The sequence below is a fragment of the Diabrotica undecimpunctata genome, chromosome 5 (assembly GCF_040954645.1).
Source record: "Diabrotica undecimpunctata isolate CICGRU chromosome 5, icDiaUnde3, whole genome shotgun sequence".
NCBI lineage: Eukaryota > Metazoa > Arthropoda > Insecta > Coleoptera > Chrysomelidae > Diabrotica > Diabrotica undecimpunctata.
In genome coordinates, this window is record NC_092807.1 from 11,666,573 (window position 1) to 12,763,151 (window position 1,096,579).

A 1,096,579-nucleotide genomic window follows, 5' to 3' on the forward strand; every position below is an offset into this window, starting at 1 on the left:
GATCCATTTTTTTCATAGGTACTTAGTTTTTCTGTTTTATTTTGGTTTCACATTCTGTACTGAACAATTTTTTTATTCCCGTCTGTTTTAAAACGTCTTCAGCTGAATTAAAAACGAATTCTTTTATATTTTTCCATATTTCCTCTGAGCTATTTGCTTCTGTTAGATTTTTCTTTAGGGTTGTCTCATATTGCTCACTAAGTTCCTGTACCTTAACATCTTTAGATTCCATCTTCTTTTATTTTGTCCTGTTCTCTCTATTTTAGTTACCTTCATTTTGATTTCTCCTATTACTATAAAATGGTCCGTGTCCGCGTTTGCTCTTTTATATGATCTGACATCAAATGGTATAATTTTTTATCATTATCATTTGTCATATTGGCTGTTTGATTTATATTTTTATATATGACATTCGTCCATTTGTAGCTTTGAATTCTACATCTTTGTTCCTTACAAAAATATAGATATTGTTAACAAAAATAACTAGAAATTTCCAAGTTCGTGTATTTGGGCAGCTGAATCAATGAGCATGTTAATGTCGACTTAGAAATCAGAGCTCGTATTGAAATACCCATAAAAATGCGTCCCAATCGATATAACACTCGATATACAAATAAGAAACAATTTTGTAAAGTGCTACATATATTCCACACTTTTGTATGGAGTTGAAGCATATCACTTACTTTAATTTAGATAACTTAGATATAATGGAGGACAAGATTAAAAGTAGACGTGGACTAGGACGTAAACAAGTGTTTCTGGATTAAGAATATGCTAAATTGGACCATATAATAAACAAGAAGCGAAATCGCCTAGAGTTTGGATTAAAGGTTGGATAGAAAAACGGCTAGAATTTTCACACACCCATTTAATTCAAGAATTCTAAGTAGGCCTACTTGATTCCAGAAATTATCTGTGAATATCTTAAAAATCATACAATAAATTGTTGTCTTTAGTAACATCTTTAACGTTTGACTTTTGACAACTATCTATGAGGTTTTCTTTGTCTTTCGGCAAGTTTGGAATTAACGATCCCTGTTTATTTTGTCGTGTTAATCAGCGATTTCCTTCTTGGCCAAGAAAGTTAATTCGGCTCATGCCAGAAAATAAGTTTCTCTTCCAGCATAAAGAAGAACAAACCGAGGACCCCTTTGGGTAAGAGCTTTCAGTCCAGTAGAGAGGCCTTTTATGAAGGCATTCTAATGGATTCTTGATGGTTGTGTCTCTCCATTTCTTTTTGAGTGAAGCACCGACGTTAATCCAAGACTCATTGGTATAAACAAGGTTTACATTATCCTTCTTCCTCAATGTTTTTATTTGTCTGAGGTACTTCTGTCTCCAGGATATGATATTTTCTTTCCATCATTATCGAATCTGTAGCATTTTAAAATTTCTTGGTTTAATATATATCTAATATATATTGAAATCCCCTCGTATATGTTGAAACACCGAAATATTCTTTCAATTCCTCTTTGCGTCGCCGAGTTGATATAAACACATTTTTAGAGTTTGTTTATATACCACGGACGCGTATTTCTTTGGTATTTTCTTTTGATCGAAGCTGCTTAATATTCTGCGTTTCAAATAAATATTCCCATTTATATGTTTTGTTTATACCAAGTTGGGCTAATGAATTTCAAAGATAATTACCTCACTCTCGGTAAGGCGGCCGCTGTTAGTAAGGCGTGTTTGGTTTTATTGGAGTCGAAATTTTCATCAAATTCGTAGTTTTTCTGTTTTTTCGTCTTTTTTTATGGAAAATATGTAGTGTATAGTAGCAGTTCAATATAATAGTTACAATTTAAGTGAAGTTTGCATGGTTGGTCATTAAGAACAGACGTCGGTGTATAGTTTGAAGAAGCCGGCAAAATGTGTTAGAAAAAGTGATTTATACTCAAAGTAATGTGTCAGTTCCAATAAGAGTAATCACTGTTTTTTATTTGTAAGCCGTCTCTCATCTGATATATTTGTAAAACGGCGTTTCCAACAAATTTTAAAAATACCAACATTGTTCCAGTTTTTTAAGAAGCCGAGTCTAAGGTTTGTGTCCAGTGTGCCAATTTCAACCTCCATTTTGTTTTGTTCTATCGCAGTTTGGAGATGAATTTGTTCGTGTGGCGGTGAATCTAACTCCAGTTCTAACCCCAGAAATTCTAAAGTCCAGTGAGTCCAGAAATTTAAAGCAAAGAAATTTTAGTGAAATCCAGGTAACTTTTTTGTGTTGATTTTTGAAGATAAACATTTTCTAATAATAACTGCTTTCATAATTGTAATAATTAAAATTATAAATGTAGGGTGTGGCCATAGCTGTCATATTAATTATTCTCAGTTTTAAAATTCAATATTGACATCTGACAGCTAGTTTTATTCTTTGACATTAGCTTGTATCCGCTCGGGACAAATCGGCAACGTGGTCGGCCGTTCTCCTGTAAGAAATACATTTCCTATCTTACCTGTACTGCATTCTAACTGTCGCTTCTACTGTAGAATCAGATACCTGGTGGAAGGTGAAATCCACAGAAGTTTGCACTAATCTACTTTAATATCTACGCAAACTTTGGGAAAAATTATTTCAGACACATCTAGAGCTATTAAAAGTGCAATAAAACGTTAAAAAACGCCGGTTTTAGATGACGAGCCAAGTTAAAAATATGACAAACATGACGAGCTACGAGCCAGTCTCGCCAGTAGATAAAACCGCAGTATTGGAATGATACACTGGCGAGTTTTACCTACGAGCCATAATACCGGGGTTTTGCTCGCATGTCGATCAGGGTCTTAACATATTTTTGTTTTTGAAACTCATTTAGAATGTAGTTTTTCTTTTAAATCAGACTTTTTTGAGATGTTTATGAAGTGTCTCATAAAGCAATTTAAATATCTTGCTTCGCAATGAGACGGATACTTTTTGTCTCATTCTGACTGCCAATTCCAGATTTTTTTTGGATTTGTGAAAAAACTGATACCACCTAATCTGGTAGAAGCCCTTAAATAAACAGACGCATTTGAATCATACCTGCCAATTGCATTATTACAAAAATATATTAAATTTATAGACCAGATTATGCTTTTATTAATTTTATATTTATTATTTCCGGTTAGGAAACCGTCAAATAACTATAGTGCATTAATTTCAACTAGACATTCACTATAGTGTGTTGTTTCTAGTGCTTAAGCTAACCGATATATACTCTAAACATTGTCGTTTATCTAATTTAACATCATGTTTCTCTAATATTCTTTCTAAATAGATTCTTTTTTGTCTTATTTAATTTTGATTTGTTTCCAGTAAGGATATTCCTACTAGTGGTTGAGCTTACTTAATACAAAAAGAAATAAATAGAAACCAAGCTTTATAATGTTTTAGTTAGTGCGTGCAAAAAACAGTACGGAAGTTTACTCTTTCTTAGTATTTGTCAAATATAACACAACGTGGACGATTTGATTTGGGAACACTCCCCTTATGGAAGATGGTTCTAGATAAATGATTTTCATTCAAGACACACAACTCACTTATGGCTCCTGCACCTTGATTGGTCTGCATGCTAAATTAAGTGAGTGATTGCCGGTATAAGCCATTTCCCACTTCCTGGCAAGAGCTGGTGACACTCTTTTATCTTGGGGTCGAGAAATCGACTCCTACGGCGAAGCAATTAACAGATGGTCAACAGCACAAGGATGTAGACACTAACAAAATGAAGTATATGAAAATAAGTACGCAACCACAAATCCTACGACCACTTGTTATAGAAAACGACGTCATCGAAGCAGTGAACGAATTTGTATACATGGGAGCGCTCCTTAACACTGAAAATAATATTATCGAAGAGATAGACCTCAGAATTTGCACGGCCAACAGATGCTATTTTGGGCTCAATCTCCTCCTTAAATCCACAATTATATCGAGAAATACAAAAATAAAACTCTACAAAACAATAATACGCCCTATGGTTCAGAGACCTGGACTCTAACAAAAAATAATGCAAACACGTTAATATTTTTCGAAAGAAAAGTACCAAGGCGAATTTATGGAGCAGTGAATGACAATGGAGTGTGGAGAATACGATACAACTTCGAACTTTATAGAATATACCATGAACCTGATATCGTAAAACATATTAAGATAGGACGTCTGAAATGAATAGGGCATGTAATGCGGATGGAACAAAATGATCTAGTAAGAAAAACGCTGCTTGATAGACCCATTGGTCAGAGAATAAGAGGAAGACCCAGAACAAGGTTCCTTGATAACATCGATGAAGACATGAGAAATATGGGAATACGTGCTTTCCGAAGAAAGGCGATGGATAGGGACGACTGGAGAGAAATTCTTGAGGAGGCTAGGACCCTAGCTAGACTTCTAGGCTAGGCTAGAAAAAGTTTAAAAAGAGCTGCAATAGCATCTAGTGTAAACTAATGAAGTATATAGAAGACTACAAAGAAAATTAAAGCTATTGAAAATAGAGAATCTCCTTTATATTCGACACCGAATGAGAAAAGGTAAAAGTGACACCTAAAATGAAAAGTTAACGTAACAAATTTATTTTTTATCGAACTTTATCAATGTGTAATTGATTATCGAACTTTTTCAACTTTCAGTAAGACTTTTCGTTACATATTTTTCAAATTTATAAATTTTTTGTCTCGTAATGTACACTTCAACTGAACAGGTGAACAGGGAGGGATTAGGTCGTGAATATATTGCATCTTTCTCTTTTTCTTTTACGCAGGTAAACAAAATAACAAACTTGTTGCTACATTTGATAAGGTGTAGCTTTCAGAGTAAGTGAATGGCATATTCAGTTTTGTGAAGACTTGGACTCGACCAGTGACTAAGACTTTTTGATTGATATATTTATTCCCAATGTTTTCTTGTTCATTAGTGTTGAGGAGATAACAAGAAAACTACAGGGCAATATTTCCTGGTGCTTAGTGTATGTCGAGTAAGTTAGTTGGATTTCTATCAGCCAAGAGAGCAAGCAGGTTTTAGAGCAGGATATGGCACGAATGATCATTTACAAGTAATTAAGAACTTAATAGAAAAGAGTGTTAAATATAACAAGCCATTAGTCATGATATTTGTTGACTACGAAAGAGCTTTCGACACAATAAGTCATCAAAAGATGTTAAAAGCCTTAACAGAGTGCCGTATAGAGCATCGCTATATAAACATGATAAAATACATCTATCAAAATGGGACAGCAAGTGTGAAACTGGCAGATAAAAAGACCAACGTATTTAAAATAAAACGGGGAGTGCGACAGGGAGACACAATTTCGCCAAAATTGTTTACAACATTATTAGAGCATATGTTTAAGAACACAAATCTGAGTGAAAAAGGAATTAATGTCAATGGAGAAATGCTTAGTCATTTGAGGTTTGCTGACGATATTGTCCTTTTTGCTGACAGAATCGATGATGCAGTATCGCAACTGGAGAAAATATACCTAGCCTCCCTACAAGTAGGATTAAAAATCAACCCCACAAAAACACAAATCATGACAAATCTTGTACTACTACTACTACTACTACTACTACTACTAAGGATTTCCACAGTTTTCACTGTCTTCCTTCACTCAACCGTTTTCTCCAATTTTCCCCGTCATTCCAGTCTCCATCTCGCAGGGTTCTTTTCTCCATAGCCTCGTCGATTTCATCTCTGAATGACCTTCGGGGTCTTCCTCTCTTTCTTCTTCCAATCGGGCTCCATTCTGTGATTTTGTTTATCCAGCGTCCTCTGTCCGCTCTTCTGACGTGGCCGTACCAGGATAGTCTCTTCTCCTCTATATAGTCGATTATGTCTGATTGCACTCCCATTCTCCGCTTGATCTCTGCGTTTTCAATTCTTTCTCTTTTTGTAAGTCTACAGCTTCTCCTCAGGAACTCCATTTCTACTGCTCTTATTCTACCTCTATTTCTCTTGTTTATTGTCCAGTTTTCGGACCCATATGTCAGGATACTTCTTGTCAGGGTATTATATATTCTCAGACAATTCTTGTGCTAGGCGAAAAGATTTCAGTAAATGGCATGCATATTGAAGAAACCACCTCATATAAGTACTTAGGACATGAGATACGCATAGGAAGAGATAATCAAACGTGCGAACTAAGCCGCCGCATAGGACTCACTTGGGTGGCATTCAGCAAGCTAAGCTATGTTCTTAAATCAGAACTGCCTATGTGTCTTAAAAGAAATCAGTGCGTGTTGCCAGTACTTACATATGGTACAGAGACATTAACACTAACCAAGAAAGTAAGAAATAAAATTTGTGTTACCCAAAGAGCCATGGAACGATCGATGTTAGGCATTTCTCGTAGGGATCGAATCACGAACAAGGAAATAAGACGGAGAACAGGAGTGACAGATGCCACAGAAAGAATTATGACCCTTAAGTGGAACTGGGCGGGGCACATAGCTAGAATATCGGATAACAGATGGACACAGCGAATAATACAGTGGAGACCGAGACATGAAGCACATCGAAGTAGAGGTCGTCCACCAACAAGATGGTCTAATGACATAAAACGGATCGACAAAAATTGGATACAAACAGCACAAAACAGAAATAGATGGAAAAGACTGAGGGAGACCTATATCCAGCAGTGGATAGATCCGGGTTAAATGATGAGTGTATGTCCATGATGTAGTATTAGTAGAAATTTGTTAGCAAATAGTTCATTTAAAGATGAAATTTACTACTACAAATTACTACAAATAATATTGAATGCTGAAACCATTCTGGAAAATAAAAGTAAGTATCTAGAACCGTTATTACAGAAGTTGGAAAATAGATGGAGATACATATAGTAGATTTAGACTTGAATGGGGGATATAGAAAAAAGCATTAGAAGATGAAGTAGCAGGCATAAAAATAAATGGACTACCCATACGTGAAATTAGATATACTGATGATACAATACTAATAGTAGAAAATATTACAGATCTACAAAGAATTTTAGATAAGGTTGTTGCAGCGAGTGAAGAATTTGGTCTGTCACTAAACATAAAGGAAACAAAATTCATGGTTATATCAAAGAAAAATATTAAATACATCAATCTACACGTAAATAATAAGACGATAGATTGAGTTCAGAATTATAACTATTTAGGGGCAAACATTAATGAAACAAGCGATTATAACAAAGAAATTAGGGTTAGAATAGAAAAGGCTAGAAGTGAATTCAATAATATGAAACAGATATTATGTTGTAGAGAACTCTTAGAGATAGAGAACGCCTAAATCTTAGAAAACGAGTACTAAGGTGTTATGTATTTTCTGTTCCTTTGTATGGTGTGGAGACATGGACTTTAAATAAATTGAAAGCATCTGAAATGTGAACATATCGAAGAATGCTGAGAATCTGCTGGACAGACAGAATAACCAATGAAAAAGTACTAAGAAGAATACAGAACAGCAGGGAGATACTGGATTCCATCAAAATAAGAAAACTAGACTAACTAATTAAGATTCAAGGAAAGTGCAGCCTAGGTAGAAGAAGAATGTTCTGGCTGAGAAACCTCAGAGAATGGTTTGGATGCAGCTCAATTGAACTCTTTCGGGCTGTAGTGTCAAAAGTTAGAAATGATTGCCAACCTTCGTCGCGGAGGTGGCACGTAAAAAAGAAAGAAGAAGGGGTTTATAGAAGGAGAGAGTGGTGTATTCTATGACAGAAAAATTTCAATGAATATATATATAATAACGGATTTATTACGGCTGTCGCCGCTTCTCCGCCCCCAATTTCCATCTTTTTCTGTCATATGCAGTTGCCTCTTCTAAGTCTCTTGCCGCCATTGCTTCATCAATATCGTTGCGCCAACTTCTCCGTGGTCGTCCTCTCTTTCTTCTTTCAGGAGGGATCCATTCCAGTACTCTCCTAGGCCATCTGTACTCTGGCATTCTTTTAACATGTCCGAACCAGATTAATTGTTTTCTTTCTATGTCATCATTGATATTTCTCTCCATTTTCATTTCGTTTCTTATTTGTTCGTTTCTAACTCTCTCCAGTTTCGATCTACCGCAGCTTCGTCTCAGATAATCCATTTCTGTCGTCAAAAGTTTGTTTCTATTAGCTTTAAAATTTCAATGAAACTGACAGGAAATTTCTATTAAACTGCCTTAAAAACGGCTATGATGTACGCATATACACGTGGCGAAATAGATGGATGAGTAGAGTGACAAAAAAGTTGAAAAGGCGATACAGACAGATAGAATGGTAATTATAATATTAAACCAATTACAATTAAAATCAAATAGATCGAGTAAAATCATATTTTTTGTACGCACTGTGAAAACTCTAAATAAAACGCAATATAACACCAATAATATTTAGCTAACAACCAACACTTAAACACCTAGAACGTGTTCTAGTATATAAAATATACTTATCTTAATTTTCCCATTTTTTCTCAATTTTTCTTTCCCCACTACTATGTTTAAATAAAATCTGTCGTACAAAAATAAAAATCCACCCAGTCACACCAAAATCACATATTTCGGATTAATTTTCTAAAAACTACTTTATCGGCGCATCCTCCGAGACATTGTCTCTTTAGATTCTTAACTAACCCAGTAACAATAGTTTACTGTATATATAATTTCAAATCGGTCAATTTTTTGTAAAATTCTTTGCTACTCTCATTAACTTTAATCAATTTTCTTCATTATCTGCATTAAATAGGATTGCATTTTGATTGTTGGAGGTAAATTTTGTCTATTTTCAGAATGAGGACAAAAAAATAATGGACTAAAAGTTAATCCATGATATAACGGTACTTTTAACGCATTAACAACAAAATAAGAAAAGGCGTACACATAGCTGTAATGACAAACGGGCGATCGACAACGGGATTATTGAAATGGAAACCAACTTTTGGAAAACATTTCTGACCTTGTTAACCACAAGCTCCTCTGTTGAGTAGTGTCTGTGTCCTGTTCTTTATTTCCAGTGTTCTTAAATATCTTTTAATCGGTCCTTCCTTTTAACCGGGTCATTCCGTTAATATTCTGTGCGTTTTTTCCTTTTCTGAATATATGTCTGTACATCGAAATATTAGAGATTTGTCTTGAGGGGACAGTAAGGAAGTTCTGTCTTGATGTTGTAATTGTTGATTTGACAATGAATGCAAGAATGCAACAAAAGAAAAAATAAAGCCTACAGAAAAATGCTTACCCGACAAACTAGAACAACTGTAGAGAATTATCATACAAAGAGAAAAGAAGAAAAGAGGATATACAAAAGAAAAAATTTTAACCACTTAAATAAGGAACTTAAGTATATATAATACCTCAAAGAGAGAAAGTATTCAGAACGTTCTATAAGAAAGTTCAACTTTCATCATCAACAGAAAAGAAGTCAAGTCAACCACAAGTCAATCCAGAAGTCAGAATGACGAACTATTAATAACAAGGAAAGATGTATTGAGTAGATAGGTGGAATACTTTAAATAGACACTTAATATAGAAGAAGAAGAACAAAACCTGGAAGGCGAAAGAGATGAGGTAAGGGGACAGGTGAGAAGGAAGAGGAACCACCAGCGATTCTTGAAGTTAAAGATGTAGTTAAAAAACTAGCTAGAAACAAATCACCCAGAATAGAAAATCTCCCAGCTGAACTATATAAAGAAGGTGACCACGATACCATAATGGCATTACAGCAGCTTATAAAAAAAATATGAACACAGAAATTCCTCCATAATGATTGGAATAGTGGAATACTTTGCACAATACACAAAAAGAAGATATCTTTAAATGCTCTAACTACAGAGAAATAACGCTTATAATGCAGCGTATAAAATATTTTCCAGAGGACTATGTCACCGTATGGCAGCATATGCAGAATGGATAGTAAGAAAATACCAGACTGGTTTCAGAGGTGGTAAATCGACAATTCATCAGATTGCAACCCTGAGACAAATTTTAGAAAAAACGCTGGAATATGGCATACATTTTTTTTAATAATGGATTGATTACGGCTGTTGCCGCTTCTCTGCCCCCAATTTCCATCTTTTTCTGTCATATGCAGTTGCCTCTTCTAAGTCTCTTGCCGCATTGCTTCATCAATATCGTTGCGCCAACTTCTCCGTGGTCGTCCTCTCTTTTTTCTTTCAGGAGGGATCCATTCCAGTACTCTTCTAGGCCATCTGTACTCTGGCATTCTTTTAACATATCCGAACTAGATTAATTGTTTTCTTTCTATGTCATCATTAATATTTCGCTCCATTTTTATTTAGTTTCTTATTGATTCGTTTCTAACTCTCTCCAGTTTCGATCTACCGCAGCTTCGTCTCAGATATATATATATATATATATATATATATATATATATATATATATATATATATATATATATATATATATATATATGGCATAAATACTCATCGCATATTTATACTCTATGAGTAGGAGGGAAATGTTCAAAGCAATGAAAGAGCTAGGAATACGAAATCAGTTGGTAAATTTAACAAAACTAACTCTTGAAAAAGTTTAATGTAGAGTACGAATTCGGGGGGAACTGTCAACCTTTTAAAATAAATAACGGGCTGCGCCAGGGAGACCCTCTCTCCGATATACTGTTTAATCTGGCTCTGGAAAAAGTAAGGCTTATGTCACAAATCACAACCATGAGTTCAATGTATAATAAATCAGTGCAAATCCTTGCCTATGCTAATGACATCAATATTGTTGGGAAAATAGAAAATTCTGTACGAGAGGCGTATGTAGCATTCAAAGAATCAGCTACAAAAATAGGTTTAATAATAAATACCAACAAAACGAAGTATATAAAAATAAGCACGCAACCCCAAATCATACGACTACTTGTTATAGAAAACGACGTCATTGAACAAGTGAACGATCCTAAATACCTGTGAGCTCTCCTTAACACTGAAAATAATACTACCGTAACAGATGCTATTTTGGGCTCAATCTTGTCCTTAAATCCACAATTATATAAACAAATACAAAAATAAAACTGTACAAAACAATAATATGCCCTGTTTAACATATGAATCAGATTTCTGGACTCCAACAAAAAATAATGAAAACATGTTAGTATGTTTCGAAAGAAACGTACTAAGGGGAACCTATGAAGCAGTGAATGACAATGGAGTGTGGAGAAGACGATACAGCTTCAAGCTTTATATAATATTCTAAGATGGATAGAGCATGTAATGCTGATGGAACAAAATGACCCAGCTAGAAAAACGCTCCTTGATAGACTCATTGCTCAGAGAAGAAGAGGAAGACCCAGGACAAGGTTCCTTGATAACATCGATGAAGACATAAGAAATATGGGAATACGTGCTTGGTGGAGGAAGGCGATAGATAGGGACGACTTTAGAGAAATTCTTAAGGAGGCTGAGACCCACGCAGGGTTGTAAAGCCAGAATGATATAATTGTTTCAGCATTTTATTTAACTTGTCCGGATGACCTGAAGATAACTAGAAAATTTTAGTATTCGAAACAGGTAGTCCTAAGTTAATTAAATAGATTGTGAGTAAGCCTCTTATTTATTTTTACTAACCTATTTAAAATTGACTAATATATGCAAATAATTCATTATCTTTATTTTCTATTTGAGTCATTTTTAGTCTTTTGTTTAGTTTATCACTGTATGTTTTTCTTGCGCTTTCTTCTTCCAATTTTTTTATTTCCCATGGTCAGTTTTCGCTTTACTGTCTTTCTTATTGTATTATTTTTATTTCTTTAAGACTAAGAAGGGATGACATTGACCCTCTACATGACCTATTTTTTTTATTGGAGTCTCTAGGAGGAGAAATTTTACAAAAATCGATGAAATGAAAATTTCCCAGATTGCTTACACTGTCAACTAAAATTACTGGACTATACCGATGTACTAAAAACCTAATTATATTTATTTAGAAGTCTAATGGTGTCCACTAATGCTACTTGTGTGTAGTAGATTGCCCACCTTTTTTTTGTTGATTTGACTTATTTCTAATCTTAAACTTTGTAGTAGTATATCTAGAGGTTTGACGGGTTCATTTGTTTTCGATGAGGATTTGAAGTTGGAGTACTAAATCTCTGGCTAGTTTTAATACTGCTTGTACATTGTGCCTTTCAGCCATTTCTGCAAAACGTAAATATTAGATTATGTTGTAAGTAATATGATTTTAAAAAATTAAGTAAAAATCCAGTAAAATAAGGCAAAAAAGGGGGCAAACCTCGGAATGAAAGATAATAAGCTGAAAATTTGCATACGTCTTTATTTTGATGGTATAAAACTTACCTCAAAAGTCTCATATAATCACGTGTCCGCGACTTAAGATATTTAAGGTCAAAGGTCACGAAAATGAGTTTTCTGCAAATATCTCGTTTCCCTTACACTTTATGACATTTAAGGTGGTAAGGAAAATTGTAGAATGGAAAATTCTCTTCAATTTTTGTTTTAAGTACTTTTATGTACCTTCAACCCTTCTTAAGATAGAGCGCAAAGAGTGGGGGACCGCTTACCTGTGTATACGGTAACGCGAAGTCAGCCAGTAGGATTCAATAAATAATAAGTTATATAGTTAATTATTCACTTAAAATACTATTATTATCATTAAATTTTTATTATTTATTATTTAATAAACTATATTTATAGATATTAATTATAAAATATATATTTTTTATATAATATTTATTTTATTTTTAACAAACATACAACATTAAATAAAATACTTTTCGTCCATATTACTACGAATATTATATCTCGAAATACAAATCTCTTGTACGGCGGTTGCTGTTTCTGCGAAGCTGTAGCAGATGCTCCTTTGTTATATATGACCTAACCGGTTTTTTTTTAATATGACTTTCTACACACCGTGGCGAATGAGTTTGGGACTTCTATGTATATACGCACAATAACGGTGGAGGGATATTTTACTTGACGATGGGAATGGTAGGGTAGAGCTATTTCTCTGCGTTAGTATTTCTTTACCGAAAAAAATTTATTTTATCGTTCAGTTGAAAAGGACATCTTAGCATCGACAGACGTATAATTTTGAGTGAATATTTTTAATTGCAATGGCTGATTTGTGTTTTATTTGTAACAAGTTAATATCAGAAGGTGTCTCTGTGAGTGCTGTGCGTGGCTTACAAACATTAAAAACTGCAAGTATTGAAAGAAATGACGGTCATATAAATTATTTAAATACTTTGACTTCTGTGATGGTGCATGTTGAGTGTTGAAAAGTGTATATAAGTAAACATTCAATTGCTGCATCGAAGCGACGACATCAGAAGATGATATAGACTCTTTTCGATACACCCAGTTCATCAAATCAACAAGACTCAACAAACCAGTGCAGTTATCAAGTCTTCCACCTTCAAGTGCAGCAGCTCGTCAGCATATCATTCGTGTCTATTATCAGACCCAAATTTGGTTGGGAAATGATTTAGAACCCCAAGAATTCGGCTGGGTAATGCAAAATGAATTTCTGGAACCAATAACAACATTATTACCGCCAGCACCAGAAGAACTGCCGAATACAATATTTTGCAATTGCAAGAAAGGTTGTGGTTCTAATTGCGGATGCAGGAAATCAGGATTGCAATGTACTTTAATTTGTGGGCAGTGTAATGGACAATCATGTCTTAACGCTTCATCAACTTCAGATGATTTCAATGAAGAAAGTGAATATGCACCTGATATTCTTGAATATTTTTATTCTGATACTTTAATAAACGAGAATGATGATGATGAATCCGATATTGAGCAGTCAGAGGAAGAAGAAGAAGAAGAAGAAGAAGAACAAGACGATGAAGAAGAAAATTAATACAAAAGTATTAACCATACGTTAATAAAAGGGATAAAAGAATATATATTATATTTGTAACTTTAATAAATCGATTATTGGATTAATAAATAAATATATAATTTAAAAAAATAATAAATATGATTTTTTCAGTATTTAATTAAATATAAAAATGATTATTGTTGAATTCTGCACTTGATCTTAATTTATCGTATATACAGCTGTTAAAAATATCATTAAAGTTCATTTGAAATATTTCATTTAATATTGTATGTTTGTTAAAAATAAAATAAATATTATATAAAAAATATATATTTTATAATTAATATCTATAAATATAGTTTATTAAATAATAAATAATAAAAATTTAATCACAATAATAGTATTTTAAGTGAATAATTAACTATATAACTTATTATTTATTGAATCCTACTGGCTGACTTCGCGTTACCGTATACACAGGTAAGCGGTCCCCCACTCTTTGCGCTCTATCTTAAGAAGGGTTGAAGGTACATAAAAGTACTTCAGACAAAAATTAAAGAGAATTTTCCATTCTACAATTTTCCTTACCACCTTAAATGTCATAAAGTGTAAGGGAAACGAGATATTTACAGAAAACTCATTTTCGTGACCTTTGACCTTAAATATCTTAAGTCGCGGACACGTGATTATATGAGACTTTTGAGGTAAGTTTTATACCATCAAAATAAAGACGTATGCAAATTTTCAGCTTATTATCTTTCATTCCGAGGTTGCATCCTTATTTTGCCGGACTATAAACGGTACCAGTATAGTTTCAAAATTGTAGGCACTAAATTCTGAGAAATATTATGATAGATGAATTATTAACTTCTATTAAATAAACGAATGCAGATATTTTATGTAATAAATATTTCTTTACACTTATATATCCCAAAACTTAGGTAGCATCCTCACAGTTTATGAAAACTTACCATTAAAAAACTTAATAATATCGGTAAAATCCATTCCATTGGATAGAATAATATCTCTGTAGGTTTCCAAAAGGGCAAGAGCAAGAAACAGAACGAAATGGGTTGAGGCTACTTGCTGCGCTGCCCAGATTATCTCCCACGTTGCGTTTACGTCAGGATACATCAGCTCTCTTTTGAAGTCCAACAAAAACCACCTAATTATAAAAACAATACAACAAATTAATGTTCATGTTTAATAACGCACAAAAAAAAAATGTTCATAAAAATAATTATATTTGAAAATATTTCAAGTTTTTCTATGACATTTTTTGGAGTTTCTAAATTAGATTAACTTTTTTTTTAGTGTCGCCATCTATGTAGCAAGCTCAGAATTTAATTAAGTGAGATGGCATATACAAAAAAATTATTATTTAGGTATATCTATCGATTTTACCTGTAGCAAAAATAAAAATGTGTGTAGTCTCCATGAGCATGCATCAGTTCGTACATCTCGGAGTCCAGAATTTGGATTAAAGATCGCATATTGGCAAAATGGCAGTCCATGGCATTTCCATTGGGAAAGTTTTCCACCATTCTTTCCATTAAATGACAGAAGCAAGCGTATGTAAGTGATTCGTCGTTGAAAATTACTAGTAGTGGTGCCACTAAATCACACATGCCTTGCATGTAGCCGATGTCGAGGTGTTCCCAAACATATCTAAAATAAAATAGTTTATATCAATATATACGTTTTTTAATGTTTTTTAATACTCTATTCACTGAACTCAGTACCAAGTGTCAAAACTTTATTTTACGTTAAGAACAGAACATCTGGCTTATGCAGATCTGTGTTGCCAAAACTCTCATGTACGTGTTGCTACTAGACTGCCGGTATACGAATCATTTTAGAGAGAGACGTATTCACCGCTGTGTAGATGTACTAATAACCGGATACGTATAGTTTAATACTTGAATTTTACTACTAAACTACTAAATTTTACTATTGTTTAACATTACATGTTTATTAACGCTTTATATAAGATTTAACTAAAAAATAAAAAACATGTGTAACTTTTATTTCATTTGCATGTAGATAATAACAACAATTACTTACAGAAAATTTTTTTCTTGTATATAACTTGCAGTTCCCTTAAAAAGGATGTTAAATTATTTGAAATTTTTCGCACTATTACCTAATTTTCTCCTTTTGCCAGACTATTACTTACATCCTTTTCGGATTTGGCACTTTGTGTTCGCACAAAGCGGGTGATTTTCTCGCTATAACATAATTTACTCATTGTATATTAACATCATCCTCATCTTCTCTATTATCGCTATTTACTGTTATCGCTGTTATTGTCATCGGTATCACTGTCAACGCTTTCACTGTCACATTTATTACCACAGGATCAATATCGTCCACCAACCCGTCAATAACCCAAAATTTTGCTCTTTCCCAATAGCAAGTTTACAATACTTTTTCCAGTTGTCCACTGTTGCTACAAAAAATGCATCTCTGATTAATTGTTCCATTTCGGCGGTCTTAAACACTGTGCTGTATGAGGCAATATATCTTTTGACTTGACTCCATACCATTTTCAGTTGGATTCAACTAACAAAGGTATAGAGGTAATCTCAGAAAGGCAACATTTTTCTCTTTGCACATCTCGTCGATTTTATATTTTATGTATTCTTCTTTGAATGTATTTACGACTTCTATAAGGTCTGATTTTATATTCTTTTTCAAAAAAGATATCTGTCTCCAGCAACCATGTCTTAATTTGATATTTATTAAACGCTTGTGTCGGAATCATTTCTTCACTGGAAATCACATATCACTACAAAAGATTTCTCTGGAATATTAGGAAGCAGCTTTTCCTTAAGCCATTGTTTAAATATAGGACCGTCCATCTCTTCCTGATAGTTCGCTGAGTTTTTGTAGCTAAAATCCAAAATCAGCACCTTCTACAAAGCCCAATTCGCTACCTGCATGCACTATAAAAATCGGGGGCCTCGTTGTGTCGGCTGTTTTAGGCCTGTTGATAAACCCTTAACAAACGCATCCCTGACTGAAATCACTGAGAGGTCTTCCCATTCTTTGGATACACTATGTCCGACATTCACCCAAGTTTCATCCAAATAAAAGAAGGTGTATCTTTGGGAACGATTTTTTTTATCTCACGCAAATACTGAGGCCTCCATTTCAGAATATCGGCCCATTCGTCATGGTCGACTTTACTCCTCGTTTCCAAAAAAACAAAGTTCATTTCATGGAGTATACTCCACATTGTTGTGCGTGGCATGTTTGCTAAATCTTTTTCTTTTTTAATCAGTGCAAAAAACTTTGTTCGATATCGGCGGTAAATTTTTAAAGAAAAAACTATGCACGATGGCGCAGAATGGAGTATGAACTATTGCGTCGTAAGTGAACATTCTGCTGTTCACTATTATCATCATCAGTGGTGCTACAGCTCTAGTTGAGCCTTGACCTTCCCCAGTCTATTTCGCCAGTCGTTTCTGTTCATCGCCAACCGTTGCCAATTTGCCGCGCCGATTTTCCTTGCGTCCTCGTCCACACCGTCCCTCCATCTCAGTCGTGGTCTGCCTCTACTCCTATTTCCCACTGGGACCGATAATAGAGTTCGTCTGGGTGGGTAATTTTCATTTGCTCTTGACACATGTCCAGCCCATCTAAGCCTACCTATTTTTGCTGTTCACTATACTTTTGGTAAGTTTTCACGTTTTTTTTTTTACGGGCCGTAGTCCTCCTTCAGCAGCTTCTTTGCGTATTTTAGAAATAGTACTAGAGCCTACTCCCAAATAGCACTTACTTTATCGATTAAACTTCTAACACTTTCACCACTCTGATGATAATTAAATACATTTAAAATAATTTGTTTTGCACGGGTATCCGATATTCCATCGACTTGATTTTTGAATTTCCATTTTCAAAGAACAAGAATAACTACTAAACATCCACAAAGCCTTGTTATCATTTTAGGGACTAGGTACGAAGATAATTAGTTTTTGTTGTCAGTTACGATAGAAATCATTCATTTTAATACATTTCTGTGGAAAAGAACATACAAATACAACACTGAATCGTTCTTGTGCTTGTGTATATTTTTGTGCTATGTTGGTCAAATTGTCACTTTTAAATTTAAACTGAATCAATTAACACACTAAAACAAAAGTTTAAATGTTTATTTTCGAATATTTATAGCCGTTTATAGATTATTATTTACAAATAGAAAGTCTTTAATTAAAATTAATCAATTGTACTCTTCTATTATTCATGAGAGAGAAATACACCTTGCTCCAACTGATTATGAAGGGAAAGATCCAAGGAAAGAGAAGCATAGGGAGGCGTAGAATGTCATGGCTGCGCAACCTGAGAGAGTGGTACGGATGTACATCAAATGAATTTTTCAGAGCAGCTGTCTCAAAAGTCCGAACACCTATGATGATTGCCGACCTCCTTCGCGGGGATAGCACTTGAATAAGAAGAAGATTATTCATAATTCTTCTGCTTTATTCAGTAAAACAAGTATGCATAATTATTAACTCACAGGTTTCTGTCCTTTACAGTTTCTCTTAGCTGGTTGTAGATGCTCCTGGAAATCTAGCGTCCAATCCCAACAGCTCCGTTAATTTGGTCACCACCCGTCGGATTTGTCATTCCAACTGCCTGCGCCAGTGTACAGCAACTATAAGGCGAATATGAAAGCTAGGGCAAATGCTACTACCACCAGTATCTCTGGAATTGATATGTTGTTACCTTACTCGTTATTAGCTGTGGTGCCTCCGCTATTTCCCGCCTGGTTTATGAATATTTGTTCCTCCTTCTCCTTGTTCTGGTTATTTCCCATTCTTATTCTTGTCTTCGTAGATTCTAAAGGGAACAAAGGGCTGGCAGGGTCGCCATGTCACATTGGTCCTTAAGGTGTAAAAAGAGTGAACTCTTGAACTCAAGAAAATCGCTAACTTTCCACTATATTTTATTTAGATTTATACACGTGCATTGTTACATGTCTACGAGAAGTTTTTTACGTTATGTACACATATCGAACAGTAAATATACAATAATACAGAATGACGGTATTAGATTTTTGTTTCGATACAGTGAAGCGACAACCGCTGATATGTATTTCGACCTCCTTAGGTCTCGTCAGAACGGTATAGTCACTGCTCTGAACCAAAACAAAAATCTCTCCTGTCCTAGACAATAGTTATTAAAATAACTATATACGGACGTAACTACGCCATCTAAAAACAAAAAGAGAAATCAAACGATTTCTGCCTAGCGAAACCGAATCCAAATCTTAACCACTGTGTTTCCTAAAATTTGCGAAACAAACAGCTGGATAAATTACTCGGCAAGGGAATCTAAAATTGCATTCCACAAGCCGTTCATCCTGGTCAAAATTCGTAGTGAATTCAGTTTCTGGTACTTCAAACGAAGTAAATAATAGAACAGAATGACGGTATTAGATTTTTGTTTCGATACAGTGCAGCGACAACCGCTGATACGTATTTCGACCTCCTTAGGTCTCGTCAGTCACGGTATAGTCACTGCTCTGAACCAAAACAAAAATCTCTCCCGTCCTAGATAATAGTTATTAAAATAACTATATACGGACGTAACTACGCCATCTAAAAACAAAAAGAGAAATCAAACGATTTCTGCCTAGCGAAACCGAATTCAAATCTTAATATATACCTATACCGTTCTGACGAGACCTAAGGAGGTCGAAATACGTATCAGCGGTTGTCGCTGTACTGTATCGAAACAAAAATCTAATACCGTCATTCTGTTTTATTATTTACTTCGTTTGAAGTACCAGAAACTGAATTCACTACGAATCTTGACCAGGATGAACGGCTTGTGGAATGCAATTTTAGATTCCGTTGCCGAGTAATTTATCCAGCTGTTTGTTTCGCAAATTTTTGGAAACACAGTGGTTAAGATTTGAATTCGGTTTCGCTAGGCAGAAATCGTTTGATTTCTCTTTTTGTTTATACAATAATAGTTCAATAATAAATCTCTTTAACGTTTTATATATTCTCTCAGGGTTACCCTATCGGACTTTGAATCTACGTGATATAAGGCAAGGCTGTGTATAAAAAAATAAGTGTATGTAATCCAAACTTAACTGCTCGCGTCATGACCCACTTTTGACAACATATATGATTTAAGATATTCTATATAACATTACAATGTTAGGGTTTATACCCTTACTGTACAGAGGAAAATAAATCTTTAATTTGAACGAACACAAATAGTACTCACGTGCACATGACATTTCTTAGTTTATCTAAGTTTTCTTTCTCCATAAAGTACCAATAGTTGCGATCACACCTTTGTACGTCCTTTTCTATTCGATGTAGATTTAGGCCAAAAGTTTCAAGAAGTTCTTGCTAAAATAGAAAAAGTTATCATAAACTTACATACTTCTATATACCCGTAGTTTTAAGACACTTTAATTTCAGTAAAATTACATATCGAAATTTACCCATGCCTTTACCCTAATTTTTATCAGTGTTAACCGCTTATTCTTATTTCCTAAAAAATTTAAATTAAAAATATACGTAACTAAAAAGTGTGCTGTGGATTCTTGGTTTGATTCTTGTACGTCTTGGTTAATGGTGTAACTTTCAATGTATTTATTGTTTCTTTATTTTGATAATAATTATCTCAGCTTTATTGCCCGTAAACCGTTATTTTAGGCTAGGTAGGTTTTGTGTTTATTTAAGTATCCACAGCTTGGTTAAATCGCTCTTCTAATACTGATATTTAAAAAAGCAAACGAATATAAAAAAAAATAAATAAATATTAATTAAAAAACTATAGACCCATTTGGCATTTGACAGAGTAAAACATGACAAATTAATGACTCTAATGCAAGAAATTGGAATTGACAACAAAGATCTTAGAATTATCAGAAACATTTTTACTACAATCAAACGGCCAAAATCAAAAAAGACCAGTTAACTGATAAAATTGCAATAGAACGTGGAGTACGACAGGGCTGTCTCCGACAGGGCTGTCTTTTGTCTCCATTGTTGTTCAATATTTATTCTGAATGGGTATTTAAGGAAGCTTTAGACGGTTGTGCGAAAGGAATACTAATAAACGGTGAATGTTTGAATAACATTAGATATGCAGATGACACTATAGTTTTTGCCGATAATCTGAATGACTTACAGATATTAACAAATCGCATAACAGAAGTCAGCAACAGATACGGACTAGCTCTTAACATAAAGAAAACCAAATTTATGACAATAAGTAAAAAACCAATACTAAACGCTCAACTTACAATCAACCAACAGAATATCGAAAGAGTCGAGCAATATACATATCTAGGCACCAATTTAAATAGCAAATGGACCACTCAACAAAAATTAAACAGCGAATAATAAAAGCAAAAGCAGCATTCGTTAGAATGAGAACCATTTTCAACAGTCGAGACATATCATTAAAAATAAAATGCCGTCTATTGAACTGCTACATATTCACAGTTCTGCTCTACGGAATGGAAGCGTGGACACTGATTGTTGCATCTATGAATCGGCTCGAAGCTTTCGAAATGTGGTGTTATAGGCGCATCTAACGTATATCCTGGGTTGACAGAGTTACTAATGTGGAGGCCCTGCGTAGAATGGGGAAAGAATGTGAAATTCTCATGACCGTCAAAACTAAAAAGTTAGAATATCTAGGACATGTAATGAGAAATCAAAAACGTTACGGCCTTCTCCAGCTGATTCTCCAAGAGAAGGTAAATGGTAAGAGAGTACCGGGAAGAAGACGCATTTCCTGGCTTCAAAATTTACGAAAGTGGTATAACACGACTACCACTGAACTGTTCCGCGCTGCAATAAACAAAGTAAAGATAGCCGTGATGATCGCCAACATCTGGAACGGATAGGCACTTTAAGAAGAAGAAGATAGATCCATTAGCCTGTTACCAGTCATGTATAAGCTGTTTGTAAAGATTGTCTTTGCGACTAACAAAAATCTGGATAGTTATCAGCCTCGGGAACACTAATGGAAAAATCAAACGAATACAATATAACACTCTGGATAGCTATGGTAAGTTACGAGAAGGCATTTGACTCCATAGAAACTTGGACAATCCTTAATGCCTTAAAGAACAATCCAGTTGATGACCGATATACAAAAATAATTACGTATATATATATATATATATATATATATATATATATATATATATATATATATATATATATATATATATATATATATATATATATATATATATATATATATATATATATATATATATATATATATATATATATATATATATATCGAGAAAAGGAGTACGACCGTCAATCCAAAATAAACTAAGGTACACTCGAAGAGTGGTGGGTTTTTCAGTCAAAGTGGAGAAATAAAAGACAAAGAAGGTGGCTACTTCATCTATTTATTGAAGACGTTTCGCTTTCTGCTCAGAAAGCATCATCAGTTCATCTAAAAAGAACAATATGAAACCAAACATCCATAGAGAAGTTACAACAAAAGTGTGTTACCTTACAAAGACATGTAGCAGTCAATGATGTTAAAAATATGAAAAAACTTACGAAACTGGACATTCAGAGTTAACGTTGTATAAAATAATTAATTGAAACTAGGTATAGTTTGCAATTTAACAAAATTAGCACAGCAAAAGAACATGTGATAAACATACATGTATAAAAAAGTTATTATAAAAACTTAAGTAAAAAACATTAAGGTTTATTTTAAAGTGTAAAGAACTAAAAAGATCATACGAATGCACTTCCAACAAATTTATTTAATAAATTAGATTTTAATTTTAACTTTAGGTAACATTATAAGTTATTTAAGATTAATAGTAATAAGATAAAATGAAGTTACCAGTCTTTAGCTTACTGAGTCTCGCCGATAAATCAAGTTAATGTAATATATCATATACCTTGTGCTGAGTGTGACTCATGTTACATCGGTCAGACAGGGAGATCACTGAGAGGGCGTCTTACGACACACCGCAGTGATATTAATTTATCTAAGCATACTTGTGCTCTTGCCCAACATGCTATCAACACTAAGCACAAAGTAAACTTTAATGAAGTTAAAATTCTTGGCACTGAACGCAATCTCGTTAAAAGACAGTTTTTAGAAATGTGTTCAATATTAAAACATCCTAATACCCTTAATAAGAGAACCGACATTAGTAATTTGAGTCAAATTTATCATGCATTAATTTTACAGAATTAGGCTTGATATGTTGTTTACTTAAATTTGGTCCCACATTGGGGTTTTGTTATTATATTTTCATATAATAAATTTAAATAAAAATAAAATAAAATAAATTATTCCTTCCTTAACTAAGATTTATCAACTTACATTTTATTAATATTTGTCAATATCACTTTTACATAATTAAGTAATTGTTCTTTTTGATGAACTTGTTTGATAAAATTTAAACTGAAATTGATTCATAGAATCTTTTTCATTACGGTCCTAAATGTTTGAACCTTTGGACTGTGGAAGTTGTATTAATCTTCACCTGTTAGCTGGCTAACTAGTGACGTCATAATATTATAATATATGATATTTTGGATTGACTTCGCATGCTTTGTTCTTTGTTGACAGATCAATCACTGTTGGGGTAAATGGTGATCTTAACCACCTTTTCCTTTCATTGTTTGGTTTTTTAACGACAAGCTGTCAACCAAATTTATCACATTTTTTGAATATACCGCCTTATTATATAGAGGTTGGTAGGTTGCCTTGCTGTTTATGTCATTTTGACCTCAAGGCCATTTCTCTTCACGTTGTTTGCGTGGGTGTTAAACCTGTAAATTCATTTATCGGCGAGACTCAGTAAGCTAAAGACTGGTAACTTCATTTTATCTTATTACTATTAATCTTAAATAACTTATAATGTTACCTAAAGTTAAAATTAAAATCTAATTTATTAAATAAATTTGTTGGAAGTGCATTCGTATGATCTTTTTAGTTCTTTACACTTTAAAATAAACCTTAATGTTTTTTACTTAAGTTTTTATAATAACTTTTTTATACATGTATGTTTATCACATGTTCTTTTGCTGTGCTAATTTTGTTAAATTGCAAACTATACCTAGTTTCAATTAATTATTTTATACAACGTTAACTCTGAATGTCCAGTTTCGTAAGTTTTTTCATATTTTTAACATCATTGACTGCTACATGTCTTTGTAAGGTAACACACTTTTGTTGTAACTTCTCTATGGATGTTTGGTTTCATATTGTTCTTTTTAGATGAACTGATGATGCTTTCTGAGCAGAAAGCGAAACGTCTTCAATAAATAGATGAAGTAGCCACCTTCTTTGTCTTTTATTTCTCCACTTTGACCGAAAAACCCACCACTCTTCGAGTGTACCTTAGTTTATATATATATATATATATATATATATATATATATATATATATATATATATATATATATATATATATATATATATATATATATATATATATATATATATGAAAATGCAACATCGCAAATAAAAACAAAAGAAAAAAAAGAAAAGATAAAATTACAGATATGGGTTAGACAAGGAAATTCTATCTTACCTAAGCTATTTACTTTAGCTCTAAAGCTCTAAAAGATATATTTCGTACTTAAGAATGGGCAAATAAAGGAGTGACGAAACACGGCTAAAACCTTAACGATCTGAGATTTGACGATAATGTTGCGTTAATATCAAAAGACAGAGAAGAACTGCAGGAAATGCTATTAGACCTAAATATAAAATCAAAATAAATAAGATAAAAATTAATCTAGCAAAAACTAACTAAAGAACAAACGAATCTCTAGTTATACCGAGAATATAAATCTGGATAATTATAATATAGAAAAGGTTGAGTCGTATATATACCTAGGACAAAAAATCGAACTAACTAAAGGCTGATTTAAATAGAAGATGTTTCTTAGCATGGGCAGTATTTGGAAGATTGCAAACAGTATTTAAATCAAACCTACCAAATATTTTACATGCAAAAGCTATCGATCGGTACGTATTGCCAGTTTTGATACCTGGAACTGAGACATGGACTTTTAACAACAATATAGTCCACAAACCCCAAGTGCCTCAGAAAGCTATGGAACAAAAAATGCTCAACCAGCGATCGCAAATCCAAGGAAGACATAGGAAGACGATCAAAAGCGACAGATGCAATACAAAGGATTGCCATGTTAAAATGGAACTGAGCAGGACACATAGGAAGAATGAAAGACAACTGTTGGTAGAAGCGAATTGTTGAATGGCGATCAAAAGCAAATCAGAGAAGTAGAGGCAGACCTCAAAACAGATCGAGTAATGACATCAAGCGAATGGCTGGTCATGAATGGATGCAAAAAACAACGAGCAGAAATTAAAGCACACACCTAAGGAAGGCATACATCCGGCGTTTGATGAGATAGCTATTAATGATGATAGTAATGAGTTCTTTTGCCAATATAAATATACCTACATTTTCAAATATACTCATTTCCCGTCTGTAGCTCAAGAATGTAACACATGTTACATCTGTTCTGTTCGTCCGAAGACCCTTTTTTTAATTAGGTGAGATACATTCTCATTATCTTAAAAATCTCTTGTTTTATTTTTGTATTTCTCGTTTTTTCATGGTCCTAATTTCGACCGGTGCTCTGCTAATCTTCCTATACTATAATTCCACTATTTGGAAGAGTGATTTCATTGTTTGAAGGCAAAGAAGTGCGGAGAGACGTATGGAAATCCAGTGGCGTACACTCACTTTTATTTCAACGTTAATTATATTACATTTATTAAATATTATTTGTTCGAAATAGGGCACAATATATTTATTTACAAGTTTTCACTGACGTGTCGATCTCTATATCTAAAGACCGTTGTCAAAGATATACATGATAGTTATATTTATTTTAGTTGTCTATTATTATTAGCTATATATTTACATAATCTTTTATTATTTATTTTTTTTTTAACTTTAAAAATGGTCTTTGGAATAGAGATCGAAACGTCAGTAAATTAAACATGTAAATAGATATATTGTGGCTTATTCCCAAGATTATTTCTAAAAATACGGAACGCCACAAGCAAAAAGGTATAGAAAAATAAATGTAACTATCATTTGTATATTTGAAAACGGTCTCTGGATATAGAGATCGAAACATAAGTAAATTAAATATATGAATAAATATTTTGTGGCTTATTCCCAACATTCCCCTAAAAATACAGAATGCCATAAGCAAAAAACTATACAAAACAAATAAATTTACAGAATGCTCATTAATGCTACCCGATGTGGCAGAAGTTACGGTAAAACGTTTATTGACGTGACCTGACCAGGTTCTAATTTTCTTAAGATTCTCTTAAACCAGCGCTGAAATGCTTTGTCATTTCTTCATTATAATCTCATATTTCTCTTGACTCAAATTGAAGCAAGCCATCATTAGGAACCCTGTATCACTTGGTATATGGGTAATGCTTTGCGTTTACTTTTGACATTTAAATCTTGCCAAACTTTTCCAACTGTATGACCTTCGTTAATCCAGCTTTCATCCAAATATTATATTTTCCGGCCAATGCTGCGAATTTTGCGTATTTCTTTTAAATATGTTCTTCTCCACACAATAATTTCGTTTTTTTTTCTAATAACATACTTTTTCTGTTGCGTTTTACATATCGAAAGATAATTTCGCGCATAGTCCTGATTGATACTCTACGAGATATCTTGAGTAAGAAGTAATCATTTTCGAGCTCTTGAGAACTTTAGTGTTGGAATTTCACTTCGAAAATAAAATGAATAAATTCTTCGCCGAATAAAACTACTTGTCTCATCATCCAGTACAATATTTTTTCTACCTCTAGTTTTACCTTTTTCTTGCTTTTTATTTTCTGATGTATTTTTGAGCACACGATAAATACAGCGACCGGATACTTTTAATAAACTGCTACAAATGTCGACCGCTTAGCTAACATTTGATGCCATTTTTCTGCTGACAATTCCTTCATATCGTATCACTACCTTCTCTTTTGACGTTAACATTTTGTGTCTCTTTTGCGGATTTTCATTTTTTAATCAACATCAGAATTTTTCTGTTTTCACTTGGACCAACTTGGTTGTTCGTTCATTGTATTTCAATAATCACAGCATATAACTAAAAATTCGCTATAAAACGACAAACTCCAATAACACCCGGTTTATCACCACAAAATTCAACCGCACAAAATGTAATAACAAAATACAATAAAAGCACTCCCGCCAGCACCGCCTATATAAATGAACGTTTCTTGCTTCGGCAAGGGCGGCGGTGTTACCGTTGCGATGCTTTACAAATCCCCAAGTTGCCAAGTCTTTGAAACAGAATCGGAATGAAATGTAAAATATCGATTTTTATTTTATAAAGTTAAATATGTAACGAAACGGAACATGTAAATAAAATTTATTACATTACAATTTTGTGGTCAATTTTTTACGATTGAAAAAACTCATTTGTTGGTATTTTTATGACGGTAATAATCGCTGCGTCGAAGAATTCAGGTTTGTATGACCATAACTGCTACTTGTGAACAAGAATCGGCTATACTATACGACAACTCGTAGTCAATTATGCTATAGAGAAGCACAAATAAATAATGTACTATTTATACATCATGTGATTTCTTATGAGAAAACGCAAATTAAACGGGTAGTTTTCGACGGCCACTGTGTACATTTAAATTTGAGGATATTCGGCATTTAAACGATGAATCACTCTTCCAAATAATGGATTTATACTTTAACAAGATTCCTAATTTCGTCCGGTGCTATGCAAATCTTTTATATTTTAATATAATGAATAATATTTAGAAAGCAAAGAGGTACTTTCCACCTTCTTTATTTCAATTTAAAGAGGTTTTAATGCCAACTACGAAACTATACACAATTACTTATATAATATTTAATAGATTTAAGTCACATTTAATTTAGGCACGTTAAATTAATATATTTGATATTTCCTTTGTACGGTCTCTTAAAGTTTAATCACGAATAAACTAAGGTAAATATAATTAACTAAACATTACTTATTAATTTTTTTTGTTTATATTTTTCGCGTGTTTCTTACCTAAAACGACTGAGCAAGGTCGTTCAACATACAAACTATATTAATGTCCTGAGCCTATTTCGGAGTGGTTTGTGTCACTTTATATATTACAATGGGTATTGCTTTCAAATTTAACAGAACAAATTATATTTTTACGATGCAAAAAGCTGCCAAATATTTTATGTGAGTCCTTACCTATACACATATACCAGATAAATAAAAATGCACTTACACTATATACACCCCCGTTAGAACTAGCGGGAGAAACACAGCAGGATCGAGCCGGAGACGCTAAACCATGTGTTTCTATACATGTATCCAAAGAGGAATTGTTTTCTTCAGTTACGGCATCCAAATTGCTCATCCGTGGGCTCTCGTTACCTGAAAGTAAATATTAATATTTTATTCCGGTATGAAACAAAGAGGAAAAGAATATATGGAATAAGAGGACTATATTTGAAAAACCATTAAGTAACGACGATTAAAAATAAAGTTAGGTTATGATCTGATAAGGAAATTTAGTTTAGAATATAATAAATAAGGTATGTAGGTAAGGAAAACTTTAAAAAGTCGATGTCGCATTGCAAAATTCGGTGTGGAAGGGATAGAAACATCAACGAAATCAATTTCAAAAGAATTAAAAGAGAGAAGTAAAAGATTTTTAGTTTAAACTAAATATATGTGGTTAGTAAGCAAAAGAGCTTGAAACGTTTGGTTTATAGGTACTATAAAAGTACTAAAAGCTACTAAATATAGATACAGAGATAAAAAACGAGAAAGAAAAGTATTGTGGACCATATTTGGCCGAGTTAACGAACAGGGTCTGTGGAGAAGACGATATAATTTCGAAAAGAAGAAGAAGAAGAGGGGGACCTAAACTCAGGTATCTGGAGCAGGACGATTTAAGGGAGATTGGAGTAAGGAAATGGAGAAGACAGACACTCGACATGGGGAGGATGGAAGAATGTTTTGAGGTAGTCCAGGGCTCACGAAGGGCTGTAGCGCTTACTAATGATGATGATGATTAAAAACGATTATATGTCTTAAGAATCATTTTACAGATTGCTAAAATTGTGATTAATGAGCTAGGAATTACGAGAAAAGTATAAGAATCTCGAAAAGGCAAATCAGTACAAAAGGGTTTCAAAAGATTAGAATAGAGTGCAGAGTGTAGAGATGGAAAAGAATAGAAATGAAGTTGGATGCAAAAGCAAAATAGATCTAAGTATCTAGTTTAAACTAAATAATAGCGAAACTAAAATAACAAACGAGAATTTGGAGTAAACAATAATGGAAATAACAAGTCTTTTGTAACGTTATAAACGTCACATCTTTATTAATTTATATTTAAATAATGATTTTATTTAAATTTTTTTATTAATTTATTAATTCCTTAACCTTCGGTGTTTTTTTATTATTTTTTCTTCACAAAATAGTTGGCGTCCTCTCTATTCCTGTCCGATAGACTAAATTAATATTCTGTTCTATTTTGACAGAAGAGCTAATTCCATCATAGAACTATGTTCTATGGCATCTGTGCTATATTTTATTGTAGTCACTCCACACTATTTCAGTCAATCAGCTTTTCTAACGTGGTGGGATATTTTTTTTGTGTGCATACTTCATCTAATTTACTTACCATTGCACGTCATTTGCATCATAGCCCGTGAGGTCACATGATACCAACACGAAATATTTAGGCAGTAGGTGTGTTCTTTTTTAGAATCACTTTGCCGAGTACACTGGCATTACAGCCACTAGACATATTTTATTATATACGTGTAGAAATAATATTTAACGATTTCTATTAATGTTAACTTAAAGAAATACACAATAATATGTTTCATTTAATTTGTATAAATGCATTATAAAGCGTTTTTATGAACAACATTTGTTCGGAACACACCGTAACTGTAATCGAACGAAGGTGATATTTTGGCATAAATTGGTAACACTTATTTGACAGTTGCGGTGTTGACACTTTTTGTACTTTATTATTTTGAATTTTAAAGTGAATACCTCTTGTTTTATATTTTTACCTATTTAATAAAATCTCTTCTTTTTAGAACAAAATTAGTGTGTTTTATTTTAAAAATGTCACGTAAAAATTTAAATAGTCGTTGCAAAGAGATAGTAGCTTCTTTGATTCATTATTTTGAACAGGAACGTGATAAGAACGGCCCCATTCTACCATTGACTGCTGTTAGAGAAGTATGTAAATGTATGTTTTGTATATTATTGTAGATGCTTAAAATATACATTCTTGTTTTAGCATGTAGCTGCAGCTTTAAATTTACATATTTCAACTGTGAGTTCTATTTCAAGCCGTAAAAACTAATACACTTCTCTCACCGCCCAAAAAACACGGTTCAAATTGTTAACAAGATTTTTTTTAACTCTTGTTTTGTTTCTCTTTATTTACATTAAATATTAATTTGTTTTGTTGTAGAATCCACTTTTGCAATCATTATGTGACCTATTTAATTTAAAATGGATTCAGGTTTTTTTTATACTTTAGCAACTGTGTCAACTTCGATCTGTCAATGATAATGACGTGCAACGGTAAGTAAATTAGATGAACTGTAGTTGAAATTTATATAAAAAAAGGAAATATGAAATAAGGTTTATTTTATGGTCTGCAGAAATCTCTTTGGGTTTATCGGATAGTTTATTAAATAAACCGATGGGTTAACCACATATAAAACCAACCAACTAAGACTGCATCTGTGTTCAAGACCACTCAAATCATCAGCAACCCATCGATGCCATAAGTATCATTTCATTTTATTGTAAAGCTATAAGGCTTGTGCAAACTAAGTATCATTATTTTGTTTTATGATAAATAAATATGATTAGTTAATTCATTGTTTTATTTGTTAACAACTGAATTTTCATTGTTTAATTCATAGTTTAAGATAAGACGTAATCACACTTGAGAGACTGAACTAGGCGAAGCATAGATGATCAGCTCTCATAGTTGATTGAGGTATTATTTTTTAATAGTACTTCAATTCTCTTTGGTGGTAGTCTTATCGTTACACATTGCCACCCAACGCCTGTTTGCAGGTTGAAGGATGCCATATCGTTACACTTTACTAAAATTCAAGTCTAATAGGATCTTGGAATGTGGGAAGTACTTTTGCATCTTGAAATGTGGGAGTTTGAGTACCCAAGAGTTGCACAAACTAATAAAAGAGAAAAAAAGTCAACAAATTCGAAGAAGGAAAACGATTGAAGCCCAACATAAGTTATTGAAAGCAAAAAATACGTCTATAAGGCGGCAAAAATAATCCCATTTACAGCCCTTTATGGCATCAAAACTTAAAGATGAACAAAGAATAAGAAAATTCGTTGAATATCTGAAAGCGGAGTGAGGTAAGGAAAATCTTCAAAGAAGTTTGAATGAGACATAACGATTGGACGAGGCGAACAGATATAGAAATTGGGCAGCTGTATGGAAAACCAGAAAATTCCCAGATCGTTAGACTTAGAAAACTGAGTAAGTTGGATTACTTGATAAAATTGGAAGAATGGAAATACTGGGAGGCAAAGTGTAGAAAAAAGAGGACGGAAATGACAGAAGTGAATGTAAATTTTACGAAAAATGAAGACAAGAAATTTGGCAACGGCAACCATAAATAAAAAAAAATTGAAAAATGTGCAGTTAAATTTCAATTCATGGGACTCTAAGGCAGTGGTGATTTAAATGATTGTATAAAAATGTGATTAGTTACCTAAATTACATATATCAACACTCGCATTTATCACAATCACATTATGTATAAAGTCTTTTAATTCTTCGTTAACATTTACAATAGATTGTTGTTCACTTTCTTTAGAATCTTCAGTATCTGCTTCAACTTCATCTTGTACTATTACGATATCTTCTTTATCTAAAAAAATTAAATATTTTTATTAGTCACTGATATAGAAAAACGTTTCTTTTATAACTATTTACAAAATTGTATTTACATTAACATTATAAAAAATAGATAAACACAAATATTTCTTAACTATTTATTCACGAATTTATCAGCAAACCGGCAATACAGAAAAAAATACGAATATTTTATAATTGATGATGGAAATGGAAGTCTAACAGCCACAATGTTAACAGCTGACAACCGACATGTTGACAGTTGACAGTTGACAGCCGCCATGTTAGATTGATCATGTGACGTCAGTGGGCGTGACTTAAGGGCCCATTAGCTAATGGGCCAATAGGTGTGCGGCGGACATCTTGTCATAAGGCGTAACTTACAACTTACCTGCACACAAAAGATCAATAATATGGGGATTTTTCTAAGATCAGCAAAATTTTTCAGTGAGCAACCTCCCCAAACTCCGCCGAATATACATTAGTGATAAATGTCGGAGGAATGGCATTACTTGGAAGCAGTTGCATGTTTTTTTAATGTTAGGTACATCTTTATTTAACGAAGTTTACGAATATTCTGATTAAAATTTTCTGAATGTAAAAGTGGGTTATTCTAATCACCGCATTGGTCGCTCAGTAGAAGCATGATTTTAAAAATCGTTACATTTTATATTTAGAAATACAAAACATTAAGTAGATATTTGAATAATGCACAGTTTTGATCGAAGTGGATGAAAAAGTAGAAGTAGAAAATGATATAGCTATGTTACTATATATTAATGTTGGGCGTATCAAGTGAAATAACGGGATTCACGATAGGTCACGACAGCTATGATACGGTGAATTTGATATATTATTTTGTATTTTGATGTGTAATAAAATATCTGTCCATCAGGTACGATCTGAGTATAGGGAAGTAGTTACCCATTTTCTCGAAGATCTATCTGACGTCCAGGAATATCACAAAAGAACACATTTTTATTTATTTAAAGACTCACCTACATTGCTGCCATATGTACTAATTTTATTTTCGCTACTTAAGGCTTCATCATTTTGTACGTTTGTGTTATCTGCAGGGGCAGGATTAACTTCTTTAGCGTCTACTTCCTTGTTTTCCTCCTTAACTTCCTTACCTCCTCCAGAATCTTCCTCGTCACTCATATATTTAATGGTATTCTGTTTCGTATGTTTATGTTTCTTCTTGCCACCTTCTTTGTCTTCTTCTAGAGATTCGTCCTCGTCATCGGTAATGACATCATCTTCAAAAACCTATAAAAAAACATAAATTTTGGTGAAAATGTGAAACTTGAATAGAAACACCTTACCAATAAGCAATAGAATAAAAAATAGGAAACAGAAAACGAACATCACCATCAATGGTGCCACAGTTATTATGTGCCAACTAAACTAAACTTTCTGACTACGACTTTCCTGGAATCCTTATCCACACCATTCCCCATGTTAACCTTGGTATATCTCATCGTCTAATTCACTTGGATTTTTACAATTTAATACGTCTTGTAGGATAGTTTTCTGACTAGATGCTCCACACACTGCGGTATCAGGTTGTTTTGCAGTAATTATATCTTTTGTTTCAGCAATTTAGGATATTTCGGAGGTGGTAAATCTGCAATTCATCAGATTGCAACCCTGAGTCAAATTTTACAACATAACGTTATTACCTTGCTTAGGCGGTGTTCTCTTCAAGAAGGGGAGACGGTGTGCCTCTTCAAGGAGGGTCTCCCTTCTTTTTTTGCGGAAGTTTTGGATGGTAGAGCAACGTAAGTAAAAGGGGTGAGTGACAGTATGCTGTTAGCGGAGCAGAGCAAGCTGAAAGTGGGCCTGTGTGTGTTTTTTTTAGGAAGAAGTTGAAAGCCTAGCACGCCTCGAGGAGAAAGCATCGCTGTCACCAGATACATTATGGGAACGGCTATTGGATAGCTTTATTTTATCTGCGATATTTAATGGGGGTTGTTTCTAGGACGTCGTGATACTCATCAGGAATTTCGTTACCAGTCAAGTGTAGACGATTGGCTGGAGGGAATGGAACTTTTTTTATGGAATTCTTGGTGAGTATATGCCTTAGGAGGGATGGCAATGAGTTTTGAGGGTCAGTTTAGCTATTGTGGCTGTCACTATTATATATTGTGTATAATGTAGGAGCTAAAATTAAGCCTTGTAGGATTACAGCTAGCGAAGTAAATGGAGTTTGTTGGCTACCTTTACGCAGCTTGTCCGATTGTAGAGATAGAAATAGATGATTTTGATAAATGATATAGGCAGTCCAATGCGATGGAGTTTTTCGATCAGTTCGACATGCCAGACTTTATATAAAGCATTTTCGACGTCTAGAAAGATGCCTATGGCGAACCTATTTTGTTTGTTTATGGATTGTAAGATAAAAGTGACTACTTCAATCAGTGCATTTTGAGAGGAGTGACCAACTTTGAATCCAAATTGAAAATTGGGAACTAGAAAGTGAGCGTCTAGGAATTCTACGAGTCTTTCCTTGAGGGTCCTCTCGTAGACTTTACCTAGAGTATTTAAGAGTAATATTGACCTGTAGGAGTTTGTGCTCGTTTGGGGTTTCTCTGGTTTGGGAATCATGATTGTGTTATACTTTCCAGAGGATGAGCAAGCAAACATACTCTCTGAAAGTTTTTTGAGGCATCTTCTATGGATGCAATCTGGGCCAGGAGAAAACTTTTTCCAACGTCACACATCTGCCTGACGGTGTCCTCCTACATAGGAGCTACCGTCGGATTAAGATGGAGCTCTATGTGCAGTAGAGGGTTGAAGAGTATATATTCCACTCTCCACTAGGTAGCTATCAGTGTATGTACACTGAAATTTGAATTTTTTGGCGAGATAAGTGCAACCTGTAGTGAATTTTTAAAAGCGTTTGCCTTGTTTTGTGGATTGTTGAGTTATTTACTTTTAGCTGAGAATGTAACTGAGATTTTTGATTGGTTAGGACTTTGAGTTTCAAGCAAAATTATTTTGAACCTTCCTTCTAATCAAGGCCAGAAGTGACTTGCATCAACTTGCCTTGTTTCAGCTTGTTCACCTCTAGTCTTATTGGCACCAAGAGTCGGTTGTACTGTGTTTTGATGATGGGATCTCGGAATCTTTTATACTCTCTAAAAAGTCTACGCTTAGACTTTCAATATTGGAAATTCCTATATCAACAAGATTTCTTGTTGACATATTTTCCTTGTCAAATTTTGAAAAAAATCACTGGAATATGGCATAGATACTCATCACATATTTATAGATTACAAGGTAGACTATGACTGTCAATAAAGGAGAAATGATCAAAGCAATAAAAAACGAAGCAGTACTAAGTCAGATGGTAAATTTAACAAAACGCTGTACAAAAGACATATGTAGCACTAAAAGAAGCGGCTGCAAAAATGGGTTTATTAATACACACCAACAAAACGAAGTACATGAAAATAAGCACTCGGCCTCAAATCCTATTTTTGGGCTCAACCTCATTATTAAAGCCTCAAGTATGTTAAGAAATACAAAGTTAAAACTATACAAAACAATAATACGCTCAGTCCTAACATATGGTTCAGAGACCAGGTCTCTAACAAAAAATGATGAAAACATGTTACAATGTTTTGAAATTCAGTATTAAGGTGAATCTATGGAGCGGTGAATGACAATGGAGTGTGGAGAAGCCGATACAACTTTGAACTTACCAGGTACCAGATACCACATATCGTACAATACATTTAGATAGGACGTCTGAGGTGGGTAGGGTATGAAATTCGGATAGAAGAAAATGACCTAACTAAACCCTCCTTGGTAGACCCATTGGTCAAAGTCCCAAAAATCCAATTGACTCATATGGACCTACTGAGCAACAATGCTCATCAAAATTCAGGCTGTTCACATAAAAAACTATAAAACATCAATAACAATAACAAAACTGGACGAATTAAAAAACGTAAAAATAAAACAAGAATGGCAGATCGAATCAATATTGAAGTTTATCTTAAAATTCAAATAAACGTATAGACACAGTTACAGAGAATGAAAAATACAAAATCAATGCAAGAAATACCACAAATAAAAAAATATGATGTAGAAGAAAAGACAACAACAAATATGGGACAAAATAGTTGCCATTATATAAAGGGAAGTAAAAATATTAAAGAGCGCTAGAAAACGTAAGAAGCGGTAGATATATTTTGTTTGCTACTTTTAAATATCCAACACAAACTAAATTTTATATTTATCTGCTTATAAAGTCACTTACTTCATTACAAAGTTCTTCTTGCGTTTGAGCTGGTACTTGCTCTCCTGACATACTTTCGCTGCTCAGTTTTGCAATAGCATGGGCCTGGTTTTCCTTGTCTCTTTGCTTTACTATTGCCTCCACTGCCAACCATTCTGACATTGTGTTTTCGTATCTGAAAAAAACGTACATTTAACAAACATGTAGATGTCTATGATATTGATTTAAGGCAAATATTAAAGTTTTTGTTTAATTTTTTCAATCCTTGTGGGATACCTTCAAGAAAATATATTGGATGAATATTAAAAGCACTGCCTAGAGACCAGTGTTATACAGAGACAGAGATAAGGCATGATGTATACATAGATTACAAATTTAATTTTTTACTTACGCTTGTCTAGTTTCTTCGCTAAGTTCTTTCCTTTGCTCCGAAGTACTTCCAAATTTATAGTGTCCTAGTAAATACGGCCATATTTCGTGCCTAAGATCTTGCGCAATGCCACCAAAATACGTCAGTCGATACACTTCGGCATAATCGGAAACTACACCGTCTAGACATAGTTCAGCCCATTTCTCTATTGTTATTCCTTCGCTTGCTCCATCTCCGTTGATTATTTTGGTATGGACTAATCCACTTAAATGAGTTCTAACTGTAGAGAGGTGTCGGCAGTATGCCAACCAACCATAGAATGCCCTAAAAAATATAATTTTAAATTATCGCGAACATTGTTTGATTTATCGATAGGGACTTCATGCATAAATGGAGTTTGTAGTCATTTAATGTCCAGAGCTAGGGTTGTTCCGGGGTCGATCAAAGTCCACGGAGTTTCAGAGTGTATTCTTATGTATTTTGACCCGTTAAGTTCAAATTTCAAACTTGCTTTTGCGTCAAAAGTGACGGGAATTTGTTATAAATAATTTAATTGTTTAAATGATTATAATTCGTAAATTAACAAATGTAAATCATTTTTACCAAATGACATTTATTCCTTTAAAAAAACCTACAAAATGATATTTAATAAACCTTAATCGAATAATTAAAACATTTTGAATAAAATAACTTTATATTAGCTCAAATTAAAAGAAAAACTAGCAGCTTTAAAACTAAACCTTAATTATAATGGAAATATTATTTGTAAGAAAACTATAACAATTTTAAACGGACATTTTTTAATAAAAATGGCCTATAATTTGTTTATAAGGTTTTTTAGCCAAGTTTAGGTTCAAACAAGAAAAAAACGTTATCGCTAATAAGGCATAAAATACAATTCAAACAAATTAAATAAGTTTTGATCCAAGGAACAACAAAAAAAAATCGGAGTGTCCGGTTAATCTTACACCCCAGTGTAATTGTATTTATATGAAATTATTTTAAAACAAAAACTGTTTTAAAAATTTAAACAGATGATTCAATACTGTCATTAATCGGATAACATTTATGTCTTTTAAATTTTGACAATCCTTGCGAATCATATCTTTTATTAACAAATATTCTTTTAATTTTTTACTTCCCATTTAATATCTGTATTTTGTTATTTTTCACGCAGTTTGTAATTTAAACCCGCATAACATAAAAGAACGGCTATTTTATGACGCTATCCGTGACGTCGCCATCTTGTGGCGCTAGCTCTATAGTGACGCCATCTTGTAGCGCTAGTTCCGTGATGACGCCATCTTGTAGCGCTCGTTCCGTGACGCTTGCCTCAGCATTTTACTATAGAGAAAAAAGTAACTTTAAAAGCTCCGCTTCAAAAATGCTCACCTGGATATAATTTGTCTTTTCATAGAATCACAGACAGCTTGTATACAGACACTGGGAGGACTATCGGGTATATTTTGGTCTATGCTGAAGCTTTTGGAGGAACTTTCTGAACTAGTACTAGTGCTACCTAATTGAACCCTAACTTTAGTTGGTAATGAGGCGTGTGTATCCATGAGCTGATTTCTTTTCACTAAAAAAGATCAAATTATATATAAAAATGTTACAAGTCTATTAGACTGAATTAATGATTTTAATTTTAAATTCTTGTAGGTCCAAAAGATCTAAAGAATAATATTGTGACTATTGAGGTGGTGGTTCTACTTTGTTTATGTTATTGCTTTCTAAAAAACTCTCCAGGTAATTTGTAAAATCTCCAGCAAACTTTCGAGATAATTTTGCCTCCCATCAGATAGTAGATGGGTGCACAAAATATTTGCGACAAAGTAACTGTTTAATTATGTTTCCCGACGTAATAGTTATATACAACCATCGAAAAATATCGTAATTTAGAAAGACCACAAAATGAATGGCATTATTTAGCTATATTTAACTATCTTGCTTTAGATTTGGCTAACATGCTCCCTTGGTGGCAAAATTTTGATATGGACACAACAATCATAAATTCAGTGGCGCAAACAGGGGGGGGGGGGTTTGGGGGTTAAACCCCCCCTCTCAGGGCCCTATTCCAACACTGTTACTCACACATTTTAAGGACTCAAAATGGAGGTAGCATCATAAGAAAAGTTCGGTGACCAACCAAAACCCCCTCAGAGGTAAACTCTAGGTGCGCTACTGCATAAATTTATGACTCTTAAATGGTAGTGCTTTTGAAAATATTTTAAATAGATCACATATAATCAAATACGATTTGACTGTAAATGACTTTAATAACTATTTTAATGGGAATAAGCCATAATTGAAAGTTAAAATAAGTTTAATTACATTAATGTTTGTATTTTCAGAACGATTTCCGAAGTATAAATTAAAACGTCAATAAACTTATTTTAACCTTCAATTGTGGCTGATTTCCATTAAAATAGTAATTACATTAAAATGCCATAAGAAAATAGCGTAATGTTATAGCTTAATAAAAATGTTATTACATTACTATCAAATAATTCTCCTGTATATATTACAAAGGTAACAAAGTTTTAGATGATCTTATTTTTTTAAATCTTTAAATCTTTACACCTTTCTTTTAAAGAAAACAAAGAATTGTAAACAAGTTATATGCAATATTATGTTTAGGATCTTTTTTATGACTAGCCGTCCAAAGAAGGAAGGCACATTTTAAAGCCTGCTCTAATTACGATTATTTTCGATGGCCCTGTATTTTTTTTGTCACCTGACTTATTCAATATTTATGGTGAACATGTCATGAGGATGGTTTTAGATGGATGGGCCGGTGGAGTAACAGTGGTTGGTAGGAAAATCTCCAATTTAAGATTTGCTAATGACACTACACTTATAGCAGCAAATGAGCAAGTAATGTTTAATCTCCTGCGAAGAGTTGAGTACGAAAGCAATAAAGTTGCTGTGAAAATCAATAAAGTTAAGATAAAAATATTGGTGGTCGACAGATTCCAGACTAAACTCCTAACTAAAGTTTGGAAAGACAGATGTATCGCTCAAAATATCAAGATGAGACTGGTGAATGCCCTTGTATTCTCAATATTTCTATACGGGGCAGAGACTTGGACTCTTTGCGGACGCGAGAGCTAAAAAATTGATGCCTTTAAGACGTGGTGCTGGAGAAGAATACTGCGCATACCTTGGATAGCTCATAGGACAAACGTTTCCATTTTAAATTAACTCGAAATTAAAAAAAAGTCTCTCCAATCGTTCCGGGGAGAAGATTAAGAGGATGATCACCAACTAGATGGTTGGACTTAATTAAGAATTCAGCTGGAAACTCATTCTGCGAAACTACCAGCTAAAGATAGAAACTAATGGAGAAAAATTGTTAGAAAATAGGGAAACCACAAGAGAGAGAGTATTTTTTTTACTTAAATTAATAAAATAATTTTCGTTTAAAGATCGTACTACTTACGTATGTCTTTATGATTGCATGTATTATCGACGATCCTGAACACGTAGTCTTTACTAGTATCTTCATTTTCCGTTAAGGCTGGCAATGGTCTTCTTCTTTTTGTGTAATTTTTTCCTGATCTTTGAGACCACAACGGCGGATCCAGCCTTCCATGAGGTAGCAGTCCTGTCTCTATACAACTCAGAAACGCCAACATATGTCCACCTGAAAACAAACCTTTGATGGCAAAACAATGTAAAAAAAGTAATAACTCAATAGAAAATAAATGTAAAAAAAATAAAAGGAAATTAATTATATAATTAGAATATAATTATATGATAAGAAGATGATATAATATGAAAGTGTCTACGTAAGTTGAAAGCACATGGAAAACTTTTTTACTGTTAATTTTAATTCGCTCAAACATCGCTAAAATGTTACAGCAGACATTAACCCTTCAATGTCCATTAGATTTTTAATTAATTTTGTTTTGTGGAAGTTTGCTTATTATTTTTTATCATAACAAAAATGATGTTCGATTTCGGTAATTTGAGAAAAATTTGCAATTTTTTTTTTTCAATTAAAATGATGAAATGATTGCATGCTATAAAAGTTTTTAATTCCAAACAACTTTCCAAAATATAAGTTTTCGATGTGAAATATAAAGGTACTTTACTCTTGAGCAGAAATTCATATTTTTTGTCATACCTCGTATAATATTGATAAAATTTGATATCTATTGGTTGCATCTTAGGTTTTAGACCATGGTCTTTTTATGAACAATAACTTTTTTCGTAAAATAATAATAACAGAGTTTCCCATATGGTTCCAACTTACGTAAATACACTGTATAAACAGAACTACAGGCCTTGAAGATCTCTGGATTGTCATAGGTTAGTTTTATCCATGTTTTTCCTTCCTAATATTTCAACTATTTATGCAACTATAACCTCTGATCTACTTAAATTAAAAACCTAGTTCGACTCTAATTTATTATCTTTTAACGTGGATTAAAACAACATGAACAGCAACATTATCATATAAAGGAGCTCTTCAACCCTTGCTTCTTAATAACAGCCAGATCAGTATCGTCGATTCTGTAAAATTTCTTGGTACTTTTATAGACAGCAACCTTAAATGGTCCAACTAGCCTCAGCCTGCTATGCAATAAGATCGGTTTGGAAAGAAATTAATTTAGCATCTTCCAAAACAACATATTTTTCTTTGTTCGAGTCTCATCTTCGATATGGTCTTCCTTTTTGGGGTGCTAGTACAGCTGCCCAATCAGATGTTATTTTAAAATTACAAAAAAGCAATAATTGTATCTTAAAAACTGTTTGCTTAATTCGTAAACACCTACATGTTTTTCCAGCAAGACCTAATCATGACTACTTCACCAGAAATTCAACCTTTAATGTATATTTAGCGATCCCGTCTACTGAGTAGACGGGATCGCTAATATAATATAGAAATCTATATTATATTCGGCAAAAAAATTATACAGCCATCTCCCTTTGCCACTTAAATCTGCAACTTCTTTCCTTAAATTCCGTAAAATGAAAAAAGCCTATCTATCTGAAAGACCATATTATTCAATGGAAGAGTTTCTTAACGAATAGAAAGTTATCAAGTAAAATTTTATCCTTCCTTTATTTTGACACTTAAACGCTATTTTTTTACGGTATAGGTTTTAACGGATATGTAATTTTAGAGTTATCAAATGGTCGAATTGGTGCTTCACGTTAAAGTTGGCAGCTGTCAGTCAAAGGTCGTATGTGACAGCAAAATAATAAATTTTTTTTTGTTTTCTTTCACCCAAGGTATCAAGGAAGTTATTTGAGCAAGCCAAACAGTATTTTTGGTTTGAAAAACAGGACATTCCAGAGGGTTGACTCATCGCACTTCTTTTACTAAAAGGTCATCAGTGCTTGTAAAACGCAGCCTTTTTGTCTTTTTCACTATTTCCTTGTTCATAATTGATAAATATAATGTAATAAAATAAAATGTTGTATTTGTCTCGCAGATGCTTAACCAAGAAAGCAGAAAACACGTCAACACCTGTTAACTAATGCACAGAAATAAAATTACAGAACAGGAACTTCAATCTCCGAGTCCCGAGTCTTGACGAATTGGTGCGATTCGGTGCTAACGTTACCGAATATCAAACCCGCGTACGGTAACGGAGCCCGTAAAAGTTAAAATCATTTACGTTATTCAATTTTCAGACTGCGCATGCTCCATTGCTAAAATATCGTTACAGTATTCTCACTCTTTCACTTGATAACTCTCAGAACTCTCTAATAACTAAGAAATTACAGTACGTTGATGTTCAAGTAACCAAAGTATATATATATATATATATATATATATATATATATATATATATATATATATATATATATATATATATATATATATATATATATAATATATAATATATATATATGGGTGTCACATGCGGCTGCATGGTTAAACTGCATAAACTTATTGGTTCGTAAGGGTTTATTATGCAATTTGCAAATTATTTAAATTTTGCAATGGATTGTATATTTGATTATCTTTTATTTTGTGATATTGACGATTTATGTAATTTTAGTAAATTTTAAATTGTTATTATTTTTCTGACTGTTTGTAAGCTTTGTGCATAAAATTGTACAATTTTCAGTGACAATAAAGCATATTTTTCTATTCTATTCTATTCTATTCCTTGACGGCCCCATTCTTTCATCCCTTTCGTGGGCAAATGTTAACTCAGGAAGAAATAATTCCTAACAACGACGTACAATCCAAGCAAAAATGTGTTATTGATGTAGTCTGTTAACAGCAACAACACAACGAACATCAAAGCAGAATCGAAAAAAGTACAAGTCAATATTCAAAAATTTTGCAAGTGAGCTTACATGTCTTACCTTTGGGAAAGTGAATTGGTGGTCTTTGGACACCATCTTGTCCAACCAGGATCACAGTACCGCCGGTCTCACTATCTTGGTGACAGTGAACATATACAATGTCGTCAAGTCTGACGTTCAAAGCATAATCCCAATATATACTGCAAATAAAAACAGTTTAGTAACTTTATTAAAAGAGAAACCATTTTTTAAATTGAATAAGTGTTTCATTCAGTGAACTTTATAGTGTAAATCATTTTTTATTACAATTAAAATTAGATTTCTTCCTTAATTAAGTTTAACGTAAGTATAGCCAGCACAACAGCAGGTAAAGGTGGTTGTCAAGATCATAAACCATTATTGATTTGTATCTGATTAAGATATGTATTAATTTATTTAGTTAAATATACTTTTAAAAAGACCTATTAAATTAAAAACTATACTTTTCTTTATACTAACCTTTTATCTTGCGCTTCGTCGACGAAACCGTTCATAAGCTGATTTGGAGTCCATTTTATAGCTAGGCCAGACGCCATTTGGTGCAAACTTAGATACCTGTAAAAATATTTAGTGCAAACAGAATTTAAAGTGGTGAAAATCTTTATCGGTGCGAATATCATTTTTCTGTGCGAATTTTTATTTTGCAAGCAAAGTTAAGCAAATCGATCGCTTATTGCAAAGTAAGGATTTCATATTCAAATCAATCAGAAGAACTCCGTAAGTAGCGAAATTAATGCACGTATTTCCAGCGGGAATCGTACATACTATGCTAATAAAAGATTGATGACATCGAAATTATTAGACAAAAGAACCAAAATGACTATCTACAGAACACTGATTAGACCCGTAGTAACATATGGATGTGAAACTTGGGTAATGACGAAAAATACTGAGGAAAGTATATGGCCCGGTACAAGAGGAAGATGGCACATGGAGAATCAGGAGAAACGACGAGGTTAATGAGTTAAATGAAGGTTATGACATTGTAAGATTTGTGAAAAGTCAAAGACTGTCATGGCTGGGACATGTGCAGAGACAGAATGATGCAAAAACAACAAAGAAAATGTTACAATGGAAGCCCATAGGAAGGCGAAAAAAAGAAAGGCCCAGAAAGAGATGGTTGGATGACGTGGAAGACGACCTGAAAACAATGAACATAAGACAATGGAGAAGAAGGGCACAAGAGAGATCTGAATGGAAGGACATAGCCAGACAGGCAAAGACCCATCCAGGGTTATGATGCCAAAAGAAGAAGAAAAAGAAGGATTTCATATTAAAGAAAAGGGTAAGTCTTAAGCTGGTAAAGACAAGCCGGGGAGTTGGTCCACCCTGTCACAAATTTGGATTCCTCAAAAAAGCTCGAGTTCTCACTTCAAAAAGAGGTATTAATCTTAAAATATAGGGTTTTGTAGTGTTTTTTGAATAAAATCTAAGGAAAAAGTATTTAAAACAGCCAAGAGTAGACAAAGAATGGATTCTCTTATCTTGCCTTTTGTCCACAATATACAAAAAATAAAATTACAGTGTACATTTTCGGGACTGAAATTTTCTACTGAAATTTTATTCTTTTGAGCGATGTCAAATGTCACCATTTCATGAATTAAACTATAAAATAATTGTCTTCTTCGGCATCATAATGCTTAAGAAAAGACGCTGCCTTGGCTTTTAAATTGTTAATAAAGAATTGTATTTGTGCACCTCCATCAACATTTTTGGTCCACATCGTGAGCACAATTTTCGATAATAAAAATATTCGATAACGATGTTGTATTGTAGATAACTATTTCTCCACCACAGTGTACCACTCTGTTCCTCGAATAAAAATTATTTTAGCGATCCTTGAGCTTCACTGTTCATTTTGGATAAGGATAAGTATATTTTATTACGACTAGGATTGAACATGATCAAGGGTCATTGTGAAAATTACAGACGAATTGCGGTAAACAGCACAATAAGTAGGATGTATGGGAAACTTATTAAGAACTAAATAGAAAATGACTATAGAGATTACGAAGCAGAGAAGCAAGCTGGTTTTAGAGCCGGGCAATCCACAGTAAACCACTTGTACTCTATTACGCAAGTTATTGAGAAAAAAAAACAGCCGTCAATAAAGAAGTTTACCTGGTGTACGTAGACTTACAAAAAGCATATGACAGTGTACCCCTCAGTAAACTATGGTCAACCCTACAGCAAACCAACATTAAGCATGGTCTTATCAAAGCAGTCCAAAGTCTGTGTAATGGAACGACTGCAAAAATTAAAACTGGATCAAGGATATCTGAGGGATTTAAGGTCACGAAAGGACTAAGCAGGGTTGCTGTATTTCGCTCTTTTCAAAATTTATCTGGAACAAGCACCTGTGGAAAAGAATATGTAATGACATGGGAATCCCTCTTGTGGCGTACAAAACCGAATCTATATAAAAAAATTACAAATTGTACCAAATATAAATCAGACGTACACCCGGAAAGAAAAGTACTATACGGTGACAGTCTGGGAATGGCTCGCGGCTAGACAAAACAGTGGAGATGGTCGTGCGGTCCACAAAACAAAAAAATCCGAAGTTATATCAGGGGCGCCAGGTAAATTGGCCCACAGCCTTCCCTACGTTGCTATTCAATAAACCACCAACTTACCAATAGGTTTACTACTAAAATACTAAGTAACAGTATACAACCTGAATAAATAAAAAAATAAATGAAATTGTCAGATTAGAATTTAGTCAATTTTAATAAATAGATTCCCAAGATAGTTGAAAATAAATACATACATATTACATATTACAATATTATTTAACTTTACCATAGGCTTAATAAAAAAATAATATAAAAATGCGGCTTCTGCTTGCCTAACAAAAATTCATAAGTTATTTCTATTTAACAGAACAAAATGAAAGGTAGGACGTATCAAAAGTACCGGACGCTAAGGGGTGTGCGGTTCAATACCAACCAAAAAAAAAATAATTAACGCAAATAGGACACCACGTGAGCTCAAGTGCGTGCGCAGAAAATAATATAAAAAAAATAAATCTCAAATATATAACCCCCCCTTAGACGCAGTTTACAAAATTAAAATAGGTATGTGTAAATATTGAATTAATAAAATAAACCGCAAATTATCTTTAAAAAAAATCTGTAAAGTATTTGTAAATATGAAAATAAAAACTAACAGCAAATAATCTTTTAAAAAAACTATTGTATTTCGCAAACCAAATTAGACGGCGCTTAAATCTTCCGTTGAAAATTAATTATCGATCCATACCTCGAATTTTCATATACTTCACCGCGTGGAATTCCAGTTATAGTTCAGCGTGTCTTCAATCCAAAATCCCATACGATTGCCGATGTACATAGACTTGTGTGACAATGTTGAAAAGTTGAAAATTACAGCCAGACGGAAAAATACGAAGAAGAAGAAGCAGAAAAAAACAAACAAACCAACCAACCAACCCTGAAGCAAGAAAACATTAATTACCATCTGTGTCTAAAATAATTATTTGGAAATAAATATATTGATTTTAACACTTTGTTTATCTGCCTTTTGGCGATAATGGAGCAATACAAAAAAAAACTTGTCTCCGAACTTGAATGTATGAAAACTGATAAAAATGTGAATAGCTTTTTAGAGATGGGATAAAAAAATAACTACAACTTTTTAATTAATTAAAAACGAAATGTTCTAACACTCACCCTTCTTAGCCAGATTAGGGGTTTGAAATATCCCAAATTGGACCGAAGCGTAGCCGGCTATTTGGACTCGTGATTAAGGCTAATTTCTTGATCTAAATACGACTCCCGGTATTCACGTGTACTGTAGATCCGCTTTTTTTAGCGAAATTGTGGATATTCCAAAAAAAACCCTTCCACGAAGGCAGCAAATCCCCTTGAATATCCACACGGTTCGGACTAGTCCAGATCCCACATGGAACAGCAGCAAAAGCAAAAAAACAAAAATGCCGTTTTTAATCTAGCCCAACCTTTCAGTAACACTCTCAAACCTGGAATCACTTTCTTTCCGTCGTCTTTCCGAACACTTGACAACTTGACACACGGAGGTCACCGAATAGTACCGAGATTCAAAAATTTCAATTTTATGATCCCAATTCTTCCAAGATAACTCTAGAAAGAACGATCTAAATTAGTTTCTTCACAAAAAAGAGGACGTGTTCCCTTAACTTCAGCACAATTTGCCAGACATTACCCCTATTTGAAAATTACTAATTTTATTTTCGCCACCTTGCTTATAATATATTATAGGCAACCGCTCTTACACGTCCTGAATTATTTAAATTTTGATAAAATAGAGGTGGGACTTTCTACTTTAAATTTGGAACGTAACAACACCTCCCTTTCCCAGAGGAAAATTTACGAGGAAAAACTAGACGAAGAAAATTTTCCCTCGCGCTAGCGACACACTACCTAAACTCTGAGCGAAGTCCACACAATCCACACAATCATCATCCACACCGTCTTCACCATGCGCAAGTACTTGGACAACGAAAGACATACCAACCTCAAACCACACGCACAAAGCAACAACTTACTTACAACACTTACTCCACTTCCACACAACAGTCATCTCTCATCGTATGAGATCAAGTAGAATAGTTTCAAATTCCAACGTCAATCTGACAACACTGATTTGGTCGGTTACTGGATGTTGCCCTTATTCGCGACCTCCCAGCTCTGGGGCATCGCTAGTACTTCACTATACCTCGCATAACATGAGTCCATAAGAAACTCTCCACCACTCGACTCTTACTGATACTGCGAGAAACATCTACCGAAACAGTAGTGTAATTCCAATTGTTCATTAAAATAAAAATGAGATAGGTCTTTCAGAATTTAAATCCGTATACAACGAAATTTAGTGAATCATCCAAAACTAAGCTATTATCCAACAAGATTCACCAAAACATAATTATGTGGCTTCGAAAAAATCCCAATTAAATAGAATGGCTTACTAACATCAAAACAAATCCCAACGCCATATCATCGAAGACAACATATTTCTGACCAAACCTAAGTGACATTCAATTCCATAAATCAAAAGAAATTAAGGCTACCGCAACCCTACGACTTCGTATTGGCTACCTAACACAAAAAAAAACGAATCGGTTGACCATCCAAATACATCCTAAGAACCGATCATAGCCAACACTCAGTCATCCTTCACGGACACAACAAAAAAAAATAAATACAACCAATTTCAGAAGAATTTACTTAGACTAGACAAAACTTTGCTAGTCCGTTCTACTCCGACCTAAATCCTATCGGGATCACCAGTCGGGTTACTAATCCTTAAATCCTTAATATTCCAAATACCTTGATCCTTGCCATTTTCATCCTCTAAACTATATGTCCAGGGGGAAACTTTCTTCTTCACGAAGTAGGGTCCTATCCATCTAGGAGCTAACTTTTTCGTGAAATATTTAGCGGCATCTGACAACACAAAATTTCTCCGCCATACTGACTGATGGGGCTGAAATTCCTCTGGACGTCTCCGTAGATTATAGGTCTTCTCACACTTAGCCGAAGCTTTATCTAAACGTTTTCTAACATCAACAAACAATTCCTGGAGTCCACGCGATCGATTATATCCCATTTTAGCTACTTCGTCCTCCGGGTCTCCGAGTTTGTCCTTTCGGGAAAAATCTCGTCCATCCACTACCATCTTCCGACCGAAATTTATGAAGTAGGGATCTTGACCAGTCGACTCGTGGTATGCAGTGCGCGTAGCACATGCTAGTTTGGCCAAATTTTCATCCCACTTCTTATGGTTGTCAGCTATATAAGTTGCCATCATTGTTTTAAGGGTTCGGTTATAGCGTTCAGATGGATTGCACTGTGGATGATACAACGCATTATAACGAACTGAGACACCATAGGTTTCCATCATTTTCTTGAAAATACCCGAAGTATACTGGACACCATTATCACATAGTAACAGACGTGGAACTCCAAATACGAGGAAAACTTCTTCTTCTATTTTCTTAACGACATGCACGGCTTTTGAGGATCGCAACGGAAATACCAAAGAAAATTTACTAAACACATCCATTACCACTAAGATAAACTTATAGCCTTGAGTTGATCTTGGGAAAGGTCCCATAAGATCGGTTGCTACTATCTCCCATGGTTGAGTAGCTTTAGGTTGAGGAGTCATAAAGCCTTTGGGCTTACCTTGTTCCACCTTATGCATGGCACACAGTGAGCAACGTCCAACGTAACGAGACACATCACTCCGCAGTTTCGGCCAAAAATACTTCTCGTTAATACGCTTATAAGTTTTCAGGATCCCCATATGACCTGCTAAAGGACTATCATGACACAACTTCAGCACTTCCAATCGTTGACCCTTAGGAACGACTTCCTTCCAATTGTCCACTTCCTCGACCAAAAATCCATGACTGGGACGGATGTATTTATAAAGTTTGCCACCAGACATTCTCCACTGAGGATACTTCAAGGGATTAGACTCGATTTTTCTACAAAGTTTATCATACCAACTATCACCACTAGGAAGCGGTACAACCTCTTCAACCATATCAAGCACGGGAACTGACCGAGATAACAAATCGGGGACAACATGTTCTTTTCCTTTCCGATGCACAATCTTAAAGTCATATTGTTGCAATCTTACCGCCCATCGAGCTAATCTTCCAGTAGGATCCTTCAAATTTTGAAGCCATACGAGGGATGCGTGATCAGTCACGACCGTAAAAGGAACACCCTCCAAATAAGGACGCAGTTTTTCGACTGCCCATAACACAGCTAAACATTCCCGTTCCGTCGTGGAAAAATTCCTTTCTTGACGCGTTAGTGATCTGCTCAGGAAACTAATTACTTCGTCACCATCCGGGCCTGGCTGCAATAACACGGCGCCCACTCCATATCCTGAGGCATCACATTGGACAACAAAAGGCAAATTGTAGTCAGGACAATTAAGTATCGGAGCAGAAACTAGACATTCTTTTATTTTCTGAAAAGATTCTTCACAACTCGGGGTCCAATTGAATTTTCTTCCTTTCTTCAATATCGCTGTAATTGGAGCTAGTAGTGTCGCAAAGGAAGGAATAAATCTTCGATACCAGGAAAATGTGCCTATGATGCTACGAACTTCCTTGACGGATGTGGGTGTTGGGATACGTAGCATAGCCTTGACCTTATCACCATCAACATGTAGTCCATTCCTATCAACCACATGACCCAAATACTTTAGTTCCGGTCTACAAAATTGACATTTATCCCAGCTAACGGTTAACTTAGCTTCTCTCAAGCGTCTAAAGACTTCCTCTAAGATCCTTACATGTTCTTCAATAGACTTTGTCACGATGACCACGTCATCCAAGTAAGTAAAAACATAGGGTTCCAACTCCGGACCGAGGACACGATCTATCAACCTCTGCCATGTAGCCGGGGCATTATGTAATCCAAAAGGCATTCTGCAAAACTGAAAAAGACCTCGACCAGGAACCGTAAAAGCAGTATAAGGCCTGGAAGCCTTAGCAACAGGTACCTGCCAATACGCCGACTTAATGTCTATGGTGGAAAGATAATGCGCGTTCTTTAATTTATTTAAAATATTAGAGATGTACGGTAATGGGTAGCCATCCCTCTCTGTTACGGCATTAAGCTTTCGATAGTCTACGCAGAACCTCCATTTTGGTTCTTCACCTTCTGGAACCTTTTTCTTCACCAAGAGAATCGGGGACGACCAAGCACTATTCGATCGCTCCACTACTCCTTTCGCCAACATATCTTCTAGCTCTTTATCAATATGGCTTTGGATTACTGGGGATACAGGATAGTAACGTTGTTTTATGGGTGCAGATTTACAAACAATCACATGCTCAGTGACATCAGTACAACCAAGAGAAGTGCCCATTAGTTCACGACTTCTATTAATAACTTCCTCCAATTGCGACTTCTCTGCATCGGTCAAAATAGTTTGACCTCGGAGATGATCCACTGAACCTACCATTGCTGGAGCGTCCGAAAAATACCATTCGTTATGCCTCAAATCTGGAACGATACCCATAACACGCCAAAAATCAGATCCTAAAATCAGAATGTGCGGTACGTCCAAAATAACTAATACTGGCAAGACACGCAAGCGATCCCTAACCATGAAAGGTACTAAACATTCCCCCAACGATTCACACATCTGACCATTCGCCACTCTACAAACGGTCTTCTTCGAAGTATCCAACTCTAAACCCAAGTTTTGTAAAAATTTCCAACCAGTTCTTCCTACAATGGTCTTTGAAGCACCAGAATCCAATAATCCCAAAATTTCCTTTCCTAAGACTTTAACTTTCAAATATGGACGTTCATCTCCTTCGGAATGATGTAAAATAAAGTCTAAAATAGGACGTAGGTTGGTCGAGTCAACGTCGGCAACACCTCTTCGACCAGTTAGGTGCGCTTCCTTCCGTTTCCCGAATTACACGAAGGACAAGTTCTGACTGTAAACCCTTCTTTCTTACACTTAAAACAGTGAACAGCCTCCTTCTTCATTAGACACCCTACTGCCTTATGGCCTGACTGATTACAACGATAACAGATTAAAGTCCTAAACTTTCCTCTAGCCGACTCCGATTCGGATGAAGCAACAGGACCCTCACTAACACTACTACAACTTTCAGCATCCACACTGATATAAGCTAGGTCCTTTTCCAAAGTATTCATTTTCCTACTATTCGGTTCAACATAGTTCCTAATACAATCACGTCTTTCCTCCATACTGCGACATAGAACACGAAGTTCCTCCAAGGTAGCTGGCAAAGGATCACGTAATCTATCTTGATAGAACGGATGCAAATTCCTAATAACTATAGACAATTTAACTTCCTCTGGAACATGACAACGCAAGCGATTAAAGTAACTATTCATTATTGCCAAGTAAACTCCAATAGTCTCAGACGAATGCTGAGTTCTCCTCCGAAGCTCTTCAAAAAGCGCTTCCCCATGGTGAGCTGACAGGTACTCCCTACGAAACTCTTCAACTAATTCAGCCCAACTCCCTACACGTAGACGAACATCTTTATAAAACTGATAGGCTTTATCCGAAAATAAATCTATACCTGATTCCAAAAGTATACTATCTGGTACATGACGAGCGAGACTCAATTCATTCACCATCTCAAAAAATGCAGAAATAGACATACCCCTAGCAGAACCTGAAAACTTTTCTATTCCCCATTTATGAGGAAGTATCATCCCAGAAGAAAAACTAGAGACAGACCCTGAAAAAACATTATTACCAGCTTGTGACATCGCTCCAGGAGAAGAAGCATGAACTTGTCCTACCCCTGCCTGAAAAGACTGATTTAAAACCGAAATCACATCGAGCGCTACTGGTACCGAACCAGATCCGATTGGATGCTGCTTATCATGTAAATCCTGTGACAACTTCAAAATCTCAGCAAGAAAGTCTGACTTAACAACCTGGGCTGCGTCTGCATCATCACCTGTTGGCAATACCATAAGATCAATTCTCCCCAAGACATGGTTAATCTGTGTCCGCAATCTCAAGGACTCAGCACAAGTAGGAGTTCCGGCAAACTTTCCAACAGCCGTATTCAGCTCCGCAAGTTTAGTCTCGATTGCAGTTTTATCCTGTGAAAAGGTGAATGGGTGCTCAGGATATCTAAAGCTTTCATTTGCTGCCTCACGACTAAGTGCATCAGACAGACTAGACCTCATAGACTCAACAGTGCCAGTAGACACTCCACGAATTTTGAGTTCATATTCCAGTTCCTCTTTCCTTAAGTAGTTGGGTACAAGTTTTCGCACCATCTTGCCAAAGTTCAAAATTTAAAAAAAATGTATCAACCGAAAGGAGCAAATATTCAAACAAAATCAAGATATAAGTAAAAATATTAACACACAGGTACAGTTTACTTTATTAATGGGAGCAAACCAAAAGCAAAATAAAAGTAATAGTCGCTTTATTCAATCTATAAAATTTCACAAAAGATTTTCAAAATTTCATTGTTTCAGAACAAATTACAAGTCACAACATAATCTCAAAAAAAAAGATTTTACATTCCCTAACATAAGTAAGTTAAACCACAATGTAGAATTTCGAAGTCCAACTTCTCAAAAAAATAAATTTGAACTCCAACTGAAATAGAAATATTTCAAAGTCCTAATATATCCATAATTCTTCTAAGTTCCACAACACCACTTCAAAGTATCTTCTTTTAAGTTCCATTTTTGGCTTCTTCCAACTTCACGTCACACAAAAAAAAACTAGTAAGCACTTCTTGGCATACACTTCCACTAAACACGAAGTTCTAAGACTACTACTAAGTGCAAAACCAGTGGTAAAGTAAATAAATCAAAGTTAGTCAATTAAAGCCCAAACACGTTAGGTTAACTAATTAAAAGGAATCTACACAAGGGGTTGACGAAAAAAGGTTAATTAATTAAGGGCCCCACGTTGGGCGCCAAAATATGTGGCGTACAAAACCGAATCTATATAAAAAAATTACAAATTGTACCAAATATAAATCAGACGTACACCCGGAAAGAAAAGTACTATACGGTGACAGTCTGGGAATGGCTCGCGGCTAGACAAAACAGTGGAGATGGTCGTGCGGTCCACAAAACAAAAAAATCCGAAGTTATATCAGGGGCGCCAGGTAAATTGGCCCACAGCCTTCCCTACGTTGCTATTCAATAAACCACCAACTTACCAATAGGTTTACTACTAAAATACTAAGTAACAGTATACAACCTGAATAAATAAAAAAATAAATGAAATTGTCAGATTAGAATTTAGTCAATTTTAATAAATAGATTCCCAAGATAGTTGAAAATAAATACATACATATTACATATTACAATATTATTTAACTTTACCATAGGCTTAATAAAAAAATAATATAAAAATGCGGCTTCTGCTTGCCTAACAAAAATTCATAAGTTATTTCTATTTAACAGAACAAAATGAAAGGTAGGACGTATCAAAAGTACCGGACGCTAAGGGGTGTGCGGTTCAATACCAACCAAAAAAAAAATAATTAACGCAAATAGGACACCACGTGAGCTCAAGTGCGTGCGCAGAAAATAATATAAAAAAAATAAATCTCAAATATATAACCCCCCCTTAGACGCAGTTTACAAAATTAAAATAGGTATGTGTAAATATTGAATTAATAAAATAAACCGCAAATTATCTTTAAAAAAAATCTGTAAAGTATTTGTAAATATGAAAATAAAAACTAACAGCAAATAATCTTTTAAAAAAACTATTGTATTTCGCAAACCAAATTAGACGGCGCTTAAATCTTCCGTTGAAAATTAATTATCGATCCATACCTCGAATTTTCATATACTTCACCGCGTGGAATTCCAGTTATAGTTCAGCGTGTCTTCAATCCAAAATCCCATACGATTGCCGATGTACATAGACTTGTGTGACAATGTTGAAAAGTTGAAAATTACAGCCAGACGGAAAAATACGAAGAAGAAGAAGCAGAAAAAAACAAACAAACCAACCAACCAACCCTGAAGCAAGAAAACATTAATTACCATCTGTGTCTAAAATAATTATTTGGAAATAAATATATTGATTTTAACACTTTGTTTATCTGCCTTTTGGCGATAATGGAGCAATACAAAAAAAAACTTGTCTCCGAACTTGAATGTATGAAAACTGATAAAAATGTGAATAGCTTTTTAGAGATGGGATAAAAAAATAACTACAACTTTTTAATTAATTAAAAACGAAATGTTCTAACACTCACCCTTCTTAGCCAGATTAGGGGTTTGAAATATCCCAAATTGGACCGAAGCGTAGCCGGCTATTTGGACTCGTGATTAAGGCTAATTTCTTGATCTAAATACGACTCCCGGTATTCACGTGTACTGTAGATCCGCTTTTTTTAGCGAAATTGTGGATATTCCAAAAAAAACCCTTCCACGAAGGCAGCAAATCCCCTTGAATATCCACACGGTTCGGACTAGTCCAGATCCCACATGGAACAGCAGCAAAAGCAAAAAAACAAAAATGCCGTTTTTAATCTAGCCCAACCTTTCAGTAACACTCTCAAACCTGGAATCACTTTCTTTCCGTCGTCTTTCCGAACACTTGACAACTTGACACACGGAGGTCACCGAATAGTACCGAGATTCAAAAATTTCAATTTTATGATCCCAATTCTTCCAAGATAACTCTAGAAAGAACGATCTAAATTAGTTTCTTCACAAAAAAGAGGACGTGTTCCCTTAACTTCAGCACAATTTGCCAGACATTACCCCTATTTGAAAATTACTAATTTTATTTTCGCCACCTTGCTTATAATATATTATAGGCAACCGCTCTTACACGTCCTGAATTATTTAAATTTTGATAAAATAGAGGTGGGACTTTCTACTTTAAATTTGGAACGTAACACTCTCAATGACGAGACTACACTGTACACCTTATGTTTCGCTGATGACCAAATACTGATTGCTCAGGATCATGACGACTTGAGTTACATGACTCAGAAGCTAATAGAAGAATATAACAAATGGGGTCTCGAAGTCAACATTAAGAATACTGATACCATGTGTATTGGAGGGACAAAGCAGTCCATTATATTAGACGATGGGGTATAAATTAGACACTGTGATGAATACAAGTACCTGGGTATGAAGATACCTCAAGATGGAACACTCGATGCTGCTATAAAAGACAGAAACATACAGGGTAGAAAAGCCATATCCATGATGAACGGCATTCTGTGGGACCAAACAATATCTAAAGCGATTAAACAACTCATATATAACACCATACTTAAAAGTGTAATCACACATGACAGTGAAGTTTGGCCAATGAAACAAAGAACAGAGAAACTGTTACTAACAACAGAAATGGACTTCTGGAGAAGAGCAGCAGGCAAATCAAGAAGAGATCGGATACCAAATGAGAGAATATGAGAATGATGGGAGTCAAGCATACAATAGTTGATGACATAAAAACAAAACAGTTAATATGGTACGGCCATGTACAGAGAATGCCAGATGACAGGATTCCGAAACAGATTTTGACGTGGACACCACAAGGAAGAAAAAAAAGAGAAAGGCCGAGAAGAAGCTCGAGAGAGGGAATTGAAAAAGAACTCGAGGAAAGAGAAATCCCTCCAGGTCTATGGTTAAATAGAGAAGAATGGCGGTTAGGAGTCGGAAGGCGTCGGAGAACGCTGTAAACCGATAGTAGTAGTAGTAGTAGTAGTAGTAGTAGTAGTAGTAGTATTGAACATGAGGTCCCCGTTTAGAATGTGTAATCCCCTTCAGTATCGCTTTGAATGTTTGTTGGTTAGCACAGTATAAGGTAAAACAGCACCGAAAAAGGCACTAAGGCAAGTTGTTGTGGGTGTGTGTTGTGGAGCATCTTGGAGACTGTTGAGATGAAGGCGCCGAATCGAATCAGATGTGAGAGGTTCTGACTGGATGAAACGTTCTTTCTAGAGTGTAGTGTTTGTGATTTTGAGCTAAGTGTGAGAAAGAACGAGTCTCTAGTTACTATTGTTCCTGTGAGCCGTTTTTACGTCTACATCCACCTTCAAAACTGTTATATTGCACTGAAATTATATTATTGGACATTTGCGTTAACACGACAGTGATGGACGCTACCATTTCGGTGTTACTTAAGTTCCGTCAGCCGTTTGAACGTCCTCAGCCGACTCTAGAATTTGTAACATGCACAAGTATTCAGTTGTCGGCTGAAGGTGTCAACGGCGAGGTTACTTCAATAGCAGAAAGAGGACTCCTTTCACCGTCATGCCAGTGCGAGATTGTGTGTGAGGGTGTTTTTGTGTGTGAGGGTGTTTTTGTGTGTGAATGTGTGTGTGCTGACCTGGCAAAAACGAAAACTGTGTTCTCTAGTAACCATTGTTCCTAGCGATTCTTGAAATCGCTTATCTATAAATCTATAAATAAATTTTTGGCATTTATTTAGTTACAAAATACAGTGACAATTCTACCTATTAAAATGACATACATTGCATCTTATTTCAAAAACACGCCTTGTACTATTTTTACTATGAATAAGCATAAATTCAAAACGTAACTTACCCTGGTATAGGTTTTGACAGATCAGAATTGACAGGTAAAACTAGTACATTATTTTTCCCAAAAAGTAAAGTAGCTTTTGAGTTTTGGTGTAAAGTTTCTACATAATCTTTAGCTATTTGTTGAGTGGAAGACCTATTAGTTATGACGTCATCGGAACTGGTATTCAAGGACCTTCTAAAGTTGAGAATTGGTCGACGAACAGATGGAGGAGTCGAATGACCACTGGAGATTCTGTGCCTTTGGACCTAAAACATTATTGGCATTCAGGAAATAAAATAATGACAAAAAATACGCTCGGATACTGTTGCATTTGTCACACGACATACATGTAATATTTTGGATGCAACTGTAACACTATGTGTTGGAATCTTCTATCCATTTGTATGTTGGTTCCTTGAGGAACAATTTCTCTAACCATTGTCTTACTCTATCTTCAAACCTAACCTCAAAAAATTTGGTGTCATTCTGTTGGTTTTTTTTAAGACATCGTTGAGTTTATATTTTAAAATACTTCTTATTTTCGAATCAAGAGTAAATATAAAATAAATTGGTACTACTGGTCTAAAAAATAGATGAAATGGTATTGTGCTAGCAGATACAGCAAAATATGAGCTAATACGTGCAAAATTTACAAAACATCTTAGTTGTATTAAGGAAAAAGACTTACCAATTCATCCGCAGGTGGATCCGTCCAAAAATGGTCGTGGTTCTTCATTCTAGAGTAGTCTAAAGCACAAGGTCCCATCAGCAGCGAACTTAAAATAGTTCCATATTCAGGATCAGCTACCAAGGCGTCTTTGTCGTAATACTTATGAGCATTTGACACTAAGAAGTCTATTATTTTGGCTAGATGTTTTTCAAACAGAGCTAATCTGTAAAAAGAAAAAAATTTATAATTATAGATGAACAAGCAATATATCAAAGCTTTCCTTTAACTTCTACTTTGTTGCACATCCAAACTTTGATAAAATTTTCGTATGCTAGACTCTAATATAAAGCCCTGAGAAGGGAAGGATAAAGCCCTTGTAATCCTATGATCTGGTAAATTATTATCACAGTTTAACCGGTAGAATGTTTTCTTTTGACCTCTTCCATTGACTCAGTATTATTCGTTTCCATTTCGAAACAGTAAAAAAATGGTTTGATACAGATCACTACATTGTTTTATTGACCATACAACACAATGGCAAACGCTGTAACATGTTACACGTTTCCACCTCTATATTCATTTGACAGTAGGTACGAATTGTCGTAATTGTCACATTGACATTAAAAATTTCAAACCAAGTTCTGAAAGAATAAACAAATAATTAATAAAATGCCTATTACGTTGATTACCGTCCAAGAAAAAGTGTAACTTGTAACATGGTACTTTCAGGGTCATTCGAAAATAGACCCCCACCAAGTGTTACAACAGTTAAAAATACCATTAAACATTTTCAAACTTCGGGATGTGTAAACATTTGTAAAAAGTGTCATGAAGGTAATGAACCACGTATTAGACGTGTCGATGAGGAACGTCAAAACAGGGATATTGATATTTGTGCTTTTGTGGAAGCTAGTGAACCCTGCAATAGTGTACAAATTGCTAGAGAAGTTAACGTGAATGCTCGAACTGTCCAGCTAGTTCTCAAAAGGAATGGGTATCACTGTTTTAAGATACAACCAACAAAAGAACTGTTTCCGGAAGATAACTTTAGGCGGATGAAGTTTTGTGAATTTATGTTGGATAAACAGAATCTAAATGTACACTTTTTAAAAAATATTTTATGTTCTGACGAATCTTCATTTTCATTACATAAAAAACACAATCAATCCCATGCAAGATATTATTCTCGGAAAAATAAACACCTTAGTGTTGCAGTACGGACGCAACATCCGCAAAAGTTAAATGTTTGCACTGGGATGTCGGGCGACCATATTGTCAGTCCATTTTTTATCGGTGGAAACCTAAACGGGCCCAAATATTTACAACTTTTACAGAATGAGATCATTCCGGCAGTTCGACGCCTTCCCGTTAATTTGCAGGAGGTTTATTTCCAACAGGATGGGTGTTCGGCTCACAGCTCTAGAGCAACTATTGACTTTCTCAATGATACGTTTCCTGATCGACTAATAAGTACACGTGGTACAATTAAATGGCCCGCTAGATACTGTGACTTAGCGCCTAACGATTTCTTTTTTTTTGGGATTTTCTCAAAGAAAACATTTATAGGCATCAGTTTGAAAGGGCCACAAACCTAGACGAATTAAGGGCAAAAATACTTCATTTCTCTGCAAGCATTACACTAGCCCTACTCCAAAATATGAGGAGAAATCTGTATGACAGATGTGGTTACTGTTTAGCACAAGGAGGTGGAATATTTGACCCTTAATTCATTAATTCATTAATCTGCTTTCCTAATTTTTATTTTTTGTTAGGTACATTTTACGAAGTTTGTAGGTTCTTAATTAGGTAGTATTTTTTATGTTTAAGTTTGGAAGAATTTTATTTTTTTCTATTTAAAAGTACAAACGATTGTTATTCTGATTTTTTTTCTTCTTTCTTGTCTTATTGTTATAAGCTTTGTACAATTTGTACAATTAAAATTTGTACCATTTTCAGTGGATTGTTTCAGACAGTTTCAGAATATTGGAATAATTTGCACCATGCACAAAAAAGGAGATATATGTAAACACTCTAACCACAGAGGAATTACGCTGCTAAATGCAGCGAATAAAATATTTTCCACAGTACTATGTCACCATATGGTACCATATGCAGAACGGATAGTAGGAAAATACCAGGCTGGTTTCAGAGGTGGTAAATCAACAATTCATCAGATTGCAACCCTATGACAAATTTTAGAATAACACTGGAATATGGCATTGATACTCATCACATATTTATAGACTACAAATCAGCCTACGACTTTGTAAATAGAAGAAAAATGTTCAAAACAATGAAAGATCTAGGAATACCAAATCAGTTGGTAGATTTAACAAACTAACTCTTGAAAAAATTGAATGTAGAGTACGAGTTCAAGGGGAACTGTAATCCGGGAAAAAAAGTAATTTGTATGTCACAAATCACATGTTACGATGTTTCGAAAGAAAAGTACTCAGGCGAATCTACACCAGATATAGGGCATGTAAACCGGATGGAACAAAATGAACCAGCTATAACTACGTTCCTTAATAGACCCATTAGTCAGAGAAGAAGAGGGAGACCCCGAACAAGGTTCCTTGATAACATCGATGAAGACATGAGCAATATGTGGATACGTACGTTTGGGAACACCCAATTTCAAAATCGTTTTAAAGTTGAATTTAACACATTCACGCCGCTACCAAATACATGGGTCTGGTATAAACTTTACGTTCAACCGGCACTGAAATTTGGAGATCTTGCGCTAGCGCCGACAACGATAAAATGGCTAATTATGAACTAAATATTATGATATAGGTACCTACGGAATCGTCATGATGTGCTTTATATTTTAGTTCTGTTTTAAGTTACCAGATGCCAGCACCTGGTAACGTCCCACAAAGAAAATTTTTACGCTATGGGATTTACCAGAACTCCGTATCTGGTTATTAGAGTTATAGTAAACATTGTACAAGTCTGTTGTTTTTTATTAAAATCCATAAAAATGTCGTCTAGAGGCGAAAAAATGGTTAAAATGGTGCTAAACAAGCACCAAAATGCTTGGATACAAACTGAAAGTGAATCTGATAGTGATCCATTTGAAAACTTGTCTGATGAAGATCCTGAATACATTCCTAGTGAAGATAGCGACAATTCTGATGGGGACGAATCCATATATTTGAACGAAGAAGTATCCAGTGATATAGAAACTGATAATTATGAATCCGAAAAAGAAATTGGTAAGAAGAAAAATGAATCTTATAATTTGATTCTCATTATCTTTATTTTTAGGTGATGCTGTGAAAGATGTATGGACTGACATTCAGGAAACAGATAAATTAGATTTTGATGAATATCCTACAGCTTCTAAAATAAATATTCAATGTGAAAATATGATCCCGTTGGATATTTTTTGTCTATTTGTCACAGATGAAATTTTGGAATTAATTGTTCAAGAAACCAATAGATATGCAGAACAAGAAATTGGTGTACATAGTATCAAACAAAAATCTAACAGTAAGTGGGTTCCGACTAATAAAGAAGAAATTAAAAAATTCTTTAGTATCGTGATCTGCATGGGATTCGTGAAGGTCCCTAATATTCGATTATATTGGTCCAAAAATTACCTTTATAACAATAAGTTTATCTCCTCAGTTATGACTAGGGACAGATTTTTGTTAATTCTACGGTATCTACATTTTCAAAATAACGACGGTATACTAGAAAGCAACGATAAATTATACAAAATCAGACATGTTTTAGACTTACTTAATGACAGATTTATGAAAATCATGACTCCAGGACGGAATGTAGTCATAGACGAAAGTATGGTACCATGGCGTGGTCGTTTGAGTATGCGGCAATATATAAAAAACAAACGCCATAAATATGGCGTTAAATTATATAAAATATGTACCGTCAGTGGATATACATATAAAGTGATGGTTTACTGTGGAAAAGAAAACAATATGATAAACAAAAGCCATTCTCAGAAAGTTGTGCTGACCTTAATGAATAGCTTGTTAGATGCCCGACGAACTTTATATGCTGATAACTTTTATTCGGGCATTCCTCTTGCAAAAGATCTATTAGATCGCCAAACTTTTTATTGTGGGACTCTTAGAAGCAATCGGAAAGGTATTCCTAAGGGAATAGTTCAAAAGAAACTAAAGAAAAATGAAATAATTGGCATCAAAAATAAGGACAATATAAAGGTAATCCGTTGGCAAGACAAGAGATCGGTATTAATGTTATCCAGTAAACCTGAGCATACCCTAAATTTCTGCACTACGGGCAAGAAAAAGAGATCAAAACCAAGGGAGGAACCAGTGGAATATATTTTTAAACCGCAAGTTATCGAAGACTACAACAAAACTAAAAAAGGTGTAGATTTCAGTGACCAAATGTCAGCTTATTATTCTTCCTTACGAAAAGGTCTTAAGTGGTATCGTAAGGTAGTCTTCGAACTAATCTTTGGTGCTACAATAATCAACAGCTGGATTATCTATAATAAAACAAACATCGAAAAAAACATACCAATGCTAACATTTCGTGAACAGTTAGCATTACAACGTTCAAATCAAAATGAGTGTATTTCTGAAACCAACTTATCAAAACGAAAACATTGTCTGCAACGAGAAGAAGGTCCTGGTAGAAAACGTAGACGAAATTGCGTTGATTGTTACAAGAAGTTGAGACAGACTATGAAAAGTAAGGAAGCTGACAAGAAGGTGACCAAAGTAAACACTTTTTGTGAAAATTGCGAAAAGAAACCGGCTTTGTGCTTAACTTGTTTTAATGATAGACATATCTAATTATTAATTACTATTTTAATTATTATATATTTTTGTACACTTTAATATTACTTCAAATAAAAATTGATCATTTTATTTATTTTTTAAAAGTAAAATATTTCAAATTGCCACATAAGTATCAGTATATTTTTTATATACCGTAAATACTTTACCGGATATCGGAATCTGGTGCTATGTCTGCCAGAAATGGATTAGAGTGTTTACTATGAGATGGCAGTGTTAGATTCAAGGTAATTTCAAATACAAAGTCACAGAAACCATTTATTTATAGATATGTTTACCAGACCCATAGGTCTGGTATCGTACGAACAGTAGACAGTGTTACCAGATACAGGGATCTGGTAACGTCAATAAATGTTACTGACAAATTTAATGCCGTCGTGAACGTGTCAACGTTTAAATCATCTATATACAATGCAGTAACTTTAATATATTTAACAAAGCCAACTTTAAAATTATTATGAAATCGCATGTTAAACACAAATCAAAATCAAATATGACAACTGCCAAAACCACACGACAAAAACGCTCGCAGATTTTTAGTTCATACCCATTATTACGTTAGGAATGTCCTACGATTAATTTTCGCAAGAGACTCCTGGTTTGAAAAAATACAAAATTAAATTTCTATTACAAAAAATTACTTTTGTATTAAAATACACAAATGTGAGTTAAAGTTTTATTTAATTCAGTTTCTTTCGGTGGTACAAATTCGACTCAACTAACCCTAACTATGCAATTGTATATATTCTTATAATATAATATTCGATACTCCTACATTCTCAGACGAAAAAGTCATTAAATTTTAATTGCCTTCACCAGCCCTCAGTCCGAGAGACGATACGCTGATCGTGGGATTTTTAAAATAAACGTAAAGTATTTACTCGACACCCATTACGCTTACGCTAGCATCATTTTAATCGTTTTAAATGTTATCTTATTTCCATTATATAGCATTTAGGAGAACAACTATAGAGTATAGTGGAAACAATTAGCATAACCGACATACTGACGTTACTGATATTTCCTTAATAATCTATATTCTTTATCATAAGACATACCTGATCCATAAATATTTCGGCAGAGGATTACTAGGTAGCGAAGCGTTCTTTTTCAGCGTAGGCTTGGTGACGCTATCACTGCTGCTTGAAGACCTCCTAGTCGGATCCGTGTTTTCGAGATCTTCTACTTTCTTGGATATACTGGATGCTTCTGGACAGTGTTTCGCTATTTTGTGAAGCAAAGCTGTTGTGGAAGACGTTTTGAATAGACCAAGAGCTCTTCGCCGTAAACCTAAAAAATAAGGGTAGCAACTGGTTGAGTTTATAGTTTTATTTAGCGATGTATCTTTATTTCAGGTCACAGTAAATAGTTAATACCTAGTTTTGAATATTTTCACGGTTCTTTTTAATATCGTAAATTACACCGTATTCCTTGCGTTTAACAAGTTCCAGAATCTTACTTTTTAATTGATAATGTTTTGTGTTTCCTCTTTTTAGTGAAGCTATGGTATGGGAAGCATGTCAAGTATCATATAATTTTGGTATTACATCCGCAATAAAAACTAAAACAATATGCTCCTAGCGCAATTCTCGACACCGCAAATAACTTACAAGCTGTAAAATCATGAATTTTACAAAGATTTAAGTCTCGACCTTTTCTCGAAATTGTTTATTCAAATTCACTGAGTTTTAAAGCCTCTATTTCTTTGAATGATTTTGGGCGTACCTGCTATTGTAATGAAAGACTTTAAGTAAACTGGTATCCAATTAAGAACCCAAATATACAAACAGAATTAAACATACATAAATACTTTTATTGGGACGAGTTTTTCGGAAATCCAAAAGGGACGGAAGTGTCGGTGAAGCTTTTAGGAATAAGTAGCATGAATAATAACCATGAATCTCAGAAATTTACATTAGTTTCATTAAAGGTCTCTAATTATATACAGTGATGAGTGTCTTACCACCCGGCAAAATAGCGGAAAAGATAGAAGACAGATTAAGTTGTGAGATAGTATGAGATAAAGCTAGTTCTTGACGTGGCTATTTTACTTCAGTCATAATTATACGGATGACCTCGAAAATATTTTATTTTAATAATTTCTGATGTTAGAATAAATGATTGAACAAATTAAGATATAATATAGTAAAAAACATTAATTATTAGCGATTTTAAATTATAAATTTTTAAGTTTGTTTAGTAATAAAAATAACTTAACTGAAATATTTGATTAAACTAAAGGTAGGTATGTTCTATCCTAAAACAATTGTGTGTAGAATTTGCGTAATAGTTAGGGACGTGGTCTAGTGACAAGAAGATTGGAGGTTCAATTCACACCAAGGATAAAATTTTTGTTTTAGTCAATCAAAAAATAATAGAAAATATGATACATATTAGGTAAAAAGTTTTCGAAAAACTCATTATTTGCAATTTATTCTTATTCCAATGTTAAAAAATAGAAATACAAAATAATTCAATTTCAGTTTTACAGTCTTCAGTTGTGATTGCAAAATAATCCGGTTAAGACTGTTTAATGCCAAATCCATCACTAAATTCTCAGTGTTAATATCAATTCCTCTGTACAGGTAATGATTTTCAAAACAATTAACAACATTGTAATGGATGCGCGCGAACAGCTGCCTGCTTTACAGCTAACCAAATCATCAAAAATAATAACATACCGAGAAGTGTTTTTGCACGGTAAACAGAAACTTTTTATTGAAAAAACAATTCGTGAAAATCGTTTTAACGGTCGAGGAAAAAGTGCAAATTGTTGTCTGGCATGTGAATGGATTATCAGACAACATGATTAGACAACAATTTGTAAATATGTTTCCAAATAGGCCGGCTCCAGCACGATCAACAATTCAGTCTATTATACGTAATTTTTTTACTTATGGATCCGTGTTCACTCCAAGAGGAGTTCGTAGACGAAGGGAGGTAAATCCAGATTTGGAACTAAGGGACACTTTGATTTGTACAAGTATTGAGCAAAATCCTACCCAATCAACATCTCGTCTCGGAGAACAATATGGAATTTCAAGATTTAGAGTAGGTAAAATTTTGAAAAGACATGGATACCGTCCCTATAAACTTCATAAATCCAACGAACAATTCCCTGGGGATCAATATAGACGTTTAGAATTTTGTCAAACTGCAATGGAAATGTCACATCAAGATGAACATTTTTTAGAGAACGTTTTGTTCACCGATGAATGTACGTTTTCATTGCAGGGCCGTCACAATTCAATGAATGCTCGGTATTGGTCTCGAGGAAATCCTCGTCAGATTTATGTCGCTCGTACCCATCGTCCTCGAAAAGTAAATGTTTGGGGAGGCATAATAGGGAATCATGTCATTGGTCCATTTTTTATAGACGGTATGTTGACTGGGCGGAAATACTTGGAACTTCTGCAAAATCAAATTGTCCCAGCCCTTCGTAATTTACCAATACCTTTCGATTCCATATGGTTTCAACACGATGGTTGTCCCGCACATAATTCTCGCATCGTCAGTGAATATCTCAGTGCGACTTTTCCTAATCGATTGATTAGTGGCCACGGAGATATTTTTTGGCCTGCAAGATCACCTGATCTTGCACCTTGTGATTTTTTTATGTGGGGATATATCAAGTCCAAGCTATATGGAATTGAAGACGATAGGCCTAATTATCTCCAAGAATTAAGAGAAAAGATCTCTGATTCAATGAGAGGTATTAGTCCAGAAACATTAACTAATGTTAGACGAAACTTTTATAATAGATTGGGTTATTGCTCTGCTGCTAATGGAGGCTTATTCGAACATTTATTGTAAATACATTTCATTAGAATAATTGATTTTTATAGAATTTCTACCTATTTAAATATTTTTGGAAGTACATTTATTTAGAACGTTTTTTTATGTTTTATGTATGAAACTTTTATAATAGATTGGGTTATTGTTCTGCTGCTAATGGAGGCTTATTAGAACATTTATTGTAAATACATTTCATTAGAATAATTTTTTTTTATTTTTATAGAATTGCTACCTATTTAAATATTTTTGGAAGTACATTTATTTAGAACGTTCTTTTATGTTTGAAGAATTATTACTTTATTTTCGAAAGTCTTCTTCTTCTTCTTCTAATGGCGCTACAACCCTTTGTGAGTCTTGGCCTGCTTAACAATGTTCTTCCATTCTGACCTGTCGGATACTTTCCTTCGCCACTGCCTGATGTTCATGGTTTTAAGATCCCTCTCTACGTCGTCTATCCATCTTTTACGGGGCCTTCCTCTTGTTCTGTTTCCTTGGGGCTTCCATCTCTGGACTACTTTTACAGCTCGATTATCTGGCATTCTTTCTAGGTGACCAAGCCAGTTTAGTCTTTGTGACTTTACAAATCTGACAATATCTGCGCTCTGCATTAGTTCATCCAGCTCGTGATTCATTTTAATTCTCCACGAACCATCGCTGCATTGGGTTGGTCCAAATATCTTCCTTAGTATTTTGCGCTCAAATATTCTCAGTTGATTTTCATCAGTGGTTGAGAGGGTCCACGTTTCACATCCATATGTGACCACTGGTCTAATTACTGTTTTGTAGATTCTCAGCTTAGACTCACGATTCAGTAACTTACTTTTCATTAAGTCTTTGTATGCATAAAAGCACTTATTACCGCTAAGAATCCGTGCTTGTATTTCTTGACTGATGTTGTTGTTGTCATTTATTATTGAGCCTAGGTAGGGAAAAGTGGAGGCATATTTGTAGGTATGGTTGTCTACCTTCAGATTCTCATGTTCATTCGATTTTGTGCACTCCATATATTTTGTTTTGCTTTCATTTATATATAGACCAAACGTAGCAGCTTCTCGTTTCAGTTCTATAACTTTTTCGCTTAATACACTTTTGTTGCGGCTTATTATGGCAACATCATCCGCATATGCGCATATTTGCATAGATCTTGTATTAATACAGCCGTTTATATCCAGTTTTCTAACAACAGCTTCTAAAGTTAGATTAAAAAGTGTTGTTGATAAGGCATCCCCTTGTCTAACTCCATTTTCAATATCAAAGGCCTGCGTCATATCTCCATCTATTTTCACCATAGCTTTGGAACCCTCCAGAGTCATTCGTATAAGTTTAACCAACTTATTGGGTATCCCTAACATAGATAGTTGCTTTAACATCTTTTGTCGATCTACTCCATCAAACGCCTGTTTGAAATCGATATACAAGTTGTAAATAGGTATATTTTCGAAAGTACGACATTGTTTTTTCAATAAGTTTTTCATGTTTTACTATAAACACTTCTAATAAAAACTGAAATAAATGTCTAGTGATTTAAAGCAAAACGATATAATATCTGCATAATTTCAAATTTTTAAAAAAGTAAAACCTTCATGTGGGATTTGAACCCTGAGCGCCTGCATGAGAACATCGTGACTTGAACTCTGATCCATCAAACTTTTATATTTCTTCAGTGACAGTTTGGGATATTGTTCTGCTGCTAATGAAGGCTTATTTGAACATATTGTAAATACGTTTATTTACAATATTTTTTTTATTTTTGTAGAATTTTTACTTATTTAAACATTCTTTAAACGTTCTTTTAATTTTGAAGAATTTTTACTTTATTTTCGAAAGTACGGCGATACTTTTTTTTTCGATAAGATATTTATGTTTAACTTTAAACACTTCTAATACTAGTAAAGACTGACATAAATGTTTAACAATTCAAAGAAAAACGATCTCTGCATAATTTCAAATTATTAAAAAAAAAGAAAACCACATGTGGGTTTTGAACTCTAATCGTCTGCGACGTCTGTGTCGAATTCTTACCACTAATCCACGAAGGATAGTGATTATTCCGTGACAAGAGTGTATGAAACTCCTCACATCATAATAGAAATTATTCTTGGTTAGTAATTTAAAACTTTAGATTAAATAATTACTATTAATTAAATTATTTTATTCACATTTTTGCTTTATTGTGGTCAATCAGTTTTTACTTTATGTGAAATTAAAAAATGGAAATACGTCACACATACGTTACACATAATAATTATGACCGAGGTGATTTAGCTCGAAGCTAAAGTCTAAAGGTGTGAGACTATCGATTTATAATGTTAATTATAGGTTTCTACCGATTATTTCCCACCTCTACGAGTTTCATCTCTTTTTATTTCACAAGGTAACTGTGTTTTCTATCTCTTACGTTAAAAAGCCGGGTGGTAAGACACTCATCACTGTATATTACATATATTCCGGTCTTTAATTATATTTATAACTAGAGGTTTGTCGGATTACAGCTGCTGCTAGACAAGATGGGTCCCTGATTACCGGGGTCCACTACAAACAAATTTTTCTTTCATATTACCAAAGTACAAGTTTTTGTAAAACCTACCAACAAAATTAACTTGAAACTGATTTAAAACAACTGTATTCTAGCATATTGGAAGAATAATCTTTCAAAACTATAACTTTATGGCAGTTCAGCAAAAATATACAATGTCTTATAGTTTTTATTTCATATAACCTCGATATTGAGCATATTTTCTCACCTTGAGACAGACAAGCCTCTACAGCTCCACATAAGGAAGTCACACATCCGCTTTCTTCATGCACAAACTTTTTCGTCACCGATTCCTCCATTACTTGTTTGACTTCCTTCTTTACAGTGGCTATAAGCCGCTCTTTGTAGTCTTTATCTGGAAACAGAAATAAGTAGTTCAATAATATACTTAAATTAAATACATCAAATAAATATTTTTTTACTCGTTTTTTTTTAATATAAATTTCCTTCATTACTGTTTTACAAATACTGTTTATTCAATATACATATTTCTAGTATCTTTACATCTAAATTAAATGTCTTACACTGTTGGTTCCTTTAAAAAAATCATTCCGTGTTTAAAAATACGTTTCTTTTTACGTTTCGACTTTTGCTTAGGAAATCGTTCTCAAAATACAAAAATATGGATTTTTAGAATAAAAATTATATATTTTTTTTTGTATTTTGAGAACGATTTTTAAAGCAAAAAATCAAAATATCACAATAAACGTCTTTTCAACTTAAATTGTGGTTAACTCCCATTATAGTCGAGGCGTCAGACACGAAAATGCCACTGAGTCTCTAAAAATCATACTAATAAGCTGAATTTTTCTGAGAATGTCATTTCTGGGACCCCAAAAGCAAAGAAATTGCCACTCCTACCCACGGTCTTGTCCCTAAAACACCCCTTGTATACTTTGTCTCAAAGTGACTAGTCTGTACAGGGTAAGATATGCAATGCTAACCTTATGGGAATTTCGCCAAGACGTTGCCGGTTTTATGCAGTGAGCGATGGCGTTCTCTATTGTCTATCTTTAAAAATAAACGGAATAAACCAGCAGTTCTCAACAAGTCCTCACGTACAATTTTATGTAATTTACAAATATCGTTTGCTAATAATTTTACATAATACTATACATTATTTGTTTCTAATAGTATCGTATCAACTTTTATCTTTTATTAGTAGAAGTAGTATAATAAAATGTACATTAAATAAACATTTGTTTTAAAGTTTAAAATAATTCCGGTAATTTCTACTAACTGCCAAATTTAAATATGTTATTTATGTCCCTTCGTTGCTAATTACTGCCATAATGTGTAAGGAATTTGTAATTTTGGTTGATATCAACTGCAAATACTTTCTTTTAAGTTATTCAATAATTAAGAAGCAATTAGAGTAATTCTTGTACAGAATATGTTTAAAAGCTTGATACATCCAGTGCCTTAATTAGTCTTTATTTGTTCTTCGGAGTGCGTAAACATATTCGATTTACGATTATTTGTACCATCTTGGATGTACTGTTACTGTTTTGTTATTGTTATTATTTGTTGGCGGCTGTTGTTGTGATTTGCCGTTGGCAATTATTGTTATTTTCTGTTGTTGGCTATTGTTATATTTGACGCCGAATTTTTACCGCAAAATGGAGGAAATTGTTCATTGGAAACGTGGAAAAGCTCTGAAACTTTCAGAGAAGTAGATACTAATGAACATTATTAATTATTATCTTAATCAGGATAACAACGATTCTGTATCAAATGTAATTAGGAAAGTGTCAGAAATTAATGGTGTTTGCGAAAAGACTCTGTTTCGCATACGACAGGAATATTCATCACCTGCTGGATTACAATCTCCAAAGAACAGGCCCAAGAAGCGAAAGGTTGATAATTCTCGTACAGTAAGTACGATGAAGGTGTCAGGGGCCAAATTCGTAGAATAGTTCATCAATTTTTTCGTGACAACATACCACTAACAATAAACACCATATTAGCTGTTGTAAATGTCGAAGAAACTTTGCCCAACTTTTCACGGGCCACGCTACATCGCTTGCTGAGTGATATGGATTTTGTGTTTATAAAACGTGGCAGAAATTCAATTTTGATTACAAAATCAGAAATCATCTCGTGGCGTCATCGTTATTTACGCGCAATTCGTAAATACCATGCAGAAGAATATAACATAGTGTATTTGGATGAATCATGGGTAAATATCGGGCACAGTGTGAAAAAAAAAATGGGTTGATAAAACAATTACATCTCATCGCGATGCTTTTGTTCGTGGTCTGACAACAGGATTAAAAACTCCAACAGCTCGTGGTGCACGGTTCGTTTTATTGCACGCAGGATCTACCAGTGGATTTGTTGATCGAGCAGAGCTCACGTTTTTGGCAAAGAAAAATACTCAAGACTACCACGACGAAATGGATGGACTGACCTTCGAAGATTGGTTCGAAAATAACTTAATGCTAAATTTGCCAGAAAAAACTGTTGTGGTAATGGACAATGCCTCCTATCACAGCAGAAAGTCAGAACATATTCCCAACAGTTCAACACTAAAAAATATATTCAAGAATGGTTTCTGTCAAAGGACCTATTTTTTGAAGAAGACTGCCTAAAATGCGAGTCACTTGATGTAGTCAATGCCTTCAAAGCAAAATATGACAGGTACATAATAGAAGATATTGCCAAAAAGCACAATGTGAAGATTGTGAGGCTTCCACCCTATCACTGTGAACTCAATCCCATCGAAATGGTTTGGAGTGAAGTGAAACGCTATATAGCTGGACGCAACGTGAATTTTAAAGAAACTGAAATGCGAAATTTAATTACAGCAGCGTACCAGGTCATTATGCCAGAGAAATGGAAAAACTACGTAAACCACGTAATAGCAACAGAAAAAAAAAATTTGGGAAATTGACAATTTGTTGGAGGATATCGAACCAATTATTATAAATATAAATAACGGAGATAGTGATGACAGTGACGATAATAATGATGATGATGATAGTGAAGCCGAAACTAAATGTGACAGCGATTGACAGAAAAAGGAGCTAAATATAATGGTGTACAATTACGATTACTTACACACGAAATTGAATACAATGACTTCTTTTATTCTCAACTTATTTATTAGTTTTATTTTCGGATATTTCTACGTTTTGTTACTGCCAACATATACAGTGCGGTTTTTAAAAGTCCTTCCCCCCTTAACTTTTGAACGGAACAATACATAAATAAAATGGGTCTTTATATTTTAGTTTCTAAATAAAAGGCATTTCTTAATTTCTATTTTATTTTAATTTAACCCAAGTATGTTGTAACAAATATTATTTATGTTTGAGAACCACTGACAGAAGGAAGCCAGGCAGTGTGGTTAGTGGGCATTAGTACTTAAGCTACCCTCAACACAAAAGATGGATTGGGCTAAGTAGTAAGAAGTGACGTTTATTTTAATACAAGTTTGCAAAGAAGTATGGCATCGATGTTGTGCATTTACTTTGTACAGACTTGTCACTTTGAGACAATCTATAGGTAGAAAAACGGAAAATATCGATTTACCAAGAATCTGTACGCCGTATAAAAAAAACGTTTCAAACCAGATATGTAGCTGAGGTAATTTTGAACAAAAATGTTTCTTACCAATTTTTGTGTAGAATAAACCGTTCTCTCAGAAACAACGATTGAAGCGACCGGCGATTTTGAATGTCACTTACGCACGAGAAATTAATTTTTTTAAATAAAATTTGTATCAACTCGACAGTAAAAATTCGATATTTTTTTATCAGAGTGTTCAAATACTTGGGCCTGAATATAAAGAGCGGCAGAAATCTAAAACAACGAAGTAAAGGCCCAACAACAAAGACATCACTAACATCAGGATATCGTAGAGACCTATTTTGGAGAAATAAATGAGTAGTACCATGGGCAAGAAATAGAAGAAGAGAAGGGAAGGACCATGTTAGCAGAAAAACGCTCAAACACACCTCGAAAGTCTGAATGACCGCCTACGAGGCACTGCGGAAGCATCTATGTAACCATTATTACCATTGGTAACGGTTAAAAATCTTGCAAATAAATATTTTATAACTACTGTGAAATAATTCCATTTATATTTTTTACCAATAGAAATATGTGTTAATAGTAATTCAGTAAATACTAAATAGCCAACTAGACGCACGAAAATATTGGCGAGTAAGCGGAGAACACATCTAAGCCACCACGATCGTGATCGCGTCCACGATGGCGATCTCAGTTTCTGTAGAAAGCGAACAAATCGGACAGATAGCGACCTGCGATTTCAATAGTATAGTTGGAAATATAGTTGATAAAATGTGCGATTTACAAGAAGAGGCATTGCAAAAGATATGCATATGCGTTCTATTTTGTCCATTTACAAATACAGATATTTAGGCAGCTTATTTTGCAGAAGAAGAAGAGATGTTTGGGTACATGACATTAACTTGAGGTCAAGCAACAAGGAGAATTTAATAAATTGTACCCAGAACTTCGCAGAGATGAGAACCGTTTCTATACATATTTTAGAATGAATTTTGAAATATTGGATGAAATTTTAGATCGGACAAAAAAATCACCAAACAACACATTTTAGGGAACCAGTTGTGTTTTCCGTTTTATGCGACTCAGTTGCACGTTGCACGTTACATTTTTACCACTTTTGTTTGTTTGTGGATACGCGTGATGATCCATCGGCTATCACTCGGGACCGGCTCGTGTTTGAAAATTATGAAAGCGCGAGGGCGTGGGCGCGCTGTGAGTTTGTGGATATTATAATAGTAGTAGCACAGTATAGACAACAACTAGAATATTAGGCGTTTGTTTTGGTTATTGGTTGCTTACTCGTTAGTATAGTAGTTATTATTCTTGTATAAACTTGAATAAAAAAGGAGATTATTAAAAATGGAAGACCATAACACATATTTTAAACAATTTTAAAAAGGAACCAAAAAAAGCAGTTCGATATTTTAAATTTAGTTGGTACAGTGAGAATTGCAGTGTACAGTCTACATACAGTGATTATGTGGTTACAAGAAAAATGGACTGTATTGTTGGCAATGTTTTCTGTTTTCTACAGAAAATAATAGGTGGAGCAGCCACGGAGTCCACGATTTAAATAGTTTTAGAGTTTTAAAAAGGACACATGAAGTTTTTCCGTCACATGTAATATGTGTAGCCAATTTGATTCAATTTAGCAAAACAAGAATCTAAAATTCGCTTCACGAAACTTTTAAAACAAATATTACCAAACATAATGAAATTGTTAAAAAAATAAATATACCATTAGCATACTTATAGATGCCGTATTTTTATTAACCAAACAAGAATTAGCATTTCGGTCTTTCTTATTTTGAGGGCGATGACTCTGACAATCAAGGCAATTACAGAGAAATGTTAACATTAATTTCCATCAGAAACATCTAGAAACATCAACTGTTTTTGAGAGATTTTTGAAATTCGTTAATTTTACTGAAGAACGTTCAGTAGGACCGTTATCGCAAATTTTGTTCAGTGTGTTAAATGAGTTTCAGTGTGGAAATAAACTAATTGGACAGGTTAAAGATAGTATCAAGATGCAATTTTTTTTTCATTGTTATAAGTTCAATTAGTGGAACATATTAGAGAGTGTAATTTTTTTTTTCAGTGCTTGCTGCATTTTTTTTAAATCTTCCAAAAGTGCTGCTCTTTGGATAAATTAGTACAAAAACGTTTACCCAAAGTAGCAGTAACAAGATGGATTTATGCAGATAGACCCGTTGAGGCTGTTTCTTCTATTCGATTAGAGCTTCCCGAAATATTTAAAGCAATGCGTACTGACACAGCAACGTGGGATAGAGAGACACGAATTTATTCGAAAGGTTTTACATTACAGTAAAACCCACTATGATTATTCAACTTAAAAATAGGTTTTCTGATTTAAAGCATCTAGAGTGTTTGGCACTGTATGATTTGGACAATTTTAAAAATTATCAACAAAATTCCCAGATAGTGACTTTCATCAACTTATAGCTAAATGGGCAAAAATTTGATATAGTAAAGTTAAAAACAGAATAGACAGTTCTTTATAATGATACAGGCTATATTAAAAAATGTACAAGAATTGCATCAATATTTAAAGTCTTCAGAGCTTGATAATGTATTTGCGGAAGCTTTTAAATTGGCAAACATGTTTTTAACAATTTTGGCTACAAGTGCATCCATTGAAAGAAGTTATTCAGCAATGAAGCGGATTAAAACCTGACAAAGAAATACCCAATTGCAAGATTGAATATCGTCACTTTCTTTAATTTCCATTAAGAAACGCTTTTTAAATGTATTAATAACAAAAAACTCTTTCTACGATCCTGTTATTTTTGCGAATATTTTTGCAAATTGTCTTAAAATATAAACAGTATGTAGTTTTTAAAATATGATTTATTTTTCCTACTTGTTGGTTTTTAATTTGTGCTAATTTTATAGTAGAATAATCTGTTTAGTTTGTTTATTGTTTTTTGTTGTATATATATATATATATATATATATATATATATATATATATATATATATATACAACATATATATATATATATATATATATATATATTATAGAGAGAGAGAGACAGAGAGAGGGGTATATATTATTACATATTTTTTGGCAATAGTGATTCGTTTAATTTTATCCCACAGGCTTGGATTAGTCATACGATGCTCCGGTCGCCCAGTCCAGTGGTGGGTTCAAAATAATTTTTTTAATAAGAATTTTTACATCAGGTTTTGGTAACACTTTAGAAAAAGTCACGCGTCGTCACTGCTGCGAGGTAGTACTGCTGAACCATTGAAGAATCTACAGGACGTAGTCCTAACGTAAGAAAAAGAAGAAGGATCGAAATTACGACGAATCAGGCAATAAAAGGGAAATCATTTTCCCTTTTTAGGGAGATTTAACGGACAAACCAAGTAAAGCTATCTGAAATTCTAGAGGTTTACACAGTTTACAGTCAAAGACTATCTGAACAAGAAACAAATAAATTCTGTATACAGCGATGAGTACGGCAAGGAGACACCGACTCTCCAAAGCTATTCACGAGGCTTTTAGAACATACTTGTAAGAAAGCACATAAAAGGTCAGAAAAAAATCGGACTAAAGATTAATATGAACAAGACGCAAATAATAACTAATCTGGGGCTAAATCGAAATATTGCTGTTGATGAAAGGGACATTATGCAGACTACATCGTATAAGCACTGAGGACATGAAATTAGGTTGGGCAGTATTGTATGTATTTAAATCTGATCTACCCATATGCCTCAAAAGGAAAATCTTTGACCAATGTGTGTTACCTGTACTCACTTATGGAGCGGAAACATAAACACTCAAAAAAAGAGTAGTGAATAAAATTCGTGTGACTCGGAGGGCTATGGAGCGCCAGATGTTGGGTGTCTCTCTGAGAGACCAAATCTTAAACGAAGAAATACGTCGTAGGATAAAAACAACAGACGCCATCGAAAAAATGGCGTCTCTAAAATGGAATTGGACAGGACACGTCGCCAGATTATCAGACAACCGATGGATAAAAAGTATTTTAGAGTGGAGACCAAGACAAGAAGCAATATATAAAAGAGGACGCCTACCAACTAGATGGACTGAGGACCTGAAGAGTGGTAGCTGAGGGAGACCTACGTCTAGCAGTGGACACATACAGGTTAAAAATTATGATGATGACTGTCAAAGCACTATGAACTAAAAAATCGTAAGAAAGTCATAGCCGTCATAACTTTAACAAACCAGAAACTTCGGAAAACTAAAAAGTTGGACGACTACACAATTATTGTGATAGTAAAGTAGATCCAAACGAAAGACAATCGAAGTTATAGCAAAATAATTGTAGCTTATGCTCTAAAGAAGGTAAACGGGAAGAAAAAATAGACCTATACAGGGTGAGTCATGAGGAACTTTACATACTTCTACCATATGTAGAGTCCCTCAGGGAGCATATCATGTGGCCACTAAAAAATGTCAACTCCTCTTCTTTATTAATTAACAGGGTGATTTGTGTAATTGACCATTTATTTCATTTTACTGTAGTGTTTATACGGCTCATTTGATTTTTTTAATTTTTGCATGATACAGTACACTACTATCAAGCATTCGACTGGTATTAGCTAAACTAAAAAATTCCAGGACTGGCTTTGGAAAAATTAATTTAGGGATTCGTATTAAATATTACACCCTGTATATATTTTTTTTTAAATGCAATAAGTGATTTTCAAACTACATAAATAGCCAATGAAAACGACATATGCGACAATGTTGTCGCACTTTTATTAAATTTTTAGTGAACGATCAAATCTTACCAAAAATAGAACAACCATAATAAAGTATCAAATTATAAGGTAATTAATTTAAACAAATGTTATAAATTTCAAACATTTTAATTGAAATGATAAACTGAGTCACTGCACAACAAAAAACAGTAACTACTAACAATAACGAAGAACAATTTAAAAAAAAAACTAAAAATATGTACATAGTTATGATAAACCCATAAATTAGAACTGGAAAAGATACAATAATGGTAACAAAATAAAAATAATTCAAAATAGATTTTTGAAATGGAATCCTGCAGCCTGTACACATTTTTGTTGCCGAATTGTTAATTGACGTATTGAATTACGGATACTCTGGGGATCGTTTCTAATAGTATTACAACAATGTATAATTCTATCAATTAATTGTTGTCGGTTATTAATATTTACTGCGTAAACTAGTTGCTTCAATCGTTCCCAAATATGGTAATCAACGGGATTGAAATCAGGGGATCTTGAAGGCCACGAAATAGGAAAGGCACGTCCTATCCACCTGTTGCCATAAACATTATTGAGATGTTGTCTCACTGCCAGTAAAAAGTGTGGGGGTGCCCCATCATGCTGAAAATACATCCCTCGGATAGCAACGTTCGCGTTGGCAAGCAAATTCGGCAAAATATTTTGTAGAAAGTTCAAATAGACCTGCCCTGTTAAAGGACCATCAAAAAAGTGAGGACCTACTAATTGGTTATTTATGACACCAATCCACACGTTAACCGAAAACCTTAACTGAGAACGACGTTCTCGAATAGCATGGGGATTTTCTTCTGCCCACACATGTGAATTTCGTGAATTATTTATCCCGTCTCTGGTAAATTGGGCTTCATCTGTAAATAGTGTCCTGTATAGCGTTGGTCGATTATTGTTAATCCGTCTACAAAATTCCAACATATCAATCTCATCTCCAGCATGTAGTCGCTGAACCATTTGAATGTGATATGGGTATAGATTATTTTTTTGTAAGACTCTACTTACTTTTGATTGAGTAACATTGAGTTCTCGACTTACTTGTCTAGTGCTTATTGTAGGGTTCATAGTAACGGCGTCCATAATGTCATCTTTCTGCGCTTTATCTACATGTCGCTCTGTTGTTCCACTAGGAAAAGTGCCATTTTCTCGCAAATAATTAAAAACTGACCCAAATGTTGGATGACTGGGATTTCGACGATTAGGAAATCTCCTGCGATATTCTCTACTAGCAGCCCTACCATTCCCATTACAGAATCCATAAACAAATATTATGTCTGCATATTCTGTGGTCGAAAACTGATGTGGCATTTTGAACGAAAGTAACAAAAGCTCTACCAAAACTAACACAATGTACTTAGCGTAGATATGACAGAAGAAATATGTATTCTTGTACAAATAAATAACAATTGATAATGACAATAATGACAATGGGTATAAAATATCAAGAAACGTCAAACGGTCAACGCCAACCTTCATTTTAAACTTTTTTAGATTTATTTTTATTTAGTACAGTTGATGCAATGCATTATTATTTGACATAAAATTTTAATCATTTACAATCAACAAAAACTAACACATACAAGAGGTTTGACTTTTTAATCAATTTAATTTATTATTTATCGAAAATAATGCCCCAATACGATCTATGAGTAAAAATTTAAAATTGAAAAACAATTGATTCTATCGTAGAGATAATACAAAGTGACAGTAAAGATGTTAATTTTCTACGTATTAGATTATGTTGTAGGAACTCATTTTAATTAAAATGTTTGAAATTTATAACATTTGTTTAAATTAATTACCTTATAATTTGATACTTTATTATGGTTGTTCTATTTTTGGTAAGATTTGATCGTTCACTAAAAATTTAATAAAAGTGCGACAACATTGTCGCATATGTCGTTTTCATTGGCTATTTATGTAGTTTGAAAATCACTTATTGCATTTAAAAAAATATATACAGGGTGTAATATTTAATACGAATCCCTAAATTAATTTGTCCAAAGCCAGTCCTGGAATTTTTTAGTTTAGCTAATACCAGTCGAATGCTTGATAGTAGTGTACTGTATCATGCAAAAATTAAAAAAATCAAATGAGCCGTATAAACACTACAGTAAAATGAAATAAATGGTCAATTACACAAATCACCCTGTTAATTAATAAAGAAGAGGAGTTGACATTTTTTAGTGGCCACATGATATGCTCCCTGAGGGTCTCTACATATGGTAGAAGTATGTAAAGTTCCTCGTGACTCACCCTGTATAAATCAATTCAAAAAATACTTATCCGGTAAATCCTAAACTCCGGTAAAGTGACAGCTACTTTTGATCAAAAATTGAAGTTAGACATTTATTTTTGAAGGAAGTTTGTAATATTTAACCACTTCAGCGTTTATGGATTTTATCTCTCATTAATGACAAGATTAAAGGCAACAATCGCGCCGTGATGAGTTCTTTTGTAGATAAAATTTGCCGTAAAATCAGAACGATAAACTCAAACAGAACCATAAAATATATTATATCGCGTTATTGCGTTACACTAGATATAGATAGTAAAACGTTCAGCTAGGGGAGATCGTATTATTTCCTCTTGGGAAATGTTTTGAAAAGTTTCCGATACAAAGTACACACTAAAAGCGATAAAAAGGAGTATACATTTTTGATGTTAAATAAATGGATTTTTTGATATACAAAGTATAACATATGTCGCAGAAAATTTACGGCAATATTACTTCTTTTCTGCGGCGTTTAGCTTCTCTGCAGTGGCGGCTTTTGGGGGTAGGCAGGATAGGCCGGGCCTACCCAATAATTTTAAGAGCTTTAAAATTGAAAAATATATATTCAAAAATTATGTTAATGCATGTAAATAACTTTTAAATGTACTAAATCACTCAATACACTAGCGTCAGTTAAAACAACTATGCTATTATATTACCACAGAAGGCATCGAATCGTATTCATGCATTTTAAATATCATTAATAGGCCCGATCGGAACTGGCCTACCCAGCTCACATAAGATCCCCGTACAAAAAGCGTTTGAAGTTAAGCTGCTTGACGGACAACGTTTTATATTGTCGTGTTTATGCTTGCTGTTTAGGCACCAGACGATCGGGCCTACGCCAACCATCGTTGTCACTTGTAACGTAATTATCGAATTGTAATATAAATTTTCTTTTAAATTATGATAAAAAAATATGTAACATAATCTATAATTGTATCATATTTTTAAACAAACAACACAATTTCAAACAAGTGCACGATTGCCCAAATAAATTTTAAAAAATTCGTAAAATTCGAAAAAAAATCACATTTGCATGATTTCTATATCGCTTGATTGTATGCAACTTATATATGACAACACAATCGCCGAGCATTAGTTCAATTTTTACTGTTATCTGTTATTACTAGTTGCACTAGTTATTTGGCCGATCGAGGTTGATTTTTTTAAATTTTTCTTGGAATATTGAGATCGTTTTATAACTGATACATAAAAATGAGTTTTTCTGACACTTTACCAGGTTGCAGTAATAGTAATGTTGATCGTGAGTGTACCGTTGATAGTTCAGATGTACTCCGAATCCAACACACGCCAGGTACGATTCATCTGGTACGGTCTTTAGAAGATTCCCACTCTCACACAAAAAAAAATATGTATTACACACACTGGCGGCTACAGAAATTTTTTTGGGGAGGTCATGGATCTTGTGGGTGATTACTTTTCTCTGATGCAAGGTCACTTTTAGTCTTACCACCAATAGGATAAGTGAGTTTTCAAATATTTTTAAGGGGGAGGGGAGGTCATGATCCCATGACCCCTCCCTCTGGATCCACCACTGATTACACATAGCTATATGTAATTTGCTGGCTTGGCCTACCCAAAATTTTACCACACCAGCCGCCACTGCTTCTCTGTGATGTATATCTGATGTATTACGTATGTATACCTTTGCTATTTAACCCTTTAAGTATCTCTGGTATTACCCTTATACCACACATTTTTACCAGAGTAAATGAGTAGTACAAATCAGATTTCTACCTATTTACATCTATACCTGTATTTTAATAAGGAATGTATAAAAGGCTCTGATATCGGAACGTTTACTCAACTTGTTAACATTGTAGTGGTACAACATTTGTACCAGTGGATTCTAGTGTGATTCTAGATCTTTTTTGCAATTAGCACATGGCTGAATGTTTTTGTTATTTTTTCTTGACCATTGAGGAGTGCTATAAAAGGTAAGTAATTTTATTACCAATATAAGTATACTATACAATAGTTTCAAAATACTACTATTATCGGTTTACAGCGTTCTCCGACTCCTAACCGCCATTCTTCTCTATTTAACCATAGGCCTGGAGGGATTTCTCTTTTCTCTAGTCCTTTTTTAATTCCCTCTCTCCAACTTCTTCTCGGCCTTCCTCTTTTTCTTCTCCCTTGTGTGTCCACGTCAAAATCTGTTTCGGAATCCTGTTATCTGGCATTCTCTGTACATAGCCGTACCATACTAACTGTTTTGTTTTTATGACATCAACTATTGTATACTTGACTCCCATCATTTCTCGTATTCTCTCATTTGGTATTCGATCTCTTCTTGATTTGCCTGCTGCTCTTCTCCAGAAGTCCATTTCTGTTGCTAGTAACAGTTTCTCAGTTCTTTGTTTTATTGGCCAAACTTCACTGCCATATGTGACTACACTTTTAAGTATGGTGTTGTATATGAGTTGTTTGTTCGCTTTAGATATTGTTTGGTCCCACAGAATGCCGTTCATCATGGATATGCCTTTCCTCCCCTGCATGTTTCTGTCTTTTATAACAGCATCGAGTGTTCCATCTTGAGTTACCTTCATACCCAGGTACTTGTATTCATCACAGTGTCTAATTTCTACCCCATCGTCTAATATAATGGACTACTTTGTCCCTCCAATACACATGGTTTCAGTTTTCTTAATATTGACTTTAAGACCCTATTTGTTATATTCTTCTATTAGCTTCCGAGTCATGTAACTCAAGTCGTCATGATCCTGAGCAATCAGTATTTGGTCATCAGCGAAACATAAGGTGTACAGTGTAGTCTCGTCATTGAGACGGATTCCCATGCCATTACATTTTCTTTTCCACAGCTTAAGTGCTTGTTCCAGATAAATTTTAAAAAGTGTAGGCGAAATACAGCAACCCTGCTTTAATCCTTTCGTGGCCTTAAATCCCTCAGATATCCTTGATCCAGTTTTAATTTTTGCAGTCGTTCCATTATACAGACTTTGGACTGCTTTGATAAGACCATGCTTAATGTTGGTTTGCTGTAGGGTTGACCATAGTTTACTGAGGGGTACACTGTCATATGCTTTTTGTAAGTCTACATACACCAGGTGAACTTCTTTATTGACGGCTGTTTTTTTTTCTCAATAACTTGCGTAATAGAGTACAAGTGGTCTACTGCTTCTCTTCTGCTTCGTTATCTCTATATTCATTTTCTATTTTGTTCTTAATAAGTTTCCCATACATCCTACTTATTGTGCTGTTTACCGCAATTCTTCTGTAATTTTCACACTGATCCTTGCTGCCCTTTTTGTGGATAGTTGACATAATAGATAATTTCCATTCTTTTGGTAATTGGGCCCCATTCAAGCAGTCTTGAAAGAGTTTTCTTAACTGTTCCTGGAGTTTGTCTGTGCGAGCTTTCACTAATTCTGCAGGGATGTCACCAGGACCAGGGGATTTTCCATTTTTCAGGGATTTAGTTATTTCTTCCAACTCTGATTTAGTTATTTGTAATGGTGATGAATTTATACGTATACCTATCGTGTTGTCTTCCATGTTAGTAAATTCTGGTCTTTGTTCAGAATAAAAAATATATATCAAAAGTAAAGAAAATTGAAAATTATTTTGAATATGATATTTTAAAAACATGTAACCTTAAACTTTCCTCTATAATATAAATATTTATAACCATCACAAATATGCTAAATTGGTTTCATGTTGTGTTGGTCATTTTTCCGTAGTCCGAATAGTCCGAAAACTATTCTAATATACAATATTGGAAGAGGGGCCTTACATGAAATAACGAATGATCAAGCTGAACATTCCGAGATTGAAGGGGAATCAGATGCTGAGGATGTAGTAGAACCTGACACAAAATACAAATAATAACTAACTACAAGCCTCTACGTAGAAAACGTAAAAATTCTACAATTTACGATTGTTTAGAACACCAGGATTCAGATGATTCTGGAGCACACAGAGATTACCAGCCCGAAAAACCCTCTCAAAACAAAAATATGAATACTTCATCATTAAGTAAAGATGAAGCAAATTTCGATGTTACCAATGATTTTAAGAGATGGTCTAAAGAACCAAGAATACCTATATTGAATTTAAAAATTGTAATTATGCAGAATTCAAGGGTTCGAAAGTGATACCGTCTTTTAAAGACCCAGTAAGTTTCTTTAATGTTTTTTTTAATGACACCTTACTACAGGGGTGGCCAACCTTTTTAAGTCGAGTGCCAATATGAGAACAAAAAAAATTTGGCGTGCCACTAAAATTTTTCGACATACTAACATTAATAATATACGGTACAATATGTATTTCTTATGTAAATTCCACATTTTGCCGTTTAGTCAAGATAGTGGAGGTTTAAAAAATAACGTAATAAGTAAAACATAACAACAAACTTACTTTATTGTTAATAAAAATAAAATAAAAATATTTTCTTATTATCTAAAATTCAAATTATTAAACAGTTACTTATTTAATGTGGTATTTGAACTTGTATTTTTTTAATTAATTCATCTATATTGGGATTAATTTCGGAACTAGCCAACAGAATTAGATTTTTTAAATGCATGTCAGTTAATCGTGACCGATATTTTGATTTTATTATGTTCATAATAGAGAACATTTGCTCACAAACGTACGTTGAACCAAATCTACAACAATATCTTAGAGCTAACTCGTGTAAATTAGGAAAATTGTTTGCTGGTACAAATTTCCAAAATTCAATATAATTGGGATCAGTAACAGTTGAAATAATTTCCCTATATTTGGTTTTTAGTATAGTGTGGTTCTGTAAATCAATAATTTCGATCTGTATTTCAGCTGAGTAACAATTGATATCTTGCAGAGAAATAGAAAAAGGATTTATGAAAAGGTCAACATTCATTTTGTCTTTTTGAAAATCTTCAAACCGGGTATTGAATGAACCTAGCAAAATAGATATAAGGTTTTTAAATTTGTCATAATTTGGAGTTCTACTGACCTTGTTGGCTAATTCCTGCATTAATGTGAAATGTGTCAATCTCTGTTCTCCAAAATCGTTACAAAAAAGCATAAGTTTATTCACAAAAGAAGATATATGACCAACTAGAGTAGGAAAAATACAATTTTTTCCCTGTAATCTTAAATTTAATAAATTTAAATGTCTCATAATATCAGTGAGAAAAGCTAAATCCCAAAGCCAATCTTTATCATTAAGTAACGAGCACTCACTGGGTAGTTCATTGTTTTCTTGCAAATATTTTAAGACGCACTCCTTCAAGTTCCAAAACCTTTCGAGTGCATTTTCTTTGGAGAGCCAGCGCACACTGCAATGGAGAAGTAACTCTCCATCTTGCTCCGTTTCTTCCGCGAACAGTTCTCGAAATTGTCGTCGATTCAATGCCCGAGCTCGTATTTTGTTAATGCAGCGTGTTACAAGGTCAACAACAGATGACATGTTTAGGTCCTTGGCACAAAGAGCTTCCTGGTGAATAATACAATGGTACTTAAAAACTTTTCTTCCCAAATAGTTTTCCAGTAATGTAACAAACCCCTTTAGTCTACCAACCATGCAAGGAGCTCCATCTGTACAAACACTATCTAATTTTGACCATTCAACTTTGTTGACTTCGATTACGTTTTTAAGCTGTTGAAAAATGTCCTCTCCTGTTGTTGTGTCTAGTTGGCGCAAATCCAGAAGCTCTTCGGCATTTTCAAAATTATCATTGGTATAACGGACAAAAATGCTTAACTGCGCATTTTCTGTGTTGTCACAACTTTCATCCAACGCTAAAGAAAAGAATTTGCAGGATTTTAATCCACTTATAATTTGGGAAACAACATCCTGGCCCATATCATCTATACGGCGCATGACTGTATTTCGCGATAATGCAATATTATCGACCATATTTTTGATCTTTACATCTCCCACATTTTTAGCAAATATTGCCAGACTATTTTTAATTATCTCCTCTCCATCAGAGTAGGCTTTTTTCTTCCGGGCTAACAGCAGAGAAAGTTCATATGATGTTTTAACCATAGTTTCCATTTCGTCACTTCTCTTCTGAAACAGTGACTGTTGGCTGGCTAGGGTTTTCTTTTTTTTTTTTCAATAAAGTCAGCTCGCAAATGTGAACCAATAGGATATTTGTTGCTGAAGTCCTTATGCAGTTGTTTATAATGTCGTTCCAGGTTAAATTTTTTCGGAACTGCTACAGACAATCCACATATCAAACAAACAGGCTTTGAAGTATTACGATTAGTAAATAAAAATTGTTCTTCCCAAGCAGGTTGAAAATCGCGAATTGCAATATCATCTTCGTATTTTCGTTTTGAAGTCGAAGGCTTACTCGTGGACATATCGAACAAATACTTTTAAAATTTTAAAGAAACAATGCGCGATGACAAAATGTGCACATACAACGGGGCAGTTTAAAATAAACTAAGCAAGGGTAACGTCGTCCTATTGCACATTACGACAGCTAGGATCACGTGCACCAATCGCAGCAATATCACTCGCCAGAGGATGCAATGATGCCGCATCTATCGTAACTTCCGTAAACCTACCAAGTTTCTTCTTATTATTTTTTGTTTTTCAAGTTTTAATTTTTTTGAAAGTGTTTTAATCCAAAACGCTACGCGTGCCACTGATAGGACTCAATCGTGCCACAGAGTGGCACGCGTGCCGCGGGTTGGCCATCCCTGCCTTACTACAATACATTGTAGAACAGTCAAATTTATATGCTGTCCAAGCCAATAAAAATTTAGATTTGTCCTTTGAAGAATTGAAAGCTTTCCTAGGAATTTTAATTCTAATGGGATTTAATAGTTTACCTTCTATCAAAAAATACTGGTCTGTAGATCCAAATTTTCATAATGAAAGTATTACTAATATATTCCCTCTAAACAGATTTCTTAAAATATTAAGATTACTCCATTTGAATGATAACCAACAAATGCCAGCCAGAGGAACTCGGGAATTTGACAAGTTGTACAAAGTGAGACCTCTTATTCAAAAATAAAAAAAAATATTTTTGGGATCGTTTTCTCCGAGCAGAAATATTTCAATTGATGAAAGTATGGTTGCCTTTAAATGAAGGACTACTTTGAAACAGTGCATGTCAATGAAACCCGTAAAGAGGGGTATAAAAATTTGGGTAATAGCATGTACTGAAACAGGTTACCTCATCAATTTTGAGATATATCAAGGTAGAGAACCTGAATGGACTAACGAATATACTCTAGGGGAAAGAGTTATCTTCTTCTCAGAGTGCCGTCTCCCTACGGATGTTGGCAATCATAATGGCTATTTTTATTTTTGAGCTTGCTGCTCTAAACAAATAGAGTTATAAAAAGGAAAATACAGTTAAGATTTGATTTCACGTACAGGGCGCCTGTGCATCCGCTTATACGTATTTCGGCCTAATAGGCCTCTTCAGAACGGCTTTCACAGTCGCTCTGAACGTGAAAATAAATCTTTTCTGTCTTAGGAAGCAACTCTAACATGGCTTCGTATAGATGCAAATAGCGACATCTGATATTAAAATCCGTAAACTAATTTTCGAAACAAAATTCAGAACTTTGCTTTAATTCTGTGCCTTTTAAGAATTGCAAGGCAAAACAGACGTTGATAAAGATGTTATTAAATAGAGTTATACTGAATTTAATTAAAGTGTTGGTAAAAAGGGGACACTGCATTTTGGTTGTGGAACAGTAAGACAAACACGAAAATATTTTCCAAAAGCACACTAAGTAAATGACAGAAAAATGAAAATGGGTGAAATTAATGAAGTGGTATGCAATGATATTACTATAAGTAAGTGGAAGGATCGTGGCTCAAAATCTGTGACCGTGTACAGCAATATGCATAATCGTGCAGAAACTGCTTTGTTTTGAGAACATCAAAAACTGGAGAACGAGAAAACATCCACTGTCCTCAAGCCATTGTAGACTACAATATGTATATGGGCGGTGTTGATTGGTTTGACCAACGAATGCAGACATACTCAGTAGCTTGGAAAAGTCATTGATGGTGGGTGAAGTTATTTTATTACCTTTTTGACGTATCCATAGTAAACTCTTACATACTTTATAAAGAATCCCTTAGGCAAAGTAACAGTAGAAAAAAAGCAATATCTCACCTTGAATATAGATGCAAATTGGCTACCAGTCTTATAAAAGATTTTTCTGCGAGAAAAAAAATTGGGAGGCCATTGACCATGGAGTATTTTCAAAATGATGGTCATTTTCCGCAGAAAACCACGCGAAGATGATGCCAGCAGTGCTCAAAAACGGGGTTACAGAAACGCAGTGATATAGAGTGCGTAAACTGTAAAGTGGCTTTGTGCTTGGATTGTTTTAAACCATATCATTCAAGTGCCTGAACTATTATTTTTATTATTATATTTTTGTTTGTTTATTTAATATTGTGCAGTACTTTTGTATTATTTAAAGTTCTATACCTGGTATTGATACACTTTTTATCATTTAGTACACCCTATCTACCAGAGAAACTAGCATGAAAATAATTCCTTGATTGAACTCTGGTACAACGGTTAACCAGCATTTTTTTCATAGAAAAACAAAAATATATTCAAAATTTAGTAACTGGTGTACTAACTATAGTATTCCAAACTATTATCTAAAAAAACTTTGAAAAAAGTTCATCATAATAAACTTGCAGCTTCAAGGGTTAAGTTTTTGTAACAAAACAGTAGAGTTTAATGTGTTCTGCTAATGTTATAATAAAATTAACGTTTTTGATGCGGTAATTTAAAAAAAAATAAATATTTAATTCTATAAAGTCTTTTTTTTTTAGTTAATCGATTTTTATCCATTCTGCCATAACAGCAATGTAAGTAGTATAGAAAAAATAATAATGAGTATTATATGTATAGTCCGACCAAAGGATAGCACTAGTAGTCTCGCCGTAGTGTGCACTGCGATGTCCAGTTCTAGAAATTCGACAGTATATCTACCGAAAAGAACCAATTCTTCAGTACATTTTACCTCAAAATTTGGCTGTTTTATGTTATCTACGAAGTTCTTGAGAATAACGATAGTAGTAGTGAGAATAATAAGTATCATCTGGGTAATTTCCATTCTCTTGTCTGTCTATTTGTGTCTCAATAATAATGAAGCTAATATGGGATGTATAATAAAAGTTTTCACTGTATAATATAAGTATATTATGTCCATCCATCTCATATATAAGCTTTACAATTAATCTTATGGAATAAATATCTAACTCGGTTGGATAATATATTATTGTATATTTCGAGGACTGAAATATATCCTTTAGTCCCTTCAAAAAGGGATTAAAAAGGTATATTTAATCCTTTAAGGCCTAAAATATATGCTGGAACACGTAACCGAAACATAATTGAATTTAAAAAATGTTATTTTCTTATTTTTAATTTTATGAAAAAAAGTTATATTTTATAAAAGGTTTTGAATGATCTAAAGCCTAGAAAACAATCATCAGATATTAATTTTTTGTAGTCATATACGCGGTATGTCAAAAAATATGAATTTTATGTAAGAGTTAATAATATCCACAATTCATATTTTTTACAAACCGCGTATATGACTGAACAAATTTAATATTTAATGATTGTCCAGTCGAGATAGACCAAAAAAATAGGTACCTGACAGCTCTGAAGTACCTCGATACCATTCTTCAACTTATTGGTCGTCCATTTGGAGGTATTGTTGGCGGAAACTTTAACCGTATGTCTAATAATGATCATCCACATGTCACATGTATCATGTCAAACTGATTGACTTACTAAAGTATTGATGAGTTGCCATGGCCAGCATAATGCCCAGACCTCAATCCTATTGAACATATATGGGACATGCTTCATCGACGCATCACTTCGATACATATAGCCAATACACATTTCGCTAGAGTTGTAATAAACCAACGCGGAAATCATACTTAATATTAAAAGTTATTTTTTAATTTGAAAAAAAAAATATATTTTATATTAATTTTAAAATAATTTAAAGTTTTTTGTAGATGTTTTTTTATTTTACTATGTCGTGTCACTATAAAATATAACAGCGTTATCTGCCACTCAGATGGATGAATATATTATTTATGCAGTAAACAGTAAAGTATCTAGCACTACAAGTTGAGGTATTCCACATTTTACAGTTTTTAGATCACTATAATGGTTTAATATTTTAACTTGCTGTTTTTATTTTAATTAATACAATTTAAATAGATTATATGCAGTACCAATAACTCCAATCTGTTCCAACAACGTATGTAGCAATATGAAATAGTCCACGTTGTCAAATTCCTTAGCCTTTTTTATAATACTGCAATAGCAGTTTGGCTGTTATCTATTTTATAGTGTGAATAATGCACTAGAACTTCAATGGCGTTACTTTAATTACATTAACTTTAATTACGTTAATATTAAATATCCTTCTCTAAATCGTTTTCACGGATTTTTGTAAAGTTGGAAATCAATGATATTGGCCTATAAATTGAGCTATTATGACAGTTCAAGCCGTTTCTCGCTCTCTTTGCAACATCTATCAATCCAGTCATTTTGACCTAATTCCCTAGCTGCAATTGCATCTTGGACCTCAGCATTCCAAGACTTTTTGACCGTCCCCGTTTCTTTTTTTCAACGTGAGCCCACTGCCACATTCTTTTCGGCTATCTATTCTCTTCCATTCTCTGGAGATGTCCATACCACATAAGCTGCTTCTTTTCTTTTAAGACTGAAAAATGTGGAGTTAAGTTTGCACCCATCTTTATACTACTTGTCGCTTCAAGTTATAGATTTTGCACAGCTTTTGTAATTGTTTGTTTAATGAATTGTTTTTGCAATTCTGGCCAGAGTCGCGAAAGTAGTAAGTACACTATCATATGCCTTTTGAAATCTACATTACAATTAAGTTGTCCTACCTTGAAAAAAATAATTTTCTGAGTTCAATACGATTTTTAATATTGACGTTGCGAAGTTGGTCTTGGACGGATCAACTTACTCACAGCATTAAAGAAAAAGTTCTGTATTTTTTTGTTTAAAATGCAAGAATAGCATCGGTATTAAAATTTTTAAAAACGTATTACAGACTATGATATTTCATTGTACTTCTAATGAGTGTTACAGCATAAAAAGGACTATTATTATATTTCTACAAGGTTCTCCAAGAGGGACTCTTAATATTTGACAGTTCCATCATTTTACGGTCGCCAAATTCGGCCTACCCAGAGAACTATGCGCACCTTGATAGATAAATGTGAGTCCACTGGTTTAGGAAACCATCAACCAACACCGATACTTTGACTAAACGCAACATCTGTTAAAAACATCGTCGCTCTTCGTGAGAGTGTAGGTATAGGAGAATGCGGGCCAGTTGATTTCACGTCGCTTACACGAAATCAGCCTTTTACAGACTAAAGATCGCGGCATATTATCGTGCACGTATAGTTTCCGGCACGTAGCGTTTCCACTCCAGCAATTGGGCTGCGCGTTCACATTTTCATACATAGAACGTTTCAGTTTGGTTCGGTGAAGATATGATCTCGCTTTTCTCGACAAAAATTATGTGCAATTGCTCTTCTTTTTAACGATGAAGAATAAAAAACTGTGTTAAAAAGAAGGTTTGAAGTACATCCAATGCTAAGAGAAAGGAAGAAGGAATGTGAATACTGGACTTTATACAGAGAATTAATTGATGAGGATGAAAAATATTATGGATATTTTAGAATGAATAGGATTCAGTTTAAATATGTTTTAAATTTAATTTCACCTTCAGTTAAAAAACAAAATACTACATTTAACGATGCCATACATATCAAACCAAAAAGTATTTTTAAAAAGAAGAGGTATCACTTCCGTACAAAAGTCCTAATTGTTTATCAGTTCCGTGATTAATTGTCACAAAGCAATAAAAACACGTGGATAAATGACAAAATAGCCTCGAAAATTATTTTTTTAAATACTCTGTACCAAAATACAAATACCTAAATAAACAACGGGGGGAAAACGACGGACATCTAATTCACATTATCCTTACCAACCGGTTACGACTCGTTACGTAGCCGTCGGCATCAGTAAAATATTGTTTTCAAATATACTGAACGGAAACGTTAAGTGTCTGAAACGCTATGTTCCGGACAATGTGCGTTGTTCATATTTAAAACCATTTAAATTATGTTAGTCTTTGTGTGTGGGTATATTTTATTTTATAAAAACCCTTGAAAGGGCAACATTACAAGCACGAACGTTTTCGGAACAACTGTTCCATCATCAGGTTAAAATACAGGTTACCATGCCTGAGCCACCAAAATATTTGGGTAACCCAAAATTTACCCAAATATTTTGGTGGCTCAGGCATGGTAACCTGTATTTTAACCTGATGATGGAACAGTTGTTCCGAAAACGTTCGTGCTTGTAATGTTGCCCTTTTAAGGGTTTTTATAAAATAAAATATACCCACATACAAAGACTAACCTCTTTTGTTATACGTGGTATACAGCCAGCTACAGGAATTATTTTCCTTGTGGATTTTATTTAAATTATATTTTTCGGAAACTAAACGCTATGTGCTGAAAACGCAACGTGCACGATAATATGCCACGACCTTAACCTTAGCGAATTTTGAGTGATGACTTGGGCATGTGCCCTACAAAAATCAACTAATCCAGGAGCTGAAGGTAAACGACCATAGACAACGACGTGTACTCGCAGAACTAGATTTGGAGAAGTTGTACACTGAACCTAATTCTCGTTATAAAAATCGTCTTCAGCAATGAGTCCCATTTTTGGATGAATGGGTATGTCAACAAACAGAATTGTCGAATTTAGGACATCAACTATCCAGATGAGATCCAGGAGCGTCCAATGCATCTCAAAAAAGTTACTATTTGGTGTGGATTTTGGGAATAGGATGGCCACACGGCTCATGTCACATTGAACATTCTGTGCGAGAGATAAGGAAAATATCCAATACACCTGATTAGAGTAACCAAAAGTATGTACAGAAATACAAATATTGCTATTAAAATGCATTCAAACAAAACGAAACCAATAAAAACAAGCCCAAGACTAAACAAAGATTGTAGTGATGATGAGGAATTTAAGATATAAAGTCTTGTAGTTTTTAATCAAAGTAATATTACACAAAGAAAGTCTTTGTTAAAATAGAACATTTAAATTAAAAAATCTGGTTTTGGAAATCATCAGCATCTCAATTCAGAGCAGTAGCTGCAAAATTGTAAATTGCAATGTTGCTCTTCCTATATGAAGATTCAAAGATTTATTTAAAGGTCACCTTGCCAGACATCACTGTAAACTTTATTATTATGTATATATTAAACGTTTACTAAACCAGTTTACAGACAGAACAGTTAAATATAGGGTCTACCAAACCGTTTACAAATTGTAGAACAAAATAAACAAATAAGTACATGAACTATAATAATCATTATTTAGTAGTTACTGAAAATTAACCAGAATATTCCTTTAGTTTGCTAAAATAATTCCATTGTTTACATCTAGTGCAGTCGTCTGTGGTTTATTATTAAATTAACCAAACTATTCTTATCTTTCTTTGATAAGAAAATTCGATATAGATCGGAATAAAAGAAATATTTAGATCTATCAGCGACTTTTTGCCCGAAAACTAGTATTTAATATATTGATCATTAATTTAAAATGAAAAATAAAGCAATGTGAGTTTCATAAATCGTTATTTTACTGTTTATTTAGTTTTAAAAACTGGCAAAATCTTTTACTGGTATCTATTTAAAATAATTCCCAATTGTCGTGGAAAAGTTATAATATTCCAGCATATTTCTGTGATTATACTTAAACTAATGTATAATCGTTTATCAGTTTCTATATATTAGTGTTAATAATCAAAGTATTACATTTAAATGCAATGTCTTTTTGCCAATAATTAATCAAAATTATACGCTTCCCAAAGAAAAACCATAAGCTGTTCCCATCTGCGTCTTACAACGAAGTTTATAAACAAACTCTGAAAATTAAACAATGCCCTTTAACGAACTTACCACTTTGCAACATTTTTAACATTTATTCTCACTAAACCAATCTAAGCCCAAAAAATTTCACTACCGAACATCAACTACCGGATGCGGTCGATAAGATATATATTCAAAAATAAGACGATGTTATCTGTCCCGGCGATTGTAGTAATATGTTGGCAATAAATTAATCTTTTAACTCTTGAACCACGACCATAATGTTTCTATACGTTCGTCTACCTTGAAAAACAATCGATTGCGCCACTCAAGCGCACCGCAAGAGTGCCCTAAGCTCGCGCCAAATTTCAAAATTGCGTCTCGACGCTGGCCCTTTATATGCAAACCACACCCACATAATAATTCAACACCTAGTAAGTAAAAGGCCAAAAAACCATGATTGTATTTATGTCAATCCTGCTTGTCAACTAGTTTCAATGTTGCCAAATGTAAAGATTGATTTGAGATTTTTCTGTTTCCTAGCTTTATTTAATTTTTAATATAATTTAACTTACCCAATACGTATTTTAAATACTTTACTTTAACACAGTTTAAAAAATATTTTAGTTAAATGCAATTTGTATAAATAGGTTGTGGATTTATTTATCAATGTGGCAACTGTGTCGAGACATTTTCGTTTTTGATTAATGTTTTTGTGTACATCAATAATAAAATTGTTGGTTTCCATATTTTCCAATATTTCTACGATACAAACTTTACAGTGATTTGGAACATGGGAAAAGATGACAACAGTAGCTAAAAATTCTGAAGACATTTTAAAAGGTTTTCAAATGTATCCTTTTTAAACCAAATATATATGTTTTAATCTAATTTTCTCCTTTGATAGTGTGTAGATTAATTTATTTTTTGAGGTCAAAGCGTTTCCTTAACTCTCGTTCTAGAAATTGGATCTGTCTGCGAGACGCCGACGGTGGTAAAATATTCTGGCAAGGCTCTGAGGACTTAAGCTACCCAGAAGTAGAACATGAAGCTCGAGTACCTAAGACAATCCTCAAATGTCGTGCAGTATCTCGAGAGTTTAACTTTAGCTCCAAAGAGCAAATGGAGAAATTCCGGTTGGAACAAAAAGTTCTATTTAAAGGGAGATGTCTTGAAGAATGGTACTTTGAATTTGGTTTTGTTATGTCAGAGTCGACAAATACATGGCAATCCATTATGGAGGCCGCACCAGAATCACAGATGATGCCCGCCTCGGTGCTTAAGTGAGTATGCCTCTTTTTGAAAATCAATAATTAAAATTAAAACGTTTATCTTTTCGTCCATAGATAAAAATGAATTTACTACAATTTATTCTTTTTTTTTAATCTTGTTATGAATGGTTACTTCTTTCAATTCTGAACTCAGCCTCTGTTGTTATGTGCATGTTTATATTTTGTACATTATATTTTATTATATATTAATGAATATCTATTTTTCAGTGGCAACATAGTGATTGAGACCAAATTTTTTGACGATGATCTTTTGATAACCACATCGAGAGTTCGTGTATTTTATGTGTAGATACAGTTTACAATAATATAGTTGATAACATGGCTTAAATATGAGCCAAACAATGTTATTTTTAGTTATTTAAGTGTTCAGACTGTTTTCATACCAGCATTTACAATTTTAATAAAAAAATACATTTATACAAATTAGACTTTTGCTTTATATATATATATATATATATATATATATATATATATATATATATATATATATATATATATATATATATATATATATATATCCCAATACAGTAATAGAAGCTTTGACCAACCAAGGCATTGAGAAACCATACATAGAGACTAATTTATGAGAACACTCCAGAATTTCCCACTACCAGAGGCTTCTGACAAGGAGAGGCAATATCACCAAAGGTCTTCACTGCAACTCTAGAAAATATATTCAGAAAAATGAACTGACAACCAAGGCCTATCCACTAACGAGCTAGTGAATGTCCAAGATGTATGTATCTGGCTCCTTATTCCCAGAAATCAACAGAAGAATGAAACTGGATTGGGTATCTTTTGGTAGAAATGCATTTAGGTGTATTCAAATTAAAGATACTACTCCACATGAAGAAAAAAGCATTTGATCAGTGTATATTACCAATCATAACATACAGCTGCCAAACTTAGACACTAAGGAAAGAGATAATAGCGAAACTCAAAGGTCAATGAAGCGATGCATGCTAGGTATGATAAAGAAAGTTTGAAAAAGAATAGATGGGATCAGACAGAAAACCAAGGTCAGGGATGTAATCCACAGAATTAAATCTTTAAAATGGCAGTGGACGGAACATTTAGCGAGAAGAACTGACAATAGAGAATTACACTGTGGTAACCTCTTGAAAATAGAAGAGTCTTAAAAGGTTAGAAATTTTAATAATGTAGGATATAGATAAATGAATTGACCGAGGAAATAAGCGCTCAAATAACTAAAAAATATGTTTATCTTCTTCTAAATGTGTCTATCTTCTAGAGATGTCCCATCTTGATTGACCCATCTTATTCTATTCACAGCAGCTCAAAATAAATCAGTTGACGTTAGACCAGTTTATTTCCTAAGATTGGCCAGCCAGGATATACATGTACGTCCAGGGCCTCTCTTACCCTCAATCTCCCTGTAGAAGTCTGTATTTATCATTACGTATGATGTGGCCGAAGTAAGCCAATTTTCTGTTTTTTATGGTGTTAATAATTTCTGTCTTTTCTTAGACTCTGGAGAATAATTATGTTACTTGTGTGGTGTATATATGAGACCCTCAACATACGTCGATGGATGGATCACATTTCAAATGCCTCCAATCATTTTATGACATCTTCTGTAAGTCTCCAGCCTTCTACTCCATAGAGGAGGACACCAAAGACGTACTATCTAAGAATTCTTATGCATATATTGATACTTAAAGATAAGTTGCAGAGAATCTTCCTAAGGCTGTTGAAAGGGCTTCTGGCTTTTTCAATACGAGTTTTTATTTCGTAGCTGTGATCCCAAGTATCCTTAATATTGCAGCCCAAATAGCATATTTTTTCCACTCTTTCTAACGGTGTATCGTTAATTGTAATTTGGGCGTTTATGTTGGTGTTCTTACTAATGATCATAATTTTTGTCTTCTTGCAATTTAGTTTTAGGCCGTATTTGTTACACGTTTCTACAACGTTATCCATCATCCTTTGGAGCCCCTGCGTACTATCTGCCAGCAACACTGTATCGTCTGCATATATAATGTTGTTTATAAGTTGGCCATTTACAGCAATCCCATCTTCTGATTTGTCCAAGGCCTCTCTAAAGATGTTATTAGAGTATATGTTAAATAATGCCGGTGACAATATTCAACCCTGTCTAACTCCTTTTTCGACTGTGAAGATCTCGGACAGTTAATTTTCTAATCGTACTGTTGCTGTTTGTTGGAGATATAAGTTTGAGATCAGTCTTATATCCTTACGATCGAGTCCTGATGTTATTAGGTTATCGATTAGTTTCCCATGTGGGACTTTATCAAATGCCTTCTCGAAATCAATGAAACATGCATACACATCGCAGTTGACATCCCTGGCTCTCTGTATTAGAACTTGCAAACTAAAAAGTGCTTCCCTCGTTCCGAGTCCTGCTCTGAATCCAAATTGAACTTCACTAAGGTGTTCTTCTACTTTGGCGTATATGCGCGAGTGAATGAAAGTAAGGAGTACTTTAAGTACATGGCTCATCAAACTAATTAATCTATGCCCTTCAGATTTTCTAGCGTTGTAGGATCTACATTTATGTTGTAGGATATGACCAGCAAATTTCTAATCAAGGCTTGCAATTTGTATAACACCCCTTTATTTTTTTATTTTATTTCAAATGCAGTTATTTCCTTACTGGTCAATGACGTTACAGTTCTCTAATGACGTTTCAGTCCAAATTGGCTTTGGTCTCTAGTAATTTTTGCCTCCAACACAAGGGGTCTCACATTGCTCGCCTCCAAGTTCTGATGCCCATCAGGTTTCACGCCTTTGCTGCCACTTCTGTCTCCCATTTTTTTCGTTTTTGTTGGTCTTATGTTGGTTGTTTCTGTTGGTAACTACAGTAAAACAAAAATACTGAGCCTAGACCAGACAAATATAACAATACAAAATCATACCATAGAAAATGTTAAACATTATGTATATCTAGGTCATGTCATCAAACTAGGAAAACCAAATCAAGATGCTGAAATTAAGAGAAGAACACAACTGGCATGGGGCGCTTTCGGCAAACTAGCATATATCTTTAAAAACACCTCCATTCCTGCAAACTTAAATAAAAAGGTGTATACTTAACACATGCATACTACCAGTTTATACCTACGGCTTGGAGACAGTAGCCCTTACCAAAAATCTGCTAAAAAATTAGAAATAACGCAAAGAGCAATGGAATGAATCATGTTTGGAATATCACTGAGAGACAAGATTAGAAACACCGAGATAAGACGTAGAACGAAGATTAGGGATATTGTGGAAGAAATTACAAAAATGAAATGGCGCTGGGCAGGTCACGTAGCCCGATATAATGACAACAGGTGGACACGGAGAATTCTAGAATGGAGACAAAGGACGACAACAAGAAGCATGGGAAGACCTCAAAAAGATGGGTAGATGACATAAGAGCAGTGGCAGGCAAACAGTGGATTAGATTGGCGCAAGATAGAGAAAGATGGAAGCAATTGGGAGAGACCTACATTCAGGAGTGAATGGAAAACGGTTGACAAAGAGAAAGAGAGAGTTGGTGTTATGTTCGGGGATTTATTCTTTAGGATTTTTCGCATTATGTTTTCTATCATCTTCACTACATAATTAGACTATCTCAGTGTACGGAACATAACGAATTGAGATATGTAGGTGGTTCTTTGAACACTTGGTAGACTAAAATTTCGCTTTGAACGCCCAAATGGTCGTTACTTAATTTAATTATCCATTTTTTAGAGTTTTTTAAGCACAAATAATTGAGTTAGGTCTCGGACAATAGAAATATGACCAGAGTGCCAACCATAGAAAAATTCAATTTTGAATAATTATTTGATTTATGCATATAAGATGGATTGTGTAATAATACATACAAATTTAGGTAAAAACGAAAGAAAAAATTTATTTGTTGTATTTTACACTTTTATAAAAGCTGTGAATAAAGTTAGACTCGCCATAATGATTTCCAACCACCAATAGAAGAAGGAAATTCAAGAAGAATGGAAAGGAACTGCATGTTCATCGTAGATAGGTATATTCCATTCCGACCAGGCCTTTAGTGTTTTCCTTTTCTTCCTGATTTTTCGTGTCGACGCCAGCTGGTTATTTTTAGCATAGTCGTTCACAAACATGTCTGAATGCATAGTTGATAGATGATAGTATATTAACCCCTTCGCTGCGGAAAGCGCGTAATCGCGTCTTCTGAATGTTTCATAAACTGAGGAGAGCGCCTTATCGCGTCTTGCAAAGATACATGTTTAAATGCACTGCACATCTTCAGACTCATAAAAGTTATTTCGTTATTCGGTAAGATTCATTTTCTTAATTCATGGAAAGGCTAAATCAGGTAAAAATGAATAAAACGCTGAATTCAGGTATAGAAAAATATATTTCATAACATCAATTAAATAAAATCATTTTTATGGCATCGAAGGTACACAATTTCCAATCGCAGAGGTCAAATAAAATTTCAATGGTAAAACATTTAAAATTGGTTAACATTTAATTAAATATGTCAATGCCACAAGAATTGTATCACAAGCTGTTCGTAGAGGGCGTGTTTGTACATACAAGGTGATCAACTCGTCTGTTTGATACGTCAGTTGTCTTAAAAAATCAAGTCAAATATTCAAATTGTTGATATTTATTAAAAAAAATGCACTTGTTTTGTAATAAATTGAAAGTAAGTATAGTAAGTAATAAATATAAGAAATAGTAAAATTACTAATCTATAGTCATTTCTATTTTATTTTATTCTTTCTCTAGTCTGTTTAAGTAACAATGTAAGTGTAGTTTTTTTATCTAATAAAAACGGGAAGTATCTATTATTGTGGTTGTTTGTTGACAAATGTCAGCGTGGCCCTCTATAGGTACAGTCTTAACACAAAAATCGTCATACGTGCTCAAAAATATTAGAAAATATTTAAAACGAAAGACATTTCTGTTTTTTTAGTTAAAGTGTCTTTGAAAACAAAAAGGATGGGATTTTAGTATTACATGTAGAATGACCACATTATATACACTAAAAAAATACAGATCTTCCAATGTTTAACTAGAATAGCGAGATTTTAATTTTGGTAACAAATTAATAAAGGCATATTTTCAGATATATACTATAAATAGATAGATCACGTGGTGATTAAGGAACTTGCAGGTAACATAACAGGTTTAAAAATATAATCGGCTCAAATTACGAAGACAGTTTTTTCACAGTAGGTCGTGAAATATATATTTAAATGTTACTGATTAGTAATTTGTACCTATTCATTCGAAAACTCAAAATTATTCAAAAAGAAAAAACTTAAATATCAGCTTTAATTTGGATGAAAGCGAGTGTTCATGTAAAATTTATTACTTAAATAAACAAAGTCCGATTATTCAAATAAAATAATTATATTCCGAGTTGCGCCAAATATAGGCAACTTACAATTCTTTGCTGCAGTGTTACGCGCATAAATAGTTTGTATTGAAACAATCCATTTCTGACGTTGTTCTAGCAGATAACTAAGCCAGGAAATCTATGAAACGTATAATCATTATGCAGAGACTAGAAAAGTTCTGAAAATTTGTAGAAGTATAAAAACGATTAAAATGCCTTCCAGATGACACCTCCGCATTGGTTTTGCGTTACAACAATTTGACTGCCACTGAGTTCGTTGACTCGAGGCAGCTTATACATCATACCAAAGTTATTTGCACTGTGAAACAAAAAAATGGAATTTTTAGTTAAAAAAAGTACTCCGAGGATATCATATAACGTTCTTGATAAATTATCTCGTAGAAAAATGTCAATACAGTTTCAATTCTAGAAAATCAAAGGCTAACAATCGAATTACACTTAATCTCTAGGAATCCTGGCCTGTGGCTACTCTTCAGGAAGGAAACCTGAGGTATTGTTTCAGGAATTTGTCCATAAGCCACCAAGATGGCTTTTTGGACTGCCTTAAGCTTTTCCACGTCCACCTTGGCTTCTGGGAATCCTGTTAGTACTGCCGCAACCTAAACTTTTCCCTTTGCGCTGACTTTCGGGGGTGTGATTCCGTCTGCCCTTTGGCATTTTGGACCTTCGATCATCTGAGTTTGTCTTTGTTTTGTCATGGCCTCTTATGGCTTTGACGACAACTCTTTTGCTCTTACAGAAGCCTTGATTACAGCCCTTTTGGTTTATATGTAATATTGGCCTTGTTCACCAGCATACTGATAGCTTTGCAGCATTAATCTTTTCGTCTGTCATGAGACCAACGTCTTCCAACGCTTGTTACTCTGACAGAATTTGTGGTTCTCTGCCTTTCAGCATGAGAGAGTCAATAGATGTAAGTTTTTACTCCAGGGAAATCAATATTTACATCCTACTAAAAATTTGACCTTCTGGAAATTTGTGTAAGTCTAAAAACGATTAAAATTCCTTGCAGATGATATGCTGTGCAATAATACACAAGCATTTTCCCTTAAATTGTACTACCAGGAATCTATTAACCCATTTATGCAAAAATCAGCTGCTGAATCATCTCCGCATTGGTTTTGCGTTATAACATTTTGATAGCCACTGACTGCGTTGATTCGAGACAGCTAATAAGTCAAAGTAAAGTGTATTTGCACTTAAGTGAGACAAAAAATGGAATATTTAGTTACAAAAAGTATTTCGAGAATATCACACCATTTTCGATAAATTATCTCGTATAATAAATATATATATATATATATATATATATATATATATATATATATATATATATATATATATATATATATATATATATATATATATATATATATATATATATATATATATATATATATATATATATATATATATATATATATATATATATATATATATATAAATGTCAATACACTACGAATTCTAGAAAAGTAAAGGCTAACAGTCGAACTAAACTCTTAATATTCTCAAAAATTAGATCAAAATACAAAATTCCAAAGTGTATTAAACATATTAACCGGAAATAGGCTCAACAATAGGTTACAGTTGGTTTTAAACAGTTTGAGGACCACCGATTTCTTGTATTTTACTTAAATCATCTTCATAACTTGTTACCGGCTAACTGTGACTCCCGTATAAGTAGTATTTCATCCAAGCAACGACAACACTAATGGTACATTGTTTTCAGAACTTATAGGTCATACTATGAATTTATTTCGGCCAGGCGACTGCAAACATAAACAATTACTGCAACAGACATCATCACAGGTGATCGGACAATAGGTTCCACAATACTTATTGTATACATCTGATATATATGTCTTAATTAGCTAAGAAATATAGAACTTTTATTTTTAGCCGATAGTTATTTAAAATTGTTTTGAAATTGGCATATTTTCGATATAATTAAAGCGGAAACGAGAGTATTGTAAAATAAATCATGATAAAAACAGCATAAATGGCGGCCAACCATGATAATTGTTGAACTAGGCACATATATTTAAGAACAGCAACACATGTATTTGGTATTTCGCATTTTAACTGACAGGGGCCGCATGTGTGGCTATATAATGACATCCTATGCCTAATCCAACAGTTAATGCTGGTTGTACCATTAAACATGCCAAAAAACTTTTACTTCAGAAAATTCTGTGCGTCAAAAACGTAAAATTATTTTAAAATTATAAATTGTCCAAGAGATATTTCAATAAATCAGTAATATACTTATTCTTTAAATAGAACTCAAATTTCCACACATAAATTTAAATGTAAAGATAAAACTTTCGTTTATACTTAGTTAAAGTTAAATGAACGTCCTGAAATAAAGGGTAAATGGTAAAAAAGTTCAACATTTAACAAATATTTATTGTGACATTTGAACTACTGGTCATTTTTTAATTATAAATATTGAATTACTGTGTGAATGTACCACGATAATGGTTATACTAATGGAAATATTCTTTTCTGTAAGAAAATCATTGATTAGGCGGCAAACAAGTTGTACTAAAGTGGAGAAACGATGTAGAATATATTCTCTTCTTCTGTTCATTTATTTTCCATTACATGTAAGCAAATTGCATAAGCGAGTTTCCTAGGACTAATAATTCCAGAAAGTTTACAAACACAAAGGAGTTTGTATTACAAATGCAGAATAGATTAATTTAAAAAAATACTAGATGGAATTTATCATGATAAAGAACAAAATAGAGCTATTGAGAATAACTCTACACAATCTAGAGATAGGTGAAGGAAACTTCCAAGAGCGGTTTTCTCAGGATTATAATATCAAAAACCTGAGAAACAACGGAAAACAAAAAATTAGAAATATATTTTAAAAGTACAAGAGAGACTTCTGTCAAAATACAGAAATAATGAAGAATTAGAAATTTTCTCAAGGCACTAGAGATACTTCTATACGAAACAATACGAAAGAGAACATAGGATTAGAAAAATATAGAGTATGATATTTTAAAAAGTACTAGATGAAATTTTTCATAATAAAGAACAAATTAAAGATATTATTAGGAATAACTATACAGTCTAGATATAGGTCAAAAAAACTTTCATGAGCGACTTTCTCATGACTACAATCTCAAAAAGCTTAGAAATACAAAGGGGAACATAGGATTAGAAACGTAATATAAAAACAAAAGAGACTTCGTCATAAAGAAATAATGAAGTTATTACAAATCTTTTAAACACATTAGAGATACATTTGGACTTTCCATACACGATTTCGTCAGGAATACAAGTCTATACAAATTCCACGAGCGATTTCCTCAGGACTAGAATGCCAGCAAGTTTGGAAACACAACGCAGGGCATAAGATTGGAAAAGTAAAGATACAGAGTTAAAATCTGCCGTGATAGAAGTTGAAACTGACTATAATACTACTTTTAAAATGAATATCCTAGTAGATATAGTCGATTAGATACCTAATTCTGAATTCTAAGAATTATAAATTCTAAGATTCTGAAATAAAGCAGGTCTATACAAAAAGGATTTTTAGAAAATTAGTCTGGAATCGATCTTTTAGTTTTCGATATGTTAGTGCTGCCTTTCATGCTGGAATTCTAAACAAGATACCCTGTGGAAGGATTTTGAAATATCCGTCCAAAGGAACAGATATTTTCATTCACAGTCACAAATTAAGATTGTACGATTTGTACATAACATTGATACCCTCCTTTTTCTTTCTTATAATTCTTCTTTTCTGTATAATCAAGCTGCACGGTTTAATATATTAATGTAACTCACTCACTTCATGCTCACAGAAAGAAAAAACCTAACCTAACCTAACCTAAAAGGTACCTAACGACACAAACTTCGAACAGCTATAACATTCTAAAGAAATATTCCAGTCTTGTGCCACAAATTAGAGACTTCCATTTGTACTGATTTAGTGAACATCTCTGATTACACGACAAATTTTAACAGTAAGTGAACTGCAACACATATAAGTGAACTGCAACACATAGGAAACTTACAAATTTTCACAATTTGGCACGAAAAGTAGTCCAACTGAACATTTTCAATATATTTTAGACGTTTAAAACAGCTTCTAAAACATAATAAAACATTATTTAAAATATATTGGATGACAAACTTTTTAAAATCTTTTTTAATGACTGTTTACGACTAAAACTAATTCTAGCTGAACCGATTTATGAAAAAATTATGTTATACAAATATTTAGTTGCTTATTAAAAATATTTCTTTGGTTTAGTGTATATATAAAACAAATACACAAATACAGTAGTTGTGCGATTTGACCTTGAAAATCAAGATGGTATTTGGTTAAAAAAAGAATTCATAAGTAACCGGATATTACTTAGGTATAATTAGGGAACCTTAACCTCGAAATGATAACACAGAGCGACGATGAAAACACTCAATTGTACTAAAAATACCGTATTCTATGTTCTGCAGAATGCTGAATCCAAATATGACACTTCTAAGCTGTATCACCTACCATTTCCTCGTATTTTATAATTAAATTTATTTAACCGATGCTTTCGTACATAACTGAACAGCTTTTATATAGTTAAAATATACCTGAAAAAACAGGTGTATTCATAGATTTAGTAACAATAAACTAGATATAGAAATGAGCAAAAATAAGTGAAGACAATTTCTTAAAGTTTACTGCACGTGTTGTCCGCTGGGTGAGAAAAAAAGGGGGCCAAAAATGTAAACAATGTTTGAAATTTCCGTGATATTTACACGGAATTTTGTGAGAGTGGTTTTTTAAAGATTAAAATAAGAATTTCCTGGCCGAAAATAATCATTTTTATTTACACGCGTGTATTTTTAAATCATAATTAGATAAGACAGAGTTTTTGTAATATATATATTGTCTAATATTGGGTTTATGGTTTAGAATAATTGTATAAAAATGGTTGAAACATGCAGTGCATTTGGTTGTTCTACAAGAAATTATAAGTCAGAACATAGATTTTGGTGAGTATCAAAAAAAGATTTGGTCATTACTGTGTTTTGAACTCAGATCTCAATTGTGTGTGTAAAAATGAAAGAATAGATGGATGGATGGATATACTAGATCCTTGTTAATATAATTATGCACATAGGTACTTATATATGCAGTAATTATTTGAATAAAAACTTTCAGCCGGGAGAAAATATAGAAGAAAAGTTCCTAAAAGGCACTCAAGCCATCTAGACTTAGTGTCTACAAATATTAAACCTTAATATTGTTCTGAAGCTATTTTTTGTGGAAATTTAAAGTAATTACTATTTAAATGGGAATAAGCCACAATTAAAGGTTAAAGTAAGTTTATTGACGTTTCAATTTCTACTTCGAACGATTTCCGAAGTGGAAATTGAAACCTCAATAAACTTACTTTAACCTTTAATTGTGGCTTATTCCCATTTAAATAGTAATTAAATATTAAACCCGCGGGATAGGTTCCTTTTTGTTATTATTTTTTGCATAAAACAATGGTTTTGCTTGCTTGCAAGTTCAACTTGATAAAGCAAGTCCCAAACTTCATTATTCCATGATAAAAATCATAAATAAAGCTAACATGAGCGATATCTTTTAAAATTTTCTTATATTCAGTCAAGTTTAATTATCAAATTATTGCCCCCTTATTTTTTTCGCCTACAAACAGCCCTCCCTAGCGGGCTTCAATTCTGTATTAATACGATCATAGTGAGTTCGACCTTTAGATTATTTAATAGAACTCTGTGAGTGTAATGGATGTAGGATGAGGTTGGTAGCACTTCTAAACACATTTATGTTACCAGCTAATGTTTTGTTTACTGTCAACTTAACCTCACTTTCACTTTTTCGGTATATGCACATGCACTTAGTACAATGTCTAATCATGGTTTTAAAACTCTAGTAATAGTTTTTGTTATATTTGTGGTTCAATAAACATTACAACCTTTGTGAAAAGAGATTTTCCATTATACTTTCGAACTAAACTTGGTGATCAGCATAAATCTTCGGCATTGCATACGGTTGCTATTCCTAAGATATGGAGGCAGCCACGAAATCCTTCTGACGATTATTAATTTTGCAGTGTTGATATTAGTGGTCATAATTCAACAAACATGAAGGTAATAAGCTAGCTTGATTTGCCGGTCCCTGATTCTCGAGATGATTTGAATTCTGAAAAACTGAACTATTTTCTAATCTACAATCTGGTGAAAAACGGTGGGACAAAACATGACTGTGAAAGGGTTATATTACTTAAAATTGGAAAAAATACAAAGATGATTGATAAAAAGGGACATTTTAGTTCAGACTCTTAACATGGCTGGTAACTCAGAACAATTGAAAATGGTACCAGGCAAATACTGAGAACTTCGAGGATAAGGTGGATTAAAAGTAAAGAAGTTTGAACGCAAATGAACAAAGAGAAATGTAGTTAGCTGCACAAATAACCGTTAAAGCAATCTTACTAAATGCCAATAACCGAAATCTATAAGAACTGCTAGAGGAAGCAACGAGTAATATAACGTAAAGTCATTATTTTTAACTGATCACATTTAAGAACTGCTTTGGAATTATTGAAAAAAAAAATTACGGATGAATTACGTCCTAAACACAAATTTTACAGTAGGTACTACAATGTTATCGCGCTGTTTCCTGTATTAGTTTTGCCTAAATAAACCCGATCAGATCAGAGAGAACTGCATTTTAAACAAATTCTGTAATAACTATTCATCATATTGGTCTGAAGCTATTTTCTTGTGGCATTTTAAAGTAATTACTATTTAAATGGGAATAAGCCACAATTAAAGGTTAAAGTACGTTTATTGACGTTTCAATTTCCACTTCGGAAATCGTTCTCAAAATACAATTTTATTCAAAAATTCAAATTTACTAATGTTTGTATTTTGAGAACGATTTCCGAAGTGGAAATGAAACGTCAATAAACGTACTTTAACCTTTAATTGTGGCTTATTCCCATTTAAATAGTAATAACTATTCATCAATTAAACTTTATTTTAAAACCGTCAACAAACAGTAAAATTATCTGTACTATTAATAAAGAGTCATTAAAAAAGAATTCAATTTCACACCTGATAGTCGTAACTCATTTGAAACAGTGAATTATGACCATCACTAAAAGCTCGTTGAATAATAAACAATCATAAATTCGGTAAATGTGTAGTTACATGCACCGTTTACGGACCGTTTTTAAATCATACAATGTGCCGCGGTGTTGCCAATTTCACCTTTTCGCCGTAACTTACACGACAAAATATTTATCTGTAAATTATTATTTTTTTTAAACATAAGGTGTCCAAAAAGTATAGGGGGGTTTATGAAAAATGTCGTGTACTATTCGTGGAGATTCAATAGCAATGGGACCTATTACTGAAACTGTGTATGTAAAATGCATTCCTTAAAACCATCAATTCTACGTTACCTTGCAATTGTATTGGCACCTCTAAAATCACTTACCGAGCAAGTCTGGGACGAGACGCTTTATCCTTTCAGATGATACGATATTGACTGTTCTTGGAAAATGTTTCGGAGAAATAGAAAACGAATTGTCGGCTGCACTGAAGAATTAACTGAGTAATATAACAATCACTTTCTAAAACCCAAATAGGTGCTTACGACCTAAGCAACCAGCATACTGGGAAAAAGTTTGAATCCAACACGAAGAGGTGAGATAGATCATTGTAAAGAACGAAAAATCTCAGGTTAACGGCTGAATCGAGCTCTTATACATTTAAAAACCACTGTCAAGATACAAAAACCAAAATGTCTTCCAGAAAAATAAACATAATTCAAAAGATAACTGGAACACGTTGCTATTAACTATATTAAGGACAGCCGGGCTTTGTGCTTGTCTACAGAGGAATAAGTAGCTCCAGTTTGGTCCCGCTCTGCCCATACTTGCCACGTTGATCACACTATTAATGAGATTAGCTGAATATTTGGTTGTTTAAAACCTACTCCAGTCTCTAAGATATACTCTATAATAGAAATTGCTTCTTCAAACATCACAAGAGCAGTGGTTTCTGAAATTGCAAAGATGAAAGTGGACAATGACATCCTACGTTTGTCATTAATGAACAAAATATTCAACGAGACTAAATCTCGCAGAAGTTTCATGAGTTCACGACTTCAATTAAAACAACAACGTCAAAGAGAAACAGTCTGTTGGTGCCCTAGATTCTAAAGAATGGGTTACCACTTACCTTACACCGCATGGGCATCCTTTAATAAGGTCAAAACCAACACGTCACAATACAAGTTATGGGGAAATTTAAAGGGTAACAGATGTGCTGTGGAAATACAGAAACCTGAGCATCTATTGGTTTGTACGTACACGAGATAAGAATGCTCTCTCCTTGACTTAATGGCAGCCAATAAAAAAACCCCCAAAGTGATTGGGTATTGGCAGTGATTCAATAGTTTGCGAGATTTTCCCAATGTTCTAAGTGGCAATAATTATCTATTCGCAATAGAAGTCAAGCACTAATTTTGAAGACAGGCTTACATCTACAACACTATTGAGTTCAATTGGTTTAAGACCTGAAGGACACTCTAATCAATTAAGATTTGCAGTAATACTACAGATGTCCATTTACTTTTAAAGTATCTTAGCGACGACTAGCGACGTTAACATTAGCGACAAAGACATCTTTAATTAAATTCAATCAAGCAGAATTGTCGCTACTGGGTAGAGAAAAGTACAAATCAAAAACATCAGCGACCACTCCATAGCCCAAAGATGATTTGTTGCAACGTCCGGTAAAGGCTTTACTAGTTCGTATTTTCACGAATACCTAACCGGACGAGTACTGACTGTGGATAATAAAGGTAACAACGAAATGCTGAGACTTTTTGGCCCAATAGTTTCCAGAATATAACTCAAAACATGGTTCTAACAAGACAGGGCCATACTTCTGACATGAATCGCTACAATAAACGAATTATTCCCAATTCTCATAAGGGCACCCTAAAATTGACCTCTTGAAAGTCCTGATATCAGTTCTTTTTAGTATTTTCTATGGAAATACCTGAAAGTTCAGATGTAACAGAACAAATCGACGAATTTGAAGCCAAATATCATATCGAAAATGGCAACAATCTAGCAAGCCATGTGTCAACGCATTATTATCAATCAGGAGTGCCAGCAGTGTGATGGTCAGCATGTAGAACATGTTATTTTGTCTAATAATTAATCCAATATTTGTAAATATACACTTGTTGAACACCCTGTATTTAGTAAAGGAGGATATCAGTTCAATATTTTTTAAAAATTATAGTCAAAAATTGTATTTTTACAGGAGACACAATAACGTAATAAACAAAATCAAAAAGCAAAGTAAATTTTGAATCATTTTTTTAACACGTCATTAATGGTAAAATATTGCGATATTAGCAAATCCGCACTTTCATTTATAAAAATTCGGATCGGTTCACGATTTGAAGACGTCAACTACACATTTACTCAAAAGTTCACGTTCTTTATCACAATATGGATTTAACATACTCAATTGTACAGATTCCACAGACTTATAACTCCATCTCCACCGCATGCGGCCATAATATTGGACTTCCAGTAGTTTACAGGATGAGGAGAATATTGTATATCCGTTATAGTGGTTTTGTGCTCCGCCAAGACTGCCAATATCCTCAACGTCCTCCAAGAAAATACTCTTAGACGACCGTCCCATCCGCCGGATACTAAAACTTTGCCGTCAGGTCGTAGTTTAACGATATTACATCCCTACAAATATTTTAATCATAAAATCGTCTACAACAACATTTATAGCATGAACTTATGAGTTTGTTCATATTGTTTATTGTTGACTACCTAAGGAAACAAAAACACATACCTCATTTGTGATGGAAACTTCTGCTTTTAATGCCATTTGGTAGGAAGAGTCTATGGTGAACACTTGCAGCATGTTAGACGCCGCTCCACACACGGCACGCTTGGTATAAGGATCAAAAGTTAGTGAGGTAAGATGTTCTTGAAGTTTGATGTGCCCACAAGGCTGGAATGTGTTCAGATCCCATAATACAACATCACCTAGAAAAATTTCATTTATTTAAGTTCACGTCAGGTGAAGATTGACGTCATGGTGTTTCTTCAATCTCTTCTTTTATTGCTCCTATCATGTTACTTACAGGATTCTCGCGGGTAGCGGGTAGGAATTCCTCTAGATAGTCCTATCAGGGAAAATGAATTAATCCCTGCCCTCCGCAGATTCCAGGTGTTTCCTGACCCGGGAAACTAGTACCTACTTAGGGTCCCTTATCCAGGGCCACGGATAAAGTCCACAACGGCGACCACGGCGGGGAAGAATTCCTTTGGTACGGTGTGGATGGAGGAAGTGGCAATTCCTTGACTTTGGGGATTATATAGAATCACCATATGTGATGAAGGGCAGCAGCGATCATCAGTACCAGCACAAGGCGCAGAGGAAATAATCCTCGGATTCGGCTTGAAACTGGACCTCGGATTCGGTAGGATCGGCTTGAAACTGGACTATCACAAGCATGACTGGAGCAGTTTAAATGGTTGTGTAACTGCGATGGGGAAGGTAATGGGAAACCACCCCATTATTATTCCCTAGTTCAATCATAATGGTACTATCATATAAGAAAAGGTATACTGATCATGGTCCTCGGACACCAAGATCCGGCAGGAGAAGACAAGCACACAGGGCTTCACAGGCCGTTATCCAGCGAAATCCCTGCGATAATGGAAAAGAAATAAGAATAAAATCAGGTATCAGAATGGGCATATAGAATGTGAGAAGTCTCTAAGAGCCCGGTACGATACAAAACACCATACGTGAGGAGATAAGGCTCAATATACCAGTTCTTGGGATAAGCGAAATGCGGTGGCCGGGGACTGGTAAATGTAGCATAGATGACCACGATGTATTATATTCCGGAGAAGAAGGCACTAACCACCGGAATGGCGTCGCATACATTGTACATAAAGAAGTCTCTTGCTGTATTAATTCTGTAAGTTACATTTCGGACAGAGTTATCATGATGCAATTAAACTCAAAACCAGTAGCTATAAATCTGGTCCAAGTTTATGCGCCCACAGCCAGCAGTAGTGAAGATGGCATAGAGAATTTTTATGGTGATATAAAGAAGGTAATGAGTCAGCTAAAAATTAAATTATAGTCAATGAACAAGATAGATTAGAGAGATGGAAAGAATATATTGAGGAGCTGTTTGATGACGATGGAACAGAAATTCAAATCGAAAATATATCGACTGGTCCAAACATAACACTCGATGAAATGGAAAGAGCTATAAAGCTATCAAAGAATTGGAAAGCAACTGGTCCAGATGAAATTCCAAGCGAAATAATCAAACTACTCGACGATAAGGGTAAACATTCTCTTCTAAGCCTCTTTAATAAAATATATGAAACAGGACATATACCAACAGACTGGCTACTGTCAACATTTGTAATGATACCGAAAAAAATAAATGACAAACAGTGTAGCGATCATCGCACTATCAGTCTGATGAGTCATGTACTGAAAATTTTCCTAAGAATACTGCACTCGAGAACTTACAACAAAATAGAAGTACAGTGGAACCTCGATTATCCGTCAGGGCACCGGACCAAGTGTATGACGGATTATCGAAAAGACGGTTAAAAGAACAAAAAAAAAATCATAGTATGACTCTCAAATTTTATTTGTATGTTTTATTTGACAATAATTTGACACAGCATTGTCGACTGCGTGTTTTAAATTGTATGCTTTCCAGTATTCTGGCAAAGGATATTCCTCTTCCATAACTGGGGTTTGAATAAATTTTTTTCTATATCTTCTTTTGAATGTTTTAATGACCGATTGATCCATTGGCTGTATCAATGATGTATTCGCAGGCAGAAAAGAGCACGTGATATTTTCATCGTCACTTTGCAGCATACCGGCTTCAGGATGGGCAGGTGCATTGTTCAAAATGAGAATCGCCTTTGGTGGCAAATTTTTTGCTTGCAAGTATTATCGAACGTCCGGTATAAAAACTTAAAAAACAAGATGTTAGAAAAAGAGATAAACAAATTTTGGTTTGCAGTACATACCTTTTTGAACCAGTCAGCGAATATTTCCTGGGACATCCATGCATTATGTTGTGCGTAGTAGTTAACGGAAAGCGCGTTCATATTTATGCCCTTGAAACAACGTCCTTTTTTGCTGTACCAATCAATATAGGAAGGCGATGGACACCACTTTCATTTGAATATATCATTTCTGTGATTCGTTGCTTTTGCGTTTTAAATCCTGGTTTATATTTTTCAAACAGTGCAGCGAGTGTTTTCGTTGGGAATGCTTTGTAGTTTAAACCAGTTTCATCCGCCTTGAACACTTGATCGCGTGTCTCATCGATCATATCTTGAAGCTTTCTTTTATATTCGTCAACTACTTCAATATTTGCGGCGCTCAATTTTTCACCTTCGATTTTTAGTTTCCGTACACCGTGGCGATTTTTGAACTTTTCCAACTAACCGCTGCTTCCTTTGAACGAAGGATCGCCATTCAATTTCATGTTGAAAAACAACGCTTTTTCGGCAACAATTGGTCCAGACAAAGGAACACCTTCGCTTCTTTTTTGATCGAACCACAAATACAGAGTGTCGTGTCGTGCCGTGCCGAGTGATTCATTTGTGGCTTTTTTTCATTGTCTAACTATGTTTCATCCGGCCATCCAACGATTCCATTTGCGAAACATACTTTTCAATTCCATCAGCATTTTTCTTTAAATCAGTGATTGTCGTTCTCGGAACATCATATTTTTTGCTCAATGCGACTAAGTGACACAATCAATGTTCGAATTTGAATCAAACTGAATTATATTGACACACAGATATCGACTGTAATAATTATTGTGCTCTGGGTTTTTATTTTCGGCTTGCGATTCTAAAAATGAAACTCTAAAAGAACGGTATCACTTATCATTACCTATTTACCTATTAAAGTTTAATCCAGAGCCCTAAATAAGAACAATAATTATTTACATAAAAAAATGCAGTGGTGGCATAACTTCACGTACACATTTCAACGAATTTCGTTTGGCTTATCCGCACTGCTCAAACAAAATGAATTGATGACTAAATTGTTACTTAAGTTGGTAATATAACTTATGTATGGACCCTGACGGTTAATAGAGGTGACGGTTAATAGAGAGACGGATAATCGAGGTCCCACTGTACAACTAAGTGAAACACAATTTATTTTCAGAAACAACCTTGGAACCAGAGAAGCACTCTTCAGTTTGCAGGTCATGGTTCAAAGATGTAGGGATATTGAACAATCGGTATATATGTGTTTTATCGACTTCGAACAGACCTTTGACCGAGTAAACCATGACAAACTTATAGGTTTGTTGCAACAGGTGTGAATTGATGACCGAGACCTCCGTATTATCAAAAATTTGTATTGGTATCAATGTGCAAACATACGAATTGGACACAACACGACGGAAGCAGTGGAAATACGACGTGGAGTGAGGCAAGGATGTATTCTATCGCCTCTACTTTTTAATAGAATTTATTTTCAAAGAAGCCTTAATGAATTAATATCAACAATCTCAGATATGCAGATGACACGGTACTTATTGCCTCCAATGAAGAAGACTTGCAACGACTTATAAACAGGGCAACCGAAGCATGTGATGAATATGGGCTAAAACTTAATACTTCTAAAACAAAACATATGGTTGTCAGCAAAACGGAGTTACAATACGCATTGAAAAAGCCAGAGCCGCCTTCTATAAACTAAAGAAAATTCTAATTAATAGAGATACTACATTAAACCTTAATATCAGATTAATACGCTGCTACATATTATCCACATTGATGTATGGAATGGACAGCTAGATCCTTACATAGACATTAATGAAAAAATTGGAGGCCTTTGAGATTTGGATTTATCGACGAGTATTGCGGATAAGTTGGGTTGATCGAATAAGAAATGAAATAGTTTTACATCGAATGAAAAAGAGCACAAAAATAACAAAAACGATAAAAACTAGAAAGTTACAATATTTCGGTCATGTAATGAGACACCCAGAGAGGTATAACCTTCTACACCTCATAATACAGAGTAAGATCGCCGGAAGGAGAGGCACAGGCCGACAAAGAACATCCTGGCTCCGAAATCTCCGAGAATGGTATCAAGAGACCACCGCTAATTTATTTAGAGCCGCCGTAAACAAAGTTATTATTGCCAATATGATCGCCAATGTTCGATAATATAATCGGACAGGGTACTGAAAGAAGAAGATGATAGGATCCTCTATTTAGAAGAATATTACTGATAAGTACGATTGCTAAAAAGCTAACCACAGGAACACCTGTAGGAAGAAGAAGCAAAGGCCGACCGCGAATTAGGTGGTTAGATGGAGTTGAAACCGACTTACGGATATTAAAAATCAGAAGATGGCAACATGTTGCCAGAAACCGAACAGAATGGCGACGAATCTTATAGCAGGCCAAGATCCACAGAGGATTGTCGAGCCAAAGATGATGATGATGATGGTATAATAAGGAAGCAATATAATGAATAAGCAAGCAGTTGACTACCCTGCTATTCTTTTAATCAAATATTTAATGTTTCACTACAAATAGTTAATGTCCTCTGTAATATGCAGCTGCTTAAAATGGGTATGGCAAATTAAGAAGAAACAGTTAAAGTACTAATATTGAATAAAAAAAATACCTGTTTCATAGGCAGCCATAACACAACAACTATTTCCAATGGTAACTTCTTGCAAAGCCATAACTTGTCCTAGATTCTCTCTCCCTGGATTGAGCTGTTTTATTTTGGTCAAATCAGTTACTTGTAAAACATCTACACAGCTATTTTCCTGAGGTACAATCAGTGCTTCATTTATTAAAATACTTTTACAAAAACCTATACCACACGTCGTCTCTTTCTCGACTTCATAGGAACTTTTTCTTACAGACCAGAGCTTTACAGAGCCTTCTTTCTCTTGAGTCAAAACTTTGTAGTCAAATGTGTGTATTGCTTGGATGGATTTTCCCATAGCCTGTTTATGGTGTAAACGATTGGTCTAAAAAAAATAAACTATATTGCATCTACTGTTTGGGAAAGTATGTAGTATTTATTTTCATATTTTTACATTTAATATTTTTCTTTTACTGTACTACAATGTGATCTAATTCAATGGCATATTCTAACAACTTTGCTTTAAAATATATTGTTTCTGGTTATCTCAAATCAGAGAATTTGACTTTTTCTTTTGTATTTTGTGTCGCCAATATACACAAAACGTGTAAAGTATCATATTACTGTTACATTGAATTGGATTGTCGCTATTCAAAAGCGCCCTACAATAGGGTCGATTTATGAAATACACTTGTCCATTAACCACCTAACGGTCGGAGGAAAGCCACTTCATCACGAGGCAGCATACAGTAAGCATATCGAACGTATCGAACATATATATATTCTATATATTTAAGCCTCGGCGCCGGGCGTCCCTTAACGTCGTGACGCACCGCGACCAATCCTTCTGCCTGCTACGAATACATCAATATTTCAAAAGGCGAGTCTATATTCTTTGTACAGACAATAGTATGAGCTAAAGCGAGTTAGTTTCCTAATTTATTTACAGTCAAAATATTGCATTTTTCTTTGATTATTAATCTAATTATCATTTAACCAGCGACCTCTTAAGTTTTACACAAAACATCTACAGGATCTGTGTTGTTTGATGGAATTTCAACAATGAAACAATTATGCAAAAGCATTACCCAACAACATAATAAAAGTCCTGTTAGGTATGCTAGAAAGATATCAAAAACACTCTGTAACACACAAAGCAATAGTTTGATATGGAATAAGAACTGTTTTATAAGAAACTGGCTGGAAACATTTTCAAGACTATATTAACGAAAATATCTGTGGTCTGGTGCCTGTTGATTTCAAATCTCTTGCTACTTTTCCTGGCAATTGACCTCAAGGCTCTCATTTCTGACATTCTAAATTTTCTTTTTGTTTTTGCTGTAGCTTGTTTGGCTTATACATGATTTATATATACATACTTTTCAAGCTAACTATTAAGTATTATTAAAACAAGGAAATCATTTATATTAAAATAAATAATAAAATAATTTGTAATTATAAAATAGGACGAATCCCCAAGCATTTAAGTGTAAATGGCTAAGAGTGATAACTAATTTCCCCTGGTATATTTATAACCTAACCCTATATAAGGTATAAAGTTACCATATTAGAAGTTATAACAGTTCATGCAAATAAACAAAAAATCAATCCACTGAACACAATAAACAGTGAAATATAAGAACTCTTCAACCAACCCGCAATTGAAAGAATATACTGAGTATAGTCCATACAGAAAACAACTAGAAGGGGTACATTTAGTTATTACAGCAAAGAAAATGATATTATCTGTCTCTAAAAATGAATTGCAGTAATTCTTACAAAGTTTGTAAACATTTTTATGACAGTTTAAGGATAAAACAGGTTTTAATATAACGATTTCTCTGATACTATCTTAGAAAGTACCTTTTTGTCAAATAATATAACATCTGAATGATAAAAATCTGGTAATTTTATATTTTAGAACTGCATACAAAGTTTGGTCTGACAAATAAGATATTTATTTGTTTCCTGATATTTATTGTAAGTGTGAAACATTCACTATCCCATAACATACAGATTTACTGAACTCTAATATAAAACTATATTAGAATTTGTAGTCATAGCATATGAAATGCTATTACAAATATGAACAGGAACATTGCAGAAACAAAACTGATTGAACAACAACAAAAATATTATCAACTATATAGATACATGTGGTAGAACGGTAATACAAAGAAAGATACATGTATCTTTCTCTAAAAATGAAATACCAATAATATCCACAGTAAACAAAGTTCTGAACGCTGTTAATCAATATTCACATTTGCAGAATTTCCACAAAACCATACGATTTAAACCTTATAGTCAGTACAATGTAAAAATGGGTTGAAAGGCTCTTCTGAACATAAAACAAAACAGTGATTTATAAAGCACACATTTTCCACAAAGCAAAGATTTGAAATTTGCAATTTTCCTGGCAGAACTGGATTGTAAAATTATACTGAAGTAAAAAGTGGTATCGCATTTTAAAGAGTTTCCCGATTTTCAATAAGGAAATTCCCAAAAAGTCATTTTTACAAATTTTTGTGCCAATTTTAATTTTTACGGACTGGAAATTTTTTCCAGTAGGTACACAAGCATACTTTGATAATAAATTTCACTGCGATTATATGCATTTTTCTCATAGATTGTGACACTTTTTGAGATATGTATGAAAAATAAGTTTGTAACATTGATTTTCTATTCCAAACATTTCCAATTGGACTAATTTTTCGAAATACTAGTATGGAAATTTTAGTTAGTTAAAGCTGGGAGACGTTTCTCTAACAATCTTAGTTCTGGTTCACTATAATAAATAGAATAAAAATCCCATCTGGGGATAAAATCATAAAATCTTCTAGGATTCTTACTTTTCAAACAGTAAAATCCTTTTGTTATTAATATCATTGTAAATCATGATAAAAATAGGAAAAAAAAAAGGATACTATCTCAGAAAAGTAAATATTTTACTTAGTTTACTTCCAATATTGAAATTTATTTTACTTCATATTATATGTTCGGAAAAGCTATTTGTTTTAATGATGCTTTAGTTGTAAAAGAGATTGGACCAATTAAAAAAAAAACAAATTGCAAAGAGCTTCATTATTTAGAAAACCATTATTTACTATTGAAAAAATATATGGATACTATAATTGAATTGAAATATTAGTTCCTATACTAATAACCTTTTCCCCACAATATTCATGTGGTTGTTATTTAAAAAACTTTTTGTATTTTAATAAAAACAATGTAAGTACTTATTTTGGGTAAAATTTAACAAAAAAAATTTGAAACTACTGATTTAATGAAATGATAGACCATTTTTAACCAAATTTATTTTGGAATGCTGCGTAGATAAGAGATGTTTATTAAAAAAAATTGCGCAGTCAAAATTTTTTCCAGTATATTCAAGATTTTAGATCTCCTATCACATCTGATAACACAACCCCTTTATGTGTAAATTGATACTGATTTCTTACCTCTAAATCCCAGAAATAAACGCCGCCTTTTTCGGTTCCAGCTAAGACATGTGATACAAAATTTTCCCCCCGAACGCAAAAATTCAAACTGTGGATTTGCCCCATATCTTCCTTGAAGCAGAATACTGGGTCAGGTGGTAAAACTGCCATTTTTTTAAATTGTCTCACTTGCTATTTGGGAGCCTCGTTCATAAATGAAACAATTTCAAACGCAAATTACAAAATTTAATAAAAATGGAATGAAAAAACTGGGGCCTAAACAAAAAGTTAACCTAACCCACATTTGTTTTGGTTTTTCATTAATTCTCTTTCTTTGTCTGATTTCGGTTATCACAGCCGCATTTTGTTAATTTGAATGTTAGAGGTGCGACGTGCGAAAAATATCGTTATGGTTAAATATGGGTATTTTGGAACGGAATCTACAAAGGTTAATTATTCACCTTCAAATGTTTTACTTTGGCTTAATAAATCTAAGAGAATACATAACTATTCCATAGTATGTATTTTTTTTTTCTTAACCTTTAACCTTTTATTACCATTTTAATTTTTATTAAAGCGAAGCTTCTATACTTTTTTTTCTCTACAGTAAAATCAAAGAATATAGACGCATATTCATATTCTTTGGTAAAATTTTGAAGCGAGCGTCACATAACTAGCGCCACAAGATGGCGTATCTCGTCGGAAAGGGTAGCGTTATAGCAAAGAATATAAACGCATATAGGACATGTCAAATGGGCGATTTGATCACGGTTATTATACTTCAAAACACTCCTGAAGAGGGCGACTGCATAAACTCAAACTGTGGCTATCAGCTTAAAACTTAAAAATGGAGCTATTTAATTTATGCATCCACGCTTAATAAAATTTTGATGCCATTGATTTGCAAACTTTTTTTTTGTTTTTTTCATATATATTAAATTGTTAAATTTTTAATTTTAAAACTTATAAAAGAATAAAATTTTCAATATTAAAAGCATTTATTCTTTTTTTAATACATGTAAATAAAATTTTATAACTTTGAATTAAAAAATGTTTGTTCCAACACAACGAAAAACCGTCACGTAACTTTTTATTATACTGTTTTCCTGTCCAAAAATGTACGAAACATTTTAAAACAATTTCAAAATATATTCAACCAAAAATTTCATTTTCTCAAGACTTTTCATTAAACTTTTTAGACTATTTTCGAAATTATGTCATTGAACAATTGTCCTGTTCAAAAAAGTATTCAATGAAACTTTTTACTTAACACGTTCGCACCTAACCTATTGATACTAGAGGTTCCTCAGAAACGGATATGGGTTTTTAGCTAAAAAACAAGAATATTGGATTAAAAGTCGGACACATCGATTAGAATATTTAAAGATTTGTTTTTGTTTACTTAGCCTGTCAGTATACGGGCAATCTAGACAAAATAAACAATAATCGCTGTATAATCGGGAAAAACATTGGTCTTATCAATTTTATCATTTTTTTTATTAAAGAAGAAACATAATTATTATTCTAAACTTAAAACTATAAGAAATACATTTATTGTTTGACTTGTGTATAATACAATTTGTAGCAAGGAAATATGCATAGTCCTGCTGAGTCGGGACAGCTGAGGCAATATTAACGCGACCTTTTTTGTTCATTTTGTTTATTTCAATATCGGCACCGTAACATACCACTTTTATTTTTTCCATGTCCAAAACTTGTTCTGGGTAATGCATATTGTTTGCAGTTGTTTGTATCTGAATAGCCTTGTTATTGTCAATAATTTCTATTACTATGCTCTCACGAAATTGCAAAAAACAAGTTTTCATAGTCGATGCTCTCTTGTAGATGTAAATCTGTTCCAAATGCATATGTCTAATAGATGGAAAAACAATTTTCTATACCACGGAAGTGTTTTACTTGGTACCCAGTAATATGACAACATCTGATCTGCACGATCTATCCCAGACATGTGCTTATTGTAGTCAAGCACACAATCGGGTTTAATTTTCGTAGCACCTCGTTTACAAACAACCTCAGTCATAACGTGCTTATGCTTTGTGCTGATCATTCTGAAATCACGCTTATCTTTCCATTTAGTAACCAATACGGGCCCTTTACGTTTCCATACAGTATCTCCTTTCTTTAGCTACTTTGTTAACATGACCTTTTCCAGTTATGTCTTCTCGTAAAGTTCCAACAACGTGTGTTTTTTTCCTTGAATAGGGTTTCCGCCAATTCTACGCTATTGTAGAAATTATCCATGTACAAAACATAACCTTTTCCGAAATAATCCTTCTTTAACTCTTTGACAATATCCGCCGTTTTCAAGGTACCTCTTCCGGTATATACAATAATATTTAATAGACATCCATCGTATGTAGTGAGTTTGTATAGTTTAATCCCATACTTGTGACGGTTACTGGCTATGTATTGTAGAAATATGAGATGACCACGCCACAAGATCATAGCCTCATCAATGGAGAACTCTCTATTAGGTTGTAGACAGTTTTGTATATTTTTTAGAACTGCGTCCAAAATAGTCCAAATCTTGTAAAGATGTTCCTCAATATTAACATCAGTATGGTCTACGAATCGTAGCATTTTTAAAATTCCTTAAAATTACTAGAAATCTATCACGGGCCACAGTTTTCCCAAAACAAGGTGGTAGTCAATACTTTCCCTCCTCCAGTGTTTGGCAAGGGAGGGAAATTTTACGATGCCTCTAAAACACACAAACCTAGGAATTTTTTCCTCATTAGAAATTTCTTTTCATACATTTCTTTTTCGTTGAAGTGTTGTAGATGTGAATACAGTGGATCGTCTATTAGTTTCACATACAATTGTGTTGATTATATCGTTGTCGAAAAGCACATTAAAATAATCTATGGGTATTGCATTGGCCGGAAGATTTACATTGATAGATTCCAGTAAAATCAAATTCTGTTACATCTTCTTCTACTTCACCCCAACCATAATGTTCATCTGAAATGTATTTTGTAGATTTTTTCTGTATCACAGTGGGATTTGTTGTCTTATTATGGCAAATATTCGGTTCATCTGTTAGATCAGACTGTTTTTCATCTCCAGATTCACTTTAATCGGACTCTGTATCTTCAGAACTATTTATACTAACTTCGCTAAGATAAGTTTTATCAACTATAGAATAATCGTCAGAAAAATCGTCATTGGACTCAATAGGATTTTCTTGGACACCATTGAAACATTCTGCCTCTATTTTATTTGTTTCAATCTGTAATTCTTGTTCTGTTAACGGGCGATTGCTAACATACTTTGAAAGTCCAGGTTTTTTAATGCACAAACTATTGAACTTTTTTTATTTATTTATCAGCCATTTTGTACATCTTAATTAAAATTAAAGCTTTTCTGATAAGCTAAGAACTCGTATTATTCAATTTAACAAAATGGATGTCCTTATTTTCTTATATCTTCACAACTATTAACGTGATTTTATCTGATAGACCAAGCTTCTCTATTATTTTCTATCTATTATTACTTTCCTCAAGTTTTCTACCACTAGAATTCATCGCTGGGTAATTACTTTTTGTGCGTTGAATAAAATCGAAAAAATCTGTTTCCGTAGTATGTGTACTTATCATTACTTGTGTAAGAAGCAAAAATATTCTATATTTTGATCATGTAATGCTTTAAATCTACTTTAGTTAATGCAGTTTGTTCTGCTTGAATAAAAAAATATAGTATATATCTATATTATATAAATAATTTACTACAGAAGTAGAAGATTATATAAAATTCCACACAGAACCAATCTAGCCATAATAAGAGAGAAGGTTCAATGCCACAGATATAATTTATTTTAATGGAACAGGAATTGTAAGTATTGAAGACTCTATCAAATTCTGATTTCAACAGAATAATACACAGCATCCACATAGTATATACTAATACATATAAACCTTGGACAAAAACCACACACATTAACAAATTCAACAATTTTTAGAACACAACAGTAACGCCACGTTCAATAACTTAATACGACATAATGTAAATAATACAACAGTTGCTAATTTATCAAAAAGACATTGAACGACACAAAGAACTTGATGCTCTCAAAAGGTCTAAATTTTACTATAACCGGCTATTATTATAACAGGATTATTAAAATATTTATCGTACAAAGTTTTCAATTATGTGCAATATTCTTATAATCGTGTGTACCTTGTAAACTTTCAAAGATATTTCAAATGTCTGTACTATTACAAAAAAATGTTTGATGCTAAGTTCTTTTCTTGATATCATTTATATGCTCCACATATAGTTTTTTAAAGTAGTTATTTTGACATTACTTTTAGTTTACTGCCAGAAATAAACGTATAGCTTTTATTTTTAAATCTTTTTTTTGAATCCCAATTTTCCACCCCTATTTTGTAAAACAGTTCTTTAATATTTTTTAGTCCAACTCTATTATTAACACAGCCCTTGGCAAAACTGTCAAAATTGGGAACCGCTGCGCTGATATGAAAATTAATCTTAACTGTCACAATAGAAGACAATATTTTTGGATTTTAAAAATTTTAATTTCATGATTTGGAAAATACAACAGCAAAGGAAAAATGAGTATTTATCATCAATAAAATTATTTCAGTTAAGTTACAATAATCCCCCTACATGCAAAGAAAATCGAATATCTTTTGATAAATAGATATTTCTGTTAAAAAAACCTATTCCGTAAAATCGTAAAATAACGATAACATCTAACAAAAAAATAAATAGTATGTTCAAAATAAACTGTTTTCAACTATTTTAAAAATAAAAACAATAAAAAAGAAATCTGATTGACAACTGAAGTTTCATCTGTTTGGCGTTTTGTGTTCTGCTGCAGGTGGTTCCGTGCTTTTTTATAATTTTTAGTTGAAAATGGCGATGTTGAACAACAATATTTGTTGATAGCGATATAAACACAGAAGTCTCGCATTTCGGTTGTCAGTCCATTTATTTTAATGGCCCGCACAAAAAAGTAGTGATGATCATCTCCACTACAAAGTTTAATTCAGCTTTGTTGTTGATAAGGTAAGCGAGAAAAAATAGATTTGTTCCAGTTTTTTGTTTAAAATTAGGCTACTCATCCGTCGTTACTGTTATATAAGAAGAATTTAATTACTGTATTCTTATTTTAATTGCCCATTCTTTACTCTTTTGTTTGATGTGTGCTGTAGAAAAAAGTGGAACAGTGGAGCTTCATAATCACCAGTGCAAATATGAAATAGACAGCTAAATTGAATTTGCTATTAGTGATACTTTCTTCGCCTACTATTTGTGCGAGTTTGTTTATTATTTTTATATGAACAATCAGAAACTGTTATTGTGTGTAGTTGCAATGGATATGGGGTTCATTTAACCATTATAATGATTCATTAGGCTTTATTTTATGGTAGAAGTGTGTTTTGGAAAGCTAGGGATATTGTGAGTTGATGTACAATTACCATGGATGTACAATTATTTATAATACACTAGGCAAGTATTTTGTACTTCACTCAGCATTGTACCAATGCATTGCTAATATTATAGTGGTCAATAATATATTCCAATATTTTGAAAAAACATGATTTTTTGAGATTTGAAATATTCATAAAATATAGATTAAAATTCAACAATTTTAAATGTGTCCAGTACATTTGCTTCCATACAATCATGCAATCAACAATAAACATTTGACTAATAATTAGGAAAAACCATTTTATTACCACATCAAGAGTACAGTACATAATTGTGGTTTATGTTAATCTATATATTTGTTTACTTATTTAACCAGGTATATTATACAAAATACATACATAAAATACTTTTAGTATGTATTCAAATTCGTATAGAGGTAATTTAATATCTCTGTATATGACCTTATTAAAATTTTAAGTTTATTCTTAATATATTTATCATTAACAATAAAGGCTTTAAGGTAGTAGGTATATTAAAAAGTTTATTAGCCATTGTGTAGCTGTTTTTGACTTATTATTTTTGTTCTATGTGTTATAGACTCCAAAGTGAGCTATTTTTAGTATACAGAATTTGTAAATACATGATAGAACAGGACTGTTCAAAGCACAAAAACTGACAAGTTTTGATACCTTCTTGTCTTGTTTTGTACATATCTTCATAAATATCTTTGTAATCAACATTATTACTCGACAGTGTAAACAAAACATCAAGCCTAGATTTACAATGGTTTATATGATCATTTTTAAAATACTTTTGTGATTTTGAGTGGAAAACATTGTATAAAAATTTTCTGAACTATATTCATAAAAGGATCCCACTGATTATCTACCTCTAATTTCTCAAAAACAGATACCCAGTATACATTGCCTAACATGAATTTAAAAAAATCTTTATTCTCCTTGCTAAATATTCATCTTTTTTATTATATTTGACTCAAATTTATTTAATTCAAATTTTCCTTTTTGAGCAGTATGATTAGATGTATCAGGATTGAATACAACAGAATCAAATATGTCAAGATTTGTAAAAATATTATCTATACAGGATAGAAGGTTTAATATCATGGAGTGACTGAACCCCTCAGAAAGAAATAACTGTCTACTGTCTTAGAAGGACAGAATCTTTTCAGATTAATGCAAAACATAGTAATTCGTACTCCGGTTTCTCGGAAGATCACTTCAAGCATGCTTCTGACAATCTTTCAATCTAGATTTTCTAGTGCATGGCCTATCTTGGGTAAGGCCAAATTTTTGATGTCATCATTGCACACGATTTTCTTCAAATTAGTTAGAACACTCCATATATCCTCATAGCTTGCCCTGTCTGTATATGACTTCCTGGTCACCATATACAGCAAAGATTGAAGACCATGCGGAACACTAAAAAGATCCTGCTGAACTTCTGTGGTCACTCTTTATCTCTGTGTAATTTGACATAAATTCATTAAAGCTTGGTCGCCGGTCATCTTTGATCTCATGTTGAAGGGTTCGTGTTTCTTCTGTTTCATTTGAGCCAGCATATGGTGCAAGACGATTTATGTGAACTACTTTTGGTTTACCTTTCGACAACTTCTTAATTCGGTATATTATGTCATTTATTCTCTTTTTAATTTCATACGGACCTTCCCATTGTCTTTGCAGTTTAGGAGACAAGCCTCGACGACGTTGTGTAGGCCGTAGGTAGGCTGTTAGGAATAAATGAATGTGCTGGTCCCAGTCTCCTTGATGTTCTGATACAACTTTGGACAGGTGTTTACCCATCATTCGCTTCATCCTCTCGACCATTCCATCTGATTGAGGATGCAGGGTTGTCGTTCTGGCCTTATTGACACCAATTGATTAAACGTTTTTGAAAAGGGTTGACTCGAAGTTTCGCCCTTGGTCGGAGTGTATCTCCAAGGGAACACCAAATCGGCTAAAGAATTCTTTAAAAAGTACCTCTGCAACAGTAGCAGCTTCTTGATTTGGTATCGCATAGGCCTCAGTCCATTTCGTAAAATAATCCATGGCTGCCAGGATATATTTATTTCCATCATTCATCTCTGGAAGTGGACCTGCAATGTCGATTGCTACTCTTTCATAGGACTACCAATATTGTACTGTTTCTCATGGGTACCCTCTTTTTACCAACTGGACCATTACTGGTTGCACACAGTTCACATTTCCGGCACCATCTTCTTTCATCATCTTTACAGTTCATCCAATAGAACCGTTCTCGAACCTTTTGCAGAGTCTTTGTAATACCAAAGTATCCACCTGATGCACCGTCATGCAACTGACGCAATACTTGTGACACTTTACTTTTAGGTACATTCAACTGAAGCTTAGTTTCTGTATCATCATCATTCTCAAAGGTTCTATACAGAAGATCATCTTTTAGCACTAGGCAATTCCATTAGCTCCAGTAACACTTAACTTCGGGACTACATGCACTAATGTCTTGCCAAGAAGGTCTTTCACTTCGCGCATCCAATTAAATACTCTTTTTATAGATGGATCATCTGCTTGAGCGTTTTGTAGCTGTTGTGGCTGCCATTGTTCATTAATGACGGTGGTTCGTCCCACGGGGCAAAGTCGTTCTTCTAATTTTAAGACAGTGATTACAATTTGCACTGCACGGCCGTCTCGAAAGGGCATCAGCATTTAAATGAACTCTTCCAGTCCTGTGTTCGATCTCGTAATCATATTCTTGTAATCGTTCTGACCATCTTGCCATCTGGCCCTCTGGATTACGGAATTGTAGGAGACATTTTATTGCACTGTTGCTGGCATCGGTGTCTAACACAAATTTTCCTGCCTGTATAGGGTAGCTTAAAATCGGTGCACTGATCAGAGCCATTTGTAATTGTTCAAAAGCTTTTTGACACTCTTCGCTCCATGTATATTCTTTGCCTTCTTCTGTCAACTTTGTTAATGGCTTGGAGATGTTGGCACATCCTTTGACAAAACGTCGGTAATATGTACATAAACCAAGAAAACTTCTAATATCGTGTTTATCTCTTGGTACTGGCCAATCCTTAATTGCTGCAAGTTTTTCAGGATCAGCTATTACACCATTACTTGCTACAATATGTCCCAAGTACTTCACTTCTCGTCGAAACATGTGACATTTCTTTGGACTTAACTTCAAATTTGCTGCCCGTACGTTGAAAGACTTCTTTCAGATTGTTGGCATGTTCATTGAAGGATCTTCCAACCACAATTATATCATCCAAATAAACCAGGCATGTTTTCCATGTTAGACCTCTTAAAACTGCCTCCATTAATATTTTAAATGTGACAGGGGCATTACATAAACCAAAGGGCATATCTGTGAACTGCCAAAGCCCTGATCCTATCGAGAATGCGGTTTTTTCCCGATCAGCTGGCTCCACGTCTACTTGCCAATATCCACTTTTCAGATCGAGTGTGGAGAACCAACGAGAACCAGAAAGTGTATCCAAAGTATCGTCTATTCTGGTCAAAGGATAAATATCTTTTTTAGTTACCGCATTGAGCTGTCGGTAGTCAATATAAAAACGCGTTGAACCATCTTTCTTCTTTACTAGCACTACTGGTAATGTCCATGGAAGGTTTGATGGTTCAATTACTCCTTGTTTGTTCATATCTTTGATGATGTCTTTGGTTTCATCTCTTTTCGCAAATGGAAGTCGTCTAGGTTATTGTCTGATTGGCTGAGCGTCTCAGGTATTAATTTTATGCTTTACTATGCTTGTTTTGCCCTTATCCTTCTTATCAATGGCAAAAACATCTTGAAATTCTATCAGCATATACTTCACTTTTTTAGTTCGTTCATTATCAAGATCTTGGCACGTTTTAATCACCATCTCAACAAGCTCCTTTGGATACTTAGATTTTGATGGTTTTTCATTAGTATTCATAGAACAAATCGAAGCCACGGGAACACACTGTCCGATCAAAGTTCTTTTACTTAACTTAATAGCAGTTCGCTTTAAATTCATAACTCTTACAGGAACGACATCTCGAATTCTCATCAAAGCTTTTGCCGTTAGGAACTCGGCATTGCTCCCACATTCGACCATCCTTAAACTTCCCTCTCGGCAGTAACCATCAGGTCTGGTCATCAAAATTTTCTCACTATTACCGGGTATTGTTACGTCACAAGTAGTTATTAAGCTGATAACATCTTCTTTGTCATTATGAAACGGCAACTCTTCACCACTGATCTCGAGAACTCCATTTTTGACATTCAATACTACCCCAACTTTCCTTGTTGTCCATCTAAAATCCTAAATCCAGATCTCTGCAATTAATACTCTATGTTTCACTGTGGTCTGGCCAATGACATGTGACATATTAGCCTCGCCATATGTATTAATTATCTTACCAGTTGCTGTTCTAAGCTTTACCGTTGCAAGCGATAATTTAATAATTTACCACTTTATTTGAACCATTTTCCTGTAAACTGTTCAAAGAAACGTGATAGACAAAAAAATATTTTTTTTACTTTTTAAGTATGATTGAAAACAAAACAAAGCAAAATCAGATTTTTATGTGAAATCGATGATTTTTCACTGCTAGTCTGGGGTACTGGATTCATAACAATTCGTCTTCTCCATCGGTTGTCAGATAATTTGGCGACGTGTCCTGTCTAATTTCATTTGGGCGATTCTTTCGATTTCATCTATTGGTTTTGTTCTACGACAGTTCTTCGTTTGTGATTCGGTCTCTCAGAGAGACACCCAACATTTGGCGCCATATAACCTCCTGAGCCTTGCGAATCTTGTTTATTGCATTTTAATGTGTGGGCATTTGGTAGTTAAATAATAATTGAAAAAAAAATCCAATGATGTTAATATGTAAGTGAAATGCTCAAAGATAATGATTACAAGTATGTCACAATAAATATTCTCTCTCTAATCGAAACATTTTAAATCTCGCCAACTGGCTTTCAAATACCGAACGAAATAGCTTGACTATTTATTTAGTTTAATAACTAAAATTGTTTTCTAAAAAAAGAAGCTCTGTATTCATCGTAAACAACTAGACCAAATCTAATAATAACCATCCAAATTCACTGAACTGTTAACTGGTTTGGAAATTATTTACAGATTTAGAAAAAAATATATTTATTGAACTGAAACTATGAAAAAAGGATTTGTGCTAAATATTTAGCTCATTGTTGGACAGTTGAATGTACGAAACAATAGAATTAAATCACATAAATAATTTGTTACTGTAAGATGGAAAGAAAAAAAAATAAAAATTATAGAAAAATATATATTGTGCTTCCTAATAATCATATTCTCGTTGACTTTGTCAGATAGCCAGATATATCATCTGGTCCAAGTGCTTTATTTTTGTTTTTTTTTGTAGTGCGTAAACTTCCTCGTTTATTATATTGGCGATCATTGTTGTCATTGTCGCTTTAATTCAACTGATCTTATGTCAAATTTTTTGTATAATAAACAGTCAAAGAATCCTTTTATCCTGTTAGGTATTAAGTTCATTATATACTGTTCTCATTGTGAACTAGTTTGCTATTATTTTCATCTCGGATAAATCTTCTTCTTCTTGATGTGCCTATCCGTTACGAATGTTGACGATCATCATGGTAATCCTTATCTTATCTGCAACAGCGCGGAAAAGCTGCACAGATGTTGTATTGCACCAGATTCTGAGGTTCTTTAACCAAGATGTTCTTCTTCTTCCTGGACCTCGTTCTCCAAATATTTTTCCTTGCAGAATGGCTTGAAGGAGTGTATATCTGGATTCATTTCGCATATGTCCGAAGAACTGTAACTTTCGAGATTTGATGGTGGTCAGTACTTCTCGATTCTTATTAATTCTTCTGAGGACCTCCTCATTTGTGACTCGGTCAGTCCACGGGATCTTAAGCATTCTCCGATATAGCCAAATCTCAAATGCTTCCAGTTTTCTGCACATATCTTCGTTCAAGAGAGAGGTTGTGACTCTTGAAGAAGGCCCCCATCCGATTGAAGGTGGGTCTAGCTTTTCCGATGCGTGCTCTAATCTCCTGGTTGTTGGTCCATTCTTCATTTATTATGGTGCCGAGGTAGTTGTAGTGCGTCACTCTTTCTACAGGGGATTGGTTGACGTAGAGTTGACCTTCTGTTATTCTTTTCTTGCTAATTATCATAAGCTTTGTCTTCTTAACGTTTATATCGAGTCCATATTGTTGACTGTAATACGTGATTTTGTTCATAAGAACTTGTAGGTCTTCTAAGTTGTCCGCAAATACTATGGTGTCATCTGCATATCTGATGTTGTTTAGCCAGCAACCATTTAGTAGAATACCTTTTTCAGTTTCGTGCAAAGCTTCGATAAATATTCTTTCAGAGTACAGATTGAAGATTAGAGGAGATAAAATACAGCCTTGCCTCACTCCACCCATGATTTTCACATAGGCAATGTGTTCACCTTCAACTGCTGTCTGATTCCAGTAGAGACTTCTAATTATTTTCAGATCTTGGTTGTTAATTCCTGTTTCTTTTAGTATTTGCATCATCTTGGCGTGCTGTACTCGATCAAACGCTTTCTCGTAATCAACCAGACATGCGTGTACGTCGCAGTTGACGTCTCTGCATCTCTGGAATAAGACTTGTACTGAGAACAAAGCCTCTCCAGTACCAACAGCATTGGTGAACCCGAACTGGTTGGGGGAAATTTGACTTTTACACAGCTTGTAGATTCTCTTATGAATTATCTTTAGGAAAAATTTTAGGAGATGACGCATGAGGCTTATAGTAGGGTAATCTTCGCATTTTTTGGCTCCTGGTTTTTTTGGAAGTGCAATAAACTCAGATTTTAGCCATTCTGTTGGTATTTCTCCAGAATTGTTTATGTTGTTAAATATCTTTGCGATTATTGCTATTGATTCGTTGTCCATTAGTTTGAGTAGTTCTGCTTGTATATTATCAGGGCCTGCCGCTTTGCCATCCTTTAACTGTGTTATTGCGGAGTAAACTTCCTGCTGTAATATTCTTGGTCCATCATTTACCTCTTCTTCTAGCTCAAAGGTGTTATCTCTTTGGTCTTCAAATAGTTTTTCTAGATATTCTTTCCATGTTCTTATTTTATTCTGTTTGTCCAAGATTATGTTTCCGTCAGAATCAGTTATATTTCCTTTCTGCCTTCGTCTTAGTCCCCCTGTGAGTTCTTTAACTTTCCTATGTACATTGTGACTATCGTACTTTGACTGCAGAGTCTCAATTTCTTCGCATCTTTCCTTGGCTTCTTTTTCTTTATAATAAATAATAAATCTACTCTTATTAAAATCTTTTGCTTTCTTTGCTCTATGTTAGGCTATTTTATATATTAAAATCTTGAATATGATCGGTTTCTCATACTATAATTTGCTATGCATCTTCAGGTCAACGGTACATGATAAACTAAATGCTGAAAATATAATAACCCGTATTAGGGTGCTGTTTGGTACAATATAGCTGATGAAATTATTTATCTAGAACAGGCAGCACTGTAACAAGGTAGAATAAAATCATCATCATAAGTGGCTCGATAATTCGTTGTGGATCTCGGACTGCTCACAAAAAAGTCGTCACTCCTGTCGATTCCTGGCAATTTCCCTCCATATTCTGACTTTTAGAATCTGTACGTCTTCTTCCACATCATCAATCCATCTCCTTCGTGGTCGTCCTTTATTTCTTGTGCTCTCTGGTTTTAAAAATGTTAATCTCTTTATGTATTCGTGATCTGACATCCTAGCAATGTGTCCAGCCCATCTAAGCCCAACAATATCCTTTGTAAAATGTTTAAGTCTTTCAAAGCCGAAGATTTATACAGAGTAATGCCTCTATAATTCTTACACTCCAGTTGATCACCCTTTTTATACAACGGACATATTATTCCCTTTAGCCACTCTTCTGGTACCAATTCATTCTGCCATATAAGTACTATTAGTTTATGGATTGCTGCAAAAAGTTGACCTTTTTTATACATTTCCGAACAGATTTCATCGATTCCTGAGGTAGAATAAGATAGATGTTCTATTTTTGATGTTAGTAAATAAATGATTTTGTCCACTTTTGTATGTGATGCCATTGACTTTCTCTCGTTTGAAAGTACTGTTAACATTCACCATAAATATTGCTACTGTTCCAACTTATCATCTTCAGCATCACTTTCGAATTCTATCCATGCAAATAAATCATGTGTTTGAATCAATTAGTTTTTGGGGGACGGGTGTAAAGGAAACTATTTGGTGTCAAATCAGTGTTGAATGGTCCACCAATATGATATTTTGACAGCTCCAAATCTATATGAAAAGGTTTTTTAGAAAGGAAAAGAATTCATTTGTTTGAACCGAAATCTAAAAACTCGCACTATCCACACTGCCATGGTGGATAAATGAGTGAGCTGTGTTCCCGGTTGTTTTTCTTCAACTTGTCGACCAGCAAACAACCATTCGATTTCCAGCACCATACTTTTTAATATGTACACTGGGGTGGAGCGTCGGTATCAATAAAATCTTTCGACGCAAAAGTAACCTCAATCTTTTGTAGGCATAAAACGAGAGTTTCATAGCGATACAAGTCGTGTAAATACAGTGAAGTTTTGAAATTGGCAAGTCGGTCGAAAAATGGATCTTAGGTGAGAACATTTTAGTGGGAATCATCACACCAGTCAATTATTTCCCGCTATATTTCAAAAAGTAGACACAGCTCTAGTTATAAAAGTTAACAAAAAAAATTCATTTAGTTATTTAACATTTAAATTTTTACTACATTAAATTGCAAAATGATTTTTTTTAAAATTCCTTGGCAAAGCTTTAAACGTAAATGGTTATTGAGCCAGCCTCTGGTTGGCTGGAAAAATAGTGAGGGAAGTATGAAGCAATGAAAAGTAAAATTAAACTTCAAATTTAAGTAGATTGTGGTGTCTCGAAAACTATTCAACATAAATGGATAACTTTTGAGGAGTCCTGCTCCTTTCAACATTATGTCCATACTGTCTTCAGACTAGCTCGGTTTTAAAGGCGACACCTATTTTGAGACCATATTCTAGTATGCGATATCTAATATTAACAAATTTTGTGGGGTCAAATATTTATACTAAATATGTGCCAATGGAATTGAAACCCAAACAAATACCAATCTTATGATAACTGACAAGAGGAATTTGCAATACTAACTCACGTAAGACATCGTTTTCTGTTACAACGGTCTTTTTTGAACAGTCTTTGCGAATTTGGTCCTGGTGCGAATTCGACCACGGTTTAATTCGAAAAACTAGCGAAACAGTTGTACTGGATGGTCTAACTGCTCCATCGCGTATCGGCGAGAAATAACGTCTTCGTATGTGGCGATCTGTTATAAAGATTGGATCTGTTATAAAGATATAAAAAGGATATAAAAAATGATTCTTTTATAGTTTTAATGCATCATTTTGGAGACAACATTTATTTAATATTGAGATATTTGAGCAGTAACTTTGGCTGTTGTGTGGATGTTCTAGGGTTTTCTTGTTTTTCTCATGTATTTACATAAAAATTAAAATTAAAAGTTCATACTTGTCAAACATCTAATGGAAATAGTTAAACGTGAATGTTATTTTGTTTCAGATAGTGACAAAAGAAAAACTGCCGTAATGGCAGACACTCAAAGCCAAACAGTCGAATACCAGTGGGCCTACTCCATAATGGACTCGAGCCGGGTGTCCACGTTCCTAATATCAATGTTGCTCATCGTGTACGGATCGTTTCGCAGCCTTAACATGGAGCAAGAAGCCAGGGAACGCGCCAACGGTACAACGAATTCCCTGCTGAATCCCCCTCAGAGCGTTCCCGCAGAGAACGGCGTCCAGACGTTGGACACCATGCAGGCGCTATGTTTGCCTTTGGGGGCTAGTGTGTCATTGTTGGTCATGTTTTTCTTTTTCGATTCTATGCAGATGTTGTTCGCAATATGCACAGCTGGTAAGTACAACTGGTTCTTTTCTGAATCTAACTTCCAATTCATTCCAAAACACCACATGGTGTTTTAAACGTCGTATGTGACAGAAATATAATTTTGTTTTTCCTCATATATTGTGTGTTAATCGGGATTTCTTTGGACATTTGATTGATATTAATTGATTTGGGATGATTTTCCTTCTACTTGTCCAAAAAATATCCAAATTGGGCCATAAATAAAAAAGTTAACATTGTAAAAATTTACATTTAACCTTGTAAAGCCTCGTTTTTTATGTGCACAAGCATAACAAATTATAAGGTATATTAAATATATAATAAATTTTGTTTTTGAATGGGTTCGTAGATATACAAATAGTCTCTATTTAAGCTTTAGAATACATAAAGACTTGAATTCTACACACTAAAGTTTCGGTATTATTAATATAACATATTTATTTAGCAATTTTTTTAAATTTTTTATTTTCCTCCTTAAATATAACATCATTCCGCATCCCTACTGCATGCAAACCTTCTACTATACGAAGCAATGTTGCAGATCCTCTTCCGACAGACTGTTGAATAGCTGCGCCGATATTTGGTTTATACCCTCTAATGACTCGGGTGGCGGATTCCTTTAACCATTTAAGTATCTCTGGTATTGCCCTTGTACCGTTTTTGTCAAAGTAAATGAGTAGTACAAATCAGATTTCTACCTATTTACATCTATACCTGTATTTTAAAATGCATAGATGGCTGTGATATCGGAACGTTTACTCAACTTGTAATCATTGTAGTGGTACAACATTTGTACAAGTGGATTCTAGTGTGCTTCTTTTTTGCAATTAGCACGTGGCTTAATGTGTTTTGTCATTTTTTCTTCAAAATTTGATCATTGAGGAGTGCTATAAAAGGTAAGTGTTTTTTATTACCAATATAAGGATACAATAGTTTCAGAACAAAAAATATATATCAAAAGTAAAGAAAATTGAAAATTATTTTGAATATGATATTTTAGAAAAATGAGCCCTCAAATTTTCCTCTAAAATAAATATTTATAACCATCACAAATATGCTAAATTGGTTTCATTTGTTGTGTTGGTCATTTTTGAACATTTTCGTTATACATTATGAACCACTCTATTTGCGTTTAGCAAATATTTTACACAATTCCCCAACATGCATGTTTTTTTCAGATGTCCGAAAACTATTCTGATATACAGTATTGAAAGGGGTCTTACAACTGAACAGTTAGCTGAGGATGTAGTAGAACCTGACACACCATCAGAAAGATCTTCTAGCAGAAGTTCGTGTACAATACTGCCGTCTACTCCGTCTGGAAGTGATACAGCCAAAATAGACATAGTAACTAACTACAAGCCTCTACGTAGAAAACGGTAAAAATTCCACAATTTACGACTGTTTAGAACGCGAGGATTCAGATGATTATGTAGCAGACAGAGATTACCAGCCCGAAAAAGCCACTTAAATCAAAAATATGAATGCTTCATCATCAAATAAAGATAAAGCAACTTTCGATGTTACCAATGATTTTAAGGGGTGGTCTAAAGAACCAAGAATACCTAGTGAATTTAAAAATTGTAATTATGCAGAATTCAAGGGTTCGAAAGTGATACCGTCTTTTAAAGACCCAGTAAGTTTCTTTAATGTTTTTTTCAATGATACCGTACTACAATACATTGTAGAATAGTCAAATTTATATTCTGTCCACGCCAACAAAAATTTTGATTTGTCCTTCGAAGAATTGAAAGTTTTCCTAATGGGATTTAATAGTTTACCTTCTATCAAAAAATACTGGTCTGCAGATCCAAATTTTCATAATGAAAGGATTACTAATATTTTTCCTCTAAAGAGATTTCTTAAAATCTTAAGTTATAACCATTTGAATGATAACCAACAAATGCCAGTCAGAGGAACTCGGGAATTTGACAAGTTTTTTGAAGTGAGACCTCTTATTCAAAAATTAAAAAACAACCTTTATGGAATCTATTTCTCCGAGCAGAAATATTTCAATTGATGAAAGTATGGATGGCTTTTAAGGGAAGGACTACTTTGAAACAGTACATGCCAATGAAACCCATAAAGAGGGGTATACAATAAACAAATTTGGCCAATGGCATGTACTGGAACAGGTTACCTTATCAATTTTGAGGTATATCAAGGTAGAGAACTTGAACGGACTATCGACAATACTCTAGGGGAAACAGTTAGACTGAATTTATTTAAAGTGTTGGAAAAAAGAGGACACTGCTTATACTTTAACAATTTTTTTACCACACTTCCTCTTATAAATAGATTATAGAACTAGGTCATTTTGGACAGAAAAAACTAGGACAGAAAAATGAAAACGGGTGAAATTGATAGAGTTGTCTGCAATGATATTACTACATATAAGTAAGTGGAACGATCGTGGCTCAAAATCTATAGCCGTATGCAGCAATATGCATAATCATGCAGAAACTGGTTTTCTTTTGAGAACATAAACTGGAGAACAAGAAAACATACATTGTCCTCAAGCCATTGTAGACTAAAATATGTATATTGGCGGTGTTGATCGGTTTGACTAACGAATGCAGACATACTCAGTAGCTTGGAAAAGTCGTCGATGGTGAATGAAGTTATTTTATTACCTTTTTGATGCATCCATAGTAAATTCTTTGGAATGGAATCTAGGACTTTGAATGCGACATCATTGAAAAAACTGGAATCATTTGAGCTGTGGGTGTATAGAAAAATTTTGAAAATATCGTAGACAGAACACGTCACAAACAAAGAGGTTCTGAGAAGGATAAATAAAGAAATATAAATTTTAAATACAATTAAAACAAGCAAATTGGAATATTGCAATTACACGTGGACAGAAATAAACTTTGCTCCAACTGATTATGCAGGGAAAGATCCAAGGAAAGAGAAGCATAGGAGGCATAAAATGTCATGGCTGCGCAACCTGAGAGAGTGGTACGGATGTACATCAAATGAACTTTTCAGAGCAGTTGTCTCAAAAGTCCGAATAGCTATGATGATTGCCGACCTCCGCCGCGGAGATGGCACTTGAAGAAAGATAGTAAATTCTTACAAACAATTCCTTAGGCAAAGTAATAGTAGAAAAAACAGCAATATCTCACCTTGAATATAGATCCAAATTGGCTACCAGTCTTATAAAAGATTTTTCTGCGAGAAAAAAAATTGTGAGGCCATTGAACATGGAGTATTTTCAAAATGTTAATTAATTTACCGCAGAAAACCACGCGAAGACGATGCCAGCAGTGCTCAAAAACGGGATTACAGATACACAGCAGGAGACTGTAAAGTGGCTTTGTGCTTGGATTGTTTTAAACCATATCATTCAAGTGCGTGAACTATTATTATTATTATTATTATTATTATATTTTTGTTTGTTTATTACGATATTGTGCAGTATTTTTGTATTATTTAAAGTCCTATACCTACTATTGATACAATTTTTATCATTTGGTACACCCTGTATACCAGAGAAACTAGCATAGAAATTATTCCTTGATTGAACTCTGGTAAAACGGTTGTCCAGCATTTTTTTCATAGAAATAACAAAAATTTATTCAAAATCTAGTAACTGATGTACTGATATAGTATTCCAAACTATTATCGGCTTAAAGGGTTAAAGCGGATTTGATTTCTAGGAACAAGTAGATGTCATAGGATGCTAAATCTGGCGAATAGGGCGGGCGCTTCATGACTGACTTGTTTTTAGCCAAATAGTCCTCACATTTAGTCCTTTTTTTGAAATGAGCATATCTCTGCTTTCACTAGGATATTTTAACTCAAAATAGCCTCGTATTTTTGGGACTTCTAACTCTACTCTTCTCGACTGCTTCACTTTTATTTTTTTGTAGTACTTGAACTAACGTTAAAGTAAATCTGCTACATCTGAAAATTTAAATATTACTAAAAATATCAACAACGAGTTATTTTCATTGTATTAGTGTCATTTATGATTCTCGTAGTACAAATGAGTGAAAGTTACTGAATAAAAAGTCAGGCGTGCTCTCTAAAGACGCAATAGAATTATTATAATGTTCCGTTGAAGATTCTTCGGGCGATGAACACTATTGCGATGACGTAAACTTATTCATGTTTGTTCGAATATATGCATGTAATCTCTTTAAAATAAATATGTATATTCAAGCACATTTACATTGTTAATTTTTTTATTTCAGCAGGAAATATAAAATGACTGATTTTTTATTACTAAATTTACATTTATATTTTTAATAAAATCTTCTTCTTCAAGTGCCATCTCCGCGGCGGAGGTCGGCAATCATCATAGCTATTCGAACTTTTGAGACGGCTGCTCTGAAAAGTTCATTTGATGTACATCCGTACCACTCTCTCAGGTTGCGCAGCCATGACATTCTACGCCTCCCTATGCTTCTCTTTCCTTGGATCTTTCCCTGCATGATCAGTTGGAGCAAGGTGTATTTCTCTCCACGTGTAATATGTCCGAGATATTCCAATTTTTTTGTTTTTATTGAATTTAAAATTTCCATTTCTTTGTTCATCCTTCTCAGAACCTCTTTGTTTGTGACGTGTTCTGTCCATGATATTTTCAGAATTCTTCTGTACACCCACAGCTCAAATGATTCCAGTTTTTTCATTGATGTAGCATTCAAGGTCCAAGATTCCATTCCATAAAATAAGGTCGAAAAAACATAGCACCTCGCCAACCTAACTCTTAGTTCCAGTTTTAAATCCCTGGTACATAGAACTCTTCTCATTTTGTTGAAATTTGCTCTAGCCTTTTCTATTCTTATTTTTATCTCCTGATTGTAATCATTTGTGGAGTTAATCATTGTTCCCAGGTATGCATATTTGTCCACTTGTTCGACTTGTTCCACTTTAATAAAATATATCATTTTAAATACAATTAGAGTATTTTAAATATTATAAAATCTGTAATTTTCAACAACTTGAAAATACACTGCCCTTTCTGTTTAAAACCAACGTGGGGCAATTTGATTTTTAAGGGGGGCAATTCGAAAATGGACTACACACGAGTTTAACTCTTTCGCTAAGGGCTATTTAAATGCAATTCTGGATTTTGGTGCCAAATTTAACGAAAAAAACAAATTTCTCAATAATTTCCGTAAATAATTATTAGGTGTAATTTCGTTATACGAGACCAAAATATCAACTGGGTGTTTGGCGTCGTCAAGTAAACGACGGAAGACGGCAGGCCCCACGGGGAACCCCGCACGTTTTAAAATCTCGCCAGACAACGCAGTTGTTTGCACCTGAATGGCCGATGGCCCATCGCAACTTCTGTAGTAAGTACTGTAGTGTTTCACAGCATTCAGTTGGTGTTAATTTGAAATAAGTGTCCGTCAAAATAGTTGTAAAAGCTCGTTGATTTGATTTTATTTTTATTTATTTTAATTTTAGAAGAATCATTTTCCAGAAAATTTTGTCAAATGAAAAAAAAAAATATTATTTTGCGGTGGCAGTGTAGTAAAAATAGTAAAACTGGCAACATTACAAGCATGCAATTTGAAATCTTCATATTGCAGAATAGGCGTATCCCAGTTTTTCTACAATTGGGACCATCTATTTCAGATATAATTAGGCGTTTCCAGACTATTGGCCCACCCTGCATATTATGCAACCATAGAACCGTAATATTAGATACAGTAGTATTATATACGATAGATACAGGTAGCGATCACAGAATGCTAAGATATCGAATAAGAATTGACACCAAGACAGAAAGAAGAAAACTTATAAAGTCCAGGGAAACAACAATAAATATAGTCGAACTAAAGCAGAGAAAAATCGAATACGAACAAAAACTGACAGAATTTAACGAATACTATATCAAAAACAAAAGAATCGATCCACAATAAAAGAGATTAAGTTCAAAAACTCAGCAAGGAAACACAAGATTTAATAAAAAAGAGGAAAGAGGAAATAGTGAATAAGATTAAAAGTAAACCACAAACAAAACTAAATACGGTACGTTAAGTTTTGGATTATATATTGCACACTACATACAGCGCTAAAATCGGCAACATTGCCTCTCCGATCTGCTTAATTGTAATTCTCGGATGCAGTCCGACACCTAGACAGAAAACGAGAAAACCATTTAGTAACACATAACAATGCTTGGGATATACACCTCCGTCCGTCGATTTTCGTTTTCATTATGTATGCCCAGTTCATTTCTTATAACATAAACTCGATAAAAATACACTGATCTTTATAAAGCGGTGCATTTGTATCGGTTTTTAATACTGTGAACAATTTTTTGTGGTTGAATTAAAAATAAAAGCCCATTTCTTTAAAAAGATAAAACAAAAAATATACTCTTATTTAAAATAAAAAAATAGTTCCCAATAAAATAAGAAATAATTTGTTATGCCCTACAAAAATGATTCAGATATTTGACCTTCTACAGCTGAACAGTATCCCAATCTGTCATAAATACTTCTGTGGACAGATCAAAGAATTTCTGCTGTAACAGAATAGGAGACTTCTCTTTAATTCATTCAAATTTTGAGCTTTAGCCTCAGGATAATCGTAGATAACGCTTTTTAAATGTCCCTAAAAAAGAAGTCCATGAGTGTAAGATCTGAAGATCGCGCGGGCCACTTAATATCGCGTGTTCCACTGATAACTCGATTCGGGAAAGTATTGTTTAAGTACTCCATAATTATTCGAGCGTTGTGAACTGAACAGCCGTCTTGATGAAATCAAAAATTCTCAGATTTACATTAGGAAAATTGAGAATAGCGGGAAGAACATGATTCTGTAACAAATCGAGGAATACTCTACTATTCAAGTTGCCCTCTATAAAAAATGGACCTATTATGTAGTCTCCTAAAATGCCAGTCCAGACGTCAACTTTTTGAGGACGTTGAGTTCGGTAAACAACACTTATGTGCTGGTTTTGCCGCGCCTAATGCCTTGTAATGAAAGAATTTGTCTACCTACTAACAAAACAGAAGATTTATCAGTGAATAAAATATTTTTAATAACATTTGGTTCATCAGTAGCCTTCTAAAGCTGCTGTATTTTCGAATATCTAAAATTCTTACAGTAACATTGCTAACATCTTACTCTCTAGCAACGCTTCTACTTGAACATATTGAATCTACCTCGATTGTTGCACAAATTTGTGTATCCCGGTATTCTCTTTCCTCAAATTTTTGTGGTGAACCTTCTTGATCGTGACATTTTCTTAAATTTTTAGGCAATAACAACTCTCAAAATTTTCAACAATATTATGAATTGACTGTACGTCACGATTTGGTCTCCCCTCAAAAAACACAGAAAATAAATCTACACACTGTTGTCCAGAATTACCACCATAAAACAATTTTATTATTTGAACCTTTTCTATATAAACAGACATGTTGTTTACAAAAATAATTTAAAAATCTACGCTGTTATTGCTTTAAACAACCACGGTATAATGACAAATTATTGGCGACGGGTCAACGGAGGTTCGTGGAAAGTCGACGGCGCGCAGTGTTGCCATTTATGGGGTGTGTAAAACTTAACGTACTGTATATATGATATAAAAATTAAACTAGATGTCAACACTTTGAATGTAAAATTGTTTTCTTTTTTACAGTGATCGCAACAGTTGCTCTTGCCTTTCTCCTATTGCCAATGTGTCAGTACATAATGGGACCTTGTTCCGATGGCAAGAAGATCTCGTTTGGGATGTGTGGACGGTTCACTGCCGCTGAATTGTTTTCCCTTTCTTTGTCCGTTTTTATTGTTTGCATATGGGTCTTGACAGGTAAGTCTTTATTACTTTTATTAAAATTACTAATATCTCTAAATATACTAATTTGTTGTAAGGAGAAAAGTAAATACTAGACAAACTAGAAACATATTCGACGCATGTTAATGTATCATGAACATGAACTGCATCGATATTTGCTGGGGTGTACATAGAAACTGGCCAACCCGATCGGTCTTCATCTTCATTGTAAAATTTATCTCTTTTGAATCTTGCAATCAAATTTTCACGATCGCATATGAAGGACTTGATCGTCAAAGCTATTAAGCATATATTTGTAACTTGCTTACGTCTTAACCACTTCAAATACAGGCCCGATACTAAAATATTTCACAATTTAGGTAGACCTTATTTTTAAAAATTTTATTCCTCAACTTTGATTTGACTTTTTGACGTAAAACTTTACACTAAAGCTTCTAGTAATAAACAAGGCGAAAAGCTCGGGTACGTTCGAAAAAATATTCCCATAAGATTTTTTTGCATAATTACTTTTATGAGATACACCAAAATAAGGTCCAAATGGTCGCCCAGGCGAAAAGTTGTTAATTTTTTTTTAAATTTTTTAGATTATCCTGAACAAAATAGATCCCTTGCAGTTTTTTTGTAAACTTGATCGTTTTCGAGTTTTAAATAATTTAAAACTGAGAAAAACGCAAACCTACGATTTTCAATGCGCTAAAACATAAGTAAAAAACATTATTTTTGAAGTCACCAAAAACCTAAACTCAAGCTGCGGCGTGTATAAGAGAGAGAAACAAGATCTAATCTTTAATAGTTATTTATTCATCAAGGGTGTTATTAAGATGATTACGCCCGGAGAGCAACATAATCCAGTCAGAGGGCCTTTGGCCCGAGGAATGGATGTTGCTGGATGGACGTATTCATCCAGTAACACCGGTGGTACATATAAGATTTTATTTTTCACTTCATATAATATAAAAACTAAAATTGAGACGTTTTAACGTTTGATTTTACTGCACATTATATTTCTCCGAAGATTTTTCTGAGCACCTTTCTTTCCCAGATCTCTACTTTCTTTTCTTCCTGCTGGTTCATAATCCACGTTTCACAGGCATGCATCACGGTGGGTCTGATTACTGTCTCGTAGATTCGCAGTTTAGCTGTTCTTGATACATTTTTTGCTTTCAGTAATGAATTTAGTGATCCTATCGCTCTGCTTCCCTTCATTAATCTTTAATCTATCTTTTTTTTCTTTTCCCGTGTTCGTTATGGTTACTTCTAAGTATTCAAATTCTGACACTTTTTCAAAACTATAAACAGTCTCTGCTCCTTTCATTTTGATATATTTGTTATTATTTGTTATGTCTCCTCTCATTTCCATATATTTCGTTTTTGTTTGGTTTATTATTAATCCGTATCTTTTCGCTTCTTCTTCAAATTTCTTGAAAACTTTTTCTAAATGTTTTTTTGTTCTCGCTAGTATCACAACATCATCCGCGTACGCTATGCACTGTTTCCTGCTATTGAAAATAGTCCTGTTGGTGCTTATATTTGATCTTCTTACGATTTGTTATAATACTAGGTTGAATAAATTCGTTGATAGCGTATCCCCTTGTTTTAAACCTCTATTCACTATGAACTGTCTTGAAAAGCTTCCTTCCATTGTTACCCTATTCATCGTGTTCCTAAGCGTCATTCTCACTAGCCTTGTAAGCTTTTCTGGTATTTCTAATGTACTCAGGCCTCATATAGCATCGTTCGATTTAGGGAGTCATATGCTTGTTTAAAATCGATAAATAGCATATGTAATCCTTTTTTTTTTCGTAGCTATTATTTTGTATTAATTTTAACATACTTATTTGATCAGTAGTTGTTCTTCCTGATTTAAAACCTACATACCTGGTATTCTCCAATCACTTTGTTATCATGTTTTGTTAATCTTTTCCTAATAATTTTTGTAAATATTTTATAGTCTACTTCTAATAGTGCTATACCTCTATAGTTTTCGCACTCCGTTTTGTCCTTTTTTTTATACATTGGACAAATAAGAGCACTATTCCATTGTTTCGGCATTTCTTCCTTTTGCCAAATTATTAGTGTCAAGTAAAATATCCTTTCCTTCAATCTTTCGCCACATTCCTTAAAAATCTCAGCTGAGATACCATTTTCTCCTGCACTTCTGTTATTTTTTAGGTCTCTTATTATTTCTTTGACTTCATTCAGAGTTGGTTCCTCGCACGTTCTTTCTTCACCTTCTTGCCAATTCTCATTTCCCTCAAGTTCATCTTGGTCTGTATTTAATAGATCTTCGAAATATTCCGCCCATCTGTTTAACTTTTCTGTTGTTTCACCTAGAAGTAAGCCTTCTTTGGTTCTGCAATACTGTGGCTTATTCTTTTTAGTTTCTCTGGATTTCTTAACTTCTTGGTAAAAATTATTTACCTCTTTGTTTATGTAGGCTTCTTCTATGTTTTCAATTGCTTTTCTAGATGTTCTCTTTTCTTTTTTCTACAAATTCTTTTCACTTCCCTTCTTCTTGCCACATAGTTTTTGATTGCATTTTGGGTATTTTCTTTATCTCTTTGTAGTTTTACCCTGTTTCTTCTTGCCAAAACATTCCTACATTCTTCATCGAACCAGTCTTGCCGTCTTTTTATATGCTCTCTTCCTATACACTTTTCCGCTGCTTCCGACTTGGCGTATGGTCTGCCACTCTTCATCTATATCCTGTTTTACTGGATTCTCTAGTTTTTTATTTATTTCTTCCTCTAGTCTGTTTACAACCTGCTTCTCTTGAAGGCGCTCTAATTGTAAATTTAATCTATCTCTAACAGGTTTTGGTATTATTGGTAGTTCTTGCTTTAGTTTTGCTATTATTAGTGTATGGTCACTGTTGGTATCTGCCCCTCTGTAACTCCTGCAATCTGTTATTGCCTTATTATGTTTGCTTTCAATTAGGACATGATCTATCTGATTTTTTATTTTTATATCGGGAGAAGTCCATGTTACCTTATGAAATGTCTTTGTGATCAAACCTAATGCTAGCTATCTTCATTTTGTTTTTTGTAGCAAATTTTATTAACTTTTTCCCGTTTTCATTTGATTCCTTATGTAAACTTCGTCCCCCTGTTATTCTCCTATATATTTCTTCTTTTCCGACTGTCGCATTCATGTCACCAGTGATTATCTTTATATCGTATTTCTGTATATTTCCTATTAGGCTTCTTAGCTTTTCGTAGAACTCTGTTTTCGTTTCTAAGTCGTTATCTTCAGTGGGCGCATCTACATTAATGATACTTATCTTCCTATACTTTCCTCTTACTCCGAAGTAACATATTCTGTCTGATATTGGTTGAAAATTTACAACTGCTTTGTATACTTTCTCCGACACCATGAATCCTACTCCAAAATATCTCTTGGTCCCTCCACTCTTGAACACTGCTATTTCCTATTTTTATTATTTCATTTCCCAGTTGTTTCGTTTCTTGCAGAGCAAGGATATCTATTGTATATTTTTTCATAATTTGGTCTAAGTTTCTTAAAGCTCCCTGCTCATAAGTACCTCTCACATTCCAAGTTCCAATTTTTGTTGGTTTTTTTTGTTTTTCTTCTCCCCGGTTGTTTTTCTTCTACTAGTTTTTTGGCAAGTTTTCTTTGGTATTTTGTTTTAGTTGTTGTTTTTCTTCATCCCATATCCATTCTTTCCCATTTACGAACAACTTCTTATAGCCTATTTTTGTCTGTTTTTCTTTACTTTTTTCGTCCTTTGCTATTTTAACTATTTCTTTCTGTATTTCTTTTTCTTTTGCTGTCAGATCATTATTTATATAGATGCGATCTTTATGATACTTCAACTTACTTTCCTATTTAGTATATCTCAATTTTATCCGTGAAAGTTTCTGTTTCTATGGCATAGACTGTTTCTCCTATTTTTGTTGCGTTCCTCATTTTTATTTGCGCCTGCAGTTCTTGTGATATGAATGTTTCCATGCTTTTTTAGTTTCTTATCATCATTTGTATCTATTTTTAAACCCCAGATAATCAAACTATTCTTTTTAATTCTTTTCTCCAGTTCCAATCTGTCTTTTTTAATTTTCTGTTTTCCTCCTTTATCTTTTGTAGTTGTTTATTATTTTCCATTTGTTCTTTTCTTACTTGCTTTATTTCATTCATCATTTCTTCATTTATTTCATTAGTTGTTGCATCATTTTAATCATGACATCCTCTTTCTCTTCCTTTGTCTCCGTGTTACTTTTAGAAGGTGTACGCTTAGTCATTTTACTTCTTCTTAAATATCCATTCTGGTCTCTTCTCTTGCGTTTCGTTTCTTCATCTGTATCTATTTCGCTTCCTGTTCCTTTGTCATTTCTATTCATTTTCCTATATTAATTAAACTTTTTTATATCAATTTAATATCAATTATTATTTATTATTTTAATTTAATTTAATTCTAATCTTAACTTTAAAATCTAATTTATTTTAAGGTCGGGTCTGGATTTTTGTAATAAAATTATGTGGCTTTTATTTTGATATTTAATTTCTTGTCAGCACTAATTACTTTCTTATCTAACAAAAAACGCATAGGAATGCCTAACCGGACGACTCCTCGGACTTAAAACATTCCAAAAACCAATCAACATCGCCAAAACCAGTTTTTTAATCTTTCACACAATTATTTATTTACTCAAAACTTGTTAAAATTATTAGGATAGTTCTATCTTACTTGTCTGATAGTATTTCCTTTATTCATTATATTAAATATTTAATTTTATTACTTTACTTTATTTAAAATAAAATAGGACCAAAATACTTATCGGGAAATGATACAAAGTTTTAACTTGCATTTAGGTCCTTGGTAAATTAAAAAAAAAAATGTTTTTTAATTGTGTTTTTGAGCCTTAAAAATCGTAATTTTGCGTTTTTTTCAGTTTAAAATTATTATTAAAATTATTAACTCTAAAAAGATCAAGTTTATAAAAAAACTACAAGAAACCTATTTTGTTCAGAACGATCCAAAAAATTAAAAACAAAATTGCCCGAGCCAAACAAATTGATTACTACAATTTATTAAAAAAAATTATTTAAACAAATTTGAACAACTTCTCCCCTGGGCGACCTTTGGACCTTATTTTGGGGTATCTCAAGTGATTGAACAAAAAAATCTAATGGGAATATTTTTCCGAACGAACCCGAGCTTTTCGCCTTGTCTATGAGTTATTCTTCGTTGCTATGGTAACGCAATTTTTTTGTTCACGGAACCGGTATAAGTTAATTATATATCAATACATCCTTGTACAAAAAAAAAACTATTAATAAACAACTAGAAATCCACTTTTTAATAATTTATACTGTATACATAAGCTTGTTGATTATTATTGTTTGTTTTTGTTAGTAAAATACAAGAACTCTAATAGATATTCTGTTATATTGTTAATATAATATTCTCAATATTGATTATTATTCTTTGATAATATTGTGAATCATTAAAGAAAATCGTATTTGGAATATAAAGGAATGTTTGCGATTAAGTGCATATCTGGATTGAGCAACAATTCATCCTTGTCGATAATAACATAATAATGATAATGACACCTGGCAGCACAAGTTCTTTATTGGATGACTTTAATTTGAAGTCAATTTTATTTCTTTGGTAATTATATGTGAGTAATTTGTAGCTGGTCTTAATAAATTAATTTCACAATCAGAAAAGTTTTTATAATCGCATGTATACACATTGCCTCGTCTTTAACCAGTTTCCTTTATATTCATCCTAGTACGTTTGAAAATTATTGATAGCACAAATTTTGTAGCAAAGGTCTAAGTACAAGGTTGGTCAATGCAGAAAAAACGAAATAATTGATACGTTCTTATCTGAATTTTCACTCGACTTTAATATTACTATCCCGACAAACCTCACAATACAATACATCATAAAATGCAAATGAGCAAACCATAAGGGATTATTGGAATATATAAGGGAATAACTGAACGCCTCAGTTATTGCTTATTGCTGATTAAATTATACTTCATCTAATTTACTTACCGTTGCACGTCATCCGCGTCATAGCCCGTGAGGTCACATGATATATTTAGGCGGTAGGTGTGTTGTTTTTTAGAATCACTTTGCCGAGTACACTGGCATTAGAGCCACTAGACATATGTTATTATATACGCATAGAAATAATATTTAAAGGTTTCTATTAATGTTAACTTAAAGAAATACACAATAATATGTTTCATTTAATTTGTATAAATGCATTATAAAGCGTTTTTATGAAGAACATTTGTTCGGAATACACTGTAACTGTAATCGAACGAAGGTGATATTTTGGCATAAATTGGTGACACTTATTTGACAGTTGAGGTGTTGACTAATGTTAATATGTAATTAATGTTAATAAGTGTACGTTTTTAACAAGATTATTTTTTAACTCTTGTTTTGTTTCTATTTATTTACATTAAAGATTTTTTTATACTTTGGCAACTATGTCAACTTCGATCTCTGTCAATGATAATGACGTGCAACGGTAAATAAATTAGATGGACTGTACTTTAATATAAAAAACTAAAATTTCAATATTACGTAAGCACATTAATTTTTATAAAAATACTAAATATTGGTTTAGAATATTTCCTTACAATTTAATAATAAATATATTTCCGGTAATAGCGTCATATAAACTTCAATTAGTAATATAAATATACAGTGCTAGTCAAAAGTCCGTTCACTCCCTCGTATCTTTTGAACGGTTATACTTATAATAGTGAAATTTGGAGGGAGGTAATAAACAGACGTAGGCTTCGTAACTAGTCATAACAAGTGACGTAATAGTGACAGATGACGTTACAGCGCCACTGTGACAGATAATTTTAAATAAGACCAGCAAGTGATATCTCGTTTGAAAGGTATTGAAAATATCTATTCAACCATACTAATTTTATTTGAGTTTAAGCTCATTTTGATGAATAAATTAAATAAATACTAAAATTGTAGTTTCGCATTTAATTAATAAATATTAAAATCTTCACCTCTGGTTACGTGTCAAAAAGTTGACGTTTTTCAATTCTCTATTTGTTTTTACGTCAACGTCAACTTTTTTGACAATTAACCGGAGGCGAACGTTAGAGTATTTATTGATTAAATGCGAAACTACAATTATTTCAATATACCTATTCAATCATACTAATTTTGTTTGGATTTAAGATGATTTTGACGAATAAATTAAATAAATACTAAAATTCTAGTTTAGTATTTAATTAATAAAAATTCTAACGCCCGCCTTTGGTTTTTGTCAAAAAGGTTAACGTTTCTCAATTCTCTAGTTGTTTTTAGTTTGCAAAAGTGTTTATACCTGAATATTTAGTTTGTTTCAGTTTAGTTTAGTCAATTCAAGTTTAGTCAAGTTGTTTTTAGTTAGTTGTTCTTAGTTAATATTTATTTTAATTATTGTTTAACGAGACGTTTAAATGTTTACAAAGGCAGAATGGTACGTACTGTAGCCGACAAAGTAGCAGCTGTGTTAATAATTGGTGAATGTGGAAATAATTTCCATGCAGCGGAACGTCTTTTTTATGAAAGGTACCCCGATCGCCCTACATCGAGAGCTTATTTGAGGAAGCTTCTTCAGAAGTTTAAACAAACAGGTAGTGTTCAAGATGTCAAACGATTTGGTTGACCAACAATTAGTGATGACAAAAAAATTAACATAATTTCAGAAATGGTAGTGAACCCTACTTCTGCTACAGCCCAAGTTGCATCTATCTATGGAATCAGTTAAAAGACGTACACCGAGTGTTGGCTGAAAACAAATTTCATCCGTACAAATTAAAAATTGTGCACCAACTTTCCAATAGAATTAACCAACAGCCCGATTACATAAAAACAATTTGTATTAGTGACGAAAGTACTTTTTCTCTCAATGGAAATGTTAACACACACAATGTGAGGTATTGGAGTGACACAAATCCTCACGTCTTTTGTGAAACACATACTCAATTTCCAAAAAAAAATATGTTTGGGCAACTATTTTGGGAAACCACATAATTGGGCCTGTTTTTCTCAATACTAACTTAACCGGTGAAGTGTATCTGGAGATGTTACAAAATGCAATTGAACCGTTAATACTTGAAATTCTGGAGGATAATCCAGGTGAATTCGGTAACTTCGAAATAACATTTCAACAAGATGGTGCTCCTGCACACCATTATGGGGCAGTAAGACGTTACCTAGATGAGGAATATCGTGGTAGATGGATTGGACGACGAGGTACGATAGAATGGCCAGCTCGGTCACCGGACCTCACTAGATTTTTTTCTGTGGGGATACTTGAAATCTAAACTTTACGCTACAGCTCCCGACAATATTAACATTTTGGAAAAAACGAATTGTTGAAGAATGTAGGGCAATTTCCCCCGACACATTCGAACAAGTATGGCAAGAGTTTAGAAATACGATGCATTACTGTCAGGAAGTAGATGGAGCACATTTTGAACACTTAGTATAAGAACTGGTTGTTAAATATTCATTAATTAAATGAGAAGCTACAATGTTAGTGTTTATTTAATTTATTCATCAAAATGAGCTTAAACTCAAACAAAATTATTATGACTGAATACGTATTTTCAATGCCTTTCAAACGAGGTATCACTTGCCATAAGGTCCCATTTAAAATTATATATCACAGTGGCACTGTAACGTCATCTGTCACTATTACGTCACCTGTTATGACTAGTTGAGAAGCCTACGTCTGTTTATATCCTTCCTAAAAATTTCACTATTATAACAATAACCGTTCAAAAGATAAGAGGGGGGAACGGACTTTTGACTAGCACTGTATAATTAGATACTTAAATATATAATTTTTCTTCTTCCGATAAGGAGGCATCATCATCAGTTTCTTCATTTCACACAGAAATAATAATTGGTTCTATCTGTGGTACTTTACTGTAAGTTGCGTACAAACTCAGTCAATATTACATGCGATAATACTGTACTTAAAGGGCAATGAGAGGGAAATAGTTATTGTATTCTAGCTACGCAGAAAATACATTTTGTACTATGTGTTTATGACCATTAAAAACGAGTTATTATTCTCGTTTTATTATCATTCCAATATTGAAAAGTATGAACAATTACCCGTTACTAAATATTAAGTCTTTGTTTATTTGTAGGTCACTGGTTGCTCATGGACGCTATGGGCATGGGACTGTGTGTAGCTTTTATCGCCTTTGTGAGATTACCCAGTTTGAAAGTATCGACGTTGCTTCTCACTGGACTGTTGATATATGATGTGTTTTGGGTGTTTTTCTCGTCGTACATATTTAGCACTAATGTTATGGTTAAGGTAAGTGACTTGCTATCTTATAGAAATATGTAACAACCTAAAATATTTTTCTTATTATAAATTTAATTAGTAATAGTACTAGAAAAAATGTCTCTGGACTAAAATAATCGTTCCAACCTTGAGGTGGAGATGATGTGAGTATATTACTAATTAATTTTAAAATTATGCTGTTATGGCATATTTGAAACTTAAAATTGTCGCATTAAAATGAAGTTAGAAGGCTGTAATATGGTTCTTATTACAAATTTGATAGGACAAAAATATGAACGATCCGAAACGATAAAATTGACACAATGTTTATCTTTATTTATAAAATCAATTACCTCGATCATTAAATTCCTTAAATGACATCACTAACTATACTAATTACGGGTAATAAAACTTTTCGCGTCGATCAAGGTTTTTCTAAGTAAATTACATAATATCCTATTATTATGACTACCGTTTACAATTTTATAGAAATTTCAAAACAAAACAAAAAACACAATTCGTGTATCGCTTCCTCATTTTTTTATGTAAATTTTTTCTTGCCGGTTTCAAGTCCACTCCTGTGTTAGCGAATATTAAAATGATGACATTATTTCTATATAGCGCGTGCGGGCTTAGATAGTTATGTTTTTTTAATCATGTGAACGTGTCATAGGTTAATTATTGTGTTAAATTTATAAATATATATTATTAACGTGTTGTTTTTGACTGTATTGGCGTTTTACTGAATAAAGCAAATTATTCTATAAAGAAAATCCTACATATTCCAATACAAATTTATATTTTATATTATAATTTTTTTGTTAAATTTAAAGAAAAAATTTCCATACATATATGAACTTGTAGGAAATTAAATTATAATTTTTGTTGTATTATGTATATTTCCAATATCCTTTAAAAAAATTGAAAAAAATTACTGTCATCTTTTTTATGTAGATTTAATTAGGATTACGTAGAACTAAATGTTGGATTATACCGATATTTAATCAACAGTGGAATTAACTTCAGACCGACATTAGATTGACATTGGACTATCCGTAAAACCCTAATTAAACGAAAAAGAAAAAAAAAACAAAAGTCAAATAGGTGGAATAACAAAAGATAAAAATATAAAGGAATACTAAAAAAATATCTTTCCCTTGACAGGGTCTTCCAACAGACAATAACGAATTTCACTACATAATTAGCAGCAGAAAATTCTCTATACTGCATGAATTATTGCAAACATGAAATAAAAAATATTTTTATGTATTTTGATTTTTATTAAGGAATATAAAAGGCATTAGTGCATTTAAAATAACTATTTAACTGTTTAGCCCTATATATAGACGTTTTTTTGTAAACCCATATATGGTTTCATATGCAATAACTACATACAAACTGGAAGATTTTTTGAAAATCCATATGTGGTTTCGCCTGCATTGTACGAATATATTTTAATAAAATGTTGACTTACAAAAATATATTAGTTATGAAATTGTGATATGACAATTCCTTTTTTCACAAAAATACTTTACACTTTATACATTTGGTGAAAGTTTTTTTTGTACATGTTTGACACTGTTGGCGATATTTTTGCCGTGTTGGTATGTGTCCAATATTGTGCGTACGCACAGAATTTAACGGTATCTCTTGATGTTTTGCAGGAGTTTTTCTTGTACTTTTTGTTGGTGTTGGGGTTGTTCCATTGGGTAACACAGGCGGAGTTCCTTGACGACTAGACGTTGGAGTTCCTTGATGACTAGACGTTGGAGTCCCATTTTGTCCTACTGGACGACCTCTATTTCTTGGTAGTGACTTCCCAGATTTACATAAATGTTCAAAAACGGCTTGTTTGAAGTCAAATAATGACATATAGCAAGTTTTTCAATTTTTCTACGCCAGAGTATCCATACGTCCACAACACATAGATCCAACATATAAAAAAAAATTCGTTATACCATTTTCTTGATCTTTGGTGGAATCTGTGAAGCTCTAGCATCGAGTCTAATAAGTCCACTCCTCCCATCAGCTGATTATAAACTTCAACTGCTTGAGGGTATGGAATCTCTTTGTAGGTTTTTTCTTCTCGGAAGTACCTTATAGAGGGGGGTCTGGAATCTTCAAAAGACATCTCAGTCCAGCACGCCGCCTGACTGACCTTAGTGCAGGATTCGTTCTTCGTACGAGGTACTTTAAAATGCCCTCTCGTCGTCGAGTCTACGCAGAACACCTACCTGCTAAACCAGACCCTCCTGTCATCCAGCGATCCGGAAGCAAAATGGCCGCTGTAAGGCCGGCATCACTTCCGAAGCACTACCTTTATTCATTCATTCTCCATTCATACACATCCACACTCCATTCATCAGCAAGGAGCCTCCTTGTTTCGTTCCAGGTAGCGCTTAGAAGACCCTTACGGATATAACTGTGTATGTTAGTCCAACCTGATTTATTTTCAATCATTCTCTCAAACATTTCTCTCACTGTAACAAAATTCACACCTGCCTCTCTCCATTCTGTTCCTTTCCACTATCCATCTGCTGCAATCTAACATCGTATGTGTTACAGTGTTCGAGTATCCACAGTATAGGCATTCATCTGTGTCAGCCTTTCCGAAACTAGAGAGGTAGGCCCTAAAACATCCGTGTCCTGTGAACACCTGCGTTAGGAAATAATCCAGTTGCCTGTGGCCACAGTCCACCCAATCTCTTATGTTCGGGATCAGCATTTTCGTCCACTGTGCCATATCCTCCGTGTTGTTTCATTCTTCTTGCCATCTTTCAATTGACCTTTCCCTTTCCTGTCTTCTCTCGGCTACAGTAAGGTTTGGGCTCTTCTCTCATAGAGCTCTTTTCTTTCCACCGCCAAAACATGCAACGGAACACATCCAGTGATGGTCCACAAGGCTGCCGCAGACACTGTTCTGTAGACGCATGCCACTCGCAACAGACTTGTTCTGTCCACTTGTGTCATGAGCCTCCTATAGGCCGTTATCTCTAACGCCTCTCCCCAGACTGGTGCCGCGTAGAGGACAATCGACTGTACAACACCGTCCTCCTTTCGGATTTGGGTCCCCCAATGTTGGGCATCACCCTCCCCAACGTAGCCGCACTATTCGCAGCCTTCCGGACCAGCTCCCGCACGTGCTCCTCCCATTTTCCATTCTGGTGCAATGTCACTCCTAGGTACTTTACTTGTTTCTTGGGTGTTAGACATGCTCCCGCACATTGCAATTCAACACTTTGCCTGTTCCTTGTCCCCTTCAGAATGATGGCTTCGGTTTTCTCTGCCGCAAGTTTCAGTCCGTGCTGCGTCATCCACTTCTTTACGATGCGGCCTGCGTTCCGAACCCGGTATTTGAGATCTGGCTCATCCCGGGCCACTACCAGTACAGCAAGGTCATCCGCGAATGCGAAGGGGCTTGTACCCTCTCCGTATTCACAGTGCATAACCCCGTCATATGCCAGATTCCATAGCGTCGGGCCCAAGACAGATCCCTGGGGTACCCCGGCCACGATCGTGCCCCTTTCCACCATAATCATTCTGTCGGACAGATACTCCACCCCCACATTCATCAGGTAACCAGGACATTCTCTCTCCTCCATTGCCTTTATTACCTCGTTCCACTGCAGCGTATTGAATGCATTCTTAACATCAAACAACAGCATGGCCGCCCAGCGATGTTCATCCCCTCTGTTGCGCAATGCTTCGAGTACGCTCATGATTGCATCAATCGTGCTTTTCCCTTTACAAAAACCAAATTGTCTCCGAGATAAACCATAAAATTCTCGGAAGTACCTACGTTTTATGGTTCTAGGTTCACTATCAACGTAGGTTGATAACATATTTACTGGCTTTCTATCGAACGAAGTTATTAGAATTATGTTTACTTCTTCAACAAGGGCAACTTTTTCTACAATGAAACCACGTTCTTTTTTCTTTAGTTCTTTTTAGTACTTAAAGGCAACAATCCATTTTTTGTAAGATAAATCTGTAATTTTGTACTATTAAACCAGTTATCGAAAAATATTTTATGATTAACGTTCTTCGGCACTGTCTCTGTCAGACATTTCCACTGACTCCTAAATCAGGCGTATAAACGAATGAGGTTATAACGACCTTTCTCTTGACTGGTAGGCAACCAAACATACAGATGCATAGTATAATGATGTAGTCAGAATTTTCGATGGGTGGTGGATATTATGCATACTACAACACTTTGAAATTTTGAAACCATAAAAGGTTTCTTATGCGGTAGAGGGTTATAGAAAAAATATTCAGAAGGGGATACTGTTACTTTGTTGTTCTTCGTTAGAGAGCTCTCTTAAATGGTACCCAGAAGAGAGCAATTGGACTTTTGGAGTCTCTTTTAATAATTTCCCCTGCGGCGTTAACAATCTAGCCCATTTTCTCCAAGATTCTCTTATATTTTATAGCAGAGGATGACAGAGATGTCGAAACGCGTCCTATGAGTTAAAATAAAGATTGTTTTTACAATTTGTGGTTTCACTTAGAGTAGTAATTGTATTATAGTTACAAACCACATTAGAGAGATACTTTTCATTATAAAGACTGATAGCAATTCTCAAAATACAGTAAGAATTTACCGCACATCTTAAGGAGGGGTTTGTCACCGGCGATGGTTCGTTCCGGCAGCCGTACGCGTGAATCCCTTTCACACTCAATAGAACGGTATTTTTACTATCTATTTATGTATTATAATACTACTTACTACTAACTCTTTTGGTCAAAACTATCACTTTGACAATAACTGTCGATTTATCAGCCTGCCATACTTTCTTAATAAGATTTTATAATAAAATAGAAAGTTGTTTATCATTAAGCTGCGTAATCTTATAAGTAGTTTATATTTTTATTTTATTTCAAGGTGGCCACGCGCCCCGCCGAAAACCCCGTAGGTGTGGTAGCTAGAAAATTGCACATAGGTGGTGTGGCCAAAGAAGCACCGAAACTGAGCCTGCCAGGAAAATTAGTATTTCCCAGCATTCACAATTCTGGACATTTCAGTATGTTAGGTAAGATGCACCAATTATTATTTTTCAATAGTATGGCTGCAATAAAATCTATAAAATGTCGTTAGAACCATTTAGGGCAGCCGTAAATATAGGCAACCTGTGGGTGAGAATTATCATCAACGTCCATTTAGGATATTGGAAGAAGAACAATAATAAAGCGCCAGAATTGGTTAGTAGGACTGTTTGTGTAGGAGCCTTAAGATAGTGCTGAACGTCATTCATTTTTTTTAATTAAATGAACGCACTCTTATAAATGTATATTTCTATAATTATGATGGTATCCACCAATACTCGCTCAGAGTTTTGTTAGAGAAATATTTGCGTGAGATATACATGTATCCTGTGAAAATTTGCATCTTGGTTATTATATTTTGGTGAAACCCTATGTTCATAGAAGAAAAATTTAGTAATTTCACAAAAATCATTTATTTCAGAGTTTTGCCAGAAAAAAAAAGTAAAACACAGTACCAGCCTTTTTCAATGTTGATAACGCACTGTCAACGAGGAATAGCTGCAGTCTTATGATACAATCATGCGCAGAAGCGAAGCAAACGCAGTTTGATAATGCTTGGCATATAAATATAACCCGCGCGAATATCGGAGTGTTAGGCAACTTTGTTTTAATGCTTAAAAGTTAGCGTTTAAATTCAAAATATGACATTATACAAAACAAGTGACATTATTAACAATAATATTACTATTTTAAATAAATTTTTATTCATTTTTTGTATAACAAGACGCATCCTTTGTTTTAGGTCTAGGAGATATCGTAATGCCCGGCCTGTTGCTGTGTTTCGTGTTGCGTTATGACGCTTATAGGAAATCTCAAGGTTTAACCGGCTCCAGACTGACTTATTTTCATTGTTCTCTCTTAGGCTATTTCCTAGGCTTACTGACAGCTACTGTCACCTCTGAACTGTTCAAAGCCGCCCAACCTGCTCTTTTATATTTAGTTCCATTTACGTTATTACCTTTACTAACAATGGCGTACCTCAAGGTAAGTATATAAAATAGATATTTTTCTTAGTATTTGATAAGGTCATTTAATAGCACAACAGTGTAATTTCAACCTAGAAACACAGAGAAATCCCCGTGGAATAGATATATGTCTATTATTATTTTATTAAACATCTACAATTATTAAAAGTTGACATCTGTTAGTAACATATGAGATTCTTTTCTAAGTATTCAAATCAATTAAAACTTTTGTCCTGAATAGTACCTAGATACAACAGTATAAAAGAAGGGAAAAGTAGAAGGCAAAAGAAGTAGAGGTAGATCTCCCACACGATACACGGACCATATTGTTGCTACCATTGGCGCTCCATTGTCAGAATGTGCTAGAATGACAGAAGATAGAACAACTTGGAGGAACATTGGGAAATTTAGCTAATAGCTTCATGATATCACGATACCTGCATCAGGTTAACGACTAAGAAGAAGAAGAAGACAACAGTATAAGATTAAAGAGAAACAAAAATGGGATGACATCGAAGCATTGTATATTTTCTTAGCTATTACCTGTTTTATTCAGAATATGTCTGGGAGCAATGAAATCTACACCAGTTGAACCGTTAAGAGCTGAATCAATCGAACCTCCATTAGAACTAAGAAGATCATTTTTAGCTGAAAAAATAAATTAATCGCAATCGGACCTCCATTAGAACTAAGAAGATCATTTTTAGCTGAAAAAATGATTATTAAGTCGCTAAACAAAAACTCACCATTCATTAGCAGCATATATAAGTTAAACGAATACAACCTAACTAAGCCTTTTTGGATTCATAAAAACGCTCCTCCTATTTGTGATGGATTAAGAAACGTGACCTTAAAACAACAAATAAAGGTAGCGACCGACTACTTTGATCACTTTCCTGTGATGTGAATATACCCCTTTATTCGGAGTTAGCATCATTTAATAGTATAGTAATAAATCAAATTTTAGAGGAACATCAAAACTACATCACTATACAGTGATGAGTGTCTTACCACCCGGCTTTTTAACGTAAGAGATAGAAAACACAGTTACCTTGTGAAATAAAAAGAGATGAAACTCGTAGAGGTGAGAAATAATCGGAAAAACCTATAATTTATATTACATTACATTACCACTAACGATAGTCTCACACCTTTAGACGTTAGATTCGAGCTATATTTCCATTTTTTTATTTCGCATAAAGTAAAAACTGATTGACCACAATAAAGCAAAAGTGTGTAGTGATTATTTAATCTAAAGTTGTAAATTATTAACCAAGAATAATTTCTACTATGATTTGAGGAGTTTCATACGCTCTTGTCACGGAATAATTATAAATCCTTCGTGGATTAGTGGTAAGAATTCGACATTGCGATACAGACATCGCAGACGATTAGAGTTCAAAACCCACATGTGGTTTTCTTTTTTTTTTTTTAATAATTTGAAATTATGCAAAGATCGTTTTGCTTTGAATCACTAAACAAAACTAAACAAAAACTAAAGTTAAAACAAAAAATCTTATTGACAAAATAGTATCGTCGTACTTTAAAAAATAAAGTAAAAACTTTTAAAGAATGTTTAAATAAGTAAAAATTCTACAAAAATAAAAAAATATCCGTGGCCACTAATCAATCGATTAGGAAAAGTCGCACTGAGATATTCACTGACGATGCGAGAATTATGTGCAGGACAACCATCGTGTTGAAATCATATGGAATCGAAAGGTATTGGTAAATTACAAAGGGCTGGGACAATTTCATTTTGCAGAAGTTCCAAGTATTTCCGCCCAGTCAACATACCGTCTAAAATGGACCAATGACATGATTCCCTATTATGCCTCCCCAAACATTTACTTTTCGAAGACGCTGGGTACGAGCGACATAAATCTGACGAGTATTTCCTCGAGATCAATACCTAGCATTGATTGAATTGTGACGGCCATGCAATGAAAACGTACATTCATCGGTGAACAAAACGTTCTCTAAAAAATGTTCATCTTGATGTGACATTTCCATTGCAGTTTGACAAAATTCTAAACGTCTATATTGATCCCCAGGGAATTGTTCGTTGGATTTATGAAGTTTATAGGGACGGTATCGATATCTTTACAAAATTTCACCTACTCTAAATCTTGGAATTCCACATTGTTCTCCGAGACGAGGTGTTGATTGGGTAGGATTTTGCTCAATACTTGCACAAATCAAAGTGTCCCTTAGTTCCAAATCTGGATTTACCTCCCTTCGTCTGCGAACATATTTACAAATTGTTGTCTAATCATGTTGTCTGATAATCCATTCACATGCCAGACAACAATTTGCACTTTTTCCTCGACCGTTAAAATCCTTTTCACGAATTGTTTTTTCAATAAAAAGTTTCTATTTACCGTAAAAAACACTTCTCGATGTGTTATTATTTGATAACTTGAAGGCTTGATGATTTGGTTAGCTATAAAGCAGGTAGCTGTTCGCGCGCATCCATTCCAATGTCGTCAATTGTTTTGAAAATTATTACTTGTACAGAGGAATTGATATTAACACTGAGAATTTAGTGATGGATTTGACATTAAACAGTCTTCAATGGATTATTTTCCATTCACAACTGAAGACTGTAAAACTGGAATTGAATTTGAAATATTTTGTATTTCTATTTTATAACATTGAAATAAGAATAAATTGTAAATAATGAGTTTTTCGAAAACTTGTTACCTAATATGTATCATATTTTCTATTATTTTTGATTGAGTAAAACAAAAATTTTACCCTTGGTGTGAATTGAACCCCAGTCTTCTTATCGATAGACAACGTCTCTAACTATTACACCAATTCTAGATACAATAATTGTTTTCGGACTGATCATACCTATTTAGTTTAGTCAAATATTTCAGTTGAGTTATTTTTATTATTAAATAAACTTAAAGATTTATAATTTAAAATCGCTACTAATTAATGTTTTTTACTATAATATATCTTAATATATTTAATCATTTATTCTAACATCAGAAATTATTAAAATAAAATATTTTCGAGGTCATCCGTATAATTATGACTGAAGTCAAATATACACGTATAATAACTAGCCTTATCTCGTACTATCTCACAACTTAATCTGTCTTCTATCCTTTCCGCTATTTTGCCGGGTGGTAAGACACTCATCACTGTATACACTGATGGATCAAAGAACATCGGTACAGGTTGCGCCTTCGTAATACCTAAACGTATACAGAAAAAATATAAGTTAAACAAAAACACATCTATTTTCACAGCTGAGGCAATAGCAATTCTAAAAGCACTAGAATATGTTCATCGGGAAGAGGATCAGAATGCTATAATCTTTTCCGATTCACTTTCTGTTCTTAAAATTTTAAAATCAAACTCAAACACAACCAATGACATTATTTTTAGCATCCAAGCAGTACTTAAACATTTACAAGATCAAAATAAATATATAAAATTCTTCTGGGTTAAAGCACATGCAGGAATAACAAACAATGAAATTACAGTTCAAATTGCCAAAGAAAGGAACAAATAAATTACGAATTAACCACAGATGAACTAATAATCATAGCAAAACAGAGAATGATGAAGAAATGGTCGTATTTATGGCAAGGTTACAGCTTTACGAATCCAACACGTTACACCAGGCTTGAAACCAAATGAAGGAGAAAACCTTGGTACAATGAGTACGATTACAGTCGAAAAAGCATAACTACAATCAGCAGAATGAAGTTTGGTAACGCGTGTTATCCAGCACATTTGTTTAAAATAAAAATACTTGAGAGTGATCTTTGTGAAGTCTGTGATAAAATCCGTGACCTGGACCACATCTTTTTTGATTGTTTAAAATATAGAGCTCAATCTAATGAGCTTTTCAGAAAACTTTTACAATTAAACATTGACAGCCCATATAATATATTGCATCTTCTTGCTTTAGACAGAAAAGAAATTTACGATTGTTTGCTGTCTTTCGTCAGAACAATGAATATACAAATATAACCACCTTTGTTGTTACCTGATGTCTTTCCTTAATGTATGTATACCTATCTGTCCGAGGCCTACCTTTTATCGTTTATAAAAAGGCCCTGATCGGCCTCTGGGCGAGGAGAAGAGTGTAATCCCTGTGTAATCCTTGTATTGTATCTGTTTTTAAAAATTTGTGTCTGACTGTGTGAGTATTTACCCTAAAGCCAACACAAACAAAAAAAACCTGTCTTATTCTTCTTAATAGATATGCCTCTGCATCTTTGTTTTATCAGAAATGGTTTGTCAATTTGCACAGGTTTTCTTCAAATAAATGTTAAATAATGTTTTTTTACCTATACAAGAAGTACTTATTAGTTGTCATTGACGTCATCCGTAATTTTTATACATTTTTGGTTTCTGTAAGTTGCTAACATTTGGCTTAGGTGGATATGGGGGATATAAACTGTAAATTAGCTGTATTAGGTTTTAAAGTCATATATAATGATGTAACATCATAAAAAGAAGAAAATATTTATAACAATTGAATTTAATGTTTGGAAATAAAAAATATATCAAGACATTATATTAATTTGTTTATATCACAGAATACACGACTCAACAAGAAGCGAAAGCTTTTTCGGCACCTTTGATGTTCGTAGGACAGAAATTTCAGTTGCGCTACTTAGTACACTAAGAAAAGTAATAAGGAAGTCGTTCAAAACTGTAGCGTAGTAAAATTATAGTTACACTGAGAAACGAAGTAATCATTAAAACTAATGTTTTTTAAGTGGATCTGTTTTGTATGAATTGTATTTTTACTATTAAATTTAATAGAACCCATATATCAATTATGTACTGGTAAGTAAAAAGGTCTTAAGTCAAAAATATTGATTTTGTTTTTTATTTAACAAATTACTAAGTATTTTAGTACGTTAAAAAACCGATAAAAAGTGATTGAATTTCAAAATAGAGATAAAAATCAGCCGATTTCTATTACTTTTTATCGATTTTCTCAATGTACTAAAAAACTTGTCAAAATCGATATTTTTCACTCAAGACCTTTTTACTTATCAATCCAGAATTATATTTTTGAAATTTCTATTAACTTTGTCTTAGGTTGCTGACTTTTTATGTTTCTTTTTGAGGAATTTCTTTGAATGTGAATATCTATTGACCTCCAACACCACGATATTTTCGCTGTATATGGAAACTCTGCAGCTAGAATGACTGTATACCCCTTCGATTTCTTTCTGTGCATCTGGGGTCTCTGAAACTTCTGGTTGTACAATACTAAATTCAATTCACCTGGATATATCACATTTATGGTAGGGAAGAGAACTGATAGATTCTTTAAAAAATCTGCATACGTGTCTTTATACCACATTTTGATTATTTCTTGTTATTAACTTTTATTGATTTCTCATGTAGGCGGCAAGCTACCTCATTCATCTGAAGAATATTTTAGACCAGTTCCAAAAATTGTTTTTGAATACCAAGTGACGTCACTGACAACTATTTGTAGTTTGAAAAAATGATATTTGTTATTAAACAATTTATGTTTATGTTTTAGGGCGACTTACGGCGGATGTGGTCCGAACCATTCAAATCATTAGCTGTTTCTAAGCATTTACAAGATGTGTGATAGAGATTTTCGACTGTTATATTACTGTTACTTCAATTTTTAAGTATATTGAATTAAATTTAAGATATAAAGTGTGTTAAAAATGTTTTAGCGAGCTAAGAACAAAATCGTGAACAATGTGAAATTTTATTTATTACTATTATTATAATTACTATTGTGTATTATTAAATATAGCATCTATTGTCAATTGAAAAATACATAATTAGATAATTCACTAGGTTTCAAAATAACATACGTACGTTATAAAGACATTTTGTTACTTTTTTTTATACATTAAATATAGTTTTTTGCTTATAACCATTTCGAATTATTTTCTTATTTTCAAACCTTTTAATTTCATTCATATAAGGCGAGTTCAGGAGAATTAAAATTATGGAACTAAAAAAATGTTGTAGTTGTAACGGTACGCCCGGCAGATATGAAATATCTCAATGTTTTTTTGAAAACAGTAGTATTAGAAAGAAATTTACTGTGTACAAGAGCGATGAACGTGTCAAGTAGGTATAACGTGTTCCAATAGACAGGCACACTTACATGGCGTAAGTAGGTATGACGGCACACAAGAAATCATAATCTTTTCTGTAAAGGCATATTAGTCGATCTAATCTCCAGGGCACACCAGTAGATGTTTGAAAAAAATCTTACTTTAGACAGCTAATAGTTTTCTTTTACACAAATACAATTTCTTTTAAGAATGTTCTCTTTGGTCCTTTTTTCCTTATTTTTTTTTTATCCGTTGTAAGACGAAACACAACGAAAGTCTCAAGAATGATACATAAAATAAGGTAATAGGAATAAAAAACCTGCAGGTCTAAGTGTTTTTGGATAAAAATTCCAAAATGTCTTTTAAAACATAAAAAATCTTCTAAAATGGCGTATTCTAAAGTTGTAAAATTACTTTGTTGCTCAGAAAACTGTAAAATCGTTGATTATTAGTCTAAAAAATCAACTTCGATGTGTCGACGATTTGACAGCTGAAAAAGAACACGATTTGACAGTTGGGGTTTTGACAGACGGAGAAAGAAGACCAAGAGCCAAATCAAAGATGTAAAATAGCACTGGCGAATCGCCTCGCAGCGAAACCATAAAAAACAGAAGAAGATGTAAAATAGTATATATCACATCGTTGAGCCAGATGGAGAGGAAAAATCAGCGATCGTTGGGAAAAATACGATTTGCCAGACTAAGAATACTATTGGACAGTTGCCGTTTAGACCAAAGGAGGAATACGATTGGTTAGGCGAAAAAAAGACGATTTGACAGACGAAGAGGAGGACCGATCGGTCACACTTTTCGGTAAACTCTACTGATTGGTTGATTATTTCTTTTGGTTTGTTACGTCTGTTCACCCGTCACACCTAAAGTATATCTACCAACTTAAAAAAAAATCCATTTGTCTTTCATGTAATACAACAGAACTACCCACGCCAGCGTCTTAGATAATTATTAATGTCAAAAAGAACGTAGAGTTTACCCCTTAAATTTTAACGCATGAGCTTACGTTTTGCATTGTTAGTTGGGTCAACTTAACTAACTTAGGTGGGATCCCAAAGTCTATCATTGCATTATATAATGCAGTTCTTTTCACACTGTCATAGGCTGCTTTAAAGCCGACGAAGAGACGGTGTGTATCTTTTCTAGTGACTTTTCTAGAATCTGCCTATGTGCTTGAATTTGATGTGTAGTTGACTTTCCAGCAGTAAATCCGCATTGATATTGACCAACAATATCCTTTGTAAAATGTTTAAGTCTTTCTAACAATACAGAAGCTAACAGAGTAATGCCTCTATAGTTCTTACACTCCAGTTGATCACCCTTTTTTATGCAACGGACATATTCCCTTTAGCCACTCTTCTGGTACCAATTCATTCTGCCATATAAGTACTATTAGTTTATGGATTGCTGCAAAAAGTTGATCACCACCTTTTCTATACATTTCAGAACAGATTTCATGGATTTCTGGGGCTTTATTGTCTTTAGAGTTTTAAGATCGCATTTGACACTTCTTCTCTTGTTGGATCTTCACTGTGTAGTTGACGTAGATTTTGGTGATTGTCTAAGAACTGAGTTTTGATCATGTAGAATTTCACCGTTAGTGTCTTTACAAATTTTTAATCGTGGTTTAAATTATCGACGGCTATTGTTTAAGGATTTGTAGTATTTTCTCGTTTCATTTTTATCGAACAAACTTTGTATCTTATTGAGAGTATTCTGTTCGTATTCCCCCTTCTTACGTCGATTGATACGTTTTTGCTCTATTAGTAGACGTCTATACTCTTCTTTTTTCTCCGTGTACAACCTGCGTCGATGGTTTTTTGATATGCTGCGTTCTTTTTATTTGTGGCCATTTCGCACTCCAATTTCCAGTTTGGTCACATTAATAACATATCAATGTGCGATGTTACTTATTCTATATTATATATAACTATTTTGTTGCACAATTAAACCAAAAGTAATTTTGTCTTCTCAAAGTTGAAGGACAACCTTATGTGGTTGAAAATGAATCAACGAATAAATACAGATCCAGATCTTTCTTATTATTATGTACTTACAAAACTGCTAATCTATGATTTTTGTAAATTTTGTTGTTTATTATTTATAAGAATCAGTATTTTTGAGAATTTCGCGTCCTGAGGCGGTTGCCTCAGTCGCTTACCGCCCGTAGCTGACCCTGCTTTGTTGTATGTATTCCTGAAAGTTTTTGGCGATATTTAATTTGGAGGTGGCAGCATGTTTATAAACTAAAACAACTTTATCTTTCAAATATATATTAAATTTTATGTTTTTACAAATAATAACTAGAGTTAATTTCTGACTATACAAATAAGAAAATCACACACCTGAAAATTGTTAACCAAACATAAATATACAACTTAAAGAACGCGGTGCGAAATAAAAATATACAACAGCAATTGGGGTGCAAAATAAAATGAATAAAAATATACTAGCTAAACTAAGAAACAAGATGCCATAATTATACCACGGTGTCAAAAGTCAACTACAATAACAGACAAAAGCTTTTGACATAGTTGAGAATCATAAAATAATATCAAACAATTGGAAAAATGCAACTAAAAAATGTAATCTGTAAGTTTTGTTAAGTTAAAATTGGTATCATTCTGTTGACGTAAATTTGAAACCCAGAAAATATTTAAATATGTCCCATAAAGACTTAGACAATATATTACATTATCTAACAGAGTTGCTCAATTGGAAACGAAGACTTGCTGCACACTGCACATGCCTTCCTCAAAACTGTTTCTTAATGTGCCATACTAAATTATGAGCATATGCTTAAATGTAATAATATACAATATTTTTCGGTTTGGAATTATTTCTGGTTAACGTTTCCTCTAGTAAAACGTAATATTGCCTAAAGATCCAAACGACCCGTTGTTCACACCAGATATTTACCACATGCTTTGAAGTACTGGTTTAGTATATTATAAAATTCCATGTAACTGAACACAAGAGGTACAATATTACCTTGATCGTACTGAAAAATCGGCCACTGTCGGACACAAACGCGAACCAAGTATACAAATTCCATAAAACTTGCTTGCCTTCAAGAAACCGCAATAATTAACAAAGATCTTTTAGACTGATTCTTTTAATAACTTTTCAAACAGTTGTTCAAAATTCCAAATTACTAAGAAGCTGGTACAATCCGACAAGCGAGAGCTGGCGGGTTGCGCGTAGAACAAATTGAAAAGTGGAAGGGATTGCTCATTTCTATTGCTGTCGGCTAGGAGTTCACATCGTACTGATTAGTGCTAGATTTCTGACAGTGTTGTCAAGCATTTACATTTTTATTTGGAGTGGCCCTATATTATAAACTATTATTTATATTTATTAAAATGGCAAGTGTATTAAAGGGCAAACCTTTAGGATCTCAAGCACGAGAAAAAATTTTTAATGTTCACAACCGAAGAAGCTAATGCAGATTAAGTTTTAGTTGATTTAAAAAAGATACAAGAACGTGTAGCTCATACATATATATCACAGCGACAATTTTTAAGACAACGCATTAGTACGACCAAACTATTATGTCCTTCCTAATTCCTCCATATTTTGACCACTTCGAATGTATGGAACTTTCTCCATTTTTGCTTGGACAAGGAATATCTTTAGTTCGTTATATTTGTTCATAATTTTGAAAAAGTTGAACCAACTCTTGACCATTACTACAGTACGGTATCTACTTATTACTCAAATCGTTATTTTGTGATGTATCTTCTTTTTGTTGTAATTTTTGCTTGCATACTAGGTGCACCTGCCAGTACGACCTTTTTCAATTGACATACGTCACATGTCACTCATATGACATAAAAAGCGCAAAGTACATCACTCTTAATTTTTCTTTATGAAAATAGGTTCAAATAGTGTATATACATTTATATTTTGCAACAATTGTTTGTTTATTCGTATTTCGACCCTGTTTCGAGGAAGTCCTTTCAGAAGTAGGAAACATTATTCTCATTTTCATATTATTTATACGTTTAGTAATTCTACGTCAAAGATTGATTACCAATTTTGACTTACAATCGAAAAACTTGTATTTAGCGAAATATTGCAAATAATAAACCATAAAGTGGGTAATTATTTCAACAACTTTCGGTGTGAGATATACAAATGTCGGCGAATAGTGGGAACAAAAAAGTATTTGATTCTTGAACAAATAAGATTTCCTTCAAAGCTAAAAGTATTTAAAAAAAAGTTGGTTTAGGCTAAAGATATGTGTATTTTACTGGTCTGGTACGCAAAAACAACTGTGAATAGTTGTTATCATATAATATACACAGTAGATGTTTCCACTTTGGTGTTATAGATTTTCTCGAAGGATTTCCACTCGATTAAAATCACAGCCGAGTGAAGATTATCAGGAACACTTATTTAAACTGCAGTTTAATTAAGAATTTTACATTTAGAGCATATTTATGTACAAAACAGATAACTAATTGATATATTCCCTGATCTAGGATCAAAACTAACATGCCCCGATTTCAAACATCAGTATACATAAGCAAATCCTCAAATTTTGGATTCCCCAAATCCATAAACTCAATTTTCCACAACAAAAACAATAATCTAAATAATTTTTTGGTATTCTCTAAACAACGAAGCCCATTTAGCACGACGTTTTGATCCTATTGGTCTAGGTTTGTTCAAGAATCAGCTAAATATATTTTTGGTTCCACAAAAAACGTGAAAAATGTTACAAAACATTGCAGTGATCCCGTAAAAAAACAAAAGCTACCTACTAGGTAAGCATTTGGTATATAAAATATATGTACCTACTAATGTGTACGTTACGATTTCTTCTCAGGTGCTTCATTCGTAAAAAATATAAATATATAAGAAAAATTGCACGTAAGTTGACAAAATAGTACTCAACAAACACTAGTGTTTTCTCTATAGGACCTCCGCTATTTAAGAGTAGCTAATTAATTTTGCAATCTTGTCGAAAAAACGTCAGATTTCTTGCAGACAACAATACAATCAACATTGCGCATGCGTTTCTACTGCGTGCGCTTGACTTTCTCAAGGTCATAGAGAAACACTAGAGTCATTGATAATGTATTCATACAGTAAATGCTATAGGAAGTTTGTTAATAAAGATTAGGTGAAATTGAAGCAAAATTAGATCAAAACCATGTGCGCCAATTTAATTTACAACAATCTATAGCATAAGGAAAAATTGTAGCTCCCACTTTGTACGAATATTAAATCGTGTGTGGATTTTAGCACCGTATATTAGACATAATGCAATAAAAGGTTGAAAATACCAGTTGCTGGCACGCAAATATTTGAAGGGGAATATAATCTTTTTTGTTCTATTACATTCTTTAGAGGTCCTCAAGGTATGAATCAAGTAGATGTTTCATTTCTTGCAGGAGTTTCATCTTTCATTGCTTACTCAGATGTTATTAGTGTAAATAATCCATTAATTAGTATTCCTTTGCAAAGACCGCTGACGTCACGCCCACAAGATGGCGGCGAAATGAAAGGTTTGATATAGCGATATGTCAACTGTCAAAAAGGTTTGTAGTTGCGCCATCTTCTGGAAGTGGTAAAGTAGAAATTGTGGGTGGCCTTCAAACAGTCGCAATACTCGATATTTTGAATAAAAGTATGGGAAATATATAGGTTTTGGAGAGCTCTTGTAGGGTTCTGGTCCAGTCTAAATAGAAAGGAGAAGGAAAATTGTTTAAAAATCATGTGAAACGCCAAAACCCTTATACAATTAGAAAAATACGATGTTTTTATTTGCTTACATCTTCGAGCAGAAGTTTCCTGAATTTTAGTGATGTTTCTGTAGTATGGCACAATGTTGTTTTCGGTACAATAGACGTCAGATTTAGATTACGCTGAAGTATGCCTGTGACCCAATTACCTCAAATACTACGCCAAAATTTTTTAAAGGCTTGTATACTATTTTTGAAGCAAGTCTTTTAAATTTCATGTACATATTTTATAATAGTTTAAAAACTCTTACTTTAGATGACTTTTAATTCCTTATGTTATAATTTGCAATGAACTATGACTATTATTTGCAAAATAATACAAATGAATTCATACAATATTGTGCTATTTTCTGTATGGTAATGTTTATTCAATTTTCATGAAAAAAGCTATATTTCTTAACAAACTTCGTGTAAACCATTGCTCTTGAGACGATAGACCCACACATTTAAACCAGATTCTTTTCAATATTAAGCAATTTCAAAAACTATTTAAAAGAATTATTAAAAAAGTTAAAACACGTTTTTAAAACGGACCTACAAATTAATTTGGATTATAAAATAGATTTCCAATCCCATACAGATAGTTCCAATAAATTTGTGAAGATATTTAAATAGCTATGAAAATACTCTGTCGTCAAAAGCCATACCCAATGACGTCATACGTCAGAAAATCATCAAGATCTTAATTATTTCAACGCTTCTTAATCTTCAGACGTCGCGTCTAGTTTGAAAGACCATTTTGCTCGAATTTTTATTAATAAAAGGGACTAGTAAATACAAATCCCAGTAGTTTCATATCTTGAGGTGTTTTTACTTCCCTGGGGTGTCATATCACCTTACAGCAAAGATATTTGTGCAACGTCGCTCAAATTTAGAAGAATAATCTACAGCAGCAATATTTAAATGTTAATTAGATTCAAAACTATTACGTGCTTTCTATAAACTAAAATAAAATACAAATTGATTAATTTCTTGTATAAAAATAGTTGCACACACTTGGCGCGACGACTGATAAGACGAGCGGCAACCGCAGAGTAACAAAAAAGGCCTTTAGTTCTGTTTTAAGAGCTTGATTGTTGATTCATTCTACCCTGTCCCGCGCTTTTTAACGCATCCTTGACGCGCAGTGACGATGCACCGACGTTCTGTGACATCTGAGGGCGTAGTTTGCAAAGTCAGAGAGGGACTTGTGCAGTATCTACTGGCAGCTCTAATACGTATTGAATTATGCCGAAAAATCAACTGAACTGCTTGAATAAATGTTAAATGGAAATTATTTGTACAAATATTAAAAAATATTTGAACTTCGTCGTGATATTTTAACAGTTTTGTATGTACATATTTATCTTAAGAGCAATGGAATTAACAAAATACCGGATTTGGTTAAAATTCTGCGTTGGTCCCGAAATATAGACTAGAACCAAATGAACTACTACCGCCATGACGTCACACGAGAAGGATACAACTAATATACATTCTTAATTAAATTAGCAAAAACATGCAAAGAAATTTTTATAGGGTATTTTTTATTTGCACATTCTTAAATTTGCTATATATTTTAATATAAAATGGCCTACAGGTCAATATTACTTTTATTGTACATACGGCACAATAATTTGAATTGATATAATCAAAATATGATTTTTGAGCTTCTACAATGGGTTCTTCTTTCCACTTAAAAATATGTAGCCATTTGTAGATTTAGGATTAGGTAGTACTGTTTTAACAAGAAACAATATTTAAAATATTGCCCAATCAATATTACACTCCTATTTCACTTACACCATTATATTGCGCAAGTTTTCACTATTCTATAGATGTTTAATGTTATTGAACAATATCAATAACTGTGCAATATTATAAACATCAACTTTACCGTAACAAATGTGTACTCTACTGATATTGTTAAGCTATAGCTTTCCAGACAAAGAATATACCACAAAGTAAGCTGATTTTATATCTTTTTTAGTGAAATAGTAAATATTTTTGAAGATAATATTGCAGCTTTTATATATTTATGTAGATCACAGCCTAAAAAAAGAAATTTTTAACTATTTAAATGTTTTCTGTTGAAAATAAATAAACTATCTTATGATCACTTGAGTAAAAATGAAAATTGGAATTTGGTTTTGTAAAACAAAAAAATATTCCTCGATAATAACATTACTTACTGTGCAATATTGGGAACTACAACTTTATTGTGCGAGTGGACATTGACATTCTGCAGTACGTTTTTAACTTACGTTAACTTTTAGGTAGCATCTTTATCAAAAAAATAAAACAGATTAAACAATTTTCAGTATTTTAAGAAAATCGAAATATGTGAAGGTAATATTTTAAAGTAATATTTTATAGATGTTAATTTAAACCATAAAAGTCATTTTTGACCCTTTAAATGTTTTATGTCGAAAATGAATTAACGATATTTGATGCCACTTTTAAAGTATGCTTAATCACCAGAGAATGTATTATTTATCCAAAGAATATACCACAAAATCTCTTTTAATACCAAATAGCTACTATATCTTTAGGTAATATTGCAGCTTTTATATGTATATATATATATATATATATATATATATATATATATATATATATATATATATATATATATATATATATATATATATATATATGAAGACCACACGGAAGAAAGGCGAAATGTCAATTTTTGATTATTTTTTGTTCAGAGCAGCAATATGTAGGTTTTTAGTAGTAGTTTTATGTGAGTCGTTCAAACATGGGAAAAAGACGAATCCTCATAGCTTAAAACACGTTATAAAATTCTTCGTACAGGGAAGAAAGGCGAATGGTCCTCGCGTAAATCCGAGAAAGGTGGAATGTCAGTGCTTGTCGGGACGTTGGGGGAGTACACGCCGCATTTTGTTTACTAAAAACGTTTAGTTTTCGATTAGCCTTCATTAAATAAAGTGCGTGTTATTGTGTTCTAAAATGACGGATAGTGAAAGAGATGATACGTGTCGCGAAAAAAACACTAGAAAAAGGAAAATTACAGGTCGAATAAATGAAGTAATGAAGCGGTTAAGACAACAGAGCCATGAAACAGGTGACGATTGTCAATGTAAGAGACTTAAGTGTTTCAAAACAGTAGATCAACAAAATCGATCAAACATTATAAACAATTTTAACCGTATGGGGCGTGATGAACAAAATATTTACTTGGCAGGCCTAATAACGTTAATGCCCGTAAAGCAAAGAAGAGCCCGAGATGAAGCTACATCAAGATTGCATGATGCAACGTATTCTTTTAGAGTTAGAATAACGACTGACGATAAAACTACTGACGTCCCAGTTTGTTTTAAAGCTTTTCTAAGCCTTCATGGCATTGGTCGGAAGAGGCTTGAAAATATTCAAAAAAGTTTAAAAGCTACTGGTAGTGCACCAATTGACAAACGCGGAAAAAATCCAAAAAGCACGCATTAACAAAACAACAGCTAGATGAAGTTATTGAACACATAAAGCGTTTTAAAGGAAGAGAAAGCCATTATAGTAAAAATAAAACTAAGAAAATGTACCTTCCGGATGACTTAAATATTAAGAAAATGTACACTATGTACAAATCCGATTAGCTTCGGCTATCCGCGGAGTGATACGTGTAGTGCTTGCGATCATTTCTTGGCTGAACTTAAGGTCCTTCACAATAAACTGAATGAAACAATTGATGCCTCTGAAAAACAAAAGATAGAAGTTGAGATAAAACGAATAACTTTGTCAAATAGCCTACACAAATCCAAAATAAAGAGAAGGGCAAGGAAAGCAGCAATGCAGAATGTTAACTGTGAAGCAGTATCTATGGATTTCGAAAAAAATTTATCCACTCCAAATATTCCGACCAACGACGTCTACTATAAGAGACAACTGACGCTTCACTCCTTTAATATTCATGTATTGTCAACAGGAAATGCTACATTTTATTGTTTTCCAGAAACCATAGGAGGCAAAGGTTCAAACGAAGTAGTTTCATTTCTGCACCATTTTATCTTTGTTCAGCTTGATCTGTCAGTTCGTCACCTCCACATATTCTGTGATTCATGTGGCGGCCAAAATAAAAACTTCACTGTTTTCCGTTATCTTCACTATGTAGTTAATACTGCAAAAAGGTTGGACTCAATCAAAGTAACCTTCCCAATACGAGGTCATTCTTACATGGAGTGCGATCGAGATATGGGTGTGATAAACCAAAAAATTATGGCTGAACTTCCTGAGGATTGGTACACGGAAATTAGATCATGTCGAGTAAAACCAAATCCGTTCGATGTCGTAAAGGTCGATCAATCACTTATAAGAAACTGGTTACTATTCTTGGACAAAATTTACGTAACTAAACCAACATATAAATCAAGACCAATCAGAGAACTCGAAATATTGAAAGATCATCCACGCCTTTTCAAACACCGAGATTCCTATAATGGACAATGGGAGACGTCAATTATACGCAAACCATTTACAAATTCCGATGAGGTGCAACTACCCGAAAGCCAGTTTATTTTGCCACCAAAATTATATACAGGTGAGTTTGTTCTAAAAATTCCCTTCTTTTTCTCTTTTTTCATAGAGATGTTTTTTAAAGCTAAGGAAAATTTCTAAGGAAAAATTTAACGATCTGGTCCACTTGAGTCAGTTTTGCACATCTGAAAGGGCTAGATCGTTCTATAGAGGCTTACCTTACAACAAAAACAACAAAAACGTAAACAAAATGAGGAGAAAATAATAAAAGCTAGACAAATGAAGATCAGAAAAAAAATTGTTGTCATATATTTCGCTTTTTTCCCGTGTTTGTAGTGACTTGTGTTTACATAAAGCAATGTTTCTAAGTTTTGTGTTTTATTTTAAATTCCGTTGATTAAATAATACGTTACAAAATAAGTATGAAGACTACTTAAATAAAGAAGTACGCAAAATATTTAATTGTATGATGATGTTTAGGGTTTGAAAGTTAAAAATTCAATTTTCTCGAATTAACCTCATTGTGACATTTCGCCTTTCTTCCGTGTGGTCTTCATATATATACATACACAAAACAACTTAATGCGAGGACGAACCAGGAAAACCACATATAGCTCGCGCGGAATCTGTATATACATATACTCCTTTATTAGGCGTACATGACCATTCGGTAGGGATCTATGAAGGAAAAACTCCGAGCTGCAAGCCCTCATCTCTTACCGTACTGCTCATCTGTAGTCCGTAATCTTAGCATATTCTGGTCTAAGTTGCAGATTCATTTCGAATTTTAAACTACCAGACTTGGGCCCGTGCCTGAACCATCGACTACTAAATAATTTCACAGTGAAGTGAAATGCTGTTCGGCCGCCTGATCAAGCTTGAGGGCCTGAAGATGCTGTAAAAGTTTGTAAACAGCGAAACCGGTAGATCAAACTCTACTTTTTCAATTATAATAAAAAGCTATTACGAATTGTGAGTAGAAGACTTATTTCCTTAACATTCATGAATATGTGCTCACACTAGCAACCATTTCATCATTCGCCTTTTATTTAGTTTGGGTTTATATTTTTTATGTCTTTTGGCTGGTGTCTCATTGCTAGTTCCCCCCAAGGCAAATGCCTAGATCTGCCACGAAGGCAGTAGTATTTTTTAATACACTTTTCTGGGTGACTTGAATAAAAGAAAAATCTGCATTTTTTTGCAATAAAAACGAAAATATTTTGATACTCACTCCCTCCGGTACACTTAAACCCTAGTAACCGCTCTAAACCAAATAATACCCCTGAAAGTAAATCGATTTTAGTATTTTAAGGAAATTACATTTTTTATATTGTTGCTTTTATGGATATCTTTTAAATTACAGCTTCATAAATTAAGGTGGAAGGAAGAAAACCTGTAGTTCTTTTTATAAAACAACAACATTATTCAATAATAGTATCAATTACTGTGACAATATTGGGAAGCTCCAGTTTATGTTGGTATTGACCATCTATGGTGTGCTTAAGCTTAAAAGAATTTGCTTAAACTGCACTTTATATATGGTTCTCTGTATTTTATATACTACTAGAATCATTATCGAGAAATATATGTGATGTAGATATGCTTTGAAGTATTTTTGGAACAGTCATTGGTTAAAAATTATACAGAAACCACAACAAACTGAAACAAAAATAACACTAATCAAAGTCTTCAAATGCTGTAACGCTAGCACTTAAAAAAATAAATTTAAAAAGTTAAAATGCATATTACAGTTTTACTTGTTCATCTGCCGGTGAAGATTTCTAAGGTTCATCCCTCGTGTGACGTCTGACTTTAGTGATCCATTACCGAAAGTATTATAATAGAATAAAGTAAACAATAGTTTTCACAACGACAAAATAAAATTTTATTTTCAATTCAAAAAGTTTTTTTTGTAATTTTTCAAAATAGATGCAAAAGAGTATCAAATATTTGTAGCAATTTTTTCTGAGTCTTCCTACGACTAAGCGAAGAATTTATTGTTAAAAATATATTATCACTTGTAAATTACAAATATTCTCTTTTAAATAAATCTGTAAGTAGATATAGGTACGATTCTGTGTTTTGTCGATTTTTCCCCAAACGACAATAAATACTGACGACGACTTGGTTGCCGAAACCAAACTTTGCGAAATATTACCTGAAAATAAGGAAAATGTGCAATTAGAGTTCATAAAAACAGTATTTATAAAGCAACATGACAAATTAATAAGGGGACAATATTAACTTTAACTTCTAATTTCTGGTAGTAAGTAGAGAAATGTATGTACACATGTATTTTCCCCGTATAATATACTTCCTAAGATACTTCGACTAAAGTAATTTTTTTTAGTTTTTCTCTCCACCGGAAGTAAAAACCTACAGTTTAATCAGTTTTCTCCAGACATTTCTAATGCTGAATCCGAATTCGTCATCAGTTTTTCCAAAGATTTTGCAGTTTTGGTTACACTCATCCTCGAAACGACAGACGAACCGCGAAAAATTACAGGATCGTTTTCTTTTAATTTTTATTTCGATCGAAAAAGAAAATTTAATTTAAGAACTACCATTATGAGACTGATCCTCAAAAACATACCTAAGATTTTGAAAAGAAAACTGTTCAAACCTTTATTTCCTACAAAATAAAAAATCATATTAAGGCAGTTTTTTCAAATTCATTAAATGAAAATGGCCCGGAAGGTCACATTCTAAATATATAAATGACTTTTGGAAAAGTTCTTAATACTTTTGTTAAAAAAAAGCAAAACAAAGCAATCGAATTACTATGTTCCAATTCTCGTCATGTTGGTAGATTTTGATTTTTCAAAGATTCTCAAAAAAAAAAAGAAAAATTAAATGAACAAAAATCAATGTATGTTAACTTAAATAATAAAAAAACACATGCGTGACTTGACAATAATCTACCCTTCGATAGATGGTGTTATGTTGTGATGTCCTCTCGTGGGAGTCACTATCCGGGTAGCTTTTAGACAGTCAGAGACAGAGTTCAAAATAAAAATAAAACTTTATTGTCTTCCTTAAATTAAATTGACAAAAATCTTATGTACATATTTACAATTTGGTTTAGTCTTCTCAGTACCTGGCCTATTTATTCAAATTAAGCTTGACCTTGTCATATGGAATTAGTCTTATCGGCAAGCGAGTGTGTATCTGAAATTTTACGGTAACGTTGTAGCGATTTAATAACAGCGGACGATAGGTACAAAGAAAGGAAAGGAACTCAACACGTCCCTTAAGTGGTTCGGGTTAATAGGACACTCCTCGACAGTCTCAACACGACTGCCTCAGAGTACGGGTAGTGAAGAGCTCAACACGCACTTCGGATAGCGGCGGTAAAAGGAAAGGAAACAACTTGTGAACTCAACACGTCCACAAGCCGGGGTAGGGAAGAAGAGAACCTTCAGTCAACACCTGTCGATTCTGTCTCTGTGAGGAAATGTTGCCGTTTATATAGCGGAGCTTTGCCCTTTCTACTGTCGATACACTCCTACTTCATGGGTTGGTTCGCGCGCACGCTGGTTTAACGGTGATGGCTTGGACTCATCGTTACAATGTAAGAAAGGATTGCTGGCGCTTTTGACATCTGTCATTTCATGCATGTCGCCTGTCACAATTTCAAGAAAAAGCAACATTGTATTCATATCATTCAGTTAATAGGTACCTTCACTTGAAGAGTAAAGCAAGGCAGAAATTAAAAGCATTAGATTGTGATTGCCTAGAAATTATAAATAATTTTCATGATATAATCATAGCATATCATAAAATTACAATTCGTGATAATGCATAGGATTTAAAGATTTCAACTGAGCGTGTACACCATACACAAACATTTGGATATATACAAAAGCTCCTCACGTGATGGGTGCTACATTTGCTCACTGGTAAGAAAAAACGGACCTTTCTATCGGATTTTGAGGATCTTTTGGGAATGAAAAAGCGCAATCCGAACAGTTATCTCGCAGATACGTGACTGTTGGTGAAATAATAGGGGTGTATTTCTACACGCCGTATGCGACGGAACAATCAAAACAGTCGTAAAAAACTGCGAAGACCCAGAAAAGGGGCAACACAGCCTGATAGTCACGAAAAGTGATGGCGACTATTTATCTGGGATGCGAAAGATATTATTCGTATGAATAACTTGAAAAGGAGCACATAGACAGCTAGCATGTGATATGCAGCTCTTTTGGACTGTTTCGACGCCGATTTGAGGAAAAAACACTCCGGTTTGACTCAAACAACACAAATAAAACAACAGTTATACTATGATTCTAGTAAAATGAATATAGTCGTTGCTCAAGATAAAGATATGTGCCAATGAAAGCCCATAATTATTGGATCAATTTGGGCATATCCTTAAATTTTGCTAGTTGCTATTTTTGGAGAAAATCGAAAAAAACCACTTGGATCACTATCCTAAACAATTAACCCAACTTTCATTCTTTTCGTGCGTTCCCAGAAAGAGAAGGGGAGAGAGAGAGAGAGAAAGAGAGACAGAGAGAGAGAGAGAGAGAGAGAGAGAGAGAGAGAGAGAGAGAGAGAGAGATAAGGGTTATAGGGCGAGTAATCGAAACACTGTGCATATTATATGTTCAAAATTGACCTACTTTTATAGTATACTCATCTTCTTCTTAGAGTGCCATATCCCTACGGAACGTCGACGAGTACCATGCTTATAATATTTTATACTGATCTCGGTCTTGCGCTACGTGTAGCAATTGGTCCGCTGTCAAACCTGTCCACTGCCGCAAATTCCTCAACCAAGAGAGTTTCTTCCGTCCTATCCATTTCTTTCCTTCGATTTTACCGTTGAGAATTAGCCGAAGGAACTCGTATCTTGGTCCTCTGATTATATGTCCAAGATATTCTAGTTTACGCCTCTTAATAATATTTAATAGAGTTCGTTGATGTCCCATTCTTCGAAAAACTTCTTCGTTTCTAGTTCTGCTAGTCCATGGAATTTTTAGTATCCTTCGATACAACCACATCTCAAGTATACTCATAGTATGATTATTATATAAATTATATATAATATACTGTACACTGATGCTGTATGTCATAAAAAAACAATAACTGAAACCAGAATCTGATCTTTATCGGAGGAACTGATAAGAATTGATAAGAACTGAATTATTTGAATAGTTACAAAATCACCAACGGTTAAAATAGTGCGGAGTGTCTCAACTTAATAAGAATTACGAGTAAAATAAAATTTCTTCTTCACATACTGTTCCAGCAGGCGTATGTGGCATCCTATATGTCACTTACACAGATTACTTGAAAAGCCAATAACGATCGTGAGATATGAATCTGTTTTGTACAGTTTGGACGCCGATTTGAGAAAAAAAAACATTCAGGTTTGACTCACAAAAAAATGTCTCCCATCAAGCGAACGCACTCGCTCACAAGGCGGCCATGTTACAGGCAAAATTGCACCAATTAGGATACGAATACCACCATATTCGCTAGATTTAGCACTGTGTGACTATTTCCTTTTTTTAAATTAAATAAAACGACTTGTAGAATGCCGTTTAGCAACTAACGATAAAATCATAGCTAAAACTTATAATAACTGACAAAAGAGTCGAGAAAAACTTTTGTGTTGTGAAAAATAGTCCAAATTGTGTGTTTTCTTACTTCATGTAGATTCATGTCAAACCAGCTTCGTATATGTAACGGGCGATGGAAAGAAACTTAAATTAGCGATAACTAATAAAAGATTTTCTTCTAATTAGCTGTTAAAACTGATATGGACATAAGACATCCAATTTTGCAGGTGTGCCAGAGCCATACTGCACAAAATACATCCATTTATATACTCTGAATACATCTTTCCTAAATTAATTTAAATGAAACATTAAACGGATTAAAAAATAATATAGCTCACCTTAGTTTGTCTTCAGCAGCCGCTTTGGCATTAGCTTCTTCAATTCTTAATCGCTTTGTTTGTTTTTGGTGCTGCTCTTGGAAGTCTCTTTCAGTTATATCCAGTCTATTAATCTAAAAATAAAAAAAAACTTCATATTCAACGTCTCCGTGTGAATTCAGCCCTAGTGAAATAATAATCCTATACGAAAATGGAAGTTATTACTTTAGTAAACATGATACACCAGCTGCATACTTTAAAATTTAAAAATTCCAACTTTTAATCTCCAAAAAGAATTTAAATGATTTTGAAACTAACAACTGTACAGAAACCTTAAACTAACTGAAAAAGACAACTATGCTATAAAAAGTTGTTTTAAGAAAATCCACAAGGAAAATAATTCCTGTAGCTGGCTGTATACCATGTATAACAAAAGAGGTTAGTCTTTGTATGTGGGTATATATTTTATTTTATAAAAACCCTTAAAAGGGCAACATTACAAGCACGAACGTTTTCGGAACAACTGTTCCATCATCAGGTTAAAATACCTAAAATAAGTATAAACCATTTAATTACAGCAAACGTGGTTTAAAATTTTGACTAAGGTTAAAAACAATAAAATGGCTATACTTACAGGTACCATGCCTGAGCCACCAAAATATTTGGGTAAAAACCCTTTAAAATGAAAAATGTTACCAAAGATTGTACATGATATTGAGAATATTATATGATGTTTAATATTTTAATTAGATTTTACTTCAGGTAACATACACCCATGCTTAAGTGAGTTCCAGTGTCCGGAGAGTAAACCTCTTCAAACGGACTACGGCTGGCAACTGATTGATGAAATACCCATGAACGGTGTCAAAAACAAAATGTCAATGAACCATGAAACAGTGTTAGTTAAACATTATATTACTACAGCCAAAAGATTAAAAAACTTTGATAATGTTAAAATGATAACAGCAATCCAGGTGTTGGGATTTAAAAATTTTTCTATAACTATTTAATATTGGATATAAAAGATGTAAATTACTGGTGTTGTTGAAGGTCATGTTTAAGAGGATGACGTATGCATTAGGCAGCTTATGTTACTCTTTATCGTATGGAGTGTGGTCTAAAAGGTGTAATTTGTGAAGAATTAGCTGAAATATATGGAAATGTCCTTTTATGTTGCTTACATCTAGGACAAGGAAAAATAAATAGTATATATTTGTAGCTAATGTAAGACTTCGTATGTAGATGAAATTGTTTAATACTGCTAGTATCGTAAAAATTTTTAATATAAGTGAGTCCAATAGATTGAGAAAAAGGGATTGAAAATCTTCCGGCTGAAGGAATTAAAGTTATAATATATGTGATTAAATTTAAAAATTTTTTTTGGAAAGACTGAGATCCTCAGAGACCTGGCAGGAATAAAAGTAAATGGAATGACTAAAGAATAAAGGAGAGTGGGTTAAAGGGAAATGAATGAGTTAATCAACAAAATTAGAGATGATAGAGGTCCTTCATGCTTAAAGCATCTAGCACCCTGAACAAAATATATTTTGGTTATATTAAATTCGATACATAAAAGCCTGAAATTTTATTTGTGAGTATGGTGTACTAAGTTGTTGACTAAGAGAGGGGGGAGCAATGGTTGATTAAAGGTTTAGGTAAAGTGGTAGAAAGTGAATTCTGATGAATTGCTGGATTGTGTTTAAATGTTTACTGAGTTTAGAGCTAATGGGTGGATGGTAGATATATGAAAAGACAGAGAACTAGCAAAAGAAAAAAGCATGGACAGGAATATGATGAAAACGTGAAGATTGTAAAATAATGAAATAGTGAGGTATAAAAGATATGATGTTAACAATAGGGGGCTGAAAAATTCTTTTGGAGGGAGTGTTGTGACAGTAGTGTAGAGAGAATGGTTGTTTTAAAAAGCAACAATTGTTGAGAAGGATTAAGGTGTTGACGTTTATAGAGGAAGGACAGATAAAGAAGATGGGGTAAATTTGAGAAGTGTGGGTTATGAGAAGAGTTGTCGGTGTAAGGGTTGAAAGTCACCGTTGAAAGATACATGGCGATTAACGCAGTTGGGGCTTCTTTGCTTTTCCTTGACTATTTCCAAGTCTTCATATAGATCTAATTTTAGAAAAATTTAGTCATTCCATTTACTTTTATTCCTGCCAGGTCTCTGAGGATCTCAGTCTTTCCAAAAAAAATTTTTAAATTTAATCACATATATTATAACTTTAATTCCTTCAGCCGGAAGATTTTCAATCCCTTTTTCTCAATCTATTGGACTCACTTATATTAAAAATTTTTACGATACTAGCAGTATTAAACAATTTCATCTACATACGAAGTCTTACATTAGCTACAAATATATACTATTTATTTTTCCTTGTCCTAGATGTAAGCAACATAAAAGGACATTTCTATATATTTCAGCTAATTCTTCACAAATTACACCTTTTAGACCACACTCCATACGATAAAGAGTAACATAAGCTGCCTAATGCATACGTCATCCTCTTAAACATGACCTTCAACAACACCAGTAATTTACATCTTTTATATCCAATATTAAATAGTTATAGAAAAATTTTTAAATCCCAACACCTGGATTGCTGTTATCATTTTAACATCATCAAAGTTTTTTAATCTTTTGGCTGTAGTAATATAATGTTTAACTAACACTGTTTCATGGTTCATTGACATTTTGTTTTTGACACCGTTCATGGGTATTTCATCAATCAGTTGCCAGCCGTAGTCCGTTTGAAGAGGTTTACTCTCCGGACACTGGAACTCACTTAAGCATGGGTGTATGTTACCTGAAGTAAAATCTAATTAAAATATTAAACATCATATAATATTCTCAATATCATGTACAATCTTTGGTAACATTTTTCATTTTAAAGGGTTTTTACCCAAATATTTTGGTGGCTCAGGCATGGTAACCTGTAAGTATAGCCATTTTATTGTTTTTAACCTTAGTCAAAATTTTAAACCACGTTTGCTGTAATTAAATGGTTTATACTTATTTTAGGTATTTTAACCTGATGATGGAACAGTTGTTCCGAAAACGTTCGTGCTTGTAATGTTGCCCTTTTAAGGGTTTTTATAAAATAAAATATATACCCACATACAAAGACTAACCTCTTTTTTTAAGAAAATAGTAAATGAACAAACTCACATTATAAATTAAATTTTCTTCTGATAAAATACTTTCTGGCGGATTTCGTATCCTAGCTAATGTTTCACATAGTCCAGGACATTGTCTCCTACTTTTCGGCGTACCTAAACACCCTAAAAAACAAAATACAAATAAAATAATAATTCTCGGCGTGACAACAAAAGATAAAATAAGGAATCAAGACTTAAGGAAAAGAACAGGTATCAGTGATGTCGTCGAACGTATAGCCAAGCTGAAATGGAATTGGGCAGGTCACATAGCGAGACTAAAAGACACAAGATGGACCAGAAAACTAATTGGCTGGCGTCCACGAGAAGACAAACGCAGCAGAGGACGACCACCAATACGCTGGATGGACGACATTGGACGAATATCCAAGAAATGGCAACAAGAAGCACAGAACCGTGAAGAGTGGCGAAAAATGGGAGAGACCTATGTCCAGCAGTGGACAGAAGAGGTTGCATGATGATGATAATAAAATGAACATAGTCTTCACTTAAGGTCAAGGTATGTGCCGAATGAAAGACCTCAATCGGGTTATTAATTTAACTATGGTTCTTTTCGGAGTCTTCATTCAATTATATGTCAATTGTGTCCATGAATTATTGCATGCAATTCGAGCAATTAAAAGTGCAGAGAGGAGCGTTTGATCTTCGAACTATTGACCAGAATGGACACATCTACATAGTGGTGCACAGTTTGTTTTCGGGAATTGGGGAAAGACACAATTGTGGTTTCTCTTAATCAATTAATTCCCTGTAATCAAGTCCCTGTTATCTAACGTGCTTCATCTCGAAGAAGCTTTACCTCGCTTTTTCAATTCTGGATTTGATCTTTGTTGCTTATTGCCCTATTGACTGTGAAGGACCATAATCAATGGGACGTGGGAAACAAAAATGTAGACAAAAAGGGAATAGAACTGGAAAAACAGCTAGAATCAAGGTGGTATGTCACCATGTTAAAATTTGGGCATTTCGCATTTTAAGGCACTCTAACCTAGCCAAGCTTTTATATGACAGTTAACATACTCTTAAATGGTGTCAGAGTTGCCAAGTCTCCAGTTTTTTCATACTCTCACATAATATTAAAGAAATGCATATAAAAATTAATAGGAAATGCATTGAAATTATATAAAAATTCATAGATTTTAGTTAAATTAAAGATAATCAAATGCATATACAATAAAATTGATTACAATGATATAAAAAATTAATAGTATTAATTAAATTACCGTATATAATAGAAATGCATTGAAATTATATAAAAATTCATAGATTTTAGTTAAATTAAAGATAATCAAATGCATATACAATAAAATTGATTACAATGATATAAAAAATTAATAGTATTAATTAAATTACCGTATATAATATTTGTTTTATACTTATTCAAAACTTGTAGCTTCTCATAACACAAATTATAATTTCGTAAAAGTAACTTATATTTTAAACCTTCGTATACATTTTACAAAAAAAATATGGCAAGTTTTATACTTATTTAAAATTTGTAGCTTCTCATAACACATAAATTATTATTTCGTAAAAGTAACTTTATATTTGTAACATTCATATACATATTTTACTAAAATAAATACGGCAACACTGTGACGCGGTGCCTTGAGGAAATATATTTGGTTAGGTTAGAGTGCCTTAAAATGCGAAATGCCCTAAAATTTATATAGTTTTTAGGTACAGTTATCGCCACTATTTCAAAACAAATCTTCAACTTATGATTGGGAACGTGAACTGTAAACTTTCTATTTTAATTATATCTAGTTAAAATTTTTAAAGAAAGCAGTATATTTTTCATAACTGTACTTAAATAAATCCATGTCACAACTTACTAGGTAACCTGTCTAAAATTTGGAATTGTGTAATAATTTTTAAAATTAGGTACAAAATAACTACGTGAAATGATTAACTATCCAAAAAGCTTTGTTTTAAGCACAAGTTCATTATCCATACTGCCGTTATTTTTAAATTAACTGTACCTAAAGATTAAATTACAATGGACAGCGGGAATGTGACGTCACAACTGTCAATTACTTTCCAAACAAAAGTTGAAATGCCCAATCTCAAGACTTTTTAATTTCTATAAAGTTAACATTTTGCTTCCTCTGCTGCTTTTTTTTAAGTACAGTGTTTTTTACGATAATACCATCATAATTCAGTGTTCTATTTCTATGAAATATACTTTAAAAGTTTAAATTAAAGATATTCTAACCTTACTTTATTGATACATGCATTTTATTGCTATTTTTATAAAACAACATGCTTTATTATTTACACAACCTTGTAAAATTGTTGTAGTAACTATTAGAATACTTAGATATTGCAAAAAGCGGAAAGATTCTGTAAAAAAATGAAAAAATAACGAAAAATACAAATTATTCACACTACACAAGGTTTGTTTGGAAAGTGAAACTGACAGATGTCAATAAAATCTACGTCATCACTTCCACGGTCCATTAAAATCTGCAAACTAGGGATTTTGTTGATATTACAGTAACAATTTGTAGTTTTGGTAGTGAGAGCTTAGTTCGACTGTCACTTGATAGATGGGAAAATAAGTTCACGTGTCATTTAATAGAAGGTAGCAGTGATGTATTAAATGGCGACAGATGCGCGTTCGCCGAATTTAAGAAAAGTTTTGTGGTTATGCAGTAACCATGGAAATACGAATCACGTGGTTTTGTTTAGCAAAGCGGCCACTCCCAGTAAACATTTTGGCCTCGTTTGACCTTCAACCATGACTTTATAAAGTCACAGTGCCTTAACAATACAATTATACCTTTTATATTCTTGTCACCCTAACGTTATATAATCATGGTTGAAAGTCAAACAAGGCCCAAAATGTCTTGAAATGTTTGCTGTGGGATTATACTGGTTTTTACATAATACATAATATAGTAAAATTCCACTATTTGGAAGAGTGATTTCATCGTTTAAACGCCGAATATCCTTAAATTTGAATGTACTCAGCGGCCCCCGAAAACTACCCGTTTAATTTGCGTTTTCTCATCAGAAATCATAGAATGTATAATTAGTACATTTATTTGTGCTTCTCTATAGCAGACGTAACTACAAGATGCAGTACAGTGTAGCCGATTATTGTTCACAAGTAGCAGTTATGGTCATACAAACTAAATTCTTCGACGCAGCAATTATTACCGATATAAAAATTCCAAAAAAATGAGTTTTTTCAATAGTAAAAATTGAGCACAAAATTGTATTGAAATAAATTTTATTTACATGTTCAGTTTTGTTACATATTTAAGTTTATAGAAAAAATTTGATTGGATTTTCATACGTCTTTCCCCACTTCTCTGCCTTCAAACGATGAAATCACTCTTCCAAATAGTGGAATTATAGTATAGATTACATAAGCTCTAGCATGTCAAGTGGGGCTTATCTAAAAACAATTCCAGTTTTATTCACTTTCTGGCAAATTTACTTTTTATAGACAAGACAATATTATGTAATCATCGATTCATTTTTGTCAGTACATTTAAATATTTTTGTAAGTGAAAAAACATTGAATACTTTGAATTTACTTGAATAATAATTATAGTGTATTTTTATGTATGAGAGAGTAATAAAACAATAAATTATGTATGCAAATCCCTAAACTGTTGATACGGGTGACTCAATGAAAAACAGATATTTGTCAACAAGTTTACAGAAGTATATAGGAAAACAATTTTAAATTGAGTATGACCACCAGGTATAAAGGTTGGAGCAGAATAGAATACAATAGTTGTGAGGATTACTAATCCCTAAATAAGGTTGCCAGTGTCGGAGTGATGGAGGTTAACAGGTACTAATGAATTTGCAAGAAATGTAAGATGTTTATTTTATTGGTTATATATAACCAATAAAAGTTTAAGTACCTACCTATTTGCAAAATAAAGTTTAATTCTTTAGATAAAATAAAACGTTTTATTTTATCTATTTGCAAAATAAAGTTTAATTCTTTGCCTATTTGCAAAATAAAGTTTAATTCTTTAGATTAAATGAAACGTTTTATTTTATCTGAAATGAGTGCATTCCACGAAGTAAGGGTTTCAACAATCAAACATTTAATTCTTTAATTCCAGGAATCTACGACAGTAATTGACTAGATAATTACCTTCTAAACTTATTCCACAGAAAATGTGATAGTGGGTTTTTCCATTTTGTATATAGGAAGGTCCAAGTGGCGTATTCAAAATTCTTAACAGTTCACTAAAAGTAGGTACTTCAGTTGCAAGGTGCAGTTTATTGTGAATACTAGTGTTATGGAAAATTTGGAAGTGCCGTGTAAACGCCGAAAAATTGGTCCTCTAACAGTTAATGAAAAAACATTAATATTTAATTGTTTTAAATCATTTACAGACAAACGTTTATGTGAAAGTGTTGATGAGACCGTTGAGTTAGTTAGCAGTACACTTGGTGTTGGGAAATCTACGATTTACAGAGTTATTAAAGAAGAGAAATGTGGTAGTTTTCAAATGCCACGTAATGCTCCAGGGAAACCAAAATTTCAAATAGAATATCATTTTAAAGAAGGACTTCGACGGAAAGTGCATGAATTCTTCTTTAGACAAGAATTTCCAACATTGGATAAAGTTCTTGTCTCAGTTCGAGATGATAAGGATTACCCAGAAATGAGTCGAAGTACGTTATGGAAACTTTTAAAAGAAATAGGCTTCCGCTGGAAAAAGAATCCCAGAAAGTCTATTTTATTAGAAAGAAGCGATATTGTCATATGGAGAAGACATTTTCTAAGAACCATAAAGGAAATGAGAAACCAAAAAAGAAAAATATTTTATCTTGATGAAACATGGATCAACGAGGGTCATACACCAAATAAATTTTGGCAGGATGAAACTGTTACAAGTCAAAGGCACGCTTTTGTAAATAACTTTTCTACTGGTTTAAACCCACCATCAGGAAAGGGACGCAGGCTGATAATAGTACACATTGGCAGTTCAGACGGTTTTGTTGAAGGTAGTTTATTAACTTTTGAATCAACTCGTACCGGTGACTACCATGAAGACATGAACGCTGATGTCTTTCAAGAATGGTTCGAACAAATGATAGATCTTCTTCCTAAGAACTGTGTAATAGTAATGAATAATGCAAGTTATCACTCCAGACTTATAGAAGGACTGCCCACAACCAAGTGGTTAAAAAAAGACTTGCAGAATTGGCTGAGTTCAAAAAATATTACGTACCATCCCGGATCTATAAGAAAGGAACTTTATTCGTTGTGTGCCCTTCATAAAGAAAAATTTAAAAAATACGAAATTGATGAAATTGCCAAAAATCGTGGAATGACAGTACTTAGATCCCCACCATATCATTGTGAATTAAACCCAATTGAACTGGTATCGGCACAGATAAAGAGTGAAGTTTCAAGAAAAAATACCACTTTTAAAATTCATGATGTTAAACAGTTGTTTTTGGAGGCCGTAAATAATGTAAAACCTGAAAACTGGGAAAAGGCAGTAAATCACACTATTAAAGAAGAGGAAAAAATGTGGAAGCTGGACAATATTACTGATAAAATGATCGAGCCAGTTATTATAAATCTTGGTTCTGAAAGTTCATCTTCTGAATCTGATTTGGATTTGTAACAAGTAGCTGTAAGTTTTATATTAATATTTTTATTCATCTATTTAACATACCTTAGACGGTTTTAAAAACTCTTTTTCTCTTTTGTAATTTTTAAAAATTAAAAAAAATGTGAATTTTTTAAAACCCTTTTTAATGTAGGCCAGTCAGTTCTAATATAGTGTGTGATAAAAGAGGTCACTTTTGTTTACATACACATAACACTTTATAACACTGAAATAATTCATTTATTTTTTACAATTATTCAAAGTAATTTTTCAATTAATCTTGAGCACGCCCATGGAGTGGTCGGAGCTACCAGTTAAAATTATGCTAATTACTCTCTCGTTCATAAAAATAAACTATAGAAGTGAGATGAAAATGTGAAATTTTCTAAGGAAACAATTTTCCCTGTTAACATTCGATATGAAAAAAATTATTATTGTAGTGACGCTGTTTTCAACTGACTTACATATTTTAGATTTCTTAGAAATACTGTTCTTATAAATAAACTAGTGATTTTTCTCGTCACCGTGCAACGGGGATCGAACCAACTGTCATTCACAGTCACCCCACTCAAGTTTGCCTGACTCTCCAATTTTTTCTTACTCTCTCTAATTTTTCTAGTAAACGGGAGTAAATTCCTCATATTCTTCTACAATAATTTCTCAACTCGAAGTAAGAGTAAATCCATACACGGGAGTAAACCCACTCACACGAGCAAGTTCGCTGTACTTTGTATGTAGCATGCGAGAAATGCAGATCATTGTGCAAGAATAAAACAAACATGTAAAAAAAATTACTTCAAATCATTGATAATTTTGCATACAATTACACATTTAAAAGTAATCATCTTCAAAAAACACCCTCAGTTAATGCCCAACCGTCGTCCGATGTGTGCTACAATCGCAGACGAAACCTATACGCCCGGAAAGCAATGTATCATTATATAAGCAAATATAATCATGTCTTACCAATGAGTATGACTAACGAGGTTTTAAATAGCACTTTAACTCCTTCGCACAGAAAAACATCCCAGACCCGTAAAAGTGTATCCCACGGTAACGTCCTAGTAAACGCACATAAAAACCATTCAGTGCAATAAAACATTGGTTCTGCGTTGACCTTTTTAAGATGCCTGTACACTGGTGGACATACTTTCTTCAAAAGACCTAGAAATAAAAATATAAAAATGAGTAAATAGACAATAAGAATGGATCGATAGACGTGGATTTATTTTGTCGTCCATAATAAACTCAATTTCCCAGAGTTGTAGCAGCAAATCTATCTATCTATACAGCCCTTTCTGTCCAATTTTATACATATGCCTCCTCTTCCTTCTTCTTTAATGCAGCAAATAATTTACTGTAAAAACTCAGTGACTGCAATAAGCCAATAAATTAAGTATACTAATGATGAGATCAATGAAATAACGTTCGAATATCAATAAATGAGCAGGTTAATTGATAAGATCAGTTAAACAGGAAATAAACTCTTACCCATTGAATTGCAACGTTGCCGTTATAAGCATACTTTCGGGCCAATCACACAAAAACAACAATAGTGTTTGTCGCTGAAAAATGAAAAAGTGGTTGATTTATCGACAGTGAGTGATGACACGCATTCAGAAGGCCAAAAAAATAAGCAAATATAAAAAACAGTAAGGAGGAAATTTAAGTTTCCAGGAAGAGTCGGAAGTTCTCAAGGACAGCACTAAAAACTCAAGGAAAAAAATAAAAAAACAAAAATCGATGCAGATTGTATTAGGGAAATAAGTAAAGACCAAAAAGAACGCTCGGAAACACAGGAAAAGCCCAGGAAAAGAAAATACAGAGCTAAAAAATATGGAGATCACGGAGGAACGCAGCTGAATAAAAGGAAGCATGTAAATTATTAAACACATAATGCGCAAGCAGTGTTAAAGGACACAATCAGAAATTGCATCAAGGAACATGTTGGTGTAGAAGTTAAAATAAGAAATGCTCATAAGCTAGTTAGCTCTTAAAATAAGAAACGATAATGAACCTTAAATTGGAACTTGCACATCAATAAACTACAACATTCCTGTCAATCTAGGTTAAATATACTCAAAATTCTGTCTAATAAAGTTTGGGGCGCAGATATTAAAATGTTATTAAACATATAAATCACTCATTAGGAGTAAACTAGACTACGGTTGCATTTGTTATAACACTTCAAGCAAAACTACCTTAAAAAACCTTAACAGTATTCAATCTACAGCTTTGAGCGCTATTGGCACTTAATGCATTTAAAACGTCATCGACTGTCTGTTTCATCGACTTCGAGAAGGCATTCGACAGGGTCCGACATGAAAAACTAATAGAACTACTGAGAAACAAAGATATAGACAGACGAGACTTACGAATCATTATCAATCTGTATTGGAATCAAAAGGCCAATATAAAGATAGAAGAACAAAAGTCCGAAAATATAGATATAAAGAGAGGAGTAAGACAGGGCTGTGTTCTGTCATCATTACTGTTTAACGTGTACAGTGAAGCCATATTCCAGGAAGCGATAGCGGATCTGGGTGATGGAATCTCTGTAAACGGAAGAATAGTAAATAACATAAGATTCGCTGATGACACCTTTATAATGGCAGACACCCTGGAATCGCTACAAGAATTGGTAAATAGAATTAACGATTATTGCATTAGATACGGACTAAAAATAAATAAGAGAAAAACTAAATTTATGATTGTCTCAAAAACGCAACATGGAAATGAAAGATTAATGATAGAGCAAACCCAAATAGAAAAAGTAGAGACATATAAATATCTGGGAACCTGGGTTGATGACAAAAATGACCAAAGCAGAGAAATCAAAGTCCGAATTGAAACTGCAAGGCAAGAATTTGTGAAAATGAAGACAATGCTTACCAACAGAGACCTTCAGTTGCATCTCAGATTGAGGGCTCTAAGATGTTACATATTTTCTATCTTACTATACGGAATGGAAGCTTGGACATTGAAGAAACAACACATAAGGAAAATAGAAGCGTTCGAAATGTGGTGTTATAGAAGAATATTAAAAATTCAGTGGGTTCAAAGGATTACCAATGCTGAGGTACTACGACGTCTAAATAAAGAGTTAGAAATTATGAACAGCATAAAAAGAAGAAAACTAGAATATTTGGGTCACATAACCAGAGGAGAAAAATATGAGCTGCTGAGAATTATTATGCAAGGAAGGATCCAAGGAAGAAGAAGCATAGGAAGAAGACGCATCTCCTGACTGAAGAACCTTAGAGAATGGTTTAACTGTAGTTCACTACAACTTTTCAGAGCAGCAGCCAACAAAGTGACCATAGCCGTTATGATATCCAACAATTATCTCTAAACTACATTGCCAAAATTTCAATTCAAAAACAACATCCTCTTTTGTCTCAAATTTTTCACTTTGACATTCTTTCTTTCAAAGAGACAACAAACTGTATACCTCTAATAGGAAGAATAAAAGTCACAAATTTTAACGTGGATCAACTTACTCTATTGCTATATACAAATGCAATCTCTCCTCCATGGACAACCCGCCTACTGATTATTGACACTAAGAAATTACCCCAAATCAAATACAAACTTCTCGATAATTAAACATCTTTTTGCAGAAATCATATCCCATTACTTCATTACATTACAAATCTTTACCGACGCCTCTAAAACCCCAGATGGAAATGCTGCTGCTTACCATTCTGATGAAGAAAACTCCTACAGCATACACTTAACTGTAGTTATATAAGTGCGTCGTCATTACAGATTCATTCATACAGAATCCCATTATATAAGCAATAAAAAATGAATTCGAAATGCTTCATTCCATGGGAAAGGACACAGCTTTCATTTGGGTATCATCGCACACTGGAATCTGGGGAAATGAAAAAGCAGATCAACTAGCAACTACAAGCCGTATCAACTTAGAAGATACTACAAAAATCACAAAATATCCTTATAGTGACATGAAACATTTATTTAAAGTTCATTGCAATAACATTTGGAAAAATTACTGGGAAAATTCAGCAACCAAATTAAAGCCAATATGCCCAAAGGTGAATAACCCCACAAGTAGACGAGATGAAGTAATTATAAACCGTTTAAGAATTGGTCATACTGCTGTCACACACAAATTTTTAATCAGTAAAGATCCACCACCAATTTGCAACAACTGCTCCACTTCATTGACTTCCTGCTTGACTGACCATGTTTCCAAAAGCAAAGAAGAAAGCATGGAATTTCAGACGACCTCAAATTCATTCTGACAGATAAAAATTTAAATGTATTAAATATTTAAGAGATATAAAATTGTATTATGCTATTTAATATACATAATCATATTAAAACTATTGTATTTGTCATTCCACTAATAACCCTGCGTGGTTGATGTGGAATAAGTGTTTTATATAAATAAAAAAAAAAACGATAATTTTAAAACACCATTTACATTACTATATTGTAAATAAACTTCCAAGTAGTTTATTCATCTACATTTTAGTAAAAACTAACTAAAATAAGTGAACTGACCTTCTAGAATGAGTCCGTCCCTTTTCACAACATCCATGGAAGGCGAGTAGTAATCTTCAAGATATTTGTTAGATATCGACACCAGACACCAAAAGGCTTGAACTGAAGGCATGTGCATCAACAGAAAAGCTGCCACGGGCGCCTGCGCTTGGCAGTAGCCTATGTCGGGGAAATGGACTGTGTATGCCTTCAGAACGTTAAACAATTCTTGTTGACTAAAATAATAAAAAAAAAAAAGGATTAAAAACGTATTAAAATACAGCTAAAAGAAGATGCGTGATATGTTTTGGTCCGTTGAGCCGGATGTCCGAATGTTAATCCATCCTTTGGAACCAGTTTGTTATAAACAGTCTTGTACTCACCTCAGTGGTGTCTGTGTAATCAGTTAATACTAGTACTCCAGTCACTGTGGAGGAAAAGAGGTCAATACCTCTAAATTTTTTATAACTGAATAGATTTTGCTAAAAATTTGGAATTAGGCTTATCTTACCTCCCTCTTCAAAAGTTATATACGCGCTAGGTGAGCTTTTTATTTTTAAGGGGTGAAATCACCACTTATTGAAAATAATGAAAAAAATTTATATTAAAGCATTTTATGGATTTAAATCGTGTTAAATTAAGTAATTGAAATATTGTCAATTATAATAATGGATATTGTGTACATTCTCAACCCTTAAATAATCTTAAAAACCACCCCTTTTAATAAAAATAATTGTAAAAAATCGTTTAACAGGTTCAAACGCTTTTGTAGTGCATTTATATAATCTACAATATAATTCTCTGATTATATAAAATAATTTTGGTTGATTGCAACACTTCAACCCTTAAAAACTACCCCCTATGTCAAAATATATAAAAAAATCTTTTTAAACAACTTCAAAAGTTTTGAATGTACATTTATATTCAAAAATTCCTTTCTTATCAATAAAATATTTTTTGATTGGTTGCTTATTTTCAACCTTTAAAAACACCTCTATGCTCACGAAACAAATTCCCCTTTGGTAAATGTCTAAATAAAAAAATTAAGTATACTCATGATGTTTTTATTGTAAAAAATTATGCATGAAAATACTTTACATTAGAAAGCATACAAAATATATTTAAAAAAATAAAAATTATTTACAATATATCAAATTATTCATTGTCTGAAACGTCATTCTCGCCGTGTTCTAACTCCACCTCTTCGTTGCAGGACAGTTTTGACAATTTTCGCCAGAGCATGTTCCACACGCAGCATTGCAAAATAGACCTAGTCTACGACAGCCACACGCTGAGCCGGAACCCTTTTTGCAACTGCAAAAAATCATTTTCAATAGTTCTTCTGGTGCAGGTGAACTTTTCATTTTTATTGGTTGTAAAATATCATCACTCTTGAACCATCCCCAATCCGTTATATCAATCTCTTTGTTTTCAAGGCATATCTGAGTTTGTAAATAAACTCTTTTGATAATGCTCATCCAGGGCACTTACAGTTGGTACAAGAGATGATAATTTAACTGCACCATTTTTAGTTGTGGCTTTAATAAAGGATTCGTATCGCATTTGTTCAAGTAATGATGAATAATCTTCGACCTTATTCATTTTGTTCATGTGGGTGTCTTTGGCAAGGCCATACAGCAAAATTGTACAGTATCTCCCAGCTTCTAAAATGTCTTCGAGATCTGAAGTACTCCTGTCATTGGCACTCATTGACGGCTTGCCCACGCAACTTCAAAGGAGTGTCGCTTCTCTGTATTCGTTAGTTCTCTGAAGCAGATGTTCAGTTTAGAGTTGCTTATAATATATACATAACATATATATATATATATATATATATATATATATATATATATATATATATATATATATATATATATATATATATATATATGTATGTATTATATACATAACATATATATATATATATATATATATATATATATATATATATATATATATATATATATATATATATATATATATATATATATAATATACTTGAATAAAGCATTTATATATACAGAAAATAAGTTGATGCTCCAAAATATAAATAACATGCTCCAATTTTTTTTAGCATAACTCCGTTAATTTTTAAGCTACAGTGTCCATTAAAAAAATATTTTGAAGGTAATTTCAAAAGCTACAAGACTAAGTAGATTAAAATATGTTAAAGTTCTTTCTTTTTAAATAGTAAAGGGCCAAAGTGCTGATTACAGGTGTGTCAGCCGCTGTATCTCAAACTTCAATTGGCTATATCTCTATTATTTTTCGAGCTATAACAAAAATAAAAAAAACAAAATTTTTGTTAAGAAATAAACTACATTTTGGTATAGAACCATTTTTCACGTATTTCTTATAGTTTTAGATTTATTTTGAAAAAATGTAAATTTTTAAATAATTAAAAAAAAAAGATTTTTTAATTTAAACATGATTTTTTCAAAAAATACTCATTTTAAACAGGCCAAACTTTTAAAACTTATAAATAACACTAAAAAAAAATGAATTGTAGAAGATATACGTTTAATTTCTATTCTGATCGAAATAGTGTTACTTATACTGCTCGTTTTTTTTTAAACGCTAGAGTAATTCAAATTCTTTCCTTCGTATTTCGCTTTGTTTTAATCAAAATGGCTTTTAACACAGCTAATTTTAAAGGTATTTTCTAGCTCTTTAAAAAGTGTTGTATGAGTTTTTATCAAAAAAAATGTCCATTTTCCGATATTTGATGTTAAATGCATCGAGTATAGTATCCCAAAAATAAAAAGTCATCTTCAAACAATTATAAATCGCTTAGTATTGTACTTATAAAATTTAGTAAAATAAAAAATCTCTTTGTTTTTTTATAAGCTTTATTTTTGTTCATTATAGATTTTTCAATAAAACGCTTTGTTTTTGAGTTATTCGTACAAAATCATTGGAAAACATGTTTTATTTTTGCGAAAAGTTTACTTTTTCAAGTGCGTATAACTCAAAAAGTATTGATTTAGCAAAAAAAATTTATATGACATTTTTTGTTTAAAATTTAATTCTCTATCAATTCCCGGAGTTATTTTAAGTGTAAAAAGTTCAACCCCCTAGATGGGGTGCCAACCACCCCAGGGGTAGAAGCACACATCGGCACCATATAACTTATGTTTTTTGAGTAATTTACTACCCACTGTAAAAATTTCAGATAAATCGGTGCAGTTATAAAAAATTTAAAGGGAAAATGCCACAGTAACTGGACTATAGCAACAATCAGTACTTATTAATCGAACTCTACTTTTTAGTATGTTCTGGCCACATGTCCAAAAAAATCACTTTTATAACAAATCTCTTTTATAAAGAAATTTAATATTCTTACCCTGGTTTATCTTCAGAAGAAAACATCTCATGCAAGGGGAACTGTCTGTGTATATCCTTCTTTATATCTTCTATACATTTAGGATCCGCTTCCGCCCGTAAACATTCTTCGTATTTATCGGGTTGCTTTTCTAATAATACTTTTCCTCCGCACAAGTAAAGCCATGCTCTGGGCCTCATCGATTGGGGGATTCCTGGAAAAGTAAAAAGTATAACTAAATAAATATTTAAGTGATGGACTCGACCGTTACTTGATGGAAATTCATTTTATGTAACAATAAAACATTGACAACTTTGTTTTCAAAACTTCTACAAAATTTATTATAATATCACTACAGCTGTTTCGGCAGAGTAATGTTTTCGGCATTATACCCGTATATATATATATATATATATATATATATATATATATATATATATATATATATATATATATATATGGGTATGGAAAAAATTCAATTCTGACTATAGGGCATTAAGACAACTCAATGAACTGAGAAAAAATATATAGATTTGTATGTCCGAACTCATTGGCACAGTAGTTGATTGGTATAGGAAACAAATGAAGAACAAAGTGATTCAAATATCAGAGAAGTCATTTCATCAAAAAAAATTAATATTCTTTACAAACTTTTTACTGATAATTCTAATTCACATACACTCATCAAAAAAATCCTCTTTAACACCACATCTACTGATCCATTACCAATTCAAAAAGACAATAACATAAATCAACACACTACATCTCAAGGACAGCAAAAATTTGCTTCATTGCCGTATATTAAAGAAATCACTCCAGCTTTAATCAGAATATTTAAAAATGTTACAGATGTAAACATTTCAATTAAAACAGTTCTAACCATAAATAAAGTGTTCTTAAAGTCGAAGGTTCATCATAAAGAATTAACAATAAATATAATCTACAGTATCCCTTGTACAGATTGTAATAAAGAATATATAGGACAAAGTTCAAGATCCATAAAAGCTCGGATTACCTCCAGTGACTGTAGATTGTACCCAGGAAGATGCACTAATGCCACACATGTACATGATAATAATCACACTATGGATTATAGTTCCTTTAAAATCTTAGGTGTTGAAAGTAACTATAGTAAGAGAATCTTTCTAGAAATGGCTTTCATAGCAGAGTGTGATAATTGTACCAACAAAAAATCATATATTAAACATTTGAGTGAAATATACTCCTATTTACTAGCCTTGGACAAGAATAGAATAATCAGAGTGAAAAGGTTTGCCTAAGATCTGGCGCTTGGTTTATTAATAATGTTGATTGCTGATAAACTACTTAACTGTATATCTTAATATTATAATGACCAATATAATTTTACTAACTACCTATTTATATAAAACAAAATTGTATATAAAATATCAAATAAATGTCTGTTGGCGAATGGATTTAGTGTCCACAGTCATATAAACTCAAACAAACAACAAACAAATGTCTAACCTTACTTTTAATTTATAAATCCGTCAGATATTTAATTAAAATTTAAAATTTTTATTGATTTCAACATTATACACTTTAATTTAGATTCTAGATGTCAAATATGTGTAATTTCTGTGCCTTAGTTTTAGTTTCTATTTATTGTTATGTATAACTGCTTCAATTCTAACACCTTGAAAAACATCCTCACTTAGTAAGTATAAAAATAAATATAAATTGTGAAAGACGACTACAGGAAATTAATTTTTTCTTGTAGATTATAGTGAAAAGTTTACTCAAAGTTTACCAGGGAAACCTGCGTATTTAAAAAAAAAATTATTTTTCATTTGAAACCGATTTATTATTTCGTTTAACTACCGTTGTGTTATTTAATTATTTATTTAAACTAAAAAGTCTTTTGGTCGGACATAAAAATGAACTAGATTTATTTATGTTATAACTAGACTTCGGCAAATATGCATATTGCATATTTTGCATATTGTGCATATTTTATGCAAATATTTCATATTTTGGCATATTTGTATAAAAGTTTGCATAAAGTGCATAAAAGTTCAGATTTTTATACTGTATTTGAAAATTTTTAAACATACCAATTTATTTCAATTCTTGTATAAAATTTTGTAGTCATTTTAATCAAGAAATGATCTAAGTACGTAATCTCTACAGGTACAAAACATTTACAATTTCAAAGAAGATCAATTTAAGTAGCCCTCAACATTCTTAGAAAGTCTCGGTCACTGAGGCATTCAGTTATTGGATAATCGCTAAGGGTTCGCTCATTTGCATTTTATGATGTAATCCCCAAATCTATCTACAATTTATTGTATCTTAACAGCAGGTAAACGGCTAATAGTTTTGTTCCTAATTTAGGGATTTTCCAAAATCTCCCAGTTTATTGAATTAGGTACCTAAACATTTCTAATTTGATGCTCAGATTTATAAATAATTTTTGTTTTGATATTCAAAGCGTAAACACTCGTTGTGCGTAACAAAAAGGAAGATTGTGATTTTATAATGCCTAAAACAACCAGTGCTTCAACTTGGATTAAACCTTATAAAGAGCTGTCTATGGATATGGGAAAAATCTACTGTTCAGTCTGTGGCAAAATTGTAAGTATCTAATATTTTCTATTAAATATCTAATATTTCATACATACAGGGTGTTTCCAAATGACACTTACAACGTTTGACTGTAGATACTTCTCGAAAATTGAACAAAACGATATAGTTAATGAGGGGTCAAACTTATTTACTTTTCGAGATACAGGGTGTTAAAATTAAAAAAAATTAAATTCTTTTAGTTAATAACAACAATAACTTTAAAACCAATAAACGTATTTACTTGAAATTTAGTACTCGTAGGTTGTTTTTAAATGAAAAATAGCTTCCTTTAGTGAGAAAAAATTGTCCGTGGTACGATACAATGGTGTGTATTTAGAAAAATTTTTCACCTTTACTTTTTTTTATGAAGTCAGCTATTCTAAAACACAATTATTTTTATTGTAATTGAATTCACAAAAAAAAAACTTTTGTTGAATTTTAAAATAAGTTATATGATGTACTAATGGTTAGTAACAAAAACTAACTTGTGGATTAATACTGCATTTAAAACACTTAGCGAGTGTTTTTTTTTTTTTCCAAACCAGTTATTTGATTAACCAAAAACACCTTGTATATTTTTATATTTTAAAGGTTGGGTTAAAATAAAGGTTTTTATTTTTATTTATAGATAGCATGTGAGAAGAAATTTCAGATAGACCAACATGTGAGAACTGCTTCACACATTGCAAAAAAAGGATAAATAGGAGGAAAACATCAAACTTCAATGGCTAAATGTTTCCAATCTACTTCAAAAAAATTAGATGAGCAAGAAACTTTTAATGAAGACTTGTGTCGCGCATTAGTGTCTGCAAACATACCGCTTTCAAAATTAGCAAATGTAAATTTTAGTTCGTTTCTAAAAAAATATTGCAAACTTAATGTTCCAAGTGATCGGTCTCTAAGAAGAAATAATGTGAACGGGCTATTATACTCGTCGGTGTTAATTAATATTAAGGAAGAAATTGCAGATAATTATTTTTACATATCTGTAGACGAAACCACTGATTCCTCAGGAAAGTATATTGCTCATTTAATGATTGGTGTTCTTAAAGAAGATACCTTACCAAAATCTCATCTTATTTCATGCCAGCAACTTGAGAAAACAAATGCTTTAACAATTTCGCGTTTTATACAAGAAACATTAGCAACTTTTTTTCTTCCGACAACTATTCCTTCTAATAAATTACTGCTTATTTTATCGGATGCTGCTCCTTATATGGTGAAAGCAGGACAAAATTTAAAAATATTTTTCCCAGATTTAATACATGTTACTTGTGTAGCGCATGGATTAAACAGAGTTGCAGAGGAAATACGAAAAAAGTTTCCTCTTGTAAATACCATGATATCCAGTGTCAAAAAAGTATTTCTTAAATCTCCTATAAGAATTCAACTTTATAAAGAAATGCTACCTAACATTCCTCTTCCACCACAACCTATTTTAACGCGATGGGGAACATGGTTAGAAGCAGCTAATTTTTATGCAGATCATTTTGTTAAAATAAAGAACATAATTGATACGTTAACAGATGAAAGTTCCCAATCTCTTTCGGATTCTAAACAAACTTTTCAGAGTAACTTGCTTCAACAAGAATTTTCATTTATAAAATCAAATTTTAGTTTTGTTCAAAAAACAATTACTCAGTTAGAATCACCAAAACTGTCATTGTTCGAAAGTACAGCATTAATAAAAGAATTTGCGTCATGTTGTCGGAACGTTAGAGGTAATATTGGAAAAGATATTTTAAAAAAATTTGAAGCTACTATGGAAAAAAATAAAGGTTACCATATTCTTTCTGAAGTAGTCAGTGTTCTAGCTGGAAATATTTCGGAAACAATTAATTTAGAACCAAATGTTTTGGTTAGTTTGAAAAATGCTCCCGTTACATCAGTTGATGTTGAACGAAGTTTTTCCATATATAAATATATGTACTCAGACAGAAGCCACAAGTTTTTGTTAGAAAATTTTGAACACCACTTGGTCATTTATTGTTACCATAATTTTAAATAAGTTTATTCATACTTAAAAATGATGTAGTTACTTAAAATAAATGTAAATCTTAATGAATAGTAGGAAATATTTAGTTATGTACACTTTTTTTTTAAATAAAATTGTTACTATTTTACGATTTTTTTATTTATTTGTATGCATATTTTGCAAAATATTTGCATATTTTCGGGTAAACACGTGCATATTTATGCGCATATTTTCTACATTTTTATTTGCATATTTGCCGAAGTCTAGTTATAGCATTTAAAATCTCCTGATGAGAGGTTAATACTCCATAAAAGGTGCAGAGCATTGGTGGAACTTCAATTGAAAAGAAATGCAATCGTCTACTTTAATTTCAACGTATTTTCTCTATGTAAAGAGTGTAAAGGATGGTGTTTTTCAAGGGTAAACTGTACATGTATTGTATTTTCGGAATATAAGGTTATTCATAATATCGTCTAATACCTTCCAGTAAGCTTGGATTTGCAGTTCAGCTCTTTTTGTTATATTTCTGTTTTTGTCCCTATAATAATAATTGATGTCGCCGAATTTCTAGTTTATCTTCTTTATTAACGGAACTTCCTAGATATACAATTATAGACCACTTCATATCCCGCATTTAAAATACATTAAAAAACCGTAATTCATTTTTTGCCGTTTAAAATACTACTCGTGACGTAACGAAGATTTATGGTTGGGCTAATTTTAAAAGTAATACATACCATGATTAATCCATCCTAACTTTGTAATAGCGTTTAGTTATTTCGAATCAGCCTACATTTCGTAGAATCTCAAGAAGGAAATAATAAAATAACAAACCGCAGTCGGTGTCACGCTTCAACGATCGTTTCAATTAAATAATTTAGAAATTTTAGGGGGACGAAATTATTGTCGCGCACACTATTGTGTGAATTAACGTGAGCGCAAATGATAATTTCAAAATAAAGAATATTTATTAGTTATGGACGAAGAAAAACGTGAAAATAATATACTTGATTTAAATCTTGAATACCCCCGCAAAATTATAAATGCGACTTGTGTAACAAAAACTTATAATTATGTGTTAGTGTATTGATGCACTGTTTATAACAACTAACATTTTTCATCTTTATTGATATAGAATAAAATAGAACAAGAATTAATAAATGATTACATTATAACATAATATTATTCTATGAGATGAACAACTTTCTTCGTGCACTACTATCAGCGAATATATATCTACAATTTTATTAATATCTATCTGATGGGCAACCTTATTTTCGATACTTATAAGTAGACTTCGGCAAATATGCAAATAAAAATGTAGAAAATATGCGCATAAATATGCACGTGTTTACCCGAAAATATGCAAATATTTTACAAAATATGCATACAAATAAATAAAAAAATCGTAAAATAGTAACAATTTTATTAAAAAAAAAGTGTACATAACTAAATATTTCCTACTATTCATTAAGATTTATATTTATTTTAAGTAACTACATCATTTTTAAGTATGAATAAACTTATTTAGAATTATGGTAACAATAAATGACCAAGTGGTGTTCAAAATTTTCTAACAAAAACTTGTGGCTTCTGTCTGAGTACATAATATTTATATATGGAAAAACTTCGTTCAACATCAACTGATGTAACGGGAGCATTTTTCAAACTAACCAAAACATTTGGTTCTAAATTAATTGTTTCCGAAATATTTCCAGCTAGAACACTGACTACTTCAGAAAGAATATGGTAACCTTTATTTTTTTCCATAGTAGCTTCAAATTTTTTTAAAATATCTTTTCCAATATTACCTCTAACGTTCCGACAACATGACGCAAATTCTTTTATTAATGCTGTACTTTCGAACAATGACAGTTTTGGTGATTCTAACTGAGTAATTGTTTTTTGAACAAAACTAAAATTTGATTTTATAAATGAAAGTTCTTGTTGAAGCAAGTTACTCTGAAAAGTTTGTTTAGAATCCAAAAGAGATTGGGAACTTTGATCTGTTAACGTATCAATTATGTTCTTTATTTTAACAAAATGATCTGCATAAAAATTAGCTGCTTCTAACCATGTTCCCCATCGCGTTAAAATAGGTTGTGGTGGAAGAGGAATGTTAGGTAGCATTTCTTTATAAAGTTGAATTCTTATAGGAGATTTAAGAAATACTTTTTTGACACTGGATATCATGGTATTTACAAGAGGAAACTTGTTTCGTATTTCCTCTGCAACTCTGTTTAATCCATGCGCTACACAAGTAACATGTATTAAATCTGGGAAAAATATTTTTAAATTTTGTCCTGCTTTCACCATATAAGGAGCAGCATCCGATAAAATAAGCAGTAATTTATTAGAAGGAATAGTTGTCGGAAGAAAAAAAGTTGCTAATGTTTCTTGTATAAAACGCGAAATTGTTAAAGCATTTGTTTTCTCAAGTTGCTGGCATGAAATAAGATGAGATTTTGGTAAGGTATCTTCTTGAAGAACACCAATCAATAAATGAGCAATATACTTTCCTGAGGAATCAGTGGTTTCGTCTAGAGATATGTAAAAATAATTATCTGCAATTTCTTCCTTAATATTAATTAACACCGACGAGTATAGCCCGTTCACATTATTTCTTCTTAGAGACCGATCACTTGGAACATTAAGTTTGCAATATTTTTTTAGAAACGAACTAAAATTTACATTCGCTAATTTTGAAAGCGGTATGTTTGCAGACACTAATGCGCGACACAAGTCTTCATTAAAAGTTTCTTGCTCATCAAATTTTTTTGAAGAAGATTGGAAGTATTTAGCCATTGAAGTTTGATGTTTTCCTCCTATTTTTCCTTTTTTTGCAATGTGTGAAGCAGTTCTCACATGTTGGTCTATCTGAAATTTCTTCTCACATGCTATCTATAAATAAAAATAAAAACCTTTATTTTAACCCAACCTTTAAAATATAAAAATATACAAGGTGTTTTTGGTTAATCAAATAACTGGTTTGGAAAAAAAAACACTCGCTAAGTGTTTTAAATGCAGTATTAATCCACAAATTAGTTTTTGTTACTAACCATTAGTACATCATATAACTTATTTTAAAATTCAACAAAAGTTTTTTTTTGTTAATTCAATTACAATAAAAATAATTGTGTTTTAGAATAGCTGACTTCATAAAAAAAGTAAAGGTGAAAAATTTTTCTAAATACACACCATTGTGTTGTACCATGGACAATTTTTTCTCACTAAAGGAAGCTATTTTTCATTTAAAAACAACCTACGAGTACTAAATTTCAAGTAAATACGTTTATTGGTTTTAAAGTTATTGTTGTTATTAACTAAAAGAATTTAATTTTTTTTAATTTTAACACCCTGTATCTCGAAAAGTAAATAAGTTTGACCCCTCATTAACTATATCGTTTTGTTCAATTTTTCGAGAAGTATCTACAGTCAAACGTTGTAAGTGTCATTTGGAAACACCCTGTATGTATGAAATATTAGATATTTAATAGAAAATATTAGATACTTACAATTTTGCCACAGACTGAACAGTAGATTTGTCCCATATCCATAGACAGCTCTTTATAAGGTTTAATCCAAGTTGAAGCACTGGTTGATTAAGGCATTATAAAATCACAATCTTCCTTTTTGTTACGCACAACGAGTGTTTACGCTTTGAATATCAAAACAAAAATTATTTATAAATCTGAGCATCAAATTAGAAATGTTTAGGTACCTAATTCAATAAACTGGGAGATTTTGGAAAATCCCTAAATTAGGAACAAAACTATTAGCCGTTTACCTGCTGTTAAGATACAATAAATTGTAGATAGATTTGGGGATTACATCATAAAATGCAAATGAGCGAACCCTTAGCGATTATCCAATAACTGAATGCCTCAGTAACCGAGACTTTCTAAGAATGTTGAGGGCTACTTAAATTGATCTTCTTTGAAATTGTAAATGTTTTGTACATGTAGAGATTACGTACTTAGATCATTTCTTGATTAAAATGACTACAAAATTTTATACAAGAATTGAAATAAATTGGTATGTTTAAAAATTTTCAAATACAGTATAAAAATCTGAACTTTTATGCACTTTATGCAAACTTTTATACAAATATGCCAAAATATGAAATATTTGCATAAAATATGCACAATATGCAAAATATGCAATATGCATATTTGCCGAAGTCTACTTATAAGCGCTAGAGAATATAACCGTGCTTCTGACATTGTACTACGAAGATATTTATGATTTTATTAATTTAAGTTTAGAAAAAGATCTCTCTGAACTAGCGGTCGTGACGGGTAAAGTTAAAAATAAGATGCATGACACACTTCTGGTATGCAAGCACTAGTGCAATGAAAATCTATGAGAATAATTTTGGCTGCATCATAAATAGATTTTGCCGATTCCAACTGTGTCCTTATTGATTTTCTAACAAATTGCAGTTGCTCCAAAAACTCATTACTTAAATCTGACGGGTACGCAGCAAGGCAAATTTACTGGTTTCGGCAAAAAATTCTGGATCCGATTTGAAAAGATATCCACTTCTAGGATCTAAGACTTTAAAATTGTCGTTTACTTTGTACATACTTAAAAACCTAGCTTGAATTTGCTGAATGACTACATTCCGAAAATTCCGACTAGATTTCCGAAAAACACGACTATTCTATATCTTTCTTCAGGGTTTGAGATGCGTTGATCTTGTAATAATTCATCGAAATGCTTCTTAACTCTACCAAACCTTTTGATTTTAAAAGTACGGAACATATTTTTTACAGCTTCTAAACTTAGACAATACACCTTGGCAATATCTCTTTACAGTTTTGATGAAGAAATTAATAATCATAGTGCGCATTTTGAGAATATTTTGATTTACGTCCGCAAAAACAAAATAATTAACAAAAAACCAAAAATATTTAAACTAGAGAAATAACTAAAAAGATAAACTTCATGTAAAATTTAAATAATGGAAATTTATGAGCCATTCCAATGGATAAAACAGAATAGGCACATAATAAATATTATAACATAACATGTCACATCATAACATAAATAAATTTTTAAACAATATCTAAAAGAGGCCATTACCTTTCCTGCAGCGTTCCTTCACCTTCCTATAATTCGAATCCATATAAAAACTCCACTGAGACAACATCTTGAGCCATTTTCTCTCTCGTCTTAGCACCGTTTCGGCAGGAGGACCGTTCCTGGGCTCGGGAGAATACTGAGCGCCTCCCAGGAATCCGTGCCGATCGGGTACTGTCGAAATGACGCTGCCATCGATGAGCGTCGAGGCTTCTGAGCAGACAGAAATCGTATCGGCCGACGTCATGTTGGCGGGAAAGGCTATCATCGGTCGAGATACATTTTCAAAACCTGTAAAAAAAGTAGATAGTGTCATAATACTGACTTCTTTTACTTTCAATTGATAAGATATGTTACAGTTACTTTATAGGCGTTGGAAGCTCGCCTGTTGCTAGAAATTATAAAAAACTTTATTAACAAACATTTAAATCAATAGCATAGGCGCAAGATTAAGCCACTTACGATTTATTGAAGTTATGATGCAAATATCAGACGACTTTAAGAAGTTCAGAAGTTGATAAGGACACTACTCTTACTAATTACCTTTACGAAATTCCTGAATACGATAATTAGTTCCCAGCAGCAGCCTATCCGTATACGACGCAAAGAAACAAGTATCATGGATATGATAGAATTTCAAACATACATATATATATATATATATATATATATATATATATATATATATACATATATATATATATATATATATATATATATATATATATATATATATATAATAGTCTCCCGTTTTATACCGCTGTCGCGGCTTTGGGAGTATAGCAGGGTAGTCTGCTATATCTAGGGCCTACGGTATACAAGGAAGGTAACATGGCCAGTGCTACGCTTCAACCGTTTATTATTACCCCTGGTTTTACCCAAGGTACTCATTTTTATTCAGGCTGAGTCGACCTGGGGCCTATAGACATTTTTAAAATGTCTAGATGTTCTTGCCGGCGGTGGGATTCGAACCCCGGACCACCGGCTTGCGAGTCAAGCATCCTACCGCTTGCGCTACGCAGGCCCTACATACATATGTGAAGTGAAATTTAAATGACGCTAGGTGGACTAAATGCATTCTAGAGTGACCTGTCCAAAGTTTCGTAAATATAAAAATAAAAGTAAGTATTTAACACAGGGGCGGATAACATTAACCCATTTATTCCCAGTATAAGTTCGTTTTTGAACCACTTACTTTGCAATTTTTTTAACAGCAGTATTTCGACATATCACGTTTTGACTGCATTTTTGGTTTCTTGCTATTTTTTTTGAACAATAAAGTCATAATTTCATGGTTGCTTTATATAGCAACCATGAAATACAGCGGAATGACAATTATTCTTTACTATTTTGTGGCAATGATAATTTAAAATAATTATGCTTAAAATGAATATTTCCTCTGATTATGATTTAAGTCTAATGGTGCGTTTTTGCACCACTGGGAAAAACCGTGTATTCTACCTATACGCGACATGGATCCCTTTCGTTTTCAGAAATAATAATATTAATCTTGTTTTTGTTCCATTATAGACTCGGTTATAATCCTCTCAAGTGGTTCTGGAATTTTAGATACATATTTTATTGAATTTACCATTGAAACCAGGACGAATCTAAGTATAAACAAATAAATATTTTATCTAAATAAATCCTCTCAAGTTTGTCAGGAAAATTGAATACCCAACTTGTCCCAATTTATTAAATCCCCTTCTCGAGATAATTAGATAAATTTTCTGATACATTACATGATTTTGCGGGAAAACCACCACGTCCATCAATAGAACTTTTCTCTTTATTTTTTGATAATGAGGTAATTTGTGTAGTTCTTAATTTACGACAAAATATGAGGGTTGTTTTTTTAATTTTGCATATAGCCATATAGACAAAAACACTTAAACTACTTTATTGCATTTTAAAATATGTCCCACCAAAATCGATACACTTTTGCATATGTTCAAACCAATTGGTAAGACAGTTATTCCAGTCTTCAGTGGACACCTGCAAAATCGCTGTTGTAAAGGCATCGATGGCTACTTCTGGCAACTGGAATCGCTGTCCACGCATTGAATTCTTGATCTTTGGGAATGTGAAGCATTCGTTGGGACCAAGGTTGGGGGTATAAGGTGGATGGTTTAACAACTCGATGTTTTAAAACTACAAAAACTCTATTGTCTTTTGGGCAGTGTGAGCACTTGCATCGTCCTGATGTAGAATGATTCGCCGTTGTGAGTTGCTGGGTCGGAGTTTCGCGATAACTTCTGGTAAACAAACGGTTATATACCAATCAGAAGTAATCGTTCTTCGATCTTCTAAAGCAATCATTCCGACATGACAAGATTTTGACACAAAAGTTGCGACCATTTTATTTGACACACTTCAAGAACGGATCGCTTTCGTTGGTTTTTCCCCATCGTGAAACACCCACACAGCGGATTGGCTTTTATTTTCCGGTTCGTAGAAGTAAATCTAAGATTCATCGCCACTAGCAATACTATAAACGTTTTTTGAGCTTTCTTTGTTGAACCGTTCCAATGTTTTTTGACAGCAATTGGCGCGAACAGCGTTTTGCTCTTCTGTGAGCAAATAAGGGATCCAATGGGAGACCAATTTCGTAACACCCAATTCTTCATGTAGGATCTTTTGGATCGAGGTCTTTAAAATGCCCAAAGATGGCTCTATCTCCCGGTATGTTACACGGCGGTCATCCTTAATTAGCTGACGAACCTCATCAATATTTTGCTGTGTGACTGTTGTTTTGGGCGGATCTGACCAAGATTCGTCGCTGAGACTGGAACGACCACATTGAAATTCCCAAAATTAAATAATTAAATTCCCTATTAATTAAATAAAACATTTGAAAAAAAATTAATAGTAGTTACCAGTGGTGCTTAAACTCACCAGTCGTTTTTCTTTATAAAGAAATACAAAAATTTTAACTTTTTTTCATTTTTGTTTTAATTACACTAATTTATTGTCAAAAACACATTTTTGACAATATTTTTCTCATTATTAGAGTTACCGGTTAAATATGGGTTAAGATGGTTAGAACGAACTTGACTTATATCTAACAAGAGAGGAATGACTGTAGATATAATGTAACGTGGCACAAAAAATAAACATAAGCTGCAGGAGGTACCTCCAAAGTTCCAAATGAGGCTATGAGAAGACGTCTTAAATAAAAACGTAATAGTTTTTATTTTAAACACTGAAAAGACTAGACCACATAGCCCAGTCTGGTTATGCAAAAATCATCGAATTCACGGCAAAATTTTTCGCAGATATCTGAAGCTTTTAAGACATAGGTGGGGGTTACTAGATGACGCGTAGATGAAAAAGTACTCGTATTTTTACCTCGCGTCTTTTATACAATAATTTATGGTCACAATTTGATTTTTTGTCTATAAGTTTTTTCCCTTATATTTTACCTACCAGCTTTTTTGCACTAATTTATAAATTTTATTAATTTTTTATTAACAAAATAAAATGTTATTAATACATTTGAACATCGAGTAATTACCGTCTTTTAAATTTGTGCGTTATTTCCCCCCGATCGGTGAAATAGTTTAAAAGTTATTTAATTTATTTATCCCTGACGCTAAATATTTAAACTATTGAACTTGCTCTATTAATGATGCTAGACACATTTAGCAAATTTCATAGGATTCTTTAAGACTTAAACCATCTCAGAAGTTAAATGCATATTGCGTTTTCATCGAAATTATTTACAAAATAAACGTTTGAAAAAGGGGTATGTTTTTTACTTATAAGCAATTGTAATAACTTCTATATTTTTCAAGATACAGACTTGTACGTACAACCATTGGATAGATGGTAAAAAACTCAAATTTAAAAAAAAAACCCCCCCCCCCCGGAATTCTAGGACCGATAGTACCTAACTTCGTTCGTATTGGTCATAGAAGGTTTTTTTTCAAATGTGATTTTTTTTACCGGTTATCCAATGGTTGTACGTACAAGTCTGTAGCTTGAAAAATATAGAAGTTATTACAATTGTTTATAAGTAAAAAACATACCACTTTTTCAAACGTTTCTTTTGTAAATAATTTCGAAGAAAACGCAATATGCATTTAACTTCTGAGATAATTTAAGTCTTAAAGAATCCTATGAAATTTGCTAAATGTGTCTAGCATCATTAATAAACGAGAGAGTGGAAGTACTAGAAAGATGGCTGGAACATTTTAGTACGCTACTTAATGGAGAAAGTAGAGCTGAAGGTAGATATGATATAGAAATAGAACAGGAGGATACTGAACTACCAACTTTGGAAGAAATAAACAAAGCAATTCAGTCTCTAGCCAGAAACAAGTCACCCGGAGCAGATAACCTACCCGCAGAAATATTTAAATGTGGTGGTCAAACATTTGTAACCCTCCTTCACAAACTACTAATACAGGTATGGCAAGAACGCGCGTTACCAGAAGATTGGAATACTGGAATTATATGCCCCATACACAAGAAAGGAAACGTTCTTGAATGTTCCAACTTTGATTTCCCTTCTTAATACAGCATATAAAATTGTGTCCCTGATACTTAACGAACGACTGGCGCGGTATACTGACAATATAATAGGATCCTACCAAAGAGGCTTCTTGAAAAATAAATCTACCATTGATCACATATCATCCATCAGACAAGTATTAGAAAAAACGACGGAGTACGACATAGACTGCCATTACATCTTCGTAGACTTTAAGGCAGCGTACGATACTATTGACAGGTTCCAATTATATTCGGCGATGATCGAATTACGAATACCAAAAGAATTGGTAGAATTAATTAAAATGACAATGATGAAAGTCGAATGTAAAGTGCGCGTACAAGGGGATGTTTCAAAACCATTTAAAACCAACAGAGGACTGCGCCAGGGAGATGCGCTATCATGCACGCTGTTCAACCTAGCGTTAGAAAAACTTATGAAAGATTCGGGAATAAACTTAAAAGGTACGATATATACCCGTAGTATACAAATAATGGCATACGCTGATGATATCGTCATAATTGGAAGAACCCAAAATGAAGCAGTGGAGGCTTTCACACGTATCAAAAATGCCGCAGAAAACATCGGACTTCTGATTAACATCCAGAAAACTAAATATATGCCGGCCATATCAAGAATTCAACAAAATAACTTAGAGGTGTAACACGAAACGATAGAAATGGTAGAAGAATTCTGCTACTTAGGATCACTGGTAGACTACAAAAATAACACATCCAACGAGATAAAAAAAAAATATGTGTGGCTAACCGCTGTTATTTTGGCCTGGGCCCTCAACTAAGAGCGAGAAGTATGTCAATAGCAACAAAGTGCAAACTTTATAAAACAATAATACGCCCAGTACTCACATACGGATCGGAAACATGGGCAATGACGACCCGAAATGAAGAGTTACTGCGAGTCTTTGAAGGATGGAAGAATGTTTTGAAGCAGGCCAAGGCCCACGAAGGGCTGTAGCGCCAACTGATGATGTCTAGCATCAGTAATAGGGCAAGTTCAATAGTTTAAATATTTAACCTTAGGGATAAATAAATTAAATAACTTTTAAACTATTTGACCGATCGGGGGTAAATTTCGCACAAATTTAAAAGACGGTAATTACTCGATGTTCAAATGTATTAATAACATTTTATTTTGTTAATAAAAAATTAATAAAATGTATAAATTAGTGCAAAATAGCTGCTTTTTTGCACTAATCTAATCTCCGTAAATTATTTATCAATTTTAATTTAAAAAACGGGAAAATAAAGATATTCTTGATATAAAAAAATGATATATTGTTTAGGTAAAATATAAGGGAAAAAACTTATAGACAAAAAATCAAATTGTGACCATAAATTATTGTTTAAAAAAAAAACGCAAGGTAAAAATACGAGTACTTTTTTATCTATTCATCATCTAGTAACCCCCACTTATGTCTTAAAAGCTTCAGATATCTGCGAAAAATTTTTGGACCTTTTTTTTAACTAATAATAATTACGATAACATAAAAACAAAAACACTTCGAAATAAGATTTATATGATACAGTCTTACTTGGTATATAGTTAAAATGCTTCTATAATAATATAGTTAACACAGTATGATTAAAGTAATTTAAAAAAACGTAAGAATATACCTATTTTATAAGTCATTTTGTTGAGATTCACACACTACAAGCGATGTATTCAATTGTATATGTTCCTAGTAGAGAAATCTCACAACTTTTACGATCGCTTCGATTTTCTTTTCTTTAATTATATAACGTCGAATGGCATTCTTTTAGTAAATGAACGGAATTGGTAAGTGAAACTGAAGCAACGTTACCACTTTATCAGTTTTCGGTAAACATTGCAGAATAACACAAGATAACACTACGCTGCTGTTGATAACAAGAGGTAGCTGCCTGTACATACAGGATAGGAATAATTTGCATTTTGATAATAATATGGTTTGGATAACAAGAACCACATGGTCTATGTTTTGTTAGGTATTTTTTATGCAGTTTTTAATTTAAACCTGATTAAATATATGATGATGCTACCCGTGACGACGTGTTTTGTGGCGCTAGTACCGTGACGCTCGCCTCAGCATTTTACTGTAGAAAAAATAAAACGCTAATATAGAAGCTTCGCTTCAATACGTCATTGACTAAATGGGAAAAATAAAAGAAATAACGGAATTACGTTTGCCACCTTATTATTGTCAACTAAATCCAATAGAGTTAATGTGGGCTCAAGTAAAAAACATAACGAAAGATAACTGGATCAATACCGTAAACGACTTAAAAAAGAGGAAGAAAGATTGTGGACTGTTGATAATATCAACGAAGAAATTTATCAATCTGTACTCATTCAGGAAGCATTCAGGTCAATTGCGAGAGGGGTCAGGCAAGGATGCGTCTTGTCTCCGACGCTTTTCAACGTGTACTCACAGGTCATATTCAAAAAAGCCTTATGGGAAAGAAAAGGGGGAATAAGAATTGGTGAAGAAATCGTAAACACCATGAGATTTGCAGATGACACGGTAATTATCGCTGAGAGTATAGAAGAACTACAAACTTTACTAGATGCAATAAATAGTAAATGCATTCAAATGGGACTTGACATCAACAAAGATAAGACCAAATTTATGATAGTATCAAGGAGTCCAATAAATAATGAACAACTAACCCTTGGTGCAACAAAGAAGAATACTGAGAATCGACGAAAACTAGTAACGACGATATAAATAAAATGAACAAGGAAGTATCAAGAGAAATCAGAAAAGACCTAAGAAAATACAAAGATGAGAAAATTATCAAAACCATTGAGGAAAATAAGAGTGTGAAAATAATGAGACGCAAACTCACAAAAAATGGAAATAAACAAATAGTCAAACTCAAGGATAGAAATGGCAACATCACATCAAACAGAGAACATTTGTTACAAATTGTGGAATCATTCTATGAGACATTATATAGCAACCAATCGAGTCTAGATATAGTTGAATATCAGCAGAGGAAGGTTCAAAATCAGGGTTCCGAAGATATCCCAGAAATCTCCTTGGACGAAATTTACGGGGCTCTAAAAAAGATGAAGAATAACAAAGCTCCGGGGGAGGACGGTGTCGTCACGGAAGCGATAAAGATAGGAGGCTCAGTACTGATAGCCAAAATTCAAAAGCTCTTTAATCTATGCCTATGGAATCAAAATATCCCAACAAAGTGTAATAATTCAATAACTGTACTCTTACACAAGAAGGGAGATATAGCAGACCTGGAAAGATACAGACCAATCAGTCTCCTTAACCATCTTTATAAATTATACACCCGAATAATAACGAACAGATTAGAGACAAAGCTGGATTTTTACCAACCTGGGGAACAAGCCGGTTTCCGCCCTAATTACGGCACAAACGATCACCTGCAGTGCCTAAAAACCCTGATAGAAAAAACTAACGAATATAACCGTCCCTTGGCATTGATATTTGTAGACTTTAAAAAGGCGTTTGATACAGTGGAACTACCGTCCATCTTAAGAGCACTACAAGATTGCAGGGTCGACCACAGATATTGTAATATAGTTAAAAATATATATGAAAATGCCACAACAACTATAAGTCTACATTCAGCAACTAATAAAATAAAGATAAAAAGGGGAGTCAGGCAAGGTGATACCATGTCACCAAAGCTGTTCATTACCGTTCTTGAGTATGCATTTAAAAGACTAACATGGCAACAGAAAGGAATATCCATCGATGGAGAAAGATTAAACCATCTACGTTTTGCGGACGATATCGTGCTTCTGTCAGATAACCTGGGAGAGATCAAAGACATGCTCCAAGAACTGAATGACATACTACAAGAAACTGGGCTGGAGATAAATTTCGAGAAAACCAAAATGATGACCAATATGGTTCCCAGCGAAGAGATACAGATAAGTAACAACAAGGTAGAATTAATCGATAAATACACATACTTGGGTCATGAAATCAGAATAACCAGAGACAACCAAACCTGCGAGCTAAATAGACGAATCAAGTTGGGAGGGGCGGCATATGGAAGGATGAGAGACATTTTTAAAACAAATACCCCAATTCACCTGAAAAGGAAGGCATTTAACCAATGCATCTTACCAGTCTTGACCTACGGAGCAGAGACCCTAACTTTAACGAAAGCTACTGCCGAAAAACTGAGGGTAACACAAAGGCGAATGGAGAGATCGATGCTGGGCCTGACCTTGAAAGATCGCGTGAGAAATGAGGAGATACGCCGACGAACTGGCGTAGACGATATTATACTGCGAATCAATAAACAAAAGTGGAGGTGGGCTGGACATGTTGCTAGAATGGAACACAGAAGATGAACGAAGAGATTATTGAAGTGGAGACCAAGAGCCGACAAGCGGAGTCGAGGCAGACCACCCACCCGATGGACCGACCTAAGGAGAATAGAAACAAACTAGATTGCAGCAGCTAGAGATAGAGAGAACTGGAGACGTTTGGAGGAGGCCTATATCTCCAACAATGGATGTGAAAATGGGACTGGATGATGATGATGAACCCTTGGTGGACAGCAAATGGAGAGAGTGACAAAATATAAATATCTGGGAGCTTACATCAACACAGAATTAGATCCAGACCGAGAGATCAGGGTATGAATTGAAATGGCAAGGGCAGCGTTCTTAAAATTCAAGCAATTGTTCTGTGACAAAAACTTGAATACTTCGATGAGACAGAGGTTTGTTGAATGTTCGTCTAGTCCCAACTATTGTACGGGGTAGACACATGGACGTCAAAAGCGCAAATAGTTAAGAAGCTTGAAGCCTTTGAACTTTGGATATACCGCAGAATGTTGAGAATTCCATGGACTGCCAGGGTCACCAATGAGGAAGTGCTGAGAAGGATGGGTCGAGACAAAAAATTGTTGAGAAACATAAAACTACGCAAGACTGCATACCTTGGACACATACTGAGGAATGATAAATATAGTCTTCTACAGGTCATCATGCAGGGTAGAGTCGATGACAAAAGGGAATAGGTAGAAAGAGGAAGTCATGGCTGCGAAATATTCGAGATTGGACAAACATGACTGTAGACGAATTATTCCACGTTGCAAAAGACAGAGAAACTTTTAGAAATGTGATCGCCACCTTCCGTTAATAAGGACGGCATAGGAAGTAGAAGATAATCATTCCAATCGTTCCGGAAAACGAATCTAACACAGAAGAAGAGGAAGGGAATATTGATTCCGACTTAAAACACCTAAATATAAACGTATTGCAGTCTACACTCAACATCATAAAATATGTTTTTGATTCGTATAACAGTATGCCGTTAAAATATCTAAATTTAGACGAAAAATAATGTTTATTTTTTGGGGTCGTGTTATATAGCAATTATCTATGACGTCTACAACGATAATTATTTTACTACTATTTTATTTACGTTATAACAAAATGAACTAAACATTAACCATTTTTTAAAACAAATAAGGTTATTAAAATTTTTATAACATATTCATTGGCCTTGTTAATGCGCGTATATCAATACTACATTTTCCGGAATTGAAGAAAACACAACTCTTGATAGTTTTAACTTTTACATATATGTAAATTTTCCCCTTTTCCGCCCCTTTTTAACGGTTGACCTCGCTTTAAAAAAGAATAATTTTGATAAATATGTAAATGTTTGTATACAGCGGTGTGGTTAGTCACATCTGATTAAGTACTTACACACCACAACATTCCGAATATCTGGGATATTTTATAAATGAACCTTGAGGTAAACAAAATGCGATTTCTCGGAAAGATGATTACTGATTGTTTAAAAACTCTTAATCATTCCTACATAATATTTTATCTATTTTAATATAAAATGTTATTATCTCAAATAAGTGGAAAGATGAGATGATCTCAAACAATAACATTAATTGATCTTTTATTGACATGCAGAAAACAACATTTTTCAACAAAAAGTTGCCCAATATTTCTCTTGAAAGTTAAAATATAATATACAGGGTGCAGCATTAGTGCGAGAAAGTCAAATTACTCATTTATCGTAAGAGATACGAAAACAAATATTGAGGTTAAAGTTGGAGCACGGTTAAAGTTAAAGTTTAAGGTTATAGTTTTTAATGAAACATCCTGTATATTATTGGAAACTTCTCGATGTTCTCGTTTTTTTTTTAATATAATGTTTGGCAGTGTTACACGAGGTAATTTAAAAGCAAAATTAACACCCTGTAGAATTGTAGAGATTTGATTTCTTTGGAGTATTAATGTTTATATTACTTACTATTTGTGTTGATTGAGAGGGTCCGTTTATTTTTCTGTCGGCACCCTCCTCTTCATAAAAAACCGGGAAACTACTGCACCACTAGGCCCCACTTCTCTATTCCAAACCTTTCTGAAATTATCTTGGTTAACAGTGACCTTCATTGAGGAATAAATGTCTGGTGTTTTGACTCAACAGACTCAAGCAGGTCACTTATGGAAACTTGTCTCTAAGGCTATTTCTTAAGTATTCAGGTTTAGTGTTAGAAGCCAATCTTGTAACATGCAGAGATGCTGATTTAGGAACCGCCTGAATGTTAAAAGATTCAACAATTCACATTCCACATCCAACCACAAATCTCCTACTTTGATTAGCCTTAGGGCCCACAGACATTCACCCATTTATTCACTCTCATTATTTTTCCCTTCCAAATTTTGAATATTATGCATGATATTTTGTTGCTTAGCCTGCAAAACTGCTGCATTGGCTTCATGAACCGAAATCACAGGAAACTACACTGTTGGTGTCTTTTCTGCATTTTTTTGCTCATCTCTGTTTGTTTTCATTGTTAAAATTTGGGGGTTATGGTTTGACTTTGACTGCTGCGGCTTCATCTTCTCTGCATATGTCAAAACATCAGCTGCTTCAATGTTGCCGGTTTTATCAGCATAGCCTTTTCCTTCAAGCCTCTTTAGCCTTTAATTCGGCAATAATCATATCTTTACCTTTTAACATTTCATCTTTTGCTTCAAGCAACATCTGAATTGGAGCACCAGTTATAATCTCACACTCATTGCGGCAACCACATTTCACCAAATTATTTCTTCCTACCATAATTAAACCTGTCACTCAAAGTGCACAAGACAGATGGAATACAACCTCACAATTAACACATTTTACAACAGTATTGACTACTGATTTTTGGCAATAACAGATTTTAGTGGAGCTTTTTTCATCATCGTCTTCACCTGCCATGTTGCCAAGAATAAATAATTTAGACTGCTTCTTAATTTGTTATTATTGGATGAGATATCAAAATAACTAATTAGTTAAGATTACTGATGTGTAAAATATTAATAAAATCATGATATTCTATCTAGTTGGCCATGACTCTGAGACTAAACTTGCTTAAAAGTTTAAAATTAGACTATTTTCATAGTTCCTTTTGCTTTGTTACTATTACTAACATAAATTTTTTGTAACGAGGAACGTATTGATATAGTTTTTGTGCCAGGAGGGTAGAACAAAAATGTGCTACTACTAACAAGTAGAGGTGTGCTTATTAGTTCTTTTAGACGAACTAGTTCAAGCGAACTATTTCACAAAAATGAACTAGTTCAGTGAACTAGTTCGCGAAAGAACTATTTGTAGGACCGAAATCGAAATCCAACCCTAACATAATTGGTTGCCAGATGTCTCGTCTTATCATCACACAAGCTCGGCGCCGGCCGCGCGTTTTTTTTGGTTTTCAGTCAGTCTTTCACTCTTTCACTACCGTACAAGTAGTTCGCGTTCGGAACCATTTCTTTCGATCGTATGTTTAGGTTTAAATGTTTTAAATTTATTTCTCAAATGTTTTGCAAATAACATTTTTTTATTTGCAAAAAATTATTAAGATTTGTTTTTTATTAACCGTTTTAAATATAAATATGGTTCACGTATGATTTATTTTTATATTTACGTATACTCATAGGTATCTATATTAGGTTATTTCTAAAAGAACCTTACAAAAAAAATCAGTGAATTTTTTAGGAACATTAAATAACACATTTTCATTCTCACTTTTACATAAAATTATATTTTATGTAGATGCATCAATCATTTTAACCACAACTTAAAATTGTTATTTCAAAATTACAATACGAGAAACAGTACAGCATGTCAATGTTCAAGCCAGTGCATGGGCATGGCATAAGATCCGAACCATTATGATATTAAGATAAAACTGTTTATGTTATTGTCATGTTCATAAGAATTATGATCTGTTATCTGAGACTAATCGGCACTTCTTTTTTTAAACTAGTCAGTCGGTCAGTCCATCCTATTCACAAAATAATAAATATATGATCTCATTCATTCATTATTTTCTTCTTTAAAAGTTGAGACACAATTTATAATGCAAATCGTTCGCAGTGAACTAGTTCTATGAAAATTAATGAACTAGTTCAATTAGTTCAGTTTAAAGAATCGTTCATTTGAACTATTTCGATGGTGAACTACACATCTCTAGTAACAAGCAATTCCCAGATAGACGACAACCGAGAAGAGAAGCTTTTCAAAGTTTTGACAGACTGGACATGTAAATTACGAAAAATCTGATTGAACAAAAATTATTGTAAATAAAGAAAATGAATTAAATATAATCCGTAATATCAGTGAGAATCCACATGTTAGTACAAAGGAAATTGTACACGATTTTGAGATTAGTGCTCGCAGTATAGGAAGAATTTTAAAAAGAGCAAGATGCAACTATAATAAAAGAGTAGAATTGTGTCAATGGGCACAGGAACAAATTAAGTATGATGCCTATTTCTTGGAATACATTGTATTTGGAGATGAAGCTACTTTCCACAAGAGAGGTGTTATAAACAGACATAATTTCTACTAGTAAACAATCAACTTCTAATTTACAAGAAAATTTTCACTCACAGTCAAACAAGATGATTATTAAATGTTTGGGCTGGAATTCCTGGTAATGTCATAGGACCCTAAATGTAAAAAAAGTAAATGGGACATTGTATCTACATTTTTTGGACAACGAATTACCAAAATTATTTTAAGTAGTACCATAGAACATATGTGAGAGAAGTTGGATATACAAGGAAAAGAGCAAGAAGGTGGCCTCCACAATCTCCAAAGTTAAACAAGCTAGATTTTATTTTCTGGGGTTAAATAAAATATAAGGTGCTTAAATACCACCTAAAACTAAAGATTGGCATTGGCATTGATGAGAGAATTGGCAATGAATGTATGATATTAAACAGAAATTTATTTTAAGCACAATCAAACATATTTAAATGAATGATTTTTCTCACAGCATATTTGCTCACTATGAATATTTAAAAAAAAATGAACTTCATAAACCCCAAATTATACCAAACCTGATTTTGGTTGCCTTTAACAATGGTTGTATGCTTCAACTATAAAGAGAGCAAGGTTTTAAAAAGTACATTTTGATTATACTATTTTATGAATTCTGCAATTTTCAATTTGTATGAAACAATAAGCAGTAAACATTTGTCTCTTTCGAGATTAATTGCAAACTTTCATTTTTGGTTTATTTACTTGTTTTTTATTTTATTTTTTTAATTTATTATGTACAAGTTTGGTATGCAAAACACTTAGAATTCATAGAATAGAATTTTGGCTATAAGTAATTGTAAAAATATTTGCATGAATGTAATGTTTACATTTTTTTAATCTACTGATATCCTATCAATACACACTTCTTATTAAATAAAAAAGATTCATTATCAAACTACACTTAAATCGCTAAAATTGTATACCTACTGAATGGCTTGTAATTATTACTTTATAGTCACGATTATTATAAATCTACAATTATTATTTATGCCTATCATCGTGGAAAATGTTTAATATGATGCAAATATATTAAAAAACTGAAGTCCGCAAGAATAAATGTATTTATGAATGGTTTTTTTTTTTTTCAATAAAAACCCATTATCGCTATTGCTTAATTCAAAAACATAATTAATTTGCCAATTAAACAATAGAAGCCGCTTACATAAGTTAATGATAGAAGCAAGGTACTAAAATTCCTCACACACCTAATTATTCCGCGACGTTTGGTAATCATCGTAATTTAAAATTCATAATGATTCATGTGTGAAATCCCACAAGTCAATGCAATTTTTGAAAAACATCTGTGCAACCGTCCTCCTGTTTTAAAATGTTTTAATTGACCTGGTTCCTAATTAAATGTTTAACTATGCATACCAAACATATCCAACACCTACACTAATATTTACAATAAATAAAAATAGCAAGATGTTTACTTACCAATAGAATTTTCAACTCGAAAAGGCAAACTTTTCAAACGTTAACAGCCTTTTTTACACCAATAAGAGGAAATTTCACTATTTTTAAATAATAATAAAGATAATGTCCCACTTCAACTAACTAAATTGTACAAATATTATTATTTTAACAAATTGCTGCCAGAACTAATAGAGGCGAGGCTTCTGTCATGTTTCTTTTGACAATTCAATGACGTATGTGAGACAATAAATTTCTTCTTCTTTTACTTTCTTCTAAAATTCTCAATAATACACACTTACCAGAAACTAACGCAAACGAGTTTTTTTCCGACTTTGCTATTCTTTTTATAACGCCGCAAATATGGAGCAAACTTACTTAAAATATAGATTTAAAAGCTTGATATTCATTAATAAGTGAAAGTATTTTATTTACTCCTAACCATTAACCAAATGGCTGAAATTCCATACTGTAGAAAAGTGTTATGTTGGTTATCTAATTTCAAGGTGATTTCTTTTACAATGACAACCTGAGGAGGGCCATGTGCATCTGTTAACCTAACCGTTAAATATGCTTTTTAAATAATAATAATAAACCATAACATAGAATACAAACTCTGATTGAGGGAACAAGAAGTATTTATTTAAGAAACACTTAACACAATTTAAGATGTCGATGTTAGCCGAAAGAAAACGCAAACAAAAGTGGTCTCTGAACCCTAGAGGAAAAGAATGGTCCCAAGGTAAGTTTAAAAGCAATTAATTGATATCAACCAGCCTTATAATAATTTTTAGACCGAGAGCAATACTTTTTAAGATTAAAATTTTTGTGTTTATTGTAGATGCAAACAAATTTGGCCAAAAACTGTTAGAAAAAATGGGTTGGCAATCTGGGAAAGGTTTAGGAGCAAAAGAAGATGGCATTAAAGAACATATAAAGATATCGTATAAAAATGACAGTAAAGGTTAGTTAAACAGTAAAATGTATTGTACTTTATAGTTAAATTCATATATTTTTTAGGTATGGGATACAAAGAATCAAATGATCAATGGACAGAGCACGAAACCCATTTTAGTGCCCTTCTAGAGTCATTAACAGGCGAGGAAACAAATTTTGAGAAAAAGGTTATTTCACTGGAACGGAAATCACAAACATCAAGAGCCAGAGTGCATTATAAGAAGTTTACAAGAGGCAAAGATTTGAGCCAATATTCCGAGAAAGATTTAGCAAATATATTTGGAAAAAAGTCACTTAAGGAACCAAAAAAAGAAGTTGAGGTAAAAGAGGAATGTGGTGATTCAAAGGAAAATGAGAACAGTAATGATATGCTGATAAACGCTGGTTCAATGAGAGATTACTTTAAAAAGAAATTACCAAATTTAGGAAAATCTAATGGTTATGTTGTTGGTAACAATGGAGTTCTGCAGAAACAATCAGAAGTTGAATCAGAGACTGACAGTAGACCATCTTTTGGTTTTGGTTTTAATGGCAAAGAAGAAAATACTTCGGAATCTGAAAGTGAGATGAGACCTTCTTTTGGTTTAGGATTTAGTTCTTCTACAAGCTCTAAACCTACAAAAGAAACTTCAAAAATGTCTTTTGTATCATATATTTCTGAAACACCTGTCAAAAGATCAGCTGAGGAAGAGGAAGAGGTGGTACTGTCTCCTAAAAAGAAGTCCAAAAAGGATAAACAGAAAAATGAAGAAAGTGTAGTAGTTGGCATATCAAATCCTAGTTTTAATCCCATGGGCACACCAGTAAAGGTTCAAAGACATTCTTTAAACCCCATTGAAGAAGTTTCAACTGAAATTGATGAAAGTTTTAATACGAAAAAAAATAAAAATAATTTAGAATGTTCTTTAGATAATTTAGAGGGAAGCTCAAGAAAAAAGAAGAAAAATAAAAAGAATAATTCAATAGACACTGTTGAAGGTTCTGGTGAAGTCCTAAAGAAATCTAAGAAGGTTGAACAACATTTGGAAGGTATTGCAAATCCAGCCTTTGCTCCCATGGGCACACCTGTGAAAATACAAAGGCATTCTTTGGATGTAATTGAGGAGAGTATTACCGAAATAGATAGCAGTATGAATGATTCCAATAGCAAGAAGAAGTGCAAAAAGAAAGATAATTTATCTACTAACACCAAACAATTAAATGATGAATCTATAGAAAGTGTTAACAAATCAAAAAGGAAAAAGAATAAGAATGATGTTTGTGAGTTCAATAATCCTACATTTTGTGAAATAGATGAAAGTACTGAGGCAGCAGAAATTGAAAACAATCCCTATGAAGTATCGACAAAGAAATTAAAAAAAGAAAAAAAGAAGAAAAATAGAGGTAATAAAGATGAAACAATTAATACAAGTGTAGAAATTTCAATAGATAATCCAAACTTTGACCCAACTGAAGATAAAGACAATCTAAATTGTGTTGAAATTGACGAAAATCCTTATGAAGTGAAGGTAAAAAAGAAAAATAAAAAGTCAAAAAAGCTGGAAATTGACAATCCAAATTTTGATGATACACAGGAAGATTCAATAAATTTATCTCAAATAGAAGAAAATCCGTATGAAGTAAAACTAAATAAGAAGAAAAAGAAAAAGAAAGATAAACAGTTAGCTATTGATAATCCTAGTTTTGTAGATAATACAGAAACTCCCATCGATAGTGTAAATCCATATGAGGTTAAACCAAAGAAAAAAAAGAAGGTAAAAAATGGAGAATCTGGTGTAATAAATCCTGCTATTGATCTTAATACTCCAAAGGCAGAAGAAAGTCTTGATTTAGGTGAATGTGATCTTATGCTAAATGTTGTGTCTACTCCAGTGAGAAAGGAAGAAACCAAAACCGTTAGTTCAGTAGGTTCGGTTAGTAGGGTGGAAAGTGTAAAGAGCAGTAGAAGTGTAAGGTTTAGCGATGTAACACAAGAGTTTATTATCCCAAATAACGAAGAATTAAAAGAAATGTCCAAAAAGGGAAAAAAGAAAAAGAAAGGTTTAGATAACTTCAATTTTGATAAACAAAAAACAAGTTTGGATGAAAATGTTGATACAATAGCAAGGACCTTGGATGACTTTCAAGCAGAGATAGAAAATGATATAAACGAAGAAAAAACAAAGGTAATTACATCAGATGACTTTATGATAGGTGAGGTGGGTAATCCACATGGGGAAAATGAAAAGTTAGCAGAAGGGACAAAGTTGAAGTTTAAATATGCAAATATGGAAACTAAGTCACCTTTTTATATGCTAAATAAAGTGGGAGCTAAGAAATCATATAAACATTTGATCAAAGGGGACATTTTGGTAAAATTTAAAAATACCAATTTGCATGAGGTTAAAGGATATGCAACAAAGAATACAAATAAAGTTTAGAGATTTGTAATTTTATGTATTATGTATATTTAATAAAGTGATTAATTTTTTTTAAGTTGTTTTATTGATTTTTATTAAAATTTTTATACTGAATGGTGCCTTTATAGAATAAAGATGATTAAGAGAGCAACAAAAGATGCAAGAAGGTGGATAAGTAACATTGAAATTGGTGAGACAAGGCAACTTGTTTTCAACAGAATTCTTCATCACTCTATTAGAGAAAAATATAAATACAGACTGACCACGTACTATTAGTGGCCGTCATAAAGATCGCTCTTTCATGCAAGAACAAGCCTGAAACTCAACAACATATAGCACTGGACAAACTGAAAGACCCAATGATACAAGCAGAAATAAGCAATGAAATAAACGCACAAATTCAAATATTGACGACAAACATTGCCGAAGATCTAACACCAACATGGAATACGATTACAAGTGCTGTAACAGACATCATGAAAAACAACTTAGGGTACAAACGAAATAACAAGAGGCAAAAATGGATGACAGACGAAATACTATTACTAATGGAAGAACGACGAAGACACAAGAATAAACAAGATGGCAGCAATATGTATGAAAACATTAACAGGCAAATAAAAGCAAAAATAAGAATAGCAAAAAATGAATGGCTTAATTAATGACCGTAATTTACATAAAAAGCTTAAGGAGACTGCTGGAATATACAGAAAACGAAGACCAACCACCATAGTTAATCAGGATAACCAGATAGTGCTGGGTGAAAAGGAAAAAATTGATATATGGGAAAATTATATCCAGGAGCTCTTCCATGACGAAAGACCCATGAGTGAAGTTTATACAGACGACCAGCTGACTGGCCCTTCAATCATCAAAGAGGAGATAGAAAAGGCAATATTCAATTCAAAAAACAATAAGGCACCTGGACCAGATGAAATCCCGTCAGAAATACTCAAATCACTGGATGAAAGGGGAATTTCAGCACTACACAAAATATTTAACTTAATTTATGAAACTGGCTGCTATCCTCAACAGTGGTTACGCTCTACCTTTATTCCCCTGCCCAAGAAAGTCAATGCAAAAAGATGTGAGGATCACAGACTCATTAGCCTGATGAGTCACACTTTAAAGATATTCTTAAAAATACTACATCAAAGAGTATACAAAAAATGTGAATGGGACATCAGTGACTCCCAGTTCGGGTTTAGGCAAGGTTTAGGAACACGAGAAGCAATAGTAGCAACACAGGTGCTGGTCCAAAATTGTTACGATCAGAAGAAGGATGTGTTCCTATGCTTTTTAGATTACCAAAAAGCGTTTGATCGTGTCCAACACCACAAGTTAATACAGATCCTCAAGAAAGTTGATATAGACCAAAAAGACATAAGATGCATTGAAAACTTGTACTGGCATCAAACGGCACAGTTAAAAATAGACAATTCTATATCTAAACCCATACATATAAGAAGGGGCGTTCGACAGGGATGTGTGCTTTCCCCTCTTTTATTTAACATTTATTCGGAAGCCATATTTCAAGAGTCTCTGGAGGATGCAAAGATGGGAATCAAAGTGAATGGAGTACTGATCAACAACATACGATATGCTGATGATGGTGTCTTAATTTGTGACAACATAGTCGATCTTCAACAACTTGTCACTATAATCGGAGAATACAGTAAGCGAATGGGATTAGAGATTAATACCAAAAAAACCAAATTTATGATCATCTCCAGAAACTTGGATGCACTTGAAAACTCCACCATAACACTGAATACTAAGTCCATTGAAAGAGTGAGTAAATTTAAATACCTGGGATCGTGGCTTTTTGAAGACTGGGCATCGGACAGGGAAGTAAAATGTCGCATTGAGCAAGCTCGACAAGCTTTCGTAAAATTCAAGAAGGTACTGACTTGTTCAGAGTTCGATCTTCAACTGAGACTAAGGTTTACTAAGTGCTACGTGTGGTCAGTGCTGCTATATGGCGTAGAGGGCTGGACACTCAAAACGAGGGATATAAACAGATTAGAAGCTTTCGAAATGTGGCTCTATCGCCGTATCCTAAAAATACCATGGACAGCGAAAATCACAAATATAGATGTCCTTAAAAGAATAAACCAAGAACGCCAACTTTTCGAAACCATCAAGAAAAGGAAAACGGCGTATCTAGGTCACATCATGCGAAATGAAAAATACCAGTTCCTCCAACTTATAATCGAGGGTAAAATTGAAGGCAAGAGAGGAATGGGATGCAAGAAAATGTCCTGGCTCCGAAACATAAGGCAATGGACAGGGATTAACGACATACAATCTCTGATACATATTGCAAGAAATAGAGAATTAATGGAAAATGTGATCGCTAACATCCATTAGTGGATTTGCATCTAAAGAAGAAGAAGATAAATACAGAGTTAGGAAATAATTATATTTTTGGGCCTCTTATATCCACTTTTGGATGTAGCCTTCTTATAGTGTCTACCATTGATCTCTATCCAAAGCTGCTTCAGCATACCTACTTCTTAATATCATCACTTCAACCCATTTGTGTATTTTCTCTCCATCTTTTTTGTATTATCAGGTAATTCACTCTTTTGTCACATAGTATGATCTGCAAATTTTTATTTGCTTTACTACTTAAATACTTTTTAACATTTCTCACTTTTATTAATTTGATGCATCAGAAGCCAATCACTGTAAGTCAATAAATCTTTAAAATGAGATTATAAGATGTTTGTGAAAGTAGTTGCAGAAAAATAAGAAGTTTTCTTCTTTCTCTTTATAAGCAATACTGCTTGTTCATTCGTGGATTAATACCTCTATGGAAGGTTGTCACTCCGTCTTTTGCGCGGTCGTCCGATACTTCTGCCAATTGGTGACTTATCTCTTGCTATTTTGATGACACGGCTCTCCTCCATTCTGCCTATGTGGTTATTCCAATCTTTTTCTATTTTGTGTCCATTCATTTATACACTACGTAATTCTTCTCAGTACTCTCATCTCTGCCGTTTCTAGTAGCCTTTGCGTTGTGACTGTGTCGGGTCTTGTTTCTGAGGCATATGTCATTATTGGTCTATATAGATCTTTTGTCCTCTACTGTTTTCAAAAGTGTATTTATATTATTCTTGGTGGGGGAAAAATAATAAGTATCTCGTTTATGCTGCAGAGGTCCGTCAGAAGGTCTCCGTTTTCATTTCTGATATTGTCGTTATATCGCTGTTTTATTCCTGGAACTATATCATTGCCAACACGGGCGTTAAAAACACATATATTTATCATTTGGGGTCTCGTTCATTACAGTCTGAAGGTTTTCGTAGAAGTTTTCCCTTGTGGTGGTATCTCTGTTGTTCTCTGGAGCATAGATTGCTATCACATTCGGAGATTTGACATCCAGTTTAACTTTTACACTTACTATTCTTTCAGAGGTATATTTACATTCTTGTACTTGGTGTAAAAATTTTCTGTGTACTAACATGGCGACTCCTTTGGCTCTGGTTTCTTTCGCAACACCACTGTAAATCATCAATTAGTCATCATAGAAACAGGAAATAAGAAGTCATTAGAAATAAATAAATCTTTATTTGTCATAATATAAATATTATATTTATAATTTCAAACAAGGAAATTAAAAAACTTTCATTCTTTCTGAAAGATAACTTTTCACCAAAAATTTTGACTTATATGAAATGTTCACCGAAAATAAAAAACAATTAAAAATTCTCATGACTTAACTTAAACAGCCACACGAAATAGTACAATATAACTGAGTACATATTGTTTAATCGATATATTCTTCCGCATTTGATAATTATGAATCATTTTCTCTGGCTGATCCAGCTCTCGTTTAATTTATTGTTGGCAACTTTCTGTAGAATGAGTGATAGTGAGTTGGAATAAATTTTAAGAAATCAATCATGTGTTTCTTTTTAATTTGCTTTACTGGTCTACGCTCAGAATGCAAAAGATTTTGAACTACATTAAACAAAATTTAAGGCCTTCCCTTTGATGCTGGTTTTGAAATATCAATTTCATCGAATTCAAACGATTCCTGCAATGTTTGTTTATAAAATATAGAGTTTGGTTTTTGTTTTCTGTACTGTAACCATTTTATTTGTAACCTGTTCACTTTTTGACCATTTATATTAACTTTTCTCTTGGTAATAGAATCCTCCAATTTTTTATTATTAAAAACTCTTTTCTTTTCATTTCAGTAACCAGAAACGGACTTTTGTTTTTAGCATTTTTGAAAATATCACCCAGTTATTTGAACCATAAATAAATTCTTTCTTTTTTTTGCTCTTCTTTCAGTGACACCATAATCAGCATCATTTGGAAGATAGCTGTGTCCCTGAAATAAGAAATTTGTGATCAGTATAATCAACTTTCATGTCAGGGTCTTGTACAAGTTTCTGGAGAGCTAAGGATAACTTTATATTTCGATTCTGCCCTGTACTACAATCGGAATATATGATTATGTGTTTATGTTTAGAACCATTTTGCTTAAGGTGCTTTACAAGGCCTGCTGCTAGTTCCTGGGAACCTCTAGAGCCCTCAGTTTTATTCCACATGTACATAAAACCCCTATTATCATTAAAAATATAAAAGCCCAATTTGTAAACATACATGTACAGTTTGTATTAAGCCACTGACACAGTCAATTTTGAAAAAGGAAGTGCTTTTTCTAAATCAAACGTAAAAACGTAATTTTCTTCACTTGCCTTCAATTTATCTCCACTTAAGGAATTTATTGCACTGTCTGCCTTCCACAAATGTAGTTCTTTATCTAATTTTGCTGTTCTTTTTTCTTTCTCAGGCTGCCCAAAAGTTAATTTATTCTGTAGTGAATCACACAGCTGACATGTATCCTTTGATGTAGGTTTAAATTGCAAATTGAGCTGAGTAGAAAAAACGTGGTAGTACATCTGCTCTTTCACAGGAACTACGTCTTCTTGTACACACTTATCTACAAGCCACTGACACAATCAATTTTGGAAAAGGAAGTGCTTTTTCTAAATCAAACGTAAAAACGTAATTTTCTTCACTTGCTTTCAATTTATCTCCACTTAAGGAATTTCTTGCACTGTCTACCTTCCGCAAATGTAGTTCTTTATCTAATTTTGCTGTTCTTTTTTCTTTCTCAGTCTGCCCAAAAGTTAACTTATTCTCTAGCGAATCACACAGTAGAAACTGAGTAGAACAAACGTGGTAGTACATCTTCTCTTTCACAGAAACCATGTCTACTTGTACACATTTTCAACATACATATTATATATATTTTTTTAATTGTTAAGTCAGGGTGTAGGTATCTCCTGTTAGGTGTATTAGATATTGTGTAATGGCTTTGATATGCCGGAAATAACTTTATATTGCTTTTTTACTTTTGACACATCAATTTTATTGCTTTATGCTCTACGCCACCTCTTGTCAATACACCCTGATGCTTCTGAACAGCAAGCTATTTTATTGAATCGATGATTAATAATTTGAAATGTGCCTTTAAAGAATTTTTTGCAGACACATATAGACATTGTTGGTTGTGGATTTTGCTTTTGGAAACCTGGTGCAGTTCCTTGCACGACGCTGCTTAATATTCGTAGTCTGAACAAGTCCTCGAAGGTAAATGTTTTGTTTATGTAATGGCCCAATCCATAAAATGACTTAAAAATAATCTCTTTTTATTCTGGGTTAACATTTTGAAAACAACGCGTTGTACAGTTACAATCCGCAGTTATGAAATTATTAGAAAATTAATTTATTAATTATATTATAATGACTATATTATATAGATTGAAAACATCAGTAAATAATATATGTAAATAAACATATTGTGGTTTATTCCCAACATTCTTTCTAAACATGCAGAGTACCCATCAAAGGAAAAAGATCTTCTAGCGCCTGAAACTATCCAATTAATTATATCCAAATTCCAGTAACAAGTCAAACATGATTAAATCTATAATTACACTTTTTTATAGACTTTTAACTTCAATGAAGCTAATTCTCATCAATAAATCATCAGTAGCTCTCTGCCTCTTCTTCTCAGCTGCTTGTCTTAAGGCTGTTGCCCTCAGCACATCTTCTAGAATCTTCATTTTCAGCCTATGAATCTCTTTTTGGTGTCTGACCTTGTTTTCTTGGCCCGTTGTTTATCTTTTGATAACATTTGAGGTATAATACCCACTGCCCTACTAGTAGTAGGAGTGTTTGCTAAAATTGATACTATTGTTACGTGTAGCTTTAACTACATTTTAAATACTTACCACTTTGAAGCATATTATCATCATTCTCTTCTGTACGACCAGCAGGTGTCATACTACAAATACTACCTGAAACTATTATTATGTGTACAGGAAGACTGCTCAAAATTATTACACCATACTTACATAACAAGTCCCTTTCTTCGAATTTTGTAGTGGGAAAGAAGTGAGGGAGTCAGAGACTACTGCTGGTGGGACTGTTTTTGTCCTACAATTATACTATGAGTCAAGTACAGTTACAAATTTAATACATTTACCTTTTTCAAAAACTGCTGCGCTGTCAAAAGGACAGTCGATGCTTACATCTATATTGGGAACAGTATCTTCAACAAACTCCACCACTCCATCACGCTCTGGCCTTTCGAGGGGGCCACCACCTGTAGCTAACATGTTGTGACGCAGTGCAGTTGTTTTTTGCGTTTCCTAAGATAAATTTTTTTTATTGGTCAATACTTAAGCATTTGCTTAAACTCAAAAGTATTCTACCTTTGTTTTAGATTGTTCCACAATTTTCTAAGCTGGTTGCTGATCCTTATGTTGACCGTTTGCGCGCGCTAAAGCACAAGCTAAATTTGGCGCTAAAAGAAAATTGACAGAATCTTCTTTTTATTTGATGTCATCATCAAATTTTGCTTAAAATCCCTAATTTTGTGTGCTTGAGATCAACCTTGAACGAGAATAACCGAAGTATTGTTTATAGAACACAACAAAATGATAAATACTGATATAAGTACACTCGTACACTGATAAAGTGATAGTGATGTTTGATGTTAACTATATTATTTATCTATGGATGTTACTTTTTTAACGATGATGTTGATGTTCTATTTAGAGAACCGATAAAATCGCCAATGCAAACGTTTGTACCATTTTTAGGGTATTTACATAATTCATTAGACTTTTCACATCAGGTCACGTCAAAGATAGAACGAAAGAAGCAGGAGATGGATCGAAGACACCCCTTGTATGACCACCAAGTTCGGCCAATTAGATTAAGATCTCGGAAAAGCTTTCTGAAAAAATCACGATCCCTTCCCGAAGAGCCAAAGACGCGCCGAAAACCCTTATTGCAAGCGTCAGCTACAACACATTTTGCTCAGTACAACACAGAGCTGGCCGCTGGACACAATTTGCCGTATCCCACATGGAAAGCGCTAAACAGGCTAAGAACTGGCGGTTCACGTTGTGCTATATTCTATTATCATGCACACAGATGAGAAAGACCTGCACAGAAGAAGACCTATTCTTAGCGAATGACAGGGCCATCTATTTGGCCAACCATTGGAAACACAAAATTTAAAGCTGTTGGTGTTCCGGACACGGAAAGTAAGTAAGTATTAGACTTTTGGGATTCACACTTATTTTCACTTTACCTTTTACCTACAGATTAGAGATCCTAGTCTTGTACTTCACACAGTATTCAGTATTTGCTGAAAATTTATTACAGATGAAGATCTGCGAAAACATTTTTTTTTTAGCATTAACTAGTTTTTTTGTCAAGTTTATACTTCATACTGCATGTTTCTATTATATTTGTAGGTTTTACTAAAGACTTTTAACAAAAAACTGAGTAATTCGATTTAATTTTTTGAGGTTATGTACCTATTATTTTTTTTCTTTATGAAAACTACGTCGATGTTTCTAAAACATCAATGTTTGTCATTCGATACATCGGTAGCATCGATGTATAATATATGTCGGATAATATCGCCGATGTTTAACATCGATGTTTTGTTTCGATGTCCCATCACTTACTGACTTCTGAAAATATTAGAAAATTAATTTGACGGCAGAACAAATACCGCCATCTATAAAAAAAATCTAAAGTAGTTACTTTGTGTATGGACAACTGAAATATTTGACCATTTTGTATGTGTTAGGTACATCTTATAAGTCATTTTTAGGGAGCATGTGACTTACACCGTTTGGCTTCTGAAGCATCCAATTATCTGTGTTCATTTCTTCTGTCAATATTTTTTTATGGTCGAGATTTTTTATGAAATATTTCCATTTATCTTTGATTAAGACAAGTAATTTAACCATGCGTGATAACAGGAATGTACAACCTGTTTCAACATTCTCATTTTAAGGTAAAGTTAAGTTTTCTGTAAATTTAAAAGGTAATATAGGTACTCCTTGATAACACTTGGGAAACTTTTTTTAAACTCGGTTCGCTAATCCCAGTCCGAACTGTCTAGTGAATTTAGTAATTATTTTTTTGCGAAGTTTGTTACTTTTTGACAGACTAAAAGTGGCTGGAAATTACTATACAACCAAGCACCCGTACTCATAGCCAATATTAATAGTAAACAAACTAAATAGTAAAAAAAATAGAACTTTGCGAATTACCGACAATCAATATTATTTATCTGCACCATATAATAAATAGTTATGTTAAATTATAACAACTAAATATATATTTTTTAAATATATACTACCCAAAATTTGATGGGTTTAGTATACACTTCGACTATTTAGAATAATTCTTCTTTTTTAAAGAAAGAAGTCTGTAATAGCAGGATACTTGAGCTATTAATACTGAGAAGTAGGAATTGTTGTGTTGTAGGTTTCCGACAATGAATCTGTCAAAATTTGTCCGAGCTAAGCGAATGGAGTTTAACATCCTAATATGTCTATAGTCTATAGTCAAACGAATGAACATTTCCTACATAAAATTGGCCGCTCGTTCTTCTGCCATACTCAGAATTTTCCTACATCTAACTGTTCGTGAGAAAAATTTCCACTTGGATGTATGTATTCGCTGAAAATTTCGAGAAAATTAAAACTGTATATTTTGTTTGAAATTTGAATGATTTCGATTAAGGGTGACTTGCTGATTAAAAAAATCCTAACATGTGGCTAAAAATTATGCACCGTTTTGCCGGAAAATCGAAAAAACTGTAGATTTTTTAATTCGATTTTTCCTCTTTTCCGGCAAACTGGGGTTAAGGAATCAGAAAAAAACACATGTTTGGAATAAGCTGGACCAAGTGCATGTACCAAAACATTAAACAAATTTTTTTTTTTGTAAAATTTGGCAAAAATTTTCAAAGGGGGTACCCTTGGATTTTTATCAAATTTTGTTAATCGGCTATATTGGCGTCAATTTTGGTCCGAGAGTCAAGCGAATGGACATTTTCTACATAAAATTGGCCGCTCGTTCTTCTGCCATACTCAGAATTTTCCTACATCTAACTGTTCGTGAGAAAAATTTCCACTTGGATGTATGTATTCGCTGAAAATTTCGAGAAAATTAAGTGTATATTCTGTTTGAAATTTGAATTATTTCGATTAAGGGTGACTTGCTGTCTAACACCAAAGAGGTGTTAGACAGGGTTGTGTGTTGTCCCAAACTTGTTTAACGTTTACTCAGAAATAATTTTTAACGAAGCCTTGGAAGGGCAATGTGGAGTTCGAATCGGTGGAGAAACTATTAACAACATCAGATATGCAGATGACACCGCGATCATGGCTGAAAGTATCGAATATCTTCAATTCCTTATAGATCGAGTCACTAGAGAATGCTCTAATAACGGACTAAGCATAAATACAACAAAGACAAAGTTACTTGTGGTTAGTAAACAAGACCTCCGCGCTATACAACTAATTGTCAATAATAAACCGATAACAAAAGTTAATCATTTTAAATACCTAGGATGTTGGATAAAGGCGCGTTTTCACGGGTCGATCTAGGTTGAACGATTTGGATCGTTCGAGCATAATTCGATCTGTGTGGAAAGCAAAATGGTTTACACGACAGGCGACGAATGTTAAATTAATTGTGGTACAAAATGGCGTCACGTGAAATGATTAATGTAGGTGTGCAATTAATTTGTTGTGCAATTTGGGAAGAAATCGCTAAATCAAACAAAAAGAAAAAAAACGAACGTGGTGGACCCGACCGTGGATTGTGAGACGAAATACACATGGTGCATTACAAATCCTGCTCCAAGAAATGGTTGTGGAAGATCCAGAGGCTTATAGAAATCATTTAAGAATGGATAATGCTCATTTTAGAGAACTTTTAGAAAAAAACTGCTGAGACAAGTCAAAAAACGATACAAATATGCGTGAAGCATTACCAGCAGGGCTGAAATTGCAAATAGTTCGTCGATTTCTAGCCACTGGAGACAGCTGTGTGTAAATGATTTATTAAGGACTAGTACAACAAAATGAATGTTTTTAAAAATAAAAAGCCAAATTAGAACCGGTACATATAAGTCATCAGGTCCAGAGCCACTCTTTAGTGATTTCAATACTTTGCTCAATTCACGATTGTATGTTGTTCTAATATATTTTATTTTATTTTTCAAGTTATTTTCAGACATATTGAGTTTATTCATATGTTGTAGAATTGCTTGCAATGCCTCTCGCCTCGCTTGTAGATTGCAATAAAGCTCGGTTTGTGGATTCCATAATACATTATAGTTTTGATAAGCATCCAAAAATCTTGCCATGTCTGCATCTGATCATTTTTCAGTCATTTTTTCCGAAAATTACAGCTTTTCGTACTAAAAACAACAACTTTATACACGCTAGAAGTACTCTACTCGGCTTTCGGTACGTTGTGTTTCCGTTCGACCAGGTGTTTACACATTCGATTCCAGTCGTTCGACATCGATTCGGTGGCAATCGCCCGTCAAAAGTAGACAGTCTTTCTACTTCCGTCGAATCGACTCACTCCGCCGAACGGCCAAGTCGATTTAAGGTTTACATATTCAATTTGCTTTCGATTTTATAATCGACCTAAATCGTTCAATCCAGATCGACCCATGAAAACGCGCCTTAAACGAGACACTAAATCCGGATGAAGAAATTAAAACTCGTTTAGAAATTGCAAGAGGAGCATTTATGAAACTTAGATCTATTCTGAGCAATTCTCAGCTGAGAATTAAATGCCTAAAATGTTATGTGTATCCTGTATTACTGTATGGATGTGAAACCTGGATTATGAAGGTTAACATGATGAACAATTTAGAAGATGTGGTTATATCGTAGAATGCTCAGAATATCATGGGTTCAACACATTTCAAACAGAGAAGTCTTGAACAGAGTAGGTCAAGGTAAAGACGACTTAATAAAGTTGATAAAAAGGAGAAAACTTGAATATCTGGTGCATATAATGAGAGAAAGCAGATACAGGATAATGCAGTTGATACTCAATGGAAAGAACGACGGAAAAAGAGGAATTGGTAGGAAGAAATACTCATGGCTCCGAAACTTTCGTCAATGGACTGGCTTATCAGCAGATGAATTATTACATGCCGCGCAAGATCGAGAACGATATCGGCAAATCGTCATGGAAGCTACCCACGCCTAAAACTTGGGCACGGTACTCAAAGAAGAAGAAGAATATAAATATTATTAAAGAAAAAATGTCTTGTAGAAAACTGTCCATTGACAATTTCCTGCCTATGCTTGGCACTGGAATAGTGTCACGTATGCCTTAGGGTTTGGTTGGGCTTCTACGACTAGTTTATAATTAACAGGTCGGCTGTAGGCTTTCGTTTGAGACTTCGTCCGATTGGCTGTGTCGTTAAATCTTGGGCTAGATTATTAGAGTGGTCTGTTAGTTTCTGATCATATTGTTGGCAGAGTTTGGTGACTTCTTCGATATTATAAACACATAGAACGAAAAAGAGTCATCCAGAAAGACCAATTTGGATTCACAAAATGAAGAAATTGTGAACTTTAATAGCAAGTGTGATCAGCAAAGTAAATGTCAACAAAAATAAAAGAACGGGAATGGCAGTGTTCGAAGCAGAAAAAGCCTATAACACAAAATGGAAGTCCAAAATCTTCAAAATGAAAGAACAAGACTATGACCATACCTTCTTACTCAATACATACAACACGTATTTGACAAATAGAATATTCAGGTGTCGTTGGATCAAAAGATATCCAGAAATCAAGAACATCAAGAAGGGATGTTGCATTACTTGAAGGGAATCTTAGAATAGATAGATACATGGAAAATAAAGATAAACGCGGAGAAGATACAATTCATAATTTTTAACTACCAAGGGAAGAAATCAGGACAAAACAGAACAAAATACAAGGAGATGAAGACCTCAAGTACCAAGAAGTCCACCTCGACAGAAGACTTAACGTCACCAGAAGCACTCAGGAGACCAAGAGAAAGACATTGGGGCGAAAATATTGATCTAATTTCAGATCTTCAGCACCAGCCATCTATAACAAATCATGAACATCCACTTGTACCAGGACTACGTTAGGGCGGTGAGGTTGTACCAATATGAAGTTACATGCTAGAAACCAACTGGAAAAAGTTGATAATAACAGAGATGACGTACTAAAGCTCATCGATGAATCTCCCTGGCAAGACAGAGCTTCAAATGCAACCATTCAAGAAAGGCTCCAGTACACACTACAGGACCAGAGATGACCAGAAACTTCTACCACAAGAAAACTCCTTAATATCAGAGATATCCTCGACAAGGCAAGCCAACTGGTAGAGATAGTGCAGAAAATAGTACCTATTGAAGCAGACGTACAGAAGGCTAGTAGCGATAGAACCGGGGACCCGAAGTGCATGCGATTCAGACAGCAATCGGTGTAGAAGCAGGAACAACGGGCCAGAAGAACAGATGAAACATAATAGATTATTATTTTATTGAATTTTGTACGTTTAATTAATATACTTATATAAAGAATAAACGCTTTTATTTTTATTTATTATGATGAATGTAATCACTGCAGTGTCAATGTTTCAGAGACACAAATCGTATTTGCCGTGATTATTTCTCGGCCTAGATAAATAATATTTGACAGATTTTTTGATGTTCCACTTACTTCTCAAACGTCATTTTTACGAAAATTTTAAGGATGTTTACATAATGAATACCTCGTTCGTAAGCTGTTTTTTTCTTATAACTAAAATATGAAAAACTCTGTTAAACTTCTTTTTTTAGCCAGATCCCGGATGGAAACTATGCCCATCTCTGAATTCACAGATCCAGTACGTTTGTTACGCTACAGAACAATGTTGTCTTACTGGATGTTGTACTCAATTTGTTTATAAACAATTTAAATCATGGTCTTTTTGGTAAGTAAAGATAATTTTGATTTTTGTTTGACTCTATGGAGATTAGGCAGATGAACACCATATAACATACATAGCGATTTTGCCGTTAGTCATATGATTTTTTATGCCCATTGTCCTCCTCCTGGTACAAAAACATAATTTAAACCGGAAGAGAATAGAAGAATTAAGCTTTTTTAAATAGGTTTTAAAACGAGACAAATTTTTAGAAACATCCACTGCAGACAAGTTCATAAATAATTAGTTTACTTTCAACATCAATACTAGTAATATTAACAGGTTCCCCTGTTTATCGACACGATGAGTGAAGATAAATAGTCACGAAAAAGAATAGAAATATGGACCAGTTTTGTCCTGGTACAGTGGCGCACCCAGAATTCGTCTGTTGGGGGGGTTTGAAATTTTTATTATATGCTACCTCCATTTTGAGTCCCTACTAAAATTTGGGTTTTAGTTTATTTAAAGTACTAAAGATAGCAGTGCCAAAGATTCAGGTATCTATTATCCTGCCTACCAACTAAAACCACCCTCTGTAAGGTTGACGACATTTTTAGAACACTCCCTTCTCTTATCTAGATCTTATCTATTGTTCTGAAGCTATTTTTTTGTGGCATTTTAAATTAATTACTATTTTAATGGGAATAAGCCACAATTGAAGGTTAAAATAAGTTTATTGACAAATCCAACTTTTAAATACAATACATTTTGGAGACGGCTACCGCCGTATTCATGTTCTCCTCCGCCAATCCTCCCGGTCCAAGGCATACTCCTCCTCCAAACCTCTCGATTTCATCGCTCTTCTAATTCCTTCATTCCATGAGCGTCGAGGTCCTCTTTTTCTTCTTCCAGAGGGCTTCCATTTGTGAAGTTTTTGGGGCCAGCATTCGTCAGTTATTCTCAATAGGTGTCCAAACCATTTTGAACCTCTTCTTTCTATTCTGTCAATGACCGTTTCTCTAGCATTCATGTTATTTCTTATATATTCGTTGGTCTTCCTTTCCTGCCGTGATGTTCTAGCACTTCTTCTCAAATATTTCATTTCAACTGCCAACAATCTTCTCTTCACGTCTGCATTAATTGTCCATAGTTCAGAGCCATAACAAAGAACTGATTCAACAATGGTTTGCCCTATCCTTTTTTTGTTTCTTTTGGAAATGTTGCGATCTTACCATAAGGAGTTCAGACATCCTACAATTTTACGTACCTGATTAATTCGGTGTTTAATTTCGGTTCCTTTCAAGCCGTTCTTAGCAATGAGTGGACGTAAATATTTAAATTTTTCCACTTGTTTGATTTCCACGTCCTCGTCTATCAACACTTCAAACCTTGCATCTGAATTGGTCATTTCCTATGGGGATTTCCATTCCCTGGCAGTGGTTTTTCCAATTTTGGAGGGCTGCCTCAATATATAAATTAAACAGTAAGGGTGACATACTGCATCCTTGTTTTAGTCCTTTAGTTACTTTTATTGGTTCTGATAGTCTATTTTCGATTTTTAGGTAAGTAGTGTTATCCTTGCATACTTCTGTGATTATTCCTAAAAGGTATGGACTAATGTTGAGTTGTTGTAAAGCTTGCCACAATTTAAGTCTTGGAACTGTATCATACGCCTTTTCTAGGTCGATGAAGGCTAGATGTACTTCGGTACCAACCGCTACTCTTTTTTCTATTAATTATTGGAGTATAAATAAGTTATCAGTGCAAGATCAAAGATCAAAGATTAAAACATCAATAAATAAACTTATTTTAACCTTCAATTGCAGCTTATTCCCATTAAAATAGTAATTAGATCTTATCTCTGTGGTTGGCTCGGTTGATGTTTCTCCTCTTCTTTCTTTTTAATAACTGCTCGGATGTAATTGTGAACACCATTTCATCCCTCCGTACTTCCCGTCATCTTCACGATCATCTCTGTTACTGTCACAGGGTTCATACCTATTTCTTTATACATTCTGTGTCTCTCCAATGTACATCTATTACACTCCAGCATTATGAAACAACAGTATGGGCACTTATCTGTGTCTGTCTTTCTGAACCTATGAAGATACGTCCTAAAACAGACAATCTTCCCAGTCCCTTAGGCTCGGGATCAGCATCTTGGTCTACTGGGCAATATTCTCCTGGTTGTTCCACTCTTCTTGCCATCTTTCCATTTCTTCATTTTTTTTATAACTGTTGTCAAATGCTCTCTTCTCTCATAGAGATGTCTCTTTTCTACTGCTAACACATTTTATACAATAATTATTGTGTTCTATATATTTAAAGTGGTAATTTAATTATTCAGTTAGCGTTTTGGATTTTTTGTTTTGTGTATGAAAGACAAGTTACATTTTCCTACTATTCTTTATATATTTTTTATTTTATATGCCCTGGTGGGGGGAGGTTTTAACCCCCAATCCCCCCCCTGGATGCTACCGTCCTGGTGTATGCTATACAGTCCTGGTACACTACCAAAGTATAGTTTACAAGTAAAACAAGATTAAGCAGTTAATGTTAGACAATTAATAGGAAAACATTATGATTTAAACTGGAGTATTGAAGAATTCAGCTATTTTAAACACGTTTTTAAACGAGACAACTTTGAAAAACAACCGGTGGCATTTGTTTTAGCTCTGCCTGAAAATGCAGATCTTAACATAATGCATGCAGACCAAATTTATAGTTGACCATCTACTGTCTGTGTCAAGTTAAGAATTCATAAAGGAGCCTTATGGGAAGCGGTGATGCCAGAACTACCGATAGACTGAGATAGGCGAGAGTAGTGGAGTTGCAGCGAAAAAGCAGGGCCGAACTGCATGTTATATTGCACATTAGACGTTTTTTCACTTAGGTAACTTTAAATTTTTTTTGTTTTTTTGAAAAATAAAAATTAAAGACATGTCTTTTTCTCACAACAGTTATTTATTAAATTTCGGCTTAGGTCATCATCAGACTCTTAAAAATATTCTTAATTGTTTAATGAACAAATTGAGTGAGTATTGTGGTAGATATTATTAGTGTCAGTAAAAAACATAAAAAAACAATAAAAACTTCTGTATATTTTAAAAAAAATACAACAGAACCATAGAAATGTAACAAATTATTTGGTTTTTTAGTTTGACATTTATATATTTACAATATTACAATTATCAAAAACTATGTACATTATTCGTCCATATCCAAATCGGAATTGTCACTACTATCATATAAATCTATAACTATGGGAGTTACGTCTTCCATTAGACCGTCCACTTCCCAAAATTTTTTCTCCAGAGTCAATACATGTTGAATATAGTTTTTCCAGTTATCAGACGTAACATTTGAAAACGCTTTTTTTATGAGGTCCTCCATATCCTTCGCTTTGAAGGTGCTGTTATTTACGGCCACATGCCTTTTTACTTGGCTCCATACCATTTCAATTGGATTTAATTCGCAATGGTATGGAGGCAAACGAAGCACTTTGACATTATTTTGTTGTTTACAAAGTTCTTCAATTTTGTAATTATCAAAATTTTGTTTAAATTGCGCGACTACCTCCAAAAGCTCGCACTTCAGATAATTTTCTTCAAAAAATATGTCTTTTTGTCTTAACCAGTCCATAATGTTATTCTTATTCCACGATTGGTTAGGCAACAACTCGGTTTTTACACTATGATATGGAGCATTGTCCATAACAATAACCGTTTTTCGAACTAAGTTGGGCAACAGTTTGTTTTCAAACCAGTTCTCAAAACACGGACCGTCCATTTCGTCGTGATAATCAGCGCTGTTTTTTTTTTCAAGGAAAAACATTTCAGCACCGTTTACAAAACCATTTTCACTTCCGGCATGGACAAGGATGAAACGTGGTCCACGCTGAGTGGGATGCTTTAGTCCAGTACTTAGCCCTTTTATGAACGCATCTCTTGCCGAGGTGACGGTTTTGTCTTTCCATTCTCTGGAAACCGAGTGCCCCACATTGACCCATGACTCATCCAAATACACAATGTCATAGCCCTCAGCCCGATATTGTTTAATGGCCCTTAAATATCCATGCCTCCATGCAATTATATCAGGACGTTCTATTAGCACGGCACTTTTATCACGTTTTGCATAAACAAAGTTCATGTCTTTTAACAACCTGTACATTGTACTGCGGGTAAAATTTGGCAAGTTTTCGTCTTGGTTCACTTTTGGCAGAAGACGATTCAAAGTAGGAGGAATGTTTTCAAAAAAAAAACTATGCACTGTTCGACGAACGCCGATACGAACACCTTCATCGTAAGTATAGTCTCTGGAGTTGTTTCGGCAACGGGTTCTTTTTCTGTTTGTTTTTACCTCAGAAAGCTCACCTTCTTTGTCTTCCTGTACGATTTTTTGAATCGTACGAACTGACACTCCTGTCATCGCGGATACTTTGTCGAATACAATACGTTGACTTTCATCTCGAAGCAAATTAATGTGGTATCTCACTACGTTTAAGATCACTTTTTTAGCACTCAGATGTAAAATTTGACCACTTTTAAACGGCAAAACTGGATCCATTTTAACAATATAATTTTTTACACTTGAGATTTGAGTGCGCGATGGTTATGCCTTAACCCTTGTCCGGGCAGAAGAATTTAAAAACGTAATCGGGCAGTTTGGGCTTATGTATACAGACAAACATATAATCTCCACTTCACCTAATTACACTATTTTGAAAAACATACCGCTCATTTATCTATAACTCATAAATCTGTCTGCTTTCCAAATGTGCTTTCCAAATGACACTATTGTTTGGAATGACTAAGTACATAAAGAGAATTAGAAAACTATTAATAGTCAATTATAAAGTAATCAATATTGTTTACTGTTAGGGCCTGTTAGCCCGGCTTGCCCGATAATGGAAGTTTAAGCACAATATCTTAATTATTATTGCTTTCTATTTATTAACTATTGTGAAAGTAATATTTTATAAATAATTTTGAGAGTTGACACCTAAGCTGTCAGAATTACCTGTGCCATAATAATTAACCAATTGCGTAAAACCTAATATTTTAACCACTAATAAAGACATTTTTCTAATAATCTTTAAAATCACTTCCCTGAAAATGTAACCATATTTATAAGTAATTGTAGTCGTTAAGCTTATTAAATAGATACGTACCTATCTTTTTAAAATAAATTTGATTAACATTGGAAAATATAAATAAAAATTTGAATATAAATAAAGAATGGGTTATTTCGGCCGGCCCTGCATAGTCCCGTGAACTATTGGCAACATACGCCCGTAAGAAATGCACTGGCCTATCTGTTCAGTTGTGAATTCTTAACTTGAAACAGTCTGTAGATATCTTTCCTTAGAGCCTCGGGCGATGTAGGATTCTGAGAGGGGCAGTTCTTTCTCAGGACCTTTGCCGTTTCTTTTCAGAGTTCTTAAATTCTTAGTACCGAGGATATCCTTACGCGCCTCTAAGAATCTGAAAATCCTGTGGGTCGTTTAAACTATTAGAAAGATAAGTCACAAGAATCTCGATATGGGAAATGTCACTGTCCGCTGCGAGTCTAAGTAAGATACCCTCCTGTGGCTCATCATCATAATTTAGCCTTCATTTATCACGTCTACTGCTGGACATAAGCCTCCCTTAAACTCATCAATTTGTTACGATTTTGTGCTCTTTGTTGACACTTTTCATTTATCACGTCTACTGCTGGACATAGGCCTCCCTTAAACTCATCAATTTGTTACGATTTTGTGCTCTTTGTTGACACTTTTTGGTGATACGCCTGATGTCGTCAGCCCAACGTGTAGGTGGTCTTCCTCTACTACGTTTGTCTACTCTTGGCCTCCAATTTGTAATTTTTCTCGTCCATTGTAGGTCGTGCATTCTCGCTACATGGCCTTCCCAGTTCCATTTCAGTTTCGCTATGCATTCCACAACATCAGCAATACTGGTCCTTCTTCGCAGATCTTCGTTTCTTATTCGGTCCCGCAACTCCCAGCATAGACCGGTCTTGGTTAGAGTCATAGTTTTCGTCCCATAGGTTATGACCGGTAATACGCATTGCTCAAATACTTTTCTTTTGAGGCTAATTGGTATGTTGGCCCTAAGTGTGTCTCGCAGTTTTCCAAAGGTTGCCCACGCTAAAGTAATTATTCTTTGGATTTCGCATATTGGTTATCCCTGTTAATTCTTATTTCATAACCCAAATACGTATATTTCTCCACCAGCTCCACCACTTTTTCTTGACTTGTTAAATGGTTATTGGGAACCATATTTGACATAAATTAGTTTTGGTGAAGTTCATTCTAAGGCTCACCTTCGAACATGCAAAGTCCAATTCATTTAACATATCTGTGGGTTCTCCTAAATTATCTGTGATAAGGACAATGTCATCTGCGAAACGGAGATGGTTAAACTTCTACGTGATATTATTTCATTTTGCTTGATTCTTAATTTATTAATTTCGCATTTCCCATTTGTTAGTTTTCTACGTAGAACTTTTGGGCAGTTATTATCCTCTATAGTGCGTTTATTATTATTGATTTTAAAATTCCTTAAGTCTCTACTGATTGATAAACTGCGTTAGGCTTTCACGGCCATCGTCTAACATGTTAAACTGTTTGTTCGGGCTGTTAGGCCGTTGTCTTCTGAGATTAGTTCTCGATGTTTCGCCAACCTAGGGGTTGGCATCTTCTGGAGATGTTACTGCTTCGCTTTTAACCTGAATCTGACGCCGCGTTGTACTACGGAGGCAATAGTTATATTTCCCACTCGCCACCCCTCCACTGGTTTCGGCTTGAGGGGGCGTGTCGTCGTTTGTAGTAGCTTTTCTTTCTTCGTGTTTGGCGGGAAGGGTGTTTGTGGATTTTAATATTGGCATCCATGTCTTGTTAATTTTCAGTCCTTCTTCTATCCGATTAAAATTATTTGGGTGCTTATATATTTCCAGCGCTTCCCGATACAACCGTGGGTAGTACTGTGAAGTTTTGTCCAGCATCTGCGTTTCTTCAAATAGTATTCGATGTTCTCCGCTTCCCAAAGCGTGTTCGGCAACGGCAGATTTGTCAATATGTCCTAAACGACAATGGCTTTTATGTTAAGAAAGCCAACGTAAAGACCATTTTCAAATCGAATACCATGCACGTGTGGAATGGTATATGTGGGAACCACGAAACGACACACAAACACAAGGATAAATGAAGATGCCAACCCCTAGTGTTGGCAAAATGTTGAGAACTAATCTCAGAAGACAACAGCCTAACAGCCCGAACAAACAGTTTAACAAGACTTTACTGATTGTCTTCGAAACAGATTTATTTATTTCTCTTAGAGTATGGCGGTTTGCATTCTTATCGTTTCTCATTTGTCTTCTTTGATCCAGCAGCATTTCAGTATATGGACTTATTTTACTATCTGATTTTCTTTTAGGATATTGCACTCGGTGACTTTACTGTAAGGCGTTTATGATGCAATTATTCAAGTCGTTAAGATCGTTCTCGGAGGTTTCATGCAGTAGTAGCTTATTATTGATATTGGTTGATATCTAATGTGGGTGTCCAGATACCACGAGATTTATTTTTAATCATTATGTACCTTTCTCTTTTTATGTTGATTTGGACTTTCGCTCGTATCATTCTGTGGTCACTGCTTGTGGTGAACTTGTTGAGTAGTGTTACATCTTTAATTATTTGTTATTTGTCACTTATGATGTAGTCGATTTCGTTTCTTGTTCTACCATTTGGATTTTTCCAGCTCCATCTTTTGTGCATCTTTTTGTGAAAGAAGCTGTTCAATGTTGAATAAATTATTCTGGAGTAGGAATCCTAGTAGCGTTTCTCCTCGGTAATTTCTTCCTGGATAACCGAATTTTCCCAAGGATGTTTCTAGAGCTGCTTCTTTTGTGGCTGCAATCCCTAAATTATGCTTCTTAGTCATTCGAGTGTGGCATTATCATCGACAGCAGTGGCTACCAAGTGTTTCAGTAAAAACGAACTCTCTGGGCAGTTTTGGGGCAGTATTTTTACTCTTATGGCGTTTATGCCTATCCGTAGAATAACTGACTTTTGCCAGTTCTAACATCTTTTCAACTAAGTTGCGCTTCTGGGGTATTTTTCTCAGACCGCACACCCTTCCACCTCTTCTGACGGAGCTTTATTCATCTTATTTATAAGATTTGACTTGTCTTTATAATTTCTAACTTTTATTTTTTATAGGCTAATCGTAATTGTTGTTGGTGCATTCTTGTATTGCTGCTGGTGGTTTTGTAAGATACTGAAAGAAAATCGACAAAAGCGTCAACGGAATAATCTGAGCAGGAATATGTTTTTAAGTACAAATTCGGTAAACGGTTCTCCAAGAACACAAAGTCATATTGTCTCTTTGTTGAATAGTAGGGAAAATGCTTCTTCAACAAGTAAGTCTATATTTAAAATAATCAAGATCAAAATAATTTTGAACCTTTTTTGTTTCTATCTATTTTGTTTTGCAGAAGTTTCAAAAAGTGGGGATGCTCCACCAAAGTACCGAGATGCGTTAAATATGCCAAGAAGACAAGATACTCAAACCGTTGAAATTCACTGCGATAACCAACTGACTTCGGTTGAAAACAACACTGAAGCAATGGCCAGTACGAGTGAAAATCTTCCCACATATGAAGATGCCAAAAAGTACCAGAGTGAGAAGGTTTGAGTAACTGTATATTGATGAAATTACATAAAATTTGTACGTAAAGTTTATACATTATCTTTATAAAATTATATGATTATCGACATATGTTTTAATTCATGAACCTGAATCTTCTGAACACATATAATTTAGAATAACTTCTCCTTCTTCTGCTTTTGGTTCTATATGCTATGCAATATATAGGCGTTAAAACTGGTTGTTGAGTACACAGGGATGCCATTTGTGCTCTTCTGTTTACTATGCTTATATCAGGTATGTCACACCAGTTTCTTATTTCTCCAGACCAGACGGCTAGAAGCCTTTGAAATGTGGCTTTATCGCAGAATGCTCAGAATATCATGGACACAACACATTACGAATCGAACAGTATTAAACAACATTAATAGAGAGTTAGAACTTATAACAACGATTAAGAAACAAAATACCTCGTACCCAGTGGCGGATTCAGAAATTTTTGTCAGGGGGGTCATGGGTCCTGAGGGTGATTTTAATACAGGATTTAGATATTTGCACCTTTTAGTGGCTGATCCCCAGAAATTTTTGTCGGGGGGGAGGGGGGGTCATGGCTCTTGAGGCTGGTTTTGATATAGGATTTAGATTTTTGCACCTTTACGATTGATATAATTTGTGCTTTATGTAAGGGAACCATTTTCTCAATAAATATTTTAAGCGATATATAAAACCAATGAGAAGTTATTAAAACCCATATACCCTACAGGTGCAAAGAAGGGTACAATAAAAAAAAATAATTTAAACCCACATACTCTATGACAGTAAAATCAAGTGTATAAGACTATTAAACCAAAGGAAATTTATTAAAATATAAATACTGAAAAATCAAGGACTGTCCATTTAAACTAGGTATTTTAAAGACAATTAATTTAAACCCACCTATCCTATAGATACAAAGAACAAATCAAGGATAAATAAGTATAAACAAAAAAGTTAAGTAATTTAAATGTAATATCTTAATGTAAGTGTAAACATTAATGAATATATTTTACATTCCTAATAAACTCTATCTTATCGTTAGATATCCGATATCAATTTGTAAAAACATTCATTTATTCCTTATTGCTATACGAAGTGGAAACATGGACTCTCGGAGTTATAAGTATGAGGCGTATAGAAGCCTTCGAAATGTGTGTTTTTCGAAGAATGCTGAAGATTTCGTGGACAGAGCACATGACCAATAACGAGGTGCTGAGAAGAATGATAACTGAGAGAGAACTTCTAAACATTGTAAACAACAGAAAAACGAGTTATCTAGGACATATTTACAGAGAAGAAAAATATAACTTTCTACGACTCATAATGGAAAGGAAAGTAGAAGGAAAAAGAGGTCTAGGAAGAAAAAATGCTCCTGGCTGAAGAATGTAAGAGACTGGACAGGCATGGACACACATTCGATACTAAGAACAGCTCAAGATAGAGAGGAATTTGTTGTAGTTATAGCCACTCTTCTGTAATGAAGAAGAAACCTTAAGAATAAGTGTAAACAGCATTTTATTTTAATTAATTTATTCAACAAAAAACATAATATAATTGAGGAACAGTTATTTCTATAATTAGGCATATTAGACTATAAGTGAGTGAAATATTTTTTTACTCGGAATTGAAATTTTTCTTACGTATTGTCAGCAACAGCCGGCAACGAGTGGTAAATAAAAGTTCAGTGATTAAAAATACTAAGAATAAGATAAGTAAATATTATATAATTTTATAAAAATGTATTCTTTTCGCCTTTCCGATTTAGCAAATCGCTCTATGATTGCATCAACATCTAGAGAAATTTCAGGATGTATATTGATGAGTGCTAAACCAGTTAACCTTTCCGCAGAAGTTCTATTTCTAAGCCTAGTCTTTAGACGCTTAAGCGTAGAACGCTCTGCTGTTGCTGCACTGACTGTCATTCGTGGAAGTCTTAGTCGAGGTATTACTGTATTTAGAATTGTTGATTTTGTTAAAGAGCAATTTAAAAAGGCTTCCGTATAATTCTACACTTACCCCTAGAATAAATGATTTTGAAACATTTCAACTCTTGACTTCCTGCTTATAGGATTGATGGGTTTAAATTTTTTTTTTAGGATTATTTTATTGATATTTAATTTTGTTTTGGTGACCCCCCCCCCTTGGATCCGCCACTGCTCGTACCTAGGCTACATAATGAGAAATGACAAATATAACCTGCTACGATTAATAATTGAAGGGACGATAAAGGGAAGAAGCGGACTAGGCAGAAGAGCCATGTCATGGTCGCAATATCTGAACTTGGAGAGACATGAACGTTCAACAATTACTAAGAGTGGCACAGAATAGAGAACATTTTGATGTAGTGATCGCAAACCTCAAGTAATGGAGAACACCAGAAGAAGAAGTGAAACCTTTTACTGTTTAATGAGATCTAATGGTTCTCTTTGGATATTAGGTCCACTTAAGACCTCATCATTTACCTCAACTGCAGCATTTTAAGGTTTTTTAAAATTCGTAGGAGGTAACTATTAAATTTACCGAAGGTAGTTTTAGCCATTGCTATTCTTATCTTCTCTTCTACGTCGCAGTTCCATTTGTTCTCCAAGGTTGCTCCAAAGTTCTTTTATTTTTCAACTTACTGATTATTTATTTTCTAAGATTTATGCAACGTGTTTCAACGAAAATTTGGGCGACTATCATGGTAATCTGTATTTTGCAAACTGCTTCTCTAAAAAGATTTGTGGTTGTTGTGTTGAACCACGTACGTAGATATGTCAGCCAGGAAATCCTTCGCCAACCTGGTCCTTGTTTTTCTTCTACTTTTCCTTGTAGAATTAATTGCAGCAACCCATATCTTTCGCAGCTCCTCATGATGGGACCCGGGGATTCGTTTTTGACTGTTTTTATTTGTGGTTAACAACTCTTTTCCTTTTTTATTTCTTAATAAAACGTCCTGGCTAGTAACGTTTTCAATATAGGATATCTTCAGAACTCGACCATAAAGCCACATTTCGAAAGCCCTAATTTTCTTATAGGTAGCGTCTGTGAGAGTCCACGACTCAACTCCATACAACAGTATATAGGAAAGATATAACATTGTAGTAATCTGATTTTTATGGGTACTGATAAATCATGGCATTTGAATAGCTTAGCCATTTTTTGATAGGCAGATCTTGCTTTCTCTATCCTAGATTTTATTTCTACGGAATGGTCCCAATTTTCAATGACGTTTGTACCAAGGTAGGTGTATGTTTTTACTCTTTATATTGGTTGACCATTCACACTGATTCTTTCAATTTGCTGTTCCTTCTTAGAGATCATCCATCATATTTTTCTGACTAACTTCTGTCATTCTATTCATTAACTCTTGGAGAGCTTCATAACTGTCAGCGAATATAACCGTATCATCCGCGTATCTGATGTTATTGATACATTCTTCGTTAATTTGAATTCCGTCTTCAACATCTTCTACTGCTTGTTGAAAATTTTTCTCAGAGATATGTTGAACAGCAAGGGTGATAGTATACATCCCCGTCGGACCCCACGTTTGATTTTGATATCATCGGATTCTTCTGCCTCCTGCCAATTACAACCAATTAAATACCTGTACAAAAATGTGCTTTCTGAATATATAAATATATTAGGATCATGCAATATGTTTTGGGAAACATACATACATTTTTTGTCGCTATCTAGTACATGTATTAGAAAAAAATGGAGCACTGAAACCGTGAAATAAACATACCCATTTTCCGAGTAGTCGATAAATAATGTTTTATAGGAGGGGTTACCTTCTTATATGATGCTCATATAAGATTTGGCATTAAAATAACTTATTTATTATAAATATATATTTTATTTTATAATAAAATGTACAAAATGCAATTTGTTGCACCTATTTGATCACATTACATTTCTAAAATTGAGCAATGGATAGTCTTGTTGGTCTTTTTATACATTTTTTATTTCCTTTTACATTCAACAATATCGTTATTTACAAATAACAAAGTTACAATAGGTATACATATCGCCAAAATTTTTTATTAAATACCTATTTTGGCTAATTTTCGGCTGATATAGAATGTCATAATTGGGTTAACGTCACAAAATGGACTAAACTTCACCACAACCCACCGTGTCTGTCCGTATCTATAATATAAATACCTACTACTCCCAGGCACTTAGGTAAGGAAGGCGAGGAGTATATTGGGCAAGTCAGAGATATACTAAACAGAAATAAAATATACAACAAGTTCATTTGTCGATGGCCTACGTCATCGTCAGGCGCCGATGACTTCTTCATCTCCGTCTTCGTTCACTTTGAGCAATGTGTAGGTGTCACGTCGGTTGATGAAACGGTTAGAAGAATTGTAAAGGTATGCGCTGCCTCGTCTTTGCAATTTCTTCATTCCTGAAATAAAAAAAAACGTACATTACACAATTTACAGATTTGATTATTCGATCTATCGAGACTTTTCTATCAAATTTCATCAATAGAATGCTATACTTCTTACGATGTAAACTTATTTACGGACATGAAGAAAGTTATGGAAGAAACTGCAGGCATTGTTAATAGGTATTTAAGAAACAGTTCCTTTGGTCATTATCATCATCATCATCCAGCCTCACAAGTCCACTGCTGAACAAAGGCCTCTTCCTCGTGTTTCCAACCCCGTTTATCCTGCGGCACTCTCATCCAGTTTTTATTTTTTCTTCTCAAATCGTCAGCCCATCGTGTATCATTGCGCAATGATAATCGAGGCGGTTTAACCCGGAAGACTGTTGAGCTTAATATTAATTCTTGTAATAGTATTAATCTTAGCTCTTGGTTTAATTGTACTAAACCCAGACATCTTTCGGAACATATATATATATATATATATATATATATATATATATATATATATATATATATATATATATATATACACTCGCGATCATAAAATCCGGCTCACCTTGAAAATCACCGATATTTCATTTTTAACGAGCTTTATCGTAAATAATAATAACACAAATACAAACTAATGCATGTTTCTGAGAATTGTTGCGGTTTCCTTTGTAACAAAGAATTCCAATAGTGCCGATTTCGCGGTAAAGTGCACACTTCCCAAAATGAACGCTACCTGTAACTCCGCTTGTTTTAAATGTCTCGTTTGTACTTCGACTTTCTGTTCAAATGCAACGGACAAACGTTTATTATTGCCACCATTAGTGTTTATTTTTTGACAAAAATGCCTTTGACTGTTGTTGAAACGGCACAAATTGTTGCACTTGTGGAAGGCGGTCACACTCAACGGCAAGTCGCAAGAACTGTTGACGTAAGCCTTTCTACGGTTCAACGAGTGCTTCAACGCTTTCAGAAGGCAAGTTTGCTAACCAGGCGACCTGGCTCTGAACGAAGAAGAACGCCCAAGGCACTAGATGACCGTTTCCTTGTGTTTCAGGCTTTACGAAACCGGACCTCAACTGCGGTTATGCATCAAAATCGTCTAGAGGAAGTACGAAATCGCAATTTTAGTGTTGCAACAGTCAGAAGAAGACTTCCTTCTTCTTGACTATCTTCTCGGGTAATGGCTAGAGGACCGCCACTTCGCCGGGTGCCTCGAGTTGCACGACTAGCTTTTCCTCGACAATACGCGCATTGGGAAATTAACGATTGTAGCAAAGTGTTATTCTCAGATGAATCCCGTTTCTGCCTAACTGGATCCGATGGACGTGTAAGAGTTTGGAGGAGAACCGGTGAACGATTTTCACAAGCTTGCATTGCTCCAAGAATGCAATTTGGTGGAGGCTCGGTCATGGCTTGGGAAGGTATATCTTCCGACTTCCACACAGAGTTACCCTTCATCGAAAATGGGTCCCTAACTGCACGAAAGTACATTACGGAGATTCCGGAAGAACATGTTATGTCCAACATGGCAGGGCTTGGAGAAAACGCCGTTTTTATCCGACCGCACGTTGCCAGGATCAGTATGTAGGACGATCTTGGACGAAGTTGGAATTACCAGCCAGCTAGGTCTCCGGACCTGAATCCCGATTTGAAAAAACGTATTCAAACCCATACCCAAACATTGATGACAAATAAAAAATACATTAGCCAAAAAAAAGGTTATTACTGCACCAGAGGCAAACATATTTAAGAAACTTGAAATTTTCAAGATGACCCGGATTTTATGATCGCGAGTGTATATATATATATATATATATATATATATATATATATATATATATATATATATAGAGAAAAGGAGTACGACCGTCAATCCAAAATAAACTAAGGTACACTCGAAGAGTGGTGGGTTTTTCGGTCAAAGTGGAGAAATAAAAGACAAAGAAGGTGGCTACTTCATCTATTTATTGAAGACGTTTCGCTTTCTGCTCAGAAAGCATCATCAGTTCATCTAAAAAGAACAATATGAAACCAAACATCCATAGAGAAGTTACAATAAAAGTGTGTTACCTTACAAAGACATGTAGCAGTCAAAGATGTTAAAAATATGAAAAAGCTTACGAAACTGGACATTTAGAGTAAAGTTGTATAAATCAATTAATTGAAACTTGGTATAGTTTGCAATTTAACAAAATTAGCACAGCAAAAGAACATGTGATAAACATACATGTATATAAAAAAGTTATTATAAAAACTTAAGTAAAAAACATTAAGATTTATTTTAAAGTGTAAAGAACTAGAAAGATCATGAGAAAGCACTTCCAACAATTTATTTAATCAATTAGATTTTAAATTTAACTTTAGGTAACATTATAAGTTATTTAAATTAATTTAGTGTAAAGATAAAATGAAGTTACCAGCCTTAAGCTTACTGAGTCTCGCCGATAAATGAATTTACAGGTTTAACACCCACGCAAACAACCTGAATAGAGATGGCCTTGAGGTCAAAATGACAAGAACAGCAAGGCGAAATACCAACCTCTATGTAATAGGGCGGTATATTCAAAAAATGTGATAAATTTGGTTGACAACTTGTCGTTAAGAAATCAAACAATGAAAGGAAAAGGTGGTTAAGATCACCATTTATCCTACAGTGATTGATTTGTCAACAAAGAACAAAGCATGCGAAGTCAAACAAAATATCATATATTATAATAATATGACGTCACTGGTTAGCCAGACAACAGGTGAAGATTAATACAACTTCCACAGTCCAAAGGTTCAAATCATTTCGGACCGTAATGAAAAAGATTCTATGAATCAATTTCAGTTTAAAATTTTAACAACCAAGTTCATCAAAAAGAACAATTACTTAATTATGTAAAAGTGATATTGACAAATAGTTAATAAAATGTAAGTTGATGAATCTAAGTTTAAGAAAGAATAATTTATTTTATTTTATTTTTATTTAAATTTATTATATGAAAATATGATAAGAAAAAACCCATTGTGCGACAAAATTTGAGTAAACAACATATCAGGCCTAATTCTGCAAAATTAATGCATGATAAATTTGGCTCAAATTACTAATGTCGGTTCTCTTATTAAGGGTATTAGGATGTTTTAATATTGAACACATTTCTAAAAACTGCCTTTTAACGAGATTACGTTCAGTGCCAAGAATTTTAACTTCATTAAAGTTTACTTCGTGCTTAGTGCTAATAGCATGTTGGGCAAGAGCACAAGTATGTTTAGATAAATTAATATCACTGCGGTGTGTCGTAAGACGTCCTCTCAGTGATCTCCCTGTCTGACCGATGTAACATGAGTCACACTCAGCACAAGGTATATGATATATTACATTAACTTGTTTCAGAAGGGACAGAGGTGTTTTAGTTTTAGAAAACAAATTCCTGACAGTCTTAGCATTCTTAATTGCAATTTTAACCGGTACGTTGTTATGTTTGTACAGTTTAACGAGTTTCTCAGTAACTTGAGGAAAATAAGGTAACGATGAGTAATGGGTAGTTGGATTCCCAAGTACAGTATTAGGCAGAACAGTGTTGTTAATTGAATTATTTGATATTATTCTAAGTTGGTCACCATTGGGTATGTCATTTAAAGAAGAACCATAGCTTTGAACGAAAAGGTATTTATTAATAAGGGAGGATGGATAGGAATTCTCAATCAGAATATTCTTAAGTAATTGTAGGGATTCCCTTCGATTAATCGGATGTCCCAGTCTATTTAGCCTGCAGCTTAAAGCTTTAATACCAAGTTTCAATTAATTGATTTATACAACTTTACTCTAAATGTCCAGTTTCGTAAGCTTTTTCATATTTTTAACATCTTTGACTGCTACATGTCTTTGTAAGGTAACACACTTTTATTGTAACTTCTCTATGGATGTTTGGTTTCATATTGTTCTTTTTAGATGAACTGATGATGCTTTCTGAGCAGAAAGCGAAACGTCTTCAATAAATAGATGAAGTAGCCACCTTCTTTGTCTTTTATTTCTCCACTTTGACCGAAAAACCCACCACTCTTCGAGTGTACCTTAGTATATATATATATATATATATATATATATAAATATATAGGTTGAAGGTTAGGTTTCTAATTCTGATGTTAAATTCTAACGAGAGATTATTTTAAAGACCAGATAAAAGTTGACTTATTAGCTTACCAATTTCAATGGTTTCTTTAGTAAACACCAAAGATTTGTATGCGTTCACGAAAACTCCCAAAATTATACAAGTGCCGATAAAAATAAATCCGTACGTCATCAACGGACAAGCTACGTCAGCGAATGTCGTGGCTAAGTATACCCATCTTCTGATAGATGGTGTTAAATCCTCTATACCCTAAAAAACAGTACCACATTGTAATTACCACAAACAGAAGAAAATATATAATATATACATATAAAACAAAGCATTTTACCTCTTCTAGCCACATAATTGGAAAAATTATACTTGGAAAATCTTTAACTAACGTGACGTAAGGAGCTTGATCTACTTTGAGATTCAATTGTACTCTGATTTGGCCTTCTAGTGGCACTCCAAGTTTCTGAAAACCAGAATAATTATTAACTCTCGCACGTTCATAATATATTCAAAATACTGTATTTATTATAATAAAGAAAAAAACCTATGCCTAAAATCTAAACATGCATTTTCTTTCTTAAGGAATGCTTTTCGATTGTGGTTTACCCTGAACTTAATTTTGGAAGATGTATTAAACAGGTAAACATAACATTAAAGCCTTATTAAAAAGTAATGTCTTAATATTGTTTCTATGATTTATCTTTTACTGTATTAAATTTGGGCAAGTTTGGGTTTTACTTACCTGTTGAATTTTAAAATATGATTCATGTTTATCTCTATTTGGCGTAAGTCCTTCGAATGGCTCTGATAAGCTAGAATCCGCATCCAAAAAATGAGGGAAAGAAATGTATACTGGCGAATCTAAAACAAATCATAAAAAAATACTATTAATTTAGCTCCCATTATATTTTAGGCTAGTGTGGCAATACTGAGAGGTATTCGATAAACTGGCCGAACATAACAGTGTCACGCGGTATGGATTCCAGATCCCTGAGGAATAGACGGCGGCTGTGGCAGAGCTGATAAACATGCCAGAAGAGCAGCAGGTACAAAATACTAAAGGACCGGCCATGTGAGTGCTAAAAAAAACCTGAATGCGACCGGAACAACGTCTGTATCCGAAGGCAACATACCTCTCAGTAGAAAATCGCAAAATGTATATTGGATATTGATCATGACATGATATTATCATCATCCTTATTTTATCTGATACAGAGCTATTTATTTTCATTGTAGCTTCTTGTTCATAGTAAATATTGATCATTATTCGGATGTCTTTTGTACAGAAACCTGCTAAAAAAAGTCTACTTTTTTATTCTTGAGGACTACTAACTCGTCAAAATTGTGGAATTACTAGTGCAAAATAGACGATTCTGCGTAAGTCTTGAGGAAAAAAAGTCACTGGCAAACCCAAAGCAATCTTTTGGCTCAGGGTAGCGTACTAGCACCTTTACTTTTCAAATTATATACAATAATCAACCAACGGCAACTTTGACTGGAAACTTCTTATACGCAGACAACCTAGGCGTCACAGCCAAGGTTCCAGCGTGAAAAGGTCGAACAAACATTGGAAGCTGCTCTGAATTTGATGTCCAATTATTATAAAGAAAATTCGCTAAACCAATTAACACGCCCATTAACATAAGAAAGTAAATAACAGAAAGTAAATATCAGCCTTAACGAAACTTGCAAGACTCATAACCAGCTGTATGAGACCTCTATCAAAACTTCAGGCCCCTCGGAGAACCTCATGAGTTCACCGAAATATCTAACCAAACCTTCGAAAACTCCAACCCCCTTTTTGGCCACGAACTGTATCAGGGCAGACTGAAATCAAAAAAGCGTTTCCTAATGCCCTGTTAGACAAACCATCACCTAGTATCTACTAACAGAAACTCCACAAAGCGGGATTTCAAACGACTGGTGAATGTGACGCATGCTGAACCGTTTAAGAATCGACGTTTAAGGACCTTCTTCTTCTTAACATGCCATACACCAAAGTGCGTAGGCGACTATCTCATTACTAGAATTCTGTTCTTGGCGGCTTGACACAGCTCGCCTGTATTGTGTATTCCTGTCCATTCTTTAATATTCCTTAACCAGGATAATTGTTTGCAGCTGGCTCCTCTCCTACCTTCGATCTTTCCTTGTAGGATTAACTGTGGTATTTTATATTTTGCTCCTCTCAATATGTGCCCAAGGTAACCAATCTTGCGTTTTTTAATTAATTCAAAGAGTTCTCTTTCCACACCGGCTCTCTTAAGGACGTCATCGTTTCGAACTCTATCCACCCAAGGTTTGCGCATCATTCTTCTCAATGACCACATTTCAAATGCTTCAAGTTTGTTGATATATGTTTTTTGCAAAGTCCACGTTTCCATGCCATAAAGCAAGATGGACCATATGTAGCACTTGACCATTCTGTAGCGTATTTCGAAATTTAGGTTTTGATTACATAGGAGCGGTCTGAATTTCACAAAAAGCTTGTCTTGCCATTTGTATTCGGGTTTTTATTTCTTGTTGTGGATCCGATTGGTCATTGATTGTGGTGCCAAGGTATTTAAAAGTTTTCACGCGTTTTATGCGATCGTCACCTAAGCATATTATCGGGTTTTCTGGAGGGTTTCTGCTAATGACCATATATTTCGTTTTCAAAATGTTGATTTTGAGGCCATATTTTTTACCTATGCTATTCACCCTATCAAGTAATAACTGCTGATTTTCCAAATTATCAGTTATAATCACTGTGTCGTCCGCATAGCGTAGGTTGCTAATTGGTATGCCGTTCACCTTAATGCCTAATTCCGTGTCTTCTAATGCTTCTGCAAATATATTTTCAACATATAAATTAAAAAGCATCGGAGAGAGTATGCAGCCTTGGCGAACACCTTTCCGGATTTCAAATTCATCCGTATATTGGTCTTGATCAATCCTCACCTTTGCCATTTGGTTCCAGTATAGATTCTGAATAATTCTGATCTCCTTCTGGTCAATGTTGGCCCTATGGTTTAAGGCCCCTTGGTTTAAGGACCGATTAAGTCAAATCTTATTAAATGGGGTCTGCTAAACGGGAATGATGACCAGTGTGACTACAGAGCAATGCAGAACATGATATATCTACTAGCCTGCTCAAACTGCCCGTATAGATGCACTCTCGAGGACTTATGGACAGGCAACCAACTAGTAGAGGACACAGTCCACTATTAGGCTTAGAAACTATGGTTTTCTGGACACAAAAACGTAAAATTATTGTATTTATTAGCCATTGTTTCGGTATGATATGTCATTTGTTAATGCTGTTAAATAGCTCCTAAACCTTTGCTAAGTTGTTATCTTTAATGCGTTTATTTATTTCTAACAATATTATTTAAAATGTCATAAATATTTGAAAATGCTTACCGAATTGACAAGGACTGATATTCTGCAATCCCTTAGGAGGACAAAATTCGTTTCCTGGGCAATAACATTTATTGTCGGAGTTCTTATCGACAGATTCAAATATATTTTCCGGTGGAGTATACAAGCCGGCCGTGATACCTAAAAATAAGTTTTAATGTTAGTCTAGTCAAATAATCACGATGTAAGATAAGTTAAAAACAAATTATACGCCTTAATGAATATCACAGGTGAATAACAATGTTTTTGAAAAGATTAAATAACGATAATTTTTATCTATTAATTTTATTGTGTTTATACATGATTCTTTGTCAGAGAATTAGTTGTAATTTCTTCTTCAGTTGAATAAACTATACCTTGATCTCTATGTGGGAGGGAGATTGACAATTTTTTATCCTTTCGTAGAATTTTCACGCTTTCCAAATTACAGTACACTCGCGTAAGTTCGGCCACCTCGGGACCGGACCCTAGGCCGAACTTAAAAGTGGCCGAACTAACCGATGCTTATCTAAAAAATGCCCATTTATTGTTTGTATGGATTTAGCAAAAACAAAAAACTTGTACATTAAGTAGAAGACAACATAGAGGAATAGTCTGACATATATTTAACACATATGAAAAGATAGACCGTTACAAAAATACTATAAAACAATACTTACGGAACTCCAGGCGTAATCAAATTTAAAAATGTTATTGCACATTAGTTGTTTGGCTTCTTAAACACTTAAAAAAGTCAGTAATTTTTTTTTGAATTTTCTTTTCTAATGATTTTTGATGGGCAAAGCCACGCCACTTTTTAATAATCATTACATCGATGGCAGTTGCTTCTTTTTGCTGTTCGACGTAGGTAAGCTGCCAGTTGCAAAGCTGCTTTGCCTTCAGCGTGGCTCATTTTATTTTCTTCATCTTCCTCTTCATTCTCAGAAACATCTGTGTAGTTATCCTTTTCATTTTCTTGGCGAATGACACACTCGGCGATTTCGTCGCCGTTCAAAACCTCGTTGTGTAGCTCCTTTTCAAAGTTGATCCACTCCAAAACATCTTCAACAATAATATTCTTGAATCTCCACCTCTAGTGGTTAGTGTCTTCAGTTGTAGTACTACTTTTTGGTAAAATTCTTTGTCTCTGTTTATTTATGAAATATTTAATATGTTTTCTCTGACTATTCTTTCAAAAGTGCTTCATTTTATCCTGTTTTTGTAGGTCACTTGTGGATTTTCTATTTCTCAGCCACTGTCTTTAATAGTGTTGGGTTTAGTGTAGAGGTGGGAGTTTCAAGTCCTGCCCAGTAGCAACGCGGGATTCAGATCGGGCTATACAGTCATGAAGCTCATAATGTTACATTCTGATTAAGCATCGGACGACAGTTTTAGTAAGCCACAGTACCTTTTTATTATTTTCTAAATGTAAATGAAAAATATAATTTTTTGTTTTTTATGTGGGTACAATATTTTGTAAAATACCAACGTTTTAAGTGCCAAATCAGTAAACATTTGTTTAAATTTACCTTATCTAATTTACTTTTACCACTTACCATGCTTGGAAACAGCTTTTCTGTACTTCAAAGGAAGAGTTCTGCAGATATCTTTATCGTAAAGGTAAACAATATCTTCGTTCGTATAATATCTCGGTGGAAAGAAAGACCCCTCACTGGATCGTAAATCGTTACAAGGGGCGTCTTCCCAGTACGTTAGACTATTTTTCCCGTTAAGTTTGTCGATTATTCCAAATTCGTGCATCCCTGTTGTACCCGTATAAATATTGTGAACTTCTGGCAGAGTACCGTTACGCTAAAAATAAAATACAAATTACTGTAACATACTTAAATACTATAAATGCATGGGTCGGTTATCATGAAATAACTATTCTATGTATTTTTTACTGCTATGGAAATAACTATTCTATGTTAATGTTAAAATCCCTTAATGTTAAAATATTTAAAATATAATATATATTCAGGGATTCTACAGTATTCACTGCCTTCCCTCGCTTAACCGTTTCTATCTCCCTTTGTTGTCCCATTCTCCATCGTTTAGGCCTCTCTTACTCATGGCGTAAGGTCATGGATCTTCGGGGTCGTCCTCTTTTCCTCCTTCCTATGGGGCTCCATTCGCTCCACGGTTATTTTCTTTATTCATCTACCGTCGCTAGTTCTTCTTACATGTCCATACCACTTTAGTCTTTTTTGTTCTATATAAGTTATAGAACTTAAATATGTCTGTTTCTTTTGATGTTCTTTGCTTTATTTCGTCATTACTTCTCCTATCCATTCTTTTTACTCTGCAGCATCTTCGCAGGCATTCCATCTTTTTTGCTACTATCTTACTGCTGTTTTTCTTGTTTATAATCAAATTTTCAGCCCCATACGTCATAATACTTCGCACTAATGTTTTTCGTGTGATTATGTGTTTTTCGTAATTTGTGTTTTTGTCTTCATATTTAGCTGTCCATCCCGTCATATTGAGTTAAGTTGTTGGATTGCTGTTCTTGTTTGTCCTAATGTTTGCTTAATTTCTTCCTCCGTTGTTCCTTGTTTCGTGATTATAAACCCCCAATATTTGAAGCTATCCTTTCCGTTGATTGTTACGTTGTCGTCAATCTGTAGATCTTCTATATCTTCTTCACTTGTAGATAGGTACTCTGTTTTCGCGAGGTTAATATATAGGCTAGCCTTGGTATTCTTCTTGTAGTTTCTTTATCATGTAACTGAGGTCTTCTTGGTCTTGTGCAATCACTACCTGATCGTCTGCAAAGCTTAACGAGTATAGGTATTCGTTTCGTACCGGTACTCCCATGCCTTCCCATTTTCTTTTCCATGTAGTCAAAGCTTTCTCTAAGTTTATTTTGAATAGTTTTGAACCTAGCCTATTCATAATTCAAAATAAAATATAATCTAAAGGTTATTACACATTTTCAAGTGGCTAATTTTAACTATATTTTCACTGATGATGCTCTAATAAGACGAAAAACGTTTTGTTGCAATCATAATACGTTTGGAAAATTCCATTTTTTATTAAAATATTTTTTAATATATACCATTTTACAGTGGAAGTTTTTCACCTCACTGTAAGTTTATTTAAACTATAATATATAGCCGACCACAGGGATTTTTCCTTTTATTAGTTGTTTTAATAATGTTTATAAATTTTTTTTGATTACCAAATAATATAAAATATCCATTATCATCTGAAACATTACATGCCATTTGTCTTTCACGCCCTTCTGCTTTTTGGGCCTTTTTGTGAAGATGAAATGTATCGCGTTTCTGATCATAGTTTCCATAGCACTTTAAAAGAAACTCTTATTTTCCTTCTTTCATTGTTTACTTTTTTGTATTCCCAACCTAGATTATGTTTATACTGTTTTCGTTTCTCCATAAGATATAATAATTTGATTAGTTATGCACTTTTGTTTTTTCTTGGGTCCTCACTGTCTCATTCTGATTGCAAAAGTTCTCAAAATTATTAAGGTTTATTCAATATATTGTTGTGTCACCCCTGAATACGGTCCTGTGCTTAAGGAATGTCGAGAATGATCTTTTCACTGCCAAAAATATTCTACGCGCTGTCACTATCGTTTTCGTCTTCGGTGATGCTATTTCTTTAATCGATGTTCTAATTGTATAAGCCTGCTGAGGCGACCTCTGATGATTAGTATCAGCGAATTGTTTTGTAAGCGATATCTACGTGAATTGTAAGCGATAATTATTATTGTAATTAGAATATATGATATTTGTAGTTTAAGTTAGTTTTTTGTAGTTAAAATAAAGTTAAAATTAAGTCAAGCAAACCACGTGTGCTTGACTTAATTTCTGAATAAAAAAAACGTAACAGTATGATCTTTACCCAGCAAGTATTTTAAGTTATATATTTAAAATGTACATTAGCACTTACATTAATTAACAGTCCCATTTTCTCTGCCGGTCTTTTGTACTTCGGATAAAACTGATGAGCCAAAGAAACCAATTTGTCGTCGTAACCAAAAACAAGTTCATCTGCAGTAATACTGATAAAAGGTTTGTAACTACCAATGCTTAGCATCACTGATATACCTTTCTGGACAAAGTAGCCTAGGTTGTTGGACATTGTCGATAAAGTCTAAAATTAAAAAGAAAACATTGTTGTGAAGCTATTTTCTTGTGGCATCTTAATGAAATTTAGTATTAATATTGAGAATAAATTTTACTTTAAAATAAGTTTATTTTGACATTTAGATTTCCACTTCGGAAATCGTTCCCAAAAAACAAAATATTAATAAATTAAACGAATTTTTTTATAATTTAATTTTATCTGACTCATTCATATTGACAATTCAGACATATAATATACATTTTACAGTAGACGATTTTATAATATTGTCAATATTTTTGAGTGGCGTTCCTGGGATGACTTTATTGATAGTTGATTCGATTACATGAAATCAACTTTACATTAAGTATACAGGTCAGAAAAATCACAGAAATCACACAATCATCAAATGATGACAATAACATTCTCACGTTAGTGATCCCATAGTAAATCATGGGGAAAAATCCGGGAAAATAACCTAATGATACTATTCCGACATGGTAAGTATTTGGTCTTATGTTTAGTTTACTCTCAATATTAACACCCAACTTTGATTTTATATGTACGTTATTTTAAAACATAAATGATGTATACTCGACTTGCTAGTAGTAGTATTTTCTTTCTATTAATTTTCTCTTAATATATTTTTTTGATTTTTCACAAAGCAAATTAACGAAGTTAGATTTAGTTGGAAGTTAGTTCACAAAATTTTAAAACATTTTCTACAGGAAAAAAAAAACAGTCTTAAAAAGGAAAAAAATATGAATATCTTAGTTGTGTGACACCTAAATATGCGTTACTATAAATCGTTGTAAGAGTTAAAACAAAAGCTAGAAAAAGAATGAAGAAACACTTGAGAAACTACAACAAACCAATTATTTACAGCAGCTGTAAATAGGATCAAGCTTGTCTTAATACCCAAACTCCAGTGAGGATATGGAATCTAAAGAAGAAAATAACCAGACCAATCAAAAATTAAAAGTAAAATAGGTCATTTGTAACTAATCCAATAAGTTATTGGTAAGGAGATGTGAAGAACGACTGAATACGACTGTATACCCTATGTACCTAAAAGAAGTGACCATGAACATTTGTTATTCTCATGTTTTTAGCTTGATACAAAAAATATAAGTATTCAAAAATTCATTCAAAGATCGTGTATCGAGCGTGATTTATTCTTGCAACAAAAAAAATTGCGTGACAGCAAATTACAGTTGAAGGTTATTAAAACTGGACTGCTAAACGGAAAAACACATTTTTATTGAATAGTTCTATTAAAAAAAGCTGGATTGATAGTTCAGTGTGTAATTTTTCCACATTAAAATACATTACGTAGTAATAAAAGTGATATACTATCACTAAATGCGAATACATTAGTCAACAAATTTAGAAAAATTGTATGAATTTTGGGCGACTTGGACACCTTGGTTACCTTTTAAAAAACTGCTCAACGTGAATGTGAAACATCGCTCTTGAGAATGTCGCTGAGAATTTAATGGTCATATATGGTAATAAAAAACATTTAAAAATATATAGTGTGTGTAATTTCATATTTTATATTGGAATTATAACATTATTGGAATATGGAAAATTTTTACACCAAGCACAAGAACGTAAATATACCTCTGAAAGAATAGTAAGTGTAAAAGTTAAACTGGATGTCTAACCTCTGAATGTGATAGCAATCTATGTACCAGAGAACAACAGAAATACCACGATAAGGGAAAACTTCTACAAACACCTTCGGACTGTAATAAACGAGACCCCAAATGATGAATATATAATCATTACGGGTGACTTTAACGCCCTCGCTGGCAATAATATAGTTCCAGGAATAAAAGAGCGATATAACGAATATATCAGAAATGAAAACGGAGACCTCCTGATAGACCTCTGCAGCATAAACGAAATACGTCTTAATAATACATATTTCCCTAACAAAGAACAATACAAATACACTTTTAAAAACAGTACAGGACAAAGACTAATGATAGACTATATTCTGTCGAATAAAGAGTTACAAACCTCTCAAATCTTGGATGTAAGAGCACTAATATTAGCAGAAATATTAAGCGATTATAAATTGTATTGTGCAAAATCCGCATGAAAACACATATATGTGATAAAAAAAACACAAGGATATACAAAAAATCGAAAGCTTACAGGATGACTCCACAAGATACCTATTCCAAAAAAGAATAACCTAAAAAGCAGAAACACATAAATCACAGAAAGTGATGGAGTCGAAGAAAGCTGGGCAAAAATTAAGTCTAATATCTTAGCCTCGGCCAAGGAAGTTCTTATTGAAAGAAATATAAATAAAAATAAATCGTTCCCAAATCGAAGAACTGGTTTTGTACAGAAGTGAAGGAAAAATGTAAAGAGAAGAAAAGCTTAATTACCTGAAATACATGTCAACTAAAACACAAAAGGCATACCATAATTAAAAGACAATTAGAAACGAAACACATGCACTTCTAAGAAAAATGATCACTGTGAACGCTCTTAGAAAGAAAGGGAACATGATTTTTACGGTCTGCAAAAGGAAATATGGCGCTTCATAAGAGGTCAAAGAACGAAGATGAACTAATAAAACCAAAACACAGAAAAGTATACGTGGATTGACTACCTAAAAAGGCTCTATGCAGAGGAAGAACAAACAACGCTAGAATCGGAAACACCAGAAATTACCACAAATGAAGAACTTAATATAAATGTACAGGAAGTTCGAAAAAACCTGAAGAACAGAAAAGCAGCAGATAAAGACGGGATACCAAACAAATTACTGAAATATTGTGGAGCAGCAATGGCAGAACAGTTAACGACATTAATTAATAAAATTATAAAACACAATAAAATACCGGAAGAATGGAGAACGATCGAAGTAATTCCATTGTTCAAAAAAGGAGATCAAAAACAGCCAGATAACTACAAAGGTATAAACTTGTTAAATACTACGCTAAAACTTACAACTAAAATTTTACAAGGGCTAATAAATCAGAGAATAAATTTAACAGATGAGCAACAGGGTTTTTGTAGTGGAAGATTGTACAGATGCAATACTCGTTATAAAGCAAATTACTGAGAAATCACTAGAGTATAATAAACCAGCATTTCTGTGTCTGATTTACCTAAAGAATGCGTTTGACAGAGTAAGACTCAAATATGTAATCCATCTTCTGTATAATAGAGAAGTTCCCCTAAATATTATAAAAACTATCGAAAACGTCAAACAAAACAACAAAATGGAAATTGGAATAGATGGACAACTTACAGAACCTATAGAAATAGGCAGCGGAATAAGACAAGGGGATTCATTGAGCCCCATGCTCTTCAATTTGATCATGGATGAAATCATCAAAAGCGTTAACAAAGGAAGAAGATACAGAATCGGAAACAAAGAAATAAAAATACTCTGTTACGCATACGACGCAACATTGATAGAGCAAGATGAAGATAGTCTGCAAAGACTGGTCCACAGATTTAACATAAGAGCAAAAGAATTTAATATGACAATCTTATCTCAGAAAAATAAAACAATAGTATTGATGCATTAGAATCGTAAAGAAGAAGTCAAAAAATGTAAATAAAATACCTGGGAATTACACTGTCTAGCTATGGAGACCTGAACAAAGAAGTGAGAGATCAAGTACAAAAAGCAAATAGACTGGCAAATGTTAAAAAATAATGAACTTCAAAATTTATGCAAAACAGTCATGGAACATTTCGAGTCACAAGCAAGTATCACAATCACAAAGGAGTGATCCTATACCAGATGTGGCACTTCATAAGCACCTTATACATAATACTTTATGAATAAATTAAAAATTTATAATTTTTTATTAAACACCTATTTTTTACCGATACTTACTAATAGTGGAATATTTGGGACTGTAATTTTTTGATTCTTATTTACAGACAGCTCAGGAACGAATTGTAAAATTTTCTTGTGCTGAAATGACACTGTGCCATTATCATGGAATTGGATATTGACTTTCTCCATCTCCTCCCTGTAAAAAAATATAGAATTAAGGATGAATATTTAATATATAAATTAAAAATAAAGGTAAAAGTAATATTTCGGCCGGGTCCTAGGCAACGTTGTAATTCCGGGCCTATTTTTCAGTCATGACACTAGAGACCGACCGAATGTGATTTTTTTGGACGAAGCCGAAGCCGATGCCGAAGTTCGGCCTGTAGGATACCTTCGGCCGAAGCCGAAGCCGAAGATGACTAAAAATATACCTATTATATGTTAATAATTTAAATAATGTGCATTATATTTTTATTAACTGATAAGTGATAAACAAAAATATGAAATTATAAGATAAAAAAGTCAAATATTTATACAATATTTGGTAATAGAAGCGATAATAAAAATAAATAACATTAAAAAACATTAAAGCAAGTGAGTATTTCTGATTACTGGATCTGGTAGTTAATATTCGAAATCAAACATCCTAATATTATACGTAAGAAAAAGAAGCTTGTCAGCGTTTTCTCCCAACAAATTAGTTCTTCTGTCAGCGTATAGTTGCCAAGCAGAGCTGAATAACTGCTCACTAGGTACACTCGTTGGTGGTGCCGATAGAAATTTTTTGGCTGCAGTTTTTAAAGAAATATAGGGACTTGGTTCCCAATAATGAAATATGTCGGCACTTCTTAAAAGCAAAGCCTCTCGTAAATACGAATCTAGGTAATCTGCATTGGGATCGTTGTCGTTATGAATTTCTTTTGTTGTATCTAGAACGGCTGTGACAAAAGTATCATGTGAATTCCAAAGACTATTGTTTTCCAGATCTACTACATGTGTAGTTTTAGATGATGATGTTGAAGCGATAGCCATAGGAACTTTATTTGTATAACTAAACTTAGAGCTATCAGATTCACGTAAAAATTTTAAAATACTTGCTTTACATGTAATTACTTCCTCGTCTGTCAAATATTTTGATTTAAAGCGAGGATCTAGGAGAGTCGCAATTGACAATTCTGGCAAATTTGTAATATTAGCGAATCTTTTAATTAATGATTCACGAAGTCGTAGCTTAAATAAACTTATCTCCTCAGAGTCCTGCTCTTTCGCAGAAACTTTACCATTTAGCATTTTTATTAGTGGGATAACTAATGATACGCAAGCAGAATCGGCTGAAAGATCTAGCGTCGCTTGGTAAAAACAAGTTAAAACTGAAATTAAATTGTTGATCAATTCCCATTCTGTTGAACTGAGAACTTCAATACCACCACGTTCAGCCATATAAAAATTTATTGCAACTTTCTGTTTGAATAGCCGCTCCAACATTAGGTAAGTGCTATTCCATCTTGTTTCCACATCCTGAATTAACATATGCTGTGGCAAATTGCAAGTTTGTTGAAACTGCCTCAGGTACCTGCATGCTTGTTCACTCCTTTTAAAATGTCCCACAATTTTACGACATTTTTTAATTGTGTTTTCGATTAATTCCTGTTTTAATAAAGAATCATGAATTACAAATTGTAATGAGTGAACCACACATCTTAGAGATGTAAATTGTGTAATACGAATAGCCGCGACCATATTTGCTGCGTTATCAGTTACAGCTATATGAATTTTGTTTTCTATTTTAAAATTTTTAATTATTTCATTAAGTTTACTTGCAATAAACATACTAGTGTGGTCATCATTAAGCACACTAGCGCCTAATATAACTTTAAGACGTTTTGAACCATGAACAAAGTGAGCTGTAAAACTCAAAAGAGAACAGGTTTTAGCAGGATTACTCCAAATATCTGACGTAAAGCTTATCCATTTTTGAATTGGGCTGTTTGGTTACAAAAATGAAATAAACATACTTTAAATATAAACATAATTTGTTAACACAATCAATAATACTTAAACAAATATACCCATATTGATTAGTCATATTGTATTTTTTCTCAGCCCAAACATACATGCTTAATTTTATTTAAGAATTTATATTTTGTGATATGCCCATTGACTATTAGTGCTTTGTCTCTAGTGTAGATACTTTAGTTTACTGTTTTCTCAGTTCTCCTGGTTGTGATAATGTCATTCGCGGCTTGACCAAGAAATTTCAAAGGACTGTCTCTTCTCTGTGTTCGTAGTTCTCTGGTTAGACTTTTGTCATTTTGAGTGACTTTTAGTGCACTGTACAGGTTCGATAGGCGCAAGGCTGCAGGGCCGCCGCTAAGGTATTGGCCGCCCGTATGCAACTTAATATTTGCCGCCCCCCTTCCAACACTTTAGACATACATATGTACTATTATTTAAAGAAATGTGCAAAAGATGCATAATATAACAATAATAATTTTTAAATAGATAAATACTTACTTGAACATTTAGACTAATCTCCATGATCCAACGTCCATATATTATTCTAATGTATATCTTAATGTATATCCTAATATCCTAATATCCCATCCTACTATCCTAATTTAAATGTCCTTTATCCTAATTTAATAACCATGATTCAACGTCCAGAATATGTATATCCTAATATCCTTATTTAAACGTCCATTTAATTAAAATAAACCGTGAATAGAAACATAAACACATAAAAAAACTAAAAACGCACTTTTCGGGCTTTCGTCTCGGAAAACTTTTTGACAATATCTTTAATGTCCAATGTCGCACACACTTCATGTTCCATAGATAACATTGCTAAAGCAGAAAGTCTATCTTGCTTCATTAAGGATCGCAAATAGTTTTTAATAATCTTAAATTTTTATTGTCATCAAATCCTCCGTCTCTATCCGCAGGAATATTCAATTGTTTAGTACTTTTTTCTATGGTTTGGACTTCGCTTGAAGTTGAAGGTCCTAAATTTATATCCGAGTAAAAGAAACGGGTACACTACTATATTTTACAAACAAAATTGTTTATCAAAAGCGTGTCTAAATTTATCGAATTCTCAACTAAGACTGAACATAAGACATAATAACCCATCTATAAACATAACCATAGGAACAATATTATAACAGAAACTTTACAACCACTTGCCTAAATTCTTGTAAAGTATCTAAGTGTAAAATCCCAAATAACTGAAGTCCGAAAGCCGCCATCCGCTTTCAATTAAAAAGTATTCCCAAAACTGCTTTATGACTGTATCTGCAAAAGGGCGGCAGTTCATACAATAAATAATATTTTCTGACATTTTTTTTAGATTAGGATAAAAAAAGAAATATACATGATAAATGAAACGCATTTGAGTATTATCACGTACTGAATAATTATTATTGTTTGGAATATTAGAGTTCACAGAATTATCTGAATCATAACTAATTATTTATATTTATTTTCGTTTTAAAAAAGTATTATCATCAGTGGACTGCTTTTGGCCGCCCCTATTGTTGGCCGCCCGTTGTTCGATGCACACTTAGCACACATGGTAGCGGCGGCCCTGGCTGGATACATACATCGGGAAGGGAACGTTTGTCTACACTTATCGACTTTATCAATCAACGATTAGACTTAATTTGGATGCATTTCAGCAATAATTATGAATATCACGGGTGCCTCGAGTCCTTGTACTTTATAGTATACATCTAACTTGATTAAAAGCTTTTTATTTCCTTGCTAAGTATCTGTAATATTATAGCACTTGAAATATTCTGTCGTTGATACATTAGTTTAGTGGTTTTTGGATATGTTGGTTTTATATTAAAAGTAGGTATGAGTATTTTTTTGTTGTATCGGATCAGTTTCCCTAGTTATATTTTTAGTTAAAAGACACTTCCCGATCTTTAATCCAACTTTGTCTGAGAAAGATCAAACATCATAAACTGTACGGCTCCAAGTTGTATGTAACTAATGTAACTTTATCATCGAACCTTATCTATATTCATGGATATTTCCTACAACGACTTTCTTAAAATATTGGCTCTAGAGTTATTATGAATAATTTTGTCTTCTTGTGTTAGTTTACAATCTAGGCAATTTTTTTGTGTTATGTAATCGTTATTATAAATGTTTTTGTCACTTAATGTCACGTTATTATAAATGTTATAAATTAATAATATATATATACGCAACATACTCCACTTTTTATACATAGTTTAAACGTCAAAAATATCAAAAAGTTGTTAGTAAACACAAAATTAACATTTCATAACCTTGTACACTTGAGTTTTTTTTTATTTGAAACTTGGAACCTAAAAACGTAATTGATAAATTTTTTTTATACTATAAAAGATAAATGGACACGTATTTCAAGAGGACTTGGTACTTTGCATATTTTTGCTGTCATAAAATGAATTAAAATATTTGAAAAATCACCGAAATAAGCAATATTTTATGGAAATGTCACAAACTATTTATAGACCGGAAATTTTTTTTTGATTGTTAACTTTGTTTTAGGCAGGTACTTTAAAGTACTTAATGATGTTTAGAAATAATAAGATAATTAATCACTGTTCATCAGTTTTTGATAAATGAACAGTTTAAATATACTTTATAAATAATTTAGAGACGTAATTTTTAACGATTTGTCTAAAGAAATAGTTGAAGAAGAAAAAGACGTGCTGGTGTTCGACAATCCGTTTAACTACTTTACTTTATCGTGTCCGGATCTGTCATTTATAAAATTTCAGCCCAGTATTGGGCTACGTCGGTTCCATCTTTGTTAGCGAGCCACAAATCTTTGAGGGTACACAGTTTCTGCATGTAAGAAGATGTTCCACATTCTGTGTTTCTCCACAGTCACAGTTCACATCATCTTAGTCTATTTTTCCCCATTTTGCCATGTTTCATTTTACCGGAGCGACCCCCGTTCTTACCTTATTCATAGTTTTTCACGTTTTAAAGTCTAGCGACTGGCCGGTCCATTGAACCTGGGGAAGAGGAAAATACTCAGGCGGTTCATCCTGCACTGTTCCAAGGAAGCTTTTCCTAGATTTTAGTCGCTTTCGTGATGTTCGAGCTTTGTATAGAGCATGCCGCTCGTTCGCGATCTGTTTAATTTTCTGTATGTGCTCTGCAACGCCTCTGCGTGTTGAGGGCTGTGCAAAACCCGCTGCTTTATATAGATTTGAGAGTGGCTTTGGTCTCATGCACGCCGTTACTATCCTGCATGTCTAATTTAGCACAGTATAACCCAAACGATGCACGCATATTCAGTAGTTGACAAACACAGTGCGTGTGCCGTTGTTCTTAAAACGCCAGGACGTGCACCCCATTTACTTTCCGTTAGCTTTCTGAGTACGCTGTTCCTAGTTGTTACTTTCCCTCTCGTTTTTATACAATGTTATCTGTAGGTGAGGGACCGGTCCAGAGTTACTCTAAGATATATAGGTTGGTTTGTGTGTTCTAATGTATTACCATTCCACGCAATTTGGAGTTTTCGCTTGGCTTCCTTTGCGCAAAGGTGGAAAGCGCAGACTTGGGTTTTAGAGGGATTGGGTCTCAGTGAATTCTGCAGGTAGTACGCTGTCATTGTTTTTAAGGCAGTTTTGAGTTTGTCCTCCACTTTTTCAAAACTATTTCCTTGAGCACAAGAGCATTGAAGAGAAAAAGCATTACAACCAATAAAAACTTAACTTTTAGAAAAAACATTAGAGAGAAAAGGCAGAGGCATAAGAAAACTGCAATATGGTGGGACCAGAAATGCACTGAAATAAAAATAAAAGAAAAGAGGCATTAAAGGAATTTAAATCTAATTTTAATCTTAATAATTATATCAATGCATGACACATAATTGCTAAATCAAAACGACTTCTAAAAACAATAAGGAGGCAAAAGTTTATGAAATATTGTGGGAATATTAATAGAAATGTAAACATCTGCTCTATTCGGCAAACTATAAGACAATTTAAAAGTACATTCTCTCAACCATCAAACAATAAACTTCCTAATGAAAAGATAAGTTATGTATATAGCAAATTAGGTAAACTTTATCCTATGTGAATTATTAACATGGTTTGATACACATAATCTTAAACTATCTTCATCAAAATGCGAGACTATGTGGTTTAAAATGAACCGACCTATTAGTAATCCACCAGATATAAAAATTAATGAGTATATAATCCCTAATGTTCTGTCCAAAAAATATTAAGGCATAATATTTAAGCACAATCTAAATTGGTCAGACCAAATAGATAGCATGATTAATAAAGCCCAAAAAGAGCATTAATATAATATGTGCTCTTTGTAGACTACGGTGGGGATCAGATCCAAGAACACTAAAATTAATATATAATGGTTTGATACAATAATAATTAGATTATGGTGCTACTAACTAATAACTTCCCTTAACAAAATTAAACCGAATACAATTCCAAGCTTTGAGAACAACACATGGGATGATGATATCTACTCCCACTAATGTCATTCTAGCAGAAAGTGCAACTTGCCACGAAATACATAGTAAAAATTAGCACAACTTCAAATCACTTATTATTAAAATATGCTTCTAGACTTAAAAAAACATCATGGTTATCAACGAGGATATTGGAGGGGAAAAATCCAACATATTTGATTGACGCCCTAACAGCAGTCAAAAAGATTTTACCATCAATGAACACAAGTGATATACCAGCCTGCTAGTCAAATGAATACAATATATCTACACTTATAATCTGCCAATCATAAAATATTAATAAAAAAAAAATAGTTCCCATAACCTTTGGGAATATTATAATTTTGTAAATTCGTATTACTATAATTACATAAGAATATTTACAGATGCTTCAAAAAAATAAAAAATCAAAACCTTGAGGAAGCCAAAATGGGCATAGGAATACACATACCTAATATAAATTATTCCTTTTCTGAAAAAATTCCTTCACTTATTAATATCTGTATAGCTGAAATAATTGCTACTCAAAAGGGCCTAATGATTTGTGAGGAAAAAAATTTTGATAAAGCTATAATATTTACGGACTCAAAAAGCGCTATAGACAAAATTAATAATAATATGCTAACTGCAACAAAGGACTACAGAGTCTTGGAAGTTAAAAAGAAACTATACTATTTAAATAAATATGTGAAAGATATTAGTTATGTTGGATTCCTGGACATAATGATATTGAGGGAGCTGACAAACTGACAAAGATTGGGGCTGCCATTAAATATTCCTGCTAAAATTAGATTAATTAACTTGGATATCATGCCATTATTAAAAAATAAAATATGTTCTATGCATCAAAAAAATTGGTTAAATTCTTTTCAATATAAAGGTAAGTGGTATAACAACATACAATTTTTTTTTCATAATAAACCATGGTTTGACACAATCTCATACATAGATATAAGCGGCATATTACTACCATTATTAGAATGAGGACTGGTCATTGCCTGACAGGAGTACATTTATATAAAATCAACATTCGCGATATAGACTAGGCGGGATCTGTAGAAATTCAGACCATAATGGACATTTTCCATAGGAAGCTATTTTTTTGCTGGAATCCCTTCAGGATGTGCCCAATATCGATAATCACGATATGCGCCAGTCGCAAACCCTGTGCTAAATTTTTTATTTAACAAAATCTGAAAACAATTAAAAATTTCTCATTTTTTTGCTCCTATTTTCGTTTATAATTCGGAAAATATTAATCCTAGAGAAAAAATTATAAGAAGTTAAAAGTTTCGTTATTCAATTTTACACAATATTTTGTTATCTAGAAATTGAAAATTTAATGTTTATTGTTGAAAAAATAGCAATAATTGGAAAAAAAGTACAAAAAAATGAAGTTAATCCTTTAAATGTTTTCGACTTTCTAAACTTGACTTACAAGCTCCATATTCCACCTAGAAAAACTTTTTATTATGTTTAAAACGTGTGCTAAATTTTGTTAAGATCGGTCGAATAGTTTTTTCATAATAATTTTGCAACCCAGCCTACTGGAAAAAAAATCGCAAATTTTCAAATATATAGGAGGCCCTAAATAAGGCTCTCAGATAGTTGCAAATTTTTTTACATATAAAGGAAGGCTCAAACTTTCAAACGCTTTTTGTAAAATTCAAATCGGTTCACTAGGAGAGCCTAGAAATTTTTTTAAAGTTTTAAACATTTTTTAGGCTTATAAACAAATTGAATAACTTTACGAGTTTTAAACATATCAATTTCAAAATTTATACACTTAAAGAACATTAAAAGACGCTTCTTTAAAAAAACGATACATTCGGCTTACTGGTTGCCGAGATATTGAAGGTCAAGGTCAGACCTGAAGATTATTGTCCTTCCAAGAAAAGAAAAAGACTTAAAAAAATATTATTGAAGATTGAGGCAAAATAAAGTTTATTTATGAAAAAAAAATTTTTTTTGTTCGCCTTTGTTTTAACAATTTAAATTATTTATTAACAATTTATAAATACATATTTGTTTACTAAAAGTAACAATTTACTTCAACGTATAAATTGCAAGCTCAAAAAAAATGCATAAAGAAAAAATGCAAATACTTGTTTAACATACAATTGTTTATTGCAAATTTCCCAAATTTTGCAATTAAAAATGTTATTTGAAAACATGATATTTAAAATCCTTGTCGTCCGAGACATCGATTCAAAAAAAAAGAGCAAAATTGGTTAACAAGAAGCCGAGATAATGTAATTTTTACCGCGCGCTATGATTTTGAACTCGCCGATTCACATTTCGAGTGAATGTCCCCCACCACCAACTCTCATGCAATCCGAGCGACATTTCATGCGAAAACGGTTTTTATTTGTCTTTTTTATGGATGTTGCCATAAAGCGCATTACGTAAAACTTTTCATATAAAAAGTACTTAACAAGACGAGGGTATTTGTTTAAAAACGAGCCGTCTATCACTTATAGTTACACGGCAAATGTATGCCAACTTTGACGTTCAATATCTCGGCAACCAGTAAGCCGAATGTATCTTTTTTTTTTTAAAGAAGCGTCTTTTAATATTCTTTAAGTGTATAAATTTTGAAATTGATATGTTTAAAGCTCGTAAAGTTATTCAATTTGTTTATAAGCGTAATATATATAAAAAATGTTTAAAACTTAAAAAATTTTCTAGGCTCTCCTAGTGAATCGATTTGAATTTTACAAAAAAAATTTGCAACTATCTGAGGGTCTTATTTACGGCCTACTATAAATTTGAAAATTTGCAATTTTTTCCAGTAGGCTGGGTTGCAAAATTATTATGCAAAACCTATCCGACCGATCTTATCAAAATTTAGCACACGTTTTAAACATATTAAAAGGTTTTTCTAGGCGGAATATGGAGCTTGTAAGTCAAGTTTAGAAAGTCGAAAACATTTAAAGGATTAACTTCATTTTTTTGTACTTTTTTTTCCAATTATTGCTATTTTTTCAACAATAAACATTAAATTTTCAATTTCTAGCTAACGAAATATTGTGTAAAATTGAATAACGAAACTTTTAACTTCCTATAATTTTTTCTCTAGGATCAATATTTTCCGAATTATAAACGAAAATAGGAGCAAAAAAATGAGAAATTTTTAATTGTTTTCAGATTTTGTTAAATAAAAAATTTAGTACAGGGTTTGCGACTGGCGCATATCGTGATTATCAATATTGGGCACATCCTGAAGGGATTCCAGCAAAAAAATAGCTTCCTATGGAAAATGTCCAATCCAAAACAGATCCCGACTAGGCTAATAACCCATACTGTGAATGTGGACAATGGAAACATTAGAACACATATTTTAAACAAAATATTAAAAGATTAAATTAAAAGATAAAAGATTATGATGTCTATTAGGAACTGATCAAAATTAATATTAAAACCCCAATTAACACACCAATGCTTCTATGTGATATTAACCCTAAAGTTATCAAAATTCTTCTCAGATTACAACAGATCAACCATATACCATTATAACCTTCATAATAACCTATCCAATATTAACATTTAAACCACTTACAAGAAAACAGAAAACATAAATAAGATGTAGGTATTATGTAAATGAAATGTTTATATTCACGGATAATAGTGCATGAGATATATTCTCAGACTCACGACAGTGGCTAAAAAATTAACAAAACAAATGTACTGGCTGATTATTCACCAGAATAAAAGCCAAAAAAGAAGAAGAAGAACCGTTTCCTAAAGCACTGGAATTTTTTATAATCATGTGCACTTAGCTATATTTGTACGCAGTTAAGTCAGTGGCGCACCCAGAATTTGTCTTAGAGGGGGGGGTTTGAAATTTTTTTATGCTACTTCTATTTTCAGTCCCTAAAATTTGGGTTTTAGTTTAATTTAAAGTACTTAAGATAGCGGTGCCAAAGATTCAGATATCTATTATCCTGCCTACCAACTAAAACCACCCTCTCTTTTTTGGAACACTCCCTTCTCGTATCTAGATCTTATCTATTGTTCTGAAGCTATTTTCTTGTGGTATTTTAAAGTAATCAGTATTTTAATGGGAATAAACCACAATTGAAGGTTAAAATAAGGTTATTGACGTTTGACGTCAGTCTCATCAATTCATTGTCAGTTCTCATATCTCAATAGATGTCCAAACCATTTTGAACCTCTTCTTTCTATTCTGTCAATGACCGTTTCTGTAGCATTCATGTTATTTCTTATAGATTCGTTGGTCTTCCTTTCCTGCCTTGATGTTCTAGCACTTCTCAAATAATCCATTTCAACTGCCAACAATCTTCTCTTCAGGTCTGCATTAATTGTCCATACTTCAGAGCCATAACAAAGAACTGATTCATCCATGGTTTGCCCTATTCTTTTTTTGTTCCTTTTGGAAATGTTGTGATCCCACCATAAGGAGTTGAGACATCCTACAATTTCACGTCCCTGATTAATTTGTGTTTAATTTCGGTTTCTTCCAAGCCGTTTTTAGCAATGAGTGGACTTAAATATTTAAAATTTTCCACTTGTTTGATTTCCACGTCCTCGTCTATCAACACTTTAAACGTTGCATCTAAATTGATAACTAAGTAAATATTCTGTTTTCTTCATGCTGACTTTTAACCCCCATTTTAAATATTCTCGCTATAGACGCTTTATCATAAATTCTAGATCATAAGAATCTTGAGTTAGGATGCCTTGGTCATACGCAAAGTTCAGGGAGAACAGTACGTCATTTTCTATGGGGATTCCCATTCCCTGGCAGGGGTTTTTCCAATTGTGGAGGGCTGCCTCAATATATAAATTAAACAGTAAGGGTGACATACTGTATTCTTGTTTTAGTCCTTTAGTTACTTTTATTGGCTCTGATAGTCTATATCCGATTTTTAGGTAAGTAGTGTTATCCCTGTATACTTCTGTGATTAGTCCTAAAAGGTATGGACTAATGTCGAGTTGTTGTTAAGCTTGCCACAATTTAAGTCTTGGAACTGTATCATACGCCTTTTGTAGGTCAATATTTAACCGCTATTTTTTTTTCTATTAATTACTGAAGTATAAAGAAGTTATCAGTGCAAGATCAAAGATCAAAAATCCAAACGTCAATAAACTTATTTTAACCTTCAATTGCGACTTATTTCCATTAAAATAGTAATTAGATCTTATCTCTGTCGTTAGCTCGGTTGGTGTTTTTCTTCTTCTTCTTTCTTTTTAATGACTGCTCGGATGTAATTGTAAACACTATTCCATCCCTCCGTATTTCCCGTCATCTTCACGATCATCTCTCTTACAGTCACAGGGTTTATAGCTATTTCTTTATACATTCTGTTTCTCTCCACTGTACATCTATTACACTCCAGCATTGTGTGAGTAACAATGTCGGAATATTCGCAGTATAGGCATTTATCTGTATCTGTCTTTCTGATCCTATGAAGATACGCCCTAAAACAGACAATCTACCCAGTCCCTTAGGCTTGGGATCAGCATCTTTGTTCACTGAGCTACGTCTTCCTTGTTGTTCCACTATTCTTGCCATCTTTCCATTGATCTTTCCCTTTCTTCTTTTTTTATAGCTGTTGTCAAATGCTTCATCTCCCATAGAGATGTCTCTTTTCTACTGCTAACACATGTAGAGAAACACAACCCGTGATAGTCCATAAGGCCGCCGCAGATACAGTCCTGTAGGCGCATGCTACTCGCAACAGACTCATTCTGTCTACTTTTTCATAAGCCTAATATTAGGTATCCATATCTAAATATAATGAAAAATATTATTAATTATTGTGTATTTATACAATCATACAATAATTGTTCTACATATTTAAAGTGGTAATTTAATTATTCAATCAGCATTTTGGATTTTTTGTATTATGTGTGAAAGACAAGTTACATTTTCCTACTATTCTTTATATATTGTTTACTTTATATGCCCTGGGGGGGGGGGGGGTTAATCCCCAAATGTGGGTTGTGCCACAGAGTTAAGTATAAGCCATAAATGTAGTATATTTTCCTATAAATAACTATCTACTTGGTTAAAATAGAAGAACAAAATATTCTTATTCAACATTTATACACCTTGTACACATTTTAAATATATTGGCTAAACTTGTAAATACATGCATCGTAATATTCTATTATTAGCGATGAGCAAAATGCTTATTATTTTCTTCTTCCAATCCAAAATAATTGCCAAATTGTCAAAGGAAAATAACTAAAATTGATAAATAGATACTAGATAAAATTACATGTTGTTCGAACAGGTAAATATAAGATTTGTTTACCAAAATCAAAAATCTACGTCATTAGAAAATAATCCAATGAAAAAACACATAAATTAAATTTATAGGTAGTGTAATTTTAGCACTAGGAAAAATGATTAATGTAAATATGTTTATGTGTAAAGTACTTTGAGCAGGGCTAATTAGACAATATATTTTCTTTCTGTCAGGAATTAATTTACACAAAAAACAACTTAAACAACAGCATTAACATACTTAAAATTATAAAATGTCCATTAAAAAAGATCGTAAATGGTATGATTTAGTTCGGTTAGTCCGAAGGGCAAAAAACAATCAGTTGCAAAAGAAGACTTAAAATCTATATATCTAAGGTACATTCACAAATATAGAGCCTTGACTTGCATAATTTGGGCAAGCGGTATACCAAGCAATAAACACAGGGAGGGCTCTATCTTTGAACTTTTAAAAGGGTCGTGTAAGCTCAAGGACCTTACGAGTTTTATATGAGATATTCCGATTTACATAGCAAATTAAAGTTATAAAATCATTACCAATTTTTATAAAAAAGTTAGGCAAATGAACTAACATACAAAATTGAAGAAATAAAAGCATATTAAATATTTATTAAACATTAATAATTAATTACAAAATTGTAATACAGCTTTACAAAAATATTCATGTATGAGGTTAGTGTCAATACCACTATTTTATCATCTGCTAAATTAATTACAATCTGACGTTACAGCTCTGAAGTAACTTGATTCCAGTAAATCTGCCAGGTGGATAGATTAAGCTTCTTCAATCTAGTTTTTAGATCGTTGTATATTAATAATGGTGTCCATTAATAATGGCTTTCGTTACCACTAATCCCAACGTGGGATGTACCCATATCAGAGATCCTGAAGAGATCCTGAAAAAAGCTCTTGAGGGTGAAACAGCTAGAATAAAGGTAAATGCAGTTCCCATTAACATTAGATATACGGAATACACTGTGATCTTAGCCGAAAATATTGAAGATCTTCAGAGACTCTTGACCAGAATAGCGGAGTATGGAAAAGAGTATGGTTTAACAATGAATGTAAAGAAGACGAAATTTATGAGAATATCGAAAACTCAAAAAAATAACGCGAATCTTCTAATAAACGGAACCAACGTCGAACAAGTGGACAAATATGCATATCTGGGAACAAAGATTAACTCCACAAATGATTACATTCAGGAGATCAAAATCAGAATAGAAAAGGCTAGAGCAAATTTCAACAAAATAAGAAGAGTGCTATGTTCAAGGGATTTAAAATTGGAACTAAGAGTTAGGTTGGCGAGGTGCTATGTTTTTTCGACTTTATTTTATGGAATGGAATCTTAGACAATGAATCCGACATCAATAAAAAATCTGGAATCATTCGAGCTGTGGCTGTATAAAAGAATTCTGAAAATATCGTGGACAGAACACGTCACAAACAAAAAGGTTCTGAGAAGGATGAATAAAGAAATAGAAATTTTAAATATAATTAAAACAAGAAAATTGGAATATCTCGGACATATTACACGTGGAGAGAAATACACCTTGCTTCAACTGATTATACAAGGAAAGATCCAAGGAAGGAGAAGCATAGGGACGCGTAGAATGTCATGGCTGCGCAACCTGAGGGAGTGGTACGGATGTACATCAAATGAACTTTTCAGAGCAGCCGTCTCAAAACTCCGAAGAGCTATGATGATTGCAGACCTCTGCCGCGGAGATGGCACTTGAAGAAGAAGAATTCGACTATTGTTGGGCATATTTGAAAGCATGTGAGATAGCTAGTAATTTAACAGTGTGGATACTACACCAAGAGGAAATTTTATAGAGTTCGATAGGCTGTTGTACAGTGGTTACAGAATATCCAACACCACTTTAAGTCTTTGACGCGTCAGTGTAAAGAACCATGTTATATTTATTTTTGTTTATAAATTCTAGAAAAAAAATTCTTAAGGTATTAACACTGGTATTTTCCTTGTTAAATTTAGTGATGGAAATATCATGACGTGAGAGTATGTTGGTCCAATGGGGATTACTGTAGAATGGTAAAAATCTGATTTCAGACAAAAGTTTTTTACTTATTTCACTACGTGTTTGGCTTTAACTTTAAATTTTTTAATTTTTTGTAATTTATTAGGTTTTCTAGGATTCTGTTTCTTTGGTACTTATTTAAAGTTTTTTTTTGGATAAACTAATTGCCTCATCACAAGAAGAGTTCCACCAAGGAACTGCTTTATGATTTATAGAAAATGTTGTTTTGCCAATGTGAGTCTTAGTAGCCGAGAGAATGGTGTCTGATATTAATGTGAACAGGTGGTCTACACTACATCATTGGTTATTAGATGATCGTAAGCGAGCAAAATAGTGTCAACAGCTTTTGAATACTCTGGCCAGTTAACTATATTTAGGCGCTAATAGCTTTTAGTAGAGACAGCTCCACTGGAATTGTTGGAAATTATTATAGGATAATGACTGCTGTCAAAGAGATCGACAGCTGCTTGCCAGGAAAAAAGTGCAGATTTAAGGTCACTAATACAAAGATCTATAGCAGAGAAAGATCCAGGGAAAATATTAAAATGAGTATTAGATCTTGTGTTAAGAAGATATGAATTGGTAAAGGTAATGATAGTTTCAACTACTTTTACATGTCATGAAATGTTGATTGAGAACTCCACATACTGTTATGTGCATTAAAGTCTTCTGTGAGTATAAACGGCTGTGGAAGTTGGAATATAAAGTCTAGGAGCTCTTCTTTTTTTAGATGATGATGTGGGGAAATAGCAGATGGTAAGTTTATTAGGACAATATATAGTTAAGATTGCCTCAAGATTCATTGTTAAAGATAGCATTCAAAGGAATTAGGATGGGGAATATTAGTTTCATTAAAATTAGCCTCTTGGAGACAAAGAAAATCTGGATGGTAAATTGATGTAAGATATTGTATCTGTCAAAGGCGCGGATAATATTTTTTAGAAAATTTATATTTACATAATAATTTTTGGAAAAGATCGATATCATTACAGTTAGAGTCACATAAGTCTGCGAATAGACATTATTTGATTTCTAACAGAAATAGTAAGTAAATAATTTTTTAGAAGATTTTTTACTACGGATATAGAAGAAAGATGTATGCATATATGCTGGTTAGAAATATGCGAAGCAAAGATTATTTCTTTAGGGGTAACAATTTTCCAATTGTCTTGATGTAATCAAATGACACTACGTCTGGAATAGAGTTTATAATAATGGCCTGCATTCTACTGGGCCACGATGTTGCTGTTATACATTGTGTCGGTGTGATTTTGGTTACTGCAGCGAAGCTAGGTTGAGCTGTGTGTGATGATTATGTCATAATTTGATTTGAATATTTTTGGATGCCAATTAAGTATGGTCAAAAATGACTAGCCTTATTTTAGTTGTCGAAAGTGTAATCGAAATCGACTTACCAATATTTACTTATTAAACAAAACACATTAACTGACAAATTTTTATTAAAAATACTATTAGAAAAAGCCAGGTGTCCACTCGTTAGTTTCTCAAATAGGAATCACAAATATTTTAAAATACATGGAATTGGTCTATTGAAGTAAATCGAGACTTTTGATCGGTCACGTAGAACAAATGCAGGATGACTTAGCCCCCAAAAAAATCATAAGACAGACACCAATGGAAGAAGACCAAAGGAAAGACCCATGCTTACATAAATGAAAAGGGTAGAATAGGTCTCATAATAGATCGGAATGGCGGAAGATCTTAGAAAGGCCAAGACCCACAAAGGCTTGTAGTGCTACTAATGATGCTGAAGATAGTGGACGTTTAACTAAAGTCCAAAAGTCAATATCAATTTCTGGTACTAAATTAATCATTTTGTGTAAATTGCGGAAGAAAATAACACGATAAAGTATTGAATATATCGTATATAAAATAAATCAATCTCAAAAAAATATTTATTCTAATTAATTATAATCTAGATTTTAAATGAATAAACATAATAAACACGAAAAATGATAATCGTTCATTTTATTTTATTAGATAGAATATTATTTATCACCCTAATGAATATATTTATGTTGTTTGCCATTTTTATAAAGCAATTAGGTATAATTTCGTGTCAGCAATTCATTAAACTTGTGTTTTAAATGGATGAGATTGTGTTTTACTATTTAATAAAGATGTATAACAACAGAAACATATTTTTTCACTTTCTACCTAGTTAATACAATAATTATATAGTACAATATCCAGGAAATATCACGTAACGACATATCTGTGTGAAATAAACAAATTAATAACACCTCAGATGAAGTGTAACATTAACTAAAATGTTTCTTAATATTAAATATTGTGTAGCGTATACAATAAAGTACTTTAGTGACCTAATCTATAAGTAGTAAATATTATTCAACTGCTACTATTACTCTTAATTTTTTTATGTAAGAAGTGGGATATTTTATTCAGTTCTTTCATCATCATTATCAACAGCTCTTTCGTCCTTCGACATATCTACTCCTTCCTTACGTGTACCCATTTGTTTATATTGGTTGCTTTTTTAACTTCGTCTTATTTATGTACTAGGTAAGTGATGTAGCTTGATATTAAACATTATATGTTCTGTGACACACACTGTGTCAATATAGAATTCTAATACCAACACCCTTCTGCAATTTTATATAAGCGTAAATATAAAACTATTACAACTCAACAGTAATATTTAAAAGTTCCCTAAAATAGGTGAATTTAGTTTTTGACAATGACTTTGTAAAAATGTTGGCTTGTTGCTGATTACACTGAACATACTCTAAAGTAATAAGTTCCTTTTCCAAACAATCTCTAATAAAATGATGTCTAACATCAATATGTTTGGTTCTTTTTGATTCCAATGTAGAAGCCATCTTAATACATGATTGGTACTCTTTATACACATGTATACTATACATAATTTTAAAAATCTCTTCCAACATCTGACTAAACAACAAACTTTCTGTGACACATGATGGAAACGCCATATATTCGACTTTTGCACTAGATAGTGACACTACATTTTGCTTCTTAGTTTACCAAAAAAATAACATTATTGTTAAGCTTAATAGGGTAACCGCTAATACTTTTTCTGTCGATTTGATTGTTTGAAAAATCTGCATTAACAGAGGATACTATCTATATTTCTTTGTTTCTACCTTTAACAAAACTTAAGACATAATTTTCTGTAGATTTCAAGTATCTCAAAACATTTTTTAAATTTATCCAATGTTCTTCAGTGCAATTATTTTATTTTTATTTTTATTTTATGTCATAAATAAACTTAATTCTGGCCTAGAGACTAACATCACATACAGCAGACAACCAATCAATTCCCCATAAGGTAACTTAAAATTTCCTACCAAATTTTTATCCTTCCAAATTGACAGATTAAGTTTAGGTTGCACTGGAATAACTGACATTTTACAATCACTTATATTAAATCTGTGCAAAATTTTCTTAATTAATTCCTTTTGTGAAATTTTTTCTTTAACTCAGCTTTTATAAAAATAATATCGATGGGTTTTTGACAGAACATCGTAAGCGACAATTAAAGTGTAAAATGCTTTTTTGGTCTCATACGATTGTTGGGTTGTTCTACATCAGTCCTCATAAAACGTCGTAAGCTAAACGTACTTGATATAGCACAATAATGTTTTATTTTGTATCGTAAGCCCCTATTCGGTAAGCCGTCCTAAGAAATTGCAACCGAAAATTATCGTAAGCACCAGTTGATCATGTCCCTTATGCGACATGAATTCGTGTCGGATACGATGGAGTGGAAGGCGTTTACGATACCCGACTCTGGATTGCTGATAATAGTTCTCGCCGAAATAAAACGGTAAGTAGTAAGTAATAACCACGTGTATAAAGTGTATCAACATAAAACTTTACTACAAATTAATCGTTATTATTGTTATGGTGGTTATTTACAAGATTATTTGTGTGCCATTTTTATTATTCTCGTGAGTTAAATGCTAAATAATTATTATTTTATTGATTGTTATTGTAGAACACTTTTGTAGGTTAAGTATGGCTTATTCTTCAAGAGGTTATAAAATGCTAATGGCATTGGAGAATGCTGAAAAGAACAGTGTTGCAAAAGCTTTAGAAAACAATGATAATTCTGCCATTGTTGAAAATATCGAAACTGATTGCTCTGTTTTAAATATTTCTAATCATCTTGATAACACATATACTCCTAGTAATCCATTGGTTTTAGAAGAGTTGGTTGACATTGCTAACATGCCGATTATTCTTGTAGAGGATAGTATTAACGCCATCGTTTCTGAAATAGAATCCGATAAAGATGAGTACGATAATTCTCTAGCTGAAAATCTGATATTTACCAGTTGAATCAAATTGATCTAAATCAAGATCAAGAAACCTATAAAAACACCAAACAAAGACGTTTGGTAAATTATTCGAGTTCTGATTCGGAAACATCTCTGTCTTTTGCCAATAATTCCCAGAAATAAAAAAAAATTAAAGTTTGACTCCGATTATTCTTTCCAAGAAAACAAGGATTCTGAATTTTTCTTTTTAAGCTCTGATTCTGATTAAACGACATTTCTGCTAAATTTTTAAATAAGGTAGGCGAAAAAGTAGGCGGTAAAAAAGCAAAAAAATAACAATAAAAAACATGTCAAGTCTGCTGAAAAGGTGTTTGGTGCCACAAAATCTATTCAGGAAAACCCATACAAAATCAAAGCTTGTCAAAACTCATGTGCCAAAAATTTCACTGAACCACAACGTCATGAGATCTTTGAATTGTACTGGGGGTTGGGTACCCCCAACGGGGTCTTCAACGGGAATAACCAGCTGAAGAAATTATTCCCATCAAAGGGTTTGATGTTTGCAACATTTGTTTTTGCCGTTTTTGTCGTTTAGTTCCGTACCACGTTTTCCGTAAACACTTTTGTTTTCTGATTACCACTATGCAAGCTTCTTGAATTTCCACAAATCTGGGACCATAACCTTTAGGGATGCGTGATGGAAAAAGTCTTCTTATAGATGGAATACTAAAACGATACATTGGCAAAAATAAACGTTTTATTCTAACACAAATTCCTGTTCACAATATGTTTAAGTTCTACCTGTTGACGTTGACACTAGTATCACTGACAGATGGTGCCAACACTAAACTTATAAAAATATACAATATAGAATTGTAACACCAACACTTAGTTCTATATGTTACCACCAGTAGTATGTACCCGTGGTTAAAAGTTTTAGCCTTGGAGTGTTAGTCATTTCTGACTCAAAAACCAACAACCAACTTATCTAGCTAACATTTAGCCATCCACTGAATTGGGAGGTTAAAATGTATAAAGGAAATGCTGCTAATGATATTGCAGTAAAATATACTAGGTGAACTTAGTTCAGTCTATTGCAAAAATATTTTAAACAACGACAAGCAAACAGGTTATCGCAATCTTGTTGCAAACACAGATGTTCTCACTGGACGCTCCGCTGTTTATTCATATACTATCTTTATAAAAAAATATCAAAAAAGTTCGAAAAATTTTACTTGGGCGAAATTTTATTACCATTACACGTATTACTTCACAAGAGACTGTAGGAACTATAGAGGTATATCACTACTATGTGTAGCAGCAAAAGTATACGAAACCATAATAGAAAGGAAAATTAGAAAAGAAATAGAACATAAACTAGAGGACGTACAAAGTGGATTCAGGAAAGGACACAACACACAAGACCATATATTCACCATGCAACAAGTAATAGAAAAAGAAAGAAAGAAAAATAAAGAAATATATCTGAGCTTTATAGACATGGAAAAAGCATTCGACTCAGTCAAAAGGAAAGATATATGGGAAAGCCTAAAGAAGAAACAAGTAAGTGAAGAACTGATAGAAGCAACAAAGAGTATATACATGAAAACAACAAATACAGTAAGAATGTTAAATATACAGTCAGAATCATTTGAAACAACTCAAGGAGTTAGACAAGGGGGAAGTCTCAGCCCAGTGCAATTCATAAATGTAATAGATGAGATAGTGAAAGAATGTAAGAAAACATTCAAGAAATACTGCATCGGTTGGAATAGAATGCAAATGATAAATGCTGAGATGTGTATATTTGCAGACGACATAGTATTAATTGCGGAGACTGCAGAAAAACTGAAAGACAACTTAGAGAAACGGAACCTAGAAGCAAGCAAATACAACTTAAACGTAAACAAAGAGAAGACTCAGATAATGAAAATATCAAGGAAACAAGGGACGGAAGATCAAATAGAAGTAATGATAGACCAACAAAAAATAATACACACAAATTCATACAAATACTTAGGAACAGTAATCAACAACAAAAGAGACATCAAGGACGATCTTAACAACAGAAAGGAAAACACAGGAAAACGATTCCAAGCACTAAATAGAGGATTCCTTAATAACAAAGAAATATCAACAAAGACCAAGATGACAATATACAAAACAATATATAGACCTACAGTGACATATGGAACAGAAAATTGGATATTAAACAAAAGACATCAGATCAGAATTCAGGCAGCAGAAATGAAATACCTCAGAAGAACGATAGGAGTAAAAAGAACTAATAGAATCATAAATGAAGAAATAAGAGAAAGACTCAAAATCAAACCAATACTCGAGTCAATCAAGGAGAAAAAATTGGCATGGTTCGGACATCTAACCCAGATGGACAATAATAGACAAGTAAAAAGAGTGTGGGACGCCAAACCAATAGGGAAGAACAGAAGAGGAAAACCCATTAAAGAATGGAACAGTGACATCTCGCAGATACTGCAGAGTAAGGGTAAGACTTGGCAGGAAGCAACACAGATGGAATCCAATAGGAAGGAATGGAGAAAGTTCGTTAAGAGCTAGGACACCTCAGAAGACTGTCAAATATTGTAATTTAATGAATTGTATTTTAAACGGCCCAACACCGAAAGGTACAAATGGGTCTACTGATTAAGTAAGTAAGTAAGTACACGTAAGAATTCATAACCAATTAATCTTATATTTATTCTGTATATATTTTCCTGTTGTATTTTAATTAGTTAGTGGTGTTATTGTATATGTGTAATTACAAAGAGCCATAGTTGTAAAATATAAATTAACTGTATTTGAACTTTCGGTCCACAGGTTAAAAACCGTTTTCATAATAAGTTTTATTTTAACAAAACGAACTATTGACACCTCACATACATATTAAAAATTGAAACAGGTCAGTTGAGACTTCATAATTATATAAGAAACTGTCGCAACTTTGTGTATATTTTTTTCCAGCAAATCGATAAAATTATGCACCTTGTATAATTGCCACCTATTTAGTTGATACTATACCGAAAAAAGCATTGAAGCAGATCCGGCATATTTTCACCACATATAAAATATTTATTATAATAATATTCTAACCCAACCCATCGACAGATACATAGGTGGCTCGAGAAAATTATAAAAAAGGCGATTTTGAATTTTATTAAGCTTAAATTCAGTTAAGTAGGTTTTTGTAAAAAGAAAGATACTTAAAAATAAATTGTTGCCTTTGCGAAACATTGCGTGTTTCACTAAAGTGAAGGAAAAGCTGAAGAAAAAAGTTACGAAAAACAATATGAAATTAGATACGTGCCCTTGTAATGTAGCATTTTAAAATTCTTTGGTATATATTGAAATCCCCTCGTATTTGCTTATATACCGAAGAATATTTTAAGTGTATTTCATTTCCTATCGAACGTATTAAAACACCAAAGTGTTTCAATTCCTCGTTGCGTCGCCGAGTCGATAATAAACCATTTTAAAATTTGTTTATATCTCACAGATGTGTATTTTCTCATTATTTTTTGATCGTTAAGCCGCTCGATATATGCGTTTCAAATAAACATCCATTTGGATCGCTGAGAAGGTTCTACCGGAAAGATAATTGCGAGACTCTAGCTCTCTTCGTCTTGTCTATATTAATCTGCAAGCTCAGTAGTTCTCCTTCAGTGTTTATTCTATCTATTAGTCATTGTAGCGCTTCTTGGCTATCAGCTATTATGACTGTATCATCAGCATAGCGAAGGTTACTAATAGTCTGTCCATTTATTTTGATTCCATCTTCAGTGTCACTTAAGGCTCTATCGAGAATCGTTTCAAAGTAAAGATTAAAAAGGGGTGACAGAACACAATCCTGTTGTACACATTTTTCGATTGAGAAATATGATGTAGATTCCAGTCCTACACTCACAGATGCCACTTGATTCATATAAAGGTTCTTTATGATTTTAAGGTTATTCATATCTATCGAACGTTCCTGGAGCAATCTTACTAACTCTAAATGGTTAACACAATCGAACGCTTTCTGATAATCTATAAAGCATAGGAATACATCTTTTTTCTGATCTCTGCATTTTTGAAGTAGGACAGTTAAGCTATAAAATGCTTCTCTTGTGCCAAATCCTTGTCTGAAACCGAACTGTGTGGGGCTAATGTCTCTTTCACGTCTGTTGTATATTCTTGTGTGAATTATCTTTAAGAAGAGTTTTAGGAGCTGGCTCAATAAGCTGATCATTCGGAATTGGTCGCAACAATTGTCGTTTGGCTTTTTTGGGATTGGTATAAAGGTTAATTGAAGCCAATCCTGTGGTATTTGACCGGACCCTTAAATGTCATTAAAAAGATCAACCAAGGTGGCTATATTGTCTTCACTCAACATTGTTAGAACCTCTATGTATATGTCGTCTGAGCCTAGTGCTTTTCCGCATTTGCTCTGTTTGATTGCCCTTACAACTTCTGACTTCAATATTTTGGGGGAGGGTTCACTTTTATATACACTTTCAGAGTTTCTTCTAGTGTTGTCTGAGTATAGTTGCTGTGTGTAGTTTCTCCAATGTTGAAGTAGATCCTTGGGATCAGTAATTAATTTATTGTCCTTCACAATACTGTTAAAACTGCAAGGTTTTGTATGACCTGTCACTTCTTTAACGAGTTTATGTATGTTAAAGTGATCATGTTTTTCTTCCAATTCCTCCATTTCTGCACACCTGTCTAGCAGCCACTGTTCTTTAGCTTGGCGACACTCTTTTCGTATTTGTCAATTAATCTGCTGATGTTTGGTTCGGTCTTTATTTTTAAATGATCTGCGGTCGTCCATCATTGATAATATTTCGTCAGTCATCCAATTCTTCGTTTTGTACTTTTGGGAAGCGGTCAGAGACTTGGTGGTGGTTACGATAGCTTTTTTAATACAATTTCATTTGTCTTCTATACTGGCCGGTTGTTTAGATCTTGCCGTGATATCCGCTATTGTTTGTGTCGCAATGAGGTTTAAATATATATCAGAAGCAGACTTAGAAAGACTTTTGTTAGAGATTGATGATAGGTTTGATAGGGTTACGTTATCGCAACTGAAGGTGAAGACGATCTATATAAATCATATAATTTTTTTTTTCATACACATTTCATTATTTTTTCATTTCATACATTATTTTCGAAATTTTGATTTTTTTATTTCTATAGACTAAAAATTGAACGAAACATTTGTTAGATTGTTTGAAGATTGTATTCGCATGCGTTTAGCAATGTCCTTTCAGCGACACCCTTTTTAAAACGAAGGGCCTGAAACAAATTTAATATAAACCACTTTGTAGTTTATTTTAAAAGCTACAAACTGATGCATAGTACATTTTTTTCAAGCACTTCTTTTAGAAGAAACATAAGAAGGAACTGTATAGAATAATATACATATTATCACTTTTCAAACGTCAGAGTTTTTAACAGCTGGCAACCCTAATTTGGAACCATTTTTTCTCAGGCAATCTTATTATCATATTGAGAAACAATTAGCTTTAATTTGATATAAAAAACATGCATATACGTCATGAACAGCGTATTTTATTTAAAAAATAAATGAACGAAATAAAATTTTTGTTCAAAAATTAATTATCAATTGAAATAAAAATATTTGCGGCCACTTTTTGACTAGGAACCTATTATCAATGTATTCTTCTAATTTTAAATTTATATACAAATGCGAGTTTGAATAACTACAGTATGAACGTAATGATCCTGAAGTGGGATCTTAGGCTATTAATTAAAACATCTTATTTGATTTATAGCCGTAAGTTGCCTAAGCATACCTTATTTAATACACCAATATTACTACTAATTACAAATCAATAATAAAGGCGGTACTAATAGTGTCATCCCACCAGGAGTACTGTACTATTATTTTAATTCGTTAGTGTAAAGACGGTATGACTGGTTTGTTACTAATTGATTTTTAAGTACTTCCTTTTTATTCTTAGATTTGATTTGACACACTTTGTAAAAAAGGTACAACCTTATGATTCACCAAGAATTATTTATTGGACGGCAACATTTTGAAGGTTTGGCCTGTACATTTTTTGTTTTTTGTTTTATGTAGTTGAAATTATAAAATAATTATCACTTCTTAGACATGAGTAATATATATATATATATATATATATATATATATATATATATATATATATATATATATACAAATACATTATTATAGACAACCAATATCACTCTTTTAGAAAACACTTTCTAAGTTTGCTTCTGGTAATTTTTTAAACACCATTGCGACACATGTTACACCTCTTCACAGAACAAGAAATAACCACTCGACTACAGCAACAAGTTCAATATTTTATTATTAATCATATTATTGACAGCAGAATAGAGCCTATAGTAGTTTCTTTTGCGTGGACGACAATTTATCTGAGTCAGAATATGAGTATAACTAAAAGCTGTAGCTCAAAATTTTATTTTCCTGCAGGAAACAAACTTACCAGACGATAAGTTGCCAGGTAGCCACGAGTTATATGTAATAATACCAAAAGGAAATACATTTCATTAATCCTACACAAAAATATTATATCAAAAATATGTCAAGGTGATTTAAAAGCTCCTACATGAAACTAAACTAATTACAAGAAGAAAAAAAACCAACAAAAAAGTTCTTGGAGGTATTAAAAAATGAGATATATATGAAAGAATAACAATGACAAAAATAAACAGTTTATTTAACTAGCCTACCGTATCCGAGGTAGTCACAGCAGCAAGATTAAAACCATTGGGACATTTAGAAATATTGCATGAAGTAAGGAAACATAAACATACTGATAAAAATTACTGGTGATAAAAAAAGGGTAGCCGACAAAATAAAATGGTCAGATGAAAAGAAATAAGACTGTAAAGAGTTAGGTGTAAAAAATTGGAGAGCAAAAATGCAAAGTGATGTAAAAAATGAGGAGTAATTGTCAAACTGGGGGCATAAAAGACCTGCAAAAGCGTTGTTTCTAATTTGAGGAAAGTAGAACGTTTAGAATATTGTGTGTCTTCTTCTTCTCGTGCACTCCATTACTGGAGGTTTGCGACCACTAAATCAAAATGTTCACTATTCTGCGTCACTCTTAGTAATTGTTGAACGTTCATATCGTCCAAGTTCTGATATTGCGAAGTCATGATATGGCTCTTCTGTCTAGTCCTATTCGGCTCTCTATCTTCCCTTAAATTATTATTCTTAGCAAGTTATACAGGGTGACAATTGGCAATAGGACGATAACATCAAAATGAAGCTTATATTATACTATTTACAATCTAACTAAGTATGGAAAATAATGCCATGTCAGGATTTCCTGGCGAATTGCATTCTTCAACTCGATTAAATTACGACGCTTGCTAGCATATACACGACTCTTTAAATAACCCCATAGAAAAAATCAAAAATTGACAGATCTGGAAACCTTGGAGGCCACGGCAAATCTCCGAAACGTGAAAACGAGTTGTCCTGGGAACAGGTTGCGGAGAATATTCATTGAAGCATGGGCAGTATGTGCCGTTGAAATCACACATTATGCCATTCGAACCAATGGCACACCATACTGTGACTTTTTGAGAATGTAAAGGAAGCTCATGGAGATTTCGTGGGTTTTCAGTTCAGGAGCCCATTAGAAGATGTTGACCTAAGTTATCTTCCAAAAGAACTTACATTCTCGTAGCGAAATCCTCACGTTGTTCAACATCTCTTTCCTTTAATTTCTGTACAATCTGCAATTTGTTGGGGGGAAATTTTAGGTCCTTATACAACATTTTTCTAAATGATTCCCGATTAATGTTTAGCTCAATTGCATGTTTTCGGGCGGACCGTGCAGGGCTTCTGACGACGTTATCTCTCGCTCGCTGTATGTTTACAGGAGTTCTTACTGTTCTATTCGGACCTTGTTGCTTTTTTTTCATGGCACTGCCTGTTGTTCTAAAATTCTTTATCCATCTTAAAATCGTGTTGCGAGATGGAACCGCTCCACGCCTACCAATATTAAAGTGTTAATATTAAATGTTTACTGAAATGGCACACTACTACAGAGGTAAAGGCTGTATATCGCATGTTTTACCTCTACGTCTAGGATTTGGGGTCTTACCATTTCCCACGTCGACGTCTGTTGCAATTTAGGTCTGTCATCCACAAGGATTTTTCGATACATTCCTCCCATACTTGAATTTGTTCGCTTCTTTTTATAATGATTATTTATTTGTTGTCAGCTAGAGTTGGTATATTATATTTCTTGTTATTACTGGAGGTTTCCTTTAATTTTTTGTAGATGTTGAATGTATCATGTTTGTTTTCTAGGTTTTGTATTTCGTCACATATTTCATTTATCCACTTTTCTTTCACTTCTTTTGATTTTTGAATTTATGGTTCTTTGGATTTTGTTATATAGATGTGGGTTGTTTTTTTTGTTTTCTTCTCATTTCTAGTTAAAAAATATCTCTCGTCATCCATTTTTTCTGTTTCTTACTTTTCGTATTCTTAAGTTCTTCTCTTTGTACTCCAAGTGTGGTATTTTTTATGGTTTGCCATATATTTTCTATTTCTTTGTCTTGTGTTATGATTGGTTTGATGCAGAGACGTCAACTGCGACGTATACGCATGTCTGGTTGATTACGAGAAAGCGTTTGATCGAGTACAGCACGCCAAGATGATGCAAATACTAAAAGAAACAGGAATTACCAACCAAGATCTGAAAATAATTAGAAGTCTTTACTGGAATCAGACAGAAAATCTCAGAGTTGAAGATGAACACACTGACTACGTGAAAATCATGCGTGGAGTGGGGCAAGGCTGTATTTTATCTCCTCTAATCTTCAATTTGTACTCTGAAAGAATATTTATCGAAGCTTTGCACGAAACTGAAAAAGGTATTCTACTAAATGGTTGCCGGCTAAACAACATCAGATATGCAGATGACACCATAGTATTTGCGGAGAACTTAGAAGACCTTCAAGTTCTTATGAACAAAATCACGTATTACAGTCAACAATATGGACTCAATATAAACGTTAAGAAGACAAAGCTTATGATAATTCATAATTAGCAAGAAAAGAATAACAGAAGGTCAACTCTACGTCAACCAATCCCCTGTAGAAAGAGTAACGCACTACAACTACCTCGGCACCATAATAAATAAAGAATGGACCAACAACTAGAAGATTAGAGCACTCATCGGAAAAGCTAGATCCACCTTCAATCGGATGAGGGCCTTCTTCAAGAGTCACAACCTCTCTCTTGATACAAAAGTAAGAATGCTGCGATGCTACGTCTTCTCTGTCCTTTTTTATGGTGTTGAATCGTGGACCTTGAACGAAGATATGTGCAGAAAACTGGAAGCATTTGAGATGTGGCTATATCGGAGAATGCTGAAGATCCCGTGGACTGACCGAGTCACAAATGAGGAGGTCCTCAGAAGAATGAATAAGAATCGAGAAGTACTGACCACCATCAAATCTCGAAAGTTACAGTTCTTCGGACATATTATGCGAAATGAATCCAGATATACTCTCCTTCAAGCCATCCTGCAAGGAAAAATATTTGGAAAACGAGGTCTAGGAAGAAGAAGAACATCTTGGTTAAAGAACCTCAGAATCTGGTTCAATACAACATCTGTGCAGCTTTTTCGCGCTGCTGCAGATAAGATAAGGATTGCCATGATGAAGAAGAATGATTGGTTTTTTCAGGTCTTCATTATGTTTGGTTGCTACTTTTTTTTTAATTTGCTTTGTTTCGAAGTATTTCAATATTGCACTTCTTTGGTTTGTTTCGGCGTATTGTTGTTCATTTTTGTGTGAGATTGATAATGACTGGATTGTGGTCTGATCCTACATCTATGCCTGGGTAGGCTAATTATTCTATGATTAATCAAAGCAAAATCTTAAAATCTTCTCTTGGGAGGTAGTTCAAACCAGGTGTTTGATACCACATATTCTTCTTCTTGGCAAAATTGTATCAGACGATCACCCCTGTCATTGCGTGTGCCTAATCTGTATCTTCCAGTAATATCAGCTACTTTTTGTCTGCCGATTTTTGCATTAAAGTTGCCTAGTATATTATTGATGTGGTGTTTCTTGAGGCTTTTTGTGATACCTGGTATTTCTGCGTAAAATTTTTCTACCTCATTCTCCTCTTTGTCTGCTGTGGGTGCATGTACTTGTAATAGATTGATTATATTACATTCTACATATAGAAGTTGTAGTAGCGCTATCCTTTCGAATTAAGGGTTAAAGTTTTTTTAGAGCTTTATCATTGTTTTTGTCTAATGATAAATGCGACGTCATATTGTTAGGGACAGTTATTTTCTCCTTAAGAGGAGTAGATAACATGGTTATCGATTTCTAGTCTTCCTGTATCGAGAGATCTTATTTCACTTAATCCTAGTATTTCAATAGTCTTGATGCCGTTGACCTTATTGGTTCTTCCGCCTTTAGAATTGATTTCTCCACATAAGGCAACAGAGTGTCCCTACTTCAGATCACTCTTCCACCTTCTCAGCGAAGCTATTGGTAGATTTAAATAAGACCATTTGTACTTACTTAGTTTAGTCTGCAGACCAATGCAGTTATCCGGGGTGTGGTAAGTGAGAGTTGGGTGTCTTATGAGGATCAGTTATCAAAAACCATCTCTCGTCTATGACGCTCGATATGTCCTTTCTGATAAATGGTAGGTACTATCTGTATAATACAACTTTATACCCTAGTATCGTATGTATCGTAGGGTATTAAGATAATAATTATTCATTGAGGCTGATCCATATGTAGCATTTTTTCCACTTTTAATATTATAAAAAAATTCTAAGGTTTTATTTAATAAACAGAATAGGCAAACATAATAGGATCATAAACAACAACAGCAATTATTGCTATCTAAAGTCCAATTAGAGACTACGTTTCAGGACCAGTAACTCTGGTTGAGAGTTTATATTGCCATGAAATGAATCTGCTTAAAGTTTTAACATCCTACATAATTATTATTAGCAACAATGTAATCTAATACCAATTAAATAACCAATTTAATAAAGGGTTTTCACCCATGTGTTTAATGGCTTCAATCATGTATACCTAGTAGCAGCACTGAAGATAGACTAGGAAGTCCGAAAACATTCTGTGACATAATAGTTTTTTTGCAAATATTTATATAGTTGCAAAACTATTGCAACTATTTATATTTCTTGTACAATCTGTATTTTGATAACTGTTTGTTAGAGACACAAATAAATGTTTAATTTATTGCTCCAACCATTTTGTTTATTCTATTTTAGAAAATCTCCTAACCTTTGTATGTATTTTTGATTTTAGGGAAGAAGAAATTTTCTTTCTTTTTCCAGCAGGAAGTTTTCTTCGAAGCGGCGTCCAAATTAAAATAGCTAGAGGTAACCTTGTCTGCCATATCTTATTTCATTTTGTCCAGAAGATTTATGTAAGTACCCTTTCATTTTTTTTTGTAGCTGCCCCAATCTCAACCCCTTGTCTTTTACTTACCCACGACCCCAGCTTTCCAGCAACCCCCTGAGTGCCGTTCGCATACGTTTCGAATTATTTTGCTTGCCCTATCTTCGACCCCATAGTTTCTGTCCCCAATTTTCTACCCCCATGATCTTACTCTAAGGTAGGCAAAATAATATATTATCATTACAGACTTAACCAGTAAGGGTATTTTAAAATAAGTATACCTTTTATAAAGAATTTTTTAATAAAAGAATTGTGATACTACAGGACATTACCTTCCTTCTTGTGGATTGAAACTTTAGTTTGTCTTTGTCTTATTTTGTGAATGTTTCTTTGAGATTTATCTTGATCAGTATTTTTAAAGGTTTTCTGCAATGAATTTAATTAATTAATTATACAATACTGCTCGTATATAATAATATAATTATTAAATTAATTTTATTAGGGTATCTACGTCTATGTTTAAGACAGGAGGCAGTGTTACGAAAAGATGAAAGTATATGCATTGTGAATTGCTACTATGCGATTATCGTCTACGGTCTCCTTGGTACGGTCTCGTGCTGGTGGCACCACGTTTGGTACTATATTATACGTTGTAGATGGAAATCAGTTATTAATGTGATATAACGTTAGGAATTATCGGGATCGATCTAGTTTTCTTGCATGCCTCACTTGATATTATCTTTCTTTCATCTCTTTGTATGGGTACATAAATATATAAAAGTAAAATGTGTATTTACTGTAAAATAATTTGAACTTCGCTACTTGAGATTTTATAAAAACCATTGTGATTCCACCGCAATAAAAATGCCTAAATCTTTTTAATTTCTTTTTTTAGTTTCTAACTTTCTTAAGATTTTTAATATTTTGTTTTTTAAACTTTGATCAAATAAAAGACAGATATCGAGCACAATTTTATTAATAAAATCTTGCCCAAGTACTTTCGCTTCCTAGAACATCTTCAGGGGCATTTCGTCAATTTTGGCCTATCTAACAATTAAAGAATGTCATAAACATAAAATTGTACATCGCTACATCGCGAAGCTACATTATGGTCGGCATCAGGACAGAGAAAAAAGAAATTCTCTCTCCTGATGCCGACCATAATGTAGCTTCGCGATGTAGCGATGTACAATTTTATGTTTATGACATTCTTTAATTGTTAGATAGGCCAAAATTGACGAAATGCCCCTGAAGATGCTCTGTTAGGCGAAAGTACTTGGGCAAGATTTAATTAATAAAACTGTGCTCGATATCTGCCATTTATTTGATCAAAGTTCATTTATTCGAGCATTCAACCTCATATTAATTTATTTTATTTTTTATTTGGTAATTAAAATGCCTTCTATATCCGTTCTGAAACAATTTTCTTGTAGCATGTTAATGTTAAATATTATATTTACTTATATGAGATTAAGTCACAATTCATTGTAGAAAATTTACATTTTACATTGGTTTTCGAAATCGTTTTTAAAAAACATTATAAAACAAGGAGCTATTTTATATCTACTGTAGTAGTTCAATGTTGAAATAAAGATTTACCACTGAAAATATTGTGAATCATCATCATTATTATCATACAGCCTTCATTTATCACGTCCACTGCTGGACATAGGCCACACTTAAACTCCTCCATTCTTTACGATTTTGTGCTCTTTGTTGCAAATTTTTGGTGACACGCCTGATATCGCCAGCCCAACGTGTAGGTGGTATTCCTCTACTACGTTTGTCTACTCTTGGTTTCGAATTTGTAATTTTGCTCGTCCATCGTGAGTGGAACATTCTCGTTATATGGCCTGCCCAGTTCCATTTCAGTTCTGCTATGTGTTCCAACATCCAACATCAGCAATACTGGTCCTTCTTCGCAGATCTTCGATTCTTATTCGGTCCCACAACGTCACTCCCAGCATAGACCGTTCCCTTCGTCTCTGTGCCACTCTCAATTTCGAAGCCGTAGTCTTTGTTAAAGTCATAGTTTCCGCCTCATAGGAGCTGATAGGTAATACGCATTGGTCAAATACTTTCCTATTGAGGCTAATTGGTATGTTGGCCCTAAGTGTGTCTCTTCATTTTCCAAAGGCTGCCCACTCTAAAGTAATTCGTCTTTGGATTTCACATGTTTGGTTATCCCTGCTGATTCTTATTTCATTACCCAAATAAGTATATTTTTCCACCACTTCTACCACTTTGTCTTGAATAGTTAAATGGTTATTGGGGACCATATTTGTCATAAACTTAGTTTTGGTCAAGTTAATTCTAAGGCCCACCTTCGAACATGCAAAGTCCAATTCATTTAACATATATGTGGCTTCTCCTAAACTATCTGTGATAAGGAGAATGTCGTCCTGCTATCATTCATTGCTTCTATAAGGCTATAAGCTAGCGGAGACACATGAGCGAAATCCAATTTAACCTACGCCATTTATTTTTTTACCCATTTTTCACTAATTTATTACCACTCGAATAATTTTTTACCTAAAAACCATCCGTAAAGGAAGCGATTCTGCTGACTTAAGGTTTTTTATTTTTGTAACAATAAAACACTGAAAACTTTGTTTTCAAAACTTCCTCAACATTTATTATTCTTCCACTTGAGAAAGGCAATCAGCCGAAACAGCTGTAGTGTTAAGACTTTATAATAAATGTTGTGGAATTTTTGTAAACAAAGTTTTCAGTGTTTTATTGTTACATAAAATGAATTTCCATCAAGTAACGGTCGAATCCATCAATTATTTTTTTATTTTTTACTAATTTATGACCACCCCAATAATTTTTCACCCCTAAACGTACCCTAATGGGAGCGATTATGCTAGCTTAATATTCAAGCTGACAGAATTCAAAAAAAAAAAAATTATTTATGATATATCATATCACAGTATTCTGCTAGGTTTTTACGAATTAATTAATACCTTAGCATTTTTCACCCTTCAACTACCTTTTGTGGGATGTCAATAATTCTGTTAGGTTAAAATGTAAGTTAAAAAAAAACATTTTTTATACAAAAGAGGTTAGTCTTTGTATGTGGGTATATTTTATTTTATAAAAACCCTTAAAAGGGCAACATTACAAGCACGAACGTTTTCGGAACAACTGTTCCATCATCAGGTTAAAATACAGGTTACCATGCCTGAGCCACCAAAATATTTGGGTAAAAACCCTTTAAAATGAAATGTGTTACCAAAGATTGTACATGATGTTAATAATATTATATGATGTTTAATATTTTAATTAGATTTTACTTCAGGTAACATACACCCATGCTTAAGTGAGTTCCAGTGTCCGGAGAGTAAACCTCTTCAAACGGACTTCAGCTGGCAACTAGTTGCCAGCTGAACACACCATGTGTTCAAATTTTTATGACACTTCTCGTTTTAAAATAATTTCATACAAATATAGTTATTATTTTTGAACATCTTATTTAGTTTATATAATAATTAAATTACTATCAAATTATATTTAATTATATATTATTATTAATTTAATATTTCGTTTATATTATTATTAATTTAATATTTCGTTTGACTTTGACAGGTCTGTCATACGTAAACAACGTATGCTTTGTTAATACGTCAACAGGTGGCGTTATGAGCCAACATAATAATTTATTGAAATACTTTATTATAATATAATTTGTTTAAAATATAAATAATTCAGTTGTTTTATTTAATTTTTAAAATTAATATTTAAATTATAAAAATACAGAAAACATAGTATGAAGCTTCGCGCTAGTCTACTGTACGGCCTCTATAGATATCATTAAAAACATTGCAAATATGCGTTTCCATAAATAATTAACATAAAATTAACATAAACATGTCTAAAAATTATTTGCCGCAAAACTTTTAAATTCCCACAAAAAAATACGCTTTGCAGAACAGCATATTTTTGTTTTTTTTGGCTGCCAATTAAATTTAAAAACTCTAATTATTTAAGATTAAATTAAATGAAGAACGATCCAACAATTATTGTGTCCATCAGCAATCGTTTTTCTACTAGAAAATTACCAAAATAATTGTTTTTGTATGATAAAAAATTGATGTATGTGTATTTAACCTTCTCAATATCTGTATGTGTTTGACATGGACTTGAAATTTTTATAAAATATTAATTACACTAATTATACTATAACATTATATTAGCATCTAAATTATATTTGTAGAGTAAAATGATATGTTGTCGGAGCAAATCCCACAAGAGTTTTGATTTTATCCTATACACTTTTGATTTTTTACGAAAACTCAATCGTAGTTTTTATCTAGTTCAGTTTGTTTTAGTCTAAATCTATAAAAAGAGTTTATGTTGAGAAAATCAATCCTTGAATGATATTTGGGAAGACAATTTTTTAAATGAAACCTAGAATACTACATTAAATACACAGATGATTAGAAAATAAGATACAAAACACAAAAACGATCTATTTGAATTACGTTGCCATAAAATAGCAAATTAAGACGAGTAATAATACGAATTAATTTGATGTTTCTTCATATTACCCTGAAGATTAAAATGTAAATACAATTAAGCTAGATGCAAACTTTAATGTTCAAATTTATCGACCGGCAAACTATGTTTTTATGAGTTTTAAATTGGATGTTTTTTTCATCTAATGAATTTTAAGGCATATTGACATTCGTAAAAGCAGTGTAAACAGAGCGTACACATTTTTACTGAATATTAACAAGATCATATGCCCAATAAGAGTATAAATGGTCCAGAGAAATAAGTTATTTCCGGAATTTTGACCCGGCCGCTTAAAGTTTTTTGGCTTTTATTTTCTTCTTCTTGACCGGCCTTACACTTTGGGGCGAGTCTTCGTTGTATCCACTATAGCCCTCCATCTTCAACGATTTTGCGCTTCCATTTCCCATTGTTGTACTTCAATCCTAGACAAATCGGCTTTAACACCTTAGAATATAGAATAGAATAATAGAAATAGAAAAGAAAATAACTTAGAAAATAACTTAGAATAATTTGACTAATATTTTATTTTTTTTTTAGGGACTTAGTATTTTATTTTCCTTATTGACTTTTCAATATTTTTGCTATAAAAATAACATTTTTCTAACATTTTATTTTACTTTTGGATTTTGAAATATTTTGATATAAAAAATAACAGAATATTTTTCTACATTTTAGGTCTCATCGATTTAAAAAATTTTCCATAGTCGATAGTCGAAAATTGTCAATAACTTGCTTGGTGTTGATATTTTTGTTACATGTGTTTGTTGATTCGTCCCGAAGTCACCACGACGAACACTTCTATCATATTTTGGATGAAATCGACCAAGTAAAAATTTCAACTTTTTCCAAATTTTGTGACTTTTGACATTTTTACTTTTTGCATTAATTAGTCTTAGGTGTGATAACTAATAAATTTCTCTTACAGATTCTAAGTTCTAAGACTAATTAACCCTTTATTTAGAGATTCTTAGTTTTAGTAAACATTTATTTGCATTTCTTTAAAAGGGCATTTCCCTTTAGCTTTGTGGTCATATAAGGCCTATATGTTCACGGACCGTGACCCTTATCTGCTCCGGTCCATTTCAACTATGGATAGTGCGACTGGACCACCTTCCCCTTATTCCCGAGGGTTCAGGACAGCGACATGGCGCCCAACTTGGGGGGTAAAATAATAACACGGACCATGTGGATGTTTCATCTTCCAAAAAATCGGAATCCAAGTGGTCCAAAAAGACTGGTCCAAAATCAACGGCACTTACAGTAAATATGTTAACTGCGGTACAGATAAAAAACAGAAGAGGAGCAATCTCATCTTTTGCCAAAAATGTGAAGTAGCATTATGCAATACAATGTAATATTTTTATGCACCAGTGTCATATATTTCTATATATCATCAGAAATGAAGTTAGAAATAAATGTTTTTTAGAGAGAAAAAGGGAAAAACATACTTTTGGTAATAAGTGTGTTTTATTTTATAATCCTTTATCAAATCCTAATACATAGTACTCATAAAGATTTTCTTTCAAAAAAATTTGGCAGCCAACATTAAAACTTGTTAAATTAACATTACACAACAATCGAAAGCTTCATCGATCCTCAATGAAAACGAAATTTCAGGTCCTCCATATATTTATAACCACTACTTTAATATAATATATTAGTAATAAATCTACGAAGTCAAGTTCAAGTTCATTACCAAATCCTTTCAAACTTTCGTCTATTATATCATCGAATTCTAAAATTAATGAAAAAAAACTGCATAATAAATACTAATATTTAGGCGCCGTTATTTAAAACTCTCACACCAACGTAGTATTTTATTTTCAGCTTCATTCATTTTAATTTGGCGTGAGCATGAACACGTAGATTTAACCAGGTGAGTAAAATGGGAAAGAAAATTGTCAATTGGACTGAACATTTAACAAACTTTTTTGAATCCTTTTACCGTAAATTATGACATGCACAATTTATATCAATGAACCAAGAATGGACCCTTCTCATTAAAAAAGTACCCAAAGATTCGTACATGCTCAAACTTTGAGATACTGTGATCTTTTATACTTGTAAATTCGTCTGTACCTTCTGATTCTCTCAACAGCATCTGTGTGTTTAATCCGGTCCAGTCGCGAATGTTTTTCAGTCAGGATATTTGTCGTCTACCAGACTCCTTTTTCTTTCGATTTTGCCTTTCATAATCAGCTGCAATAACTCGTATTTATTATTTCTAAGTATGTGCCCAAATATGCTGTCTTTCTCCTTTTGATGGTGTTCAAAAGATTTGTGTCTCTTCCCATTCTGTGCAACACCATTTCGTTGGTATTATAATGGTCCATGGTATTTTCAAAATTCTCCTAAAAAGCCATATCTCAAAAGTTTCAAGCTTTCTCATTAAGTCAATAATAATAGTCACAGCGAATAATAGAGTAGATATAACATTTTATCATCCGATATCGGATTTGCAGATTGAGTATTCGGTTACTTAGTTTCCTTATCTTCAAAAAGGCTGCTCTTGATTGCTCTATTATTGATCAAATTTCTAATTTCGGATTTAGATCTTAAGTAATCCAGACCCATAAGTTCTTCATTTTGTCCACTTGTTCAATATCTTCATTTTTTATCTGGATTCTTGTTATAACTTTACCGCTCTTACTGATAACATTGCTTTTTGTGTTTTATGTTTATTGTTAAGCCAAACTGTTCCTCAGTATCACAAATTGTGTTTAGTAGCGTCTGCAGCTCTTTCTTACTTTCCGCTGAAATAGTAAATAACTCTTCGGAGTATACAATAAATAGTAATGGTGAAAGTACATAGCCTTCTCTCACTCCTCTACCCATCTGTTGCACACCCGTGGTATTTTCACCTAATGTTCACACAGCCTGTTGGTTCCAATAGTGATCTCTCACTATGTTAATATCAGTTTTGTTAAGTCCTTTTCGCGTAAGACATTCCATGAGAATGTTAGGTTTAACTTTGTCGAAAGCTTTCTTATAGTCCGTACATGCGCTAAAAAGATTTTTTTTGTTAAATTCGACATTTTTGAGCAAGAGTTGTAAAACTGTACAGAGCTTCTACTGTTCCCAAGCTATTACGAAAGCCAAACTGTCTATTACTCATATTCGCCTAATACTTTCTGAAGACTCTTGCATATTTAATCTTTAAAAATGTTTCCAATAATTGTGACATTAAGCGGATTAATCTATAATATTACAGTATTTGGGGTTCTTGGTTTTTGGTAGTGAAACAAAGGTCGATAGAAGCCATTCTGTAGGTATCTCACCAAATTTTTATATGTTGTTAAAGAGGATAGTTATTGTGCTTAAATTGTCTTCATCTATAAGTTTAATCAGCTCGATGTAAACTTTATCTTGTCCAGGGGCTATACCAGATTTTGAGTTGTTTATAGTATGTTGGACGTCTGATTTTAATATTATTGGAGCTTCGTTTCTATCAATTTGTGTCGGCTCCCATCTTTTGTCCATGAAGAGATCTTCAATTTAGTCCATTTTTTATTTAAATTTGGTTATTAATAGGTTTATTTTTTTGTCAATTAATCGGTTAGGTGTGTTTGTTCATGATTTTCCAGATAATTCTCTTACATTTTAATGCAAATTATAATGATCTGCAATTCCTTCATACTAATGCACGATTCCATCATCCACTTTTCCTTAGCGTCTTTTATTTTGAATTTATGTTTTTCTCTGTATTTATCTGTATTTTTGTTTCCATATTTTCTTATGGTAAATAATCCAAGGACTACCTAAATGACACCTAAATTTCCTAAATAATGAAGTAGTTACCCTTTTGATGTTTTTTTGTTGTATTAGTAAGTCCAAATATACGTCACCTCCAGTCTGTTTATCATCAGGAAAGGGAAAGGTCAATTAAAAGATACCAAGAAGAATGGAATAATACGGAGGATGTGACACAGTCGACAAAGATGCTAATGCCGAACATAAAAGATTAAGTGGACTGTGGTCATAGGCGATTGTATTATTTCCTAACGCAGGTGTTCACACAACAGGGAGGGCCTACCTCTCTAGGTTCGGAGAGGCTGACACGGATGAATGCCTATACTGCGGACACTCGGAAACTGTGACAAATACGATGTTAGAGTGAAACAGATGGATAGTAGAAAGAAATATAATAGAAAAAAAGCATGTGTGAATTTTGTTACAGTGAAAAGAAATGATTGAAAATAAAGCAAGTTGGAGTAGGTACACAACTATATCAAGAAAAAAGAAGAGACAGAAAGACAGCTGGACCAACGGCAAAGGTAAGAGGAAACAATGCTGTAAGTTGACGGTAGAAAAGCGAGTTAGACTGTATGGGTTAGGCTGTGTGAGTCAGAGTGTGGGGTAGGAGGAAATTCCCGGCTAGGAGTGATGTACTAGGAGCAATGAGGGTCTTTCACATACAACGTGGAACGGGGTTCCTCAAAAAAACAGTTTTTGGGAGCAAAAAAAGGGGACACAGGGAAAAGGGCTAGGAAGCATTCTTGCTGATAGTCTGTGGATAAATGAAAGTAGTGCTTCGGAAGTGATACCGGCTTTACAGCAGTCATTCCTATTCCAGATCGCTGGTGGGTAGAGGAGGGTCTGGTTTAGCAGATAGGCGTTCGGCGAGACCCGGCGACGAGAGGGCATTTTAAAGTACTTCGGGAACTGTCGCCGAGAGTACGAAGAACAAATCCTGCACTAAGGTCTGTCAGGCGGCGTATTGGACTGAGATGTCTTTTAAAGATTCCAGACCACCCCTCTATAAAGACGAAAAAAAAGTCTGTTGGTCACTGCAATTGGTTTTTGTGTTTGTAATACTTAATCTAAATAAATTGAATCAGCGGATTTTTAATTTCATAGCTTTAATATATTTAAGGTGTTACTCTTCTTTTTTATTATTTTTTGTTTGCATTTTCTATCTTTACATCGTATTCTGTTTCTAGTAAATTTCTTTTTCAATGTAGCATCAAAAACTAGTTCAGCAGTTCGAGGAAGTAACCTATTCAAAGCTTTTTGTTCATACTTTTCAGATTTTTTTAGTAAATATCATTTTCAAACCCTGCATGTGAAAAGAAGTAAAATACTAGAATAAAATACTCGATGTAACTCTTTTTCTTGCAATACTATATCCTGATTAGACGTTGGCAATTATTCTGGAACAGATAAGTTTGTTCTCAGCGGCTGTAAATAATTCTAATGAGCTTTTGCCAGTCCAATGTGGTATATTTTTTAGCCTCGAGATTTATGTTTTTCCTAGCACTCTAATTTCTTTAAATTTACTTTGAGTTACTACATATATAACTTCAAAATTCTCCAATTTTGTTTTTTCCTCGTCTTTATTGCAGTGTCTCCAATTTTCTGTGTATTCTTGTCAATGGAATAGTATCACATATGTCTTAGAGTTTGGTTGGGCTTTTGATTTTAAATTCTCTTGGACTTCTGCGACTAATTTATAAGTCATAGCTCGACTGGGGTCTTTCATTTGAACCTTCATCTGATTGATTGTGACTGTTTGGTGACTTCTTCCTTGACAGTTTTTATGTTAAGGTCTCGTGCGATCGTCTTGTTTGGAACAATAGGAGCAAATGGAGCCATAATTATCATTCGGAAGACTTTCGATTGGAATCTTTCAAAAATGTCGATACTGGACCTAGCTTCTGTTCCCCTAGTTGAATTCTATAACTCCAAAAGGTCTTTAGAATAACTTTATGTGTCAAACTTTTTACTTCCAGCCTATTAACTAGTACCGTTTGCTGAGTTTAAGACCCAACTGTTTTCGTTTGGGAAAGATGTGTTTTCTTTATGTGAGCCTGCGATCCAAATACATTTCTAAGTATTTTAGGTAGTCTTTCTGTGACTTGGGGTTTGTTAATGGTACCTGCACAGATTTTGTCTCGTTGACTCGTGCACTCTACATTTTTTACCAAGTTTGTATTACATTTAGGTTAGCCTGGACTCTGTATAATACCCCGGATGGGTCTTCATGAGAAGAGATTACTGCTGCAACATCTGCATAAGTTGCTGTTGTGACTTCTGGTGATGTAAGAAAGTCCACATCATGTACAGTACTGGACCTAGGATACTGCCTTGAGGGACTCCAGCCATAATTGATAAAGCCTGGTATACTCATCATGATGTTTTACAAGATAATTGAGGTCTTGTTGGGAAGGGATTTTTTGATTTTGTATAACACGTTATTATACTAGACTTTGTCAAATGCTTGGGAAATATCTAAGAAGATTCTAAAGCAATATTTTCTGTTTTCCAGTGATTGGCGTATTTGCTAGTCAACACGATGAATTTTTTCAGGGGTAGCGCATTGTGACATAAAGTTAAACTGGTAATGAGGAATTCTTTGTTTGTCAACTAAAATTGGCTCTATTCTGAACAATATTTTTTTCCAATATTTTATACATAATGGGGTGCAGGCTTATAATATGAGTGCATACTTGTTATAGTCATCAGTCTCATTAAGTAATAGAGCAAATGATTTGCACCCTATTTTAAAGATTAAATAAAAAATGCCATCCTGTCCACATTTCACGGCTCCGCAGGATCTTGTGGCACGCCCTTAAGTAACTATAAGTCTAAGATAGCGTTTATAATAATTATTAATTCAACTTAATACTCCCATACTGTTAATAATATCATGAGCAATTGACTGCCGTCCTAACGAAGATGTTACTGAGTACCGTGAACGGTACGTGCTATACGTTCTCTCGTTCTCACTTTCTTCCATTCAGTGACCTCTCGTTCAGCCAATTCTCATAACTAGGTTAAGAAAGTAAATGTAAACAGATAGCACTAGATCTAGTCGTAGCCGGAAAATATACTGACCTACAAACATCCATTCCTTGACGTTTTTAACTAAGTAAATAGTTTGTGTTTGTATAGGCTGCAGTTGCAGTAGCAGCGTTACTTTGTATGTGGTAATCAGATTTATAGGTGTAATAAAAAGCGCATACTTTCTTTAGAAATATTGTAATTAACGAGATTGAAAAAATTAGTCGTAAGTTTAATAAATATAGTGAAACATGATCTTTTTTATATATTTTAAATGTAGGATTGCAAAGGGAGCTTTGAACAGGCGATATAGCTTTTTCTATATAAATATTGTCATACTACACTCAGATGCCAAAAAAACGCAACGGAGAAAATTTTTTGTCAAATTCAAAGTACTTCATTTCTTTATTTTTTGCCCTAATTTGATGATTTTTTTAGCACACTGTGTAAATATTTATAAATTTTAATTTAGTATAGTGAGTTTTTAATAAAATTTTGTATTTGACTATTTGACTTGTTATCCAATACGAATATTGAAATTATATAATATGGTGTACAAAACTGAATATTGGTCAGTTAAAAAGAAAGAGGACCATCGAATGGATGTGGAGGAAATGAGAATGCTTAGATGGACGAGTGTAAGGACAAAAAAGGATAAAATTAATAATGAGTATATTAGGAGACGCCTGGGGGTGGCACTGATTGATGCCAAGATGAAAGGGCGTAGGTTAAGATGTGAATAGCAATAAAACCGTTATATTCATTGCTATTGCATATCGTTGCTCTGTTTTACTATTTTTTCTAGGAACTATATGTCTTACATTCGTGTAAATATGTTGCTAGAAATTTTGTCTGACAAAAATGACTGAAACATTAATAATCCTTTCATTTCTAATCTCTTTATAATAACAGTAATTTTATTTCATTTGATACAACATTATCGCCATCACCTTAACATTGAGTGACGTTGAGCGATTGGTAGAAAAAATCAATTAAATAATAATTATCGAGGAAGATACTAGAGACTACCATATAATTATTAATTATCGAGAGAAACTCACATCGTTTATAGAGGAAGTGTATTTTAATATATAACCTAGTCTTGTTTTTATAACTATTACGGTTAACTAAATGAGGAAAATTAATGCAAAAATAATTGAAAAGTTGCTATTCATGGAATATCATTAAATCAGAATCAATAATTAACAATAGATGTAAATAAAATAAAGTAAAAATAAATCAAGTAAAAATAAAAGTATTCCAACTCCTTTCATCGATCTCTGTCCTGAGCAACATACTTCCAATTTGTTCTAACTATTTTTTAATGTCACCTATCCATCTCATATGTCGTCTTCCTCTTGGTAGTTTACCTCTATAAGGTCTTCAATGTTGTATTGTGGCATTCCAACGTTGGTCTTTTTGTCTAACAGTGTGACCTGCGAAGCTCGATTTGAGTTTGGCAATTTTTCCACTCGTTCCCCTTTCAATCTGATACTCGGATATCTGACCAGGTTTGACATCCATGTCAGGATAGGGAAAATGCATTGGTTGAACACTTTGCTCCTTAAGTATTGAAACACTTTGAGGTTCTTAAGTATCTAACTCAGTTTTCCAAGTCCTGCATATGGATAGTCTTCTATTGAGATTCGCACTTTGGTTCTCTTTATTAAGTTTCAGAATTTGGGTTAGGTAGATATATTCTTGAACTTGTTCTATCTCATTGCTATTTATAGTTATATCTCTGGGATCGTCTGTGTTGGTCATTGTTTTTGTTTTTGCCATATTCATGTTAAGTCTGACGTATTGGGAGCTGTCTGTGAATTCCTTAACCATATATAAATATGACAGTAGAAATAATGAAGAGATGGAGCGAATATTTTAAAATCTGTTATAGGAAATAGTATTCCAAGGTTATTATTAAGGAGTTCTTCTGTATTGGAGAGATGCTTTCGAGAGATTCTCACTAACAACGACATTTTTATTTCTAAAAATAATACGAGCCGTTTACCGTGCTTAGGAGGGCACGTAAAGCTGTCGGTCCCCTGGGCATCGACACTTGCTACTTAAAACAGGGTTAAATATACAGTTGGAGCCGAAACCTGTTCGAAAGAATCTCAACGGCAAAAATGCCATACAATATTATTATTATTATTATCCCAGATTTAGCCATATGGCTCACACTCCTTAGGGAAAATTCACTGATTCCAGATACCTACGGTATCAAAACGATTGAGCTCTGGTGCGACTCTTTCCATGTTATCGAGCCCTAGTTGACTTGATAAGTCGGTGTATCTCCCAAAAATTTTCCTACGCATCTGGACGTCGAGAGTAGTAGACTGTCATTCGTTAGCTCCAGCAATACAGCACTTGCTGTTTTCAGTTTATGTTGAAAACTAGCCTCTATGTAGGATATTGATGCCAGTACTTGGTCGCAGCAGCTAGGGTCAGATTGCAAGTTCGCCTGTAATATTGGTAAATTTTCAGTAATAATACCACTAATTCTAGATTAGATTAGATTAAGAGAGGTGGCCTATCGGCTTATTCCACTGCGACCTTTTCAGATCTATTGTGGTCCTCTAGTCCTTGATAAAATTCTCTAGCCTGACCCTTTTTATAAAGTCTAGTAGCTTCGAGACTGTACCTTCCATGTAGCTATTTGCCGGTGGATTTTCTTCTCCTAATGCAAAGAACCGCACATTTGCCAGACTGTCACATTGACATAAAATGTGCTCGGCTGTTTCTTCTTTGAGGTGACAGAATCTGCACAGGTCATCATCTGATAATCCCATCAGCTTCAAGTGCCTATTCAGCTTACAATGCCCTGTTAGAAGACCTACTATGACCTTGACTGTTTTCCTGTCTTTGCTTATTAGGTCTGCCATAAATTTTGGCGAATGTTCTGTAATGAACTGTTTCGCCTGTCTTTGTCCTGGTGAATTCCTCCACCATTCCAGAGATTTGTGAGCTACCCACTTCCTTGTAGCTGTTCTTGTTACTGATTTAGCAACTCCGCAGAAGTGTTCCGGTCCAATGAATGGCAATGATGAGCCTTGTTTGGCCATTTCATCTGCTTTTTCATTGCCCTTATGACCCTCGTGCTCCGGTACCCAGGCTACCGTAACCTTGCTACGGTCTCCTAGTTTATTTAGGGCACACACGCAATCCCATACTAGCTTAGAATTGACCTCTACAGAATTGAGTGCCTTAAGCGCTGCCTGACTATCTGTGAAGATGGCAACTGAACAGAACGTTCTTTCCTGCCTTTCTATTTCTTCCACGCAGTGATGGATTGCAGTTATTTCCGCCTGGAAAACTGTCACATCCTTAGATAGACTTACCGGGAAATCTATCACTTGAGTTGTCCCTACTATGCCGGCTCCCACACCCTCCGATGTTTTTGAGCCATCCGTGTACAAGGTAGCAGCAGCTTGTATGGGTACACCTTTATTCCAGTCTTCCCTGCCTGGTATCTTAATTGTGAACTTATTGTTAAAGCTATATCTCGTAACTGTTGCATCGATAGGTTTCCCCATCACAATATCGGCTTTTAGCTCCTCGATTAGCTTTCTGTTGTCAGTACCATGCATCTGGCTTATATGTCGCTGACTATGGATTAATCTGTGCATCACGGATCTGGCTTCGCCCTGTATAAAGATATGAAGTGGTGGTAGATTCAACAGGACTCCCAGCGATGCATTAGGAGTTGTTTTTAAGGCCCCCGTAATACACAAGCATGCTAGCCTTTGTGTATTACCTAGCAGCCTTATTGCTCCTACTTGCTGCGTCTTTGTCCATCACGTCACCGAGCCATAGGTTATCATGGGTCTAATAACCCTTGTATATAACCATAGAGTCATTTTGGGGTTAAGTCCCCAATTCTTACCGCACATTCTTCTACATCTGCCCAAGGACATAGTAGCTTTCTGTGTGGTTTTTAGAATGTGAGTATTCCGTGTAAGCCTATGATCAAAATATACCCCAAGGTATTTTGTTTCTTTGGCAAATGAAATCTCTGTTCTTCCCAGCATTCGGTGGGAAGTGGCCTTGTAGTGCTGTTTTTTTGGTGAAGTTAACAATTTGTGTTTTCTGAGCATTGACTATCAGTCTCTCTTGTTTACACCAGTCGTCAACTATATTTAGGGCTGCTTGCATTCTCTCAGACACTACCTGAGCAAACCTGCCCCTGACAACGATTGCTATATCGTCAGCATATCCTAGACAATAAAAGCCTTCTGTGGACAGATTTCTGAGGAGATCATCTACCAAGGTTGCCCAAAGTAGAGGGGACAGAACTCCTCCTTGTGGACAGCCTCCACCTACTTTTGCTTTGATGGTTGCTTTACCCAGAGTGGACATTACTGTCCTATTCTCCAGGGATGCCCTTATCCATCTGCATATTACCGCAGGTGGGCCTCGTCTACTCATAGCCCCTATCAAAGAGCTGGTGGTAACATTATTAAATGCCCCTTCTATATCTAAAAAAGCGGTCATTGCTATCTCTTTGTCTTCCATTCTGGCTTCACCACTAATTCTATTATAAATAAGTCGTTCAAGAAGTTTGTATGTGTAGCTAAGGAGTGGGATTGGCTGTAGCTTAGCAGTTGGTCTGCTGGTTTCTCTGGCTCTAGTAGGGCTATTATTTTTAATTTTTTTGGACTCTTAGGGAGGTGGTTAGCTATCAAGACCTACGAGAAAAAATTGGACAGCTACCTAATTACATTAATTACTATTTAAATGGGAATAAGCCACAATTAAATTAATAATAATTACCTTTAATTGTGGCTTATTCCCATTTAAATAGTAATTAATTTAAAAATAGCCACAAGAAAATAGCTTCAGAACAATACCTAATTACATGGTGTATGCTGCCAAAACTTAAAGCTTTGGCCGATTTCATGTCCTTTAGAACAGTGGCAACCTTATTTTCAGTAAATGATCTGGATAATTCTGACAAAGCTGAAATGTTCTATCTAAGTAATTTGAGTTTGCGTTTAATCTCTAAGGTATGTGATTTGTCTCACGAATTTTATTAAGTGTTATAGTTGGATTTTTCTGTTCTGTTTGTGTAGCAGGTTCCATGACTTCGTACTTAATTGTATCGAATTCATTCTTTCAGTAGCTTCAGTTCAACGTTGTTTTCTAGCGGCATCTAGGATATGAAGAAAGTTATAGACTATTTTCTTGTTGCCACTACTAATAAAGTATTCGTAAAGCTGTTCACATTGTTCAGTCCATCCTGTAAAATTTTTTTTTTCTAAACCCTCTGGAAATATGCTTTTTAGCTGTAGTAACTATAGGTTTTTTAAAACGGTGGGTAGTGGTTTAGTCTATTGTATATTTTTCTCAGTTAACTCTTAAAAAAATCCTATCTAGGTCGTGGAAAGGATTTTACTAGGGGTATAGTTACAACATATTTTAAAATAACAGGTCTATGCTTGCTGTGTGAGAAGTCTATAGCAACATTTCTATACGTGACAGTGGTTTTTCTCTCCTTATCGGTGGTTACAAAGTAGAGGTCTGAATTTTAATCTTTGCGCCAGGTGACCGAACGAAATCTGCTCCTTTCCTTGGCATCAAAAACATGATGCAGATTGTTCTCTTCGGCTCATTCCGGAAGCGTTTCTCCATGTTCGTTGTTCTGGATATAACACCACATGTCATGATGGCTATTAAAGTCTCCAGCATATATTGCTGGGTATTACAGAATGGTTGGTTGCGCCGATTTGTTGAAAACCATGAACGGTCTCTTTTTTACGTCATCTTCTGAGTCGGCATGCATTTTATGCACGAGTACTACATACACGTTGTTATTTAGAAGAAACTTTGAAAAGTTTTCGGATTTGGATTGACTTATTCCCTCAATATTTAACTGGCAGATTCAGACTGATAACTTTCTAGTCAGTTGGTTCCTACAGGAGCCGTTTAGTGGATCGCTTTATTGCATATGTTAGTTACCAGGAGATCCTAAAGGATAGTCTGGTAGTCAAGTTTGTATACTATTTAGCCGTGATAATAACGTTGCCCAGGGTGCACTACGTAGAAGCTGGTCTACTTTGCAGTTAAATGCTGCCATATATGATGTTGATGTTATATATTTCTAGTTGACACCTAATTAGTTAAAAACTCATTCACACTGTTTTACGACTAGATATTTACTTGTAAACTCATACAGAAATAATATATGTTAATAATTACTGTGTTAAATTGCATTTTTATTTAATTTTTCCAAAAATATTTGTTAAAATAGAGGCCGAACCAAACCTTACATTGACAAGGTCATTCAGCAGGGTGACTAGGCTACTATCGAGCAGTATATTTATGTGAATCCATATACAAGCTTAAATTTATGATATTTTATTCATTCATAGTTTCTTCTTTTTTATTCAAAGTATAAGTATTATTATACCCTTTGTAACTTTCACTTTTTATTCAAATTAAACTCTCCTATATTTAAAAAATCCATTTAAATATGCCAATAATTGTCATGTTTGCAGAAAGTTTCTTCGTGTTATTCACTCCTTGCGATCGGAAATAACGGTACTAGTAGTACAAGAAGAGAACATATCTGACCTTTACTAACCTTGGCAGAGAATTCTTGGCCTAGGTCGGTTTCTATGTTAAACCGTGATATTTAATAATATCAATAATCATTTTATTTACCAATGAAGATTTTATCTTAGGAAGTGGGCGTATGAATTCATGGGAAAATAATGTTCACATAAAATGATCGTATGGTTTTTCGATTTTTTTAAATAAATAAAAGACCACTATGCTTTTAAAAATTAATAGGCATTTTGAAAATAATTTTTATTGGTGAATTTTTTAACCACAGTTAAAAAGTTTTACGTTTTATTTTCCTCAAGTTTTTATTAATTTATGTGTGAACTCTATAAATTTTGTTACTTGTGTTCTAGTTAATATTCTTTAATCAGTGATCAGATCTTTTTGCTTTGTTAGTAATAAAGACACCTGTTCTAAACCAAAAACAGCTACAAACAGGAACCAGTCAGTCGCCTTTAGTTATTCAAGTTGTTATCTCGCTCAAGACACTGCTCTCGCTCTCTCCCCCTCTCTCTCACCCATTCTACACAAGATACAAGAGCAAAGTAGTTTAGCATTGTAAAGTGTATTTGTTGTAAAGTGTATACGTAAAAGGTATATTGTGGAAGTAGAATAAACCGGAAATAAAAGTGTAATTTCATCCCCATAAGAGGCGAGAGAAAAACATTACCGCGGTATCAAGGGGGAAGAGGACTTATGGACATAGGTGAGCAACTGGATAAACAGGTTGCTAATTTAAGAATTGATTTTCAGGTACAGGCTGAGACATCTACTTTACATCGAGCAATTTGCGCAGTAGATGATACAATGTCGCTTAAACTGGGGGAACAAGAAATGCGCATAAACCACCTGACTAAGCAAGAAAAAATGCGTACCTGGATGAGTAAACCTCCGCATGTGCGATATCTCAATGAGATCAGCCAAGAATATGTCGACAATACAGCGTCGAACTATTGGTTGACATCAGGAAAGATCTTTTCCGAGACTGAGGGCTTTCTACTTGCCATTCAGAATCATGTTATTCCAACTAAAAATTACTTGAAATATATTGTTAAAGATCCTCAAGTCCAAAATGACAAATGCCGATATGAATGCCAAGCCGAAGAAACCATCCAACATCTTACCGGGGGCTGCCAGGCGTTTGTCTGAACTGATTACAAAAAACGCCATGACTCACTAGGAAAAATTATTCACCAAGAACTAGCTGACAAACTGGGACTTCTCCAAACCGACCATCTACCTTATTAACAATACGTCCCTGATAAAATGCTTGAAAATGACAACTACAAGCTATACTGGGACCGCACTGTGCTCACAGACCAACCAGTGGCATATAATAGACCAGATCTCATACTAGTTAATAAAATTACTAGGCAAACAACACTTATTGATGTGGCGATACCCAACACCAATAATTTACGTGTTAAATACAACGAAAAGATTGCCAAGTACAGAGATCTAGAAATACAAATCAGGAGACAATGGAGAATGGAAGGTACCCAGACGATACCTATTATTCTTTCTACCACTGGAGTCATCCCGAAGAGCCTCCTAGAAAACATAAAAAAGCTGGGTCTAAATGAACATCTATATAAGATTATGCAGAAAGCTGTGTTACTTTCGACGTCCAGATGCGTACGAAAATTTTTGGGAGATACACCGACATCCTTTTGATACCGTAGGTATCTGGGATGAGTGAATTTTCCCCTTAGAGGGAGTGTGAGCCGTATGGCTAAATCTCGTATGGCATTTTAGGAGTAATTTACAAGCTCCTAACAGTGATTCCCTGCCAGACAATGGTACGGTTAATGCAAACTATGCTGAGTAACATAAATCTTCAACTCTCAATGGAGAGATAATCAAACCAAAACTCATCAATAATGGGCTTCCACCAGGCTTAGTACTGGCTCCTCTGCTATTCAACCTTTATATATCCGATCTATCAGACTCACAGTCACAAAAATTTTCCTGTGAAGAAGATATAGCGCCAGCCACCAGAAAAATTATCTCTCCAATACAGAAGTCCTTAATAACGACCTTGCAATACTATTTCCTATAACAGATTTTGAAAATATTCGCTTCATCTCTTCATTATTTACTTTTTATCTGATAATATTTTACCTTCTTTACCCTTTATGTTATTTGTTTGTTATGTTTCGTCTTTCGTCGTTCGTCTTTTCTTAGTGATTTTAAGCCCTGAAAATAACTTCCTGTTCTCTTTACTGTTTTTCTCCAAACTACCTCGATTTAGTTTTCTTCTTTACGGCTAAGACCAACTAATTTACCAATTTTCTTTTTTTTTTAAGTTTTTTTGGTTTTTGCCTGTCACGCACATTTTCTTAGCTGTATTTATGATAATTTCCTGCAAAAAGTTTCATTATAGCTCTTGAGTACCAAGAATATATGGGCATTGTCAAAGGACAATTTTCTTTAAGTCATTTGCCAAATATTTTAAAGTCAAGGTATTGTAACTATATAATAGATTGTAAATACAACTGAAATTATTACAAACAAGACCGGCTTGTGATTACAAGCAAAAAATATATTTAAATCGCTAATTGTTTAAAAATTTGTCGAAATTATATAAAATGTCCACTTACCGATAAACAAAAGGTCCGACTTCTTGCAGCCTTGGTTTTTCCCCTTGGGTAAGGAATGTTTCAGGATTAGTAACGTTAAATATGTACACTTTGGTTAGTCGAATCACGCCAGGTTTCTGCCAATATTGATAACTTAGTGATCCGTCTGTTAATCGTAAATTCTAAAATGAAAACAATAATTGGGTAAGATACAGTTATACGCCAAAGTATCAATTAAAGTTTAACCAGGGGCAGATATAGCTAGTAACCACAATTCTGTTTTAGCAGATATGAAACTCAAACTAAAGAAAATCAAAATCAAAATTCAGACGTTAGAATTAATCTGAGAAGACTAAAAGAAGTTGATATTTGCCAATAGATTAAAGAAAAAATAGACAAGGAAGTTGTGGCTATCAGAAAAATGTGCAGAAATAGAAAGATTAGAAAAAATTTAAAGTGCAGAGAAAATAAATGGATAGGAAAAATATATTAAAGAGCTTTTTGAAGACGATGAAAAAATATCGATAATAGAATCCAGAAGAAGAAATCAATCTGCGATTACCAAAAGTACAATTGAAAAAGCACTAAAACGTATAAAAAATGATAAAGCCATGGGACTGGATGATACACCTACATACACCTTAAGACTACTACTAGAGAACCACATTGATACTAGTAGAATTATTCAATTAAATCTACTATACTGGGAAATATCCGAAAGCATGGTAAATACCTTTGTTCATTCCAATATCTAAAAACCCAACATAATGAGACGTGAAGAATATCGAACGATCAGCTTGATGAACCATGTTTTACAAGTTTTCTTGTGAGTAACACTTAAACGTGCCTACAAAAAACTAGAAGATAGGATAACAGAAAACCAACTGAGATTTAGAGAAGGCTTTTACACTGGAGAGGCATTAATTACTGTACAAAGAAAAGTGTCGAAATGTCAACAGCAGAGAAGAGCTGCAGATTTTGGTTGATCACCACACGATGACACTATATAGTACTGCGAGGGGTATTAAATGAAGTGAGCTCTGAACACAAAAAAAACTAAATTCATGATTGCCAGAAAGAAAAATATTGAACTAAATGGACTAGCTTAGAATAAAACGACATTGAAATGGCCGAAAGCCCTTTCAATAAGATAAAAAAAGAGTTATGCAAACTGGCAACATAGTATTAAGGTATAGAAACGTAGAACTACAGTATTAAGATGTTGTTTTTCCTCTATCCTGTTGTATGTAGTTGAAGCCTGTACAATTACGGATGCAACTGAAAAAATACTTGCTAGCTTTTAGATGTGGTGTGATCGAAGAATATGGTAAATGGACACAACACGTTATCAACACTCACTCAACGCTCATAGTCAACACTACGAAGGAAAAAAAAAATGAGCTACTTTGGTCACATACTAAGAAAGGAAAAATATGAGTTAATACAACTGGATATACAAGAGGGTTGAAAGGAAAAAGAGGACAGGGGAGGCTATGACCGTTCTGGTTGAAAATTTGAAGGCAATGGAGTGAAAAAACAACAGTAGAATTCGTTAGAACGTCTACAGACAAAGTAAAACGGACCGTGAAGATCGCCATTGTGCTTTAAGGATGAGACACACTAAGAAGAAGAAGAATAAACGACAAAAAGGGAGAAGACGATTGACTAAATGAGTGCATATAGGAAAACTGAAAAAGATCAATAAACAATAAACAATAAAATAATACACTGGATATACTGGTTCACGTGGAAAAAAAGAACATATAAAAAGATAATTTACTACAGTTTCCGTCTGGCTCATTTTTATATTAAAAAGGAAATGTGTACAAAATGACAGATAGTTTTGCTTTTGTGTCATAAATTTTTACTGTTAGCTTACACAGTACATCCATAACTTACATTAACCATCTTTGGTCCTTGAATTATCGAAACTAATAAACATTTATAACAAAAAACCTGTAGAAAAAAAAAACCAAAAATATTTAAATGATATCAATCATAATCCATTTTGTCCATATGTTTCGGATAAAATGACATATTGCTAACGGACAAAATGTAATACATATAATAGCTAAAAAATTATTGGTATAATTCGCGAATGAAACGCTTAGTTCTTCTTTGAAATATCAGTGCAAGAAGCGTGAGCCCAAACCAAACATTATAAGCCCCGTAATCAGTCTTCTGGACTTAGATCTTGAATAAAGGTCGCTACAATAAATTTAAGCACAGTCCTCTTCATCTTTCATTAATAGGAAAATCTTCGTCCTAATCATTTTTTTCAAATAATGTTTTGGTGGCGTTGCTTTTTTTCGTTTTTGGGAAAGCTTTGGGCTCATTTTTAGCTTTTATTTCCTACATATTGAGTACAATTCAACACCAACGAGCTCTGTTCTAATTTATGCCTTAAGTTTTCCTTGGCTAATAACAAAACATCTTTTTGGCACCGGAGAAAGGCGGTTGACGTCCAAGAATGTCGGTGAAGACCGAACGATGGACTAGCACGTTCATTGATAGCAGTAACAGTTAAAACAACTTCTAGACCGGAGTTTGTTTTTGGAACCTAAGATGAATTTTCAGCTTATGAGAGGTGAACGAGAGGTAACGCAGCAGCCACGGAGATCTGAAATGTATTTGTCACAGGAACTGAATCATCTGCTTCTTATGAATGTTGAGGTAAAACCTGTTCAGACTCGATATAACTCATTAAGTTGCAGACTGAAGAGACTGTTCATGGGAGTTGTCTTCCAGCGGTATGTCCATGACATGCATTTGGCATTGTAACTGCCTTGCCATTTGATTTGTAGAACAAGTCGGCGATCTGATGATGCTTTACAACTAGGTAACTAGGTAAGCTCTAGGTAGCTTTACAACTACCAAGGCCTTTTAAATGACTCCAAAGTTTTATTATTGCCTAAAACAAGCTTGCTAAGAGTTGCTTGAGGAACACCAAATGTTTTTTAGGTCAATAACCAGTCCATTTTCTTATCTTGAACTGCGTCGATGACTTTTTTAATTGACTCCACACTCCAAGATTGCCGATCAGTCGTTCGTTTATAATAGCGTGGCATTTTAATATCTGAAGAAAATACATACCTACATAGAACAAAAAAGCCATGGACAAAATGTCATACCTATGCTATTTTTTCGTTACATATGTACGTCGTTTGTCCGTACAGAGTTCTAAAACGATAAATTTTTCTTCTTTGGCTTTTCCCATTATGAGTTCGCCGTTTTCGTCCTCCACAGCACTCTATTTTCCCAGTCACCTTCTCTGAGGTCTCTATCTATCATAGCATTTCCGACGTATGTTTTCCATCTTGTAGCAGGTCTTCCTCTCCGTCTTCTTCCCGGCAGGTCCCAGTTTAATATTCTTTTCGGCCACCTATGCTCTGGCATTCTTTGTACATGCCCGTACCACTGCAGGGCTCCGTTTTCCAACTTTTTTGTAATTGAGCATTTTACTTCCATTCTGTTCCATATTTCCTCCGTTCTTATTCTATCCGCTCTTGGGATTTGTAGACATCTTCTCATAAAGTCCAGTTCAACTGTTCTTATTTTAAAATGAAAAAGACAGTCAAGATTTGATTTCACGTACAAAGCGTCTATGTATCTGTTTATACGTATTTCGCTTTAATAAAGCTCATCAGAACAGCTATTCATATGCGTTCTCAACGTGAAAAATAAATCTTTCCTGTCTTTAAGAAGCAACAATAAAATGGCTTGGAAACGGACGCAATAGCGACATCTGATATTAAATACGTAAAATAGTTTCGAAACACAATTCTTATTTTATTTCGTATTGTTGTTATCATTGGCCATACTTCCGTTCCATATAGGATAATATTCATCACTATGCTTTAAAAGATCCTCTGTTTGTTTTCTTTGGTTAGAGTGTTGTTCCATATCACCCCATGAAGTGCTCTTGTGGCTTGTTTTCCCCGTGCTATTTTCATTTCTATATCTTTTATACAAGTACCATCTCGGCTAATCATTGACTCTAAATACTTAAAAGCCTTACAACTCTTAACAGTCTCTTCTTCTAAACTTAAGTTCAAACCTCGGGTCCAATACATAAGTATTCGGTCTTGCACATATTTATCTTGAGTCCCCAAAGTTCATATTCTTCCTTTAATTTCCTTATCATAGGTATATTCCATATCCTCCCTTCCATATAAATTTTTTAATATACAAATATAAAATAAATATTTAAATTTATTCTTCTAAAACTAAGTTATTTAATTTGAGTGTTAAGTATGAAAGTTTGTAAGCATGAAACAAACTCGTAACGTGTGAATATGTACCTGCAATTGGCCATGATACCAAGACGAATGAAATGGATGCGTTCAAAATTTGACAAATTATATAGTGATGTTATAGCCGCGTGGTGTAACTGTCAGTTTCATGTTAAAGTCTTCCAAATTCCCATATGTCATTTTGTACGTATTTCCCCTACTTTCATTAAACTAAACTTTAAATTCACAATTATTAGAAAAAAGTAGCTTACCTTTAAAATTATATAGTCTAACCATGGAATTGAAGATAAAATTATACCTATCGCTAATGTAAATAATCCTACTAATATAACAGCCAGTCGACCTGTAAGTAGAACAAACAAAAAATTAATAAAAAATGTCCTAGCAACATTGTATAGTTAATTTAGCAGAAATAACTAGAGCAATGCCCCGAGTATTTATTTTTTACCAAAGATGTACAGGTATGTTCAGTGACTCTCAGTAGAAATTTAAAAAATGATTGATCTCATTAAACTTTCTTTAAAACAGTTGATCTTTTAGAAATGATGACTTGCATTAGTTCTCTATATATTAGAAATTAATAGAACTTCAGCAAATTATGCTCGTAAAATAGATCAAACGACTGTTATATTACAGCTTCTTAATTATATTCAGATATGGGTTTTTAGTCCATTGAAATGTTATATTTTTTAGGTCTTAGCGTGCATTTTGAAACTATCAAAGAAAATAAAAAAACAGTACATGGAAAACAACTTTTTAAATATATAAATATGCTCAATATTTTCTCGCCTGGAAATTGCCCGCTGATTAGGCCTAATGGGAATACCACTTAAAAAACGAGCCTGGTTGAAAAAAGGTCAATAATAAATTAGTAATAACATAGGAATGTTAACAAAATGATAAATTATAAAAATAAAAAAGTATATATTAGAAAACTAAGTCTAATGGTTCGTTTTTATCGTATTAACGAAAATTATTATTTAAAAAACCCTCTATGATATTACTTTAATATCATTTTATTGTAAAATGATTGGAAAAAAAGTTGTAAAGTCCAATAAAAAATTTGTTCAAAAATTTTTAGTTATTTTTATGAATAACTTTTTTATTTTCAATTTTACGATAAAAAGTTTTAAAAATATAGTTGTATATAATTTAATTTTCTACAAATAAGGTAAAATAAAATTTTTTGTAGGCTAGCTCACGAGATACAGCACGAAAACCCATTCCAAGACGATGAGTATTCAAGAACCCGATAAACTTTGAAGGGCTGTGAAATCCAGAAAAATTATTAAAATTAAACAAATTTGTAGTGAAAAATACTCTTTGAAAAACTCTCTATGATTTTGTTTTTAATCATTTTATTGCAAAATTAGCAGAAAAAAAGATATATGGCCCAAAAGAAAATTTGTTCAAACATTTTTAGTTATTTTTGTTTATAAATTTTTTATTTTCCATTTTAAGATTAAAAGTAATGGGAATAAAGTTGTAGACAATTTAATTAATAATTTATTTAATAAAATTTAAATCTTTGGTTTTGGAACTCTTGAGAAAGCCTCTTGATACCCTCGATCCTCTCGTCCGTCAGCCTAATGTGCCTGCTTTTCATCCACGTCTTTACTTTGTTGAGGGCTCGGTTCCCTTTACTCATAATTAAACAGTATTTATTGCGTTCTACTAGCACCACTATTGTCTGTACACCAATGTCCAGGACAATCTCCGAGACCTCATTGTATAGAACATTCTAGAGCAGTGACCCCAGAACGGAGCCTTGCGGCACTCCCGGCGAGTTCTTCATGGAGTTACATCTCGCAATGGTAATACATCTGCCTGTGAAGTAGTCCTTCACTAAGTTCTGCAGATAGTAAAATATATCCACTACCAAGTAGTGGGTCGATACGATTTCGTCAAACATTGGGTTGACTCTAATGGAAGTGGACACTTGTTGCTTGGCTTTAGAAGTATTTAAGTTTCATTATTCAGTTTTTTGTTTGTTAAAATAAAATATATTCCAAAAATAACATCATTTTATATAATAATTACTAATAGTAATAATAGTAATACTAAAATGGCCAGAACATCGAGGCCATGGGTGAAAATGATAGGTATAAATACCTCAGAATAAAGCAAGCGCGGAAGATTGACAATAAGCAAATGAAAACTGAGAAACTATTGAGTTAATACGAAGGGTAAAACAGCTGCTTTGTTCACACCTTAACAGTAAAAATTTGTTTGATGTACTAAACACCTAAGCATGTTCCGTCCTAAGCTACTCATTTGGTATTGTTAAGTCTAAGACATCTACTCTACATCGCGCGATTTGTGCAGTAGATGATACAACACCGATCAAACTGAGGGAACCAGAAATGCGCATAAACCATCTTACTAAGGACGAAAAAATGTGCACCTGTATGGGTAAACATCTGCACGGGCGACATCCCAATGAGGTCAGTCAAGACCATATCGACAATCTAGCGTCGAACTATTGGCTGACATTAGGAAAGATTCACAACAAAAGGTTCATTACTAGCCGTTCAAAATCAGTCAAGCTCAAGAAACCATCCAACATCTCACCGGAGGTTGCCAGGCATTTGCTGCAACTGAATATAAGGAACGGCACGACTCAGTAGCAAAGATCCTTCATCAAGAGATAGCCATCTAACTGGGACTTCTCCTAACAACCAATCTTCCATATTATCAATACGTTCCTGAGAGTATACTTGAGAATAACAACTACAAGCTATATTGGGACCGCACTGTGCTCACAGACCAAACAGTGGCACATAATAGACCAGATCTCATACTCGTTAATAAACTAAAGAGACAAACAACACTAATTGATGTGGCGATACCCAACAACAATAATCTTCGTGTTAAACAAAACGAAAAGATCGCCACGTACAGGAATCTAGAAATTCAAACACGAAGACAGTGGAGAATGGAAAGTACCCAGACAATACCTATTATGATCTCTATTACTGGAGTCATTCCGAAGAACCTCCTAGAAAACATAAAAAAGCTAGGTCTAAATGAACATCTCTACAAGACCATACAGAAATCTGTACTACTCTCAACGTCCAGATGTATACGAAAATTTTTGGGAGATACTCCAGCATACCAAGTCACCTAGGGCTCAATAACACCAAAAGAGTCACACCAGAGCTCAATCCTTTTGATACCGTAGGTATCTGTGATGAGTGAATTTTCCCCTTAGAGGGAGTGTGAGCCGTATGGCTAAATCTGGAGTAATACTAATTAATTAAACGTGATTACATTTTTATATTTTATAAACTTATACCTATTAATAGTAGAAGCAGATTTAATAAATTATTTACGAGAAGTACTTGTTTATATTATAACTAAATAAAAAATTATATTTATTTACATATAAAATTAAGGAATGTCAGATGTCTTCTTGTGTAAAAATTAATTATCCGTACCTCTATCAACCAGGTTACAAAACTTCCGACACCGATGAATCGGGGGACAATTTTTTTTGTTAAATTATAGCATTCTATGAGCTTGGTATATTAACATTTTATGTTTACTTTCCGACAAACTATAGCTATGACTTTTACAAACTCACAGTCGCTATTCCGACAAAATAGTTATCGATGAAATCTCAATACAGATCTGACAAAACAAATTACCATATTTCAAGAAGTTTTATGAGTATTGTTTGGAGTATATATACAATTTCCAGTTCATTAGATTCGTTAGAAATATTCGCAATTGCCAACAACGTACCCAAAATTCATTGTATTGCAACCTCAAGCATATCGATAGCATTAAAAACAAGTAATTGCGACACTTTAAGTATTTATCTCCCGAGTTGATGTTATGGGCATACACAGCGACATAAACTTATAGGAAAAAATGCACAAGTAGAACCAAGGACGTTCGTTGGCCGATATACAGAGACAACGACTTTCAGAGACAGGACGGTTTTTAACTTGGGGAGAAAAATCAAATTAAATGCACAGCTGCATTATTTGCTATATATTCGGCTATATTTATAAATATGACATTTAGAACATACCTTGTCTTAAAAACCGATAGTAAAAAATGTCAGTGGTGATTTTAATAAATTACATACAAATACTATGACTAATACTGATAGGAAAAATATAATTATGCATAAAATAATACTGCATTTCTTTTCTTCTTCTTGTTCAGCCTCAAGTAATCCAAATTTGGACATATGCCTCCCCCAAATTAATCCAGTATTTTCTATTTTGCGCCACTTGCTTCCAGTTGTGTCGTCCGATCTTCTTAATGTCATCAGAGCATCTCATTTGTGGTCTTCCTCTGCTTCTCTTTCCTAACCATGATCTCCATTGTTGTATTTCGTGGTTCCATCTTTATCTGGTTTATTCAGTCGTCTTCAACAATGTGATGGACGGTCTGTCGTTGCGCACTACAGTTACACTCAGGAGTAAGGGCTTTTCCCCAACTATATAAGCTGTCAGCACATCTACCGCTGCTTCAGCACATCTACCGCAGCATCTATCCATCGGCAATGTATTCAGAAGAAAACCCAAACCCAAAATCCCTTTCCTACCCGCTATTCTAATGGCACTTGCCAGCAACGAACTCCCTGATGAATACATTGACATACAGGAGGCAACTCCCCTCTACTATCGTCGTCGCCATTAACTTTAAATGCTCACTTCGAGCTTGTTCTTGACAGGGGGATCGGTTTTCTGTGGTTTTCTGATCCCATTGCACAATGATACCTGTCTATTGCAGAGGTCTCAGCTACAGCTGTCCTCTCGCGTCCCGTTTCACACAGTTATTAATTTACCAATTTTTAAACTCAGATGATTCACATATATACTAATTATTTTTTTAGATCAAAAAAATTCTGAAAAGCGCCGTTTCACCATTGCTTTTCACCTCTGATTATCCAGGGGCTCCCCCGACGACCAGACCACCACAACACAAACACCAGAGATCCGCCACAAAAACACGCCAGTGCCAAATACCAAACATAGCCACGTCCTGAAGAGGCAAAGCCAAAAACAGGAGAACAAAACATCCAGAACGAAGACATCCAACAAACAACAAAACGAACAATGGGTTACCGCTGCTTGTTCTTATTCTGTTTAGCGTTTTCCATGTATTGCGGGCCAGTTAAAAGCCTGGCGGTTTCTGATCGATACAGACCATTTGATGTGCTTCCTGTAGCGAGTCGCTCTCCCATTGTCTTCTCCAAGAGTTGGTAAGGTTGAAATGTTCCTGATGTAAGGAGTTGGCTCCTAACAATGGAGGATATCTGGAGTCTGTTTATTTCGATATCAAGCTTATCATGGTGGATGGGTAGTTGATGGTTAGCCTCGATTTTTCGATATTCTCTGAGAAGAGAAACACTTCTTCGTAGTTTCGGCGGTGCAATGTGACTCAGAATGGGAAGCCAATAGTTCGGTGTGGGTCTAATTGTACCTGAGATCATTCGCATTGTCTGGTTTAATTGGGTGTCAATAATCTTCATGTGTTTGCTATTGAGCCATACCGGGGAAGCATATTCAGCCGCCGAGTATACAAGTCCGAGGGTGGATGATCTGAGTACGGAGGCTGATTTGGTACCACAAAGCTTTTGGACTATATTATTTCGCGTTTTCAGTTATAGGTGTTCTTTATAAAACGTAAAGTTCTGTCCATAGTCACTCCAAGATATTTTAGTGTTGAGTTATGAGTGAGCTGTTTTCAAAGAAAACGGAGAGTTTTTTGTTTGCTTGGGCATTATTCAGATGGAAACAGCAAAATTTGGTTTTCGTTGCATTGTCGTTGCAGTCTGTTCCCAAAAATGACTATAAAAATAGAAATTTGGCACTATATAGGGTGGACAGACAATTACATATACATTACATCCAAATATATAGGTACAATTTGCATGGACAGTGTTCCTTTAATTTAACATCCCATTTCGAACCCATCTTTTAAGAAGTTTTTCGGCGCTATCTATGACTTCATTAATTATTGCAATATTTTAATTCGTAACTGATAGTGAACATGCGTGATTCACATTGTTACTAATTGTTATAAGTTTCCGTTTACTATATCATATCTTTCTTGCTGCAACCGCAATTGGTAATCTCTTCTTAAACGACACTTTATTTAAAGAAATCCCATTTCTATAGTCAATGTGCATTGACGATTTATATTATTTTGTCTATGATTCTGTTCTATCAGTCAAAATAGTTTTTTGATATTTTCCTGATTATTCGTATTGATATTCTGATAAACATATGTAGATACATCTAAAATACGTTGAATTTTAATCCCCTTAACCATCAACGTTCTACAGCTTTGCGGACGTGTCGTGGTGAAAGTTCTTCGTTGATGCTTAAGTGCAATTCACAAAACTGACTGTAATTGCATGCTTTGAAGTTTTTCGGTACGTGAACTTATCGACGAAGGATACTGAGAAGCGAATTTCTCGTAACTAGCTATAAAAAAGTATATTGATGGATTGAGAAACAGAAAAGATCTTAATTATTTCAAAAGGCCGAACATTAAATGCTTTTATTTTGTAACTGAAGATCAGAAGAAAGTGACGAAAATGAGGAAACTGCTGGACCTTGAAAAGGGAGCTCATTTACCTGGAAATATCCTCAAAACATAGTTTTTTTGCATTGTGTATTCTTGTCCACAACATTTTTAATGTGTCTGGTCACCTCGCACCCTCAAGCAGAATATCTAAGTTAAAATCACCAGCCAGAAAAATGATTGAGTCCTTGTCAACTAAATCACAAAGTATTTGGTCTAATTTGTTTATTAAAACTTGTGGGTCTTCTGTTCGGTAGATGGATAGGATTACAATCTTCTTCTTATTAATTCGCACCTCTGCAGCGGAACACGCAAACACCGTTCTTTCTGATAAACTAGAAATATCTTCCCGGGCTTTTGCAATAAACGTGTCTTTGATGTATACCGCACTGCCACCATGCTCCTGTGAACTGCTTCTACAATATGAAGAGATCAGTTTAAAATTTCGCACATTGTAGTCCCGCAGTTGTTCTTCTGTTTTCCAGTGATCAGTTAAACAAAAAGCAAAGCATTCATCATGATTTTCTAGGATAAAATTAATGGCATCAATACTTGTTTTAATTGATTGCGTATTTAAGTGGATTACTGATAATTTCTTTTGGTGTGTGCCGTAGACTGTCATTTACTGGGGTGCATCTGTACATTCTGAAAATGGTTAAAAATTACACCATTCGGCCATAATTCTTGCTGCATTAAATGAGGTATTTTTAGTTCTGGAACAGTAATTTTAAATGAACTTTTGTACTTATCTGTTCTGGTTTTCATTTTTTCGCAGATAACGTTGTCATCCAGTTTTCTTTCTTTTAGATATTTAAGTATTTCCTGAGCTTCCGTTTTTGGATCGGAACCTGACAGGAAAATCGCCATAGGTTTTGTGGCCACACGCAGGATACTTCCAGCATTTTCATTGGTTCCCTGGAGTGGATCTGGTCGTTCAATAAGTGTTGGACGAGTGGTTTTGTAAAAACCTCTTTTTTTTGGTTTCCCATTTCTCATTTTCAATCAGCGGATGGTTGATATCCTTAACAGGCGTCACGATTGCAATTGAACTGCTTGATATTCTTGGTTTAGGTGGCAGCTCAGACAAATCAACAGAACAAAGTGGCTGTTCTGTGACTGCGTCAACTGACCTTGTAGTCTCTTTCAAATCATTTTGTTCTTTTAAAATTAATGGATTGCTATTGTTATTCTTAGTTTTTGCAGAATTTTTTACCTCCATGGAATTTTTTGTTAACTTTTCTATATGCTTTCTATTTTTTCCCACAGCAGCTTATTTTTTCCTCTAGGATTTGATTTTTACTTCTTAACTCACAAATCAGTTCATTTAGCAGATGAATGATCGTATTTTCCATGCTATCCCCAGTATTTAAGGTTATGTTAGAATCACAACAAATCACACGCGTTTGATCTAAAATTTGAAGTTTTCCGGCCCAATCCCGTGCCGTGCATGATTTATCTAAGGCTTTTCCACACTTTACACAAATATTATTGTGCTTATTTTCTTAGTTTTGCAACAAGTAAACTTGGTTTTTCGCTCTCACTGTCGTGATCATTCTTATCGGACGCCATCTTTTATTCTTCCCTTAATTAACATGAAACATGCTTACCGTACCTTGTCGAATTGGTTTATTTTGATAAAAGTTTGTAGAAGCGAAAACAGTGAAAAGGACAAGACAAGCCTATGTCCAAAAATGACTCGATATATAAATATTTAGTTATCAATCATCCATTTAGTTCTACGACAGTAAATTGTTTAGTATTTTATGTAATCTATTCATTATATAGACTGATATATGGAACGGTCCTAGAAAATATTACCTATTAATTGTTATCTAATAGTTTTTTCGTAAGCCTTGTTATGTGTTTCTTTTACTAGCCGCGTTTAAGTTACACATGGGCCATGTGTTTTCCACTATTTAATTATGTTTATGTAATTTATATTTAGCTTAGCCTAACAGAGAGAAAATTTTGATAATCGGTCAGTGGTTTCAAGGTGAATATCTTCCGTTAATGGACTTACATAATGCATATTTATGAGTATGTGCGAAATATAAATATTGCTACAGGAGATTTGACACGTCGTCGGTCTCCAGAGAAGTACTTAAACTATTCATTGTGAAATAAGTCATTTATATAATTAAAATGATTTGTTAATGACCGTAAACTTTAAGAAGAATGCACAAATGTTTCTATATGTTCTGTGCAGTGACAGTGGCTTTTAACAATAAATATTTATGTACAGTATATCCTTTTGTAACAACTTTTATTTTTCAATACATTATCTAAGAAGGTTATGGAGATTTATTAACAGAAGATTATGTGAATATAAAATGTGTTGCTCATTGAAACGGAAAAGAAGTTATATGATTGGATAACAAACATAATATTGTTCTGATGCTATTTTCCTGAGACATCTTTATTCAAATGTGTCTTCGTTCGTGGCAAAATGTTCTCAAAATACAAAACAATAATAAATGAAACAAATTTTGTTTTTGTTTATTGATAAAAAATTGTTCCTGGTAAAATAATTTAATTTTTTCGGACTCTGACTATCATCTGACTGATGATACCATCCCGATAGGGCAACTGTTTGGTCTTACCTTTGTTTTACTCTCAATATTAACACCAAACTCTGACTTTATATTTATGTTATTTTAAAACATAAATGATGCGTCCTTCATACTAATAGTGGTATTTTCTTTCTATTAATTTCCTTTTTAAATATTCGTAAGCAGATACTACTGCATTCTGCCGAGGATTTTTTGACGCAATTGAATTCATTTAATATATTTATAGCCGCTTATTTGATGTTTCTCTTTTTAACATCTGTTTCTTTCACTTTTATACTTCTACGTTTATTTTCCCATGCGCGTTTAAATATTTTGTCAATACATTTTTAATATAAGATTGATGTTTACTTATTCTAACATTTAATGATCTAGATGTTTGACCTAAATGTTCACAAGGTATTTTATAAAGATAATTCTTTGTTCTTTCTTGTTCACTGTTAGGTTTAGTTTTAGATAAAATAGATCTCAATGTGTTTGTTATTTTGAAAATTCCTTATTTATAAACGACAAAAGAATAACAATTTTTTAATAAAACAGGTGTTAACAAATTTTTTTCTTCTAACAACGGATTTTCGTTAGAACAAGTAATTTTGGCTCTATCGTATAAGGATTTATTGAGTCCCTTTTTAAACCCCATAACTTATTTCTATTAATAAGTTGTTCCAAATTAACTCTGTAAGAAGCGCGTGTTTTCAAGAAAAGATGGTCAGAAATAAAGAAGGCAAACTTTATATTCAAAATAAGACTATTAACACGTTGACTGCCACAGTCTTATGATGCTTGCACTGACAGATTTATCAGCAAAAGTGTAACTTAAGATTAACGTGGTCTCTCCTCATAGTATAGAAATACTGTTTTCTTGTAAATAAGATATAAACTGACTAGGTACTTACTGTGACTAAAGTTTTGTGATACGAGCATTTGAAGTGGAACGCCATCTTGTCCACTTTTTTGATGCGAACTGATTCCAATGAAGTGGTTTTTGGCATAGCGTGTTAGTCTAAAGTACTGTTTGTAAAGTCCCATCGTTCGTTACCCGCTAAGGGTATGGCCTGTAACAAAATTAAAGATGATTTAGTCACTCTTTAGAATTTCTTTTATTTTTTTAAAGTTTAATAGTGTTTTTTTAGTAACTAGCAAATGTGAAGTAAAAAGTTATCATGCAATATGTATTTTTTAACATTATTTTTTAAATTCATCGGGAATTCTCTTAGTCCGTAACTGGTAGATGTTTTATTGACGAGTCTAGACAAAAATGTTCACAACATTAAATTTATGGACCGAGAGCTAGTGCACCCTCCGAGTAGCCGTATGTCTGTCTAGGCTAAAATTTTCATACTAATGAGTCATAGCATGCTAAGTATGGTAACTATCACATGGCACGACTCAGCCCCTATATTTTTGAAAGTCTAGATCAAATTTGAAAAAAAAAACTTGTTGCTGTAAGCTTGAAATTTTTATACGATTTTTTTTTTTTTTTTTTATTAGAAAAAGATGTCGCATCCACCAAAAGGTTATTAGCGACGGAACAAAATATAAATAACATAGTTAAACACCTACAGATTATACAAAATGTTTATGGATCTGAGATAATTCACTATATTGTCACAGGAACAGTTTTGACCTAGAGCCTGTGGTAGAGCGTTTGGGATCTTGTAGCGCTGTCTTTCTTGGTCATATTTACTACAAATTGTTAAAAAGTGTTCGACTGTTAATCGGACGTTACACTGATCACATATAGGTGGATTTTTCTTTGTGAAAAGGTAGGAGTGCGTTAATCTGGTATGTCCTAGACGTAAACGCGAAACCGCAATTTGTTCTCGTCTATTGCGCGACGATGGAAACCACTGAGACACATTATTTTTAATTTTATTTAAATTGGAATTAGTTTGAGACCACTCATTTCGCCACAAACACAACACTTTATTTTTAAAATAAGCTTTTAAGTCAGTGGAAACACACTTGTCTATCGGCTCCGACAAATCACTTAAAATTGCCTCTCGTGCTATCCTGTCAGCTTCTTCATTTCCTGTTATTCCGACGTGTGAGGGAACCCATAAAAATTGGACGCTTCTTCCATGCTCATGAGCTTGGGAAAGCTGGTATTTTAGCAACTTTTCAAAAGGATGTTTGGGAAAAATGTGTTTTAATGAATTTAAAGAGCTAAGGGAATCTGTTATAATCAGGGCTTTTGTGAGTGTAAGCTCGTTAAGAAGTTTCACAGCACGGTATATGGCATAGAGTTCAGCTGAATATGTGCTGCATGCTGGGGGTAAACGGAAAAGAAGATTGTTTTCTGAAGAAACGATTGATGCCCCCACTCCGTCTTCGGATTTAGATGCATCTGTGTAGATTTTATGGTAGTCGGGGTACTTATTTATGAGGGCCTCAAACTTGGACCGAATTAGAGAATGATGTGTATTAGATTTATCTAAATACTCTAGAGATGCATCGCAAGTTGGTATATCGATCAGCCAAGGCTCGGGGTATTTAATATCCGAGGAGAAAACCTCCGGAAAATTGATGTTTAGGTTTTGAAGAATGGATTTAATTCTTTCGTAATATGGTTTTTTAGTATAGCGAATACCTTGAAATAAGTTTAAATATTTATTTGTAAAAGTATTTTGATGTATTGGCTTTGAAGTATTGCTCGCGACTGAGGCTGCATGTGATAGAGCGAGGTACATGCGGCGGTGATGTAGCGATGGTTCTCCTAAAAGAGCATAAATGCTGGATACAGGTGTAGTTGGGAAAGCCCCTAAGATTAATCTGAGACTTTTGTTATGAATAATATCTAATGATTTCAGTAGAGATTTATTAGCAGTGGAATAGGCAATTGCTCCATAATCTAGCTTAGAACGTATTAAAGATTTATACAGGAGGAGTAGAGTGGATTGGTCTGAGCCCCAGTTTTTATTACAGAGAGATCTTAAAACATTTAATCTTTTATTGCAGGAAAGGATTAGTTCTGAGATGTGATTTTTCCATGTTAACTTTGAATCAAAGATTAAACCCAAGAATTTGTGGTGATCTCTAAACTCCAGCTGTTTCTCATACATTCTTAGGTTAGGAGGTTGTGGCAAGGAACTTGAAGAGAATACGACTCCTATTGATTTTTCTACTGAAAATTGAAAACCTGTAAAGTTGGACCAATTTTCGAGAGTATCTAAAAAGTTTTGAAGGATTGATGACATTGAGGAAATATTTTTACCTTTAATAGATACCACTAGGTCATCAGCGTATAAACGAGCCTGTAAGGGTGCTTGAATGTTTTTGATGATGTCGTTTATTGCTACCAGAAATAGTGTTGGACTGAGTATGGATCCTTGGGGTGTACCATTTTCCAAACTATAAATATTTGAAAAGATATTATTTATTTTTACTTGAAAAGATCTGTTATTTAAAAAGTTTTGGATGAAAGCAAGGCAGTGACCTTGAATATTCCATTTATGAAGTTGTCTTAAAATGTTGTATTTCCAAGCTTTATTAAATGCACGTTCTAAGTCAAAAAATATAGCAACACATTTTTGGTTTGTAGCAAGAGCTTCATGTATTTCACTTTCCAAATCTAAAATGTTGTCTGTGGATGACCGATCTTTTCTAAAGCCATTTTGCTCGGAAATTAAGAAATTAGAATTTTCTAAAACCCATGAGAGTCTGGAGTTAACAATATTTTCTAGTAATTTGCAGGTTGTCGATGTCAGAGATATGGGTCGATATGATTCTGGGTCATATTTAGGTTTATTAGTTTTTAGGAAAGGAATGATTATTGCATTTGACCAAATAGCTGGCCATTGGTGGTGAAGCCAAATTCTGTTGAATATGTTTAAGAGATACGTTATGGCTGAAACAGGGAGATGTTTCAGAAATGCTGAAGGAATATCATCAGGCCCCGGACTAGAGTCCTTCAAGTTAAGAATAGATGAGTTTATCTCTTGAAAAGTGATGGGATGGTTTAATGAATTGTTTTGTGCTTCAAACAGATAAATGGGATTTTGTTCGGCGAATTCTTTGGCTTTGAGAAAATTGGCCGTATACTGTTGATTCGATGAGTGGCCTTCATAGATTCTTCCAAAAATGTTTGCAATATCGCTGCTCGATGTTATGAAATTATTATTTTCTTTTAGCCCCGTGAAATTATATGAAGTATGTAAACCAGAAATTTTCCTAACTTTGTTCCAGACATCAGAGAGGGGAGTATTGCTATTAATTTCCGATACGTATTTGTTCCATGAAAATTGTTTAGCCGTTTTGACAGTTAGCTGTGCCCTTGCTTTTAGCATTTTGAATTTTAATTTATTTTCGGATGTTTTATGTTTTTTGTATCGGTTTAGGGCTGATTTACTTTCACGGATTGCTGTAGCACAACGGTCATTCCACCATGGTACAGGACATCGGCCTTTAACAGATTTAGATTTACCAATAAATTTGTGGGCGGCGCTTAAGATAAGTTGATTAAACTGTTCTACATTCGAGTTAACATCGTCTGTTATATCCAAACTGGAAATGTTATTATCGATATATTGGGAGAATTCTTGCCAATTTGAATTTTTTATTCTCCACTTAGATATGAATATGGGTCCTGATGAGGGATAATTATGGTTTCTAATTAGGATTGGAAAATGGTCACTACCATATGTATAGGTTTGAGCGTCCCAACTGAGACAATGAGCTAAATTTGGGTCGCAGAGAGTTAAATCGATGCATGAGGAATGTCCTGTTGAAATATTGAATCTTGTAGGGCTACCATCATTAAGAAAATTTATATTAAGTTGATCTAAGATATCGGCAATACTTGAACCTCTGACAGACGTGTGATCTGAACCCCATATTATGTTGTGAGCATTAAAGTCGCCTAGAATTATACGAGGACGTGGCAGTTGCTCTAATAACCTGCAAAAGCTATCAGAACTGACTTGTTTGTCAGAAGGAAGGTAAACATTACAAATAGATACTAAACTGGTAGATATGATTCTGATAGCAACGGCCTCCAAATCACTGACTATTGGAATTTGTATCGCCTCGATGGATTTGTTTACTAGTATTGCTACACCACCGCTTGCACGACTTGCATCTGTACGGTCTTTGCGGAAACAAGTGAAATTTTTTGAATTGTACAACTGATTGGTCTTTAAGTTTGTCTCCTGTAGACAAATAATATCTGGAGAATATTCAGATAAAAGAAGCTGTAGCATAGGGAGACGATGGAAGAATCCATCAATGTTCCATTGAAGTATCGAGTTGAATGTTGTTAATAGATTCGGAGTTAGATGATACTGAACGATTGTCTACAGAAGAGTCACTATCTAAGTCAGAAATCTCTTTCCCTAAGTGGGTGAGTAGTTTCTTTTGAAGTTTTGTAAACTTACTTTTTGTAGATCTATCATTTGCATATTGATAGCTGCTTTGTAAAAGATGGAGTAAACCAGCCATATCAGTTGTAAATTCTTTAACGACGCTAATAGTGTCGGGGGAGCCTTGAACATTATCAATCAGTAAGGACAATTGGTGGAAATTTAAAACGAATGGTGGGGTATGATTATCAATGAAATTTTCAAGAGTTTCCCGTGTAGATTGAACTTTAGATGAGCGCGGTTTTTTTGGTTTGGAGAGTTTGGGTTTTGCAAACAGATTTTCTGATGAGATTGCTGAATCTGAAGGAGGCGTGTCGATCTCACCAATACTGCGTTTTATGGAAGAACTTGCGTTTTCGCAATTGCTATTAAAGTTTTCACTTAGATGATGTGGCTTTATTACATTTGGAAGTAATGGAGCAAACTCATTGGTAGTGACAGAAGTCGAGCTTGTAGTTTTATTTGTAAGATTGGTTGAATTGGTAGTTTCAAAAAATTGTGGTGATGTATCAGTTTTATTAGAATTTTCTGCAGTTGTATCTAATGGAAGAGGAGCTGGTAGATTGGAAAATATTGCTTCCGAAGTTTGTGAAAACGGTGTTGCCGCTGAATGAGGTCGATTAAAAGTGTTGCTATGAGTCGGAGTATTAGTAGTTTCTTTGTCGTGGAGATTTGTAGGTGTAGGTGATATGCTCGGATATGATAATGGATAACTTGATGACTGCTGGGTGTTTGGTACCTTGTGTAGTATACTTGTTGAAGCTGTTTGATTTGGTACTTCATTGTTTGACTCAATATGAGTTGATTCCGTTACTGAACTGGTTTTGCATTGGGATGATATGTGTCCTGTATTTTTGCAAATAAAGCAGGTGAGTGTACCTTGTGACAAAAATATGCGGTAAGGTGTTTGGTCGAAATTTATTAGAATAGAATCTGGAATTGGTGATGTTATAGGGCTTATATAAACTTGCCTCCGAAAGCTCAATATGTGACTATATTCGGGAAGAGTCGAGCTAATTTTCAGAAATGTTATTGGGGAAATAAGCTTTAAACCGATATTCTGTAATTCTTCAACTAATACTTGATGAGGAATTGACGGGCAGACTCCAGACAAGACTAGTCTTTCTGCTGGAGAGACAAGTCTTCGTGCTGTTACAACTTCGCCGAGTACTTCTATAGAGCCATGTTGTGTCATGAAGTTATCTACTACGGTTTTGTTTGCCAAATACATGCAGATTCTATTATGAGATAATCTAGATGAAAAAATAATATTTTTTGGGTTGATGATTGTACCCAAAGGAATGAGATAATCCTGCAGTTTAGCATTATCGATACAACTAAAAACAATTGCTTGGTTCTTACTCGGAAAAGAATGTGAAGCGGCTGAAGCATAACTGTTTGTGATATTCGAACGTTGATTTACTGGACTGGTTAGATCGGAAGGTGTGTTTACATTGTGTGAAGTCATTTTAAGCTGCGGTGGCGAAGGCCTTACTCCGACTCTGGTAAATGAAAAACCAGTCGCATGCTACCATAAGCTACTTATAGCAGCTAACCTCACAAAATGTTTGTACGGTAGTGTATATTTATTATTTGACGTTTTCTTTTCACAATAATAAAATAATAATTACGTATAGATGACTTACGTAGTAGTATCTAGTAGATAAACACTTTAATTTTAAAAAACTATTTAATAAAACCACTTGTTTTTATTAAAAACTAGGAGTACGCTATCAGTACTACTTAACCGTCTTTATACGATTTTGTTATAAACTTATGTCCACAAATGCTTCATTTCTGAGGTACGGGTTGTTAAAATTTTTTTTTTTTTTTTTTTTTTTTTTTTTTTTTTTTTTTTTTTTTTTTTTTTTTCTTACAAACTGAAATTTGGTGGGTTTTAAGACGTACAATTAATAATTTTATATTTATCATTGGCGCGGATACAGGTAATGGTCTGAATTTTATTAAAGAAAAAAATAGTTCGCCACTGTTTATTTTTTTTTTTTTTTTACTTTTTTTATTTTCTTTTATTTTTTTTTTACATTTAATTATTATTTGTGTAAAAAATCTCTGGACTCTTGTAAATTATTTTTTAAGTTGTAAGTTTAAAAAAGGTATTTTACAATGGATCGCAATTGCAGCAATTGTTATAGACATCAGAAGAAAACACAATAACACACGAAGAAGTGTCACAGAGGGATATTAAAGGCAGCGTCCGTTTTCACATTTCTTCGATCTCAATAATGATAACCCCTATATAAGGGCTCACGGTGTAAAAACTATAGCAAATATAGCACACTTGGTCTATGACAGCCCACTTGGTCTATGACAGCCCAGAGAACGTCGTTTGTTCTTCCTCTGCATAGAACTTTTTTAGGTAGTCAATCCATGTTTCCTTTTCTATGTGTTTTGGTTCTATTAGTTCCTTTACCTTCGTTCTTTGACCTCTTATGAAGCGCCATATTTCCTTTTGCAGACTGTAAAAATCATGTTTCCATTTCTTTCGAAAAGACTCCCACTGATCATTTTTTATTTTTTTTTTACAAGTGCATGTGTTTCGTTTCTAATTGTCTTGTAATTAGGGTATTCCTCTTGTTTTTTGGTTGACATGTACTTCAGGTAAGCTTTTTTCTTTTCTTTACATTTTTCCTTCACTTCTGTACAAAACCATGGTACAAAAAAAATGTATATACCCAATATATGGGTCAGATTGAAGTAAATAACTTGAATAGAAAGGAGAAAGGGGGGGAGATAAAAACAAAATTTCACAGTTGTATCATGCTTCCTTATCAACTACAAATGGACAAGTAAACTGTTTCTACTACAAATCTAAATTATCCATTTACAATTTTACAGTATGTAATCTTAAACAAAAAGATATATTGTTATATGTGACACGATAATATTGTTATATAGGAGAAGTTTATTGAACTATTAAAAGGACAAAGAAGAAGCAGCAAATTCTTAGGATATTGAAGTTTTGACCATATCATGTCCAATTAAAAGATAAAGTCAATTATCTACAAATACCTTATTACGGATTAAACAAAACGAGGGGGACAATGTTTATTTATTAATAGAGATGAAACGAGCCTTACACTCTAAAATTATTTAATTCCATTTCAATATGTAACATTGGTACAAACAGCTAAAGAAATGGCAACCCCTTCAATATAATCATGATAATATTCGTGATAACATTTTCGATTTAAAACAGCCTTAATTTTAGCAAAAATACTTGTTGGTCTATGTTCAAGTCTTTTAAGAAGTAATCTCGCTGATACCTTACATACACAGTTAATTAACCTTTTATATCAGTGAACCAGCATGTATAGAACTTAAGAATATTTAATACTTGCACACAGGTGGGGATTTAATGGGGTAGTCACGTATCTCAAATAGCCTTTCCTACTCAAAAGTTAACCTCACCTTCACATTGGCGAACCCTGTTATCACAAACGAGACTCTGTCGACCGAGTATCAGTTGCATAACTGTAACACCTAGAATTAAGGGAATGCGATTCTATTAAGACTCCCTTGTTGGTTACGGGTCACCAAAGAAGAATATCCCCACAGTTTCCCCTGTTTGTTGTAAAAGACGACTGAATGGAGCAACATTTCGGCTGTCCTAAACCCTAATTCCTATACCGAACCTTTGACCAAACATGGGAGGTTATAACCCTAACCTATGGAAAAAACTTCAAGTTTAACAATGCTTCCATATTTAGGGTGGAGAAGAAACACTTGTACTGTTTTTTCTATAAAACCTCTTTTAAAGAAGTCAAAACGAATTTTTGCTAGAGTAATTTTGACTCTATCGTGTAAGGATTTAGATTCTCTTTTTAACATTGATTTTGTGATTTGATTTTAATTTAGATATATGTGTTGGTTTTCTATACATCTGCGTCTCATATCCAGTGTCCGTTTTTGAAATTAAAACATCCAGGGAAAATAATGTGTTATTATATTCTTTTCAATGGTCAATGTTATTGCCTTCTTTATCGTTTATATTGTTCAGGAATGTGTTTAATAATCCTGATCCATGAGGCCATACTAAGAACCCAACGAAAGTGACACCAAAAAACCCAAAATGGAAAGAGAGCCAAATCAATTATCCTTCGAGAAGAAGGTTACACATATCAAGAAATAGCAAACAAATTGACAGAGAAAAAACAGAGGCAAAAACGCATTGATTCGGCTTTGGCACACAGAGGGTGGACAGAAGAACAGTGGAGTAAGGTAATTTGAAGTAATGAAACCAGAATCTCGATCTTTGGGAGTGACGGAGTGAAGTTTGTTCGCCGGCGACCGGGGGAAGACCTTTTGCCCCAGTGTACTACGATCACCATGAAGCATCCTGAGAGTGTCATGGTATGGGCTTATATGACCACTAATTGAGTTGGAGTAATAGAGGACAATATTAATGTAAAAAAATATCAGGAAGAGATACTAAAAGCCAAACTACTGCCGACTATCAGAGATTTGTTTGAAGGCGTCAAACAAGGGCCCAACAATGCATCTTCCAGCAGGATGGAGCGCCTTGTCATACGACTAAGACTTCCATGGAATGGTTGAGAAACCATGACGTTACTGTCCTCCCTTGGGCTGGAAATAGTCCCGATCTAAATCCAATAGAAAATATATGATCATTTTTTAAAGTTCTTACAGCTTTTAGTTCCTCTTTGCTTATGTTCTGTTTAATTTTATTAGACTTTCCTAATTCAATTTAACATAATACTCTATATTTTTCTTTTCCGTGAGTTGGTAAAAATTGAGATATTTTCTCTACTGAGCTAATTATATGTGCTATTAACATGCCACAAGAAAATAGCTTCAGAACGATACATATGTCTCATAGTTGTTACCTCCTCCTCCAAATTATCTAATATATCTCGTAGTTGTTCTCCACTTTTTCTTAGGTCTAAAGGACCTAACATGGCACGTGCCATGCCTTGATATCAGATTTTATAGATCAAATGGATATCAAAAAGTGAACGTCCAGAGAAAGCCATATTTTGATAATTTGATTGATTTCTCATTCTAATTACCAGGGGATCTGCGTTTTATGAATCGTTATTGCACCAAAAATTTACCATATTGTGGACTTTTACTATAATCTTTCTAGACTTTTACTATAATTATTTGTCTACAAAACAGATGATAACTAATAATATCGTAATATGTCTGATAGTCCACTACAAGGTCAATCAATGGTATTAAAAATAAATTTAAATGGACTATTTTTTTGTATATGTTGGGCAATTAAAAAAAATATGAAGCTTTCGAATCTTATACTTAGCATTGCATTTTTTGTCAAATATATTTTGCTCTTGACTTTTTAAATGTCACCTTGTTCATATTACCAAACCAAAAGCTATATTCCATATACGAAATATAATTATATATATGGTACCGTTGGTCGGTACTTTGCAGTTTACTGACTACGTTCTGTTTTGTTGATCATATCAACTACTTAATCTGAAAAATTTCTAAGAGCTCGCATTATGAAAAGAGAAATTTTTCAAATGGAAATATTGGGCGTACTAATGATAGGATGTGAGCACTTAGTGTGTCCTCTATTAAATCAGTACGCTTTATTATCGAATTAGTAGGTTAATTCAGTTAGACAGTTATGCTTCTGCAGGCATTAAATGAGGTAGGTACTTTTTAATTTGAAAGAAAAATGCTATATTCCGTTGAATATTTATTATTATCAATAGGAAATGAGTTAAATCGGGGATGATACAATTAGGAAGGTTTGTTTAATTGACAAAAAAAAGAGAAAATCGCAAATATTAGAAAATAAGTGAAATCTCTATGAAAAACTCTATGAAAAAAATAACTAATACAATTAACTTAAAAATAAATGGAGATGATGATATAATAGAAATATAAAAAATTGGAAAACAGTAAAACTCGAGGAATAGACCTGTAAAGGTGAAGTTCAAAAACGAAACAATAAAAATAGAAATTATTAAACAAGCAGAAAACTTAAAGGGTACGACCATACTTATAAATGTAGACTTCTCGAAAGAAATATTAGATCAAATATAATAAAAGATATCTATCCTAATACTTGAAGTAAGCGAGAGAGAAAGAGCGAATCGCCTGCATAAGTAATATTGGATTAAAAATAGAGGAGGAATAGTATCTATACCCCGGAAATATTAGGATATGAAAAAGAACCAAATAAACTAACGGCAGAGACTAAGGCCCGGAAGTAGGGCGGGCGGCAGATTTCAGGGGGCGACAAAATTTGAGTTATTCATTTTTTTTTCCAAATAATAATACCTACCACAGTTTTTATATATTATTATTATATATTAAGCCTCTGTGCGCTAACCACTGTAATGGTGGAGTTTTAGGAGACATTCGTTGAACTTTCCGAGTTTGAATTTGTATCAGTCCAAGGGTCTGATGAGGCTGGGATAGGCCGAAATGATTCATAACACTTTATTGATACCGATTCGAGCACAGGAAGTTTAACGAATTTGTCCTCCTAGGTCATATATTTGGTCATTTAAGCAAGCTGGTAGCAGCTTTTACTAGAAGATTTAATATTTTACATATATAGTCATTCTACCTTACATAGTCTTTCTTCAGTTCTGCTCATGATTGTCTAAAATTCGCTTTTTTGTGGCATGTTGTACCGGCTTGTTTTCTTATGTCATAGTTCCACCTTAAATTTGGACGTCTTCTTGGTCACTTGATGCCTCTTGGATACCACAGTGTAATTCTAGTGGACCACCTATTGACAGTTCTTCTCGCTAAATGTCCACCCACTGCCATTTTAAAGATTTAATTCTATGTATTACATCAGACCCTTGGTTTTCTGTCTGATCCATTCTATTCTTTTTCGATCTTTCTTTCGCTCCATTGACCTTTGAGTGATTTTGAGTTTCGATATTATCTCTTTCTTTAGTCTCTAAGTTTCGCACCCGTATGCCATGATTGGTAGTATACACTGATCGAATGCTTTTTTCTTCAGGTGGATTGGCATCTTCGATTTGAATATAACTGCATTTCTACCAAAAGATGCTAAAGCCTCATGATAAAAAGGATTCTAACAGCGCAACCTGTGGGAATGAGAAGACGGGGTAGACCAAAGCTGAGGTGGATGGACGGGGTAACACAAGATGCCGAGAAGATCGGAGTCGGCAACTGGAAAATGCAAGCCAGGGACAGAATAGAATGGCGTAGAAAGCTTGAGAAGGTCGAGGCCCTCTAAGGGCTGTAGCACCAAGATGATGATGATGATGATGATGATGCTAAAGCCAGTTTCACTATTCTGTTGATTTTTGCTATGCTATTGAAATCTTCTTTTGCTATTCTGATTTCTATTTTGATTTCTTTCTGTATTTGTTTATACCTTTGTTCGTTTTTTCCTTTCATTATTCTCCGATTGTCCATGAGAAGAAGGATCTTATCAGTCATCCACCTCTGCTTTATTTTTGGTTTTTCTTTAGTCAGAATTTTCTTCGCAGGACCTGTTATCACCATTTTTACATTTTGCCATTTTTTATCTATGTTCTTCGTTGGCTGAGATGTTTCTTTTTCATTAAGTATTTTCAAATCGTTCTTTAGAAGTGGTTAAAACACCTAACCAAAAAAAAGTTCATTTGTACATTACACAGACATACCTACATTCAAAATACGAGATGGTTACAAATCCAATTCCTATTAAAAATGACATTTATCTAATTTTGACTAATTGCTGTCAGTAACAGTAAATCTCTTTCATATTTCGATAAGCATACGATGATGCTAATCACATTTTCAATGCCACTGCAGCAAATTTCGTAAGATGTTCAATTAGGTGATTCGCTGTCCGACTTTTACTATTTCAAGTTGCAAAAACGAAACATTATACACCGCAAACGCGACCTTCAACCTCCAAACAAGTGTCCTTGAAAACAATGCGAATTTCGGTGGAAGAAAGATTGTGATCTATTACATTTTACTTTAATAACAATATTATGCAAAAAGTGTTTGGTACATAATTAAGTAATTAGACAAAATCTTTTTTAAAACATATATGTTTTGTTTAGACAATTCTGCGTGGTTTTTTAATTATTAACAATTTAGTACGAAAAATGGGACGCATTTTGTTTGCATTTACCTTTCAACATTTTGAATGTATTTTTTAAGTAGTTGGAATCCATTAGAATGTCTTTGTACTATAATCCTAATGGTTTCGTGTGTTATTGTCAACATAATTAACAACTTGTTTTTAAGATGTTTTTAACGGAAAATATAAAATTAATTTTTATGGTTAAAGAACATTTTTGACATTTTTTACAGCTTTTAAAATATCCCTACGATTTTATTTTGATCAAAAACAAACATGATTACAATATAAACGATAGTGTTTTTTTAACGTTAACATTATATGACGTTCAAAGTAACCAATATTCTCGTTAAGAACGTTTATTCGATTTGGATTACATTTTTTACCGAATGGTTTACCTTTCCCAGCAAATTAAGATGCTTGCTAAGTTCGCATGGAACCATATTTTAATTTTATTCATCAAAATAATCTCCTTTAACGGCGATGGGATCATTCCAACGCTTTTCAATTTTTTCGATGCCGTCATTATAAAACGATTGATTTATCTTTACCTTCAAAATAGGCTTCGGTTTCGGTGATTACTTCCTCATCGGAGCGATATCTCTTGCCACGGAGCATTTTGTTAGATTGGAAATTGCTGATTTCCAGATCTGGACTATACGCTAAGCGCGGATGCAATCCAAAGCCCAATTCGTTGATTTTTGCCATCGTTCACCTCGATTTATGACACGAGACATTATCTTGGTCTTCTCTTTCTTCTTCCTTTTTGTATGTAGGATTCAAACCCTCTTTCTTTTTCAATATTAGCTCCTAAATTGTTTAAATTATCGCACCATCTTTTTCTTGGTCTGCCAATACTTCTTCGTTCATTTGGTGACTTACCTCGTGCTATTCGTACTATCCTATCCCCTACCATTCTACTAATGTGTTCGTTCCACTCCTGTTTCCGTTTTGTAGCCCATCCATTTATGCCTTCTATATTGCATGCTATTCTTATGTTTCGCTTCTCTCTCTGTCCAACAGACTTTTCCCTGATATTCGTCGAAGTATTTTCATCTCAGTTATTTCTAGGAGTCGTCTCGTTTTAGATGTGTCAGGTCTTGTCTCCGCCGTGTATGTTAATATAGTTCTAATTTTTATTTAACAGATGAGGCGATTTCTTTGCGTTTTCGGTCTTCAAACGCTCTGATACACCAATATAGTATTTGCTGTTGATACTTTAAATAATTATTGAAAATAATTTCTTGCGGGCCTCAACATACAGAGGCTCAAAACCTTTTTGACGGTTTGTTGTGTCTTTGGTCGTTTGGACGGGTTTCTGTGGCTGGTGTCCACTCAAATGAGTGCCGATTTGATACTGGAGTAAAGTGATGGATCTACGTTTTATCCATACTGATGCAAACTCTCCGACTTATTTTGATTACACATATCCAAAGAGTGCTGAGACTCACCAATTCGTTATTGTCTGCTCTGGTGTGAAAAAAGCGGCAAAAATGTGGAAAACAACTTTCTCTTATCCAAATGCGGATCCATTGCGGATGGACTTTGACCTGGTTGACTCAATCTTGTAGACGAACAATCATTAAACACTACTAAATTTTTCTCTTCAATAATTTTTATAATAATTTTACCATTTATATCAGAATAATTACCTCCCCACAATGGATGATGAGAACTCAAATCCCATGATCATGAATGGATGGTAAAGAGAATGTATTATATCTTTAAGACCATTTTCTTGTATCCTAGTGCCAGATGGGTATCTGCATCATAATACCAGCGTTGGAGAGAAAATTAAATCACCTTTAAAATGATGATCGTGATAAAAACAAATTTGGTCTTTCTGATTTTTGAAATTAGTTACGATAATGAAGATATTAATGGCACAAAGTTATCAGATTGATATCCTGTCATACATATACAAGTAGGTATATTGATATAGTTTTTCATAGTTTCAATAGTTTCAATTCTCAAACGCACTTTTAAATTACATTTTAATTTTAGAGGAGTAAAATTAGACGATTGTGGCATTTCCATTCCCATTGTACCAATTTATTTAATGTTGTCTTTTGTCGCTATTAGTACAAAACAGCCAAAATTCATCCCACTACCAAAAAAGCCAAACCCACAACACTGCAATGAGTTCCGTCTGATAAGCCTTATGAGTCATGCAGTAAAAGTCCTACTAAAAATCGTACATAATCGTATCTATAGAAAGTGCGAAACAATCATCGGAGACGATCAGTTTGGATTTAAAGCCGGCATGGGAACGGCAAAGCCCTGTTCAGTTTACTAGTTCTCGCCCAAAAATGCTACGACCAACAGAAAGATATATTTATATGCTTTATAGACTTCGAAAAAGAATTTGATAGATTAAGACACGACCTACTATTAGAACGTTTGCAAGAAGTCGGTTTAGATGGAAAAGACATCAAATTCTTAAAAAGCTTGTACTGGAATCAAAACGCCAGAGTTAGGATCGAAAGTTCCACATCCGCAGAAGTAGAAGTTAGGAAGGGAGTTAGACAGGGATGTGTTCTGTCGCCTCTGCTGTTTAATCTTTACTCCGAGTTTCTATTTAAAGAAGCATTGGAGGATTCCAAGGATGGAGTCAATGTGAATGGCGTAAATATCAACAGTATCAGATACGCCGATGATACAGTGGTAATTGCGGATTCCGACTTAGGTCTACAACGACTCATCGACAAGACCAACTCGATCTGTGAGCAATTTGGTATGAAAATAAACATTAAAAAAACCAAAGTGATGTCAATCCGAAAAAACCAAAACGTACCTCAACCTTGCACAATAAATGGGCACATTTTAGAACAGGTCAATAGATTTAAGTACCTGGGATGTTGGATCGATAGCAGCCTAAATCCTGATCTAGAAATAAGATCGAGAATAGAACAGGCCAGAAAATCTTTCGAAAAAATAAAAAAACTGCTTTGTGATTCTCGAATAAAACTCGAAATTCGACTACGTTTATCAAAATGCTACGTCTGGTCGACTCTTCTATATGCTGTTGAAACGTGGACCCTTAAAACATCAACCGTAAATAAATTGGAGGCCTTTGAAATGTGGATCTACCGGAGAATACTCAAAATTTCATGGACATCGCATACCTCAAACGAAGAAGTGCTGCATAGAATAGGTAAGGAAAGAGAACTTTTTAACACAGTAAAAGTTAGAAAGACATCATACCTAGGCCACATACTGAGAAATAATAAGTACCAATATGCCCAACTTATAGTGAAAGGAAAAATCGAGGGAAAGAGAGGCCTAGGAAGGAAAAGACTATCGTGGCTCAGAAACATCCGACAATGGACAGGGCTAAATTTTGAACAGCTGAAGATAGAGAAGAGTTTAAAATTGTAGTAGCCAACCTCCATTAAGGAGAGGGCACTTTAAAAAGAAGAAGTACAAAACAAACCTAACATATCGTGCAGAATTTTTAGAAGCTCTAAATAAACAGAAATGTAGATAGTAACTGAAATAATTGACAATGAGGCATTTTATGTCGATTAAAAATGTTAATCCTTTCTTTACGCGATTCTTAATGATAATTTTATACCTATAGATTGTGGCAATGCACTCATATAATTGGTTTATTAAAATTATTATTTCGAATAATTTTGAAACTATTAGTCACTGGTTTATGAAATTACGTTGGGATTACCAGCCGTATCATAAAATCTGTGCTCTCAATATTTTTCAAACGGAGTATAATTCGCATTACATAACTTTTTCTAAGAGGTAAATAATGCTTGGACAACGACACAGTCTATTAACAATGGAAATTAAACAATCCTAACATATCCTTATGCTAATAATGGGGTATTCTTTATATTTGGCGTATTTATAGAATAATTTCTCCTTGCTTTTCTCAGTCCTTTGTTCGAAAATACGTTTTCCCTAACTGTATATTATTATTAGAACAAACCTAACAACATTGTAGGTTTTCTTGAAGTAAGTTAAACATGATAATAATAAAACAATTACATGAAATGTACCAAATAACCTTAAGTCGAAGGATATTTGTCACAAACAAAAACCAGGGTTATAAATATAATTGTCAAATTCTGAAGAAATTCTAATAGCACTATTTTTTATTAAATAACATTTTTTCTTAGAAACGCTCAACATATTACTCTTGTGTAAAGATATAATTTAAACCGTTAATATATATTTATTAAAAATCAGATGAGTATCAAGGTGTTATTAAAGAGCCTCTCATTAAATATTTTTTTAATTTTTATAATTTTATAATTCTCTTATGTGAGTGGTAATGTCTGTTTAATTGGCGCTGATAAAAAAGTTTAAGGTGCTGTATCGAACTACAGTGTTAATACACTGATCAAAACGAAAAAGGAACTACTAACTCATAGAATACAAGCCTATGGAACATTCTTAAGGTGTCATTTGACCCAGTATGCCCCTACAATATGTAATAACAACTTTAGAAACTGTACCGTCAATTCATATCGGTACAAGTGACTACACAGATAAGGTAAACTTACCACTAAGCAGGGGTACCTTCTGATTTGTTTGTTTAAAAAAGACATTTTTGAACAGGAATCCATAAAGAAACCGAATCAGAAACATTTTTCCTATGGAAGCGGCCTCACAACCTAGACTATAGTACTTTTAAAGTCATTTACAAGTATTTTTTTGGTACGTCATTTTGATTTGATTGATTGATGTCCATATTAACAAAATATATCAATGTCGTACAGAAATTGTTGATGGTAATATCCCAATTATCAGACGGAAATTATTTTTCTCTCGTATACACATGTAACCTGAAAAATGTAGGGCAGGTGCAAAAATAATATTATTTAATGCAACTTTTTTAAATCAGTCAGTTTCATATAGGCTCAAACCACCTCATTTGTACTCCTTAAAAATAGAGGGTTGCGCCCTAGATTGCTTACCCCTGTACTAGCCTATACGTACGGCACTGCAAAAAAAGTAGTCTTTGAAACTCTGTGTATGATTGCCGTACTGTATCAAATTGCCAAAATTTTCCGAAAATCAAAGATTCTCCCCGCTACTGGTAGTAATATTTTTGTACGGCATTAGGTGGCAGGATACGTTTGGCCAAAATCCCCCATTTGGCTACTGATTTATGTGATTCACGTCTATTAATTTAATGTAAAGTGTTTATTGCATTAGGTCGTAACTTAAATATGTACGTCCACTCACGAAACAATGTAGTCTTTATAAATTAAAGAAAAAAACGAGTTTCTTATCTTAGATTATTTTTTAAATTGAATAAAAAAGCAAAACTTGATATCATTTTGGAATCACATTTATTCCGATATTTAATTTATGTCGATATTTACGTTAAAATTTTTAAGAATTAACGATAAATTTTGATGTGCTTAGAAATTCCCGAAGGCGCAGAAGGTATCTCATAGAGATTCAAATTGTTCGGGCAATAACTTGAATTTAAGAAGGTTACTTAACAAGCCGTACATCAAAAATGTTAAATGTTAATTTTATAGTATGTTAAATGTATGGAGTTAGAAGACAACCTCATACTCATTGTACAAGGGCTATGACGGCAGCTAGAAAGGATTGACTTTTACAACTATGAACCAACAGAGATCGTCGAAGTACTGCTAGAACGCTGCAAAATAAGTTGGTAAAAGCTACGAGTATAAGAGTAAATACTTAAACTATACGTAATAGACTTCACGAACACGGATTAAATGCAAGAATGCCAGCTAGAGTACCCCGTTTGTCCCTACACACCGTAGAGCTAGAGACTTCATTGCAGAAGAGCACATGAATTGGACCATGGTACAATCGAATAACGTGATGTTTACTGACGAGTCCACATTTCTTTTAAATTATGTTAATGGACGTGTTAAACTCTGGAGAAGACCAGGCGAGCACTTTTTGTATTCCACAAATCAAGGAACCCAGGCTTGTAGTGGAGGTTCAATTATGGTTTGGGGTGGGATAACTTTAAATGGCAGTTCTGACCTAGTAGTTATTCGGCCAGGCGCGATGGCGGCGGAGCGGTACATTAACGAAGTTCGTGAACCACATGTTGTCCCATTTACTGAAAATATAAGTCCAAAAATTATCCTTCAGGAAGATACTACGAGACCACACGTGGCCAGGATAGTGCAAAATTATTTGAGTACCCACAATATTCAGGTTATGGAGTGGCCAGTGAGGAGCCCAGATTTAAATCCCATTAAACACATTTGGAATACACTCGGGAAGCGCTGGAAGTATCGTCAGCCACAAAGAAACCTACAACATGTTGAAGAAGTTCTCGTAGAACAACATCTAGATCAAGAAACTATTTGAAAAGATGTGACTGAAAGCCAGCCTGCTATTAGTTTTGTTTTAAAATAATTTTTAGCAAGGCTGTTATTAAAAAAATAAATCGAATTTTTCACATTTATTACTTTTTTTTTCTACAAGAAAATTTACAGTTCTTCAGTAACAAACACTTTGCTATATCTATAGCGAAAAGCCTTAGATGTAATTAAATAAAAATAATACTATTATAAAAAGAATTAGTTCAAAACTATAAAAGGCCGCTTTTTCATTTTGATCAGTACACAAATACATACAAATTGTATTTTCAGCTCTAATTATTAAAAAAAAATACAAGACGAAAATACGCCACTTTATGACGTATACTGCAGAAATAAGGCAACATGGAAATACAATGGAAACAACAGAAATACAAATACTAATAAGAATAACTCGATTAACTTTATATGATAGCGAGAAAAGAAAGAAAGAGAAAAAGTCATTAAAAGTTTCTTTGCATGTATTTTTTTATAGTATAATATAGGAGTACTATCAGGAACACTGAACACTGAACACTAAACACTGTCAGGAATTTACCAAAAATACATAAGAAAATATTTGTGCACGGACCCAGTCCGAATGCGGCCGCTGAAAGGTTAAATTTTCTTCACTTCAGGAAGTCTATAGCGCCTAAGATACATTTTTGTGAATCCCACCGTCATAAAATCGAACAAACACAGCAACATATTTACTATAAAACCATTTAACGATATCCTTTAAAAGTAATAAAATAAAGTTTTGTTACCGCGAAAAAAGTTATAAATTTCTTTAATGAAAGTATTGGACAGTTCCCAGATAATTTATTGCATGTATGTTATACGGTTTTTTACCTTGAAATTGTTTGTTTAATTACATAAACTATTAGACAATAAATCTATATGTGTCATCAGATTTTTGCGGTGTTTTTGGGTATTTTTTATTAGTTAAGCGTTTTTACTGTTAAAAATTATTTAAAAGTTTAAGGTGTTAAATTGAATGTGTTATATTATATGTTACCAGGTAAAATGGTTTAATAATAGAGTTTTGTACCAGGAAAGACAGTCATTGTGGCCACACTCATTAAGGTGCGATCAGACGTGAAGCGGCGTTTTTTATCTAAGAAGAAAAATAGAAAATACATAATAGAAAATAACAAAAAATATAAACACGAGAAACAACTCGACTTGGAATATCGTTTTTCCCGTGAATATTTTTGGTTTACGAGCACTGGGATAGGGCAAAACTGTATATGTATCACCAACGCGTCCAATCCCGTGGTGTGTCGGTAAACTAACACGGTTTAAAGGAAATACGAAGCTGATGTATAGCACGTACTTACCCCTCCATCCCTTCCGACGTCACTAGGGACAGGTACGGCCAGTGTCGTGGTAATTTTACTATGTCATTGTATAAATATCATATCATTGTATACATTGTCCGCCGGACAGGGGGAGATTGATTTTTTTGCGGTTTCCCAATCCCACTACTCAATGATACCTGTCCGTCCCTGAGAAAATAGCCGTAACTATTTTCTCACCTGAGCCGGCGAATGCTGAAACTGTCTATCGAACGTCGACGAGACCTGGTAGTTAACGCAAGCGATCAATAACAAGAATTTTAGTCCAATACACTAATTCAACAATGGTCACTAGAGAACACGGTTTTCGCCTTTGCCGACTCAGACCCGCACACATTCATACTCAAAACATATTCACACAAATCACACTCACACTAGCCTGACATTAAAAGGGGTCCTCTTTCTTAACAGACTTAACACAGGGTTTGGGATCGGACGGGGATCATCTAGGTGACTGACGGAGCCAAGTAACATCGAAATAGTTGAGTCCATCACTGTCAGCCTAACACACACACATTCAAACTGGGCCAACTGCGACAAGTCGCCTCTCGAAAGCTCATTGGCCCACCCAATAACAAAATTTTTGTGCAATACACTAGTTTTGAAGTTGGGTGTAGACGTAAAAACGACCAGAGGAGCAATAGCAACTAGAGACACGACTCTGTCGCATTTAGCTCAAAAACATACATATTCTTTCTGGAAAGAACACCACATCCAGACAAGCCTTTCGCCTCTGATTGGAATAGTGACTCCATCTCAATAGCCTCCAAAATGCTCCACCAGAAGAACACCACTGCCCTAGTTGGTTTTTCGGTCTGTTTTTGCTCCAGAGGATCCAACGATCCTAAACGGGTACTCTTATGTTCATTCCTTTCGAAATAAAGCTTTACCTAACCCTATCCCTCAAAATGAACATTGAAGTCAGTCATACATTATCCAACTTGCTAAAATTTTTACCGGCAACACTAGTGCACAAAATTGAAAATATTGGGGTAATTATCAAAAAGTAAATATTTATAAATTTCACACTAACATGGGGTATCAACCGTGTTTTTTTTTTCACTGTATATACTTTCTGTTTCTCTTTGCCGACGAGAACCAGAAGAGCATCTTTCCTCGAGCTGTGAAATGCCGGCTTTAAATGTCGGCATTAAGGTTTCAAAATTAATCTTATTCTCGAACATAACATATAGACCAGGGCGGATCTGTAAAAAAACAACTAAATTTGAATGTGAGAGGTGGCATTTGGATTTTTGCAAAAATAGTTAGGCCATAACTTCAGTAATAATAATTGACTTATTCTCTCTCTTGAATGAGTCTATCTCAGTACTCTAGGTAATATCTACGAGAGGATCCTAAAGGAGAGAATACTCGTAGAATTCCTAGACGCACATCTCATCCCCAACTTCCAATATGGATTCAGAGCTGAACACAAAATGCATTGATTGAAGCAGCAACTTTCGTATCAGAAGCCCTTAATGAAACAAATAGGTACGCCATAGGCATCTTCATTCATATCCAGAAGGCCTTCGATCAGGTTTGGCATACAGGCCTGATCGAAAAGCTCCATCGTACTGGACTACCTTCCCCCTTCGTAAAAATAATTCACGCCTATTTCTCCAGTCGGACAATCCGTGTCAAAGCCGCTAACATGCTATTAACACCTTCACTCCACAAGCTGGAGTCTTCCAGGGCTTAAATAGCACCAATATTATACACTGTCTACTACCCCCACCCATTGAATAGATTAGAGTCAATATTATTATTTGCTGGCGATACTACACTCCTCTCTGCAGGAACATATAGAGGGACGCTGAGGCAGCCGTCTGTGTTCGATAGAGTCACATTCAATACCTCCAAAACGCAATTAATTTTATTCAAATCCCCTCAGAGCCGTGATGTTGGGGGGAACCAGATAGTCCTCCAATGTAAGGCTCTTGATTACAGAAACTCGGTGTCCTACTTGGAAGTTCATTTGAGAAGGACCTCAACTGGGACATTGACACAAAGACACCCTAGACAGGGTAAGAAAAAGAGCTAGACTCCTGGGAGTGCTCTCTGGAAAACTCGGAAATATATCTAATAAAACTCTCTTCCACATCTAAAAGACTTTCATCAGGCCTATTGTCGAATACAAATCGTGTGTATTTTTGTCAAACCAACGCTACTATGGCAACTGAGAAAATTCTCAGGAAATGCATGAGGAAACGTGCAAATTATCCGTCAGCACTAATTTGCGAATAAAACATTAACAAAGGAGGGAGTCCAATCTCTCAGCAAAAGATACGTCCTCCACACAATAGCTGATTCCAACAACAAACTAAGCAAACTTTAAGGACTCACTGTCAATGTCGAGTTCACATACTTACCAGCCTTCCCCTAATAAAAGTTCCATTCTCTCCAGCCAAGCTTCTACACTTTGCTGACAACGAACTTCCTGATAAGTATAATGATATTCTCGAAGCAACTACCCTCAAATATCGCAGATAAATTAACTGCACGTCAAAAACACTAATTCAAAGACGTTCCTAATATGGCTGGTAACATCGGAGGTACCTTCTGCTTAAGGCTTGTTGGCTAGTCTAAATTTTACCTTATAGCGCTCCTTTTCTACATCACCACCATCTAAGTCCCCGCTTCTTAGCCGCACACCAGTCCAAAAACACTCCCTGCAACTAACGTTGCTGGACCCCTCAAAAACTCTCGCACAAAAAGGGAGTATCACCTCCTTGAGGAAGCGTAAGTTTAAACAAGGTTCTAAAGTTCAGATTCGATTCGAACAATTGCTTGTTTTTAGATGGTAAATTAAAATTGCTTACGCCATTGGAGTATGTTGAATTGTTGAATGACTAATGTGCTATCCATTTTTAATTTTTGTTTCCTTTATTTGCAAAGTTTTCAAGTAAGAGACGCTACTGATTTTTGACAAGTAGTTTGACTTATCGGCCTTTTTAAAAAATAAAAATAGATGCTTTGTTTATGTCAATGCGAGATATTTCAAATGATTTTATATGGATTGAATAAAAACTGTACTTACAATTTTTCTTCTCTCTAGTTAGAAAAACACTTTAATTGCACTCTTAGTAACAAACCTGTTTTTAATAGTTGGCATAATCCAACAAAAAACACTTTTTATTGGGAGCTGAAATTATTGACAGTTCTCTCAATAAAATATTTTGACAGTTCTCTTTTACATCTTTGTGCCTACATTTAACTTATTATTTCGTTTATTTCTATATAAACACTAGATGTCCCTATTATCCCATTTGTTTACATAAGATCACCTATTTTTTTTTATTACCGTAAAACATTAAAATTCCGTTGGATTTAAGTACCAACCCACACTCTCTGCAGTATCATAACATCATATAACATAACAAGTAACCATGAGCTATTTTAAATCCTTTTTTCCGTTGTGTAACGTTAAGACACGCCAATTAACAATATTTTTGACTTTTCTGATAGTCGTAACTTCACGATGTAGAAATTTTCAAATAAAATTTTACAATATTTGAATTATTCTGAAAATAAATTATTGTCATCGTAATCTTTTATATTAACTAACACCTTAACAGTAGTTATTATAATGGTTGCAAAGACTATATATCGTATTTTATGTTGTGTTACTCAAATTACGTATTTATTAAGAAATCTATTAATCTTTCTACTAAAGACTTGAGTATTAAACGACCATTTCGGAAAAATTATGTATTTCTTTTAAAGAAGGTCATAAATAAAATAAACATTTGTACTAATTTTCTTTTAATCCTTGAGAATTTGTTGTTTGGCTATATTTATTATGTTTTGGTCGTACTTTTAGACACAAAACAACATTTTATAAGCAACAAAATGACAAGGTTGCACATTTATAATAATATAATTATAATAGCAAATGAATTTACACCGTCAACAAATCAGACCGTAAATTGCAATATCAAGAAAGATCACAAGAGTGCTAACTTGTGACTTGTGAGAGGGTTATCGCTCATGGTAGTTGGATGCTCTGGTAAAACTTTGACGAAATTTTATCAAATGGGGTGGCATACCCAACGAATGGATAACTTCAACGTTCATCTGTCTCTCTAAATAGAAAAACTCCAGAGAATTAAGCAATCATAGCATCAATTAATAGTCTGATATCTCACCCACTGAAAATGTCCCTAAAGATCATTCACAATCTTCTTCTTCTCGTAGCACTACAGCCCGGGGTGAGTTCTTAGATCTGACCATATATTGTCTCTCCATCACATTCGTGAACGTCCTAAGGGTCTTCTTCCTGTGGGGGCTTCCTCCCATATTAATTTGGCAAGGTGGTTATTAGGGAGTCTATGGACATGGCCAGCCCATCTAAGACGTTGGGATTTAATCTCTCGCTATAATATCGCTCGCTCTATATATCTGCTTGATGTATAGAGCGTATTCACAATCGCCTATATTAAAAAATTTTGAGCATAGTACATAAAAATTTACTACATTGCTAGATAAATGCATCTATTAAATTTCTTTATGTTTGTTTAGAAATTTAGAAATTAACATGGATTAAGTCTGCAGCACTTACTGGTTTAATTTTATAAATTTTACTTTTCAAGTATCCCCAATAAAAATAATCTTTAGGATTCAAATCGGGTGAACTAGGAGGCCATTTAATACTACCTAATCTATCAATCCATCTTCCGCGAAATGTCCGTTCTAAATAACGCCGAATATTTACACCAAAATGAGCTGGAGCTTCATCTTGCTGAAACCATATCTCATTTAAATTTACTCCAAACTTCTTTTTCAGGGCAGGTACAATTTTATTTCTAACTTGAATTTCAAGATCATCGCTGGTTGAAATTCCTTCTATAAAAAACTGCCTAATTAACTGAATACCCACCATACTCGACCAAATATTTAGTTTTGTGGTGTTTTACAACGTTCACATTTGTCGATTTTGTTTTATCGAATTTTTTGTATTTCATGATGTTTCACTATAGTTTTCTAGTTCTATACGTAAGGTTACAGCATCTGTAAAGGTATGTGCAAAGCATTTTGATTCATAAATACAAGAAAAGCATATATTTAGGTGTGTAAAATTGATTTGTTTCCCTTTGCCGGACAATTTTTAGGTAAGAAATCGTAGTTTATTTACATACAGTGCAGGTTTCCCATATTGTACCACGCCGAGCTGCCTATATGAACCGGTACAATTGTAGACACCATTAGGTATTTAAGACCTACTTATTTTCATAAATAAATAAATAAATAACACACACTGTTCTTGTGTGTTTTAGATGCCCAAAGGAAAATATGAGACTTGGAATGTGGACAACATAAGCCAAAATCTTCAAACATTTCGTAATGGAGACATGGGATTATATGAATGCTGCAGACAGTATGGAGTCCCTAAGCCTACCTTGCTCCGTCACCTTCAGGGAACCACTGTCAGGGCAAATGAAGAAACGAAGGCTTTTGGCCGAGGCAGTGTGCTACCAACAGCAGTAGAGAAGGAGCTAGTTGATCACATTTTAAAACTAGAGACTTTGATATTTGGCCTCACGACCAATGATGTTCAACGGCTTGCATTTCAAATCATTGAGAGAAATCAAATACCACATAATTTTAATAAAGAATCCCAAATGGCAGAGAAAAAGTGGTTTTATGCTTTCAAAGCTCGTCATAAGGACATAATCTCACCGAGAGAACCTCAAATAATGTCCATGATGCGCACAAAAGAATTCAATAAAACGAATTTTTACGTCTTTTTCGACCTTCTGGAAAAAAATATTGATGAGAATAATATTGATTCAACTCGCATATTTAACGTTGATGAAACGGGTGTCAGCACTGTGTAGAACAAATGCCAAAAGTTTCTCGCACAAAAAGGTAAAAGGCAAGTTGGATTAATGTCCAGTGAAGAACGTGAAGTCAACACGACAGTTGTTTGATGTGCGAGTGCTTCAGGAATTTACGTTTCACCTGTGCTTATATTCAGGCGTATGTGAATAAACAATGATTTGAGGGTTGGTGCTCCACCAGGAAGTATGGTTGAGATATCAGAATCGAGCTACATGACTAGTGACCTCTTTAGAAAATGGCTCCAGAATTTTATTGATTTTGTAAATTCGACAGTAGAAAAAAAGTTCTTTTGGTACTGAATGGGCATACAATGTACTCCAAGAATCTTGAAGCGATTTTACGTGCTAGAGCACGGTGTAATAATGCTACAATTGCCTGGATATACGACCCATCGTGTGCATCTTTTGGATATATTTAAGCCTTTCAAAGGCCACTACACTCAATCAGTTGAAAAGTGACTTCGTTCTAACCTCGAATTATGTGTTACACAACTTCACGTAGCTGGCTTGATTTCTGAAGCTTATAGGAGAGCAGCAAGCATGAAAATTGCAGTCAATGATTTCCGAACTAGTTGAGTATGGTCTGTTGATCTTTAAAGGTCTTCTATCTTCATAAACCTTTGTGAGGCTTAAAATTTAAATGACCATGAAGGCAGTGAAACTCGGGAAGGTGGTGAAAATAAAGAGTCTAATGAGAAAAACTTAACACTTCAATTGATTCAATTTCACCGATACCGAAGCCTCATCCACAATTCAAGAAGGGAACGGCACAAAAGGTAATGGTTTTGACTGGAAGTCCCTATAAAAATACATTAGAATTAAATTAAAGGGGACCAACCCAATGCAGCGATGGTTCGAGGAGAATTAAAATGAACCACGGGATGGATGAACTTATGCAGAGCGCAGATATTGTTAGATTTGTAAAGTCACAAAGACTAAACTGGCTTGGTCACCTAGAAAGAATGCCAGATAATCGAGCTGTAAAAGTAGTCCAGAGATGGAAGCCCCAAGGAAACAGAACAAGAGGAAAGCCCCGTAAAAGATGGCTATACGACGTAGAGAGGGATCTTAAAACCATAAACATCAGGAAGTGGCGAAGGAAAGTATCCGAAGAACATTGTTAAGCAGGCCAAGACTCACAAGGGGTTGTAGATCCATTAGAAGAAAAAGAAGAAGCTAAACAGCTGCAGTTAGCGCAGGAACAGATAGAACAAATAAAAATGAAATTGGGTAAGGTTAAACTGAAATCGTCCGGATACAAAATGAATTCACGGAAACAATAGATGTGAAAAAGGGACTACGCCAGGGAGACGCTCTATCATGCATCTTGTTCAATATCGTACTCGAGAAAATACTGAGGGACACAACAGTCAATACACGAGGAACAATCATTAATAAAAGCGTGCAAATACTAGCATTTGCAGATGATGTTGACATAATCGCAAGATCAAGAAGAGAAATGATAGAGGCATACAACCAAATAGAACGAGCTGCACAAAATAGTGGTCTTAAAATCAATCAGACCAAAATAAAATATATGCAGGTAAGTAAAAACGCAGAAATAAGGCAGCGACAAAATATAACAATAGGAAAATACAACATAGAGGGGGTAAAAAACTTTATATACTTGGGATCCTTAGTCACGTCTGATAATAACGTTACGGAGGAAGTGAAGAGGCAAATATTTATTGCAAATAAATGTTACCATGGCTTAATTAGACACATAAGATCAGATAACGTCGCAAGAAAGACAAAATGCCAAATATATAAAACCCTAATAAGACCCTCAGAAACCTGGACACTCACTAAAAGAGAGAAAACGTTGTTAGCCACCTTCGAAAGAAAAATCTTGCGACACATATATAAGGGCACAAAAGAAAACGGAATATGGCGAAGACGACACAACTCTGAACTATACAAAATATACCAGGATCCGGATATTATAACATTCGTTAAAATAGGACGGCTGCGTTAGATAAGACATGTAGAAAGAATGGAAGAAGGCGAAATACCAAACAAAATATTCAAACAGATACCAGTAGGAAAAAGAACAAGAGGAAGACCGAAACTGAGATACTTAGAACAAATAGAAAATGATATAACAACCTTAAAAATGAAAAACTGGAGAAAAAAAAAGCACGAAACAGATCAGAATGGAGAAGAATCCTGGAACAGGCCAAGACCCAAAAAGGGTTGTCGAGCCAGTGATGATGATGAAACTGAAATCGTCCAAGAAACTTGTAAGTAAAACTAGTCTTAAAAGGAACAAAAAAGCTGTCAAGAAAAACTTAGCAAAAGGGAAATGTGAAAATCCGACAGAGTCGGTTCTTCTTAACGCCGCGTTAAGCTTAAATCAACCTGACGTTGTTATAGAGATGTATGTTGATGGGTGGTTCTGTTCAATTTACGAGGAAAAAAAGAATTGAAGACATGATCCAATGCACCAAATGCCGTTCATAAGACCACGAACTTTGTGCAGATTTCCGACCTGGAACCCACACTTTTTCTTACTTTAAATGTAAATGAAAATTTGATGTACGTTCAAACTGAATAATTTCTGATATTGGAAAATAAATTGTATTACAAAACATAATTAATGGTATTCATACTAAAATTTATTTTACTATACACTGATCCCTCTATATAGATTAGTACTGGTCATCGAGCAAAAAGAAAAAAGAGGGAATGTAAAGGTAGTGGGGGCAAAAATATTGTTAGACAGGAAATGCCAACTTGAGAGGCCACATTAAACAAGAAAAGAGAGACTCTATCCTTGTTTAAGAAATCAAATTTAGTTGGGTTATGTTATTGCTGATGTTATTGTTTGTCCCAACTGTCACATGAAAGATTATTTGTATTTTCTATTGAAGTTTTTTAACAATTGTTTCACATTTTAGACTATTATTGTTATTATTTAATTAAAACTTTATTATGTTCTAGTGTTAAAAAAAATGTATTATGTATTAATATTATGTAATATTAATATTATGTAATATAACAAATAAATAGATAAATTAGAACCCCTACACCACTGTATGATTATTGTAAAGTGTCATGAAATTTAAATTTGGCGCATTCGCATTTCCGGATATGTCCTCCATCAGAGGCCACTTTTTTGGTCTCCTTTTCATAACGATTAGATTCCCTCTTTTGTCTTTTTGCTCGATGGTACTGGTACAATTAAGTAATAATTCAGTAAATTTGTACTGTAAAGTGATACTAGTAGGAAAGTTTTGGGAAAGTTCTGATTTTTTCATTCCATATGTGTTTTGGGATGCTAAATCTGAATCTGAGGTTTGCGGACAAAATTTCGTGACGCCACATTTAAAAAACCAGAAGAAATCGGTTTTTTTTTACTTTTTTCCGTTTTTTTGCTTAAAACTCGAAAACTGTTAACTTTTAGTAAATGGTCTGTTTACAGAAATGAAAGTACTTAAAGTTCTGTACAAATGTCACTATTTTGGTTATTGTACAGACGAACCGTTCGGTCTCAAGTGCAAGTTGAAAATTGGCAATTTGTACCGGTGTGACTGCAAAACCCACTTTTTAGATTTGTATCGAAAGGTTTTCAGTTAATTTCCCCTAGTATTTAAGTTAATTAAAATAAAGTGTGAGTGGTTGTGATACTACTTCTGCATTGTTTAATCAAGGGAAACTGAAATTTCTTAAAGTCCTGCAGAAGAACAAAGATTTGCAATCGGTAATTGAAGCTTTCAAAGACCCTAATTCAAGTCAAGATGAGATTGCGACAGCAGGAAACATGTTTCTCACGGCTCTATATGGAAAAAAAGAGACAAAACTAAACGATTTAAGATATAAACAATACGTATCTTCACCATTCAAAAATAAGACCAACATTTCCTCATTGCCCCCAACTGAAGCTGCTGCACGAGAACATTCACTGAGAGTTTACTATCAGGTGCAGCAGTAGTTATCCGGTCAAGCCACACCTAACGAGCAACAAAAAGACCCAAGTGAGTGGGGATGGCAAAAAACTAGTAGTGGTCTTGTGCCAGTACCAACTACTTTTGGATATATGATCATAAGTAACGAGATTTTAAGTTTTATTTTGTTAAGAGTTCTACCTACCTACTGAATTTGCATAATTTTTGCCTTTTTTCTTTTTAATTACTTGTGTGGAAAACCAGGTGACATTTATCAAATGACAGCATCCATAAAAATTAAATATTGAAATGTAAAAAGTGGGTTTTGCATAAACTGCTAAAAATTTACAATTTTCAACTCGCACTAGAAACCAAACGATTCGTCTGAAAAAAAAACTAAATACTGGTATTTGTAGAAAATTTCAAGTACTTTAATTTCTGTAAACAGACCATTTACCAAAAGTTAATAGTTTTCGAGTTTTAAGCAAAAAACCCGAAAGAAGAAAAAAAAACGGTTTATTCTGTTTTTTTTTTAATGTTGCGTCACGAAATTTTGTCCGCAAACCCCAGATTCGGATTAAGCACCCCAAAAAACATATGGAATGAAAAAATCAGAACTACCCCAAAACTCTCCTAGCAAAAATACAATTTAACTGAACTATAAACCCATCGTACAATAAACGCAAATAATAGTTTTCTAAATTGTACCACTTGCAACCTAACAGGAAAATATTAATCATTTATCCTAATATATCGTTTAGTTAAACATGACGTATAATATTAAAATTCAAAATCAAAATTTGAAATATGTTAAGTGGTACAATATTGGCAACTCTTCCCTAAGAGAAATGTGGCTCATATTACTCTATGACACTGCAAGTTATCACTAATATATAAGTAATTGGACATGAAACATAATTATGGACGACACGTACAGTAAAAAATTAAATCAACTAAAAAGAAAGGCATTTCACCTCTCATAAAGCTAAAAAACTTAAAAATACTTAAAAACTTCCTAATATTTGTCTAACGGAATCTATTGCTGACAATCTAAATTGATTTTATAAAATCCGCGTCTATAAGCCGATAAAAAACAATGAAATTTTTAATTATTTATAGAAGTAGGTGATCAAAAGTCTTTGACAAAAAAATGTGATCGACAAACCCACCGAGCGTAAAGTGGAATTTTATCTAAATCGAGTTTTGTTGTTACTCTAAAAGTTTCGTGTCGTTAAGTTGAAGAAACTTGTGTTTACTATTTTCATTAACATCAAAGGAATCTTTGTTTAATACTGACATTTTTTACACGTGTGAATTGTTTGTGGAACATAAAAAAGAGCAATAATTGTTTTAAAATGATTCCAGCAAATAATTATGCTTTTCAGCTATTATACTATACTAATAGCCAGTGGCGCACCCAGGGGGTGCTGAATGGGGGAGGGGGTTTGAAATTTTTTTTATGCTACTTCCATTTTGAGTCCCTAAAATTTGAGTTTTAGTTAAGTTTAAAGTACTAAAGATAGCAGTACCAAAGATTCGGGTATCTATTATCCTGCCTACCAACTAAAACCACCCTCTGTAAGGTTGACCACATTTTTAGAACACTCCCTTTTATTAGCTAGATCTTATCTATTGTTCTGAAGCTATTTTTTTTTGTGGCACTTTAAAGTAATTACTATTTTATTGGTAATAAGCCACAATTGAAGGTTAAAATAAGTTTATTGACGTTTGACACTAATCCAACTTGTAAATACAATACCTATTGGAGACTGCTATCGCCGTATTCCCGTTCTCCTCCGCCAATCCTTCCGGTCCAAAGCATGCTCCTCCTCCAAACCTCTCGATTCCATTGCTCTTCTAATTCCTTCATTCCATGAGCGTCGAGGTCTACCTCTTTTTCTTCTTCCAGAGGGATTCCATTTGTGAAATTTTTGGGGCCAGCGTTCGTTAGGCATTCTCAATAGGTGTCCAAACCATTTTAAACCTCTTCTTTCTATTCTGTCAATGACCGTTTCTGTAACATTCATGTTATTCCTTATAGATTCGTTGGTCTTCCTTTCCTGCCGTGATGTTCTAGTACTTCTTCTTAAATAATCCAATACAACAATTTTCTCTCCAGGTCTGCATTAATTGTCCATACTTCAGAGCCATAACAAAGAACTGATTCAACCATGGTTTGCCCTATTCTTTTTTTCTTCCTTTTGAAAATGTTGCGATCCCACCATAAGGAGTTCAAACATCCTACAATTTTACGTCTCTGATTAATTCGGGGTTTAATTTCGGTTTTTACCGAAATCGGTAAAGTGTTTACCGATTTTTGTTTAAAATATCAATAAAAACACGAAATCAACTTGTGCAATTATTTTGATATCCACATTGCTTCCAATGAATATCTTAGTAAAAGTATGATTTGAATTAACTTGAAGCTGGGCAATTTTTTCTTGATTTGCCAAAATTTTAATTTTTGGACATGTTGTTTTTTAAATTAACACTTTAATTACAAACCATATGGTCAGCTGTGAATATTTAATTGTCAAAATGCAACATTATAGCCGTTAATGTGAATAGCAGCCATTATGACTAAAATTTCAAAACAGATGATGTTCTATGTCGATTTATTTTAAGTGTGAATGCACGGATAAAGATTCATTGCCCCTGTAATTACATGTTCATTACTGACACGAACGGTTTTTAATAAAGTAGTTAAAATTATTCATGTGAAATTTAATTATTCATTTTTTAATTGGTTCAACGTTAAGATGATTCTACAAATTTCATCCACGTGCTGTAACCAGGACGTTGTACCAGACGTCAGTAAACAGAAATGACCGATTTTAAACTACACTAACCATTAAATCAATAATTAACCATAACCAACGTTTACAAGCAATTATACATAATATATTCAAGGGAAAATTATTGTTGATAATATTACAGGAAGAACACTGTGCTTTATTAATTAGAATACTTTTTATGCTGTAAGTGCTGGCATTTTCCCGAATCTACACTGCTAGACACAAAAAAACTCGTAACAAATTAAAAACTTTAAATAGTCTTTAAATTAAACTATAAAATTATTAATTTCTGAATATTTTTAAATGGTCGATTTTTTTGTAGAAGTTTTGTACGTAGTTTGCAAATGTTTGCACAACATTGAGAACTTGTAGAATTGATACTTCCATTATCAATCTTAAGTACAATAATGATCGCCGTACAAAAACAAAAATCTACTAGCGATAAGGGATGACAGAGATTAAATCTGACATAACAGGTAACTATAGCACAAACTGACCACAGGGCCAATCGTATTAAACCAGAAACATTATCAAAAAAAGCCCTTTTCGTGACACTCTTTGATACAGGTATTTAATAACTGCTTTTGATTAATCTAGTTATAGAAATATGTAATAAACCAAACATAAACGTCATTTTTTACTTATAAACAATGTAAGATCGCTAAAAATCCTTTAAAATTGGAGTTTGTTAAGTTAATTTTGTTAATTTGTTCCTTCTTCTTCTTGATGTGCCTATGTTCCGTTACGAATGTTGGCGATCATCATGGCAATCTTCATCTTATCTGCAGCAGCGCAGCAAAGCTGGACATATGTTGTATTGAACCAGATTCTGAGGTTCTTTAACCAAGATGTTCTTCTTCTTCCTCGTCCTCGTTTTCCAAATATTTTTCCTTGCAGGATGACTTGAAGGAGAGCATATCTGGATTCATTTGGCATAATGTCCGAAGAATAGTAACTTTCGAGATTTGATGGTGGTCAGTATCTGTCTGTTCTTATTCATTCTCCTGAGGACCTCCTCATTTGTGACTCGGTCAGTCCACGGGATCTTAAGTATTCTCCGATATAGCCACATGTCAAATGCTTCCAATTTTCTGCACATATCTTCGTTCAAGATGCACGATTCAACACCATAAAAAAGATCAGAGAAGACGTAGCATCGCAGCATTCTTACTTTTATATCAAGAGAGAGGTTGTGACTCTTGAAGAAGGCCTCCATCCGATTAAAGGTGGATCTAGCTTTTCAGATGCGTGCTCTAATCTCCTGGTTGTTGGTCCATTCTTCATTTATTATGATGCCGAGGTAGTTGTAGTGCGTCACTCTTTCTACAGAGGCTGGTTGACGTAGAGTTGACCTTCTGTTATCCTTTTCTTGCTTATTATCATAAGCTTTGTCTTCTTATCGTTTATATTGAGTCCATATTGTTGACTGTAATACGTGATTTTGTCCATAAGAACTTGTAGGTCTTCTAAGTTGTCCGCAAATACTATGGTGTCATCTGCATATCTGATGTTGTTTAGCTGGTAACCATTTAGTAGAATACCTTTTTCAGTTTCGTGCAAAGCTTCGATAAATATTCTTTCAGAGTACAGGAGACAAAATACAGCCTTGCCTCACTCCACGCATGATTTTCACATAGTCAGTGTGTTCACCTTCAACCCTGAGATTTGCTGTCTGATTTCAGTAAAGATTTTTCATTATTTTCAGATCTTGGTTGTTAATTCCTGCTTCTTTTAGTATTTGCATCATCTTGGCGTGCTGTACTGGATCAAACGCTTTCTCGTAATCAACCAGACATGCGTATACCTCGCAGTTGACGTCTCTGCATCTCTGGAATAAGACTTGTACTGAGAACAAAGCTTCTCTAGTACCAACAGCATTAGTGAACCCGAACTGGTTTTTGGATTTGTTCCTTAATAATTGTAAAATAGCTTCAATAGTCAATTTTTTGAGAATTATCAGTACCTTCTCTAAAATACACAACATGTAAAAATTCTCAGCAAAACATTAATTTCTCATAAAAATGAGGACAATATCATAAATATTCAGCTATACTACTACTAAGGATTTCCACAGTTTTCACTGTCTTCCTTCACTCAACCGTTTTCTCCAATTTTCCCTGTCATTCCAGTCTCCATCTCGCAGGGTTCTTTTCTCCATATCCTCGTCGATTTCATCTCTGAATGACCTTCGGGGTCTTCCTCTCTTTCTTCTTCCAATCGGGCTCCATTCTGTGATTTTGTTTATCCAGCGTCCTCTGTCCGCTCTTCTGACGTGGCCGTACCAGGATAGTCTCTTCTCCTCTATATAGTCGATTATGTCTGATTGCACTCCCATTCTCCGCTTAATCTCTGCGTTGTCAATTCTGTCTCTTTTTGTAAGTCTACAGCTTCTCTTCAGGAACTCCATTTCTACTGCTCTTATTCTACCTCTATTTCTCTTGTTTATTGTCCAGTTTTTGGAGCCATATGTCAGGATACTTCTTGTCAGGGTATTATATATTCTCTTTTTTTGTCTTTATCGTAATGTTCTTATCCCACAACACTGAGTTTAGTTGTCTTATACAGTTTCTTGTTTGTCTCAGTCTGTTGCTTATATCTTCTTCTGTTGTTCCCTGGTTCGATATTATGGTTCCTAAATACTTGAATTTATCTTATCCATTTATTTGTCTTCCCTCGTCTATCTCTAGGTTTCTCATATCCTTGTTTTCTGTTGTTAGGTATTCGGTTTTCTCTAAGTTTATTTCCATTCCGTTGTTTTTATATTCTTCTTCTAGTTTTCTGAGCATAAAGCTGAGATCTTCTTCATCTTGTGCGATGACTACTTGATCGTCGGCAAAACTTAAGGTGTATAGGTATTCGTCTCTTACTGGTATGCCCATTCCTTCGCACTTTCTCCTCCATGGTTTGAGTGTCTTCCAAGAATATTTTAAACAGAGTAGGGGACGTAGCACAGCCTTGTAGAAGTCCTTTTGTCGTCTTAAATGGATTGTAGGCTTTATTTCCACATTTAATAGCTACTTTGTTTTCTTTGTATAGTGCTTTAACTGCTTTTATTAGTGTTTGTCGGATTCCGAGATCATTCATTGCTTCCCATAATTTGACTATTCAGCTATAAAAATTCGAATTGGAATGTGATAAGGTATTACTATTTAAATGGGAATAAGCCACAATTAAAGGTTAAAGTACGTTTATTGACGTTTCAAATTCCACTTCGGAAATCGTTAATTAATAATCGCAAATACAAACATTAGTTTGTATTTTAAGAACGATTTCCGAAGTGGAAATTGAAACGTCAATAAACGTACTTTAACCTTTAATTGTGGCTTATTCCCATTTAAATAGTAACTACTTTAACATGCCACAAGAAAATAGCTTCAGAACAATGATAAGGTATTATTAAATAATATTAATATTAGACATAAGAGCATCTAATCCAGATTTAAATATCATAAAGAATATTTTGAACATGAAAAATACAGTAAGAGGAATCAAAACGTTCTTGAAACAGGTAAGGAACTATAAAAAACCCTTGAGGAAAAACAAGTTTTACAAATTCAAACAAATGTATACAAATTCGATAGACTAAATTTTTAACAGTGTATTTGGTTAAACAATTACATGAAAGTAATAATATTCAGTAATAAAAATAAAAAAACGATGATGTTTATTTATTCCACAAATCGATATTTTTTAATTACACTATAATATGAATTTTTCTCTCTATTTACTAATAATAACAATAATAACAAAGTTAATAAGTTAATTAGTCAAAATACGGTAGGTATATAGGAAAACATTTTTAATTCTTTCTCAGAATAACTCCATCAAGTTTCTTGTAAATCTTTTTTTTGTTTTGAAAATTTATTTACACAATCTGTCTACATTGACATTAAGTGTTTCTAATGACAATCAGTTAAGTTAATTTATAAATTAGATAAACCTTTTAAAATTACTTCTAGGGAGTATTCCAGTGAGTTTTCAAAAGTCAAAAATAAGATTTGCCTTAACCTAAAAAATATTTTAGCAGCCTAATTAAAACTTAAACCTAGTAGATAAGTCAGATGGTTTTAAAGAATCTTCTGAGTCATTTACGATATTCTGGAAAGTTTATTATATTACTTGCTACTTGCTAGTTTTTTTGGCTGTGATTTCACTCGTTCCCGATAGGATACACTAAAACTTTTTGATTACTTCTTTGACACTCGGAACATAACGAGCCCCATGAATTATGCTGTTGGCCCAGGAAAAATTTCGGAGAGGGTCGCGTTTATTTTAACTTGGAAGCTTCGTATACCCAGATAGGATTTGATTATTTTATAGAAGTATGGTAAGTTTTGTTTTACTTTGTAAAATAAGGCTTCATGTCAGTGTCAGTGATAGGCGTACAGAGCTGCCATCTATTTTGGTGGCCATGAATGCAAACGATTTAATAATATCGTTTTCTATTCTCTGGTCTATTAAAGTTGCTATACCGTTGGACTTTTCGAGTTTGAATTTGAATCAGCCCGACTGTCTGATGAAGCAGAGATGCTTAAAATGGGTGATAACACTCTATTGATATCGATTCGAGCATGAAAAGTTTAACGAATTTGTCCTCCTACGCCCTATATTTGGCCATTTAATTCAACAAAGCGATAGCAGCTTTTCCTAATGAAAAAAATGAAATTGCTAATGGCTAAAAATGAAAAAAAATCTGGTGTCGAATCATCATCATCATTGGTGCTACAGCCCTATTAAAGAGCCTCGACCTTCCCAAGTCTATTACGCCAGTCAGTTCTATCCATTGCCAACTGTTGCCAGTTTGCTGCGCCTATTTGTCTACCATCCTCATCTACACCATCCCTCCATCTGAGTTTTGGTCTACCCCTACTTCTACTTCCCACAGGTTGTGACATAAGGATTCTTCTAGGAGGGTTGTTCTGCTGTGATCTTGGCAGATGTCCTGCCCATCTTAGTCTTCCTATTTTTATAAACGATACTACGTCTTTACCACCAAATATATGTTTATATCTGTGATATATCTCGTAGTTGTACCTCCTTCTCCAAACACCATTTTCACAGATGCCATCAAATATTCTTCTCAGGATCCTTCGTTCAAATATAAGCAGGAGATTTTCATCTGCCTTGGAAATGGTCCATGTCTCCGACCCATATGTCAACACTGGTTGTATAAGGGTTTTGTATATGGTTATTTTTGTTTTTTGGCTTAAGTTTCTGCTTCTCATATGTCTACTCAGTCCAAAATAGCATTTGTTTGCTAGGATTATTCTTTGCTTGATTTCTTCCGTCATGACGTTCTCCTTGGTGATCAGGGAGCCTAAGTATGTGAATTTGTCCACCACTTCAAAGGTAGAATTATCAACCGTGAATTGGTGGCCGATGTTTCTGGCTCTATTGTTGGGTGTTGATGCCATTATCTTAGTTTTATTTTCATTTACTTGCAGGCCCATGTTTTTTAGGAGTTTGACAAGGTGGTATACATTTCTTCTAGCTTGCGTGTTGTGCGGGCAACTAGATCAACATCATCTGCATATGCCAAAATTTGGGATGATTTATTAAAAATGTTTCCTTTGCTGTCTATTTGGGCATCCCTGACCGCCTTTTCCAAAGCTATGTTGAAAAGGAGACACGCCAGCGCATCTCCCTGTCGCAGCCCAACATGCGTTTCAAATGCCTGTGATTGTTCGCCCTGTATTTCGACTTTGCAAACAACTTTACGCATTGTAGCCTTAACCAATCTTATCAGTTTATCGGGGATATGGAATTCATCCATGGCTTCATACAATTTATGTTTTAGGACACTATCATAGGCCGATTTAAAATCTAAGAAAAGATGGTATGTCGATATTGAATTCATTGGTTTTTTCCAGTATTTGCCTTAGCACAAAGATCTGGTGTGTTGTTGATCGACCAGGCCTAAAACCACTTTGATATTCGCCAAGAAGCTCCTCTGAATATTCACTCAGGCGACCATATAAAATACTCGAAAATATTTTGTATGCTGTATTAAGGAGGGTTATTCCCCTATAGTTTCTACATTCTAATTCATCGCCCTTTTTGTGTAGGGGGCAAACGATCCCAATACACCACTCTTCTCGGATTTGTTCCTCATTCCAGGCTCTCAGTATGATTTTATATATATGATTAGTCAGAGTAGCACTCCACATTTAATAAGTTCCGCGGGTATACCATCACTTCCTGGAGATTTATTATTTTTTGGGTGTTTTATTGCATCCCGTACTTCCTGAATTGATGGAGGCTCCAATGGTGTATTGTTGTTTGCTTCTGGGGGTGGTTGATTTGGATCTTCTACTTCGATAGTAAGCAGTTCTTTATAGTGTTCCACCCACCTTTTCAATATTTCTTCTTTTGTATTGAGTATATGCCCCTTCTTATCCTTACATAGTCCGATCCTTGGTTTAAATTCTTTTCTTGCTTTATTTAGATTTCTATAGAATTTTCTTGTTTGATTTTCCTTTTTTAATGTCTCAAGTTCTCCCAATATTCTATTTTCATAAGTTCGCTTTTTTCTCCGATGGATGTACTTCTCTTCTCTTCTGAGATCTTTATATTTTTGTTCTTTTTCTCGGGTTCTTCTTTGCTGCATCAGTTTATATGCATTGTTCTTTCTTCTTGTAATGTCCTCGTACTCAGCATCGAACCACTCATTGCGTGGTGGTGGTCTTTGCGGCTTTAGAATGTTATTTGCTGCGTCTTTAATGTATTTTTTACACATTTCCCATTGTTCACTAATTGTTAGATTCTCTTTAGTTATGTATTTAGTTTCGATATAGTTTTGAAACCTTTCTACCGTTTGCGGGTTTTTGAGGAGTTCAATATTAAGGCGCCTTGTTTTGGTACTTCTCTCCTTCTTCGCATTTGAGATTCTAGCCCGAATTCTTGTGCCAACTAGAAAATGATCTAAATCAATATTGGCGCCTCGATAGGTGCGGACATCCATAAGGTTGGAGAAGTGTCTAGCATCTATGATCACATGATCAATTTGGTTGTTCGTTAATCCATCAGGCGAGGTCCAAGTCTCCATATGTATTTTTTTGTGTAGAAAACATGTGCTTCCTACGATCATGTTCTTTAAGGCTGCGAAGGTGACTGCTCGGTGTCCATTCGAATTAGTATTATTATGGAGACTATATTTACCAATGTGCGGTAGATATATTTCTTCCCTTCCGATTTTTGCGTTCAAATCACTGGTGTCGAATACTGCAGTAAAAAGTCTTATTTTGCCTATTAAACTTTTTAATATAATAATTAATTTACTTACCATATATTTTTTAACTTATAACATACAAAAATGAAGTATAACTTTTTTAAAATTCGAATTTCCGCATAATTATACCAACGAACTGTCTAGAAGTCTGGTAAATAAGTAAAAATAAGAATTTTTATACAATCCGAAGAATTCTGAAGCATTTATTGGTCAAGGAAAGATTGGCAATATTGCCAAATCGAACTAATAATATGGTATGATCGGCAAACTGGTCGAAGTCGCATTATTGGCTAATAAATATTTTTTCGCGGTCTAATAACAAAATCCTATCGAATTATAGATCAATTGAAGTTGAAGCGACCGAAATATTTTAGTTGGTCATTTTTGTTAGTACTAAAGAGGAAGATAAGATATAAGTACCGGGAATATGAATAGCGATAGTAATTGTAATACATCTTTTCATCCAATCTTGTAAATGATGCCATGAATATAGCCTCCATAGATGAGTGTTCGCGTTCTTCACTGATTATATATTTTTCATTAATCTTGTTGGTAAATATCCTTGCTAACAGTTTAAAAGTTGTATTAGGTAAAGAGATAATTTACGATAATTGATAGGAGTTTTATGATTTCTCTTTTGTGTATTGGTATTGTAATGCTGGCCCTCCACTAGTCTTGTACATGCCTGCTATTTGAAGTCTCTTGAAAACGTACCCCTGGTTTCAAAAATCCTAATTTTTTAAGTTCATTTGGTATGCCATCGAGTCATGTAGCTGTTTGTTTTTTTTTTTCTTAATTTACGTAGGCTGTTTCTGATTTCTTCTTTTGTGATTTCCATACTGTCATCATCTTAACTTTCTCCATCCATCCATCCATTCTTCTGCTTCTGTACTTACTTTCCATCCATTCTTCTGTGGAAGGTTATGGTGAAAATGGGAGTCCCTAAAAAGCTGGTACGATAAAAAAAATCTTGTTGCCTCTTCGCCTTGTAATGTGCAGGAAGAAATGCTCAGCCAGAGGATTAAAAGAATTAAAAATACTACTGACCACCAGAGTGGAAGCCAGTCTTCGCCCTATTTGAAAACGAGGCCAAGGAAATTGGTCTTAAGGTCAACGAAAGTAAGACCAAGTACATTAAGACCAACAATTAAACAAAATGTAACCATAAATGAATACAACTTCAAAGACGAAAGAGTTTAAATATCTGGGGGCGATCATAACAGCCGAAAACAGCAATGAAAAGGATGTGGAAGCTAATGTAGCATATGATTCCCTTGACACGATATTTAAATCAGGAATACTCTCAAGAGCAGCAAAAATAAGTATATAAAATTATAATTTTATACAATAATAGTGTACAAAAATTGTAAACGTGGTCAAGGCTCACCTAGAGTTGTAGAGCTGATGCTAATCATAATGCTAAGGTATCCATTGTTCTGTTTATTTGTTCCAATTTTTTTTGCATTTCAGATAGTTTATGTTCCATATTAGAATGGAAATATGCTTTATTGTCACTGAAAATTGTACAATTTTATGGACAAAGCTTATAAAAAGTAAAAAAAAGGCTCACCTAGAGTTGTAGAGCTGATGCTAATGATAATGCTAAGATATCCATTGTTCTGTTTATTTGTTCCAATTTTTTTTTGCATTTCATATAGTTCATATTCCATGTTAGGATGAAAATATGCTATATTTTCACTGAAAATTGTTCAATTTTATGGACAAAGCTTTTTTTTTGAACCTATTCTCTATCCTTCCATTGTTGGATGTAGGTCTCCCCCAGTTCTCTCCATCTTTCCCTATCTTGAGCTGTTCTCTGCCATGTGGGACCTCCTTGTTTCCTGATGTCATCTTTCCACCTCATCTGTGGTCTCATCTGTGGTCTGCCTCTTGATCTCTTTGCATTGTATGGACGCCACTTTCCGATGGCATTGTTGCATCGTCCGTCTTGGAGACGTTTATTGTGTCCAGCCCATTTCCATTTCAGTTTTGCTGCTTGTTCTATCGAGTCTACTGTCTTTGTTCTGGTTCTGATCCACTGGTTACGTTTTCTATCTTTAAGTGATATACCCAACATTTGTCTCTCCATCGCTCTTTGTGCCTTCGTTATCCTATCCAAATTGGCCTGTGTAAATGTCCATGTCTGTGCTCCGTAGGTGAGCACCGGTATTATACAGGAGTTATATACTTTTCTTCGTAAGTATAGAGGGATTGTTTGATTTTTTAGAACGTAAGAATCAAACAATCCCTCTATACTTACGAAGCAAGGTATATAACTCCTGTATAATACCGGACAAAGCTTACAAAAAGTAAAAAAAATAACAATAATAATTAAAATTTACTAAAATTAGGCACATGAATCGTCAATATCACTGTGTGATATTCTTCCTTGTATTATTAATTGTAATTGAGCACCGGTATTATACAGGAGTTATATACTTTTCTTCGTAAGTATAGAGGGATTGTTTGATTTTTTAGAACGTAAGAATCAAACAATCCCTCTATACTTACGAAGCAAGGTATATAACTCCTGTATAATACCGGACAAAGCTTACAAAAAGTAAAAAAAATAACAATAATAATTAAAATTTACTAAAATTAGGCACATGAATCGTCAATATCACTGTGTGATATTCTTCCTTGTATTATTAATTGCAGCAAGTTATAACGCTCGCCCCTCATGACATGTCCCAGATATTGCAATTTTTTGACTTTAATTGTATTTAAAACCTCTTTATCTTTTCCCGTTCTTCTCAACACCTCGACATTCGTGACTCTATCCACCCAACTTATTCTTAATATCCTTCTGTAGGCCCATAACTAGAAGGTTTCTAATCTGTCCGAAACACCTTTCTTTAATGTCCAAGCCTCCAACCCATAAAATAATACGGAGAACACGCAGCATCTCAAAGGTCTTATCTTTAAAGAAATTGAAATGTCCCTGCTGCAGAGTACTTTTTTCAGTTGAATGAAAGAATTTCTTGCCTGTCCTATTCTTGCCTTAATCTCTTCTGTGTACTCATTATTTTCGTTAATTATTGTACCCAGATATTTATACCCAGATATTTATTGTACCCAGATATTTATATAATGGGTGTCTTTAGGCACTCTGTAAATATACCTTTTTCAAAGGAATCGTTAATTAGTGAGACCAAGACTTCCAACACATTTTTTGAGAGCTTTAAGAAAATTTTTACGGATAGTCCATCAGTACTACAGATACTACTGATTGTTTGGATCAGTTCAGATTTATCAACTGGTCTTATAAAGCATGAATTCGAGATCTTTTTTGAATTGGGGAGATAGGAAATAGGATCTTGTTGTGGCAAAATAGTTGATGTTATATTTTTATTTACATTAACGAAGCATTAATTTACATTTTCAGGGTTTGGAAGAGAAAATGTTTGAGCTGTGTTAGTTTATTTCGAATATCGTTTATTATGGACCAAGTTTCTCTTGCAACATTTTTAAAACTTTCTAGACGATCCTGATAGTACATTTTTTAGCTGTTTGATAAGTTTTAGATAGGTTTCTCTGTACTTGGAGATATATTCAGTGACAAAGACGATGGTAGTAAATTTCTTGATGTACAATACAATAGTAGTGAATGCATATTCTTGGCTGATATGCGGAAACTTTTGGTAGTCCAGTTTTTGGTGAATCGTGTTCAATACGGCTTCGCGTGTTAAAGTTTTTATCTTTTAACTAAGTTTAACTTTTATTATTCACTCGCATTATCCTTATTATATATATATATATATATATATATATATATATATATATATATATATATATATATATATATATATATATATATATCACAAAAATCTAAAAACAATTTTTTTAAATTTATTGAGAATATAAAAGAGTACTATAATTGGTAACACCTAAAATGCATGACAGTAATATGTTAGCGATCAATGGTATTTTATACTCTTATGTAACCAACCAACAATATGATTAGGACATAAGCACCTTATAAAATAGACGAATACAGCTGAATAAAGAAAAATCGAAATGCAGCATTTTTTCAGGTCAATGACAGCAAAGTCTAGGTGCTCGGTAAATAATCTCCAACCATATGGACAGATATTTTTGTCGTAATTTTTTTACTTGCTATTTTAGCATCTGCTTATGCGTAACCAGTGTTATTGTATCAGTTGCTTAACGTTAAGCTTACTTCAGCAATTTCGGTACTTTAAATTCTTTCGAAATCCGATTTTGAGGTTTTCGAGTGTATTAATCCAATTATATTGTGAATTGTGCTAAGTGCTTTAATAAGAATATCATTTTTGGTTATATTGGCTAGTCTTTATAGTATAATTGATTTGGCAAGATTATTGTTACAAGTCAGATCTTAAACTATTATGAAACAATAAGTATGGTACAATTTTTTCTTGTTTAATTGTAAGAAACCAAGAAAAAACTCATATAAATGTATTTAAATGAAAATATCTACATTTGACGATGAAGGAGAAATAAAAAACACTTAAAATCGGAATTAAAAATTTAGCGAACTTGAAAATACATAAAATATGGTGTACAATATAAACGTTTGGACCCACCTGTCATGTAGCCTTTCGATCATACTCTGGTTCAATATTGCACCAAAAATCTGCTCGGTGCGGGATCAGAAAGGAATGAGCACATATGTCATACTTGCTTACTACTCCTGTTCAATTTGAGATTGAGGCGAATTTATAAAAATCCGAAAATTGTGCCAGTAAAGTTAGAATTTTCCAATTCTTCATGCGCCAGTGACTATTTTATCCTAGTTTTAAATCGAATTTTTCACGTATAAACCGTAGTGGTTATTTTAAATTATAATATTTCTTATAATTATTAATGTATATATATATATATATATATATATATATATATATATATATATATATATATTGTATTTTTAAATTTGTTGTTAAGCAATTTTAACCAAAATATCACTTGAAATGATCAATCCACGAGGTAAAGAAGTGAGTTCCCAGGGCATTGTAAAATTTCTTGAAGTGTACCAAAAACATATATGTTTGTGGGATGTTCATTCTGCTCTGTACAAAGACAGGAATTCACGAGTAGATATCTATTAAAATATTGCAAAAACAATGGCAATTTTAAACGGTTTCTCTGATATCCGTCCGTAAACAATTTTTGTAATTTTCTGGTTGAAAGTTCTGTTAGAAGTTTTTCTGAAGCACCAAAATTCTGTCTATATATTTGCAACCCAGTTTCTAATCAAAATTCGTCCTCTCCACTTATCATTTATTTTCTTTTTTACACGGCTAATCGTCTCTTTAACAATACTTTTTAGAATTAAACGATACCCATTACAGACAGCAAATTTTATTTCCTCGGTCGACAAATTACTATTGTGTAAGAACGCCGACCAAGAAAATATTTCACTGCGCAAACTTAAAAATGAAACTGGCTTGCCAAAATATTCTGTTCTGTAAATCTAGTAGGTAAAATTCACTGACGTGCAAATAGAACTGGCGTGGCTACTAGCTCCAGCAAATCCATGCGTGTAATTACTCGCCTTTAAGTTTGTCTTGCCAGTTGATCGTGGAAGGTATTCTGCGCGTAATGTTGAACTATTTTAATAACTCTAGTTCATGTGGGTGGGAATAGGATTGGTCAAGCGACGGACAGGTGTGGTCTGCGGCATTAACAAGACAAAGACAATTCCTCTGTCATACAGTCGTCCTGCTGTATGATCGGAAGGATACATGACAGGTGTTCCCAAGCCTCTAAGGGTAGTCTTAATAGACGTAGTGTAATCAGGGTTAGCAACCCTGGAGAGTGGGATTATTGTGCCAGGGCGGTAAAAATTGTAGTAGGCGAGACTACATTTTTTAATTTGTCAATTACATAGGTAATATAAATACAGAATATCAAGTATACAGGGTGGCGCACCGAAAACGAAACAGATGCATTTACTGGCAGATGATTCCTTTAAAAAAAAAACGCTTGGACCCGTCGATTTTGTTATCGAGGGGGAAACAAAATTGGCATAAAATCACATTAACATTTGCAGCCCCCTAAGCGGGGGTGGCACCATCCCTAAAATCTTAAAAAGAAAGGGGGGTCGAATGATCCATCATTTAAAAGGTCTTTCAACTCCCTTTACAATGATGTAAAATTCATGTACTTCAATTCAGTAGTTTTGGAGATTTATTGATTTAAAGTTTAAATACATCATCGTAAGAGGAGATCAATACATAGCAGCAAAGTTGTTAAAAAATAAAGAATGAACTGACCTGTCAGCCGAGTTAATGTTGAAAATGACCACCATTACTTTCCATGCAATAATAAAGATTTTGCTGAAAACGTTGCCGGACATTTTGCAATATTTGAGGAGTAATTTGATGGCACTAATTCACAATTCTTTGTCGTAAATCTTCTAAGGATGTTGGCTGAGTAGCATAGATTTTGCTTTTTAAGTAACCCCACAAAAAGAAATCCAAAGGTGATAAATCTGGCGATCTTGGGGGCCATTCAACGGCACCTCTCCTACCAATCCATTGACCTGGAAAGGTCTGATCTAAATAATGCCGAACTCTTAATGCGTAATGTGGTGGGGCACCATCCTGTTGGAACATCAACATATTCTCAACGTATCGACCATCATTCTGATTTTCAATTATATCTGTTAGCGCAGGATCTATGGCATTTTGCAGTAATTCCAAATACATTTCACCAGTCAAATTTCCAGGTAGGAAAAAAGGACCAACCAAATGATCGCCAAAAATGCCAGCCCAAACATTTAATTTTTGTGGCTGCTGTGTGTGTACCTCATGGTAAATTCTGGGATTAGAGTCCGACCAATATCGACAATTATGACGATTTACTTCGCCATTTAAAAAAAAGGAACATTCGTCGGAAAAGCAAATGTTAAATAAAAATTGTTCATCGTTTGTAATTCGTTCACTCATAACTTCAGAAAATTCTAATCGCTTATCAAAATCGTCTTCATTAAGTTCTTGTACAAGGTCAATTTTATACGGATGAAAATTATGGGCCTTTAGAATCCGTTGGATAGTACGTCGACTAACACCACACGAAGTTTGCAATTTGCGGGTACTTAATGTAGGATCTATAATAACTTGCCCTAAAACCCCCACTTATGTTGCTTCGTTCCTTATAGGATTTTCAATATTACGTTTTTTATTGGCGACTGATCCAGTTTCCCGAAATTTAGCTATAAGTTCTAGAACATATTTTCGGTGCACATTATTGTTCTCATGTCGCTCATTAAAAATTTGTGCTGTTCTATTAGCGCACTGATTATTTCCGAAAAATATTTCAATAATTTCAACCCTTTCTGCCATGGAATATACCATGGTTAATTTATGTATAAAGCGATAAATGATATTTTAACAACAAAGATTGGTCAAATCAATCGCAAACTAATGTACTATTTCCTATTTAAAATAAGTACGTGGCATTCTCTACTTATCTTTTTTCAAGAAACAACATTTTTTTATCACAAAGGACACTTCAATTGCTATTTTTATTATTAATAAACCATGGGCGTAGTAAATAAAAGCATTTACTTATCAAGAAAATGCTTTTACTCAAATTTCTTCTGAAAGAAGTACAAACTAATTTGATGTACCTATTAAAGTCTACTTTAAACTTTAAATCAATAAATCTCCAAAACTACTGAATTGAATACATGAATTTTACATCATTATAAAGGGAGTTGAAAGACCTTTCAAATAATGGATCATTCGACCCCCCTTTTACGCTTAAGGGGCTGCAAATGTTAAAGTGATTTTATGCCAATTTTGTGTCCCCCTCGAAAACAAAATCGATGGGTCCGAGCGTTTTTTCAAAAAAGAAATCTTCTGCCAGTAAATGCCTCTGTTTCGTTTTCGGTGCGCCACACTGTATAGGTTACAGTTAAGGCTATATATATATTATATTTTAATTTTATTGAGTACATTGAAACATTAGCAGATGTTTGCTAGTTATAGAAGTTATAGGTGTATATAATATAAGTTGTAGGTATAAAATGATAGAGTATCCGTTTATATATGTACAGGTATAGAGAGGTCTAAGGGATGACGGCGTTTTAGTCTTCCTCTCCTCGGTCGCTTAAGTAGGTCTTGGGCAAGAGTATTTGGATGGTTCAATAGTCTATTTTTGTAAGGGCCACTGAGTGAGACAACGGTATCTTTAATGTTTTGGATCTGAAGGTCTCAATGTATAACATAATTGGGCACATACCACGGTGCATTGGTATGGTATTTAAATTGGAAACGCTGAAGTTTTAGTAAGTGAGAATTAGATGATATACCCCATATCTGTATACCGTAAGTCCAAACTGGCTTTAGAATACATTTATACAGTAATAATTTATTATGTAAACTTAATTTGGATTTTTGGTTCATGAAGCAATACATTTTCCTGTGTATTAATCCTAGTTACAGTGGCTTTGTCCAGATGTGCTTTCCCCAATTTAGTCGGCTGTCAAAATGTACTCCGGAGTATTCAACATCACTTTTTTTGGATATTATGGTATTGTTTATACGCACAGATGGTACACTCTCTTTGCGTGAAGTAAATGTTATATTGCTGATTTGCTGCCATTTACCTTAACTCACCACAGTTTTAACCATTTCTGTAGATCAATTAAATGAATTTGTAAATTTTCACAGGCTGTAACATCAACCGAGTTAGAAGCCATTATCACAGTATCATCTGCATCGGTAGCAATTGTGCTGTTTACTCTTGTGGAAATATTTGCCGTATCGAGTAAGTATACAGTTGGCCCCAATATACTACCCTGAGGTACTCCCGATAGAATTGGAGATATGTTTGAAACTACTTCATTGTATCTGACCTGGAAGGATCGATTGGTAAGGTAGGATTTCAGAAGTGCATACAGAGAATGAGGAAAGGGAGTTTTTATTTTCGATAGCAGCTCCTCATGCCATGCTTTATCAAATGCTTGTTAGACATCCAAAAATGCTGCAGTGCAGTATTCTTTCTTTTCAATTGCATCTCTTGCTACTTTTACAACCCCATGTACCTGCTCATTTGTTCCATATTGTTGCCTGAATCCAAACTGATAATCCGGTATTAACTTTTGTCTGTCGATTATAGAATTCAATCTTTGAATGAGTATCGTTTCAAATATGTTAGAGATAATGGGAAGCCAACTGATTGGACGATAGGATGACAGTTAGTGTGGATCTTTATTTGGTTTCGGTATTAAAATAATTTGTGCCATTTTCTATTGAAACGGAAAATAGCCTACCTTTAGTATATCGTTAAATATGTACATAACCAACCGAAATCCTTCTTCGGGTAGTTTTTTGCAGATTTTTCCCGATATTAAATCCCTTAAGGAAATATGAGGGCTAATCCACGACTTTAAATGGATTAAAAGAGCTTACGGAATATTGAGCGAGCTATACTCTTTTTATATATACTTTTAATGCTGAGAATTATAATCAAATTGTGTTAGAATTAAAATGTTATTTGTCGCCTGGTTGTAAGAGTTACTTCAAGATTCTTCAAAGTTTCATTCTTCTCTATACAATATTTTTATGTCCTTCAAACTTATTGTCAGGCTTTAAATATTCTGTTCCTAAGTTAACGATGCGGATTCAGTGTATCTTTAGCAAACAACAATCTTGTGGTGGCCGCATTCGCAAGCAATGTAAAAATATTTTTAACACTGATACCACCTGCATAGATATCTTTAAATTATGGATTAAAAACAAAAGGTTGTTTTTGTGGGAAACAATTCTGTAAATATACATTCCACAAAGTGTAACTAATGAGGAGTAATTATAAATTTAAGTGTTTTGACACTTCATATTCGGTAAAAAAAACTGGTTGAAACTGGAACCATTAATTATTATCTAAAGGGATTTTGGGATTCCCAATAAACTATTTGATTTTGAAATGACATCACTATAATTAATATTATTGTTCTGTTATTAAGATCATTATTTTTACCTGTTTTTCAATTTTTAATTTTTTTACATGATGAATAATTAAACAGCCCAACATAATAAAAAAAATTATATTTTTGATGCTGGAGAAGTAAGAAAGAATTCTTCATTTATTGACACGCTGATTCAGTGGCGCACCCAGAATTTGTCTTAGGGGGGGGGTTTGAAATTTTTTTATGCTATCTCTATTTTGAGTCCCTAAAATTTGGGTTTTAGTTTTAAAGTATTAAAGACAGCGGTACCAAAGATTCAGGTATCTATTATCCTACCTACCAACTAAAACCACCCTCTCTTACTTGTGCGCAGCTGACTGTCGCACGTACCGTACTCTGAAAGTGGGGTGGCTACTGTAAGGCTGACGACATTTCCATTCTCGTATCTAGATCTTATCTATTGTCCTGAAGCTATTTTCTTGCGGCATTTTAATCAGTATTTTAATGGAAATAAGCCACAATTGAAGGATAAAATAAGGTTATTGACGTTTGACATTAATCCAACTTGTGAATACAATACAATACAATCCTCCCGGTCCAAGGCATGCTTCTCCTTCAAACCTCCCAATTCCATCGCTCTTCTAATTATTTCATTCTATGAGCGTCGAGGTCTACCTCTTTTTCTTCTTCCAGTGGGCTTCCATTTGTGAAGTTTGTGGGGCCAACGTTCGTCAGTCTCATCAATTCATCGTCAGTTCTCACATCTCAATAGATGCATAAACCATTTTGAATCTCTTCTTTCTATTCTGTCAATGACCGTTTCTGTAGCATTCATGTTATTTCTTATAGATTCGTTGGTCTTCCTTTCCTGCCTTGATGTTCTAGCAGTTCTTCTCAAATAATCCATTTCAACTGCCAACAATCTTCTCTTCAGGTCTGCATTAATTGTCCATACTTCAGAGCCATAACAAAGAACTGATTCAACCATGGTTTGCCCTATTCTTTTTTTGTTCCTTTTGGAAATGTTGTGATCCCACCATAAGGAGTTCAGACATCCTACAATTTTACGTCCCTGATTAATTCGTGTTTAATTTCGGTTTCTTCCAAGCCGTTCTTAGCAACGAGTGGACCTAAACATTTAAAATTTTCCACTTGTTTGATTTCCACGTCCTCGTCTATCAACACTTCAAACCTTGCATCTGAATTGGTAACTAAGTAAATGTTCTGTTTTCTTCATGCTGACTTGTAACCCCCATTTTAAATATTCTCTCTATAGACGCTTTATCATAAATTCTAGATCATAAGAATCTTGAGCTAGGATGACTTGGTCATACACAAAGTTCAGGGAGAACAGTACGTCATTTTCTATGGGGATTCCCATTCCCTGGCAGGGGTTTTTCCAATTTTAGAGGGCTGCCTCAATACATAAATTAAACAGTAAGGGTGACATACTGCATCCTTGTTTTAGTCCTTTAGTTACTTTTATTGGCTCTGATATTCTATATCCGATTTTTAGGTAAGTAGTGTTATCCCTGTATACTTCAGTGATTATTCCTAAAAGGTATTGACTAATGTCGAGTTGTTGTTAAGCTTGCGACAATTTAAGTCTTGAAACTCTATCATACGCCTTTTCTAGGTCGATAAAGGCTAGATGTACTTTGGTACCAACCGCTATTCTTTTTTCTATTAATTGTTGAAGTATAAACAAATTATCAGTGCAAGATCAAAGATCAAACATTCAAACGACAATAAACTTATTTTAACCTTCAATTGCGACTTATTCCCATTAAAATAGTAATTAGATCTTATCTCTGTCGTTACCTCGGTTGGTGTTTCTCTTCTTCTTCTTTCTTTTTAATGACTGCTCGAATGTAATTGTGAACACTATTCCATCCCTCCGTATTTCCCGTCATCTTCACGATCATCTCTCTTACAGTCACAGGGTTCATACCTATTTCTTTATACATTCTGTTTCTCTCCACTGTATATCTATTACACTCTGAAATCAACACCATGTATATAAAGAAGTAATGTATAAACAATTATTTATATTATATAATAAGGTCAACAATATATTGTAGTTTTTAAATTAAGTTTAATTAAAATCATTGACAAAAATTTGTGTACAGGGTGAACTACAAAACAAAATTACGATTTTCTCAATTTTTTTTAAATACATTACCCTATATGGTATTTTTATAATATTATAATATAACAGATAACATAACAAAATTATTTTTATTTAATAAGTAACTAACAAAATATATATATTATTTTATTAAAAAATTGTATCGCGCTAAAAATGCATGCAAATATAACGGCTGCCAAGCTTTCTTCTCGTTCAAATATCTTATCTTTTCGTGGGAAGCTCGATAGTTTCCTGGCACTTTCACGCATAATATCACGTAGTCGAAATTGAGATTGACTTTGTCAAAAGATAAAGTCAATTTCTTCCTATTTTTGCAACTCTTAATTGCAAATTTTGCTAGAGAAATCCGCATATAGATGTTATTAATATTATATCATATCTGAAATAAATCAAAGAAAGTATGTTGAATCAACGTCACACCTTTCGTTACTGCATTTTTACTGCGTTTTGTTTATTTCTTTCCACAATGTATAAAGGAACTTTCTTGGGTTTATTTATAATTGAGATTTTTATTCATTGTTTATCTTATTAGTTTATCTTTTATGTTTGCTTATGAAGTAGCTTTCACCAGTTTGCATTATTTGTTTAATAAAAGTCATATCAGAAATTGTTTTTTGACCTACGAAACAGGCTGTTTAGTGACCGATCAAAGTCCACGGAATTTCAGAGTGCATTCTTATGTATTTTGACCCTCTGAATTCGAATTTCAAACATGCTTTTGTGTCGGAAGTGACGGAAATTTGTTATAAACAATTAATATTTTAAATGATTATAGTACTTAAACAAACAAATATAAATCATTCTTACAAAATTCAATTTGTTCCTTTAAAAAAACCTAGAAAGTGATGTTCGGTAAACCTGTCCAATAATTAGAACCAGAAATATCGCAAAATGAATGCAAAAACATTGCAAAATTATGGCATTTAGGCGATTTTTCACTCATAACTCAGCTGCATTTTAGTACAATAACTTTATAATAGCTCAAATTAAACGGAACACTACCAGCTTTAAAACTAAACCTTAATTGTAATTTAAATATTATTATAGTAAGGGTTTTTATTAAAAAACCTTAATTAAACTTTGTTTAGCTACTAAAACTTTAGATTATAGCAAGTTACACACTCGTATTGTACGATCCAAGACGAAGAATTTTAAGTGGTTTTAAAGTACGCGCGCCGTTACCCGCCGAACGCCTATAATCGAACGCCGAATTGATTTGGGTAGATTAAAAAATATAAATAAATTTTATTTGCAGAAGGCATAGTCAGAACGTTTATTTATAACTATAATACAGGAGAATTATTACATGATACAAACAATAAAACAAAACATTTTTCTTTACAGTGTTCTCACACTGATCCTTTTTTGACTCAATCGACGGGGAGGACCGGCAAATTCGATATCTTGGTTATTGTACGAAATCAGGGATTTGAGGAAAATTTGAGTACTAGGGTTGGTTAAAAACTGACTAAGGTGTAAAAGATCTTTTAATTTGGCAGCTTTTGTAGGCAACTTGCCCCTGTACAATTTACTTAGTGTCGTGAAGTTCGGTCTCAAAGATTTATTTTATTTTTTCTTGCTGCAACTTTTTTTCATAGGAATTTGCATAGGAATTTTGTCGCGTATGAATGTGATAAAAACTCATCTGGTGTTTCGGTGCAAGATTTTGTGTTAACAAGGCTCATCTTTCTATCGCACTCCAAATAAGAATGCCCACTTATAGGGAATATAACTTTCACACTCTCAAAACGGTTTAATGTATGGAACAAAATCTAACCAAATATCAGATCTTGGGGTCTAATATTACTATACTGAGAAAAATTGTGGGAATGGGAATGAACTCCGACATAATAGACTACATCGAACAGAAGAGGTTAACCTGGTACGGACATGTCAGAAGAGCAGACCAAAATCTGTGGATAAATAGAATAACAGAGTGGAGCCCGATAGGAAGAAGAAAGAGAGGCAGACCCCGAAGATCTTTCAGAGATGAAGTGGACGAAGCAATGAGTAGAAGAAACCTACAGGAAGGGAACTGGCTGAACAGGAAAAATTGGAGAAAACGGTTGAGTGAAGGAATACAGGAAACAGGGAACACTGTGGAAATCCTTGTATAGATAGAAAAATTGTTCCATCAGAACATCATCAGCACCCTTTCGAGCCACACTTTCAGCGTATGAGTATAAAACTGATGTAGAGTCTGAGAAAACATGGATATTGAACAAAATAAAATTGAGCTGATGTCGTAAAACTGTAGATTTTTTTGGAAGTTGCTATTTCTTTCACTTCCTCTCTTTTTTCTAATAATTTTCGATTTAATTTTGGCCTTTAATACATGACAACTACTGCACATACCTTTTCGTGGAAATGCAAAACAGATATTGAAATTTCCTTGAAGGATGTCATGAAACATTGTATAGCTTACTTTGTTAACATTATTGGAATTGTTATACATTCGATGGAGTTTGGCAATATCGAGTTCATCAGACAAATAAATTTTGTATGCGTCTATCAATCTATGCATATTTCTAAGGTCGGCCCTCAATTTGTCCTCAAGCAGGTACTCCTACCAATAATATAATCCTACCAGGATAAATAATCCTGCCATTAATTTCTACCGATGCTAATTACGGTACTTTATTAACACCACTTAACTGGTACTCCAGCAGGGGATTATAATTCCTGGGAAAACCAACTTAACTTTAAGAAAGATAAAATTTATTTTCACTTTCAGTTTGTAATAACTACTTGAAACTAAAACATTATGGAATACTATAAAAGTTTTATTCAACGTGAAAAACCTGATGTGCAATTCGCTCCTGTAAAGCTAAAATTTATGTTGGTTAATAGCTGCTGGAGATATAGTTCATAGCTTCTTCCTCCTCCACCGCTCTCACTAGTTTCAAGGCCGACCGATTTCGAGGACCACATTTTTGAAGTTTTGTGAACGATTCCATTAAAAATGCAATCTTTCTCGAATTTTTTACATTAAAATTTTAAAGCATGTTCTTTCTGATGACCCTAATAAGATCTATGAATTGTTATAAACAAAGCTGCTATCAATTAAAAAAAACGCACTAACTTCGTCCCATCGCGTCCTAAGTCAACTTTTTTTGAAGTTATACTTCTATACGCGCGGTCGACGTTGGAAAGTTGTGTGTGTTCGTATATATTGAGTGAATCGGCAAAATCATTACATATGTAAGATATAGGTAAGAGAGAGACAGAAGATATATTTTCTCTCTCTTTCTCTCTCGAGAATACAAATGTTCCTTTTGTAAATATATTTATTATTTAATAATATTATTATTATTTTTCCATTCTGTTCAGATTTGCCTTGAGCCTCTTGAGCTCTTGTTAGTCATGTTAAATTATAAATTAAAACTTGTAAATATCTCAAGAAAGTTCAAATGTGTACTTATAAGTATACACAACAAACAACAATTAAATTTTGTATCTGTCAATGCAATATTGCAATTTTAATTTGTATTGTATTATTATATTGAATTATGTTGCAGTGTATTGTATTGTATTTTTATATTAATATCAAAATAAACAATGAATTTTTCATACATACATATACATACATACTTTCATACATATATGAAAACAAAAATATATATTTTCATCAAAATATTGATTCAATCCTTCATTTACTATACTCCTATTACAGGTCAAATGTTGTTTATATACAGCAAACGATGCACCATATACCTATATACCTAATTCTACTTTTCTCTGGACCGCCACACCCGTTTTTTTTAATTTATAAAAACAATCAGGCTTTCTAAATATAAAAAAAAAATCGGTTTCTTGGATGCAATGGTTAAAAAGTTAATCTTATTGTTTATAAGCAAAAAATCGATATGTTTTGTCAAATTATTTTGCAATATTCAAAAGTATTTTTCCTCATTTTCTTTAAATAATATTAATAAAATAAATCTTCTTCTTTTAGAAGCTACTCGTATAATTGCTATAACTACATAATTTTTTGACTTATATTATTGCAAAAAAATTAAATTTGGGATAAACAAATTACTTAAATAACTTTAAAACTATTTGACCGATCGACTTAAAATTTTCATCATATTTGAAGCATCACAAGACCCACCATTGTATGTAATATACGAGTTTTTTTATTATTATTTTTAAACAAGTTAATAATATTTATAAAAAACAAAATTTTTGACTTATTCTGCAATTTTCTAAGCAACAAATAAGGATATCAACATTTAAAAAAACGCCATTTTAAAGATTTGTATATGACTTATAAGTTTCTTACTCTCTAATTTTTTCAAATACTTAATTTTTTGCTGATAGACGAAAAAAGCAAAAAATTGCCGTTTTTTTACCTTAATTTGTTACTAATTAATTAAGTCCAAAAAATCGATTGCATGAAACATATAGGGTTTTGTTATAGAGTGGAGTCCATACTACTCAAAACAACTGTCGTTTACTTGGCCGGATGAGTGTCACGAAAAAAAGCTTATTTCCTTGGGCTATACTGTCCTAGCAGGTTGAGAACAATAAAAGTACGCAAGACTGCATACCTTGGACACATACTGAGAAATGATAAATATAGTCTTCTGCAGGTCATCATGAAGGGTAGAGTCGATGGCAAAAAGGGAATAGGTAGAAAGAGGAAGTCATGGCTGCGAAATATTCGAGACTGGACAAACATGACTGTAGACGAATTATTCCACGTTGCAAGAGACAGAGAAGCTTTTAAAAATGTGGTCGTCAACCTCCGTTAATGGGGACAGCATAAGAAGAAGAAGAATACTGTCCAGATCATTCCTTGCAGTTGTTCACACTGTATAATATATTGGAAAATTGATATTATATTCCACTAGCGTTTTGTTTATTACTAAAGCTTGTTTTTTGCTAAATAAGAAGGAATGTTCCTTCAAAAATATTTTTAAAAGTTTGGGATTAAATCTGAACCCAGAAATTATTGTGGCATGCTGGCCATTCACAATGCCAAACACTTGGGAACAGTGTTCCCAAATTCCAAAATAGGCTTCAGGTTTCATTTGGCACAAGCATGGTTTCGCAAAATTCAAAATTTGGACATTGTTCTTGACCTTGTTCCTTTTTCCTCTAATTGGCGCATTATTTAGTAAAATCTCATTCACGTAAGTATATTCACGTATAGACTAGGCGGGATCTGTAGAAATTCAGACCATAATGGACATTTTCCATAGGAAGCTATTTTTTTGCTGGAATCCCTTTAGGATATGCTAAATATCGATAATCACGATATGCGCCAGTCGCAAACCCTGTGCTAAATTTTTTATTTAACAAAATCTGAAAACAATTGAAAATTTCTCATTTTTTTGCTCCTATTTTCGTTTATAATTCGGAAAATATTGATCCTAGAGAAAAAATTATACGAAGTTAAAAGTTTCGTTATTCAATTTTACACAATATTTCGTTAGCTAGAAATTGAAAATATAATGTTTATTGTTAAAAAAATAGCAATAATTGAAAAAAAGTACAAAAAATGAAGTTAATCCTTTAAATGTTTTCGACTTTCTAAACTTGACTTACAAGCTCCATATTCCGCCTAGAAAAACTTTTTAATATGTTTAAAACGTGTGCTAAATTTTGTTAAGATCTGTCGAATAGGCTTTGCATAATAATTTTGCAATCCAGCCTACTGGAAAAAAATCGCAAATTTTCAAATTTATAGTAGGCCCTCTAAGTAAGGCTCTCAGATAGTTGCAAATTTTTTTACATATAAATGCCTGAAGATTCTTGTCCTTCCAAAAAAACAAAAAGACTTTAAAAAAAAATTATTGATGATTGAGTCAAAATAAAGTTTATTTATGAAAAAAAATTTTTTTTTTCGTTCGCCTTTGTTTTAACAATTTAAATTATTTATTAACACTTTATAAATACATATTTGTTTACTAAAAGTAACAATTTACTTTAATGTATAAATTGCAAGATCAAAAAAAATGCATGAAGAAAAAAATTGAATAACCCAATTGTTTATTGCAAATTTCCCAATTTGCAATTAAAAATGGTATTTGAAAATATGATATTTGAAATCCTTGTCGTCCGAGACATCGATTCAAAAAAAAAGAGCAAAATTGGTTAACAAGAAGCCGAGATAATGCAATTTTTAGCGCGCGCTATGATTTTGAACTCACCGATTCACATTTCGAGTGTATGTCCCCCACCACCACCTCTCATGCATTCCGAGCGACATTTTACGCGAAAACGGTTTTTTATTTGTCTTTTTTATGGATGTTGCGATAAAGCGCATTACGTAAAACTTTTCATATAAAAAGTACTTGACAAGACGAGGGTATTTGTTTAAAAACGAGCCCTCTATCACTTATGGTTACACGGCAAATGTATGCCAACTTTGACCTTTAATATCTCGGCAACCAGTAAGCCGAATGTATTATTTTTTTAAAGAAGCGTCTTTTAATGTTTTTTAAGTGTATAAATTTTGAAATTGATATGCTTAAAGCTCGTAAAGTTATTCAATTTGTTTATAAGCTTAATATATATAAAAAATGGTTAAAACTTTAAAAAAAATTCTAGGCTCTTCTATTGAACCGATTTGAATTTTACAAAAAGCGTTTGAAAGTTTGAGCCTTCCTTTATGTGTAAAAAAATTTGCAACTATCTGAGGGCCTTACTTAGGGCCTACTATAAATTTGAAAATTTGCGATTTTTTTCCAGTAGGCTGGGTTGCAAAATTATTATGCAAAACCTATCCGACCGATCGTAACAAAATTTAGCACACGTTTTAAACATATTAAAAGGTTTTTCTAGGCGGAATATGGAGCTTGTAAGTCAAGTTTAGAAAGTCGAAAATATTTAAAGGATTGACTTCATTTTTTTGTACTTTTTTTTTCAATTATTGCTATTTTTTCAACAATAAACATTATATTTTCAATTTCTAGCTAACGAAATATTGTGTAAAATTGAATAACGAAACTTTTAACTTCTTATAATTTTTTCTCTAGGATCAATATTTTCCGAATTATAAACGAAAATAGAAGCAAAAAAATGAGAAATTTTCAATTTTTTTCAGATTTTGTTAAATAAAAAATTTAGCACAGGGTTTGCGACTGGCGCATATCGTGATTATCGATATTGGGCACATCCTGAAGGGATTCCACCAAAAAAATAGCTTCCTATGGAAGATGTCCAATCCAAAACAGATCCCGCCTAGAGTAGTAGTAATATTCGTCGATTTTTGTGTGGCTAGGATATCACTAAGTTGAATAACCGTCTAACTAAATTTTTGCTAAAATATTTGTTAAAATTTAGGCCTAACAAAATTTTACAGTGACAGTATCAAGCCATAATAATTGTCATGTCATGTTATGTGATCTCCAATTTTTTTCAGTGACTCTATAGCTACTAAACAATTGCGCAAATCTTAATTCGAATTAATCTTTCCTTTTTATGTTCATTGATGACATATACCGTTGCCATGAAGTTAATATACTCTTCTAAGAATAAACAGACATCAAATAGAGAGAGAAAAATCTTGTGGACTGTACATCCATCACTATCTTCATAAATACTTTTTACTATATGGATAATGTTCGTAGCGAATTCGATGACATGCAACATTTTTTCGTACCTAATTACCTGCAATCACTTGCCGCTTTCAAGAACGCCATATAAAATTGCATAATCATAAAAAAATAAGCTACATCCGATTTCTCGAAGGATCTAAATTAATGTAGCGATGGCCTGACCGTCACCTACTTACTTTTTATTAAAAATGTGTTTAAATCAGAACGGGAAAAGGTACATACAGTATTTCGTGGCGTGATATTTGGAAGTCATTAGATGACAGCTAATGAAGATAAATGGAGTGGAATTCGTATTTCGCCGCGGGCTACATTTTTTGTTTTTAGATTAACATGGTCTAGGTTAAGTGAATACAAAAATGTTACATGTTACTTTTTTGTCATTAATAATTGTAAACTAATATTTCAATTTGTTCAGAGTATGTAGTAATAGTAGAAAAAGTTAATTTATTTAACATTAATTTAAAAGAAAGTGACATCTTAGTTTTTTGCAATTTCTTTTCACAGTTTGTAACATTCTCTCTCTCGCTTGTCGTTTTCTCATTACTGAGGATCGTTATTTCTTCCAATATTTGGTTTAGAATGGAAACGTTTGTCCTATGAGCTGTTCAAGGTATGCGCAGCATTATTCTCCAGCGCCACATATCAAAGGCATTAATTTTTTGGCGCTCTTGTCCGGGAAGAGTCCAAGTCTCTGCCCAGTATAGAAATATTGAGAATACAGTTCCATTCACCAGTCTCATCTTGATATTTCTTTCCAAACTTTAGTTAGGCGATTCATAGCATTTTTTGCCATACCAATACGTGTCCAAAATTGTGCTTGACAGTTACCATCGTTAGTTATTCTAGACCCGAGATAGACAAAACTGTCCACTATCTGGTATTCCTGTAACATTTTAGTCAGTTGAATAGTGTGGAATCTGTCGACCACCATTATTGTTATCTTAACTTTATTGATTTTCACACCAACTTCATCAGTATAGTATCATCAGCATATCTTAAATTGGAGATTTTCCTACCAGCCACTGTTACTCCACCGGCCCATCCATCTAAAGCCATTCTCATGACATGATTTTCACACCAACTTCATCAGTATAGTATCATCAGCATATCTTAAATTGGAGATTTTCCTACCAGCCACTGTTACTCCACCGGCCCATCCATCTAAAGCCATTCCCATGACATGATTTTCACACCAACTTCATCAGTATAGTATCATCAGCATATCTTAAATTGGAGATTTTCCTACCAGCCACTGTTACTCCACCGGCCCATCCATCTAAAGCCATTCTCATGACATGTTCACCATAAATGTTGAATAAGTCAGGTGACAACACGCATCCTTGTCTAACACCTCTCTCGGTCTTGAATTGGTTTGAGAACTTCTGATCTAGTTGTACTGTTGCTATATTAGACTGGTACAGATTTTTAATAAGTGTCACCAGGTCCATTGGTGTGCTCATTTCTATAAAAATGGACCACATATTTATCCAGCTTACACAATCAAATGCCTTTTGGTAGTCAACAAAGCATATAATCATAGGTACTTGAAATTCTCTAGATTTTTCAATGAGTTATCTCAGGTTCAGGATTTGTTTTCGTGTACTTTTACCTTTTACAAACTCCGCTTGTTCCTGAGGTATTTGGTAATGTAGATAGGTTTTTAATCTGTTTTTGATGATATGCAACAAGACTTTACTAGCATGTGCTATTATTGACAGTGTGCGGTAGTTTTTACATCTGAAAATATATTATATTGAGGTACACCAATGGCCATTTTCCTGAATTCCAAAAAGCGACACAGAGAGAATGGATGATTGTCGTACGGCCGTAGCGTCCTCCAGGTTCTCTGAGGTCTCTTGACGCTCTACGGTTGCCGCTCTTGAGGAGGATCTTAAATTCTTTGGTTCCATCCTCGTGTTCTTGGAGTTTCAACGGGGTTCCGGCTTCTACGTATGAGAAGTTTTGCAGGGCCTCTGTCGTCGACGAGAGGCCCCTGGCAATCAGAATACTTTAACCGTTCGAGCTTTCTTACAATGACTTTCTTGCAATGACTTTAAATGTATGTGTTAGTATTCTGAGCACGGTGTAAGTCTCGAATTCCACAGAGATGCCGGCCTTCTCGTCTCGTTGTGTAGCCGCGTTCCCTCTCGTCGAGAGAGGCACAAGACAGTGTCGACTTTTCTTGCTGCCTTTCGCTTCGTGTCACTAACTTTCGTAAACAGTATTTTCGATCCTGTAAGGACAGTTACTATTTGCATAAGGTTTCTGGCGACAAAACGTTATCGCAGCTTGACCACTGATCGGAAAAGCAATTACAAGTCCACTTGGGGCTTTTATTCGCTCTTTACCGTCACTGGCAGAGAGCGTTCGGAGTCAACACGCCAGTTCTTGCGCTTCACTTGTTTTTCTTCAAAGTGGATGAAGTCTCCTTTTGTTCGACGTCTTCGACGATATTAGGTTACTGGATTGATAAAAAAACTCAAAGTGGTGTGGTAGCAACACCAGGCCAACAAGGTCCAGCGGGGCTAGTACTATATGACGATTCGATCCCGATCGGAAGATGTGCTGCACTTTTACACACTTAGTGTTTGATAATTCGCAGCAATCTTCCGCCGGGAGGCCAATGACAAAGCAGTTAGTAACGATCTTTGTGATTGGCCGGTCAAAGTGACAATCTGTCTCGTGATAGGTGACTTTGGCGACATGATATGTAATCCTTTGTTACCTAGTAACTGTAGTATTTTACCTGATATTGCATCAATGCCTGGGGATTTATTTCCCTTTAGCGATTAAATTGCATCTTTGACTTCAGCGAATAAGACAGTAGGTTCTCTAGGGTAGTCAGAAGGCCAATAATATGCTGCTTGTGTTTGCCAAACAAATAAATAATAAAAATTAACTCATTAAAAGATCAATATATTCGGTAAGCAATAAAATACTAGTGAGTAGCTACAGTTATTGGTTAGTACCTTCAAAAATGAATTATTTTAGTACGATGTTTGTTTAACTAGTGACAAATATAATTAACACAACTTATAATTTTGATTTATAAATTAATTAGTATTCGTTGGCATATCATTGAAGCAACCTATCTTAAACTGGCATGTTAAAAACCATCTTCAGCGATTAGACCCATTTTTGGATGAATGAGTACGCCATCAAACAGATTTGTCGAATTTGTTCGAGTTCCATACAGTTCATGCCACTTTAGCATGACTGTAAAAGCTGTACAAGCTATTTGAGAAAATGGTTATCTCGTAGATAGATGATGTAAACTAGCCACCAAGATCTTGCGATTTGATCCCGCTAGACTTTTTTTGTATGTTTTTTTTTTAATGAGCCAATGGGCCAATTATGATTCAAGTAATTATTCAGTATAGCCGTGAAGACACAATTAATTCATGTTTGGTCTCAACAAAAGTGCAGAAATTATCTAGAAGTTTGATGCATTGTGTAGGTATTGTGATGCAGTTTTATTTTACCGTTTGCAATACTTAGAAAATGTTTGGAAAATATTTATAATATAAAGAGAGGAATAGCCGGTAATGTCTGTCGGGAGTCACCAGACAGTAGTAATACAACATCACCGAATAGTTTCTCGTTGCCGTTTAAATGTTACATACTTCTATGCTTCGAGTAAATCTTTATGAGCCATAATACACACAACGCAAAAGTCTAGGGATATTTTTATAGATAGACGTATTTAATTTATCTGTAATCAAATTAAAAAAAGTAATAAAAAATTTGTAGTTTAAATTGTTGTTTAAATATGTCAAAAACCAGAAATTGCAAAAAAAAACAGAAAATTGGAGCAAAAAAAAATATATTGCAAATCACCCATGTTTTACAATCCACCATAAAATGTCAAAAATACGAAATATAAACTTAAAATAAAGTATTGTCACCACGTTGGTTTATCACAGCTCTACATCTACTGTTCATGTTCCGAATCACATTGTTAATGTCTGCTTGAGGTAGTTGTGTCCATTGTTCTCTCAGAAGCTCTTTTAATTGAAACTCATTGTAAATATTGGCCATATGTGGAGTAATTCTTCGTTGAAGCATGTCCCATACATGCTCAATGGGATTCAAGTCAGGTGATTGTGCTGGCCACGGCAATACATCAATACCCTCGTTATCCAACCAGTTTGTTACAATATGCGCAACATGTGGTCGAGGGTTATCATGCAAAAAGTAAAAATTTTCTCCAACAGCAGCAGCAAACATGCGCACAACAGGTTCAAGAATAGTGTCCAAATATTGCTGACTTGTGAGAAAGCCACGTGGGAAAATGAGGTCAGTTTTTCCGTTAATCATGATTTCGCCCCATACCATTAATGTACCATCTCTGTATGCATACACTTCTTGAAGATGTCGTATTCGTTCTCAATTTCCGGGTAGTCTCCAAACTCTTGTCCGACGAGAATCTGGATGAAATCCATATCTAGACTCATCACTAAACAAAACTGGGCCCAGTCATTGTCAGTTCAATTCTGAAACTCTTGTCACCAGGTTAATCTTGCAGCGCGATTGCCTCTAGATAGAGGTGGACATCTCAGTGGTCGCCAACTACAAAGATTGGCTTCTTCTTCTTCTTCTTCTGGTTCCTATCCGTTTCGGATGTTGGAAATCATATTGGCAATCATGACCTTGCTCGCTGCGGCTCGAAACATCTCCAGGAGATTGTCAGATCTCCTGGAGCGTATGTAGAATTCTACATACGCACTTCACCTTCTAGATCATAATCATTCTTTTAATGACGAATTTAAAATTCTCCACATTCAAAATAAGGGCCTTAAGCTATCTTTGTTAGAATCTATGGAAATCAACAAATTAAAAAACACAGATATAATTCTGAATGACCAGCTTGAGACAAACAGTTCTCCCCTCCTCAACCTATTCCATTAGAGACTATAAAGTGTAAACCCATGCCAAAAACAGATCACTTGAGAAAGGCAATCAGCCGAAACAGCTGTAGTGATAAGAATTTAAAATAAATTTTGTGGAAGTTTTGAAAACAAAGTTTTCAGTGTTTTATTGTTACATAAAATGAATTTCCATCAAGTAACGGTCGAATCCATCAATTATTTAAATATCAGTCTTGAGCGACGGTTTTAGAGCTACCACGTCCTGGATGTTGCTCGGCTGGACTCCCAGTGTCTCTAAACCGACGCCACAAACGACTTACGACGCTTTGGGAGACACCCAGCTGGTCAGCAACTTGAGTTTGTCGCATACCAGCTTGAAGGAGGCCCACGGCTCTATTCATCTCGTCCTATTCATCTAAAACACGTATTGCTATCAGTTTTACAATTTTTTTTTTTTTCATAAGAAGTGAGTGTCTGTATCAACAATTATAGTACAAGCAAATTTATATGGTCATAAAATTTCTGTCATTGGTATTGTCAAATTATTAAAATATCCTTAGACTTTTGCGTTGTGTGTTCATTTATCCCAGATAATAACTGAACTCGTTTGCATCACTGCAACCATTACACTTCTTTTTTAATGTTATATATTGCATTTGGTTTTCTATGAACGTCTAATGACAGCTTGAGTACTGAATGTGCTGTTCGCCCACCATCTAACAATTTTCTGAATCAACAAGATAGATAGATACTATTCAGATGGGTTATCTAGGTTTCCCACAAATTTTACGACCTACAATTTTATTACGAAGAAAGTAATCGGAGGAAAGCTAAACTGTGGAGTACACACACTCTGCTGTTAATATATAAGTCATCATTAATGTTTGTGTAAAAATCAATAAATAAGACGGCCTGCTCACTATCCTTTGTCTTGGTAAAGTTATTAAAAATTAAAACTAAAAATATATATTTTATAATATAGAGACAATAATAAGATCATGCCACAAATCCTCGTTATCAGCGCTACTGAGAAATTGATGCGTGCTCTGTGCAACGCAAAAACTGCGCGGTACCAACGCGATCAGCCTCGCTGGCAACGCTTGCCGCCAGGATAACGCGGACTCGCCGATAGTCCAGTTACTGAGGCTTAAATATGGTAATACAGTCTGTCCCAAACCCTTCTTTCAGTGCGTCACTAATTTTGACGTCATATAGGATTTTAAGAATGTCGAGAATTATTGCATGACATTTTAGTTAAATCTGACAGTTGAAGGATCGTAATCGGCTAAATGTGAAAAGGTTATTTTTTGAAAATGTGGAGTAAAAACTTTAAGAATTCATATTTTTAAAATTTACATATTAGAGGTCCCGTCCTGTATAAAAAATTTTTATTTTGCATTATATTGGAACGGCAGTTCCAATATAATGCACAATTATTGTCATAATTCCAATTCTATACACTCCAAGGAAAGTGCTTAATTAGCTAAGATTTATTTATGTATTTATTATTATTTATTACAAACACTATGGCTAAAATGTATAGTATTTAAACTTCTAATATGAATATTTTTTAGAATAATTTAAAACTTACTTCACGAACGGCAGAAACTGGTAATAAAGTTGTCCCAGCCTCTTTTTCTAATTGAAAATAATTTAATAATTTTAATATTAGCCTTTGTTTATTCTCAGTATACCTCGGCATATTTAAAATATTTTTATGACAATAAATACAAAATTAAATTTTCACTGTAAAATGCCTAAAAATACTATCCTGGAATCACAATTATCATTTTATCAGTTGACATTGTCAAAGTACTGTCAATATCGAGACCATCTGCGTCAAATTATATTTATGCGCATCATTGATTGGATATCTATTTAGCGTATTCTAAACTCCGACCAATTATATATCCGTAAGTAGACTTCGCTTTAATATGCAACCGTGAACGAAATATAATTTTCTAAGTTCTATGTATAATAATCACAGACTCACGTTTTTTTCTGTCACTTATAGCTTAATGCGTTAGAGAGAATTCGATAAACTGTGACGCACTGAAAGAAGGGTTTGGGATGAACTATACCTCCGAATTTTTTATAACTGCATCGATTTCTTTGGAAATTTCAAATTAAGCTTATCTTACCCTCCACTTCAAAAGTTATATATGCTCTACGTGCGCTTTTTGTTTTTAAGGGGTGAAAACTACCCCTTATTGAAGAAACTGGGAAAAACACGGATTTAATTATTTTATGCACTTAAATCTTATTTATTCGCATAAGGTAAATATTGTAATGTGTTCTCTAATATGAAAATTAATTATTCACAATTTTCAACCTTTAAAACCCTTTAAAAACCCTTAAAAGCTAATACTTTTTATGAAAATAATATGAAAAAAAGTCGTAGCAGCTTGAGACATTTCAATTATGTATTTAAATACAAATAAAAATTAATACCCTAGCTATACAATAATATTTTATTTATTGGAAATTTTCAACCACTACAACCACCCTTATGACAAAATGAATTAAAAATGAATTAAAAATTATTTTTATCGGTTTGAAACATTTCTTGAGTGCATTTTATTTAAAGAAATATAATTTTTTGCGTATAAAATAACTTTTTATTCTAATTTTAACATTTCAACCCTCACAACCACCCCCTTTGTCAAAAATGAATTAAAAAATATGTTTAACGATTTGAAACAGTTTAAGAGTGCATTGTTTGTATACAAAAAATAAATTTTTTACTTATAAAATGAGCCTACTTTTTCAACCTTTACAAGCACTCCTTTTGACGAAAATAAAATCCTTATATCCTTAACTTAGACATGGACATAAATAGAAAAAATTTAGTCTATAATATATTACAATTTTTTTTATTTTCCAAAAAGCTAAAAATAAATCCAATCCTCCAAATTATAAAATTTTTCCCTTGCTCCAAAATTTATTCTAAAATGTACTATTGGTTTTTTTACAATAACTCGGTTAATTTTGATGCTACAACATGCATAGAAAAACGATTTTACAGGTAATTTAATGGGCTATAAGTATAGGAATGTTAAAACATTCTGAAGTCCTTCATGTTTAAAGGGTGAAGGGTCAAAGGATCGGAGACCAGCGGTTCAAGCGCTATATTTTAAGCTACAAAAAAACTGAAAAAAAAACCTATTTTTTTGTATTGTGTCACCTTTTACGTATATTTTATAGTTTTGAAGTTATCATAAAATTTTTTTTTTTAAATATTTACAAAAAAATAAAAAATGTAATCATACTTTTTTCAAAAACTGGGTATTCTAAAGTGGCTAAACTTTTGGCTCATACAAAAAACACTAAAATAAATTGAATTCTATAAGGAAAACAATTTATTTTAATCCTAGTGAACATGACGTTAGTTTTATTGCGTTTTTTTTACAAAAATTTGAAAAACCCATCGTTTTTTTGATCGTCTCTCACGTACAGTTAGTGCAAAGAACTTTTACCACCACTCATTTTAAAGGTCTTTTCAAGCTCTTTTAAAAATATTATATGAGTTTTTGTCGAAAAATGTACCCGTTTTCCGTTATTTAACGTTAAATACTCATATTGAAAGAGAAAAACAAAAACAAACCTTTGAACAGCCATAACTCAGTTAATATTGAACTGAAAATATTCATTAAAAAGCCAATCTTTTTATTTTTTATGGGCTTTAATTTTAGTTGTTATGCATGTACATGCATAGAAAAACGATTTTACAGGTAATTTAATGGGCTATAAGTATAGGAATTTTAAAACATTCTAAAGTCCTTCATATTTAAAGGGTGAAGGGTCAAAGGGTCGGAGACCAGTGGTTCAAGCGCTATAAAGCAAACTTCAACCAACTATATCTCCGTTATTTTTTAAGCTACAAAAAAACTTAAAAAATGAAAATTTTTGTTGAAAAAAAACCTATTTTTTTGTATTGTGTCATCTTTTACGTATCTTTTATAGTTTTGAAGTTATCATAAAAAATTTTTTTTTTTAAATATTTACAAAAAAAATAAAAAATGTAATCATACTTTTTTCAAAAACTGGGTATTCTAAAGTGGCTAAACTTTTGGATCATACAAAAAACACTAAAATAAAGTGAATTCTATAAGGAAAACAATTTATTTTAATCCTAGTGAACATGACGTTAGTTTTATTGCGTTTTTTTTACAAAAATTTGAAAAACCCATCGTTTTTTTGATCGTATCTCACGTACAGTTGGTGCAAAGGACTTTTATCACCACTAATTTTAAAGGTCTTTTCAAGCTCTTTTAAAAATATTATATGAGTTTTTGTCGAAAAATGTACCTACCCGTTTTCCGTTATTTAACGTTAAATACTCGTATTGAAAGACAAAAACAAAAACAAACCTTCTTTGAACAGCCATAACTCAGTTAATATTGAACTGAAAATATTCATTAAAAAGCCAATCTTTTTGTTTTTTTATGGGCTTTAATTTTAGTCCTTACATTTTTTTTGATAAAACTCTTAGTTTCAGAGCTATTCTTAAAAAACCTTTGAAAAACATGTTTTTTTTTTAACGAAAAATGACACTTTTCAACAGCGAATAACTCAAAAAGTATTGATCTAGCAAAAAAAATGTTTACTACATTTTTTGTTTGAAATTTGTCCTTCTATCAAATAGCGTGGTTATTTCGAGTGAAAAAATTTCCACCCTCGAAAAAGGGTGGCAAACACCCACAGGGTGGAAGCGCACATCGGCACTATATAACTTTTGTTCCTTGAGTAATTATTTACCAACACACAAAATTTCAAATGAATCGATTCAGTTATAAAGAATTCGGAGGTAAAAACCCTCAGTAAGTGATCTACGACGGCAATGTTGTTGGTTAATTTACTCATTGGTAGTGCCATTAGACACTAAAGCAGTTGTTTCGTCACGTGAGACAATAAAAAATAATTTGTTGCTATCTACATATTTCTATTTTATGATCCTATTAAGCTTATTGCATAATCCTGCCTGTTCAAAATATATTAAAAATCGTAAAATGTATGAAGTTATTGTCTATGAAACAACAAATAAGGTTAGCATTCTAGGGTTAAAAAAAGCATAGAAAGTAGAAAACGTCCACTTTCCTACATCTAGACATATATAATTGTCTATATTAATAATTATAGTAAATCGAAGTGATTTATTCTCGTGGGTCATGAGTATAAGCAAATAGTGTAGCTTTAATGGCTTGTTCATCGTTAACACTCTCGTGCGACTAAAAAATCCAACATCCTACTAAATCTAGTACGTAAATATTCAATTTCTCATAGCAACATTAAACTTTGTGCATATAATTTCGCAGGTTCGACCTTCACCTAACCTTTCGTTTATTCATAATTTCAATTGACGTCGAAGAGAAAAGTCTTCGAGGTATATTCTCAACAAAATTGTGTCAGTAACAGGTCCTATTCAAAGCAATTTACTTTCGTAGAAGAAAATTTTTAAACGGATCATTCGCCAGACGATTACCGTACTCAGATAAGTATGATCGATTGGATTGGTATTTATATAGAGGTAAATAAAAAAGGTACTTTCACAGATTTCCAATCTTAAAGTGTATTTATAGTGAACCTGATCAAACGCAACGTAATTTGATTAAATTGATAATCTAGCAAATTTATTTTTACCAAATAAAATATAAAAATCTCGTGTCACGCTGTTTGTCCAAGCTAATATTAATAAATCACTGAACCGATTGCAATTTATTGCAATATTTATATTTAACACAAGCAATAAAAATTTCCATCTTACAATATCAATAAAACATTTCAAGTTTCTATTGCGGTGTTTTAGATTCGATAATGAGACCACTCAAAAAGAATTATCGAATAAATTATCAGCAATTCGTCAATTTTTTAACATCTTTGTAAAAAAATGGAAGGGTGGGTATAGTTAATGGGAATTTGGAATACGTCGTTAAAAAGACTGAAAAACTAACTTGATGAAAACGTATTTCCGGGCTCTGAAGATACAAAGACGGGCGGATACACAGACGTGCTGTACGTGAAATCAAATCTTAGCTGTCTTTTTCTTTTTATTCCGATATACTCTGTACGAGTACTAGAAACCAATTCGCTAAGGATTTTTGCTTAGTTGAGGAGAAATGTCGTGGAATGCAATTTTTAGATTCCCCATGTCTCTAATAACATCTTTATCAACGTCTGTTTTGCTTGCAATTCTTAAAAGGCACAAATTAAAGCAAAAATCTGAGTTTAGTTTCGAAAATTAGTTTACGGATTTTAACATCAGATGTCGCTATTTGCGTCTATACGAAGCCATGTTAGAGTTGCTTCCTAAGACAGAAAAGATTTATTTTCACGTTCAGAGCGACTGTGAGTAGCCGTCTCTGAAGAGCCGGCTATTAGGGCGAAATACGTATAAGAGGATACACAGACGCACTGTACGTGAATTCAAATCTTAAATGTCTTTTCCTTTTTATTCCGATATACTCTGTACGAGTACTAGAAACCAATTCGCTAAGGATTTTTGCTTAGTTGAAGAGATATGTTGTGGAATGCAATTTTTAGATTCCCCATGTATCTAATAACATATTTATCAACGTCTATTTTGCCTTGCAATTCTTAGAAGGCACAGATTAAAGCAAAAATCTGAATTTTGTTTCGAAAATTAGTTTACGGATTTTGAAATTAACCTTTTGCCAAGGGGTTAAGCTGTTTTTAGTAGAATCTATGAAAACCAATAAATTAAAAAATACCGATATAATTCTGAATGGCCAACTTAAGACAAACAGCTTTCCCCATCTCAACTTGTTCAGTTAAATACACTACCGAGCATAAAATTAGGGTCACCCCGTAATTTGAATTTATTTTAGAAATTATTATTCTGTTTTAACTATTTTCGGTTGTAACATAGTTTACTAACGGATTGCTTAAAGAAAACAACGTTTTTTTCGTTTAAAGTTTATTAAAAATAATGGAAATAAAGAATTTTCCTTTGATATACTAAATATTGAAAAGGGACAACTTTAATTTGATGTGCTTTTTGTTGAAAAAAAGAAATTTTAAGAACTTCAGTAGCGAGTATTCCCTCCTCTGGCAGTGATAACAGCTTGCAAACGACGAGGCATGCTTTGGATCAGATTTTGGATCACATTCTGCGGAAGATTATTCCATTCTTGCACCAATATGTCGCGAAGCTCTCTCGAATTTCTGGGGGCCGGCACATGACTCCGTAAACGTCTCTTCATCTCATCCCAAACATGTTCTATGGGAATGATATCTATACTGCGAGCAGGCCAAACAAATCGTGTGATTTGAACCTCGTCAAGATACTCAGTAACTATCCTAGCAGTGTGGGGCCGTGCATTATCATGCATAAATGTTGCGTCGTCTCCAAGAATAACCATAAACGGTAAAACATGGTCTTCCAGAATCTGTGTCAGGTACCTATGCGCTGTCAATGTCCCATTCTCGATAAAGACTAACTCCGTGCAAGCATCAAACGATATGCCTCCCCATGCCATAACTGACCCTCCACCAAATGGAAGACGCTCGGCAACATATGCTTGAGCATATCTCTCTCCTGGACGTCGCCACACTCTTACACGACTCCAATCCTGCATTGTCCAAGCCAAGTGTTCTGGTGCAAAATTCAATCTGGCAATTCGGTGTTCACGGGAAAGCGGCGGTACAGTTACTCTAGTTCGAGAAGATAAACCAGCAGCATGAAGTTGTCTCCTAACTGTCCATTCACTTATGTTTACATTTCTCACTTCTTGCAGATGATTTCGAAGAGAAACTGCCGTGACAGTTCGGTTTCTCAAAGCACTAGAAATGACAAAGCGATCATCTCTAGCTGTTGTAATCCTGCCTAGACCTGAACCAGGTCTTCGAGTAAGCAGACCGGTCTCTTCGTACCGTTTCCATACTCGTTGCACACTCGAGAGACTTACACCAACGTTTCTCGCAGTTTCGCGCTGACCGAGGCCATCTTCTAACGCCGCCACAACAGAATTTATGCTCATTGCAATATACTGACAGTGATAACAATACACAAACAATTTACAATTGACGTTAAAACCATAGAAACAAAAACTGTGCTGATAACGGTTTTTAAGAATTAGGCTAAGGGGCCTTTTTTATCTCAAACGCTTGTCGAAACAACAACGACAACAATTTTTTTTCAAGAAATCCATTAGTAAACTATGTTACAACCGAAAATAGTTAAAACAGAATAATAATTTCTAAAATAAATTCAAATTACGGGGTGACTCTAATTTTATGCTCGGTAGTGTCACAGTATATTGCTTATAAAGAATCAGTAGGTTCACTCTCGCATTTTCACGGTTCCAATTTCGAATCCACTCCTGGAAGATATGCGCAATAGATTTGGCGAAAAATGCCGCTGTTGCAAGATTTAAAATATTCTATCAGTTTCAAAGAATATTTCAAATTTATAATAAAATAATTATTATAGAAGTTCTTCAAAAAGAGGAAAATAAATTTCATAAATGGTAAAATTCTTTACATAGCCACTATACACACTTCTAAAGTTTGAAAAATCATATTGCCTAATTGACTTAATCTATTCTCAAATAATTAATCATAAGTATCTATCCATTGATTGATTACATTTGGCAACATTGATTTTACCCAAACACGTGTTTGTGTTTATGCTGTGAAACTAGAAATTACAGTTATTTCAGTAATTTATATATAAATTTCATTTATTTGTTGTTATTTAGTTGGTTTTATAAGTTTATTTTGTTTTTAATACATATTACTGATATTTCTCCAGTTTTCTAAGTGGTTTTATTATTTGCAATACAAATTGTCTTGATGAATTTGATAAAATTTTGGCCAATATAACACCAGAAGTAATTGAAAGATGTCAAATACTCATACCTGAGCCAAATATTTTCAAATCTTTGAAAATAGAATCTAGAGACTACACCAATTTAAACATAAGCGAAAAGAATGGTTTTGTATATGTAGGAGGCTATTTCATGAAAAAAATTTTAGAGAAACACAAATGTCCTTCATGTTTACAATATGGTAAAGAACAAACTGATTTGAGTGAATCAACAATATATAGTTTTTTTAAGGCATACCCAAATGCAGAAAATGATACATTTGGTAATTTACAAATGCCCAATATGAATTTTATAACATACATCCATGCCCTAGAGAATGTGTTTTGTGAATATTTTCCAGAAATGGCTACAAGTCAAGACATTGGAAAAAATTTAAAAAATATGCTTTCCAATATAGAATTTCCAAAACCTTGTCAGGAATTTCCGGTAGATTATCTAATAGCACTGTTTGTGAGAGTAAGAATTTATTATACTATTAAATTTTTAAACCAAGACATCAGATCTTCAACTAAGACCAATAAAAGTAATTTAAAACTGAAAATTTTAACTCATTCTTGAACACCAAAACATTAAGCAGGTACAAGAGAACTGAAATTGAACATAAAAATGAACGCTGAAGAAATGAATCTAATCAAAGAAAAAATGAAATTATTTCAGAATGAGTGGACAATAGAAAAGGAAGAAATATTCAACCATAAGAAAGAGAGGAGAGAGACAAAAAGTGCGCAACAGTGCTAGTTAGAAAAAAGAAAGAACAAACACATTCTGAAATGAACCTCCAAATTAAAACGAGTCACAAAACACAAAGTTGGGGCAATGATTAGTTTAGGGCACCCATCATAACCAAACTTGTATTTGGCATTTAATGTAAGCTTAAATGGTGTCACAGTTTTCATATCTTCATTTTTTTTAATACTCTCACATAAAATTATAGAAATGCATTGAAATTATATAAAAATTCATAGATTTTAATTAAATTAAAGATAATAATTAAAAGCATATACAATAAAAACTTCTTCGGAAATTTACAATTTATGATTCACAAGTTCACATTTTACTTACTATGGCAAGTTTATACTTTTATTCAAAATTTGTAGCTTCTCATAAAACAAATTATTATTTCGTAAAAGTAACTTTAAACATTCATATACATATTTTACAAAAAAAAAATTGTAACACCGTGCGCGATGCCTTGAGGAAAATATACAGTAGACTCCCTCTATAACGAGAACTGAAATGACAGACTAATTACCTCGTTATAAGTCGATCTCGTTATATCAGACAACAATAATACTGCGCATACATATGAATATGTAATTTTCTAAACCATTAACTTCCTACAGTGAAGCCATTCGGAGCAATATAAGATGCTAATAAATATTGTTTGAATGGCGTTTTTGAAAAAAAGTTATTTAGTTTTATTGTCAATGAAATATATTAAAACATAAAAGAGTTGTTTACTTTTATTATCAATGATATACGTTAAAACAAAAAATATGTACTTATATTTTTTCCAACTACATAATGTATTTTCAAGGATAACATAAACTATTGCTTCTGCAATTTTAAGAACTCTGTCATTTTTAACTGCTTTAAATGGTCCAGTATCATTCTATCATATTTTTTAAAGATGTGAAACAGTTGTATTTATTCATTGTAAAGAAGTTTATTTCGGGCTGGAGTTAAGTTTATTGAGGGGCTGTTTGAAAAGGTATTTATTTATAGCCACGACCCGACCAAAAACGTAAAAAACACGTTTTTGGATCTTATTTTCTGTCGTTATAACCAAATTTGCCTCGCTATAGACGGTTATAGTTCAATAGAATTTCACGGGACATGCCTGCGTAGCGCAAGTGGTAGGATGCTTGACTCGCAAGCCGGTGGTCCGGGGTTCGAATCCCACCGCCGGCAAGAACATCTAGACATTTTAAAAATGTCTATAGGCCCCAGGTCGACTCAGCCTCAATAAAAATGAGTACCTTGGGTAAAACCAGGGGTAATAATAGACGGTTGAAGCGTAGCACTGGCCATGTTAACTTCCTTGTATACCGTAGGCCCTAGATATAGCAGACTACCCTGCTATACTCCCAAAGCCGCGACAGCGGTATAAAAACGGGAGACTATTATTATATATATTCGTTATATCCTCCCCTTTCATTTGCCATGTCGCATGTTAGGATTCAATCAGTTGTTTATTTTGTACCTAACCTGAGGCCTTCTTTAAGTCAAAAAATCAAAATTTGTCATATGGTAAATCTATTTTTATTCATAGTACCCTATCATATCTCGTATGTCGTTATACGTTCATTAATATTGAAGATACTGCGTAGTGCCCTTTTAATAGTCGCCTTGTTTATTTTTTCTATCTGAATATATTCGTTATATCCTCCCCTTTCATTTGCCATGTCGCATGTTAAGGATTCAATCAGTTGTTTATTTTGTACTGAACCTGAGGCCTTCTTTAAGTCAAAAAATCAAAATTTGTCTTATGGTAAATCTATTTTTATTTATAGTACCCTATCATATCTCGTATGTCGCTATACGTTCATTAATATTGAAGATACTGTGTAGTGCCCTTTCATTTAACGTATCACACGCTCCAATGTCGAAAGTGTATTTTTTCTGCCTCAACAGCGTTTTTACAGCTTTTAATTAATTACATTTAATTTTGGTAGATGTTGGTAGTTCAGATTTCTTTTCTAGGTGGCGTAGTTACCTTACTGAATAAACAGTGTGACTTTTCATCCTAGCCTTTTATATAGATAGATTCTTTCAATTTTAAATGTACGTAAAAATATGAGTTTGACTAACTACGTTATGAACGTAGTGATCCTACAGAGGGATCTTTAGGCTATATGACTTTTTTCATTTCATTATTTTGTTATTAATAAGTTGTGATTGTGAAAATATATATATTCTATTCTAACTTGTATTCATAGTTCGCTACTTGTGTTTTTATAATCCTATTTTTATTATAACTGGTATTGTAAAATTCAAATTTTCAAAATATAATTTATAATTCGAATGTATTATTATTTTTTCATCTATAGAAATTAGTTTCCTCATTAGCTCTTCGTTTTATGAGATTTCTCACCAGTAACAGTGAATACAGTGTGATTTTCTAATGAATACAAAAAATTAATATTCGATTAATCAAAACTGATGGATTCAACATAATACATTTTGAAGGACAAACAGTAATAATTTTTTTTGGGAAACTATTGATAATTGTCGAAAACGCTAAATTTAGGAAAGTATTCATTATTCCGAAAATCTAATTAAATTTTATTTCGCCACAAGCCACTTTTTTCCTATTTATTTTCGAGCAGTGTATTAAAAATTATATTGAGCAGTGTATCAAAAACTGGAATTTATCTGCGCGTGGAAGTAATGCGCGTGAAAAAAATGGAACATGAAGAACAAAGGACTGGCGGCAGAGTGAACCTACTGATTCTTTATAAGCAATATACTGTGGTAGTGTACTATAAAGTGTAGACGGTTAACAAAAATAGCTCACTTGAGAAAGGAACTCTGCCGATACAGCTGTAGTGATAATAAATTATAATAAATGTTGTGGAAGTGTTGAAAACACAAGTTTTCAGTGTTTTATTATTAGAAAAGATGATCTTCCATCAAGTAACGGTCGAATCCATCACTTAGTTTCTTTTCAATTCAACATTTAATTATTTTACGGTAGTTTATTTAATATTTAGTTCTTCAATGTATTATTTTCTGATCCCAGGTTAACTGTTATATTATATTATGACATTTCTCCTCGTTTATCCGAGCCCTCTTGCCTTGCAATTCACATGGTAAATAACAAAAAAACTGCGTAATCGCTTACAATCAATTAATGTATAATGTATCGAGTTAATTGTATTCGAACAACCTCTGAATATTACATAAGATTACCGATACGAAGATAACTGGTACTGCAGCAGACTCGACAACCAGGTCCCAATTCCAATACAGACAAACAAAATCGCCAACTTCATATAACGTCTCGTATCTCGTGAAAGTGTTACGTAATCCGTTTAGCACGAGAAACCTACTTACTTAAAAAATAAATATTTCTTTATCGAGTTTATTATAGCACATTTTCGATTGCCGCGACCAGTAGCAGCAGACACGCACTTTCAAGCACGGGAAAACGTTAATAATATCTTTTGGAGGAAATGATTAAATGAATCTAACTAGTAATTATAGTGCGTTTGTTTAGTATTTGAAATTATTTATGCTTTGATATAGAAACTTTGATATTATTATTTAAAACAGCAGAAAATATCGGTCAAACTACAAATTTCATGTTTGAGAATAAATTGGAATAAAAATTAAAAAAGAAAAACTTATGAAGTTTTTTTACTTCTTACTTTCGGTTCCAGGAAAAGATTTTTACTTATAAACTAGTAAATACCGTAAATTATTCGGCAAATTATTGCTCTAACAGAATACATCGAAAACGAATTTAAAAAAAAAAAATAACAGGCCTAGCCATCGTTCTACCACTCCAAGGTGTATTGGTCACAAGGTATAATTGTGTCATTATCTTCTAACGTGATGTTCGTTGTCTCGGTTCCTATTGGCAAATATTTAGTTTTTGTTGTTTTAATTTCCAACACCCACTTTCTATATTCCTGTTTATTGCCAAGTATTTCAGATCATCTTTCTCCTTCGTTATGATGACGTTATGATGCCTCTATTTTTCATTTTTATGTATGGTGGGGGCTGGAGTCTTCAAAAGATATCTCAGTTCCCGAGGTACTTTAAAATGCCCTCTCGTCGCCGAGTCTACGCCGAACGCCTTTCTGCTAAACCAGACCCTCCTCTGTCATATAGCGATCCGGAAGCGGAGTGGCCGCTGTAAGGCCAGCATCACTTCTAAAGCACTATCTTCATTCATCCACAGACTGTCAACAAGGAGGCTCTCGTTCCAGGTAGCGCGTGGAGATCCTCATCGCTCCTAGTACAGCATTACTCCCAGACGGGTATTTCCTCCTTCCTTACAGTCTGACTCACACAGTCTAACTCATAGAGTCTGACTCACTTTTCTACCTTCAACTTCCTATATTTTTCCTGCGTTAGGAAATAATCCAGTCGCCTGTGGCCACAGTCCACCCAATCTCTTATGTTCGAAATCAGCATCTTTTTCCACTGTGCCACATCCTCCGTGTTGTCCCATTCTTCTTGCTATCTGTCAATTGACTTTTCCCTTTCCTGTCTTCTCTCGGTCATAGTAAGGTTTGGGTCTCTTCTCTCATAGAGCTCTTTTCTTTCCATCGCCAAAACATGCAACGGAATACATCCAGTGATGGTCCACAAGGCTGCTGCAAATACAGTCCTGTAGGTGCATGCTATTCGCAACAGACTTGTTCTGTCCACTGGGGACCCCTGCCGTCAGGTCCATAATCATGCCCTTCTCCACTATAATCCTTCTCTCGGACAGATACTCCGCCACCATATTTATCAGGTAACGAGGACATTTTCTCTCCTCCGTTGCCTTCATTACCTCTTGCCACTGCAGCGTATTCAATGCATTCCTAACATCGAACAACAGCAGGGCCGCCCATCAATGTTTATCCCCTCTGTTATGCAGTGCTTCGAGTACACTCACGATTGCATCGATTGTGCTTTTCCCTTTAAAAAAACCCAATTGCATCCGAGATACACCACCTGACCTCTCAATCATGTCGTCTATGCGTACTTGCAGGTGTCTTTCATACAGCTCACCAATGCATATGGAAGGAGACAGATGGGGCTATACTTTTCCCCAGCCTTGGGGAGCAGTACTAACCTCGATGTCCTCCAAGTCTCAGGAAAGGTCTGTACTTCCAGCAGTGCATTCATGTGTTCCAGAAGCCAAGTTCCATGTGGTGTCTGATCCAGTCCGGGAGACCTGTGCGTCTTGTGTAAACCTAATGCCTCGACAAGTTCATCCATGGTAAAGGGTACGGCCCGCTCAGCTCCCTCGTCCCTCCATACTCCATGCCATCTGCCGTCCGGAAAGAGCTCTCGTGTTACCTTAAGCTTCTTGTTCATAGGGATTTCGTAAGGAGGAGACACATGGAAATTCTTTATGGCGATCCTGTATTCCTGACCCCAGATATCCAGATGATCCAGATTTTCATACAGTTCTTTTCAGTACCTCCTTTTTGCTGTACGGATTTTTCTGTAAAGTTCCCTCTTCCTTGTGCGATACTCTTTGTCGATGACCTCAGGGTTGATCCCTGCTCTGCCCCTTGCTCTCGTTAACCTTCTTCTCATTGCTATACAGTCATTTCTCAGTACCCTGATGTCCGCATTCCACAAGTATGGCATCCTGTTGACACATAGGCAACCTATCTTGCTTCCTTTCATTGCTTCTTTAATGACTTCATTAAAGATGTTTTCCGCTATGATGACCTGGTCATTAGAAAAATGCAAGGTATATAAACACATCTCTCCAAGGTCTACACTCATACCTCTTCATTAGCGTTTCCATTGTTTCAATGCCTCCGCAACATATATCTTGAATAAGGTTGGCGAAATGCAATCTCCTTGTCGTAGACCTTTCTTGACAAGGAATCCCTGTAATAACTCGCCATGCAAGGTTAGGCCTTTTCTCGTCTAAATCGACTGGACTACATTTGTATTTGTTTTACTTTATTATGCCGTAATTTATAACTGATTTTAAATTAAAGTTTCTAGTAACTTTTGTCCAGCTAAATTTATGTATGTCTTTATGTTTAAAACAACATTTTTGTTTTAAGTTGGTGGTTTTTTTGACATATTTTAATTAACATGTCACCATTATCATTCTTGGTAATTTCTCCTTAGGGACCTATCACTTCCTTATTTATTTCCCGCCCTACTCTGCTATTTAATTTTCCCATAATTACCAATTCCCTTGTATTTATATTTACATTTATATTAACTTTCCCGAAAAATTCATCTTTCTTGTATGGTTCACCATCACTGATATCGAAGTATCGTACATTTCTTTTATTTATTTTTATGTTTACTAATATTATATTCTCATCTATTGCCTCAAAGGCAATAGATAAGAATATAAAAGATAGTTTAAATTAAAGTAATTTTATGTTGATGTTTATTGTGAACTAAGACTGATACTCCTCTTTTAGTTCTTTCGCATTTTGAAATGCCACTAAATATATTTACATAATTATTTATTTTCTCTGTATTTCTTTTTCGATTCAGTCAGACTGTATCCATATCTAATTTGGTAATTTTTGAATGGTTTCCTTCATTTTTCCGCTGATACTCTGTACATTCCAGTTGGCAACTTTCATGATCCTCTTTTGTAGCCGTGGATTTGTATTTGGTCCGTCCAAGATTCCGAGGCAATCTGTAGTCAAAATTATAAATTAGACACCTAAAATAATCGAACGAACACATTGTCATTTAATATTCTCTTAATAAGCTAATTTAAAAACTTTTTACATAACCAAATTAACATTAATCTTGATATGTAAATCAAAATGGCACAAATAACGCCTTAACTTTAACAATACTCTTTGCAGAACAGATAACCTACTGTTCCACAAATTTTTCGTTATTTTCTATTTATTTATAAACACATTTTTATTTGTTGCGCAATTATTGCTGGTTTCTCGGTTATATGAATGTATGCGTTGATGTAAGTACTTGTAGGTAGGTATATGTAATAATTACATCAATTGAAGTGGACAAATTACGTAGCCCGCCAAATTGTTTGTCGGTGTAATGGTCAAAAGATGCTAAATATGTTAAATATGCGTGTCCCACTTGTTATCGACTTGTTTTATCATAAGTAGATGTGATGATAATGAGATGTATGGTAAAAAGTATTATTTTATATTTTTTATAATAGATATTGCAAAAATTACAATGTTTTGAGGGAAATGTTACATATAAAATAGTTTAGTTTCGTCTTTATGTAGCAAATCAGAATTATATGGCATTGTGGATCAGCGTTACAAAACAGCGTGGTCTTCAGCTAGTCACAGAATTGTTCCTGTACTTATAATAGAAGTCCAATCTTAAATGATTATCTGACAAATGTCTATCATAAACTTGGTTTTCTACCTAATTCGGCTTATTCTCAATGCATAAATAAGATATTTTCGTTCTTTGAGTTTCCATTTTTAACACTACCAAAATAAGTTTACAGACATCTGATATTTACGGTAATTTACTGTTTTAGAAAATGTTCTCTGGAGTACTGTTCAAAAAAGTAGAAGGAGAACACAGACGAAATCAAAATAAAAATTTCTACAGAGAAGTAAGACAACATAAGAGAGGCTCGTACATAAGCACATCCAACTTCGTAAGAGATAAAAATGGAGAAATGCTGGCTGCCGAAAACAAAATAATAGAAAGATGGGCTGAATATTTTGAAGATCTCCTGAATATCCAAAATTTCACTGATGAAAACAATGACAATGGTGGAAACAACGGAGAACATGAGTATCAAATGGTCGAATTAGAAATACCCCCACCAAGCATGGAAGAAATTACGCATGCCATAAAAACGCTTAAAAACAATAAATCCCCTGGTCTGGACAATATTGATGCCGAGCTAATTAAAACAGGCGGTCATGGACTCATAAGTAACATCCAACAATTAATAGAAATGGCCTGGCAACAAGAAATATTCCCGAAAGACTGGTGTGGTAGTATTATTGTACCAATACACAAGAAAGGAAAAAAGTAATGAATGCATGAATTACAGAGGAATCTCACTAATCAACACTACATATAAAATATTGGCTTCGATATTATTAAAAAGATTAGTACCATACGCCGAAGAATAGTTGGTGACTACCAGTGTGGTTTCAGGCCTGGCAGATCGACTATTGATCAAATATTTACAATAAGACAAATGGTTGAAAAGTATCGGGAATATAATCACGACGTGCATCAGATTTTTATAGACTTCAAACAGGCTTATGATTCAATTAATCGTGCAACATTATGGAAGGCAATGATCGAGCTCGGCGTACCCAAAAAACTAGCTGCGGTAACACAAATGTGTGTAAGTAACTCTTTTGCACAAGTTAGAATAGGGGGAAAAATATCAAATGCTTTCTGCGTAAATTCTGGACTCAGACAAGGAGATCCGTTGTCCCCATTGTTGTTTAACCTGGCCTTAGAATTAAGTAATTACAAATTAGAAAACTTGATACTTGGCACTTGGTAACGCATCATGCAAAGATCTGTCTGCCCCTTCATTACCTTGAATGCCGATATGAGATGTTATGGGCAATTTCAGCTCAAATTTCAATAACTTCTTGATTATCTGATTAAAATACAAGCGCTATGTTGCGAGAAAATACCTTATGGAATCTTTTCTTTAAAAGATAGTTTAAATTTAAATGCGTTGAATGCGTTTAAATGTTGAAGATTTTTGTGCCGTTTGTTGTTCAAGAATCGCGTTCAGCATGATGTAGACCTATTAATATTTTCTTTAAAATGTTAGTAGGTCTACCTATTAACATTTATTTGGAATGTCTATCAGCTTGGATTTAAGAAGTTCGATGTTTAATCTTCATCAAAAAATCGTCAATGTTAATAAAAATCATCAGTCGGATGTTATTTATAAAATAAATTGCAAAGTGCAATTCAACATATATTGGGCAAGCATACCAATATCTACATAGAAGAGTTGTTGCACACAAACATAGTGGACAAACCAACAAATTAAACACTACAACCTTAGTCACGCATTCTCTAGAAAATAGCCATTCTTTTGATTTTGAAAATGTACAGATTATGGAAAAAACAATACTACAACAAAAGATGCATATTGGAGATGATTCACATAAAACAGATTAAAATTCTAATAATAATAAGAGTGATATTAAAAATCTTTCCAATATGTATCATAATTTAATATACTAAGTTGTTTTTAAATGCACCATTGGCTGATATTTAAGATACGACACTGTAGCACTCAGATAGAGTCAGATATCATTTTTGCATTCCATGTAAAACCACCAAATAGTGCAGACATAAAATACAATTGGGTATTATGTAGTATTAAATAATTAAAGTACTTGTTGAAAATGGCAAATATCCGAAACGTTTAAGCAATAATTAAGTGTTTTATTTATAACAGACCAAGCGTAGTTAAAATAAAGAGTTGAAAGAGAAGCATAGTCAAGAAGAGAAAGAGGAGAAGGAAAGGCGTAGAAATGTAGAGGTAGAAATCATAAATAGTTTATCTCAATTGCACGAAAATTTTCAGTTAGAGGTTAGTCAAATTCCTAGTGAACAAGACAAATTATTAGAAGAATATCAAAACGATTTAAAACAACAACAAAACGATTTAAAATTGTAATTTTAAATAATCACAAATTAATTTAGAAAGACAAATAGTTAAGTTAGAAATAAAAATTGCTACCCAAGCTTCTTTATCTAATATCTGAACAAATATCTATTATAGTTGAACCCAGTACAATTTGAACTAGCAAAATTTTAAAACCACCCACATTCGATGGAAAAGAGTTACAAACTTTGAAGTAATGCGAAGGATAGGAAAAGACCCAGAAATTTTGTCAACGATCAAACGAAGAAAACTCGAATATTTGGGTCACCTGATGAGAAGACATAAATACGCAAGGAAAAGACAGTTAAGATTTTATTTCACGTATCACGTATCACGTTAGGGAGCTTGCGCATCCGTTTATACGTATTTCAGCCCAATAGGCATCATCAGAACGGCTTTCGCAAGCGCTCTGAACGTGAAATAATTCCTCTCTGTCTTAGGAAGCAACTATAACATGGCTTCGTATAGACGCAATGTAGCGACATCTGATAATAAAATCGTAGACTAATTTTCGAAACCAAATTCAAGAATTCCGCTTTAATCTGTGCCTTCTAAGAATTGCAAGGCAAAAACAGACGTTGATAAAGGTGTTAAGAGAGACATGGGGAATCTAAAACTTGCATTCCACAACATATCTTTTCAACTAAGCAAAATTCTTAGCGAATTGGTTTCTAGTACTCGTACAGAGTATATCGAAATAACAAGGAAAATACAGTTAAGATTTTATTTCACGTATAGGGAGCTTGCGCATCCGTTTATACGTATTTCAGCCCAATAGGCATCATCAGAACGGCTTTCGCAAGCGCTCTGAACGTGAAATAATTCCTCTCTGTCTTAGAGAGCATTACTTTAAAATATAACTCAAGGAAAAATAGAAGGAAAACGGAATCCAGGCCGTAGAAGAATATCATGGTTGCGTAATTTGAGAGAGTGGTTTTGCTGTACCACTAATGAACTCTTTAGGTCAGCTGTAAACAAGGTCAGGATAGCCTTGATGATTTACAATCTCTGATAGGATTGGCACCAGAAGAAGAAGACACTCAATGTCCAAACAGCATGGAAACTTATCGTTTTCAATTCGAAGCTGCAGCTAGGGTAATTGGTTGGACTAAGAAAGAAATGTCAGCTTCCTTGGTACTGTCGTTTCGAGGACTGGCAGCGACCATCTTGCAATTCTTCCCCAGGATACATCCCGTTACAACTCTGTCATTCAAGCTTTAGAGACAAAATATGGCCAGCGTCATCTAAATAAGATTTTGCAAAATTAGGTGAAATTTCAATATAAAAAGCATAACGAAAGCCTGTAAGAATATGAAGCCGATATTAAAAGATTTTTGCATTTGGCGTACGCTCAGGCACTAAAGATTTTCTGAAACAAATTGGTATATAGACATTTATAGATGAGCTTCAGGATGTTGAAATGCAACAAGCTCTCTGATTACAACACCAGAAAAGCTGGATGAAGCACTAATTTCAGCACAGGTGTATGAAGCGGCGAAAAGCATTTCCAAATCTAGCCCAAACTTAAAAGAAATACAATTTCGATTTCGAAATACAATGTTAAGCACACTGGAAAATTTTTACAATAATCTCAAAATTAAAACATAAGTTGTTTTAATTGCGGAAGAATATGGCATATGCAAAATAATTGCAGAAGCCGATCCCACGCAAGGACCGAAGAACCAAATAATCAGGTGAGTAGGTCACCCAGATCGACATTTAGAAGCCTGTCACCTAGACCTATTAGAAATAGTAGTAAATATAGATCTCTAAGAAATAAATTTCTTACAGTTGACTACAGAAGCGAAACTCTGAAATATGAAGTTGCACATTTGAAGGAGCAACTAGCGATTAGTAAAAATGAAATAGAAAAGTTGAGAGCGCATGTGTCAATTTTGCAGAATGAACAATTAAAAGACTTCCAGGATGCTTTGAATGAATTACAGGTTCAAAGTCAGTGTCACTTTTATAGAAAGTGAAAATGTAACCGAATATGTAAGTCTCTGGAGGACTGCAGTTAAACAGAAAAGAGCTCACGACCAGACTGACCTCAAAAAAAAAAGGGTCAAAAGAATGATAATGACTAAAAGTCATACAAAAATGGCTTAAAAATGAAGTAAGACCTATTTGACAGAAAATAACCCAATACAGTGGAACTGTAAAGGTGTACTGGGCTTAATAGGAATCTTTGTATCTTTCCAATTGTCTATTACATCGGAAGTGGGAATGTCCCGATGGAGTACGTACAGTTCAACAAATGGTACTACCAAAATCACACATTAAAAGTGTGATGCAAGAACTTTACAACAGGCTGTCTGGAGGACATTTTGGAGCCAAAAGAACACTGGATCAATTGTCACCGAAATGTAGAAGATTGTTGTAAGAAATGCAATTTATGTAACGATAGAAAAGGCTACAAAACAAGAAGCTATGGTAAAATGGAATATTATCATTCCGGAGAGCCTTTTGAACGACTTGCGGTGGATATTCTCGGTCCACTTCCGATGACTTGATTACCTAATGCTCGCAATGGAATATTTATCAGAATGGCCTGAAATTGTACCCCTTCCTAATGAAGAAGCGACTAAAGTAGCAGAAGTAATCATAAACACATCGTATCAAGACATGGAGTTCCTTTAGAGTTACATTCTGATTAAGTACGAAATTTTGAATCAGAATTATGGCAAGAATTAATGAAAATCTTGGATATTAAGAAAACTTGCAATACACCTCTGCATCCTCAATCAGACGGAATGGTCGAAAGACATAATAGAACTGGTTGTGATTACACTGGGTGTGGTACATTTTAATATCTGTCGTTGATAATTAAAAAGATTGGAATACTGCAATTCCTCTATTCCTGTTAGCCTATAGAAGTTCCGAACATCAATCAACTGGTTATTCTACATCAATAAGTCTACAAATTTGTTCCTCAAAGTTTAAAGCTTCAAAGTGATAAAGCCAAGACCAGGCTTAATGCGCATGCTAGTGGTACAACTTTAAAAAGAGGTGATCCAGTATGGTTTTGCAACCCACACGTAAGAAAGGACTTTGTCCGAAACTTCAACTCAAGTGGGAAGGCCCGTAAATCCTCCTACAGAAAATAAACAATATAATCTAGCGCCTCCAGTTTTCAGCTAGAAGTAAATTCAAGGTAGTTCATATCGAGAAACTAGGTTTATACCATGAAAATGATCAACCCTATTGGCTTCAATCGATTCTTGATAGTCCAGCTATTCGAGGCAAATAACTATAAAGGCGGGAGCAGTGTTACGACAGTTCCGTGAAATTAATTTCATATAGCAAAAGTCACTTGACAAAAAAGAAGAAGTAATAAAGAAGTCTAGAATTTCCGAGATGTCATCGAAAATTCCTGAAGTATCTGGGGAAGTGTGGAACGTCAGAAAATATATGTAAACAGATGTTGTTGGCAGTTTTTAACAGTAGTATCACAACTGGAGTAACTTTTGAAGTTTATAGTTGTCATTGAGTTATTGTAAACAGCTATTGTAATATTGGTTATTACATTATTGCATTTATTGATGTTTTTTTATGATTATGTTTACTTACAATCTATATCATTACAGAGTATGCATTAAATGTGTTACAGGTTTTGAGCGTGAAGGAGAGATATCCAATGATGTCTCACCTTTTTCTATTTTGGTTTAGGTTTTAAGTAGGTCTTGGGGCCAGGTTCTATCTAGTCTTCTTGTGGCTGCACCATTGTTGAATAATTCTCTTACTAGCTCATTTTCATGATGAATAGTACGTTAATTTTGCGACTCCGTGGGTTGATAGATTTCTTCTCTGATGAAAGAAATCTTTAAGTCGTAGTGAAGTGTTTGATTACTTACGTACCATGGTGCATCCCCTATCGATCTTAGCACTTTAGACTGGAATCTTTGGATGACATTCAGCGACGTTGGCTTTGCACAGCCCCATGTATGTAGTCCGTAGAATCAGATAGGTTTGAGTATGGCTTTGTATAGAAGAATTATGTTTTGGATGTTTTGATTGACGTCCAAAAAGCCGATACATTTGCCGGAATTTTAAGTCCATCTGTCTTCTTTTGGTCTGGATATGTTTCTTCCAAGTAAGACGTTGGTATCTAGCGTCTGTTACTGTTAGTATTCTTACATTTTCCATTCTTACAGGTGGACATTTATTGTGACGGTTGGTAAATGTTATTTGAGTTGATTTTGTTTTATTTATTTTTGTTCTCCATTTCGTATACCAATCACTGAGTACGTTCAGATCATGTTGCAGGTTTTGTGAGGCTTGTATGGGATCTTCATTTACAGCTAGTATTGCTACGTCGTCAGCAAAGGAAGCGATTGTAGTATTATTAGTCTCTGACTATTAGAACTACTATTAGAACACTACCCTGCAGGACTCCGGAGTTGATGGGACAGAGGTTGGATTGTTAGTCTTTAAATTTTACTGAGAAATATCTATTTGATGTGTAGGATTTAAGTAGAAGGAAATAGTTACTGGATAGTGCTATTTTTACTTTGTAAAGCAGACCTCTGTGCCAGACTTTGTCAAACGTTTGTGAGAGATTGTGTTGATGTTAAATAAAATTGATGTTCAAGAAGTGTAACAATATGTTTATAGAGCGGTCCCGGTCAGTAGAAGAACATCATAGCGTCGTAACCTATGTGAGTGGTTTAATCGGTCTTCGACGTCCCTTTTCAGAGCTGCGGCGGTGAACAAAATTATGATATTCAATAATGATAGCCAACGTTCAGTAACTGACGTAATACGGAGAAAAGAAGAGTTAAATTAATTTGTATCTCAAGAACGATTTCCGAAGTGGATCAAAACATCAAAATAAACGCATTTTAAACTAATTGTGGAGAATTCCCATTAAAGATAGTAAATAATATTAAAATACAACAAGAAAAAAGTTACGCAACGAAAACAGAAAAATGTTTGTAATTATATGTACTAATTTCTGATTTTAATATCTGTTTCAATAATTTTACTATTGAGAAAGACATTCTGTTACATAGTTGTTGTAAGCCAATACTAATTACCAAACTCTAATAAACTGCTTAATTTTAATGTAGCACATCTCGTAAACACAAAATTATATCCAAGACTTCAGTTCTGTAACCTAGAGTTAGCATTTCAAATAGCTGTAATTTACTAACTTTATAAATGCATAAAAAAGCGTTTTAATCTTCAAAGTTGCATATATTTTAAACTTTCACTAAGTATAATAAGTGATTCATCGGAAGCCAAAGCGTTATTTAGCATAAATTTGCAGGATTATAATTATTTTTGTGTGCCTAATTTGATAGTATTTTACACGTTATCTATGTTATTAAAAATAAAGATCTTTATTTGCTTCTCTCTTTTTGTATATATAAAGTTCTGAATAAGAAAGGCTATTTTAATCACACAACAAAATATCAAATCCATATATCTGATACGTCGATACAATTCTAATTCTATTAAAAAGTTTTGAAGTTACACATGAAATAATGAGATAAACGATAGATTTTTGAATGATGTAGCTAAAATTTTTTATATGGATATTTCGGTAAAATTATACTTTGAAAATTATTGATAGCACATTATGACACTTATTATCATAAATTCGTGTACAAACTCATCCAAGAAGTTTTAAAACTGATTTCTTGTGACATATTTAAGTTAAATACTGTATTTACTCATATATGGGATTACGCACCTATGGGAACCACAGCTGATTGTAATGAAATTTACGTTTTACATTAATTTGTTTTTACCGCTTAGATTTCCAATCCGGAATTCGTTTTCAAAAATATTATAAATTTTGAATTAAGATATTATGTTAACCTATAAATGGTTATTCTTGGCGCCTTGTCACCATAGACATATAATACAAAATAGACTGATCAGTACAATACCAGCCCGTTTCCTCAGTGCGACAGAGAAAACTGACGCAAAGCAGTCCCTCTTTATAATTTTCTAGGTTTATCGACCACATGACCTAAATGACCAATTAGAAGGTCACTTGGTCAATAAACCTGGCCTATTCAACAGAGATACAGGGTCTGCTTTGTGTCAGTTTTCTCTGTCGCACTGGGAGATTATATGACTATGCTTGTGGCAGCCAATGTGACAGTTTACTTACTTAACCTTGATCTTGTAGGCAAATAGCCATGTTTAAACTATAGACATATAATACATATATATTAATGGCTGCAATACATTACCTTTCCCCCAATGCGACAGAGAAAACTGACGCAAAGCATATTTTTTTTTGATGAACCGGGTTTATTGACCACATGACCTTCCCATTGGTCATTTAGATCACGTGGTCAAAAAATCAGGCCCATTAGAAAAAGATGCAAGGACTGCTTTGCCGCAAAATTCGAAAATTGCGTACGAAAGCTGCACTCTTTATGTTTAAAAAGCCATTTTAATTTTTTTCCATAGCACATAGCTATAGAATTTTTGCTGTCGGATTGATACAAATTGTATTTAAAATATTGATTTTACAGTACAGACACAAACATCAATGTTTGTGAAAAAAATAGGGAAAATGGCCAAAAAATGATCGATTTTAAAAATCGTATAATAATGGCCAGAACTTAGACTATCGAAAGAATGAAACTTAAAAATAAATCAGTTACGGATATGATAACAGGCAGAAATGCTTAAGGCTAGAAAAGAAATCGGAATAAAATTGCTTCATCTCCTCTTCGATCAAATATGGCGTGCCGGATAATGATTACTAATTAAGCACAATCTACATTTACACAATCTACATTTTACACAAAACAACATATTTGTTTATACGCCCGCAAAAAAAGTTCAAATGAGAGTGTTTTTTTGAGAGGAGACCAATTTCTTGCGTACAGTCAATTGTGTGAAAATATCACGCTCAAGAAGTGTCACCAGAAAAAGTTGGGAAAAGAGAATACCGGGATACACAAATTTGTACAACAATCGAAGTAGATTCAAAACTTTCAAGTAGAAGCAATGCTAGAGAGTTAGATATTAGCAATGTTACTGTAACGAAACTATGGAAAAAGTCGGGTTACCAAAATTTTAAATGTTCAAAAATGCAGAAGCTTTATCCAGACGATTACTTTCATCAAAATAAAGATGTATACCCTAATTAGGATATCTTCATCAGCTCCCTAATGATGGTTTGCTAGAGATTTTAATAGATTTAATCTATTTAAGTAGTTAGTTTTGACTTTTATAATCTGTGGTTTCCATGTTAGTCAAAAATTAAACCTAGTATCTTTTGTTCATTAGCTACTGTTAGCGGAGTACCATTTAATGTAATTTAAAGTAGTAATATGCTACGTGTTTTTCGACTGAATTTGAGTACTTTTGATTTTTCAGCAGAGAAATTAATACCAAAGATTATAGATCAAGAAGTTAGTTCATTTACTTCTTTTTGGATTAAGTTTGTAGTTGTGAACGTATCTTTACCGCGGCAATATAAAATCAGGTCGTCAGCATGTAAGTTATATTTCACTGGGCTATGAATATTCTTGCAAATATCAATAATAGTTATTACAAATAAAGTGGAAAGCAAAGAAGGAAGTCACTAAAAGAAAAAACGAAATGCGAAGAGATGGACCGATGCCTAGGAGGAACCAAAGTGACACAAGCTTGGAAATTCATAAAAAGTATTAGAAAAGAAAGAAAAGATGAGGGAAATATAAACCGGATTCAAAATAAAAAGTGGGAAAAATATTACGAAACGCTATTAACAGAAAGTAGGCACGAATTTATGGAAAGACCTGACCATATCTCAATGACAGAAAACTTAGAGGTGCATAAGATAAACAAAGAAGAACTGAAAAAAGAATTGAAACAAATGAAAAATGGAAAAACACCCGGGCCTGGTGACATTCCCATCGAGTTGGTGAAACATGGACCGGATGCTCTTTTGGAAAGCTTAGTGAATATTTTTAATAAATGCTTAATTGAAGGCCAAACGATTCCAGACGATTGGAATTTGGCCCACATTAGCTCCATTTATAAAAAGGGAGACAGAAAAGAATGCGGAAATTATAGAGTCATTAGCGTAACTAGCTCGCGTAAATGGTCGTAATGGTCGTATATTGAAAAGAAGAATAGAAAAGGAGTATAAAGAAATTAAAGAACAAAGCGGCTTCAGAGCAGGAATATCGTGCGTGGACAACACATTTACCCTTCAACAAGTAATTAAAAAACGAACAGCTCGAAACCTCCCTACGCATCTGGTATTTATAGATCTGGAGAAGGCTTATGATACAGTTCCTTTAAAACGCTTACTTAGTGTCTTGACGAAAACGGACCTTAGTAAAAGATATCTAAAAGCAATACTGAACATCTATAAATGTCCTCAAAGCACTGTAAAAACAGGAAATACTTTCTCAATGGTATTTACAGTAACGAAAGGCTTGAGACAAGGATGTTGTCTTTCCCCCACCCTATTCAAAATATATATCCAAGAAGCACTGCACCAGTGGAGACAAAAATGTGCGGGAATGGGGTTGAAGCTTAACAACCATTATCTGACAACGCTGTTCTTTGTAGATGATCAAGTACTAATTGCAAGCTGTGAAGAAGATGCAGATTATATGCTTAGAAAGCTCAAAGATGAATACGAAAAATGGGGGATGAGTATGAATATGTCTAAAACAGAATATATGTGAATAGGCAGTGAAGACGAAGACCCGGATTTTGAAATTAGACAAATGAAAAGGTGCTACGACTACAAATATTTGGGAAGTATTATTTGCAGTAAAGGAACAACGGAACGAGATATAGACTATAGAGTGCAACAAGGCAGGAAGAGTGTTCAAATTCTGAATTCGATACTTTGGTCCAACAAAGCTACTATGAGAACTAAAATGACTATCTACAAAGTAATTGTAGAGCCCATTCTTACATATGAAGCAGAATGTTGGCAAATGACAGTAAAAGGAAAGAAAAAAGTTGACACGGTTGAAATGGACTACCTGAGAAGAGCTCGCCGTATATCAAGAGTAGAACGTATACCTAACTCTGAAATTAGAAGAAAAACAGATAAAGTACATACAACTTCTGAAAGAATAGAAACTAGACAGTTAATATGGTATGGACACGTACAGAAGATGGACGACAATAGATGGCCAAAAAGAGCTATGGAATACAATACAAGTAATAGAAGGAAACGAGGAAGACCAGCCAAGTCTTGGATACAAGGTGGTATGGAAACCATGAAAGACAGAGCCATTGATAAAGACACCTGGAGAGATAGAAAAAGATGGCGATCGAAATGCCGGAAGCAGCAGAAGCTGTAGGATCCCCGCTTCTATGTATATATATACATATATATATATATATATATATATATATATATATATATATATATATATATATATATATATATACATATTTTTCAAATTATTTTTTCGACCGTACTGTTTTAAATATTGATTTATACTATATTTATAGTATAAATCAATATATATACATATATATATATATATATATATATATATATATATATATATAGATATAAATAAAGTGGAACTCAGAACTGATCCTTGGGGTACCCCATTTTCTTGAACGTAGGTTGAGAAAGCATTTCCGTTAACTAGTACTTTGAAGCGGCGATTAGAAAGAAACTGTTCCATAGAAGATAATGTATTTCCCGTAATATTGTATTCTTTTAATTTGGTCAATACAGTAGAACGTAATACAGTCTCAAAGGCGCTCTCGATGTCAAACGATGTTGGTATTAAATCTTGCTTATTTTGAAATGCCGTTGTGATCGCTGTAACATTACTAAGTTGCCTGCCGTGTACCTCACAATTGTTTGATATTATGACTGATTTTTTCCTTAATGCAGCCTTAATGCATTGGGATATTACACAAATAAAATAAACTACAATATTCCAAATATTTCTAAATATGAATTTGTCTACAAACTTTTCTGCTCTGATTTGTCCAACTTGACCTTCTACGTCAACCTAATTGCTCTTCAAATATACAAATTAACTAACAAAAATGAGCGTTTCAGACCATGACATATCAAATATATTACAAATGTTTACGATTTTTTGCTAAATTTAAATAAAAAAATACTTTCATAATAGGTATATTAAAAGTTTAAGTGGATGGTTTATGTCCCTGAAAATTTATAACAATTTTTTTGCCAATAACTAGAGAATAAATAAAAGAGAATTAAAGAAATTAATATTAATTATTAATTATGATAGCAAAACTACTGAGATTATAAAAAGCATCAAGAAGAGAAAGATGGGTATTTCGGATCTGTAATAAGAGGTCCCAAATAAGTATAGGTAGTTATAAAATATAAAGCAAGGGAAAATAGCCGGCAAACGGAGTCCAGGACGAAAAAAGACTTCATGGTTGAAGGACTTGCGAGATTGGAATGGTATTGATACAAGCATGCTATTTACAGTGACAGTAAATAAAATAAAGATATCTATGATGGTAAAAAACGTTCTGAAAGGGCACAGTACATAAAGAAGAAGCTTCACTCAGAAAGTCTAGAAAATGGATTTAGCATATAATTGTAAAATAGAATGGCGCTGTTTATGAGTTGGCAACAACATTCTGTTTATTATTTCTTATCGATATAAATATCAAAGCACACAATATAAATAACTCGTTAAAAGAATTACTATACCTGTAGACTTGGAAAGTGCCATAACCAGTTCATTCATAATTTTTACTTCCACTACTATAATAAATAATAGGTTTGATAACCATCGAATACGCCTATTAAAAAAATAACGTCCGGCAACAATACCTGCTAAGTAGGTCGTAGTTTAATACTTAATATGCTAGGAAATATATTTAGGAAACGTTTAGGCAACGTTTAAGCAACTGTTAAGTTTCGGCAATGGACGTGGTTGGCTATTTCGTCGACAGTTTAAAAGGATATTTCGATAGTTTTATTCAAAATATCTTATTAAGTCGAATGAGTTTTATAGTTACGATTCTGCAATTATTTTGGCAGGTGCTTATTATTTTGTCGAATTATTGCCGAAAGTTTAACAAAATATTTACTAATAAACGTGCAGAAAGATCATTAAAATTTATATTATTTGAATAGAATGTAGTAAACAAACACAACATATCGTCGGTATACTGCGAAAACCAGGTAAATGTCGAAATACCGAAATCGAGAAAAAACGTTTTTAAAGTTTAGTTTTTTATTGTGAATTAAGCAGTCAGCTTGTTTTTGATATTAGGTATTCTAGTGAAAGATGCATATATCTGAAATGATATCCTATCATTAGTTTGAGAAAGTTGAGACACCTATCTGACTAATCCTAAATTTAAGTTGGAAATGCTATCACTTACCTGGTTTTACCTGTAAATCTAAATAAATCAATTACTCTTCAAATAACATATTTAACACAAATATAATAAACCAAGTAAAATATTTTCCAGTTTTGTGATCGAGATGTGAGGCTTTTACTAGGTAATAGCAATGTTTTAAGCTATTAGTCGATATTTATGACATTTAACTGGTTTTCCCTGAAAATTTGAAACAGCTGTTTGTAGTTATAGCTATTATTTATATGAATGATAGGCAGTTTTATAGAAAAAAATTAATTTATTCTGAATATAATAATAACAATATTATTATTATGAGCCTTCTTCGTCCGATTCGTCACTGAAATGAAAGCAGGCTCTGGCAAGATGTCTGTTACTTTATTTCCCGTTTTCAAATTACGATACCACCCGTGATATTTCTCAGGTATCACTCCCTTATCACATAGCTGTACCAAATCTCTCTTTTTTGCTATGCTAATTGGCAAATGTGCATCATAAAGTCGCTTAAGTTCTTCAAAATTGCTTGTATTAGTACTTGGCGTGCTTTTTTCTTTTTGACTGCCGTGCAGTATCAGTAAGGATATAATTGAAGCTAGTTGACATGTCATAATTAAAATAGATTCTGTTTATCTCTTCTTTCACGAATCTCACTCTTTTTATCTTCAACCATATTATTTTTTCCCCGTTGTGGTCTTTTGTCCGGTTTTTAATTAAAGTGTGTGACAATTTTTTTAAATCATAAAAGTCGTAGTATTTAAATTCTTTACATTTGTATGGTTCTATACATACTTTTTTATCATCAATCTTGATACTTTTAGTTCCTCTTGCATTTTGAAAAACAGACAAGTAATCTGGCATCCCATAGATAGATTTGTGTTTTTTAGCATTTTCGTTACTACTATGCATATAGTCAACTTCCATATAAGAATGTCCAGACTCTAAAAATTTGTGTTCAATGATATTTAAATGGTCTATATTTCGAACAGCCCATAACCAGTAAGGCTGCAATATGCTGATTACGATTCTGTTCTCTGCAGGTATCAGAAAATAAACTTATTTCACTTACATATTCTGGAACACATTGTGATAAGTAGTGGAGTATAATGCTTCCTGTTTTAGAGCTTCCTCGTCTACCGTTAATTTCTGACCAGGCAAAACAGTAATGCGGCTTCATATATACATAAATTGTAGACGCATAATTTTCGAGAATAATATAGTTGTCCAGTCAATCCACTTGGAATCTGTAATACATCCTGTAGATCGAAAGTAATTGAAACAAAATCCCGTTGTTCATTAGATATTTTCTTATCATTTTGTTTTTCAAGATTAAATACTTCATTTATTTTCTGATGTTCTCTGTAACTATCTTCTAAATCCGATTTGTCAGTTGGATTAGCCCTATAACATTTATTACAAACTAAACATTGATCTTTTTTAGGAACAAAAAAGCTTAAATTATAGTCGTTAGAAAATATTCTTTGATATGTAATTTCGCTAACACCTTCCAAATTCTTCTGCTCACAATCATTTATAAAAAGTTGGTACATTTTTCAAATACTTAAATTTTTGTCCAAATATCTACGCTTTGAACTTTGGCGAATATAATGTGGGCCCATGGTTGGAAAAGACTCAATATGAGCCTTCACGATTTTTCGGGTTTTACTGCTTGTTTTATTTGGCGGTGTATGCTTGCCTCTTTTATCCGTATCTGCATAACAGCCTAGAATATCAGTCTTTCTTACAACATCCAGTATTACCGACGCTGATATACAAAGTGTCTTATAAAAAAATTTCTCACATACCTGTATGTCTTGACCATTCAAAGAAAAGTAACACTTTTTGGAAAATGCACGTGGTTTTTTAAACTTCAACGAACTGCAACGACTCTCTTTGGTGGCTCCGTTTTAATACGTGCAATAAGAAAATGTTTCAGGCCTACATATTCTAACTTTCAATAATCACGACATAGTCTTTGTCTGTAATCTTCGCTGAAATAACTGGCACATTTGTAAAAGCACTCTGAACAATTAACTGGTTTTGGCAATTTTGCTGGTCTATGGTATATTTTTTATCTCATAAGGCAAACCCTCAGCACGCCTCCTTTTTGCGACCTTTATTACCCAATCTTTGGGGTTAACTTTTCTCCAACGTTTTAGTGGACGTACGTCTTTCCATACTTTGTCAAGAAGTAGATTTAATATCCAACTAGCTATTTCAGTTGACACTAAATTGTTCGTGGGTGCACCTATTTCAGTATCTTTTTTCTCATCATTTAGGCTATCAAAGACAGCTGTGTGTAAATCATATAGACTTCCTAGAGAGAGCGATCCCTCTTCACTTGGCTGATATGTGGGGTCTACATCTGAAAAGTCACTATCAAAAATGGATTCCATCATTGAAACTATATTGTTCTCAGAATCATCAAGAATTGAACTGCTGTCTTCAGTTATTCTATCTGTGTATGTGTTATAAAGATCATTTATGGGTTTAGCTTAGTAACAATTTCTAAATTTTAACTCAACCCGTTTTCAGGTAGAATAAAGTAAGTGTACTTAACGGTGTTTACTAGTCGATATGAAAGAGAAATTTTAATAAATCATACACGTAAAATGTATTAATGACACTTATCATCTTTTTACTGAATATCGTTTGCAGTAGTAGAAATATATTGTTGTCCGGCATAATAATATATGTGGGCTTACTTTGTTTTACATGCAACAGAACTTTAATTTTATGGAAGTAAGTAGCGATATATTGTTTTATTTGAAAATGAAAAGTTGATTAGGTGTAACTTATTTGTTTATTACATAAATTATCTGCTGAATGGTAAGTCGTATCATTTATTGGGTTTTACCTGTATGTAGAGCGGAAAAAGCTGAGAATTTTGATATACTTAACTCAATATTTTAAAATTTGTCATTTATCTGGTTTTCGCAGTGTACCGACGATATGACGTCTCCGTCAGTGGAGGTTGGCAACAATTTCGGCGAATTATTTACAGTTGTGTGCAGTTTTAAACAGAATTTTAAATTGAGTCCTGGCCAATCATGGATGTTCATTAGCCAGATATATAATTGTCGCTTGCTATCAAATCAATCAAGACTTGTAGACCAAAAAAAATAGAAACCATAAAATGGGACGTCATAGGAATCAGCGGAGTAAGACGGAAAAATGAAGAGCTATTAAAATTAGCATCAGGAAACACATTCTACTACCGAGGCACATCAACAGGCAGAACAGGCGGTATTGGATTCTTAATCAACAAAAAATGGAATCGAAGAATAATAGAAATAACTCAGATAGAGTAGCTGGCTTAACCTTACAACTATCAAAGAGATACAATATACAAATCTACGTCCCAACGATTACTTACACTGAAGAAGAAATGGAGGAATTCTACAGTAACATAAATGAAGCATTAAATAAATATTAATTAATATATCAATCTGGCTCCTTACTTCCAGAAATCAACAGAAGAATGAAACTGGGCACCTTTTGATAGAAATTCAGTTATATTCAAATCAAAAATGCCAATCCATCTGAAGAAAAGAGCATTCGATCAGTGTATACTACCAATCATGACATACGACTGCGAAACTTGGACACTAAAGAAAGAGATAATATCGAAACTTAAAGTCACTCAAAGGTCAATGGAGCGATGCATGCTAGGTATAACAAAAAAAGATCAAAAAAGAATAGAAGAGTAAGATGGTTTATGCGCATTTCTGGTTCCCTCAGTTTGATCGGTGTTATATCATCTACTGCACAAATCACGCGATGAAGAGTAGATATCTCAGCCTGCACCTAAAATTAAGCTCTTAAATTAGTAATTTGTTTTTCTAGTTGCACACTTATATCCATAAGTCCTCGTCCTTCTAAATACCGCGGTAATGTCGTTCTTTCTACTGAACTTCGAGGATGGTGTTTTTGTGCCTTTGTGAGGTGTGTTCGTACTTTTCGCTGAAGATTTTCTATATCCGTTTTTGTCCACTTAACAATACCAAATGAGTAGCTAAGCGCGGAACATGCATAGGTGTTTAGTGCCTTAAACAAATTTTTACTATTAAGGTGTGAACGAAGCAGTTATTTTACCCTTCATATAAACTCAGTAGTTATCTCAGTTTCCATTTGCTTATGGCCAATCTTCCGCGCTTGCTTTATTCCAAGGTATTTATACATATCATTTTCACCCATGGCCTCGATGTTCTGGCAGTTTTGCATATCGAATCCACCGGACTGAGCCTTTCCTTTGATTATATTTAAGACACCGCACTTGTCAAGGCCGAAGTGCATACTAATGTCAATAGAGACATTTTCCACTGTTTTCAGCACCTGATCCAGGTGGCATCGAGTAGAAGCCAATAGTTTTAAATCATCCATATACAATAGATAATTAAGCTTTGCCACAACAGTAGTGTTATTTTTGATGCTAAAACCTGTGTTAGTTGAGTTCAGTAGCTGGGATAGGGGGTTCATCGCTAGACAAAACCACAGTGGGCTCAACGAGTCTCCTTAAAATATGCCCCAGTTGATTGCAATATTTTCAGTTTCGATATTACTTTCACCAGGTATTTGAAGGTGAATTTTTGTCTTCCAATCTGACATTATATGTTTTAAAAAGGTCTATATGTATTATCATCGACTTTATATATTTTTAATATATCTACAAGCCATTCATGCGGCACTGAATCAAACGCTTTCTTGTAGTCGATGAAAGCAGTAAAGAGATTCCTTTTTTTGCTATATGCTTGGTTAGAAATGACAGAGTCGATAATAAGTTGTTCTTTGCAGCCCATGGAACCCTTAGCGCACCCTTTTTGTTAAGGCTCTATGATATTGTTTAGAGCACAGTGTTGGTAGATACGCCGGGCTACACAGGATGTGAGCAATTTATACAGAGTTGGAAGACAACTAATTGGCCAATACTTGGCTGGATCTTGTGTGTTATTTTGATCTTTTGGTATTAAATAAGTTGTTTCCTGGGTTAGAAAAGATGGTATTTCCTGCGAATTAGAAATACTGTAATTAATTAATGCTCATAAGCACTCATGAATACCCCAGAACTTCTTGAGACAAAAGTTCTGAATACCTTCTGGTCCAGGAGATTTCCATATTATGAAGCTGTTTGATAATATTTGAAACTTTTTCAGTAGTAAAGGATTCGTAGGGAACAGTAACGTAGTGTTGGCAGTTGTGCGCCGTATCTTTGACCCATTCAGCATTGGTGTTAAAAGCAGCTGGTGTGGAAAGTTGATTTCCCCAAAACTCATGGATTTCTTCTTAGCTTGGGTGCGATTGATTGGCACTTTCTGCAGTAGAATTGATTTTCCGATAGAACGCCTTCTCGGCATTCTCAAAAAGCATATTGTCGGATTTTCGTTTGTTACTAATTTTGTATCTCCTTAGCCGGCCTGAGTAAATGGAAAGTTTTTGTTTTAATGTATCCAGACACTGTTGTTCTGTGTTGTTTGCTGGATTATATTGTGAGTGTCTTGCGGTGGTTATCATTATTTCTTCAGCTCTTCTGATTACTTGTCTACTTGTTGTCCCTCGAACATATTCCGTGATTTGACCAATGTCCTTACGTAATGCTTCAATTTTAATTAGCAGCCGTTTTTCCCAAGGTGCAACTCTGTTATCTGTCCTTTCGATATTAGTACCCCGTCGTGTTCTGATCTTATTGCCCATAACATTAGCAATTACTGTTGCTGCACAATAAATCAGCATATGCAAATATTCTAATGTATGAGCTTCCACGATATAATTGGGTAGACTCATAAATTGTAATAGCGCACCTAGTTTCTTACAAGAGTTTATTTTTGGTAGCGGTGGTCTGCTAAGTGGGTTTGTTCCATTAAACTCTTATACGGCACGTGCCATTTCTCTTACTAGGCTATCGTGCAACTCGTTGTTGTCCTGCTGCGTATTTACAGGTTGGGTTTTTTGCATGAGAGGCTCAGGAATCTGCTCATTAGGGATTTCATTATGGACTTGATCCAGAACTAGCTCTTGGTTATGAATCTCCCATTCGACTTCTCTTCTGATGGTATGGCGTCTAGTCTCTGGGATAAGATTATTTCTTATAATTACCCGGTATTGATCTGCTATTCGCTGTTCAGAGACTTGAATCTCTGGGTACTCCCTGCAAAATACGGCATACAGATGTTGTCGATAGCCGATCGTTTTTCGACCGAGGTTCGTCACCTTGTAATAGAGAAGCAAAATGTTTTCATTTATAGACACAGTCCATTTCATGCGCTGCCTCGGTCGTCCCGCTTGAGTGACGCCGGCTGATGTTCCAGCTCAGCACCTTCAGCGAGTAGAGCTCTTGTTGTTTGGCTTCCTTGTGGTTATTGTTGTTGGGCTGTAGCTGATTGTATGACAGGGGCCCGCCTTCTCAACACCCTGCCACCGGCGTTTCGCATGTTGTCATGTCCAGCGCCGGCTCCAGACGTGCCCTGGCGATCCCCAGGCAGCGACCCTAAACGTAAATCATTAATCTCCATTTTCATGGGTGTGCATTTTATAAAATGCATTTTACCTACTGCCAGGTGTCAGCTTTTGTTCCACGGCAGGTAACCCTGCTACCCTCTGGGTATCCATGGTAAAAATACCCAGAAAGTATCAGGCGCCCTCATTCGCAGGGGGCCGCGCCTGATATTGGAACTGATAAAAACTAGCACAGGATATTTAATATTATTATTTAATATTATTATTTACTATCTTTTTACTTCTGAGGAATATTAATATTTTTCTTTTTTTTTTGAATACTTACAATTATATAATATTCATTATATTATTTAAATTATTAATAAAACAGCATACAGAAGGAGCCTATTTACTATATCTTTAACTGTTTGTTTGTTAACAATAATTTAAAGACAAAACATCCGAATCAATGTGATTTAATAACTGCACAATCTGGGACTGGAATATTATCGCCCACTTAACCATTTTGCGGTTTTGTTTACAACTTTACACTTATTTAGTGAAAGTGTTACACAGTTATAACGCCTTAACGTTTATTAAATAACACAATTTATAGGCAATAAACTAGTAATTTTACGAACTATTCGGATTCTCTATACATATATTCCAAGAAAATTGAAATTTAAGGCTTGCTATTATATATATGAACCATTGTATTGACGAAGTTTCAAAGAAAAACAGAAATAAAGTGATTTAGCCATGTATAAAGAATACCTGCCATAAGACACAAATTACACAAGTTACATAATGGATATCAGGTGGATAAAGAAAGTACAGAAGCCCCGGCGACGTTGAAGAAGTTGAGTAGGCACATATTTGAGACATGGAGGTATAGAACAAGATGGCCGGAGATCGAAAATCGTAGAAATAAAACATTTTAGACCAATTTCAAACCAAGTAACAAAACCAATTAAAATTTATAACACTTTTGAAGTTTTATATCTTTTATTTCAAAATTACTGCATTCTCTACTCTTGTTCTAGATTTGAATAAATGTATACTGCAGTCTTGTACACATTTCAAGTCGTATATAATTTTGCAAAAGTAATAAACTTATTGAGGCAGAAAAAAATTCTTGTGTTGTAAGTGATACAGTTTCATTAAAGGAAATATAATGATTTTACGAATTCACTGTTGATTAAGAATGTAATAAAGTTTCTTCATTATTAATAATTTCATTTGCTTTTAGTATACATTGAGATATCACTATTGGTATTCTATAGGCATTTAAAACTGATTGCCTAGTACAAGGTAAGTTTTTCTAAATAAAATCTAGAACATAGAAAAAAAAACATGTAGATTTATTTTGTTATAAATAAATTTATGTATTTATAACAAAACTAAAGCATCTTTTGGATTTGTTAATACGGTATTTAGGTGCCTCCATTCGAGTTCCATAAATTCCCAATTTATGGAATAAATTCATTATTTCAGAAACAAACGACTTTTAAAAAAAAATCTTAAAACAATCAATTTTATTTTTTGAATGGCCATCGACTGCTATATATGTGTTGGACATTACGTCATCAGTGTCGGCGTAATGACGTAATCGACGATTTTTTTAATACAAACCGAGGTCACGCGACAGCTCATTTGAAAGATCTCCTTATCGCCTTTGCAACGATATAATCATTTGAATATTTATTTCCACAGGGTTCACCAAAATTATGAACTTTGTTAAGTAACATAGAGTTACAATAAATATTCATTCACTGAACTAAAATACACTCAGAAACGCCACTGGGAATAAAACAAAATAGTGTTTTTTTCTGGTTCCGAAAAAAAATATATTGATAACAAACAATGCTACAATATAATCTGAAATTAATTATTGTAGTAACTATTCCAAGTTATTTTTCAAAAATATTTAAATCAATATTGTCATTGACTCGTCTTAATTTGTCAATGATCTGTGAATCAGTCTAATAATAGACGTCAAATTTTTACTCTTCGAGTTTTTTGCCGACATTAATAACATCATTTACAAAAATGAAACTAACAGAAACAGAACGAATCGAGATTTTAATCATGATTGGTTATAGAGATAGAGTGAGGACTCAAGCAGAAGTTTAGCAGACTCAATGCTAAATACCAAAATCGCGAACCAATCACTCAATCAACAGTAAGTAAAATTGAAAAAAAAAATAGAGAAACGGGCCATGTTAAAGATCTTCCTAAAAATGGTAGAAAATCAATATCCGAAGCCAAGAAACTGGACGTTGTACTGGCGTTTCAAGAAAATCCCCGTACCAGTTCTAGGCAGGACACATTAGATAATAATGTCCACCAATCAACTCTTGTAAGAGTGCTAAAAAAGAAGAAGTGACCTCCATACAAAGTACGTCTGATCCAGGAGCTATTAGAAGATGACTTTGATAGAAGAATCGAATTCTGCAAAACCGTTATGAAAAAATGTAACAGAGATCAAGGTTTCATACAAAAGGTACTTTTTTCTAATGAAGCGTTTCTTATGCTGAACGATCACGTAAATCGCCAGACATATCGATACTGGGCAAGTGAAAATCCACATTGGATGGAAGCTACGTGTTTTAAGAGTTTTTTTAAAATCGTTTGTTTCTGAAATAATGAATTTATTCCATACATTTGCATCATTTTGTATGGTATACATATCTTAAAGAAATAAAAAATTTTATTGAGACAGAACTTCGAAAGAAAATGGTAATGGTTCAAAGATTACCATCTTTGTATTTATAACAAAACCAAAGCATCTTTGAGATTTGTTAATACGGTATTTAGGTGTTCCATAGGTTAAAAAAAATTGCTTCATTCGAAGCCGAGTAAATTCATTACTTTACGTATACCGATTTTGCACGTTGAAATTCAATTTTTTTCAACCTAGTTTTTTTGGTATTTTCACGCGCAATACCGATCGTTTTTATTATTATAGTATATGTTATGCATATCTTGAAGAAATAAAAATTTTTATTTAGAAAGAACTTTGAAAGAACAAGGTAATGATTCAAAGACTACCATCTTATTGTTTATAACTTTGTCGCAAATGCTGGTTAACTTTGACCGGTTGTTTCAAAGGAACCACTGCTCGTAATTCAACTTTTTTTTTAATTCTTAATTCCAAAAGCGTCTTGCAGAGTCCTTTTAAATAACTTTTTTAAATTTAATTAAAACTAATAGTTACCGCGATATTCTCTTTGTTTATTTAGCCAAAAAATTGTTTTAAATTTAAAACATTCTTGATACAGCCCAAATAATCTTATTTCATTTCTATAAAGTGCATTAGATAGGTGGAGTGCTTTCTTATATGTAAAAAAATTGACAACCTTGTATATTAACTTGTTTTTCTTGTGCAAGATTTTGCACAATTTCACTTAAAAAAAAAATTATATTTCAAAATTAGTATGCGAAATCTATTAAATCGAAATTATTAAAATTGGGTTGTCTGTTCTAATATATTATAAAGATTTTCTAGGTTAATTATGAAAGTCCTAAGTGCAATTAAAGCAGCTGAAAAATATTTAATATGAAAAGGCTTGTTTCCCCCCTTTTTTTGTAGTTATTGCTATTTTGCAGCAAGGGTAATGAATTTAAACATTTTTAAGCAGTCGTATACACATTAAGCACATCCTATAAAAAATTCAATTATCACTATTTTATTTCATTACGAGTTTTCTCCAAATTGAATCTTTTAATCATTTTAATTTTTTATTAATATTTCCGAGGAAGGATAAGTGAATTATTATTAATAAAGTTATTACACATATTTTTCTTGCAAAAATCAGAATGCCACCTCTCACATGCACCTCAAAACAAATCCAAACTGGTCTATACTGAACATCGAAAGTTATACTGGAACTAGTTTTTAATGGGCGATCTGAATAGCAGACACTCTCAATTTGGTGATACCTTCACAAACGTTCCCGGCAGAATACTCTCACACGTTCTTCTAGAGCTGCTCATTTTTAGAGTCACCAATAAAAAAGTCACGTTCTTCAATCACTGAGGAATGTTCATACTCGACCATATATTTTCCACGAACAGATTGTTACATAGGTTCGACAATGTATGTTTCATTGGAGATTCAATAACTACTGACCACCTTCCCCTTCTAGTCAAAACTGACTTCAATTCTCCTCCAGCCATAAGAACTGCTATCTACAAGCAAGATTATTGTAAAGCAAATTGGGAACTTTCCCAAGAACACATTAACCAAAACCTCCCAGAGTTAGGCAATATGTCAGTACATAACCAAGTTGACTCAGGGATTTCCAAAATTGATAAGCATCTTCAAGAAGCCTCATCTATTGCTATTCCAATAACACGATATAGTCTATATATTCCACCTCTCCCACCCAATATTATCGCACAAATCAAAACAAAACGTAAATTGATCAGAGAGTATAAAAGATTCCGAGACCCCCTCATCAAAGCAGAGTATAACAGGCTCTCGGCGTCGATAAGGTTAGGAGTTAACAGGCTAAAACAATTACAGTGGATGCGTGTAACGGCCAACCTGGACTACCGAGAGGGTGCTAGATTCTGGAACCAATTCAAAGTCCTAATTAAGCAAAAAAGTTAGCTACGTTCATATCTCACAGTCAATAACATCATTTTTTAGAAATCCACAAGATAAGGCTGAAGCCTTCAAAAATACACTCCTGGCCTCACTCGTTTCCCCCAATAATCACAATTTCAATGAAAAATCCAATAGGGAAGCCGAACGGAGAGTGAAAGATATATTCTATTACCCTCAGGGCCCCATCCTCACCCGATGATGGCCCCTGTGACTGAGATCACCGTCAGGCAGATATGTAACATTGGTAAAAACACATCTCCTGGCCCAGATGGCACTTATAGAAGAAGCCTTAAAAATCTTCCAGAATCCCGTTGCTGACCAATATAATCAATGCATGTTTTACGCTAAGCTATTTTTATATTCCATGGAAAGTGGCCAGCGCAGTTATGATTCCCAAACAAGGGAAACTCCTAATTAACCCGGAATCGTACAGGCCCATTTCTCTACTGAGCACCCTAGGTAAAGTCTACGAGAGGATCCTTAAGGAAAGACTCATAGAATTCCTAGACGTTCACCTCGCCATTCCAAGCTTCCAATTCGGATTCAGGGCTGGACATTCCACGCAAAATGGATTGGTTGAAGCAACATCTTTCATTTCACAATTAATTAATGAAAGGAAACACGTCGTAAGCATATTCCTAGACGTCCAGAAGGCACTCGATCAGGTCAGATCGATCAGATTGAAAAACCTTGCTACATTGCTTACACCTTTCGTTAAGCTAATAAATTCCTATCTCTTCAATCGGACGATCAGGATCAAAGTTGGCGACATTTTATCCACATCCTTTACTCCACAAGCTGGAGTATCACAGTCTACAATGGTGACATCCCCCGCCCGCAGTATAGATCGGAAACCCTTCTGTAATAAAATCTGTATGCGGATGACACTGTACTCCTCACGTCAGGGTCACATGACGAGCGTGGACAATTGTCTGTATTCGAAAGAGCGTAAAACTATTTAGATCGAGTCATTAGGTGGTGCAATAAATGGAGAATGGCCATAAACGCCTCCAAAGCACAACTTATTTTATTCAAATCATCCAATTTTCGCGATGTTCATGGCCGGATAACTTTGTTAGGAGAGCACCTTATTCTCAGAAACTCGGTTTACTATTTGGGAGTTCATTTTAGCAGGACTCTTAACTGGAAAACCTACATTTAAGATACCCTAGACAGGGTGTAGACAACATTATTGCACACCTACAAAACCATTATAAGACCGCTAATCGAATACAAGGAATGCGTCTAGGCATCACTGAACAGCCGCCAAATTAACACCATCATGGCCACCGAAAGAAAAATCCTTAGATTCTGTATGAAGAAGTGCAGATACTACTCATTAGAGCATATACATCAGCTAGCCAATCTAACACCGATTAAGGACAGAATCATATCCCTCAGCAGGAGGTATGTCCAACAACAGAGCCAAACAAATTGTAAAGACGCCTTGTAATTGCCGAGGACAAATACTCACCAGGGTTCCTAAAAGAAAGGTTTTGTTCCCTCCAGCTAAATTTCTACACAACACTGGACACAAACTTTCTGATGAGTATTTTGATATTCTAGAATCATTCCCCATCCAATATCGCAGCTAATAACTGCATGCCAAAAACGCTGATAAGGAGCCGTTGGTAGTATGGCTGGTAACCCCAGAAGTACCACCAACAATTCTTCTTGTGCGCTTCACCATATCGTCCACACCACACACGCCACCTTCTGAACCCCAGCTTTTTAGCAATCCACCTACATCTCCACAAGCATTCGACATGACGTTTACCACACCCCCCTTACTCCTGAAAAAAAGGAGTAACTCTTCCTTGAAAAGGCACGGAGCCTAAACAAGGTTAAAACATTGGAGCGATCGAACCAAACTACTCAAATTTGTATATGATCTGAAGGAAGTCAAATTTTTACAATAGAAACCAAATTTTTGCATCCAAATTTATTTTATCTTATACGCATAAAACCAGTGCAATTTTATTTTTTGACAATGAAGACAACAAGGCAAAAAACATTTCTGGCGAACATGTAGAGATATAGTATACTTCGTATAAAATACAACAACTCTTTGGTGGATAATTTATAATAAGGAGAATAAAAATAATTTAGAAGAAGAACTATAAAAAAAAGAAATGATGTTAGTTCACATTATTATATAAAATTTCTGTATACAAATTATAAAGATGTACGGTCTTTATAATAGAAATAAAATATGAAAAAAAAACATAAAGCGAAGTATTTACTTACTGAAAATAGGTGTAGTATAATAATATCGTACGTACCTGTAAAGAAAAAATATTATTAATATGACAGCTGAAAAAGTATTAATTTATGTTAAATTAATTAATTAATGTAAAAGTAATATGCATTTGTAATTGTCAAGTAATAATAGTAGTATCGCAAAATAAAATAGTAATCTACTATTAGATGGTAACACTTTGCCGCCAATGGTATGCAATACGCATCTTACCATTCCGTATGTGTTTAGCACCTAGGACTTTTCTATTGGTCCTTTGCGGCACGCGGCCATGTTTCAACCAATACGCGGTGAGGTGGCAAACACGTATATGGAATTTTAAATTATCGTAGACCAAAAAAAGACGACTTATTAAAATTAGTTAAAAGGAGACTGATTTTAAAATATTTGTAATGTATGTATGATTAAAGAAAACGAAAACAATGTAAAAGGAAATAAAATAAAATATTTAAATAAATTATAAAAAAATTTAAATCTTTAAAATGTAATATTTATGCGAACTTCAATGTCCTTGGCCATGTTTAGTTGCATTTGTTCGATTTAGTGCGATGTTGGATGAAAGATTGTAACGCCCTTTTAACCTTTTTGTAGAAGGTTCATCTTTAAGTGGTCGTCCAAGTGGTAATCTTTTTGACCCTCTAGTAACTCTCAACTTTCTTCGGATGATTAAAGTTGTTTGCACTCTTATCAAAGAATATAGACGCTTAGCGTTAAGCTTAGCTATAAGCTTAGCTATAAGCGTCTATATTCTTTGCTCTTATATTGGTCCTGTCTCCAAATTGCCTTGCCAAGGAACTTCCTGCCGTATTTAAAAAAAATTTCCGCAGCCGTTTTTGTTTTAATATGGGAGAATCCTTTGTGCAATAATTTTAACGTTGATGAATCAGTTCGAAATGTAACATGTTTATCTTGTAGTGTATTCATAAAAATCTGCAAAAGAAAATCTGTAAAAGATTAGCGGGAATACAGTGTAGGTGTACAATTCTAATAGTTTAAATTTTATAATATAATCCTATACATTTTAAATATTTTTCCAAATCAGCATAATTTAAGTCTGTACCTAAGAGTTTATTGATATTGTTTGGAATATTGAACCTGATGCGTTCATTTACAAAAAGTGGACAGTCAATTAAAAAATGTTTAACACTGTTTGTTTCATCACAAATGTCACATTTAGGGGGATTATCTCTGGTAAAAAGGTACGAATGCATATATCTTGTATGGCCTAAACGTAGACGAGTAGTGATGGTTTGCAGTTATCGGTTTCGAGTTCTAGGTAGCCATGGATAAACATTGTCTTTAATTTTCCGTAGTGTTGTCTGTGAATAATTCCATTCTTGATTCCACTTACACGTAATTAAATTTTTTTATAGACATTTTTATATCACCCGCAGGATATCACTTTACTCACGCACTGGTCTGCAGCTTCGTTTCCATCAATACCAATATGAGGTGGATCCATATGAAGGTAATGCGTCTGGAATTTTCTTCAGCTTGCTTTAGTTCAGCTTTTACCATTTTTTCTAGGGGGCTTTTAGGATACATATGATTTAAGGTTTGTAAAACACCAAGGAAATCACTTAGAATCAAGCATTTTGGTATTTTATTATTGTTGATATGTTCAAGAGCTTTGAGTATTGCATAAAGTTCAGCGGAAAACATGCTGAAATATTTGGGCAGTCTGAATTAAAATTGATTGTTAGACGTTATACACGCAGCACCAACTCCTGTGTTGCATTTGGATGCATCTTGTTAGTAGTTATTACAGTAAAAATTAATAATAATTTAAGTAATGGAAATTAAAAATGAGTCTTCAACGCGTAAAAAAAGCGTGGAATGCGTAATATCAGTGAATATAAAAGAGAAGTTATTGAAAACTCTAGAGTTAAAGGGTCTCCCTATAAACGCTGGAGTGGTGCCTTGGCGCCTGAAGTGAACCAAGAACCAGACTGCAAGTAAGCCTTAAAGCTTTAAAATATTACTGACTAGCTAAACAGTATCTAATATTTTATTATCGTAATTTTAATGATACTTATTTTTAGATGTCGCTAAAAATGCTTTTTACGAATTTCTGAAGAAACACGCATTCAGTTATTCCGAAACTTCAGGAGCCTTAACACCAAGAACGATATTGTTTGCTACAATCGCTTATTTCAGTCCATGAAGATATTTCTTGCAAGCCTGATAGACTAGCTTCTTTTGAATATACAATTCAGGGACCAACAGGTACAAATAGAATCTATAGAAAAGCATTTATTGCCATTTTTGGCATTACCAATGATCGGTGGCTCCGCTTAACCACGTTAAGACGAGAGGGGCAAGTTCCTATAGATAAACGAGGTAAAAATCAATCTGGCAATGCGAAGTCAGGACATGTTATAGATTCAATCATACAACATATTGCTTCGTTTCCGGTGAAAACTGCCCATTATTCTAGTAGAGAATATAGGTATCTAAATGAAAAATTAAATATTTTTATAATGTATAAGTTGTTTAAAGAGGTTCACCCAGAACAAAACGTTAAATATTCATATTATAAAAAGATTTTTAAAGAAAAATTTTCATTATCTTTCGATCGCCCACAAGTAAAAATAAACTAAAATAAAAAGTAAATTCTTAAATGCAACAGCAAAAGGAGTGGCCCTGGCAGAAAAAACTGTTCATAAGAAACGGGCAAACAAATTTTATAGCAAACTTAAAACCATTTCAGAACTTTGTAAAGGAGATGATAATGTAGGTGGTGGTATTTGCATTGATTATATGCAAAACCTGCAACTACCGGTTATTTCTGTCCAGGAAACATTCTATTTAACACAACTTACTCTATTCATAATCTGAAAGATGATATTATGAGGAACAGGAACTAAAGGGCCTAATGAAGGTGTATCATTTTTATTACATTTTCTTGACAACAATCCAGAATTTAAAAATATTAACCATTTTCACTTCTTTTCTGATGCATGTGCCGCCCAGAACAAGAACCATACAATATGTAGACTTTTTTCTGCATTAGTTTCAACCAATAGATTCAAAAAGATTGAACAATATTATGCCACACGGATACATTCATTTCTACCGTGTGATCGGGATTTTTCCGTTCTTAAAAGGAAATTTAAAAAATCAGACAAGATTTACACGTTAAAAGAGTATGTAGAGCTTATAATAACATCTAACAAAAGAGTTTAAACCGACTTACTGTAGTTTTGCCGAATTCTGATAACATATTGAACTTTAAAGGATGGTGGCCCACATATTTTAAAAAGACGATGCTCTCCAATGAATCTTTGGGCAGAAATATTCCAAGAGATCATATAAGGACATATTCCTATTAATATAAAGAAGATGCAAGACTTGAGAAAACTGGAAAAGTATCTACCAGATAATGAAGAAGTCAAGGACTTTTACGGAGAAATTTTTAATTTGCCAACATGCGAGGGAGATTCATTTGAATTAATACAACCAGATGAGTGATTACTACTGATATATTATTATGTATGCCCATATTTTTGAATGAATGTTTATATAAAACATGTTTTCTTATTTTTACATCCTTGAAAAATGTGTATATTTCAAAAACCCCAAAAATCTACAAAAGTAAAAAGGAAAAAAAAACATATAAAAAGGTAAAATTCACCACTTTTTTATGCAAACTGATTAAAACACATTAATCTCGTGATTTTCTTACAACAGCAAAACAGGTTTTTTAAAATATTTCATGAAACAAGGTTTTTTCTAATTTCTCAACATTTTATAAAAATGGAATTATGGGGTTTCTGAAATATGTAATTCAAATATACGTAATATCGACCTATAATCTTTACTAGCTTGAGTTTAATATAATTATTAAGTAACTAAATTAGTAACTATAATTAGAACATCCGTCAAATAATTAGAGGATCAAGTTGGACTTCCACTAAGCAATTTTGTTTATCGCCTTCGAAATCTAATATACCAGTTTTAGAGCAACAACCTAAATGTACCATGTTTTTTTCCAGAAGTATATAAACTAAATAAAAACTATAAATTACGATGTTTAGCTTTTCGCCGAATAAATTTTTTATGTCATTTTTTAACGAGACGAGTATAGAGATTTGTTATATAAGCATAATTTAAAAAATGCAAATGTTTAGGTAAAATACGAAGTTCTTTGATACATATTTTGATAGTACACACGGTGTCCCAACGAAAATTTGTGCTCCCCTAAAACTCAACCAAATAATTTTTTTGCAAAGATAATTCTTGCAAGTTTAACCCTGTACTGAGGGTTGCGACCCCTAAGAATTTTTAAATGTGACAAGGAGACAAATGACATCTTTTAAACGGAGCTTTAAGTACGTAAATAACTAAGAGTTTTGGGGTTTCACTTAAGTGGTGAAAAGTATCATCACCAAAATAGCGTAATGGTATAGCTAGTTTTCTAGTTTTTTTGCAGGACGAGTATAAGAATAGCTGCTAAATCCTACAAAATTGTTACGATAAATATGACTCATATTTAACCTGTAAACATGTTATTATTCTAATAAGAATTTTCTAGTGGTTTCCCTAGATGGATACGATAAAACCGGTCTTCTTCTATGCCGTTCGAGACAGTTCAGGGGTCAGCACAGGTCAACATCCGCCCGCTTCGAAAGGAATCCAGAACAACTGTTAATAAATATATATAGAGGAATCTTCATTGTGTTAGACAGTCTGAATAATAATATCGAGTCGAGCTTTGAAATGTAACGCCCGTATTTTCGGAAATATAAATTGTAATAAATGTTGTAAATAAATTATATAATTATAGTATAAGATAAATTATTGTAATATTGTATAAATAAAGACTTTAATAAATTAAGTGTTAGAACATTTTTATAATAAATAAAGTTAATAAATTAGATTAATAGACTCATAAATTCTTCTATCCGCCAATATTGCTCGAATGTCGAATAAGAATACAATCAGCGAATGTGGTATTTGCGCTTAAAAGGAGAATTCGTTAATTACAATTTGATCAATGCAGATGCCTCTGCACATTGGCATCCTCTTCACAAAAAAATTTGATACTACTGCTCCCTTTTATTTACTTAGGTTCTCTTGATTAATAGTAACCTTTATGAAACTATACGCTTGTGGCATTTTTTATTTGTGCCCCATACATTGAGCTTTAAGAAATTATACAGCTACAGAGACACAAATTCTGAGTCAACCAATAATCTCCCTTAATTTCATGATGATAAACTAATGGATTAAAATAAAAATAACATATAAATATAAGTTATAATAATATAGTCTCCCGTTTTATACAAGTTTTATATAAGTTATAATATGTTGTAATAATAAACAAATAATTTGTTATAGCTCTTTTAATACAACGAATTTCTCAATTACGATATACACAGCAATAATGAAAAAGGCACAAATTTTAGTTGAGACACCATGTATTTTTTTGTTTAAAACGAATTCTAGTTAATTTACATAAAAAACCCGAAACATTTTTTTCTTAATTCAATTCATAATTTCTGACCAAAAATCTTGTTTTTTAATTGGATAATTTAAAACATAAAAACCTTATTAATATTGTAAATATTGATATTAAGATTAAAGAATAAAATTAAATATTAAAAAAACCAATAAAACAAATATCGGTGGCTGTTATAGATCTTAAATAACTCCAACATTATGCCGAAAAAATTTAACATCTCAACTTTTTTTAAATTTATTTTTGTCAAGCCGTTATTTTCTGCCACGTCAACCAGTGAATACAGTAAAAAAAATAGATCCACTAGCAATTCCAGACACTGCTCAGAAATGCAAGATATTAGAAATAATGATGTCAGAAATCTCCTTCTTAGGGAGCCTGTGCATTCCGAACGTTAGCGATCATTCTGGCTATGATGACTTTGTTGGGTGCTATACGGAATAGCTGTATTGAGGTCTTTCTATACCATGCTCTAAGGTTAGCAAGCCAGGATATTCTTCTTCATCCTGCGGCCCTTTTTCCTTCAATTTTACCTTGCAAAATGCATTGGAGTAGCTCATATCTTAGCCTTAATTTCTCATAATATGTCCAAAGTACTGCAGCTTACGGCCCTTCACGATGCTGACCAAATCCGCGGTTGTGTTCAGTCTCCATAGTACTTCTTCATTGGTGATTTTCTCTGTCCAAGGTATCTTTAGGATTCTTTTGTATAACCATTGCTCAAAAGCCTGAAGTTTTGATAGAGTTTCTGCCTTCAATGTCCACGTTTCTACTCCATACAGAAGCACTGAGTACACGTAACCTTTAAGAAGCCTTATTTTTGTTTCTAGGAAATGTCAGAAATCGTCGGAGCTAAAACATAAACTATGTACTTCCACTCAACTACCTAGTAGAAATCAAACTAAGAGTAAAAATAATACACGATAAAAAGAAAAGAGGTAGTAAATTAGAGAGATATGACGTGGAAAACCTTACAAATACACAACAAGCGGAGTATAGAGAAAACTTAAAACATGACTAGAGAAAAAAACAAAAACACACAATAATATAGACCTAATGACATACAACCGTATTTGAGTAAATGGAATAAAATCATAAAAGGAACAGCTAATGAGGTGATTGGAACGGTTCAGGTAAAACTAAAAGAACATTTGTTTGACGAAGGGTATTCTAAAATATCAAAGAGGAAAAACTAAGCATACCTAAGATTCCAACAAAGGATAGTAACAAAACAGTAACAATAGTCCAGGTTATGGTGGTAAAAATAGTAGAAAATTCAATTTTTTTTATATGCATCGATCTGCTTGAAATTTTGACAGTAGTTAAAAAATAGCTTAAAGGTCAAAATCTATTCTATGCCAATATGTGCTTTTCCTCTGGAGGGATTACCACCCCAACTCGGGGGTGTAAAAAGTTGATCGAAGATATATTAACCCTTTCATTACTGTGAAGACATATATGTCCGAGCGTATTTCAGAAAATCTGATGTCATCTGTTTGTCCCCAAAGCCCATGTTATTTAAACGCATACGTATTTTTAGACATTCCTTACTCATTATCTATAGAGCGTTTCACGTTAAGAAAATAACATTAGGCTTATTGAGATCAGTGTTGCCAAAACTTTCAGGAATGCGGTTTACTAGATTGTCGATATATTTTTCGAATTTCCATTTTCAATTAACATTTAACTGAAAAGTCAGAATAACAACTGCAGAACCACAAAGCCTTATTATCATTATGTAGTCTCAGAGAACGACATAAAATCGCTGACATACGCACACCGTATTATTTTAAGTTGCAATTAGTAATTAGATATATGCATTCCAAGCGGTCCGTTTATTTGCTTTTAAAGCTTTAATAGCCGGCAAAGTGCATGATTTAACTAAGCAATATTTTCTACTCATTTCTATAATTCATGGTATATGATATACTTACCGAAAAACAAATAAACTGTCGTTACTATAATTAAAATAAAATAAAAATATAGAATAGAAATAAAATAAAATTATCTTTTGTAAATACTATTTATTTAATTAAAATCATTTTCCCTACTTTTCATCTCTTGTTTCGAATGGGCACTTTTGGTCAATTACGTTAAAAAACGTTAATTTAATTCATGTCTGTGAAAACGAAAATACAAATTATACAACCCTGAATCGTGCTTGCGTTCAGCGTGGCATCGCTGCGCTTCTACGTCCATAAGAAATGCATGGCCCTATCTCCGCAATGTTATTTTCTTAACGTGGAACGCTGTATAGCAGTATGTATATAGTATGCATATCACGTCTGTAACCTATAAACTGATGTTAACTAAACACTTGCATCAACAACTCGTATATAATACAATTTTAGTAAAGAAAAAGTGGCTGCTCTGTGTTTTTAAAAGTTTATATATAATTTAGTTGCTGATTAACACATTTTAGAGATATATATTGTTTAATTTTGATATTGTTTTCATCGATTTTACCATAATTTCTAAACGGAACTCTGGTCTCCCAGTAGTAGTTTAAACCTGGTCGTATGTATCCCATTCGTATTGTTTGGTTGCAGCCTTACTATGGCACGTAGACGTTTTCTAAGACAAAAAGAGCTTCAAAAAGAAATTGAAAACCTCTCAAATATTTCTGAGTCCGATTAGAGACTGAGTCTGATTATGTACCGTTGACGATTCTGCCTCAGACTCTGATGAAGTACCTGACAATATTTCTGACCGTGCGGATGTAAACATCACTACTTCCGACTAAGAAATTTTTGATAACGCGGAAATATCTGAAGATAAGTGTGAAAGGAACGAATTGACTGCACAATGAGATATACCAAATATAACCTTTTGTCCGAAAAAACAAACTCCTACCCAGAGAAATGAGATAACAATACTAAATAAAGGTTTTCGTCCTGTTGATATTTTTCTAAAATTATTTCCGTGTAGTTTATTTATGCATATTGCTTTATTAATACAAATCATTTTTCATTAAAAAACTTTGCAGTTCAGCTTTCTTTGAAGATGTATTTGGTATCTTAGTGAGCTATCCCAAAATCTATAGTTCCATCGCTTCTTGCGATGATAGGGTTCATTTTTAACTATTTCTTATATAGTTGAAAGTAGCATTTATGTTAAATTAAAAGTGGAAATCATCGAATTTCTTATGCAGATTTTTTAGATTTTGTATATTTTTACATACACTCACACGCACATACACACACACACACACAAACACACACACAAACACACACACACACACACACACACACACACACACACACACACACACACACACACACACACACACATAAGTAAAATAATTTATAAATCTACTTATAAATTATCTTATATACTAAAACGCTAAGCCCTTTTCTTGTCCACCACTTTACTCAAAAACCATATTAGATAATTAATATATTTTCTCGGAATATTATTAGTATTACGTATGAGATTGTCAAGATATACTTTTTGTACAAAAATTCACTTCCGGTTTTGAGATGACCGGAAGTTAAAATTTACTTTAAGTTTTAGACCCCACAATGTTATATGGATCGAAAGGTCTCGTCGAGACGAATCTAAATATGTACTTCCGGTTGCGATCCGACACCGGAAGTGACCCGAAACGCGCATAAAACGTCAAGATAGAGCAAATCTGACACCGGATTCGTGATCAGCATGCAACATTAACTGCTAAATGATATCCATGTCGACATTTGATGAACTAAAAATTGCATTCCGGTTTTAAGGTCGACTTCCGGTTTCGTTTTTATTAGTCAAATCAATAGTGAATTCAACGTAGAGTTCAAAAATGTAAGTTCACGAAATTTTCATTTATAGTTTTTGAGTTATTGATAAAAATATTTTTAGTAAAGTAGAAAAATTTACGTTATCAAAAAACATGAGAGTCAACGAAGGTGAAGATAATTTTGCAAACTATCTTCTATTAATTGGAAACGGCACCGCTGGGGAAAATATCACCCTTCCTAATAATATCAAAGGTGAAGGAGACGTTGTTAAATTCGTATATGGCAATATTCAAAACTCTATCGCTGAAGGATTGCTTACAGAACTTACTATTCTTGCTCCAACTAACGATGATTGTTCACAGCTCAATCAAAAAGTTCTGTCTCTGTTAGATAGCGAAGAACGTGTGTATCTAAGTATAGATAAAGTACTTAGTGATGATATCAACAAACATTTAAGACTGCGTACAGAGTTTTTGAACAAAATTGAAGGATCAGGCTTACCAAGACATCGTCTTCCTCTAAAGGTTAATGCAGTTATTCTTCTAATGAGAAACATGAACACTGCTAAAGGTCTTATAAATGGAACACGTCTCAAAATAAAATAATTGCATACCAGTCGTTTGGAATGCGAGGTCTTAACGGGACAATCAACAGGACAAATCATTCTTCTACCTCGGATCAAACTTTCGCCAACTGAAGGAACCTTCAGTTTTTCCATGCAACGACTTCAGTTTCCAGTCCAATTAGCTTTTGCGATGACCATCAACAGAGCACAAGGACAAAGTATGAAGAAGGTTGGGATTTATCTTCCAAATCCTGTTTTTTCCCATGGACAGCTATATGTAGCAATGTCTCGATCCCGCTCATTTGATGGCGTAAAAGTTTACATAACTCCCGGTGCCAAGCAAAAGTTTTCAGAAAATGGAGACATTGTAACAAAAAACATTGTTTTCGACGAAATATTTCGTGATATTTAATACACTTTTTACTTGCATTATTATTGATGAATGTTATGTATATTCTTGCTTATATTGTTTGTATTAATCTCTTAATTTTTTTCGCAAAATAAAAATTTCATTTAAAAAACTCGATGTCGAGTTGGCCCGCTAGTAATTTTGTTATTTCGCAACTTATTTGTATTAAAGGTATTAGCAAATATATCATAATTTATTTATCAAATGTTATGGATTTCGCTATGTTTACATCATATTAAAAAATATGTTCTGTTCTGAATTCAAAATACTACTCTACACTCTCTACTAAGGAACTGCTTTCCAACTAACTTCCTTTCCAAACGCTTATCTTACTAAAGCGGTCAGAATCGCCGCATTTAAAGTGTTCTACTATATGTTACCGCGTCTTAAATAAATTAGTAAACCCTAAAATGAGAGAATACTCAAAAGCAGTTCTATCTCGATACGTAATAATATACAGTATGTTATATTTAAAATAAGGAAGTTTATAAGAAAATAAACTCAAAATATTTGAGATTAATTGGGCATATATAAAAATCTCTCATCTTAAACTATCAGATAATAATTATATCAGGTTCTTCTAAAACATCTTTTTGTAACTCTCAAAGAATCACGCCGTATATAAGGCCATATATGAAACCTTTATTTGCAAAAGTCTCTAATCGACAAAAAAATCAAAATTCCCTTTTTTTCGCCAAGTTAAACAAGTTTTCAATAAGAAACCTATAACTATCGTTAAAATCTTTTATAAATGCCTCTTTAGCATATAAAAGCAAATACACAGTTGCTGGTTATTTGCAAAACTCTTTCTTTGTATTCACAGTTTATTTGCAAAACTGCTTGTTTGCCGTCAACCAATAAGCACGCTATACGTGCTATACATTAATAGAAAAGGAAAAAAATAGCCGTTGTCGTAGAAACGAGTAATGCCATAATAAGTAAACAACCTACAGTTAGAAAATAGGTGTTGGTTGGATCATACAAGACTGGAAAAGTGAAGCAAAAAATTCGTAAAACTGCCTGGAGCCTGGCATTTCAAATTAAAAGTGAGATTAATTACTAAAGTGACACAGGAATGCCTAAACGTGTTTGTAAAAAAATATTCGTTTTCATCCATTCCGCCAGGTGAAGCACCACTAAGCAATAAACTTAAAGGTGATAAAGCTTCAATTATTAATTTTTTTGGATAAGCATTATGGTGAAAACTGGAGGAAACTACCAGAAGTACTTAAGGGCCGGTTGTACGAACGCTAATCAAAACTTGATTGTAATCACATATTTAATTGTAAGCAAATACGTCACAGCAGCAGCCAAAATTATTAAAAATTGCTTATTATTATTATTGATTTGTAAATAAAAATATGAAATTACCATCAGAAAGAGTTTAATTATGGTTTATTTTAAATTAAAACGCAAAATAATAAAATTGAATGAAATAAATCAGTCAACATAACCTCAAAATGTGACGTATTTGATTTTAATTAAATATTTGATTACAATCAAGTTTTGATTAGCGTTCGAACAATCGGCACCTAGACTTCTACAATAACCTTTTAAAGAAAACTGCTGTAAGTACAGTAAGAATTGAAAGTGACCAAGGTTTATGTAAAAACGAAAACGACACTAAACTCATTTAATTTTTTACCTGTTAATTCGGAGTTCTTTGAATAAAAGATACTTAAAACTAAATTTTGTTATTTGAAAACCTTTTTCTAATGTTTGTAACATATTATTGGGGTTTAATTAACATACTATTCAATAAAAAAAACTTTAATGCATTTCAGTCAATAATTTATTTGCAAAATTTTCTCTTTGCGAAAAACAAATTTTATCAAACAAATTCATCATTACGTGTTATTAATGGATATACAGTGTGGCACACCGAAAACGAAACAGAGGCATTTACTGGCAGATGATTCCTTTTTTGAAAAAACGCTCGGACCCGTCGATTTTGTTTTCGAGGGGGACACAAAATTGGCATAAAATCACTTTAACATTTGCAGCCCCTTAAGCGGGGGTGGCATCATCCCTAAAATCTTAAATAAAAAGGGGGGTCGAATGATCCATTATTTGAAAGGTCTTTCAAATCCCTTTATAATGATGTAAAATTCATGTATTCAATTCAGTAGTTTTGAAGATTTATTGATTTAAAGTTTAAAGTAGACTTTAATAGGTACATCAAATTAGTTTGTACTTCTTTCAGAAGAAATTTGAGTAAAAGCATTTTCTTGATAAGTAAATGCTTTTATTTACTACGCCCATGGTTTATTAATAATAAAAATAGCAATTGAAGTGTCCTTTGTGACAAAAAAAGTTGTGTCTTGAAGAAACATAAGTAGAGAATGCCACGTACTTATTTTAAATAGGAAATAGTACATTAGTTTGCGATTGATTTGACCAATCTTTGTTGTTAAAATATCATTTATTGCTTTATACATAAATTAACCATGGTATATTCCACGGCAGAAAGGGTTGAAATTATTGAAATATTTTTCAAAAATAATCAGTGCGCTAATAGAACAGCACAAATTTTTAATGAGCGACATGAGAACAATAATGTGCACCGAAAATATGTTCTAGAACTTGTAGCTAAATTTCAGGAAACTGGATCAGTCGCCAATAAAAAACGTAATATTGAAAATCCTATAAGGAACGAAGCAACAGAAGTGGGGGTTTTAGGGCAAGTTATTGTAGATCCTACATTAAGTACCCGCAAATTGCAAACTTCGTGTGGTGTTAGTCGACGTACTATCCAACGGATTCTAAAGGCCCATAATTTTCATCCGTATAAAATTCACCTTGTACAAGAACTTAATGAAGATGATTTTGATAAGCGATTAGAATTTTGTGAAGTTATGAGTGAACGAATTACAAACGATGAACAATTTTTATTTAACATTTGCTTTTCCGACGAATGTCCTTTTTTTTTAAATGGCGAAGTAAATCGTCATAATTGTCGATATTGGTCGGACTCTAATCCCAGAATTTACCATGAGGTACACACACAGCAGCCATAAAAATTAAATGTTTGGGCTGGCATTTTTGGCGATCATTTGGTTGGTCCTTTTTTCTTACCTGGAAATTTGACTGGTGAAATGTATTTGGAATTACTACAAAATGCCATAGATCCTGCGCTAACAGATATAATTGAAAATCAGAATGATGGTCGATACGTTGAGAATATGTTGATGTTCCAACAGGATGGTGCGCCACCACATTACGCATTAAGAGTTCGGCATTATTTAGATCAGACCTTTCCAGGTCAATGGATTGGTAGAAGAGGTGCCGTTGAATGGCCCCCAAGATCGCCAGATTTATCACCTTTGGATTTCTTTTTGTGGGGTTACTTAAAAAGCAAAATCTATGCTACTCAGCCAACATCCTTAGAAGATTTACGACAAAGAATTGTGAATGAGTCATCAAATTACTCCTCAAATATTGCAAAATGTCCGGCAACGTTTTCAGCAAAATCTTTATTATTGCATGGAAAGTAATGGTGGTCATTTTCAACATTTACTCGGCTGGCAGGTCAGTTCATTCTTTATTTTTTAACAACTTTGCTGCTATTTATTGATCTCCTCTTACGATGATGTATTTAAACTATAAATCAATAAATCTCCAAAACTACTGAATTGAAGTACATGAATTTTACATTATTGTAAAGGGAGTTGAAAGAGTTAAATGATGGATCATTCGACCCCCCTTTCTATTTAATATTTTAGGGATGGTGCCACCCCCGCTTAGGGGGCTGCAAATGTTAATATGATTTTATGCCAATTTTGTTTCCCCCTCGATAACAAAATCGACGGGTCCAAGCGTTTTTTTTTAAAAAGGAATCATCTGCCAGTAAATGCATCTGTTTCGTTTTCGGTGCGCCACCCTGTATTGTATTGGCTAAAAAATGTAATAATTCGAAAATATAATTTACATTAAAGCTACAATGTTTTTTTGTTGCTCCTGAAAAGTAAATCAAATAGTAAAGAGGAAGTTTTGCAAAGAACGGCCTCATATGTAATTTCTAACAATTTCATCTTTTTATGTGAATAATACTCCGCAAAAAATATTATCCTGCAATGAATTATCCTTCCGGAAATTATAAAATGAATGTTTATCTTTCATTTATTTATACAGCACACTAAAAGATTAAATACATTGCTAAACAAGCATAATCAGTGTACCGTGAGATATTAAATGTTTATATGGACATTATTGCCGAAGGCAGAAAAAATGCATAAAGTAAAAGAAATTATACACCGCTCCAGAGCTTTTAACAGGTAGATAGTTTATGGTTAATTAATAAATTGTTTGGCAATACCTATTATTATTACATGCTAAAATACACTGCTTCAAAAAAAAAAACGTGGAAAAAACAAGGAACAAGAAAAGTGCAAGCGATCAATAGAACTATAGGTAGTTAAGCAATAATAATTCAGCTAGGTACATTTGGGCAGATTCAATAAGTTAAATAAAGAGACTCAAATATTATTTGAGGACAAAAAAACCAAAGTGATAACATATAAACTGAATGAAATTATATCATTAGCATGACAACAACAAGGTTTTAGGTCGGGAAGATCATGCACCGACGCTATATTTATAAAGAGGCAAGTTCAAGAGAAATAATTAGCATACAACAAACCGGCATACCTATATTTCGTGAACTTTAAGAAGGCATTTGACAGGGTGAAATTAAAGGACGTCATTATCTTATTGTACGCAAGAGGGTTACCTCTAGGAATAATTAAAATGATCGAAAATATCTACCAAAACAACACAGTAAACCTGTGTTGTTCAACCTGATCATAGATAAAATAATAAAAAAAGTAAAAACTAAAAAAGAACACCAAATGGGAGAGAAACAACTTGAAATAATCTGCTATGCAGACGACGCAATACTACTCTCTCAAAGTGAAGATGATTTAGAACGCTGCACCAATTTACTCTCACGTATTCGAAGACATATATGTCGCGTAACCACCGGGTATATGTGGTACAATGGATGTGCGTTATATAACAGGTGAGAGAGGGTGAAAGGCGAGTTTCTGGTGCCTTAAAACTGAAACATGTCCACTAAGGGAAGAAACCTCAACAGAAAATCCTGGTCCTCCAAACTTGGGGATTGGAGCGATGGGCCAGTTCCTCATCATCTGGAAAAAACCCTTCGACTAAAAATTATAACGCCGAACCTTGAAATATGGATGGAAATTTTAACTAAAATGACGAAGCAAAAAATGGACATCACAGTGCTCTCTGAAACCAAAAAAAAAAGGCCAAAAATATAAACAGATTAAAGACTACATTCATATATGGTCAGGAGTAGAGAAACACGTACATGATAAATCAGGGGTCTCAATTCATATAAAAAGAAATCGTTAAAAAAATTATTATAAAGGACTATGCGTATATCTCTGAAATAATTCTGACAGTAACTGTCAGATTGTACGGCACTGAAACAATAGTTGTTGGAGTCTATGCGCCAACAGACGATTCAAATGAACAAGTTAAATATTCGTTTTATGACGAGTTATCAAACATTTGTGATAAAATAAAAAGTCATCAAGAAATAATAATGTTAGGAGACAGATAATGTTAAATAGAAAATAATGGAAAAAGTTTAACTAAAGTAAGACATTGTTCTGAAGCTATTTTCTTGTGGCATTTTAAATTAATTACTATTTAAATGGGAATTTAAAATAGAACGATTTTGAAGTGGAAATTAAAACGTCAATAAACGTATTTTAACCTTTAATTGTGGCTTATTCCCATTTAAGTAGTAATTCAAGAGAGACAGCCTTTGAAAAAAGTAGAATACAGAATTGCTCATGGTAATAAGCAAATCAGAAGAATTTTAAAAAGAAAATAGCTATGCTTTTACCAAGAAAGGAAAGCTTCAATAATAATGATTCTGAATTAGATATATTTCTAAATATATGTTACTAAAGTAATAACTTACCTGAAAATCTTTCAGGTAAACAAATACATCTTCTTTTGCTAAACAACTACTTTCTTATAATTTAATCATATTTGGGAAACGGTTTATTATAGCAATAAGTGATATTACAAAAATAAAACCCGTTTAAAAAGTACCAGAATTTGCAAAACAATTTCGCTATCCTTGAATACAAGACTTTCAAGAATATAAGTTTGCTTATTCAACTTTTACCCAATTACATTATTTTTATATACATTATTATATCACATTTTTGTCGATTTCTACATAATGCACATGTATGCACAAATGTACTACTTTCATGTAAAATGTCATAGCACAAAAAGGAATGTACTGATTCTTTGAACAGTGGCGTCGCAAGAAATTTTAAAGATTGATGATCTAAACAAATCGAATGCAAGTTTTAGAAAAAGTTTCAATTAATTGTTTGTGGAAGTTTGGCACCTCAACCCACAATGGAATTATTACACGAGGCTGATGAGCAGCAAATAAGAGAACTAACTGATCAGGAAATAGAAGCAGTAATACAAAAGGTAAAAAACAGCAAAAGTATAAGAGGAAGTTGCGTCACGACAGGACATTAAAGGGTGAGAAACAAATCACAGTTAAGTTTTGTGTATAAACAAAGAGGATATTTCATTTTTATAAACAAACATTGAGTTACCATGTGTATTTAATTAACTCTTTGGTCGCAACTAAGCATTGCGACGGTTTGCCACTGAAGGATATGACGGGTCATTCCTCCACCAGATTTTTAACCGTTTGACTTGCAGTTCCACAATCGCAATTTGCGAAAGGTATTTTTCCCCATCTGAAAAGTGAATCAGTGCAACTGCTACAATTTGTTCTCGTTCTTTAGTAGAAAATCTTTTATAAAAGGTATATTTACAGCCCTTTTGGGCTGTAGAAAGGTTTTAACCCTTAAACATTAAATGCAAAGAGGCTTACAGTATAATAATATGTCAATATACGAATAATTTATACTTGAAGTTATATGTACACACACCTGTTTGTATAATTAAAAGTATATATATGCGGACGGTATTAGAATAGAATTCAATCGAGAATAATAAGTCATGGTAGATATATCTTCTTCTTGTAAGGCACTATACTGATCTTCTCCATACACGGACAGGTTAAACAAAGTTGGGGCCTCCTTGCTTTAGTCACTGCGAAATTAAAAAAAAAATCTGTCTGGTGGTTTTGTATTCATAGACATGCCTGAGTTTCATCCATTGTGGCTTTAATGAATCTAATTAGCTTGTGTGGTATTGCCAATTCAGCCAATATATTGTAGAGTTTGTTCCTTTTGACTGAGTCGTATGCCTGTTGGAAGTCTACAAACACGTTGTGAACATCAATGTCATATTCCCATGATTTACTCAAGATCTGTTTGGCTGTAAATATTTGATCCAGTGTCGATCTTCCCCGTCGGAAGCCTGTCTGATACTCTCCAATAATATTTTCTGCTAGTCGTTGGAGCCGCTGGTTTATAATATACGTGAGGACTTTATATGCTATACATAGTAGAGAAATTCCACGGTAGTTTTTGCACTAGAGTTTGTCTTCTTTTTTGTAGATCAAATCATATTGTAGATATACAGTATTTAGCAAGTTGGAATAGGTAGTTATATTGTTATTGTTATTATTACCGACTGGTAATATAAACACAGTCAGTACCCTGTTTGTACAGAAATAAATATAGTGTTAAGATATAAGCGGTGGCAACTAATTAACAAAACCGTAACAACATTTCTTTCATACTGCAGGGCTAAATCACAAAACGTTTTCATATTAATTATTCCATCATCAGTTCTGCTACTAGGTATACATGTTTAAAGCCACTAAATGCATGGGTGAAAACCCTTTAAATTTTATTAAATTTGTATTAGGTTACATGATTACTAATAATTTTATAGGGTATTAAAATTTTAAGTACATTTACTTCATCGCAACATAAACTCCCACCGAGTAAAGAGTTACTGGTCCGGAGTCGTAGTCTCTAAAAGGACCTTAGATAGCAACTCTTAGTAACAATATATCTTAGGTAGTAAAATGGCGACGATAAAATCCCGTCTAAAGTATGACTAAGAAGAACTTTATAAGCCATTGCTTAGTCAATTAGCCTCTGTGCTTTAGAAACTCAGCACAAATGCCAAAGCCAGGGGCTTTTCCCATTTTCATTTCCTTAGGAGATTCCGCGATTTTTTCACAAGTGAAAAGGTTGATACTTTGTTTCAAGTAGACAAGCGGATTTTAAATTCTTAAGGTTTTTTTAACTTTAGTTGTGTGCAAGCGGTTTTGAGAGGCTCTTGAGATATACATTATGTCGGACTCCACTTGGTTTGGTGTTGTTACATTTGTTAAGTAATTGGGCTCAGTTAATAAGACATATAAAGGGTGATTCATTTAGAGGTACTTTTTTTGGTGGGGATTTGATTGGAGATCGTGCATGAATACTGTCAAACTGACATTTCGCTTTTGTTGACAGCGTCTATAAATTATTAAGTTGTATTTTGAAAATGGAAGTTCTGCGAGGAATGTGTTTCGTGCGTTTAGAGCAATTTATGGTCCATATAATCGGCTTACCTCTTCGTGGACTTTAAGTCAGCGTATGATAGCGTCCTAAGAGGTAAATTATACGAAGCCATGAATGAACTTAACATTCCCCATAAATTAATAAGGCTCGTAAAAACAACTATGAGTAAAGTGATCTGCAGAGTGCAAATACAAGGCGATATGTCACAAGCGTTTGAAACATATGCAGGGTTAAGGCAGGGAGACGCGCTGGCGTGCCTTCTCTTTAATATAGCGTTAGAAAAGACTATAAGAGATGCCGAGTTACACAATAGGGGAACAATCTTTAATAAATCAACGCAGATTATGGCATACGCTGACGATCTGGATTTGATCGCACGTACTACACGAGGACTTAAAGAGATGACTTCCACCTTCTTGACAGCCGCACAAAATATGGGCCTTAAAATAAACGAGGTAAAACCAAAATGTTAGCATCTATTCCAAATAACAGAGATAGAGCTAGAAACCGAAGAAAACTTCAGTATAGACCAATATAATTTTGAGGTAGTAAATAAGTTTACATATTTGGGTTCTCTCATAACAAACGATAATGACACATCTGAAGAAGTAAAACGGAGGATACTGCTAGCAAACAAATGTTATTTTGGACTAAGCAAGCAGCTAAAAAACAGAAATTTAAGCCAGAAAACCAAACTAATAATATATAGAACACTCATCCTACCAGTGCTGACATATGGGTCAGAAACATGGACCATCTCCAAAACAGACGCAAATCTTCTGCTCGTCTTCGAAAGGAAGATACTAAGAAGAATAATGGGCGCATTCTGTGAGAATGGTATTTGGAGAAGGCGATATAATTTTGAATTGTACGAGAAGTATAAAAAAATAGTAAATGGTAGAGATGTAATATCCTTCATAAAAATAGGTAGGCTTAGATGGGCTGGACATGTGTCAAGAGCAAATGAAAATTACCCACCCAGACGAACTCTATTATCGGTCCCAGTGGGAAATAGGAGTAGAGGCAGACCACGACTGAGATGGAGGGACGGTGTGGACGAGGACGCAAGGAAAATCGGCGCGGCAAATTGGCAACGGTTAGCGATGAACAGAAACGACTGGCGAAATAGACTGGGAAAGGTCAAGGCTCAACTAGAGCTGCAGCACCACTGATGATGATGATGATAATCGGCTTACCGGACGTACAATTCGCTTTACAATTAGTAAGTTTGAAACCCAGCTTTCATTATTGGATAACACGCGACCAAATAGACCACATTCAGCGCGTACTGAAGAAAATATAGCGACGGTAACGGATAGTGTACTCGAAAATAATGAAGAATTATGAGGCTCATTTTTGGCTTAATGGGCACCTTAATAAACAAAATGCCCGTATTTGGGGTAATGAACAACCCAAAGGGGTTCAAGAGTTGCCATTACACCCTGAAAAAACAACTGATTGGTGTGGTTTATGGGCAGGTGGAATCGTTGATCCATATTTCATTAAAACAGAGGCCGGCCAGAATGTTACTGTGAATGGAGACCATTATCGCGCCATGATAACGGACTATTTGGTACCTGAAATTGAAGCTCGTGGTCTCGGCGACATTTGGTTTTAACAAGATGGCACCACTTGCCATACAGCCTGTGAAAGCATGGCTTTACTGCGAGAACGATTCAGTGAACAAATTATTTCACACTTTGGACCAGTGAATTGGCCGCCTAGATCCCGTGACATCTCACCTATAGACTCTTTCTTTTGGGGCTACCTAAAGTCCAAAGTCTACATAAATAAACCAGATACGATTGAGGCATTGGAGGCCAATATTACTTGAGTCATTGGTGAAATACCAATCGAAATGCTGGAATGAATCATCGAGACTTGGAACTTCAGAATGAACCAACTTAATCGTAGTCATGGCCAACATTTAAAAGAAATTATCTTTAAGAAGTAATTGTAAAGAATAGTTATTTTGTATAATAATAAATATTTTCAAATAAAATTTATTTTTTTCATTGTTTTTTCTTGTTGATAAAAGTACCTATAAATGAATCACCCTTTAGAACCAAGTCAATCAATTTCCAAATTAATGAAAAATTGTTGTATAAGTCCAATTCCCAATATTGAAGTGTAACTAAAATCCTAACCTCTGAGGTTAAGGTGCTTTTTATATTTTTGGCCTAACAATGACACGTATTTATTGTCGGAAATAGTTTATTGCTTTTGTAAATATTCTCCAAGAACATCAATACACTTTTGCATACGTTTGAATCAATTTTCGACGCATTTTTCAATCAGATTGAGGTAACTCCAAAACATGAGTTTTTAACTCTTCAACTACTTCTTCGGGAGTCAAAGATCGTTGACCACGCAGTTTATTTTTGATGTGCGGCAATAGAAAGAAGTCACTGGGTGCCAAATCAGTCTTTTGGCCGGTCAAAAACTCCATTGTGTGTGCTGATGTGTGCGAGTTTTTATTGTCGTGGTGACGAATGATTCGTCTCTTCTAATTCTTTTTTCGAATTTCACTGAAAACTTCTGGCAAACAAATGATTGTATTCCATTTAGAATTGACCGTCGTACGTTCTCGTAAGAGCACTGTAGGTACATGAACATTTATACCAAAGAAACAAGCGACCATTTGTTTCGATGTGCTCCTTTCACGAACAACTTTTGTGGGATTTGATTAATCTTGGAACACCCATACGGTCGATTGCTGTTTTGTTTCTGGCTTATATGCATAGATCCATGTTTCGTCACCTGTTTTAATGTTATACACAGTGGATGGTGATTTTTTCAACATTTCCTTCCACCAATCATTGATTGATACGAGCCCCTTTGTGACATTTTGTCAGATTATGTGGGATCCAACGTGAACAAATCATTTTTACAGCCAAATGATCATGTAATATTTTATTGATTCTTGTTATACTAATGCCCAAAGATGCCTTAATCTAACGTATGTCATATGACGATCTTGCTCTATCAGTTCACGCACAGCATCGATGGTTTCTGGTATATAACAGCCGATTTTTGACGACCTTCACGGACTACTATTGTAGTAATTTTTACGATGCTAAAATATCATGCTTGATCTCCGTATAACGATTTAAGTTCATCGATGCACTCTTGTCTTGATAATTCACGTCGAAAGTGATGATAAATTATCGCAAAAAAATGTTCAATTTTATTTTTTGGCCGAGAAAAATTTTTCAAGCCACTGTAAACAACACAAATAATGCTCATACGACAAAATTTTCTGAATTCGAATATGCTTACAAATGTCAAACTTTCCAAGTGTCAGATGTCAGTTGTCAGTACTAGTGTTGCCTAGGCCAGAAATATAAACAGCAACCATCCAATTTGTCGTTACTTCCTGTCCGTGACCTAGTCTAGTTTGTCTTAAAAATCAATGTCTTGATGGGTCCCTATATGAGAAACAAGTGTGCATGTTTAACCCCTATCTGATCCTTAAGAATTATTTAAATGCTTAAGTTTGTAATTTATGTTATAGTTTTATATTATACTGGACCTTTTTTTCTGTTAATAGAAAATGTTAGCATGTTCTGACTGACTGTACGGCCCTTGCCTATGCTCAATTCCCAAAAATCAACTGATTAAAATGCATGCCAGAACTATATGTAGAAGAATACAGAATATTGGCTTTCGTGTTAAAGAATCTGTTTAAGAACATATAAAAGTAATATGTGAAATAATGGGTGATTATCAAGGACGTTTCACGAAATGTAGATCAACGATTAATCAAATTTTTACGATGACATACTATACGACACGCAAAAATTGTCGACTGCATATATTTTTTAATAAATTATAAGCGAGCGTATGATATTAAGAGAGACAGATTATACGAGTACACGATTTCATAAAATACCGACAAAACTAATAAGATCATGAACTAATATGTCAGGTAATTACGATGACCCTAAGTCAAATGTAACAAAAGTCCACCGACGATAATTATTGCATACGTAAAGTCGGTCGTTTTGTTTCATTTAAGAATATTTAGAAACATCATTTTAAGGAAATCGAGTAAAATATTGTATATTAGATATTTTTTAAAGACATTTTAAGTGGAATCCCAAACAGCAAATTCCACTAAAAAGCCAACAGTTAATAGAACCTCCAAAAAGCCACATATATGTTTCGAGACTGACAAACTGATCTCTTCTTCTCAGAAAGGCATATATTTTTGAGTTCAAAAGAAAATCTACTCTATAGATATGCTGTTTCAGTACTATTCAAGGCTCCTGTAATATTTAGAAGCATTTATCTTTTGTAGGATCTTCAGAGAAGTCGCACAAGATTCTAAAGCCGTGTTTTTCTGCCAAATTACTGAACCATATGTACGGGCAGTATATATACACTGATTTGTATACCTAATAGACTATTTTTGGTTACAGTCTTCCCCCACTCATCCTGTTGGAGCAGGTGGTTTGGACTCTATTTAATTCGATTTGATTTAACGTTTTGATATTTATGATCTAGTTTGATTGATAATTTAACCCTCCAGTGGACGGGTGAGGCCTGACAGCTAAAGTACAACATAAAGTTTTAATTTTAAATTTTTTATTGATAAAAGTGAAACCCTATATTAATACTCGGTGACAGTAGAAGTGTTACACCCAGAAGGAATAATCTCTTGAACTTAATTTTTTGGCAACTAATGACTATATTTAAAACATGCTATGATAACAATACCAATGTTTTATTTTTTCTACTTTTTGTAAAAATAAAGTTTGATCTTTAAATTTTTTGTGAAGATTTTTTGTGAAGAGACCGATTTGTGAAAACCAGTTCATATAGAAATTTTAAGTTATTACTCCTCAGTTTAATCTTATTCAGTGTAAGAAAATGCCTCGAGTTCGAAAACACCAAAATTACCACCATGTTAGCGATTTTGACAGGGGTATAATTATTGCGTATAGAGATATCTAATAATCCATAATCTAATATGGTATTAGATTAAGAACTGAAACATTTAAGTGTATACACACTTAAAGAAAAAATTCACAGAGAAGGTAAGATAACACAGAGACGGTAGTATCGCCCTGCCAGAAGTGAAGTCCTTCCTCACAAACTTCCCAAAAGAAGGTGGGACAGCCCCCACTCAAAATGACAGGCTAGCTTGTATCTATTTCTAGGAAGATAAAAGGTTCGAAAGGTTCGAGGTAAAGAACGGTACTAGCAATTGCAAACGTGAGAAACATAAAACTTCCTGAATTACGTTCTCTCAGAAAATTACTATAACGTGCCTTCGACGATGTTTATCAAATCTATCAAAAAAGAACCCACTTGGCACCGGAAAGGATTAGCTAAGCCCTTTAATAAAGTATACTACTTCGCGTCTTTAATAAGTCGGGCCTTCCGTCTTTTGAGATAGTCGGTAGATTCCATTGGAATTTCCTAATGGTAAACACGACCACCTATATATTATTTGCAAATACGGCCATCGGCGTCGCAGCAACAGGAGTCAACCGTCTTTTTAATAGATTGGCAACTGTTATGTTGTTTTCATTGTACCTTTTTTGGTTATTAAATGATATTACTTTGTGTTCCTAAGACGTTGTTAAAGGTAAGGACGTTATCTTTACGTAAGATCCCCATGCCTGTTGGACGTAAAGCCCCAATTTTACTTAAATTAAGTACGTCAATGATGTCGGATTTTTATAGTTAACACATACATAATTATTTTATTTCTAGGACATTATTTACTTACTTTTAAAATGTAATAAAATTCTACATATTTTTCTTTTTAAAACAATTATCCACAAAACGCTCCTGATTTTATACCAAACTTATTAATTGCTAACAAAGTAGGCTAGTGCTCAACAAACCGTTGATTTTGTTTTTTTTTCCTTTTGATGGTCTGTCCAACTTTTTTCTTGTGCATATTTTTTCATCTAAAATAATTTCACTTTTGTTTCAACAATTGTAGAAAAAAAGTGGTTTACAATAACCTTCTTTTTATTACCAAAAATTGCTTGTATTTTTACAATGAATTGGTTTTGTAATTGTTTAGTAAAACAAATATGATAACTGTGTTATTATTAATTTTATGAAAAAAAGATTTTCTTTATAAAAAGCTCTGCATGGGCCAAAACCTAAAATGCAATTCTGAGATAATCCGTTTTTTTAATCTTATAAGAGGTACATAAAAAAACATGAATTTTGGAAACGAAAAAAATTTCAAGTAAAAGGATGCATATTGCATATTAAAACATAGTTTTTAATTCCAAACAACTTTCGATAATAGGCACTATACTATACTGCTAATAGGAGATATAAAGATACTTTACTCCTGGGCGAAATTCATATTTTTTTATATATCTCGTATAGGATTGTCAAAAATCTGTTGGTTGCATCTTAGATTTTAGATCATGCAGAACTTTTTGTTGAAGAATAACTTTATCTCGTAAAAGTAATAATACAAGAGTTATCATATTTTTGTGATAAATAAAAATGATGTTGAGTATCGGTAATTTGACAAAAATTTGCAATTTTTTTTAATTAGAAGGATGTAATTACATATTAAAACATATATTTTTATATAGACACGCTGTATGTGTCTACCAGATGCACGTACATAATATTTAAGTTCCTACCTAATGCAATAAACAGTTAATAGTTATTTAACCAACAAGTGTATTAATAAGGGCGATTAACAATTGAGATATTTTAACGCGTGAGCGAAGCGAGCGCGTTAATGTTCGAGATTGTTAATCGCCATTTTAATTCACGAGTTCGTTACAAAACTTTTCCGTCGACCGTACTTTTTAGAAATAAAGATATCTTAGTTTAAATATTTATTTACTTAACGATAAACAACAATTTTTTCAGCTTTCATTGACTGTATTCAAAGTTTCCTTAGTGGTAGTTTTATTATAGTAAACATTAATATTAGAAATGGTGCAATTACTGAAATTAAAGGAAGATATTGATACATGATTATCTGCTGTATAGCATTTTGACAAATTTATATTTAAGTCTTTTTGGACCTCTGTAAATTCTGTGATAGAAGAAGTTAAATTCTGGTGGAGTTAAATTAAACTCTTCGTCAATATCCATCCTTTGATTTTTCAAATACACAGAATTTTAAACAATAAAGTAAATAATGACATACAATGACAGATAGTACTAACAGCGGCTACTTCATTATAAATTAATTTTTTAGTTAGAATATAAATAGGTATATGTTTGGTTGCCTACACCACAGGTCACTGCCAATCACAGAGCGTTTAATTAATTTATGCAAGCAATGTATGTTGTGTTGCCTATAATAAAATCGTTCATTAATAGAAAATCATTCATTAATTGGGGTCATTAATCAATGATTTTGAGGGTGTTAAAATTGATCATAAATGGACGGTCGACGGAAAAATTAAGTTAATTGCTCCTTTTTCGTTTTGATCAGTGTATTTATTAATTGCAATGTAGATTTTAATATACACAAAAATAGCGTCCGATCTGAAAACAAAAACGTGAAATAAAGAATCGGTATTTTTATATTTGTAATGGTGGGTTATTTCCAATTATATATTTAGTAAAAAGCTGAAATAGAAGGTTACAGTATACATCAATATAAAAACGTCCAGTTATTTAATAAAATGTTAATTTACTAAACAATAGCCTCATATAAAGTTAAGTTAATATGTGTCATTAAATTTCGAAGAAATTGTTTTGGAAATGTTTTACAATAATATCTTTTCTCCTAGGTCACGAATATGTATAACACGCACGTCTTTTTCTCAAGAAAATTGAATTTTTAGTTAATTCAATTCAGTACAATAAATTTTAATTTCTCTGTTACGTTATAAATGGAAAAAAATATTATATGGACATTGTTTTTTAATACTTTTTACTTGTGATATAACATTATGGGAACGCAATTAGCTACGAATCTCTAGAAGGGTAAATGTAAAAAAAAAATAACTTTTTTCATAACAAACAACATTTAAACTGTACAATACATTTAGATACATTTTATAAAAATATAAAATCATTTATACTTAAAAGGCCAACATCTGACATTAAAAAAATAGCCTGAAAAAATTGAAAGTATATTGGTGTCAGGATAGAGATCGATAGAACGAGTTGGGAGAGGGCTATATCCAAAAATGGACGACAGAAGGCTAAACAGAACCGAAGAATCTTAAAATAAGGGTTACAAAAGTGAAGAAGGAGTTATTGAGTATAATCTCATAAATAGAGAAAATTGGGTATTTCAGCACAACTCTGAACCAAGAACCAACAAAATGGAAAAAATGAAATAAATGATAAAATTGCAGGGAAGGAAGAAGTAGAAGAATGCACAAAGTCCTTCATATAATTTTTATTAACTTTACAGGCGTTTTATGCTCAAATGCAATTCTAAAAGAAAATAAGTCTAAATAAAATACTCTTTTTTTAATTTACAAAATCTGCGATTTCTGCTGCTCCTAATAATAATTATTTAATTTAAGATTTAAAAATTTTGACACAGTTAAATAATTCAAAAAAACACACACACACACATATATGTATATGTATATATATATATATATATATATATATATATATATATATATACATGTACAGGTTGTCCAAAAACTCTCCTGACAAATGGAGACCGGAGATTGCTCAGACAATTTAACCCAATTCACTTAAGGCCGTATGACACTATGCATTTTCTTGTATCATTTCTTATATCGTTTCTGATATAACAAAAAAATGGATAGTGTCATACAAGCGTATAAGTTCTTATATCAGAAACGATACAAGAATTTGTGTCCGCTGCAGTTTCTTGTACAAGAAATGCGCCAATTTGTGCGCAAAGTCGCAAAAGTAAAAACGTAAAACTTCTGTCATAATGGCGGCTGGAGGAGAACTTTGATATACAATTAGACCAAGCAGACATCAGAGAGAAGTGCCCACCAACAATAACCAAGATTAGAACAGCAGTAGCCAAATTGAAAAACAATAAATCACAGGGATTGGATCAAATAGCATCGGAACTACTGAAAGTAGGAGGAGATATATTACTAAAAACAATACATAACCGCTTTAAAAATTCGTGATTAGTTTAAAGATTATTTTATATTTCCAAATAAGAGAGTAGAATTTCAAGAGCATGCCATTCAAACACATAATTTGTAAAAAAAAAAACAAATAAATTATTACAACCAAATTATTTATTATTTCTGTCTTCCATTACAGCCTGTTGAATATGTTCAAAAATTGTGGTTTCCAATTTACTTTAAATATTGGGACATTTTATTTCTTTCATTTTTGAACCACAGCATTTTAAAAAATAATCAGTAGCATCTGGCTTGGGGTCCTCAGGTACTGCAGTTCTATTTTTATATGTGTCGAAATTTCGACCAATCATATGTCGAATCACATACAATTTCCGATAAAAGAACTTGCATAGTGTCATACAGAGCACAAATGTACGTGCAAGAAACGATACACGAAAACATAAATGACTTTCTATATCAGAAACGATATAAGAAATGATACAAGAAAATGCATAGTGTCAGACGGCCTTTAGTCCGAAAATGCTTTTCAAGAGCTCTTGTTAACAAACGTAATGGGCTGATGCTAAACGGGTACCCGTGTCGACGATTGATTAATAAATTTCAAGAGATATCCGTCCGTTGTCAGTATGGAATCTCCGAAATTATATCAGTTCCAAAGTAACAAGTGCACACAATACATGTTATGTCATGTTGTCGTCAAAGCAAAAAATTATACTAGCATATTATTTATTTAAAAAAATGCAGAAGAAAAGGGAGAAGCGTAAAAAATATGGATACATCCTATTTTGTTAGAAAGAGAAAAGTATGTTGATTTCCGTACACTTTACGAAGAATTGATAAAAGACGAAACAAAATTCTTCAATCACTTCCGAATGGGTCAAGAAACTTTCCGCAAATTGTTAAGAATAGTACATAATAAATTAAAACGTGCTGAGACTAATATGAGGATATCTGTTCCACCTGATAAGCGACTAACTCATTAAATTCTTTATCATTTAAAAATATAGACTATATATAAAACAAAAATTATTGGTAAAATGTGGGTGATTCTGCAAAATCGAAATCTACGTCGCTTTGGCTAACGGACGACTGGTCTGATATTGAAGATTGTTCTTCAAATGAAGGAGATGATTTTGGTGCTGGTGTTTGTGGTTCACTCACTTGACTGAAATTTGCAGTTAAAGTTGAGGGTGTACTCCGATATGGCTTAAATGTTGAAAGGTTTCTATTCTGTTGAAAGAGATATGCTTGTGTGATATGACGTACTCCTTTCAAAGTTATGGGGCTGATAATTCTGGGGCTGCGGCTGGTTGCTTTGAGGCTGCGGAATATATATATATATATATATATATATATATATATATATATATATATATATATATATATATACATATAAGAAATACTGGATATTATTGACTGTCGATATAAACAAACAACACAGTTTATTAGGGCTGCAGTCAGTAGGTTTGGCCGGGATGTTATAGAAACACTCTTTTGACTTTTGGTCGAGCTTTCGGAATTCTTTTATTCCTTCTTCAAGACACTGTAATTAGAAGAAAGTGTAAATATTTACAACATATCTCAAATTGTCATTACAACTTACTAGTCGTTGAGATTATTTTTCTAAAGCTACGACACTCAACATTAAAAACACACTTACAACTTCGATACCGTTTTCACATTCTTAGTTGCAATTTTTAAGCCACTAACATTTTTGAAAATGTTCAATAGCTTAGGTGTGAGAACTGGAATATAGGGTAGGCAACCATACGTTATTTTAGATTGTGGTAGCTCTGATGTGTTCTGTGTCAATGTCTGTGTCATTGTCGGACCTCATTCACCTCATTATTATGAAAATTTTGGTTGTCAAAAAATTGCAAAGGAAAAGGAGAACCAAAAATAAGTTTATTCAAAAGCCCTGTAGGATAGGAGAACTCCTATCTACATCCTATCCTCCTATCCTCCTAGATACTACAAGAGAACTCCTATCCTACAGGGCTTTTGAATAAACTCATTTTTGGTTCTCCTTTTCCTTTGCAATTTTTTGACAACCAAAATTTTCATAATAATGAGGTGAATGAGGTCCGACAATGACACAGACATTGACACAGAACACATCAGAGCTACCACAATCTAAAACAACGTATGGTTGCCTACCCTATATTCCAGTTCTCACACCTAAGCTATTAAACATTTTCAAAAATGTTAGTGGCTTAAAAATTGCAACTAAGAATGTGAAAACGGTATCAAAGTTGAACACAAAGACAAAGAATCCTTTCACAATACAGGAGTCATCGAATGTTGTTTATTCTATACCGTGTGCCAACTGTAAAAACGTGTATATCGGAGAATCATCTCGTAATTTTCATAATAGAGTAATATCACATCGCAGCGACATAAAAACCAAAAAGATAAACGCATGTGCGCTCACAGAATATGCATTAACTTTAAAACATGAATTTAATTTCGAGGATTCCTGTATTCTGGCAAAGGAAAAAAACCATTCAAAACGTGTTTTCTTGGAAATGTGTTTCATAAAATCTAATACGTCTTGTATAAATAAAAAGTCAGACATAGATAAATTGAGCAACATTTATTGTTACTTACTGACAAAACATCAAAAATAAAATAAAGATTTACTTTTACATATACACACCGTAATACACCTGCATACAAAACATGTTGCATACTATCAAGATAGGTTTAAGATACTACTTACATTAATATAATAGCAAGAACTCCTAATTACTTTTTAATCACACCATTTTTGTTTTTTTTTTCTGTTCTCTTTGGATCAGTCAAAACACACCATGAAAAGATGCCACTAACAAAATTTTAACTTTCCAACTAAATTTTAAAATGTATATTGTCCATTATTTTAAATGTTATATTTTATATGTGTGTTTTTAATGTTGAGTGTCGTAGCTTTAGAAAAATAATCTCAACGACTAGTAAGTTGTAATGACCATTTGAGATATGTTGTAAATATTTACACTTTCTTCTAATTACAGTGTCTTGTCTATGTGTGTGTGTGTGTGTGTGTGTGTGTGTGTGTTACATATGTTTAATTGTTTAATTTAAACATTTGAATTAGTTAATTGTTTCAAAATTATTAAAGCTTCGTAATAATAATTCATAATCATTAGGAGCAGAAGTCTCGGATTTTGTAATTTATAAACAGAGTGTTTTATCTAGACTTATTTCATATGGTTTTTGTGATGAAGTACCAGTAATAATTGATGGTCTAGCTGTATTATAATACACTAATTTTAGCAACTCATTAAACATTTTTGGTTGCTAACAAAACATTTACCACAGTAATTCAAATGCACATTTTCCTAATTACTAAAAATAATTATAGCAATCTGCAATGGTCCAGTTTCTTTAAGGATTCCGAAAATGACCCACAAAACTTTTTTCTATATACTTGAAGGACATTATCGGATCATTCCTCGTCATTACTGCTAATACTCAATCTTACGTTCTAATTTCTCTCAATGTTGCCAATTAGGCAATTTATATATAAATTAAGTACTTTCTAGCTGATGCCATTGCACGAAAGAAACTAATGGCTTTAATTTCATAATTGGATTATTGCTTGTTTATTCTTTTGACTTGTTAATCACACATCATATTTATGATAGAAGATAGTGCAATCGATTAATTAAATGCAACTTTTGCGCCGTCTGACACAATGCAAACCTGCACAGATTGATGATTATCTATTTGTAATATCTTGATTCGATTAATATAATCAAAAGGAATGATTTTAAACAATTTTTTATACCAGATGTCTGCTGTATTCAAAATTTAAAACCTTAACATACTTCATTATTATAATATATAATAGGCGAGTCTTTTACAGCTAGCCCTGTTTCTCGGATCCTAATTTCCAGCGTTTTGTAATTGTTTATATCGTAATATAACTATGGATAATTGGTTTTCTAGCATTCCACTAGCAATATAATTAAAGAATAAATTAAAGCTAACTGTGCTCAAAACAGTAACGAAAAACAAGCTGGAAATACCTACAAAATTCATAAATACCGCCGAAAAATCAGACTTAAATAGTCAGTTTGCATTTCATAAAGACTGCACGCTTGTATCCTTTGCCCCAAAGATATCATACGAACAGAAAACATAATAATGATTAGACTCGTCATCATCATTATCGCCCAGCCCTTTGCGTCCACTGTTGGACATTGGCATCCCTCATTTTTGTCCATTATGCTCTGGCTTGAGCACTTTTCATTAAATTTCTTGACATTTTCTTGAGATCGTCAGTCCAACGAGTAGGTCTTTATCTACTTCTTTTGTCTAACCTCGGACTCCACTCAGACAAATTCTTCGTCCATCTTTCAACACTCATTCTGGCGATATATCCGGTCCAATTCAATTTCAGTGTGGCAATTCGGGAAACTACATCGGTAACTTCTGTTTTTCCTCTTAAGTCTTCATTTCTAACTCGGTCACAAAGCGATATACTCAGCATTGACCTTTCCATTTTCCTCTGAGCTATTTGCAGCGTTTTAGAAGTTATATTTGTCAATTTCAAAGTTTTGGCACCATAGGTCATCACAGGCAATACACATTGATCAAATGTTTTACGTTTTGATCAAAAGAAACTGGTATATCGCTTTTAAAGATGTCTTTGAGTTTTCCATGGGCTGCACATGCTAGGTTTATTCTTCTTCGTAGTTCGCATGTTTGGTTGTCTCTTGTAATCTTTATTTCGTGTCCAAGGTATATGTTTTTTTCCACCAACTCAACTTCGTTGTCTCGAATATTGATATTTTCGCTAGGTACTAGGATTGTCATGAATTTTGTTTTGGAGATGTTTATTTTAAGACCCATACTGGCACACACTAACTGAAGTTCATGTAGCATTGTACATATCTCCTTGAGGTTGTCCGAGAACAAAACTTCGTCGTCTGCGAATTTATATATATTTAGGGATTCTACAGTATTCACAGCCTTCCCTCGCTCAACCGTTTCCATCTCTCTCTGTTGTTCCATTCTCCATCGTTTAGTCCTCTCTTACTCATGGCGTCGTCTACTTCGTTCCTTCAGGATTTTCGGGGTCGTCCTCTTTTCCTCCTTCCTATGGGGCTTCATTCGGTTATTTTCTTTATCCATCTGCTATCGCTAGTTCTTCTTACATGTCCATACCACTTTAGTCTTTTTTGTTCTATATATGTTAGTATGTCTGTTTCTATTGATGTTCTTTGCTTTATTTCGTCATTACTTCTCCTATCCATTCTTGTTACTCTGCAGCATCTTCGCAGGCATTTCATCTCTGTTGCTACTATCTTACTGCTGTTTTTTTTGTTTATGATCCAATTTTCAGCCCCATATGTCATAATACTTCGCATTAATGTTTTATAAATCTGCGTTTTTGTCTTCATATTTAGGTGGCTATCTCATATACTGAGTTAAGTTGTCGGATTGCTGTTCTTGTTTGTCCTAATCTTTGTGTAATTTCTTCCTCTGTTGTTGCCTTTTTCGTGATTATAAACCCCAAGTATTTAAATTTATTCTTTCCTTTGATTGTTACGTTGTCATCAATTTGTAGATCTTCTATGTCTTCTTCACTTGTAGATAGGTACTGTTTTCGCGAGGTTAATATCTAGGCCAGCCTTGGTATATTCTTCTTGTAGTTTCTTCATCATGTAGCTGAGGTCGTCTTGGTCTTGTGCAATCACTACTTGATCGTCTGCAAAACTTAACGTATATAGGTATTCGTTCCGTACCGGTACTCCCATGCCTTCGCATTTTCTTTTCCATGTAGTCAAGGCTTTCTCTAAGTATATTTTGAATAGGGTTGGAGATGTGGAACAACCCTGCAGGAGCCCTTTTGTTGTGGTGAAGTCTCCTATGATTCTTGTTCCCATTTTAATGGACACTTTATTTTCTTTATACAGAGCTTTTGTAGCTTCTATGAGTTCCGTCTGTATTTCTAATTTGTATATTGCCTCCCATAGTTCTGACCTTGGTACAGAGTCTGCGAATTTCAAATCTGTTAATCTTCTACCGTCAATGTTTAGGCTTTCTTTCTATCGGACCCCTCTGCGGATTGAGATATGATCCACGTTTTTATGTAGTTTCACCGACATAATTACGTTCTTGTATGTATTGTAAATTAACCTTGTATATCAGTAGTCAATGAGGCATACTTGTAGTGCTTCCAGGATTTTGTCAAATTCTACCCTGTCAAAGGCTTTATGGAAATCTACAAAAGCCAGAACCAGTGGTCGATTGTATTTGATAGTCTTTTCTATTACCGTTTTAATGCTCTATAGGTGATTATTTGTTCCAAATCCAGTACGAAATCCCGCTTGCTCTATTGGCTGGTAGAAATCAAGTTTTTTCTTAAGACGATTCGTTACTATTCCTGTGAGGAGTTTGTATAGGTGACTAAGAAGACTTATAGGTCTGTAATTTTCTAAAGGCACATCTGAAAAGGTTTTTTTATTTTCATAAATAGACAAGTGCCTCCGATTTTGATTGCAACAGTAACTACACAATCTCCGCCTGCAGATTTGTTATTCCTAGCTTTCCTTAGGGCTAGTTTTATTAAGTCTATTGTGATTTCCGGTAGTAGTTCCGATCCTTGGTTGACAATGTCCTTTTTCCTTGTTAATATTTCTGGTACTTGATCTTCTCTGCTATTTGACTTGTGGTGGCTTGTGTAAAGCAGTTTGTAGAAGTCTTCAACTATTTTAAGTGTTTCCTCTCTGTTGGTTGTAAGATGACCATTTATATCTTTCTTCTTAAAGTGCCTATCCGTTCCAGATGTTGACGATCATCACGGCTATCTTTACTTTGTTTATTGCAGCGCGGAACAGTTCAGTGGTAGTCGTGTTATACCACTTTCGTAAATTTTGAAGCCAGGAAATGCGTCTTCTTCCCGGTCCTCTCCTACCATTTACTTTCCCTTGGAGAATCAGCTGAAGAAGGCCGTAACGTTCTTGATTTCTCATTACATGTCCTAGATATTCCAACTTTTTAGTTTTGACGGTCATGAGAATTTCACATTCTTTCCCCATTCTACGCAGGACCTCCACATTAGTAACTCTGTCAACCCAGGATATACGTAAGATGCGCCTATAACACCACATTTCGAAAGCTTTGAGCCGATTCATAGATGCAACAGTCAGTGTCCATGCTTCCATTCCGTAGAGCAGAACTGTGAATATGTAGCAGTTCAATAGACGGCATTTTATTTTTAATGATATGTCTCGACTGTTGAAAATGGTTCTCATTCTAACGAATGCTGCTTTTGCTTTTATTATTCGCTGTTTAATTTCTGTTGAGTGGTCCCATTGGCTATTTAAATTGGTGCCTAGATATGTATATTGCTCGACTCTTTCGATATTTTGTTGGTTGATTGTAAGTTGAGCGTTTAGTATTGGTTTTTTACTAATTGTCATAAATTTGGTTTTCTTTATGTTAAGAGCTAGTCCGTATCTGTTGCTGACTTCTGTTATGCGATTTGTTAATATCTGTAAGTATTCAGATTATCGGCAATAACTATAATGTCATCTGCATATCTAATGTTATTCAACCATTCACCGTTTATTAGTATTCCTTTCGCACAACCGTCTAAAGCTTCCTTAAATACCCATTCAGAATAAATATTGAACAACAATGGAGACAAAATACAGCCCTGTCGTACTCCACGTTCTATTGCAATTTTATCAGTTAACTGGTCTTCTATTTTGATTTTGGCCGTTTGATTGTAGTAAATGTTTCTGATAATTCTAAGATCTTTGTTGTCAATTCCAATTTCTTGCATTAGAGTCATTAATTTGTCATGTTTTACTCTGTCAAATGCCTTCTGGTAATCTATAAAGCATACGTATATGTCACAATTCACATCGCTGCATCTCTGAAATAGCACCTGTACAGCAAAAAGGGCCTCCCGTGTTCCCAGAGCATCACGAAATCCGAATTGTGTTCTTGTTAGTTGTTCCTCACATTTTGTATATATTCTTTTGTGGATGACCTTTAGAAATGTTTTAAGTAAATGGCTCATAAGGCTTATAATTCTATAGTCTTCGCACTTTCTCGCATTGGGTTTTTTTGGAAGATTTATAAAAGTTGACACTAACCACTCTTGGGGAACCGCGCCCGTATCATATATACTGTTAAATATATTTGTCAACCATTTTATACCATCATAGTCCATAAGTTTTAAGAATTCTGAGTGAAAATTATCAGGGCCTACTGCTTAACCATCTTTGGTGCTTTTGATGGTATATTTTACTTCTTCGACTGTAAATGGTGGTCCAGATTCGCAATTGGTGTTTGTTGTAATACCAGTGTTACTTCGTATATCTTCAAAAGTTTTTTCCACGCATTTAATCCAAATATCTTTATTTTATATCTTTAATCTTTATTATCTGCCTTATCCCCGTTGTTAGTCTTTTTCTTAATCTTTTACACACAAACTAACATAGCAAGGAATCCATTGTCTAATTAAAAATGTGCACGTTTAACAAAACTTGAGAAGAAACAAGAAAAATACAAAAAAAAAAAAATTAAAAAGCAAAGTAAACGTACTTATCGAAATTTATGTTTTATTCGTAATATATTGCCCTAGGGCCTAGAGGGTATAAAATATCTTCATTAATTTTACGATTATTTAGTATGTTTCTACAAATATCTAAAAAAGTCATATATTCTGCATGGCCTTACAAATAACCTCGCTGTACGGTACTTAAAGCTAACATTTCGATCAGTTTTTCTCTTTTTCTTACTACGGAAACCTAAAGAGTACACGGAAGATGGTAATGACCCAATATTCCAATTTCTGTTAATTTCATTACATCAATATTTAAAATGTTGATAACTGAAAGTGAAAGTACCAATAGTACCAATCTTGTTTTGATTATAGGAAAGCGATCGAATGTAAGTAACCTGAAATATATTTTTTTAATAAAAATTAGAATTTCTTGAGTATAAAAGATTGTGGTAATCAAAACTTCGATGCTAAGTGTAAATTAAGTTAGAAAAATATTGACACACATTTAATAATCTTTGAAAAGCACTTCAAAAAATTGTGAAATTTTCACAATTTGTATGTCAGCATTTTTTGAAAATGGATCCGCATTGGATGTAGAAACGTAAAGAGAAAATAAAAAATATAATTTGTATTACAATTAATTGTGATTTGTTTCCTGTGTAAAGCATTATGTTTCCCTCCAATCCATGGGCGTGGCCAGGATTTTTTAGTGTGGGTTCCATATATATACAAGGATTTCCACAGTTTTCACTGTATTCCTTCACTCAACCGTTTTCTCCAATTTTTCCTGTTTAGCCAGTCCCCTTCCTGTAGGTTTCTTCTACTCATTGCTTCGTCCACCTCATCTCTGAAAGATCTTCGGGGTCTGCCTCTCTTTCTTCTTCCTATCGGGCTCCACTCTGTTATTCTATTTATCCACCGATTTTGGTCTGCTCTTCTGACATGTCCGTACCAGGTTAACCTCTTCTGTTCGATGTAGTCTATTATGTCGGAGTTCATTCCCATTCTCCTCTTAATCTCCATGTTATTTATTCTATCTCTTCTTGTTACTCTGCAGCTTCTCCTTAGGAATTCCATCTCTGTTGTTCTTATTTTGTTTTTGGTTTTCTTATTTATTGTCCAATTTTCACACCCATAAGTGAGGATACTTCTTGTCATGGTATTATATATTTTTTTCTTTGTTTTCATGCTGATGTTCTTATCCCATAGTACCGGGTTCAATTTTCGTATGCAGTCTCTTGTTTGTCCTAGTCTATTTTTTATATCTTCCTCCGTTGTTCCTTTGTTTGATATTATGAAACCTAAATACTTATACTTGTCTGTTCCTTTGATTTGTTTACCTTCGTCTATTTCCAGCTGTTTTATTTATGTATTCTCCGTTGTTAGGTATTCAGTTTTCTTTAGGTTTATTTCCATCCCATTCTTTGTATATTCCTGCTCCAGTTTTCTCATCGTAAAACTGAGGTCATCCTCGTCTTGTGCGATCACTATTTGGTCGTCGCCAAAACTTAGCGTATATAGATATTCGTTCCTTACTGGTATACCCATTCCTTCGCACTTTCTTTTCCATGGTTTCAGGGTTTTTTCCAGGAATATTTTGAACAGGGTGGGGGATGTGGAGCAACCCTGTAGTAGTCCCTTTGTCGTCTTAAATGGACTGCATATTCTATTGCCCATTTTGATAGCTACTTCGTTATTCTTGTAGAGTGCTTTTACCGCGTTTATTAATCTTCGTGGAACTTCGATGTCTTCTATTGCTTCCCATAGCTTGGTTCTAGGTATTGAGGCATATGCCTTCTTAAGATCAACAAAGGCCAGATGGACGGATCTATTTTTGGCCATTCTTTTTTCTATTAGTTGTTCGACCGTGTAAATGTGATCTAAGCATGCTTTCCCCGCTGTGAAACCTGCCTGGTCTTCTCCGATTTTATGTTGTATATATATATTTCTAATTTTTCCTTAATGGTCTTTCCATACAGTCTGCCTATAGACGATATAATGCTGATTCCCCGATAGTTTTCGCAGTTTTTTCTATTTCCTTTCTTGTATATTGATGTCATATATGCTTGGGTCCATTCTGCCGGTAAGTCTTCTCCATTCGGTGCTCTCTCAAACATCTTATGTATCATACGGAATAACTTTTCCGACCCGTTTTTTATGTGGGTTCCAATGATGAAAATCGCCCCCCCCCCTAATTTGTATATTTTTTATTTCCAACAATGATATTTTTATACATGAAAGACAGTTAACAATTTTTTTAATAATTTTTTAAACTTAAAATATATTTGTTAGAATAGTAAATTTTTGAAACGAGTTACTTTTGTTTTTATAATAAATTATTGCGTTATCATCAGAAAAATTAGGGTGAGCACAGTCACATATATATAAAAATACATTAAAAATTCAGGTTGGCATTAAAAATTTATTATAACAACAAATTACAACACCATTCATCGCTGGAATGGTACGATTTTTTTTAATTCGTCCACTACACTATCTTTATCTATATTTAGAGCAACTTATTGCTCAGCAAACGGCACCATTGGATATTCCAAACAGTCTTGTAGCATTGTCGATCGAAATATCGATTTTATTGTGCTTAGTTTAGAAAAATTTCTCTCACCTTTTTACAGAAATTGTGTAATATTTCACCATAAGACATTTAATTGGGCCAGTCGAGAGCTTTTTAAGGTATAAAATTTTTATGTTTTCTTGTTTTTAGAAGCTTTAGTTTAGCTTCTAATTCTGAAGAACTTAACTCAAAATATTCTAAGGTGTATTTTAAGTCGGGATTTTATAGCTCAACTATATTTAACGATATGTACTTCATACATTTTTTTTTATTTTTTGTCAAGTTTATCGTTTAATGACTGAATCATTAGGTCTAAATCAGATAAAATACAAAGAGTTTCATTTCTTTTTTTATCTTTGGCTGTAAATGCATTTCCAGCATTATTACCTAATCTAGTAGACACTTTTCATTGTCTCGAAGTAGGAATTATAATTTAAAGCTTATCACACGTGTCTTTTATTTTGGAATAATTATTATCAAATATAGATGCTTCTATCCTTAATTCTTATAAAGCACTTGGTAAGTTTGAGACTTCTTCTATAGCTTAACAAATATCTATTATTGGTGATTGAAGTAATTTGCTAACTTTAACAACCATTTGCTGAATTGGATGCTTTATTTCCAAATCCATAATAAACTTAAAGGATTTCATTTGATGTAGCTATTTACCGTTAGCTCTAACTTTAGCATCAGTTGCATCATCAACTGTCTCTTCAGCCTCCTATAATTTCTTTGAGTTGATTTTTGATCACAGTAACTGCTTCAACACGACAAGCCCAACGTGTTTCAGATAAAGATTTCAAATTTTTTTAACTTTTTACCTTTTTATGACCTTCACAATGTCTAATAATGTAAAAGGGGATCAGCTATGATGTTATTAAATTGACGTTGAATTCTTTCTTCCAATTCTTGGCGTGAATTTACCTCTCTAGCATAGACTTTTTCCTTAATATACGAATAAACTGCGTAGTCCAAAGGATTAAAATCGCATGACCGAGGAGGCCAATGAATCGGAGCTTCTGCACCTCTACCAATCCATCGATTCGGAAAATGATTACTCAACCAATTACGACACCTTCTATCAAAGTATGGTGGAGCTCCATCGTGCATAAAAAATAAAGATCTTCGCTCGTTTAGCGTTAAATCTTCTAATATCTCGAATAAGGAATTGTTTAAAAAATCAAGATACATATCACCATTTAAATTTCCAGGTAGAATATGATAATCTATTAATTTGTTACCTAAAGTTGCTGCCCAAACGTACCCTTTTGACTCGTGGATTCTCATCACACCAGTAGTGTGCATTATGGGAGTTAAACATACCTTGTCGCGTAAAGGTGGCCTCGTCCGTAAAAAGAATGCATTTTAAAAAATTTGGATTGTGGGCTGTCCTTTGTTGCAATGTTTCACAAAAATCCACTCTAACCGGTAGATCATCTGGCAAGAGCTCTTGGACTTATCTGTAATGATAAGGATGTAATTGCTGTTCTTTCAGTATCCGCCAAGTACTTGAAGAAGAAGTATTTGTTTGTCTTGCTATATTCCTTACGCTAACTGTTGGATCTTGATCAAGTAAATTTAAAATATTATTTTCTTTATTAATTGTTCTTGTTGTTCTTGGTATACCAGAATTTATTTTATTTGGTCTCACATTCCCAGTTTCTCGACAACGTCGTTCAACGGCTCTAAATGTTTTTTTACTTGGTAAGTTTCTTCTAGGAAACTTTTCTGCATAACGTGTCACAGCTGCACTAGAACATCCTAAACATTCGCCTAAGGTTAATAACATGTCAGTATATTCAACATTTGAGTACATTTTGATTTGATTTTACAAATAACAAGGTTTCAAAACTCTAATTATTGTTGATTTATCGTCATAACAATCAATAAATGTCAGATTTCCATGGCACACTTGGAGAAAATAGAGGTATACCTATTAGAACTTTATTATTACTACCAGCATCAATTATTACTTCATAATTTTCAAATCAAAATATTCCGAAAACGGTACACAGTATCGAGTTTTACCAAGAGTACCTTTTTCGTGTAAAATTGAATGATGTTTAAGTTTACTTGAAATTTTGATTAATAATTATACTCTTAAAAAAGTTATATTGACTAATACCGTTCTAATACTTAGTACGATATGTGTAACTAGCGCCTTCTATGAGAATCAGATATAAAAACAAATTCATGGGATGTATCAGCTTCCAAAACATATTCGTATAAAATTTCATTATAATGTTGCCAGTAGTTTCGGCAAAATCGTAAAAAATGCGTAAAATGTTTTTTCTTCAACGCCCTGTATCTTGAAAACGGATGGTGTTACAAAAATTTTTTACTAAGCAAACCCCAATTATTTTTGAGTTTTTTACCTACCCTAGAGACGGGGTTACCTTTTTTTGAAACACCCTGTATTTAGATTTCTCTATAAACTTACGACTTGTACTATTTGTTATTTAAATTAAAGGACTGATATTCGAATTGGTTCGCTAAAGTAAAAAACCCATTATATTATCATTTCGCAATAGCATTAGGGTCGGTAAATATAATGTCCCATTTCCGACGTACCTATTAAATATCATAATTTGTGTATTTAGAGTAATAAACTTCATGTCTATTTTTTAATACGACAACAAAAATGATACAGCATTGACAACAAATTCATTATTTGCAGATGATTTAGTATATAATACAAAAATAAAACAGTTGCCTAGATAGGTAAAAAGCAAAGAGAACTAAAAATTATTATAACAACGACAGCTGAAAATGTCTTACTGGTAAGTCGAAACAAATTCTGTCCTAGAACTCAAAAAGAAGAGAAGAGTAGCCGAAATATCAGACACCTAATGCAGAAAAGAAGAGAAATAGAAAGCGAGACGGAAACTAAAGCTGACGAACTTCTTCTTCTTCTTATGGTGCCGTGCACCTATAGTGCGTTGGTGAATTATCTTAAGGTCAGACGTCTGTCTTTTGCGGCATGCAAAAGTTCGCCAGTGTTAGTTACGCCTGTCCAGTTCTTTATATTTCGCAGCCACGACATTTGTTTGCGACCTACTCCTCTCTTGCCCTCAATCTTTGCTGACGATTTACTAAAATTAAATAAAGAAATATCCAAAGCTGTTAAACAAGACACTCGAAAATACAACCAAGAACAAATCGAACATTCCATTCATTGAGAACAAAAGAAGTGTGAAAATATTGAGAAAAAGACTAAGAACGGAGACAAGGCAGATAATAAAGATTAAAGACAGAAATGGTCATCTTACAACAAACAGAGAGGAAACCCTTAAAATACTTGAATACTTCTACAAATTGCTGAACACAAGCCAGCACAAAGCAAATAGCAGAGAAGATCAAGTACCAGGGCATTGTCAAATAAAGGATCAGAACTACTACCGGGAATTACAATAGACAAAATAAAACTAGCCCTAAGAAAAGCTAAGAATAACAAATCTCCAGGCGAAGATTGTGTAGTTATTAATGCAATCAAAATCAGAGGCCTACTTAAGAAAATAAAAAACATTTTTAACATGTGCCTTTTGGACAGTAATATACCCGACAAATGGCACAATGCTGAGGTAATTCTATTGTACAAAAAAGGAGATCCCCATGAATTAGAAAACTACAGACCTATAAGTCTTCTTATTCGCCCATACAAACTCCTTAACGAATCGTCTTGAGAAAAAACTGGATTTCTACCAGCCCATAGAGCAAGCGGGATTTCGCACCGGATTTGGAACAAATGATCACCTACAGAGCATTAAAACGGTAATAGAAAAGACTATCGAATACAATCGACCACTTGTTCTGGCTTTTGTAGATTTCCATAAAGCTTTTGACACGGTAGAATTTAACAAAATCCTGGAAGCACTACAAGCATGCCGCAGTAACTACCGATATACAAGGTTAATTTACAAGACACATTATATACAATAATCCAAGAACGCAACTATGTGAAACTACATAAAAACACGGATCATATCCCAAACGTCAGCGAAGTCCGACAGGGTGATACCTTATCACCTAAACTGTTTACGGCAGTACTAGAATATCCTTGTAAAAAACTTAACTGGGATGAGAAAGGCCTGAACATTGACGGTAAAAGATTAACAAAATTGCAATTTGCAGACGGCATAGTTTTGTTCTCGGACAACCTCGAGGAGATATGTACGATGCTACATGAACTTCAGTTGATATGTGCCAATGCCTCCAAAACAAAATTCATGACAACCCTAGTACCTAGCGGATATATCAATATTGGAGACAACGAAGAAGAGCTAATGAAAAAATACATATACCTTGGACACGAAATAAAGATCACAAGAGACAGCCAAACATGCGAACTACAAAGAAGAATATACCTTTAGAAGAAGATATCTTTAAAAGAGATATACCAATTTCTTTAAAACGTGAAACATTTGGCCAATGTGTGTTGCCTGTAATGACCAATGGTGCTGAAACTTTGGCATTGACAGCTACAACTTCTAAAATGCTGCAAATAGCTTATAGGCAAATGAAAAGGTCAATGCTGAGTATATCGCTTCGTGACCAAGTTAGAAATAGACTTAAGACAAAGAACAGGAGTTACCGATGTAATTTCCCGGATTGCTACACTGAAATAGAACTTGGCCGGCCACGTCTCCTGAATCAGTGATGAAATGTGGACGAAGAGATTGCTTGAGTAGAGGCCGAGGTTAGGCAAAAGATGTAGAAGAAGACCCCCTACTCGTTGGACTGACGATCTTAAGAAAATGTCAAGAAATTTGATGAAAAGTGCTTAAGATAAAGCACAATGGACAAAAATGATGGAAGCCTATGTCAAGCAGTGGACGCAAAGAGCTGGGTGATAATGATGATGACAGCTGAAGAAAGAATGAAAATGAAAACAAATAACAAAATAAACAAAATAAAATACAAGAACAAAGTGAATAAATTCAAAGAAAGAGAATACCATGTAAAAGAATTTCGATATAAAAAGCAATATAACAAATGTCATGAACAAACAGAAAAAGAAATCCTGGATAAATAAAAAAATTACAAAACGTAGACATAGAAAGCCATAGACCTAGAAAGATCAGCACCTATAATTAGATTATCTACAAAGAAGAAGAGGATCTAATATCAGATATAAAGATGATTTAAATAACACAAAAATCATTGCAAGAAGAGATAGAATGTCGGACAAAAAAATTTGTAAAAAGTTCAAGCACAGTAAGCAAGCAGCAATTGAAGCTGCTTGTTCTGAAGCTATTTTCTTTCATCTAAATACAATTACTATTTTTATTGGGAATAAGCCATAATTTTACTTTAAAGTACATTTATTGTGATGTTTCGATTTCTATCTATCGATAAGGGCATTGTTGTGGGCTAAGTGTGAATTTTTGTGCATAATTACAATTTTTTGTGTTGAGCGTCACCAATTTCATAATTATGAAATAATTTAATGTCCATTTCCTAGGATATTTGAGTTGTCATTTGCCGCTATTTACCCATAGCATCAACCTAAATATTGTTTTTAGTTGGTGAGTTGAATCGTTACTTATTTACACTGTCTGTTCTAATCCCACGGAATTTAAAAGCGTTGATGATGGTGATGAAGCAAGATACAAATGTATCCATAACTATAATTAAAACCGTTGAAGTTTTTTACGAATAAGTGTGAAATGAATGATGATAAATAAATGATCTATTAAGATTTGTTATTATTACAAATGATTTAAATTTTAATAAAAACTTTAAAATCTTTTTTCAAGTCTACGTCAATGGCTTTCGAATACTTAAGATTAATTACGGGCAAATTAAAATTCGTAATTTTTAAGTTTAATTGTTAAAGCTATTATTACAAGACGAAAGTCATGTTTTGTGTGCATCTTGCAGCATAATTAAGAAGATTGAAAATACAGTTGTTTTCGCATTCGAACCTTTCTTGCTCTATTTAGTATTTGAATAATCACATACTGGTCGAAAGGAAAAGTCAATTATTAAATATGGAATTCCTCTTGTTAATTAACGACACAGCGGAGAAGTAAGATTGTGTGAAGCGCAATGGATGTGTTCCAAGCATAACAACTGCTGGTGAATTTGACCGATATTTGATGAACATTTATTAGATATATAGTACACTGAAAATTGCTGTTTTTTTATAAGAAGATTCAACAACATTTTTTGCCAAAACTACAATAATATGTAATATAATAGGAAGGTAAGCAAAGCATTACAATAAATATACAGGGTGAGTCATAACTATTGGGACATAGACTAAGGACAGGTTATTTGGACCAAAATATGGCTATTGGGCTAAATATGCCTTAATAAAATGTTGCTGAGAAAAAAGATACAGGGTGTTAAAGTTAATTTTTGTTTTTCGTTTTTTGCTAATAGTTTCCCTGTATATTTATAAATTGCTATCAAAATTGGCACAGAGGCATATTCTTAGACAAGAAATAATATTTTATTTACAATTCCACTATCAAATACCAAACTAATAAACAAAGTTGCAACTAACGTAAAGTTTCCATTTTGACGATAAATCAAAACTAAACACACTTTAACTTGAAAGAACTCACAAAAACTCAAACTAAATGTTCTACATGGTCTCCTCCGATTTCTATGCCTTTTCTAATTCTTTTTATAAAGGATTTTCGGACGTTAAAAAAATATTATTCTGTCCCCTTATAAGATTAGCTGCATTTTGAATGTATCTCCAAAGTTCGTCTCGTGTATTAATTTCATTGGCATAAACTAAGGACTTCATATGTCCCCAAAAATAAAAATCTAGCGGGTTGTACTCAGGACTTCTTGGTGGCCATTGAAAATCACTGCCTCTGCCAATCCATTGTTGAGGAAATACGTCATTAAGATGATTTCTAACAGCTAATGAAAAATGAGGTGGCGCTCCATCCTGCATAAACCACATTTTTCTTCTTACATCCAGTGACAGATCATCTAAAATATCACTAAGAGTATTTTCCAAAAACAATAAATAAGAATCTCCATTTAAATTCGGAGGAAGAACATAAGGCCCTAGTAGTTGGTCGCCTATAATGCCACATCAAATATTCAATTTAAACTCATGATGAAAATGTCTAGCTTTAATAGCATGCGGGTTTTCTTCTTCCCAATAATGACTATTTCGTCTGGTTTATTAATTAAAAACCCTTCGTCTGGTAAAAGTTGCTTTGTCGGTGAACATAATATTCAACAAATAACCTGTCCTTAGTCTATGTCCCAATAGTTATGACTCACCCTGTATAGTAAAAAAAAGATAAGTGAAAATATATGAACTCTGCCTGTGTTAGTCCAAGCCCAGAAAAAAGAGAAGGGATAGAGGAGTAACACCTTTCTATTAAACCAGAGTTCAGTTGGCCTGGTTAATGGCCCTCTGTGGGGGTCCCCTGTGTAGAGTTACAAATGAAGACCACAGTTTTTTTAACTACGAATTTGGCGGAAATGACAGCCAATCTTTTCGGCGTAGTAAAGAAGCATATACGCAACATCTGTTCCAGAATGGGAAATGACTGAAATCAAAACAGTAAAGACAACAGGAAATCAACACTGTTAATTATTTCCCAGGATATTGCTATGACAAGAAAACAAACATCAAGGTCGCTGGTCCCGGGCAGCCTTTTGATGTACAAGGGGTGCTAAGAATTTCCAGGTTAAAATAGCAAAATCAACCGTTAAGATAGGCACATGGAACGTTAGAAACCTTTATGCTTTGGTTAATTTGAAAATCTTAAGGAGACCAAACGCGTAAAATTGTTATATTTAGAAGCGAATTACGATGATCTGGTTCAGACACAAAGATGGTATATTGCATTCTAGTGGGAGTAATAACGGCGACTCACATCATGGAATGCTTTCCATTCCTTTCTTAGTGCCTTTAAGAGTTGAGTTAAGTAAACAGGATAGGAAGAGTAGTGGGTCTAGAAATGAACGCTTTTAAGACAGAATTTGTAATATTTAGTCGCCAACCTCACTGCAATGCTTTTCCAGATATTGATCAGCAAAACTTTGAGAGAGTTACTCACTTTAAATATCTTTAATGCTACATTATACGCCAACTAGACCCAAGTAAAAGGATCAAATGCAGAATTGAAGCAGCTCGCACAAGGTTTCTAAAAATGAAATTAAATCTGTAACAAAAGCTTAAACCTTAAATTACGTACCTAAAATTAAACGAACTCTCAAATTGGGCCAAACAACCCTGTTCGTCTGCAGAGTGCTATATGTATTCAGAAAAGATATTTTTTTAATTTAAAAACTGAAATATTGTAAATATTGAAAATATTTTTAACTTATCACGTATTGATTGAGTTAAACATTAATATTTAAAGTGTTTCGTTATATTTTATTTTGAAATAAAAAACTGCATACAACGAGATTCAATATAAACCAACATGTTTCACACGACTAACTTTTTTAATTGGAAAAAGCCGGTGCACGCTGCAGTAAATTTATTGAGGAAATTGGACAAGAAGTGAATTCAGGAAGCGAGGAAGTTCAGGTAGTTGTATCATATATATCAGGAAGGTAGAATAGTATTATGCCAATAATCTCTTTTTTTTATATATTTATGTTTTGACAGTGAAGCACGAGAGGTCAACGAAGCTTTGAAAGGAAACGAATGTGAAATTTAGAATCTGGTTCTAAAAAATTAGTTTCCTATCAATAAAAAATAAAGAAAAGGACAACGAAAACTATAAATTTAACTGTAAACAATGAAAACTGCTTTGTGCATACCTAATTTATAATTTTTAATTTCTTTTAAAACACACTGTTTATTCGCCATATATGTTATGTTAGAAAGAACAACTATTCTTTAAGTTTCATATACTTCATATACCGAAATCCAAGTTATTGATACAGTACGTTGTTTTAAATTAGATATACACCCTATAAATGGCAACACTGCGCTCCTTCGACTTTCCACGAATCTCTCTTGCCCCGTCACCAATAATTTGTCATTATACAGTGATTGTTTAAAGCAATATCAGCGTAGATTTTTAATATATTTTTGTAAACAACATGTCTGTTTATGCGCTCACAGAAAAGGTTCAAATAATAAAATGGTTTTATGGTAGTAATTCTGGACAAGTGTGTAGATTTATTTTCTGTGTTTTTTTGAGAGGAGACCAATTCCTTGCGTCAGTTGAACAGTCAGTTCATAATATTGTTAAAAATTTTGAGAGTTGGTATTGCCCCAAAAATTGCAGAAAATGTCACGCTCAAGAATTGTTACCAGAAAAAGTTGAGGAAAGACACCGGGATACACAAATTTGTGCAACAATCGAGGTAGATTTAACACATTCAAGTAGAAGCATTGCTAGAGAGTTAACTGTAACGAAAGTGTGCAAAAGTACGGTTACAAGAATTTTAAATATTCGAAAAACGCAGCAGCTTTATCCAGACGACTACTTTCGAAGAATGGAGTTTGGTGAAACTCTAATAACGAAGGCTAATAATGAACCCAATTTTACTAGAACATTTTATTTACTGATGAATCTTCTGTTTTGTTAGTTAGTAGAAATCCTTTCATTACAAGGCATTAGGCACGGTAAAACCAGCACAGAAGTGTTGTTTACCGAACTCAACGTTCTCAAAAAGTTAACGTCTGGACTGGCATTTTAGGAAACCACATAAAAGGTTCATGTTTTTTTTTGAGGGCAACTTAACTGGTAGAGTATACCTCGATTTTTTACAGAATTATGTTCTTTCCAGTATTCTCAATCATCCTGATGTAAATTTGGAGAATGTTTGGCTCCATCAAGACGGCTTTTCAGTTCACAACGCTCGAATAATTAGAGAGTACCTAAACAATACTTCCCGATTCGAGTTATCAGTGGAACAGACGATATTAAGTGGCCTGCGCGATCTTCAGATCTTACGCCCATGGACTTCTTTTGTTAGGGACCTCATCCTGAGACTAAAACCCAAAATTTGGATGAATTAAAAAACCGAATAAGTGAAATCTCCAATTTTGTTACAGCAGAAGCTCTTACATCTGTCCGGAGAAGTTTTTATGACAGATTAGGATACTGTTTAGCCGTAGAAGGTCAAATATCTTTTCTGTATTGCATAAAGAAATTTTTCTTACTATATTAGTAATTATTTTTGATTTTCAAGAGTATATTTTTTGTTTTATCTTTTAAAAGAAATGCGCTTTTATTTTTAATTTAACCACACATACAAATGCACCGCCTTATAAAAGTCAGTGTATTTGTATTGAGTTAGATTATAAGAAATGGACCCGGTTAACGGAAAGAAAACAAAAATCGACGAACGGAAATACATATCTCATGCGTTGTTGTGTTACTAAATGGTTTTCTCGTTTTCTGTGTAGGAGTCTAGGTGTTGGATGTGATTTTTTAATTTTAGATTTCTTCTGATATGTTTTCATTAGATTATGGATTTTCTATCATCTGAACATCGTTGTAGTCTATTTGTTTTGCTTTCAAGACTTCCATAAGCGGTTTAAAACAGACTTGATTAAACGTCTTATTACAATCAATGAAACAGACGTACATATCCTGTTTAATATTCAAGCATCTTTGGGTTAATACATTGAATGTGGAGAGTTTTTCGTGTACCAATGCCTATATAGAATCCAAACTGTTGCTGCAAACATTTAATAGCTCATTAAACTATGGAAGTCATTATTGCCCATATAATAAACACTGCTGTTAGTAACACAACTGGAGAATATAAGAGCCATAGATAAGGACCATTATTCATTATCCATCTTCCATCAAACATTTTTTTCAGACATTTTTCAACAACTTTGATACTGTGCGGTGCCAGGTCATCTTCTTGGTTCTATTCTTGATTTCTTTCTACTGTTGTTAAATTGGCCAAAATGTGTTGAAGCACATTCTTTAAAATTTGTAAATACAGTTGTCCAGAATATTTTTGTTGTAGAAGTGGTTATATAAAATTCGATCACCTGAAACAATTACCAAAAACTAATAGCAAATAACTAAAACCCATGAACCTCTGGACCATATTTCTTGAAACGCTCTTAGCCTAGTTTAGATGGAGATTTTCGTATGCACAGTAGCGACAGTTACATCTATTAAACATGCTCTTCGTTGTAAATTTTACCTTCTTCTTAGTCGTTAACCTGATGCAGGTATCGTGATATCATGAAGCTATTAGCTAAATTTCCCAATGTTCCTCCACGTTTTTCTATCTTCTGCCATTCTAGCCAATTGCCAATGGTAGCAACAATATGGTCCGTGTATCGTGTGGGAGATCTACCTCTATTTCTTTTGCCTTTGGTAATTTTACCTAGTCGACGCTATTTTGTAATAAAATCGGTCATATCTCATAAAACACTCGGTTTAAGGTAGCATACCTCCATATTAAGAATCCTCAAGAGAAGTTTTATCGAAATGAGTAAAATATACAGGGCATTATATTTAAAATAAGGAAGTGGTAACAGTGGCGCACTAAGGCTAAATCGGGCCCTAGGCAACATTGTAATTCCGGGCCTATTTTTCAGTCATGACACATATTTTGCGTTTGGTAGTTTGGTTTCAAAGCATGTAGTATGTAGTGCCATTTAATTATTGGATTCTAAGAAAAAAATTAGAATGGTTAAATAAATTCTCAGAATCGTCGGTAAGATAGTTTCGAAGATAAGACAGAGAAGATTATTTTTCACGTTAAGAACGGCTATGAATAACTATTCTGATGAGACTTATTAAGTCGAAATACGTATAAACAGATACATAGACGCTTTGAACGTGAAATCAAATCTTTTCTGTCTTTTTCATCTCAGAATTGTGTTTAAATTTGGAAATGTGTCAATAATATTATTTTTCTTAATAAATGACCACATTTATACAGGCGAAATAATATTTTCTTTACATTACTTTATTCCGCTACATTTAAATCTTGTTTATAACATTTTTATTCTCTATTGAAGAGTCACTAACGTCACTATCATGAAAATTGTTTTAAATTTAATGTTAATCACAGCAGATAATGTGGTCAGTAAAGTTTCCATGCTCTGTCTTTGAAGCTGCTCCTTTAGCCCTAGTCACTTTATTTACAGATTTTGCCTTTTTTAGTTGTTCCTCCTGTTTTCATTTTTCTCCTGACCTAGGCTTTGTAGATCCAGAACACGATGAGATAGACGCTAACTTGAATCGATCGATCCAGTAGCAACTGTAGCTTTTAAATATTTTTTGATGACCGGTGCAACTTTTTCCGCATCTACTTTGTAATTTGCAGCGATATATTTCTTGATAGCTTGAAGGTAAGAACCAAATCTTTTTGGATTGTTTGCCTTCTTTTCATTTTTAGATGGTAAAAGTGTTGCATTCCAGATTCCGGCGTAGCCAAAGTGGCTGATGATTGGTTTTCTATAATTTAGGAACTTCACAAAGTACTAACTATGAACCCAAAACAATCTATTCGCAATCAAATCTAGGACTTAAGTCTTAATTGCACAATTTTTAATCAAAATTTACATAAGATTCAATACGTAAGGTTCAGGAGACTGACTGAAATAGCCACGTTTGACTCGATAGGCGCGAGACTCTATCGTATTTACACACATCCACACTGACACTTGCGGGTGTGGATGCATAAGCACGGGAACGCTTGTCAACACTTGTAACGATTCGGCATATTTAATTATAAAAATTAAAAACCTAATTTTCGGGCCCCAGAAATTACGGGCCCTAGGCACTTAGGCCTTAGTCCGCCCCTGAGTGGTAATAGGCTCTAAATATTTTAGATCAATTGGCTATATTAAATATTTCTTCCTAAATTTTTAGATATAGGAATATTTAAAACGTCTAATTGGACCTTCCAAAGAATCACGCTGTATATAAAACACAGCTAACAAATAGCAGAAAAAAATCAGTAGATAAATTGTGTTGTTCATGAGAATCCATTAAAATAATCAATACACGCACAATAATTATTACGGATATTAAAGTAATGATATTGATAATGATCAATGAATAGTTGTAATAACACGTTGGCAAGAAAATCGATCGAATTTAACAAAATATCTGCTGATTTTTGAAATATACGTTCTCATCCAATTGACACGATTGATTTTATATAATTATGTATTTTAAAATCCATAACCACAGTAATTTAAATATAGAGTCTGGTCACATTATGGAATGTTATGTTGCACTTGCAACTCGTTAGAAAATACTAAGATGAAAACAATCTAGTACTATATTATTGTGTAGAAAGCTTTAATACTACTTTTCTCCTCATACTTAGTTATTTTTAACGGCGAGCACACTATTTTTACTGTTTGATTAAATAAAATTAAATAAAATTAAATAAAATTAAATAAAATTAAATAAAATTAAATAAAATTAAATAAAATTAAATAAAATTAAATAAAATTAAATAAAATTAAATAAAATTTAATAAAATTAAATAAAATTAAATAAAATTAAATAAAATTAAATAAAATTAAATAAAATTAAATAAAATTAAATAAAATTAAATAAACTTAAGTAAAATTAAATAAAATTAGATAAAATTAAGTAAAATTAAATAAACTTAAGTAAAATTAAATTAAATTAGATAAAATTAAATAAAATTTAATTAAATTATATATAAAAAAATTAAATTAAATAATATTAAATAAAAGTAAATAAAAATAAATAAAATTAAATAAAATAAATGTAATTAAGTAAATAAAATTAAAATGAAAGAAAATTAAATAAAATTAGAAAAATTAAATAAAAGTAAATAAATAAAATTAATCGAAATAAATAAAAAATTATTTTAGAAGTTTATAGATATCTAAGTGGAATGGAAAGTTGTTATTGAAAATTAATTAATATACCCTCTCATTATTCATGATTCTTTTTAGAAAATATTGATAATTGAAATAAAATAATTAACCGTAAATACAAAATAATGAAAATGTATATGATGAATAAATTCTATTATATTATATATGTATTATAATTAACAAATTTTGCAAAGTAATAAAATCACCCAAAAAGGGCCTGCGTAGCGCAAGCGGTAGGATGCTTGCCTCGTACGCCGGTGGTCCGGAGTTCGAATCCTACCGCCGGCAAGAACAACTAGACATTTTTAAAAATGTCTATAGGCCCCAGGTCGACTCAGCCTGAATAAAATGAGTACCTTGGGTAAAACCAGGGGTAATAATAGGCGGTTGAAGCGTAGCACTGGCCATGTTACCTTCCTTGTATACCGTAGGCCCTAGATATAGCAGACTACCCTGCTATACTCCCAAAGCCGCGAGCGGTATAAAACGGGAGACTATTATTATTATAAAATCATTAAACAAAACTTTAAAGAAAAAATTTTAAAGAACTTTTAAAGAAATGTGTAGTGTTATTATAAAAAATATTAAAAATTCAGTAATAAGCAAACGTAAAATTTCAATAAGCTACATATAGTAGTAACACGTTATAAGAAGTATTCACTTCTGTCGGCATACCCCAAGCGCAGCGCTCTTTTTTTATTCGTGAGAAAGAGCAGTTAAAGATTACACCGATAGTGCCAGCAATAATCACGTCTGTATAAAGAGTTTTTTACTATACTCCTCTGGTTTTTTGTTTATAGCCAAACAAATGTAAAAGTAGCTGTCTAAGAGCATTTTAATTAATTCGGGACAAATACAATATATTCTTGGATCTTCCTTTCCAAGCTGATAAAATTGTTGTTGACTTCGTAGAATCAATTAATGATGCCATTGGGCAAATGTGATCAAGTGTCACATTTGTTGGCTGCCGTCTCCACTTGTCGCAATCGTGGATTCGTAAAACTCAAAAGTTAGGTCTTTTTCAGACAATAGGTACCCAAATTCTAATATAGAGTATTTCTTAAAATGCTTTTTGGTCTAACATTTTAGAGCCCCACAATTTAGAATTGCTTTGTGTTTGATTTCTTATCCGACAAATTAGAAGATGACCGGTTTACAGTATTCTTGGACTATCTTACAGAAAATTATATAGACTACGATGCTTGTTTTCCACCACATGTGATCTTGTGTTTCAGTGTCTATTGAAAGAACAATGAATTAATGTGAGTTGTCTCATTCGCAATACAACAAAAGCTTTTATTACACCCATCGTAATATGTTGCACCTTATACATATTTTAATCCTAAATCAAACCAATGTTTACGTAAAACCAAATGGTATTCACGTTCCAAAAACAATTTTGAATAACAAATATAAAGAACATTTGATCGATGATAGGGGTTATGTTAGCTATGAGCACTGCTGTGGTTTGTAGCTAATTCACGTAGATGTTCGACTTAAAAAAACTCTACAAAAAAAGATTCTAACAGGGTTAACCGCACTGTTGAAACCACATTTTGTTGGTGGCCAAATCATCCAATTCAAGTCAAAAAGAAAATTGGTAATCGTCGACCTATATCAGACACTGTTGACGGTGGTTTCCTGGTCAACGTCGTTCACAAATAAATATGACGCTTTAGCTCCGATGACGCCGCCAACCCAAAATTCACACAGACACTAGCAAACAAACAATTATTTTTCGTGATGCATTGGACGCTTATGAATCTCATCTGAATTTGTATCATCGATGATAAATTCGAAAACTCTTTTTGTTGATATATCCATTCACCAAAAACTAGATCTCATCGCTGAAGAAAACTAGGATCAGTTTCCATCTGCTCCAGTGCCCATTCAGCGAACACACGTCGTTGTTTATGGTCGTTTACTTTCAGCTTCTGGATCAATCGAAATTTGTACCGCGACAGGTCGATGTCAAGGCGTAAACTTCGCCAAGTTGTGGTATCTGAAAAGCCGAGTCCTTGTGACGACGGGAAATCGACTGCCTACCTGCACATTCTGACAGGTAGCGGCGATGTTTTCAGCAGATCTTGCGTTACGTCAATGCAAGGCACTTGGTTGATTGTTTACTAAGCCAGTGGACTTAAATTTATTTACCACCAAAATAAGAGAAGTGCGCGGAACATTGCCCAAACAGAACACCCAATTTGATAAAACAATTTGATCGTTGTCACATGTGGTACGCTATATCCATCCGTGGTGATTTGGTAAAACAGATTGAGTAAATGACGGCTAATTTGATAGTTGTAGCTTCAACAATATGGCCGATAACTGTCAAGTTTAAGAGGTCCCCATTGAAAGAACTCTTATATAATATATTTCAAAATTATCCTGTACAGTCATCGAAATAATATACCATGCACATGGAATTTTCATTTACAGGTATTCATTCCTGAACTACGCCCACAGCGTATTTTACAAACTTTCAAACTTATATTACTATTTCGTACTTAATTTACAATATAATAATCGATAACAATTTTTTCTAAGCATCGTTTCAAGTACTGTTCTATTTTAAACCGTCAAATCTCATCCATTTCTTGTTTCTGCATAGAACTTTTCTTTGAAGTTTATTTAATATCTTAAGTAAATTCGTGACGACGATGCAGTAATATGTATAGTTGTCACCTATAATTAATTTTATTAGTTTCTTATTATTCTCATACGTATATTCAAACTGTAAGTTCGTTCTATCGTGAACGAAACTCTGATATTTTGTAATCGACAAAAGATGCAAGTTGTGGTATTACCAACGTTACATAAGATCTCGCCAGACAAAAAGGTGTGCGTAGATGTATTCGACAATAATTACTTGTTTAAAGAGCTAAAGCGACTCTTTAGCAAGATTGTTGTGAGGTCGGTCGCCAGGATCCACTTTTCTTCAACTTTTGGTACGTTTGCGTAACGGAGGTTTCGTTGGTGAAGGTCAGGTTGACGAGTATTATGTTCTTTCTCAAATTTTCGGACGTTGGTACAGAAATCAGCATATTTCAAGCGATAATGAATGCGTTTTTTCAACTTTTAGGGTTAATATATTGCTTAAATTTTTTTAATTACGTAAAATTGTTGGTAATATGATACGAGTAGTGGGCATATATTATTGTTAAGTAGCACAAAATACGGTGACATTATTTTGTGTCATTAGTGGATAATCTCTATGTAATTAGTACATGTTTTAAACTATTAAAGAATAAAACAATGTTAACCTTGATTTTTTTTATTTAGAACACTAAATTATCAAATTAACGAAGATACAATTGTAACATATATCTTTATATAGAGGAAAGTGGCCTAATAATGGATATATTTTTTTCAACCGCTACTTTTTACAAAAAAAATAATTCTAATTTTGTTTTGTTCTTAGTAATTTATTGGTATAACTATTTATTATGTAATGGTAGGATTGAAATAACTCTAAAAGATACCTGTAGGTGATAATAAAATGTTAATAAAAAAAAACAAATTCGACAGTTTACAAAATAGTCGCCTAATATTAGATAAGGTATCGATATTAGGTAGAAGCTTATTTCATGTACATGTACAATGTAAACAATATATTTGTTATTTTGGTGAAAATCCATACAACATTCGCAAATGAAATTAATGTTGCCTTCAGCTCCACCGCCAAACCAAAAAGCCATACACCAAGCCAAAAACAACAAAGCCAGTGGACCAGATCAAATATACAGCGAATGGCTAAAATTACTCTCAAATGACAATATAAAAGAACTCACTGTACTTTTCAATCAAATATATGATACCAGTGAAATTCCATCGGATTGGTTAAAATCGATCTTTATTCCTCTACCTAAGAAACCAAACGTTAAGAAATGTAGCGACTGTAGACTCATTAGTTTAATGAGCCATGCCGTTAAAATACTGTTGCATATTCTTCTAAATAGAATTAACAATAAGTGCGAAGAAATAATTAGTCAAGAGCAGTTCGGGTTCCGGAGATGCCTTGGAACTAGAGAAGCACTATTTTCTATGCAAACACTCCTTCAACGATGTTGGGAGGTAAGAAAACCCGTATATATGTGCTTCATTGATTTTGAAAAGACATTTAATCGCGTTCAGCATACCAGACTAATTAGCGCCTTGCAGAGCATCCAACTAGATGAGAAAGATATCAAACTTATTGCCAAACTTTACTGGAACCAAACAGCCATTATTATTACCAACAACAGAGAATCAAAGCCAATCAGCATTGAACGAGGCGTAAGACAAGGCTGTATACTATCTCCCACCCTCTTTAACGTGTATTCTGAGAATCTATTTAGGGAAACTTTAAAAGATCAAAAAGGAATTATCATAGGAGGAGAAATAATTAACAATATACGGTACGCCGACGATACTGTGATTCTAGCTGAAAACATCGACGATCTGCAGGAGCTAATCAATAGAGTTGACATGAAATGCACAAATTGGGGACTGTTGATAAATATCTACTACTACTACTAAGGATTTCCACAGTTTTCACTGTCTTTCTTCACTCAACCGTTTTCTCCAATTTTCCCTGTCATTCCAGTCTCCATCTCGCAGGGTTCTTTTCTCCATAGCCTCGTCGATTTCATCTCTGAATGACCTTCGGGGTCTTCCTCTCTTTCTTCTTCCAATCGGGCTCCATTCTGTGATTTTGTTTATCTAGCCTCCTCTGTCCGCTCTTCTGACGTGGCCGTACCAGGATAGTCTCTTCTCCTCTATATAGTCGATTATGTCTGATTGCACTCCCATTCTCCGCTTAATCTCTGCGTTTTCAATTCTGTCTCTTTTTGTAAGTCTACAGCTTCTCCTCAGGAACTCCATTTCTACTGCTCTTATTCTACCTCTATTTCTCTTGTTTATTGTCCAGTTTTCTGACCCATATGTCAGGATACTTCTTGTCAGGGTATTATATATTCTCTTTTTTGTCTTTATCGTAATGTTCTTATCCCACAACACTGAGTTTAGTTGTCTTATACAGTTTCTTGTTTGTCTCAGTCTGTTGTTTATATCTTCTTCTGTTGTTCCCTGGTTCGATATTATGGTTCCTAAATACTTGAATATATCTGTTCCATTTATTTGTCTTCCCTCGTCTATCTCTAGGTTTCTCATATCCTTGTTTTCTGTTGTTAGGTATTCGGTTTTCTCTAAGTTTATTTCCATTCCGTTGTTTTTATATTCATCTTCTAGTTTTCTGAGCATAAAGCTGAGATTTTCTTCATCTTGTGCGATGACTACTTGATCGTCGGTAAAACTTAAGGTGTATAGGTATTCGTCTCTTACTGGTATGCCCATTCCTTCGCACTTTCTCCTCCATGGTTTGAGTGTCTTTTCCAAGAATATTTTAAACAGAGTAGGGGACGTAGCACAGCTTTGTAGAAGTCCTTTTGTCGTCTTAAATGGATTGTAGGCTTTATTTCCACATTTAATAGTCCACATAAATATCGATAAAACTAAATACATGGTGACCAGTAAAGTAGATATCGGCGCAACCCAACTGATATTAAACCAACAACCGCTGCAGAGAGTTCAGAGATTCAAATACCTTGGATGTTGGATTACCCAAAATCTAGATCCATCCTTCGAAATTCGATGTAAATTGAACAGGCAAGAAACTCATTTCAAAAATTCAAGCCTCTATTATCCAATAACTCATTAAATTTGGAAATCCGTGAAAAGTTTATAAGATGTTACGTGTGGTCTGTACTTTTGTATGGATGCGAAACTTGGACTTTAAACGCCGATATCATGAATAAAATCGAGGCGTTAGAGATGTGGTTGTATCGAAGGATACTAAAAATTCCATGGACTAGCAGAACCAGAAACGAAGAAGTTCTTCGAAGAATGGAACATCAACAAACTCTATTAAATATTATTAAGAGGCGTAAACTAGAATATCTTGGACATATAATCAGAGGACCAAGATATGAGTTCCTTCGGCTGATTCTCAACGGTAAAATCGAAGGAAAGAAATGGATAGGATGGAAGAAACTCTCTTGGTTGAGGAATTTGCGGCAGTGGACAGGTTTGACAGAGCACCAATTGCTACACGTAGCGCAAGACCGAGATCAGTATAAAAATATTATAAGCATGGTAGTCGCCGACGTTCCGTAGGGATATGGCACCCTAAGAAGAAGAAGAGCTCCACCGCATGCTTCATGACACCATCGGTAGCATTTGCAGCAGCCCATTGTTTTCCAGCTTTGTCGGAAGAAAAAATTCTAGGCAGTATATGCATTCCACATCCTCTTCTTCTTGATCCATGTCATCTTTAGAATCAACAAACGGTGTTTCTTGCTCAGACTTTGATGAATCTAAAGAATCGACTTCTGTTTTCCTTTTGTTTTTGGATTTAATTTTTTGCTTGGGTTCTTTGCTTAAGTTAGTATCAGCGTTTATGTTTTCTTTCATTTTCTACCTTCTTCTTCTTTCTTTTAACTTTCTACTTGCATTAAAGTTAAATTATACCACTTTCTTAATACCGCTTGCAGTTTTAGGCGATAGTGCTTCTTCAAGAGATATTTTATAAGGCGATCCACTAATTAAAGCAGCTGCACTAGAATTCTTTCGTTTAATTCCTGATGGACCAGGTAAAACAGGAGAAGGTTTAAAGTCAGTTGGTTTTACAAAATTGCTTATTTCATCAATCCTGGTAGTTATTCCACCAGGTTGAACAGAAACGTCCTAAAGAGAAGTTTCTAACTTTTCATGGATTGCAAAATCTTGGTCACGAAACAAATCTCCATCAAATGGCATAATGCCACATTTTCGAAAATCATGCAACGAGATTTCCATTGATGCTGTCCTTAAATAAGCTTTTCCAAACAAACCACCAATCTGGTACGAGGAAATTGTTCTACCAGGATTATTTCTTAAGCAGTTTTCGATTTGTTGGCAATAATATATCTTTAAAGGTCCCATAAAGGCTACATCTAAACGTTGTATCTTATGAGTTGACTGTGGAGGAAGGCATATTACAATGATAGTATTTTCTCGAGCCTTATTAATGGCATCCAAGTTCCTTGTGTGCGAGTAGTGACCGTCTAAAATTAAAATTACAGTATCTTCGGCGGATGGCTTAGTATAGGAAATAAAATGATCCATCCACTGCGTAAATAAGTATCATTTAATCCATCCAGAAGAATGACATCTTCCAATTGCTCCAGGAGGGAAACCATCCAGGAGGGGGAATATAATGTCAATTTGCATTCGCACATATGACAACTGTCACAAGTGAACCTCTTTCCTAAGTTGTTAACGTTCCAATTTGTTTTTTCCTTTTAAGCCTATAACTTTAGTATGTTTGTGTTGAACAGCTGTTATCCTGGACTCCTGGACTCGAACATTATAGATCCTGCTTGGATTAAATTTTATCTTTTTTAGTTCTGGCTCCAAAATATCATAAAATGATATCTTATGATTTTCTTTAGTAAATCTTTTGATTCTAGCAGCAAATACACCTTGTGGCGTTCGAAAAGAAATAGTCTTGTTACGCTTTGAAAAATTCCTTAGCAATTTTCTCCCTGTAGTAGCCTTCGAGTTAGAAAATGGATCTGGCAAATTTTTGGCCAAAGCCAACAGGAAGGCTAAACTGAGAATGTCTGTTGAGGTTAAACCATAAAACCTCCTTCCAAATTCCAAGCAGTATTCAACCACCCCTTTTTCTAATGCTTCGGGAAGAACTGGCTTACGACCTAGAGTTGATTTTTCGAGGTATTCCAGTGGATTTTCTTTCTTACAATAATATTCTAATGTAGCTTTTGGTACTTCGTATGCTTTCGCTGCTTTCAAATATCCCATCTTAGTATTGAGTAGGGCCGAAATTGCAGAGGCCATATTTGCTTTATTCCAGTGCTTTTTTTTTTAGAGCACATTCTGTAACAAAAACGTTCTTCAGTATAGATACAAAAAAACGTTCCTTATATTGGATATCCAATATTGAGAATACTTCTATGTCCAATATTAGGCACATTTCTAAATTAAAGGTTAGAATTTTTACAAGATAAACAGACAAAGATTGCATGAATAAAACTACATAAATACACTAATGGACAAAAATATCGAATATTTTGGAATTTCCAAGTTTTTGTTTTTTGAAAATAAATTCTGGTCAATTAAGTCGTTTATTGTGAACAAGAGTTTATTTAATAATGTTTAATGAACAATTTTAAGTTTTTGTGCGAAGAAAATTGAGAAAAAAAATGCTTTATGTTAGGTAAATAAGATTAAAAGATTATTTTACTCTAAACCTAAATGCCACTATGGCAGCGGTATTTGGTCGAGCATTATCGTGCATTAGCATGAATCTGTCGTATCCAATGTAACCAACATATGGCAAAACATAATCTTGCAGGATGTTTTAAACGTAAGAGTCACCAGTCATCCGACCAATCACTTCCACAAGTACGGGGTGTCCTTCCCAACTAATACTTTTCCAAAGCATGATACCACCATCTCCAAAACTAACGGTCTGGGCGAGATTGCAGGTTTCGAATCGTTCCCTAACTCTTCTGTAGACGTGGTTTCAACTAACTGGTTTCCACAATAGGATTCTAGTCTCATCAGTAAAAAGAACATTTTTTCAGTTGTCGATATTCCACTAAATATGTGTAATGCAAATTCTAAACGGCGAGCTTTATGATTTTGGAGAAGACGTGGAACTTTGACAGGGCGTCTAGGCTTTTAGTAAGCTTCTTTTAATATTCGTCTAACTGTTTCTGAACTTACATTAACTTGTCTAACATATAGTAGCTCATTTCTGAGGTGCATCGATGACAATGAGCAATTTTGTGTAGAATTATAAATCAAAAAACATTCATCAAGTGCGATTGTGCACCTTGGGCGTCCTTGATTAGGCCTTCATACAAAATTTTCTGTTTCGTGATACCATTTTAAAGTATTCGAAACTGTAGATTGACTTCTCCTCTGAGACGTCGTTCGATATCATTTTGTGTATATCCTTCTTCGTACAAAATTACAATCTGTGCTGCTTAGGCTTCATCGCAGTGGCAAATTTGTGGCATACTTGTTTTAAAATTAGTTAAATCAAAACAATATTTAATTAAACTTAATAAATTAAACTAAAAATAACCTAATTAGTATGATTTTTCCCTTACCTGAAGAAAGTTATTTATGATAAAATGTACAAATGACACTAAACGCTGAATAAACGTCAAAATAAACGTCAAAATATTCTAAACCAAATGAAAAGACAGCAAAGATTTGATTTCACGTTCATAGCCGTTCTTAACGTGAAAAATAATCTTCTCTGTCTTTTAGGAAGGAACAATAAACGGGCTTCGTTATTGTTGCTTCCTAAAAGACAGAGAAGATTATTTTTCACGTTAAGAACGGCTATGAATAACTGTTCTGATGAGACTTATTAAGTCGAAATACGTATCAACAGATACATAGACGCTTTGAACGTGAAATCAAATATTTGCTGTCTTTTCATTTTATTCGGATCTACTCTGTATGAGTACAAGAAACAAATTCGTTATGGATTTCTGCTTAGTTGATAGACATTTTTTAGATTCCCCATGTCTCTATTAACATCTTTATCAACGTCTGTTATACCTTGCATTTATAGAAGGTTCAGATTAAAGCAGAAATCTGAATTTGTTTCGAAACTATCTTACCGATTATTCTAAACCAGTTGAGAACATCAGCCTACTATATGAGTAATATTAGAAATCTAAAATTATTTTGAAATAATAGTGACTACAAAAAAAAATTGAAAAATTCTAAAATATTCGATATTTTTGTCCATGAGTGTATGTCAACTTTGACATTCATTACACTACCGATTAAAAACATTTAAATTTCTTACCTTATTTGAAATATTTTTAGCACTAAAACGAGGTGAACTCAAAAAATGTAGGGATGTGCGTTTCAATAAATTTGCAAGTATGCTAAGATGGTCGATCTTTAGATTCTACAGCGAGCTCTACGTTAAGTTTTGAATCAAAATCTTTTAATTTCTACACTTAACCTTTTTAATAACTTTCAAAGTATATAAACTGTTTGTATACAACCTATGAAGTATTTTTATTGTATTTTGAACCGTACTTAACAATGGAACTATTTGTAAATTAAAATATTCAAATTTGAAAATTTATTTACAAAAAAAATGTTTATAAAAATTGGTACCAGTTTTTGAGATGAAGGATCTACATATTAGAATTCAGCGAAAAATTTTACATAAGCTAGAATAGTTTTCAACTGTCCACCCTTTCATATATACAGAAAGGTATCCAGATGCCGGAGTATAAAGACTGGTAATGGAAAAAAGATTTGGTATGAAAAATCTCGCGCGATATTCGTTTGTAGTCTATTTATGTTTCAATGTTTTTTACAAATAAAATTATAAATTAGTAATTTTGTACAAGAATCAAAAACAAACATGCATAATTTTGAACAACAAAAATGCCTTCAATTAAATCTTTTCCCATCGGAGAAATTAGAAACGAGCCAGCAATAGTGAAAATAATTTAAAATTTCCTGAAAATAACATCATCCATACGGTCGAGCCAAGCATCTGTGTTTGTGTGCTAGCGATGAAAAGTGCAAACTGTAATTACAAAGAAATTGAGCCGATTAGCGTGTTCTATACGAAAAAATCTAAGTCAATTACAATAGGGAAAGTTTAAATATCTTTTATTCGATGCATGCGATGGTTTGAAAAATTTCAAGCGGTTTTTGTATGAAATTATGAATATATAATTAACTTATAGTTTCACGTTTACGAAGAATATGGTTTTCGTTTATATACAAGTATTGTTCAATTAGTTCTTCTTTAGTAGTTTTCTAATCACTTTACATACTAATTTCAACGTTGTATGACTGATTATCTCGGAACACAAAAGATAAAATTATTGTATTTCTAAAAAAAGCTTTAATCTTTAAAGAGACGTTATCAATCATTACTTTAAATAACTCTTTTTATAGTTTTATTAATACATTATTTAAACTGTTTTGCTTCTTCAGTATTTTGTACTTTGGAGAAACAAAATACTTCTGTATTTTAGAAAAATATTTCTAAAGGACGCAGACGACCATCTCGCATGATGGTTTGTAGAGTAACTGGACGAGTAGGAAATAAAACTTACTCTCCACTTAGATATTTGGGACCTACGTTACTCTTAAAACTAAGGCTTCCAGGAAACTGGAAGGGTGTGTAGCCTTAAGGGAGTTCTAAAAATCCGACTGGTTAGTAACTACACAGGTGCGCTGACTCAAGGATCTCAAAGAGACCGACTAAAGCTCGAATATGGCGCACACTACAAATCGTACACACCCTGTACAATCAGCAATCACTATTCGCGAATCGGAGTACGTGCTCTAAAAAGTGCTCGTATTTCCGATTCAATGAATATGGATTCCCGGCTCTACCAACAAGGAGGTTTGTACTAGGACGAATTTTTTTTTTCGACTGAAAATTTTTAAAATTTAACATGTTTATTTCCCCCCAAAAAAGATAAAATGGAAGGAAGACCACTTAAACAATGGATTGACAACTTACATGTCTATATAAAAATAAGAAAAAGAAGAAGAAAAAGTTTGTTATTGGCTACATGTCTAAGGGTATTGAAGTGCTACGTCTGGACCGCTTTGTTATGTGGAAAATTGGACACCAAAAATAAAAAATCCTAACAAATTAGAAGCGCTCGGTGTTACCATCACGTGCTCAGAATCCAGTGGAAAGCGCACATATTTAACGAACGTGTGCTAGAGACCATGCACAAAGAGCGAGAATTGATCAGCATCATCAAAATGAGAAAGGCCCAATACTTTGGTCATATATGATATGACCGGATGATAATTCAAGGCAAAATCAAAGAAAACGCTGGATCGGAAGAAAACAACTGTCCTGGCTGTGTAACATTGGGCAATGTACAGGTAAAACGAGGAATTGTTTCATCTAGCTGCCGGCCTAGAAACATTTCATCATAATACGACGATAGCGAACGCTTGAAACAAGCACGGTACACAAATAAGAAAGAAGGAATGCCAAAGTTGAAAGAAATTATGAATTATTAAATAAGAATAAGAGAGATGAAAGATTTCCTCAATTTTTCCATGAAAACAAGATGGTTATATCGAGGGATGTTGAAAATCCCATGGAAGCAGCGCAAAATAACTAAGCAAGTAATACTAAACAGGATGAACAAACAAAAAGAGGTCATATTGACTATTAAAATGAGAAAATTACAACAACCGGGATATATGTCACGTAGAGATAAATATCATCTGTTACAAGATATTACATGGGAAAAAATTAAAAGTAAGTGCAGCATGGGAAGGAAAATATTTAATGTCTTAAATGAGGAACCTCAGGGAATGGTTTCCTTGCAGTTCTATTCAACTGTTCCAAACAGCAAGCCCCAAAGTCAGAATTGTCATCATTAAATCCAACCTTTAATGATAAACCTCCTAGATAATATCAAACAACTGCTTAGCTAACATAATATGTATGTAGAAAGCACGGTGTTATACATATTTTTCGGAGATACTCCAGCATGCCAGATAACCTAAGACTCGATAATTAGAAAAAGTACCCGCAGACTTTAATACCTTTGAAACCGTTGCTTAACCATTTGTTCTATATGGATACTTTTCTTGTTTCTAGACCATACAAAATATAGTTTTTAACAACAGAATATTATTGTACAATAAGATTCTCATTTCATTCAATTTTGTCAAGGAAATTTATCTCTAAAACTGCTTTTCAAAACTATTGAATGAATAAATAAAATTTGTTTCCGTTTTTTCTCTTCTACAAATTACATCGGACCTTTCTATATTATAATTTATGACCAGAGGAAGTTCATCAAGTTTCTTTTCACTTAGAAACCACAATTTAGAATCAACTAACGACTGAAACGGTTCCAATTACGTGAAATAAAATAAGGATTAATGAAATGTCAGTTGTTGGTGCTTAATTTTCTTTTGAGTGTATTGCCAACGGTTTATTAAATATGAATATCTTAAAGAATCAGAGAAGATAAAAACATACTTTCCCTAGATTAATTGACTAGTTATCGTATTTTTTTGCTAATAAAATCATTGATATTAATGTAATCATAATTAACGTATTTTCACGAGATGAGTTTTTTGACCTCTAAATCATCTGTATTTTTGTTGCAGTTATTTAAGGTTAAAAACAGTTTGTGCTATCCGTCGTCCATGTGTTAGTTAAGCGGTTTTTTACATGCTAAGAATTATATTGTTTTTTTGCATACAAACTCTACTGCACTTCTTCATCTCCTTTCATTATATATAGCTTGCAGATGTCTAGTGATTTAAATAAGGATCCTTTCCTTATTGATGCTTTTTGATTTTTTTGGTGATACTCCTATCGCAACATTTGTTTCTTGTAGTTTCTTGTTTGTGTCTGTTTATCTCGTGTCATACCTAGCTAAGTAACTGTGATTTTTTTTAATTTATTCACACAATCTGTCTATATCGACAATAAATATTTTGTGACAATCAATTGTTTACTTAACTCATAAATTAGATAAACCTTTTAAAATGACTTGTAAGGAGTATTCTAGTGAGTACTCACCTTTCAAAAGTCAAAAATAATACATATTTGCCTTAACCAAAAAATATTTTAACAGCCTAATTAAAACTAAAACCTAGTAGGTAAGTTAGATGATTTGAACCTCTTAAGTCTTCTACAAATATAATACGAATAGCAATGATGATTGCCAAACTCCGTAGCGGAGAGGGCACTTGAAGAAGAAGAAGAAGTCTTCTACTTTCTTCTGGTAAGTTTATTATGTCACTTGTTAGTTTGTTTGGGTGTGATTTTACTCGTTCCCTAGAGGATAAACTAAACTTTTTGATTACTTCTTTAAAACTCGGACATTATGATCCTTATGAATTATGCTGTTGGGTAAGTACCATGGCGCGTTCACCACTATGCATAGTACCTTGTGTTGGTAGCTTTGGAAGATGTGTTAGAGTTGCTGACGGTGCCCCATAGTTGAATACTATAAGTCCAAATCGGTGTTATGATCGTTTTGTATAGGAGGTGTTTGTTTTCGAGGTTAGTTGTGATTTTCTTTATATTCTTTTCTTATTGCGCCGTTTCCTTTCGAAGGTTGGCGATCCAAAATTGTAGCTTTGGAAACTGCTGCACGAAAGATTTCTGTGAATGAGTGGTCAAACCATCTCAAATATTTTAGGTACGAGTTCTGGCGTCTTCCAACTGATGTTTTGCCCTATCAGATAATTTCTTAAGTAATTCTTTTTGTTTACTCATGCTCCGAACTACCTAACCATTGGTCACTTTTTGTGTCCATGGAATTCTCAGCATCCGTATGTATATATACATTTCAAAGGCATGTATTCTTTTTTCTGTTTCAGAGTACATTGTCCAACTTTTACAGCCTTACAGCAAAACAGAGAAAACGTAACATCTGATCATTCGAATTCTGAGCTCTAGACTAAGGTCTGATCTTGTAAAAAATGTTTTCATGTTCATGAGTATTTTTCTAGCTTGTTCTTGATAGGATTTTATTTTTTTTTGGGTTACACTGACTGTTGATATTTGCTCCCAAATATTTTATGGAAGTTACCCGTTCTATTATTTATCCTTTGGCATAAATATGTACCTTGGTACATATATGTATATTGTTGGTATTTTTGAAAATACTAAAATTTTAGTTTTTATTTTATTTTATTTTAGATTTAAACCGAACATTTCGAAATGACGAACTACCGCATTTATTATATTTTGTAGTTCTTGTGCATTGCTTTTTATTAAAACGGTATCATCAGCGTACGTGATGTTGTCTATGCTGGTTCCGTTAATCTTGATTCCACCTTAAACCTTGTCTAATGCTTTTCTAAATGTTGATTGAGAATACAGATTATATAATAGCGGTGATAAGACGCAACCTTGTCGCACTCCTCGTCGTATTCGTATATCCTCATATATTTCTTCTTCGTATTCGCATATTTCTTCCTTTAAGCCAATAATACTGTTTCAGTTTAAGACCTAATTGTTTATTTTTAGCCTAGATTTGCTTCTGCTATGTTAACCTGTGGTCCAGTTACATTCCTAGATACTTAACATGGTCGGAGTTTTGAAGCTGAAGTCCATTATGTGTGAGTGGTGGACAGTTATCTCGATTTATAGTAAACGTTACATGTACAGATTTATACGCCAAATCTGTATCCAGTTTTGTATTTTGTCGAAATTGATTTGTAAGCCTCTAGAGGCAGCTTCAGGTCTGTTATGTGAAGCTATAATAACAATGTCATTATTGTTACATAAGATATGATATTTTCATAGAACGGGTGTGGTAAGGTTTGTTTTATTTTGTTAAGTAAAAAATACTTCATAAATATATATAAACATAATATACATAATAAATCAAACTTTAAATATAAATCTTTTTTTATACTATAACTTCATGGCATTGTTACCAGAAATGTAGCTTTAAATGGGAATAGGCAGTTTGCTATATGTACCAATATATCAAACTGTAAAATGTACTTTAATGCACCAAGGTGACAAAAAGTAGAAACTATGAAGGAAATAGAATGTAGCAATAAAAATGTGTAAACATAACAAAATACGAATATAGAAATGTAACAAAATTGAAGGTTAGCTAACAAGCTATGTCTGAGAATGACCAATTGATACTCATATATCGTATAAATTAATAAGAATATGAATAATGAAGTCAGGAAGTTGCTCTAATGAATGTATGGGCACCAAAATAGTATCAACAGATACGTCTTAAAGTATATTATTCTGCTTTACTTCGTCGTACTCGTCCCTAAATGCGGCTGTAGTATCCAGTATTCACTTTTTAGGTAATCTTCCTCAAAGAGAATGTTCTTTTCGATTAGCCATTCCCTGATTTGCCTTTTGTTCCACAATTTTTTCGAGAAATCAAATTTGCGTCTTTCGTCTTTCGGCAAGTTTGGAATTAACGTCTTCTCAAACCATTTTTCATAGAGATCCCCGTCCATTTCGTCGTGGTAATCAGCGGTTCCCTTCTTGGCCAAGAAAGTTAATTCGGCCCATACCACAAAATCAGTTTTACTTCCAGCATGAAGAATAACAAATCGAGGACATCATTGAGTTGGCGCTCTCAGTCCAGTATAGAGCCTTTATTAAGGCATCTCATGGATTCTTGATCGTTGTATCCCTCCATTCCTTTTTGATTGAAGCACCGACGTCAATCAAAGACTCATCGGTATCAACAAGATTTACATTATTTTTCTTTCTCAATGTTTTTATTTGTCTGAGTACTTGTGTCTCCAGGATATGATATCTTTTCTTTCCATCATTATCGAATCTCGACCTTTTTTACCATATTCAAAACCGATGGTATTTAGTAGCCTACGAAATGTGGTGTTTGAAAAAGCGGTAGGTCCTCATCATTCTACACTCTGTTTATTATGCTGTCGACGGTTTGTGGTATGTTTCCAAAAAAAAAATGATGGACAGTTCCCTTATTCCTCATCGTAAGTATTATCACGTGAATTGGACTTGAAACTGTTTTTATTCATTTTTTGTACCGGTTTCAGTTCACCTTGCTGGGCTATCTTCGCGGATGTCATAAATTTTACGAACACTCACACCGCATGTATTCGAAATTTTTTCACAGTAATAGTCAAACTGTCACCATTTTTTAAGTTCAGATGATAGTTCAATACACTAAACACCATACGTTTTACTTGCACACTAAGAGCCACATCCTGTTTAAAATTCACGACAGATACTGGCAACGGCTCCATGATGTAGGTACTTTTATCCACTTACGAAAATTAAATAAAACTGAGCTTTCATAGTTTTTGCCAACAAGTTTTTGGTCTACAGTACCCAAATCGACAAAGAGATTCTGATTCACTTCTCTTAATGACTTTATAATGATCTTTATTTTCCAAAGAATGTGTTTACAATGGAAGCTGTTGAAAATTGCTAAATAAAGATAAGCTATCTTTATTTAGCAGTTTTTGATATATTTTACTTTTTTTATATTATTTTTCTTCATGTTATTGTTTAGTTCGACAATGTAACTCTCTTATTTATACATCGATGATTGAATCATGCTTTCTTCTTCTTCTTAGCCTTCTGTCGTCCATGTTTGGACATAGGCCTCTCCCAACTCCTTCCATCGGTCTCTGTCCTGAGCAACATATTTCCAATTTGTTCCGGCTATTCTTTTAATGTCATTAACCCATCTCATCTGTGGTCTTCCTCTTGGTCGTTTACTTTCGTAAGGTCTCCAATGCTGTATTGTAGTATTCCAACGTTGGTCTTTTTGTCTAGCAGTGTAGCCCGCGAAGCTCCATTTAAGTTTGGCAATTTTTGTTGCTATGTCCTCGACTTTTGTTTTGGATCTTACCCAGTCGTTCCTCTTTTTATCTGACAGTCTTATACCTAACATTGCTCTTTCCATTGTTCTTTCTGTTGTGGCTAGTTTATTCATGTTTGCCTTGGTTAGGGTCCAGGTTTGACATGCATTGTCATGATAGGAAGGATGCATTGGTTGAAAACTTTGCTCCTCAAGTATTGGGGTATGTTGCGGTTCTTAAGTATCCAACTAAGTTTTCCAAATCCTGCCCATGCTAGTCTTGCTCTTCTAGTAATTTCCGCACTTTGGTTCTCTTTGTCAAGTATTTGGCCAAGGTAGATATATTCCTGGATTTGTTCTATCTCACTGCCATTTATAGTTATACGTCTGGGGTCATCTGTGTTTGTTATTATTTTTGTTTTTTTCATGAATATGAAAAATGAATATGAATCATGCTTTAGTTGAAACAATAATACTAGCCTTTTATACAACCGTAGGTAAGTGTAGTGTGCTCGTATATTCCAGTGCTACAATTGTTAAATCCGGTCCTAATCCGCCGTTCGGGGCAAACCGGCAACGTGGTCGGCCGTTCTCTCCCGTAAGAAATAAATTGCCTATCTTACCTGCACTACATTCTAACTGTGGCTTCTACTATAGAAAGGCTGCACTGCAATATATTTTGCCATCTTATGATGGCATTTCATATTTTCTAGGAGTCTAGGAGTTCTAGGAGTCAATTTTCTATTGGATTTCATATATAGATCACATATCCATGATTTTCACTGCCCATCCAAGCTGTCATATGTCACATGTCACTTCAACATTTCCTACTATTTAAATGGGAATAAGCCACAATTAAAGGTTAAAATACGTTTATTGACGTTTCAATTTCCACTTCGGAAATCGTTCTCAAAATACCGAGAACGATTTCCGAAGTGGAAATTGAAACGTCAATAAACGTATTTTAACCTTTAATTGTGGCTTATTCCCATTTAAATAGTAATTAATTTAAAATGCCACAAGAAAATAGCTTCAGAACAATATTTCAACATTTCCGTTAACCGGGAGCCATTCTGTCTCCGGTTTCCATACATAATGCAGCTTTCCCTATTTTTAAAAAAATTTTAAAATGTTTATCCTTATGTAGTGTAGTGTGATGTTTAATTTTATGTTTATAACATTTTGTTCTTGTTGGATAGGCCGCAATTGACGAAGTAAGTCTGAAACGTTAATCACATAAAGACTTTTACTAATACAGGTATTCTTTGTTTCTAACGAAATTACTAAAACCTACCTAAACAAGTTTTGTTCTTCTTATTTAATTGAAAAGGCCATGGAAAATAATTATGACAGTTTTTCATAGATTCTCTATCAATTACCTTATCTCTTTATCTTTTTTGGGGATTTTATTACTTCTCATTTCCTTCCCCCCTCCAATATATCTAGACTACCAATGGAACTTCCAACTGGCACGTTCAAAATGTACTTTTATAGATCAAGACTAATGTGCTTATTATTAGGTAAAGGAAAAACTTACAGAAATAATTTAACAATCTATGAGAGAAAGGTGCAATATCCTGTCCACGCTACTACAAACGCTATGAGATTATTAACCTGATAATCGTTAGAAAAGTCAAAGTATTCAGATAAAAGACAAAAAAGCTCATTGTAGATGGATGTATAACAATGAATTGAATTAGCTTTTAACACGTTTAAATTTTCTAAATGTGTTTAATAAACTTTAGAGATTTTCCAAATTCCTACTTTTTAAAAATTCTTTAATTATTATAAAATTCCTAATTTTTAAAAATTCTTTAATTATTATAATATACTTCGAGAAATTATCCCTTTAAAAATTCAACCTGACCGCACGTGTATTTACGTATAATTTCATAACATTGCATTTCCTGGTGGTAGAGACACTTTGGGATACACCTGTAAATACGTTCAAGCGACTTAGCAACTTTGCGGCTATTGCGAATGCTTATGTAAGGAATTCTTGTAAAGTATGTTGTGAAATTCTGGTTTTAGTCCATTTTTACGACTGCACTGCGTATTCGACGTGAAATTAATCGAACGAAGCAATTATTACAAGAAGAAATGTATCGATATATCGCAGAAATGTAATACTATACGAAAGTAAAAATAAACAAACATACTGTGGTAGTTTAAGTAGTATTTTTAAAAACATTAACGAGATTAGCAAAGAAAAAAGTTACAAAAAATCTACCAATGTTTTAGAATATAAGCAACATATTCACGAAAAAACCTAAACATTTAGATTTTTTACTATAAAAATCGTTATGAGTATTGTATTAATATTAAATTTTTTGTGATAAATATATGTATATATATATATATATATATATATATATATATATATATATATATATACAGTACATTGGAAAATACCTTTATTGTTTTTATTCAATACCTTGGTGGCCGTATTACGTCAACGCTCTCACTTAAATACTTATATAACCGGCACCCACAAAAAGTTCAGAGTGCGACAGTTTAAAATGTTGGCGGAAAACACAGGTGTGCATCAAGTATCTTGGTATTACAGGAGATAATCAGCGACTTTCATAAGTTTTGCAGTTTGAATCGTAAAATGTGTATTTCAATCATCAATAAATCATATCCAATCATGGAAGGAAAATACTCTTGGTAGAATTTCTTTGTAAAATATGAAAAAACATCAAAAAAAGTCACGATATTATCTAGGTTCAGTAGGAATTTAGTTTACCCACAATCAATTTTTACTCAAATACATTTTGTCTCTTTAGCCTTTAATTGATGTATGGTTCATAATTGAATAAAGGAAATCATTATTGTGATTTTCTAGTTACTCATGACCTGGCCTTTTTCTCTGTTATTTATATGAATAATTCTGCACATTTTACAAAAAGGTTAATAATTTAAAATGCGGTAACTACCAAAGAATAAGTATTTTGTACATTGTCTACAACCTAGAAGGGTTGTCAAACATGTTTTTAAAAGATTAAAGCTTTACACCAAAGTCTAGCAAGGTTCCAGGCCGGGTAGTTCGACTATTAACTAAATCACCACCTTAACAAATTCTTAAAAAACGAAAAAGTGTTTAACAGCGATCTTTACCATTCGTATGTCCATTTTAAAGCAGCATGTGACAACATTTTAAGACTAAGCCTGTACAATGCTATGAATGAATTAAACGTTCCAAAATACTCAAAGGCAGTTTAAGAGGGAATATATAGTGGGCACTATTGTATACATATATATCCTTCTTCAATCATAGATCTCTTAAAAATCTTCTATATTATCTCCTCAGACTGTTGATTACTATTATTTCATATTTCTTTTAACATAAATAATTTTCAACGCACCTGTAGAACTAATAATTTTTACCATTATTTAAATAAACATTTATACATTTGAACAAAATATTCCTCCAAATTATTTCTGATAATATTTGTTTAAGCTACCGATCACTTAATGCATATTTAATGAATTATTTGAAGAGAATCGTAGTTACGCAATGATGCAGGAAATGTGTTAGAATTATTATATATTAATAGGTCTTTTGAACTATGGAATTGTGGTATTTAAAGTAATATTAAATGAAAAATCTTTTAAGTTAATATTGCATTAACGTCGCATTCAAAATAGAAAGAACGTGCACGAAACTTTATATTTGGTATAGAAAGGATCCCGGCGCTTTTCTTATGTAAATGTGGTTTCAGTAAAATTGACTAAAACTTTGCAAAGAGGTAGAGGTATCTTTGGCCATACTGAGCAAAAGTTCTTAATGCCTTAAGACTCATAAATCAATTGATTCTGAGCTATAGAGCGTCAAATTGTTGGTTTTTTGTCTAATATACGGCATCTGAATCTCAATAAATACGAATATAGTATCGGAATAACGTTGGATATCGGAGGTAGGATACGCATACGACAGTGTCAAGAGAACAGTGCTATACCAATTAATGCATGAGTTTGGTATACCAGAGAAACTTATCCGACTAACGAGAATGACAATGTCTAACTTAGAAGCCACTGTTAGAATACAGGGAGAGAATTCTAGATACTTTGAGATAAAGGATGGACTCAGACAAGGGGATGCTCTGGCTTGCCTCCTATTTAATATTGCCTTAGAAAAGGCAGTCCGAGATACACGAATTAGGGATGGCGGTACTATTTACAATAGATCTATACAAGTCTTAGCATATGCTGATGACATTGACATAATAGGGCGTAGCAAGCGAGATGTTGAGCAATATCTCCTAGAATTGGAAACAGCGGCGAAACAGGTCGGTCTAGTCATCAACGAAGACAAAACCAAGTACATGTTCGTTACAAAGGATCCGATAGCAAATGAGGACCGAGAAACAGTCTTTGGAAGTCATACCTTTGGACGTGTTGACAACTTCACATACCTTGGGTCGCTATTGACTGCTACCAATAAAACAAGCGAAGAAATCAAAAGACGAATAAATCTTACAAATAGGGCATACTATGGACTCCAAAAGCATTTCCACTCAAGAAACATTCAAAGAAGAACTAAAATTATTATATACAAAACATTGCTGAGGCCGGTCCTCACATATGGAGCAGAGACATGGACTCTAACGCAGAAAGATGAAAGACTTTTGGGAATATTTGAACGTAAAATACTCCGCAAAATATTTGGAGCTATAAACGACCAAGGGCAGTGGCGCAGAAGATATAATTTTGAATTGTATCAGCTCTTTGATGAGCCAGATGTCATAACGTTCATTAAAACACAGCGACTTAGATGGGCTGGACACAGAATACGAATGCCATAAAATACGATTGCTAAAAATCTAACCACAGGAACACCTGTAGGAAGAAGAAGCAAAGGCCGACCGCGAATTAGGTGGTTAGATAGAGTTGAAATCGACTTACGGATATTAAAAATCAGAAGATGGCAACATGTTGCCAGAAACCGAACAGAATGGCGACGAATCTTAGAGCAGGCCAAGATCCACAGAGGATTGTCGAGCCAAAGATGATGATGATGATCGGGGGTAGGATATCCCGATGGAACAGTATTCTCAGCACAAGTGTACGTTTCCGCGTTTGTATAAGTTCCCCCAACACTTGTCCCGTTAGTGCAGATACACTTTGGGGCGAACCAATAATAAGTTTTGCGCATGAATCGGTCCCAAGACAAAGCTGCTGCGCACATTTAGTCTTTTACAAAATTAGCTACACGTATATGTATGAAAGTGGGATATTTCTGTAGCACTGTCCTCGTTATTAGTAAGAATTCCCCCATGTTTCAGTGGGATATCCTACCCAAGATCTCTCATTTATTTTTTCGACACGGGAACATTAAGAAATGTCATCCAGATCTCATATTTGTGTTTATTAAAATTCAGATACCGTTTATTGAATATATACTACGTTTCCAAATTCACGATCTTAAAATATGAACTAAAAACCAACACCTTGAAGCTCTATAACTTGGAAACAATTGACTTTTGATCCTTGGGACAATAAGAACTTTTAATTAGCATGACCAATGCTACCTCTCTGCAAAATTTCAGTAAATTTAACTAAAACTACTTTTACATAAGTAAATAAGAAATACTACAACTGATTTGGAAATCTGCTACTGAAATTTTTTTATTATTTAGAAATTTGTGCAAACTGTAGGGGTTTAAAAGAGACATGTCCATGAAATGGAAAAAAAGTTTTTATACCACTTCGTTGTTTTCCGCACACATTGAATTGAACACAATAGAATATTACTTTTAGCAAATCTACCCATTTATTATAGTGTATTTCTAGGTATATTTCTCCTACTCTTATTTACCGTGTCACAAGCTTCAGTGTTTCTATTTTATAACCAATAAAACAGTTCTGGACTAGTCTACCAGTTATCTAGGAATAGCTTGTGACCTTTGGCTAAATATTTATTCTTTTTTGACGTGACAACGTCTTAAATTAGGTTGTGGCTCGGAGTCATTTAAGAAAAAGTGTAACGCCCGCTCACGTCTGTTACAGTGAGTCGCCGAACGAGAGAGAGGCCCGCCGGACCGGCGAATGCCTTGCGTCTCCCACTCAAACATGATCGGTCCGCTGCACGCGGCACTAGAGAATTAGGCGCGTTGAATCGCTAAAGTTGAAAATCGTTGAAAGTATCGTCAGCTGTGTCTGTAGTGAAAATGTGGAGTGCTTAGATTCGTCATTTACAACAACTACAACAATAAAGGTAAATAATTGTACACTAATATTTCATTATCGTAAACTATGATTGATTGATTAATTGTTAGATTGACACAAAAGTTAAGAAACTGAGTTTATAGGTTATGTCATACTATTGACAAATGTTGATAGTGTTAAGTAAATTATTAGTTTAAATCACTCTGCAATCAATCGTAATTCAGTCGATTGAGAAGAAACAGCGCGTATTTCTAGTCAAACATTTAAAATAACAAATTATAACTTCTAACCTGTCAAAACAGGGCGACCAAACAAACGAACTAAACCGACCAATCACCACGCGCGGAGTTAGAATTTAACTGTGTTTAGCAAGAATTTCAAATTCCAATTTTAGTAAATGTTTTAATTTTCAACTTTACCATTTACATTTACAAATTTTAATTAATTTCAAATTTATTTAGCAAAAATTTGAACCTTCGATCTGAATAAGTGTTTTGATTTTCAAATTGATTCTTTAAAATTAAAAATATTAAAATATATATAATCAGAAGTGAACGTCACATAACATTATCTGTACTTATTATTATTTAATATGTAGGCAAATACATGTGACCATACTAGGTAGACACAATTGGAAATAGTCATTTTTTATAACTGAAAAAAATAAATATATAAAATACTGGTAGCAAACAATAACTTCAATGATCGATATCTCCGCAACTAATTGATATATCGAAAAAATTTTCAAATAAATTTTGTAGAAAATAATAAGATCAATAATATAATATAAAATAAATAATATATAAAATAATATATAATATATAAAATATAAATAATATATAAAATAATAATATAATAATATATAATATATAAAATAATATATAAAAAAGACGTTGTCACGTAAAATCTTCGCCCGTAAAACCGACTTTTTTTAATCAAATAAAACTGCTCGATATCTGCCTTTTATTTGATTAAAATTCGTTTGTTCAAGCATTCAAGCTTATATTCCTTTTAAATCTTTATTCATTAGGGTTGTTACAGTATAACCCGATTTTCCTAAATTTCCAATATCAGGGCTATAAGTATTCGAACCCGTATATACCCAAGTGTCTCCCCTTCTTCTTGCTAGTGGCTTAAGGGGTGAAGTGACCAATTGTCATTCTTTTTTTCAGGCAGAATCACGGCATGTAGTTTGTTGCATTTAGTCACTAACACACTGTATATTATACAAATATGTATTATTCAAAAGGAGTAAAAATCGTCACTTTCAACCTCTGTAATAAAAAAACAATTGATTTCTTAGCTTTGGTACACTGAAAACTTTCACAACTTGATTATCAGCATAATTAAAACTAACCCTTTGTAAAGTTTCATCCAATTTAACTGAAACGACTTTTACATAAGAAAGGTGCCGGTGTCCTTTAGTACGGTAACTTTTTGAATACCTAAAAATCCTTCAATATTAAAATGTTCTAATAATAGAAGCCAAAGCTAAAGTAAGAGTAAAGCATTCTGTTAAAGTCTTTAATAAATCCTTAACATATAAACCTTGTTCAATATTTATGGTTGACATGTCATGGAGATAGCTTTAGAAAGATGGGTCAATGATGGCGGATAGAAAAATCTCCAATTTAAGATTGGTTGATGACACTACACTTATAGCAGTAAATGAACAAGAAATGGTAGATGTCCTGCGAAGGATTGATTGGGAAAGCATCAAAGTTGGTTTTAAAATGAATAAAGACAAGACGAACATATTGGTGATTGCCAGATTCAACATTATTCAACTGAGTTACCACTTGCAAAAATACCAGATATAGACAGCTTTTAATATTTCTGATCTAGTATAACTAAGGATAGCAACTGCGAAGCAGAAGTTTAGAGACGCTATGGTATGGCAACAAATGAGTCGCCTAACTTAAGTTTGGAAAGGCTCTCTTAAAAAACGGGTCTTCTATACGGTCCAGAAGAACTCCAAAAAATGCCTTTGAAATGTTGTGTTGAAAAAGAATGCTGCACATACCTAGATAGCGCATCGGACAAACGTTTTCATTCTTCACCAGCTTTTCTTTATCAACATTAAAAAAAAGCTCTCCACAACATTTCTGCAGCGAATTTTACAGTTCTATGGCACTTGGTTTGCAAAAGTGACGATCATTTAGAGAGATTAATTGTCTCTGGAATCGTTTCGGGGAAAAGACCAAGGGGACACCAAGCAGATGATTCCACGAAACTCAGAATTCAGCGGACCACTCATTCTGAGAAACTCTTGGAGTGGCTAAAAATAGTAACAAATAGAGAAAATTTGATAACGTATGGTCCTAAAGTTTTGGGAAAAATTTCAAAAGCATATAACTCTGACCACAATAATCTTATATTTTTATTAAATTATTCAACAATTTAACTTAACTATCCTTATTATAAATCAAAATTCAAATGACAGACAAGGGACCATTATTTTCGATATGCCTAATAATTCCCCTGACACGTTACATCATCCTTTGGACGACCTCGGCGTCAATTTCTCTAATTTTTGTATATATGCGGTGTCTTAACTGTTCCTGATTTTGTGCTTTCCATCCGTTATTATAGACTTTTCGACTTAATATTGCCCAGAACTCTTCAATTGGACGAGCCTGAGGTAGGTTGGGGGGATTGTCTGCTTTCGGTACAAAGATAATGTTGTTAGTTTCGTACCAGTCCCTTGTGATTCTCGCGTAATGACATGAAGCAAGATCTGGCCAAAAGACTATTTGATCATTTGCATGATGTGTGTTCATAAACTGAAGCAATTTAGAGAGACATCTTTGAATATAAATAATTGCGTTTAAGGCTTCGCCTCGAACAACGCCAATGTAGGGCTGTGAGATAAAGCCAGTCTCAGAAATTGCACACCATACCAAAATTTTGTCCTCAAATTTTTTCTTAATTTTGAATTTTATTTCATCAGGTACATTTTCGTAATCGTTCGTGTAAAACCCATCGTTACCCTTCATCTCAGAGTTGGACAAAGTAAAATATTTTTCATCGTCCATCACGATCAACTTGTTGACGAAATGTACTCGCCTTAACGCGCGACAACATCTCGGAATTTTCGCTAATTGATCCTCTGTGTATTTTGCATCTTTCCTTCTTTTCCGGTAGATAATATTGTTACTCGATAGGGTCCTGTATACTGTAGTCTTTCCAACATGAAATCTTCTGGCCAGTTTTCGCTGTGAGACCCGAATTTTGTTCTTAGCTGCTTCAATCAGTCTTGCCTCTCTTATATGGTTTAAAATCCGCGGTCGGCCACTTTTACGCAAGTTAACACATTGTATCCCTTCTTCACATTCTCTGATTGTGCGATAAATTGTCGATTTGCTTATGTTTTGATCTCGATAAATATTAACAATATCTCGTTTCGATATTCGCCCAACCATATTATAAACACCTCGACGAATATCAATTGTATAAGACATTTTGCAGAGCACAAACCAAAATATTCTGCTTTGTTTATTAAATGTCAATAACTGATGACATTTCAATTCCATGGCCTTCTTTGTTAAATGCATTTTGCTTCTCAATCAGACCAGGTGAAATTTTTTCCAAAACTTTAGGACCATACGTTAGTAGTGTTGGAGGAAATCACAATCCTTAGTAATGGAGAAGCGACTAGAGAGGGAAAAGAGAGGCTGTAGAAAGAATATTGTATACCACACATGCATGAAATGTCTTTTTCTCTCAAGAAATTGTCGAATCAATATTTCCATTCGTAAAAAAAATTACCACTTTATGCACTTGTTGCATTAATTACTGTTTAAATTAGTATTAAGTTAATTACTCGTTTTCTAAAACGTAACCAAATACTCAGAACGGAAAGTACCGTTCTGAAATAAACGATTCATATATACAGAAAAGACTGATGAACAGTTCCGTTTGGAAGATACTAAAATACCTTCTAAATAAAATAAAATAACTAAATATGAAAATATAACTTCTTAATAATATTAATATTATAGCAAATCTTGCAAATAAAAAAAGTAACAGTAAAACTGTATGTTGTTATTTTCAATCGGTCATTTTACTATCACTTTCTATGTCCTGCGGATACAGTAGTCAATGAACTTTTAAATTCAGGTAATTTATTACCACTTAAATTAATAAGAGGAACCTTGCCTTTCAACTGATACTAAAATATCTTAATAAATTACTGAATGCAGCAAATGGATATAAAAAAAAACTAATCTTAATAAAAGTCAGTGACTCACTGATGCGAAAAAAGATCAACATTATATTCGGCTAAAATGAATGGTATTTTATTATGTATTCACAGTATATTAAGTGTGAACAAAGGAGCTAAATGTGATAAATCAAAATATTATTAGTAGTTTAAAGAAAATAACAGTTTTATTTTTCTTCTTATAAGCACAAGAATTACCAATTAATTATGAACTGTCAGTTGCATCCATATCCTTTGCACTGTCAGTTGTCACATTTTTTACTTTTTTCTTCTTGAGATTGTACAGCTGGTTTCTTAAAAAAAACTGATACGACTTTTAAAGCGTATTCTGTAGAAAATTGAGCAGTGTATTTTTAAGGATAAATACTTGTTATTTAAAACTTTAAAATTTGTGACATATCTTATTTTATGCAACCTCAAAAAATGGCTCCACATGCTAGCAAAGAACTAAAAGCAAGAATTGTAACGGAATTAGAAGATAGTTGGTCACTATCTGCCGTAGCGAACCATTTTAACGTAATCAGAACAATAGTTTTTAATATTAATAAAAGATGAAGAGAACAAGAAACTCTCGAAAGAAAGCAAGGTTCTGAAAGACCAAAAATATCTACCGCTCATGAAGATCGTACGCTTGTTGAGAGATTAGAAGAGAATCCTTTTGAAGATGCGAAAACTGCAAGAATTATGTCACAGTTTCCGGGAAGAAAGACAACAACTTGGCGCAGAATTAAAGCATCGCGTTCATCCGAACTGCAGCAAAAAAACAAGCTCTTACACCACAACAGAAGCAATCGAGACTTATATTTGCTTTACTCCATCAGCTACAAAATCAGGATTTTTGGGACAGGGTCATATTTACAGATGAGAAAATTTTTTAATCTTTTAAAAAGGGCAAAATTGGGGTATATAAACCAGATAATAATAGATTTAATCCTCTATATGTTGATAGATATCGAGCACCTGGTCATTTTAGTGTCAATGCATGGGGATGGATTTCATCTAGAGGAATGGGAATAATATGGCGTATTGATGGCAGGTTTGTTGGGCAGATTTATCTAAATATTCTAGAAGACATCATGTTTCCTAGTGTAGAACAATTGTATCCAAAAAAAAATTATCCTCAAAGAAGATAATTGTCCTGTTCACACTGCAAATATAATAAACCAGTGGCTCCAGAATAAAAACATCGAAACCTTACCATGGCCCATCTACAGTCCAGATTTAATCCCAATCGAGAATGTGTGGGGGGTTATTATAAAACGGTTGTATCGGCGTAATTTTATACCTCAAAATGCTAAAGAGCTGTGGCACGGTATACAACAGGTTTGGGAGGAGCTCTCTGACAGATAATTTCATAGTTCCTTTCACGCAGATGGACCGAAGACTACATCTTCTTCTTCTAGTTCCATGACCGTTATCGATCGTTGGATATCATGTTGGCTACCATATTCGCTATCGTGACTTTATTGACAGCAGCTCTAAATGACGATGTAGTTGATTTTTCATACTATTGCCTTAGATTTTTCAGCCATGATGTTCTTCTTCTACCAGGACCACGATTACCTTGGATCTTTCCCTGAATGATCAGATGTAAAAGATCATATTTTTCAGGGTGTCTCATAATGTGACCGAAGTATTCCAGCTTGCGTTTCTTTATTATATTGACCAGTTGTGTTGTTTGGTTCCGCCGTCTAAGGACCTCCTCATTTCTAACTCTGTCGACCCAGCTTATTTTCAGTAGTGGTCTGTATACCCACATCTCAAGGGCTGTCAAGCGTCTAAGGATAGCCTCAGTTAGAGTCCACGCTTCCACTCCATGCAGCAGGACAGGAAAGATGTATCAAGATGTCATTCGAACTCTAAGGTCAATGCTAAGATCGTGACTGCAAAGTACGTTTCTCATTTATACAAAGGCAGCTCGGGCTTGTTCTATTCGGCTTTTAATTTCTGCGGTTGGATCCCAGCTCTCATTGATATTACTGCCGAGATACACGAGTTTCTCTACTCTGTCCAGTGTGGCATCTCCGACTTATATACCGTCATTCTGTATATAATTTTGTTTGGTAACTATCATATATTTAGTTTTCTTAACGTTGAGTTTTAATCCATACTGATCACAAGTCTGTTTTATTTTGTTCATTAGATTTTGAAGGTCTTCTCCGCAATTAGCAAGCACTAAGGTATCGTCGGTATATCTAATATTGTTGACGGTTACTCCATTCACAATAATACCTTCGGTTATCTCCATTAAGGCTTCCTTAAATATTTCCTCCGAATATAAGTTAAAAAGTAAAGGCGACAATATACAGCCTTGTCTAACTGCTCTTTTTATATTTATTTCATCCGACAGTTCTTGTTCAACTTTTATTCTTGCTACTTGATGCCGGTATAGATTTGTAATTATTCGTAGATCTTTATTGTCCAATCCAGCTGTTTCCAATATTTCTAGCATTTGTTATGTCGGACTTTGTCAAAAGCCTTTTCAAAATCGATTGCACAAATGTACACATTTTGATTTATATCTCTACATCTCTGTACTAGCACCTGTATACTAAACAAGGCTTCTCTTGTACCCAAGCCACTCCAAAACCCAAATTGAGTATTGCTAATTATGTCCTCTAACAGCGTGTAAATTCTGCTGTGTATTACTCGCAGGAAGATCTTCAAAACGTGACTCATCAGACTTATTGTCCGATAATCACCGCATGTCTTTGGACGATGTTTCTTAGGTATTGAGACAAATGTCGACTTTAACCAATCAGTTGGTAATATCCCAGTGTCATAAATTCTGTTAAAGAGATTACACAGAACTTTAATTCCATTTTCTCCCAAAAACTTTAGTATTTCAGCACTTACGTCATCGGGGCCAAGTGCTTTTCCATTTTTTGCCGTTTGTATTGAACGTGTAACCTCACTTTCTGTTATAGATAGACCTGATATAGCGATCGGTGAATAGTGTTCTACTCTCATCTTCAAATTATTCAGAAATGTAGTTTTCCCATTCTTTTAACTGTTCTCTGATGTCTAATATTCTGTGTCCGTTTCTGTCTTCTTAACTTTGGGATACTTGTTTCCGTTTGTTTCCAGTGACCTCTTTTAATTTCTTGTGCAGATGAAATGTATCGTGTTTCTTTTCATATTGTTCAATTTCATTACATTCTTTACTATGAAATTGTGTTTTCGCGTGTCTTATCTTCTGCCTGATTATTGCGTGGATCCTCTTGTATTCGTTTTTATCTTTATTTCTGACTTCTCTTCTTTGATCTATAAGTCTCAGTATTTCTTCTGTCATCCACCCTTGTTTTTTTCTTGCTTTTAGCGCACTTAATTTTGTTTCTTGAACAGCCTTTAAGATGTCTTTAATTCTCGTCCAGTTTTCCTCAGTACTTCTAGAAGACTACAAGCTGTTATCAATGCTGGTGGAGATATTACAAAATAATAATTTTATTTTCACATACCTGAATTTAGTATAGTTTTGGTCTTCCAGTCCATAGCTTTCTTTCGAGAGTTTCTTGTTCCCTCCATTTTTTAATAATAGAAAAACTGTGGTTCTGCTTATGTGAAAATGTTTGGCTGCCTCTGATAATAGGTACCCAGTTATCTTTTAATTTGGTTACAATTCTTGATTTAATATATTGTTGAGTTAAGTTGTTTGTTTTATTCCTTAATAATAATAAAAATAATAACAACAACCCTATTTTATGTAAAAACTATCATTTATAAAATGTAGGAATTCAAAATAATATTCTTAATAATTATTACAATTTATGAACTAACATAATACAATTGTATATGTAATCCATTGTTTGTTGTTTGTTTGTTTATTTTATTATTGTTCTGTCATAATAAATATAATATAATGTCAGACCGATCAAATACACTTCTCAAAATGATCAAATCTTACTATGAGGCGTATCAGTTTTTTTAGGAAGCAGCTATACATATTGAAAGCAAACATCTAATAGTTGTAAAAATATATCTTCACCCTATTGTATTCCCATGGAAGTTTTTTAATGCTGCAAGTTATACAAAATTGTTTGTTTATCAATTTGCTATCAACAAGTCCTTATAGACACCTCGTATAAGGACTAGTAACCCCATTGGAGTCTTATGGTGCCATGTGATTAATTCCTTTTGTAACATCTTAATTTTTAATTATCAAAGATGTAACTCAAAGTTAATAGTTTTTTAGCCACATATTTAGTGACTTCAGACATGTACATCAAGATAGCACTGATGATGAAATAGTTATTCCGAAAACGTTCTGTGATGTAGCCCGATAGGGTTTTTATTATTATACCTTTTACAAAGGAATGTTTAAATAAATTTATTGTTAATGTAATTAGTTAGAATTGTCCTACTTAAGGATGAAAGTAGGTAAATATAATTTTGATGTATTCGTCAATTTGATGCTTTTCAACTGAATTGATTTTACCAAGATTTTCTGTTGACATAAAAACGAAATAATTGATAAATATTGCATTTCATTATGACGTTGGTTAGTTATGTTGATAATTCACCTAAATTGTTTACTCACTATGGCATTGGCAAACCTTGATTAATTAATTTATTATTTCTTGATCATTAAGGTACCTGCTTGTCACCAAAATAAACATTACTGGAAATTTTCCTGACGTACAAATGTTTTATTATTAGCATTTTAATTATTTTTTATATTTTTAATGAATTTTACAACTGGTTAATGTAAGTCCTTTCTATTTCCATTTCTACTAATGTGTATTGACAACTTGGGTACACCATTTAGAAACCAGATATTTTTTCGACGTAACAATTTTAATTTCAAGTATGTTTCTTGGATGACAAGTCAAACTGTTTGTCCAGTAAGGTAACTACGCCACCTAGGCAAGAAATCTGAACCACCAATATCTGACATTTTTATATTTTGTTCTTGAAATGATACGGTTGATTTAGGCTAATTCAATACACTAACCGTAAAAATATGATGACTTTTAACACAACGTCAACGTGTTATAAAAATAAAATAAAATAAAATCAAGTTAAGGAAAAGCTATACCTAAAAGCAGTAAAAAGACTGATATACCGTTTCTGCTTCATTTCACATGTAAAATCCCACAAGAAAATGCTTATTCTGCTCATTTTTTGAGCATTTTTTGGTGGGATTAGAATAGGTCTTCGGATCGTGACGTATGATACATCACTGGAAAGGAAAGAGGTAGCGAATATGTTGAGACGGAAAAAACATACATGGCGGCATTGACAAAAGGTTATTTTACATCATATCTCCTTTGTTATTGGTCCAATTGGAGCGTGTGATGCATTAAATAAAAGGGAAAGATATAACGAATATATTAGAATAGAAAAAAGAAACAAGGCGACTACCAAAAGGGCACTACACAGTGTCTTTATTATAAATGAACGTATAGTGACATACGAGATGTTATAGGGCACTATGGATAAAAATAGTTTAACTTAAAGACAAATTTTGATTTATTGACTTCTGGCTCGGCCTCTGGCTGAGTACAAAATAAACAATTGAACCAATCCTAACATGCGAAATAGCAAATAAAAGAATAGAATATAACGAATATATTTATATAAAAAAAAAACAAACAAAGAGACTACCAAAAGAGCACTACGCATCATCTACGTTATTAATGAACGTATAGCGACATACGACGTATCACATGACACTATGGATGATAATAGGCATATATGCTTTATATATAAGGCATACGGTCAATATAAGGTAAATTTGCTTTATTGACCTAAAGAATGCCTCTGACTGATTACAAAATAAACAACTAACCTAATATTAGCATATAACACATCAAATCAAACAACGTGAGACGTATATATAAATATAGAGAAGATATAAAGATATAAAGTACATATAAATATAGAGTGCCATCAGTATATATATATATATATATATATATATATATATATATATATATATATATATATATATATATATATATATATAGTCGGTGCGTTTTGATTTAGTTTGAGTCTTCTTACAAACTCTCTCTGATGACGGGTAGACCCAGAAACACGTGTCAGGGAGTGGTAAGAGACTCAAATTAAATCGAAACGCAACCGTCTTCGTATATTTATCGTCCTTACTCGACGCAATGAGTACAAGAATGATGGTAATTTATATGGGTAAATTTTTGATGCATAGTGGAATATAAATATTCTCAGCATCGCTCTGAATGACTTGATTAAGCTTGGGTATACAGTTTACTTTAATTGCTATCGACACATTTAACTTCATCTTTCCTCACTAGAGGTCTCTAGTAGCATACTCTGGTAATTATTTTTCATATTAAATATATTAAAAAAAAATTTTTTAATATATGGTATACAGCCAAATACAGGAACTTTGTTTCCTTGTGGATTTTTCATATAATTGCCATAGTAGTCGGTGCGTTTTCATTTAGTTTGAGTCTTCTTACAAACTCTCTCTGATGACGGGTAGACCCAGAAACACGTGTCAGGGAGTGGTAAGAGACTCAAATTAAATCGAAACGCAACCGTCTTCGTATATATATATATATATATATATATATATATATATATATATATATATATATATATATATATATATATATATATATATATATATATATATATACAGGGTATACTAAAAAAACATAATGCTAGGTCAGAAGTGCACCAGATCATACTTTATATATACTCGATTATATGGATTACATGCAAAAAGTTTATTATTTTAAAAATAAATCACTGACTGTAGATGACAATTGATTGGATACTCCGTCGCATGCGACGAGTGACTAGTTTGCTATAAAAGAGAACCTATACGGAGGATGAATAAAAAAACCTACAAAAGATAAAAACGATAAAAAATTAATAAATGCCAATCTGCCTAAAACGCCGTAGGATATCATATGTAGTAAGTAGAACGAACTGGTATTCATTCGATTACTAGACAGAACTGACACTGCCGTGCTTGTTATTCATAAGGACTCTGCAAAAACTTTTGGAGCGAAGCTTCTATACTAGCGTTGTATTATTTTTTTTTTTTAACAATATGAAGTAAATGTCACGGAACTAGCGCCATGAGAATGCGTCACGTGTAGCGCCACGAAATATTGGTTTTCACATCGATTCACTACTCTCCATCATTTTGTTTCTAGTTATCATATATTTACTCTAAACAGGTTTAAATTGATAGCTGCATGAAAAATAACTAACAAAATACAGACAATAAATGAAAAGTAAAAAATTATAATCTGTCAATAAAAGATAAAACAGACAAAAAAATAAAAATCGATACTGGAATTCGATTCGTAATAATTGTTGAGCGATCAAATTTGAAAAGTCATAAATGTCATCCAATTAATAACAATATTGAATTATCTGCTTTCATTTTTATAACACTTCTCGTTTTAAAATAATTTTAAAAATACAGAAAACATAGTACAAAGCTTTGTTTAGTCTACTATACTGACTACTATACCACCGTTTTTTAGTAAACAAAGTAACAAATTACCAACGAAAAAAATCGAAATAACATAAGCTACCTTCGAAATGAAGAAGGCTTACAATGTACGTACATAACTTTCTTATTCTCTGAAAATGAAGCTCAGAATTGAAAAAGTAACATCAGCATCTTTTGAAATGAGCGTGATTTCCCTTAAAATATACTTTTAGTTGTTCCTATTTGGGGCAAGACCTCTCCACATGCTCATTTGTATTACCTATAAACCTGCTTTTACCTCGTGTGCTTTTTTGTTTTCAAGTTTCAAAGTCAGCTTTTGAAAAACCGCTAGACACCTTTTCGTTATAATAACAGTTCACATTTTAGTAAACATTAAAATAATCTTTTTTAAAACGATTTCTGGAGTGTTAATTTTCATTAATTTCATCTTCCAAAATCAATTCTACAGACCAATAAATGATGCCCTAATGGGCTCCCCATTATCTCCAGTAATTGCCAATATCTTTATGGAATCACATCAATGCTCAAACCCACATGTTGGCTACGATCCTTACATCAAAGGTGTCACTGACAAAATCGACAAAATTCTAAAATCAAGAGAAAAAAAGACAATATTTAAGTCCCAACAAAAACTTTCATCCCTTGTCCGATCAATCAAAGACAACATTCCAAATGAACAACACGGAGTTTATGAAATTCCTTGAACAGACTGCCCTCGATCCTATATAGGCCAAACAAATCGTAGAATTCAAAATAGGATTTATGAACATTCCACTTCTGTTCATAGTTCTAAAAATATTAGAATAGAATATTCTATAAATTGAAAAAAGGGCAAATTGTCTCAATAAATGAGATGTCGACATACGGTTACCTTCGACTTAGATACCTCTCATAAAAAAATACCGTCCACTCCACCCGTCAATCTTACTGTCAAAAATGTTCGCGCCAATACTCACGCTGGCTCCCACGATAACCTCCACCCAAGCCACATCACCATGGACGGTATAATTGTCCGTCCATAAATAAAGGACCGTTAACCAGTACCCCTTTCGCCGCTGATTATCCAATACGCTCCTCCGACGACAAGTCCAAGAAGCAAACCACCAGTAGAACTTACAAAGCCAGCGAAAGAAAAAACACCACCCAAACAAAACAAACCACGCCCTGAAGAGGTGAAAAGCCTATAACAGGACACCAAAACACCAGACAAAGAAATCCATCCCAGAAAATGAACAACGATACAATGAGTCCCAGCACCAGTAATGCATTGATTTTTGATCAGTGTAGTAGTGTCTGGTGGCTCGACAGACTGAGACCTTGGAAGTTTTGAATAAGACATCGAATATGATGTCGAAAGCTCGGCGTAATGACAATCGACGCGGTTCAACCCGGAAGACTGTTGAGTTTATTATTAATTCTCAGCTCTAGGTATATATATATATATATATATATATATATATATAACGGGTGTTTTTTTTTAGAGGTATAGAAATAGAAGTTGGCAACACGTTTTTAAGGGGCGGCCATTTTGACAGCTGTCAGGTGATTATTATTTACTTTAGTTTGACATTTCAATATGAATAGACTCACGCCTGAACAACGCTTTCAAATTGTGCAAATTTATTTTGAAAATCATAGTTCTGTTCGGAATACGTATCGCGCACTACGTCCATTTTATGGTATACATAATCGCCCATCAGATCAATTAATTCGATCAACTGTGGAACGTTTTCGCACCACGTTCACTCTAAATGATAATACGCATCCACAGAGACGTCGTACAGTGCGTACAGAAGATGTTGTTGCTGCTGTTGAGCGTAGTATAGAGGAAGACCCGAATCAGTCTATACGCCATCGTGCACAGCAGTTGGATATATGTCCATCCACTTTATGGAAGATTTTGCGAAAAGATCTTGGTTTGCGTGCTTACAAAATTCAACTCGTGCAGGAATTGAAGCCACACGATCACCTAGCAAGGCGTAGATTCAGTGAATGGGCCCAAAACGATATTGCCGTTGATCCCGACTTTCATAAGCGAATTTTGTTTAGCGACGAAGCTCACTTTCGGTTAAATGGCTACGTCAACAAACAAAACTGCCGTATTTGGAGTGAAGATAATCCTCAAGTGTATGTTGAGAAACCACTATATCCAGAAAAATTGACTGTTTGGTGTGCTTTGTGGGCTGGTGGAATCATTGGTCCGTACTTCTTCAAAAACAATGCTGGCCGGAACGTTACAGTTAATGGTGACCGCTATATAGCCATGATTACTGACTTTTTTATTCCTGAATTGAACAACCATAATGTGCAGGAGCTGTGGTTTCAGCAAGACGGCGCAACATGTCACACAACTCGTGCCACAATGGATTTATTGAGGTAAACGTTTGGTAACCGCATAATCTCGCGTTTAGGACCCGCGAATTGGCCTCCAAGGTCGTGCGATTTAACACCGTTAGACTATTTTCTGTGGGGTTATGTGAAGTCGCTAGTCTATGCCAATAAGCCTGAAACGATTGACGAACTGGAGGACAACATTCGCCGCGTTATTGCCGATATACGGCCACAAATAGTGGAAAAAGTCGTCGAAAATTAAATCTCCAGATTAGACTACGTCAGAGCCAGCCTTGGTGGTCATATGCCAGAAATCATATTTAAAATATAATGTCAAAAAATTATCTTTCAAATAAAGTTAATTTCCTGTTCATATAAAAAATAATCTTTGTTTTATTCCAGTTTAAAGTTCTATACCTTTAAAAAAAACACCCGTTATATATATATATATGTATATATATATATATATATGTATATATATATATATATATATATATATATATATATATATATATATGTATATACATATATATATATATATATATATATATATATATATATATATATATATATATATATATATATATATATATATATATATGTGTGTGTGTGTGTGTGTGTGTGTAATGTAATTTTCTGAGATGACAATCAAAAAGGTTAAAAACACTATAAGGAATGGCCGGAGAGAGATCAAATGTCGTGGCTAAAGAAATGACCTCAATGGGAGTCTTCAAAGCAATAAATTAAATCATCATTATTATAATGATAGTATCTAGCGGATAGTATCTATCTATAAACTTTTGATAGCGGGTAGATACAATAAGAAGATGAAAGTAAATATTCGCTCAAACAGAAGAAACAATATTATCAAGGTGAATTTGATAAATGTGCTTTCGACAGTTAAATCTAGTTAACGAAATATTTAACTTTCTGTACTAGTGATCGTATCATGGTCTCACTATTTAGAACTTGAGGTTACTAGTCAATAACCATCAAAAATTAATCGGTTATGTATTATGTAACATTCCATATATATCATTTTTAATATACTTCAAATTAAGTGATTTAATATTCCAAATTTATTAGTTTATTCTACACGTGTCTTGAAGATTCTGATGCAAAAATATTGAACTTGATTTATAGCGTGTCGATTTGGTAAACTTTTAAATTACTATTAGCAATAGGAAAATATTGGGTTGCCCGATATTAATTACTATGTCACTTATTAAAATATAATTTATTTAAATAAAATGTATAAAAATGAAAAAAAAAATTAATTTATAATAAATATGAAAGACAAGAGAAGGCTTGGATTTTCAAATAATTACCAGCCAAGTGGATTTCAGGCGATCTTCAAGCAATGCCTTGAAAATTTCCAACAACCAGTTTTTCTATGTATAAAGATATGTCGTTGATTGAATTATTTGAATTATTTTTTGGGGACAAAATTTTTGAATACCTCGCAGAACAAACGCAACGCTATGCTCATTTTAAAAATGAAGCTGACCCGGAAATAAGTTCTTCAAAAATACGTTGTTTTTTCGGAATCCTTATACTTAGCGGATAAAATAATTTGTCAGCAAGCGTCTCTACTGGGACATGAAAGATGATACCCATAACAAAATGGTAGCAGAGGCTATGAAGCGAGACAGATTTTTTAAAATTAAATAGAATAGAATTGAATAGAATAAGATAGGTCAATGTGGTCGCCAACATCTCTAGAAGATAGGCACATTTGGAAGAAGAAGGAAAGAGAATACCAAAGGCATTATATCACCAATAAGATCTTAAAGAATATAAATGAAAGGAAGCCAATAACAATGTTAAAGGGAGTCTGGGTGATAACGAGAACAAAACGAATTTACAATACCACAGTAAAGAACATATTCGTTTATAGCTGCGAAGTATGGCCTGTAAAAGAACCGACAGAAAAGAGACTACAAAATTCAGAGCAGCAGTTGAAGTAGAAAGGATTGGAAATAAAAATATCAGACAAATTATGGAGGTAAAACATGATGATTACAGACCAAATACGAACCAAAAAATCAATATGGTCTGGATATGTAAAAATAATGCCCAACTACAGAATTCCAAAACAGTATTAGAATGGAATCCAAATGGTATCAAAAACGAGGAAAGCCACGAAAAAGTTGGAGAGAAGCCTTTGACAAGAAGATAAGAGAGAGTAGTCTGGAAGATGGCACGTGGAAAAATAGAGAGAAGTGGAAATTAGGAATCGCAAGAGATTGGCACACATCTTGCAATTTTAAACAAAGAAACTAATTACAAAAATGAATGAATACATACATTAGCTATTTGAAGATAACAGCTACTATTTCCAGAACCAAAGAATAAAACCAGGAAAAATATATTTAAATAAAAACAATTACAATTTTTTTTTTATTTTATTAACGCATCAACCACGCAGGGTCATTAGTGTATTTAGATTAATACAATATAGATTCAATAAGTAAAATATACATTAGTTTACAATAATAATAATAATAATATCTTTGTGTGTTACAATGTACATTTTAGATCTTTTGAAGAAGTTGGCAGTCTTTAAGATAGGAAAATATTTTTCGGGTGTCTGTATTTTCTTCTAGGGCATCTCTTAGGGAGTTGGGTTTGTTATATTTGAGTCGTTCACTATTATATTTGGGACACTGTATTAAAAAATGTTTTACCGTTTGTTGCACACTTTACACACTGGTTTATTTTTGCGCTGTAATAAATAGTCATGAGTAAGTCGTGTATGGCCGATACGGAGACGGGTAAGTATCACTTGATCTCTCCTGTCTTTTATTTTTGCAAAGATGTGAATGTTTGTTGACTTCGTATAGCCTTGATGGAGTGTTGTTCCAAGTTTGTTGCCATTTTTGAATTATTTTTTGTTTTAAGTATGGTTTTAAATCGTTTTGTACCAATATATTACTTTCTTCGGACATCGGGTTAGTTGGTGCGTTTTTAGCCAGTTTATCTACAACTTCATTACCTTCAATTCCTATATGAGAAGGCACCCATAAAAAGTGAACTTGGATGTTCTTATTTGCAATGTTTTTAAGTTCTTTTTTAATAAGAAGTAGAAGGGGATTGTCACAGTACAATTGAGTCAGTGAGGATAATGAACTTAAAGAATCTGTGATTATTATACATCTTTCTTTGTTTTTGTTTTGTATTAACAATAGTGCTTTTAGAATTGCAAATAATTCAGCCGAAAAGATGGTTGTAATTGATGGCAATTTGAAACTAACTGAGGAGTCTTCCGAATAAATTGCTGCTCCAACTCTGTCTTCATTTTTTGACGCATCGGTGTATACGTTGTAGGTATTGCCATATCTGTTTAATAGTGTATAAAACTTTTGTTTAACGACGGTTGATGATATCTCTGATTTTCTTAGGTTTGTTAGACTGATGTCGATATCAGGAATCGATATTGTCCATGGTGCTGGGTTGTGGATTGAAGAGGTATCATAGGTTTTTGGAAATTGAAAATTTAATTTGGATAAGTATGCTTTTATACGAAAGTAAAAAGGATGATCAGTTTGATGTGTTTGTTGAAATTTATTTGTAAATCGATCAGCAAAAACGTTATGCAGTACTGGATTATTTCGGTTTAATGACACTGCCGCTGCATATGTTAGGCTTAGATATTGTCTTCTGAAAGAAAGAGGAAGTTGTGTAGTTGAATGGGACTTGTGTAGTGAGCACCTAAAGAAATACGTAGACGTCTATTTTGGATAATATCCAGTGACTTCAACTGTGTTTTTTTGGAGGAGTTGTAGACGATGGCTCCATAGTCAAGTTTTGATCGAATTATGGATTTGTAAATAAGTATTAAACTTGAATAATCGGCACCCTAGTTTTTAAAGGCAAGTGATCGTAGTAAATTTATACCAGGTAGACAGGATTTTTTCAGCTGTTGAATATGTGTCTTCCAAGTTAATTTTTTATCAAACGTCATACCCAAGAATCGGATTTCTTCTAGATAATCTAGTTTTTAAAAACAATTACAAATGAAGATGTGTTATACTGAATAAATAAAAAACCTGAAGTAATATTAAAATTAAAAAATTAAATTGGAATATTTCGGTAATATAATGAGTAGACGTATGCATATTTTGCAAATAATGCATAAAAATTGCAAAAATGTCAAATTTTGCATATTTTTATAAAAGTGAGCATAAAGTGCATATAATTTGAAAATTTGGTGTTAACTATATCTTTTTATATTCAAACTTACAGATAGCATGAAAATGCCAATATTTAATTTTGTTTTATAATCACTTGGTATTCAAATTCTTGGTATAGTAAATAAGACAGCGGCTCATAGTTATATACTCCTGGAATTAAGAGTTTGTGTTTGCCAGTTTATATTTCTAGGTAAAAATTTTTATTTTGACGGTCAGTTTCACTTGGTTTAACTTTTGCTGTAAAATTGGAGGCGTGAACAACGTCTATTTCTAATTGTGAATAATTATTGTGCTTGGAAATGCCGAAAATAAACAATGTTTCAACTTAAATAAAACCTTACAAATAGCTATCTATGGATATGGATAAAGTTTATTGCTCATGTTGTAGCAAAACAGTAAGTACATATGTATTATTTTTTATTTTATTTTAAAAGTTTATATGGTGGTACAAAGATTTTAAAATTGGAGATTATGTTTAAGAAAAGTACCAACACAAGGCTAGTTCGCAATAAATCGGTGTATTTTTTCTTTTTTCAAGCATTTTTAAACTCCTTGCGATAAAAAATAGGATACCTATTTAAAATTCAAATCCTTCAATAGTCTACTGAAAGGTCGCTAACATTTTTTTTTCAACAATGGCATAGTTTGCTTAAATTTTACTAAAAACAAAATCATATATTTATGCTCACAGTATTTTTTTCTTTAAATGTAAACAGAAAACACCAAGAGCCTCTTGTAAATATTTGGGAGTTCTTACTTCTTGCACAGTCATTTCTTGATATTTTCAAGATTACTACACCGATTTTTATTTGATTTAATTTAAAGATTTTAATTGCTATGCAAAAACGGTTCATTTTTAGTTTATTTCTAAAATCTTAGATTTTAAAAATGGCTACAACTATAGAATGTTTATACTTATTCTTTTTTAGATTTCATCTGAAAAAAAATTTCAAATAGATCAGCATGTCAGAACCGTGAAACATTTAGCTAAAAACCAAATCCGGTGAAAAATATCAACCTTCAGTGTCCAAGTGCTTTCAGTCAAGTTCCAAAAAACAAACCGAACAAGAAACTTTTAACGAAGACTTGTGTCGTGCATTAGTATCATCTAATATACCGCTTTCAAAATTATATAATGAAAACTTTAGTTCTTTTTTTAAAAAATATTTCAAACAAAACATTCCCAATGAACGAACTCTAAAGAGAAATAATGTCAATTTGTTATACTCCTCAATTATCCACAACATAAAAGTCGAAATAGGTAATAATTACTTTTACATATGTGTGGACGAGACCACTGACTCGTCAGGAAGATACATTGTGCACTTTTTGATTGGTGTACTTAGCGATGAAATTTTTCCAAAATCGTATTTAATTTCCCGTAAGCAAGTGGAAAAAAACAACGCTCTAACAATATTACGGTTTCTACAAGAAGCATTAGCAAACTTTTTTCTTCCTGCTGCTGTGCCTAATAATAAATAATTGCTTATTTTATCTGGTACTGCACCAAATATGGTGAAAGCAGGACAAAATTTAAAAACATTTTATTCAAACTTAATACATGTCACTTGTTTAGTGCATGGAATAAACAGAGTTGCGGAGGAAGTAAGAACAAAAATTTCCACTAGTTAACAGTTTAATAGCGAGCGTCAAAAAGGTATTCCTGAAATCACCTATAAGAATACAATGTTCTTTCTACTGTTCCATGAAGCAGCTAATTTCTATGCTGATCGTTTTGTTGGTTTAAAAAAAATAATTAACCTTTTAACGGATGATAGTTGCCAATCATTATTTTAAGCTAAGCAAGTCTTCCAAAATAACATCCTCCAACAGTAACTGTCATTCATAAAATCAAATTATAGTTTTGTCCAGAAAACTATAACTCAATTAGAATCCTCCAAATTATCATTGTTAGAGAGTACAGTTTTAATAAAAGAATTTGAGTCATTGTGTCAAAACGTTAAAGGTACTATTGGAAAGGAAATTTTTTAAAAATTTAAAGTAATCATGGAAAAAAATAGTGGTTACCAGGTTCTTTCTGAAGTGGTTCAAGTACTAGCTGGGACATTTTCCGAACCACTTAATTTAGAACCATCTATTATAGTAAATTTGAAAAATGTCCCAGTTACATCAGTTGATGTCGAAAGAAGTTTTTATATTTACAAATATATGTATTCAGATAGAAGCCATAAGTTTTTATTAGAAAATTTTGAACATCATTTGATAGTCTATTGTTATCATAATTCAAAATAATATTTATATGTTAAAATAATTGTATATGTTATGTATTTATAATATAATAAGTATTTTTGTAAATAAAAAAATATTGTAAATAATTTTTATTACATGCATATTTTCTAAATAAATATGCATATTTTGCATAAAATACTGCATATTTTTGTATAAAATACTGCATATTTATGCGCATATTTTATACTTTTTTATTTGCATATTTGCCCAAGTCTAATAATGTGGGAACAAAATTTTTACCAAATATAATACGAGGAAAGATCGAAGGAAGAAGTTTTGGACCGCAGAAAAATACAGAACAAACGATAAATTCCTTTTAGTATCTGCACTATATAACAATAGTTAACAATATAGTAAATATAAGGTTCAACGGAAAAAATCACCCATATTTTTTACATAGAATCATACAGTAGAACAGTAGAAACATAAAAATCAAAGTGGGTGTAATGAACTAACAAAATAAAAAAAATTGAGCAACAAATTTATTAGTAGAATTGGCTAATATCTGGTTTTTCTCATTAAAAAAACAAATTGTTAGAATGAAAATAATAATATTGGCAAATAATTTAACAAAAAAAATAAAAAAACAAAACAAAGAATAAACCAATAATAATTTTCAATACTATATTTATATAATTTGGCAATGTAAAAATTAGAATTTGATGTTGATAAATGAAGCACACTAAATCTTAGACCGAATCATTATCTTAGACTAAATATTTGTACGACAGAAATTAGAAAATTATTTTTTGTAATCATATAAACTATCCTGTAACAAATTCGTTTTCCGGAGCGGCCATTTATTTTAAATGTACTCATGTCTAATTTGTGATTATTAATGAAGCAGACAAAATTTAATTAAAAAACTTGTATTTCTATAACGAAATGTATTATTAAAATTAAAAATTTTAGTAAAAACTAGGTGAAAATGTTTTCATAGTTCATGTGTAATGTAATTATTTAATTTTCATATAAAAGCAAAAAATTCAAAAAGGAAAAAATATATAGATTTTCGATTAACTCGATATTAAAAACGAAATACTTTTTCTAAATTAAGTTCACTTACCTCACAAATATTTTTGGAACATAATTTAAAAAAATCCAAAATAAAGAATCCAAAATTTATCACTGGGATCACTATGTATCACAACGAACTAACATTAACTAATATTGTTTATATTTGTTTTAAAATTCACATAAATGAATAAGAAAAATTATAAAAAAAATTCACGGAAAAGGTTTTTTATTTAAAATTTTCGCGTGAAAATAACTATTGGTAGTTACAACGGGGGTGATAGTACGAAAGGCGCCGTTGGCATGGTCATCCACGGCCTACTTGTTATGTTAAATGCGCGAAGAAATCCAAGAAAGTACTGCAGAACAAAACACTATCGAATGGTAAAGGTGGGTACTCTCTATCAGTTTGATAAGACACCACAACAAGTCAAATAGGTGGCCAAGTGGGGACAGTGGGTACTCGAGCTTGTGCTTATAATGTAGGACGGTCGAAAATTTCGTAAGTTCGTATTTCAAACTGGATGTTGTTATGCGACGATTGTTTATCACCTGTTTGTTAGTCGGTTACGCCGATAGTTTAATTCAATTTCTTCAAATACTTACTTTATTTTTGCACAAATGGGTGTCGATTAAGAAATACAAAAGTTTTATCGTATATATGGTCCCGAAATATTATATAAACATTTTCTAAAAATATTTTTTAACATTATCTTTATTTAATGCGTATTGTTATAACTATAATAAATAAAAAATCAATTTATTAACGATTACGTGTGATATGGTTGAAGATTATATGACTGGACCATATTTTTAACAGCAGATAAAATTGAAGCTTATTAAGATATTATGGAAAATCACAAATATTTCTTAATTTCTTTATAAATACGTCCTTGAATGTGGTGTTTAAATGATGGATTCCATCAGATCACCCTGCATTGATGATTGGTAATTTTCAAATGTGACAAATAGAAAGTAATGTACAATATGGGAAAGAAGTTAAAACACTAAACTTAAATAAACCGACTTCTTTCTTTGAAAGAAAATAATGAGATTTGTAAAGTACTAACTATAGAGTATACAATAAATATTTAGTTATTTATCTAGATTTATAATTCTGCTATAGTTATATACATAACTCTCTGTATGAGTTCTATATTTATTGGTAAAATCTTAATTTAATGAATAATAACAAGTAGAAGATCAAGTCAGAGGAAAAATAATAATACTGAAGAATTTTAACGCATGAATAGGTAATCTAATAAAGAACTAATGAATGATATCATAAAAAGAGCAGAAACACCACAGGACTGGAAGAAAGACATTATACTACCAATACACAAAAAGGGCGACAAGAGAAACTGTAATAATTACCGAGGTATTACTATATCAAGTATTCCTGGGAAGGTATTTGCAAGAATAATAGAAACAAGAATAAAAACCCAAATAGAACCAACTATGGAAGATACACAATGTGGATTCAGGAAGGACAGAAGCACGCAAGACCACATATTCACAATAAGACAAATAAGTGAGAAAGTAATCAATAAAAATAGAGAAATACATATATGCTTTATTGATCTGGAAAAGGCGTTTGACAGAATACAAAGAAAGGACGTATGGAGGACATTAAAGGAAAGAGGAGTTGACAGGATAACAATTGATGTGATAAAGGATATGTACAATAATAATACAAATACGGTGAGAACCAACAACGAGGAATCCGAAGAATTTACTACAAGTCAAGGCCTCAAACAGGGATGCGTGTTGAGCCCACTGCTGTTCTCAGTGGTACTGGATAAAGCAATAAAGAAAGCCAAGAGAAGAAGGAGAAAACTAACATTAGGATACTGGCAAATGAAACAGACTCAACTATCAGAGCTTCTATTTGCAGACGACATGGTTTTGATAGCAGAAAACAGAGAAGACCTTCAGAACAACCTTGAAATCCTAGAAGAAGAACTGTCAAACATAAACATGAAAATAAATACAGAGAAAACAAAAACAATGATAATTTCAAATAAGAGAAAGACACACGCAATACAATTAAACGGAAAACAGAACAAGTGGAACATTTTAAATACCTAGGAGCAATAATTGAATCAAACGGTAAACAAGACATGGAAATAAATGAGGGAATGGGATGATAGGAGCAATAATTGAATCAAACGGTAAACAAGACATGGAAATAAATGAGGGAATGGGACGAACAGGAAGCTTATTTAACACTATGAAAACAACATTTTTGGGGAAAAAAGAAATACCAGAGAAGGTAAAAACGGCAGTCGTTAAATCAGTAGTTAGACCTACAATCATCTATAATAGCGAGTCATGGACATTGACTGGGAGACAAAAATCTCGAGTCAATGCTATGGAAATGAGGTTCCTGAGAAAAATAGCAAACAGAAAGAGGACGGACAAAATACGAAACGAAACAATCAGACAAAACCTAAAACTAGAACCAATAAACGAAAAAATAGTAGAGGGGCAACTAAGATGGTTCGGGCACGTGTGTAGAATGTCGAATGAAAGATTAACAAAACGAGTGGTTGAAACGAGAATGCAAGGGAAAAACAAACGAGGAAGACCAAGAGTTAGGTGGGTAGACGAAATCATAAAAGAAGTTGAGAAGAAAGGATTGACATGGGAAAGTGCACGAAATCTAACACAAGACCGGATAGCATGGAAACAACAGTGCAAATCTTAACCCCACCAGCCTTACACCTAACGGTAGAAAGGCTTAGGACTAAGTAAGTAATAGGTAATCAATCAATACTCGTAATTAAGCAAAACCATAACGAGAATATTAAAAACGAAAATGGGGAACTGATAATAAACTTCTGCATGCATAACAAACTTAGAAAAAACAACACATTTTTTGACTATAGTGACCAATACAAATGAATCGCTAACTGCAGAAAAGCATCATGTCCAATATATACGTATTTTGTGTATTTTATTAAAATTGTTACCAGTAGCAAAACGCAACGTTTATTACAAAAAGGAAACACGTTTGCATATTAGTATTGGCATGGCAACGCTTTCAATATTCTATTTACTGCAGAAAGGAAACTAGTCCAGGACAAGTTCTCTTTCTGCGGTACAATACTTTCTTTTTGAGTTATTTGTCAAGAATCGTCTGAAAACGTGGTTTTTTATTTTGAAAAATTAACATTTTTACTCGCAAATAATTCAAAAAGTATTGAGTTAGTGAAAAACTCTGTAAAACAAAAATTATTTGAAATAAGTCAATTTATCCATTTCTGGACCTTATTTGAACGTATATTTTTTACCCTCCGAGAAGGGGTGGCTTTCACCCCCAAAGTAAAAGCAAACCTGAGCTCGAGTCCAAAAGTGAAGTAGGAGGTAAGAACCTAAATACAAATTTTCAAGCAATCGGCAGCGGAACGATTAGGAAAATTACATTCCAAAATTTGAAATAATTATAAACTATGAAACATTAGAATTGGATTTTTTATAGATTTCCCATTGATGAACCAAGTACTTAGGTACGTTTTTGATATTCATGTGACCAAATAAAACAAAATTTCGTAATTTTATTGATCATTTTGTTTACACCTTTTTATATTGTCCAATTAGATCATTTGAAGATTTATACAGTGTGTCCGTAAAGTATGGAATAAATTCGATATTTCCTAAATGAAAAGCCTTTTTAAAAACATCTAAAACACGTCGATTTTTAAATTTAATGTTCTACATTTTACAATGAAATTTCATTATACAAGGTGATACACTTTACAGTGATGACGTCATTTTTTTAAATGTAACACCCTGTATTTTAGGACATTTTTAGATCTATAAAAATTAGCTGATTCCAAAAAAGTATAATACTGGATACTAAGTCTAACGGATATAATTTGAAAGATATGCGCTTAGAAAATTAATTTTTTTTTTATTTATAATAATAATAAATTATAAATATATTATAATAAATAACTTGAACATAATCCAGTAATTAATACGTGACTTAATCTTAAATGTTCGAATTCTAGCCCTTGTTGTATTTGACAGTAACCCAAACGTTGTACAAATTCTTGTAGAACCTTATTTATGCTTTCTTGAGAAATATGGTTTATTTCTTTACGAGTTCTTGTTTTTAAGTCTCCAATATTTGCAGGTTTCGTTTTATAAACAACATTCGGTGACTGTTATCCATTATTATTTCGCAAATATGTATTCTTTTATCTGGATGATCCTCGTTTAATTCCTGTACAACTGTGCATTTTACTTAATTTACTTACGTTTACGTACTTTGTGTACCGTTGTTTTACAAACATCGAGATCACTACTAACCTTACGAACAGGAGTGTGCGCATCTTCTACAAAAGCAAGTAGAACATCTAATGTTGTAACATAATTTACAGAGGAATGACCTGATTTGCGTGAATTTTCAACCGTACCAGTTTCTCGAAATTTCTTTTCAATCTTACCTACTGTTGACTGCGAGATGGGTATTTCTGGATATTTATCATTAAATAAATTATACACTTCCATCTGATCATGAATGTGTTGCTTGTGTGAGTCCATTTCAAAAGGTAAAAGAAATAATAAGTTAGACTTACTCACAATCAATTTAATTTAACTAATCGGACGACCGGTTTCGCTTTCTATAATATGCAAAGCATCTTCAGGTCACGATACAAAGTTAAAATGCTGAAAATAATAATCCCATATTAGGTTGTTGTCTAATAACGATAAAACATGGGTAGGTGATATAAACTATATAAAAATTATAGTAATTATGCCAATATTACATGTCTGTGGTTTTATAAATGAATAAAATGTTTAAGCAGACAAGGTAAGACCCATAAATTGGTAAAATAGTCTATTAAACTGTAATGAATTAATAAATAAACAAATAAATAAAACATTACTTACATGCCGGTACTCTATTAATTGATGGTTGAAAGAACATGGTTCAAACTATCTTGTATTGTTGATTGGAGAACTCAGGTCAACTATTGTAATTGTTTAACAGTAAACGGGGAAGTTCTTGAGGAAACAATTCTGAAATAATCTGTTAAACAATTACAATAGTTGACCTGAGTTCTCCAATCAACAATACAAGATAGTTTGAACCATGTTCTTTCAACCATCAATTAATAGAGTACCGGCATGTAAGTAATGTTTTATTTATTTGTTTATTTATTAATTCATTACAGTTTAATAGACTATTTTACCAATTTATGGGTCTTACCTTGTCTGCTTAAACATTTTATTCATTTATAAAACCACAGACATGTAATATTGGCATAATTACTGTAATTTATATAATTTATATCACCTACCTTTGTTTTATCTTTATTAGACAACACCCTAATATGGGATTATTATTTTCAGCATTTTAACTTTGTATCGTGACCTGAAGATGCTTTGCATATTATAGAAAGCGAAAGCGGTCGTCCGATTAGTTAAATTAAATTGATTGTGAGTAAGTCTAACTTATTATTTCTTTTAACTTCCATCTGAGTTCGCGATTTGTCTCCATATCCAATCATCATGAGTATTTAAATTTTTTGCTTTACAATCAAATTCATTTCTACTTAAAATTAATTCTAAGCAATAATACAGAATATTCACGAATTAATACAACTATTGCACTAGTTAATTGTTATTGATGGTTACTAAAAATAGTTACAGTTTACCAAAAACTAGAAGTTGGCTACTGTTTGCAATTGATAATAAATAATTTATTTTCTAAGCGCATATCTTTCAAATTATATCCATTAGACCCGAGTATTATACTTTTTTGAAATCAGCTCATTTTTTACGATCTAAAAATGTCCTAAAATACAGGGTGTTACATTTAAAAAAACCGATGATGTCATCACTGTAATGTGTATCACCTTGTATAATGAAATTTTATTGTAAAATGTAGAACATAAAATTTAAAAATCGACTTGTTTTAGATTTTTTTAAAAAGGCTTTTCATTTAGGAAATATCGAATTTATTCCATACTTTACGGACACACTGTATTTACAACACTTCCTATGATGCTTTTTACTATGTATGCAACGCACATATAAAAAATAATATATTTGATGCAGTTGTTGTATAAATTATTATTAAAATTTAAGCGTAGAAAATTTATTACAAAACTAAAATATTTAAAAAGTGATGTTAATATTACTAATATTATATAGATATAACATATTTAAAAAAGATAGAATATTATAGATGCAAATTTAGTGTCACTAATAAATAATTATTAGTTTACTAAATGTTTAAAAATGAAAAACAGTAAGTAGTAATATTTTTTTAGTCTGTATTTAAAAAAAAGGTTTCTAATTTATGGCGACTTTACCTTGGACCTCCACCAAAAGTTCAAATAAATTTAAAAAAATATTTTCTTTGGAAATTTATTAATTTTACAGAACTATTTTTAAATGTTTTCTAGCTTTTTATCGAGTCAAAGGTTCAAAGGGACACAAGGATTGTACTGTAATAACAATACTTATAGTACCCTATAAAATGACCAAAAACAATTAACAATATAAATAAATATAAGGTTGAATGCTCGAATAAATGAACTTTGATCAGATAAAAGGCATATATCGAGCACAGTTTAATTTAATCTTGCCCAAGTACTTTCGATCCTTAGATCATCTTCAGGGGCATCTGGATCAGGACTTCTTTCAATTCAATCAAAAAATATATAAACAACCAACAGGTTTAGCAATGGGATCTCCACTATCACCTTTTCTGGCTGACATTTTCTTAGACAGCTTAGAACAGAAGTTTGTTAACAACAACAACAAAATAGTTTTTTGGTCAAGGTATGTTGATGATTGTATAGCTCTCATACAGGGAACCCAAGATGATGCTTTACAGATTCTGGATGATCTTAATAACCTCCATCCCAACATCTCTTTTACTCTGGAACCAGAATCTGATAAAAAGTTGAACTTCTTGGATATGACTATTTCCCGTAATAAAGATTCTTTAGAGTACAATATTTACAGAAAACCTACCCAAACAGATCATGTTATACATGATACATCTAATCATCCAACCCAACATAAAATGGCTGCTTTCAACAGTTACATTCATAGGTTACTCAAATTTCCACTTTCTAATGATAATTTTAATTCAGAACTTAATACTCTTAAACAAATTGCTTTCAATAATGGTTATGATCCTAACATTATCTATAAGCTTCTAAATAGAGCTAAACTAAAAATTGCAGAAAAGCTTGCATATTCGTCACAATGTTTTCTTCAACCTACTGCTTCAAATAACACCAGATATTTCTCCTTCACCTACATTAGCAGCATTTCCAATAAAATATCTAAACTTTTTACTTCTACAATCGATAACATTTTAAAATTTCCTTCAAGTCACACAACACCTTAGGTTCCTTCTTAATCAACACCAAAGATAGGATGAACACACTTGACAAAAGTGGTATTTACAAATTAAAATGTGATGATTGTGATGCCTCTTATGTAGGTAGAACCATTAGAAAGTTATCCACTAGAGTTTCAGAACATTTGAAAAGGCCAAACTCTTCAAGTTTTGGTCAACACTTATTATCCAGTAAACACAATTTTAACATCAACACTGGTTCATCTATCTTACATGACATTAGTAGAAAGGAAAACTATATGGAGTTGGATTTATTGGAAGATTTGGAAATTACAAGTGAAACAAATGAAAACTCTCACTCTCTTAATACTCAAATTAATTTAAATTGTACTAAATTTAAACTTATTTTTAAAAACTTTATTACAGCTTCACCTCGTAGGGGACCCAGCTCGACTGTTTAGACTTCCTGCACTGAGCACATCCATAGTAATTTTATAGTTATACCATTGACTGTGGGTTCAACTGAACTACTTGGATTACACCCCATTTATATACTTTGCTTTCCATTTTGATTTTCAATTATTAGTATTTTAATTACATAGTCAGATCTCTTCCTTTCTACATTACAGATAGTGCTTGGTAGACCATTTTATTGTAGTCAACCACCCACTGTCTAATATATTGTTTAGTCCGCTTCTTGCATTCTTACTTTTCGTCGATTTCAGTTGCTCTCAAACTAACACCTTAATTATTACAGACATGTTTGAGTGTGAGATCTGGATTATTCAATCTACTTAAAAAATATTCTATATAGTTTTATATTTCATCAGTGACCTCCTATAGTAGTGTCAGTTGGACTTTTGGTCAATACTTAGTTTCATAGAATTGTAAAAGGTGCAGATCACATATCTATGATTGTGACTGCTCATCCAAGTTGTCATTTGTCACATGTCACCCCAACATTTCCGTTAGATCAGGAGCCATTCTGTCTCCGGCTTCTTCAAGTAATGTAGCCTTTCTTAAATAATTTTAAAGTATTTGTTTGTCCATTTGTAGTGTAGTGTAATGTACATTTATATGTTTATGACATCTTGTTCTTGCCGGATAGGCCACAATTGACGAAGTAAGTCTATAAACGTTAATCACATAAAAACCTTTTTTCAACCATAAACTTCGAGTTTTTATCGAAGTTAATCAATTTCTTTGGTTATAAAAAAACGTTTCTTGGCTTATTTCAGATGCCCCTGAAGATGATCTAGGGATCGAAAGTACTTGGGCAAGATTAAATTAAACTGTGCTCGATATATGCCTTTTATCTGATCAAAATTAACAATATGATGACGTACTATAAACAATACCGACAAATTTTGTTTACCGATATTTTACTTAGGTTTACAAATGTTCGATTCACATCGAACATTAGATTATAATATAATTATTAATTACCATGCATCATTTAAAAATATGATTTATTTTACTGTCACTCTAATTGGTGTCACTTATTTTTTTTGTGCATAATTTTAATTGGAAATTGATGTTTTATTTTGAACTATTGTCATTTATTAATGTTAACGATATAGTGGTACACTTCCACAGCAAATTATTTTTTATTATTTTCTTGGTATGTAATCAATTTAATTTGTTATTGCATATCTAAGAAAAATCCATTAAGGTTATAGTTACAATCTATTCAATTAGTTCCTGTTTCAATAAATTGTTTCCGTCTCCCTCTTTCTTTTGCGTCAAGATGTAGACGTAAATAAACAGTGCTTTTCTTTTGAACAAATAAATTAGCAGACATAATTTTTGTAATGTTTGCGTATATGAATGCTTGTTTTAAGGAATTTAGGGAATTTTATTCTTCTATTTTCGTCTTTTTTTCAATGTGCCTTAACTATATTGTCATTTTAGCACTTTTATAATTGTCCGAAATCGCCTGCCTAATACGAAAAATCTTTTTGTTTTATTATCCTAACCTCAGTTATTTTGTCTATATGATAATTCCACAAAGCTCTTCTTTTCTATTTCAAAGCTAGACCTCTAGGCTGTTAATAAATCCAAATCAGAAAATTTTGTTTTTTCAGGTGGAAAAAAAAATCGAAAACCTGTCTAACAGCCTTGACGATTTTGACTTCGAGATCACTACCCTCGTCTCGTCCTCTATATCAGTACTAGTCGAAGAGAAATCTTAAAAAATGAATATCTTAGTTTATTTGTCCCAGCCAAACTTATTTTTCAGATTTACTTCTAAGAAAAGACGTTCTCACACCAAAAAAATTGAGCTAGACGATGTCTAAGAATTGGCTATCATAGAAAGTTGTGGATTTTATTGTTCTACATTGGTTCGCATTTTTCGGTGGTAGTTATATTGTTACCCATTGGCACCTACCGTTTCTTATGGGCCGTTTGATGGTTACACATAGGCGCCCAACGCTTAAAACTTAGATCGTAAAGGTTACACATTGGCGCCCAACGTGGGGCATAGAAATTTTATATTTCACGACATAGAACATAATGGAATCTGAGAAAACGAATTATAATAATAAATGAAAATTAAAATTGAAATTTAGATAACAGCATATTTATTAAATAAAAAGGTAATCGAAGAGTTAAGTGTTAACTATTTTGAGAATAAAAATAGTAAAATAAAAGATAAAGTTACTAGATGAATATAATCTAAAGACATTGAAATAAAATAATTATTTAAAGAAAAATGGAAGCTCCATCTTTGGGAGCCAGTTGTTTATCTAACCTTTATCTAGCTTAATCTCTCAAGGTGAGAACTTCTTGTCTTAGAAATAAATCTAAAAAATGAGTTTGGCTAGGAAAAGTAAACTAAGATATTAACTAATCATCACAAAAAAATATAAAATTGATTTTTTGGCTGCGGCTGTGTGTACTAATATAATCTTGGTTGCATATCTCTTACCTACTTTTCTTTGGCACTCATAAAAGAAGATTATTTTTATTATGTATTTTTAAAGAACTGTTTTTCTTAATTTCTAAAAAATTAATGAACTGTTTGTCCATAACAACAAATAAGTCTGTGCAAGTTTGAATTTTTTAGCATTTTTTAGGCAAGCATAGACAGGCGTTACTTATTATGCGAACATGTAAGATGCTACGATATTTTTATAAAAACATATAAAACTTACAACAAAACAAAATTTCGGATCAGTGAAATTAAAAACCGAAGGAAAATGAGGGAGATCGGAGAGAGACGATTCCTGACATACAATTAGACCAAGCAGACAACAGAGAAAAAACTCCACCAACAATAGCCGAGATTAGAGCAGCAGTAGAAAAATTAAAGAACAATAAAGCACCGGGATCGGATCAAATAGCATCGGAGTTACTGAAGGAAGGAGGAGACGCACTACAAAAAAAAATACATGAATTGATAACAAAGATATGGTCGAATAAACAGCTACCAACGGAGTAGAATAGCGGTATTATTATACCATTACATAAAAAAGGAAATCAGTTAAAATGTGGAAACTACCGTAACACTTAGACCACACGCTGAAAAAATAGTCGGCAAATACCAAAGTGGCTTCTGCAGACAGAAGTCAACAATAGACCAGATATTTGTTCTGCGACAGATCCTCGAAAAAACAAGTGAATATAACATCGACACACATCATCTCTTCATAGACTTTGAAAGCGCATATGACAATATAAACCGAGAATTCTTAATAAAAGCAATGAAAGGATTTAATATACCAACACAACTAATAGAACTGATAAAAGAATCTCTCGGATACAAAATGAATTAACGAAAACAATAGATGTGAAAAAGGGACTACGCTAGGTAGACGCTCTATCATGCATCTTATTCAACATCGTACTCCAGAAAATAGTCAGGGACACAACAGTCAATACACGAGGAACAATCATTAATAAAAGCGTGCAAATACTAGCATTTGCAGATGATGTTGACATAATCGCAAGATCAAGACGAGAAATGATAGAGGCATAAAACCAAATAGAACGAGCTGCACAAAATAGTGGTCTTAAAATCAATAAGACCAAAACAAAATATATGCAGGTAAGTAAAAACGCAGAAATAAGGCAGCCACAAAATATAACAATAGGAGAATACAACATAGAGGGGGTAAAAAACTTTATATACTTGAGATCCCTAGTCACGTCTGATAATAACGTTACGGATGAAGTGAAGAGGCAAATATTTATTGCAAATAAATGTTACCATGGCTTAATTAGACACCTAAGATCAGATAACGTCGCAAGAAAGACAAAATGCCAAATATATAAAACCCTAATAAGACCGGTACTCACACATGGCTCAGAAACCTGGACACTCACTAAAAGAGAGGAAACGTTGTTAGTCACCTTCGAAAGAAAAATCTTGCGACACATATATAAGGGCACAAAAGAAAACGGAATATGGCGAAGAAGATACAACTCTGAACTATACAAAATATGCCAGGATCCGGATATTATAACATTCATTAAAATAGGATGGCTGCGTGGATAGCACATGTAGAAAGAATGGAAGAAGGCGAAATACCAAACAAAATATTCAAACAGATGCCAGTAGGAAAAAGAACAAGAGGAAGACCGAAACTGAAATACTTAGAACAAATAGAAAATGATATAACAACCTTAAAAATAAAAAACTGGAGCAAAAAAGCACGAAACAGATCAGAATGAAGAAGAATCCTGGAACAGGTCAAGACCCAAAAAGGGTTGTCGAGCCAGTGATGATGATGATGATGAAATTAAAAACCGTAAGCAACTCTGCTAAAGCAATTTACGAAAACTGTGGGCAAGACTCAAACGTCTGACTCACTTGCACTGAAGCACTTTGATGAAACTAGGTCAAACGATTATTAAAAAAAAAATTTAGTAGTGTAGTGAGCAGTGAACAGTGTACAAGAGAAGAAATCTGTGAGCTCATAAGACTGAGACTTACATTAATCTTAGCTTTAGGTTTAATTGTACTAACCGTGGAAGCCTTTACAAAGATAAATTATTAAGAAACATTATCGATGCACATTAGTACGGTCATAACAATGTTCTTTATTTAAATCATCAAGGTATCTCATTGTCCAAACTGTTTAGATCATATTCAAGTCTACCAGTAGCAATAAATAATAACTGTTTACCGTGGAAATATTAAGGTTATAGGCTTCTCGATAACACCAATTTTAATTTTAATTGTAATTATGTAATTATAAAAAAATCTGGTTTTATTTAATAAAAACATATTTTGTGATATATAATTATACCTAGTGCCAATGAATAATACTATTTGGTAGTGCATAAACTTTATTCAACAAATTTCGTCTACAAACACTAAAATTTGTTACTTAGTAATGTTTTTCCCTGAGTTGTTTGCTTTATGCTAATTCAATCTAAGACGTGCTCACTATGGAATCCTTTGTTACGCTTTTTTCTTAAATGTTTCTTTATACCCAAGAAAATTAGGAAATAGAAAATTTCCACTACAGAAACAAAACTTAAACCCATAGTGATACTGCATATTCCTCCAAACATACCTAGAAGTAAGTATTACAGATATTTTATTATTGTCATTTGATAAATTTATAAGAAAACATTAAAACTTGTAAATTAAAAAGTGTAAATTAGATAAATATCTGGTAATACACAAGTTTAACAATTAAAGAGCTCTTCTGACAAGTTTTGATGTGCATAATGTGTAATCACCACTTTTTGTCTCCTGTTCTGTACGTTTCTATCATATTATTGGTCTAGCGCACAAAGTTCCTCAGTAAACAATAGCTAATTTGCGTAATTGCAAAAATAAAGTTTACAACATAATATTAGTCCAGTCGTCAGAGATTTGACCCCAAAAATTCATACGAATAAACTGAATTTTGCCAAGAGTGTCAATTTTGGGACCCCAAAAAGACACAGAAAGACAAACTAGAAACTAGAAAAACAAAATGTCAATTTAGACATTTTCTGTAGAATGAACCGTTCTCTCGGAAACAACGCTTGAAGCGACCAGCGATTTTAAATGTCAGTTGAGCGCGCGAAATGAATGTTAAATAAAATGTGTATCAAGTCGACGGTAAAAGTTCAGTATCTTTTGATGAGAGTGTCCTATCGACAAAAATCAAAATGCGTTTTAAAGGTGAAGAGTGCAGGTTTCTTGTGCAATTTTTGTATTTTGTCTCAATTAAAGTCAGTTTCTATAAATATGTTCAATAAATAAACGATGCGAGATTTTTATCATTTTTTACAATTATAGTTAGATCAATAAAATTTATCACTTTAATTGACCGTCATAGTGAAACTTTTTAATTTTTTATATATTGGAGCATATTAAATTATTTTATTTGCTGGTGAGTGGTAAATTGGGAAAGTTTTCTATGGTATTTACTACATCAAACTATTATTATCTTAATAAAACTCTTATTTACGAAAGTCATTACCCTTTTGACGTGACAACGTCTTAAATTAGGTTGTGGCTCGGAGTCACTCATGAAAAAGTGTAACGCCCGCTCACGTCTGTTACGATGAGTCACCGAACGAGAGAGAGGCCCGCCGGACCGGCGAATGCCTTGCGTCTCTCTCCCACTCAAACATGATCGGTCCGCTGCGCGCGCAGCACTAGAGAATTAGGCGCGTTGAATCGGTGCGTGCTTGTGTCTCTGTCTTTCTCGAGCGTTCTTGGCGTTGGAAAACCGAGAAAGCGTCATAATACAAGTTCACACGTGTGGTTAAAGTATCGTCAGCTGTGTCATTTCATATTTCTCCTATCATCGTCCTATCCTCAACAAAATCACTCAAATAGAAATTAGTTAAGTTTAAGTTTACATGTACAATGTTTTAGTAAACAAAATATATTTCTATAGTTAACCCTCTATTGCATGAATTTATTTTATTTTATTTTTTGACGAAATAAAATAAAATTATATTAAATTACTCTTAATAGATGTATGTAGAATTCACCGATATATATATATATATATATATATATATATATATATATATATATATATATATATATATATATATATATATATATATAGTTTTTTGAAAATGATCCAGTTTTTGATCCAGTTTTTGAACACTGGAAAACTTTTATTAGAACCAATTGTCATATACATTAGATAGATGAATTGTCAGTAACACACTATTCCAAATTGTAAAACTTCTTAAAACAATTACTTTTAGAATGAAAGCATAAATGCACCTTACATTTCTCGCACTGGACCCTTGATTTTCCTTTACAGTTTATCAACTTACATCTTTCCCTGTTTACAGTCCAGTTTGGCCAGTGTGAAAACTGATCTGTTTGTACATATATATTGGGTCTAGGTTCAATGCATCTTCTTTTGGATGGTTGTTCGGGTGTAGAACTTCTAGGACGACCTACTTTTCTTTTTTGTAAAAGACCACTGTTAGTTAGTTGTTCAGCTAGAATTGTTTTGAAATTCAGCAGTGGTATAATCTCTTCAGTTTTTCCAATTTGTTTTTTAATTCGCCTGTCTAATAGCCAAGCATTGACTACTGCTACATCCAGCATATGATAGAAAATACGGTGGTACCATTTTTTACTTTTGATTTTGATTGGATATAATCCCAATAAGGAATCTTGCAGATCCACACCGCCCATGTGCCTGTTGTATTGTTGTACAATGTCTGGGCAATTAATTTCTTTCCTAGTTCTTTCGGTGCAAAAGAATCTTTCCACTTTGGCTGTTGGTTGAGTTCCACAATAATCTGACAGTAAAGACACAATTTTGTTGTCACACCACTGGACTGTATGTATTGCAGTATTCTCATACGTGCCAGAGTGTTCCTGAATGCTACCCCTTTGTAATTTTTTAATTTCCTTCTTTTGCCAACCTTTATAATTGAGAATTCGATTTGTACGGTTCTTTGCGATAGAATGTATGCCTCGTTTTGACAAATATGACACCAGTGGTATGCTTGAAAAATAATTATCATAGAAGAGTTTGTGATGTTTATTGGATGGTACTTCTCTGCTCAACCGAACTACAACATTACTAACAGCTCCCAAATTTACTTCATTCGGTAATTCTGTGTAACCATCTTTTCCAGCCAAAATTTCAAAATTATATGAAAATCCTGAGATTCCTGAGAGAACCCACATCTTGTATCCCCATTTATGAGGCTTTTTGGGATTGTATGTCTTCATGCTCGAACGTCCTTTGAACGATATATCTTGTTCGTCACAAGATAAGTGTTCTTCTAAAGGTATTTGCAAACACGATCTTTTTATTTGTTCAATCAGAGGCGCTATTTTGTCAAGACTGCGCGTATTTTCTAAATTATTACTAAAATGAAAAAACCTTTTGATTGTTTCAAAACGATTGATAGGCATTACATCTGCAACTTGTGAAATTCTTGTTGTCGGAGCCCAATAGCGTCTTGTAGTAGGTTGTCTTATTAGAGACATCCACAGCAATATCCCCATAAAATTTTCAATTTCTACAGGACATGTGGTAATTGGCTTTTGTGGATTTGTTTGAGCGCTGTATATACAAGTTTGTCGAACTACCTCAATTATAAAATCTGGTGTCAAAAAAAACTAAACAATTTGTAAGGAGAGTTGAGCTGCAATATGTTGATTGGAAGTAATTCACTACCTTCAAAATGCAGTTCATCTATATTTCGCACAGTTTTTGAAGGATGCCATGTCATTTGACTTTTTTTGCTAGATTTTTGTTTAGTAGGTAGTTCAGTATCCGAATCATCGGTTGATAAATTATCATCTTCATTATCAGAGTCTTCTTGACTGTCAATGATTACTCTGGGCCGGGTGGTTTGTGCAGCTAACGGCTCAACATTATCTTCATCAGATAGTTCCGAATCTTCACTTTCAGATGGAATCTGTCGTAACTTATAGGGCTGAATAGTTTTTGCTTTATTGTTGTAAAACGATGTTGATGGAATACTTTCAAATTCATCCATTTTTTTTCTGAAAAAAAAAAAGTTTACTTCAGGTTTATTCAAATTAATTTATTTAAACCAATAATGCATTAAATAAGTACCAACTTGATAAAAACAAGCTATAAAATATTAAATTTTTTCAGTTTCAAAATTTACTTTTAGCACACAATGTTCCCGTACGGGAACAGTAATAATTTGGGGCAAATTCTAACAACAACAAAGTAAATTTATTATTTCAATATATCAGTAGATCCTTACAACACTTATAAACGCGTATATAATTTTTATTTATCAAACTTACCTTATTTTTAGCTGATATTTGAAAATAAAATACACGTGCTAAACAAACAACTTACTCGAAGGTCACTTCAAACAAAACTGCTATTTATTGAAATAACCGGTGGGTATATCGGCAACACACAATACACATCTAAGAATGAACGTTCCCAAAAGGGAATAAGATGTGTACGCGCTTAAAATTGTCGATAGCAAATACTCATGGAAATTTTATATATTGAGTTCCCGTTTGGGTCCATTATGCAATAGAGGGTTAAAATTTGTGCAATTCTTATTTTCATTCAATTCCTTGTTCCTATTGTGCAATTTAATAATATTCATATCAATAAATATTCTACCGAGAAAAAGACGTTGTCACGTAAAATCTTCGCCCGTAAAACCGACTTTACAGGCAACCGATTTTTTTATGTCATGTTGCTTCTGGTACATTGGATAATCCCTTGATATTGACGGATGATCATGTAATTTACAGTAAATGCACATTTGCAACTCAGAATTACATTTAGTTAAAGAATGAACATTTGCGCATTGAGAACAACGAGATTTGCCTTTGCATTGGGGATATTGTGACCGTACTTAAAACTTTTTGTACATTGTACAACCGGATGGATGTATTATTCTACAGAGAAATTAACCATATTGATGTTCATGGAGGACGGAATTGTATTGCCTATAAAATTTATTACTACCAATTGTCTATTAACAAAATTTTCTTTTTAAGTTTCAGTGTTTATTATTTTTCGTTTCATTATTCGCAGCTCAGCCACTGGAATAATGAAATTAATTGCCTGCTTTAAGTCAGTAAAAAAGATATTAACACCGCGGATTAATCTTTTTATGCGTGAAAAATTTTGGTGTATAAGCGATTAATTTATTTTTAATCCAGGGATGAAGTTTAAGCCTAATGGAGAAAAGACAACCAAGGTTTTTATCAGTATGTTCCAAAAATACCTGATATAAGACTGAATCGGTTGGTTAATATTTATTATCAAAGTCATAATTGTTTTCATTTGAGGATGTTGTATCCATTGAAGTCATCATCATTCAATCTTCGCTTATCCACTGCTGGACATAGATCTCCCTCATAATTTTCCATCTATTTCGATCGTGTGCCTCTTGCGTCCAATTCCTATGACAACGTTTTAGATCGTCAGTCCAACGTGTTGGTGGAGGACCTCTGCTTCGGTAGGCATCATTTCTTGGTCTCAATTCCAGTATCCGCTTTGTCCATCTATTATCTGTCATTCGAGCCACGTGACCTGCCCAGTTCCATTTCAGTGTTGCTACTCTCTCTACTGCATCAGCCACTCCTGTTCTTTGTCGTAGGCTAAGCTTTTCTCCGTTTATGTTTATGCCCTTGTCGGTCAGTTTTGCCCTTTTACATATATATTCCAAAAGCGTAGTGAACAGTTTCGGCGATATGGTGCCCCCCTGGCGTACTCCACGTTGTATCGGGAATTTCTGGGTTTGACGATCACCCACTCTAACACTGGCTGTTGCGTTTTGGTATATATGTTTAATTATATTTATATACCGATAGTCAATTCGGCATTCTGTCAAGGCTTTCAACATTTTTTGTTGATTTACGGTGTCGAATGCCTTTTCATAGTCGACAAATATTAAAGCTAGTGGTTTATTATATTCAGTGCATTTTTCTATACGATTTTTTATTACCAGTAGGTGATCGTTTGTTCCATAGCCTTTTCTAAAACCCGCCTGTTCTATGGGCTGATAAAATTCCAATTTATTTTCTAGTCATTTCGTAATTATTTTTGTAAATAGTTGATAAATATGTGAAAGTATACTTATGGGCCTGTAATTCCTGAGGTCGGTAGCATCCCCTTTTTTATGAAGTATGATAATTTCTGCGTTATACCACTGGGTTGGTGTTATTGCTTCCTGCAAACATCTACTGAATAGTTTGGCAAGGACCTGCCATAATCTTTTTTCACTTTCAAGGCATCTGCCACTATTTCATCGCCTCCGGGGGACTTATTGTTTTTCATTTCTTGCACTGACCTTCGAACTTCACTGGGTGTTACGTCCGGTAATATTTCAGATCCCTGATTGATTATCTTTGGTAATGATCCACTCCGGTTACATTGCTGTTCTTTGTATAGTTGTCTATAGAAACTCTCTATCGTATTCATAATTTGAACTCTATCCTCAATGATTTGCCCCTGTTCATTTCTTAAGTTGTGGACGTTTTTTCTTCCAATGAACATGCTCTGTCTGAGTACTTTTAAGCTTTTGTTTTCTTCTATTACTCTAGTTATTTCCATTGTATTGTATCGTCTCAGATCTTTTCTAACTTCCTTTTTAATTTTCTTATTCAAAATTGTTAGTTCATTTTGGTTATGATCCTGATTTTCCCTAAGTTTTCTTCTTTCCTCTAGAAAATGTTTTGTGTTGTGGCTTAATTTTTTGTTATTGTTTTCAGGACGAGGACAGTATTTCTTTTCGGCTTCTTTCAATATTTGAGTAATATTATTGTTCATTTCATTGATGCTGATAATATTCTCTAAGTCGTGTGTATCCAAACTAGTCTATTGAAGTATCATTATTATTATTTATATTAATCGGGGGTGAACCAGGTCCATTCCCCCCGTTACCTGCCATAGTCTATACAATCTCTGATGTCCGATGCCTTCAAATGTAGAAACACGACTGAAATATACCAAAAATACTGTCAAAGATTAATATTTTTTGGTAGAGCTCCAAAAAAACTAAAATTTCTTTGACAGTTATTTTGACGTGATATACCGAATATGCGTAAAAATTTACCGACCAGCTATGAATAGTGCAAAAGAAACGCGATAAAATATGTACTTAATAGAAGTGGTTCAAAATCACAAAAATAAAAAGAAATATAATCAGCACTTACTTATCATGTCGAACCAATAAAAGTACGCGTCTTGTTTATTAAACATTCCGAGCGACTTTTCGTTTGATATGTGGACAATACTATAATTAGCAGCGCTCCTAAAAACAATTATTTTTGTGATCATTAAGAAAATTACTTAAAATATAAAAAACGCAAAAACCAGTATAACGTCGTTATATCCTACGTTTGATACAGTCTTTCTCATTAGGATGTAATGATGAATTGGATGATATTTTTAAGTTTGTAGTTATAGTTAAAAACTAAATTCTAACAATAAAACACTGAAAACTTTTGTTTTTAACACTTCCACAAAGTTTATTTTAATTTATTAGATATCACTACAGCTGATTACATATACAGGCAAGATCAACAAAAATACCAAACACATAAAAAAGAAAGGAATACCGTCAGCTTTTAGAACAAATAGCAATTAAGTCCAATACGTTAAGAACAACAAGAGCCAAAATAAAAATCACTTACACAATAGTGTATACAAAACTTACATCGGTCAAACTGGTAAAACTTTTAACAAACTTATATCAGAACATAAAAAGGCCTTCAATAATAGAAAAACAGATTTTACGTACCCACTTCACCGTCTAGACCATAACCATTCTTTTAATGACGAATTTCAAATTCATCACATTCAAAATAAAGGCCTTAAACTATCTTTATTAGAATCTATGGAAATAAACAAATTAAAAAATACATACAGACATAATTTTAAATGACCAACTTGAGACAAACAGTTCTCTCCTCCTCAACTTATTCAGTTAAAGACTATATAAAGTGTAAACGCATATCAAAAATAGATCACTTAAAAAAGGCCCTTTGTCGGAACAGCTGTAATGATATCTAATAAATTATAATAAATTTTGTGGAAGTGTGGAATTTAAACTATAATTTCTGACTTCTGAGGGTTCTTTTTACACGAGATCGAAGTATATTAATGTAAGCTAAAGAAATAACATATTATTTCTTTAATATTTGAAGCGTGTCATATGGGGTATGGGGTGGCCTTGATCTATTTTTATCACACTGGGACTGTCAAACAACTGTTCATTATGTCAGCAATGAACTTTTTTAGATTGTTGGTCTTATTAGACATATTTACTGGCAGTTACTCTACGTGTTATCCAAGCGAGCTATATATTATACATTAACCTTCACAAACGAAGAATATACGGTAAAAAGAAAAACAAATCGTTGGCCGATGGCTATATCCTCTCATCTTATTGATGTCGCAGGTATTAATTCCTATAAATTGTGGCTACTAAAATATCCTGATTGGAAAAAGCACAATATGAGTAAGCGTAAAATGTATATTTTGGCACTGGGCAAGGAACTTATAAAGGAATGTGTCTTCAGATGTTATAACAATAAGAACATCGAAAAGAATAAAAAGCGTCGTATGGCAGATGTATTCCCAGAAATTTTGAATATTACTGAGCCCAGAGTAAAACAAACAAAAATACAAGGGGGCGGTGCTATGTGTGTTGTAGAAGCAAAGACAGAAAAACTAGTAAAATATGTGTAAAATGTAACAATTTTGTATGTCTAGAACACGCAAAATCAGGGATAGTTTATGTACATTGTACAAATAGTATGTAGTTGGTATTTAGTCATCAGGAGTAGAATGTATTTTGTAGTAATGTGTATGCTTTGCAAAGTTATGCAAAGAGTATTATCACCTTAACCGGTCTTAAAGACATAACACAAAAAAATTGAATCGACTCCCGATTCAAAATCGCCCAAACATCTTTCTACTCTGAAATCTCTTGCTTGACTCCTCTCGTTTGATTTTACAAATTCAACCATAATAAGTTTCCCTTACATCTCCGGAACCAGTCGTGATCTACGAACCTAAACAAACAAAATACCCTTCTTGACCTCGTTCTTACAACAAAATATTCCCAGCTTTATTACGTTTTAGAAAAATTGAATACCTGACTTGCAACATTTTTGACCTGACCTCTTCCTCAACCGGAATATTTGGGGGCTTGAATTTAAACAAATCGTTGTTCAACGACAAAAAATCTTGAAATATTATAGTTGGAAATAATATATATGGAAATGGGGAATTTTGAATGTAAATAAAGACAAAAAACACTCCCAGCGCTAATACGTCTTTACTATGAGATAGACAACACATTTTATTGATCATTTTAACGTCCTCGATTCCTAGTTTTAACCGGAATAATTATTTACCTGACAATGTAACAGAGACAAATACATCTATATTTTGAAACAACTGAATACAAAACTTAAAACAGAATCTATACTATTATATAGATATTAAATATAAAACGCTACAGTATAAGCATAGTTCACCCATTTAAAAATGGGGTCCGTTCAGACCCTGGCCCGTCTTTTGTGTAATATTTTGAGGCCCGTCCGATGAAGGTTAAAAACAAACAAGTAAAAAAATAAAAAAAGGGAAGAATAAGTAAATAAGAAAGATAAATCTAAGGGAAAGATAATAAAAAGAAAAGAAACACAAGGGAAATAAAGAACAACAACATAAAATATCAGTTAGTGTTATGAGTAAAAATACATTCTCACCCATTTTCATAGATTATAGCAAATTCGCTAGACACATCATACATAGTATCAGAACAAGTGGGAATGCAGTGTTCACATTGAATTGAATCTTGCTTTTCTCGTTCTAAACCAGTCCCGGTGAAGTCACTAGGATATAGTGTCTTCCACTTATCTTAAAATTAGGTTTATTAAATTAGTAAATAACTTCAAACGTTGGAATTAACTGTAAGATAAAGACTATTATAAATATGTTTATGCTGTGATAAATTCTGTTCTACCATGAAAAGTTCTCAGTCAATGTGAACAAGTTGAGAAAAGTCAACAAAAATACACAATAGTTTTAATCATCGTAAACTTTAGCAAAAAATAATAAATATTATTGATATTTTTTTATTAAGTTGTGTAAAAATTCATATGAGGAATTCTACAAAAATTCGCACCTTAACTAGAGCCAAATATGGTGATATTGCAATTTGCTGCCCGTACCCCGCAGTAACAATTTTTTTCTGTACGTTGATACCAAAACACATGTTTTCCTCGAAAAATGAGTGAAAGAGACTTCTATACTTGGAGCACATGTACATATCAGGTACCAATCGCTTCGTCTTGGTCTTCAGAAGGAACTCTGACCCTTTAAAGAGCCAAGAAACACCTGCTCAAAGCGTGGCAAGCGGTTATTCAGTCCCTAAAATCGACGTTTTTTCATTTTTTCGCGATTTTATCCGAAAATAGATTAAAAGATACCTCTATAGTTGGAGCACACATACATATTAGGTACCAATCGCTTCGTCTTGATCCCCAGAATGAATTCTGACCCTTTGAAGAACCAAGAAACACCTGCTCAAAGCGTGGCAAGCGGTTATTCAGTCCCTAAAATCGATGTTTTTTTTTTTTCTTTTTTTCTCGATTTTACCGGAAAATCAAGTTAAAATGACTTCCGTAAGTGAGGTTCATCTACCTATCGGAAGCTGGTGACTTGATCCTCAGTATGTAGCCTGATCCGCCATCAAATTATAGATAGTAAATTGTAATATAGCTGAGTGTAGCTAGGGGTGTAGAGTTGTGTTATAGAGGTAGCACCTTTTATCGGAACGACCACATCGAACGTCATAGACGGGAGATGGTTCTTGATAACTGGTCCTCATAAGACAACTAACTCTCACTTATGGCTCCACGTGCCACACCCCGGGCAACTGCATTGGTCTGCAGGCTAAACTAAGTGAGGGTAGCCAGATATGGCGACAATTCCACCGAGAGATTGCCGGTATAAGCAATCCCCCACTTACCTACCAACGGCTTCGGGCGGAAGAGTGGGTAAGTGGTAGGGCACTCTTTTGGCCTGAGACAGAGAAATCTGTCTCGAAGGCGGATGAATCAAGGAATGGTCAACGGCGTAAGGATACAGAAGGCAACGGGAAACCACTGTATTAATGATCTTTAAGATTCCCTAGTATAATTATGATGGCAAATGTCACATCAATCACTCATGTTACTGATCATGGACCTCGGAACCCAAGATCCGGCAGTAGAGGAAAACCACAGACAGACCATAGGGCCTCTCAGGTCGTGAACCAGCGAAATCCCTGTGTAAGTAATGTCAATCACCTTAAGATGTTAAGAATAGCGACGTGGAATGTAAGAAGCCTCTTTGCAGCAGGTAAATTAACTAATGTAGCCCTTGAAATGGAAAACCTTAAAATTGATGTCCTAGGTATAAGTGATGTACAGTGGCCAGGATCAGGAAAATGCACGAATAATAGTGGAACACTTTATTATTCAGGCACCATCAGTTCAACTCATCGTTACGGTGTCGCTGTCTTGGTATCAAAGAAAATCAGTAACTGTGTAACAAGCTTTACTCCCTTCTCTGATAGAATAATGGCACTACAACTTCAGTCAAATAAACAAATTATAAATATTATACAAGTATATGCTCCTACGGCTGATAAAGATGATGATGAAATTGAAAGTTTTTACTACGATCTGGAACAAATTCTAAAATCAATGAAGAAACATCACACTACAGTAGTAATGGGCGATTTTAATGCCAAAATTGGACATGGATGTGTGGACGGTTACGTGGGTGACTATGGATTAGGAGAACGAAACGAACGAGGAGACCGTATGGTACAATTTTGTCAAGCGGAGGAGTTAGTAGTTGCTAACACTCTTTTCAAATTACCTAACAGACGACTGTACACATGGAAATCTCCGAGTGACACCAAAGGTAGAGTAGTCAGAAATCAAATTGACTTTGTCCTTGTTAGACAAAGATTCCGCAACTCTATACTCTCGGCTAAAACCTACCCAGGAGCAGATATAGGCTCGGATCACAATCCTGTAGTAGTCACATTAAGAATAAAACTAAAGATCATTCAAAAACACATACAGAAACAAATTGACGTGAGAAGACTGAGTGAACAACATATAAAAGAGAAAACAATAGTGAACATCAAAGAAAATTTACAAAATATAGAGAAACTGAATAGAAATACTGATAACATAGACCAAAAATGGGAGAATATTAAACATGCTGTAATGCTGGCAGGGAGAGAAAATTTAACACCGAAAGAAAGGAAACATGAAGAATGGATGAATGAGGAAATACTACAGTTGATGTGTGAAAGAAGGGTACACAAAACAAATAATCCGATAAGATACAAAGAAACAGATAAACTGATAAAAAAGAAAATAAGAGAAGCTAGAGAAAGATGGCTAAGTGAGCAATGCCAGGAGTTGGAACAACTGGAGCGAAAATATGACTTTTTTAATGTACACAAAAAGATTAAAGAAATGATAGGAAGGAGAAGAACAACACAGACAGGACAGATCAAAGATACAGATGGTTTACTCATAACAGATTTACAACAAAAAATGAATCGATGGACAGAATACATATCACAACTTTTTGATGACAAAGATAGACAAGAAATCTCAAACGAATATACAGATGATACAGGGCCTGATATAATCAGAGAAGAAATAGATTATGCAATCAAACAAGCGAAAAGTAAGAAAAGGTAAGGCCCCCGGTCCTGATAAAATTCCCGTAGAACTGCTCAAACTTATGGACGATGAATCTATTAAAATACTCCTAGATCTATTTAACACAATATATAGAACTGGAATAATACCTAGGGAATGGCTCCGTTCGACCTTTATACTACTGCCAAAAAAGGCAAATACAAGGGAATGCAGTGAATATCGTACGATAGCTTTGATGAGTCATGCTCTAAAACTGTTCCTGAAAATAATCCATAATAGGATCTATAGGAAATTAGACGTAGACATCAGTAACACTCAGATGGGATTCAGAAAAGGGCTGGGTACAAGGGAGGCTCTGTTTGCAATGAACGTTCTCTCACAGAGATGCTTAGACATGAACCAAGAAAAGGCCTTTGACAAAGTACAACATGAACCACTAAGACAAATTCTAATAAAGAAAAATATAGACAGCCGAGATATTCGAATTATATGCAACCTATATTGGAATCAAACAGCAAATATGAAGGTTGAGGGTAGGCTAACAGAAGAAATTCAAATCCGTCGAGGAGTCCGGCAGGGATGCATCTTGTCGCCACTTTTATTTAATCTGTATAGTGAAGCTATTTGTGAACAAGCACTCGAGGAAGAAGATCTTGGTCTGATAATAAATGGTGAGACGATCAACAATATAGGGTATGCTGACGATACGGTTCTCCTAACGGGAACGCTAGTAGAACTACAACATCTCGTTCAAAGTCTCAATATATACTGTAACAGTTATGGCTTGAAAATTAATTTGAAAAAAACTAAATTTATGGTAATCACGAAATCAAAGAACATCAGAGCTAATCTTGTAATAGACAATACAACGATTGAGCGTGTGTCCTGTTATAAATATCTAGGTGCTTGGATCACAGACGATACTGATCAAACAAAAGAGATTAGATGTAGAATAGAAATCGCTAGATCAGTCTTTAATAGAATGCGCAAACTCTTTTGCAATCGTGATATCAATATAAAGTTACGAATACGAATGCTGCGGTGTTATGTCTTTTCTACCCTGTTGTATGGAGTAGAGGCTTGGACACTAAAACAGTTGACCACAAAAAACATCGAAGCTTTCGAGATGTGGTGCTATAGGCGCATTCTCAGAATATCATGGATGGACCGCGTCACTAACACGCAAGTACTCCAAACTTTAGACAAAAGATGCGAAATTCTAAATGAGATAAAAACTAGAAAGATGGAATACTTGGGGCACATTGTGAGAGGTGAAAAGTACGAACTTTTAAGAAATATCATGCAGGGCAAAATTAAGGGCAAAAGAAGTGTGGGAAGAAGAAAAATATCGTGGCTTCGTAATCTACGTGAATGGTTCGGGTGTAGTTCGATTGAACTTTTTAGGCGCGCTGCTAACAAAGTCGCAGTGGCCATGATGATTTCCAATCTCCGCTAGGAGTGGCACGAGAAGAAGAATATAGCTGAAAACCTTCACATATTAATCAGGCTACATACTGAGGATCAAGTCACCAGCTTTCGATATGTAGATGAACCTCACTTACGGAAGTCATTTTAACTTGATTTTCGGGTAAAATCGCGAAAAAATGAAAAAAAAAACGTCGATTCTAGGGACTGAATAACCGCTTGTCACGCTTTGAGCAGGTGTTTCTTGGTTCTTCAAAGGGTCAGAATTCATTCTGGAGATCAAGACGAAGCAATTGGTATCTAATATGTATGTGTGCTCCAACTATCTTTTAATTTATTTTCGGATAAAATCGCGAAAAAATGAAAAAAAAAACGTCGATTTTAGGGACTGAATAACCGTTTGCCACGCTTTGAGCTTTTTTTTTGGTTCTTCAAAGGGTCAGAGTTCATTCTGGGGACCAAGACGAAGCGATTGGTACCTAATATGTATATGTGCTCCAACTATAGAGGTATCTTTTAATCTATTTTCGGGTAAAATCGCGAAAAAATGAAAAAAAAAAAAACGTCGATTTTAGGGACTGAATAACCATTTGCCACGCTTTTAGCTTTTTTTTTTGGTTCTTCAAAGGGTCAGAGTTCATTCTGGGGACCAAGACGAAGCGATTGGTACCTAATATGTATATGTGCTCCAACTATAGAGGTATCTTTTAATCTATTTTCGGGTAAAATCGCAAAAAAATGAAAAAAAACGTCGATTTTAGTGACTGAAAAACGCTTGCCACGTTTTGAGCAGGTGTTTCTTGGCTCTTCAAAGGGTCAGAGTTCCTTCTAGAGACCAAGACGAAGCGATTGGTACCTGATATGTACGTGTGCTCCAAGTATAGAAGTCTCTTTCACTCGTTTTTCGAGACAGATCGCTAGAAGAATGAAATAGCTGTAGCGAACAAATCAGTTTTTTGTTGGAAAAACTTAAATTTGCCTTTTTTTTGAGGCTCGCACCTGAAAACATGTTTTTTGGTATCAACCTACAGAAAAAAATTGTTACTGCGGGGTACGGGCAGCAAATTGCAATATCACCATATTTGGCTCCAGTTAAGGTGCGAATTTTTTGTAGAATTCCTCATATGTTGCCAAAAAATTGCCAATTTGTATTCTTTCCAAAAAAACATGTCGGATATGTACTCAAGGCTATGTTCTAGTATTTTTTTAGTATACGTATCTTTGTTTTAATTAGTTTCTTTAATTTGTTATTGTATGTTTGACGTCGCATCTTCCTCTGAGAATTTAGTTGCTGGGAATCAACAGAAACGTTAGTATAGGTTACACATTGATTCTCCTCGTTGATTTTTACATACAAATTAATGTTTAGTTAATTAAAGGTTATTTTTTTATGAATAACTATACAATTTGAATCCAATTAAGTTTGTATAAAAATTGCTTTAATTATTATTAATTTTGGTCATTGAAGTACTAGAAACTGTATATGTTTTTAATTGAGTAAAAGAACAAAATAAATCCATGCATTATATTTGCAAATATCTTCCTGTTATTAACACTTTATTCTAACCTTCTGTTTATTACTGAACTCAAAGTCATGAATACTATGCTCTGTCCTTCTTTTAACCATTTATTTATTTTCATTTACAGGGTCCAGTTCAAACGAATGAGAATAAAAGGAATGATAAAAACACTTCAAACTAGGCAACTAAGAGATGAAAGTGGTGCAGTTATAACAGATATAAATAAAAAAATGCATAGATGGACACAATATATAGCACAACTTTTTGAAGACAAAGAGAGAACAGAAGCACCAAAAGAATTTAAGGATGATACTGGGCCTGCCATTATACGAGAAGAAATTGAATATGCAATGAAACAAGCTAAAGGTGGTAAATCTCCCGGGCCTGATGAAGTTCCTATCGAATTACTCAAAATTGTGAATACTGAATCTATTGATCTTCTTTTGAATCTATTCAATACCATATATAGAACAGGTATAATACCTAAAGAATGGCTCCAATCAACATTCATACTGCTACCCAAAAAAGTCAATGCAAAGGAGTACAATGAACATCGCACCATAGCCTTAATGAGTCATGTCTTGAAATTGTTTTTAAAAGTAATTCACAATAAAATACATAAGAAATTAGATGAAGGCATAAGTAATACACAAATGGGATTTAGGAAAGGACTGGGAACACGAGATGCACTGTTTGCAGTAAGTGTTCTTTCGCAGATGTAAATCAGGAAGTATATGCCTGTTTCATTGATTTTGAGAAGGCATTTGACAAAGTACAGCATAATCGGCTTAAAGAAATTTTATTAAATAAAAACATAGACAGTAGAGACATTAGAATCATATGTAACCTCTATTGGAACCAAACAGCAAAAGTGAAAGTTGAAAAACTGACCGAGGATATCCAAATTCGCCGTGGGGTCCGCCAAAGGTATATTTTATTACCCTTGTTATTCAATTTATACAGTGAAGCTATCTCAGAATTAGCCCTTGCCGAAGTCGGTGAGGGCTTTAGAATAAATGGTGAGCCACTTAATAACATAAGATATGCTGACGACACCGTCCTTCTGGCAGAAACACTAGAAGAACTGCAACACCTTGCTGAACAAGAAAATATATATTGCAACGATTATGGACTAAAAATAAATTTGAAGAAAACCAAGTTCATGATATTTACAAAAGCACAAAACATCAAAGTTAAGCTAGTTCTAGATAATACAGAAATTGAACAAATATCTTCGTACAAATACCTTGGAGCATGGATCACAGAAGATACTGATCAGACAAAGGAAATAAGATGCCGCATTGAAATTGCACGGTCAACTTTTAATAGAATGAGAAAACTTTTTTGTAATCTCGATATCAATATATCGCTCCGAATAAGAATGCTTCGATGTTATATTTTCTCTACCCTTTTGTATGGGGTTGAAGCTTGGACACTTAAAAAATCCAAGATTAAAACCTTAGAAGCATTCGAAATGTGGTGTTACCGACGTATTTTGAAAATATCATGGATGGATCGCAAAGCAAACGAACAAGTTCTCGAACAACTAGGAAAACAATGCGAAGTTTTAAATTCCATAAAAATCAGGAAATGGGAATACTTGGGGCACATCATGAGAGGTGAAAAATACGAACTGCTAAGGAATATAATGCAGGGTACAATCAAAGGCAGAAGAAGCGTAGGTAGACGTAAAATCTCGTGGCTACGCAATCTCCGTGAATGGTTTGGATGCACTTCAATTGAACTATTCAGGCGCGTAACCAACAAAATTATAATTGCCAGAATGATTTCCAATCTCCGATAGGAGCGGAACATGAAGAAGAAGAAGAAGAAGTTCAAACGAATAAATATTTGGCCTTTCAGAAAAGAGCGGTCTGAATAGCCGTGTCAATTACATGCAGAAGTACGTGTCTGTGCAAGGTTTCTCCAATAGAGGACAACTCATTAGATGTGTTGAATCTTGTATCGCGCTACATTCTCACAGAGCATCGAAGTGAGCAGGCAACAATCGATAGTCAGAGTAAGAAAGATGGCTATCAGATACTTTAGGATACTTTTTCAGATTTATACCACTCTTGTGTGATATTAATCTTTCAGAGGTGTTCCTGGATGTTTCTCCAATATATACTTTATTGCAATTATTACAAGAGAGACAGTACACAACATTGGAGCTTTCATTAATGTTTAAGGGTTTTTTAGATTAGTGTATAAATTAGAGATACCGTTTTTATATTTATATATATATATATATATATATATATATATATATATATATATACTTTTGACATCATTCTAATAAACTGAATAATGACGCATGTGCAAAGAATCAACGAATCGATTGTAACAACAATTTGCAGTGCATGATTAATAAAATGCTCTTACTTGTATACGAATTTAAGCATTGTAAATCTCCCAAAGTACATTGAAAATAATGCTGATTCATATTGTTGAATACATTTATAAAATTAAAAGGAATACATTGACATAACGCCACAATACTTTGTATCTTGCAATCCATAATACAGTCACTGTAACTGTAGCTTCCAAATATCGTCTTAATTTCATCACTAAAGATGCAACCTCTCTAAAACATAGGACATAATGTGACAAAAATAGCTATAGTTAATAGCTGTTGACGCAAATTTTTGAAATAAGCAAAACAAGATCACGGATATTTATCGACAGTGATTTGGAATTTTAATTTTGTAATTTGGAAATTTCCTAAAAGCGTCTTTGTATACTTGGTATATCGTGTACCTCGCTATATTGCGTCATTTTTAAATTTATTAATATAAATAACGAAACTTTTAATCGGTTTCAAAAAATAAAAAAATGTATAATTGCATAAAACTACTAAGTTGCAACACGCAAATATATAGGAAGGAGTATTATTTGATAGATGGATACACGAAGATAATGAAATATCCGACAATCAGTTTGGATTTATGCAAGGCGTATCAACAACAGATGCTATTTTCATTATAGCGCAGCTGAAAGATAAATACAAAAATACAGAAACAAACAGTGCATTAGGCATCAATGCTTAATCCTTATTTTTTGTCTTAATTCATTTGCTCTGGTAACATTTATCTGATGCTTAACATGACGATGATGTGCTTTTGTAGAACAATTGTACATGAAATGTAAACAATTTAGAGTTATACTTAAAATATTGAAATGAGATTTTTTTTGACAGAAGAAAACAATTAGTAACTGCTTGAGAACGAAATAAAATATTATTATTTATAATAAGAAGAAAAATAAATAAAACTCGATCTTAGTTGCGAGAGATTGCACCCCTCGCGTGTGAGGTGAACTTTGTGAGTGGTGAGAAATCATTAAACCCAAATGTAGCAACTGAGGTCCATAGATAGGGGAAGTCTCAGGGCCAGCTACCCTTGAGTACAGTGGACTCTACGTAATAAATAATAAATTCAATAACATTTGAAGTGTTTATATATATACACTGTATAATATATAATATTTATATATTTTATATACACATAATATATATATATATATATATATATATATATATATATATATATATATATATATATATATATATATATATAAGGTAAGTGCGCCAAATATTGCCATTCTCCTAATATTGCCTTCTTCTTAAAGTTCCATCTCCTATCGGAGGTTGGATATCATAACGGCGATGGTCACTTTGTTGGCTGCTGCTCTGAAAAGTTGTAGTGAACTACAGTTAAACCATTCTATAAGGTTCCTCAGCCAGGAGATGCGTCTTCTTCCTATGCTTCTTCTTCCTTGGATTCTTCCTTGCATAATAATTCTCAGCAGCGAGACGCAACTGAAGGTCTCTGTTGGTAAGCATATTGCCTAATATTGCCAATCCCCATAAATTTATTAATTTATCCTTTGAATAGCAGATGGTCATGTAAGCTCAAATATCGAATTAAAACAACCACTCTAAAAACGTTATAATTGGAACCAGTTAGTAGTGGTGTTCACGGCAAAGCAGCGTGTATTTCGTGCGATTTGTTTATAAAAACGTGGGAAAACTCTAATGATTGTTATAAGCTAGCTAATACCGACTATAGAACGGTGAGAACGTTATCAGGTAGGTACATTTAAGTACTTTATTAATCCATATTGTGTGTCATTAATATAAAAAAAAATAAAACTTAAATCTCAATTTTTGTTCCGCAGTAGTAATGATCCTAATATTGTCACACGAGATAGTTCCTAATATTGCCATGACAATATTTGGAACCTAACATGAAAATTTAGGTACTTTTTATTAATAAAAACGTTCTTTTCAACAGAATGCCGAATAGAAAGAAAGCCCTGTGGTCTGAGTCGAATCTCGTTGCAGCGTTAGAAGCAATAAGAGCTGGACGCAGTATAAGCCAAGCTTCATTACGATATCAAATACCTCGAAAAAACACTTGGACTACATTATCGCAGCCAGAATTCGGTTAAACGACATGGAAGGAAAAGTGATTTAAGTTTTGAACAAGAAAGAGACCTAGTTCGCAGAATTCATAAACTAGTAGAGGTGGGCATGCCAATAACTAGTAAAATAGTATTTTCGTATGCGATGATAATGAACATTCGTAATCCTTTTTCTGATACATCTAAATTAGCAGGAAGGAAATGGCTGAAATTATTCTTTGCAAAACATCCACATGTGGCTAGAAAAAAGGCTCAGCAAATAAATGAAGTATTCATTAAGGTGGAATTGTTTGATAAACCTGGAAACGTGTATAATATGGACGAGAAAGGTTGCCGTCTAACGATCCATAAACAGCAAACCGTATTGGCCAAGAAAGGTGCTAAACGTATCCACTTGACAGCGCCTGAACACGGTGAAAATGTTAGTATTGTGGGTTGTGGAAATGCCCTGGGGCAAGCCATCCCACCGTTCATTCTTTTCAAAGGGAAGAGATCGAAGCCTGAATGGAATGATCATCTACCACCGGGATCAACTGTAATGATGACACAGAAAGGGAGCATGACAAATGCTGTGTTTATTTCACGGACATTTTGCAAAGTATAGGAATACTGGACCCACACTCCTGATATTCGATGGTGCAAAATCGCATCTGGACATAAGTATTGTTGAAGCTGCAGAAAATGATGGTGTTACTTTATTTTGTCTTCCAAGTAACACCACGCATGAACTGCAGCATATGGATAAAGCAGTCTTCAAAAGTTATGAGTCTTTTAGGGATCAGGAGTGTTTAAATTTTTGATAATTCAACCTGGGAAAAATTTAAACAAAATGCGGTTTGGTGAAATATTTAGTAAAGTTTGGTTAAAAGCAATGACACCAGCTAACATCATCTCTGGGTTCAAAGCAACTGGAATACTTCCTTTTAACCCAGACATCATACCTGAATCAGCATTTGCACACAGTCTTATAACGCATATTGAAAAAAATGTGTTAGAACCACTAAACGTCGACGATAACAACGTAAATAAGCCATCAACTACTACAGTTGATGAAAACGGTCCCTGCACAAGTGGAATAAGTAATAAAAAAAATCAACAAAACGTCTTCGTTTATACAGGTGAGTCGTCTCATTCTGAAACAGATTTCTGTGTTCATGATAGTACATCTGATGATATAAACAGCGAAAATGGAAATATGGTACCATTCACTCCCGAAAAAGTTCTAGAACCAAACACTTCTTTTAAAGGTATGGGCTTACTAATTTCTTCCTAATCAAGATAACTGCTACAAAGCGAAAACCAGCAATTAATAGCAAAGCTCAAGAAGTTACGAAGGATTTATTTTTCACAGCGACAGAAAAACCACCCAAAGGTAAAAGTGACAAAGAACCTTCCAAACAACAAGAAAAATCAAAAGACAAAAACAAAGAACAGGAAGAAAAAAAAATAAACAAACATCAAAAAGAACAAGATAATCTGAACAAAGAAAAGAAAATAAACAAGAATTTAAAAAGTAGTGAATCATGGTTCTGTCATGTATGTAATGAAGATCGCCAGGCTAACATGAGATTATATCCTGCATGTGGCCAATACGTACATGAAGAGTGTGTGGGTCTTACTAAACATGATAAGGATAAATTCATATGCCCCAATTGTTCTCAAAAATAGTAAATGTCTTACATTAGTTTTTTAAATGTTAAGGTTCAATATTATTACTTATTTTTATTTACAAAATACCTGTTCCTTTTATTGACAGTACTGTGGCAATATTAAGGGTATAGGTTCCAAATATTGCCAGTTGGCAATTGTTTTAAAAAAAAGAAGAATATAAATTTTTTGATTGTTTTATTTTTATAATTGTTTAGAAATTAGACTATAAACATGTTTTGTTACTTGTTTAATAAATTTACAGGTTATTTCAAATAAATTTGTATTTAATAAAAAATAATAAGTCTTAGCATGGCAATATTTAGCTCACTTACCTTATATCATTGATTATAAACCACACATGGTTTATAATCAATGTTTATATACAGTAATTCATTGATTAGTGATCAGTGTGGTAGTGTTTGGGGGCTCGGGAGACTGCGACCTGGGAGCCCTGAAGAAAACATCGAAGAGTAGGTCGAAAGCTCAGCGCAATGATAATCAACGCGGTTTAACCCGGAAGACTGTTGAGTTTTACTTTTTCTTACCTTGCTCGGGTGATATTTTTTAACTTCATCAGTGGCTACTGTGTTTATAGACGAAACTCGTAGAAAAGTTTCCGTCCCCTTGTCTATTATTTTTTCTATTAAACCTCCCGACGTAGTGTCGGGGAAATCGGTGGGTATAGATATTAAAATCTAAAATTTTTTGTTGGGTTATGAATATTTAAAGTAATTATAATCAAAATTCAATATTCATTTAATATTATTCTAAAAATGGTAAATTTTTTTTATAAAACTGAAAATTATACGTACTTTAACGGGAGCTTCTGTGGCTAGTGTTGTAAAAAACGTATCTGATGAATTTGATAAGATAGTAAAATCAAGAGCATCAGACGGTCCAAAAGAAATTGGTTTATTATCATTTTCAATGCTAAAAATAAGTATTTCCACAATTATTACCTTAACAAAAACAGGTGCCAACAAGATAAACAAAGTAACCTACACTAAGGGTGAGAGTTTTGTTGTAGATAAATGGGCTACGTAATTAAAAACACAACAGTAGCCTTCCATTGTGAGCTCAGACACAAATATGTCCTCACACGGACGACTTTTTCCGTTCCATATACAATCTTTTACTATTTCGGAGCACGTGGGTTGTAACTAAAATCAAGAATCTCCTACAGCGAGTTTTTATATTTATAACAAAAGTAAATCCTATTTATTACATTACGAAAAGCAAAAGTATGTGCAAGAGTGCAAACAAGAAATAAAAACAAACAAATGAACAGGTAGAATTTTGTAGTATTGGAAAAAAACAAAAAAAATATATAAAGAGGAAGGGATAATCTAAGAATCAAAACTAAAAGGATGATATACACAATAGAACGGTTTAACTATGCATTATAATTCATCCTATCAAATGCCAAGCTAATTAAAAAAGAAAAAAAACAAACAAAATGGTAATCATGCAATCAAATTATCAAAAATGTAACTTAAAGTTAATCAAACAATATTTAAAGAGTTTTTACCCATATATTTAGTGGCTTCAAACATCCAGAAAGCACTGATGATGGAATAGTTATTCCGAAAACGTTGTGTGATGTAGCCCGATAGGGTTTTTATTAATGTACCATTATAGGATTTTTTTTAAATATAATGTTTGTGATACATGGTTTATAGCCAACTACATTAATTTAATTTCTCGTGAAAACTGATTAATAATAAATAATGTTTATTTTGTTGGCATCTAAATATTGGGACATAGAACGAATATTTATTTTAAATGTAAATTCATTGCAAGTCTTCTCTATTTTCGTTTCATTGGTTCTTCTTTTTCTTCTTCTTCGTCTAGCCATTCACGTTTACATCTGAACATAAGCCTCTTCAAGTCTTCCTTTCCATTGTTTTTTATTGTACGCTACTTGTAGCCAATTTTTCCCGGCAGTCCTTTTCAGATCATCTGTCCATCTCATAGGAGGTCTGCCTCTGGGTCTTTTGTGTTGGTATGGTCTCCAGGTTAAAATTGATATGTGCCATTTGTTTAGATCGCTCCTAGCTACATGTCCAGCGTATTCCCATTTCAACTTTAATGATTTTTGCACCACATCGGTGACTTTGGTTTTCTGTCTTATCCATGTGTTTTTTTTCTTGTCCTTAAGTGATATACCTAGCATTGCTCTTTCCATCGCCTGTTGAGTGACTCTAAGTATATTCATATTCTTTTTTGTGATTGTCCCTGTTTGTGCCGCATAAGTTAATATCGGAATAATGCATGCATCAAAAACTTTAGATCTAAGATGTAATTGAATTTGTTGATATCTGACTATATAGTTCAGTTTACCGAATGCTGCCCAAGCTAACTTTCTTCTTCTTTTCATTTCTTCAGTTTGAATTTCCCTATTTAGTATTATTTTTTGTCCTAAGTATATATATTCTTCAACTTTTTCTATAACTTTATCGTTTATTATTGTCACGGTGTCTTCGGAGTGCATGACTTTTGTTTTGTTTAAATTCATTTTCAGTTCATATGGTTGGTATTCGTCTAATTTCCTTGTTAGTCGAGTAGTTATGACTTTGGTGAGTATTTTAAACAGGTGTGACAGTAGGCTGAAGGGTCTGTAGTTTTCCAATTTTCGACTATCACCTTTCTTGTGTAATAAGATTACTTTAGAGTTGTTCCAGCTCTTAGGGACTTTGCCCTGATGTAAACAACTGTCCACAAGTTTAGTTACAATTGCAATTAGTTCCTTACCTCCTTCTAATATCATATCTGTGGTAATACTATCTTCTCCCGCTCTTTATTTCTCTTCATGTTTTCCAATGCTGTAGTTACCTCTGAAATTGTTACTTTTGGCATTATTTCTGATCCAACATTTTTTATTAATTTCCTTGCTGGTCTCATCTCATCATCTTGTTGATGTGTTCTGTAAAGTTCTGTGTAAAATTCTTCTATTCGTGTCAGTATGTTTTCTCTAGTTGTGATTTCATTTTCGTCTTTTCCCATTAATGATATCATCTGACGTCGTCCTAGTGTCGGTCTGAGGCATTTCATACTCTTATTTTTTTCAATAGTTGTTGTTATTAATTTTTCGTTTTCTTTTCTTTTTTGTTGTCTAATTCCTTTTCTAATGTGCCTATTAAGTTCTCTATATTCGTCGAATCCTCTTTTGTTAGATTTATTTAAAATCTTCCTTCTTTTTTTTTGTTGTAGTATTTCTTTGTCTAATTCATTGTATGTTGTTTTTGGTTTTTTCAGTTGCAGAAGGCTTTTATTCACTGTTTCGGTAATAAGGTTATTCAAATCATCAATATCATTGGAGTTTATCTCCTGCATGCTAACTTGATTTAATGCATGTGCTATCTTTTTATTAAATTCACTATTTTTGATTTCTTTAGATGTCCATTTGTATCTTTTTTCATGTATTCTTTTTTTTTTCTAGTTTTTTGTTAATTATTAGTTTTGTTCTTAGTCTATGATTGCTTCCTAGGTCAAACTGATTTAATACTGATACGTCTTCTACTAGGTTTCTATTCTTCGTTAAGTTCATTGGTTAGTCTCTGTTTAATTGTATGCTATACTGTTTTAATAACATTTAGTTTAGGACTGTTAGAGGGCCAAAAAAAGAATATTTATTGGTTTTCAAACCATTTGTTTGTGATTATGGCCGTTTAACAGGCCGCTTCGTCCATACAACCACAAATCGTCACCCATTTAGAAAATTGTCCTCACAAGTAGTACAGTCCGTTTCAAGCAGTCTTTGTGAAAAGCCGAATGTTTGGTGTGAAAAACTCGATTGCTGTTATCATTAACACATACATCAAATTTTGATTCTTCACTAAATATTTTTTGGGAGCAATCTTCTACCGACCAAGAAACTTTAGATTTTGCCCAAATAAGCCTGGTTTCCGTTTGTTTTGCTGTAAACACTGGCTTTTCCGTTGCCTAGAAAGAAATTTGTTAAAATATATTAAACTAAGAATAAACTTTTAAGTCGTTATCTGTAATTTAACCTCATAAAACTTTAATTCAAAATAATGTTTTAATGGCGATAACATTCCCTTGACCGATTTAATCCAGTTTCATGATTCCATTTAACTGTAACTGATCCTTAAAGTATTTCTTTGACATTTTTTGGAAACTTTTACTAATATTCCCCCATTCTTATCAGAAATTTATTATGGATGACCCGGGTTTTTACCTTTTTTATCTAAGATACTTCATGTTTCCTCATAATGTTTAATTACCACACTGCAGTTTTGGGAATGTTAATTTAATTCTCCACTTCATGGATTGTTTTATTGCGGCAATAATTTTTTAATCGCCCACTCAAGAATTTTTAAATTTGTAGAGATACCAGGCACCATTGTGTTGAAATAATATAGCGCTCAATTTGATAAGAAATTATTTATAGAATATAGTCCTGAAGTTTGTTAGAGTGTCCGGCTAAAAAAAGAATAAATTAACAGTCAAATGCCTGAATTTGTTATGTATTTTAATTTGTTCCATTATATAGTTGTTAGGGCTACTACCTTAAGGACAATATGTGAAGATGGGCACTGACTATTTCACTCATCTTCACATTGAAGAAAATATACCGAGTAACACAAGAAAATCTAAATCTTATATATGGAGACAATTTATGATGTTCTGTGTGGATCGCAACTACAAATTAGATGCAGAAAATAACAACGAAAGACTAGCATTCATTCTAAAAGACTGGGCCTTCAACATGCGAAAAATTGATGGTAGTGATTACAAGGAAAGTGTTATTAAAACCATATGGAACACTACTGCAAAATTAATACAAGAAAAATATTTCTGTGAGTTCAGAGACATATTGATCCCTTCAAAGATATAACCTTCAAGGAAGCGAGAGCGGCTCGTGATAGTAAGAGAAAATTGTTGCAAACTGTACCCGATAAAAGGAAAATGAGTTCTGTCGCTATGACTTCGGATGAATATAAAAATATGTGCTTACAATGGGACGAAGACACGCCAGGGACTCCAAAAGAAGTTTTTTCATCTAGCTGCTGTAAAATTAGCTTGGAGAGGTAACGAAGCAAGTTTTTCCATGTTACATTTTTTCAAGGAAGAGACTAACAACAAAGGCTGTTTAACAAACAGAATTGCATATAACCCGATATTCTCCAAAACCCGCCAAGGTGGTGATAAAAACTGTGCAGATAATAAATGGCTTACTCAAAATTTGAAGAATCCTGAAATGTGTCCTGTGAGATTATACCGGAAACTTATATCGAAAAGGGAAACTATTACCAATGATAGACTTTTTCTGACTGTGAATGGCAAGTGGAATAAATATAATAATAGTAATTGGTACAAGAATTGTCCTATTGGTATTAATACAATATCCAAATGGACAAAAATGTCTGCAGAAAAGATAGGATTAGACATTAAAAAAGTGAAAATAACGAATCACTCTAATCGTGCCACTGCAGTTAGTCAGTTACTACAATCTGGCGTTAGTGAACAACAAGCTATGAAAATTACTGGACATGGAAGTTCGAACTCGATGAAACAGTATTTACATCTTAGTGCCGAACATCATCAGAACATAGTGAATACTTTTAGGAATACTACAAGTACATCAAGTAATAATAGCAACAATACATTGTATCCACCTAATAACGGTCATACTATTCAAAATTTTTACAATTGCACCGTTTATAATAATTATGGTCGAGAATAATGTATTTTTTTCGTGTACAAATTATTTATTGTTATAGGTAAAAAATAATTATAACAAATTATTTATAGTTATAATAAATATTTCATGATTATGACTAATTGTGAATTATTCAAAAAATGGGTAGATTTGGGTTACCTAGATCAAATGTATTATTATTAAATTCCTTCCTCTCATTCTACTGAATTTATGACCTATCACTTTGTTCATGAAATAGTCTAATAAAATACCACTCGTGATTAAATTTAACTCATAAGTCTGTCTTTTATTTCTAAACTCACCTGTTTTTTCAAGCAACTTAGTTTTGTTTAGAAGTAAATCGACAGACTTATCGCGAAAATTGAATCACTAGTGGTATTACTATTGGAAACACAGCAATCCTTGTAGTTAGTTGAAACGAGAGACTTCAACAAGACTTCAAGAAGCTTACAGCAATATAAACTAGTGGAAAAATAGAAGAAAGATAGAATTAAATGAAAATAATTCAGCATAATATATGTTGAATTTAGCTTCCTAAAGAATGAAAAAACAAAAACTATATAAAAATTCTTTACAAGTAAATTAATAATACTTTAAAATACGAAACAAGATACAGCAAAATATCTGGATATGAGCTTAGATTTTCGACTGATATTAGAAGTACATATAAAGAAAAAAAGTACTATACATCAAATGAGAAAAAATCTATTAATTGCTTAGAAGGAAATTTACTTTGTCAATATATAACACAGTTTTAATTTATAAACAAATCCTAAAACAAGTCTGGATCGAATAGAGGTATCCACCTAAAGTTATATTAACATAATATAAATCCAGTATACTCCCTCTATAACGAACACGATGGTTACGAGGTTTCGCTTATAACGAGGTACATTAGCTATCCCGTGAAATTTCTATTGAATTATACCCCTCTATAACGAGGCAAAATTAGTTATAACGAGAGAAAATAAGATCGAAAAACGTATTTTTTTTACGTTGTTTGCCCGGCCATGGCTATAAATACAATATAATACCCTTCTTAACTGCCGCCAGCAATAAACTTCTTCTGTTTAATCTACCGACCGTTATTCTGTTGTCGGAAATTTACAATTTATGATTTATAAGTGTCAGTGTAGGGGTTTGACCATTCGCACCTAATTATAAGAAGGTACCAATAGACAAGATGTGGAAAGTGCTTTAAACGTCGTAATAAACTTTATCCAAAGACAAAACGCAAATAAAGAGGTGAAACGACTGTTTCACATCTTTAGAAAATATGATAGATATAATGATACTGGACAATTTAAAGCAGTCAAAAATGGCAGACTTCTTCGAGTTGTAGAAACGATAGTTTATGTTATCCTTGAAAATACTCTTTACACATTATGTAGTTGGAAAAAAATGTAAGTACAGATTTTTTGTTTTAATGTATTTCATTGACAATAAAACAACTTTTTTATCAAAAACGCCAGTCAAACAATATTCAGCATCTTACATTGCTCCGAATGGCTTCACTATAGGAAGTTAATGTTTTATAAAACTACATATATGTAGTGATGGGCTTATAACGAGGTAATTAGTCTGTTATTTTAGTTCTCGTTATAGAGGGAGTCTACTGTATTATGGTGCATTACAAGTAAATACACCGAAGTTCTTTCGTAAGGACCTTCATACAGATGTGAAGGTTCAAAAAACTAAAAAAGAAATTTTGAGGTACGTTATGGAGCACGATTACTCCACTCTCAGTACAATTAAGAGGCACTGCATCTTCTTGATAATATAAGATGCAGAAGAAGGCAAAAAAGGAAGAAACCATTCAAATCGGTGCGTAAATGAGTGAAAGCGAAAAAATTACCACACACAATGTGATTTTCTTTAACAATATCCTGTAAATAAAAAGAAAATAATAACATTATTGCTGATACACGTCGTTGGAAAAACTTGTGCTCTATGTGCTTTATATTTTAAACATGTACATACTCTGTAAAGTCGGTCTGTGGTATTATAATAACCATTAGAAGCTGAATCCCATTTTTCCAAAAAATTTTGAAAATATATTATACGTTCTGGTTTGACAGGCAGATTATATTCATATAAATATCCCAATAACGTAATATTGGACAAAATTTCCTCAGCACTAACCTTCGATCGTTCTGCTCTAAAAATATTGACGATTTTAAAATATTTTAATTACTACTCATCGAATATAGCTTTAGACTTCGTCTTTTTAATATTAGGCTTTACCAACGATGCACAGAGGACTTGTATAGTTTGCGACAAAATATTGTTATTTTCGTTCTTTCCTATTTTAGCGTTAAAATCTATATAATTATCACGTAATATGTTTTCTCTAAGTTTCTGGCTCTTGTAATGTCTTCATAAAGTTGTTCTACCTCTTCATCATCTGCAGAAGAAGTTGGTGCATAACAGTGGATTATTTAAATGCTGTATCTACGATTTAGTTTTATTGCCAGATAGATTTATTTTATTTATTTATTTATTTATTTATTAAAACTTACAAACACCACCTAGGTAGTAATTACATGTAAGAGTGCTCATTACTTGGTATAAAAATATACACACAAAAAATACAATATACTACAATATACACACAAGTACAAAATAAAAACACAGAAAGTAAAACACATTAAAAAAACAGACGCAAGTTAATAAAATTTTAAAATTTAGTCCATTACTTATCTATTCATAACATTTTTTAATATCCCTTACACTACAGGTAAAGAGGTCTATATCAGAGATCTTTATTAACTCAATACACTGATATTGCATATAGTTTATTATTGCACAAGAATTATATGGACTACAAGAAAATAGGTCATTACTGTTTACCCTTAGGTTGACCTTTGGCACATGAAACCTAATAAAGTTGATCAAACCACATGTCTTATATTTAACATTGTTAATGACATTATGAATAAACACAACACAATGCATGTTTCTTCTTTGCTCTAATGACTGCAAGCCAAATATTTGAAGCAACTCTTTTGATGGCGTAAGGTGAGTATACACATTGTATTTCTTAAGGTATAAATACCTTAGAAATCTTTTTTGTACCTTTTCTATATGATTAATATGAACTTTGGCCTCAGGAGTCCATACCACTGATGCATATTCCAAGTTTGGTCTGACTAAAGCGTTATATAGTCTAATGGTTGTGTTTATACTAAAGTGTTTGGAATTTCTTATTACAAATCCCAATCTTTTGTAGGCCTTATTAACAATATTTATATAGTGTTCATTAAATTTCATGTTAGCCTGTAAGTATATTCCCAGATCTTTACATTTGGTTTTCCTAGATACTACACAATTGTCAATTCTATAATTATTTTGAATGTAGTCGATTTTGCGACTAAAAGATATGACTCCACACTTCTTAATATTCAAGATCATATTGTTGTTCCTAAACCATTCCACAACTGAGGTTAGGTCCTGCTGTAGTAACTGACAATCATTTGAAGTATGTATAGTCTTAAAAAGCTTAAAATCATCAGCATAGATCAAACTAGAAGAAAATTTAAGAGATTGTGGTAGTGAGTTGACAAAAATTAAGAAAAACAAAGGCCCTAAGTTGCTCCCTTGGGGGACACCAGATGTAGCCTGAAATTTATCTGATAAACACCTACCAATTTTGACTCGTTGAAACCTTGAATCCACATACGATTTTATAAATGTACAAGCATCATGCGAAAAACCAAACTCATTCAATCTCGATAAAAGAATGCCATGGTCAACCATATCAAAGGCCTTTGAGCAGTCTTCTTCTTCTACGGCACTACAGCCCAAAATGAGCCTTGGCCTCCTTTATTTTTTGCCTCCACCCTTGTCTGTCTGTGGCTGCTCTTCTCCATACACGGACTCCTAAAAGTGCTTGTGCGTCGCTGCTTACTGTGTCTTCCCAGCGCTTTCTTGGCTTTCCAACTGGTCTCTTATCCTGCATTCTGGCGTTCAGTGCTCGTTTTGGTAGCCTATCCTCTCCCATTCGTATCACATGTCCGGCCCATTGCAATCTTTGTATTCATTTGCCCTTTGAGCAGTCAGTCATTATTAAATCTAATTGGAGTTTATTATTTATTGCCTCACTAGCAAAATTAGACAGAATGCACAGATTACTAGTTGTGGATAACCCAGGCAAGAAGCCATGTTGTTCTGGAGCAAAATCATTTTCAAAATTTTTCAGTATATTCATATAGAGAATAGATTCAAATATTTTAGCCAGTGAATTAAGGATACTTATAGGACGATAGTCTTCTATATTGTTTCTATTACCTGATTTAAAAACTGCAGTAATGGTGGCCTCTTTGAGTTTGTCTGGAAAGGTGTTAGTTTTAAGAGATAGATTAAATAAATGTGATAATGGCTTTTGAAATATATCAGAACATCCTTTAAATATATAGGCAGGGATATTATCACTACCTGTGGCCTTTTTTGGCTTTAATTTTTTTATACTAACCTTCACATCTTCTTCACTAATAACTGAAAAGTTAAAAGATCCCTGTGAACTACCCTGATGTGTGGATGATACCTGATAAATTGAGCTAAAATGATGAGAGAAAGCCATGGCAATATCCTGAGGGCCTGTATATGTATGATCATTTAAAGACATCTCGTGAGGAAAACCGCTGGTTTGTCTCCTACTTCTTATGAATGTCCAAAAACTATTTGGGTCATGCAATATGTTATCTTCAATATTATTTTGATGCTGCATAAATTCATTTTTGAGTTGCTTTTTAATAGTATTTCTAAGACTCTTGAATTTATAGTTATCGATAGCACTAGCTTTCCTTATTTTTATATGTTTGCTTAATTTGTTTTTTTGTCTGATTTTTTTAATAAGGTCTATACTAAAATAAGCTAGATATTTCTGTTTTTGTCTATTTTTAATAATTTTTTTTGGGATGGCTTGATCAATGCAGTCATACAATTTATCGTAAAATTGATTAATACAATCTGTAACAGTTATACAATTATACATATCTGACCAGTCAGTGTCCCTTATTAATTGATACAGAAGATTAAAGTCCCCCCCTGGCATAATCATACCTATACACTGTTGTATATTACTCTCAGTGTATGAATTATCTTTATATTCTAGTAACATTTCTAGTGCCGAGTGATAATAATCTTCAGGTACCAAAGGAGACCCAGACCTAGTTAGATTGGAAATGGATATGTTTGACAGTATAAGATCAAGCAGTTTATTTTTACAATTTGAAATTGTATTATATTGATTTAAATTGTTTAGATTTTGAAATTCTTTAAGCAAGCTGCCCTTTTCACAACTTAAGTTAATAAATCCAGGAATATTAAAATCTCCAAATATGATAATATTAACATTTTCTGACAATACTTGGTTATAAAGTTCTAAAAGTTCTTCATAAATATCTAACCTTATACCAGGAGGTATATATACACAGGAGACATAAAATGAATATGTTTTAAACCTTACCTTAAGTAACAAGCACTCAACAATTATATTACAATTAACTTTAATACTTTCTACAATAAATTTCTTTTTTAATGCTACCATAACTCCACCTCCCAATGTCTTGCCACTGGCCCTATCTTTGCGGAAGACTATGTAGCGATTATCAAAAAGTTCTTCATCGGAGATTCCATCTATAAGCCATGTTTCAGTTAATAGGATTATATCAAACTCTTCACTAAGAACATTGGTATATAGGTCACTTGTTTTAGTGCGTAGACCTCGTACATTTTGATAGAAAATGTTTAGATTTTGGATCTGCAGTGTTTGTATCATTAATTCTGATTCTGAGGATCCATCTGCCTAATAGATAACTCTATTAGAAATCGCTTGGAATTTAGTTACCAAGTTTTCAATTCTCTTATATACCAACTTGTTTACTTGAGTATAGGCACAAATTGCCACATGTGGCAACTGATCAAATGACAGCAGAATAGAGCTTATAGTGATTTTATTGCAGCGAAAGACAATAATTCAGCTGAGACAGAATATAAGGGAGTATAATTATAAACTGTAGCTCAGAATTCTATTTCCCTCCAGGGAGCAAACATACCAGACGATAAGTTGCAAGGGATCGGATTTAACCGTCTAATCGGTCTGTGTGTGTGTTAGGGAATTTTATTTTACATGTTCTTCAATTAACATTGTTTATATGGTTTTAAAGCAAGACGTACTGGGATTCAGACTAGGTAACGCAATACAATTCGAATGATAACAGTTGTAACAGTCTCAGGAAGCTAGTTTCTAAAGGACAAAGGCTAATTATTGTTGCTGCTGGTAATAAAAATTAACTTGTTGAAGATTCATATTTGAGATGGAAATCCCAATATAAATCTTAGAAGTAGCTTATGGATAAACTTTTTTAATTTACCTCCAAACAGCCTTATAGTATTAGACAATGCACTATAACACAATAAACCACTCAGATAAACAAAAAAAAATAATAAAATAAACAAATGTATCATAGTTTAGTGATTTTGCAAAGATACCTACAGTTCGGCGGCATAAATTTGTGCCTTTTTTCGACTAATTTTGTTAATGTTACAAATTGATATTCCTGGCATAGGCACGTCTGCCATTCTACTACCCATTGCTTCTACAGTCGTCATCGTTGGATTTTTCATAAAGTTCTGCCAGGTGTAATTTATTAAAAAACATGTACAACCCAAACTTAGAAGATGAATTATGTACCAAATATATCTAAAAATTATTATAGCGATATAATTATTTTGTAGAAGTTTTCTATAATAAGGATATTTTAATGTATTATAAAATATATAAAGTAGCAGAAAGGTAAGTTTTAGGTATCTAGAATTGATATTACCAAATAATGAGGAAAATTTCCAATCTGAACCTATAAACAAGCTAATGTCCAGGTATAGCCCATTGTCTTAGCTTGGGAATATTCTGACAGAACCATTGAGGGAAACACGATATTTTCTTATTAAACTGCATGTGAATAATTTTTTGCTTTAAGTTACAATTAATATAAGTTATGAGCAAGTTAGCTTAGTTATTTATGTAGTAACTTCCACTAACAAATCAAAATTTTACCAAGGCAGCAAACCATTAATTACTAGAAATAACCAGACATTGAGAACTATGTTTCTTGAACTGTGTATATCTTTACCAATAAAGGAAGTTTTTTCTTTCTTTCTTTCTTTCTTTCTTTTTCCCCTTCCTTTTGCCCTATCAGGGTGTCGGATTTGGGCTAGCTATTTTAATTTCCATTTACCCACCTCTTCCATTCTTTTCTGTTTCCTGCCATTATTTTCAATTCCTCGAGTGATTTTTGTTTAAGTTTTCCCGCCTCTACTACTTGCTGTATCCAATTTTTTTTGGTCTGCCTCTTTTTCTTTCTCCGATGTTTTTTGCTTCATAAATTTTTCTTGTTATTCTATTGGATTGCATCCTCATCAGATGCCCATACCAGTTCATTTATCTCTTTGCTATTTTGTTCATTATCGGTTCCTGGTTGGCCATTCTCCTAATAGTCTCGTTGCTTAATCTATCCCATTTTGTCTTTTCAACTATCCTTCTTAGATGTCTCATCTCCATTGCGTTTATCCTGCTCTTATGTTTTTCCAGAATTGTCCAGTTTTCACTTGCATAGAGCACAGTCGGTATCACTATTGTGTTATATATTTTTATTCTTGTTTCTCGTGCAAGTTCTCTTTTTCCCATTATTGGGGCTAACGCATAATATAACTTGTTTGATTTCTTTGCTCTATTTCTTATTTCCCAGTCTATTTTTCCGTCATTAGTTATTATACTTCCCAGGTATTCGTAAGTTGTTACTATTTCCAATTCTGAGTTTTTACATTTTATCTTTATTTGATTATCTTCCTTATCTCCTTTGCCGCTGATTATCATTATCTTACTTTTTTCCTCGTTTATCTCCATTTTAAGTTCTTCTATTTGTTCTACCCATATATCCATTAGTTTCTGCATTTTATTCTCGGAATCTGCTATTAGTACTATGTCGTCTGCATACATTAACTCTATTGTTACCGGTTGTAATCTGCGGTAACCTATTATTGTCTGTAGTTGATTAGTTCTGACTCTAGTGTTTCTTATCAATTCGTTCATTGTTTAATACCTCTCTTCCAATTAAATGCTTCCGATCTTTCCCCTGTTATTTGTACCCTTGCTTTTACCTCTTTGTAAGTACTTTCTATAATTTTTATCGATGCATTAGGTACGTTTATTTTCCTCAAGCATTTCCCTATAATATGTCTTTCTATCGTGTCAAATGCTGCTCTTAGGTCTATGAATGCTAATACTAGTTTTTCCCCCGTATCTATGCTTCTTTCTATTAGGTTTCTAATGATTAGACTTCGGCAAATATGCATATTGCATATTTTGCATATTGTGCATATTTTATGCAAATATTTCATATTTTGGCATATTTGTATAAAAGTTTGCATAAAGTGCATAAAAGTTCAGATTTTTATACTGTATTTGAAAATTTTTAAACATACCAATTTATTTCAATTCTTGTATAAAATTTTGTAGTCATTTTAATCAAGAAATGATCTAAGTACGTAATCTCTACAGGTACAAAACATTTACAATTTCAAAGAAGATCAATTTAAGTAGCCCTCAACATTCTTAGAAAGTCTCGGTCACTGAGGCATTCAGTTATTGGATAATCGCTAAGGGTTCGCTCATTTGCACTTTATGATCTAATCCCCAAATCTATCTATAAATTATTGTATCTTAACAGCAGGTAAACGGCTAATAGTTTTGTTCCTAATTTAGGGATTTTCCAAAATCTCCCAGTTTATTGAATTAGGTACCTAAACATTTCTAATTTGATGCTCAGATTTGTAAATCATTTTTGTTTTGATATTCAAAGCGTAAACACTCGTTGTGCGTAACAAAAAGGAAGATTGTGATTTTATAATGCCTAAAACAACCAGTGCTTCAACTTGGATTAAACCTTATAAAGAGCTGTCTATGGATATGGGAAAAATCTACTGTTCAGTCTGTGGCAAAATTGTAAGTATCTAATATTTTCTATTAAATATCTAATATTTCATACATACAGGGTGTTTCCAAATGACACTTACAACGTTTGACTGTAGATACTTCTCGAAAAATTGAACAAAACGATATAGTTAATGAGGGGTCAAACTTATTTACTTTTCGAGATACAGGGTGTTAAAATTAAAAAAAATTAAATTCTTTTAGTTAATAACAACAATAAATAACAAACTTGGTATTGACCACTGCCATATAAAATACCCCGTATCAAAAGTTTTTATTGCAAAAAATACACAATTAAGAATACCAATCGATGTTTCCGAGCGATTTTTAAACACATCCCCATTTATTATCGAATTAATCACGTTATGTTTTCAACTTACTTTTCTTTTTTCATAGTTGAGATATCGATATGATTTTTTACGAAAATGTTAACAAAAGATGAAACTATCTTGAAATTTTATTAAGATGTAGCGTTTGATTTTAATAAATTCCACAGAGTGTTGCAAAATAAGATGAGAAAACACAATTTTATTTGTACACCCCGTATATAGGTAAAGCGTTGACATTTCTCAGAAAATATTGGCACAGTAATTTCTTAGAAATATACCTACAATGTGAAGTACAAACCATCCCAATCAACTGTTCAAAACAAAAATAACTTAAAGCATATAGTACAATTAAGATGATGCGTTAATTTTGGAGAGTAGTGTATAACAATTCGAAGGTGATCTTTTTTTTCTCTATCAGAAAGTCAAAAACCTTATAAAATAGCATATAAATTATTACTTGGAAATTAATTATTCTTCTAAAAAAAATACTGTTAGTTTAAAGTGCCCAGTTCGCCAATACATTCTGTGGACATCAAAAACATTTTTTTATGGTGTGTTATTAAGTTCAGTTAGTCATAAATATAGTGTGGTTATTTTTTTATTTGACAGTATATATTTATGATATAATTACAATTTTTCTTTTAATTGGATATCACAATCAAAATTTTATACCTTTCAATAGCTCCCGATGAGTTAAGATGAACGAACCCAGCCAAACTAGAATTGTAAACATACTCTTCGTATGTGTTTTTAAACTGCACATTCTCCGCATTTTCATGCTTTATCTTGTGTTTCATGATGTTTGCAATGAACTTGACAAACGATTGAAAATCGAAACACGTGTAGAAAATCGGGGAACGGGAAGTGGGAGGAGTTTGGGAGAATGTTTACCTGTGTAATGATCAAGTTGTAATAGGCCAGGTCAACGATATAAGTTGTATTTTTCTATAAGTTGAACATTCCAAGATTTAACAAAATAATAACAGCTAAAAACTAATAAAAATGGAATTGCCGGAATATTAGATAATTCTCTGAGCAATTATATTCGTGATTGTCGGACACAGCAATATTACTTCAGATAGAAACAAAACATGTAAAGGTTCGTATTCTAATAAAAATCATCCGAGGACGACTATGATCTGGAAGCATTGCACCATTTAGTTAAATAATTAATCAACCACAAGAAAGTACTAAATTACTTTACTCATAGGAGATTGGAACGATAAAAAGTAGGCAAAAGAAACAGAAAGTATCATAGGAAAGTATGGCTTGGGCGTATGCAATGACAGAGGCAAATGGCTCACTTAAACACTTGGTATAAATTATCAGTAGGCAATAGAATATGCAGTCCATTTAAGACGACAAAGGGACTACTACAGAGTTGCTCCACATCCCCCACCCTGTTCAAAATATTCCTGGAAAAAAACCTGAAACCATGGAAAAGAAAGTGCGAAGGAATGGGTATACCAGTAAGGAACGAATATCTATATACGCTAAGTTTTGCCGACGACCAAATAGTGATCGCACAAGACGAGGATGACCTCAGTTTTATGATGAGAAAACTGGAGCAGGAATATACAAAGAATGGGATGGAAATAAACCTAAAGAAAACTGAATACCTTACAACGGAGAATACAGGAATAAAACAGCTGGAAATAGACGAAGGTAAACAAATCAAAGGAACAGACAAGTATAAGTATTTAGGTTTCATAATATCAAACAAAGGAACAACGGAGGAAGATATAAAAAATAGACTAGGACAAACAAGAGACTGCATAGGAAAATTGAACCCGGTACTATGGGATAAGAACATCAGCATGAAAACAAAGAAAAAAATATATAATACCATGACAAGAAGTATCCTTACTTATGGGTGTGAAAATTGGACAATAAATAAGAAAACCAAAAACAAAATAAGAGCAACAGAGATGGAATTCCTAAGGAGAAGCTGCAGAGTAACAAGAAGAGATAGAATAAATAACATGGAGATTAAGAGGAGAATGGGAATGAACTCCGACATAATAGACTACATCGAACAGAAGATGTTAACCTGGTACGGACATGTCAGAAGAGCAGACCAAAATCGGTGGATAAATAGAATAACAGAGTGGAGCCCGATAGGAAGAAGAAAGAGAGGCAGACCCCGAAGATCTTTCAGAGATGAAGTGGACGAAGCAATAAGTAAAAGAAACCTACAGACCTACAAAAGGTCAGGAAAATTATGTAAGGATAAGGAATCAGATTGACTTTATTCTGATCAACTAGCATTTTTGCAACTATAATAAATCAACAATAACCTATCCGGAAGCAGATATACACTCTGATCACAATCTGGTATGCTTAACACTTAACCACCGAATAACTGAGTGGAATTTAAAAAGATCCATAAGTTCATAGAATCCACAAATTTGAAGTTAAAAAAGCCATTCAACAATTAAGCCTAGGACAGATTTATTAAAGTGGTACATTGACGGATAACTAGTAAAGGTCGATATGTACTGTATTACGAAAAAAAACTGAAGCAAGCAAAATACAGCGCCTACGATGCAACTGTTTAAAAATGACGGGCTGAAACCGATTACGCTTCCAACTGATTCGGCAGCGTAAAAGCACATTGATTCGCCCACGATTCGATCGGACTGAGTTCGTTCGAAAATATTCCCATTCGATTTTTTTGCATAATCACTTTCCTGAGTTACCCCAAAATAAGGTTCAAGAGGTGGCTCACGCGAAAAATTGTTCAAATTTTTTTTAACAATTTTTTTTAAACAGATTTTAACAATAAATTTTTTGGTCTCGATATAATTTTTTTAGGTTTTTCAGATCATTATGAACAAAAAAGTTATTCTGAAGTTGATCATTTTTGAGTTATAAATATGTTAAAACTTAAAAAAAAACGCAAATTGCCGATTTTCAAGGCTCAAAACACAAGTAAAAAATACTATTTTTGAAATCATCAATTATCTAAATTCAAATTCAATTCTTCTTCTATCCGCTCCCGATGAAAATTCTGGGCTTATTTGATTTTAAAATATTGTTTTTTAAATGTTAATGAAGCACGAGTGGCAAGTTGGCGCTCATTTGTATAATGAGAATTCAAACCAGCAAAAATGTGTGCCATATATCTTGTTTCTCTCTCTTATACACGCCGCATCTTGAGCCGTCCTGTCATAAGCACTTCATTAACGATCAAAAATAATGTTTTAAAATGAAATAAGTTCAAAATACTTATCAGATGATAAAACAAGGTTTGAGCTTGAAATGTGAATTCAAACATAATATGTTTTCGTTGTGTTTTTGAGCCTTGAAAATTATAATTTTTAGCTTTTTTCAGTTTTCAATTGTTTATAACTTGAAAACAATGAAGTTTACAGAAAAAGTAGAGACGATGGAACTCAGATTAAATCAAGAAAATATAAAATATTCCGATTATTGAAAAACCAATAAAAAAAAAAATCAAATTAGGGAGCTCAGAATTTGAAGAAGTAGAAACTTCAAATACCTGGGAATAATAATAATCAAAACCAAAGAAAAAATATCGTAAGTAAAAGAAAAAACATTGGCGGCGAATAAAACAGATTTTGTAAATAAAAGATTGCTTAGAAGTAAAAAATTGACCAAGAAAACTACAAGAACATATATTAGAAATAAAAATAAAAATTGGCAAAAATCATAAATTGTTGTCAATTCGAGAAGAAGCTCACTTTCCATTTTTGTGATGTTAAAAGTGTACAGTTCTGTTAGTTACTTGGTTTAGGGACGAACCCCATACCTAGAGATCGTCCTTGTAGAGTAGTCTGAGCATATTTTGAACGAATGCACAGTAATTAATTAAAGCTTTTGTATTGCGTGAAATCTTCATTTTGGAATGCAATATATTACATGCAATAAAAGCCTCAAATAGTTGATCTTTTAAAACCGTTTCGTGCTTTCGAGGTAATCAACGAAAAGTGTAGTTCCCTGAACATAAAAACATATGACTATAGCAACTTTACAGAAAGGAATTTAAAAATATGAATTAGGGGGGAAGGAAGCACTTTGGAACGCTGGGTGGATTTGAAAAATTCAATTTTTGTCATACACTGTTGGATACATTTATACTACTAGTGTGAAGTTGCGTGAGCGATTGTTGTTGTGTTTACAAACGTAACAGCAAAAGTAAGGTAACACATCTGTGTGTAATTTTGGTTGTAAGGACAATAAACGCAAAATATTCGGAACTGGATGATGTTGCTGCTAGCTTGCAATTCGCATTCGTTTTCCAAGGTATGTGTTCGGTATTTAACCTCATAATTCTAACCCTAAATTTTTAACTTACCTAAATTTAAAATCTGTAGTTGCTTAGCACATTTGAACAACAGGAATGGGGTACTTTTGAACTTTGTTCAAAGCTGCCCCATTATTGCAAGCTTCATTAGGAAGAATTAAAATGAATGTTAAATGTGGATTTTTAGAAACTGAGATGGTACGTATATACAAAAGAAAACGTGCAGAAGTGCCTCCAAGTGAAGATGATATTCAAAATGCCATACAAGCACTTGAGGGTGGCATGAAACTTCGCATGGCTGCTGTACACATTTCCAAGAGCCTGTTTTTATGATACAATGTCGAATGGAGCTCCCTTGGGAAGCTTGTGTTTGGCTAATTCAACAAGTTCTGGATGGATGACGAAGAAACTGTTTCTCAAGGTTCTTAATCACATTAAACGTTATACACAGTGTTCTTCTGATTCCCCAATTTAATATTAATGGACAATCACGAAGCTCATTGTTCTCTTGGATTCATAATGTTTGCACGTGAAAATGGTATAGTATTAATTACTTTTCTACCCCATGCCTCACATCGCCTTCAACCGCTAGATGTAGCGGTTAGTCGTAGTTTAAATCAAAACTTGCCATTGCTATGAACGAATGGATGATAATGCATCATGCTCGAGCAATTACTATACATGACTTAGCAGCAATTACAAACACTGCACACACTTCTTCATTTATCATGAATCTAAACCATCTTGTATTTTCGGATGACGATTTTGACTGTGCTTTTGTTACTGACCGGCCACCACCAAGAAATAATGTAAACAACTCAACTGTAACAAGCTGTTATATCTACATCAACCACATTAGCACCTGAAATTAAAATTATTCTATCTACATCAACCCCGATAACACCTGAAAAATTGTACGACCTTTTCCACAGGCTATCCCGAGAAAAAATATTAGAGCACGAAAAAAGGTTAAATCTAGAGTTTTAACAGAAACATCAGAAACATACAAAATTGAAGAAGAAACTCTAGCAAGAGAGCAAAAACAACAGAAGTTGCAATCAAATAAGATGAAAAAAAAACATTTGGAACACTACTACTACTACTACCTACTACTACTACTACTACCTACTACTAAGAAGAATGCGGAGTTACCACAGAATGAAACTTCGGAATCCGATAAAGACATCGTTTATGCCAGTTCAGATGAATCGTAGTACTTCACAGAGATTGAAAAATATGAACAGCATGACTATATTTTAGTGAAATTTGTTACAAAAAAGCTGTGTAATTATTATGTGGGATAGATCATTGAAATATTTGCTGTGGATTCAGCATATTTTGCACCGATATTTTAACATCTGATTTAAATTAATTTAGCATATTATCATTAGAGATGATAATTTTTGGTTTATTTTTGTTTTTTGAATAAGCAAAGGCAAACAACCGTCTTTAGTGAAATTTATTAAATCTTGTATGTATTTCTAGTTATGGATCCAGTTTAACAAAAAAAAAATTTATAACTATGATCCAGTTCTAGTTCGTCCTTCTAAAGAATCGTTGTCTTCGTCTATATTTTATTGCGATCAGAATCTTCGACTTCTTCTTCTTCAAGTGCCATCTCCGCGGCGGAGGTCGGCAATCATCATAGCTATTCGGACTTTTGAGACGGCTGCTCTGAAAAGTTCATTTGATGTACATCCGTACCACTCTCTCAGGTTGCGCAGCCATGACATTCTACGCCTCCCTATGCTTCTCTTTCCTTGGATCTTTCCCTGCATAATCAGTTGGAGCAAGGTGTATTTCTCTCCACGTGTAATATGTCCGAGATATTCTAATTTTCTTGTTTTTTATTGAATTTAAATTATTATATATATATATATATATATATATATATATATATATATATATATATAGAAAAAGTAGTCCAAAATTTTTTGACTAGTTTGGAAAAAATATATGTAAATACTTTTTTCTTTTTGGGTGTGGTAGTCAATAAAAACAGAGCTTTGCTAAGGCGTACTATTTATTCTGAATCCAAGCTTTCGGTGGTTTTTTGCCACCTTTATCAAGGTCTACAAAGAAAATTACTATGTTGTAACAATTTGAATGGTGCCAAAAAAAGGCTATAAAAAACTATAAAAAACTTACCTGAATGTAAGATTCGTGGCAGAAACAACAACGTTAAATAATTATCATGTTATTTAACGTTGTTGTTTCTGCCACGAATCTTACATTCGGGTAAGTTTTTTATAGTTTTTTATAGCCTTTTTTGGCACCATTCAAATTGTTACAACATAGTAATTTTCTTTGTAGGCCTTGATAAAGGTGGCAAAAAACCACCGAAAGCTTGGATTCAGAATAAATAGTACGCCTTAGCAAAGCTCTGTTTTTATTGACTACCACACCCAAAAAAAAAAGTATTTACATATATATATATATATATATATATATATATATATATATATATATATATATATATATATATATATATATATATATTCTTTTTTCTTATTCTTATATATATATATATATATATATATATATATATATATATATATATATATATATATATATATATATATATATATATATATATATATATATATATTATAAATATTGACTATAAATTGTTAAATGCAAATCGAAAACCAGAATATACCAAAAATGTATATTAAATGTTTAAAAACATTTCTATTACTAAACTGGCGATATAAATTACGAAGAAGCTTAAAAAATAATTGTCTATAGAGCGTGGACAAAAATTAACGTAATCTACACACATCAATCTATTCCTAATACGCAATCTATTCCTAGACGCGTTGCAACAGCTCCAATTTTCTGGGAAAACCATATCATTTATGTGGGTACCATCACATGTCGGAATAACTGGTAATGAGCTAGCAGAAAAAACAGTGTTTGAAGCAATAAACAATGTGAACATTCAGACTACAACAGGTATACCAATATCAGATACTAAAACTTTATTCAAGACTCATGTAAATAAAATCTGGCAAGAAATATGGGATCAAACAAACACAAATCTTAAAAGCATCAAACCAGTCGTATCTTCAAAAAATCTTCCTAAACCACCAAAACAAAAAGGCCAGGTAATTATCAGCAGACTCCGACTTGGGCATACACAACTTACGCACGGCTACATAATCTCCAAAGAACCACTACCAATGTGCCAAAGATGCCGAACACCTTTTACAGTCAACCATATAATAATAGAATGTCCAGAGTACACCTCAGCCAAGCCGATATTCAAGATACCCAACAGCCTGAAAGAAGCACTGGTTAAAAAATTCAATGAAGTTCTTTTTTAAATTACTGTAAACTCTATAATAAATTAATGTAAGTTCCTAATATCGAAAATAAACATAATTTGAGTAGGTTTTGAAATAAAACATTCATCAGTTGAAAGGTTATATACTCCCACATAATGATTCCCCACACACAATAACGGTCTCAAACTGACGAATTGAAAACTGTAAAAAATAAAAAAAATAAGCCATGGCAGTCCTGATAATCGAGCAGTAAAACAAACAAAAATGAATGTTTATTGGCTTAATTCGCCTATATCTACATCAAAAAATCGTTTCGATAGCTTAGAAAAGGAACAGAAGTAGAAGTTATGGATACCAATAAGGATGAGCAAAAAATTAAAAACATAATAAACCATTTCCAATTTTTATTAGTGGTGTCAAAAACATAACACCAGTCACTGACTTATTAAATCAGATGGTGAAAAATGATTCTGAAATCAAAATACAGTATAATCCCTTTATAACGAACACGGTTATTACGAGGTTTCGCTTATAACGAGGTACATTAGATGTCCCGTGACATTTCTATTGAACTATAACCCTTTATAGCGAGGTAAATTTGCTTATAACGAGAGAAGATAAGAATGAAAAACGTGTTTTTTACGTTTTGGCCCGGCCGTAGCTATAAATAAACACCCTTTTTAACTGCGGGCCGCCAGCAATAAACTTCTTACAATTTATGATTCTTAGTCGGAAATGTAAAATTTATGATTCACGAGTGTCATTGTATTGGGTTGACCAAGGATTGACCATTCACACCTAATAATATGGGTCCTAATAGACAAGATGTGGAAAGTGTTTTAAAGGTTGTCAGAAACTTTATCCAAGGACAAATCGCAAATGAAGAAGCATAAAACTGTTTCACATCTTTAGAAAATATGATAGATAGAATACTGGACAATTTAAAGCAGTCAAAAATGACAAAATAACTTTATACGCTTTATACATATTTACAGAATACAGATTTTTGTTTTAACGTATATCATTGACAGTAAGAGTAAACAACTCTTTTTTGTTTTAATGCATTTCATTGACAATAAAAGTAAACAACTTTGTTTTAAAAGTGCCATTCAAACAATATGTATTAGCATCTTATATTGCTCCGAATGGCTTCACTATAGAAAGTTAATGTTTTAGAAAACTACATATTCATATGTATGCACAATATTATTGTTGTTGGATATAACGAGATTCGCTTATAACGAGGTAATTAGTCTGCCATTTCAGTTCTCGTTATAGAGGGAGTCTACTGTAGTAAACTTCGATCAGTTACAAAGTTATAACACAAGCTTTATGTGATACACGGGCGGATACACGGAAAAAGGGAAATTCTCCCGCCCACCTAAGAAGGTTCAAAATTAAAGAAAACCTATTATTTATGTCTTTTATGTAGTTTGGGTTTATTTTTTTATGTTTTTTGGTTGGTATTACATATATTACATTGGAAGTCATTGGAAGAAATTGTATAATCATATTGTACCACCGCTTATAACCTTCTATGGTTGATGCAAGTTATTCCCAATAAAAAAAAAAAAAGAAATATTGAAAGGTGTTAAAACAATGGGCTAAAATCATTTTAGAATATTTGTAATAAAACACTCTGTATCTCGGTAAGTAGGAATATTTTATTTAAGTGTTTTAGGTAAAATCTTTGTTATTTCGTGCTCGTGTATTTTATATAGAATTTAATACTAAAAACCGCAACCCTTTATAATACATAAATGAGTAAGAAGTAATAACCAAATGTAATTATTTTTAATAAAAAAAAAATAACTTATTTTCTTATATTTATTTAAAAGTAACTATCATTGACCTACATTAACGGACAATCATTTCCTCTTTGGTGTGATTTTAAAAGTTTACCCATTGTAATTAAGAGACAGCTCCAAACGCTTTTACCATTTATAATTCAAACATTACTTTTTACGCCTATCATTATATTGTAAACAAGCTGTAGTAAATAATAAAACGAACAATACTAACTTCATACGATTTATAGACTTGCTGATGGGCAATATATTATATGTACTACAAAAGATGACATTGTATTTTATGGTTCTTCTTAGCTTGTAGAAGCTTTACCATAAAAGAATATTTTCGCGATAATTATTTTCAAATAAATAAAGAAAAAAATATAGAACTATTCGAAAATCTTAAGATTTTATTAAAAACTTTATTTTTCCTTTATTAGATTTTACTATTTTTCTCTAAAAACGTATTTTCCATATAAATAAATTAAATTATGACAGTGTCCATTTTCCAAGAAAATTTAAAGCTTATACAAAATATCAAAATAAGTAATCGATTTTATATGCATAACATAAATCTTCATTATTCAAGGATTCGTCTCTAAAATAATTAGTAAACTTTAAACAATCCTGCAACCCAAAAATATACCACTTATACTTACCAAAAAAAATAATTTTCTCAATTTAAAAATACTCGGAACACCGTGAGAAATATTAAATTTTGTTTGACTGTTAAACTACCGCACTACCAAAAACGGTTTTCCCGAAGTATCGCGTGAAACGCTTTTGCTAAATTACCGTGAAAAACGCTAACAATTTCACCGAAACCTTTTCCAGTACTATTTCACTAGTGATGAAATAGTGGCATAGACCAAAAGCATCTAATTGTTTTATTTGAAGCTACATTTTAGTACCAAAGACTAAGGTACAAGGTTGAAGTAGATTAAAAATGTTTTAAGAATCGCCTGTGTGTTTATTTAGTTGTATGTACATTAGGTAACGTCAATATGTATTCAGAAGAAAATGCCAGTGATTGATTATTGGTGTATTTGTAGCTAATAATATAGAAGGCAACAAAAGTAACATGTCTCGATTTTACTATTAGCAGTTCGAAACAAATGTTCAAAACTTATTACATACTTCAATTAGACTATTTTTTAAGCAGTGTAATCGTATCTGGTTTAAATTTTCTTTCTTTTCATTTTTCTTCTCCTTATTTATATTAAACGTACACATTTCATTCCCTCTCCACTCTTCTTCTGGTTGAAATCAATATCCCTTTATGCACCACCTCAATTATAATCATTTTCTATTCTTCTTTTACTTCTTCTTTTTTATAATACAGTAGACTCGCGATTATTTGAGTCCCGACTAACCTAGCCTCTGGATTAACAGAGGTAGTAATTGAAAAGAACAAATTATGTAATAAATTAGCTTGGAGAGCGAGAGCGTGGGCGCTAGTCATCGAGCAAAAAGACAAAAGAGGGAATGTAAAGGTAGTGGGGGCAAAAATATTATTAGACAGGAAGTGGCATCTTGAGAGGCCACATTAAACAAGGAAAGACAGACTCTTTCCTTGTTTAAGAAATCAAATTTAGTTAGGTTATGTCATTTCTGATGTTATTGTTTGTCCCAACTGTCACATGAAAGATTATTTGTATTTTCTATTGAAGTTTTTTAACAATTGCTTCACATTTTAGACTATTATTGTTATTATTTAATTAAAACTTTATTGTGTCCTAGTTTAAAAAAAAGTATTTTAAGTGTATTATGTATTAATATTATGTTATATTAATATTATCTAATATAACAAATAAATAGATAAATTAGAACCCCTACACCACTGTATGATTATTGTGAAGTGTCATGAAATTTAAATTTGGCGCATTCGCATTTCCGGATATGTCCGCCATCAGAGGCCACTTTTTTGGTCTCCTTTTCATAACGATTAGATTCCCTCTTTTGTCTTTTTGCTCGATGGCGCTAGTTGTTGCTACGTTGAAGAGATCAGTCACTAGCGAGTGTTATTGTTCTAGCCACTATGCTTCTACTGGCTGCCTCCCCATCAACTACCCCGCCGTCAGTTTGAGTCATCACAGCTAGCTGTTCGGTTCTGCCCACTGTAAGCTCTTACAAGTTCATTCATGTCTTCTCTTTATATAGTTTCTGTGTAACTTAAAGTGCACTATCAGTTTAAAACGTAAACGAGTTGTGGTTTCTTTGGAAATAAAATTAAGTGCTAAAATACGCTTGGATAAGAGTGAGTCAGTAAAGAAGATTACTGCTGACCTAGGTGTTGGAGAAGTGACTGTGGGAGATTGGAGACGTAAACGAAAAGATATTTAACAATGGGTTAATAAAAGTGTAAGTAGTGGAAGTAATTTGTTGCAGGAAACTATGAAGAAAGGAGAATACCAACAGGCTTCTAAAGCCTTATTTTGAGGGTTTTCTAACCTTCGAGTGTTGGGAAGTTCAATTAGTGGCCCCATGCTTCAAGTTGAGGCTGTCGAGTTTCACAAACGGTTTAAGGATGAAGAGAAAAATTTTATTGCAAGTGATGGTTGGCTCGACAGATGGAAGAAGAGGTATGGCATCCGACAACCGAACATTTCGGGTGAAAAACTTTCGACCGATTCATCTGAAATTGAGCGTTTAATTTCAAATTGATAGATCTCATTTTAGAGCATGGCTTCACGTCAGACCAAATCTTCAATTGCGACGAAACGATAAGAAGTCTTCTTAATTTCAGAATGCTTTTAACCAAAACACTGGCAGCCCAAAGTGAAAAAACTGCCCGTGGATACAAAAAAAAGCAAATAACGAGTAACTCTTTTGATGTGTAGCAACTCGTCTGGATTCTTAAAATTAAGACCTTTACTTATTGTAAAATCTAAGAATCCAAGGACTTTTAAAACTATTCAAGTAATAGTTATATATGTTATATATGTTATAGTTATAGTTATATGGCAGGAATATATATTCCTGCCATCTGTCCAGTTTTTCTTGCGTATTGAATAGTATGTTTTCATCTTTATTAAACAGTGCAGTGGGCATTGTTGTTCTATATATTCCTGCCATTTCTTTTATCTTCCTGTGCATATTAAATATATCATGTTTTTTTCTGTGGGATCTCTATTTCTAAGAATTTCTCCAACAGCCAGAATTCTTTTGCTAATTTTATTTCTTTCAGTACCTTTTTGTGGTGTTCCTTGTACTTTTCTGCGTCTTTATTCTTAAACTCTCTTCTTTGCTCCATAAGCCCTAACATCTGATGTGTCATCCATGGTTGTTTTATTTGTCTTTCCTGTTTGATGTTGTTTATTGTTGTTATTACTAATACATACATCTTTCATCTCGTTCCACATTGTATCTATATCTTTTCTATTATGTGTTGCAATGTCGTTAAATTTTGTGTTTATTTCTTCTTGCATTTGTTGTTTTACGTTGCTTTGTTTTAGTTTTTGTATATCCACCGTTCTTATAACGCCCGACTTTCGAGTTTTTTTATCCTTACTTTCAGTTCAGCAAGCAATAAGTTATGGTCGGAGTTGATGTCTGCTCCAGGTCTGCCCGCTCTATTTGTTGCGGGCTATCGGCGGGAGACCTCCAGGTGTATAGCCGTCTAGCTGGTAGTTTGGATTGGCTGTTCATGATTACATTATCTGTTTCTTGACAAAATTGTATCAGTCGTTCTCCTTTTTCATTCCGTATACCCAATCCATACTCTCCTATTATGCATTCTACTGTTCCTTTTCCATTTTTGGCATTAAAGTATTCCATGATTATACTGACTTCTTCTTTTTTCATATTTTTCGATGCATTCCTTAATTTTTCATAGAAATGTTCAATCTCCTGCTCTGAGCTATCCGATATCGGTGCATAAATTTGTAAGATATTAAGGTTGTTTGGTCTTTCATCTATTTTCAACAAAGTTACTCTATCCGAGATTGGGAGAAATCCTACAACCGCATCATCCCATTCTTTCCTAATAATAATTGCAACGTCATTTCTATTATTTGTTGTGTTATCACCTGAATAGTATATATGATACTCGTCTGATTCGGTTTTTTTCGTTGTTCGGCCATCTAACTTCGCTGCACCCTAATACATCTATATTAAGTCGTCTCATTTCTTTTATGATGTTGGCCGTTTTTCCTGGCCTTAACATACTTCGGACGTTCCAGGTTTCAATTCTTTTTGTTGTATTTGCTAATATTTTGTTCTTCCGGGGGATTCTTAGCACCCTCTCTCCATTAAAGGAGTGCCCGACACTAAGGGCCAATTCTGTGTTTATAGTGTCCATTGTAATTTTACTAAGGATGCTCTGTTTAAGCCTTTAATGCAGTGGTTTCCCATTGCCTTCTGCATTCCAATGCCGTTGATTAATTCAAATTAGTTCTTCCGCCTTTGGAGCCAATTTCTCAACTCCAGGGCAATGAAATGCCCTACTACTTGTCAGCTCTTCCACCCTAAGCTGTTGACCAACAAGTGGGAGATTACTTATTCTGGTAATCATTCGGTTCTGTTCATTATGATTTTATACAATCCCTAAAATCAAGGGATTGCCACTTCCGCCATCCACACCGTACCAAATGTATTCCTCTCCGCCGTGGCTACCGTTGTGGACTTCATCCGTGACCCTGGATAAGGGACCCTAAGCAGGTACTAGTTTCCCGGGTCAGGAAACCCCTGGAATCTGCGGAGAGCAGGGATTGATTCATTTTTCCTGATGGGACTATCCAAAGGATCCTGATTTTTATTTCTAATTCTCTGTACTTGGCGATCTTTTCGTTGTATTTAACACGTAAGTTATTGGTGTTAAGTATCGCCACATCAACAAGTGTTGTTTGCCTAGTAAGTTTATTAACTAGTATGAGATCCGGTCTATTATGTGCCACTGGTTGGTCTTTGAGCACAGTGCGGTCCCAGTATACCTTGTAGTTGTCATTTTCAAGCATTCTGTCAGAAACCTACTGATAATAAGAAAGATAGTGGTTTGGAGGAGTTCCAGATTGTCAGCTAGTTCTTGGTGGATAATCTTTCCTACTGAGTCATAGCCTTCTTTATAATCAGTACCGACAAACGCCTGGCAGCCACCGGTAAGATGTTGGATGGTTTCTTGGGCTTGGCCTACGTATTCATATGTATGCACAGTATTATTGTTGTCTGATATAATGAGATCGGCTTATAACGAGGTAATTAGTCTGCCATTTGATATATATATATATATATATATATATATATATATATATATATATATATATATATATATATATATATATACATATATTTATTGTGTAAGGTAATATTTTTATAAATTTAGAACAGAAATAACCAGTAAAACCAACTTTAAATAATATTTTATTTATTTTGAAAAGAATATAACTTCTACTAATTGAAAAACATTTCTGAAATCAGATATCATTGCCCATTCTTTCAAAAAAATGTTACTTTCTAGTGCGCCAGACTGATTACGTATTCCGCGAAAATTTTAAGCTGCAATTTCGCCTATTCTACATACATTATTTCCTCGAGTAATAAATAATCGTACATTAGAAAGTAACTGAAGAGCTTTAAGCAATACAAACGTCTCAATATGTTAATATAAATACAATCAGTAAAGTAAGAAATAAATACGTGTTTAAGTCTTAAAAAAAGCGTTTTTTCTGATGCGGTATGTGCAGCTCATCAAGCTGTGACCATTATTTTACAAAGTGAATGAAATTTCTGCTAATATTAATAATCAGTTAAGTATTTATTATTATTATCATTAGTATCATATACCGATAAGTGAAAAGTTTATGAACGTTTTCTCTATTGTTCGCTTTTTAGGCAGAATTTTTCAATATTTTCTTTCCTGTTCCAACATTTGTTATATTGGTCTACCTCAGGTGATTCTTGTCCGTCGTTTTCTCTTAATTTTTTATTTTGCTCTGCTGTTCTGCCCATATGGAACATCGGTTTCATATTTTGTTAGTGTGAGCTAGAAAACTTTTTCTTTTTCTTTTCTCTCTGCGCCAACACAATCTTTTTTGAATGGAAAATAAATTAATGTAGTAATATAATAATCAAAATAGCACACCAAATAAAGTGATAAAAACTGTAAAATGCTGAAAAAGAAGAAATTAAGAATGATAATCAGTTGCCAGTCATTTTTAAGAAATACTGGTGAGTTAAGGAATTGCCACTGGTCAGTTAAGAACAGCGTATTAAATTTTCTGGTCAGTACTATTTTTTATAAATGATTTAAATGGTAAACAATGTTTGGAGCGGAAAAAATAGGATACAGTAGAAAATTTAACATCGATGGTACAAAAAGAGAAGAGGAAATGAAAACAAAGATAAGAAGGGAAGACATAGATGAGGATGAAAAGAAAGCATTCGAAAGAAATTGATAACTCACAAAAATTCAACGAAAAATATTGGGCTATTATTAAAACAAAAACAAAGATAAATCAAAGATAGAATTAAATAAAAGGATGGGCATCTAAATCTACTCTTTCAAGGGAAAGAAGGAACTAAATATAAACTCATCATCCTAGTCATTAAAATCTTAGAAGATAATATGTTGTGGTTATTTGTGGATATTTCTTTACTGGTCGTCGTCATCTGTTACATGTACTGCCTCAGTATACTGTTTAATGAGAAGCTCTTTCGTAATATTGGTACATCGCTGGCGATCCGCCGCGTTGGCGTTGACTCTGAGGCCTTTCTTGGACCACCAGTTGCTCCATTTGCTAATCGCTTCGATGGACATGACCATGATACGTTAATTGGATTTAATTTTATATAGAACCGAGACATTCGTGCTGTGAGCCTTCCAGAGAATTCGAAGCAGTGGTCTCCATGTCCATATTTCAAATGCATCTATGCGTCGTATATTTGATTCTTTGAGTGCCCATGTTTCCTATGTATAGTAAAATATGGAAAAGACCAGAATTAAAACAGATCTCTTCTTGTTTGTCATAGTAGTGTGAAGATCACGCCATACCCCGTTTAGTTCAGTCATTGCTGCTTTTGTTAGTTGTATATGTCTTTGAATTTCGGGTTCACAAATGTCTGTGTTGTTAACGAGAGCTCCAAGATATATCATAGAGGAGACTAAATCGCATCCTGCAATATTTCGGGTTTTAGGAAAGTGTTGTTGGCGATCAATAACCATGATTTTGGTGTTGTTGAAATTAACTATGAAACCAAACTTATCACTTTTAGTTTCAATAAAAAACTAAAATAATAAAATATGGAAAGTAAAAGAAACAAAACAACATATTCATGAATGGATTTACATTTGATCTATAACCAAATAGTGTTAAAATAAAAGATAAAATTTACAAGGTATGCAAAGATGAGACAGCTAAACAACTGACAATATCATATGTAAATAATTTTCATAGCTTTTCTAAGCAAAATTGCACAATGTGAATTTATTTGAAAATAAAATATAAAATATTCCTCCTTGATAACGCGTAAAAACTATCATTCACTTTGTAAAGAACTCAAATTCAGATTGCCATACTTAGCGGGTATATACACTCTAAGTATATACAGATTATTATACAATTTTTTTTACAAAATTATAAACAAAAAACGTGAAATAACAACAAAACCTAACCCAACTCTGAGAGAACCGAATCTAGATCCTCTTGCAAAGAAGCCGTCAATTCCTTCTGTTTGTTCAGATCGTCTTGTATCCTCTCTGCGTTCGTTTTCAATAAAAAGTTTCCCTTCTTTAATGCGTTTAATATGTTCTCGTGCCTTTTCGTTCTCGCAGTCAAGTTCGTCTTGTGTTTGTCGCTAGGTGCGTCTTCGTCTTCACTTTGACTTTTCTCGGAATCGGTGTCCTCGCTGTCACTTTCCGATTCTTCTTCCTCGCTGCTTTCTTCCTCTTCCTCGGATTCTTCCTCTTCGGCTTCTTCCTTTTCTTCTTCTTCCTCTTCCTCGTCGTCATCCGTGTCTTTCATGAGAGATGCCATTTTATCAACCTGAAATTTAGAAGGAAAATTATTTACATTTTTTATTTATCTTATCAATTTTAGGTCTACATTGCAAATTGCTTCTTAACAAAAGAGATTACAGAATGATGAGGCCTAACATAACTACACAGATCTAAAGAGAAAAATACAAGATTTAAAGAACTAAAAGAAATCCAACACGGAGAAACTTATAGATGTTCCGATAAAATAAAAGTAAAGAAGAAATAATAAATCTTCTGTCAAAATACGTTCAAATAAAGAAGAAACAAATGGAATGGACACAAACAAAGAAGATAATAACAGAAACGACAAAACAGATAATAGGAAAGAAACAAAATGAGAAAGAGTTATGAAGCAGCAAAGAAAAACTGACCCGCGAAAAAAGAATCTAGAATTCTGAGAAATAAAGTTACAGGTATGGAAAATCATATGATAAACAAAAAAATTAGGAATTTTTACCAAGAAGTCAAAATCAATAAAGCTACGGGTATCGGAATCACATGTTTCTGCAGAAGTAACGAAGGCACGGTAATAGGCGACTTACCAAGAAAACTTAAGAGGTGGGCAGAATACTTTAAAGAACTACTAAAGCCAGAGGGAAATATAAACGAAATATACTCAGTGACATTAGAAGTGTTACACCCAGAAGGAATAATTTCTTGAACTTAATTTTTTGGCAACATGGTAGATTTACATCAAGAATGAAACGATAACGTTGTCAAGAATTTTTTTAACAAGTAATCAAAAAAAAAATTAATAATCTGTTTGGCGACCCCGTAGCTGAATACACTCCTGTATACGTCTAGGCATGGACAAAATGAGATGTTCAATGTCTGCTTGTGGCACCTCGTTTCAAGTAACTTAAACTTCATGTATTAACTGTGCCAGAGTCTGTGCAGGATGGTGCAAAGTGGACAGTCTCCTTCCCATCATATCCCATACATGTTCGATAGGATTTAAATCCGGAACACGGGGCGGCCATGGCAACATATTAACGCCAGCTTCTTGGAAAAGTCCATAGTTTGATGAGCAATATGGGGACGCACGTTGTGTTGCTGAAAAAGGACGTCTCGACGGCCGTCGAGATAAGGCAGTAAACTGGTTTGTAAGATGTCTTCAACATAACGTGCAGCTGTGATATTGCCTCGAATAAACACAAATGGTGATCGGTTACCATAGGCAATAGCCCCCCAAACCATTACTCCAACTGTCCTGTATACATTCCTCTCAACAGCAAACCCGATATCTCGTCATTCTCCACGACGGCGTCTTACCATCCTACGACCATTATCCATTCCTAAACAGAATCGTGATTCATCGCTGAATGCTACATTACGCCATTCTGCTACCCAATGCTGCCGTTCTCTGCACCAATTGAAACGTTGATGACCGTGGTCCGCAGTCTAAGGAAACACTAGTCATGGGCGGAATGAAACCAGTCCAAAGGCTCGAATACGACGGTATAGTGTACGCATACTAACAGGTCTACCTACTACTTCAAACCATTGGTCAGCAATTTAACGCGCAGTAGCAAAACGGTCTCGCAGAGCCGGTAATCTAAAGCGCCTATCTTGATGCTCTGTGGTATGCCTTGGTTGACCAGTTGGTCTCCTTCGTGTTCCTCTACCTTAGTTTGTCCACACACGACAGACACGCATAGCCGTCATTGCCGTACAATTAACACGACGGCCAATTTCGCGATACGACAAACCCATATCTTTATACGCAATAATTCTACCCCTGTCAAAATCGCTAAAATGGTGGTAATTATGGTTTATTCGAACTCGATGCATTTGCTTAAACTGAATACAATTAGACTGAGGAACAATAACTAAAAATTTCTATACGAACCGGTTTTCACAAGTCGGTCTCTCACAAAAAAATTTAGAAGATAAAACTTTATTTTTACAAAAAGTAGAAGCGATAAACCATTGGTATTGTTATCATAGCATGTTTTAGATATAGTCATTGTGTTGCCAAAAAATTAAGTTCAAGAAATTACTCCTTCTGGGTGTAACACTTCTAATGTCACTGAGTATACAATCACAAACCTGACCGAAACAAAGGAACGATGAGGCTGAAATAAACGAACCATCAGATCTTCTTCTTCTTCTTCCTCTTTATATACAATTCTGCTTGTTCATTGGTGGGTTAATACCTCTATGGAAGGTTTTCACTCCATCTTTTGCGCGGTCGTACGATACTTTTGCCGATTGGTGATTTATCTCTTATTATTTTGACGACACAGGTCTTTTTTCTATTTTGTTTCCATTCACTTATACACTGTACGTTACATTCCCTTCTAATGTCTTCACTTCTCTTTCGATCTCTCATCGTATTTCCCGTAATTCTTCTCAGTACTCTCATCTCTGCCCTTTCCATTAGCCTTTGCGTTGTGGCTGTGTCGGGTCTTCTTTATGTCGAAGCATATGTCATTATTGTTCTTACACTGGTTTTATAAATTCTTGACTTCAACTCAGTGTTAATGTGTCTGTTTTGCCATATAATGTTATTAAGGCATCCTGCCAGTCTATTTGCTTTTTGTACCTTATCTCTCACTTCTTTGTCTAGGTCTCTTTGGACACCTCTCTTTGCTGCAAATATAGATTAAACAGATTCCTTAATTTATTTAATAGCATTTCTCCTTCATTTACGATAGCTTCTATTACAATTCCATCCTCGCCTGGGGCTTTGTTATTTTTCATTTTTCTTAATGCTTGTCGAATCTCATCTACTTTCATCTCTGTCATTAATTCGGAACCTTGTCATGATCTTCTTTAAAATGGCTGTTTGTATTCCTGTTTGATGTTCTTGTTTTATTCAAAAGCCAAGTTCTCGTGTTATAACATGGTTATATCTATAGATAAGGATAAACTTTTTACTTTATACTTTGTTGACGACCGGGTCATATTAGCTGAGGATGCGGATGATGTAAAATATATGATCAGAAACTTGGATAAAAAATATAAGGCTTGGGATTTGACGATAAATATGGAAAAGACCAAATATCTAGTTATTGAAAAAGTAGATCAAAATAATCTAGTACTAGACCACTGCAAAATTATGGTACCTACGTACCAATAAATAAATACCACTAAAAGAAAAAGATTATTAAAAGCAATACACCTACTTCCTTTTTCAATTGTTTATACTTCTTCTTCTCGTCCTTCATTTCAGTCTGGTGCTTCTTGATAATCTCCCGTAAGGCGACTCTCTCCTTCTTCGCATTATCCTCCTTATTTTTCAGACTCTGCAACTTTTTCCTCAGCATCTTTACCTCCTTCACTAGCCTCTTTTCTTTTTTCTCTTCAGTATCCTCTCCATCGCTCTCTTCTTCTGGCTCTTCATCCTCGAATTCGTCGTCGCTTCCTGGAGCAGCTCCGCTTTGTTTGCGGTCGGAGATGGAGAATCTCTTGCCTGAAATTGAAAAAGGTTTAAGAATCTTTAAGAAACACGAGAAATTTTTGGCGATATAAAGAAATTTTTGACTGTAATTATATTAGAAAATATAAATACCATTTTATTTCTATGTACACTATTTTGAAAATCTAAATGGAATTCACCTACACGGTTAAGGTAATCTTAAGCAAAAGTATCGATAAATTAGTAACAAGTTTCACTGCATGGTCAGAAAGAATAATCATTATACAAATAAATAATAACAATTAATAATAATCAATCAAGATGAAGATTATTTAGGTATACATTTCAAAAGCTATAAATCTAGAGATAAATCTAAGTACCTAGTTGAAGAAGGGTTCAATAATGACCCGCGACAAGTTCTACTAAAAAATCCTAAAAATGAATTTAGAGTCATTATTTGATGACCAGGCTGGAAATGAAAGATATGCTGAGTTTATAGGACCATTTGGATTGGATGAAAAAAATAAAAGGAAAAAAAGATTAAACGTGTTCGCTATGGAGGAGTACTTAAAGTAAGTTTCTTTTCTTCATATATCACCGAAACAATTAAATACGTGGAGATCACCACAAGATCCACATAGTATTGTTTAGAATCAGATTGTAAGATTTTTAGACATGAAGTAACCTCATTTACGACAAATTCCGGTGCATACATACAATCGAATCACACTGAATCGAAATACACTGGTGATTTCAAACTGAAAACATTCAGAAGAACCGAAAGGGAACAATATGATTTAAGACTGATTAAAGATACACAAAAAACAAGTAAGGAACAATATAAATGTCAAAAAATGACTAATGTAGAAAACACAACAATTATAGAAAATTAAATCGCAATACCATTTTTTTTTACCAATACCTCAAAGAGGTTATTGTAATGGAGGCCAAGGGAAGACAAGAGAAGCGTCGGTCGACCACCTACAAGATGGACTGACGATTTAAGAAGACTCAATAAAAACTGGATGAGAGCGGCGCAAGATAGACGGGGTTGGAAACATGAGGAAGAGGCCTATGTTCAGCAATGGACTCTTGAGGCTGGATGATGATGACCACTTTTTTTATAAATGATATGAAACCAGAAATCACAAGCAAATATTTGACGACAAGATAAACGAAAAAGAAATTGTAGATGAATAATGTAATACTAATAATAATAATAACATGTAAGTCTGGATATTCAATTACAAATAGTAAATAAAAATAAAAAACTCATGGTTTGCCATTAAAAACCAGTACCCACCTAATAAGAAATTTATCGTTATATTTTATGATATACTCCAGTCGTCAGGGACGAAAACGCAACTAAACCTCTAAAACCCATACGAACAAGCTGAATTTTGCCGAAAGTGTTCTCTCAGAAACAAAGATTTAAGCGATCGGCGATTTTAAATGTCAGTTCGCTAGCGAAATCAATGCCCAATAAAATTTGTATCAGCTAGACGGTAAAAATTTAATATCTTTTGATCCAGTTTTTATAAAAATGTTAAATAATTAAACTTCAAAGTGTTAATGAGCCCTTCAATGATACTCTAGCGGTCAGAAACCTCGAAACAAAGAGATTTGAAGATTAATTGATCGATGGAAGAGGAATTTTTAGGGAGAACTAGGGACTATCGAGATCATTTCTTATACTGTAATCTTCTAGGTCATAGATTTGTTTTAAATATATGATTCATGATCAAGGACGACAGCTTATGTAAGAGAAAGAGAGAGAAATAAACAAGAAGTCTTTTATAGATCGGTAGATATATTTTCTAATATTATTACTTAATGTTTGAGATATATTAATAGGGTTTCAGGCTATATCATTTTCAATATTTACGTTATTGTAGGATTTTCCCAATTCTTCGCTTAACAGATCAAAAAATTAACCAAAAAATTTAATACTCAACCATATTATATTATAAGTCCTACTACGTGGCAGCATCTAATTTAGGTGGTAGAAAATAGAAACCACTTAACTACGTATGTATTAACAGCTAATATTAGTCTACGTCTGTGGAAACCACAAGCAGCCGACGGCGACGTCTGTTTAGATTCAGTGCGAATGATTATAGAGTGTAGCTTTCTTTTAGTCAAAGATAAAAAATTCCACTGACTTTTTGGCTTCTATTCAGTCGAAGGTAAAGACATTTTTTTAAGATGTAACATATGATAGATAGCTGACTTTCATTAGTGGATTTAAAAATATTTTTTTAATGTTCAACATTTATCAATATCTTATCTTCCTTGTAATAATAATGATAATATAATAAAAACAGCGCGCGCACTGTTCTGTTTAGAAAATCCATTTCGACTAGCAATAAAATGAAGATTGTTGGTTTTAAGAAACAACTTCTTCAGCTGCAGATTCATTTTCTGTTCCGCTTTCTGAGATATACACCACCCAAACTAAATCCAGAGAAAACTGACAAGCAATCAAAAATTATTATATTTTTTAAAAAACATGGAAATTTGAGACCTTGTAAAGAGAATAGGTTTAAAAAAACATTATAAGTGTTGACAAAGTACCTGTACAGCCATTTGAAAATGACCTTTGTTCTCTCAAATGGGATAAACGAATAGAATTGTTTATAAACTACTTGACCGACTGTACCCATCTTTCGCAAATGTAGCAACTACATAAAAACTCACATTCTGAAATGTGTTTTAAATGTTTTTATTGTTTATTTTAATAAATATAAACAATTGAAAAACTTGCTTATTTCCGGTTTAATTTGCAATAATTTTCTTGTTTCTAAACATTTTTTAATTTAAAAAATCTAATTTTAGAGAACAAGTATTTTCAAGAAAGTCGTCTGTTGAACGTTTTTATCTAGAATGCGTACTTTTTTAACAATATTAAAATGTATGAAAAAAGTCGCTTTTTTTTTCTTAATTGTCATGACGCAGTAAAAGTTTCGATAACCACGAGATAATACGCCTTTTCTATTGACTTCCCCCAGATAGTCCAGGCAAAAATAGCGCCCAGTAATCTTTCGATTTTGCAAGTGATTTTTCTGCTTCGTTTCATGGGGTAATAAACTGTAAACAACTTATAAATTTAATTTAATTTAATTATTTATTTCTCTGGATAAAAAAATAAATAAAAATAGTGTTAATTGTAGATGTAGATAAGTTTATTATTTGATTTATACAGTTGTATATTTCTTGTATTATTGTTTATTTAATATACATCTATATCACTAACTTATGCCTCGCAGTTTAGCATTTACCAGGGCATAAACGAACCAGATATTATTCTATAAAAAAATTAAAAAATTTTAATGTTTTTCAATTTTTAATAATTACACTAGTTTATTGCTAAAAACACTTTTTTGAAAATATTTTTTTCATTATTAGACTTAACGGTTAAATATCGTTTAATCGAAATAGTGAATTCGGCAATTAGCGGCACGTAAGAAAATATGTTTGTTTTTTATCACTTTCATCATCATGATCATCAGTGGCATTACAGCTCGTTATGAGCCAATCTTTCATTTGCCCCTGTCTCTGGCAACTCTTCTCCATGCTTTAACTCCGATGGATTTTAAATCATCCTCTATGTTAATTTGATACTCAAGTTTTGGTCTTCCTCTGGCTCGTCTTCCCACTGGTCCTCTTCAGTCGAAAATTTGTCTGACCGTTGCATCTTCATCTTGCCTAATTACATGTCCTATCCATCGAAGGAGTGCTAATTTAATACATTTTACAACGTTAGGTTCCCCAAAACTTCTGTATAACTCAAAGTTATAGCGCCTACGCCACAAACCCTGTTCTTGGACTTCTTCATATATTTTCCTTAGAATTTTTCTCTCGAAACGTTTAAGCAATTCTTGGTCGTTCTGCGTAAGTGACCACGTTTCTGACCATCTGGTCAGAATGTTTTGGGGTCATCTGTTTCCTCAAGCCATAATAGCACTTATTGGCAAGCACTATTCTTCTTTTTATTTCTTCGCTGACATTGTTGTCTTTGGTCAGCAGCGAGCCCAGGTAGACGAAGGTTTTCACACCTTCCAGTTCCAGATCATCAATTAATAGTCTAGGTATCTGGTTGCCTGATCTAGTACAATACATATACTTGGTTTTCTGTGCGTTTATTTTTAATCCCATTCTCAGTGCAGACTCCCTTAGTGATCGAAATGCTTCGATCAGAGATTCTGTGGACCTAGCAATAATGTATATGTGATCTGCATATCCGACCACTTGTACAGATTTATTAAAGATGGTGCCATTCGTATTAATATGGCACACTCGAATTACTTTTTCTAGTGCAAGGTTAAATAAGAGACATGACAGTCCATCTCCCTGTCTCAGTCCATTTTTACAATGGAAGGGTCTTGAAAAGTCGTTTTGGACTGACTACACTCCTGTGAGTGTAAGTTCCGTTAGTTGAACACGATGAAGCGGCATTTGAAATTCCACCACAGCCTGTAGAAGTTTTTGTCTGTTGACTGAGTCATATGCGGCTTTTAAATCCACGAATATGTGGTGGGTGTCGACTCCGAACTCAAGCGTTTTCTCAAGAATCTGCCTGACTGTGAAGATTTAATCCGTTGTTGATTTATTGGGTCGGAAACCGCACTGGTAGTTCCCAACTATTTGATCAGCATAGGGGATCAATCTTCTGTACAATACGTTGGACAATACTTTATATGCCACGTTAAGTAGGGTGATGCCTCTGTAATTATCACACACCATCATATCTCCCTTTTTGTGAAGAGGATGCATTACGCCTTACAACCATTAAACGCGGGCGTTTCCTTCCGTTGCCAGATTTCGGTTACTAATTTATGCATGTTCACCATTTTTAAAGAGTTAGGCAGGAAGATTGTCCAAACCGGGGGCTTTGTTATTTTTTAGTTTTGAAATGGCTTCTCTAATTTCTTCTTCGGTGGGGGGCGGCTCTTGAGCGTTTTCATCCATTTCGGGCAAAGTAATTTCTATTTGGTCTTCTTCACGACTGTCGCTAAGCAGTTCTTCAAAATGATTCGTCCACCTGTTTAGTATCTGTTCTTTGTCACTAATTATGGAACCATCTCTGTCTTTACATGCTGTTATTCTGGGTTTGAATTCTTTTCTGCAGCTGTTTATCTTCTGGTAGAATTTTTGGCGAGTCTTTTCTATTGTGGTGGTTGACAATATCGTTTAGAGCGTTTTCGTATGGCTCTTTCTTTTTCCTTCTAAACGTCCTTTTTTCTTCTCGTCTAAGATTTTCATAGTCTTCCAGGTTTGATCTCGTTCTGCGCTGCTGAAGTCTCTTATACTTTACAGTGATAAAAATTATCTGAATAATATATTATATAGCTGAATAATATTAAATTTTTTTATTTTGTTTAATTAAATTAATTTTTTTTTATTTAAAGGCAGTCGCATCAATTAATTTAATAATATTAAAAATAATATATTCAAAGTTCTAGTTTATAAAATATGTTTCCATTCGCATTAAAAAAAATAAATTAATTTAGACAAATATTTTATGGCATCGATGTCTTCGTTCTAATATATTATTTATAAATTATTATAATTAAAACAATTTATACTGGTTATGTTAAAATTTTACAGCATAATGCGTTTATATTTGCGGTTTTAAATAATTTTTGGAATATATCAAATAGGAGTATTCCGGTTTTATCATTTAGTGCAAACTGTAAAGATTTTGTATTTATGTATTATAAAAAACTAGAGAAAAAAAAAAGATATGAAACACCTTCATTAAAAGCTTTACCGACTAGTGGTAATTTGTGCAATTGTGTAAGCAAAATTTTACAATTAATTTGGGAAATTATTTCATCAACTTTCATTACAGCATATATCTTGTCTATAGTAGGAATTTTCTTGTCAAATTAAAAATAATTAACTGTGCATCTTATAGCATCATTAACATTATTACTGTGGTACGTAAAATCGATGGGCTTTCTACCCAAAAACGTGGTTGTGGGAAACCTCGCCCAATCGATATTTTTAACAGACAATCTTCTAGATAGTGGACGACGAATCTTCTAGTAAAGTTCGTGTAACCTTCTGGTTAAAGTCTAGTGTTAGGATTTTCGGCTCGCGCTTCTTCTTCTTTTTCTTCAGCCTTAAGTAATCCAACTTTGGACATAGGCCTCCCCCAAATCAATCCAGTGTCTTCTATTTTGCGCCACTTGCTTCCAGTTGTGTCCTCCGATCTTCTTAATGTCATCAGCCCATCTCATTTGTGGTCTTCCTCTGCTTCTCTTTCCTAACCATGGCCTCCACTGTTGTATTTCGTGGTTCCATCTCTTATCCTTCAATCGGGCATTGTGTCCTGCGAAGCTCCATTTTAATTTAGCAGCATGGCTCGCCAGCAAGACTTCGGCTCGCGCAAGCACCCCTAAAAAGCTTTCATTAAAAGCTTACAGTCTAATGGTCGGTAATTTATGCAATTATCTAAGCAAAGTTTCACAATTAATTTGGGAAATTATTTCATCGGCTCTTATTACAGCAGATATCTTGTCTTCTTCTTCTTCCTATGCCGTCCCCATTAACGGAGGTTGGCGACTACATTTTTAAAAGCTTCTCTGTCTTTTGCAATGTGGAATAATTCGTCTACAGTCATGTTTGTCCTGTCTAGAATATTTCGCAGCCATGACTTCCTCTTTCTACCTATTCCCTTTTTGCCATCGACTCTACCCTGCATGATGACCTGCAGAAGACCATATTTATTATTTCTTAGTATGTGTCCAAGGTATGCAGTCTTGCGTACTTTTATCGTTCTCAACAATTTTTTGTCTCGACCCATCCTTCTCAGCACTTCCTCATTGGTGACCCTGGCAGTCCATGGAATTCTCAACATTCTCCGGTATATCCAAAGTTCAAAGGCTTCAATATTTTTAACTATTTGCGCTTTTAGTGTCCATGTTTCTACCCCGTACAATAGTTGCGACCAGACGTAACATTCAACAAACCTCAGTCTCAGCGCAGTATTCAGATTTTTGTCACAGAACAATTGTTTGAATTTTAAGAACGCTGCCCTTGCCATTTCTATTCGTACCCGGATCTCTTGGTCTGGATCTAATTCTGTGTTGATGTAAGCTCCCAGATATTTATATTTTGTCACTCTCTCTATTTGCTGTCCACCAAGAGTTGGTTGTTCATTATTTATTGGACTCCTTGATACTATCATAAATTTGGTCTTATCTGTGTTGATGTCAAGTCCCATTTGAATGCATTCACTATTTATTGCATCTAGTAAAGTTTGTAGTTCTTCTATACTCTCAGCCATAATTACCGTGTCATCTGCAAATCTCATGGTGTTTATGATTTCTCCACCAATTCTTATTCCCTCTTTTCTTTCCCATAAGGCTTTTCTGAATATGACCTGTGAGTACACGTTGAAAAGCGTCGGAGACAAGACGCATCCTTGCCTTACCCCTCTCGCAATCGGTATATTATTTGTTTCTATATCGTTCACCTTTACTACTGCTTTCTGGTTCCAGTATATAGCCTTAATAAACTCAATGTCTTTTTTGTCTAAATTGATGTTTTTTAATTCATCTATTAACTTCATATGCTGCACTCGGTCAAAGGCCTTCCTAAAGTCTATGAAGCATACATATGCACTCTTGTTATATTCCCAACATTTCTGCAAGAGTACCGTCAACGCAAATAATGCTTCTCTTGTACCCATGCCTCCTCTGAAGCGAAACTGAGTTTCATCTATCTGCTCCTCACATTTCTTATAAATTCGGTTTTGAACAATTTTCAAGAGAATCTTTAAAGGGTAGCACATTAGGCTTATCAATCTATAGTCATTACATGATTTGGGATTGTTGTTTTTTGGTAGAGGTAAAAAAATCGATTTAAGCCATTCTTCCGGGATGTTGCCCTCTACATATATGTGGTTGAGAATTCGGGTGAGTCTCTTTATATTACCGTCATCTAAGGCTTTTAACAGTTCAACTGGAATTTGATCAGGACCCGGTGCTTTTCCTTGTTTTGCATTCTGTAGGGCATTCTTTACTTCTGAGGGTAAAATTTGTAGGTATTGTTTTTCTTCACCTATATCTTGTTCATTTTCTCTCTCGTCATGGAACAGATGGATTATATATTGTTCTCATACTTCCTTTATTTTGCTCTCTTCAGTAAGTATTTCTCCATTATTATCTCTTGTTATGAGTGTTCTTCTTTGTCTGGTGTTGCCTGTAAGTTCTTTCATTTTTTTATGTAAGTTTGAGGTGTCATGGTTGTTGCTGAGTTCTTCCAATTCCTGGCATTCTTTGTTCATCCATTCCTCACAGTGCTAACACTAGTCTAACGTAAATTAAAATAAGTCCTGAGCGTTTGTAATTCATCATGAAACTGCTGCTGATTCATCATGAAACCTTTTTGCCAAATGACAGCTCGTTCGATCACTGACTGATTACCCATTTTATTATTCGCTATGGTTTGTTTTTTAACGAGGAGGAGTAATTCAAATTTACCGCACCGTAATGCTTGTTTGTAATTGGTCCAATCACAGGCAAGTTTACTCCACTAAATTGTGATATTTTGACACTAATGACATTTATGAAATTTTAAAATTCAAAATTTATATCGACAATTTTTTGTATTTTCTGCGTTTTCCTTTAATTTTTAGATTTTTTGTTCGCATTTGTATAAAAAACAGTTCTTTTCAGAACTATTTAACGACGTATTAGTGCTATTAAGATAACAATATGGATTCAATGCCAAGTACTAGTGGTAATTATCCTTCCCCACTTAAAAAACGCCGAGTAGATTTGGGTCATTTATCATCAAATGTAAAACAACGCATTATAAACTTCTTCTTAACATGCCATACACCAAAGTGCGTAGGCGACTATCTCATTACTAGAATTCTGTTCTTGGCGGCGTGACACAGCTCGCCTGTATTGTGTATTCCTGTCCATTCTTTAATATTTCTTAACCAGGATAATTGTTTGCGGCCGGCTCCTCTCCTACCTTCGATCTTCCCTTGTAGGATTAACTGTGGTATTTCATATTTTGCTCCTCTCAATATGTGCCCAAGGTAACCAATCTTGCGTTTTTTAATTAATTTAAAGAGTTCTCTTTCCACGCCGGCTCTCTTAAGGACGTCATCGTTTCGAACTCTATCCACCCAAGGTATGCGCATCATTCTTCTTAATGACCACATTTCAAATGCTTTAAGTTTGTTGATAGATGTTTTTTTCAAAGTCCACGTTTCCATGCCATAAAGCAAGATGGACCATATGTAGCACTTGACCATTCTGTAGTGTATTTTGAAATGTAGGTTTTGATTACATAGGAGCGGTCTGAATTTCACAAAAGCTTGTCTTGCCATTTGTATTCGGGTTTTTATCTCTTGTTGTGGATCCGATTGGTCATTGATTGTGGTACCAAGGTATTTAAAAGTTTTCACGCGTTTTCTGCGATCGTCACCTATGCATATTATCGGGTTTTCTGGAGGGTTTCTGCTAATGACCATATATTTCGTTTTCAAAATGTTGATTTTGGGACCATATTTTTTACCTATGCTATTCACCCTATCAAGTAATAACTGCTGATCTTCCAATTTATCAGTTATAATCACTGTGTCGTCCGCATAGCGTAGGTTGCTAATTGGTATGCCGTTCACCTTAATGCCTAATTCCGTGTCTTCTAATGCTTCCGCAAATATATTTTCAACATATAAATTAAAAAGCATCGGAGAGAGTATGCAGCCTTGGCGGACACCTTTCCGGATTTCAAATTCATCCGTATATTGGTCTTGATCAATCCTCACCTTTGCCATTTGGTTCCAGTATAGATTCTGAATAATTCTGATCTCCTTCTGGTCAATGTTGGCCCTATGTAGTAGTTCCATCATGATATCATGTTTAACATTGTCAAATGCCTTCTCGTAGTCGATGAAGGTGAGGTAGACATCTTTTCGTTGATCTAAACAGTTTTGTATTAAAGTGTTCAAACATAAAATTGCCTCTCTTGTTCCTAGTCCTCCCTTAAAACCGAATTGTGTTGACCCGCTGAGTTCTTCTAGTATCTTGTACATTCTTGAGTGTAATATCATAAGGAAGAGTTTCAGCAAGTGACTCATTAAACTGATTAAGCGGTGTTCATTGCATTTTGTGGCATTAGCTGTTATAGCATTATAAACATACAAATAAAAATTGATAATCGTGGAATGAAAATACCAGCCATGGTAGCAAAAATAAAACAGGCAACAGGTTAGTTTTGCTGAATAGTTATTGTTAAAATCAAGACTTTCTAAAGTAATGTGGTAATTTTAGGTGTTGCGAATTCAACTACTTATAAAACAATTAAGGAATATAAGCAGACTGGAACAGTGATGAACAAGATGTCCTAAACAAAGTGTATGAACATAAGTCTATGCCTGTATATTTGAAAAATGGGCAATCCCATAAAAACCGGTTATATTCCTCTAAAGTAGCATACAATATTTGTTGTTTAAATTAATGCGCTGATAAAATATTGTAAACTTCCATTGGATTTTAGATTTAATTTTATCACGAATATATCGCTTTCGTATACGTTCCGGATGATTTTCTTCTACAATGTGATAAATAAACTCTAAAAATTCTTCAACTTCTTCATAACAATCTAACATTTTTTTATTATGATTATAAAAACAAAAAAAATATATATATTGGAAGTGAATTGGCAAAAACTATGAAAGAATTATTATTCAAACATAAACAAACAAAGTTAGGTTAGAATCGATTACTGGATTACCGCAAGACCGAGATAATCAACCAAAAAAGAAGATGTATTTGGTGAGTTTTTGTAGTAACTTTCTTGGGTGTGAATCTGTCTTTTTAGTTTACTCCTCCTGGTTAAAAAAACAAACCATAGATTACAGTTAAGACCTACACAGTGTTGTCTATTGTCCGCCATTCAAAATAGATCAAGTAGTCGCTACGCATCGTGAGTACTATATGTATTTCGTTTTCTGTATATGAACATTTTTGACTCATTTTTATTTAATTTTAAGCAAACCAGAGCACTGTTTGTGGTGATTTTTACTACTGAATATCATTTTGGTTTCCGACGAAATATATTTGAGACCGGCAGCAAAAACTGAATCTGAACCGAAGTCGGCTGCCTTCGGTTTCCGCTGAAGGAGTCTTCTAGGAAATCGCACCTTTAAGTAGAAAGCTTAACTAAGCATATTACATATTACCTTTCTCTCTCCGAGTATGTCTTCGGCCTTGCCGCTTCCGATGAGCTCCAGCTAGATTGACACATAGCGTAGTATTATATGAACGGAGACAAACTTTTAGAGAGAGAAGATAGGGATTCGTGTATTCGCGTTTGCTAGAGTGATCCTTCGGTCGATTTATTTTTATAATATTCTCAATTACCAAAAGAGAGTTTTTTGGTAAATGAGAAAAATGAGCTCTTTTTAAATTAATCAATAGCCCTTAATTTAAAACAGTTGTTTTTTCTAAAGTAATTTTAAGCCTGAAAACATATTTATATATCACATAAAAACAGGGTGAAACTTCACGGGGAAAATGACCCCTGAATTACATGTATAAGTTTAAAAAATATCGTGATATAAATAACAGACAACGATCAACTGAGCGGTTTTTTATACAAACACTGTTTTTGTTACTTTTGCAGGTTCTAATGAGAAAGAACACTTTAAATATAGGTACTCTTATTTTTTAAATAAAAAAATCATATGTAACCAATCAAATAAGACCCAGAGTTAACTGATATAAAATAAACTACTTTAATAAAAACTTTAGCAAAACATTGTTAATAAAATATGCCGTATAAGTATTCAATTATTTTATACGAAACCTAATATATAAGAGTATGAAGATATAGTCTAGAGGCCAGCTAAGGGCCACCGCGGCCTTTTCAATTCTGATGGGTGAACTTAATTTTTTTTGTATATATTTTTGGCTGCTGATTACGAATTTCGAGGGTGGATTTCGATTCGAGTGGTAAAAATATTGTTATAAGCAATTTATTTTTCTATAAGGATCTAGCTCGTAACGTAAAAGGGCTAAAATTCTTTTTAAATCAAATTTATTCCCTGAAAAAAAAACAAAGAAAATTGCGTTTGCTAAACTTTAATTTAATAACTAAAACTCGAGATATTGTAGAATTAGTGCAAAATGTTTGCAAAATAAGTGTTTCTAAGCTTTTTTTTATCGTAACTGAGCTTTTTTGTATGCAAATGAGCATTACATTGCTCTTGTCCCATTTTAAAGTTTAATCTATAAACTTTCAGACAAACTTTGTTATATTACTTTATCTTTATTTGTATTAATGTTATACCCATTTAAAGTTGTAATTTTCTTTAAAAAGTTGTAAATTAATTTGTTTATAAGGGTTTTGGCAAATTTAAGCAAAAAACATTTATACTTTAATTTACAGTAATGATAGAAGAACTAAAAAGGAAGACTTTGAGTTTGGTAAAATGTTCGTGGGTTTATTTTTGGCCAAGAAATTGATATTTTAAAAGCGCGCTCAGAGGCGCAGGATCAGTTCGCGCGTACCTTTTCGCTGAACATAAAAACATAATGTTTAACTTAACTATGCCACAAGAAAGTAGTTTCAGAACCTCGCTAAAGATAATGTAATTTAATATATATTTAACATATCGCGATTTCGAATTATTGGATTAAAGTTTAGTAAGCGCCATTTTTTTTGTTTTTTTTTTTTTTTTCAATGAACAAATTTGATTAAAAACAGTTTCCTATCTCTTTGAGTTTACGAGCTAGAGCCTTATAAACAATTAAATTTTTTACAAAAAATTTTTGACCACTTGGATCGAAATCCATCCTCAAAATTGTTAATCAGCAGCTAAAAATACATAAAAAACTTGAGTGGACCCAATTGGCCCTTAGACTAATAATGGAATCGTAGATAGAAAATAATATATACCAAAAAATAAAACTACAACTCCACTTGTGGTATTTAGCAGCTCCTTGCTATACGTAAAAATCCAACTTGCCAAAACGGCTTAAGATCTAAGAAACTAACTAAAGCAGAGACAACGGTTAACAAATGCATATAGGAAAATAAAATATACGGAGAGTAAAATACAAAATCAACCTGATTTTATCGGAAATAGAAATCTATGTGGTCATCCACATTTGAAATGCATGAATCAACGGTGAAGAGTATTTAAGCTTTAAGGCTTTAGGCTTTAAGAATGGTATGAATCAAAGGATAAATAAGCAAAGATGCTAATACAGAAAAACATATTATTGAATATTAAAAGGATTATTCTATTTTTCATTCGCTGAAAAGTCAGTGTTCGTTTTATTATTTTAAATAAATAAAATCAAAGCAAGATATAAGAAACTGATTTATCTTACTCATTTTTACACTAATATATTTGTGCTAATATGCAGATGATACAGTTATGATTACATATGATATATATATATATATATATATATATATATATATATATATAATGGTTTTTCTCATTAGAATAACAAAATAGACATATTAATAACAAATGGGCAAGTACCAAATTGCGATGGACATATCTGTTACAGGGACGACGCCATTAAGTACATATAAAGATATCTTACTCGCCTGCGTTCCTATATTCATATTCATCATCAGATTCAAACCAGAATCCACCGGAAGAACTTGATTTCTTTACTCCTAATTATTAATAATAGCATTGTAAATAAAAATTGACATAAAAAAGTTGTATTCACAAGTTGAAAAGCCGAAAATGTTAACTTGATCATATAAAGATATTGGCGTATGATTTACTGATCCTAACGCATTATTATTTTCTATTAAAAAATTAATTATATGACTATAGTTAAGATTACTTTGGCACTTCAAACAATAATTAGTTAATTATCTTTTCTTCTTTCTGTACTTTCTACTTCCTTGATGGGCTTGATGGGGATGTCAGGTTATCATCTTGCCATCTTTTTCTTGGCCTTTCTATGCTTCTTCGGTGGTTTGAGTTTACCTCGTGATATTTTTACTAATGTCAGCTTCCTTAATCTACTTATCTAGCTGCTCCACTCCTTGTTTTTATCTAGTATATTTAAAAAAATAATAGTTTTGCTGAATGTCTATTCCTAAAGGGTTTGTGATTCACATTTTGTAAATGCGGTATTTATCATGCACAAATCTCTCTCATACTTTTTTGTTTTGGCTAATCTAATAAGTATTTAAAAGTCGATTATCTAATATTCCGTTCATTTTTTTTTTGATATTTTTTCGGTGCTTGCTGTTGATAATTGTTCACAAGGATCATCTTCATTCAATATGCGATCAAAACCTATGTCTTTCTTTATTTCCTGTCTAAATGACTTTATGTTGATCATCCAAAACGAAGAATTTGATTACTGAAATATATTAAAATTCTTTTTTTACACACAAGAAACATGTGTGCCATTTATATTCAGGGATTCTACAATATTCACTGCCTTCCCTCGCTCAACTGTTTCCATCTCTCTCTGTTGTCCCATTCTCCATCGTTTAGACCCCTCTTACTAACGGCGTCGTCTACTTCGTTCCTCCGAGATCTTCGGGGTCGTCCTCTTTTCCTCCTTCCTATAGGGCTCCATTCGGTTATTCTCTTTATCCACCTGCTGTCGCTAGTTCTTCTTACATGTCCATACCACTTTAGTTTTTTTTGTTCTATATATGTTAGTATGTCTGTTTCTATTGATGTTCTTTGCTTTATTTGGTCATTACTTCTCTTATCCATTCTTGTTTCTCTGCAGCATCCTCGCAGGCATTATATCTCTGTTGCTAATCTTATTGTTGTTTTTCTTGTGTATAATCCAATTTTCAGCCCCATATGTCATAATACTTCGCACTAATGTTTTATAAATCTGTGCATTTGTCTTCATATTTAGGTGTCTATCCCACCATACTGAATTAAGTTGTCGGATTGCTGTTCTTGTTTGTCCTAATCTTTGCTTAATTTCTTCCTCTGTTGTTGCCTTTTTCGTGATTATAAACACCAAGTATTTGAATTTATCCTTTCCTTTGATTGTTACGTTGTCACCAATCTGTAGATCTTATGTCCTCTTCACTTGTAGATAGGTACTCTGTTTTTGCGAGGTTAATATCTAGGCCAGCTTTGGTATATTTTTCTTGTAGTTTCTTCATGATGTAACTGAGGTCTTCTTGGTCTTGTGCAATCACTACTTGATCGTCTGCAAAGCTTAACGTATATAGGTATTCGTTCCGTACCGGTACTCCCATGCCTTCGCATTTTCTTTTCCATGTAATCAAGGCTTTCTCTAAGTATATTTTGAATAGGGTTGGAGATGTGGAACAACCCTACAGGAGCCCTTTTGTTGTGGTGAAGTCTCCTATGATTCTTTTTCTTATTTTAATGGAGACTTTATTTTCTTTATACAGAGCTTTTGTAGCTTTTATGAGTTGTGTCTGTATTTCTAATTTGTACATTGCCTCCCATAGTTCTGACCTTGGTATAGAGTCATACGCCTTTCTCAGGTCCACAAGTGCCAAATGTACCTATATCTCTATTTTTTGCTTTTTGCTTTTCCAACAGTTATTCCAGTGTATATACAGGTCTATACATGATCTTCCTGCCGTGAAGTCTGCCTGATCCTCCCCGATTTTGCCTTTTATCTCTTGCTTTATCTTTTCTCGCAATATCTTCCCATATAATCTTCCTATTGATGATATTACGCTTATTCCTCTGTAGTTGTCGAATCGTTTTCTATCTCCTTTCTTAAATATAGATGTCATATATGCCTCTGTTCATTCCTTTGGGAGCTGTTCTCCATTTATGGGTTTCTGAAATATCCATTTTATCATCCGGTGTAATTTTTTTGAGCCGTACTTTATAATCTCAGGTGAGATGCCTTTAGGTCCTGGTGCTTTCTTATTTTTGATTGCTTTTATGGCCATTCTCATTTTCCTATCTGTTATTTCTATTTCTTGTTGTGGGGATGCGCTTCGTCTTCTCCTGTTTTCTTTTCCAATGAATTGTGGTGTTTGTTCTGTTAACAGTTCATTGTATATTTCCCAATTTAATTTTTTCTTTTGAGTTTTTTTTTCAATCCTCTCATGACTTCGAAGTTCTTGTACCTCCTATGTATGTTTCAATATTTACCATACCGTTCTTTCCCATTCTTCAACAAGTGTGCTAACACAAACAAATCATATGTTTATTACTACCAGAACCATCTATAGATCACGCCGAGAACGCTTGATTTTCTTCTTTCTTCCATGAGTTGCAGTATATTGTCATTTATCCAACTTTTCCTCTTCTCTTCATTTTCTATTAGATGTTCTCCTCTGAACTTGTTAAAGGTTTCACATATATTCTGGAGTAATTCTTCTGGATCATATGTTTGCTCCATATTACTTAGCTTTTCTGAAAGAATCCGTGTGGCTGTCTCTTTTGTTTCCTTATCTTTTAGTCTTCTCATATAACATTTTTTATTACTATTCTTTTTTGTAACCTTTTTAAAGCTAAACCTAAATTTACCAATAACAGGAATATGATCTGACGATACGTCAGCATTATGTACGTGTTCTATCTCAAAGCTTCACAATTTTAGAATATTGTTAAAATTTTTAATATTTCTTGTAATAAAGAAATAGTTTTCTTATTTCTACAATTAGAAGGGTGAGTCATGAGGAACTTTACATACTTCTACCATATGTAGAGTCCCTCAGGGAGCATATCATGTGGCCACTAAAAAATGTCAACTCCTCTTCTTTATTAATTAACAGGGTGATTTGTGTAATTGACCATTTATTTCATTTTACTGTAGTGTTTATACGGGTCATTTGATTTTTTAAATTTTTGCATGATACAGTACACTACTATCAAGCATTCGACTGGTAATAGCTAAACTAAAAAATTCCAGGACTGGCTTTGGAAAAATTAATTTAGGGATTCGTATTAAATATTACACCCTGCATAAATTTTTTTTAAAATGCAATAAGTGATTTTCAAACTACATAAATAGCCAATGAAAACGACATAGGCGACAATGTTGTCGCACTTTTATTAAATTTTTAGTGAACGATCAAATCTTACCAAAAATAGAACAACCATAATGAAGTATCAAATTATAAGGTATTAATTTAAACAAATGTTATAAATTTCAAACATTTTAATTAAAATGAGTTCCTACAACATAATCTAATACGTAGAAAATTAACATCTTTACTGTCACTTTGTATTATCTCTACGATAGAATCAATTGTTTTTCAATTTTAAATTTTTACTCATAGATCGTATTGGGGCATTATTTTCGATAAATAATAAATTAAATTGATTAAAAAGTCAAACCTCTTGTATGTGTTAGTTTTTGTTGATTGTAAATGATTAAAATTTTATGTCAAATAATAATACATTGCATCAACTGTACTAAATAAAAATAAATCTAAAAAAGTTTAAAATGAAGGTTGGCGTTGACCGTTTGACGTTTCTTGATATTTTATACCCATTGTCATTATTGTCATTATCAATTGTTATTTATGTGTACAAGAATAAATATTTCTTCTGTCATATCTACGTTAAGTACATTGTGTTAGTTTTGGTAGAGCTTTTGTTCCTTTCGTTCAAAATGCCACATCAGTTTTCGACCACAGAATATGCAGACATAATATTTGTTTATGGATTCTGTAATGGGAATGGTAGGGCTGCTAGTAGAGAATATCGCAGGAGATTTCCTAATCGTCGAACTCCCAGTCATCCAACATTTGGGTCAGTTTTTAATTATTTGCGAGAAAATGGCACTTTTCCTAGTGGAACAACAGAGCGACATGTAGATGAAGCGCAGGAAGATGACATTATGGACGCCGTTACTATGAACCCTACAATAAGCACTAGACAAGTAAGTCGAGAACTCAATGTTACTCAATCAAAAGTAAGTAGAGTCTTACAAAAAAATAATCTATACCCATATCACATTCAAATGGTTCAGCGACTACATGCTGGAGATGAGATCGATAGGTTGGAATTTTGTAGATGGATTAACAATAATCGACCAACGCTATACAGGACACTATTTACAGATGAAGCCCAATTTACCAGAGACGGGATAAATAATTCACGAAATTCACATGTGTGGGCAGAAGAAAATCCCCATGCTATTCGAGAACGTCGTTCTCAGTTAAGGTTTTCGGTTAACGTGTGGATTGGTGTCATAAATAACCAATTAGTAGGTCCTCACTTTTTTTATGGTCCTTTAACAGGGCAGGTCTATTTGAACTTTCTACAAAATATTTTGCCGAATTTGCTTGCCAACGCGAACGTTGCCATCCGAGGGATGTATTTTCAGCATGATGGGGACACCCCCACACTTTTTACTGGCAGTGAGACATCTCAATAATGTTTATGGCAACAGGTGGATAGGACGTGCAGGTCCTATTTCGTGTCCTTCAAGATCCCCTGATTTCAATCCCGTTGATTACCATATTTGGGGACGATTGAAGCAACTAGTTTACGCAGTGAATATTAATAACCGACAACAATTAATTGATAGAATTATACATTGTTGTAATACTATTAGAAACGATCCCCAGAGTATCCGTAATTCAATACGTCAATTAACAATTCGGCAACAAAAATGTGTACAGGCTGCAGGGTTCCATTTCGAAAATCTATTTTGAATTATTTTTATTTTGTTACCATTATTGTATCTTTTCCAGTTCTAATTTATGGGTTTATCATAACTATGTACATATTTTTAGTTTTTTTTTTAAATTGTTCTTCGTTATTGTTAGTAGTTACTGTTTTTTGTTGTGCAGTGACTCAGTTTATCATTTCAATTAAAATGTTTGAAATTTATAACATTTGTTTAAATTAATTACCTTATAATTTGATACTTCATTATGGTTGTTCTATTTTTGGTAAGATTTGATCGTTCACTAAAAATTTAATAAAAGTGCGACAACATTGTCGCATATGTCGTTTTAATTGGCTATTTATGTAGTTTGAAAATCACTTATTGCATTTAAAAAAAATATATACAGGGTATAATATTTAATACGAATCCCTAAATTAATTTTTCCAAAGCCAGTCCTGGAATTTTTTAGTTTAGCTAATACCAGTCGAATGCTTGATAGTAGTGTACTGTATCATGCAAAAATTTAAAAAATCAAATGAGCCGTATAAACACTACAGTAAAATGAAATAAATGGTCAATTACACAATTCACCCTATTAATTAATAAAGAAGAGGAGTTGACATTTTTTAGTGGCCACATGATATGCACCCTGAGGGACTCTACATATGGTAGAAGTATGTAAAGTTCCTCATGACTCACCCTGTATACAGTAAAATACATCTACAGATGTTTTCGTTGATAAATAGGTATTAATTTATATTTATAAGAACATAAAACTTACCCATCATCGCTTCCTGCACTCTTTTCTCGAGAGCTTGATTCTGACGTCTCAGTTCTTCCATTTTTGCTTTAGTCGCATCTAGTTCCTCTGCAGCAGTCGTATACTTCTTTTCCAGATCTTGAGAAGTTTTTCTTGCCTGTTCAGCTTCTTTCTTCAACCCAATAATTACCTATAAAATATAATTCATTTATAGACTTCGTCACCAAAATCATTTGTAGGTATATAGTTTGTTGGTTTTTGTAGCAATTTGATTTGATTGTGTAAATATGAATAACCTCTAGTTGATTTTCACAAACATGGGAATAGATTTACCTTTTCGTCTGCAGCGCTGTGGGCAGCAGTGTTACCACCGTCCTTGTTAACGCTTTTCTCTTTCTCCAGTTCCGCTTGGAGGTTTTGGATCCTAGCCAGTAATCTCTTATTTTCTCTCTCTTGGGCTTCTTTATTTCTCAGTTCTAAAGCCAACATTTGTTTGGTACTCTGAAGATCATCTCGGACTTTGTCTATATCGTCCATTTCATCTATTTCGTCTGTCGCAATTTCTTCCTGTAACGGTAATTGTCATTAATATACCCTATAATTTATATTTTAAAAAATAAATCGTTATATAACTTACTGGAGTTATACTAGCCATTGACATTGACTTTTGAATCTGTTCTTCTATTGTCATTTGTCTTCTAAACTTCCTCAAACCGTCAAGAACAGGTTTACTTCTATCGTTAGTTTTGACCTTCTTGAGACATATACCTTTTTCAATCTAAAACATTAAAAAAAGCTGAAAATTTAATATGTAAATAACTGTCACACTTTAAATTAAATATGGGTGCCATTGGTAGAGATATAGAAGTATTATTTAGTCTCTCCTTTAAATAAGTAACAAAATATTATAAAGTTGTAATTTACCATTTATTTTTCGGTATTATCTTTTAATTGCCATTCTAAATAAAATAAAAGGTTTCTTAATATTGTTCTGAAGCTATTTTCTTTTGGCATTTTGAAGTAATTACTATTTAAATGGGAATAAGCTACAATTAAATGTTAAAGTAAGTTTATTGAAGTTTCAATTTCCACTTCGGAAATCGTTCTCAAAATACAAACTTAATTGGCATATTTTGAATTCATTTACCGCCACTTGACAAAAACAAGTTACAACTTAGTACAGGTCATATCAATTTTTATCATTTTGCTTTAAGAAAATCATTTTCAAATTGGAAATCCCAACGTCAAATACAATCAATGTGGCCTATTCCCAAAAAACAAATAGTCCAGTTACTGAGGCTTAAAATATGTTAATACCTCCGAATTTTGACGTGACAACGTCTTAAATTAGATTGTGGCTCGGAGTCATTCATGAAAAAGTGTAACGCCCGCTCACGTCTGTTACAGTGAGTCACCGAACGAGAGAGAGGCCCGCCGAACCGGCGAATGCCTTGCGTCTCTCTCCCACTCAAACATGATCGGTCCGCTGCGCGCGCAGCACTAGAGAATTAGGCGCGTTGAATCGGTGCGTGCTTCCGTGCTTGTGTCTCTGTCTTTCTCGAGCGTTCTTGGCGTTCAAGACACATTACAGCAGAAACACTTCCTTTCATTTCATATTTCTCCTATCATCGTCCTATCCTCAACAAAATTACTCAAATAGAAATTAGTTAAGTTTAAGTTTACATGTACAATGTTTTAGTAAACAAAATATATTTCTATAGTTAAAATTTGTACAATTCTTATTTTCATTCAATTCCTTGTTCCTATTGTGCAATTTAATAATATTCATATCAATAAATATTCTACCGAGAAAAAGACGTTGTCACGTAAAATCTTCGCCCGTAAAACCGACTTTACAGGCAACCGATTTTTTTTATAACTGCATCGATTTCTTTGAAAATTTCAAATTAAGCTTATCTTAACCTCCACTTCAAAAGTTATATACGCTCTAGGTGCGCTTTTTGTTTTCAAGGGGTGAAAACTACCCCTTATTGAAGAAACTGAGAAAAACACGGATTTAATTATTTTATGCACTTAAATCTTATTTATTCGCATAAGGTAAATATTGTAATGTGTTCTCTAATATGAAAATTAATTATTCACAATTTTCAAACCTTAAAACCCTTTAAAAACCTTTAAAAGCTAATACTTTTTATAAAAATAATATGAAAAAAAAGTCGTAAAAGCAGCTTGAGACATTTCAATTATGTATTTAAATACAAATAAAAATTAATACCCTAGCTATACAATAATATTTTATTTATTGGAAATTTTCAACCCTTACAACCACCCTTATGACAAAAATTAATTAAAAAATATTTTTATCGGTTTGAAACATTTCTTGAGTGCATTTTATTTAACGAAAATTAATTTTTTGCATATAAAATAACTTTTCATTATAATTTCAACATTTCAACCCTCACAACCAATAGAAAAAATTTAGTTTATAATATATTACAATTTTTTTATTTTCCAAAAAACTAAAAATAAATAATATTTATATAAAACGAGGTATAAAATAAATGAATATCTATTCATCATCGGAATCATAATTTTCACCGTCCAATTGGTCTTCGTTTACTGGAGGACAATTTTGGCAATTGTCACTACAGCATGTTCCGCATGTTTCCGCATTGCAAAATAATGCCAGCCTCCGACAGCCACACGCTGATCCGCAACCTTTTGTACAATTGCAAAAAATCATTTTCAGCAGTTCCTCTGGAGCTGGTAAATGGTTAGTTCCATCGCAATCTCCAATGCTCCAAATTATAACATTTTTCCATGCTCCAAAATTTATTCTAAAAAGTACTATTGGTTTTTTTACAATAACTCGGTTAATTTTGATGCTACAACATGCATAAAAAAACGATTTTACAGGTAATTTAACGGGCAATAAGTATAGGAATGTTAAAACATTCTAAAGTCCTACATGTTTAAAGGGTGAAGGGTCAAAGGGTCGGAGACCAGTGGTTCATGCGCTATAAAGCAAACTTCAACCAACTATATCTCCGTTATTTTTTAAGCTACAAAAAAAATTGACAAACGAAAATTTTTGTTAAAAAAAACCTTTTTTTTGTATTCTGTCATTTTTTACGTATCTTTTATAGGTTTGAAGTTATTATAAAAAAAAAATTTTTTTTAATATTTACAAAAAAAAATGTAATCATACTTTTTTCAAAAACTGGGTATTCTAAAGTAGCTAAACTTTTGGATCATACAAAAAACACTAAAATAAAGTGAATTCTATAAGGAAAACAATTTATTTCAATCCTAGTGAACATGACGTTAGTTTTATTGCGTTTTTTTTTTACAAAAATTTGAGAAACCCATCGTTTTTTTGATCGTATCTCACGTACAGTTGGTGCAAAGGACTTTTACCACCACTCATTTTAAAGATCTTTTCAAGCTCTTTTAAAAATATTATATGAGTTTTGTCGAAAAATGTACCCGTTTTCCGTTATTTAACGTTAAATACTCGTATTGAAAGACAAAAACAAAAACAAACCTTTGAATAGCCACAACTCAGTTAATATTGAACTGAAAATATTTATTGGAAAGCCAATCTTTTTGTTTTTTTATGAGCTTTAATTTTAGTTTTAAAACATGTTTTTTTTAACGAAAAATGACACTTTTCAACAGCGAATAACTCAAAAAGTATTTATCTAGTGAAAAAAATGTTTACTAAATTTTTTTTTGAAATTTGTCCTTCTATCGAATAGCTTGGTTATTTTGAGTAAAAAAATTTCCACCCTCGAAAAGGGGTGGCAAACACCCCCAGGGTGGAAGTGCACATCGTCACTATATAACTTTTGTTCCTTGAGTAATTATTTACCAACACACAAAATTTCAAATGAATCGATTCAGTTATAAAGAATTCGGGGGTAAAAACCCTCAGTAACTATACCTACTTTCATTAAGCGATGCAGGGCGTATAAACAAAGATAAATTTAACAGATGATTGTTAAAGATGTTCCAAATGAGTCTAACTCGTTCCGATAAGTAACAGTATAATTATGACACTTTATTAATTTTTTTATTTTCTCAACTATTAGTGTTTATTGCATAGTATATAAATTATTTTTATCACTGAATACATAGTAAGTAAAAAAATAATCCGATTCATAAAATTAATGAATATTTTATGCATACATGCAGTAACAGTTCTTCAAGAATATTTAAAAATTAACCGAAATGTCCATCTTTATTTCGTTACTGCCGACGTCGTCGGAACTCATACAGGTTCGGACACGATTTAAGTAGGTATTATATTTCGGTATTGAAATTTTGTAATTTGAATCGATTTGTGAGTATATTTTTAGTCATCTTGACAATAAATTATATTTATGCTGTTAATGTTGAAATAGCAATTATTTGTTGTGCGATTTAAAACTATTTAAGTAAATATATTTTAATTTGTATAACGACCCTATCTATACGTGATTGTGATTACTGTAACAATAACCACGGATTTCAATAACTGATATTGAAACCAAAAATGTCATCCACTGATTCTGCTGATGAATTGGTTGAAAATACATGGAGTCCTCCTCGAAAACGAAGTAAAAGAAGCCCTCTTAGCGTTGAAATTAAAGAAATCATTTTAAATGTTTTTAAATGTGAAAGACAAGAAACTCCCGGGTTGGTGGTTGAAGATATTGTGAAAAAAGTAGCTAATAAAGTTGGAGTTTGTGATAGAAGTGTGTTTACGGTGATAAAGGAATACAAAACGAATCATCAATTCGCTGGACCAAAAGTATGTCTGACCCGGAAAAAGAAGTTTGACAAAATTGATGATTTTGACAAAAATGCCATTAGAAGACTGGTTCATAATTTTTTTATGAGCAACGAAATACCCACCGTTGATAAGGTTTTAAAGAAGGTGAACTATGACCCTGATTTGCCAAATTTTTCGAAAACCACATTTTACCGAATATTGAAAAACTTAATTTTCAATACAAACGTAGGGGAAGAAACGCTCTTTTACTAGATAGAGACGACATTGTGATGTGGCGAAGAGAATATCTTCAAAAGATAAGAGCTTATAGACTTTACGTTTTGTTCTGATGACATATTTATAGTACCTACATATGCATTCCCCAAAATTTTCAGATTTAGATAATTTAACAGTGACGAGTCACGACATATTAATAATTATATAATTATATATATATATATATATATATATATATATATATATATATATATATATTATATTATTTCAACATAATTGAGTAATAAGTATTTTTTTTGTTATTATTATTATGAAACTTTTTAGAATTGTACAAACAACTAAGTATAGTAAAAATTAAAAATAAAACTTATATTTTTTGCAGGCACTCTGTACATAAAATTGTTGGCAAAAAAAAAAATTCTTGGGTTTTTCGCCCTGTATAAATGGTTCCTATTATCGGATATCAACTAAAACAATCAGGTTCTTTGTCGAGCACTTTTGCAAAATTAAAATATAAATTTCGTATTTTATAAAATAATACATATTCTGACTAAACAAAAAGATAATCCCAAATGCGGCCCTGTTGCAGGCCTACACGTGGTAATGTTTACATCTTTCTGCATCGGTTAATGAATTTTACTATAATCTAAAATCGATATTGACACTTCTATATCTATAGAAATTTTATGTAAGTACCTGTTTAATAAATACGATAAAAAGTTTCTCACCTGTTTAAGCAATTCATTATGGACGTTAGGCTCTTCGCTTTTATATATCATGTGTTCATCAGCTGTCTTTGCTTCTGGTAAAAGAGGACTAGATCTGTCATTACAAACAACATGTTTTAACGCTTTTTTAGACTCGATTTCAGCTAGCAAGTTATTCCAGTCTGGCCTATGTTTCGGTCTAGCCCTGAAAATAAAAATATGCTTAGTTAAATAGCTTCCATATTTTTAGCGATATGTTATATCTACGTTCAACGGGGAGAAATGATTTCCCTATTTTACATTAATGAGGTAAGGCAAAAGGTACATCAACTAAGTTGATAAACAGAATTCTTGAGGCGGTAATAGGTACTTAAAGTCCATAGAATATACCAAATAAACACCAATAATAAAAGTCACTACAAGTATATAGTGATAAAGGAAATTAATCCCATAAGTCACAAAATTAAACCACATATTCCCAGTAAAAATCGTATTTTTTTATACCTACTATAACAATAAAATATTGATGATATTTAAATTATTAGACACAAAAACTAAAATGATCATTGACAGAACACTAGCTAGGACCGCAGTAGCGTATGGATGCAAGACCTGTGTAATGATAAAAAAACGTGTATGTCAACTTACAATATTTGAAAGAAATATACTGAGAAATGTATGTGGCCCGGTACAACAACAAGATGGTATTTAAAGAGTCCGAAAGAACCAATAAATTGATTAATTGAACGATGAACACAATATTGTACGATAATGTATGTAAAAAATCAAACAAAGGCATGACTGGGTCATATCTAGAGAGTAGAAGGAATAAAAATAAGGCAAATGTTATAGTGGAAACCAATAAGAAGATGGAAGAAAATAAAATACAAAACGAGAAGATTGAGTGATCTAGATGTGACCTTAAAAGGCTTAATGTTAGAAATTTCTGATTGTGCCCTTCCCCAGAGTGAAACGGCACAAGAGGTCTGAATGGAAGAAAATAGCCAAACAGGCAAAGACCTATCCAGGGTTATGAATCCTAGAAAAAGACGATAGATAGACACACACTTTCCGTTTTATATATAGCTTCCATTTTTTCTGAAAAAAGCATTGAATTTGATAAAATATTGTAAATTATAGTAAAACACTATGGAGCTGGTAGTTGTCAAGGAAGAAACTAAAGAATTCACCCAATGGGTTCTCAATTAGAAGAGATAGAGACATCTTAGAACGCATAGAAAAACTCAAAAGTAAAAAATGGCTCCCTACAGGAGTACGTACAAAAACAACTTATTATTATCAAAGAAACAAATGCAAAATATATCCTTAAAACAAACAAAAACAAACTATTTTCTTCTTGCGGTGCTGTACCTTTATTGAAGCGTTGGTTGGCTCTGCCCATGAGAATGTGACTACACCTTTCTTATTAATTTGCTACACGGAAAAGTTGCTCTAAAACCAGCTCGTTCCAAGCTCTAAATTCCGCAACCATCAGAGCCTTATACGACCAATCCATATCTTACTTTCTAGTTTTCCTTAATAATCAGGCAAGGAATATGCATTTACTGTCTCTCATTACATATCCAAGTTAGCTAGTTATAGTGTGAATTATTCAGCATTCTCCGGTAGCACCGCATCTCAAACGTGTCTATTTTATTTATTGTGTCGGCCTTTTACGTCAATGTTTTGCATCCATAAGGAAAATAGACCATCTATAACATTTGAGTGTTCTTAATCTTGTTTGACTTAGGTTTCTGTTGGTAAGGATTGGGTTACATTTACTGATTTACTTATACCAGAAAGATTTCTGTTGTTATATGTTCATACTTTAAGATAAAATCTTTTTCTTTAATGTGGTATAATGTACAGTGTGTGAGGGAGTTATTATTTTAACTTAAAAAGTAGACTATCATATCAGACCTTATCAAAGGCTTGACTCACATCTAAACAAGCAGTTTGCAGAACTTTTCTGCTTATATTTTATTTATTTAGTCCATAATTTCATGTTTCTGCTGAATCGTTTATACTTTATTCTAAAGTCAAATTGGTTTTCTTCTGTTAAGGATTCAGTTGACTTATAAGCAGTCTTTGTAAAAGTTTTCCAAGGACTGGTAGTAGGTTAATGGGTCTATATGAAGTTTGATGAATTCCAGCTCTGAAAGTACTAGTTTTTTCCTTATCAGTGCATAGCTATTACTTTTATGAATTCGTGGAATTTGCATATTTTAACAAGTGCAACTTTTTGCTCTACTTGTCATGTATACCAAGCGTTCGTTAAAAGATATTATTCTTTTTATTTTTAATAGGTCCTTTTAGTTCTTGGCAAGCTTTGTGTTTGTGTTAAGCAAAGTCATTTGCATTTGAAAGATGATTTTTTTACAGTTGTACCATTTCTAATGATGAGTTGTGTCACTTGTTGTCTAAGGGTTTCAATTTTTGCTGTCATTTGGTTTATTATTTGCTCTTGGTTGGCAATTTTCACTTGAAAATCAATATTTTCATTAAAATCTTACACATATGTTGTCTGTGCGGTTGTAGGGACGTATAAGTGGAGAGGTTTTGTGAGATATGTAGCCAGGGTTTGGTGTACTCTAAAATTGATGTGACACTCACCTAGGTTACACCCCCAAACCAATTAAATTACAAAAAATCTACTTACTTTAATTTACTTAACCTTGCAACTTGTTTGTCAGTCAGTGGTTTTTTGGGCATTGCACCCGGCATGGCCGGAGGAGGAGGAGGCATTCCTGGTGGTGGAGGTGGTGGTGGTATATTAGACTGTGAGAGTCTTCTCATAGACGCCTCCCTTACGAGAGCATTTCGTTTCGTGGGTACTTCCTGAAACGAAAATATAGTGTATAAACATACTTATACGTACAAAGATTACTACAGTTTATATTGAATTTGCAAATAAATAGTAAATAAATATTTATTGTAATAAAAATGTAAAGAATAAATTCTTAATAAAGTATTACAACTATGGATAGAAAGTAAAATTCCAATATATTATGTTGCAATCATACTAAGCTTTTGTTTATTACTAGAAATCAAATCTACAAAACCTATGGAACAGTTTTTTAGGAGCTATAAGTTTAGACAGATGCTACATAAATAAACTCAAAAAACTTTAATAGGCAAAATATTTTAATTTTATAAATGTTTTTTAGATATTTTTGAGAAGTAATAAATTTTTTTTTTATTAAAAAAAACTTTATAAAAGGTATATTTATTTTTATAAAACCCTCACGAGCTAAGTCACAGAACGTTTTCGGAATAAATATTCCATCTGCAGTACTGCTACTAGGTATGCATGTTTTAAACTACTAAATATATGGATGAAAACCCTTTAAACGTTATTTAATTGGTTGCGTTGATACATGGTTGCTGATAACTATGTAGGATGTGTAAATTTTAAGCAGATTCATTTCATGGCAACTTAAGCTCTCAACATGGGTTACTGGTCCGAAGGCGTAGCCTCAAAATAGACTTTAAGTAACAACTCCTTTTAGAGAGACAATCTGTGCATAAGTCTTGTAAATCGTGGTAGATCTTTCTGTTTTGTTACGACAGCTATTCATATTAGCTCTTTAGTAATTCACTGATAGCTGATACTGAAGAATAAGGAAAGTGACTCAATAGCAGACCGATTTTTGGTTCTGTAGACATGATGTTGTCGTATATTTACCTCTATAGACCTATTTAATAACCTTAAAATGGCACATGGGATTGTGTTTTTTAATAAGAGGTTGATTAATTTTCTTTAACTTCCTGATGAGCATGGAATACTCAGAACTTTCTACCATCTATCTCTATTTCTAACTAGGTTTATCAGCTCGTCTTAATGATCAGTGCTTCCTTGTTAATAGTCCTCCTCCAGGTTTCTCGGGGTCTATTTCGCCTTCTCGCTTCCTGGTCATTTCAGCTCAGAGTTTTCTTTTCAATAGCAGCATATGATTTCCTAATAGTGTGCTCGTGCCACCTCTACTTCCCGTCTCTTATCATCTGCATTGCAGTACTAGTTTTTTCTGTATCACGGTTCTTCGTTTGAAATGGTCTCAGGCTATCAAATATTTATGATTCGTCTGAGACTACAGTTGGTAAACATGCGGTAATATTCTTTGGTTACATTCTGTAAGTCTCTCATATCTATTGTTCTGTAAAGTAATGGTATTTAATATTAATTTCCGCCTTCTTTTATTAATTCTGACCCCGTGTTGTCTACTCTTGACGACTTTTTTTTTGGTCTAATAACTGCTTCTTTCATTTCAGCAATCGAATGAGAGTTTATTTCTCTGTTATCCATTTAATCCAGTATAATTCCGTCAGATAGTGCATTCTCGTTTTCTTCAAACTTTTCTTTGGTCTTTGTTGGTTTTTTTATTTTTCATTTTGCTTTAGCTACTCAATGGGATTCATTAACGATAACTTAAACAGTCCATCTAATATGATTTAATTATCACTATAAACTTAATTTTATATTTATAAATTTGTAATATAGCATGAATTCTATAGTAAAGCGTTATTTTAGTTTATTCCGGTTTAAGTGAGATTTTAGTAACAAATCAAACCGATAACAAGAATTTCTATAATAAATATCATCAATTTATCTTTATAACAACTGTCACTGGGAGTATAAAATTAATTGTATATTCATATTCATTTTGATCAATTAAATTATCGCCACAACACCTATTTCACTAATATGATAATAAAGTTGCCTACTATCCAGGAGAAGTAACGTATGTACAAAGAATATAGACGCTTAGAAGCGTCTATATTCTTTGGTATGTATATTAAAAATTATTAAGACAAAATTTAAATTATGAAATTTCAGATTTCAGTAGGCAAATGTATCAAATTCGTTTGAAAAAAAATACATGTTGATGAGAAATATAAATCTATGGTACAATGTGCTATAAGGTTAATGTGATATCTATTTCTGTGTGTCCATTTTCTGCCATTCGACTAATGTAAGTATGTCATTATTGTTTTCAAAATTGCACCTATTTATTTATATTGTCTATACTACACGTATTTCTGATACCGTCACTTCTTTATTGCTTCACTTGCTTTCAGGTATGTTCCTGTTGTAATTTATATAAAAAATAAAAAGTTGGAAAAGGGGAAGAATACTACTTGAAGTGTGTAAAAGATTTTAATTCATTCCTAGCTAAGCGCTTTCGGTTTACAAAGCCATATTCAGAGGTATGGTTAAATATAAAGTATCTACTAGGAGAGATCATGTGATAAGCGGAAAATTGCTGATTCCTGTAAATATAAAGTATCCTACTAGGAGAGATCATGTGATAAGCGGAAAATTGCTGATTCCTGTTTTTCTTTTCTTTTTTAACCCTTATCCGGGCAAGGTGGGTCCAACAGGCCTGAGACCTCAATTCTTTTTTCATAAACTGACAAAAAAAAATTAATTGAATTTTATGCATCACTGAATTTGTTTAGAAGTATGTTTCCTTCAAACAAGATCTTCAAACCCTGTTGAATGCTGTAAACAACGAATGCACTGAAAAGGGCTTAACAATCAACGAAAAAAAAACAAAATGGATGGTGGTCGGAAAAATTAATATCGAAGACTCAGTACTAAGATTAGATAACAAAATCCTGGAAAGGGTGGAACACTTTAGATATCTGGGTAGCTGGATTGACTGCAGGGTTGAAAGTGACGAGGAAATTTCGACCAGAATAGAACTCGCACGGAAAAACTTTATTAACTGGCGTTCTGTATTATGCAGTAGAAGTCTGTCGTTGACCACACGTCTAAGAGTATTGAAGTGCTACGTCTGGTCCACTTTGTTCTATGGATGTGAAACCTGGACAACAAAAATAAAAAATCTTAACAAATTAGAAGCGTTTGAGTTATCGTGTTACCGTCGCATGCTCAGAATCCCGTGGACAGCACACATATCTAACGAACGCGTGCTAGAGACCGTGCACAAAGAGCGAGAATTGATTAACATCATCAAAATGAGAAAGGTCCAATACTTCGGTCATATAATGAGAGGACCTAAATATCGCTTACTCCGGTTAATCATTCAGGGCAAAATCGAAGGAAAACGTTGGGTCGGAAGAAAACAACTGTCCTGGCTGCGTAACATTAGACAATGGACAGGTCGAACGGTCGAGGAACTGTTTCATCTAGCTGCCGACCGAGAATCATTTCATCAGCTTGTCAATATGACGATAGCCAACGCTTGAATACAAGCACGGCACACAAAGAAGAAGATGTTTCCTTCAATATAGTCATGAGCTATTTAAAATATTCATTATCATTTTTGAAATTATTGCGTCGAAAGAATTTTGTCACGTAAAGGGGCAACACGGGCCGGTCGGACCCTATTTGTACATATACCTAAAGTCTAAATCTTTGTTACAGAAGTTAATCTGGCAGTCAGGTAATGTTTTTTGTGGATTATCTAAACGACTTTTATGATTCCGGAAATCCAATAATAAAGTCTAAACTTGTAACAAACAACATACCTAAACAATTCTTTGATGTGAACATCAAATAGATGCTTATAATAGGTGTTATATCTATCCTAAATAAATTTTAAAAACTGGTAATCATTGTTGGAATGCAATATTGTTAGTTATGTACCTATACATATTTTGAAATAAATAATGCATCTGCTCCCAGTCGTTTGATATCGATGTTAGTGTCGACAACTAGCTCCTAAAATTATATTTGTGGTATCCGCATCTATTGAAATAAATGATCATCACTAAATTAAAGACGTTATTATTGTTTTCTCAAACACGTGTACATGAAATATATATAAGAATACTTATTCTAGGTTATATCTTATACCTATTAAGAAGTTAGTCATAAACTTCTACCCTGTAGAGGTGGAAGATAACGTACTTGATATAACTGTTACAGGGTGTATACATTACAATATTGAATTACAGTGAAAGTAGATAGTGCGAATAAAATGTCCCGAAAACCATATCAGCTGCAGATCTGCAAGATGTTGCTAATCATTTATTGGATTCCGATTATGAAGAATCTCCTGAAGTAGGTGGCATTGAAAGTGACTCTGAAATTGAAGATCATCTTTCGGAAGCAAGTGAAGAGAATAATCAGCAAGTAGTATTGAGTGATAATGAAGAAAAATGTATAGCTACAAGTTCCCAGATTTTAGAGTGTGTAATTTTTGAAACTAAGGATGGAATTAACTGGAACAGTCAACCACAACCGACAGGACGTATGCGATCCTGCGACATACTAAAAAGCAAAGTGCACAAAGTAGTATTAGCCCCTGGCCAAAGTGTAGATGATCCTGTTGATTACTTTTGTTTTTTTGTGGACGAAAAAATTGAGAACAAAATAGTGAAGAGTACAAATAAAGAAGCTGAAAATGTCCTGGGGATAGAGAACTGGAAATATTGCGATTCTACAGAGCTATATGCCTTTATTGGACTACTACTAATTGCAGGGCACCTGAGTGCCAACATCCATAATGTAGATATTCTTTGGATGAAGTTTTATCGACCTACTATATTTAAAGCTACCATGGAGTTAAAACGATTCAAAAATTTGCTAAGATTTGTTCGATTTGACGATAAGGACACGAGGTCTGAACGTAGAAGGAACGACAAATTAGCAGCAATACGCGATGTGTGCAATTGAGTCAACCAAAACTTTCAGAAATACTATTTACCAGGAAAAAACATAACGGTAGATGAGCAACTTGTTCCGTATCGAGGTAGGTGTCCTTTCAAGCAGTATATGCCTTCAAAGCCAGATAAGTATGGCATGAAAATATGATGGGCCTGTGACTCGGAAACCTTTTAGGTGGAATATCTTTTTTTAAATCTAGACAATTTAAATTTAACTTTAATAAAAGGTCAAAAAAGAATATTAGAAAAATATGGGTAAATATGAATAGTACATTCAAGAACAAGGAACAAAGGACTCTACACTGGACTTCACAAAAAACACATTAAAAAATTTGGTTATGGAACGGATGTCAGAACCCTACCATTTTATTGGAGTTGAAGAAGCAGATCTGCGTCCGAGATAACGTCACTATATATAGTGACGTGACGGGTGCGAGTTAAACATCAGCTGGGTCAATTCAATTCAAATTACTGTATTTTAGGGAAAACTCCATCAAAATGAGTTTAGTACAGCTCAAAATGTTCATTTTTCATTGTACTATAGTCCCCATTAACATGATACTAAATTTTTTGATCTTATATCAGCAAAAAATCGTTATAAACAAATTTGATGGTTTTTTACACCTAAATTCTATACTTTAAACTGATGTAACGTCGTCAAAAATTGATAAAATGTAATTTTTCAAAATTCATTTTCGAGCTTGTAATCAAAGTTTTAAAATGGAGTGCTTTAAACCTTTTTACATTAAGCAGAAGCAAAATTATAGTATACTCCCTCTATAACGAACACGGTTATTACGAAGTTTCGCTTATAACGAGATACATTAGATGTCCCGTGAAATTTCTATTGAACTATAACCCTCTATAGCGAAACAAATTTGGTTATAACAAGAGAAAATAAGATCCAAAAACGTTTTTTTTTACGTTTTTGGCCCGGCTGTGGCTATAAATAAATACCCTTTTTAACTGCCGCCCGCAATAAACTTCTTACAATTTATGATTCTTATGGAGGTCATACACGTTAGAGTTGGCATGATGGGTTTAACCTTGCATACATAACCGACAGGCAAGCTTTAGCGTGTATATGATAAAACTATACAGTTATCGGTGCATGTACATGCAACCGGGCAAATATGAAAATTCATATTTTATGCCGCTCGGTTTTGCTTGCCTGCGAGCATACACTAGCGTGTGTGGAGTCCGGCGAGCTTGCCTGCCATAGTTCTCATAGCATCACATGTTTCAGGTATTATTCGGCCCAAAGCCTGAGGTGATATAATAGCAGAATATATGAGACACTTGTATGTTCTTCCTTTTGCAAGAAATCTTAATGTTACTGATAGTCTCTCATGTGCTGCTATTGGTTTCTTCATAACAGTATCTTGTCTTTGTATTAACGAAGTAATCAAAGATAATAGTTTTTTAAATAAAGTTTTTCATTAATTCGTAAATAATTGTTGTAATCTGTTGTTTTAAATCTCAATTCATTTATTAAATTTACGTGGAAGAAATGTTTTCTTTTTAATAACCAGCGTTTAGACCATTCAGTGCGATCTCTCTTTTTTTTTCTTTTCTGAAGAATAAGTCTTAAGCCAAGTACAGCTATCACATCGTTGTCCTCCATTGTAATTTGGTAGGTATATACCGCACAAAGTACTGTAGGCGTCCTGCACACACCGTCACGTAGCTTAACAGAACAGTTAATGGCAAAACTGTGCATGCAAACCCTAACGTTTATGTGTAATATGGAACTCGGTTATACCTGTCGGTTATGCATGCAAGGTTAAAACCATAATGCAAACCCTGACGTGTATGGCCTCCATTACTGGAAAATTTACAATTTATGATTCACAAGTGTCATTGTAGGGAGTTGACCATTCGCACCTAATAATATAGGTCCTCATAGACAAGATGTGGAAAGTGTTTTAAACGTTGTCAGAAACTTTATCCAAAGACAAAACGCAAATGAAAAAGCATAAAACTGTTTCTCTCTCTCCAATGGCGCTACAGCCCAAATCGGGCCTTGGCCTCCTCCAAACTATGCCTCCAACCTTGTCGGTCCCGCGCCGATCTTCTCGAGGTTCTCACGTCTAGCAAATTTTGCGCGTCCGCTGCCACTTCATCCTCCCATCTTTTCCGTGGCCTTCCTTTTGGTCTTGCGCCATGCATTTTACTATCAAGAGCTCTTTTCGGCAATCTTTTTGTCTCCATTCTTACTACATGACCAGCCCAGCGAAGTTTGTGAAGTTTAACGAATTCTGAGATCGGTGTCTCTTTGAACAGTTGGTAGAGTTCATGGTTATACCTGGATCTCCATATTCCGTTTTCGTTAATAGGTCCAAATATCTTTCTTAGGACTTTTCTTTGGAAGACTTCCAATTTTCTTTTTGTCTCTTCTGTCATCACCCATGTCTCGCATCCATAACACACTATTGGTCTGATAATAGTTTTGTAGACCCTGATTTTCGATCTCCAGTGTGTGTTTTTGGAGCGAAACACATGATCGAGTGCAAAAAAGCTTTGTTTCCCTTTACTATTCTTCTTTGGATTTCTGGTTCTTCTGTTCCATCCGTGTTTAATGTAACTCCTAAATATGTGAAACTTTCTACCGTTTCAATATGGTCATCTAATTCCACTGTGCGTCTGTTTCTACTAGCTCTTGCCTGTGTTAACTTTTTTGTCTTTTGAATATTTATTTCTAGTCCGGTCTCTTTTGCCTTTGATTTTAATTGTGAATATATTTCTGCCGCCTCTTCTGTTCTGCGAGACATGATGCTGATATCATCGGCATAGGCGGCAATCTGTATTGATTTATTTGTAAGGAGATTACCTCTTCCTACATTCAGCTGTTTTATCACATATTCCAAGGTCAGGTTGAATAGTGTCGGTGCCAGCCCGTCTCCTTGATTTAATCCTTGGGCTATCGTAAACTTTTCAGTGAGCTCATTTTGGACTCTGACAGTTGCTATTGACGAATCCATTGTTGTTTTTACCAGTCGGATGTATTTTTGGGGGATATTAAAGCTATGCAATATTTGATATAACTTGTTCCTATTAATTGAGTCGTAGGCTTGTTTGAAATCTATGAATATGTTGTGGACGTCAATGTCGTATTCCCACGATTTGTTTAAGATTTGTTTTACTGTGAATAGTTGGTCAGTTGTAGATCTTCCTTGTCGGAAACCGGTTTGATATTCCCCGACAATATTTTTAGTTAGTTGTTGGAGTCGTTTGTTTAGTATGTAAGTAAAAATTTTGTACGCCGTGCACAAGAGGGTTATGCCGCGATAATTTTCGCATTTCAGTTTATCCCCATTTTTATAAATTGGGCATATAATCCCGGTTTTCCAATCATTAGGGATCTTTTCATCATTCCAAATCTTGTTCATGAGCACATGCATTTGTCCTACTAGGTGATCGCCACCTAATTTATATAGCTCAGGTGGGACGTTGTCAATACCTGGAGCCTTATTGTTCTTTTGTGCTCGTATTGCCTGTTTTACCTCTTCCATCGTTGGGGGTTCTATATTTTCGGTGTCTCCCTCATTGTGATGCATGTCCATATGCTCTTCATTTTCTTGTGTCCCTAAAAGAGTTTGGAAATAGGTTTTCCAGAATGATTTTATTTCTTTTGGATCACTGGTTATTTGCCCTTCTTGATTTCTGCATAGATTTGTTCGGGGTTTGTATCCTTCTCTTAAATTGCTTAGATATCTGTACGCCTGTCTTATATTGTTGCTTTGAAGATTTTCTTCCATTTTCTGTATATTGCCGTTTTCGTATCTTCTTTTCTCTGTTCGGCATATTTTATCTGCCCTCCGTCTTGCATCTTGGTAACTTGCCCTTCTTTTTCTGGTTCTTCTTTCCATATATTTCTTGTGTTCTTCATTTCTTTTCTGTATGGCCTTATTACACTCGTCATTGAACCATTCCCTTTTTGTATCTTTCTTTTTCTTGCCTATGATTTTTCTTGCTGCGTCAATAACTTTTGTTTTGATTTCTTCCCAATGTTCTTCGGTACCTAGACTGCCTGTGTCTGTCAGTGTTTGTGTTATTTCTCTTTCATAGTTCTGTTTGACATCTTGTTGTTTCAATTTTTGTATATCTAGCTGTTCTGTTCTTTGTTCCTGTCTTTCCCTCCTGTTTCTCGGAATTCTGCATCTGTATTTTATCTGTACTAGGAGATGGTCAGATCCGCAACATGCTCCTCTTTGGATTTTCACATCTTGTATGCTTGTTGCGGCCCGTTTGTCTATCAAGACATGATCAATTTGGTTAGCGGTTGTTCCTGCAGGCATAATCCATGTCGCTTTGTGTATGTCGGGGTGTGGGAAAAAAGTCGAACTTATGACCATGTTTTTTCTACTGGCAAAGTTGATGATAAGTAATTCTCCATTTTCGTTGGTATTTTGATGGAGTGAATGTTTACCAATGGTTCCTAAGAAAAGTTCTTCTTAAAAAAATAAAACTGTTTCACATCTTTAGAAAATATAATAGATAGAATACTGGACAATTTAAAGCAGTTGAAAATGACAGACTTCTTCCAATTGCTGAAGCAATAGTTTATGTTATCCTTGAAAATACGCTTTATACAGATACAGAATACAGATTTTTTTAATGTATATCATTGACAATAAAAGTAAACAACTTTTTTTTCAAAAATGCCATTCAAACAATATTTAGTATCTTATATTGCTCCGAATGGCTTCACTATAGGAAGTTAATATTTTAGAAAACTACATCATATGTATGCACAGTATTATTGTTGTTTGATATAACGAGATCGGCTTATAACGAGGTAATTAGTCTGCATTTCAGTTCTCGTTATAGAGGGAGTCTACTATATAAGCTAAAATGTCTTATAGTCCATAATTTGATATTTTACACAAATACATTTGCAATATCTCAGCATCTGATACACCGATTTTAACGTTTCAAAGTTTATTTGGTTTGTTTTTTTTTTATAAACAAAAATCGATTTAAAAAAAGGATATATCTTTATTAGTTTATTAGTTATACGCATTTGAGAAATTAAATTGTTAATAACAAATTCCTGCTTAAAAAATCGGATTATCATGTTAAAGATTTGGATTTAGCTAGTCAAAATATAAAAATCAGTTAAAAAATGCCATGGAGCTCAATCGGCCACGAAACGCCCCTTCGGGTTCTTCCCGAATCTTCTCAATCTTCTCACGACAACAGTGTAATAAAACGTTTTGTTACTACGCTATACAGAAATGTGTGTTCACTGTGCAGTAAAAGACGATTTATTGGAACTGTTCTAATAATAATCGAAAATGCCTATTACGAAACCTTATAACAGATCAAATTTATGGCAAGTTTATTACATTGCTGTATTGACTTCAACGTTTAATAACCGTTTTAGTACAACAATAATTTTATTAGAAATAAATTGATTATATTATTTTTTCTTGTCTTATTTACAACTAAATAACTTAGGGACTTACCTGAAATACTAATAACTCGTACAGCTAATTCAGATTCAGAATAGAACTTGATTTTACAAAAAATGATCCACGCGATCGCTCACACTACACTGCCATCGAGTGGATTTGTTTAAATTTAGAGACTTTGGCAACTGAAAATGCTCAAGAGGTGATTGATTGGATAATTGCAACGCAAATCATTTCATTTTCAATCGTGATTCACTTGAATAAGGTCAAGGAAATTGCAAAGAGAAAAGTAAGCCAGACGGGAAATTATTTTTGAAGTTGTTATGAAGATGGTGCATAAAATTAGATGCATTTTCAGCAAGAAAAAATGTATCTAATTGCAATTTTTTAACTCATATTTTACTTAAAATAGTAGAGAAAATTACAAAGAAAAAATAATTTAGACAGGAAATTATTTTTGAAGTTGTTATTGTGATGGGTAGCTCTATTAGACACCAGATTCAGTAAAATGCAAGTTTAATTACAAGAAAAAGATGTGAAAGCAAAAAACAGGAGTTTCTATTACTGTTCACAAGAAACTAACTAAAAACATTAAAAGCTGGGAATAAGTAGACGAGCAAATCATAACAATGGACATTTATGGAAATTGGCAAACAGTTGTCTTTATAAATGACAAAAGATGAATTTAACTAATAACTAAGGGACTTCCTAAGAAATATAAATCAGAACAAATAAATTTGCATACTGTGAGACTTTAACGTCAGAGTCGGAAGAAAAAAAGTAATTCCTATCTATCTATCTATATAAGGATTTTTACAGCTGTCGCCGCCTTCCTTCTTTCAGCCAACGTCTCCAGTCCTTTCTGTTCTGCCATTCTCCATCTCTAAGGTCTCGTCTTTCCATGGCCTCGTCCACTTCATCCCTCCACGATCTTCGGGGTCTTCCTCTTTTCCTCCTTCCTATTGGGCTCCAATCCGAAATCTTTGCTATCCACCTTGTATGATCTGTTCTTCTCACATGTCCATATCAAATTAAACATTTTTCTTTGATGTAGCTGAGTATGTCTTGTTCTACTGCCATTCTTCGTTTTATCTCCTTATTTCTTTTATTGGGGTAGTGATGCGTCTCAAACAGCATCTCCTACTCAAATGTCAACCTCACCTTCACGTTGGTGAACCCTGTTGTCACAAACGAGGCTCTGACGACCGAGTATCCGCGGTATAACTGTAACAGCCGGAATTAAGGAAATGTAATTCCATTATGGGTAGTGGGTAGGAACTCCTTGGAATTCCTTGGATAGTCCTATCAGGAAAAAATGAATCATTCCCTGCCCCCCACAGATTCCAGGTGTTTCCTGACCCGGGAAACTAGTACCTGCTTAGGCTCCCTAGTCCAGGGTTACGGATGAAGACCACAACGGCAGTCACGACGGAGAGAGAGACCTTCGGTACGGCGAGGATGGTGGAAGTGGCGACTCCGGATTTTAGGGTTTGTATAGAATCACGCAGCGTCTGATCCAGAGTGGCCGGCTGCAAACAGCGTCGGATCCAAAAGTAATTCCATAGTGGGGAAATGTAATGAACAAAGAGTAAACAACAATGGTAAATGACTCTTAGATATATGCCAAAGATTGGACTTAAAGGTTATGAATGATTTTTTCCCTCACAAAGAAATCCGTAAAGGCTTTAGCGGGATAAGATGGTAAAATATAAAATATGCACTCGGCTAGATTGTTATTTGAGATTAGGAGCTCGAAAGTATATATTCAGAAACCTCTTTAGCCAAATTTTTAGCTCCCTAAATGGCCCCATAGGTCCCCTATCGCAAAAAATGTTGAGCTTTGAGGATTTTTCGGAGCGAAAATGACAACTCTAACTCCGTTGTTCAAAAGAATGAAAAAATACACGAAAAATGATTATTTAGAAGTTTGACAAAAATTATCTACATAATCTAAAAAAATTTTCAAAAAATCAAATATTTTTCCTGAGCTCAATTTTAATCCAAAAATCTGAAAAAAATCTGAGTGTTTTTGGGCATTAAAATATATGTGCATGAATTTTTTGAAATTTTTTAAGGTAAAGAATCGCTCAGAAATTTTTTTTCCTTTTTTTTTTCGAAAAAACACATTTGTTTCCCTAGGGGACCCTTGAGGTCACATAGGGAGCTAAATTTTGGTAAATCAGTTTTTAAATATGTACTTTCGTACTTTCGAGTACATAATCCTAAATACAAACCCAGCCGCGTGCAAATTTTACCATCTTATCCCGTTAGCTTTACATTAATACAACTAAAGAAAAAACCACAACCAATTATTGACTATCTGATCCAGCCACAAAAAATAAAACTAAAAACAAATGACGTAAGGGCCTATCGTAGTGCAGAATGTGGGTCTGACCATCACATGTCGGTAGCTAAAGTTCCTATTAACTATAAAAAGAATACCATACCAACCTATAACGAAAATAGCACCGAATCCAAACCTAAAGCCATAAAATATAATATCCATAGCTTAATAGAGAAATCTACAAAATTCCTCTACAAGACAAGACTGGCTGCAATGGTAGGAACTGTAGATGAAATAGAAACAGCAGAAGAGCTAAGCAGCAAGGGAAGTTTTGGGATATTTGGACAAAAGCAGAAAAGAAAGTCCCGAATGGATCACAGATAAGATAAAGGAAATACCACATTAAAAGACAAATGCATATATGACTTGGTTCCGAACAAAATATCCAGAAGACAAAAAAAACGTATGTATCACTGAACCGAGAAACCAAAAGAATGGTGTTATACAAAGAAAACGAACTCTATGGGCGAGATTGTGATAATGTAGAGGGATATCATGGAAGTATTAGAGTAACTTAAACCTGGAAATTTATTAAGATTGTACGAAAAGAAAGAAAGGAAACAGAAAATATAGATCTAATCAAGAACTAGAAGTGGGAGATTCATTATAAGAAACTGCTGGAAGAAAACAGAAAAAAATTTCTGGCAGAAATTGACGAAGTTAACATTAATACCGAAGAAGCGGTACAGTTAATAAGTAAAAATGAAATTAAAAAAGAAATATGAGAAATGAAAAACGGTAAAGCTTCAGGGCGTGGAAACATTCCCATTGAACTAGTAAAACATGGACTAGACACTGTTGGAAATGCTATGGGATTGTAAATTCATTAACGTTACTAGTTTTATGAGAAGATTAAACAGCGAAATCCTTAAAAAGCGAATAGAGGCGGAGTAACAAGAAATAGAAGAACAGTGCGGCTTCTAGGCAGGACGGTCCTGTATGGACAATATTTTTACTCTACAAGTAATAGAGAAACGCGTTCCCAGAAATCTTGCCAATCTTATTTTCATAGATCTTGAAAAGGCCTACGACATAGTACTTTAAAAATCTCTATTTAAAGTTGTGACAAGAATGGACCTAAAGAAAACGTATATCGGAGCTCTACCCAACATCTATAAGAATCGGCCGAGTATTGTTAAGACGAAAAATTACTTTTCAGAACTATTTCGAGTAACACCTGGTCTTAAACATGGATGTTGCCTATCCCCTACTTTATTTAAAATTTAGATTTAAGGGGCATTACAGAAATGGAGACAAAAATGTTCAGTATGGGAATCAAAATCGGCGAGAGCTACCTGACTACATTATTCTTCGCTGATGTTCAATTAATAATAGCAAACTGCGAAGAATATATAGATTCCATGCTAAGGAAACTTAAAGATGAATACGAACAATTAGGAATGAAAGTTAATGTAACCAAAACAGGAACATTTACGAATTGCAAAGGAAAATTAAGATCTAAGAAGAATACAAATGTTTAGGCAGGATTATATCTGACAATGGTTCATATGAGTGTGATGTCCGACGCAGAACTCAACAGGGACAAAAGTGTATATGTATTATGAATTCTTTACTTTGGTCCAATCAAATTTCCACTAGTACAAAATTGATAATCTAAAGAGGAATTGTAGAGTCAATATTGACATATGGATCAGAATGCTGGAATATGACGGTAAAAAAACAAAGAAAAAAGAAGACTCGGTAGAAATGGATTTTCTCCGAAGAGCGTGTCCAATATTTAAACTAGAGCAAATACCAAATAGTGAAATTAGATGACTTACGAAACGAATACCTAGAGCAAGTGAAAGAATAAAGACAATTGATATGGTATGATCTGTTATGATTGATATTGATACCAACGATAGAAAATTATGAAGAAATGAGGTTAGGAAATTGGACCTAGTAAAAAATTAAAGTCAAAAAGAATGATAACACAACTACACAAAATTATACTATAAAGAGTATATAGTACGAATATTCTGGCGTTCAATAATTTGTGATCACTTTCAATCAAACCATACGTCTGTTAATATATTACATATAAGTAAAAAAACTGGTAGCAACCTCGTAAACGAGACATCTTCTCTCACTTGAAATATGGAAATGAATATAAAAAAGAATCAAATAAGTACAAAGTTGTAATATGTCTATGTATTTGTAATATATTTTTACATTTTCATGATCTTCGAAAATTGATCAACTTATACATATTTTGCTATGTTGCGTAACAAACACTCACCTTGTCAATTTCAACTTCATCGTCGGACGTTAACGTATCACTTCTAGCTAAAGACGGCTTCCTAGGAGGACTCTTCAAGACTCTTTCTGAAGCTTTTTGTAAAGTCGGAAGATTGTGAATTTTGTGATCCTTTTTAGGAGGAGATTTTTCCCTCTGTGGAACCGGTTTCAGCGCTGGTTTCTGAAAGAAACTTTCTTTCGCCCCATTTTCCTGAGGTTCTTTGGGTTCTGCTTTTTTAATCTTCTTTAATTGGACTCCAGCTGTAACGTTATTTTGCTTTTAAAAATACTTACATATGATTTAGTACGTATGGACTACAAAGCCGAGGGATATTTTTAAGGAACCATTTGACTCAGCATGAATCACATATAAATCTGAAGCTACTTACTATTTTAATAGTAATAAGTTTAAAATAAGTTTATTGACGTCAATAAACTTATTTTAAACTAAGTTGAACTTAGAAACTAAACTTTGAAAGTTAAAGGGAAAATTCTATAAAACAGCCATAAGACCAGCTATGATGTACGGAACTGAATTTTGGGCAGTTAAAAAAAAGGAACAACGAATGCATGTGGCGGAAATGAGATATGACCCAAGATAGACACTTATGGAGTAATATAATTAAGGAATCCGGGCCCCCAAAGGGATAAAGGCAAAGAGCATGATGATGATAATATGAATACAACAATCGAAAAAATGCCCATGTATGATCCCAGCATAGAATCGTGTAGCCCACATAGCCCAAGATAGTAAAGATAATGAAATACATATACACAGTACTGCACTAAATATTCTAAATATAAATAGAGGTACTCTAAATATAAATAGTTGATAGAAAAAGAACACATGCAACATTAGATAGAATAATAAAGCATATAAACATATACAAGCATAGAAACAAATAAAATTATTCACATTTTCTGAAGCAATTTCAAAATCAATAACAACAACGTAAATATCTCTCTCGATATGTTTATACCGTCAATTTAAAATATTTTTAGGCTAAAAATGTTAGTATTAGGATTTCTTTAAATTTATAAATAATTCTATTTTGTAAAATTTCCTTTAAGCTTGCGAACTATTGGCGGTTACTAATGATTTGACAAAAATTGCATAGTGCTAGTGTTGATAATAGTCCAAGAGCCAGCGAAAATGAGTTTCGAGGAATATACAGTCAACTTCCATTCAGTCGCGAGCGCGTGATCACCCTCATCATCAACCCTGATTAACACCCTCAAAATCATTGATTAATGACCCCTATTAATGAATGATTTTCTATTAATGAACGATTTCAATGTAGGCAACACAACATACATTGCTTGCATAAATTAATTAAACGCTCTGTGATTGGCAGTGACCTGTGTTGTAGGCAACCAAACATATACCTACATATTTATATCACAGTATAGACAACAACGGATATGAAAATAGAACTTTTGAGACATATGGTAATCTAAAAATGCCTACTGGTGATTTTGTTAACTTTATTAGTATACTTGACTGTCTATTTCACAAGAATTTTGACATATTAGCTGTACAGCCGAATATTATTAAAACATATGTTTCTCTATTTAGTACCATAAATTTTAGCCACCCTTGTGAACAATTTCCACTAAAATATTGTAGAACTTTATTTAGCTTTGTACGTTTATACTATTCATTAAAATTCATGAAGAGAAATTTGAAACTGAAAAACATGAAAATATAACCAAAAGAAAAAATAATAAATTGATTATTTGGAAACATCAATAAAGCATTATTTACTTGTTTATATCAATATAAAAAGTCAAAATACTCTTTTTTTATTACAGTGATCAGATAATATCGATTAATAGTTAATATACCTATTTAGGGGTTTTCTTCACATTATCTTATGTTTTTAGTGAGATGTAACTAAAATATCTGATCATATTCCATAAAAATGTATTAGAGTATTACTTCTAATTAATTAATACTTAATTATATTGACATTAATCAAGATCAAGTAAAAAACAATGTAAAATATCATTCAAAATCACATTTGAACAAAAGCAATTGTGTATAGAATAATCCATACTCCTAAATTGCTTTAGCTAATTTCTTTTCATATTCCTTTGGCATATTAATTGCAAAGCCGAATATTATTAAAATAAAATATTGTATAACTTTATTTAGCTGTGTATGTTTGTACTATTCATTACAATTCATGAAGAGAAATTTCAAGACTGAAAAACATGAAAATATAACCAAAAGAAAAAATAATAATTGATTATTTGGAAACATCAATAAAACATTATTTACTTGTTTATAACAATATAATAAGTCAAAATACTCTTTTTTATTACAATGAACAGATAATATCAATCAATAATTAATATACCCATTCAGGGGCTTTCTTCACATTATCTTATGTTTTTAGTGAGATGTAACTAAAATATCTGATCATATTCCATAAAAATGTATTAGAGTGTTTCTTCTAATTAATTAATAATTAATTATATTGACATTAATCAAGATCAAGTAAACAACAATGTAAAATATCATTCAAAATCACATTTGAACAAAAGCAATTAATTATCCATAGAGAATAGTCCATACTCCTAAATTGCTTTAGCTAATTTCTTTTCATATTCTTTCCCGGTCACTTCTTCAGAATTTACATTTCCATGTATCTCATCGCAGAACTAATTATGGTTCAAATATAGGTATGATCTGACTTCTCATACATGCAAATCAGTGCTCATGAGATATAATTTGTTTAACTTCTGAAATTTTAAACTACAAAATGATACTTTGTAAACTTAATGTGTACTTGTTTTATACATGTATATTTGATTTTTATCTGTAATTGTATTTATCTACAATGTATTTTTGTCTAATTTTGACAGTGGGTCTGTCACCTTTGTTATTATTAAATAAATAAATAAATGTAATATCTAATGCAACATGTAATAATAAATGAAGTTCATTTAAAAATTTATTTTTTATTTCCACAAATACATTCTTAACCCTCCTTCCCACGGGTGGGGTCTATCAGTACAACTATAAATGAAATTGCTTAATTTTTTAAATTTTTTTTTTGTATTTTTTTCCTAGACTTGGTGTATCTTTTAATAGCACTGAATAGTACATTTTAGCATAATTTGGTGAAATTGTATGAATCCCTTCAATCGCTACCTGCAAAAGTATCCTGACAGACCCCACCCGTGGGTGGGCGTTTCTTGTTTTGTACTATGGCTTGGTTAATATTGCAGCTATAAATGCATTTATTATATACTGAGATCCAATAATACGAATGCAGAATTTCGGTTTTCTCGTCGATTGTTTCTTTAGGAAGTCTTTAGGAATTGCGTTAGTCCAGAAAAATATGAAAATACGAGCCCTAAATATGCGTATATAGAGAACATCACAGTTACTTGCTGCACAATTTTTTGAAATTGAGCAAATGACGAGAGATGACCCAGCCCCACGAAAACAGGGATGTATAAGTATTATATAAAAAGAAAAACTAGGTATTTCTGCCAATTGGCAATACAAAAACTGGTTATAATATATGGAATATATAAAAGCATTTTGTGCTGATCATGTAGAAAGAAAATTTACATAATTTAACCCCCTCTATTTTCTGTTTCTAATTTTAATTTTGGATGTATCCTTTTTACTTGTATTAATGTAAGTATATAGAATAATAATATTGTCTTCTTTTATATTTTTCTTTTGTATTTTGCCGTTCATGATTTTTTTAATAAACTCTTGTAAAAAAATAATGGTGTTAGTTATTTCCCAGTAAACTATCAAAATATGTATTGATAGACATATTATATGTACATTTAGGTAGTACAACGTTACATCAGTAAGTTTCCTTAAAAATATTGAAAAAAAAAATTTTTTTAATAAGGAGAATATTGTTTTAAATTTGGTCCTGATAGACCCCACCCGTGTATTTGTGTCACAAGAAAGTCACCCGTGGAATAGAGGGTTAACATTAACAGGATGACGCTACTTTTAGCACTTTGTACGATTCCGTTAGACATCTAATGTACATCAACAAGGATTGTAAGAAAAAACTCAAAGAAAAATTGTGCTATGAAGTACAGTTATAAAATTATGGAAGGAAAATCATTATTTAAATAAAAAATTCAGAAAACATTCTGTACATTCTACAGAAAAGAAATGTGTCGATAATGTGACAATTGAAGACTACATGGCACTTACATCTAAATTTTGTCTTTCGTTAAATTTAGCTAATTTCATAAATGTTCAAATTTTACAGTCTAGAAAAAAGGCAAGAGGTAGAAGATTCAGTAATCAGTTTAAACAGGATGTCTCTTAATGTACTTCAAGGGGCCAAAAGTTTTACAAAAATGTTTTGTGTAGCAAATTTTGTTTACCCAGCCCTAATATATTATTTAAAAATAATATACCAGACAGCTACTCAAAAAGTGTAACTAATTTGTCGGATAAAACTGTATATTCATATGTTAATGTATATAAAAATAGAACCGGTGACACATTTGATAATCTAAAAATCCCTACTGTTGATTCTGTTGACTTTATAAGGAGGTATACTTGACATTCTATTTCAAAAGAATTTTGAAATATTAGCTGTACAACCGAATATTATTAAAACATGTTTTTCGATTTAGTACCATAAATTTTAGTCGCCTTTTGAACAAAGACCACTCAAATATTGTACAACTTTATTTAGCCTTGTACGTTTGTACTATTTATTAAAATTCAAAACAGAAATTTCAATACTCAAAAAATATTGTACAACTTTATTTAGCCGTATACGTTTGTACTATTTATTAAAATTCAACAACAGAAATTTCAATACTCAAAAATATGAAAATAAAACTAAAAGAAAAAAATAATAAAACGATTATTTGGAAACATCAATAACACGATTATTTAATCGTTTATATCGAAATAACAAGTCAAAATAGTCTATTACAATGAACAGGTAAGATCAATCACTAATCAATATACATATTTAGGAGTTTTGTTCACATCCTCTTGTGTTTTTAGTGAGATATAATTAAACTATATTAACTGATTTCAAACTCTGTATTTGAATTTTGAAATGAAACTTTGCATTTTATTCGACTTTATAACCATACAGCTTTAAAACTAGCATATTTATTAAAAACTGTTGCATAACTCTCCTTTTGATTTTTTTGTTTTTTTTTTTGATAGTGTATAAGACAGTTCTGTAACAAATAGTTGTGAAACGTTAGAAAACAAAATCATAAATACAACGCAGAGAAAGAAACAATTTAAGGTTTTTTTTTTAATTTCTCGAAGAATGAAAGAGTAGCAAGAAGAGTTTTGAAATTGGTTGAAATTAAAATCAATTTTGTTAAATAAATCAAAGTCGGCTCTGTCGCGTCCATATGTGCAGGGCCAGTCCACGGTTTTCGTCCAGACAATATGGCGTCAAGGTCACCGAATTTTGTCTAAAAAGATCAAAGGTACCGCGGTAGAGTGAGAATACTGGTTGTTGTCTATACTGTGTTTATATTCCCACTAAAAAATTTAAAATGAAGGAGCCGCTGTTAGTACTCTCTGTTATTGTATGTCATTATTTACTTTATTGTTTACAATTCTGTGTATTTGAAAAATCAAAAGATGGATTTTGACGAAGAGTTTAATTTAACTCCACCAGAAGTGGCAGAAACTGTAAATGAAATATCTCTAAGTTTACTGCCTGAAAAAAGCAGAGTGTTGTACGAAAAAACATACGCTGAATTTATTGCATGGTGTGACGTGAGAAAAATAATACGATATTCAGAATCTGTATAGTTGACATATTTTTCAAACATTACCGACAAAGGACTAATAGCAAGTTTGTGGTCCAAATATGCGATGCTAAAATCAACCTTAAGTTTAAAATCAAACATTGATATATCTAAATATAATAAGTTAATTATGTTTATCAAGAAAAAAAACGAACAGGTGATGTACCAAAGAAATCAAAAACACTTGAAAAAGAACAAGTCTATAAATTCATCTCTGCTGCTCCTAACGACGTGTTTCTAATGATAAAGGTAAACCAGTAAATTAAGTTTATATATTTAATACTCGTATTTCATAACATTTCATTTTGTACATTGCATTGATTTTCGGAATGGTTGGTGCGTTAAGAAAGGACGAACTATTGAAATTAGAAACAAATAATGTTCAAGACTTGGGGTCAAAGTTTCTTGTCACAATAAAAGTATCAAAAACACACACAAATAGAATATTTCCCATAGTAGATAGAAGCAAATACCATTCTCAATGCGATAAAAAAATGTTCCACACAGCCAATTGGCATAAATACGTTTTCCAAAATTCCTTCCGTTATTGCTAAATTCTTAAAATTAGAGCACCCGCATCTCTACACTGGGCATTGTTTTAGACGTTCTTCTGCCTCCATACTGTGTGACAGTGGTGCAAACTTTTCAGCTATTAAAAGACTAGGTGGCTGGAAATCGACTGATGTAGCAGAAGGTTGTATAGATAATTCTATGCAGAGTAAATTCGTGTAACCTTCTGGCTAAGGTCTAGTGTTAGGGTTTTCAGGTCGCGCAAGCGCCCCTAACATGACTTAACGACTACTTTCGTAGCCGGGACCGACGGCTTTACTGAGGCTTAACTGAAGCTTAACGGAGGTGGCACCTCAGTTAAATTAGAAATTAAAAATTTTGTCGGTGGCGGGATTCGAACCCGGGCCCTCTAGCTTGTTAAGCCGGTAACACAGCCACTGAGCTACGGCTGCCACTAAACTAAGATATCTTTATTTCTGAAAAGTATGGTCGACGGAGAAGTTTTGTAACGAACTCATGAATTAAAGTGGCGATTAACAATCTTGAACATTTACGCGCTCGCTCCGCTCGCGTTAAAATATCTCAATTGTTAATCGCCCTTATTAATACACTTGATGAAACTTGTGATTATTGATGACTAATTTCATTATTTGCTTGTAGACTAGTGATTTATGGGCAGTAGTGAAAAGAGGTTGTTAACGTGCTTGTGTTGTTACTCAGCCTTAGTTCAAAGTTCTTTAACTTGATCGTGTGTTGTAAGGTAACGTTTTATTTTAAGCTGCAATTCATTTTGTTATTGTTCTCTTGATATGTCCGAGAAAACAAAAATGGTTGGGTTTACGATCAGTCAAAAGTTAGACCTCAAGTAAAATTAAAAACGTTACTTTCTGTAAACTTATGTGCCTTCAGTCGACAGTGCGAGACATTTTAAAACAAAAATACAAACTTCTTTCGTTTACACCTATACCAGGTTTAATAATTGTTGCAAAGTCAAAACAGTTTTTTGACATAGTAGAATTAGAAAGAGATTTTAGTGCATCCTCGGGGGGTTCACTTGATTTAAGCAACGTCACGGGATGAAATTGACTTTATAAAGAAAAGCTCAGCGATGACCAACAGGGAACTGGGGAATTTAAAAGTGAATTAGAGGAGTGCGTTTCTTCAAGTAATCAGAGCTACGAACAAATTTATAACGCGTACGAATGGGAACACTTCTCGAAATATCTTCCAACTTGGACGGTAGCTTTTTCAAGTGAAGGTAAAACAGGCCATAAATTCAGCAAAGAACGGTTCACGAGTATGTTCTGTAGCAACGCTACAGGATGCCACAAACTGAAGTTGGCGGTGATTGGTAAGACAAGAAAAAACCTAGGTCTTTAAAGGGTACTTTAAAGGTTTGAAGTCAAAAAACATTTAAAAGTAAACAATTTCAACAAGAAACTGTGTTATTGATTATCAACTCTCTTTAATTTACATCCTGAAACGCATGTGCTTAAGTCTGCTGACAGCAAATTGTTTGTCAAATTCTTGCCCCAAACACGACTGCATTAGTTTAGACTGTGGGCCAAGACGTTCTTCTTCTTATTGTACCGTCTTTTAACGAAGCTTGGCGATCATTTCTTTAAACGCTTTCCTATTTTTGCAACGTGAAACGTGTTCAACACTGAGATTAGTTCAATCTCTGATATTCTTCAGCCAAAATTTTTTCTTTCAAGACTTTATTGCGTGTATGAAAAGAAGCTACAAAACAAAGTTACTTTGCTCAAAAATTGAAGAATGATATAATAGGAGAGGATGAAAATGACGATCCGGAATTTGAACATCTAACGAATGAAGACATCATAAGAAAATACCGAAGAAAAAAAGAAGAGAAAAGTGATCAATAACAATAAGAGGAGTTTAAATCTGGGGAACAAGTGACTTACGAAGCGGCAGTTTGTTATGAACTTCTAGAATATCTAAAGCACAATCACAATGCTTTACTCGCTGAAAAACCGATGCTGCCTAAAATGCAATGTAGAATTAAGAAACACCTTTACCAATCAAAGAAGCAGACAGACAAATGACAGACTCCTTTAAAAAAGTGTAAAATATGTGAATAAACAATAAAAACTGAAAATTAAAGCTTAGGTAAAACAATTTTTTTTATTTTTTGCTGTTATTTGACTGTATAAAACCCACGGATAAGCGGAAGTTGATTGTATTTTGTAAGGAGAAAATGTAATAAAATAAATAAGGCAACACTTGTCAAAAAGAGATAAGTAAAATATAAGTTAAAGAAATTTTAGAGGGGTTGAACGAAAATATATAAAGCTGATGAAAGTTAATGCAATAAAGTTCGGTACATGGCCAATTAGCCACCTATTAAAAATATAAGCGAAATGCAGAAAAGGACGTGGTACTGGAGAGGCCCTTTTCACTTTGCATATATTAATCAAGGATTTTTTGGTTTAAATAAAGAAAGGGGCACCAAGAACTAAAAACTATTCAAAATAAAATTAACAAAGAGCAAGTAGAAAACATCGATAATAATCGATAGAACGCAAATAAATACACTTACGGGTACAAAAAACGGGCACCCTTATAATTTCTGACGAATATGCCCTGATCTTTGTTTTTTTTTCGGTTCTTTTTACAAATTTGGCATACAATGACCACGGATTAGCAGAAATCCCTATAGATAGTTTTTAACGAGAATTGTCCAGATATTGTTAGAAAATATCAACAATGTTGAAGTTTTCATCTTATACTTACTTCAGTGTTACAAGGAGGCTGTGAAAATTTCAATTATTTTAATTACGTCTTTTCTATTTATTAATGTCAAAAGTGTTTGTTATTATCGCGATTGTGTCAACTATTGACAATTTCAAGATGTTTTGAGTGCAGAAATTGTTGCTCTTATTCACGATGGACGAAGTAAAGTTTACCTAGCTGACAGATACAGCGTTTCACGCAGTACAATGAGTAGATAGGTAGCCATTTCAGTCCACTTTTTTCCCCAGATTCTGGGGAAAAACCGCTCGCTCCTTATGGAGAATATGGCAAATTTCCCCAGTCCCCTGACACAGATTTCCCCAGATTCGGCCTAACCAAACCTAACCTAAACGTGAAGATAGCGTCAATTCTTCTTCTTTTACGCAACATTAATTCTTCTTCTTTTACACAACGTGAAGATAGCGTCAATTCTTCTTCTTAAATTTAGTAATTATCCATTTTTAATATGAATTAATTTACATATTATTTTTGTATTTTAAATATTATCCACTATCTATAAGACGATTTTAATCCAAATTATTAAATTATTAATTATTATTATTAAACAAAAAATTCTACCGTGTGTAGGAATCGAACTCGGGACTAGCACCACCGAAGCTAAGTATCCACGTCGCTAAGCCACATAGACGTATAAAATTCACAAACAACAATCTGTATAAAAAAAACAAATACGGCATAGGTATCAAAATCTGCGTATGTAATTTATCATCAACAGGTAATGTACAAAAAAATTTCGATATACTTTGTATATTATTGTTCTACAATAAATGTCAAAAAAGACGATATGGATAATATTTCAAATATATTTTTAACTGTAAATGTGTTGGTGAAAATACCATTTGAATACTTGCAACGTCCAAACGGCTCAACGTATAACAATGTGTAAGGTATCGAGGAAAAGGGGAAAGGGTAACTAATACGTTAAGAAACGAATACACAAAGTATAAAAATACACAAGTTATACGCCTTTATATTAAGACAGAGACCAAGAAACGAATACACAAAGTATAAAAATACACAAGTTATAAGCCTTTATATTAAGACAGAGACTAAGAAACGAATACAGAAAGTATAAAAATAAAAAAAATACAAGTTTTACACACAACACTGATACCTTTATATATAAAAAAATGAACAAGTATTGTTTATTTACATTACATTAGTACCAAAAAGCACGTCTGTATAAGCTTCCTCCATCTTTAGTAAGCGATTAGGATATGCCAACCAAAATCGTCCCTTTTTCACAAAACCTAGTAGGTCACGTAGCGTCTTATCCAGGTAACCATTATTCAAATATCGGATAAGTTTGCGTCGGAAATCAGTATTTTTAATTATTTGATGTAATTTAATGTGAACGTCGTCTGTTAATGCCTCAATTTGCGTTTTCATGTGTAAACGTCGTTCTTCTCTAAGTAATCGTTTTGCTTCCAATCTCCTTTGATCTTCATTCTCTCGATTTGACCGTTGCTCAGCTTCTTCTTGTGATTCTTCGTGATGGTGATGTTTGTTACATGATATGGACACAGTTCTAGTTTCGTTCCAATTGTTCCTTTGGAATAGTCGTTTACACCCGCAAGGTTTTTCAGATTCACATATTGTATCATAAGACATTATGTCACATAACCAGAGGAATCTAAACGACGCGTGAACGGTAGGAATATCTGAAACAGAATAAAGTGCTTAATTAGGGTATAAGGTACACGTTCATCCATAAGAATCAATGTAAAAAGTGCGGCATTTATCGCATGTAGTAAAATTGATTACATTAGCTGTAAATGTCGTCTCCGGAGGAATTAATAAACGTATGAAAAACTGATTGCAACTTGGTGCAAGTTTTCATGTTTATTAATCTGTCCAACTATTGCGCAATATGGTGTAATATTGCGTAGTTGGCCGGTACGCTCTTATTGTGGCATTGTCTTAAGGAGGTCAATGCCCTTGTGGTTTTATTAAGGTGGTAAATAAAACACATTCTTTCTAAGTAGAAAAAAACTCAGCTTCAGAGTCTTAGAAAGAAACAGAGCCCTTCGAGCAAAGTGCTCTAGGGAGCTACCCTACACGGGTAAAACCATGTGTTGACACAGACTGACTTGAGATCCGAAAATGTCCCATATTTAAAGATAAATTAACTTTTATATGAAACTTTTTCATTTCTCAACCAATTAGATTTAATTATTTGTTCCAGAAGGAAGGGCGATGAACATCGAAGTGCGTGATTGGTGGCACTTGATGACATCCCCCCTGCTTTGGAGACTCTGAGGCTGATAAAAAAAGATGATTTTATTAAAAAACTTAAGAAAACAATTTTTTTTTACAATACACATATAGGAAAGAAAATGCATAAAATATATCAAATATGTACATGAAATATATCGAAATGAATATGTCTATATTGTCAAATTACTTACAAGTCCTCTAACACACACTGCACTCGCGTACACTCGCGTATCGCGGCACTGCACTGCACAAAAACACTGACAGGCGGTGATCGGTGTTGTGGACAGCATCTGCAGGTCCATCCTCGACGACGTGCTCGTTCTACGGCGGCTTCGTCCTCTCTAGCTGTACATTTCCCCTCTGCATGTCACCGGTGGGTTTGCCTGAGCCTCCGTGGTGCTCTGGACCACATAATGGTAGGGCAGGCAGTGACTGGCCACTGCGGAGACATCCACTGCATCAGGTACTTAGCGTCAAGTAGGCTGGCTCGTCGGAGATGTGGCACATCGACGGTTTCAGGGCTGCAGAAGGTGGATATCGGCATGTTAGTTTAGTGTACTAACATCCGATGCTTCTCCCCGCTGTTTTCTTGAGTGGTTTTGATGCAGGCCTCGTGTTGGGACTGTTTGCGATTTTCGATCGCGGAGCATGAGAACTCTAACATCTCGGAGTCGTGGTAGAGTTCGTTGAGGGTTGGGCGCCATGTCGTCTCCGGAGGAATTAATAAACGTATGAAAAACTGATTGCAACTTGGTGCAAGTTTTCATGTTTATTAATCTGTCCAACTATTGCGCAATATGGTGTAATATTGCGTAGTTGGCCGGTACGCTCTTATTGTGGCATTGTCTTAAGGAGGTCAATGCCCTTGTGGTTTTATTAAGGTGGTAAATAAAACACATTCTTTCTAAGTAGAAAAAAACTCAGCTTCAGAGTCTTAGAAAGAAACAGAGCCCTTCGAGCAAAGTGCTCTAGGGAGCTACCCTACACGGGTAAAACCATGTGTTGACACAGACTGACTTGAGATCCGAAAATGTCCCATATTTAAAGATAAATTAACTTTTATATGAAACTTTTTCATTTCTCAACCAATTAGATTTAATTATTTGTTCCAGAAGGAAGGGCGATGAACATCGAAGTGCGTGATTGGTGGCACTTGATGACATAAACACCAAAGTTATATCTTCGGTCGGACGGAAGATTAAATGGTATAACATTATGCTCAAAAGGCCTCTGAAATGTGCAGATTTGTGCTTGTTCTTCCATAAGAATCAATGTAAGAGTGCTGCATTTATCGCTTTTAGTCAACTTGATTACATTAGTTGTAAACAGACAAAAAATCTTGATTACCCCCACCACTTTCATCATTAACACACTCTGAATAATACCAGCAAGCGGTCATTCATCGAATAACAGTCAAAGCAGACACATCGCAGTATGACCAATCTTATGAAACAGTACATTCAGTTAAACTTAATTAAGACATGTATTGAGCAAGAATTTATTCGGGCCAACTACGCAGGCGCGTGTTTACCGACTAGTTTAATATTGCATGAAGTCGCAAAGCAATATGGAATAACAACAAAGGTCGTAGTAGGTACAAAGTGTTACTCAAATGGAGTTACAATCACACCACATTTCTGGAATGAGCATAATGAAATAATATACGATCCAACAGACGCAATTACAAAACATCATCTACCTCATCAAATAAAATTTACTATGAAAAAAGGAATGGTCATGTGTAAAAGTAATGAAGACAGAAAAATGGTTGATATATATCACGATTTTAAGAAAAACAGATCGACGGCAGCATATTTTGAGGAGGCTCCGGAATCTCTACTAGAGTTACGTACAAACATTTTTATTGCTGTAGCACAGATACTAGGAAATAAATAAAAGTAATGTTCTAAAGTAATTGTTTTTTTTTAAAACCCATTGTTGAAATGACCTACCTACGAAGAAATGTTCTATGAAACCTCTAAAAATATATAAAATAGTACTTACGTCTTTTAATTTTTGTAGCCCAAACACAAACAAACACATTATCGTCAAGGTTCTTGTAGCACAAACAACCACTGTTACTTTTCGTACATGTTGACTGACACAAACACCCACTGGTACTTTTCGTAAATGTGGACTGGCACAAACACTCACTGTTACTTTTCGTAAACGTTGACGGGCACAAGCAACCGTTGTTACTTTCGCAATGTTGACTGCAGACTGGTAGTACAAAACGTATTCGTTCAATAAATAGACAGGCTGGTATGACGTAACTCACGCTAAAACTATGTTGCGCAATATTTCGTAAGACTATTCATTTATGCATCACATGCCGGGCTTAATTATTAAATGGTATTTTCCTCAAAAAACGCCCAAGGCCCAAAAAGACGCAGAAATGGCATTTCAGATGTGGCAAAATGTTTCAACCTTAACATTCACAATGGTTACAAATCCTACGCTAGAGCCACCAGATATAACCATAACTATGGTTAGGGGAACTCATAATTTTAGAGCAAATTGTATGGGAGATGACGAATGTCCTATTAGATTTGTTGGAGGTGCTGCTTTAGGACATTCATACTTTCCTCATTCCACAGACACCTGTACAGAAATACATTTAGATATAACGAAGCCCTGGCATTTTGGAAACGACTCTATACCTGAAGGCCGTATAAGTTTTTTTATGGTACTGGTTCATGAAATTGGGCATGCTCTTGGAATCGGTCATAGTGGTACTCAAAGCGCTATCATGTATAATATGTATCAGCATAAGATTAGTGGTCTACATAATGATGATATAAATGCAATACAGTATCTATATGGGCCTAACAATACATATGCTCCAAACCCAAAGTTTACAACAACTAGCTCAACAACAACTCGTAAGCAACCGACCCGTTCAAGGTATACAACGGTACATACACCAACAACTAGTTCGACAACGTCAAGACCAACAACTAGTTCGACAAGACCAAGGCCTAGTAAGCAACCGAAAAATTTGTGTGATATTGTTCCAGATTTTATGTTTCTAGCCACTGCTCCAGAGTTTTCAAATTTACCGATTATATATATCGCCCGCGATAAATTTATATGGAAACTAGACTTGAACGAAATGATTATTCCATCTCAGCCTGAACTTCTTGCTGATTATGTTCCTGCAGAATTACGTCAATACACTTTACAACACATTTTTCAAACAACAGGCGGTGATTTGGTTACAATTGTGCCACCAAACAAATATTTCTCAGCATCCTTTCCTAGCATTCAATATATTGATAATTTTACACTTAATATACCCAAGAAGGTCCACATCAATGCTATTTTTCAATCAAATTCCGGGAAATCCTATACATTTTACAACAATATGTCATATATAGAATTTTCTAATGATTTTACTAGCGAGGTAAGAAGAGGCTGGATAAAAGACATATTTCCGGGAATACCTGAAGATATTTCTCTCGCACTTCGTTGGATTGACCGTCATATGTACTTTTTCCGTCAAAATACTTACTATAAATTTAATGAATTTACTAGAAAAGTTGTGGCCGCTGGACAATTTAACTGGAATCTATTTTGGGGTGCCCTGTCCAAACGAAAATATCTTACAACAATTAAAAACTCTAATATCTAAACTTGTTATCTGTATATAATTAAAAAAAAAAGTGTAAAAGATGTGTTTTGTGTTTACGAGTAATAATAAAAATTGTAAAAATATATGTTTTTTATTTACCAATACAAATTCCCGGAAGAAGCTAACATTCTATTTACTATGTAACATGTGTTCAAAGCCAAATATTATGTTAGAATTGTAAAGAATAAAAAGATTTTTAGCTAAACTGCAATATATTTACGACTTAAAATGTTAGATAATAAATAACAAAAAAAATAAGTCTATACAGGGATATGTTAGTCATCGGGATGGATATACACCTAACCAAACATATTTAAGGTATTGGTACTGTTGGACGAGTCCATTTAACTCACAAAATAGGGGAGTTCGCTATGCAAACGGCAAACTTTTTTTCAATTTCATTAAAATCTATAACACAGATAAGGACAAATAGCAGTTTTATGTAATAATTGAATGTTATGTTATTATTAAGTGATGTGTCTTTAAACAAACTCGTCCTAGTTTTTCAAAATCACTAATATTTTGCACGTTTCAAGGTCAACAAAGAGGTATAAAAGAACGCCCTAATAGAAGCCCTGTTCATTCTGCTGTCAACCTTCAACGAGTACGTCACGCTATAACTTTGACTGTGAACGTCGTGATTTGTTAGTGTCCAATGTTGTTGTTGTTGTTCTCAAGGCGATCATCATGGTCTGGTCTTTAATTACCACAGGTAAACGTTTTATTTCTAAATTTAACACCTATTTAAATTCGTTTCAATTACGTTATGAAGAGTGCAAAGGTAATTTAAATATTGATTTATCAAAGATATTAGAAAAAGGTATACAGGATGCTAAAGAAGGAGCCGGCTTTCAAAAAGGGGATAAAATTCGTATAATTGTTTGTAATGAAAAGTTTAAACATCCCATATCAACACGTACTGAAACAGATTTAAATACGGATAATATCTTGGATCATATCGAAAACATTGTAACTTCTGACGAGTCGGTTCAAGTCGAAGATACTATATTTGATATACAAATTTTCAAGATACCTAGGGGTAGCGGACGACATAAAATTATAAATTTGGCAGAGGACCGTCGCACCAAGAAAAGCATTACCCAGATTAAAAATACCGACACTTTATGCGGGGCTCGAGCAGTTATAGTGGGCTGAACATACGTCACAAACGAGATTTTGGGTCACAAATTGATCAAAAGTGATGTTCATAACATACGTATAGGTCGAAAATTGCAGACTGATTTGGCCGAAAAACTTTGCAACCTGTTGGACGGTTGTTATATCGAAGGTTTCACGCTGACCGATTTTAAACAGGTCGAAGAACTACTGGATGTACAAATAAAGATAATTTGCGCTGAAAATTTCAACACAATCATATACGAGGGCCCCGAAAAAACAGCCAAGATTTATTTGTATAAAAACGGGAATCATTTTGATGTTATAAACAGTTTGAAAGGTCTATACGGTACCCACTTTTACTGCGAGAAATGCGACACCCCTTATCAGGGCAAAAATAAGCACAAATGCAAGAAAGCACCACTTTGTACGATTTGCAAACATCCCGAGCATGACTTGACTACAAAAAGCAAAGTTTTGTGCAAGGACTGTAACCGTTATTGCTACAACAATGAATGTTTAAGAAACCATACAGAAGCTTGCAAAGAAGTATTTAAATGTGACAAATGTAATAAACTATGCAAGAGAGATAAGGAGCATGTATGCGGTTACTCCATGTGCAGAAACTGTAATACCTTTGTAGAAATAGCTACGCATCAGTGTTACATGATGAAAAAACCAGCCAAAGGAGGAGTTTGTACTGTAGCCTGTACTTGCAATAACAGATCAAGCGTGATAAATTCAGGCTGTAAAGAAAATCACAAACAGTCACAAAGTTGCAAAGACCCTTGTATATGTAACAATCTCTCTGAAGAAAAAATAATGAAATGCTCTTACAACGAAAGATATATATTCTTTGATTACGAGGCAATGCAGGATACAGGCATTCATGTACCGAATCTTGTAATTGCGCAGGATTTCGACGGACATAAATTTGTTTTTAAAGACAATGAAGAGTTCTGTAGATGGTTAATTTCCGAGAAACATAGAAATTATACTGCGATAGCCCACAATAGTAAATCATACGATTCATATTTCATTTTAAAATATTGCGTGGAAAACACGATAAAGCCGTACACTATCTACAACGGGTCAAAACTTATGCTTTTGGAAGTCGAGGCTCTTAAACTAAAAATAATAGACAGCTCTAATTTTGTAGCCGGCCCCTTGTCCGGTTTTCCTAAAACTTTTGGTCTGCACGAATTAAAGAAAGGGTATTTTCCTCACTTTTTCAACACTCCTGACAATACTCACTACGAAGGCTGCTTACCAGATATTGCGTATTATGGACCCAACACAATGAAACCAAAACAAAGATCTGATTTTAAGAAATGGTACGATGAGCATAAAAATGACCACTTTGTGTTCCAGAAAGAGCTCCATACCTATTGCGATTCAGATGTTGATATTTTACGACGTGGGTGTTTGGAATTTCGCAAGGAATTTTTAGAAATAGCAAACATAGACCCATTTCAATATCTGACTATTGCCAGTGTGTGTATGGCCATATATAGATCTAAATATCTTCGAACAAACACCATTGGCATTGTAAAGCAGGAGATAAAGGAGACATATAGCAGGGCATCAATAAAATGGCTCAATCAATTTTCTAACGTACAACATGCTCTTAATGGCGGAGAAGTGACAATTTGCGGTGGTAAAGTTGATGGTTTCTCGGAAGAGTCGAATACTGTGTACCAGTACCACGGTTGCTTCTGGCATGGTCACCCAGAATGCTTTAAGAACGACACAGTTAACCACGTCAACAATGAGACAATGAGTGACTTGTACGAGAGAACAATAAGACGATCAAAACAAATAAAAGAAGCAGGGTACAACTTGGTAGAAATCTGGGAATGTGAATGGATAAAATCAAAAGAATGTAAAAACGCCGCAGATCCTCAACTTATTGAACCCTTAAAGCCTCGTGAAGCATTCTTTGGCGGTAGAACAAACGCTATAAAACTAAACGTGACTGGGAAAAAGCTCAGATACATAGATATTGTATCACTGTATCCAACCGTACAATATTACGATCAATATCCAGTTGGCCACCCTACAAAAATACATGCACCTGAAGTATACGATCCTAATTGGTTTGGTCTAGTACATTGTGAAATACTACCACCTACTGATTTATACCATCCTGTATTACCTGTCAAAACTGACAAATTAATGTTTCCACTGTGTAATCAATGCGTCTTGGAAGATTGCGAAAATTGTGATCATGATGACTCGGAAAGAATGCTGATGGGTACATGGACAACTCTAGAAATTAATAAGGCCTTAGAAAAAGGGTACAAAATAATAAAAATTCACGAGGTGTGGCATTTTGAGCAAACATCGACAGATTTGTTCAAGGGATATGTCAAAGATTTTATGAAGATCAAATTAGAAACTAGTCCACATACGTATGCCACAAATGAAGAGTACGCTCGGGCTGTAAAAGAGCAGATGGATATAGAGCTCGATTTATCTAAAATAACCCCAAATCCCGGTAAACGAGCAGTCGCTAAAATATGCCTAAATAGTCTATGGGGTAAATTTGGCCAAAGAATGAATATGAAACAGACAGAGTATGTTGTGGACATTAAAAGATGGTACGAAGTTTTGATGAACGATAAAATAAATTTAACAAACGTCACATTTATTAATGATAATATAGCACAAGTCTCTTACGATTTTAAAGACGTGTTTGTGGAAGACCCAACATCTACGAATATTTTTGTGGCATTATTTACGACCAGTAACGCTCGTCTAAGACTGTACGAGATGATTGATAGGCTAGGAGAGGCTGTAGCTTATTTCGACACAGACTCCATTGTTTACATTGATGATGGCCTAAACACTGTCGAAACAGGTGAAATGTTGGGCGATTGGAGTGATGAGTTGCCTGGAGATGACTACATAGTTGAATGGCTCAGTACAGGTCCTAAAAGTTATTTTTACAAAACAGCCAAGGGCAAAGAGGTGACTAAAATCAAAGGTTTCACTTTAAACTACGAAAACAGCCTAGTACTCAATGCCTCCGCCATGAATGACATCATACACGATCCAACCAAAGAAATTAAGCTCACGTATGACCAGATCGGCAGGGATACAGAGACCAAAGATATTGTTACGAGAAAAAGGGTATCAAAGACTTTCAAGATGGCCTACAAGAAACGAAAAATAATACAAAGTGATGACTCATTAATTGATACAGCACCTCTTGGCTTTCAAAAATTATAATAATATTACGCATTAGACATTGTACATCATTCTTTATTAGACGCTGTTACAGGAAAGACGTGTTTTGTCTCGCTCGTGTTTTCGATAAATTTTGATTTTGTATAAATTAACAATGTCTGATCAATGGTCAATAAATATTATAAATCAGCGAGAAATAAAAAAATTCAACGCTTATCTATGCACTTTTCAAGTTAATTGTGACAACTTTAAAATAGGTGAAGGTTTAGAACAAGACAAAGACTATCTAAAAAACCATTTAGAGACCGCTCTTGAGAATATAAAAAAGCAAGCTGGCTACACAACAGGTGACAAAATCAGAATTGTTGCCTTAAATGATGACTTTAGACACCCGATATCGACAGAAACAAGTTCAAGTGCCAATATGTCAAAGTTATTAGAACAAATTAGCAATATATCGACATCTAACGCTGATGTCCACCTGAGAAATACAAAATTTGATGTTCAAATCTTGAAAATACCTAGTCCGAAAAACCACTGATCTTCCTCTGATGATGATGACTTTAGACACCCGATATCGACAGAAAGAAGTTCAAGTGCCTATATGTCAAAGTTATTAGAACAAATTAGCAATATATCGATATCTAACGCAGCTGTCCACCCGAGAAATACAAAATTTGTTGTTCAAATGTTGAAAATACCTAGTCCGGAAAACAATGATCTTCCCCGGGTATGGTAATTTTCTGCAGTATCAATGATGATGATTATAGGAGATAATGGTTCCAAACCCAAGTATCAAGAAAGAAAATATAACAAAAATTATTAATATTGTATAAAGTCAAAAATTGTTAAATTTATGGACACATAAAAATCAAATTGTAATTAGTATTAATAAATATAATAATAAAATATAAAGTTTTTTATTTATAACACATTCTATATTGTTTAGCAAAAAAATAACGGTCTCAGAATATTTTTTAAATCTTCAAAAGTCATATCTGTTCCGACGTGGTCATTGTAAACGTGTTTTAGGTTTAAATCGTCTTGTTTGAATACAATTAAAATATTTGCATTGTCTCTTATAATGTGTTTAGGTATTTTTGCATAACTCTGACTCAAATAAAATGGATCCACCTGAGAATGTCGAGACATACTAAAGTATTCTCGAATAACATCTTGGTTGTCACAAGCAACATCATCAAAGATAAAAATTGAATTGGGCTTCGCTTCAGATGGGTGCATTATATCCGTACTTCCACTGTAAGTATAATATCCTATTCCTTTAATTGGTTCTAGCAAAGTTTCTAAATATTTGTACTTTTGCTGTTTAAACACATACTCCATACATTTGGCTACTTCAACACCTGATTTATTTTTTAGTGGTAAAGCCCATAAAAATTTTGAAAAACAATTTATTACAACCAAAATATATTTGAAATTTCTGTTTGTATTTGAATATTTTTGCATATCAATCAAGTCGGCTTGGAAAAATCATTAAGAGATTTTATAATAATTCTTCGTCTTTTAAAGTTAATTCTTGCAGGTTTGTGTAACTCATTAACGATATCTCTTTTACCAGACATGATGTTTATTCTATAATGTTTGCCTCTTTTAGTTCTTCAATAATTTAATTTATTTCATTTGTATGTCCTGTATGGTCAGCTAGCTGTGAAGATAGTAATAAACGTAATCGCTCTACAAGTTCATTTGGATCATCCCAGTGGACGTAATCGATTTTATTGTTGATTACTTCCATAACCAATCCTTTACCTTCTGTTATTAGTGCAATTATTTTTTATATTTTTCTAATCTACTACCATCTATCTGTTTACTTGATCTGTAATGCCTTCTGTGAGCATTCGTCGCTACAACTATCTTTTTATAGTTATTCTCATCTTCATCTGTAAAACTAGCTGGATATTTCTTAAACAAAAGCTCATATAAACCTGGTGTTCCCCTGTACCTTTTCTTTTTTAAAAGAATATCAGCACCATCTAAATCTATTTCAGAATTCCCAATCAGTAGCTTTTCAGACGTTTCATCAAATCGAATTCCATATTTATGATCAAATTCTTTGTTTAAAACATCAGCGTGCATATTTGTAATATATTTCCTAGTCAATGGATCATATTGATCCCAGTAGTCTACACGTGCCTGGTTAGCAATATCTTCAAATCGATTTTCAGAGTGTTTATCATTTTTAATCTGTTCTTTTATATCAACCACTTCAATGTTGTCCAATATCGATTGTTTGATTTCACTTGTTTCAAAGTCAGTAGTTTCATTATCGTCATCATCGTTTTTAATGTACCTTAAAGGTTCATCGTTTTTTGTTTCATTTTCTGGACTGGAATTTTGTGAACTATTTAACTTGTTCTCGATATTTTTCAAGTGTTTTGTAATTGGATTAAATAAATCTTCTTGGATTATTTGTCCTTGTTTTAATTGTCTTAATTTACTTTGGATGTTTCTCCGTTTAGTTATAAGTTGTCTTTTCAAATCTTTATTCATCGTAAAATGTAGGTATTCGCTTAACTTCTGAACAGCTCTGGATCAGGTCCCGAACAGGTCTTGAACAGGTCTCGAACAGGTCCTGATCAGCTTTGAACAGGTCTTGAACAGGTCTCGAACAGGTCTTGAACAGGTCTTGAACAGGTCTCGAACAGGTCTTGAACAGGTCCTGATCAGCTTTGAACAGGTCTTGAACAGGTCTTGAACAGGTCTTGAACAGGTCTCGAACAGGTCTTGAACAGGTCTTGAACAGGTCTTGAACAGCTTTGAACAGGTCTTGAACAGGTCTTGAACAGGTCCTGATCAGCTTTGAACAGGTCTTGAACAGGTCTTGAACAGGTCTCGAACAGGTCTTGAACAGGTCCTGATCAGCTTTGAACAGGTCTCGAACAGCTTTGAACAGGTCTTGAACAGGTCTCGAACAGGTCTTGAACAGGTCTCGAACAGGTCTTGAACAGGTCTTGAACAGGTCTTGAACAGCTTTGAACAGGTCTTGAACAGGTCTTGAACAGGTCCTGATCAGCTTTGAACAGGTCTTGAACAGCTTTGAACAGGTCTTGAACAGGTCTTGAACAGGTCTTGAACAGGTCTTGAACAGGTCCTGATCAGCTTTGAACAGGTCTTGAACAGCTTTGAACAGGTCTTGAACAGGTCCTGATCAGCTTTGAACAGGTCTTGAACAGGTCTCGAACAGGTCTTGAACAGCTTTGAACAGGTCTTGAACAGGTCTCGAACAGGTCTTGAACAGGTCCTGATCAGCTTTGAACAGGTCTTGAACAGCTTTCAGATTTGGTACTAGTCTAGCCCCCAATTAGACACTTATGTCAACAAGGTTATGAAAATATTTATTGTGTACAGGGTGTAAAATAAGAGTAAACTTTTTTTTTAACTTTTTATTTATACTTAAAAACCCAAAGTACAGATTTGCTTCATTAGATGAACTACAGTTAAAACATTTGAACTACATTGGTTAGAGGATTATAATTAACAATACGGTCATGTATAATTATACAATAAGCAGTTGTGTTAGCTGGTATATTCTTAGTAGTTTCTATTTCTATTCTCATATCGACACTTCCTGATTTAATTGATTCATTTTGTTTGCTGCAATCAATAACAAATATCGGAGCAACAGCACAGAATTGTAACATAGTAAGGCATGGATCTCCTATGGATTTGTAATAGTACGACGGTTGAAATTGTGCATACATTTCATATGCAAGGGCATAATGCCTTTTACTAAAGTTGTAATTCTGTAGGAACATAATCAGCAAGAAGTTCAGGCTGAGATGGAATAATCATTTCGTTCAAGTCTAGTTTTCATATAAATTTATCGCGGGCGATATATATAATCGGTAAATTTGAAAACTCTGGAGCAGTGGCTAGAAACATAAAATCTGGAACAATATCACACAAATTTTGCCACATCTGAAATGCCATTTCTGCGTCTTTTTGGGCCTTGGGCGTTTTTTGAGGAAAATACCATTTAATAATTAAGCCCGGCATGTGATGCATAAATGAATAGTCTTACGAAATATTGCGCAACATAGTTTTAGCGTGAGTTACGTCATACCAGCCTGTCTATTTATTGAACGAATACGTTTTGTACTACCAGTCTGCAGTCAACATTGCGAAAGTAACAACGGTTGCTTGTGCCCGTCAACGTTTACGAAAAGTAACAGTGAGTGTTTGTGCCAGTCCACATTTACGAAAAGTACCAGTGGGTGTTTGTGTCAGTCAACATGTACGAAAAGTAACAGTGGTTGTTTGTGCTACAAGAACCTTGACGATAATGTGTTTGTTTGTGTTTGGGCTACAAAAATTAAAAGACGTAAGTACTATTTTATATATTTTTAGAGGTTTCATAGAACATTTCTTCGTAGGTAGGTCATTTCAACAATGGGTTTTAAAAAAAAACAATTACTTTAGAACATTACTTTTATTTATTTCCTAGTATCTGTGCTACAGCAATAAAAATGTTTGTACGTAACTCTAGTAGAGATTCCGGAGCCTCCTCAAAATATGCTGCCGTCGATCTGTTTTTCTTAAAATCGTGATATATATCAACCATTTTTCTGTCTTCATTACTTTTACACATGACCATTCCTTTTTTCATAGTAAATTTTATTTGATGAGGTAGATGATGTTTTGTAATTGCGTCTGTTGGATCGTATATTATTTCATTATGCTCATTCCAGAAATGTGGTGTGATTGTAACTCCATTTGAGTAACACTTTGTACCTACTACGACCTTTGTTGTTATTCCATATTGCTTTGCGACTTCATGCAATATTAAACTAGTCGGTAAACACGCGCCTGCGTAGTTGGCCCGAATAAATTCTTGCTCAATACATGTCTTAATTAAGTTTAACTGAATGTACTGTTTCATAAGATTGGCCATACTGCGATGTGTCTGCTTTGACTGTTATTCGATGAATGACCGCTTGCTGGTATTATTCAGAGTGTGTTAATGATGAAAGTGGTGGAGGTAATCAAGATTTTTTGTCTGTTTACAACTAATGTAATCAAGTTGACTAAAAGCGATAAATGCAGCACTCTTACATTGATTCTTATGGAAGAACAAGCACAAATCTGCACATTTCAGAGGCCTTTTGAGCATAATGTTATACCATTTAATCTTCCGTCCGACCGAAGATATAACTTTGGTGTTTATGTCATCAAGTGCCACCAATCACGCACTTCGATGTTCATCGCCCTTCCTTCTGGAACAAATAATTAAATCTAATTGGTTGAGAAATGAAAAAGTTTCATATAAAAGTTAATTTATCTTTAAATATGGGACATTTTCGGATCTCAAGTCAGTCTGTGTCAACACATGGTTTTACCCGTGTAGGGTAGCTCCCTAGAGCACTTTGCTCGAAGGGCTCTGTTTCTTTCTAAGACTCTGAAGCTGAGTTTTTTTCTACTTAGAAAGAATGTGTTTTATTTACCACCTTAATAAAACCACAAGGGCATTGACCTCCTTAAGACAATGCCACAATAAGAGCGTACCGGCCAACTACGCAATATTACACCATATTGCGCAATAGTTGGACAGATTAATAAACATGAAAACTTGCACCAAGTTGCAATCAGTTTTTCATACGTTTATTAATTCCTCCGGAGACGACATGGCGCCCAACCCTCAACGAACTCTACCACGACTCCGAGATGTTAGAGTTCTCATGCTCCGCGATCGAAAATCGCAAACAGTCCCAACACGAGGCCTGCATCAAAACCACTCAAGAAAACAGCGGGGAGAAGCATCGGATGTTAGTACACTAAACTAACATGCCGATATCCACCTTCTGCAGCCCTGAAACCGTCGATGTGCCACATCTCCGACGAGCCAGCCTACTTGACGCTAAGTACCTGATGCAGTGGATGTCTCCGCAGTGGCCAGTCACTGCCTGCCCTACCATTATGTGGTCCAGAGCACCACGGAGGCTCAGGCAAACCCACCGGTGACATGCAGAGGGGAAATGTACAGCTAGAGAGGACGAAGCCGCCGTAGAACGAGCACGTCGTCGAGGATGGACCTGCAGATGCTGTCCACAACACCGATCACCGCCTGTCAGTGTTTTTGTGCAGTGCAGTGCCGCGATACGCGAGTGTACGCGAGTGCAGTGTGTGTTAGAGGACTTGTAAGTAATTTGACAATATAGACATATTCATTTCGATATATTTCATGTACATATTTGATATATTTTATGCATTTTCTTTCCTATATGTGTATTGTAAAAAAAAATTGTTTTCTTAAGTTTTTTAATAAAATCATCTTTTTTTATCAGCCTCAGAGTCTCCAAAGCAGGGGGGATGTCATCAAGTGCCACCAATCACGCACTTCGATGTTCATCGCCCTTCCTTCTGGAACAAATAATTAAATCTAATTGGTTGAGAAATGAAAAAGTTTCATATAAAAGTTAATTTATCTTTAAATATGGGACATTTTCGGATCTCAAGTCAGTCTGTGTCAACACATGGTTTTACCCGTGTAGGGTAGCTCCCTAGAGCACTTTGCTCGAAGGGCTCTGTTTCTTTCTAAGACTCTGAAGCTGAGTTTTTTTCTACTTAGAAAGAATGTGTTTTATTTACCACCTTAATAAAACCACAAGGGCATTGACCTCCTTAAGACAATGCCACAATAAGAGCGTACCGGCCAACTACGCAATATTACACCATATTGCGCAATAGTTGGACAGATTAATAAACATGAAAACTTGCACCAAGTTGCAATCAGTTTTTCATACGTTTATTAATTCCTCCGGAGACGACATTTACAGCTAATGTAATCAATTTTACTACATGCGATAAATGCCGCACTTTTTACATTGATTCTTATGGATGAACGTGTACCTTATACCCTAATTAAGCACTTTATTCTGTTTCAGATATTCCTACCGTTCACGCGTCGTTTAGATTCCTCTGGTTATGTGACATAATGTCTTATGATACAATATGTGAATCTGAAAAACCTTGCGGGTGTAAACGACTATTCCAAAGGAACAATTGGAACGAAACTAGAACTGTGTCCATATCATGTAACAAACATCACCATCACGAAGAATCACAAGAAGAAGCTGAGCAACGGTCAAATCGAGAGAATGAAGATCAAAGGAGATTGGAAGCAAAACGATTACTTAGAGAAGAACGACGTTTACACATGAAAACGCAAATTGAGGCATTAACAGACGACGTTCACATTAAATTACATCAAATAATTAAAAATACTGATTTCCGACGCAAACTTATCCGATATTTGAATAATGGTTACCTGGATAAGACGCTACGTGACCTACTAGGTTTTGTGAAAAAGGGACGATTTTGGTTGGCATATCCTAATCGCTTACTAAAGATGGAGGAAGCTTATACAGACGTGCTTTTTGGTACTAATGTAATGTAAATAAACAATACTTGTTCATTTTTTTATATATAAAGGTATCAGTGTTGTGTGTAAAACTTGTATTTTTTTTATTTTTATACTTTCTGTATTCGTTTCTTAGTCTCTGTCTTAATATAAAGGCTTATAACTTGTGTATTTTTATACTTTGTGTATTCGTTTCTTGGTCTCTGTCTTAATATAAAGGCGTATAACTTGTGTATTTTTATACTTTGTGTATTCGTTTCTTAACGTATTAGTTACCCTTTCCCCTTTTCCTCGATACCTTACACATTGTTATACGTTGAGCCGTTTGGACGTTGCAAGTATTCAAATGGTATTTTCACCAACACATTTACAGTTAAAAATATATTTGAAATATTATCCATATCGTCTTTTTTGACATTTATTGTAGAACAATAATATACAAAGTATATCGAAATTTTTTTGTACATTACCTGTTGATGATAAATTACATACGCAGATTTTGATACCTATGCCGTATTTGTTTTTTTTATACAGATTGTTGTTTGTGAATTTTATACGTCTATGTGGCTTAGCGACGTGGATACTTAGCTTCGGTGGTGCTAGTCCCGAGTTCGATTCCTACACACGGTAGAATTTTTTGTTTAATAATAATAATTAATAATTTAATAATTTGGATTAAAATCGTCTTATAGATAGTGGATAATATTTAAAATACAAAAATAATATGTAAATTAATTCATATTAAAAATGGCTAATTACTAAATTTAAGAAGAAGAATTGACGCTATCTTCACGTTGTGTAAAAGAAGAAGAATTAATGTTGCGTAAAAGAAGAAGAATTGACGCTATCTTCACGTTTAGGTTAGGTTTGGTTAGGCCGAATCTGGGGAAATCTGTGTCAGGGGACTGGGGAAATTTGCCATATTCTCCATAAGGAGCGAGCGGTTTTTCCCCAGAATCTGGGGAAAAAAGTGGACTGAAATGGCTACCTATCTACTACAATGTGACGTATCTTTACTCTTTTTTAAACTTACACCTGACGTCCTGGAACAGATACCTAGAGAAGAACTACTTATCGGGACGACCGTTTTATAGTGTCTATAGAACTAATAAATCATTATTCAACTATTATAGAGGTTAGAAACAGTATGCAAAATGTCATAAACGTAAAACGTTAGTGAACGAACCATTAGAAGACTGTTAAATGTTACTCTGAATGCTCGAACACCCGAATTTTTCAAGAAACATCGTGTAGCTAGATTACATTTTGCTAGGGAGCATCGCGATTGGAATGCAGATTTTCTTCTTCATCTTCCTCTTTATAAGCAATTCTGCTTGTTCATTGGCGGATTAATATCTCTATGGAAGGTTGTCACTCCATCTTTTGCGCGGTCGTCCGGTACTTGTTCTGCCGATTGGTGATTTATCTCTTACCATTTTGACGACACGGGTCTCTTCCATTCTGCTTATGTGGCTATTTCATTCTTTTTTTCTATTTTGTGTACATTCATTTATACACTGTAAGTTACATTTTCTTTTAATGTCTTCACTTCTCTTTCGACCTCTCAGCGTATTTCCTCTAATTCTTCTCAGTACTCTCATCTCTGCAGTTTCCAATAGCCTTTGCGTTGTGGCTGTATCGGGTCTTGTTGCTGAGGCATATGTCATTATTGGTCTTACAGTGGCTTTATAAATTCTTGAGTTCATCTCAGTGTTAATGTGTCTGTTTCGCCAGATAGTGATATTAAGGCATCCTGTGTGTCTTTTTGCTTTTTGTACTTGATCTCTCACTTCTTTGTCCAGGTCCCCATAGCTAGACAGTGTAATTCCCAGGTATTTTATTTCCATTACTTGTTCAATACTGATGCCATCAATTTCTATTTTACCTACATCTGGTTGGTTCTTTGCTGACTACTATTGTTTTAGTTTTCTGAGATGATATTGTCATATTAAATTCTTTTGCTATTATGTTAAATCTGTGGACCAGTCTTTGCAGACTTTTTTCATCTTAAGCTATCAATATTGCGTCGTCTGCGTAACAGAGTATTTTGATTTCTTTGTTTCCCATTCTGTATCCTCTTCCTTTATTAACGCTTTTGATGATTTCATTTATGATCAAATTGAAGAGCATGTGGTTCAATTTATCCCCTTGTCTTATTCCTCTGCCTATTTCTATAGGTTCTGTAAGTTGTCCATCTATTCTGACTTCCATTTTGTTGTTTTGGTAGATGTTTTCGATAGATGTTTGAATGTGGTAGATGTTGTTTTTATAATATTTAGGGGAGCTTCTGTATTATACAGAAGATGGATTGCATCTTTGAGTCTTACTCTGTCAAAAGCTTTCTTTATGTCAATCAGACACAGATATGCTGGTCTATTATACTCTAGTGATTTCTCAGTAATTTGCTTTATAACGAATATTGCATCCGTACAGGATCTTCCACTACGAAAATCCTGTTGTTTATCTGCTAAACTTATCCTCTGATTTATTAGCACTTGTAAAATTTTAGATGTAAGTTTTAGCGTAGTATTTAATAAGTTTATACCTTTGTAGTTTTCTGGATGTTTTTTATCTCCTTTTTTGAATAGTAGAATTAGTTCGCCCGTTCTCCATTCTTCCCGTATTTTACTGTGTTTTATAATTTTATTAATTAATGTTGTTAATTGTTCTGTCATTGATGCTCCGCAATATTTCAGTAACTCGTTTGGTATCCCGTCTTTGCCTGCTGCTTTTCTGTTCTTCAGGTTCTCGAGTATTTTCTGAACTTCCTGTACATTTATATTAAGTTCTTCATATGTGGTAATTTCTTCTGTTTTCGGTTCTAGCGTCGTTTGTTCTTCCTCTGCATATAGCTTTTTTAGGTAGTCAATCCACGTACCTTTTTCTATGTGTTTTGTTTCTATTAGTTCTTTGACCTGTTATGAAGCGCCATATTTCCTTTTGCAGACCGTAAAAATCATGTTCCATTTCTTTCGAAAAGCGTTCCCAGTGATCATTTTTTATTTTTCTTACAAGTGCATGTGTTTTGTTTCTAATTGTCTTGTAATTATGGTATTCTTCTTGTGTTTTGGTTGACATGTATTTCAGGTAAGCTTTTTTCTTTTTTTTACATTTTTCCTTCACTTCTGTACAAAACTATGGAGTTCATTGCCTTGAGAACGATTTATTTTTATTTATATTTCTTTCACCAAGAACTTCCCTAACCGAGGATAAGATATTAGACTTAATTTTTGACCAGGTTTCTTCGTCTCCATCACTTTCTGTGATATATGTATTTTTGCTTTTTTCGGTTATTCTTTTTTGGAATAGGTATCTTGTGGAGCCATCCTGTAAGCTTTCGACTTGTATCTTTGTGGTTTTATTCTGGTGTTTTGTTATCACATATATGTGTTTTCATTCGGATTTGGCACAATACCAATTTATGATCGCTTCCTATTTCTGCTGATGTTAGTGCTCTTACATCCAATATTTGAGAGGGCTGTAACTCTCTATTCGACAGAATATAGTCTATCAAAAATCTTTGTCCTCTACTGTTTTCAAAAGTGTATTTGTATTATTCTTGGTAAGGGGAAAAATGTATTATTAATACGTATCTCGTTTATGCTCTAGAGGTCCATCAGAAGGTCTCCGTTTTCATTTCTGGAATGCAGATGACTGGAGAAATGTTATGTTTACCAATAAGTCCAGATTTTATCTACGTTCCCCAGATAGTCGCGAAAGAGTCTGGAAAAGAGATGGTGAACGATATGCCAAGTAACCTTTAAGCCCTAGAGTCTGTTTTCGGTGGCACAGTTATTGTGTGGGCTGGTAAATATTCGGAGTAACGTATAGAATTGTACGGTATCCCTAGGAGATCACTGACTAATAATAAGTACATAAATTAGATGCAGCAAAATATGTTTTCTTATATGCAACATTTATTGGAGAAAACTTCACACTGATGCATTACAATGCATGCCCTAATGCAACCTGCATTATCATAGAATATTTAAATGAAGTTAATATTACCCATATGGCATAGCCAGCGCATAGTCCCGATTTAAAGTCCATTGAAAATGTTTTGTAGGGGCTTGTTAGAAGTATTCGAAAGCGGGTACCTCCTTTTCTTACCTTAGATCAACTCAAAGTGGCTCTTTTAGATAAATGGGAGCCAATTCCACAGAATGAAGTTTTAAACATAATTAACAGTCTACCCAGAAAAATTAATGCTCTTTTACAAGCTAGTGGAGATAATACGAAGTACTAATTAAATCAAGAAGTAATTTGTATATGTTTGCTTGTTATTTTTATGTTATTAATGAAGATAATTAAATATGTACCAATTTGTTTTATTTAATTTTTTTGTATTAATTTATAAGTTTGTATTTTTCTCTTTAAATAAAAGGTTTTCGTACGAATTTTGTGTCTAAAATATACCTGAAAACCCTGTATCAAAGTACACCGATCGTCGATAAAAGTTACCATAAAAAATAAAGCGTATTCGACAATTTTATCAAAAATTCAAGGGGTGTCCGTTTTTCGTGCTGGTGAGAGTAACTATTATATGAGGAATAACTCATGAGGAATATATTTTCATGAAATACACAATTTTAAATAATTTGTAATAATTTGTTGTGAATTGGTTCCATTTTATTGTGTTATTGGCAAAGGCAGTGGTACATTTTTCCTTTACTTTCACACATCGCTAGCTCTTTGGTCCAAACAATGAATCCCTGACGTTGGTGGATTTTAGCTTTAGTCATCTAATACCTACCTTTGAATAAATAACAGGAAGTCAGCACATAATACATATCATTATATTATATCAACTATTATTTTATTATATTTATTGCAGAAAATAATTCTGATAACGCATTAGTAATATTGTATGCCAATTTTTAGAAATAACCACTTCGGAGACTATTACTCATCAGTGTTTCAACAATAAACTGGATGAAATCAAATTCATAAAAAAATTTAATCTTATAATAAAAAAATTAAATACGCCCTGAAACTGTTTTCTTGTGGCATATTTAAGATAAATATTGTATTTACATGGGATTAAACCACAGCTGATTTTAATAAGAATTATATTTCACATTTTTTTTTTTTAAGTTTCGATCTCCAATCCGGAAACTATTTTCAAAAAGGCTTATTATAAAACAAGAAGTTTAGATAATTTGACAGGTGACTTACTTGACCTAGATTTTGTAGACAAATATCCATGATTTGTAATTCTACTTGTTTATTGGTAGATTGATACCTCTATGGAAGGTTGTCACTCAATCTTTTGCTCGATCGTCCAATACTTCATCGACCGATTGGTGATTTACCTCTCGCTATTTTGACCACACTGGTCTCCCCCATTCTGCTCATGTGGTTATTCCATTCCTTTTTCTGTTTAATCCTGACAGTTTATTTGCTATTTGTACTTGATCTCTCACTTCTTTGTCCAGGCCTGCATAGGTGGAGAGTATAATTCCAAAGTATTCTATTTCCAATTTTCATCTTCCATTTTGTTGTTTTGGTAGATGTTTTCGATAGTGATATGATATCCAGGAGATCGTCTCTATTATACAAAAGATGGATTACGTCTTTGAGTCTTACTCTGTCAAATGCTTTCTTCAAGTACAAATCTATTAGACTTTAGTGATTTCTCAGTATCTTACTTTATACCGACTATTACATCTGTACACGATCTTCCAGTACAAAAACCCTGTTGTTCACCAGCTAAACTTATCCTTTGATTTATTATTGTAAAATTTTAGTTGTTTCTTCTTCTTCAAGTGCCATCTCCGCGGCGGAGGTCGGCAATCATCATAGCTATTCGGACTTTTGAGACGGCTGCTCTGAAAAGTTCATTTGATGTACATCCGTACCACTCTCTCAGGTTGCGCAGCCATGACATTCTACGCCTCTCTATGCTTCTCCTTCCTTGGATCTTTCCCTGCATAATCAGTTGGAGCAAGGTGTATTTCTCTCTACGTGTAATATGTCCGAGATATTCCAATTTTCTTGTTTTAATTATATTTAAAATTTCTATTTCTTTATTCATCCTTCTCAGAACCTCTTTGTTTGTGACGTGTTCTGTCCACGATATTTTCAGAATTCTTCTATACACCCACAGCTCGAATGATTCCAGTTTTTTCATTCAAGATTCCATTCCGTAAAATAAAGTCGAAAAAACATAGCACCTCGCCAACGTAACTCTTAGTTCCAATTTTAAATCCCTTGTACATAGCACTCTTCTCATTTTGTTGAAACTTGCTTTAGCCTTTTCCATTCTGATTTTGATCTCCTGAATGTAATCATTTGTGGAGTTAATCATTGTTCCCAGATATGCATATTTGTCCACTTGTTCGACGTTGGTTTCGTTTATTAGAAGATTCTCGTTATTTCTGAGTTTTCGATATTCTCATAAATTTCGTCTTCTTGACATTCATTGTTAGACCATACTCAGCTATTCTGGTCACCACTCTCTGAAGATCTTCAATATTTTCGGCTAAGATCACAGTGTCGTCCGCATATCTAATGTTGTTATTGGGAACTCCATTTACCTTTATTCCAGCTGTTTCACCCTCAAGAGCGTTTTTCAGGATCTCTTCGGAGTAGGCATTAAAAAGAATTGGCGACAATACGCATCCCTGTCTCAGTCCACATCTAATTTCAATTTCTTCTGACAGCTGTTCGTTGACACGTACTTTTGCTCGCTGTTTATAGTATAAATTTGATATGATCCTGAGGACGTTGTAGTCAATCTTCTTTGATTTCAGGACATTCATTAATTGTTTATGTCGTACTTTATCGAATGCTTTATTATAGTCGATAAAACATACGTATATATCTTGATTAACGTCCAGCATCTTTGTATCAGTATATTAAGGAAAAAAGAGCTTCACGCTTTCCTAGGCTTTTTTATAAGTTTAAGGGTACTATTTAAAAAGTTTATACCTGTGTAGTTTTCTAACTGTTTTTATCTCCTTTTTTGAATAGGAGAATTAGTTTGCTAGTTCTTCTTTCTTCCGGTGTTTAATTTTATTTATTAATGTTGTTAATTGTTCTGTAATTGATACTCCACAATATTTCGGAAATTCATTTGGTATTCCGTCTTTACCTGCAGCTTTTCTGTTCTTCAGCTTAACAAGTATTTTTCGTGTATTTATATTAATTTCTTTAAATGTGAATTTCTGGTATTTCCAGTTCTAGCTTCATTTGTTCTCATGTTCGGTTTTTTCCGTCTGTCAGGTAAATGAAAATAATTACTAAGTTCTCGGTAAGAAACGCATTGAGAATTTAAAACTCGACGTTTTGGCACCCATTTTAGATCCATTATCAACAGGATTATGGTTCCGTTTGGAGTCTTAATATGCCTGTTCTCCTTTCTCGTAACCAGTATCTTTTTATCCAGAAATACGAGAACTGTCAAACGATAATAAGGTTTCAATCTGTTAACTCCTCAGTGTCGAGTGACGACCAGTCTAAACAAATTAAAAATAAAAACGTTTATTGCCCTTAATATAATTAACATTTCACAATTAAGATATTTCAACTTAAGATATCATAGCCTTCTTTCTTGAGGTCCCGCTTCTGAACTGCCTACTGGTTGAACTGTCTCCTCTCGGACCATGGATTTTTATGTCATGGACTCCTTGGTATTTTTTCTGTAGGTACTCGTTTTCCGGCATCGTACCTACTATCTTTGGTCAACGTTGCAACCACCTGCCTAATTGCTGATCAGATGGTCGATTAGCCTATGTTTATTTCTATACCTCCTCTGAATTCGATTTCTGTCAAGGATATCTCTTATGACCAGTCTTACCCTGTGTAGCTGCTTTTATAGCTTCAGTATGTGCGGAAGAGATCTGACCAGGGGGTCTCTAAAGCAGCGGTCGCCATGTCAGTTTTTTAGGGTCATCGCGCGTGTTTAAGCTGTTAGGGCTTTTTTCAATTTCGATGGCTTTACGGATAATTTTTGATTTTATAGAGCAGATAGGAATGATGGTTTTTGCTTTGGCGAAGTCTATTTTGTGACCTGCCAGAATATGATTTTGGGCTTTGGTGGAAGTAATATAGGAATGTTTCACAAATATAGAATGTTAGTAAATACGGTTGTGGATTCGTCGGTTTGTCTGTCCTATGTATGTTCGTGGGTAACTGGAACAAGGTATCTCGTAGATACCCTGGTCTTTATAGGGGATTTGATCGTTTACGGATCTGACGAGGTTGGATAAATTGGAGTGAGTAGTGAAGATGGATTTGATGTTTAGAGGGTTAAGAGTTCTACTGATCTTATCAGTGACACCTTTGATAAAAACTAGAAAGAATTTGGGTTAATCGGGCATCAAGGTTTCTTTTTTGGATGGAATGGGATTTAGATGTTTTTGAATACTAATAATTTGGGTTTTGTAGTAGACGTTTTATAAGATTGTTTGCCTTATTGAATTGAGTTCGGATAACGGATGATCTGTGATTGTGGTCGTTAAGTCTTTGGAACGGGAAACATTCTCAACACGATTCTTCCCGAGACCCTAGTAATTTTCATATATATATATATATATATATATATATATATATATATATATATATATATATATATATATATATATATATATATATATATATATATATTATATATATATATATATATATTATATATATATATATATATATATGTGTGTGTGTGTGCGTGTGTGTGTCTGTATGTGTATGTTCAGGTGTATATGTATGTTTGTGTGTGTGTGTTTTTATTTGGATTTTGTAATCAATTTATAATCTCTTCTGCTGATGTGAGTGCCCTTACATCCAAGATTTGAGAAATTCTCTATTCTACAGAATATAAGCTATCATAGATCTTTGTCCTCTAGCGTTTTCAAAAGTGTATTTGTATTTTTCTTTGTGTGGAAAAATGTATTATTAATGCGTACTTCGTTTGTACTGCAGAGGTCCGTCAGAAGGTTTCAGTTATCTTTTCTGATATTTTCATTGTATCGTTTCATTTCTGGAACTATATCATCAATGACATTTGATAGGTTCTGTTAATGGATATTATAGGTTACATTATGTTTTCTTTAATTAGCTAATATCGTTCGAAAGTAGCACCGACAGAACATCATCTCAAGCTCTGAAAAATATGGGAAAATCAACGGATAACCAATATGGATATTTCCAAAATATCCTGTTAACTGGCCGATCACTATAATAATTTTAATGCAAAGCAAAGGCCCACCACAAAATATGACACAGACTAATAATGTTAAAAACTGATGCAAGTATGATCCTATTACAGATCTTAAATAATAGGCTAAATCAAATTATAATCCAACAATTAGGTCCCCAAGTAAAACATATTAACATAGGACATCTGAGGTGGATAAGGCATGTAATGCGAATAGAACAAAATTCTAGCCCAGCTAGAACAACACTCCTTCGTAGACCCATTGGTCAGAGAAGTAGAGCAAGACCCTGAACAAGGTTCCTTGATAACATCGATGAAGACATGAGAAATATAGGAATACGTGCTTGGCGGAGAAATTCGATGGATAGGGACCATTGGAGAGAAATTCTTGAGGAGGCTAGAACCCACGCAGGGTTATAAAGCTAGAATGATGTTGATGATTAGGTCCCCAATAAGCTGGATGTGTGTCTACGAAAGGAAATATGGGGTTTTATAAGAATCTAAAAAATGGAGATGAAGGAACTACTAGTACTAGGAAACACTTACGTGTTTGTGGTCTATTAGTTTAAATGTGTTAACATTCTAAATACCCATTAAGTGGGTGTTTACAAAGAGGCACAACAAATGACGTTAAAACCACAAATGAAAAAGTTTATATAAAAACGCAGCATGTTACGCAGATGGCGCAATATCAAAAATAGTCTATTAAGACTAGTCCACCGATTCTTGCAACGTTAATCTCACAACCTAAAGATTTAATGCAATTACTATTTTTGTTGGGAATAAGCCACAATTTAAGTTTAAAAAAACGTTATTTTTTATTTTTCGATTTCCACTTCGGAAATCGAAAAAAAAAAACATTTCATTAATGTTTTGTATTTTGAAAACGTCAAAAATAAACTTATCTTAACGCAAAGTTGTGGCTAATTCCCAATAAAAATAGTAAATTGCATTAAAATGCCACAAGAAAATAGCTTCAGAACAATACTAAAGATTTAAGTATATAATGCTGATGTGTAGATTGGGACATTGACATTTTTTCACAATTGCCATTTTGACACCCTTTTCTTTCCGTTTAATGGGTGTCCACTTAAATCTTTTGTTGCTGTTGATTTGATTGATATTGAAATTGACAAAAATATCAAAAATTTTAAAACTGTTGAAAAACTGAGTGTTACCGTAAACCCCTCCATGGTTATACCTTACCTAGTAATTTATGCTTTCTCACCACCCCTTCCTCGCCGTTTTCTTCTGGTGGTGGCGGTTTTTTGTTCACTTTGGTAGGTTTCAATTGAACTTCGGCTAAAAAATGTATGCAAAGTGTTGATTTGTTTAATGCAGTTGTATGATTTAATGGAAAAGCGATGGATTTACTAAAACATTAATTATCTATAACTATATTTTTTCTAAAAGCAAGCAATATATCTGTTTTACATATAATTTTCAAAACTGTATTGTTTTCATTATTGATACCCTTGTTTTTTTGTTTATATTAACATGTCTCAATAATCATGGATCATTGACATATTTATAATAAGTGTAACAAAATAACAATTTGCAACCCGATTATTAGGCCAGGAAATGAAGCTGAAAAAATGGCAAAACCTCGCAATTTTTTCGTCGAGCATCGATTTGTACAAAAATTTGGAATTAGGCTTATTTCGCCGTGTAGTTCATTTTCTATATTGAGCCGTTGTACGCTTTTGATTTTTTAAAAGTGAAAACTACCGCTGATTGTAAAATTTATAAAATAACATTTTAAACTTTAAGATGGTCAACATTTGGTTTTTATTATTTAAATAATGATTGTTTTATGCTTTAGGCTTTAATATCATAATATTTCAAACCTTAACAACCACCCTTAATAACATTTCAATTTTTATAAGTAATTTAATAGATCTATACAGAAAAAAAAGTAGAATTACGTACAAAAACATTTATTTGTACAAAAATACGGAATATTGTACAGAACGTGGAACATATTATAACTTATTACTGCCGAAAAAGCGGTTCTGTGGTTTTTTTTTTTTTTTTTTTTATTAACAAAATCGTATCGGCCAAATTGGCTATAATTTCTTGGGTATATTGTGCAATATGCGCTTTGGCGTTAATGCTGGACATATCTGTAATATATGTTTGATTGTTAATTTTTCATCACAGTTGTCACATCTTGGTTCTTGTTTGTTAGAAACATGGCTATTAGTTAATCGCGCATGACCCAGTCGGAGTCGCGTTAATATTATCTGGTCTCTCCGCCTTGTTGGTAATGTGGGAACACTTTCCACTTTTCTTCTCACATATATCGCACTTTACATTGGACCGCTGCTTTCACGTCCGCACTCGTAAATATTTCAGTTTACTCCGCACTATCACTAGTTACAGCTTTGTCTGCCTCTTCATTTCCTTGAATTCCAATATGGGATGGTATCCAGAATAATATAATATATTTTCCATTCAGTTGGTATGAACTTCTTGTTTTTCTAGATGACCAAAGGATTAGTTGGGTAGACATATTGGATTGACTGTACGAAACTTATAAAGTCTGTGACTATAATATAATTGGTATTATTGGATGCGTTCACAGCAAGGGTGGCCTGGTATAGAGCGTATAGTTCAGCAGAGTAAATGGAGTACTTTGAAAGGAGTTTGTATTTATTTGTCGATGTTGGGGTTATGACTGCAGCACAAGTACCTTCATTTGATTTAGATGCGTCTGTATATATATATATATATATATATATATATATATATATATATATATATATATATGCATATTCCTAGTAGTTGTGAAGCATATCATTAAAGGCGGATTTGATTAACTGTGGGTTTGTTGAATGTTTGTCGAAAGAAATGGGGCGGGTTAGACACTGAGAGTTATTTATTTGCCATGGAGGAATTGAGGAAGATTGGGAGGAAAAGCATTCTGGAAACGTGTAGTTTAATTGATTTAAGTAGCTTCTGATCCTTTCGTAGAAGGGTTTGCCTATTCTTGGCTTATTTATGCATAGATTTGGGAACTTTTCTGTAAAACAATTTTGAATAGTAAGGTTTTTTGAGTTAGACCTGATTTTTGCGGCGTACGCTACACTTAAATAAAGTCTTTTGACTTTTAAGGACGGTTCGTAAACTTCACAATAAATACTTTCGATTGGTGTTGTGCGAAAAGCTCCAGATATTATGATATTATATGTAAAGATAGATTGTGAAGAGACTGTCAAGTTTTTTAGCAGTGTCTTAGTGGCTGTAGAATACACAATCGATTCATAATCTAATTTTGATCTGATCTAATTGATTTAAGTAGCTTCCAATCCTTTCGTAGAAGGGTTTGACTATTCTTGGCTTATTTACGAATAGATTTGGTCCTTTTTTGTAAAACAATTTCGAATAGTAGGGTTTTTTGAGTTAGGCCTGATTTTTGCAGCGTATGTTACACTTAAATAAAGTCTTCTGTCTTCCAAGGACGATTCACCAACTTCATAATAAATACTTTCAATCGGTGTTGTGCGAAAAGCTCCAGATATTATACGTAAAGATAGGTTGTGAAGACTGTCAAGTTTTTTTGGCAGTGTCTCAGTGGCTGTAGAATACACAGTAGATCCATGATCTAATTTTGATCTGATTGTTGTTCTGTATAACATTAAAAGTGTTTGGCAATTCGCACCCCATTCTTTATTTGTCAGAGTTTTTAGAAGATTTAATCTCTTAATGAGATCAAATTTGTTTTTATGAAATTTCCAGCTTAGAGTTTCTTCGAATGTCATGCCCAAGAACTTTATTGACGTTACACGTTTTAGGTTCTCATCGCATAGTCTTAGGTTGGGGGTGTTGGTTCTGTTTGAAAATGCTCTATTACACTCTCAAGCGAGCTATTCACATTTTTCGAAAAAAAAATAGCTTTATAAACATAGCCCCTTCATTTTTGATGATAAAAGTTTTTTCAAAAATGATTTTGTAGGATTTTTTGAAGAGTTATAGGACTATGTAAACTAAATTCCGTAAGATTTTTTAGTTTTTAATTGGGGTGTTGTTAAAAGGCTCGAATAAGGGGGTCCTCGTAAATATACGTTTTTATACAGCTGTACCTCGCTAAATATTCACTGTAAAGAAAATCTATGTACAGGAAAACTTTAGTTCTTAAAAAAGCTACAGTTTAGTCATCATCAGTTGGCGCTACAGCCCTTCGTGAGCCTGTTTCAAAACAGTTTAGTACTTTATTATTTTTTTTCGTAGCGTAAGTATGTTCGGAGATATTTTGAAGGAAAGGGTGAAAAATACGACATTGCAAAAAAACAACTTATCTTTAAACTACAGTTTTTACAAACTAAGAAAACGCAACAAACATTTTTTCTTACAATTACTTTTTCCGTCGATTTCCATGGTTAAAATGTAATGAAAAATTATCACCCCCGAGATGGGGTGGCAACCACCCCCAAGGTTTAGCGTACAGCGGCATGATATAGAAAATGATCCTTAGACTATTCCCTACGTTGTGTGAAAATTTCAAATAAATTCATGCTGGAAAAAATTGAGGGCTAAATTGCTTCATTTCTTGGCCTTATCATAAAATAATATGAATTACATTAAATTTTGTAATACAATCGACAACCTTTTAGGAAGTTTAGTACATTTAAGTGCCCGTTAACCGAATTCACAATATCTGTGAGACTTTTTTTAAGATTTTTTAATACACTTGACAATTAACAATATAATATGCCTTACAGAAAGTAACTCATTACAGTTACAACAAACACCTCGAAGGATTCACTCTTGCTATTAAATGTTATTATGTCTCATTCCAGTACGTTCAATCATTAACGTCGAAATTATTTTCTCTTTTCTAGTAAAAAAAATGCAATTAGGTCCATTCAATATTGTGTTGGATCTCATGGAGCTTGGAAGTTTCTCTGTTCTATTCCAATGTTCTTGGCAATTTATGCGCATTAGAATTTTAAAGTGCGAAATTAAGTGTGTGTGTGTGTGTGAGTGAATATCTGTAGATATTCTTTATTTTAATTTAATTTACATGTTGTAGGTTCATGAACTTTTTTGTTTCCTGTAATAAATAATTGCCAATTCTAAAACCCGTTTAATCAGTAATTGTTACGCCACTGATTTAATTAAAATGAAAGTGGGCTGATGACAAATCAAGCACTTCACTTGTTTTTGCCAAATTACTTTATTTTTTCCGATGGCGTACACCTTTGGCTTATATTAACGCTACCTGGGCTATTTACGAAACTAGTTAACAGGTTCTAATGACTCATTCGAATTTCTTTTGATGTCAAAATATATTGACTAGAGGCAAAAAAAGAAAGAACTATAGCACAAACTGCTCCGTCGAGACGAGAATACATTTTTCAATTACTTTAGAATGTTTACTTAAAGTTTTGATGAACTTCACGCAAAGCTGCGGAATGTTCTTACCACCAAAACACGAAGATGGTGGGAAGCTGCATATTGTCACAAGAAAGACTTCAGGCAACTGGTCCTTTGGTCGGTCGAGAAAGATCGATGTGTGCGCGCTTTCATTCGGTACCGTTCACTTTGAAAGACGGCAACGGTCACTAGTCCAGGAAATGAAGCATTTCACCTCGCAATTTTTTCGTCCTACGTGGATTGACTTGAAATTTTAACAGAAGGTAGGTAATAGCCTAAGGATCAAAATCTATATCGAACCAAAGTGCGCCAAAGCCTTGGGGGTGGTTGCCACCCCATCTTGGGGGTGAAACATTTTTTTTACGTTTTAACCGCAGGTTTCTATTAAAAAAGTGATTCTAGACAAAAAATGTTCTATACATTTTTTTGTAAAACTGATATTTTTCAAGTTATTCGGGATTGAAAGTAACAACTTTTAGACGAAAAAATCGACGTTTTTAATCGATTTTTCGCGAATAACTCGAAAATGGTGCATTTTATCAAAAAAATTGTAGAGAACAAATTTGTAGCTTTTAAAAAGACAAATACAATTCATTTTTTAAAATGTTGTTGCGATATAATAGGAACCGAAATACGGCCTATCAATGTTCAGCGGTTTTCTTCAAATGCCAAATTTGAAAGATTCAAAGTCAAATATCGGGAAAATGATGCATTTTTGGAAGAAAACTCATAGAACCTTTTTTAAAGAGCATAAATAGACCTATCATAAAAAAAATACTCTAGCTCAAAAATCGAGTGAGTTATGATGAAAATAAGGTCAATACCTCATTTTTTTACGAAAAAATCGATGAAAACAACCACCTAACTACCCCCCTAATTAAAAACGATCTTCAACCTTCTGCATTTCTCTTTGTACATATATTGTTAATACGTCCAAGAAGTTTGACCCATTTAAAATGCTTAGTTTTAGAAAAAGTACAGCTTAAAGCGAGAAACGATTTACAATTTCATATTTTTTACCCTTCTTTTTTTTAAATATCCCCGAAAATACTGAATATATTGTTATGGAATACTATGCGTTTATTTCTTCTCCGGACTAACTCTTTGTTTTGGAATTAAACAGAATATATTGACATGTATAAATTTATTATATTAGAGGATGAAAATTACACTCTGCTTGTTATTTCTTAAAACTATGAATATATAAGTTCTGTTATCTACAATTATTTAACGATGTTTCTGGATGGATTTGAGTACAAGAGATTGGACTCAAATATTAATATTAAAATAGCAAATACGGATAGCTTATCGAACAAAGAAATAAGAGAAATAAATTATTATTATTCCATAGATACGAAGTATTAGGTGAATAAACTAGCGAAACTTATTTATTCTAAATAGGAAAATATTTATGAAGAGTATTGATTCTGATTTCTAACAGCAAATAATTATTAGTGATTATACATGAGAACTTTTCATAATTGTAAATAACATATACCAGGTGACTAAAAACTATATAGAAATACATAGATACTTTAATTATCTTACATGTGAGTAGGTAGGTACATTACACCTCCTTTTGTAAGAATGAAAATAATTGTAAAATGAATTTTCATTTAAATGGTATAAAACATTTGTATACATTATTATTTTATTTTAACACATTTAAATAGTTTCTTTTAGTCTCGATAGTCTTTCACTTCGTCTTATCGGTGTAGTCTCTGTGAAACTAGTCTCTTCACACTTTTTGGATTCACTATAATTATTGTCTTTATTATGTTTACAATCTATACTTAAATCTGTCTCATGTACATGTTTTCGTTTACTTTGACATATATTTAGTGTTAAACAATTTGTAATTTGTTGACAACTATGTGACGGATTTCTACGAAATCGTCGGTAAAAATATTTAATTATCCTGTATAAAATATAAAGTAACATACATTTTATCAAAAATAAGATTGCATAAGTGAAATAAGAACTGGTTTGTTTTGACACAGTCTTAATGTTTTTTGATAGGTGAGATCTACAAAATTTAATTTGTCTGTAAAAGGTTGTAAAGGAATATGACTTAATATGTTCCAATGAGTTTCAATAAATTGAACATTTTTTATGTGTTCGTAATAGATTCCAGGTGATTTGTTGATAGGAGTATTGGTATATTTCTTGTGAATTTGTTCACTATTTGTCAGCCATATTATTGCATACCTGAAACAAAAGCATGTTTCAATCTATTCATGTGAACTTTTATTGGTTTTTTATTTACTAAAATTGTGCAATTGACAGGAGAATTTATCTCTAGAATTTTATAAGGTCCATTATAATTTTGTGTAAGTTTTTTGGTTTGACCCTTCTTTGTTTGCTCATTTTGGAGATATACTAATTGTCCTTCTAAGAAAACGGTGTCATTAATCTTTTGGTCATAATATTTTTTACTGACTACTTTAGATTCTAATAGATTCGTTTTTGCTAACTCATGAGATTTTCTAAGCTTAAGTGTTAAATTATCTAAATAATCTTCATATGTATATTTGAGTTCTACTGGTCGTATTATACTGCTAGGTAGATTAGGTGTATATCCAAATATTAGTTCATATGGTGTGAATTTGGTTGAAGTATGATTAGTTGTATTATATGAAAACATAGCAAAATCTAGCCATTCGTCCCAATCGGATTGATCAGCTTTAATATAATGTTTAAGGTAGTCTGCTAAAGTAGCGTGACTCCTTTCTAATGCAGCATTTGATTCTGGATGATAAGCAGTACAATTTATATGTCTGATTTTAAAAAGCTTGGCGATTTGAGAAAATAATTTGGAAGTAAAATCTCGGCCTTGATCAGTAACTATTATATCGGGTTTTCCAAACTTGCAAATAAATCCACGAACCAGATTTTCAGCGATAGTCTTGGTTTCATGATTCGGAATTGCATAAGCTTGAGAAAATTTTGTTAAGTCATCTTGTAATGTTAATATGAACTTATTACCTGACTCGGTTAAAGGTAAAGGACCTACTATATCTAAAAATATTTTTTCTAATGGATTTGAGCTTGTTGTTGTTATCTCCATGGGCTTTACGAATTTTTTTCTAACGAGTTTATTTTTCTGACAAGATTCACAGGTTTTTATAAAGTTTTTAATATCATTTTTCATATTATTCCATTTGAAATGTTTTTTTATACGATTGTATGTCCGATGAAAACCAGAGTGTCCAGCCGTAGGACTAGTGTGATTCTCTTGTAATATTGTAGTTATTTCCTCAGGTTCAGGATTTGTTAGTATATCATGATAAATGATAATAGATATATCAGTTTTTCTAAAAATAAATCTAATCATAGATCTAATTTTTCCCCAACTTAATTTATCGTAGCTAAAAGTTATTCTGGGTAGGCAAATTTTTAATATTTTATCGTTTAATAACCAGTCTCTTAATTTTATTAGGGAATTAAATATATCTTCATAAGAGGTATTGTCCCAATAATTATTTTTTATAAATATGTAATAAAAGTTTTTATTTTGATCAGAAATATATATAATGTCATTTAGTCTTGGATTTTTGGCTTTCAATTTTTCTATATGACTGAATTGTTTATTTATTTGTTTCTGAACGATCTCATTAAAATTTAAATCTACGGAAACAAACAATGCTAAATTTTGTGAAAATGATGTAATCTTTTCATTTGTTTCTTTTATATTATCATTTGTTATTAATATAGTTTCGGATTTAGATAAGAACTGTGAATAAGTGTCATTATTTTCTTTACTCATTTTGTTTATTTGTAAGGTGATTGTTGCCGGGTTTTTGTTTTCTTCGCAAATATTTGTTTCAGATATGGTTAAAGGAGGACGACTTAAACAATCAGCATTTTGATTTAATTTACCTGGTTTATAAATAATTTCATAGCTATATTCTTCTAATGCTAATCTCCACCTAACGAGTCTTGATCCGGGATCTTTTACATTAAATAGCCATGTGAGTGGTTTATGATCCGTATAAATGAAAAATTTATTTCCGTACAAATATGGTCTAAAGTGTTTAACACTCCATACAATTGCAAGTAATTCTTTTTCTGTTGTGCTATAGTTTGATTCCGCTTTGTTCAAGGTACGACTAGCATAAGCAATAGGTAAATCATCTGGTACTTTACCTTGAGAAAGTATGGACCCTATTGCATAATTACTAGCATCCGTTGTTAAGACAAAGGGTTTGGTAAAATCTGGATACTGAAGTATTGGTTCTGAACAAAGTATTGATTTCAGGTTCTCAAATGACTGTTGTTGAATGCTTGTCCAATTAAATTCAACATTTTTCCTCAGCAGTTTTGTTAAAGGTTGTGTTAAAGCACTGAAATTTTTTATAAAGCGTCTATAATAACCAGTGAGACCCAAAAAGCTCTTAATATCTTTTTGTGTTCTGGGTATAGGAAAATCTGTAACAGCACATACCTTTTTTTCGTCCGGTTTGACACCAAATTCAGTTATTAAATGTCCTAAATACATTACTTCGCGACGAAAAAATTCGCACTTATCTGGTTGTATTTTTAAGTTGAATGTAGACAATTTTTCGAATACTTCTTTTAATCTTTTATTATGATTTTCTAATGTATCGGCATGAATGACTATATCGTCGAGATAGACAAAACATCTGTAATTTTGTATTCCTGAGAGGACAGTATTCATTAGCCTTTGAAAAATACTGGGAGCATTTTTTAATCCAAATGGCATTCGTGAATATTGATAATGTCCAGACGGAGTTGAGAAAGCAGTCTTTGGAGAATCCTCAGGATCCATTTTGATCTGGTGAAATCCTGATGTTAAATCTATTGTTGAAAAATATTTTGAATGACCCAATTGGTCTAATATATCGACTATATTCGGAAGTGGAAATGAATCTCCTATAGTAATATCATTTAGTCGTCGATAGTCTATAACAATTCGCCATTTCTTCTTTGCTGAAGCATCGGCCTTTTTTGGCACAACCCAAAGGGGCGAATTCCATGGCGAAGTTGATTCTTCGATAATACCTTGATCTAGCATACCTTTTATTTGAGTTTCGACTTCATGTTTGTGTACTTCAGGATACCTGTATGATTTAGTGCTAATAGGTACATTAGAATTTAAAGGAATTTTGCAAGTTATGGCATTTGTACTGGTAAGTTGATCTCCTTCCAGATAAAAGATATGATTGTACTCCTTGCAAATAGAAATTAAAGATGATTTTTCTTCACTATTTAAATGATCTGTTCTCAAGGCATTTTTTAATTTAGCAATTCTGTTAGAATTCGTATTATCTTTATAAGAAGACATTTTTCGTATATTTGCATTGTTTTGTAAATTTGGAATTTTTTCTATTGCTACTTGAATATCGTTTAATTCAACATCCGTTTCAGTAGTGTTTACGATTGAGGTTAAAAAGAAATCATTTTTTACTTTAACAACACTAGGACATAAAAATACACCTTTAAAGATTTCGCGTTCGGGACATAATCCTTCGCTTAATTCATTATTTATTACTTTAATTTGAACAATTGTTTCAGTTCTTGCGGATAGAATAGTTTTATTACTTCTTGAGTTAGAATTAGAGTTTTGATTTAGTATAAGATCGTCTGAACAGGATTTTTCTTCTGAACAGGATTTTGATTTATGATTTCGTGAAGAGTTACAAGTTTTATTTGTGCATATCTCAGTGGATTTTACACATTTTGGACTTGAATTTTCTTTGGATTTAGAGTTAGATTTAGATTGAATTGGATTGGATAGTAGTTCTTCACTACTTAAGGTTATTTGGATATCATTGGTTTCTAAATAAGAATGATCCTCTATGGATTTAGCATCATAAGGAAATATTTCATCGATATTAGAACTTGTCTCGATATTTTGATCTCTCAGAAATTCGTCATTGTCATTGTTTAATGGAGATTTTATATATTCGATTGGAATAGAACAATTTTTAAAGTTTAATTTATTTTCTTTATAATCAATTTGGCATTGATTTATTTCAAAAAAATCGCTACCTAATATACCGTCGAAATGAAGAGGAAAATCGTCTTCTACGACATAGAAAACATGAGTTTGGACAAAATCTTTTATCTTGAAATTTACGTTACAACTACATATAGTTTTATTTGGATTTAAGACATTTTTATCAATGCCTCGTAGAGTAATAGACTTAGAATAAATTTTTGGAATGTTTAGTATTTTTGAATATTTAATTAAAGAAATATCTGCGCCTGTATCGATTAGAAACTTGCAAGAGGATGGATTAGAATTATTTACTAAGGGTAAATCTACATAGGAAGTGACTGAGAAGTTGATGGTTGTGATACGGCCTGAACTGAACGAACTCCTCGAGAATCGACCGTTGGTTGTCGAGGATTTTGGAAGTTTAAAGAATTTGTTGGATTTTTGTTTTTATTGTTAAATTCGCGTTTTCTACATTCTTCTATAACGTGACCTGGTTTTTTGCAGTATCTGCAAAAACGTTGGGAAGTGTTGGTATTTTCTTTTCTTAAGTTTGGAGGAAAATCAGAATTGGAATTTGAATTTGAAGGTTTATAATTTTGATTTTGAGAATTTGACCTTTGAAGATTTGAATTAGGATATTTTGGGTTTTGAAAACTAGAATTTTGAAGATGTCTAACATTTCTATCTGAATTGTTTTTATATCGACAGTTATTTGAGGAATGGTTATTTCGTTTGCAAATATTACAGAATGGTCTGAAAATTTCTTGTCTTGATAACTGTTCTTGTTCTTCGGCAATTGCTATAGCAACAGCTCTTTCTAAGGAATCTGGATTTCGGGCTTTGATTAAAATAGAGAGGTCTTTGTTTAATCCTCTAATAAAGACATTTAGTGCTTGAGTTTTTAAGAGTTTAGTACATGCATTTCTTGCATCTGGAGATAAGTCTGGATCAAGTGTATTTATTAATTTTATATAGCAATTTTCAACTTTATTTGCAAATGACATTACATTTTCACTGGGCATCTGACGTAAGGAATGTAATTCCAATTGCCACTGACCTTCAGTTCGGCGTTCAGAATAAGCATCTAATAAGAAGTCTTTTAAATCTTTCCATTCGTCAAATGTTCTGTTTCTAGTTATGGCCCTAGCTTTATCGGTTAATTTAGTTTCTATAATGGCTAATAAGATGGGTTTGGATTGCGGATTTACTAAATTGTATGCTTTATCACAATTGTCTATGAATTCGTATAATTTTGATTTTGTACCATCAAATCGAATGAGAAGTTTTTCAGCTATTTCAATTGATACTGACATTTTATTTGAATTAGAAGTAGAAGAATTTGAAAGAGAATTTGAGTCGGGAGAAGGTATTTGTTCGTCAAATAAGTTACTTATATCAGGATATAAAGTAGACATACGTTTACAAGATTTTTAAAATATGAGACAGAATTTAAGATAGAATGTACTTACAAGTAGAATATTGTTGTTGGTCGCATAGTCTATTATTCCACGGGTTCACCTCTACTTCCGATGGAACTACAATTGGGTTATGACTGGAACTGGATTTCGAACTGGATGTACTGGACCCCAATGTAATTAGTTGTAGTGGCGATTTTTCCACACTGACAGTTTTTTTTGAATGATTCCTCGAAGGAAACAAGTCAATTCAAAAATTCCTCAGCTCTCCTTCTATCAGCAATCAGAGGAACTCTGCTACTAATATCCCACGTTCTGACACCAAATTTTGTTATGGAATACTATGCGTTTATTTCTTCTCCGGACTAACTCTTTGTTTTGGAATTAAACAGAATATATTGACATGTATAAATTTATTATATTAGAGGATGAAAATTACACTCTGCTTGTTATTTCTTAAAACTATGAATATATAAGTTCTGTTATCTACAATTATTTAACGATGTTTCTGGATGGATTTGAGTACAAGAGATTGGACTCAAATATTAATATTAAAATAGCAAATACGGATAGCTTATCGAACAAAGAAATAAGAGAAATAAATTATTATTATTCCATAGATACGAAGTATTAGGTGAATAAACTAGCGAAACTTATTTATTCTAAATAGGAAAATATTTATGAAGAGTATTGATTCTGATTTCTAACAGCAAATAATTATTAGTGATTATACATGAGAACTTTTCATAATTGTAAATAACATATACCAGGTGACTAAAAACTATATAGAAATACATAGATACTTTAATTATCTTACATGTGAGTAGGTAGGTACATTACAATATGAAAAAAATAAAAATATACTAAATTGTAGCTTTTTTAATGACTAAAATTTTCCTTTATTTAGATTTGTTGTACAATGAATATTTGGCGAGATATAGCCGTTTAAAGCATCGATTTACGATCAAGCACCATCTTTTTCGAGCCCTTTAAACTCACCCCATTTAAAAACCAAGGGTTTCAAAAAGATTTAATTCACAGATCCTTGTAGCTCTTAAAAACCTCTACAAAATCGTTTTTGAAGAAACACTCTATCGTTAAAAATGAAGGAAATACGTTAAAAAAACCAATAATTTTTTTTTCCGGAAAATTCCATTAGTATAGTACAGTACATTTCGGAGCATAATAATCTACAAAACCGGTATATTAGGTAGTGGGGCGTTATACCAATATACATTCGAAATTTTAAGCGTTCTTATTTTGAAATCCCATACCTACAACAGAATAAAACATCTGCTCATATGTCTACGTGTGTGAGTGTATGTTTCGTTGGTTCCTCGTCAGTACGTCAGCGTTTTCTCAAGTTTAAAAGAAGTAGCACGTGCGCTGACAATATTTTTAAAATTATTCAGTTGTGTTTATTGTAATTGTGAAAATAAACGGGTTAGTGGATAAAAAATTCATTATATTTTTTATTTAAAGTGCTTGAGCTATTCTTTTTTATATATACTTTTATGATTGTAGGAATTATTCGTACATATTATTTTGGAGTTTCTACCACATGAACGCCGAACTTACTTTATAAAAAGGGTAGTATTCAACGTTAGATCGGTGAGTTGCAATGCACTTAGAGGGCATTTGTTTTTTATGCACCCGATGAACTTTTGAAAATTATTTTTTGCCGATGCAAAAAAGGATGCGGTGTTTCATGTGGGTGCAGAAAAGTTGGTTTATACTGTAACTCTACTTGTTCTGGGTGCTCAGGTGAAGGGTGCAATAATAGTCCACCAATAATTGAAGAAGATGAGGATGACATAGATCACGATGAAGATGTAATTAATGACGAATAAAATTAATATTATAATTGTTTTACCTATAAATGTAAATATTTTCAACTATTTATGTAAATGTATAAGAATATATGGTGCCTTTTTATGTTTATAAAAACTGCAATGTTGTAAAGGGTGATTTTCAAAAGTTGAAAAGTTGCAAAATTTTGTTAAAAAATTATTTTCACCTATAGCACTCATAACAATTGATTTTTAAGGGTTGAAAATTTATGAAATTGTATTTTAAAGTATAAAAAAATCACTATTTAACTAATCCAAACCAAATTTCACTCATCTTAAGATTTGTAATGTTATTTTACAATTTTTGAAAATTAGGGGTAGTTTTCACCCCTAAGAACAATCAGGGTTCATCGGCATGACATAAACTATAAAGCAGAGGGTGAATTGAGCTTAATTCCAAATTTTTATGCAAATCGTTCCAAGGCGAAATCATTTTCTTAGCATTACTAATTTTTTTTACATTAATCTCTAACAAGGGTCGCTTTTTAAGGGTTGAAATATGATGGAACTTTATTCAAAAGCACGAAACTATCATTATTTAATTAATTCAAACCAAATCTTACCCATATTCAGGTTTAATATGTTATTTTATAATTTTTAACAATTAGGGGTAGTTTTCACCCCTAAGAACAATCAGGGTTCGTCGACATGACATAAACTATAAAGCAGCGGGTGAATTGAGCTTAAATCCAAATCGATCCAAGGCGAAATCATTTTTTTAGAATTAGTAATTTTTATACATTAATCTCTAACAAGGGTTGCTTTTTAAGGGTTGAAATATGATGGAACTCTATTCAAAAGCACGAAACTATCATTATTTAATTAATTCAAACCAAATCTTACCCATATTCAGGTTTAATATGTTATTTTATAATTTTTAACAATTAGGGGTAGTTTTCACCCCTAAGAACAATCAGGGTTCGTCGACATGACATAAACTATAAAGCAGCGGGTGAATTGAGCTTAAATCCAAATAGATCCAAGGCGAAATCATTTTTTAGAATTAGTAATTTTTATACATTAATCTCTAACAAGGGTCGCTTTTTAAGGGTTGAAATATGATGGAACTTTATTCAAAGCACGAAACTATCATTATTTAATTAATTCAAACCAAATCTTACCCATATTCAGGTTTAATATGTTATTTTATAATTTTTGACAATTAGGGGTAGTTTTCACCCCTAAGAACAATCAGGGTTCGTCGACATGACATAAACTATAAAGCAGCGGGTGAATTGAGCTTAAATCCAAATCGATCCAAGGCGAAATCATTTTTTTAGAATTAGTAATTTTTATACATTAATCTCTAACAAGGGTTGCTTTTTAAGGGTTGAAATATGATGGAACTCTATTCAAAAGTATAAAATAATCATTATTTAACTAATTCAAACCAAATCTTACCCATATTCAGGTTTAATATGTTATTTTATAATTTTTGACAATTAGGGTTAGTTTTCACCCCTAAAACCCTTCAGCGCACTTCGGTTCGATATAGATTTTGATCCTTGGGCTATCACCTACCTTCTGTTAAAATTTCAACTCAATCCATGCAGGACGAAAAAATTGCGAGGTTTTAACTTTTTTCGAGCTTCATTTCCTGAACTACACGGCAGCCACATTGATTCTTCACACCACCAAAGGAATTTGTCCGATCGAACTTTGATCGACCGTTCAAATTCGATGTGTGTTCGCCTAGTATAACCTAATTCGTTTTATGTGTATTACTTATGTGTTTGCTAAAAGACTTAGATTAATAACAACTTAGATTAAAAAGCCACTTCCTAATTTGCTTGAAAACATCCTCTCATTTTTCGTCAATCTCCCTTACAGTCTTCCAGATACCTTTATGTGTTCGTCCTTTTCTCTTCTTCTCTTCGTTTGTCAACAAGAAATACTTGAACTATTTTCTGTCTGCTATTCTCGCCAAGTGACCCAACTAACTTAAGCTTCTTGATCTGACGATATGGCTAATTTTTATTTCTAGCTAACACTTATTCTTCGTCTTTAATTAATCGTTTCAAACTTTAACTTCTCTGAAGATTTTCCTTAATACATAATGCTCTCAGATATTCAATGAATTTTTTGTTTTTTCTAATGTTTTATGTTTGATCTAATTTCAATTTTGCTAGAAATGAATTTATTTTTGAGTTATTTCTGCAGAGCTTCAAAATTTCTCCTTATTTTTGCGGACCGCTTCCTAATTTCTTGACTTTCTTTCCCTTTATTTGTTAGGAGATCCTCTAGGTACGCAAACTTTTGCACCTTTTTGAAACAATACTCTTCACTGTTTGTTGTAGTCTTTAGTTGACTACTTCCTGTTGAATCCTGTACCAATTAAATTTTTTTTTTTTTTCAGTTCTTAATAATCACTCCATGTTACTTTGCCTTCTCCTCAAATGATTTGAATATTCTTAGAAATTCACTTCTCCTTCTTGCTAATAGTACTACATCATCACAAACGCAAGCACGTGGCTTCTCTTAGCTTATAACAATCCTTGCTTTCACTGATTATGGCAACGTACAAAAATTCACATTTTTTCACATAGTTCCTTCTGATATTACCTTATTGTCAATATCATCTCCTGTTATTCAGACCAATCTAATTATCATTTTTGGAGTTCCAAGCGCTCTGTGGTCAAGGATTTTAATTTAATCTTTGTATATGAGAAATACGTTAATATTGCAGATATTTCGCTAATGCAGACGGCATCATTACACTTCAGCCGTAATATGCGCAAATCCAAAAGAAAGATAGAGTATGGCAACAAAAATAGAAAATATTGTCTCGTCGCTGAGAAAAAAAAGCTTCTCTTTAAGTCAGAGACAAAGTGCATTTGAACAAGAAATAAAGCACTGAACACTTTTGTTTTGAAACAAAAACAAAAGTTTTCATTTGAACAGCTTTTTCATTTCAACAGCCTGTATAATGCAGGTACGTTAAGACTAAACTTATTAAAAGAGCAGTAGCAGTAAGGCTCTATTGAATTTGAAACAATAGATTTTCTGCTTTTCATATTTCTTATGCAAATTTCTTTTTATTGAAGGAAAATTCCTAGAGTCTTCAAATTTTGTACTTATGTTGCTCTTGAGTTACGTTCAATGATTCAGTTGGGTCCTTCGATACTTCAGTATATCGATTTATCATTACTTAAAATTCTGTGAATCTTGAAATTAGTGTTCACTGCATCCATATCACGTATTTTTTTGAAAAATTCAGTTTAAAATTCTTTTATGTATATATATTTTCAATGCGATCTTACTATTTCATTAATACAATAATCAAAATTGAAGGAAAAAACACGATAAATCAATAGTATATTAGAAAAAACTAGGGTACCAACAACATATACTCATTAATTTATTTCTCCATTAAACACAACTTACCCAATGGGTTATACTCCTGTTTTTCTGTGGTCTCTGTAACGCTCTCTTTCCTTGGTGAAGATTTGAGAGTCCACGGCGTTGCCGGAGTAGGCAATGGATTGGGACCTTCCTTCACCCATGGTGGCCTGAAAGTCGTTCTTTTCACCGTTCCCGTATCACTATCACTTTCTTTACCTGCAGGCATAGCTCTTCAGGAATTTCTGTAACAATAGAGCAAGATTTACCATTTGAAACAAAGAAATAAGTATTTGTAAAAGGTGTGTAAAAAAATTAAAAATCGTAAAAGTATAACGAAATACCGAAATAGCTTCGAAAAGTATAAAAAACTCCTTAAGATAAAATTTGGAAGATATTATATATATATATATATATATATATATATATATATATATATATATATATATATATATATATATATATATATATATATAATATTTATATATTATATATTATATATATATATATATATATATATATATATATATATATATATATAATATATAATAATGCCAAAAGGGCATAGAAAATTGTAGTAGTTTAAAAATGCTTCTTTATTTTTGATTACCTAGATTCATAAAATGAGAAACGACTTAACTTGGTCATACCGTGTACCACACTTGATACGAACAGCCACAACTAATCTTGGAGGAAAGGATTGGCTGAGAAATATAACAGATTTGACCAATAATAACGGAAATATCCTAACACACGCAACTCAGGATAGAATCGAATTTTCCGTAATGGTCGCCAACTCAACCGAGAAGGCATATAGGAGGATACATATCCGTCTTTAAAAGAGAATATCGGAATGTTTATTTTAATTGATTTACAGTCTTTTAACGCGAACACTAAAAGCACAATTAATTTATTATAACATTTATTTACTTAACTGTACAAATTTATATTATTTACTCACTCTCTACAATTTAATTTAAATTTAATCTTTATATATGTTTGTCTCGTCGTTCTAGAATCGCGTAGAAGTCTCTTTCGGTGACATTAGGTCTCACATCAACGTCGAATTGTTCGACAGGTTTCTAGACTAGATATTTTCTAGATATTTTCCATAAAAACAGGAATACTGATATAGGCAGAACATCTAGCATGATTATACCACAACAGGCCGCGGACTTTATCTAAAATTTACATGAGGCTGCTAGAAATGAATAAGACTAAATAGCGAAGAAGAATTAGGAAGGTCGTAGCTTTACTTTAGTGCTTTTGTACCAGTGGCGATTACGTTATATCTTATAAATTACTTTTCGAAAACCAAATGATAAATTTAAAAATTTATTCCATTTATATCATACTCAAAAGATTTTATTTCCTTTTTATTCGAGATAAAATAGTTAAATTTTGATATTATCCGAAGGTACTTGTAGGTGCAAGTAATGGAATATTTTTCTCAGGTGGTACTTATGTAGCTCTGTACTTGAACAAATATATTATTCAAATCGTAATTGGTTAAGTAAAACAAGTAAGTGTATAAGGTTTACAAATTCTTTAGTACCAAAAGTTTTTTGATATGGAGAACATTGAACAAAGTAAGTAATTTGTGAGATTTATTATTTATGTTTTTTTGCGTAAAAAAGTATTTTAATAGTTTACTTTTATTTTATCAAATCACATTAAAACAAACTCAATTCATTTGTGTTGTTAATTTATTAATGCATAAAAAATACAAAAATAGTTGTCAAAATGGAGTATCCAATTATTAATAAACAGGTCAGCATTTTATACAACGTCATCATTCTGGCTTTACAACTCTACGTGGGTCCTAGCCTCCTCAAGAATTTCTCTCCAGTCGTCTCTATCGCCTTTCTCCACCAAGCACGTATTCTCATATTTCTCATGTCTTCATCGATGTTATCCAGGAACCTTGTTCTGGGTCTTCTTCTTCTTCTCTGGCCAATGGATCTATCAAGGAGCGTTTTTCTAGCTGGGTCATTTTGTTCCATCCGCATTACATGCCCTGTTCACCTCAGACGTCTTATCTTAATATGTTTTACAATATCAGGTTCCTGGTATATTCTATAAAGTTCGAAGTTGTATCGTCTTCCCAACACTCCATTGTCATTCACTGCTCCATAGATTCGCCTTAGTACTTTTCTTTCGAAACATCCTAACATGTTTTTATTATTTTTTGTTAGAGTCCAGGTTTCTGAACGATATGTTATGGATTTAAGGAGAAGATTGAGCCCAAAACAGCATCTGTTCTTCTTCTTCTCGTAGCACTACAACCCGGGGTGGATTTTGGCTGACTGCACAACTTGCTTCCATCTTGAACGGTCGTCCATAATAGTTGGGTCAGTGGGCAGCTCCATTGTTCTTAGATCTGACCATATATTGTCTCTCCATCGCATTCGTGGACGTCCTAAGGGTCTTCTTCGTGTGAGGGCTTCCTCCCATATTAATTTGGCAAGGCGGTTATTAGGGAGTCTATGGACATGGCCAGCCCATCTAAGCATCTGTTGGCCGTGCAAATTCTGCGGTTTATCTCTGCGGTAGTATTATTTTCAGTGTTAAGGAGCGCTCCCAGGTATACAAATTCGTTCACTGCTTCCATGGCGTCGTTTTCTATAACAAGTGGTCGTAGTATTTGTGGTTGCGTGCTTATTTTCATATACTTCGTTTTGTTGGTGTTTATTATTAAACCCCATTTTTGTAGCTGATTCTTTTAATGCTACATACGCCTCTCGTACAGCGTTTTCCGTTCTCAAAATAACATTGATATCATCAGCATAGGCCAGGATTTGCACTGATTTATTATATATTGAACCAGTGGTTGTGATTTGTGACATACGTATTACTTTTTCCAGAGCCAGATTGAACAGTATACATGAGAGAGGGTCTCCCTGGCGGAGCCTGTTATTTGTTTTAAAAAGTTCAGACAGTTCCCCCTAAATTCGTACTCTACATTCAATTTTTTCAAGGGTTAGTTTTGTTAAATTTACCAACTAGTTTGGTATTCCTAGCTCTTTCATTGCTTTGAACATTTCTCGTCTATTCACAAAGTCGTAGGCTGTTTTGTAGTCTATAAATATGTGATGAGTATCAATACCATATTCCAGTGTGTTTTCTAAAATTGTTTCAGGGTTGCAATCTGATGAATTGTAGATTTACCGCCTCTGAAACCAGCCTGGTATTTTCCTACTATCCGTTCTGCATATGGTGCATTATGGTGACAGTACTGTGGAAAATATTTTATACGCTGCATTTAGAATTGCAATTCCTCTGTGGTTAGAGCATTCAAAGATATCTTCTTTTTTGTGTATGGTGCAAAGTATTCTAATATTCCAATCATTGGGGGACAATTTTTGTATTTTGCCGCAAGTTAAGTAAGATTCTATAAATGTGTTCAATAAATAAATCGTTTATTAAATTATTGCCATTTTTTGTGATTTTATGTACTCTATACATTTGTTAAAAATAATACATCTTAACAACTTAATCTAATCACTTTAATTGATCATAATTATCAGCAAATTGTTTAATTTTTTCTTTGTTATTAGGATTACTTATGTTTGTTTTTGTCTGTATACAAAAATAAAGCCAATTTAATTCTACGTTAAAAATTCAAAAGTGTAGATTACTGAAAAAAAACAACCTATTTTGCAGTTAAAGAATGTGTTGATATCTAAATTTGAATAAGATAAAATAGTATTAACAGGTCATTGCCTTCAAAAACATAATCAGAGATATCCAAAGACCGCAACAATTTTGTCAAATTTGTCTTTGTCTTTGTTCTTGCTTAACAAATCGTCTTGCTGAGCCCAAGCCTGTCCAATCTCGTACTTTCTTAAGCCATGAGCATTGTCTACATCCTGATCTGCTTCTACCTTCGATCTTACAGTTTATTGTGAGTTAAAGGAAGTGATATTTAATGTGTTTATTACGTGACCAAGATTTGCAATTTTTCGCTTTTTAATGATTTCGATCAGCTCGCGTCCTCTGCCCATTCGAGCAAAATTTCCACGTTTCTATGCAAAAAAAGCATATCGTTTAGTAATAACTGTAAAAAATCTACAAGTCTATTTGCTCTTCGTTGACTACAAAAGCTTTTATACCTTCATTATAAGAAGATAATGGCGATATCTCACCAAGCAACAAACTATAGGAATGCCGAAGTACTGGCCAGTGTTTTCTCCAAAATTTTCTCTCTCGAACCATCTCATTGAAAGTCGCCTGATATTAACCTTTCAGGGATAACGTGACATAATGTTACACAAAATGTAACGTCCGACTCGCAGTTCAAAAATAAATACATACAAAACGACTATTTCTAAGAAATTAAACAAAGACTAAATAAAAAACAAATGTTTGAGCTACATAGTAGATACATGAATGAACAGAAATAAATCAATCTGCGCTGCTTTCTTCGGAAATACCATCCTGTAGGCAGTCGGAGCAAATGCATTTTGCGTGTTCTAAGCATACAAATTTTTGACAGGTATATCTGGTTGGCCCATTTTTTGTCTACTACAATAAAAACAACAACCTCGACGATCAGGTTGTGGACTTGGGGCTGGAACAATTATTTGTTCTTCAATACGACAAATTTCTTTTATGACAAATTGAATACGACGCGACGTGCAGATGATCGTTTACTAGTTCCATACCAAGAGCTTTTAGAAACAGTCTTTTAGGCGTTTTATCTATATCATTAGATTTATATTTGTTTATTACAAATGAATTGATACCCGCTACATAAATTGCAGAATGAAAAATGACCATAGGCCATCGGCGAGTGGCTCGAGCGTAATTGTAGGCCGCACATATTTTATCAACTAGATCTATTTCTTATTTGGGTTTATTATTTATTTAAACATGCTTGTTTTTTCTAGCCTCTTAGGATTAGTAAATTGTTCAAAAGAAGATCGGCCAAGCTGAGGCTCGTAAAAAAATTGTTTATTGTTACATTTCTGTGAGAACCAGATATAAAACTAGACTAGGAACGAGGCCAATATTGCTGGTATCAACTTTATCGGCCAGGTGGCTGTTGTTCAATGTAAACTTCTAGATTTGCGGTATAAGGAAACTTAGCGTCTACTAATGCGCAGATTTTTATGCCGTATTTATCAGATTTATTGGGCATAAATTCCCTAAAGCCACGCCTGCCACGAAAAGCTTCCAGTTTTTCATCTACCGTTGTATATGCTGATAATAAAAAATATTTAGGTAAATTTGAATTAAACGAATCGAAGAATTCTCTCACAGCTGCCAATTTATCATAATGTTGCCTCTCTAATCGTGTTTGTTTATCATCAAAAACTTGAGCCTGTGTCTGAGCAAAATCTGTGTAAGATAAATTGTCAATCTAAAAATATCTGGCGATGAGCCGTTTCTCCTAAAGAGATCTTCTGCGTTTCTGTGGTTATTTTTGTTTACCTCTGCAATATATAAAAGACCTAATAGTTCCTCAAGTTCTAAAGTATCTGTTTTATTTGCAGATTTATTACTGAGATTGTAGAAACACAGTTCAATGAAGATATTCGTGTTGTCTAAAATTTTTTGCACAATTTCTTCAGTAAAAAGACAACTCCAATTATTTGATGCGCTTTTCATGTGTCACTTTTCATGGCGCTTTTCACTTCTCCAGTTACTACAGAAATTTTTACCTTTTCACTGCGAGTTCGTATCCGGTGGTCCTGCTTCTTCCATTTAGTTGTTTCATCCTGACCAATAAAATGCGGCACTCTTTGTAGGACATCGAGGACTTCTCAGATTGACTTCTTCTTTCATATCAGTATCGTAGTCCTGCATCTCTTTGAAATATCCTTTCAAACTAGCATCATCTATCAGGCTCACCTTCTAGCTCAGAATCAGAAAGAAATTCCGCATGAAGCTTTTCAAGATATGCTTGTTGCTTTTCAAAACAAAAAAGTTTATAATCAGTACCACTCACAATTATAAATCACATAAATATTTTTTATTTACCATAGAAATAAAATATTTTAAAATTAAATCTTACCTGAATATTTGTTACAACTTGTATAACGTGCGGACTTACGCTCCGCAATTCAGTATAGTAGCAGAACTAAATGCACTAGACAACTCTCACAACTGTACTGAATAAAGTGCCGTCTTTGCTTGAAGCTATCGATCACGCCACGAGCGAGATCGTAATTAATCATCAGAAATCGACAAATAATTCGACAAGCGGACTCATAGTCCGCACGTTAATCCTGAAAGGTTAATTATGTACGAGTTTGTTCTATTAAAAATTTAAGCTTTTAAGCTCCTGAAAAAGTTAACATCATCTTCAAAAATTAAAAAATATTCGTCTTCTAGCCTAGACTAAATTTCTATTTTATTTTTAAAGAAATGCTGGATTATATTCTTTTCGTTCAATACACATATTTTGCCTCTCATTAAAAAAAATGCGTTTGTAACACAGATTTAAGAAAAATTTTAAAAATAGCTCCCAATAACTACCGCTCTATCAGCCTAAGAAGATAATAGAATCCATAATTGCTAAGACAATGTTTAATTTTTACCAATATCGTTTTAAAGTACATTCTATAATGACCAGCCTCTTCTGGTGTGTCAATGAATGGCCAACAGCATTAGACTGAAAAACCCCGTAGACATTATTTACCTGGATTTTGCTAAAGCATTTGACCGAGCTCCAAAATCAAGACTACTAGGGCGGTCCGATAAATACTTAGCCAACAAAAGAAAAACGAAAATTTTGGAAAAGTGGAGATTTATTTCTCAACATAGTTTCCTTTCAGCTCAATATACTTTGACCTGGAGATGGTATAACTTCTTAAACCCGTCTGAAAAATACGTTTTATCAAGGTCTGCAAAGTAGACTTTCGTGGTTACGATAACCTCTTCATTCTACTGAAATTTCTGCCCGAAGAGTGCATTTTTTAAGTTTGAAAACAAAAAAAAGTCGCACGGGTTCAAATCTGGAGGATATGATAGCTAAGCCAACAGTTCGTAGCCCAATTCGACCAATTTAGCCATATCAAAGGCGGATGTATGGGCCAATGCGTTGTCATGGTGGAAGAATACTTTTTTCTCCGCCAAATGGGGTCGTTTTTTCTGCAATTCTTCCTTGAATCGGCCCAATAATTTGGCATAGTAGGGCACTCTGACCGTTTGGCTTTTCTCCAGGTAATCGATGTAGATCACCTCTTGTGAATCCCAGAAAATGGTGGTCATCATCTTTTCGACCGCTAGGACAGTCTTCGCATTCTTCGGAGCACGTCGCCGAGTGCAATTCAGTGTTTCGTCTATTCTTTGATCTCTGGTGTATACCAGTGATTCTATGTTTCATCAACGGTTAGGAAATAACGTGAAAATCCTTCGGATTATGCTTAAATCTATTCAAACACTGCTCTGAAATGGTTGTACGGTTGCGCTTGTTGTCCAGAGTGCGCAAACGCGGCACCAATCGCGCGGACCGATTTCTCATGCCCAAAATTTCATGCAGAATATGATATACGCGGTCTTTTGATATGCCTACCGTCTCAGTTATCTCGTCTCAGTTATCCACCTTGTGGCTCATCAAAAACCGACGTGCAGCCACTTCGAAACTCGTTAAACCCATTTTTGACGGTTGCCATCGAAAAATAGTCGCCATACACAACATCTAAGCGCTCTTTAATTTCAAATCACTTCCAACAACAAATCAATTCACCGACCGATATTGCTCGTTTTCCAATTTTCTAAAATTCGCGGCCCGCTCTTACACACTGTCAAAACAAAACTACGAGTCCACTTCGGCTGAAATTTTGACATTAGCCCTCTACGAGAATGTATTACACGATAGTAGATTTCTCTTGAGATAGTGGCGCCATCGAGCGGTGAGGCTAAGTACTTATTGGATCGCCTACGTATTATAAAAATTACAATAGCTTATTATTCGTGGCGAATTATTGGAATAGATCGATGCATATTTAACAAACCGGGAATTTTATGTTAGGTTTAGATTTTTTTCTCGCTCGAGAAAATAGTATTAAGTGAAGTAAATCAAGGATCAGTTTCACTGGAGTATGCTATGATTATGCTATAAAAGTGGACCCTCAAAGGTCCACTTTTATTCGTAGCATGCTCCAGTGATTTCGAATTGCATATTAGGTGCAACAAAGCTTTTTATGCAGATTACACTAAAATAATTTCTGATCCTTTTTTAAAATTTCCAATCGCTACAAGATGACTTGAATTCATATCGGAATCTTTTCCAAATCCATAAATACAATATATGTATTATACAGAATATTTAAATACAATAAATATATGCCTTGGAATCTTTTGCCCTTCATTCCGAGCTTCTCTGGATATTTCTTTGTTTTCCTTTGTTTTAGTTTGCAAGTACTTATTCCTATATGTCCATTTTATTTCAACTAGTTCATTTTTTACATGTTGATTCGATTGTCGTAATTCTTTCCTGCTTTTATTTTCTTTTGCTTGCCTAGAGACGCATAAGCTCTTTTTCAATACGTAGGTACATTTTCGTTCGTAAGATTGTAAGCAATATTTAACTTTGCAGTTCTTTATTCGCAAGTTTATGCACTTAGAAAACTAATTATTATAAGAACATGAATTTACTGTTACATCAAACAAAAATAAATATCTACACCTACACCAGACTAACCTCCGGTCGATAAGTTACGAGTTGCAATCTTAGAAAACGCCAAATCCTGTTTTATATATTTTTTGTAAAATTGAGTGATTCTCTCTAAAATTAGACGAAGTATTACTTCATTCACCACGCTCTGGCCAACTGTTGCCAGCTATCTTTAAATCTTATTCATAGGATGCGTATGTTTGTAGATGATGATGATAATTCAATTCAACTCAAAAGGTTAATTTATACGCAATAGTCCAAGCTGTAGAGAAAAAAATGAATGATTTTGAGCATTAATTAGTGATTTTTTGAAATTAGCACAGCGTTGTGAAAGGCAATGCCTGTAGTAAAGTGCGTCCAACTCCAAATTGTTGGTTATAATTTTGTATGGCACTTTTAAGGTGCAAAAGTGGTGTTTTTTGAATATTTTTATTGTATCAAATCAATATTTTAGGGTAAAATGAGCACAATATTATGAAAGTAAATAAAAAAAAGATCAAGCAAATGATGGAACAACGAAGGCTCTAAAAAAAATAGAAGGGGAGTGCTGCCCAACCGTTCTGACCCATAAATAAAAACTAAGCCAAAATACCAAAGAGCTAATAGGTAAAAGAAGACAGTTGATGAAAAAATACGGCTCCAAGTACACAACAATGAAGAAATTAAATAAAGATATCCACCGGTCAATCAGAAAAGACATAAGAGAAAACAATACAAGAGAAATAACCAAAATAATTCAAGAAAACAAAAGTTTAAAAGTTTTGAGGCGAAATACGAACAACACTGGCAAAAAAAATATGTACAAAATTAAAAATAAAGATGGAAACATTACTAGTGATACAACCAAAATCCTTGAGGTTGTCGAATGCTTTTATCGCGAAATGTATGAGAGCACCGACGAAAGGCAAGATCGGCCCCTGCCCAAAATCACAAACCAGGGATCAGAATTAATGCCAGAAATAACTCCATACGAATCAAAACGACACTTTTTGAAATGAAAATAACAAATCCCTGGCGATGACGGAGTAGTGATCGAAGCGATCAAACTAGGTGGAAACATAATTATCCAAGCTTTAGCCAAGCTTTTCACCGAATGCATCTATCAAGGATAAATTCCTTCTCAATGGAACAATGCCGTAATTATTTTATTACACAAGCAAGGAGACATAATAGATCTAAAAAACTACCGTCGTCGTTTTCTTTTAAACATATATAAACTTTTCACAAAAATTATCAAAAAAAGGCGCTAAATTAGACTTCTACCAGCCTAGAGAACGAGCTAGATTTAGATCAGGATACAGCACTAACGACCACTTACTAGAGATAAAGAACCTGATAGAGAAGTTTTTAGCATACAACAAACCATTGGCACTAATATTTGTCGACTACGAGAAAGCATTCGATACCATAAGCCATTAGAAAATGTTAAAAGCATTGACAGAATGCCGAATAGACCATCGCTACATAATCAAATTTATCTATCAAAATTCCACAGCTAGCGTAAGACTATCTGAACAAAAAACAAATAAATTCTGTATACAGTGAGGAGTACGGCAAGGAGACACCGTCTCTCCAAAACTATTCACGACGCTTTTAGAACATACTTGTAAGAAGACACATCGGAACGAGCATGATATTAACAGAAATGGGGAGAAGCTCAATCATTTGAGAGTTGCAGATGACATGGTCCTTATAGCCGACCGTATGGATGATCCAATAATAATGTTTGAAAAATTATACCACGCTTTCTTGGAGGTCGGACTAAAGATTAATATGAACAAGACGCAAATAATGATAATAGTGCTAAATTAATAGTGCTAAATCGAGATATTGCTGTTGATATATATATATATATATATATATATATATATATATATATATATATATATATATATATATATAATAAAGTTTTATATTGAGGTTGCAGTCATTAATAGGGCAGGAAAGTAAAACTCTTTGTTCTTTAATCAAGCTTTCGCAAAATTTATTTGCTTCTTCAAGATATGCTAAAATATGGTATCAGTAAATACAACGAAATTAGAACTAAATAGCATTGTATAAAACTAGTAAAAAAACTTACAACATGAGGTTAATCCATTAAATTTTCAAATTTGCAAAACATTAAAACTTAACTTATTTTAAAAATTATACAGTTATGTAAGTACAATATTCCAATTTAATTTAATTTTATAAAAATTCATTTTGCGCCACTTTGTACGTAACCATAATAACAATCAAGAGCTAGTTATCAACAACAAAAAATATAATAAACAGAAACGAGTGTCTTTCTGACATAAATTAATCAATGTCAAAATGAATTTTTACAAAATTAAATTAAATTGGAATATTGTACTTACATAACTGTATAATTTTTAAAATAAGTTAAGTTTTAATGTTTTGCAAATTTGAAAATTTAATGGATTAACCTCATATTGTAAGTTTTTTTACTAGTTTTATACAATGCTATTTAGTTCTAATTTCGTTGTATTTACTGATACCATATTTTAGCATATCCTGAAGAAGCAAATAAATTTTGCGAAAGCTTGATTAAAGAACAAAGAGTTTTACTTTCCTGCCCTATTAATGACTGCAACCTCAATATAAAACTTTATTTTACATAACGTGTCAGTCAATAATACCTAACTACTTTATATATATATATATATATATATATATATATATATATATATATATATATATATATATATTTATATATATATATATGTATATTCAGGTATTCTACAGTATTCACTGCCTTCCCCCGCTTAAACGTTTCCATCTCTCTCCGTCGTCCCATTCTCCATCGTTTAGGCCCCTGTTACTCATGGCGTCTTCGGGGATTCTCCCAGGATCTTCGGGGTCGTCCTCTTTTCCTCCTTCCTATGGGGCTCCATTCGGTTATTCTCTTTATCCATCTGCTGTCGCTAGTTCGTCTTACATGTCCATACCACTTTTAGTCTTTTTTGTTCTATATATGTTAGTATGTCTATTTCTATTGATGTACTTTGCTTTATTTCGTCATTACTTCTCCTATCCATTCTTGTTACTCTGCAGCATATTCGCAGGCATTCCATCTCTGTTGCTACTATCTTACTGCTGTTTTTCTTATTTATAATTCAATTTTCAGCCCCATATGTCATAATACTTCACACTAATGTTTTATAAATCAAATCAAATGTTTTTGTCTTCATATTTAGGTGTCTATCCCACCATACTTAGTTAAATTGTCGGATTGCTGTTCTTATTTTTGTCCTAATCTTTACTTAATTTCTTCCTCTGTTGTTGCATTTTTCGTGATTATAAACCCCAAGTATTTGAATTTATCCTTTCCTTTGATTGTTACGTTGTCGTCAATCTGTAGATCTTCTATGTCTTCTTCACTTGTAGATAGGTATTCTGTTTTTGCGAGGTTAATATCTAGGCCAGCCTTGGTATATTCTTCTTGTAGTTTCTTCATCAGGTAGCTGAGGTCGTCTTGGTATTGTGCAATCACTACTTGATCGTCTGCAAAGCTTAACGTATATAGGCATTCGTTTCGTACCGGTACTCCCATGCCTTCGCATTTTCTTCTCCATGTTGTCAAGGCTTTCTCTAAGTATATTTTGAATAGGGTTGGAGATGTGGAACAACCCTGCAGGAGCCCTTTTGTTGTGGTGAGGTCTCCTATGATTCTTGTTCCCATTTTAATGGACACTTTATTTTCTTTATACAGAGCTTTTGTAGCTTCTATGAGTTCCGTCTGTATTTCTAATTTGTACATTGCCTCCCATAGTTCTGACCTTGGTACAAAGTCATACGCCTTTCTCAGGTCCACAAATGCCATATGTAGGTCTCTATATTTTGCTTTTTTCTTTTCCAACAGTTGTTCCAGTATGTATATGTGGTCTATGCATGATCTTCCTGCCGTGAAGTCTGCCTGATCCTCCTGGATTTTGCCTTTTCTTGCAGTATATTCCCATATAATCTTCCTATTGATGATATTACACCTATTCCTCTGTAGTTTTCGCATCGTTTTCTATCTCCTTTCTTAAATATAGATGTCATATAGACCTCCGTCCATTCCTTTGGGAGCTGTTTTCCATTTATGGCTTTTTGAAATATCCTTTTTATCATCCGGTGTATTTTTTTTGAGCCGTACTTTGTAAGCTCAGGTGAGATGCCTCCAGGTCCCGGTGCTTTCTTATTTTTGATTGCTTTTATGGCCGTTCTCATTTCCCTATCAGTTATTTCTATTTCTTGTTGTGGGGATCTAATTCGTCTTCGCCTGTTTTCTTTTTCAATGAATTGTGGTCTTTGTTCTGTTAACAGTTCCTTGTAATAGTCCTTCTATTCTTTGTCCTGTATATTACCCAATTTAATTTTTTCTTTTGAGTTTTATTTCAATCCTCTCAGTACTTTCCATGACTCCGAAGTTCTTGTACCTCCTATGTATGTTTCAATATTTAAGCAGGTTCTTTCCCATTCTTCATTCTTTTGTTGTGTTATTTTTTTTTTCACTTCTCTACATTTTTCTCTACATTCCTTATAAACTTCATCGTTGTTTGTAGTCAGCGATTTTCTGTATAGTTGCTTTTTTTCTTTAATTATTCTCGTTGTTGGTTCATTTATTTCATAATAGTGCTGTTTATTTGTTATAAGTTCTTTCTTTCCAAGGGCTTCGAGTGCTGCTTGTTTTATACTCGCCTACTCGTATATTTCTTCGATGTTGCCGTAACTGAATTCTATTAATTTTTGGTCTAGACTTTGTTTGTATAGTTCTCTTGTTTTTCTCTTATAGTGTTCAACGGTTCTTCTGCAGAGGGGGTCTTGTTATGTTTCCAATTAATGCCTATTTTTGCTGTCAGTAGTTTATGGTCAGTTCCACATTCTGCTCCTCTTTTGACTCTCACATCTTTTATCTTTATTGTGGTATCTTGTTTGACTATTACATAGTCTATTATCGATTACAGCTTTTGTGTTTCTTGAGTGCATGTATATTTATGAATAAATAAATAATATAATTACTTTATTCAATTTTAAAATTATTTAAATTTAAAAAATTCTGTACCATTTTTTTATCTGGGGTAGAGAAAAATTATGTGAACATTGGCGATATTTTTTTGGCAGCGATTAAAACTTCAGTTACTTAGGAATAACTGTCTTTGGTCTAGTTCGGTGATGTCTGTATTTATGGACAATGATGCGTTTTGTTGACATTTTTGAACTAGAGTTTTGAGTGCGGCTAATCGTTTTGTTGTAGGTTAAGCGATGTATCTGAAAACTGGAAGCCATTGCGTTAGTGTGCACTTTATAATATAGACCTATTATAATAAAAGTATGCTACGAGTAACGGAAATGAACAAAATAAGAAGTTTAAGCCAGCAAATCTAAGATTAATCATATATGAAACGAAGAGATCAGAGTACATAGTCATACATACATTTTTGTTCAAAGCAGTACATTCAAAATAGATATCCTGCATTGTTTCTTTATCTTGCTTAAATATATTTTTTTAGAAAAATCTCTGATGATTATAAACGAAGATGACAATAATTTTTTCACGCTGCACGTATTTTCGTTTCTCGTTTGCAACGTTGCCATTGTTCGCTTTGGAACATACTTATTTCTGTGGTCAAAACATTTATTGTAGGTATGTGGGCCGGCGTGTTACGATCACTTGCTATTTTTGTGAAATAAAAATCTACTACGTAGAAACGCAGTTTGTTATGAACGCGTGATGATTGGAAATAAAAATAATAAGGAAAATATTTAGAGTTGGTAATTTTAATTGTTTTCCCCACGCGTGGCAGATGTGAATCGCTTTGGGTGCTTTGGCTAAGATTACACCAAAATTAAATTGTGGGATAAATGCATGAAATGAAGTCAAAATAAAATTGAACGGGTTTTAAAGAAAATTCTCGAGTTCACAAATTAATTTTTGAAGAAACTCGCGGAACAGAACTGGTCATATTTTCGTCAGTTTATTGATATGAATTCAATGTTATCCAGCTATGTCGTCTAGAAAAAACTAAGGTTAAGGTTTATTAACTATTTGTTTATTTGTTCTTTAGTTGTGCTTTTTTTCTTGTAGCTTAACTACACGTTGATGTTTTATTTTATAACGTTTTTATATTAGTATTTGATTAAAACCTAAATGATCTTAAGCCGTTTTAAATAAGAGTAACAAGCACACATTAATATTAACATCAAATAACAACTAGCTATAAAAAAAATAATTAAAGCAGGCCTTGGAATAAGTAACTAAGTTACTAAAATTATCAGCTTTATCATATGATGGGGAAATGGGAATATTGAGTAATAGTATTGCGGATCCAATAGCTAAAAATCCTCTAAAGCATCCACATACAGGGTGTCCCATAATTAATTGGACATTAGCTAATGGGTGATAGCTGACATCAAAATAAAGCGTTTGAGCTCAAATTGCTTAGGCAAAATGTTGCTAGTTTTCGTTCTACAGGGTGATTCATTAATATTTTTTTATATTATTTTTAGGGATATATTGAAAACTATTTAACCGATTTAAGTAAAATTTGGTATTTTGCTATTATTTAGTATGCTTAATATGAAAATAATATTAGTTTTACCGATGACACTAGGTGGTGCCACCTACTATAACAGTGGTTCATTAATGGGGCCATAATTTTTTTTCCCGCCCTGTATAAACATTCTAGGAAAAAAATATAAAATAACCTTCAATTCTACACAAAAAAGGTATTCTTGTTTCAAATCAAAAAAGTACACCGTTTTCGAAATAAACGTATTTTTCAGAGACGTGCATAAAATAAAAAAATTTTACAAAAACTTATGTAAATTCAAACATTATTCAAAAGGTCTTAAATAAAAGTGAATATTAAATGTATTATAGTTTATTTTTATGAACGAGAGAGTAATTAGCATAATTTTAACTGGTAGCTCCGACCACTCCATGGGCGTGCTCAAGATTAATTGAAAAATTACTTTGAATAATTGTAAAAAATAAATGAATTATTTCAGTGTTATAAAGTGTTATGTGTATGTAAACAAAAGTGACCTCTTTTATCACACACTATATTAGAACTGACTGGCCTACATTAAAAAGGGTTTTAAAAAATTCACATTTTTTTTAATTTTTAAAAATTACAAAAGAGAAAAAGAGTTTTTAAAACCGTCTAAGGTATGTTAAATAGATGAATAAAAATATTAATATAAAACTTACAGCTACTTGTTACAAATCCAAATCAGATTCAGAAGATGAACTTTCAGAACCAAGATTTATAATAACTGGCTCGATCATTTTATCAGTAATATTGTCCAGCTTCCACATTTTTTCCTCTTCTTTAATAGTGTGATTTACTGCCTTTTCCCAGTTTTCAGGTTTTACTTTATTTACGGCCTCCAAAAACAACTGTTTAACATCATGAATTTTAAAAGTGGTATTTTTTCTTGAAACTTCACTCTTTATCTGTGCCCATACCAGTTCAATCGGGTTTAATTCACAATGATATGGTGGGGATCTAAGTACTGTCATTCCACGATTTTTGGCAATTTCATCAATTTCGTATTTTTTAAATTTTTCTTTATGAAGGGCACACAACGAATAAAGTTCCTTTCTTATAGATCCGGGATGGTACGTAATATTTTTTGAACTCAGCCAATTCTGCAAGTCTTTTTTTAACCACTTGGTTGTGGGCAGTCCTTCTATAAGTCTGGAGTGATAACTTGCATTATCCATTACTATTACACAGTTCTTAGGAAGAAGATCTATCATTTGTTCGAACCATTCTTGAAAGACATCAGCGTTCATGTCTTCATGGTAGTCACCGGTACGAGTTGATTCAAAAGTTAATAAACCACCTTCAACAAAACCGTCTGAACTGCCAATGTGTACTATTATCAGCCTGCGTCCCTTTCCTGATTATGGTTTTAAACCAGTAGATAAGTTATTTACAAAAGCGTGCCTTTGACTTGTAACAGTTTCATCCTGCCAAAATTTATTTGTTGTATGACCCTCGTTGATCCATGTTTCATCAAGATAAAATATTTTTCTTTTTTAGTTTTTCATTTCCTTTATGGTTCTTAGAAAATGTCTTCTCCATATGACAATATCGCTTCTTTCTAATAAATTAGACTTTCTGGGATTCTTTTTCCAGCGGAAGCCTATTTCTTTTAAAAGTTTCCATAACGTACTTCGACTTATTTCTGGGTAATCCTTATCATCTCGAACTGAGACAAGAACTTTATCCAATGTTGGAAATTCTTGTCTAAAGAAGAATTCATGCACTTTCCGTCGAAGTCCTTCTTTAAAATGATATTCTATTTGAAATTTTGGTTTCCCTGGAGCATTACGTGGCATTTGAAAACTACCACATTTCTCTTCTTTAATAACTCTGTAAATCGTAGATTTCCCAACACCAAGTGTACTGCTAACTAACTCAACGGTCTCATCAACACTTTCACATAAACTTTTGTCTGTAAATGATTTAAAACAATTAAATATTAATGTTTTTTCATTAACTGTTAGAGGACCAATTTTTCGGCGTTTACACGGCACTTCCAAATTTTCCATAACACTAGTATACACAATAAACTGCACCTTGCAACTGAAGTACCTACTTTTACTGAACTGTTAAGAATTTTGAATACGCCACTTGGACCTTCCTGCAAAATGGAAAAACACACTATCACATTTTCTGTGGAATAAGTTTAGAAGGTAATTATCTAGTCAATTACTGTCGTAGATTCCTGGAATTAAAGAATTAAATGTTTGATTGTTGAAACCCTTACTTCGTGGAATGCACTCATTTCAGATAAAATAAAACGTTTTATTTTATCTAAAGAATTAAACTTTATTTTGCAAATAGGTAGGTACTTATTAAACTTTTATTGGTTATATATAACCAATAAAATAAACATCTTAAATTTCTTGCAAATTCATTAGTACCTGTTAACCTCCATCACTCCGACACTGGCAACCTTATTTAGGGATTAGTAATCCTCACAACTATTGTATTCTATTCTGCTCCAACCTTTATACCTGGTGGTCATACTCAATTTAAAATTGTTTTCCTATATACTTCTGTAAACTTGTTGACAAATATCTGTTTTTCATTGAGTCACCCGTATCAACAGTTTAGGGATTTGCATACATAATTTATTGTTTTATTACTCTCTCATACATAAAAATACACTATAGTAGTAGATAATTTTTGCAAACAAAATGCATATGATTGAAACAATTATTTTTATTAAACCTTTGACTCAGTAACAAATTTTAAAAAAATCAGAAATTAAATTAAACAATGAAGTGAATATAAAACAATTAACAAAGTGAATAATTTAAAACGAAACGAAAAAAAATTACAATAAGTGTTCAAAATGTGCACCATTAGATAAACTACATAATCTAAATATTTTGTGTAAGTTTTGTCTTATTTTAAATAATGAGTTTCTTTGGGCCCTAATTACGTTAACTCCCTCTACAATATTTTGCCATAACTCTTGACGGTTATTTATTTTTTATAAGATAAAGTGACTTTAGGTAGCCCCACAAGTGAAAGTCTAGGGGATTTAGTTCGGGACTGCGTGCTGGCCATGGGCCATATACACTACCTCTACCAATCCACCTTTGAGGATAAATTTCATCTAGATAATTTCTAACTTCTAGGCTATAATGTGGTGGTGCACCATCATGCATGTACCAAGAGTTCCGTCTTAAATTTAGAGGTATGTCTTCTAAAAGAGTTGGTAAATCTTTTCTCAAAAAATTTAGATACGTTACTCCGTGAAGCCTAGTTGGTAATTCGAATGGTCCTACAATACAATCCCCAAATATGCCACACCAGATATTTATGGAAAACTCGTGTTGAAAATGATGTTCTTGAAATGCATGAGGATTTTCTGTCGCGTAGGTATGGCTATTGCGCCAGTTAAATACACCCCTTCTAGTAAATGTGGCTTCATCGGTAAATAAAATTTTATTATAAAACATTGGATCGTCTAAATGCCGCCCCATCATAAACTGACTAAATCGGAGCCTTGCTGAAAAATCCTGTGGTAAAAGATTCTGTACTGGAGTAAAACGATACGGATACAGATTTTCTGTCCGTATTATTCTTGACACCGTAGATTTGCTTATACCAGTGGCCGCAGAAACAAGCCTTGTACTGGTTTCTGGATCTTCTGCAACACGCACAACAATTTCATCCTCCATATCCGCATCAATTACTCTCGGTCTTCCAGCATTCCTGTTTTTGGGATGAAATGACCCTGTTTCGCCTAATCTGTCGAAAAATGATCTAATAGTTTTATGGTTTGGTTGCCTTCTATTGGGATAAAGTTCGAAATAGAGTTCAGCTGCTTTACGAGAATAAAAATTTTCCTGGGCATACAAACAGATCATATCGCGCATTTCTACATTAGAAAATTCACTATGACGTGGCATTTTTCCTTTATCTTAAGTGGTTTATAAAAAACTTAATAGCACTTTGACAAATAATGACTCGCACTGCACTTTGACAACTAATAATAAATAAATTCGTAGTTACCTTTGACAACTAATAATAAATAAATTCGTAGTTACGTCTTGACGTTGTCATTAAGTTCAAAGCATACTTGTTTTGCAAAAAATTAAATAGAGATATGCATCATTAACAAAATACGTTTATTTCGAAAACTGTGTACTTTTTTTATGTGAAAGAAGACTAGGTACCTTTTTTGTGTAGAATTGAATGTTAGTTAATGTTTTTGAAGTTATACTTCTTTAAGTGCAATTGGAAAAAATGTTAAGAGTGAATTTTTATAAAAATGTGCTAGTTGCTAAATCTTTGAATTTACGTATGTATCAGTGCAAATAAAGTGTGAAAAAAATATATTTTATAATTTTTGTGTCTTTGAATTTGTCTTCGTCGGATATAGGATAATAGATATGAAAATATGATGATAAGAAGATTAAAAGGCAATCTTAATATTATTTGTAGATATAATCTGTCAAAATAATTCACGTTAGTATGAATTTTACGGCCATAGCACACTGGCTACACCAGTTGTCGCTCGAAAACGGGAGACAAGCAGTGTCTACCGGGGTCATACTTTGGATGGGTGATCGCTTAGGAACATAACAATGTCATGTTATTGCCTTGCTTACCTGCGTACAAAGTACACACATATTCTTTTTTAATAATAGACTCGCACTGCACTTTGACAATAAATAGTAAACAAATTCGTACTTACGCCTTGACTTTGCCATTAAGTTCACAGCATACCTAGGTACCTGCTTGTTTTGTGAAAAACAAAATACGTTTATTTCGAAAACGGTGTACTTTTTTGATTTGAAACAAGAATACCTTTTTTGTGTAGAATTGAATGTTATTTCATGTTTTTTTTCCTAGAATGTTTATACAGGGCGGACAAAAAAATTATGGCCCCATTAATGAAATAATGTTACAGTAGGTGGCGCCACCTAGTGTCAATGGTAAAACTAATATCATTTTCTTATTAAGTATACTAAATAATAGCAAGATACCAAATTTCACTTAAATCGGTTGAATAGTTTTCAATATATCCATAAAAATAATATAAAAAAATATTAATGAATCTCCCTGTAGAACGAAAACTAGCAACATTTTTTCTAAGCAATTTGAGCTCAAACGCTTTATTTTGATGTCAGCTATCACTTATTAGCTAATGTCCAATTAATTATGGGACACCCTGTATATTGATTGAAGAATTTAACACATATGTGATCTCCTTGCATATGTGAAACACTATATTATATTTAAATGGAATAGACGTTGCATTCAGTGCGGTATTTGTTTAAATCACAACAAACAGTGGCTGCGAACAAATTTTACAAAGTTGTTGCACTAAGTAGAAATACAGTATCGACCATCCTAAGATTAAAAGTAGATCATGGATGTTTTCCGAAGTATCTACATAAAATCGGAGGTCTTCTAGCAGACCAGGGCCCCTTTATCCATTATTCAATATAGGTAGTTGTCTAGGACGGCAAATTATGAGAAGGCGGCAAAAATACTGCACAAAAAATATTTACGTACATCCGTCAATGGAATAGAAGTGGGCATTCATTTCTATAAGAAACAAAGATTTATAGAAAACAAATTGCATTCTCTTAACACTATGCATTAAAAAAGTACGGTTCTTCTTCTTCTGGTTCCTATCCGTTTCGGATGTTGGAAATCATATTGGCAATCCTGACCTTGCTCGCTGCGGCTCGAAACAGCTCCGTTGAGGTTTTCTTAAACCATGTTCTTAAGTTCCGCAGCCATGATATTCTCCTTCTACCGGGTCCGCGCTTACCTTTGACTTTACCTTGCAATATAGACTGCAGCAGGGAGTAACGGTGCTGATTTCTCATAACGTGTCCCAGATATTGCAATTTTATGCGTTTGATCGTAAACACAATCTCTGGTTCCTTCTTCATTTTTTCTAGAACTTCCTTGTTCGTGATCCTTGCTGTCCATGATATTCTCAGCATTCTTCTATAAAGCCACATCTCAAATGCTTCAAGTTTTTTAATAGTGGTGTCTGTAAGCGTCCATACCTCCGCCCCGTACAACAACACAGAGAAAACATAGCATCTCAAATGTCTCATTTTTGTATCTAGGGATATGTTGTGACTTTTGAAGATGGCGCTCATTTTGTTAAAGACCGTTCTTGCCTTTCCTATGCGGCACTTTATTTCCTGTACATTGCTCCACTGTTCGTTTATAATAGTTCCCAGGTAGCAATACTGTTTTACTCGCTCTATCTGCGTCCCATTAATGTATAGATGAGCCCCATTTATATTCTCCTTGCTGATAATCATTTGTTTCGTTTTGTGGGTATTAATGTTTAGTCCGTACTGTTGACTGTACTCGTTTATTCTGTCCATTAGCCTCTGAAGTCCCTCTAAACTATCTGCTATCACCATGGTGTCGTCGGCATATCTAACATTGTTTACTCTTTCACCATTTAGAAGGATGCCTTCGTCTATTCCGTAAAGAGCCTCGTTAAAAATTTTCTCTGAGTACATATTAAATATCAACGGCGATAGGATACATCCCTGTCTAACTCCACGTAGTATTTTTATGTGATCTGTTTCTTCTCCGTTAATTTTCATGTATGCGGTCTGATTCCAGTATAGTTCTGAAATTATTCTGAGGTCTTTGTCATCCAGGTCTGCTTCTTTTAAAATATTGATCATCTTTTGATGTTGAACTCTGTCAAATGCCTTTTCATAGTCGATCAAGCACGCGTATACGTCGTAGTTAACGTCCCTGCATCTTTGAATCAGTACCTGTACTCCGAAAAGTGCCTCTCTGGTACCCACTGCGTTAATGAAGCCGAACTGTCTGTCCGATATTTGTTCCTCGCACTTCTTATAAATTCTTCCATGGATGACTCTAAGAAACAGTTTCAACTTGTGGCTCATTAGGCTGATTGTTCGATATTCTTCGCACTTTTTAGCCCCCTGTTTTTTAGGTATCGCTATGAATTCTGATTCTAGCCATTTATCAGGGATGATTCCTGTATTGTATATATATATGAAAGTACGGTTACTAAAAGTTAATCGTTTCAACGATTTCCGAAGTGGAAATTGAAACGTCAATAAACGTACTTTAACCTTTAATTGTGGCTTATTCCCATTTAAATGGTAATTACTTTAACATGCCACAAGAAAATAGTTTCAGAACAATATCATTCAAAAAGAACGGAAACATCGAATACATCGAAAAATAGTGTATTTTGTATTCTTTGCCGTCTATTTCAGGCGCAACCGACTTCTTTCACTACAGGTTTTAATGACTGGAAGAATGCAGGCGTCAGATTAAAACAACATGAAGAATTAAAGGACCACGCGGCAAATGTCTTGAGTTTATTCAAACGAGGTAAATTAAAAAACAGAATAGACTGTTTCATAACAAGTACGTTCAGAAGTGAAGTACAATATTGGCGCAACATTTTGCTACGTGTTGTTGCAACAATAATTACACTGACCACAATGGGACTTGCCATTAGAGAAGATAATTCAGTCATAGAATCAGTTCAAAACGGCAACTTTTAGGTTGTTTAGAACTCATAGCAGAATTTGATCCTTTTTTACGCGAGCACCTTACTAAATTTGGAAGTATTGGTCAAGGGAACTGTAATTATCTGCCAAACACTATATGCGAGGAACTAATAATTTTGATGGGAAGAAAAGTAAGAAGAACGATTGTTGGTGAATTAAAGCAAGAAAAATACTATTCTATAATAGTTGATTCGACACCAGACGTGTCTCATGTTGATCAGTTAGCATTTTTAGTTCGCTATGTTTCTGGTGATGGTATGCTGACTGAAAGATTTATTTGATATATTCCATCTGAAGGTCACAAATCTGCTGCTTTGGAATCGACAGTGATTTCGACTTTAAAGAAATGTACCATTGATTTAAGTGATTGTCTCGGCCAGTCATATGATAAAGGGAATAATCAGGGCTGCAGGCCAGAATAAAAAATCACAATAAACTTGCTGAGTACGTACCTAGACATTCTCTCAATTTGGTAGAATCTTTGGCAGCAGAATCCAGTCTGAACGCCACTCCTTTTTGATTTTTATACAAGAATTATATACATTTTTCTCGGCTTCCACACGTAGATTGAAAATTTTGACTGACAACTTAAAATCACCTGTTGTAAAATCTCTTAGTGAAACTAGGTGGTCCGCAAGGGCGGATGCAACTAAAGCGTTATACAGTGGCTTCAGCGAAATAAAAAATGCGCTACTTAATATCTCTAACGACAAATGTCAAACTGCAGCTGTGAAAAATCAAGCAATTTCTACATTGGACACCTAAAATGGATACTTTTTAAATGGCTTTATTAGCTGCCATTTGGCAACATATTTTAGAAAGAGTGAACCTATCCAATAAGTATGTCCAACGTTCTGCAATATATCTGGGTTCTGTCGTTAAAGAGTATGAAGCTTGTTCAAATTACTTCTACTACTACCTCAATCAGAAAATATTTTGCCATTTATGAAGAGGAAGCCAAAAAATTGTGCCAAATAAAGCATATAAACAAATAAGAAAGAGAAAAAGAAAAATTCAATTCGACGAGGGGGCCGATGATGAACTAAACGGTTCAGCTAGTGATGAGATCAAAATCCACACATTCTATATTATAATCGACACTCTGATAAGAGACCTGAATAGAAGTCTGGAATCTTATTGACTTATTTATCAACATTTCCGTGTTATAACAGATTTGCCAAAATTAAACAATGAAGAAATTATTAAAGAAGCTGAAAGTCGGATACAAATTTATAAAGACGACCTAGATACATCATTCATACATAAATGCATTCACTTAAAGGGTCATTTGAACACCACAATAAAATCACCAATTGACATATCTAAATATTTAAAGAAGGGTGGATTGAAAGATATTTTCCTAATTTTGACATTGTTTGGCGCATTTATTTGTGCATCCCAGTTGCCAACGTCTCCGCTGAAAGGTAATTTTCGAAAATGCCAAGAATTAAAAATAATATCCGATCAATTATGATGCAAGAACGTCTTAATAATTTGTCGATTTTGTCCATACAAAGTGACGTAGCAAAGACGAAATTAAACGACATTATAGATGATTTTGCCAAAGAAAAATCAAGGAAGAAATCTCTGATGTGATCGAACTGGGATGACAATTGTTTCTGTTACATGTATATAAACAACGTAGTTTAAATCCATTTTTAACGTATTCTTTCTCAATTTTTTTTCGCCAAAATGGTACATGTTTGAAGAGCGGCTACTAGAGAATTGCATAGAGCGTCAATTGACCTAAATGCGGCCCTGCAACAGACAGATTGTAAGTGAGGAACTAGTAAAGCTGATCCAAATCACATACTCTTTGACTGTCCCTTAAATTTCAATACAAGTACGTGGCTGCTTCAAGAATTACTGAAAGCAGGTTTAAAGACTCCATTAAACTTAAATGTACTAATAAGTGAAGATAATACAAAAATGTTTAAATTGATTATGGTATTTCTGCAAAAAATTAAATTAAAGGTGTGAAGGAAAAATTAGATCGTTCGAATGGATATTTCCTTTGTATTTGTACCTATTTGTTGCCCACCTATGTAACCATGGTTTATGTCTTCTGTGTTATAATGAAGACGCTCTGGTGAACCGCTGAGCGTGAAAAATATCCTCCCTGAATGAATTAATATTAATATTTGTATGTAATTCCTTGGCTAAAGGTTCTAAACCAAGGCTAAAATACAAACAAAAATCCGTATCTGTCTGTATCTGTTTGTATCACAATGAAAAATGAAAAGTTTTACTTGTACTATAAAAGTTTATAAAAATTGTCTATCTAATAACTTCCAATATCCAGCAGAACTGTCCCGATTGACAGTATTAAAAGAATCTTGTGTAGATTCCTCCACTCAGATCCAACCAATGCAATGTACCAAAATCAATATTTGTGTAATTCGACTTCTATTTATAATCATTTTTTATTATTTTTTAACAAGGCCAGGGCACAGATAAATACATCGCGAAGCTTGCCAAAAAAAATGTATCAAAGCGAATTTTCAGTTTTTATTAGAGTGATAAATGTCGAATGCCATATTCAATGTTAAATTGAATTTAATGACAAATTAAGTACACTTTTACTTCTTTTTGATAAAGGTATTAGATATTTATAATACAGAAATGAATATTATATGGTGGGTGTTCAAAAATATCTCATTTATAAGAATAAATTAGACATTTTATTTATAAATATTGTTTTGATTAAAAGAGAGACAGAACAAGTGCGTATATCGACAGAGGAAAAACAAGAAGCACAGCAATAAAACAATATTTGGAGGCCGGAAGAGGAAAATTCGGTGAAAGCGCCATATTTCCTTTAGCAGACCGTAAAAGTCATGTTCCATTTCTTTCGAAAAGCGTGCCCAGTGATCGTTTTTTATTTTGCTTACAAGTGCAATCAATATTAACAGTAAAATATTCTACCAGTTATTGTTCCAAAGAGAATAATTTAGTGTATTGTCATTATCCTGCAGAGCTTCTTGAAGAACTGAATTTCTCAGAAGAATTTGAAGAATAAAGACTTATTATTTAATGATTCTAAGATTAGTGTGAAGGCCGTTTTCCAGATACTCCACAAGGGTAATAAACACCCTTCAGCACCCTTCATGCACGCAACAAATATGAAAGAAAATTATAAAAATTTGGAGGTATCACTCGAGAAAATAAAATGGAGCAATACCTCCTGGTCTCAATACCTATGGAGCATTTGTGCTGATCTGAACTTACTGGATTACAGGATGGATATACTAAATTTTGCTGTTTTTTTTATGTGAATAGGACAGTCGTGCAAGAGATAAACATCATATAGTGAGAAATTGATCTCAAAGAAAAAGTTAAACACCTGTAAATAAAAATGTTTCCCAAATACTTTTAGTGACACTAGACAAAATTTTCCTGCCACCACTTCACGTAAAACTGGTACTCACGTAAAATTTCGTAAAACCTAAGAACAAAAGTGGTAAATAAATTTTTGTTGATTCGCAAATACATATGCAGCTTTTAATTTGATATTAAACAGAGCAGAAAAAAAAGGTTGATGGCTCCAATAGAAGTGTATCCTAATTCTCTTGACAATACAAAAGCTGCTATTTAATTTTGCACTGGAACATGCGGTAAGGAAAGCTCAACCACAACTGACAAACGGATTTGATGCCCAAGGATCAAAAATATTATTAGCGTTTGCGGATGACGTGGACACAATTGCACAATCTACCAGAGATGCAAAAGAAGTTTTCACCCTATTCGAAAATGGAGCCAAGGAAGTTGGTGTCAAGGTCAACGAGGACAAAACCAAGTACTTGGTGGTTACGAAGAACCCAATACCAAGGGTTAGACAAAACGTAACAATCAATGAATTCAACTTTGAAGTCGTCAAAGAATTCAAGTACCTGGAAGCGATCATAACATCTAAAAATAAATATGAAAAGAATGTGGCAGCCAGGATCATTGCAGGAAACAGGGCATATTACTCATTAATGACCGTACTTAAATCAAAAATACTCTCAATACCAGCAAAAATAAGAGTTTACAAGACAATAATTCGTCCCACAATAACGTATGGAAGCGAGACATGGACTCTGAACCAGCGGGAAACGAAAAAATTACTGGTACTGGAAAGAAAGATACTGCGGACTATCTATGGGCCTTGCAGAAAAGAGACAACAGGTGAATGGAGAAGAAGACACAATGATGAACTCGCAGACAGTATATAGAGATGAAAACATAGTACGCTACATTAAAGCAAATCGAATAAGATGGGCGGGCCACGTACTAAGATCGAGTGACGAAAGACTCCTGAACGCCACATTCTGGGAAAAGCCCGATGGCAGAAGGTCAGTTGGTAGCCCAAGAAAGAGATGGAAGAAGAACGCAGTAGCCAGTGATCAACGCAAAATGGGAATACAGCAATGGGAAATAGCTGCTCAGGACCGACAACAATGGAGGCAAATAGTAAACGCGGCCAATACTCACATATAGTTAAGGAGCCAAATGATGATGTTGATTATGAATACAAAAGCTGACAACTACCAAGAAATCGTTCAACAACTTCCTTCTGCTTATGAAGCTCTAGGATGCAATATGTTACTCAACATTAATTTTTTAAGTTCGCACTTAGATTTTTTTTCTGAAAATCTTGGTGCTATATCAGATGAGCATGGTGAAAGGTTTCATCAGGATACATGGCACCTTGAAAGACGCTACAATGGGAAATGGTCAGCGGCAATGCTGTTGATCGATTTTCTGTTGTCAATTAGTCGATTTGCCGAAAAACTCCAATTGAAGCAGCGAAAAGAAAAAAAACTACAAATAACTTAGATTTTGATTATCATAATGAGATAGCTTTGGTGAAACTTTCATAACCTGTACCTGAAAAAATAGTATTGTTTACTGTAAAACTTAAACATCTTAACAAACTACTCTCATATTATTAAATTAACATTATATGAAAAGACAAATTTTCTGTAGACCAGTTCTCTTGGGAAAGAAAGATCAAAAATATTATGAAATACTATTAAAAGAGACATGTCCATGAAAGTGATTAATACTTATCCAAGATAAAAACTCGAGATGCAATAAAATTAGGGCAATCAGTCACTCATATGTATAAAGGGAAACAGAATGATGATGAATCATCAAGTTAAAATTATCCTTTCCTAAATGTACCTAATATTGGAACGAAAATTTCGGAATTTGTAAGAAGAGATTCTTATTTATTTCTGCAAAATCAAAAAAGATTGCACGTAAGACATCCACACACTTTAATATAAATAAATACAATAAACATAAACCACAAAATCATAAATTCAAAATACAGAATACTATCAGATAGTGCCATTTTCAGATAGAACAAGGCGCATAGCATTATACAATAATGTAAAGAATTTCGTTTCTTATTTTTTATATGACTCTCACCTTTAGTAATTGAATATCCTTTATCTATCAAGTCGTAGGTAAATATCACAATATCTTTCTCACAAAACTACAATCACTCACTACCGAAAGAACAATAGTCCCAATCGTCGAAAAGTTCAAAAACTCTTTTTTATTCGTAACGTTCAGAATTGGTGGATATTTTCGCGATTCCTGATTTTCAGTGCGGCAGACATTTTCAGAGTGCCAGTCCGAAATAGCTGTAACTATTTTTGTAAAGTGTGACGCGTTTTTCTCACTAGCATACTCTCAGTAACTGATTTCAAATATTTCGTTTCGTCTCCGGACTTTTCTTCAATATTAGATCGAATAGATTTATTTTTCGGTTTTATTTTTAAAACAAAAACCCAAACAAGTTTTTATCAAATTATTTCTAAGGGAATTTTAAGAAAAATATAACGATTTCGAAGATTGGAAGGTACAAATATTTGTACAGAAATTTGCCACCGATCATACAATACTCTTAATGTTTTCAATAATATAATTTTCTATTCTTTCAGCCACCTCATCTCAGCAAAGTTTAATCCTAAGTTTTTCTAGTTCCATTTCTTCCTTTGTTATTTTCTTCTTCTTCTTCCTCTTTATAAGTAATTCTGCTTGTTCATTAGCGGATTAATAGCTCTATGGAAGGTTGTCACTCCATCTTTCGTGCGGTCGTCTGATACTTCTTTTGCCGATTGGTGACTTATTTCTTGCTATTCTCCTCCTGTCTCCTCCATTCTGCGTATGTGGTTATTCCATTCTTTTTGTCTATTTTGTGTCCATTTATTTATACACTGTACGTTACATTTTCTTCTAATATCTTCACTTCTCTTTCGATCTCTCATCGTATTTCCTGTAATTCTTCTCAGTACTCTCATCTCTGCAGTTTCAAGCAGCCTTTGCGTTGTAGCTGTGTCGGGTCTTGTTTCTGAGGCATATGTCATTATTGGTCTTACACTGGCTTTATAAATTCTTGACTTCATTTCAGTGTTAATGTGTCTGTATCACCATATAGTGTTATTAAGGCATCCTGCCAGTCTATTTGCTTTTTGTACTTGATCTCTCACTTCTTTGCAGTGGCGCACCCAGGGGAGGGGTTTGGGGGGTTAACCCCCCCCCCCAGGACCCTATTCCGATACTGTTACTCACACATTTTGAGGCCTCAAAATGGAGGTAACATCATAAAAAAAATTTCGGTGACCAACTAACCCCCCCCCCAGAGGCAAATTCTAAGTGCGCTACTGCTTCTTTGTCTAGGTTTCCATAGCTAGACAGTGTAATTCTCAGGTATTTTATTTCCATTACTTGTTCAATACTGATGTCATCAATTTCTATTTTACATCTGGTTGGTTCTTTGCTGACTACTATTGTTTTAGTTTTCTGAGATGAGATTGTCATATTAAATTCTTTTGCTCTTATGTTAAATCTGTGGATCAGTCTTTGCATACTATCTTAATCTTGGGCTATGAATATTGAGTCGTCTGCGTAACAGAGTATTTTTATTTCTTTGTTTCCCATTCTGTAATCACTTTCTTTCTTAATGCTTTTGATGATTTCATCCATGATTAAATAAAAGAGCGGGGGCTCATTGACTCTCCTTGTCTTATTCCGCTGCCTATTTCTATAGGTTCTGTAAGTTGTCCATCTATTCTGACTTCCATTTTGTTGTTTTGGTAGATGTTTTCGATAGTTTTTATAATTTTTAGGGGAACTTCTCTATTATACAGACGATGGATTACATCTTTGAGTCTTACTTTGTCAAACGCTTTTTTAAGTCAATCAGACACAGAAATGCTGGTCTATTATACTCTAGTGAATTCTCAGTAATTTGCTTTATAACGAATATTGCATCTGTACACGATTTTACACTACGAAAACCCTGTTGTTCATCTGCTAAACTTATCCTCTGATTTATTAGTACTTGTAAAATTTTAGTTGTAAGTTTTAGCGTAGTATTTAACAAGTTTATACCTCTGTAGTTTCTCGCTGTTTTTTATTTCCTTTTTTGAATAGTAGGATTAGTTCGCTCGTTCTCCATTCTTCCGGTATTTTATTATGCGTTATAATTTTATTAATTGATGTTGTTAATTGTTCTGTCACTGCTGCTCCACAATATTTCAGTAATTTTATCATTTCGATTATAGATTTTATCATTCAGTATTTTATCAAAAAAGAAAAAAAACTGAAAAAAACCGTTTACTGCTACGTTCAGCTCCGTCCCTTTTTGTAAGGGAAAACAGTGGGCCACTGAGATGTATTCGTGTAAACTAATTAATTTTTAAGGTACACTTTAAAAAGTCATTTATAATAAATACGGGTACAAAAAAAATTAATTTCGTCACAAAAAAAACTCACCGCGTGAGTCGCGTTGGTGGCCACAGGACAGAAAATGTGTCGGTTGAAATTAAAAAAAAGAATAATCTGATTGAGAAAAAATATAATTATGAACCTAGATAACTAAAATGAACCTAGATAATTAAATTTCAACAATATCAAGAAAACAAACTAATTACCTAATTTTCAATTTCTTCATGAAAACGTCTAAGACAATTTTCTAAGCAGAATCCCGGATGTTCAGGGCACTCCGCGCAATAAAAGAATGAGTCCTTTCTTTCTTTTTTAATTTGCCAGCAATATTTACACCGTCGTCGTTTTGTAATACCATTAGCTGATTTAGGGCAATGGGATGGCAAATGAAACGTTAAATTTTTCTTGAAAGGGATTTTTGGGTTTGGTCCCAAATGACTAGGAATCACCGACAATCGAAAGTCGTACAATGACATTTTTATATTAGAATTATTATAGAAATAGTATGCGTTGATTAGCATAATTTGAAAAATATGTATGCCTATTTTTTGTACCACCTCATAGTTTTGTGTTCGCAACTATAATAATTTAACATCTGGTCGCCTAAGTCAATGCCAACTTTGTTTTTGTTATATTTAGCGACTAAACGGGGCTCTTCATAATCAATTCCTTTCCTAGATATTGTTGGAACCATTTCATGATCAAATTCGGAAGAGATCATTAAAATATCTCGCTGATCTTTCCATTTACACACACATATCCCTTTATTATTGTAAGCACTCATCAGTTCATTTTGTTTTAACTTTCGAGAAACAACTTCGTGTGGATTTTCCGCTCTTCCTGTTCTCAATGTTTCTATAAGATAAGTTTTAACCGAAAGTAGTTTTTTACACAATGGAACACTATTATAAAAATTATCCATATATATGGATTGACCAACATTTAGTTTCGAATCCATCAAATTTAGCACTTTTTCCGTATGATTACGTCGTTCAACTACGGGATCACTAGCTCCACTATAAACTACCTAATATGCGTTGAATTATCCCGGTACATTCTGCCAAAGTATACAGTTTGACACCATATTTGTGTCGTTTCCCCTTGAGAAATTGACGAAAACTAAGTCTTCCTCTCCATAAAATCATAGATTCATCCAGGGCTAATTTTCTTTCTGGATAATAAAGATTCTCCATTTTACTATAAAAAAATCTAACAATGGCAAGTCTGGACTGGTTATTTTCACTATTTTTATTAAAATGTAAGGCACGCAAAATTAACACTAAAGCGATTTCGGCTCATATATTGTCCAAACACTGGAATACTAAATAAACGATTTTTCTTCCAATAATCATTCATACGATTAATTTTTATGGTTTCCATGTGAAACAACAAACCAAGAAAAATTTTAAATTCTTCTACAGTTATATCCTTCCAAACTACAATTCTACTTTTCTCAGATTTACTTTGAGAAAGAATATAAACGGCATATAAATTGCTATTTTGAATAATCAGGTCATAGAATAATTCACATGCCAATAAATTGAAGTAATCAATAGGATTGCTGCCACCCACATTAATTTTCAATCCTGATATTGCTGTAAATGGTAGCACTGTAGGATGTTGAAGCTCTGAAGACCATTCAATAATATTTTGAGACTTATCATCACCATCATCATCTTCAAATTCTTCTTGTAAATTAGGATCGTCTGGCCGATCATCTTCATCACAATATAAATCTTCATCACTTGCGTCACTGTCGTCAAGTGAATCTTCTAATATGTGTAATAATTCATCATCTGAGATTGGCTCAGAAGTTTCCCACCTACCTCGTTTAAAAGTCGAAGGTTGCAATATTGATCACTCATTTTAAAAATAATTTAAAATTGAAGTATTTAGCAAAACACGTGCAATGGCTCACAGTAAAACCAAAAGACATCCAAGACCGAAGGCGTAGAAAATATATATCACTGAATGCACAGCAAAATAAACCGATGGGATTGGATTATGATAATACAATAATTTATTACTTTACAACCTTTTATTACAGCTAATTTTGTGGTTTTGGAGCACGTCTAGCTTGAATATTTACAAAGTAAGCAATGAAATTGAGGATTTCATATTTTATCATCCACATTATCAATGGGACAGAAGATATTTGTTATAATTTGTGAAAAATCCGCCAAGATAACATTCATACATTGTCATATACTCAGAAAGTTTAACATCAAAATTCGAAAACCAAACACAAACTCCAGTATATGCCAATGTTTTCAAGCGGCCAGCAGATATTTGTTGCAATTCGTGAAAAATCCGCTGAGATAACGTTCATATATTGTCATATAGTCAAAGACCGCGCGACTCGCGTTGGTGGCCTCTGAGGCTATATTTACTGAACGCGACAGTCGCATTGTCGGACTTCAACGTGTTAAGTCCTGTCTTCTCTGCTCTTTAAAAGTCGTCATCCTAAGAAACCCAGAATCAACAGCCAGCAGTAACGGAATAATTTCAATGCTGTTGTCTACACCAATCACACAATAACACTCCTTTAAGAGGAGAAAAGTTGTATTTGAATCTGAACTATTGGTATCAGCTGACTATCCTCTACGAGATCCACGTCTTACAGTTTAGATACCACTGATATAGGATGTTATAATGATAGATCAGGCGCTAACAACGAATGTATTGTAATTAAATACAACATATAATTTAAAAACAATGATCTCTTTTGTAACAAGTTTATATTTATTTCATTTAACGGAAATTCCATCAGGTCAGTTAGTCGAAACTATGTGAAAACGTGTAAATTGTTACGATGACTAATAATTCGATATCATAGAGAAGATTCAGATTGCACTTGTTTTTATATCATCATTATTTGTGCCTTTATCCCTAGTATATAGGTTTGGTCTGTTTTCCGATTCATATTTCTTCAAAACTTCTCTTAGATTTGTTGGTGATTGGAGTGGTATAAGTTCATTTTAGACATGTCTGGTCTAAGTCTTCTCTGTGTTAGTTTTTCTCGTATCAAGGAATGGTACAAATAATCAAAGTGGGCGATGGTTCTGGCGAAGATAACAAAAAGGGTTTTAAAATAAAATTTGTATGTTGGAAATATAGTTAATAATATTAAAATTGCACAAAAAAATATCTTCAGAACAATACTAATTTTGACATGTGAAATAAAATTTTTATTCTAAGACAGCATAAGAAAAGTGTAAGAATAAATATAATCATCTTCTTCTTCTTATATCCTTTGGCCTCACAGGTGTCAGATTGGGAGTCCAGTCCTTCCTTTACCCATTTTTTCCATACATTTCTATTTTTGGCCATCGTTTTTAATACTTCAATAGTTTTTCCTTTATTTCTTCTTTTTTCTTCGATCTGATCTACCTATTTTCTTTTGGGTCTTCCCCTTCTCGTTTTTTCTCTACTTCCCAATTTTAATATTTGCCTAGTAATTCTTTTTGATTTCATTATATTAATATGTTCTAATATAATCAAAAAATGTCATTCTTGCTTATCTATGTCTGGACAAAGGTCTTATCCAACTTCCTCCATTTTTTCGCTGATAATTTACCTATACGACCCCAATTGAAGTCATTGACCCTTATTTGGACCAACGACAGTGTTCGCAATCGACGGTTTCTCTGCTCGTTCCCGTTATATTTTCGTTAGTAGACTTAGTAAAGTCCCTCATTTCTGAGTACTTTTCTGGGCCAGCCCTTTTTGTCTTCGTATCAAATGTTTTCCCACGAGTTGAGACAAAATGCTATCAGGCAACGTAGTGCTCCCATACTGTGCCAAGACTATAATCCCCCTGAGTTCGAGAGCTCCTTGAGATATCGCTTGGACTACACTGTTCTTTTTGTAGCATGAATCTAATGGGTATGATAGTGCCAGTAGAAAGTAGAGATAAATCTCAAAATGTTAGGTATCGAAAACCGAATGTTGCAGTCTGTCTAATTTTCGTTTAATTTAGTAAATTTTGTAAAACAAGTAGAGCAGTGTAATTATTAATTAAATATTCTTTGCTTTATCAATTTACGGATGTCTTGCGAATTTTCTATATAAAATACCCTTAAATATTTATTCACGGACCACAAAATTACCTGTTTTGACCAAAACTAATCAATTACAGCATTTGTTTGCAAATATTCAAACTGATCCACTCAAACGCGCAGCAAGAATCACTTTAAAGTTTTACCAAAATGTCGCTAAAGATACCGATTCTGTCCCATTACGTTTTATTTACAAATATTCTAAATAATCTAGAAAACCGAGATACCACTCAAAAATTCTGATATTTTAGTCAAATGCGGAAACGGTATTTTGCCCAGGCAATTTTTTTTTTTGTATAAAATTTTCAATTCTTTTTATTTTCCGTTTTACATCAAGATGTGAATGTCGATTCTACATGTTTTCCAGACCCCTTTTAGAGTAAGATATCTATTTTTGTTTTTTTATTTATGTACCTTTTGTTTGCTTCTTATATTTTATTATTGCAATTTCTCATCTCATCAATTTACAATTTTATGTGGCGATTTCAACGCAAAAATAGGTTTAAATGAAGCAGAGCTAGAAACATCCTTGGAAAAATTCGGTTCCCCAGGAAAAAATAATCTAGAAGAAACGCTACTAGGATTTCTACTCCAGAATAATTTATTCAACATGAACAGCTTCTTTCACAAAAAGATGCAAAGAAGATGGACCTGGGAAAGTCCAAACGGTGGAACAAGGAACGAAATCGACTACATCATAAGTGACAAAAAACAAATAATTAACGATTGAACAGTACTCAACAAGTTCACCACAAGCAGTGACCACAGAATGATACGAGCAAAAGTCTAAATAACATAAAAATAGAAAGGAACATAATGATTAAAAAATAATCTCATGGTATCTGGAGACCCCCATTAGATATCAACCAGTATCAAGCACATATCAATAATAAGTTACTACTGCATAAAACTTCCGAGAACGAGCTTAGCGACTTAAATAATTGCATCCTAAACGCCTTACAAGAAAGTCACCGAGTGCACTGTCCTAAAATAAAATTAGATAGTAAAATAAGTCCATATACTGAAACGCTGTTGGATCAAAGAATACAAATGAGAAGCGATAAAAATGCAAACGGCCACACTCTAAGAGAAATAAATAAAACTGTTTCGAAGGTAAATCAGGAGATAAGGAAATTTAAAATTGATAATATTAAACGTACTATACAGGAAAATAACAGCCTAAAAGTTCTACGTAGAAAGCTAACGAATGGGAAATGCGAAATTCATAAATTAAGAAACAAGCAAACTGAAATAATATCACGTAAAGACGAGTTAATACAGGTTGTCGAAGAGTTTTACGGGAGTTATATGGAAGTACATGAGAAGATAAAACAGGAATACAAACAGCCATTTCAAAAAAGATAATGAATCAAGATTCCTAACTAATGCCAGAAATAAAGGTAGATGAGATTCGACAAGCGTTAGGAAAAATAAAAAATAACAAAGACGCAGGAGAGGATCAAATTGTAATAGAAGCTATCGTAAATGGAGGAGATATGCTATTAAATAAATTAAGGAAACTGTTTAATCTATGTTTGCACCAAAGAGAGGTGCCCAAAGAATGGAACAATGCTATAACCATCCTTTTACATAAAAAATGAGATAGAACGGACCTTGAAAATTATAGGCCTATTAGCCTGTTGAACCACATATACAAGCTCTTCACTAGGTTAGTGACATCAAGATTGGAGAAAAAATTAGATTTCTACCAACCGAGAGAGCAGGCAGGATTCCGATCAAATTATGGTACCAATGATCACCTCCATACAGTAAAGACACTCATTGAAAAATCTATAGAATACAACAAACCTCTTGTCCTGACTTTCATAGGTTTTCGTAAAGCGTTCGACACGATCGAAATAGACTTATAGAAGCAATGAATGATAGTAGTATTGACCATAGGTATAGTGAACTTATTTACAATATTTACAAAAATGCCACTTCGACTGTTAAGATACACGATAAAATCCGACCAATAAACATAAAACGTGGGATAAGGCAAGGAGATATATTGTCACCGAAATTATTCATAACGGTACTATTAGAGTATGCCTTTAAGATGGTCAATTGGGACCACAGAGGAGTATAACAATAGTCAATAATAACATAGTCACTAATAATAGTCAGTAATAATTATAACAATAGTCAGCGAACAGCTTAACCATCTCCGTTTCGCAGATGACATTGTCCTTATCACAGATAAGAAGCCACAGATATGTTAAATGAATTGGACTTTGCATGTTCTCAGGGGGCCTCAGAATGAACTTGACAAAAGCTAAGTTTAATTTAACTATTCAAGACAAAGTGGTAGAACTGGTGGAGAAATATACTTATTTGGGTCATGAAATAAGAATCAGAAGGAATAACCAAACATGCGAAATGCAAAGACGAAATACTTTAGCGTGCGCAGCCTTTGGAAAACTGCGCGACAACTGGGCAGGCCATGTAGCAAGAATGCATGACTCACGATGGACAAGCAAAACTACAAATTGGAGGCCAAGAGCAGATAAACGTAGTAGAGGAAGACCACCTACGCGTTGTGCTGATGACATCAGGCGTATCACCAATAATTGGCAATAAAGAGGAAGGCAACTTTAGGAAAGGCCTATGTCCAGCAGTGGACGTGATAAATGAAGGCTGGATGATGATGATGAATTTCTCATCTAATTAGGGACCAAGTTCGTACTAGTTAAAGACGATCTCTTAAGTCGTCCCAGTTTGATGCCTAATTAGAGACGACCTTCCTAGTTCGGGATGGCGTTCCTGATAGGGAACGGGGCTCTTATCTTAATTTGTGGACCGCCGAGATTCTCAATTCTAATTTAGATTGAGATTTCCAACTTTTTATCCTTGAGTACGACTACAGAGTACGACCACAACGATGGGTAGACATTACGAAAAAGCTTCTCAACAAACTGTATACTGAGGCAGTACACGTAACAGATGACTGAGACCAGTGCAGAAATCTTCTTCTTCAAGTGCCATCTCCGCGGCGGAGGTCGGCAATCATCATAGCTATTCGGACTTTTGAGACGGCTGCTCTGAAAAGTTCATTTGATGTACATCCGTACCACTCTCTCAGGTTGCGCAGCCATGACATTCTACGCCTCCCTATGCTTCTCTTTCCTTGGATCTTTCCCTGAATAATCAGTTGGAGCAAGTTGTATTTCTCTCCACGTGTAATATGTCCGAGATATACTAATTTTCTTGTTTTTATTGAATTTAAAATTTCCATTTCTTTGTTCATCCTTCCCAGAACCTCTTTGTTTGTGACGTGTTCTGTCCATGATATTTTCAGAATTCTTCTGTACACCCACAGCTCAAATGATTCCAGTTTTTTCATTGATGTCGCATTCAAGGTCCAAGATTCCATTCCATAAAATAAAGTCGAGAAAACATAGCACCTCGCCAACCTAACTCTTAGTTCCAGTTTTAAATCCCTGGTACATAGAACTCTTCTCATTTTGTTGAAATTTGCTCTAGCCTTTTCTATTCTTATTTTTATCTCCTGATTGTAATCATTTGTGGAGTTAATCATTGTTCCCAGGTATGTATATTTGTCCACTTGTTCGACGTTGGTTTCGTTTATTAGAAGATTCTCGTTATTTCTTTGAGTTTTCGATATTCTCATAAATTTCGTCTTCTTGACATTCATTGTTAGACCATACTCTTTTCCATACTCTGCTATTCTGGTCACCAGTCTCTGAAGATCTTCAATGTTTTCGGCTAAGATCACAGTGTCGTCCGCATATCTAATGTTGTTAATGGGAACTCCATTTACCTTTATTCCAGCTGTTTCACCCTCAAGAGCTTTTTTCAGGACCTCTTCGGAGTAGGCATTGAAAAGAATTGGCGACAATACGCATCCCTGTCTTACTCCACATCTAATTTCAATTTCTTCTGACAGCTGTTCGTTAACACGTACTTTTGCTCGCTGTTTATAGTATAAATTTGATATGATCCTGAGGTCGTTGTAGTCAATCTTCTTTGATTTCAGGACATTCATTAAATGTTTATGTCGTACTTTATCGAATGCTTTATTCATAAAGTGCAGATTTATGAATTTATTATGCACATTATTCATATAGTGCAGAAATATCATTAATCAAACTATCGAAGCTGCTGAAACTGAATGATGAACCACAACACATCTGTTAAGATGTTAATGATTGTGATGATGACGACTACAGTAATTTTCACCTCTACCGGCCATCTCCATAGAGAATTCAACGGTGTCGGAGTACAGACGAAATTGTAACCCGATTGACCCATTGCTCAATGCCCAACCTAATTGTGAGTAGTTTTCATTTATTCTAAGGAAGCCAGGTCAAGTGGTAAGTTTCTTTCATATTAAGAACATCGATCTAAAAAGAGATGTGTTCAATATACATATGTGTATTGTATCAATTTTTTTTTTCAACCAATTTTATTGTTTTTAATTATTTACAATCAACTGAAATTGTCTCTGCCCTTATTCCCTTTTCTTTGATGTGTTGAAGTGTATTTGGGTTAAATTTTACCACAGGCTTTGGACCAAATGTTAAAATACAGCAGTAGGGTTGATACATTCCTAAAAATAATTCTGAAATCGCAACGGAATATTCGGCAATAATGGAAAAAGTTGAAGCAATATGTAGTTTTTGAATATTGGCTAAATTTTTACGAAACAATTGTAGATAATCACAAAAAATTCAGCGGTTTTTTTTTCAGCAAGATTTATCGTGTTATCTTTTAATAGTACCACTCTGTACGATATTAAAAGCTTTTGTGTACCTAAAATGCTGCATAAAAATCCATGGCCCAAGGCTGTTTGTTCAACTGTGGTACCATTTTATGTAATAGCGATGTAGTTCCCCTCAAAAATGAAATAACGCGTAAATAATTACCATGCAAGTATTTATCGTTTCCTCACTTTAGATATTTACTTAATCGTTTACCTTCTTGTAAGTGCCAACCTCAAGTTGAAATATATTACAAAACACGACAGTTGTCATTGGCGGGGTCGCGAATTGAAACGTGAACTATTATAAGAATTTCTATCTAATCGGAATGCACAGTCTGTTATTCTTATAAAGTTAAGCGAGACGCTTGACTATATAAATACTTATAAGACTATATAAATATAATGACTATAAATATGAAAATACTATGTACATACAGTGTGTAAAAGCCAAATGGAATAAATTCATTATTTAGGTTACTGTACATATTTATAAAAAATCCCGAAACACGTCAAATTTAAATTATAACTTGACATTCTTTAACGTGAAAATGCAACCCCTACCTTCAACCCCCTTAGAATGACAGGTACAACCCCCAATTTTTAAAATAGTAGGCTTGTGATATATCGTTTGAAAGGTCTTTTCATTCTCCATTCAAAAATGTCGTCGCTTTCAAGTTTATTAAGATTAATTAAGATAAAATAAATTAAAATCATGTGGTTACCGAAATTCGCTACAATACAATCAAAAACTAAAATGTAATGCAAAACGTAATAAAATGTAGAGCACGAAAAAGAACTATGAATGTTAATGAAGTAGATGTTCAAAATGTTTACCGCGAACGTCTTGGCAACATCCTAATCTCAAATAAAACTGTCTTCTAACATTATTTATCATAACAGGCGTGATCGACCTAATCGCAAGCGTTATTCGTTCTTTTAAGTCATTTAAATCAGAAGGTTTAGTTTTGTACACATGGCTCTTCACATATCCCCATAAAAAGAAATCTAATAATGTAAGATCAGGTGATCGCGCTGGCCATTCAATCGATCCTCGCCTCCCTATCCACCGATTGGGAAATATTGTATCGAGGTACTGCCGGACATTAAGTTGGTAATGTGTTGGTGCTCCATTCTGCTGAAACCATATCGTATTCGCTGGAACTTGAGGGTTTCCTGGATCAGGATATAAATTTGCCAACGTTGGAATGACATCATTTTGAAGTAGTGCCAAATAATTGTTGCCATTCAAGTTGCCCTCAATGAAAAAGGGACCAATGATATTGTTTCCTACATCCCTGCCCAAACATTAACCTTTTGAGGGTATTGAGTGTGTTCTTCTCTCATCCAGTGAGGATTTTCCGTGGCCCAGTAGCGGCAATTTTGCCGATTAGCATGACCGTTAAGTGAAAAAGTACACTCATCAGAAAACATAACGTCTTCTAATTGGATAATATTGTTATCCAACATGTCCATCATTTGCTCACAAAAAAAAGTTCTCCTATCAAAATCGTCTTCCATGAGCTCCTGAGTAGGTATCATCTTATAAGGATGCAATTTATTTTCTTTTAATATGTTTACTATCGATGTATGGCTAGCATTGAATGTAGTGGATGCCTGTCTACTCGATATATGTGGATTTTCCTGAAACTCAAGCAACACATCTAATTTGAATTGATCACTCAGTGCATTGGCAGCTGCTTTTTTTATCTGCCTTACATGACCAAACTCGCGAAACTGCTTCTCTATTTTACTTATTGTTCCTTGGGATATAGGCGGTAAATTAGGATATTTCTCATGAAATAGGCGAGTTACTTCCTGTTGTGTTCGGGTGTTATCTCCGTAACCAATCATTTGTAAAACTGTTATTTTATGCATTTCCGTTAATCTAACCATTTTTCAGAATTGAATTGAACGAACTTTTTACTTAAATTAAAATACTGACAACTTAAATAAAACAATTTACTAATGCGTGTTAAAATAACGTTGCCACGGAAATTCTTTAAAGTTTTTTAATGGTTACCATCTAAAAACCACATTGCTATGGTTTTTGTTCACTTTCTCATTATCAAGACCTAAACGGGAAATAAGTTTTGAGTATATTTTAGCGAATTTCGGTAACCACATGATTTTAATTTATTTTATCTTAATTAATCTTAATAAACTTGAAAGCGACAACATTTTTGAATGGAGAATGAAAAGACCTTTCAAACAATATATCACAAGCCTATACTTCCTATTTTAAAAATTGGGGGTTGTACCTGTCATTCTAAGGGGGTTGAAGGTAGGGGTTGCATTTTCACGTTAAAGAATGTCAAGTTATAATTGAAATTTGACGTGTTTCGGGATTGTTTATAAATATGTACAGTAACCTAAATAATGAATTTATTCCATTTGGTTTTTACACACTGTATAAATATATGAATTGAAAAGCCAAATACAGTAAGGCCTCGTTTTATGCGGTAAACACGTTCCACAGAAAATCGCATTTAAAAAATCTCATAAAAATTGCTTTGAAAACTTTAAAAAGACTTGCCTTAAAAAAGCAGGGAGACGTTCCGTAGCCTTCTAAAATTACATAAAACCAAGAGAAAAACAAAAAAGTTTGCAGATAAAAATAGAAATTCATACAAAAGCTTCAAAAAACTTGTATTTAAAACTTATTTAATTTTATTTTATGGGAAAGTAATAGGTACATATAGTTTTACATTTACATTTTTAATCATTATCGCTATCTGATAATGGTTCTTCATCGTCAGAAGAAACTATCGCTGCAATAGATATTTTCAGTAATTAAACTTTGCGATAAAGATGCTAGTAATTTTTTATGTAGCTCACGATATCCTGACATGGCAATTATGCCGCTCACGTTGCAATTTAAAGGCTAGTTCAGAGTTGGGGTCATTAATAAGAAAATTATTTTCTAATTTACTGCAAAGTTGAAGACCTTCTCGAATTAATTTGACAGTGAGGGGGTTCGTTTTTTTTTCTTCATTATCATCATCTTCTAGACTCACGACGCTATCTAAAGTTAGATCTAAAGTTTGATCAAATATATTATGGTAACTTAATGTATCCTCCTCCTCCTCCTAAGTGCCTTCTCTGTTGAGGTTGGCGATCAATATGCCAAATTTCTCTGTGTTCTGGGCTTGATGAATTAATTAATTTTTTCTTGTGTGGGTCCAATCTCTGATGTTTCATAGCCAAGATTTTTTCTTTCGTCCTATGCCCCTTTTACCTTCAATCTTGCCTTCTAATATTACCTGGAGCTGCTCAAATTCCCTATGGCGCATTATGTGTCCCAGATATGACGTCTTTCTAATTTTGATAGTATTGACCAGATGAGGGCGTGTGTTCATTGCTCTCAGTACTTCTTCATTCGTAGTTCTGCTGGTCCAGCTTATTCTTAGCATTCGGCGGTACATCCACATTTCAAATGAATTTAATTTGTTGACGTCATACTGTTTTAATGTCCAGGTCTTACAGTCATATAGTAATAGAGACCACACATAACACTTTAGTGTTCTCAATCTTATTGAGACTGATAGCTTGGGGTTACAGAGCATTTTACGCATATTCATGAAACCAGATCTTGCTATTTCAATGCGTCTTCTAATTTCTTTTGAGTGGTCTAATGGACTATTTAGTTGTCTGCCCAGGTATATGAAGCTTTGGGGACTCTCTGGTGGAATACCAGAATTTTGGTTTTTGGAAAAATTAATGTCCAAGCCCAGTCTGTGACTTTCTTCTGATAATATGTTCATCAATATTTTTAGTTTGTCTTCTGTTTCTGCTAATACTACGGTATCATCGGCATATCTTATATTGTTAATGATGATTCCATTGGCTCTGACACCTTCAGGGTGATCTTTAAGAGAAACTCTAATTATATGTTCGGCATATACATTAAATAATAGGGGGGATAAAATGCACCCTTGACGCACTCCTCGTTCTATGTTGACGTACTTGATGTTTCTGTTCTCTGTTCAAACGCATCCTGTGTGGTTCCAGTATGTATTACTTATAATAGCTATGCCGTGTCCGTCCAACCCTACTTCTTTTAGCAGCTCAATCAATTTTCCGTATTTGATGCGGTTGAAGGCCTTTCTATAATCGACAAAGCACACATACAGCCGTTTTTGAACCTTAAGATACCTTTCTGCCATCAGTGTCAATCCCAGAATTGCTTTCTCTAGTACCTGTACCCTTTCTAAAACCATATTGAGAACGACTCAGGTATTCTTCACACTTATTGTGAATTCGGTTATAAATTTATTCGCATAAAAATCTTAGCGGCATGACTCACTAGGGATACAGTTCGATCGTCTTCACATTTCCTTGCTTTTTGTTTTTTAGAAAGAGCTATGTATGTGGATGTTAGCCAGTCATGCGGTATTATGCCATGTTCATATATAATGTTGCGTAGGTATGTTAATTTCCTGACAGCATTATCACTTAGGTGTTTAAAATGTTCGGCTGTTATTAGGTCTTCGCCGGGTGCCTTGAAGTTCTTTGAGTATTTTATTGCCTTTTATTGCAAAACTTCTTCGGTGAGAATGTTTAATTTTTCATCTGTATCTGTTTGTCAGGGCTTTTCTGTTCTCTGATCACCAAACAAATCTTTAAGATATTGTTCCCATATTTCTTTCTGTTTTTCATTTGGTTTTTCTTGTTTGTTACAATCGATAAGTGTTTGGGTTTCCATATTCCAGCTACTTCTTTAACATTTCTGTGTAGTTCTCTATCTTTATGCTTCATTTGCAAATCTTCATTTACATTTTTCTTTCATCCAGTCTTCCTTAGCTATAATTAGTTTTTTCTCAATTTCCCTGTTGAGTTCTTTGTATCTTGTTAGGTTTTTGTTCTTTCCGTATTCTTAAATTTATTTGAGATTATTGTTGTCTTTGAATATTCGTCTATTAATTTAATGTGTGAACAAATTGTATCAATTTCTAACGCTGCCACTGAATATCGGCATTAAAGGAATCTGTCAACCTCATTAGAAAGAAAAAGGTTTGGGAATTACATATTTTTGGTAATCGGTACTTTATTTTATTATTAATTAATTGCAAATATTATTGTAAAAAGAGTTTATATAGGTAAACATGAATTTCAAGGAAAAAATCATTATTATCGGTTTGTTATGTACTTTTTGTCTAATTATCTGTAATAAACTATGTATGTTAATTACCCACAAAAACTATTTAGTAAATAAGGTGATTATACCATATTTTGTAATCAATAAAGATATTAGCAATATAATCAATATGTTGTAATAATAGTTAACAGAATAACTCATATATGAAAGGGTTCTTTTACAAAGAGTACGATTCAAATATCTTGGATGTTGGATGACCCAAAATGTAGATCCGTCCTTCTAACTCGGATATCTAATTAAACGGACAAGAAGTACATTTCAAAAATCCAAGCCTTCATTACTCATAACTCATTGAATTTGGAAATCCATAATAAGTTTAAAGGATGCTATGTACAGTGTGTCAATTTTAAAACTTACAATGGGCATATCTCACGAGCAAAAGCTGATATCGAAAAATGCTTGAAACTGTTTTTAGGATAATAAGGGTAAACTAAAATGACATGAAAGAGAACTCATTCCTATTAACCCCCTAGGCCCCAGCCACCACAACCAAAAAAGTTTAAATTGCAAACTCCTACTTGTGATACATCATTGAAAAGACTATAAAAATGCTATTTAATGGTATAAATAATAATTACAAACGGTGAAGCAATAACTGTGAAACTTTGGCTTAAATGGAAAATATAATGAGGTTTTTGTTGAACTACAAATTTGTTAAGAATGTCAATTAAGTAAATGTTCAAAGTGGATTCCGTTGTTTTGTAAACAATAATACAGCCTATTTTCAAATTCTGCACGACAACTTTGGCAAATGTTCTAGTAAAATCAACAGAAAAATTAAAATGGCTTGGGCATCTTTTGGTAAAAATGCAGTTATATTCAAATCCAGGATGCTACTCCACTTGAACAGAAAAGCATTTGATCAGTGTATACTACCAATCATGAAACACGGCTGCGAATTTTGCTCCACACCAGAGAACAGAATGATAGCACGGCAGAGGTCTGAAGCTGGCAAAAGTTCTCCGAAGTGGCCAACAGTGGCTCAATGGATCGAAACGGTTATAGCCACTGTTTTTGGATTGTAAAGGTATAATTTTAAATGACTGTCTTGAAAATGGTAAAACGATCAATAGTTCATGTTTTTATGCATACATATATAACAAGCGAGTCTTCTACAGCTGGCGCCGCTTCCTAATCCTCCGCATCCTAATTTCCAGCGTTTTCTGTCGAAGCAATCTTCAGTTGTTAAATCTCTGGCGGTCATTGCATCGTCGACATCGTCTCTCCAGGATCGTCTTGGTCTACTTCGTTTTCTTCTAATTGGCGGAGTCCATTCTTCTATTTTTTTGGCCATCTATTTTCAGGCATTCTCTGAAGGTGTCCATACCAGTTAAGTCTTTTTTCTTCGATTGTATCTATTATGTCTAGATCGATTTCCATTTCTCTCCGAATATCTTCGTTTCTCACCCTATCAAGTCTAGTGAGCTGGCAACACCATCTCCAGTAGTTCATTTCCATGGCCTTAATTTTTGATTTGTTTCTTTGGTTTATTTCCCAGAGTTCGGCGCCGTACAGCCCAATACTTTCTATTATTGTTTTATAGATTCTTCTTTTATTTTCTTTTGTTATTTTTTTATTCCATAATAGTCCGTGTAGCTGTCTGGTGGCTGATCTTGCTTGGCCAATCCTGGAGTGTATTTCTTCGCTACTTCCTGCTTTTGATGTTATTTGGACTCCCAAGTATTTGAAATTGTCTGTTGTTTTTATAGTTCCCATTTCGATTTGTAGGCTTTCTGGTTTTTCTCCTGCAACTAAGTACTCAGTTTTTTGTATATTAATTGTGAGGCCCCATTTGGTAAACTCATCTTCCAGTTTTCTAAGCATGTAGCCTACATCACTCTCGTCTTCAGCTAGAATGGCTTGGTCGTCAGCGAAGTGTATCGTGTACAATCTATCATCTCCGATTGGGATGCCCATATTGCAGCACTTTCTTCTCCACACTGAGAGTGCCTCATTTAGATATATTTTGAAGAGTGTAGGTGCTATGCAGCAGCCTTGCTTTAGGCCCTTACTAATAGGAATTTCTCTAGTTAATCTATTTCCAGTTTTAATGTTTGCCGTCATATTTTTGTAGAGTTGTTGTACTGCTTGTATATTTTTTTTGCTTATTCCTTGTTTTTCCATTGCTACCCAAAGCATTGAAAGTGGTACACTATCGTATGAATTTGTCAGATCTATAAAGACTATATGAGTTGAAAGGTCGTGGGCTAATCTTTTCTCGATAACTTGCTTTAGAGAGAATATACTGTCCATACAGGATCTGCCTGCACGAAAGCCATTCTGTTCTTCAACATCTGTCATCTCTTTTTCAATTTTGTTTTTTATTATTTTTCCATACAGTCTTGAGAGTGAATTTATGACACTTAGCCCCCTGTAGTTTGAACAATTCTTTCTATCTCCTTTTTTGTAGATGTTGTTAATATGTGCTTTTGTCCACTCCGGTAGTAAGTCGTATCCATTATAGAATAAGGTGAAGACATACGCCAGTAATTCCCGTAATACTTGTGGGCTATTTTTTAATAATTCATTTGGTATACCTTGTGGTCCGCATGACTTCCGATTTTTTAGAGTTTGTATTGCATTCTCGACTTCCTGTACTGTTATTTCATCGTCTTCACTGAATTCCAGTTCATATGTTGTTGAACTGATGTTCGTGAATTGAGGTCTTGTTTCAGTCAAAAGTTGTGAGTAGTGTTTGATCCAAGATCTTTCTTCTATTAAATCTATTCTACTCGTTTCTTTTCTGTTTGTTCTCAGATTTTTTACCGTTTTCCATGCTTCCCTTGATCTTGTTGACCCTATATATTTGTTGAATTCTTCACATTTACTTTCCCAGGAAATATTTTTTGCTTTAGTTACTAAATTTTTTACTTCTCTGTTTGATCTTGCATATGTTCGTCTATCATCTGGATCATTTGTTTGTAGCCACTTTTGATATGCTTGTTTCTTGTTGTGTACTGCATTGGCGATGTCATTTGTCCACCACAATGGAGTATTCTTTTTGTTCTTTTGGATTGTGCCGAGCGCTTCGTAAGCTGCTACATTGATTTTATTGATTATCTCTTTATAGGTATTCTGGGCTGAGGAGTAGATCAGGTTTGCCAATTTTTGGCTGAGTCGCAGCTTATATAAGAATGATGTCGAGTCGTTTTGCATTATGATGTTTTTATGCATTATTGGATAAAATGAAGTAGTACCCCAATGATAAATGGCCCCATCGGTAGACGAAAAAGTGTTGTTTCTTCAAGACACTTCACCGGCACAAGAGATCATCATGAAAATAACTAAATTCATGAATTGTGCTTCGAATTCCTTTCTCATCCTGCTTATTCTCCTAATATGGTGCCCTCCTATTATTATGTATTACCAAATCTGAAGAGGTGACTCATAAACACGTAGGAAAATTGCTGGAATCGTTGTATTGATCTGAAAGGAGGCAATATAAATAAAATAAATGTCCTAACTAGCTACCGTTAACAACTTGCCTAGTTTCTTATTTTTCATCTACAATAACGTTTTTAAACTCTGTTCAAAATTAGGCTGCAGCTTCCTCATTGATGGATGCACCTGCACCCAGAATTTTAATTCTTTTAAATTAAATATATTCCGTAACATATGAAATAGATCTTCTTTCCCCTGTATTATTTTTCTTGAAAACATTCATATAAACTTGAGGCTTCTTCAAATGACATACTCTTCCTATTCATATCTTCCATCTAGATATTCAATGTTTTCTTCACTTTCACTAATGTTTAATTCTGCACTATCGTAGTTTCTCGCAAAACAGAAAACCGATGATTTCGTTTCTTTCTTTCTTTCTCCCCTTCCTTTTACCCTAACAGGGTGTCGGATTTGGGTTAGCTATTTTAATTTCCATTTACCCACCTCTTCCATTCTTTTGTGTTTCCTGCCATTATTTTCAATTCCTCGAGTGATTTTTGTTTAAGTTTTCGCGCCTCTACTACTTGCTGTATCCATTTTTTTCTTGGTCTGCGTCTTTTTCTTTTTCCGATGTTTTTTGCTTCATAAATTTTTCTTGTTATTCTATTGGATTGCATCCTCATCAGATGCCCATACCAGTTCATTTGTCTCTTTGCTATTTTGTTCATTATCGGTTCCTGGTTGGCCATTCTCCTAATAGTCTCGTTGCTTAATCTATCCCATTTTGTCTTTCCAACTATCCTTCTTAGATGTCTCATCTCCATTTCGTTTATCCTGCTCGTATGTTTTTCCAGAATTGTCCAGTTTTCACTTGCATAGAGCACAGTCGGTATCACTATTGTGTTATATATGTTTATTCTTGTTTCTCGTGCAAGTTCTCTTTTTCCCATTATTGGGGCTAACGCATAATATAACTTGTTTGATTTCTTTGCTCTATTTGTTATTTCCCAGTCTATTTTTCCATCATTAGTTATTATACTTCCCAGGTATTTGTAAGTTGTTACTATTTCCAATTCTGAGTTTTTACATTTTATCTTAATTTGATTATCTTCCTTATCTCCTTTGCCGCTGATTATCATTATCTTACTTTTTTCCTCGTTTATCTCCATTTTAAGTTCTTCTATTTGTTCTACCCATATATCCATTAGTTTCTGCATTTTATTCTCGGAATCTGCTATTAGTACTATGTCGTCTGCATACATTAAGGACTCTATTGTTACCGGTTGTAATCTGCGGTAACCTATTATTGTCTGTAGTTGATTAGTTCTGACTCTAGTGTTTCTTATCAATTCGTTCATTACTATTATGAATAGCAAAGGGCTGAGACTATCTCCTTGTTTAATACCTCTCTTCCAATTAAATGCTTCCGATCTTTCCCCTGTTATTTGTACCCTTCCTTTTACCTCTTTGTAAGTACTTTCTATAATTTTCATCAATGCATTAGGTACGTTAATTTTCCTCAAGCATTTCCCTATAATATGTCTTTCTATCGTGTCAAATGCTGCTTTCTATTAGGTTTCTAATGATATATATGTTGTCATTTGTCTGTCTTCCCGGTCTAAATGCCATTTGTTCTTCTCCCAATACCATTTCTACTTCTTGTCTCAGTCTCTTCTCTATTATTTTCGTATATATTTTAAAGCACACCGATGACAGACATATTGCCCTATAGTTGTCGCAGTTTACATGTTCTCCTTTTTTGTATATTGGCACGATGATATTGTTCCGCCAGTCTTTAGGGATTGTTTGTTTTTCCCACGCCTCTTTATATATTTTTCATAGCCAGTTTATTCCTTCTTCTTCCATGTATTTTACCATTTCCGGTTCAATTTCATCATCTCCACCTGATTTCTTTTCGACATCGAAAATTTTGACTTTTTGGTTTAATGAAAGAACTTCGTCTTCTGTTAGTTATATGCCTACAATACGCGTTTTTAACATGTACATAACATAAGATATGCTAACGATATAGTCCTTCTGGTGGGAATACTAGAAGAACTGTAACACCTTACTTCACAACTAAATATACATTGCAACGATTATGGACTAAAAATAAATTTGAATATAACCAAGTTCATGGTATACGCACAAAAAAACATCGAAGTTAAGCTAGTACTAGATAATACAGAAATTGAGCAAATATCATCGTACAAATATTTTGGTGCATGGATCACAGAAGATACTGATCAGACAAAAGAGATAAGTATGATGCCACATTGAAACTGCACGGTCGACTTTTAACAGAATGACAAAACTTTTCTGTAATCGCAATATCAATATAACGCTCGAGATAAGAATTCTTCGATGTTATATTTTCTCCATCCTTTTGTATGGGGTTGAGGCCTGGGCATTGAAACAATCCAACATTAAAAGCCTGGAAGCAGAAATGTGGTGTTCGACGTATTCTGAAAATATCATGGATGGGTCGCAAAACAAACGAACAAGTTCTCGAACAACTTAGAAAAAATGTGAAATTTTAAATTTCATAAAAACCAGAAAGTTGGAATACTTAAGGCACATCATGAGAGGTGAAAAATACTAACTATTAAGGAATGTAATGCAGGGAAAAGTACCTAGTTTAGATGCAGTTAAATTGAACTATTCAGGGGCATAACCAACAAAATTATAATCGCCAAAATGATTTCCAGTCTCCGATAGGAGCGGAACTTTAAAAATAAGAAGACATGACCAGAATTACCGTTTAAAAGACAAAAATATAAACAACATAAGATAAATGAAGTGAATAATTGGATTTACTCAAGATATTTCTTTTTCTTGCTGCTTTGTCTCCCTTCCAAGGTTGACGATCCAACTGATCCAACTGGTTGAAGATCCCAGTCGATGTTTTGTAGAGCCATTTTGTCTTTTTCTTATTGACCTTTTTCCCTAAATTTTTTCTTCAGTTAGATAGATAGAATTTATTCTTCTAGAAATCTATACAATGTATACAACATTACACAAATTTATCTGACTAGTCAAAAAAAATATTATATGTTATAAAAATGTATACACACATTAAAGGTTTAGTACATTAAAAATTACATTAAAAAATACATTCAAAGACATACATTAAAAAATTTAAAAATTATTCAATACTGTAAAAAGCATGGCTAAATAGAAATGTTTTTAGATTTTGTTCAAAGCATTTAATAGTGCCAAGATGCATCTTATGTGTCACCGACATGTCACTGAGCTTATTAAAACATTTGATCCCAATGTAGCTAGGGGCATGCTGTGCGACTCCCAGGCGGAAAAAAAGGCTGATGTATCCTTTAGGCGTGTGCAGGGCCGCCGCTACTATGTGTGCCAAGTGTGCATCGCACACGGGCGGCCAACAATAGGGGCGGCCAAAAGCAGTCCACTAATGATAATACTTTTTTAAAACGAAAATAAATTCAAATAATTAAATAGTAATGATTCAGATAATTAAACTAACTAAAGATAATGGGCAGGACATGTAATACGCAGTAACGACAATTGCCTTATAAACAATGTGTTCTGGGAAAGGCCAGAGGGAAGAAGGTCTGTAGGGCGGCCTAGAAAAAGATGGAAAGATGCAGTCAAAGAAGATCTACAGAAAATGGGAGTGCGACAATGGGAATTACTGGCACAGGACCGACAAACATGGAAGGCAATAGTAAACGTGGCAAAGACTCACGAAGAGTTGTAGCGCCATTGATGATGATGATGATGATGATTCAGATAATTTTGTGAACTCTAATATTCCAAACAATAATAATTATTCAGTACGTGATAATACTTAAATGTGTTTCATTTATCATGTATACTTCTTTTTTTCATCCTAATCTAAAAAAAATGTCAGAAAATATTATTTATTGTATGAACTGCCGCCCTTTTGTAAGTCCAGTCATAAAGCAGTCTCGGGAATACTTTTTAATTCAAAGCGGCTGGCGGCTTTCGGACTTCAGTTATTTGAGATTTCACACGTAGATACTTTACAACAATTTAGGCAAGTGGTTGTAAAGTTTCTGTTATAATATTGTTCCTATGGTTATGTTAATAGATGGGTTATTATGTCTTATGTTCAGTCTTAGTTGAGAATTCGACGAATTTAGACACGCTTTTGATACGACGATTTTGTTTGAAAAATATAGTACTGTACCCGTTTTTTTTGCACAGTAGGTACTGTATTTCGAAGTAACGTCGAGATCAGAGCAATTTTATTCGTATACGCGTTACGGCTATATATTATTTGGAGAAACGTTATTTGGACCACTTATTTGCAGTGTTTTTGGATTTATTTTGTTAAATTCGCCCGGCTTCGTTCCTAAGTGATAATTTCAATATGTCTGAAAGAAAAAGAAAACGACTTTTAGGTTTTTAATATAGAAAAATAAAAGAGGCAAAAACTGAGGAGAAAAAAAAACTTAGCGGTGCACTGGAATCATTTTTGATGAAAAACATACATGAAAATATAGAAGACTCGGATATAAATTTAGGACCTTCAACTTCAAGCAAAGTCCAAACCACAGAAAAAAGTACCAAACAATTGAATATTCCTGCGGATAGAGATGGATGATTTGATGACAATAATAGCGATAGTGCGAGTACTGGTGCTGAAACGCCTGATCCTGAAACCACCAACCAAGACAGAACAATTAATGTTCCAGTTAATCTGGATTGCAGTGTAGGAAGCTTAAGCATATACTTGGTTTCAGATGATCCTGGAAAATGGCCTGCAAATATGAATCCAAGTGAAGTTCAATTTGTTGTTGAAAATTTTCCTCAGCAAATTACGAAAATTAACTTCCCCAGAGATACAAATAATAGGAAATTTTCAGAAACTTATTATTATCGCACATTACCTAATCAAGACCAAATTCATCGCCCGTGGTTACTTTACTCATTATCACTAAATAGTGTTTTTTGTGCACCTTGTAAACTATTTTGTTGTGATGAAAGCAGCCGACAATTACTTAGTGGAATTAATGGGGTAAGTGACTGGCAACATTTAGCTGTTATTTTAAAAAGACATGAATCTGGTGCAGCTCATATAAAATATTCTCAAAAACTGTTTGAACTATCTACAACATTCAAAAAAGGATTAACAGTTGACTCTGCTCATCAAAAATTATATGAAATGGAGAAAAAACATTGGGGCGCACGTAGAACAAATAACAATAATGGTAGTAAGATGTGTTTCTGCTTTCTGCAATGTTATCTATTGAACATGAAGTGTGTGCGACATTAGACATTAAAGATATTGTCAAAAAGTTTTCCGAGACGAAAGCCCGAAAAGTGCGTTTTTAGTTTTTTTATGTGTTTATGTTTCTATTCACGGTTTATTTTAATTAAATGGACGTTTAAGTTAGGATATTAGGATATACATATTCTGGAGGTTGGATCATGGTTATTAAATTAGGATAATGGACGTTTAAATTAGGATATTAGGATAGGATATTAGGATAATATATGGACGTTGGATCATGGAGATTAGTCTAAATTTTCAAGTAAATATTTATCTATTTACAAATTATTATTGTTATATTATGCATCTTCTGCACATTTCTTTAAATAATAGTATGTATGTCTAAAGTGTTGGAAGGGGGGCGGCAAATATTAAGTTGCACACGGGCGGCCAATACCTTAGCGGCGGCCCTGGGCGTGTGTTATGTGGATGTAGATCAGCGTTCTTAAAAAATGTTTGCTCATGTTTTTTTATATACATTATTAGCTGTTACATATATAGGCCAGGAACGGTTAAGATGTTAGCTTTTATAAATAGTGGCTTACATGATGTAGTTGGTGATACTTTAAACATAGTTCATAGTATTTTTTTTTGAGATATAAAAGCTCTATTTATATATAGATATGAGTCCCAAAATATTAAGCAGTACTGAAGGATAGACTACACCCAGCCATAGTACATTAGTTTCAATATATAGAAGGATACAATATTCCTTATATTTCTAATTACATAACAACGACTACTTAGTGTCAAGATTACTTTATCTATCTGATCTTTCCAACTTAGCTTTGGATCTAGCATCAATCATAAAAATTTTATTACTTCAACATTTTGAATGGACTTGTAATCAATATATAGATAAGAATCATAGTCAGGGGATATATTCTTTGGTAAAAATCTCATGAAACTGGTTTTTGTTATATTTAATTTAAGGCCATTGTCTTTGCAATACTTACTAAATTCCTGAGATACTGTATTGCCCTTGTAGCTTGTATCAGCTTCATATTCAATAATTTGATTAGGAGTAGTGCAGACTTGGTTGATATCGTTGATAAACACAATAAAGAAGAGAGGACCAAGAACCGAACCTTCTGGTACTCCCACAGAAGACTTCATTGGGACTGATAGTGTACCATCTAATATTATTGTTAGCAAACGATTTGACAAATATGATCTTACCCGGTCATGTGGTCAAAAGCACAACTGAGATCATAAAAAAGACCCAACATGTTCTGTTTTTCATTAAGAGCAATTAAGACAGTCATCAACAGCACTTACTATAGATTTGCCTTTTCTGAACCCATTTTGGACATCTGGCAGTAAATGAAATGCTTCTAGATAGCTTGTTATTCTTTCACAGAATGCCAGCTCAGATAACTTTGCAATCTAACTGGGTATACAAATTAACCGATAATTCTCAATATTACTTGCAGAACCTTTGTTTTTACAAATTGGAAATTCCTTGGACTCCTTTATATCGGGAAATTGGCCTGTCGTAAAAGATTTGTTGATTAAATGTGACAAGGGGTCACATATGTGACTGGTAACGTATCTTATAATCTTACCATTGATTTCATCTAAACCTTCAGTGATCAGCCGAAATAATTTGTATCTGTCAACCTTCATTGCATGTCCAATTTACATTAGTTTACGCTCTTTGATCGTTGGCACCAGGTTTCCCTGTTCTTCTGCATTCTGTTAACACTTTCGTGCTTGTTGTTCTTTTGGTCCAGGGAATACGTAGTATTCTCCTATAAAGATACATGTCGAAAACTTCGATGAATTAGGAATACATAACAGCGCAGCATTCGGGAAGTCTTATGTCTAGATCCCACCTGAGTAAGAAGTATTTCATTCCGATAAACGTCTTCCTACCATGTTCAATCCTTGATGGAACCTCTTTCGTCGAATATCGCGACTGCTATTAATTAGTACATCCAGGTATCTGATTATTGACACCTCTTCAACTATGTCAAGACCTGTTCAGATTGTACTTGTAATTTGCAGCAAACCATAAGTTAGGATTTGGTGATGTTGGTCTATAGGCCATAACAAACGCTACATTCTACAATTTTGTCTATAAGTTTCTGTAGTTCCTGCAGGCTGCTGGCAGGAACGACTATATCATCAACATATTTTATATAAAGAGCCTCTATGAAGATGTTTTCCGAGTACAGATTAAAGGGGAGTGGAGACAATATACATCCCTACTACCGTAGATCTTTACTTATGGCTATTTCCTTTGACATATTGCTCTCTACCTTTACTTGAATTATCTAATGTCAATATAATTCTGTCAACTCATTTATACCCGTTGCTCTGAGTATTTCTTCTAGTTTCTGGTATTGAACACAATCAAAAGCTTTGATATAGTCTATAAAGTGGGCGTACATTTAAACATTTATGTCATGGGCTCTCTGTGAAAGGATATTGCGTGAGAATATAGCTTCACCAGCTCCCACTCCGTTTCTTAAGCCAAATTGATTGTCGTCCACTTGCTGCTCGTACTTCTTGTTTTTACGGGTGTGTATGACTCTCAGGAACGTTTTTATTACGCCAAACATCAAGCTAATCATGCGATAAACAAGATATTTATGGGTAACAAATTGATAGGTGTGTGACGAAAATGTTGATAATTACCTATATAATTAAATGAAGCTATATTATAATGAGTACTTTGAATGTATGATTAGGGAAATATCTACTTTTAGGGAGGTCTATTAAAATTTTGTTATAATTTTCCGAAATAGAGTAGATATTTTTACTTTATGTTAGTTATATAAATAAACATAATAAGAAATAACTCGAATGTAACATAATATAATATTATTTTCCCAATGTCATCATTTATGAGAAATAACCGATATACAATTAAATTTCAACGATATATTTCACGGGGATTTTTATTCTTGTAAACCCGTGGGACCAATAATTTAATCTAATCTAACAATAATGCCGGTACTTTTTTGTATATTTTACCATCCTATGGAAAAATAACCGTATTAAAAAAACTATCTCCTGACTATTAAATGTACTAATATTGATGTTGCCGCAATTGAAATCAAATTTCAAATGTGAAAAACCGTACATACAGATAAACAACACAACAATTTTAGGCTAATCCCAAAACCAGATTATCTCTTTATTCATATAGTACCTACTGTTATAATCTGATATGCAGGATCGGATTATAAAAAATTAAACCCAAAATAAAAACAGGCGATTCGATATGACAAGCAGATATATAAATAAATATATAGACATACATATGAAAGTTACTAAGTTCTCGGGAAGAACCGCGTTGAGAATTTAAAACTCAATGTTTCGGTACTCATTTTGGAACCATTATCAAGAGGGATATCCATCAATTAATAGAAATGGCCTGGCAACAAGAAATAATGCCGAAAGAATGGTGTGGTACTATTATTGTACCAATACACAAGAAAAGAAAAAAAGGAATCATGCATGAATTACAGAGGAATCTCACTAATCAACACTACATATAAAATATTGGCTTCGATATTATTAAAAAGATTAGTACCATACGCCAAAGAAATAGTTGGTGACTACCAGTGTGGTTTCAGGCCTGGCAGATCGACTATTGATCAAATATTTACAATAAGACAAATACTTGAAAAGTATTGGGAATATAATCACGACGTGCATCAGATTTTTATAGACTTCAAACAGGCTTATGATTCAATTAATCGTGCAACATTATGGAAGGCAACGATCGAGCTCGGCGTATCCAAGAAACTAGCTGCTGTAACACAAATGTGTGTAAGTAACTCTTTTGCACAAGTTAGAACAGGGGGAAAAATATCAAATGCTTTCTGCGTAAATTCTGGACTGAGACAGGGAAATCCGTTGTCCCCATTGTTGTTTAACCTGGCCTTGGAATATGTCATGCCAAAAATATATCCAAAAATCAAACCAGACATAACTTCTCGAGGAGCAAAAATCATACTCGGCTTTGCCGATGACGTAGACGCAGTAGCACAATCAACATTAGAAATTAAGGATATTTTCCCGAGCTTTGAAGAAGCTGCATTCAACATCGGTCTAAAAATAAATGAAGACTAAACAAAATACATGGTCGTCTCAAAACAAGAACGACGGCGAATAAGGCAAAACATTACTATAAATGATCACAACTTCGAAGTGGTTAAAGAATTTAAATATCTAGGAGCAACAATCACAAATGACAACAAATTAGAGCGAGAAGTTGAAACGAGAATAATGGCAGGAAACAGATCTTTCTTTGCAATGACACATCTAATGAAGTCACAACTTCTTTCACGAGGTACAAAAATCCGAATATATAAGACCATAATACGACCAGCAGTCGCGTATGGAAGCGAAACATGGACGCTAACAAAAAGAGAAATAAATAAATTGCTGGTGAGGGAACGTAAAATTCTTCGAATGATATATAGCGCTTGCAGAGACAGCGTGACAAACGAATGGAGGGACAGATACAATATACAATAACCAGCTAGAGTCTCTATTCGGAAAAGAAAATCTAGTCAGATATATAAAGGCCAATAGACTCAGATGGGCAGGGCATGTGATACGCAGTAACGACAATGTGTTCTGGGAAAGGCCAGAGGGAAGAAGGTCTGTAGGGCGGCCTAGAAAAAGGTGGAAAGATGCAGTCAAAGAAGATCTAGAGAAAATGGGAGTGCGATAATGGGAATTACTGGCACAGGACCGACAAACATGGAAGGCAATAGTAAACACGGCAAATACTCACGAAGAGTTGTAGCGCCATTGATGATAATGATGATCAAGAGGGATATGGTTCCGTTCAAGTTCGGGGTCTCAATCTGCCTACTCCCCTCACTACGAGAACCGTCAAACGTCACTGAGGTCTCAATATACTCCTCAGAGAGCAAAATAAAGTCGATACACGGTAAAAAAGCATTGCAAAGCAAACGAGCGCTATTTGTTTGTAATATATAGCGCTAATGGACAAAATGCGTTTTGTTTGTCTAGTTGATTTTCATCATAATTCTGGCTTTACAACACTGCGTGGGTTCTAGCCTCCTCAAGAATTTCTCTCCAGTCGTCCCTATCCATCGCCTTTCTCCGCCAAGTACGTATTCCTATATTTCTCATGTCTTCATCGATGGTATCAAGGAACCTTGTTCTAGGTCTTCCTCTTCTTCTCTGACCAATGGGTCTATCATATCTGGTTCCTGGTTTATTCTATAAAGTCCGAACTTGTATCGTCTTCTCAAAACTCCATTGTCATTCACTGCTCCATAGATTCGCCTTAGTACTTTTCTTTCGAAACATCCTAACATTATTTCATTACTTTTTGTTAGAGTCCTGGTCTCTGATCGACAGGCCGTATTATTATTTTGAACAGTTTTATTTTTGTATTTCTCATTATAATTGTGAATATAAGAAGGTTGAGCCCAAAATACCATCTGTTGGCCGTGCAAATTCTGCGGTTTATTTGTGCGGTAGTATTATCTTCAGTGTTAAGGAACGCTCCCAAGTATACAAATTCGTTCACTGCTTCGATGACGCCGTTTTCTATAACAAGTGGTCGTAGGATTTGTGGTTGCGTGCTTATTTTCATATACTTCATTTTGTTGGTGTTTATTATTTAACTTATTTTTGTAGCTGATTATGTTAATACTACATACGCCTCTCGTACAGCGTTTTCCGTTTTCCCAATAATTATGATATCATCAGTATAGGCAAGGATTTGCACTGATTTATTATATGTTGAACCAATGGTTGTAATTTGTGACATACGTATTACTTTTTCCAGGGCCAGATTAAACAGTATACAGGAGGGAGGGTCTCCCTGGCGTAGTCCGTTATTTTGTCTTAAAAGGTTCAAGCAGTTCCCCCTGAATTCGTACTTTACATTTAAATTGTTTTTAAAGTTAGTTTTGTTAAAGTTACCAACTGATTTGGTATTCCTAGCTCTTTTGTTGCTTTGTACAGTTCCCTTCTGTTCACAGGGTCGTAGGCTGCTTTATAGTCTATAAATATGTGATGGGTATCTATGCCATATTCCAATGTTTTTTCTAAAATTTGTCTCAGGATTGCAATCTGATGAATTGTCGATTTACCACATCTGAAACCAGCCTGGTATTTTCCTACTATCCGTTCTGCCAATGTGCCATACGGTGACATATTACTGTGGAAAATATTTTACACGCTGCATTTAGAAGCGTAATTCCACTGTGATTAGAGCATTCAATGATATCCCCCTTTTTGTGTATGGTGCAAAGTATTTCAATATTCCATTCATTGGGGAGGGATTTCTGTGTCCATATTTCTTTTATAAGCTGCTGTAATGACATTACGGTACCGTGGCCACCTTCTTTATATAGTGCAGCTGGGAGATTATCTATTCCGGGTGATTTGTTTCTGGCTAGTTTTTTAACTGCATCTTTAACTTCAAGAATCCTTGGTGGTTCCTCTTTCTTCCCGTCTGTTCCCCTTACCTCCCTTCGTGTTCCAGGTTTTCCGCTTCTTCCTCGGTGTTAAGTGCCTGGTTAAAGAATTCCACCCATCTATTCAATACATCTTTCCTTGTTGTTAATAGGTCGCCATTCCGACTTCTACATTAACTTGTGGTTGCCTTGAATTCTTTTCTGTTGGTGATGTTAACTTTATTAAACAATGCTCCGAATTATTTCTCTCTGTTGAGGTTTTCTATATATTTAAGTTCCTTGTTAAAGTGGTTTCGTTTTTTTCTTTTGTGTATCCCCTTCTCTTCTCTTTGTCTGGTAAGCATCTTTCTGTGGCTTAATTTTTTTTGTTTCATTCTTGCATTCATCGTCAAATCAATCATTTTTACGGGCACAAATTTCTGTTCCTATTTCATCTTTCGCTGCTGCTTCAATGTCTTCCTTTATTCTGGTCCAGTAGGAGTCTATATCTGTCTGGCCTTCTTTATTTACACTTTTATTACTTAGCCTGTTGGTGATGTTTTTCGAGTACCGTTCTGCATTTTTTTCTATCCATTTTATTTTCTTTACCGGTGGTTGAAATTCTAGCCCACAATGTTAAAATAACTGGGCAATGATCTGAGTCTATGTTTGCGCCTCTATAACTTCTGTAATTTATTACGTCTGTGCCATGCCTTGAATCTATTAAAATGTGATCAATCTGACTCGTTGTTCTTCTATCAGGAGAGGTCCAGGTTACCGTGTGTATGTTCTTGTGTTCAAAATAGGTGCTAGCGACTGTCATATTTAGTGATGCTGCTAAGTTTATTAGTCGTAATCCATTATCGGTACTGATATTGTGTAGTCTATGCTTTCCTACCGTGGGCATGAAAACTCGCTCTCCTCCTATGCTTGCATTCATGGCACTTAATATTATCTTGATGTCATTTCTAGGACATCTTTTGTAGGCTTGCTCTATTTTTTTATCTGTTTTTTTATTTTCTCTGCTTTGGCATCAGTTGGGGCATGTGCATTGATCAAACTGTAATCAATACTGTCTAGGTGTTCTTTAACGCCAAAAATATATGTTAAATATTACGCTTAGAATGTCTAGGAATATGTAAATTAATAAAATGTTATTTTGACGAATCCAACGCCACCTCGAACTAATGTGAAATATGGACAAAGTGCTATTCGAAAGTCTGCTCCTCGTATACCGAAACAATGATTACTTTCCACCTTTTGCGCTATTCCTAAAAATATAAACCCTATCATTAATAAGTCATGTTCTCGAATTATCGTGTTCTTAATAGGTACATGATCATATAAATAAAAAACTGGAAGAAGGAATAGATGATAGATTGGGTTCAAAAACGGACTATGCACCAGAGAGACGTTATTTGCTATTAATGTGATGGTGCATGGATATAAATGTGGATGTGCATGTTTGTTACGTAAATTTTGAAAAAGCATTTGACAAAGTTGGACATGAAAATTAGTTCAACTTCTAAAGACAAAAGTTACTTAAGAATAATAACAAACCTTCACTGTAGTCAAAAAGCACAAATTGTAATAAAATATGAGCCCAGTTCAGAAATTAAAAGCAAAAGAGGAGTTCAGCAGGGATGTATTATATCTCCATTACTATTCAATATATATATATATATATATATATATATATATATATATATATATATATATATATATATATATATATATATATATATATGGAAGGAATAATAATTAACTGAAGAACTATTAACAATATAAGATTACAGATGACACCGTGATTAGTGCAAGCTCCGCTTAACTTCAGTGTTTTTGTGAAAAATGTGGATTAAAAAGAATATAAAAAAGACTAAATATCTGGAAACCTGGATTTTAGATAATAATGATCAAACAACAAAAAAGGGTCAGAATAGAAATAGTAAGATATGCGTTTGTAAAAATAAAAACAATTCTTTGCAATAAAGACCTTAGATGGACATGAAAGGTGGACACTGAAGTAAGAGCTCATAAATAAGCTGCAATTGTTTGAAATGTGAACCGAAGGATGCCTAAAATAGCATGGGCACAGAAGAAAATGAGCACAGCAGTATTGCGAGAAATGTGCAAAGAGTACGAAATAATAAACACAACATAAATAAGAAAGTTACAATATTTGGAACACGTAATGAGGGGACAGCAATATGAAATGCGAAGATTGATAATAGGCGGAAAGATAAGAGGAGGAAAAATTGTGGGAAGAAGAAGAGTGTCATATTTGAAAAATTTAATTCTAGGACAGTATTTTGCTCTATTTATATTTCCATTTCCACCTTGAAGAAAAATTATAACGAAGTTGACCAAACAATAAATCGTGTTCGGTTCCGATCACATGCCTCTAGAACTAGAACACATTAATCTTGCAGGTGACTGGGGAAAAAAGAACCACCTTGGCTCTAGGAACCAATTCCCTTCTTAGAACGCCCCATGGGGAACGGGGCTCCCCGCTACATCGGGCTAAGCCGCCAATGGCGTGCCATCCTTGCCGTAATACACTTTTTATCTCATTTTAACGATGATGATTTTCTATAAAATATGATCAGATTTTATACAAAGCACAGCGTGAAATTTGTGCGCGACCAAAAAACTTGTATATATTGTCGATTTAGTATAATTTATGTTTATGAAGTGACTGAGTCGGTATTTGATAGTTTTATTTATATTTTGTTTGTTTTCGTTTATTTATGAGTTACACTTTTATTAAATTTAAATTTTAAATTTCTATACCAAAGATATGAGTAGGTTCAACATATTCAGTTTTTTGAAAATGCTTCTAGCATGCTGCTGTGTACTTGCAGGTGAGTTACGATAATTTTTCGGACTAAAAAGACACGGTGTTTTTGAAAGTCAAATAGTGTGTTTAAAGTTAATGAAAATTCTTCAAATAAGGTACAAAAAGTATTTAAAAATTATTGTTTTAAGAAATAAAATATTAGTATTGAGAATTCGTTGAATATTTAATATTTAGTTTAGAATTAGCTTTAATTTTACAATTGAATCAGAGTTTTTAAAAATCATATTGTTTAATTATATGGTGAGAAAGAAAAAATGTGTTCGAAATACTGTATTTTAAGTCAAACGGGACATTTACTACAGTAGATCGTTTGTTATTGGATTGTATTGAGAAAGACTAAATCCACGGAGGAGTGAATCTTCGTCATTTTCCTTGAATAAGAAGTAACAATGTTTCAATAATCCTTTTTTGTAAGTTTTAATCATCTCAAAGACGCGATTTCTACTGTACTGTTTAGGAGATTCCGAAAATACAAAAAAAAATGTTCTAAGCATTTTCTTCTTCTACATTCCACATATTAAACGGTTTTTGCCTGCTCCAGTATCAAACTTATCTACACCTTTTCATAAGCGTCCTCACAGTTTTTTTTCTTCCTTCTTCCTTTTTGGTGTAGCCAATTGACCGGACTATTTTGTAATTACAGATCTACACACGGAGTTTGAGTTAGTAGTGAATGAAACTAAAAAAATGTAATTGACTTTTTTCCTTTTTCATTTTCTTTATTTTCTATTTTTAGCTTTATATATATATATATATATATATATATATATATATATATATATATATATATATATATATATATATAATGTAATGGCAAAACAGGAAAACAAAAAACAAAATAAGTATATCAATGTAAGGTAGCAGTAAATATGTATTTGTGACTATTGGTAGTCTTCAGTAAGGTGCAGCCAAGTTAGAAAAGGAGCATGTTAACTTGGGAAAGGATCACTACAGGGGCAATGCGACCAATTTGTGACATTAGAATTAGAAGACCCTTTGTTGCCCTGTCGTTGTGGGTTTTTCTGTATTTATCTCCTCGTCGTCTGTGAGCAATTGTCCTGGATCGTCTTTTATAAATTTTGGGCTGTTGGTCGTGTTGTCCTTCATTTTTTTTAGGTACTTATAAAACTGTCTAGACTGACCGGTTCTATGTTCCTCCTCCAGTTGCTGTATTCGCGCTTCTATGTAGTGTTTCTTTTTTCTTCTCAAAAGTCTTCTCGTTTGAGTCCTTACTCTGTTGTAGTCTTCCCTGTTCTCATCTGTTGGGCGTGTTAGTAACTCTAGTCTCTTGATTGCTTTCTGATGCAAGCTTTGTTCGCACTTCTGGTCAAACCACTAGTTTTTCTTCTTGTTATTCCTTTCTTTCGGCACTTTCTATGGCATTCGTTATATTTTGCCATTTTTGGTCTATTTTAATTTTGCCATTTAATTTTGGCGTTGATGTTTCTTCTTCTTCCAGTGTCTGCAATTTGTTTTGGATCAGTGCCTGATATTGGCGTTCATTATCAGGTAAATCGAGCCTTGAAATGTCCCATCTGTTTCCTTGTTGGCGTTGCTTTGGCTGTCTCGTCTTTAGCCTTGTTCTCATTTTTGTTCTGACCAGGAAGGGGTCAGAGTCACTTTCTGCTCCCCTCAGACTGTGTGCGCTAATGATATTGCTAGAATGTCTTCCATCGATAAGCACATGCTCTATCTGGTTTCGTGTGATTCCGTCATTTGACACAGAGGTTACTTTATGTATATCTTTTCTTTAGAATTGTGTAATTTCTACTACCATATTGTTGGCTACAGCGAATTCTGCCAGTCTTGATCCGTTATCATTAGTATTATCATGTAAGCTATGTGTACCGATCACCGCTCTAAGATGGTCCTCTTTACCTAGTTTGGCATTGAAGTCTCCCAGTATGATTTTGACGTCGTGTCTGGGTGCCGTTGTGTACTGTTGTTCTAAATTTTCATAAAATTCCTCCTTGTCGTCTTCATTTGCTTCACCGTTGGTGCGTGGATTCAGAGGAGGATTAGGTTAAACAATTTTCATTTGAGTCTTAGAGAGCAGATGCGCTCTATTTGGGAGTTTGGGAGAATATTATTAAATTTCTATTTTTAATTAGCCTTTTCAGGATTTTAAGAACACAAGATGCTAGAGATAATGGACAATGTGAATTGTGATAATCATTTCGTTTGCCAGGATTCCTTATAGGTATTAAAACATATTATTTCTAGCTCTCTGGAATTGGTGCTTATTTCTGCCAAATATTATTAAGAACATTAAGTGAACGGATTATGTATTCATTTGTCAGATAAGAGATCATAGAATATGTTATTGTCTTTACCATAAGTAGTATTATTTTGTTTGAGGACATTTCTTAGTTTCCATAGGTAAAACGGACGTTCTAAGTAAAGGTTATCTCCAGAAACAGTAACTATAGAAATGGTAATATTATTTGGAACCTAATCTGATGAAATTTCTTTGTAAAACTTTGTTATCAATGGGTCTTCTGGATCAATTAGTAAATTATTGGATTGTTTTTGATTTTTGAAACATTAAATTACAATTTATAATTTATTATTCCTGTAGCTCATAAATTTTCATAGAATTCGTTTATATGTTGTTCTATATATCAATGCATAAGATACCTGTTACTCTTCTTTTACGTATATTAAACAACCATATGAAAGAGTAGGTGTGGCCATAATGTTATAAATATTCTCATTGCATCGTTTCTTGTCTTGTTTTTCTATGTTCTATGAATTGTTTCCCATATACATATGTTGAAAACTGTTAATTTAGTAATCAATTAAACAACCATGGTTATTTAAATGACTTACTTGTTTTAGCAAATGGTCGTCAATTACTATTTTTATTCTTATGGGGTGTTTACTTTCAAGCTCCATAAAATTTGTCTTTTTTTTCGTTATTTTCATATTGAAACTCTTACTTAATAGATAGTTACTAGATAGTTCTTCTTCTTCTTCTTCTGACTTTTAAAATTTTGGATTATCAGCTGATCATTCATGAAAAGAATCATTTTATTTGTATATTTTGAGTGATTTGAATATCTGTCCATGTTGTTTTATCCCACGCTCCCATAATTCTTCTTGCTTTATCGATAGGCTCGTGCCTGTCTTATCTTCCGATCCGAAATCCTTGCTCTTCTTGTTGCAGAGTTATTTGTTCATTTATTTTTGTTGCTATTATTCTTGTTGTTAATTTAAGTATTTAAGTATTTTATTTAAGAGATTTATTGTTCGATAATGATTAGCCTTTCTTATCTTCTTTTGTGAAAAACATCAGCATGATCGGTCTTCTCCATTCGTCTGGTATTTTGTTAATAGTTATTACACAGGTCTACATTGGTAGTAAGAGGTAATCTCCTAACAAATAAATCGATACAGATTGCCACCTATGCTGATGACATTAGCATTATGTCTCGCAGAACAGAAGAGGCGGCAGAAATATATTTACAATTAAAAACAGGGGTAAAAAAGACCTGACTAGAAATAAATATGCAAATGACAAAAAAGCTAACACAAACAAGGGCTAGGGGAAACGGACGTACAGTTGAATTAGAGGACGATATTGAAACTGTGGAAAGTTTTACATATCTGGGAGTTGCATTAAATACGGATGAAAGATAAGAACCAGAAATTCAAAGAAGAATAGTAAAGGGAAACAAAGCTTACTTTTCACTCCCCAATGTGTTCCGCTCTAAAAACGCACACTGGAGATCGAAAATCAGGGTCTACAAAACTATTATCAGACCAATAGTATGTTATAGATGCGAGACATGGGTGATGGTAGAAGACACAAAACGAAAGCTGGAAGTCTTCGAAAGAAAAGTCCTAAGGAAGATATTTTGACTCATTAACGAAAACGGAGTATGGAGATCCAGGTACAACCATGAACTCTACCAATTATTCAAAGAGGCACTGATCTCAGAATTCGTTAAACTTCGGAGACTTTGATGAGCTAGTCATGAAGTCAGAATGGAAACAAAAAAGTAAATTCAGGTCGCAATAGCGCAAAATTTGCTAGACATGAGAACCTGGAGAAGATCGGCGCTACACCGGCAAGGTTGGAGGCATAGTTTGAAGAAGGCTAAGGTTCGATTTGAACTGTAGCGCCATTGGAGAGAGAGAGATATTGGTCCTATACTCGTACAAGTAAGCGGGGTCCTATTCGCCAGAGCGTAGAGTTGGTTTCCATTGAGTTGGAAGTCTTTGGGCATCATCTCTAATATTTAAATTCTTTGCATATTTTTCAATTTCTATTGCTCCCCCATTTTCAATGCCAGCTAGTATCGTTGTTTGATTTAAGTTATCCTGTGCTTATGTATAACATTTCTATGTTCTCGTCTTAACTGTATTCTTGAATTGGTCTGTCCAATGTAGGTTCTGTCGCAATCCTCAAAAGGAATCTAGTATAATATATCTAGTTACTTTTTACAATGGTAATATGGTTATTTTTCCTAGTACTGTTTTACCAATTGATTTTTCTTTTTTTTTTCTGAGTCTCAGGTTTTGTTTCGTGCTTTTCGATGGTAGTCGTAGAGAAACCATTTTTCCTTAACGCTGTTTTAACATTGCACCTTTTTCATTCTTATGGCCCCCTCTTTATGGCAAATATGACCTTGAGGAAACGTCGTAAAACAATGCTTTATATTTATAAATCACCATGGCATTTTTGTATAACATTTTTATATTTTCGTAATTTAAACTTTCCAAATAATATGTATAATCTATTGTGTTTTAAAATACGATATAATATAGAAAATAAAAATTATGGTTATACATAAAAAATTTTATTATTTCGTTACACATAATAGAATTAATTTAACAAAAGAAAATCTATATTTTATCCGTTTTTATTTATATTTAAATAGAAATTACTGCGAAAAATGTGGGAAAAACGCTACATGAAGCGGTCCACCTGAAAACCAAAAAAATTAGTAAGAAATTATAAGTGTTACAAGATCAGTGGGGAGATCAAAAAACTTCTATAACTTGTCGGCAAATATTTATTTACCGCTTGACTGGTGCCAAGGTGCGAAGTGGTCTTAACTCTGTAATTCAGCTGCCTAGATCGAAGTCAAAATGGGATTCTAAAGGTACTGCGACTACTATTGCAGAACGAAGAAATTAGAAAAAAAATGCCAAGAACAAGTAGAGGGGAAACTATCAGGACAGGAAGTAGCACAAGACATCGACAGTTGATGAGAACCGATTCAATAACTCGAGAGAACAGCCAGGGAGTATAGGCAGGAAGTAAATGAAGAGAAAATAAAGTATATGAAGGTGAGAGGAAATAATGAACATTTAGGACAGTTTTGGAAAGTATCTGCCTCAAACAAGGAATATAACATTGAGATAGTTGGACATTTTGACTATTTGGGAGTAACGTTAACAAATAGAAATGAAGAGACTCAAGAAATCCAAAAAAGAATGGCTAAAGGTAATAAAAGTGCTAGAACTCTAAATAAGATGATGAGATCAAAGAAAATATCCAGAGGAGCAAAAAGAAGAATATATCTAATTGTTATCCGACCAACGGTGCTTTATGCTAACTAGACCTGGATCTTAACTAAAACCAAAGAACTGGAGCTAGATAGATGGGGCGAAAGGTCCTCAGAAGAATATATTTAGGTATAAAGGATGGGCATATCCGGAGGAGAAGAACAAATAATAAAAGAATGCAAATATATCGTCAATAAAAAATTTCAAACATTACGAAAATTCAAAGACTAAGATAGCTCGGACACGTAACTAGAATGCAGGAAAGAAGAGTCCCCAAACCATTAATATATACTGGAGCTTGCACAAAAAGGAAAAGAGGAGGACCACGAAGAAAATTGATGAAATCGGTAAAAGAAAACTTGGGATTGTTAGAAGTACAAAACTGGAGAAAACTAGCACAAGATAGAAAGAAATGGAAGAAAACTTGTGTTTGCTTCCATTTGTGTCAAAAATTCCAGTGTCAAAAATTTGTGTTTGCGATGGTATTCACACAATCTTGGATATCTAGCCGTACCAGGTTTTGTCAATGTAAATAAATGTTTCTATTTTGTTTATTTGAATCGACGCTTTTAAACGGCAATTATTATAGAGAACGTAACATACATTAACTAAAAAAAGGGGGACACTTAGGCGATTTCAGAAACCCTATACCTAATGGGTCTTACTTTTGAGGTGTCCAAAAATATTCCGACCCAAAAACAACACCCTGTACCTACATTAGCTTTTCTAAAAATGAATTATGAATTTGAAAAAAATTATGAAAAAAATTAAATTAAATTAAATTTAGTGGTTAAATTTTCCGGAAAATGTTTTTTCTGGTAAAATTTTTAATTTGAATTGTGAAATTATGTGAATTGCTAGAGCTCGAAGTAGAAAAAAATTATTAGCGAATTAATTTTAATTAATACCATTATTTAATTTAAATTGGTGAAATGTTAACATTTCAGTGTATTCTTGTATTATTTGCGACAAATAATTCATAACAAATATTAATCTTTAATTAATGAATAAATAATAAAGAGTCCACAAAAAATACATAACTTTAATCATCGAAGTATCTTAAAAATAAAAAAAGCAAAAATTTGTAGAAAAATAACTATTTAAACCTTAAGTAATTGTTCAAAATGGCCACTACCTTGTTGACGGAAAAGTTTTGCTCTTTTTGTAATAGGTACGTCTGATCTCGTCTGGGATATTTTTCATTTCTTGAAAGGCGTCTTGAATCTGTTCAAGAAGTTCTTTTCTACAACTATTTCATCGTTATAAACTTTGGATTTTAAATATCTCCAAAAATAATATTCGATAGGATTAAAATCACATGATCGTATAAGCCAGACATTAAGATCCTCTCTACCAATCCATCTATTGGAAAAATAGTCGGATAAAAAATCTCTTACTATGCGTCTGTAATGTGGTGAAGCACGATCATGTTGAAAGCATATTCCAGCTGTATTGATAATTTCATCATCTAGCAGTGCTGATAAAATATTTTCTAAAATATCTAAATACACTTCACTTGTCAGGGTGAGAGGTAAAATATACGGTCCTAATAATTTCTCAATAAAATATGCCACACCATATATTAACCGAAAATTTACGGACTTAGCCTTGTAGCAAATGAATTTTGCTTCATTCGTGCCAGACTTCTGAGCTATACATAACCACTGGTTTCACTGTGGTTATTATTAGGGTTAATATATATATCCATTTCTTTGTTTCTGATCTTATATACTTTTATCATAACACCGAGTTGAATGAACCTATAACTTGTTTTCTTTTCGTTATTCTACTTTTATGCCTAATTATTTCTTCTTGTCCTCATTAATTTTATTCTCAAGTATATACATTGATCACATTTTTTTATTTTTCCCACTTTTAAGTCGAGATCTGAATGTTTTTCTCCGCACGAAGATATTGGGTTTTGTTAAAATTTACCTCTAGGTCCAATTTTTTGTATTCTAACAGTTGTCTACCCATATATTGTAAATCTTCATTGTCTTTGGTGATAACTACCTGGTCATCCGATACTTAATCCCATAAGGTTATGCTTCTTTTTCCACCGCATGAGTGCTTCATCTATGTAAATGTTGAATAGGACTGGGGCTAGCATCCTTTTTTCAGGCCTTTAGTTGAAATAGTTGGTAATTTTCTTTCCTATTGTAACCTTTGATACTGTATTATTGTATATTGCTTTCATATCGTTGATTATTGTAAAGTTTATACTGGTTTTCTCCAATACTTCCCATAGTTTCGCAACAGATAAGTATCGTATGCTTTTGGTTAAATCGACCAGTTCCAAACTTCCAATTTAAAAGGTCAGTGCTCTTCGCATATACGCTCTTAAAATTCTGCCATATAATCTGCTAAGATTGCTTGTGACAGTTATGCCCCTACAGTTATTGCAATCGGATTTACTTCTTTTTTATGGATAGATATGACATATGAAGAAGTACTGCAGAGAATGAACACAACCGCGGATTTGGTTAACATCGTGAAGGGCCGTAAGCTGCAGTACTTGGGACATATAATGATAAATCAAGGCAGATACGAGCTACTCCAATGCATTTTGCAAGATAAAATTAAAGAAAAAAGGGCTCCAGGACGAAGAAGAATATCCTGGCTTGCTAACCTGAGAGCATGCTATAGAAAGACCTCAACACAGCTATTCCGTATAGGGACCAACAAAGTCATAATAGCCAGAATGATCGCCAACGTTCGGAACAGACAGGCGCCCTAAGAAGATAGATATGATCCAGCCTTCTTTCCAATTAGCAATTTCCTTTTAATTAATTTATTGACTAATTGAGTCTATTGAGTGATCTAAACGTATGTCCCAGACTCTTAGATAGAAGATACATCTTAAATTATGAAGAAATTTATCAGATCAGGAATCTTGTTTGCATCTGTGGACTAATATATTGGTTTTCCAATTGACATTTTTTGACACTTGTTTTTGATTGATCGCACTTATATTATAGGAGTAATCTTGCAAGTCATCATCATAATTTCCCAATCCCCTGAAATTCTCTATTCCTGGATATAGACATAAACCTCACCACAGTGTCCTCATTTAATTTTTCTCTCATATTTATATAAGTATATCATTTCTTTATAATCCTTTTGTTCTTTTTCTTTTGTTAGTTCTTGTTCTCCAAATAGTAACCTCTGTGCTGTCCAGTATTATTTTAAAGGGTATTATATAAAGCCTTATACATATTATATTCATCATCATCTTTGGCTCGACAATCATCTGTGCATCTTGGCCTGCTCTAAGATTCGTCGCCATTCTGTTCGGTTTCTGGCAACATGTTGCCATCTTCTGATTTTTAATATTCGTAAGTCGGTTTCAACTCCATCTAACCACCTAATTCGCGGTCGGCCTTTGCTTCTTCTTCCTACAGGTGTTCCTGTGGTTAGCGTTTTAGCAATCGTATTTTCTGGCATTCGTATTATGTGTCCAACCCATCTAAGTCGCTGTGTTTTAATGAACGTTATGACATCTGGCTCATCAAAGAGCTGATACAATTCAAAATTATATCTTCTGCGCCACTGCCCTTGGTCGTTTATAGCTCCAAATATTTTGCGGAGTATTTTATGCTCAAATATTCCCAAAAGTCTTTCATCTTTCTGCGTTAGAGTCCATGTTTCTGCTCCATATGTGAGGGCCAGCCTCAGCAATGTTTTGTATATAATAATTTTAGTTCTTCTTTGAATGTTTCTGAGTGGAAATGCTTTTGGAGTCCATAGTATGCCCTATTTGTAAGATTTATTCGTCTTTTGATTTCTTCGCTTGTTTTATTGGTAGCAGTCAATAGCGACCCAAGGTATGTGAAGTTGTCAACACGTCCAAAGGTATGACTTCCAAAGACTGTTTCTCGTTCCTCATTTGCTATTGGATCCTTTGTAACCAATATTGCTCCAATTCTAGGAGATATTGCTCAACATCTCGCTTGCTACGCCCTATTATGTCAATGTCATCAGCATATGCTAAGACTTGTATCGATCTATTGTAAATAGTACCGCCATCCCTAATTCGTGTATCTCGGACTGCTTTTTCTAAGGCAATATTAAATAGGAGGAGTCAGAGCATCCCCTTGTCTGAGTCCATCCTTTATCTCAAAGGATCTAGAATTCTCTCCCTGTATTCTAACAGTGGCTTCTAAGTTAGACATTGTCATTCTCGTTAGTCGGATAAGTTTCTCTGGTATACTAAACTCATGCATTGATTGGTATAGCACTGTTCTCTTGACACTGTCGTATGCGGCCTAGAAGTCGACGAATAGGTGATAGGTTTCAATATTGAATTCTAATGTTTTCTCGAGAATCTGTCTTATTGAATGAATCTGGTCAATTGTTGATTTTTCTGGAGTGAATCCAGCTTGATATTTACCAACTATGCCCACTGTGTAAACTTGCAACCTTTCGTAGAGAATATTTGCTAGTATTTTGTAAGCAGTTGTTAATAGGGTTATACCTCTATAGTTGTCACACTGGAGCTGGTCACCTTTTTTATGTAACGGGCATATCACGCCTTGAGACCATTCACAAGGCATGGTCTCATTATGCCAGACAAGAAGTAAAAGCTTATGTAGTGTCTGTAGTAGGGCATTGCCACCATTATTGTAGAGCTCACTGCAAATTTGATCAATTCCTGGTGATTTATTATTTTTAAGCTTTTTAATGGCTTGGGCAACGTTTTCGATGGTAGGTGGTCTTTCGTTTAGGTTGAAAGGATTCCAATCATTTCGATTTGCTAGGGTGTTATCTGCTTCTTCGATATGATGGCCATTAAATTTTGCATCGAAAAATTCAACCCATCTGTTTAGGATTGAGGCCGTATCATTTAGGATGTTTTCTTCTACATCCTTACAGCTCCTTATTCTTGGCTTAAACTCTTTGCGCATTTTGTTTAGATTTCTGTAGAACTTTCGAGTTTCATTTTGATTTCTTAGCCATTCTGTGCTTCCCAACTTCTTTTGCTCAAATTGTCTTTTTTTTCTTCTATGTAATCGTTTTTCTTCTCTTCTTAGGGTCCGGTATTCTTCCTACTATACCTATTCCTATATTCCTATACATATTATATTGTTTTTATAATATTGTAATTTTTTACCATAAATTGTAGAGGGAATAGGGCATAGTATAAATACTTTTGATTTTTGTTTGATGAAGTATCCTAATCTTATCTAAAAATTGATTTTAAATGAAATCATCGCATCATCATCATCATCATTGATTTGGTGGGCCATCCATCATACAGTCCCGACTTGACACCTTGTGATTTGTAAAAACAAAATACGCAGTAAACGTTTTAAAATGCCACATGAGGCGGTCAAAGCTTACAAAATCCTCATCTCATTTCATTTTCAAAGTCTTTTATTATTGGTGCAAAACTTTTAGTGGTCGCCTCGTAAAAATCAGTGCATATCTACCACGTTTCAGTTATTAGGATATTAGCATATTCAGTCGGTATTATTAATAATTATAACAACCACTCCCTTTGTAATCACAATCAGTGGGAAAAACTAACTCCAGTCACAATTTATGCATCCTAAATATTATAATTTATCGACGAGTATGATTAAGTGAGATAAGATCAAATAAAAAAATCAATATCAATGCAAGCCAAACAAAGAATGTATAGTATTATCTTTAAATATATCAAGTGCCAAAATAAACAACAAGTAAGCGGAATTATGACAAAAAATGTGGTTTTGGAATTGATTCAATAGAATTTATGCAGCTAGTCATTATGATTTATCAAAAAAGTGTGATTAAATCAGATATCAGCAACTGAAAAATTAATACACTTAACAAACCAAACAAAAAACGTAAATTACTTTTAAATTCGATAAAAAAGTATATTATCTTATATACACCAAAATAAATAAACAACTAAGAAAAATAATTTAAAAATATTTTTTCGCGGTAGAGGAAGAGAATAGTCAATGAAAAAATAAGTATATATGCAAATATTTTCTAAGTATGTATATGTTACGGTAACAGTTATTAATCCGGTGATTATACATAATTACCGGTTATTATACCTATATAATCACCACTAAACTTGGTAAATGTGGTAAATTCTTCAATATTTATCAAATTAACCGGCGAGTTTACCTATATAACTCCCAAATCATAATGACAAATCTGATAAAACTTTGTTACTGTTCGTTACTGGCGGTCTCTGTTGATTTCGCATGCACTCTCTTACGCTTAGTTTCTTACGCAGTCCCTGTGAAGCACGTCAAACCACAGTATAGTTTGACCACAGTATATTGCTAATAAGCAATATACACGCACTTATCATTATAGCATTTTGTCCACGATTCCACTCGACTAGTACCAACTCCTACAGTAATATTTTTAATCCCATGCAAGCTATACGTTTTTTGCTACTCTCTTCTATTTTAGAAAATATGAAATGATGACTGGTATCGATGACTGGTATGACCGAATCTGAAAATTTTGCACGGAAAACCTAGGCACAGTCAGTCTCAAGGTTCGGTTGAGCGTGCAAATCAGAATATAGAAAATATACCAAGTTCTTAGTTGGAAAGCAATCAAACTAGTAAATGATCGGAAGGGTTACGCTTTGTGCAACTTATGAAAAAAAGAGCATTTAATGAAGGCATCAAGTGTACTCCTTACTAAGCAATGTTTAGAACGCCTGTATAATTAGGCTTGAAATCGTCTTATTTCCCGAATGACTCTATCGAACATCTTGAAATCGAGTGAAGAAGAGCTTCAGACTCTAATCAAGACAGTTAATAACGTTTCCGAAAACACCAATAGCGAAATCGAAGATGATCCTGCTTTGGACAATAACGATATATCGCAAAAAGGTCCTCCAAATAAAGATTCATTTGAGTCTCAGAAAGGAGATGAAGCGGCAGTCCTTTTAAACCAGACAGATATTTTAAGCAGGCAAGAACAAGTAAGAAAATATAGAACGAGTTCTAAAGAAGGTTTAGAATCACAGGCAAAGAAAATGTTCAAATCTTAAATTTCTCTCTTGTAAAGTTGGCGATACAGTGAAACTACGAGTAACAAATATTGATAGAGCAAAACGTGATCCACAAAATTTATTAGCGGTGATATTAGAACTTAAAAATGACTGAGTTTTATAAGTTAGGAACAAAACAAGGAAAAAATTTATTTAAAAAATTCCTTTATAAAAGATATATATTAAAACACCATATCGGGCTACATCACAGAACGTTTTCGGAATTAATATTCCATCGTCAGTGCTATCTGGTTGTACATGTTTGAAGCCACTAAATATATGGGAAGTCTTTAAATGTTGTTAGAATAAATTTGAGTTACAATATTTGATTTTAAGTACTAGGATGTTTAAGTTACAACAGGAATAGATAACATGACAACGTAAGACTCCACTGGAGGTTGCTAGTCCTGAGACAAAGTATCTACGAGAACTTGTTGATAGCAACTGATTGAAATGACAATAATAGACACTTTGTCTCAGGACTAGCAACCTCCAGTGAAGTAAGTCTTACACTGCCATGTTATCTATCTCTGTTGTAACTTAAACATCCTAGTATATAAAATCATGGTATGCATACCTTGGGCTTAGAGAAGACGTCGTTTTTATGCAGAACAACGTGCGAATGCACGTTGCCACGATCAGTATGCAATACTTGGACGAGGTTGGAATTACGAGGTTACCCTGGCCAGCTAGGTCTCCGGACCTGAATCCCATCGGACATCTCTGGGACGATTTGAAAAAACGTATTCAACCCCTAACATCTCATCCTAACAACGCACAGGAGCTTAAGGATCTGTTAGTGAGAGAGTGGAATAACATACCACAACACGTAATCCGGAGAAAAATTGAGAGTATGCCTCGTCTGCAAGAGGTTATTAGAGCAAGTGGAGGCAATACACTTTACATTTACAATACACAGAAAATTTTCAAGGTGAACCGGATTTTATGATCGCGAGTGGATTTGGAAAAATGTATTTTTTCTCTAGAATATGGGTTTACGTTATTTTTGATATGTAACTGTTCTGTTTGAGTTCTAATTCTGACAGGAAACAGAACTTATTGGAAATACCACAAATTTCCTATAAGAAGCTCACAGAATACTAAACTGAAAATTTACACAGCAGCAATTAGATCAGTAATCACATATGGTGCTGAATTAATATGCCCGACACGGAAAGATGAAGAAATATTAAGGATAATTTGATTAATGAAATGTTAAAATACTTGTTAATCAGTTTATCCTACAATAATTATATGATGCATTTTATTGCATTCACTAAATAATTTTTGACGTGATTTCTACATATCTATCGTTTTCTCTTTTGCTTTCATCTGAATCGTAAATGCCACCAGCAATTATGAAATTCAATTTTTAGGAAGAAAATTTCTCTATATAAAAGCTTTATTCATGAGTTGCATCCCTTCTTTCGTCTATCACCTTCGTCTCTAGATGACGTGATAATAACGTGGGCCCCAATTCTCTGTTACAATTTTTTACGTCGCGTCTTACATCGTGCTCCTCTCTCATTTCGGGAACGTACTGTTCGAAAAACCTGAAATTCCCATTCCCCCAAAATCTCTTTAAGCTTTATTTAGAGCTTTACAATAATCTTAGTGTTGAAAATGGGGCACTTTGAGATCGTACCTATGTCCCATTTGCAAATAGCAAAAAACCTATTATAGTTCTAAGCAACAAGACACATACGAATAAATTGCAATCACTTGATTCTAAATAAAAAAAAAACATCTTATTTCATTTCTTTTTCTCATTTCCCTATTGGTAATACACTCTTGTAAATATACTCTTATTTATAAATCACTTTACTCAAGTTTGTTACACTCTGTATCCATAATTTTTTATCAGTTTAATTTAAATTATTTATTACAAAATATTACTAACTTCTGTATTTCACAAATTTCACCGATATAAGTGATTTTAAATACAAAAATTACCAAAAACTGGTGGGAAAAAATAATGTTGGGATAATGGGTTTAAAAAATGTACATATTTTATTATATTTCCGCTGTGCAGGAATTGTGTGATGCGGTAACGGCGTTGAAGATTTTACAATGTCGTGGACTGCTGTTATCATGGGGAATTACAGTAACGACTCGCCCAGACACATTTTTCATAATAAATAAACAAGTCGACAGATCATCGACAAGAGAAGAGAAGATACCACATACGTTTACAACGTTTTAATATTTGTGGTATAGTGGTATTTGTTGTAGTTTGTAGGAGCGTCAAACACTGTTAAAAATCGTCAAAATATCGATTTTTAACTATTAGAATATATTGTGATAGTATTGTAGTAAATGTGCTTTCGTGGTTCACGTGTGTGTGTTATCAGTATTATTATCTGCTAAATTTTAAATATATAAATAAAATGGGTATGTATGTAACACTTGTTTTGCTAATACACTTTCAAGGATTTTTATGGTTGCGTATATAACTCAATACAATACAAATACTTAAAATAATTATAGTATAATTTGAATTTAAAGCGTAATATAAATAGTTTTGACAATTATTTCTAATTATCAAATTAAATATTGATGTTATATTTTGCGTTCAAATAATTAGATATGTTTCAATAGATTATCTCGTATGTTCAATTAGGATTTTTATGAACAAACTTTTAATTTATTAGGACGTAAGTGGTTTGGAATTCACAAGTTTAATAATAATTTAGATTTACTTTGCTTTAAGGTCACCAGAACCTCAATATTTTCAAGGTTGCTACATCATTCTGTAGGGATTTATAATTTGTTCTTCCAAGAGGTAGCACAAATCATTATTGTCTCCTGCACCATCTAGCTATATCTGTAGTAGTAAAATCTGAACCTGAACCTACCTGCCTTTCATATTTTAAATAGTTGTGAAACCATCATAAACTCTATATCTTCCCATTTCAGAGTTTTTACTTCTCTTGACTATATTGGTCTTATACCTACTGGCCTTATAGATTCTTGATTTCATCTCACATATTATCATCTCTCTTAAGTAAAGGTTACGCCATATAATGTTATACATCCTGCTCACCTATTTGCTCTTTGTACTTAATCTCTTACTTTTTTTCATCGTCTCCATAACTAGGTAGTGTACAGTAGCGCACCTAGAATTTGCCTCTGGGGGGGGTTTTGATTGGTCACCAAAATTTTTTTTATGATGTTACCTCCATTTTGAGTCCTTAAAATGTGTAAGTAACAGTGTCGGAATAGGGTCCTGAGGGGGGGGGTGTTAACCCCCAAACCCCCCCCCCCCCTCGGTGCGCCACTGTAGTGTAGTGTAATCCATACCTATGTACTTTAGTTACATTACTTGTTCAATTCTAACTCCATCGACTTGAAAAGTTGACTGAGTTCTGAGTTGAAATTGTTATGTTACATTCTTTTGTTCTTGTATCTGTGAACTAGTCTTTGAAGTCTGTCTTCATTCATGAGTAGATTAAATAGCATAGGGCTTAGTGATTCCCCCTGTTTGATTCCGTTGCCTGACTTGCCTGTATCTATAGTACAGGTTCCGTAAGTTGTCCACAGTGGCGTAACCATAGGGTGGCAGGAGTGACACCCATCCCGAGCTCACAAGTGACTAATATTTTTAACAAAATTTAGTAAAAAATATAAATTTTATATAACTACTTAAAATCAATTAACGTTAGATACCTACAACCAATATACAGGGTGTTTCAAAAAGGTATGTCATAAATTAAATCACGCATTCCGGGGACAAAAATAAATTTATTGAATTTAACTTACCTTAGTACAAAAGTGTACACAAAAAAAAGTTAAAGCCCTTTGAAGTTACAAAATAAAAATTGTTTTTTTGCATTTAACTCCTAAACTACTTGACATTTTGTAATAAAAATGGACACGTTACTTTCTTGTTCTGAAAGTATTTTTTTGTCATTTGAAATGAATTTTGTGGCATCATTAGTTTAACACATTATTTTTAAAAAAATTTTGCCCCATCATTTTTTCAAAAAACAGTTTTTTATTGAGTTACGGCCCTTTTCATTAACCTTTAAAAAATTACGTGCAACTATAAAATGTCTATAACCTCTATAAATATGATATTACAATAAATGTTCAAAATGACCCCTATTTTCTTCAATACACATTCGGTATCGTTTTAATAAGGAAAACCAAATGCGCTGAAAAATTATATTTTTCGGACAAAATTGATTTGCAGCTTCAATTATTCTAACTTTCAATTGTTGTTCGTCCTCTTTTGTTACAGAATACACTTTCTCTTTCATAAACCCCCAAAAGCAAAAGTCCATGGGGTTAAGACCTGGACTTCTGGGTGGCCAAGAAATAGGTGCGTCACGACCCCTTCCAATCCACCGACCAGTATACTGCCTGCAAAGGTATTTCCGGACTTCATTACTGTAATGCGGTAGAGCGCCATCTTGTAGAAACCACATATTTTGCCTTATTCACATGCAATATTCACTTCTTCCAAATACTCTCGTAAATCGTTTGCCAAGAACTGCAAATAATTATCACCATTTAAATTGTTGGGAGGAAATACTGGGCCTATTAGATTGTTATCCACAATTCCTGTCCAAACATTAACTTTGAAAGTCCTTTGGTGATGAGTCGTTTTTTTTTGGCGTGAAGATTTTCGTCAGCCCAAATGTGCTCGTTATGATGGTTTGTTATTCCATTTCTACTGAAGGTAACCTCATCGTTAAACAAAATATGTCTAATAACAACCATTAACAACCAATCGCAAAATCCAATCCTTTTAGGATAATATTCAACCAATAACTCTTGAACCGTTGTTAAGTGATAGGGTTTAAGCAGCTGATCCTTTAAACGCCTCCAAACCCTTACGTGAGGAACATTTAGTTAAGCAGCTATTACCCTTGTACTTGTTCCAGGGACTTCTTCAATGATTTCTAAAATGTCTTCATTAGTTGCATCTATTATTGGACGACCACTATTGCCAGCAACTTGCGGTTGGAATGTACCCGTTTCCCGTTAACGACGATCAATGGTCAGAAATAATCGTCTATCGGGTGTATTTCGATTGGGGTATTTTACTGCATAACGCCTTGCGGCTGCTGCACTGTTTCCTTGACATTCACCTACGATATTCCCGATAGTTTATCGAAATCATAATTTAATCTGATCCAACTTACCCAAAGTTAAATGCATATCTGCCATTTCCTGAAATATGTGGGCCATTGTAATATCAAAATTTTTAATATTAATCTTATTCACACAATAAATGATAGCTTCAAATTATTGACTATTATTGATGGAACTGTTTGTAATTATTGTATCCGTAGAAACTAATTGTAATTTTATGGCCAACTAGGAAAAAGTTAGTTTTTCGAAAAAGTGATAAGAGGCAAAAAAGTTTTAAAAATAATGTGTTAAACTAATGATGCCACAAAATTCATTTGATTTAAACGTACTCAAAAGTTTGGGGGGTTTAAGGCTGCACACCCCTCTTAAAATTTTTCTGTGCGCTTAGATTTTTGTTGTTTCTTTTGTATGAAAAATGCTTTCACAACAAGACAGTAACGTGTCCATTTTTATTACAAAATATCAAGTAGTTTAGGAGATAATGCAAAAAAACAATTTTTATTTTGTAACTTCAAAGGGCTGTAACTTTTTTTGTGCTTTTGTACTAAGGTAAGTTGGATTCAATCAATTTATTTTTGTCCCCGGAATGCGTGATTTAATTTCTGATATACCTTTTTGAAACACCCTGTACAAATTCAACTAAATAATTAACATTTAAAAGCATTCATAATAAAAGGATCAATTTTAGAACGCATCCATTGGTTGCTTCATTTTTTGTCGCAGTGCTTATACCCCAGTTATAGTCCACTCGTCAGAGATTTGAACCCTAAAAATCATACGAACAACCTGCATTTTGCCGAGAATATCAATTTTGGGACCCCAAAAGATCCAAAAAAGTTTATCACTTTTAGCACCGGGCTTCCCCGTAAAACCCCCTCGTAAGAGGGTAAAAACGCAAAAAAAAATCGATTTTCAATATTTTAAATCAAAAATATAGCTGACATAATTCTAAACAAAAATGTTTTTATGTAACTTTTGTGTAGAATGAACCGTTCTCTTGGAAACAACGCTTGAAGTGATGTCAGTTGCGCGCACGAAATCAATGTTAAATAAAATTTATATCAACTCAACTGTAAAAATTCGATATGTTTCGATCAGAGTGACCTATTGACAAAAATCAAAATGCGTTTTAAAAGTAAAGAGGGCAGCTTTCGTATGCGATTTTTGTATTTTGTCGCGAATGAAGTCATTTTCTATAAATCTGTTCAATAAATAAAAGTTGCGAGATTTTTGCCATTTTGCTGAAGCGCTACTTTTACGAATTTTGCGAAGATAAGTGTTTTTAAGGTCCGGAAAGTTTTTTTGAAGTGAACATACATATTTTATCGAGTATTGGACACTATTAATCATCTGAAATCCCGTTTCCTTCCAATGAGTGAAATTGTTTCCAGTTTCAGTGTTCTGCGATCTGCCACTGTGCAAAATTTAAATGATTTTGATCTATTAAATAAATTACTGAGTTTATTGAAATATATAAAAGAGACATATCTGATTAATCAGTTTCCTGAGAAATTTCTAGTTTTCGGTCCACCTTCAGAGATGAAATAGAAAAGTAAACATGTATTAAAGAACTTGCTGATTTGTATGTACTGCATTAATGATATTTGTTACAATACCTGTGGCTACAGCTAGTGCTGATTGATCATTTTCAAAACTAAAATTAATAAAAACCTATTTAAAAAACTGTATGAATAAATTGTAATTGTTTATTTTTAGTAACATCAGCATCTTCAGACCCAGTTATAGTCTCCAGAGAAGAATGGCAAGCCCGCGCTCCTAAATCCATAGAAAATATGGCGAACCCAGTACCTTACGTCGTTATCCATCACAGTTATCTACCACCAGCTTGTCACAATTTAACTGATTGTATCAAAGCTATGCATTGGATGCAAGACCTTCACCAACAAACTAATGGTTGGTCGGACCTTGGCTACAATTTTGCTGTTGGCGGAGATGGTAGAGCTTACGAAGGGAGAGGATGGTCCAGAGTTGGTGCTCATGCTCCCTTTTACAACAGCAAAAGTATTGGAATATGTATCATTGGAGATTGGAGAGGTAAAATCTATTTTCATGCTAACATTAGGTATATAGCAAATGTGTCATCAAAAATTATGGTACAGCCTTATACTGGAATTTATTTGAATATGGAACTTAATAAATTAATAACTTTTATTTGCCTTCATTCTTTGTTTCATATATTAAATTATTTAATTAAATTTTTCTATCCCAAATTCAACACTCCTTTCAAGCAAATAACGCTACTTTCATATATTTTAAAACCCTTCAACTAATCCTACTTTTTTAATGTTTCAGTTGAACTTCCACCAGAAGATCAGCTAACGACAGTTCATCAGCTGATACAAAAAGGAGTAAGAGAAGGATACATCCAGAAGGACTATAAATTGGTTGGCCATAGACAGGTTAGAGCTGGTACCGAATGTCCGGGTGAGAGGCTCTTCCAAGAGATACACAAGTGGCAGAATTTTTGTGAACAACCAGATGAAGTTGCCGTAAGAACAAATAACACTTGGTTCGTTAAAACTGTACATGACAATAGTAGGGATAAGGAAGATAAAGACGAAGACACCAATGACAATGGTATTAATAGGTTAGAAAAAAGAACTGTTTAGATTTAAGTAATATATTTTATTTAATATTCTTGTGATTTTTATTTTCCTCAATTCCATATCTTCAAAACATAAAAATTATGTAGCAAACTTCAATTGACATTCACAATATCGTTTCGTCTTTGTCTTTCGTTAAGACTTGGAAAAATGTGTTCCAACGTAAAAATTTTAACTAAAATTCAGATAAAGCTTTCTCTGTTATGTAATACGTAAATTTTAAATACGACTTTTAAATAATTTTAAACTGTTTGTCCTTGTTTAGTGTAGTGTTATGTTCAACTTTAATTTTAGTTTAATGTGTATCTTCTTCTTCTTCCTATGCCGTCCCCATTAACGGAGGTTGGCGACCACATTTTTAAAATCTTCTCTGTCTTTTGCAACGTGGAATAATTCGTCTACAGTCATGTTTGTCCAGTCTCGAATATTTCGCAGCCATGACTTCCTCTTTCTACCTATTCCTTTTTTGCCATCGACTCTACCCTGCATGATGACCTGCAGAAGACTATATTTATTATTTCTTAGTATGATACTTTTATCGTTCTCAACAATTTTTTGTCTCGACCCATCCTTCTCAGCACTTCCTCATTGGTGACCCTGGCAGTCCATGGAATTCTCAACATTCTCCGGTATATCCAAAGTTCAAAGGCTTCAATCTTTTTAACTATTTGCGCTTTTAGTGTCCATGTTTCTACCCCGTACAATAGTTGCGACCAGACGTAACATTCAACAAACCTCAGTCTCAGCGCAGTATTCAGATTTTTGTCACAGAACAATTGTTTGAATTTTAAGAACGCTGCCCTTGCCATTTCTATTCGTACCCGGATCTCTTGGTCTGGATCTAATTCTGTGTTGATGTAAGCTCCCAGATATGTATATTTTGTCACTCTCTCTATTTGCTGTCCACCAAGAGTTAGTTGTTCATTATTTATTGGACTCCTTGGTACTATCATTTATGTATGTGTATGGCATTCTGCAATTGTTTGATAGCCCAAAATTGACGAAATGCTCCTGAGGATGCTCTAGTGAGCGAAAGTACTTGAGCAAGATTTAATTAATAAAACTGTGCTCGATATCTGCCTTTAATTTTCAAAGTTCATTTATTCGATCATTTAACCTTATATCAAAAATATGTTTTACAAAATTAGACATTCGGAATTGGAATGGAAAACTTTTCCTGTCAGATTACCTGCAAATCCAAAATTTTAGAAAGAAAAATATGAGCATTTGCAACTAAAGAAAAGTATACAACAGGTCTACCATTTATTTTATGATCAATTACCTCATAATTAGAATTGTGCTTATTTAATTTTATATTTTCTGATTTTAAATTTTTTTAAGCATTCACTTTTCTGTTACAATTACCGATGTCTAATCCTTATGTTACTGCTTCATTTGCATTAAAAAAATAAATAAACGTTTTTCAGAAAAATGCGTATTTCCAGTTTGCTTTCAAAATATTAGTTAGAAAAAAGCATATCTCCAATTTTATTTAAAACAAAAACAATATTTCATGTTCTTCTTCATCTATTTCTTGGAGATCTTTCGATCTGTTTACTTCTGAAGCTGCCTCTGGTTAATTTCCTGCGAGATAGTTTGCCAACTATCCCTCCATCTTTTATGTGGTCTTCCGGAAGGTCTTGAACCGGGCGGGTTGTTTTCTAGGGCAATTTTTGGGAGTCTATTCTCATCCATTCGTCTTACACGACTGTACCACATCCTTTTATGCTGCCTTCCCCATCTTACAAAATCTTGAATTTTTCACTGCTCTCTAACGTTTGTATTTCTCACCCTGTCTCTTCTTGTTTTGCCCACTATTGTTCTTGGGGTTTTCATTTCGGCAACCCTTAGCATCTGTTTCGTTTTGTTGGTATCTTCGCGCACTTCTATGCCATATGTCATGATCAGTCGCAGTATGCAAGTATTTATAATATAATATAATCTTATATACTAAAACGCTAAGCCCTTTTCTTGTCCACCACTTTACTCAAAAACCATATTAGATAATTAAAATATTTTTTCGGAATATTATTAGTATTACGTATGAGATTGTCAAGATATACTTTTGGTACAAAAATTCACTTCCGGTTTTGAGATGACCGGAAGTTAAAATTTACTTTAAGTTTTAGACCCCACAATGTATATATGGATCGAAAGGTCTCGTCGAGACGAATCTAAAAATGTACTTCCGGTTGCGATTCGACACCGGAAGTGACCCGAAACGCGCATAAAACGTCAAGATAGAGCAAATCTGACACCGGATTCGTGATCAGCATGCAAAATTAACTGCTAAATGATAACATTGTAACAAAAAACATTGTTTTCGACGAAATATTTCGTGATATTTAATACACTTTTTACTTGCATTATTATTGATGAATGTTATGTATATTCTTGCTTATATTGTTTGTATTGATCTCTTAATTTTTCTCGCAAGATAAAAATTTCACTTAAAAAACTCGATGTCGAGTTGGTCCGCTAGTATTTCATCTAAAATCCAAAACTAGAACATTCAAATTCTACCTGAGTTGATTTGTAGTCGTAAAGACTAATTTCTTGCCAATCAGTAACAAGTTTAATCATTTAAATTAGTTTTTTCGCTCTCCGGTAAAATTTTATAAAATGGAGTTACGCGATATGCGAACTACACTGACGATATGGCGATTGTTAACACGTTCTTTCAAAAAAGAGTAAGTTAATCAAGAGATATCCCACCGATAGATACATTACAGTGGCCAATGCGAAATATATATAATTATAAGCAGGATTATAGCAATGATCGATTCTGGAATATGTGGAATATATACTCTTTGGAATATGTATATAACGAGATCCTAGAAGTAGAATAGTAGTATGTAACAGCAACGGTAGTGATGCAACAGCAATAGCTTATGTCGATGATCTGCCAAAAGTGATAAATAGCGATATGCACTGGGATATTGAATATAAAGTAAATGAATGCTGCGAAAAAGTCAACAGGTGGATGCAAAGCAATGACCTAGAAGTGTCTATCAACAAGATAGAAGTAGTATGTCGATCGTAATCGATGGAAAATTTTTTCTTTTTGCTAATGATACCAGTATCACCTGGAGGAACTCTAATATTGCAACTCTTCATGCAACTATAACTTCTGATCTACTTACAATAAAAACCTGGTCCGACTCTAATTTACTCTCTTTTAACGTGGATAAGGCAGTAGCATTATCCTATAAAGGAATTCTTCAACCTTTGCTTCTTAATAACAGCCAGATCAGTATCGTTGTTTCTGTATAATTTCTTGGTATTTTTATAGACAGCAACCTTAAATGGTCCCTCCACATCGATTTGTTAAGTAAGAAACTAGCCCTAATAAGATCTGTTTCGAAGGAAATCAATTTAGCATCTTCCAAAATAACAATTTTTTTTTGTTCGAGCCTCATCTTCGATATGGCCTTCCTTTTTGGGGTTCTAGCACAGCTGCCCAATCTGATGTTATTATCAAATTACAAAAAAGAGCAATACGGTATCCTTTTGGCCTCAGTAAAATAACACATTACACAAGCTACTTCAAAAATCACGGGATTTTAACTCTTCCCTCTTTATATATCTTAGAAACTGTTTGCTAATTCGTAAACACCTACATGTTTTTCCAGCAAGATCTAATCATGACTACTCCACCAGAAATTCAACCTTTGATGTGTATTTACCGATCCCGTCCAGTGAGTTTGTAAAGATATTATATTCGGCAAAAAAATTATACAACCATATCCCCTTGCAACTTAAATCTACAACTTCTTAAGTTCCGTAAATTGACAAAAGCTTATCAATCCGAAAGACCATATTATTCAGTGGAAGAGTTTCTTAACGAATAACTAAGAAATTACAGTACGTTTAGGTATAAGTAATTAAAGTATATTTATATATTTTGGTATCACATGCAGCAACTTAAACTTATTAGTTCGTAATTCATTTTGTGATATTGACGATTTATGTAATTTTAGTAAATTTTAAATTGTTATTTTTCTGACTTTTTGTAAGCTTTGTCCATAACTTTGTATAATTTTCAGTGACAATAAAGCATGTTTCTATTCTATTCTAGAAAGAGTAGAAAGGAGAAAATTGATATATCGGAAAATTATATCCAGGAGCTCTTCCATGACGAAAGACCCATGAGTGAAGTTTATACAGACGACCAGCTGACTGGCCCTTCAATCACCAAAGAGGAGATAGAAAAGGCAATATTAAATTCAAAAAACAATAAGGCACCTGGACCAGATGAAATCCCGTCAGAAATACTCAAATTACTGGATGAAAGGGGAATTTCAGCACTACACAAAATATTTAACTTAATTTATGAAACTGGCTGCTATCCTCAACAGTGGTTACGCTCTACCTTTATTCCCCTGCCCAAGAAAGTCAATGCAAAAAGATGTGAGGATCACAGACTCATTAGCCTGATGAGTCACACTTTAAAGATATTCTTAAAAATACTACATCAAAGATTATACAAAAAATGTGAATGGGACATCAGTGACTCCCAGTTCGGGTTTAGGCAAGGTTTAGGAACACGAGAAGCAATAGTAGCAACACAGGTGCTGGTCCAAAATTGTTACGATCAGAAGAAGGATGTGTTCCTATGCTTTTTAGATTACCAAAAAGCGTTTGATCGTGTCCAACACCACAAGTTAATGCAGATCCTCAAGAAAGTTGATATAGACCAAAAAGACATAAGATGCATGAAAACTTGTACTGGCATCAAACGGCACAGTTAAAAATAGACAATTCTATATCCAAACCCATACATATAAGAAGGGGCGTTCGACAGGGATGTGTGCTTTCCCCTCTTTTATTTAACATTTATTCGGAAGCCATATTTCAAGAGTCTTTGGAGGATGCAAAGATGGGAATCAAAGTGAATGGAGTATTGATCAACAACATACGATATGCTGATGATGGTGTCTTAATTTGTGACAACATAGTCGATCTTCAACAACTTGTCACTATAATCGGAGAATACAGAAAGCGAATGGGATTAGAGATTAATACCAAAAAAAAACAAATTTATGATCATCTCCAGAAACTTGGATGCACTTGAAAACTCCACCATAACACTGAATACTAAGTCCATTGAAAGAGTGAGTAAATTTAAATACCTGGGATCGTGGCTTTTTGAAGACTTGGCATCGGACAGGGAAGTAAAATGTCGCATTGAGCAAGCTCGACAAGCTTTCGTAAAATTCAAGAAGGTACTGACTTGTTCAGAATTCGATCTTCAACTGAGACTAAGGTTTACTAAGTGCTACCGTGTGGTCAGTGCTGCTATATGGCGTAGAGGGCTGGACACTCAAAACGAGGGATATAAACAGATTAGAAGCTTTCGAAATGTGGCTCTATCGCCGTATCCTAAAAATACCATGGACAGCGAAAATCACAAATATAGATGTCCTTAAAAGAATAAACCAAGAACGCAAACTTTTCGAAACCATCAAGAAAAGGAAAACGGCGTATCTAGGTCACATCATGCGAAATGAAAAATACCAGTTCCTCCAACTTATAATCGAGGGTAAAATTGAAGGCAAGAGAGGAAGGGGACGCAAGAAAATGTCCTGGCTCCGAAACATAAGGCAATGGACAGGGATTAACGACATACAATATCTGATACATATTGCAAGAAATAGAGAATTAATAGAAAATGTGATCGCTAACATCCATTAGTGGATTTGCATCTGAAGAAGAAGAAGAAGATTCTATAGTAACAGTGAAAGATTCTAAAGATAAAAGTAAACTGACAACTTGTTAATATTACAATGGAGCCGTCAAACTGTGCAAAATATTTGGGCACCTACCTTGAGACGGGATTAATGTACACAAAACGTAGTAGTGTAGTTAGAGAGTAGAATTTCTGACTTCAACGAAAAGGTAATAGAGAGGTTTATCTTCGATAAAAACAGAAGGACTGTTTCATTTTAAGACATAGGCTTTTGGTAAGTACCTATTTATTTTTTTATATTCTCGAATCAGAGCCCCTCTGAACAAAATGATTACCAATCGCCACTGCTTTTTAGTATTAAGCTAGTACTAATTAGCTAATTGTGACTATGACTAAGGAAGTTTTGGGTAATAAATGATATCACGATGCATTTTTAGTTAGAATTATACATTTTATTTATTTACACTTAACAAAAATGTTTCTTTACCTTAAATAAACAATTCATTTAATTTTAAAATAACCTATCGATCGATTTCGCCGAATACGACGTCAAGAGTACCAATTATGGCGACAATATCGGCTAACATATGGTTCTTTCCTATTTTGTCTAAGGCGGCCAAATGGGCAAATCCTGGAGCCTTAATCTTACACCTGTATGGTTTCGAGCTTCCATCGGACACGAGGTACACACCGAATTCTCCTTTGGGAGCCTCTATGGCTGTGTATGTCTCGCCAGGAGGTACTTGGTATCCCTGGGTGAAGAGCTTGAAGTGATGGATTAGAGCTTCCATGGATGTCTGCGTAAAACGAAATAGTTGTAAGTAAAGATAATTTCAAAGATAAAGTAAGTATTTATTGATGACGAGAAATAATACATTCAAACCTCTGAATTAACATTGAAGTTATTTAAATACTGCCAAAACCACGTCAACGGAGTGATATGAAATATTTTTTAGAGGTATTTACTTTTTATAGTATGACTGGCAAATCATTAAATTCTCAAGCACAACAACTTGAATTAAATGTGTTCGAGTATTTTGAATTAGAAAAAAATTAATAGAGGGAAAACCATAGGAGAAAACCACGTATTGGTTAAATCGGTAGCATTGTGATGTAAAAGGCGCAACGGTAATTGTACTTTTCAGGACAATCATCAGAATCACTAGAAAGCCTAAAACTACTACCCTCATGACCCGTCACACCATATATGGTCAGATTTTGTTAAGAATCTCTTAAAATACTCATGAGGAGGATAGCAACATGGAAGGTAAAATTGTGTTTGAAGCTGGAACAATTCACATTACTATAAAAGAAATGATCAACATCTTAGGGATTACTGAAATACGAGCATGCTATCAAGAAAAAGGTGACGAAGATTCTTGATGACGAGAGATGAATTAATGGACGAAACGGGCGATGTTTTATTATGATTAAAGAGAGATCTTTTCTCCTTAAGTTGAAGGTAACCGAGTGCTATCATCTTTTATGGATATATTTGGGGCATTTTCGATCTCAATTGCTGTTAGGATAATCCTTGGTACATTGTAACTATATTTTTCTTAAACTTCTACCAGAAACTCGTCCTGGATAAATAATTCGTTCTTCAAAACACTATACTTTTCCTGCATTTGTGTTATAATATACATTTCTCATCCGGCAGTTTTTCCATGAACGTCAACAGTTTTTCCATGTCTGCCAAGTTTTTCCTGTATCCGTCAACAGTTTTTCTGTATCCATCAACAGTTTTCATATATCCGTCAACAGTTTTTCTATATCCGTCAACAATTTTTCTATATCAGTCAACAGTTTTTCTATATCCGTCAATTCTATATCCGTCCAGTTTTTCTACATCCGTCAACAGTTTTTCTACATCCGTCAACAGTTTTTCTATAAACGTTAACAGTTTTCTATATCCGTTAACAGAATTTCTTTATCCGTCAACAGTTTTTTTATATCCGTCAACAGTTTTCTATATCCGTCAACAGTTTTTCTATATCCATCAACAGTTTTTCTATATCCGCCAACAGTTTTTCGATATTAATCATCAGTTTTTCTATATGCGTCAGTTTTTCTATATCCGTCATCAGTTTTTCTATATCCGTCAACAGATTTCTATATCCGTCATCAGTTTTTCTATACGTGTCAGTTTTTCTGTATCTGTTGCAGTGGAAGCTACACTAATTCCCACATAGGCAAACAGACAGATGGGCCACACAAAACTAAAGGATCGGTTTTTTATTTTTATTTCGATCCAAAAATTCTATAGACTTCAAAAATCTCTAAGAGGAAACAGAACATATTGAACAATTTAAAACAAAATAGTTGATACACAAAGATAACATACTCTATCGGCAGCTAACGGATAAATAGAAGACAACATTCTTAACAATTTGAGCGATATTAAACAGATTAAATGAATATATAGAAAACCTTACCTTCATTTCCGCTCTGCTAGGTGGCGTTAACTTTGCGTCATCGGTTTTTACTTCCCCGGAAGGCATTTTGTTGAGACATTGATCTATAATTCTCAAAGACTGTCTCATTTCTTCTATACGGCACAAATAACGATCATAGCAGTCACCGTTCGTACCGATTGGAACGTCAAATTCAACTTGATCATACGCATCGTAAGGCTGTTGCTTACGTAAATCCCATTTGATACCGGAACCTCGCAACATCACACCGCTAAAAATAAAAGTTTAATTAAAACTGGTACACTAACAAATATGATACATTGTTTTCCGGGTTTATAGACAGCGATGAAGAATTATTTTGCAATTCAGCGATGAACATATTTCAATAATATAAAACAAATGTTATACATATATTATTGAAATTTATCAAAAATTATTGTTTTGAAAATCGGAAAAAATGCCTTGATCTGGTGGTCATTTAAAAGACAGTCGAAGTAAGGGGACGCATTGAAATAAGCATATGAAAAGAAAATTCAAAGGTAATCAGTTTACTGCAAACAACAATTCTGAATTACTCAGTTCATTGGAAAAATAGGAGATAAAAATAAATATTGGAATAAATATTGGAAAAACAGTAACGAGTTGATCGGAAAATATAGACCAAGTTCTTATTGCTCCAGCCAATAGAAGGAGCAGCGAGACATCAAAAGAGGGCAGTAATGAAAAAAATGTTTACCAAGCTTTGTTACTCTATGAACACACACTATAAATATTTCTTACCTAAATCCATAATTCAATGCATCTTCAGCAGAAATCACTCCAATATCTTTGGTTCTTTGAACCCAAATTCTGTTATGGGTGAGAACATCTTCTACTTCATCAATTCGTTCATTGTATTTGCAAGCAAATTCATAAATATCATCCATCAGACCCAAGGGAAGATCCTAGAAAAATTGTACATTTAGATACTTTAAAACAGTGGTGCTCAGACTTATACTGCATGGGATCTACAACATAAACTGTAAGCGTCTGTAGATCGACTGCTATACCCTGTTTTTAAACCAGGAGGAGTAATTCAAATTTACTGCGCCACAATGTTTGTTTGTAATTGGTCCAACCTCAGGTAAGTTTACTCCACTGTTATGAAATTTTGACACTAATGGCATTTTATAGGTTAAGTTATATCAGCGATTTTTTGTGTTTTCTGCGTTATTCTTTTAATATTTAGATTTTTAGTCTGCTTTTATATAAAAAACAGTTGTTTTTAGAACTCTTTAGAGACGTATTAGTATAATATAATATTTTTGGATTACTGTCGAAGCCCGATATGATCAAACAAAAAGATGATGTATTTGGTAACTTTTCTAGTGACTTTCTTGGGTGTGAATCTGTCTCTTTAGTTTACTCCTCCTGGTTTAAAAACAAAGCATAGTAAAAAAAAACAATTTTGAAAATAAAAAACTTTATTGCAGATTTCTAGTTGATAAAAAGTTGTAACTACAGAGAGTGGTAATTAAAGATATTTTTCATATTAATTTTATTTGGATGTTGATGCATGGCACTGCATATCATCCACAAGTATTTCATATGATGGTATGTAATTACCGAGGGCCAAACGAGATGAAGATGAAGAGAGATGTTAGTCAGTTAGTCGATTACAATATTTTGATTTCACTATCTTCATTTGGGAAAATGCAGACTCACACAAGTATGTTGATCCAAAGAATGCTGTGGGCTACTTGTCTCAAAGACGGATATTTCTCAGACGATATGAAAGACCAAAATTTCGTATCAGTCGCTCTGGATTTAAGGTGTATATTCGAAATAATTTTCAGTACCTCATTTTGGACGGAAATGATCTCCATTTTGAATGTAACCGATATTTTAGTGCCTATTTTTTCCATGTCTTGACAAGAAAATGGATTAGACATGAATGTTACAATATCTGTCAGTTTTTTAAAATCAGCAAAGCATCTTTCAAACTCGCTATGAAGTCCGTCTCATAATAAACATAATTCAAATGAGCGTCTATCCTTCCGCGCTTGGGCAGAGCAACGGAAGACCGAGAAACAAGACAAACACACTTATCTTTCACCATAGTAAACAGTCTTCCCACGCATTATTAAAATGATATGTTTTACTCTTTTTTGTGGCACTCATATCGAGTTTCAAATATTAATGTAAATAATATTGTACTAAAATATTTTACTAGTAATAACTTAGTAATGAATAATTAATACTTGACTAAAAGCAATACAATGCTGATACAGCACACTCTCATAATTTATCTATGAATGCTGATATGCCGAATCGGCATTATCGCAACTTCCGGGTGAAGAGATAGGAGAGTCCTCGTATTTTCTCCGTGAATCACGATCGACTTCAAAAACTTTGGCGATCGACCCTATGAGCACTGCTGCATTAAGATATATGTATATACCTAGTTAGAGATTTTCTTGTATTTAGCATGCAAAATATTGTTGCTGTTAGGTATAGCCACCTAAACAAATGTAACTAGCCTAGATAGTTTAGTCTCATATGTGCCACTGATGGTCTGTGAGTAGATTATGGTCTAACTGACAAATGGTCATTGAACATACATTGAAAGAAAGCGGCAGCGCATTTTGCCTCCAACTTATATATGTAAATATTTATATGTATGTATAAAATAAATATAAACATATTATTCACTAACTTTTACTTACCAGAGAAACTCCTCCCGGCCTAACATATGCAGCATGCATACGAGCTCCAGAAACTCTTTCATAAAACTCCATAATCTTTTCACGCTCTTCGAAGAGCCAGAAGAATGGTGTCAAGGCTCCTACATCAAGAGCGTGGGTTCCGATGCCCATAATGTGATTTAAAATCCTAGTCAACTCAGCAAATAGAACTGAAAGAACAAAAATTTATTCTTAATACTTATATTTAGTAACTTTTTATCAACCCCATAACCAGCCACAAATTTTTCAAACAGCAATTTAAAAGCTAATAGTAAAAGCAAGTCAGCCGTTGAATATAAAGGTAATTTTTTTTAATAATTTTTTTAAGTAAAGCTAAAATTTAAACTACTTCCTTAAAGCTTATTGCTATAGACTTATTTCTTTATTAGTTCTCTCCATTTATTTTCTGTGGACTGGTTGACCTTCTTCCTTTATTTTGTATGGCTTGTTAACACATAATTAGTTTTTAAATCTGTATTTAAACTCTGTATTGTAAATATTTATTCAAAACGACAATATACCAGAACATGTACTTACCTCTAATATATTTAGCTCTTAAAGGTACATCAATATTAAGTAGTTTCTCAATTGCTAAGCTGTAGCATTGTTCATTACACATCATAGAGACATAGTCCAACCTGTCGAAGTATGGCAAGGCTTGAGTGTAGGTTTTGTATTCAATCAGCTTTTCTGTGCCTCTATGTAGAAGACCAATGTGAGGATCTGACCTCTTGACAGTCTGGAAGTCATACAAAAATACATTTGATACAGTATAACACCTTCTAATGCTTTAAAATGATTGCCAACATTTTCCACATGTACATAATTTGAAAGATTATATAAATTGATTATACAGAAGAATTTTTAATATAAGTACATAGTTTTATACTTAGAAACCAGGATATACTAATTGGATATGTAAATAGTACAGAGAAACAAAGTAAAAGTACCTTATTTTAAGGATACAACTGTACAGGGTCAGAGGAAATAAGAGTGAATAAAAATCATTGTACAATCATCAGTAAGTGAAGTAGAATGCATTGATATAAATTTCATCTCCCTAGACATCGTTCCATCTTACTACACTAGTACCCACTTTTTATTTCGAAAATTAATATAAAATTTAGAAAACAATCTTCAGTTTTATTTAAAACATGAATGTACATAAAATGTCTGTCCATTCCATCTATTAATTTAAGATACTTCTATATTCTTCACAAAAATGTCTAGTGGATAAAACTAATACATACCTCTCCATCTAATTCTAGCACTAGACGCAATACACCGTGAGCAGCAGGATGTTGAGGACCAAAATTTAATGTAACGTTTTTAACTTCTTTCTCTACTGGTGCTTTACTAGCATTCCAGGGCTGAAGAGCCCAGTTCTTGGTTATCTCATCTGGATACATCACAGGACCAGAAAATTGGTTTATCCATTCTGAATCTGGATACCATTTACCAGCATTTACTTTTTGGCTGAAACAAAAATTATATACTTAAATGAGAATATAACATGTTTATATTCAATTATTAGCTAAACTTCCAATCTACAAAATACACCTAACCTATACAATTATATAACAGCATAATACGCTCTAGCAACATTCAAAAGATGACTACTTCATTAGTAAAATATTACCTGGTGTGTATCAGGGCAGCTCCATTTTTCAAAAATAATTTTGATGGAAGTAATTCCACAGTTTTCTTTAAAATTGTATTCATTATTGCTGTAGCCATTGCCACTGACACTGACAGCCGAGTGACATTGACATTGGCTTAATTGACACTTGACACCACAGACCACAACACAACACAGACGTTTAGATCGATACCATAGAATATGTACCACAACGACACCACATCAGCAGATAATAAACAAACCTCTCCATGCCCACTCTATGCCCACTCCACAGACCACTTGACTTGTGGCCCACTCTGTTTGTCAAGATAAGTTCGCGCAGAGTCGCAGACGGAATCAGCCATGTTTTAAACGGAACCAGTGCTGTTCAGTGAAATTTTATCTGGTGTGAATGAAAAAATTAACCCGGTTTAATTTATTTACGGCAACCATAGACATAATATGCACTATTTTATTCGTACTTTTAGTTGAAGAATAGATTAAATTATTTCAAATTTTCTAAATTACTAATCCTTACAAATTTAAATTATATGGTTCTGTCGTAGCTTGTCACAATTTTCTCATTTCGAGTCTGTGTTTCCGTTTAAAAGGCGGCATCTGAGAGTGGGCATTCTGATTGTTATTTATTCTGTGACGACACCAACTCAGATGTTAGGCCTTTTATTTGACTAATTTTTCAAGAACAATTGTTTTTAATATATATGTCTAAACCAACCACAGCTTCTCTCTTTAAACCATAGACGTATGATGATATTAACATAGACCCGAGTATACCAGCCGCGCTTAGATCTCTTGCAATTCTTCAATTTGTCCCTCTCTAGCGCATATCAACTTTTCACTCTTTCTCTCCTTCACTAAAAAAGACGCTATTATACTTACTTGATGTAAGACAGAGACACAGTCTATCTTAATAGTAAAGTCTATATTTTAAACCATTAAAGTCTTCTTCTTCTTCTGTTTTTGATGGTTTCGCTGCGAGGCGATACGCCAGCACTATTATCACAAAAGTCAATTTATTTATTTTAAGTCGACGCAAGAACTTTGAATAACAAAAAATCTTTGCCTATTATTAAGTTATTTTTATAATTGTTATAGACTTGAAAATCTTTGGAGATTTCGATTAAAACTGTAAATTCAGTATGTTCTGCAGTGGATTTTTGTTTTACTCTATGGAATAAAACATTTTTCTGTACTATGAAAATGCTGTCTCTGAAATCCCCTCCTTTTATTTGCCACTTGTCACATTAATGACATTTTCTAATTATTTGTGATGGGAAATGAAATTTTCTAATCTTTGATTTAAAAGTGATTTAAAGTGTTGGTGTTCGATATTCGTTGATTTTGATCTTGTGAGTATAAAATAACTTGAAATAAATTTAAATGAGCATAGGTGTAATAAATTTAATGTATTTTAAAATTAGGACATTTTTAGAATTCAACCTATTTCTTATTTTTTGTTTCCTGAATACTTGGATAGGATCTTGAATTTACCGGTCATAGCGTAAATGCTCCTATATTTTCTTAAAATTTACTTTAACAATGGATGGCCTTTTTTAATGCAGATAGTGTTTATCTTTCTTTAATATTGATAAGCAATTCCCTCACACTTTAAAACCATTTTCCCACATAACCAGATAATTTATTGATAACATAAGGCAAAAAGAATGCTAGTTGTTTTTAATGTCAAGATTGTTGTCATGCCTAAAATATGCTTATTCGTCACAAACAACATTAAATTGGGACACAGAGTAATTGCATGCTGAATTTTACTTTCTTTTTATGGTTTGTTGAACTTCAGTGCAAAGTGATTGTGATTGTAGTTGATAAAATTAGTGAGAAGTGCAATCATAGGCAAACTTCCTTTGTTGTTTTTAAAGAATGATTATGAATTTTAAGGAAAAAATTATATTTCCATAAAGAATCAACCTAGAAATTTATATCAATAGGTACCTATATCAGATGTGAATTTGATTAAATGTTTATCAATATCTTATATAGGTAGTTTTTGAATAAGTATTACAACAAATTGATATGAAAAACTATTGTTGGAGCTTTCCTTTATCTAATACCTATAAAAATCTGTTTTTATCTGATTTGCATGTTGAACAGATAAATTTTTGATTAACTGTGTACTGCTTAAGGAGTCATATTATACAAAACATTAAAATATAATTCCAGCTATAAAATTGCAAGTATAAACCTACCTTTGCAATTGTTTACCAATATCTTTAGCATTGCATAGGTTAGTTAGTATTGACACAGATGACACACACAGATTAATTTCATTACCTTATTTCATGTTACTTCTAAAAAAATAAAGAGTACCCATTACAATGCATTGTTTTTGTGATTTGTGAAACAGTGGTCATTCATTTTTTATAATTATTCCTTTTTATGGTTTCTATATACTAAGTTGATACATAGTAATCATAGCATGGTACATTACACATTACACAAATAGATAAATATGCGAAACTATAAACCTCAACTTATCAGGATAATTCTGGGAATGATTCTCAAATCTAGATCCTCTATTTTTGAATTTTTCTAATTAAGATGTTTAATTTTTGTGGAATAGATGCAAAGTAGTTAAAATCATGTTGAATTTGTCATTGAAATACTAGCTCTTTTTTTACTATAGAAAACTTTTAAACATTTTCAGTGTCCTTCTCTAAAATGTAACTTAACTGATCATTAAATGTTAATGAATCATCCAGCTGGAATCCCAATAAATTACATTTAAGATATTTATCGATTTTGGCAAGAGTAGCATTCAGTCTATTAAAGGAAGTTTTAATCAATGAAAAAGTGTAGGTATATTATTTAGGTATTGGTATGATAAATATAAGCCTAAGTTAATCCATGTTAATATAAATATTAAATTCCTTGTTTATAAATGACAATGGGTAATCATATTTTGTCAAACCTTTGTTAGTAGGTGTGTTTTTTCCTGAAATGCATTTTCATTAGAGCAGGTATTTTGAGCTCTATAATATAATGTTTTGAGAATTCCATTTTGATGTTTGCATTGTGGTTTGAGTGGTAATTTAAATATCTGTTGGTGTGAGTTGGTTTTCTGTGAACTTTGGTTCCATATCCAGTAAGTATCTTGCAAAGTGAGTTGTGTTTTTTTTCTGTGTTGAATTTTAATTATTGTCAATTTATCTTTTGAAAAAGCTAAATGTAGTGTATTTTCACAAGAATGTTATTTTCCCAAAATAAGTTTGATTTTCCTTTAATATGTCATATTTTTGAATATGTGATTCAAAATGACATAAGTTCAAGTTGACTTTGACAAAAAATTTGAAACTCAAGTCTATGTACTCGCTGAGGCTGAATTCCTTGAGGCTGCTTCTATTTCTGGTTTAGTTAAACGGCTCTATTATATGGCATTCTGTCTAAATGACCAAGCCAACTTTACAAATCTAACAATGTCTGTGCTCTGCATTAATTTGTCCAGCTCATAGTTAATTTTGATTCTCCACCAACTATCACTCCAATGGGTTGATCCAAATATCTTTCTTGATATTTGCACTCAAATATTCTGAATTGATTTTCATTGGTGCTTGAGAAAGTCCATATTTCGTATCCATATGTGACCACTGGTCTAATAACTCTTTTGTAGATCCTTAGCTTAGACTCACAATTTAGCAATTTACTTTTCATTAAGTCTTTGTATGTATAAAAGCACTTATTACCACTAAGAATCCTGGATTGTATTTCTTTACTGATATTGTTACTGTTATTTAATATAGATAGGGAAAGCCGAAGGCATCTTCATAGCTATGGTAAATACACATTTTGTTTTACTTTCATTATCATTTAGACCAAATTTAGTGGCTTCTCATTTCAAGTCTACAGTTTTTTTCGATCAATAGCCTTTTGTTTTGTCTTATTATGGCAATATCATCCACAAGAGCCCATTTTATAAATAGCTGTAGAAGCATATTTTTGAAGATTTTGTATTTATACAGCCATTGGTATCTAATATTCTCTATTCGCTCCGTGCGTGACCATTGTAGGGGTACCTTAAAACAATGACAGCGTGCATATCAGCGAAATATGACAAAATTGGACCTACCTTTTTACGCATAAATTTTATCAAAAATGTGTGCAAATACATGTCGCGTATTTAATTGTTCTAATAATAGCAAAAATAGTAAGTGTAGTTTTTATAGGTTCCCAAAAATTACATATAAATTAGAGAAAAGAAAAAGATGGATCCGTGCTATTAATACGAAAAAGTAAATATCACATAACTTCATTTTTATGCAATTGAAATAGGAAAGATTTAAATAATTTACCTTAAATGATATTGTATAAGGCTTCAAGCTAACTGCAGAGTGCCTGATGACTTTAGCTTTTATATCATAACTTTTACTATTACTGTTTTTAATTATATGCGCTTTCATGTGAAAAACTTGATTTGCCACTACTAGATTTCTCCATTTCTTTTCCGTTTGGGGTTGAAAAGATATATTATGATGAATTTTGAGAAACCCAGTTTTTAATTCTACATTTATTTTGTACATAAACTGAAAAAATATAATTAAAAAGTTAATTATTAATAATTGTCAATTTCGCATGTATTTAACAATGTTAAACATATGTCATATGTTTAACCTGAAAATTGGTAGGTCCAAAACTGTCAGATGAAGGCGGTAGGTGTCGCATCAGTCACAAATAATGTGGGTCTGTCTTTAAACAAAATAAAATTCAAAAAGTTGAAACTTACAGTATGTTGCTGAAACTGCTTGCTTTGACTAAGTGCAGCTTCATCATAGAAATTATACTTGAGCAATGTGGTAACTAAAAAAAAACAGCACACAAAAAGAACTGCTTCAGACAATAGCTACTGCAGCCTGCATGAAAATGTATAGTAATTGTTTTTGATGCCTTAACTTACAGGGAGTAATTTAGAGGTAATTTCAAAAAGCTAAACATACTAACAATGGCTGGAACATACATATATGAATGCTTAGTTACATTTTTAAAAATAGACATAAATTCTTGAAACACATAACAAACCATAATACTAATACACGAAACAATCTCATAAACTATAATATACCAATACATAGACTAACAGCATCTGAGAAAACCACAGAATATGCCTGTATTAAATTCTTTAATAAACTGCCTTACAGCATCAAAATAGAAACTGACAAATAAATATAGAAAGTCTGTTCAACAGTTGCTCATACACCTTGAACCATACAAAGTGGAAGAATACCTTCAAGCTGACCTGCAGGGAGACTGAGGGCTCTTATCTGAATCTAAATGTCACTGTTATTATCATTATATTTTAATATTACTTTTATGTTAAGTGTAGGTTGTTACAGCAACCATTATAAATTGTAATTGACACCATTCTCTCTATTGACAATTTATATTTATGTGTAACTTGTGAATCCTGAGAATAGAGCTTTTTTCTATTCTATTCTACTCTCTGAGTGAATCTCATCTTTGCTTTCACCCCCCTCTGAGCCTAAAACCAAGCGTTTTTGTGATAATGAACATAATATTCATCAGAATTAGGGGTTGTTTCTTGAAACAGACATTTTCAAACTCTATGGGTAACAGGGGCTGTATGTAAACAAAGTTTATTATCTGAGAATGATTTTTAGAATTTATTGTTTTATTTTGCTTGTTGAATACATAAATTTTTTTGGTTCGATGTATTTTGTTATTTTAATTCAAAAAAATATTAAAAAATAGCTATGTTTTTTAGATAATAAGGCATTTGTTAAGAGATCACGCTCACACTAATCCTAGAGCCCTTTCTTTGGCTCTAGGGTAGTGTGGGACTTCAGGTACGTAAAATCTCACCTTGCCCACTAAACACGCTATCTCTTAAGGCACACTCAGACTATTATCAAGTGTAACTTCGAGTAGGTCATTTGGGACCTGTTTATTCAGTTCCTTTTATTCTTTTAGTTTTGCTTACACGGCACATATTTCGCATCAGTAGTCATTTGTCTTTTTAATTTTATAGTATAGGTCTTTTATAGTATAAGGACCCATGGTCTGTCAAAAATTGTGTGTAATAAAAATTGGTGTGTCTAAAATTTTGTAGTTGATTCATTGCTCTATCTTGCAGTTCTCGTCCAATTTGCTTTAGTTCATTTTTCGGGCTACTCTTTCTGTCTCACTATTTTTTCTACTTTCCTCCCTGATCTTCTTTATATAGCTTTTCTCTTATTGTACATAGTCATCCTCTCCTTTACCATTAAATTGATTGGTACAACTCCTGCTATCACTTGTACAGCAATTATTGAGGTTCAATAGGATATTAGAAGGAATTGAATGTTATAAAAAAATTATTTTCTTATTTTATAGATGCCTTAGACCTTAGATGAAGAAAACTAATCTTTGTGAAATATATTTTTTTGGGGAAAACCCTTTATCCCTTAAATATATTTTTTTGGGGAAAACCCTTTATCTGTTAAAATTAACAAACCTATGACTGATTCAAGGATTAAATTTAATTCCTATTGTCAAATGAGGTGAGATTAGAAAAAGGGTCGTCTAGTAACTTTTAGCACAGGTAAAACCAAACAATTCTTGGTAGGAAACAATACTAGTAATAAATGGTTTACCTTAACTGAATATTTATTTCCATAAAATATAAAAAAATATGTTCAAATAAAAACGTGTTCCCTGGTAATTTCAATGAAGTTATCTCAAGGTTACACATACTCTGCTCTTCTTTAACTACATGCTGCATACATTTTATCAAGGACTGTCGAGGTCACATTTCTAAAGGCAGAAATGCTTCATCTTAGTAAGCAAATTTTTTACATCATTTAATTTTAAAGTTACATTGTTCCTTGCTACTTCATTTTTTATTAAAGTCCATATAAGTTCTATCGCGTTTAACTCGATACATATTTAATATATTTATCTTTATGACACTGTGCTAAGTTTAGTAACGTGATTTTCAAAATTGGTTCAGTAAATTTAATATTTTTTTAGTAAGCCAATCCGCAATCTCTGCTTTTCTACATTTAGTGGTTGGTAACTGTTCTACAGCCGGCAGTTATATGGAACGTTATCCATAACAATAACAGATCCAGCTTCGATTTTTAACAGAATAACTGAAAACCATTTTAATGATCTGCATCCATTTCTTCATGGTAATTTCCAGTCTTTTTAGAAACAAATGCATTTAAACCTTCAACAAATTCTGAGTCGCTACCAATATGGTTAATAAAGGCGTTTTCCCTTTACAGATGGGGCTTTTAAACCTGTCGACAAACCCTCTAAGAAAGCTTGTGGTTTGTTTTTCACATTTAACCAAATTTTTGTCACAGTATGCTTTTCATTTAACCATGTTTCATGTACAATTTCTCTTTCTCTTTAAATACCTAAAGTTCATTTCACTTCTTAGTTATATAAAATGTATAAGCCACTTGTAAATATCAATTATTTTTCCCTGTTAAATTATACAAAAATATAAAATAATGTAAAATGGCCCAATTTATTCATTTGCAAAAAGAAGTCAAACGCGTTTGCGCACAATATAAAATATTCTGCATGTATAAAAAAGAGTATACTTCATATGAGTTACTATTGATTTTTGTGGAGTAAATATATTGGATTTAAATTTTTAATAATAAAATAGAACCTAACCTAATCGAATCAGATCTAAAAATTTAAATTAAAAAAGAAGTTAATAACCAATATTATTTTAAATTAAATTAACCAAAATTAAATTTTAATAGGAGTAGGTATACTCCATATGAGTTACTATTGTTTTTTGCTGAGTAAATATGTTGAATTTAAATTTTTTAATAACAAAATAAAACATGACCTAACCTAATCCAATCACTTCTAAAAATTTAAATTAAAAAACGGGATGTGGCACTCCGGTAGTGACCGAGGAGGGGGAGCATAACTTAATGGTTTTTATTTGGAATAGAATTCGGATTTGGAATACAATTCCGATTAGAATTTGGATTATATTATTTTATTTTATTAAGGAACACACGCGTTACGTACTGCTCCACGTAGTGTATGGTCTCGCGATCTCTCGTTACATTGCGTTTCCGTTTCATTCCGTTTCTTTTGTTTTTATTTTTTCACTCCTATGCGCGATCACACCTTACCCGCGATATAGTTATTCTCCCCAGGATTTCTTTGTATTCAGTTTTTCCTCTTTCCGCCACTTCTATTATATTATTTCCACTAATATCACCCACCCTTTCATATAGCTTTGCCCTCCCGTTCGTGATTCTTATGCAATCCAACACACAGTGTCCCGCCGTGTAGTTAACCCTATATAGGCATTTGCTGTCTTCTTGCTGCCCTATCTTTACCAGTTAGGCTCTGAAGGAGCCGTGCCTCGTGAGGAACTGTGTGAAGAAGTAGTTTGTCTCCCTATGGCCATATCCTAGCCAACCCAAATTCACGTTTCTCAAAATTTACTTTAATGTTATCATTTTTCTCATTTACCCTTCGTATATCAATAAAGAAACTTCCACGCCATTCTTTTCATTTCCTTATGTCCAATTAAAATGGCAACAGTACTTCTATAAAAGACAGTTCGTTTTTTTTTACAATCATATATTTGCATTTTTCATTGTATGCTAAAAGTGAATGATATCATGAGACAATAATCCTGCACATTATAAACAAACTTTAAAATTTTCATTAAAGTTTTTGCAAATAATCTAAAAATGTACCTTGGGTTTTAAAATTATTCATTATTTTAGTTTCATATTTTTTATACATTATGTATATATTTTGCAGCCTCATAAATATCTTTAATAACACTCCTATACACGACGGTGGTCTATCAGAACGGGGTTTATGCGCAAAATGCTATTTGTTACATAAGTAAATAATATACATATCTGTTTTTTTAGTACATTTCTGTCACCTAAAAAAAGTACTTATCTGAATATTTTACAAAAATAAAAGCTTTCAGTTAAAGATAATTAACTTTAATTAGTTAATTAAAATAGACCACCGTCGTATCAAAGAATATAGACGCTTATAGCGTCTATATTCTTTGGTCGTATGGTCATGTAACTTTTAGAAATATGTACTTCCATATATCGGCGGTGGATTAAAGTCACCTTCGAACCTTAGTCCTCCTCCTCTATCCTTTATCCTTTGTAAGGATGTGGTGACGTTATGGTATTTGACGAATGGTTGCCATCCATTCTTCTCTCTTCTGGGCGCGGTGTGCTGCCTCAGACAGAGAGTAACCGGTAGCGCACTTTATTTGGTCTGACCATCAGAGTGGCGATCTTTCTCGGGTTCTTTTACCATCTACCTTGCCTTCAACCAACAACCTCTCCATGCCTTCCATTCGTCTGGTAATGTGTCCAAAGTACCTCAATATATTTTGGTTGATGATTGTGGTAAGCCTAGTATTGATGTCGAGTTCTGTCAATATTGAGACATTTGTGCGATGTGCTGTCCAGGGTATGCGCATCATTCTACGATATACCCACATTTCAAAGGCCATTATACGTCGTGAGTCGGACTTTTTAACGGTCCAACTTTAGTCCGAACGTTAGTAAATAAGAATAAAAACAGTAGACGTCAGTGTTTGTTGTGGTGATTCTCAGAGTACTCATATAAGGTTAGTTTAGGCTAATAAACGTGGATATATCTTATACTTATAATATGTAATCGGTCATAGTGTTTTTGTCTTTTACAAGTGATTCAACTATTGGACTGGATAAGTCTATGTCTGATGAGGACATAGAGATATTCAGTAATTAAGGAACTGATTCTGAGCAAGAGACGGCAGAGGCTGCACAACAGCACGTGGAAGACAGGAATGCTACAGAAGGTGACAGGCGATTATATTACTATGGTAAAGATGAAAAAAAACATACACCTACCGTACTAGAAAATATTGTTCAACATTTACCAGGCACTATTGGTATTGAAAGAAATGATAGTACTCCGATTGAATCATGGATTCTTTTATTTAGTAATATCGTTGATTCTCTGGTACACTATACGAATCTTTGTTAGATCTATTTCTATAAATTTCAAAGATAAACGAGATGTCAAAGATACATTAATTTCGGAAATACGAGCATTTCTTGGTTTGCTTTATTTGGCAGGACTAGATCATGGATCTAGAAAAAAATTAAAAGAATTTTGGGCGCGAGATGGATTAAGAAACCAAATATTGATTGCGGCTATGACAAAGAGGCGATTTAGATTTCATCTAAGAGTTATTCGCTTTGACGATAAAAAATAGTAGGGATGAAAGGAAGCAAACAGATAAATTGGCTCCCATAAGAGAGATATTTGACACATTTGTTCAGAATTGTAAAAGTTATTATTCTGTAGGTGAGTACGTCGCTTTTGATTAAATGCTTTTCGCTTTTCGAGGCAAATGTAATTTTCGAATGTGCATACCGAACAAGCCCAAAAAGTATGGTATAGAAAGAAGTGTTGACCACCGTTGATGCTATAACCTTCTACACAAATCATATGGAAATATATGCTGGACAAGAGCCACCTGGGCCGTACAAATTAGATAATTCCACTGCAGCAGTTACACTGAGAATGTGTCAACCGTTATCAGATTCCGGAAGAAATGTAAGGATGGACCGCTGGTTTACCTCGTCCAGCTGTCGACGAACTTTTAACAAACCATAAGATTGAGTGTTGTAGGGCGTTAAAAACCAATAAGCCGCAATTGCCAACCATTATAACCAACGTACAAAATCGTCCCGTGAAGTCTTCTGTATTTGCTTTTGGAAAACATGATGACTTCGTCTTTCTCTTTTCATCGTGACGACACAGTTGATCCAGGTAGTGGTAAGCCAGAGACAATTTTATTGAATATATATAATGTCGGTTTACAACGTTCTTCAACGTTTTCCGATTTCCAATCTCCATCTCATTCTATCGTTCCATAGATCGTCCTCCAGTTCTCTTTCTCTGATTTCTTTATCAACTCCTTCTCTCCAACTTCTTCTAGGCCTTCCTGGTCTCCGCCTACCTCTTGGTTGCCATTCAAGAATTTGTCTTGGTATTCTATTCTCCGGCATTCTCCTTACGTGTCCGTACCATCTGAGTTGTGTCGTTTTGATGTCATCAAGAATATTATGTGTAACCCCCACGATTTCTCGGAGTCTGTTCTGTCTTTTAGGGGCCACACTTCGCATCCATATGTTGTGATACTTTTTATTATGGTGTTGTATATTCTCCTTTTATTTTCTTTAGAGATGTTTTTATCCCACAGTACGCTGTTCAGTAAGGCTATGCCTTTCCTTCCCTGTGTATATCGTTCCCAATTTTATTGTATAATTCTACAAAATGCGGTGTGGACATCGTTGATAAAATGGCTTCTTCGTATGACGTTTCAAGAAATACGAAACGGTGGCCGTTGGTCACTTTTTATGGAATAATAAACGTTTGCAAAATTAATGATTTTATCATTACGAGATTCAATAATCCAGATGCAGAATATAGCCAAAATAGAAGGCTATTTATAAGAAAATTAATTACTATTTAAATGGGAATAAGCCACAATTAAAGGTTAAAATACGTTTATTGACGTTTCAATTTCCACTTCGGAAATCGTTCTCAAAATACAAACATTATTTATAAGAAATTTGGGAATGGAGCTAATAAAAGAACATTATGGGTTTCAGAGCCTCGACGTCAGGTTTACATTCATATATTCCGTCTGCAGTTATCAAATACGGCAACTCATCAGACCCCCCTCCCAATAAAAGAAAACACTGTAGATATTGCAAAAAAAACGGAAAACAAGACATTTCAGCAAGTTTTGCAAAAATTGGTGATGAATGCAACATTGTAGCGTGTTGTACTGACTGTGTAGACAAAATGACGTGAAATCATTGTGTAATTTTGTGCTACTGTATTTTCTGCAACAATTTTTATATTGTTTATATTTTACGTTTCTTAATTTTATCAAATGTATTTTTTACTCATTCCTAATAAAAAAAACTCCCTAATAAATAATAATATAATAAAAATCATTAATAAAAGTGTAAAAATAGTAAGGTTTTCATATGTATTCTGTATTATATAATCCAATTAGCCACAAAATGTATTTCTCTTAATTCCTAATTAAAAAACTTTTTGTAAAACAGATTACAGTAAAATTTTTGTAATTTCACAATATTACAAAAAAATATTGCGTCATCATCTTGGGTCTTGTTACACCACCTTTAACCTAGTGTTAACGGAAACGAAAATTTATTTTTATTTTATAATTTGTACAGTGTTACAGTGTATTATCTGAATTCTGAATCAGTTCTATTTATAAATATCCTAGTCTGTGAAGTACACAGAGGACAGAGATATCACAGTTGGTTGAATATGTATGAATCACGTTTTGTTTATAACCCAGTCAGCTAACTGTTGTTAATTGTTATTGAAGTATTTAGGATAGTAAATCTATAAAAGTAGGACGAAGCGAAGTATTGCAAAATTATTTATTATTTTTATTCTTGATTTAATAGTAAACATCACGAAACACCTGAGGTGTAAGTATTATATAAGTACAAACTTTGTAGTTGATTTTAGAAAGAATATAAAACGACATTTCAAAATTTCGATCAAAAATAAAATTGATACGTTATTAGATATTTTACCACATTTTTCTGTTTTTTTTAATTATATGAAGAGTGGAACTTCCAAACGTTCTAAGTGCCATTTTTTTCAAAATAAGATATTTCTATTAAATATGTTCTATGTGCCATCGCCAATAGCCCTAAAACGTTCCCAGTACCAAACCCCTGTTAAGCGTGGTGTATTGCCTACCTAAAGAATGACAATGTTCTAAGCACGCGACCTATGATTTTTCCAAATGTTCTAAGTGCCCGTTTAACGGACGCCGAGTCACTGCCTTCTTTATTGTTGTGGGGACTTTCAGGGGGGACGTTCATTTAATTATCGCGGTTTATTGTTACAGGCAACTTGCAAGTGCAAATACAGCTGCAAAAAGATCTCGCTGTGTGCAAGCTTGTGCTCCAAGTGTGCAAGCAAACTTTCCAGTATATTTTTGCAGTATCGTACAGGCGTCTACAAACTCTGCTCTGTGAAACGCACATCACCACAAGTATACTAACGAAGATTGGGAGCAAATCAAACAACATGTTAACTCGTTTCCATGCGATGAAAGTCACTACGGTCGCGCTAAAAGTAACAAAGTGTATTTTAGTAGTGATCTCAATATGAGTCGTCTTTACAGAAGTTTCATCAGCAAATATCCAGGCAGCAAAATTACTTACAAATTCTATCGAAAAGTATTTTTGAAATGTTTTCCACATGTTTCATTTTGCCGTCTCAGGACGGATACGTGCAGGACCTGCGATTTGCTTGCTTGTAAGATTTCAGGTTCCAGTGGATCTGGATTAGTAACTGCTAAACGAGAGCAATTACTTCATCACTGCAAGTATAAGAGAGCCCTTCAATGTATGAATAAGGACTCGTATGATTCACGTTTTCCCAATTGTGACTTTTGTATGATATCTGTGGATCTTCAGCAAGTTTTACTGGTACCAAATTTAACACATAGTAATATGTACTATAGTAGACAACTGAGTTGTTATAATCTGGGCATCCATGTGTCTCATGTAAATAAAGCTTTTATGTGTATGTGGGATGAAACAAAAGCTTGTCGTGGTTGGATCCTGCATTTTACGTCTAGTCGCACTCTTATTTTTTTAATAATGTTTTTGATGCAAATTGGACAGTTTGACGAGATTGTTCAAAAATTTCTATTAAGCGGGCATAGCTTTTTATCGTGTGATCGAGACTTCGCGATTATTGAAAAAAGGAAAAGACTCTCAAAGTGTTTTATCCCGATGGATTTACAGCAAGTGGTTGCTTCTGCTAAAGTTACAGGGGAACCATTCGCTGTAGTTGACATGGAACATTCGTACTTTTTAGACTTAAAAGCTCCTGCGATTCCGTACTAAAAGTAAATTTTCCAATATCAAAGGCTACTATGATAAAATTTTCTAAAGATTATCCAGGTATTGTTCAGTATAACGAATATTGGAAAAGCTTGTATATCATGCTGTTCTAAGCCACTTTTGTCGGAAGGCAAGAAAAAAGATGTCAGCCATGTTGGATTTTTTGCCAGAAAGTGCTAAAGGCTATTACCACAATATTCTAAAGTAAAACATTTTAATAACTTCGTAGGTTAGTAATAATTCTTTTATTAGTTAACCGGTATGTTTTATGTATTAATACATTTTCCGTTCAAATGGTTCTAAGTACCATGGTACATAGAACGTTCCTTAAATACAATTTTTTTAACATATAAGGAGTTAATTTTTTCTTTTTAATTACACAGGTTATGAGCGAATATACCCCTATGTTACAAATAAAATACATGTTAATAAAGCTTTTAACTTAACATTTGACTTAGAAAGTTTTTTTCCTTTCCTGACAAAAATAGCGAAAGGCACTTAGAACGTTTGGAATTTCTACTCTACATATGTTCTTCTTCATTCCAGAGTTTAGGCACAATACAATATGCTTTATAGTTTAGATTTGGATAGATAGGTTAGTTTAGATTATAAATTCCCTTCATTTTTTGATAATTTATTTTATAATGAAAACATTGTCATTGGTAGAACTATTTTTAGTTCATCTTTTATTTCATGCTCCTTTTAACGTAATTTTTAGCACCTAATGTAGCTTTTAACATGGATGGTTGTGATGTTACATTGGGTCCTTCCAAGCTTCAAGTTCTTAGTCGATATGTTACGATGGGTAGGGGTAGATTACGTGGGTATTTACAATATTCATTACGCATGATCGTTTCTTAGAAATGTTTCTCTCTCTATCTCCCTCTCCCTCTCTCCCTCAATATCTCTCTCTCTTTCCCTCAATATCTCTCTCTCTCTCTCTCTCTCTCTCTCTCTCTCTCTCTCTCTCTCTCTCTCTAATCTCTCTCTCTTTTCAATTTTGACACCCCAGCCCAGAGGGAGTGTAGTGGTAATCGTGATGTCACGATGAAAACTGCTTCCTCGATCGTTCTCAAATTTTACACACTTCTTTTATAGATAGATTAGTAGGTCACACCGCCGAGATATTGTCCCTTTGGTTTATTATAATTAATTTATCGTCAAATTATTCAAATTAAAAAAAAAAATTCGTGAAAAAACGATAAAATAAACAATATCTCGACTTTGCGACCTATAGAGAAACTCATAAACTAAATCTTTGTCTTTTGTCAACAGATGATTCGATCATAAGTTACGATGAACACCGCAAAGTAACTTTTTTTTCCATCTTGGAAAATTAGCTGTCATTTTTTTTAATTTTTAATATTTTTGTACCAAAATTTTAGATAATACTCTTCAAATGTTGTACTATAATGTCATCATCACCCAGCCCTTCGCGTCCACTGCTGGACATAGACCTCCTTCATTTTTGTCCATTGTGCTTTATCTTGAGCACTTTTTATCCAATTTCTTGACATTTTCTTGAGATCGTCAGTCCAACGAGTAGGGGTTCTTCCTCTACTTCTTTTGTCTAACCTCAGCCTCCACTTAAGCAATCTCTTCGTCCACCTTTCATCACTGATTCGGGCGACGTGTCCGGGCCAGTTCCATTTCGTGTGGCAATTCGGGAAATTTCATCGGAAACTCCTGTTCTTCGTCTTAAGTCTTCATTTCCAACTCGGTCACGAAGCGATATACTTAGCATTGACCTTATCATTTTCCTTTGAGCTATTTGCAGCGTTTTAGAAGTTGTAGCTGTCAATGTCAAAGTTTCTGCACCATAGGTCATCATAGGCAACACACATTGGTCAAATGTTTTACATTTTAAAGAAATTGGTATATCGCTTTTAAAGATGTCAAAGTTTTCCATAGGCTGCCCATGCTAGGTTTATTCTTCTTTTTAGTTCGCATGTTTGGTTGTCTCTTGAGATCTTGATTTCGTATCCAAGATATATGTATTTTTCCACCAGCTCAACTTCGTTGTCTCCAATATTGATATTTCCTCTAGGTACTAAGTTTGTCATGAATTTTGTTTTGGAGATGTTTATTTTAAAACCCACACTGGCACAAACTAACTGAAATTCATGTAGCATTGTACATAATATCTCCTTGAGATTGTCCGGGAACAAAACTATGTCGTATGCGAATTTCAAATTTGTTTATCTTCTACCGTTGATGTTCAGGCCTTTTTCTTCCCAGTTAAGTTTTTTACAAGCATTTTCTAGTACTGCGGTAAACAGTTTAGGCGATAAGGTATCACCCTGTCGGACTCCTTTGCCGATTGGGATATGATGTGCCATATTTTTATGTAGTTTCACCGACATAGTTGCGTTCTTTCTTGTATTTATTATAAATTAACCTTGTATATCGGTAGTCAATGCGACATGCTTGTAGTGCTTCCAGAATTTTGTCAAATTTTACCGTGTCAAAAGGCTTTATGGAAGTCTACAAAAGCCAGAACGAGTGGTCGATTGTATTCGATAGTCTTCTAGTGACGGGCGAAATGACTCATTTGAATGTTTCGAATCATTTGAATTAACTCACTGTGATGATTCGAAACATTGAAACAATTGACACATTTTACCCGATACTGCAACTTCATATGTTTCATATCATAACAATTCATTGTCGGTCGCTATGCAAAGATAAATATTTCGTGCAGATTTATTTTCTGTAAGGCACGTGACAGCAATGTTATTGTTAAAGTATTATTATGAGGATTGTTGAACGATTAGAGATTTCAGCTTGCTAAGCACAAATTTATGTTTTAGGTGTAAGTTAGATATGTTTAGTCTGATTGTATTTAATTATGTTTTTTTCCTCGGTAGTATAGATTTTCTTTACCATTTTTAAATGAATACTTAGGTATCATTATCAGATATAACACATACTGACTTGATATTTCGAGACAGTAAAGGTTTAATGTATTGAAACAGTTCTTTGACTCAATTCATTGCTTCGAAACATCGTCTCACTAGCCAAAACTATAGTCTTCTATTACCGTTTTAATGCTCTGTAGGTAATCATTTGTTCCAAATCCTGTACGAAATCCCGCTTGCTCTATTGGCTGATAGAAATCAAATTTTTTCTCAAGACGATTCGTTACTATTCTTGTAAGGAGTTTGTATAGGTGACTAAGAAGACTTATAGGTCTGTAGTTTTCTAATTCAAGGGGGATCTCCTTCTTTGTACAATAGAATTACCTCAGCATTGTGCCATTTATCGGGTATATTATTGCCCAAAAGGCACATGTTAAAAAGGTTTTTTTTATTTTCATAAGTAGGCAAGTGCCTTCCATTTTGATTGCATCAGTAACTCCACAATCTTCGCCTGGAGATTTGTTATTCTTAGCTTTTCTTATAATGTACTATAATGTACTAATGTTATAAATAAATTTATATGTATTAAACAATTAAAAAAAATCTTAAAAAATGTTTAAAATAATCCGTACTTCCCCCATTAAAAGATGCTCTAACAACTATTTAATCGAAATATATTCAGATCGTTTGTCTTTGTGATAACATTATTTATTATGTTCCTTCAAATTCCTTTTAAAAAAGTTACTAAAAACCAAAAAATTTAAAATATAACAAAACATAAAAGAAGTGTGTCGTTAAAAATACCTACAAGAAAACTTGTACCTCTGGTATTCTTAAGTGGTTTATTTTTTTAATATAATGGGCGTCTGGTGTATATCACATTGCACCACCTCTACTTAAGTGTTATAAATCTATGAACCCATTTGGGTAAATTTCAAATTTCAGCAAGGAAGATAAAATTAAAAATCTTCTTTAAGTGTTTAATATATATGTCCCGATATGTTGAATTATATTGGTTATCAGTTCTCACTTAAAAGATGCATGTTTCTTTCAGTCAAAAAAATAAATATGACCTTGTTCTCAGAAGTTAAAATATTTGTCTTAAAACTAACTGAACTGCTCAGCGTTGCCACATTAAAAGTAGTATACAGATTGAACGAATTTAAAACGGAACATACAATTTAATATATGTCTGTTTGAACTGCATTTGAAATAGTGGACCAATATAAAACTTGGACAAAAATAAATCCATACCCGGTGATAGACATTGTATAAAATATCGTTCAACTATCTGTCTCCTTTAAAGGAAAGAGAAGCTTGCCTAATAGTCGGAGAGATAGAGCCGAAATTTTGAACTGATCAGTAATATGACATTTCTCTATTGGAATATATTCATTGTAACTGGGTTAAGACTTTGCCTTACAGGCGGACGCCCCTCGTGGTACAGGGGGTGGCTATACAGGGATGAAGTTGTAATTTTTTTCGGAAAAATTAACGATCGATAATATGGCTGAAAATTTGCCCAGAGTAAGATCTTGGTATAACTAGACGAAATCCCAAAGGGCGGACGCGAGAGTGGATACATAAGGGGTGGCGGACAGGGATGAAATTGCAATTTTTTGGGGAAAAATTAACGATAAGTAATATGTCCGCCATTTTCATGGCTCATTATTTAGCCCCTAAAAACTCTAAATCCAAAAGAGCGGACAGCTGGGTTGGTACAGAGAGCCATAAAACGGGGTCAAATGTACCACTTGCCTGCGCATTTTAGGTCTCGGTAACAATTTTCAAACTGATTTTATTATGATATTTTTATACCGATTGATTTGAAAATTTGTATGCTCACTTCTGTTACTATTCTGAAAAGCGTCAAGTAGAGTTTTCCAAAAAAATTTCCGTAAATGAAAATTTTCGTAATTTTTTGAGGTAAAATCTAATTTGTAGAATCCTTTCGATTTTCTGTCAGGTATACCATGAATTTTTCCAAAAATTTTCAAACGATTTTTCCGATAAGAAAAAAAAATTTAGAAAAACTTTAAAAATTTCGTCATTTTTCTCACTCTCACTGATTTCATCACTTTCATCATCTTCGTCACTTTCACTTTCAATAATATCACATTCATTATCTGCTTCATTTTCAATCACTACTTCTCGAATTGATTCTGGCATCTGAGGTCCACTAAACCATTTGAATTTATATGTTTCATCTTCAAACTCCCAACCATGTTCTTCAACAATCAATTCTGTTGGTACTTTTTTATGAGCATTTGTCCGAATATTTGAAATATAATGGGCTCGCTGTAGATGTTGGTGTAATTCATCTTGACATGGTGGTAAGCTTGAAGCATCGAAATTTTTTAGTTTTTTTTTTAAGGCTCGTTCATATCATGCAACTTATACTGCCGGTTAAATAGTGAAAATCTGACATCGTTTACTTTTCTTTTTGGAATTGTTCTCGTCAGTCCTGTTCCATATAAGTGACATATGAAAGTTTCTAAGGTTTGAAAAACTTACAATCGAAGTCAGTTTCACCAAGTTGGATAAAAGCATCTTGATACTTATTACATTTAGCGCATGCGTCTAGAATTACTGATCTAAATGGAACGCGCATCATTATTATTTTAATATTTTAAAATAATAATGCAAAATTAATGTCCAAACAGAATTTGTAAAATTATAATTAACTAATGAAAAAAAAAAAATTCAATCAATTTGAAAGTTAAAAAAAATATTGAAAATATCTAAGTACAAAGTAAATTTCAAAACTTAAAAAATTGATAATTCCACTATTAAATTGATTTTTATTAATAATTATTTGTAAAATGTTAAAGGAATTCTACAAATTGAATTTTACCTATTGATAAATAGAAATAATATACTTTGTATTTGATTATTAATGTAATAATAAATCAAATTTTTCTTATATCTGAACAACCATTATTTATGCAATATAAATTTAAAAACCTTTTTATTGTAATAAAAAATAAGTATAATTACTATTTGTTATACCAAAAATATTTAATAGTAAACATTATAAAATTACTTTAATTTAATAAAATATCAAATATCAAACATTTATTCAATTAAAAATTAATTCGTAAAATATTTATATTTAAGAAAAAAATGTGATTTGTAAAGTAAATATGACTTTAGTTTGAAAAAAAAACATTATCATAATATCATTTTAAAACTACAAAACGTCGGCCTAATGCGTTAACCTGCTAAGTCCATTTTTTAGTCAATTTTACTTTTCGAGCTCGTCATAAAGTTGACGCGATTACCTACCTTATGGTAAAGGAATAAGGTCGATATCAATATTCAATTGGGTAGAAAAGCCGTGCACGAAAAACTGCGTTGTACCCAATAGCAAATCTACACATCGAAAACCTGCTTAATCCTCGTGGGACCTTAGTTGCGTACTGACAATGTTCCGCCGTGAACGTGGCTGTTGAAAGGTTGAAGTTTTTGAATGTTTTCATAAAATATTTAGTTGCAGAGTGTTAGTAAACGACAAAATTATAAACAAGGTAAGTCTGCTTTGTTCTATCTTTAACTTATTTGTTTATTCTGTCTTGTAATCAAGTGTTTTTAAATGCATTCAACTCATAACCTATATATTAAGGACTTGACAGGTTTACATATTATAATTTCCCGCTTAAAAAAGGATTTAGCAGTTGATCGATCAATTTTATATTTTATTTAATTTTTTCATGATACTGTTAATTAAAATTAATTAAATTTACAGCCGTACCTAAGTGGACAGACACGTTAGTAGAATGACCACAGGTGGCACTTTTACGGTAAAGACTCCTACTGGGTTTATTTTTATTTGCTTTTTTTTATTTTTTTGTATAATAAAATGTTTTTTGCATAAAATCGTTATGCTTTGTAAGCGCTTTTTTGCGTTTCTTTATGCTTTTAAATCCAAACTCTAGTTATGATTCAACCAATTTACACAAAATCTTAATAAATTAAATACCTAAACCTCTATATTATCACTCTATCTTTTTGCAAAATTCATAAGAACATCCGTGCAGTATTCTTTCAGCTTAACGAACAGACAAACTTTCTTTGCAATATTTTGTTACTTAATTTATTGAAAACACGAGATATGAATTGCACTATTTACAATTTTTCGTTGTTTTCAGGATGTCTCGAGGGAAAAAAATGATAGATATGGCTATAGGTCAAAAACCACAAACTCTAGGTTCAACGTCAAATTGTGACCCAAATACAGTAGTACACGTTTTAGAAGATGTTCAGTTACAGTATCAACAATTAGGGATGACACCAGAAATTGGTTCTTACATTCCTTACCCTAGCTGTACAAGCTCAGTTTATAATGTTGACATTACTCCAGTTACGAGTGAAAATAATTTTATTATAATACCGTCACAAATTGAAAAAGAATATATTCCTCCAGTTACTAGTGAAAGTAATTTGATTATACTACCGTCACAAATTGAAAAAGAATACATTACTCAAGTTGTGAGTGAAAATAATTTGATTATAATACCGTCACAAATTGAAAAAGATTTTCAAACCACTAATATTTTGATTTCAAAGGATATAAGTAGTTCAGCAATTCAATCAATTGAAAAAATAAGTCATGAACCAAGCCTATATTCACTTCAAGCTATTTCTAATACTCCAGATGAAACGCCAAGCGTTATAGACAATATGCACGCTCCGGATGAAAGCATACTACCTCTTGTTAATTCCAGTCATCAAGTTGTACCCAATTTACCTATATCAGATGACAGTGATACAGAACATAATAAACTTGTGCCTTATTCTGATTCTGACTCAGACTCGCTTTCTGAAATAAGAAAAAGTTATAAACGAAAGAAACGGTTTCAAGTCAATAAAAAAGATTGGTTTTCGGAAAAGAATAAAGACAGAAGAGAATGTGGTAAAAGCTATTTTGGAAGACAAAAGAAAGAAGACTACTATAATTACATGAAACCAAAAGAGGCTCGTTCCATCAAACCAAGATGCACTTGTAAAATCGGAAAGTACAGTACTTTAAAATGTGAAACCATCGACGAAAATTCAAGAAAGGATATTTTTAAACAATTTTGGAGTTTTACTTGGGGAGAAAAAAAAACCCTCGTCAACGAATGGGTAACCACTATTGAGACAATGCGACCACGAAATCGGAATACCAAAGAGATAACAAAGAGGGCTAATACATTTATTTATCATTTAAAAGTTAATAATGAAAAGGTTAAGGTATGTCGAACGATGTTTTTGAACACTTTAGATCTAGGAAGGTGGACTGTAAAATCCTGGAAAAAGGACTTCACAATGCAACCTCCTAGTATATTGAGGCGTCACAATCAACCATCTAAATCGGTGGTTTCGCAACCCAAACAATCATTATTTCAATTTTTGGATTCTCTTCCTGTAATGGAAGCGCATTATTGTCGAGCAACATCTCAAAAGTTATATTTATTGCCAGAATGGAAATCGAAAGAAAGTCTTTATCAGTTTTACGTTAACGATTGGTGCAAAAACCAAAATATAAAACCTCTTTCCATAGCCTTGTTTTCAAATGAATTTGAAGGCAAAAATTTTGCACTATTCAGACCTAAAAAAGACCAGTGCGAAAAATGCACCTGTTATAAAGTAGGGACAATTACAGAAGAACAACACAGAGACCATATTGAGAAAGTGAACCAGGCCAGAGAAGAAAAAGATAAAGACAAAAAGGGAGAAAACTATGTCTTTGCCGTTGATTTGCAGGCAGTGTTAATGGCACCTAAATCGAATGTTAGTACACTGTATTACAAGACTAAGCTACAAGTTCACAATCTTTGCTTTTTTAATTTAAAAAACAAAGAGGGCAATTGTTTTATTTGGAATGAAGTAGAAGGCGGACTCAATGCTGAAGAATTTGTTTCTATTTGGGTAGACTTTTTAGAAAACAATGTAATATCTAATATTGCTAAAGATAAAAATATAACAATTATACTTTATAGTGACGGGTGTACATACCAAAATCGAAATTGTATTTTATCCAATGCTCTTTTAAATATTGTATTAACGCATACAAATATTACTATTGAACAAAAATTTTTAGAAGTAGATCACACCCAAATGGAGGTGGATTCTATGCATTCCACGATAGAACGTCAGCTTAAAAATAAAATCATAAACATACCAGCTGAATACATTTCTATTGTTAAACATGCCCGAAAATTACCAGCCCCATATGTTGTAAAATATTTGGAACACACTTACTTTAAAAAATTTGAAAAAATACAATTTTTTAAAAGCATTCGTCCAGGAAGATCTAAAGGAGATCCTAAGGTGACCGACATTCGAGCTTTACGTTATGAAAGCAATGGATCCATTCTCTATAAAACTTTTTATAAGGATAAATGGCAACCTTTACCACAAAGAAGATCTTCACGATTTTATTCTTGTAAGACTAGTGATTTAACGCAATTGCACCAAAATCGACGTAAAATCACTCTCCGGAAGTTTGAAGACCTGCAGGAAATCAAAAAGACTCTTCCATCTGACTATCATAAATATTATGATGATTTACCTCATGAGTAGGTTATTGTGAAGAATTTAATTATTTTTAAAAGTTTAGTTTTTGTTTAAAAAATATGATTGTTTTGTTTCAAGAATTTTTTTATTTTATTTTTCTGTTAAATAAGTTGTCTCTTAATACGATGTTGGTTATTGTTTATAAAATAATCTATAATATTGTTTCATGTTTAAAGACTGATTTTGTTGTTAAACATTTGATAATAAATATTTTAATATAGACTGCATTTATCTGATTATTTAATTATAAACCTTAACTAAAAATCACATTAAAATGTCATTATGTTCATTGAAGTGTTATAACTGCTAAGTCCTTAATCAAATTTAAACCCCAAAACGAAAAACTGCCAAGTTATTATTTTTTGATTTTTTTTACACTGTACTTTAGGTACTCGAGCATTCAAACTTACAAAATGTCTAGAATCATCATAGGAACCAACGGTAATCTTAAAATCTTGATATGTAAAAAAGAAAAAGTATTATTCAGTTTTTTCTCCCTCCTGTAAACTATGCAAAAATGGACTTAGCAGGATAACAAATTAGGCCGACGAAAATATTCTATAAAAGATTCAGACGATGACGTCGAGTTTTATCAAATGTTTTAGAAAAGTTTTCCTAATTTTTTTTTCTTATCGGAAAAATCGTTTGAAAATTTTTGGAAAAAATCATTGTATAACTTACAGATAATTGAAAGGATTTTATAAATTAGATTTTACCTCAAAAAATTACGAAAATTTTCATTTACGGAAATTTTTTTGGAAAATTTTGAGGAAAACTCTACTTGACGCTTCTCAGAATAGTAACAGAAGTGAGCATACAAATTTTCAAATCAATCGGTATAAAAATATAATAAAATCAGTTTGAAAATTGTTACCGAGACCTAAAATGCGCAGGCAAGTGGTACATTTGACCCCGTTTTATGGCTCTCTGTACCAACCCAGCTGTCCGCCCTTTTGGATTTAGAGTTTTTAGGGGCTAAATAATGAGCCATGAAAATGGCGGACATATTACTTATCGTTAATTTTTCCCCAAAAAATTGCAATTTCACCCCTGTCCGCCACCCCTTATGTATCCACTCTGGCGTCCGCCCTTTGGGATTTCGTCTGGTTATACCAAGATCTTACTCTGGGCAAATTTTCAGCCATATTATCGATCGTTAATTTTTCTGAAAAAAATTACAACTTCATCCCCGTATAGCAACCCCCTGTACCACGAGGGGCGTCCGCCTGTAAGGCAAAGTCTTAACCCAGTTACAATGAATATATTCCAATAGAGAAATGTCATATTACTGATCAGTTCAAAATTTTGGCTCTATCTCTTGGACTATAAGGAAGCGATAAGTGGTTTGACAGCATAAAGGTCGATTCTCACTATACGTTCCGTTTACTTTCCATACCCGTTCCATATACCTCCCATTATTTTAACCACAATTCTCAGTAGACGTCGCGTTTACTTACAATAAGTCTGGTTTTTCTCAATGAACTTTAAATTAGAGTGGAAACAACTTCCACATTCAGTTGTGTAGACAAAAATTACTTTTTCTGAGTCATCCAGTATCACAGTTGCTAAGATTTTGCATTATACACATAAACAAACAAATAATTTAAAATTTATTCGGCATCGAGTTCCTTGACAATAGCTGACCAAAATAAATATTGTCTTTAAATGAATTATCGCTATATTTTTTATTTTCAAAATCATATAAGGCATTATTTTGCCTAACAAGTTCTATCAATTTTTCGTCATTCATATTTATCTTAACAACTTAGACTGAACCGCGATGTAATAATATTCGCACTATCCATACCGTACCCGACACATCGCGGCTTGTCGCAGAAAAAATATGTGGCTGGTAATCTTGAACGCGAGGCTTCGGGAATGGTAGGTAAACGGAACGGAAAGTGGGCATATACTACATGATTTGTGTTTAATAATATTTTATGTAAATGGAAAGCCACGGATATGAAAAGTAAACGGAACGTATAGTGAGAATCGACCTTAATAACTGCTTGTGTAGTCTAGTTTTCACAGTGATTCTAGGCAACCTATTTGGGTGGAGTTTTGACTTATTCTTGAATGAATTCAGAATCCAGCAGCCCGCTGAAGTATTGGATTTTTATAATATAATTATTTGACAACCTTTTGTTGGCCAACCACCTAGAGCGGAGTTGAGCCGAAATACATTGATTTCGTATGTTCCGTTTTAAATTCGTTCAATCTGTATACCTTTAATTTTAAAATTAATAAACTTCCACTTTTACTTGAAAACAAAACTTATAATTTTACACAGAAAGGTACAACTTCTTTTTTTGGTATAATAATTTTGTAGTAGTTTATAGTTTGTAGTATAATATTTGGTAGTATTGCTGATATTCATATCAGGTTATGCAGTGCCAGGCTCTTGGATTTGAAGAGGTTCAACATAGTTTGTGTAATATTTATGTTGATTGAAATAGTAATAAAATAAGCTGAGCTACTATAATAGCGTCTGGAGCGTGAATTGGTTAAGGTTATTGATAATTTTATTTCTCCTCTCCTGTAGACTAAAATGTTTTTTTTTTTTAAATCTGAAAGATGCAATCAACTTCTTCACTTGAATTTGAGGCAAATGTAACCCCCGTTGAAAATGTTGGTAGAAGGTTTAACATGTGTATTAGTTCGATTGTTACGTTTTTCTTCGTGTTCAGAGATTAAGTGAAGCAAATGTGGCTTAATTAACTTTATTTTAACTCCAAAAACTCACATAATTACAAATATCACAAATTCTAATTACATTAATAAATATCGCTAACAATTCACACTGATATTGCTTACAAAACAATTCGCCAATACTAGTAATCAAAGGCCGCCTCATTAATTCTTGAGTCATCCATTGCGTTTAGTTGTTCTTTTTGTTTTACTTCTACTTAGTCAGGAGGGAATTTTTAAAGTTCACCGAGTTTTCTTTGACAGACAAATAAATCTAATTAACCTACACAAAACTATTTCCAAAAATTATTTTAATTTTTTTTATATTAGATCTTACTGAAGTTCTTCTTTTTTACAGGTTTGCAGTGCAATGATTTCAACTTAGGGTTGTGTATAACGTAAATAGCTATCTAAAATGGATAAAGAGAGTGTTATTAAATATGTCAGAGGACTGATCAATTCCTCGACGATTCCTTTAACGATTAGGAACCTTGATAGTAAGTACACTTTTAAAAAAAATTCCGTTTGAGCATTTAAATGAGTGGATAATAGTTTAGTATTAGAACTAAATTTCTGGTTAAATTAAGTCATCACTATGTTCATAACGTAGTTAATCAAACTCACATTTTTACATACATTTAAAATTAGGAGAATACATTGATAATAGGTTCCAGTCAAAAAGTGGCCGCAAATATTTTTAATGCAATTGCCTGAGAAAAAATGGTAGCAAATTAGGATTGCCAGCTGTTAAAATCGCGAGGTATCAAAGATAAAGTAAAAGACAGCTAACGCGCAACGCTACTGGTTTGAAGTGTCAGTTGGTGAGTTTTTAAAAATGCGTCGATAGATATAATATACATATTATATACAAGCTATACGCTCCCAAAGAAGCTGGAGCTGTTTTAACTTGAAAATCCTTTTTTTGTGGAGGATCATCCCATTCTGGGATTGGTTTTACAGTTTCTGGTGTGACTTCGCTGTTTCCTTTTTATATTTCTAATTTTCATACTCCTTAAGACTTCTTCCACTTGTTGCCTCCATCTCAGTTTAGGTCTGCCTCTGTTTCTTTTACATGGTGGTATCCATTCGGAGTTAATTCTTTGTGCTTTTATTGCTCTGACTATGTTCTCTTGACCTATCCATTCTTGTATTTCGTGATTCATCCAGTGTCTTGCATCCTCTTCGTTTTCTTTCTTTGGTCCCAGTAATTTTCTGATAATCTTCGTGTCAAAAACTTTCAATTGCTCTTCTCTTGCTGTTAATGTAAATGTTTCTGCAGCATATACTACTAATTGGTCTTATGGTCGTTGTGTAGATTTTCATTTTTGTATTTTGGCTTACTTCTTTTCTCTAAACATTTTTTTATTTCTATAAAACGCTGTATTTCCCGCTTGAATTGTTTTTCTTTCTTCTCTATCCGTTCCTTGATATATTTCTTCGAAATAAAATCCACAAGGAAAATAATTCCTGTAGCTGGCTGTATACCACGTATAACAAAAAGAGGTTAGTCTTTTGGTCTTTGTATGTGGGTATATTTTATTTTATAAAAACCCTTAAAAGGGCAACATAAAAACACGAACGTTTTCGGAACAACCGTTCCATCATCAGGTTAAAATACCTAAAATAAGTATAAACCATTTAATTACAGCAAATGTGGTTTAAAATTTTGACTAAGGTTAAAAAACAAAATGGTTATACTTACAGGTTACCATGCCTGAGCCACCAAAATATTTGGGTAAAAACCCTTTAAAATGTAATGTGTTACCAAAGAGTGTACATGATGTTGATAATATTATATGATGTTTAATATTTTAATTAGATTTTACTTCAGGTAACATACACCCATGCTTAAGTGAGTTCCAGTGTCCGGAGAGTAAACCTCTTCAAACGGACTTCAGCTGGCAACTGATTGATAAGATATTTGATGATGTTAAAATGATAACAGCAATCCAGGTGTTGGGATTTAAAAATTTTTCTATAATTATTTAATATTGGATATAAAAGATGTAAATTACTGGTGTTGTTGAAGGTCATGTTTAAGAGAATGACGTATGCATTAGGCAGCTTATGTTACTCTATATCGTATGGAGTGTGGTCTAAAAGGTGTAATTTGTGACGAATTAGCTGAAATATATGGAAATGTCCTTTTATGTTGCTTACATCTAGGACAAGGAAAAATAAATAAATAGTATATATTTCTTAAGTCTTACATTAGCTACAAATATATACTATGTATTTATTTATTTTTCCTTGTCCTAGATGTAAGCAACATAAAAGGACATTTCCATATATTTCAGCTAATTCGTCACAAATTACACCTTTTAGACCACACTCCATACGATATAGAGTAACATAAGCTGCCTAATGCATACGTCATTCTCTTAAACATGACCTTCAACAACACCAGTAATTTACATCTTTTATATCCAATATTAAATAATTATAGAAAAATTTTTAAATCCCAACACCTGGATTTCTGTTATCATTTTAACATCATCAAAGTTTTTTTTTTTTTTTAATCTTTTGGCTGTAGTAATATAATGTTTAACTAACATTGTTTCATGGTTCATTGACATTTTGTTTTTGACACCGCTCATGGGTATCTTATCAATCAGTTGCCAGCTGAAGTCCGTTTGAAGAGGTTTACTCTCCGGACACTGGAACTCACTTAAGCATGGGTGTATGTTACCTGAAGTAAAATCTAATTAAAATATTAAACATCATATAATATTATCAACATCATGTACACTCTTTGGTAACACATTACATTTTAAAGGGTTTTTACCCAAATATTTTGGTGGCTCAGGCATGGTAACCTGTAAGTATAACCATTTTGTTTTTTAACCTTAGTCAAAATTTTAAACCACATTTGCTGTAATTAAATGGTTTATACTTATTTTAGGTATTTTAACCTGATGAACGGTTGTTCCGAAAACGTTCGTGTTTTTATGTTGCCCTTTTAAGGGTTTTTATAAAATAAAATATACCCACATACAAAGACCAAAAGACTAACCTCTTTTTCTTCGAAATACTTCTACCATTTTTCTGCTTCTATAGATATATTAACTGTCAGTTTTCGGTTACCTAGTTTTATATAAAGAAAAAAACTAGCTTTAATTTGGTATAAAAAAACATGCATATACGTCATGAGCAGCGTATTTTATTTAAAAAATAAATGAACGAAATGTTTGTTCAAAAATGAATTACTATTAGTTGAATTTAACAAATTTGCGGCCACTATTTGATTGGCGACCTATTATCAATGTATTCTCCTAATTTTAAATTTAATGTAAAAATGTGAGTTTGCGTAATTACTTTATAAACGTAGTGGTCCTGCAGTGGGATCTTCTACTATTATGTTATTCTGTGTTTCTAACCAATATATATTTTTAAATTATATTAAATAAAACGCTATATTACAACATTTATAAATTTGAACTATTTTGAAACTGTTTTATTATTCGAAAAAAACTGAAATCAAGTTGAGTTTCAGTAAATATACAAATTCTACCATAAAATTGTTATATTTCACTGAATGGGTATCAGGTAAGGAATATTCAAATTTTATTACCTATTGCATTAATTAGCTAATGGTGAAGGTGAGGAAGGTTGCCCTACTATATTGTTAAAAGATTATCTATATACCTGAAAATTTGGACAATATTATAGGATACCTATAAATATTTTAATATTATTCAAATTCGACGGAAATTACAGATTTGTCAAAACATATTGGTTAGATTATTTCTATGGTATAATGAATTTATATTAACTGATCATTTCAAAAATTTAAGGATATTTGTATTTTAAGATTTTAGTTTAATTTTTATATCGACTTTACGATTGTCAGTGTCAGTTGGATAAAGATAAAAATGAATAATCCATTCGTCAGAGATTTGACCTCTAAAAATCATATCATAATCAAGTTTACCACTTTTATCCACGAGTCTCCCTCTAAAACTCCCTCGTAGGGGGAAAATGGAAAAAATCGAAAAGCAAGACATAGAAAAAAAAAATTTAAATGAAAAATATCGCTGCGCGGTCATATCCAGTTGTACAGCAACTAGTGTTGCCCAAATGCAAGAACAAGACGAGACTTGGTATTGCGCTCCCGGTCTTGGTCTTGCAACAGTTACCCATTAGTCTATTGCTATTTATTAAACAGTACTTTCGATCTTAGAACAACGTAACAGAGTAGGTACATTTTAACACGTCGCATGCTTAAAGCCTAACGATATGCTATTGTTCTCATAGGCGTCGACAGCACTAGATCATTAATGTTTCATCCATATGCTAAGAGACACATGTGCGTCTTTGATTTTTAAATTACAGAAAGTCATTATTGCCAAAAGAAACATTTACTGGAAATTTTAATAGAAAACATATTACAATAATAATATTAATAATTACAAATTATTATCATTATGAAACTGTACAAAACAATTTCCAACACAAAGGCCAGGTTTTTCAGGGCAGAAACTGCACTCAAATATCGTCTCTTTTCTTAAATTATTCTTTGAACATACCTTACATCTTTTTCTCTTTATCATACCTTTTCTATCAACATTTAAAATTTTTGAAATGTTGATAGATTGACAACTGTCGCTTATATGTCATTATTTATATTTAGGTTATCTAAAGTGTGTATACTGTTTTGTTCTAAAAGAATATTAAATTTATTTAAATGTATATTTCTTTGTTTCTTATATGGATTTTCATATACTATATGTAAACTAAAAATAATTTGATCAAAATCAGAATTTGATATTACATCGAAAAGCAAATCTTCAATACTTACAATAAAAGAATAAAAGAGTTATACAATTTGGCATTTATTTAAATAAAAAATAAAATACAACACAAATTAAATTACAGAACAGTGCGCAAAAGCTTTATCATTACTCTTACTTTATATTAATTTTTATACAGTTTACTAAACATACCGTTTATATACATAAAAATACTTATAGTTATTTGGTAACTTTAAATATTTCGGTATTTTGTTTACATGATACCCGGCATTATCTCTTATTGATTTGTCTCGTTTCTTTTGAATATTAGCCGCGCTCATTCAGCAAATTTGGTTTCTGAATGATCTCATCGCACACTCGGCAGAAACGATGTCTATAAATTATATTTTTGATCAACTAAATGCGCGTTTTCACGGGTCGATCTAGGTTGAACGATTTGGATCGTTCAACCGTAATTCGATCTGTAGGAAAAGCAAAAAGGTTTACACGACAGGCGATAAATGTTGAATTAATTGTGGTACAAAATGGCTTCACGTGAAATAATGTAGGTGTACAATTTGGGAAGAAATCGCTAAATAAAAAAAAAAAGAAAAAAAAACGAAGGTGGTGGACCTGACAGTGGATTTTATGCGTGAAGCATTACCGGCAAGGCTGAAATTGCAAATAGATTTTCGATTTCTAGCCACAAGCGACAGCTATGCGTCTTAGTGATGTAACGAATATTCGCATATTTTTGCATATTCGCATTCGCGAAATTTGTGCGAATGTTTTGCGAATATAAATATGTATAAGAAAAAAAATAATTTTAAGATTAAGTTAATACAATAAAAATCCATTCACTTCTCAGTTTTTTTATTACGAAAACTCACTTTATTTTACAAGCTTAGAAAATTATAAAATTAGCAAACAAAAAATAAATGTTGCAGTGTAAACAAACAAAAACAAATTATTCTCTGAAACACAGACTATTTTTAATTTGTAGTTTAATAATTCTTAGACTTTTTCAAGATGATTGTCTAAAATTAAAAACTTTTGGATAATAAAAGTTTGGTTTTCGAATTCTGATGTTAAACTTTATTCTGAGTAAATGACAATGTATGAATGTTATCTAGGTGGATTTTTCAAAAATTATAACAAATATCTTCTGTCCCATTGATAAATTGGATGATAAAATATGAAACCCTCAATTTCATTGCATACTTTTTAAATATTCAAGCTAGACGTGCTCGAAAAGACAAAATTAGCTGTAATAAAAGGTTGTAAAGTAATAAAATTAAAAGCATCGGTAAGCTTTGAAAGAATCACCAGATGTATTTAGATTATATTGCATTTGCAATAATTTGTTGTATTATCATAATCTAATCCCGTCGGTTTATTTTGCTTTTGCTATGCATTCAATATTTTCTACGCCTTCGGTGTTAGATGTTTTTTGGTTTTACTGTTAGTCATTGCTCGTGTTTTGCTAAATACTTCAATTTTAAATTATTTTTAAAATGAGTGATGAATATTGCCAACCTTCGACTTCTAAACGAGGTAGGTGGGAAACTTCTCAGCCAATCTCAGATGATGAATTATTACACATATTAGAAGATTCACATGACGCTAGTGACGCAAGTGATGAAGATTTATATTGTGATCAAGATGATCGGACAGACGATCCTAATTTACAAGAAGAATCTCAAGATGATGATGGTGATGATGAGTCTCAAAATATTGTTGAATGGTCTTCAGAGGTTCAACATCCTACAGTGCTACCATTTACAGCAATACCAGGATTAAAAATTAATGTGGGTGGCAGCAATCCTATTGATTACTTCAATTTATTGGCATGTGAATTATTCTATGACCTGATTATTCAAAATAGCAATTTATTGATATTCTTTCTCTAAGTAAATCTGAGAAAAGTAGAATTGCAGCTTGGAAGGATATAACTGTAGAGGAATTTAAAATTTTTCTTGGTTTGTTGTTTCACATGGGAACCATAAAAATTAATCGTATGAATGATTATTGGAAGAAAAATCATTTATTTAGTATTCGAGTGTTTGGACAATACCTACATGAGCCGAAATCGTTTTGTTAATTTTGCGTGCCTTACATTTTAACAATAATAGTGACAATAACCAGTCCAGACTTGCCAAGATATCTCCATTATTAGATTTTTTTAATAATAAAATTGAGAATCTTTATTATCCAGAAAGAAAATTAGCCCTGGATGAATCTATGATTTTATGGAGAGGAAGACTTAATTTTCGTCAATTTCTCAAGGGCAAACGACACAAATATGGTGTCAAACTGTATACTTTGGCAGAATGTACCGGGATGATTCAACGCATATTAGTTTATAGTGGAGCTAGTGACCCTGTAGTTGGAGGACGTAATCATACGGAAAAAGTAGTTCTAAATTTGATGGATTCGAAACTAAATGTTGGTCACTCCTTATATATGGATAATTTTTATAATAGTGTTCCATTGTGTAAAAAACTACTTTCGGTTAAAACTTATCTTACAGGAACATTAAGAACAGGAAGAGCGGAAAATCCACACGAAGTTGTTTCTCAAAAATTAAAATAAAATGAACTGGTGAGTGCTTACAATAATAAAGGGATATGTGTGTGTGTGTAGATGGAAAGATCAGCGAGATATTTTAATGATGTCTTCCGAATTTGGTCATGAAATGGTTCCAACAATATCTAGGAAAGGAATTGATAAAGAAAAGCCCCGTTTAGTCGCTGAATATAGCAAAAAAAAAGGTATTGACTTAGGCGACCAGATGTTAAATTATTATAGTTGCGAACACAAAACTATGAGGTGGTACAAAAAAATAGGCATACATATTTTTCAAATTATGCTAATCAACCCATACTATTTCTATAATAATTCTAATACAAAAATGTCATTGTATGACTTTCGATTGTCGGTGATTGATAGTCTTTTGGGACCAAACCCAAAAATCCCTCAAGTCAAGAAAAATTTGACGTTTCATTTGCCATCCCATTGCCCTAAATCAGCTGCTAATGGTATTACAAAACGACGACAGTGTAAATATTGCTGGCAAACTAAAAAAGAAAGAAGGGACTCATTGTTTCATTGTGCGGAGTGTCCTAAACATCCGGGATTATGCTTAGAAAATTGTTTTAGACGTTTTCATGAAAAAATTGAAAATTAGATAATTAATTTGTTTTCTTGATGTTGTTGCCATTTAATAATTACTTATGTTAGTTATCTAGGTTCATAATTATATCTTTTCTCAATCAGATTATTATTATTTTTTTAAGTTTAACCGACATATTTTCTGCCCTGTGGCCACCAACGCGACTCACGCGGTGAGCTTTTTTTTTGTGACCAAATTAATTTTTTTTGTACCCGTATTTATTTTAAATGACTTTTTAAAGTGTGCCTTAAAAATTAATTAGTTTACACAAATACATCTCAGTGGCCCACTATTTTCCCTTAAAAAAAGAGACGGAGCTGAACGTACGTTTTAGTCTCTTCAAATATCTTTATAATATTTTTACATGAAATCAATGATTTTTTCACAGAGAGACTGGTCTAATCGTAAAAATGCTAAAATGTATTAAAACGTGACCAAACGTGGTATTTATTGTCTTCTTGGTGGTTAAAAAGAAAGTGAGTGTAGGTTACTTTTCTCACAAAAGGGTCTTCTTTGGGACTACGGTATGCTGCAAGTGCTGCAACATCTGGGTATCATAAAATGACCACTTTATTCCTTTATTTTTGTACGCAAAAAGAGTAGAACAAGTTTGTCTGTTTTTAACATTTTTTAGTTTGTGAGGCATTTGTCACTCATTTTTCTTTAAAGTTCCACCATAGCACAGATCAGCTAAGTATTGCAATACGGAGACATCGCTGAACCGATTGTCGCCTGTAACATTACGCCCAGATTTACTCGTATGAGGCATTTTACAATATCCACGCTTCTGTTAGATAATTCGTAATGTCCCTCAGGTTGTTTAACTACGCCAATGTCATAAGTTAACTGTATAATCCTCTTCCACTAAAGGGTTTAAACTTTTTGTCCAGTGGTACTTTCTCAAGCGAAAAGTTTATAACCAATGTGTTTTGCCTGTACAAACTTATGGAGCAGAGACTTTAACACTCACGCAGAAATCTGCGAATAAACTAAGAGTTACACAACGAGCCATGGAACGTGCAATGCTGAATGTGAGCCTCCGAGACCACATAACAAACCGACAAATCAGGCAAAGATCAGGAGTTCAAGACGTCATCGAAAGAACCACGAGACTTAAGTGGAACTGGGCAGGACACTTAGCCAGAACACAAGATGGACGATGGACAAGACGAATTATGGAATGGAGGCCCAGAAATTATAAAAGAAGCCGAGGACGACCACCGACTAGATGGACCGACGACATAAAAAGAGTAGCGGGAAACTGGCTACAAGCGGCCCAGTGTAGAGAACACTGGAAAGAACTGAGGGAGGCCTATGTCCAGCAGTGGACGGGATTGGCTGATTGATGATGATGATGACTTTTTCTTCAACGTAGGAACAATGACAGTGTAGAACAAATTTCTGAAATAAATCTCTTGATTGAAACATATATAAGGTTCGACATATGTATCCAAGAAATCTTTAAGGTTTAATTTCAACTATGTCAGTATTTACAGACTCCCTCACCATCCAGCCCCAAGTGTCCACTGCTGAACATAGGTCTCTTCCTCATGTTTCCAACCCCGTCTATCTTGCGCCGCTCTCATCCAGTTTTTATTGAGTCTTCTTAAATCGTCAGTCCATCTTGTAGGTGGTCGACCGACGCTTCTCTTGTCTTCCCTTGGCCTCCATTCCAATAACCTCTTTGTCCATCGCCCATCTGTCATTCTGGCTATGTGTCCTGCTTATCTCCATTTTAGTCTGGCTATCTTCTTGATGATGTCAGTCACTCCGGTTCTTCTCCTGATGTCTTCGTTGGTTATTCTGTCTCGCAGAATTATTCCTAACATGGACCGCTCCATTATTTATCCAATATTTATCGATTTTCACAAAGCCTTTGATACAGTTGAGCTAAGCAAAATATTACAAGCGCTTAAAGAATGCAGGCTAGATTATAGATATACTAAATTATTATACAAAATATACCTGCAGGGAACAACCACTGTCAGATTACATACTAACAGTAATCGCATAAAAATGGAACGGGGGGTTAGACAAGGAGACCCAATGTCACCCAAACTTTTTAATACGGTGCTAGAACATGCTTTTAAGAATTTGGATTGGATAACAAAGGGAATAAAAATAGATGGAGAATATCTAAACAACTTACGTTTCGCCGATGATATAATAGCTGAAGATCTAGGTATGGCAAGAGAGATGGTACAGGAACTCGTTGTGGCTACAGAAAGTGTAGGTTTAAATATAAATATCTCGAAAACAAAAATCATGACCAATTTGGTACCCAACCAGAACATCAGTATTGGTGGGAAAGAAATAGAACTCGTAGATAGATATAAATACCTGGGACATGAAATTATGATTGGCAGGGATAACCAGACTCATGAACTGAAGAGAAGAATCGGCCTTGGGTGGGCAGCATTTGGAAAACTGAGAGAAACTTTTAAAAGTGAGCTGCCCACGTGCATAAAGAGAAAGGTATTTGATCAGTGCGTCCTCCCAGTCTTGACGTACGGAGCAGAAACACTTACCTTAACAAAAGCAGCAGCTACCAAACTGAGAGTCACGCAGCATCCCTAGGACGTGAGTAATTTTTTTATGCTATCAATATATTGGTTAGTACGTGTCACGACCATCTCTAACATGGTATCGTCAAATAAACAGTTTCATGTTTCTAGAACTTTATGGAGCTTTTGCTGGCCTTATTCCGCCCGGCAACTTTTTTTATTAAACTTTAAGATTAACTTTTTGATATGTTTTGATACTTAAAGCGGATACGGATATTTTCGCCAATGCATGGATTCTATAACTTTTCACTTTTCTTCCTTGTACTGTAGCAATCCAATAGTCTTGATCGCCGTCTTCATTTTCGCTTGCAGATGAATTAGTATAGTTGCGGTAAGAAATCTGGTAGAACGGTCAGATTTGTAGGTGATGATAGTTCTGCTTTAAGATATAGTACGGCGGGTGATTGTTCTCGTAATTTAATGTGTAATTAAAAAATATTTATTATTTACTTGGGTATAACCGTTAAAGCAGTACAACAGGACACTCTATTTTTCTTTAAATTAGTTTATTTTAATAAATAACAGGTGTGTGTGTGTACAGAAAGAGGCATAGGCATATAATGCAAATAGACTATAGACTGACTACTTAAGTCGCGTTCTCCCGGTGCGATAGGGAAAATTGACGCAAAGCAGTCCCTGCGTCTCTTTCTAATGCAACGGATTTATCAACCACGTGACCTTCTCGTTGGTCACTTAGATCAGTGGTTCCCAACCTTTTTCCCATGATCGCCCCCTTAGACAGGTTTCACCAGTTATGAATACTACAATCCCCCCCCCCAATTAAATTGAAACAAATAATGAATCTATACAAAAGTTAAGTATCCTAATTTATTTATTTTTACATTTCGTAAAATGATAAATGGTTATATGTGTGTAAAAGAATTGTTAATGGCGTCCCTCACATAATTTCTTTATGTCTGGCTCAATGTTGCTTAATAACAACCTCAAATCCTCTCTTTCTATTATGTCCAGCCTATTTCTTTGTCTGTTTTTCAATATACACACAGAACTAAAACCTTTCTCCACTAGATATGTTGTGGGGAATGCCAATAATAATAATTTGATTGCATTCCACAAGATTGGATACACTTCTTTTATCCGCGGCCAAAATCTTTCGTATCCACACTCCCGAAACAAACTTTCAATTTCAACATCATGTCTCAAATCAATCAAGTTTTCTTAAAGAGAAGGACATACCGTTGAAACTTCCACGCTGAAAGGATTGATAAACCAAGTTGGCACTTTCAGACTAGTCAAATCTTGGAATCGGGACTGCAGATCTTCTTTCAGTGTTTGAAGGTGGAGGCAGTATGTTTGAAGATCCTCAGAATCGCCACAAGAAGATTTCAAGTTGGGGAATTTGGTCAGATCTCTTCTCTGCATATTTTCTTCAAAAATAGATAGTTTGTCAATGAATGCTCCGACTACTCCCTTCGCTTTGGCCATATTTATGTTCTTCCCCTGTAGTTGCAGGTTCATTTCATTTAATTTTTGAAAAATATCTGATAAGTAAGCGATGTAATTTCGCTTCTCTTGTAGTTCTGTACTCAGTGTGGGGTAAGTAGTATTAAGAAATTCAATAACAGTATCCATGAGACTGAAGAACTGCCTTAAGCAATTGCCTTTAGAAAGCCAGCGGACTTCCGTATGTAGTAGCAATGTATTAAATATCTCATCATTTTCTTCACAAAGTGTACGAAATATTCGATCATTCTTTGGTTTTGCTTTAATTTTATTTACCGCATCTATGACAAGTCGGAGAGAATCGTGCAACCTCCCACTCAAATTCTTGGCAGCCAAATGCTCTCTGTGAATGACGCAGTGAACACACAAAATTCCAGGTACTGCTTGTTTCAGATGTGCAATAAATCCCCGATGGCGTCCTGTCATTGCTGCTGCACCGCCAGTAGCACAGGCGATCATATTTAATAAGGAAATCTCTTTTTTCTCAAAAAATCTCCTAACGACCTCAAAAATCAATACAAAAGGAAGATCCTTTTGTATCAGTAATCAGACTTCTAACAAACAGCATTTCCTCGGCCATTTCTCCATTGTCGTCAATGAATCGGACATATAACAGCAGCAAAGCTGTGCTGTCACTCAGGGTACTCTCGTCAAGTTGCACAGTAAACTCTCTGCTTTTCAATTTGTTGCAGAGAACATCTTCGACATTCGCTCCCATTTCATCAATCCTTCTGGAGACAGTATTATTGCTGAGAGGAACTGCATCTGTTACTTGGCTGGCCTGACTGGGTCCCAACATAGTATCAACTATCTCTTTGACAGCTGGGAGGATGAGTTCTTCTCCAATTGTGTGCGGCTTGGCACTTTTTGCTATTAACAATGATACCTTGTAGGAAGCAAGTAAACCCTTGTCGTTTTTCTTGGTAGCTTTTGCAATCAATGACCCAACAGTAACTCGCCTTTCATACTTTGCCTTGAGCTCCTGTAAACGAAAGAAATACACATTCACTTTAATTATTATAAGTAATGGTAATAAAGTTTAAAAAAGGTTTTCTTATTATTTGTTTTATCTCAGTCTGACTTTTGGTAATAGAAAGTAAAAATAATTATAATATGTTGATACCCAGGTGCAGTTACGATCACTAAATAGTTTACACTTTAATTTTTACATTGTAATACTTTTGACGTTAAAGGTGCGTTTAAACGGGGTAAAAATTTAAAAAATAGGCTCCTAGATACGTAAGTCTGTAAACTATTCAATGATTCTAACTGTACATGGAAAAATTACATCCTACAAACAAAAGACTTTTACTCACCGCAAAATATTCGACGGGTCTGTCTGACTTCTCTGGATGAATCCTCTTCAAGTGATCCATAAGCCGAGACGGCTTCATGGCTTCGTTTGACAAAGATTTTGGACAAATGAGACACAATGGTAGATTCTTATTTCCTGGCAATTCAGTGAATCCATATTTCAAATACTCCGTTGAGTAGGGTAGATCGGGGCTAGTTGTGACAGGGGCATGTTGTGACAAATAGTTTTATAGACTAACCATAGGTAGCAGCGTCGCCCGGTTACCCAGAATTCCACGTCCGCATGTCCTCAGTCTGTTTGTGTAGTTTGGTTGTGATGCTATGCGTTTCTGCCGCTTTATAAAATTATATGTCATTTCGTTGTAACGAAGTAAAATTTTGCTGTTGTCTTTGAATTGTTATTTCACTTTCAAACCACAAGGTAAGAAACTTATTCTAGTTGTAGTAGATAGTTTGTTTATTTCTCTCTAGTAAGACACAGTTTGGTTTCTATACGACGTGTCAAGGTCTGTGCAAGTGGCTTTATGTAAAATGGCGTACGGTGGGGCTAGTTGTGACGAAAGGCTTGGGGCAGATTGTGACAGTGTCACAACATGCCCCTACTAATTTTAATGCATGTTTATGGGTTTGTTACAGATAATGGTGAGAAATTATAAAAGGAAAACGGAACGTGGTCGGAGTAATATAAACAGTTACGAGTCGGCTTCGTTAGATGTTAAGTCTGGATCGTGTAGTTTAAGGCAAGCAGCTGAAAAATATGGCGTTAACCGGATGTCCTTACTTAGATATATAAAAAAACAACAAACCAATCCAGATGGAGTGGTAGAAATGGGTTACAAAAGACCTCGAATGATATTTTCACAACAACAAGAAGAAGAGCTCTGTGAATATGCTGTTCAGGCAGCGAAAATATTTTATGGTATTAGCCCAAAAGAAATGAAAAGTTTAGCTTTTGAATTTGCTATAGCGAACAAAGTTCTTGTGCCTGAGAATTGGGTAGCAACAAAACACGCCAGTAATGATTGGTTTACAAAGTTCATGCAACGTAACAATAATGTGTCTATTCGTGTTCCTGAGGCTACCAGCTTAAGTCGGAGTACAAGTTTCAACAAGCACAATGTCGGACTCTTTTTTGATAACCTCGAATTAGTATTAAGTCAAAACTATTTTACAGCTAATGATATTTGGAATATAGACGAGACAGGGACTGGGACTGTCCAAAAACCGGTAAAAATCATACCGAAGAAAGGCGAGAAAAGAGTTGGTGGTGTCACTTCAGCTGAGAGGGGGACCAATGTTACTATGGTTCTTGCTATTAACGCAGAGGGTAACTCAGTTCCTCCTATGTTCGTTTTTCCACGTAAGTTTTACAAGGAGCATTTTGTACGTGATGGGCCAGTAGGTTGTTGTGGTACTGCTAACCCAAGTGGCTGGATAACAGGCCCGGACTTTTTGTTTTTTATGAAGCATTTTGTAAAAAAAGTAAGGTGCTCAAAGAAATCACCGGTTTTAGTTCTGTTAGACAACCACAGTGCTCACCTATATATCGAAGTCCTTGACTATTGTACAGAGCACGGTATTACTCTCTTATCGTTCCCTCCCCATACAACAAATAGACTTCAACCACTGGATGTTTCCGTTTTTGGTCCATTTAAGAAGTTTTTAAACGACGCCATGTGTGGATGGATGAAATCTCATCCTGGAAACACAGTCTCAATTTATGACATCCCAAGTATAGTGAAAACAGCATTACCTAAAGCTGTAACACCAACAAATGTTCAGGCAGGATTTCGTTCTACAGGAATATGGGAATTCAATAGAAACATTTTTAATGAAGAAGACTTTCTGTGTTCTTCGGTGACCGACCGACCTTTGAATAGGCCTATTGACATCGTAGATGGTAATGAGGAAGCCAGTGCTGGGCAGCTTAAAGAGTTTCAGCATCTCGATGAACCTGAACCGTCGTCATATTATGCTAACCAGCCAGGACCCTCCCATACCTATCAACCAGGACCATATCAACAAGGATCATCGCAGGCCAACCTACCAGGATCATTCCATGCCGAAGTTCTGCCTGTCAGCCCTATGGATATAAGACCTCTGCCAAAAGCTGGCCCTCGAAAAAATAAAAAACGCAAGAGCTTAACATCTGCAATTTTGACTAGCACACCTGTCAAGGAGACAATTCGCAGTGAAGAGTTAAAGAGGAAGGAAACAATAAAGTGCAAAGAGGATAAAATAAAGAAAAAATTATTTGACTCAAAACAACTGTTGCCTAAGAAAAAAGCAGCGCCAAAGAAAGAGACCGCAACAAGAAAAAGAGAAGACAGCTCAGAAGAAGAGGAAGAAGATTACTTTTGCTTAGTTTGTATGGGACCATATAAAAAGTCTAGGTTAGGAGAAGACTGGGTGCAATGTATGGAATGCAAGAGGTGGGCTCATGTAAAGTGCACAAAAGATGATCTTTATTATGTTTGTATAAACTGCCACTCTTCAGAACTACAAGTAGAATCAGCACAAATTGACGATAGCGATTAAGTTTTTTATTTTACTTTAAATTCACTAGATGTTTTTCTACACATTTGTTTCTTACATAAACATTTATCAAACATTTATGTATCTATACTTAACTATAAAATAAATTTATTATGGAAACTTTGTTATTATTCTCCAACTAAAGTTTATTATATTTAAAAATATTTACTGTCACAACTGTAACGATCCTATGATCGTTTAACAGTTCGAACCGTGGGAGTGTCAATATTTGCGCATCCACTTCTACAACGTGAAGTCATAGTGGGATTCAGGACGGCTATTTAAGGCGTGTGAATAGCGGAATTAGACAGTCTTGTAGCTAGCGCTCTAGGCTCCCTGACTCGCCGGTGTACTGAACCAGCGAGACATTCTGGACAGAGATAGTTCCGTATTGAGGATCATACTCTGTCCCTAACCAAGCGGAACCCATCGGTATTGCGTATTGAGCTGTGAGCATTACCGTGGATCTGCACAGAACCAACCGGGACAGAGATTTCCGTATTGAGGATCATACTCTGTCCTTAGCCAAGCGGAACCCGTCGGCATTGTGTATTGAACATTGCCGTGGGTCTGCACAGCTAAATATTTTGTTTGCGAGCATATACGGAGCTTTCTCTGAATTGAAGCGAAAGCGAGTATATTAGTAGTACTAATTAGTTCCTTTTCTTTTATAGACGTTTGCCGGGGAATATTCATTCATCGCGGGACCCAGACGGAAACGTAGAATTCATTTTATTTTTGTTTTATAAGTATACAACGTAGAATTCTTTTTTTTAGTTTTTATTTATTGTATATATATACTTAATAGATTTATTTTTATTTCAAACCTGTGTTTTACTGAGTCTGTCGCCCCGAAAGAGCTACCCATCACACAACCTGCCCCAAGTTCGTCACAACTTACCCCATATTGGGGCAAATTGTGACAATATGTGCATTTTGTAAAACTATTTACATACTGTAAGGTATTGCTTAAAAATTGCTGATGTTCCCAAATAATGATTCCCAATTAAAAATAGTACCTCATTAAAGTAATCTAACAGCCCTAAAAATTACGAAAAAAATGTTAAAAATTATTTTGTCCAAAGTGGCACAACTAGCCCCAGTCTACCCTACTGCCGGCACTTTTTTTTTAGGTGCTGACATTTTGAGAGCAAAACAAAAGAGTAATTAATTACACCTTATTGAGAAGGCAAAGAATAAAAACACTATCTCGCAATTCTCAATAAATAATTATATTGCCACGCGTCGACGTCTCTGTCCGCATTCTAACATTGTGACTAATAATGATTCTAATATTGTGACGCCTCGTGTTCGAAAGATAAGTGGTTATGTCCGAATTGAAAGACAGACTTAACAGTTTCACAAATAAATCACAGTATCTTTATTAAAATAACAACTCACTGAACACAATGACTATCAGTTGAAACAAAACAACTTTATATACCACAATACAAAACTCGGGAACGAAAGACTCCGCATTTGAAGCGACGACAACCTCGGCTGTTCGCTTTTTGTTCGAGTCAGATCGGCAGGAGCGGTACCTACTTCTCATCATTCTTATCCCACTTCTCTCTCTTTCTCTTTTGTGCGGATGATCGCACAATACGAAAGCTCGATCAAAGGAAAATGCAGAATTCGTTATAATGTATAATTATAACGATAATGTATAGAATTAAATTGTATTATGATTCATAGCTCTCTGTGACTAGACGAGATGTTTGTGTTATTATTACCTGCATTGGTATACATATATTTACTTTTTATTATCCTATGGATATCCGATCGAAAATATTGTATTTTTTTTCTCTTTTCTGATTTTTCTCAATTACCCATTTCACTGACTTAGATCACGTGGTCGATAAACCGCGAAAATTAGAAAGAGATACAGGGACTGCTTTGCGTCAGTTTTCTCTGTCGCACTGGGGTAACGGGCATGCGTTACAGCCATCATTCTATTTATAATATATAAGTATATGGAACATATATACACAAATATATGTAACCAACATAGAGAATATAAAATACATATTTTCTTTGTTATACAATCCTTACCGCTTAACAATTTAAAAAGGCTTAACAGTTTTGACATCAAGTCGTAAGCAATCTGACAACATTATCTATTCTTCAGTTGTGGTGCAACTAGTTTCTGCATAAATATCTTGTACAAAAAAAAGTTATTTACTTTTTCCATATTTTTAGGAGATTATAAAACGCTTGAAGGGGAAAGAATACCATTTGCCAAGTTAGGTTTTAAATCTGTCGAAGAATTTTTAAGATCTGCTCCTACATTGAATTTGATCAAAAATGGCGAAGGAGAAATTATCGTCCAAGCGCAGCGTTTGGCTGAATCAGCTCATATTGTCGATATGGTTAAAAAACAAAAACCGTAAGTACCATCAACTTATTTTATATAAAGGTAACAGCCAATGATAGTTAAATTATTTGTTATAAATATGTGGGTATGTATAATACTGGGATATACTATTCGCACCAAGGTGTCAGTCAAGGTATTATTTTTTATAACACAAACATTTAGTCGAAAATTAAATTTTTGTGTTTTAACAAAATAACTTTTACTTCATAAAATAGTATGGTAATGGTAGATCGGAGAAGGGCTCATTTGTGAGCCGGGTCCATTGTATCACCCCTATCAAATGGACTTGGTCCATAAGGACCCAAAGAAGATAAGCTCACTGGTTGATCCGATGGCGCTTCTTCGAGTAAACGGGACCACCGCAGTCTTCTCAGGATTAACCCCTTGTATAAATTCGAATGAACTTTGTCCGAAATTCTCAATCGACGATGTGAAATAATTCGAAGTCGAATGTTGTGGAGTAAATGATTTATTGCTAGCTCAAAATAGTAGACTCAACGTAACTTCAAAAAATAACATACTTGACTCATCAAAAAGGCCATCGACTTGTATCTTCGAATCGCGGTGAACTGAAAGGTAAATAACTTCATAATTAAAATATAGATATCTTTCTTCTTCTTCTTCTAATGGCGCTACAACCCTTTGTGAGTCTTGGCCTGCTTAACAATGTTCTTCCATTCTGCCCTGTCGGATACTTTCCTTCGCCACTGCCTGATGTTCATGGTTTTAAGATCCCTCTCTACGTCGTCTATCCATCTTTTACGGGGCCTTCCTCTTGTTATAATATAGATATCCATTACAATTAAATAGATAAAAAATTATATAGGGGTTTAATTTTTTGATTGAATACCCAGTGACTGCTCCCGGCACCATTATTCAACCAGCCAGAGGCCCATTTGAGCGACTTCGTGCACTGTTCCTGAGAAGGACCTCTCAATTAGTACAACTGTGTCATCGCCGTAAGCTTATGCATACATACCTTGTTGGAGCAGTCGCTGAAGATAGCCTTCGGCCACCAGGCACAACAGCAGGAGGAACAAAAACCCTCCTTTAGGGAAACCACGAGAGGCACGCACCTATCTGCGTCTGAGAAACCAGGGCCCGGGTCCACCTGACCAATCTATAGTCAACCCCACGTATTTCCGCAGCCTCACACATCGAGTACAAAGTATGGCTGCTCAGACTGTATTGCTTTCGATGCCCCTGATCACCCTGTAGAGTGTAGACAAGGTGCTGCAGAGCGTCTCACAAGCCTTCTCAGCCTGATGCATCAAAAGGACTGCTCCTTTTCGTATCCCAAAGCATTTTTCGTACTGGAATAAAAACTAACAAATTGTTATAACTATCTTTTTTTTTTATTATTTTAGACCCAAAAAGTTAAAACGCAGCCGTTTTGTGAAATCGGCTCCGCCTAAAAACTGGCGTTCATACAATTCTCAGAGGTATGACAAAAGCCAATTTACATCACCTAGAGTAGCTAGAGTGGCCCACAATCAATTCGTAGACTATAAACAACCTAAAGTAGCTTCAAAAGTAGTGGTGCCAGATCATTCGGCATTTTCCCACAACAGAAATTTGCCTCCCAGGTTACTAAAACAGACATCACAAAACAGCCGATTACAAGTAACTTATGAACATGAGGTAAGTAAATTTTTATTTTAATATTTAGTCTTAGTTAATATTTGCTATTTTAAAAAACTTACCAATAGCTTCATTATTTAATGCGATCACAGCTCATTACAAGACCTAAAATAAATTCAACTTCAAGCTATGGCCGGTGTAAACAAAGGCACGCTGGAAACACACAAAACATACAGAACCTTATACAGTGTGTAAAAGCCAAATGGAATAAATTCATTATTTAGGTTACTGTGTACATATTTATAAAAAATCCCGAAACACGTCAAATTTAAATTATAACTTGACATTCTTTAACGTGAAAATGCAACCCCTACCTTCAACCCCCTTAGAATGACAGGTACCCCCAATTTTTAAAATAGGAAGTATAGGCTTGTGATATATCGTTTGAAAGGTCTTTTCATTCTCCATTCAAAAATGTTGTCGCTTTCAAGTTTATTAAGATTAATTAAGATAAAATAAATTAAAATCATGTGGTTACCGAAGTTCGCGACAATACAATCAAAAACTAAAATGTAATGCAAAACGTAATAAAATGTAGAACACGAAAAAGAACTATGAATGTTAATGAAGTAGATGTTCAAAATGTTCACCGCGAACGTCTTGGCAACATCCTAATCTCAAATAAAACTGTCTTCTAACATTATTTAACATAACAGGCGTGATCGACCTAATCGCAAGCGTTATTCGTTCTTTTAAGTCATTTAAATCAGAAAGTTTAGTTTTGTACACATGGCTCTTCACATATCCCCATAAAAAGAAATCTAATAATGTAAGATCAGGTGATCGCGCTGGCCATTCAATCGATCCTCGCCTCCCTATCCACCGATTGGGAAATATTGTATCGAGGTACTGCCGGACATTAAGTTGGTAATGTGGTGGTGCTCCATCCCGCTGAAACCATTTCGTATTCGCTGGAACTTGAGGGTTTCCTGGATCAGGATATAAATTTGCCAACGTTGGAATGGCATCATTTTGAAGTAGTGCCAAATAATTGTTGCCATTCAAGTTGCCCTCAATGAAAAAGAGACCAATGGTATTGTTTCCTACAATCCCTGCCCAAACATTAACCTTTTGAGGGTATTGAGTGTGTTCTTCTCTCATCCAGTGAGGATTTTCCTTGGCCCAGTAGCGGCAATTTTGCCGATTAGCATGAGCGTTAAGTGAAAAAGTACACTCATCAGAAAACATAACGTCTTCTAATTGGATAATATTGTTATCCAACATGTCCATCATTTGCTCACAAAAAAAAGTTCTCCTATCAAAATCGTCTTCCATGAGCTCCTGAGTAGGTATCTACTTATAGGGATGCAATTTATTTTCTTTTAATATGTTTACTACCGGTGTATGGCTAGCATTGAATGTAGTGGATGCCTGTCTACTCGATGTATGTGGATTTTCCTGAAACTCAAGCAACACATCTAATTTGAGTTCATCACTCAGTGCATTGGCAGCCGCTTTTTTATCTGCCTTACATGAATAAACTCGCGAAACTGCTTCTCTATTTTACTTATTGTTCCTTGGGATATAGGCGGTAAATTAGGAAATTTCTCATGAAATAGGCGAGTTACTTCCTGTTATGTTCGGGTGTTATCTCCGTAACCAATCATTTGTAAAACTGTTATTTTATGCATTTCCGTTAATCTAACCATTTTTCAGAATTGAATTAAACGAACTTTTTACTTAAATTAAAATACTGACAACTTAAATAAAACAATTTACTAATGCGTGTTAAAATAACGTTGCCACGGAAATTCTTTAAAGTTTTTTAATGGTTACCATCTAAAAACCACATTGCTATGGTTTTTGTTCACTTTCTCATTATCAAGACCTAAACGGGAAATAAGTTTTGAGTATATTTTAGCGAATTTCGGTAACCACATGATTTTAATTTATTTTATCTTAATTAATCTTAATAAACTTGAAAGCGACAACATTTTTGAATGGAGAATGAAAAGACCTTACAAACGATATATCACAAGCCTATACTTCCTATTTTAAAAATTGGGGGTTGTACCTGTCATTCTAAGGGGGTTGAAGGTAGGGGTTGCATTTTCACGTTAAAGAATGTCAAGTTATAATTTAAATTTGACGTGTTTCGGGATTTTTTATAAATATGTACAGTAACCTAAATAATGAATTTATTCCATTTGGCTTTTACACACTGTATAGTTTGTAGACGTCTGACAGGTACAGATTATAGTACACCAATTTTTTAATTATAAAAATGATCGTGAGTTACTAAAAACAAAATAAAGTATACAAAAAAAAAAGTTTATAAAGTTACCGGATTTTTTCTTAACTTTCAGAATCTGAGATACCGCTGTCATCATTAAAGTTGATAATGATAGGCTCAATTTGTGCCTTCATGCCTTCAATAGCTTCATGGAATAAATTTTTAATGTCAGCAAATTTAAATGTTGTGTTATGCGCTGAAACATAATTCTTGACTTGCGCCCATACAAGCTCGATTGGATTGAGCTCGCAGTGGTACGGTGGCAACCTTAAAACTATTCGATTTGTGCTTCTTACCAGTTCATCTACCATGTACTTATTATATTCGCCTTTATGTTGTTTAACGATTTCTAAAAGTTGCACCTTTAACATCGTTTCTTCAAAGGGGGGACTGTCTTTTGAGCGAAGCCAATTTTGAATATCTGCCTTCTTTGTAGCCATAATGGGAATTTTTTCCAATTTTCTGGAATGGTAAGGGGCATTGTCCATTACAATTACAGCATTTTTTTCCAGTGTTGATAAAATCTTTTGAAGCCAATTTTCAAATGACTTCCCATCCATCTCCTCATGGTAGTCTCCACTTTTGCTTGACTCATAAGCCCACAGTGCATCCGGAACAAAACCATTCTTACTTCCGATGTGACAGATTATAAATCTTTTACCTTTTCCTAAAAGTAATATTAAATATAAATAAAAAATTGAAAGTTTATTTGAATTACCTGAGGGATTTCTTAAGCCGGTCGCCAGCCCATCCAAAAATGCACGTCTTGCAGTAGTCACAGAAGCATCCACTCGAACTTTTGGTTTTGTATGGCCAGCATTTATCCATGTTTCGTCTAAATAATAAATGGTTCTATTTCAGCTCTATCTTTTCTTATCTTTTGCAAATAATTTCTCCGCCATAGCACAATTTCATTTTTGCCGAGTAGCAAACTGTTTCTTCCACGTTTTTGAAATTTAAAATTTAATTTTCGTAAGAGTTTGTAAAACGTGGTTCTCTTAAAATTTGGTAAATCATTATCATTCTTTACATCTCTTAGGACTTTGTTAATTGTAGGAATTTGATTGCGGAAAAAATACTGATGAACCATTCTTCTTATAGCTGACTTATCAAAATCATCTACAGCATCTATTGATTTTGAACGATTTTGGTCTGTTTTCGGTGCAGATAATGTGTGGGTACTTTTATATTCTTTAATGACATTGAAAACAGTTTTCGAACACACTCCAACTTTATCTGCAACCCTTTGTTGAATGTCCGTTAACGCTAAAGTAGGATTATCTTGTAATTCACATTTGTATGTATTAACCATTATTTCTTTGGTTCTTATATCTATGTGATTTTTCTTAGCTCTTTTCCTAGGAGGACTTAAGCCGTAGCCGGGACCCGTTATCACATACCTTCGCGACAACATGTCGCCGGGATCAATTTGCAAAAGACGACAGGTGTGTCATCAGGTCATTTAGGTTTTAAAGATCTTTCAAAACCTCGTGGACCTCGTTAATACGCATGCCCGAAAAAATAAATGGACCCTAAACACATTTACCATTTTAATTTCATAGGAAATTAGGTGACAGGGTAAGAGTTGCATGTGCTAATGATGTTGAGTATTTCCAATAAACATGATATATTATGTTTCTCTAAAATTTTAATCTTAAACATTTCAGTTAGTCATCGCATTTTTATTTTATCTTACAGTGAAAGATGTAATAAAAATTTACGACTTCCCGTCTTCACTGCCGATAAGAATTGCTGTGTAAAAATGTAAAATATTTACATTGCACTAATTTGGCTTATAAATAAACCTTTTAAGAACTGAAAAAATCTAGAGGACAAATAAATAAATAACAAATCAATGTATGATAGAAAAATAATAGGTTTTTCGTTTTAAATTCAGCAAAATAATGCTTATAGAAGAGGTCGCTCATGCAAAAAGTGGTCCTAATTTATTTAACAGTTTTGTATAAATCCATTTTTATGTTGTGATAAGGGCCTCAAACAACTAAAAGCAATGTTTTTATATTAAATAAGCCCAAACTAAAGTATAAGAAACTGATAGAACAAGGTGTGGTGAATTCAAAAATAATTGTGTGTTTTTGAGCCTTCAATCATTTTTCGTTTTTTTTTCAGTTTTAAATTTTATTATAAGTTGAAAATGATCAACTTTAGAGAAAAATTCCAATTACCCTTTATTATTCAGAATGATCCAAAAAAATAATAATATATTAAAATCGATTGTTCACAAAAAAAAATATTAAAGCTATTTCACTAACGCAAAAACTATAGTAAAATTCATTAACCGATGCAGGAAGATGTAAACATTACCACGTGTAGGCCTGCAACAGGGCCGCATTTGGGATTATCTTTTTGTTTAGTCAGAATATATATTATCTTATAAAATACAAAATTTATATTTTAATTTTGCAAAAGTGCTCGACAAAGAACCTGATTGTTTTAGTCGATATCCGATAATAGGAACCATTTATAAAGGGCGAAAAACACAAGAATTTATTTTTTTTTGTCAAAAATTTTATGTACAGAGTGCCTGCAAAAAATATAAGTTTTATTTCTAATTTTTACTATACTTAGTTGTTTGTACAATTCTAAAAAGTTTCATAATAATAATAACAAAACAAAAATACTCATTACTCAATTATGTTGAAATAATATATATATATATATATATATATATATATATATATATATATATATATATATATAAACTAAGGTACACTCGAAGAGTGGTGGGTTTTTCGGTCAAAGTGGAGAAATAAAAGACAAAGAAGGTGGCTACTTCATCTATTTATTGAAGACGTTTCGCTTTCTGCTCAGAAAGCATCATCAGTTCATCTAAAAAGAACAATATGAAACCAAACATCCATAGAGAAGTTACAACAAAAGTGTGTTACCTTACAAAGACATGTAGCAGTCAGTGATGTTAAAAATATGAAAAAACTTACGAAACTGGACATTCAGAGTATATAATTCAGAGTATATAATTATATATAATTATATAATTATTAATATGTCGTGACTCGTCACTGTTAAATTATCTAAATCTGAAAATTTTGGGGAATGCATATGTAGGTACTATAAATATATCATCAGAACAAAACGTAAAGTCTATAAGCTCTCATCTCTTGAAGATATTCTCTTCGCCGCATCACAATGTCGTCTCTATCTAGTAAAAGAGCGTTTCTTCCTCTACGTTTGTATTGAAAATTAAGTTTTTCAATATTCGGTAAAATGTGGTTTTCGAAAAATTTGGCAAATCAGGGTCATAGTTCACCTTCTTTAAAACCTTATCAACGGTGGGTATTTCGTAGCTCATAAAAAAATTATGAACCAGTCTTCTAATTTTGGCATTTTTGTCAAAATCATCAATTTTGTCAAACTTCTTTTTCCGAGTCAGATATACTTTTGGTCCAGCGAATTGATGATTCGTTTTGTATTCCTTTATCACCGTAAACACACTTCTATCACAAACTCCAACTTTATTAGCCACTTTTTTCACAATATCTTCAACCACTAACCCAGGATTTTCTTGTCTTTCACATTTAAAAACATTTAAAATGATTTCTTTAACTTCAACGCTAAGAGGGCTTCTTTTACTTCGTTTTCGAGGAGGACTCCATGTATTTTCAACCAATTCATCAGCAGAATCAGTGGATGACATTTTTGGTTTCAATATCAGTTATTGAAATACGTGGTTATTGTTACAGTAATCATAATCACGTATAAATAGGGTCGTTATACAAATAAAAATATATACTTAAATAGTTTTAAATCGCACAACAAATAATTGATAATTCAACATTAACAGCATAAAAATAATTGATTGTCCTTTGACCATCAAGATGACTAAAAATATACTCACAAATCGATTCAAATTACAAAATTTCAATACCGAAATATAATACCTACTTAAATCGTGTCCGAACCTGTATGAGTTCCGACGACGTCGGCAGTAATGAAATAAAGATGGACATTTCGGTTAGTTTTTAAATATTCTTGAAGAACTGTTACTTGCATGTATGCATAAAATATTCATTCATTCTATGAATCGGATTATTTTTTTGCTTACTATGTATTCAGTAATAAAAATAATTTATATACTATGCAATAAACACTAATAGTTGAGAAAATAAAAAAATTAATAAAGTGTCATAATTATACTGTTACTTATCGGAACGAGTTAGACTCATTTGGAACATCTTTAACAATCATGTGTTAAATTTATCTTTGTTTATACGCCCTGCATCGCTTAATGAAAGTAGGTATAGTTCGTCTGGGTCTCGCTACGATAACGCACTGAAGAGAACTGCATGTTTTTAGCAAAATGTCTTTCTGTAGCGGTCAGAGAATAGCGGTTCTTGACATCGATTCACTACTCTCGATCAACTCGGTGGCGTTAGGGGCAAACATAATAATTTATTGAATTTGTTTAAAATATATAAAATAAATAAATAATAAAATTACTTTATTTAATTTTAAATATATTATTTAAATTTAAAAAATACAAAAATATAGTATGAAACTTCGCGCTAGTCTACTGTACCATCATTTTTTCTTCTCTCGATGCTGATTTTCTGTGTATATTTTTTCTGATACTCAAATACCCTGTTGCCAAGTCCTTGTTATGATATTATTATCAAAGAATATAGACGCATATAGAAGGACAGTTCAAATGGGCGATTTGGTTACGGTTATTATACTTCAAAACCCTCCTTAAGAGGGCGACTGCATAAACTCACACCGTGGTCGTCGGCTTAAAACCATCATGAAAGATGTAGTTAGGGGGAAGTGGGAAATGAGTACGAACCGAGCTATTTATTTAACTTATGTATCCAAACCGAATCAAATTTCGATGCCATTGATTTGTAAACTGTCTTTTTTTTTGTTTTTTTCACAATAAAATCTTTATTTTTAGTATATTAAATTTTTAATTTTAAAACTTAAAAAGGTATGATATTTACAATATTCAAAGTATTCAATTTCCGAAACATTTTTAAAAAATTTCAAAATTTTTCAACCAAAAATTTCATTTTCTCAGGACTTTCATCAAACTTTTTAGACAATTTTCGAAATTATTTCATTGAACAATTTGTCCTGTTCAAAAGAGTATTCAATGAAACTTTTTACTAAATTTTGAAATTTTCCATTTCGCCGAAACTTCCAAACTTCCATTTCGTCCATAATCCTTTAATAACAACAAAAAGCATTCCTGAATTATTTTTTAAATATATAACAGTAACTTTTAATGAATAGTCTATATGAAAGCTTTTACGTTGTATGGGTACTATTTAATCTTGTTTTAAATTAACAATTACTATAGTTTATTTTTATGAACGAGAGAGTAATTAGCATAATTTTAACTGGTAGCTCCGACCACTCCATGGGCGTGCTCAAGATTAATTGAAAAATTACTTTGAATAATTGTAAAAAATAAATGAATTATTTCAGTGTTATAAAGTGTTATGTGTATGTAAACAAAAGTGACCTCTTTTATCACACACTATATTAGAACTAACTGGCCTACATTAAAAAGGGTTTTAAAAAATTCACATTTTTTTTAATTTTTAAAAATTACAAAAGAGAAAAAGAGTTTTTAAAACCGTCTAAGGTATGTTAAATAGATGAATAAAAATATTAATATAAAACTTACAGCTACTTGTTACAAATCCAAATCAGATTCAGAAGATGAACTTTCAGAACCAAGATTTATAATAACTGGCTCGATCATTTTATCAGTAATATTGTCCAGCTTCCACATTTTTTCCTCTTCTTTAATAGTGTGATTTACTGCCTTTTCCCAGTTTTCAGGTTTTACATTATTTACGGCCTCCAAAAACAACTGTTTAACATCATGAATTTTAAAAGTGGTATTTTTTCTTGAAACTTCACTCTTTATCTGTGCCCATACCAGTTCAATCGGGTTTAATTCACAATGATATGGTGGGGATCTAAGTACTGTCATTCCACGATTTTTGGCAATTTCATCAATTTCGTATTTTTTAAATTTTTCTTTATGAAGGGCACACAACGAATAAAGTTCCTTTCTTATAGATCCGGGATGGTACGTTATATTTTTTGAACTCAGCCAATTCTGCAAGTCTTTTTTTAACCACTTGGTTGTGGGCAGTCCTTCTATAAGTCTGGAGTGATAACTTGCATTATCCATTACTATTACACAGTTCTTAGGAAGAAGATCTATCATTTGTTCGAACCATTCTTGAAAGACATCAGCGTTCATGTCTTCATGGTAGTCACCGGTACGAGTTGATTCAAAAGTTAATAAACCACCTTCAACAAAACCGTCTGAACTGCCAATGTGTACTATTATCAGCCTGCGTCCCTTTCCTGATGGTGGGTTTAAACCAGTAGATAAGTTATTTACAAAAGCGTGCCTTTGACTTGTAACAGTTTCATCCTGCCAAAATTTATTTGGTGTATGACCCTCGTTGATCCATGTTTCATCAAGATAAAATATTTTTCTTTTTTGGTTTCTCATTTCCTTTATGGTTCTTAGAAAATGTCTTCTCCATATGACAATATCGCTTCTTTCTAATAAAATAGACTTTCTGGGATTCTTTTTCCAGCGGAAGCCTATTTCTTTTAAAAGTTTCCATAACGTACTTCGACTCATTTCTGGGTAATCCTTATCATCTCGAACTGAGACAAGAACTTTATCCAATGTTGGAAATTCTTGTCTAAAGAAGCATTCATGCACTTTCCGTCGAAGTCCTTCTTTAAAATGATATTCTATTTGAAATTTTGGTTTCCCTGGAGCATTACGTGGCATTTGAAAACTACCACATTTCTCTTCTTTAATAACTCTGTAAATCGTAGATTTCCCAAGTGTACTGCTAACTAACTCAACGGTCTCATCAACACTTTCACATAAACGTTTGTCTGTAAATGATTTAAAACAATTAAATATTAATGTTTTTTCATTAACTGTTAGAGGACCAATTTTTCGGCGTTTACACGGCACTTCCAAATTTTCCATAACACTAGTATACACAATAAACTGCACCTTTCAACTGAAGTACCTACTTTTAGTGAACTGTTAAGAATTTTGAATACGCCACTTGGACCTTCCTACAAAATGGAAAAACCCACTATCACATTTTCTGTGGAATAAGTTTAGAAGGTAATTATCTAGTCAATTACTGTCGTAGATTCCTGGAATTAAAGAATTAAATGTTTGATTGTTGAAACCCTTACTTCGTGGAATGCACTCATTTCAGATAAAATAAAACGTTTTATTTTATCTAAAGAATTAAACTTTATTTTGCAAATAGGCAAAGAATTAAACTTTATTTTGCAAATAGATAAAATAAAACGTTTTATTTTATCTAAAGAATTAAACTTTATTTTGCAAATAGGTAGGTACTTATTAAAGTTTTATTGGTTATATATAACCAATAAAATAAACATCTTACATTTCTTGCAAATTCATTAGTACCTGTTAACCTCCCATCACTCCGACACTGGCAACCTTATTTAGGGATTAGTAACCTCACAACTATTGTATTCTATTCTGCTCCAACCTTTATACCTGGTGGTCATACTCAATTTAAAATTGTTTTGCTATATACTTCTGTAAACTTGTTGACAAATATCTGTTTTTCATTGAGTCACCCGTATCAACAGTTTAGGGATTTGCATACATAATTTATTGTTTTATTACTCTCTCATACATAAAAATACACTATAGTAAAACATAATGTTCACAATGAATAAATATTGGTGAAATTATTACAATATAGTCATAAATTGAATTATGACCAGTCTTCTGTGATAAGGTCTTGATTTTGCCTCTTTAGACGGGTCCTGATGATTTCTCCCTCAAGTTTTTTCTTGGGGACGCGGGTGAGGACCATGGGGTGCTTGGGCATATTATTTGAATCAATTATATTTGAGTTTACTCCATCCCACAGGCTCTCAATAGTCTTCACCACTTCAGTTGTCCATTTTTTTTGTATACTCGGTTAACACGGTTAACTGAAATCAGATAGGAGCCTTATCAAGTGCTTGCTCCAGTTTGTTAATGATCAAATTTGCTTGAACCCGTTCTAGTTGAGTATCAGGATGGTATCTGCGTGCACCACCATTCTTTCTGGTGAAAAGAATTCTGAATACTTTTGTCAGGGTGCTTTATGACCTAGTCTGCTCGTTAGAGCTCCTTGGTTTCTTAGCTACTCTCTTACGAGGGATGTGATGGTATTCTCCCGAATGGGAGATTATTCGTCGGATGTTGCTGATTTGGTTTTCTTGGGATTTGCTATGGTCCATGTCCCAGCAGCCATTTTTGCCTTTTTTCAAACCTTCCTTTGTTAAGCTCTAGTGAGGCTTTATTTGAGACTTATTTTTTTTTTTTTATTTAAAAATCCGAAATTATACTTCACAATTTCGAATTTTCAAATTGTAAAAAATAATTCTTTGGTGTATGTGCTAAAAAGCAATTCTAGCGTACTAACAAGATCAAGAATAATTGTTTTTTGATCGAAACACCTTACAATTTTTTGAACTTTCTCTCCCGGTGATTGACTTTTAATTAATTTTATTTATATTTTATAAGAAGAGAGTTTTAATTATATTATCTGTAGATTTGTACATATTTCAATTAAAAATTTGAATCATAATATTTTTTCTACAAAGATTCATTTATTAAAAGTTGAAATAATATTTTATTTTCTTCAAAAAAATTTATAAAACGCATGCATTTAATGCTATTCTACGACCACGCGGCATCTACATATAAAAATATCTAAAGTTGCATTTGTTGCCCTACTCTTTCTTATTTTAGAACCAGTAATAGCGCTGACATGACCGCCCCTAGTGGTACAAATAAGAATCTAAATTCATGATCAACTTCTATTGTTTTGTGTATAACCTTTGTGACGTTGAAAAATGACAGTGAAAAATCCTTCTATATGCGTTTATATTCTTTGTTATTATGCTGTAATATATTCCTTTAATTTAATACATTTAATTTTCACAGATTACTATATCTTTGATATCTTTAACTCTATGTTTAATATGGTCAAAATTTTAGGAGGTATTCACAAAAAGCAATACGGCTTTTGTTGCGAATACGTTACGAGAAGTGCGTAAGGCCTCTTTGGATGAGGAATACAACAATTCCGGTTCAAGTAGACGAAAAATGATCACCAAAAAGATGTCGGAAATCAACTTGGATAGGGATAGTGGAAATAGCAGTCCGATTAGCGATACTACACCTCCGATTAGCGATATTATAACTCCACCGATTAGCGATATTATAACTCCACCGATTAGCGATATTATACCTCCACCGGTTAATGTAAGTTAAACAAAATTACAATAAATTCAAGTTTCTCTTTTACAGGATTATAAAATATATGAAAAGTAGGAAAATATAAATTAGACATTTCAGCAGCAACAAAAACTAATTTTTATATAGCGATTAAATAATCACTAAATAAATTGATTTAAACTTTTATTTGACAAATGTTTTTAATATTTGTGTTATTGTTATAATCAGGGTATTTTATGTGTTCTGTGATAAGGAAATTATAAATAATATAATCAATTAACAAATTCCTAAGAATAATATATATTATACATGTACAGTAGGGCGTCGATTATCCGAACTAATTGGGGGGGACATAGGTGCTCGGAAAACCGATTTGTTCATCTTTAACGACAAATATATTTTTAGATACAATATTGAAGAAAATTGAAGATATTTTTAAGCGTTAATTACTAACACTTAAAAAAATCTTCAATTTTGTCTGCCGAAGCAAGCCTACCCGTTTACGAGCGGCTAGGTCGCGTATTTTTTAAAGACAGTTATTTGATACTCGTCAATTTCAGCTTGTGTTTCAAACCAACGCAAGGCCATATCTAAGAAAGTAAAAGATGCTGAATCATCAATTATGTTTTCATCTTCATTATCTAAACTTGCAGTTTAGGTGAGGTGCTAGATGTGGTGTCAGTTTTATCATTCATTTGCTCTATAATTTCACTATCTTGCATAATTTGGTACCCGGGATCATCATCGTCGAAATCCGTCCATTGTTGAACTTCTTCATCATATTCGTTGCAATTGAGTTTTTTTAGCATATCTATCATTTCCGACTTATCTTCCTGTTTCTCTTTTTCATATTCTCTTTTTTCCACTATTTCACTATTTTCCAATAAACACAAAACTTAATTTCACCCTTTTTTAAAGTTGTGCTCTTTTACACTGTTCCATGCTGCCACGGTCATGTAGGACGCGTCCTTCAAATCAATTTTTCCTTGATTTCTTATCAGGCTTTTTTCTCCCTTCTCTTGTTTTTCCAAAAGTAACTTACGTAACAATTCTTTTCTGTAACAGCATTTGAAAGTTTCAATAAGGCCTTGATCAGTGGTCTGTAATAATGAAGTCACATTAGGTGGAAGAAACATGACTTTTATAAAATCGTCTTTTTCATTTAAGATGTCACATGATGGATGAGTTGGGGCGTTATCAAGAAGCAATAATGTTTTCTCTCTTTTACCATTTTTTTAATTGATGGGCTTTAACGGAGGGTATAAAAGTTCCTATAAACCATTTCATGAAAATTGTACTATTCATCCAATCACTCATATTAACGTGTTTCAAACAACGCGGTTTCTTGTTTTTACCAATGACAAGCATGGACAATCGGTGGCTGCCCTGCATTAGCACAAGCTAAGGCAGTGATACGATCCTTGCTTATTTTAGGTCCAGGTGCTGCTAATTCACCCCGTGACGCAAGTTTTTCGTGGCAAAGCTTTCCAATTGGGTCTAGTTTCGTCTGCATGGTAAACGTTTTCTAGTGCGTAATTTTCTTCCTTCAGTAATTCACTCAGTTTTATTTTGAATGACTCTGCTGCTGATGAATCAGTAGATAGTTTTTCAACTTCTCGAAATTTCCATTTCATGTACTAGAAACAACAGAACCTTTCCGTAACTTTACGCAGATACCTGCTACTCGGATCTAGAGAATACTGGCCTCTCCTCAGAAATTTCATCGTCTTCTAGTGATGTCCTATTTTTCAATTTCCTTAATGCTTCTTTACTTTTCCTTCCTCAATGTTTATTTCTTCGCTTGTCGTCACTTATGGTGTTGGTACTTCTGTTGTCGGTACTTAATTATCGGATCAAAAAAATAATTTAGGATCTGTTATTTTAGTTACACTACATACAATACATAATATTTAATGATTTTATTGTTTATTTCAGGTTCCACAATTTGTCCTTACGAACAATCCAAAAGTGGATTTGACAAATTTTGTAGAATTTTATAAACTGGGTAAAATTGAAGTTAGCACGAAATGTGTGAGTACAAAGAGGCTCAATATGTATACTTGTAAGATTACGGTAAGTCCTTATAACAAACAATTTGTTTAATTCAGATTATTCGTTTTTGAAGCGAAGCTTCTATTAATTGAAGGGGTGAGTGGATGAAGGGAGTAAGTGACATTTTTTAAGAAAATGAGTTATCCGCATGGATGAAGGTGGTAAGTGCTAAATTAAATTCTCCACTTATCCCCAGCCTTCTATGATTTAAAATAACTGAGATAGCCAGCGTATGAAGGAGGTAATTGACCATACTACTTTAAATATCTAGTGAATGAAGGAGGTAAGTAACAAGATAAAGTACTTACTTCCTTCATCCATACCACAAAGAATAAAAAGTTTTGAACTACAAGTAAATTCCATATGATGAGATCGTTGCTCTTCCTGAAAATGGAAATGAAGAGGCTCTTAATTTGCCCACTAAAACCAAGAAAAAAATATTTCCACTAAAAGTAAAAGTAACTAGAAAAAGACAGAAAAATATTAAAGAATGGAAAGTGCAGAGAAAGTGGTCTGGCTTACATTTCTAAAATAGGCCAAGTAAAACCCGCTAAAACCATTAACTCGTTAACGAAGGGGTGGCCGTTAGGTATACAAAATGTCAAAACTGACCATAATTTATTATTTTGATTTTTGAAATGTTTCATAATTTTTTTTATAGGAAACGCAAAAAAGATTTTACTAACGAATGCGACAAAGCATGTAAAAAGCTTGAAAAAGATACACCAAAAAACTGCTGCTGCGTTTCAATTTAAACTTCGTAAATCGTTCTTAAAATACAAAACATTAATAAATTTAAAAAAAACGTCTTTTGTCGGTGACTTCTTTGGAAACACTTTTCGCTTCACCGCAAGTTTTTCCACAGGTTATTTCATGCCAGGCCTTAAAACGGCTCATCCACCCACTCGATGCTTTAAAATTCTCATTACCACCTAACGCCTGCGAAAACTGTGATGGTTTTTCTTGAAGCAGTGGTCCACATTGGAATATTCGCAGCTCTGTTTACGGAAAACCACTTGGCCATTACAGTATCGAGTACCTTATTCGATTCGAAGAAGAATCAGCATGGTAGATAGAGTGGAACTTGAAATTCCTTTTGCACGGTAAACTTCTGCTTTCTTCTTACTGTTCTCAACCTTTAAGAGTTATAAAAACTATCGAAAACATCTACCAAAGGAAGAGCGTACAGAATGGGAAACAAAGAAATTATATGACAAAAGCAAAAAAGATATTATATGACAATCTAATCTTACAAAGATGGCCTGGATCAGGAATACAAAAAACAAAACATGGATACATATACTATTCAGGTGGAACCGACCCAGAACATCAATATGGAACTCCTATATTAGTGTCGAACAAAATTGCTCAATCAGTCATAGACTTCATCCCTCTAAATGATAGAGTAGCAATGTTGAAATTACAAACAACTCACAGAAAACTAAATATTATTCAGGTCTATGCTCCAACAAGTGACAAGTCAGACGAAGAAATCGAAAAATTTTATAACAACATAGATGAAATAATGATACTGACAAAAAGAGGTGAGATAACGATGATCATGGGTGACTATAACGCTAAAATTGGTCGCGGTGCTGAAGAAGACCACATAGGAGCATACGGTCTAGGTACCAGAAACAATAGAGGAGATAGACTTGTACAATTCTGCGTAGAAAATAATCTGTTAATAGCCAATACCTTCTTCAAACAACATCCTAGAAGGCTATACACATGGAAATCACCTGCAGACAGAAAAGACAGAATTGTTAGAAATCAAATTGACTTCATTTTGCTCAATAACACCTTTAAGAAGTACATACAATCTACGAAAACATACCCTGGAGCTGATATACACCATGAGAGGAAAATGCAATACTTGGGTCATGTGTTGAGAGGCGAAAGATATGAATTACTTCAAGTTATATTGGAAGGAAAAGTACAGGGCAAAAGATCAGTAGGAAGACGCCAGAACTCGTGGCTGAAAGAACTGAGGAGATGGTTCGACCGCTCATCCGCAGAGATCTTTCGCGCAGCAGTTTCCAATACTACAATTGCCATTTGGATCGCCAACCTTTGAAAGGAGAGAAGAAGAAGAATCGTACAAAACTAAAACAATAGTAATCAGCAAAGAACCAACCAGATGTAAAATAGAAATTGATGGCATCAGTATTGAACAAGTAATGGAAATAAAATACCTGGGAATTACACTGTCCAGCTGTGGAGACCTGGACAAAGAAGTGAGAGATCAACTACAAAAATCAAATAGACTGGCAGGATGCCTTAACAACACTATATGGCGAAACAGACACATTAACACTAAGATGAAGTCAAGCATTTATAAAGCTAGTGTAAGACCAATAATGATATATGCTTCAGAAACAAGACCCGATACAGCCACAACACAAAGGCTACTGGAAACGACAAAACGGCTACTGGAGGTGAGAGTACTGAGAAGAATTACAGGATATACGCTGAAAGGTCGAAAGAGAAGTGAAGACATTAGAAGAGAATGTAACGTGCAGTGTATAAATGAATTACACTAAATAGAAAAAAAGGATGGAATAACAATATAAGCAGAATGGGGGAGACTCTAGTCGTCATAATAGCGAGAGATGTCACAAATCGGCAGAAGAATCGGACGACCGCGCAAAAGATGAATTGACAACCTTCCATAGAGGTATAAATCCGCCGATGAACAAGCAGAATTGCTTATAAAAAGGAGGAAGAAGAATTTTTTCTTAAGTAAATGCTTTTCTTTTAGAAGTCATAGTGTATAATCTGTGTAACCTACAATATAACTTTCAATGGGCGAAAACACAATCACGAGAAACCAACGATAAACATCTACGACGAAAGACAACTGTGAAATGAGGTGCTTTACCACTGAAATTTTTTGTGATGCCTCTTACATAGTTTATTAGGTGCCGATGCTCGACCTCGAGATTGACACTTTGCCACCGTAAATTATAACACTTGAGAATACAAATTTCCTACAACATTCAATATCGGTCCGTAGATGGTAGATAAACAGGAAGAAGTTGACAGGCGGTGGAGTTTATTACATCACTCGTCTCAATAAACACAGATTTGAGGCATTTCTGTATACAGGCAGCTGGAGTATTTATTTAGACGGCTTTCAGACGAGGATACTGTATGCGAGATACAGAATTTGCGATGGCTGCTGTATCGTATTCACAGGCATGCTCGTCAGTATGAAAACAGTAGCAGTGCAGTGCGGTTATAGTTTTAAATTATGGATGTAGAAGAGTGTATTATGCTGTGGTACATATTAAGTAAAAAGAAAAAGAAACTGAAAAGACGACGTAATTTGTGGGTTCATCCTATTGTAGAATTAAGAGAAACCAAGGCAACGTATAATTTGCTGTATCAAGATTTATTGCAAGATCCATCGAAGTTTTTTAATTATTTTCGAATGTCTGTTAAGTCGTTTGAAGAACTTCATAAAATTTTAGAAATTCAATTGAGTAAAAAAGACACAACTATGCGTAAAAGTATTTCGTCAAAAAAACGGCTTTCTATTACTTTAAGTTAAAGTTAAAGTCTATGACTTAAATTTAAAATAAATCTGTGTACTTATCTCCAATTTGTAAATTGTTTACCTTGCCCTAAAAAAAATGACTGTATTCCTTTCACAATAATGTAGTTTTATATTCTTTAAATAATCAAAATTTCAATTAGCAAACTTTTAAAACTAAACTGTATACGTATGAAACAAAATACCTATGTATTTATAATAAAAACATGTTTATTTCTTACCGTATTCATTTTGCTGTACTGCAGCCATGGCCTCAAAATTGTCGCACATTTGCTTAGAAATTTCGACCAAGCACTGCTGCTTTTTATTTCTATTGTAGTAATCTGGCGATGCTGTATCCCATAGACAGGGATTTGATTGTACCAAACAAATAAATTTGTCATTATCAAATACAGCACGCTCCATTTTTAACTATATTCAGAAAACACCTTCTTTCTTTCGTTGCTCATTCACAATTATTCGACAGAAAATCGCGCGTCTATGGAATGTGGTGCAAAAGTATTCGTGTCTGAAAGCGTTCATTTAACGTAATGTTTCTTCTGTATCTGGCATACGCATTCAGTCGTCGGCGACAGGAAGGTCCGAGATACTGAATTCGGTATCTCGCATACTGTATCTCTCGCGCGTCTCGTGTGAAAAGCTCCATTTGAGTCTATGTAATATCTGCGTCTCGGATACGCGTATCTCGGATACAGTATCCTCGTCTGAAAGGCTTCTTATAGCGATCACCCCGCCAAAAACAGGTAAAGAAACATGTTCTTCGATGTCATTTTCCCTCGTTATAACCAAATATGGCTAATTATAAGCGAAACCTCGTAATACCCATGTTCGTTATAGGGAGAGTATACTGTATATTTATTTTTAAATTTATATTTTGGTAGTCGATTTGAAATTTCCGTTTTTATTTGTCATTATTTAATCATTTTTAATGTCACATTAATTCGCACATTTGGCGTACGTTTTAGATCGGCAACTATAACGTCAACAGCTATCCGCAAGAATTTCCTACCCGTGAAGCTGCCGAGTTGTATTGTTATAAACAAGCCTTGGAAGAATTGACTGCTAAATACGGAAAGAGCGAAAGTTTATTTTTAGCCAACGATAACGACATTTTGAAACGAATTCCAGATATGCTCAAAAAACACAACAGTGGTAAGTATAAAGATTGGTATTTAATCTCAGTAGAAGAATTTGATAATTATTGGTATCGATAAGCTTTTGATTACAGTTTTCATGTTTTGAATAGTTTTCATTTATTGCCAACAATATGCTATACAGGGTGTTTCAAAAAAAGGTAACCCCGTGTCTATGGTAGGTAAAAAACTGAAAAATAATTGGGGTTTGCTTGGTAAAAAATTTTTGTAACGCCATCCGTTTTCAAGATACAGGGCGTTGGAGAAAAAAAAAATTTACGCATTTTTTACGATTTTGCGGAAACTACTGGCAACATTGTAATGAAATTTTATACGAATATGTTTTGGAAGCTGATACATCCCATGTTTTTATATCTGATTCTCATAGAGGGCGCTAGTTACACGGATCGTACTAAGTATTAGTCAATATAATTTTTTTAAGAGTATAATTATTAATCAAAATTTCAAGTAAACTTAAACATCATTCAATTTTACACGAAAAAGGTACTCTTGGTAAAACTCGATACTGTGTACCGTTTTCGGAATATTTTGATTTGAAAATTATGAAGTAATAATTGATGCTGGTATAAAAAGTGTTCAAAATGCCCTCCGTTTTCGCGAATACACAAGTCTATTCTTTTTTCTAAAGATTCCATTAACCTTCTAAACGGTAGGAGATCAGCTATGATGTCATTAAATTGACGTTGAATTCTTTCTTCCAATTCTTGGCGTGAATTTACCTCTGTAGCATAGACTTTTTCCTTAATATACGACCAAACTGCGTAGTCCAAAGGGTTAAAATCGCATGACTGAGGAGGCCAATGAATCGGAGCTTCTGCACCTCTACCAATCCATCGATTCGGAAAATGATTACTCAACCAATTACGACACCTTCTATCAAAGTGTGGTGGAGCTTCATCGTGCATAAAAAATAAAGATCTTCGCTCGTTTAGCGTTAAATCTTCTAATATCTCGAATAAGGAATTGTTTAAAAAATCAAGATACACATCACCATTTAAATTTCCAGGTAGAATATGATAACCTATTAATTTGTTACCTAAAGTTGCTGCCCAAACATTAACTTTAAATGAGTGTTGGTAATGTGATACCCTTTTGCTCGTGGATTCTCATCACACCATTAGTGTGCGTTATGGGAGTTAAACATACATTATCGCGTAAAGGTGGCCTCGTCCGTAAAAAGAATGCATTTTAAAAAATTTGGATTGTGGGCTGTCCTTTGTTGCAATGTTTCACAAAAATCCACTCTAACCGGTAGATCATCTGGCAAGAGCTCTTGGACTTGTCTGTAATGATAAGGATGTAATTGCTGTTCTTTCAGTATCCGCCAAGTACTTGAAGAAGAAGTATTTGTTTGTCTTGCTATATTCCTTACGCTAACTGTTGGATCTTGATCAAGTAAATTTAAATTATTATTTTCTTTATTAATTGTTCTTGTTGTTCTGGGTCTACCAGAATTTATTTTATTTGGTCTCACATTCCTAGTTTCTCGACAACGTCGTTCAACGGCTCTAAATGTTTTTTTACTTGGTAAGTTTCTTCTAGGAAACTTTTCTGCATAACGTGTCACAGCTGCACTAGAACATCCTAAACATTCGTCTAAGGTTAATAACATGTCAGTGTATTCAACATTTGATTTGATTTTACAAATAAAGGTTCAAAACTCTAATTATTGTTGATTTATCGTCATAACAATCAATAAATGTCAGATTTCCATGGCACACTTGGAGAAAATAGAGATATACCTATTAGAACTTTATCATTACTACCAGCATCAATTATTACTTCATAATTTTCAAATCAAAATATTCCGAAAACGGTACACAGTATCGAGTTTTACCAAGAGTACCTTTTTCGTGTAAAATTGAATGATGTTTAAGTTTACTTGAAATTTTGATTAATAATTATACTCTTAAAAAAGTTATATTGACTAATACTTAGTACGATCCGTGTAACTAGCGCTCTTTATGAGAATCAGATATAAAAACAAATTCATGGGATGTATCAGCTTCCAAAACATATTCGTATAAATTTCATTACAATGTTGCCAGTAGTTTCGGCAAAATCGTAAAAAATGCGTAATTTTTTTTTCTTCAACGCCCTGTATCTTGAAAACGGATGGCGTTACAAAAATTTTTTACTAAGCAAAGCCCAACCGTTTTCCGCTTTTCTAACATGTTTACATCTTCCGATGGGTACGAACGGTTGAGCATCGCGAAACCACGAGTGCTTACATCCCGTTGCATTACATATTGGTAGACCGAATCAATTCACTTGCGAATTCCGATTCTAAGTCACAGATCTACTTTAGATTTTGTATTTGAAATGTTTCTCACTTTGAAGTGAGTTTACCAATCCGCTATGCAATGCAATTACCGATTTATTAATACTTTTGTGTAGTATAATTTGCTACATTTGTATCAGTTTTTAATTGTTTGCAATGTAATTTGTAGGGATATGGGGGTGGCAGCTCCAGTTGGACTACTCTCAAAGATATAACGAACAGTTACCTCAGGATTGGATGAAAATCGTCGACAGGAGTCCTTTTATACACGTACAAAAAATCGTCAATGATTATACCTTAAAATATTGCAGACCTGAAGATGTAAGTCTATCTATGTGTGATGTACAAATTTTGGAAGGGCTTGTTGCTTATTTCTGTTTGCTTGAATTATTATTACACTTTCATTCTAACTTACTGTACTGTGTTGGAATTTTCGTGAAAAGTTTATTATGTAATAGAATACTATACTTTGTCCATGGCTATTAACCTTAATCTAAAACCGGACAGTAGTTAAGTGAATAAAGCCACGGTTTTAGTGAAGTCATTCCAAAGGAGTATATACAGGTGCAGAAAAAATGGTGGGTATTACATAATTAGCGAGGTATCTAACAAAGATGACCCCCATTTTAATCTTAATTCGCTACATGCTCCTATGAAAGATCGGGTAATACTGAATTATTACAAATATACTTCTAGAAACCTAGCCACACCTCCAAAGCTATATCTACAAGAGGTTCTGAAGCGACGATGCCATTTTTATGAAAATTTTTTCTTGTGGCATCATAATACAATTTATTATTTTTATTGGGAATAAACCACAACTTGACTTTAAAATAAGCCACAATTTTATTTTAATATAAGTTTATGCAGTTAATATCTGTAATATGACTTACACGAGACCTTGTGTAAGCTACTTATACAAGACCGGTATACAGACATGCACTGTATATTCGATAAGTAAATGTGTTCCTTCATAGGAGGTTCACCGTGAAAAAGATAATAGAAACATTTGAATTATTGCTTTTATAAATTTATATAACTACTATTGACAAAAGTAAAGAAATGATTACAATTATTATTTGCTTGTTGCTTATTATTAAACTTATTTCTTCGTTTGGGAGTCAAAGACTCCCAAATGCATGGAGTTTTAGTTTTCACTAGTCTTATCCACGTCTAACAATTTGTTTTATTTACTTAGTAATGTAAGAAATAATAATAATCTACCGAAGATTGAATCAACGTAAAGGATACTTCGACTTGGCCTGTCGAATCCCTCTGCAGAGCACCCAGGGAATTGATAGGAAGCCGTTAGTTTCCAAGACTCCTCTGTGGCGACACACCCACCGAAATTAATTATACCCATTCCTTCAATGGGCTTCAAGCATATACATTGTAGGTAAAAGTTTATGGTCGGTATGGTAAAATTCAACAGCATATCTAACACAGATATAAAATCATATTTTCAGCGAATAGACAAAGATAACAATCATATTTCCCCTTGGTCTCCCCTCCATATTTCTTATTGATACCCATTGCCCATTAGTGAGACGATTAGTTCCGATCAGAGATATTTTACATATCTCTGCTTCCGATCCTAATATACCCATGAAACTAGAGGTGGGTCGTTGACATTTTTATCGGAACCGTTTTTCGTAAACTGTAACTAGTTGATTGTTTACCAGTAGTTTCAAATAAGCGAGTACACAAACAAACATATTGGCTATTATATTGAAAGAAACTAACGAAGGATATATTTATTATAACTTAAAAAATAAATAAACAATACAAATAGTACTTACATTTACATTACACATTATTAAATCGCGAATCGTCTAAATTGAAATTTAAAAACATGTTTTTCCACTTTTCTTGTTAACCGTGTTCTTCTTTTATTTAAAATTAAACTAGGTTTTGAACATATGTTCACAAGGAACAGATTTTGTTACAATACTACAATATTTTATGAATATAGTGGTTAAGTTAGGATATACATGGCGATGGTTTTTCCGCCAATGTAATGGGCAGTTCCAATCTCCGTTCGAAATTTTTTGTGGGTAATATCATCAGACAAATACATGTCGACTTCTTTTATATCTCTCGACACAGGTATATGTTTAGTTGAGTCATGTCAAATTAATTCATCAAAAATACACCATGAACTTAAGTCATCTTTATCAGTTTATTTTTCTTGTACTGGTTGATTTTCACTAGTACAATCTTCTTTTTCTTTTTTTTTTATAGAAATAACCAGCTTCTTAACTCTTTCTTTTGTTTTTTATAAGTAGGTATTCTTATTAATGAATGAGTTTCGACTTACGATTGATCTGCATTTTCGATTTCAAATCTTTATTGACAGTTCGTTAAAGGATTATTTATTGTAAATATTCAATTAAGAATTATTTTTCTTAGTCAAAATTATTGACCTAGTATAAGAATAATAATTTTATTTTCAAAAAATGCACATTTGTAGAAGATGCAGCTTTTATGGTCCACTTTCTGAATATTGCAATGATTGAAACTTCTCCTGACGCATTTCTGTCCGTTTCGACTACTTCTACTACAAGTACTGACATACTACCACCGCTACCCAAGCGTCTAAATGTGATGGATACTTTCATTAATAAAAATATTAGTTTAGAACAAAAGAAACAAATAGATATGGATTTACTAAACCTATGCAAAGACTCGTTTCATCCGTTTTCCATAGTTGAAGAACGAGCTTTTAAAAAGTTTTCAGGGTGGATTCCTGGATATAAACCGCCAACAAGAAAAACTTGTTCATTACGTTAGGTTCATTACTTCAGGAATGTCCGAATGGCCGAAAGTCCCTTAGAATAAACAAGAAGTTTTTTTGAATGAGATATTTGAAATTCAAAATCACACTAAATTTTCTCTTTTTTTTACCCCTGTAACTTATTAAAATAAACATTATAGAAGTTTTCAGGGACTTTCGGCCCTCAGTAATAATGTATTCTTTCATTCTGCGTTTAAATTTTTCAAAAATATTTATTAGTTTTCTCAGGATTCGAAAAAAATAATGCATTTAAAAAGCATTGGCCTTAAAAATTTTGCGCCTACGCTCTTAACGATAAAAACGTCAACGACCCATCTCTAGTCGTTCTCTTTACCTGTGTCCCTACTTTGATTCGGAGCTTTGACCACGCGACACGAGATGTTGCTAAATAATTTTCTATTAAGTTTGTGGCGTTATATGCAGTTTATTATTTTTTTATTGGAAATAAGGCACAACCTGACTTTAAAATAAGCTTATTTTGATGTTTAGATTTTTAATTCGGAAATTGTACTTAAAATACGAATCATTAATAAATTTTATTTATATAAAACGATTTCGGAAGTGGAAATCAAAATGTTATATTACACTTATTGTAAAGTAAAATTGTGGCATATTCCCAATAAAAAACAGTAAGCTGCCATTTAAATCCATTTCGCCCAAATTTGATTATCTTAGAACATTGTTCAAATGCTAAAAAGACAACAGGTCAAATAAAACCAATAAGTTTGGCAACGTTGAATTTCCCCTTTTTTATTATTTCCACTCATGTATTTAAGGCGATATTTAAAGGGCGGACCTAATATACCTCTCTCTTTTTAAATAGGTGTTTCTCACTCCATTTCACGTAAGGTCCATACCGACCATAAACTTTTACCTATACTGTATACACAAAACTTTAAATGTCAGAAATTACACTAAGAAAAACATTACACAAGGAATAATCTAAACAGGCTCAAATAATTCATTATTTCACATATTTAACATCACACTGCATTATAATGTTGTTTTTCTAATATTTATGTAACTGACAATACATTTACTCACCATCGATAAACATTAATAAACATCATATCGTTGCTTGGTTTTGCTTGGGACTAACTCGCTAACAAAGTTCTATTCTAATCTTAGGTATTTCAGAAAGGAATCGTCTCTATGAAATCAATGACTATCTCAGATGTATCAGTGCCAGCTAACACAGTACGGTTGGACGATAACCATAAAACTTACGCCGAAATAACGTATATTCCCTCGGCTAATGAAATCTGGTGTCGCCAAGTTGGCACCGAAGAAACGGTGAGTATATGTTTATAGTTGTTGGTATTCTCTGTGTAATTAAAATTGAACTAGCTTTTTACAAAATTAAGTCAAAACACTTTTGTGTTTTAATTCAAATTGGCAATAAAATACCACTTAAATTTTATAAGCACTTTTGGCTAATACAATCTTGACAGCTCTCAGATTTGTCTCAAGTTACTTCAAGTTAATAATTATCAGTTCTGTGGCCATCATTTTGATTTTAAAACAAATTCCACGGTATTTAAAATAAATCCGAGTAGAAAAGCAAAAAGAGCAGTTCACAAAATTTTCTTACAAAAATGAGGAGTGCATTTTATTCTAATATTATTGTCTTTAAAGCTAACACAAAGAATTATTTTAGGAAGCGCATAGCCAAATGATATCCAGCATGGAGGAATATTACGAGAACAACCTAGAAAATCTTCACGCCGTAAACATCAATCCCAAAGGATACTACGTGGCCAATTTTAACAATAATTGGTTCAGGGTACGAGCCATCGATGTCAATGAGACAAGCGTTAAATGCTTTTATATCGATTTTGGGGACGAAGTAACGCTCCCTAAAGAACAGATCTATCAACTGAAAAGGGAATTCGCGTTTTGTGAAGCTCAAGTAAGTATGCAATAACAGATTACCAATAGATCATATGCCATAAGTCAGTTAAAAAAATATCCGTAAGGGGCGCTTACGTCGAGGTTTGGTATCAAATCATATTATTCCTCAAATCCAAATATACACTTTTGTGGATTTTCACCCATAGTTTCACAGTGTTTAAAATTTGTGAAATTAGTGAGTTATTTGATCTTTAGTTTGAACATTTTTGGATAATGGATATTTCAACTTTAAAAAATATTTAGTTTATTTTCATTTTCTGTCTCATAGTTAACCAATGAAATGCTGTTCCACCAGGAATTCATTTGATCAATATAGGTAGATCTATAGATAGGAAAATAATTTTCACAAAGTGTTACTTATTCTATTTTTAAAATTACAAATCATAAAACAGTTACAAATTATTTCATTCATATATGGGAATAATTTAAAAGAAATTCTATCTTTCTGTATTTTATGTTTTTTTTTGCCAATAATATTTTTAACTATGATTCTACGATTGGCAATGGCCCTTGTTTTTTTTTATTTTTTTTTTTCTGTTAACTGTGCCCCTTTTTTAAATACAGGTATATTTAAATATATTCCTTTTTCCTCTAAAAGATCTGATAAATCAAAACCCCTGTCCGCTAAAATAAATTCTCCTTCTTCAATAAGTCCTAAACTTCTGCATTCTACTGTAATTTTTCTATCTGAAATACTGCCTCCATAAATAATCAGATACATATATAATTTCACCTTTTTTAGATCATGCTATTAGTAATTTAAAGGTATTTGTTCCACAATATCTAGATATCTAAAATATGTTGCCTGTTGTATAATAGGATAATTGCTTCGGTCTATTGGAATTTCGGCACGGTCCAGAATAATTTTGTACTGGTCTTCTGAGGTTTTTGCAATGTTCCAAAAGTTAATTTTTTTTAAGCAAATGTAAAGATGCTTGGTCCACCTAACAAATATAATTCTATATTTAATAAGAGTTATTAAGAATTCATTTTCCACTGAAAGAGCACCATGAATTTGAATGTATGATCTTCTAAACTCAACTCAACAAAAAATGTATATATATATATATATATATATATATATATATATATATATATATATATATATATATATATATATATATATATATATAACGGGGACCCTACAGCTTCTGCCGCTTCCTGCATTTCGATCGTCTTTTTTTTCTATCTCTCCAGGTGTCTTCATCAATGGCTCTGTCTTTCATGGTTTCCATAACACCTTTTATCCAAGACTTGGCTGGTCTTCCTCGTTTCCTTCTATTACTTGGATTGTATTCCATAGCTCTTTTTGGTCATCTGTTGTCGTCCATCCTCTGTACGTGTACCATATTAACTGTCTAGTTTCTATTCTTTCAACAGTTGTATGTACTCTATCTGTTTTTCTTCTAATTTTAGAATTAGGTATATGTTCTACTCTTGATATACGGCAAGCTCTTGTCAGGTAGTCCATTTCAACCGTGTCAACTTTTTTCTTTCCTTTTACTGTCATTTGCCAACATTCTGCTCCATATGTAAGAATGGGCTCTACAATTACTTTGTAGATAGTCATTTTAGTTCTCATAGTAGCTTTGTTGAACCAAAGTATCGAATTCAGAATTTGAACACTCTTCGTGCCTTGTTGCACTCTATAGTCTATATCTCGTTCCGTTGTTCCTTTACTGCAGATAATACTTCCGAAATATTTGTATTCGTAGCACCTTTTCATTTGTCTAATTTCCAAATCCGGGTCTTCGTCTTCACTGCCTATTCGCATATATTCTGTTTTAGACATATTCATACTCATCCCCCATTTTTCGTATTCATCTTTGAGCTTTCTAAGCATATAATCTGCATCTTCTTCACATCTTGCAATTAGTACTTGATCATCTGCAAAGAACAGCGTTGTCAGATAATGGTTGTTAAGCTTCAACCTCATTCCCGCACATTTTTGTCTCCACTGGTGCAGTGCTTCTTGGATATATATTTTGAATAGGGTGGGGGAAAGACAACATCCTTGTCTCAAGCCTTTCGTTACTGTAAATACCCTTGAGAAAGTATTTCCTGTTTTTACAGTGCTTTGCGGACATTTATAGATGTTCAGTATTGCTTTTAGATATGTTTTACTAAGTTCCGTTTTCGTCAAGACACTAAATAAGAGTTTTAAACGAACTGTATCATAAGCCTTCTCCAGATCTATAAATACCAGATGCGTAGGGAGGTTTCGAGCTGTTCGTTTTTCAATTACTTGTTGAAGGGTAAATGTGTTGTCCACGCACGATCTTCCTGCTCTGAAGCCGCTTTGTTCTTCAATTTCTTTATAGATATATCTTTTTTAGGAAAAAAAATGTAAATAATTTTCTTGAAAAACCAGTAAAATGTTTCTTCTGACAAAAAGTCATAAGATATTGACTTCTATTAATTTGTTATCACGGTTTGAGTTGCAACACATGTTTTTGAACTCTGATTTGTTTTCATTAGCAGTTATCTCCGTTAAACCACACTTTTGTGTATCATTCTTAACTATTTGTAATAATTCTGTTTTTGTTTGCTCTATTTGTTTGTTTAGTGGCAATACTGCTGCACAAAGTCTTTTTCTATTTCTATCACTTCTCCCAGAGTCCTTCACTGGAGTCTCCAACTTTCTTTTTGGTAAATTTACTGAAGGTACTGCATCTTTTTTAAGGATCCTCTATTGTCATAGAAAAACCAGACAATGACAATGTAAGAAATTAGGATAAGTATTTTTTAACTTACCCAAACTTGTAATGTTATAACTTTCATTTAAAAAGTGCCTGAAACAGATTTTTGTACGCTTGCTGATACTTTTTTCAGACCTAATAGCGACCAAGCATTGTCTTTGTAAAGCTTTATTCAAGAATAATTTATTAAACTTAACATTGTTTTATTAGAAACTGATTTGCATTGTGGCACACAACAATTTTAAGGTACACTGTAAAGTTTTAGTAAAAGTGTCAAAACAATTAAAATGTCTTAAATAACTTAATGAAACCTAAATCACTCACAAAATTGCATACCAACTAGGAAAAAAGTTCCAAACAATGGAAATAAATGGCAGAATAAAATAAGGTTATGTTTTAATACCAAATCCTGACGCCAGCGCCACCTACATGCATCTGATCTATTGTCATAGTACTTCCATGCAATTAATGTGCAGATTGATAAAAAAAATCTTTCTTTCTTACAAATTCTTGTAAAATCCGCCCAAAGTCTGTGAGAATTCTTGATAACTACAATGGTGTTAGGATCATGCAGTTTATTAAGTAAAATCATTAGTGTGCTCAAGATAATCATCTTACTTAGAAAGGTTTGTTCCTACTTCCTGAACAGTCACATTCAAAATTTTTACCAGTAAGTAAAGAAAAATACAATGTCATAAAACGTTTGTCTAAATTCTGTGACAAGAAAGCAGCTAAATTTTTTTGTGATGTTCCCCACATTTGAAAAACCAATGCCATTTGAGTGTTAAACGCTTATAAGTTATTGTGTGCGTGAAATTCTGTTTCATCTATTGTAATTTCTAAATATGATAGCAACAAAATTATTACAGGGGAAAATTACTTTTAATGTCAATTTAATTTTGAAATTTTTGTAATGTTTAATCAACAAACTTTTTTTTATCAGAAAAACAGATTTCCTTACTCCTGTAACCAATTTTTGAAAACTATGGTGATTGTACATTCCCCCTTCTAGTCTAACACCCTTCTTTTGAATCTAGTTGATGATTATTAAAGCTAGACAGAAGAATATCGCGAAATTGTATTATAACTACCGAACAATAAAAAGTTTTACTTTTTTAGACTCATTTAAATATTTTATGTATATTATAGGCTTTCGTATGTCGACTAGCAGGACTAGAAGATATTTATGAGGTGTCGCAAGATTCTAAAGCTTTACAAGAGTTTCTATATAGAGCCGTAGAAATGGAATTGGCCGAAGAAACAATCGGTATGTATTTTATCTTTTTGCTCTTATAATGTTTAGTAGTATAATAATTAACAGCAATAGCTTCACTGTCGTTGTTTATATATCACAGGTGCAAAAAAATCGATCCATGGGTATTATTTGCTGAAAAAAGAAAACGTTTGAAGATATTAGTTTTAAATCAGGTATATATGTAAAAGTATATGTTAGATTAAAATAATTTTTACAGATTATCCAAGAAAATCATTTATTTATAGAGAAATACGCCAAAACTCAAAAATACAAGAATATTCAAAACTTTCTGAAATTAAGAAAAACATTGATAATAAATCAATATCTGGTGTTTCCCCCTCGGGCCCTTATAACAGCCTGTACACGTCTAGGCATTGAGGTAATTAACCTCTGGATATCAAATTGATCCAATTGGTCCCATTTCTTGAAGAGCCGCTGTAAATTCAGCCAAGTTGTTTGGACGGGGTACTCGTGCTCGAAGACGTCTTCCCATCATATCCCATAGATGTTCTATGGGATTGAGATCGGGACTGCAAAAGCTGGCCAGTTCATACGGACAATTCCCACCTCCTCTATATATTGGTCGACGATTCTAGCATGATGAGGACGCGCGTTGTCGTCCATAAAAATAAAATTAGGTCCAATGAAAGGAGAAGGAAAGCTATTAAATGTGGAAATAAAGCCTACAATCCATTTAAGACGACAAAAGGACTTCTACAAGGCTGTGCTACGTCCCCTACTCTGTTTAAAATATTCTTGGAAAAGACACTCAAACCATGGAGGAGAAAGTGCGAAGGAATGGGCATACCAGTAAGAGACGAATATCTATACACCTTAAGTTTTGCCGACGATCAAGTAGTCATCGCACAAGATGAAGAAGATCTCAGCTTTATGCTCAGAAAACTAGAAGAAGAATATAAAAACAACGGAATGGAAATAAACTTAGAGAAAACCGAATACCTAACAACAGAAAACAAGGATATGAGAAACCTAGAGATAGACGAGGGAAGACAAATAAATGGAACAGATAAATTCAAGTATTTAGGAACCATAATATCGAACCAGGGAACAACAGAAGAAGATATAAACAACAGACTGAGACAAACAAGAAACTGTATAAGACAACTAAACTCAGTGTTGTGGGATAAGAACATTACGATAAAGACAAAAAAGAGAATATATAACACCCTGACAAGAAGTATCCTGACATATGGGTCCGAAAACTGGACAATAAACAAGAGAAATAGAGGTAGAATAAGAGCAGTAGAAATGGAGTTCCTGAGAAGAAGCTGTAGACTTACAAAAAGAGACAGAATTGAAAACGCAGAGATTAAGCGGAGAATGGGAGTGCAATCAGACATAATCGACTATATAGAGGAGAAGAGACTATCCTGGTACGGCCACGTCAGAAGAGCGGACAGAGGACGCTGGATAAACAAAATCACAGAATGGAGCCCGATTGGAAGAAGAAAGAGAGGAAGACCCCGAAGGTCATTCAGAGATGAAATCGACGAGGCTATGGAGAAAAGAACCCTGCGAGATGGAGACTGGAATGACAGGGAAAATTGGAGAAAACGGTTGAGTGAAGGAAGACAGTGAAAACTGTGGAAATCCTTAGTAGTAGTAGTATGAAAGGAGCAAAAGGTACCACATGCTGATCTAAAATACTTGTATGTATCTTGCAGCAGTCATAGAACCTCTATCTACAATAACTAAATCAGTATGGGCTTCTGAACTGATACCAGCCCAAACCATAACGGAGCCCCCCGATAACTTATTCTTTCCGCAATATTACATTGAAAATATCGCTCTCCGTGTCTTCTCCAAACCCTTTCTCGGCCGTCTGGTGACCTTAGACAAAATCTGGACTAATCTGAGAACAATACATTGCTCCAATCTGCATCACTCCAGTTTTCATGTTCTCTTGCAAAAGCAAGGCGAGCTCTGCGATGTTCTATGGATAGTATTGGAGATAGGGGCTGGCCTTCTGGATAATAAATTACCTTCTACAAGTCGTCGACGAACTGTCCATCTGCTTACATCCATATTTCTCACTTCGCTCAGACGATTTGCCAGTTCAACTGAAGTTAGATGCCGATTTCTCAAACATTGATGAGACCAGAAATCGATCATCTCTTTCGGATGTTACCCTTCTACGACCTGATCCTGATCTTCTTGTGAAGTTACCGGTGTCGCTAAAACGCGGAACTGCTCTTTGAACCGAAGATCGACGAACACCCAACATTTCAACTGCATAATACTGGCTACGACCATCTTGAACTAAAGTCACCGCCCTTGCAGCATCTGTCGGAGTTAGAGACATTTAGGAAGGATAATTAAATAAAAATATAACACGTTTTGAAAATAAAATCACTACACTAGTATGGTTGTTGAATTAAAAACAACATTCAATAAATATCTACTTGCTTCAGACCCTTTTTGACAAAATCCTGAAATACCAATTTGTTTTAAGAAATATAAAAAGCAATATTAAAAATATTATTTTATTTCTCGTATACGAGGGTACACCTAAATTTACATACGTAATTTAATGTCTCTAAAATTATACAACTTCAAATAAATAAGAAATAAGGAATGGATCGATTTTTTTGCACCTGAGTGTATATTTCAATTAATCCTAGAGCTAAGATTAATACTATTATAGGAATTAATATTAAACTCAACAGTATTCCGTGTTGATCCGCGTCGATTATCATTGCACGGGGATTGGCGAAAATTTAGCGAATAGAAATGGAATGTTCATAAATCCTATTTTTGATTCTACGATTTGTTTGGCCTATATAGGATCGGGGGCAGTCTGTACAAGGAATTTCATAAACTCCGTGTTGTTCATTTGGAATGTTGTCGTTGATTGATCGGACAAGAGATGAAAGTTTTTGTTGGGGGGGGGGAGGGGAGGGAGGGGGGGGTAAATACTGTCTTTATTCCTTTTGCTTTTTGTTCAGTGACACCTTTGATGTAAGGAAGTAAACGCTGTTTGTTCGCAATTCCAATTCAATTCCAGCTCTAGGTTAACAATATCTTCATACAGGTCACAAAATTTATTTTTAAAACTCCAGAACCATAGCTTCTATAAACCAAGAATTATCCGAGAAGCCATAGAAATTGAAAAAAGGTCAAATTGTTTCCATAAAAGACGACGTCATACAGTTACCTTCGACATGGAGTCGTCTCATAAAGAAAATATCCTCCGCTCCACCTGCCAATCAAAATACTACTGTCAGAAATATTCGCTCCAATCACCACGCCGACGTCCACCCAAACCACGTCACCATCGACGGTGTAAATGAACCGCCCTCTGTACACAGTAGCAGTAATTGTTTGGTTAGTGATCAGTGTAGTAGTGTCTAAAGGGTCGGGAGACTTAATACCACGAAAGCCCTGAAGAAGACATCAAAGAAGATGTCGATAATCGATGCGATTCAACCCGGAAGACTGTTGAGTTTAATATTAGTTCTTGTAATAGTATTAATTTTAGCTCTAGGTTTAATATATATAATATATGTTTAGGACTTAAAATAAACAAGTAATTCAATACTTTTTTTTCTTTTAACAGAATCCGAAAACGAAATACTACCTGTTTATATGTACGACATGGAGACAGGTTCCTGTATTAACTTCGACATGATGATGCTCCTTGATCAAGAATTTGCAACTCCCAGAATAGGAGTGAGTACTTTACCTCTTTACTATTTAAAAAAAAATCTTTTTCCGTTTGTATTTATCAGTAGAGCCGATGATGTATTAAGGAGGTCTGATAAGTTTTCGACCTCTTCCAAAGATAGTAGTACTATTCTCGTGATTTTTGCCTTAATTTGGAATACGTTTTACTAAACGCCATATAAAATTACAAGCCATTCTAGGCAGTTGTTGGAAAAACTCTTGGTACATTCATAAAATTCTTTGTAGAAAATGTATAGCTTGTAAATGTGAATGAGGAAATGAGTGGCAGAGTTTAAACGTGGCCTTGAAAGTTTTCAAGATGATCCAAGTGGAGGACATCTTAAAACTACGACTTCAACGGAAATCATCGACTAAGTACATTTGGTTTTGAAATTTCGGCATATAATTTACTTGTAATTATTATGTTGGTAATATATTTTACCACTAATTCAACATAAAATAGCTTTGCACAATATGTCGTGGTGATTACACAATCTGTACTTACTGAACTTTCTGAAAAGTGTTCGAGGCGTTAAAGAAATCAAAAGTGGCTGTATGCATTGATAATATGTTACAATGAATGAAAGTGGATTCATCGCTTCTCATTCAAAACCAATTAGCAGTCTCAGCGCTGGATAAAGTTACTCCAAAAAAAATACAGGACTTTGCTATCGGCGGGAAGGTTATGGAGAGAAGAATTTTGTTGATTTACTATGGTGACAAAGACAAAATCATAACTGAAGAAAACTGTCCCGACTTCCAGAGAAAAATTCCTTTTCTATAAGTACAGCGAACCTTTTCTGAAAAATTTTCTCACAATTGGTAAATTGGGGAATCTGTACCGTGAGGTGCTGGAGCATCCGCTCTTTTGCCCAAATTTGGTTCCCTCGGACTCGAACAGCTGTTATCAAAAGACCTTCCTTACTGGTCGTCAGCGCTTTTGACCCAATCAATTTTTGCGTTAGAGGTTGCGGCTATAGATGAGTACTTTGCAGCACTCTTAGAATGACACTACAGTAAGGCGATGGTGATCGTGAAGTATCACTAGAGAAATTGTTTCCACCACATTTTTGTAATCACTTCGAAGATTAATGAATGACTTATCGATTTTTTCCTGTTGGAATACCCAAACAAATGACTGATATTTAATTTTTGGCGGGTATGAGTAAATTCCCGACTCATTACCATTCATGATTTTATACACATTTTATTTTACTTTACTACGATGAAGCGATAGAGTTTTTTGACGTCAATTTATCCTATTTATTTTGTTCTTCACTCAACATATGCGGTATCCAACAAGAAACAGCTTTCTTTATACTTTTCAGTGTTTTGAGTGAGTGACGAACCAGCAACCTTTCAAAACAAACTTTATCTTACTCTACCAACGAGGTCTCCCGAGCTTCCATCACCTCTTCGTTGGAAAAAAAATTCTAACTGTTATTTTTACCTATTGCTATATTATTTCTAATCGTTGGCTAATTGCGTAACTCTGATTTTACTAAACTAAACTTTACACTGACGCTTGTAAGTTATTCTTCTTTCTTAAAGTCTTTTAATTAGACATCAATACATCCTTGCATTTAAAATTTCGAAAGTGTGATTGGAATATTCTTTAGCAATTATTAACTGTGGAATTTATCTTTTCGTGTTAGATATTATAATTTTCTTAACCTTCTACCCTTCTGACCTATACATACATGCGATTTTGGTTATGAACCAATGTGACAGTGTTTTTACACCTACTCCAATAACTATTTCAGTTTAGTCACTAAATCTGGTTATTTTTTAAGGACAACATCACCGAAGTATGTGTCTCACATATAGCTGACAACGGAGACATATACATCCAAGTGCGTGGACATGGTCACCAAAGATTACTACAACTTCTTGCTGATCTGGAATATCAAATAGTCAATGATCCTCCCACGCACACACTTCAACGTGTAACAAAGGAAAACAGCCAAGAAAAAATATACTTGGGAAAATACAATGTTGATGGACATTGGTATAGGTAAGTATATGTAATATATACAATTAGATTAAAAAATAAAAAGACGAAGTCATCTAGAACAGCGGTTCTCAACCTTTTTTCCATTATGTATCACCGAATACACCGAACTCTCCCAGCCAACGTAATAGGAGGTTTTTCTTTAAGTATTTGACTCCACCTTCGAACTGGCGATTGAAATAGACAATTTATCTTGCTATTTCTCTTTAAGAAAGATCTGTACATTCACCCATCGGAAAAAATTTCAATCCGAGATTAATCGTCTTGTTTTATGATCATAAATTAACCAAATTAACACTAACAACAATATAGAATAGTATCATCACTAATTTAAGTAAAAAATTCTAAGTAAAAGTCTAATAATTTGAGCAAGGAGAAGAAAATATATAGCATTTAATGCCGTTTAGTTGATTTTTATGATGCAAAGGTTGTTAATTTATGACAGAAAAATGAACTCCTTTATAAACGAACGTGGTCGTCGTAAATGTGATTAAAATACCTTATTTGTTTCAACAGGGTGAAAATACTCGATTGGTCGCCAAATCAAGATTTTATTCAAATCTATTATGTAGATTTTGGCAATACTGAAGTTGTTAAAGTGAAAGAAGCGGTTTTATATCCTCTGGATAAGTTAAATGACGTAATAAACAAGTATCCTCACCAAGCTGTTCGCGTAAGTATAAATTTACATTTGCAGTTACATTGACAATTAACCCAGATTTACCTAAATTTTCATAAATTATATTTTTTTGTAACTTTTTTGTTTATTTTGAATTAACATGTCTCGACATGTTTGGTCATTGACACGAGAGCAAAGGTTTACAATAGTACCTACAGAGTTATGATACAGAGTTTACAATAGTAAATAATAACAATATTATGTAAATTATATTTTATATAAATTATATATATATATATATATATATATATATATATATATATATAAATAAATAAATATATAAATATATATATTAAGTATATTAAGTTTGTAAGTAGAAACATTTTTTAATTAATTATACCAACGCCAACAATTTATTCATCACATTTGTAGCTCCCTGATGAAGGACATAACCAATGTCCGAAAGCTTGGAATAAAAATTTAAAAGAGTACTCGTTTCATTTTTTATTGCTGCAAACCCACTATTTAACGTTTACTTCCTTACGTTGTCAGCAAATACTTCTGGTTCATTATATATATATATATATATATATATATATATATATATATATATATATATATATATATATATAAATTATATTATATGTTAGCAATACGAGTGGCCTGATAGTATTGACATTCTGTGAGAATGTGCTCGACGGTAAATATTTTTGCAGTGGGAGCATAACTGTTGGTCTGTAGAGGACATGAAATGACTGTGTGTCAAACGTGTGTGTCCTATCCTCAATCTTCGTATTGGTATCTTCTCTTTTCTGTTCAGTGATGCTAGAAATAAATAGCTGTTAACTGAGCTTTGTTTCTTTGGTGATCCAAAGTTCCTATCACTTGCCTTGGATATTCCTTTTGAATGTTGATTTTATATTTTCTTGGAACTGTACGTTGTAGATGGGTAAGTTGGATGTAGATGCTTCTTTTGCAGCGCTGTCAGCCATCTCATTTCCTTGGATGCCGATATGAGAAGGCACCCATATTATTGATATTAAGTCACATGGAAAGTGTGGACATGGATCGATTCTAGTATTTTTTGCACTAGGTGATGTTAATTGAAAATATTTTGTAACGAATGAACTGCGGAGAAGGAATCGGTGCACACAGCTACACTTTGATGATTGCCAAAAGAGAACTCGAGAGCTTTTGAAATGCTGAAGAGTTCTCCTGAAAACACGCTACATTCGTTGAATATTCGGTATTGTCCTAATACTGTATCAACTGTAGTGACAGAACAGCCAATTCCATCTGCGTTTAGGCATCTGTATAAAGACCTTATCATAGTGGGATGTATTCACAATATCCTTGAAAGCTTGTCGAAAAATGATATTATTTGTTTGTTGTTTATTAAATTTACAAAGGGAAGTGTTTATCCCTTTCCGGCCCAAATTATTTTTTTTTTTCAATAAATTTTGTTGAAAAAAATGTATGTTATAGGAAACGATACAAGAAAAACTAATTGTTGATAACTTTTGTAAAAAATTTGCATCCTAGAGTCTTCAAACTCAAAAAAAAAATGATCCCATTTAGAATCATCTGGCGTTGGTGGTACTTGAATTATCCATTTATAACACTTGATATAGTGGTCTGGTAAAACATTGACTATAGTAGAAAATACATTTATTATTACACTTATACTATTAACAATCTAATTTTGTACATGGAAACTATAAAAACATTGCACTTAGAACATTTTATTCTAGAGTAAGACTTTTATACATAATTTGCACCTTGTACGATTTTGATCATGTAGTGGCCAGTGTCCTACTCCATCAAATCAAACATCTTGCACTGGTGCAGGATGCATTGCTAGTCTCTTATTTGGTGTATTCTCTTGAGAACGACGTCCTCGTTTTCTTGTGTCAGACTTTCCAGCTTTAAGTAACGCATGTCCAACTTGAGATTTGAATTGTAGAAGGGTGATGTGTTTCACTCGTTTTTGTTTGCAGTGTCTTCGGTACAGCAACCAGGAGTTGACAATACATGTATCAATAAGATTAAATATTATTCTCAAATAGAATCTTTTTGGTTTGATTTTGATTCTATATAGTTTCACAATCATGTCATGCAAATCCACACTCCTCATCGAAATATTATATTCTTTGACAGTTGCTGGCCGTTCGATTTCTACATAGGTTTTGCTCTTGTTGCACCATCTCTTCACTTTATCGAGAGGATATTTTCCTATATAGTTCGATACTAATATGACGGACTTATTGTCATACCATTTGAGAGCAGTAATATTTTATTTTTGCTGTCTATTTTTACATCAGAGGATCCATGACCTTTTGCCATTAAAACTTTGTCTTCTGAAAAAAGACAACCTGCCAACCGCCCACTTCTTACAGTCCCTGCAGCAAGGAAGCCCCGTTCTTTCAGACAAATAAGTAGATTATAAGATGTGAACCAATTATCCGTGAAAATCTTGAAATTCATGTGGTTTGGCAGATTTCTGACCAACTTCAGTACTATTTCCCCACTAATTCCAAGACCTGATTCATCTTGGACTGTTCCTTTCCCCACACATATCTCAAAATCGTGTAGTATGCCGCTGCGTCCTGCTCTTGCAAAAAATTTTATGCCCCATTAATGAGGTTTATTTTTTATATATTGCTTTAGATTACTATGTCCTTTGAATGGTATAATAAACTCATCGATGCTGTTGAATTCCTCAGGTTCTATCTTATTCATATTTTGCCGAACTTTTTCAATGAAAGGTTTTACTTTATATAATTTGTCATTGTTGCTAGACGAGACTTTCAAATTATCGTTGACGTGAAAATATGCTCGCAGTTTATCAAAAAGATTACGTGAAATTTTGAATAATATCATTGTCACAAAACATTTTAAAATATTGGAAAGGCGCATAATTATTTTCATCAACCGAAAAATAACCACTGTATTCGCTGTTTACATTAATTAAATTGTTATGTTATGCTTTTTTTTGGCATGACTTGTCTATGCTCTTCTGTAATTTCTTCAACAGTGTTTTCTTCCATTTCTTCCTATTCTCTGTAACTTGGGTGTTCAAGCTATCTTCAACAATATTTTCCAACAATTCTTCTATTTGAGTTTCTTCAATAATTTCTTCTTTCAAAGTCTCTTCCTCATTATCAACATCAAATTCGATATCAGAGTCGTCAAGAAGACCAACTACCTCTTCCTGGGACAGATTTTGTAATTCCCGAAAAGAAAGTTTGGTTTTGGTAGTTTTGAACACACGATCCATCTGAAATAAAAAAGTATATTGTACTTTTGTATTTTATTGACAAAAACAAAATTCACACGACTTCCCAATTACGCCATTTGGAAACCTCCACAATGGCCCAATGATTCCATTTGGATTCATTGATATTTTTAATGTTTACATAAACACTCTTATAAATATGAGCAAACTATAATGGAAATTATCAAATAAAAACAATGTAAGAAGCAAAATAAATTTTTTCGTGCAATTACTGGTTCAATTACTCACCTTGAATGATTTGAAATTTACAGTGAATTGATGATCGTTGTTTCACTATGAAATTTTACATTGAAATGTGACTAACGCTTACTGATAGAATTGTCAAATAAATTAATGCAGCGCCATCTAGTAGGAAGGTGAGCCAACGCAATACCGTTCGCCAAATCGACATAAGTAGTTTCCTTTGCTGCTAAAGCAGAAGATCCCAAATGGGATCATCTGACTGGAAAGGGTTATAAAAGGAGGTGTTACAGATGCAAGTGTTGGAGATGATTTTTTTGTCTTGGCACAAGGGTTTCAGGATCTGTTTGATTGAAAGTATACATCTGGGCGAGTTTACGAGTCCAATTCTTGACGAAGTCAGAAGATTAAATACAGGGTTAGTCGGATTCGATGAAATTCTGCTAGCATAAGATAGGAGTAGTTGCTACCTCCGAAGGTAAAGGGGAAGTTCATGAGATTCACAATAGACTTTCAGCGGGATATAACTTATTTGAATTATTAAAAATGATATATTCTATAGTAAATTCTAATATATACATTCTATAGTAAATGTTTTTTTAATATTCCAGACCAGAATACTTTTGGACAGCCCACCAAACGATTTAAAGTCCTTACTAACTACCGCAATTCCTATGAACGAACCGATAATTGCTAAAGTAATGGGGCACACTCAAGATGAGAATAAACTCCCGTTGGTCGAGTTCTTCAGCAGAACGTCCAAAGGGGGATTGTTCTGTATTAATAAATCCATTAATATGACTAATGAAATAAAGTAAGTATTATTGACATAATATAGGAATTTATTGTTAAAGCACAGAATTAAATCTTTAAAATGGCATCAATTAATAATTGCTTTCCAATCAAACATTTTGACAAACATCCTCTCTTAGTAAGTAAGAAAAAACTAATTCATCATATGTAAGATATACCTAATGACATCATTGTAGCTTTCCTCATGATGCCTATGAAAATAGGCGAAGTATAAGCTTTGCTTTACTATATTCTACGGATTGTTGTTTGATTTCAAACCATTTATTAAAATATTCCGGTCATTATTTTTTGCAAAAACTTCAAAAAGTCACTAACATTATTAACTCGTAAGTTCAGCGATTGCGTCTGTAGTCAGCCAGCAGTATTTAAACTATTTTGTCAACAAGACTTGAACTCGTACTGTTTGCCGTTTAAAATGGTTCTGAATTGAACAACTCGATGAAGTTGTTTGAATAATATCTGAAAAATTAATGTACGACAATGGGTAGGATGCTAACCTGGTCCATCAACCCTCCTCTTTTATCCGGGCTTGGGACCGATGTGGGCATGAACGCAGCTTCTGAGCTACTCAATCCACCCAATACTCGCCCTCATAACCCCCAGGCACATTCTAGATATCCGAACCTTAAATCCAGCAGACCCAGGGAGTGAACACAAACTAGTACTAGCAAAAATAAGAATGAAAATAACACCAAAACATTTTCTACAGGAAATCACCGAGGAAACATTCAATGTAGAATCACTGTGGAACGACTCTACAAGAGAAATGTACCAAAGGAGGCTAGCACAGAAGATACAGCTGAAACAAATAGACAACATCGAAGATATAAACGCGAGCTGGGAGAAAATTAAAAATAACATTGAAGAAGCAGCAACAGAAGCTCTAGGAAAACGCAGAGTCATACTGAATAAAAGAAACAACAACAATACACCATGGTTCAGAAAAGAATTAAAAGAGAAATTTAAAGAGAAACGAGAGGCCTACACGAAGTACAAAACATTAAATACTCCAGAATACCGAGACACCTATAGAAGAAATACGAAATGAAACAAAGCAGTTGGTAAGAAGAACAAAAAATGAACACTGGGAACAGTTTACAAAAAGGATGGAAAGCGACTTCTACGGTACACAAAACAAAAATGGAGATTCATAAGAAACCAACGGAAAGAAATGACAGAATTAAAGGAATACAATAACATACCAGCAAACGAATGGGAAAGATACCTGACGGAACTGTTTAAAGGAAAGGAAAATAATAATCAACACAATAACGTACCTGAAGACACAAAATAGAAATCAGTTTTCAGGAAGTAGAGACAGCCATAAATTCACTCATAAATAGAAAATCACCAGAACCAGACGCAATAACCAACGAGCTTCTAAAACATGGAGGAGAAAATATAACCCTAGAGATGACAAAACTTACGCAAAAACTAATATTGCACTGCAGGATACCAGACGCATGGAGAAACAGCATAATGATGCCATTGTTCAAGAAAGGAGATAAATAAGACTTCATCAATTATAGAGGTATAAATCTACTGAACACCGCACTTAAGCTTACCACAAAAGTCCTAACCAACAAAATCAATAAATAGCACCTTTGTCAGATGAACAACAAGGATTCAGATCCGGAAGATTCTGCATAGACGCCGTATTTGTACTAAGACAAATCACAAGGCCATTGAATACAATAAAGCAGCATATCTATGTTTTATAGATCTGACAAAGGCTTTCGATCACATCCAAGTCGAAGACGTCTTACACCTACTGTATGAAAGAAACATACCAATCAATATTATACAAACCATCGAAAACATTTATTGCCATAATCGAATACAAACGGTGGAGACAAGATCTGATACATCTAGATACATCTAAACGAGACGACTACTAGAAAGAACAGAGATGAAAATACTTCGACGAATATCGGGGAAAAGTCTGTTGGATAAGGAGAGAAGCGAAAAACATAAGAAGAGCATGCAATATACAAAACATCAATAGATGAGAGACAAAACGGAGACAGGAGTGGAAAGAACACATTAGTAGAATGGCAGAGGATAGGATAGTACGAATAGCACGAGATAACTCAGTCATCAAATGGACGAAGTATTGGCAGACCAAGAAAAAGATGGTGCGATAATTTAAACAATTTAGGAGGATAATATTGAAGAAGAAACAGGCTTTAAAGCCTACATACATACATTTTTTTCTTCTTGTTCCTTATAGATAAATTAGAGGCTGAACATAAGAAATTTAAGGAACATGTGGAATAGCAGACGCCTCTAGACAGGCCGAACAATGGTTTCTGGTTGTTTTACGACCATAGAAAAGAAATAAATTGGATATTTGATCGCTGAATATCGTCGCATATTATATTATTGACTTTTTATTGCTGATATTATGACTTATAACTTATTATAAATCTAAATGCTATCTACTATATTTATTGGAAATAAACCACATTTTAATCTTGGTTGAATTCAAAATGACAAGTATTTTCTGTTAAAAGTGTGGTTGCTTCCCATTAAATGCAGTAGATGATAAAGACATATTACAAGAAAATAGGTTCAAAATCGAAGTGCCTTGTGATACTTAAACGATTTTTTTTTCTATTTTCAGAAAAGTGGATAATACTTCAAAAAGTAATAAAAAAGTGCACTTCTCTGCCGAAAATTCAAGTAAGTGTACTTCTAATATCAATAAACTTTCTTAAAGATGTAGAATTAATTAAGCAATGTATAAAGTGTTACAAATAATATTCCTAATTTCTTTTTCAGTATTTTTAGAACGGTTAATTTTTAAAATTTACGGTGTCCTATTTTTTAATTATTTTCGTGATTTTCATTACGCTTGAATTGATGATTTTTTAAATTGATTAATTGGTATCAACGCAATTTTCGAACAAACTCTATTCGAACGAATGAATGTTAAGTTATCTGCTTCTTGAAACTTGTATTTGTCAATGTATATTTGTGTGCTTATTTTTAATTTTTTGAGTGTGGATCCGATGTCAATTTTTCCGTTGTGGTGCACTCTCAGGAGTTTCGTTATTCTTTATTTCCTCATATTCACAGAGTGCGTCGTTATCTGTCTTTATACCCCATTTACTTAGGTTTTGTTTTACAGGGGCTCCTATTGATCCAATCGTAACATACAAGGTATCTTGCAGTAGGATTTAAATAATAGAATACAATGACAGAGAAAAATTAAACAAAAATTAAAGATAACAACATGCCATTAAGACCTTAGGTACTCATCTTCACTCCTATTGGTCCAATTGGGACATGCGAGATATCTTGTAATAGGATTTAGTGAATAGAATACAATGACAGAGAAAAATTAAACATGGACGCACACCAAAGAGGTCTTAGGCATGTAGCACCCAAACGGTTTAACGTACGGAGATGTATGTATGTGGTTCCTTATAGTAGAATTTAGCGAATAGAATACTGCGACAAAGAAAAATTAAACAAGGCGACATTGGCGTATATTGGCCCGTATTGTTAAAATTTGACTTAGAATGCGACGTATTGACGTAAAACTGTGACATTTGACACAGAACGCGAGATAAATACTTGGATTTGCGCTGATAGACGGCGACAAGAAATAACATCCATTAAAACGTGTTCAGCCTACACCATGGATGTGGTATTTGTCGTCCACTGCTCAATATAAACATCCAATTCTTTCGTACACTGTTATATATAAGTCTTGCGTTCTTTTATTATGTCCAAACCTACAAACATCTAGTCACTGACATACAACTCTTAGCAAAGTACCTGGATTTACGCTGATAGGCGGCTACCACAAACAACATATCCATTCAAACTTATTCACCCTACAATATGGATATTTGCACCAAAGTGGTGTTGAGGAGGAATGCACACACTAGGGTTTTAGCAGGGTTTGATTTTATTGAGTTTTGTTTATAATAGGCTGATATCATGTTTAAAGCCTCTTCCATTGTCGACTCTATCTGTGCGAAGGTTTTCCCTTTGAGAGCGATACTAAGATCGCAGCTGTTGGGGTACATTGGCTGGTCATTCGTCTACATTTTAAATAGGGATGGGTGGGGCCAGAATGCTTCCTAGGGTTAGGCCATTTTTCTGAGTTCACCATCGTCTCTTCTTTCCATTTAGCACAACGTAGAAATTGCATAACAATGACCTAATGATCTCTACTAGATCGTAGTCATTTTTTTGCATGTATCACTCATGGTAAATGTGTACATACTGTACAAGGCTGTACAAAATCTTAACATACCTATGCATTAAGTTTGAAAAATTATTAAAAACATTTTTCAAAAATCTGGTTAAAAAAAGTCAAGAATTTGAAAAGAAATTCAAGCAATCTACAAAGAATGAAACTCAAGTGAATAATCAAGAGTTATGTACCAATTTATACATTAATTGGAACTACTGTGATTTATTCAAATGTTGTCTAAATTAGCTTGTGAAAGCTATTGAGTTTATTTGTTAATTGTTTAAACTTTTCTTTAATTATTGCAAACTCTTACTTTTAACGGAATTTAATTTTTTTATAATAATTATAAAATGGTTCAAATGGATGCTTATTGGACAATAAAGCTATTATTTAGTTCTTTTATATTTTCCTATATATACTGTACTGTGCGAATTAATGGAATCATAGGCTGTTTTAATGAAAAAACACTTTATTTAGAAAAAATTATATTTTGACAAAACTATAAAGGTAAACTTACATCTTAGGAAATACATACTTATTAGGAAATATGACCCCCTTTGGCTGCAATTATTGCTTTTACCCGTTTTTGCATTTACTCTACGAGCTTCTGATAGTTCCCACTTCCCAGATATCATTTCATCTCGAAACCAAACCTGAATGAACGCTTCTATCATTTTTATTTTTGTAGTACCGTATATTTTGCGCAGTTTAGCTTTGCAAATGGCCCATAAATTTCCAATGAGGTTGACGTCTGGCGAATTACCGGGCCAAAATGCCTGTTTTACTTCGGTTTTTAGCCTCAATTGACGTTGTCTGACCATCCTTTCTTCGCTCGTCCCATTGATCTTCTTCCATTTGGCGATTTGTCTCTTGCTATTCGTACTATTCTATTTTCTGTCATTCTTTCGATGTGTTGATTCCATTCCACTTTTCTTCTTTTGGTCCACGCGTTTATTTCCTCTATACCACATCTCGCTCGTATTTCCTCACTTCTTACTCTGTCTCTTAGAGTTTGGTTTGTTATTTTTCGTAAGACTTTCATTTCTGTTGTTTCCAGTAGTCTTTGTGTTTTCGCCGTATCTGCTCTTGTTTCCGCTGTGTACGTCATTATCGGTCTTATTGTTGATTTATATATCCTGTTGTTCGTTTCCGTTGTGAGGTATTTCTTTCTCCAGATTGTGTTGTTGAGACATCCTGCTGCTGTGTTTGCCATGTTCCCTTGTTTTTGTACTTCTTCTTCCACTTTTCCGTAGCTTGACAGTTTTATTCCCAAGTATTCAGTTTCCATCACTTGTTCTATTATTTTGTTATTTACGACTAGTTTACATCGTCTCGGTTCCGCTGATATCACTATCGCTTTAGTTTTCTCTGTTGAGATCTCCATGTTTTATATGAGCACCGTATCTTCGAATTCTTTAATTAATCTTTGTAGGTCATCTTCATTTTCGGCTGTTATTATGGCGTCGTCGGCGTAGCATATTATCCTTATTTCCTTTTCTCCCATTCTATATCTTCTTCTTTTTTAACTTTCTTTATGATTTCATCCATTATCAGATTAAATATTAATGGGCTCAGCGAATCTCCTTGTCTAATGCCAGTTTCATATTTGATAGGTTGCGATAGTTTCCTTTACATCTTACCATAGCTATGTTATCTTTATATATATTCTCAATGGTTTTTACTAAATCCAGTGATATTCCCTTTCCATGTAATAAATGTATCGCCGTCCCGAATTCTCACTCTATCAAACGCTTTCTTCAAATCTATCAGACACATATATGCTGGTTTGTTGTATTCCAGCGACTTTTCTTTTATTTGTCTTATTACAAAAACTGCATCCGTGCATGATCTTCCTGTCCGAAATCCTTTAATTAATTTTTTTATTTTTCAAAAATTCCATCATTTGCTTTGACTTGTGACAGGGAGTCCTGTTGAAGAATCGCTTCTCCTTGGGGCTGACATTTTTGGAGTTCTGTGTCTAAACGATGTTCCAACATAATATATTTGTATTTTTGGCTGTTCATCACGCCTTCGATTGGTACCAAAAATCCAACCCCCATGTATGAAAAACACTCTCAAAAAATTTTTTTGACTGATGTTTTACGGTTTGATCAATATGAGATGGTTTAAGGTTTTCATTGTCAGATTTCCTGACGAATTTAGACCGCTGTCCCTGTGAGTTTCATTTGTAAATAGGACTTTTCTCCAGTCGTCTACAATCCAATTAGAGTATTTTTGGCCCAAAATGGCCCTTGTTTCTTCATTTGTTCATTTAGAAGCTGTTTTTTTTTGTGGACGTATTGCCCTTCTACCATTCTCCAAAAGTATTTTCCGAACAGTTGAGTCATGAATCACTACATATGATGCTGCTACATCCTGTTGGAGCTCTCGACTTGTGTTTCTTGGGTCCAATTTACTCTTTCGAAGTAAAAATCTTTCATCTGCTGGTGTTGTTTTTTTCTTTCTTCATTTTCTTAACCTTTTCACATCCATTGATCCCGCTTCTCGTTTACGCTTCAAAATCTTGCTTATTACCCCCTGACTCACTCCACACCTTTTTGCGATTTCTCTTTGTGACATAGAAGTGTGTTCTCTTAACGTGATAATCTTATCACGCTTCCTAGGCGTAATGGAATTAAACGAAACAGCACAAACTTAGTGGGAAATGTCCCAAAACACCCTCAAATAAAAAGTAGAGAAAAGTAAGGTTATGTTTTTAATGCTTGGTCAGTTGTAAATGTGTGGACAATGTTGCCAACTGTGAATATTGAAAAATGTCACAATGATTCAATTAATTCGCACAGTACTGTATAAGGTTTTCAGTAAGAACGTTTATATAATAATTCGGTTACTAAGTCTAACCTATATTTAGGTAGGAAAAATAGTTAACATCTATTATTAAAATATCTATTATAAAAATAGTTAACAACGATTATTTTTCAGAGCATGTTCCTTCTGGCGGCCAGTTAGAATGTCCCCCATTACCCGAGAAAAACACTTATTTCGAAATACACGTACCTTTCGCCGTGAACCCCTACAATTTCTTCGTTCAGCCTCTAGAATCACTTTCGAAGTTGAACAGAATGATGGAACAACTACAGGATAAATACAAACATGTCACGTACAGTCCTCTCACTCTGGATCAAATTCAACCCGGTAATATATACGCCTCCAGATTCGACGATGGAAACTGGTATAGGTAAGATGATTTAACTAGATTTTCTCCTATCGAATGTTGTAAAGCATCATCGCACTATTTTTGAATCTCATGATGCATATCTCTCCATATAAGCCAAACATTCAATTTTATAGTTTGTATAATACTACAAATACACCTCTGTATTGGTTATTTCATCTGCCTATGATTTCTTTTAAGAGCATTACATCCCAAAAGAGTTTTCTGTAAAGAAGTTGTAGTATTTTGTGCAAATCTCTATGTTAAGGTTACCATAACAGTGGGTTGTCGATCAGGATCAAACAGTTTATTTAATCGTACAGTAGCATTGAAGATTGTATATGAATAATTGTGTAAGACTAAGGATATGATGGTTCTTCTAATATGAGTGGCAAGTATATAGGTACTCAAACCAAAATGCACGGAATATTGACGTCAATTCAGACAATGTTTTAGATATAATCCCAGAAAAATCAAATTATAACTCCCAGTATATGGGAAATGAGTCAATACTCACGATCTTAAATAGTTTTTATTATTTAATGATGGTAAATTTTGGGCTACCGGTTTCAAGGCTTACATCGTCAGGCGCCAGTACGTTAGTCTTATTTATATTAAAAATTACAAGCTAAAACAACATAAAACAAACAATGAATAACTGAAACACAATAAAATAAGACTAAATACGAGGATGGATTGATATAAAACTAGCCTTTGATAGAAAAAACAAGTTTTTTGGAATTAAATCGATTTATTGCTCAACATAGTCCTCTTTTAGCTCGATACACTTACTAAGACGATATTCCAATTTTTTTATTCCATGCGAATAGTACTTTTCCTCGAGCTCTTCAAAATAGCCCGAAGTTTCAGCGACGACTTCATCATGTGTTGCGAAACGGCGTCCTCCGAGCCATTTTTTTAGGTTTGGAAACAGGAAAAAATCGCTGGCGGCAAGATCTGGGGAATACGGTGGATGTTCAACCAATTCATAGCCCAATTCGTGTAATTTTGCCATGGCGATGGCCGATCGGTGAGCCGGTGCATTGTCTTGGTGAAAGAGCACTTTTTGCGTTCCAAACCGGGGCATTTTCGACGCAATTCGGCATCTCATCGATCCAATAATGCTGCGTAGTGCTCACCATTGATTGTTTTTCCTTTTTCCAAGTAGTCGATGTGGATGATGCCCTTCGCATCCCAGAAAACGGTCGCCATCACTTTGCCTGCCGAATGTGCACTCTTTGCCTTCTTCGGCGGCCCTTCGCCGCGTTTGCGCCAATGTTTCTACTGTTCTTTGGTTTCCGGTGTGTAATAATGCACCCAGGATTCATCAACGATGATAAATCGGCGAAAAAAATGTTTTCATGTTTTTCATTTAATCTATTGTCAGCAAACGCGGCACCCATCGCGCGGATAGCTTTTTCATGTCCAAATGATGGTGAATGATGTTGTGTACGCGTTCGTATGAAATGTTTAGGACCTCTATTAACTCGTAGAGCTTAATTCGACGATCTGCCATAATCATGTCATGGACTTTGTTGATCATTTCCGGCGTGGTGACTTCATTTGGCCTCCCGAGACGCTCATCATCAAAAACACTCGTACGACCACGAACAAATTCTAACGAAGGTGCAACCTTACCATAAACTTCGTCCAGGTCGGCTTTGATTTGCACGTTCGTTTTACTCTTTTTGTGCAGGAACTTAATCATCGAACGATACTCGACTTTTTCCATTTCTCCGAAAACACAAAATTTGCTTGCTTTTGACGGCTGTAAAAACCAAACTAATTGTTTTTAAAACTTAAAATTGTGACAGACGTCATGTCATGAATGGCAAATGTCAACACCGAAACCAATTCGGTATCAAGTAGCGCCATCTATCACAGGCTAGTTTAATATCAATCTATCCTCGTAATAGCAAATTAAGCAAGCCGCTATAATATTAATTGAGAGTGAGATTGACAAAGTAAATATTATATTGGGACGTTGGTACCATTGGGTGTAACCAATCTGATTCCATCAGTGAGTAAGAAAGAGACGTATCATAAAAAATAATTCGTTAAGTTCCAGCGGATAGACTGCATGAATAGATATATTTGAAATATTTTCGTAGTTGGAGTGTAAACCTGCTATCTGTATGCTCTACAAAGCCGAATTCTTTAGAAATGTTTGTTATTTTTATTTCAGGACCACCGTGATTAAAGTGATTCATGACGGATCAATATCGGTCTTTTACTGCGATTTCGGTTACTACAGTAACTTGACTTTACAACAGTTGATCCCTCTGGATGTTGAGTTTCTGACGTTACCTTATCAAGCTCTCAAAGCCAAAATGTCAGGTGAGTTTTCTGTTTTGGACTAAATTAGTACATCTTTTAACAAAATTAATAGTAAAGTATGTGCACCAGAGAGATAGAATATTTAAAAGCTTTTGACGCGCTTCTTCAGAACTGCACAAACTATTTTTAACATTGCTTATCATTTACATGTAGAGATATTTTGTAATTTTATTATGGGGTAATTCCACGTCAACCATGCTCTGTGTTCAAAATGGTATTTGGGTTAAAAAAATAATGAGAAATTGCAGAAAACTGTCGAAAAGACGTAAAATTTCGGAAAAATTGGGAATTGGGACTTTCATTGAATGTAATATCATTTCATCCTCTGATTTAAGAGCTGTGCTTATTTTTACCTTAACAGGTTGACTGCCATGTGCACCAATATGGTGCACACTATCACATCCATAAGCTTGTTTCGAAAATCAATATATCGGTCCTGGGGCCACACCGTATTGTTTGTTAAATCGGCTTTTTGTTTAAATATTTGATTATCGATATAGTATTTTGAGACTTCTATAGTATTTTTTTGCAATATACAACAAATATAGTATGTGCCACCAATGTGGTACTAATGGCTTCGCAGAGCATAATTTAATTTGACCTTGTCCATACCAATTCGGCACGAAGTTGATGCGGTCGGCTCTTGCCAGTGTTGAACTATTTATAGAAATAGGAGCTCTTGTTAGTTGACTGACAGTTCAGCAGGATGGATGACTGAGAAACATAACGTGTGTTACGATTATACAGAGAGATTCTTACGCCTTCTATAGGAAGTGAAAGCGAGTTGATGATAGTGATTTAGACAACAATTTTACAACTAATAATGACGAAGACAATAGATTCCCAGAAATAGAAAGTGAACTAAAGGATATAAAATGGGATATCCTTGGTATATGCGAGACCAGAAGAAAAAGTGATGAGTATATAATACTAAAAAATGGCACACATTTTATGCATAAAGGTGGCGAATACACGGGAGTGGGATTCTTGGTAAAACAAAGCCTCACACAGTGTATCGAAGAATTCAAGCCCATATCCGACAGAGTAGCATATCTCATCATCAGGATTAATAAAAGAACCACTCTGAAAGTGGTGATCCAAGTGTACGCTCCGACCAAAAGCCACGACGATGAAGAAGTAGAAATATTTTATGATGAAATAAGAACAGCTATAGATACAAATAAAGCAAATTACGAAATACTATTAGGAGATTTTAATGCTAAATTGGGCAAAAAAGAGGAAGATTACGAACATTTAATTGGTAACTATGGCTACGGGAAAAGAAACGATAGAGGAGAAATGCTTCTCAATTTCATGAATGAACATAACATGTACTCAATGAACTCCTTTTTCAATAAAAAACCAAGCAGAAAATGGACATGGATGAGCCCCGATAAAAAGACAAAGAATGAAATAGATTATATCTTAACGAAGAATAGAAACCTAGTAGAAGACGTATCAGTATTAAATCAGTTTGACCTAGGAAGCGATCATAGACTAATAAGAACAAAACTAATAATTAACAAAAAACTAGAAAGAAAAAGAATACATGAAAAAAGATATGGACATCTGAAGAAATCAAAAATAGTGAATTTAATAAAAAGATAGCGAATGCATTAAATCAAGTTAGCATGCAGCAGATAAACTCCAATGATATTGATGATTAGAATAACCTTATTACCGAAACAGTGAATAAAAGCCTTCTGCAACTGAAAAAACCAAAAACAATATACAATGAATTAGACAAAGAAATATTACAACAAATAAAAAGAAGGAAGATCTTAAATAAATCTAACAAAAGGGGAACCGACGAATATAGAGAACTTAATAGGCAGATTAGAAAAGGAATCAGACGACAAAAAAGAAAAGAAAACGAAAAATTAATAACAACAACTATTGAAAAAAATAAGAGTATGAAATGCCTCAGACCGACACTAGGACGACGTCAGATGATATCATTAATGGGAAAAGACGAAAATGAAATCACAACTAGAGAAAACATACTGACACGAATAGAAGAATTTTACACAGAACTTTACAGAACACATCAACAAGATGATGAGATGAGACCAGCACGGAAATTAATAAAGAATGTTGGATCAGAAATAATGCCAAAAGTAACAATTTCAGAGGTAACTACAGCATTGGAAAATATGAAGAGAAATAAAGCTGCAGGAGAAGATAATATTACCACAGATATGATATTAGAAGGAGGTAAGGAACTAATTGCAATTGTAACTAAGCTTGTGGACAGTTGTTTACATCAGGGCAAAGTCCCTAAGAGCTGGAACAACTCTAAAGTAATCTTATTACACAAGAAAGGTGATCGAAAGTCGAAAATTGGAAAACTACAGACCCATCAGCCTACTGTCACACCTGTTTAAAATACTCACCAAAGTCATAACTACTCGACTAACAAGGAAATTAGACGAATACCAACCATATGAACAGGCAGGTTTTAGAAAAGGCTATTCAACTTTCGATCACCTGTTAACCACAAAAATATTAATAGAAAAATGTAACGAATACAAGTTTCCAGTTTTCCTAGCATTTGTAGACTACGAAAAAGCTTTCGATACCATAGAACACACGGCCGTAATAAACTCAATGCAAAATTGTAGAATAGACAGCAGATATATTAACTTAATAAAAGAAACTATGAACCAAGCTACAGCTACATACTACCTAAATGAAAATGAACACACGAACCCTGTACCATTAAACAGGGGAGTCAAACAGGGAGATACTTTATCACCCAAACTGTTCACCTTAGCTTTGGAGGACGTTTTTAAAAACCTAAATTGGAAATATAAGGGAATAAACATCAATGGCCGCTACCTCAGTAATCTACGATTTGCAGATGACATAATCCTGATAGCTACTGACCTACAAGAAATGCAAACCATGCTTTTAGAACTACATACCGAATTTTCTAAAATAGGACTGAAAATGAATTTAAACAAAACAAAAGTCATGCACTCCGAAGACACCGTGACAATAATAAACGATAAAGTTATAGAAAAAGTTGAAGAATATATATACTTAGGACAAAAAATAATACTAAATAGGGAAATTCAAACTGAAGAAATAAAAAGAAGAAGAAAGTTAGCTTGGGCAGCATTCGGTAAACTGAACTATATACTCAGAAATCAACAAATTCAATTACATCTTAGATCTAAAGTTTTTGATGCATGCATTATTCCGATATTAACTTATGCGGCACAAACATGGACAATCACAAAAAAGAATATGAATATACTTAGAGTCACTCAACACGCGATGGAAAGAGCAATGCTAGGTATATCACTTAAGGACAAGAAAACAAACACATGGATAAGACAGAAAACCAAAGTCACCGATGTGGTGCAAAAATCATTAAAGTTGAAATGGGAATACGCTGGACATGTAGCTAGGAGCGATCTAAACAAATGGCACAGATCAATTTTAACCTGGAGACCATACCAACACAAAAGACCCAGAGGCAGACCTATGAGATGGACAGATGATCTGAAAAGGACTGCCGGGAAAAATTGGCTACAAGTAGCGTACAATAAAAAACAATGGAAAGGAAGACTTGAAGAGGCTTATGTTCAGATGTGGACGTGAATGGCTAGACGAAGAAGAAGAAGAATGACGAGGAGTTGAGTAATACAGAGAGTGATGACTTCGCTAATCCACCTAGAGTAGCAAATACGCTGCTCTTGCCAGGTAATTTTTATGAAATCATTATAAGTAATATCTGATTGGAGCAGACCAGACGCCTCAAAATTTAAAAATATTATCTATAATAAAAACAATGAAGACGTAGGTATAAATTCCGATATTCCGAGACTTTACACAATGGAAATCCAATTGATTTTTTGACCTATTCTTGGATGATAATGTTATTTCAATGATTGTTAAAGAAATTATCGCTACGCTATTCAACGGCTAAATTCTCCGAATGTTAAAAGATGTTCTAGAGTGCAACAATGGATTTTCACTAGTATGCTACATTTATCTGATAATTCAAAAGCACCTGAAGGTCCTTAAGCACCTGAAATCTTCGCACGTTTTCGCAGATCGTTTTTTTGGTAGGGTTACAAATGTTGACAATAGCATATGGCGTTAAACAGTTCAGTTAACTCCTTCGTGCTCACTTCACTCATCACCTTAATAAATTCAACGGGTATTTCGTCGTGATCTGTGGTCTTACCATTCTTAGACTGTTTTAAAGCTGCTTTCACCTCGCTTTCTACTATTGACGGCCCTGTCATGCAATTGATTTCTGGAAGGTTACCTCGGTAGTCCCAGAAAAGTTCTTCGATGTACATTTTCCAGGTTCCAGGTTCCCGTCTTTGTTTATGAGGAGGTGTGTGTTTCTTCTCTTGTATTGACCAGTGGCTTCTCGAATCTTTCGGTGGATATTTCTATAATCGTGTTTCACTTGGAGCTCTTCGATAAGTGTACATTTTTCTTGCATCCATGTCTTCTTGGCTCTTCGTATTTCTTTTTTGTTTGGTTGATTTCTTGGTATTTCTTCGCGTCCCTGTCTTTCATTAATCTCCTTTGGTCCATCATCTGCAGAATGTCATCAGTCATCGATTCTTTATTTTTTACTCTTGTTTTCTTTTCCCGCATTTAGCATGACGTCTTTGATATAACTCCATTTTTGTTCTACACTCTGTTCTTGTTGTTTAGCGGTTTCTAGTTTGTCTCTCATTGCATCTCTTACGTTCTGACGAACTACGCGGTATTTTAGAGTGTCATAGTCTAGGTTCTGTTTAGGTTTACTTTTGATGAGTTTCTTTAGTTTGAGTTCTATCTGGCCCACTAATGGGTTGTGGTCCGATGAGACGTCTGCTCCTGGGAAGGTCTTCGCCGAAGTCAAGCTGTTCTTGAATCTTATGTTAATGAGAATAAAGTGTATCTGGTTTCTGATGATATAGTTTGCAGTATCTGCAGGTGACTTCTACGTATAAAGTCGTCTCGGGGAAGTCTAAACCAGGTGTCAGCAAGGGTAAAATCTTCTTCTTGACAAAATTGGATAAGTCAGTCTCCCCTTTCCTTTTTTTCGCCTAAGCCGTGTTGTCCGACAATGTCTTCTATTCTGCTTTTGCCAACTTTGGCATTGAAATCACCCATGATTCTTGGTATATTTTAGTGCTTTTTGTACAAGTGCGTAGAACTCCTCGATATCCTCGTCTGGCTTTTTTCTGATGTTGGAGCGTAAATTTGAATGATGTTCATATTAACGGGTCTACTTTGCAGCTTCATCAGAATGACCTATCAGAGAGAGGTAGCACGCTGATCACAGCCCCAGCGACCTTTTTGCTCAGAATCACCGCTACGCCATTCCAGTGATGTTTCCCGCATAATATACTATATGCTCATCCACACAGCACTGTCCATCTCATCTCATTGATTCCCATCACGTCGATATTTAGTCTTTTTCTTTTCTCTATTAGTGTTTAAATATTGGTAAGGATTTCGTGGGTTGACGACCTGGGAAGCCTTACATGTTCGTGTTCTTCCTACCCTGCCGGATCTTGGTATCCGAAGTCCATGATCAGTACCTTCTTCCAAATTGGTTTACATTAACCATGATGAATGAACTAATGACTATTTCTGGGGTGGTTTCCCGTTGCCTTCCCCATCGCAGTGTCACAGCCGTTTGACTCATAATGCGAGTGGGGCCTGTGAGTATCTAGAATTAAGCCTACAGGATTTTTTTTACTTTCCCACAACCTTAATCCAGTAATGACATTACTGTTGCCTAATGCCATATCCTCAGTTGATCCACAGGTACTTATTTGGCTATGCCTTATTCGTACCTGTCTTGCATATCTGCAGGAACTTTTTCTATCCGCCATTGGGACGCGTCGTGTCGGGGTTGAGGACTTCCCCGCCTAGTCTGTCTTACGTAAAGCACTGAAAGGCCCCTACTCAATTCAAAGCTCCTCCTCCACGCAAGTTGAGATCAGCCATCAGTTATATATTTTATTTACTGCATTTTGAAACCAGGGTATTTGATTTGTTAAATTTATATTAAATCAGTTCTAAATACTACCAATATATCATTAATTGATTAAAATTACTTGCCTCTTTTTTCAGGAATCAAACCGAAAGACACAAATTGGACTGTAAAGCATTGTGATAAATTTAAAGAGATGGTCGAAAGGAAACACCTCTACTCGTTTGTTGTAAATATAGAGAAAGATCAACTCTATGATTCGGATTTGGTGCTAGATCTTTTACTCATAGACACATCTTCCGAAGAAGATCTGAGGATCGATGAGTATCTCATTAGCCAAGGAATCGCAGTTAAAGCTTCGCCAAAGTCGACTTGATTTTTAGTGTTTAAGTGATTTACTCCAGTTTAAAAATACTATGTATTCGTTTGCTAACCTTAATGTTCATTCCCGTTTTGTTCGATGTTCAAAAATAACTGTAGTTTGACAGAGTAAAGTAAGACTGTATGTAACTTACAAAATGGGATACAAAATGAACAAAAATGACATTTGTGATAGTAGAAAATTGATAATGAATGAGAACATGATCAAAGTTTGCGCCCTTGATTCCAAAAAACCCAGTAGTAACTTACCATATTCTAATAATTCCCAACATTCCATATTATCTAACATCACAATCTATAAATTTAGTCTAAGGTTATCAGAAATTACTTGTTAAAGCGTAATATTTATGTGTACGAGGGTAATGTGAAAAATTCTCTATAATACTGTGATACCAAGAGTTTCTTATTAAAAGTTAATTTTTCCAATGTATTACATTAGTTCAACACAACCGTATCCAGTTTGTATTACAGGACTGTTTCCCTAAAATTCTGCTCTTGAAAGGTCTTCAAAATATCTATTCGCTATTGATATTGCCTTGTCATTGAAGCAAAAAAGTTTTCCAGTCCTAAATTTCTAAATTTTCATTTGGCCAAAACTCTTTTCTGGGCGAATACTGATAAAAGATCATTTTTTAGTGTGCCAACCAGCTTTTTTTAAATTGTTTCGTCCAACTTGCCGATCAATAAGTAGAGGGTTCAGAATAGAAGTTAACGAAAGAAGTCACTTTATCATTATTTGAGCTACAGAGGTTTAAAGTTAAAGCTTTATAAAAAAAATCACCCGTTAACATTTTTAAAAGTATATATTCAATTTAAGAAAGCCAAGGAGTAATTTAGACATTTACATTGCTTTTATTGGCCAAATTTTATGTAATAACTCCAAAAAATGCAAAAAAGTGGTCTTGGTTCAAATGTATTGTGAAGAATTTTAGAAAGATAATGAACTAATTCCAAGTGTTGGTAATACACCTTATTTTTACATCTACTTAGAGATCAAATTAGAAATATTAAAACAAAATTCTTAGGTAAAAGGAAAAGTTAATTGACATAAAAAACGAATCGTCGCAGTCGGTATCATTTTCTTCAGTCGCTTCGTTGTCCTGGGTTTGACGAATTGGCTGATTCCCTGGAAGGTTTCTGAAGTATCCATGATGAATAGGGGGTATCTAAGGTAGCAGAGACAACATGTCCTCCTTTTTTTTTTAATTTATTTGTATTCTGGTTGGGTAAAGCTGATCCTGCTGTACATACAGTCAACAAGGTTTGCACTTCCAGGGGTCTTCCAGGCCGTGTTTTACTTGTCTTTTTGAGATGTCCAAGGTTCGAAAACTCGAATAAATGAACTTTAATAAAATGAAAGGCAGATATCGAGCACACTTTTATTAATTTAATCTTGCCCAAGTACTTTCGCTATCTAAAGCATCATCAGAGGCATTTCGTCAATTTTGGGCTATCCAACAAGTGCAGATTGTAGTGTTTGTACAGTTTTATGTTTAATGTTATGTTTATTACATTCTGTACTTGTTGGATAGCCCAAAATTGACGAAATGCCTCTGATGATGCTTTAGATAGCGAAAGTACTTGGGCAAGATTAAATTAAGAAAAGTGTGCTCGATCTGCCTTTCATTTTATCAAAGTTCATTTATTTTTATTCGAAAATGTTCTCCTCAACCACCGTATCGTAAACCAATTTATTTCCCTACCTTCAGTATCCTTTTTCCTGTTTAATCCAATAGAGGGTCTTGAACAAGTTTCGGTAGAATATAGCTCGTTTTTATGTTTCTATTTTTCCCAGTGCACGAGTTAGATGTCCTGGCATGTTCAAACAAATGTTTCTTAAGGTATGTTAAGGTAGGCATGAAACTAGATCTTCAGAATCCCTTCCACCATTAGTCTCATCCCACACGTGCATATAGGCAGTGATCTTATTAAAACAATGAATGCCAAAGTTGAAGATATAAAGATTTGTCTTATAGTGAGTTTGAGAAAAGGCAATGCCTATTGAAGGTCAAATGTGCAAACATTTATCCTGCGAGGCTTCCGCTGATTTTTTTTTTTGGTTCTGCGCTCGCTTATTCTGCTCGCCTTAAGTGCAGTTCTCTTTATGTCTTTAAGTCGGCTGTCTTTTTCTCATCAGTTTCGCACGAATTTTTTGAAATAACGTGTCACAGTTGCTGCAAGCGTCCTTTGAAGGAGGTTTAAAGTGCAAGTTAAATTTTTGGCTGAAGATTCAGTAGTAATATTTTTCTTTCACAGAATATCTGTTCTAACTTTCACATCTTCTTCTTCTCTTTGTATAAATGACACATTTTCTTAATATTCAAATTTGGACTTGAGTATCTTTTGTTCCCATTGTTCTTTCTTGTATAGTGGCTTTGGTAGCAGAGAAATGACTTTCTTCTTCCTTTGCCCTATCCGTTTCGGACGTTGGCTATTAACAAGGCTATTTTGACTTTGTTTACGGCACCTCTGAACAGTTCGGTCGATGTTAGTCCGAACCATTGTCGAAATGACTTTATATGGTCAAAAACATCTGAGTCGTCAATTTTACGCGACGCTGCTTTTCCCCTGAGGTCAATAACGGCAGTAACTTCTGTTTTATTTAAACATCTGTATGCATTTTTTGAGACATTTACAGTCATATCCAGAGAAAAATATCTTCGATTACGTTACCTTATTACTGTGAGATGTGTACTCTTTACCGCTGTTACGATTCAGCTTCCTTTTGATAACTCTCCAGTTTTCGAAGTTCCTCAGGCGCTTTCTTCATCATGAAATCTTTTCATTTTCCCAATCCGAAAGGACAGGGGGAGGAATGATGTTGATGTTAGCACTATCAGAGACAGGTACAATGTCACCTGGAACTCCATCGTCCGCGATTTAAATACCTTTCTCTCTTGATGTAATGGGTTGAATCAGAATATGAGAAATGTTAGTGTCGATTAGAAGGCTCTTGTGAGGACGATTCCATTTCAATTTGGCCGACAGAACAGCCTTGTTCTGGTAGATGTATCACCCTCTACAAAAAATGTATGAATTAGATGTTTACCGCCTTAGGTCCGTGATACACTCTTCAACCAACATCAAACACTTTGAGTAGCAATAAACTATAACAACATTGTATTTACCTGTGTCAAATTCGCCTAGCGATCACTCTTCACCTGATCCAGATGAAATATCAATCGTATAATACAACTAGTCAACAAAAATACTGTGTAATAAACTGTCCAAAGCTATAACGTAAAGGTTTAAAGCACGTCAACACAGAACTGTACACAGTAAACAAACATTACCTGGACTTGGTTCAGTAGTATTCTGACAGAAAATCAATTAGTCAGTAAACACCAGAACTTGCTGCTGCCTAGCTGATATTGTCAGAACAGGACTTGGTTCATTATTACACTGAAAAGTTACCTATTTGGTGCATGTTATAGCGTTGTTAACTCGTAAATGACAAAAAGTGGACTTCATTCACTTCTATGACCCTCCAAGTTATGCAGTGAATCCGTTGGATCTTTGAACATTGTCATCATTCGTATTGCAGGAATTAAACAAAAACATGTGAACTAACTTACGTCACTTACAAAAATTAGAAAATGACTAATATTACCATGGACGTTTTCATAATTCTCTTGTATTTCATTTATTGCATTTTAAAAACTGGGTATACATTATGGACGCGATTTTCAAATTTTTGGAAACGTACAGGTTGTCCAATAACATCTACAGTAAATAAATATTTAAACCCGTCCTAATCAGAAATAAAAGTGTTTTCATTGCATATTAGCAAATATATGGGTTATGAAAACTGAATAGAAATATACTTCAGGGCACCATTATCTTGATCATTTTGTTTACTCAGTGTTAAATGTGGTGTGTAATATATACATAGGTGTGTAAGCTTGTTTAATATTTAAACCTGCCAATACATTGCAGATATGTTCTTCAACCGTAGTTGGTTTTAGTCAATATTTGCATGTACAATAGTAAAAATTAGGACGTTTTTATTATTATTAATTTTCATCAACTTTCTGTTGGAAAACTACCCAAAACGAAGTATTAGTTGACTTAGTAGTTTCCACCAACATAAAACAATAATTACATGTGTAACTACTTGCTACGATTTGGACGGAAAATATTTCACCTTATCCTCGTAAATATCACAATGCTGTTACAGTGGCGTATAAAATTAAAATATACAGCATTAATTATTGCATAAGAATTATTTGAATACATTTTATATTAGTTTGTATCAAAATTGCTACCTTGCTTATTTTATTTGAGTAGTTTGGCTCAACTACTACTTTGCAGAACTACTATGTTAGACTTTTAATTCTTCTGTACATAAATTATTTTAATTATATTAAACCGTAACTAACAAGACTAAAATTAATAATTATGGCCAATGACTTCCTCTATTATAATGTCTGTTTTTTACGTAAGCGCCCGGACTCTACATAGTCCGAGTGCTTATATCACATTTCTATATTAATCTAAAGATCTGATCGTGAAAGATTCGTAAGTACTGATGATTGGCTAATGTAGCTTGGCACCGTAGGTGCTCAGTGACGAGACCTCGTTCTAGCGTATAGATATAGATATTACTATAACTGCGTGAATTGCACTCTTCGTCACTTTCACACATGTTCCAAATTTACACTGGTCAAATAATACAATTTCTACAATTGCGCATTTTTTAAGTGCCACGCTACACCAGTCAACTAAGAACACAAAATCGTCGTGTAAAAGGTTAGCAAACGACACGTCCATATTAATCGAAAAATATTTTTAAGAACCACATTTTTTTCATATTAAAAATATTTTCTATCGACGTTCCTTACTCTAAAGTTTATTTTGTTTTAAAGAAACTGTTTTTGTTATTTATTTTGTATGTATTTTGTATTAGAGTAAATAGTATTACTTAAGTGGTACATTGTTTATGTTTATTTAGATCTGAGGAGGAACATATTGGCTGTTAGTGCTTCATAATTGTTGATAAGGAAGTTACAATTAATAGGTAAAAGTTTAGGTTGTGTCTCTGAGCAGAAACTACTTAAAGGTTTGTTAATTTGAAATAATTGAACATTTCACTGTTAAATCTTTCTCTTTGACTTGTCACAACTCGTCGATGGTGCACAGGTGGGAACAGCTTTAACATTGTCCTTTTGTTGGCTCTTGGTTGACCTATTCAACAGCATGTGGGTGACGACTTGGTTTACTGTGACCTTGTGTGATTTATGATCTTTATCGGCACCGGTAGCTTTGTCAACCAGGATCAGTGCTATTTTAACATTATGTATCATGTCCATGTTTTCCTTTCTATAAGTGGTAATAATAATATCTTATGGCATTTTTGACAGGAAGATCCTTTCGGACAGGTTCCGGCGCCATTTGCATCTTTAGTCCTGTTTCAAGTAGCAGTGTCGGTGCACACACTAATCCAGGGGGACTGACGGCTTAACGTGCTTATCATTTTTAGAAATAAAAATGTCATTGTTGGTGACGAGATTCTAACTCGTGCGCTCTGGCTTATGAAGCCAGTATCATACCGCCGAGCTACGGCCGTCCTCAGTCGTAATAAAATTGTTCCACAGTGAACTGTTTCTTCGCTAAAAGAATCCACAATATAAAGTTTTTCGTATCTTTTCACATCTTCGGATTCGTTGAGATTTCCTAACACCCACTTTCGTCTGTCCACGTTTTATTAGTTTCACAGAATCCTCCTCCTTCTATGTACCATTCCTATTGAGGTTTGTGACCAGAATGACAAAGTTTTGTCTATTGTGGGCTTGGTTTATGGGAGGGTTTATTTCAGTTCTGGTCCAGTATCTTATATTCCTGAACCACGATTTCTATTCGCCCTTAACAACACTTCTATGTTGGTTGCTCTTGTGACCCAGCTTATTGGCAACATTCTTCTATACAGCTACATTTCAAATGTATTTTTCTTCTTTTTATATAGACATGACTGTTTTTCAATGTCAGTGTACGTCAGGACACCCCTTGACGTACTCATAGTTTAATGTTTACCAATTTAGTGTTCACATTGTTTGTTCGAATATAGTTCAAAAGTTTTTTTGTGATCAATAACGCAGGTGTAGAAGTTTCTTTTCACTTCCAAATATCTCTCAGCTATGGTCTTTAGTCCCAGTTTCACAGAATGAGTGCCCATACCTGCTAAAATATTGTAGTCAACCACTGATTAGGAATGATCATCACGAAAATCAGCCATGCATTTTGAAGTTTAAAATTATCACTCAACATTTCACATCTTATATTTTTCTTATTGATACTAATTTTAGAAACGATAGGCTTAGTGACTACATTTCTCCAATTTTGGTACTTTCATTTTGAACTGGATTTATGCTTTTGATTTCACTATTCGGCCTTCATATAATATTTTTTTGGTGTCTTAAGATGAAAGGCAAATATAAAAAGCAGCCTATTATACATCTAGAAATGCCCTTCGACTGCATCTCCTTTATGCTCCGGCTATGATGCTTCAACGTATTGGGGCTCATCAGAAAGTGCTTGGCTGAAGACTGATTGGCAGATCCCTCATTCATATATCCCGATATGCGGTGGGCATGAGTATATAAGCGCCATATAGTGCCATCTTTTATTTTTCTGAAAAAATAATTTAGTACACATTTTAGCGGCCGATATGTAAATAAGAAATACACAGTTGTTTCTATTGTGTGTCATTAAAAGTTTATGGCGCCTACATACTGATCAATTTTAGTGCTCTTTAAATAATTAATTGAGGAATCCGGCACTAAAAATGGTAAGGGGCAATCAAGAAGATTTTGTGTTTTGAAGTGTTGAATTTTGAAAAAAATATTGTTATATTTTTCATTAAAAAATATAGGCATTAAGTAGGCAAAATATGAAAAACCAAATATTTTTTTATAATGTTTATTTAGAAAATATGAAAATATGCACTACAAGTTAACATTGTTTGCCTAAAATATTTCAAGTAGTTTCATGTAATGTGTTAACTGTTATTGACTTACCATAACTTGGTAGGCATTATGAGTTTATTTTAAATTTGTATACCATTCCTAGTAAACAGCTGGAATTCATTCCAAAAATTATTTTACATCTTTCAGTTTTTCTAGGTTAATACTAAGAGGCTGATTACATTTTTGAGTAAATGTAGGAAATTTTTCTTCTGCAGCTGTTGGTCTTCCTCTTTTATTCAAAAATATGGGATTAAATAACCCGATGTATGATCCTGAATATTTTATATTTTTGGGAACTTTTGAAGATATAGGCATAATTTCACACTATTTTGTAAAATACTTACCAATTGATTAAAATAACTTTTCAGTACTGAAAAATCGTATATATCCCTTCGATGGACCCTAGTTACAAGAAAAGGTTTCTACTTCTGACTCTTCTTCAAAATATCTTCCCAGTGACTGGGCGAATAGATCAGTTCACAGTTTTCTGAAATGGCTATTAATTTCTGCCACCAATATTATTTTTCATTTCATTCATAGTACATTTTGACACATTTTTCACTCGACCCTCTTTTAGCAATGGATGTATCCCACATAAAAAAGTGATCTTGACCACTTTATAGAACATGGGACTAGTGGTAAGCTTTGTGGGGGAGGGTTTATTGTATACCAAAACTTATTGCACCTGGGTTTAAGTTTGCTTCCTCTGCTGCGTCTTTGGCTACCTGTTGCTTCAAATTTTCTGTGATGTAGTTCTCGTTCAGTTTTAATTTTTTCTTAGTTTTATCATTATGTAGCTTACCATTTTCTAAAGCTACTGAAAACTTATCTCACTCTTGACATGTTTTGAAACTTACATTATATTCTTATGAATTTGTCTGCAGAAACGAGTTTACTTTTTCAAAATGCATTCTCCTACATATTTCCCCCGAATAAAATATTCCATACTCATATATTCTCTAGTCTAGTTGTCAGTGCGGGTATAATGGCTTTTGTACTTAAAATTAAACTAATATAAAAACTGTACTATAAAAAATTTCAGAATATCTGTATCAGAATTGGAATATTTGTTTGGGATGTTTATCATCAGAATTGGATGATTTGAATGTCAACTTCTTAGATCTGATTTTGAATTATTTGATATAATTTTTAATTGTTTCACTAGATTTTCAACTCAACTTCAATTTTTCTGTAAGCCATGGATACTTAATAAAGCCATTTTGCATATATTAACATCTGTTCCTTGTGATTTTAATGTGTATTCAATAGTTTGAGATTTTTTGACACTACTACTTTAGTTTTCTTCCTAGTTACATTTTTAGATCTCATACAACCTTGTAAGTAACCTCTTTTCTTCCTCCTCCACTTCTTCTTCAGTACTTGTCCCTGGATATGTATGAGAAGACATTACTTGAGGTCTTCTTTCAAAAGTTTTTTAATATATTCAAATACAAATATAGTGCTGCAGAGACTTCATTTTCAAATTTGCAAGTAAAAATGTTGAAGTTTTTATGCAAAATGAAGGTGGATGTAAACAATGTTAAGTAAATACTTTACCATTTTTACTTTCGAACATTTATTCTAAGAGTTTAAAGAAATTAAAGAATATAAAGAAATTTGTGTTTCGCCATCATGGACACTTGACATTATGTTCATGCTTATACATGTCCCTTGCCTAGTTTTAAGAACTTAATCTGGCGCCATCTATAATTAGTAGCATTAACTAAGTGGAATTTTCTGCTTTACCACATCTCTTATCATCTTTTACATACTATTTCGCGAAAAATCAAAATTTGCTTCTTACCATTGTTTACTACCGAGCCCCTCAATTCTAGCAGCGTTGTACCATCGAAAAATAATTTATATTTAATATAGTTTATTTTCGAATAAGGAATAAGTCCTCAATATATTTCCTTTTAGTTCTCTTTTAGGTTTAAAATCCATACTCATCGACTTAACGTCATCAAATTTTAATTTCAAATAATATTTTACGTGTAAACCAAATGTTTTTAAACCGAAAAGTAGCTTTTGCAATCTTTCATGTATTACTGATGATGGTCGGATTAGACCAAAATGTTTTGAAATTGTTATTCCTTTTAGGTATTTTATTATAAATTAAATATACCAATTTACAAGTTTTATATTTCCTTAAATATAGTAATTTTTTTTAGTTTTATTTTTCTTGCATTTCAGTGTTACTTAGTATCATTTCCAAAAGATCACAATACATATTATCTTACAAAATGTATTGTGTATATACTGTGAAATTAGGAAGTAATTTAGAAAAAAATTATATTTTGACAAAACTATAAAGGTAAACTTACATCATTTTTTAGGGAATCTGTCCCCCTTTGGATGGTTTTATTCGTAAATACCCGTTTTTTACATATTTAAAATCTTAAAGACTTTAGAAATTTATGAAAAGTACTGCGTTTAAAATTTGGCAAGCCTTCGTCGTCGTTAACAGTTACAAGAACTTAGTCTATAGCTGGTATCTCGTTTCGAAAAAAAAAAAAAAAAAAAAAAAAAAAAAAAAAAAAAAAAAAAAAAAAAAAAAAAAAAAAAAAATATGTACAATTCGTTGTATAGCAGTTTTATCAAAATCGTTCATTTTGTCCAGTGTGCTTTTTCTGAACTTGTTCTTTTTCAGTGAAGAAAATCCTTCTATTCTTTTCTTTTCCCTGATAATTCGGTACACAGAAGCTTCACCTACTCCGCTGGTAGAAGCACTCTGTTTTAACTATTTCCGATACTAAAGCTTCGGGGCGCGATTTCCATTGTCGATGTATAAATATTATATATAACGCCTTTTTCCGTACTGTAAACTAGACCGAAAACTGTAAAACAGTGTAAAAAATTATTAATACACAGTGGTCACCTTCTTAATAAATATAAAAGCAGACTATAAGAAGTATAAACACGCAATAAGCAGTATGAAACGCGCCGATATGTGCAATCACCACAAAAATATTTACCAACTGAATTAAACTGAAAAAAATGCAGCGTGGGCGTGATTGGTCATAAGGTTTATGATTCAACAAACATCCGATTAGGTTAGGGGATTTCCAACACATTGTTTTTATAAGGGACAACTACGTGCTTTTTACGTGTAATTTTTTCAGTTGATTTCATCAATTAGAAGTATCTTTGTGTTAAATTTTTGAGTTCTTAGTATTTGGTGATTTTTATTTCATTATGAACAGTAGCGTGTTACATATTTCATATTTCTGTTTATTTTTAAAATGGAAAAATTTCGTTTACATAAAACCTACAAGATGAATCCAGGTAAATACAACATATTATTAATTTTGGATTTCCGCTTTACCAAAAAAATATGTTTAAAAAGGTGTGTATTAGCAAACGTTAAATCCGGTCCTGACAAATTTGGCAACGCCTTGTTGTTTTGGCGCGCTATCTCTTCTCGTTGGATTGTTGGATAGACATAGATATATACTATATTATACTAGTATTATACCGAACACGTTTTCGTGTCGACGACTGAATTAACGATCCAGTCGTCTGAAAATAATAATTGAAGACCGCCAGTTCATAGGTAAAGACCTACACATCCGATTTATTATATTCTTGATACCGCTTTTAGTGTTCTTATAGGTAAATATTTAATATTACCTTCATAGTCTACATCTCTTCGAACGAAAAATACTCTTGACTATATCACTCACCATTCTGAGAAATTTAGCTATCCTAAAAATTATTTAAACCTTTCTAAAGCAAGCTGATATATTTTCTTTCCTCTTGAACACATACTTCAAAAAAAAACATATTCTCAAAAATAAGCAACTACTTTGAGGTTAAGTTTGTGAATAAATTATTGTTAACTGTAACCTGATTTTGGAATAAGCATTCAGTAAGAGACTAATTTTGCAATAACAGACTAAGATACAGGATTTGTTCTATTATTGCATAATACTATTTCGAGTGGTCCATCAATGCTTTTTAATCATGGATGTAGTCTATGAATGCTATTTTTATAATATATGATAGATCAAATTGCGCTTAGACTTTCTACATAAAAACACATGTTAAGACCAATGCTATTGTGGAATTATTTTTTTTTTTACAAACTTTCAAACCTTTGCTACAAGATGGCAGTACTAACTCAATTTTGTAAAATGTGTCGCTTAGTCTACCATTGCATAACAACATCCAAAAAGGAATTCCTCCTCGGTGCTTGAGCCCTTGTCAGGGCGTGGTGTTACTCTAAATATTATTAGCATGCTTTTTCCATTGGTTGTGATTCTGTGCCATATGGGCGGCATTTGTATTTTGGATTTTCCCACCAGAGTCTTCATTTGATCTGCCCATAACGAGGTGACATGTCTGTCAAAATATTTTCTGATATATACATAGTGTAAGCGCGTCGTGAAACACTGTATTTATTAGTTCGTTATGAACTTGTTCATTTCATCTGAGATTTTAATGCAATACATTGTTTTTCTATTTAATAAATGATCTAATAAAATATTTCTGCAAAGTTTACTTTGAACTATTAGGAAGATAATGGAAGCAGCTATATATGTATATATATATATATATATATATATATATATATATATATATATATATATATATATATATATATATATTTATTTATTTTCAAATTAACACAACCTTTAAAATTATGCATGACATCAAGTTAATATGGCTTATGCTGCTCAACAAGTTACCAATAATTTCGTCTTATATTATTATTAAAGATGTATTTTCCTTGGAAAATCATGTACTCTTTTTTACCTATATTTTTGAGCTTTGTTCTAAAAGTTGTTTTGTTTGTGTCTCTTTAATATAAGATATTCTTAGTAAAATGTAAGAGACTTCAAAATTTATAACAGTAGATTTTTTTTTTTTTTTTAATAAAAACTGTTTCCTTTATTGGTCATTTTGATTTTATTGAACATTGAACCCATTTTATTTACAGATCAACAACAGAGAACTACAGAAAGAAGATCTTTTTAAAGTAATTCCTAGTAGGATCTACAAAACGTGATGTATGACGCACCCAGTTTGGGTTCCGTAACACAGTAGCGCACCTAGAATTTGCCTCGGGGGGGGGGGGTTTGGTTGGTCACCCAAAATTTTTTTATGATGCTACCTTCATTTTGAGTCCTTCTTCTTAAAGTGCCCTCTCCTCAATGGAGGTTGGCTACTACAATTTTAAACTCTTCTCTATCTTCAGCTGTTCTTATTAGCTGTTCAAAATTTAGCCCTGTCCATTGTCGGATGTTTCTGAGCCACGATAGTCTTTTCCTTCCTAGGCCTCTCTTTCCCTCGATTTTTCCTTTCACTATAAGTTGGGCATATTGGTACTTATTATTTCTCAGTATGTGGCCTAGGTATGATGTTTTTCTAACTTTTACTGTGTTAAAAAGTTCTCTTTTCTTGCCTATTCTATGCAGCACTTTTTCGTTTGAGGTATGCGATGCCCATGAAATTTTGAGTATTCTCCGATAGATCCACATTTCAAAGGCCTCCAATTTATTTACGGTTGATGTTTTAAGGGTCCACGTTTCAACTGTATATAAGAGTCGACCAGACGTAGCATTTTGATAAACGTAGTCGAATTTCGAGTTTTATTCGAGAATCACAAAGCAGTTTTTTTATTTTTTCGAAAGAATTTCTGGCCTGTTCTATTCTCGATCTTATTTCTAGATCAGGATTTAGGCTGCTATCGATCCAACATCCCAGGTACTTAAATCTATTGACCTGTTCTAAAATGTGCCCATTTATTGTGCAAGGTTGAGGTACGTTTTGGTTTTTTCGGATTGACATCACTTTGGTTTTTTTAATGTTTATTTTCATACCAAATTGCTCACAGGTCGAGTTAGTCTTGTCGATGAGTCGTTGTAGACCTAAGTCAGAATCCGCAATTAACACTGTATCATCGGCGTATCTGATACTGTTGATATTTACGCCATTCACCTTGACTCCATCCTTGGAATCCTCCAATGCTTCTTTAAATAGAAACTCGGAGTAACGATTAAACAGCAGAGGCGACAGAACACATCCTTGTCTAACTCCCCTCCTAATTTCTACTTCTGCGGATGTGGAACCTTCGATCCTAACTCTGGCGTTTTGGTTCCAGTACAAGTTTTTTAAGAATTTGATGTCTTTTCCATCTAAATCGACTTCTTGCAAACGTTCTAATAGTAGGTCGTGTCTTACTCTATCAAATGCTTTTTCGAAGTCTATAAAGCATATAAATATATCTTTCTGTTGGTCGTAGCATTTTTGGGCGAGAACTAGTAAACTGAACAGGGCTTCTCTCGTTCCCATGCCGGCTCTGAATCCAAACTGATCGTCTCCGATGATTGTTTCGCACTTTCTATTGATACGATTATGTACGATTTTTAGTAGGACTTTTACTGCATGACTCATAAGGCTTATCAGACGGAACTCATTGCAGTGTTGTGGGTTTGGCTTTTTTGGTAGTGGGATGAATATTGACTCCAGCCAATCTTGGGGTATTTTACCTGTATCATAAATGCGATTGAATAAAAGGACAAATATTTCGATATTTTCTTCGCTGATTAATTTTAACGTTTCTGGGTATATTCCGTCTGGACCTGGGCTTTTATTTGTTTTAAGATGATTAATTGCATTTATGATTTCAGATTTCAGAATTGTTGGCCCATCGTTGTTATTTTCCAATCTTGGTTCTTCTCGTATGTCGTGAAAAAGAATTTTAATATAGTTTTCCCATTCTTTCAGTTTATCTTCCGTTAAAACATTTAAATAAGTGTCGGAATAGAGCCCGGGGGGGGGGGGGGGGGTTTAACCCCCAAACCCCCTGGGTGCGCCACTGGTAACACTCAAGTACAAGAAAAATTATATTTATAGTATGTTCGTTGAGCTTAAGAATATTTTGACAGATTAATCGTCGGAAACATACAACACAAAAATTCCTACCTCTTAGAAGAAGAAGATCAATCATGAATTTCGTTAATTTCTATTACAAGACCATCATCAAAAATCCACAGATCAGCAATTTTTCGTATTGGGTGATTAACATCTCGATTTTGAACATGAGCAAACCCTTACCTATGCACTCTCATTTTGACATCAATTGGTGTCACGCCTAGGCTTCTCCTAATATACTCATTCTTAATTTTATCCGTTTTTGTCACCACTCATCCATCTAAGCATTCTCATTCCCGCCACATGCATTCGTTGTTCCTCTTTCTTTTTAACTGCCCAACTTTCAGTTCCATATATCATAGCTGGTCTTATGGCTGTTTTATAGAAATTTTCCCTTCAGCTTGATTGGAATTTTTCTGTCACAAAACACACCGCTCGCTTCCTTCCACTTATCCTTCTTCTTCTTCTTAGTCGTTAACCTGATGCAGGTATCGTGATATCATGAAGCTATTAGCTAAATTTCCCAATGTTCCTCCACGTTTTTCTATCTTCTGCCATTCTAGCACATTCTGACAATGGAGCGCCAATGGTAGCAACAATATGGTCCGTGTATCGTGTGGGAGATCTACCTCTATTTCTTTTGCCTTCTACTTTTCCCTGGATGGTAAGTTTTTCAAGACCATTTCTTCGAAGCACATGTCCAAAATAGCTTATTATTTGTTCTGATATTTGTGTTCTTAGTCTTTTCTTTATGTTTAGCTGGTCCAGTATGGATTCATTTGTTCTTCGGGCCACCCATGGTATTCTCAGCATTCGTCTCCAGCAGTACATCTCAAATACATCTATGTTCTTTTTGTCTTTCTCAGTAAGGGTCCAGCATTCCGATGTATAAGTTAAAACTGGAAAAACTAGACTTCTTACTAGTCTCATTTTTGTATCGGTAGTTATTTCATGGCTTTTCCAAATTTTTGTTAATTTTGTCATAGCGCTTTTAGCGATTGCTGACCGCCGCTTTATCCATCCAACCCTAATTCTACTGCATGCATCTCCATCTATTTCCCCATTACTCTATAATACTGATCCTAGACTATTACCTACTTTTCACAAGCATTTCACCAACCAAAGATATCATCTTATTTGTAGTAAATGCATCTTTAAATGAACATTCCAAATACTTAGTTTTTGTCCTACCAAGTGTTTTTTCATCAAGAGCTTGTCCACAGTTTTTGTTTTAACACATTGTGTGCCACACTTTAATCAGGTTAATAGCCTTAGGGGCCAAAGGACATGTTTGTCATATTTCTATTTTTTCAAAATTAAATTAGACAAGACTTGAAAGAGAGAAATGGCTTTCCCACAGATGAAAGGAAATAAAGGATCTGGATAAAAAGGATAGAAAATCAAAGAAATGGTAGGTTCTAAAAATAGCACAAAAACGAATATCCATAAAGTAATTACTATTTAAATGGGAATAAGCCACAAACCTTTAATTGTGGCTTATTCCCATTTAAATAGTAATTACTTTAAAATGTCACAAGAAAATAGCTTCAGAACAATATTAAGAATATCCATAAAAGTCATAAAGGGGATAATTTTACTGAGGAAAGATTGTGTTACTAGACCAATTAAATCCAACAACTATTTAATAATGAAAGGGAAGAGCTGTCATTAGAAAACACAAAGGATACCGGACCACCAATATTATGAGAATAGGTCATCTATTCATAAAAAACAAAAATATGGCAAAGTGTCAAATTATTAAAACTCATTGATGATGTTAATCATGTAGTGGGAGAACTCTTTAATCCATCCGACTGCCACAATCGCCATGACAATGGCTGCAATCAACCTTTGCAGCAATTCCCAAAAAGTTAAGTGCAACAACCTGCTGAGATAATAAAACAATAGCTTTAATGAGTCACACTTAAAAATTTTTTGACAATGTGATACATAAAACGCTTGTAGATATAATTAAAAGACAAGAATATTAACAGTCCTGGTATGAAAATAAAGAAGTGCTCTCAGATTCAATACCAATTGATTATTGAAGATACTGTACTTGACGGTTTGGATACCTACACATATGGCTGAAACTGGAAGCAAAAAGATCTGAATTAAAATAAAATTTGGAGCTGTCTTAAAATTAGCCATTTATTTTTCATTGTTGTAATGTTTACAACATAAATGAAATTGAGCATCTATTTTAATAGTATTTATATGCGTCGTATATTCTTTGTTTGGTATTTAATACCGTAAATTGTAGCAGATAAACAATACTTTCAATTGGTTAAATTACCTGGTATAATAAAGTCTTCATTTATATAAGGAATATTTTTTAGGAGAACATTCATACTCTTTCTGTTAACAATCAAAATGCTGGTGCAAAACATGCCTAATAAGTCTTTTTCATTTATAATTGAAACGAGTACTATCCAGTAACTACTTTGGTACTTTCTCGTATTTAAGCCTAATATCAATAATGTTCAACGAGTCAAAGATGTCTGATAAATAAGTCAATATTACTTGGGTACAATGTTTTTTGAAGGCCACGCTTAGTTCATTTTGCTTTTGCTGTTTCAAGAAGGTGATTACTTCATCTCGAAGGTCAAATAATCTTGCCAACATGTTTCCTTTCGAGAGCCATCGTACTTCTGTATGAAATAGCAATGTTTTGTGATCACTCCCTAAATCTTCACAAAGAGTTTTAAACAGTCGAGTATTCAACGTACTGTTTTTTATGTAATTCACTACTTTAATACACAACTTAAAGACAGCATTCAGTTCATTTGAAAGAGTTTTCGCTGCCAAGGTTTGTCGATGTATAACACAATCTATGCCAATCACATCACCATTTTTCTCTCTTACTAATTGTATAAATCCTGAGCGAGAACCAAACATTGAAGGCACGCCATCCGTACATACGCCGATCAGTTTTTGGCAAGATAGTTCATGTTTGTCAAAAAAGTCTGACACTGTTTTCATAACATCAATAGCTTTTGTCGTGGTCTCCAACCTCCAACTCTGCAGAAAAGAGTACCTCGTCTTTCATTCTTTCGTTTTCAATATATCGAACATAAACAATTAACTGAGAACATCGTGCTTTGTCTGTACTCTCGTCTAGCTGAATAGCAAAAAATAGCGATTGTTTTACTACATCAACTACCTGGTTTTGTATGTCTTCGGCCATATCATCAATGCGACGTTTCACAGTATTGTCAGAAAGAGGTATTTGAGATAACTTTTGCTTACTCTGCGTTCCAAGAATAATATCAGCTGCCTTCAACAAACATGGTTTAACAAGCGGCTCTCCAATAGGATGGCTTTTCTTTTCTTTAGCAATCAGAAGTGATAGCTCATATGAAGCTTCAAGACTTTTTCAGATGACGGAGCTGTAGAACAGTACTATCCAACTTCATTCGTTTTAAATTTTCAGATTTTGTAGTAAAAAATTCCTTTGGTTTGTCCTTAAAAGAGTTATGTTTGGATAACAATGTCTTTCAAGACGATTAGGTCTCATTGCTTAATACTTCATAGCAAATTACACACTGAGGATGTTCGATATCATCTTTACGCATACAAATAAACCCATATTTGATATAATCATCATTATACTTGCGTTTTTTTGTTGAGCTCATCTTGACTACAATAACTTCTCTCTCAAATCAACGAAATCAATGAAAGTCAATTACGACAATTAAAATTTCACAACACGTACGCTTTTATAATGCAAAAATACGTGCAGGCTAGTCACAATTGATTAGCTCTGGTTAGCTAGCCTGTGTCTTGTAGTAGGAGGGGATGAAGGGGGCAGTGCTTGGAAACGCTCGGTTGTCAAATGTGCGCTATTGCCACATTGAACGGCTCACATTCCATTCTTTCAAGCATTCGATTTCAAATTTATGTTTAAATTCAGATGTTACAGTGGTTTGTTTTAATTTTCTAAACATCATGGTTAATTTCTGGTTCTCGTCAGAGCTGCGTAACCTAATTATATGTAAAAAACAGGCCCACAAACAATTTAAAATTAGTGGTAGGCAAGATGATTATGACCGTTTTGTGGCTTTAAGAAACCAGTGTGAAATTTTAAGAGCAGACTATCAGAAACAGTATTTAGATGGGATACAAAATAACATTTCCGATAATCCAAAATATTTTTGGTCTTATATTAAAAGCAAAAGAAATGGGTATAATATACCATCCAGAATGGTCTATAATGATAGGGTTAGCTTAAATATCAAGGACTCTGCCAATATGTTCGCAGAATATTTCTCATCTGTCTACTCAGATGAACAAAAAGATACTTTACCTTTTTTTAATTTTGACAGTTCGATTTGTTTAAGTTCTATAATACTTACAGCAACTGAGGTCTATGATACTATTGCAAATTGTAAAAACCGATTATGTGCAGGGCCGGATGGAATCCCAGCCTATTTTCTGAAAAAATGTATATGTGTACTTACAAAACCAATTTTGTTTATTTTTAACAGATCACTTGGTACTGGTAGCTTTCCCAGTCTCTGGAAGAAAAGTTTTTTAAAGCCGATTTTTAAATCGGGTGCAAGGAACGATATATCAAACTATCGAGCTGTCTGTAATCAGTCAGAGCTGCCCAAGTTGCTTGATTGTTTGGTTAGTAAGAAACTGACATGGAGTTTTAGAAGCATTTTTAATCCTGAACAATTTGGCTTTATGAGAGGGAGGTCAACAGATGCCAACCTAGTTTTGTATGTCAATCATATATACAACAGCTTTGAAGAGGGAGTCCAGGTTGACTCAATCTATACTGACTTTTCCAAAGCATTTGATCGGGTAAACCATGGGGTTCTCTTTCAAAAACTAAGAGCTTTGGGTATTTTGGATCCCCTTCTTCAGTGGATTACAGAATTTGTTAGTGGCCGTACGCAGGCAACTTCAATTGAAATAACAGTTCCATCGGGCGTGCCACAAGGCTCCCATTGTGGCCCTGTTTTGTTTTGTTTGTTTCTGGTTGATTTAGTACAACAAATCAAAAATTGTAGTGTTCTTATGTTTGCTGACGATGTAAAACTGTTTAGAAAAATTCAATCCAAGATCTTAAATCGTTTTATGATTGGTGCACTTTAAACAAAATATCACTCAATATAAATGTCATAAAATGACATTCTCAAGGCAAAGAAATCCAATTGAATTTGTTTACTACATAAATAACTTGCCATTAGCCTCGAAAAATGAAGTATTAGATTTGGGAATCTGGTTAGACACCAAACTGTCATTCTCAAGCCACATCAACCAAGTAACAAATAGAGCCATGAAAGTGCTGGGATTTATCCAACGCACATCAGTGGACCTGTCTTTGTTTATATTTAGAAAACTTTATTGTGGTCTCGTTAGACCCATTCTGGAGTTTGGATCAGTTGTATGGTCCCCATCATACCACTGTTACATTCAACAGATTGAAAGAGTCCAGAATAAATTTCTGAGGGTAGCAGCCTATAAGAGTGGATACAGGAGAGAGGAATACAACTATCAGTGGGTAAGAGATAGTCTTAACTTACCAACACTTGAGTCAAGGAGGACATTGTTAGATTTATGTTTCTTACACAAAGTTATCAATGCTTTTATAGATTGTCCTCAACTCTTATCGCTTGTTAGTCTTAAAGTTCCTAGTAGAAGCAACAGACAATCAGAAATCTTTTCAGTGCCATTTCACCACACTAATTATGGTATCAATGAACCAACTACACGATTAGTCCGGAGTGCTAATAGCCTACCAAGACAAATGGATATTTTTGACACCAAAATTAGTTTGTTTAAAAAACAACTAAAAAGTATCTTACAATAAGTTTGTGGTACATCTGTATTATTTTTATATGTTTGTATTATTCTGAGGTGTTTGTTATTTTAATAATTTATTGTTGTTAAGGAGTAACTTTGTAAAACTTGTGATTGTTATTTTAATAATTTATTGATTGTAAGATGTAACTTTGTAAAAATTGTAAGTAAATGGATGCCGTATATAAATAAATAAAATAAAAAATAATTTAGAATTTTAGAAAGACTACCTACCGAACAAAAAATAAAAATAAAAACAATTATTTATTTCAGAAATGCAGCTGACAGATTTTTACTTCATACATTGTTGTTAATTTTGGCTATAAAAATTTGTCCGTTACACGAACGACTAGAAAACCCTTTAATTTACTGAAAAAAATAATACAAAAAGAACAAAAAATGAACATAAATTACAATAAATTTTATTTTATTGTTTGGCGAATTTGACACCGGCTTCGATGTTCTTCTTAAGTTCGGGGAGTGCTTTCTTGAGCAAATCTTGTTCGAAATCGCTGAGTTTTCCAAGACCCAAGTTCTTCTCGAGTCCGTTCTTGCCTAAAACTAGAGGTGTGGAGAAGTATGAGGCTTCGGTAACGTCGGATTGGACGTAGGCTGGTTCGATGACGTTTGGTTCTCCTTTCAAACCTCTGAGGAGGGAGTTGGCGAATCTGGCACCGGCGTATGCCATGGAGAGCGTTGCGGATCCGGCTCCAGCTTTGGCTTTTACTACCTAAAATCAGAAGTATAGAATAAAACTGTAAAACGTTATACACTTTGGGATATTGGGACAAAGCGAGGTTCATGGGCCAAGTGTATTGTTAATGTATTGTGTAGATGATATAACGGACTTACCTCAGTACCAGCTTCTTGTATCCTTGTGGTCAAAGCTTGAAGTTGGTCAGCAGGGAATGATACTGAAGGAGTGGCTCTGGAGATTAGTGGAATGATGGTGACGCCAGAGTGACCTCCGATAACGGGAACGTTAACATCTTTGGGGTTAAGTCCTTTGGCTTCTGCGATGAAGGTGTTGGCACGGACAATGTCCAAGGTGGAGATACCAAACACACGTTTGGGGTCGAGTTTTCCAGCCTACACAATATTTGAAATTAAAACATAGAAAGAGAAATGTGATACTTACTAGTTTTTATATTGTAATAAAAATAATAAGCTAAAAAGTTGTTGGTCTAGCGCATAAAATATTTTGTTCTATTGAAACACTTGTTTTCTATTTGTGTTTGACAAAAATGTTTGAAAGTCATAAATTCTTTCTTCTGTATAGTTTATGGTCAACAGAAATTCTTCCAAAGTTGGTGAAGTATATAAAATGTCTGCTCCTTTGTTATCAACAGTAAACAATATAGACAATGACAGTGAAGGATGATCAAAAACGCATATGTTGAAGAAAATATCAATGGTAGACAATTAGACAATGTAGTTCCACAATGTAATGATATCTGATTGTATGATTAGGATTATAATCATTTCAGAAAAAAGATAAGTCAAATTTTACAAGTACCATTTAATATGAAATCTTTTGGTGCCAGGTGGGCTTGATTTTTACCAAATTCCGATCACAAATAAATAGGGAATTGGGAATTGAAAGCTTTCTCAAAGTTTCTGTCATTTTTAGAAAAATTCTTCGCCTCTGATGACTCCATTCATACCTGACAAAACAACTAACTGAGTTAAAGAACAAACTTCAAGAGAAGATCCATTATGGACGAGATAAGAGGTCAAGGAAAGTCTTGGAATGAGGTGAAAGCCTTAGCGCAAAATAAAACCTGATGCCGCTTTTTGACTGAAGCTCTATGCTCCACTTAGTAGTTCAAGAATCTTATATATAATATATAAACAACAAGTTCAAAAGAATAAAGGCCAGTGGCTCTACAAATATATTTCTTACCATTAGACAATTTTTTAAAGATGCTATCGAAATTAAAACCATATCTGATTAATTTTAATCGTAAAGAAGAAACCTCGTCCTGGACGCATTAAAAATTCTAACACCTATTCGGACCAATCGACAACAGATCTTGGAAAAATATCATTCATCAAAGAAATTCCAGGAAAAAAATTTCAGATGAATAAATCAGAGGTCAATAAATCTTAAAAAACAATATAGGTATCATTAAGAAAATTCTATTTAATGCACCTGCCTACATTACGCTTGAGCAATCTGAAAATTGAAGGATTTTACATACAAATTATTGAAACATCCACTCAATTCGTCAGATTTGGTTATCTCTGACTTTCATCTATGGCTAAATTATAAACAAATGCACAATCGTGTTTCGTGAACAGAATACGCTCATTAAAAAGAGACTAAATTGAGAAATCAATACATGTTTTAAATCACACTTAATTTTTTTCTATTACTACGCTGGAAACATTTCATTTTACTCTCTTATCTTTACTTTAAATAAAAGTCACTTAAAAAATATCTACCTTTTTGAGTACTTCACAGGCAATAGGAACAGCAGAGTTGACAGGGTTGGTAATGATACCAATAAGCGCACATGGTGCTACTTCTGCTGCGCATTCAGCTAAAGCTTTTACAATTCCGGCGTTTGTGTTGAACAAATCGTCTCTAGTCATACCTTAAAAAGTGAAGAATGTATATATGTTGTCACAATGTAAATAAAGAAAATTTACCAGGTTTTCTGGGTACACCAGCTGGAATAATAATCACGTCAGCGTTTTTCAAAGCATCCTTGAGACATTCAGGACCATTGAATCTGAAATGAACAACTATGTTAGAGCTACACACACAGAAAATTTTCAAATAAAATAAAATAATATTCATGATGAAGAGATGAAACATATCAGCAACTGTGGTGTTGTGGTAAGAATAACAAAAGATTAAGTGAAAGACAATAGTGCCAAGCATGCACTGCTTGATAATTTACATAAAATTAAATAAACAGTCATACTTTACAATGCCGTAATGTTATTAATACCCTCTATAATATAGTGTGTCAATTTTAAAACTTACAATGGGCTATAACTCACGAACAAAAGCTGATATTGAAAAATGCTTGAAAATGTTTCTAAGATAGTAAGGGGAAACTAAAATGACATGAAAGAGAACTCACCCCATCAACCTCCTAGGCCCCACCCACCACAAATGATGAAAACTAAACTAATGACATTTAAAATTTTCAAATAAAAAAAAATTAATCTGACAGAACCCAAAAAACAGATGTTTTCAACTTATTCAACAAAAAAAAAATAATTCCGACCGGCACTCATAGTAAGCCGGCTGATATTAACACTCTGTATAATTATTTAAAAATAATTACACAGGGTAATCAACAGAATCAACAAAAACCTCATTAAATTTTCCATTTAAGCCAAAGTTTCACAAGTATTGCTTTACCCTGTATAATAATTATTAAACCATTGGATATCATTTTTTATAGTCTTTTCAATGATGTATCACAAGTAGGGGTTTGGTACACTTTATAGAGTAACATTTATTATGATTAAAAATCAATTAATGACGCAATACATGATATCAATTTTGATTTAAAGTATATTAAAAATGATGTTTATATCAGGATTTAAACATAATAATTCATTATTGTGAATTATTACTTAAAACGTAATATAGAAACATCTATTGCTTAAGTTAAAATCCTTGTAATCACATATTTATCAATGATGATTGGTAATTATTTGTGTAGAAAATTTTTACTATTGATAAACAATTTGAATAAGACCATGATTAGTTGTATTTATTTTATATTTTGTATTTTAAATCAAGATACTTTTGTTTTCTTCAAATATCTTTTGGGGAATAATCTAACTTCCAAATAAGAACTTCCAATTTTTTATTTATGGAAAATTTTGAAAAAATATTTTTTATACATAATTTAAATCCTATAAGATATTAGCGGTAGGCAAGTTTTTAGAAACAATGGTGACATTTAAACAATATTATGTATGTAGGTCGAGAACTTTAAATGTTCCCATCTTTATTATCTTCATTACACTTCTAAATAATACGAAAAATCGGAGACTTTCATTTAATATGTTTAGCACCCAATTTCATCTGCTAGCAACAGCAAATGTTACCCTTACAATTTAAAAAAGTAACGGGGTCAAGCGGTACATAATTTTAAACAGTGTTTAATTTCTTCTCCAATGGTAGCCTAATTTAATATTTTTTACTCAGCAATTACCAAACAAGCGTGTTCTTAAGTTACAAAAGTAATTGGAACTTTGTGAAAAATATGTGAAAATATTGTGAAAAAGTGTCACATGATATTGATGCAACCCTAAATCACAATTCAGATCCTAGTCAGATAGATATGGAATCTTTAATACAAGTACTAAAAGTGGAAGTGGGAAAGACTGTATGGTCACCGAAAAACAATAATTACCTGGTGAAGATGACATAACACAGGAAATAATTAAAGCAATGTCTTAATTCTTCCCGTATGAAAACAGTTTCTGAAAAGTAAATCATCAACTTCCTTTCTATACTATTCAAATGAAGGCTATGGTTGGCCTTGGAAAATATAGATGTTCAAAACATCTAATTCTTTCTATATGAAAAATTTGGGAAAAGTAAATCAACAACTTCCTTTACTAATCATTTAGATGAACGCCTATATGGGTAGTATATTAACAGAAAAGTCTTGTAATGATGGAGACACGGAAAAAAACAGGTGACAAAATAATCACAAACAAGATATGTTGATGAGACCCTAATGTTAGCCTGCCAGGAAGATGAACTTCTTAGAGGGTTTGTTAAGCACCACAACACCCAAGTTTAGACACAAACTATCAAAAGTGTAGGTTGATTTTTACAAGACATAAATAATTAACCATTTTGCAGTTTCCAGAGCAACAAATGAATGTTTTGAACAATTTGTAACGAAATATTTTGCCTACCACATAGGGTATTACTATGGGGGTTGAAAATTTGGGGACAGATATTACTGGGGTGGAGATAGGGCAAGCAAAATAAACGATACTTACGCGAACGGCACTCAGGGTTTGTTTGGAGAGCTGGGTCGTGGATAAGTTGAATGGCAATGGGGTTGGATTGGGGCAACTACAAAAATGAAACACAGGGGTACTTATATGAATCTCCTGGGACAAATGGACAAATAAAACAAACAGGAAGGACCTCTAGCAATTTAAAAAGGACGCCGCATCGAGGTGCCAAATTATAATGATTATAACAACTAGTTGTAACTATTGAAATAATAATTAGAAATACAAAAATGGTTAGGAGACCTTTCTAAAATAAAAAGACAAAATGGTTCAGAGAAATAAATTAAACATTTATTGTGTCTCACCACAAACAGTTACAAAATTACAGATGGCACAAAAAATACTATATTAGTAGTTACACAAATTTATACCAAAATAATAAAGAAAAAAAACTTACATATGTCCTATTCATTTACAAACTCTATTGCTATAAAACTTACAAATGTTATTGGGCTATAAACTGTGGCAAATAAAAAATTATCTTTTTAAATAATGAAAGCAACTATTATTTAAAAAAAAATGTCTGTCATTACTTTGAAATTTAATCACAGAAAAAGTTACCTGGATTTTCACTAAAAAAAATGCACCAAAACCTCTGGGTTTATACTGAAATTGTACTGGAATTATACTGGAATTTCTGTTATGCATGAGCAGAAAGGACTGCCTCAACTGGTCTGGAAAGACGACCAGAGACAAATAAAAGTGAGGTTGGAACAAAATCAGCAGCACATTTTTACAAAACTGGTTCCATTAAACTGATTAAACTGCTACATATTTTCCATGAAAAGGAACAAAACAGAAAACTTTCAAACTGACGTAGAATTTGGATATAACGCTGAAGCTCACCGCTCTTGACCACACCTCAGAGAGAGTGATCTAATAATCTTTTAAATTCATTCGCTTAACTTAGCATAAACAAAACATAAACTGGAGTATTTATTTGAAACGCAGAATATCCTAAAAGTGGTTTCAATCAAAGAAAATACCAAGGAAAAACGCATCTGTAAAATATAAACAAACTATAAAATGGTTTACATTAACTCTAGCGATGCAAATAAAAGGAAATTGAAAGATTCCGTGTGAAAAATATCAAAGATTATTCTTTGATATTTTAAAAATATACGAGGGGATTTCAATATATTTCAAAGAATTTACAAATGCTACATACTAGCAATAACCACGGAGGATATTGTTAGTTGTTGTCCTGCCAATTTGTCTTTAAAAAGACAACCACATGCCATTATGACAGTAAAATTCTCCTGTTAGTGATTCCATAGTAAATCATGAGGAAAAAACCAAGGAAAAAAACCTCATAATACTATCCGGACATGGTAAGTATTTAGTGTTACATTTCGTTTACTCTCAATAAACAAAAAATTCTGATTTTATATGTAGGTTATTTAAAAAACATAAATGATGTATCCTTGATATGTTACTGACTTACTAATAGTGGTATTTTCCTTTTATTAACTTCCTCTTTTAATATGGGTAACCAGATCCTACTGCATCCTGCTGAGGAATTTGCGACACAATTGGTCTCATTTAGCATAATTAGAGCAGCTTCTTTGATTTTTCTCATTTTACCATCTGTTTCTTTTAGGACTATACTTGAATCATTCCATGAACCCATGTTCATTTTCACATGCATGCTTACATATTTGAGATCCATCAAATTCTCTCTTTTTAATATTTATTTATTATTCCGAAGTTGAGGTTGAAACGTCAATAAACTCATTTTAACCTTCAATTGTGGCTTATTCCCATTAAAATAGTAATTGCCATAAAATCTAACATTTCAACAAAACCTTATCAAGAAGAAGAGGGAATGATCAAATCATTACTTTTAATACAATTGTAATAGCATTATCACAAAATTGTTGGTATTGGACATCATATAATCCCTGGGTAAGACGGTATTCCCAAAAAATCAATGTATGTTTCTTTTAGTGACTTTCCTTTCATGGTTGATATATTAGCCACCCAGATCTCCAGATCTCACAATTTAAGACGCCTTTCTCTGAAGAATTATCAAACAAAAAATTTACCAAGCACATAATCAAATTTTGTACAAGAATTTGATAGGCATGTTCAAAAATTACTCTACTAAGAACAACTAAGAAATGAAATTAAAAATATTCACAATTTCTTTAACAAATGTATCCAATTAGAGGTGGATCGGCAGAGGCAACTAGGATTTAAACTAAAATTATGTTTCCATGACAGTCTATTGATATAGGCTGTTCTTTTGTGACTTGTGAGTTTTAAAATTTTAAGTTGTCATAATTTTGTTATGCATGACACCTAACTTATGAACAGAAAACTGTGTAAGAAATATATGTCTATGCTTTGGTGGCCTGAATTGTTAAATTGTAGATGAGTAGACTCATACTGCTGCCTGAGATCTATTGTGTCCTCCTTTTATTGTTATTTCTCTTTGGACCAAGAAATTTGCTTTTATCTTTTAAAACATCTTACTCCCTTAGTTACCAAATTGTTTTATTGTTCCCTTTTCATACACTATTGGAAATGAAAATGTCAAAAATACAGTCTTTTTAATTAAAATTATGGTTTATTCTCACTCAATGTAGTAGAAAATAAATGCACAATAAAACAGTTCCAAAACACTTAATTATAATTAAATGGAATAGCTACTTACCCCTTTACTTTAGCTGCAGTCTCAATGTGAGACAAATCAGCAGCTACTCCAGGAGTGTGTACAAGATCGTACAAAGACAACTGGCTGACCAAAGGGTTGATCTTCAAAAGCAATGAAAGAGGTTGACCAATACCGCCAGACGCTCCACATACTGCTACTTTGAAGTTGTTCTATAAGGTATTATGTAATACATTATTTTCAGCAAATTAATACTATCATATTAATTATAATTCTAATAACAGATAATGATAACAATAGTAAATACTTTTGAAATAAACAATGGAAAATTCATAAATCTATAAATCTTGTCTTTGGAATTTAATTTTAACTTGACATTGAAATATTAACCAAATTTTTTAAAACTGACCTGTTTTGATGTGCTGAAGCTTCTAGTTGCTACTACAGTTGGTCTTACGACTCTGGAAAACATTTTTGAATTTATATTTTAACTTTTAACCTCTTCAATTTGGAAAAACTTTGACCTTTCGCAGTAGAGGTCGACCAAAAGTACACAGAGCTGTGAAAGAAATGGCAGATAAGAAAAGTGATTTTTCCAGTTCTGATTATTTAGGTACGTCAACTGTCACATGATCAGTCACGTGATATTTCATTGGTTGGTGCTCTTTCAACCAGTTATGATGTGGTTACATGGTACAATCATTGTACCATGATGTGGTTATGATAATAATTAATAATTGCACAATCGGTAAACTTGAATTTCAAAAACTATTTAAATGATTTAATTAATTACTTACTAACACAAAATGGCTGTTTAGCTCGCTCTGATCAAGACATATATTCATGGAAATTGTGACATTGACGTCTATTTTTTAGGTTAACATAACACAAACTTTTTTCAGAATAGTAGGTGGATATGTGTATATTTTTATAAATTATGAAGAATTTTCAGGATAAAAGGGCATCTATAACTTTAGCGAAAAATTCAACTATAATTAACGATGATATATTTAAAAAACAATTAGAAAATTGCTTTCAAGTTTTAACTGAAAGGAAAGAGATTCATGGTGAGATTATATCTAATTGTTAATTTTAAAAACTAATATTTCTCTTCTTTTAGCTACAAACAATCTATATAATTCAAAACCTGATATCATTAAGGAATTTTATGCCTCTCTTTTAACAGTTACAACAGAATTTGTTAGACAAAATGTTAATAGAGAGGACATTACATTCTTTTTACATGATGAGTGTGGTTTATCATCAGAACGAACAAACCTGTATATAAGCATGTTGGAAGAAAAGAAATGCCAACTACAAATAGCTTTATTAAATATTGGAAGTGCTTTGCCACATGTAACTGATATAAAGTGGAAAATAGACTACATAGTAAAGGTGGGATTTAATTTGTTTTTTTTTTTAAATTTCACAATGTAATTTTATTATTCATATTTTTGTATTAATCTATTTTTTTTTTAGTCTAGTGAAGTGGAATCTGCAGAAGGGCCCTTATTTAGAATATGTTTAATTGGTGAACAGTATGATATTGAAAAGAATAGTAAAGTTTTAAAACCCATTCATTTCACCTGCAACTCAGTAGAGTTATTAGATTTAATTTATAAGTTTAAAGATGCTCTTAGACACTGTAACTCAGTGACACAAAGGGTTTTCTAATGTAAAAATTTTATTTAGCCAAATATAATATTATATATATTTTTAATTTTATTCTTTCTGTTACTATTTGAATAAAAAATTTAAGTGATTAACATTATGTTCTTCTAGATCTTTTTCTAAGTCTTCTGCTGATAAGTGAACCATATGATACATTCAGTCACCTATTTGGGTTTGTGGAAGAAATAGCCTTCCACAACAGCCTCTTTCTGAGTATTTCTTTACACTCAATAAAGTTGTTACAGGTGCATTGAAATGTGGACATATTCAATGATCACTTCATTTAACAATTCCTAATTATTTTTTTTCTATCGGATGTTGGAATGTGGTTACCAATATCACAGTAGGGTATAAGCAGTTTCGATAAAGAAAAAGATAAACACAGATGTTTTCTTATAGAAAATTTTATTTTCCAATTCACTAAATTAGATAAAGTGTTGAAAATGTTACTTTTTATTGCTAAAAACTGTATAAATAAACATTAATAAAAAATAAAATATTTTGTATAACCATACACATATAAATAAATACTTTAAAAATATAAAATCAGGAATGATTACTTTTGTTTGAAATTTAACTCTCTTTTGTAACATATAAAATAGCATATATCAACTTTTGAGTATTACAAGCAATATGGAAGTACCAAGGTTTTGGGACATTTGGCTTTACCAGAGGAACCATCTTTGGAATCAAGATCTCTAATAAAAAATGGTAAATACTGTTTTGCTTAAGAATACTATGTAATAAAAATATATATTCTAGTTTCAACGTTTGGCCTTCTTTTGTGTCTTCTAAGAGATAATTATGGAAGTTTCAAGAAAAAAAAGGTTATGTCCTACACTTCTTCTGTTGCACTTAAATGATCTATTTTTTTAAATATCAGGCAATGTGCACCACATGTTGTGATGTAACCAACTAACCACCATGTTAACGATGTAATAAACCACATTTTTTAATAAAAAAATTTGTGATTCATGGTATACAGCCAACTTCAGGAATTCAGTTTCCTTATGGATTGGGTATTATTTTAATTTTTAATACATTTTCGTTCTTTTCATTTACAAATTTTTTTCAAAAGTTTTTCTAACTGAGGTAAGTACATATTTGTAGGGTTCTAGTTCTTACCTTTAATGTAAATGTTTTGATTTAATTAATATAACTATGAATGCCGACAGATTGTTAGACAAATTTAATTAAGAAATTGTTTTTAATAGAACCATCTCGTCAGTTTATATTTTTATTGAAGAGTTTAGTTATTTAAGAGTTTAGTTTTCACATTATGTCCAAGACAAAACTTGAGTATAAAGTAAAAGATGAATAATCAATGTGAAATATTAGATACTCTCCTAATTTTTTCAATAAACATAGCAGTCACTTCAACTACCAATATTAGACTTCATTTTCCTATAAAATGAAAAATGTAAATTTCCTATAAAAATATTATCAACAGGTATAAAACTTTTTTAACTGGAAGTAATTCTGAAACTGTGTTTAAGGTACTAGTTTTGTTACTATTGGCACTATTATTTTAAAAATGGTTTTCCTCTAGCATAACCAAAATCCAGTGTAAATACAATGACGAGTAAAACATTTATTTCAATCTGAAATTGTGATGGTCTAAGTAGTTTACATTTGCTAATTGAAAATCACTGTATAAGTAGGAGCTTAATTAGACAGTTATGACCGTTGTCATATCAGAAAAATACCTTTATGGTTGCGATAAGAGTTGTAATGATGTTACAAGTAGGTCAAGGACAACGTGAAACTAAGAATTGTTTGTAAAAGCCTATGTGATACATAAAATGCGTATTGATGCTTTGAGAAAACAAGACAATCAGTCCAAAAAATGAGCGTTTGTCAAGGCCTGCAAATTTGCAAATTAGAACAACTTAACTCCAATAAATGTGAAAATTAGTGAATGAACAATTAGAAGAACGTTGAGTATTATTAGATCGTCTTGTAGAAAAATTCTATAGGTCCATCATTGTAACGCTAGCATCGAAATATAAATAACGAGAACCGGGCAGAGTATTATGCCTCAATAGATCTGGCGGAAATCCAAGAATATGAAGAAGACTAGCAGAAAGATATATTCCAGTTTGTGCTGACGATCGACTCCCATTTTAGCGGTAAGTCAGTTTAGTTTGGCAAAAATCTTTTCAGAACCTGACACAGAGTTGGTCTTCCTACAAAATGACTATCTGACAGTTCACAGGTACATTATGGAAGTTATAGAATATAATTTCATGCCTTTGATGTTTTCTGTCTCTTTTTGCAAGATAATGAAAGACTGCAGATAGCGAAAGTTGTCAAAGAATATCGAAATGGTCCACGGGTTTGTGTTGAGTTGGGACGAAATTTCCGAATTTCAAGGATTTGCAGGAGTGACAGTAGTATCAAGCAAAATGTAAACTCCAATAGTTTCCACGGTGACTTTTTTTTTCTCGCCAATGTAATTTAACAATTAATTAGACAATTTGAAAAATCTTAAACGAAGAAATCACCGTTATTCTTCTTGTTAGAGGTTTTTGTTGTGTGTTTAAGTGCGCATACTCCGAAGGCACTTTTTAAAGCTATGTAACCATCCTTTTTCGGGTCATACTTCGGCCCTGTACTGCTCCCACCTTTGATCATCGGACTCGTGAGTTAAATATCTCCCTCCTACTTGGTTTTCTAGCGTTCGAAGATCACACCAAGTCTGGTAGTCCTAAAAGCAATAAAAATAAAGAATACATAAAACTGTAAATATTTTGAGAGTTAGAATTGACTGTATAGTCGCCTCGTATTTCGGTGAGACTGTGTAAAAATATATTTATCTGTAATAAAAGCAGACAATAAAAAATAAAATAAAAGTACTCTACCAGGAGTAGTTATTAACTGCAAAATTATCAATGACTAAGATGTATAATAATACAAAGTTTTAATATTCTCATCGATATTTACATTTAGATGAGCCTGGTAAAATATGTACAGTCGCTCAGATAAAGTTATCATCGATGCATTCTTTGCGTAAGATAACAATTTTTGCCTGAGCAACCGAAACCATAAAGTAGTTTATCCCAATAAATTTCGTTTCGACCGTCCAGTGGTTTACAATTGGGTAGGCAGGTATAATATTTTATATTATTTTAAACTTTATTTTTAAACGAAATATTGTTTATTTGGATGAAACCTGGTATGGTATTCATGACACCGTGAAAAAAGTTGGACGAATAATCACAAAAAGTGTTCTAATTCATTACCGCCCAATAAAGGACAGAATTATAATTTTACACTGCGGTGTAGAAAATGGATGCATCGACGATTTATTATTAATATCTGTAAAAAAAATAAAGACGTGAATCTAGATTATCATGAGGATAGGAAGGTTCAATTTGTGAATCATGGTTTGAAAAATCTATATATATATATATATATATATATACATATATATCGCACAAGAAGTTCGAGCGTCAATTATAATGCTTTCAGCTATCAATATGATGGAAATGAAGTTTTAAAAAAGTTCAACTCAGGAACCATAGATGTAAACGTTTAATGTTTTTTTTGAAGAAAAAAACAGAAGTTAGTTTTTATAAAACTAACTTCTGCAGCTGAAGAGCCAGCGGAACCCTCTAATCAATTGGAATATCTTTACAAAGCCGTGTAGTAAAATGTAAGCGACATTTTCAATACCTCTCTGATGATACCATCCAAACATATGCTGAAACATGTTTATGAAGAATTGTGTTCTAAATTGTCTAAATCAGAAGCAATTGTAGAAACATGTTTATCAGAGTGTCCAAAGCAATCTGCTACAAGACTATAGGAGAAACATCTTACCTACATGACAGGACAGATAATTATAATTTTACACTGCGGTGGAGAAAATAGATGGATCGATGATGTATTATTAATACCTACAAAAAAATATTAAAGGAACCTCTTCTTCCGAGATTACCTAAATATAGTGTGATTATCATGGACAACGTATCATATTATTCAAGATTAATGAGAAAATTCCAAATATTACTTGAAACAAATTACAAATTCAAGAATTTGTTTGAGAAAGATTTGTACTTTGAAGCATCATATAGTAAAAAGGAATTGTTGGAGGTTGTTGACAGTAGACAGTACCAGAAGGAATATGTTGTTGATAACTGTACTCGCAGTAATGGGCATACCGTGCTTGGTATGCCCAGTATTACAATTACTTCCTCCTTACTATTGTAAATTGAACCCAATAGAGTTAATATGGACACAACTTAAAGGTAATAGAAGAAGAAGTAACGTGGCTCCTAAATTTTTGTCTACTGCTCTCCAGTTAATTAGAAGAGAAGTCACAAAGATCACAGCAACCAACTGGAAAAGTGTAATCAAACATGTAATCGCAGTGGAAAATGACTATGTTAAATATTTACCAGCATTAACCAAATGAACTATAAATATAGAAGATACAACTGATACTAGTGATAACAGTGATTATGAGTAGATTATTAAGTTCTTATTTCCAACTAGGTGTTCGTTGAAACCTTTATTTTTATTGTAATTGTACAAATTCTCGTTTTGCTTATATATCTTTGAAAATAGAGTACAAATACACTTCATGATAGAACAAAAACATACAACATAATTTAATTTAAAATAATCAAAGTACAGGTTAGGTTATTATAAAATACCTGCTAGATATATAAAAAAGATGTTCATAAAAGTTTTAGACCTATTACCCATTTTTAAATTATTGAGATACTAAGTCTTCTCTCACACGGTGTCAAACCAAAGTTGTTAATAGAATACGCTGTATATAATTTAAAAAATTAATTCTTTATTTTTTTTATTACAATAACTAAGTTATCAGGAATCAAATGTGATCATAAGTTTTAAAACTTATGAGCAGTTGTGTTATTAAAACGTTTGTATACTAAAATACTTGTACATAAAAAATTTATTTAATTGTATGTGATAATTACTTTTATTAACAATTTTTTATAGGTATTGTTATTTTACAATAAGTTCTATTTAGCCGAGTCGATTAGTGTTATCACTTCCTAGATATATCACAGAAGTTAACAACACCAATATTTTTTATTTAAACTTTATAGAAAATGAAACTTTTTCTTAAATAAAAATAAAAACTTTTATTTAATTAAAAATTAGATATCTACGCTACTGTTCAATAAAGTAGTGGTAACTCTAACAGTGTTGCCATTTTAGTAGTATTTTACTCCTCTGGTTCCTATAAATTTTCTCACGAAATTACGTGTCGACTATACTACCAAGGATGTGGTTTTGATTTTGAAAAAATTCCTAAAATGTCCAATCTTAACGATGCAAAAGGAAAACGAAGAGGATAAAAAAATAAAATAAAATAAATTTTAGATATTTTTATAAATATATTGGTAGAGGTAGTGGATTATCTAAACGACTATGACTCATGCATATGCAAAGTATAAATTTACGCTTCGACCGTCTTATACTAACCGTTTTAAAAATGTCACCATTTGATTTAAGGAGACTACAGTGAATGATCGACATCGTGTGAGTATATACGGAAGTAGTATAGAGTACAGTCAAATTGTATTTTCGTTTCAAGTTAGCTTATTTTATTGGCAAAAACTGTGTTCTGAATTTAAGTAATTTAGATTAATTATTATTGTTATTAGCAGTTAAAAAAGGTTCGAAAAACCTTTTCTTATTAACATTACAATTAGTTTTAAGGAAAACAAATAAAATGGAAAATTAAAGTCATATTCAAAAATAAAAATAATATTAAAAAATAAAACTGCGTCACGATTCCTTTATCTAGGAAAGTAGTGAAGAAAGATTTAAATGTTGGATATTCTAACGTTTTTTACCAAAAAAAAGTTATTACGCATATCGATTATAAAATTGCTGACTACTTTTCGAAAATGACTATCACTCACAAAAAACAATGAAAAATATTGTTTTACTACAATGCTATTGACTGTAACTGGTTAGTTTTAATTTAACATTTTTAGGACCCTGGTAATGTTGGGGTTTGATTGAAAATTCTTTTGAAGAAAATCGGCATCACCGCCCTAAAAACTCCCATAAAGATTGCATTGCCGTATGTTCGTGTACAGTAAAGGAGGGACAGACTATATAACAATATTTAACCCGAACAGTGTGAACTCTGACTGGACTATTGTAGTTCTGTTAATAGAATAAGTAGAGGCTTGTAGCCTAAAATTATACTCGTAACTAAATAGTAGTTAATCCACAAGCTCTAGTTCATAACAGAAAAGTACATATTAGAGCAGAAGAAAATAAAAAAAGTCACAAACACTTACCTGCAGCCAGATGTGGCTTAAAGATTTATCCACTGTGTATCTTTTTCTCTGTTTAACTTGCAGGAGATTGTTTATTAAATTAATAGCTAAAAATGATTTACGAGAATTAAAAACTAACAATAGATTTATATTTAAATTTTTAGTGTTATCGATTTCTTACCATCAGAAGAAATTTCTTTCCAAGGGTTCGGTGGATACATGAACGCGGCATTTTGAATCTGTTCGTTTATGTCTTCATCTTCATTAAATGGAAATGTGCCGCTTAAACTGACGTAGACTATAACGCCTACACTCCACATGTCTAAAGACCTATTGTAGCCTTTGTTGCGAAGAACTTCAGGAGCTAAAGAGAAAAAACAAATATTAATAACCTATGCTTTTATTACAAAGCATAGGTAGAACAAAGACAGTCACAATTACAAAATCATTAACAATGAAATCAGAAAAATGATAAGAGTGGCAAAACAAACTTACTATGAGAAAAAATGTAAAGAGATATACCTTCTATTCAACCTACATAAAAAGGTTAAAGAAATGGCAGGGCTGCAAAAAAGAAACCACAATACAACTCTTTTAGATAAAAATGGAAATACTATGATAACTACTGACGAAAAGCTAATAAAACGATGGAAAGAATATATGGAAGAGCTCTTCGACGACGAAAGATATACAAGACATATCTTTCGAGGGCAGAGAAACAAGTACAGTAGAATCCGGTTATAACGACGGCCAAGGGACCTGTGTCATTGCGTCGTACTAACCGGAAGTCGTTATAAAGAGATGGCAATTTTGATTTTTGTTTTTTACGACATAATATTTACATATTAATGTTTACATGATACATTACAGAAAAAAAGACATTCAAATCAAAATATTTATTTCTAATAGGAATGAAAAGAAATGAAAAAATAGTTTCACATAAACTTTGCCAAATACATATGTATGTACCTACATATCTATACACATATAATACGTACATATATAAATATGTATAACTAAAAGTGAAATACCTAGTGGAAAAAGTCTGTAATCTTTGACTGTTTTTGATTTTTATAAAAACAAGTACGAACTGCATTATGCAAACGAGACATAAGACTTTTCATATTGTCGTCATTAAAATTAGAATGCACAAACACATTCAACACTTCTGCAGCTTTGAGAGCTTCATTTACACTCGGAAACGTACAATTTTCTTCCAGGCAGTCATCTGTATTATCGTAGCTATCTTGGCTGTTGACGATAATATTTTGTAGAATATTTTCGTCAGTAGGCTCCTCACACGTTGCGAGATCATCATCAACAGCAGAAAATTGTTCAAGTTCTTCATTTGCTATAGGTAGTCTTTTATTCAGAGCTCTCGCCCAGAGAGACAGCGGAACCTGATCATCATCGTCGTTGTCGGCAGCCACTGGGACACTGGGACTATCTCGAACAAATCCAGCATGTTTATAACAGTTGGAAATCGTCGCTGTCGTAAGCTTGTTCCAGGCATCATAAATCATTAGAATGGCATCCAGTATTGTGATCTTCGGAAACTTGGCACTCGTGTCTTCATTTGCATCAAGACTGACGACAATTTTTAGAACCAGATTTTTACGAAAGTTTGATTTTACTGCTCGAATTATTCCTTGGTCCATAGGTTGCAACACAGATGTTGTGTTAGGAGGCAGGAAAGTAAGAGTTATGCTTTTCAAGTCACTGACTGAGGGATGAGCTGGACAATTGTCAACCAGAAGCAGGATTTTTTTCTTATTTTTAGTCAGTTCACGGTCCCAATCGCGTACCCTTTGATAAATATATCAGATGTCATCCAGCCCTTGCGATTGCTCTCATAATATACCGGCAGAGATAGTACATTTTTAAAACATCTTGGGTTCTTTGATTTGCCGATAATTAACAACTTCTTTTTTATCGTACCACTCATGTTAGCTGCAACCATCACAGTTATTCTGTCTTTCGAAAGTTTTCCTCCCGAGCATTTTTCCCCTCTAAATTTTAATGTTTTATCTGGCGTTAGTTTATAGAATAATCCAGTTTCATCTGCATTAAATATTTCGTCGTCACTAAATTTTTCGCGCAACTTAGGCCAAACTTTGGTTAGCCATTCGTTCACATCGTTCTGCTCAACTGACAAAAACTCTCCAGTAATTTTTCCGCCGACAATATTGTGTCTATTCTTGAAACGGTTAATCCAACTTGCCGAACAATCAAAATTAAAAATGTTTAGCTCTTTAGCAAAAAACTTTGCCTTTTGTTGAAGCATAGGCCCATTTACAGGTATTCCTCGATTACGTTGCAGTTTAAACCATTCTAAAAGTGCACAGTCAACTTGTTTTTGAGACGACACCCTCACACGTTTCGGTTTTAAAACATTCGCATTGAATAAAGATTCTATCTTGTGTTTATTTTTCTTAATTGTCGATACTGTGGAATGATTTACACCGAATTCCTTTGCAATCGTTATATTTGACTCGCCAGCTTCTAAACGTTGTATTATTATACTTTTTTCTTCAATGGAGAAACATTTTCGTTTTCTAGAAGCCATTTTTGTATGCGTAATCACTAATAATCGTCTGCGAATTACTGTCGAATAATAAACAGTCGCATTCCAGTCAGCGACGTTGTGGTAAAGAAGGTGCGCGGGGCAGAGACAGCTTCTTATCTACGATTTTTTTAATGGGTTGTCGTTGTAACCGGACAATATTGTTTAAAATTCCGTCGTTAAAAGCGGTCGGTCGTTATAAGCGGAGTCGTAATAAACGCATGTCTTTTCATGTTGGCTTAGATTAAAACCAAACATTATGCCTTATTTACGTCGCTAAAAGCGGTTAGTTGTTATATGCGAAGTCGTACTAAACGGACTATACTGTATAGTAATTACAAAGGAAGAAATATTGTATGCACTAAAGGACACCAGAAACGGAAAAGGTCCGGGGGCAGATCAACTGCCTATTGATATCCTTAAAATAATAGAAAATGAGCACATGGATGTCTTCTTAAAGCTCTTTAATGAAATTTATCAGTTGGGTGACATACCCAATGAATGGTTGACTTCAACATTTATTTGTCTCCCAAAAAAGAAAAATGCTAGAGAATGCACCGACCACCGCACCATAAGCCTGATGTCTCACACACTTAAAATGTTTTTAAAGATCATCCATAAACGCATTTACCAAATACTTGATATGGATATGGAAGAAACCCAATTTGGATTCCGTAGAGGTGTAGGTACCCGTGAAGCTCTCTTTGCATTCAACGTACTAATCCAGAGATGCTTGGATGTGAACCAAGATATGTACGTCTGTTTCATAGATTACAACAAGGCTTTCGATAAAGTCCGCCACAAAGAGCTAATGGACGTCCTCAAAGCAAAACAATTACAATACAATGACCTTCGAATTATAACAAATCTATATTATAAACAGCTATAATATATATATATATAAATAGAATAAATAATAGAATAAATAGAAAACCTCAACAGAGAGAAAGAATTCAGAACATTCTATAAGAAAGTTAACATCAACAGAAAAGAATTTAAGGCAAACACAAATCAATGTAGAAGTTTAAATGGCGATCTCTTAACAACAAGAACAGACGTACTAAACCGATGGACGGAATATTTTAACCAGATACTTAATATAGAGGAAGAAGAAAACCCGGAAGACGAAAGCTGCGAGGTAAGCGGAGCAGACGAGAGGGAGGAGGATCCACCAACGATCCTGGAAGTTAAAGACGCTGTAAACAAACTAGCCAGAAACAAATCACCCGGAATAGATAATCTCCCAGCGGAATTATATAAAGAAGGTGGCCACGATATCATAATAGCCCTACAGCAGCTTATAAAAGAAATATGGATACAGAAGTCCCTTCCCAATGATTGGAATATTGGAATACTTTGCACCATACACAAAAAGGGTGATATCTTTGAATGCTCTAACTATCGAGGAATTACGCTCCTAAATGCAGCGTATAAAATATTCTCCAATATACTATGCCATCGTATGGCACCATATGCAGAGCGAATAATAGGACAATACCAGGCTGGTTTCAGAGGTGGTAAATCAACAATTCATCAGATTTCAACCCTAAGACAAATTCTAGAGAAAACACTGGAATACGGTGTAGACACGCACCACATATTTATAGACTACAAGGCAGCCTACGACTCTGTAAATAGAAGAGAATTGTTTAGAGCAATGATAGACCTAGGAGTACCAAATCAGTTGGTAAGTTTAACCAAACTAACCCTTGAAAAAGTTGAATGCAAAGTACGAATCCAGGGGGAACTCTCTGAACCTTTTAAAACAAATAACGGGCTACGCCAGGGAGACCCACTCTCCTGTATACTATTCAATCTAGCTTTGGAAAAAGTAATACGTACGTCACAAATCACAACTACCAGTTCAATATATAACAAATCTGTGCAAATCTTAGCATATGCTGATGATATCAATATTGTTGGGAGAACGGAAAACGCAGCACGAGAGGCGTACGTAGCATTAAAGGAAGCGGCTACAAAAATGGGTTTAATAATAAACACCAACAAAACAAAATACATGAAAATAGGTACGCAACCACAAACACTACGGCCACTTGTTATAGAAAATGACGTCATCGAAGCAGTTAACGAATTTGTATACCTGGGAACGCTCGTCAATACTGAAAATGACACTACCGCAGAGATAAACCGCAGAATTTGCACGGCTAATAGATGCTATTTTGGGCTTAATCTCCTTTTTAAATCTACAGTTATATCAAGAAATACAAAAGTAAAACTCTACAAAACAATAATACGCCCAGTCCTAACATATGGTTCAGAAACCTGGACTTTAACAAAAAGTAATGAAAACATGTTAGGATGTTTCGAAAGAAAAATACTAAGGCGCATCTATGGAGCGGTAAATGAAAATGGTGTCTGGAGAAGACGATACAACTTCGAACTCTATAGGATATACCAGGAACCAGATATCGTAAAACACATAAAGATAGGACGTCTAAGGTGGGTAGGCCATGTTATGCGGATGGAGCAAACCGACCCAGCTAGAAAAACGCTCCTTGATAGACCTATTGGTCAAAGAAGAAGAGGAAGACCCAGAACAAGATTCCTAGATAACATCGATGAAGACATGAGAAATATGGAAATACGTGCTTGGCGGAGGAAGGCGATGAATAGGGACGACTGGAGAAAAATTCTTGGGGAGGCTAGGACCCACACAGGGTTGTAAAGCCAAAATGATGATGATGATATATTATAAACAGCAGGCACACATACTCATTAATGAACACACATCAGAAGAGTTCGAAAGTAAAAGAGGAGTGCGACAGGGGTGTGTATTGTCACCACTACTATTCAATGCATACTCTGAAGAAATTATGAAAAGAGCTCTTGAAAAAGAAACAGCAGGAATAAAGGAAAATGTAACACCAATTAACAACATTATATATGCGGACGATATGTCCTCTGACTGACTTACAATAGCATTCAATAAAAGAACTACGCGAACAATGTGACGAAAGTGTTGATCTCGGACATTATCTATCGTCAGAGAAAGATGTAAACTACAAGATTGACAACTTCAAGTTGAATCATACACGCTGACGTTACATTTTCCCTAGAACCCAAATCTTTGCTAAAACATTTGAACAGTTTAAAAGTAGACCAGTCAAATTATTGAAATGTATTTCATATAGAATGAGATCTCTTCTATCTGAACGTAAATTCTTTGAACAGTCAGAAGAAGGTTTTTGTTAATTTTTAAGAGATTAAACAGATTCTGCAATAATTCACTAATTTGTTTATTAAATAATAATTAGATTTTCTCCTTTTGTCGGAACAAAAATGTTTTTTTCTAAAGGGTAAACGTCCAATTTTACTGGCCTTTAAAAAACCATTCAAACATGAGTCACCCGCTACAATTGTGATACTTTACTGTAGAATGTTAATATCAAATAATAGATGTCATTTCACGGCCTACAATAATTAGGACTTAATATTGTTCTGAAGCTATTTTCTTGTGGCATTTTAAATTAATTACTATTTAAATGGGAATAAGCCACAATTAAAGGTTAAAATACGTTTATTGACGTTTCAATTTCCACTTCGGAAATCGTTCTCAAAATACAAACATTAGTAAATTAAACAAATTTTGTTTTTGTTACTTAGTGAAAAATTCTTCTAATAATTTAATTTTATCTGACTCATCTATATTGACAATTCAGACATACATTATACATTTTAAAGTAGACGACTTTAAAATGATATTGCCAATATTGTTGAGTTGCGTTCCTGGGACGACTTTACTTATAAGATAGTTCATTCGATTACATGAAATCAACTTTAACTTGAGAATATCCGTCAGAAAAGATCATAACATGTAATTCGTCTTTAAAAAGACAAATACATGCCATGATGACAGTAAAATTCTCCTGTTAGTGATTCCATAGTAAATTATGAGGGAAAAACCAGGAAAAAAACCTCATAATACTATCCCGACATGGTAAGTATTTGATCTTGCATTTAGTTTACCTTCAATAAATACCAAATTCCGATTTTATATGTTTGTTATTTAAAAAACATAAATGATGTATTCTCTATATGTTACTGACTTACCAATACTGGTATTTTCCTTTTAATAACTTCCTCTTTCAATATGGGTAACCAGATCCTACTACATTCTGCCGAGGAATTCGCGACACAATTGGTCTCATTTAGCATAATTAGAGCCGCTTCTTTGATTTTTCTCTTTTTACCATCCGTTTCTTTTAGGACTATATTTGAATCATTTCATTGAACCCTATGTTCATTATCCCATGCATGTTTACATATTTGAGATCTATCAAATTCTCTATTTTTAATATAGGATTGATGTTCACTTATTCTAACATTTAATGGCCTTGATGTTTCACCTAAATAAAACTGATCGCATTCACAAGGTATTTTATAAATGCAATTCTTTGTCCTTTCTTGTTCATTGTTAGGTTTGGTTTTGGACAAAATAGATCTCAACGTGTTTGTTGTTTTGAATGTTGTTGAAATGTTGAATTTATTTCCTATTCTTTTAAGCTTTTCCGATAATCCTTTTATATATGGTATTGTTATTTTCCTCGTATTATCCCTTGTATATGCTGTAGGATCTCGTTCTAAGTTGTTTTGTTCTATTCGATCGATTGTTGAAAATTCCTTATTTATAAACGATAAAGGATAATCATTTTTTAATAAAACAGATGTTAACAAATGTTTCTCCTCCAAGAACGAATTTTCGTTAGAACAAGTAATTTTGGCTCTATCGTATAAGGATTTAATGATCCCCTTTTTAATATTAATATTGTGATTTGATTTGAAATTTAAATATCTATTGGTGTGTGTTGGTTTTCTATACACCTGAGTTTCGTATCCAGTATCGTTCTTAGAGATTAAAACATCCAGAAAAGGTAATGTGTTATTATATTCCTTTTCCATGGTAAATGTTATTGTCTCTTCTTTATCGTTTATATCATTTAGGAATGTGTCCAACAACTCTGATCCATGAGGCCATATTGAGAATACATCATCTACATATCTCCACCATACTGAGGGTTTTAAATTTTGTTTAGAAATAATATTTGTTTCAAAATCTTCCATAAATATATCGGCTAATAATGGAGATAAACTAGAGCCCATTGCTAGTCCAAAACTTTGTTTATAGAATTCATTATTTAGTTGAAAATATGTATTATCAGTACATACTGTTATTAACTCCATTATAGCTGATATATTTAGTCTTGTTCTAGTTGCCAATGTATCATCACTCTCTAATTTTGTCTTGACTATATTTAAAGTCTTATCTAATGGCACATTCGTAAATAAACTATTTATGTCAAAACTTACTAAAGTATTATTTGAATTAAATTCAATATTTGATAATTTATTTAAAAAATGTTGTGTATTTTTTATAAATGTGTCATTTTTATTTGCAATGGGTTTTAAAATATTTAATATTTTAAATTATTATTTAATTATTATTATAAATATTAATATTTAATATTATTCTCCTTGTAGTGAACTATCAAAATTTTTATTAAATATTTTAAAACCCATTGCAAATAAAAATGACACATTTATAAAAAATACACAATATTTTTTAAATAAATTATCAAATATTGAATTTAATTCAAATAATACTTTAGTAAGTTTTGACATAAATAGTTTATTTACGAATGTGCCATTAGATAAGACTTTAAATATAGTCAAGACAAAATTAGAGAGTGATGATACATTGGCAACTAGAACAAGACTAAATATATCAGCTATAATGGAGTTAATAACAGTATGTACTGATAATACATATTTTCAACTAAATAATGAATTCTATAAACAAAGTTTTGGACTAGCAATGGGCTCTAGTTTATCTCCATTATTAGCCGATATATTTATGGAAGATTTTGAAACAAATATTATTTCTAAACAAAATTTAAAACCCTCAGTATGGTGGAGATATGTAGATGATGTATTCTCAATATGGCCTCATGGATCAGAGTTGTTGGACACATTCCTAAATGATATAAACGATAAAGAAGAGACAATAACATTTACCATGGAAAAGGAATATAATAACACATTACCTTTTCTGGATGTTTTAATCTCTAAGAACGATACTGGATACGAAACTCAGGTGTATAGAAAACCAACACACACCAATAGATATTTAAATTTCAAATCAAATCACAATATTAATATTAAAAAGGGAATCATTAAATCCTTATACGATAGAGCCAAAATTACTTGTTCTAACGAAAATTCGTTCTTGGAGGAGAAACATTTGTTAACATCTGTTTTATTAAAAAATGATTATCCTTTATCGTTTATAAATAAGGAATTTTCAACAATCGATCGAATAGAACAAAACAACTTAGAACGAGATCCTACAGCATATACAAGGGATAATACGAGGAAAATAACAATACCATATATAAAAGGATTATCGGAAAAGCTTAAAAGGATAGGAAATAAATTCAACATTTCAACAACATTCAAAACAACAAACACGTTGAGATCTATTTTGTCCAAAACCAAACCTAACAATGAACAAGAAAGGACAAAGAATTGCATTTATAAAATACCTTGTGAATGCGATCAGTTTTATTTAGGTGAAACATCAAGGCCATTAAATGTTAGAATAAGTGAACATCAATCCTATATTAAAAATAGAGAATTTGATAGATCTCAAATATGTAAACATGCATGGGATAATGAACATAGGGTTCAATGAAATGATTCAAATATAGTCCTAAAAGAAACGGATGGTAAAAAGAGAAAAATCAAAGAAGCGGCTCTAATTATGCTAAATGAGACCAATTGTGTCGCGAATTCCTCGGCAGAATGTAGTAGGATCTGGTTACCCATATTGAAAGAGGAAGTTATTAAAAAGAAAATACCAGTATTGGTAAGTCAGTAACATATAGAGAATACATCATTTATATTTTTTAAATAACAAACATATAAAATCGGAATTTGGTATTTATTGAAGGTAAACTAAATGCAAGATCAAATACTTACCATGTCGGGATAGTATTATGAGGTTTTTTTCCTGGTTTTTCCCTCATAATTTACTATGGAATCACTAACAGGAGAATTTTACTGTCATCATGGCATGTATTTGTCTTTTTAAAGACGAATTACATGTTATGATCTTTTCTGACGGATATTCTCAAGTTAAAGTTGATTTCATGTAATCGAATGAACTATCTTATAAGTAAAGTCGTCCCAGGAACGCAACTCAACAATATTGGCAATATCATTTTAAAGTCGTCTACTTTAAAATGTATAAGGTATGTCTGAATTGTCAATATAGATGAGTCAGATAAAATTAAATTATTAGAAGAATTTTTTCACTAAGTAACAAAAACAAAATTTGTTTAATTTACTAATGTTTGTATTTTGAGAACGATTTCCGAAGTGGAAATTGAAACGTCAATAAACGTATTTTAATCTTTAATTGTGGCTTATTCCCATTTAAATAGTAATTAATTAGGACTTCCCTCGATAACTCATTAGAACTTAATGCTACAAATATAATTACATTATATACAAATAAACATTGTGATTATTTACCTAAGTAAGCAGGTGTACCAACTACAGATCTACGGAACGATTTCTCTCCAATGATCCTAGCGAAACCGAAATCGCACAGTTTCACTTGGGGAAATTCGGCATCGGAACTTAGCAATACGTTTTCGGGTTTTAAATCACAGTGCACAATATTCTTACTATGTAAGTGCTTCAAAGCTATAAGTATCTACAAATCAATATGCAATTAGCGCTATAAACATTTATATTAAAAATATAACACTCCCACCGTACATAAATAAGAGTCAGATTTCGTTTTTTCCTGTCCGGAAAACCCAGCTTTTTAATTTCTATAAAAACTTTTACAAGCGAAAAGTATTTTTAACGTGACAGTTAACTTACTCAAAATTACGGCTATCTTTATTAATTTTGAGCAAGAAAACTCGAAATCTGACACTACTGTCAACTTCAATCGACCACAACTACGTAACATACGTAGCAATAAAAAAGAAAGAAATAAAAATTATTAATAAATTAAACTACAACGACGGTCCGAAAAGTGCTTAGCCTCACCGCGCGATGACGCCACTATCGCAAGAGAAATTAATATCGTCTAGTACGTTCTCGGATTTTCTCGAAATTTCAAGCGAATCGGACACGTAGTTTTGATTTGACAGCGTGTGGAAGCGGGCGTGTCCGCGGATTTGACTCTTCTCCTTCGATAGCGACCGTTAAAAATTGGTTTAATGATTTTCGACGTGGTCGCAAGCCGGTTTTTGATGAGCCCGATCAGGTGCTCCGAAAACGGCTGCTGTGGAGGATAATGTGACAAACATCTACGACCCACGATATTGACAGACCCAGGATTATAGGCGTATGTGAGAGAGGCATGTCAAAAGATCGCGTGGGTCATATATTGCATGAAGTTTTGGGCATGAGAAAACTGCCGGCGTGGCAGGTGCGCAGGCACTATTCCGCACAAGCGCAACCGTGACATCACTTCAGAGCAGTGTTGAACGCTGTTTAAGCGCAATCCGAAGTAGTTTCTGCGTTGTTTCATGTCCCTCGACGAAACTTGGATCCACCGGTACACACCAGAGACCTAGGTAGACTTGAAACAATGGACTTCCCCCCAGCCAACGTGCTCCGACGAAGGCGAAGACTGTCTTATTGGTCGGAAAGGTGATAGCCACCGTTTTCTGGGATTCACAAGGTGTGATCTACATCAACTACCTGGAGAAGGACAAAACTGTCGAAGGGCTCTAGTATGCCGAATTATTACCCACTTAGCGAAAAAACTCCTCTTCCACTATGGCAACGCAACGACCCACACCACCGCCGTCGTCACGGCCAAATTGGGATACGAACTGCTGCTCCATTCAGCGTATACTCCAGATTTGATCCCGTGCGACTTTTTATTTCCAAACTTAAAAAAAAAAACAATCGGTAGTGTACTTTGTACAATTGTTTTTAGGTAAAGAAACTAAAAACAAAAACTAGCATATCTGAGCGTTTTGTTTTTCAAAGAAGCAATACATCACTTACGCGTCTCACTTATATTTCTTTTAAAAAACCTGAAGCCTACTTACTTGTGTTATAATAAATTTAGTGACCCTCTCAGTCAGTCTACCTTTGTCATGGGATAAAATCATCTCTAACATATCACCTTTGAGTTTTTCCATCACCACGAAAATTCTCTCTGGGGTTTCGAACATCCGCTCCAAATTAACAACGCCGGGATGGGACAAATTCTGTAAAATTGCAACTTCGTTTTTTAATTGGGCTTCCTGTTTAGTCGGGAACCTTAATTTATCGATAACCTGTAAGTAAATTATAACAAGTACATGAAAAAATACTAATATACGAGAATACAATATATAGGAATACACATTTGTATTTCCAGAACGATTTTCAAAGTGAAAATAAATGTTTTTTAAACTACATTAAATTATATTTACTTTAATGGCCACTGCTCTAGCTGTTCTTCGATGGGCTCCTCCATAGACGATTCCAAATTGACCCGAACCAAGAACCTCATCTGGATAGATTTGATAAAGCTGACTCATATCAGTGATTTGTTCTTCACTGGCAGTAGACTCTTCGTGTTCTATAAAAGTTTTAAAAAATAAATATTATTATTTTTTGGTTCAGAAACTTTAGCTAATATTTTCCTAATATATATGACAATTGCCCGGTGTATACGAGTAGCATTGTTCGAGAATAGTTGGATGAAACTCATGTTAATGTTCTTCCGTGGCCCTCCCGGGGTCCAAACCGTAACCGCATCGAAAATGTGTGGACAAAGTTGACAAAGAAAATAAATGAAAGAAATCTTAGGCCTTCTTCTTCTTCTTTATGTGCCTTGTCCGTTCCGAACGTTGGCAATCAACATGGCTATTCTGACTTTGTTTACGGCAGATCTGAATAGTTCAGCAGATGACAATCCGAACCATTGCCGCAAGTTTTGGAGCCACGAGTGTCTTCTCCTCCCTGGACCCCTTCTGCTGTCTATTTTCTCTTGAACGATCAGTTGTAGTACTCTATATTTATTATGTCTCATAACGTGACCCAAGTATTCCAACTTTCTTTTCTTTATACTTATTCCTACCTCTCTCTCTTTACCTATCCGGCGTAGTACCTCTTCGTTGGTCACGTGCTCAGTCCAGGATATACGTAATATACGTCGGTAAGCCCACATTTCGAAGGCCTCTACTTTTTTCATCAATGTTGCGGTCATTGTCCACGCCTTCATTCCATATAACAAAACCGGGAATACATAACATTTCAGAAGTCGAATTTTGAGAGGTAGGGTGAGGCTTTTAGAGGTGAAAATTTGCTTCATGCTAGTGAACGATGCTCTTGCCTTTTCTACTCTTATACGTATTTCCTTCGCTTGATCCCAATTTGAGTTAAGTGTTGTTCCCAAGTAGATGTACGAATCCACGTGTTCAATTCTTTCATTGTCTAATATCAGTTGCTGTGGTGGTTGTTGGGTTTTGCTTACTAACATCCATTTGGTTTTTGTGATATTTAGTCTGAGTCCGTATTGTGCACTTGTTTTTTGTATCTTACTCATTAGGCAACTCAGTTCCTCCATGCTACTTGCTAGAATCACAGTGTCATCAGCATACCTTATGTTATTAATTATTTCTCCATTTATCTTTATGCCTTCTGTGCTTTCCTCCAGCGCTGTCTTAAATACTTCTTCTGAGTATATATTAAAGAGAATAGGAGACAAGATACAGCCCTGTCGTACCCCTTTCTTGATCTCAATTTTATTGGTCAATGTAGATCCTACTTTCACTTTAGCTGTTTGACCCCAATAGAGACTCGCTATTGTTCGAATGTCTCTGTAGTCGACTCCAATCTTATGTAGAACTTCAATTATCTTTTCGTGCTTTACGTTATCGAATGCTTTTGCGTAGTCTATAAAGCATATGTACACGTCTTTGTTCATATCTCTGCAGCGCTGGATGAGTACTTGTAGACTAAAAAGTGCTTCTCTTGTCCCAAGATAATCCCGAAACCCAAACTGCGAATCTCCAATGTTATCCTCGCATTTTTTGCTTATTCTGTTGTAAATAACCTTGGTGTATGCCTTCGAAATGTGGTTAATTAGACTTATCATCCGATGTTGATCACAAGACTTTGCTTTTGGTTTTTTCGGTATGGCAACAAAAGTTGACTCTAGCCAGTCTTCAGGAAACTCCCCGCTGTTATAAATATTGTTAAAGAGTCTGACGAGTGAGTCTAGAAATTGACTGTTTGTTTCGCACAGCATTTTCAATACTTCCCCGTATACGTTATCGTTGCCTGGTCTTTTGTTATTTTTAAGACCCTTTATAGCATTCTCCACTTCTGATTTTAGAATAGAAGGGCCAGTATCATCATTGCTCAGTGTATACCCAATCTTAGGCCACGGAATAGAATTGAACTACGGAAAGAAATTGTGCAGGCGTGGGAGGAGCTTGTTGAATATAACATGAGGAGATTGGTGCTACCTATGAACAGAAGATTGCAAAGTTGTGTTGAGGATAACGGGGCTTCCACCAAACAATAATTGTGTTACAGTTACTGCTGTTCATGCATCAACAGAAAATACGGATCAAGATATTAAAGGCAACGGTTATGAACAAAAAAAAATGTTCTACAAATTCCCATCATATGATAAACTATTATTATAGAAGATTTCAACACCTCCTGGCCTCTGGCGTACACAGAAAACCAAATTAGAAGAAGAAGCAAAGTTGTATTCTAAAGTAACATTTTTCTATAATCATAAAATTGTTTTTTACAACCCCAAAACCAAACACTTCAGATTAATCCATACAGGCAATAGAAAGTTTGATATAACTAAATAGATATAAAACTTTAAATATTAGTATTAATTATTTATATCCTTGTCAACTATAGCACTTTCAATATTGTAGATCCATTTACGCCAACCTGTGATACGTTGTCATTTTTACTTTGAGGTTTTAGAATCTGTAAAATAAAGTATACTTACTTTGATTAGCTTGCACAGGCACAATGGCTTGCCGGATCGAACTTTCCCAACTTTTGGCAAGATAAGCACCAACACCACTATCCGGAGGGGGTAAATTGACCAGGTTCCCGTCTTGAAGATTAAACAAGGGGTCTTGTCCGACAAAATAGTCTATATTGGCCGTTCTGATCTCGAAACAATGCATATACTCTACAATAGAAAATTTTTTATAAGTATAACTCTTATAAGTATGGATTTGTGATTGTGTACCTCCTTGTTTGATGCGGGCTGTGTCGATGGTTAAAATTTCTGATAGGGGAATCTCCTTGTAATACTTGGAACTTTGTTCGCTTTGAAAAAGAACTATGGACTTTGTGTCTAGCCTCCAGAAATGACGTCGCACCTAAAATGTATCAAATAATAAAAATAATACTACAACAACCGCATTTCAAAATTGTTGATTTGAAATAGATATTAATATATCTTAAGGGCGGTTTCCACGCTACGATTTATTGTCCGTTTTGTCGGGAACTCAAAACGTACGATAGAATGTACGTTCAGGGTATACACAATACGTTTTTCTCTTCGGCTTTCTACCTCAGTTCCAATCAAGAGTCAGGAGTTGTTTAGTGAATCTTTTTGAGAGACATTTTTTGATTATGGAGGAAACACGGCTGAGGTGAAAAGAAATTAAGAGGGAAAAGAGAAGATGATCAAGAGCGTGGCTTCTGAAAAGAAGCCAGTATTCTCACGTCTCGTTACTGAAACAACTGAGAGGCGAACCTGCTGATTGAAGACACCTGAATGAGAAAAGCCAATACACCCAATGAAAACTCACAGCAACTCTCAGATATCTTCTAAGACTCCTCTTTTTGTTTGTGGTTTCTCGTGGAATCCTTGGTATATCTTGATCATTTAAAAATTCCAATAGATCGAAGATAGGTTGGGGGTACACAAACATAGGTAAGTGTAGATCCCAACATAAGGTTGTGAGACCTGGGTAACAAAAAAAGATGAAGAGCAACTTAAGACATTCGAGAGAAATATACTGGGGCGAGTTTACGGCCCAAAGCAAAAGGAACACTACACATGGAGAACGTCGAGATCAATGAATTGAATGAAGGGCACGATATTGTAAGATTTGTTAAAAGACATAGACTGTCATAGCTGGGACATGTCCACGGACAAGGAGATGCAAAGTCAACAAAAAAAATATACATATAGGAAACCTATAGGAAGACCCAGAACGAGATGGTTGGATGACGTGGAAGAAGGCCTGAAAACTATGAATGTAAGACAATGGAGGAGAAAGGCACAAGAGAGGTCTGAATGGAAGGACATAGCCAGACAGTCAAAGACCCATTCAGGTTATGATGCCAAATGAAGAAGAAGAAGAAGAATACGCCAAAGTATTATAAAGATGGTTTGTATATATCTTCTTCTCCAGTTCAAGAGATAACTCAGGTCCTCACTTTTTTCAATAGTTTTTTATAAACCGATCTCAACAAGTTTTTTTTTTGTAACTATCATTTCGATTCAACAAAACGTACGTTTTTCTGTTTACACGCCACGTTTAATTCGATAGGATTAGGATTAGGAGGATAGGACATAATATACAATCAGGTCAACTCTCAGATAATTTATGAGTACGCGCAGGTGGTTTGCGCAGACTTTTGCCGCAGAGTAAGTCATCGAAAAAATCGTCATTACAGCAAGCCTTGGAATAACTCTTGGTTTTAACATTAACATTCTATGATTGTTATTTTTTAACGATGTTCTCTTTAATTTTGTTTAACACATGTAATTGTGACTGTAATCATAGATACCCAATCATGAAATATTAAATAATCTCACGATTGTAAATATTGTATTTATTAAATATTGTCACAAATCATGGTATTTTACATGGTACTTATTGTGATTAGCCATTAAGTTGTAAATATGACATTTAATATACAGAATTCACAGAAAGCTTTGTACTGGTTCATCATCTCAACAGTTCTTCTCAAATTTATAATTATCGGGTCCATGTTATCAAATATTTGCCACCGATATTGTCAAATATAATTATTTTATTTGATACTTGATAATTTAATACAAATTTTATTCAAACAAAAAATAAGACTACAAAAATTGTTGAAAATTTAAGGTAAATAGATAATGGTAGGTAAATAAATATTTAAATAAACATTCTTACCGTTTTGTCTTTATTCGTAAAGTGCACTAACCATCCCTCTTTGATCACTTTGGAACCTCTTCGTTTTGTGTGTTTTACTGATTGAACTATTCGTTGTAAAGGAATGTTGGCACTTGGAGAAGAAGAAGAACTACAACAAAAATAAATAAAAAATAGTACACAGACTTAACTTTTTTATAAATCATTGTAATTACCAAGACACCAACAGTTGCTTTTTACGTGTAAACTATCCATAAAAAAGTAGAATTCAGTCAGTGAATATTGACTTTTATCTCTATATATTCATGTGGAGTGTATGACATATGAAGAGTATATAAGAGAAAATAATTTTTTAACGGATTGATTACCTACCTGGATGGCGTTAGATCGTTGTCGTCATCATCATGTACCGGTATCACTTCAATATATTTGTTGCTATCATTATCGCTATTCAAAGATACAGAAGACTCTTTTGTAGTCTCCGAATCCTCATCTAAGGCAGAATTAAAGTGACTATCGATACTAGCACAACTACTGGCGTGTTCGAAATTGCCTAAAATACAGTAAGAACAAAATTAGATAAAATATCACCGAAAACACTGATATTACTGACATAAAATTTTCAATCTACAAACATATATGGTTCTTCTCACACGCTTCTTTCTGAAGCTGCCCATTTGTATATGTGTATGTATGTATGTATCTATCGATGTGTGTGTGAGAGAAAGAGAGAGTTTTTTTTTATTTAGCTACTTAACAAATACAAACATAAGGTACATAAATTGCACAAAACTTTGAACTTTGCTCTACATTATATTCATTTAGATTAAGAGAAGAATACATAAGATTTTTTTACATAAATTGCAAAGTATGTGTATGTGTTTTTCGCCATCTTAACTTTATGGGATTATATTTATAGTTTTTAAGGAAACTCTAAAGGCAAGGAAAACGCTAACCTTGGTTACATTTTCTCGTTTGTAGGGTATATAAAATAATAAATAAAAGTGTATATTTCAATAGAACTTTATCAAAGAAATTTGATAATTACAAGTTGAAAGAATTGCACACCTACACAATTTGTACATCTAATCTCATTCATTGTCTTACAACTGTCACCTTCATAAAATAAAATCTCAATAAATAACACACATTTCATAAATATACCTCTAGAATAAATATAAATAACTTTTAAATAACTCAATGGTATGGAACATTACTTTCATCTAACAAACAATCACATTACACCTATCTCTACTTCATTGGATAAAATCTGTCTCCTCAAGAACTTCCCTGTTTACTGTCAAACAATTACAATAGCAGACTTAAGTTCTCCAATCAACAATACAGGATAGTTTGAACCATGTTCTTTCAACCATCAATTAATAGAGTACCGGCATGTAAGTAATGTTTTATTTATTTGTTCATTTATTAATATATTACAATTTAATAGACTATTTTACCAATTTGTGGGTCTTACCTTGTCTGCTTAAACAATTTTATTCATTTTGAAAAACCACAGACATGTAATATTGGCATAATTACTGTAATTTATATCATCTATCTTTGTTTATCTTTATTAGACAACTCCCTAATATGGGTTTATTATTTTCAGCATTTATTTAACTTTGTATCGAGACCTGAAGATGCTTTGCAAAGTTTAGAAAGCGAAACCGGTCGTTTTGGTAGTAAAATTAAATTGATTGTGAGTAAGTCTAATTTATTATTTCTTTTACCTTTTGAAATGGACTCACACAAGTAACACATTCATGATTTTATAAGATTATACTTTTCCATGTTGAATACTTTTCACACTGCTCTCGTTTATATTTGTAGTTAGTAGTAAGAATATGTTTCTTACCTGAAGCATCACGTGGAAGTTCCCCGGTACAATCTTTCGGTACTTTCTGAAGACATTTTTTGTGCGCGTTGTAATTACAATCCTTGCATTGCAAGCCTTGTTTGAACAACCCTTTGAGTAATTTTTTACAATATTGACATACCGTAGGTCTGGTGTAGGAGTGTAGGACGAACGTGTGTGGGATTTTTACCCTCGAAGACATTTCTTTTTCGACCCATACCGGTCGACCTCCCAACGAAGGCGATCGGTTGTTGCTCTGAAACTAAAATGTCGGTAAATAGAAAGTTATTAATAAAACTATGATTGAATGGATATTTATAGAGTGTAACTTTCAATATTTTAGGTATTAGTTTGGAATTATCTCCTTGACGTTTTACCTGCAAGTGCGGTTCAGATTACCAACCAAGTGGCAACGGTATTTCTCGTTTTATCTCGATTCTTATATTTCTGTGTTCTATTTTCTTCAAATAAAATTTAGCGCAGTTGTCTTGTAGGATGAGGACCAAGGTGACAGTTCCTTTTGTATTCCATTAAACGATATATTTACACTACAGTCTGTTGTGTAGTTTGTTGTTCCATTTACTGGAATTAGTGGTTTTCTTGGCTCTTTCGCTTAGAGCTTAAATTTTCTCGTATCTTCTTCGTTGGTTTGAAGATTGGCTGGACGTCATATTTCGTTAAAATTTTGCCAATTCGATCTATCATAAAATGTAATGTATATCCAAAGTCGATTGAAAATTGAAGTTTTAAGAGAAGGTACAAATATATTATTGTAGTGAATCCTCTCACTACAATCATAAATAATTCACTAAAATCTGGTGTATTTCCTGAATGCCTGAAAACTGCCATAGTAACACCTGTTTAAAAAAGGGTGATCCTAAATTAATTAATAACTATAGACCAATTAGCCTTCTATGTTCCTTTTCAAAAATCTTAGAAATGACTATGTATAGGCGGATAACAGAATTTTTAACAAAATGTCATATTATTAGTGCAAATCAGCATGGTTATCAACAGGGAAAATCAACTCAGACTGCGATTTTTCAATTTGTCTGGGATATTTTGAAATGTACTGAGATTGGTCATATGGCTTTGGGTCTCTTTTTGGACCTATCAAAGGCATATGACTGTTTAGTGCATGACCTATTATTTGATAAATTGGAGAAATATGGTATACGTGGGCCAGCATTGAACTGGTTTAAGTCCTACTTGGCAAATAGGAGACATTTAGTAAAAATACATAAAAACACTGAAATAGGCATCTCATCTGAAAGCACTATCAATATTGGAGTACCACAAGGAAGTGTGATTGGTCCTTTACTGTTTGTGTAGACACGTCTTTACTGTAGACATGTCTGTTCTAAGCGTTAATGCTAGTTTAGAGTTCCAGAAAGCTAAAGACTGGTTTTCTATGAATAGGTTGGTTTTAAATCAAAATAAAACAGATCTTCTTTTGTTTAAGTCAAATTATGCACATTCAGATATGCCAAACAGTATTATTGTAACTAATGACACTTTAAATATTAGCAGCAGTACCAAATTTTTAGGATTATATATTGACAGTTTTTTATGTTGGGATAAACATGTTGACCAGTTATGTATGTCTTTGAGTAAAGTGATTTACAGCTTTAGAGTTCTAAAAAATACATGAATAGTAACTCATTAAAAACAGTGTATCATGCTAATTTTGAAGCAAAATTTAGATATGGTCTAATAAATTTTGGCCACAGTAGGGACATAAATAATGTATTTCTGGTTCAGAAAAAAATAATCAGAGTTATGTTTGACTTAAAAAGTAGGGAATCATGTAGAGGGCATTTTAGGAGTAATAATATTTTAACAGTTTACGCTGTATTTATTCAAGAATGCTTACTGTTTCTATATAAGAATAAAATACTCTTTAGGAACTTTGAGCCCAATAGTATAGTAAATACCAGGTTATATAATTATAAAATTCCAATACACAGGTTAAGTATAACAGAAAAAAACGCTCTTTATTGCTGCATCAAATTGTTTAATAAACTGCCTGAACCTATTAAAAGGGAGGAAAGATTAAGTTTGTATAAACATCAAATATTTAAATTACTGGTAGCTCTTGAGCCATATTCTGTGGAGGACTATTTGTATATGTAACGGTTAGGAATAAGTAAATAATATTTTCGTTTGTGACACTGTTTTTTTTTAAATAATTTTATGTTCACGGAATGTATATTATTTTCTAAAAATAAAGATATTGTTATATTGTTATATTATTTAACAGATCTCTTTTACTATACGAAGCGCTGTAGGCAACGTAGCTAAGATAATGCAAGATATCCTCGATTTCTCTGTCTCTCTTGTTCAAGTGAAACCTAAGAACAGTGTTGCCAGATGTTAAATAAATATTAAATTTCTTCTTTTGTCTCAGATCTCTCTCAAATTCTGTCGTGAACTTTTAGGATAGTTCATTTTTCAATGGCAATAGTATAAAACAAGTATGAACTACTCCTAATTCTTAGGAAGTATTCAGCTCTTATGGAACACACATCAAAACATTTGCCACAGATTTATTTGTATTATTATTAATAATAATTGTATCGACAAATAGAAATTTGCAAAGATGTGTCGCGAACGATCCAAAGCAGATCGGTCTGCCTTAACAGGTTGACTGTCATGACTACCACATGTGGTACTCAGTTATTTTGCCATTTATGCTACAGTTCTTCTAGAGCATGTTGACCTATGAGGCCACGACGATTTTTATTAATTATTTTAATTTAGGCTTTTGTAAGAATCTTTTGGGGGTTAATTAATTTTTAGTATTTCACACCATTTTGAACCTATGTTGGTGCTCATGGCTCCACGAATGATGTTTTAATCAGGCGGCCATGATCGCCACCTCTGGCACTCACAATAAAATACTATATTCTAATATTTATCGACCTGCAGATTTCTGTAAACTAAAATTGAGAATATTAGGAGTTGTTAACGATAGATGTCTACCTTATGTGGCAAATATAGAAAAAAGCTTTTTGCAAGCTCTAATCGGTAGTTTAGTTGTCTGTTGCTTTCCGATACAGTCGCGATTGTAAATTGTAATAATGGATTTCAAAGAAGAGAAGAGATTACTGCATTTATTTGAGACTGTAGAAATACGAAGCGGATCATCGTCCATTTCAGTTTCGTGACAATGACCCAGCAGACCCAGAGTATGAACTAGACAGTGAAGATTCGGACAGTGATTAAATTAGTGAAAATGAAGTTTTGAGAAATGAAGAGTTAAATAATGAGCAAGAACCAGCACCTGAGAATGTTCCCATATCTGAAGATTGGCAAATACCTGATCAGCAAAGGATTAAAAATATAACTTATAATACAAATTCCGAAGAAGTAGGCGTAAACCCCGATCTAACAGATACAATGCAAGATGCCAGCCCTTTTGATTTCTTTTGTTTGTTTTTTTTATGAAGAAGTGGTATCCCTGTTAGTAAATCAAACAAACAATTATGCTCAACAATGTCTTGGAGGACCCAATATAAAGAGAAGTGCAAGAATTAAAAGCTAGGTACTGTAGGTATTGACAAATCGACAAGAAATGCATACCTTTTTAGGCATACTTATGTGGATGGGTTTAGTAGATCCTCTTTGGCTTATTATTGGAAAAACACACAGTTATATAATAGCAAACTGACAGACTACATGACCAGAAACCGATTTGAGTTGATTTTGAGGTACTATTACATTTTATATAAGGTTTTAATTACTAAAATATTAATTAATTTTCTCCATGTTTCATATTTCGGATAACTGAACACATGTTCCTGGAGATCGGCTTCATAAGGTTCAGCCCCTTATTGACTTACTAGTAGATGTTTAATCACTAAAGCTCGGATTATAGGCAAAATGCCTTTTTTGCCTATTTTACCTATTATAATTGTTTTTTGCAGTTTTTGCCTTTTTTCGTAAATTCCGCCTATTTGTGCCTTTTTTAAAATTTCATGGTACTACCCATGATATTATTCTATTACTAAACCATTCTATAATAAAATTTTGGGTCAATAATAAAATATCAATGGTTTGTTTATATAACAGATTTCTAGGAAAATGTACCTGATCGAGACTTGAGGGTTAACTATTTGGAAATCTCTAAGCTTTATTAGTTTATTATCAGTTGTACAGTGGGTTACTGTATCAGAGTTTAGTCACAAATTGCTATATCCTAGTTTAGTTTTGTTGCGTATACCGAAAAGCAAAGAACACGTTTTAAAACGTTTTAGACATTTATGTGAAAAGATGACATCTAAATTAAGGCTATGGATCGCACCTTATTCGGAACTTTCTTTAGGAGATGGAGAATTTTGTAAACCATGCGGCAAATCGGTAAGTTTTATTTTTTCTCGTTCCACATCATAACTAAATTCTAAAGCGGTTTTAGAATTCTAATTATTTTTTTTTAAATTCTCAAATTTCAAGTAGAAAAAAGTACTTTATTAACCAGCATTGTGGAACCCCACTTCATAAACGTAATTTGGAAAAATTAAATTCCTCTAAGTTAGCCCAAATATCTCTGCGGGATAGTTTAATCAGTTCAAAAAAAAAGGAGGAAGACGCATTTAAATTTGATTTATGCCAGATGATGATTGCATCCAACATTCCTCTATATAAAGTTAATAACCCTAGTTTTAAATGCTTTTTCGAAAAATATCTTAATAAATCCTTACCGGACGAGAGTACATTGAGAAAACATACCGTGGCAAAATGTTATGTGGAATGTATTTCAAATATTAAGCGGGAGTTAGAGGGTTTTTGTATATTATCGTGAATGAAACGACAGATGTATGCGGCAGGTATATAGCTAATTTAATGATTGAAATTTTGAACGAAAACTTTGCGAGAAAACCTTATTTAGTTGCCGTTAAAGAATTGGAAAAAACAAACAATTTAACAATAAGTCGATTTATACAAGATAGTTTAACAAACCTCTTTTTACCCAACGCTATACCAGTGAATAAAATAGTTTTAATGCTTTCAGATGCTGCGGCATATATGTTAAAAGCTGCTGTTAATTTAAAGATTTTTTATCCTAATTTAATTCATTGCACTTGTGTAGCCCACGGGGTAAATAAAATTGCTGAAGAAATAAGAAATCTGTTTCCGTTGGTAAATAATTTTATAAATTTTATGAAAAAAGTTTTTGTAAAGGCTCCGTTGAGGGTGCAAATATATAAAGAAAGACTTCCCGGTGTCCCTTTGACACCTAAACCAGTAATTACAAGGTGGGGAACCTGGCTCGAAGCAGTTTTTTTTTTACTTTGAACACTGCAATGAAATAGAATTAGTTATGTCAGAATTTGATGATGATATTTCCGAAGCCATTCGAGAAGCAAAAAAAAAAATATTAAAAAATCCCAAATTGAAACAGGAACTCGCTTATATCAATGACAATTATAAATTAATAGTTACCACAATTATCTTATTAGAAAAACAAGAGATAAATTTATGTGAGTCAGTAAAATTAATAGATAATTTAAAGAGGAAAATTAAATCGGCACCTGGAAGTAACGGTCAATTAATTAAAAAAAAATGAAATATGTTTTCGACAAGAATGAAGGTTTTTCGTTTTTATCTAATGTTGCTAAAGTTTTGAATGGGACATTTTCCGAGGAATTTCAAATTATGCCAGATTTATTATCCGCTCTGAAATATGCTCCAATTACATCTGTCGATGTCGAACGTTCGTTTTCAATGTACAAATTAATTTTAAGTGATCGAAGTCATAGTTTTAAGACCGAAAATATTGAAAAACATTTAGTTGTTTCTATTAATGATAAAATTTTAAGTGGTTACAATGCTTAATTATTAATTTACAGTTATTTAGTTACTAGTTTATTTATACTAATGTTATGATTATGATGTGTAAATATACCTGCCTTAAGTTAATATTACGTTAATTCACTTTGTACAATAAATAATAAGTTATATTCCTTTATTGCCTATATTTTGCCTAAATGTTAATATTCCTGCCTTTTTTAATAAAAATCTTTGCCTATATAGGCACCTTTTTCTTCAATTGTTATAATAGTCTCCCGTTTTATACCGCTTGCGGCTTTGGGAGTATAGCAGGGTAGTCTGCTATATCTAGGGCCTACGGTATACAAGGAAGGTAACATAGCCAGTGCTACGCTTCAACCGCCTATTATTACCCCTGGTTTTACCCAAGGTACTCATTTTATTCAGGCTGAGTCGACCTGGGGCCTATAGACATTTTTAAAAATGTCTAGTTGTTCTTGCCGGCGGTAGGATTCGAACTCCGGACCACCGGCGTGCGAGGCAAGCATCCTACCGCTTGCGCTACGCAGGCCCTTTTCTTCAATTGTTGTTGCCTATAAATCCGAGCTTTATTAATCACTGTGTAATTCCCGAAATGTCACTGTGTATAGATGAGTCTATATATGAGTTAGGCTGGCTAGGCTGGCAAGGTGCTATATATTCTCGACTCTGCTTTATGGGATAGAAGCATGGACACTTAACGCGTCGACTGCTAAAAAGTTGGAAGCATTTGAAATGTGGGTGTATAGAAGAATCCTGAAGATATCATGGACCGAGCATGTAACAAACAACGAAGTCATGAGAAGAATCAACAAAAGAATGGAAGTATTGGAAACCATCAAGACACGAAAGCTGCAATACCTGGGGCATGTTATGCGTAATGAGAGATACAACCTACTTCAATTGATTATACAAGGGAAAATCCAGGGCAAGAGAAGTGTAGGAAGAAGAAGAATCTCATGGTTGCGTAACTTGAGGGAATGGTACGGATGCACATCTATTGAACTATTCAGAGCAGCAGCATCTAAGATCAGAATAGCCATGATGATTGCCAACCTCCGTCGCGGAGATGGCACGTGAAGAAGAAGATAGATGAGTCGATGGTACCATTTCAAGGTAGGCTAGGTTTTAGACAGTACCTGAAAAACAAAAGGCATCGGTATGGGGTTAAAATTTTTAAGCTGCGGACCAACCCTTTTTACACTTTGCAATATAAAGTTTATGATGGAAAGGAAGCTCAGCCTGGTATATCTGTATCCTCTGAAAGTGGTTATGGGATTAATGGAGCCATATTGAGATTTTGGTAGAACACTATATGCGGACAACTGGTATAATAGTGTCACTTTCGCAGAAAAATTACAGGATAGGCAAGCCTTTTTAGTGGGGACACTTCGAGCCAATAGGAAACGCAATCCAATTGATGTTACTAAAATAAAACTAAAAAAATGTGATATTGTTGCAAGGCAAAATGATAATGGTGTAATGGTTTTAAAGTGGAAGGATCGGCGAGATGTGCTTGCTGTAAGTTCGAAGCATATGCCTTCTATGGTAAATGTGATACAAAGAAGAGAAGACAAACTTAAACCGCAGGTTGTAGTAGAATATAATGCAGGAAAATCCTTTATAGAGATATCGGATCAAATGAATTCGTATAATTCATTTTCAAGGAGGTCATTGAAATGGTACCGAAAAGTTACCTTTGATATTTTACTAAATATTGTCTTTGTAAATGCCTTGTCACTTTATTCTAAAGTGACAAATAAATCAATCAAATTACCACAATTTAGTGGCTAATAATTTACACAATTTAGTAAAATGTCTAAAAAGAAACCGCTGCAGCCAATGTTATAGGAATATTGTTACCAAGCATGAAAGACAAACAACACAAAAGGAGACTTCACGTGTGTGGACAAAGTGTTTTGCTTGCGCGAAATATTTGGGTTCTGACTGCTTTTTTAAGGTGCATGCTGCCAAAATACAGTAATTTTTCTTTATTAGCATTTATGTTAAGTTGTCGACTATTTTTTTGTACCGTTTTTTAGAGTTACGCTACTTGTTAAATAATTATTTAAGCTAAAAAGCGTATTTATTACACTTTGATAAATGACCTTCATAAAAAAGTATAATATCATCTAGCTACGGGCTAAAATCATGGAACGGTTTTCTGAGGCCAAAACTTTAATTTCTCCATATAAAATGTACAAGCCGAGTGACTGCTTAGGTACACGGCATGTAGTTTTGTAAGTTATACTGAGTACCATATATGGCGCTAAATATTTGAACTTATCTTCTGGACTGAGTACCATATGTGGTACTCAAATGACTCTTTGGCAATGCAAATAAAAAGAGACTGGCAGTCAACCTGTTAAGGTACTATTACCGTCTAGAATGCTAAAAATGGCACATTTTCAACAATTTTTTTTTTGTATATTATCTATTATACATGGCAATCAAACTTTCTTTATACTATTATACAACTTTTAAAGATTATATATTATTATATAGTACCTTAACCTGTCATTGCCACGTTGCCAATTCTAATAGCATGGTGTGGGAAGTAGAGGTGACTTTAAACAAATACATGACTAAGCTGTTCTCGACCTTTTTAGAGATGATAGAAAGGAGTTATTTACTTTTAAACTTCATACAATATTTATTCCAAAAAAGAAGATTAGCTTTCGGGCTTTCCATCATCTCTATTGCTATTTAAAAATCGAGAAAACACGATAAAGTGTTAAAACTACATTTTTGAAAAAAAACTATCCAAAAATGTACTTTTATTCGAATAATCGATACTGAAGCATTTCAAATGAAAGATGATTTAAACAATGAAATACAAATGACAAAAAAAGAGGAAAACTAAGCTACTCTTTTGGAATAAAACAAAATAAAATAACAAAAATATTTAATCAAAAAATAAAAACATAAAAATACATAAAAGTATATATAAAATACATGAATATAAAAATACCTTCACCAATACTTAATAGTAAATTGAATACTTGTTATTATATGATCTTTTTTATTGTTGGTTTCTGGTACGGTACAAATACAGACCGAGAACAACTGGTCAAATATCACAATTTAATACAATATACACATTAATTCGTTTTTATCTACTATCAATGATGTTGTTTATGACCGATAAAGACTCAGGTTTAATGTCTAAATATAAAAATGTTGGTGCCTCTCGTATATACCAAATATAAAATATAAACAAGAATGAATTGACAGTTTGGATACATAAACAATGCTCTAAAATTCTTGCAGAATTTGGCGCCATTTAAGTGTAGCCAATGAAAAATACAAAGGGCGTGACAGTTGACAGTTCAGTGTCAGCTGTCACGTTTCAGAACAGAGATATGCTTTTCAGCTAATCATTTGGGGTGAAATTGAGAGAGGGAAATAGGGAGGAAGACAAAAAACCTCTGAGAATGGTTTGGCTGCATCTCCATTTAGTTATTCAGGACGGGAGCAACTAGATTAGGTTGGATGAAATGATTTGTAATAACGGAAGTTTTAGAGGTATCGCAAATAGCTGTGGCGGTCTTTTTTGGTTTAGCTTCAGTAGAAAATTATAATTCAGCACATAGCATAAAGAAAAAGGTCATTTTCATAATTTTGGACATTCTTTAGCAAATCATGTGGAAAACGTAATAAATCACTGTTCATTCATTCAGAATCCACAAGAGAGGAGAAAGACTCCCTTGCAGACAGCTTCTGGCTGGGTGAGCTAACACTGTATCTCCTAGCAACAATGTCTATATCACACAGCTCCTCAATATGCAATCTATCCATCTGCATCTTGTTTCGTCGATTCGTTTTAGATATCGATATGACACAAGAACGGAATATGATATTAAAGGCGCTTGACCAAGGATTTTAAAAAAACTGGACTGGATTAATGGAGGTAAAAATAAAATATACGATATGAAAAGGAATATACCAATTAAAGCAGGCACATTACATGTCCAAAACTGAGTGTGCGCCACTTAGGGCAGATGACATGACAGCTGACATGATAGTTGACCTATTAGCCATCATCTTGAAAAGGGGCGTGGCTTGTGACGTCAGGGTGGAAGATATTTTAAGTAACGCATATTCTGCTCTCATAATATGCGCAAAGCCTAAAATTATTAGGTATAAGAAAAAAATTCCAGAATCAAAGCGGGCGTGGCTTGTGACATAAGTGAGTGTGACATGTGAAATCAGAGTGGGAGTGCAGAAGATGATGTGATGTTCTTGTTGGTCATTTTTGCGAACTAATAGATTAAGAGTGTAGGCGCAAAATTTCGTTCAAAAGTTGTTGACAGTTTATAACAGTAGTATTTTGAAGTTTATGGTTGTCTTTCAGTTAAATTGGATTAAGTATTGTAAACAAGTTGGTGTTGAATAAAATTAATTTCAAGAAATGTAACAACGTAACAATGTAACGACTTTGGGAATATTGGGAAATATTAGTTGGCAAACATTTATATTGTTCGATTGTATATAGGGGAGGAGGGGGCACTTTTGAACGCGGGGTGGATTTGAACAATTCAAATTTCCCTCTTATAAACACCACAATATTAGTAATTTTTGTTATACGCTGTTGGCTACATTTATCCTTGTAGTCTGAAGTCACATGAGCGATTGTTGTTACAAACGTAACAGCGAAAGTAAAATTTTCTGTATTTATAAGCATCTGTGTGTAATTTTAGTTGTAAGGATAATACAAGCAAAATATTCGGGTGGTATTGCTGCTAGCCTGCAATTCGCAGGGGTTTTCTAAGGTATGTGTTCGATATTTAACCTCATAGTTCTAACTCTAAATTTTTAACTTACCTAAATTTAAAATCTGTAGTTGCGGGGCACATTTCAACAACAGGAATGGGGCACTTTTGAACTTAGTTCAAAGGTGCCCCATTACTGCAAGCTCCATTAGGAAGAATTAAAATTAATGTTAAATATGGATTTTTAGTAACTGAGATGGTACGTACATACAAAAGAAAACGTGCAGAAGTGCCTCCAACTAAAGATGATATTCAAAATGCCATACACGCAGTGGAGTGACATGAAACTTCGCACGGCTGCTGCAACGTATGGAATTAAACATACGACACTATTTTATAGAATAAAAAGGAAACAGAATCGAGAAAGGGCAGAACAAAATGGTGTAGTTTATAATGATCAGTCGAATTATTTAAGTTTGTATTCTACTGCTCAAGTTTTTAACAAAACTGAAGAAGACCTATTAGTTATATATTAAAATCTTCAAAAATAAATTACGGTGTAACATACACCCAAATCAGAATTTTAGCCTATGATTATGCAAAAAGACTGAACAAACCTATATGCACCAGTAAATGGGATGACAATAAAATTGCTGGTATAGACTGGCTACAGGGTTTTAAAAACAGGCACCAAAATTTGGCATTGAGGAAACCAGAAAACACCAGCCTTAGCCGAACTACCAGTTTTACAAAAGAAAATGTTGGGACATTTTTTGACAATTATGAACGTGCCCTTTCGACCCACAATTTCACACCTGACAGGATCTATAACTTAGACGAAACTGGTATCAGCACTGTCCTGTAAGCTCCAAGCATTGTAACTCAAAAGGGAATCAAACAAGTTGTGCGGATAATTTCAGCAAAGAGAGGCACCCTAATCACTATGTTGGGATAATTAATGCATTAGGAAATGCTGTGCCTCCGGTGTACATATTTCCAAGAGCCCGTTTTCATGATACAATGTTGAATGGAGCTCCCTTGGGAAACCTTGTTTGGTTAATTCGCCAATTGGCCAATAATTGGATGGATGACCAAGGAACTGTTTCTCAAGGTTCTTAATCACATTAAACGTTATACACAGTGTTCTTCTGATTCCCCAATTTTAATATTGATCAACAATCACGAAACTCATTGTTCTCTTGAATCCAAAACGTTTGCACGTGAAAATGGTACAATTACCATACATGACTTAGCAGCTATTACCAAGACTGCATACACTTCTTCATTATAGGTTTTAGAAAAACGGGCGCTTGGCCCCTAAACCGTCTCTATTTTCGGATGACGATTTTGACTGTGCCTTTGTTACTGACCGGCCACCACCAGAAAATAATGTAAACAACTCAACAGAAGCTGTTATATCTACATCAACTCCAATAGCACATGAAATTGAAATTGTTCCATCTACATCAACCTCAATAACACCTGAAATTCTACGACCTTTCCCAAAGACTGCCCCGAGAAAAAATATTAGAGCACGAAAAAAGGTTAAATCTAGAGTTTTAACAGAAACACTAGAAAAAAAGAAAATTGAAGAAGAAACTCTAGCAAGAGAACAAAATCAATATAAGTTGCAAGCAAAAAAGATTGATAAACATTTGAAAGACTACTCCTACTACTAAGAAGAATTCGGAGTACCACAGAGTGAAACTTCGGAATCCGATGAAGACATCGTTTATGCCAGTTCAGATGAATCGGAGGACTTCAAAGAAAATGCCAAATATGAACAGAATGACTATATTTTAGTGAAGTTTGTTACAAAAAGCTGTGTAATTATTATGTGGGACTAGTGGGACAGATCACTGAAATATTTGCTGTGGATTCAGAGTTTGAAGTTAAATTTTTGAAAAGAATTAAGGGTAAAGGGACAAATTCAACTTTTCACTTTCCAGAAACGGAGGATATTTCGATAGTCCCCATTGAAGATGTAGTTTTAAAATTACATCCTATAAACAATTCAAATTATAGCACTTGCAGAACGCAATCATTTATTTCTTTTTCAGATTTGTTAAGTTAATTTTTTTGTATGTTCAGATAATTTCTTGGTAAGTTTGATAGACAATATTACATTATAATACACTTAAAAAACGTTCAAAAGTGCCCCCGCCTCCCCTACCATTTGAATATTTACTAATAAATATATAAATTGTAGATAGTATCTTCGGTATAGTTTGTGTACACTGATAGTAGATAAAAATAAGTACAATATTGGACGGAATTATTTAAAATTTTCTATAAAAGATACATAATACTTTGCAATTGTTATACCCAATTATACGGAGTACGCCTAGAGTAATAAGAAGTGATATATTTAAATATAAAAATAGCTGTCTTAAAATTAGTCTTTCGAGTTTTTGTTCTTTAAAAATGTGTCTTAAACGATGCCTTCCTAATGGACATTCCAATAAAAAAAGAAGTAGATCTATTAGAGCTTAAAATTAAATCATATCACTGAGTAAAAACTAGTTGCTATGATAAGGAAGATTCAAAATAAAGATTCAATGATGCTCAAAATTATCAATATTGCTTTCCATCAAATTATGGTGTTCCAAAAGAACATTCCTTTTGTAGAAAGAGACATTTGTTTGGAAAAAGGTAAAGATACAACTAAAAATGAATAAAAGAAGAAGCAGACCTATTAAAGATCAAAAATAGCTCCACATCAGAAATAGAAAATCCTTTCTCTTGTGATCAACTATAAAAATATTCATTTTTTTTAATCCAGGGTAACTCCTGTGAAAAAATTAGCAAACCTTACCAGACCACTGTCCTCGGTTTGTGTGGAACTAGCCGAAGCCAGTGAAGTATTCGAGCCCCCCGAAGGGCTGCGGGGTACTTGCAGGTTCGCTGATGTTGACCTACGTCTCTGTTTCTCGTTTTCGTCCAACAAATTGTAGGAACAGTTATTTGGGACTTTAATCACACATCGCTTATGGTAGTTTTGACCACAACCTAAAAATACATGAAAATGTAAGTTTTTAATTAATTCGTTTAGAATTTATTAATTTTATTGAATCTTAGGTATCCATAATTACTACACTCAGACGCAAAAAAAAGCAACGGAGAAAATTTGTCAAATTCAAAGTATTTCATTTTTTTTATTTTTAGCCCTATTTTGATGATTTTTTAGCACACTGTGTATAAATTTATAAATTTTAATTTGGTATAGTCAGTTTTTTGATAACATGTTATATTTGATTTATTGTACGGGGTTAATTAAAACGTGGTTTTATTATCCTAACTTTGAAACATCCTGTGGAATAATTCCGTTTGCGAATTTTCGTAAAACCTTATTTTTCGGTTGCAACAACGTCTCCTAAGCATTGTGTTTTTTGTTTCATGTCAAAATATGCCTTGGTTCATTTTTTACAGCCAAATGAATTTGCCACCTACAATTTAGGACTTTTTTTATTATGATTATTTTGGATTATTTTGTAATACGACGAGGTGGCTTTGGTGACTTATCATTATGTCATATTGACACTTACATTTTGTTTACCTATGATTGATCATGGTTCTTAGTGTCGAAGATTGTGCGAAAGCCGTTGCTCTGGTTGAAGATGGGCGAAATTATGAATATGTGGCTAGAGTATTTACTACACCTTCATTGCTCTGCCATCCAAAGGGTAGTGGAACGTTTTATACAAACTGGAACAAACAAGTGAAAAGCGGGAAGTGACAGCAAGCGCAAAACTAGCACTTTAGATGATCGTTTTATACGAGTCAACGCTTTGCGGGATCATCATTTAACAGCGGTGCGAACAAGAAATCAGCTTCAAGAGGTTCGAGGCAATAATGTAAGTGTATTTACAGTTCGTTGAAGATTACATGAATCTGGTTTGCAAAGTTGCAGACCAACAACTGGGCCCAAATTATTTCCACGATACAGAGTGGCTAGACTACAATTTTCCAGGGAACATTTACATTGGAATTTAGGACAATGGAGTAATGTTCTTTTTACGGATGAGTCGAGATACTGTCTTCACTCATCAGATGGGAGAGAACGAGTATGGCGTCGAACTGGAGAGAGATTTGCGGAGTTCGTTTTCAGTCCGCGCGTTAGCCATGTAGGGGGTTCGGTGATGGTATGGACAGGAATATCCCGAGAGGCGCACACTGAATTGGTATTTATTGAGGTTTCGTTGACTGCACACCGGTATATTTAGGAAATTTAAGCGAATCACGTAGTACCCTTTTCTCAATATATCGGCGATGATTTTCTATTAATGCAAGATAATGCGCGACCACACTCTGCAATGTCTGTCCCGCAATATTTAGAGGAACTTGGTATTAATAAAATGAACTGGCCAGCGTGTTCGCCAGATCTGAACCCAATAGAGCACGTTTGGGACATGCTTGGTAGAAATATTAGAGGTCGCGAAGTCGCACCGACCTCAATTAACGAACTTCGCTGGGCTCTAGAAGAGGAATGGCTAAATATCCAGCAAGATATTCGCAACCTCATAGCCAGCATGAGCCGACGTGTACAGGCAGTTATAGAGGTTAGGGTAGGCAATACAAAGTATTAAGTTATTTTTTAGTCGTTTTTCTTTGTTATTTGCGTACTTAAGTTAAGTTACATTTAAGTTGTTTTTTTTATATTTTGTTATTGTTATCATTGTTCATTAAAACCAAGATCATGTCGTTGCTTTTAATCATTATTTAAATACAGTGCTTCTGGGATGTCGATATGATATTCCTTCGATATCAGTCATCAAAGCCCCCATCGTCGTATTACAAATTAATAAAAAAGATAATGGTAGTAATAGAAAAAGTCGTAAATTGTGGGTGGCAAAGTCATTTCACTCCTAAAAATGAACTAATCCATATTTTCACATGAAACAAAAAACATAATACTTAGAAGACATGGTTGCAAACGAAAAACGAGGTTTTACGAAAATCCGCTAACGGAATTATTCCACAGGATGTTTCAAAGTTAGGATAAAAAAATCACCTTTCGATTAACCCCGTATAATAAGTCAAATACAAAATTTTATTAAAAAACTCACTATATTAAATTAAAATTTATAAGTTTTTACACAGTGTGCTAAAAAAATCATCAAAATAGGGATAAAAATAAAAAACTGAAATACTTTGAATTTTACCAAAATTTTGTCTGTTGCGTTTTTTTTGCATCTGAGTATATATGCAGCTACTATTTCAATATATGTTTCATTAAGAAGCATTAACTACTATATGTAGTTTGAATAAACCACAATTTTAATTAAATTACGTTATATTTGCTATTTTGCCTTCCATCTTAGAAATCGTTCCCCAATTTTCTCAGAAAAAAAAACAAAAATATAAATCCTCCTCTCTAGATACTGAAGTAGTTCTCCAAAAAACCAAAAGGCAGATATTTACCTCGCCCTCCTGCTTTGAGAAGATTTTGGAGACTTCAGTTAGACTTTTTGGTTTGAATCGGAATCAGCTCGAACGGCTGAAGAAGTAGAGATAACAGAAATTTTTATGTGAATCATCTCTAATATACATATTTTTTTATAGCTCTGTCCTTTTTCTAAAATCGTACGTTTTCAAAATGAAAAGAATGGCTATTTTCTAGAGAGTGATTAGCTAATGGTGGAGTGTTTAATTTGGTTTGTACACTATAATTATGTATAACAACCCTTCCATGTGGATATTGGTGTGTTTGTCCAATATATGTTGAATTGCAGTCTTTACGATTTGTTATTATTATAAAGTAATAAAATAAAAAAAGTGTAATGTCACAAGAAACATGTTCCGAATGACGTGTTATCACTATATTTTGTTTTCTTCGAATTATGATAATTAACACTATACATTTGCGGTAATTTCTTCCGCACTACGGTTTTTCAAAAGTTTATTTTAACTACGAAATCAAAATACACCGTCGTAAATTAGTGATAATTACATTACTATCTTTTCTAAATAAATAAAAACCACGGCAACCACATACACTCGATAATTGAGTTATTTTTATTAGAAATTGTTATTTTTGTACTCACCGTCACATTTGAGCCCTTGTCTGACCAGCCCAAACAGCATTTCCCCACAGAAATCACAAAATGTCGGCGCCTTGTATGAATGCACGGACAAGGCATGCGGTCTAACTATAGTAATTTCTGGAACATGGGGACCTGATATTTCTGAAAAGATAATAAATACCAATATTAAAAATCAAGAATATAAACATTATATTTTTTTATGCCATTTAAAATCGTTTACGCTCCTAATGCACTTTCTCCGTGCTTTATAATTCTTCACGAAATCTTTCATGTCTTACAAACTTTTAGTTTTCAATTCCAGTTCTTCAAATCTATTTTCCAAGCTTTTCCTTGGTACTTATCTTCTTTTTGCCTATTGTTTTAGCTTTTACCACTTTCTACAGTAACTTATTTGTATATACAAACATTTGTTTGTCAGAAGTGACTAATGGACTCGGCAAAAACAACTGGAATTGTTACTTGTCGACAACTGACTTGAAACTGTGTAGGTGAGGAAGTTTAATCATACAAAAATCTTATTTTTGAGATAGAAATTATTACTTTCCAGTTTATTAACTTCACAATATACAAATTTAATTCAAATATACATAAATAAAACAAGAGCGGTAGCTATATTGGTTTAACAAAGTTTAAATAAGATATTTTGAGTTACAAAATTTGATTAAGTAATCTATGTTATTACAGAAAAGTTTTTTTCATTATTAATTCAAAATATAAAATAATAAATTTAAATGATTCAAATCTGATTGGTCTTAAAGTAGTTATCAAAAAGTAATTGTTTTAGTTCAAATTTAAATCTTCCTAGTTGACTCTATTTCATATTACTGCGCAGCTTATACAAGATAAGGCCATTTGAGTAGACCTACACTTTTTGCGATGCTACACTTAATGCAACTATGATAGTACAACTATAGTGTATTTTTATGTATGAGAGAGTAATAAAACAATAAATTATGTATGCAAATCCCTAAACTGTTGATACGGGTGACTCAATGAAAAACAGATATTTGTCAACAAGTTTACAGAAGTATATAGGAAAACAATTTTAAATTGAGTATGACCACCAGGTATAAAGGTTGGAGCAGAATAGAATACAATAGTTGTGAGGGTTACTAATCCCTAAATAATGTTGCCAGTGGCGGAGTGATGGAGGTTAACAGGTACTAATGAATTTGCAAGAAATGTAAGATGTTTATTTTATTGGTTATATATAACCAATAAAAGTTTAATAAGTACCTACCTATTTGCAAAATAAAGTTTAATTCTTTAGATAAAATAAAACGTTTTATTTTATCTGAAATGAGTGCATTCCACGAAGTAAGGGTTTCAACAATCAAACATTTAATTCTTCAATTCCAGGAATCTACGACAGTAATTGACTAGATAATTACCTTCTAAACTTATTCCACAGAAAATGTGATAGTGGGTTTTTCCATTTTGTATATAGGAAGGTCCAAGTGGCATATTCAAAATTCTTAACAGTTCACTAAAAGTAGGTACTTCAGTTGCAAGGTGCAGTTTATTGTGTATACTAGTGTTATGGAAAATTTGGAAGTGCCGTGTAAACGCCGAAAAATTGGTCCTCTAACAGTTAATGAAAAAACATTAATATTTAATTGTTTTAAATCATTTACAGACAAACGTTTATGTGAAAGTGTTGATGAGACCGTTGAGTTAGTTAGCAGTACACTTGGTGTTGGGAAATCTACGATTTACAGAGTTATTAAAGAAGAGAAATGTGGTAGTTTTCAAATGCCACGTAATGCTCCAGGGAAACCAAAATTTCAAATAGAATATCATTTTAAAGAAGGACTTCGACGGAAAGTGCATGAATTCTTCTTTAGACAAGAATTTCCAACATTGGATAAAGTTCTTGTCTCAGTTTGAGATGATAAGGATTACCCAGAAATGAGTCGAAGTACGTTATGGAAACTTTTAAAAGAAATAGGCTTCCGCTGGAAAAAGAATCCCAGAAAGTCTATTTTATTAGAAAGAAGCGATATTGTCATATGGAGAAGACATTTTCTAAGAACCATAAAGGAAATGAGAAACCAAAAAAGAAAAATATTTTATCTTGATGAAACATGGATCAACGAGGGTCATACACCAAATAAATTTTGGCAGGATGAAACTGTTACAAGTCAAAGGCACGCTTTTGTAAATAACTTATCTACTGGTTTAAACCCACCATCAGGAAAGGGACGCAGGCTGATAATAGTACACATTGGCAGTTCAGACGGTTTTGTTGAAGGTGGTTTATTAACTTTTGAATCAACTCGTACCGGTGACTACCATGAAGACATGAACGCTGATGTCTTTCAAGAATGGTTCGAACAAATGATAGATCTTCTTTCTAAGAACTGTGTAATAGTAATGGATAATGCAAGTTATCACTCCAGACTTATAGAAGGACTGCCCACAACCAAGTGGTTAAAAAAAGCCTTGCAGAATTGGCTGAGTTCAAAAAATATTACGTACCATCCCGGATCTATAAGAAAGGAACTTTATTCGTTGTGTGCCCTTCATAAAGAAAAATTTAAAAAATACGAAATTGATGAAATTGCCAAAAATCGTGGAATGACAGTACTTAGATCCCCACCATATCATTGTGAATTAAACCCGATTGAACTGGTATGGGCACAGATAAAGAGTGAAGTTTCAAGAAAAAATACCACTTTTAAAATTCATGATGTTAAACAGTTGTTTTTGGAGGCCGTAAATAATGTAAAACCTGAAAACTGGGAAAAGGCAGTAAATCACACTATTAAAGAAGAGGAAAAAATGTGGAAGCTGGACAATATTACTGATAAAATGATCGAGCCAGTTATTATAAATCTTGGTTCTGAAAGTTCATCTTCTGAATCTGATTTGTATTTGTAACAAGTAGCTGTAAGTTTTATATTAATATTTTTATTCATCTATTTAACATACCTTAGACGGTTTTAAAAACTCTTTTTCTCTTTTGTAATTTTTAAAAATTAAAAAAAATGTGAATTTTTTAAAACCCTTTTTAATGTAGGCCAGTCAGTTCTAATATAGTGTGTGATAAAAGAGGTCACTTTTGTTTACATACACATAACACTTTATAACACTGAAATAATTCATTTATTTTTTACAATTATTCAAAGTAATTTTTCAATTAATCTTGAGCACGCCCATGGAGTGGTCGGAGCTACCAGTTAAAATTATGCTAATTACTCTCTCGTTCATAAAAATAAACTATAGACGAAAATACAAATCCCATCCCCAACGAGAGAGGCTCTGTTCGCTTTTAATGTTCTCGCGCAACCTGATGATCCAGGATCTCTATGTCTGCTTTATAGATTATCATAAGGCTTTTGATAGAGTTGACATCAGAAACTCGTAAAACTATTAAAAGAAAAGAATGTGAATAGTTGAGATATACGGATTATTGTCAATCTTTACTGGAATCAAAGCGCAAAGGTTAGAATCGAAAATGTCGATACAGAAACTATGGAAATCAAAAGAGGTGTTAGACAGGGTTGCGTGCTGTCCCCATTGTTATTCAATCTGTACAGCGAAGCTATTTTTAAGGAAGAAATATCAGAGGAGTGTAGGCCAGGGTATATATAACATGGGTATATCAATAAACGGAAAAATCTTGAACAACATAAGAAGCACTGCAACTCTGCAACGCTTAGTAAATAGATTACATCAAGCCAGTATAAAATATGGAAGAAGAAGAAGAAGTTTATTGATTCAAATAGGGAAAGCCCTAATACATACAAAATTAATCAATTTATAACATTCATACAGTAGAATCCGGTTATAACGACGGCCAAGGGACCTGTGTCATTGCGTCGTACTAACCGGAAGTCGTTATAAAGAGATGGCAATTTTGATTTTTGTTTTTTACGACATAATATTTACATATTAATGTTTACATGATACATTACAGAAAAAAAGACATTCAAATCAAAATATTTATTTCTAATAGGAATGAAAAGAAATGAAAAAATAGTTTCACATAAACTTTGCCAAATACATATGTATGTACCTACATATCTATACACATATAATACGTACATATATAAATATGTATAACTAAAAGTGAAATACCTAGTGGAAAAAGTCTGTAATCTTTGACTGTTTTTGATTTTTATAAAAACAAGTACGAACTGCATTATGCAAACGAGACATAAGACTTTTCATATTGTCGTCATTAAAATTAGAATGCACAAACACATTCAACACTTCTGCAGCTTTGAGAGCTTCATTTACACTCGGAAACGTACAATTTTCTTCCAGGCAGTCATCTGTATTATCGTAGCTATCTTGGCTGTTGACGATAATATTTTGTAGAATATTTTCGTCAGTAGGCTCCTCACACGTTGCGAGATCATCATCAACAGCAGAAAATTGTTCAAGTTCTTCATTTGCTATAGGTAGTCTTTTATTCAGAGCTCTCGCCCAGAGAGACAGCGGAACCTGATCATCATCGTCGTTGTCGGCAGCCACTGGGACACTGGGACTATCTCGAACAAATCCAGCATGTTTATAACAGTTGGAAATCGTCGCTGTCGTAAGCTTGTTCCAGGCATCATAAATCATTAGAATGGCATCCAGTATTGTGATCTTCGGAAACTTGGCACTCGTGTCTTCATTTGCATCAAGACTGACGACAATTTTTAGAACCAGATTTTTACGAAAGTTTGATTTTACTGCTCGAATTATTCCTTGGTCCATAGGTTGCAACACAGATGTTGTGTTAGGAGGCAGGAAAGTAAGAGTTATGCTTTTCAAGTCACTGACTGAGGGATGAGCTGGACAATTGTCAACCAGAAGCAGGATTTTTTTCTTATTTTTAGTCAGTTCACGGTCCCAATCGCGTACCCTTTGATAAATATATCAGATGTCATCCAGCCCTTGCGATTGCTCTCATAATATACCGGCAGAGATAGTACATTTTTAAAACATCTTGGGTTCTTTGATTTGCCGATAATTAACAACTTCTTTTTTATCGTACCACTCATGTTAGCTGCAACCATCACAGTTATTCTGTCTTTCGAAAGTTTTCCTCCCGAGCATTTTTCCCCTCTAAATTTTAATGTTTTATCTGGCGTTAGTTTATAGAATAATCCAGTTTCATCTGCATTAAATATTTCGTCGTCACTAAATTTTTCGCGCAACTTAGGCCAAACTTTGGTTAGCCATTCGTTCACATCGTTCTGCTCAACTGACAAAAACTCTCCAGTAATTTTTCCGCCGACAATATTGTGTCTATTCTTGAAACGGTTAATCCAACTTGCCGAACAATCAAAATTAAAAATGTTTAGCTCTTTAGCAAAAAACTTTGCCTTTTGTTGAAGCATAGGCCCATTTACAGGTATTCCTCGATTACGTTGCAGTTTAAACCATTCTAAAAGTGCACAGTCAACTTGTTTTTGAGACGACACCCTCACACGTTTCGGTTTTAAAACATTCGCATTGAATAAAGATTCTATCTTGTGTTTATTTTTCTTAATTGTCGATACTGTGGAATGATTTACACCGAATTCCTTTGCAATCGTTATATTTGACTCGCCAGCTTCTAAACGTTGTATTATTATACTTTTTTCTTCAATGGAGAAACATTTTCGTTTTCTAGAAGCCATTTTTGTATGCGTAATCACTAATAATCGTCTGCGAATTACTGTCGAATAATAAACAGTCGCATTCCAGTCAGCGACGTTGTGGTAAAGAAGGTGCGCGGGGCAGAGACAGCTTCTTATCTACGATTTTTTTAATGGGTTGTCGTTGTAACCGGACAATATTGTTTAAAATTCCGTCGTTAAAAGCGGTCGGTCGTTATAAGCGGAGTCGTAATAAACGCATGTCTTTTCATGTTGGCTTAGATTAAAACCAAACATTATGCCTTATTTACGTCGCTAAAAGCGGTTAGTTGTTATATGCGAAGTCGTACTAAACGGACTATACTGTATATGATAAAAATAACAATTACACTTAAAATATAGTATCTACACTTATTAAAAAATATAAAACAATAATATACAACATAAAACATGAAAACAAAACAACTACCTAACTATTGGTGCTTTTAATATGGTCCATTAATTTGCTTTTAAACATTTGTATAGATGAGCAACTTTTAACTGTTTGAGGAAGCTTATTAAAAAGATCAAAACCCTTAAACAACAAAGAGTTTCTTGAAGCCGTCCTTTTTGTTTTCACAATGTGTAAATTGCAGTTACCTCGAGTAGGGTAATTGTGAATATCACAATTCCGTGTAATAAACTCACAAAAGTAAGCAGGGGCCAAATTATTTAGAATTTTATAAATGAACAACATTGTAAGGTAAAAGACCCTTTGTTGAACTAAAACCCACTGCAGCATGCTAAGCATTGTTGCTATAGGTGTATATCTGTTTCCACCAATAATGATTCTCATTCCACGATTTTGTAATTTTTGCAACTGGGCCGATTGATTTAAATTGAAGAGAAAAATAACTGACGAGCAAAAATCGAAGTGAGGTTGAATAATCGCATTAAAAACTGTAATTTTAGTTGCAGTTGACAAATTTTTAGATATTCTTGAAAAAAAGTATAATTTTTTAGAAATCTTTTTTAATAGGTAATTAAAATGGTCATTAAAAGACAATAAATTATCCAATTTAAAACCAAGGTACTTAATTGTTGTAATGATTTCTATTTTGTCATTGTCAATTTGAAGATTAATAGTATTAATATCAATATTTGAGTATTTGTATTTCGTTGTTATTAACATAGCCTTTATCTTTAACACATTTAACTTTAGTTTGTTAATCTTTAAATATTTATTAACAGACTGCAATGCTGAGTTCATTTTAGATACAGCATTTTCTAAGTTTGAATCAAAACATGCAAGTAGGGTGTCATCTGCATACAAATTAAAGAAATCACATTTAACAAACAAGTTTATATCATTAAATACAATATAAATAAAAGGGGACTACAAATGAACGTTAAGAAAACCAAGTGCATGACTATTTCTAAGCAACATACAGTAGGAAGGCTAGATATCGAGGGAAAACAAGTAGAAAGAGTGAATAACTACAAATATCTGGGAACCTGTGTAAATGAAAACAATGACAAAAGTAGACAAATAAGGACACGCATTGAAATTGCAATACAAGCATTTATAAAAATGAAAACAATGTTTGTTAATCGAGACCTTCCTCTGGAGCTGAGGATAAGAGCCTTAAGATGCTACGTGTTCTCGTCTTTGTTGTATGGAATGAAAAGCTGGACACTAAAAGTGGATAATATAAAGAAGTTGGAACCATTTGAGATGTGGTGCTATAGAAAGATTTTGAAAATACCATGGACCCAACAAAAGGGTAAAAGATCCATAAGAAGACGAAGAATTTCCTGGCTAAGAAACCTAAGAGAGTGGTATAGTTGCAGCTCAGTAGATCTTTTCAGAGCAGCCGCCAATAAAGTACGGATACCTGTGATGATAGCCAACCTCCGATAGGAGAAGGAACTACAAGAAGATGTAGACACAAACTTGCATAATATACATTGATTCAATATTGAGTATTCTTGGACAGTACAGATCTTCTGTTGGATGAAGGCGTGGCAGTTTGAAAAACATATTTAACAGCCATGTTCTGTACTACCGTAAGAGGATGAGGCTGTTTGTGATTGGTATTGTAATTATTATTAGAGAATAATACACCATTTTACTATGAGAGAGATATAAATTTAGCAATTCTTCCTAGCATGCCCATTGCTGGAACTATTTTATGACATATCTGTAATAGGTGTTGTTCTTAATATCTTTCATTTTAAAAATATTAGAAAAAGTCCATCTAGTAATAATTTACCACTCACGTATTAATAATAAGTTCATTATTTTTGTCTGTGTTAAATCAAGCTTATTTCAACATCATAAAATTTGAACTTACCTTTGGCTGTTAAAACTATTTCTATAAGTGTTTCATCTGAGATTTCTAAAGCCGAATTTATCAACTGTAAAATATTGTTCGAGCTGTAGGCATGGCGAAACAACAATATGCGATCTTCTATTCTATTAACACCATGATCTGGAATCTGAAACAAATAAATCTATTTTATAGATTCATGCATTTTCACTATTTACACGACATTAATCTAGCCTTAGCAGTAATCGTTTGGTATTCATAGAGAAAGGGCGTATGTCGGCCCGGTATCTGTAATTAGCTAACGATAATAGTTAAAAATCGATTTAAAGTTAATTAGTATAGTATATTTGAAGAATAAGCTGGAGTAAATTCTCAGAAAAAAAAACTAAATTGTTAAGCATATTTTAGTACGTGTGCTTTTCGTACAACGTCAATATTTTAGCTTATTTTACGTTGGGTTTGACTATTTAGATAGAAATTTTTCCATGTCACATGGACTATCGTAAAATTTAAATACCTGCTATTGTTAGAACTGTGTAGGCTAGGGTTTTTTCAGCTGGTCACAGACGTACTTTAAGGGTATTACATTATTTGTTTCGGTTTGTTAGATATTTAAACCATTTTCAAAGCATATTATATTTATATAAATCTGTTTATTTTAGTAACGTTATTTATGGTTATTTTTGTCGTTATGATAATGACCCATTAAATAACAAGAAATAAAGAAACTCTTAAAATACACAGGTATTTAGTTAATGGTCTTTTGATAGATTAGATAGAAAAAGTCGATTAGCGAAAGATGGTTTCTGATAAATGTGAACGCTATCTTAAATAGTATAAATTTCGATTTTGTTTGGAAAACCAATGATTAATAAAATGGTTAATGGTCTTTAAATAGTCATTCATTAATATCAGAAAATTTTTGTTTAGTCGATTATAAGCGAGTGAAGAGATCTGACACAGTTGTTTTTTGCAAGAGTGAATAGTGAGTTTATAGAATATGGAATTAACGTGTGATTATACACCAGTTAAAAAATTAAAGTTGAATCATTTATCACTTAACGAAAAGAGTGTTATCCTTAACGTCTACAATTATTTTAAGCAACACAATCCTTCCAATACTGTTGATAGTATAGTTGAAATTTCGTCTAAAGTAATGGGATATTCAAAATCAACTGTATATAACATTTTAAAAGAGGAAAAATCAGCTGGTATAACGCCACCCAAACCGAGACCAGGAAGACCAAAATTGTCGAAAGTGAATGTGGATGAATTCTTCAAAAATGCAATTCGTAGAATGGTCCACTCATTTTTTTTTAACAAACAAATACCAACTTTAGATAAAGTTTTACAAGCCATTACCGACGATCCCGATTTACCCACAATAAGTAGAGACCAACTTTGGAAAGTTTTGCATGAGTTAAACTTTAAGTATGAAAAAGTGGGCAGACAGTCAATGCTTATCGATTCCGAAGAAATTGTGTGTTGGAGACGAGACTACCTCAGAAAAATAAAAAAAATGAGGACAGAAAATAAGAAAATTTATTATTTAGATGAAACATGGGTTAATGAAGGTCATACTGTAGGGAGAGTTTGGAAAGACAAAACTATAAAAACATGTCGACAAGCATTTCTGGAAGGATATTCACCTGGTTTCAAGGAACCAACAGGTAAAGGTCGACGATTAATTGTTACCCATATAGGTAGTATGAATGGATTTCTTAAGGAGGGTTTACTTTTGTTTGAATCAAAAAAGACCTGTGATTATCACGAAGAGATGAACGGAGACGTGTTTGAAGAATATTTCGAACAGATGATTGAATTCATACCTAAAAATTCAGTTATTGTGATGGACAATGCAAGTTACCACTCTAGATTAGTTGAACGTTTACCAACTACTCAATGGAGGAAAGATGAAATTGCAATGTGGTTAACTTCTAAGAATTTAATCTTTGACGATACAATGACAAAAGCAGAATTATTAGAGCTTGCTAAAATTAATAAACAAAATTATAAAAAATATGTCATTGAGGAAATAGCCAAAAAACGAGGAATTGAAATACTTCGATTACCACCGTATCATTGCGAGCTAAATCCGATTGAATTAGTATGGGCCGAAGTTAAAAGTAATGTTGCTCGAAATAATACAACTTTTAAATTGTCAGATGTTACTATTCTTTTTCATAAATCAATATCCGAAGTAACGACTGAACATTGGCAAAAATGTATTAATCACGTTATGGATATTGAGAAAAATATGTGGAAGCTTGATCATATAATAGATAGCAGTATAGAACCTATAATAATTCATCCCGGATCGGATAACACTTCGTCTGAAACAGAATATGAGGAAGCTTAACTTTAAACTGTAGCTCAGAAGTTTATTTTACATTTGAACTAATTGCCGACAACTTCATTGTTTATTTTTTATTTATTTTTTATTGCTAATATAATTTTCATTCTTATTTCCAATATTATTAGTATTAAGAATATTATTATTTATTAATAGGAATATATAAAAATTTACAGTTTTTCTGTATGTATTTTACGTTTCAGTATAATTTATTGTATTTTATTATTTTATATTAACTGTATGTTTCACAAATAATAGAATTTTTATTCTTTTTATGTATATCTTTTTATTTTAAACCAGTATTGGATTGGATTACTTTGTTCTAAATATCCAAATAAATTTAAGGCAAACTTTTCTTTTAAGATTACGTTTTAGTTAGAAGATGTGCACGCCTATGTATTTCGAGGTGCGAAGATTAGTATTCTGAGAATTTACTCCAGCTTATTCTTCAAATATACTATAATAGTAAATAGTTAGAAAAACCAAAAATAGGAAACTTAAAAAAAAACGAAAGCATCCGAAAGCTGCAGGGGCTAGATCTCGGAAGAATATATGGAAATAGAGGACAAATGAAAGTGGAAAAAAGTAAAAAAAAAAAGAAACGACGCCACAGAGCATCACATTTACCAAATTCAACAAAAAAGACACACAACTATCACAACAAAACATATTAAGTCTACTTTCTTCTGAAAACCCAATTATCCAATCCCAACCAAATTCACAAAGAAACATTAACATTTAAAGCCATCAAAAACATGTAATTAACAACACACACAACTATTCACTATATACAGAGGAAAAACATCATGAATCGAAAACAGATCAATAATTATCAAGAATACAATTAGCAAATTTTTGGAATGCAAGAAATTGAAATTTCTCTGACATGATAATAAAGACTAGAAAGTGGTTTTATTTTAAAAAGCAATCAAGATAAGAATCACATTAAAACACAGCTGAATGTATTAGTCCAGTCAATAGTGGCCAGAGAAACATATTCTAACCAAAATCAATCAACACCAATAAATCACTCAACACAACTTTCGCCTGTGTCATCAGTAGAATTGGATATTGAAGAAACACATATAAAAGACCACCTTACAAATAACGGAATAAACCGTAAATACGGCAAAAGAATTACATAAAAAAAAACCGGGAAACTTACACCTCTGATTAGAATAATTACGAGAGGTTACTCATCTTTCAAAAACTATTAAGTGAAGGAGTGTTTTTTAAAAACTACCACTATCCTGTTTACCGCATCCATTCTCCTATCCCATGTTCTAAACGGTTATTATATACCCACATCAAACTAATAAGCTGTAGGAAATGCCAAGGAAAACATCCAAACAACAATACAAACATGCACATCTCTTCTGGAGAAAGGTTTGACATGCAATGACGAAGACCACCACGCATGATCACCTAAATGTCATGACAGATCAACTAAACCTACCGAAGGAAGTCCTAATGCACGCATTAGTCAATGAACAAAAAATCCTATGAAATTGTATCAGAAATTACTGGTACAAGCAGAATACATTCATCAATGACATTATCATCACTAGACTTCGGCAAATATGCAAATAAAAATGTAGAAAATATGCGCATAAATATGCACGTGTTTACCCGAAAATATGCAAATATTTTACAAAATATGCATACAAATAAATAAAAAAATCGTAAAATAGTAACAATTTTATTTAAAAAAAAAGTGTAAATAACTAAATATTTCCTACTATTCATTAAGATTTACATTTATTTTAAGTAACTACATCATTTTTAAGTATGAATAAACTTATTTAGAATTATGGTAACAATAAATGACCAAGTGGTGTTCAAAATTTTCTAACAAAAACTTGTGGCTTCTGTCTGAGTACATATATTTATATATGGAAAAACTTCGTTCAACATCAACTGATGTAACGGGAGCATTTTTCAAACTAACCAAAACATTTGGTTCTAAATTAATTGTTTCCGAAATATTTCCAGCTAGAACACTGACTACTTCAGAAAAAATATGGTAACCTTTATTTTTTTCCATAGTAGCTTCAAATTTTTTTAAAATATCTTTTCCAATATTACCTCTAACGTTCCGACAACATGACGCAAATTCTTTTATTAATGCTGTACTTTCGAACAATGACAGTTTTGGTGATTCTAACTAATTGTTTTTTGAACAAAACTAAAATTTGATTTTATAAATGAAAGTTCTTGTTGAAGCAAGTTACTCTGAAAAGTTTGTTTAGAATCCAAAAGAGATTGGGAACTTTCATCTGTTAACGTATCAATTATGTTCTTTATTTTAACAAAATGATCTGCATAAAAATTAGCTGCTTCTAACCATGTTCCCCATCGCGTTAAAATAGGTTGTGGTGGAAGAGGAATGTTAGGTAGCATTTCTTTATAAAGTTGAATTCTTATAGGAGATTTAAGAAATACTTTTTTGACACTGGATATCATGGTATTTACAAGAGGAAACTTTTTTCGTATTTCCTCTGCAACTCTGTTTAATCCATGCGCTACACAAGTAACATGTATTAAATCTGGGAAAAATATTTTTAAATTTTGTCCTGCTTTCACCATATAAGGAGCAGCATCCGATAAAATAAGCAGTAATTTATTAGAAGGAATAGTTGTCAGAAGAAAAAAAGTTGCTAATGTTTCTTGTATAAAACGCGAAATTGTTAAAGCATTTGTTTTCTCAAGTTGCTGGCATGAAATAAGATAAGATTTTGGTAAGGTATCTTCTTTAAGAACACCAATCAATAAATGAGCAATATACTTTCCTGAGGAATCAGTGGTTTCGTCTACAGATATGTAAAAATAATTATCTGCAATGTCTTCCTTAATATTAATTAACACCGACGAGTATAGCCCGTTCACATTATTTCTTCTTAGAGACCGATCACTTGGAACATTAAGTTTGCAATATTTTTTTAGAAACGAACTAAAATTTACATTTGCTAATTTTGAAAGCGGTATGTTTGCAGACACTAATGCGCGACACAAGTCTTCATAAAAAGTTTCTTGCTCATCTAATTTTTTTGAAGTAGATTGGAAACATTTGGCCATTGAAGTTTGATGTTTTCCTCCAATTTTTCCTTTTTTTGCAATGTGTGAAGCAGTTCTCACATGTTGGTCTATCTGAAATTTCTTCTCACATGCTATCTATAAATAAAAATAAAAACCTTTATTTTAACCCAACCTTTAAAATATAAAAATATACAAGGTGTTTTTGGTTAATCAAATAACTGGTTTGGAAAAAAAACACTCGCTAAGTGTTTTAAATGCAGTATTAATCCACAAATTAGTTTTTGTTACTAACCATTAGTACATCATATAACTTATTTTAAAATTCAACAAAAGTTTTTTTTTGTTAATTCAATTACAATAAAAATAATTGTGTTTTAGAATAGCTGACTTCATAAAAAAAGTAAAGGTGAAAAATTTTTCTAAATACACACCATTGTATTGTACCATGGACAATTTTTTCTCACTAAAGGAAGCTATTTTTCATTTAAAAACAACCTACGAGTACTAAATTTCAAGTAAATACGTTTATTGGTTTTAAAGTTATTGTTGTTATTAACTAAAAGAATTTAATTTTTTTAATTTTAACACCCTGTATCTCGAAAAGTAAATAAGTTTGACCCCTCATTAACTATATCGTTTTGTTCAATTTTTCGAGAAGTATCTACAGTCAAACGTTGTAAGTGTCATTTGGAAACACCCTGTATGTATGAAATATTAGATATTTAATAGAAAATATTAGATACTTACAATTTTGCCACAGACTGAACAGTAGATTTTTCCCATATCCATAGACAGCTCTTTATAAGGTTTAATCCAAGTTGAAGCACTGGTTGTTTTAAGCATTATAAAATCACAATCTTCCTTTTTGTTACGCACAACGAGTGTTTACGCTTTGAATATCAAAACAAAAATTATTTACAAATCTGAGCATCAAATTAGAAATGTTTAGGTACCTAATTCAATAAACTGGGAGATTTTGGAAAATCCCTAAATTAGGAACAAAACTATTAGCCGTTTACCTGCTGTTAAGATACAATAAATTGTAGATAGATTTGGGGATTAGATCATAAAATGCAAATGAGCGAACCCTTAGCGATTATCCAATAACTGAATGCCTCAGTGACCGAGACTTTCTAAGAATGTTGAGGGCTACTTAAATTGATCTTCTTTGAAATTGTAAATGTTTTGTACCTGTAGAGATTACGTACTTAGATCATTTCTTGATTAAAATGACTACAAAATTTTATACAAGAATTGAAATAAATTGGTATGTTTAAAAATTTTCAAATACAGTATAAAAATCTGAACTTTTATGCACTTTATGCAAACTTTTATACAAATATGCCAAAATATGAAATATTTGCATAAAATATGCACAATATGCAAAATATGCAATATGCATATTTGCCGAAGTCTAATCATCACCATCTTTGGCTTGACAATCCTCTGTGGATCCTGACCTGCTCTAAGCAGGTTAGGAAATTATACCTTTTGCACCAGAGCACTGCCCTTGATCGTTTATAGCTCCAAATATGTTGTGGAGTATCTAACGCTTGAATATTCCCAAAAATGTTTCATCTTTCATAATTTCAGGTTTTATATACATATACATAGGACATATCACAATCATTTATACTCATGTTCGATCTGGAAAAACCAACCAACTATGCCACAGGAAGGTCTCACAATATTTCAAGATAATGGTTCAAATTCAAGATAATAACATATGTAAGGTTTCTTTATTAAAATATCAACAGTATTTTCAATTCAACCAAAGAAATGCTTAATATACAACTATATGTACAAAATCAGAATATCAATATTTTACATACTTTTTTTCCAGTCATTTGTCATTTTTTACAGAATTTTGTCTGGCCAAATTCACTTTGTATTTGAGAGGCGCACAAAGAGAATGGAGACTGTGGAACTCGTAAGAGAGACAGGAAACGAATGTACACTCCGTGCAGGTATTTTACTTGGCAAGACGTTACCAAAATAAAATTCAGAAAATTCCAGTTTACACCAGTGTGCATCCAAATCTCAATTGCAAAGTGAATTTGGTCAGACTGTATATGTATATGACAGAGCCATCCTAGCTGCCTCATACTTATAATTATTTCTACTGGAAACAATCACCAATATCTCTCTTTCATCAATATCAATAATGCTCTCTTTGTTTATGGTAGATACCTTGTGAAACTTACCAACACCGCTCAAATACAAATGACTTTAATAAGCTTAAGATAAGGTTTTTTGCAATAATTTGTTGGCAGCTATACCAGAAATACTTGCTTGTTTGATATTCCATATCACAGCACTAACTATGGTTTTTATAGTCCAGTGGCAAGTATCTCTCAACTTGTCAATGGATTATTGAAATCAATTTAACATCTTCCAAAATAACATATTTTTCTTTGTTCGAGTCTCATCTTTGATATCATCATCATCATTGGCTTTTACAACTCTTCGTGAGTTTTTGCCGCGTTTACTATTGCCTTCCATTGATTCCGATCCTGTGCTATTATTTCCCATGGTCTTACTTCCATCTTCTCCAGGTCTTCCCTGACTGCGTCTTTCCACCTTTTTCTAGGCCTTCCTGTCGATCTTCTATCATCTGGTCTTTCCCAAAACACATTGCTAATCAGTCTGTCGTCATCACTCCGTACCACGTGGCCTGCCCATCTTAATCTATTGGCTTTTATGTATCTTACGATGTTTCCTTTCCCGAAGAGAGTCTCTATTTCATTGTTGTATCTGCTCCTCCATTCATTTGTCACGCTGTCATCTCTGATATGGTCTTCCTTTTTGGGGCTCTAGTATAGCTGCCCAATCTGATGTTATTTTTAAATTACAGTTTGTAGAAGCCACAGTTAGAAGGCAGAAACAATCACCAATATCATTAACAAAAATATTAAACAGAAGAAGGTCCTAGGTGAGAGTCTTGAGGCAACTCAGATAGGACTTTTATTGAAATTGAAGACTATTCACCTTGATAATCAAGGACTTTTTTCGAAAGATAGCAGGTGAACCTACTTAAAACTAACCAGTTCCTAAAAACTATAACTTTCTCAGCAGATCAATATGATTAACTGTATGAAAGGCCTTAGAAAAATCAGTATAAATTACATGTATTTATCCAAAATGCCTGGCAAAATATGCACATATGTAAGACAATTAAACTCAGTTGACTTATCCTTTTGAGAATCAAATTATTTATCAATTATGGTTCTTTTCCAGCTCTGTTAGGAGACTTATAAATTGATATTCACTATCTTTAATGGAAATGAATCACAATTTTAGTTGAAAATATAACTCCATTAACAGTTTAAATTAAAATATACAATATCATAATTAGGATTCAAAACTTGAAATTAATTATAATTTAAAATCAATATCAAAAAGTTTAAAAACTGAATCTAAAAATGGTACATACTAAAAAACAAAAAATATAACAAGAACAAAATTCAACAATACATATACATATCACAAAGCAAGAGATATTTTTAAATAAGTTAAAGTTATATTGAAAATTTCAAAATCGAGATCATTTAATAGCCCCATGTATCTATCCAGTGGGTTGTGAATACCATATGTTGTTCTGTGAAAAAGAATATTAAAAACATTAGAGCTTGATGGGGAACATTACAGTTAATCTGGCTTAACAGATTTGGACAATAAATAAATCCATATAATATATTATTATGATCTTATATATAGATATAGCTCCTGAAATATCATGGTAGTTCTTGAGTGAGGGTAAAGATAATTGTTGTTTGATAGGGGAATAATCATAATTTTCAATAGTAGTGTGAACATAATAATCACAATATCTCAAAAATTTATGCTGGACTCTTTCTAACGTATCAATATTGTTCTGAAAATAGGGTGACCAAATAACTGAACAGTATTCCAAAATAATTTTAACTAAGCATCAATACACTAATCTTGTTGAATCATTGCAATACTTGCAATTTCTAGTAACAAAACTGAGAAGTTTATATGCCTTTACTGAAATAGTGTTTATGTGGTCACAGAAAGTAAGCTTCTCATTGAAAATAACACCCTAATCCTGAATAGAAGAAACATAATTCAGTGGCTGATTATTAATAGTATAGCTTGTTTCAATTCTATTGACTTTAAGAAAAACTTATAAAATAACATTTTTTTACATTTAAGTGGAGTTTGCTCTGATTGTACCAATTTTGTAGTCAACCTAAGTCATCTCTCAACAAGGCTTGGTCTTTTAGCCTACCTGTAACTTTCCAAAATTTCAAGTCAGTCATCTGCCAACATTTGCTATTTAGGGAACAGGAAGTGATGTGATTAACAAAGATATTAAAAAGAAGTGGAGAAGTGTGGCCACATTGAGGAGCTCCAGATGTTACTGAGATACTGTCAGGCAGAAGAAAACCTATATTGACTCGTTGACTTCTACCAGATGTATTTGGTTATCTACACAATCAAATGCTTTGGAAAAATCTGTGTATATTGCATCTACTTGTTTACAGTCCTCCATTTGAGATAATATATCAGATTGATGGCAAACAAAGTTTATTGCAATGGAATTTTTGCTACGAAAATCATTTGTGATTGAAATATTCAGCCTTAGCAGAATCAAGAAAGTTGCTTTGCTATAAGACTGTTAAAGAGCTTAGGGATTGCAGATTGTATACAAATGCTATGATAATTTTCAATGTTGTCTTTCTGACCATTTTTAAATATACTTGCTTTCCATTAAGAAGGAAACATAGAGGTTTCCAAAGATCTATTAAACAATTAAGAAATGGCATTACAGGGGTACAGACACACATTTTTAATAAAAAATTAGGCACTTCATTGGAACAGCAGTAATCAGTCATGGTAATCTTAGGACAAATATTTGTACTAAAGTTGCTATTTAATGGATGGATAAGTATGCAAAGGTTGTTGCTATTTGGTGAATACACAGTTTGGAAGAAGTTCATAAATAAATTAACTATGTCTTGACCATTTGTTGCCGATTGGACTTGATAAATAAGGAGTTAGGTAGGTTATGACTAGATCACTTATCATTGATGTACTTCCAAAATGATTTTGGATTATTTGTATGGTCTCTATTCTACCAAATCCGTGTTAATGCTATTGAAAAAGTTCAGCAAACAAATCTATGGTTTATAGCATACAAATTGAATAGACCTTTGCATACTTACTCTAGTAAGATATCCTAATGCAACCTAAGCTTTATACTCTGCAAAAACACAGGATAATGTCAGATGCAATACTTCTGTTTAAGTTGGTATCTGGCCACATTTATTGCCCTGTCCTGCTTGAGCTGTTCCACTTCAAAATACCTAACAGGGTTAGTTGTCACCAAATTATTGTATAATTTATTATCTGCATGTTATGAAGTTGTTTGTATTTGATGGTATTACTACCAAAAGCAGGTAGCAGATATAACCATAAATAAATAGTCCTTTGTTTTGCTTTGCAGAAATACTTGCTTGTTTGATATTCCATATAACAGCACTAACTATGGTTTTTATAGTTCAGTGGCAGCAAGTATCTCCCAACTTGTCAATAGATTATGATTTATAGACAGCAACCTTAAATGGTCCCTTCATATCAATGTTTTAAGTAAGAAACTATTGTCAGCCTGCTATGCAATAAGATCTGTTTCAAAGGCAATCAATTTAACATCTTCCAAAATAACATATTTTTCTTTGTTCAAGTCTCATCTTCCATATGGTCTTCCTTTTTGGAGTTCTAGTCATCATCATCATCATGCAACCTCTTCTGTCCACTGCTGGACATAGGTCTCTCCCATTTTTCGCCACTCTTCACGGTTCTGTGCTTCTTGTTGCCATTTCTTCATGTTGGTGGTCCTCCTCTGCTGCGTTTGTTTTCTCCTGGGCGCCAGTCAATTAGTTTTCTGGTCCATCTTGTGTCTTTCAGTCTCACTATGTGACCTGCCCAATTCCATTTCAGCTTGGCTATACGTTCAGTTTGGAGTTCTAGTACATCTGCCCAATGATGTTACTTTAACATTACAAAAAAGAGTAATACAGTATCTTTTTGGCTTCATTAGAATAACACATTGCAGAAGCTAGTTCAAAAATCTTGAGATATTAATGCTTCCCCCTATATATATTTTAGAAACTGTTTGCTTAATTTGTAAACACCTATATGTTTTTCAAGCAAGACCTAATCATGACTACTCCACCAGAAACTCAATCTTTAATCTGTATTTACTGATCCCATCCACTGAGTTAGTAAAGAGATCTATATTATATTCGGCAAAAAAAACTATACAACCACCTCCATTTAAAACTTAAATCTGCAACATCTTTCCCTAAGTTCCATAAATTGATAAAAGCCTATCTATTAAATTACAGTACCTTTATGTACAAGTAACTAAAGTATTTTTATATATATTTTAATATCACATGCAGCAACTTAAACTTATTAGTTTGTAGGGATTTATTATGCAATTTGCAATTTATTTAAATTTTGCAATCAATTGTTTATTTTATCTTTTATTTTGTGATATCGACAATTTATGTAATTTCAATAAATTTTAAATTGCTATTTGTTATTTTTCTGACTTTTTGTAAGCTTTGTCCATAAAATTTGTACAATTTTCAGTCACAATAAAGTATATTTCTATTCTATTCAGTGATGAGAGTGTAGGTTTTACTAGAATATCTTTGCCCGTTTTTAAACATAGCATTCAACTAGCTTTAAATGAGTTGTAGATTCCATATTTTTGTTTTAAGTATTCATTTTTATGATATATGTAGTTATTTATATGTTGTTGCTCTTTATTGTTTTATTATTGTTCAACATGGTTAGTTTAATATTGTTCTGAAGCTATTTTCTTGTGGCATTTTAAATTAATTTATATTTAAATGGGAATAAGCCACATTAAAGGTTAAAATACGTTTATTTATATTTATAGGAATGATTCAAATATAGTCCTAAAAGAAACGGATGGTAAAAAGAGAAAAATCAAAGAAGCGGCTCTAATTATGCTAAATGAGACCAATTGTGTCGCGAATTCCTCGGCAGAATGTAGTAGGATCTGGTTACCCATATTGAAAGAGGAAGTTATTAAAAGGAAAATACCAGTATTGGTAAGTCAGTAACATATGGAGAATACATCATTTATGTTTTTTAAATAACAAACATAAAATCGGAATTTGGTGTTTATTGAAGGTAAACTAAATGCACGATCAAATACTTACCATGTCGGGATAGTATTATGAGGTTTTTTTCCTGGTTTTTCCCTCATAATTTACTATGGAATCACTAACAGGAGAATTTTACTGTCATCATGGCATGTATTTGTCTTTTTAAAGACGAATTACATGTTATGATCTTTTCTGACGGATATTCTCAAGTTAAAGTTGATTTCATGTAATCGAATGAACTATCTTATAAGTAAAGTCGTCCCAGGAAAGCAACTCAACAATATTGGCAATATCATTTTAAAGTTGTCTACTTTAAAATGTATAAGGTATGTCTGAATTGTCAATATAGATGAGTCAGATAAAATTAAATTATTAGAAGAATTATTCACTAAGTAACAAAAAACAAAATTTGTTTAATTTACTAATGTTTGTATTTTGAGAACGATTTCCGAAGTGGAAATTGAAACGTCAATAAATGTATTTTAACCTTTAATGTGGCTTATTCCCATTTAAATATAAATTATGGTTAGTTTAGGATTCTTTATATTATATTATATTTGAAAAATGAATTCTCTGGTTAATAAATAAATAAAAACTTCCTCATTTGTTATTTTGGTCACCATTACTGTTACTCTCTCTGTTAACTCAACTGGTTTTCTGTCAAATTCTTCATTTAATAAACTGTCAAAGTACTTTTTCATTGGTTTTTTACATCCTTTTTATGAACTAGTATTTTATTAGTTTCGCCATGTAGGAAATATTAGAATTGCTATTGGTACTTAGTATTTTATTATTTTCATCTGGGACACACATAATTTGTTTAAAATCTTTTGTTTTCTGTGTTTGGCTATTTTATATAAAATGTTTACTTAAAAGTTATAATGATAGGTATAACAGTTTTTATAGCTTTTTTGTAATATCTCATTTACTATGTTTATTAGATCACCTACTGACATTTATTGGCAGAATTAATTTTAATAAACTTCCATTAACTTTGTTATTTTGAAACTTTCCACTCAATAACCAGTAGTTAGCATTTTGTATGTTTTTAAATACAAAATCTCTCTAAATATTTAAAAATCATTTTTTGCCATAGTTATTTAATTGTTTTACCTAGAACTATATACTTAATAGAACTGCTTGTTATTTCAAGGAATATATTCAAATTGTAGTTGTAATAATAAATTCCTAAGAACTATTGATAGTTCTCCAAGTTGTAAGCATGATTTTTAAACAAACACTCAATATTTTCTGTTTCATTATTTAAGTTCATTTCAAACTAATAAAGTAAAAATGTCATTTCTATTTTTATTTCAAAAACTTAAAGCATGCAACTGGTTTTACAGCTTTTATAGCACCTGAATTTTATATCCATTTTAAATTATAACCCACTGAAGGCAAGAAAAATACTTTTTAGGTAAGTATTTAATGTGAAAGTATTGAAAAATATTTCCTTCTTGATCTGTTTAATTTGTTTTTAAATCCTAAGATTGGAACTTACTATATTTATTATTGTTTCTATTAATAAATTACATAAAATGTGTAAAATACACTTAACCAACTGTTGGAATGTAATTAGTTAACTGACACAAATTCTTTTCTCCAATCTATGAAAATATACATACTGAAAATTGAATCAATCTAGATTTGTAAATACATACCTTAGAATTAAGGAAGCTAACTGCGAGATTTTTAACAGTTTTGAGATTCAGAGAAGCCTGTGGGACAGTAATAGTATCCCGTATGAGCCCAAATTGGAACAAGAATGTAACTTCTAACTTTTGGTTATCCATCTTTTAATGCTCTAAAATGATCCTTATCTAAATATTCAAATTTTATTTAGCATTAATTTATTTCGTGTAGACGTGCGGAACCGGTTGTTCTTAATTTAATTTATTTCATCCTTTCGGAAATACCAGATTTGGGTTCAATAAAACAAGATCTACTGGTACCGTTATGAACACTTTGTTACATTTTTAACACATTTCTACAACCTTTTCGTCAATATTTAAGACACTGAAAGTGGAGGACTGTTATGAGGGGTTTAATCCACCGTGTTTTAAAGAAATTTTCAATTTTTACGGGGAGAAACTTAAAAAACATAACTTCTCAACACAAACCACCACATTTGACATTTGTCTTGGCCTTCGCCTTTCGTGACGTTTAAGATAATACAATGTTGCCAAAGGTAATTAAATATCTTCCATCATATGACCCAGATTTTCTACAGCTAATATCTCAAAAGAGCTACATACTCACTAAGAAATCATCCTCTGCTTCTTTTTATCTAGTTCATTATAAAACTAAGGTTAGAAATTGTTAGATTAGGATGACGATGACGTTTAATTCAATTTGTAAACATTATAAATCTGTTTAACACAAAAATGATTGAAGTGGTTGCAAAATTGCCCCATGGTCATGTATTTCTATCAGGTGAAACCTTAGAATGTAGTGTCACTTTTATTCATCCTCCTTCTCCTACACATACAGTTGCTCAAAGCCACACGGATGTATTTGAAAGTTTAGCTTGGGCCTCAGCCCAAATCCACTGCCAATGCTTTACTGATTCAAAAGTTCCCAAAGATAGGGCCTCTGAAAATATATCGAATTTTCCTGTTACTGCTTTGAGTGTACATACTAATGAAAATGCAAGAGTTGAAGTAGCTACAAAACCAAAAATACTTTTTTGTGATTTGAGATTATCTCCTGGACAGTCAAAAACATGTAAGTAAAGTATTACGGGCATAAATTGATTTGTAATGTTGTTTATTTCTAGATATCTATAGAGAAAAAATCCCAAACGATTCCCCTCCATCCTATAGAGGACAGTTAGTGAAATATTCATACAAAATCACAATAGGCACACAAAGAGTTAATAGTCCTGTTAAATTGTTAAGAGTGCCCATAAGGGTTCTTCCTCTTTGTGAAACTTTATTAAATGAAGCTGTTGCTCTATGTAATGACACTACAGAGGAATTGACACCTGCAAATCCATTTTTGGAAATCAGAAAAAAGGAAAGTCCACTAGAAATTGCACTTCAAAGTCTACAAGTAAGTAGACTTTGTTTTTTTTTGTTATAAAAGTTCTATTTTAAATAATATTGTTTGACTGTCAGTCTGTCTGTGCATTGATCTACTTCAGTTCCAGAGCCCTATGTTAATTTGTCTTTGCCTTTGTTTAAATTTTCACCTCACTGAATATTCCTGCACCAGACCAGTCTGTGTACCAGTACCAGATATAACCTTGCATATTTGGGTCAAGTGTTTCCTCTACCGTATCTCTCTCATAGGCAAATGTCCATATGGAAAGGTACTTTAGGCTTGTATCTGGGTAAAATATGGTCAGCAATCATCATTTATTAGTTATTTTATTTGTTCTATCTGGTGATTCCAAGTAAGCATTGAGTCTAATATTACCCCATGATACTTTACTTCTTCTCACCAGAATTAGATGTGTACAATTTAGACTTTGAGGACCAAATCTCTCCAAATTCTAACTTCTGGTAATTTCGACAATTCCATTTCATTTGAAGTCCATCCAATATGACACTTGCTTCTCTTCTGCTATTCTAATCTACTCCGCTCTATATAAATATGTCCCCATTAGTGTTTTTTCATTTAAGAATTATAAGTATGTCAAGTATTACTCATAGAATCATAAAAAGACAATTCACTTTATATAATTTTTTTAATAAATTATAGAACGTTACTGCAAGAAGAAATCCAAATTCCTACATGATCACCAACACATGGGGCAGGGTAGCTCGATTCTGTCTCTTCAAGCCAGCCTATAAGCTAGGAGAAGACATAATAGGAACTTTTGACTTTACAGTAGCTACAGTTAGCTGTATACAAGTTTCAGTATCACTACAGTGTGAGGAAAAAACAATTATTGAAGGTGCTGCTGAAGATAATTCAAAGCAGACTAGGATTATTACTTTTGGAAACTTTCATGAAGTTTGCTTAGGATATGATTATACACAGCTGATATTACCCATACCTTTGTATGTAACCCCAGATTTTGCCACAAAACTAGGTAAGATTACTGACAAACTTGTTAAATTATTAATTTGTTTTAACAAAGCCGTATTATATTTATTTTTTAGTGAGTTTAACGTGGAGATTACATTTTGAGTTTGTGACTAGCACCAACAAGGGTTTATCTCCACCAAGTCTAGAGGACACTGACTGGAGAGCACCTTCAGAGGTAACTGTGGAAACTATGGTCTGGAGTTTGCCCATAAAACTATACTCAACTACACCCACACATGTTGCACAGGGTGTCTTAGCAAATAATGTTCATAAGTTAGTTATTAGGTGAAATATATTGCAATAAAAATGTTTGTTACATTTATCATGATACAACTCACATATTTATATATGATCTAATTCTCACTTGTACATTATGTTATTATATTTACATGTTAGCATTTTATTACTGATATATTTAAATATTGTAAATTAAAGTATTATTTGACTTAGTATATTGTTTTTTTTTAACTATTATTAGAATTTGATTCAAAATAAATTACAGTCAGTTTGGTAACTTCCTTTCAAAGTAATCAATTTGGACAACTTGTAAGTACCAATGAAGCAAAAAATTAATTACTAAATTTAATAGACAGTTGGGCCTGGGATTATTGAACTAAGAACATGTTTTTTGTAATTATATCTAAATAAATGAAGTTTGGGTGTTAACTTATCCATCACCTGGAGACACTTCCAATGAGGTCCAGATAACTCCACTTTGTACTTATTGTAAAATAAAAAAAAGTTATTGCAAAACTTTTTTATTATTAAAAATAAAAAAAGCTTTCTTCTGTTATATACAAATAAAAATTCAGTATATTCATCAGTTTAATTATATACAAACAAAATTTCAGTCTATTTAGCAGCTTCATTATCGTCATCAGTGCCAGAACCTGAAAACCATGACCACTACCAATTTCTTATATTTAAGGACTTAATAATATCTCATTTAAACCAGAAATTCTAGCAGAAACGCTTACATCAGTAGTATGTTGGTATTCGAAGGTGTGGTATATTGAGAAATTTTCTGAGAATTCATTACTCTATAAAGGTATCAGAAATATTTGTGATACCAATACTAAACTTTTCTTTCATACAAACTTCTAAGCCGATTTGGGACTGTGCGAAGAGTTTTCAACTGACAGAAGAATAGACTGAGTGAGGAAATTCTCGTCCCCAACACACACTCACATTAAATACATTTTGAACATAGACTCATGAATTTTATTATTCACTTGAACAGTCGGTTAAATCACCGGAGTTGAAATAAACAGAAAATGAAATACAATGTCATTTAGGTTCTCATCTATAAGTCGAAGTTGTATTAGGCCAGTAAAGAAAAAAGAAACCCAAAAAAATTTTACATGACGAACATAGATGCAGTAAATCTTTCAGGTCGCAGTATGGAGAGGGACTTAATCTATATTTACGATATTATCTTTAGCAGCTAATTTGACAAAAAATTCAAGTATTTGGTTTTTTTTTTCAGCAATGTAATTGAGAATTCTTATCCCTTAGTCTATATTGTATTACATAAAAATTGTATGTAATTGTAGTCTTTGTATCCATTTCACTTCTTGCATTCATGGCACCATCGAGATCTAGCCAATTCGGGAATACTAAACGATTTGTTGCAGTTGTTGCACGAAAAAGGTGGTTCCATGCCATGGTGAACTTGAAAATGAATTAATAAACACGGCTGTGTATCGAATTGTACATTACAAAATAGACATTTAAAAATTAATGTTGGTATGAATTTAGTGCTGCATGATACGTTATCGAGAATCAATCTATTCACTTCGTTGAGATGACAGAAAGACGTATGGGCGGTGGTGGTGTCCTCAAGTGCCGAGAAATAGTTCATCTGGATTTCCATTTTGGGTATTAGTACCTCGCATAAACCGACTTGTCTATTTAGGTTAGGTCTGAAATAAAAAGATAGTTCAGTAATACAATATCGCACCGGTAATGTGGCGCAAGTATTTGACAAAATCAAAGATTTGCGCCACATTCCTGGAAAAAAAGCAATGAAGGCTGAACGAATTCTTATACCTCACGAACAGCTAAAATTTTGGTAATAATATATGTGGTATAACATACAGGGTGATCAACTTTTGTGACAAGGTCTGTTGTATCTGTTATAGGAGATACCAAAAAGTTATTTACAAAAATATGAGCTTCACATTTTAAATTCCACCTAGTTCTGGAAGTGTTTCAAAGACTGAGGTAATTATATATACAGGCGATTAGAATTTAATAAGTTAATCTAAAATATAAATTTATACAGTTAAATAAATAAATTTTATAAATTAATCATGTTTTAGTGATAGTTTTAGAAGACTTTAAATCAAAATAAACATTGCAATATTTTATATCAACTTCCTGAAGGGATTTCTCCATTATTGGCAAAAATAATCAATGCATGTCTAAAACACAGTGATTTTCATACTGCCTAGTAAATACCTAACATGACTATGATTCCAAAACCTGGAAAACTCCTCACCTATATGGAATCTTACCGTCCTGTCTCTCTTATCAACATCCTCGGGAAGATTCTGGAGAAAATAAATACATAAATTATAATAACATCGCCATCGCCACATTCCTCGATATTCAAAAGGCTTTCGATCATCTCTGGCACAACAAACTGATTAGAAAGTTAATTGAAATAGGCCTACCCCTACAATTCATAAATATTGTAAAAGCATATCTGATTGACTGATCTGACTGCAAAAGTAGAGATGCACAATCAAATATCCATGCCTTTCACTCCTAAGGCAGGAGTCCCTCAAGGTTCCATTCTAGCTCCTTTCTGGTATGTAGTATAGAACAGCGACATCAAAAGTCGCGGTAACTCTTGCTTTACGCAGATGACACTGTCTTAGTGTCCACCACCAAAAGATACAATCCTGTCTTTAATGGGTTGAATTGGAAGATTTCCTTTTCGTCATTTTCGATTTTTCTTCTCAAAGCTTTCATGCTTTTGTTTTCTTCTACAGTTTTGAAAATATATAATAAAAACTCAAAACTAATTTTTATAATGTCTCCCCTCCACATTCCTTATGCACGCCCATTAGTGAACGCCAGACGATTATTTCCGATCCAGCTTATACGTAAGAAACAGCGGCAGGGTTGCCTTATTATATATTTGAATTAAAACATTGAATTGATTCAAAAAATTGGCGATGACTGGCGCGGTTATATTGCCTTTCAAAATTGGATGATGATATTAAAAATGAAACACTAATTGACACAAATACTGGTACAAAATTTCCATGAGAAATTTACGAAGAGACAGAAATACGAGACAGGCCGAATGCTATGCTATGTACCTATTTCTTTTTGGAGGTAACCATGTACGTGTGAAGATAAAATTTTTATATGCCGACTGTTAATACAACAGAAGAATGGGTACAAATAATAAAATGGTACTTTGGAGGCAATTCAGTAGAAGAAACTATTTATTTTTTATGGCTTTTGAAAATAAGCCAATACCTATAGAAAAAACGCAGATGTAAAAAATGCTGCCCATCAGATCAACCTCGCGAAAAGAAAATTTCTCAAGAACGAGAATTTAGATAAATGCAAGTGTGTGCATTGGCTGAAGCGACGCCGTGTTCAAGTAAACAAATTGCCGATGAAGTTGATTTGAATGCAAAAACAGTGAGGAATATTTTGAAAAGAAACAACTACCATTGTTATAAAATGCAGACAACTCAAGAAATATTTCCTGATGATCAATTTAAATGGATGCAATTTTGAGAAATTATGATGGAGAGATGCCATGCAAATAATTTTTTTGAAAAATATTTGGTTTACAGATGAGTCCTCCTTCACAATTCACAAGAAACATAATCCATCCGTTGTACGTTATTGGTCTCAGGAGAATAAGCATTTGAGTGTGTCTATGCGTACGCAGTATCCACAAAAGTTGAATGTTTGGACTGGAATTTTGGGAGACCATATTATTGGTCCTTTTTTCATTGAAGGCAATTTAAACGAAGTCAAATATCTCCAATTACTGCAAAATAAAATTCTTCTTGCACTTCAACGTCTTCAAATTAACTTCAACGAAATTTGGTTTCAGCAAGACGGCTGTCCTGCAGATAATGCAAAGCCGTTAGAGACTATTTAGCGTTAATTTTTGCTGAACATGTCATTAGTACAGACGGTACAATAAAATGGCCCCCTCGGTCACCCGACTTAGCTCCTTTAGATTTTTATTTTTGGGGAATGCTAAAAACGAAATCGTACAGGCATAAGTTCGAGCTAGCCAGCAACTTAGAGGAACTAAAGGAAAAGATAATCCAACTTAGCCAAAACATATCGACAGATGAACTCAACGCCATGAGAAATGCGTTGTATAATAGATTTGGTTACTGTTCGTTACAATTTGGTGGTCTGTTTGAACATTTATTACCTAAGAATTTTATTTGATTTAGAATTTCTAATTGTTTGGAATTATTTTTAATTTAAACAGTAGTGTTGGAATTATTTTTTATTTGATTTCATTTTTATAGAACAAATTTTATACTTTTATACTAATTTTTATCTTTTTTTGTTTCATTTTTATAGAACTAATTTTTACTTTCACACCTACTATCTCCAAAAAATCTAAACAAAAATATGGTTTTAACGATATTTTGGAAAATACCAAATAATATCTTTTTCGTCCAGTTTAAATTTAATATAATACACCTACTCCTTCCTAATGCTTTACTAGTACTGTCTTTATTTATTATGCTTAATGAAAGACCAACCCACGAACCTATGCAATATGCATGGTATACCAAACTAGTTCTGTTCTGCTCGTTACCACAGTATTAAAATCAAAGTGTCGTTACTTTGACGACGCGACGTTTGCCAAATATTTTTGTATGAAGCTTTTTTATTGTGGCATCATAATGCAGTTTATTATTTTTATTCGGAATGAGGCACAATGTGACTTTAAAATAAGCTTATTTTGATGCTTAGATTTCCAATTCGGAAATCCTACTTAAAATACGAAACATTCATAAATTTTATTTATATAAAACGATTTCCGAAGTGGAAATCAAAATGTTAAATTAAACTTATTGTAAAGTAAAATTGTGGCATATTCCCAATAAAAAACAGTAAGCTGCTATTTAAATCAATTCGTCAAAATTTGATTATCTTAGAACATTGTTCAAATGCTAAAAAGACAACAGGTCAAATAAAACCAATAAGTTTGGCAACGTTGAACTTCCCCTCTTCTGTTGAATTTATTATTTCCACTAATGCATTTTCGACGATATAAAGGGTGGACCTAATACACCTCTCTCTTTTTAAACAGGTGTTTCTCACTTCATCTCGCGTAAGGTCCAGACTGACGATAGATTATTACCCAGGCTGTATATATATTTTCCAACACTTATTGCAGCATTGACAATAAGACAATTATCAATCAATAAATAAATGAACCGATCTTTATTTCAGTGATCTTGATGGTCACATATGACAAAAATTAAAGAACATGCAATGTTTTATTCAATAATTCATAACTTTCAAGCACATTGAGTTATCAGGATGAACGGATGAAAAATGTATATGGAATGAACCAAACCTGCACACCTGGATAATTTTGACTGATATTCAGATGCTATATTTTAACACAGGGTGTTTTAAATGCATGTGATAGAAACCTAATGTTGTTTTTCTTTGTATAATGTGTATCAATCTGGTATTACAAGTAAATAATTAATCTTTATCTGTATTAGTACACTCAATTTAGAATAGATAAAATTTAGAAGGGAAAGGATAACTACAAGGGCAACTACAATTAATAATACTTATCACTAGTTTTTGCATACTTACTCTTTATTCTCAAGTTTCTTGTTTCTTATATAAGCCTGTTGTCCAATATTAAATACTACTACAGTATTTGTTGCGAATGTATTATTGATACCAATTTCTTTAATGTCTTTAAGAAATTCTTCAAGCAGGACTTCTATGAGTTCCAATGTGTTTGCACTGATCTGAAAATGTAGAAAATCATTTAAAATTAAAATCTCTTGTGAAAATATGCAGAATAGGCCAATTAAATAGGTTCATAATCATATAATATGAAACAAACCATAAACAATTTTCTGATATATTAGGAGAAGCTTTACAAAGCATTTAAACAATTATTGTAAAGTGTACAGTAATATCCAATTACATTACAGTAATATCCAATTACAATTATTGTAAAGTATCCTCCATGGAGGATCCATCATCTACATCAAAACTGATATTAAATTCAAAACATTAGATGTCTCTAACTTAAGTGAAGAAATGGTGTGTGAGTGCTGTGCGATTTCTCTGTTTATAGCCAATAGGAAAATTTGTGTTATTAGTGTTTATCGTTCGCCATCAGGAGAAGTTCAGAGTTTTCTGTGTAAATTACATAATATATTGGAGCTATGCAGTAAGTCATATCATGATATTTATATTTGTGGGGATCTAAACATTGATTATCTTGTCATGTCTAATAATAAGCAATCTTTTAATGAGTTTTTAGTTAGTTATAATCTGAGAGTCACATCTGAGGCTCCTACAAGAGTTTTCGTAGATAAAGTAGGTAAAACATCATCTACAAAATTGGATTACATATTGACAAATATCGAACCACATCTTTATAAATCAAATGTGTTCGAGGGTCACTTCAGTGACCATAAAGTATTTTCACTTAGTGTATATTTGCAAGCCAATAAAGTATCGAAAAAAGATAAAAAACCCATCAGTTACAGGGATATGTCAGATGAAAATATGCGGATGTTTAAAGCAGGGATTTCTTCTACAGTTTTTGATGAAGTTTATTCACAATTGAATGCTGAATATGCCACAAATTCATTTGTTAGCATTTTAGATTACAATCTAAATTTATATTGTCCAATAAAAACACGGTATAAAGCACACAAAAGAAATAAGGCTACATGGGTAACAAATGAGGTAAGACACGCTAGTGAAAAACTAAAAAATCTACACTGGATAGCAAAAAATATAGGGAGTCTCGAGTCTCAAGATACCTATAAACAGGCAAAAAAAGAATATAATTCTCTATTAATAAATACTAAAAAAAACTTTCATAGTGACTTAATTAATCAATCTTACAATATACCAAAAACAATTTGGAATTTAGTAAACAGTGAAACTGGTAGGCAAAAGAACAGGTCTGATATTATTCTACATTATGATAATAAAATTATTACCAAGTCTTGTGATATTGCTAATTCGTTTGCCTCATATTTTGCTACAATTACAGAATACAATCTTCAAACTCATTTTGGCACATCGTTACCTTCTTCTTGTACTACCTCAAAAATGTGTAACAAAACATTTTTCTTTTTACCCGTAACTCCAATTGAAATAAAAAATACAATCGATCAACTAAAAAATAAGCCTAGTACTGGTATTGATAACATATCTGTAAAAATAATAAAACTGATAAGTGATCATATATCGATTCCTTTAACCCATTTAGTTAATCTCTCAATAACAACCAGCCAATTTCCATCCATATTTAAAATGGCAAAAGTTATTCCAATCTTCAAAAAGAATGACCCTCATGATATTTCAAATTATAGACCAGTATCTGTCCTTAGCATAATTTCAAAAGTAATAGAGAAGGTTGTATACAACAGAATGTTAAATTTTATAGAAGAATACAATTTATTAACTCCAACCCAACACGGCTTTAGATCAAAAAAGTCAACACTCACGGCTGCATGCAGCTTGTTTGAGCGTATTTATGATGAATTAGATAGTAGAAACCACGTGGCAGGACTATTTTTTGATCTATCACGTGCTTTTGACTGCTTAGACATAACATTTATTCGCAATAAATTATATAACGTTGGTTTTAGAGGGATATTTCTAGAATGGATAATAAATTTCTTAAGTGACAGGAAGAGTGTTGTTAAGATGAAAGAATCAAGCTCAGAACCATACACGACAAAGAAAGGAGTACCACAGGGATCCGTGCTGGGACCATTATTATTCCTAATTTTTATTAATGACCTACCAGATCACATAAGGGCACTTATAATATCAATGTTTGCTGATGATACCTCGTTAATAGTCTCTGCACGTACACTAGAGGAATTAAAAATGACAATGAAGACTGTTGTTGACTGCTTTATACGCTGGTGTAATACCAACCGACTAATATTAAATATTGACAAGACGCAAATTATTTATTTTCATTCATACAACTCATCTAAATATGACTATATCTTAACCATCCACGATAGAAACAATATGTTATCTTCCACTCACTCTACAAAGTTTTTGGGTGTATTTATTGATTGTAATCTCAAATGGTCAGAGCAAGTGAATTCAGTGAACATGAAATTGAATAAAGCTTTTTATGCTATATCTAGAATTAAAAACACACTACCCATCTCGGCATTAATGAACGTTTATTATAGCCTTGCTTACAGCCACATGTGCTACAATGTAATTTTGTGGGGGAACTCAGTAGATAGTAACAAAGTGTTCATTAACCAAAAAAAAATTATCCGTAAAATTTTTAATTTGGATTATCAACAGTCTTGTAAACCAGTTTTTATTAAACATCAAATTTTAACTTTCTACTGCCTATATATCTATAAATGTTTACTTTATGTCAAAGAGGAAATCAATTCATTTCCAGTAAATTCAGACAATCACTACTACAATACAAGAAGTGCTGAATCTTTACGAGTTCCTAAACACAGAACATCCCAATTTCAAAATTGCTTCAGATATATGGGACTGACCTTATACAATCATTTGCCAAAAACTGTGAGAGAAATACCACTTATCTCTAAATTTAAAAAAAATGTTAAAGATTTACTCTTAAGAAAAGCATATTATTCTATAAATGAATATCTTGAGGATAAACTGCAATAGCTTCATATTTTACTTGTAAAAATGTTATTTTATATATTTTATGTTTTGTCAATTTTTTTTTACACTGTGAATGTTGTATTATACACATTAATGTTTTTTATACCAAATTCTGTAGTGACGTATCCTATACATTTATTTTGAATGTCTTAAAGGATCAATAAAGATGACTATGACTAATAAGCAAATACTAAATTACAAACTTAAAAGAACAATGATTGTAGGATGCCCCTTAAAAAGATGGCACGAAGGTTTATGCTGGAACATGCAACAAATGCTTAATTAACCTTGGAATGAGAAAGAAAATATTAACTTAATGGATAGTCGAGAAAATTACACAGCTGAACAACCTGAGGTAAAGAAAAACAAAAGTATCTATACATATATTTATGGATAGGATTGCCAGGAGTGGCAAATCTATACATATATTTATTTCAACATACCTTACTCTTCATGTTATAGCTGCTAAGCACCTGGACAAATTGTTTTGCATAAGCATACATCCTCTCTAGAGTATGAACCCATCTGCTAGTCTCTTTGTTAATAATCCTGGCTTCCTCTATAAATTTAACTGCACCGAACGCTACAGAACACGAAGTCAGATTTAACCATCTTCGATATTCATTTTTGTTAAATCGTTTAAAAGCAAATTCGCTACTTCTAAATTCTATCCCCACATATGGCCAATTCACGAATTCTTTTAGTGATATGTCTGTCCATTCAGGTTCTAAATGGCGATGTATTGTTATATCATCTGAAATAAAAAGAAAATACAGTAATACCTGGTGACTTACCAATCCAAATGTCAACCTCTTCTGCTTGTGTGGTGATTTCAATCATCCGGTAGACCCTGCTATAAGTAATCACCACTTATTGACCAACCTCTCCAATGGGAAGAGTCAATAATTGGTAGAGCACTCTTTTGTCCAAGAAATTAACCCTGAAGGCAGAAGAACTTGTTAAGGGTATAAGCAAAATACAAGGAGAAACTACTGCATGAAAGAAGTATCTATTATGGCAATAAGAGATATACAGAATTTGGTACAGGTTGTCATCAAAACAACTAAGAACTGGTAAGATTATTAACTTTCATTATGGGAATAAGTGAAACACACTGGATAAATATAGGCAACAGGTTATCAGAGGTGCATACTAGTTGGGAAATCTTGAGAATGGAGATATAAATGGAATGAGCCTAGTTCTGAATAATAAAATTGCCAATTGTTTTAACCACTTTGTACTTATGTCAGAAGGAATGCTCATAGTTCAACTAAATGCAACTCCCATAAGAATGAACATCATTCAAGTGTATCGTCCTACAGTTAACACATTCAAAGAAAGTATTCAGATATTTTATAACGACCTACACAATATTTTCAAAAGGATTAAGAGAAAAGAAAAAATACTAATAGTGGGTGATTTTATTTGTAAAGAACAAAGTGGAGTTTTGATAGATCCTTTTGGGCTAGATGGATGTATCCATTTGCATTGTTCTTTTGTTACATCCTGTTATCCCTGTTCTGATTTTTTTTTTCATGAAGTCATCGGCTTTTGCACAAGATAATTCCATTATCGCTGTATTAAATGTGTTCTAAGCTACTACCCGTAATTAAGATTTGCAAATTGCATTTTGCTGGCAATGCAGCTAATAACAATATTTAACACATTATGAAAGTACAAGGATAAAACAAGTAATGAAGACTTTACTCACAATCCGTTTAACAATTTCAAACTGGTCTTGTGAACATATTGTGAATAAAGTAATTTTTTATTTATTTTATCCTCTTATAAAATTAATTTAAATATGCAAGGTGGTGTCATTTGAATTTATTATGTATTATAGAATGTAAAATGAACTTACCCTTTTTAACGTCGAATACCAGAGTAGACAAATATTTTGGAGCTCCTTGTATGTTGACAACAAATGGAGCCATTTCTGTAGGGGGCACTACAGTATCTTCTGAGGAGTTTACTTCAGCTTCATCTTCTTGATTCATAATTTCGCTATAACCGTTCTTTATTAAATAATTTAACTTAACACTTAAGTACTGCCTGAATTTCAAAAACCAATCCTTAAAACTCAGTTTACCACTATAATATTCGGGACTTTTCTGCCAGCCTGGCCAGTTTTTCATATAGTAAACAAGCATGTGTGGTAAAACTATGGCCAAAGCTCTGTCTAGTTTATCTAGATCTATTAATACTTCGTGCCTTAACATTAATTCTAATACAGCAGTATCTAGATTTAATTGTTTGCGATCTACTAAGGTCTGAAAACATCTTTTTAAACCAGTCAAATGTCCTGCTTTCGGGCGCTCTTTAGATGTACTTGGACTTTCAGCATCCATGTTTACTCAAAACGTGTTTGTGTACGTAGTGCACGTTAGAATAAAAATATTTAAATGTATGTTTATGTTTAATTATGTTTTGTTATTCAAAACAAACCTTACAAAATACAAAAATACATGTGTTGAGACTGTTGAGTGTTGTGCGTGTTGTGCTACTTAGCACAGCACACTCTCACTTAGCAGTGACAGTCCTGTGTTAACAAGTAAAACGTCAATTGGCGCATTGCCTAGTGTCAGGGTGCGTAACTATAGGTATACATGCCGGTAAATTCAAAAGGCGCGTAAAATTATCCAAGATTGTAAACTCATATTTGTTACCAATCTAGTTTAATTTATCTGTGTTACTTAGAACCACAGAACACGTAATAAAAGCCACACAAAACGTAATTTGAGTCTATTGGCGAAGGGAGATATATATGTTCTGAGAGATAAGTAAATTTAATTTTTTATTTTTTGAGTAAATAGCTGCAACTACTGTATGCATTAATTCATGTTTACCTAAAAAGAAAACTTAAAGCCATTTTTGTTTTTTTTTGGCCATGCCATGGGTTAAAGACGCCATGGACGAACCAAAGAATACATTTATCAATTCAATAAAGATTTACAGTTTTAATTTTAGAGAAGTCACTCACACTGTGACTTCTCTAAAATGAGTAAATCTCATGCCCCTTTGTCGTAGTCTTTTTTTATTTGAACTAATGCAATCTTCCATGGTTATAGCTTGATAAAAGGATTGTGGCATATTATGAAATTTTCTTTCCACAATAATATTTGTCGAAATTTAACCGACTCATCCTCCAATAGAGTTTCCGCTTGAAAGATACTGGATATTTCTAAACATTTATAATATATTATAGTTCAGTTATTCCAATTCCTTCCGCTGTTTTACAATAAATGGAACATACTTTTTTAGATAATTCTTGTTTACAGCACGGTACCCTCCTTCCTCCTTGTCTCATTCGTTTTTGCGGCAATTACAATATTATAATTACAAGTTATTAGATTACAAGAAATAGACAAATAATATGATAGGGACACCTACAAGACTGTCATGAAAGAAGAAAATGTGGCTGTGTATTAGCATGCAAAAGATAAGAGACCACAGAAAAATATAGGAGATGAAGAAGAGTCCTAATTTCAATTAAAATGTTATGATAAAATGTGGTATAGTGCAATTTTTCGTTTTGTAAGACGAAGAATCTTTCTAGGACTTCTCCTCTTCCTATCTTTTAGTTATTGCCTTATTAGCTACGTAGGAAAAACCGATTTTCTCAATAACGATGATGTAATGGTGGTTAAAAGAACCCAGCCTTTCATTTGGAGGAGTCTTCAACAACACAATTCCAGCAGTGACGAGACTAATTGTAGGAACTCAGTGCAAGGAAAGGTGTTATTAGTAGACGATCGCGGTTACGTGTGTCCCAGGAATGAAGTTCTCCAAAACGGGTGCTGCAATGAACAGTCGCCAGGTGTAGTGCAATATTTATGTGAAACTTGCAAACCCAACAATTGTTGTACAATTTACGAACACTGCATTTCTTGTTGTTTACAACCTGATAAGAAAGAAGTGCTGGAAAATGTTTTAGGTAAAGCCTCTGAGCAAAATAGTGTTCTATTTGCTTCTGTTGCAGATCATTTTGAACTATGTTTAGCTAAATGTCGTACAAATTCACAGAGTGTACAACATGAGAATTCTTATAGAGATCCTAAGGCTAAGCACTGCTTTGGTGAAGTTGCCCCTGTGAATGTAGATAATGAAGTATGATCGTTTGTCATATTTTAAACCCTTTAAAACACAACAGAGGTAGTTCACATATTCCTTTATATTTGGTAAATTTCTTTATGGATTAATAACATCTTTTATAGGAAGTAAGATGAGAATAGTAAGAAGTTTATCCTTTTTGTCAATCAATGCTATTATCTCTAACACTACTACTTTATTATCTTATGAGGCTGTTAATGATATCACCAAAAATTTTATTAAGTAGATAGATATATTCAAATAAAGTAATTTTAGGCAATTTAGTATTGATTATAACTACTTTTTAAAGTAGCAGTTATAATGATTTTATTATGGGATAGGTATAGAGTTCATATACACCCTTGTTTCCAATAAATTGATACAGGAATGATAATGTAATTGGTATTAAATAAAAAATGAATGAATTTGCATACAAGAAATGCCATTTTTATAACAGATTTAAAATCTTACTCAGAGTTTTAGTTACTCCTACTGTGTGATTTATTTTTTTTTTAAATCTTGTCATTTGAAGATTTTTCGTTTAAGTATGTTGAACTTATCACGCATAAAGATATTTTAAAAGAACAATGGAATTATTTTGAAGGCATATAATAAAATGAGACAGAATATTTCTGTTCTTATTAAGGACTATACTAGAATATTATTTGAATTAGATTTTTCTCCTTATTATTTGGCAAATTTTAGTTGTTCTCTGACCTTCTGATGCATTGTGGCAATGCAAGAAGTGGTCGAAGAAGTTACTGTTTCAACTATAAGTAAGCTTCCCATCTTTTTGCAGTTAGTGGGGCTGTGTTCTTTGTTTGCACCTCTCAGGGAGAAAAATGATTTTTGCCAAATATTTCTCCTGTTTAATCCAGATTTTACAGTAATCCAAAAAGAGTACAACATACAAATGTATTTCTGATTATATCTTTTTACTTTTCAAGCAAATTTATGCATTATAAACAGTATTGAAGTTGGACATCCTTTTGGCAGAACTCTCACTATTTTGTATTATTAAAAAAGCTATAAAAGCACATATGAGTGATATTTTATTTATTATAATATATTTAAATTATGTTTAGTAGTACCAAAATTTTCTCAGATTGATTTAGTACCTCTTTCTTTTGTGTAAAAGTTCACAATTCAACTATTTCACAAATTTTAATTAGGGAACAACTAGTTATATTTACTGCACTGTAACTCAAAGCACTTTTTATGAATTATATTTATAATTTAGCGATAATAAATTTTTTACCTATAATCATTGTTTTATTAACATTTTTAACCTATTTTAAAAGAAATATCTACTGAAAACACAGGGAGAAAATAAATGAGTCTTATGAATGCTACTGTTTAGATACATAGGTACATATCGTAAGTTTTTCATATTCTCCAAATATGTTCAATGAGATTAAACTCACAATGGCAAAGGGACAATCTTAACACATTATGTCCAAAATTATGTATAATCTCATCTATTGCTTCTTTTATGCTTATCTTGCTCGTTGCTTATTTAAAATTTCAGAATTGTATGGGACACTATCCAAAATTATTACAGATAATGTAAACTTGGAAGCAGTTTTTCTTTCAACTATTTCACAAACATATCCGTATTCATGTTATCATGATAATCAGATGATTTTCATTTTGACGAAAACACAAGATCCGCTCCATCCATAAAACCATGTTTTCTGTTTTTGAAAACTGATTTGAGATTCTCATTCGAATCTCTACAGTAAACATATCAACAATTAGCGATAATTGATATATAATATTAGCTTGTTAGTTTGGACAAAATAAGGAATTTTTGAAGTTATACTTCTATATGTGCGCTCCACGTTGGAAATTTGTACTGGAGTGAATCAGTGAAATCATTACATATGTAAGATAATGAGTAAGAGAGAGACAAAAGATATATATTTTCTCTCTCTTCCTCTCTCGAGAATAAAAATGTTGCTTTTGTATATATATTTAATATTATATATATATATAATATAATATTTATTAATATTATTATTTATGTGATATGTTTTGTATTATTTATTAAATGTTCATAATTATTTTAGACTTTTGTATTTCAAAATAATCTCAATAAATCACTGTATGACCAAGAACTGTCAATTTTGAAACACGTTTGTGTTATGTCTAATTGGCAAATATTTTAGAAAAGGGTCAAAAAACTGTCAAACTTGAAGCACGGTTTTTTGAAGAAAATCTTAACAATTTGTCGATTTTGTCCATCGAAAGTAGGAGAGAGGTTCTGTCAAACTCATTTGAGGTTGAGGGTTGAGGCTATCTTCGGTTTCCGTGATTGGCTTTTGTGGAGAGAGGTTGTATTATAATAGTTCTGTTCCTATCTTTATAAACTTTAATTTAATTTTTAGTTGTATATAAATAATTTTTATTGTTTAAAATCAATTGAAAAAAAAAGATTTAAAGAGGTTTAATAATGGGGGATAGCACAGGGGGGGTTGGTCCTCCTAGTGTTGAGATGGTAATAAGTAAGAGAGATGATTCAGATATAGAATGTAATATAAATTTAGACAAAACATTTGTAGGAAATAATGATAATTCGGAGACCACTAATCAACATGAGAGTAAAAAAGACAAAAAACAGTATTCTTATCAGTATACCGACACTGGCCCATTTGAGGTCTATATGGAATCAAAAAACAATAACGTCGGAAATTATAGTTTTTTAAAGCTAGCAAAATATATACATGATAAGAAAATTGAGAATATACAAAAAATTCATAAAAAGGGTAAAAACCGAATTAGCGTTATTTTTAAGAAATGGGAATGTGCTAATAAATTTGTTTCAAATATAGAGATTAAAAATGATGGATATGAACTCTTTATTCCTGCTAATAAAGTAACTTGTAGGGGTGTAGTAAATAATGTTGATGCAAGTATTTCTGATGTTGAATTAATTAGTTTTTCGGGTACATCCTCAGTAAATATTAAAATTTTGGAGGTAAGACGTTTTAAAAGAAAATCAAAATATGATTCAGGCAAATACATAAATACAGAGACAGTTGCTTTTACCTTTTCAGGAAAACAAATTCCAAAAGAGGTTTCTATATATGGGATTCCCTTTAGGGTAAAGCCATATATGATTCCGGTGGTTCAATGCTATCATTGTTTTCGTTTTGGCCATACAAAAAATCAATGCAGAGGGGATAAAAAATGTAAAAATTGTGCTGATAAAGCACATGAAGGTGAATGTATGATGAAATGTCTCCATTGTAGTAGTAATTTTCATGTAAGTACTTTTAAAGAGTGTCCTGAATATGTCAGACAACAGAATATTAAAGCTGTTATGTCATTAGATAATCTCTCTTATTTTGAGGCAAGTGAAAGGTATCCATATGTCTCCAATAAAAAGTTATCAAAAGAAAATACATTTAGAGTAAGCCAGGACGAATTTCCACCTCTATCAAATCAGGTTAATATACCTGACAGAATTCCAATTAATGAGCAATGGATAGAAAATATTCGAAGTAACCCAGAACAGTGGTTTAGCAAAAAAACAGAAAATAGCGGGAACAAAAATAAAAATTAACGAGTCAAATAAAACTTATGACAGAGAGCTTCACAATCAGAATTTAATATCTCCAAATGGCAGATTTGAAGAAGGAACCTTCTCTGTTAGTTCTAAAATTCCTATCCCTGGATGTTCACGTACAGAACAACTAGAGAGGGAAACGGAAAAAATATTGAATGAAATACTAAAAAAACTGAATTGGAGACATAAGGAAGACCTAATCACCTACTTGAACAAGCTAATTACACATGAAACTTCAACAAATAGAAAATTATTAGATCTAGATGGATCCCAAGAATCCATACATCCTACAATGGAACATAAAAAGTTTAAACAGTAATTATAATAGTTTAAAGATTTTTATACACGATTTTAACCCTAAAGTAATATTATTAAATGAAACATGGTTAAAAATAAATCATCATTTTTATTTAAGAGGGTATAAAATACATCGATTGGATAGATTAGATGGTTATGGTGGTATTGCTACTGCTGTTGATAATAGTTTGGATCATAAAGTAGTATATACTTATAACAATAATAATAGTAAAATTCAAATTTTAGCAGTTAAAATAATAGATTGGGACATAACAATAATTAATATTTATATTCATCCTGGGGCAAAAATAGATTTAAATGGATGGGTTGGGCGAATAGAAAAAATCAGAGGCAATAAAATTATAATGGGTGATCTGAATGCACATAATGCACTTTGGGGAAGTCAGGTAACTACTAATGCTAATGGAAGAATAATTGCTGACTCTCTAGAGGATTTGGATCTAGTTTGTTGCAATGATGGAAGATCCACACGGATTACACTCCCAGGTCAGAATGCTTCAGCAGTAGATCTAACACTAATCTCCTCGGAAATAGTGAACAGATGTCAATGGGATGTGTTAGAGGACTCGGGTGGTAGTGATCATTTCCCAACGATGTGTAAAATCCAGACACAAATTCAACATACATCTATCCAAAAAAGTTACAAAAGAAACATTAAAAATGCCAATTGGGAAAAATATTGTTCAAAAATAGAAGAACTAATGAAAAGTGGGTGTAAAGAATATAGCACCTTTACGCAAATTATGGAGAAGGTGAGTGATGAAGAAATACCCTTTTTGGAAACAAAAAAGCACACAGGAAAAAAGAAAAGTCCTCCATGGTGGGACACGGAATGCTCAAATTTAATTAAAATGAGGAAAGAAAAAATCAAAAAATACAAAGAAGATGCAAGTACAGATAATTATATAGAAATCAAAAAAATCTTTGCCTATAGTAAAAAAATATTTAAAAATAAAAAAAGAAATAGTTTTAGATGCTTTTGTAATGGACTAAATAGGGACACTCCTCTAGCAGAAATATGGCGAACTGTTAAACAGTTCTCCACATATCAAAATGCAATAATTCCTGCCAAACTTCCCAGCAAACACATAGCTTTGGATATATTAAATAAATTAGGAATTGATATAACAGATCCAGAATTTACTGTTATCCAATCCAATGACAATGTGGAGGACATTTCCAGAGAGGAAATAATAAGTGTAATTAAAAAAAAGGATAAGGCTACTGGCTTAGATCTAATAACATATAGTATGATTGGCAAACTTCCTCAGGTAGCATTAGAATCACTGTCAATAATATTTAATCAAATAATGAACAGAAAAGCTGGATTTCCACAAGAATGGAAAAACACTCTTGTTATTCCTTTCTTAAAACCCTATAAAGATCCATTATGTGCAGACAACTATAGAAATATTGCCCTAGAGTCATGTGTGGGCAAAATACTCCAAAATATAATTAAATTAAGAATTGAACAAATAATTGAAAAAAATTGTATATTGAATCCAAAACAGTTAGGATTTAGAAGAAATAAAGGGTGTAACGATAATTTAGCTTTAACAATAAATTATATTAGAACAGGATTTAGTAAAAATTTAAATACAATCGCAATTTTTTTGGATATTAGTAGGGCATATGATACTGTCAATACGTTTTTGCTATATAAATATCTAATAAAGTATGGTATTCCAACAACCTATACAAACCTAATTATGCAATTCTTGCTCAATAGAAATATTTATATTAAAGATAAATCAAACAATATACTAGGCCCAATCCAAGCATCAACTGGATTGCCACAAGGGTCTCCTCTCAGTCCAATATTGTTTAATTTGTACTCTAAGTCTTTACATGATTTAATCAAACCTGAAATGGAGTGCTTCCAATATGCAGATGATTTTGTAATTCTGGTACAAGGGTCAGATATATATAAATCAATTAATTGCTTAAATACTTACTTACAAAAATTACAGGAGTGGTTTGAAACACACAACTTTAAAATCTCAGCACATAAATCAAAAGCAATAATATTTAGAAAAAGAGCTCAAGCTTATAACTTCCCCCACCTTATGTACCAAAACATGGAAATCCCATGGAAAAATGAAATAAAGTATCTGGGGTTCCATCTACAGTGTAACTTGAATATGACAATTCAAATAAATGATATGATAGCTAAAGCAAACAAAGGAATTAATCTTATGAGAGCAATTTGTGGTACAAAATGGGGATCTGACCCAAACATTCTTTTAAGCTTATACAAAGGGATAGTAAGATCTCATTTAGATTATGCAGCCAATCTTTTAAATCCTTGCAGTAAAAGTCTGATGATGAAGTTGGAACAAGTACAAAATGTGGCCTTAAGGATTATAACAGGTTGTCTACGTTCTACACCAATTTTAATATTACAAGCGGAATGTTCAGTATCCACACTAAAAGTTAGAAGGGAAATATTGGCTCATAAGTATATATTGAAACAAATGTCTGAAAAAAATAACATAGTAATAAGAAGTTTAAATAAGTTAAATAAAGCTATAAACGCAAATAACCAATTTTGGAAGAATAAAGCTATACCAGACTACTCATTAGCATATACGGACATACTCAAAAAATCAAAAAATATAATCCGATACAAAATTAATCCCATATATGAAGTAGAAAGAAAAATTCTTTTGTATCCTATTACAATTAATAGCCTAGAATATGAAAAATATGAAATTGAATCTAATGAAATGTTTTTAGCAAAATATGGTGGAATATATAGTAATCATACCTATGTATATACAGATGGATCTATCGACCCACAAACAAACCAATCTGGATTTGGAATTTATATACCACAGATTAATTACAAATTTTCATCAAGGCTCCATAATTACACACAAATCTGTACAACTGAAATGATAGCTATATATAAAGCTATCTCTGTGTGCATTGAGAAGGGGATCATGAAAGCAGTTATCTTTGCGGATTCAAAAAGTGCTTTATCCAAAATTTCCAGTCTCAAATGGGATCAAATGGATTACGTAACCATAATGACCAAAAAACTATTGGTAGAAGCTAATAATATGGGATTCTCGATAGGAATAGAATGGGTACCTGGACATCAGGGGATTAAAGGTAATGAGGTAGCTGATAGGCTGGCGAATATTGGGAGAGAATTAAGAGTACCATATAATATAAAAAATGTTAGTACAGATATCTTTTGCGTTACAAAAAAAGACATTTTAACACAGTTCTACAATGAATGGCATTCCCAAATTAAACATAAAGATCCAAACTATTGCAGATTGCAGTGTGATTTCCCCATAAAACCATGGTATGCCAAATGTGGGTATATGGGCAGAAATACCATAACATGTATTAATCGTTTACGTAGTGGACATTGCAAAACTCCTTGCTATCTCTACAAAATAGGTAAAACGGAAACACCGATATGTGAATGCGGAACCATTGGAACAGTGATCCATATCTTCTTTGAATGTCCCATAAACAAACACAAAAATATGGATCTGTATTTAGAACTAATAAAAGCAGGAATAGAGAGTCCAATATCTTTACATAGTATTCTATATAAACCCTCTGAGAAAGTTATAAAAATAATTATTAAATTCATCAAATTTTTTCAAATCGATCTATAAAAAAAAAATTTTTTTTTTTTTTTTTATACTTGTCAAAACAACAAAATAAATCTAGAAAATACTGGAAATATCCTAACATACAAAAATGTACGTCCTTAAAATCCTTAATCCTAACCGAAGGTAGCATTACCCATATACCTAATGTGACAATGTTTGGAAGCTACCCCCAAACGAGAAAAGTCTAATCTAACCTTAAATGAAGATGATAAACAAATGGAAAAGCTAATCTTTCAGTATCACCCAGTTGTCAATTAGCAGTAAACAGTAACCTTAAATGAAGAAGATAAACAAATAATGGAAAAGCTGATCTTTCAGTATCACCCAGTTGTCAATTAGCAGTAAACAGTAACCTTAAATGAAGAAAATAAATAAATGGAGAAGCTCATCTTTCAGTATCCCCCAGTTGTCAATTAGCAGTAAAAAGTAACCTTAAATGAAGAAGATAAACAAATGAAAAAGCTGATCTTTCAGTATCACCCAGTTGTCAATTAGCAGTAAAGTAAACAGAAGTAGAAATTTATCTCTGGTTGTGCATTGCCTAGAGCAAGACGAGCATAACCTTACATGTACTGGGTAAATGATTATATAATCGAAACCCAAAAACAAACGAAGAAGAAGAAGAAGCAAATATTTTAAGTGTTTGGTTCATAGGCTGGTGTATGTGAGTTCGAATCCCAATATGAATTTCGTTTTTTATTTTTGAAATATTTAAAAACCCCACGTTAATTTTTTTAAATATATGTAATATACGCAAAAATAAAATGAAATTGATCTGGCAAATTGGTCCTCCTGAATGATTCTTCTTCTTTCTGCATGTTTCATTGTTGTAGTTTCATCAGCCTTCTGTAGATGATCTTCTCCAGTATTTTTCCTATTGTTTCCAGTAGTGAGATTAGTCTGTAACTTTCTGGTCTTCTTCCGTCCTTCCAAAGTGTGCAAATTAAATATTACTTGATTTATATCTAAAACACATCCCGCCATTTTCGCTGTCAATACACAAACACACTTTTTCCAATCACAAGTACTACTATGAAAAACTTATTAGGGTACCATTACTTTCTTAGGCTTATGTTAATCTATCTCAAAAGTCGCTGATTAGAACCACATTAAATCCTAGATAATAACTAATCTGGTTGTAACAAATATTTTGCAGGTAAATATAAAGCACTTAATGGAGAAGTGCCACCAAGTGGGCCTACGAGGGCAGTCCCCAAGATTTCTTGTTTGCGACTCCCAGTAGATTAACTACATAAACAATCTCGATATTTGCCTATAAATTAGATTATGATATAGTTAGTTTTTTTATATAGAGCTAATTTTAATTTAACTCGTTTATTGTTTATTGTAGTCTCATAAATGTGTCGAAATGGTGTACGCTAAATAAATAAAAAAAAAAAATATCATTTAATGTTTATTTACGACTGTACTTTTTTAGCTGAACCTTTTATAAATGAATCACAAATCAATTTCAGAATTAATTAAAAAGAAGAATACTAAACGTCATAACGAAATGTCATTCAGATAATAAATATAGTGCTAGAAGTGTCAACCATTGATAAAAAAAAAATAAAAGCGGAGATTACAATTATATTACTAATTGCAGTTTGCCAAATGAAATGACTGTTCTTATTTTTCGGAGAAACTTTAAAGGCAAGTAAAATAATTTTGCAAGATCATGTGGGATGTTTGTCGAGGCTAAACTTTTGAAACATTTGTTTTGGTTTTTTATTAATATGAAATTAATGTTATGTTGAAAAGAAATATTTAATACTGAAGGTAGGGTATGAAGTGTATATAAAACTGAATACATATGGAATTATTTCTTGAATTGATTTATTTGGTTTTAGATGGAGAAATTTGCTGTTGATCTAGACCAAGTTCTCAATGACTTTGAATACAGTGAATTAACTGATCAGTATAATTCTGTAAGGAATCCTGTAGAAGCTCCTAGTCCTGCTACTCAAAATAATGTGTTGAAACACTCCATTAACAATGTTTTTCATAGTTTAAATGAATATTTGAGCAGCAGTATTGATGTACCTGCTGTAGATAATGATAATTTGAGTTCTAAAGAAAAAGATTTAGATAGAGGAGATAATTCTAATTCACAGAGCAAAGGTAGGTGATAGCGGAGAAAATGCTTTAATTATAGTACATATACAAATTAATGGTATAGTTATATGCCATATTTTACTCCAATAAACAGAGCGGGAATATTCCAGTATAGAATACTTAAAATATATTGAAACATCTTTTATTTCCCAGCTTTGAATTTCAGCTTAGTCCTTTTAGTTTATGTTACTAAAAATATTGAGTTGCAAGTAATTATAATTTCATATTTATGAAAATTCATTACATGTAGGCCATTCCTAGTACAGGAAAAAACATAGAGGTATTTGTTAATACTTAAAGGTCATAGGATGACTAAGTGTGAATAAAATGTGTAGTTTGGATATTATCAGTAGTAACAACAAGTGATTGAATCATAGCATTTGTCTTTCTACTTTTCTTATATGGAATAGGCCCAATAAATAGCAGATTACACTGCTAGTGCCAGACTTTATTATTTAAAAAAAATTAAACACCAATGCTAAACTGTGGTGAATCCAAAATGTTTCTTTTTGTAGGAATTATTTGATATCATAACAATTCTACACAATCCATTGATTATCTTTGAATTTTCTGTCTATACATCATATGATTTTTATATATTTCTTACAAATTAAGTTAAATCTGCTTCCAAATGATAATATTTATATGTTTAATTTCAGAAGTATGTATACAATATCCTGAAAACAATGGGGATAAAGGAAGTAACATCAGTAATGTCGAAAATACATCTTGTGATATTAAAGCTGAAAATGCTTCAGTACAAGAAATTATCAAAGATAATTTAATGGTAGCTAATAATGACTCTATTGAAGAACTTACTCCTGATACATCTGAGGAAATCATATTTATAGAAGGTGAAAAAATCAAAAAAACCTATCCTGCCAGTCAATTAGAACATACAACTAAGGGAACTGAGGAACTTCTCATTGAAATAGAAGATGTTAATGATACAACTACTGAAAATAAATTAGACAATACAATTACAGAGAATCTCAGTAAAACTGAAGTAGAAAAGTCTGATATATTAGTGGAAGAAATTAGTTCTAAAATTTTGGAAGATCTAGTAGTAAAAACTAATGAAGTGGATAATCAAGTTGTTTGTGAAGACCCCATCTATCCAGAAGTACTGGAAGTCAGTGATGAATCAGACAAAGAGGAAAATATTAGTAACATAAAAAAAGATCAACCTGTAGTAGTAGGTTTTGAGGCTGTAACTAATCTAGAGGATGATGAAGTGGATAAGTTGCTAGAAGAATTAGAAAATGACCAAGATTTACTCCAGGAATCTCAACTCCTACAGCAAGAACGTAATAAAGAGGAAAGTAGGGATAATGAAGACAAAAGTATATTAGTTTTAGAAAAACACGAAGAAGTTGGAGAGTCAGTTGATCAATTTCCAATTACACAATTATTAAAAGAACCAAACATTTTAGTACAAACTGATTCAGAGACACCTACAATAGAAATTGTAAATGAAGAAGAAGCAAAGGATATTCCTATAGATAAAATAGAAGACAGTAGTGTTTTGCCAAATGAGATAATTCAACAAGAAGATAGAGAACATTTTGAAACAGTTCTACAAACACCTATTAATAAAGAACAATCTTTAGAAATTACAAAGGAACTCATTAGAGAAGTTGAACCACCAGAGGTTCTAAAAGAACTAGTTAAAATTGAAGAACCTCCAGGAGTACTGAAAGATCTAGTTACTGATGAAGAACCAAAAGAAACTCCAGCAGAAAGTGTGACAAAAGAGGAAAAAACACAAGCTCAGAAATCAGTAGATAAACAAGAAGTAGGTGAAAAAGAAGAAGCACCAATACTTCTAGAGGAACCTGCCAAAGAAAAAGGGGATGCTAGTGAGCAAAAATTATCAGATAAAGAAAGTATTGCTGAATTTATACCCAAAGAGGAAGAAACTATTAATACGAATGAAGAACTTGTTGAAAATGTTGAGAAGAGTTCCAAGGAACAAGATGCTGGTAATACAAGTGACGAAAAGACTGAAACAACGAGTATTAAACTTGAAAGGCAAGATAGTGCGTCTAGACCACAACATTTACAACTTAAAGAAGAAGAAAAGGAAAAACAAAGGGAAATTAATCTAATAGGTAATTATTTATACATTTTTGTATGTCAATTGTGTGCTTTCACATTATTATATAGAAGTATAGAAAAAAATCATAATTTAAGAAAAAAGAGGTTAAATCTTTGTAAATGAGTATATATTTAAAAAACCCTTAAAAGGGCTACATCAAAAACACGAACGTTTTCGGAACAACAGTTCCATCATCAGGTTAAAAATACAGGTTAACATGCCTGAGCCACCAAAATATTAGGGTAAAGACCCTTTAAAATATATAAAGTTACCAAAGATTGTACATAATGTTATTATTATTATTTGATGTTTAATATTTTAATTAAATTATACTTCAGGTAACATACACCCATGCTTTAAGTGAGTTCCAGTGTCCGGAGAGTAAACCTCTTCAAACGGACTTCAGCTGGTAACTGGTTTTTTAAATATATACCCATTTACAAAGATTTAACCTCTTTTTGTGATACGTGGTATATAGTCAGCTGCAGGAATTATTTTCCTTGTGGATATAATTTAAGAAGGCCATAGTATTGCTTATTTTTATGGATCACTAGTAGCGTAGCTACTATGCTGAATGAGGTGACATTTATGGTTTGACATTGTCATTGTAAATTTTGGGATGCCACAAAAATGAAAGTTCACTACTTTTGATTAAAAACATTAGTAAATATTAATCTTTAGATGACTATAAAATTTCAAAAATAAACATTGAAATTGTTATTTTATTATTTTAATTGATTCAATTTTATTTTGTGCATTCATTCATTCAAGTATCATATTTTTAATACCTCTATAAAAACTTATATAGCAATATTTAAATGCAGAATATTATTCTCGCACCAAATACTCAACAGGTCTAAATCTTCTTGAATTAAAGTTATATCATCATTTGAATCTACGGATTTAAATAATTTCAAATCATCTGCAAACATCAGGAAATTGCAATTTCTAAAATATTCTGATATATTGTTCACAAACATATTAAATAACAAAGGTGAACAATGAGAACATTTGTTGTGTGCTAAACCATTATAACCATCTAGAGATGGTCTACCTTTTTTCTCATCTGAAGACCAAACTATAATAGATATTAGAAAATGACATGAAATTCATTTTTGTATCACCCAAATTACTCTAACTAGAAATTTTCAGATATTTTGAACCAATTAAGATAAAAAAATGGTTAGAGTTAATGTTGCAATTAATATTGACTATAATATGTATGCATGCTTGGTTGGTTGCATAGTAACTTCCAGTTGATTACAAAATTTTACCAACATAGTAGAAACTTGATTATTAACTTTACAAGGCAGTTGAGACTAAGTTCAGTGAATTGAACTGTCATTATTCTACATGTATCATATTTTATATTCCTATAGGTGCTCCGGGCTCAACACCATATAACAATGTTTACATAAGTGAAGAAATCCACAAACAGGACGACCACGACAGCGAATCTATATCTTCCACGTCATCGAACACCTTCTCTGATACTGGAAGTACAGCTTCGACTGCCTCCACCGAAGAAATCAGAGACGACAATGATATTAATCCCAACATCGGGGAAGAAAGGAGAATACCCACGGAAAATTTAGAAAGAGATAGCAGAGAGTTGTCCGATGAAGGTGCTGATGTACGCAATCTAGAAGAGAGTTCAGAGCCCACTAGAGGAAGTGAAAGCGAAGCTAGGGGAACTACAGAAGGGATCACTAGCAGCGGGGCTCATGAAAAACAATGGTTGGGAAAGGAGGCGCCTTTATGGATTCCGGATTCTGATACTACTAGTTGCTTGCACTGTGATATGAAGTTTACTGTGTTGAAGAGGCGGCATCACTGTAGAGCGTGTGGATTAGTAAGTCAAATTCTGATTTTTAACAAAAAATATGTTGGTTTATATATAAATAAGTATCTTTATTAGAATCTATGACATAATTGTGAATGATCAACTTGAGACAAGGTCTCCACACCTCAACTTATTCAATTAAAGACTATAAAGTGTAAACACATACCAAAAATAGATCACTTGAGAAAGGCACTCTGCCTAAACAACTGTAGTTTCAAACACTCAAAAGTTTTCAGTGTTTTATTGTTAGATCAAATGAATTTCCATCAAGTAACGGTCGAATCCATCACTGTGACTCACCCGGAGAGCCACTTCAAGTTTTTTTTATTATTATTTTGATATTTAATGGATTTTAAAACATTTTTTTGTACAGGTCCTATGTGCCAAATGCTGTCATCTTCGTTTCAAATTGGAGTATTTGGACGCAGAAGCTAGAGTGTGCAACAAATGTCACGATATACTAAACAGAGATACCAACAGCAGCTCAAGTTCGGACCTCTCGCCAGATCACGGCAATTCTCCTCTTCGACGACCTAACCCGAACAATCCTCTGGAATATTGTTCCACAATCTCACCTTTGCAACAAGTGAGTGGTAATTCGTCTAATCAATTGCCGGCTGTTATGGTACCGGTCGGAGTTTTGAAAAGAAAAGGTAAGTTCTGTTTTTTGTTTCTGGCAATCTTTACAGTCCTGTTGTACATATTTTGTTTTGTAATGTATAAGTAAATAATTCCATAGAAAAAGCTATAATATAAAAACAAATGTTTCTATTTCTTTAGGTAGCAACAAAACCAAATCCAATAAGAGCGTCATGTTTTGTGACGGTATTCGCCCGGGAAGCGATCTGACTAATCTGGATAACGATTTTAACTATAGTAACACCAAGACTAAGAAATTGGAGAAAACTAGTACTAATGCGGGAAAAATAAACAGGAATTTACCGTTGATGGATTCGGACACAAACTCATTTATTCCGAAGAGTGAGAACAGCCTTCCGCCCTTGATATCCATTACAAAATCAGGTAACATTTTTTTTCTTGGAGTTAGAACCATCTGCTTGCAAACACCGTGTTTTTTAAGCATATATACGAGGCATGTTTTTTAAGTAAGTACCGTTTTGCGATTCCGCCGCCGCAGCGCTACGGTCGGCGTTCCGCGCATGAGCGCTGGTTACCTACATCTCTTGTCTACGCACTGACGCCATTACAGTCTGATTCTTCATTATATACTTGTTTACTCCAGTGTTTAAGATGCCTCCAACAATCGTGAGTCACGCTGATTGTGAAGTTATACGATTTCTTAGTGCTAAAGGCGTAAAACCGATCGATATTCATCGTGAGATCGTTGAAGTTTACGGACAAAACATTATGAGTGATGGAATGGTAAGGAAATGGGTGAGAGCATTTAAAGATGGCCGCACAAATGTGCATGATGAAGAACGGAGTGGGCGTCCTTCGGTCGTTAATGAAAATTTGGTGCAGAAAGTGCACGAAAAGGTGAGAGAAAACAGACGCTTTACAATTTCATCATTGTCCGACTGCTTTCCCCAGTATTCTCGTAATGTTTTGTATCGCATTGTTACCGAGAACTTGAATTACCGGAAATTGTGTTCCGTTTTCCTGGTTCCAAAAATGTTGACGGATTTGCACAAAACCCAACGTTTAGGCAGTGCATTGACTTTCCTTGAGCGGTACCACAGTGAAGGTGAAGATTTTTTAGACCAAATTGTTACTGGTGACGAAACGTGGGTGGCCTACATCACGCCAGAATCGAAACAACAATCCATGGAATGGCGACATTCATCATCACCCAAAAGAGTGAAGTTTAAGCAAACAATTTCTGCCCGGAAAATCATGTGCACAGTTTTTTGGAACAGAAAAAGAGTATTGCTAGTGGAGTTTCTGCCTCGTAATGAGACAATCAATGCAGCGTCTTATTGTGAGACATTGAAAAATCTGCGTCGTGAAATCCAGAACAAAAGACGTGGCAAGTTGAGTAAGGGTATCGTTTTGCTGCATGACAATGCCCGTCCACATGTGGCTAATCAGACCAAAGATCTCATCAAATCATTTAAATGGGAAACTCTAGATCATCCTCCATACAGCCCTGATCTAGCGCCCAGCGACTACCATTTGTTCCAGCACTTGAAGAAACACCTGGACGGTCAGCGTCTTCAAGACGATAACGAAGTCAAAACATTTGTGATGCAGTGGTTAACAAGTCAGGAGGCAGAGTTTTATCAGGAGGGTATTCAAAAACTGGTGCCACGTTATGACAAGTGCCTCAATATTCACGGAAATTATGTAGAAAAGTAGATTAAGGTACAGGCTTTCATGTAAAAATAAAATTATTGCCATATCTTTGCACGTCTTTTTTTTTAATTCCAAAACGGTACTTACTTAAAAAACACGCCTCGTATTTTGAGGATTCAGTCAATTTAATTTAATAAATAAAGGGATTATAAGTGAAACTGTTCAAGTGCATTTTTGGTTTATTATTACTCTAAATTAAAAAACAAGATTATATTTTCATTTATATAATCTTCTTTGTCAACCATTTTCCATCCACTCCTGAATGTAGGTCTCTCCCAATTGCTTCCATCTTTCTCTATCTTGCGCCCATCTAATCCACTGTTTGCCTGCCACTGTTCTTATGTCATCTACCCATCTTTTTTGAGGTTTTCCCGTGCTTCTTGTTGTCGTCCTTGGTCTCCATTCTAGAATTCTCCGTGTCCACCTGTTGTCATTATATCGGGCTACGTGACCTGCCCAGCGCCATTTCATTTTTGCAATTTCTTCCACAATATCCCTAATCTTCGTTCTACGTCTTATCTCGGTGTTTCTAATCTTGTCTCTTATTGATATTCCAAGCATGATTCGTTCCATTGCTCTTTGCTCTAATATCCCTAATCTTCGTTCTACGTCTTATCTAAGTGTTTTTAATCTTGTCTCTCAGTGATATTCCAAGCATGATTCGTTCCATTGCTCTTTGCGTTGTTTCTAATTTTTTAGCAGATTTTTTGGTAAGGGCTACTGTCTCCAAGCCGTAAGTACAAACTGGTAGTATGCATGTGTTATACACCTTTTTCTTTAAGTTTACAGAAATGGAGGTGTTTTTCAAGATATATGCTAATTTGCCGAAAGCGCCCCATGCCAGTTGTGTTCTTCTTTTAATTTCAGCATCTTGATTTGGTTTTCCTAGTTTGATAACATGACCTAGATATACATAATGTTCAACATTTTCTATGGTATGATTTTGTATTGTTATATTTGTCTGGTCTCGGCTCAGTATTTTTGTTTTGCTGTAGTTCATTTTTAAGCCTACCGCTACTGAAACTGCATTTAATTGTTGTAACATATCATTTAGTTCTTGGATATTGTCGGCTATTAAAACTATGTCATCTGCGAATCGCAAGTGGTTTAAGTATGATCCGTCGACGTTGATACTCTTATTGTTCCATTCTAGTTTCTTAAAAATGTCTTCTAGAGCAAGGGTAAATAGTTTGGGAGAGATGGTGTCTCCTTGTCTTACTCCCCGTTGTAGTCTTATGGGATTAGTTTTTGTGCTTTCGTCCAGCTTTATCTGCATGGTGGCATTTTTATATATGTTTTTAATTATGTTAGTGTATCTTGAATCTATACGTGCATTTTCTAGAGATTCAAGCACTGCCCATAATTCGATGGAATCGAATGCTTTATGGAAATCGACGAACGCCATATGAATTGGAACATTATACTCGGTGCATTTTTCTATCAGTGTTCTTACGGTGTGCAAGTGGTCTATGGTACTAAAATGTTTTCTGAATCCAGCCTGTTCGATAGGTTGATAGAAATCGAGCTTATGTGTTAGGCGGTTGGTTATGATTTTAGTTAGTAATTTATACAGATGTGAGAGCAAGGATATTGGTCGGTAATTCTCGATGTTTGCTTTGCAAAGCAAAGCATTTATATAATAATCCCTTGATATATAATAATTATTGATAAAATCCGTATATTTTCATGTACCTTTGAACATAATAAGGATTTATAGTAATAATTACCTTACATTTTTATCATTTCATAATTCCCTACATTGTCTACTTTTTTACAATATGGCATCTCTATGTGAAAATATTAAGGTCAAAATTAGACGACGTTCAACGGTTTTTTAAGGAAATACCCTTTAGCAGTGGCGGCTCGTATCACTTTAAGAAGATAGTGCCAGAATTCGGGCAACTGCCTAAATTTTTAGTGACGAGTTCATTATATTGTCAAAAAAGGTATAAAATAGAAATTAAAAAAAATAGACGCAGATACTTTTATCTTGTATCTACTATTTCTGGGTGCCAAGAAATTGACCAAAATTTATCAAAACAGTTCCGTAAATTAATTAATAATAAAAAAACTCAACTTACCACCAGTATTTACTGCTGATGACTCGAATTTTGTTATTACGATTTAGTCTCTAAAGTCTATTTACAAAATTATAAAAATAACACTATTCCAGTATTTACACATATGCACAAAGTTGTTTAAGTTCACTTTTAAAGTTTACGATATATGAAGTCCGTTCTACTTTCTTTTTTGATTGCAAAGTGCAATCACTTTATTATTAAAATTGTCAATTCGATTTACAAAATGTGTTTCTGAAGATAGCATACCTAAAGCACTAAGTCGTTCTTCATTCATGGTGTTTCTTAGGAATATTTTAATTCATTTTAGCATTGAAAAACAACGTTCTGCTTCAGATGTTGGTAATTAATATACTTAAAAGCTTAATAGTTTCTTCAAATGTACATTTTAAACTTCATCATATAATAAAACTGATAGCGGAACAGCCTCAGAGATAGTATTTAATTCGTCTCGCTGATACAGTACTTGTAATTCAGTTTTAAGCCGAGTTTTGTTCAAAAATAAAAATTGTCTGTATGTTTCATTAAGAAATGATTCGGGAAACTGATGCTGATAAGCAGAATACTTCTCCGACATAAATAAATTAGAAGCAATTAAATGTCCGGAGAAGGTAAACTTTGTTTTTATTTGTAACAAAACTAAGTCGCATATCTCTAAGGCTAATGAACAAGATCATCGGTGCCTTTGTTTGACCAAGTCTCGTCACCTCTAAACAAAAACGCATACAAAACAAAACAGTTTCTTAGTTTGTTCGCAACCACACAACCAGCTATTTTTATCGTAAATAGTTTTATTAAACTTACGACAGCGAAGTTTTTGTCCACTTCCACTTTGTTTTTCAATTTTTAAATCTGGTAAAGGCCGACCGAGTTCTTTAATTTGTAGTTTTTTTCTAACGAAAAACCACCAAAAGAGTTTTTTAAGATATTAATTTGATTCATTGTGAATAAATAAATTAAACGTACAGTCTGTCCCAAACCCTTCTTTCAGTGCGTCACTAATTTTGACGTCATATAGGATTTTAAGAATGTCGAGAATTATTGCATGACATTTTAGTTAAATCTGACAGTTGAAGGATCCTAATCGGCTAAATGTGAAAAGATTATTTTTTTAAAATGTGAAGTAAAAACTTTGAGAATTCAAATTTTTTTTTACTTTACATATTAGAGGTCCCGTCCTGTATAAAAATTTTTATTGCGCATTATATTGGAACGGCATTTTGTCATAATTGCTATTCTATGCATTCCAAAGAAAGTGCTTAATTAGCTAAGATTTATTTATGGATTTATTATTATTTATTATAAACACTATGGAATTGGAATGTTTGTTTATTTAAAATAATGCTTCCTCTTATAGAATCTTTTAAGAGTTGACTGCGAGATAAAAAAATTTACTGGCAATTGCAAGGCATCAAAGCAAACATTCCTGTGATAAAATAGCATCGATTGAAATCAGTCATATTCGGATAAGTAATTTTCGGAAAGTTTCTGTGGCAGCCATTAGTTTAATTTTGTGAAGATTTATCATAAGATAGTGAAAATAGTTTAAATAGTGAGTTATTCTACTAGATTGGGTGTGCAAATGAAAGAGTGTTATGAAGTTTAGGTAAAAAAACAATGGACAGTTTAAATAGTAAAGCAGTTGATTTTTGAGTTAATCTACCAGTTTCGGTATGCAGATGAAATACTGTTAATGGAGTTTAGTTAAAAAACAAGATACCGAATGTAAGTTTATGTAAATAGTTTAAATAGTGAAGCAGTCGATTTTTGAGTTAATCTACCAGTTTCGGTATGCAGATGAAATAGTGTTAATGGAGTTTAGTTAAAAAACAAGATACCGAATGTAAGTTTACCTTCTTTTTTTATGAATAACAAAAATGAATATTATATTTCAAACAATCCACAATCCGATTCAGAACCTAATTCATTAAAATCAATGATTACAGGGGATATGTGGCTGGCATCAATTATATCTGATATTTTAATAAAATGTGGTTCTAAAAAGAACCGTTTTAATACATATGAATATCTTTTAATTGAAAATAATTTAATAATTTTAATATTAGGCTTTGTTCTTTCTCGGTATATCTCGGCATATTTAAAATATTTTTATGACAATAAATACAAAATTAAATTTTCACTGTAAAATGTCTGAAAATACTAACCTGGAATGACAATTATCATTTTATCAGTTGACATTATCATAGTACTGTCACTATTGAGACCATCTGCGTCAAATTATATTTATGCGCATCATTGATTGGATATCTATTTAGCGCATTCTAAACTCCAACCAATTATATATCCGTAAGTAGAATTCGCTTTAATATGCAAATACCCGTGAACGATACATAATTTTCTAAGTTCTATGTATAATAATCACAGACTTACGTTTTTTTCTGTCACTTCTAGCTTAATGCGTTAGAGAGAATTCGATCAACTATGACGCACTGAAAGAAGGGTTTGGGATGAACTGTACGAAATAATCAAAATATTATTTTAGATAATAAACACAATAGCAAGCGAAGGCATAAATAAACTTGAAAGAGATAAGATCTACTAAAACTTCCATCTCGAGATCTCGTGCTTGGCTCGAGTAGTCTTATAAATATATAATATAGCTATATCTCTGTCACTCGCATAGGATGCTCATAAAATCTTCATCTTTTCATAGGAGCCACTATGATATGGGCACCAGCAGATTATCCGGTCCGCAGTGGGTTGCTAGCATCGGTTGTGAGAATTATATTGCGCACATAGTTGCCAAATTTCATATAATTTATGAAAATAAAAAGAAATACACATAAAATAATTAATATGCATTAAGATGTTTTAAAGATAAAAAAATATGTTTCTGCACACTTAGCAAGGTAGTGCCATGGCTCTATGGCACTACCTCACGGGCCGCCACTGCCCTTTAGTATGTATTTCTTATGTATAAATTTTTCAGATATTTCATACACGGATTGCCTCAACAACCCCCAAACAGTGGAAATGTTAAAAGCTAACGAACTGACATTCGCCATTTTGTTGAGTTTATATGTCCACGTAAAGATCATAAATATGAGTTGCTGCATTAACAAGACGGCATGGTGCTTTTCTACAGAAGGACTCATCAACGTTGGGCAGGACGAGATTGTTATTATTTTAGAGTATATAGATGAGGAATCGTTTGTACCGAAAGATGTTTTTTATCATATTAATAACGTCTATGCGGATGCAGTGAAAGGTGAGTTGTATTTTTGATTGTATCTAGTTCATTAAAATTATTATGTTATATTATTGTTATGGTGGAACGGAGAATGCTCAACATTAAGCTCACCGATCGGAAGTTCAATGAAGAAATAAGAAGACGAACAAAAGTTACAGATGTAATCCAAAATATTGCCATGTTAAAATGGAACTGGACAGGACACATAGGAAGAATGGGAGACAACCGTTGGACGAAGCGAATTATTGAATGCAGCAGTTGGACCATTTGGACTAGGAAACCGAAACGATCGGGGAGATACATTGGAGATTTTTGCGGAAGCAAATCAATTAGTAATAATGAACACCTTGTTTCAGCTACACCCAAGGAAATTGTACACCTGGAAATGTCCACAGGATTCTGTGGGAAGAATTGTAAGAAATCAGATTGATTACATGCTAGTAAATAAGAGGTATAGGAGCAGCTGTACATCTGTCAAAACGTAATCGGGGGCAGACATAAATTCTGAACATGTACTAGTTGTAGGTAATTTCAAAGTTAGAATGAAGAAGGTTACAAGTAAGTCGATGAAGAAGTATAATGTTAGAAAACTGGAAGATCCCAATGTTCGACTGAAGGTGAGTAAAAACCTCAATACAAAGGTGCTATAATGCAGAAATGCGGGAACTATAGAGGAAAGTCTGACCATCATACAAGAAACAGTGAGAGAAATTAAAGAACAACACCTAAAGAAAGATACAGAGAAACGAAAATCGTGGATGGCCGATGAAATACTTGAACTTATGGATCAGAGAAAAAAAAAACAAAGAAAATCTCCAAGAATATAAGAGAATACATACCATCGTCAGAAGAAAGAAGAGAACCCAAAGAGAAACAAAAAACAGAACAATGTCAAGAAATAGAGGAGTATCGGAGTCGATATGATAACTTCAATGTCCATCAAGGCAATCTTGCCATAACCAAAGAAAATAAAAAGAAAGTATGGGAAGAACACTTGGAGAAACTTTTCTACAACTTTAGAACAATACAAGAACCCACCATTGAAGAAAGTTCGGAACCCACCAGGTCCCGAAATCCTACTAGAAGAAAAAACGGCAGCCGTCAGACAAATGAAGGATGGAAAGGCACCGGGACTTGATGAAAAAATACCAGTAGAGTGGCTCAAATGGGAGTTCGTACCATTGCCCAAAAAACCAGGAGCAAAAGTTTGTGAAGACTATAGGACCATAAGTCTAATGAGCCATCTGCTGAAGCTGTTTTTAAGTCATCCACAAAAGAATTTACCGGAAATGCGAGGAACAAATTGCGCCCAATGAGTTTGGACTTGTGAACGCCCTTGGTACGAGGGAAGCTTTATTTAGCGTGCTGGTATTGTTTCAGAAATGTAGAGATGTCAGCTGTGTAAGCTAGTATGTAGAATGTAATGACCTAGGACGGCTCTGCCTGCGCTTAGACGAGTTGCCACCCAGCGGCAGCATCGAGTTTTATTCAGTTCACATGATGATTTGAGAGTATAAACACGTTTTGTCTGTGACGTATGACGCACAGAGATTTCAGAGATTCACGTTAAATTCAATTTTACATGTGTTCGATTTGAAGTTAGTTCAATGTGACTCAAAACGTGATATTAGGAAAGGATATTTTTAAACATGAAAGCGGAACTCTTATAAAAATATAGTGCAAATTTACGCATACATAATCTTGTGTAAACAATACAATTTGTTTATTTAAACTGAAATGTAAATAGACACAGCATCAATTATTTAGTATTGCTGACATCGTTCGTAATGTAGTACGTAACCCGACCTGGGTTACATTTGTAATTGTCAAGTTATACTATAAATTAAAAAATTACAATCTGCATTTCTTTTGGAAAGTCAACATGGAAAATCAGTTGAGCTAACGCAGCGGGAGCCTGACACGACAATTCATACAGTTCACAAATAGTGCAGATAGTTATTCCGTGTACTTATCTTTTCTTTACATTTGGAAGAAGCCAAAAGCCAGTATTCATTATGTAATTTATTTTTTAATCATCTTCCAGGTACGTCAATTAAAGAGCTTGGCCTATCACTCCACAATTCATCGAACTTTTTGGATTCCAAAAACCACGCGGGATTCGTCTATATCCGGCCCACTTTCCAATGTTTAGAAAATGTGATAAAGCCCAAAGAACCGTTTTTGATAGGTATTTTAATACATCGGTGGGAGACGCCGTGGGCCAAACTTTTCCCGTTAAGACTGATTTTGAGATTAGGAGCAGAATATAGGTAAGTACACTAGTTCCGCTGAATATTTGCACATTGTTACCATTTATATTAAAGAAAATAAACCAAAAGATGTGAGCCAAACTTACGTCGGTTATAATAATTAGAAAATGGCTAATATTACAATTGACGTTTTTATACTTCTCTTTTATTTCATTTTGAAAATTGGGTATACATTAATGAACGTGATTTTCCAATTTTTCGAAACCTACAGGTCGTCCAATAACATCTATAGTAAATAAATATTTAAACCATAATAATCAGAAATAAAAGTGTTTTCATTGCATATATATATATATATATATATATATATATATATATATATATATATATATATATATATATATATATATATATATATATAACTGAATAGAAATCTACCCCAGGGCTCCATCATCTTGATTATTTTGTTTATTCAGTGCTAAATATGGTTTCCAGAATGAATTATAGACTTTGCTGTTAACTACTGTTGAGGACATTGATGGATTCAAGATCGAAGAGCTTGGAGCCTCGTAACGGGTATTCTTCTTCTTAGGGTGCCTGTCCGTTCCGAACGTTGGCGATCATTCTGGCTATGATGACTTTGTTGGTTAATATACGGAATAGCTGTGTTGAGATCTTTCTATACCATGCTCTCAGCAAGACGGGATATTCTTCTTCGTCCTGGGACCCTTGTTCCTTCAATTTTACCTTGCAAAATGCATTGGAGTAGCTCATATTTGCTTTGATTTCTCATTATATGTCCCAAGCAATGCCCCTGTCAATTATTCTTCTTTTCCATAGCTAATGTCAGAACGAAGCTAATGACCAATAAGAACAAAGTCCCGTCCACCGACGGCACAAACGATCTGTTCGCTTCTTCTTATAAGCAGCCGTTAGCTGTCATTTCAATTATCAAATACTCCTCTTTGCGTCGAGTGTCTATTCTTCTTATTAGCAACTGGTAGGTATCATGTCAAATCTTCTTATTTTGGTCGAGCCATCTGTCAATTCTTCTTCTTTTCGTCTGTCATGTCAATTGTCAAATCTTCTTTGCGTCGACTGTCAAGTCTTCCAACTATTCGTGAGGAACCGCAAAGTGGGTGACGCCTGGTGGTAGATTTCAAAAGCATCCACTTCGGAAAAACCTTGAAATTGTCATTAATTTATAATTTGTATACATATACAGGACGATTTTCACATTTGGTCCCATTGAAGATAGCTACAAAGGAGCTGTGAATTAAATTCACAAAACAAATTTTTGACGTTTGACTGTGTTGTCATGTCTTTGTAATGTATATGTTGTAGGCTTCAATTACAAATGGAGAAGCTTTCAAAAATACATTTTTATTATATGATTATATGAATTATGCAATTTTTTTATTTTTTTTATATACAACACGAACGAATAAATACTCGTTTCTTCTCATATTAATTGCAGTTAATTATTACAACATTTTTTGGCATTTGCTTTTGATAATAAGCTAATAGATTTGGCAATCCTCAACCCACCAGTTGCCAGATTGTTACAGGTGGTCACCAGATGTCTGTGGAAAGTACCTGAATACCATTCTTATTATTTTTTTAAAGAATTTCTTTTTTACTGTTAGTTTGTTAACGTTCTATTGGATTTTTAGTAATTATAAATCACATGCTATTTCCCGATTTATTAAAAAAACATGGCAACACAGTCAAGCGCCAACATTTCGTTCTATGAACTTTTATTGACAGCTCAATTATAGCTATCTTCAATGGGACCAAATGTGAAAATCGTCCCATATACATATTAGCGACCGGTTTATATTGTAATTAACAATGACTTCGACTTCCAAAAACTATTGCAGTGTTCCTCAATGTTCATCCTATTATAATTCACAAAAAAAATCGTTTTTTATTTGTAGGTACTATCCAAGCCCTGTGATATCGACAAGACACCGAGACAGCGTGTTTGTAGAAATTGGACATACGATAATTAATTTGTTAGCAGATTTTAGGAATTTTTCATATACTCTGCCGCAGATAAACGGCTTGACCATTCATATGGAGGATAAAAATACTACTCTTACCATTCCAGTTAATAGATATGACCAGGTGAGTTATCACATGACTTTCTAATACTAACTTGAAATTGGAAGACTCGTTTTCTTTATTGCTTTAACGTTCCGCTTAAAATATTTCAAATTAATTATGGTGAGTTCCTTACGAGGCAAGATGTATCTCTAATTTCTTAGTAGTAATTAAAAAATTATACAAATGACAAATTCTAGGTTAAAAATACTGGTAATTTTATGTTATTGTATTGAGTTATGTAGGTAACCTACCATTTACATTGAAAAAGATTATTTAATTTTCATAGGGAGAAAAACGTTACTCTTTATAATAATGTTTATGTAAAATATTTAAAATTTGTTTAAATATTTACATTACATACATTTTGATTATAAGTAAACCTTTGAAGAACTGAAAAAAATCTTTTTCGGTTCGTCAAAGAGGCCAAAAAGAAGGAAAATAAATAACAAATTAACGTATCGTAGAAAAAAAAAATAGAGTTTTAAAAGACAGACGAGAATCGTAAATGGGGAGAATTTATTCTCTAGTTGAAAATATTCTAAGGAATATCTTCAGACCAAAAGGTTAAAAGCACATTGTTGCTAGACCACACACAATTTGGATAAAACTTCGCGGCAGTTTATGGTATATTTCTGTTATTAACACACACGGGATGTCTTTGTATCTCAGTGGCCTCCCATCCTATTATTGTGTTACTGAATTCAAACTATAACTAAAATTTATTTAATATTTATTTTTTATTACTCGTAAATGTGCCCGTATAGTTACCACACATATATTTTCAGGTGATAAAATCTTTAAATAATTCAAGCGACCACATATTAGCATTTGCTGGGACATTTAGTCAAACTGCTGACTCACATTTGATATGCATGCAGGATACTCAAGGGGACGAAAATTGTTATTCAACTCATACTATTAATATTCAGAACAAGCCTAGAAAAGGTGAGTAAGAGTAGAAATATAATGAGAATAATTGGTACTTAAATTTACTGGTTTTATTGATGTTTTTTGAGCTATGTAAGAGGGTACTGAGATATGATTTTTTTCTTCGGTGTCTGCTGAATTTTTACATCCAGCTGGTCCTCTTTTTTTACTTCTTCAAATTTTTCTGTGAAAACCGTTTTACTGAAGCAATTGTTGATAGTCTTTTGAGTAACATTTTCACTACATTTCCGCTGTACATTCTTCAATGGTAATCAATTTTTGAACCGGAAGATTCACAGGCCGACATGATTTTTGAGGTTTTGTGTTTGACAAGTGTCGTTAGCTAATACGGGTGCGCTGATTCTGATTATGAATTCGGTTTAAGCCCATCACGTCAAAATTTTTCACAAAATTAAAAAAACCTTCTTAGATATTATGTACTAGTGTAAACAAATACCTTATTGATATTTCGTAAATTGAATTAAAATTATTTCTTTAAAATACTTCATAGATCGATAGAAAATATTTTAATACATTATTATGTTAATTTCATTTGAATGGCAACACTGCCGATGCCGTCAACTTGACTTGTGTATTGTGTATTGCGTAAATAGAGTTAGTTAGCGTCAGTTGTTTGTAGCATCGAGTTTTATTTTGTTTTATGACTGTTTATCGCGCCATAATGTCATCAAGAAAGTGTAAGAACAGTCCTGATATGTTTTGTTACGTGTGTGGTGATTTAACAATAGGAAAGCATCAACTAAATATAATAGACTATAAAGAAAGCTTATCACGCTTACTTCGGTGTAAAGCTTGGTGATCAGGACAAACCTTGGGCTACACACAAAGTGTGCTTTCAGTGTGTCGAACTACTGAGAAAATGGACAAAAGGAGCATGTACCCTTCGGCATTTCTATGGTATGGAGGGAACCAAAAAACCATGGAAATCTTCTGCTAAACGATCTGTATCTCATAGACTAGGAATCCCTATTCCTCCACCTTTTCTTCACAGCATCCAACAGTAATCATCAGAAGAAAGTTCGGACGAAAAAACCGATGAAGACGAATTCAATCCTAAGATCCTAACCTAACCTCAAAAGTTTATCCAAGCTGAACTAAATGACTTAGTGAGAGACTTGGGCCTATCGAAGGATGCTGCAGAAATCTTAGGATCACGACTGAAAGATAAAAATCTATTGGCTCCAGGTACCACATTTTCGTGGTATAGGCATCGTAAAAAAGAGTCCGCGGAATATTTTGCTAAAGAGGGCTCACGGTGTATTGTCATAATATTCCTGAAGTAGTCATGAAACTGGGAGCTGACAATTACGAGTCCCCATCATGAGGGATATTTATTGATTCTTCTAAGATAAGTCTTAATGTTGTCTTGTTGCACAATGGTAATGCTGAGAGCTGACAATTACGATTCCCCATCATGAGGGATATTTGGTACCACAATGGTAATGCTTATGCCTCAGTGCCTGTTGCTCACTCCGTGCTTCTCAAAGAAATATATGAGAATCTTGAGTTGTTGCTAAATAAAATAAAGTATAGCCAATATTGTTGGCTACTCTGTGGAGATCTCAAAATAATATCCATGCTTTTGGGTCAGCAGTCTGGATTCACAAAGTATCCATGTTTTTTGCGCGAGTAGGACAGTCGAGCACGAAATTTTCATTACGTTAAGAAAGAGTGGCCACTCAGAGAAAGACTTGTACCGGGACAAAAAAATATGCAACGTGATACACTAGTTGACCCAAAATTAGTTCTTTTGCCTCCTCTTCACATAAAGTTAGGATTGATGAAGCTTTAGATAAACAAGGTGACTGCTTTAAATATCTGTGCGACCAATTTCCTGCACTTTCTGAAGTTAAACTTTAAGAAGAGTGAGAGGTTCCATCGAGATATAAAGGTGATGGAGAGTCGTTACCAAGGAAGAGGGAATATAAGAATGATGGCTGATTGCTGCTGGACCTTGAAGAGAGACTCGATCACAAAAATCCATAAAAAGAAGACCACAAAACGCTGTTTTTGTGGAAAAGAGAACGGTTTTATTAAAAAAAAAACAAATATAGTTTAACGTAGGTTAGAAAAATTTCAAATACACCTTTCTTGAAAACCTGACGTGATGGAAAAAAACTAAGTACAGATTCGTGATCAGCACATCCCATTTACTATAAGACACCTTTTAAACTTAAAACACTTTTTCATGAAAAAAATGTAGGCCTGTGTATTATTAATTGCATTAACATTTTTGTGGACAATTCTGTAGCGGTAATGACGCTTTATATTTTTTATGATACCTCGGTCTATGGTTGAAGTTTGGAAGCTATATTTGGTGGTAAATAAATGACAATTTATTACTTTTTAGTTACTGGCGCAAGTTTCATAGTTTTCAACGGAGCATTGAAGTCTTCCAGCGGTTTAACGGCCAAATCCAACATTGTCGAAGATGGACTGATGATCCAGGTGTTACCGGAGCACATGCAACAAATCAGAGACAGTCTTAGAGCCATGAAAAACCACACGATACCTTGTGGATGCGTCGACGCCGATTCAGACGAGACGGTGAACATTGTTTGGGGCGAGAACGATGTTAATTTTAATATAGGGTAAGATTAAGTTTTTTCTAATTTAAAATAAACCTTTCTGATAATATTTATTGTAAATTATTGTTGTGGTGACTATCCTGTAAGATTTCCCTGTCTGAAAAAGAAAGTTTGCCTCCGACATGGCGGAGTGAAGTTTAAATCGTCGAATTCTATAGGTAATCTTGTCAAAGTCAATATATTGTCTTTAATTTAAATCCTGTATCTTGGGAACATCACACCGGAAGCCAAAACGTTCAATAAAGAGTTTACTTTATAAACTCTCTTAGAGTATATAAAATAAACTGAAATAGAAAGCTCTAAAATACAGAGGCCTCAAGGAAACAGATTCAAAACATCTTTCATATATTCACTTTTATTTCCAATATAAGACTTTTTCACTGTGAATGTTGACATAAGAAACATTGCCATTGCCATCGGAATCTTCCACTTGAAAATTAACAATTTTTTCGCGATAAAGGGGTGAGGAGCGTAAATAGAATAAACGTTATCGTTAATATTTCTCTACGATAGTCAACCCGTAACTGACTTTTAGGTATAATCCGACAGAAATGAATAAAACTGCGTCTGCGCTAACTTTAGGACTGACAAAATGGTCGCCGCGTTGCCAAATCACCAATTACATAATATTTTGAGTTTTGTTTCCGTCAGTTTTCATCTAGTAGAATTGATAACGCCGTAATTACTACAAAGATATTATATTTAACTCTCTATACGGAAACGACCGGTTAGGTATCTAATTTGATCTGCACAAGTCTATTTCTTCTCCTTTTTAATCTATCTACTCTTCGTACTTACCAGAGGGCTTACTCCTCATCGAATGATGATTTGACTCAATGATTTCATCAGCTCTGTTATGTTATTTGATAGGTCGACAAGTATTTCTCGTTCCTTCTCCTTTAATCCATGGATAATGAGATACATCTTCATTAATTGACCTATTATATTGATTTTTTTCTTCCTATAACTCGACTTTGTTTTTTAATTATCTTTTCCCATATCTCAACATTGCTATCAAGCTTTGATTCAAAGTTTTCTACTTTATCTAGTTTTTATCCAGTATTTATAGCTTTTTTATTATTTGATCCATTTTCCCGCCTGCTTCTTTTATCTGAATACGTCTATGTAGCTGTATTATTGGTTGCCTATTTTAATGCTTACATGGCGCAAAGAACACACCACGGATCGACTCCTTAAAGGTTAATGGTCTTATCAGTGTGTTGACCCTTTTGAGATAGTTTTCACGAAATTACGAGTTATGTTTGGGGATAAAAATATACCATAGAATTTGATCTCAAATTCCAACATGTTTTTATATAATAAAGAAGACAAAAGTAATCTGTTTGTGTGATTTAGTGTAACGTCACCCATTGACGGCATGCCCTTGAACGGCATTCCTTCCATTCGAGTCCACAACGGCAAGAACTACTGCGCGAGTGGAAACAGAATAATACGATGGACAGAAGTGTTCATTATCCAAAACGGCGATGACAGTCCAAAAAATCAAGATCCCGTAGATATTTCTAGAGTGTCGGAAAATATAGCCAAAGGAACCTGTGATGCCCTTCTGAACTATCTAGATCTGTTGGTGACGAACAATTTTACTAAGATTGGTATCAGGACTAATCTGCAAGTAGATAGTGTAAGTATCGTGTAATAATTAGGTTTTCGTACAACTTTATTTTTAAAATTTATTTAATATACCGTATAGGGACTGTATTTACAAGATTTTGTTTAAAAAAAAGTATTCTTCATTAAGTGTAATACACTTTTTAAGTGTTTGGACTTTATATACAGCTAATACATAGACGGAGGTTGGCGCGGGGGCCAATGTTCCCAGTTCCAGTGATGCATTGGTTAGTGATCAGAGCATTAGTGTAGTAATGTCTTGGGGCTGGGGAGACTGATACTTCGGAAGCCCTGAAGAAGAACCCGACCAGTGTGACCTTTGACTAGACTATTGCAGTTCTATTAATAGAATAAGTTGAGGCAATGTTCTCCTTTATAATAGTTTAATAATTTTGAACGAGCCGACGATCCACAAGCTTTAAAACATTTCTGAAGAAAGTTATGTCAAAAATATCGTTCCTTCTAGTAGAATTGTCAGATGACAGACGTTAACACTCAGTGTTGATTTGCTGCTCAAAGCAGAAGTAATACCTCTTATAGTCTAAGTAACTTAGACTCTGATGTGTGCAAAGGGGTAGTGAAGCGCAATACATAATGCCGTATCCTGTTAGCATCACTCAGCCTCTCCCACTCAATTCCTATCTTCACCTCCAAGATGTTACACACCGGTAACCTGAGCAACCTTACTGGAGATTGGGTAACCAACCCCAATGGAAGGTGGGGTCAGGGCTGACGAAGAAGGGAGCCTTGGTCCTTCGATGAATAGGGGGTTGAGTGAAGGGCTAACAATCCTTTCCTGTAAAGCTCAATTGTAGCGAATACAATGCCTAATTAAACAAACGGACGGATCTCCCAACGACGAACTCAGCAAAAAAAATGGACATGATTATGGTTTTAAAATGTGAAACCTGGAATGTGCGAACCCTCTTAAAGACAGGAGCTATGATAAGTATGGCAGAAGAAATTGAAAAACACGGGGTTGAAATATTGGCACTGCAGGAAATCAGATGGCAGAGCCAGGGAGAAATTCGTAAAAATAAGTTCTCACCCAAAAGACTGCGAAAAGCCATTATCGGATTTACACCAATATCAGATAGAATTTGCACCATAAGACTCGAAAGGTAAACTGCATAACGTGACAATGGTTAGTGTATATGCACCGATGGAAGAGGCTGATAAAGACCTGAAAACCATGAATATAAGACAATGGAGGAGAAGACCCAAGAGAGATCTGAATGGAAAGACATAGTCAGACAGGCAAAGACTAGCAAAGTTATGATGCCAAAAGAAGAAGAAGAAAGAACTTAGACCCTGTATAATACGGCATCATATGTACGACGGGAATTTTAGTGTTTGCCTGCAAATTGTAATGCAAAAAGTCCAATGCTGCAATTACGTTTTGCATAGTTTTCGTTGTTCTAGTATCTTAATTCATTTGTATAATTTTATTTTAATTGGTACGTTTCATGTTACTCATTATAAAATTTTCTTTAGGTTTCTTATTCTGCCGGAAGTAACAATACGAAACTACCGCCCATTTACATGAAAAGCCTCGACAACGAGCTCATACCGATTCTACACAGGATAACGTCGAGCAATCTGGGCGAAACGGCGATAATCTTAGAACTGATCTTTCGAATTCTAAACGTTTGAGATTATAATAGACAATAAAAGTATCTCCCAATGTATTATAATCTGCATAATTGAAATAGATATACTTAAGTATATAATTAACAAGAAAAGTACCTCTTGGCATTAATGATTTAGTTTTACATAGTGTCAAAACAATATTAAAATGATATACAAAAATATAAGCTTAATCGAAAAATAAAAAACTGTAGCGGTGGTTCCATTTTTAACAGTTAACATATCTCATAAACATAAAGTCAAGAAGTGAGGTTAAAAATATTTAAAACAAATTTCCACACATTGCTTAAAACCTAAAAAGAGTTGGCTGCCTGCTTGGTTATGATTAGTAAAACACTCAATTGTTATTTGTAATTGAGGTTATGTTTGCATATTTCTTTGTTGTTATATTTTTGCCTTCATGCAATTTCTATATTTGCATAAAATACCTTCTGAACTAACGCTTATTACGAATAACGAGAGAAAATCTTTATTTGGTTATGTTTTGACACACACTCATGCTCTATTATTATCATTCCAATATTATGATGATGTCATAACGTCATTCTCAACAGTCTGTAAAAATCACTGATAATATAAAATGAATAGAGTTAATTTGATAAAAAAAAAATGACATAAATAAAGTGTCACCGACGTAACTACAACATGACCTTCTAGAAATTTATCTTTAATGAAAAATAACAAAATAAATTCAAATTATGTTCCAGTATATATTTATAACACTATGAATACGGAATATTATCGTATACAAATATTACATTGAGGTCCTTGGAGATGCATAACCCAGTTTCCAGTAATAATCTCCTTAATTCTGGTACACAGCATGCTGATGTAGTCAATCATTGTATGTACCTGTACAGATCGGGCAACGTGTCCATAATTTTTTAGAAGTTTGTCGTGCTTCTTTTCGTCCCTCTTTCTTCGCGACTTCCTTATAGAAATTTTGGCATCTTCCTCTTTTGTTTGTCTACTGTAAAATGTGACGATTTATATTTTCAGAACTTTCTGCTGTCTTTTTTGTAGGAAGACTTTTCACCAACTCTCCTTTAAATTCTTTAATTTTCATTTTTTTGTTTGTTGTCATTGAATTAAACAGATACATTGCGTTTGCTACAGCTCTATTTAGAATAATCTCGAATGCAACTTTTCGATACCATTTTACAGATTTTCTTAAAGCGCGATAGAAGGAGGCCATCTGGTCAGATAAATCAATAGCAGATTTGTCGATATTGTATTCTATTATGGCAATGGTTTAGATTTTATGCGACTTCGAGTATGTACTTCTGTAACATGATCTATTTGTTTAGTGGTTAATAACAAAACATCTCTTTTGTCTTTCTGTTTAAGAACTGTAATAACACAGTCGTTTTGACTAGCAACAACTTGGTTTTAACTTAACTTTCTCTTACTATTTTAGATGGTATTTGCTTCCTGTTAGCTAGTAGTGTCTCAACGAAATAAGTAGACTTTTGAAGCAGTCTTTTTGCGAGTGGTACACCCGTGTACAGCAAACGCCAGTTAACTTGGCGACGGAATACGCACAACGTCACTGAGAAATATATTATGTTTACGCCCCATGATTCTCCTATTGGTTTACTATTTCTGATAAGTAGTTTCAGTGGCGTAACGGTATAGTTCAAATAATTATTACACAAGGAAAAGACAGTTAAGATTTGATTTCACGTACAGTGCGTCTGTGTATCCGCTTATATGTATTTCACCCTAATAGGGATCATCAGAGACGGCCATTCGCAGTCGCTTTGAAAGTGAAAATAAATCTTTTCTGTCTTAGGAAGCAACTCTAACATGGCTTCGTATAGACGCAAATAGCGACATCTGATATTAAAATCCGTAAACTAATTTTCGAAAATTTTAGAAAATAATCCCTTTGTTGATTCGTCAGTCCAGTTCTTCGAAGAAGTATGACCGCTGTGTAAGTAAGTCTCGTCAACATACACAATTGTCCTATTTTGAGTACGAAAATGTTTGATTTGCCTGAGATATTTTATTCTCAAAGCTCGTATTTCACTTTGTTCTATAAGCAATTTTCGGTTGTTTTCGGTTTTCCTCCAACGAAATTGCATGTTGCATAGAAGTTGCCTTAGAGATGTCTGTGAAATTGTGATATCCAAATCGTCATGAATTTTTTGTTTTAATTTTTTTACCGTAACTCGACATTTGTCTGTTTTATAAAAATCGTAGATTATTCTGCGAATGTCTCTTGTTTGGTATTCCGGCAAATCTATGATTAATCTCCTTACTCGTTTTTTGCCCGGACTGGCAAACTGGACTCTGTCGGTATTTTTCAAAGAACATTTTGCCTCTCTTTTTATCCTTTCGTTATCCTCACTTTTGTGTTACGCACCTGACTACTGGGAGGAGACTGATGACAATCACCTAATCCACCCTAAGCGGACTTCAATTTTGGGTTTGTGCGCCTCGCCAACTTAAGTGGCGTTGACAGTACCAATTGTCAGTAAATAATGTACGTCCAAAATGTAAATAAGGAGCCATTAACTCTATAACCACTTTCTCTGATACTGGCGTATCGTCCACTGCTTCTTTTCCGCAGTATATTTTAAATTGCAACTGTCATCATATCAATTAAGTTTTGGACTTTATATATTTTATCGCCTTCAGGTGCTTTTGAATTATCAGAGAAATGTAGCATACTACAACAAATAGTTATCTTTTTTCCAGTAATGTGAAATTGAAGGCATTTGGTAAAGTCCCATCCATAATACCAATCAAAGAAATATGCGGATTTCTTCATTGTTAGTGAGAATCCATTGTTGCACTCGAGAACATCTTTTAACATTCGGAGAATAGTGTAGCGATTGGTTTTTTGAACAATCATTGAAATAACATTATCTTCCAAGAATAGGTCAAAAAAATCAATTGGATTTCCATTGTGTAAAGTCTCAGTAATATCGGAATTTATACCTACATCTTCATTGTTTGAATATTCTACTTATAATGATTTCAAAAAAATTACTTAGGGCAAGAGCAGTGTATTTGCTACTCTAGGTGGATTAGCGGAGTCATGACTCTCTGTAATACTCAACGCCTCGTCATTATTCGCGGGTCTGTTTCTCGGTCATCCATCTTGCTGGACCGTCAGTCAACTAACAAGAACTGCTATTCCTATAAATAGTTCAACACTGGCAAGAGCCGACCGCATCAACTTGCATATTGCAAAAAAATACTATAGAATAGGATACTCAAAATAATATATCGATAATCAAATATTTAAATAAAAAGCCGATTTAATAAACATACAATGTGGCCACTAGGACCGATTATTGATTTTCTCAAACAAGCTCATAGATTTGATAGTGTGCATCATATTGGTGCACATGACAATCAACCTGTTAATAGCTTTTTTCATATAAGTCAAGCTTTTAAAATATTCTTTTAGTTTTTAAACAGCGGTAGTTCTGATGGGTTAATTCTTGCAGTGATTCAGAAATATAATTCAAGACTTCAGTAATTCTTTTATTGTATGATTTAAGGTAATTTTAACCAGAGTTCTTCTTATAATTAGGGAAACATTAAAAAATAACAACTTTACAGAGTATACCACACTGAACTAAACTTTTGATATTTTTCTATTTATTTATTTTATTTTTAAACTGCTTTTTACTCCTTTTTTAAATTATTTTTAATTTTTATTATGAGTTTTTGAACGTAATAAATTAAATATAAAATGTTTAGTATGTACTTCTAACTAAGTTCTATTGCCTTACAAAGTTTTTATGAGTACTATATTACATTAACTGAAACGCTGTATACATTATATTACAATAATACAAGCCAAAAAATTGTTTAAACTTTTGGTTGTTTTTATAGTTATTTTGACAAAGATAGAGGTACTTTTCTTGCTGAACAACTTTCTATAGTGTTTAGACTTCAGTTTTTTTTAAACAGTCAATAGATATAGAGACAGGTTATGGTAAAATATTTTTATAGTTGAGTAGCTCGATATAACTTATCAGGTTTTTATTAAAAAGTTTTAAAAGTTGCCACAAAAGATGTTGAAAAAATGGTGGTTGTTTCGTAATCTTTGAGGATATAGGTGGGGTATGGCTGCTAGTGGTACTACTAGGAATATTAAATAAATCAGGGAGACAATCAATGAAAAAGATTATTTAATGTCAAAAATATGCCGTGTACTGACTGTATGAATTGCTTTATTGGGGGTTAAAAACTCATTGAAAAAATCAGGCTCTTCTGGAAAAAAGGTTCTTCATGGACAAATATCCGTATAAAAATGAATAGTACATATTATCACGGCTCCAGCCTTTTCGTTCTAGTAACTAAGACTATGTTCTACAAGTCGTTCAATATTTACCTCTTAATTTCTTTCCCTAAGGGATTCGATCATAATAAATTTTACTAGATTCCTAGCTTCCATAAGTATTTAGTAGTGGTTAAGTATCGTAGCTATATAAAATAAAGTTACCATAAGCCAATTCAGATCGATCGAAAACTGTACTGTATAAAAATTAAAACTTATTATTTCACATATTTTTCAAATATGGAAAATATCATTGCCTACATTTTTTCTAAATAAGTTTTTTGGATATTCTATACCATAATGGAATTATCTACCGATATCGCACTAAAAACTCACCCTTTATATGATTATAAAAATAAGCAAATAATCCTTTGTTATGATTTTGTTGAAACATTTACACGGTGCATCTTTTCGTTCAAAAAGAGGCAAAGCGAGATGCACGTTTTCACCATATGAAATGGGGACCCTCTTACCTATTCACATTCTACAACTGGTTTTCTTATCAATTTACTTCATTCGTTTGTGATCCTGGAACTGTCCAAATAATTCGTTCCCTCCTCTATTTTTTAATAATTCCTCCTATAATTATCAGTTTCTTATTTGTGTCCTCCTCCTTCATTGTAAAGTCTTATATTGGTGGAAAAACATATATTACAGAAGATACGGTGTGCTTTTCGACAAAAAAATTAACAAATGAGACTTTTTGAATGTCAGTGTAAATATAAAGAGGCGGATTTAAAATAACGTGCCTCTCTAGACTCTTGATGCATGAAAAAAGCACGAAATAAAACCGTATAAACGCAAATTATGCACACTTACGTTGTTTTTTGAGAGTACTAATCCTGTTAGTGAAAGAACATTTTCTAAAGTACCACTAGAGTTATACAACCACTCTTTCAGTTTCCGAGATAAAAGTGTAGTAGCTGATTGATGACTGCTAAAGTACCATTTTGTCAAACTATGCTTCCATTTATTTGATATTTTTTTAAGTTTCAAGAATTATTTTAAGTTTTATTTTCCTCAACCAGTATTACCGTATCACACATTGCATTCAGTTTATATTTTTGCTCTAAGAGATGACCACACGTTTTAGAACTGTTTATCTACGACTATTTAAGAAAACGACAACATTTATCTTTATAATCATGTACTTTTGAACAGTTGTTCAATTGTTTTTACCGAAAGTTATATAGCAATTCATTTACTCTTACTTTATAATGGTGGGTTGTCGATACATTGACCGGAATAATAAGACACACATCATCTTCAAAATATGTTTAATCTGAACACTACATATTATGTTACAAGGCGACAACAACTATTCATTAGCACACCTCTATACGGCTGATAATCAAAAATGAACATGAATGAATGACTGTGTGCAATTTTTCCCTATTTTAATAATATTTTGGTATACAAACATGAAACAATAATGGCTAGTGTAGGAGTTTTGCCTTAAATGTGTCGGTATATTATATCAATTATAAATAACAATATACGGGGTGACAGCTTAAGGTCGTTACAGCATAAACCAAATGGAATCGAAAACCAACAATTTGGCTAGTTTCAGAATAGACGTGGGCTATATTCGCTCCGTGCGTGACCATGGTAGGGTACCTTGAAACGATGCCAGTGTGCGTAGCGGCAAAATATGACAAAATTGGAATCTTTTTACGTATGTGTGCAAATACATGTTGCGTATTTAATTGTGCTAATAATAGCAAAAATAGTAAGTGCAGTTTTCATAGATTCCCAAAGATTACATATAAATTAGAGAAAAGAAAAAAATGGATTCGTGCTATTAACATGAAAAAGAAAATATCACATAACCTCATTTTTATGCAATTGAAATAGGAAATATTTAAATAATTTACCTTAAATGATATTTTATATGGCTTCAAGCTAACTGCAGAGTGCCTGATGACTTTAGCTTTTATATGTTACCTTTTACTATTACTGTTTTTAATTATATGCTCTTTCACGTGAAAAACTTGATTTGTCAGTACTAGATTTTTCCCTTTCTTTTCCGTTTGGGGTTAAAAAGATATATTATGATGAATTTTGAGAAACCCAGTTTTTAATACTACATTTATTTTGAAAAAATATAATTAAAAAGTTAATTATTAATAATTGTCAATTTCGCCTGTATTTAACAATGTCAAACATATGTCACATGTTTAACCTGAAAATTGGTAGGTCCAAAACAGTCAGATGAAGGCGGTAGGTGTCGCGTCAGTCACGCACGGAGCGAATACCAACTCAAATAAGATTAACATTTATACCCTACATATAACTGCAAACAGAAACTGTTGATGGATCTGAGAAACACTGTCGATTCTGTAATTGTTGTCATAACAGAGGAGGAAAATACAGAAAACATTAATATAGAGCTCAACAAACAGTTATTAGCAATCTATTTACCTAGAGCTCCACAAAAATTATAGGATCTGTAGACGATTTGTTATTAGAAACAAAATACAAAACAGTTTCGAATAAGCACTGAATCCTGTAGAATACAGAAGAAAAAAAGTAAAGATTTTGAACGAAATGAAATTAGAATCTAGACGAACAGAGGAGATATCAGGCTATATAAAGACCTAAAGGATGAGATAATTCAAAAACAAGGGAGGCATGTAATTTACTTCATTAATAATATTAAACTGGAAACCAGGAAATTCGAGACCTCGAGGAATACCAAAGTGAACATGAGAAGACCAGGAACATGGATGATGTTAAAACGTTCAACATTCTAAATTAGGGGGAAAATATAGAACACGGAAAGAATGGCCTCAATTATAAATCAAGCGAAAATTTTCCCTTGCCCCACTCCACGTCGTATGTTCACTGCTGCCATCGTGTTTTGTTTCAATATTCCACCTGTTTCAAGACACTGATTAGTTTGTCGTGAGTGACCCTGCCCAAGGCCCTTTCAAAGTCGATAAAACACATATATACCGCTTGTTCTATATCCTTACATTTTTTGAACCATAACCTACAAACTGAATAATGCTTGTCTGGTGTCAAGGTTGTTTCTGAAGTGCATTTTCAATATAGCTCATTAGACTGATAGTGGGGTGATCGCTACGTTGTTAAGGGTTTATTTTTTTTTTATTACAAATGTTGAGTAGCCAGTATGTTGGTATATGCCCTGTTTCATATATTTTATTGAAGAGGTTTAGAAGAGAATGTTTGCCTTTATCGTCGAGTAGTTTGATTATTTCGCTAGGAATTTCATCTGGACCGATTGCTTTCCTATTCTTTGTTAGTTGTATAGCTCTTTCCATTTCATCGAAGGTTATAATTGGATCAGTCGATATATTTTCGATTTGAATTTCTGTTCTTTCGTCTTCAAACAGTTCCTCAATATATTCCCTCCACCTCTTGAGTTTCTCTTGTCCATTGACTATAATATTTCCTTGTTTATCAAGTAAACTAGTTGCATTTGACCATGTGGTCCAGTTATTTCTCGCACCTTTTCCTACATATTAAACGTGTCATTCTTTTTCTGCAGTTTTTCTATTTTAAGAACATTTGTTGCTGTACCATTTTTCTTTTACATATCGCCTCAGGATGTCTTATTCCAGATAATCTGAAGCTTATGTCCAAGTACAGCCATTGTTGGAGAAGGATGTAAATTTAGGACTCTTCTACTCATAATGTCCCATGCATTTTCAATCGCGGATAAATCAGGAGATCTTGGAGGTCATGATAAAAGATGAGATTCAGTTTCATGGTATTTTGAGAAAGATTTCCGAAATGGAAGTCGAAAAGTCAAAATACACATATTTTAAACTAAAATTTTGGTTAATTCCCAGTAAAAATAATAAATTATATTAAAATGTCGCAATAAAATAGCTTTAGAACAATAACTCAAAGTAGTCGACAAAACTAGCTGTTATGATTTCTATGCTACTTAGTGTATTTCGGTATCTTATACAGTTTTTTTGGAATAAAGTGTAGATTGAATGATAAAGAAGGAATAACAAGACTGTTGCTATTAACATCTTTGATCTCACAATCAATTGTTATATAATATTGATAATTTTTAGAACCGCTTTAACCCAATTTATTTCCAGAAATAGTCGTAGAAAAACAACTGAAGCACCATTTTATATTTTAAAGATAATGTCAATTAAATAAGGAGTATCTGAACGAAATTTCCATCGAATGGAAAACGCATAAACATCTATTAATATCCACTAACGTTTTTTTTTCATACTTTTAAAAATAAGGGAGGAATCTACGTACTTGCTTAATGAAATAATGGTCTACTACATAGTTAATCACATATTTTTTGTGTGTTTGTTACGTCATTTTACTAAGAGCTTTGGTATGTCTTGTAAAAATGTTTTATATGTAAATTTTGTTTTGTTTTTGATCAAATTAGGAAGAGATAAGTAAACTGCAGAGTTAATCAGAAGAATAGGACTAATATGGACAGCTTATTCAATTATCCAAAAAGGATTTCTTTCAGAACGTTTTCAGTCCTACCGGACCATCATCAGTGAAAACCTAGAAATAAGTATTTCCACGTTAGAAATTAATGTAGAGGTAAAATTTTGACTTAAATACAACTTGTGGTAAATACTTACATCTTAAGAGTACTTGTAACTAACCACACATCGAGGTCAAATGACCCTTAAATTACATTTTGAAAGTAATAAATTTAAAATACAGAGATCAATGGAAAGGTCAATGTTGAATATATCTCTCAGAGACAGAGTTTCAAATGAAATAGATAGGAGAAAAAATGCTGTTACCGACGCAGTTAAAAGAATTACAATCGTAATCGAGGACTTTCTCCAACAAGATCGGGTGACATCAAGTGCATCCAGCATAACTGGATTCAAGGAACTCAAGACCGGAAGCAAGGGAAAAGAAACCCGTGTATCTCGACAGCAATGTCAATGAGAGCTGGAATCCAACCATAGAAATTAAAAGCCGAATAAGACAAGCGCGGGCTACATTTGCAAAAATGAGGAACGTACTTTGCAGCCACGATTTTAGTATTGACCTTCGCGTTCGAATAACAAATTGCTATATCTTTTCAGTGCTACTATATGGAGTGGAAGCTTGGACTCTACGTGAGGCAATGCTTAAATGCTTGGAAGCCTTTCAGATGTGGGTATCTAGAGTACTACTACAGATAAGCTGGGTCGACAGAGTTAGAACCAAAAAACACAACTAGTCAATATAATAAAGAGACGCAAGCTGAAATACTTCGGTTATATTATGAGATACCCTGAAAAATATGAACATTTGCATCTCATCATTCAGGGAAAGATTCAATGTAAGCGTTTTCCTGGTAGAAGAAGAAAATTATGGCTCAATCCTACTTAAACAAGCCTGTTTTTAAAATTTTTGTCCACTCAGCTTAATATGTAAAGATGGAAGTGAAATATCATTTGGTTCCTGTTATGTGTCGGAGTCGATGAGTGCTTTTAAGGTTGATCTGCACCCCCCAAAAGATAAACTACATATTCAAAAAATTTGAGAAAGTATTATGTGATAACTAGAATTATTTTGACAAATTTTGAGCAAACTTCATGGTTTCGTTTTCGAAAAAACTCAAAAAAACTACTCTTTCCAAGTATAAAGCGGGAAAACCAAACATACAATTTTGTTAATTTTCTTACAGAATAAAGATATAATCCTAAGAAATGCTTATGAATTTTTTGAAAAATTTTGAATGTACAGTTTTGTTTCAATAGGAAAAAATAATATGTTTTGGCTTATAATAAAGCTACCGGTAAGAAACCGGACAACCTTTTAATAACAACATATATAAAACTGTAAAAGTGGAAAATATTTGCAATAAAACGTTGAATATTTTTTCCTAAACATATGAACAATCTGATTAAACAAGAATTATATCTTGAACTGCCGCCGTCAAATTGTGTTGTAGACAGGTGGCTCCATCTGAAACATCGGTAATATTTATCATCGATAGATAGCATTACTTTCGCCTTCGAAACGCTTCAAACAAAACGTCATACTAACAGGGTTGCCATATCAATTACTTTGTACAACACTTTGGCAGATTATAGTAGATACTGTAACTTTTGTTTTGAAAGTACGATGCCATAAAATTTACAACTTACAAGTTATATATCTATAAAAAACCTATTTAGTTTTTAAAAACCATTTAGACGTTTTTAGTTAATTATTTTAGTAATTATAAACAATAGTATTCCTTGCATAACGTATTAGTGGTCATTTTTCCATTAGTATAAGCATTAGTTTTTCTTCAGGAATTCACATTTGTCAACTTGTATTTTAAATCTTGTTTCTCTATATCTCTCAAAAATCTTCTTAAGCTTTACCATGTGTTCTTGAAGAGAGGTTGAAAATACAATAATGCCGTCCATGTAGACTAGAAATATTTCTCCTGTAAGTTCTTTTCGTACGTTCTACATTACTCTCTGGAATGTTAAGGGCGCACTTTTAAGTCCGAATGGCATTCTTAGGTATTCATAGTGGCCATTTTCAACAATTATTTTTGTAGAATTTATTAGCTGTATCAGGATTAAGGAAAGATTTAGTGGCTCCTTTATCAATAAAAAGTTTAAGAGGGGGATTTTCAATTGTAATGTATGGAAGCTCTCTTTTGTCAGCATAGTAAAGTAATTCTACTGCATTTCTTCTTTTTCTTTTTGAAATCTTTGAAAATTTACATCTTCTTTCTCATATTTTTGGCTTTCTTGTTCATAGTAAGAATAATCTGGGTATGTGTCATTGTATATACCTTCATCGTAATTGCTTTCCTCTTGTTGTTCGATATTAAAGATAAAGAGCTCTTCTACGGTGAATCGGGGGCTGGCTGTTTGTTGAAAGTGGAAGTTTCTTTGAGATTGGGGTCTACTAAAAACGTTTTGGCGTGTGGATACGCTCATAGGTGTTGGCTTATATGATTGAGATGAAACTGGTTTATGAAAATTGGCTTGGTTAGCCCTAAAATTTTGTGCATATTGAGTGATTTGTTGATTTTGTTGGAATCTAGGTGGTTGAAATGTCCCTCTTGGACTATTGTTGAATGGCTGTTGTTACAAAGGCATTTGATTGGGCTTAAATAATGGCTGTGGGCATTGGGGCTTGATCACCTCAGACTGCCATTGTGTAGGAGCGGGTGAATGAGTTAAATTGTGTCTCTGCGTTTCTGAAGTGGCAGATGGTTTGTTAGACGGTGATAAGGAATAATTATGAGATTTTTGGAGATATCTAACATTATTTTTTTCCTGAATATATTGGATGGCGAGAGCGAGAATCGGTGGTCTCATGGACCGAATTGTTGATCCTAGGGGTTCTCTTAGACCTGCTGAAAATGTGGTTAGAGCTTGTTCGAAAAATGATTCCTTACTTCTTTTAACTTCCTCATGTGTAATTCAATGTGATTTGAAATGGTATTTAAAAGACTCATGATTTTTCATGGAATTGATTGATGATTTTTGTTTTGGGGTTTGACAAAGATTGACTAAATCTCTAGTTAATGAGTTTTCGTTACGTTGGTCTGCAAAATTTTGGACAAGAATTGATTTTATTGATGGCCAATCTTTACAGCCGTATATAGAAATAATTTCTATGATATCATATGATTTTGAAAATTTTCGAGATTTATATGATCCCAGAAATGAGTTAGAAGCATGGAAATAACACCAATAAAAAAGTTCATTGGGATTGCCGTTGTATTCTGGTAAGATAGAAAGATCTTTATTAACATCTTAAATCAGTTTTGATATTTTCACTAGATTCTATGTTAGATTCAAAAATTGTTGAAAGAGAATCGCTTATTCTAAAGGATGATACTTGCGAAATGATATTAGAAGTAGAAATAAGATGAAATTTCTTACAGGTATAGGATGATGCTTGGATGCATTCCTTGTTGGTATAAGTTTCTTTTCTTCTTTAAGTTTCTTTTTGGCTTTCTTCATAAATATGTTTATGTGCCAATTTGCCTGGAATCCGTGGGTTAAACTGCTGCAATTTTCCCTGGATTTTGGTTCGGTAAGGGATAAACGTTTGAAAATGACGAGCATCTTCTGGAGACTCACCCACTAATCCACTGAATGCGCCACTTAAGGGTTGTCACTCCCGAAGGTACTTTTTAAAATACAACTAACAAAGTAACACCTCTTTATTTAATTAAATTACAGCTGACTTTAAAACAGAAATTTACAGTATTTATAAGAAATTAATTGATGACGACCTGTCTGCAATTTGTGTCGAAACTGCTTATCAGCTTGACTATTAAACTGCAATACCGCTGACAATTGAAGTTAATGTATCGTAATTCGCATGAACCACCCCAAATCATATATCCAGCGCATGACACTAACACGCTCACAGAGAGGGATATGAACGGGCTGTTTTGGAAATATCACCCACTACTTAAAGACAAAAAACCAGCAAAACCACATAGACAGAAATATATAGAGCAGCAATTAGACCGGTCATAGCATAGGGAACGGATGTAATGTTTCTTACGAAAAAAGATGTAAAAAAAACTAAGAATTATTGAAAGAAAAATTATGAGAATAGAGAGCCGAATAAAGACAGAACAAGGAGAATATAATAGTCTAATGAAGCATGAAATAAGAAGTAGAAATATAACCGAAGGGGAAGACATAGTAAAATTTATTAATGCACAAAGACTGAGATGGTGTGGACACATACAAAGAAGAGACGAAGACACACTAATTAGGAAGATAACAAACCTGATACCAGTAATAAACGGACCAAAAGGAAGACATGACGCATGTTTTAAATAACATTTTTAACGATTGACCATTTACTTATAGTCCATTTCCATCATATTGATTGCACGTTATATATGCAAATCCCTAAACTGTTGATACGGGTGACTCAATGAAAAATAGATATTTGTCAACAAGTTTACAGAAGTATATAGGAAAACAATTTTAAATTGAGTATGACCACCAGGTATAAAGGTTGAAGCAGAATAGAATACAATAGTTTTGAGGGTTACTAATCCCTAAATAAAGTTGCCAGTGTCGGAGTGAGGGAGATTAACAGGTACTAATGAATTTGCAAGAAATGTAAGATGTTTATTTTATTGGTTATATAAAAATAATTTGTGGCCGTAACAGGAGCCGATTTGTAAAAAAATGAATATTATTTTAATCAAATTCCATTTCAGATTCACTGCTTTCTTCAGAATCTAAGGAATCTTCAACTCCAATGTTAATTATTACCGGTTCCAGCATTGCATCAGTCATATTATCCAAATTCCACATTTTATTTTCTTCCTTGTGAGCATGACTAACAGCATTTTCCAATTTTCTGGAGTTACTTTTGATAAGGAATGTTCTAATAATTGTTGTAAGTCTTCTAATTTAAAAGTTTTGTTGTTGCGTCCGACTTCACCCTTTACTTGAGACCATATATTTTCTATCGGATTCAGATCACAGTGGTATGGGGGTAAACGTAAAATAATTACATCACGGTTTAATGCCATTTCATCAATTATATATTTTTTATAAGCTGCTTTATGTTGCCTTACAATAGGTAATAATTCCTTTTTTGTCGAATTCTCCTTGTACTCAATTGCGTGTTTATCCAACCATTCGATTATCTCTCCTTTTTTCCATGCCGTTGTTGGCAATTTTTCTGCTAGTCTTTAATGGTAACTAGCATTATCCATGACTATGACAGAATTTTTTGGAATTAAATCCAACATTTGCTCAAAATATTCTTCAAAAACGTCAGCAGTCATTTCCTCGTGGTAATCTTTGGTTGATTTTAAGGCAAAACTTAATAATCCACCAGTGACAAAACCTTATTCGTTTCCAATATGGGTTATTATGAGTCTGCGTCCTTTTCCAACGGGAATATTGTTTATTCCAGTAGATACACCTTCGATGAATGCCTGACGGGAACTTTTCACATTTGTATCAACCCATAGATATGGTACAGTATGACCTTCATTTAGCCAAGTCTCGTCCAAATAAAAAATTGTTTTCCCTTCTTCTCGGTACTTTTTAATAGTTCTTAGATAATCTCGTCTCCAACATACAATGTAATCTTTTTTAATTAAAACGGATTTTCTTCTATTCTTTTGCCAACGAAATCCCATCTCTCTCAATAGTCCCCATAATTTCTTGTTGCTTATGATTGGTAACTCTTTGTTTTCTCTAATTAATGTTTTAATTTTGTCCAATGTTGGAAATTCTTTGTTAAAAAAAATTAGTGGATGCTGCGTCTTATCATGTTTTTATGTATTTCTTCAATTTCCAAGGGTTTACTCCCTCCACTCTTCTTGGGAGATGAAACAGTTCCTCCTTTTCTTTCTTTTAGGAATCTATAAATTGTTGCTTCTCCAACCCCTGTCATATTTGAACACATGTTAACGATTTCACGAACATTACTTAAAGGGCGTTGATGTACAAGTGCATCGTGTACATTTAATATTATATTTTTCTCTCTTAGACTGAAGGCACCTTTAAAACTACACTTAACCGGGATAAAACCTGTTGTCGACGTCATTTTTAAATGCAAATAACAAAATATCGACACCAAAAACGTAGGTAGGTAAAACATGAACAATGTACATCTACAAACTAAATGGAAGATGCAAACAATTTCTAATTTATATTATTGGCATAAGCTGTAATGTGGCATAAAAACTACTTAACTATCATTAGTGAAGCCTTATCAGTAATTCCAGGTAATCGTTCAAAGAAGGTATTATTTTTGTGTCAGGCGATAACTTGTATAGAAAACAATAATCACCTTTAAATTACCGTTTACATTAATTTATTTCGTGAAACATTGAATTCTCTCGTTAATCACCCGTGTATAATTAACAATAATCGTGTGGCATATATACCGACGTTTTTTACGCACAAAAAAGGTATAGTGAGATTAATGGACACTTATTTTACAGAAGATTTTTTAAAAGATAATGAATTCTTGACGGCATCTTAAAATATTAATTTTTTTTTATTTATTTCAAAACAAGTATAGGGTGACGCCTATGGTTTTTTGACCTGTTGACGATTTGCATACATAATGTGCTATCAATATGATGGAAAAGGACTATAAATGTAATTCCCACTAAGATATTAAATAATACCAGATCATTTAATTTTTAACAAGCAACAAAAGTGTAATATTTGATGGTAATACGATATTCACAGATATCGCCGCCTAAGTACCTACATAATTTCTTTGTCGATAACAGTGTTTAGAAAATGAATCATTTTTTCAAAGGCATAACTTTGTTTATTTGGTATATTATATTCCGATTGATACCGCAGAGCAGTAAAGATTATACATAAAGATGTTGTAAAAGATATCTTTGCTTTCTTGGTCTTCTAGTAATAAAGTTATCAGCATTAAATGGTTAAGAGTATTTGATAAAATTACTGTCTACACAATTTGACAACTCAGCCAATAGATATAACGATAGAAAACTGTAATTTATGTTAGGGTTTGAAAATATTACAGAGTCGTTATGTAGAAATCTACAATTAAGTTGAAAAATTTACCACTGCAGCATGCCGCAGTAGAGCCATCTCTAGGATCAGAAACAAATTAATTGGGGGTGAAGATCAACCTTAAGTTTGTATGTGGGCTGCATAACCAATATGAGTAGACGGGAGATGGTTGCCATTGTCAAGTAATAGATCTTTTAAGCTAAGCTTAGTGGAGTCTCTAAATTGCCTTCACTCACTTGGATCATGGTCTAAATCTAAATCTATAAATTTTTCCTTAAAAGTGTTTTTTTGTTGTGCAATATATTTTAGGCTAGTAATTATGTACTCAAATCCAAAATTGATAATTTAGAAAAGATTCCTCCCTGCAAAATTTCGCACATCTAGTCACATTTGATACATAATTTGGTATTAATACTCGTATCCAATATTTTATCTATACGTATTTTTATTTATACATTATATTGTGATTTTAAATATATTCTAAATTTAAATAGTGTTGACTCTAAAGGACGTACTATTTCATTATCCTTTAAAAATGTATTTTTAATCGAATTATTCTACTTAAATGAATACGGAGAAATTCAAAAGTATAAAACCATTATTGTGGATTCTAAAGTGGTCATTTTGGTCACATTTACTAAGTCGTGGAGATCACACTTGACGTAATAGGCGAAATGAACTACAGCTGTGAAATTAGCACACCTATGTAACTGTACAAGTGTTCAAAAATCGAATTCATTACAAAACATTCTCCTAAATAATGCATTTTGTTCTTTAATTACAACGCGTTCTACAAATATTATTTAAAACTTCTCATCCATCACGTTCTGTGTCTTCATTCTGTATTGTAATCTAATATTAGATTTATGAGTTCTTTTTCTTCTTTTTTCCATGGTTGTCACTCTATTGTAATTAAGAAGAATTGTACTATTATGGACCATCTAGTTTTCTCATATTCTATTTCTTTCTCTTTTAATCCATTCTTTACAAGAATGTAGCAGCGTTATGTAATGCTTTTAAAAGTATTATACATATGTTTAAAAATTACATATCCATATATTATGCTCTTTCCACAATATAACGGGATTGACAATTCAACAGTTCGATTTATATTCACTGTTTATTTACAAGTTTTATTTGCTTGTACAACTACTTCTTAAAATCATTTCACAGAATGATCTTTTCATCAGAGGATCTCTTGATTATCGTGTATAACAACAATCGATTGCGTCTTCTAAACAAAATACTTTACCAACTGTAGGCTGCTGATTTTTCAACTGGTCAAAGCAAACGAACTTTTTGGTAAATACTTAGGAGATTACTTTGGTCTTGGCGACAGAATTACCTAAGGACACGTCATATAGACCTTTTTCTACTTCTGTCACACCGAATCTGGGGTTCTTCCTCAGTATTTTTGAGTCAGCATATGATGCAAGACGATTTATGTGGACAATTTTTATTTTTCTGTTTGACAGTCTCTTAATTCGGTATATCACATCATTTACTGTTTTTAATTTCATAATGGACGTTCCCATTATCTTTGAAAGTTAGGAGAAAGGTCTTGATGTTATTTTATATTATATATCCGGAAGCTTCTCGATTCGTAGATCGAGAATTATATTAATCTTTCATCTTATTGCCGGGCAAGTTCCTGGATGTCGCTCATCCTGACCTATTCTTAGCCTGCCTCCGAAGGTTTGCAGCCGAACTCAAGATCACAGGGCACTGTTTTTTCGAGCAGACATGAAACAAATTTCATTTACAGTCCATCAGTAACAAATGAATGTACTGCTCCCAATCTCTTTGATGTTCGGATAAAGTTTTTGGAAATGTACTTGCTAATCGTTCGATTCATCTTATCTAAGAATTTCTGAGGCAACACCAAAACGGCTGAAGATTCTTTAATCAGTATATCTGCTACCGTAGAAGCCTCCTGGTTGGGAATTGCTTAGGCCTCAGTCCATTTGTAAAATAACCCACTGCCATTTGTTTTTGCAGATCATGCAATGGAACATGGGACTAACTACATTGTACTATTTATAACCCTCTTTTTACCAATTGTTCACGAGGAGTCACTTCAATCGTTCTTGAAGAAACCACTGGAATCTCGTTCCGCTTCTCGCTCAACTGATTCACAATAGCTTTTCCCGCAATTACTTTACGCTAGCTTCCCGCTAACTGCTTTACGCTAAAATGTTTTGGTAGCATCGTCAACCGATCACACACTAATCTTAGAAAATGCCTTTTCAAAGTCTTTAATAGTTCATATCGAAAAGCGAGTAACTCATGTACTAAACGATTGTTGGTAAATGTTTTGCAGTCCCGAATACATTTGTCCAATGCCTTATTATTAAAAATTTCATCACTATCTTTAGTTCTAAACGAATAATCCCACTTATGACACCAATATAACAGCATTTAATTTTCATAGACATACAAGATCATTTAAGGAACTTCTAGTAAAAAATATACTTATCTCCAAAGTTCGAGGTCTTTGATGACTCTTCGTAGAAGGTTCCGAAATTCATACGCTAGGCACCAATATTACAAAAAAATTATTATATCGCTAAATGTTCTTCGTATATATCACATTTGACTAAAAGTATTTATGCCGTTCGAAATCTTAAAGGCTGTTTTGCGATTTTTACTTGTTTTTTACTGTCCTTATGGTGATTTCCCTTCATTTCTCTTTGAGGTTACATATTTTAATGCTTATTGAATGATCGAAGTAGATTTTTCTACAAATTAAGTAAAAATGTCTATTAAACTGTACATAATTGATACTAACTGAAAGCTTACAGTCCGTTATTATATATTATATTTTTTTAAATACTCAGTTTCCTAGTTGAAACGTAGATTTTGGCTACATTAATCTTTTCTCTCTTTCTTCCTAGTTTACATCAGTAGAGTTTGTTCATTGCGCATACCACAAACTGTATTTATACTTTTGATTTTGTTCATATTCGTTATACAACTAATGGAAGAATGCAATTGTACTAAAATTAGTAATAAGATTGAAGAGCTTTACTTTATAGAGTAGCTTTTTTGAAATTGTATATACATTGTTATTTGTTAAATACTGCTGTACATTCTAACTACACGTTAATTATTTAATGTAATAAGATCCTATATTTCTACTACTACACAGTTGTTTCATTTATTTTTTCGCTCATTTACCTTAATATGCAAACCTTTCAAGATACTCTAAATTTGTGGTAGATGACCGCACCGCCATGTTGAAAACAAATGTAATAAAACACAAAAATCTCCTGTCATTGTATGGAAACTTATATGACTGTGCTCAACTCATCAGCCTCCAGCCAGTCCTTAATCAAGGAAAGTCCATAACAAGATTCCTCACTCACAACACCGACCTATCTTTCTGAAAGTGGGTCTCAAAATATCAATTATTATATCTGTGCCAAGATCTCAATGGAGCTTTAATGAACGTAACTGGAATAAATACACTGCATGCTTAGAAAAGTCCATAAAGTGGATTGTATCAGAAGTCGGCAACCGGGATCGCTTTAGAAAAGCTATTATTTAAGGTGAAAAAAAGCGATTCCAAGAGGTTGTAGAAAAGAATATCTACCAGAGCAGATCGACGATAACAAGGAAAACAGGAAACACAATGGACGTATACAACTGAAAATTTAGACTTGAGACATTCTAGTAGAACAGCTTGGAGTCTGGGGAGGAAATTTAGTGAAACACTAATAAACAACAAAAAGCTCAGTTATTCCTGATCAAGTAGCTACCAGAACAGTGGCTCTATCCCATCCAACATGTCTCCCTCTAATAGCCTGACAACCCAGAAAGCTGTGAATGTATCCAAGTGCAAATACTGCAACTTAATGCAGTGACTCCTAAATCACGAGTTACTTCTGAAACAAGAAAGTTACCCTTATTGTACCTACACGAACACTTCTGGAAGAAAAAAAAAAGAAAGCTGGGTGGAAAGCAACTGGTACTCTATAAATCAACTTGGTTTTAAAATAACTGGAACAGTAACTACGGGTTAAACATAAAAATACTCTTGTTTCTTTAAAAAACATTGATGAAGATTTGTTAGTTTCTTTATATACCACCTACATAAGATAGCTGATGATGTGTCAACTGTTCCAAGAATAATATAAATCTGAAACAATATATTGCGTTTGTCATAATGATAGATGGTCAGTTTGAGCCTTATATAAGACCAAAATTGAACCATAAACGATACAGGATATGTGCTCTTAAGTTAACTGATTTATTCATCTTATATTAGGTCGTGGAGCTATCTTTGTCCAATCTTAAGCCTGTAGTCGCATTTGTGACGTTCGTCATTTATTTCTTTATATAGTTTCCTATCCAATCTCATATCCTTATAATATAAGGATATATATATTATATACCTCCATACGAGATTCTGATACATGTTGGAATTGGAAGTATTATTATAGATTCGATGGTAAATTTTAAATATGATTTTTTAGTTCATCATCTAATTAACAAAAGACCAACAAGATTCTGTTTTACATAAAAAAAGAAGATTCGGATATTTGTCATTTTGTTTTGACGTTTATCGACAGGTAATTTTTCATCTGACATCTACCCACTTCATTTTCCAGTTGTGACATTGTGATGGCGGATGAAAGTGATGGTTTTCCGCTTCATAAAGCAGTATTCGAAAATGATTTACCTAGTCTCTCTCGTTTAATAAGAAAACACGATGTGGCCTCAAAAGATAAACACGGTAAGACAACTTATTCTCGAATATCAGCTCAAATTACGAATCTAAACAAAAATTTTGAGGTTATTATTATCAATAAATTTGATTATTTATCTTTTTTCAGGTAATACTGCCCTACACCTGGCTGTTATGCTAGGAAGGAAAGGTTTGTTTATATTTTTAATATTATAATTTTGCACTTGACTCATATTTTTAATAGACTTAACAAGTTATTAAATAGTGCTAATGAGACAATAATTGGGTTATTATTTTAGAATGTGTTCAGCTGCTTTTAAAACATGACGCTCCTGTAAAAGTGAAAAATGGTTTAGGTTGGACCGTTTTGGCGGAAGCTGTGAGCTATGGAAATCGGCCCACAAGTAAGTATTTTTAAAATTGTAACTGTTTTATACTTTTAACATTTGGATGACTAACCCACTGTTTAACCATGTTCATTTTGTAGTTTCTTCTTTGGTTAGAAAATTTAGGCAGCAATCTAGGGAACAAATGGAAGAAAGAAGACCGAATTTAGTAAAAGCTTTAAGTAAAATAGATGACTTCTACATGGAGTTAAAATGGGACTTCCATTCCTGGGGTTAGTATTAGTATAATATGCTGCTACTATATAGCTTATTGTCTTATTTATACCTTATATTTATATTTTATTTTTCAGTACCTTTAGTTTCTAGAATCTTGCCTTCTGATATATGCAAAATATATAAAAGTGGGGCAAATATTAGATTAGATACAACCTTAGTAGACTTTTCTGATATGAGATGGGAAAGAGGAGATATATCATTTATTTTTAATGGACATGCAAAACCAAATGAGAGCCTGACTGTATTAGATAATGTATCTAAAGTATATCAAAAAGTAAGGCATGAGGTAAGTGTTGAATCACTATACTATACAGTAGTACCAAAGAATATAGACGCATATAGAAGGGCATTTGAAATGTGCGATTTGGTCACAGTTATTATACTTCAAAACACTCCAGAAGATGGCGACTGCATAAACTCAAACCAGTTGTTGTCTTAACACCATGTCATGAAAGACATAGTTAAGGGGAAGTGGGAAAGAACTATGAATGGAGCTATTTAACTTTAATGTTGCAGATATATTGAAAACCAAAAAAAAATAAAATAAAACCATATGAGAAATCATAAATGTTTTAAAGATAAGAATAGTAGATAGTTTAGACACATAACAGTAGATAATTTAAAAACTTTTTATGTGTAAATATGGCTGCTCTTAGCTAATATTAATTTGCTTATAACAATGTTAATAATGATTAATTAATTTGTTACAACAATAGGAACCAAGCAAGGAACTTATCTCCCACAAGGATGGTAAGGAATATACTCAGGGTTCAAAAGTAGGCATCCTATATGATACAAAGTACTATTTGATTAATTAATATATTTTTGAAATTAGTCAAGTGGATTAAAAAAGTAAAAAATGATGGATTAATACTTTTTCAATATTTTAAAGATCCAGCAAAGATGATTTTTTAAAATAAATTCATGAAATGTATTAATTAAACAAATAATACTACTTGACTGGCCTTTTGGCTTTGCCAGTGCCATTAACTTAGGAAAAAAAAAAAACAAATAATACTGTTTTGCGTAACAGTGTGTACTTTGAACTCTGAGTGTAAGGATAATAAAGGAGTGAGGAAATTTCTATGTAAAGTGTTATTGTTCAATATAATCATGAATTAAACTGATTAAATATGTGGAAAAATATCATTAGAGAAATAAACATATCAGCAATTACATATATCTGTATGCTATCACCAGTCTGAAGACTTTTGTCACCGTGCTTTATGACTTAGTCTGGTCCTTAGAGCACCTAGAGGGTGGTGATGATATTCACCTGAAGTCTCTTTTTATCCTCAGGTATTTCTGATTTGGTTTTCTTGGGATTTGCTATGGTCCATTTCTCAGCAACCATTTTTGCCTTTTCACTCATCTTCCTTTGTTGAGCTCTCGAGAGGCGTTTTTTGAGACTTTAAAAATCCGAAATTATACTTTATAATTTCGGATTTTCAAATTGTAAAAAATAATTCTTTGGTGTATGTGCTAAACAGCACTTCTAGTGTACTAACAAGATCAGCAATTGTTTTTTGATCACACCTTAGAATTTGTTGGGCTTTCTTTCCCAATGAATGACTTGTAATTAATTTTATTTATAGTTTATAAGAAGAGAGTTTTAATTATATTATTTGTAGATTTGTACATATTTCAATTAAAAATTTGAATAACAATATTTTTTCTAAAAAGATTCAGTTATTAAAAGGTAAAATAATAATTTATTTTCTTCAAAAAAGAAAAAGAAAGCTGCATTAGTAGGATTTTATCACTAATTTTGTAAGATGCAAAAATTTAATGCTAAGCATTCTATGACCACACAGCATCTACATAAGAAAATATCGTAAAGTTGCATTTTTTGCCCCACTCTTTCATATTTTAGAAGCAGCAATAGTGCTGACATGACCGCTCTCTAGTGATACAATAAGGAACTAAAATCTTGTTCAACTTTTTTTCTACTACATGTGTATAACTTCTGCAGAGACTAAAAATTGACAGTGCCTTTTATGTTTTACGTTCTATATGCATCTATATTCTTTGGTAGTATATTACTTACTCATATCTGACTAAGACATAAGTAAATTTATGCATGATCTTTTATATATAACCTATATGTATCAAATAGTCAATCAAAAGCTACATGTGGGGAAATATCTTCCCCAAAAGCAGCTTTCGCCTTCTTCTAAAATAGTACTGTTATACTATAAAATTTTTTTAAAGCAATAGGAAAATAAGGGAAATACAAGCACTAATCTTGTAAAAATATTCTGTTTTTTTTGTGATTATAAAATAAAGCAAAAAAACTTTATGCACAAAGCACATTGTATAATATTTTAACTATTTAAGGACATAATTATATTGCACCTCATTAAGTGTTAATATTATACCATAAATATGTGTATATATAGTGTATTTTAAATGATAACAATCATTAGCTAAGCTTAATTAGGGTTTTTTTCTTGCCTATTCTTTAATTGTGTACAGAAATAAGCTGCATTACAATTAAAAACAGCCATGGATGAATGCAACTGGTATGGATGAAATTTCACCTCTTTTGTTAAAATATTGCAGTCCGTTCGTTAGGCGGTTGGTTATGATTTTAGTTAGTAATTTATACAGATGTGATAGCAAGGATATTGGTCGGTAATTCTCGATGTTTGCTTTGTTTGCTTTCTTGAATAGTAGAATGACTTCGGAGTTGTACCATTCTTGAGGAATCTTTCCTTCATCCATTACTTTATTAAATAAAATATTTAATACCTGTTTCATTTTTCTGCCACCAATTTTCAACATTTCAATTGTAATTTTATCCGCTCCCGAACATTTATTCGTTTTTAGTTGATTTAGGGCCATTCTTATTTCATAGTCGGTTATGTCCAGTATTTCTTCTGAGCCGGCGTTAATTATTGTTCGTTCAGTACGTCGTTGTTGTGGTTGTGTATTTACCGAGTATAATTTAGTGTAGAATTTTTCAATCGCTTATTTCCTTTCTGTCTCGGACGGTGACGTTTTTCTCGTTTTTTATTTCTATGATTTTTGTTATGTCGCTTGAGTTTTTTGCTTTCAGTACTTTCATATTGCAGTTATCTTGTATTTTATCTTTTATTAGATTGTAAGTATAGTTTTTATGATCGTTTCTAATTTCTTTCTTCACGTTTTTGTTTAATCTTTTGAAGCTGTCCTAAGTTCGATCTATTCTGTTTCGTCTCTCTTGGAGTAGTTTAATTGTATTAGGTTGTAGTTTAGATGTTTTTGCTGTTTTCGTGTTTGAGCATATATTCTTAACCGATGTTGTTACAGTTACTTTTATTTTATTGGCTAGTCCGTTTATATCCATTTGTTTCAGTGTCTCTATTGATTTTAGTCTTGTGCTTAGCCCTTTTTGGTATTCCGTTTGTTTTTGAAACAGGACATCGGTGGTTGGGTATCGTTCTCGTTTAATAAGTTTGTTTCGTTCTACGTCTGTATTTTAATATTCGCTCTAACCAATCTATGGTCACTCCCGGTATAGAATTTGTTTAGTACTGTCACGTCGGTGCATATGTTTTTGTTATTGGAGAGTATGTAGTCTATTTCGTTCTTAGTTTTCTTGTCTGGGCTGACAATGTCCATTTACTTTGTTTAGATTTTTAAAGAAAGTGTTGAGACAAAATAAATTTTCGTTGTTTAGGCGACCGATATATTATGTGTCGCCCTCTTCTTTTGTTCCAATTTTTGCATTAAAATCTCCTATGATTATTACGAAGTGTGATTTTTCTTGATTTCTTGCTGTGTGAGATCCTCGTAAAATGATTCAGCTTTCTCGTCTGTTGAGTTTCCTCTCGGTGCATATCCATGTATTATCTGTAAGCTGTATCTGCTGTTCAAATCGATCACAAGATATATCTGTTTGATACTCGTTTGTTTATCAGGAACGCTACAGCGCCTATGTGATTATTTTCTACGGAATTTTTCTGGTATAGCTGGTTACCAGATTTTAAGATGGTACATGCTTCTGGTAAGCGAGTTTCGCACAGTCTAATTATATCCCATTTGATATTTGAGAGCTCTTGTTCTAGTTCGTCAAGGTGTTCTTGGGTCCTCATAGTTCATATATTGTAAGTGGCTATACGAAGCAATGATGGATAGTTTTTCTTATTAGATTCAGTCGAATATTTGCCTCCCCCAGAATCCATGAGGCTGACTGATTCCTCAATGTGAGATTCTGAGTGTATAACTCTACTCACCTGGGGTAATTTCGTATTGATACTCGACATCTTTAACTTGGGAGGTATTAGCATATTTAAAACGCCACGTTTGCCGAGCAGGTTGGCAAGTGATTCTATACAATCTCTACAATCAGAGGATTGCCACTTCCGCCATCCACGCCGTACCGAAGGTATTCTTCTCCGCCGCGGCTGCCGTTGTGGACTTCATCCGTAACCCTGGACAAGGGACCCTAAGCAGGCACTAGTTTCCCGGGCCAGGAAACCCCTGAAATCTGCGGAGGGCAGGGATTGATTCATTTTCCCCGATAGGACTATCCAGAGGAGTTCCTACCCGCTACCCGCTCTATAACATTACAAAATATTATTAGAAGGTGATTAAAAATAAACAGATACTTTTGAGATTGAGAAAAAAATAAATTATTAAACCAAATATTACATCGATTCTAGCAATTGAACATATAGAGAATTAATTGAGTTAGGATTTGGAATAAGAATTGTTATTTTAGATTTTATTTTCTATTGTTATTTAGAACAAATTATTGTTTAAAGATTATACATATTGATTAACTGATTAGTGATTAGGATGTTCGGTATGACAGTAAAAACCGTTTTAAACGTAGTAAATAATATTTTCTCTTTAAAAAAAATCGTAAATTGATCATTGTTTATAAAATACATTTCTGGTTTTTCCATTGTTAGTATTTCCAAGTAAATAATAGTTTATTAAAATAAAAGGTTGATTGCAAAAATACCGTAAGATAGATTCAATATGAATTTTAGTAATTAAAATTTTTCTATTAATACATGTTAGGTTCCTCAGTCAGTGCAAAATCTGTCCGGTGTGCGATGTTCTTGTAGAACATCGAACACCATTTTCTTCCTCTTTCTTCAATAATTAAATGGTCTCCTACATTTTGTAGTAATTTTGTCTGTTTAAAGAACCTGCCTACTGATCTTTTCTTTTTTTTTTCTTCGTTTTATTTGGAGTTACTGTGTTTCTGTCTTTGCTATTAAACCCTCAGCCAGTTTGACCAAAAATTTGGTATTTGATACAAACTGGTAGTTTGCAAGCTATGGATGTAAGATTATTTTACTGTGTTTAGATGAACTGATAATGTGTTTGGATTCATATGTGAAAAATTTTAAATAAAAAATGAAGCAGCAAGGTCACTTTGTTTTTTTTTTCTTCTCCAAATTGTGATCAATAAAACTCCTACAAGTATCCTTGTAAACTCCCACAAGTCTGTTAGTTGTTGTTGAAAGCTGGTAAAAACAAACAACTTAAGCAAATATATTAAGAATAACAAGTGACCAAAAAATTACTTACATACAAACTTAAAATGTGGCGACTGCCCCAAAACTTACATCGGTCAAACTGGTAGAACTTTTAAATAAACGTGTATCAGAACACAAAAGGGCATTAAATAATAGAAAAACAGATTCTACTTACGCACTTCATCTTCTTGACCATAATGATTCTTTTTATGACCAGTTTCTAGTTCTTTACATTCAAAATAAAGGCCTTAAGATATTTTTATTAGAGTCTATGGAAATTAACAAATTAAAAGTACGGATATAATTCTGAATGACCAACTTGAGACAAACAGCTCTCCTCTCTTCAACTTATTCAGTTGAAGACTATAAAGTGTAAACGCATACCGAAAATAGATCACTTGAGAAAGGCATCAAAAACAAAAGTTTTCAGTGTTTTATTGTTAAATAAAATGAATTTCCATCAAATAACAGTCGAATCCATCACTTGTTTATAATATATATCGTCTGAGTCCTTTCCATTATCCATTGTCTCGTTATATGCAGATTATTGTGTTAGATATCGCCACATCAATTAGTGTTGTTTAATTTATTAACTGGTATGGAATCTGGTCATTATGTGCTACTGGTTGGTATGTGGGTACTTTGCGATCCCAGTATTGCTTGTAGTAATCAGTCTCAAGCATACCATTACGGTTATTAAGGGAGATGGTTGGTTTTGAGGAGCTCCATTTTTTTAACTATCTCTTGATGGAATATCTTTCCTACTGAGTTATGCCTTTACTTATATTCAGTTGCAGCAAAGGCCTGGTATCCACCGATAAAATGTTGAATGGTTTCTTGAACTTGACATGCATATTGGCATTTGTCATTTCGTTTGGCATCTGAGTACAAAGCGGAGTTAGACAGGGTGACTCGTTAAGCCCACTTCTCTTTAATATAATAATGGACGAAATAATACAAGGAGTACGTAAAGGTCATGGCTACAGAATGGGGAACAAAGAAATCCAAATATCTGAGATTTTTTGCCATATATTTTAGGTAATTTTTGGTTGTTATAACCTGATCCTGAATGGCAAGTAGGAAATCGTCTGTTTCAAGAAACATTTACGGTTTACCTACCCAACATTTACGGTTTATCCAGGTGCGCATTTTTTATCCTTCATTTTAAGCAGTGTTTAGTTTTGTCTTAACAAGTCTTAGTTTTTCTTGTAACTGTCTTCGTTCTTATGAACTCTGAAGTTATATCGGTTTTTATTTGTATATGGGCAATTTTTTGAGCTTATTTTACTCACAAGATATTTGTACATATCATGTTCATCCATAGCGCTGATGATTTGGTCAATTTGCAAATCGAATCCTTCGCGCTGAATCTTACTTCTGATTATATTTAGAAGACAGCATTTTTTTAGTTCGAAATGCATATTAATGTCATTCTACAAAGTTTCTACAGTTTTTAGCATCTGATCTAGGTCGTTTCTAGTGGAAGTCGTTATCCCTATTATGATTTATGTTATTAGGTATAAATAGGTATTAAAATTGATTTTTTTTATTATTTCATAGGAAAGCGAGTTGGAAATAGAAGATGAAGTAGATCTGTTAATGTCAACAGATATCATGGCAGCACAAATCTCAACGAAGAGCATATCGTTTGCTAGAGCTCAATCTGGTTGGATTTTTAGAGAAGATAGAAAGGTATATCAAATTTCCAATGTATATGTTAAAAAATATTTATGAGAGATAGTAAAAGCGAAATAAAAATTTTCTTTTTTATGCTAATCATGTCAATGTGCAATTTCAAGCCTTTAAAGATATGTAAGATGTTCTCTATCCAATCTTTTAATACGTTTTTTAGGAATTAGTTGCTGGCCAATATGAAAGCGACTTATACACAGTCCATGGACTGCATTTGGAAAGTCGAAAACGACGAGAGCATCTGTCATCGGATGACTTACAGAAAAATAAAGCAATCCTGGAAAGTTTGACGAAAGGTGGAAACATACAAAACTTCGACCAAAATGGCGCTGTAAGAAAATTATTATTTTTTGTTTGGACAACATGGAGGACAAACTGAATTCCAAAAGCACTGATCTGTTTACTGATTAAACATTAGTTTTATATTTAACTTAAGGTAGCATGTGTAGTAGCAACAAAAACTGTCTTTTAGTGTATGTCCTTTCATTGCAAAGAATTTTAATCTCTTAAAAATTGACCTTGTATTTTGATGAAATAGCATGTTGTGTTAAACCGCAAGAATATTCGGATAAATTAATATCACTACGGTGTGAGGTTAATCTACCCCTGTGTGACCGCCCAGTCTTCCCTATGTAACAAGTGTAAAGGTGGGTACACATATGCGAGCCGAACGGTATACGTACAGTACGCGTACAGATCCTTGAAAAATATTCTACATCGTACTAATCGCATACTTATCTCGATCCATGGAAAGCGACAAACCAACAACGAACACACATGTGCGAAATGATTCATTTTATTTATAATTTGGGTACTGATTTATGTTCCTGTTTTTGCTTGTTTAACAAAAATAAAATTATGTACAGTAATCATCGACGTATAAATAAAGATTTTATCTTTATTTATACGTCCATGACAATAATCAGTTTACTGTTTTCTCACGTCTCTCTAGGAAGGAACACGTCATTTACCATGTGTACCGCCTTTAAAGGCGGGTACACATTTGCGAGCAGAACTGTTCGCGAACCGTTTGTGAACGCTATATTCGTTAATGTGTACGGCAGAAAAAACCACTTGCGTACTGTTTCATCGTGACTCGTCGCGAACCAAATTGTTGCGGTTTATTTCACTACTTCAAAGGAAGCTCGGCTTTCAGTTTGGACGGCGCGCGCTTACTAGACGCAGCGAACATTTTTATTGTGTCATCAAATCGACATTGTGTGAATGACGTGTTCCTTCCTAGAGAGACGACATTGTGTGAATGACGTGTTCCTTCCTAGAGAGACGTGAGAAAACAGTAAACTGATTATTGTCATGGACGTATAAATAAAGATAAAATCTTTATTTATACGTCGATGATTACTGTACATAATTTTATTTTTGTTAAACAAGCAAAAACAGGAACATAAATCAGTACCCAAATTATAAATAAAATGAATCATTTCGCACATGTGTGTTCGTTGTTGGTTTGTAGCTTTCCATGGATCGAGATAAGTATGCGATTAGTACGATGTAGAATATTTTTCAAGGATCTGTACGCGTACTGTACGTATACCGTTCGGCTCGCATATGTGTACCCACCTTTATATTACGTTCAGCGTAAGGAATGTGATACACAACATGAACTTTTTCAAGAGGAGATATTAATTTGTTCAAATTAAATAAACAGCATCAGTGCTTTGGGAATTCTGTTTCTCCTTCACGTTGCAAAGTATTCTGTTCGTATACTCAATTTTTTATATTTCTGTTCTCTCTCTCTCTCTCTCTCTCCCTCTCTCTCTCTATATATATATATATATATATATATATATATATATATATATATATATATATATATATAGAATAGAAATATCTTTATTTACAAGAATTGGTTGACAAACAAATACACGATTTAAATGACTTCAATTAAAGTGAATAGTGTCAATACAAGAAATACAAAAGTAATAAAAATATACAATTAAAATACTTACACATACACAAGATAAAAAAATTTAAATCACATGTACGTATTGAATAAAACAACAAAAAACAAGTTTTGTTTCCTCCAACCTTTATCTATCTCACCAAATATTCATTGACCGAATATGGTTCAAGATCTATTATAAGATCGCTTACATATTGCTTAAAGCTGTTAAAATTGTTTTCCATTTTAATCACATCCGGCAATTTATTATAAAATTTTACACATGCATACATCGGAAGCCCCTCTGATAGAAAGTCTATGCGCAGGCATATTGTAGTTGATACTGTGGCTTCGTGTACAAAGGTACAACATTTTATTAAGCTATTTCATATAATTATCATTTCCTGAACTATATTTATTCTTCAACTTTGGCATTCAAACAATTACCTCATTAATGGTTAGTGGTGTTAGATACATAGTATGTATTAGTATTTAGTGTTATGTTGCTACTAAACTTTATAGTTGGTATATCACGCAACAATTTTGAGGCTATTTCAAGGATAAATTTATTAAAATTATTACTTACATTTGCAGGATCTCCAGATATTTTTAAACTATTTTCCGTTTGATTAGTACCTCTAATTTCCCTGACTATCTGCCATAAACATTTTGATTTATTATCACTGTTTTTAATTCGATACCTATACTGCAACTTCCGTGACTCTACTAACATTTTGTTGTAATTTCGTTTTGTTTGCTGATACTGTTCCTCATATTTAGTATCTATCCTACTAAGCACTAATAAATATTTAAGGGGCTGTTTACACTGTTTCAGTTCTATGCTGTTATAATATGTTACCGTTCTTTTATTTGATTTGATATTACCGTTTTTTCTTAAAAGCAGTAATTGAAGATAGGAAATAGTATTTGCATAAACATTTCCCATTGTTTATTAACATTTTCAGATGTATTAAATACTTGTTCCCACCACTGTTCTCCAAGCATGGATCTAAAGTGTTCCTTATTTTGTTGATTAATAACCCTTCTCTTGATAATATTCACATTATGGTTGTCAGAGACCCGAGAGGTCAACTTTTGTGCTGAGTGATCAGATAATATGAGTGACTAATACTTAGCTTCAAAAAACTCACAGTTTGTTAAAATGTTGTCAATACATGATTCTAGAGGTTTCGAATATGCGTGTGTAATCTAAAATTGAAGGAAATATATTAAAAGTGTTTAGCATGGTAAGAAAATTTGTTTTATTGTTGTTTTCAATGCTCAAATTTATATTAAAATCACCTGCAATTAAAACAAGATAATTATATATATATATATATATATATATATATATATATATATATATATATATATATATATATATATATATATATATATATATATATATATATATATATATATATATATATATATATATATAAGAATATATATATGAATATATATATTATATATATATATATATATATATATATATATATATATATATATATAATATATTATTATATATATATATATATATATAATACTAAATGTATGATTTATTTAATTTTGTATTTTTGTTATAATGTATCTGTTTCCTCTTTTAGCCTGTTCGAAGAAATAGTTTAATTCCTCCACCGGATAAGAAAGTAACCTGGCCAGAGTACGTTCAGGCCGATGTAAATAATTATCCTAGGCTAGGACGAGATCTGGTGTACAAAGAATCCACAAAAGCGTTTAAGGCGACGATAGCCATGGTAAATATTCTGTTGTATACGAGGGTAAGGCAAAAAGTTCTCGGTGTTGTACTAAAACACTAAAATCGAGTTTTTTATGAAATGATATGTCTTTAAAATATCCTTTTACCTCAGATATTATCTTTATTTAACCTAAAATGATTTTTAGTCACAAATTCGGAACATTTGGTACCTATTATGTCGAGAACTTTACACTTTGCCCTCTTACAAAATATCTAAATAAAAAACTAATAGAAAGATAAAATATCTAATTAATATACGAGCAGTTAACAACTGCTCTACAGTTTTTGCGTACTTGAGAATTATTTTATAATTGCTCTTAGAGTTAATGGACTTTGACAAGACCTATGAGTGATACCGATGCAGTATATAAGTTTACGATTGAAAAAGTTCTACTGACTATCTCACTGATCATGTATATTGGTGCTCAAATAAACGTAGCTGTTAACTTGTGGTATTGTCTGGTAATTATTAGTTGTTGTGACAGTTTGTGGCCAGTCTTGCATATAATGGACAGTCCTGTGCTGATTCAGCGTTGGTACGGAGCTCAATAAGACTGGGAGAAATGAAGTTTTCTGCTTTTCTGAAAAAACTCGGTAGCTGAGAATTTAGATGATTATCTGATGTTGCTGATTTATTAAGCCGCCTGTTATAAACCGATCGTACTATAGCTAATTGGACTATTGTAGTTCTTCTATATATTCATCATATGCATTTCAGAATTTTGGAATCCTGCACCAGCTTGTACAGGTCTAGTGGTTGGGTACCGTATATTTTTGGAGTCTCCTAAAAGTGTTTGTCGCCTGCGGCCTAATGGTTGACTGTTTCAGGTTCTCTACTACAGAGTCAGCAGCTTAAATCTCTATGAAATAGCCCCAATTTATGTAGATGTGACTTGATTGGCGCATGCCCAGGAAGGAAACCAGTTATTACTTAAAGCTGATTCCTGATTGATTTCTGCAGTATTAACCCAGTGTGAGTTATGTTGACTTCCGATCTAGGCTTTTTTCCGGTCGCATACGATGCTTCTTGGTACTCTGAATAGAAATATTTTGCAGTTGCTCTTCCGACAAATTCATGTTAAGTTCCGCCCGTCTACTGAGTTCTCAGCATTTTCACACGAGCCTAGAGTCAATCTTAGGGCTCCGCTTCTCTCCTCTTGATTTTTACAGCTTGCATATTAAAGCTAAATTAATAATGTAAAAAATAGAAAAGTGGGAGAGGGAAGTCTCATCTGTTATGATGTTACAGCCAACAATAATAAATTACTTTGATTTGACTTGAATTTAGATTGTTTTGTGTTGCTATCGACCCCTTAACTTCTTTTAATACTGTATAACCATTTTTTATTGTTTTTCAGAGTGCAGACTTTCCTCTGTCTGTCGAAATGCTCTTGAACGTCTTGGAAGTAATAGCACCATTCAAACATTTTTCTAAATTGAGGGATTTCATAACGTTCAAGCTGCCTAACGGTTTTCCAGTAAAAGTTGAAATACCGATTTTGCCTACCGTGACGGCCAAAATCACATTCCAGCATTTCGAGTTCAGAGATGACATTCCCAAGCATCTGTTTATGATACCAAAGAACTATGTTGAAGATCCCACAAGGTAAAAGAATATATCTTAACATATTGATTAATTGAGTGATATTACTGAGAATTTTATTTTTTTTTATATTTTTAAATAGATACCTATTATAAATTTTTTTGCATATTATTTTAGAATTCTCAAACACTTATACCCTTATTTGAATAAACACTTTTACTCTCACTTGTACTGCAGGTTATCCCTTTGTCACTTTGTTACTATTCACAAGCATTATGTCAACTTTCCTATTTGTTTCGTTCTAGGGAAACTGGCTTTGTTTGCTTTGTGAAATACTATTGTCTTTCTTTTAGACGTGTATAAAAATTCCTCGAAACGCAGAAGGGTACAATCGTAACTAAAATTAAACCTGGATGCCCAGAAGTTGAGTATTATTTTGGGAAATGAAACTAACCCAAGGGGAAGTTTTGTCTTGGAATTTAAGTTAGACGAAGAATTCCATGTTCCGTGTTTTGAAGGACACAACTGCTAGCTTTGGGAAGTGGGTCTTCAGATCTCTAAACGGGCATACGGAAGCCAGAAAGAAAGTAAAAAAGTGAATCGTACTGACTGAAAGGAAAGTAACTAAAAATTGGAACTAAATAAAAAGGAAAAAAGGTCAAAACAAATTTATAAAAAAATAGAACAAATAGGTTAAATATTTTCCTAAAATGTTTCCAAAGCAAAAATAAACAATCTCACTTACTTTATGTGGTCTTTATTAAAAATTATTAGAATTATTTACCTATTGTTCAAGGGAAGGTAAGTTTAGTATAGACAAAAAGAGTACAAAGTGGTTACCTACTAGTTTATTGCTGGATCAAAAACTCATTATGGTAACTGGACAAATTTCATTAAAAAAAAACAGAAATGTCCATTACAAAATGATACCTTCTAACATATATATTTATAAAAATTTAAATCTTATTTTTCTCTATGACCTGGTAAAATATTTGATTTTAAAAATGCTCTCAATAATACAAGTTACAATGTTACAATGATAAACACTTCACTGACCACTGCACATTTTAAAATTAAGAAAATTTCACCTCTGTAAATGGATTAAGCATAAGAGTAAATTTTTCTTTGTTTTATTATACTTTGACTGCAGGCTTTGCAGGTACTTTTAATAAAGAATAACTGGAGAAACTGCCTTCCAGCAAACAAGTTGATGAATTACAGACACTGCATCACCTCCCCTCCCATAAATAGGCAGCTGGACAAGTTTTATCTTATGTGACCAAAAGGTAAATCGGAAATTAAGGAAACCATAATATATTTCTCAATAATAAAATCACAACTTCTCTCCACTCGTGTTTCTGGCGAGCGAGCGAAGACCAAAATTTTTACTTCACTCTCAGATGCTCTAAGCGGGAATTTATAGTACTGTGATAATTGTGCCTTTTTACAATACAGAACACAACAAGCACAACAGGCATATAACCACTACAAACGAATGAGAAATGAAACGAATACTTTAGTTAAACAAATAAAAAGGGAACACTGACAGAGCTTCTCAGAACAGATGGAACACGACTTCTACGGAACACAAAAAGAAATATGGAGAATGATCAAAAGACGCAGAAATGAGATGAATGAACTAATAAAAACGAAACACATTCAGAAGGAAACCTGGGTAGACTACTTTCGATCCCTATTTGCTAAAGGTGACGATAATGAACCACCAACACCAGAGGTGACGCAAACGAAGAAATAAATATTGAGGAGGAAGAGGTAAAGGAAGCATTAGAGAAATTAAAAAAATAGAAAATTACCAGGAAAGGAAAGAATACCGAACGAACTCCTAAAGTACGGAGAACCAGATCTGACCAAACAACAACTTAAAATAATCTGCTATGCAGACGACGCAATACTACTCTCTCAAAGTGTAGACTATTTACAAAGTATGTTGCACCAATTTAATATAACCTCCAGAAAATTTGATATGTTAATTTCCCCAAAAAAAGACAAAATGCATGGTTACAACAGCAAATTTACTAAGATGTAAATTGGAGCTAGAAGGTCAGATAATAGAACAAGTGATGGAGTTTAAACATCTAGGCATCACATTATCTAGCTACGGAAAGCTCGAAACTGAAGTGGAAGATCAAGTGAATAAAGCAAACAGAGCCGCAAACTGCCTGAATTAAATAATATGGAGAAATAAAAATATCGGGAAAGAAACGAAAGGCAGAATTTACAAAACAGGCATCACACCAATAATGACATACGAAGCAGAGACACGACCTGACACAGAGAGGACAAAAAGGATGTTAGAAACAGCAGAGATGAAAACATTTAGAAAAATTGATGGTAAGACACTATGGGACAGAGCTAGAAGTACAGATATACGACGTAGATGCAAGGTGGAGAACATCAAGAACTGGGTAAGAAATAAAAGAGTAGAATAAAACGATCATATAAGCCGAATGACCACAAATAGAGTAGTAAAGACAGCAAGAGACGGTTCCCCAATAGGAAGACGATCAGTAGGAAGACCACGAATACTACGGAATGACAACTTACTGATTGCACATTGAAAAACAGACAGAATCATGTCTAAGGAAACAAAGGAAACCACCAGACTACCTCAAGTTACGCAATATTAGAAGTTCTGTTTAAATAACATCCGGTATACAAACATGTGAACAAAAACAAATGTTTGGAAATTGAAGAGTTACAGGGAAAACATGATGCATTTAATGTGTATAAAAAAAAATTAAAGAAGTAACAGGTCAGTACAAAAAACATACAAATAACATCGTTGATAGCAACGACAAACTGATTTATCACTGATTTGGATAAAATGGACAGGTAGAAACAATATATCGAGGAACTGTTTAATGATGAAAGGCCCGATCTAGAAATTAAAGATCTGGGGACTGGACCTAACATAACTATGGACGAAATAGAATGAGCAATAATATTAATAAAGACCAGAAAAAAGACGATACCCAAAAAAGTAAATGCGAAAAGTTGTAGTGACTACCGAGCCATCAGCTTGACGAGCCATGTTTTAAAAATACTTCTTCGAATTTTACGAATCTTACGGATAAGATGGGTAGATATCATTCGTAACGAAGGTGCTTTGCAGCGGATATACAGGAACTGTAGGGACCTTGTCTTCAAACGTGTGTTAGTAAATTATATCAAATTATATATAACAATCTACGAGGTAATGGCTTAAGACAGTTATTCCATAAAATAATGTTTAGTGTATGTATTTATTATGACGATGGAACGCAAGAAACGTCAGTGTATACATGTCAAGTGTCTAATAAGAAGACTAATTTTTAATTAATCCATGATTTCAAATTTAAGTAAGTTATTTTTGATTTTATAAGTTTCTGTTTATGTGTTTGTTGTGTCAATGAATCGTTGTTTTCAATCAACACTGTTTCAGTTTTATTCAGTTATATTTATCATAATTTTAAAATGATTATATTTACAATGAAGTTGTCCAAATATTTGGAGTTTCTGCTATATATTAGCACACTAGAGAGTATATAATACGCAGGGGATAAAGTACAGTAAAAGATCACAAAACCTCCGTATCTATTAAGTGTCGTATGGAACTAGTTGCTTAGTATCTGCCAGTTCCAATCTCAAGCCTGGATAAACGGGCAGGTTAGTCGTAGATATTGTTAAAAATCCACAATCAGAGAAACCGGAAGAATCTTTTGGCCAACGTAAAGAAATAAGGACAATTATGTGAGAATATTCACTTGGGACGTTCATAGGTCTTGGATACGAACTTAAAAAACCTTCGAAATAAAGGAGGTAAGGTGAATTGTCTAAGGGATTCTAAAAAAGAAAAAAAATGCATCTGTTACAGCTGTTACAAACGGAACGAGTCTTATGACGAAGAGGAAACAAGATCATAATCTGAGATATTAATACAATAATAGGGAAGGAAGCTATCATTCACTCTACAATCTAAAATGGACAGTATCCTATATGCAAAACGTGTAATTGGTGTGTTCATGCTCAGAGGAGGATGATCCACACTAAGAACAAATAGCTATTGCCCCTGCGAGGTGAAAACGAGTCATAGGTGGTAGAAAATAAAATAACAGGTGCCATTTTTCCATGAACCAAGTGAAATCTTCAAATGTATGATCCAAACGTCGGTCTGATTCGATTTCGCCGTCTTTTCAATCAGAAAGCAGGTACACGCCTTAAACGTAGTAGAATGGGGCAATATATATATATATATATATATATATATATATATATATATATATATATATATATATATATATATATATATATATTAATGAGATATTTAAAGTCTTGGTGCGCCAAGCAATAATTAGCTAATTAATTTTTTTGATTAATTAAAATTATCTAGATGATATGATTATGACTCTATCACAATTTTTAATTCTTTTATCTCAGGGTTAAATTCGTGCTTCAATATCTATGCTATTACATGTGAAAGGTAAGGTCCAGAGAATACCGGAATAATAAAAAACACATATGATCTAACACTATATATTGAAATAAAAATAATGAAATAATTCACACTCAAAAGTTTTCAATAAACAAATCTCATATAATGATTCTCAAAAATTTTGTTCTACGTACGTGAACAATCAAAATTAATGGTACCAACAATATTAATTGAAATCTCAAAATTCCGAACTATTCTAACTCTCCTAATCAAAATATTTATATCCTTTCTAAATTAAGTGTAAAAATTGTGTTATCAATAAAAGAAAAAAAACTGCAGAAAACAAAATATCTCTCTCTGATGATGAGTGGTCCAAATCCTTGTTCCTTGTAGACTATATTATCTCCTCTCAACCGCTCCCTATGTAATCAGCAATCTTACAACAGATTGTTGCAAGTATATCGTCCTTAATGATCTCCTTCAAAAGCAACAATCATTCAAATTATGATAGCCTTTCTCCTCTCGATAAACTGAATCTCTCGTTGGCCCGAGTGAAAAATGACTCTTGGAATATCTTCTCTTTACGATAAACTGAATCTCTCGTTGGCCTGAACAGTGACTCTTGGAATATAAGTAGGAAAATATGACTTACAATATTTTGCTGCTCCAGCTTCTGTCAGATACACTAACTCCACAAAAACTCACTAACATTCAACACTACTGCTTGCTACTTCTCAGGAACTGCCAGAGAACAATCACCGTTGCTCTTACAAATTTGGAAAACCGACTGATCCTCTTTTCTCTCTCCTCAATCTCACTAAAACTTTTTCCTACATCTTATCCCACCTTTTTCAATCTCCGCCAATCAAAACTCGTCACAATTCCCCCATTTTTTCATTTCGATAACAAACAAATTTTTACCTATAATTATAAAATTTCCTAAAACTTATTTACAAATAATATTTTCTATAATTCTTAAAAACTAACAAAAACCTCTATCTAAAATCTCTTCTATTTGTCCCTAATCACTGCATTAATGTATTTTGGAAAACCCCGTTCAATTGTCTTTTTGTTTTCACTTAAAATTATGCGGGTCACTCAAGTATAACAAAGAAATAATTTATGCAAAGCTTACTTTTTGTTTGGTACAGGTAATTCAAGAAATTAATAACTCTCCTTCTTCGAAATGTTTGTTGGATATTATCCTACTTATCTGAATTATTTTAATGTTATTGAATTTTGAAATATTTTTAAACAAACCAATATTTTTCTCGATTTTACATATCATAACAATATATATATATATATATATATATATATATATATATATATATATATATATATATAAATATATATAGTAAAAGTAAAATGTAATGGCCTGTCTCGTAAAACAGGAAAACAAAGTAGGTATATCGATGGACGGCAACATTTTTGTGAGACATGCCATTACATTTTACTTTTATTATTCACTCACATTAACCTTTTCTATTTGTTTTAAATGTTTTAACGTTTGTCATTCCTTTCCTCAGGTAGCTATAGCTTCATCCGTGGTTATTGTTAGTTGTTGCCCTGGACACCATCAATGTCTTCTAACTCTAATGCCACAAATTGGTCGCATTGCTCCTGTAGTGATCTTTTCCTAAGTTAACATGATCCTTTTCTAACTTGGCTGCACCATACTGAAGACGACCAATAATCAGAAATACGTATATACGGTTGCTTTCCATCGATATACCTATTTTGTTTTTCGTTTGTCAATTCGGGTTTGATACAAATTCAAATACGAAAGGTTCAACTAATGTCTCAAAATACTTTCCACGTTGGTTGTTAGCGCCCAAAGGTGCCACCTGCTTTGGTGACGAAGAACTAAACAATTTCATAAATTGTTTTCTGTCCTCTGGGCTGTATATAGTATTTTCTCTATTTACTGAAAAATTAGATAGCTGATCACACACAAAATTTGAAACATAGAAATACAGAAAAACTACGTCCATAAAATGAATCTTTACCCATATAAAGAAGATAACGGTTTTTACTAACAATCTTAAAGATAACCAATGATTTACTCGGTAAATATTTCATATGTATTTTGTCCTAATTTCACTAGAGATCAGATATATAGAACGTGCTTATGTTTGCTTTTGTTAGATTTCCAGACTTATGACGCCCTGAGCTACTGAACTGGTTCGAGTTAAGCTACAAGAAGAAGCCGGAGTTCCTCTTGCCGTACGACCACGACCGCCAGCGACATCTAGCCGCAGCTTCGGCACACCGTCCGTCCAAATTCGTCAAGAAGTTGTACAAGAATAAGAGCAAAGCGACTGCCAACAATAATCAGACTAGTTTTGCTCATAACAGTAACGACTCAACGATTATTGTTGAAGTTCCGATGCTGTTCACCTTAGGCAGTATTTATAGCACCAATTGTCTTGTTTATTTGGAATAGTTGTATTTTTGGTTGATGACTTTTGGATCAAAAGACCATCGGTTCGGTTTTGATAAAGGTATTGGATTACACAGGTGTTTTATCATATCTTTATCCAAATAAGATATGCTAAAGCAGTAAAATCACTCAGAAATTTGGTCTGTAAAGAATCTGGACCATATAGATCATTGATAGGTTTTAAAGGTGCATCTCAGATTACTACGGTTTAAAAAATTCACCGCTACTATGAAAGCTAACCAACCAATCGGTTAGTTATGATATCGATAAAAAAAGTTTAAGTATCTTTCTAAAATGAGTCATTAAGCAGGGTTCTAGCCTAATAGGAACGCATTTTAAACTATGAACCCTCTCAAAACGTCCACAGTTTTAAAATACGAAATCCTATAACCACAATAGTGCGGTTATTTGAAACATTAAAACATACCTTTTCAGTATATATATATATATATATATATATATATATATATATATATATATATATATATGTAAATACTTTTTTCTTTTTGGGTGTGGTAGTCAATAAAAACAGAGCTTTGCTAAGGCGTACTATTTATTCTGAATCCAAGCTTTCGGTGGTTTTTTGCCACCTTTATCAAGGTCTACAAAGAAAATTACTATGTTGTAACAATTTGAATGGTGCCAAAAAAAGGCTATAAAAAACTATAAAAAACTTACCCGAATGTAAGATTCGTGGCATAAACAACAACGTTAAATAACATGATAATACTGAAGTTGCAACTAAACTTAAAAATGTTACTGTTAAAAAACACTTTAAAAATTACTAAATACGTTAAAAGTTAAAAACAAAATGAAGGACGACATGTTAAAACAGTCGTCGCTGCAGGCTTGATTTCAGTCACATTTCACGAGCAGAAAGAGAAAGTGGGTGGACAATTATTGTTTAAATAGTTAGGAGAAAATACAAAAAACAACTTTGAAAATAACGTCTCACAAAATACTGTTTATGAATTTTGAGTACTACCAACTGTATTACCAACTTAAAAATAAGCGGGAAATTAAAAATGTTATTTATAACATAAGCAATCGAAAGAAAATAGTATTTAGTAAATAGGTTTAGAAAAAATAATAACTCAAACAAAACAAAACTAAATTAGTAATTGAAGTTTGATCACAAGTATTCAAATAATACTGAAATTTTAAAAAAAGAAAAGAAACAAAGAAAACTCTGAGATGCAAAATAGCTCAGTCAAAAGTCAATATAAAATTGTAAATTTTGCTAAGATTCTGGATCTCAGATCTCTTATTAAGATTGTTATTATCACTCTTGCTGATATGTACCATCTCTAAGAAAGTTCTCTTAAATTTATTTTTCTCTCTGGCTAATATTTTTACATTGTTGAAATCTATCTCATGGTCTAGATCGATAGTATGCTCTGCCAAAGCACAAGTAGGTTTGTTTAATCTACAATCACTCTTATGAGAAATAATACGGCTAGACAGATTCCTTCCAGTTTCACCAATGTACGTGGATGGACATTCAGTACATTGAATGCAATAAACAACATCTGTAGTCTCTAGAGTGGTTAGGGGTTGTTTTATTTTGCTATACAGCTGACGTATGGTTTTGATGTTCTTGTTAGCTATTTTGATGTTCTTAAAGTCTTTAAAAATCTTAGTGAGTTCAACGGTTAGTTTTGGAATATATGGAAGGGCATAAAAATACACACTTGTTGGAGCTGAATTATTTTGTGCTGAGGGCACTGATTGTGACATAGTAAGTCTGTTGTTTCTATTAACAAAGGGAACATTAAAAATTAATTTATTAATCAGTCTTAGAGGATATGAATTTTCAACAAAAATATTACGTAAGAGGTTGAGATCATGTTGGAGATAATCCGGATGAGATAACCTTTTGACACGTTCTTTCATCGCTAGGACTAAATTAGTTTTCATCCTAGGAGGATGGTGAGAGTGGTAGCTTATGAATCTATTGCTACATATGGGTTTTCTATACCATTGTGTTTTCACAACATTATCCTCACATCTATGCAATCTCATGTCAAGGAAAGGCAAAGATCCCTCCCGCTCCTCCTCGCACGTGAATTGCAAGTGTGGGTTTTGTTGGTTGAACACATTTAACGTAGAATGTATGGAGTCTGCAGGTAGTGCCAAGATTAAGTCATCCACATATCTCTTTATGAACGGTATTTCAAAATTGATTTGTTGCAAACAATCTTCAATCAAGTCATCTAAGACATAATTGCACAGTATTGGTGAAATAGTGGAACCCATTGGAGTACCAAAGACTTGTTTGTAGTAACAGTCATTAAAAATAAACACATTAGAGTCAAAAAAAAAATGAGTTTTTTGATATTAGCTAAGTTAAGGGTTCTGTGCATTGATATGTCATCCCAGTGTTTCTCAACGCTAACCAATATTGTGTGTAATGGTAAATTAGTGAACAGAGACACTACATCAAAACTAACGAGCTTATAGTTAGTGGGTAATTTTAAGTTATTAATAAAAGAACTGAAACTGAAAGAGTCCTGAATGCAAAACTCATTGTTATTATTGTACGTTTCTGTGAGAATATTAGTTAAAAAACTTGCTATGGGGCCATTAGGTGTACCTATTGAGGACACTATTGGTCTCATAGACAGAGTAGGTTTATGAATTTTTGGGAGAGCATAAAATCTAGGAGCAATTGCATTGTAAATTTTCAAAGTTTTACCAACTGATTGATCTATTTGATTCTCCTTTACCAAATCAGAAACTAGTTTATTAGCCTTTTGTTGCATAGTACACACGGGATTATTGTTCAACTTTTTATAATATTTAGTGTCGGTGAGTAAGTCTTCACATTTTTGTATATAGTCCCTAGTGTACATTGCTACAGTGACATTGCCTTTGTCGCTCTGGACAATCTTAATCTCAGGGTGATGTTTCAAAAAAGTTTTGCATTTGATATAATATTTATTTAAGAAATGGTCTTTTTCATCTTTGTTGAGAAAGTTAGTAATTATATTAGTGCATTTGGACCTTAGAATGTCCTTATCGACATTCTCAATTGGTCTTAAAATGTTTTCGATGTCTGCCAACAAAGAGGAAACTTTAAAATATTTTTTGTTAGGAAGCAAAGCGAACTTAGGGCCTAAAGCCAACAACTTTTTAACTTCTACAGGAAATTCTAAGTCTGTGAGGTTTTTAAACCAACCCTCCCTGAAATCAATACTGTCAAAACTATCTAATCTGAACTTATTAAATTTATTGATATTGGTTCTCTTAATTTTATGAAAAAGATTGTTATAAATTACTTGTTGCCTACGTTTGAACTCAACATATGTGTAATAATTAAGTATAGATTTTGATTTGGCCTAGGAGATCTTTTTTTCTGCTCGTGAAATGTGACTGAAATCAAGCCTGCAGCGACGACTGTTTTAACATGTCGTCCTTCATTTTGTTTTTAACTTTTAACGTATTTAGTAATTTTAAAGTGTTTTTTTAACAGTAACTTTTTTAAGTTTATTTGCAACTTCAGTATTATCATGTTATTTAACGTTGTTGTTTATGCCACGAATCTTACATTCGGGTAAGTTTTTTATAGTTTTTTATAGCTTTTTTTTTGGCACCATTCAAATTGTTACAACATAGTAATTTTCTTTGTAGACCTTGATAAAGGTGGCAAAAAACCACCGAAAGCTTGGATTCAGAATAAATAGTACGCCTTAGCAAAGCTCTGTTTTTATTGACTACCACACCCAAAAAGAAAAAAGTATTTACATATATTTTTTATAGACTAAACATTATATAAATATTTGTGTTCAATAAGGAGTCACCTAATAAAATTATTTTGTTCGAAAGATAATCTTATTCCAAATCCAATAATCGAAAACTGATTCAGCGTTGCAGTCGTATGTTGTAAGCAGAAAGCATCACTTTCTAGTTTCGAAACAAAATAGTTTTCAAAATTCATTGCTATTTAATAAAAAAGAAGAGAAGATAAGTCAAATAGTGTTCGTGATACAAAAATTGCAATCTAATAGTAATTATGAATCATTAAAAGTATACATCCGGCTCGAAGGATCAAAGGCGTGCGGAGACAATGCTTGTCGGAGACCTGAGGATGAGGAAAACACAGGTTTTGATAAAATTTATGTATGTATAAAATATAAGATCATATGACCATAATATTGCGGTTAGTTGAAAAAAGTCCCAACGTGGTATTTTTACTTATTTCTCTGAACTAAAAACGTTTTGTAAAAGTCCTGAAAAAGTATACTATACTATAAATCAACAGAACTTGGCAGAGACAGATTTTTCCTACTAACAATTGCCATCTCCGATGGCATGGCTGCCATGAACGGTTTTCCAATTATTGGAACGAACCTAATATAACAAAAAGCAGAAGCAGCGGCGAATCACTAAATTATTTGCTCAAAATAGCTGCCAAATGATTCAATTCTTTTTATGACCTTGCTATACAAACCAGAAAACTGGAATACCTAGGCCACGTGATGAGGGGACTAAAATATGAAATTTTGAGACTCATCATACAGGGAAAGATTCAAGGAAGAAGATTGCCAACCTCCGTAGGGAGACGGCACTCTAAGAAGAAGATGATCTTGTTTAAGATCGTTGTTACAAAAAATGTACTCGGTTTAATGAGCGGCAAAAAAATACAAAGATGATAACCTTGGAAACTGAACTGGATTTAAGCAGCTGCTCACCTTTTCTCAACGTTTTACCTGAAAACTCGTGCTTATTTGATTTTATTATTAATTTTTGATACTCTTCCATACATGAGAATAAAACAATAACATAAGTACAAAACTGATGTTAACTAATATAATATTTCCTTTATGTATAAAATACTCATTTCATTATAGGCAAGGCAATAAAGTACAAAAATCGGCTTAACCTTCGAAAAACGCCGCAGGAAGGCGGATTGAGATACGGCTTGGAGCATTCGATTAGTGAGAACGCCTGGTAAGTTTGTGAACTAATGCGATCATGAAGAAATTAAGAAGAAATGATGTTCGTGTTCAGCGACATTTTATTCAATATTTGCAACTCTAGAAAATGCATTTTTCTTATGCACAAATGCAATTTTTCATTTCTTTATATCGCATTAGTTCACAAAATTCCTGACGCTCTCACGAATCAAATGCACCAAAGTGCATCTCAATCCGTCTCACTGCGCAGATTTTCGAAGGTTCATTGCTTCTTTTACTCGACTGTTAGCAAATTACACTTTGACAAATGTACTTTTTATGATTAATTAATAAATTGCATTGATATTTAACGAAAATTCTTGTTTTAAATAATATAAGTACTAGAAACTACCCTTTTATATATTTTCACCAAAAATTATTCATAAAATTACGACAGTGTTTTGGATCCATTTTGAGGAGTATTTTCAAGACATGTTGCATAAAGCTTATTTATACAGATTCAAGTCTCAAAATCTGTACTCCTCACAGGACTTGTTATTTATACACTTTGGTATTGAAGGAAAAGTTGTCTATAGAACCTTATAAATATACCATAACGTTTTTACCATAAATCATAAACCATAAATCCATAAAGTTTTATGAGCATTAAAAATGGGTTTTGGATCATTGTCACTAATAACATTCACCAGACAATTTTTCCAGAAATCTGCAGAGGTTATATCAATATATCAACAGATACACTTGGCAAACAAAGAGTTTTACACTACATTTTCTTCGTAATGGTGCATTATATTCGGGGTTTCTTAGAAGTGGTCTGGAATTTATATTTTTTCCTGATATACAGTGTGTCCAATTAAGGCACCATATGGGAAACTTTTTATTTTTAGTTTTATAAAGAAAGTTATTCTTTATAAAAAGTCCTGCATGTTCTAAAATCTGAAATACAATCATCAGATATTAAATTTTTTTAGTCATATACGCGGTTTGTCCAATCCCTCCATCTTCCGATCCTTAGAATCTATCGGTCTTCAAAACATATATTTGGTTTTTTCCTCGTTTACTACAAGCCGTAATTCACTTGCCGCGTCCGCAATCCTTGTAAAACACTGCACCATGTCTCTCATACTTCTGCCCACTATAATTATATATATGGTCAGCGAATGCGAGAATTTGCGTCGATCAATTAAAAATAGTTCCATTCATTATAATATTTAATTCTCTGATTGCCTTTTCTAAGGCAATATTAAAGATGAGACACGCCAGCGCATCCTCCTGTCTTAGACCATTATTAATGTCAAAGAACGTAGAGTTTTCTCCTTCAATTCTAACGCACGGCTTACGTTTTGCATTGTTACGGTATGTTCCGTACTGAAGACGACCAATAGTCAGAAATACGTATATACGGTTGCCTTCCATCTTATACACATGTTTTATTATATATTTTCTATTTTGTTGCGAGCTATGCCGATATCTTTTACCTATATATATAATATATATATATATATATATATATATATATATATATATATATATATATATATATATATGTATATATATATATATATATATATATATATATATATATATAATAATTAATATTCTAATTGGATACAAAAATAGCCAGTTAATAATGGATCCAGAAGCACTGTTGTTTAGTTTCCTTTTTTATACATTTTCTTCGGTAAATTAGCATATTAATGATTATTATTGTCTTTTGGTCCAAAAGAGAGTTGATTGATTTATATGAGCTTAAACCATGAATTTATGTGGATAATGGTTTAATGGTTTAGATAAGTACACGGATGATTATATCAAGAAATATAGGGTGGATTGAAACAATTTTAGACATTGGTTTGAGATTTACCGTTTTTCACCTCTTCAATTCATCTTGTATTACACTTTCTACACAATTCTTTAAGAGTTTTATTAAGTTTTTGAGTGATCCTTGAGGAATCACTTCTCACTGAATTGTTACTAGTCCTGGATTCTGTTCTCGATCCTGATGCTTGATGTGATTTAACACGACTCTGTAGAATATCTTACAGCTGTCAAACCCACTCTGCGATCACCAACTGATACGAACATAAACTTTGTTTTTTCCGCCGAAAGAGATATCACCCCAAAACATACACTCATCATAGCTCACCGTTTCGGTATTATAGCATTAAACAAATCGTTCTCTGGACCATCTGTAAATACTGTGTTTTGTATCATTGGTATAGTAACATTGGCCACTCACCACAGATTAAAATTTTATTACAAGGCTCCAAGGTTCTAATTGACGTATTCTCGAGAACACATTAATTTTGGACAGAACTCGGTGGTGAAGGTCATTTGAATTTCTAGTTTACGTCTGAAAGTTTCATCGGCGTAATTGTCTTTGAGAAATTTAATACTTGAATTTTCATTCTCCCACACATCAAAAAAATTGAGTATGTGATTAAGATATTCACTTAGATACGACACTGCTGAGAACCAGAGTTCCATCTAGTTATAACTGGTGCTGGATAAAGTTTTGCTGGGAGATTGGGCACGTTTTCTTTCAAATAATTCAAGTAAGAGTTCTTCATTTTTCTTGAAAGACAAAAATCTGACTTGACTTTTGCTGTAAACATGTTTAACTCCTTGAACTCTCCTACAAAAACATCACCAACAAGATTAACTTTATGAGCCAACACTGGTAATGTAAGATATGTGGCCCTATCAGATTTTTTAATAGGTTAAAGAAAGCAGACATGTATCTTGCTGAATCTGATAGCAGGCCTTTAACTTGTGAATAATCAATTTAAAAGTCGGTTAATGTATCTATAATTGCCTGTGAACACGTTGATGTATTGGCAGTATCAAGGAAGTTAACACTTGCTAAAAAACATTCTTGATGTAGTACAGAATCTATAGTTCTGAAGAGAATAGCAAAAACATATCTTCCTTGTCCATCCAAGGTTTCGTCTGCTACTATTACAATGGGCTTGTCTTTCAGCTGTTGCTTTGTATTGGCTTTTTTAGACAGCCCACATCGTGGCACTACCTTTCTCCTTAAAGTGTCCGTACATGGAAGAGCGCCCGACCCTGGCACATATTTAGCAATATATTCACGAACAGCTGGATGATCCAATTTATGAAGAGGAATGTTGACTTTCAGACACATACTAACTGTATCCTCCACAAAAGTATCATTTTCTTCTTTTGCTCATTTCTGTCTCTCAAGGCACTTAGTGTTAAGTCTGCCAGCATAACAAAACAATAACTTTTTGCAGTTCCATCTATCGCCTTGGCAAAGAACTTTCGTATTGCCACGTATATACAAATATTTTGACTCCTTTTACTCGTGGAGTCTTCTTTTAAAATGTAGGTGATACGGCTTGATAATATAATCAGAATACTTGGTACTCTCGATAACCACCATATATTTCTTGATATCTTATTTACAGGGAGCTTAAATTAAAGTTTCTTCGCCGATAGCAGTCTTAGCCGGTCAGTTCAGTAGCTTTTACATCGTTTTTTCTCATATCCTAAAAACTGGTTGGTTATCTAAAACAGTGGTAGTAAAAAGCTATTATTTCAAATTACCATTGTGGTACCAACCTATGACTACAATATAAGACTAAATTAGTGTTTTTTTTTAATAATTTTAAACGAGTGGAGAAAGCTGTATCAATTTTGACGAATTCACGTAATTGAAATTACCAGTAAAAGTACCAAGATTTCTTTGATAGTACCCGTATTTCAACATGTATAAGACGTTTTTCATTTCCGAATGATTAGAGGTTTGTAAGTCCCAATCAGTATCAAATTACGATACTTTTATATGCTGTATAACTTATATACGAATTGCCATAATTGCACGAGCATCATTCAACTTTTGACCAAAGCTGGACGTAAGTCTCTATATCCTGTGCACTTTATATCCATCTTATTGGAGGACACCCATTTCTATTTCTAAAGGCATTTTTTCTGCGTCTCCATTCGATAATTCTTTTAGCCCACCTAATTCGTCTATTCTTACATGTCTCAATTTCATTTTAGGATTGTTATTTTTTCCCCGATATCCTTTTTGGTTTGGCTTTGGAATCTGATTTCTGAGAGATGAGCCCAACATAGATTAACTGTTTTCTTATCAAGGTTAGGCATCTCCATCTGAGTCCCATCAATGTCAATACTTTCGCTGAGAACTAAGTTCATTATTATGTTTTTGAGGAATTTTTCTTTAGGCTTGGTTGTCGCGATGCTTCTTGACATTATTGATACAGTTTGCTATTAGCTCGATGTCATTGGCGAATCTTAAATTCGTGAGCATGCCGTCGTTGATAATTATGCCTAAATCATTCTAATTTATCTTTTTAAATATATATTCAAGTGTTGCGGTAAATAACTTAGGGGAGATAACGTCTCCTTGTCGTATACCTCTTTTAATTCGAGATTTCTTAGTGTCTTCGTGGACCCTAATACTTTCTGTAGTGTTTTCTATAGGCTGCTAAAGCTTCAATTATCTTATGTTGGTACAATGTATCGAACGCTTTCTCATAGTCTACAAATATTAGTTTATTGTATATAGTTTTCTCTATAAAGCTCTTCAGGGCCATTTGTACTATATCCTGACCCAAATCCTGCCTGCTCTGTGGTTGGTATTGATTCAGCTTGTAATTTATTCATTTGGTCAAATGAGTCGATGTTATTCATTCCACAATACATTTATTGAAAAGGATTTTTAATGCTTGTAGTAGCCTGTGCCCATGTACTTCAGCATGACAAAAATCTTTTATTCCTGTCGATTTTCATAAATACTACTAAAAACTTCCAGAATTGGTAGTAAGTTAAGCTACTACTACTGTACCACGGAGTTGCAGCAGATAGTCCGTCCGGGCCTGGCGAACCAACTGCCTTCTCGGTCACTCTTCTCCATTTTCTGACTTCCAGCTTTTTCAGGTCTTCATCAACACCATCGATCCAGCGAATCGATGGATCGTCTTTGTGCATGTCATCTGCTTATTCAACAGTAGCTGTATCTTGAGCGGTACTATTCTTCTATATTCTATAACTGGATTGGAAGACAAAAAAGGAAGATTCATGGTGTCCTTCATACTCATCTTAGATGCGTTGGTGAGATTCAATATTTGTCATGCATATGATCTTCCTGGGAAATTGGGATCTTTCCCAGATTTAATCAAGGCAAGGACTTTGTCTATGCTTTGGTTATATGTATAGTTTGGGCACAGCAACTCTACTGTTTTCCTTTCAAACTTCTTGATGTCCTCTGTACGTAGATTGTCAATACTACAATAAGATATTTGTTATTTTTGATAATGTAATTGACAGATCCAAGTTCAGCGAAAGCTTTGCTTGGAAAACTGGTCTTCTTTTTGTAGTTTCAACACCAGTCCTCCTTATTGTTTTGGTTCACGCTGAGTTTTTGCATATTCCAAGTAACACACATATCTGTGATGCATTCAACTATCCGCCCCTTGAGGACGCGTTCGATAGAGTACTAGCAGCCCCACGCGAGACCTTGTTTCATTTTTGATTAAAAAATGAGACATTTGAAGACGATAACTTAATGAGGAAAATTTCACATATTTTCTATAAATATTAAAGAAAATGGGTAAAATTCATGATCACATTGTAAGTTATAAACGTCACATATGTGTTATTTTTCTTCAAATAATTATTTTATTCCAATTTCTTTTGATTTTACTCTGTTTTATTTTACCATTTCTCTTCTACAAATAGTTGGCGCCCAAAGTCATTGGGCGCCAACTATTGGGTTTTTAGATTGTTACTCATTGGTTGCTTTTTTGCTACGCATTTTGCGCTCGACGTTGGTCCCCACGTTGGGCGCCAATGTGTAATAATCTAGCAACCAATGACTTTGGGCGCCAACTAGTTTTAGAACAAAAAATAAGGCAAACAAATGAAAAAAATCAAAAAAATTGGAATAAAATATTTATTTGAAGAAAAATAACAAACATGTAACGTTTATAACGTTACAAAATTAACGTGTTCAGTTGTTCTTACAAAAATGATACATCTTTCCATACTGAAATAACTAACCAAACTTTTGTAAATGAATTTTCTCTATACGTATACGTCTGTCCAATTTTCTCGTAGCTCAAAGATGAAACAATATATTTTTACCTTCGTTTTCAAAACGAAATTGAGAGTTCTACTTAGGACTGTTTTTAACAGAACTGTTTTATCTGTCAAAACTTTTTAATTATATAAAAATGTTAATATAATGGATGTTATATTTAGACTACTAACAAAAAGCTACAACAAGAATCAAAACTTTCTTTTATACACGCATGGTTAAACATATTGAATATGTGCAACATTTTGATTTTTGCGCTTGCCAGATACAAATTATCCTGACAGTAGGTAGCTGAAATACCAATTTTTTTGATTTTCCTTTACTTTTTAAAGATTCTAATTTGAAATTATTTTTTAGTAACTAGATTGCTAACTTCTTCATTTTCCAATGGCATTATAGCCCAAATTGGACCTTGTTCTTCTGTTATTTCCGACTGCAACATTGGCAGTTCGCCCCCAAGTTGTGACATCCTTCTGGTTTTGCGTGGTCACGTCCATTTACTCTCCTATTTTTCATGTTCTTCCTTTTTGTTTTCTGTCTACATTTTGTTGCCTAGGACACTTTTTTTCCTGATTTTTTCCCAAAGACCTTCCCTAGAATTTTTCTTTCAAAAATGTCTTACTTTCTCTTTGTATTTTATACCATACTGCTTAAATACTACTGTTAATATATTTTGGTGGGCCATGGCGTTGATGGGATAAACTCTTTGATCGTTAGTTCTTGCTTTCCGCTTGAAAAAACATTGATAGGTTGTTCTCGTTTGACTGGAGACTTGATGGAGGGGCTGCATGACATCCGAGACCATTCTGGCATATTTAAGATAATGTCTGGTAAGTGGGTCGTAATCCGGTACTTTTTGTTTCAAATTTTGTTCCATCCTAAAAACTTATTCAAATATTTCAGTGTCCATTCGGTTGATTTTAAATAAATTTATTGTTCCTCATCCTCTCTGTCTTACTCGAAAGATGTCTAGAATATCAAATTACAAATAAGGGCACTATTGTATTAACTACCCTATTTTTCCATTCACCTTGACTTTGCCTTTTTTAGGATTTTTCTTATTATTTTTATCGTGATTACATAATAATGAAATTTATTTTCATATTGACATCCCCACAACCCCATATAATCTACATTCCCACACAATTTTCTTGTTTAAAAATTTGTATGACAGCTGTCATAATAGTTAAAAAAGTACATATGTTGTACTATTTGTTTTATACATTAGGATGTTCTATCTCTTTCACAGTCAAAAGTAATAGTAACAAATAAATAACTAAAAATTAAGTATTTTTGACCATGGGTGTATATCATATTTGTTAAAAACATTTGTCATCATATTTGTGAAACTTTTATCCAATTATTACAAAATTGTTCAATTACGAATTAAAGTAAACGTACTAAATTAAATATAAATATAGGACAATTGTATAGTTAGTAAATGTCAGTTTAGTATTGTGTCAGGCATAATATATTATGCCATAATCATTTTATCGATCTGGACAAAAAATATCTGGTTATTGAATCTACTGTGATTAAATTTATAAAGTTTTATCGGGATTTATGAGAAAAGTATCAAAAATATTGAAACAGTTTGCATATCTGTACCATATTTTTCGATTTTTTGCATGCCTAATTTCTTTGGCTTGCAATATGAGCATTATTACACATGTAAGAATATTTAACTACAATATCTCGGTCACGTCATCATACTTATCGTGAATGTGATGGTGATGATCTAGGACAGGTAATAAGAGGTTCAAAATATGCTCTAGCAGGTTATAATATCCGGAAAAATTCTTGAAAGGGCAGCATAGGAGAGAGAAAATGTAGTGAAAGCTGCAGGCTGCATTACATAAGGAAGCTATAGATCTAGAAGAGCAGTAAATAAATTATTTAATATATATATATATATATATATATATATATATATAGCATATATTTTTTAATCTAGTTATTTAAATAAAAGCAAAATAAACCAAGCAAAACAAAATATGATGACAAATATTTCTAAAAAGAATTAAAATCATTTGTTATTGTTCTCCAAAATTGGCCAAAAATTAAAGTGTAACTAACGCCTTGTTAATAAAGTCGGAAGATATGACTTTCAAAGTAATCCATTTACATATTTATCTATACAAGGCAAAAATTATTCTTTCTGTATAAAAGTTATGGTCTAGCTACACTATGACATATTTCTCCTTATTGTTGGCACCGCCTACATCGTCTATTATCTTGTATTTTCATTTTGCAACTGTGGTAGCCATGTCCGGTGCACAAGATAAGTTGCACAAGAAGCCTAGAGTTTCTCTTTATACCATCTATGAATAATGGTCGCAAACCAGTACCTCGACAATCCCATCAAAGCACTCCTTCTATAGTTGACAATACATTCAGTGCTGCAGGTGTGATCAGGTAACCTTATAAATCGGACTTAATTATGCTGTGTTAATCTGTTAAGAGCTTTCTGCTTGTCCTATGAGAAGGAAGGGCATTTAATGTTAACTGACTGTCAGATATTAATATGTCTGTCCATTCATAGCGTTGAGCTATTCCAATCTGACTACATCTCACTATTGCTGTGAAAACCCGCCTCTGATTTTTATTCTGATCTAGATCCATCTGTTTACCGGATGTCTTTGTTTCCAGGTCATTCCTGTCCACTCATTCCTATCGACACCTCCTCTTGTTTTGATCCAAAAAAACCTTGGAGAATGTCCATCTTCTTTCAAATCAAGGAGCGGATTCTCAAGTAACGATGAGTGTATGTTCATATGAATTCAATCTGCATGCTGCCCTGATCGCAGTGCGTTTTATTTAAAGTTCTAAAGGGAATACATCCAATAGCATCCCTAGAGAAATGTGAATGGCGCCAACCGTCCCTTATTATAAACAAGCTTCCCAATTTTTGGAGTTAACTCTCCTTTGCGTTACTTTAGGTCATTACATCAGAGATGCATTTGTTACCCTGTCAGAGAATCATTTTGGGTTTAAGCCCTAATCAGTGGCGCACCCAGGCGGGGTTTTGGGGATTAAACCGCCCCCCCCCTCAGAGCCCTATTCCGACACTGTTACTCAAAAATTTTAAGGACTCAAAATGGAAGTAGCATCATAAACCCCCCCCCCCTCCCCCAGAGGCAAATTCTAGGTGCGCTCCTGGCCCGGAGTACTACCAAAGGTACCGGTATACAAACAAAAGATTGCAAGAACAAATTTGTGCTTGTTCTACGTAATTCTGCCAGTTCAACTTCCTGACAAGAATCATTCGTATATTTGACTAAGGTTCTACAACCTAGTCTTGACAAATTTAAAAGTATATACCCCTATCTGATGTTTTCTTGTCAAGATAACAAGTTTAGTTTGGCCCAGGATTCACCTTGAGCCTCGTTTTTACACACCACCTTGTTGCTCTTATTAAGACACATTGCATAAGATCCATCGCAGACGTAAGGTCCTTATTCCACATAAATGTCGTAGAGAACTGATCATAACTCCCTGCATCCAGGTTCCTTAGTAGAGATCACTTCGTCCTGAGGACAACCCCTTCGCATAAACCTTGTCAAGTGGATTTTAGTTATACAGATTCGGCAATATTTTAACGAGCATGTGGCAGTTAATACCACGTTGTAATTGTGAACAGTGAAAACAATAAAACAAATATATATCTTCTCTTTTTCAATCAAACATGACGGCAATATGCTATCGTCTTCCTAGAATAGTCTATTAAACTAGACACATAGTTTTAAGATTTTATAAATAAACAAATAAAAAATAACATCAGATTTTTATTACGTACATATAAACATCCTGACGAGGGACTAAATCGTCCAAGGTATTTAGTGATAGTGAAGTAAAAGTTGATATAAAAAAGAAGGTTTACTGATCCCAGGCTCAATTTTTTGCTACGTTGGTCAAATTTTGACTTCGACTGGAAGTTAATATGCAACCAAGCACACGTGTTTATGTCTATAAGAATTATACTTTTCATCACAAATTTTTTCAGCCATTTTTTTCGTACTCTTTGTTGTAAACAAGCATGTTAGGTTAGGTTAGTATAATAACAAAGTACCTGTTAAAATAAAGAATAAAGTGCCTCAATTAGCAAATCAATTTTTGAATCGGTTATTATTGATATCTATACGAAATAGAACAATGAAACGGTTTCAAAGAGTATGTAAGATTGCTACACGCTATAAATCATTTAAATGCAATACATAATATTATTTTATAAATTTTCCAAAGCCCAAAATGTCTTTATAAACAATCTCATGCTATACCTACAATATTTGATTTATATTAAATGCAAGTAATGAAAATCGATTAATATCATTAATTAGAATAAAAAATTATAGATTGATATTATTTGTATAGTAAACAAGTAACAAAGAAAAATATCTCTCACAGTTAATGATGCCTAACTTCTCAATTGTTGATCAAAACAGTACGAAAAACATGGTGCGCTCGTCACATGATGAAAATGTCTATTAAAACAAAGGTTTAAATGTGCATTTTTGAATTTTCTTGGTCATCTATACATTAGTATTCATAAATAAAAAGTTTTTAATCAGAATTAATGAATATACACTCCCATTATTCTGATTTTTTCAATTAACGAAGTATGGAACGGTGAGTTTATTTCAGTTATTAATAAAGTATGGTAGGAATTTCTGTGCTCTATGATTCTGTCAAAATATTCCCAATTTGAATGAACACTATACCCTTACGTAGAAGTTTCTGCTGCTGTGTTACCTCAATATTTATAGTTCTTTTTTACTCTCATATTCTCAATACCCACCTGAAAATATTGCCGACACTGTATATAGTGTTATAAACAACTTGTTTGAATGGTGTACATTATTAATTAGATCATTTTAAAGAACTGTCTAGTAGATGGGACGCCATCTACTAGATATGTGCGTGGCGCCATCTGTTAGATATGTACGTGACGCCATACAAGCCTTATGTTTGGTATATAGAAAACAACTTATATACTTAACAATAATTTATCTTTATTAAAGTAGTATTCATTGCCAATTTTAGTGAATATTTAAAGAAAGATATTCCAAAAATATTTTATACTACACCAGAATCTAAATGTTATGTATTATCGTTTTCTAGTCCTTAATCTAAATTTTTTTGTATTTTATCGTAGTATATAAGTTAATACGTCAATATGTTAAAAAAAAGGGTCAATATTTATTGTAAAGTAGAATAAAGATGTTATTTAAGTATTTATTTGTTGATTTCTCTTAATTGTTATCATCTGACTGAGTATTACAACGTTGATCTAAGTCTGAACTGTTGGTCTTTAATCCTACTACCCGCTAGTAAACCCAATCAGCTACTTTTTAAAATTGTTCCATAGAATATTACACACAAACGATGCTAGCTAACATTGAAATTAAAAGAAAACGCGAAATCAGAGAATCAATAGAAATAGAAAAAAATCCCAACAGTCTAAACCACAGAGATGATGCTCAAAGGCTTCCAACAACATGGAAAACGGTATTAAAGAAAAGTCAAAAATACATCAGACCACAAGACCGACTAGTAGGACGCCTCTTAGCTACACACGGACAGGACCAATCACAAGAAGCTTTACCAAGGACCGTTTGAGACAAGCGCGCCTCGATCGGCTATATAAGTAACTGTATCGACCAGAAGAGTCAGTTTATTTCAAACACCAGCAAGAAGTGTTACTACCTGAATTGACAATGGCAAGTGCGATCTTGCCGAAACGTCGTCAAAATAATGGTTTTTCCCAAAATCAAAATTTTTCAACGCGTCGCAAAACCATTAACCTAGATTTCGAGACGGCTTTGGATTCTATATATTCCAAGGCAATAATAGAAGCTTTGGCCACCCAAGGCATTGACAAACCGTACATAGAAACTTTAGCAAATATATACAGACAAGCAAAAGCTAAGGTAAAAATTTATGAAAACACTCCAGAATTTCCCACTACCAGAGGCGTCCGACAAAGGGACGCAATATAACCAAAGCTCTTCACTGCAACTCTTGAAAATATATTCAGCAAAATGAACTGGCAGAACAAAGGAATATCCATTGATGGAGAATATCCTCAGCCATCTAAGATTTTTAGACGACATCGTTTTGATTGCTAATAATACTGCAGAACTACAAGAACGTATAAGCGACCTAAATGAAGCTAGGAATGAAGTTGGAAAAATGAACTTGATAAAAACAAAATCCATGTAAACGAGCTAAAATCTGGCTCCCTATTTCCAGAAATCAACAGAAGAATGAAACTCGCTTGGCATCTTTTGGTAGAAATGTAGTTATATGGAAATCGAATATACCAATCATAGAATATACCAATCAGGACTTGGTCATCTGCAAAGTTCAGGGAGAACAGTACGTCATTTCCTATGGGGATTCCCATTCCCTGTTTCCAATTTTGGAGGGCTGCCTCAATATATAAATTAAACAGTAAGGGTTACATACTGCATCCTTGTTTTAGTTCTTTAGTTACTTTTATTGGCTCTGATAGTCTATTTCCGATTTTTAGGTAAGTAGTCCCTGTATACTTCTGTGATTATTCCTAAAAGGTATGGACTAATGTTGAGTTGTTGTAAAGCTTGCCACAATTTAAATCTTCGAACTGTATCATACGCCTTTTCTAGGTCGATGAAGGCTAGATGTACTTCGGTACCAAACGCTATTCTTTTTTCTATTAATTGTTGGAGTATAAACACGTTAGTGCAAGATCAAAGATTCAAACGCCGATAAACTTATTTTAACCTTCAATTGCTGATTATTCCCATTAAAATAGTAATTAGATCTTATCTCTGTCGTTGGCGTTTCTCTTCTTCTTCTTTCTTTTTAGTGACTGCTCGGATGTAATTGTGAACACTATTCCATACCTCCGTATTTCCCGTCATCTTCACGATCATCTCTCTTACAGTCACAGGGTTCATACCTATTTCTTTATACATTCTGTTTCTCTCCACTATACGTCTATTACACTCCAGCATTGTGTGAGTAACAATGTCGGAATATTCGCAGTATAGGCATTTATCTGTGTCTGTCTTTCTGAACCTATGAAGATACGTCCTAAAACAGACAATCTACCTAGTCCCTTAGGCTCGAGATCAGCATCTTAGTCCATTGGGCAACATCTTCCTTGTTGTTCCACTCTTCTTGCCATATTTCCATTGATCTTTCTCTTTCTTCTTTTTTTTATAGCTGTTGTCAAAATGCTCTCTTCTCTCATAGA

At 33.4% G+C, this 1,096,579-nt stretch overlaps 25 protein-coding genes across 39 annotated transcripts; 15 read left to right on the plus strand and 10 right to left on the minus strand.

The window, feature by feature from the left end:
• Positions 1-10,917: 10,917 nt before the first annotated feature.
• On the minus strand, positions 10,918-93,338 carry LOC140441051 (small G protein signaling modulator 1-like). Of its 2 annotated transcripts, none has more exons than XM_072531470.1 (18): positions 93,042-93,338; positions 68,651-68,797; positions 63,170-63,401; positions 57,334-57,538; positions 56,667-56,911; positions 43,057-43,152; positions 42,619-42,758; positions 39,731-39,934; positions 37,681-37,870; positions 36,310-36,612; positions 35,940-36,093; positions 32,671-32,941; positions 31,530-31,688; positions 28,028-28,176; positions 19,982-20,109; positions 15,146-15,409; positions 14,713-14,906; positions 10,918-12,090 (listed from the first exon to the last, which is right to left on the minus strand). In XM_072531470.1, the coding sequence occupies exons 1-18, from the start codon at positions 93,061-93,063 to the stop codon at positions 12,002-12,004; spliced, it is 3,192 nt and encodes a 1,063-aa protein (XP_072387571.1). In that variant the 5' UTR covers positions 93,064-93,338; the 3' UTR covers positions 10,918-12,001. The 2 variants fall into 2 exon arrangements, with proteins under 2 accessions (XP_072387571.1, XP_072387570.1); XM_072531469.1 differs by having other exon boundaries at positions 10,919-12,090; positions 39,731-39,946.
• Positions 93,339-93,744: 406 nt separating this feature from the next.
• On the plus strand, positions 93,745-94,660 carry PrBP (Prenyl-binding protein). The gene is given in 4 exon segments (XM_072531471.1): positions 93,745-93,768; positions 93,770-93,804; positions 93,914-94,234; positions 94,451-94,660. Coding segments are annotated over 4 exon segments (462 nt in total). The 3' UTR covers positions 94,533-94,660.
• Positions 94,661-101,893: 7,233 nt separating this feature from the next.
• LOC140441053 (guanine nucleotide-binding protein subunit beta-like protein 1) lies at positions 101,894-118,099 on the minus strand. The gene is made up of 5 exons (XM_072531472.1): positions 117,782-118,099; positions 114,351-114,705; positions 109,491-109,687; positions 109,145-109,381; positions 101,894-103,722 (listed from the first exon to the last, which is right to left on the minus strand). Exons 1-4 carry the CDS (start codon positions 117,929-117,931, stop codon positions 109,145-109,147), a joined length of 939 nt encoding a protein of 312 aa, XP_072387573.1. The 5' UTR covers positions 117,932-118,099; the 3' UTR covers positions 101,894-103,722.
• Positions 118,100-122,602: 4,503 nt separating this feature from the next.
• Positions 122,603-162,106, plus strand: SppL (signal peptide peptidase-like protein). The gene is made up of 7 exons (XM_072531473.1): positions 122,603-122,809; positions 132,797-133,150; positions 140,751-140,921; positions 150,057-150,229; positions 155,085-155,232; positions 155,988-156,229; positions 161,738-162,106. The coding sequence occupies exons 2-7, from the start codon at positions 132,823-132,825 to the stop codon at positions 161,807-161,809; spliced, it is 1,134 nt and encodes a 377-aa protein (XP_072387574.1). The 5' UTR covers positions 122,603-122,809; positions 132,797-132,822; the 3' UTR covers positions 161,810-162,106.
• Positions 162,107-164,560: 2,454 nt separating this feature from the next.
• On the minus strand, positions 164,561-219,631 carry wkd (TBC1 domain family member whacked). 2 transcript variants are annotated; one of them, XM_072531476.1, is made up of 8 exons: positions 219,425-219,631; positions 204,666-204,953; positions 195,041-195,233; positions 191,719-191,933; positions 188,155-188,352; positions 181,587-181,699; positions 178,427-178,539; positions 164,561-174,679 (listed from the first exon to the last, which is right to left on the minus strand). In XM_072531476.1, the coding sequence occupies exons 2-8, from the start codon at positions 204,928-204,930 to the stop codon at positions 174,676-174,678; spliced, it is 1,101 nt and encodes a 366-aa protein (XP_072387577.1). In that variant the 5' UTR covers positions 204,931-204,953; positions 219,425-219,631; the 3' UTR covers positions 164,561-174,675. The 2 variants fall into 2 exon arrangements, with proteins under 2 accessions (XP_072387577.1, XP_072387576.1); XM_072531475.1 differs by lacking the exon at positions 219,425-219,631 and adding an exon at positions 210,789-210,939.
• A 275-nt stretch (positions 219,632-219,906) lies between these two features.
• LOC140441055 (uncharacterized) lies at positions 219,907-222,827 on the plus strand. Its single transcript, XM_072531474.1, has 3 exons — positions 219,907-220,142; positions 220,242-220,364; positions 220,421-222,827. Exons 1-3 carry the CDS (start codon positions 220,070-220,072, stop codon positions 222,775-222,777), a joined length of 2,553 nt encoding a protein of 850 aa, XP_072387575.1. The 5' UTR covers positions 219,907-220,069; the 3' UTR covers positions 222,778-222,827.
• A 12,957-nt stretch (positions 222,828-235,784) lies between these two features.
• Positions 235,785-244,785, plus strand: LOC140440516 (uncharacterized). 2 transcript variants are annotated; one of them, XR_011950856.1, is made up of 4 exons: positions 235,785-235,879; positions 235,944-236,073; positions 244,229-244,428; positions 244,504-244,785. XR_011950856.1 is itself a non-coding variant. In XM_072530900.1 (4 exons), exons 1-4 carry the CDS (start codon positions 235,808-235,810, stop codon positions 244,701-244,703), a joined length of 606 nt encoding a protein of 201 aa, XP_072387001.1. In that variant the 5' UTR covers positions 235,792-235,807; the 3' UTR covers positions 244,704-244,785. The 2 variants fall into 2 exon arrangements, 1 of the variants encoding a protein (XP_072387001.1); XM_072530900.1 differs by having other exon boundaries at positions 235,792-235,879; positions 235,940-236,073.
• Positions 244,786-248,533: 3,748 nt separating this feature from the next.
• On the minus strand, positions 248,534-594,859 carry dsb (scavenger receptor class B member debris buster). Of its 3 annotated transcripts, none has more exons than XM_072531478.1 (12): positions 594,290-594,859; positions 329,625-329,783; positions 319,867-319,958; positions 315,384-315,544; positions 264,505-264,643; positions 260,460-260,663; positions 258,101-258,356; positions 256,569-256,706; positions 253,912-254,030; positions 253,507-253,632; positions 253,250-253,427; positions 248,534-249,084 (listed from the first exon to the last, which is right to left on the minus strand). In XM_072531478.1, exons 2-12 carry the CDS (start codon positions 329,755-329,757, stop codon positions 248,954-248,956), a joined length of 1,677 nt encoding a protein of 558 aa, XP_072387579.1. In that variant the 5' UTR covers positions 329,758-329,783; positions 594,290-594,859; the 3' UTR covers positions 248,534-248,953. The 3 variants fall into 3 exon arrangements, with proteins under 3 accessions (XP_072387579.1, XP_072387578.1, XP_072387580.1); XM_072531477.1 differs by lacking the exon at positions 594,290-594,859 and adding an exon at positions 535,374-535,754; XM_072531479.1 differs by lacking the exon at positions 594,290-594,859 and adding an exon at positions 352,863-352,979.
• LOC140442084 (uncharacterized) lies at positions 329,764-342,861 on the minus strand. Its single transcript, XM_072533157.1, has 4 exons — positions 342,705-342,861; positions 332,569-333,814; positions 330,959-332,079; positions 329,764-329,783 (listed from the first exon to the last, which is right to left on the minus strand). The coding sequence occupies exons 1-4, from the start codon at positions 342,859-342,861 to the stop codon at positions 329,764-329,766; spliced, it is 2,544 nt and encodes an 847-aa protein (XP_072389258.1).
• LOC140442085 (uncharacterized) lies at positions 411,075-411,581 on the plus strand. The gene has a single exon (XM_072533158.1). The coding sequence runs from the start codon at positions 411,075-411,077 to the stop codon at positions 411,579-411,581; it is 507 nt and encodes a 168-aa protein (XP_072389259.1).
• LOC140442087 (uncharacterized) lies at positions 447,124-447,576 on the plus strand. The gene has a single exon (XM_072533159.1). The coding sequence runs from the start codon at positions 447,124-447,126 to the stop codon at positions 447,574-447,576; it is 453 nt and encodes a 150-aa protein (XP_072389260.1).
• Positions 594,860-598,970: 4,111 nt separating the features above from the next.
• On the minus strand, positions 598,971-729,632 carry LOC140441059 (uncharacterized). Of its 4 annotated transcripts, XM_072531480.1 has the most exons (12): positions 729,369-729,632; positions 701,329-701,528; positions 684,548-684,643; positions 647,595-647,854; positions 632,625-632,803; positions 629,987-630,170; positions 624,945-625,085; positions 624,641-624,874; positions 624,329-624,497; positions 618,551-618,622; positions 604,731-605,017; positions 598,971-601,609 (listed from the first exon to the last, which is right to left on the minus strand). In XM_072531480.1, exons 2-12 carry the CDS (start codon positions 701,510-701,512, stop codon positions 601,235-601,237), a joined length of 2,181 nt encoding a protein of 726 aa, XP_072387581.1. In that variant the 5' UTR covers positions 701,513-701,528; positions 729,369-729,632; the 3' UTR covers positions 598,971-601,234. The 4 variants fall into 4 exon arrangements, with proteins under 4 accessions (XP_072387581.1, XP_072387584.1, XP_072387583.1 ...); XM_072531483.1 differs by lacking the exon at positions 684,548-684,643; XM_072531482.1 differs by lacking the exon at positions 618,551-618,622 and having other exon boundaries at positions 729,369-729,630.
• Positions 663,109-674,412, plus strand: LOC140441061 (uncharacterized). 2 transcript variants are annotated; one of them, XM_072531488.1, is made up of 2 exons: positions 663,109-663,216; positions 673,712-674,412. In XM_072531488.1, exons 1-2 carry the CDS (start codon positions 663,192-663,194, stop codon positions 674,221-674,223), a joined length of 537 nt encoding a protein of 178 aa, XP_072387589.1. In that variant the 5' UTR covers positions 663,109-663,191; the 3' UTR covers positions 674,224-674,412. The 2 variants fall into 2 exon arrangements, 1 of the variants encoding a protein (XP_072387589.1); XR_011950965.1 differs by lacking the exon at positions 663,109-663,216 and adding an exon at positions 670,833-671,151.
• On the plus strand, positions 702,718-783,785 carry LOC140441060 (peptidoglycan-recognition protein LB-like). Of its 3 annotated transcripts, none has more exons than XM_072531486.1 (3): positions 702,718-702,872; positions 782,844-783,182; positions 783,441-783,785. In XM_072531486.1, the coding sequence occupies exons 1-3, from the start codon at positions 702,854-702,856 to the stop codon at positions 783,755-783,757; spliced, it is 675 nt and encodes a 224-aa protein (XP_072387587.1). In that variant the 5' UTR covers positions 702,718-702,853; the 3' UTR covers positions 783,758-783,785. The 3 variants fall into 3 exon arrangements, with proteins under 3 accessions (XP_072387587.1, XP_072387586.1, XP_072387588.1); XM_072531485.1 differs by lacking the exon at positions 702,718-702,872 and adding an exon at positions 763,263-763,517; XM_072531487.1 differs by lacking the exon at positions 702,718-702,872 and adding an exon at positions 778,120-778,421.
• Positions 783,786-789,870: 6,085 nt separating this feature from the next.
• ND-49 (NADH dehydrogenase (ubiquinone) 49 kDa subunit) lies at positions 789,871-796,374 on the minus strand. Its single transcript, XM_072531489.1, has 7 exons — positions 796,217-796,374; positions 795,828-796,053; positions 795,115-795,316; positions 794,560-794,747; positions 792,635-792,798; positions 791,876-792,125; positions 789,871-790,237 (listed from the first exon to the last, which is right to left on the minus strand). Exons 1-7 carry the CDS (start codon positions 796,312-796,314, stop codon positions 789,962-789,964), a joined length of 1,404 nt encoding a protein of 467 aa, XP_072387590.1. The 5' UTR covers positions 796,315-796,374; the 3' UTR covers positions 789,871-789,961.
• A 1,075-nt stretch (positions 796,375-797,449) lies between these two features.
• On the plus strand, positions 797,450-902,858 carry LOC140441064 (tudor domain-containing protein 7-like). Of its 2 annotated transcripts, none has more exons than XM_072531490.1 (19): positions 797,450-797,565; positions 822,604-822,742; positions 840,224-840,410; positions 841,766-842,039; positions 853,334-853,600; positions 855,509-855,646; positions 860,147-860,333; positions 862,786-862,937; positions 866,539-866,703; positions 867,068-867,319; positions 871,170-871,287; positions 874,853-874,965; positions 876,753-876,973; positions 877,487-877,643; positions 881,676-881,878; positions 884,501-884,559; positions 889,028-889,283; positions 891,445-891,596; positions 897,690-902,858. In XM_072531490.1, exons 2-19 carry the CDS (start codon positions 822,661-822,663, stop codon positions 897,923-897,925), a joined length of 3,219 nt encoding a protein of 1,072 aa, XP_072387591.1. In that variant the 5' UTR covers positions 797,450-797,565; positions 822,604-822,660; the 3' UTR covers positions 897,926-902,858. The 2 variants fall into 2 exon arrangements, with proteins under 2 accessions (XP_072387591.1, XP_072387592.1); XM_072531491.1 differs by having other exon boundaries at positions 866,548-866,703.
• Positions 816,262-820,079, plus strand: LOC140440517 (uncharacterized). The gene is made up of 2 exons (XM_072530901.1): positions 816,262-816,526; positions 817,148-820,079. The coding sequence occupies exon 2, from the start codon at positions 817,149-817,151 to the stop codon at positions 819,561-819,563; it is 2,415 nt and encodes an 804-aa protein (XP_072387002.1). The 5' UTR covers positions 816,262-816,526; position 817,148; the 3' UTR covers positions 819,564-820,079.
• A 14,972-nt stretch (positions 902,859-917,830) lies between the features above and the next one.
• Positions 917,831-925,781, minus strand: Mdh2 (malate dehydrogenase 2). The gene is made up of 6 exons (XM_072531496.1): positions 925,604-925,781; positions 925,237-925,406; positions 920,232-920,314; positions 920,025-920,176; positions 918,432-918,668; positions 917,831-918,309 (listed from the first exon to the last, which is right to left on the minus strand). Exons 1-6 carry the CDS (start codon positions 925,664-925,666, stop codon positions 918,007-918,009), a joined length of 1,008 nt encoding a protein of 335 aa, XP_072387597.1. The 5' UTR covers positions 925,667-925,781; the 3' UTR covers positions 917,831-918,006.
• Positions 925,782-925,901: 120 nt separating this feature from the next.
• LOC140441069 (COMM domain-containing protein 3) lies at positions 925,902-926,960 on the plus strand. Its single transcript, XM_072531497.1, has 3 exons — positions 925,902-926,261; positions 926,315-926,589; positions 926,674-926,960. The coding sequence occupies exons 1-3, from the start codon at positions 926,132-926,134 to the stop codon at positions 926,866-926,868; spliced, it is 600 nt and encodes a 199-aa protein (XP_072387598.1). The 5' UTR covers positions 925,902-926,131; the 3' UTR covers positions 926,869-926,960.
• Positions 926,961-927,336: 376 nt separating this feature from the next.
• PKD (serine/threonine-protein kinase D3) lies at positions 927,337-990,899 on the minus strand. Its single transcript, XM_072531492.1, has 15 exons — positions 990,386-990,899; positions 976,194-976,338; positions 968,288-968,428; positions 965,059-965,252; positions 951,724-951,985; positions 950,238-950,418; positions 949,887-950,016; positions 947,960-948,092; positions 947,711-947,899; positions 945,162-945,310; positions 944,793-945,023; positions 943,249-943,432; positions 933,316-933,498; positions 933,156-933,241; positions 927,337-929,572 (listed from the first exon to the last, which is right to left on the minus strand). The coding sequence occupies exons 1-15, from the start codon at positions 990,515-990,517 to the stop codon at positions 929,462-929,464; spliced, it is 2,451 nt and encodes an 816-aa protein (XP_072387593.1). The 5' UTR covers positions 990,518-990,899; the 3' UTR covers positions 927,337-929,461.
• A 113-nt stretch (positions 990,900-991,012) lies between these two features.
• LOC140441067 (RAB6A-GEF complex partner protein 2) lies at positions 991,013-993,205 on the plus strand. Its single transcript, XM_072531495.1, has 4 exons — positions 991,013-991,448; positions 991,501-991,775; positions 992,427-992,760; positions 992,831-993,205. The coding sequence occupies exons 1-4, from the start codon at positions 991,109-991,111 to the stop codon at positions 993,043-993,045; spliced, it is 1,164 nt and encodes a 387-aa protein (XP_072387596.1). The 5' UTR covers positions 991,013-991,108; the 3' UTR covers positions 993,046-993,205.
• Positions 993,206-993,347: 142 nt separating this feature from the next.
• Positions 993,348-1,004,140, minus strand: LOC140441066 (uncharacterized). Its single transcript, XM_072531494.1, has 4 exons — positions 1,003,504-1,004,140; positions 1,002,086-1,002,396; positions 998,589-998,749; positions 993,348-994,678 (listed from the first exon to the last, which is right to left on the minus strand). Exons 1-4 carry the CDS (start codon positions 1,003,988-1,003,990, stop codon positions 994,324-994,326), a joined length of 1,314 nt encoding a protein of 437 aa, XP_072387595.1. The 5' UTR covers positions 1,003,991-1,004,140; the 3' UTR covers positions 993,348-994,323.
• Positions 1,004,141-1,005,082: 942 nt separating this feature from the next.
• On the plus strand, positions 1,005,083-1,006,993 carry LOC140441070 (SREBP regulating gene protein). Its single transcript, XM_072531498.1, has one exon. The coding sequence runs from the start codon at positions 1,005,150-1,005,152 to the stop codon at positions 1,005,753-1,005,755; it is 606 nt and encodes a 201-aa protein (XP_072387599.1). The 5' UTR covers positions 1,005,083-1,005,149; the 3' UTR covers positions 1,005,756-1,006,993.
• A 7,778-nt stretch (positions 1,006,994-1,014,771) lies between these two features.
• Sara (Smad anchor for receptor activation) lies at positions 1,014,772-1,053,632 on the plus strand. Of its 2 annotated transcripts, none has more exons than XM_072531499.1 (13): positions 1,014,772-1,014,902; positions 1,015,100-1,015,370; positions 1,016,024-1,017,475; positions 1,018,842-1,019,314; positions 1,019,679-1,019,958; positions 1,020,086-1,020,328; positions 1,026,647-1,026,925; positions 1,028,952-1,029,177; positions 1,031,055-1,031,244; positions 1,032,009-1,032,168; positions 1,034,522-1,034,762; positions 1,036,116-1,036,401; positions 1,037,883-1,053,632. In XM_072531499.1, the coding sequence occupies exons 2-13, from the start codon at positions 1,015,100-1,015,102 to the stop codon at positions 1,038,039-1,038,041; spliced, it is 4,260 nt and encodes a 1,419-aa protein (XP_072387600.1). In that variant the 5' UTR covers positions 1,014,772-1,014,902; the 3' UTR covers positions 1,038,042-1,053,632. The 2 variants fall into 2 exon arrangements, with proteins under 2 accessions (XP_072387600.1, XP_072387601.1); XM_072531500.1 differs by having other exon boundaries at positions 1,014,891-1,015,028.
• Positions 1,053,633-1,058,366: 4,734 nt separating this feature from the next.
• Positions 1,058,367-1,078,738, plus strand: LOC140441072 (ankyrin repeat domain-containing protein 13C). Of its 2 annotated transcripts, none has more exons than XM_072531502.1 (10): positions 1,058,367-1,058,520; positions 1,058,621-1,058,662; positions 1,058,772-1,058,876; positions 1,058,960-1,059,091; positions 1,059,170-1,059,381; positions 1,066,130-1,066,261; positions 1,066,422-1,066,592; positions 1,069,772-1,069,921; positions 1,071,282-1,071,529; positions 1,078,047-1,078,738. In XM_072531502.1, the coding sequence occupies exons 1-10, from the start codon at positions 1,058,409-1,058,411 to the stop codon at positions 1,078,060-1,078,062; spliced, it is 1,320 nt and encodes a 439-aa protein (XP_072387603.1). In that variant the 5' UTR covers positions 1,058,367-1,058,408; the 3' UTR covers positions 1,078,063-1,078,738. The 2 variants fall into 2 exon arrangements, with proteins under 2 accessions (XP_072387603.1, XP_072387604.1); XM_072531503.1 differs by lacking the exon at positions 1,078,047-1,078,738 and adding an exon at positions 1,071,820-1,071,958.
• Positions 1,078,739-1,096,579: the final 17,841 nt, after the last annotated feature.

What these genes read in the sequence shown, in the direction of transcription:
- LOC140441051 (XM_072531469.1), bottom strand. Translation starts at nt 93,063, where the DNA reads ATGTTAAAAATGTTGCAAAGTG. An exon ending in GTTAAAAATGTTGCAAAGTG is followed by an intron (nt 68,798 to 93,041) that starts GTAAGTTCGTTA and finishes TTCTGTTTCCAG; the next exon opens with ATAAAGACTACAAAGAGCGG. An exon ending in CTAACGGGGGTGTATATAGT is followed by an intron (nt 20,110 to 28,027) that starts GTAAGTGCATTT and finishes TTTCTATTTTAG; the next exon opens with CAAGAACTTCTTGAAACTTT.
- LOC140441053 (XM_072531472.1), bottom strand. Translation starts at nt 117,931, where the DNA reads ATGGCAGTTTTACCACCTGACCCAGTATTCTGCTTCAAGGAAGATATG. An exon ending in TATGGCTGCCTATGAAACAG is followed by an intron (nt 109,688 to 114,350) that starts GTATTTTTTTTA and finishes AAATTTTTCTAG; the next exon opens with GTGATGTTGTATTATGGGAT. An exon ending in AAGTTTCCATCACAAATGAG is followed by an intron (nt 109,382 to 109,490) that starts GTATGTGTTTTT and finishes AAATATTTGTAG; the next exon opens with GGATGTAATATCGTTAAACT.
- SppL (XM_072531473.1), top strand. Translation starts at nt 132,823, where the DNA reads ATGGCAGACACTCAAAGCCAAACAGTCGAATACCAGTGGGCCTACTCC. An exon ending in GTTCGCAATATGCACAGCTG is followed by an intron (nt 133,151 to 140,750) that starts GTAAGTACAACT and finishes TCTTTTTTACAG; the next exon opens with TGATCGCAACAGTTGCTCTT. An exon ending in TTGCATATGGGTCTTGACAG is followed by an intron (nt 140,922 to 150,056) that starts GTAAGTCTTTAT and finishes GTTTATTTGTAG; the next exon opens with GTCACTGGTTGCTCATGGAC.
- wkd (XM_072531475.1), bottom strand. An exon ending in GGACGGACTCATTCTAGAAG is followed by an intron (nt 188,353 to 191,718) that starts GTCAGTTCACTT and finishes TTTTATTTCTAG; the next exon opens with GTCTTTTGAAGAAAGTATGT. An exon ending in CTCGTTAGTCATACTCATTG is followed by an intron (nt 181,700 to 188,154) that starts GTAAGACATGAT and finishes TTTGTTTTTTAG; the next exon opens with GGTGTTTAGGTACGCCGAAA.
- LOC140441055 (XM_072531474.1), top strand. Translation starts at nt 220,070, where the DNA reads ATGTCGATGTTAGCCGAAAGAAAACGCAAACAAAAGTGGTCTCTGAAC. An exon ending in AGGAAAAGAATGGTCCCAAG is followed by an intron (nt 220,143 to 220,241) that starts GTAAGTTTAAAA and finishes TGTTTATTGTAG; the next exon opens with ATGCAAACAAATTTGGCCAA. An exon ending in GTATAAAAATGACAGTAAAG is followed by an intron (nt 220,365 to 220,420) that starts GTTAGTTAAACA and finishes TATATTTTTTAG; the next exon opens with GTATGGGATACAAAGAATCA.
- LOC140440516 (XM_072530900.1), top strand. Translation starts at nt 235,808, where the DNA reads ATGTTCCACTTACTTCTCAAACGTCATTTTTACGAAAATTTTAAGGAT. An exon ending in ACATAATGAATACCTCGTTC is followed by an intron (nt 235,880 to 235,939) that starts GTAAGCTGTTTT and finishes TTCTTTTTTTAG; the next exon opens with CCAGATCCCGGATGGAAACT. An exon ending in GGAAAATGCTTCTTCAACAA is followed by an intron (nt 244,429 to 244,503) that starts GTAAGTCTATAT and finishes TTTGTTTTGCAG; the next exon opens with AAGTTTCAAAAAGTGGGGAT.
- dsb (XM_072531478.1), bottom strand. Translation starts at nt 329,757, where the DNA reads ATGGGACTTTACAAACAGTACTTTAGACTAACACGCTATGCCAAAAAC. An exon ending in ATCACAAAACTTTAGTCACA is followed by an intron (nt 319,959 to 329,624) that starts GTAAGTACCTAG and finishes TTCTACTTACAG; the next exon opens with GTCGACTGGCTGTTATATTA. An exon ending in TATCAGTCCTTGTCAATTCG is followed by an intron (nt 254,031 to 256,568) that starts GTAAGCATTTTC and finishes GATTTGTTTTAG; the next exon opens with ATTCGCCAGTATACATTTCT.
- LOC140442084 (XM_072533157.1), bottom strand. Translation starts at nt 342,861, where the DNA reads ATGGCAAAAATCAACGAATTGGGCTTTGGATTGCATCCGCGCTTAGCG. An exon ending in AACCGAAGCCTATTTTGAAG is followed by an intron (nt 333,815 to 342,704) that starts GTAAAGATAAAT and finishes GTTTCCGCAAAG; the next exon opens with ACCGTACAGATGCAAGTCGT. An exon ending in CTCCCTGTTTCAGCCATAAC is followed by an intron (nt 332,080 to 332,568) that starts GTATCTCTTAAA and finishes AAATATTTATAG; the next exon opens with TTTGGAAAATGGTACACCCC.
- LOC140442085 (XM_072533158.1), top strand. Translation starts at nt 411,075, where the DNA reads ATGTTCTCTGGAGTACTGTTCAAAAAAGTAGAAGGAGAACACAGACGA.
- LOC140442087 (XM_072533159.1), top strand. Translation starts at nt 447,124, where the DNA reads ATGAGAGTCAACGAAGGTGAAGATAATTTTGCAAACTATCTTCTATTA.
- LOC140441061 (XM_072531488.1), top strand. Translation starts at nt 663,192, where the DNA reads ATGGTCTGGTCTTTAATTACCACAG. An exon ending in CTGGTCTTTAATTACCACAG is followed by an intron (nt 663,217 to 673,711) that starts GTAAACGTTTTA and finishes ATTCTGTTTCAG; the next exon opens with ATATTCCTACCGTTCACGCG.
- LOC140441059 (XM_072531480.1), bottom strand. Translation starts at nt 701,512, where the DNA reads ATGCCTGCAGGTAAAGAAAGTGATAGTGATACGGGAACGGTGAAAAGA. An exon ending in ACAGGAGTATAACCCATTGG is followed by an intron (nt 684,644 to 701,328) that starts GTAAGTTGTGTT and finishes TACATTTTTTAG; the next exon opens with CCGAAGTTCAATTGAAACCT. An exon ending in ATATGAATATAGGAACGCAG is followed by an intron (nt 605,018 to 618,550) that starts GCGAGTAAGATA and finishes TTTCAATTTCAG; the next exon opens with GCAAGAGATTCTCCATCTCC.
- LOC140441060 (XM_072531485.1), top strand. Translation starts at nt 763,454, where the DNA reads ATGAGTAGGTTCAACATATTCAGTTTTTTGAAAATGCTTCTAGCATGC. An exon ending in ATGCTGCTGTGTACTTGCAG is followed by an intron (nt 763,518 to 782,843) that starts GTGAGTTACGAT and finishes GTTTATTTTTAG; the next exon opens with TAACATCAGCATCTTCAGAC. An exon ending in TATCATTGGAGATTGGAGAG is followed by an intron (nt 783,183 to 783,440) that starts GTAAAATCTATT and finishes TTAATGTTTCAG; the next exon opens with TTGAACTTCCACCAGAAGAT.
- ND-49 (XM_072531489.1), bottom strand. Translation starts at nt 796,314, where the DNA reads ATGGCTACAGCAATAATGAATACAATTTTAAAGAAAACTGTGGAATTA. An exon ending in GCTGCCCTGATACACACCAG is followed by an intron (nt 796,054 to 796,216) that starts GTAATATTTTAC and finishes TTTTTGTTTCAG; the next exon opens with CCAAAAAGTAAATGCTGGTA. An exon ending in TGCTAGAATTAGATGGAGAG is followed by an intron (nt 795,317 to 795,827) that starts GTATGTATTAGT and finishes TATGACTTCCAG; the next exon opens with ACTGTCAAGAGGTCAGATCC.
- LOC140440517 (XM_072530901.1), top strand. Translation starts at nt 817,149, where the DNA reads ATGTCTCGAGGGAAAAAAATGATAGATATGGCTATAGGTCAAAAACCA.
- LOC140441064 (XM_072531490.1), top strand. Translation starts at nt 822,661, where the DNA reads ATGGATAAAGAGAGTGTTATTAAATATGTCAGAGGACTGATCAATTCC. An exon ending in TTATACCTCCACCGGTTAAT is followed by an intron (nt 853,601 to 855,508) that starts GTAAGTTAAACA and finishes TGTTTATTTCAG; the next exon opens with GTTCCACAATTTGTCCTTAC. An exon ending in AATATTGCAGACCTGAAGAT is followed by an intron (nt 862,938 to 866,538) that starts GTAAGTCTATCT and finishes TTCTAATCTTAG; the next exon opens with GTATTTCAGAAAGGAATCGT.
- Mdh2 (XM_072531496.1), bottom strand. Translation starts at nt 925,666, where the DNA reads ATGTTTTCCAGAGTCGTAAGACCAACTGTAGTAGCAACTAGAAGCTTC. An exon ending in GCTTCAGCACATCAAAACAG is followed by an intron (nt 925,407 to 925,603) that starts GTCAGTTTTAAA and finishes AATACCTTATAG; the next exon opens with AACAACTTCAAAGTAGCAGT. An exon ending in CCTGTGAAGTACTCAAAAAG is followed by an intron (nt 918,669 to 920,024) that starts GTAGATATTTTT and finishes AATATTGTGTAG; the next exon opens with GCTGGAAAACTCGACCCCAA.
- LOC140441069 (XM_072531497.1), top strand. Translation starts at nt 926,132, where the DNA reads ATGAAGAATTTTCAGGATAAAAGGGCATCTATAACTTTAGCGAAAAAT. An exon ending in TGAAAGGAAAGAGATTCATG is followed by an intron (nt 926,262 to 926,314) that starts GTGAGATTATAT and finishes CTCTTCTTTTAG; the next exon opens with CTACAAACAATCTATATAAT. An exon ending in AAATAGACTACATAGTAAAG is followed by an intron (nt 926,590 to 926,673) that starts GTGGGATTTAAT and finishes TTTTTTTTTTAG; the next exon opens with TCTAGTGAAGTGGAATCTGC.
- PKD (XM_072531492.1), bottom strand. Translation starts at nt 990,517, where the DNA reads ATGGATAACCAAAAGTTAGAAGTTACATTCTTGTTCCAATTTGGGCTC. An exon ending in AGCCCGCATCAAACAAGGAG is followed by an intron (nt 947,900 to 947,959) that starts GTACACAATCAC and finishes TTTCTATTGTAG; the next exon opens with AGTATATGCATTGTTTCGAG. An exon ending in CTAGAGCAGTGGCCATTAAA is followed by an intron (nt 945,024 to 945,161) that starts GTAAATATAATT and finishes ATTTACTTACAG; the next exon opens with GTTATCGATAAATTAAGGTT.
- LOC140441067 (XM_072531495.1), top strand. Translation starts at nt 991,109, where the DNA reads ATGATTGAAGTGGTTGCAAAATTGCCCCATGGTCATGTATTTCTATCA. An exon ending in TCCTGGACAGTCAAAAACAT is followed by an intron (nt 991,449 to 991,500) that starts GTAAGTAAAGTA and finishes GTTTATTTCTAG; the next exon opens with ATATCTATAGAGAAAAAATC. An exon ending in TTGCACTTCAAAGTCTACAA is followed by an intron (nt 991,776 to 992,426) that starts GTAAGTAGACTT and finishes AATAAATTATAG; the next exon opens with AACGTTACTGCAAGAAGAAA.
- LOC140441066 (XM_072531494.1), bottom strand. Translation starts at nt 1,003,990, where the DNA reads ATGGATGCTGAAAGTCCAAGTACATCTAAAGAGCGCCCGAAAGCAGGA. An exon ending in GGTATTCGACGTTAAAAAGG is followed by an intron (nt 1,002,397 to 1,003,503) that starts GTAAGTTCATTT and finishes TTTTTATTTCAG; the next exon opens with ATGATATAACAATACATCGC. An exon ending in GCTATAACATGAAGAGTAAG is followed by an intron (nt 998,750 to 1,002,085) that starts GTATGTTGAAAT and finishes CTACATTTTCAG; the next exon opens with ATCAGTGCAAACACATTGGA.
- LOC140441070 (XM_072531498.1), top strand. Translation starts at nt 1,005,150, where the DNA reads ATGTGGTATAGTGCAATTTTTCGTTTTGTAAGACGAAGAATCTTTCTA.
- Sara (XM_072531499.1), top strand. Translation starts at nt 1,015,100, where the DNA reads ATGGAGAAATTTGCTGTTGATCTAGACCAAGTTCTCAATGACTTTGAA. An exon ending in GATGTTAATTTTAATATAGG is followed by an intron (nt 1,034,763 to 1,036,115) that starts GTAAGATTAAGT and finishes TGTGTGATTTAG; the next exon opens with TGTAACGTCACCCATTGACG. An exon ending in CTAATCTGCAAGTAGATAGT is followed by an intron (nt 1,036,402 to 1,037,882) that starts GTAAGTATCGTG and finishes AATTTTCTTTAG; the next exon opens with GTTTCTTATTCTGCCGGAAG.
- LOC140441072 (XM_072531502.1), top strand. Translation starts at nt 1,058,409, where the DNA reads ATGGCGGATGAAAGTGATGGTTTTCCGCTTCATAAAGCAGTATTCGAA. An exon ending in TGTTATGCTAGGAAGGAAAG is followed by an intron (nt 1,058,663 to 1,058,771) that starts GTTTGTTTATAT and finishes TTATTATTTTAG; the next exon opens with AATGTGTTCAGCTGCTTTTA. An exon ending in ACTTCGACCAAAATGGCGCT is followed by an intron (nt 1,066,593 to 1,069,771) that starts GTAAGAAAATTA and finishes TTCCTCTTTTAG; the next exon opens with CCTGTTCGAAGAAATAGTTT.